The sequence below is a fragment of the Aotus nancymaae genome, unplaced genomic scaffold (assembly GCF_030222135.1).
Source record: "Aotus nancymaae isolate 86718 unplaced genomic scaffold, 86718_ANA_hifiasm-v0.15.2.pri h1tg000014l, whole genome shotgun sequence".
NCBI lineage: Eukaryota > Metazoa > Chordata > Mammalia > Primates > Aotidae > Aotus > Aotus nancymaae.
The window spans coordinates 89,690,512-90,843,944 of NW_026988425.1; the positions used below are offsets into that span (position 1 = coordinate 89,690,512).

The 1,153,433-nt window shown below is 36.7% G+C and overlaps 3 protein-coding genes, 2 long non-coding RNA genes and 3 pseudogenes across 10 annotated transcripts; 4 read left to right on the forward strand and 4 right to left on the reverse strand.

Moving 5' to 3' along the window:
* Positions 1-9,774: 9,774 nt before the first annotated feature.
* LOC105711053 (leucyl-cystinyl aminopeptidase-like) lies at positions 9,775-83,705 on the forward strand. 5 transcript variants are annotated; one of them, XR_010342618.1, is made up of 10 exons: positions 9,775-10,101; positions 53,323-54,163; positions 59,400-59,538; positions 60,685-60,816; positions 66,766-66,886; positions 67,564-67,718; positions 69,730-69,843; positions 71,323-71,457; positions 78,975-79,491; positions 80,371-83,702. XR_010342618.1 is itself a non-coding variant. In XM_064376188.1 (10 exons), exons 1-9 carry the CDS (start codon positions 10,080-10,082, stop codon positions 74,506-74,508), a joined length of 1,683 nt encoding a protein of 560 aa, XP_064232258.1. In that variant the 5' UTR covers positions 9,778-10,079; the 3' UTR covers positions 74,509-74,540; positions 78,975-79,046. The 5 variants fall into 5 exon arrangements, 4 of the variants coding, with proteins under 4 accessions (XP_064232255.1, XP_064232258.1, XP_064232257.1 ...); XM_064376188.1 differs by lacking the exon at positions 80,371-83,702 and adding an exon at positions 74,485-74,540 and having other exon boundaries at positions 9,778-10,101; positions 78,975-79,046; XM_064376185.1 differs by having other exon boundaries at positions 78,975-83,705.
* A 24,015-nt stretch (positions 83,706-107,720) lies between these two features.
* Positions 107,721-161,374, reverse strand: LIX1 (limb and CNS expressed 1). Its single transcript, XM_021670170.2, has 6 exons — positions 161,099-161,374; positions 142,764-142,927; positions 126,030-126,170; positions 123,556-123,651; positions 112,915-112,992; positions 107,721-111,137 (listed from the first exon to the last, which is right to left on the reverse strand). The coding sequence occupies exons 1-6, from the start codon at positions 161,178-161,180 to the stop codon at positions 110,850-110,852; spliced, it is 849 nt and encodes a 282-aa protein (XP_021525845.1). The 5' UTR covers positions 161,181-161,374; the 3' UTR covers positions 107,721-110,849.
* A 12,764-nt stretch (positions 161,375-174,138) lies between these two features.
* On the reverse strand, positions 174,139-194,502 carry RIOK2 (RIO kinase 2). Of its 2 annotated transcripts, none has more exons than XM_012444161.3 (10): positions 194,370-194,502; positions 191,211-191,349; positions 190,325-190,441; positions 189,721-189,896; positions 186,081-186,169; positions 184,327-184,518; positions 182,199-182,291; positions 180,900-181,424; positions 178,279-178,375; positions 174,139-176,597 (listed from the first exon to the last, which is right to left on the reverse strand). In XM_012444161.3, exons 1-10 carry the CDS (start codon positions 194,433-194,435, stop codon positions 176,433-176,435), a joined length of 1,659 nt encoding a protein of 552 aa, XP_012299584.1. In that variant the 5' UTR covers positions 194,436-194,502; the 3' UTR covers positions 174,139-176,432. The 2 variants fall into 2 exon arrangements, with proteins under 2 accessions (XP_012299584.1, XP_012299585.1); XM_012444162.3 differs by lacking the exon at positions 194,370-194,502 and adding an exon at positions 193,874-194,290.
* Positions 194,503-195,090: 588 nt separating this feature from the next.
* Positions 195,091-857,810, forward strand: LOC105729993 (uncharacterized). The gene is made up of 12 exons (XR_010342619.1): positions 195,091-195,270; positions 234,226-234,421; positions 474,444-474,528; positions 475,741-475,876; positions 530,143-530,204; positions 687,733-687,844; positions 689,165-689,212; positions 689,813-689,903; positions 689,998-690,117; positions 817,716-817,763; positions 818,953-819,030; positions 857,751-857,810. It is a non-coding gene; the product is annotated as an uncharacterized LOC105729993 (long non-coding RNA).
* Positions 329,326-332,300, forward strand: LOC105711404 (YTH domain-containing family protein 1-like; annotated as a pseudogene).
* Positions 404,992-405,425, reverse strand: LOC135274757 (NHP2-like protein 1; annotated as a pseudogene).
* On the forward strand, positions 722,451-723,440 carry LOC105729992 (palmitoyltransferase ZDHHC3-like; annotated as a pseudogene).
* A 200,945-nt stretch (positions 857,811-1,058,755) lies between the features above and the next one.
* LOC135274810 (uncharacterized) lies at positions 1,058,756-1,064,265 on the reverse strand. The gene is made up of 3 exons (XR_010342545.1): positions 1,064,183-1,064,265; positions 1,059,812-1,059,887; positions 1,058,756-1,059,574 (listed from the first exon to the last, which is right to left on the reverse strand). It is a non-coding gene; the product is annotated as an uncharacterized LOC135274810 (long non-coding RNA).
* Between the last annotated feature and the right edge of the window lie 89,168 nt (positions 1,064,266-1,153,433).

The following is a 1,153,433-nucleotide window of genomic DNA, read 5'->3' on the forward strand; positions in this document are numbered from 1 at the left end:
CATTCACTATGGTGAGATAACACGGGTGATTTGCACTTGTTATCTCATTTGATCCTCAGCCTACCTTGTGAAATGTGCATTCGTATCCTCATATTGCAGAGGTTACGAGAAGTTAAATGCATGCCCAGTAGGCGTTTTTCAGATTTGGGATTGAAATTCAGATCATACTGACTGTGATTTTAACATTGTTCCTTTCATCAAAATAGCCTTGCCCCACCTTGTAGCTTGAGAGGCACCCATTCCTTGTAATGGAACAAAAATTATGAACACACAAGTATTCTCAGTGTTCCCTCTTCCTCCTGCTGCTAAAGCGGGTGGAGTGTTCTCTCTTCTTCCACCTTTGCCTGGCGGCTTGTTTAACTTCTATTATACATGACGGGAACAGGGAAAGGAGAACATATGTGGATGGGGAGGAGAGGAGGCAAGAGAGAGAGGGAGGAACAGCGGAAAAGGCAGAAGGTGGTGTGTTTTGGAGAATCTGGCAGCTGGAAGCCAGGAAGCAGGCTGCAGAATGTGGGACCAGAAAGGAGGTCTTCAGAAGACTGGAAAAAAAGGATTTTCCTGCACTGGAGAAGCAAAGGAAAGAATTTGGCTTATACTGAAAATACCTTTTGGTGGCTGGACTGTGTCTCTTGGAGCGAGAGCCTGCTCTGAGGCTGGGCACTGGGGTCATAGCGTCATAAACATTTCATCAGCAAAACAGAACCCTGGGGTCCAGTAATCATGTTTCTTCACAGTTGAACACAATGTGACCTTTTGCTAAAAATCTTAACATATATGCTTTGCTTTATTTCTTACCTAAACCTGTCAGATAAATAATGTTATTCTCATTTTGTTGGTTAATCCTGTATTGTTAAAGAAATTCCATAGAAAACTAGGCAACCCCAGAGAGTAAGAAAATGTTCTCCCAAAGATAGAAGAAAACAAAACCAGTGGTGGCTTTTTCTGTCAGAGGGGGAGTTTTTCCTGCAGAATAAGATTACTAGTAACCTCTTTTATTTATTGAGCTATTTTGGATGTGGTGCATGTATTACCTCATTCAACAGACCTTAAAGCTTCCCGAAGAGATACTGTTCCTCTTTCCACTATGCAGGTGAGAAAATCGAGACTCCACTGTAGTAAATGCATTCATTTCCTGGAACTGCCGTAACAAAGTACCACAGCCTGGGTGGCTTTGACAACAAAAATTACTGGTTTATAGTTCAGGAGGTTAGAAATTCAAAATCAAGCTTCTAACAGGGTTGGTTCCTTCTCAGAACTGTGAGCAAGGGTGTGTTTCAGGTCGCTCTCCTAACTTCTGGTAGCTGCAGGCATTCCTTGGCTTGTAGATGACCATCTTCTCCCTATATCTTCACATCATCTTTTAGCTGCATGTGTCTTTGTCCAAACCAACCTCCTTCCTTCCTTCTTCCTTCCTTCCTCCCTCCCTTCCTCTCTTCCTTTTTTTCTTCCCTTCCTCCCTCTCTCCCTTCTTTCATTTTTTCATTTGTTCTTTCTTCCATTCTTTCTTTCTTTTTCTTTTTCTTTGAGACAAGTCCTTGCTGTCACCTAGGCTGACATGCAGTGTTGTGATGTCAGCTCACTGCAGTCTTGACATCCCAGGGCCCAAGCAATCCTTCCACTTCAGCCTCCTGAGTAGCTGAAACCACAGGCACGTGCCACCATGCCTGGCTAATTTTTTTGTTTTTAGTACACACAGGGTCTCTCTATGTTCCCCAGGCTAGTCTCAAACTCCTAGGCTCAAGCAATCCTCCTGCCTTAACCTCCCAGAGTGCTGGGATTATAGGCCTGAGCCACCATACTTGGCTCAAATTTCTTTTTATAAGGACACCAGTTACCTTGGACTAAGGCCCACTGTCATGACCTCATCCTGATCATCTGTGATACTCTATTTCCAGAGTACTCATATTCACACTTACTCAGTTAGGACTTTAGTATCTTTTGTGGGGACACGATTCAACCCATAACAGTATGCAACTAGCTCAAGACAGCAAGACGATGTCATAGCAGAAATAGGCAGCATTGGGTTCCAGTTGTGATCACATAACATATTAGTAGTGTACCTTTTTGTAGGTGATTCCATCTGTTTGTTTCTTAGTTTTCTTGTCTGTCAAATGACAATAATAATACCTACTCTTAGAATAGTTGCCAGAATTAAGTAAGATGAAAAGAGTATAAAGTGCCTGGCACAAAGTCAGTTGCCATACGTCCCTCTCGGAGCTCTAGTCTTCCTCTTAGAAATCTCTGGGCCGTGGCCTACCTCAGCCTCCCAAGGAAAATCAGCTAGCTGATTCCGGAAGAAACCTCTCACTTCCTATTGGCTCAGCCTCAGCTACTGGTTTTCCTACAATGCTGATTCGTTGCAAAACTGCTTAATTTTCCAAGGAGCTGAAATTGCAAAACAAGTTTCCATACTGACTTATGAAATAAAATGAGAACTTGGGAGAAAAGGTGAAGGAGGTAACTTAATCATAACCGTCAGGTGCATGAGAGTAATTTTATGCAGACAGGAGGCCAAATTTTTTCCATTTATATTTGGATAAAAGAAAACAGGCATTCGCTTATGCAGGAGAAATTTAAATAAGACAGGCTCTGCTTATAGGGCTGATAGCAGGGCTGGCCTTGGGCAACCCTAGGAATGAAATGAATTGGTTACTCATGTCATTTCACCTCTCCCTTCTGCTATTGCCAGGAATGCACCAACTTCAGACATTTCTGCTAGCACTGCCAACTTTGAGTAGAATGAAATGGACAATCTCTTTCCATCAGCGTTCATTCAAACATATACACAGGGCACCCACAGAATGAGGGTAGGCTAGTTGCTGTAACAAACAGTTCCTAAAGTTCAGTGGTCTAACCAAGTAGGTTGACTTCTTTTTCAACAAGCACTCAACACAAGTGTTCCTGATAACAATGTTCTCCTTCAAGTAACAAGCTTGGGGACCTGCTGTCCTTCTATCTCCTGGCTGAGTCCTTCTCTAGGCTTCAGAGATTGCTCCATTCAGCCAGAAGATGAGAAGTCATGAGGATTGTGCTCGGGAGGGTTTAGTGGGCTAGGCCTGGAAGTAGGGACATCCCTTCTGACCACATCGCATTGACCAGGACTCAGTCCCGTGGCCCCATCTACCTGCAGAGGAGGCCGGGTGGTGTGGTCTGAATGGGAAGAGCAGAGAAAGGGAAAGCACTAGCCAGCGTCTGTGGTGAAAGTGTTGGGGAAATGGATGTTCTCTCCTTTGTGTTTCCTGTAGCACTTTGTCCATTTATTTAACAAATGTTTGTTTATACATAGGCTGAGCCAAGTCACATGTTAGGTCCCAAGGCTAACTCAATATGGCCCATAACAGCTGAGCTCTGCCAACAACTTGCCACATTACATTGTATTTGCTTTTTCACCCATTTGTAGGTCTGAGACTGGATTCCCCCAGGTACAGTCCCATAGATCAGGGTTTGGGTGCAAGACCATAGGTGTCTACGTCCCACTCTCCAATTATCCTCTCAGTGCACATCTTCTGCTGCCTGAGGACTTTCTCTTGCTACTGGAGCTCAGGAAACTGATGCCTTCCAGGAAGACGTCTCAACCAAACCTGGTGGGGTTGGTGTGTAAATGCCTCCACTCTCTCACCCTTGGGTTGCGTAATTCTGAGCTGTGACTCAGAAGGGAAGGGAAGGGAGGGGAGGGGAGAGGGGAGAGGGGAGAGGGGAGAGGGGAGGGGGAGAGGGGAGAGGGGAGAGGGGAGAGAGGGGAGGAGGGGGAGGAGGGGGAGGAGGGAGGGGGGACGGGGGAGGGAAGGGAAGGCTTTATTAACCCAGAGAAGCTCCTGGAATTTCTCTGGCTTAATAAAGCTCCAGTTGGCCACAACACTAGCTGGCTTGATAACGCCCCTTTTAATTGGCTATCTTTTCTATCTCACCCCCTCACACCCCTACCAGTATTTCTCTTCACTTCCTAAATTACCGACTTGATCTGAACCCTTGTCTCAGAGACTGTGTCTGGGGAATCCAGTCTAAGATGTTGTCTTTGCCCTGAAGGGAGGAGCTCTTTCTTATTAATCCTTGTTTTCCCAGAGCCCAGAGCAGATGCTCATTTGTTCATCCAACAGGCACACAGTGAGTACCTGGCCTGGGCCCAGCCTGGGCACACAAAGAATCATTGAATCAAAGAAACTGTGCTGTTTCTGCAGGTGACAAGTTTAGGTTTTGGCATGTTGAACTTGAGGCTGTAAAAACTTGAACTTGAGAACTAGTATCTCCAGATTAATTCTCAGCTAAGCTTTCTATCAGGCATCCCACTGCCCAATTAAAAAAAAATCCCCTCCTTCATTTCTTGCAAGGATCTCAAACCCCAATTCTAAATCTTGTTCTCTTACCTTCTTCAGTCTTAAGTCAGATCCCACCATCATTTCGCCTTCTTTGCGAGACCTTCACCGACGATCATTTTTATGGTTGCCACTCTTGCCTCAGCCCTCCCTATCCTCCTTCCCTCCTAAGCACGTTTTACCATCTATCAAATTACGCATTTAATTTAACCTATTATTTTGTCTGCCTCTTGCTGTTAGAATTCAATTCCATGAAGGCAGGGGTTTTCATCTGCTTCCTTCACCACTGCATCCCCAACATCTAAAACAATGGCAGTCACATAAAGACTGCCCAAAATATCATTTGTTGAATAACTGAATGAATTTGTTAAATAAGGTGATATGAACATTTTCAGTGAGTAACAGAAAATATGAGGCCAGAACTTGGAAGAGAAGTTCCAAGTAAGCAGGATGGTGACATGTTCCGGCTGAATTGTGTTCTCCCAAAATCCTTATGCTGAAGCCCCAACCCTCAGTATCTCAGAATATAAGGAGATAAGGTCGCCTTTGACACAGGCTTCATTAAGGGATAATTGACAAATAAAAGTAGTATATATTTACTGCATGCACTGTGATATTTTGATATATGTATACAGTGTGAAATGATTAGATCAATCTAACATATTAATCAATTCACATGGTTATTATTTTTGTGCAATGAGAAGATTTAATATCTACTGTCTTAGCCATTTTCTAGTGTATAATGTATCATTATTAACCATTATTATTGTTATGACCACTATAGAAAAAAAATGTTTATTCATGACACATTTAAATTTGATCATAAGTGAAAGAAAAAAGGGAACCTTTTTGGAGTTAGTCATGGTAGTCATTAGTGATATTTCTGAACAGTTCTTAATTTAAAATACTTCAGAGGAAGTAAAGGTGATGGCTTAGCTGGAGGAAATGCTCCAGAAGTTTCAACTGTATAAACCATCAGTACAATAATACTCTGCGTATGTATGTGTATGTAAAATGAGAATTACGGCATAATTGGAGCATTTGCATTAATCAACAAACTCACATTGAGACAAAACTTAGTCTTACAGCGGTCTTGATGAAAGCCAAGTGTTCCATGTTGCTGTGAAGAACAGTCTCTTTCAAATACTTTGGAAAGTAGCTACTTGGAAACTTGTAAAGGTATTACACTTTTATATTTAAACCCCTATAGAGATCTTCAATTCCTTGAGTCTGAGCTTGTGGGTGGAATTCTAAATTTGTATTATAATCTGTCTTTTGGGAAAGATTTTGAAAATATGTATCTATAATATTGTATATGCAAATTGTGTTGTTTCACTTGTAAAGGGAAAAGGCTTATTTTTCTTTATATTTCTGATAACTTGTTTTGCATATGACCAGCACTGACTAAAAGGCATGTTTAACTGCAAACACTGTTGCTTTTTTGTGAAATGAAAATAAAAGTATTTAAATACAAATATTGTGTGGCCTTTTTGGATTTATATATGTATATATATAAAGTGCTATTTCTTCTTGGGTTATGGCCTCTACCTGGGCAGTTCCTGTATTCATTGTCTTTTGTGGTTAGTTTTGTGTTTCACCAGTATCCAGTATCTTTGACTCCACTTGTAGGTGCCCTTACTGGGCTCCTGTGCACTGCCCCACACCCTGCTCTGTCACCAGCCCCATTGTGATGGCATAAGAGCCCAGCTGCCCAGTGCCCCACCCGGACACAGACTAGTGGGTGACTCAGGACTACCCTCTCCATTTCTGACCATTGTATTGGTCTGTGCACAACTTCCCAAACATGGGAAATTTTTTGAGTAAATTTCTTTATTGGTTCCAACGCAGGCCCCAGCAGCAGTGGCAACTGCAAGGGTCACATCCGGTCTATGCAGACACTCTGGCTGTCCAGGTTCAGCCCGCAGTTCCTGCACGTGCGCCAGCCTCACAAGGGTCACCTCCTCTGTATGCAGACTCTTCATGTGGCCAGGTTCAGCCCGCAGTTCCTGCACGTGCGCCGGCCTCACAAGGGTCACCTCCTCTGTATGCAGACTCTTCAGCCGGCCAGGACCACCCTGCAGTTCCTGCGCGTGCACCACCCCGGGGAGCGCTATACTTTCATCGATTTTTTTTGACCCCTGAGCCTGGCCTTCAGCTCTGTATTGCAGTCAGTTGCAACATCCTGAGTGACGAACGACGGGACCCTCCTCCTCTTGTCTTGAGGCACCCCACGAGGAAGACACCACACAACTTTGCAGACAGCAGAAGCACCGTGGGGATCCCTCCTGTAAAAGACGGAGTCCCAAATACAGAGCTGAGGGCAGAGGAGGAGCCGATGGACATCGACGATCAGGTAGAGACCCAGGGGCAGGAGGAGGAGAAAGGGGGCCCCTGTAGCAGTGGGGGAGCAGCATCTATCTCGAGGCCCCTGGAGACTCAGGGAAACCTTGCTTCCGTCGACTGCAGTCCCAGGGCCTTAAAGGGAAATGCCCATAGCAGGAGCCTGACAGAAATGAACAGGACTGACAAGGCCCAGGTGCCTGTGAGTTCCCACTCCAAGGGCCATGGAGTGCCCAGCGCACACAGCCCTGCAGGAGGCGTCCTTCCCTTTGGGAAGCCTGACCCAGTGTGGGGATCACTCCAGCATAGAGACCCCTAAGTGTCTCCGCCATAATGGAGCTTGAGCCCAGACACATTTCTCCCTCCCTGGAAGCAGTCGAGCTGAGGGAAAGAAGGAACTGAAAGGAGTTTGATTTTGCAAAAGTCTATTTCTAGTTCACTGACCTAATATTATGGCTGGGTGAAGCCTGTGTGGTTTTATTAGACATTGTGTTTCTTGAAGTTTTTGTACTGGGCTAGTTTTATCACTTTGTTTACCAGGTATTCACTGAAGCTTGCGATTATTCGCATGCCATTTGAAATTGTTGTCCTCAAGATTTATCGCTTGCTTTGACAGTTGTAAAATGTTATCTTATTCCTGTAAGTAGAAAAGGTCATCTGTTTGTTTTATGATTTTTTGGATCAATCTTTACGTACTAGTTTTATCTTGATCTCCAGGCTTGCAATGTTCTATTCCCCTTTGTTGTAATGATTTGACGTCAGCCATTGTGGGCTGAAAAGTATATAATGAGACCCTGTGCATGAAATAAACTGCTGACTGGGGCATTGCCTCATCAGTCCTCCAGACCCCATCTTTCTGACATTCTTTTCTTCTGCACACTCTCTCTTCCAGGAATTGGGGCCCAGTTCCATCCTAAGAGGCCCCAACAACCCAGCTCCAGCAGTGCTCCCTGGCCCAGTTCCTGGCTGTTCCCACTGGCAGAAAGACCACCTCAGCAACACCTCTGATACCACAATGGAGTGGGAGGACACCCAGCCCAAGGATGCTGCAGCTCCTGCAGTAGGCAGCTGTTCCCCATCCACAGCTGGCAGCCACAGTCTTCGACTGGTCCCTCCCCAGGAATGGAGGTGGGAGAGAGACGTGGGGCCCCTACCCGCTAAACGTCCCCGCAAATCCCTGGAACGATTCAGAGGCACCACAGGTGGATGTAGAAGACCAAGATCCAGAAGACTTAAAAAGCGAGATGGAAGAAACTACAATATGTGATAAACTGCAGTGCCAGCCAGCCTGCCCCGATGTCTCCCCACCCTGCCCCGATGTCTCCCCACCCTGCCCCAACCCATCTACATGTCACAAATCCCAGCTCCAAACAATATAAACATGTGTCTAAATCCTAGACAATTTTTAGTGCTCGATTCTTTCTGAAAACTATTTGGCTTACTGTTTTTAGTTTAAAATAGAATCTGAGGGTCATTACTGTAATTAATTAAGATTATTTTTTGGATAATCAAAATATGCTTGAAAAGTAATAGAGTGTTTTTTTTCATTTTAGAAAATAAATGCAAGGCTAACCTTTAATTTTCTTAGCTGTCATGGTAAATCAAAATTAACTACAGCTTAAATTTGTATTGGTAGTCAATAGTAGGTGATCACTCAACAATCTGTATTTGAAGTAGACCAAATTTCAGTTTAATCATGTAATAGTAATTTTTTTTTATGTTTTTGATGTCTTCTCAAAAATCTATCCACTGTTTACTATTGATGCCCCAAAGACCACTGTGATGTTGAATTTTATGTGTTAACTTGACTGGGCCAGGGTATGCCCAGATATCTGGTTATACATTATTTCTGGGTATGTTTGTGAGGGTGTCTCCAGGAGAGATTAGCTTTGAATTGGTAAACTGGTTAAAGCAAATTTTCCTCTCTGATGTGGCTGGGCATCTTCCAACCCACTGAGGACCTGAATAAAACAAAGCTGAATTTTCTCTCTCTGTGTGTAAGCGTTCCGTTTTCTCCACAACCTCAGCAGCAGAGAGATCTATATACTTAAGCTGAGCTCAGGGGGCTGAGACTGAGAGCAATTTACAGAGTTGTTCCAGGGGCTGGAGACAAAGACACGAACTAACAGACAAAACTAAGTAAAACATATAGCGTATAAGGTAATGACAAATGCCTTGGAGCAAAATAAAGCAAGGAAGACAGATAGAAGTGAGGGGCTTTTCATTTTAAATAGGGAAGTAGAAGAAGTCTGTGATACATTCATGTTCAGAAAAAAGTATCTTCATGAGACCTGCTTTAGAACTGCATTAGAAAGCTGTGTAGTCAAGGATAAACTCTTCATGTACTAACCATCAGCCATCCTTAAATGACAAACCATTTAAGGAACCACCACTCTGTGAACTGGCTTGCAGTGGAGAGTAAGGGAGGAGAAGCAGGTCAACAGCAGAGAGAGGTTAGTTCAGCCTTGCACCTGCTGAGTGGATGGCTCCCCAGCAATGAGATGAGACCAGGGGAGCTTTTAGGGGCCTTTGTTGGATGAAGGGAGACTGAGGGATGGGAAGAGGCAGAGGAGGCGGTGGTGGCGCGCTCGGAGGGCGACGGCCTCTGCGGCGAGGGTGGTGGCCATGCGCACACCGAAAAGGGGGAAAAGGAAGCGGGCCCCGACCAGCCTCCTCGGGGTTCACGGGGCCCTGGCGGTTCGGCCCCGGGGGTTACCGGGGCTGCCCGATTTGGCACTGTTAACAATGGTGGCTTGGGGCTGGAGGCAATGGCGAGAGTGCCGGGGAGCAGAGGTGACTAGGGGAGTTTCGGTTTCTCGGGCCTAGCGCCGCGGAGCCTCGCTGCGGGCCCCAGCGGTGTCACCCCAGGAACCGCAGGTGTTGATTTAAGGCTCGGAACAGGCGGGCCTTCTGCCCATATCCTGCTGCGCCCGCGGCCCGGGCTGGACGATCCGGCGCCGGGTTTTGTCATCCGCCCGCACCTAGAGGCCGCGCCCGCAGCCGCGGGTCCGGGGACCGGACGCCCGGGCGCCCTCGGCCCTGCAGGGTCCCCGCCTTCTCTTCCGTCTCCTCCCCTCCACCCGCATGGGGGGGCGGGCGTCACTGTAGAAAAGATCTACAGCGCCCGCTCCCTCTGTCCTTGGAGAAGTGATCCCTCCGCAGCTAACCTCCCCAGGGAAACCGGCGATTTGAGGTCCAGATAGCGACCTTCGCCCGCAGGTTCCTGCTCTGCCTTCAGACCTCGGCTTCGGTGGCACCTGCTTAGCGAGGCGTCTCCTCACCACGCCTTCCGAATTAGCTACCCACTCACTGGGCATCACATCACTCGATTTAATGCGCAGCAGGGCACTGACTTTACACTCGTGTGTCTTCTGTGTTTATTTATGATCTGTTTCTGGATTGTCCGTTCCTGGGACTGGGACCATGTTTTTCCGGCGCAGTGCAGGTATCTCGGCTTCCAGGATCGGGCGGGTTGCAGTAGGGCCCCTCATTTGTTGAGTGATTGAACTCCATTCCCCGCCCAGGAGAGCGCCGCAGCCGGGGCAGCTTCAGGTAGGGGCGGTGCTTTCCGGGTCCCGCCCAGGCCCCGCCCCTATCGCGAACCAGCTCCCTCCTGGCCTTTCCGCGGAGCCGCCGGGGGTCGGACAGTGCTTTTCCCTCTAGCTTCCCTCGCTCTTTCTGCAGCCGCCGCGAAAACCCGGAACGGCGGAACCATAGAGCAGTGGAGCGGCGCCGCCCCTCGCGGCACCTCCCCGGCAGCCCTCCGAGGCCGCGCTGGGCATGCTCAGTCGGCAGGGCCGCCTCAGCGCTCGGAGTAGGGAGCTCGGGCTCTCGGGCTGTGAGGAGCCGCGGCGGGGGTAAAATGGAGCCCTTCACCAGTGGTGAGTGGGCGGCCGAGGCGCCGGGACACGGGCTCTCCAGAGTCCCGAGGGCCGTGGGCAGTTGTGACACGCGGAGTCGGGCTGCAGCCATCTTCCCCCTGCGGGCTTCCCACAAGGGCTGGGGGAGGCAGAGAGAAGGGATCTAGGGGAGGCAGGGAGGCTCGGGGGCGGTTGGCGGCCAGTGCGGGGCCCCGGGCTCGCGTGAAGGTCAGCGCCGCTGCCGCAAGCCCGGGGTGCGGCCCGTGGGCGAACCTCAAAGTTTGGGCTGCTGCGCGCAGAGGAGTGGGCATCGGGAAAGTTGGCAGCTCAGGTTTGCCCCCGGAGGAAGCGGTGAGGGCCCGACTCTGCTGCAGGAGCGTTAAGCTGTGGCCGCCGCCCAACCCAACTTTTGAGGGGCGCCCGGAGCTGTCCCCTTGCCCTTCAGTGAGCTGCCGGCGTGACTTTTCCTAATAGGGCGGGGTGGGGGCGGGAGGCTTGGCAGGTTAATGTTGTGGAAGGAAGGGAAACTTCAGGAAAGGCTCGCTCACCCTACTCGGGGCCGCGGAGGTGCCTGACCGCAGTGCCATCCTCCTGGCCCCGCCGAGGCACTCCGCAGGGCCACCACGCTTCCCCTCACCAGCTGCAGGTCCCATCAGTTTTTCAGTCGAAGACTTGTTAATGTCAAGGGTCCGTCACGGTGATAACCACAGTGTGACAGGAAGCGAGAGTCAACGCAGGGAGCCTGCCTGCACCCTGCCGGTAGCCACTGCCCTTCACTGAACGGGGAGCATAAATCCCACCCTAGTTAAAACGATAGCTTTTGTTCTGACCAGAAGTGCCAGAGTCACAATATAGGGGTGAGATGTTTTAACATTTTGCGGCGCTGAGTGTGTGGATTTCCTTGTAAGATAGAAAGTAGGAAAACTGCCGGTAAGGGAGACGACTCACTAAAATTAGAGGATTCACTCTCTGGTTTGACATGTTTTCCTGAGGGTGGTTGGTTACTTCAGAAGGTGGAGTATCGCTTTAAAAGGCGCCACAGTCTATCCCTGTATAGGTACGTTAGTTGCCACCCAAGAGCAGAGAGATACTGTCCATTATATCCCAAATCCCAGCCAGACTTTGTTGTATGCTGCGCTTCATTTATGGGGCTGCGAACTACTGATTATATTCTCCATTCTCCCTTCTCCTAATGTAGAATGCTTTATTCTACTGCCATCTTTCTGTCTGTACTGTTTAATTAGGCTTACTGATAACAACTTTAATTCTGAATTTTCTTTCTCATTCAGGTCCTATTTGTAATTACTAAGACTCAAAGAATAGTCTGAAGTTACTCGAAGAATTAAGGAAAGTTTGACCTAAAGGGAACTGTAGAGACCATCTAGTACTTCAGTGTAAAATATGTTAAATACAAGTTGTTAGTCCTTACAAGTGACTATTCCAAGAGTTTATTCTTTGTTCTTGGTAGAATGCTTGGAGTTACCATGTTTGTAGGATTTTAAATGTGAAATTTCATCTCTGTGACAAGGCTGACTCACTCATTTGGTCAAGATTAGTGCTAGCTGATTTGCTGAACCTTTGCTTACAGAATTAAAGCACTTTTTCAAGTTTTGAAACTGGGGTCTTTTCTCTCATAGAATGTGCTTCTAGATGTGGGTATTTGCAAATTGTCACATTTGGGAGGACAATGGAAAAATCCCACGGAAGAGAACAAAGAAAGAAGCAATGCTTCAACTTTCATGTAGGAAACTGGATTTTTGATTCTGTCCTATCTGTCTTTCATAGTTGATGCTGGAGACAGCTTGGCAGTGCATAATTTTGGTTAATGTAGCAATCATTCTTTGGAACCTTATTTAGCATCCTTTTACGAGGAAAATAGAAGCGACAACATCTACAGTCAACAAGAAATTAGATGTTAGCAATTTGAAGTGCATTTCAGGTTTAAGATGGACAGAGTATTTATTTGAAAACTTTGAAGAATTGTTGTAGAATTTTCTAGTGTTTTCAAACGACGCGGTACAGTAGACAGTTACATACTTCATCCTTTCGAGTACAAAACATATGCATATATAATGCTCCCATTGGTCTGGGTGTGATGATGCAGAATATTTCATTATCCATAGAATTTATGATTGCAAGATTTATCAAGCCTGGTATTGGATTTTGTTACACGTTCATCCTCTTTTGATGGAATTTTTCTCACTTAACGTTTTCTCATGTATCCGTGTATATGTAGAGAGGTGTGGGAGCTTAACAAAAAACAGTTTCAGTAATTTAGGACCACATATCTTTTAGTTAAAATCTTGTTGGTGGTTCCACCTACTGACTGATACATTTGTAAAGAAAGTGAATTTAGTTTATATCTTGTCCCTCTGACCTTCAACACTCATCTGTTTTCTGTAGTTTCCCTGTTTTCTGTCCAAAGTTGCTACTGGTATGACCTATTTTTGTTGGGTCCTGCTCGCTCTCTACCTGTTGATAATTGGTTCATTTGATAAATAGCCTATGTTAACCTGTTCAGGGAACATACTTCTCTGATCCATTTAAAATGCATATCCCTAGAAAGGGCTTATAAGGATGGATCTTAGTGTTAGGAATTCCCATTTAGCTCAGGATCTATTTTTGGCTTTGTCCTTGGGAAAAATTGCTATTATGTTGAAGTCTGGACATCTGGTCTGAGTTTGGATCTTTGGTGGCTTTTTTATAATGAGAGATACGCCGGACCAGTACTTAAGATTGTTTTGGCAATGATGACTATGTCTTGTTAGGCAGGTGGAGGTAAACTGTTAGGTAATAGTGATTTGTATATTACCAAAAAAAAAAAAAAAAAAAAAAACCCAAAAATTGAAGGCAACTATGTTTTTTGCTAGCGGTATTAGATTAAGGTAAATTATTTGATGTTTATCCAGCTTTTTTGTTGTCGTTTGCATGCAGGGTTGGTATATTTTGGAAAATCTTAAATTCGTGTTAAGAAATGCAAATGCCACGGTTCACCCTCAGAATCTGATTGAAGAGGTCTGAGTATACATGGAATATATACTAGAAATTATGTATACTTTCTTTCTTTTTTTTTTTTTTTTTTTGAGACACAGCCTCACTGTGTTGCCCAGACTGGAGTGCAGTGGCATGATCTCGGCTCACTGCAATCTCTACCTCCCGGTTCAAGCAATCCTCCTGCCTCAATCTCCCAGGTAGCTGGGATTACAGGCACGCACTACCATGCCCAGCTAATTTTTGTATTTCTAGTAGAGACGGAGTTTTCACCATGTTGGCCAGGCTGGTCTCAAACTCCTGGCCTCAAGTGATCTGACCACCCTAGCCTCCCAAAGTGCTGGGATTATGGGCATGAGCCACTGTGCCCAGCCAAAAGTATATATACTTTCTAGTTTGTGATATATTCTAAAGTACATCTCTAGTGGTTGGTATTTTTGATATTTTGAAGTCACAGAACTGAAAACATAATTTAAAGTTGTGTTTTTTTTTTTTTTTTTTTTTAACATGAACATAGGTTCCATGAATCACTTTATTACCACAGCGTGGTGCATAATCAAACAAGGAGGACTTAACTGTCTTAAAAAATTATTTTTGTTTTCATTTTCAGATTGGTATCCAATTGAAAGTATTTTTCAACTTCCAAAAAGGGAAGTCTGGACAACAAATGAGATATCTGTGGCTTGTAACACAGTATGAAATTGTGATTCCATCTTTTAATCTTACACATGACAATTGCTCTATAGGTATGCCTGTCTTTCTTAAAAAACTTTTTAGCATTACTTCTCAAAAATGTGAGCATACCACATATTGTTTTTATTTTTCTCTTGCTCTATGATAAATTTCCACATTGAAAGAAAACCCTTAAGAAATTGGAACTTGTAATTTCTCTGTGTGATGGAATATAAGTTAAAACCTGTTTTTATCTTTCTGTCTTAAGTGTTTTTATTTGAGGAAAGTAAGACTATTTGGAATCAAGTGTTAGCATCACTAATAATCTAGGGTTAAAGCTGTAGCTAGAAACAGCCCAGTTTTTAACTGGAAACTTGTAGTAGAAAAGTTCTTTGCTATTACGAGTTTCCAAAAAGTGTCTTGATACATGCATGAAAACAGCATATTTTAGAATCTCTTATAACCAGTGATTATCATTTACCTGTAGGTTTTCCATGAGAACTCAGCCTGAAAGATATATAACCAAAAAGACTGGTTGTAAGGAAATTATATAGAAAATAAGTAAGGGGTAATTTTCTGCTCAGTAGTAATTCAGTCATACACCCATCTTTTGAATGTCCACTTACAAGTAGATTTTCTGCTAGGCACAGTTACATTAAAAAAAAAAACAACGCAAACTTGTCATCAGATAATGCGTACCTAAATAAGAGAAATGAAGAACCTAGTTTTGTTTTCATGCTAATATGAAAATATGGACACACAGAAGAAAAGCGCAATAAAGCTTTGTCTAAGACAGTATTCTAGTTATGAAATAAATGTACAGAAACTTGTTCATACCTGTATAACTTCTGTTACCATAGGCTCACATGTTTACTAATTTAGTGTAATAGTCCCACTAGGAAACAGCAGTGTTAACCCTCTCCATGAAAACATTAGAAACTTGAGATGTGGAAGAATTTAGCCAAGATTACTCCAGACGTTGGGATGGACCTAGATGAGGCCTGTGGTTCTTGGCAGTTCAGGTGAGGTCAGTGCAGCTATGTTTTGCCAATTAGTTACTTCATGTCTTGAAAACTGTAGGGCAGCGGTCCCCACCCTTTTTGGGACCAGGGACCAGTTTCATGGAAGACCATTTTGCCACAGACCAGGGTCGGGGGTATGTATACTTTCTAGTTTGTGATATATTCTAAAGGGAAGAAGGTTTTGGGATGATTCACATGTGTTACATTTATTGTGCACTTTATTTTGATTATTGTTACATTGTAATATATAATGAAATAATCATACAACTCACCTTAATGTAGAATCAGTGCGAGTCCTGAGCTTGTTTTCCTGCAACTACACAGTCTCATCTAGGGGTGATGGGAGACAGTGACAGATCACTAGGCATTAGATTCTCATAAGGAGCGCTCAACCTAGAACCCTTACCATGTGCAGTTCACAATAGGGTTCACTCTACTATGAGAATCTAACGCCACCACTGATCTGACAGGAGATGGAGCTCAGGTGGTAATGCTATGGGAAGTGACTGTAAATAGAGATGAAGCTTCACTTGTTTGCCTGCTACTCACCTCCTGCCTGCTGTGCAGCCCGGTTCCTAATAGGCCACAGATTGGTACTGTCTGTGGCCTGGGGGTTGGGGATCCCTACTGTAGGGGGCTAGAGTTGAGCTGATACTACTAGGCGTTTCCATAATATAATTTGAGCAATCAGAAAGACACAGTCTTTTTTTCTTTTCTTTCTTTCTTTTTTTCTTTTTTTTTAAATTTGAATCCCTAGATATGAAACTTTTCTGAAAGTTTGCAAGAAACCAGAATTGAGAATGGAGGGAAATTTTGGAGCCCTTGTGGTGATACAGTTCTTTTAATATCTAGATCTTGACCTAGATGTACATCTGGCTGTTGTAGAGAGGGTTGCTCATTGCCTTGGTGTTTCTGGTTAGTAAATGGAACATCAGGAGTTCCCTGAATCCATGGAAGGGTGGACAGGATTCCCTTGTAACCTCATCCATTGTTGTAATCCATTTGTGATTAACCTAACGGCACCTGAAGGACTTTGCATTTTACAAAGACATTTAGAGAAAATTGGAAGAGGAGAGTCAATGATGAAGATGAAAGAAATGTGGAGATTTGGGGGTAAGGGAAGAAGCTGATAGAGATTTTCAAAATGCCTTGATCCTTTCAAGTCTTTGGCTCAGAAATGAGCTTCAGTTGGAGGGCAGGACACAGTTGTATGAAGTTGAAGATAAGAGTCCAGGTTGGAAGGGTGTAGGTAGGTGGATCTAGTTGGATTAATGGAATTGAAGGGTCAGGGGACGAATGAGTTAAGATTGGCATTTGGGAGCCTTGGTAAGAGATAGAACAGGAATTTAAGCATGTTGTCTTTTTTCTTTCATAGTCAGAAAATTCATAGTCACATAGTCACTTGTAAGTTGGGACTGTTCACTTTCCTGAATGTTTTAGTTTAAAGAAAAAATGTAACTCTTTGATAAACATGTGCTTGTAGGTGATGCGGAGTGGTGGTGAGCCTGCTCTTGTTCCTGACTCACTGCCGTTGGCTCTCGCCGAGAAACAGGTTGGTCAGGAGATAAAGAAAAATGCCCTTGGAGCCAGAGGTGGCAGTTTGCCAAATTAGAATCACTCTAACGAGCTGCAACTTAAAATCCTTGGAGAAGGTGTGTGCTGACTTGATCAGTAGAGCAAAGGAAAAGAATCTCAAAGTGATAGGACCAGTTTGCATGCCTACGGAAACTTTGAGAAGCATTACAAGAAAAACTTCTTATGAAGGTTCTGAGACATGGCATTGTTTCCAGATAAGAATCCACATGTGACTCACTGACTTGCACAGTCTTTCTGAGATTGTTAAGCAGCTTACTTCTATTGTTACTGAGCCAGGAGTTGAGGTTGAAGTCACCATTGCAGATGCTTAAGTCAATTATTTTTAATAAATGACTACCAGTTGTTAAAAAAACAAGCTATGGAGAGCTGTCTACCTTTTGGGACTACCATGGTAGCAGTCATTTACTAATCTTTTTTTTGGGGGGGTGGGAACAGGGTCTTGCCTGCCTGGAGTTCAATGGAATGGTCACGGCACTGCAGCCTTGACTTCTCAGGCTCAAGCGATTCTCCTGCCTCAGCCTCCTGAGTAACTGGGACCACAGGTGCACACCACCATGCCTGGCTAATTTTTGTATTTTTTGTCAAGATGGGGTTTCTCCATGTTGGCCAAGATGGTCTTGAACTCCTGGGCTCCAGAGATCCAACTGTCTTGGCGTCCCTCAGTGCTGAGACTACTATAGGTGTGAGCCAGTACAGCCCTGTGGCCAGCTTACTATTCTTTATAGTCTGGCTTTGCTTCACTTTTCTACTGGTATTTATGATAGAACAATGAACCAATTAATTTTTTAAAAATTCCATCTTTAGCATCTAAATGAGGAGGAAACCAGGTCATTTGCCAAATAAGGAAAATTCAAGCTTCCAAGGGAGTTTCAAAAAACAATGGAGACTCAAGTTCAGTTGTAGGAGACTTTTTGAAATTCTTTTTCTTCTAGTACGTATTGTTTAATGAAGGTACTTCTGGGTATTCCATGTATTTAAAAAATGTAGTCACTGAAACAGAATCAGTTGTCTGAATTTCTCTAGATTGTGGGGCTCAGAGTCTTCTCCAGCCTCAGATACTCTTAGGGAGGCCAAGCCAATGATCTGCAGTGAAGGAAATTAAAGAAGGCTTCCTGGTGTTTCTGCTGGAGAAAGCTTCTTCACCTGAGGGAACGGAAGAATGAAGAGTGCAGTGAGGAAAGGATGCCTCTATGGGTTGGGTGTGCTCCTTTCCCCTTGCAGCAAATGATGACCAGCGCTATGTGGGAGCATTTCCCAGACAACTGCCTCAGATGTCATTCAGTGTCATAGACGTAATTTCTGGTAGGGAAGGAGGCTTAAGCCATAGTATTTCTCACAGCTGAAACTTATTTTGTCAAATTTAAAACAGTTGTTAGTATATTCATCAATGAAACATCATTACATTGTCAATGAAAAGAGTCAAATTCTGTAAAATTTTTAAAGAGGTTTATTCTGAGGTAAATAATGTGTGACCAAGGCCCAAAGCACAGTCTTAAGAAGTCCTGAGAACACGTGCCTGATATGGTTGGGTTACAGCTTGATTTTATACATTTCAGGAAGATAGAAATTATAGGCAGATAACAGTCAATACATGTGAAATGTACACTGGCTGAGTCTGGAAAGGTAGGACAACTTAAAGCAGGGACTTCTATTCCAGATCATACATGTATTCAAAGATTTCAAAGATTTTCTTTTTTCTTTTCCTTATTTTTGCTTTTTTTTTTGGAGACAGAGTCTTACTCTGTCGCCCAGGCTTTAGTGCAGTGGTGCAATCTTGGCTCACTGCAAACTCCACCTCCTAGGTTCAAGCAATTCTTATGCCTCAGCCTCCTGAGTAGCTGGGATTACAGGCATGTTGCCACCGCACCCAGCTAATTTGTGTGTGTGTGTGTGTGTGTGTGTGTGTGTGTTTTTTTTTAGTAGAGATGAGGTTTTGCCATGTTGCCCAGGCTGGTCTCAAACTCGTGACCTCAAGTGATCACCCACCTCGTCCTCCCAAAGTGCTGGGATTACATACAGGCATGAGCCACCACATCTGGTCACATTCAAGGATTTTCTGATTGGCAGTTAGTCGAAAGAATTAAGTTGTTATCTAAAGACCTGGAATCCATAGAAAGAAGTGTCTGGGTTAAGATAAGGTAAGGGGTTGTGGAGACCAAGGTTCTTATTATGTAGATTAAGACTCCACATAGCAGGCTTTAAGAGAATAGATGGTTATCTCTTATCAGAACCTGAAAGGTGATAGACTCTTAGTTAAATCTTTCCTGGATCAAAAAACAACCTGAGGTGATATAGTGGCTCACACCTGTAATCCTAGCACTTTGGAAGGTCAAGGCAGGAAGATTGATTGAGTTTAGGAGTTCAAGACCAGCCTGGGCAACATAGGGAGAGCCTGTCTCTACAAAGAATTTAAATTTTTTTAAAAAAATTAGCCAGGTGTGATGCTATGCACCTGTGGTCCCAGCTGCTTGGGAGACTGAGGTGGGAGGACTGCTTTAGCCCAGGTAAGGTGGAAGTGAGCTGTGATCACACCACTGCCCTGCAGCCTGGGCAACAGAGACCCTATCTCAAAAAAAAAAAAAGACCAGAAAGGTCTTTTTCTATAGAATGTTCCACACAAAAGACAGCTTTGCAGGGCCATTTCAAAATAAGTCTAAGAAATATTTTGGGGTAAAACACCTCTATTTCTTTCAGAGCCTGCTATCTGTTGTGTGATGTTGTACTAGACTCAGTTTGGAATTTGGCATTTTATTGCTACAAAGAGTCTGTTTTGTCAGTCTTAAGATCTCTGTTTTAATGTTAATGCTGGCCAGTTGTGCCAGAATTCCAAAAGGAGGAGAGTATAATGAGGTGTGTCTGATCCCCCTTCCCATCATAGACTGAGCTAATTTTTCATGTTTACTTTGGAATACCCTTGGCCAAGAGGAGGGGTCCATTCAGTAAGTTGAGGGGCCTAGAATTTTATTTTTGGTTTACAAAAATATCCTCTTCAGAGGAAAAATGCATAGAGATTAGTGGGAATGATTGAGGAGAGCTCAATCAAAAGAAGATGTTTAAAATATCTTTTTAAGTTGGTATTGATAATGTGATTTGAAGACATAAATATTTGTCAGGTTTCTGCTTGTCCCGTAATGGTTGGAAGGGCCTTGATGAAATAAGGGAGGCTGCCATGACACTTGAGTGTTGGTGAGAGGAACTAGTGTGTCCAGATTTATCAAAATCACGTGCAGAAGTTTGAGCTAGCCCCCTCTTATTAGTAGTTTCTCTGTTTTTTAAACTTGAGGCTAAGTGCCTTAGTATTTAGATTGGTTAGCTACATTATGAAGACTACTCAAACTGAACAATAGAGTATTGGGTATTAGTGGGAATAAGAAATGCATTGCTCTTTTTTTTTTTTTTTTTTGAGACAGAGTCTTGTTCTGTTGCCAGGCACCAGGCTGGAGTGCAGTGGCTCAATCTCGGCTTACTGCAACCTCTGTCTCCCAGATTCAAGCAATTCTCCTGCCTCAGCCTCCCGAGTAGCTGGGACCACAGGTGTGCGCCACCACGCCCAGCTAATTTTTGTATTTTTTAGTAGAGACGGGGTTTCACCATGGTCTCGATCTCTTGACCTCATGATCCGCCCGCCTCGACCTCCCAAAGTGCTGGGATTACAGGCGTGAGCCACCATGCCCGGCCATGCATTGCTCTTTAAAGCAGCAGCCTTACTTCCATCTACATCAGTACAAGATACTGAGAGGCTTCGTGACTTTCCATTTGTAGGAAGCACACAGAAAAATAATTGAATATAGAAAAGAAAGTCTATTCTGACTTGGGGATCAGATAATAGAATGTGTTGAGTTAGATTTCCATCTACATGTTCACTAAAGTGTGGCTAGCTTTGTTCAAGTCCAGTTGTTCATTGCAGTTGGGTACATAGTTCTGTTTTAATTAATTACCAATTCAGAAAATACTATTGAGATAAAGCCTTGAAGAATTTATGCATGGAATCTTTTCTTGACACATCATTGAATGACAGTGACCATTACTATAAAAAATGTAGTTATAATTCCAGCCTTTTGACTAATCCATCACTAATTTTTTTTTAAGTTGGTTAATGATAAGCAAACTGGCCCTCAGTCAGTTGTAAATTGATGACAAAGTTGTTACTATAAAGGCTTAAGACTGTCTATACCTGATGTTTTATCAGTCTGATGAGTTACGTGGAAAAGTATTTCAAAAAAATTATCAGCAAAATAATTTTTTGTTCAGATCCCTCTGAGATCTGGCAAATGAATGTATTTACCAACTAAGATTTTTTTTTAACTCACAAGTTTTCCGTATACATTGAAGAGTTCTTATAAATTTCCTTTGCAGATCCCATTCAGTGATATGCATTCTCTGCATATCACTCACAGATACTCACAGATACTCATTATGCCTAATGTAACTCACAGATACTCATTATGCCTAATGTAATTTTTCATTATAAATAAGGAATTATACGTTAAGATGTTCTTTTAAGACTATAGTATATCCATTTGATGGAGTTTAAAAATAAACTTTTCATCTTTAGATCTCATAAAGGTATTTGCAGCTATACAGATTTGCCCGAGAGATTGATAAGCATAAATATTTTGGCATCATTAACAGTTTAAATTACTTTTTATTGCTAAATCTTTCTAAGAGGGGCTCTAAGCATTGTTGAAGACTGGCACCTATATTGTGAGAAAATATTTAAGAAATACTTTGCCACAAGAACAGAAAATCATACACCACACGTTGTTGAACAATGAGAACACATGGACACAGGAAGGGGAGCATCACACACTGGAGTCTGTTGGGGAGGGTAGGGGAGGGACAGCAGAGGGTGGGGAGGTTGGAGAGAAATGCCAGATATGGGTGACGGGGGTGGGGGATGGAGGCAGCAAACCACATTGCCATGTATGTACCTATGCAACAATCCTGCATGATTTGCACATGTACCCCAGAACCTAAAGTATAATTTAAAAAAAAAAAAAAAAACAAGCAAGTTAAAAAAAAATGATTCCATTTATAAAATGGCAGGAGTCCTGGAACTTCGGGAGGCTGAGGCAGGAGGATCACTTGAGCCTAGGAGTTCAAGACCAGCCTAGGCTACACAGCAAGGCTCTGCCATACAGAAAAAAAATAAAATAAATAGATAGATAAAATTAAAAAAAAAAAAAATAGAAATACTCTGCAAGGTAAAGATTATTTGTTAATTTGATTGGGGGGGACAAGTTTGATATAAATATAAATGTAAATAATTTAACCTAGGAGAAGAAAAAGAAAATTGAAAATTGGAGCTAAAATAATTTGATTTTACCTTCAACAAGGTTATTGGCTGTCTTTCAAGTAACTGAAAGAGCGTATCTTTACGTGAATTTTAAGCATGGTCATATGATTAAGGATAAAGCAATCCAATACTCTCAGTATTTATTTCCTTGCTATTTGTCTGTTTTTTAGTTCATGAAATATCATGTTGTACTTGATAATTTGATGCTTTTTAGATGTCCTTTAGATAGATTTTTAACCACAGTACTTCCTCTGTAGTATTGACAATGTGTTTGTCCATCTGTGGTATTGACAATGCCTAATTGTTCAGTAGAACTCCATGGTTGTAATTAGAACTTTGCACATTATTATAAATTTTTTTATCTAAGTTGTATATTCCACTACAGATAACAACCAGAAAACTAAATACAGAAATATGAATCTATCTAGAGAATGTAATGTACAAAAAAAGTCTTGGGAGATGAGTACTTTGGACTTAATTCCATTTTATTGAAACCAGAGGATAATAGGATTCAAATCCACGTGATTTTTTTCTTTTTCTTGTTTTCCCATTTTTCTTTTTTTGAATTTTTTCCTTTTTACGTTATGTTAATAATTTGTTCTTTATCTCTTTTTATCACTGAGATGAAAAATACAGCAAAGCATAAATCTTTTTTCAGGTCACCATGCTTCATTCTTCTTCTTTTATTGGGGAAGGGGCAATGGGGATCCAGAAATAAGCATAGTGTAAAAATTTTAATACAGATTCTTCTTTTTTTTTTTTTGATATGGAGTCTCACTGTGTCACCCGGGCTGGAGTGCAGTGATGTAATCTTGGCTCACTGCAAACTCCCCCTCCTTGAAGTTCCAAAGAACTTCAAGCAGTTCTTTGCCTCAGCCTCCTGAGTACCTGGAATTACAGGCATGCACCACCATGTCCAGCTAGTTTTTGTGTTTTTAGTAGAGGCAGGATTTCACTTTTCTGGCCCAGCTGGTCTTGAACTCTTCACCTCAGGTGATCTGCCCTTCTCGGCCTCCCAAAGTGCAGGGATTAGAGGTATGAGCCACCACATCCAGCCCAGATTCTTCTTGCATACTGTTTTAAACCGCTTCAGTTAATAAGTATTTTTGTTTGTTTTGCTTTTGACTTGTGCCCATGTATATTTTTAAAAATATAATCGTTTTTTAAAAGATACCTCCCAAATAAATACATTAAATGCATTCAAATAATACCTTTACTATATGATAACTTGTTCTAAGCTTTGTTCTTAAATATGGAGTACAGATATTAATGTAGTGTGGTTCCTGATTTTGAGGAGCTTACATTCTTGTGGAATTATTTTATTTTTGTAAGACTTTTTTTTTTTTTTTTTTTTTTTGAGACGGAGTTTTGCTCTTGTTACCCAGGCTGGAGTGCAATGGCGCGATCTCGGCTCACTGCAACCTCCGCCTCCTGGTTTCAGGCAATTCTCCTGCCTCAGCCTCCTGAGTAGCTGGGATTACAGGCACGCGCCACCATGCCCAGCTAATTTTTTGTATTTTTAGTAGAGATGGGGTTTCACCATGTTGACCAGGATGGTCTTGATCTCTTGACCTCGTGATCCACCCGTCTCGGCCTCCCAAAGTGCTGGGATTACAGGCGTGAGCCACCACGCCCGGCCCGGAATTATTTTTTTTTAAAGATTATCGATATGAACATAGAAACTAGCATACTCTCCAAAAACCATGAGACTTTGAGAATTATAGGTCTAGTCCCACACCTTTTACTTCAATACATTTGATTTTCTACCTTTTTTTTTCCCCATTTTGGAGATGCCTCTATAAATCTACCTTATTTTGTTAAGACTACTGTATAGTATAGTATAATAGTGAAGTGAACAGTTCAGACAGCCACATTCGAATCCTGGCTCTTTATTCACTAGCTCTCTGATTCTTAAGGATATTACCAGTTTGTTTTAATATCTTTAGTTAAAAATCTAAAAGGTACATTCAAAACTCAAAACTTTTTTGAAATTAGCAGTAGTCTAAGATACATGGTGGTGTGAGCATATTGCAGCCATAGTGAGATTTTGAAAAGCTGGGAACTAACGGTATTTCTTGGATCCTAATTCTTTACTAAGGGCTTGAGTCCCTTATAGGAGGACTCTTTCCATTTCATATTTATTAACAATTATGAATTTGCAACACTTTCATGGAACTGTTGCCTAAAGCAGGGGTCCCAGACTTCTATGCCAAGGATCCATCCTAGGAACTGGGCTGTGCTGCAGGAGGTGAGCAATGGGCAAGCAAGCATTACCGCCTGAGCGCCTCCTCCTGTCAGATCAGGGTAGCATTAGATTCCCATAGGAGCATGAGCCCTTTTGTGAACTGCACATTTGAGGGATCTAGGCTGCACACTCCTTATGAGAATTTAATGCCTGATGATCTGAGATAGAACAATTTCATCCCAAAATCATCATCCCTTCATGCCCCTGCCTCCGTCACTCTCCCCTACACCCCTGTCTGTGAAAAATTGTCTTCCACAAAACCAGTCCCTGGTACCAAAAAGATTGGGAGCCACTGGCCTAAAGAGTAGAGGAACTGTATATTCCTATCTCCAGTTTAATTCTGGCCCTGTTATGCTTTCATGGTTCCTTCAGGAAAATACAATATGCAGTACCTCATTATTCATACAAATAGAACTTGTTTCAGCCTTAGAGCAAGTATTAAGTATAGTTTAATACTTGTTAGGTAGAGCTGAAATAGCAGTTTAAGATCAAAAGGTACAGTGTTAACATGAAGATACTGAATGAGGGTATTTCATTAATAACAAGGCCTGTGTGTCATAAGCATCAAACAGGAATACAAACAGACATAGCTATAATGTGTGTTTAAGTTCAGACTTATTTTGCTGTGCTTCCTTATAGGAAGCTTGATAAGCTAGTTTTACTAACGGATTTTTATTTCTGCTGGTGACTGTGACATCCTTACCTTATTATTATTTTTGCTGAATCAATGTAACTTGGCAGCAGCTTTTGGCTCTGAGAGCCTATTATGAATTATGCAATTCTCTACCTACACTCTACCATGAGTCTCTGGATCTGTTTTTTTTTCCTTCACAAAGACAATATTTTGAACTGAAAAGTATAAGCTAGTGATTTTGACCAAATAGTAAGGTATGTAAAGAATAATCCTTTAACTATTTTGTGGCTATATGGGTAGATTACATGGGAACAGAGTAACAGCATTCCTCACCTTGGACAATTGTTCCTGGGAAACTTTGGGGTAAAGAGAATACCTTCTCACAGAAATAAGTTATTGGAGTCTACATTTCTGCCCAAGGATGCTCAAAGAAGCATAAATAGTATGTATGAAAGCAGAGGTACTACTTGTTTAGGACTCCATTTTCTAAATGGTTAAAACTATATTTTGAGCTCTATATAAAGAATGTACATGCTTGTTCAGCCAAAAACCATTAATTACATATAGCAGGCAAAAAACAGATCTTTTATATTTGCTACTGTGGTTGGCCTCTGACATAGTGTTTTGTTGCACACATATTAGATGCTTAATAAATGTTACCTGAAAGCAATACTACTTCAAACAACTCCAAAACAAACACTTAACAGTTTTGTTTGTACTCTTCTAGGTCAGTCTGTCTGTCCTGCTGTCTTCCCTCCCTCTCTTTCTTTCCTCTCTCCCGCCTTTCCTTCATCCTCCCCCTCACCTTTCCTTTTCCTATAAACTTTTCCATAGCAAATAGAGTAATTCCAAATCATTTTTTGGAACATTCTTATTAGTGTTCATTCAGCTTCTCTTTCCACCGAAATGAATTCATTGAGTACTTGCAGTATTTCAAACCCTGTGCTTTGTACAGAGAAGACAGTGCTAAATAAGAAAGCCTCTCAGTGTTAGAGGGAAAGGAAGATGATGTGGAGGGAGGGAGTCTCTTACTCTGAAGCATTTTCAAAATCAACATTAAAGAGTGACCCAACATTTTCCTCCTTTCTTCATCTTATTTCGTAGCTAGAGAGCTGCTATGCGTTTGAGACCTAAGTGGTGCAATTAAATTAATTTCTCTTCCTACAGTGCTGCAAGGACTTCTGGCTGACCTGTATTGGGGCACTTTGCCCTTCATTAGAGAGCCACGAAAACAATTCTCAAGCCAATTAAATTCAACTTTGAAAAAGGAATTTCCTAATATACCGTAGAGTTGGTGAGAAGGCAATGAATGGGTCACACACAAGCTTTCATATAGCCTTATTGGAAGAGTAAAGGTTAAGCTATGTCATGGCTGTCAGCTTGGCAAAGCCACTGAAAGGCAGGACTCTATTAGTTGACATAACAATATTAATAACTAGTGTTATGAGTTAGTTGTAGTATGAGCTGAAGTATGAAAGCATGAATTTTAGACCTAACACTATCCATGAGGAAAGAAAGTGGATGTTTCTGTACTGATGTTAATCAAAGGTTAAAAATCAAATGACATTTTGAGGAAAACAAACCTAAATAACTCATTAATGGCCATACAAATTGTGGTGTGTGATACTATGAAGATATTGATTCACTACTTCCTTTCCGCTTAAGAAAATCTCCATTTCTCTCTCCCTACCCCTTAGTATATTTATAGAGTAATTGTATGGGAACAGAGTATAAGCAGTGTATTAGTCTGTTCTGGCTGTTAGAATGAATACAGACGGGTGGCTTCAACAACAGAAATTAATTTTCTTATAGTTCTGGAGGCTAGTAGCCCAAGACCAAGGCCACCATGGTTAGTTTCTGGTGAAGGCTCTTTCTCACTTGCAGAATGCTACCTTCTTGCTGTGTCCTTACATGGTCTTTGTTCTGTGCAGATGTGGAGAGAGTGAGCTTTGCTGTTTTTTTCTCTTTTTCCAAGGACACCAATCCTATTGGATTAGGGCCCTACCCTTATGACCTCATTGAACCTTAATTAACTTCTTAAAAGCCCTGTCTCCAAATGCAATCAGATTGGGGGTTTAGTGCTTTAATATATGAATTTGCAGGGAGTGGATACAGCTCTGTGTCATAGGAGCCTTCTTCAGTTTAGACAATTTCTGTAAACCTCAGGGTAAAGAAAATTATTTTTTCACAGGAGTAAGTTATTGGCATTTACATTCCTGCCTGAGGATGTTAAAAGAAGCATATATGATTAAGTTCAATTTTTTTTTTTTTCTGGACACAGTAATCCAGGATGATACAAAACCCCTTGTCCCATTTTTGTCCTGCACTGAAGTAAGCCAGACCATCTGTGTTTGTTTACTTTGTGTATTTGTTCTATATGCTTTTTCAGACAGTTTACCAACTTGCCTGTTTGGATCAAGACATCTAGAGAGTTTGGGAGTAGTTTATCTTTGAAGGCAGAGTTATGCTTCTCAGACATTTTGGTTTTAGAATCTCTTTTACAGTCTTAAAAATTCTTTTATCGAGGACCCCTAAGAGCTTTTGTTTATGTGAGTTATATCTCTAGAGATTTAAAAATTAACACTGATAACATTTTAAAATATTAATTTATTTAACAATAAAAACCTTTTACATATTAACATAAATAACATTTTTAATAAAAGAAAACTATTATTTTCCAAAACAAAAGGATTAGTGAGAGGCATTATTTTTCATTTTTGCAAATATTTTTGATGTTTGGCTTAATGCAACTGGATTTTCAGGTTTGCTTCTGCATTCAGTCAGTTGTAATAGCACAAGTCATGTAGCCTGTGGAAAACTCTAGTATACACTCATGAGAGAAGTGGAGTGAAAATGGCAGATAACATACTATTATGAAAACAGTTTTGACTTTGAAGGCCTCCTGTGATGGTATCAGGGATTTCTAGGTGTACCCATATCACATCTTGAGAACATTAATCTAGCCTTTTTCAGGAACTGGAGAGGAATATTTCAGGAGTCCACAGAAGGTAGAAAGTGGAGCTCTTGGAATAGGGCAGCAAGTTTCTTAAGATAGATCTAGGTCACAGGAGGGGAATGTTCTGGCCAGGCATATTTGACTGGCCACAGTATCAGATGCCTTGGTAATGTGAGGATTCTACAATCACTTATTTCAGTCCTAGATTGTTCTAAAGTAGAGAGAGGCAGATTTTTTTTAAAGTATTGCCTTTGAAAATGATTTATTTTTACCTCCATATTTTTGTTTATATCCAAAGGGTTTTCAACAAGCTGTCCCTTTCTTCATACCGCAGCCCCTCAACAAAGACATAATGGAGATACATCATTTAATTTCTCAGTCCTTTCATGATTTCTTAGACTAATCTTAGTTTTAATGAATTAAAGACCTACTTGGCTAAGTTCATTTACTTTTTTTTCCTCTCCTACTTTTCCTGATCTATGGACCCAGGAGTCCAGGATGATACAAAATCCTTTGTTCCATACCTGCCCTGCCATAGAATGATCTAGACTTTAAGAGGACTAGAACGGGCTCCTTTTTTTTATCTGGGCTTTCTGGGGCCATGAATGACTAGGATTGATCTGTTTCCTCAAGCTTTGCCCCTGGGCTTAACCAGGTCAGCCTGGGACCAGCCTGTGGGGTTTGACTATACCTGGAACAGATGGTTAATCTGTAATTAGCTTGCTAAAATATAATTTCCATTTGGCTGGCAGTGGGGAAAGGAAGGTACTTCCAGTAAGCTACACACTGATTTTCATCTCGGTGTTCACACATACTGGGTTTTATGAAAGACAGCTTGACTCTCGCATTCCCGATTAGCATTTTGTTGGTGTGAAAGTAAGGTATAGACACAGATACAGGTCTAATCACAAAATCACAAAATGGTTGGAGATCTTTTATCTTCTCCTCTTCTTAGAGCAAATTTAATAGAGGAATTTGATTAGCACCTAAGACTTGCTTAAATCTGAGCAACTAATTCTTTTTGCACTAATAATTGCTACCTCCACCCTCCTTCTTTCCATGTTTCTCATAAAGCCAGACATATGAGGCCATTTAAATTCCTGTTTATCCCATAGAATACAATGACATAGAAAAGGACATTCATTCCTTGTATGTTGGCTTCCCTTATATGAAACATAATATGTGGCCAAATAATATGTTGGCACATATAAAAATGTGTGGTTCTCTTATTTCTAGAATTTTCATGTGTTATCTTGACTTTTCATCTGAAACTTTTCTCTTGTCCATTTGTATCTTGGTATTTTCTTTTTCAATTAAAATACTAATTTCTAAGAAGCAGACCAATCTCTGTCTTAGATTATGTAAACTAATTCATGTTAGTTCAGCCCTTTCATGATTTCTTAGGCTAATCTTAGTTTTAATGAATTAAAGGCGTACTTTTTTTTTCCTGCAGTGAAGTAAACAAGACCTTCTGTGTTTGTTTACTTTGTGTGTTTATTCTATATATTTGCTAGTATGAATTATGCAGTTCTCTGCCTCCACTCTACCATGAGTCTCTGAATCTGTTTTCTTTTTTCCTCAAAAAGATAATATTTTGAACTTCTGAAATGTATCTTAGACCACCATATATCTTAGACCACAGCTAATGTAATTTCCAGATGTGTTGATAGAGGTTAATATAAGAAATGTTTGTGTGGCCTAGTGCAAAGGTTATTTCTGATTCTGAACTTGTAGCAATTTCTAACCAGTGTTTTGTCAGTTTATGCTTGCTTTTATCCTTTAGGGTTAAGGAATGCTCATCAAGCCTTTTATTAATAGGTACATTGCAGGATAAATAAAATTGTTGCTGGTGTATATTCTGTATTAATCTGTCCACAGCAGTGTTGACAGTAGTCTCAAGGTTCTCTGGGGGCATTAGTATTGGGTTATGGCATGCTAAAATAGAGATAATTGAGACTGTAAAGTTCCAAGTTTAAGTTATTAATAACAACCTAAAACTATCTTTTCTTTCATTCTAAAATAAGATATATGGTAATCTGTGATCAGATGTAAACATATACATCCTGAAATGTGCATATAAATTCAGCTGGCCTGACATCGAATTCTATTAATATGAAAGTAGATGATATCCCTACCCATTCTAACCCATTCATTCAAAATACCTTGGAATGCTTATTGACATTATTGAGATTTAGCCTTCCACTCTGCTGGTGTTTATAGTTAAGAGTCAGAAATAGTTTTACACAGAAGACCTTGTATGGTTTCTTTGTGTGAGTGGACAGAATTTGTGGAGCAAAGACCTAGAATCTGGCATATGAGAATGTGCAATAATTGTCCAATGAATAAGCTTCTCAAATTGGCCTTCGTGTAATTAAAATCAGAGTGCTGAAGTGTTGCATATTCCTCATTCTTGCAATTATATTTTTAAAACTTAAAGTCAAAGCAAAACGAAAAATAATCCTTCTGTCCCTCTTTTCATACCCATATTTTGGCAACCACTGATACGCTTCCTGACATTAGAGATAAGTTTACATTTTCTAGAATTGTATATTAATTGAATTATATAGATTTTATATAATTTTATGTAAATAGAATCACACAGTGCTCTTTTTTGACCTCACTTCTTTGACTCAGCATACTAGTTTCTTTTTTAAAGATTGGTGAATAGGGCTGGACACGGTGGCTCACGCCTGTAATCCCAGCACTATGGGAGGCCAAAGTGGGTGGATCACTTGAGGCTAGTAGTTCAAGACCAGCCTGGCCAACATGGTGATACCCCATCTCTACTAAAAATACAAAAATTAGCTGGGTGTGGTGAGGCACGCCTATAGTCCCAGCTACTTGGGAGGCTGAGGCAGGAGAATCATTTGAACCCGGGAGGCGGAGGTTGCAGTGAGCTGAGATTGTGCCACTGTACTCCAGCCTGTCTGTGCAACAGAGTGAGACTTCATTTAAAGAAAAAAATTGGTGAATAATATTCTACTTTACAGATACACCATAATTTGTTTATTCATGAATTCACCAACTGATGGACATTTGTTTTCAGTTTGGCAGTTTGGAGCTATTACAAATAAAGCTGCTGTGAACACTCTAGCATAAGTCTTGGTATGGACATTTGGTTTTGTTTCTCGGGGGTAATTACCTGTCAGTCGATTGGTTGGGTCTTCTGATACTGTAAGTTTTAACTTTTTAAGAAACTCCTAAACTGTCTTTCAAACTGATTGTGCCATTTCACATTTCCATCGGTGGTATATGAGAGTGCTGATTGATTTAATATGATAATCTTTTTAATTTTAGCCAATTCAGTAGATGTGTAGTGGTTACCTTGGGTTTTTATTTGCATTTCCCTGATGACTGCTGCTGATATTGAATATCTTTATGTAGGGAAAGGAGAAGTGGATTTTTTGGCCATTAGTTCACCTTTTATGAAATGGCTGTTTAAATACTTTGCCCATTTCTTTAAATTGGATTATTTGTCATCTTAGTGAGTGGTAAGAATACTTAATATATTCTGGATACATGGTTACACAAAGATATATACATATATATTACACAAATATATCTAATAGTTCTCTCTATATGAAAACACTAAAGATGTTGCTTATCATTTTCTACTTTTCATAGTTGTTTTTTTTTTAAAGACGGGGTTTCACCATGTTTGTCAGGCTGGTCTTGAACTCCCAACCTCAGGTGATCTGCCTGCCTTGGCCTCCAAAGTGCTCGGATTACAGGCGTGAGCCAGCATGCCCGGCCCATAGTTGTTTGTTAAGAAATCCATGGTAAAAGCCTGACCAACATGGCGAAACCCTGTCTCTACCAAAAATATAAAAAATTAGCCAGGTGTGGTGGCATGCATCTGTAGTTGCAGCAACTCTGGAGGCTGAGGCAAGAGAATCACTTGAGCCCTGGAGGCGGAGGTTGCAGTGAGCAGAGGTTATGCCACTTCACTCCAGCAGCATGAGACTCCATCCTAAAGAAATCCAGAGTAATGTGAATTGTTACCCTGTATGTAATATGTTGAGTTTTTTTCTAGCCGATTTTGTGTATTTCTTTACCTTTGGTTATGCAGCAGTTTGTGCCTTGGTTTGGTTTTCTTTGAGTTTATCTCTTTTTAGGTTGAGCTTCTTAAATCTGTACATTGATGTCTTTTACTATATTTGCGAAGTTTGGGGTGATTGTTTCTTCAGATAATTTTTCTGCCCCAATATTTTTCTCCAGTCATTCTGGGACTTCAACTACATATGGTTTAGTCCTTTTGATATTGCCCTACGCATCCCTGAGGCACTGTCTACTTTTTCCTCAATATTCCTTTTCTCTGTGTTCTTCAAATCGAATTATTTCTGTTAATCTTTAAGTTCATTGACTTTTTTTCTTTGTCATCACCATTTCTGCTCTTCAGGCTATTCAGTTAATTTTTCTTTTCAGGATTTTTGTTTTCTGTTTAAAAATTTTATTTTGATACTTTTATAGTTTCTATTTCTCTGCTGAGAATTTTTACCTTGTTTATTTTGATATGTTCTTCTTTACTTCATGGAGCATAATTATAACAGCTCTAAAGTATTCGATAATTCCATCATCTGGTGATTGCCTTTTCCATTGAGACTTGTTCATATTTTCTTGGTCCTTTGTATTTCTAGTAGTTTTGGGTTGCATCCTGGACATTGTGGATGTTATATTGTATAGACTTTTTTATCTTCTGAAGAATGTTGGTATTTTTGTTTTAGCAGGCGATCACCCTGCTCAGGTTCAGACCTTAGTTCTGTTTTAACATCTGTGGCCAGCGGCTCCAATATCTGTTCAGTTCTCCTAGCCTTTGTATGGTAGGCAGAATAATGATTTCCAGAGAAGTCCATTTCCTAATCCCTGGAGCCTGGTAATATTTTAGGTTACATAATGAAGAGGAGTTAGGTTGCAGTTAGAGTTGAGGGTGCTAATCAGCTGACCTTTAAAGAAAGAGGTTATCCTGGATTATCTAGTTGGGCCCAATGTAGTCATAAGGTGTTTTCTTTTTTTTTTTTTTTTTTTTTTTTTTGAGACGGAGTTTCGCTCTTGTTACCCAGGCTGGAGTGCAATGGCGCGATCTCGGCTCACCGCAACCTCCGCCTCCTGGGTTCAGGCAATTCTCCTGCCTCAGCCTCCTGAGTAGCTGGGACTACAGGCACGCGCCACCATGCCCAGCTAATTTTTTGTATTTTTAGTAGAGACGGGGTTTCACCATGTTGACCAGGATGGTCTCGATCTCTTGACCTCGTGATCCACCCGCCTCGGCCTCCCAAAGTGCTGGGATTACAGGCTTGAGCCACCGAGTCATAAGGTTTTTAAAAGTGTGTCATAAGGTTTTTAAAAGTGAAGAAGTGAGGCAGAAGAGTCAATATCAGAGTGACAAAGTATGAGAAAGACTCAACGTGCAATTGTGGCTTTGATGATGGGAGGGGAACCCAAGCTAAGGAATGTAAGCAGTTTCTAGAAGCTGAAAAACACCAAGAAATGAATTCTCTCCAGAGCCTCCAGTAGGAATACAGCACTGTTGCTATCTTGATTCTAGCCCAGTGAGTCCCATTTTAGACTTCTGACTTCCAGAATCATAACATAATTTGTGCTGTTTTAAGCCACCAAGTTTGAGGTTTATTTGTTATAACAGCAATAGAAACTGGTAGACTTTGCTATATTGGTTTTGGTCTTTTCTGCACTTGTGTAGTTCAGTGGTCATTCTGTAGCTTTTTCAGGTTCATGAACAGATTTAAGGGATACTCTTTTCTGATTCTGTCCCCTCTGGCATTTCCCCCATGCTGTGTAACCAACAGGGCCTACTTGGGGTTACTCTGGATAGAAATATGGGACTCACTGGAATTTTATCTGTTGGCACTGCCACATCACTCTGTGATCAAAGCCTGCCCTCAGGACAAAGTAGAGAAAGGAAATGGAACAATATTAAAACAGAAACTCACCCCCATGTGTTTTGCTTCAGCAAGTTTTTGACTCTATAACCTATTATAAAGTGAAATGAAAATGTGGACACCTGTGAAGCAGTCTGAGTGCAAAATTTTTCTAGACTTTCAGTTTTTTTCCCAATCTTTTAGAGTTGTCTCCTACCTAATTCAACAACAATTTTAGTGGCTTGCCTTTTTGAGCTTTTCCAATGACTTCAGCTGATCTTCTTAGAATTACTTTCTTCATCTATTTTGCAAGTTGATTGAATTACCTAATAGCTATACCAAGCGTAACTGAAAATGCCACAGCTGACCTTGGGCAAGCTCCTAACTCCAATTAGTACAGAAGTAGAGCCATCCAGCCTTGAATCTTGGGCATTCTGTGGTTACTAGTTGTATTAGTTTTGTATTCCATCAGGACAAATTACCATGAACTTAAGCAATACAGTACAAATTTATCTTATAGTTATATAGGTCAGAAGCCTGACGTGGTTCTCATTGGGCTAAAATGAAGGAGTTGGCAGGGCTATGTGTTCTTTTTTGTAGGCTCTGGGCAGGATCCATTTCCTTCACTTTTTCAGCTTCTGGAGGTTGTCCACATTCCTTGGCTCTTGGCCTTGTTCCTTCACCTTCAAAGCTACCAAAGGCAAGGCATGTCCGTTTTCATTATTTCACTCTGATAGCCTCTTCTGGGACCCCTATGATTATATTGGGCCATCCTGGATAAACTTCCATCTCAAGATCTGTAACCATGTCCCTCGGGATTAGGACATGGACATTTTGGGGGTTGGGGATGATTAGTCTATTAACCATATCAATTAATCTTATTTACAGAGGGTATGGAGAGTAATGATTAATATATTGAATTGATTAAGTAGACAAGTGGCTACTGTATATAGATGTAATGTTGGAACAAATAATACGTTCCATGATAGTTTCTGTAAGGCTGATTCTATTCTGAAATTTTAATTAATTTGTTGTTAATATAATTACCTCTGTATTTTATTGTGGTATTTTGTGGGTAGAATTGAGGAAGAGATGGGAATGGGATTATTTTGCCATGGCTCATAATACCCAAAATGTGATCCTTGGTCAGTTTACCTAAATATCCATGTAATCATATTTATCTAATTTAACAATTTGCTGAAATCTTCCTTATTTTTACTTTTTTTTTTTTTTTGAGACGGAGTTTCACTCTTGTTACCCAGGCTGGAGTGCAGTGGCGCGATCTCCGCTCACCACCCTTATTTTTACTTTTTATGAGGTTTTTAGCCATTTATATTAGATGGTGATTTTTAAAACAACTTTTGAAGACTTAGTTGACATTTTAGTAGATACAGTTGATTTAATATGATTTTCGTTTTAGATTTTTAAAATCTAATTTAGCTAAATCCATACTCTGTACCTAATTCTCCATATCTAACCAAAGTTGAGTATCTGAGGATTTTCTAAACTTGGGAAGATCTAAAATGTTTGATTATGAAAATTTCTTGTGCATTTCAAATTATAAGTCTTATGCATGGCTCTAATGTGAGTAATCGTAATAAATAATATTAACATGCATATTTCAACACATTTTAAATTCAGTCAACTTTTTTTTTTTTTTTTTTTTTTTTTGAGATGGAGTCTCACTCTGTCGCCCCGGCTGGAGTGCAGTGGCGTGATCTTGGCTCACCACAACCTCTGCCTCCTGGGTTCAAGTGATTCTTTTGCCTCAGCCTCCCAAGTAGCTGGGATTACAGGCAAGCACCACCACACCTGGCTAATTTTTGTATTTTTAGTAGAGACAAGTTTTCACCATGTTGGCCAGGTTGGTCTTGAACTCCTGATCTCGGGTGATCTACCCACCTTGGCCTCCCAAAGTGCCAGGCTTACAGGAGTAAGCCACCGCGCCCAGCCAAAATTTATCTTAATTCACAGATTTTCTAATTGACTTTATCAAATAAATATTTTTATGTAAAAGAAATGTTTACTGACTAATTATGAATCATAATCAAAATTGAACTTCACTTATGCTAACAAGTCCACTGAAATGTAGCTAAGTAACTAACTGCAGCGAAACTTGGTTCAGTCTATAAATCTAAAACTTAAAAACAACACATGCAATATGATTTGCTATAAATCTTTAGTTGTTAATTGAAATACATTTTAGGCAAATTGGTCACATTCTAGGGTGTGGGTTGGGGATGTCATTCTCTACCTTTTCAGCCAGGATACAGTTCTGTGTCCCAACAAGTATAGTGTAGTCAGTGACTTGTCCTTTTATGATGACCATAAAATACTTCAGACTAGTGTTTGTAAGAAGACAGGAAAATAGTAAAATATGTTAGAATTATTTGCACCAAAAACAAAATTTTAAAAATTAGTAAAGTTTTATCACTTAGGCAGAAAACTTTTCTATTAGAAATTATACAGTCTCTCATCTCAAATACCATGTTTTACTGTTCTAAGAATCAGCTAGTGCTACAGTGAAAAAGAGTCAGCAGATAGTTTTTTTCTGAAAAAATTAACTATAGTCTAACGTGAGAAATTTCTCTAAAAATATGTTTCTTTTTCCACTATCTTGTCTGGTCTCTGTTTTCTTTCATTCCAAGATGAAAACATGTTGCTGTCTTGAACCATCAGCATGTCTGTTTTCTGCAATGATTTTTGTTCTTCTGCTTTGGTCTTAAACTTTTGAGAATTCATTTTATTATAAACATGAAAGTTCATTTAAATATTGCTGTTTTTGTTCCCTTAAAGGAAAAAGAATATCTAGAATAAAGTAATAATTTGTACCATGTTGTAGACTTGCTTTAATTGATGAATGCTTGTCTTATTTTTTGAAAAGGATTCACCTTTCAAAAAAAACCCCACTATCTACCATGAAAAAACAAGTGACTTCTTTGAGGTTGCTTAACCATTTCCTGTAAGTCTGGGAAAGTGGTTGTTTTCAAAATCACCAAACGGAATCTGGGTAGAACTAAACTTAGCTAAGCTGTTCTGTGGGTTAAACACACTTATTGTTTCACTTCTGTCTTCCTCTAGAGAAGTTAAAATTTAACAATTAAAAAAAGAAATTTCCTTGGTTCATGTCGTTTTTCCTAACTAGCTGAGTGTCTTTGGGCCTAAGTTAATTGTTTTATTCATAAATGTAATAGGATTAGACATTCTCTTTAAAAAGCTTATAGTTTTCTAAAATAGCCATAGCTGTTTTTTAAAAAAAGCTTCTAGTTTTTAAAAATAGCAAAACAAAGTTTTAGTAGCATAGGCACTGTGCTGTACATTCATCCGTCAGTATCCTCGGAGGATTGGTTCCAGGATCCCCTTCCCACTATCAGAATCCACCAATGTTCAATCCCTGTATATTTGCATATAACCAGTTTACATGCATTGTCCCATTTACTTTAAATTATCTTTAGATTACTTATAAAGCCTAATACAATGTAAATGCTATGTAAATTATACTGTATTGTATTATTATTTTTGATTTTTTTCAATTTTTTTTAATCTGCAGTTAGTTCAGTCTGTAAATGTGGAACCTGTAGACACAGACTGACTGTATTTGGATAATTTCAGAATCTTAATGAGAGAAAGGGGAAGGGGGAAAAGTCCAGTTTACTGCCCACGATGAGGTAGTAATACAGTGAATTTAGTTCAGACATCAGCCAACCTTTTTTGAATACCTGCTAAGTACTTGACTGAGAGAGTTGTAGAAACCACAATGTCAGTGTGTTTCTACACATTTCTACAATTGCTGGAGTTGTGTTTATCTCTAGTATGGGTGGTATTATCCTAAACCTCTATGCAGTTCTCTCTGATGTAGAGGTGGCTCTGTGACCACCCCTCCAGCCTTTTCCAGAGACTACATAGACATGAAGTGTTTAGTTGGCACTAGGGACTTGATTTGACATTCCTGGGCTCTTTTACCCAAAGTCTAAAAGAGTATTAAAGGGTATAGGTACTGCAGTCAAAAAAAAAATGGTGGGTGTGCAACCTGGCTGTGCCAGTTTATAGCAAGTTCTGAAACCTCTTTGTCTCTCACTTGAGCTGTAAAATGTGAGGATTAAATGTTAATTAATGTTTGTAAAATGCTAATTAATGATACAGCTGATAATTTTTTGAGTACATACTCTGTGCTAGACTGTGTTCTAAATGCTTTTATATATCATTTAATTCTTATAACTCAATGAGATAGATACTAATATTATCCCCATCTTATAAATGAGCAAACTGAGCTTGGAAAGATGAAATAACTTGTTTAAGGGTACACAGAAAGTGGCAGAGCAGTCTGATTCCAGAGATATCCTTTTTTCTTTTTCTTTACATTTTTTTTTCCCCAGGCTAGTCAAGTGAAGCAGTGAGAGTGGAGAAACACCACTGCACTGGGATCAACCACCAGGATATATATATTTTAAGACAGAGTCTCACTCTGTTACCTAGACTGGAGTGCTCCATCTTGGCGTGAACTTGGCTTACTGCAATCTCTGCCACCCGGGATCAAGTGATTCTCCGGCCTCATCCTCCCAAGTAGTTGGGACTATAGGTGTTCATCACCACGGCTGGCTAATTTTTGTATTTTTAGCAGAGACTGGGTTTCACCATATTGGTTAGGCTGGTTTTGAACTCCTGACCTCGTGATCTGCCTGCCTTGGCCTCCCAAAGTGCTGGGATTATAGGTGTGAGCCACCGTGCCTGGCTCAGAGACATTCTTAATTACTCTGCTGTGCTGTCTCTCTATTGCTTAGCTGGGTATTAGCATATGATTTGCCCTCAGTGAATGTTGGCTTTTATCAACATTATTGGTGGTGATAGTGACAATGATGAACTTGGTTTTACTTTTTCAGTGTCTAACCTGGTCCAGTGCTAGGACTCCAGACAGCTTCCTGTGAAGCCATGTACAACAAGGCCTTTGGGCTTAAGAGAAGAAGCCCACAGCCACACAGAGGAGTTTTTAGATAAAGAATGCAAAATGTTCCAAATACCGAGTGTTTCTCTCCTTATGTTTCTGAGCTGAAATTTGAAGTAATCATGAGACACTGCATGTGTTCCCATTTCAAAGATGCCACAAAATTATAGAACTAGTATGTAGCAAATAATTTCAGCTTTTGTCCTAAGGGATAAATTAGTCTAAGAATAGTATACCAAAATATTAATAGTGATAATGTGATAATAGTGTACTGATCAGTTTATTTATAAATTGATCCTCTATTACTGCATAGCACATCATAAAACTTAATGGCTTAAGGCAACAACCATTTTTTTTGCTCATGATTCTGTAGGTCAACAGTTTGGATTAGACTCTGCTGGGTGTTTCCTCTGCTGATGTTGCCTGAGGTGTATTGATCAAATCTGGGCAGTTGGAATATCCATCACCTCAACATTTATCTTTTCTTTATGTTGTGAACATTCCAATTCTTCTATTTTGTACTATATAGTAAATTATTGTTAATGGGTATGAAAATACAGTTAAAAGGAGTAAGATCTAGTGTTCAGTAGTACAGCAGTAGGTTGGCTATAGCTAACATTGTCTTAGTGCCCAAAGATTTTATTTTGCATTTGAGCCCACAAATTAGAGTTCTTCATCTTTCTTTTTACATGTGAATATGTGTTGCTTGTCATTCATCTGTAATTTCCAGGTCCTTAAAACAAAAAAAGTAGATTGAGAATGCAGGCATTTTGAAGACTGGGTGCAAAAATCCTAGAATTCTGTCTGCTCCCCCACTCCCCAACCCCAAGGTGTTATGTTTTTCTTGCCCATACCTAATGTGGCAGCAGGGTTATTTTGAGGACTCAACTTTTGTAGGATCTTTCTGATGCATAACTAGGTTTTCATAAACACAACTGTCTTTTTATATTTTTCATTTAATGACACAATATTTAATTATTATATAGCCATAATTATAATATTAACTAGCATAAATCAGCTTGAGAACAAACACTAATTTTTTATAAGAGTACGGTGCCTCTGGTGAGGGCATATGTGCTTGGACCTTCTGGAGAGTAGCCCTTTAGTTATGGGCATTCGGTCAGCACTTAGCATCTGAAAATGTCTTACAGAGGGAATGGAAGACATGGATTAATTTGGAGGTTTGTTAAGTTGACATGGGTTAAAAGAATTTCTACCTTGTTTGTTGTGATAGCCATTTTTTTCCTTATGATTTCTTCCTTATTTTTAAATTTTTTTTATGATTAAGATTTTATGTTTAAGATCTGTATTGTATTTATTTGGTCCTGTCCTTGATCTTTTTCACAGCAGTATTCTTTATGTGCTATAATTTTTGTTTCTGTTTGCAGTTGTCCTTGGTCATTGGCATTCTCTAGTGGAATTTCTCCTTTTCAACTAAAATGTTCTCCTTGATAGATATTTAAAACAATGTGCTTCATAGGTACAAAATTAAACCAGAATTGGCTCATCTTTTCTAATTCTTTTCTTTAGCACTATAATGTTGATTTTTGCTTATAGGACTATAGAACTGCACAGAAAATAGCAGCTGTGATTAGACTTAGTAAATATAATGCAGTAGAGAATTTGAAAATGATGGAGGCCAAGTGTCGTGGCTCACACTCGGGAGGCAGAATGGGATTTGAGACCAGGAGTTTAATACCAGCCTGGGCAACATAGTGAGACTCTATTGCTTGAGACCAGGCAGAATTGCTTGAGACCAGGAGTTTAATACCAGCCTGGGCAACATAATGAGACTCTATCTCTACAAAAAATTTAAAAAAAATTATCTGGGTATGGTGGCACATGCCTGTAATCCCACCTAGTCAGGAGGATGAGGTGGGAGGATTGCTTGAGCCTGGAGTTTGAAATTATAGTGAGCTATAATTGTGCCATTGCATTCCAGGCTGGGTGACAGAGTGAGTAGACTCTGTCTTTTGTGTGTCTGTGTGTTTCTGTCTGTCTGTGTGTGTGTGTGTGTGTGTGTGTGTGTGCAGTGAAGAGAAACCTGGCTCTACCAGTGATGGATTCCTGGCTTTACCACTTAGTATATGTTGGAACCTCAGTTTTCTCAAAGGTAAAATGGGGATAGTAACTCCTTTGTCTACTTAGATTATTGTAGGAGTCAAATAAGATAAATGGGTCACAACACTTTGCAAACTATGAAGTGCCTTATTAATAAAGAGCTCATTGCTATTATGTTAAATAATTAGGGTAGAAGCTTCAAAATCATAAGACAATAAACACCTTTAACTTTTCAGCCAAGCACACTAGTCTTTCTCTTTAAGATTCATTAGCATAATCTTCCCCCTCATGCCTTTTACTATTAAAAATGATGTTTCATTGTCATTCACAGCACACGTTAGTAGGTAAATTCTTAAAATATAAAGAGTCCAGAAACCTTGTTTTGCCTTTAACACCAAAAACATAAAATTGTTTAGGTAAGCAACAACTCTGGCCTCTTGACGTCTTTTAGGGTCAGCTGGAGCAATGTTCCTGGAGAACACTCAGGCATAGTAGAACTTTAGATATTACCTGTTTCACAGAGATTTTGACACACAGGTTTTACATTTTAAGTCATCTGACTTCTAATGTAAATGTAGAAGTCATCTGACTTCTAATGTAATTTGTCAGGTGGCTGCCTTGATATAAAACACTACAACTGCTCCCAAAACATCTCTAAGGATTTAGTGTCTTTAAAGGCCATGTTAATGTACTATACCGCATTTATACAATAAAACACAGTGTTCTGGATGACATCTACAACTTGTAGCCTGGCTGATTTTTTTTTGGGTAGAAACTGGGTCTCACTGTGTTATCCAGTGTGATCTTAAACTCTTGGCCTCAAGTGATCCTCCTTCCTCAGCCTCCCGAAGTGCTAAGATTACAGGTGTGAGCCACTGTGCCCATCCTCTTCACTATATTTTATGTCTCCTAAACAATAATCAACTTGAATTATCAACCAGATTTGAGGAAAGAAGGGGAAATGTATTAATTGTTCTCAATCATCAGTGTCCAGTAGAACTGAAAGGCAGTGACACAGATCCCATAATCACTGAAGTACTACCCAGTCCTTCAGATTTAAGATCCAGTCCCACAGCAGGTATTAGAAGGACCTATAGCCAGTGTATGAATTTTATCTTATTCCAAGCCTCCAGTAAGCCTGAGTTCAGCCCTTGAAGAGTTTATGCATGGACATGGAGGTAATTTTCATTAATACTTCATTTTATTGTGTTAGTTATTGCTCCTTCATTTCAACATCTGGGGCAGGTTTCTTCCCTGCTAGGCACCAGGAATACAAAGATGAATGAGGTTACGAACCTCTCCTTGGAGGGATTATTCATATTTGAAGCAAAATTTATAATGGCAGTTTATGTATGCAGAAAGTCTTTTTTCTACAGGAAAAACCAGGCCTTGAGAGTTTTCTAAACCTTCTTTCCTTCAAATTCTAATTCTTTAACAGCAAAAAGTTACCGGGATTGAAATGTATTTGTAATTATAGAAAAGTAAATATAGAGCAGTTAACTCAGTATTTCATCCTAAATGTGAAAGGCTGTATAGGCAAATAGTGTGTATAATTTCCTTTTTCCAGGGTTGAGAGGCTGCCAGTGGTGTGTGTAGTGTGGAGAGAGTGAAGTGACTCATAATTCTGGAATGATTGTTTTGATCTCCTCCTGTAGCCTCTGTAGAATATTGGCAGGGCAACCAGCATGATTAACACTACACAGTCTAATTATAAACAAAACTCTATGTACAGTGGCTACTAAGAGGAGAACCTGTGCTGGATAATCCCCTAAGTTGGCAGGATTACTTTTAGAAGGATGACTAGAGAGTGTCATTTACTATAAATCAAGTTGCTTTTCTTTGATTGTCCAAGGATTTATCATGGGGTGGGAGGAAGTGAATATAATAGTATTTGTGGAAGTCTTCTGAGTCCATTTAAGCATTTCTTTATTGTAGTTCTTATAACCTTTCTGTCCTAAGAGAACATTTGTACATCTTACTATGTATGGCATACTATTTTAGGGACAGTAGGGGAATTGGTCAGAGTAAGACATTTGTTTCAGTAATATAGTTGGATTTTTTTTTTAAAGGTGAAAGAAACTAGGGATTTGCAAAGATTACATTAGACTCGTATAATTAAGAAAGAGGAAGAAAAAAGAAGCCTATGGGCTGCAGAGAAGAAGGTGGGATAAGGGGACAAAGTGAAGTGGCTATAGCTGCCATGCATGCTTGAGAGAAGCCAAGATGTTTGTAACGTTCATGGTCTCACATACTGGTCAGAGGCAGAGCAGGCACTGTGCATGGTTGTGTGTGCTTTAGGGATTTATGGAAGCATGACTGAGAGCTGAGGACCAATTTAGTTTGTTTATATATAGGGCCACTGGGTCTCTGAGATTGAGAGCAAAGATGCTAGCTATGGAGATTTGTTTCACATAGCTGTGACTTGAAATACTACAGAATGATTATATTTCTGCAAAATGAGCCTCAGAATTGTGATTACCTCAAATGAAGTAAGAATTTTAAATCAGATGTTTCAAAATGAGGGCTTTTTTTTTTTTCCTCTCCAGAAAAACTCAGTTAAAATTTTAAGTGGACACTTAAAAGAAATTTCCCTTTTTAAGAAAAAAGTACAGAAATCCAAATACAGAAAGGGCTGTTAAGTTGTTTTTTGCTTAAGAATGCTTTTTTTTTAAACTTTTGATGGGCTTATGAGAGTTTCCTTTAATTTATTTTAAATATTTGGATTTACAAAGAAAATTTCCCTAGCTTTTTACTTGAAAGGAGGTGGCGATGGGGGCAGGGAAACATACTGTATTTTCTAAATTTGGGCATAAGTAGCATTATTACTGGCTAAATGATTTTTGTGTTTGCCAGATATTCTTGAAAGAGGGACAGATGTAACACAGCTGGGCTTGTTAAGGTATCTCTGTCTCTAGCCTATGACCCAGTTCTGATTTGTCTTTTTAAATTACCTAACTAGACTTTTGCAAAGTGAAAAATTGGTTTTGGAGTTACCAGGACATGATATGTGTGGATTTTTTGGGCCAGTTTCTAGGAGAATATGAGTTAGAGCCATGCATACTACTTTCCTGCTCTGTAGCAGCATTTTTTTGCATTATTTTTCAGTTGTTTATCTGATTTCTATTTTGTTGATTTTTGCTCTGTTTTTTTAATTATTTTTTCTATTTAGGTTTAATTTGGTATTCTTTTCTAGGTTCTTAGGATGGAAATATCATTGATTTTAAACCCTTTCCCAATATAGGCATTTAAAGCAATGCATTTTCTTGAATTTTGATACGTTTTTATTGTTTATTTCAAATATTTTAGAAATTCCTTGTGGTTTCTTCTTTGACTCATGGATTAAAGTCTTTTTTCTCCCCCAAATATCTAGGGATTATCTACCTAATTAGCTAATTGATTTTTTTATTGTTTCCATTATGTTTAGAGAACAAAGTGTCTAAAAAGCATATTTCATTCTTTTGAAGTTGATTGTGATTTATTTTATTTTATTTTGCTTTATTCCATCTTGGTGAATGTTTCATATATATTTCTGCAGTTGTTTGATTTAATGCTCTGTGAATGTCAGTTAGGTCAAATTAGTTAATAATATTGTTCAGCTCTTCCATGACCTTACTTATTTGTTGTCTATTTGTTCTGTCAATTTTGAAGAGAAAGGATATGGTTGTGGATGTTTTTGTTTGTTCTGTTCTTCATAAAAAACTTCTATTTTATGAATTTTGAAACACTGTTATTAGGTATACATATTTAAGATTGATATTCTGCTGAATATCTCCTTTTATCATTGTAAAATATCATTCTACTTTGTGAATCTATTTGTGTCTAAATTTAAAATGCATCTCTTACAGTGTATATAGTTGTTTCTTCTTGCTATTTTTCCCCCAATGTGACAGTCTCTGTTATAATATTTAATCCATTTACAGTTAATGCATAAGTCACGCTTAAGTCTACCATGTTGCCACTGTTTTCATTTGTTCCTTTTGTTTTTGTTTCTCTGTTTCTCCTTTATTCCTTTTTTTGGATTAAGTGAGTAATTTTAGTATTTCATTTTATTTTCTCTATTTAATTCTTAACAATGCATCTTTTAAAAATCACTTTTTCAGCATTTCTTCTAGGGTTAATAATATGCATCATTAACTTAAGTCTGTGTATAGTCAGTATTGTACCACTTCACATTCTATACCTGACCCTTGTTTATTTCTGCTTTATATCTCTTCTCACTTGACACATCCCATTTCCCCTTCTCAATTAATAAATATAATTTAATATAATTTATTTTACTCCTATATTCTTTGCGCTTTTGTTTTTATCTTTTATTGTTTGGTTTTAAGCATACAGTTTTTAAAGATAGTCTTTTAAGGAAATTATAAGAAGAATAAAAGAACATACACTTTTATTTTAAAATGTATTATTTCTGGTATTCTCTCCTTCCTAAAGATCCGAGTCTCCATCTGGTAGTAGTTCTCTTCATCCTGAAGAACCTCCTTTAAAATTTCTTGTAGTTTACATCTGCTTGAAGAAAATGTGTTCTAAATGAATTCTGTAAGCTGTCATTTATCTGAAAATGTCTTTTACTCTAGATTTTGAAGCATGTTTTCACTGGATGTGCAATGCTGAGTTGACAGTTTTGTCTTCCAACTCTTGGAAAATGTTCTATCATCTTCAGGCCTCCACCATTGACATAAGTTAGTGTTTGTGTTGTTGTTCATCTGTATGTAGCATTGTTTCCAGGCTCTCTTAAAGGTTTTCTTTTTATCTTTAGTTTTAAGCAGTTTTGACCATGATGTGCTTAAGAGATTATTATTTGTGTGTGTGTGTATTTATCTTTTTGGGGGGTTTGCTGAACATTTTTTATCTGGTAAATGGTGTTTTTCATCAGACTTAATAAAATTTTGACTGTCGTTTCTTCAGATACTTTCTACCTCATTCTCACACTATTCTTCTGTGGCTTCTGTCAGATACATGTTAGACTCTCTGATCTTGTCCCCCAGATCCCTGATGCTGTGTTCTTTTTTCTTCAATCCTTTGTTTCGTTGTTCTTCAAATTGGTAATTTCTAATGATCTGTCAAGTTTATGAACTCTTCTGCTGTCTCCAATCTGCTGTTAAGTTCATTTAGTGACTTTTTCATTTTATTTATTGAAACTTTTTCTCTTAGAATTTTCTTTTTTTCCCTCCCATTTAGTTCCTTTTTAGTGTTGATTTTTCTACTAAGAGTCTCATCTATTCATATACTCTCCTTTTTTATTTTTTAAAACACATCTTCCTGGTTAACCGACGGGGATACAATTGAGAAATTATAAAACACGTCTTTCTCAGGGATTCTTTTTTATTTATAATAGCTACTCTAAAAACTCATTAAATGCAATGCAATATCTGGACTACCTTAAGGTTGCTTTCTAATTACTTTGTTTTCTTAGGATTCACATTTTCTTGTTTTATTAGATGTCTAGTAATTTTTTATTACATATGCGATAGTGTTGATGACACATTGTAGAGTTGCTGAATTTAAAACTGTAAAATGTTGATTTTTCTCTCTATCTCTCTTTGTAGACAACTTAGTTACTGGCTGATCACCTTGTGTAGGCTTGTTTTTAAAGTTTTTAGGGCAGATCTGTGGAAAGCTCAAGGTGTTTCTTAGGCTCCTCTAACTTAGCAAGACTCATCCTTAAATATTTCTTCCCCTGTGGATTTTATTAGGGCTTGGTTTTAGGCTTTGCTAGTGTGGATCTAGAGTAGGCCTTTTTCTAGGGTGTCAGTTTTACTTCTACACTGAGGCTTTTCTAGTGTTTCAAGCTGATGTCTAGGGTGTTAAGAGTTCTCTTTGCTCTGGCTGGGTTGACCTGCCACTACTTCTCTACATTGCTTGACCTTAGTGTTTCTGTTCTGTCTTAACCTTATTGCAGCCATTTTCTTCTATGCCTCATGTCCTGAATTGGTTAAGGACTCTCAGAAAACCTTGTACAAACCTCTGTGACTCCCCTCTGCACATGGTCCCTTTCATAGCGCCGCTCAGACTCTAGCTTGCTGTACTACAGTTGGGAAATTGTCCCCAGAGAACCAGAGTGATGTGGACTCACCTGTTCCTTCACTCAGTGGTCACACTCTGTTAGCTAGTATGTGCATACAGGTGTATCATTTTGTCCAGTTTAATAGTTGTATATGAGAGGAATGATAATCTAGTGCCAATTACCCTGTCATATTGAAAGTGGAAGTATCTCCCAGCATGCTCATGGGCTGAATCATTCCTCTCTGATCTTCTTGCCTCCCACCCTCATTCATCCATTTCCTTTTCTCATCACAAGGGAGACAAAGTCAGGGTGAGAGAATGCGGAAGAGAGAAGACCTTACTTGGATCTTGCTCCAGTGTCATGACCTTGGGCCTCTGAACTGGAAAATTAAAAGTGGTGTGAAAAAGCACAGTATACTAGGGGTAAATTAGTAATGCATGCAAGACTTTCTGTGTTTGTATTTTATACCACTGCTTATACATTGAGGTGTTACACAAACAGATGTCAGGGAAAGGGATGGCTTAGATATATCTTCAAAACCTGGTTGCTGTTAATGACTGTCCTTCAGAGTCTGGTGAGATAAGATAGACCTAAACTTGTAACTTCTCATGAGCACTGTAATTAAGAAGAGATTTTCTTTGAGCATGGGTTAGCAGGGTTTTGTCCATCTAGACCTACCCAGGAAAAAAAAGTCACTTCTTTTGTTCTAAATTCTTGTGTTTTTCTTTCTTTTTAAGCCTAAACTTAAAAAAAAATAGTATCTTTTTTTGATAGAAGTGGATTCTATTTAGGAAAATAGTTACTTTATGTGACAATTAGTCATCACTTTGGAAATTTATCTAGATAATATTATAAGTGCTGTCCCATACTTGGAGCTTATAGTTCTATATAAATATGTCACAGAGGCCTCGAAGAATGTCAGACTTTTTTTCCTTGTTATTATTGCCTAAAAAATACAGTATAACAACTGTTTAGATAGCATTTACAATGGATTAGATATTATAAGTAGTCTAGAGATGATTTTAAGTACATGGGAGGATGTGCAAAGATTAGATGCAAATATTACAGCATTCTATAGAAGGGACTTGAGCATTTCTGGATTTTGGTTTCACAGGGAGCCCTGGAATGAATCCCCCACAGATACCTAGGGACAATTGTACATCTTACTTCATTTTGTCAGAAAATGTGATGGCAGCTTAAAGCTTGAATTCTTTTGAAGTCTGTGAGAAGTTTGCTTCTTTTAGTTCAAGTTGCTGTTAGTTATTTGTCATGGCTTCACTTTTTGTCCTGTGTTCTAAATTGTACCCCTCAGTTGATGACTTGCTCTCTTGCCAGTCGCCTCTATGCACTGTACCCTTGGCTTCTCACGACATCCTCCCTGTATGTTTAACCCTGCCTAACAATCTGCTTTCTTTACCTTTTATAAACGTTTTATTTAACTTTTATTTTGGTAAAATACACATAACACTTCTCTTCTTTTAGACCTGTGCTGGTAAGAACTGCTAAAGATGTTTTTAGAGATTTGTGGTATGACAAATTCCACTGGGCTTTCTGACCTTCTCAGTCATGCTTGTCTTGGGGTCACCACTCCCTGGCCCTCTCCCATGGTACTTGTCCTTTATTTTCTTCTCAAGCCCCTGTGCCTTCCCAACAACTTGCCTTTAGCTCTGGGCAGATGGCCTTGCTTGCACTTGTTGCAGAAAATATGAAAGCTCTCTGCTGTTCTGTGCTCACGTACATACCTCTTCTCTGTCTTCTACTGCCGTTCTCCAGGCTTGGAGGAAGAGCACACCTAGCTCCCATCATATTGGGTTTCTTGCACACTCTCCCTATCCCTCTGGATGCAGTGCCAGCATTTTCCCTCCCCTATTCCTCCACCTCCACATTTTGTCTTTCTTTACTTTTCCTTTCCTGCAGAAATACATGCCTAAGTTGTTCCCATGTTAAACACAGACAAAAAATACAAGGATTTAAGTTTTCTCTATACCATATTTCCTTTAATTTGTTCTTATGTTTTTTTCCTTGATAACTACATACCTTGAATGTAAGTCTGCAGCCCTTGTTTTCTTTGTTAACATTCCATTTCTTCTTTGGGATCCTGGAATCAGGCTTCCACTCTCACTATTAAAATCACTGGTTCCCTGGTGGCCAAATGTAAGAGCCTCTCTAGGCTTCATTTTACTTGACTATTCTAAAATATTATATGCTGGCCACTTTCATCTTTATGAAATCCAGCTTTCAATGTCTGGGATGCCACTCTCCTGATTTTCCTACCTTTAGTCCATTTCATCTTCTACTTTGCTCCTCTTCTTCCTCTGCCCACCCAGCTCTTAAATGCTGATCCTCCCTGACTTGTCTCCCTTTCGATAGTCTCACTTATCTGCATCATTTTAACGACCACTTCTACACAGGTGATTCGGAAACCTAAATCTTCCACCCAGATCTCTCTTTTGAGCTCTAAACCTACATAACATAATCCTTTTAACAATGCTACAAAATAGTACTGTTTCCCACATTTATAGGTGAGGAAATTGAGGCTAAGAAAGGTGTTTGAGATCAGTCAGTGGAAATGCCAGGATTTTAACCTCTACCTAAAATCAGCCCTTTAACTCTATTAATCAAACCTCTCCACCTGGTTGTGTGACAGATACATCAAATATATCATATCCTACACTAAATGCCATGTCATAAACCTGCTCTCCTCCCTTGCCTAAAAAAAATAAGATTAGAGAATATGAAAGCCTCTATTCTCAATCTTAGTGAATGACATTCCTTCTTTTTAGTTATGCAAGCTGAAATGTAAGGGGGATTAACATAGACTTTTCGCTGTCTCCTACCCTGCAAGTCCATCTAGCCCAAAGGAGCATCAGTTCTTATGCATCTACCTTTTTGACATGACTTGTAATCATACCCTCCCCTTTATTCCCACTGCTACTGAGATAGATAGTTAAGAACTTTATCTTGACTGTTTCTGCCATTATAGTGACAGTCTAACTCACTACTTCTCAAATTATCTGAGCTGAAGAACCAAGGTTTATTGTTTTCTTTTTAATTTTTAATCTGTTGTAGAAATTTTGTAGCACATAAAAAAAGAAAAATGAAATAAACATAACAAAATAGCTCAATTTTAAACATTAAATTCGACAGTCATAAAAATTACTCTGTCAAATTGTTATGAAAGTTTTTGGGTACTAATAGGCTATGTATATCCTGTCCCAGATGGGTCACAAACAGTTTTACACATTGGCAGTGGTCCACAAACAACATTGAGGAGTGCTAGCTCACAGTATCTAATGAAAAGAAATGTCTTCAGTTCTCTTAGATTATACCCACATGGGCCTATGTTATTTAAAACTGAAACATTTCAGCTAGGAGTTTCTTTGCTTTGGCTTATAGATAGCTTATATATGTGGATTTAAGAGGTTTTAGAAAATTTCCTGTTTCTTTAGGATCCCTTCTTTCAGTAGGAATAAATCCTATTGAGCAAGGGGTAGTCATGTGTTACGTTACAATTTAATGCTAAAATCAAAGTGTACTGACTTAAGTATCAAATCAACATTTTCTTAAATAGGCTTAAAGTACCTTCAAGTATCTTCATGGAATATCTGTAATAAAAGTGATTTTCCCTGATTTGATATATTTAACTTGATATGATTGTGCATACCAAAAAAAGTACACAATATAGCAAATGGTTGATATGATCTCCATTTCTGAAAGATTAAAATTCTACATAGGTATTATTCTGACTGGGCGTGAAATAATAAAAGTAAGTTATTTGGATTTAGGCAGGCATCTGACTAAACCCTTGTCAGAAGATTTGAAATTAAGGACATGCAGACAGGAGATGCCATTTGGTCAAATTGTAGAGTATCTCTTGGCTTTAAATGGCATGGCTGAAGAATAAAAAAACACAGCAACAAAGTTCTAAGGGGGCAGAATTGAGAGATGGGAGTGCTCTAAATATTAAGCTGAGATTGTACCCAGAGTTAGTTTAGAAATATAGTAAATAAAACCATACTGTGCAGAGCCCATTGTTGTCTGCATTGGGCCTGACACAGAACAAAACACATGGGGCAAATGCCTGAGAGCATAATCTTCCCATGTATGACAAAAAGGTCAGAAAAAGCCTTTTTTAGACATTTTAAAATTAAATAAAAAGCTAGTCTACAGCACTGTGCCAGGCACTAAAAACTACCACAGAAACTTTCTAATCATTAAGTTTTAAAAGCAATTTGAAAAAATGGAATACAGCAATATTTGCCCTGTTGATGAAGTATGTGACCCCAAATACTATTAACTATCAAAACAAAACACACTTTTTTTTTTTAACAAGAAATTGGGGCACTATAGGAAGTTTAGGAGATTATATTCCCAAAAGTAGGATGTTAGAACCCTTTTTCTTTCATAATAGATGGGTAGATGGCAGATTGATAAACTCACACCTAGAAAATGATTAAAAGTTTTATTCAAAGAAAAATTTTAAAGTAACATAACTTGTACACAATTTCAGGTTGGAGAGGGGTCAGGAAAAGGCAACCTTATTGTGATCCAAATGCTCCCCGAAGCAGAAATGGGTGAGGTCAAATGAAAAGAAAGTTTATTTTTTAAAGGTAATAAAGACAAAGGAAAAACAAAAAGAAGATAACTTTTCTTAATTTATGTTGTAGCAAGTTCAGCTGAGGTATGGAATACCAGGTATTCACCAGGTGGATGGGCATGGGAAAGGGAGATGGTGACACTGCAGGCAGAGGAAACAGAAAAGAAAAAAAGACATATGGAGGATAGCGTGGAATAGCTGCCTGGCCTGTGCTTAAAATAGCAAGCAGTTTGGGATGGCCAGAGCATACTCAGGAATGGTATGGTTAGTGCTGGCTGGAATCTGGCATGGAGGCTGCTTATACTAGTGCCTCTCAAACTTAAGTGCACATGAAGCACCTGAGGATTTGTTTAAATTTATGTTCTAAGAGGAGACTTCAGAGGCTGCATTTCTAACAAGCTGCAGTGTGATGCAAATGCTGCAGGGTCACAGGCCACACTGAGTGGCAAAACTGAAATTTTTATCCTAATATTTATCAATAATTCATTTTATGGATGAAGAGTTGCCATCCTTGAATAGCACAAAATACATAGCATTTATCTTAAGCTAGATATTCAGTAGTTTTATATAAGCTTTGCTCTGCTGATGGTGAAGTAATACTCTTAGCAACAACTTCATTGCCAGGTTCAAAATAAATAATTCAGGACTCTCATCTTTTATTGAATTAGTTTGGGTAGAGGGATGCCATATAATGATGGAAAGAGCATAAACTTTTGAATCAAATTTTAAACCTGGGCTTTAGTATCAGTTTTATGACTAAATAGCTGTGTGACTTTATGAAGATGAATTAATCCATTTCTCTTTTTCTATTTTCTCATGTATGAAATATAATACTTGCCATTTTATAGGATTGTTGTAATGGTTAGAAATGATATATATAAAGGGCCTTGTAGGGAAGATTAGTGTAGGTTTCAATTTGTTAACTTTTGACATCCCTTAAAAACTAAAATTGTATGAATTTAAAGAACATTGAATGGTCTAATACTAGGAAGTACTGATATATGGCGGATTATCTACCCTTCTAGAGTCTTTTTTCTCAGTGATTTTGGCAAATCGGAAGGTGTAGTTTGTTGTAGTTTGTAAAAGCTTCCACTGAGATCCACAAACCCTCATGGTGTGCAGTATGGCTGTTTCCCAGGGAAATATATTGTACTTCTGAGAGCCATGGAAGCCTGAAAAACAGATTGAATTATAATTCTATCTAACTTGTATTGTCTTTTGGTCATTTTTAAAATTATTTCTTGCTTATGGAAGTTTCCTATGTAATTTGCTGCTTCCCATTTGCTGTGGGACAGAAACATTCCTCTTTCAGGAGAAAACAATAACCCATCCTGTTGCTTAGCTACACTCAATCTTAGAAATGGGCATATCAGTTTGTGGTGCTCCCTAGGGAGAATGAGACTCAGGGACAAGACTCACAAATACCTTGGAAGCAGATTTGAGGGCTGCTGGACAGAAATTCTGGGATCCCAGTGCCTAGACCCTGGACTGTAGGTGGGCACATCCCTTTGATCCTATGACTCCTTGCCTTGTGGGCACAGATGTAATCAGAGGAATGCCAAAGCAGGGCCCTCCCGAGCCCAGGGCAGTGTCCCAGGCTGTAGGGCAGGAGTATATTAAGAAAATTAGTATATTGTCTCAGCTATCCTTTTAAAAATATACTAGCCTGTTTATTTAACTTTCTTGTATTATAACTGTGGTATACTTTTATTTATGTTTTAGTTTTTAATGGATGACTCAATGATGGCATAAACATCTTATTTAATCAATAGCTCTGAGATGGAAATAAGTCTTAATGACTTAAAAAAATCCTTAGCTTAAATGTGGTCTAGCTAGAAGACATGTTATTAATATTATAAGGGTTTTTTTTTCCCTAACTCTGTGCCTTGTTCTTATGTTTTGGTTTTTTAGATCGGCTTCAGCTCCCCAGGAATATGATTGAAAACAGCATGTTTGAGGAAGAACCAGATGTGGTAGATTTAGCCAAAGAGCCTTGTTTACATCCTCTAGAGCCTGATGAGGTGGAATATGAGCCCCGGGGTTCCCGACTGCTGGTGCGGGGTCTTGGTGAGCATGAGATGGACGAGGATGAAGAGGACTATGAGTCATCAGCAAAGCTGCTGGGCATGTCCTTCATGAATAGAAGCTCAGGCCTTCGGAACAGTGCAACTGGTTACAGGCAGAGCCCAGATGGGGCTTGTTCAGTACCCTCTGCAAGGACCATGGTGGTCTGTGCTTTTGTCGTTGTGGTTGCTGTTTCTGTAATCATGGTGATTTACTTACTGCCCAGATGTACCTTTACCAAAGAAGGCTGCCATAAAAAAAACCAATCAATTGAACTAATTCAGCCACTTGCAGCAAATGGAAAATTGTTTCCATGGGCACAGATGAGGCTTCCCACTGACATTGTGCCACTACGCTATGAACTCAACCTACACCCGAACCTAACCTCGATGACATTCAGGGCTTCTGTGACAATTTCATTTCAGGCTCTTGGGGTCACATGGAATATCATTCTTCACAGCAAAGGTCATAGTATTTCAAGAGTGACCTTTATGTCGCCAGTTTCAGGCCAAGAAAAACAAGTTGAGATCCTGGAATACCCACTTCATGAACAGATCGCCATTGTTGCCCCTGAAGCCCTTCTAGCAAAGCACAATTATACGTTGAAGATAGAGTATTCGGCAAATATATCCAGTTCTTACTATGGGTTTTATGGCTTCTCCTACACAGATGAACGTAATGAGAAAAAGTATGTAGCCCTCTTCAATGATTCTGGTTTTATGCTCTGATAACTTCTGCAATATGAATCTCTTTGCCCACGCCACAGTCACAAATTGTGATTTTTTTTTTTAATTTGGGAAGTTATATACAAAATAGCAGAAGGTGATTTAGAAGAATATACTATCTCTCTTAGTCAAAGCCTTGAGCATGTATCATGGTGGGGTGGAGATAGGGGTGTGCTGGTGGAAAGGGATGGATAAAGATTATATCCAAAAAACTTTCTTGAGCTTTTCATATTTTTAAGATGAATCTAGTGTTCTGTCACCTCATGAAGTTTGTTGGGAAGCAGAGTAAAGAGGAGTATGAGTTATTCTATAAGACATATTTTCCTAATGTGCAGAACTTTTAGGAGGTATATAGTGAAATAGAGAAAAAGGTCATGAAGAAGTGTGAAGTGTGGTGTGCTTACATATATTATTTTTAATACCCTTAATTTTTACTGTTTTATTTTTTAATACCTGTCTATTTTGGATTTCTGGTGGAAATTTTTTTAAGGTCTAGGAGAGACTTAATTAGGTTCAGGAAAAAAAAAGGTGAGACCAAATATAAAATTATTCAGCTCTCTATTTGGACTGTATATTTAGTACTTTAATTTTAGCATTCATAGCATGTAGTTTGAATTTCCGGGAAGATGGAGTTCACACAGTGTGCAAGTTATTCTTAAGTAGCAATAATATCAATTGCCTTGTGCACAAAGTCCTCACTATGTCTGCTTTATGCAATTGGAGTGTTCTCTCATATTACTCTGTAAAACAGTATGTGAATTACTGATGCTGACCATTTGGCTAATATATGTTAACATATTAAGAGAAATAGAAATGAATATTCTACATCTATCTTAAGGAAACTTTTTGATCCTTCTTAAATGGAGAAAGAGACAAAGCAAGATCCATAATTCTATTCAGATACATTTTATTTTATTTTTCCTTCATGTAATAATTTTAAGATAAATGGCATACTAGCTCTGCATATCAATTCTTGCACGAGAGCTGGCATTGAACACAAATTTATAATTGCAATAGAAACTTGAAAGTTCTTGGCTTTAGTTCTCCTTCTGTAATGCCTGTTATCCCCAGGAAATGTGAGCTATACATAAAAAGCTGGGAGCGGTGGCTCACGCCTGTAATCCCAGCACTTTGGGAGGCTGAGGTGGGTGGATCACGAGGTCAAGAGATCGAGACCATCCTGGTCAACACGGTGAAACCGCGTCTCTACTAAAAATACAAAAAAAATTAGCTGGACATGGTGGCGCGTGCCTGTAATCCCAGCTACTTAGGAGGCTGAGGCAGGAGAATTGCCTGAACCCAGCAGGCCGAGGTTGCGGTGAGCCGAGATCGCGCCATTGCACTCCAGCCTGGGTAATGAGCGAAACTCCGTCTCCAAAAAAAAAAAAAAAAAAAGGATATACATAAAAAGAGTGTTCTGCGTATGCAAACAGACCTTTAGGGCAAGCACCCTAGCCATCTCTTCCCATTAGATTACTAACCCTGGAATCCTTGTACCTGTTATCTATTTAATGGGAGGAATAAATGTAGCAGAGTAAGGTGATTTTTGGTGTGGCCACTTGTTGCTCTTGCTATGGGCTGGATTGAGTTGTGGAAAATGTCAGAAAAAATGGAATTTGTTTCTTTAAAATTAAGAAATAGAGTATTATAAAAAGTATTTTACAACTTATTAGAATAAATTAGTTTGTGAAACTCTGGTATTCAAAACAAAATGTGAGTTTTAGTAAAATGAGTGCTCCACCTGATAGTATATTTTGATTCCAGGTAAACATTTAGATTATTTATACCTTTCAAGATATCTGAAAACTAATTCAAAGCAATTTTTTTTGTCTTTCTCTCTTTTAATTTTGCTTAGTTCTGTTAAAGAAGCTTTTATACACTTTTCTTCTCTGATGTATGATTAGAAGATATATTTATACTGTTAGATAAAGTAATTAAGGGATATATTTCTTGTTGATTGGAAAACCATTGTATGTAAATGTCGAACACCTTGCATAGACACTGTTGTAAGGGAACTTTACCTTTATCTATGTGATCTAAGAGATAGAGACAGTCAGTAACCTTGGAGTTAAATCTAGAAGTTGTTGATGATAGGCTTAAAGTCCTAGATAACAAACTGATACTAATAACTAGTAAATTCAGCATAGGGATGTGGTTCAGCAGTTCCTCATTTCTAACAGGCTTTAATTCAAAACCTTTTTTGATCTGGCCCTTATTTTTTCTTTCTCACAGTTTTCACCTCTATGTTGAACTTTCTAATCATAATAGTAGCCAATATTCACCGGGAACTGAAGGACTGGAAACTGTTCCAAGCCTCTTATATGTTTAGCCTTTTATTCTATCTAACTCACTGAGAGATAGATGTTAACATTATATTCATTTTACAGCTAAGGAAGCAGAGGCACATAAAGTAACTCATTCAGCATCTCATGGCAAGCGGATAGCAGAGGGAGAACTCAAACCCAAGGTCATTGTAACTACAGAAGCCACATTCTTCACCACTGTGGTGCACTCCCTCTCTAGTTCATACCTCTTTTGCTTTGTACATTGTTATCTCCAGTGCTTGAAATTCTCTTGCCCCCAGTTAATTCATAATTGTCTTGAACACTACTTGAGAAAGTGCTGAAACTGTAACTAGTATTTCTGAAAGGAAATATACTCTCCAGTGAAAGAATAAGCTTCAAGTTATTCAGCATAGATAGAACAGACTATAAGTATTATCAAGCAGCAGGCTTCTCAAAAGGATTTTTATGTGAGATAGTTACGATTGGATCTCTTTTAACAACAGTTTAAGGTTTTATTTGCCTTAGCATGTTATGATCTAGTTTTTATCTGAAAGTGGTGACTCTTTCTTGTGTGAATAGTAGGGATATCATCAAACTTTATTTTCTGGTCCCTTCTCCTCCAAAATCTTCCGTTAACTAGATAAGAATGTTGGGGGGGTGGTGAAGAAATGAAATGTTAGAAACATAATATGTGTAAATTGCTTCATGTGTGTTGATTGCTACCTTTCTTGCAGTTTACCCAATAGCAACATTTATTTGGGCACACATCCTTACCAGAAAAAAAGTACACTAATTTTAAGTGTGGAATAAGTTAGGGTTATCTTGCATTTGTAATAAACATCTATTTAGGACCATATGGTATACAAGTAGTTTTTATTATAAATAGTTTTATTTGATTCTAACAAAAACCCTGGTTGTTCGGCAGTGGATTCTATCTCAGTCCTAATTTAACTAATATGGACATTGAGATGTGTGAGATGAAGGTTACTGATTTGCTCAAAGTCATGTGGTTAATAAATTACAGAGTCTGGGTCTTCTGACTCCAAATCTCATACCCTTTATTTTCTTCTTATCTTCTAGTAGCGGAAATTAAGCCCTAAATAAGAGAGGCTACCACCTCCAAAGTGGTGGTTGTATATATGCTATATTGATTTGTACCTGAACTGTGCACACCAAGGCCATATTTGCCCTGATTATAGCCACGTTGTGATGATCTCCCAAGTTCAGATCTGGTTTATTCTTTTAGTTAACTAAAAATCTGCATTTCTCCTTGTTTCTTTTTATGCTTTTCCACTAACCTGTAATTGAGGAATTTTCTTTTTTTTTCTTGAGACAGAATCTTGCTCTGTCACCCAGATTGGAGTGCGGTGGTGCGATCTCAGTTCGCTGCAGCCTCTGCCTCTCAGGTTCAAGCAATTCTCCTGCCTCTGCCTCCTGAGTAGCTGGGATTACAGGCATGTGCCACCATGCCTGGATAATTTTTATTTTTAGTAGAGATGGGGTTTCACCATGTTGGCCAGGCTAGTCTTAAACTCCTGACCTCAAGTGATGTGCCCGCCTTGGCCTCCCAAAGTCCTGGGATTACAGGCATGAGCCACCTGGCCAGCCTGTAATTGAGGACTTTTCTATGTGTCCTATTCTCAACAGTTGCTGTTGTGCTTAAGAAAGAGGAGGAAATTTTTTTTAATCTCTGAGGAAAGTAAAGGAAACCAGAATACTATAGTACATGTAATTTTTCAGTCTTCATGAAAATGCAAGCTGTGAATTTGAGGTTTAGTATCATGAAGCCAGAGTCTGTACAGATAATTTGCGGCAATTAATGACCACCCTTCTTAATGATCTTCCATCAGAAACCTTTTTAAGACCTCAGTGGCCAGCTACAGCCTACCTTTGTGGCTTCATCTCCATCCACACTGGACAGCCACCCCCAGTTTCTGAACGTGCACTACTTTCTTGCCTTGTGTTCCTGGACCAAACTGAGGGTCAGGCTGCTGTTTTTTGCAGCCCAATGATAAGATGCAGATGAACTGGGGAGGAAGAGAGTTTTTATTTCTGTAACCAGTTACAGGGAGAAGGCCTGGAAATTATTGCCAGACTAACTCAAAATTACAAAGTTTTCCAGAGCTTATATACCTTCTAAGCTATATGTCTATGTGTAAGTGTGCATTTATCTAAAGACATAAGTGATTACCTTCTTTTAATCTATAAGATCTTAGTCTTGAAGACCTTCCTCTGGAACCTCAGTGAATTTACTTAATCTAAATGGGTTCTGGTGCTACGGTGATTACACTTAATCTTGTCTCTTGCTAAATCACGGAGGTTTGGGGAGTTTCTTCAGACCCCCAATAAAACTAGTTTAATCCTAAATGGTTTCTGTTAAGAATTCCTTTATTATTTTGTCATGCTTTAAGGCCCAGGAAAGGCCCAGGCAAAACTTTTGGTGAGATTTTGTTACATTCCAGCCTTTCTATAAGGGCAGTGGATTTTAATATTTAGCTTAACTACTCAGCCAGTACTGAAACAGTTGTTTTGGAGGCCTGCGTTAGTGAGACCTAGCTTGCCACACTTGTTTACCCACTCTTTCCAGAGTATACTTTCTTCCCTTCTTCACCTTTTTAAATACTCATCTTGTTAGGTCCTATTCAGATTTTGTACAAGTTTCCCTACAGTTGTCTTCAACATCTAGTCAGAATTCATTTCCTTCCCTTTGTTCCCACTGCTTTATTTTCATTGTTAGAACATGATTTACGGCATGACGTAAGTTTCTTTTCATTGTGTAAACTTCTGCCTTTCCCAGTTTATTGCAGATCTTTTAATGACTGGGATTGTAACATATTTATCTTAGTATACTTGGCAGGGTGCCTTGTAGAGTAGGTGCTCTGTAACTATTGGATTGAATTTGTGTTTGTTTTAGGTACTTTGCAGCAACTCAGTTTGAACCCCTGGGAGCAAGATATGCTTTTCCTTGTTTTGATGAACCAGGATTTAAAGCCACTTTTATCATCAGGATCATAAGGGATGAGCAATACACTGCTTTATCAAATATGCCTAAGGTACTGTTCTGTTCCTTGAATGTAAAATCTTTGAATGGGTCTCTTTCTTTAAGAACACTTGAATTCCTCTTTGCCAGACTACAGCTGAGAATGATTAAAATCATATGCATTAGTATTCTTCCTTAAAATACTTAAATAAAAATTCAAATATCTTGGTATCAGTTGGGAAGTCACCTTGAGGAGGACTTGAGGAAAGAGAAAGACCTGCTGGACTTGGAATGTGTGGATAGGAAATGTGAGTGTGCACTGTGTATTAAGTTGTGCAAATATTAATATTTTGAATTAGTACAAGATTAGAGTAATGTTTTCTGAGACAGGATGAATTTGCTATTCTAAACAGTGTTATTTGAGAGTGTTGAATCGTAAGTGTTCTTGGGGTTTTTTTTTGTTTTTGTTTTTGTTTTTGTTTTTTCGTCTTAGACACCTGAGGGGCTGTGGCTAGGGGAGAGGAGCAGCAGTCATACCCAGCAGGCTATGGAGCCAATCCCATAGGCAGTAGAGAGCATGATCTGTAACAAGACAGCACTGTACCAGCTCCACTCTCCACACTGAGCCATACTCTTCATCTTTCTCTAAAGAGATGGATGCCTACTTTAATTCATGGTTGGAAAATTCTGTAAGGTTGCTTGCATTCCCTCGTTTTTTTTTCTGCTGCCCACTTCTCTAATGACTTACTACTGACTTTGTTCCCACTAAGCTTTCTTAGGGATCCTCAGCATGACACTCCATGAAGCCATTTCAGATCATTTGAAGGGATATCACAGCTAGAGCTCCTTTTTCTGTGGATGTATTTGTAACAGTAGAGTAGAGCAATCCCAGGTCATAAGGAAGGATTTTGGCTTTGAAGGTGTTTCAGCAGGAGAAACAGAAGCACTGTGACTATCTTTAACTTAACATTTATTTAGTCATCTTTGGGACTAAAAACTCCTTGAGGATTTTCACTGTGCTCCATATGTCCTCGTGATGAAGGATGGCACAACAGACTGAGACTAAGAGCCATGCTCTATGCAGAAACTCATACTGAGAGGTTGTAATATGCTAGCATCTTTATTACTTATTTCCTATTTGAATTTTCAGTTTCTCTGTTTGTCATTATCATTTATTCCTGTAGTTACAGAACTGTCATCTTTTCCCCTTTGCTTGTAGAAGTCATCAGTCCTTCTGGAAGATGGACTTGTTCAGGATGAGTTTTTCGAGAGTGTGAAGATGAGCACTTACCTGGTTGCTTTCATTGTGGGAGAGGTGAAGAATCTGAGTCAGGACATAAATGGAACCCTGGTATGTTGATGTGGCAATTTTCTGAAAGCCTGTGTCACGAGAGGTTCAGAGGAACTCTTGCTTTAATGATTCCCACTGGCTGCTGTATGGAAACAAGCTTTTAGATCACACTCTGACATGTTATATCAGAAATGCTACTTTTTTGCTTAGCTGTTATTTCTGTTTCTAATTTAATACCAGAAAATCAATAATTTTTAAAGTTTTAAAAATTTTACTTTTAAAGAGTATTTTGGTAAGGCACTATATGTATACTAAAGCTTTTAGAACTGAGTGATAGCCACTAGCCTTAGGGGAATATTTAGATTTAAATTAATTAAATACAATTTAAAATTCACTTCCTCAGTCTCACTAACCATATTTCAAGTGTTCAGTAGTGTTCATGTGACTAGTGGCTACATATTTGATAGTTCTAGGTTGTAAAAATTAGATGAACCTCCCCTTTTATCAAAGCAAATCTTGATTGAGATTCCTCATCCAAGAGTAATGAGTAAGATTATTTTATTTAAGGGTCTGGTTTATCTGTATTTTGCCATAATTGATTATTTGTTTTAATTAGGCTCTCCTGTTTTTCTTTGTCATTAGTACCTGTTTGTAAATTATTATTTGATTGGATTTTATACTTTGATTTCACAGTAGAAACCTAATAAAGCTAATGTTTTCAAATACAACGTAGAAGGAGAAAGGGCATTCTATTATATTTATTAAACTAAAAACAATTTTTCTTTATGATAGAAATATGACGGAATATCTTAATTTCTGTTTTCATATTTTTTAGCTCTATCAGGGAATATCCTGCTAGTTTTAGGTTCTCTTTCTAGACTAAAGAGCTTTAGATTAATCACAGGATACTTGGATCTTACCATTTTGCTACTTCAAAAGGGTATATGTTTCCTATTAGAAAAGACTATCATGTCTACCCCATACCTCTCAGAAATAAGGACAGAGATAAGGATTCTCTTGCTATTTATCAGCAATAACCCTGTATGCCTTTAATGATGCTACTCAAAAAGTAAACTAAGTGTTTAATGGTAAGTGTAGACTACAGTTATAAGTGCTAAATAACAGTTCACACACCTTTGCATTGAAAGACTTTATGTCAAGTCTGAACCAAACATTTTTCAGAATCCTTTCAGAAGGATATTATGACTGGCTTAAATCTGAAATAATTCAATTAATTCCACTTTAGGTGTTGCATCACATATTTAGCCTTTGATTTAGCCTTTGTAGCCTCAATAAAGCCTAAGAAGCACAGTCTAAAACAGCCAGGTTTGCTGCTGCTTCAAGACTCAACTGAATACTACCTTCTCCATGAAGTATTTCTTTCTTTCCTCAGCTGGAATTAATCATTCCCCCTCTGATCTTTCATAGCACTTTAATTACTTCTTTTTTGTAGTTCTTATCATACTCATCGATATAAAACCCCCAGCACTTTTTATGTATCCCAAAATGTATGCGGTCTTGGTTTTGTTCCCCAATTCTTGTGTTTCTTCCTCTTCACTCTCTCTCTTCCTCCTTCCCTCTTTCTCTCATCTGCTATGTTTTCTTCACAATACCTGTAGGATTACATTCAGATTCTTCATTTGATACTCAAGGCCATTCTTATAAATTCAGCTGTATTTCTTTCTTGTTTAAAATTTATTATTCTTTTTAAATTTTTTTCCCAACCATCTGCACACTGATCTTTTTTTTTCTTTGTTGGAGACAGAGTCTTGCACTGTTGCCAGGCTGGAGTGCAATGGTGTGATCTCAACTCACTGCAGCCTCCACCTCCCATGTTCAAGTGATTCTCCTGCCTCACCCTTCTGAGTAACTGGGATTATAGGAGCCCACCACCACACCTGGCTAATACTTTGTATTTTTAGTAGAGACAGGGTTTCACTATGTTGGCCAGATTGGCCTCTAAATCCTGACATAATGATCCACCCGCCTCGGGCTCCCAAAATGCTGGAATCTTTTTAAAAAATTTTTTAGTGACAAGGTCTCATTCTGTCACCCAGGCTGGAGTGTGACGTGCAATCATAGCTCACCGGTAACCTCAAAGTCCTGGGCTCAAGTGATCCTCTCCCAAGTGGCTGGGACTACAGGCACCTGCCACCATACCTGGCTAGGTTTTTTTGTTTGTTTGTTTTTTGGGTTTTTTAAAAATTTTTTTGTAGAGACATCTTGCTATGTTGCCCAGGCCAGCTTGAACTCCTGGGCTCAAGCAATCCTCCTGCCTCAGCCTCCCAAAGTGCTGATAATACAGGTTTAAACCACACACCTGCAAATTCAGCTATATTTCTTATTGCCTCATTGTGAATTCTTTCATCTAGGCAAGCTGAATTATTCATTGCCTACATACATACTTCATTCTCACGTATGTGTGTGCATGTGCATGCTTGTGTGTATGTGTGTGGAAAGAGGAAGAGATTGAGAGAGAAGTTTTAGGTGACTTTTTTTTTTTTTTTTTGCTTTTTATTTACCTGTATTAGGAAACAACATGGTTAAACATAGACTCTGGAGTTTAATTGAGTTGAAATGCCTCCTAGGTAGTTTACTAGCTATGGGCCCTTAGGTAGACCACTCTCATCCTTTCTCTATGTATGTACACATACACACACACATATACACATATGCATGTTTATATAAAGAGTACATACTTCCCTTTTTCCATATGTAAATATATTATAAAATCCTTGCACGTCAGTAAATATAATCTACCTTATTTTTAATATTCAGAAGTAAATGTTTTGAAAATATTAGCATTATATAAATAAATAGTTTTATTAACTTATTCCCTTTTTAGGAAATGGTGGGGAGGAATATAACATGCATGGAGTTATACTTTGTGCTGACAGCTGTTCTAGCACTCATTTATAAATATTTTTTCATTTATAAATCAAATAAGGGAAGATGTTAGCCCCATGTTGCTGATGAGGAAGCAGTGTGTCAAAGGACTTAAGTAATTGAGCTAAGATTACATAATCAGTAAGTGATAGTCAAAATTGTTTTGTCCACCACAATATGCTGCTGCTTATACCAAATGACATATAAGTTAACATCTGTTATTTACATTAGGTATGGTGACCAGAAACTTAAAACTTGGAGTCTGACAAAGGACTTTTGTTACGCTAACATCTCTAGGATGGCTTCTATTTTGTAATATTTGTTGGGTAGGTTGATTTAACAAGATTCAGAAATAAGGCAATAGAGCTTTACTAAAGTCAATATTACTAACCAACTAAAAATTTCAAGGTTGACTGTGGATTATTATACATGTCCTGTTCAATGTTAAATACTGCATTGTTGTTAAAAGCCTAAAAAAAGAGGAACACGTATTTCATCATTTCTGTTCATTCTTCATTCCATAAATTTCCCCCTGCCTTCAGAAATGCCAGAATTACCTAGACAACTCTAGGCCAGTTGTGAAAGACATTGCCTGCTTTTGTTTGCCACTGCCTTCTTTTGTTTTTACTCTAGATAGGCATAACATGTAGAATCAGAATCTAGTCATGGTTACTCAGATGTGGACACCACATCTGACATTGAGCATTGAAGTAGAACCTTCACCAGTATCATCCATGTGAAGTTATAATTTTAATTTATTCATGTTTAGTCTGAAACATGACTACATGACTTTGTTCCAGATTTCCACTAAAAACATTTCTACCTCAACTATCTTCCACAAGCCTGGAACATTGTACTCAATTTATATCATTCTCCTAAAGCCATCTAATCAGTTATTCTGGGTAGACTTAACTGTTTTTATAGGGGAGAGGGGTAGAATTTCTGCTTTTCTGTGTGTCCAGTTATCTGTTGAGGAAGACTGGTGTTTTTTCAGAAAATTTAGTATTGAAGCTTCTAATATTTTCTGCCTTTATAAATCTTGCAGGTCATATTATTGTCCTTTTTGAGAGTGTGAAGTTTTGTTCTATTTTTGCTTTTGTTAAATAGGTTTTATTTTTATTAAATCATGAAACAAATAAGTTAAACTTAACAAATCTGTTACCATTCAATGTTACTTCACTTGAGTTACTTCACTTGGAATAATGGACTCCAGTTCCATCCAGGTTGATGCTATTGCCATTATTTCGTTCATTTCTATGGCTGAGTCCTATTCCATGGTGTGTGTGTGTGTGTGTGTGTGTGTGTGTGTGTGTGTGTATCACAATTTCCTTATCCACTCATTGATTGATCGGCATTTGGGCTGGTACCATTTTGCAGTTGCAAATTGTGTTGCTATAAATGTGTGTGATGTATCTTTTCTGTATAATGACTTCTTTTCCTTTGAGTAAATACCCAGTAGTGGGATTGATTAATCAAATGATGGTTCTACTTTTAGTTCTTGAAGGAATCTGCACACCGTTTTTCATAGTGATTGTAATAGTTTACAATCCCACCAGCATCGTAAAGGTGTTCCTTTTTCACCACATCTATGTTACCATCTGTTATTTTTTTATTATGGCCATTCTTGCAGGAGTAAGGTGGTATGCATTGTGGTTTTGATTTGCATTTCCCTGATCATTAGTGATGTTCAGCATTTTTAAATATATTTGTTGTCTATTTGTATATCTTCTTTGGAGAATTGTCTATTCATGTCCTTAACCCACTTTCTGATGGGGTGTTTTTTTTCTTGCTGATTTGTTTGAGTTCCTTTTAGATTCTAGATATTAGCCTTTGCCGAATGTATAGATTGTGAAGATTTTCTCCCACTTTGTGGGTTGTCTGTTTACTCTGCTGATTATTGAATAGGGTGTCCTTTCCCCACTTTATGTTTTTGTTTGCCTTGAGAAATTGTTGACAGTTTTTACATCACTTAATGGGAAACTAAAATTGGAGTTAGACTTTACCAATGTGCTTTTTCCAAATCATGAATTGTTCAACAAGTTTTCATTTCCCACCTGTTGAGATATTCATTTTGATGTTTTTGTTTTCTGCTGTGTCTAATTTACATCCTACTTTCCCAGGTGAGTATCGAGGGCTTTTCAAAATCAATTAGAAAATAAAAGTATTGTTTTGTAAAACCCATTGCTTTGAACATGGCTGTTTAACACTTACCTTTTTATACCTACTGAACAAGATGTTTATAGTTTGTCGCATCATATATATTTAATGTATTCATTAGCCAAAAAAAAAAAGAGTGAGCAAGAATTGCAATTTAAATAGTAAGTATGATTCCATCTGCTTTCTCTCTTAGCATGTACCCTGGAGTGAATGGGCAGTGGGAGACATGAATCTGTTGTTCCCCAGTTGGTTTTAGTTACTGTGTTCAACTCGTATCACAAGTGTTTCTCTGTATAATATGTATATTTTTATAACCTGATCCCTAAAAACACACCAACAACTGAAAAAAAACGTAAGCTATCCCAAGCACTGGAAGAAAAACTGGCTGTGCCATACTTACTGGAAGAGAATACGTTGGTCTCTAATTGTTTTTTTCCAGGATAATTTCAACAAATGTACAATTTATGCCTTACATCTTAACTTTAGAACTAACTTCATCATAAGATGTGACTCCTCAGTGTTAAGTGCCTGCTAGATGCCAGGTGCAGTGATAGGTCCTGAAATGATGAACATTTAGTTTTGTCCTTCAAATAACTCTCAATTTTTATACCTCATAAGTAAGGAAGGGCAACTACAGGTAATGGAAGAAGAGAAGAGTGTCATATAGTTACAGGCAAATACTTACAAATTGCTATAAGATGACCTAAAGTAGTTATTTTGAATGTTGCTAGCTTAAAAAAAGTCGGGGGGGAGGGAATCAGTAAGTTTTTTCAACATTTTATATGTATGGAAGGGAGTTGCTAAACTCTGTGGAGCCTAAAGTAACTATAAGCAAGTGTTTCTATCCAGAAAGATCTCATAAAATTCTATAGCATTTTCAGATATGCTAGTCTAGACAGTGCTACTTGAATATCATGCCATTTTAATTGTTCCTGTCCTTACATCGTGCATAATGTTTCCCTTTAGGTTTCTATATATGCTGTACCAGAAAAGGTTGGTCAAGTTCACCATGCCTTCGAAACAACTGTGAAGCTTCTCGAGTTTTTTCAAAACTACTTTGAAATTCAGTACCCACTTAAGAAATTGGGTAAGAATCAAATAGTGTCTCTGATTTTTGTTATAATTAGAACCTAGATTTATTTTGCGAATGTTTTTTAAAAGGAAGTTCTGCCCAAGTTGTTTGCAGATAAAACCAAAAAAACATTACTAATGCTTTAAAATTGTATTTGTTAAGATTATTTAGATTTCATGAATATATCCAAACTTGGAACTTCAAACACTTAAGTTTCTTGGGCTGTAAAAAAGTTTATAGAGCTGCATAAGTAGGAACTTGCTGAGGACTTAGTCTGCAATTTGACTAATTGTAACTTCCAAGAAATACCTGATTCAAATACTAAAAACTGAGTAATGGGAGCTCAGGAAAGCAAGAGCATTTCAGTACTGTAGCTAGTCCTAGACAGTAGAGTATTGGCCATGAACTTTGTCCTTCTTGTTCTGGGAAGCTGATTGATTTGTGAAGGAATTAGGCATCTCTTTCCTCACTAAGACACAGTGGTCCAGTGACTCTAAAAGGGTTTGAACAGGTCTTCCTCAGCTGACATGTGGGTAGGGAGCATGCAGATTTAGAATAAGGAAGATTCCATTTATTAGAAGCATAAGAAGAATTCATTGCTTTCACAATGATAAACCACTGAATAAAATATTTTGAGTAGAAAATGCCAAAAGATGAGGGAAAGTTGATCACTTATTTCCTGTTATGTCTAGATTTGGTGGCTATTCCTGACTTCAGAGCAGCAGCAATGGAAAACTGGGGTTTGGTCACCCTTCAAGAGGAGATGCTTCTGTATGACAACAACACTTCTTCAGTGGCGGATAGAAAACTGATGACTAAAATCATTGCTCATGAGGTGGCCCACCAGGTATTAGCAACCAGGGCTGTTACATGTCACACCTGGAGTTATTGTTAGCATTTAGATGCTAATAATTCTTCAACTCTTTTTTTTTTAAGTATTGCCTTTTTTAGTAATAGAAAAATGCTTTTTAAACACAAACAATTTTCCAATGAAAATGCTATCAGTTGTTGATGTGTGACTTTGCAGGTTAAAGGATTTTCACATCTGTCTTTCTTCATAACTTCTCTAGGGTAGGTATTAATCACATTTCACAGATGTAAAAACTGAGACTCAGTTTAAATAAATGGCCTGCCATAAGTCATATAGCTAATAAGTGGCAGCACTTGGTCCATGTAGAGCCACTATCTCTTCAAGATTTCTTTTTCCCCCTCAGTAATACACAGCTGCCTCACCTCTGACAAATGGCCACTGCCCAGTATAACTTTGTGGGGAAGAATCCCTTTCTTTAAGTTGCACTCTTCTGACAACTCGAATGGTAGCTGTCAGGGCTGGATTTTTTATTCATCTCTTGCTGGAATGGGGTTCTCTGTTAATTTTTTTAATTTTGGAGAGGGGGTTTCTGAGAAAATGGCAAAGGTACTGTTTGTGTGATATGGAGAGAAAGATGATTATATGGGTACATAGCACGCCCATTCTTCCCTGATACCTTGTCTGTTGTGCCCTGGATGAGGTGATTAACTAGAATTGGATATGGTTTGGGTGATGTCATGACAGCAACAGGTTAGGAATAGGATGTATTCTAGTCAGCTTATTTCCTACTTCAAACACCATGTATGAATCTAGCCCTTGTGAAGACTTCATGACAAACTGGCATATGAAGCACATTCTTATTTGCTTTAAAAATAGGTCATATAGGTAAGTTGTCTTTTGGGGGATCTCCTCTATGTCTGTTATTTCTGAAGCCACCTGCCACCATTTGGGACTATTACTCTGTTATTTCCTCTTTAGGACTTATAAATCATCTTCCTCTGAAACAGGTTTGAAGATAATATCATAGAGAAATATGTTACTGTAATTCTCAGAGGTATTTTGTTTTATGCAGTAACCTCATCTTTTTGCTGCTGATTTGAGATAAGCCTTAGGCCACACTGACCAAATTACATATCTTATAACTACTTTTTATTTCAAGGACTTTTTAGATACATTTTTTTTAAAGGGACTCTCCTGTTACTTTTTTCCTTCCTCTTTTCTTCTATCTCATAGAAGGAAATATTTAATATCTTTCTGACTTCATTTGTTTATAGATATGCCATCTTTTTTTAAGAAACAAGATCTTACGCTGTCACCCAGGCTGGAGTGCAGTGGCATGATCATAGCTCACTGCAACTTTGAACTCTTGGGCTCAAGTGATCCTCCCACCTCAGCCTCTCAAGTAGCTAGGACCACAGGCATGCATCACCATGCCTGGCTTAATTTTTTTGTAGAGACAGAGTCTTGCTATGTTGTCCATGCTGGCTTGAACTCCTGGCCTTAAGAAATCCTTAAGGAATGTTATTTGAATTCTGGTTTGAATCATGCAAATACTGTCTTCAATTTGGGCAACTGAGGAGAAACAAAGTTATAGGCTTTCTGACTACAGAAACATCTCTCATATAGAGACTTTTTAGTTATTATGGATGGTAGTAGATATAATGGAAAATAATCTTACTAACTTGATATTAGAAAGTAGAAAAAGTCATTATCTAGGAAATCTCACTTTATGAGTTGGCCAAAAAAAGTTTTAATTTCCCTATATTCATGCTATATTCCATGTTTATTAAATTGATAAATATGCTAATAACCTTTCTTGCTTGTTTTCCCATTCAGTTAAGGTAAAATGTTAAAATTTCTATTTTATTTTTAAAGTAAATTTATACAACTTTTATAAGTTTTAAATTAATTTGAATACAGTTTAACTATAAGTGTATTTTAAGATATTATAATCAAGTTATGGGTGACTAATATGACACTTCAGCCAATTATTTAAAAGAAATTCCTGAGGATATAAATATACTGTGGGTTGTTTTCTCTCCCTCAGTGGTTTGGCAATCTGGTGACAATGCGGTGGTGGAATGATCTATGGCTAAATGAAGGTTTTGCCACTTTCATGGAGTATTTCTCTTTGGAAAAAATATTCAAAGAGCTTTCTAGTGTAAGTACAGAGTATCTTTGGCCTACTATGAATGCTAGGAGGAAAAATAGTCAAATCACATTTTCATGTATTTTCTGTGCATCTGGAGTAATGAAAATGTTTCTAGGAAGGTATGCCAAGCTTGACCTTGGTTACTGATAGCTATACCTTTTGAGATTTGATAGTGAAAATTATGCTACTATTTATCGATGTGTTTCATTGAAAGCTGAACTTGTATAAGATTATTTCATATTTTTGTCACTAAGATGAACATTTCAAACTGTTTTGCAACATTTTCTTCTAAAGAGTTGTAGTTCTGCTTGCAGGAATTTAGATAAAGTTGCAAATTCCTTTTTGCAAAATTTAAAGTGTGTAAAAAGAGAAAAAAATTAAAACATTTTGTAGCATTACTGTTTCTTTACTATCACAATGTACATTCTTGTAATAATGGTATATAAGTTGTTACAAATAAATAATTTGCCCTTTTTAAGGTACAAACCACATTTTATGCCTTTTTCCAAAGATTAGAAATAGCATTTCAATACAGAGAGGTATAATAGTGTTGTCACTGTGGTATTAGACTCTCAGGAAATATTTCTAGTACTTAGGGATATTCAGACACACTAGCCCAGATATTATCAAGATAACTCAAACAGCAGGTGGGAAAGTGTAAAGATACTTTCCAACCTTGAATTTTTTTGACTTTCTATTAAACTTCCTGATATTAAACTTATGAACCAAGATGGCTTTTAAAACAGAAGTACTCTTAGAGCTTTTGATTTTAAATTTTTGATAGGGCTTGTTCAAAAATTTCAAATGGTAGGAGAAATCAACCGATGTTAATTGATGAATATCAAGTGGTAGCTAGAGTACTAAGAAAGATATTCTAAATCTGTGTATGCTACTTAATTAAGCAATGAGATACACAGTTTGACCACTTGGTGGTGCCCAGCATGTGCAAAAACGTCTAATACATGTTCTAGGGGAGCTCATCTGCTGACCTCTTAAAGAATTCTTTCTGTTGAAGAGTTATATTTTATTTAAAATGGACCTCAGTTAAGGGAAATATATATTTTCTCAATAGAAACGCTAGGCTATATATAAGAAATAAGCATAAGGACCAGTTTTTGTTCTTTCTCTTTTTAAATTTCAGGTTTCATTTAGAAAATATATATGCTAACCTTTTTAGAATATTCATCATGTGTACCCAGAGTTGGCATTTGTTTACTTTGGTAATAGATTCTTAATTTTTCATATGCTATTGTTTAGGAAATGCTAATTTTCATGTGGCCATGTTATAATTGTAATTTTAAATTTAAGGAATATTAATGAAGATCGCAATCTTCCTACATTTTTGAAAGCTTATATTCTGAAGTTTAGTGACACATCATTTTTTTGCTAATGATCTTACATAATAATTAGTCTAATTCATGTAAATAATTACTATACTTTTGCGTTTGACACTATTCATGATACTCTAACCTTTTCATTTTTTTAAAGTACGAAGATTTCTTAGATGCTCGATTTAAAACCATGAAGAGAGATTCCTTAAATTCAACTCGTCTGTTATCACCACCATCTGTTCAGACTGCAGAACAAATTATTGGAATGTTTGATTCTTTTTACTATTTAAAGGTATTACTGTGAACAAAAAGGTAGTTGGAGTGGGTTTCAAATTTCATATGTGAGTAAGCTGCATGATTTAGATTATTTTAAAGATTAATTTTTTTTCAGGTATTAATGTTAAACTTTAAAATGTTTCCTTATATATATATATATCTTAGTCTTAACTTTTTTGTGAGTTTTTACCTTTCTCTAATTCTCATTAAAGTTGTATGACTAGTATTCCAGACAATTAACCAGATCTTATAGCAATCCATCTTTTAAAGTCAGTTTACACTCCAGATTTACAGGTAGAGTATGTTTGAGGAAGGTCCTAAGCAAGCTTTTGGCTGTGTTACTCAGAAATGAGATATGCTCTCAAGTCAGGATTGCCAAAACAAGTAAGCAAAAAAGATTTTAAGAATTGAAGATTAGATTGCAGGATCTGAAACATACACTCTGGGTTTCAAAGTAAAGAAAAAGCAGAAAGTTAAACCCCATTCGAATCACCGTGGGTCAGAGAATGAAAGAATAGGAATAATAGTGTCATTCACATTTATATTGTGGGGAGGGATGAATGTTATGGCTGTCAGACTAGATAGAGAAGAAAATACATAAAATGTGTGAGATACAGTCTGTGCCATCAAGTAGTTGAAAGTTTAGGTGGTTGGTACTTGTGGAGGAATAAGAGGTAATATGTGCTGAGTGGGGCAGAGAATTTTTGCCTAGGATAACGAAGAGAAATTTGGGGGAGAAAAATGGGAATTGAGATGCTTTAAATAATTAAAATATACGTAAGGGGAATGGGGCGTATAGGGTAGTGCGGGAATGGGACGTATAGGGTAGTGCAGGAATGGGACGTATAGGGTAGTGCGGGAATGGGACGTATAGGGTAGTGCGGGAATGGGACGTATAGGGTAGTGCAGGAATGGAACAATGAGATCTGCAAAGAAAATGAAGTACTAATGGGCAAGTATGTTTTTTTCTGAGAGTCAGTGTTTGACTGCAGTGGAAGCCTCGTGAAGAGGGGAAGGAAAGTTGAGTGGGGCCCAGTTGTAGAAGGCTCTGGATACCATAAGGAATCCTCTTTTCCTGTGTAATGGGAAGCTTGAAAAGACTTTTGGACAGTGAAATAACTTGATTAAAGTTACTATTTAGGAAAAGTAAATTGGTTTCAGTTTATAAAGTAGATTTAAGTGGAGAGAAATATAAAGTCAGGAAATTGCTGCCAAAGTCTAGGCATGAAATGATAAAAGTTCGAAATGAGGAGTGCTAGTAAGGGTGGAAAGAAAACAATGGGTATAAAAAATACTGGGCAGGGAAAGAAATTATTAGTGACAGGGTAAGGCAGGTAAAGAAAGAGGCAGAAATGTTTTTCAGGTTCAAACCTGACTGACAGGAAGAATTACTGCACAGGTACTTTTAACAAACAAGAAAATCAGGAGTTCAGTTAGCTATATGAAATCTATTCCAATTAGAGCTACTGCTATGATTTTTGAAGCCCATAATGGACCTGTCAATACAGAAAATTTAAAACTTGAGGTTCTGTTATTATACCAAACTTAAACAGTGCAGTTATTTCAGCATTTGAAATCCTGCTTAAAATGCTCTAAGTTCAGTATATAATAACAAAACAGAGTCATAACAGAGTTCTGTCTCTGACCCCAGCCCTCTTATCCCAGAATTCAGTGTCTTCTGAACATGTAGTTTCCACATCATAGTCAATCCCTGTCAACATGGTAACTACGTGTATCAGAATTGGGAATTTGGAAAATATTCTATAAGAAAAGTAGGATACTAGATAACTTATCCAGTTATCCCTACTGGCGCTTACTTGGAGTATTGTGTGTAAGAAGGTAAGCGCCGGTAGGGAAATATGTTAGCAGACATATTCTGTTTGGTCTTTATAATCATCAAGCCTAATTCTGATGCAGGTTGCCTTGTAAGAATTCATTCATTTAGCAAATCTTACAAGTACTAACCGTGTACCAGGCATTGTTCTAGGTGCTGGGTTATATCAGGGAAGAAGATGGACCATCTCTTTTTTGAAGCTGTCATTTCAGGAGTCAAAGGTAGAGACAGCCAGTATACAAATGAATGAATAAATAGGTATTGTGTTAAGTAATAAGTGCTAACATGAAAATAAAATATGATAAGGGAAATGAGAATGACAAAGGAATATAATATAAAATATATTTATAATATAATATGGTTGAGAAGTTTTCCTGTATGGTGACATTTGAACACCGCCTAAGGCGGTGTTGTTTTGACTAGTCTTGGGTGCTGGGGTTGTATATTATTCTTTCAAGTGTGTATAAATATTGTGCCACGTTTTTCCACTTCATTTTATACTTGTTTCCTTCTATAGATGTATATATACTTAATGAAAATTGAGGTTCAGAGTATGACACATTTCCTCTTCTCCCTTTTCCTTATTGCCTTTTTAGGCAATAGCTAATAGAGTAGTTTGTTTTGTTTTAGGGTGTGGGAGAGAGTGGAGTAGGTACTTAATGTATATAAATATACTTGCTACTACATCGTATTACTAATTTAATTCACACTGTGTCCTTCTTGTGGACGTGAAAGTACTAGTGAAATGTGGTGATCTTGATGTATAACAGTTTCCCATTTTCCTCATCCCTGTTGACCACTGGGCAGTAGCTAACAGAGTAGTTGTCAAATGGAGTATTTGAGGTGAGGGGGAGGGACGGGGAAGGTAGGAAAATGCACTTACGTTTTTACTACTCATTGTATTAATTCGTAGGGTGCCCAGACTGAAAGGTACGTAATGAACCACGGGATTCCAAATGTATAACAATCTCCTCTTTCCCTTTCCCTTACTGCCCATGTGGGCAATACTTAGAGTAGTTTGGGTTTATTGAAGATATTTTTCTAGGAGAGAGAAAGTGGTTTCAGAGTAAGAGTATACGCTTTTAAAATGTATATGAATGTTTTTGCTACTTTTTTGTCACTACCTTTCTTACCTTGTCCTTTCCATGGATGGATGAGGAAAATTGAGGTTCAGCCTGTAACAACTCTCCTCTTTTCCCCTTCCCTTAGATTGCCTGTGTGGGCAGTGTCTGAGAGAATAGTTGATTAGCTTCAGGGATTCTTCTGTGAGTATTGGGGTATATACTTTTGTATATGTATGTACACATTTTTACTTCTTCATTATAGTGTTTCATTGGGTACCTGGTCCTTCACTTGGACATGTAGGTTCCTAAAGAGCCATGGAGTTATGGATGTATAACAATCTCTTCTCTCTTAACTCTTTTTATGTATATGGGTAATAATTTCAAAGTAGCTTGATTTTTTTTGAAGTTTTGACGGGTGGGAGGGGTCTAAGGGCAGAATATATACTCTTAAAAATGTATATATACTTTTCATTACTATATTGTATTAGTTCATGCTGTATCCAGTCCACTGCTTGGACTTACAGGTACCTAATTAAACGTGGAGGTCCGGATGTATGAAAATCTCCTCTTTTCCCCTTTCCTTATTGCCTGTGTGGGCAATAATTATAGAGTAGTATAGATGGTTTTTCTTTTTCACTCCATCTCCCTGTCTCCAGGAGGGTGGGTGTGTACTTTTCGAAATGTATATAAATGTTCTCGCTCCTTTTTCCAGTTGCTTCATTGTGTACCTAGGCCTTGCCATGATTGCTTAGGTACGTAATGAAAATTGAGGTTCATTCTATGAAAAATCTCCCCTTCTCCCCTTCCCTTATTGCCTGTCTGGGCAATGGCTAGTAGAGTAGTTGTTTAAGGGTTTGTGTTTTTTGTTTGTTTTTTTGTTTTTGATGGGGGGAGGTGGGGGATTTCTGGGTTTGTCTTTGTCTTTTGTTTAAATGTGTATACAAGTTTGCTAGTATTTGTTGTTGTTCTTTCACTCTCAAGCCAGTTGTAGGAATCAAATGTAATGAGGGACCCAGACCCAGGATTGTGGTAAATATTCTTTTCCTTCCTCAGAGCCTGTGTACACAAACAATAGTATATGAGCACTGCAGGGCTTTGGTTTTGGCTTTTTGCTTTTGAGGGTGTTAATGAGGAGTGGGATTGTGAGAGGAAAAGGCAAGATACATAATTTTTTTTTTTTTTTTTTTTTTTGAGGCGGAGTTTCGCTCGTTACCCAGGCTGGAGTGCAATGGCGCGATCTCGGCTCACCGCAACCTCCGCCTCCTGGGTTCAGGCAATTCTCCTGCCTCAGCCTCCTGAGTAGCTGGGATTACAGGCACGCGCCACCATGCCCAGCTAATTTTTTGTATTAGTAGAGACGGGGTTTCACCATGTTGACCAGGACGGTCTCGATCTCTTGACCTCGTGATCCACCCGTCTCGGCCTCCCAAAGTGATAATTTTTTTAAATGTGTATAAATGTTTTGCCACTTTTTTGTGTTAACTTTATTTTGAATCTTGTCCTTTGCATGACTGCTTAGGTAGAAATAAAGTTGAGATTGACTCTATGAAAAATCTCCCATACTCCCCATCCCTCATTGCCTAGTGGGCAATGGTAGAGTAGATGTTTGGTTTCTTTTGGGAGGTGTCGGTGTGGTGTGTGTTTTTGTGTGTGTATACACACACACACACACAAGAACACACATTTATGTGTATATACATTTTATATACTATATATATATATATACACACACACAAGTATTTTAATATATATAAATATTTGCTAAATGCTGTGTGTTATATAACGTGATACCAGTCCTCTGCTGGGACATGTATGTACATAATGAAACGTGGAGGTCCAGACGTATGATAACTCTCCTCTGTTTCCTTTCCCTTGTTGCCTGCAGGGGCAATCATTTCATATCTTGGTTTTTTTATTGTTTAATTTTTATTTTTTTGCAGGGAGGGGTTCTTTGGGTGGGTAGTGGTTAGGGGAAAAGGACAGTGTCTATACTTTTTAAAGATGTATATAAATGTTTTCATGTTACTGGTTTTGTACCTAGTCCTTTGCGTGGATATATAGGTACCTAGTGAAAATCGAGGATCAGTGTATGACAAATCTCCCATCCTCCCCTTTCCTTATTGCCTGTTTCGGCAATAGCAAATAGAATAGTTGTGTGTCGTTTACTTACTTGTCTGTTTTGTAGAGATTTTCTGTTTTTCTTAGGGAAATATTCTTAATAAGTATAAATATGTTTTCATATCTTTATTTTGTTTTGTTGTCTTTTGCATGGCTATGTAGGGACATAATGAAAGTTGAGTTTCATAATATGACAGCTCACTTCTTCCTCTCCTACATATTCCTCACTTAGCAGTAGTTAGTATGGTTGTTTTGTGGTTATTTTATTTTATTCTCTAGGATCTATTCCATTAAGGATGCAAACATAGAGATGAACATACATAATTTGCTGCTTTTTTCCTTCATTATTTTCCTTTAACACTTAGTCCTTTGCAGGGGTCTGACTGTACCTAACAAAAATAAAGACCTACTAAATCCCTGCCATCTGGCTGGAAGGTGTAGCAGTGTAGTGATGTAGCTAATGGCAGCAGGTGTGCAGCAGATAAGATGGGAAAGACACTTGGATATGGTTGAGCTGTGCAAACTAATTAGATCCAGCATTTCTTATATTGATTCAGATTGAATGAGATAGCGAAAAGGGACCTGTGCTTTTGTAAATTCTAGAAAGGCAAGAGGACAGTACTGAATAAAGGTGTGTTTAAACTTCATTGCTGATGTATCTCTTAGTAACTAGTAAACCGGTGAAGCTGATAAGCCAATGAAAGTCCTGTCTAAAACTCATTTGCAAACCCTTAAGAGTAGCTTCTTTTTGAGGCCTGGAATTCTGATTCATCTATAGAAGTTTATTATGATTCCATCAATAACATAGCTTGCGTACCTAGTAGAAATTGTTTCTTGGAATGAACCTTTTGAGTTATTGACGTGGCTCCGATGAATAACAACATGAGCCCTAAAACTAACCCAAAAGGAATTTTCTCTTTCAACCCCCACATCTGGCAAGACAAGCTGGCCCTTTCCTACCAGAGTTCTTTGTGTGGCTGCATCTTTCTCCTCTGTTCTCCATTGTATGCTTTCCATTTTGAGTTTCGTGCCTACACAGTTAGATGTCTTCTTCACTGGAATTCACAAATTGTATTTTGGTGCATATCGTGTATCCAGACCTGTATGTTCGCTTTAAGCATTCTTATATCACCGTGTCTCTTTATCTACCATATGGTAAATGTTAAAACTCCGCATTTGTCTGCATCAAAGAAAATGCATGTGCACACATTCTCCCTCCCTCCCTCTCTGCTTTCCTCCCTCCCTTCAAGCCTCTTAACATTGTTTGTTTTCTCCTTTATGATTCTTCTACTCCATGCTGAAGATTTGCCATATTACTATTTTGGTAACATTGAGTGATAGAACTCCTAGAAAATTTGCAAAGCACTGTTATAGACTGTATATCAAACTCTCAGGTTCTAGTGTTGAAAAATTAGCCTATACTTTGTTATTACTTATACCTGCTGCTGTAGGAAAAAAAAATGTTTATTCATGACACATTTAAATTTGATCATAAGTGAAAGAAAAAAGGGAACCTTTTTGGAGTTAGTCATGGTAGTCATTAGTGATATTTCTGAACAGTTCTTAATTTAAAATACTTCAGAGGAAGTAAAGGTGATGGCTTAGCTGGAGGAAATGCTCCAGAAGTTTCAACTGTATAAACCATCAGTACAATAATACTCTGCGTATGTATGTGTATGTAAAATGAGAATTACGGCATAATTGGAGCATTTGCATTAATCAACAAACTCACATTGAGACAAAACTTAGTCTTACAGCGGTCTTGATGAAAGCCAAGTGTTCCATGTTGCTGTGAAGAACAGTCTCTTTCAAATACTTTGGAAAGTAGCTACTTGGAAACTTGTAAAGGTATTACACTTTTATAGTTAAACCCCTATAGAGATCTTCAATTCCTTGAGTCTGAGCTTGTGGGTGGAATTCTAAATTTGTATTATAATCTGTCTTTTGGGAAAGATTTTGAAAATATGTATCTATAATATTGTATATGCAAATTGTGTTGTTTCACTTGTAAAGGGAAAAGGCTTATTTTTCTTTATATTTCTGATAACCTGTTTTGCATATGACCAGCACTGACTAAAAGGCATGTTTAACTGCAAACACTGTTGCTTTTTTGTGAAATGAAAATAAAAGTATTTAAATACAAATATTGTGTGGCCTTTTTGGATTTATATATGTATATATATAAAGTGCTATTTCTTCTTGGGTTATGGCCTCTACCTGGGCAGTTCCTGTATTCATTGTCTTTTGTGGTTAGTTTTGTGTTTCACCAGTATCCAGTATCTTTGACTCCACTTGTAGGTGCCCTTACTGGGCTCCTGTGCACTGCCCCACACCCTGCTCTGTCACCAGCCCCATTGTGATGACATAAGAGCCCAGCTGCCCAGTGCCCCACCCGGACACAGACTAGTGGGTGACTCAGGACTACCCTCTCCATTTCTGACCATTGTATTGGTCTGTGCACAACTTCCCAAACATGGGGAATTTTTTGAGTAAATTTCTTTATTGGTTCCAACGCAGGCCCCAGCAGCAGTGGCAACTGCAAGGGTCACCTCCGGTCTATCCAGACACTCTGACTGTCCAGGTTCAGCCCGCAGTTCCTGCACATGCGCCAGCTTCACAAGGGTCACCTCCTCTGTATGCAGACTCTTCATGTGGCCAGGTTCAGCCCGCAGTTCCTGCACGTGCGCCGGCCTCACAAGGGTCACCTCCTCTGTATGCAGACTCTTCAGCCGGCCAGGACCACCCTGCAGTTCCTGCGCGTGCACCACCCCGGGGAGCGCTATACTTTCATCGATTTTTTTTGACCCCTGAGCCTGGCCTTCAGCTCTGTATTGCAGTCAGTTGCAACATCCTGAGTGACGAACGACGGGACCCTCCTCCTCTTGTCTTGAGGCACCCCACGAGGAAGACACCCATGCTGTCTCCACACCACTTTGCAGACAGCAGAAGCACCGTGGGGATCCCTCCTGTAAAAGACGGAGTCCCAAATACAGAGCTGAGGGCAGAGGAGGAGCCGATGGACATCGACGATCAGGTAGAGACCCAGGGGCAGGAGGAGGAGAAAGGGGGCCCCTGTAGCAGTGGGGGAGCAGCATCTATCTCGAGGCCCCTGGAGACTCAGGGAAACCTTGCTTCCGTCGACTGCAGTCCCAGGGCCTTAAAGGGAAATGCCCATAGCAGGAGCCTGACAGAAATGAACAGGACTGACAAGGCCCAGGTGCCTGTGAGTTTCCACTCCAAGGGCCATGGAGTGCCCAGCGCACACAGCCCTGCAGGAGGCGTCCTTCCCTTTGGGAAGCCTGACCCAGTGTGGGGATCACTCCAGCGTAGAGACCCCTAAGTGTCTCCGCCATAATGGAGCTTGAGCCCAGACACATTTCTCCCTCCCTGGAAGCAGTCGAGCTGAGGGAAAGAAGGAACTGAAAGGAGTTTGATATTGCAAAAGTCTATTTCTGGTTCACTGACCTAATATTATGGCTGGGTGAAGCCTGTGTGGTTTTATTAGACATTGTGTTTCTTGAAGTTTTTGTACTGGGCTAGTTTTATCACTTTGTTTACCAGGTATTCACTGAAGCTTGCGATTATTCGCATGCCATTTGAAATTGTTGTCCTCAAGATTTATCGCTTGCTTTGACAGTTGTAAAATGTTATCTTATTCTTGTAAGTAGAAAAGGTCATCTGTTTGTTTTATGATTTTTTGGATCAATCTTTACGTACTAGTTTTATCTTGATCCCCAGGCTTGCAATGTTCTATTCCCCTTTGTTGTAATGATTTGACGTCAGCCATTGTGGGCTGAAAAGTATATAATGAGACCCTGTGCATGAAATAAACTGCTGACTGGGGCATTGCCTCATCAGTCCTCCAGACCCCATCTTTCTGACATTCTTTTCTTCTGCACACTCTCTCTTCCAGGAATTGGGGCCCAGTTCCATCCTAAGAGGCCCCAACAACCCAGCTCCAGCAGTGCTCCCTGGCCCAGTTCCTGGCTGTTCCCACTGGCAGAAAGACCACCTCAGCAACACCTCTGATACCACAATGGAGTGGGAGGACACCCAGCCCAAGGATGCTGCAGCTCCTGCAGTAGGCAGCTGTTCCCCATCCACAGCTGGCAGCCACAGTCTTCGACTGGTCCCTCCCCAGGAATGGAGGTGGGAGAGAGACGTGGGGCCCCTACCCGCTAAACGTCCCCGCAAATCCCTGGAACGATTCAGAGGCACCACAGGTGGATGTAGAAGAACAACATCCAGAAGACTTAAAAAGTGAAATGGAAGAAACTACAAGATGTGATAAACTGCAGTGCCAGCCAGCCTGCCCCAATGTCTCCCCACCCTGCCCCGATGTCTCCCCACCCTGCCCCAACCCATCTACATGTCACAAATCCCAGCTCCAAACAATATAAACATGTGTCTAAATCCTAGACAATTTTTAGTGCTCGATTCTTTCTGAAAACTATTTGGCTTACTGTTTTTAGTTTAAAATAGAATCTGAGGGTCATTACTGTAATTAATTAAGATTATTTTTTGGATAATCAAAATATGCTTGAAAAGTAATAGAGTGTTTTTTTTCATTTTAGAAAATAAATGCAAGGCTAGCCTTTAATTTTCTTAGCTGTCATGGTAAATCAAAATTAACTACAGCTTAAATTTGTATTGGTAGTCAATAGTAGGTGATCACTCAACAATCTGTATTTGAAGTAGACCAAATTTCAGTTTAATCATGTAATAGTAAATTTTTTTTATGTTTTTGATGTCTTCTCAAAAATCTATCCACTGTTTACTATTGACGCCCCAAAGACCACTGTGATGTTGAATTTTATGTGTTAACTTGACTGGGCCAGGGTATGCCCAGATATCTGGTTATACATTATTTCTGGGTATGTTTGTGAGGGTGTCTCCAGGAGAGATTAGCTTTGAATTGGTAAACTGGTTAAAGCAAATTTTCCTCTCTGATGTGGCTGGGCATCTTCCAGCCCACTGAGGACCTGAATAAAACAAAGCTGAATTTTCTCTCTCTGCCTAACTGCTTGAGTTATAGCACTGGTCTTCTTTTCTTGAACTGGGACTTCCAGTATTGGTACTCCTGGTTCTTAGGCCTTTAGGCTTAGACTCCAATTTACACTATTATCTTTCAGAGTCTCCAGATAATAGATGACAGACTACAGAACTTCCCAGCCTCCATAATCATGCAATCAATTATTAAAACTTTTTATAATTATTTTATTCATTTTGTTGTAGAGGTGGGGTCTTGCTATAGTGCCCTGGCTGGTCTCAAATTCCCAGACTCAAGTGATCTTCCCATGTTGGCCTCCCAAAGTGCTGGGATTATAGGTGTCAGTCACCATAGCCAACGGTCAATTACTTGTAGTAAATATCTATCAATCAATCAATCAATCAATCTATCATCTATCTATCATCTATCTATTATCTATCTATCTATCATCTATCTTTCGAATCTCCTAGTAGTGCTGAGAACCTGACTAATACAACCATTATAAAAATCTGTTTGTCAGGCAAATCTTAATGGATATATGGCCCTGAGTGAGAATGTCTCTCCATAGAGTCTTAGCATGGTTTCAGAATGAGAAATAAGGAAAAGTTATTTATAGAGTTTGAAAGTCTGGGCTGGGTGATCTTAAGGCAGGCCTTGGAAGGTTGAGACCTTACAGGAGTTTGTCAAAGTTTAGGACATAATAGTTTTGGATATGCAGATAACAAAGATGAGGGTCTCCAAGAGAATCTGGATGAACAAGCTGTTAATCTTGATAAATAAACTCGTTAGTTAATACAGTCTTGTGTTGTAGTAGCAGATGTTTAATGGAACAAGAAGCTAAGTTGTTTTGCTTGATCCCAGCATTGTGTAACACAGGGACAAGAAAGTATGCCTGGCACAAGCATTAGCATGGGGTAGGGAATTATGTTAGTTTAAATTTCTTGATTTTATATTGGATCTCTCAAATCATTAATTATACAATAGAGGACTAAAATTCTGAATTGCCATTTCTTAAAACCAGTTGAAAGTGCAATTGTAAGATCTCTCATTTTTCTCCTGTGATAAAGGGGCAGATTAGTTCTTATTTTCATATATAACTAACTTAATATTAGCGATTCTATTGATGTTTCCAGCTAATATGATATTTTAAATCATAGTATAAGATTTTAATAAATGAATTCCTTATTTAATTGTGCTGAAACCAAATGTCAAACCTCTCTGAAGTCTGCACATACTGAATTAATTTTGAAGAGTATTCATTAAGACCTTGATTTAAAATTGTGTAAGTGCTGATGGAAAAAGAAATAAAGTTTGTGGAAAAATTATTTCTTAATAAAATAATATAATTTTCATATGTTACCATAAAGAAGATTTAAAATAAAATCGAGAAGTCTAAAATACTGACCTATTAATAGAAATAATATTTTGTATAAAATATCACTGATGACAAATATCTTGAATTAATATTAAAAATTTTAATAGTAAAAGAAAAAATAGCCTTCAATGTTTGTTCAATAGAAAAAAATAAATGGAAGATTTTACAGAGATGTAGCCATTACAATTACATTCATGCAAACGTTTGAATTATGTAAAATTGTATATGGGATAACTCAAGTGTAATGAAACCAGAAAATCATATTTGCTGAATATATAATTTTATGGCAGACATTATCAATTGCCTGCCAAATATCTAGTTTATTCCATTTTACTTGCACTGATGTTTGAAAGGGAGAAATACCCACCTAAGCACAATCATGTCCCAAATTTCTTTAAGATACAGGTGGCCAAATGTTTTTCTGCTATGGATTTCTGGGAAACTTTTGTTTTATTGACTTAAGAACTGTTGCATCCCCTTTGATGTCTCCTTCTTCTTTCTGGGCGGACTATAGGGAACAGCTACCTTGCCAATATGAGGTTGCCATGAAGATACAGCTGTGATGTAAGAATGGAGGAGTAGGGAAAACGAAAGGTCAAGGTCCCTGGAGATACTATAGCAGCCGTGGTCTGCCTGTCTCTGTACTGCTTATTGTGCTAAAACAGAATAAAAAATAGTAAAAAAATTTAAAAAACGAAACATTAGGAAAACAACGCCTTCTCTTTAATTAAGCCCCTGTAATCAGGTTTTACTGAAGAGTCTTTGAGACACAGTTGTCTGACAAACACTTCCTTTAACAATGTCCTCGGGTCTCTTGCCGATGTGGGTTTGCTGACATTACACACAATATCTCTTTGCTCCAAATGTTGAACTAATCAGGCCTGTTTTTTGGTGAATTCCAAAGAAAAAAAGAAAAGAAAGAAAAAGAAAAAAGTCTTAATATGTCATTTATTTTTCTATTTCATTTTTACATCTCTATTTCTTTTTCAGTTTAGTGAATTAAAGATGCAGAAAAATGTAAATAACTATGTTGTGAAACAAATAACACATTTTTCTTGAGAAAAACAAGCGAGCTCTATGCCACTTGGATTCTAAAATAAGATACATATTTCAAAACAATGTCCAAGAACTGTTTATTAATTTAAATAATAGATTCATTACCAAGCCGTGGCTTCAACTGCGTATAGAGAACTAGTGTGAATGTGTCTTTTAATGAAAAACACTTCCTTCAGGAATACCAGACACCTACTAAATTATAGTACTTTGCAGAAGACGACAGATGAGTGGCATGACGGTGGCCATAATGAAGCATGTTGGGGTTGGTAAGGCAGAAAGGGAAATGGAGTTTCACCTACGATCACACTTTGGACAAGGAAAGATCACCTTTAAGAAAAAAGTTTTTTTAAAAAACGGAAGAAATGGGAGAATGTGGTGTTTTTCATTTTCATTCATTGCTTCTTCCAAGTTCTCCCATTAATTTATAAACCGTAAGGTACATTATGACATTATTATTATTATCTATCAAAACAAAACAGTTAATGTACTCTAAAGGCACATTAAAACTAAGAGTTAAAGGTGTACCCTTTCCATGGTGACCTTATTTGGAACCAAAATCTTTGTTCTTTCTTGTTATGTTTTTTTCCTACACTGCCAGCCCACAGAATTTCAAAGAACCTTAGAGATGCAGTCTTGCTGACTCTCTTTTGCCGCCTATGTATCTCAGGAACTGGTCTCCAAAATATCACTTCAAGTTTTTTTTTTGTTAGATTTTCAGAATGAATTTTGAAGTGGAACCCACACACAAAAAAAGCCTCGAAAAACTTGGTTCATTTGCTCTAATTGTTATTGACTGAAAACAAACAAACAAATTTTCTAACCTATGTTCTTTCTATTCTTTCAACTCATTAAATAATCTAATTTGAAAAGCCTTTAAAATTGAATGCAATTCCCAGGAAACCACCATCCTTTCCTTTGGGCCTATTAAATTCGGTTTCTTTTCCCTTCCTTGGAGTGATTTTTCAAGAGGCTAATGGTTTTAATTTGGCCCAGAATATATTTTATCTCATATTTTATTTTGTGGAACAATTCCTGTGGCAAAAAAAAAAAAAAAAAGAAAGAAAGAAAAGAAGCATCATTAGAGAGGAACGGGACCTCAAGAGAGACTGAGGAAGGAGGAAGGATTGTGAAGTCCAGAAAAGAGGTGGATTGTCCAAGGGGGTTTCCCTGGACTGATATCTGTATGTAGCAGTTGCTTTTTCTGACTTTCTTTTCTGCTACACAGAGCTACCAAGACCATACCAAGATTCATTTGAAAGGAAAATCGAATTAAAAATGGAAAAGAAGCAGACATACAAGTCTGACAGCTGGTTTTGACTCCCACCCACTGAGAGAGTAAAGAAGTTTATTGTTTCAGTTGATATCTGGTTTTTGGTGATATATTGTTTGTTGCTGTTATTTTTAAAGCTATTCAGTTACTTTATTTTGAAAGATGGGTGCGAGAAAAGCCTTTTCTTTTCCTTTGGAACTCGTCCACATCTTAGCTGACAAGTAACGGCAACTGTTCTTTGTCAGTCATTTTCAGGGCCCTGTTTGTGAATGAAACCTCAGGAGACTTGCCCAGTATCCCCTAGGTTCTGAAAATCATTTACACGCCAGGGGTACTGTGTTCCTCTTTTATATACCAGTGTGTTTATTATTGAAAACCACAATGGGGCGATGTATTCTGAGCTTTTAAGGAGACAGTGCTGTAAAATATCTGTCATGTCTGTAACGGTTATGGTTATTATTGGACTTCTGTTCATTATCTCTTGTTTCTTACCACTTTGATTTAGAGTTATGAAACAAGAATATTTCTGCTTATTTATCTTCTCAGTTCAGGTCATCTTCAGACTCTGACAAATAGTCCTATTGAAGCCATATTAGAGGATATGGAGTTGTTAATAGGGTTGAGAAAGAATGAGAGGTGGCAGATGATACCATGTGTAGACTCATGACCAAACTGTGCTAGGATCTATGTCGTATTTCCACATAAACCAGTAGCAAAAATCTCTTGGGATACTCATTGGACAATGAGGTTCATGCAGGTTAACCAAGGCTAGTACTGACATTCTCATTAACCTTGACTCATTCTAGGCCCTAAGTGGATTCCCCCAACTGACTCCATACCTCATTCAGGCCTTCTGGTTATTCAAGAGACAGGGCTTCACCTACCTTGGGCAATGCATATCTCCTTAACATACAATTACCATGTTAGGCATAGCACTCTAAATGGTGGCAGAAATGGTGGGCTGCTGGCTTTTTTTTTTAACTCCTTCTCACTCTCCCTCATTTCTCCTATCCCCAGCTGAGAGAGAAGGATATGCTCATGAGAACAGTAAGGTGATGGAATTTAATAATGATTTGAGGTATTCTTTTTGTGATACGTACAGGAAGCCAATTAAAACTTTATAGTCTTGACATTTAAAATATATATGTAGGATTATAAATTTTCAGAAATATCTGTTCAATTTAAACGTAAGATCAGACATTGATGTAGTTCAGATATTTGTCCCCGCCCAAATCTCATGTTGAATTGTAATCTGTAATGCTGGAGACGGGACCTGGTGGGAGATGTTTGGATCATGGCAGCAGCTCCCTCACGGCTTGGTGATATCTTAGTGACAGCGTGTTCTCACCAGGTCTGGTCATTTAAAAGTGTGTGGCACCTTCTCGCCACTCTCTCTGTTGCTCCTGCTTTTGCATGTAACATGCCTACTGCGCCTTTGCCTTCTGCCGTGACTGGAAGCCTCCTGCGGCCTCCTTAGAAGCAGATGCCACTATGCTCTTCCTGTACAGCCTGCAGAACTGAGAGCCAGTTAAACCTCTTTTTTTTTTTTTTTTTTTGAGATGGAGTCTCGCTGTCACCCAGGCTGGAGTGCAGTGGTATAATCTCAGCTCACTGCAACCTCCGTCTCCCAGGTTCAAGCAATTCTCCTGCCTCAGCCTCCTGAGTAGCTGGAACTACAGGCATGTATTGGCTAATTTTTTCTTTTTTTTTTTTTGTAATTTTAGTAGAGACGAAGTTTCATCATATTAGTCAGGATGGTCTCGATCTACTGACCTCGTGATCCACCACCCATCTTGGCCTCCCAAAGTGCTGGGATTATAGGTGTGAGCCACCATGCCTGGCCCATAAACCTCTTTTCTGCTTCAGGTATTTTTTTTCACTGTCTACGGACTCTCTCCTAATCCTTACCTCCTCAGCATCTGAGACTAAACACTAATCCATGTTGCCTTAGTCTGGCAAGACTTCCAAAAAGTCCACTCAACTTTTCAAGACATTCTACCTCTTTTATTTTTTTTATTTTTTATTTTTTGAGACAAGGTCTCTATCTCCCAGGCTGGAGTGCAGTGGGATGATCATAGCTTACTGCAGCCTTGACTTCTTGGCCTCAAGCGATCCTTCCTTCCACCTCAGCTTCCTGAGTAGCTGGGGCTACAGGTGCACTCCACCACATCCAGCTGACTTATTTTTATATTTTGTAGAGACAGGGACTCCCTATGTTGCTCAGGCTGGTCTCGAACTCCGAGGCTCAAGTGATCCCCCTGCTTTGGCCTCCCAAAGTGCTTGGATGACAGGCATGAGCCACTGCTTTTGGCCTTCATTTCTTACCCATAACTATCTCAAGCATATTTCAGGTACAATTCTCTAACCTTCCTTACCCTTCCGTTTTCTCCAGGATCAAGTCTGAGTCTCTAACATTGCCTCTTCAGCCTGGTTAACTTGACAAAGTTCTATTGGTTTCCTTAATCCTAGACGCTTCCCACTCTCCAAGCAAAGCCCTTGTTTCTGGCCTCTTACCTATTCTGCAAATTAGCATATATCCCCAGGGAGAAAGCAGCCCAATAGCAATTCACCATCCCATGATCTACTGTCTCTCCCGCACCAACGCACTCCCCGGTCTTGGCTTCTCCAGCTCCACCAACTCTCCCATGCCTCTAAAACACACATACACATAATTTTTTAAACTCAGTTTTCTAGTTGCTCTCAGTGCTGATCTGCTGGAATCAACTCTGCTATATCCAGAAGTAGAGGTCTGACAATAGCTTTGTTAAATCAAGCTTAGCCTAAAGCTGCTTCCTTACATATTTTAAGTTTGGCCTAAATGTTTCTCTGAACATCATGAACTATAACCTGATGGAAAAAACATTTCAGTTGAATTAAATTTAAAAGAGTTTAATTGAACAATGAACAATTTCAGAATTGGGCAGCCTCTCTCGCACCAGAGTAGGCTCAGAGACTCCAGCGCAGCCACGTGCTAAAAGATTTATGGGCAAGTGGGGTAGAGAAAATGGAAGTGAGGTACAGAAGCAGCTGGATTGGTAACAGCTCAGCACTTGCCTTATTTGAACTTGGTTCAAACAGTTGGTTACGTTTGATTAGTCAAAACCTGGTAATTGGCACAAGTGTAGGCTATGGTCTGTTTACCCCTCCACTTGTCATAGCTCATGATGTACAGAGAAACATTAAGGCTGGACTTAAAATATGTAAGGAGGCGGCTTTAGGCTAGACTGGATTTAACAAACCTAAATGAAATTGTAAAAGGACTGTAACCTACTCATGTGCCAGTCACCAAGTTTTGGCCAATCAAGTGTGGCCAGCTGTTTGAACAGTGTTCAAATAAGGCAAATGCCAAGTTATGACTAATCCAGCTGTTTCTGTACCTCGCTTCCATTTCTGTATGTCACTTTCCTTTTTCTGTCCATAAATCTTCTTTCACCACGTGGCTGCACTGGAGTCTCTGAGTCTACACTGGCTCAGGAGGCTGCCTGATTCAGGAATCATTCTTTGCTCAATTAAACTCTTTCAAATTTAATTGACTAAATTTTTTTTCGCAGCTTTTAAAATATTTTACTGGATCATATTTATGATTAACAGTATCTTGCAGTACAACTTATATTTAGATAATCATTCATTTTAAAATTATTTCTTGAGTACCTGTGTCAAGTATTAGGTACAGAGCAATGGATACAGCAAGCACAGTTCCTCACCTCGTGGACCTGCCACTGTAGTGTGAGAGATAATAAGCAAATGATATAATGCCACGTGGTAGTTAAATGCTTTGAAGAAACATAAAATCCGGTAAAGGGACAGAGAGTAGGGAGGGCGCTCTTGTTATAAAGGGTGGCCAGGAAAGGCCAAGTTGTGTAGCAGAGGCCTGAAGGAAGCCAGGGACCAAGCCATATGAATTTTCTCAGATAGGCGTATTCTACGTATAGGGAATAGCAACTGGAAAGGTCCTGAGAAGGGAACATTCTTGGAACATTCAAGAAATATCCAAGAGATCAGCCAGTCTATAGTAAAAGGAAACGTAGTAGTTAATAATCTTGTGTTTTCTTCTCTTCCTATTATCTCTCACACCATGCCATGTTACATTTTTAAAGGATCTCAGTGGGGAAGAGAACATGATTGTCTTAAGATTCAATGTTTTGTGTATTGAAAGTCTTCACGGTCATTCTTTTGAGATCATGACCTACTACAGTGTCCTCGGGCCTGCATCCTCTGCAAGTGAGGTTTCTTTGCTTGGCTTCAGCAGCCTTTCAGATGGCTGCTCATGCATTATGTATTTATAGCGGACTGACCACATGCAGACAGATGTGCTGAGCTAGGTTTACAGAATCAGGCTGCTTGTATCAGAACTGAAATGCTTAGCATTTTGGGGAGTCACTTTTTTTTCCCCTGTAGTGCATTAATATATGTATATCTTTATATTACTAGTTTTCCATTTAAAAAGTATTATTGTTATTAAGTATTAACCATTTGTCTAGTATAATGGAATGGAAAAAAAGGCACGAAAGAAGTTTGTATTGTGCCTGTGGGAGTTTCATCTCAAAGCAGGAATCCCTTCTTGAGCCTAAGTTAAGTTTGCACCAAGATTCAGTCACCATCTGGGGGATTTGGGAGGGAAAATGAGTCTTCTTTAGTGGAAGAAGTCCAAAGTCAACAGATCAGTGTTAAAGAGGGAGAAGTTTAATACTCAGCCCTTGTGGACTCATGTCTTTAGGAGAAAGACTTCAAAAAACATTCAGTAAAAACCTGAGGAGCTGTTTCCTGGATATCTACTAAGGCAGCTAGAGCTTAAGTCAGCACAGCTTTGCAGCCTGGGTGTCAGAGAGCAGCTCTGGGGCTACTGCCTGAACAGGAAAGTGGGCAACCCTCATCCTGAATTGAGAAGACGTGGGAGTAGACCTCATCCCTTGATGGTCTTAGTTCCCTGGCAATGGCAGGAGCAGCTGTGACTGTGGCAGGCTTGGCCACCACTGGTGGCATTTTTATGGACAGGAGGTAGGGAAATATCAGGTAGAAGAGAGAGGTTTCCCGGCAAAGGCCCTGCCCTCAAGCCTGGAAACCCACGACTTTAAATGGAAATAGGCATTACTGTTTTTGCACCCAAATGTTGCCTTTGGCCTACCACACCCCCTTATCCTGTACTGATAGAAACCCCAAATCACAAGCTCCATAAGCAGAAAAGCAGAGGAACAGAAGAATGGCAGAGTGGCAGAGTGGCGTGGTAGAGAAACAGAGAAGAGAAGGAGCGTCTGAATGTTGAGAGGAGTTTGGCTGGGGACAGTCAGAGAGGAGACTGGAGCAGGCCCACTGACCTCCAGGGGAAGATCATCTTCCCACTCCATCTGCTTTCCCACTCTCCAGCCATCCCGCTGAGAGCCACCTCCATCTGGCAATAAAATCCCTTGCATTCACCGTCCTTCGATTTGTCCATGTGACCTGATTCGCTCGGATGCTGGACAAGAACCCGGGCACTAAGAGGGCACTGAGCTGGTTAACACTTAAGCCGTCTGTGGACAGCTAAAAGACCACTGTAACATGCCCACTGGGGCTTTGGAGTTGCAGGCGCCCACCCCTGGACCCTACCATGGGGCTGAAGCCCAAAAGTGTTTGCCCCAGCTCCTGCACCTGACCATCTAAATGCTCCCACTCCAGTAAGGGGTTTGAGTGCACAGAGACTGAACAGACGAACCACACCCCTGTCACATATCCTGCATGGGGTGTTAGGAAACTCCCATTTCAGCATTACCGTCTTTGAGGGTATTGATGTTTTTGGTATCAGCAGTCACAGAATTCATCAGATACAGCACAGAAGAGCAGGAGAAGAGATAATGGCAGATGCTGATAGTAAGAAGGAATTAACTTCTGAGCAAGTGTGAGATATACCTGGGGTATCTTAAGTAAGGGAGAAATTTGAAGGATTGGAACTTCTCAAAGTGGGAAGTGAAGGACAGAGCCAGAGAATGATATTGTTGTGGTCATTGTGATATTATTTTTATCCTCAAGAGGTGGTATCTGGAGTGAGATGCAAAATATAAAGCCTAATCCTACTCATAAGAAGAAGGAGATAGAGTAACTTGATTTTAGATAAGGAGATTAAGTCTCTGTCATGGACTAAATGTTTGTGTCCCTTCAAAATCCATATGTTGAAGCCCTACACTCAATGTTATGCTATAAGGTAGAGATTTTGAGAGTAATTAGGTTGAGATGAGGGCATGAGCATGGAGCCCCCATGGTGGGATTACTTCCCTTATAAGAAGAGCAAGAGATACCAAAGCTTCCTCTCTCCACCTAGAAGGTGACCATTTGCAAGCCAGGAAGAAAGCCCTCACCAAAACCCAAATCTACTGGCAGCTTCATGTTAGACTTCCCCACCTCCAGAACTTTGAGAAAATAAATTTCTGTTGTTTAAGCCACTCAGCCTATGGTATTTTGTTGTAGTAGCCAGAGCAGGGGCCCAGATGATTAAGCGATTGATACAAATGTAAACATATTCTCCAGAGAATGTGGGGGTTGAGTCTGGGTTTCTACCTGAGTTATGCATTTATTTATACTCTATGTGGCAAAATGGTAGAACTGAAAACGCATAGCATCTTATGAACCAGTACATGACCAACGATCTTCCGCTAGTTGAGCAGCAAATATTATTTTTGTTCATCTATTTATTTCATTCAACAACTATTTCTGAAACACCTATCATGTACTATGAAGTACTTACAGTGGATTAGGTACTGAGCTAGGAGAAGGAGATTTTTGTTTTCATGGACTCACATTTGGCAGAGGAGAGATTCATGAGCCAGCACCCCTGAAATGTTTATTTCCTGAAGCTCCATGCTCTCTTCCAAATCCACGTCTTTGCACGGTTGTTCCCATTGGTACACTTTTCTTAACCTGCCCTACCCAACAGCCTATCTTGAAAGTTCCAGTTCATCTTTCAAGATTCGGCTCAGATACTATTTCCTTCCCTAAGTCTTCCTAGACATGCCTTTTTTGTGTTCATATTGAAAAACTAAGCCTTAGAAAATTTAAACAACTTGCGCAAGGTTATATAACCAGTAAGTTTAAGAGCAGGAATGCAATCCCAGGTAAGTACGGCTTTACCTTGACTCCTGTGTAGACTAACATAACATCGGAGTTACGCAGTGGAGAGAACACACTGGACTGGGAGCCAAATCCCAGATCTATTTCATGTTATCTACATGACATTGGGTAAGTTATATAAAATTCTCAGGACTGTTTTTTAATCTGTAAAACAGGGATGAAAAAGTTACCTCACAGGATAGTTGTGAGAATTAAAATATGACATTTAACTTGAAATCATGAAGCAAAGTGCTTAGCTCAATGAATATTTATTAGGAAAAGATATTTTAGTCTTCTTAGGCCTCATCATATAGGCCCTGATCATATAGCTCTGTGTTTGTGTAAAATGCTTTCTTTCTTTTGTGTGCATGCTTCAAATGCTCACTTGTTAGCCAACAGCAGCTCCTGAGTAATTGTCTTGAGGATCTGAGGTTAGCTCAGTAGCTTTCAAGCTAAAAATGTCTCCCAGAGGAGCAGAAGCATATTTTCATATCAACTTCTAAGACTCCTAAGTTTTTGAGTACAGCTGTGTGAAATGAATTCAAAAAGACTGAAATGATTAAGTAACTCTGCTGCTCTCCATTGGTGATGGGGAGTGAATTTGACAGGAGAAGAGCTGACGAAGTCCTAGGATTCCAAAGAATTTTAATGGGCAACTAAATGTTAATAATTGTCGGAGCAAGACTCAGATGATCACATCAAATCGTCACAGGCAGGCATTTTATGTTATTTCCTCTACATCTTACACATGTGTGAGACAACTAATCCCATAGCCTGTGTGCCATGATGCAGCCCAGAGCTATGAATTTGACGAGGACATGGTTGACAATATTTCTTCTCTGGATAGGATCCTCAGACCAGAAGCATCAGTATCACTTAGGAAGTTGTTAGAAATACATTTTCGGAGCCCCACTCCAGACCTACTGCATCACAGACTGTTTTTAAAAGATTCCCAGGTGATTCTCAGGCTCATTAAAGTCTAAGAAGTATTGAATTAACCATTGATGACAAAACATTTGTGCTCAGATCTACACAGTGGCAATAGATGGTTTTAACTTCCTTGCCATGTGTCTTTGGGCAAGCTACTTAACCTCTCTGACTCTATTTTCTCATTTATAAACCAGAGATAATAATAGTTCCTACTTCACAGGGTTTTTCAAAGTAAGTGTGCCATAAATGTAAAGCCCTTAGGATAGTACTTGTTGCATAGGAAGACAGCAAAGCATTCTTGTTTTACAAGTGATAATAGTAATAACAGATCTTAATAGACTCATCCAAGTCACACAGTTAAAGTAGAAACAGAAAATTATAAGCCAAAATAATTAAAGACAGAGTCCACTACTGAGAACCAGCTCAGCTGTAGAGAACCCCACCCAGGCAGTGCTGAAGGAATTGAGAGGCAGACACCCAGATAGAGCAGCAAAGTGAGTCTATCCGGGGGGCCAGCAGTCTTCCAAACTGAGAGATTCAGGGGCTGACAGCATTCCAGGCTGAAGGCCCCAAGTAGACTGTGACCCATGCAGTTATTCTCTCTGGACAGGTGATCATTATTAACAGGTGTTCTATGTTTTCTCTTAACACAAAGCACACCTAAGTAGTCAGCTGGTGCCTACTGATCACAAACAACCTGAAAAGTATTCTCCACAAGTGAGCCGTGGGGGCAGGGTCAGATAGCGTAAAGAATTGTTTTAACAGGTGTATGATATTTATATATTGTCCTGCCACTTTAGAATGCCCCAAGTAGTTTTCTACTTGGGGGGAGCCAGCTAGGTTTTCCTTGCCATCATTCTTCCTAGCAAACAATATATTCTATCATATACTCAGCATTCAGCAATATTAACAAACTTAACATTTCTCACAACTTAACATTTCTCAACATCAATATTCATAAACTTAACATTTCTCAACATCTTCCCCCTTCTTGTTTTAAAAAAGCTAGGTAAGCAAGCCAGATTTATCTTGGCGAACTATTTTTTGGAGGATTTGGGATCCGCACCTGCAGACTACACAAAGAGAAACAAAACAGATTAATAACATAATCACGACGGCAATTATAGATCCTCCAAGTGTTTTCACCCAAATTTTAAGGCTGCCAATCCATCAGCAGCTCCCTCAAAAACCTTGGATTCTGAAATCAAAGTTAAATGTGCTTGAGAAGCTTGAAAAACTTGTTCTTTTAATTTTCTCATATCTGGTAATGTTTCCAAAATGTCCTTTCAGGTGATGCTTTATTCTTTGGCAATTATGTTCAGTCTCATTACACTTTTAGAGTTAATAAAGTCAATCTGTAACTTTCTCAACACCAAAAGATGTGGGGGTTTTAACACAGCTCTGAATCTAAAGAGCTTTTATTCCTTATAAATTCTAATGGATAAGAATTAGGGCCTCATTCTCTGTTACATCTTCCTTCCCAGACTTTTATTGTCAGAGGTTGTAAGCGGAAATCACACCACTGCACTCCAGCCTGGGCCACAGTGTAAGACCCTGACTCACAAAAAAAAAAAAAAAAAAAAAAAAGGAAAGAAAAAGGAAAAGAAAAAATTTAAGTAGACTATGATGAAAGATAGCAGGCATTTATATAGCATTCAATTAGAGCACAGCCTGAGTTAATGTTTTATGAGACTACAGTTTTTAACTGTAGAAGATTATTTGATCATATGTGCTATTTAATCTAACATTCCTCCCTCATTAATCTGTGGTTAATTGAAGTAGGTTATTTGTTTTCAATTTGATCTAAATATGTCTTTTGTAATCATCTCTATCTTTATAAATGTAATTAATTCCTTTAAGTGTCCAGGTGGTAAATTCTCTCCTACATCCACTTCTGTATATATAGAGAGAGGAATAGAGCCAGTGAGGAAAGAAAAGAGAAAGTAATGTATTGCTTAGTGAAGGGGATAATTATGAGATTTTGTCATTTTGCAAACATCGTAGAGTGGACTTACGCAAGCCAGGATGGCATAGCCTATTGTTCCTAGGCTATACTGAATACTATAGGCAATTGTAACACAATAGTTGGTATTTGTGAATGTAAACATAGAAACAGTACAGTAAAAATATGGTGTGAAAGATAAAAACTGGTGCACCTGTATGGGGCACTTAACATGCATGGAGCTTGTAGGACTAGAAGTTGCTCTGGGTGAGTGAGTGAGTGAGTGAGTGGTGAATGAATGTGAAGGCCTAGGACATTACCCTACTGAATACTTTATAAACACTGTACACTTAGGCTACACTGTAAACAAAAATTTTTCTGTCTTCAATAATAAATTAACTTTAGTTTACTGTAACTGTTTTTACTTTATAAAGTTTATAAGGTAGATTTGTTTATACCATCATCACCACAAACATGTGAGTAATGCATTTGTGCTGTCATGTCGCTATGGCTATGACTTCCATAGGTGATAGAAGTTTTCAACTCCATTACACTCTTATGGCACCACTGGCATACATGTGGTTTGACATTGACTGAAAGGTCCTTGTGCAGTACATGCCTGTACATGCACTTAACAATTTGGATATTAAACAGAGAGATGATATAGACTATTGGGCAGAGAACATAGTGGCATTGGCTTCTTTGCTGATGATATTGCATAAAGTAATTAAATCTGCTCCTGAAAAATCAACTTCCTTTGCTGATAGAAAGAAAATCTTTCTCATGAGACAGATTTTCTTGTACCAGGGTGTACTGAATTTGAATGCTCAGGTATTAGAATGCTGAAGCTTTCTCTTTTAATTACTTGAGCAAACTAGAATAACTTTCCTGCATACAGAAAGCTATTTTGTTTCAAATGCTCAAAGTCTAATTAATCAGAATGTCAGTGCTCATTTGTATCAGGGGAAACCAGGAGAGGAGAGGGGGAAGGAAATTCTCAGAGTTGTCTTTGTTCCTTGGCGCTAACAGATTTAAAATTTCACCTTTGCCTCAAACTGTACCTCTGTAATGACAGAGAGGAGGCACAGCTGTGTGCCTTGGCTGTTTTGTGGGACCAAGTGAATTTTATCAAGGCGTCTGTAGCATCTATTGTGAGGGTGAAGGAGCTGATTCATTTAATGACACATTGGCTCAAGACATCATTTGCCAACCCCACTGAAAAAAATAAGAATGTAACCAGCACATGGGCACCATGTGAACCTTTCTCTTTTTATGTCCCTTTTCTTTATTGTTCAGGGCCCATCCCTTTCTTGGTAGGCAGAGGGGATATATATATAGAGAGAAGGGGTATGGGACACAAGGGCTGGTATAGAATATGGAACATCTGTAGTGTATGATTTCAAAGCACAGCATAATAGTTTGGTAGGAATCAAAGAATAGAAACAAAAATGTTCAGTGGCATCACCAAATAGATTGGTATAAGGGAAGAAGGCACATAAAAGGAAAAATAAACTCCCAGCACATTTGAATGGACGTTTAATGTTTATGCTTAAGTTCTTCTGCTGTAGCCTGTTCTATCAGAGGCAGGGTGACCTTCCAGAGGATGACCAGCATGTGCCTATTGTTAAAGTGAACTAAATGTGGCCTGAGAAGGACTCCGTCCTTCTCTATTTGAGTCCTTGTGGACCAATGACAGCCTAACTTAATAGCTAGACAAGATTGAAAATCTCACTTAGGAATATGCGCTTGTAACAATGACTGAGTCTTATCCAATCCCAGCAGCCATACTTTAACCACTCATACACTTCTGGAGTGTTCAAACTGTGTTTAAATGAGGCAAACATCAACCTTAACCAATCCAGCTGTTGCTGTACCTCACTTCCGATTTCTGAACGTCACTTGCCTTTTTTTCTATAGTTTTTGTCTGACTACAAGGCATCCCTGGAGTCTCCCTGAATCTGCTGTGATTCTGGAGGCTTTCTGATTTGCAAATCGTTCATCGCTCAGTTACACACCTTTAAATTTAATTCGGCTAAAGTTTTTCTTTTAACACTATTCAAGTGTCTTTTCTCCCCTTTGCTTACAACAAAATCTAGCAATAGTGAAGGATATGAGGGAGACACAGGGACTAGTTTGAATATTTTGAGATAAACAGAGAATTTGAATATATTTGTATAAATTCTTCATTTGGCAGAAATAGAGATGGGGATTATACCACATTTATAAAGAGCCATTCTCTATAAGGACTATGTCTTCTTTGTCTTTGTATAAAGTTGCTAATAATCTTTGTTAATCTGAATGACACACTGTTTACTCTTTGTATATTTTTTTGCTTCACACTGATGTTAACATTAGTCACTTTGTAAAAACATACATTACTTCTATATAATTGTCTCCTATCTCTAAGCATCTCTAAATATTCTCTATATCTTTCCTCACTTGAGTGAAAATTTACTAGTGAAAATAAAAAAGAAAAGAAGGACAAAGAAATAAAGCTTCTTGCCTGCATAGATCTTTGGTTAGATGATAGGTGGTTTTGAAACACTTCTTAAAATTTTTTTGTGGTAGAGAACATTTATAGATCTTCAAGAAGAAACTTTCTTATTAAAATAGCAGTAATAATAATTCTAAGACTTAAGAAAGGTGGCATTGTATGGAAATTGGACCACATATGTTACAGTCCTTTAACTGGTTTTCTATTTTTGGAGAATAATCTGATAATACATACTAAGTATGTATTGTGTGTTAAGGATTTTTAAATATTCAAACAATTTTTCAAGTTAATTCCACTCCAGAAAATGTTTGCTCTTTTGGTATCAAAAAAGAAATTGAGGTCATTTATATTAAAAGTATGTCATAGAGCAGGGTGCAGTGATGGCCGCCTGTAGTCTCAGCTACTTGGGAGGCTGAGGTGGGAGGATTGCTTGAGGTCAGGAGTTCAAGGATGTCACATCTGTGCCACTCCACTCTAGCCTGGGCAACATTTTATTTCATGAAATATAAATATCATAAACATAAGAACTCAAAGATTTAAAAAGAGAGTTTAGAAATACCCAGAGGCGCTATCATTGGAGAAAACAAATTAAAAAAAAAAAAATTAAAAAATTAATAAAAATAATTTAAAAAATAATTTTAAAAAAAGATTAAATAATTTTCTAAAAAAGTAGGTTCAGCCTTGGGGTCATGGATGCCCCATTTACCCTGATGTGATTATTATACATCATATGCCTGTATCAAAATATCCCATATATCCCATATATATATAAAAATATATATACACACACACCCCTACTAGGTACCCATGAAAATTTAAAATAATTATTTTGAAAAAAGTAGGTTCAGAAAAGTGCATTAAAGATAATGGTTAGGCCGGGCGCGGTGGCTCAAGCCTGTAATCCCAGCACTTTGGGAGGCCGAGGCGGGTGGATCACGAGGTCAAGAGATCGAGACCATCCTGGTCAACATGGTGAAACCCCGTCTCTACTAATACAAAAAATTAGCTGGGCACGGTGGCGTGTGCCTGTAATCCCAGCTACTCAGGAGGCTGAGGCAGGAGAATTGCCTGAACCCAGGAGGCGGAGATTGCGGTGAGCCGAGATCGCGCCATTGCGCTCCAGCCTGGGTATCAAGAGCGAAACTCCGTCTCAAAAAAAAAAAAAAAAAAAAGATAATGGTCAAAACTGCAATTACTTTTGCACCAACCTAATATTAAAGATAATGAAAACTGAGAAAAACAAAAATTTCCCTGAAGAGCAAGTAAACTCACTGATGAAATACTATTTAAGACCAGTTTTGGAAACATGGTAACATGTAGAAAGATGTGTGCAAGCAATAATGTTAAACAATTAAAATAGTAATATGGACACAAGTCAGAGCTATGTCGATATATATGTAAACATGCTATTAAATGTGAGGCAAAATTGTTTAATGTTTGATAAACCTACTATAAAAAAAGCTCGGGTACAACTTTTTCTTTGAATCTTCATTGCCTTGTAAAGACTCTTGTGTCAAATTACTCTTTATTCACATTTCAGAATTAGAGCTTTGGGGAAGTAATTAAAGGAAATTGACTTTGTGATAATTGAGGTGAATAAAGAATTTATTTTTTATATTAAATAAATTTATGTGTTTTTCTCCTGTTCGTCTATCTTCGTTAGTTTGATTTTTTTTTTTTCCAAACCAGCTAAGGACTCTAAGAGGGTTGAGAAAAACCTTTTCTACCCTTGCAATATCATCAAAAGTGATTTCTGTGGCCAGTGACTGCCAAGTCAGTAAAATGCATATTTGGAAATCAACGAACAGGAAATCCTGAAACCGTATGTTGGTTTTCACTTTTTTTTCTCTCTTGAGTTTGTTTTTAATCTTCAGCTTTAATTTTTTTCCTGGTGTACATAAACTGCAAAAATGTATGGTATGAATCCAATTTTTATGTGAAAACTACAAACCCATTCACGGTACCCTCATCGCAAAAGAGAAGCACAAGACTGCCTTTGCTGGTACCACCTTTCTGTGGATCCTCTGGTGGGAAATCTTCCTCTTTTTCACACTTTCCTATTGCCTGGGTTGGCCAGCTAGTTACTACCTCTCCTCTTCACCTGGTTATACCTGATTATTATGGACTGGATGGGCAGAGAGAGTCGTGGACTCCCGACAGAATGACTCTGTCACCCCTTGTAAGTTACTGGGGCTTGTTCTTTGGGGACTAGTCTTATTTCCCTCTGGGATACAGAATGGGAGGTTATTTGTATTAAGCAAACATATCTGAGAAACAACCCTCTCTGCAACACAGAAACCTCAAGGAAAAGCACAACCTCGAAAGAATATCGACTATGAATTGTTTTGAGTAGAGAGAAATTTCTGCAAATGTATCTCTACCTTTCCCTCTTAAAAAAAATTCTACTTGGTATAGAAAATGCTTCCTTCTTAACTCCCAATCCCCACTTCTCAATAATGTTTGGAGCATATTCCTACAAATTTATTTTTTATATGCCTAATTTAAAAAAAACCAAAAACCTGGATTTATACTTCATGTATTGCCTTTAAATTGTTTTTCAATTAATCTATAGTGGATCTTTTTATATCTATAGATAGAGATGTAGTTTCTTGTAGCAACTCCGTAGTACAGATCAGTGCTGTCTAAGAGAAATATAATGCAAGGTTCAAATGCAAGTCACATATACAATTTTACATATTCTAATAGCTACATTAAAAAGGTGAAATTAATTTTAGTAATGTATTTAGGCCAGTATACCCAGAATGTTATTTTTGCTACATTCAATCAATATAAAAATTAATGAGATATTTTCACATTTTGTTTCATATCTTCAAAATCCAGTGTGTACTCAATTCAGACTAGCCACATTTCAAGTGGTTCACAACTGTACTGGATAGCACAGGAAAAGCTGTATCCTGAATAGTTTCCTAATGAGGAAGATTCTAATGCTTATTAATATGAACAATTAAATTAAAAAAACATTCTTTTGACATATCTTGAGCACTTACAGAAGTAGTTTTCCAGGATAAATTCGTAGAGGTGAAAAATGCTGGGCCAAAGAGACAGAACATACCTAATTTTAATAGAGATGGCCTCAAAAAAGACACTCTCAGCAACAGAGATGGAGGATCCATTTCCTCACAGACTCACCAATGATGGATATTCTAATTATATTTTTCCAATCTGATTGGTAAAAATCTTACCATGGTTCGGTAAGTACTGGGATTGAAAACTGGAATTTCTTCTGTAGAATGCCTGTTGAGCTTGAATTTTTCCCTGGGCTAATTGAGCCAGGGAAAATGCATAGTTTGGGCTGTGTAACTAACCCTTCATTCTGTGTCTAAGTTCTGGAGACTCCCCTCTTGTTACACGAGGGAGTCCTCACAGTTACATCTGGGGACTGGCATCACAGCCCGTGTTCTTCAGCCCGGTGCAGGGAATGAGGGGAGTCCTCAAACTTTCGGTTTGATATGCAGAAATCGACACTGGCACAGACACTATTATTTCAAATCCCTCACTTTTGTAAAGGTTAGCCAGAAACACAAGTTAACCATTTATATTTTTTGTATTCTTTGGATGTAAGAAGCATCTCTGCTATCAAGAAAGAGACGGCAACAAAGCACAGCTTTATTGGGAGTACATGTAAATGAGACCTTAATTACCACAAAGTCAATTTCCTTTGATTACTTTCCCAAAGCTCTAATTCTCAAATGTGAATAAAGACTAATTTGAATAGAATAAACAGAACGTGTAAATAGACAACATGAGAAGGAAATTGAAGGCTGAATTTGGGAAGAAATGGCTCACATTGAAAGGAAAAATGAGGAGAGTTAGAGGGGCAGAATCAGGAGTGTCCGTTTCATGATATGTAGGATGAGCCGTCCATGGACTTGCACTCTTCTTCCCAGAGACTCCTTACCTTAACTAAGTTCCTTCTTTGAACCCTGGCATGCACTTCTTCTAACCGTGTAACTATATACATACATACATACATACACATACATATATATTACATTAGTTCATTCTGCTATAAAGAACTGTCCAAGATTGGGTAATTTATAAAGGAAAGAGGGTTAATTTTCTCACAGTTCCGCAGGGCATGGGAGGCCTCAGGAAACTTACAATCATGACGGAAAGGTAAGCAAACACATCCTTCTTCACATGGTGGCAAGAAGGAGAAATGAGAGCTGAACAAAGCGGGAAGCCCCTTATAAAACCATCAGATCTCATGAGAACTCACTCAGTATCACAAGAATGGTATGGGGAAAGCACCCCTGTAATTCAATTATCTCCACTTGGTCCCACCTTTGATATGTGGGGATTATTACAATTCAAGATGAGATTTTGGCTGGGGACACAGCCCAAATTATTTCATATATATATTTATACACAGAGAGAGAGAGAGCGAGAGAGAGAGAAACAGATTTTAGAAATTGAAAGTTTTGATTTTTAATTTTCTTGCTTCTTAGGCCATTTTAGACCCTGTGAATCCTACTGTCAATGTGTGTGATACTTGGAATGCCTGGGACAAAGTTGCCCATGTGGTAAAATGCAGCCTGTTGAAGACTCTTTTCAGTGGAGTGAGAGTCAAGCCTCTCTGGCACAGACAATTAGTGAACAGGGCAAGGAGACAATGTCCTTGGATTTCTGTGAATAAAAAGAAAAAGGTTGCAAAACATGTTGCTAATAAGAATGCTCTAGATGAAAGGCAGGATGAAGGAAAGTTGTCTTAATTTAAATTATCTATTTTACTAAACCCACTCTTTAACAAATATATTTATGTGAGTCATCAGAAGCAAATGTGTTTTGGATTTTAACAGAATTAAAATTCCTTCCCCTATTTTTTTGATTTATTTGCTTTGGTGGCCTTGTGACCAAAAAAAATATTGTTTTAATCCAAATAGCCACAATAAATAAATAAGCAAATGAATAAAATTCCCAGGTCATTTCAGAGAAAAAATTAACTGAAAAGGTAAAATATCTCCCACTTTTTAGTTTCAGTTAATTATAGCTTTAGGTTGACTTTTTAACTTACCTGGCAATCTGGAACTTCATAGAGTCACTTGTGTTTTCAAAATTTCCATGTGAAAACATGATTGCACCAAGTGCTCCCTATTAACGTTTAGACATCATCTACAAAATCACTACAGGAAAATGTGGAAATATCTGAGAGAGATACAGTGGATTGTCTCAGAATAAATCATTCCCCAAATCATTTTATGACTGCCTGAGTCAGTACTCATGGGTCAGAGTACAGCCATAGTTAAGCTTTGCAAGTTGCATAGTAACAAGAGGGGATAAACAAACTCTCCAGGCTATTGAACTGTTCAGTTTCACTACAACTGTTTAGTTTCACTACAACTGTTTTTACTTGTTGGGATCAACTGTTTTCTTTTCCATTAAGGTATTAGCAGCCACTGATAATGAAAGCCAGGGTCCACTAGAAATAGACCAGAGGAAATTTCCTAACTCACTTGCATAACAACAGTTCATCAGCACTGAAGATATATGAAGTGTGACTGCAGAGTAATGCGAGTGATTAGGTTTCTGTGCACAACAGAACTCTTACATACAAATGAGCGCTATCCCCTTCAGGAGAGTCCTCAGGGAACCCGTATGCTTATTTCAGTGTGTGATTAGTCTGGAAGCATTTTTGGATGATCTCTGGACAGAAAGTGCTTTTGAACACCTTAGTGGTGACAAAGTGTGTCTTTTGAGGATGGATTAGAGTCTTGGAAATGGTACAATGTATTCACAGTATACATCTGTTGTTTTTGTCTACCCAGAAGCCTCTGTCCCAACTTCTCATTGGAGAAGCTGTATTTCTTCTGTTGTTCATTCTCTCTTTGAAGGCTCTTGAGCAGAAAATACCTTTTAATATCTTTTGGAAATGGCCACATCTTTCCCTGGCAATTGAACCCCTATCTTTCTTGGGTGACTACTCCTTAACCAGGTCTAAGTTGTTCAGGTAGGCTGACTTGACCACTATTTCCAGGGCACAGACATGTCACTTGAGCCTGGCCACAGTCATTGATTCAGGATGGACACATGACTGAAATGCCATGATGGCATTCAGTTCTGGTACTTGGATTTCAAGTACTGCTGGTAGGAGAATTTCTCATTCTGCTATGATATAAGCATGAAGCTACTGGCTTCCACCTGCTGCTACAAAGACAGAGCCTGCTTATAAATGGAGCCAACATAAAAGGAAGCAGCTTTAAGACCTGAGCAATGAGACCCATGGATATGTACCTGTGTGTATATCCACATAATGAGACTAAACCCTGATTTCTGTGCCTTGATCCAAGTATACTTGGAGCAGAAACTCTCCTGGGACTATTTTGTATGATGAACCGGTAACGTCTCTATTTGCCTAGCAGGTTGATTTGGGCTTCTATCTTGCAACCAAGTGAGTCCTGAAATAAACCAGCAGACTAGAGCCAGATACGGTTCTTCCCCAAGAAGAGAAGAAGGAAGGCGTCAAGACATTTATGACAGATTTCCACTCAACACTGAGCACCTGCTAAGTGTTGGGCCTGATAGTCGAGATGAACTGGTCCGTTCAGGACGCTGAGGTCTTTCAGCCTACAAGAGACTGCTTTTTTTTTTGGCTCACTCAGACTCAGGGGGCCATTCTCAAGGGAGTTTTTTGGCTCACTCAGACTCAGGGGGCCATTCTCAAGGGAGTTAGTGACAGGAATGTCTTTGGCAAAGACGGCACTTTTGAGTATGGTCATAACATGTTATTAATTTCCCTAGGTGATTAATTTTTGAAGAAGACAACAAATAGTCGAGGTTATGAATTCTATCTCTGTAAAAATAGAATTCTGTTTTCCCCCTGTAGTCAGACCTCCTGTGGAACGTGAGAACACAGGAATTTCTATGTATGGAGCAAGAACAGTATGGTTAGCACATAATACATAAGTTTATTTCAGAGTTGGGGAGAACTCCTGACAGCATGAGACCTAACACTGAAACGAGGGGGCAGTGGGTGAGGAGAAAGTTAACCCTGCACCAGTCTTAAATCTTGTTTTCTCAGCAGCATTTCTGTCGCTTGAACGTCTTCCTTGTGTCAGCTTTCTGGTGTTTTCTTAGGTTGAAAAGACCAGAATAATAAAGTGTGGCTTCGCTCTGAAATGAGTAAGGTGGGTGACATGGTTTGGCTCTGTCTCCCCACCCAATTCTCATCTTGCAGCTCCCATAATTCCCATGCGTTGTGGGAGGGGCCCTGTGGGAGATAATTGAATCATGGGGGTGGGTCTTTCCCCTGCTGTTCTCGTGATAGTGAGTAAGTCTCACGAGATCTGATGGTTTTAAAAATGGCAGTTTCTCTGCACAAGCTCTCTCTTTTCTTGCTGCCATTTATGTAAGATGTGACTTGTTCCTCCTTGCTTTCTGCCATGACTGTGAGGCCTCCCCAGACACATGGAACTGTAAGTCCATTAAACCTCTTTCTTTTGTAATTATCCGGTTTCAGGAGTATCTTTATCAGCAGTGTGAAAATGGACTAATACAGTGGGATTTCTTAGGTTGCGAGGTATGTGATCCTTGCAACCAAGGAAAGGTTATTGCAGGGCACATGGGCCAGCAGTTCCTCATCATCATCATGCCCTCCTGGGCCTCATCATCTCCTGTGTCTGCCTCTCTCTGCAACTGCACTCTACACCAAGCAACTTCTCCCCTTTCTACTCATCAGCTTCCTTTGCTGACTCATGGTTCCTGCTTCTTCATCCCTTCTACCTGCAGAGACCACAGCTCTTGTGGGCAGACTCTTTCCACTTTAGCCTCCAACTCCAATTGGCCAATTTCTTCCCTGTTTTTTAGTTCACATCCCTGAGAGGACAGACTGATTGGTCCAGTTTGTGGTTTTAAGCCAGATTACCCAGAATCACTGGCTGGCCTATGGGGTAGCTAGCTGCGATCAGAACGGGGCAACATCATGTGAAGCCAATACCAGAGAAGCAGGAACCTCAGAGGTCTGGGTACTGGGTCATACTCCATGGCTATCCTGTCTCGCTCAGTTTTGCCTTATGTGCTCATGTCTTTCCTCACAGGCCCTGGTAAAAATAGACTCTGAGAAGATGCTTAGTGGCTGCCATTTTCAGGTTACCCAAATGTTCCTGTTTCTAGTGGTACTAACTCAGACACTTTCAAAAGTTTTGTAGGAAAGGCAGGAAAAAATATCATCTCTTCCTTAGCAAGTCAAAACGTAGAAAAAGCCATGATCAGAAGAGGCAATAGGTCATGGGAGTGGGTGGGGGTCGGTAAGCTAATCTATGAGGGGACAAAGGAAAAATAAAGGGGGTGTCTGGAGAACCAGTCTGAAACTGAGAAATACACTCCAGGGAGGCGTTTCCGTATGATGCCCTAGACCCCCAGCTGCTCCTTGTACTACCTTCCTATGCCCACTCACAACCCAGAGCTGCATTGTGTCCCATAGGTCAATGTTTTAGGCACCCTATGGCCGTATTGGCTTGTCTGGGAAACTTACCACCATTTATGATCTTGATCCTATAGAAAATGTATTATCCTCACAGTTGAACTAATGGACTTACAAATTGTGGAGCACAGTTGGGGTTAAAATCGGGAACTGCCTATAAGTAGGTGGCAATTTGGGAATTTTGCTTGGGAACTAACAACACTAGAGAATCAATAGCTCTCAAAAGAAACTTCTGCTCGCCTTTCTCACCACTTACTTTGCTCCAAGGAGGAAAGTGTTTACTGGGACTTAGTTAGATTTTAAAAAGTGATTTTAACCATGAGCTGATAGATATTTTTACGGTTTCTAGGAAAGGGATTAAAAGCAATACCAAATGTTGGGGCCAAAGTGATCAAAGAGTGGGTGCTGCTCATTTGGGAGGTAAATGCAACACATCCCTTTGCCCCTTCTTCTCTCTAGCTTCCAGGAGGGGTGAGAGGCAACCTTTCACACATTCCTTTATTCCTTTCTGCGCTCTCTCTACAGAAGCCAGGGCTCTGCTGCCCAGTAAAGGATGTGTTAGGTAGCTTTAACCCAGAAGAGCTCAAGCTGAAGTGTGATCAGAAACACCTGGTAAAGTGGTATACAATCCAGACCCTCTCCTGGAATTTGGTCGCCATGTCTAAGATGCAGCGTGGGTAGTTGTATTTTTAAACAAGTACCATATATTTAATATGGCGCAGATAGTTATCTATTATATTTGAGAAAGAAAGCCTGGACCCTGGGGCAGAATCTGGCTCTCCTGCTCAAATGAGGGGTGTTTGTGCGTGTATGCACATGTGTGTGTACTTGCCCTGCTTTAGTCCTGGGTTCCAGGAGAGACCTCTTAACCAAGCAAAAAAATTTGCTCCTACCTAGCTCAGAAGAGCTCTACATTTGAGTTTGAGGCCAAGGTCAAGTGGAGTAAAAGTTCCCACTGGTTAGGCATAGACCTCTGAGTCAGTACTTCAGGAGAGAGCAGTGGTTATCAATCAACCTTCTGCAAGTTAGAACTGCCTGGGGAGCTTTAGAACATACTGATGACTGCGCTCCACTCCCAGAGTCTGAGATAATTGGTTTGGGTACAATCTGGACATTTAGGATTTTCAGAGTTCCTTGGGTATTTCTAATGTGCAGCCAAAATTGAGAACCAGTGTTAGAAGGAGAAGGGCATTTTCCTAGAGCTTTGGCTAAAAGCAGTCTTAATGTTAGCCTTTTAGGATGGACACTATAGAAGAAATCTTGATATTCACATTTTTGTAAGGCAAAACAAACAAACAAAAAATCAACAATATATAAGAGTATCTGAACTAATATTTACCTTCGAATATGGTACAAAACTATTCTTAGTTCGGCTTCTTTTGTCCTTTGGATAAAAAGAAAGCTATGGCATGATAAAACTCAGAATTCTCTAAAGCATCTCAGCTAGAGAGAAAGTTAACTACAATACTTCTGGCTTTAAAGACTCTCTAAAGAAACAGAAAAATGTTAAACCTTTATGCTTTTGATTCTCTTTTTTCTGAGACTTAGCTGATCAGATTCATAGTTGATAAAGGGACAGCATTTCAGGAATATCTATGGTTTAATTATTTTACATTTCTAGAAATAGGTAAATTTAATAGCAAAAATAGGAGTAAACTATAGCTTTTGAACAAATAGACAACCAAATTCTGAACATTAGAGGTACAACTTTATTAAATCTGTAGTTTCTGACCCATTCACCCAAGTTCAGTGACTAGTTTGCTTTAAACTGCCTTTTTAAAAACAATAATATGGTAAATTTGGATTTGGTGGACATTAAACTATCTCTTGTCAAATACAGTGCAATTTTGGATTTAGGATTATGACAGTTGTGTTAGAAACAGGCTACCTGGGCTATGTCTGAGTTATGTTGGATCCCTGATGTAAAGTTTGACCCTGTATGTTGTGTTCAAAATCACCAGTTCTAAACAAGAATCTAAGGACCCCTAGGGCAATCCATGGACTTTGTTGGGTGGAGGGGGGCGCATATACTCTGGAATTGTGTAATTTAAATGTATATGTTTTGTTCTATTTTCCTAGGAGATGATCCATAGCTTTTATCAGAGTCTCAAATGGTTTATAACCAAAAAGGCTAGGACCCAGAGCTTCATGTGTTTAAACAGGGAAGCTTCCACTCTAGTCCCCTTTATCACAGTGTGTTGTTCCGTGCAAGACATAGAAAAGGAAAAAAAATAAATCTGCTTTGCTCTTCAACCCTCTTTTCTCTAGGCTATAAAGATGTTTATATGATATACTGACAGTCCTTGTGTCTCAGCTGAAATTCATTTACCATCAATTGAGCATTAAAGGGACCAGCAAAGATTCTTTTCTTTTGCTGAAGCTTTCATACCATTCCAGGAAGAATGGGCAGTTTTGACCAGTCAGGAAAAACTGACAATGGCCAAGGGAGAACCACTATGTTCAATTTACAGAATGGGTGTAGTTTGTAACTTGTAGGACAGAAAGTAAATTTGATATTGTCCCATCTGGTCCCTGTCCCTGCATCTGATTAAGATGTGTCAGTTTGAGGAGATAATTGTCAAAGGCTGCAAATGCAGTAAAGGTGTGCCTAACTTTAATCACATCCAACATGGGAAATTGTGGCTTTTTGGAAATGACAATGTAAAGAGTAATGGCTTTTTGAAAAAAATTAACTTTAAATAGAAAATTTCCCAAATTTTAAAATTTATTCAACATAAAAATGTTCATTCTGATTCTTTTTCAGGAATATAAGGGAATAAAATTCTTTTCTAGGTGACATTTAGCCTCATTGTGGAGAGAAACATAACTTTTGTTAAAATAATATTTTAAGGCCGGGCGTGGTGGCTCACGCCTGTAATCCCAGCACTTAGGGAGGCCGAGGCGGGTGGATCACGAGGTCAAGAGATCGAGACCATCCTGGTCAACATGGTGAAACCCCGTCTCTACTAAAAATATAAAAAATTAGCTGGACACGGTGGCACGTGCCTGTAATCCCAGCTACTCAGGAGGCTGAGGCAGGACAATTGCCTGAACCCAGGAGGCGGAGGTTGCGGTGAGCCGAGATCGCGCCATTGCACTCCAGACTGGGTAACAAGAGCGAAACTCCGTCTCAAAATAATAATAGTAATAATAATAATAATAATATTTTAAAATAAAATGTGTTGAAAATTACTATTACCTTTAAAATATATTAAAGTAGGACAATGACATAGCTAAATTTTCTCCTGGTGTGAGATATGTGATACACGATGATCTTTTATTATCAATTCTAATTCCAAAATACATGAACACTTACAGTAGTTTTTATGTGGATTTAAGGAGTGATAGTTACCTTTGTCCATAGTTACTAGATATGAGGTTAAAATATTATATTTTGTAAACTTTAATTATAATGGTTTTGCTTTCAGTGAAGGTAGTGTGCACTTCCATAAACAAAAGAAAAAGAAATTATTTTAAATGAGAAAAACATTTTCTTTAATTTGAACTACTGGATAAAATCCAGAATAATCCTTTTCATGTTATAGATATGGAAATACCTATGAGCATTTAAAATTGACATTGCAGACATTCTTAAATTTGAGTGACCAAGAACTATCTAAAAATTATTTTAGGCCAGGAAATGTTTGCTCATGCCTGTAATCTCAGCACTTTGGGAGGCAGAGGCAGGCAGATGGCTTAAGCTCAGGAGTTTGAGACCAGCCTGGGCGACATGATGAAATCTCATCTCTACTACAAAAAAAAAAAAAAGTTTTTATTGGCTTTTGATTTTCTAATCAGTTGATTGACCCATATAGATGAGTCAAATAGAGACAGCAATGTCATTTCTCCTTTAGAGAAGATTCCAGTTACTTAACCTTAATAATCATACTACATTTGAAAGCTAAAGATTCCTTCTTTCAAATGCTAGTGAAACTAATCAAATGCAAGCATTCTTTGTTACAAGCTATTAATTTTTCAAAATGTTTTAATCTTTAAAATGCCATTAAGTTTGCTCCCTGTAGCTATGTTTGCAGTGGCAGAAATAAGAACAAATTAGTTTAGGTTATCTATTTGCAAATTGAAAATGAACATAATTGATTGCAAGACTCATAAAAATTGGATATTAATTCTTGAGGAAGAAGAGTGAAGCTACTTTTCTAGGTGATATTTATCCCCAAATATGGAAGAGTATGGGTTTTAAAAAATTATTATTACAAAACATTTTAAACATTAATTTTATTTAATATTTTCATACTATTACTATTTCAAGATCTTTGGGTGGGATGTCTAGATAGAATTTCCGCTGGAGCTTTGGAGTGTATCTAGTAGGACATAAACTATTGATTAGCTTACAAAGCTTAGAAAAAGACTCTGATCCTTGCATATTTTTAAAAACAATCTGTATTATTTATTTAATCCTAAGTATTTTTTTTAAAACTGCTGTCATGCTACTTCACCTAGTTCTGGGTGCTGTTCTTTTGGGCAATGCTATCTTGGACCTATTCTTTGAAACAACTTATATAGTCTAGCAAGGCACAGGTCAATCAGGCTTTAGGTTGGAGCTAGTCAAACAATTCTGTGTCTATCCTTTCATCCTGAGCTGGAACTATTGAGAGTGTGATGGAAACAAATGCATCGGGTGGCTTGTTGGGTCTTGTAAGGGTCCTACAACTCTCATACTCTGTAAATGCATTGTGTGGAGAGGGTTAGGACAGCCTTCAGGTAGTAGCTAAAGATGCTAGACCCTCTGAGGACCTCTTCACTGAGACTCCTAATGCTAGAGTCATCACTGGGGGCACCTGGGGCCTGGCCTTGCTAGTGATAGCTGCATAGGGCCGTGAGACTCAGCTGATCATCACTGGGTGAGGAAGTGTCAGGGTCACTGCAGATCTGAGTCAGGGCTAAGCTCAGGATTTCTTTCTTTTCTTTGTAAAACCGTAGTTCTTGTCCTGCTTTCCTGGCTTCCTCCAACTGCCTGAGGGCCGTTCGTAGCTCTTGAGAGACAATTCCTGGTGCCTCCCGCTCCTTCATGATCCAGTCCAGGGCCATGTGGCTGCGCATCTTTTCATCTAGAGAATACTGAGAATAGTAGGAGATGACTTCCTGGGGGCCAAGAAACAAGGTCCAGGGTGTCAGTAAACAGCAACACAGGTACCGGTCCACATGCCTTCCCCTGCTCCCCACATCCATTAGGGTTTTATGAACAGTCCAGCCTCTCTCATGTTCAAAAACTGAAACCAAAACCCACTGGTTTACTTCTGTAAAAGGGAATGAAGGGCTAAGTTAGCCTAGCAAACAAAGCACATCACTCCAGGTTGAGTCCAAATACACCACCAGGAATGACTCAATAATGTTCACAAAACACGGCTCTGCCGTCTCTAGAAAAACAAGCCATTCACTGAAAATACATTCCTACAACAATTGGTATGAATATGGCCTCATTTATTCATCGAAACCCGCTGCTCAGCATTATTTCCTTTGGCAAGATAGAGAGAGGGAAGTAGCCCTACAGAGGGACTTGGGCAGAATGGGGTTTGGTCAAATCCACTGAAGAAAGCAGGAAGCTCTTAGTTTAGAGCAAAACTTAGAAACCAGGAGAATCAACTATGCTGTTAGCACAAGAAAGACGGTCCAACTCCTCGCAGTAACTACAGAAGGGAGTTTAGGAATGTATGATGCAAGGTAGACATCTCCATTATTGATATCATAATGATACCAGCATGGTACATTGTCTTTTACTTTTGCAAACAATTTAAAAATTAGTTACTGCCTGTCAATTCTTGTGTGAAAAATTCGTCAATACATAATAACGTCATATGCAGAGTTGATCATGTGGAGTGAAGGCATTGCTTATTTTTATTTTCAAGAGCATATGGTATGCATTTATGACTTTAACAAATTAAAAACAATCATGGAAAAGTGTTTATAACCCAACCAGCATATTTCAAAGGCCTTTTATAAAATCAAAGAAAAAGGAAAAAACAAAGAAAAAAACCCAAAGCCATTGTCAGCTACTCATTTCTTTTCTATCTTTGACAAGTGAAACCTAGACTTTCTAAGCAAAGAATAACTAAAAACTCCGGGGGGCTGCAATGCATGGAAAGCTCCTTACATCCACCTTCACCTTGCTGACTCCTAGAGGCTTTCTTCCTCATACAAATTCCTATTAGGAAATTTTCAGAAATAAACAACATTTTAACACACATTCTAATGGTGGGTAGAGGAAGGATAAATCTTGGAGAACAACGGGTGAAAACCATTAAATACCCAGGAGGGGGTTTACATTAGCTATTAAAAAAGGGGAAGGGGTACTCCTCATAAACAACAAAGAAATCGGGAGACCCTGTCTCTGAAAAATAAAGGAGAAACTTCTAAACCAAAAAAATGGGAGGGATTAAATGCCCGCTTGCCAACCTTTATAATCATTTCTGTTGTTTACGGGGGACTTTGGCAGGAGTGGGAAATACTCTTCTCCTACCACCAACCTCCAGTGAGGAGGTTTCAGAAGCAATGCATTTTCAAGTTTCTGCATCAGAAGGTGCATGAGGGCACACGTTCCAAGGAGGCAGGGGAGGTGCATGGAGTGGGTCCAGCATTTGCTTTAGAAGCCGTCTGCCTTTATGATCCTTTTGATTTGCATTGAGTACAGGTACCTAAATCAGTCCTGTGCCCAGCCAAAGTTCTTTTAATGTATATATTTGGTCAGTCCCTGACTAAATGAGACTGTTATATATACTTCTTCATGTGTTCTCTGCTTTTAATAAATAAGGCACCAAATTTATATTTGGAAAAATCGGAATAAAGAAAATCTCTTAGGAAAATGACGAGCCGCCTACTGAGTTCATATAACACTAACCTAGACTTGATTGGAAAATCTTACCTGTCGGGAACACTTTGTTTCACGAAGGGCTTTTAGGCTTCCATTCCAGTGCAATAGCTGAAAAATGGTCATCAGTTCCTACAAAACCCAAACACCTATCATTGGTTCCAAAGCAGAAATGTGCGTTGGTGAGAGCTGAGCAGGGCATAACTCTAATTCCCAAATAGATCAGGAAACAGAATACATAATATCGTCACAACACTTTGGAAATTTCCCAATCCCAGGGTCCCTAGGCTTCTGGAACATTTTTCCCTCCCTCCTTTGCTATATCCATAGCATTGTATTACATTACTTGTGTAATGAAATGACTAAATACTTGACAAATGTCTTTCAGCATTAAAAATATTACACTGAACAGTTCTATACTCAAGAAGTTATTTAAATATACCAGGACATCTGAGAAATAGTGTATAGGCAAGGTTTTACATGGTATCATTTTTTAAAATTGCTCAAGACTGAGAATATCTTAAAAGATCACCTTTAGAGGAATGGCTAAAGTGTGATATGTCCATACTACTGAACACTTTGCCATCATAAAGATGAGAACATTCCATAAGTTTAAATAGAATTCTACGATGTGTTAAAAGCAAGGTACACAACTCTGTGTGCTGTGTGCTGCTATTTGATTAAGAAGATCCCTACACACATGCTTGCTTGTAAATGCCTAGAAGGGTTCCAGTAAGATACAAAAAGATCTGGTAACATTAGCTGTCTCTGGAATGCCAGAGGAGTTCCTGGGGAACAGGAGTAGGAGGGAGACCTTCTTGTGACATTATTTTGTAAAACTTACTGTTTTGAATCATGTGACTATACTGTATCTTAAAGAAAACAATTTAACTTTAAAAAATTTAAGCCAAAAAATAAACATACAAATATAGTTAAATAACATTGATAGGAGGCCATTAGTTTGGCCAGAGGTACCCCATTAGGCCTAATAGGCCAAATCAAAATGGAGTCGCTCATGCTGAAGTTCTAGATCACTATGCTGAAATGAAGCTGTTTATCTGAGCTTCCTAGAAATCAGGACAAAAAGACAGATAATTGCCAAATCCCCAAGCAAGCTATTTTTAGCCAGCATAATAAAGAAGTCCCCCTTGCTTTAATCTTCACAAGAGAAGTAACTATGAAATGACCAATCCACTTTTTGTCCTCTGTTTCTACCTTTTTCCAGCCCTTTTCTGCCTAAAGCCAACTTCCTCTTCTCAGCTCATCGGAACACTCATTCTATTTTACAGAAGGAGGTGTCACCCAATTCTAAAATTGCAAGTAAAAATCAGCTGGATCATTAAACTAAATTTATTATAATTTTGTCTTTGGACAATAGAAAACATATAATGAATAAACTACAGAAACTGTTTAATACTCCTAAATTTATAAATTCTGTCAAGAAAAATGCCTTGAAATATAGACAATAAAGTTATATTGACATTAAAACTCACCCATGGGTTCCAAATCCAAGGGCCAGGCCTGACCACAGCATTCAGACTATCAACACCATCATTTCCTTGCCTTGTGTGATATCAAGGGCAAGCTAAGGTATATAAATATACTGAAGATTTTCATTTTCCTAACGTGCTTACAATTATAAGTTTTCCACTGAAGTTATTTGCATTTCATTTACAGGTTTTTTTTTTTGTCAGAGAGATATCTATTGTGGATTAATAGCATAACCACAACCACATAATTATTGAAAAATAACTATACAATCAAGGAACTTTCATGTCTTAAAAATAGTTATGAAAACTTAACACAGGCAGGTGTTCCTACTGCCCATTCAAAAAAGCTCTTAGCTAGGCATGGTGGTGTGTGCCTACAGTCCTAGCAACTTGGGAGGCTGAGGCAGGAGAATTGATTGAGCCCAAAAGTTTGAGACCAGCCTGGGAAACATAATATTTTATCTCTTAAAACAAAACAAAAAAGATGACTTTAATTAACTGTCTTTACAACTGCCTGCTCAGGAAATATTTCTCTTATGAAAATCGGGAGACTCATAGTCAGGTTTTAGGCATCTTAAAATTATTTGGTAAAGTTTAAAGCTATCAGAGTATTAGAAGAGCAAATAGCACCTCTCTCATGTCTAAAATTGGTGTTAGAATGAAAAGTTTTTCTTCTTTTCTGTCAGACATCAGCTTGGCATTTTGTCTAAGTTCACTGCACAGTAAGCACTCTGAGAGCCCACAGACACCTCAGTAAAAGCAAAACCATTTGTGTCTGCTAATTAAAACACACATGAATACCAGCTGGGCTGCTCCTTCTGCCCCAGATGGAGACCTCCCTGTCTGCCCAGGGTCCTGGGTCCAGTGCCCAGGGATGCCATCCCCTCATGGCCCCTCTCCTCCACATCTTCCTGCCCTTGTTCAGCTTTTCACTTCATTACATCACTACGCTAATTTGAAAAAGTGGGAGTGCTTTGTTCTAGACACCAAATCTCATCCAATCTGGCTGTCACTGCTGTTCTTCTTAGGCTTTCCATCAAAATACCCCCAGTGGCTGAGGACGGCAAATTTGTGCTGCCCTTCCTACCATACTAACAAACCCTTACTCACTGAATACTTTGAAGCCATCAAAATGAATAGGAAGGAAGGTTTGTTTCTTTTTTTTTTTTTTTAGTATTTGAGAACCAGTCTCTACGATGTAACAGGGGGGCCAATATTTGTAAATAAGAAAAATTTTTTGGTTTTATGTTTTATAAGAATCCACTCAAATTGTGTATTCTATTAATAAATATTGGCCTGGTGCGGTGGCTCATGCCTATAATCCCAGCACTTGGGAGGCTGAGGCAGGTGGATCACTTGAGGTCAGGAGTTGGAGACCAGTCTGGGTGACATGGTAAAAACCCGTTTCTACTAAAAATCAAAAATTAGCAGGGTGTGGTGGTGGGTGCCTGTCATCCCAGCTACTTGGGAGGCTGAGGCAGGAGAACTGCTTGAACCTGGGAGGTGGAGGTTGCAGTGAGCTGCAATCATGCCACTGCACTCCCACCTGGGCAACAGGGACTCTATCTCAAAAAAGAAAATAAATATCACTCCAGTCCTCCATCTGACCCCCACAACCCTAAATCTTTATGTAAAGTTTTATGTAAAGAACTCAGACACATATACTGCATTTATTTTGTGACTTCCAATAGCTATCTATCTTGGCATTGTTCTTGCATCCTGTGGCCCAGTTTGAGAAACAGCCTATTGCTAACAGGGCTCTTAGTTCCATCCTCTGAGAATTGTTGACTCAGAAACATACTTTCCTCTGGAGTCTTCTGGGCTCTCTTTCTTACCTATACACTAACTGCTGTCTCCACTCCATAAGCAACTATCATTCCACCCTGAAAATCTCCTAAGACTTTAGAATTAACAACTCTACTGTGAACAGAATCAAAACTTTCTCATGCCCCTTGGCAACCTTCCTCTTTCAAAAATGTCCCCAAAGAGACTTGAACTGTTTTTGTGTCCAGGATGAAGGTCATCCTTCTCACCACCTCTGGTTTGTCTAAATTTCTATCCCATCACAAAGCAGCGTTTTTTTCTCTCTGGTAACACAACTGCCACTTCCTCAGTGTTGCTCTTAAAATTCCCTAGGGAAGATGACCTCCTTTCCAACTTCTTACATTATATCCCCTTCTAGTTTTTGTCCTCTGTAGAGATATTCATCTTGCCATCATTATATTAAGTATATTTAAATATTATCACATATTTTTTGTCTCACTTCTTTATTTCCCCTCATAAGACCAAATTCACTATCTTCAAATTTTTCCAAATTATTTGAGATCTCAGCTCAACGCCAGGAAATCTTTGCATGCCTCTAACCATTTCCATCGGAAATCCTTGCATGATTGCAGAGTGGCAAGGAGAGGGCTGCTGTGGAGTTCTGCCTGCTAGTTTCCCAGTGATTCCTGATGTCTCATGTTTGCCGGCTCACTTTCTACCTGGAGAAGCTGTTTCTCTAAAGGAATTAATGTAGCCAGGGGCCGCGGAATGTGCCTGTAGTCCCAGCTATTAGGGAGGCTGAGGCAGGAAGATTGTGGTTTTGAGCCCAGCCTGAGCAAAATAGCAAGACTCTGTCTCAGAGAGAAAAAAAAAATAATAATAATACATATAAAATTTTAAAAAAAAGGAAATTAGTGTTGTCTTGTGAGGGTCTGTTGTACTCCTCACTGAAATCTTTTGGGCTATGGCATTTGGTTTGTGGGGTAATCTGGAAGCCTGAGGGGCCTGGCTGGACCAACTAGAAAAACAAGAAGTTGGCCTCATAAGGTGAGGCAGGTGAGGTAAGATTTAAAGAGAGTGGGGCCAGTTATACATGTTCACAGTCTTTTATTTATAATTCTCATATTTTGTTTATCATAATTTTTTTGCATGAATTTTGAGTTTAAAAAATATTGCATTATAATATTATTTATCCTGATTATGAAGTTTTTAAACATCCCTTTTAATTTTGTACCCAAGACAAATGCCTCACTTGCCTAACCCTTGTCTGGTCCCTTCTTGTGGCTCTGTCTCAGGGACAAGCCCGGCTTCACGGGCATGAGGTCTGTGCAGTTGTACAGGGCCCCTGCTTGGTTTAGTGCTCTGCTGTCTTGAAATTCTTGGTAATTTTTGAAGAAAAGCCCTTGGATTTTCATTTTGCACTGGGCTGGGCCAATTATCTAGCTGGTCCTGGCTGGCAGATTACATTTAATATAGAATGAAGAATCAAGCTGTGTGTTTTCTTTCCTCTTTGGGAAAATTTCAGTTGCAGCTCTCACTCTACAGCTCTCCTGGTTTATTTTGTCATTCATTTCATTTAAACAGACAACAACGGGGCTCTGTCCTCACAGCCTTTCCTGGTGTTGCCTCCTGTTAGAAACAATGTTTGGCTTTTCAGCTACTTCTAGGGAGAAAATGCTCACTGCTTTTTGGAACTCTGTCTAGGAGACTGGCTTGGCTCTGTGATTCATCAGAAATAAGAAAAACAAACACTGTAAATGGAGAACTTGGAAAACAGGTGGGCACCATCTCCCCAACCAACAGAATGGATTTAAGAGGAAATTTGTTTATGGGATGAGGTTTTAAAAGGCAACCTGGAGAATTTAGCAAAGATGTAAATAAACAACTCTTCCTTGGATTGCATTAGGCTTCAGAATAAATATATTAACCAGCTTCAGTCAAAGTCTGCCTAGAATCTGACCTTGACAAGACCCAGTGACTAGTGCTGCTCCCAACCCTCCCGCAAACAGCAGGCAATTTTCTCTGTGGCAAGGCTACCTCGGAACAGGCATTCCGGCTTCCCTCCCACGGAGTGAAGGTAAGCAGAGGCCTATCATGTTTCCTCTGAGTGCTGGCTGCAGGATGGCCCCCCTTGAACGCCCGAGGGCAGTCTGGAGACACCAGCCTTGTTTTTATATGGTAGAGTCATCCATAGCTAGATACAAACACACATCTATTACCCACCAGGGGTACTGAATTGCTGTGTTGGCTGCAGAAACAGCCCAGGTCTGTGGTCAATTCCCGTTATGTGTAGACACAAGCAGATGTATTTAACCCAGGCCACTAAGGAATGTGCCAGGTCCCAGCAGGCAAACTTGGGCCGGTGGAAGGAAAAGGGATGCACTCCACAGGCCCTCCTCCTGCAGAAGGGAGTTGGATTTTCCCTGCCCTCACATCTTCCTCTTCCTTTGTTCCCATCCTGTATCCAGACTCCTTTAGGAGAATTTATGAAGCATGTCCACAGTCAGATTCAAATTATTATTTCACAAATTTAAACACCTTACTACAGACCACACAGAAAACACATAGCCTATAGCAAAGCAATTAAAGTATTACTAAAAGAGGGCTAAGTAGAGCCTTTCATAGTACTTGGAAGGAATTTTAAGAATTTTTCTTTTTTAAAATCTCACCTTCCCCCATCTTTGGCAGACTAAACCAATCGCATTGAAAATCATTCTTAATTTTTCCAAAAATAGCACTAAATCACATACAAGCTACTAGGTACTGGGGTAGGCAGTGTTCATTCCATAATAAAAGAAGTAAAATGTTATTTGGAGGAGGAAGAGGAATCAAATGAAATTCCTGCTTGGGGGAAGCATTATGCCAGATGCTTTATAAATGTCACACTACTGAGAGAGATCCAAGATGGCTGATCACTAGCAGCTCAGGCTCCTAGCTCCCAGTGAAAGCGCAGAGAACAAGAGGACGCCACACTTTCAGACGAATTTTTGTTGCTCACGGACCAAGAGATTCCCAGCAGAGGAGCCCCACGGGTCACCAGGGTGACTCTTGTGGCCGGCGCGGCGGTTTTGCTGGTGCCTTAGCGCGCCAGTTTTTGGTGCAGAGTCCGGAGATTCCCGGGCAGAAAAGCATCATCAATCTTGGCACCGCTATTTTGGCCGGTGCAGTGGATTGCTCAGATTTCGGCGCTGGGAATCAACAAGTTCGACGTCTGCTCAGAGACCTAGTTAGAAAGTCGGTAATTACAAAGACAACAGACGGATAAATATATAATGAAGGGAAGAAATCAGCGTAAAAAGGCAGAGAATACTCAAAATCAGAATGCCTCTCCCTCTACAGGGGATCGCAATTCCTCATCAGTAACGGAACAAGGCTTAATAGATTACGAGTGTGTTCCAATAACAGAAGCAGGTTTCAAAACGTGGGTGATAAGAAACTTCTGTGAATTAAAAGAACTTGTTCTAACCCAATGCAAAGAAACTAAGAACCTTGAAAAAAGGTTTGACGAAATGTTAACGAGAATGGACAATTTAGAGAGGAATATATGTGAATTGATGGAGCTGAAAAACACAACACGAGAACTTCGCGAAGTATGCACAAGTTTAAACAGTCGAATTGATCAAGTAAAAGAAAGGACATCAGAAGTCGAGAACCAGCTCAGTGAAATGAAACGAGAAGACAAGATTGGAGAAAAAAGGATGAAAAGGAATGAGCAAAGTCTCCAGGAAATATGGGACTATGTGAAAAGACCTAATTTACGTTTGATAGGTGTACCTGAATGTGATGAAGAGAATGAATCCAAGTTGGAAAATACTCTTCAGGATATCATTCAGGAAAATTTTCCCAACCTGGCAAGGCAGGGTAATATTCAACTCCAGGTAATACAGAGAACACCACAAAGATATTCTTCAAGAAGACCAACCCCAAGGCACATAATCGCCAGATTTATTAGGGTTGAAATGAAGGAGAAAATACTAAGGGCAGCCAGAGAGAAAGGTCAGGTTACCCATAAAGGGAAACCTATCAGACTTACAGCAGATCTCTCAGCAGAAACCCTACAAGCCAGAAAAGAGTGGGGACCAATATTTAACATCCTTAAAGAAAAGAACTTTCAACCCAGAATTTCCTATCCAGCTAAACTAAGCTTTATAATCGAAGGAAAAATTAAATCCTTTGCGAACAAACAAGTACTTAGAGAGTTCACCACCACCAGGCCTGCTTTACAAGAGCTTCTGAAAGAAGCACTATACATATAAAGGAACAACCAGTATCAGCCTTTCCAAAAATATATCAATAAGCAAAGAGCATTAACACAATGAAAAATTTACACTAACTAATGGGCAAAACAGCCAGCTAGCATCAAATGCCAGTATTAAAGTTATATATATTCTAATTGGATAAAAAGCCAAAACCCATCGGTATGCTGCATCCAGACCCATCTCACATGCAACAATACACAGACTCAAAACAAAGAGAAGGAGGAAGATTTATCAACCAATCAGAGAGTAAAAATAAACAAATAAAAAGCAGGAGACGCAATTCTCGCCTCTGATAATGTAGACTTTAAAGTAACAAAGAGCAAAAGAGGCAAAGAAGGACATTACATAATGGCAAAAGGATCAATTTAACAAGAAGAGCTAACGATTTTATAAATCAACGAGACAGAAAATTAACAAGGACATCCAGGACTTGAACTCAGACCCGGAACAAGTAAACTTAATAAACATTTATAGAACTCTCCACTTCAAATACATAAAACATACATTACCACCTCACACCTATTCCATAAGTGACTACATAATTGGAAGTAAATCACTCCTCAGTAATCGCATAGCATTTCATAGGTTTAAATGAAATATTGGTTGGCCGCTCGTTTGTTATTTTCTTCCCTTATTCCTTCCTGTTTACATCAAGTATAATTATTGGTATAAAAGAGGTTTTCAATACCCATTACTAAACTGCATTCTAGCCTGGGCAAGAAAGCAATACTCCCATTCTCTCTCTCTCTTTCTCTTCCTTTTTCCTCCTCTTCTTTATTCTTTTTCTTTCTTTCTAAAAAAAAAAAAAAAAACAAAAAAAACTAGCCGAGCATGGTGGCACATATCTGTAATTCCAGCTACTTAGGAGGCTGAGGCACGAGGAAAAAAAAACACAAAAAACGGGAGTTTCCCTGCACAAGCACTCCTCTCTTTGCCTGCCACCCTCCACATAAAATGTGACTTGCCTATTTTTCTCACTCTTTTACCTCTTCTGTCATTGATATCTATGCCCCAACACATATACCCAGTTCATAAAGTATGTTTTCTACCAATCTCCTCTTAAGTCCTCCATTTCCTCTACACAGTGGCTTTTTCTTTTGTACATTTTTTATTTTTTGGTAGAGACAGGGTCTCACTATGTTACCCAAGCTGGTCTTGAACTCCTGGGTTCAAGTAATCCTCCTGCCTCAGCCTCTCAAAAAAGAAAAATAAAATAAAATAAAAAATAAATGTCACACTACTTAAGTCCCACAAAAAAAGTCCTACAAAATGGGCATGATTATTTCTATTTTATAGATGAGAAAACTAAGTCTCAGAATGGACAAGCTCATAGATGGCAGGTGGTAGAGCAGACTTCACACATAGGTCTGTATGTTTTTTTAAAGTTTGTATGCTTTATCTTGAAAGGACACCTCTTTTTTAAAAAAAGTTTTTCCTCTGTTTAATTTTAGATTGTTGTGAAAAAAAGGACCTTTTACAGATTGACTCTTTTATCCTAGAATAGGGTCCCCGAACCATTTTGTGCAGGTTCAAATAGAGCTAGGTTAGACAAAGTTGTCAGTGAAATCTATCCAGTAGCCGCTGGCATTTCAAGCAGAGTCCTTCAGAAATACATATAATAACGGTTGTTCACTTCCCTGAGCATTCACCATACCTCAGGCACTCTTATGGACGCTACCCATATCATCCCATTTAATCCTCACAATAGCACTGCGAGGAAGGTAGTGTTATTCTCTCTGATTTACACATAAATCAGGAAGCAGATTTTGAGGTAAGGGACAGAGCTAGGCTTAAACTGGCCAGCCCACTGCAGAGCCTGGGTCAGAGCCACTGAGCTGACATGCGCCCCATTCACTTCAGAGGATAGGCTTAAAGGATACCTTGTTGCTTCCTTACCAAGACAGGCGATGTCACAGGTCAGTAAGACCATGGCCGCTTAAGGATAAAACTGGATGACCAAGATTTAGGATGGGTGAAGAAAAAGCATTTTTGCTGCACTCACACAGAAGGCTAATAGATAATATTTATTTTTTAAAAATGTGCGGGGGGGCCATATCCATCTGAGAAGTGGTTATACCATTGTGGTCAGGAAAGGAGTTTGAAAGGCACCAAAGAAGGTATTTAGAAGTTGTGGCTTCAGAAGGGCTCAGCTCACCATTGTAAATTATACTGTGAGGAACGTTTTTGCCCATGAAACCTTATACCTCTGATTGCTTCTTGGAATATAACCTAAGAAAACAGAATTTCTAGGGGTGAAATCTCTTTGTTATATTGCGTTCTGATTCCTACCAGCATTGCATGTGTATAGATGTTCAGTTGAACTGCACTGGAGTTAAGTTTTTAAGAGGGAAGCACATTTCATGCTCAATCACTACTAAATTTCTATCTGTCCAGCTCAATATAGGATAATAGTCAGATGTGTGAGTTCAGAGATCAGACTGCCTGATCCTGAACCTTAGCTCTGCCATCCTTCAATGATAACATGAGGGTAACGATAGTATCTACCTCATGCAGTTATTATGAGTGTTAAACTATGATACTATTTGTTAAATACTAAGCATGGGCCAAAGTAAGCATCCATAAGTGTCAGCTGTTATTACTATTGTTATTAACAATATATTTTAGAAATAATAGGTAATATTGTTCCGAAGCTCTTGTTATTTGTCAGCAGTGGATGAAAAAGGGTTAAATATTGTTAATTTTTTTTTTTTTGGTTGATGATAGGAGGTGGCAGAACTTGTTTAATAGAAAGCCAGACCCAAGGAGGGTATTGTTTAATATGCACTGCAGGAACTTTCAGAAGTCATAGAACTTCTGAAAATTAAGAAGCAGATGGTAACAACCAAACATTTCAAACTGTTTGAATTGGTTTAAGGGGGAGCTTTGTACTGAAGGCTGGTGAAACATTATAGAATCATGAGAATGTGGTGTACCTCACCTATTTCTTAGATTTGTCTTTTACTTTCCTTTATAAATGCAAAGATTGTTTCCTGATTGCTTGTTTGTTTAGGCCTATGAAATGTGGCTACCATGCTGGATTCCAGGAGGGTTAATTTAAAATGACCAAAAACACTTAATACCAAAAGATTATTGGGTCAGGAGGTGTTAGTGATAAGAGCTGCATTTCTCTTGGGCTTCTGGATTGGATAATCAAATAAACATGTGGCATACAGGCGAGGTACCTGAAACTCCAGCATGGTCTTCCCCATGTTTGACTCCAGCATGTAGTGATAGGCTCCAACACTGGTGCTGGGGTCATCTGCATCATCTAAAGTGCCCTTGGGAAAGAAAGCAGAGAAAAGAAATTACTGATTTTTCCTCTTCTTCTTTGAGAATGGTCACAAATTAATTCTGTGACCACACAGCAAGCCTTCTATTGTTGTTATAACCCAAACGAATGTTCACTCTACGACCAAGTCTCCAGTTGATTTGAGGGTTTTGTAATCAATTTGAATTGAGATTTTGATTAGAATGCTGTTATATACTCACTGATAGAATAATTTTCCAAAAGAAGACATTTCTGTATGATTGCACAGGGTTTTGTTGCTGGTGGTGGTAATATCTGCATGGCTGAGCTCCGAGGCTGCCTTCATTGGTTATTGTAATCTTGAAACACGACTTTGCTCTGATTCCAATGATAACCAGGCAAGATTATATAATTGACATGGAAAGAATTTGTCAGTTGTATGGACCATTCATATTTTACTGCTGTGATTCTTAATAGGATCTTTTCATAATATGCTGGTGTTTAGCCTGGAGACATGGATCATGGTTTATATTTTTTCACTCCTGTACCACTTAATCTTTAGGAAATGAGGTGGGTGGGTGATGGGTAGAAATGAAATTCCCTTTCAGTTTGGGTGTGGGGAGTGGTGCTGAGAAGCTAAGACAACTCTGGTATGGCCTTTGGGCCAGCCCTTCCATATGCTGTAGATGTGGATTCCTGGGAAGGTGGGCAATGGTGACTTTGAGACTGAACAAACAAGTGCCAGCATCAGATAGCAGCAAATTTATAGCTTTTGAATGTAGTAACATTAACACACTGCTGCTGAAATATTTATGTGGGCTTTTTAAATATCCCAGAGGAAATCCATCTAGAAGCATGCAAACCATATATATTCTGTTTCCTTAGAAATTTCCATTAAAAAAATGATAAATTACTTTTACACTGAGGGCCCTTCCCTGCTCCTGAATAAATTTCACACTTATATAAATCAGGCATCATTTTCCTAACCTCTCTTCTTCACAAGCACTTGAAATTTACAGGACCGGAAAATAAAGGCTTCCTTTCATCCTCAGACCAGATACAGAACAGAACTCCCTGCCATCTCCCAGCCAAGTCAATCACTTTTCTTCCCCTGTTCTTTCCTTATCTCTCCTTTAGCAATAAGAAGATTTATGAGGGGAAAAGGCCACATCTAGTCTGATAGTGTTTCCTTCATCAGCAGCAGCTGCACCAGAATGACAACGCCTTTCTAGTTAGGGGAAATAGAGAAGGAAATCTCAGGTGGGGTTTATCTGTGCTAAAGGCAAGCCAGAGGTGGTTAATCTCTTTGGTAATGCCAGGTTCCTGCCCTTGAGCACACACAGGGAGATACTTGCCACAGGTGGGGACCCAAGGCTTCTTCCTTGGCTTATAGTTTGGAAGAAACGGGAGTTGGGAGCTCCAAATCATTCATGGAACAAATATCCTGTTCTGCATTGTTAAAAAAAAAAAAAGTACTATCTAATTTTTAAGACAGGTTGTTTTGCTCTTAAAGCCTTTTGCATTTAATTGTGTTCATTACAGAAATTTTCAAAGCTCTCCGAAGAGGTAATTGATAATTAACCATAGTAATTCTAATAGCTAACACATGGTTTTTTCCATATCTAAACAGTCCATATTTCCTTAAAAATGCAGATTGTAGGGCCCCACAATGTCTGGGGAACTGGCACTTTCAGTAAATACTTCAGATGATTTTCATGATCTTTCAAATCCGGGGAAAACAGAGCTAGTTGTTCACTAGATTAAAGCAGTTTTCCACTGTATGTGTTCTCAGGCCCTAAAAGAATCAACACTCCTCAAAAAGCAAACATTCACTTAAACATATCGAGGTGGATCCAATGATCTACCTTGATTTGAAGTTTGATTAATTGTGATCCAGAGAGATTAAAAAATATTATTGAGATGTGTGAATTTTATGATTTCCAATGTAAGTATTCTTTTTTCCTGAAAATTAACAATTTAATGGGTAAAAATGGAATCTACAGAATTCTTTAAATAAGAATTTGCTGGCCAGGTTCAGTGGCTCATACCTGTAATCCCATCACTTTGGGAGGCCGAGGTGGGCAGATCATGAGGTCAAGAGATCGAGATCATCATGGTCAACATGGTGAAACCTCGTCTCTACTAAAAATACAAAAATTAGCTGGGCGTGGTGGCGCATGCCTGTAGTCCCAGCTACTCGGGAGGCTGAGGCAGGAGAATTGCTTAAACCCGGGAGGCGGAGGTTGCAGTGAGCCTAGATCGCACCACTGCACTCCAGCCTGGTAACAGAGTGAGACTCTGTCTCAAAAAAAAAAAAAGAATTTGCTGATGTTAGCATCTCTCCTGATTCAAATGCTTTAGAATTCTCAATGCAGCCATCTCCTCCTCCCCTTCCTGGTGGGTACTCACGCTGGTGGAGGCTACTGCTTCCTGAACACTTTCCATAATGAATTCCTTGGTGATCCTGCGAGAGGGCAGCTCATTGAAGAGGGAGTTGATCAGGGCCACTTTAGCTGCATCCCGCCTGGCCTCAGCTCTACTTAAGCAGCACTTGAGAAGGGAAGGAAAAAAAAGAGTCATTCAAGGATTTAGCATTTCACCATTCCACTCCTGCATCAATGGGTCTCTGGACATTTCTATTTATGCATTTACTGTCCACATCTATTCTTTTCATATCCATTGCTAATCTCCCTGAAGATCATGCAGATTTTCCTTCAGCTCTAGAGTCCATGCAAATATCTTGGTTGATCTTCAATTCTTATTGTCTTATTTTACAGTCATTGAATGTCTACTATATGTCAGAAGCTTTGCATACTCTGTTAATGAGTAATGATAAATAAATAATGGCTGTTATTGTGTGCTAGATAATTTATATTCATTATCAGGGCCTTCCTCAAATCCCTATTTCAGAGAAAAAAATGTAAAGATAGGAGAAAAGCAAGGAAATTGGAAATACTTGTAACACAATAATTAAGAACACAAATTCTAGAGTCAGCCTGCTTGGGTTCAAGTTTCAGCTCTGGCATTTACTAACTACAAGACCTTGAGTAGGTCAGTTGGTCTCTCTGCACTTCAATTTCCTCCTCTGTAAAATGGGAATAATTGTAAGGTTGAGGTTAGGATCAATTGTTTAATATAGATAAAGCACTGACAATAATTGGCACATAGTAGCACTTATGAGAACAGGCCAGCCAGACCTTTTTATCTCCAGGTTAGTACAAGGGTGCTGCTGTCAATATCTTTTGCTTTTGTATTTCCAACATTTATCCTCCACCTTCCTTCTAGTAACAGATCCCTGATTTTCTTGAGGACTACGCTTTCCCCCTTGCTCTCAGTCCATGTGGTTTTGGTGGGACATACTCCATTCAAACCTTCTTGAAGTTGGGGGCATAGGCAGCCTATGATTAGTGACTCGTAAAAAAAATTCAGTCCCCTCAAATATAATAGTGCTCTCCATCCTCCTAGACTGGCTTCTGCAACTCATATGGATCTGGTCAATGCATCCTGATTCTTTTCTGTCCTCCCTGTCTCTGAACAACTAACAACTCCCATTATTCAAGTTCTGGTTTGGCATGGATCCTGGGAGTGCAGATACAGGGACAAGTCCCATGAGTGCTGGACTGTCCCTGGAGCCCACACCTTTTGGAGAGCTCAGGAGTTGATGGCCTCTCTCCTACAGGTTCCTGTGGACTCAGGGATAAGGGTCTAGGATCCCAGACTCCTAGGGGGAAACAAGTCCCAGGAAGAGAAGTCCAGGCCCAGATCCTGGTCAGTGGGGTGACCAGGCACCCCGGCTCTGCTCCTCAGAAACCTGGACCACTTGAACTTTGGGAGCTAATCTTCTCGTTGGACAAATAGGGAAGCGAGACTCTCTGATCTCCAAGGCTTCTACTACCCAAAATGCATGACTGTCAGAATCAGTAGTTGTTGATGACTAATGGGAAAGAAAAGGAAATATACCAAAGATCATGTTTCATTTTAGTTTCACAGAGCAAGGGCTCTGTACCACCAATAGAAGAAAGCCAAATCCCTCTCATTGGCTTTCACAACATCCCTGCCTCCATCCTGTCTGCCCTATGTTGACCATCTCTGCACCATCCCGGGAACACTCCAGACTTATGCTCTCATATCCTCTAGAGAACTGTCTGTCCTCCCCATCTCCACAAACCTAGTTGGAGTGCCCTGAAGCCAGGTTCCAGGTTCTCTGTGATTGTTTCTCAACCTTCTAGAACAGTAGTGCCTATATAATGATCCTGTCCTTGACTATGGGTAACTTCTTGCCCACCCCCTCTCCCATCCTCCAGGCCTGGGAGGAGCCCTCATATACTTATGTTTTTAAAGACTGATTCTCCTTCTGTTGCCCAGGCTGTGTGCAATGGTGCAATCTTAGTTCACTGCAACCTCTGCCTCCTGGGCTCAAGCGATCCTCTCCCATCAGCCTCCTGAGTAGTTGGGTCTGCAGGTACTTGGGACCATGACTGGCTAATTTTTGCATTTTTTATAGAGATAGGGTCTCACTATATTGCCCAGGCTGGTCTCAAATTCCTAGGCTCAAGCGATCCAGCCACCTTGACCTCCCAAAGTGCTGGGATTACAGGGGTGAGCCACTGCCCCCCCTCATATAGTTCCTTTTTTATTTTTTATTTCAATAGTTTTGGATACAGGTGCTTTTTGGTTATGTGAATAAGTTCTTTGGTGGTGATTTCTGGGAATTTGGTGCACCTGTCACCTGAGCAGTATATTCTGTATCCATTATGTAGTCTTTTATCCTTCACCCAGTCCCAACCTTCTCCCCAAAGTCCCCAAAGTCTATTATGTCATTTTTATGCCTTTGCATCCTCGTAGCTTAGCTCCCACTTATAAGAGAAAATATACAATATTTGTTTTTCTATTCCTGAATTACTCCACTTAGAATAATGGCCTCCAGCTCCACCCAAGTTGCTGCAAAAGACATTATTTTGTTCATTTACATGGCTAAGTAGTATTCCATGATGTACCACATTTTCTTTATCCACTCATTGATTGATAGACACAGGTTGGTTCCATAGCTTTGCAATTGCAAATTGTGCTGCTATAAACATGAGTGTACATGTGTCTTTTTCATATAATGACATTTTTTTCCTTTGGATAAATACCCAGTAGTGGAATTGCTGGATCAAATGGTGGTTCTACTATTAGTTCTTTAAGGAATCTCCATACTGTTTTTGGATATTTCTTGAGCATCCTTCACGGGCTGAGTCAGGCTCAGCGCTTGGAGTGCTGTATATGGTGAGTGTGTTGATGAAGTAATTACAAGATTTTTGAAATGGCAAGAACATGACACTGAGGAGAATTAAACACAAAGAAAAAAATAACAAAAGCCAACCAAATAACAAAAGCCAACCAACCAAACAACATTTTCCAAGAGCATAACAAAGCAGAACAATTAAGGGCAGGCAGAAGAAAATATTATAACTTAGAACAAAAAAAAAAATCACTCATATAACAAAAGAGTGATTTTCTGTATAGCCTTTGAATGAAGAATGGAGCTAAAGTTCCAAAATGAGTGTGGAAAGTAGTTGGGCTTTTTTTTTTTTTTCTTGGTGTTGAATAACAAGCAAGAAAGATTTGGGGGAAGCTTTAGAGAGCAAGGCCATTCAAGGTTTAGACCTCTTCCAAGTTTTAGGTGATGTGTATGAAACCAGAATGGTTTTGACAAGACAGATTGGCTTTGTGTTATGGGCTTGGCTGAGAATTTATGACATTGGGTCACCAATCTTTCACTGAAGCTTGAGTGCCATCTCTTTTAGGAAGTTTTCCCCGACTCTTAGGAAAGAGAGGCATTGAACCCACTGCACTGTAACTGTTTGCCAGTGCTCTGCCCCTGCCATCCCCTGGCTGTGAGCTCCCTAAAGGCAGAGCCTATGAATTAGTTGTCTCCTGCATCCTGTGGCCTAGTTTGCTGAATTAGCAACAATACAGCCTAGGAAACTAAAAAACAAGTCACTGAAGCACTGGACATAATGTTCAAGAAATCTTCATAAAGAAAGGAATGAAAGATGTATACTTTTTATTTTTTAAAATGGGTGCAATTTCAATAAACCCTCTATGTTATGCGTAACTTAGCAACATAGAAATATATTAATGAATTTCAGAGGAATAATTGGTCATTGCATTCAGATACTTTGAGGTGACCATTTTTGCCTGAGCGTAGGGTATGTTTGTTATTCTTTGGAAAAATCCATTCCCCTTTAAAAATGTTTTTGCAAGTATTACCTGACATCTGTAGGAACAGCTCATTTTAATAGGAGTTTAGCTTTACAAAATCTATCCTAGAGCTCTTGGGGTTTCAGAATTTAGAGAATTAGATTCAGATCTGGGCACTCTTCAGAAATAACTTCTATCTAAATAATAGTAATTTAAACCATCTTTTATGGAGAGAGAGACCTAGTAAACACTAGTTAGATAAAAGAAGCTATCTATTTTAAATAAGACCAGCTAAGTACTAGATCAAAAGCGCCACATACGTTTACAACCAAATAGCACTGCTCTGAGATCAAAGTGTAGCCTGGCTGAGAGAACAGAAAGAGCCTTAACTTAGAAAGCATGAAAAAGGACTACAGAGACCTAACCAATATCATGATTTTAAAGCAGACACATGTCTATGCTTATTTTATTGTTTCAATGTACAGAATCTTTGCTTAAAATGGGGAGAAAGTGTTCCAATTAATAAGTACATAAAATAAAATAAATTCTGAGCTATCAAAGGGCTTTTCTTGCTATTGTTCTTGGCATTTCTGAAAGACAAGTACTTCAAAATGTCTATAATGTTAACCAGCCGCTTTCTTCTAAATTCTGGAACTACAAATCCCAACCAGTAAGGGCTGCATATTTTTCTCTAGGGATCTTTTAATGGGACCTCTTCAACCCATAACGATCTTTACGTGGGGAAGAAATTTAGCCAAACGACAATCTACTTGGTTGCAATCTGAATCAGAATGTGAATGTTGCTGTAAGAACAGGCACTGTTAAAGTTACTATCAAACAGTGGGAAACTGTAAGAAAATAAAATATGGTAAGTGACAGGACATTTTATGGATGTGCCCAAACCAGTCGTCAAAGACATCAGTTGGGGAGTAAGTGAAGTATGATGTTATTTCAAAGTAACTTCCTGCTAGACTTAGACTTCCCAAGTTATACAGTTTATTCTTGCTATTTTCAGCCAGGCCCTAATCATAAATATAGATTTGTAAACCGTGTCTTTTCTGTTAACCATTCTTACTTGTTAATATAGAAAGACAACTTCTGTCCTTTGCACTTTGTGAAAATGCAGAGCTGGGATATTTAATAGGCCAGATTTTACTAAAGTCAGCCGTGGATTTCTTAGGCGTGTGGAACCACATGCTTTCCGAGTGGCCAGCAGACCTCACTCAGACATTTATCTTGATGTTCAGATGCCTTTCATTTGCTGGTAGATTATAAACCACTACATTTCAAAGCCTCCTGGCTCTGATCTAAAATTAAAGTAAAAAAGAAAAAGAGTGACCGTGGCATTGCTCAGGAAAACTATGCAAAGGCAGTGGTAGCCAGTTTGTAAGATTCCTCAGTGACCCCTGCCCCCGGCATTCACACCCTTGTGTAGTCCTCCCCTACACTGCACCAGGGTTCGTTTGTGTAACCAATAGAATATGGTAGAAGTGATGGCATATATCTTCCCGTACTAGGTTATAAAAGACACTATGGCTTCCATCTTGGTCCCACTTGCCTTTTTTTCTAAGAGAAGAGAAGTAGAACCAAGGAGAAAAGTTACTGGCTTGGGGAAAGTCAACTGCCATGTTATGAGCAGTCCCATAGTAAGGCACACATGGCAGATAACTAAAGCCTTCTGCTAGCAGCCATCTGAGTAAGACTGGAAGCTGATCCTCCAGGCCTGAGCAAGCCTTCAAATGACTGCAGCTCCAGCTGACAGCTTACCAAAAGCAACCTCCTTCCAGAAGACCTTGAGTCAAAGCCACTCAGCTAAGCTGCTTCCAGATCCCTGATCCTCGGAAACTGTGCAAAACGATACATGTTTGTAAGTTTTCAGGCAATTTGTTAGGCAGCAATAGATAACTAATACAAACGCTTTGCTCACCACAAGTAATTAAGAAGTCTCAATGAAAGGAATCTGCATTGCTGGCACTATGTGCTTGGCACTATGCTGAGCACTTTCTGTTTATTATAACATATTGTTACCACAGCAATCCTATTAAGTTGGTTTTTATTATCCTTATTTTGCAGATGAGGAAATAGAGGCTTAAAGAGGTTATACATCCCAAGGTCACGTGAACAAAACAAGATTTACCCTCAGGTCTGTCTGACTTGAGAGTCCAGATTTTTAACCGCTTTGCTATTTTGCTCTTCATAGAAATGGCCACCCACTTTGGAATAAAGAGGATATATGATTTGCCTAAGGTCACATAGCAGTCCTTAAATCAGTACAGTATTTTAGACAAAGCTTCGACTTTGCTGTTTTATGGGTCATTTGATATAAGACTATAGGGATATCTCCTCCCGTGACAAGCTTGACTTCGTTTAGAAGAAAAGGCCAAGGAAGATGCAGTACACTGTGGGGATAAGTGGTACTCATTGAGGATGGGAAGATGCTGAAATTATCTCAATATCCTCCTCCCTCCTATTGTTCTTCTTTGGATGCTTTCCTGGACTATAGGGAAAAGGTAAATGGAGGTAGAAAGGCCAGCTGTGACTAGACCAGAGATCAAATGTTACCTGTAGGAAGAACCTTCCTTCTGACCAGAAGTACTGTCTTGATTAAGTACGGGGCCAAGAGACTTTGGAATTCTACCACATAAGGTTGCTCAACATTTCAAGACGTATTGCTAACTCTTCAAGAGTAAAAGTCATTTAAATTAAACTTCCCTGGCTGGGCATGGTAGCTCATATCTGTAATCCCAGCACTTTGGGAGGCTGAGGCTGGAGGATCACTTGAGCTAAGGAGTTTGAGACCAGCCTGGGCAATGTAGTGAGAACTTGTCTATACTAAAATTCCAAAAATAAATAAAACAAAAAATAAACTTCCCCAGCTCTGATGAATAAAAAACTCCCCCCAAGACCAGCTCATTTTGGCCCTGTATTTTATCATAAATTTAGATGATCAACAAGCCACCAGGACTCTATTGGGTATACTATGAAGATTACTGCCAAGCCTAGGCCAGGAGTTTGGATCAATAGTTCAAAGACTTTAGTGTTCATAGTACAATTACCTGGGAACTTCTTAAACATGTGCATTCCCGAGCCCTAAGCTGACCTACTGAATCAGAATCTCTTCAGCTGTATCATGATGGGGGATCTGCACATCTTAAGATTTCCAGGTGATTCTGACACACATGGACCATGACTACTCTTAGAGGAATGTTGCCCAAACCTCTGCCCCTGCCACGTCGCATTTCTAACAGGCAGGAGCAGAACCAAGTTTTGTGGGGCCTGAGGCTTACACAATTTGGGGGCCCTTGTTTAAGAAAAACAATATGAAATTAAAAATAAAAAAAGTTGGCATTGTGACTTATAAGGAGCCTCTGCAGAAGCTTCATTGTCTTCATTTTAAGGCTACTTCTGCTAAAGTCAGAAATGCTAATTTCTCATTAGAGAAACTGCTTCTACCCAAGAGTCAAGAAAAGTAGCATTCAGGTTTTTAAAAAGTCCTTTATGATAGTTCTTCTAAAATTAGGTCCTTAGGAAGTATATAAGCGCTGCTGACTTAACTGAGGTCTTAATTTAACTTTTATGCTTGGCAGTTTTTATTTCTTCTAGGATTATTTTCCAGGGTGTCACACTATGTAATGTCAAGATTCAGCCAAGATTAATTTGTTGACCAGCAGCTGTCCTGAAATAAAATAACAGCTAGTTAGCTATTTAGGATGAATAGAAGTACTTATACTAATTGAGATAAAATTTTGGTAGTCATGCATGTGTTATAAATAGAAATGCCTAATATGAATTTAGTTTTATTGTTAATTATTCATAAAATACTTTAAAACTATTTGTAGGTATATTACTGATTGTAGAGCCATCTTTTAGCCAAGCTGAAGCAACTTAGATGTGAAACAGTAACTTTACTGGTAGCCCTCATCTGACTAATGATTTTTTTCTACGCTTTGTATTAGAAAATAAGTTGTTTCTACATCCTAAGGTTTTACTGTACTTATATCCCAACTACAGTGGTTTCTTTAGGAATGCATATTGAAGGACATCGATACAAGTAACTTTCTCTCCATCTTAAACAACAGACTTTCTAGAATTATTTATACATGTGTTTTAAAGACATCAGGAGAAAAATGGTCTCCAGATCTAAAACGTATAAAACACATTTTAGGCACATTTTTATTGGTGCCTCCCAGTGGTAGTCAAGGAGTTGAAACATGGTCTCTAAGAAGCAGAGTTAAAAAAAGAAGAAGAAGAGTAACATGATAGCTAATGTGACAGATTGTATCTATTTGCAGATTCAGAGCTGAAGATGCTGTCCTCACTGGGGTCAAGGGCAGGTCAGTGTTATTTAGGTGGCATTCATTCAATAGCACATGGTACCCAAGGGGTTTTCCAAAGCTGGGTCTTTGCAGGTGGCAAAACCAAATAAACTGACTCTGTGAGAGGTGAGAATTCTTGCCCAAATCCTTTAGGCTGTTAGGTCTGTCATTCAGGTGGTTGGGAACATTTTGCTTTTGTGACTTGGAGTCTGACTTTTAGCAAGTGACTTGGAGAGTTTGTGCATACTGCCTGCCAGCTCTGGTCAGTGTCACCAACACCTCAGTTTCATCCTGACAGCAAGCCTTCAGCATGAAGAATGCCACAAACCAGGCCCTGCTGCAAACGGACCCCTTTCAGTGCTTTAAAACCTTGACTACCCTGACCGAAGCATGAACATTTGCATGTGTTCCAATTTATCTAATTGTGGATATATTAGCATTTTTTCTCCTTCCAGATGGTGATGTGAAAAAGGGCAACCGTTGGAACTCAGTCACCCAAGTTAATATCGTGTCTATCCATAGGTCAGGCTGGCTGCAAATATGTTGGGAACAATTTAGAGCCCTGTGTGTGCTGGGGATGGGGGTCTTAGCTAGGTGTGGGGGAGGGGACTGCTCTGGGAGTCCAATTTTCAGAGAAAACTCACCAGTTCCTGTCAACTGAAAGAAATGTTTCATGCACATGGTGGGTCAGAATGTTATTTTTATAATATAAACCACCTGGCCTTCTCCTCGTTTACCTCTGCTGCAATGCTATTCTACACACATACCTAGACCAAGATCCCTGGTAACTATTACAAGCCTATGTTGTGCTTTGCTCCTTGAGGTTTTATTCCTCTCCTTTTCTTTTTTTCTTTTATTCTTTTTCTTTTTTCAAGTTAAGGTGAAGACAAGATGAATTGATCAGGGCTCAAGATTTGGGTTTATTTTTATAGTTGCTTTGATGTGAAAGGACTTGGCTCTGATTGCATAAGAGGGATGGGAGGGGAGGTAGGGAGAGATGGAGTCAGACTTTCTTCCCCACTCAGCCACTCACTGAGCCAGTGAGCATCTTTCTAAAGTTAATGAACTAGGGGCTAGGAGACTCCTGTGGAGATAGTCCAAAGTCTTTATTTACCATGGGGCCTTTCCTAAGCATTTCTTTCACTACATTCTATATTTGGAGGTCAAGCATTTCTATTCACTTTGCTTAATATAAAAAAGAAACAGATTAAAGTTAGGGAAGGAGGCTGGGGAATAAATAAAGGGTCTCATTAAAACAATATGCACTCCCAATTTCATGGCAAGTCATTAAGGTCTGATAATTAGCTGACATATGACTTTCAAATGGTTATAGCTAACCTTCCCATCTTTGTGTCTCATTAGTTATAAAACAGGATGCTTTCCTGTGGAGATTCCCACCAGGAAATACCTCCTTTAGAAGTTAAGTTACATTGCATAGCATGTCGTCCATCTGAGTCAAGGTATACCACCCTAGAGGCAGAGAAGAGGTCATGGATAATTTCAAATAGAAATACTAGGTATTAAAACAGCATTAGTGCTGGGCAATAGTCTCAAGTTTATAGCAGGAACTAAATCTCTATTTGGGATATGGAATGTCAAGGCCAGACCTTATTTAATACTCAGCAAAAAGAGCATTACGATTCCATTTAGTCGAGTGTATGAATTAATCAAATTTTCTCTTAGTCATTCTCTCCTGGGAATACTTAATTTTATAAACTTAGTTTATTGTGATTTAAATGTACTTTTAATTCCCTGGACTTTGAGAAGACTCATTTAATGCCTGAAAGTATAAAATGCATTTTTATGTCCAATAATGCAGGTGAAATGTGCTTACTGCCTTAAGTAACTAAAATGAAACAAAATCCTAACCTTGTTTAAGGCTGTATGCTCCTTGGAAAAATAGGTTTTCTAGATATCGTCATAGGCAACAGCTTTGGTTTGAAAACCAGATTGGCATAAAAATCAAAACCCACCCAATGAATTCATTGCCTTTGAGAGACAGGTTTGCAAGGAGCTCGTCTGTGCTGTGTTCCACCCCGCATCTCACTATTCTGCAGCCCTGTTTCACAGCCCCAAATATTGGTTACAAATGGGGGAAAGAAAGTCAATCAACAGTTTATCTATGGAAAAACTCAGTGTCTTAACTTCTTCGAGTCTGGCATTATTCAACTAGCCTAAGTACCAGAACCTATTGCCTAATACCTGTACTTATTTTCTGTGAAGCCATTTTAACAACAACAAAATACTTACATGAAAAAGATATAATGCCCCAATGAATAGGTGCCTCACACTCCACATAGATTGAGCTATCACATCAGTGTTTTTGCCAGAAGGCATTTTTTTATTCAATCATAATTCATGCCCATAAATAATCACATGCTCTAGTACTATGATCAAGAAAATTTTTGCTTTTTATTCAAAATAAGAATGAAATTTATTAATTGAAGTCATTCCAGCAGACTCTATGTGGAAGACCATGTCACTGAGTTGAAAGCAAAACTTGAATCACAAACACTTTAAATCAAAATATAAAATAAGATAAAATACTCAAGTTCCCCTTTTGGATTTGGAAGCAAAAACAGCTGCTGCAACAATCAGTGGCTTTCCTTCTGAGTTCATCAAGAGGGGAGCCAGACGTGGATCTGATGGCCCTTGCCTCTATTGTAAAAAAATGGAAATTACTGCAAGTTTTCATGATAGTAATATGTGGCTAGGGAAGGATTAACTGCCTAGACAAGTGGCATGAAGAAAATATGACTGAAATACATGACATACTTAATGCTTGTAATATTAGAAGATGATTTCTATTTATAAAAGATCCATAAGTACTAATGTGTTTCAATACAACTTCTGAAAAAATAATTTTAATCAGTATATTATTTTACTTGTTGTTTATAAATTCAGAAATAAAATTTTATTTTCACTTCTCTTTTTCTATCCTGTAGTGGTTTATGAAGGCATGGGCTAAAGGCAGGGCTGTGGCTGCTCTCTCTTTCTTTCTCTCTTTTGTTCTTTCTTTCTCTGTTTCTGTTTTTTATAGGTTGTGGTGTCAAGGCTAAATGAAAATTCTTTAATTAGCTTTCATGGACACAAGCTTCCCATTTACTTCAGTGAGAGGCTTCTTTGCATAAAAACCAGTGGTTTGTGTCCATCAGGGCCTTTGACTGGACTGCTTTCCTTTGATTAATCAGAAAACTAAAGTTCAGTCTGAATACCACTTTCCTAAAGAATGAATGAGCATAATCTCTTACAGCTTTCATGAAACTGCCTGAAACCAGAGGGATTAGTCTTACAATCCAGTCCCATACTCCACTTCAAGTATTTTCAATTACTTGGCACCATTGGTGGTGACGTCCATGGCTCAGTAAGAAGGCTACTGCTGGCATAATGGTTTCTCCATGTTTCAGCACATGGTCTTGGCATTAATAATCCATGGTGAAATGATTTGCAGTGCACAGGGGTGACATTTGATTATGTGAAAGGCATTGCAGGAATGAGCATGTAGGCTCTTACAGTCCAACTGCTGGCAAAAACATGATGAAATGTTATATGGTGAAAATAGCATTTAAGATGGTTTCTGAACTGACAAAGAAAAGTGTAAGTACATTGCTTTAGGAAAAATGTTTTTTTTTTCTCTTTTCCCCCTTGGTTTTCCTTCTCAAGTCATATATTAGAGGGCCAAAGGGGTGAAGGGGCCAGATTTGGCAGCCAACCACCCAAACACATTTTCAAAACATGTTTTATTCAGGAAATTCTGGATCTTTTTAAGCAAAGATGTTAACAATCCTCTTGAGGACCTTAAAATATGATGATTTAAACATAAGGAAAAGGGGACCCTAAAATGATCAGAGAAATCACCCAGAGGCCTCCCTGCTGAAGTGTTCAGTTTTTCATTTTGTTTCCTATTTCTTTTTTTTTTTTAAGACCACAGGAGGATGTTAAATTTATCACCTAAGGGAGGTGCTATCATTTTGGGTCAAAATTTATGAGATGATATGAAAATGTATACTTCTCCAGGTAGCAAAAACAAAAACAAGAACACTAGAATTTCTTACACTCATATTTCCTAGATCTATTCAACAATCTGTCAAATGCATTATATTCTAGATAGAGTATAATGCATGTATGAACAAATATAATGCATGCCTGGGTGTGAGTACTGCCAAATCTTGGTTATTCGTGGTCCTAAGAGTTGGGTAGGGAAAAAGTTGCTATGCATACATTAAATCCAGAGAGAATTAGAAGATCTTTTTCATCAATACTTTTAGATTCATCCATTTTCACAACTTTAACCACAGATATGAACAAAATAGTATCAGCTGATTTTACTGTTACTGACTTTTCCTTCCTAGCCCGCTATCTTGCAGAGTTAGGGGAAAATCTTAGCTGACTATTGGTTACATATAAGAATGGACAACCATTAGCTTCATTTATTCTTTGGATTTGTTATTCATTCATTTGGCTACTCTCTTAACACAATTTATTAGGCACTTTATGCACGATATGCAAAACACAGTGCTTGAGGTCATGGGGAACATAAGGATATACACCGCATTCCTGGAACTTACATTTCATGATAGGGAAAGAACATACACATAGGTAACTTGAGCATACGGTAGAAAACATTAAGCCTAGTAGAGAAACAGAGAACACTGCTTTGGGAAATCAGAGGAAGTAGACAGTTCCATCAGGGAGATTCAGAGAAAACTTGTGGAGAACATGACGTTTTTGTGGAGTCCTGGGAGAATGGCAGTGTTTTGACATGAAGAGAAGGTGGCAATAGCATTTCCTAAGTAGATCTCAATGTGAGTATGGGAATGGTTAGAAGAGGTCAAGACATGCATGAGAAACAGTTAGGTAGAAGCATCAATGTCAGAAGAGAAAATCTGGGAGACAAAACTGGAAGCCAAAGTTGAACCAGCTGTAGAGTCTTTATTCCCAGAGTAAGGAATTTAGGCTTTAATAAGAAAGTAATAGGGAGTGATTGAAGCCTCCCTTTTTTACTTTTTATTTTGAAATAAATGTTATGCTAAAGGAAGAGCTGCAAAGATTGTAAAGAGTTCCCAGAAAGTAGTCCATATCATCTAAGTTTTCATGTTTTGATAAATAATGATTTATATAGTATTCTTATATTACACTCCTGTGATTATATCCTCTCTTTCATGCTTAGTGTGGCATGTCTTTTTTCCTTAATCAGAAATGCCAAAGTGATCTTTCTTATTTGTCTTTTCAAAGCAACAGTTTTTGATTTTGTTAACCAAGTTTGCCAGTTTTTGTCCCATTTCATTAGTTCCCCTAACATTTCCCTAAAGCTATGTATATGTTCAATCTAATTTTAAAAATAGATACTGTACATATACAGTATCAAAAAAAGTCCCTTGATCTACCTTTTAAGCGGAATGCTATCTCTAAGTCCCACATAACCACAGAGCTGTGCTTTTCTTGCTTATGATTCTTCTTGGAATATGGTAGACCATTTCCATTTGACAATGCTTTTCTTTAACTCAAAGAAAATTGCCTCTGTTATTTATTTCCTCCCCTCTATTTCCTTTGTCTCTTTCTAGAGCTGTTATTAAATTGATGTTTACCTCCAGAAGTTATCTGCATGTCTCCTGTACTGTCTTCTTCCATCTCTGTCTTTTTGCTCTAAGTTCTAGAAGACTTTACTTAGTTATTCCTTACTAATTTGGCTGTCTATGTCCTCTCCTCTATTTGCTCCTCTTTAATTCCTTATCCTTATTATTCTAATTTGGCAATCACATTTAATTTTCTTGCTCCCTGCTTGCTCCCTTTTAATAGCTGTTTTAGAGAGAAATATCCTCTCAAAATTTTCTGAGGATATTAACTGTAATACTCTTTTATATTCTGTGCTGCTTGAATCATTTTGTTCTTTTGTTTGCTTGCCTTTGGTCTTTTCTCTTATGCATTTGTTTTTCCTCAAATGTTTGGTGATCTTAAGTTCATTGACATACATGGACAAACAAGTACATTAATTTAGGTGGTTGACAAAACCTTTCTCTATGCTTGAGAATGTCTGTTTCCCTAGTGGGTCTCCCCTGAATGAGAGGATTGCTGGGGTGCTTCATGTTGAGTGGGGTGTGTTGACTGGCAGACTTCACCTTAGGATGCTCGATAATGGACCTGCAGGCACACGTGGGTTGGAGAGCATCTTCCTCAATGACTGCCTTTCTTTCCTCTTTGCTGCCTCTCATCCTTGTCTTTGGTGTCTAGGGTTACATCAGGCTCTGTTCTGAGGCTTCTATACCCACATTCAAATCATCCTCATCAGTCAATTCACCTTCATCCACCAAAGATAAAAACCCACTGCTGACTACTGTTCAGAGTTGGGAAGTCAACACCTCACTGGCTGGATGGGTTGGAAGTTTTGAAAGCAGTTCTTTGATTTGCCTTACAATTACCCCAGGAATGCCTCCTGCTCTTTGCATTTGTTAATGTGATCCTGGAGTTTCTCTAGTTCTTCTTTACTTTCACAGTACATTTCTCCTATATATGTTTAGACTGTGGCATCTTTGCCCCTAATACTCTGATCTCCCAGAAGTGGCTCAAAGTTCATCTCTTCCAGTGGCACCCTTTCTTCTTGCCAAGCACGATTGTGAATTTACTTATTTTAAAACATGTCTTTGATCTTTTAGGGAATTTCAGACTAGAAAAGAGTTTGAAGAATGTGCTAAGTCCAATCCATCTTGATTCAATCTTGGAACTTTTTTTTTTTTTGTATTTTATATTCTAAGAGCAGTTCATCTTGTTGATTCTGGCCTATCTTTGCAGGCTATTTGAGAACTGAATATTCAGTGGCTCAGCCTTAGTTGTCCTTCCCAGCTTTAATTATGGCTTGGATGTCTGGAAGCCACTGATGTCAGTTTGACCAGAACTCCCCACTGGACAATAGGCAAGGTTGTCCTATTTTCACAAGAAGTGCTGACCACAAGAGTAGGAAGGAGCCCTCTAAATCCTTATTGAAGGACATTGTCTCTATTTCTAAGCCCCTATTTTACTCTAACAACTGTAATCTACTGTAATCTAATTTGTATTTCATTTTCTCCATTGGCATTACTTTTTGGAAGGTTAATAAAGATCTCACATTCATCACAGCCAATGGAAACATCTCATTGGACATCTTTACTGTGACTGACCCGTTCACTGCATCCTCAGTCTCAAGATGTCATGTCTCTTAGTTTCCATAAATTCCTTCTTCTGGTTCTGTGTTTCTTTCTGGGCAATCTTTGGGCTTTGAGAGAAATTTTTCTCCTTTTATTTCCCCTTCCCCCAAACAAAACCTGTTCCTAAGAGCATTCCTTGATCATCTTCTCATACTACATGTTCTCACTTGGCAGCGGCGCTTGTAGCTGTGGCTTCAGCTTAGAAATGTAGAAGTTCAACCCACATCTCTTACTTGAGCTTCAGGTCCTACTTTTTGGGGGGGAGGTGGAAGGGGAGAGGGCAATTGCTCTTCTCTGTTTGGCTTCTAGGCACGTCATACTGACTTCATCCTCACCTTTCACATACCCACTCCACCTTCTCCTGTGTTCCCCACCCTGTCGCCAAAGCCAGGGCTGACTACTGGCAAAGCTGAAGGTGAAGAGATTTCATTAGGCATGAAAGTATCATCTAACGAAGTCCCTTCACCTTTACCACCTGAACCTACTGTGTGTGCAGCTTGTCTCCATGGGCACTCATCACTATCAGCCTCTCAGCCATTTAAATCATTTAAATCCAAAGCATCTTCATGCTGTGACCCGAGACATCTTTCTTAAGTACATTTGAATACATCACTCTTCTGCTCAGAAACCTTCAAGAGTTCTGATTTTATGTAGAATAAAACCTGTACTGCTTTGCAAAGTATGAAGATCTCTTAGGATTCGATGTGAGTGCCGACTTGTCTTCTCCCACCGTTCCTTGCCACACACATTGACATTTATGCCTCCCTAATTCTGAAAAATGCTGTGGTTCCTTATGCTAAGAATGCCATTCTCTTTTCCCATTGGCCAAGACATTATCAACTGAATGCCTCAGTTCACATTTATATTCCCTGTGAATCCTTCTTTGGCTTCCCCTAGGCAGCATAGGTTTGTAGGTCTGTTTATTAAATTATACCCTTCCCTCACCCAATGAAGGATTTGAAACCATGTAAGACAGATACACTCGGTAACAGGATACAATAAATGAGTGAGTCAATATGTTTAAAGGGAGCATAAATGTAAAAATACAAATAGTATCAGATATGAAGTTAGTCTTAAAAGTTATGTGACATTAAGTTCTGAAGACTTACACTACAAAAAAATAACCTGAAAATGTGCCTTTGGGCTTTTTAGTTGACAAACTAAGAGAGGAACTTGATTGCTTATGAGTTTGATGGTATCCATAAGCAAGAAACAAAACTTCTTTGCTAGTTAATGAAAATTGAGGAATAATTTACTCAATTAAAAGGGTATTTATAAAGGAGATTGGCAAATTTAGAAGTTCCTTTCGCTTTGTCTTCATTCATAGATTATGGTACAACTTTGTTTACTATATCCAAGAAAACTTACAATGCTACCATTTTACAAAAAGATTTACTCTATTTTAACCCAATGAACTTGGCAAAGTTCAGTTCATTGACAAATTAATGGCTAATTCTTACCTGAAAGTTGCCAAAACAGCTTCCCCCTGGGAGGGTCACGTAACTCACAAAGGGAGGGCCGGGAGCTGGCAGTGACTCATAGACCACTATGCCTTCACTTGGGAATGCGGCCCTCTGCTGCTGCTTGCTTTCCCAAAATTCCTGTAACATTGATACAACATTCACTAGAAAAGACAAGAAACACAATCAGTTATTAAGGATGGACATACTCTGGTGCAAAACCAAAATTTTATTTATTTGCAAGCTGGATTCTGTAGCATGACAGTTCCAGTTTAAGCAGAGCAGGGTATGTGGATAGCAGGAGTGCTTTCGGCTATGAAAGAATGTGCTTTATTTAAATATATTTAAAGTATGTTAAAATATACAAATTAAACCTATGATTTACAAATGCAAATGTGTTTATTTCTTAATGAGTAAGAAGAAGTGGTTTTGGTACCCTAATTAAAACAATATAACAGTATTTCAAATTTACTCTATAAATCAATTTTTAATATAAAAATTTTAAAATCTCATTCTGCTTTGAACATTTGTCTTAATAGATTTTATCCAGAGCTGTGATTATCTGTGGTCCTCTCTCATTTCGCATAGATTCTTAAGCCTGCAAAGATTTAAGAAAGAAAGTCAGAAACTCTTTTATGCTCCTTTCACCACAATCTAAACGAGAATGAAAGGCAACTGTGGAATAAGCAGGAGGCTGGAAAAATCCATGATTGAAACTAATAACATGAAGACCTTGTTAAGAACAAAGTCTGTTCAAGTATTTCAGAAAACATAGTAATGGCTAGAGCCATATGTTTTAGATTAAATGACCTGTGATAGCCTGCAGAAGTTCCAGATCAAATTAGGTTGGTTTGTTTATCCTGTACTGCAAATTAAATTGTAGAAATTAACAAGGATAATAGAATTGTAGAGTCAAAAGTGACCTTATAGGTCATGTAGGCAAAGCTCTGCCTAATGCAGGAATTCCTTGCCAGCATTGCTGACAGCTGCCCATCTGGCCTGTACCTGAACATGTGGAAGGACCTAGTACTTGCCACATCCTGAGGCAGCCTGTCTCAACCGCAGACGGTTCTGCGAAAAGGTCCTTTTTGAAGTGAACTGAAATCTGCTTTCCTGTAAGGTTCATGCAGAGGGTCTACTTCTCATTTCTGAGGCCTCAAAGTTTATTTCCTTATTCACAGGAGAGCCCACCACATGTTTGAAAGCAGTGTAGGACATCTGTAGTTTTGCTTGCTTGGCATTCACTTCCCTTCTTGTGGAAATAGCACCCAAGTTTTCCTCGAAGAATTGTAGTCTCTAGCGGTGAAGGTGGAAATCTGGCTGTGGCCAAACCATTTAGAGACAATGAGTATGTTGAAAATGTTGGAAGTTTCCTTTTTTCAGTAGGATTTCTGGAGCAGTAGGAGGTAAGCATGGCAAAGCCCGAGCAAGAAGAAAATCTGGCTGAGAAGAAAGTCAGCCCAGAGAATGGTTGAGTAAAGAGATGGAGAAAGGCTAAGTTCTGATGACATAGTTTGAGCTCCTGGTTCCAGCTATGCCCATAATTCAGGATCCTTGATTGGGCTTGAAGTTATCTAAACCAACCCATCTACTTTTTCCTTAAGCCATTTTAAATGGCATCTCTCACTTGCATATGAAAAGTGCACTAAACAGACAGCACTCTTTGTTTTTTCAAGTTCTAGATTAAATAATTTTTGTTCTTTCAAGCATGCTTTGTGTACCATGGCATCTATGCCTTTTGCCATTATCCTTAATATATTCTTGGATCTGCTTTAAATTTCTGGACATTGACATTTTTCAGAGAGTTTGGAGTGTCACAGAGTTTGATCTGGAGGCAAAATCATTTTATAGCCACTTTCTAAGCTGTTTACCAGGGCACTGGGTTTCTGCACCTCCTCCGTAGGTCACTGATCAGCTTCATGGTGTATCTATCGTTCAGGCAAATTCTGGCAACTCCTAAGGAACTGCTTGCCTGGGTGTATTTAGAAACTGCATTGTGTAGTATTTTAAGAAGTGATTTGGGAAAGAAATTGAGAAAATGTTAGAGTAGTAGGGGATACTTGAATTAATCAGTAAAATACATATTGAATGGACAAGTTGAGAACTGGTCATTACAGAGCTTTTTAATTTATTTGTAAATATTTGAAATAACATTTTCTACCAGTTGATGTAACTCAAAATAGAATTAGAACTCTTATTTTCTAAACTAGTTTTCTGTCTCTCACTCTCCTGCTTTTCCTCCCATCCCTGAGGAAACAAATATCTATGAGCTAGCTGACCTGAGGCTCTATTTGCATTTGACCTCCAGAATTCAGCAGGGATGTCCTGAAGATTGAAGACTGAAACTAATGACAGCACCCTGTTGCTCTTCTTGTCAACAAGGACTATGAGCTTCCTACTTTGTCAGTTAGTTGTTGAAGGGTGTTTAGCTGAGAACTGGAGTAGGAAGTTGAGGACCCTTGATGATCTAGGTAAAATGCATGATAATCTAGGGAAAGTGAACACAAGAATTTTGGCATATAAAGCTCTTGGGATTAAAGAGTTTGAAGGTATGCACTAAGTCAGATTTCTGGGTGAATAAAAGTTAAAGTTTTCAAATTTTTCATTCTGTAATTTTGGAAGATTTCTCTGATGATCCCACAGATGTCGTCACCCCTAAAGAGTGTGACACATATACACACAGACACACCATCCATTTTTCTATCTCTATCCATTCTTGTCGACTTGAAAACCAGACAAATGAAGTGCAGAGGGAGGATGGCCAGCTTGCCGTTTGGAATTCCAAAGATATGCCAAAGATTGATATATCAGAAAATGCTCTATTTATGAAACACATGCTCCTTTATTTTGGGGGAATAGCATCAACAAAGTTTGTGGACAATTTCAAAGAAAAAATGAGCAGAGGGTCAAGAGCTGCTGAAGAAAGTCACCCCAGTTTGAGAATAGGTGTCAATCAATACATAGTTAACCATTAGATGCAGCTGTACCTTCAGTGCCCAGCCAATGATCTTGCCTTCCATGTTACGGAATAAACTTGAGCTACCAAGTGTGCAATATCCATCCTTATGTCTAGGGACTTATCCGCACAAATGCTCAGCTCCACCTTATTTCCTACAGTCTCAAATGAATTTGTCCTGCTTTTCCTGGAAATTGTTCTCTTAGTCACTCTCATGGCCTATTTTTAAAAGTTTCCTCCTTAATCACTCTTTCCCAGCAGCCAAAAGTGTGCTCAAAACAACAAATAGATGAATAAATGAATGAATCAATCAATTAAATGAAACACTCAAACTTGGAATTATTTCTGGCTTCTAGTTATTAAAATGCTTCCAATATAGCCAAACTGCTAGAAAGAATATTCCACATTGACCATCTCTGCTTCCTTATGTTTCATTTACTTTTAACCCACCACAATTAACATAGGCTTTCCTCTACATTATTCCACTGAAACTCCTACAAATAGTACCAATTCCTGGTTTTTAGTCCTTATTTACTTGACTTCTTAGCTGTATTTGACAAAGCTGATCACTTTCTTCTAGAAACCTCATCTTCCTGAGCTTTTCCTCCTCAGTCTGCGTCTCTTCCTGATCATTTCTCCTTGGTCTCTTTTGAGGATTTCTCTTCCTCTGCTCACTCCTCATGTTGGCTGCATGGAAATCTTGTCTCCTTTTGTTTCTCTTCCAGCTGTTCTCCTTGAATGACAGAACCTATCTCCATGACTCCATCTACCGTAATACACACAGACAGCTCCCAAACTATTATCCTGCATCTGCAATTTTATTATAGGACACTGCCATTTGGAGATTCCAAAATCTCAACATATTTTCAAACTCAGTTCATTTCTTTTTCATAAACTCTTTTCTTCCTCCTGAATTACCTTTCTTTCTCCTGAGTTACAAAAAAAAGTGATGTTATCTACCTAGTTACCTAAATCAAAAACTTGGCCGCAAACTTAAAACTTCATTTCCTCTTTCAATGTCTAATAAAAGCCCAAGTTTTGTTAGTCTCCCATCAGCATCACTTTCTTTCAGTCTATGCTGCCATTACTGAATTGGTTTGTGCTCTCTGTATCTCATTCTCATTAAGCATACCGCAATACCCTCCTGACTCCAACCAGCCTCCCATCCAACCTATACTTCCACTGTTTTCAGGGTAATATCACTGAATCTCATATCTGATCAAGTCACTCACATCTTCAAATCCTTCTGTGGGTCCCTTATTAACTATGGAATGAGCAATTCCTTGGCAAGGCATAGAAGACCCTATGTCTCACTATTCTCTCTTGTCCTAACCTCCTCTCCCCAGTTCACACTTTAGTTTCCTCACACCCTATGCTCCTCATGTTACTCAAAAGCCAGTACTTCCATTCATCCTCCTGGAATGCCCTTCTTTCTATTGTCTGTTGTCCTCTTGAATAGCACCTACTCATTTTTCAAGACTAAGCCCTTGCTAATGAAAGTGCACCCTCTACCCCCAAGAAACATCATGAATATCACTTGGGAACTTGTTAAAAATGCAGGATCTCAGGCTCCACCCTAAGCCTTCTGAACTCTAATCTACTTCTTAATAAGATTTTCAAAAAGCCTGATGCATGTTAAAACTTGAGAAGCCTTGCTGTAGGAAGAAGTGACCATTCCTATCCTCTTCCTTAAGCACCTATTATATGCATTTTCCCGTTTCATCCTTACAGCACTCCCTTGAAATAGGTATTATCATGTACAACCTACAAAGGAAAAGAAAAGGAAGTTGAAGGTGTAATCACACAGCTACTAAGTCTTAGACCTAGGATTTTGAACCTAGTTTTGCCTCTATAGTCCATGTTCTTGGTTTATCCTGAGATACTGCATAATGTAATAAAACTTATTTTCATGATGTCTATCTCTAATATAGACAATGCTCTTTGGAGAACGAATTATATCATTTTTCCCAAAACTCCTGGAACATAGTAGGGACTTAATAAATGTTAGTCAAGTATTTGAATGTTATCAAAAGTATAGAAGATGGGCTGCAGTTGTGAGGCTGTGGGTAATGTAGGCATGGGCACCTTCCCCAAGAATTACTTCATTTACTTTTTTCCATGGGCCATTTTTCTGACAGTTTTTCTTGACAAAGTCAAATGAATGAAAAGGCTTTATTTGTACTTTTTCAAACAAGTCATATGACATGTTTCCAGCTTGAAACTGTCATATGGAATGAGCAGTCCATGTGCACGTAAAAAGACATCCTTATCATCAGTCTTCAACCAACTGCTCTGGTTTAAGCAATGGTGTAAATACCCACAGACTGGCTCAGAAGGGGCTGTGACTGAGCCTCCCATTCCATCCTTTCTGTCAAAGAACAAAGGAAGGCCCTCAAGAGAAATAAGAGGTAATGACAGAGATTGCTGAGGGGCTTGGAGTTTCCCCAGTAGAGGGACATGAGCCTTTTCTCAGGGCCAGGTCACTGCCAGATGGTGCCTTCCACCTCAGGGTCAGGAAGCTATATCGAAAATACATTGCCTTTGGCTTTGTTTTATTTCTCTGAAAGTTTACTAAAGTTCTTTTTGAAAAGTTTCTACTCTTTTCCAGTGGACACTAAAGGGAAGGGGCTTTATCCACAAGCCAGGACAAGATAAATCAGTCATACCGTGAATCTGGACACTGGACACTGGACACAGAAGCTGTGACTCCTAAGCTGGAGCCCTGGAGAAAGCAGAGAGGCTGATGCTGAATTAAAGATGAGCTGAGCAGCACTTCTGGTTCTGCCTTTAACTTTCACAAATCATCTTTTGGGTTTGCTTTTGTCAAGGTAACTGATGTTTAGCTGATAAAGTTATAACAAAGAAGCAGAATATTGGCTGGACGCTGTGACTCCTTCCTGTAATCCTAGCACTTTGGGAGGCTGAGGCGGGCGGATCACGAGGTCAGGAGTTCGAGTCCAGCCTGACCAACATGGTGAAACCCCATTTTTACTAAAAATACAAAAATTAGCTGGGCGTGGTTGTATGTGCCTGTAGTCCCAGCTACTCAGGAGGCTGAGGCAGGAGAATTGCTTGAACCTGGGAGGTGGAAGTTGCCATGAGCCAAGATCGCGCCACTGCACTCCAGCCTGGGCAGCAGAGCAAGACTCCGTCTCAAAGTAAAAAAAAAGATGCAGAATATCAAAAGGCTGAGGCAAAGGGTGTAAGAGGTAGAAGTAGAGAGAAGTGTTAGGGGGAATATTAATAATGGCATGAAATGTAGTCCCTTTTTTGTGACTTCTATCAGCTTAGAACTGCTGAGAGTAAAGAAAGCAATATACCTCTGAAGTGACTTTGCAGATCGAGTTTCTTCATTCATTCTACTGCGCCTAATTGCTTTCTCTAATACCGTGATAGGCCCCTACAGGAGTTTTAATATTTTGTGTATCAATAACAAGAAAATGTGCTATGTAGTTTATAGACATTAGTGTGGCTACTTTCTTCTTCAATGCATTTTGAAATTTGAACACGATGGAGTTTTCAGAATAGTATTAGATCCCCAAGCAAGTCTCTCATAAGTGAGGTTTTCATTTTTCCCTTCCTGAGGCTTCCTTTTATTTTTGTATTACAAAGGTCAGCATTGAGGCTTTCGCAGTTAACTGATAAAAAGACATCCAGCAACACAGAACACCTTGGTTATCTACCCTCGACCGTCTCCAGCAGAAATTCCTGATTGGCTTCAGCCTGGACAGTCTCATTATACCTCCCTTAACACATGCTATCTATTTGTTATCTGAACTTTGGTTCAAGTTCTCCTTCCTATTTTGAATGTTGTGTCCCTCCCCTCCCTTCCTTCTATCCAGTTTACTCTCACACTTCAGGAGAAACAACACCTCCTCCGTGGTGCCTTGCTCACTGGCTCCCGCCCACATGCATCTCCTTTTCTGAACTCTTATTCCATGAGTGGCCCTGTGTCTTAGCACTTAATCTCCTATAAACCATGCTGATAAAATGGATGTGGTGCTCCTGGCTAAATGTATCAAGTCAGACTTGGCTGTACTTCCTTCTGGCCAGAGGAATGAAACGCCTTGTGGAAACAATTCGTCTTATAGAGTACAGTTTTCTGTTATTTAACTCACAGCAGACTGGGATTCTAGAGGGCAGCAACTCTGGCTCATTGTTCTCTGTAGCCTCCTTGATATACAGCATAGGCTGGATACTCATATAGAAGCAGTCATTGAATTAATTTGGAATCTAAGAAACCTCGACATAGTCTAAACAGTGTTAGTGCAATTGAATGAACATGTAGAAAACAAGTGGAGTCACTGTGATCCACAGCACGGTCAGGACTTATTCTGGAATAGGAGGTTTCATGGATGAATCACCGTGGTGTTCACACAGCATGGGTGTGTTGGTGGCAACTATGCCTCAGCTGGAGATGGCAAAGTGGGTACAGAGAGATGAAGCCTGGTCTGGTGTAGAAACGTGGTTGCTTGCTGCCTACTCACTTGGGCTGTACCTTCACAAGAACTAGTGTTTAGGAAAGTCCTGAACAGGGATAATAAGTCTGTCTTGGATGCCAACACTAAATGATTTATGTTGACTGCCTGAAGCGCTCTGTTGAAAAGAATTGAAAACTACCACATGGGATCAGTGGAACAGAACACCAGGCTTAACCTGCAATGTGGCATTGGCGTGTCTATGTGCTGACCCTGATCTTGACGCTATGAAGTAATAGAAAGATCCAAGACAGGTTTCTGCCCACAGAGATTTACAGTCTGACTGGAGAAATAATATATTCATAATATAATTAGTGAACAAAATATGAGAGTGCTAGATTGTGGAACAGAGATAATATTATAATGACATGTAAAATGTAAAATTTATGACAGAATAATTAAATAAAAGCAAAGGGAAGAGTAGATGAACATGGACTGAAAAGGTCAGGAAAAATTTATGTAGGGAAAGGCCTAAGCTGAGCCCTTCTCAGAGGATTGAGGTTTAGGGAGAGGTGGGGGAAGGGGGAGAAACTGTGCTCTTGAAGGAGTGAGGATGCCATTTGACAAAAGGGGTAAGAGAAATAATGATACTCCCACTGAGGAACCATATAAGGGAGCAATAGGAAAGCATGCCAGTAGGAAGGGATATGATTTGACAAGAGATGGGGGAGAGGACTTAGCTTCTTTTAATAATGGGATATGAACCCCATTGCCCTGGTGCTCCAACTTTACCCAAGCAGGAGAGAAGGATAGGAACAGAGTCCCTTGTCCTTTGCCCTTGCTGAAGGTACTGTGCTGGCTGTGCTGGCTCCATCAACGAAGAGGTAGAGCCATGAGGAAGGGCCTGGACCCCCAAAGAGAATGTGTAGTTGCTCTTGTGCAGCTGGGTAAGCCCAAGGTAGAGCATTTCTCTGAGAGGGGCCTGGGCAGAAAAATCCACTAGAAGTGGGTAGGAGATGAGTAAACAAAAGAATGTTCCTTCTGTAGCCTGGAAGGATTTGAAGCCTCTTCAGAGAAGGACATCAGTAACTGGACACCCGGAGGGCTTCATACTCAACATTCAGGGCTTATCATGTATATATATAAATAATTGTATTTTTATTTTCACAGATGGGACACAATGTGGATGCCAATTAGAATAGATGATCTATGTTTTCATAGGGAAAGTCTGAGATGTAGAGAGTTTAAATGCTCTGTGGATTACAGGATTACGTTTTAGAAAAGTCCTTAAATACAGGCATTAGTTCATTACACAATAAAACATGCACTGAATCTTGTTTCTCCACTTTTTATCAACAGGCAGGGGTTTCCTTAGTAGTTAAAAGCCTGTTCTTTGAAGCCAGACCACCTGGGTTTGAATCCTGTTTCTATCACTTCAAGATGTCTAACCGCTCCATGCCTCAGTTCCTCATCTGTGGAATGTAGTGTCTACATCACAGGGTTGCTGTAAGGCTTAAAATGGAAAATGCTCAGAAAAGAACTTCACACAGAGTAAGTACTAGAGTGTTAGCTATTATTTGTCACTGGAAAAGGTAAAGGAAGAAAAGAAAAGGCATGAATATGTTTTCATATTGCATCTTTGAAACTAACTCTTCCTGGATTGGAAATTAAGTCATTAAACAGTCTAAAAATTGTCTGCAACCTGAAGATCCTCTAATTGAACACATTGTACTATTTATTTCCAAGATACATGCAGAGTTCAGGGATAGAAAGGAGAAAGATTTTTGATAACATTCACTGGTAAAGTCGGGACTCCCTCATAGCCAGAAAATAAATGGATAAAATGCTATATGTCTCAAAATTTGAAAATGTGGGTTTTTGGGTTCCAATTTTTCACTTTCCAATGGATGATAAAGGCAATAGACCTGTTCCTAGCGAAAACTACCATGAGGAGCTAATTTTATTTTAAATTAATTTTCATAACAGTGTATGCTTCAGCAAAGTAGAAACAATATAGTTCATTGCTCACTCCAATTGCCCAATATGATAAAAGTCCTGTGTAGAAGACAGTCATTTGTCTACAAAAAGGGATCTTAAAAATCCATTATAAATTTGATAGAAAAAAAAGAACAAATTTTTTTAAGACTTACATGAGAAAAAATTCTAGCTGGGTAGAATTTCCCTTTTCAAAAACAATTAAAGACAAATTGGAAAGGCTGCCATTTAAGGATAAATCATTAAGAGGCTTTCAAGATGATTACCATATTTCTTTTCTTTTCTTTCTTTTTTTTTTTGTTTTTTTGTTTTTTTGAGATGGAGTTTCGCTTTTGTTGCCTAGGCTGGTATACAATGGTGCTTTCTCGGTTCACTGTAGCCTCCGCCTCCTGGGTTGAAGCGATTCTTCTACCTCAGCTTCCTGAGTAGCTAGGATTACAGGCGCCTGCCACCACATCCAGCTAATTTTTGTATTTTTTGTAGAGATGGGATTTCACCATGTTGGCCAGGCTGGTCTTGAACCCCTGTCCTCAGGTGATCCACCCGCCTCGGCCTCCCAAAGTGCTGGGATTATAGGTGTGAGCCACATGCCCAGCTGCCATATTTCTAAATTGATTCTCTGCCTCTGAATAGATGGATTTATGTTATGTAATATTTTAATACAAACTTTGTTTAAATTATCCCCAGCAGGCGATATTTTAAAATAAAGTGAATTAGTATTTTGTATTTTAACAATTCAATCATGTACAACTTGTTTTTTTACCAATGTGATTTCCTAGTTTTGTTGAGAAGCAACAGGAAAAGGAATCCCAAATAATTTAAGGGGCAAACTCAAGGTATGATGCTGATTTACCATTCATCAAAATGAGTTGAAAAATGGGATGCCTTTGGGTCTTGTGCTAGACTTAACTGAACTCCAGGACACTCACAAACAGAATTGCTGTCTAGTTGTTTATAACCATGCTCAGCCTTTGCCAAGTTTTGGCCAGGCTAAGGGAATCTTGTGGACACACAGGGTACAACATGTAGGAATCTCGGGCCCCTTTTTCTTTTGTGTAGACACCCTTTCAAAGGTAGCTGCAGCACGCAGCAGGACTGAGACAGCTTGGAGTCTTGCTTTGTTCCCAGCAGAGGGACTTTCCTTTGGTAATGCTCCCAAGCCAAGAGCTTAACTCCTTCAGCAGCTGGAAAGCTGGTAGCGTTTCTTCTTTTGTTTGCTTTTTTTTTCTTCTTTCATTCCCACCCTCTACCCCAAACATTTTCCTGAGGAAATTATGATCCTTCAGGTTGTTTTACAAAGTTAACCTCTCCGGAGGCTCTGCAAAACATGCAAAAGGGATATCATTCTTTTTGTTTTAATTTTCGCCTTTAGAATTTAAAACTGCTGAACTGTAAAACCTTTTAGGGGAAAATTTAAATAACACTTATTTTATGTATATTTGCAAGCACAGGATAATTTTTTAAGCAGGGAGGGGAAAAACTAATGAAAGTGCAAGAGGGAATCACAAAGACAGACTAAAGTGAAAAGTTATTAAGTATACCACACTTAAGCAGCATGCCTGATTTCACATAAATGTGGTTTATATGTACACATTGGGTCAGATGATGTCATCCAATCTCAAAAGCTGCATAAAATAGAAACCTGATGTACCATATTTATCCAATCAGAAACTACATATCTTTCTCACATTCTGCTGGTCAATGACATTGCATTGTATTTAAAAGAGACTTCAGGCCAGAAGGAGGTGGTTCACTCCTGTAATCCCAGCACTTTGTGAGGTTGAGGTGGATGGATCACCTGAGGTCAGGAGTTTGAGACTATCCTGGCCAACATGTTGAAACCCTGCCTCTGCTAAAAATACAAAAATTAGCTGAGTGTGGTGGCAGGTGCCTGTGATCCCAGCTACTTGGGAGGCTGACGCACGAGAATCACTTGAACCAAGGAGGCAGAGGTTGCAGTGAGCCAAGATCGTGCCACTGCACTCCAGCCTGGGCAACAGAGTGAGTGAGACTTTGTCTCAAAAGAAAAAGAGAGAGAGAGAGAGAGAGAGAAAGAAACTTTAGAGGACCAATGATTTTAGACAACTGATAAAGGATCAGTCACTCTGGCTGCTTTGCTGATCAAGTCTTCTTAGTCAAAGTGGTCAAATATGTGCAAATATGGCTTTGTTTAATGCATCTTCCTTCCCTAGAAACAGTCATTATAATAATGCTCAAGATCCTGCCACAGCTATCTAACCAGGGTCTATGTACAAAGCACAGAGTTTGGCTCTAAAAAGCATGGTGCATGCATGGCTTTGGTGACTCATATTGGAGAGTGAATCTAGTGGATGAATGTAAGGATGGGCGATTTAAGCCATTGTGCCAACATGGCGTATGGAATGATTCTGAGAGAGTGTGAGAGGGCCAATCCAAGGCAGAGCTCCAGCCGAGTGGCTGTGTTTGTTTTTAGAGCCCTGTCTGCCTTCATGCTCTCTTCTGTATCATCTGGCTATCAACTTAACCCTGCATATAATTAGCCTGTGATAATGAAGTCAGAGGATAAATGGCTTAAAAGGGTCTCGGCATAGTCTATTTCATCATAAAGAAGAACACTTGATGATGGGGAGAATCTTCCCCTCTTTGCGTGAGGAAGAAAAATCAACCAATTGGCAATCCAAAAATGTCTGATTGTGCACCTGCTAGATGTGTGTCCCTGTGGGAGGTACCTCAGAATTATAGAAAAGTACAAGGTACAGCTCTGACCTCCTGGAACTTACAACTTAGATGTGGACAAAAATACACCAGTGAAGCCATAATACTTAGTACAAAGCCACATGAGAGAAATGTAAACTAACTAGTACAACCCGTAAGTGCCAAAGGAGTGGTGACTAAATGATGGTTTCTCACAGCTGCTTAATGGGATGAGATCAAAATAGGGATCAACTGATTATCATTGCAGGAGGAAAAAAAAAGCAAAACCATAATTCAAACATTTCATGGACACCAGAGGAAAAGAACTATAAAGAACTATAGGGAGAGTAATAATTGTCTATTTTGTCAATATTCATCTTTCAATAGGATTCTTTTTTTTTTCTTTTTCTTTTAAAATAGGAATGTTTTAACTAACTTGACAGACTAAGCTTATACGGGCATTTGAACATGGAGGAAAAGAAGTGAGAGCCTTTGGAGTTAAAACATCAATGTGAAATGTATTACAAAAAGAAGATTCTTTTATGAAAGGCTTCTAAAGTTGCCTTACATTTCTTAAATCAATCTGTAGCACATAATCAGTAAAACCGTGTCATTTAAACAGAAGACCGTAAGTTAGAAACTCACCCTTATGCATCTGTATCCTATTATGGGCTGTAACTTAACACATGACTTTCAGAAGTTGTTAAAATTGAGTTCAGACTAACAAATCTTAACTGTTAAAAACAACAAGCACCACCACCAGAAACCTCTGGTGAGATGGGAGAGCAGTCAGTGAAGAGGTCCCAGGTTTGATCTCACAGAAGAGGTATCTATCATACTTTATTTTGATCTGTTAAATCTTACTTATCTATGAGAAATAAATGTACTGGACAGATATGGCCACTAAGTGATCATGAAGCTACCTATTTTTTCCATTTTGAAAACCTATCTTCTGGGGTTGAGACTTTTATACATTTGACTTTAAACTCTGTCAAATGTATATTTACTGACAAAAGAAAAAGAACCAATTCTTATGCCATTGATAGCTGAACTAAAATGTACATTTTTCCCTTAGTATAAATTCAAATAAAAATAGTTGGGTCCTATAATAAATAAAGTAAAATTAGCATTTAAATAGGCTTCAAACAGATACCCATAGTTTAGATGCTAAAATTAGCAGAGTTCAAATTACTGTAATTAAGAGGTACTCATTATTTTAAAATAAGCTAGCAAGCATGATAGGATTTATTTTTGTTTGGCTGGTTTTTCGTGTTTTTAAACTATTTTTTTCAGGGCTGGTGGAATGCAATGCAATATGTATAGGGATTTTATTGCAAAAGAATCTTCAGCCTTTACATCCTGCTCCATTCCTTTCAGGGAAATGTGAGAACTAAATTTATCATCAAATTTATTGATTTCACATAACTATACTAAAAAGCATGGGGTAGATAAAGTACTTGACTCCTGAGGATTCTTGCTTTCTCATGCTGCATATAGTTAGATTCATGATTACTAAGATGCTCTTAATAGCCCCGTAGTCTGGTCCAGTTTTTCCAAAGGGTAAAAAATGTACTCTTTGAAGTAAAGTATTCACTTATCTGATATAAATAAAACCTTTCATGCAGAAAAATGTTCTCCCAAATGGAAGAGTTAATGCACCTCAAATATGTGAGAAATTTGCTTCCAATTTTTTAATGCTTAGTAAAGGATCCATCTTACTTTTTCATTATAAAATTTGAGAAAAATATCAGTGAAATCTTACATGTCACTTCATAAGTCAGTGCTAGAAACCAACTTATTCTCATGGCTACAGTGACAATTAAGATAGCTTTTAAACAATCTTTTTGAGAAAGTTTGCCTCGATTTTGGCCTTCAGTCAGTGAAAGTGGTTTCTCTGACATTTGCAAATCTTGCATCTTGCCTGAGTTGGCAAATGGTTTCTTGCTAAGAAAAAGCTGCAGTTATTCCTAACTTAGGTATCAGGAAGTGTACCTCCAACTGATGTCAACATCAACTTTTCCCCAATGCAATATAAGGCCATAAACTTCCAGAACTAATTTAGGATCACCGTTAACTCCAATGGCTCCATATTGCCTGCATGTCAGCATGACCCAACCTGCCTCCTCAGTCTGTCTCTGCCTCCCCCACCACATGGTTCTTGTATTGCCCAATTTGTCTTTGAAAAAGCTGTTCTAACTCATCAAAAATTATCTTTCTCTCTCTACTTCCTTCTCACACTTCTGTTCAAATGTGATTATTTAATGGGCTCCCTCTAGTCTCCCAGAAGAGTTCCTTTTTCTCCCCTCTGTTTACCTAACAGATACAAGTCGAGCATCCCAAATCCAAAAACCTGAAATCCAAAATGTTCCAAAATCTAGAACATTTAATTACTGACATGACTCCAAGGAAATGTTCATTGGAGTATTTTAGATTTCAGATTTTCAGATTTGGGATACCAAAGGTATATATAAGGCAAACATTCCAAAATTCAAAAATAATCTGAAATCTACAACATTCTGGTCCCAAGCATTTCTGATAAGGCGTACTCAACCTATACTGCTATTACAACACTAATGACATGGTAACTAGCACTTCTGAGAGGCAACATCTTGTAATGTTTCAAGGTGAGGAGTTAGAAGACAGAATTTGATTCCTGGCTCTATCACATACTACCTATGTGACCTTAGACAAGTCATTTTTTGTTTTTGTGTTGCTTTGCTTTGCTTGGCTTTGTTCTTTTGTTGTCTGAGACAGTCTTGCTCTGTTGCCCAGGCTGGAGTGCAATGGCACAACCTTGGCTCACCACAACTGCTGCCTCCCAGGTTCAAGCAATTCTACTGCCTCAGCCTCCCGAGTAGCTGGGATTACAGGCATGTACCACCATGCCCAGCTAATTTTGTATTTTTAGTAGAGACAGGGTTTCTCCATGTTGGTCAGGCTGGTCTTGAACTCCCAACCTCAGGTGATTGGGCAAGTCATTTTAACCTCTGTGTGACTCAGTTCCCTCACCTCCTACAACATAGTGCCTACATTACTAGCTGACTGTGAAGAATAAATGTTTCTAGTACAGCACCTATCACATGATGAGGACTTGGCCTCTTAGCCTTACTATTAAATGGTTGAAGGAAAAGCCCAAAGATGGCAGATAAATGTATTGTGCTCTTGTAATATGAAGAATTAACATTCAGATTAGGATCTGAAAGCATAATGTCCTGAAGTCACGTGGCAATTTCTTTTGAGAAGGCACACAAGGAATTGTCAAATGGTGGCAAACAAATAGTAGGCTCACATACTTCTTCAAAAGAGTGGACAGCGGCTGCTTATAGGATAGGTCAGCTTTGGTTGTGATGCATGACACATGAAAAGAAATTAGATATTACACAAAGCCAAGAATGGAAGTCAGTATGAAGACAAGCATACTCTGTATGCAGAGAGTCTGCCTGGTAGTATGGAGACTTCTAGTGCTGCTTATTTTAAAATAGAGACATTTATGCAGGGGAGAACAGTCCAGTGTCAGCTTAGGTGAACAAACTTCAAACTGGGAGTCCACCCTATTTAAAAACTCTTTCCATTATTTTTCATATAAAATGTGAAATAGGGAAAAGAAAAAAAAAGTGTTATGGAATTTATTTTATTCCAGGAGAGAAAAAAAAATCACAACTATTGCCAGATGAATGCTTTGTATAAAATAAAATGACAGGTTTAATGTATAGCAAAATGCCATTTGAAGAGCTTCCTTGTCTGAGAAAGCATTTGAATTTTATTTCTTTAAATGAACGTAACTATTCCCATGTGCATCTGTTTCAGACCAGAAAACTCTCTGGGTGCTTTTTCTAACCAACTTGAGAGAAAATTCAGTTACTATTGCTTGTTTTTAAGCAAATCAAAAGCCAACTGCGGGCAATAAATGAATTGCATGATCATTTACACTCCCTGCATTATGTATGACCAAAGAGTGAAGAGAGAAAAAAACTGTGTTTGCATTCATGGAAGGGAAATGTAGAAAAAATTTAAGTGGGGTGTGTGTGTGTGTGTGTGTGTGTGTGCTCTTTTGTTCAGCTGGGCTGGGTTTTAAAAATTATTGGATCAGCTTTCATCTTGTAGGAAAGTAAGGTAGCGATTTTTCTTAAGGAATTGGCAGTGATGTGCTCAAGTGCTCAAGTGCTCAGCTCTTTCCTTCTGGCAGAAAGAGCTTGGAGTGGGTTAGAGTGGAGGAGGAGCCAGGAGTGACTAGGAGGGGAGGGGACTGCTCAGAACCTGCCATTCAAGGCTGGTGGCAGCTTTTTATAGGCTGCCAATAGGAGTGTGGTGGCAGCAACTTATGGCTATGCCAAAGAAAATGGGTCCATATGCCAAACTCCGGCGTGTGCATCACCTACAGCTTGCCAGGGCAGTGGCATAGGCTCCAGACAGACTTTTGGGGTCCTGTCCCAGAAAGTAAGCCCATTCCCACTTATTCATTCCAGGAGATTGGTAAGTGGTTGGATGTTTTAATGTTAGGAAAACTCCTGGTACAGAAGTGTGCCATTTGGCTTACTGTCAGTTAGTCATTTTTCAGATTAGAAAAGAAGGGAGAGAATCAGCAGTTTAATATTCACATCTACTAAGCCATGGAAGCAGTTGCAGAGTAGCAGTCCATTCTAGGGTAAACAGGCAATGCTCTCTGGTCAAATTTAGGTTCTATGTTAATGAATGAAATATATAAAACAGGACACTTATTTGTTCTCCCATGTAAAATAAGTCCTGCAAAGTCCTGGATGACAGAACTTAATGCATTATTGTAATCCTTTTTCTAGTCTGTCTTCTCTTCTAAACTGTAAACAAGCGCTGTAATTTAGTTCAGCTGGAAAGGAAGCCATACAATTTCAGATTTGAACTTACTAAGTTTTCAATGAGCCAGTGACAAATTTCCCCCCTACTTTTTTTTAACTGCTTCCACTGTTTAAACCCTCAGCGTAAGACCCCTGGTCCTATACAATTTATCCAAAGCGTGGGCAGCCCAAGAGCCCTTTTATCCCTCACTAGTGAATTCAGTTCTATTGTACAAGAGAGACATTCTTTCCTTCCCTTTTAGCTTAAAAAACATAACAAACCTGAATAGACTCCAGGCTAGAGTAGTGGAGAGAGTGATTTTTATTAGATCTAACATAGCTATTGGCAAATGCTTAAAAACAATATTTAAAAAGAGAGAGAGAAAGAAAAGGCTTTCACTTTATGCCTTAAAGGACAGATTGGTTACAATTTAACATCTAAGAGGAAAAATTTATAGAATTAAATGGCCTAACATTCCTCTTTCTTCAGCATACATATGAGAAATCTAAGCTAAGAGACATCTGGAAAGGAACATTATTCAGCAATCAGAAAGCAAAAATTCAAACCATTGATGTTTTGATGGAGGCAAACATAACTAGATTCACAAAGAGGAAAGCTGCAACCTATTGAAGTTTAAAAAAAAAAATTCCATATGCATTTTACCTTTTGGGCAGTTCCATAGCAAAGTTCTATTTCAGAAGCCCTTTGTAATGTGAAACCCACTGTAGATAAGATACAACATGAAGACAGTCTGTTTTGCAGCAGCGGGAAATCAAATTGGTTCCAGAAACGAAGTTATATGACAAATGGCTTAATAGTATTGCTAGAATTGGAAATCTTGATTGAATTATTTTTAAATCATTAAAAAGATTTTGAAATAACTTTGCCATGCTGTATAAATTGGTGGTGGTGGGGTGGGTCCCCACAGGGAGTGTTGCTGAGGTTGGGAGGCAACTCATTTTATTGGCCTTTTAACTAAAGCATTATAATCGGTCATCAAAATTTAAAAGCTCAGTGCTGATTTATTGTTAATTCTGGTTTGCAACAAAAATTTTCAGACAAACACTATCCTTGAATTAATAGAACTAATATGTGTTGTGGAGTATTAAGCAAGTTAACAAATATTGATATATTTTAGTATTATTTCCAAGTTATTTTTAGGTTTAATCTCAGTACCACTCAGCTTTGCTTTACTTAAAAAGCATCAGAAAAAGTTCATTAAGTCTTAGGCGGGTCTTGGATTGTAGAAGAGACTTTTAAACAGTTAGCAAGATGTATCACTGACAAAATAACCCAGCGCCTAATGCCTGTAGGTGAAATGAAATTCTTCTGACTGAAGTCAGGAACAAGTTAAAATATCACTTAGAACACAGCATACAACTACAGAGATTTAGGAGAAATCGTACTTAAATAGGATGTGACTAGACGTTTAGGACTATTTTCTAAAAAGTCAAAAAAACTTTTTCCCCTTCAGTACTTACAGTCTTTGAAGACTAGAGCCGGATCTCTGTGAGGCAAGACTTGGGCAATGATGTGTCTCAGAGATTCCAAGGTTCTGTCCATCTTGGGTCTGCCTGTGTGAGCCTCCTGTACAGAGTGTCCTCATGCCTGAATTCTTGCAGTCCTGGGCTGAATTTCTGCAGCTCATTGATGCACTGGATTACCAAAGAATCCCTTTTAACATCTGCCAATCAGACATTTCCCAGAATCTAAAGACCCCTCAGGGGGCCCGCTTCCCAGGCTCACTTATCTTTGTTGTATGCTGAGCTAATTAGCTCGAAAGGCTGGCTGACAGGCGGGTTCCCATTGCTTCCTTCTGTTAAACACACCCACCTACAGGCTAGCTGGGGAAGCTCGCTAAATTGTGAAAACGGCTTTCTTCTCCAACTAGATTTTGTCTGAATGCTGTGCAGCTTTCTGACTAGGGTATTTCTTCTGGCCCTCCATCTTCAATTGTGCTGCCCCCAGGAACTGGAATCAGGAAGGTGATTTCTCCAGAAAATTTCCTGAATGACAAAGGAGCTTCCAGCTCGGAACTGCCAGCTATATGTTCACAGTATTATCTGTATAAATCTAAATTTTTAGTATAATTCTTCTTTGGTAAAGGAGTGCTATAAAGATCATGGGACTGGGTGCAGTTTTTCATGCCTGTAATTCCAGCACTTTGGGAGGTTGAGGCAGGCAGATTGCTTGACTTCAGGAGTTCGAGACCAGCCTGGGCAATGTGACGAAACATCATCTCTACAAAAAATACAAAAATTAGCAGGGTGTGGTGGTGCAAGCTTGTGATGCCAGTTACTTGGGAGGCTAAGGTAGGAGGATGGCTTGAGCCTGAAAGTTCGAGGCTACAGTGAACCCAGATTGTGCCACTGCACTCCAGCCTGGGTGACAAAAGGAGACCCTGTCTCAATTTTTAAAAAATCTCTTAATAACTGTCTTTAAAAAGATATATGTATTTGCTTGTCCTGCTTCTTTCTTTTAATTTTCTTTTTAATGGAGTCTCATACTGGCATCCAGGCTGGAGTGCAGTGGTGTGATAACTAACTGCAGCCTTGACTCAAGCGAGGGACTTGAGTCCTGGGCTCAGGCAATCTTCCCATCTCAGCCCCCTAAGTAGTTGGGAGGCACATGCCAACATGGCTGGCTAATTTTTAAACTTTCTGTAGAGATGGGGGTCCCACTATGTTGCCCAGGCTGGTCTCAAACTCTTGGGCTCAAGCAATCATCCCACCTTGGGCTCCCAAAGTGCTGGATTACAGACATGAGCCACTGTACCCTGCCCTGAAATTTTTAATAATTATTAAATGAAAGGAAGTGAATTACATCAGAATTAATTAAAGTCAACCTTGGGAGTGATTCACTTTGAAGGGTAAACAGGGAAACAAATGTTCCCAGGCAAGCCCTAAGACAGTCCGTCAGGTTTTACTTGCCCATGCCCAACAGAAGTGACTATAATTTGGGAGGGTTGGGGGATGGGGGAGGGGAGCAACAAACCTTGGCTTCCAGAAGAAAGGCTCCTGAATTCAAATACAAGGCATAATTTAGTCCCTGGTTATATCCTTTTTTTTTTTTTTTTTTTTGAGACTAAGTCTCACTTGGTCATGCAGGCTGGAGTGCAATGGCATGATCTGGGCTCACTACAGCCTTGACCTCTCACTCTCAAACAATCCTCCCACCTCAGCCTTTCTAGTAGCTGAGACCACAGGCCCATGCCACCACACCTGGCTAATATGTGTATTTTTAGTAGAGAGGGGATTTCACCATATTGCCCAGGGTAGTCTCAAACTCCTGGCCTCAAGTGATCCGCCGTCTTGGCCTCCCGAAGTGCTGGGATTATAGGCGTGAGCCACCATGCCTGGCCTTTAAAGATCTTAAGAAAACAGAAGTTCTTTTTCTACCTATTCAGGATCTATACTACCCATAACACTTCGTTAAATAATCTTTCCATAGGAGACATAAATATAAGTCACGGGATTCCTTTTCCATAATAAGGATTTATACCAGATATAAAATAACTAATTTTAGTGGCTGTAACCTATGTTACTTGTTGAAAGGTTGTTGAGGATTTGTAAACTTTTATTTAAAATATTTTTCCAGGGTAGCCACAGAGATTGCTCTCCAATATTTCTTCCAATTTTCAGATTCCACAGTTAGGTTATTTTATGATGAACTGAAAGTAGACCTTTAAAGACTGTATAAAAATGAAATACTTTCCATGTGATCAGCTTCTTCAGCTAGTTTGTAGAAGAGCAGACTTTGTAAAAGGAAATAGATGGAACGGAACTAGAATAGTAATAATTCCTATTATACTGACTGTATTGGTTCGTTTTATTGCTGCTAATAAAGACATACCCAAGACTGGGTAATTTACGAAGGAAAGAGGTTTAATTAACTCACAATTCAGCATGGCTGTGGAGGCCTCAGGAAACTTACAATCATGGTGAAAGGGGAAGCAAACACATCTTTCTTACATGGCAGCAGGAAGGAGAAGTGCCAAGGGAGAAAAGCCCCTTTTAAAACCATCAGCTCTCATGAGAACTTACTCATCATCATGAGAACAGCATGGGGGTAATGACCCCCATGATTTAGTTATCTCCCATCAGGTCCCTTACACCACATGTGGGGATCATGGGAACTCAATTCAAGATGAGATTTGGTTCCATGTGTGGTGGCTCACACCTGCAATTTACTTTGGGAGGCCGAAGCAGGTGGATCACCTGAGATCAGGAGTTCGAGACCAGCCTGGCCAACATGGTGAAATCCCATTTCTACTAAAAATAAAAAAAATTAGCTGGATGTGGTGGTGCATTCTGTAATCCCAGCTACTCGGGAGGCTGAGGCAGGAGGATCACTTGAACCTGGGAGTTAGAGGTTGCAGTGAGCCAAGATCATGCCACTGCACTCCAGCTGGGGCAACAGAGTGAGATTCTGTGTCAAAAAAAAAAAAGGACGGGATTTGGGTGGGGACACACCCAAACCTTATCACTGACTATCACTTAGCAAATACTCAGAGGGAGTATATGCCACACAGAACATAGACACAGGGTTGCCCCAGAGTGCAAAGACATTGTATAAGATAAGAACTTGAAAGAAGAAGCACTTCATGTTAAGACACTTTTTTTAAATAGGGTTCCAAAGTGCACTTTACATGAGCTGTACCAAATAGGAAATTATCAATGTTCTTGCTGTCCAGGAGTTTATAATCTAAAACAAAAATTAGATGATTTGTGGACAAAAAAGCTATTATCCATTGATTGGACACAAAGTATAAAGTACTTTCAGTGTGATACTGAATTGGAAACCAAGTTATTTAATATCACCATTAGAGAACCAAGAAAAATAATATGGACTTCTCAAAGAAGTAAGCCTGATAATATTAAAAAGAAAAAAATTAGAAGTGTTTGGATTTCAGTCAATAAGTGGGCATTTCTATATGTTTAAATATAATTCCAGCAGTATTTAAAAATATTTTGACTGCCTTGTGGTGAAAGGAACACTGAATATGGGATCATTAAGACCTAGAGTTTCATGTTCATTGTCTGTGTAACCTTATAGAAGCCACTCATCTTTGGGCTCAGAGTTCTCATCTATAAAATTAAGGGATTAAGCAGGATGCTCTCTTTCAGTTCTAACATATCTTTTTCTATGTCTATATTACAAATGAGCACAAGTATTTTCATAGCTTTTTAGCCTTCTATAAGTTCATATATTTGTTTCCTGAGGCTGAAATTGTCTTCAAATGAATCACTTCTCTGCCTACAATCTGATTGTTATCCATTCATCAGTATGAGAGACACAAATCAATATAAGGGATTCAAAGATGCTCACTGCTAATACTAATTACAATGAAAGGGAAGAATTTGTTAAGAAAACTAATCTTCTGGCTGGGTGTATTGGCTCATGCCTGTAATCCCAGCACTTTGGGAACTCAAGGAGGGTGGATCACCTGAGATCAGGAGTTTGAGATCAGCCTGGCCAACATAGTGAAACCCCATCTCTACTAAAATACAAAAATTAGCTGGGCATGGTGGTGCGTGCCTAATTCCAGCTACTCAGAAGGCTGAGGCAAGAAAATTGCTTGAACTTGGGAGGCGGAGGTTGCAGTGAGCTGAGATGGTGCCACTGTACTCCAGCCTGGGTGACAAGAGTGAGACTCTGTCTAAATAATAATATCATCATCATCATCATCTTCAATTTCCATAAGGTTTTTCTTAAAAAAGCAAACTATGAGCATCTTACTGGAGAGCTCCAAAACAGCTTCATAAAGAGAAGTTCGTATAAATATCATGATTTTTAATGAGTTATGTTTTGAAAAATGAAAAAGGAATTCTTAGAAAGGTGGATTATGCAACATTCCAGTTAGATAGCATAGTTTCTTCATTCCTATTAAGCCCAATCCTTCAGCAGTAGTTTTCTTAAACCTTTGCTTATGCATTCCCTTCTTAAATGTTCATAAAGACTTTTTACCTTAAAGTGCTATCATAAGACAGTCTAGAAAAACAACTATTTCTTACCATTCCTTATTTGATGTAAGAAGCATCTGATGGAGATGAAAGATCCTGAGAAACCCCTGAACAGTGTGTCTATTTTAGTATAAATTCTAAAGTTCACATTAGATTTCACTGTAAACCTCAACCATCTGTCGGCATATACCAAAAACAAAGTATTCAAGCAAGGATAGATAACTACGGTAAAAACCAAAATGATGTTTTTACAAATCCTGTCAGAGTGTACTAATCGGAGGATGAGAAATGACATACAGCTGACATATTCAGTGATCAAAACTTACCACCCAATGTTAAGAAGAAGGTTCAGGGAAATAGCACATTTACCAAGCTTCCAGGGAGGACAGAGCTCTTCAACATGAGAAATCAAAGTGGTATATTTTGCATAATTTTATACATAATGCAACAAAAAAGTTGATGGAAACAATAATTTTGCTGGTAAGAAAAAATCATTCCTGGCCAGGCATGGTGGCTGACGGCCTGTAATCCCAGCACTTTGGGAGGCCGAGGCTGGTGGATCACTAGAGGTCAGGAGTTTAAGACCAGCCTGGTCAACATAGTGAAACTCCATCTCTACTAAAAATACAAAAATTAGTTGGATATGATACCACACACCTGTAATCCCAGCTGCTCAGGAGGCTGAGGGAGGAGAATCGCTTGAACCCCAGAGGCAAAAGTTGCATTGAGCTGAGATCATGCCACTACACTCCAGTCTGGACAACAGAGTTAAGACTCCATCTCAAAAAAAAAAAAAATTAATTCCTGTAATTCCAGTAACAGATCTTTTGTTCGATTGCTCATTACAGTTATCAAAATGATAAGAAGGTGGGGCCACTTATTAAAATAACATCCAGAATGTTAGAAAATATAATGGATACATTGAAGAATGATCTTTAGTTAGAAACAAGAAGGAACTTCCTCCTTTTGCCATAAGGTACTCTGCTCTGGAGAAAGAAGCTAGGATAGGTGAAACAGGAGAGTGGGCCTGTTGGTGAGGCTGCAGGTGAGGTTAGTGAAACTCCAGGTCCTCAGCGATATCAGTTCAAGGCATGAAGGCTTTAAAGAATAGGCCTGCAGTAACTGAGCCTGAGCTGACTTATACTCGTCTCTAGTGAATCAGGTGACTGAGGGAGGGAGTGGACCCTGACTGAGATTTAGGAAGATTATCTTACCTGAAATAATTTCTTCACTTACTTCCTAATTCTTAAAAATTTACAATTTAAGATAAAATAGATCAAATGAAAAAGAACTGGAACTAGACTGTTAAATGCCTTAATATAGAGAACAAATTGTTTATTAAAATAACAGGAAATGAATGACAACAGCTTCTTTTAGATTCTAATGGGAAATTAGTGGAAGGAACTGAAAGGGTCTAAATGCAGAATCAGCAAAAGAGTGTTAAAGCTGTGTTCAGGAGTGTTTCTGAGGGTGTGTGGGAGAATGAAGAAGAAAGGCGGGGAAGAAGTTCCTGTAATTCCAGTAACAGTTTTGTTGTTAGATGGCTCATTGCAGTTATAAAAATGATAAGAAGGTCGGGGCCACTTATTAAAATAAAGGGTCTAAATGCAGAATTATTTTGCAGAGGTAATAGCTAATGACTGTTTAGTGTCAGCTTTGTTTAGCCTCAACTAGGAAGAGAGCAACAGGAGGAGTGAATGACTGTATAGCATCAACTTTGTTTACTCTCCACTGGGAAAGAACAAGTTAAAAAGAATGAATGGCTGCAGTGCTAATTTATTTACTGTCAGCTGGGAAGGGACCAGTGAGATGTTTGAATCCAGGTATTTATTGAGAGGGTGACTTGGAAAGGCAACTTAAGATGGTTTCTAGGCAAAAGTTTACAAACCCAAGTAAAATAAAATAACTTTATCCTAGATATGTGTTTATTGATATTTCACTGACTTTAAGAAATCGTTAATAGGGACTAATCTGTTGAACTACATGAACAATAACTAGAAAAATGATTAATATCCCATCTACAGATTATAGGAATGTACATTTCTTCATTTTTATAGAACATAATGAAAAAACCACTGTAAACTAATCTTTTTCCTTGCCGTGAAGGAAAGGTCAACTCTCATAAAGTGCAGTCAAAGTCAACTCTCATAACCATAAAGCACAATGAAAGTCAACCGCTCATTTATGTCAGCTTTCTGATTGGTATATATTTGGAGACCCTGAGTGGGTCTGTTTTATCTTGATGGTCTTATTTAACGGATTACCCAGAGCTGTCTTGGTATATATTTTGATTGGTATATATCTGGGGACCCTGAACAGGTCCATGTTATCTTGATGGTCTTATGTAACCATTTACCCAGAGCTGTCTTGGTATTTGGTCTCTGAGAGAAGTAAAATTGATTATTCAAGAAATACTTCAGAGGTCAAAGATATGGGGGGAGGCTTTGCTAGTTCACAGATTAACATTTTAAGGATAAATTCAGAGTTATTTAAGTGGGAGAATTTGGACGTTCAAATTTATAAGATTGGAGATAATGATGCCAGCACTTTGGATCGTTGGATATGTGTTCTGTGATAACTGAGCTGATTAACGGTAGTTGGCTAACTTCCAGCCTAATAGGTATTTTAAAAAAGATAGTTTAATTTTTTTTGGTTTGTTTTTGGAGTGGATTTTGCTAGTGGCCTTTATAATGATATTTTCTCTTTTATAAAAGTTTATCTAGTTATTGGTTCTTCTCCTTTCATTTTTTTTTCAGATAGCACACACTCTTTCCAGGACAGAAACTTATATCATTGTGTGTATAGGAAAAAACTTTATACAAAATGTTACTGTAAAGTGATCAGATTGATTCTAAAAGAGGCATTTGAATCTCAGCTGAGTTTCTGAGATTCTCAAATAAAGAGAGAAGAGGTCTTTTATAATGGGCAAGCCAAGGGATGAGACACACATCCCTTCTATGGGTTAACTAGAGCTGCTTTTTTAACTTCTTTAGATAAGGTCACATTTCTGGAGGATAAGTGATAGAATGTTTAAATCTTTGCAAAACTAATGAGAAAATTAAAAGGAAAATCTAGACTATGCAAAAATTATTAGGTCAAAATACCTAGGGACAATATTTATTGGTTTAAACAAATGACTTAAACCTAAAATTAGTTGATGGAGATGCTGGGTTCAAGCAACGTAGTAATTTCATAGCTCCATATATTTTAGTTGAAGCTTCCTGTAAAGACTGCATCATCAGTATACTCTTAATTCAATCCAGGCTACTCTTATGGATATGCTTACATTAAGATAAAAGCCTTGTGCCATCCATTTCACACTGTAAACTATAATTTTTACTTCACTTCCTATGCAGTCACCACTAGAGTTCTGCACTTAACATGCATTCTGCTGACAAAGAAGAAACATTATAAAGGAGTTTTGTGCAGTAAAAAATTTTAAAAAAGAGAAATATTGTTTCTTTTCAAAATCTGTTTAAAGGAGAAATAAACTGCATAGAATTTTCCTGCAAATTGAAAATTGGAGAAAGACCAAATTAGAGTTTATGTTCTTCTGAGCTTCTCAATGTACCTCAGTAGCCTTGAGCTGAAAAAGAAAGCACTCCCCCTGCATTGCCCTCAAAACAAAACAAAAGCCCAGCAATGTTCCACTAGGGCTTCTGTCTATTGAATTGGGTTTTCTTGTGTGCGCTGAGAAGACAGAAAGACTTATAATAGAAAAAAGCTTTGTTTTTTCAGGAAGTGAGAAAACTTGGTGGAGGATAGAATCAAAGCTGGTTGTGAAAACTGTCTCATCTCATACTACCATGTCACCAGGATGACAAGTCAAATTTTGAGGGCCTTTGAGACTCTGCAGAAAAGACTCCCGGGCTGAATACAAGCCTTAAGCCTCTAGAATATGCTGGTTTTCCAAGCATTCGCCAATTTGGTACTTATCAGTTACATTTTTTCTCCTACTCCTTCCACACCTTATTCGCTCTATGTGATTTTTGGCAAGTGATTTTTACATCTAAAGATATTTTCTCATCTGTAAAGTAAGAACAAGGTAATAGAGAATCACTGTAACCATAAGTCCTAAAGAATAGGATTCTATTCCAGATTCTATCAACCTTAATATTTAGACTACTAATGGGGCAACCTTTTAGATTCTATTCCAAATTCCCACAAACACTTTCTAACATTGACGGACAAATTCCCGTAGCCCCAATCCTTCCTCTTTAAAATAAAATCACTGGGCTGGGCACTATGGCTCCTGTCCGTAGTCTCAGCACTTTAGGAGGCCAAGGCAAGAGGATCACTTGGGTAAGGAGTTGCGGAATGAGTTTGGAAGTATTTCCTCCTACATTTAAAAAAATAATTTGAGTAGGATTTTGTTGAGAAACATTAAGTTTACCCTGCCCCCATGGCTCCTCTGTGGACGATACCTTTTAGTTTGTAATTAGTGGTAGGCAGGTAATAGCTGCCTACTTGGTATATTCTTGAGTTATGTGTATATGTAGAACACCTGTGTATTAATAGGAATCACCTGTCAAAGAGCAAATAAATGCGTGGATGAATCTCTGCTGGGGGCCTTCAGTCTAGAGCGCTGTCAGCCCTGCAGGCTCTCAGGCTGTTTTCCCCCAGGATAGATCCACTCTGTTTTGCTGTCTGGGTGTCTGCCTCTCAATACTTTCAGCCCACCTGGGTGGGGGTCTTCCGACCAAGCTGGTTTCTCAGTAGGATTTGTGTTAGTTCTTTAAATGTTTGGTAAAATTCAGCAGTGAAGCCATGGGTTCTTGAGCTTATCTTTGCTGGGAGACTTTTTATTATGGCTTCAAACATGTTACTTATTATTGGTTAATTCAGAATTTAGATTTCTTCATAGTTCAAGCCTGGGCATTGTATCTGTCTAGAAATAGGTCCATTTCTTTTAGACTTTCCAATTTAATGGCATGTTGTTGTTCACAGTGGTCTCTAATGATCCTTTGACTTTCTGCAGTGTCAACTGTAATGCCTCCTTTTTCATTTCTGATTTTTTGTCTTCTCTCTCATTTTTTAAAATTCTGACTAAAGGTTTGTCACTTTTATCTTTTCAAAAAATCAACTGTTTCATTGATCTTTTGTATTATTTTCTTCAATTTCAATTTCATTTATTTCTGCTCTGATGTTTAGTATTTCTTTTCTTCTACTAATTTTGAGTTTGCATTGTTTTTGCTTTTCTAGTTCTTTAAGATGCCTTGTTAGGTTGTTTAATGTTTTTTTCTACTTTCTGATATAGGCGTTTATGCTGTAAAATTTTCTCTTAGTACTTCTTTTGCTGTATCACATAGGTTTTGGTATGTTGTTTCTATTATCATTTGTTTAAGACATTTTAATATTTTCTTCTTAATTTCTTCATTGACCACTAGTTATTCAGGAACATATTGTTTAATTTCTATGTGTTTGTATCATTTCCAAAATTCCTCTTGTTATTGATTTCTAATTTTATTCCATTGTGATCAGAGAAGATACATAATTTCATTTTTTTGATTTTTTTAAAGATGTGTTTTGTGGACTAACATGTGATTTATCCTTGAATGATTCATGTGCTGAGGAAACTAATGTGTATTCTGCAGCTGTTGGATGAAATGTTCTGTATCTATTAGATCCATTTGGTCTATAGTGCAGATTAAGTCTGATATTTCTTTGTTAATTTTCTATCTGGAAGATCTGTCCAATGCTGAAAGCATTTCTGCATGATTATTTTTAATTATTTCAATCTCTGTGTTAAATTCATCTGATGATAGAATTCTGAATTACTTCTCTTTGTTTTCTTGAGTTTTGCTGATTTTCCTCAAAACAGCTGTTTTGAATTCTCTGTCTGAAAGATATATCTCTATCCCTCCAGGATTGGTCCTTGGTGCCTTATTCTGTTTGTTTGGTGGTCTTGTTTTCCTGAATGGTTTTGATGCTTGTGGATGTTTGTTGATGTCTAGCTGTGAGATTTAGGTATTTACTATAATCTTCATTGTCTGGGCTTGTTTGTACCTGTGCTTCTTGGGAAGGCTTTCCAGGTATTCGAATGGATTTAGTTGTCATAATTTAAGTTTTTGGTCACTGTAGCCGTATCTGCATTAGGGGGTAATGCTGTGTCTTGCAGATTCATAAAGGTGCCACCTTGGTGGTCTTGGATAAGATCCAGAAGAATTCTCTATATTACCAGGCCAGACTTATTCTCTTCCCTTATTTTCTCCCAAATAAACGGAGTCTCTTTCTTTGTGCTGAGCTGCCTGGAACTGGGGGAACGGTGACACAAGCACTTCTGTGGCCACTGCCACTGGGAAAGTGCTATGTCAGATCTGAAGCTAACTCAGCACTGGGTCTTGATCAAGGCCTTTGGTAACCACTGCCTGACCATTGCCTATGTTCACTTAAGACCCTAAGACTCTAAAATCAGTCGCCTTCCATTTAGGGTGGCAGAATTCCTTATGGCCCCAGGCAGGCCCACAGATACCATCTGGGAACCAGGACCTGGAGTCGGAAACCTTAGTAATCTACCTGGTGCTCTATTCTACCGTGGTTGAGCTGGCACCCAAGCCACAGACCAAGATCTTCCCACTCTTCCCTCCCTTTTCCACAAGCAGAGGAGTCTCTCCCTATGGCCACCACCACCCCAGGCCCATCGTGAGAACCACCTGGCTACTACTAATATTCACTCAAGGCCTAAGGGTTCTTCAGTCAGCTTGTGTTGAATGCTGGCAGACCTGGGACTCTTCCTTCAGGGCAGTGGGCTCCCCTCTGGCCCGGGGAAGGTCCTTAAATGCTGTCCAAGAGCCAATGCCTGGGATCAGGGACCTCAAGAGCCCGGCTGGTCCTCTACTCCACTGTGGCTGAGCTGGTACCTATAGTGCAAGACAAAGTCCCATTTACTCTTCCCTCTCCTTTTTTTTAAGCAGGAGCCTCTCTCTGTAGGCACTGCAGCTGGGAATGCACAGGGTCATACCTGAACCCAGCACATCTCTGAGTTGCACCCAAGGCCCGTGGTGAGTACTGCCTGGCTATCACTGCTGACTACTTAGAGCCCAAAAGCTCTTTAGTCTGCAGGTGATGAATCCTGTCCAGACTGGGTTCTTCCTTTCAAGGAGGTGGGTTCCCTTCTGGCCCAGGGTGTGTCTAGAAATGTTGTCCAGGAGGTAGGGCCTGGAGTGGGGGCCTCAGGACTCTGCCTGTTGCCCTATGCACTATGGCTGAGCTGGTATCCAAGTTGCAAGAAAAAGTCCTCTTTACTTTTCCTCCCCTTTCCTTAAAAGGAAGCAATCTCTCCTGAAACTGCAAGGTGTGCTATGTGGGACTGAGTGAGAGGTGGCACAGATACTCCTTTGGCCAGCCTGGTTGGTGTCTCACTAAGTCATGCGTCTTCCAAGTCCACTGGTTCCAAACCCAGCCCAGCACCAAGACTTGCCTAGAAATTGCAGTTCTTGTGGCCTAGACTGCCTTTCAAGCTTATTTAGGACCCCAGATCACTTCAGCCTGTGGTGGCATGGGTGGCGAAATTCAGGTTCTGACCACTGGGATAAATGATTTATCTGGCTGGGGCTGGTCTAAATGCTCCCTCCATGGGCACTGGGTTCTACCTGGTGTTGCTTTCTGCTGTGACAGGGCAGCACTGAGTTTTAATGCAAAGTTCCACAATCACTGTACTCTTCATCCCCCAAGTGTACATTCTCTCGCCACACCATGTGGCTGCTGCCAAGGGGTGGGGGAGTGGTGGTATCAGCAATTCAAGATGGTTTTTCCTACCCTATTCAGTGCCTCTTTCAGTGATAGTAAGTTAAAACTAGGTACTGTGATCTCATCTGATTTTTGGTTCTTATGAAAGTGCTTTTTTAAATATGGACTATTCAATTTGGTGTTCCTGTGGGGAGGATGATTGGTGAAGGTTTCTATTTGGTCACCTTGTTCGGCCTCTACTGCAAAATATTATTTTTAATGTGATTATTTACAATATTAAGGTAAAAGAAAAACTTAGTTTTTAAAATGTAACAACACAGACTTTGTGAATGATAAAGTTTTCTATAAAAGTACTGTAGCTTTGGAGTTATCCCCATACTCGTTGTACTCCTTACACAGTTGTGTAAGATGGCTCCAGTGCTTCATAAAGTAAACTAAGGGCAAATTAATTAAGATATGATCTGATGCTCTCTAGGGAGATGTTCTGAGGAGGGAGGGATAAAGAAGACTAAACATGGCAAACTGTTGCCCACCCAGAGCGTTGAATTTGTGACAGTGAAATAAACCTACACTTCAGAAAGTGCTCTGAGAACCTAACATAACTCATTCCTCTATCCTTTGTAAGTAGCAACCTGGAGGGCAGCATCAGGCAGAGCTTTTTAATTAGGCAGCTATGTATTTTGTCAGAAAATTTACTAAGCAGTTGGCTAAACGTGATTATCTTGAGCTGCAGTAACTCTGATTAGTATCAATTAAACATCTATGGTTCTGCAGAAAGCTCGAAGATGGCCAGCTATGTGCCAAAGCACAGACCAGTGGCTACCAATACACAAAGTTAGCACAAATATAAACCACATAGTTTGTAGAAAAAGTTTATTTAATGGGGACAGTAAGACTATGCAAGATGGTTACTAGAAAAACCTCTTTCAGTCTGGATAAATACACAACAAAGGATCATAGTTGAAATATCAGTGACCTTTACAATAAGAAAGGTGGTCAGCCTGTGGAATTTTCCTTTTGGTAACCTTAAGAAGTCATTTTAGCAGTACCAACCATATAGTATATGTGAGGCAGTGTAATAAACGCTTTACAAGTGGTACTTCGTTTAGTCTTCATGAGTCTGAGGTAGGCACTATTAAATGTCCCCATTTTACAAATAAAAACATTGAGGTTAGCGAGACTACAGAAGGTACCTGAGGTTTGGGAAGTGTAGAACCAGGATCTAAATCTGGAACTCCTAAGCAAAAAAAGTGTTTTAATAATCAAAATATACAGCTTTACTACATTAGTAAAATTTAAAATTTGTTTTTGTTCATTGTTCACTATGCATGTTTTAAAATGTAAGGATTATAGCTTGTCTGTTAGGACAAATTCTCTAACTCCTAATTGATGGCTAGCCAAACATATCTTCAAAAAATAACTCTTATAATTATACCTTAGTTTTTGACAACCAAAACAACATATCCAGAAAAAACTAAATTCCTTAACAGATCATTTATTAGTAAATCTTTAATAGCTAGCACTAATCTTTGCCCAAATGAGGTAAGGCCTCCATTTCTGATTGGAATAATTTATTCTTTGGCCCACATAAAATCTTAGGCTACTGAAGATAAATATCATGTTTGTCTTCTGAATTTCTTAATAGTAACGAGTTTTTTATGTCGTAGGTACTCAAGTCAACTGAGTCAACTAGGTAAAGCTGAGGAGGATAAGGTTTTAGTCCCAATTTGCTTTCAACACTCTGAATATAAATGATTCACATTAGGTGGTTCTATTAAGCTGTTTTCAACTTTATATTATAAAAATTCTTTAAAGTCGAGAGATTATAAAAAATGGATACCTCAATTCAAAGATACATCTAAAATGCAAAGCAGGCCTATTTAAATATTTCCAAAATTAGTATAACTTTCAAGGGAACTGGAATTGGCATTTTCTAGCCACTATATCTTTCCAATTTATTAGATAATGACAGGTCTTGCAAGTAGCTAGTAGAGTTAATTTGGCAAAGGTGAAAGGGAATCTGCTGTCTTTATCAATCTTGGAAAAGTCTGTGCTATATTTCCTCTGGTAGAACATAAACAGGGATGGAAGTAATCCTGTTTGGTGATTATGGGGTGATATTGCCATCTAGTGACCATTTATCGCTGCAAGTGATCTCCTTTTTCTGAGTTACACGGTAATCAAGAGACAATAATCAGATGCATACACTTAAACGCTCAAATTTACGTCTCACTAAATTACAAAGTCCTTGAGGAAAGGATCATGGCTACTTATCTGCTTTCCTGCAAGTACATGAGAACATGTTCTGGACCCACTTACATAAGCATATGAGAAAGAACGTTTTCATTCCTCATTCCCTCCACCTTCCCCAGCCCCTAACTCTTCTGCTGTACTCAGGCCTGCTTAGAAGCTGCCAACTGTAAAAATTGTGGTAGGACTATCTCAAGTAAGTTTCTGTTTTCATGACCACATTACCAATGTAAGTGGCACAACACAGATGATTAATTAATCAAGTAATTAAGTAAATTATGCATTACTGGCTTATCTTTACTTCTTAAGAAAAATAAGTCAGTGAATTCCTCCAGCTGCCAAATAAAATGCAACCAAGTTGTCAGCAGAATTTCAGAAACATCAATATAATTATTCTAATAGCTATATTTTATTGAATGCTTATAATGTGCTAAACATTGTTCTAATTGCTATATGTGCACTGTATCATATAATCCTCAAAACAACTTAAGTAGTTATAAATCTAATTTTAACAGTAAGAAAATAGGCAGAGTAGAAAAAAGAGAAATATGATTTGCTTAGGGTTACTTCAACTAGTAGGTATAAAGGCTAGAATTTAAAACCAAGTAATCTACCCATTTTTGGTAGAAAACAGAAAATAATAAAAATGTTGATATTTAGATTTTTAAAAATATGCAAATATCTCAGTTATTTAACTTTAGTTACCTGAATTACTTTGAAAAATGGATTGCTTTGGCAGATAATTATTCTTTGCAAGACACATATTGAATGACCCAAATTTATAGATGAAAGAGTTTATTTATCTATTTGTTAATACATAATGGCCTTGGCCCAAAAAAGACTAACTGGGGCTAAAAAAGGAATTACAGTAACTTCAAAAAATATATTAAACATATCCAAGATCCTAAATATATTATTCTCCCCAAAAGCTAGCTGCTTCCAAACTTGATTTGATATTTTGCATGTTTTCCCTACGTTGCTTGGTAAATATACTGGCTTCTCCTTTCTGCAGTCGATGTCTGACAGCTGATTTTTGCTGTTTTGTCAACTGACGTTTCACCTTCTGTTTCACCAGTTCCTGGAAAGATTTCATAAATTAGTTATTACTGATAATGAACCATTTCAAAAAGTACACTGCTAATACCTTTTATATTTGTATGCTGACAGCATGAATTTTTAAGATTCCAAATACTGACAGTACTACATAGAAACTGTTATATAGGAGAAATTAAACTCCAAACAGATATAGAGATTATACAGCAAAAATTACAGTGTATAGGCAGAATTTTCAAAAAACTACCATAGTGCCACCTAGTGTGCATCATAAAAACTGATGGAAAAAACGAGATGAAAACTGCTTGTTCCTCTGCTTTTTAGGTTAAAAGTAGGCTTTTTGAATAGATTTTGTAATAGAAAATTATTTTTGAAAGCATTCAGTATTGCTCAATATATCCAAGAATGACTTCACAATTTCAGTTGTAGAAATGACCTGATGGTGGCAATCACCCATGAAAAAGGCTTCATGTATCATAAATTCAAGTTACTTATTAGTTAAGACATACTGTGCATGTCAAATGACTTACAAGATGAATAAGAAATGTGAAATATTCAGTTCACAATGATCTTTTCTTTCCCTGAAGAACTACAGTCTGTTATTTAAAAACTGTATATAACCTTGTATCATCCAATGTGTTTCCTAAAAAATATAGCTACAAAATGCTGCCAGGAACAAGGGTCTTTTTTTTTTTTTTTTTTTTTTTTGAGACAGGGTCTCGCTCTGTTGCCCAGGTTGGAGTGCAGTAGCGGGAACATAGTTCATGGTGGCTGCAGTCTCCTGAGCTCAAGTCATCTTTCTGCCTCAGCTTCCTTAGTAGCTGGGACCACAGGTGTACACCACTATACTTGGCTAATTTTTAAGTTTTTTATAGACAGGGGTCTTGCTATGTTGCCCAGGCTGGTCTGGAACATCACTGGCTGGGCTCTGTGGCTCACACCTGTAATCCCAGCACTTTGGGAGGCTGAGATGTGCTAATCACCCAAGGTCAGGAGTTCAAGACCAGCCTGGCCAACATGGTGAAACCCCGTCTACTAAAAATACAAAAATAAGCCAGGCGTGGTGGTGGATGCCTGTAATCCGAGCTACTCAGGATGCTGGGGCAGGAGAATCACCTGAACCCAGGAGGCGGAGGTTGCAGTAAGCTGGGATCATACCACTGCACTAGAGCTTGGGTGATGAGCAAAACTCCATCTCAAAAACAAAAACCAATAACAAAACATTTTATACCATTAACATGTAAGGTCCAAGTGTCTGAGACTGTCTTAAGCACCTTATAATCCTCACAGGGACCGAGCTCATTAATCTTCAGTTCATATGAAGAATGGCTCACCCATCTCAAACCTGATTATTTTATCAAGAGACCTACATTAAGTTTTTGAAAGTCATCAGTTTGGATTCTAAGGTAAAATTATTTGAAATTTAGTCAACAGGCTGCCTAAAATCAGGACAATTGAAAAGGAAGGTATTTTGAGTTTTAACAACAAAAAGTCATTTGGCCTTCATTTTATACATAACGGTGAAAGGATTCAACTCTGCCACATCCTTTGAGAAACAATCACTTCTTAGAATCAAATAAAGTACTGGTGTCAAGACTAAAGTCAAAAAGCAATCAACAGAAGTCTGTACCTGAAAAGCATGCATTATTTGTTTAATCACAGTAGTGATCTAATAAACATTCAGTACATGTTAAATGACTACTTACCGGAGGAATTGTTGAACAGCTTACAACACTGCCTGAAGAAGTGATACTCAGAGTTCTTGTTCTATACTGATTAATAGCTCCCATATTTTCTTCATCTCTAAAATTAAAAAACCCACAATTTATCTAGTTAATTTGTATAATGTAATGAATTCCGTTTAATTTAGATTATTTTTTGCATACAGAACAACTGAAGACATAAAATACTTCAGGAAGATTATATTTCAAAATTTCTGAGAAGATAAAACTACCTACTAGTAAGTTCTGTATATTAACAATTTGTATTTTCCAGCATTCTGATAGTCACTATCAAAATTTCAAAATAGTAGAATGCTTTCGCCATGGAAATCTATCACCTCCCCACAATTCATCTTCCCTTTTCTAATAATCCTTTCCTCTTCTTTCACTGAACTGTAGAAATAATGTTTCTCCCAATCTAAATTTTTGAGACTCTCTCCAATTTCACAAACAACAGAAGATACAATGGAAACAGATAGTACTCATTTTAGTCAGCTCTGCTAAGGTAGGAAAAACTGCAACCTAGAGATTAATGCTTTCACATGGCTCAAAGTTTCAATGAATGCAATGTATAAAAACTCTAAGACAGTATTAACTCCTAACAATTAATATTTTTCAGCAACATCTGCTGTTCTGCTTTTACTCTGAATAAAAGTTTTGCTCAGCATGCATCCAGAGTGAGAACAAAATTATTGTTCCCATTCTGAGTTTAAAAGACCATTTAATCCTATGCAGGTTTTCTTCTATCTCTGTGGTTAATTTGATATGTTAACTTGACAGGACCACAGGGTGCCAGATATTTGGTTAAACATTAACCTGGGTGTGTCTTTGAGGGTGTTTCTGAATCAGTAAACTGAGTATAGCAGATTGCCCTCCTAAGTGTGGGTGGACCTCATCCAACCCATTGAAAGCCTGATCAGAACCAAAAGGCCGAGTAAGAGAGAATTCACTCCCTGGGACATGGGTCCTCTCCTTTCTTTGGATTGGACTGGAACTTACATTATTGACTCTTCTGGTTCTTAGCCCTTTGGATTTGGAACATATTCTGTCTAGGACTTCTCAGCCTCCATAACCCCATGGGCTAATTCCTTATAATAAATCTCCTATTTATTCTGTTTCTCTGAAGAACTCAGACTAATATACTTACTCAAAATCCTGACTCTGTCTCTCTTAAGCTTCTGATTAAGTTTTCCAAGTTTATTATTCAAATGGCAGTAGCCCTGTGACACAGATACACAGCTACATCAAAAAGGAACAAAACTCTCAGGTTTTGCTTCATGAATAAAACTGTAAAGATAAAGGTAGGCTTAAGATATAAGCCCAAACATGTACTGAAAAATGTTCAATAAATTGCTGATCTAATTTTAATTGTCATATTACTATTTTGAATAAATAAAACCAATATTTCATTAAACTAGTTTGATTCTGAACACGCTATCCCAAATTCAAAAGTTAAGTTTTAGTTTGCTAATCTAAGCTGAGCTTAATATTTGCCAAAAAAAAAAATTCTTAAAACATCATTACATAACTTTAACTATACATGAACAAAGAACTGAAGGCTCAAGGTTCTGGAGAAAACTCACTGCAGATGTTTCATGTAGAAAGCAATAAAAACATTTATTGCATGTTTTAATTTTTACATGCCTTTATATAACTCAAACACATCAGATGTGTAATTAGGAAAATATATGAGGAATAACTCATCCATCTAAAACCTGATCAATGTATCCAGAGACCTACATTAATTTGAAAGTCATCAGTTTGTATTTTTTTTTTTTTTGAGACAGAGTTCTTTGCTCTTGTTACCCAGGCTGTAGTGCAGTGGTGCCATCTTGGCTCACTGCAAACTCTGCCTCCCAAGTTCAAATGATTTTCCTGCCTCAGCCTCCCATGTAGCTGGGATTACAGGCACACACCACCACACCTTGCTAATTTATGTATTTTTAGTAGAGACAAGGGTTTTGCCATGTTGGCCAGGCTGGTCTCGAACTCCTCAGGCCTGCCTCCCAAAGTGCTGAGATTACAGGCATGAGCCAACACGCCTGGCCATAAGTTTGTATTTTAAAGCAGAATTACTTGAAATTTAGTTAATAGGCTACTTAGAATCAGGTCAATTGAAAAGGAAGGTATTTTGAGTTTTTAACAAAAATTTGGCTTTCATTTTACACATAAAGATGGAAGAATACAATTCTGCCACATCATTTGAAGAAAACATTCATGTACTAGAATCTAAGAAGGTATCAGTCTCAAGGCTACAGTTAAAAAGCAATCAACAAATTCAGTGCGGTGGCTCACGCCTATAATCCCAGCACGCCTATAATCCCTCCTTTGGGAGGCTGCGGCAGGCGGGTCACGAGGTCAAGAAATAGAGACCATCCTGGCCAACATGGTGAAACCCTATCTCTACTAAAAATTAGCTGGGCGTGGTGGCAGATGCCTGTAGTCCCACAGCTACTTGGGAGGCTGAGGCAGAAAAATCACTTGAACCTGGGAGGCACAGGTTTCAGTGAGCTGAGATGGTGCCAATGCACTCCAGCCTGGTGACAGAGTGAGACTCCCCCGCCAAAAAAAAAAAAAAAACAAAAGCAATCAACAGAAGTCTATACCTGAAAGGCCTGAATTCTCTGTTTAATGATGACAAGGCAATTAGATGAGGGCATTCATCTTCATGCTCTTCGGAGCCAGCAGAGATTCCTCCTTGAACTGTCTGACCATCTTGCCCAGTGTAATTTTCAGTTCTGCTTTTCTCCTCAGAAAATTCAGTTACAGAGTTGTTTTCAACAATCTGCCCTTTTATTTCTTCTAAAGCTTGATGGAATTCATTCATTTCAAAACTCCGTGCATCAGCACTCTCTTCTGATAAACCATCTTCTTTTATTTGTCCAGGGTCTCCAGATGATTTGCAATCACAGCCCTCTGATTCATCTAGAGAGTTCTGTTCACTTTCATTTTCTGACCTATAAACCTCTGTTTTTTCTGTCACTTCTTCATCAGAAAATGAGAATTCAGATCCGTCTTCTGTTGCAATATTTTTATAATCTGGACCTAATGGATGAAGCAGTTCATCATCTGCCTTCATTTCCTTTGTGTAGCCACTGGCAGAAACCTCCACATCAAGAGTGTCCTCCCTCCTAGGAAAAAAAGGTGGCAAGCATTGAAAGAGAAAAAATGTTTATCTGAGAGGAGCAAATATCTACTATTCTGATAAATTATGATTCAAGTGAGTTTAATGGCTTTTATGTTAAAAATAATTTTCTCTTTCCCTAATGTAATATTTAAATGACACAGGCATATGTGTCATTTAAATATTACATTTAAATATTACAAATATGAAAGGCATATATGCTGTCATTTTAAGAATAACTGAAAAATGACAATATAAATAAAAAGGTTATAAAAATCTCAGCTTATGTTTATTAACTTTGTAAATTAACTTTCAAATGGGGCTAAAGATTTCTTTCAGATAATGTGACTCCTCCCATATCAGAAAATATCTTTTAAGTATATAAAATAAATATGAGAAAACTGAACTTTGAGAATACACATTATGTCTTGAGAATCAATTAAAGATACCTCCTGCTTTCAATAAAGGAAAAACACAAATTTCAATGAACATTTGGTGTGATTCCTTATGAATGAGTTACTCACATAGCACCCAAAATAGAATTAAAAGTTCTTGAATTTATAAGAATTAGATATGTTCCTTCCTAAAATTCAGTAGCAGTGCCTTAATGGACCAATTGCAAGAATTTTCAAGTTTTTAAATTTCAGTTATGTACTACAGAGCAATGACATGTAACAGTGATTATGTGTTAAAATTTGAAAATTTTTTTAGATGAAAAATTTTTAGAAATACACAGACAAGATAAACTGTTCTTTCATGTAAAGCAATGGGGAGTACAAACCTGATATCCCTAAAGGTTGGAAAGAGCTCACTTTCATAGCTGAAACGTTTCAAGAAGAAATCTCTAATGCATTTAACATCTCTGTCAAAATACCTGCAAAAGTAAGGATCATTTATGATATAGCCTTTATTGCTCATCTTTTTTCTTATTAGTCAATGACAATATCTTTATTAGTTAATGGTACTGCTGCTCCTTAAACAAGGAGATAAAAGATGTTACACAAAAGAAAAAAACATACAAATGAGTTACCAGTGTGTTCAAAAAACTAAAATCCAAGGAAATCTCAAGGATACTAAGCTGTCAATGCCATGCAGTTCCTATGGTTAGGAAAGTCAAGGTTTTCTCATAGGTACTGGTATATAGTTAGATACACTAGGGAAAGACAAGTGTGAACCCCAGGAAGTAAGATTATGGGCCTACGGTTTGGGGATAGGTTTCTACTTATCCTCTTTGTCCCGAGTCTGGCTATGCTTCCCATCAGCAATACTCAATGGAACCCCTAGCAACTGAAAGAGCCGAAGATAAAAAGATATTAATTTTAAATAAGTTTAGAGACTACTGAATTATGTTTATGTTTCTTTGTTATATCCAGTAGCCAATTTGCAATAACACCCAAAGGATAAATGCTATAGCTTATAAAAATAATCTGAAGACAGGTTTATCTGGACCAAAAGTAGAATAATTTCTGAATATCAGATTGCCTTTTTGGGCCACCATAAAGCAGCAAAAATGGATTCAATTCTCTAGATTTCCAGACAAGGAGAATAAGGACAGGATAACATGGAACTGACTATCTCTTTGTGAAAGATGAAGTTTGGAAATAGGAAGACAATGCCTCTCCTCTTTGCTCACAGGGCACTCTGGGAAAGATACTAATACATTTTAAAAAGACTATTTTTATATGTTTACATCTCCCTATGAGACAGTAACTTCTTCTAAAGCGTATACAGGGCTTACTTATCTCTCAATCTCTAGCACTTACCGCAGCTCCTTAGCCCCAGTACTGTTCATAAAAACCGAAATTAAATTACCATGTCTCCCCATAGAACGATGCCGCCTAAACCTAGAATGTCATAATCTGCCACACTCTGGTGGCTCCTAGATGTTCCTTTATTGTGTTACTATGTTATTCCTTATTAATAAAAATGCTGATTAGTCATCATCCAAAGAGTACTGACCACCCGAGTGCCAGGCATTATTAGTCTTTTAGTATTTTGTTGAAAACATTTTTAAAATTTATTTTCAAATGACATTTCTTTCTATAGCATATGTATACACATTTTCTACTGGAAACCAGGATGAAGACAAACTTCACTTAACTACTTCAAGCTCAATCTCTGCAAGAATTAATATACTCTATTATATAACTAATACTAGCTGTTAGTTGAGGAAAAAGAAGTTTCTCATAAAGCTTGTAACAGAAATTTTAAAAATCCTTAGTTACACTCAGTTGAATCATGAACTACAAGCAAATAAAGGAAAAGGTCTTATTTCATGACTTGGCTTGTTTAAATAAATAATGTGAAGAATATGATTATTATAGTATATAGTGTTTCTGCTCTGTGTCAGATAAAGTTTTATGTGAATTTTTTTCTAATAGTAAAAGCTAAAAGTGACAAGAGATAATTATCATTGGTTTGACAATTGAGTCTAGTCCAAAACCACAACTTTTATTCAGATCTTTTGAGATTACTGAGTTATGCTTGGTGAATCTCTCTTGGAGGCAATCATGGAACAACAAGAAAAAGGGAAAGGCAAAAGTGGTTCTAGGGTTCCCTGCTTCATTCCCTACTTTTAACTATTTTAACAATTGGGCTTCCATCTAAAAGTCTGATTGAACAAAGGGTTCCATGGCTAAGACAATTTGACTTTTGAACATCTGTCAAATTACAACAGAGAAATTCAAATTCTTATGGGGAAAACTCTAGTACTTAGATATACTTTAATAGAAAGAAAAGTTTTTATAACATTAACACTAGCCACTTCAAACCAGTTACTGACATAAATAATAGTATCACAAAATTGAAAAATTATGACTAAAAAAGAATCTTTTTTAGTCATTATTTTTGTTTGGATAGATCCCAAACAAACACATTCACATCCAGAATCAATAATAGCATGTACGTACCACTCAGCATTGGGATGAGACGTCGAAACCATCTGCGGAAAATCAATCATGGTGATGTGGTCATTTTCATCCAAAATGAGATTAAATTCATTAAAATCTCCATGAATCAGCCCATGATTTGCAAGTTTGACAATTAGTTCCATAGCTTCATCATATACTAATGCAGGATCTTCAACATGGTGTATCTGACATCTGAAAGTATTTTAAGCACGAAAACAGAGTATTTTAAGCACAAATACAAATAATCTGTTTTAATCAAAGTATGTATGCATGTGAACATATATTGTTCACATTTTAATGAAAATAAAATTTTATTTTAACAAAAATAAGTTTATTGTTTTAATCAATGTATGCATGTGAACATATATATTATTTCCATGCCCTGTCTCTCCAGTATTTTTTTCTCATTCCCATCAGCACACAGATATAGTATCTCCCATCTATTTTAAAAAAAAGCCACACTCTGCTTCAATTCTGTATCTTTTTTCCACTACCTTTTTTTGATCTTTACAGCCAAACTTGTCTACATGTGCTTTTTCCAATTTGTTTCCTCCCATTCTCTAATAAACCCATTTCAAACAGGCTTTCATCCACCTTATTTCAGTGAAATAGCCCTTGTTGAGACTACCAATGACTTCAATGTTGCTAAATTCAGAGGTCAATTATTAGTCCTCATCATATGTGGTTTGTCAGTTGACCTCTTTGAAACATTCTCTTCACTTAACTCTTGGGACACCATTCTCTCCAGGTTTTCTTCCTTCCTCATAGATCATACCTTCTTGGTCTTTTCTTTTAGTATTTCATTTTTTTCCTTTACCTCTAAATTCTGGAATTCCTCAAAGGTCAAGCCTATGACCTTCTATTTTCTCTTATTTAGACTCACTTTTGGTGATCTCATCTAGGCTAATGGTTTAAATACCATATATACACTGATTTTAACCTAGACTTCTCGAACTGCCAGGCATCTCAAACTTACCATGTCCAAAATGGAATCTCTGATTCTGTCCCACCCTCCAACTCCTCCAAAATGCTCTTCCTGTAGCTCTCCTGTTTCTGTACATGGTAGCTTTCTCCCTCAATTTGCTACTCAGGCCAAAAAACTTGGTGTCACCATTGACTCATCCCTTCCTTCACATCCATATCCAATCCCAAATCATGTTGGTTCAACCTGCAGAACACATTCAGAATCTGGCCACTTTTCATCATCTTCACAACTATCACTGTAATCAGAACTACCTATTTCTTGCCTAGATTATGATAATAGCCTCCTAACTTGTCTTCCTAATTCTGTCTTTGTCTCCCCAGAGTCTATTAATTCAGCAGGCAGAGTGACCCTCTTAAAACATTGAGATCACTGACTGATGAGATCACCTCTTCTCTGCTCAAAATATTCCCACTACAATGACTTCTAATCTGAATCAAAATTTGATAAGGTTTTAACTTATCAGTGAGACTTTTCCTGACCACCCTACGTAAAACAGTAGTCTCCTGTCCCCAGTAAGTACTTCCTTTCTCCCTTACTCTGCTTTATTTTTATCCATAGTGCTTACTAACAACTGATATACATTTTCTTTAGTTAGTCCATATTGTCAGAATAAAACTGAGTTTTTAATTTGTCTTTGAGTCTATTCCTTTAAATCAATTTTTAACTTCCCAGAGACAATATTTCATTAACTAAAAAAATTTTTATTCTAAACCCTGAAATTTAAATTTATTTCTCAGAATTCATGGCTTTAAGAATAATAAATACTTACAGTGGATAACCATTTATAAGTTCCATGACCACTGCATGACGATTGTAATCAACTGGCTTTGGAACTGGAAATTTTCTCTCATACAATGCCTAAAACAGCAAAACAGGTGTAAGCTAATGAAGCGGTCATTACTCTTTAAAGAACAATAAAAGTAAACACACCTTTCTACAGCAAGAAGAAAAACACACAATCATTTATAAAATTATAGTTAACACAGGGTTACTTATGCATAACTTATTTATTCGCTGTGCAGAATAAGCCATACATAAAAAACAAATTTTAAACAAAAGTTTGAATTCACTTTTCTGCCAAAAATGAACATTTACAAAATTGAGTGTTAAAAAGTTTCTAAACACTCTATAATTAGTGTTAAAAAGCCCCCAAGAAGCTTACAGTCTCTTAGGGGTATATCCTTTCCTATTTTCTAATTCTCTGGCATTTGTTGAAACGTCCTGAAAATATTCAAATTAGAAACAAATTGTAATTTAGGAAATACTCATCTTCTGACATATTAGGAAATGAAGCATTCTAAGAGATCAGACATATTGGTTTATAGGACACCGACCCTTTTCTCCAGACCACAATATGCAATATAAATCTATTATGTGAAAAACATAATACACTGTTGTAGGCTGAGTCACTGAGTTATTTAAGACTATCCATACATCTTTTCCCCTAAGCTTACTGTCTTCAACCTTATTGTTTACAAAGCCCTGCTATTACTTCCTTGAAGTATAGTAGGTATTCACCTTAGATTTATGCTCTTTGACATTTAAAATGCTAGTATTAGGAATGGTAAAAACTGCAATTACTTTTGCACCAACATAGTGTAAGGAGGCATTTGTTATTTATACCTCATTACTCCACCAGTGTTCTAGTTCTTGCCATCATACCTATCCTATTCTATGTACCAGTACCACACTAACCTGCTGATGCCAATACTCCATTTAAAAAATATACACTGGCTGTGTTATTTTCAGTTTGAACAACTATTCCTGGTTTTCAAAACTCTTTAATCCACTTGTACAGTCCTACTTCTCCCAATATTCTCTCCAATACGCACCAAGAAATGCAGTCAGGACAGTCACTGCAGTGTCACCTAAACACACAGGGCTCACATATATTCATGTATTTGCTCATACTGGCTTCTCTGCCAAAATACACTGTCTTAGAGTCAAGTAATAGCCAAGCTTCATGGCTCTACTCAGCTGAAACTTCTCTACTCACTACCTGAAACTTCCTTCATCAACTATTCTATCATTTACTAAAGTTTCTCTAAACTCAGTATATAATTTTTTTTTTTTTTAAATTGTTGTTAGACTTGCAGTGGTGGCTCACGCTTATAACCCAAGTACTTTGGGAGACTGAGGTGGGTGGATCTCTTGAGCCCAGGAGTTTGAGAGCAGCCTGGGCAGCACAGCAAGATCATGTCTCTGCAAAGCAGGCATAGTAGCACATGCCTGTGGTCCAGATATTTGGGCGGCTGAGGTGGGAGGATAGCTTGAGCCCAGGAGGTCAGGGCTACAGTGAGCTGTGATCATGCCACTGCATTCCAGCCTGGGTGAGAGTGGGACCTTGTCTCAAAAATAAATAAATAGATAGATTCTTTGTTTCATGTGTGTTTGTGTTATCTTCTCAACTTTAAGACACAGATTGTACTGGTTATTTCTTTGGCATCCACTCCTTTACTCTACACTACCCCAGCAACTAATTTCAAAAGGCTGTCTTGCTTACCTTCTGTGAACAAGAACCAAACTATTTCCCACTTCCCAGAGATTTTTATTTGCTTTGTTTTTAAGTAATTTTTTTTCAACATAGACCATTTTGAACATAACTTGGCAGATCAATAGCAAGTGATAACCTTAAACATTGTGAATATTTGTCTACAACTTGTGCTATAGCCTAGACCTCATGTTATAGCCTAATCTTTATCTCATTGTTTCTCTCTTATGAAAAATCAATATATTTAAGGAATGTATTTATGTGCAACCAGATTCAATTCCTATACCTTCAATATAAATATCCTGAAAAACACCTACTACAGTTTTGGGAAAATGTGTAATGATCCCTACCAAGCTGCTAATTTACTATTATAAGACATAAACTATTAGTATAAGACCATAAATACACAACATGTATGGTATCAGTATTACTAGTTTATACTGCCTTAAGAAATCTCCCATGATTAGTAAACATTTAAGCATATAATATAACCTACTCAAAGAACAACAAATTGAATCCTCAAGAAACAGGTGTTTACACACTGTGCGAATCTTCCATTCAAATTTTTTTTCAAAAATGAAGATAAATTATGACAAATCCTATTGGCAGAATAATGAAAACACAGTATTATCTTTTGTTTAACCTAGTTATTATTGAATATATTTTATTTGGCTATTATATTTAACAAATCTATGCTGAACTTAACTTTGAGGGCAAAAAGTTAAAAATAGAAGATTTTCTTTAATGTCAGAATAGAATACAAATGTAATTCATCACTACCATAAAATATGTAGTCAAGTTCCAATACTTGGGAAAACTGCAGAGGTAAGCACACCAGAAGTAAAATGAAAAGGCCTAACCCTAAGAAAACCATCTTTGCAATTATGGCATTTCATCTGCAGGGTTAAGTTTTTTTTTTTTTTCTATTTGTACAAATGTATGAGGTACATGTAACATTTTATTAAGTATATATGAGTAGTGATCAAGTCAGGGTATTTAGTGTGTTCATTTCCTGAGTAAAATACATTTTGTTTACTATAGTCACCCTACTCTGCTATCAAACATTGAATGTATTCCTTCTAACTGTATGTTTGTACCCTTTAACCCACTTCTCTTCATCCTTTCCGCTTTGAAACTAAAGATTTTTACCTTTTTTTTTTTTTTTTTGAGACAGAGTTTTGCTCTGTCGCCCAGGCTCAAGTGCAGTGGCATGATCTTTACTCACTATAACCTCTGTCTCCTGGGTAAAGTGATTTTCCTGCCTCAGTCTTCCAAGTAGCTGGAATTACAGGTGCCCACCACCACACCTGGCTAATTTTTGTATTTTTAGTAGAGATGGGGTTTCACCTTGTTGGCCAGGCTGGTCTCCATTACGTCAAGTAATCTGCCCGCCTCAGCCTCCCAAAGTGCTGGTATTACAGGCATGAGCCACTGCACCCAGCCAATTTTTACCATTTTTAATATTCAGATAAGTTTATAAATGACGTTTGTTCCATTATGTGAAACAAAAAACTAGCCAACTTATCTGAGACACTAAGGTTTCCACAGATGGTAATTACTTGGTGTTTTCAATTAGAAACAGACATATGTATAGTTATATGTATTGAACAGATATATATACACCCACATACAAATATTTGCGAGGTAACAGCATCATTAACTATTTTTGGTTCTTCCATCTTGTCAATATTATAGAATGTGTTGCTCTTATGCATTAATAACAATTTAAAATACCTTAACATAGAAGGGAATCACTTAAAAGAGCCCAAATAATCAACAGATTTAGGGATTGAGTCCGTCTGTAGGTATTGAGTCTAAGGTTAGAGAGATGTGGGGGCAACAGAATCACACTTGACATTAAGGCCTTTGAGACACAGGTATTATTTGGCTAAAACATGCATGACTATAAAATAAATACCTTCATGTAGGCAAATTCCTTCATGGCAGAGAGACGAGATAAATAAAGCCAAGAAACATTATGCCTATGTTTATGATAATCACGTTTGTTTTTCAGATTTCGAAACGAGGTTCTTCCTAGTTTGTGAAGCTTTAATGCAAATTGCTGTCCTTCTTCATTTGCAACAATGTAAATATCTAGAGACAAGATTTCAAAAAAAAATCATTATTACACATTTATTCCAATCACATAAAACAATTCTAACTTTGTCTAATTTTATTTGTATCAAAAATGTCATTTTTCCTAATAAAGGCTGAATATCCCTTATCTAAAACTTTCGGACCAGGAGTGTTCTGAAATTGGGAATATTTGGACACAAATAGTGAGATATCTTGGAAGTTATTAGAAGAAAATTCCTGGTATAAATGAATTTTCAGTGACAGACTTTCAGATAAAATAATAACCTACTAATTAAGGGTACTTTCTGATTTGTATTGCTTCCAACCAACTTTCTAATTTACTGTTTAGTTGGAAAAAAGGGAACATTAAAAGAAAATATGCTTTCTGAAGGGAAAACATAAATTAAAGCAAAGCAAATACTTTCCACAGTACTATCAGCTCTTACCTGATTCTTTGCCAACACCCATCTGGTTTCCAACAGACTCAACTACTTGCCTAGAAGAAAGTGTTTTCAAAGCTAGGTAATCATATCCTGCATTTGTCAACCGGTAGCCCTGGACAGCTACACAAAATCAAAGAAGAAAAACCATATTTCAGTTACACTGTATAACCAAGTCACATAAGTTCAACTCAAAAGCAAGATTTAACAATGGAAAATCTTCATTGAAAGACTCGGGCTCACAAACTTCCAATTTCTTCCTATAATTTGCATTTCTTCTCCAGTGTACTGTTAATTTTAAAGTGTGACCTACAGACTGAGGTCTATACGTGTTTGTGATGAGATAAAAGGAGGCATTTAAGTTCAATTTTTATATTAATTTGACCTAGAATTTATGTCTGATTTTGTATATCTGTTATCCATTTCATTTTTCTAGTATTTTTTTTTTTATTTTATAAAAGTAGGGATCTGTGATAGGTTGGAAAAAAACGAATCCCTCACCACAGATGTTTTAAGAAGTAATTCTCTAGAGTATGACTGCTGATTGTATTTTCCAAAGATGGTAGCCACAATATCTCTATCCTACATGTTCTTCTGCAGTACCTACACACTCTTCTGCAGTTCTGCGGTAGCCTACACACGCTTCTGCGGTACCATACACACTCTTCTGCGGTACCCTACATGTTCTTATTACTACTCTTTCTCCACTTCTTTTTGAGCTGGGAGTGTCCTGTGATTGTTTTGATTAACAGGATATGGCAGAAGTATGTTTTGTCAATTCTTTGTCTAATGCTTTACTAGTCTGGCAACTTCTACATCTTGCCTTTTGGAACACTTGCTCTGCGGGAACCAATTACCTGAAAAATCACAAATGATGCCTCAAAATACTTACTTTTGGTACGCTCCCAAGCTATGAGTTTATGTTTCACCAATTCTCTTAAAACTTTATTACAGCCACCATGTTTAAGGCTGGCTATAGACGCAATCAAACTGCCAGGAACAATTTCATGGTTCTTCATGCCCATTTCAACCTGAAATTAAGGGAATCATTATGTAATCATAATCAACACAAAACTTTATCTATCAAAACCCTGCTAAGAAATGAACTTCTCCTTGAAACTTTCCTTATTATGCCATTCTCCAACTTATTCTGAGACATAATCACTTCCATCTCTGAAACTATTTTAAAATTGCAATTTGAGATCTAATCACTGGTATTTATATTGTCTTTCCATTTCAAGAGTAGGAATTTTGAGTGCTAGACATACTGATGACCTTTGGGAAATGCTAAAATATTTGATAACATCTAAACATTTGTCTTTAAAAACTACAGATATGCAAGTATTTATTAAGCAGGTATTTAATGAGAAAGTACTACATGTAGGCATTGTAGAGGATTAAAAAATATATATGTAAACACTTTTAACCCCTGAGGAATTTTTATCTCATGATGGAAATTTTTGAAAATGATATACATCTAAGTTTATTAGAAGGTAAGAAGTGATAAGTGCTTAAAAAGGTAGCTCAGGGCAAATGAATACTTCTAGCTGAGGGATCAGTTCCAAGGAAGATGCAAAACTAGAGACTGACTTTTAAAAGATGTGGGCATACAGAGAAAACAGACAAGGGGATATTAGTGAAAGAAAAAGATTTAAAAATAGCACATATGCAAGAAAGTACTGACCACAGAGAAGAGCTGAGTACAGTGGCAGCTCAGATGGGACAGCACATAGAGTTCATGCAAAGGCAGCTGGAAGATACTTCTAGGATACAGAAGGCATTGAAATGTAGACCAAAGAATTTTATATTTTACCCTGAGGAAAGCAGGAAACTCTTGAAGATGTTTAGGCATGGAATATGGATGAACAGGATTATTTCAAGGACATTAATCTACCAGAAATATGCAAATTGGCTTAGAGACGGCAAAATCTGAGGGGGTACTCTGGAGAACTAAGACAGAAGTCCAGCTCAGAGGAAAGAGCAACCAGAACAGGGCAAGTGGTAGTGGTACTGGAAGGAAGGAATTAAAGATCTTTAGGAAGTATTACAGGAGAGCTTGGCAATTAGATGCCAAGGGTATGAAAGGTAAAGGTAAAGGAAGGGTAAAGGGAATGAAAAGCAACAGCTGGAAGTGAAGAGGAAAAGGAAGTTTTAAGATTATATATATATAGAGAGAGAGAGTTTGGGAAAAGAGAAAGGGGGTAGAAAAAAATTGAATTTAGTTTGAGCGCAGAGTTAAGTAAAAATGTTCGAAGGAAAATTGGAAAGGGGTCTGCACTTAGGAATGAAGTTGTAATTAGAAGGAAAAATAATCAATTATTTTATAGAGGTGAGAGTTGAAGACATAAAGTGGATGCGATGACTGAGCAAGAGATAATAGAAGAAAAAGGAATGCTAGGGAGAAGAATTCTGGGGCAAGTTCATATTGAAAGCCAAGGGCAGCTAGTCTAACAATGATTACTGATATAGGAGGAGCCAAAAAGGGAAGAGAGGCCCAAGGAAGGGTACCAACACTGGTGAGATGCAAATGAAACTGGAATGTTATATTTAATGACTAAGTCATTTCTTGGTGAGCTTTAAAAATAATTTAAATATTGCAGAGCCAATGTTTTGTAAGATAAATCTGGCATCATTTTGATGTCTCACCAAAACCTTAACTTTTAAATTTAACTTATTCTCTGTGCTTTATCTCTGCCTCCTCCATCCTGTAACACTCTTACTTTTGACTCCTACTTCTTCAGAGGCATTAAGGAATGCATGTGCTGAGGAAGCAGAAAAAAAGGTATCTTTCAGAGGTGACAGGTTTCATAAGGGAAGTCTTAACTGATTAGAAGAATCTACATGAGGAGAAAGTAAAGTGTGTTCCAAATTTCACACTGACTTTGCATTTGATAGTTTAATCCTTAAGTGCTGACTATTTAATTAAAAAATACATAATACAAGAGTCGGTGTGACTCGTATCACATATCCTATACATAATTACATAACATAGGTCGTCCTTATCATGGGGTTCACTCCTTACCAAAAGATAGTGGCTCCTAAATAAATGTACTGCTTTATTGTACAAATGTCTAGATCTATGTATTAATTTCTGTGCCATAAGACTAAGGCCATAAAATCACATTTTGTTACTCCCCTGATTAAAAACATTCAGTGGTTATCCCCACACTCTTTACCAAGCCTGCAAGGCTCTGTAGTACATAACCTGACTCTCACCTTTTCCAGCTACATCTCCAACCATTAGTGTCTCACTTTGCTTCAGCCACATTGGCCTTTCATCTCTTCCAGGACTTTTCTGTCTTAGGGATTTTGCACTTATAACTCCTTTTTCCTCTGCCTCCAACTCTTTCCAAGGACTTCACCGGGCTGTCTCCTTCTCACACAGCTCCTATTATTCCCCCATTCGTTCTTTCAATTACCGAATATTTATTCATTGTCTACCAAAGGCCAGTAACTTGTGCCCCTCCTCTCCCGTAATACTTCCTAAAGATACATATCCTTTCTATTCCATTATCCTTTATCAACTTCATAGCGCTTATCCATTACCCTACTTACTCGTTTACTTGATGATCTGTGTCTGTCTCTCCACTTGTCCGTTTTGTACCTCGTTTAACCTCCTAATGTTGCTACTAAAAACCTGACAAATACGTGTTGATTGAATGAATCAGAAAGACTGCTAGGCGACTGAATCTATTAGGGAAGTCAATATTACCAAATCTCAAGAGGAACCTTAAACTTTTCACAGCTGGTAGGAAGCTCAGGATCACAGAAGTTTCCAGGCCACAAAGATGCGAGCATTTCTCTTAAGCACAAGGCGAACAGCAGCAGAAAAGAAGAAAATCATTAGAAGACGGGGCCTTTGCTCTATCTGGGGTTAGGTAAGCTTCCAAACAGCTTTTTAAAAATCCAACTCTGACGCTCTGTTCTCCATTCCCAACTTCTGCCATGTCCTGGGTCCCAGAGAGGGCCTGTTCAGATCCCGGAAAACTTCGAGGAACAGGAAGAACACAGTGGAAAGGGACAGGGAGAATAGGAACGGTGGGTTCCTTACCGCGGTCAAGACCCTGAAGTCATCTCGGCTCATGTAACGCAACTTGGCCACATTCACCTTCCCCATGGCTGCCTCAGTCGGGACCTAGACGCCTTCCACACGACAGCCGGAAAGCGCAGAGCACGTCGCTATTCCGGCCTCTCACGCACTTTACAGCCGCCAAATGGCTTGCGCATGCGCTGAATCTTATTATAGGTCCTTGTTAATAGGTAGAAGAGCTAATCTCATTGGTATAGGAAAATAAAACTACTTGTACATTTTATGAAGCATATAGTATAGAACAAGGGAGTCTTTTATTTTTGCGAAATTTTTGCCTTGTGGCTGAGTTGGCAGAGTGTAGATGTTCTCCACAATATGCCTTTTTTTCCCCATATCTGTCAGGACTTGCTGCCTGAATGACGCGTGCCGCCTCACAGAGCAAAGTGGTAACTTAATGGGAGGAGCAAATTTTTCCCGCAGCTAGTTTAGGCAAAGTGGCTGCTAACCTGAGCCACAGTCCAGACAACCAAATCTGTTAAAGGTAAAGAGGACTGTAATCACACAAGCACGCCCTCTACTCCTAATTGCGCCAGCTCCGGACAGCGCCAGAGCGGGTGGTTAATGGAACGCTTGTGCTTGCTAAGTACTTCTCTTAAATGGTCCGCGTTGCTTCGGAGTGCGCCTGCGCGGTTTAGGGTTGACGGTTTAAGGTGAGACGTGGAGCGCGCCGCGGTCGTTGCTCTCAGGGAAGTGGGCATTTTGATAGTTCAGCTTGGCCTGCGCGGGTGGGACTTTGAGGTCTCGAGAGCAATTTAAGGATTTTAGAATAGTTACCCATGCTGGCTCTGCAACTCCGGAGCGGGACTGTAAGCTAGTTGTACCACGTCAAAGAGGATGACTATGATCTGCCCTGTGTTTCCAGGTAGGATAGTTAGTGCTCTGAAATCACAGAATTGAAAAGGAAAAACAGCCTTTTATTCCCTCTGTATTCAAGCCTTTGGCTGTTTTTTACTTGAATGCAGGATATCTTTGATTAACCATATTCAACCAATGAACATCTCCATTTAAATGAAATTTTTCTTTCTGTACTTGTTAAAGAAACTCGAGCCAAGACGAACAGAGAGACTGAGAGACACAAGAGAATCTCTTTATTGGAGCTCCAGCTGACGGTGGCCTTACTACCCGTAATTGCTGCCAGCCCCGCACAAAGGAAAATAACTTGCTTATATAAATTTTGGCGCAGGACGATAAGGCAGGGAAGAAAGGGGTTTAAACAAAGACAGTTAGTCATTGACTTGTGATAAGTTTTACAGCCTTGAGAATACATAAACTCCAAGCGGTATCTCATTCCCCCGACTAGCAGCTGGGGAAGAAAACAGGTTTTAACAGAAATATGCTTGTGGGCTGTGGGTACAAAAATATGTTTGGGTGCCTTATCTTGGGAGGAGGTTATGCTGGGTCTGCTTTAACTGCAGGCATTTTAGGCTGGGAGGGTTGCTCCTCTGTTCTTTATAATTATTTTTGTAGCCTCGTCTTAAAGCTTGTTCTCTATTAAAAGTTAATTTCTATTTTTATTTTTCCTATTCATACTTACATAAGAAGACATAAAAATGATTTATTATTTATTTTTATTTTTTGAGACAGAGTCCTGCTCTTTCGCCCAGGCTGAAGTACAGTGGCTCCATCTCAGCTCACTGCAACCTCCACCCGCCTGATTCGAGCAATTCTCCTCCCTTATCCTCCTGAGTAGCTGGGATTATAGGCGTGCACCACCACGCCCTGCTAATTTTTCTATTTTTAGCAGAGACAAGGTTTCGCTCTGTGGCCAGGCTGGTCTCAAACTCCTGGCCTCAAGTGATCCGCCTGCCTCAGGCTCCCAAAGTGATGGGATTACAGGCATGAGCCACCACGCCTGGCTGAAAAGTTTTTAAAGAAACCAAGTGACTAACTTTATTAGTACAGATTTATGGGGCACATGAGAAATTTGTTTTACATGTATTTAGGGTGTCTGTCATCCAAATACAATATATTTTTGTTTAACTATAGTTACCCTATACTACTATCAAACATTAATATATTCCTTCTATCTGACTGCATATTAAAAATTTTTTAAATATGACCCTGGAAGCACAGACAACAAAAGCAAAATAGACAAATGGGATGTAATCAAACTGAAAAACTTCTGCACAGCAAAGGAAATGATTAACAAAGTAGAGAGAAAACCCATAGAAGGGGGGAAAATATTTGCAAACCATACCTCTGATAAAGGGGTTCATATCCAAAATGCATAAGGAACTCAAAATATTTAAAAAATTGGCAAAGGACCTGAATAGACGTTTATCAAAGATGACACACAAATGGCTAACTGGTACATGAAAAAATGCCCAGCATCACTAATCATTAGGGAAATAGAAATTATAACTACAATGAAATATCACCTCAAACCTGTTAGGATGTTTTTTATAAAAAAGATGAAAATAAGTGTTGTGGTGGATACAGAGAAAAGGGTACTTTTATACATTGTGGGTGGGAATGTAAATTAGTATAACCATTATAGAAAATTGTGTAGTGGGTCCTCAAAAATGTAAAATAGAATTGCCTTGTGATTCAGCAATCCCATTTCTGAGTGTATGTCCAAAGGAAATGAAATCAATATGTCAAAGAAATATCTGCACTCCCCTATTCATTGCAACATTATTCACAATAGTGGAGATCAATCAACCTAAGAATCCATGGACAGATGAATAAAGAAAATTTGCTATATATACATAATGGAATATTATTCAGTCTTAAAATGAAAGATATTCTGTCATTTGCAACAATGTGGATAAACCTGGAGGACATTATGCTAAGGAAAATAAGCCAGGCACAGAAAGACCAAATAGCATGATCTCACTTATATGTGGAATCTTAAAAAGGTTGGACTCATAATAGTAGAGAGTAGAATGATGGTTACCAGAGGCTGGGAGTAGGCGGAGAGGGAGACAATGGGGAATTGCTGGTTGAAGGGTATAACGTTTCAGATAGACAGGAGGAATAACTTTTGTGAACCATTGCACAGCAGGGTAACTATAATTAATAATAAGGTACATTTCAATATAACTAAGAGTAAATTTCAAATGTTTCACAAAAAATGATAAGTAAGTGAGGTGGATATGTTGAATGGCTTGATTTGATCATTTTGTTTTATTTTTATTTTGATAGGTTTTTGGCGAACAGGTGGTATTTGGTTACATGGATAAATCATTTAGTAGCGATTTCTGAGATTTTATTGCACCGGTCACCCAAGCACAGTGTACTCTGTATCCAATGTGTAGTTTTTTAGTCCTTTACTATCCCTTCCTGCCCTTTCTGCCTGAATCCGCAAAGCTCATTGTATCATTCTTAACGGCTTTGCATCCTCATAGCTTAGATCCCACTTAATGAGTGAGAAAATAGGATGTTAAGTTTTCTATTCCTGAGTTACTTCACATAGATGGAGTCTCCAATTCCATCCAGGTTGCTACAAATGCCATTATTTAGTTCCTTTTTATGGCTGAGTAGTATTCCATGGTGTCTCTCTCTCTCTCTCTCTCTCCCCCTCCCCCCCTCCTCTCTCTCTCCCCCTCCCTCTCTTTCTCTCTCCCTCTCCCTCCTTCTCTCTCTCTCTCCCTTTCCCTCCTCTCTCTCTCTCTCTGTGTGTGTTTGTGTGTGTGTGTATGTATCACATTTTCTTTATCCACTTGTTGACTTACGGACATTTGAGTTGGTTCCATATTTTTGCAACTGCAAATTGTGCTGCTATAAACATGCATGTGCAAGTATCCTTTTCGTATAATGACTTCTTTTCCTCTGAGTAGATGTCCAGGAGTGGGATTGCTGGATCAAATGGTAGATCTACTTTCAGTTCTTTAAAAAATCTCCAGATTGTTTTCCATAGGGGTTGTACTAGTTTGCATTCCCACCAGCAGTGTAAAAGTGTTCTCTTTTAACCACAACCATGCCAACATCTGTTATTTTTTGATTTTTGTATTATTGCCATTCTTGCAGGAATAAGGTGGTATCGCATCATGATTTTGATTTGCATTCTCCTGATCAATGGTGATGTTGAGCATTTTTTCATATGTTTGTTAGCCATTTATAGATCTTCTATTGAGAATTGTCTATTCATGTCCTTAGCCCACTTTTTGATGGGATTGTTTATTTATTTTTGCTTGCTAATTTGTTTAAGTTCCTTGTAGGTTCTGGATAGTAATCCTTTGTCAGATACATAGTTTGCGAAGATTTTCTCCCACTCTGTGGGTTGTCTGTTTACTCTGCTGATTATTTCTTTTGCTGTGCAGAAGCTTTTTAGTTTAATTAAATTCCATCTAATTATCTTTGTTTTGTTGCATTTGCTTTTAGGTTCTTTGTCATAAAGTCTTCACCTGAGCCAATGTCTAGAACATTTTTCTGATGTTATCTTCTAGGATTTTTATGGTTTCAGGTCTTAGATTTAAGTCTTTTATCTATTTTGTGTTGATTTGTATAAAGGGGAGAGGAGGATCCAGTTTCATTCTTCTTCATGTGGCTTGCTAATTATCACAGCACCATTTGTTGAATAGAGTGTCCTTTCCCCACTTTATAATTTTGTTTGCTTTGTTGAAGCTGTAAGTATTTGGCTTTATGTCTGGATTCTCTTTTCTGTTCCATTGGTCTACATGCCTATTTTTATACCAGTACCATGCTGATTTGGTGACTATAGCCTCATAGTATAGTTTGAAGTTGGGTAATGTGATGCCTCTGGACTTTCCAGGAATTTGTCCATTGGTGATCATTGGTAAAAAACCTAAAAGGTTTTTTAGTTTCTGCATGTAAAGATGTTCATAGTAGCCTTGAATGATCTTTTGTATTTGTGTGGTGTCAGTTGTAATATCTCTTGTTTTGTTTCTTATGAGCTTATTTGTATTTTCTCTCTTTTTTTCTTGGTTAATATTGCTAATGGTCTATAAATTTTATTTATTTTTTCAGAGAAACATATTTTGGTTTCATTTATCTTTTGTATTGTTTTATTTTTGTTTCAATTTCATTCATTTCAGCTCTGATCTCGGCTATTTGCTTTCTTCTGCTGGATTTGTGTTTGGTTTGTTCTTTTTTCTTTAGTTCCTTAGATTGTCTGTTTGTGCTCTTTCAGACTTTTTGATTTTGATATTCAGTGCTATGAAGTTTCCTCTGAGCATGGCTTTTGCTGTATCCCAGGAGTTTTGATAGGTTATGTCACTATTATCAGTCAGTTCAAAGAATTTTTAAATTTCCATCTTGATTTCATTGTTGACCCAGTGATCATTCAGGAGCAGGTTATTTAATTTCCATGTATTTGCATGGTTGTGATGGTTCCTTTTGGAGTTGATTTCCAATTTTATTCCACTGTAGTCCAAGAGAATACTTGATCTAATTTTGATTTTCTTAAGTTTATTGAGACTTGTTTTGTTGCCTATCATATGGTTTATCATGGAGAATGTTCCATGTACTGATGAATAGAATGTATATTCTGCAGTTTTTGGGTAGAATGTTCTATAAACATCCGTTAAGTCCATTTGTTCTAGGGTATAGTTTAAGTCCATTGTTTCTTTGTTGACTTTCTGTCTTGATGGCCTGTCTAGTACTGTTAGTGGAGTATTGAAGTCTTCCACTATGATTGTGTTGCCATTTATCTCATTTCTTAGGTCTAGTAGTACTTGTTTCATAAATTTGGGAGTTCCAGTGTTAGGTGCATATATATTTAGGATTGTGATATTTTCCTGTTGGACTAGTCCTTTTATCATTATATAATGTCCCTCTTTGTCTTTTTTACTGTTGTTACTTTGAAGTCTGTTTTGTCTGATATAAGAATAGCTACTTCTGCTTGCTTTTGGTGTCGATTTGTGTGGAATGTCTTTTTCCACAGCCTTTACCTTTAGTTTATGTGAGTCCTTATGTGTTAGGTGAATCTCTTGAAGGCAGCAGATAGTTGATTGCTGAATTCTTATCCATTCTGCCATTCTGTATCATTAAGTGGAGCATTTAGGTCATTTACATTCAATGTTAATATTGAAAATGAGGTTGCCTGAATACCTGCTGTTAATCTGATAGATTTTTCTTTGTAGATCACCTAACGATACTTTTGCCTCACGACTCTTAAGGCTCTTTCCTTTGCCTTGACTTTAGATAACCTGATGACTTTGTGGCTAAGCAATGATCTTTCTGCAATGAATTTCCTAGGTATTTTGTGAGCTTCTTGTATTTGGATATCTAGATCTCTAGCAAGGCCAGGGAAACTTTCCTCTTAATTATTCCCTTAAAAATGTTTTCCAACTTTTAGATTTCTCTTCTTCCTCAGGAATGCCAATTATTCTTAGGTTTGGTTGTTAATCCCAAACTTCTTGGAGGTTTTATTTATTTTTTTAAGTTCTTTTTTCTTTGTCTTTGTTGGATTGGGTTAATTTGAAAGCATTGTTGTTGAGCTCTGAAATTCTTTCCTCTACTTATTTGATTCTATTGCTGAAACTTTCCACTGTATTTTGCATTTCTCTAGGTACGTCCTTCATTTCCAGAAGTTAAAATTGCTTTTTATTTATGTGATTTATTTCTGTGGCGATTTTTTTTTCCATCTATATCCTGTATCATTTTTATTTCTTTAAGGTGGTATTCACTTTACTTTGGTGCCTCCATGAATAGCTTAATAATTGACCTTTTGAATTCTTTTTCTGGCAATTCAGAGATTTCTTCTTGGCTTGGATCCACTGCTTGTGAGGTAGTGTGATATTTTGGGGTATTAAAAAACCTTGTTTTGTCATATTACCAGAATTGTTTTTCTGATTCCTTCTTATTTGGGTAGACTATGTGAGAAGAAAGATCTGGGGCTCAGGGGCTATTGTTCAGATTCTTTTGTCCTACAGGGTGCTCCCTTGATGTAATGCTCTCTCCTTTCCCCTAGGGATGGGGATTCCTGAGAGCTGAACTGCAGTGATTGTTATTTCTCTTCTGGGTGTAGCCACCCAGTGGAGCTACCAGGCTCCGGACTGGTACTGCAGCATGTCTGCAAAGCATCCTGAGATGCTATTCATCTTCAGGTCTCTCAGCCATGGATACCAGCACCTACTCTGGTGGAGGTAGTAGGGGAGTTAATTGGACTCTGTGAGGATCCTTGGTTGCAGTTTTGTTTAGTGCACTGGTTTTGTGTTGTTTGGCCTCCAGCCAGGAGGTGGTGCTTTCAAGAAAGCATCAGCTGCACAGTATAGGCAGGATACAAGCTTGCCTTAGGATTGCCTGGATAAGTATTGAGGCTTTCTAGGTGGTGGTTGGGCCCATAAATCTCCCAAGAGATTGTGTCATTTGTCTTTGGCTATCAGGGTGGGTAGAGAAAGACCATCAGGTGGGGGCAGGGTTATGTGTGTCTGAACGCAGATTTTCCTTGTGTGTGGCTTGCTACATCTGCTGTGGGGGTTGGGGTGTGGTTCTGAGGCTTGCTAATGGGGCCATAATCCCAGGGGGTTATGGCTGCCTCTGCTGCGTTATACAGGTGACTACAGAAGTGGGGGAAAGCTAGCAGTGACAGGCCTCACCACACAGCCTGAAAGGCCAGTCTCATTCCCACCATGCCCCACCAACAGCACTGAGTATATTTCCAGGCAGCTGGTCAGCAGGGCTGAGAGCTTGCCCCAGGCTACAAGCCTACCTGCTGAGAAAGCAAGCAGGGCTTTCAGGTTTCCTGCCTCCCAACAAGCCGCAGTTTCTGTGCTTTTATCTGTACTCCCAGCTCGCCCCCTCCCTGGGATCTGTCCAGGAAACTTGATGTTCAGTCAAAAATGTTACGAAGTTTGTCTGGAAATTTCCTTCTCCCTGTGGTCTTTCTGTAATTCTACTAGCAGCCCTCCTCAAGGACCCCTGTGAGACAAAGTCAGGAATGGCTTCCTTGGGGACCAACAGTACCCACAGGGCTCTTCCAGCTGCTTCCTCTACTTCTGTATTTCACTTGGCTGTAAATTTGTCTCGACTTCAGGTAAGGTCAAATTTTCCCATGATCTAAATCTTCACATTCCACAGTGAGGATGTGTGTTCAGAGGTGGACATTCTCCCTCTCACACTTTGGGCACTCACAGTTTTCTGGCTGTCTCATGGAGCCTGCCATGGCAAGCTGCTTCATTCAAAGTATCTGTGGATCCTGTTGGTTTTCCTGGTATTTTCCTGTTGTAGTTCTTGGAGCAAAAGTTCATTATGTGAGTCTCTGCATGCTGCTCTGTCCATCTGAGTGGGAGGTGCAACTTAGTTCTGCCTCCTATCTGCCATTTTTCCCAATAGATCTTTTTTCGATCATTTTACATTGTGTACATGTATCAAAACATCACATTTTACCTCATAAATGTATCTGATTATGATTTATCAGTTAAAAATAAAATGTTTGTTTAAGATTTGTTTTATGAAAATAATATATCTTCGTTTTGCAAATAGAAAATTATATCACACTAGTAGATACTCATTTTCAAACTGTACCTCCCAATCTCTTAGTGATTTTAATAGCTCTACTCACCTTGAGGTGATCAGTCAGGAACCAGTCAGTGGACAGAAGCCATCTTAGTTATTTAAACAGAGCCTTTAATATTAAGAATGTTAAATTAGGCATAAAGTTTACTAGAAAACTAAAAAGGGGACAGGAGAATATTAAGGCACCACAGCTACCACCACTAGGGCTGGAGGAACAAAAAGAAGAGATTGAAATTACTGACACTTAGATGCTTAGAAGAGAGGACCCACAGACCTGACAACCTGACATCTGAGTAGGGGGCACTGTTATGTTGGTTCTAATATTTCTGGAGCAGGAGGACATGATAAACTTGTTTGCCAAGTGTTGGAAAAATTGCAGCTAAATTCAGCTGATGCCAGCTGGGGTAAAGAAGGGTTGTCAGGGTAATGCTAACAAAAATGGCACATACACAGGAAGCTTGTAGAAAGCAAACAGGAAGAAGACAGAGGAGGCAAGTTGACTCTTTCCACTTCTAGGATTCCTTTTTGGCAGAGTGTAACATGGAGCCCACTGGCAAAGCCAAAATGGAATTTACAAGGTCTCAGTCCTATCATCAGAGGCTAGAGTGTAGAAGTCCAGGTGTAGATCTAAGAGACAATTGCTTGATAACTGGCACAGCCTGTATGGTCTTTTTGAGATCTATTTGCCTGTTAGACCTGTGTAGGGCAGTAATCAAGTAAACATCTTAATGGCTTGCCTTTTTTGAGATATTTTCTATTTATGTTCCTTGATTTGGAGAGCATATAACTTGTTTCAGATCTTTGGTCATCTACTTCATTGACTTTAATTAATGAATATACCTGTTTTAGTTCTGTGCTTGTTTTACTTTTTTGTTGCTGTTATATCTTTGTTTTCAAAAATTAAAAATAAGCCCATTACTCTGTTAGAAATGTTTATGAAATAGGGCTTTTGAGTTACCTAAAATAATACGTATAATTGTGTAGGTTACATGTTAGAATACTAAACATGTTATTCCAAGGTACTCTTCCAATGCTACAATTTTAAATGTTTCCATACACTAAATATGACATTGATTTATGATTTTTTTCTTTGGATAGTGAATCTTGGTTTTAAAAATATTCTTTTATCCATGGAGTATTTAACTGCCTTCTATTGGAACAGCTTTTTTAGTCTAAACTACTGCCTGAGTTCCAAACTTGGTTAAATATTCTTACTACAACCCCCACTTTTTAAAAATAGGGCTTAATATGCTCCTCTTTAATGTGAAAACAATGTTTCTTCAAATATTTCAAACAGGTCTCCAAAGGATAAAGTGGTTTGATTCTCTTAGAATGTGCAACTTTGTTAAACTGCCATCTATATAGTCTGCTGACATCTGAAATTAGCTTTTAGAACAGTGACCGTGGTTACCATAGTGACTATTACTCTCATAGTCCAAACTCATTTATTAACCTAGGGAGTTCTTGTCAAGGAAGTCAAAGGTTGGCACTAATTGATTTGAGGTTACTGTCTGAATATTAGTTTATGTTGAACTGATTTGTTTTTATAAAACATATCTAACATATGTTAAGCTTGTATGGGATAAAGCTTGCATAGTATAGTTTATCCCAGAATAGCCTGTTGGCTGGCTATTTTTAGAAATTTCACTATTTCTGTAAATATTAGTTATAGTATCTTCTATTACTTAATATGTTGCTTCTTTAAAGTCACTGGAGGAATCAGTCATTCAATTTGTAAATAAACTGAAATGCTATCTTGGGTTTTTTCCTCATGAGTTCAGAATGCTTTGGGCATTTTCCTATCTGTGTAACTCAAGGTGGGTGGATAAAAGAAGGTGAGGTAAAATGAAAATTATGGTATTTTTATTGTTGTTTTTACTTTATTGGCTCTGATAAAGTGTTTCTTCAGAGTTTGAAGGCATTTCATTAAGGATCTTGGCTCATTTAAAAAACAGATTTTTTTTCATGTTGTTGCTATTAGATCACTAAAAGTAGATCTCAATTATGTCAACATTAGTTTCTTAAATGTCAAGATAGAATATTACTTACGCATGTCTAAAATGTTTTTGGAACTAAATTTGTAAAGAAACCAATTTCTAGTTTTAAAAGTATATTCTTATTTAGAATTTTTAAGAAATGTAATTTTTATTGACAAATAATTTTATGCATATATTTATGGAGTACAGTGTGATGCTTGTATACACGTATACATTGTAGAATGAGCAACTCAGGCTAATTAATATATCTATCACCTCACATACTTGTAAAATCCTACCTTTTGGCAGTTTTGAAATATATATTATCACTAATTATAGTCACCTTGCTTTGCAATAGATCACCACAACTTAAAAGTATATTTGTTTTTTTTTTCCCTTTTAATAATTTCAGCTTTAATTTAAGATTCAGGAGGTATATGTAAGTTTGTTACATGGCTATATTGCACAATGCTGAGGTTTAGGGTACGACTGATCCTGTTACCCTGTAGAGAGTGTAGTACCTGATATTTTTTTAACCCCTTCCCTCCTCTCTATCTCCCCTCCTCTAGTAGTCTCCATTGTCTACTGTTGCCATCTTTATGTCCATGTGTATACAATGTTTAGCTCCAATTTATAAGTGAAAACGTACAGTATTTGGTTTTCTGTTTCTGGATTAATTTGCTTAGGATAATGGTCTCCAGGTGCATCTATATTGCTGCAAGGACATGATTTCATTCTTTTGGATGGCTTCATAGTATTCCATGGTGTATATGTACCACATTTTCTTTATGCAGACCATCATTATTCTGATACTAAAATTAACAAATACAGCACAAGAAAAGAAAACTACCAACCAATACTCCTATGAATATAGAGGTAAAAACTTCAACAAAATATTAGCAAATAGAATTCAGCAACATATAAGAAGGATTATATACTATGACAGACCAGAGTTTATCCTAGGAATGCAAGATTACTTCAACATACCAATCAAATATAACATAAAATACAAATGCAAAAAACAATCAGTATAACAGATCATATTAATAAAATAAAGGATAAAAATCACATGATCATCTCAAAAGATGCAGAGAAAGCATTAGAAACAATTCAACTTCTTATGATAAAAACACTTGAACACAAGGGAACTTCCTCAACCTGATAAAGAGCAACTATGAAAAACCAAAGACTAACATTTTACTTACTGGTTAAAGACTGATAGCTTTACCCTTAACACTAGGAATAAAAGACAAAGATGTCCACTCTAATCACTGCTATTTAACATTGTACTGAAGGATCAAGCCAGGGAAATAATCAAGAAAGAGAAATATAAGGCATCCAGATCAGAAAGGAAGAAGTGAAACTATCTTTATTTATAGATGATGTGATCTTGTGTACAGAAAATTTTAAGGAATACATACACACACAAATTATCATAACTAATAAAGTTTTAGTAATGTTGTATGATACATGATCAGTATGCAAGATTCAATTATATACTTGTATTTCCTAGCAATATATAATCCAAAAATGGAATTAAGAAGATAATTTCATTTATAATAGTCTTAAAAATAGTAATTTAGGAATGAATTTCACAAAAAAGTGAGAATTGTGCAGTAAAAACTTAAAAAATTATATAAAAAATACAAAAATAAGAAAGACATGGATTGGAAGACTTAGAATTGTTTAGAGGACAATACTCTTCAAATTGATCTATAGATTCAGTGCAATTCTATCAAAATCCTAGATGCCCTTTTTTGCTGGAATTGACAAACTAATCTTAAAATTCATATGAAAATGCAAGGAACCAAGAATAGCTGAAATAATCTTGAAAAAGAAAAAGTTCAGCACAGATACTTCTCAGTTTTAAAACTTACTAAAAAACAACAATAGTCAAAGCAGTGTGGTACTGAGTTAAGGATAGATACATTGGTCAATGAAACAGAATCAAGAATCCAGAAATAAACCTTACATTTATAGTTTATTGATTTTTCAACAAGGATTTCAAGAATATTCAACTGAAAAAGAATAGTCTTTTTAAAAAGTAGTGTTGGGACAATTGGATATCCGTATACAAGAAAATAAGGTTGAGTTGGACCCCTACCTATAAGCAAAACTTAACTCAAAATGGATCAAAGATGTAAATGTAAGAGCTCAAGCCATAAAATTCTTAGAAAAAACAGTCATAAATCTTCATGACCTTGGATTAGGCAATTATTTATTAGATATGACACTAAAAGCATAAGCATGAAAAAAGAAATACATACATTGGATTTCATAAAAACTTTTACACTAATGTTTACAGTAGCATTTTTTATTATTACAGTCAAAAGGTAGAAACATTCCAAATGTTCATCAACTGATGATTGGATAAATAAAATGTATCATATCCATATAATAGAATACTATTCTGCCATAAAAATGAATAAAGTAATGATATACATTACAATATGGATGAACCTTGAAAACATTATACTAAATGAAAGCAGCAGTTATAAAAGGCCACATATTGTATGACTCCATTATTAGAAATGTCCAAAATATACAAATCCATGAGACAAACGTAGATTATAAATTGCAAGTGGGTAAGGGGAGTGGGAATGTGGAATGACTTCCAATTGGTGTGGAGTTTTGTGGGATAATAAAAACTAACTATTTGGTCTTTCTTTCTGGCACAGAGCTCCTAAAATATTTGGAATTTACTGTCTTTTATATGCTTATAAGATCAGGGCAAGACCACTTCAGGATGGGAGCTGGTTTTCAGAAAAATTAGAGAGTTAGATTCTTTTTTTCATAATTAGAGAGTTAGATTCTTTCCACTTCAGGAGGCAGTGCTTAATTTTTCCTTCTTTAGTGTTGTCTGGATTTAGTAACTTCTAATGAAAATAATACGGAAAGGGAAAAATAGTAACTTTATAGTCAGAAACCTGGCTGACATTATCTTAATGAAGTGATCAAGGTTACTGTTTAGTCCGTTCTCACATTGCTATAAAGAAATACATGAGACTGGATAATTTTTTTTTTTTTTTTGAGATGGAGTCTCACTCTTTTGGCCCAGGCTGAAGTGCAGTGGTGCAATCTTGGCTCACTGCAACCTCTGCCTCCTGGGTTCAAGCAATTCTACTGTCTCAGCCTGGATACTAGGTAATTTTTAAGAAAAGAGGTTTAATTGGCTGATGTTTCCACAGCCTATACAGGAAGCATGGCAGCATCTGCTTCTGGTCTGAGGGAGTTTTTACTCATGGCGGAAGGCAAAACTGGAGCAGGCATCTTCACATGGGGGGAGCAGGAGGAAGAGAGAGAAGGGGGTGGTGCTACATGCTTTTAAACAACCAGATCTCATGATAACTCACTCACTCACGGATCACAAGAACAGCACGGAGGGGATGGTGCTAAACCTTTCATGAGAAACCAACACCATGATTCAGTCACCTACTACCAGGCCCCATCTACAACACTGGGGATTACAGTTACACATGAGATTTGGGTGGGGACACAGATCCAAACCCTATCATTTACCATCACCAGTAATAAATCATATTGATACGTACTTCCAAGTATGATGTGATGAGAGGGGCACTTCACCTGTATAGTATTCTTGTCAAGGATTCCTAACCCTGGTATAATCATGAGAAAACATCAGACAAGCCCAAATTGTGTAACAGCCTACAAAATATATACCACAGCAGTGCTCTTCAGAAGTTGTGAAGTCATGAAAAGGAATAACAGAGGGACTCTCAGAGACTGGAGGAAACTAAAGAGGTATCAAGTCTAAGTGCAACATAGTAAACTGCTTTGGATCCTGGAACAGAAAAAGGGCATTTATTGGAAAAACTGTGAAATCTGAACTTTGGTTAATAGTGTTGTACCCATTTTAATAACTTAGTTTTGATAAATGTACCATGATTATATAAAATACTAAGATTGGAAGATTAAAGGAAGTGGTCCCTTCTCTGTAACACTTCTGTAAGTCTAAAATTATTTCAAAATACAAAGCTTAAAAATTACTGTAATTTACATGCTCTGTCATTCCCTCTTCTGCTTCTTTTGGAGAATTATGATTTTCCTCCCTCATAAAGAATCCCCTTAAAAGTAATACTGATTGGCTCTGAATTCTGTGGGCTATTTATTTTTCTTACTTAAAAAAAAATTTTTACAGTCCTCATCAATCTAATCTTTATATTTTAAAACCTGTAACAATATACTTTTGGCTCCATGATTCCAGTATATCATATTATTTGGTTGAAAAATCTGAATGTTATATGGTTCTTAATCCATTAAATAATTCGAATATGTATTTAAATTCAAGTCTCATATTTTAAATTATTCTAATTTACAATAGAAAGTAAGTTGTTTTGCCTTTTAATAATGATAAAACTCAGATTAATATTATGCTAGGAGGTTTAATATTTCTTCATATTTTATATTCCACCAATGTTAAAAAATTCTTGAGTTAGGTTACAATAAAAATACATACATAGCTATTTAAAAGCCTTGTTCTAGAAAAATAAGAACATGGAAAGGTGTTACATTTTAAAAAATTATACAAAAGTTTTTACAATCTTTTCATAGTTTTATAAAAGAGAATATATAGAGAGAATATATGTATAAAAGAATATATATAATATTAAAAGAATATATATAATCTATATTCTCTTCCTCTATCTATGTATCTATATCTATAGATATAGATATACTTGTTCTATATACCTAGAAGAACATATATCAGAGTTTTTAGCAGGAATAGTCATCTTTGTATTGTGGTATTTAAAGCTTTTCTCTGCCCTATTCTGCATTTTCAAAAGTATGTACAAGGAATTTTCAGTACTTTTGCAATTAGAAAAACAATAAATATTAAAAACATACATGCATACATATAATGTGATTGTTAAAATTGGCAATAGCACAGAGAAAAGAAATCAATATATATTGTTTTCCTCAATAAATGAATCTAAAGTTTAAAAGAATTTTTTACTTCCTGACATTTATAAAATGGTTCTAAATTCTTCATGCCTTGTGTTTTAACTTATAAACACATGTTCCAACATAGATGCAGACGTCATATATGTCTCCATTAACAGAAAAACTCATGTTCTTTACTTAGGACAGTGAATTCTCAAAGAAATTTGGCTTTTATGGTTTTGTAGATGGCTAGCCATTATATTGCACAATAACACTCCATTTAACCAGTGTCATAGAGATAATGCAGAATTTAAAAAATAAGCTTAAATCTGTAAATATCAGAACTTCTATTTTAATTATTTAGAATTCAGATATTTGCACAACACTTTCTCAACTTAAATCCTATTTGATTCAGGGTTAGCTTTATGAATCTCAAATATTGAATTAAGCTGTGATGCATTGACACATTGTTGAGTATATTATATTACCACTTACTAAAATCAAATGCTTTCAGATTGTATAGAAGAATTATAAAGAAGACAAGGTCTGGCCTACTCTCTAAATTGTCTACCAGCTCTTACTTCTCATTGGCTATTGTGTCCACCTGTAATTTATCATGATATGGTTCACCTAATTGTTGGAGCCTATATGTAACTTCTTGTCCTATCATATAAAGTTCATGGATTTTGCCATAGGCCTTTTAGCCTATTTATTTCTATGTTTTAAGCCAACTTCTAGTTCAAAACTACAGATGATCAGAGGTCTTAACTGGATCAAGTGGGGGCATTATGGTATTTTTATAGCTAACTTAAGAAAAAAATTATGACCCAATTATTTGAGACTAGTGCTTGCTTGTGATCTAAAATCAAATTTCTTATACTTTTGACAAATTTTTATTGCAGAAGGCTGTAGTTGAAGCATGTGTAGTGAAGCTTTTATTAGACACTGTACTTGGCTCTTCATGGCAGGGTATTTGCCTTTCTTGTTGAGACAATAATTACACCTATGCTATAAGATTTTGAGGGGATTAAGTGGAATGTATGTAAAATGCTTAACACAGTGCCTGGAGCATAACAAGAGCATAATTATATTTGTGAAAGGAAGAGAAGGCCAATGTAGATGAAGAGTAAGGCAGAGTGCTGTGCCATTAGAGGAAGGAAAGTGGATAAGGGCCAGGTCAGGCTGTGCTAAGATTTGGAACTTCATTTGGGAGCAAAGTGGGTATCACTGAAGGGTTTTAAGCAAGGTATGGCGTGATCATATTTGAATTCTGAAAAGAATATTCAGGCTGCTCTTTGGAGAGCAGAAGAGCAAGTGTACATGTCTTATCTCTGGTCTGTATGTTTATGAGTTGAACATCTTTGATTTAAACCAGTGGCTTAAATCCTTCCCAAAAGTACACATGTGACACATGCACAGTCTTAGCTTTCTACTTTTATTTTGACATACTAATAGCACACTTGCAAGGTATGTAGCTCTTAGGTTCTAGGTAATTTTTGACTAAACTTGTGAATGTAGGGACACCTACATAGGGAATAGGCAGAATGCCAAGGAGCAGACCAGACTTCAATGTGGCTTCCTGAATTCTCTGGTAATGCTTGCCTTTTACATGTAAACTTTGCTTCCTCTCCAGGTTTTATTACTTTAGTCTCAGATAATATAAGACAACTCTATGGCATAGTTGCTACCATTTGCCTATTCCCCACTCATCCTGGATTTTCCCCTCTTCTTGGAGTGCCAGAATCCTTACTGTAGCCCTACATGTACCTATCAAATTGCTAGAGTTGGCAGAAGCATTGGGACTTACTAACTTTCCTGATCCAACACTTGGCTTATCATTGGCATCTATGTTATATCATCTCACTCTGCCTTAGTTTCTATATGGTTCTTAGCTATTGGATCTTTATCTGACTGCAGCTACCATAAATGCTTTGGCCTTTACCATATTTTGGTGTGTATCCCTTGGCTCACTTCTTATAGACATGAAGGGCTTACCTTTCTTCCTGTCTGGATCTGGGCTCTTCCTTTGGTCTTTCCTCTCACCTCCTTGCTTTATCTGATTAATTTCTTTGTATTGTTGCTCACTTCCCAGGTCTTTCCTCTCACCTCCTTGCTTTATCTGATTAATTTCTTTGTATTGTTGCCCACTTCCCAGGTTGACGATACCCAGTTTATCCTGAGCACCTTTCTTCATCAGTAAATATATAGGGGAGAAACTGAAATATTACTGAGTGAAATAATATGTTGTCTGAGATTAGCTTTTAGAGACCCTAGGAAAACTAATAAAAAAGTGGTAGAAGCCTAGATGAATTAAAAATGACCTAATGTTGATATTCTTTAAAGCTGGGTGATGTCCACATTATTCTATTATATTCTGTGTATGTATGAACATATCCATAATAAAAATTTAAAAAGAGAAACACATAGAGATTAGAACATAATAACTTGTAGCCAAGTAGAGGTCCTAAGGATGGAGGTATGAGAAGCAATATGTGATAGCTAAAAAAAGGGTGCTCTAGGGCCGGGCGCAGTGGCTCACGCCTGTAATCCCAGCACTTTGGGAGGCCGAGGCGGGTGGATCACGAGATCAAGAGATCAAGACCGTCCTGGTCAACATGGTGAAACCCCATCTCTACTAAAAATACAAAAAAATTAGCTGGGCATGGTGGCGCGTGCCTGTAATCCCAGCTACTCAGGAGGCTGAGGCAAGAGAATTGCCTGAACCCAGGAGGCGGAGGTTGCGGTGAGCCGAGAGATCGCGCCATTGCACTCCAGCCTGGGTAACAAGAGCGAAACTCTGTCTCAAAATAAAAAATAAAAAAGGGTGCTCTGTATTGTCTTGACATATTAGACAGGCCAATTATGTACTCTTGTAATACATTGTCCTCTTCCAAGTGATTCCTTACAGATATCACTGGTTCGTTTTCCTTAATCTTGCTATTCTGTTTATAGTCGCTTGACCCAGGGAGGGGTTTTTTAAAAAAGGCTTCTATATGTGTGGCAATGTCTAAGCATTGGTGCTATTGACATTTTGGACTGGATAATTCTTGGTGCTGTTGACATTGCCTTGTAGGATGTTTAGCAGCATTCCTGACTGCTCACTAGTTGCTAGTAGCCCTACCTCTGCCCCCCAGTTGTGATATCCAAAAACGTCTCCTTTGTAGGGACATGGATGAATCTGGAAACCATCATTCTCAGCAAACTGACACAAGAACAGAAAATCAAACACCGCATGTTCTCACTCATAGATGGGTGTTGAACAATGAGAACACATGGACACAGGGAGGGGAGCATCACACACTGGGGTCGGTCGGGGGAAACGGGAGGGACAGTAGGAGGTGGGGAGTTGGGGAGAGATAGCATGGGGAGAAATGCCAGATATAGGTGATGGGGAGGAAGGCAGCAAATCACATTGCCACGTGCATACCTATGCAACAATCTTGCATGTTCTTCACATGTACCCCCAAACCTAAAATGCAATTAAAAAAAAAAGAAAATAAATTTCTGTTGTTTAAAAAAAAAAGTCTCCAAACATTGCCACATGTCTCCTGGGGGGCAAAGTCACCCCAGTTATGAACTACTAAAGTATAGAGATGAAACTTTAGATAGGCTCTATCCTTGTGGATGCAAACATGCATTTAAATAACATAACTTTTTTATTGTTTGTTTTTAATTTTTTTATTTCCATAGGTTATTGGGGAACAGGTGGTGTTTGGTTACATGAGTTCTTTAGTGGTGATTAGTGAGATTTTGGTGCACTCATCACCCAAGCAGTATACATTGCACTCTATTTGTAGTCTTTTATCCCTCATCCGCTTCCCACCCTTTCCCCCTGAGTCCCCAAAGTGCATGTGTCATTCTTATTCCTTTGGATCTTCAGAGCTTAGCTCCCACGTATGAGTGAGAACATACAATGTTTGATTTTCCATTCCTGAGTTAATTTCATTTAGAATAATAATCTTGGATCTCATCCAGGTCTCTGTGAATGCCATTAATTCATTCCTTTTTTATGGCTGAGTAGTATTCCATTTTATATATATCTACATATATATGACAGTTTCTTTTTCCACTCTTTGATTGATGGGCATTTGGGTTGGTTCCACACTTTGGCAGTTAAGAATTGTGCACTATAAACATGTGTGTGCAAATATCTTTTTCTTTTAATGACTTCTTTTTCTCTGGGTAGATACCCAGTAGTGATATTGCTAGATCTGATGGTAGTTCTACTTTTAGTTCTTTAAGAAATTCCACACTGTTTTCCATAGTGGTTGTACTAGTTTATATTCCCACCAGCAGTGTAGAGTGTTCCCTGTTCACCACATCCATGCCAACATCTGCTATTTTTTGATTATGGCTATTCTTACAGGAGTAAGGTGGTATTGCATTGTGGTTTTGATTTGCATTTCCCTGATCATTGGTGATGTTGAGCATTTTTTCATATGTTTGTTGGCCATTTGGATATCTTCTTTTGAGAATTGTCTATCCATGTCCTTAGCCCACTTTTTGATGGGATTGTTTGGTTTTTTGTTGCTGATTTGTTTGAGTTCATTGTAGATTCTGGATATTAGTCCTTTGTCAGATGCATAGATTGAAGATTTTCTCCCACTCTGTGGGTTTTCTGTTTTCTCTGCTGACTGTTCCTTTTGCCATGAAAAGGCTCTTAATTTAACTAAGTCTCACCTAATTGTCTTTGTTTTTATTCCATTTGCTTTTGGGTTCTTGGTCATGAACTCTTTGCCTAAGCCAATGTCTAGAAGGGTTTTTCCAATGTTATCTTCTAGAGTTTTTATGGTTTCAGGTCTTAGGTTTAAGTCCTTAATCCATCTTTAGCTGAAGTCCTTAATCCATCTTTAGTTGAAATCCTTAATTCATCTTTAGTTGATTTTTTTCTATGAGGTGAGAGATGAGGATCCAATTTCATTCTCCTTCATGTGGCTAGCCAATTATTCCAGCACCATTTGTTGAAAAGGGAATCCTTTCCCCACTTTATGTTTTTGTTTGCTTTTTCGAAGAGTCAATTGGCTGTAAGTATTTGGGTTAATTTCTAGGTTCTCTATTCTGTTCCATTGGTCTATGTGCCTATTTTTATACCAGTACCACACTGTTTTGGTGAATATGGCCTTATAGTATAGTTTGAAATTTGGTAATTTGGTAGTGTGATGCCTCCAGATTTGTTACTTTTACTTACTCTTGCTTTGGCTATGAGGGCTCTTTTTTGGTTCCATATGAATTTTAGAATTTTTTTTTTTCTAATTCTGTAAAGAATGATCATGGTATTTTTATGGGAATTGGGTTGAATTTGTAGATTGCCTTTGGCAGTATGGTCATTTTCAAAATGTTGATTCTACCCATCCATAAGCATGGGATGTATTTCCATTTGTTTGTGTTATCTATGATTTCTTTCAGCAGTGTTGTGTGGATTTCCTTGTAGAAGTCTTTAACCTCCGATTAGCTATATTCCTAAGTATTTTATTTTATTTTGCAGCTATTGTAAAAGGTGTTGAGTTCTTGATTTGATTCTTAACTGAGCTTTGTTTATATTTTATTTTTTCCTTTGTCTTTGTTGGATTGGGTTGATTCAAATACCTCATCTTTGAGCTCTGAATTTCTTCTACTTGTTTGATTCTATTGCTGTGACATTCCAGAGCACTTTGCATTTCTGAAAGTATGTCTTTTGTTTCTTGAAGTTTTGGTTGTTTTTTATTTATGCTGTCTATTTCATTGAATATTTCTCCCTTCACTTCTTGTATCATTTAATTTCCTTACATTGGGCTTCGACTTTCTCTGGTGCCTCCCTGATTAGCTTAATAACTAATCTCTTGAATTATGTTTCAGGTAAATCGAGGATTCCTTCTTGTTTTGGCTCTGTTGCTGGTGAGCTAGTTTGGGGGTGTTAACCAACATTGTTTTGTCATATTACCATAGTTAGTTTTCTGGTTCCTTCTCATTTGGGTAGGCTCTGTTAAAAGGAAGGTCTCTGGCTGAATGCTGTTGTTTAGATTCTTTGGTCTCATGGGGTGTTCCTTTGATGTTGTACCCTTCTTCTTTTCCTGTGGGTGTGGCTTCCTGAGAGCTGAGGTGTAGTGATTGTTATCTCTCTCTGGATCTAGCCACCCAGCAAATCTGTCAGCCTTCGATCTAGTACTGGGAGTTGTCTGCACAGAGACCTGTGATGTGAACCATCTGTGAGTCTCTCAGCTGTGGATACCAGCACCTGTTCTGGTGGAGGTGGCAAGGGGGTGAAATGGACTGTATGAGTTCGTAGCTGCGGTGGTTTATTCCAATATTTTTGTGCTGGTTGGCCCCATGCTGTGAGGTTGAGCTTTCCAGAGAGCCTCAGCTGTGGTAGTATGGGGAGGAACAGGCAGTGAGTGGGACCCTAGAACTCCCAAGAGTATATGCCCTTTGACTTCAGTTACCAGGGTGGGTAGGGAAGGACTATTGGGTGGGGGCAGGGCTAGGCATGTCTGAGCTCAGACTCTCCTTGGGCAGGTCTTGCTGCAGCTGCTGTGGGAGGTGGGAGTGAGGTTCCTAGCTCAATGGAGTTATGTTCCTAGGAGGATTATGGCTGCCCCTACTGTGTCACACAGGTTGTCAGGGAAGTAGAGGAAAGCCAGCAGTCACGGGCCTCACCAGTTCTCTCACAATCTGAAGGGCCAGTCTCACTCCCACTGTTCCCCTCTGCACTAAGTCTGTTTCCAGGCAGTGGATGAGCAGGGGTGAGAACTTGCCCCAGGCTATCCACCTCCCAGCTTCAAAAGCAAGTATGGCTTTCCTTCTTCCCCTGGCTGTGGAGTCTGCACATCAGATTCATGCCCTCTCCTGAGTTCTGGCCAGCAGACTTCTCAATCAGTTCAAATTATTAATAAATTCAGCTGGAGATTACCTTCTCCCTGTGGTCTTTTCCCAGTGCCTCTAGCTGCCCTGCCAAAGGACCTCTTTGAGACCAGGCAGAAATAGTTTGCTAGGAGGCCCAGTGAGCTCACAGGGCTTTTCCCACTGATTATTCTACCCCTATATTTCCCTCAGCTCTAAATAGACTGAGCTCCAGGTAAGGTCGGAATCTTCTTCCGTAATCTAGACCTTCAGTTTACCCAGTGGGGATGTGTATTCGGGGCGGATGGTCTCCCTTTCCCGTTTCCAAAAGCCTGGGCACTCACAGTATTTGGGGTGTCTCCCAGTTCCTGCAGGAGCAACCTGTTTCCTTTAGAGGGTCTGTGGGTCCTCTCAGGTTTCCTGATTTATTCCTGCAGTTGTTCTGGAGAAAATATCATGACGCAAGCCCCCACACACTGCTCTGTCTGTTGAGTCAAAGTTGCAATCTAGTCCTGCCTCCCATCCTCCATGATCTGATGACATATTTTTTTTCATATTAAATAAACAGGCTGATTCTAAGTATTATAAATAAATAGTAATTTCAAAATAAAAAAAATTTCAGGTCTTCTTACATGTTCGTTACAATAATATAAGCTTGTTTTATGCTTGGGCCCTCTGGCTTTTTAGCTTTATCATATACAGTCTTGATTTTTTTTGCGTAAAATTTTCTTTGGATTATTATTTCCTCAATTTCTGTGTAAGATACTTTATTTTACAAAATCTTCTATACATTATTATTATTTTCACCATTTACAAAATATAATTTCTTCTTTTGTTTTTAGGTACAATTATGTACTGCTAATTTTTTTTTATTTAAAAAATTAACCTAACTTTTACAGTGTCTTTGGACATGTAGCCTTTACTTGGATGGGAGAGTCTGGAGATTTATTTGATAAATTCTGTGGTTCTGGGCACAGTGTAAATGAAACATTTTCAGGTGCTACAGTATATAAATAAATGAATGTTTTTCCTGGCTCAGTTTTGTACCATAACTAGCCAACAATTCTTGTATTAACTTCTTCAACTAAATGGAAGCGCACTAGTACATACTTCTGATTTAATAAAATTCTCAAAATAGGTTTTTGTGCTAATATATTTATAACATGCAGGTGTTTGACACAGAAATATAAATTACATGTACATAAAATTGGTTCAGGGAAATACTGAAATGTGTTGGGGAGGATATTAAAATATTTGAACATTTATTTTACAATTCAACTTGAACATTTTTCAGAACTGGTAAAGAGTTCATAGCTCTATTTTGTCATTCATTTTTCTCTGTTGAACATTTCTAACCTTGAATGATTTTTATTTTTTCTTTATTTTTTTTGTTTTCTTATTATTTAGATAGTTTGATTGTATAATTTCTTATTTCTGGAGCACAAAACAGAGATTTGAGTACTGCTGAAAAATCCATGTGATTATTCCTAAGAATCTTCTTTATCAAATCTTTTTATCAAACTTTTATATGGAAACACACATAGTATATGGTTATCTTGTTCCACAAGAACTACAAGTCTTCTGGTCTACTTAGGATGACAATCATATTTGCATGTTATGCTAAAAAAAATTGGTCACATTTGTAAGTGATTTTAGAGAGACAACATTATTAAATAAATTATTTAAAAAAGATACTTAAGTTGGTGAAGGTTCATCTCTAAAATTCAAACATGCTACTTTAATTGGCCTCTTAAAAGATATTTATTTAAAATATACTTATTGAGTGCTCACTAAATGATAGTGTTCTTTTTGACTTTTCCATCATCGTTTCTCATCAATTACATAAAAAGAAATACTCAATTAAGAAAGAGTAAGGAAAATAACATGATTAAAATGAGGATTAATTTTAATTTTATTTTAAGTTCTGGGATACATGTACAGGACGTGCAAGTTTATTACATAAGTAAATGTGTGCCATGGTGGTTTGCTGAACCTATCAACCCATTGCCTAGGTATTAAGCCTCACATGCATTAGGTATTTGAATTAGGGTTCCCTAGAGGGACAGAACTAATAGGATATATATGTGTGTGTGTGTGTATATATATATGTGTATGTATATATATATATGTGTGTGTATATATATACACACACACACACATACACACACACACACACACACACACACATATGGGAGTTTATTAAGTATTAACTTACATGATTACAAGGTCCCACAATAGGCTGTCTGTGAGCTTGAGGAACAAGGAGAGAGTCATTCCAAGTCTCAAAATTAAAGAACTTGGAGTCCGATGTTTAAAGGCAAAAAGCATCTAGCATGGGATAAAGATGTAGGCTGGAGGCTAGGCCAGTCTTGCCTTTTCGTGTTTTTCTGCCTGTTTTATATTAGCTGGCACCTGATTAGATTTTGCCCACCAGATTAAGGGTGGGTCTGCCTTCCCCATCCCACTGACTCAAATGTTAATCTCCTTTGGCAGCACCCTCACAGACACACCCAGGATCAATACTTTGTATCCTTCAATCCAATCAAGTTGATACTCAGCATTAATCATCACACTATTTATCCTGATGTTCTCCCTCCCTAACTGCCCTCACCCAGACAGTCCCCAGAGTGTGTTGTTCCCCTCCCTATGTCCATATGTTCTTTTTCTTCAGCTCCCACTTATAAGTGAGAACATGTGGCATTTGGTTTTCTGTTCCTGTGTTAGAGTTTGCTGAAGATAATGGCTTCCAGCTCCATCCATGCCCCTGCAAAGGACATGATCTTGTTCCTTTTTGTGGCTGCACAGTATTCCATGGTGTATATGTACTCACATTTTCCTTATCCAGTCTATCATTGATGAGTATTTGGGTTGATCTGTGACTTTGCTATTGTGAATAGTGGTGCAGTGAACATACATGTGCATGTATCTTTATGATATAATAATTTATATTTCTTTGGGTATATACCAAGTAATGGGATGGCTGGGTCAGATGATATTTCTGGTTTTAGTCATTGAAGAATCACTACACTGTCTTCCACAGTGGTTGAACTAATTTATATTCCCACCAACAGTGTCAAAGTGTTCCTATTTCTCCACAGCCTCACCAGTATCTGTTGTTTCTTGATTTAATAATCACCATTCTGACTGATGTGAGATGGTATCTCACTGTAGTTTTTATTTGGATTGCTCTAATGAGCAGTGATGTTGAGCTTTTTTGAAAAAATATATTTATTTTTTATTGTACTTCTTTAGGTTCTGGGGTACACGTGCAGATCATGCAGGATTGTTGCATAGATATATACATGGCAATGTGGTTTGCTGCCTCCATCCCCCCCGTCACCTATATCTGGCATTTCTCCCCATGTTATCCTTCCTGAACCTCCCTACCCCCCACTGTCCCTCCCCTAGTTCCCCCCCAACAGACCCTGGTGTGTGATGCTCCCCTCCCTGTGTCCATGTGTTCTCACTGTTCAACACCCGCCTATAAGTGAGAACATGTGGTATTTGGTTTTCTGTTTTTGCGTCTGTTTGCTGAGAATGATGGTTTCCAGATTCATCCATGTCCCCACAAAGGACAGGAACTCATTGTTTTTTTATGGCTGTATAGTATTCCATGGTGTATATGTGCAACATTTTCCTTGTCCAGTCTATCATCGATGGGCATTTGGGTTGGTTCCAGGTCTTTACTATTGTAAACAGGGCTGCAATGAACATACATGTGCATGTGTCTTTATAATAGAATGATTTATAATCCTTTGGATATATACCCAGTAATGGGATTGCTGGGTCAAATGGAATTTCTATTTCTAGGTCCTTGAGGAATTGCCACACTGTCTTCCACAATGGTTGAACTAATTTACACCCCCACCAATAGTGTAAAAGTGTTCCTGTTTCTCCACATCCTCTCCAGCATCTGTTGTCTCCAGATTTTTTGATGATCGCCATTCTAACTGGTGTGAGATGGTATCTCAATGTGGTTTTGATATGCATTTCTCTAATGACCAATGATGATGAGCATTTTTTCATATGTTTGTTGGCCTCATATATGTCTTCCTTTGAAAAGTGTCTGTTCATGTTCTTCACCCACTTTTGAATGTTTTTTTTTTTTTTTCTTGTATATCTGTTTCATTTGTTTGTAGATTCTGGATATTAGCCCTTTGTCAGATGGGTAGATTGCAAAATTTTTTTTCCCATTCTGTTGGTTGCCAGTTCACTCTAATGATCGTTTTTTTTGCTGTACAGAAGCTCTGGAGTTTAATTAGATCAATTTGTCTATTTTGGCATTTGTTGCCAATGCTTTTGGTGTTTTAGTCATGAAGCCCTTGCCTATGCCTATGTCCTGAATGGTTTTGCCTAGGTTTTCTTCTAGAGTTTTTAATGGTATTAGGTCTTATGTTTAAGTCTCTAATCCATCTGGAGTTAATTTTAGTGTAAGATGTCAGGAAGGGGTCCAGTTTCTGTTTTCTGCACATGGCTAGCCAGTTTTCCAACACCATTTATTAATCAGGGAATCCTTTCCCCATTGCTTGTTTTTGTCAGGTTTGTCAAAGATCAGATGGTTGTAGATGTGTGGCATTTCCTCCGAGGCCTCTGTTCTGTTCCATTTGTCTATATCACTGTTTTCGTGTCAATACCATGCTGTTTTAATTACTGTAGCCTTGTAGTATAGTTTGAAGTCAGGTAGCGTGATGCCTCCAGCTTTGTTCTTTTTGCTTAGGATTGTCTTGGCTATGGGGGCTCTCTATTGGTTCCATATGAAGTTTAAAGTGTTTTTTTCCAGTTCTGTGAAGAGGGTCAAAGGTAGCTTGATGTGGATAGCATTGAATCTATAAATTACTTCGGGCAGTATGGCCATTTTCACAATATGGATTATTCCTAACCATGAGTATGGAATGTTTTCCCATCTGTTTGTGTCCTCTCTTATTTCCTTGAGCAGTGGTTTGTATTTCTCCTTGAAGAGGTTCTTTACATCTTTTGTTAGTTGTATTTCTAGGTATTTTATTTTTTGTAGCAATTATGAATGGGCGTTCACTCTTGATTTGGCTCTCTTTTAGTCTCTTATTGGTATATAGGAAATCTTGTGATTTCTGCACATTGATTTTGTATCTAGAGACTTTGCTGAAGTTGCTTATCAGTTTCAGGAGATTTTGGGCTGAGATGATGGAGTCTTCTAAATATACAATCATGTAGTCTGCAAATAGAGACAATTTGACTTCCTTCTTTCCTAACTGAATACCGTTTATTTCTTTTTCTTGCCTGATTGCTCTCACTAGACCTTCCAATACTGTATTGAATATGAGACGTGAGAGAGGGCATCCTTGTCTAGTGCCAGATTTCAGAGGGAATGCTTCCAGTTTTTGCCCATTCAGGATGATATTGGCTGTGGATTTGTCATAAATAGCTTTTATTATTTTGAGGTACGTTCCATCAATACCTAGTTTATTGAGAGTTTTTAGCGTAAAGAGCTGTTGAATTTTGTCAAAGGCCTTCTCTGCATCTATTGAGATAAACATGTGGTTTTTGTCTTTGGCTCTGTTTATGTGGTGGATTACATTTATAGACTTGTGTATGTTGAACCAGTCTTGCATCCCTGGGATGAAGCCTACTGGATCGTGATGGATAAGCTTTTTGATGTGGTATTGCAATCAGTTTGCCAGCATTTTATTGAAGAGTTTTGCATCTATGTTCATCATAGATATTGGCCTGAAGTTTTTGTTGTCGTTGTTGAGTCTTTGCCAGGTTTTGGTGTCAGGACGATGTTGGTCTCATAAAATGATTTGGGGAGGATTCCGTCTTTTTGTATTGTTTGGAATAGTTTCAGAAGGAATGGTACCAACTCTTCTTTGTACGTCTGGTAGAATTTGGCTGTGAACCCATCTGGATCTGGGCTTTTTTTGGTTGGTAGGCTATTAATTGCTGTCTCAACTTCAGCCCTTGTTATTGGTCTAGTCAGGGTTTTAAATTCTTCCTGGTTTAGACTTGAGATGGTGGAAGTGTCCAGGAACTTATCCATTTCTTCCAGGTTTACTGGTTTATATGCATAGAGTTGTTTGTAGTCATTTCTGATGGTAGTGTATTTCTGTGGAATTGGTGGTGATATCCTCTTTATCATTTTTTATTCCATCTATTTTATTTTTCTCTCTTTTCTTTTTTATTAATCTGGCTAGTATCTATTTTGTTGATCTTTTCAAAAAACCAGCTCCTGGATTTATTGATTTTTTGAAAGGTTTTTTGTGTCTCCATCTCCTTCAGTTCTGCTCTGATCTTAGTTATTTCTTGTCTTCTGCTAGCTTTTGAGTTTTTTGATCTTGTTCCTCTAGCTCTTTCAATTTTGCTGATAGGGTGTCAATTTTAGATCTTTCATTGCTTCTCACGTGGGCACTTATTGCTATAAATTTCCCTCTAGACACTGCTTTAAATGTGTCCCAGAGATTCTGGTATATTGTATCTTCATTCTAGTTGGTTTCGAAGAACATCTTTATTTCTGCCTTCATTTCATTGTTTATCCATTCAACATTCAGAAGCCTGTTATTCAGTTTTCATGAAGTTGCATGGTTCTGAGTTAGTTTCTTAATCCTAAATTCTAATTTGATTGCACTGTGGTCTGAGAGACTGTTATGATACAGCACACTAATGGGTCTTGACTCTTTATACTGCTTGCCATGAAAAAAAAGCCCAGGACTAGACAGATTTACAGCTGATTTCTACCAGAGATATAAAGAAGAGCTGGTATCATTTCCTCTGAAACTATTCCAAACAACTTAAAAGAAGGAACTGCTTCCTAACTCATTTTATGAGGCCAGCATCATCCTGATACCAAACAGGAGAGAGAGACAACAGATACAACAACAACAACAAAAATACTTGAGGCGAATATCCCTGATGAACATGAATAGAAAAATCCTCAATAAAATTCTGGCAACCAAATCCTGCAGCACAGCAAAAAGTTTATACAGCACAATCAACTCAAATTCCTCCCTGGGATGCAAAGCTGGTTCAACATATGCAAATCAATAAATGTACTTCATCACATAAACAGAACTAAAGAGAAAAATCATAATTATCTCAGTAGATGCAGAAAAGGCCTTCAGTAAAATTCTATGTCCCTTCATGTTAAAATGTCTCCATCAACTAGGTATTGATGGAATATGCCTCAAATTAATAAGAGCCATTTATAACAAACCCACAGCCAATATCATACTGAATGGGCAAAGCCTGTAAGTATTCCCTTTGAAAACTGGCACAAGACAAGGATGCCCTCTCTTACCACTCCTATTCAACATAGTATTAGGTGTTCTGGTCATGGCAGTCACGCAAGAGAAGAAATAAAGGGTATTCAAATCAGAAGAGAGGAAGTCAAATTGTCTTTGTTCTAGATGACTTAATCCTATATCTAGAAAACCCCATTATCTCAGACTAAAAGCTTCTTAAGCCAATAAGCAACTTCAGCAAAGTCTCAGTATACAAAACCAATGTGCAACAATCACAAGCATTTCTATACACCAACAATAAACAAGGAGAAAGCGAAATTGTGAATGAACTCCCATTCACAAATGCTACAAAGAGAACAGAATACCTAGGAATACAGCCAACAAGGCAAGTGAAGGACCTCCTCAAGGAGAACTAAAAACCACTGCTCAAGGAAATAAGAGAGGATACAAACAAATGGAAAAGCATTCCATGCTCATGGATAAGAAGAATAAATATTGTTAAAATGGCCATAGGCCCAAAGTAATTTATAGATTCAATACTATTCCCATTAAACTACCACTGCCATTCTTCACAGAATTAGAAAAAAACTACTTTAAAATTTACATGGAACCAAGACAATCCTAAGCAAAAAGAACAAAGCTGGAGGTATCATGCTACCTGACATAGAACTCTACTACAAGGCTACAATAACCAAAACAGCATGGTACTGGTACAAAAACAGACACATAGACCAATGAAATCAAATAGAGATCTCAGAAATAAGACCACACATCTAGAACCATTTGATCTTTGACAGACCTGACAAAAACAAGCAATGGGGAAATGATTCCCTATTTAACAAATGGTACTGGGAAAACAGGCTAGCCCTATGCAGAAAAGTGAAATAGGACCCCTTCTTTAAACTTTATAAAAAAATTAACTGAAGATGGAGTAAAGACTTAAATGTAAGACCCAAAACTACAGAAACCCTAGAAGAAAATCTGGGCAATATCATTCAGGACATAGGCACGTCAAAGCAATTGCAACAAAAGAAAATATTGACAAGTGGGATCTAATTAAACTGAGGAGCTTCTGCACAACAAAAGAAACTATTATCAGAATGAACAGAAAACCTACAGAATAGGAGAAAAATTTTGCAATGTATCCATCTGACAAAGGTCTAATATCCAGAATCTATAAGGAACTTCAATGAATTCACAAGAAAAAAAGAAACCATTAAAAAGTGGGCAAGGCCGGGCGTGGTGGCTCAAGCCTGTAATCCCAGCACTTTGGGAGGCCGAGGCGGGTGGATCACGAGGTCAAGAGATCGAGACCATCTTGGTCAACATGGTGAAACCCCGTCTCTACTAATACAAAAAATTAGCTGGGCACGGTGGCGCGTGCCTGTAATCCCAGCTACTCAGGAGGCTGAGGCAGGAGAATTGCCTGAACCCAGGAGGCGGAGATTGCGGTGAGCCGAGATCGCGCCATTGCGCTCCAGCCTGAGTATCAAGAGCGAAATTCCGTCTCAAAAAAAAAAAAAAAAAAAAAAAAGTGGGCAAAAGACATGAAAGACACTTCTACAAAGAAGACATTTATGTGCCAACAAACATTTTAAAAAGCTCAACATGAAGGGGATCCAAGAGGGCCAAATAGAAATAGCTCTGGAGTACAGTTCTCAGCAAGAACAATGCAGAAGGTGAGAGATCACCACATTTCCAAATGAGTTTTTACTGCCCACAGACCAGGAGATTCCTGGGCTGAAAAGCGCTAAGAGTTTCCAGCATGGCTGTTTCAGCCGGAGCCACGGGTATCTGTACAAAACTCACACAAATCTGGGTGGCCGTTTCAACTGGTGCCTGGAATGCCTAGGAGTCAGAGTCGCCAATTCAACTGATAAAAAGGGGGCTGAAACAGGGAGCCAGGTGATCTGACTCAGCAGGTCCCACCCCCAACAAGGACCAGCAGTCTGAAATGCTCTGGATTGAGAGTTTAGCAGCAAATGCAGCTGGACCCAGGATGGTCCAGCTCTGTGGGGGGAAGGGCATCAGCCATTACCCAGGCAGTCCACCACTACCGAGGCAGTCCACCATTACGGAGACAGTCCACCACTAACGAGGCAGTCCGCCATTACCGAGGCAATCTGCCTTTACCAAGGCAATCCACCTTTACTGAGGTAGTCCACCATTACTGAGCCAGACCGCCATTACCAAGGCAGTTCTAACTGTACCTCTGTTAACAAAACCACAAATAAATTCACACAGCAGCTGGGCAGAGCCCATGGCAGCTTAGCAAAGCCTCTGCTGGCAGACTGTGACTAGAGTACCTCCTTGCTAGGCAGGACATCTCTGAAACAAGGCAGCAGCACCTCAGGAACTTATAAATAAAGCCCCACCTTCCTAGAACAGAGCACCTGGGAAAAAAGGCAGTTAGGAGTTCCGCTGCAGCAGACTTAAACGTACCTGCCCAGCAGCTCTGAATGAAACAATGGAGCTCCCAGCTCAGCACTTGAGCTCCTATAAGGGACAGACTGTCTCCTTAAGCAGCTCCCCAACCCCCATATATCCAAAGAGACACCTCATAAAGGAGAGCTCAGGCTGACATCTGGCAGTACCCTTCTGGGACGAAGATAACAGAAGAAGGAATTGGCAGCAATCCTTACAGTTCTGCAGCCACCACAGGTGATCCCCAGGCAAGCAGGGTTTGGAGTGGACCTCCAGCAGTCCCACAGTGGAGAGGCCTGACTGTTAGAAGGAAAACTAAAAAACGGAAAGAAAGAACTTCAACATCAACAAAAAGGACATCCACTCAGAGACCCTTTCCAAAAGTCACCAACTACAAAGACTACAGGTAGGTAGATAAATCCACAAAGATGGGAAGAAACTAGTGCAAAGAGGATGAACACACCAAAACCCAGAATGCCTCTCCTCGTCCAAGGGATCACAACTCCTCACCAGCAAGGGAACAAAGCTGGATGGAGAATGAGTCTGATTAATTGACAGAAACAGACTTCAGAAAGTGGGTAATAAACTTTTCTGCGCTAAAAGAACATGTTCTAACCCAATGCAAAGAAACTAAGAACCTTGAAAAAGGTTAGACGAAGTGCTAACGAGACTAAAGAGCTTAGAGAAGAATATAAATGACCTGATGTAGCTGAAAACCACAACAAGAGAACTCCGTGAAGCATACACAAGTTTCAATAGCTGAATCAACCAGGCAGAAGAAAGGATATCAGGGATTGAAAATCAACTCAATGAAATAAAATGAGAAGGCAAGATTAGATAAAAAAAAAAAAGAGTGAAAAGAAATGAACAAAGCCTCCAAGAAATATGGAATGTGAATAGACCTAATCTACATTTGATAGGTGTACCTGAATGTGATGGAGAGAATGAATCCAAGCTGGAAAACACTCTCCAAGATATTATCCAGGATAACTTCCCCAACCTAGCAACGCAGGCCAACATTCAAGTGCAGGAAATACAGAGAACACCACAAAGATATTCCTCAAGAAGAGCAACCCCAAGATACATAATTGTCAGATTCACCAGGGTTGAAATGAAGGAAAAAATGCTAAGGGCCACCAGAGAGAAAGGTTGGGTTACCCACAAAGGGAAGCCCATCAGACTCACAGCAGATCTTCAGCAGAAACTCTACAAGCTAGAAGAGAGTGAGGGCCATTATTCAACATCCTTAAAGTAAAGAACTTTCAACCTAGAATTTCATATCCAGCTAAACTAAGCTTCACTAGCAAAGGAGAAATAAAATCCTTTACAGACAAGCAATTGCTGAGTGATGTTGTCACCACCAGGCCTGCCTTACAAGAGCTCCTGAAAGAAGCACTAAACATAGAAAGGAACAACCAGTACAAGCTACTCCAAAAACGTACCAAATGGTAAAGAACATCGACACAATGAAGAAACTGCATCAACTAACAGGCAAAACAACTAGCTAGCATCAAAATGGCAGGATCCAATTCACATATAACAATATTAACCTTAAATGTAAATGGGCTAAATACCCCAATCAAAAGACATAGATTGGTAAATTGGATAAAAAGCCAAAACCCATCGGTGTGCTGTATCCAGGAAACCCATCTCACATACAAGGATACACATAGGCTCAAAATAAAGGGATGGAGGAAGATTTACCAAGCAAATGGAGAGTAAAAAAAGCAGGAGTTGCAATCCTAGTCTCTGATAAAATAGACTTTAAACCAACAAAGATTAAAAGAGACAAAGAAGGGCATTATATCCTATAAATATTCTTGAGCTTGATTCTGGGACTCAGAGTTTCTTATAAACAGTTTGATCCTTTCCAGGTAATATGGACATTTAAGCTGGTGAATAGAAAGACAGAATATACCAGGGAATACAATGTGGAAAGAGAATTGTCCTGGAAGCCAAGGGGCTAGTATTTAGAAATAGAGAAGTATATGCAGATCACATGCTGCTGAGGGGTGAAGTGGAACAGAATGAAAACAAGCTACTGAATAATGTCATTTATTTTATGCAGGGAATATTCTTTTATTCTTGTGAGCAGAAATCAGATTATAAAAGATTGAGGGTGGAGGGAGACAGAGAGCAGATTTTCTTCTTTTTTTATTTATACAGATTCTCTTTCTCCTATTTTTTCTCAGTTTCCTTAACAAATAGACTAACAGCATTTGACGGGTATACTTTATTTTAAAAATGTATTTTTTCCTATGTAGACTTATTTTCCTATTTAGACTTTAGAATATGAAATACCTTTACTTGTGGAGGTTGGCTGGTAACTACCAACATATATCTGACTAAGTATAATTTTAGGGTTTGGAAAAATAGATTTTATTATCTTCATGTTTCAAACTATAGAGGAAAATCCTAAATAAATTTCTCATTGTTACTGATTTGGTATTACTGTGTACAGAGTTTCCTAGTTCATGTTCAAAATTATAGCCTAGTTTATTTCTGTAATAACACACTGCTTGTTCTACCTTCATAGGTAGCATCAGTATGTTTAGTAGTAAAATAGGAGATTGGCAACATCCAGAGAAGACCAAATCATTCCTTTACAGCTTTTCTCAACCTATAAAATGAAAATATATATATTAGAAATACTATAAGTGAAATCTCACAAATTTTAGGGGCATTCATCAGATGGTGTTTTCTCTTTTTTTCTTTCTTTTATTATAATTTTTTGAGGCAGAGTCTCTTTCTCTTAGTCACCCAGGCTGGAGTGCAGTGGCCTGATCATAGTTTACTGCAGCCTCCAACACCTAGGCTCAAGGAATCTGCCTGCATTAGCCTCTCAAGTAGCTGAGACTATAGGCATGCACCACCAGGTCCAGTTAATTTTTCACTTTTTGTAGAGATGGGATCTCATTATATTGTCCAGGGTGGTCTTAAACTCCTGGCCTTGAGTGATCTTCCTGCCCCAGCCTCCAAAAGCATTGGATTACGGGCGTGAGCCACCACCTCTGGTTGTTTTGATAAGGAAACAGTAAAGGATTTAAGCATTGTCTTGAGCATAGTGAAACCACATAATAGGTACTTTTTTGAAAAGTTGTTTGCTACTAAGTATCTTGTGAAATTAAATCTAAAGAAGTGGATTCACCAGTGGTAGAAATGGTTCTGAAAGCATCATCAACAGGCATGGCTTCAACCTCTCTTCTGTTGATAACTGTATGACCTTAAGCAAATTGCTTAAATTCTCTGATCTTCAGTTTCCTTATTTGTAACCTGTGGTAGACTTTGACCTCCCAGTCTCATAGGCTGGTCATGCAGAGCAAATGATAAACAAAATGTGACCAACCATGAAGTATTAGATGTAGTCATGGTATTTCAATAATTAAGTATTTCTAGCCTTCACTGACACTCATTGGGTTCTAATTATTTTATTAACTTATTTTATCCTGAATAGATTAGGTTACTGATTTTCTTCCCTAAAATTACAGGCTATGTTAATTCTAAGGTAACAGTTCTCTTGTAGGAACTATGGGCAATTCAGAGCTTTCTGGCTTGGGATATCACTGAGGAACATATGGAGACAAATTTGAGACTTTGGCTACATTTCTTAGATCTTGTTATCAGCCACTTACAAGGTAGAATGGTCTCTCTACCACATATACTATTGAAAGTACAGATATATTAGTGAATTAGAGATGTTGATTGTCTTGTCTTAGTTGCCTGTGTACATCCTGTGGAGACAGGAGAAATAAGTAATAACAAAGTGGTAAAATTAGAGTGCTTTCTTGGCAAATGCTTTGTTCTTGGGCTGCATTTTTAACAGGGGGTGTGTTTGTATTATGCTAATTTTCTATTTTATTATGTGTGCTTTTTGTTTTTCTTTCCTGAGAGGGAGTCTTGCTCTGTCGCCCCGGCTGGAGTGCAGGAGTGCCATCTCAGCTCATTGCAACCTCTGCCTCCCGGGTTCAAGTGATTCTCCTGCCTCAGCCTTTCAAGTAGCTGGATTACAGGCATATGCCACCACGCCTGGCTAATTTTTGTATACTTAGTAGAGACAAGGTTTCACCATGTTGGCCAGGCTCATCTCAAACTCTTGACCTCGTGATCTGGCTGCCTCAGCCTCTTAAAGTGCTGGGATTACAGGCATGAACCACCATGCCCAGTTCAATGTATGCTTTCTAAAGCCCATTTAGTCCTAGTACTTTGCAAAGTTGCAAATGAGGAATATTTACTAGAAATGTAAATATAATTTATCCCAAAAATGTAATGCAAAAATATAAATTCACATATTACAAAAAATTGAGAGCTTAATGTTAGAGCAAAACTGTAGGATCTCAGAATTTTGTGAGGATATGTTTGACTTAGAAAACATTGCGATCATATTTATAGAGCAAGCCTATATATGTTGATTTATAGTAAATATAAAAAGCAGATGCTGTTATGAACACCATGAATGGTCTTTTTTGTATTTAGGGCTTTTCTGGGAAAAATGTCTACAGTCTTTACCATGAAACCTAAATTGTGCGGTTCATCTGACAGTAAAGTGCTACTCATTTGATTTTTACATGATAAGGACAAATGTGTCAGGAAAGTTTTTATAAGCCTATCATGGTAACTTGGAAATCAGGAATAGTAAAATTTCACAAGTCAAGTGAGATAGAGCCATAATGTCAATATTTGTAGACTGATAAAATGTGACTTGTGAAATTTGGCTCCAGTTGCTAGCTGCTTTAGTCTTGCAATTTAAAAATTACATTAGTAATGAAAACTAATGAATACAAAATTTCCATTTTTATAAAAGTTCCACACAACTGACATAGTTTTTGAGAAAAATAACTTTAAATAGTTTTGGCAACTACTGGTTAAATATTTGAATCTGGTTTTGTGCACATAGAGCACATTTTATTCATTATATTAACCACACAGTAAATAAATGAATACCACAGTCATTTACTTTGTTTAGTATAACTAAAAAGTTAAGTATTAAATGTGCAATGAATATGTAGAAATGCAAAAGTAATGAGGAACATTATTGGAATGCTGTGCTAAAACCCCACAACATTCTTATATCTTATTATTATGTTTTTCTTGAAATTTAACTGAATAATCCTAATTTTATTTTTTATATAGTTATATAAAATATTTTGGTTTCAAATATAATTTTGATTTACTCTTGCATTTCCTCAATTTGTTCATGTAATTCTTTAATTACGAAGCCATAACTTGTGTTTAGTTGTCCTTGTTGATCAGAACATTTAAAAATTCATCTTGAGAGAAGCTTTAATTGGCTGTCAGTGACTTCAGATCTTTTTTCTTCAAATATTATTCTAGGTATTATTGGAAGTTTCAAAGTAGATAGATAAATAATAACTTTAACCATTATATAAAAATAATGTACTATCTTAGCTTTAATCAGGTGGTTCTTAATTGTTTTCCTTTGCATGTTTTTCTAGTGGGTGCAGATAAAATGGAATAAGCGTTCCTTTGACAGATATCTGGGGATGGATTGGTTCTTTTAGTCTGCCATTAAAACTGAAAAATTAGGATTTCAGATGACTTTTTCAATGATAATTAAATTTCATAGTTTCTGCCTTTGACATGTTCCTGTATTTTTTTATATATAATTAAAAATGGGAGAGGGTGAGTTATTTGGAGAGAAGATTGGTAGCTATATTTACTGAGTGTAAATAAAATAGATGTAAAATTAAATAATGTAAACACAAATAACATAAATCTAAAATTAAACTGATGATGACAACATTTCCAAGAGCTCTAAACAAATCTGCATGTAATACTTTATCTCTGGGTAGGAATCATACACAGATGATGAAATTCCCTTTAGGTTTATCATGTAACTAAAAGACCTGTGAGGACCTTGATGCTTAGAGAAAATATGAAAATTAGATATGTTTCCGTACGTATTTTCACTGGTAACCATTAATGGAAAACAACACAGTATATGGTACGAACCTTTTCTGCAGAAATTGCAAAGACCTGTGGTATTGCAGGCTTTTGTTTCAAACATCTATAATATTTTCAAGAAACGGTGGCCAGCCCAGTGGCTCAAGCCTGTAATGCCAGCACTTTGGGAGACCAAGGTGGGTGGATCATGAGGTCAGGAGATCGAGACCATTCTGGCTAACACAGTGAAACCCCATCTCTACTTAAAATACAAAAAATTACCTGGGCGTGGTGGCATGCACCTATAGTGCCAGCTATAGGGTGGTATACAATGCTAGGGCTATGTTGCTAGGAGGAGGAAATCTCTGTAGTATTCTAAGAGTCTAGAATAGACTCTTAGCACACCACCCCTTCTCAGTAGACTTTTTGGAGGCATCTCAGTATATTCATTAATAGTTGGGCCTGGAACCAGACAGCCTAGGTTTAAATCCTGGCAGTGCCACTCATTTGCTAGTGCATATAGGCAGATCACTTAACCTGTTTGTGTTTCTCTTTCTCCTCTGTAAGATGCCAGTAATAATCATACTTTTCAAGTTGCTTAATATGTAATCATATGCTTTTTCAGTATGTGGCATATGGTAAATACACAATAAATATGAGTCATTGTTATAATGGTAGAAGAAGAATAAATAATTTGAGGACCTTTGGTTCTCAACAAGGAACAGTAGCTGGCTTCTGTCTTAGTCAATGCAAGCTGCTATAACAAATTACCTTTGACTGGGTAATTTATAAATAACAGAGATTTACTGCTTACTGTTCTGGAGACTTTTAAGTCTAAGACCAAGGTGCTGGTAGATTTGGTGTCTCACTCTCTGCCTTATAAATGGTGCCTTCTTGCTGTGTCCTTACATGGCAAAAGGGGCTGAAAAAGCTCCCTCGGGCAGGCCTCTTTTACAAAAGGGCACTAATCTCATTCATGAGGGCACAGTCTTTATGACCTATTCACCTCCCAAAGGCTTCACCTCTTAATATCACCACATGGAGATTTGGTTTCAACATATGAATTTGGGGAGGACACAACAAATATTCAGACCATGCCAGACTCATTTCCCTCCAGGAAGCTTTGGGTGTTCTCAGAACCTCAATATTCATTCTATAGATTGTTTCGCCAGCCATGCAGCCAGACACAAAGGACTTGATCATATTTAGGGAAATATTTGAAAACCAAGATTACATTATAAAAATGATTTATTAAAGATGTTAATATTATTATTTCTTCCAAGCTTGTGCAAAAGAAAAATATGGATAGGATTTGGATTGAAAGCTAGGTGTGACACAAATTGTCAACAATTTTAAAACATCTCTGTTCTTTTTTTGGAAGAAGTTCTGGAATAAAATCTTATTTTCTAATTTTATGTATATTCCAAATGTATTTCTGCTTAGTCATATCAGACATTTTTTAATTGGGAGAGTTGTTTTAAAACCCTCTTATATAAAGGCAGATTATTTTGCAGTAGATGAAGATGCATTGGCTGAGCTGGGGGGAAAAGGGGATTTAGGGCCTATCAGGTGGCCCTGGAGGAGAGGATGGGAGAGGATGGAAGCTGAAGAGGTGGAGCACTGGTGGAATTTGGCTTAACTCTGGAGGGTAAGGAAATAGAAGGGCTTCTGAATTGCTTCCTCAAATGTCAGGAGAAAGTGAAGGAGATATTATGAAACTTATTCGAGAAGGGTTTGTTTTGTTTCTTCTGTGGAGGTGCTGCCACACGTGGTAGTGTTAGCGGTAAAAGAGATACGAGTTACCCCGAGTTACTGGTGGCGTACACATACAGGTCTGCAGCAACTTCAGTTCCTGCCTCTCAGAAAAAGGAATTCAACTGGGGGACATAAGGCAGAAGGATAGACTGAGGCACGCTTCAGAGCAGGAGTGAAAGTTTATTAAAAAGCTTTAGAACAGTAAGGAAAGGAAGAAAAGGAAAGAAAAAAAATGAAAGTAACTCTCAGAAGAGGACCAAGGGGGTGACTTGAGAAACCAAGTTCACAGCTTGACCTCTTGACTTGGGGCTTTATAGGTTTACATATCTCCGGGATCTTGTCTTACTACTCCCCACTCCTGAGGTCTTCTTGGGAAGCTGCTGATCAGTTTCAGGTGTTTTCTATCTTCAGGAGATGGCTTTTCCCTGGTGCCAGCTGTGACCAATTACTTCAAACAGTTAACAACCACCTGATCATCACCTGATGGATGCCCAACACTCCTGGTGTGTCTGGGAGCCCTCTCCTGCCCTGCTCAGACCTGACTAGCTACCTACTGTAGCAGTAACTGCCTCATGGAGCAAGAACGAAAACAAGCCAGTTTTGTGAGGTAAGCCTGGCCAGTTTGGATTTCACGTCTAAATGAGTACAAATAGTTTATATCCTAAAATTCTTCATGCCCTGGTCAAATAATCTTTGCATTTAAAACAATTGATTGAAAATGTGATGGTACAGCATGGTTGATTCTCAAGATGCAGAAAAGACTGTGCTTTTCAGATCCTGTCCTAAAGAGTAGTTTAATCCTTTGCTTGTGGAAAATCGACAGAGTCAAAACAGAAACTTCTGTTGGCAATTTTCCTTACTAGTTCAATAAAACGTTTCACCCTGCTATCTTGTGACATATTTGTAGTTCTGTAAATATGCCACGGCACTTGGGGTGAGACAGGAAGGGAGAGGGACATGTCCAATTATAAAAATCGGTGTGAGCTGGCTGGCAGGTATGTGCTGAGAAAGAAAAATACCATGTCACATGATGACATCTCCCTTATACAGTGTGCTTTGCCCCCCATTATAAAGTGCTCTTCTACTTAGTATTTTATTTTTTCTTAGTGACAACCTTCAAAGGAGCTGTGTGTTTTTGTAAGAGTCTTTTCTACAATGTAGAATCCACACCAAGAACATATGTAGAATGCCCTACTGGGATTTTATCCTTTTGTGTCTGGCTCAAGTTTGTACTTGGCATGAGCTCTTATTTTAGGAACTAGCCTGAGGCATCTAGACCCTTGCTGCTGCCACCTCTAGAGAGACAAAAATGAACGGAATAGAGTAGTTATATAAGAGAGGAATTTAAAGAGACCACTCCAAGAGTTTTCAAGCTGCTTTTTCTTCTCCCTTCCCTTCTTCCTTCTTTTTTCCTTCCTTTCTCACTCCTTTCTTTCCTTCCTTCCTTTTTAAAGCCCTAAGAACCATTTCTTCTGTGGAAAGTTTATATGGAATCCCAAAGGAAGACAAGATAAAGACTGCTCTGGTAGAAGCATAGATGAGTACCCAGAACTCTTCCTGGTTGTAGTTCTGGGGAGAATAATTTGAAAACACACAATTAATTGCATTAAAAACAGAGACCTAGACATTTGAATGATTTGTTATAGTTTCTGATTTTGACTCCAGAGACAATGTGAGTGTGCTGAACTCTTCTGGTAATGGGAAATTTTTGACATGGTTTGCCAGATCTAGCCATTAAAGTTTTAGATTTCCTCTGTTTCTTGTTTTAATAGTGAGTTTGACTATAGTAGCAAAATCATGTGGGTCAATTTTGTTTCCCACTTTTCTTTATAATTTTAGATAAGATCATATACATTTTACACATAGTTCTATTGTAATAACTGTGTGAAAAGTCTGGTAGATGTAAAGCTGTGCATTTTAAGAGAGACTAGACCGGGTGCAGTGGCTCACATTTGTAATCCTAGCACTTTGGGAGGCTGAGGTGGGAGAATCACTTGAGGCCAGGAGTTTGAGACTAGCCTGGGCAAAATAAAGAGACCCCTTGTCTATGAAAAAATTATAAGAAGAAAGACTAAAAAATTCCTATTCTTTAAGACAAATGTTTATTCCATAATTATAATGCAAAAATATTATTTGAAAGCTTATAAATGAATTGCTCCCCACAAATTACAGTTCTACAAATCTATAATCTCTTGAAAAAAATCATAAATGTCTTTTAAAAGTTTTTTAGCATTTCTTACACTGCAACAATTTTCTGTTTTTCTTCTATGCCCTAAAGAAGAACATCTACCTGAAATTAGGACATTACGTGATTGTGAAATAGCTGCCTGCTCCTAAGGTCCTTGTTCCTCTAGGGGGCAGTGCTTTACTTTTACATCACCAACCCAGTGCGAAAATGTTAAGAGCAGCTTTGTTTCTTAAAAGACTAGAAGTAGTTCATTCTGCTCATTCTCTCTCTTCGTTTTAAAGACGTACTGTATAGCTGAGACATTGAACAAGAATGCTTTTAACCAGAAAATATCCAAGATATTAGAACTTCCATAAACTAATATTTGATTTGGAGTTTTTAGGGAAGATTTCTTTGGCTTAATTCTTTATTTTCTAAGAAAGCATGAAAGAGTTTGACTTATGCTTCAAATTTAGTTATTACATAATATTATTCTCCTTTCTCAAAGATAAACTTTCTTCCCCCTTAAAAACAATTTTAAGGTTCCAGATTTGTCACCTGACTTGGTAAACAAAGCAAAACAAAACAAAACCCAAAAAGCCAACCAAAACAAGAACCATAACATCCGTTTTGTTCTCTTTGGTTCTACATTTCTATTTATATTTTTCATACAATTAAAAATTTTAGACTATTTTCCTTATGCCACAGACTTCTTCTTTTTGTGGTAGTTCCACAAAACAAATAGATTTATTAAGAAAACAAAAGCCTTCTCCATTTCTTTCAGCCCATTCTCATCCCTTACTTCTTAAAAGCAATATATAGCATGTGTGTGTGTGTATATATATATAGTGTATATATTACTATGTATACACTAATATGGGCAGCAGAATTCAAAGATTTCTGGACCCAGGTGCACATATACATCTTCCCCCAGTTATTCTATCAAACACTAATGTAGGTACTGCTGTGAAGAGATTTTTTTGCAGATAAATTAAGATCCCAAATGCAGATAAATTAAGATCCTTAAATTAGGGAGATTATCTGCGTTAAGTCTCATCTAATTATGTGAGTCCCTTAAATGTGTTTGTAGAGATTAGAGACAGAGTCAGAGTTGAGATGTGGGAGGGATTCAATTTGAGAGAGGTTCTCTAGTGGTGGTTTTGAGATGGAGGGGAGTCATGGGGCAAGGACCTGAGATTGGCCTCTAGTGGCTGAGAGTGGTCCTCAGTTTACAATCAGCAGGAAAACCAGGACAACCACTATAAGAAACTGAATTATGACAAAACAAAATGAGCTTGGAAGTGAACCCCAAGCTCTCGGTGGTATACATAGCCCAGATAACACATTCATTTCAGCTTTGTGACACCCAGAGTAGAGTTAAGCCATACTGGGCTTTTGACCCATACATCTGTAAGACAATAAATGGGTGGTATTTTAAGTTTCTAAGGTTTTTGTTATGCAGCTATAGAAAATCAATACAATCAAGGTAAGCAAATTTCTTTAACATTATTTTTAAAAGTTGGCTTAAGAAGTGGAAGCTGATACTGAAAAAATAAGTTCAGCATTTGGGGATTTGCCGTACCCTGTTATCGAGGTGGTTTGCTGGTCAATAACCATGCTCCCCTTTTCCTGGCAACATTCCCTAATGGGCTGACCTCACAGCTCCAGAGGTGAGACTTAGTTAGCTCAAGCCATTTGGAGTGTATCATTTAGGGCATGTGACCTAAGCTGGTCCAATTAGAATAAACCCCAGGAGGATTTTGGTGAGAATGTTGGGGTACATACTGTCTTTTCTTCTTTGAGCTTAGTGATGTGAATATTGAGAGTGATAGGTATTGAAGATTCAAGGGAGAGCCTAGCATTTCTTAGAGGCTGCCATGTGAAGCCTAAAAATTAAGCAACCCAGAGGAAGAAAAGTTAAGAAGGATTCTGGTTATATTTCAGTCCTGGATTAGGCTGTGTGTGAATATAAATCTGCTGCTTGATATGAGCCCATAAATCTTTCTCTTCCCTTAAAAAATTGTTTAAGCCTATTTACTTTGAGTTTCTTGATTCTTGCAAATGAAAAATGAAATCCAGACTGATAGACCAATTATTTCTCTGATTTTCATAATACCTTTCCTCATCTTTCAACAATAAAATATGTTCCAGAGTAGTAAACTGTAATCATCTGCATTTATTTCCTTTTGTCTTTGTCTAGTCTTTTAAGTCTAAAGATAAAAATTGGTTAAAAATTATAATAACATGTTCTATTATTTATTATTCTCATATTATCTGACTGAACAATCCAGAAAAATAGGTATTATGGCTTTCATAATCTTATGACACATATTTGAAGAAAATTTATTATTGGCTTTGTATAAACTTTGTTTTCTTTTGGAAATTCTGTCAATAAAGTAGAACCCATTTTGTTTAAAAGTTTTATTTCAATCTAGTTTTTAGGCCCTTGGCTTGGATGTCATACTAGGTAATTTTAACCACTGGATGTTTGTGTTTGCCAATGAGTTAACGGTTAGCCTTTTTACTGAGATTTGTCTCTGATCTTCAGTGAAGTTCACAGATGTTGCCTTATCAAAAAGTTGGTATTTGGGAAAAGTTTTCAGAAAATATATCCCCTCCATAAAGTCTTCTATTGTCTTTAAAGCAACTGAGCCAAATAATGCGACCTATCAAATTGTTTCATCTTAATTCAGGGACACAAGAGGAATGCTGCTCTGGAGGACGCTAGCATATATCAAGTGTTTTCTCGTTCTTTGCCAAGTGTACAGTTCATTGTTCGGTCACCTGTGTCTGTCAGTTTAGCACATGTAAGGCAGTTCTCAGCATCCTTCCTTCTTCTCTGAAACTTACATGGAGGCTTCAAACATTGTCTGGCTCATTATTTCCCAAGAAAGGTTAAGCCCTTTACTGTCAGACCGGAACCCTTCGCTAATTAGAGCCCTTGCTTTGTCACTGAACGTGTCACGTCTGCAAGCCTTCCTGCTGTGATCAGGGGCACGTTGATCACTCGCATAAATGTCCAGTGACCCCAGATCTCCAGGGAAGACTGCCTACGATTTTCTGTCTGACAAATGTTTAGCTTGCTAAAATCCCAACTCCCCTTTAACAAGTTCTTATGTAGGGTTGGATGAGATAGTCACCAGTTCACCAAGAAGCTTTTGCTTAATACTGCCCTGTTTATTGCTTCAGTTTTAGTGAGGTTGAGTCCACAGTAAAATAATAAAAGCAATACTTTCAAATGTGGAAAAAATAGTAAAATTTCCCACTCTTTTAAGAAGTAATGTGTCAGTATATCTGTTACATGGTATGTTTTCATTTTATAAAACAATCTTTTTGATTCAGTAAAAATCTGTTCTTTTTGATATAATTTATAAGGATAACTCAAGATTGTTTTAAGTGATAAAAATGATAATCATATAATTACATTACTTCCATTGACTTTCTTCTTTGATTCAGGAAATATGCAATTTACAGTTTCTTTTTCAGTTGATAGGGTGCAACCAGTTGCAAGGATAGAAAGATTAAATGCACTGGCAGGTTTCCTGTCCTTGAATTGTCAAAGACTGCTATTGAGAGTAAGTCAGGCTTCACCCTTCCTATTCATAGGAGTGTTTCTGTACCTTCTGTTGGATCATTGCCTCCTTCCATTTCATCAGAGAGTTGGCCCAAATGATGCGAGTGTCTTGGTGTTCGATTTCATTGTGGGTTAGTTAACTTCTTGAAGAAAATTGTCTACTATACATATAGATTACAACTGTATATTTGGCTGGTTGATTCACAGGTTAATTTTAGATATAATGTTAATTCACAAGCTTAGTGCACTTTTCTTTTTGAAGGAAAATACATTATAAACTTAAAAAAGAGTTGTATTAAATGTCAGAATTATTTAAGGCCAGAGGACAGAAATTTTCTTTTTTTTTTTTCTTTGAGTCGGAGTCTTGCTCTATCACCAAGCTGGAGTGCAGTGGTGGGATCTCAGCTCACTGCAACCTCCAACTCCCTGGTTCAAGCAATTCTCCTGTCTCAGCCTCCCGAGTAGTTGGGATTACAGGCAGCAGCCACCACACGCAGCTAATTTTCTGTATTTTTCGTAGAGACAGGGTTTCACCATGTTGGCCAGAATGATCTCAATCTCCTGATCTTGTGATCCACCCGCCTCTGCCTCCCAAAGTACTGGGATTACAAGCGTGAGTCACTGTGCCTGGCCAGAAATGTTCTTTTTTGCTGAGAAAGAATTTTAGCATACTTCTTTGTGAAGAAAAAGGAAAGAAAAGGAAAAGAAAAAGCCAGCAAACTATAGGAAATTGTTTATAGAAAGTATTAAAATTATAAAAAGTCATATATTTATTGTTTAACTCAAGAACTTACATTTCTTTGTCTTGATACTTTTCAAAAGAATGCTGTATTAAAAATGTAGCTGACTTTTTAAAAATATAGAAGCAATGATAAAATATCAGATCATTAAAGCTGTTTCTATACATTTGTCCCTTTGGAAAAAGGATAAATCATTAGGTTTCCTTACTGGGCTTTGAGTTTCTGTACTTCTTTTTGTCTTTTTATTTTACTAATATTCAGACTCAGTTTTACCAACTGTGTGTATTTGACATATACACGCACGCACACAACACACACACACACACACACAAACACACACACGTATACTTATATACACTTCTTTGGGAAGAAGGAAGATAGAGATGAGAGGGGCTTTTTTCAAGTTTTTTTCTCCTAATTTTAGATAGATGTTCGTTATAGAAATTTTAGAAAAAAGAAAATCATGCCACCAGGAATCTAACACCCTAAGGCAATCAATAGATATTAATTAGTTTTCAAGTTTATTTCTCTTCCTTTATGAGTAGTTAATTTATGTTTGTAGCTCATTAAATCATTAAAGTTTTAATGTTTAAAAATCTATTTGTATAAGATATGCATATATATTTACTTATATAGCCAATCTCCATTCTATGATTTATATTCACTACTATTGTACAGTAGACTGCAATTCATTTTGAAATTTTTAATTGCTTTTGATTTTTAAAAAATTTATTTTAAATTACATAAGTAATACAGGAACATAGTCTTGGAAAAGATTGAGACAGTACATGTGTTATGTTCCCTTTTTTCCAGTTCCCCATGCCAATCCCCAACTGGATTTAACATGGTCCCTAGTTTTGTATTCATCTTTCCCAACATTTTCATTTGCATTAATATAAGTATTAGGTTATTAAGTTGGACTTCACCTGTTGCCCTAGAATAAGGGACAAAACCAAGGACATATGGGACACCCAGCAGCACCTCATGTTCTAAAGAGAGCTGTAGTGTGACCATATAGGTCACACTATTTGACCAGGGCTCAAATAGGGTCTGCAGTTCCGAATCACATACTAACCCCTCCTTCTAACTCTAGGCCCCTTCCACTTATATAAGAGAACTCCAGGAGGAGTTGGACAGAGAGAAGGAAAAAGGGGAAGAAGGCAAGAGAGGGAGACACACACACACACACACACACACACACACACACACACAGAGAGAGAGAGAGAGAGAGAGAGAGAGAGAGAGAGAGAGAAAATGAATATTGGTTTCCAAGTGAATTACTTGGAGAGAATGAGAATTCTTGCAAAAACGTTGAAGTTTGCGTATGTAGCTTACTGGCTGATCTAAACCCATATCTGTTTGAGTAGAACAATGGGCAGAAATAGGCCGCAGGAGTCAGCCTGTATTCCTGTGGATTGCTGTGGAGGGATGTGTGAGCTTCCTGTGGGGCAGTAAACACCATGGCAGCAAGTAAGCTTATACCATTCTGCCAGTGCCTCAGGTCAGAATCTGCCACTGTCAGTGAATTATCCTCTCTCCCCACTGATTCTTTTGAGGCTTTATATCAAAAATTTAAATATACTAAGAGTGGTATATAGCATTTAAAATGTTATCTCATTAAAATATGTTTTAACTCTACTGGTTAATATGTTTTAAAAGTATTCAGAAGAACTGGCTGTTAGTATATTTTAAATTATTTTGAATTTTAGAATAGTTTCAAATCCAGATGAATATAGAATCCAGATATCAAATCCTTAGGGTTCAATTGAATTTTTGCCTCTTTCCAAGAGTATTTGTCAGTAATAAATCCAGCTCTCAAGAAAAAAAACAAACAACACTATTAAAAAGTGGGCAAAGGACATGAACAGACACTTTGCAAAGAAGACATACATGCGGCTAACAAGCTTGTGAAAAAAAGCTCAACATCACTGATTATTAAAGAAATGCAAATCAAAACCACAATGAGACACCATTTTACACCAGTCAAAATGGCTATTACTAAAACGTCACAAAATAACAGATGCTGGCAAGGTTGTGGAGAAAAAGGAATGCTTGTCCATTATTGGTGGGAGTGTAAATTAGTTCAATCATTGTGAAAGACAGTGTGGCAATTCCTCAAAGATCTAAAGTCAGAAACATCATTTGACCCAGCAGTCTCATTACTGAGTATAAACCCGAAGGAATATAAATGTTTATATCATAAGGACGCATGCATGCCTGTGTTCACTGCAGCACTATTCACAATAGCAAAGACATGGAATCAACCCAAATGCCCATCAATGATAGACCAGATAAAGTAAATGTGGTCCATATACACTATGGAATATTATGTAGTCATAAAAAGGAATAAGATCATGTCCTTTGCAGGGACGTGGATGCAGCTGGGGGCCATTATCATTAGCAAACTAATGCATGAACAGAAAACCAAATGCCACATGTTTTCACTTATAAGTGGGAGCTAAGTGATGAGAACACATGAACACATAGAGGGGAACAACAGAGACTGGGCCTGTCCGAGGGTAGAGGGTGCAAGGAGGGGGAGGATCGGAAAAATAACTAATGGATAAAGCTTAATATCTAGATGATGAAATAATTGGTACAGTAGTCTCCCATGACACATGTTTACCTATGTAACAAAACTGCACATCCTTTACATGTACCCCTGAATTTAAAATGAAAGTTAAAAAAAAAAGCCAACTCAATACAGAAAGTCTTTGTTCAGGTTTACTTGCTTGTTCAATCCTGTGAATGTAACCAATGTCATGGCTTCCAAGTGGATGCCTTGCCCACCATCCCTATGTTCCAGAACCCCAGGCCAGCTCTTAAAGATTGACAATGACACTCTGGGACTGGCCAGCATCTCCTTGGCCTTCATGGCAAAGCCCTTCTCACCCTGGTTGGCCAGTACCTTACAGTAGGCCATCTCCCTTTTTGGCAGTTCCTCCTCCCCCACTCTGTCTCTGACTGCCACTCCTGTTGCCTTTCATGTTAGCACAGGCACTGATCCCACACCAGGCCACCACTCTTGCACAGATGCTCTCATTACTGCACTGGAGCTCAGACCCTCTGTGGGAATGTCTTCCTCCCTCAAATGGGCTCTGACATGATACCCTGTGCCAGAGTGCCCCTCCACGAGGATAATCTTGTTACCTTGCTTGGACTTCAGCATTCTGCTCTAGGTCTTTTCCCACACAAATACTCTCTACACCCAGCATGGGCTTTGGTACCCTAGGCTGGGTCACCTCCATTCTTCACTCTCTTTGGGTCCTGACTCTCCACACAGTGCTGCCACAATCCATGAACTTCTTCCTCACCCTGCTCTGACTCAGATAGCCTGCCCTGGATCATACTCCCTGGATCACACCCACTTGGCTTCCCGCACTAGGTTGCCTCCTCATATGAATGCTCTCCTCACCGCGCTCAGATATTAACTTTCCATGCTAGGCAGCCCTCTTGCCTGGATACCCTTCTTACCCTGCTAGAGTTTTGTACCTAGACATCTGCCTTGTTCTACCCCACATAACAATGGTCTGAATTGTTCAGAAAAGAAGGGATGGGAAAAAAAGGAGAAGTGAAAGAGCTATGATTGACTTTTGTACCTTACTTTTTCCCAAATGAGTTTATTATATGTGATTAAAAGGTAAATAAGATAAGGCTTTTGCCTTCCAGAGGTTTACATTCTGGAAAGGGGACAAACATACAAAGATAGGAGAGTACAGTGTGTGTATTAGTCTGCTCTCATGCTGCTGTGAAGAAATATCTGAGACTGGGTAATGTATAAAGAAAAGAGGTTTAATTGGCTCATGGTTCCACAGGCTAGTACAGGACGCATGGCTGGGGAGGCCTTGGGAAACTTGTAATCATGGCGGAAGATGAAGGGGAAGCAGGTTCATCTTACATGGCAGGAGTAGGAGGAAGAGAAGAGGGGGCTGTGTATGGGGTGTGGTGGTGGGAGGTGCTATGCAATTTTAAACAACCAAATATTGTGAAAACGCTATCATGACAATAGCACCAAAGGGGGAAATTCCCTCCCCATGATCCAGTCACCTCCCACAAGGTCCCACCTCTGCCACTGGGGATTGCAATTCAAAATGGGATTTGAGTGGGGTCACAGATCCAAACCATATCAGTGTGCTAACACAGTGCTGTATTGTAGGTGCTGCAGCAACATATTGGAACTATACCTATCTCAGTCTGGAAGTTTTGGTGGAGGCCTTTGGGAGGTGGTGATGAGGAGCTCAGTCTTAAATAGGAGGATCTAACTAGGTAAAAAGAGGCTACGGTATGTTGAACCCACATAACCGTTGCATCAGATTATTCACAAATATAAGTAGCATAATATTAAAAGTTATAGTATTACTAGGAAAACACAAATAGATTTAGTTTATTTAAAAGCCTTTTTAATGAGAAAAATCTTATTACATAAGCAGGTGGATCTTCTTTGTCTTTCTGCAAAACAAGGAAATTGGTTTAAGAATGAGTTCATGTTGCTTTGAAGTCCTGACACATGCCTGAATATGACCTACTACAACCACAAAAAACAATTTAAAATGAAGCCCTAACGATTTTATAATGGAATGCCTAATTTGTGCTGGAAATAAGCATGACAAACCTGACTATAAAGGAAAGGGAAGTTATTCTTTATATTTGGAATGTCTTTCAATTTCTTTTTAATTAAAAAATCAGCCAAGAATATTGATAAAGAAAGTTATCCTTGCTGTGGTGCCCTGAAGCTTGCCATGCTTAATGGCCAAGAGGGTCTACTTTGGAAAACATCATTCAATAGACATAAGAATCATGTGAGTGAGACCTGTGTCTGATGGGAAGCTTAGAAATGGAATTAGAGAGTCTGTCCCTGGGACTATTTGTTAGGAGCACAATTAGTTCTTTTAACTTGCCTTTCCTATGTATATGAAATAGGGTGTGCATATTTGTCCTGGAAAAAGGAGTATATATAATATTATTTATTAAAATAGAAATTAAATGAGTTATGGAATATTTTTCTAGCCTGAGAAAACATAAATATTTCTGATAGTGATTTTATAAGGCCGAGCAGAGTTGGTTTATAGAATGTATTCTGTGTTTTCATTTATTTACAGAGTACATTAAAATTGGAAGTTCAGTGTGAGGAGAAACAGGCAATTTTGGTGTTCTCAATCTGTTGGAAAGGCCCAGGTGGTGATTTTAGCTATCGATGGTGGTTAAGGCCCAGTTTTGCCATTCATAAAGTCCATGACCTTAGGCTAGTTATTTCATGTCTCTCAATATCAGTTTCCTCATGTGAATAATACTGTTGAGAAAAATGATAACCTTTTCTCACAGCATCTTGTTTGCAGATTACTAGACTGAATGAACTGTGGCTATGATACTGTTTCTCCACATAAAATCTATGTTCAAGTAACTTTATTTTAAAGAATGTTACCCCAATGCATCCAGTTATTTGAGCTGAGTAATTCTGGAATTAAGATAATTTTACTTACAGAAAACATGAAAAATGAAACTTCTTCTAAGGCAACATATTAAAAAAGCAAAACACGAAACTTGCTAGCTTTAGCTACATAGTACTTAAGATTCACAGGAGTAGGAATAATATTTTTTATCTCTAATACAATGGTGATTACATAGTGAGAAATAGCTGCGTTGGTTGTTAATAGATTTGCCTGAGAATGATGCTTAAATTATGTGTTATCTTTAACTGCTCCTGTAAACAATGATGGCAGTGCTCTGTCTTTGGGTATTGAAATTACTTATGTAATCTAAGACATGACATTAAAGAGACCACTGGTTGTGAGAAACATGATTCTATTAAATCAAGTTACACTGTTTTCAAATAAGTATAGAGTCTAATCACTGCATTAGGGTCAAGACCATAACACTTTTGGAAAAGAAATTTTCAATTATAATAAACTAGAGTTCAGTTCTATTATTACTTTGAGAAACAGTTTTTTTTTTTTCTTATAAATATAGTTACTCATCTAGCTACTGAAAAATTTTATTCAGGCAATTTTTGGGTAAAAATATTACAGGTTGTTTAGTATCTTTTAAGTTTTCATGGCTGCTTTTATGGTGTTTCTGCTAAAGTATTTTATGAAGTGGAAATGCTATTAAATCCTAAAACTAAATGAAAATAAGCATAATTTAGACAAAACAAAAAATATCTTCTCATTTATTTGGATTTTTTTTTCAAAACAAATGCCTAACTTTAAAAATTAGAGCTACAGAGAAGACAGAGCAAGATGAAGCAATAGAAGGCTCCACTGATCTTCCCACCGTGAATGAACATCACATTTTAACAACTATCTGTATGCAAGACACCTAGATAAGAACCAAAAATCAGGTGAACACTCAAAGTCCCTTGTTTTAACTTCATATCACTGAAATATGCACTGAAGGGGGTAGGAAAGACAGTTGAATTGTATACATCAACCCAGCAGCAGCTGCATAGTAAAGACAGAGTATCTGCACTTTGTAGAGAGAGTACAGTTACTGGGGGACTTTGCATTGAACTCAGTGCTGCCCTGTCACAGTGGAAAGCAAAACTGTGCTGAACTCAGCCAGTACCTACTAATGGAGGGGGCATCTGGACCATCCCTAGCCAGAGGGGAAGGAAGTGCCCATCACAGTGGCCAAAACTTGAGTTTAAGCAAGCCTTGCTACTGTGAGCTAAAGTGCTCTGGGTTACTAAGTGAATTTGAAAGGCAGTCTAGAATACAAGGACTGGAATTCTTAGGCGAGTCCTGATGCTGTGTTGGGCTTAGATCCGGTGAAATGGTACAGTGCATGACCTAGTGAAACATCAGACAGGGTGGCTGGGGGAGGCTTGTGCCACCTCTCCTCACAACCCCAGGCAGTGTAGCTTGCAGCAACGAAAGTGATTCCTTCCTTCTGCTGGAGAAGAGGAGAGAAAAGAATAAAGAGGACTTTGTCTTACATGTTGAATACCAGCTCACCTACAGTAGGAGCCCCCATCCCAGGCTCTACCTCCTGGAAGACATTTCTAGACATACTTTGGGAAAGAAGAGAATCTGCTGCCTTGAAGGGAAGGAACCAGTCCTGGAAGGATTCATCACCTCCTAATTAAGGCGCCCTTGTGCCCTGAATAACCAACAGTGATACTCAGATAGTACACCATGGGCCTTGGATGAGACTCTGATACATGCTGGCAACAGGTATTAGCTCTGCCACATTTATATATTAAATGCCTTTCTATTTCTTTTTAATTTTTAAAAATTCAGCTAAGAATATTATTAAAGAAGGTTTTTCTTGCTGTGGTGTCCTGAAGCTTACCACTTTGACCCATGTTGAATGGTCAAGAGGGTTTACTTTGGGAAAATATCATTCAGTATGCATAAGAATCATGTGCAAGTGAGACCTATGTCTGATGAAAGGTACCACACAGGCTCTTTGGGTCCCCAAGTACAGTCATAGGCTCTTGGATAGCATTTCTGGACCTGCCTTTGGCCAGAGGGCAAGCCACTGCTCCTGCCCTAAAGGGTGAATCCCAGGCTTGGTAGTATTCACCACAAGCTGACTGATGAGCCCTTGGGCCTTAAGTGAACATCAGTAGTGGCCTGGAAGAACTCCCCATGGGCCAGTCATGGTGGTGGCCTTAGGGAGAGGATACTTTGCCTGTGGAAAAGGGAGGGATGAGTGGGGAAGTGGTTTGAGTGCCAGCTTAGGTGCAGCAGAATACCAGGTAGATTTCTAAGTTTTTTAAATTTTGAGACAGGGTCTTACTCTGTTGCCCAGGTTGGAGTGCAATGGAACAATCAGGGATCACTGCATTCTCTACATTCTGGGCTCAAGCCATCTTCCCACCTCAGCCCTCCAAGTAGCTGGGACTACAGGTACATGCCACCATGCCCTGGTGAATTTTTTTCATTTTCGGTAGAGATGATGTCTTGCTATGTTGCCTGGGCTGGTTTTGAACTCTTGAGCTCAAGTAAGCCTCTGACCTTGGCCTTCCAAAGTGTTGGGATTATAAGTGTGAGCCACCATGCTCAGCCAATTTCTAAGGGTTTTAATTCTAATTCCTGGCTCCCAAACAGCATCTCTGGACCCACTTGGGGCCTCGGAGTCCTCACTGCCCTGAAGGGAAGGACACAAAGCTTTGGCTGACTTCAGCACCTGTTGATTGAAGAGCCCTAGGACCTTGAGTGAGTATAGGTGGTAGCCAGGTAGTGATTACGGTGGGCTTTGGGTGAGACCCAGTGGTGTGTTGGCTTCAGGTCTAACTCTAGGAAGATCCAATAGTGGTGGCCACATAGGTGCTTATATCACTGCACCTCTAGGTGCAGGTAGCTCAGTATAGAGATACCATTTGTTTGGGAAAAAGTAAGGGAAGATAGCAAGAGTCTATGCCTAGTAACCCAGAGAATTCTTCCAGATCTTTTCTGAGACCACTAAGATGGTACCTCCAGGAGTCTTCAAGAATCACATTATTACTGGGCTTGGGGCCAAAGTCCCTTCAAGTACGTGGACAGCCTTCCCAAGAAGGATAGGCACAGATTATGATGCCCAGGTTTCAAAGACCACAATAAATATCTAACTATTTAATGCACAGGCAACAATGAATATCTACAATAATCAAAACCAACCAGGAAAACATGACCTCACCAAATTAACGAAATAAGTCACCAGGGATCAATCCTGGAGAAACAGTGATATGTGACCTTTCAGACAGATAATTCAAGATAACTGCTTTAAGGAAACTGAAAAAAATTCAAAATAACACAGAGATGGAATTCAGATTCTATCATATAAACTTAATAAAGAAATGGAATTAATAAAAAAGGATTAAACAGAAGTTCTGGAGTTGAAAAATGCAAGTGACAGACTGAAGAATGCATCAGAGTCTCTTGATAGCAGCATTTATCAAGCAGAAGAAAGAATTGGTAAGCTTGAAGACAGGAATGGTGACATCACTGATGCTTTACAAAAAGGCCTTGGTAACAATACCTCAAAGAAATCAGGAGTTTACAAACAAATAACTCATTTTAAGGGATGAGATGATGTTGAAGATGAGACCCACAGCAGTAGACCATCCATATTAATTTGTGAAGAAAAAATTTATTTTGTTTGTGCCCGAATGAAAGAGGACTGACGATTAACAGCAAAAACAATAGTCAACACCACAGCCATTTTGACCGGTATGGCTTACATAGTTCTGACTGAAAAAGCTGAGTAAACTTCTCACTTGGTGGCTACCAAAAATGTGTACAGATTAGCTGCAGGCAAGAGTAGAGCTTTCAGTGGACATTTTAAACAAGTGGGATGAAGATCCTGAAGCATTTCTTCAAAGAATTGTAAAGGGAGATGAAACATGATTTTATCAATATGATCCTGAAGACAAAGCATAATCAAAGCAATGGCTACCAAGAAGTGGAAGTGGTCCAGTCAAAGCAAAAGCAGACCAATCAAGAGCAAAGGTCATAACAGCAGTTTTCTGGGGGATGGTCAAGGCATTTTGCTTGTTGACTTTCTGGAGGGCTAAAGAAAAGTAATATCTGTCTATAAGGGTGTTTTGAGAAAGTTAGCCAAAGCTTTAACTGGGAAAGCTTCACCACAGGATCCTTCTCCACCATGACAGTACTCCTGTTCATTCCTCTCATCAGGAGAGTTTCAGTGGGAAATCATTAGGCATCTAGCTTACAGTCCTTATTTTGCTCCTTCTGTCTTTTTTCCCCCAATCTTAAAAAATTGTACTAATTTTTCTTTAGTTAATAATATAAAAAAACACTGCATTGACATGTTTAAGTCCCCAGTACCCTCAGTTCTTCAGGGATAGACTAAATTGCTGGTATTATCACTTACAAAAGTGTCTTAAACTTGATGGAGCTTATATTGAGAAGTAAAGTCTGTACTTTTTATTTTTTTCTCTAATTCAACTTTCCACAAACTTTTTAAAGTCCTTGTGTATCTACTGAATGAATGTATGAATTTTAAGAGAAAATGTATTAGTTGTTGTGATTATATTTAAAGTTTATTTCATAAAAATATAAGTAATGTAAGCTGAATATGCCTTTTTTTGTTTTCAAAATTAATTGCACCATTTTGATTATGAGAAGATAGATAAACTTATCTAAGACAATAACCGGACACACGGCTGTCATGTGCTGTAAAGTTTCTCTCCAAAACATGGTATACGATGTTATACAAATTAGGTTTTATGTGTTCATGTGTGCAGTTTTGGCTATTTATAGGCTTTTCCAGGTTAAAATGAACTGTGTTTATAATTACGCCTTTCTTCTCAGGGTGACTAATTTTTAATTAAAAAATATTTTGCAATAGAGAAGTTAAGTAGATAATTTTCTGTTGTAGGAAAAAAGTTAGTGGTTGTTTCTTGTTTATTTTTTTGACAAGTTCTCAAAAGGATTTTTCTCCCCCAGTTTTTAAGGACCAATAAGGGGATTATAAGTAAGGAAATTATTCTGGGACTAAGGCCTATGGAATTCCCAGCTGATAAATGATCATCTCTTTGTCAGATAATATGGCTATTTTGTGTGATTGATTTTAAAAATTATGACAGTTATGTTTTCAGGGTATAATTTATTTTGCTGGAAATATTTTTTCCCTACATTTTGACTTTTAGGACTTGGGGTTATGTTGAGGTACTAATTTGAGATTTTTGTAGCTTCTGAGCTTTTTGTTTGAAATGGCAGGTAGGGAAGACTTTGGGTGACCTGACTTTCTGTGAACTGTGTTAATTTTATGCCATATGTTGATCTCCTTGACTATGATCTTGTCTCGGCCTTATAACCTCAATTTCTGATGTAATTGTGCACCTGACAATTGGGCAATCTTCGTCTATCCTAAATTCAATTATCTTGGCCACAGCTGTTCATCAGGAAGAGCCCAAACCTTCTCCCTGATATCTGGAAACAAGTTTCTTTAATTTACCTAGTTATTTGACCAAAATGAGTTCTCAAATTGCCTACATAGAATTTTTGAATGCTGGCTCTTTTTATTTTCTTTTCACATGACAATTTTCAAAGGTGTTGACTGATAATTAGTAAATTGTTTTCAAAATTTTGTACCATAGATGCTTCAGAGAAGAAAGTTTCTAGGTTATATATGTGTGAAAAACATTGTGTAGTTTTCCTTTTCTCTTGATTTATGGTGCTTGTTAGTCATGTAGTGAAATAATCTGTTAAAATTTCCAATGCAGCATTATTATGGGAGACCAAGCTTTTACTCTGCTATTGTGGGTAAGATTTGAAGCCATTTTCCTATGCCCCAGGAGCTTTGAGCATATTGTAATCATATACTTTAGGGTAGGCCTGAAACTTCTTTAATGGCCATGTTTCAGTTTTATGATCCACTAAAATTATATTCTTTGCAAGTTTTGTTTTCCGTATTACTAGAGAACATTAGATAAGGGTTGGAGGAGCAGATTGAGTGAATTATAAGGGACTGGATTAAGTAAGTGAGATAAATAGTATGCTTTTTTCACTTTGGTGGATATTCCTTTTGTTATTTCTCCAAATAAAAGCATAGGAAATATCTCATGGTTGGGATCAGTGGCAGGTGGCAGAGACACTAAGGACCAGCTATGCCATCTGAGAGTCTGTTTGCTGAGTCAGCCTTATGGTTTATGAGCAGGGTCTACAGAGATGGCCACACGGGCATGGGCTGAGGAGTGTGAAATTGTGATGAGGGCTGATAAGCAAGACATTCTAAAGTTGGAATGACACTTTCATACTTTGTTGTATGTATATATACTATGTACATATACATACTATATATAAAGACATTTAGAAATGTTTTTAGTACCTTTATTCTACACTATGCCTTTATCTTCTGCCTTCCCCTTATAGTGGAATTAACTTCATATGGTGATCCTTTGGATATCTCAGAAAGTTTCTTTCTAAATCTAGACTCCTGAGCTAATTCAAAAATTATTTCAATTATCCCACAATTAAACAGTACAGTTCAGTGTTATTTCATCTTAGAATTTTTCATGCCTGATACCTGTTTACACCAACAGAACCAGGATACTAAAAAGCACACTTTGAAAATTGTTATATTACAAGTATCTAAATATTCCTGGGGCTCATTTTGTGGTTTATTTAAAATACAGGAGATATGTTTTCAAATGAGGATTATTTCTAAAAATTTTATACTTTGTTTTACTTTTGATGCCTAGATATTCATGAGTCAATAAGTAACATATTTAGTTCATAGTTACTGTATTAGTTTCAATACCATGAAAAAAATTACCACAAATGTGGAGGCTACAGAAAAAACACATTTTTTTTCTACTTGCGTACCACACAACACTTCTGACACTAGATGTGTGAGAAATTTTCTTCATATACCTCAATTCTCCATGGGTGTCTTATAATTCAATTCAATTCCAACACTATCTACCTGGAGGTAGGGTTAATTACCACATATTAAGGGCTCAGTTTCACGAGATTGTCCCCAACTTTAGATGCCAGTCTCAAGTACTAGGTTGTCATGCTTCTGGACAACTGACTATAAATCAACTTCCCCACAGTCCCCTTCTCAGGTTCAATTAATTTGCTAGAGTGGCTTTTGGAACTCAGGGAAACACTTTACTTACGTCTACCCATTTATTATAAAAGATATTACAAAGGATACAGATAAATAGCCAGATGAAATAGACAAGGTATGTGAAAGGGCAATGTACAGGGCAAAGTTTGTGGAAAGGGATTAGGAACTTCTGTGCCTCTCTTGGTGTTCCACCCTCCCCGCACCTCTATGTGTTCAGCAACTGGGAAGCTCTCCACATCCTATCTTTTGGGCTTTTTATGGAGGCTTCATTATATAGGCACAATTAATTACACATTGGCCATTGGTGATCAACTCAACCCTTTCCTTTCCCCAGAGCTCAGGAGGTGGTGCTCAAGGTTCTAACCCTCTAATCACACAGTAAATTTCTCTACAATCAGCCCCCATCCTGAGTTATCCAGGTGCCCACGAAGAGTCTCCTCATTACAACGAAAGATTATTCTATCACACAGGAAATTCCAAGGGATTTAGGAGTTCCATTTCAGAACTAGGGGGCAGAGAATAAATCTTTCTTATTATATCACATTGGAGTAAAACCAACAAAATTATTATCTTAACAGTATTGAAGGTCAGAAGTCCTACAATCAAGGTGTCAGTAGGGCTGCATTGCTTCTAGAAGCTCCCAGGAAGAATCTATTTCTTGCCATTTCAGCTTCTAGAGATCACCTGCATTCTGTGGCTCATGGTTAGTTCCTTGTGTCACTCCAACCTCTGCTTCTGTCATTATCTCTCCTCTCTCTGACACAGAGCTGTCTGCCTCACTGTTATAAAGACCCTTGTGATTATACTGAACCCACTCAACCCAAAATATTTTCACCACCTCAAGGTCCTTACCTGAAGCACATCTGCAAAGTCCCTTTTGTTGTGTTCAGTAATATATTCACAGTTTTTGGGGATTAGGATGTGAACATTCTTGGAGGGGGCATTATTCTGTCCTCCAGAGTCATATAGTGCAAAAAATTATAAAACTTCTCATCTCTGAGCTAAGGTATCTCATGGTAAATCAACATCATCACTAGAAACCAAATAATTTTTCTTACACTTTTTTTTGAGGAGCACCAACTGCTAAAAATTATGCAGGTGAATATTATAGAATATGCTTACTAGCTGTTCTCTCTCTGTCATAACTAACTATATTTGTTTATTTTTGCTTGTATCATGACATCTTTATTCAAAATATATCAGTAGGAATCACTGAAATATAAGTACATTCCCCCATGGCCCAAATAATAGTGCTCTATTTTACAAATAAACATAAGGAAATTGTTACAGGCTATAACAGGAGGAATTTATATTAGATGAAAATTTTCTTAAGCAAATGATTATTGAGTGAGAGCAACCAAATGAAATTCTAAACATCTTCTAAAATAGAGTTCACAGAATATGAAAACAAATGGTAGAAAAGACATTTTTATGATGGTAGCTAGAAATTTTTTTTCAATTTATTTTTGATGAAAAAAATACGGTAGTCCTCACACAAAATTTCGCTCTTTAAAATTTTTCTCTGTGGTGCCAAAGAGTCTAAAACTACTCTGAGGAAGGAAGCATATTACTTCCTTTGCCCTCCTCCCAGTTTTCTGTTTAAATCCTGCTGCTGCCAAGCCTGAGTGGAAAATCACTCCATTGCCAGTTGGCAACTTGCATGACTCTTGGCCAAGAAAGTTATTTAAGCAACTTTGAAATCTACTTAGATTTTCAGAGCTGTGTCTGTGTGGGGTAACACCAGTTCTCTTGAAAACACTGGGAGGCACACCATTCTCCCTGACATGCTCTCAAATATGACATAAGTTTCATGTCATGGATACAAGTATAACCCAAGAGCCCAGAGGGGAGTCTTAGGCTCCCTCTGGTGAGCTTCCTGCCATAAATTTTAGGAGGACTGTTATTATTATTAGCACACGTTAATTGAGCACTAACACTATGCTAAGAATTGTGCTAATCCTTCAGTGTATTTTTTATTTAGTCCTCAGAACAGCTCTTTGAGAGGATTACTGCTATTATCCCTACTCTATAAATGAAGAAACTATGATGTAAGAGGTTATCACTAGCCCAAGATCACATGGTTTGTCAGAGTTGTGATTAAAATATTTGTGTGTTTGACTTTAAAGCCTATAATGTTAACCTTTATGCTGTGATTTATGCACATTTGTGTGTATGCAGGGAGCCAGATGTTGTTCCTAAGAGCTCACATTTTAAAAATACATACATTGTTCTGATATAAGGTAATATGTAGGATTTCTGTTCCCTATCAACTAGATTGTCTTTATGTTCTGGAAAGAAATATAACTCTAATATTACCTTGAAATTTATGTGGCATCATTAGGCATAGCATTAGGGGAAAAAGAATAACTTTAAATTATTTTGATGAAAAGTAGCATAACAGGCAGATATAATGATGCCAGGAGTGAGGAAATGGGTCTTATGCTCTGGTTCAACTTTGACTGATATTGGGACTTTGAGAGCTACTCAGCATTTAAATAGTTTTGATTTTTTTTCTTGACATTAAGATATGAATAAACATAACATTATGATTAAATGTAGAAGATTTGAATTATCTGTCTAAAGGAGGGTGACCAGCAACTAGATCCTAGGCTCACAATATCTAAGTAACCTATGCCTGCCATTTAAGCTGAACTTGTCAACGGCCAGGGGAAAGATTGTTATTTCTTACAAAGGGAGGAAGGAAGCCCAGGCCGGCCCATATTCCTACAAGTCCTTAGCCCATACCTCCTTCATGCCTGACTGAGCCCTCATCCTGCCTTTGAGCACAGATTTGGGTTTTGTTTCCACGTTAGCTTTTGACCAGTTCACCATGTCAGTTTGGCTGTGTTTGTTGTTTGTTACACTCCTCATTCATCCTTGCTTGCCACTGTCATTTTGGATATTGCCTTAAACTCCCTTTCATTTAGCTTAATTGCAGAATCCATTACAAGTACATATCTGGTATTCCAGCTCTGCTTACAGTGAAAAACTCTTAACCCAAATCTAAGTGCTTGTCTGAGAGAACCAAGTGCTGTGTGGTCAAAAAGTCACTCTGAATTAGAGGAAAATGTTTAAAACTATTTATTATTTACAACTCTATATTTAATCATATATTGATACTTATATATATATAATTGTTTATAAGAATTTGAACCTGCTATATTTGTTTATTTATTGCCTCCTTTTGTCTTATTTTCCTTTCTTTTTTCTCCCTTCCCTCCCTCGCTCTCTCGCTTTTTTTTTTTTAAGTTTTATTTTAAGTTCAGGGGTACACGTGCAGATTTGTTATATAGGTAAGCTTGTGTCATGAGTGTTTGTTGTACAGATTATTTGATCACCCAGGTATTATGCCTATTACCCATTAGTTATTTTTCCTGATCCTCTCCCTCCTCCCACTGTCCACACTTTGATAGGCCTCAGCGTATGTTGTTCCTCTCTATGTGTCCATGTATTCTCATCATTTAGCTCCCACTTATAAGTGAGAACATGTGGCATTTGGTTTCCTGTTTCTGTGTAAGTTTGCTAAGGATAATGGCCTTCAGCTGCATCCATGTCCCTGGAAAGGACATAATCTTGTTCTTTTTTATGGCTGCCTAGTATTCTATGATGTGTATGGACCACATTTTCTTTATTCAGTCTATCATTGATGGGCATTTAGGTTAATTCCATGTCTTTGCTTTTGCGAATAGTGCTGCAATGAACATGTGTATGCATGTGTTGTTGTGATATAATGATTTATATCCTTTTGGGTATATACTCAGTAATGGGATTGCTGGGTCAAATGGTAGTTCTGTTTTTAGGTCTTTGAGGAATTCCACACTGTCTTCCACAATGGCTAAACTAATTTACAGTCCCATAAACAGTGTATAAGCATTCCTTTTTCTTCACAACCTTGCCAACATCTGTTATCTTTTGACCTTTTAATAATAGCTACTCTGACTGGTGTGGAATGATATTCCACTGTGGTTTTCATTTGCATTTTTCTAATGCTCAGTGATGCTGAGCTTTTTTTCATATGCTTGTAGGCCACATGTATGTCTTCTTTTACAAAGTGTCTGTTCATATCCTTTGCCCACTTTTTAATCGGGTTGTTTCTTTCTTGAAAATTCATTTAAGTTCCTTATAGATGCTAGATATTAGACCTTTGTCAGATGCATAGTGCAAAAATTTTCTCCAATTTTAGAGGTCATATTTTTTCTTTTGCTATGCAGAAGCCCTTTAGTTTAACTAGATCCCGTTTGTCAAGTTTTGTTTTTGTTTCAATGCTGTTGGGTCTTCATCATAAAATCTTTGTCCATGCCTATGTTCAGAATGGTATTGTCTAGGTTGTCTTTCAGGGTTTTTATAATTTTAGGTTTAAAATGTTTAAATCTTTAATTCATCTTCAATTGATTTTTGTATATGGTGTATGAAAGGGTTAATTTCAGTCTTCTGCATATGGTTAGCCAGTTATCCCAGCACCATTTATTGAATAGGGAGTCTTTTCCCCATTGCTTGTTTTTGTCAGTTATGTCGAAGGCCAGATAGTTGTAGGTGTACAGCCTTATTTCTGGATCCTCTATTCTTTTCCATTAGTCTATGTGTCTGATTTTGTACCATTACCATGGTATTGTGGTTACTGTAGCTCTGTAGTATAGTTTGAAGTTGGGTAATTTGATGCCTCCAGCTTTGTTCTTTTTTGCTTAGAATTGCTTTGGCTATTCAGGCTCTTTCTTGGTTCCATATGAATTTTAAAAAAATTTTTATTTTATTACTATTATCCTTTAAGTTCTGGGGTACATTTGCAGATTGTGCAGGATTGTTACATAGGTATACACATGAGATGGTGGTTTGCTGACATGAAATCATCCTTTTTATGGCTGCATAGTATTCCATGGTTTATATGTGCCACATTTCGTTTATCCAGTCTATCATTGATGGGCATTTGGGTTGTTTCCAAGTCTTTGCTATTGTAAACGGTGCCTCAAGGAACATATGTGTGCATGTGTCTTTATAATAGAACAATTTATAATCCTTTGGGTATATAATCAGTAATGGGATTGCTGGGTCAAATGGAATTTCTATTTCTAGGTCCTTGAGGAATTGCCACACTGTGTCCACAATGGTTGAACTAGTTTACACTCCCAAAAGTGTGAAAGTGTTCCTATTTCTCCACATCCTCTCCAGTATCTGTTGTCTCTAGATTTTTAATGATTGCCATTCTAACTGGCATGAGATGGTATCTCAATGTGTTTTGTTTTAAAGTATTTTTTTCTAGTTCTGTGAAGAATCTCAATGGTAGTTTAATAGGAATAACACTGAATCTATAAATTGCTTTGGGTAGAATGACCATTTTAACAATATTGATTATTTCTATCCGTGAGAATGGAATGTTTTTCCATTTGTTTGTGTCATCACTAATTTCTTTGAACAATGTTTAGTCATTCTCATTGTAGAGATCTTTCACTTCCCTGGTTAGCTGCATTCCTAGGTTTTATTTTTTTATTTTTTATTTTTGTAGCAGCTGTGAATAGGATTGCGTTCCTGATTTGGCTCTCGGTTTGGTTGTTGCTGGTTATAGGAGTGCTAGTTATTTTTGTACATTGATTTTATATCCTATGACTTTGCTAAAGTTGTTTATCAACTTTTTAAGGAGCTTTTGGGTTGAGACTAATTTGTTTTCTTTATAGAGAATCATGTTGACTGCTAATAGGGGTAGTTTGTGCCCTATCTCTTGCTGATTTCTCTGGCGAGGGCTTTCACTACCATGTTGAATAGAAGTGGTGAGAGAGAGCATTCTTGTCTTGTGCTGGTTTTCAGGGGGAATGCTTTCAGTTTTTGCTCATTCAGTAAAATGTCTGTGGGTTTGTCATAGATGGCTCTTATTATTTTGAGGTATGTTCCTTCAATGCCTAGTTTATTGAGAGTTTTTAACAGTAAGCAATGTTGAATTTTTTAAAGCCTTTTCTGCATGTATTGCAATAATCATGTGGTTTTTGTCTTTAGTTCTGTTTATGTGATGAATCACATTTATTGGTTTGCATATGTTGAACCAACCTTGTATCCCAGGGATACAACCTACATGACCGGGGTGGATAAGCCTTTTCTTGCACTGCAGGATTTGAATTGCCAGTTTTATCTTGAGGATTTTTACATCAGTGTTCATGAAGAATATTGGCCTGAAGTTTTCTTCTTTTGCTATGTCTCTGCCAGGTTTTGGTATTAGGATGATGCTGGCCTCATAGAGTGAGTTAGGGAGGAGTCTTTTCTTTAATTTTTTGGAATGGTTATAGCAGGAATGGTACCAGCTCTTCTTTGCACATCTGGAAGAATTCAGCTGTGAATCTGTGTGGTTGTGGGCTGTTTTGGTTGGTAGGTTATTTATTACTGACTCAATTTTAGAACTGGTTATTGGTTTGTTCGGGGATTCAACTTCTTACTGATTCAGTCTTGGGAAGGTGTATGTGCCCAGTAATTTATCAATGTCTTCTCAATTTTCTGGTTTATGTGCATAGAGGTGTTCATAATATTTTCTGATGGTTATTTGTATTTCTGTGGGGTCAGTGGCAATAGTCCCGCTTGTCTAATTGTGTTTATATGAATCTTCTCCTTTTTCTTCTCTATTAGTCTAGCTGGTGGTCTATTTTGTTAATTTTTTTTTTTTTGAGACAGAGTCTTCCTCTGTTGCCCAGGCTGGAGTGCAGTGGCCCAATCTTGGCTCACTGCAACCTCCACCTCTTGGGTTCAAGTGATTCTCTGCCTCAGCTTCCCAAGCAGCTGGGATTACAGGCGACCACCACCATGCCTGGCTAATTTTTGTATTTTTAGTAGAGATGGGGTTTCACCATCTTGGCCAGGCTGGTCTTGAACTCCTGATCTCATGATCTACCCACCTCGGTCTCCCAAAGTGCTGGGATTACAGGTGTGAGCCACCACACGAGCCTATTAATTTTTTTTTTTAAACACAGCTCTGGATTCATTGATGTTTTGAATGAATTTTTGCGTCTCAATTTCCTTCAATTCAGGTCTGATTTTGATTAATTGTTGTCTTCTGCTATCTTTTGAGTTTGTTTTCTCTTGGCTCTCTAGTTCTTTTAGTTGTGATACTAGGTTGTTAAATTGATATCTTTCTAAATTTTGATGTGGGCATTTAGTGTTACAAATTTCCCTCTCAACACTGCCTTAGCTGTGTCTAGAGATTCTGGTATGTTGTATCTTTGTTCACATTCATTTCAAATAACTTCTTGATTTCTGTTTTAATTTCATTATTTGTGCAAAAGTAATCCAGGAGCAGGTTATTAATTTTAATGTAACTGTATGGTTTTTTTTTCCTGGAAATAATTTATTTTTTATTATTTATTTTTATTATACTTTAGGTTCTGGGGTACATGTGCAGATCATGCAGGATTGTTGCATAGGTACATATATGGCAATGTGGTTTGCTGCTTCCATCCCCCCGTCACTTGTATCTGCCATTTCTCCTCATGTTATCCCTCCCCAACTTCCCTACCTCCCACTGCCCTTCCCCTAGTACCCGCCAACAGACCCCAGTGTGTGATGCTCCCCTTCCTGTGTCCATGTGTTCTCATTGTTCAGCACCTGCCTATGAGTGAGAACATGCCATGTTTGATTTTCTGTTCTTGTGTCAGTTTGCTGAGAATGATGGTTTGCAGATTCATCCATGTCCCTACAAAGGACACAAACTCATCGTTTTTTATGGCTGCGTAGTATTCCATCGTGTATATGTGCCACATATTCCTTGTCTAGTCTATCATTGATGGGCATTTGGGTTGGTTCCAGGTCTTTGTTATTGTAAACAGTGCTGCAATGAACATACATGTGCATGTGTCTTTATAATAGAATGATTTATAATTCTTTTGATATATACCCAGTAATGGGATTGCTGGTTTGAGTGAATTTCTTGTCTTGATTTCTACTTTGATTGTGTTGTGTTCTGAGAGAGTGGTTGTTGTGATTTCAGTTCTTTTGCATTTACAGAGGAATGTTTTGCATTTTATTAGGTGATTGATTTTAGAGTATGTGCCATGTGGCAGTGAGAAGAATGTATATTCTGTTGTTTTTGCGTGGAGAGTTCTATGGGTGTCTATCACGTCCATTTGATTCAGTGCTGAGTTCAGGTCCTGAATATCTTTGTTAATTATCTATCTCAATGATTTATGTAATACTGATTTATGTAATACTATAATTGTGTGGGAGTCTAAGTCTCTTTGAAACTAAGAACTTGATTTATGAATCTGGGTGCTCCTGTGTTGGGTGCATATATATTTAGGATAATTAGGTCTTCTTGTTGAATTAAACCCTTTATCATTATGTAATGCCCTTTTTCGTCTTTTTTGATCTTTATTGGTTTAACATCTTTTTTGTCTGAAACTAGGATTGCAACCCTTGCTTTTTTCTGTTTTCCATTTTCTTGGTATATTTTCCTCCATCCCTTTATTTTGAGTCTATGTGTGTCATTGTGTGTGAGATGGGTCTCTTGAAGACAGCATACCAACAAGTCTTGGTTCTTTATCCAGCTTGCCACTCTATGTCTTTTAATTGGGGCATTTAGCCTATTAATATTCAATGTTAGAACTGATATGTATGGATTTGATCCTGTTATCATGATGTTAGATGGTTATTTTGAAGACTTATTTATGTGGCCACTTTAAATGTCCGTGGTCTGTGTACTTCAGTGTGTTTTGTAGTGGATAGTCTTTCCTTTTCACATTCAGTGCCTCCTTCAGAAGCTCTTATAAGGAAGGTCTGTTGGTAATGAATTCCCTCAGCACTTACTAGTCTAAAAAGAATCTTATTTCTCCTTTGCTTATGAAGCTTTGTTTGGCTGGATATGAAATTCTGGGTTGAAATTTCCTTTCTTTAGGAATGTTGAATTTGACCCTAATCTCTTCTGGCTTGTAGGATTTCTGCTGACAGGTCTGCTGTTAGTCTGATGGGCTTCCTTTTGTAGGAAGGAGAAAAATGTTAAATGCAGCTAGAGAGAAAGGTGAGAGACTTGACTTGCTATATGAATCTGGCTGCCTTTAACATTTCTTTTTAGGTGCCTTTAACGTTTTTTTCTTTCATTTTGACCCTGGAGAATCTGGTGATTATGTGTCTTAGGAGTGATCTTCTTGTGAAGTATCTTACTAAGATTTTCTGCATTTCCTGAATTTGAATGCTGGCCTCTCTAGCTAGGTTGGGGAAGTTCTCATGGATGATATCATGAAATATGTTTTCCAAGCTGGTTCCATTCTCCCCATCTCTTTCAGGGACACCAGTGAATCATAGATTTGGTCTCTTTACATAATCCTTATTTCTCAGATGTTCATTCCTTTTCATTCTTTTTTTTTTCTCTATTTTTGTCTGACTGTCTTATTTCAAAAAGCCAATCTTCAAACTCTGAGATTCTTTCCTCCAATTGGTCTATTCTTCTATTAATACTTGTGATTACATTATGAAATATAATGTAATGTAATCATAAGTATTCTAGTAGTGTGTTTTTCAGCTATATCAAGTCAGTTACATTCTTTTCTATCCTATTTTTTGTATGTCAGCTCCTGCATTGTTTTGTCATGATTCTTAGCTTCCTTAGGTTGGGTTTCAACCTATACCTGTAGCTCAATGATCTTGGTTCCTATCTATATTCTGGATTCTATTTTTTTCATTTCAGCCATCTCAGCCTGGTTCAGAACCCTTGCTGGAGAAGTGATGTGGTCGTTTGTAGGAAAGAGAACACTCTGGCTTTTTGATTTGTCAGTGTTGTGTTGGTTCTTCCTTATCTTTGTGGGCTTATATTCCTTCAGTCTTTGAGGGTTTGAGTGTGGCATAAGGTGGTTTCAGCCAACTAACTTCATTTCTGGAAGATTTTAGGGGGCTGACACTCAGTTCCTAAGACTAACTCTGGGAGACTTGTGTTGGCTCTTACTTCATTCTCTGGCTCCTTGACGTTAGGAATTGACTGTGTTGGGGAGTGGGGGAGGTGAGGTGCTCCTGGGCTGCTGGTCACTATACTCTGATGGGTGGTGTTAGCCAAAGCGTTTGTAGTGTGGTGACAGTGACTTGTTTGCATGTGCCAGCGGCAGCAGTAGTGGCAGTGCAATGGGGTGCACATTTATTGACTGCAGCAGTGTGCTAGTGGGTGCTGGGATACCTTCCTCCCTGCATGTGTTCACTACAGTGGTGGAGGCAACACAGCTTGGGGTAACATGGGGTGTGTCCCTGCTGGCGACTGTGTATGTGGTTGCACTGGTGGTGGTGTTGGCTCAGGTGCTGGGAGCTGGTGGGTACAGGTCTGTTTGCCTTCTCTGTGTACTGCAAGCAGGAGTGCTTGCTTGGGGTTGGGGAGGATCTGCTGTTCTTTGAACCTAGTCTCACTCCTACCCCAGTGTTAGTACAACTGTGGGAAATTGGTGGGGTGAGCCTGGTTGGCTCTCTGTCTTCCAAGGCTCAGTTTGTGGTGGTGGTTGGCAGGGGCAGAGGGTGGACTGCACTCCCACCACAGGAGTGGCAGGGTGCAGTGCATGCACACTCGTGTGCTGGTGAAGCAAGGAAAGCAAAACCCACCCATGCAGACATGTGCAAGCAAAACAATGTGGGGTATTGCTATGGACCTGAGGGAAGCTGCAGTGTGGGAAAGGAGCATGTGAGCTAGGGTATGGCCAGAGGTGTGGCCCCTGCTGGAGCTCTCCACCAGTCAAGCACAGTCCACCAGTGTAGAAGCTATGATGCAGGTTCCCAGGGTACCTGAGGCTGCCCTGCAAATAGGCATGGCCATGCTGGGGACCTGGGAGAGGGCTGACTAAGGAGTGCTCAAGTCAGACCATCCCTACCTGATGGGCAAGACTGCCCTGCAGAGTTCACAACTGACAGTTCTCCTAGGGCAAAGTCTCCTGTGGGAGTAAGTTGAGCCTGAGGTGGTAGCCATCCCTGGCTGTGGTTTGCTACAGACGCTCCTGGACCAAACCTTCTTGGCTCTACATAAACTGGCTTGCTGTCCCTACTACTTCTCTAAGCAACTCTCCTTGCCAACTCATGTCCATGACGGTTGTCTGGTCTCCCCCTGCCTTGGTTTTGGAGGCCTGTGGCAAGAGTGTGTTGCTCCTTGCCAGTTCAACTCACCCATTTCCCTGGAGGCTTGGGGTCCAGGAATGAGTCCAGGTGTGTAGGCTTCCTGGCCTTCTCCTCCTTCAGCTCCACTTCTGTGTCTTCCCTCCATCCACTCTTGATGATTTCCCTCTGGAGATCTGTGAGGAATATGTCAGTGTGTTAGTTGTCTTGGTCTCTTGGTGGCAGCTGTTCCACCTGGCTACATCTAGTCAGCCATCTTGCCCCCAAATTTCCCTCCTTTTCTTCTTCATTTCTGGAAATTTCAGGAAGGTTTGAACTAAAGGGTGTGAATTTGAAGTTCTAGGGTAGTGTAACACTTCAATATATTATTGTGTTTAGGAGAGTTTCAGATTACTTTTTTAAAAAGGCTAACTGGGCAAAGTTTGGGAAGATTGCTCATAATGGCCACTCTAAAACTGCTACCATTATTGAGCTCCAACCAAAACTATAAAGATTTAGAAAAAAAATCCTAGTTTATTTTTTATTTCATTTGTATATGTATTGGTCAAGGTTCCCCAGAGAAACAGAAATGATAGAATATTTATAGCTATGTAGAAAAAGGTTTATTATCAGGAATTGGTTTATTATAATATGAATGCTGAGAAGTCCTATGATCTGTTCTCTGCAAGCTGGAGAACCAGAAAAGCTTGTTGTACAGTTTAAATTCAAACCTGAAGGCCCAAGGAGAGCTACTGTTATAAGTTTTTGTCCGAATCTGAAGACCAGAGAAACAGAAGTGCTGTCTATAAACAAGAGAAAATGGATGTCTCAGTTCAAGAACAGAGAGATAATTCACCTTTCCTCTGCCTTTTGGTTCTTTTGGGAGCCCTCTATGAATTGGATAATGGCCATCCATACTAGTGAGGGTGATATTCTTTCTCACTCTATCAATTCAAATATTCATCTCTTCCAGAAACACCTTCATTGACATACCTGGAAATAATGTTTTACAAGCTATTTAGGCATCCCTTAGCCCAATCAAGATGTGAAATTAATCATTTTAAGTCCATTGCTTGTCAGCTTGGCACCCATCCATATCTTTTTAAGCCATATTTAATCTTCAAATAAGGATTTAAAAAAGCTTGATATAATAATAGGTTAGATGATATTTGGGCACAACCAGAAACGAACTAATTCCTTCCCTAAAAGAAGAGGTGGAGTAGGCTGGTCACAGTGGCTCATGTCTGTAATCCCAGCACTTTGGGAGGCTGAGGCAGGTAGATCACTTAAGGTCAGGAGTTTAAGACCAGCCCGGCCAACATGGTGAAACCCCGTCTCTACCAAAAATACAAAAATTAGCTGGGTATGGTAGTACCTAACTATAGTCCCAGCTACTCAGGAGGCTGAGGCATGAGAATCACTTGAACCCTGGAGGCAGAGGTTGCAGTGAGCTGAGATCATGACATTGTACTCCAGCCTGGGTGAGGGAGTGAGACTCTGTTGCAATAAATAAATAAGTAAATTTTAAAAAGTGGTTAAGTCTTTGAGTGATGTTTACTCTTTCTGATATCCTACAACTAAAATACTGTGATGTGAAATGCACAACACTTAAAATATTGTTATAAAGTCAATACATGTCATGTTAAATGAAAAGGAAAAAGGAAGAAAGAAAGCAAAGATATTTGTTGAATATATGTATATATACCTGCAAACGTATTTATAACCAAATAAGGAGAAAATACTAATGACATTTACAGTCTTCATTTCTGTGACTGGTCACATGGTCATAGCTGGCATTTATAACCATCTTTTCCTATTACTCATTGTGTTTTCCCATTGCCTTCAGTCGACCATGGTTCTTTAGCTGGTAGGGTGACCCAAACCTTTGTTCCTGAAGGGTGTGAGCCATTTGTAGTCCTGCCTGGATTGGGTTGTTATACTTTCCCATTGACCTTAATCACAGTGTATGGTAATACTAAGAGATGCCCTAAGGGATCTCTTGTATTCCAGATATACTCTTACCTCTATTGCGAGTAGCAGTCCACCCCAGCTGACCTCACAACTTCCTTCTCTGCCTGTTAACTAAGTCATGAGGAGCCCAAAATGGCTGGGTGGCAGTCTTAATTTTTAGTTCAGTGAAATCATTGTTGTGTCTTTAGTGGAAACATTCCTTCCTCTGAATCTAAGAGCTGTTGGCCAGCAGATTCAAGAACAGGAAGCAAAAATTTTGCTGATGGGTCACTGGGGATAATGGTGAGTGGTGACACTCCCATTTTTACTCCTTGATTCATTGACTCATGAATCTTGGCTATTGGAGAAACAGTACCATATATTGGACATTGATTCAGAGTACATACAGCATTCCTCGGGAGGACTTTGACCCAGCCCTGCAAGGTATTGCTACCTAGCTGGTACTGTAACTGTATCTTCCGAGGGCCATTTCATTATTCTGTGAAGCCAGCTCCTTCAGGAACATGGTAAGACCAATAAATTCCATGCCCATTTCTGTACTTCTTTTGCTGTGAGTTGAGTTCTTTGATCAGACACAATGCTATGTGGAATACCATGTTGGTGGATAAGGCTTTCTGTAAATCTGCTCATGATGGATTTGGCAGCAGCGTTATTTTCAGGGAAGGGAAATTTATATCCAGAGAAAGTATCTATTCCATTAAGGCTACAGCATTGTCCCTTCTATGATGGAAGCAGTCCAATATAATCATCCTGCCACCAGGTAGTTGATCACTCAGGGGAATGGTGCCATAGTGGGGACTCAAAGTTGATCTCTGCTGCTGGCAGGTTGGGCACTCAATGGTAACTTTAGCCAAGTCAGCCTTGCTGAGTGGAAGTCCATGTTGCTGAGCCATGCACACTCCATTCCTGCCACCATGGCCACTTTGTTCACAAATCCATTGTGCAATGACAGTGGTGGCTTTAGAAAGAGGCTGACTGGTATCCACAGAATGAGTCATTCTATCCACTTGATTATTAAAACTCTTCTCAGTTGAGGTCAGCTTTTGGTGAACATTCACATGGGGCACAAATAACTTCACATTGTTCACCCATTCAGAGAGATCTTTTCACACACCTCTCTACTCCAAATTTCTTTGTCACTAATTTTTAAATGGGTGACATCCAACCATTTCTTCTTCTAAGCAAAATGTACAACCAAGTACATTGCCCAAAGTTCTGCCCAGTGGAAGGATTTCCTTTCACTACTGTCCTTCAGGGATGTCCTAGAGAAGGACTAAAGTGCCTCAGCTGTCCACTTTTGGGTAGTCCTGCGTATCGTGCAGACAGAATAACTGGTAAACCAGTTCTAAGTCTTCCCTTCCTCTGTCAACTGATTATATGCGATAATAGGTGCAGGCCGGGAAGAGAAGGTATTATAGTAGGAGTGGGGAGCATGGGCGTTGGGGCCACTTCTTTATGTAACTTACTTGTATATTCAGAGCCTGCTCAGGGCCTGTTCATCTATATACTACTTCCATAGTATGATAGAGTGATGCTGTGCATGCCCAATTTTATGGCTTGGTGGGTGAGATAACACATAGTTCATAATGGGTGGCTCAGGTAACATAGTAACTTGGTGGCCCATGGTCAAGTGTTCAGTCTCTACTAAGGCTGAGAGCTATGTTTCTTTGTTTTTTTTTTTCTTTTTTTTGAGACAGAGTTTCACTCTTGTTACCCAGGCTGGAGTGCAACGGCGCGATCTCGGCTCACTGCAACCTCCGCCTCCTGAGTTCAAGCAATTCTCCTGCCTCAGCCTCCTGAGTCGCTAGGACTACAGGCTGTGCCACCATGCCCAGCTAATTTTTGTATTTTTAGTAGAGATGGAGTTTCACCATGTTGACCAGGATGGTCTTGATCTCTTGACCTCGTGATCCACCCGCCTCAGCCTCCCAAAGTCCTGGGATTATAGGCGTGAGCCACCGCGCCTGGCCTGAGAGCTATGTTTCAAAAGGAGAGTAGTTACCTGGAGATGATGCAGGGTCTTGCTCTCAAATTCTTCTTATCATCTCTCTGGAACTTTAATTTCCTACTAACCTATGTCAGCTCTTTAGTATCATCTTTTACAGTTTTCCTTCCTTGCCCCAGCATTCACCTATGGGGGCCTGCCAAAAGCTCCTAACAGCATAGCATCCCTATCTGCCACTGATCAAATTGTTTCCAAGAAAGTTAAATCCATCCCAAGACATAGCTTAAGAAGATTTATAGACATACAAAAATATCTAGCACTCAGCAAGGTAAAATTCAGTCTGATATCCAACTAAAGCTTATAAGCATCTTGTAGAGGTAGAGAGTAGAGTAGATACCAGAAGGGTGTATGTATGAGAGAGGGAATGAAGAGAGGTTATTTAATGGGTGCAAACATACACTTAGATGGAGGGTATAAGTTATAATGTTCAATAACAGAATAGGGTGACTATAGTTAACAACAATGTATTGTATATTTCAAAATAGCTAGATGAGAGGACTTGAAATGTTTCCAACACATAGAAGTGATAAGTACTTGAGATGATGGCTATTCTAAATACCCTGACTTGATTTTTACATATTCTGTGGATGTAACAAAATATCACATGTACCAAATAAATATGTGCAAATATTATATATCAATTTTAAAAAAGATCACAAGACATGCAAAGCGGCAGGAAAAAAAGACCTTAAAGGAAGTCAATTAAAACCAATCCATAACTGATATGGATGTTATAAATACCAGACAAGGACATTAAAATTAAAACCATGATTATAACTGTATTTTATATGTTCAAAAAGTTAAGTAGATGAAAGGTATAGAAAATACCTGAATGGAACTTCTCAGAGATGAAAGAAACAATGTCTGAGATGAAAAATACAATGAATAGTGTACTAGTCAGGGTTCTTCATCAATAGCATCTACACACACATATACACAAATGTATGTATGTGATATGTGTGTATATATAGGATGCATAGATGTGATGTACATTTATGTATATATGTATATGTGTGTGTGTGCATGGGTGTATACCAATTCCATAAAATAAATCTCTCCCCCCATGTGTGTATATACACACACATGGATGAAAGGTATACACAAACACATAGAGCAAGGGAAGGAGATATTTATTTTAAGGAATTGCTTCATGCAATTGTGTGGACTGGGAAGTCTGAAATTTGCAGGGCAGACCCATGGAGGGCTGGGAATTCTAGCAGGAGTTAGTGTACTCAGTGTGCTTATCTTTGTACTCTGTCTTGAGTACAAAATCAGCCTGTAGACGGAATTCCTTTCTCCATGGAGGACTTCAGTCTTTTCTCTTAGTGCTTTCAGCTTATTGGATGAGGCCCACCCATGTTATGGAATATAATCTGTTTTACTCAATGTCTGCCAATTTAAATGTTAGAACACCTAAAAATTACCTTCACAGGAGCATTCAAGGTGCTGTCTGACCAAGTAATAGCCTAAAGTTGACACATAAAATGACCTATCACAGATAAGATTAACAATGGGTTAGGGATTTCAGAAGAAAAGGTTAGTGAACTTGAAGCCATTGCAATTGAAATAATTAAAACAGAAACACAGAGAAAAGAGAATTAAAAAAAAAAAAGCAGCACATCAGTGAACTGTAGTAAAAACTAATATATCTAATATATCTGTAATTAAAATTCAATGGACATTTGCAATCTCTATTTACTTACCTTTAGCAGCATTTGACACTGCTGACTACTTCCCTGTTTTCAAAATACTTCATTTTCTTGGTAACACATTGTGTTGGTTTTCCTTGGTTGCTTATTCTTTGTTTCTTTTTCTCTTTCTTCTGCCCATCCTTAAATGTACTTTCTTAGGCTTCTTTCTCTTCCAACTCTGCACACTTTTCTGGGTGTCCCCACTCACTCCAATGACCTCAGTTACCATCTCCATGCTTACTCAAAATAGTTTCTAGTTTTCTTCAATCCAGAACCCTCATGAATATTTGACTCCAATGCTGGGTTGCCTGATGGATCTTTCCTTTTGATGTTTCTTAGGCATTAAAAACCCAACATAATCATAATGGAGTTCAACCCTCTTTCCTTAACTCCCAAACTGCTCCGCTCCTCCACTTCCTGTTTGGCTGAAGGCATTCACTCCTCTTGCCAAATCAGACATCTGGGGATCATCTTTGACTTCTTTGACTTTACTTTCCATCAATCACAAAGCCTTGCTAATTCAACCTCCTAAACATTTCTAGAATGTACATATTCCTTTATCCTCACTGTCATGAACTTAGGCTAGACAGCTGTCATCTCTCTCTTGGTTTATGGAAAAATATTCTAATTGATTTTCTGTCTCTAGGTTTCCCAGTTCCAATCAATTTGCTATATTGTAAAATGAAAATCTGACCATGCTATTCTTCTCCTTAAAATGCTTTAGTGCCTCTCACTTTACTCAGGCCAAAGTCCAAACTTCTTAGCATTAATTGCAAGCATCTGTCCAATCTCCCATTCATTTTTCATTAACCCTTTGCCACCCTATGCTATAAGTTACAGTCATACAGAACTTAACATATAGTTATTGGATTGCATTGAAGTGCGTGGGCAGGCTTCTGGGTCTACCTAAAACTATTTCAAAATGACTTATGCCTATGCATTCTTGTTTCATCAGATTCTTCAAAGAAGTTTAAGAATCTGGCTCATAGAGGCTAATTTGGTATGGCATGGGGTCACTCCATGCTCCAGTTTCTTTATATATTCAAAATCTTTTTTTTGTTTTTTGCATCCTTTTGACTCATGGAGAATAAGGGAGCGGCCACAATTGAGCCACTAGAGCCACTGCAGGCTGATGAAGCTCTGATGGGGAAACTCCTTCAAAGGAAAATAAAGTTCTTCGATATCTTTCTTGAGGATGATTGCAATAGTTTAGTATTTCTGCTTCCTGTCTCCTTCAGTCTATCCTGCAGTCTGTTGGCAAAGTCACTAAAAAAGTGCAGATCTGATCATGTAATTCTTTGGCTAAAACTCTTTAATGGCTCCCGTTGAGGATGAAGTTCAAACTAGTTTTCACTGTGGCTGAGTCACTCTGGTCTGATTCCTGCCTGCTTCTCCATCCAGAGCTCTCACTATGTTCTTATCCCTTGCTTCAGCCACTCCAGCTGCCTGTGCTTTCCCTAAAAGGCTAGGGGGCTGTTTTTGGTCTTTATTCATTCCATTTGTTTGAAGCATTGCTGAAGTGACCATTTATTTCTCTATGGTTGTTACTACTTCTCTTATAGAGTTTGAAGGACTTGGGTGCCTGACACATAGAAAATATTTTCCTTACACCATATACAAAAATTAACTCAAGATAAAGACTTAAATGTAAAACCCAAAACTGTAAAAACCGTGGAAGAAAGTCTAGGCAATACCACATAGGGCATAGGCACGGGCAAATATTTCATGATGAAAACACCAAAAGCAAAAGCAACGAAAGCAAAAATTGACAAATGTGATCTAATTAAATGAAAAATGACAAAAGGAAGATTGTAAAGGGTAAGGAATAAAAAGTAAAAAATCAAAGCAATAGAATATAGATTATTCTTTTAAAAGACTTTCAGGTAATGAGAAATGAGAAACATAGGGTATATACCCAGTAACAGGATTGCTGGGTCAAATGGTATTTCTTCCTCTAGGTCCTTCAGGAGCCACCACACTTTCTTCCACAATGGTTAAGCTAATTTACATTCTCACCTCCCACCAACGATTTAAAAATTTTCCTTTTTCTCCTCAACCTTGCCAGCATTTGTTGTTTTTTAACTTTTTAATAACAGTCATTCTGACTGGTGTCAAATGACATCTCATAGTTTTGATTTGCATTTCTCTAATGATCAGTGATGTTAAGCTTTTTTCACATGCTTGATGGCTGCATGTATGTCTTCTTTTGAGAAGTGCCTGTTCATGTCCTTTGCCCACTTTTTAATGGGAGTTGTTTTGTTTTGTTGTAAATTTGTTTAAATTCCTTGTAGACTCTGGATATTAGACCTATGTCAGATGGATAGATTATAAAAATTTTCTCTCATGCTGTAGGTTGTCTGTTAACTACGATGATAGTTTATTTTGCTGTGCCAAAGCTTTTTAGTTTGTAACCAAACAGCCTATGAGTTAAGTATAAATTACAACTTATATGGGTGCAATTCTTTGAGTAAAATTACTTTAGGGAAAGCATCCAATTTATGAAATATGTGGAGAAAAAAGAAATTTGTTTTAGTGTGAGATAAATTATCAGATATCATTTTTTATCTCAATGTAACACTCTCATAAATATTTGAAAATTGGATATTATTTATCACCTATGCCATTTGTGTCATACAAATTTGTAAAATGTTCTTACTTTTAAATGAATTGTAGTCTTCAAATTGATGACACAGAAAATTTCTGTATTCTTTACGACAAATGGGAATTTATTACTAAACTTTTCATCCTCCCACTATTAATCATAAATGCATCCACTGAAAAAGGATATGCAGCTCCATGCATGGCAAGTTTTCTAAACAAATCTTAGTCCTGGTCACCTAATTTATCTAACGTGTTTGTGGAATATAATTGCTGAGATTTAATTCTTACTAAACTAAACCATTTGAGGTTTTAGTTTTTAGGTCTTGAGCCATTTGATCTTCCTTATCTCTCGTATCAGATCATTCCCCAACTAACCACTAGAAGTGGAGTTCTAATTAATACTGGACAGATTGGAATAATAACCTTATTTTACACAGAGTACTGCCTTTAATTGTTAATAGCTTCATGTTGGTTTTTCATATCTTATTTATTACCACAACAACCAAATTCTTGCCTTAATATTGACCACAATTCATTTATCTTTTCCAAACTTTAGTTTTTATTAATTTTCCAGATAAAGTTTAATTTTTCAGATAAAGTTGTATGTTTTTTTTCTTTAAGTTCTGGGGTACCTGTGCAGATCTTGCAAGTTTGTTACATAGGTATATATATGTCATGGTGGTTTGCTGCATCCATCCCACCGTCACCTACATTAGGTATTTCTCCTAATGTTATCCCTCCTCAATCTTCCCACCCTCTGCTATCCCTCCCCTCCAAGAGGCCCCGGTGTGTGATGTTCCCCTCCCTGTGTCCATGTGTTCTCATTGTTCAACACCCACTTATGAGTGGGAACATTTGAAAATTCTTTGTTTTAAAATATTTGTAGTTTCTGTACCTCATATCATCTTTGGCTTTAGCTAAGACTGCATTAAAATGGTAAATTTAGAGGAGGGTTAAGATCTTTTATTCTCCACATTGCTTTAATTTTATCCAATTTTTGTGTTTTTTAAGATGCTTGCTGTTTCTACACTAGTGGAAGTAAAATACATATGTCAAATCAATGGAGAATCTGGCATTAACTATGTGTGCAGAGTGGATTAACTTCGATATTAGCTTAAATATTAATTAAAATCCCACACAAAAGTCCTTAATAAAATGGATGACTATTTTGTGAATTGTTTGAGACTGCTTTATTTAAAAAAGATAGAAAATTTGGAAAAAGTAATCTCATTTTGTAAATTAAGAGAATGCCTCTGCCTGGTTGTTTCACGGTGTTTCTGAAATTCTTTAAATGCTTTAAAGAAATGCAGCAATGAAATGAAATGGGTTTACTATTAGTATTGTAGAAATAAACCTGCATGTAAGTCTTATGACTGTTTATGAGGAAACTTTTTTGACAAAATGATGTTAGTAAATAGATGAGGAGAGGAGAGACATGAGAATTTTGGCAGCCTTTTCTCCTAACCTTAAGATTACATTATCATCAATGATATCTTAGTTTTTAAAGTATTTCAGTTATCACACTTTTTAGTGCAGAATTGTGATAATGATTGTGCCTGAAGTGGAGGTAAAACCTCACCTAATTTGCCCAGCTCCAGCTGGACCCCATTTTTCTGATAAATGTATAGTTTTGAAAAGATTCTTTTTTTAAATAGTCTTTTAATGGAGCTTTGTATACATGCTTGGTAAAAATATAAGTTTTGTACGTCTAACTTAATGAAGAAAATTATTTGGCAAGGCCCCTTAAGCTTCTGTTTCTAAAACATATTATGTTGTTGTTACTTAATTTTTAAAATTTGCATAAATTTATGGGGTGCCAGTGCAATTTTGTTGCATGCATAGATTATGCAGTGGTCAAGTCAGGGCTTTCAGATATATATCCACCAAATTTTATTCATTATACTCATTAAGTAATTTCTCATCATTCACCCCTCCCACCCCGCCACCTGGCTGAGTCTCCATTGTCTGTCATTCCACCCTCTAAGTCTATGTGCTCATGGTTTTTTAGCACCCACTTAGGAGTGACAACATGTGATTTAACTTTCCGTGTCTGATTTGTTTGACTTAAGATGATGAGCTTCAGTTTTATCCATGTTGCTGCTAAAAACATGATTTCATTCTTTTCTATGACTGAATAATATTCCATTGTGTATGTATACTACATTTTCTTTACCCAGTCTTTCATTGATGGACATTTAGGTTGATTCAGTAACTTTGCTATTGTGAATAATTCTGTGATAACATGTAAGTGCAGGTATCTTTTTGATAAATTGATACCAAGTAGTGGTAAACACAAACTTCAGTTTGTGACTTTCATTTCCCCAATATATATTCTTGGTACATTAATCAAAAATGAGTTTATGTGTCTGTTTTTATGCCAGCACTATGATGTTTTGAATATTATAGCTCTGTAGTATAGTATGTCAGGTAATGTAATGCTTCCAGCTTTCTTCTTTTTGCTCAAGATAGCTTTGGCTATTCCTGGTAATTTGTGGTTTCAGATAAATTTTAGAATTGTTTTTCTATTTCTTTGAATAATGTATTCATTTTGATAGGTATTAAATGGAATTTGTAGATTACTTTGAGTAGTATAGATATTTTTGTAATACTGATTCTTTCAATTCATGAGCATAAGATATCTTTTCATTTTTTTTGTTGTGTCCTCTTCAATTTCTTTAATCAATCCCTTATGATTTTCATTGTAGAGATCTTTATTGGTCAAGTTAATTCCTAGGCATTTTATTTTAATTGTAGCTATTGTAAATGGGACTAGTTTCTTCATTGCTTTTTCAGATTGTTCATTGTTGGCATTTAGTAATATACTGATTTGTGTATGTTGGTTTTGTATCCTGCAACTTTACTGAATTTATTTATCAGTTCTAATAGCTTTCTTTTTTTGATGGAGTGTTTAGGTTGTCCCAAATATAAGATCTTATTATCTGTAGACAAAGATAAGTTGACTTCTTCCTTTCCAATTCATATGTCCTTCCCTCCCTCCCTCCCTCCCTCCTTTCCTTCCTTCCTTCTGTTTAATTGCTCTAGCTAGGACTTTAGTATTACGTTTAATAAAAATGGTGAAAGTAAGCATCTTTATCTTGTTTTAGATCTTAGAGAAGGCTTTCAGTTTTTCCATTTTTTTGATACTAGCTGTGAGTTTGTAATATATGGGTTTTATCATGTTGAAGTATGTTCCATCTACCCAATTTTTGAAACTGTCTACCATAAAGTGATGTGGAATTTTTTTTTTATGCAAATGGATGCCTTGTTAAAAATATTTCTCTTGTCTCTTTCTTTGATAGAGATAGGGTTTTGCTATGTTGCCCAGGCTGGTCTCAAACTCCTGGTCTCAAAGGATCCTCCTGTTCAGTGTCCCAGTGTTGGGATTACAGGCATGAGCCACTGTGCCAGGCCTGATGCTGAAGTTTATCAGTTGTTTTTTTATGCCTATTAAAATGATCATGTGATATTTGTTTTTCATTCTGTTGATGTATCACATTTTAAAATTTGCATATGTTGAACCAATTTCACATTTCTGGGATGAATCCTACTTATCATGATAAATGATCTTTTTAATGTGTTGTTGAATTTGGTTTACTAGCATTTTACTGGGAATTTTTGCATTTATGTTCATCAGGAATACTGACTTGTAGGATTTTTTGTCGTTGTTATTGTAGATTTGTCTGGTTTTGGTATTAGTGTAATGTTGGCCTTGTAGAATGAGTTTGAAAGTATTCCCTCCTCCTCAGTTTTTCGAAGTAGTTTGAGTACAATTGGTATTATCTCTTCTTTAAATGTTTGGTAGAATTTAGTAGTGAAGTCGTTGGGTCCTGGGTTTGTCTTTAATAAGAGACTTTTTATTACTGTTCTGTCTCTTTACTTTTTACTGGTCTTTTCAGGTTTTGGATTTCTTCGTGGTTAAAACTTTGAAGGTTGTAATGTGCCTAGGGATTTATCTGTTTCTACCAGTTTTTCTAATTTATTGGCATATAGTTGTTCATAATAGTTTTTAGTGATCCTTTGGATTTCTGTGATATCAGTTGTAATGTCTCCTTTTTTTATCTCTGGTTTCATTTATTGAGTCTTTTCTCCTTTTTTTCTTAGTTAACATGGCTACAGGTCAATTTTGTCTATCTTTTTACAAAAGATTTTGTTTTTTTTTGTTTCGTTGATATTTATATTTTTTCAGTCTAAATTTTATTAATTTTGTTCTGATCTTTATTTTCTTCTACTAATTTTGGATTTTCATTGCTTTTATTTTTCTAGTTCTTTAAGATGCATTGTTACATTGTTTATTTGAAGTTTATCTAATTTTTTGGTATATGTTTATTGCTTTAAAGTTCCCTCTTATTACTGCTTTTGCTGCATCCCATGAATTTTGGTACATGCGTTTCCATTTTTATTTGTTTCAAAAAACTAGAAATTTCTTTCTCAGTTCCTTCACTGACAGAAAGATTACAGAAAGAAAGAAAGAAAAGCACTTAGTGTGTAAAAGTAATTTTTTCTGATAGTATGTTTTAATTTCTTGTTTTAAAAAATCTGTGTATTTATATATTACAGGTTTTTTTGTGATTACTGTGAGGTTTGCAAATAACATTTTATAACCAAATATTTTAAACTGATGACAAGTTAACTCTGATTACAAAGAAGTAAAACAAGTAAGCAAAGAGAATACTAAAAAACTCTACACTTTAACTCCATCCTCCTGCTTTTTGACTTTTTTGTCATCTCAATTTATATCTTTTTATATTGTCAATCTCTTAAAAATATGTAGTTATTAATTTTTGGTAGGTTTGTCTTTTAGTCTTCCTATTAAAGATCTGAGTATTTTACACACTGCAATTAGTTTTAAAATATTTTATATTTGCCTGTGTACTTATTAGTGATTTAGTTTTATACCTTCAGAGGATTTCTTGTTCATTCACATCTTTTTCTTTCGCTTGAGTATTTCTTGTAAGACAGATCTGGTATTTGACAAGATCTCTCAGCTCTTGTTTTCTGTGAAAGTATTTCTCCTTTATGTTTGAAGGATAATTTTGCTGGACATAATATTCTAGGTTGAGTTTGTTTTCCTTCAGCACTTTGAATATGTCATATCACTTTGTCCTAGCTGGTAAGGCTTCTGTTGAGAAGTCTGCTGTCAGACACATCAGAGCTCCTTCATATGTTGTTTGCTTCTTTTCTCTTCCTGCTTTTAGGATTCTTTCTTTATCCTTGCCCTTTGAGAGTCTGTTATATACCTTGAGAGCATCTTATTTGGATTGAATCTTATTTGGGTTAAATTTTATCAAGAAGGTCAAGAACTATGGCCTTCTTGTACCTGGATATTCATATCTTTCTCTGTGTTTGAAAAGTTCCCTGTTGTTATTTCTTTGAATAAACTTTCTACCCTGATTCATATTCATTGATATTCTCCCTCTCTCTGTCTCTGTCTCTCTCTCTGTCTCTCTCTGTCTCTGTCTCTCTCTCTGTCTCTCTCTCTCTCTGTCTCTCCCTCTCTCTCTCTCCTTCCGCTTTAAGGCCAACAATTCTTAGATTTGACCCTCTGAGGCAGTTTTCTAGATCTTGTAGGTATGCTTTATTCTTTTTTTATTCTCTTTTCTGTCTTCTCCTCTGACTGTATTTTCATATAGCCTATGTTCAGGTTTACTAATTCTTCTGCTTGATCAATTCTGCTTGCTGAAGACTTTGCATTTATTTTACAGTTTGTCAATTTAATTTTTAAGCTTCAAAATTTCTTCTTGATATTTTAAAATATAAATTACTCTCTTTGTTAAGGATCTCTGGTAGAATTCTGAATTCCTTGTCTGTATTATCTTGGAGTTTGTTTAGCTTCTTCAAGACAGCTATTTTGAATTCTCTGTCTGAAAGTTCACATACCTCTGTCATTCTAAGATTGGCCATTAATTTCTTATTTAGTCTGTTTGGTGAGGTCATGTTTTCTTGGATGCTCTTGATGTTTGTGGACATTAATTGATGTCTAGGCATTGAAGAGCTAGGTATTTGTTCCAATCTTTGTAGTTTGGACTTGTTTGTATCCATCCATATTAGGAAGGCTTTCCAAGTATTCAAAGGGAATTGAGTGTTGTGATCTAAGATTTTGGTCAGTGCAGCCATATCTACATTAGGGGGCACCCCAAACCCAGTAATGCTGTGACTCTACAAGAGTCACAGAGGTACCTTTGTGACAAGAGTCACAGAGGTACCTTTGTGACAAGAGTCACAGAGGTACCTTTGTGACAAGAGTCACAGAGGTACCTTTGTGACAAGAGTCACAGAGACTCCTAGTGGTACTGCTTTGGTGGTTTGGGTAACATCTGGGAGAATTCCTTATTCTCTTCTCTTACTTTCCCCGAAACAAATGGAGTCTCTGTGCTGAACTGCCTGGAGTTTGGGAAGGGGTGTCACAAGCACACCTATGGGCATCATGACTAGAACTCTATTGGGTCTGACCTATAACCAGCATAGTACTCGGTCTTGCTCAAAGTCTATGGTGATTATTGTCTGGCTAACACTGATGTTTATCAAGGGCCTAGGGCAATTTAGTGAGCAGATGTGAGTCTAGCCAGGCTTGTGTCTTTCCCTTCAGGTCAGCAAGTTCTCTTCTGGCCCAGGGTGGGTCTAGAAATGCTGTTGAGGAGCTAGGGCCTGGAGTCAGGGCGGGCTCTTCTTGGTGTTTATTTTACTGTGGCTAAACTGGTACCCAACTTGCAAGACAAAGTCCTCTGTACTCTTCCCTCTCTTTTCCCCAAGCAGGAATCTCTCCCCAAGCTGCACTGCCAAGAGTTCTAGGAGGGGTAACGTGAGTAATCTCTTAGCTGCCACAGCTGGTGTCACACTGGGCCACATGCACCCCAAGTCCCATTGCTTCTGAGACTAGTGCAGCACCAGGCCTTGCCAAGGACTGTAGTCCTTTTAGCCTGATGGTCACTCAATTTTATTCCAGGCCCTAGGTCACATTAGTCAGCCAGTGGTGGAATCAGCTGTGATTTGGGTTCCTCCTGATGGGGCTGAGAGTTTCCCTCTGGTCCAGGGCTGGTCTAAATGTTCCCTCTGTGGGTATCAGCAAAGTTCTTTGCTCTGTATTGTGTTTTGCTATGACAGGTAGGACTGAGTTCCAGTGCAAATTCCAACACTCCATTCTGCCTCCCCGAAGCATACTAATTCTCTGCACTGTGCAGCCACGAAATGGCGGAAGGGTGGTATAGGCAATGCAAAACTCCCTTTCCTACCCTTCTTAATGCCTCTTTCCTTGATACTTTGTTAAAACCAGGTACAGTAATCACTCACCAGATTTTTTTTGTTTTTTATGAGGGTGCTTTCTTGTGGGAGTAGTTGTTTAGTTTGGTGTTCCTGCAGGGGGTGATCACTAGAGAGTTCTATTTGGCCATGTTGCTGTGCCTCCTTTTGTCTCTCTAACACATAACATTTTATTAAATGGTATTTAATACTGAAGCAGCTATGCTGTCTAGGGTATATACCTGGGGTTCATTGTTTCGTGCTGAGAAAGAATTCAGGACAAAGACACATGTAGGTGGGTTAAGGAGTGGAATGTTTAGTAGACACAAGAAAGGAGAGAGGAGAGCAGATCCTTGTGAAAGAGAGAGAGACATGTCTGAAAAAACTGGGGAGGTGGTGGATTGCAGTAAATTTTATAGGCAGACTGGAGAAGTCAGTGTCCAATGTAGGTAGGGCTCACAGGTTGGTTCTATCAGATATATGACTTTTACATAGTGTGAAGGGAAGACTGGTGTTTTGCCCCACCCTAATCTTTTTATGCCGACAGGCTTTCCAGTTGATTGGCACCATCTTATCTACTCTTTATTGTACTGGCTGACAAAGAAAAGGGAAGATGAAGCTGCCATATTGAACATGTCTAGTCCCTAGTTCCTGCTGGCATTCATACCTGCAAGTTCCCAGCTTGCTTGTCTATGTCTGCAGCCAGACTTTACAGGGTACTCTTTGTTAGAAAATGATTTGGGGCTGCTTTTCATTAAACAAACAAACAAACAAACAAAAAACCTTACTGAGGGCTCCTATGCCCTTGCTATTTGCCTAAGTAATTCCTTCTTAACTCCTGTATCAATACTATTAGATTTAAAGTGGTATTTTCATTTCAAATTTTGAATTTTAAAAAATACTATAATTAAGAAAATACTAATTTTCATGAAAGTTTAAACAAGTATGTTTATATCAAAAAGCTGGGCTAGATATTCAATACTTTGTTTATTTCCTAAATATACAGTTATTGACAAAATGTAACATTTTTAGGCTTTTGAAATGGAGAGTTTCACATAAATGAATAGGAGAGTTTTCTCAAACTATTTTGAAATTTCTCCAATCCCAGATTTTTGGTTAGGTAGGCTTATGCTTAGATGCTAGTATGTTATTGTTATGTCACTGAAGAACCATAGATATCTTTTGAAAAAGTTAGAATAGCTAGAATAGCATTCAATAAGGAACCTGTTGATATATATTAAGCACATTTCTTTCAAGTGTTTTCTTCTTAATGTAATTTCTTAAGAAGAGGGTATTTATTTTGGAGAACTTTTGTCTTAGAGTGGATTAGCTGAAATTAGATGTTGAGATAGAGTTGCATGTAGATGTATTGGTGAGTGCCCTTGGGAAAGAGATGTGTAAAGAAGTGAGGGATATCAAATTGGGCAGGAGAAGATGTTAGCAACTGAGACCTGATTGGATCCAATGAGGCTGAGGCTGGGGTATTCTTGAACTGTGTTGGCTCTTTAGAGTTGTTACAAGCTGGGACAAGAGACTTGGCCTTTATATCTTAAGATTATTGGGTGAGGCCTTTGTGGCCAAGGGCTGTATCAGCAGAGGGCATTCATAGCTGGACTGGGAATGGCTGGGCTTTACCCTGAAGAAAGATCAGGGTGGACTACCACAGTATCTACTGTAGTTTGTCTCCAACTGTTGCTTATTTCTTAGTTGACACAATACTTTTATGTCATGTCTTAAAACCTTGCTCCTAAGTTAACAGGCATGGAGACAAAGAGCTCACAAAGACAAAAATGTGAATTTGAGGGGTGGGAAAATGTTTGTGGGAATGGATATGGGAACAACAATGGCATTACCCTACTCACAAGAGATGTGTATTTTACACAAATGTATTTAAAATGGAGAGCTGGTCTTGAACTCCTGGGCTTAAGTGAACCTCCTGTCTCAGCCTCCCAAAGTGCTGGGATTACAGGCATGAGCCAACGCACCCAGACCGTATAAACAATTTGAATGAACAATGTTAAAATAATTATTCTTATATGTGGTTCCTCGTGAACCTCGGTAATAGATTTCCTAGTTTTTGTATCTAGAACTAGCATTTATGGTTTGTGGATGATGAATATTTATGACTTTTCTAGATAATACCAACTTTCTCTCCAAAGTGGTTTTAGCAACTGACACTTCTTCAAGCAGACTGGAAGTTCCTCTTGCTTTTACATCCTCACCAGCACTTGATATTGAGAGATACTTAAACAATTATTTTGTTGTTGTTGCCAATCTGATGGGTTATTTTATTTCCTGTTCCTCTGACTACTAGTGAGTATGAGCATCTTTTCTTTTATTGGTTATTTATGTTTCTTCTGATAATTGCCTGTTTATATCTTTTCCCCATTTTTCCGTTGAATTGTTTATTATGTTGATTTGAGTACTTTAAATATGCTGCATGCCAATGACTTGAATGTTGTGAATGTTTTCTCTTGGCAGGTGGGCTTGTCTTTTTCTCTTTTCATAATGTCTGTTATGCACAAGTTTGTAATTTTAATGAAGTCAAATGTATCAAGCATCTCCCTTTGTTGTCTGTGTGTTTAATATCTTGTGTAAGAAATTCTTTCCTACCTCAAAGTAATAAACATTTGACCCTTACAGGCATTTTTTTCCCCAATGTAGATCAGTCTATTTCACCCAGATCCATTTATAGAATAGCGAATCTTTCCACCGTTGATTTTTATATAACTTCAGTCATTTATTGAGTATATGTGTCTACTTCTGTACTTTCTATTTTTTTCAATTGGCTCATTTTTTTTTCTTTTCTTTTTTTATTGCATTTTAGGTTTTGGGGTACATGTGAAGAACATGCAAGATTGTTGCATAGGTGCATATGTGGCAGAGTGATTTGCTGCCTTCCTCCCCTTGACCTATATCTGGCATTTCTCCCCATGCTATCTCTCCCCAACTCCCCACCCTCTGCTGTTCCTCCCCTATTTCCCCCCAACAGACCCCAGTAGGTAATGCTCCCCTCCCTGTGTCCATGTGTTCTCATTGTTCAACACCCGCCTATGAGTGAGAACATGTGGTGTTTGATTTTGTGTTCTTGTGTCAGTTTGCTGAGAATGATGGTTTCCAGGTTCATCCATGTCCCTACAAAGGACGCAACTCATCGTTTTTGATGGCTGCATAATAATCCATGGTGTATATGTGCCACATTTTCCCTGTCCAGTCTATCATCGATGGGCATTTGGGTTGGTTCCAGGTCTTTGCTATTGTAAACTGTGCTGCAATGAACATTCGTGTGCATGTGTCCTTATGGTAGAATGATTTATAATCCTTTGGATATATGCCCAGTAATGGGATTGCTGGGCCAAATGGAATTTCTATTTCTAGGTCCTTGAGGAATCGCCATACTGTCTTCCACAATGGTTGAACTAACTTACACTCGCATCAACAGTGTAAAAGTGTTCCTATTTCTCCACATCCTCTCCAGCATCTGTTGTCTCCAGATTTTTTAATGATCGCCATTCTGACTGGCATGAGATGGTATCTCAATGTAGTTTTGATTTGCATTTCTCTAATGACCAGTGATGATGAACATTTTTTCATATGTTTGTTGGCCTCATGTATGTCTTCTTTTGTAAAGTATCTGTTCATATCCTTCGCCCACTTTTGAATGGGCTTGTTTGTTTTTTTCTTGTATATCTGTTTTAGTTCTTTGTAGATTCTGGGTATCAGCCCTTTGTCAGATGGGTAAGCTGCAAAAATTTTTTCCCATTCTGTTGGTTGCCGATTCACTCTAATGACTGTTTCTTTTGCTGTGCAGAAGCTGTGGAGTTTGATTAGGTCCCATTTGTCTATTTTGGCTTTTGTTGCCAATGCTTTTAGTGTTTTGGTCATGAAGTCCTTGCCTACGCCTATATCCTGAATCGTTTTGCCTAGATTTTCTTCTACAGTTTTTATGGTGTTAGGTCTTATGTTTAAGTCTTTAATCCATCTGGTGTTAATTTTAGTGTAAGGTGTCAGGAAGGGGTCCAGTTTCTGCTTTCTGCATATGGCTAGCCAGTTTTCCCAACACCACTTATTGAACAGGGAATCCTTTCCCCATTGCTTGTTTTTTGTCAGGTTTGTCAAAGATCAGATGGTTGTAGGTATGTTGTGTTGCCTCCGAGGCCTCTGTTCTGTTCCATTGGTCTATATCTCTGTTTTGGTACCAGTATCATGCTGTTTTGATTACTGTACGCTTGTAGTATAGTTTGATGTCCAGTGGTGTGATGCCTCCCGCTTTGTTCTTTTTGCTTAGAATTGACTTGGCTATGCAGGCTCTGTTTTGGTTCCATATGAATTTTAAGATGGTTTTTTCCAGTTCTGTGAAGAAGGTCATTGGTAGCTTGATGGGGATAGCACTGAATCTGTAAATTACTTTGGGCAGTGTGGCCATTTTCACGATATTGATTCTTCCTAACCATGAACATGGAATGTTTCTCCATCTGTTTGTGTCCTCTCTTATTTCGTTGAGCAGTGGTTTGTAGTTCTCCTTGAAGGTTCCTTTATGTTCCTTGTTAGTTGTATTCCTAGGTATTTTATGCTCTTTGTAGCAATTGTGAATGGCAGTTCGTTCTTGATTTGGCACTCTTTAAGTCTGTTATCGGTGTATAGGAACGCTTGTGATTTTTGCACATTGATTTTGTATCCTGAGACTTTGCTGAAGTTGCTTATCAGTTTCAGGAGATTTTGGGATGAGACGATGGGGTCTTCTAGATATACAATCATGTCGTCTGCAAATAGAGACAATTTGACTTCCTCTTTTCCTATTTGAATACCCTTTGTTTCTTTTTCTTACCTGATTGCTCTGGCTAGAACTTCCAGTACTATATTGAATAGGAGTGGTGAGAGAGGGCATCCTTGTCTAGTGCCAGATTTCAAAGGGAATGCTTCCAGTTTTTGCCCATTCAGTATGATATTGGCTGTTGGTTTGTCGTAAATAGCTTTTATTATTTTGAGTTACGTTCCGTCAATACCTAGTTTATTGAGGGTTTTTAGCATAAAGGCCTGTTGAATTTTGTCGAAGGCCTTCTCTGCATCAATTGAGATAATCATGTGGTTTTTGTCTTTGGTCCTGTTTATGTGGTGAATTACGTTTATAGACTTGTGTATGTTGAACCAGCCTTGCATCCCTGGGATGAATCCTACTTGATCATGGTGGATAAGCTTTTTGATGTGCTGTTGTAATCGGCTTGCCAGTATTTTACTGAAGATTTTTGCATCTATGTTCATCATGGATATTGGCCTGTAGTTTTCTTTTCTTGTTGAGTCTCTGCCGGGTTTTGGTATCAGGATGATGTTGGTCTCATAAAATGATTTGGGAAGGATTCCCTCTTTTTGGATTATTTGGAATAGTTTCAGAAGAAATGGTACCAGCTCCTTTTTGTATGTCTGGTAGAATTCGGCTGTGAACCCATCTGGGCCTGGACTTTTTTTGGGTGGTAGGCTCTTAATTGCTGCCTCGACTTCAGACCTTGTTATTGGTCTATTTAGGGTTTCGACTTCTTCCTAGTTTACACTTGGGAGGAGGCAACTGTCCAGGAATTTATCCATTTCTTCCAGGTTTTCTAATTTATGTGCATAGAGTTGTTTGTAATAATCTCTGATGATGGTTTGAATTTCTGTGGCATCTGTGGTGATATCCCCTTTATCATTTTTTACTGCATCTATTTGGTTATTCTCTCTTTTCTTTTTTATTAACCTGGCTAGTGGTCTATTTTGTTGATCTTTTCCGAAAACCAGCTCCTGGATTTATTGATTTTTTTGAAGGGTTTTTTGTGTCTCTATCTCCTTCACTTCTGCTCTGATCTTAGTTATTTCTTGTCTTCTGCTAGGTTTTGAGTTTTTTTGATCTTGCTCCTCTAGCTCTTTCAATTTTCATGATAGGGTGTCAATTTTAGATCTTTCCTTGCTTCTCATGTGGGCACTTATTGCTATATATTTTCCTCTAGAGACTGCTTTAAATGTGTCCCAGAGATTCTGGTATGTGGTGTCTTCGTTCTCATTGGTTTCGAAGAACATCTTTATTTCAGCCTTCATTTCATTGTTTATCCAGTCAACATTCAAGAGCCAGTTGTTCAGTTTCCATCAAGCTGTGCAGTTCTGGGTTGGTTTCTGAATTCTGAGTTTTAACTTGATTGCACTGTGGTCTGAGAGACTTGTTTGTTATGGTTTCCGTTCTTTTGCATTTGCTGAGGAGTGATTTACTTCCAATTATGTGGTCAATTTTAGAGTAGGTGTGATGTGGTGCTGAGAAGAATGTATATTCTATGAATTTGGAGTGGAGAGTTCTGTAAATGTCTATTAGGTTTGCTTGTTCCAGGTCTGAGTTCAAGTCCTGGATATCCTTGTTAATTTTCTGTCTAGTTGATCTGTCTAATACTGACAATGGGGTGTTAAAGTCTCCCACTATTATTGTGTGGGAGTCTAAGTGTCTTTGTAAGTCATTAAAAACTTGCCTTATGTATCTGGGTGTTCCTGTATTAGGTGCATATATATTTAGGATCGTTAGCTCTTCTTGTTGCATTGATCCTTTTACCATTATGTAATATCCTTCTTTGTCTCTTTTGATCTTTGTTGCTTTAAAGTCTATTTTATCAGAGATGAGAATTGCAACTCCTGCTTTTCTTTGCTCTCAATTTGCTTGGTAGATCTTCCTCCATCCCTTTATTTTGAGCCTTTGTGTATCCTTGCATGTGAGATGGGTTTCCTGGATACAGCACACCGATGGGTTTTGGCTTTTTATCCAATTTGCCAGTCTTTATCTTTTGATTGGGGCATTTAGTCCATTTACATTTAGGGTTAATATTGTTATGTGTGAATTTGATACTGCCATTTTGATGCTAGCTGGCTGTTTTGCCCATTAGTTGATGCAGATTCTTCATTGTGTTGATGCTTTTTACCATTTGATATGTTTTTGGAGTGGCTGGTATTGGTTGTTCTTTTCTATGTGTAGTACCACTTAAGGAGCTCTTGTAAAGCAGGCCTGGTGGTGATGAAATCTCTGAGTACTTGCTTGTTCACAAAGGATTTTATTTTTCCTTCACTTATGAAGCTTAGTTTGGCTGGATATGAAATTCTGGGTCGAAAGTTCTTTTCTTTAAGGATGTTGAATATTGGCCCCCAGTCTCTTCTGGCATGTAGGGTTTCTGCTGAGAGATCTGCTGTGAGTCTGATGGGCTTCCCTTTGTGGGTAACCCAACCTTTCTCTCTGGCTGCTCTTAGCATTTTCTCCTTCATTTCAACCCTGGTGAATCTGACGATTATGTGCCTTGGGGTTGTTCTTCTTGAGGAATATCTTTGTGGTGTTCTCTGTATTTCCTGGACTTGAATATTGGCCTGCCTTGCTAGGTTAGGGAAGTTTTCCTGGATAATATCCTGAAGAGTATTTTCCAGCTTGGATTCATTCTCTTCGTCACATTCAGGTACACCTATCAAACGTAGATTAGATCTTTTCACGGAGTCCCATATTTCTTTTTTTTTTTTTTTTTTTTTTTTTTTTTGAGACGGAGTTTCGCTCTTGATATCCAGGCTGGAGCGCAATGGCGCAATCTCGGCTCACCGCAATCTCCGCCTCCTGGGTTCAGGCAATTCTCCTGCCTCAGCCTCCTGAGTAGCTGGGATTACAGGCACGCGCCACCGTGCCCAGCTAATTTTTTTTTTTTTTGTATTAGTAGAGACGGGGTTTCACCATGTTGACCAGGATGGTCTCGATCTCTTGACCTCGTGATCCACCCGCCTCGGCCTCCCAAAGTGCTGGGATTACAGGCTTGAGCCACCGCGCCCGGCCACGGAGTCCCATATTTCTTGTTGACTTTGTTCATTCCTTTTTACCCTGTTTTCTCTAATCTTGCCTTCTCATTTTATTTCATTGAGTTGATCTTCGACCTCTGATATCCTTTCTTCTGCTTGGTCAATTTGGCTGTTGAAGCTTGTGCATGCTTTGCAAAGTTCTTGTGTTGTGTTTTTCAGCTCCATCAATTCACTTATATTCCTCTCTAAGTTGTCCATTCTCGTTAGCATTTCGTGAAATCTTTTCTCAAGGTTCTTAGTTTCTTTGCATTGGGTTAGAACATGTTCTTTTAGCTCACCGAAGTTTCTTTTTACCCACTTTCTGAAGGCTGATTCTGTCATTTCATCATACTCATTCTCTATCCAGTCTTGTTCCCTTGCTGGTGAGGAGCTGTGATCCCTTGTAGGAGGAGAGGTGTTCTGGTTTCGGGTGTTTTCATCCTTTTTGCGCTGGTTTCTTCCGATCTTTGTGGATTTATCCACCTGTCGTCTTTGTAGTTGCTGACTTTCTGATTGGGTCTCTGAGTGAACGTCCTGTTTGTTGATGATGAAGTTATTTCTGTTTCTTATTTTTCCTTCTAACAGTCTGGCCCCTCTGCTGTAGGACTGCTGAGGTCCACTCCAGGCCCTGCTTGCCTGGGGATCACCTGCAGCAGCTGCAGAACAGTAAAGGTTGCTACCAGTTTCTTCTGCTGCTTTGTCCCAGAAGGATACCTGCCTAATGTCAGTCTGAACTCTCCTTTATGAGGCGACTCTTTGGATATACGGGGGTCAGGGAGCTGCTTGAGGAGACAGTCTGTTCTTTATAGTAGCTCAGGTGCTGAGCTGTGAGCTCTGTTGTTCATTCAGAGCTGCTGGGCAGGTACGTTTAAGTCTGCTGCAGCAGACCTCGTAAACCCCTTCTTTTTCCCCCAGGTGCTCTGTCCTGGGGTGTTAGGGCTTTATTTAGGAATTTCCTTTATGCTGCTGCCTTTTTTTCAGGGTTGCCCTTCCCAGCAAGGAGGCAGGCCAGTCACTGTCTGCCTGCAGAGGCTTTGCTGAGTTGCTGTGGGCTCCGCCCAGCTGCCGTGTGAACTTCCCTGCAGTCCTGTTTATATGGGTGTAGTTAGAACTGCCTCTGCAATGGTGGCCTGCCTCTGTAATGATGGACTCTCTGTGTAATGGCAGGTTGCCTCGGCAACAGCAAGGTGCCTCAGCAATGGTGGACTGCCTCTGTAGTGGTGGAGTGCCTCGGTAATGGCGGACGCCCCTCCCCCACAGAGCTGGACTGTCCCAGGTTCAGCTGTGCTTGCTGTGAAGCTCTCAACCCAGAGCATTTCCAATTGCTGGTTTTTTTTTTTTTTTTTTTTTTTTTTGTGGGGTTGGGACCAGCCGAGCCTGATCACCTGGCTCCCTGCCTCAGAGCCTACTTTTTTTTTCTTTTAGTTGAACGGTTGACTCTCTCACCTGCTGAAAAGGCACCGGGATCTGTGTGCTTTCCCGTGCGGTGACCCACTGAGCTGGCTGAAACAGCCACGCTGAGATTCGTGGTGCTTTTTATTTTTTTTGCCCGGGAATCTCCTGGCCTGGCTCCCTGTTTCAGTTCCCTTTTTTAATCAGATGAATGGGTGACTGTGGCTTCCCGGACCTCCACTCGCCAGACCCAGACCAGTGTGTTTTTTACGGAGAACCACCATGCCGGGGCGCCGGCAAAACAGCTGTGCCGGCCAAAACTGCCGCGTGGGCCAAAACGGCCATGCTGGCAACCCGTGGGGCTTCTCTTCCTGGGATTCTCCTGGTCTGTGGGCAATAAAAACCCGTCTGGAAATGTGGTGTCCACTCACCCTCTGCGCTTTCACTGGGAGCTGCAATCCTGAGCTGCTCCTAAGCTGCCATCTTCCGATGTCTTCTTTCCCAATTGGCTCATTTTTATATCCCTGACCAAAGCAATATTGTTTTTGCAACTATAATTTTTTCAGTAAAGTCTTAGTATTTGTCTGTTCTTACATTGCTTTAAAGAAATACCAGAGACTAGGTAATTTATAAGGAAAAGAGGTTTAATTGGGTCATATTTCTGCAGGCTGTACAGGAGGCATGATGCTGGCATCTGCTCGGCTTCTGGGGAGGCCTCAGGAACCTCAATCATGGCAGAAGTGAAGGTGTAAGATGGGGGAGTTGCCACACACTTTTAAACAACCAAATGAGAACTCACTGTTGTGATGACAGCACCAAGGAGGATTGTGTTAAATCATGAAAAACTGCTCTCATGATCCAGTCACCGCCTACTGGGCCCCCCTCCAACATGGAGGATTAAAATAGAACATGACATTTGGGTGGGGACACAGATATAAACCGTATCAGTCTTGATTTCTTGAAGTGATACCTCACTTGTTCAAACATTGTTTTGTTTATTCTCAGCACTTTTAAATCTTTCACATGCATTTTAAAGTCACCCCTCCCCTTCCAACTTGTTGTATTTTGATTGAAATTGTATTTAATGTATAGACCAATTGACATCTTTACAATACTATTTCAGTCTCTGAACATGTCATATTTCTCCATTATTATGATGTTATATTTGTTTGGTGCATTGCTAGGTACCTCACAGTTTTTGTTGCTATAGTGAATTAGACATTTCCTTTTTTCTAATATTACTGTAATTTCTACTTTTTAGCTAGAATGTAAGCTTTGAGAAGGCAGGCATTTTTGTCCCTTTTGTTCACTGCTGTATCCCTAATACTTAGAATAGGATCTGACACATAGTAGGCTCTTAAAATGTGTTGAATAAACTAATATTACATTTTCTAATGCATTATTTCTGCTTTCCAGTAAAAACATTATTTCTGCTTTTCTAATAATTGTCGTACCAAACTGAACTTGCATTAGAGCTATATCAATTTATCTGCTAATTCTCTTGAATTTTATGTGCACGTAGAAAATGAAAACATTTGAAGAAAAACAGAACAGCCTTAGCTCTGTTTTTATAATTCTTGAAATTAATTTCTATTTTTTATATTATTGCATTGGCTAGGAACTTTATGCATGGGTGCTAATATGTATTCCCACTCTAAAGGGAATTTTTCCAAAAGCCTTTTAGGTATACTAATAACAGTAAGTTTTTTATTAATTCTGCTTTTTATGTTGAACAAATAGCTTTCTATTATTATTTTTTAAAATTTTCTATCAAACAACTATTTACTTACCTAAAATTATTTTTAAAAATCAATTAAAATGGTCATGTCATTTTTATTTCAGTTAGTATTTCAAATTATGTAATTGAATTTCTTATTTTGAACACTGCATTCTGGGTAACTTGGTAGATAAATTACCAGTGATATAAATATGAAATTAAATAATCTATAGCTATTTGTGTCTTATATAAATGGTATAAATGAATGTGAACCCCTAATGTTATTTCACTTTTTGTTGTCTACAGTTCTTTTCTTTTCGTATCTCGTGTTGTCTGCTACCTTCTGCTTCTTGGGATTAGTTGTTCAAATAAATCAGCTGCATCTATGTCCTTGACTAAGACTTTGCTTTTGGAGTAACCTATACTAACAAATGCTCTGTGTGTGGGTGGTTTTATTATTTAGAAAAGTTATTAATTTTATTATTTATTCATATTTATTAAAATTTAGTTATTTAAAGTTACTCATAACTATAATATATAGCTGTATATACTTATATTGAAACTTAAAATGTTCATGTGTAACATTATAAATTCACTTTCAGAAAGAGACAATAATGTATTCTAAACAGTCGTCTAATGCTATGAAAGTTTTTGTTTAAACAAAAAATTTAATTTCTTACTTTAAAGCTCTAACCTCAGTGTATTGAAATGACTAAATGAAATGAGAATAGTGAGGGATAATCTATTATAGCACATTAACTCTGTCCTCTTATGTATCATAAACATTTCAATTGATTTTATAGCAAATCTAGTATAAAATTCCTTTTCTTGGTTATTTTTACCCTACTTTCTGGCCATTCTTAGAAACAAAATTTTAAAATTAGTGGTTTCCATCTTTTCTGTTTTTTCTAATCTTATTTTTTCTTTTGCTTTTTAGTACCTCTAGTATCTGCTTTTATGTACTTTACTTTGATCCTACCACTTTCAGCTGCACTTTGCCATCGGGAATGCAGTTCCTACTTGGTGCCCTGCCAGACCTTCATTGGGCACGGCACATTTCTCCAGGCCACAGATTCTGTCAGAAGTCTTCTCTGACAGATGAACTTTGCACAAGGTCCCAGGAACTGTATATTTTTATCTTTCAGGTCTAGGATTAGGAAAGGATTTCTATTCTTATTACTCTTAGGGTGCTTTCCCATATTTTATTAATTTAAACCCTGTCCATACCATGAAATTGTCTCTTCATTAAACTTTTCTTCAGTGGGCCCTTCTTACTGTGCTGTTTCTTGAATGATGTTGACTAATAAAAGAATAGTAAATATTAAATTCATAGTGTGTTTATCATGGGGCAAATGTGAAATATGTGATTGGTTCTGGATCCACAGGGATTTTATTATATCTGTAATGTTGTGGTTCTCAAAAAAAAAAAAAAAAGATTCATGGCAAACATAGCATGTATTAAGATTATTCTTATTTGTATTTTACTGTATTTTAAAAATATTTTATTTTTAAAAAAGAAAAACAGAATTCTCCAGAGTAGAAGACAAAAATGACAGATATGGTCTTAAGAGCAGAAGCAGTTGCACACTGCATGTGAGCAGTGTTCCATCAGCCTAGAAATGACATCCCAATTATAGCAGGATTCTGTTTGGAAATGACAGGGGAAGCTCTCTGAACTGATCTCAACTTAATGGACTAATCTGATTAATCAGGATTCTACATTCCTTCTGAGAACTTGATGTCCATGGCATGATAAATGCCCATAACTATTAGACTTTTCTACATTGTGCCTGCTTAACTTCTTCCATTGGCTGAGTTGTTTGTTTACCAAGAGAGTCTATAGTATCTTTTCCTAAACCTCTTTATGCTTGCCTCTATAATTATATGTTGTGTGAAACAACTAAATAAGCGTAAAAATCTGTGTTTTTATGAAGATCAGGTTGAAAACCATAACAGTACACCATTTCACACCCACCAGATTGACACAAACTAAAATGTTTGGCAACATTAAATCTTGAGAATAATACAAAGCAAAGAGAACCACTCCTACATTGCAGGTGGGCTATGAACTGGTAAAAGCACTTTGAAAAACAGTTGTACACTGTCTGGTAAAGTTGATGATGTTCATACATACCTTCATAGCCAACAATTCTAGTCCTAGGCTTCAAACTTCCTGGTAATGTTCTTTTTGTGTGTGCTTGATGGGTTATATTAGACATTTAAAAATTATTCATCTTTAGATTGAGTATATCTCTCACATAATCTGTACAATATTTCTGATAAAAGAAAATAAAAATTATACATTAAAGCATTGGAAAATGATTAAGGCAAGTCAGTAAAAACTATCATTATGGTAGGTATGTATGAAAAACATTAATGATTAATAAGAACACTGTAAAAGTCTAAGAGTAATTTCTCAGACTGTCTTGTAAGTCATTATGTTTTAGTTCCCGGTTAAAGAAAGACTGAGCAGAATTCTAATCTCAAGACTTGTACTCAAAGGAAAGGTCCAAACCCTGTGTCAAATGACCACTTAAGTAAAAATGTAAGCTTTCAGTGAAAAGTTAAAATTTAAAGTATGTCTGTATCAGTTACAATGCATTCATAGTCAAGGAATATAATTTCTTAATAAAAAGTACTCAAACAGTAAAAGTATTTAATTATTTCACATAAGAATTTCATGCTTAGACTATTTCCAGTTTGATGAATTAACATGTCAAGGATGATCAGGTCTTCTGGACTTTTCTCTTTTCTGAGATTCTCTGGGTAGCAGTGTAGCTCTCATGGAACCAAATTTCCATTCTTAGGTGGCATCATCCCGGGCAAATGGAAGGTGTGGCACACCTTCTCTTTATATCTTATTCTCCAATCGTCAAAGAGAAGGGCCTTATATAACTCCTTAGCAGATTTTCTCTTGCCTCAGGGAACAGTATTGCATCACATGCCCACCCTTAAATGATGGCAGTATTCAACCAGTTTGCTAAAATGGTGGGAGACTGATCCAGGTTTATATCCTGAGGCTGAGGGAGGAGCCTGCCTGTAAGGAAAACATTGCCACCCAAACAAAATTGTCATGGGTCAGCTAAGAAAGAAGTGATACATGGCTTTTAAGTCACATCAACATTGTCTACCACAGGATTTACCTTAAAAAAAAAATGATTCTTGTTTTTTATTTTAACCAACTTTTCTAATTAAACTGTTATCCTAATTGTGTCAGATATGAGAGCTATATCTGCACTTGATGGTACCATATAACAATTAGGATTTTTACTGCAAATTTTGCTAACACTTCTCAATACAACTTGTTAGAATTTTAAAATATATTTACCTCTGTCAAACTTGAGCTATTTTTTTTTGTTGTTGGAATTGTCTCTTAAAATAATGGCTGTTAAATGTTACTGCTTTACTTTTGAGACTTACTTGATATTATCCTATTTTAATATGAATTTAAGATTAAGTTTAGATAATAAGTTATACTGTACTATTATTATCTCATGAAAAGTTAAGTTGAAGATTTTATAGAAGTATAATGGAGATTTACCAACTTAGTTGGGGTAAAAAATGATTTTTTTTTTTTTTGAGATGGATTCTCCCTCTGTCACTCAGGCTAGAGTGAAATAGTATAGTCTTAGCTCACTGCAACCTCCGCCTCCTGGTTGCAAGCAATTCTCCTGCCTCAGTTTCCCAAGTAGCTGGGATTACAGGCACACAACGTCACACCCAGCTACTTTTTGTATTTTTGGTAGAGACGAGATTTTACCATGTTGGCTACGATGGTCTCGAACTCTTGACCTCAAGTGATCCGTCCGCCTTGGCCTCCCAAAGTGTTGGGATTACAGGCGTGAGCCACTGCTCCTGGCAGAAAATGATATTTAAGATCAAAGATGTATTACTTTGAATGCTGCCACCATTATTCTCCTACATTGAGATGTTTTTCTTACATACATAATTTATGAGGTCAAATAATACTACAAGGGTGTAATGAAAAACAGTGTTTGCCTACCTCATTGTCCCCACTCTGGTCTTCTGATCCTAAGTCCCCTGTTTCACAATGCTGGGGCACCACTCTCAGAGAACTAATCTGAATGATGCCCCTGAAGTTGTGGAACAGAGGTCCTTCTTGGTCCTTAGGGATCTTTTGCAGTTTCTTCCGGCCTTCACCTCCTGCATCTAAAAGGCATATGAGTGTACTTCTGTTTCTTGATTTTTCAGTCTTACATATCATCCAATCCTCTTAAGGAAGATGAAGAGTTAATTGTCATATAAATTCCTCCCAATTTAATTATATCACACATTTAAGTTTATTTAATATTCAGGGATCATATAGCTATGATTAACATGTTTTTGTTTATTTAATATTCAGGGATTATGTTACTCTCATTAGTAACTATTGTTCAGAGCTGAGTCTCATAGAAACTGATTACATTCCTTTTCTTACACAAATTTTAATTTATCCTGGATGCAACAGGAGCCTCATTATTTTTGGGGAGGAAATTTTCTAGGTGTTTATCTCTAATTTTCTTCCAAATTATCTGGAAAAAAACCTGAAATTTCCTCTCAATAGATCGAGATACCTCGAAATTTGATAGCATGCTTTTTCTTTTGACTCCAGCCAATGTCCATTTCCTGCTTTTTAGGTTGTTGGTTTTCCCCCTGGTTTACTGCATAGTTGTCTTCCAGGAAATTCCTTTCAGCATCTTTCTGGGAATTCCCTTTTCCTCCTCTGGATTTGAAATTTCCTATTTTCAGAATCTTGTCTTCCTTTTTCATGGTGAACTTCCTTGTTTCAATGAAAGCTCTATAAAGGAAACAGTGTCTTACTGTGGAGGAACTGGGGAAGATTTCATAGAGGAAATAAAAATTGAGTTGGGATTGGGGAATGTGCAGGAATTTTCTAGAAAAGAGCAAACCATGCAGAAAAAAATAGCGCGTATAACCACCCATAAGCCTTAAACTCATAAGTGAGAAATTCCATAGGTTATTAGGTATAGAGGTTTGGGAAGTAGAAGTTGATGCTGTAAAGTGTAGTCAAATTTTGAAGAGTAATATATGACATGTTAAACATTTTGAAACTTGAGTGTGTGAAGTGGCTCATGTGCCCAAATGAGGTGGGAGGCTGAGGTGGGAGGATCATTTGAGTGCGGGAATTGGAGACCAGCCTAGGCAACACAGTGAGACCTCTTCACTCCAAAAAATAAACAAAATTAACTTGACATGATGGCGTGTGCCAGTAGCCCCAGTTGAGCCTGGGAGGTTGAGGCTTCAGTGAGATGAGATCGTGCCACTGCACTCCAGCCTGGGCAACGGAGTGAGACCTTGTCTCAAAGGAAAAAAAAAGATTTTGAAACTTTGTTTTAAAGACCGTAGTGAGCTGAAAGAAGTTTTCAATAAGAGAAGAGATATAATTATATAATAAATGCTTCTTAATAAATGTAATTCTGGGAGCACCTTAGACAGTGGACCAAATTGAAAGCAAGTGGGGACAGGGACAGCAGTTAGGAGATTGTTGCATTAGCCTTGTTGAAAGATTATGAAGCAATTTTAATAACACGGAGGCAAGAAGCTCAGCCAGATTTGAGAGAAATTTTAGAGAGAGCATTGAAAGATCATGCCGATTCATAGAGCGTTAAGAAGAAAGGAGTTTCTTGAGAAAGACTCAAATTTATAGTTTAGGAGAATGCTATTCCCATGCTGTTAACTCTGATCGAGATTATCTGAAAGACAATAGATTAAAGATGGGGAAGGAAGGTAAGTTTAGCTGTGGATATGGTAAGATCTGAAGACTATGGCTGGACACTGAGAAGGAAATACCTGGTACCCAAATGAAACAGGAAAATATAATTATCAATACTATATTGTGGCTATATAGCATTTTCAGATTATTCTAGTCAGGGAAGATTATCAGCATTACCGGGAAACTGTTTTCAAAATATCCCTTTTTATTTTCTTTTGAAGAATTTGATGTATTTTCTATAGGTTAAATTTAAGTATAAAGAATTCCAATTTTTATTTTTTAATTTTAACTCTCTTCTTAGTACCAGATACTAATTTTGTATGTGCGTTGTTTTATAATGACCTTCAAATTATTATATGATCTTTATACATTTATCTTTCTCTTGCAAAGGTAAAATGTGGATATAGCAGCAGTGATTCCAAAAACGAGATACACTTTTCAAATTCGAAGTTGCTATTTTTCAGACCAAAATTATCACCCTTTCATTTTTATGATAGATTATCTATATGGGATGGATTTGATGTGACTAAAGCCATTAAAGATACTTTTTTTTTTTTTTTTTTTGAGACGGAGTTTCGCTCTTGTTACCCAGGCTGGAGTGCAATGGCGCGATCTCGGCTCACCGCAACCTCCGCCTCCTGGGTTCAGGCAATTCTCCTGCCTCAGCCTCCTGAGTAGCTGGGATTACAGGGACGCGCCACCGTGCCCAGCTAATTTTTTATATTAGTAGAGACGGGGTTTCACCATGTTGACTAGGATGGTCTCGATCTCTTGACCTCGTGATCCACCCGCCTCGGCCTCCCAAGGTGCTGGGATTACAGGCTTGAGCCACCGCGCCCGGCCCTAAAGATACTTTTGAAAAAAGAAATAAACTTGGTTCTTTTCATTTAAATGCACCTAAATAAAATCACCATTTACATTTTAAATTGCATTGAGTAATGTATTCTTGCAGTTACATATACTTACATTGCCTTATTCTGAGATTGCTATACTTTGATGCCACCATGATAGCAGCAAATGTTAACCTTATCATATTTGTAGAAAATGGTAACCTATACTTCAAGTTAATTTTCCAAATTGATAAATGACAGAGTTTGAAGTAAAACATCTGTCATTTATCTACCTTTTTTGCCTGAAAAATGCCTTTCTAAGCAAATAGCCTTCTCCCAGACACCTAAAAGCTGTCTGTATTTTCCTTGGATAACACACAAGTAGTGAGTAAAAGCAGTCTTTTTCATTAGGCTTTTTTTTTTTTTTTTTTTTTTAGGGTGATGTCTTGTTTGAGAAGCAGTTTTCAAGACTAATAATTAAACCGTGTCACCTTTCCTGTAAGAATTTATGTATATGTGTATATCATCAGATAAGGATGATAAGTTTCCATAATACAAAAAAAGTGATCTTTAATGACTTGATTTGGTGAGTGAGGGAAATGAGCCAAGGTGTTCTCATATAGAATTTTGTAAAGCTGTTTTGATACTTCTGCTTATATCACAAAACGTATCAGAGTTAAATACTCTCTGACCCTCTAAGATTAAACAGTATTTTGAAGAGACTACGTTAAGATCCTTTCTTGACTGATTTTGTGCCTCTTATGTTTAAGCAGAGTTATTCCATTCAAAAAATAATACATTTATTGATCATTGGCAAAATGCCATTACATTGTTCCTCTGGTTCATTCATTAATTTAACAAATATTTACTGAGCACTTACTCTGTACCAGGCAGTGCTGTAGGTAAGTAATTGTTTTATTAGGATAACATGAAAGTACCTGTTGTGTTGATAACTTAGAATAATCAAGTTATTGTTTTGGGGATCTCTGTAAAACTTTACTTTTCTGAGGTTAAGGCCATGACAATTTCTGAATGCATAATAATTATTTTGATTTTTAGTTTCTGGGTTGAATAATATGGGAGCCCATCTGGAGCATATCAAACCAAATATATTTATATAAAGTGCATATATATGCACTTAATTAATATCTGGTTTCTGGCTTTGGTGAAAGGCTATAGTTATTAATTAGTAAAAATTGATTAGTTTTAGCTTAGTCTTTATCTGATGATATATACATATGGTATTCTATTCTTCCTACCTGTTCCTATCTTCTTCCCTCTTAACAAGAGAACACAATAAAAATAATGTTTCAATAAGGAGCAAACTATTATTTATTCTTTCAGCATACTTGCTTATAGTGTCTTTATCAAGAGTGTTTGCTTTGCAAATATTCTTTTGCTAGAAATTCATTATAATAATATCAATCATAATAACTGCTCAGTTATTAAATACTTTTAATTAATATATGCTGACATTATGTAGAAACTTTGCATATATTATTTAAAGGAAATAAGCAAATCAACAAAAGCCTAAGGTGGCTTTATTTTTCTCAGGTGCACTCCTCTGTGGATCCTTAATTTCTCTTAGCAATCCAATTATTGATTATTGTTTCAGATTATATTTCAGGGCCTCCTTAGAGTTCTCCCTTTTGCTCTATGTTAGGTGGGAAATTAAAAAGCAAACAAATAGATGCATAAGCAAAATCCCTTCATATTGTCCTTTATTTTCTCTTAGATGACAATTGCATGTAAATCTAGAGAGGATCTTCATGTATGCAAGTTAATTTAGTGTTTTCCACTTTGACAACGTGACAGTGGGCCATTTCGTGATGATCCCCATCCTCACCTGGCAGCACAGTGACTGCACTGCTGTGCCTCTCCCCTGTCTCACCTTGCCTTTTGATAGAGCTGGCTGGTTTTAGGTGCACTGTTACTAAATTCAGCATTGCATCTAGATTCAAGAGTTCTGTGTATATATCTGGGTTGAGAAAGAATGTTTGAATAGCTTCTATCTATCCTGTTTGCATGGAATGAGAAACAGGACTAATTGTTTTATGGAAACCTCAATCTGTGGTTTGAATGAATTTTATGATAAATGAGTGTGACCAAGACTAGTATTGATACCGCCTTCTAGTTTTGGGGCTTAATAAAAATTTTAATCCTCAGAAAATAAGGAATTGTCATGTCAATAAATCTTATGTGATACCTAAACAAGAAGTCAATATTTATTAAATAGACACGAGAATAGGACTTGGTCTGGTCTTCCATAAATTTACTATGAAAACTAATACGCTGATAGTGCTCAGCCAGTGTAAATGTTATTAAATATTCTTAAATAGACATAATAGATTATCCAAGAAAAGTAATAATGATTAAATATGACTTGAATCCACTTTAGTTTATCATGAAATTCTATATCCTTTAAGAAGCTTTATCTTCTTTCTTCAATTTATTTCTTTAACTTATTTATTTATTTGCATCAGGGAACTTTCAGTACCAAGGTTGTATAAAAAGTCAACATTTTCTAATAATTTCTCTTAATTCAAATGAATTGTAGTCATCTCTGGATGATATAAACAAAGGATAACTTCATTCATAGTTACTTTTGTGTGTGTGTGTGTGTGTGTGTGTGTGTGTGTGTGAGTGAGAGAGAGAGAGACAGAGAGAGAGAGAGAGAGAAAGAGAAGATATTCAAATTGAAGGGAATTAAAATGGGTTTCAGTTAAGTATCCAGAAACAATAGATGTGAAATTAGAGAGTGAGATGAAACCATATACAATATTAAAGTATCTCATGATTCTTTAACTACTTCACTGAAAATCACCTGTGAGTGCGTGGAGGAGAAAGCATTGGTGAAGAGATTTTTTTTACATAGCTGGTGTCTTGCTTTGAGTCTCCATCCTGTTTGAAATATATATGTATTAAGATCATGTAGGGCTTCTTGTTTTTTTTTTTTCTTTTTCAATAATTTTTTTGGGATCAGGTGGTTTTTGGTTACATGGATAATTTGTTTAGTGGTAATTGCTGAGATTTTGGTGGATTCATCACCTGAGCAGTATATGACTTAATTTTCTACTAATTTTATGGCCATGATGATGTGGTTCTCATTTCCTCCCATTTTCAGGGCATTTCAATTTGAAAGTCATTCAGAAAGAAGATCAATGAATGTGAAATCAATGTGAACCAAGTTTTGATAAGTTCATGATTAGTATTAGTAGATCGTTTTAGGAAAACAATGTGAAATATGATTTTGAAAGGATAAGAGGACAAAGTTAAGGAGACAAATAGGTGGATTTATAAGGTCCAGGCAAGAGACTGAGGACCTCATTTTGCTTCTAGGGTGGACCATATTTAGTTATAGTCCTTGATGTGGAAATGTGCTTCCTAAAATTGCCTGTCTTTTGAAAGTGCATCTTATCTTTGCCAGAAAAAAATGTTGTATAATGTGTCTGATAACAAACAGAAAAGCAAAATTACAAAAATCAGCACAAGACAAACTGCTGCATTGTTTATACAATTTTAGATTAACTCCCTTCTAAGTTCTCTAAATTAAAATAGGATCCCCTTATTGTATGAAGAAATTCTAAGTGCATGAATTTAAAATATACAAAAGAATAACTAGGTTGCTTTCATTTAGTATAAAATAGACTTAATTTTTAAATAATATGAGCACCTATATTTGTGTAAATTATAGCAGAAAATATTTTTCTAGTATGTATGATTTATATAATGACTATTATTTTTTCATAAAAGACTAATTTTAATCACATGACAACATTCTGAACTCATCTTAAATTGTCTTTATCCAGATTGAGCTTCCTCTGTGACATGCTTCTTTTGTTGCAGGCTCTCATCAGCCATTCCTTTCAGATGCTTTGCCTGGTCTGCTCAGGTAAATTAGGCATGTGTGTATCTGACAGCTAAATAATATAGTTGCATAGAAAATGTTTCATTATTCTCCTGATGCTTGCAGCTTGAAAGTTACTTGCATATCTAAAGATCATGCGGGGGTTTTATTTTCAAGCTGTCTGCGTCCCTGGGGTTGTTTCCACCTTTGTTTCCCCTTGCTGTTGGTTTTGAGTAAAGGTCAGTGAATAAGTGAATGAGGAAAAATACACAGTAGCATGTGAAACCCTTCTCCTCCCTCCTTCACTCCAGAAAGCTTTTGATACTGAAACCATAAAATAATTTCTTCTGTACATAGTATTTCCTACTTCCATTTTATAATTAGCAACTATGAAAAAATGATATTGATCACTTTGTGTTGGAATAATTAAAAGTGTTGAAATAACTTGTTCGAAGCTGAAATCTGAGTAAAAAAGTAAAGAAGGAACTAAAAAAAGAATTAATTGCCCTTTTAGCATTTTGTTTTTGTATTTAAAGACTAGTTTCTCCATATCAGAATTTATGTTTTTTGGTGTTTATGACTGACTTCTAAAATAGCCCTAAGGTTCGTGACATACGAAAATGCAATATACCTTCAATATGAATATAAGAAAATATTTTGTCATCAGTATTTCAAAGAGTAACATGTCCCCCAGTTTTAGTTGTATTGGTCTAGAGTTTATCTGCTTTATGGAGAGAAATATACAGAAGGGTATATATTCACATGTTCATTAACAATGAGCAATGGACAAATATAAGCATTAAAGTTATACTATTATCATTATTGTTAAAGATGGTTCAAAATTTGGCATAATATGAAATACCAATAAAAGCAACTTGTCACATTTGTTGTGCTATGTCTGTTGTCAATATATTCTCCAAATGGATTTTTGGTTCTATGTACATAATTCTGATACTTATTTAATAGTGGCTTCTGGGCTTCCTCTTTCTGCTTCAGTTTCAGGCTTCTTAGAAATTTTATCTCTATAAAGAAATGAGAGTAGTCTATTTAAAATTTGGATCAGCTAATGTCATGCCATTACTTTCTTCAGTGATTCCCCATGACATACGGAATAAAAACTCAACCTCCTTGCACTTTTAGTTTGCAGATGGGGATAATGTAGTTAAAAAAATCCTGATCTTGTAGGAGAGCGAGGGGATAATTTATTAATTAATGCATTCATTCGCCAAATAATTATAGAGTGCCTCTTATGTGTCATGAACTGTTCTAGGTGCTTTGGTGAACAAATGACACAAAAATACCTACCTGCATGGAGCTTAGTTTCCAGTAATGTGAGGCAGATGATCAACAAAATCATATATAGTATGTTAAAAGGTTATCACCTTTTAACTAAGGAAATGCTAAGGAAAAAAATGATATAAAAAAGGGTAGGGTAAGAGGGATTGGGAATGCAAAGGGTAGGCATACTTGGCAATTTAAAAAACATTACTCAGGGGAGGTGGTGGCAGCAGAAAAAAAAAAAAAAGGAAGTGTCCTTCGAGTAAATACTGGAAATACTAGGAGGAGTTCCCTCTCCTCTCAGTCATGCTGTTATGTAAGGGAAGAGCATTCTAGGCAGAGAGAATAGACAATAAACAACACAGTGTGGAGGCAGCACTGCCACATTTGAGAAATATTTGAGAAGGCTGATGCAGGGGGTGGGGAGGTATTGGAAGGCTGGAACAGCCTGGAAAGGTATGGTCTGAATCCGGTTTTAAGTGATCTCTGTGTCTGCGCCAAGACAAAGAGTAAAGAGAAGCAATGGTAGAAGCAAAGAGACTAGAGAGAGAGGGTAACTTGAAATTAAAAAGGTACCAGTGGAGGTGGTGAAAACAGGAGTTTTCACTACCAGTGGAGGTAGAGAAAACAGGAGTCCCTGACAAATTAAATATTTTGAGAGAGAGAGAGAAAGAGAGAAAGTCAAGGATGATTAGGTTTGATGGGCAGATGGATGGAATTTCAGGTTTGAAAGAAAAGATCAGTCTAAGGTTTTGGACTTGACATGTACAAATTTCTACTAGACATCCAAGTGCAGATGTTAATTAGGTAGCTGGATATATAGGTCTAGAGTTCAGCAAGTATTCTTGGCCTGAGATGTAAATTTTAGAGTCCCAAGACTGGATGAGTAAACCAAGAAAGTGAATGTGTATGCTGAAGAAAATATGGCCAAGGAGTGTATGTCAAGTTTTCTCAATCTCAAGAGGAGTAAAAGTCTTGAGTTACTGAGGGTTGCGATAGGATCCAGTTCATAACTGCCTGCTTATATATTGCTTCGTTAACACTCCCAGTTAAATGGGAGAAAGGCTCCTTGTCTGCCTACAATATTCTTGGCAAAGAGTAGATATTTAATAAATATTTGTTAAATAAAAGCCAAATACATTAGAATGTTACAGATTTATAAAAACAGTTTTGATAATATTCATATAATTGAAAGCTGAGTCCACAGGGTATCTATTAATATTTGAGGTTTATTAATTAGGAATTAATAAGGAATGCTTGTACTTCCTTATTAATTCCTACCAAGGCCAGAACTTAGTCTCTAAGACAGGCTTCATAGGGACTACGTTCTGGCCTTGGTAGTTGACCGCTTCTCTCCTTGCCAGATAATACAGGTAGACTTTTCTCCTCATAACTATGCTGAAAGCGTAGTTGCATGTTTTCTTTTTGAAAACAAACTTCTGTCACCTAAACAAGGTGATTCATATGTATACTTTTCACATTGATCTAAGGTAGAAGGTCTATCTATAACCTAGTGAACTGTCCTATTTAGTCATTCTCTCTTATGTCTCTGCTCACTGTCCTCATGAGTTAAGTATTTGACTCAATAAAGAGAAATTAGAAACTGGTCAGGTTTGGAATTTTTAAATTAGTCAATCAGTTCTTAATAGTGTTAAAAAATAATTTCCATAGAACTGAAAGACCCAGAGTGACCCTCACAAGCATTATCAGGAGAGTTACAAGAGGTGAAACATGATAAGTTTAAGTTCTTGACTCTAATTCAATGGGTTTTGTGCTACTATCACAAATGGACTTAGGAGAGAACAGACATTAGATTACATATGTCTCAGTCCTTTTCTTCTGCTAATGTCACTTTCCAATTAGTTCTTTTAAGTTGGGAAGCAGTTTACCTGTTTAAAAAGGCTTATCTATTAGAATTATATTCCAACCTGTGCATTCAGACTGGTAGTGCCAAATTGGGATGTGTGTGTATTTTGTGTGTGTGTTTATGTGCGACAGGTAGGGTCTATGGGTATAGTCTTGTATCATTGCAAATATTTCTTTGGTGTTTTTGTTCTATGATTGCTGTTTGGTTTTCTAAATTTCATTTTACTAGGATTACACACAATTTCTTTTTAAAACTTTTAAAATTTTTAATTTTTGCGGGTACATAGTAGATGTATACATTTGTGGGGTACATGAAATGTTTTGATACAGGCATGCAATATGTAATAATCACAACATTGAGAATGCAATATCTTTTGTGTTATGAACAATCCAATTACACTCTTTTAGTTGTTTTAAATGTACAATTATTATTTGACTATAGTCACCTTGTGCTATCAAATAGTACGCCCTATTCATTCATTCTGGGTTTTTATTGGTACCCATTAACTGTCCCCACTGTTCCCCTACCCCCATTATCCTTCTCAGCCTCTGGTAACCATCCTTCTATTCTCTACATCCATGAGTTTAATTTTTTTGATTTTTTAGATCCCAAAAATAAGTGAGAACATGTAATGTTTGTCTTTCTATGCCTGCTTATTTCACTTAACATAATGACCTCCAGTATTATCCCTGTTGTTTCAAATGACAGGATCTCATTCTTTTCTATGGCCAAATAGTACTCCATTGTGTATATGTACCACACTTTCTTTATCCACTCATCTGTTAATGGACACTTAGGTTGCTTCCAGATTTTATTAATAGCTATTGTGAACAGTGCTGCAACAAACATGGGAATGCAGATATCTTTTCAATATACTAATTTGCTTTTTTAGGGGTATGTTATCAGCAGTGAAATTTCTGGATCATATGGTAGCTCTATTTTTAGATTTTGAGAAACTTCCAAACTGTTCTTCATGGTTGTTGTACTAACATACATTTCCACCAACAGTGTATGAGGGTTTCCTTTTCTGCATATCCTCTCTAGCATTTGTTATTGTCTGTCTTTTGGATATAAGCCATTTTAATTGGGGTAAGATAATAGCTCATTGTAATTTGGATTAGCATTTCTCTGATGATTAGTGATGTTAAGCAGTTTATCATATGTCTGCCATTTATATGTTTTCTTTTAAGAAATGTCTATTCAAGGCCTGGTATGGTGGCTCATGCCTATAACCCCATCCTTTAAGGAAGCTAAGATGAGAGGATCCCTTGAGGCCAGGAGTTCAAGAAATGTCTATTCAAATGTTTTATCATTTTTTTGATTAGATTATTAGATTTTTTTTCCTATATAGTCTGAGGTCCTTATATCTTCTGGTTATCAGTCCTTTGTGAGATTGGTAGTTAACAGATGTTTTCTCCCATTCTGTGGATTGTCTCTTCATTTTATTGATTGTATTCAATGCTGAGTAGAAACTTTTTAACTTGATGTGACCCTATTTGTCCATTTTTGGTTTGGGTGCCTGTGCTTGTGGAGTATTGCTCAAGAAATATTTGCCCAAAACAATGACCTGGTGATTTTCTCCAATGTTTTCTTGTAATAGTTTTATAGTCTGAGTTCTTAGATTTAAGTTTTTAATCCATTTTGGTTTGATTTTTGTATATGGAAAAAGGTAGGAGTCTAGTTTCCTTTTTCTGCATATGGATACCCAGTTTTCCCAGCACCATTTATTGAAGAGACTATCTTTTCCTCAGCTTATATTCTTGGCAGCTTTGTCAAAAATGAGTTTATTGTAATTGTGTGGATTTGTGTCTGGGTTCTCTCTTGTGTGCTGTTGGTCTGTGTCTGTTTTTATGCCAGTGCCATGCTGTCTTGGTTATTATAGCTCTGTAGTATAATTTGAAGTCGGGTAATGTGATTCCTCCAGTTTTGCTGTTTTTTCTTACACTATCTTTTGCTATTCTCAGTCCTTTTTAGTTTCATGTAAATTTTAAGATTTTTTTTTCTATTTTTGTGAAGAATGTTATTGGTGTTTTGATATGGATTGTATTGAATCTGTAGCTTGCTTTGGGTAGCATGAGCATTTTAACAATATTGGCTCTTCAACTTTATGAGCATGAAATATTTTTCCATTTTTTGGTGTCTTCTTCAATGTTTTTTATCAGTGTTTTCCAGTTTTCATTAGTGAGATCTTTCACTTTCATTAATTTCTAGATATTTAATTTTATGTATGGCTATTGTAAATGGGATTACTTTTTAATTTCTTTTTCAGATTGCTTGCTGTTGGCATATAGAAATGCTGTTGATTTTTGTAAGTTTATTTTGTATCCTGCAAATTTACTGAGTTTATCAGTTCTGATAGGTTTTTTATTTGACAAAGTCTTTAGTTTTTTTCAAACAAATCTAAGATTTTATTATCTGCAAACAAGGATAATTTGACTTTTTCCTTTCCAATTTGGATGCCCTGTATTTATTTCTCTTGTCTGTTTGCTCTAATCAGGACTTATAGTACTATGTTAAATAACAGTGGTGAAAATGGGCATCCTTGTTTTGTTCTAGATCTTAGAGGAAAGGCTGTCAGGTTTTCCCCATTCAGTATGATACTAGTTGCAGGTCTGTTGTATATGGCTTTTATTATGTTGAGACATGTTTTATCTGTACCCAGTTTTTAGAGAGTTTATATCATGAATGGATGTTGAATTTTATCAAATGCCTTTTTTGTATTGATTGAAATGATTATATGGTATGGTTTTTATCTTTCATTCTGTTGTTAGGATGCATCACATTCATTTGTTTGCATATATTGAACCATCTTTGCATCCCAGGGATAAATCCCATTTGGTCATAATGAATGACCTTTTTCTTTTTTATTGTACTTTAAGTTCTGTTATACATATGCAGATCTTGCATGGCATGTACACACATGCCATGGTGTTTGCTGTCTCCATCCCCCCATCACCTACCTCAGGCATTTCTCCCAATGTTATCCCTCCCCAACCTCCCCACCCCCTGCTGTCCCTCCCCAATTCCCCACCCCTCAACAGACCCCAGTGTGTGACGTTCCTCTCCCTGTGCCCATGTGTTCTCATTGTTCAACACCCGCCTATGAGTGAGAACATGTGGTGTTTGGTTTTCTGTTCCTTTGTCAGTTTGCTGAGAATTATGGTTTCCAGATTCATCCATGTCCCTACAAAGGACATGAACTCATCCTTTTTTATGGCTGAATAGTATTCCATGGTATATATGTGCCACATTTTCTTTGTCCAGTCTATCATTGATGGGCATTTGGGTTGGTTCCAGGTCTTTGCTATTGTAGATGGTGCTGCAATAAACATATGTGTGCATATGTCTTTATAATAGAATGTTTTAAAATCCTTTGTGTTTATGCCCAGTAATGGGATTGTCAGATCAAATGGAATTTCTATTTCTAAATCCTTCAGAAATCGCCACACTGTCTTCCACAATGGTTGAACTAATTTACACTCCCACCAACAGTGTAAAAGTGTTCCTATTTCTCCACATCCTCTCCAGCATCTGTTGTCTCCAGATTTTTTAATGATTGCCATTCTAACTGAGAATTTTCCATGTACTGAGAAGAAAAACGTATTTTCTGTAGGTGTTGGATGAACTGTTCTGTGAATATTTATGAGATCAATTTGGTCTATAGTATAGATTAAGTTCAATTTTTTTTGTATATATTCTGTCTGGAAGATCTGTTCAGTTGTTAAAGTAGGATATTGAAGTGTCCAGCTATTATTGTATTGGGGCCTATCTTGTCTTTAGCTCTAATAATATTTTCTTTATATATCAGGGTGGTTGAGTATTTAGTGCATACGTATTTAAAATTTTTATATTCTCTTACTGAATTGAGCACTTTATAATTATATAGTACCTTCTTGATCTCTTTTTATAGTTTTTGTTTTGAATTCTATTTTGTCTGATATAAGTATAGCTACTCTGCCCTTTTTTTCATTTTCATTTTCATGGAATATCTTTTTCCATTTCTTTATTTTTAGTCTATGTCTGTCTTTATAGTTGGAGTGAGTTTCTTTTAGGCTACAGATCTATGGGACTTTTTTTTTCCCCCCATTCAGCCACTCTATGTCTTTAAAATTACTTTTATTTGAATTGAGGGGTACACATGCAGGTTTGTTATGTAGATAAATGTGTGCCATGGGGGTTTGTTGTACACATTATTTTATTCCACAGGTATTAAGACTAGTACCCAATAGTTATTTTTTCTGATCCTCTCCCTCCCATCATGCTCCACTCTCTGATAAGCCCTAGTGTGTGTTGTTTTCCTCTATATGTTCATATGTTCTTATCATTTAGTTCCCACTTGTAAATGAGAACACGTGGTATTGGGTTTTCTGTTTCTGTGTTAGTTTGCTAAGGATAATGGCCTCCAGTTCCATTCCTGTTCCTACAGAGAACATGATCTCATTGTTTTTTTATGGCTGCATAGTATTCCATTGTGTATATGTATTCCAAATATATGTATATGTGTGTATATGTATTTCAGCTGTGCATATGTACCACATTTTCTTTTTATCCAGTGATGGACATTTAAGTTGATTCCATGGCTTTGCTGTTGTGAATTGTGCTGCAATGAACATATGCATGCATGTGTCTTTATAAGAGAATGATTTATATTCTTTTGAGTATATACTAAGTAATGAAATTGCTGGATGAAATGATATTTCTGTCTTTAGGTCTTTGAGGAATCGCCATGCTGTCCTCCACAATGATTGAACTAATTTACACGCCTACCAACAGTGTATAAGTGTTCCTTTTTATCCACATCCTCACCAGCATCTGTTATGTTTTGAATTTTTAAAAAACAGCCATTCTTACTGGTGTAGATGGTGTCTTATTGTGGTTTTGATTTGCATTTCTCTAATGATCAGTAATGTTGATCTTTTTTTTTCAAATGCTTGTTGGCTGCATGTATATCTTCCTTTGAGAAGTGTCTGTGCATGTCATTTGTCTGTTTTTAATGGTTTATTTCTCTTGTCAATTTGTTTAAGTTTCTTATAGATGCTAGATATTAGACATTTGTCAGATGCATAGTTTGCAAAAATTTTCTCCTGTAAGTTGTCTGTTTACTCTGTTAATAGTTTCTTTTGCTGTTTAAAGCTCTTAAGCTTAATTAGATCCCATTTATCATTTTTTGCTTTTGTTGCAAATGCTTTTGATGTTTTCATTATAAAATCTTTGCTTGTTCCTATGTCCAGGATGGTATTGCCTAGATTGTCTTCCAGGGTTTTATAGTTTTGGGCTTTACATTTAAGTATTTAATTAATCTTGAGTTGATTTTTATATTTGTTGTAAGGAAGGGGTCTAGTTTCAATCTTCTGTGTATGGCTAGCCAGTTATTCCAGCAGCATCTATTGAATAGGGAGCCATTTGCCCATTGTTTGTTTTTGTCAGGTTTGTTGAAAATCAGATAATTATAGAATGTGCAGTCTTATTTCTGGGTTTTCTATTTTCTTCCATTGGTCTATGTGTCTCTTCTTGTACTAGTACTATGTGGTTTTTGTTACTGTAGACCTGTAGTATAGTTTCAAGTTGGGTAGTGTGATGCCTCTGGCTTTGTTCTTTTTGCCTTGGATTGCCTTGGCTATTCAGGCTTTTTTTTTTTTTTTTTTTTTGGTTCCATGTGAATTTTAAAATAATGTTTTTCTAATTCTGTGAAGAATGTCAATGGTAGTCTAATGGGAATAGCATTGAATCTGTAAGTTGCTTTGGACAGTATGGCCATTTTTACAATATTGATTCTTCCTATCTATGAGCATGAAATGATTTTTCATTTGTTTGTATCATCTCTGATTTTTTTAAGCAGTGGTTTCTACTTCTTGTAGAGAGCTTTCATCTCTCTAGTTAGCTGTACTCCTAGGTGTTTATTATTTTTGTGGCAACTATAAATGGGAGTTTATTCATGATTTGACTCTTGGCTTCACTGTTGATTCATAGGAATGCTAGCAATTTTTGCACATTGATTCTGTATTCTGAGACTTTGCTGAAATTGCTTACCAGCTTAAGAAGTTTTTGGGCTGAGGTAATGCGGTTTTTTAAATATAGGATTATGTCATCTGAAACAGGGATAATTTGACTTCCTCTCTTCCTATTTGATGCCCTTTATTCCTTTCTCTTGCCTGATTACTTTGGCTAGAACTTCCTATTATGTTGAAAAGGAGTAGTAAGAGAGGGCATTCTTGTCTTGTGTTGGTTTTCAAGAGAATGCTTCTAGCTTTTGCCCAGTAAGTATAATGGAGGCTGTGGGTTTGTCATAGATGGCTCTTATCACTTTTGAGTTATGTTTTTTCCTTCAATATCCAGTTTATTGAGAGTTTTTAACCCAAAGGGTGTTGAGTTTTATTGAAGGCCTATTCTGCATCTATTGAGATAATCCTGTGGCTTTTTTGTTTTAGTTCTGTTTATGTGATGAATTACATTTATTGATTTGCAAATGAACCAACCTTGCATCCTGAGGATGAAGCCTACTTGATTGTGTGGATACGCTTTTGATGTGTTATTGGATTCTGTTTGCTAGTACTTTGTTGAGGATTTTTGCATCAATGTTCATCAAGAATATTTGACTAAAGTTTTCTTTTTTTTCTTTTTTTTATTGCATTTTAGGTTTTGGGGTACATGTGAAAAACATGCAAGGTTGTTGCATAGGTGCATACGTGGCAGTGTGATTTGCTGCCTTCCTCCCCTTCACCCATATCTGGCATTTCTCCCCATGCTATCCCTCCCCAACTCCCCACCCCCCTGCTGTCCCCCCCACTCCCCCACAACAGACCCCCGTGTATAGTGCTCCCCTCCCTGTGTCCATGTGTTCTCCTTGTTCAACACCCGCCTATGAGTGAGAACATGTGGTGTTTGATTTTGTGTTCTTGTGTCAGTTTGCTGAGAATGATGGTTTCCAGGTTCATCCATGTCCCTACAAAGGACGCAAACTCCTCGTTTTTAATGGCTGCATGATATTCCATGGTGTATATGTGCCACATTTTTCCTGTCCAGTCTATCATCGATGGGCATTTGGGTTGGTTCCAGGTCTTTGCTATTGTAAACTGTGCTGCTATGAACATTCGTGTGCATGTGTCCTTATAGTAGAACGATTTATAATCCTTTGGATATATGCCCAGTAATGGGATTGCTGGGTCAAATGGAATATCTATTTCTAGGTTCTTGAGGAATCGCCACACTGTTTTCCACAATGGTTGAACTAATTTACACTCCCACCAACAGTGTAAAAGTGTTCCTATTTCTCCACATCCTCTCCAGCATCTGTTGTCTCCAGATTTTTTAATGATCGCCATTCTAACTGGCGTGAGATGGTATCTCAATGTAGTTTTGATTTGCATTTCTCTAATGGCCAGTGATGATGAGCATTTTTTCATATGCTTGTTGGCCTCATGTATGTCTTCTTTTGTAAAGTATCTGTTCATATCCTTCGCCCACTTTTGAATGGGCTTGTTTGTTTTTTTCTTGTAAATCTTTTTTAGCTCTTTCTTGTAGCTCTGCCGGGTTTTTGTATCAGGTTGATGCTGGCCTCGTAGAGTGAGCTAGAGAGGAGTCCCTACTTTTCAGTTTTTTGGAACAGTTTCAGCAGCAATGGTACCCACTCTTTTTTGTACCTCTGATAGAATTCAGCTGTAAATCCATCTTGTTCTGGGTTTTTTTAGTTGTTGTTGTTGTTTTTGGTAAGATATTTACCACTGCTTCAATTTCACAACTCATTATTGGTCCATTCAGGGATTTAATTTCTTCCTGGTTCAGACTTCGGAGGGTGTAAGTGTTCAGGAATTTATTCATCTTTTCTAGATTTTCTAGTTTATTTTCATAGTGGTGTTTATAATATTCTCTCATGGTTAATTGCATTTTTGTGTGGTCAGTGGTAATATCTATCTTATCATTTCTGATTTTGCGTATTTGAGTATTCTCTTCTTTCTTCTTTATTAGTCTAGCTAGCAGTCTATTTTATTAGATTTCCCCCCACCCCCCCAAAAAAAAAACAGCCCCTGGATTTTCTCATCGTTGGAATGGTATTTTATGTCTCTATCTACTTCAGTTCAGCCTGATTTTGGTCATTTCTTGTCTTCTGTTAGTTTTCGATTTTGTTTTTCTCTTGGTTCTCTAGTTTTAGTTGTGAAGTTATTAACTTAAGATCTTCTAACTTTTTGATGTGGGCATTTAGTGCTATAAATTTTCCTCTTAACACTTCCTTAGCTGTTCCCAGAAAATTTTATATGTTGCATTTTTGTTCTCATTGGTTCCAAAGAACTTCTTAATTTCTGTCTTAATTTTATTATTTACCCCAAAATAATTCAGGAGCAGGTTATTCGATTTCCATGTAATTGTGTGGTTTTCAGTGAATTCCTTAGTCTTGAGTTCTAATTTGATTTTACTGTGGTCTGAGAGACTGTTAAGATTTCAGTTCTTTTGCATTTGCTGAGGAGTGTTTTACTTCTGATTATGTGATTGGTTTTAGAGCACTACCATATGCTGGTGAGAAGAATGTATATTCTTCTGTTTTAGGGTAGAAAGTTCATATATATCTGTCATGTCCATTTGACCCTGAACTGAATTCAGGTTCTGAATATCTTTGTTAATTTTCTGTCTTGATAATCTGTCTAATATTGTCATTGGAGTGTTAAAGTCTCCCACTATTATTCTTTGGGAGTCTAAGTCTCTTCAAAGGTGTCTAAGAAATTGCTTTATGAATCTGGGTGCTCATGGTTAGGTCTTCTTGTTGAATTGAACCCTTTGCCATTATGTAATGAATGCCCTTCTTTGTCTTCTTTAATCTTTGTGGCTTAACATGTATTTTGTCAGAAACTAGGATTGCAACCCATGCATTTTTCTGTTTTCAATTTCCTTGGTAGATTTTCCACCATCCCTTTATTTTGAGCCTCTGTTTGTCACTGCATGTGAGATGGGTCTCTTGAAGACAGCACACCAATGGGTCTTGGTTCTTTAATTAGCTTGCCATTCCATGTCTTTTAATTGGGACATTTGGCCTATTTACATTTAAGGTTAATATTGATATGTGTACATTTGATCCTGTAATGATGTTAGCTGGTTGTTTTGCAGATTGTTCATGTGGTTTCTTTTTGTAGCGTCACTGGTCTGTGTACTTTAGCATGTTTTTGGAGTGACTGGTAATGATCTTTCCTTTCTTTTCCTTTCCTTTAGTGCTTCCTTTAGGAACTCTTGTAAGGCAGGTCTGGTGGTAACGACTTCCCTCAGTATTTACATGTCTGAAAAGGCTCTCATCTGTTTTTTGCTTATGAAGCTTGGTTTGGCCAGATATGAAATTCTGGATTGGAATTTCTTTTGTTTAAGAATTTTGAATATTGGACCCCAGTCTCTTCTGGCTTGTAGGGTTTCCACTGAAAGGACTGCTGGTAGTCCAGTGGGCTTCCCTTTGTATGTGTCCTGGCTCTCACTCTAGCTGGCCTTAACATTTTTTTTTTCATTTTGACACTGGAGATTCTGATGATGATGTGTCTTGGAACTGTTCTTCTTGTGGAGTAACTTAACTGTGATTCTGTGCATTTCCTGAGTTTGAATGTTGGCCTGTCTAGCTGAGTTGGGGAATTTCTCATCGATGACATCCTGAAATACATTTTCCAACTCTCCATTCTCCCTATCTCTTTCAGATACACCAATCAGTCATAGATTCAGTCTCTTTACATACCTCCATATTTCTCAGAGGTTTTGACCATTTCTTTTCATTCATTTTTCTCTATTCTTGTCTGACTGTTAGAAAGACAGTCTTCAAGCTCTAAGATTCTTTCCTCCACTTGGTCTATTCTGCTGTTAATACTTGTGATTGAATTATGAAATTCTTGTATTTTGTGTTATTTTTTAGCTCTATCAGCTGTTACATTCTTCTTTATACTGTCTATTTTGTTGGTTAGCTCATATAATGTCTTACCATGATTTTTAGCTTCATTGCATTGGGTTACAAGGTAGTTCTTAAGGTCAGTGAAGTTTGTTTTTATCCATTTTCTGAGTTCTACCTCTGTCATTTTAGCTGTCTTAGCCTCAGCCCAGTTTTGAATCCTTGCTGGAAAGGTGACGCAATCATTTGGAGGAAAGAGGACACTCTCGCTTTTTGAGTTTTCTGTGTTTTTGCACTGATACTTTCTCATCTTCTTGGGCTTATCTACCTTCTATCTTTTAGGCTGTCGACCTTTGGATTTCTGTCTCTTTTTCTGTTAATAGTCTGGCCAATTTTCTGTAAGGCTGCTGAGGTTTCCTGGGGGTCTGCCTCAGTCCCTAGTTGCCTTGGATTTTTTCAACACCTGGAGGTATCACTGGTGAAGACTGCAAAACAGCAAAGATGGAAATAGCAGCCTGTTCCTTTCTCTGGGACCTCCAGCCCAGAGAGGCATGGAGGTGTTGCTGGCTAAAAGCACCTGTAGGAAGTGGTTGGAGACCCCTGTTGGGAAGTTTTGTCCAGTCAGGAGGAACGGGAATGGGGACCCATTCAAAGAAGCAGTCTGGCCACATTTTGGTAGGGCAGCTGTGCTGTCATGGGGGATCTCTTCTGCCCCTGTTGGTTTGGACTCTTCAAAGCCCACAGACCAAAATGGCTCAGTCACACAAACAGCAAAGGTGTCAGTCCACCTCCCTTTCTGAGAATTTCATCCCTGAGAGAATTCAAGTATCTGTCAGACAGAGAACACTGGCAGGGTTGGCTAGAGGCCCTGGTTGGGAGGTTCTGCCCAGTGAGGAGAAACAAGATTGGAAAGCCACTTAAAGAAGCAGTCTGGCCATGCCTTTTGTAGAGCAGCTGTGCTGTGCTGGGGGACTGCTTATGCCCCAGTCATCTTAGGATTTCCAAAGCCCACATGCTCGAACGTCTAAGTTGCCCAACCCGCAAAAATTGTGGCTTGCCCCTCCCTTTGGGAACTTCCTCTAAGGGAGTATTCAAATTTCTGTGGGCCTGAGAACACTGGTAGGGGTTGCTTGAGGCCCTGGTTGGAAAGTCCCATCTAATGAGGAGGTACAGATTGGGTCCCATGTAAAGAAGCAGTCTTGCCATGTTTTGGTAGAGTAGCTGTGCTGTGCTGGGGGATTCTTTCTGCCCTTGGTCTGTTTGGACTCTCCAAAGCCCTAAGCTGAGTCTCCCAAACAGAAAAGATGACAGCCCACTCCTCCCCACAGGAACTTTGTCCCAGGTAGGTGCAATGCTGTTTCTGGTGGCTGGCTGGAATTCCAAGCCAGTGGGTCTTATCTTATGGGGACGCTGTGGAAGTGGGGCCCAGAGACAGCCACTGTTCAGCTCCCTGGATTCAGCCCCCTTCACAGGGGTATGTACAGGATATATACAGTGGTCCAACCTCCTGCCTTTCTGGAGTTGCTGTCACTTTCACTGGGAAGCCTGGAGTCAGTGTATGTGAAATGAAAACTCTACACCTTTACTTCATCCTCCATCTCCACTAACTTTTAAACTTTGTGTTGATTTTATCTGTATCTTATTATACTTTCTACATCTTGAAAGCTGTTGTAGTTGTTATGTTTGATTGGTTCATCTTTTAGTCTTTCTATCTAAGATAAGAGTAGTTCCTACATCACAGTTGCAGTGTTACACTATGCTATGTTTTTTTGTGTACTTACTATTACCAGTGAGTTTTGTACCTTCAGATATTACTAATTAACATTCTTACCTTATTTTTCTCTGATTGAATTACTCCTTTTACCATTTCTTTTCTTCTTTTTTTTTTTTTTTGAGACAGAGTCTTGCTCTGTGGCCTGGCACCAGGCTGGAGTGCAGTGGCATGATGTCAGCTCACTGTAACCTCCGCCTCCCGGGTTCAAACAATTCTCCTGCCTCAGCCTCCTGAGTAGCTGGGACTATAGGCACATGCCACCACGCCCAGCTATTTTTTGTATTTTTAGTACAGACGAGGTTTCACCATGTTGCCCAGGATGGTCTTGATCTCTTGACCTCGTGATCCGCCCGCCTTGGCCTCCCAAAGTGCTGGGATTACAGGCGTGAGCCACCACGCCTGGCCCTTTTACCATTTCTTGCAGGACAGATCTGGTGTTGATGAAATCCCTTAGCTTTTGTCTATTTCATGTTTGAAGGATATTTTCATCAGATATTTATTCTAGGGTAAAGGTTTTTTTTTTCCCTCCCCTTCAGCCCTTTAAATATGTCATGCCACTCTCTCCTGGCCTTCCATTGAAAAGTCTGGTGCCAGACATATTGGAGCTCCATTGTATGTTGTTTCTTTTCTCTTGCTGCTTTTAGAATCCTTTCTTTGATCTTTGGGGGTTTAATTATTAAATGCCTTGAGGTCATCTTCTTTGGATTAAGTCTGCTTGATGTTCTGTAACCTTCTTGTATTTGGATATTGCTATCTTTCTACAGATTTGGGAAGTTTTCTGTTGTTATTCCTTTGAATAAACTTTCTACTTCTTTTTCTCTACTTCTTAAGGTCAATAACTCAAATTTGCCCCTTTGAGGCTATTTTTTATAGAGGCTATTTTCTATATCTTTTAGGCATGCTTCATTTTTGAAAATTCTTTTTCTTTTGTTTCCTCTGTATATTTTTAAATAGCTTGCCTTCAAGCTCACTAATTCTTCTGCCTGATCAATTCTACTGTGAAAAGACTGATGCATTCTTCATGACAATTATATTTTTCTGCTTCAGAATTGCTGTTTGATTCTTTTTAGTTATTTTCATTTCTGTTAAATTTATCTGATAGAATTCTGAGCTCCTTCTCTGTTTTATCTTCAATTCCTTTGAGTTCCTTCTAGACAGCCATTTTGAATTCTGTATCTGAAAGGTCACACATCTAGTTCATTTGGTCAGGTCATGTTTTCCTGGATGGTGTTAATGCCAGTAGATTTTCTTCAGTGTTAATGAAGAAAATCAATGCCAGTAGATTTTCAGTTAATGCTAGTAGGTTTTCCTGGATGGTGTTAATGCCAGTAGATTTTCTTTTAGCATCATAGAGTTTGGTATTTATTGTAGTCTTCAGTATTTGGGCTTGTCTATACCTGTCCTTCTTGAGAATGCTTTCTAGATATTTGCAATGACTTGGGTTTTGTGATCTTAGCTGTATTTGCTTCAGGGAGCAGCCCAAGCCCAATAACACTGTGGTTATTGTAGACTCACTGATGGACCACCTTGACGGTCCTGGGAAAGATCTGGGAGAATTCTCTTATTATCCTGGGGAGACTCTTGTTCTCTTCCTTTATTTTCTAGTAAACAAATGGAGTCTCTCTCTGTTCTGAGCCATCTACAGCTAGGGATGCAGTGACACAAATACCCCTGTGGCCACCACCACTATGACTGCACCAGATCAGACCTGAAGCAATTACAGCACTGGGTTTCACCTAAGGCCTGCTGTAACCACTCCCTGGCTACTGCCTATGTTTGCTTAAGGCCCTGGGGCTCTACAATCAGCAGGTGGCAAAGCCAGCGAAGCCTGTGTCCTTCCCTTCATGGTGGCAAGTTCTTTCAGGCCTGGAGTGAATCTACAGTTTCTGTCTGGGAGTCAGGGACTACAGTCACAAACCTTAGAAGTCTACATGATGTACTCTTGTACTGTGGCTGAGCTGACACTCAAACCACAAGATACAGTCCTTTCCACTCTTTCCTCCCCTTTCCAAAGGCAGAGGAGCTTCACCTCATAGTCACTGCCACCACAGACCATGAGGAATTCTGCCTGACTACTGCCAGTGTTCCCTTAAGGCCCAGTGATTCTTAAACAAGCATGTGATGAATGCTGCCTGACCTGGGACTCACTTTGTAGGGGAGTAGGCTCCCTTCTGGGAGATACCATACAAGAGTCAAGACCTGGAATCAGGGACCCCCAAGAGCCTGCTTGGTATTCTTTATCCTGTGGACATTCTGGTATGTGCAGGGCAAATTCCCCTGTACTTTTTCTTCTGCTTTTCTCAAGCAGAAGGAGTTTCACCCTGTAGCCACCACAGTCAGTAACATGCTGAATCTCACCTGAAGCCAGTGAATCTCAAAAGCTCCCCCAAGGCCCTCGATATAGTTCCCATGTATTGCTTCGGGTTGTTCAGGGCCCAAGGGCTCTTCATTTAGCAGGTGATAAACGGTGCTAGGAATAGGTTCTTCATATCACGGTAGTAGGTTCCATTCTGGGCCAGGTTGTGTCTAAAAATGTTGTCTGGGAGCTAGGGCCTCAGACTGACCAGTGCCCTATTCTGCTGTGACTGAGCCTCATGATTGACCAGTGCCCTATTCTGCTATGGCTGAGCTGGTATTCAAGATGCAAGACAAGGTCCTGCCCTCTCTTTCCTCTCCTTTCTTCATGAGTAAGGAAGGGGTCACTTTTGGAGCCAGGACCTATGCAGCCTGTGGTTAGGGGAAGGGTGATGGCAGTATTTTCTTAGCTGACCTGGCTGTCTCAGTAGGTTGTGTGCTCCACTGTCTCTTAACCTGGTTTAGCACTGGGACTTGCCTAAGAGTTGCAGTCCTTATGTCCTAGACTGCCTTTCATGTTTACTTAGAGACTCAGAGCACTTTGGCCCTTAGTGGTGAGGTTTGTGGGAACTGAAGTTTGGCCCTTTGGGCTGGTGATTCCCCTCTGGCTAGGGCTTGTTTAAATGCTCCTTCTGAGGTTGGGTGTCAGCTGAATTTGGTCTGTTTTTTTTTTTTTTCCTGCTTTACCAGGACAGCACTGAGTTCAGTGGCTCACAATTGCTGTGTTCTCCCTCCCACAGAACCCAGAGATGCTCTCTTCATGTTGCCAGTGCTGGGGTGATAGGGAGGGGTGGCACTGGCAATTCAAGACTTTTTTTTTCTCTCTCTTCAGTACCTCTTTTAGTGATGTGTAATTCAAACCAGGTACTGTGAAGGCTCATTTGGTTTTTAGTTCTTATGCAGGTGTTTTTTTTTTGTTTTTTTTTTTTTTTTTTTTTTTTGTTCTATGTAGATAGTGTTAAATTGATGTACTTGTCGGGGGTATGATCAGTGGAGTCTTCTATCCTGCCAGCGTGTTCTGCCTCCCAGATAATCACATCACAAAGCAATTATTAATAATTAGGTGGTTAGCAAGATATTGGGCAGATATACCCAATGAAAAATTCTTATTATTACAAAAGTGATATATGCTTATTTAAATGGTTCAAATAGTGTACCAAGTGTACACATTTGAATCTGTTGTCTACCACTGTTAATTGCTTGGATGGTATCCTTCTAGATTTCATTTATACAGACTTTGAAGATAGTTCAAGTTTGGTTTCAGACCACCACAATTAAATGAATATTGCAATAAAGCAAGTCCCAAAAATTGTTTTGTTTCCCAGTGCATATAAAAGTTATGTTTATGTTATACTGTAGTATATTAACTGTGCAATAACATTATATCTAAGAAAATGATATACACACCTTAATTCAAACATATTGTATTGCTAAGAAAAACACAATCATCTAAACAGTCAGCAAGTCATGGACGTTTTGCTGGTGGACGGTCTTACCTCAGTGTTGATAGCTGCTGGCTGATCAGGGTTGTTGAAAGTTGGGATTCCTGTGACAATTTCTTAAAATAAGACAACAATAAAGTTTGCTGCATCATTTGACTCTTATTTTATGAGAAATTTCTCTGTAGCTTACAATGGTGTTTGATAGCATTTTACCCACAATGGAACTTCTTTCAAGATTAGAGTCTGTCCTCTCAAACTCTGCAACTGTTTTATCAACTAAGTTTACGTAGTATTCTAAATTCTTTGTTTTCATTTCTACAATGCTTAGAGCATCTTCATCAGAAGAAGTTTTCATCTCAACAAACTACTTCCCTTGCTCATCCATAAGAAACAACTCTTCATAGGTTAGTGTCATTGTAAGCTTGAAGCAATTTAGTCACATCTTGGTTCTCATTCTATCTCCACCACATCTGCAATTACTCTTTCCACTGAAACGTTGAACTCCACAAAGTCATCCATGAACATTAGTATCAGCTTCTTCCAAACTTCTTTTAATGTTGATATTTTGACCTCTTCTTAGGAATCACAAATATCATTAATGTTATCTAGAATGATCAATCCTTTCCAGAAGCTTTTCAAGTTACTTTGCCAAGATCCATCAGAGGACTCACTATCTGTGGCACCCATAGCTTTACAAGATGTATTTCTTAAATAATAAGATGTGAAAGTCGAAACCACTTCTCCATCCATGGGCTACAAAATGGAGGTTGTTAGCAGACATAAAAACATTAAGCTCCTTCTACATCTCTACCAGAGCTCTTCTGTGACCATGCATGCTTTGTTAATAAACAGTAATATTTTGAAGAGAATCTTTTTTTTTTTTTTGGTCTGAGCAATATGTCTCAAAAGTTGGCTTAAAATAGTCAGTAAACAATTCTGTAAATAGATGTGCTGTCTCCCAGGCTTTGTTGTTTCTATAGAGCAGGCAAAGTAAACTTAGCATAATTCTTAAGGGCCATAGGATTTTTGAAATGGTAAATGATCATTGGATTCAACTTCAGGTAACCAGCTGCATTAGTCCCTAACAAGAGAGTCTGTAACAAGAGAGTCAGCCTGTTCTTTGAATCTTTAGAGCCAGGCTGACTTCTCCAGCTACCAAAGTCCTAGATGGCATCTTCTTCCAATATAAGGCTATTTAATCTACATTAAACATCTGTTGTTCAGTGTAGTCACCTTTATCAATGATCTTAGCTAGGTCTCCTGGATAACTTGCTGCAGCTGATATAAGTAGAATTTTTGATGCTGCAAAAGAAGTAGTACTCAAATACAAATTTCCTCAGCAAAGCAATTTACTTGTTTAGAAGGATGCGGCTCACAGATGGAACAATGGCGAGTGCATACCTGGACAAAGAGGGGAAGGGATATTTGTGCCTGGTGGGAGGCACCCCTACTGCTGTGTCATTTCTCTGTTGGCTATGGTTAGACCACAAAAGCTAAACTAATCCCAATTGGCTATTTTAAAGAGAGCAGGCGTCTGAGCTGGAGTGGCAGGGTGGGTGGTTTGGCAGGAAGGATGGTTACGGGCAGGTCAGAGCAGATAGCCAGGGTTGTCCTAGGTTAAAGAAGGTGACCAGAGCAGGTGACTGGAGCAGGTGACTGAAGCAGGTGACCAGGATGAATCGGGATGGAGCCAGGGGCTGGGGGAACAGATGTGAACTACTGATTAGAACAAGTGGAAAAGGTTGTTTACTGGAACTACAAGGAAGTTAAAGTTTAAAATAGAGAATTAAAGAATAAGACAACTGAACATACTGACATACTGATTCTTTGAAGAAAAACTTGGGGTTCACTATATCTAACACAGCTTCTACATAAGCACTTGTTGCTTTACCTTTCAGTTTTGTATTATGGAAACAATTTCTTGCCTTAAACCTCATGAACAAACCTCTCTGCAAACTTCAAACTCTTCTGCAGCTTTCTCATCTCTCTCAGCCTTTGTAGAACTGAACAGAGTTAGGGCCTTGTTCCATATTAGGGCTTTGGCTTAAGGGAATGTTATAGCTGCTTTGATCTTCTATCTTCTATACAGGCTATTCAAACTTTTTAAATATTAGTAATAAGGCTGTTTTATTTTCTTATTCATGTGTTCACTGGAGTAGCACTTTTAATTTTCTTCAAGAGCTTTTCTTTTTCAGTCAAAACTTGGCTATTTTGCAAAAGAGGCCTAGCTTTTGGCTTGTCTCAGTAGGCATAATCATTTCTAGCTTTTAATTTAAAGTGACAGATGTCCTTCCTTTTAAAAACTTTCAATAAACTAGGTGTTAAAGAAACATACCTCAAAATGATAAGAATCATCAATGACAAACTCACAGTCAACATTATACTGAATGGACAAAAGCTGGAAATATTCCTCTTGAAAAGTGGCATAAGATAAGGATGCCGTCTCTGACCACTTCTGTTCAACATAGTACTGAAAGTCTTAGCCAGAGCAATCAGGCAAGAGAAAGAAATAAAGGGCATCTAGATAGGAAGAGAGAGCCAAACTATCCCTGTTTGCTGATGACAAGATTCCATATCTAAAAACTCCATAGTCTTAGCCCAAAAGCCCCTTCAGCTAATAAACAACTTCAGCACAGTTTCAGGATACAAAATCAATGTACAAAGAGTACTAGCATTCCTATACACCAAAAAGAGTCAAGCCAAAGGCAAATCAGGAAGGCAATCTCATTCACAATTACTAAAAAAAAAGATACCTAGCAATACAGCTAACCAGGGAGATGAAAAATCTCTACCATGAGAATTACAATATACTGCTCAAGAAATCAGAAAAGATACAGACAAATGGCAAAACATACCATGCTCATGTACAGGAAGAATTAATGTTATTGAAATGGCCATTCTGCCCAAAGCAATTTACAGATTCAGTGCTATTCCTATCAAACTACCTTTGACGTTGTTCACAGAACTAGAAAAAACTATTCTAAAATTCATATGGAACCAAAAATAAGCCAAGGCAATCCTAAGCAAAAAGAACAAAGCCAGAGGCATCACCTTATTCAACTTCAAACTATAATAAAGGGCTACAGTAAACAAAACAGCATGGTATTGGTACAAAAATAGGCAGAGAGATCAATGGAACAGAGTAGAGAGGCCAGAAACAGGGCCACACACCTGTGACCTTCTGATCTTTGACAAAGATGACAAAAACAAGCAATAGGGAACAGACTTCCTATTCAATAAATTGGATAACCAGTTATCCCAGAGCCATTTATTGAATAGAAAATATTATTGAATATGCAGAAGATTGAAATGGGACCCCTTCCTTACACCATATAAAAAAATCAACTCAAGGTAGATTAAAGACTTAAATGTAAAACCCAAAACTGTAAAAACTCTGGAAGACAGCCTAGACAGTACTATCCTGGACATAGAAATGAGAAAAGATTTCATGACAAAAACATCAAAAGCAATTGCAACAAAAGCACTCTGCACAGCAAAAGAAACTGTCAACAGAGTCAACTGATAACCTATAGAATGAGAGAAGATTTTTGCAGTCGACGCATCTGACAAGGGTGTAATATCCAGCATCTATAAGAAACTTAATCAAGTTTACAAGAGAAAAACAAACAACCACAATAAAATGTGGTCAAAGGAGAGTTATTAAAAGAAGACGTACATGTAGCAAACAGGCATATAAGAAAAAGCTCAATATCACTGATCATTAGAGAAACACAAATCAAAACTACAGTGAGATATTATCTCACAGCAGTCAATGGCTATTATTAAAAAGTCAAAAAATATTTTCTTGGCTTTCCTAAAAAAAAAAAAAGTAAAATATAACAGATGCTGTTGAGGTTGCAGAGAAAAGGGAACACTTATACATTGTTGGTGGGAGTGTAGATAAGTTCAACCATTGTGGAAATCACTGTGGCAATTTCTCACAAAGAACTAAAAGCAGAACTACTATTCAATCCAGAAATGCCATTACTGGGTATATACCCAGAGGAATATAAATCATTCTACCATGAAGACACATGCACATGAATGAATGTTCATTGCAGTGCTATTCACAATAGCAAATGTATGGAATCAACCTAAATACCCAACAATGACAGATTGGATAAAGCAAATGTAGTGCATATACACCATGGACTACTATGCAGCCATAAAAAGGAATGAGATTATGTCTTTTGCAAGAACACAGATGGAGCTGGAGGCTATTAACCTTCATGAACTAAGGCAGAAACAGAACCAAACACCACAGACTAACTTATAAATGGGAGCTAAATGATGAGAACTCATGAACACAAAGAAAGGAACAATAGACACTGGGGTCTATTTGAGGGTGGATGGTGAAAGGAGGGAGAGGAGCAGAAAAAATATCTACTGGGTAGTAGGCTTAATAACTGGGTGATTAAATAATCTGTACAACCAACCCTCATGAGGTGAGTTTACCTATATAGCAAACCTTCAATGTAACCCTGAACCTAAAATAAAAGTTTTTCAAAAAAGGAAAGAAAAATACCAAGAAAAAAACACACACAAACACACACAAAGTGAGAGATGCATAACTCTTCCTTTCATTTGAACACTTAGAGATCATTATAGAGTTATTAATTGGCAGAATTCAGTATTTCTGTTTCTTAGGAATAGAGAGGCCTGAGGAAAAGGAGAGAGATGGTGAGCAGCTGGTTGGTAGAGTAGTCAGAGCACACAAGCAATTTTCAGATTCAATGCTATTCTTATCAAACTAGTAATGACATTCTTCACAGAACTAGAAAAAACTATTTTAAAATTCATATGGAACCAAAAAAGAGCCCAAATAACCAAGGCAATCCCTAAGCAAAAAGGCATGATAAATCACAGCATTTATCAATTAAGTTTTCTGTCTTATATGGGCATAATTTGTGGCACCCCAAAACAATCACAATAGTAACGTCATGATGACTCGTCAGAGATCACCAAAAATGATACAATAATAATGAAAAAGTTTGAAATATTATAAGAATTACCAAAATGTGACACAGAGACAGAATGTGAGCACATGGATTTAGAAAATTGATATTGATAGACTTGCTTGATAAAGGGTTGTGTAAAACCTTTAATTTATAAAAAATGCAGGATCAGCCAAGTGCGATAAAGCAAAGTGTGATGAAATAAAATAAATCAATATAGAAATATATATGTATATGCTTTTAAAAGATAAAAGTGCAGTGTTATTACAGAGAGCATTTGCTAATTAATTTTTTTCACTTTGAAGTTTAAGACATTGTTCTAAGCCTGTATATATGAATTTGAAATATTCTTTTTAATAGCTAATATCTTATATAGATAATTACTTCCTCATTCCCTTATTTTTAGGCATTTAGGTTATGTCATTTTAAAAATTATAAAAAATATTTTTGTAGACATCTTTGTATTTACCTATTTGCACAAGTGTATTAAGTGTATTTGAACAATGAATTCCCAAGTTAAATTGTTTGATATGCTGGTGGGTGAGTACAAAACATAGAAAATGAAATTTACATTGAGATTCATTATAAAAATAATTTATCCTGAACCACTGAATGTAATACAGGATTGGAATACTACCTTTGCCTACCTTTTTATTATCTTTTGTTATCTTTTATGGCAAAACCTTGGTTTAATTTCCAGAACTCTGCTTTTGTAGTCATATTTGGCTTTAAATATATATGTTTTTGTTTTCTAGAAAATAATGAATGTATACATTGACCCATCTGGTCCCAAATTAGAGGACACATGTTGATTTCCTTAATGTATCTCAGGCATCACTTGCCTTGTTTATTGTTGCACTCTCAACATGTGTCTAGTGAGTGATAGGCAATCACTAGATATTTGTTATTTAATTGAAAGATATAGAGAAGCTGTAAAATTTTCATATGTCATTTCTACACATTTAGTGTGCACTGAAACAAGGATTCTAGAGGCAAGTGAGGTCTAAGTTTTCCTTAGGAAGGCATATTGTGCATTAAAAAATTAATAAATACTTGAGAATTTAATCATCAATAATACCATGCTCTTAATATACAATATTGCTTAGTAATACTTCCTCTTTAGCAGGTTTGGTTCCAATATGAACTTTCAAACTGGCTAGGATTCACACTGACGCTGGTAATCTCACCATATCTTCTGTTCACCTGTACTTTGGGGCTGCTTATCTTGCCCACAGAGAACAATGCTCATTGAGTTACATATGAATGGGCAAGGTAGGACTTGTGTGCTTTGATTGCTACAATGATTATATATCTTACATCTCCATTCAATGCTGATGGCTATGGTTATCCCTGCCATGACAGCAGGATCCATAGGTTCTTTTTGCACCACTTGTTCCCATGCTTCTGCCAAAAATTGATAGATGAAAATGTAGTTCATGCACTATCACTTTATTTTTAAAAGAGAGCAACAAACAAACAAATAACAAACAACTCTCTTATCCTCTAGAGGTATGGAGAAGTTAGAATTCCCTGTATTTGTTCTCTTTTTCCTTCTTCCCATCCAGACATGCATAACAGTGTTAAAAATTCTTTTTCATTTCTTTAATGTATTCTAAAGCTGTCAGTCATGTTTACTGCCATACCAATGAATTTAAACTTTTAAAGCATGTTAGGTGTTTAGAGCATTGCAACACATTTTAAAAACAAATGTAGGTTATTTGTTGCTTTACATCTCTAAATGGCTGTGAAGATTGTGTCTGAAGGCCATTTTAGAAATTTGCTCCAAAATATATATGATCATTTTCATATAATATTTAGACATTTTATAAAATTTTGGAATTGGAGTGTTCAAATGCAATAATACAGGTTCTCTATTATTGAACAATATAAAGTACATAATTCTACTGGTTCTTTGGTGTTATAAGAATCTTATACTTCTAGATTTTGAGTTGTTATTTGTATGTTGATAGTATCTAGTAAAGAAAATGAAAAGTAGTTTCATGTACAGATACAAAATAATGTAGCAGTCAAGCATAAAATTTTACAGGGTGCTAGAATCATTTGTTTCTTTGCTCCTGTAAATCATAGGTTAACTTTAGTATTCAAACCATTTAGGTCTCCTAAAATATGTTTAAAACCTTTACACAAACTAGAGTCTCTTCACCAGCTAAGAAGCAGATGGTGTATTTATAGCCTTTAGGGTCTCAGGAAATGATTCAAACTGTTCTTAGAAGTGATGCAGTGAGCAACAAAATTCCAATAACAGTTTTGGCATTAGATTTCTGACAGATTTTAGTTTACAGAATAGAATCACAGATGTGATTAAACAGTTCTGAACGTTTTCACAACGCATTTGGATGGCTTTCAGATCCAGTTATCACGTTCCCAAACATCTTAAGATCAAAGGAGAAAACAAAGCTATCTGACATTCTTTAGAGTTTGGGATAGCCACTCATTTTTTCATTAACAAACATTTCTTGAGCAACTACAATGTGCCAAGCATTATTCCAGAGGCATGGGGTACATCTGCGAATAAAATTGATGAAAGACTCTGCCTTCATAAAGTATTAACTTTACTTGCCTTTATTTACATAAAATAAGTAAATTATATAGTATGTTAGAAGTTAATAAGTGCTATGGGAGGAAAAGGAAAGTGGAGCAGGATAAAGGGAAGATGGACCAGATAAAGGGCAATTGCTGAAGAGTGCATTGCAATTTGAGAGTGTGATCAGGGTAGGGCTTATTAAGAAGGTGACATTTGAGTCAAAACTTGAAGGGATTGAAAGAGCTGGTCATGCACATATTAGCAAATAACAGTCTAATACTAGGACAATTCATGCACAGGCATGGACGTGGGAATTCTTGGCACATATTCAAGGAAGAGCAAAAAGGCCAATGTGGCTGGAGTGGAGAGAGTGAGAGGAAAGTAGCTAAAACTGTGTTCAGAGTGGGAATAGGGGTCAGATCAACAGTTCGCTGTAGGGGCTTTGAATTTTTTACTGTGAATGGGGAGCCAGCAAGGTTTCAAGTATCCCTGGGGCTGCTATTCTGAGACTAGGTGGTAGGGGGTAGAAGGGCAGCAGTTAAGAGCAGATGAAGACTGGGAAAGAGCTGTTGTGGCTTGGTCCAGGGTGGTAGCAGTGAGAAGTATGGGAAATAGTTGAATTCTGGATATATTTTGAAAGTAACAGCAGCCAAATTTTTTGATAAGTGATAAAAAAGCCATGAGGTAAAAAGAAGCACGATTACAAAGTATTTTGCCTAAGTATCCAGAGACTGGAGATGCCACTAAATAAGATGGTGGAGTGGGTGAGAGCGGCAGTCAGGAGCAACACAACGATAAACCATAAAATAGGTTTCTAGTGTAGGACCTGTTTCATATTATTGCCATTTTCCAGTGTGCTATTACTTACATTATTTCAGTGTTTAAATGAGAGCCATCTGGCAATTTCCACTGTGGCCTAATTCAAGCCACTAACATGATGTCCCTGAAAGTAGAATTGGGAAGATATGAGTACAGTCGGCTCTTGAAAGACAGGGCAAACTGCCCTGAGCACAACTATGGCTTAGAACTCATCTTTCCAACATCAACTGGACATTGTTGGGACCTCCCAAGCCTTACGGCAGGCTACTATGTTATACACACACTAGACTTTATATGTCTATATAAGTGCTAAACCTTAGACTATAATTCAGCTGTTACATTGGGCTGATAATTTATTTAAAATAAGCATTCTTTTGGTAGAAAAATTGGCCATAGGCTATTCTAGGAATCAGAGCCTTTTTTTAAATTTTATTTTCTTGTTTGTATGTTTGGAATAAATTCACAATTTACACATATTCCTTTAAGCTGAATACTTAGAGATTGCTGACAGCTATTGATAAATTTGTTTTTTGGTTCTAAGACATTTTGGTCTAAACCAATGGCACTTGAAAATCTGTATATTCTCTTTAACTCTAATTCACTGAAATACTAATTTAGCAAACTCATTTTAGAGTCCAGTGGACAGTATCTTGTAAAATGAAGTCTATTTGATTGCATGACTTCATGAAAGATGCTGATATGTTTAACTTGGCTGATATAGAAAGTGTTCTATTGTTTGTAGCAGTGGTGGTGTTTTTCACCAAGTGTGCTGTGTTAAAGCCTATCTTGAATATTAAGCATTTGGTCTAAGTACTGCTGGAAAATACCCTGGTTCTATAATCCTTTAAAGATAAATTGGGTGAAACAAATTTGACTAGTCCTGGGGGTATTAATTATATTTCAAAATGAACTCAAGCCCAGATACACATTTCCAAATTGCTGTTTTCATGGAAAGTGATTATTCAGAACTGGTAATCATATGAAATGTTACAGTTTAGTAAATGTGTTATATTATGAAAACTGACAAAAGTAAGAGTTTTGTTTTGTTTTTGTGTTTCATACCTTACCATCGTCAAACTTTAAAACCTTATTCATACCTAATATAAACTTATTTATGCTAACTTCTTATTTTTAAAAATTGAGATTAAAATGGACATATATGTATTACCTAATATAGCAGCCCTTGCCATGTATGGTTTTTGAGCATTTGAAGTGTGGCTGGTCTGACTGGGGAACTAAATTTTAAATTTTATTTTATTTTAAATAATTTAAATTTAAATTCATATGGCTACATGTGGGTAGTGGCTACAATACGGAACAGTGCAGCCCCAGATAGCACCTATTAACTGGGGATCTAGAAGGGAGTTAAATCCTCAGGCCCAATGGCATACATTGTTTCTAATTAATCAGTTTACCTCTTGTGCATCAAGAATAATACTATGTATTATTATTAGGATAATTAAGAAAATAGTCTCGCAAATTATTTTCTGTGAGACATAATTCTCTCACAGCATCGAACTGAGAATGGCTATTCTAGAAAGTTCCCCCATTTTCTTTTCCATTCATACCGCCCCCAAAGATCCCCCAGACAAAAATCACTATTCTTTTTTTTTTTTGGTATCCATTGATTATTTTTGCCTGTTTGTTGACTTCATATTGCTAGAAATATACAGTGTATTTTATGTTGGGACTGACTTCTGTCACTTTACAAGATGTTTTTTTTTTTTTTTTTTTTTTTTTTTTTTTTTTTTTTGAGACGGAGTCTCGCTCTTGTTACCCAGGCTGGAGTGCAATGGCGCGATCTCGGCTCACCGCAACCTCCGCCTCCTGGGTTCAGGCAATTCTCCTGCCTCAGCCTCCTGAGTAGCTGGGATTACAGGCACGCGCCACCGTGCCCAGCTAATTTTTTTGTATTAATAGAGACGGGGTTTCACAATGTTGACCAGGATGGTCTCGATCTCTCGACCTCATGATCCACCCGCCTCGGCCTCCCAAAGTGCTGGGATTACAGGCTTGAGCCACCGCGCCCGGCCTACTTTACAAGATGTTTTTGAGATTCATCTTGTATGTAGTAATAATTCATTTGTTTATATTGTTATATAGTATATCATTGTATCAACATATCAAAATTTGTTTACCTATTTCTAAATTTGACCATTTCATTTAAGTTGACAAATTTGTTAACATAAAATTTTCATAACATCTTTTATTATCTCATTAATTTCTATAGTATCCATAATAATGTCCCCTATCTCATATTTGATGTCAGTAATTTACTTATTCTATCTTGCTAGGGCTTTATCAGTTTTATAAAAAATTAAAAAAAAAACTTTGACCTTGTTGATTTTCTCTATGGTTTTATATTTTATTCTTTCATCACCATTAGCCCTTTCTTCTACTTATTTTATAAGCTAACATTAGTTAAAACCAATTAAATCTAATTTTTCTCATAGGTTTTTATTATATAAATCTCCAGTTAGGTATGAAATACCTATTCTTTCCATTTATTTACTGATTCTGCAGACTTCATTGAGTAACTGTCTACCCCGTGGAAGGTGCTGGGATAAGCATTAGTAAACAAGATAGCCACAGTCCTTGTTCTTTTGTCTTCACAATTTTGTTGAGTAGGTGGATACTGGGAAAGAAATGGCAAGGATAGGCAGGCCTGGTGGCACATGCTTATAATCCCTGCTACTTGGGAGGCTGAGCTGGGAGGATTGTTTGAGCCCAGGAGTTTGAGATCAGCCTGGGCAACGTAGTAAGTCCTCAGCCTCAAAAACAAACAAACAAAAAAAGTAGCAAGGATGATAACTACCATGGTGGAAAATTACAGGGGAATCTTGGAGTTTATAATGGGAGACTTATAGAGACTGGGGCTTGGGAAAAGCATTACTGAGGTGGTGCCTCACCAGTGGCCTGAGCACCCAGCAGCTACCGCCACTGACACTGCCCAGCTGGTAAATGGGGAGTTGGTGGTGAGGCCAGAGATTGTATGAGCAGAGATGACAGGTTCAGCCTCACAGGTATACTTGAGCCCTGCACTTCTCCAGGCTGTTCATGAAGCATGTGACCATCAGGATGGACACTTAGAGAACAAAAGGACAAGATAATAAAGTACACAGTGATTCTTTGCATCAGAAGGATAGGGTTCATGACAAAATGACTTTCAGCACTACCTTTCTGGGGAGTCAAATCAGAGTAACAATTATCTTTCAGTGAGTGACCGCTATCTGTCCTGCTATTGCCCAGAATACACTGGAGTTCCTTAACCCCTCAATGAGGCTCTGTGGTCCACTGCAAGAGACCCTTTGATTCCACACCTCACCACCTATGAACAGCTCAGTAACAGAGATCATAATTTTATGCACAATTCTGTTTTGGGGTAGCCTTGGGGTCTGAAGAACAAAATCTATCAGCACAGGTTTAATTTTCATGGAGGACAAGTGGGTCTCAAGGGTAGCAGATTCAGAGCTCTACATATGAGAGCAGCTATACCTACCCTCAAGCTCCCTAGGCTGCACAGTGGTTGATGGGCAGATGGGTGTTCACAGTGACCCCTTAGCAAGGACCCTGGGGTGAACAGCCTGTAGTGGGCATGGTCAGCCTGATGATTTGGGATGTCAGCTCCTCTGCAGTCAAGACAGTGGCCTTTATTATTAGCAGTGTGGTACTGATTGGCATCCTTTCTGGCAATGATGGGACAAATGTGAACATGACAGTTTCAAAGCTGACCTCATGGGCTGCCATTACCAGCAAGCCTGCAAAACCATGGCCTAAAATGGAAAGAAAGAGTGGGCCTGTGATAAGGGGTTCACTGCTCACTCCATCTATAAAGCATAACATGGACATTGACACCTGGGTTAACAAGGGGCCTGTGCTGAAGACCCTGGCCCCCCAGCAGACACCATCCTCACAGGCTGTTCCACAACCCCTGAAGGTGCCTTGGCTTCACCTAATGATGCAACCTGCTTTGGCTCAACCACAGTATCAGAGCCCTCAACAGCCACTCCAGACCTGCTGGATCATTCCTTACATGGAAATATGGCATTTGGGCAGGGCAGAGGGGCCAATAGTGATAATAACTCTTCTGGAAATACCCAGACTAATTCTGCCCCAAGTGTGAAAAAAAACCTGAAATCTTCCCACAGTTACCATCCTAAAGAATTTGACTGGAATCTTAAATGTGGCCATTTGTGCATTTTAAAGAGCTATTGTGAGGATGACATTCACCACTTCATTAAGTACTCCATTTTGTGTAGTACAGAACATGGCACTAAGTACTTGGACAGTGCATTCAGCTCTATAAGCAGCAAGAAGCCTATCTACCAGTTCTTTAGTGTCAGTGGGGAGTGGGTATTTCTGTGGGGTGGCTGAGATGAAAGTGCCCTGTGGACAGCAGCACCAGTGCTGGAGTCTGGTCTCAAGACAAATGGAAGGGGAAGTTTGATGTCAAGTGTATTTTTGTCAGGGATATGCCCAGTAACCAGCTCAGGCATATCAGACTGGAGAATAATGACAACAAGCCAGTCATAAACTGTGAAACACAGGAGGTGCCCTTAGAAAAAAGAAAAACAAGTGCTGAAAATTTTTACTTCCAACAAGCACACAACCTCCAATTTTGATGACTTTTCTCACTGCACAAAGTGCCAGGACGAGGAGGAGGTGATATGCAAGAAATGACAGAATCAAAATAATAAGAACAAACAAGTTTTTATATGTTCTAACGTTTGATTTTGAAAAAGTGTTCATAAAACATGTGCTTGGTCAGCTCCAGTGTGTTGTCCTGTGCAGGGGTTGAGTGTTGCATCTTTGTCTTCTTTGTAGTTTATTTTTGCCCAGATGGATCCACATTCACTTGTACTTTTAAAAATGATACTGTAGAGCTCACTCTTACGCCTGTAATCCCAGCACATTGGAAGGCCGGGGCAGGTGGATCACAAGGTCAAGAGTTCAAGACCAGACTGGCCAAGATGGTGAAATCCTGTCTCTACTAAAAATACAAAAATTAGCTGGGTGCAATGGTGGGTGCCTGTAATCCCAGCTACTCGGGAGACTGAAGCAGGAGAATCGCTTGAACCCAGGAGATTGCAGTGAGCTGAGATCATGCTGTTGCACTCTAGCCTGGCAACAGAGCAAGAGCAAGACAGTTTAAAAAAAAGGGTTGTTTTTTTTTGTCACCTTATCAATGAGATTAATGTGAAATATAAGTATCCTTAAAAACAAACAAAGCAAAACAAACAAAAAAACCTACTACCTCCAATTAATTTTTTCTATTTTGGCAGAAATTATGTTCTTTTTCTTAAATTTAGAGTCATTTAATAGCTCTATTTGAGATTTCATGTTTCTCACCCTTTATTGCTTTATAGAAAACATAAGAAACCATGAGTTGTTTTCTCATTTAAGAATATTCTGTTAAAATCTCTTGAAAATATCTACCAAGTGTCTTCTCTGTTCCTCACTGTTCTGTTTTCTGATGTGGCTGGATGGTAATGGGATGCAATGTGCGGAGCAACTAGAAGATGTTTTAGGTCTGGTTCAGTGTTTAGTCATTATTAGTTGTTTGCAGATATTTATTTTTCCCCTTTTTCTTCACTTGAAATTCCTTATGCTGTCTTAAAGTTTTATACCAAAATGCTGAGATTTAAGTGTAGAATCTCATAGTACAGACAGAATGAAGGATGATGCTACTGATTGTAAATTTCACCAGAGTCTCACTCTGTCACCCAGGATGGGATGCACTGGCACTATCTCAGCTCACTGCAACCTTTGCCTCCTGGGTTCAAACAATTCTCCTGCCTCAGCCTTCTGAGTAGCTGGGACTACAGGTGTGTGCCGCCATGCCCGGCTAAGTTTTGTATTTTTAGTAGAGATGGGGTTTCACCATGTTGCCCAGGCTCATCTCCAACTTCTGGCCTTAAGTGATCTGCACACTTCAGCCTCCCAAAGTGCTGGGATTACAGGTGTGAGCCACCAAGTCTAGTTGAGGACCTATTCTCAGCATTCTTAAAAAAAAAAAAAAATTCAAACAAGAATTTTATATTCTGCAAAACTAAGCTTCATAAGTGAAGTCGAAATGTAATCTTTCTTAGACAAGCAAGTGCTAAAGGAATTTGCTACCACTAGACCAACCTTACAAGAGACCTTTAAACATGGATACAAAAGAGTGATACCCACTACTACACAAACATACTTAAGTACATGGCCTGTAGACCCTCAAAAGCAAAAACACAATAGAAACTACAAAGCGAACAGCTAACAACTTTACAACAGGTTCAGAACCTCACATGTCAATATTAACTTTGACCATAAATGGTCTAAATGCCTCACTTAAAGCACAGAGTGGCAAATTGGATTTAAAAAAAAAGACTCATTCATCCGCTATCTTTGAGACCAATCTCACACATAATGACACCCATAGGCTCAAAGTAAAGGGTTGGAGAAAGATGTACCGTGCAAATGGAAAAGAAAAAAGAGAAGGAATTGATAATTCTTATATCAGAACAAGACAGACTTTAAACCAACAACAGTAAAAAAGAACAAAGAAGGGCAATACATAACGATAAAGTGTTCAATTCAAGAAGACTTAACTATCCTAAATATGTAAACTCCCAACATTGGAGTATCCAGATTCATAAGACAAGTACTTCTAAACTTGTTATAAGATTTAAACAGTCACACAATAATAGGGATCTTCAACACCACAATGACTGCATCAGACAGGTCATCAAGTCAGAAAACTAACAAAGAAGTTCTGGATTTAAACTGACACTTGATAAATTGGACCTAATAGACATCTACAGAATACTCCACCTATCAACCAAGAATATACACTTTTATCTGCACATAAAACATACTCCAAGACTGACCACATACTCCTCCATAAAGCAACTCTCAATACATTAAAAAAAACAAAATCCTACCAACCATACACTCAAACTACAGTAAAACAAAAATAAAAATAAGTATCAATAAAATCTCTCCAAACCAGAAAATTTCATGGAAATTAAGCAACATGTTCCTGAATGACTTTGGGGTATATGATGAAATCAAGGCAGAAAAAAAAATTTAAACTAAATAAAAACAGAGATAAAATACCCAATTCTATGAGATTTAGCAAAAGCATTGTTAAGAGGAAGATTATAGTGCCAAACTCCTACTTCAAAAAATTAGGAAGATTTCAAATTAATGATTTAACACTACACCTCAAGGAACTAGGAAAACAAGGATGCATTGACTCCAAAGCTAGCAAAAGACAAAATACCCAATTCTATGAGATTTAGCAAAAACAGTATTAAGAGGAAGGTTATAGTGCTAAACGCCTACTTCAAAAAATTAGGAAGATTTCAAATTAATGATCTAACACTGCACCTCAAGGAACTAGGAAAACAAGGATGCACTAACTCCAAAGCTAGCAAAATAAAAGAAATAACTAAAATTAGAATGGAGCTGAATGAAACTGACACCCCAAAATTCATATAATGAACCAATGAAACCAAAAGTTGGTGTTTGAAAGAATATGCAGGATTGATAGACCACTAGCTAGATTTACAAAGAGAAAAGATCCAAATAAGTACTATCAGAAATGACAAAAGTTACATTATAACTGATCCCACAGAAATAAAAAAAAAGTACTCAGGAACTATTATGAACACCTCTATGCACACAAACTAGGAAATCTGGAGGAAATGGATAAATTCCTGGAAACACACAATCTCCCAATATTGAGTCACAAAGAAATTGAAACCCCAAACAAATCAATGTTGAGTTCTGAAATTGAATCACTAATAAAAAATCTAACAACCAAAAAAGCCCTGGACCAGAAAGATTCATAGCTGAATCCTGCTAGATGTACAAAAAAGACCTGCTAATTCTACTGAAACCATTTCAAAAATTTGAGGAGGAAGGTCTCCTCTCTAACTCATTATATGAAGCAAGCAATGCCCTGACAAAAACACAACCACTAAATAAAACTACTGGCCAATATCCCTGATGAACATAGATGCAAAAAACCTCAACAAAATACTAACAAACTGAATTCAGCAGCACATCAGTAAGTTAATTGACCATAATCAAGTATGCTTCATTCCCAGGATGCAAGGTTGGTTCAACATATGCAAATCAATAAGTGTGGTTCATCATATAAAGAGAATTATATTACAAAAACTATACGATCATCTCAATAGATGCAGAAAAAGCTTTAGGTAAAATCCAACATTCTTCCATGGTAAAAACCCTTGAGAAACTAGGCATTGAACCTCAAAATAATAAAAGCTATTGACGACAAACCAACAGCATACTGAACAAGCAAAAACTGGAAGCATTCTCCTTGATGACTAGAAGAAGACAAAGATGCCTACTCTTCCCCCTCCTATTCAACATAGTATTGGAAATACTAGTCAGAGCAATCAGGCGAGAGAAAGGCATCCAAATAGGAAAAGAAGTCAAACTATCTCTCCTTGCCGATGATACAATTCTATTCCTTGAATAACCCAAAGACTCCATCAGAAGGCTCCAGGAACCAATAAACAACTTCAGCAGTTTTAGGATACAAAATCAATGTACAAAAACTAGTTGTATTTCTATATACCAATACTGCTTAAGCTGAGAGCCAAATCAAAAACACACTATCATTTATAATAGCCACACGCAAATATAGAATACCCAGTAATATATCTAACCAATGTGGTAAAAAATCTCTGCAAGAAAAAACAAAACACTGCTAAAAGAAATTATATTTGATACAAATAGAAAAACATTCTATGCTCATGGATTGGAAGAACCAATATCATTAAAATGACCATACCACCTAAAGCAATCTATAGATTCAATGCTATTCCTATCAAATGACCAACATCATTTTTCATAGAATTGAAAAAACTATTATAAAATTCATATGGAATCAAAAGAGAACCCGAATAGCCAAGGCAATCCTAAGCAAAAAAAAAAAAAAAAAAAAACAAATCTAGAGGCATAATATTACCTAAATTCAAACTCTACTATGAGGCCACAGTAACCAAAACAGCATGGTACTGGTATAAAAGCAGACACATAGACCAATGAAACAGAATAGAGTACCCAGAAATAAAGCCACAAACCTACAGCTATCAAACTGTTGATAAAGTTGACAAAAATAAGCAATGGGGAAATAACTCTTTATTCAATAAATGTTGCTGGGATAACTGGCTAGCCATACACAAAAGAATAAATCTGAACCTCTAACTTTTACCGTATACAAAAACTAACTCAAGATGTATTAAAGATTAAAGTATAAGACTTCTAATCATAAGAATCCTAGAAGAAAACCCAGGAAACTCCATTCTGGACATGGGGCTTGGGAAATAATTTGACTAAGTTCTCAAAAGCCATTGCAACAAATATAAAAATTAACAAGTGGGAACTAATTAAACTAAATAGCTTGTGTAGAGCCAAAGAAACAATCAACAGAGTAAACAGGCAACCTATGGAATGGAGAAAATTTTGCAAACTAATGCATCTGACAAAGACCTAATATCTAGAATTGATAAGGAACTTAAACAATGGAAGAAGAAAAAAAACCATTAAAAATAGGCAAAAAAACATGAATAGACACTTCTCAAAAGAAGACATATAAGCTACCAACAAACATGGATGAGCTGGAAGCCATTATCCTCAGCAAACTAATGCAGGAACAGAAAACCAAATACAGCATGTTCTCAGTTACAAGTGGGAGCTGAACAAAGAGCACATAGACATAGAGAGGGGAACAACACACACTGGGGCCTCTCAGGGGTTGGGGTGGAGGGAGAGAGAGCATTAGGAAAAATAGCTAATGCATGCTGGGCTTAATACCTAAGTGATGGGTTGATAGGTGCAACAAACCACCATGGCACTTGTTTACCTATGTTACAAACGTGTACATCCTGCACATGTATCCCAGAACTTAAAAATAAAAATTAGAAAAATTGCTCCATATCACTAATTAGAGAAATGCAAATCAAAAACACGATGTCATTCCAGCACTTTGGGAGGCCTATGCGGGCAGAACACTAGAGGTCAGGACTTCAAGACCAGCCTGTACAACATGGTGAAACCCCATCTCTACTAAAAATACAAAAATTTGTAGGGCCATAGAGCAAGACTCTGTCTCAATAACAACAACAACAACAACAACAACAACAAAACACCACAATGAGATAGCATCTCACACCAGCCAGAATAGCTATTACTAAAAAGTCGAAAAACAGCAGATATTGGTGGGGCTGCAGAGAAAAGGGAACACTTCTATACTGTTGGTAGAAATATAAATTATTTCGGCCACTGTAGAAATCAGATTGGAGGTTTCTCAATGAACTTAAAAAACAGACTACCATTTGGCAGACATCTGGGTATATACCATTACTGGGTATATACCTAAAAGAAAACAAATCATTCTACTGAAAAGACACATGCACTCACATGTTTATTGCAGCACTATTCACAATAATAAAGATGTGGAATCAACCTAGGTGCTTATCAACAGTGGACTGAATAAAGAAAATGTGGTACATATACACCATGGAATATTACAAAGTGATACAAAAGAATGAAATGTCTTTGCAGCAATATGGATTCAGCTGGAGGCCATTATCCTAAGCAAATTAATGCAAGAACAGAAAACCAAATATTGCATGTTCTCACTTATAAGTGAAAGCTATCCACTGGGTACTTATCGACATAAAGATGACAACAGTAGACACTAGGGACTACTAGAGTGGAGAGGAAGGGAGGGAGCAGGTATGGAAAAATTGTTGGTACTATGCCTAGTACTTGGGTGATGGGATCATTTATACCCTAAACTTTAGCATCACACAATGTACCCAGGTAACAAGCCTTCACATATACCCCTTGAATTTAAAAGTTGAAAAATTAAAAAAAATTTAAATTGCAAATTGATAACATTACATCAAAATTAAACATTCTGTTCAATATAGAACTCATTGAATAAAATTAACTGGTAATAAGTGGAAATACAGTTTCAAAATCTAACAGCAATTAGCGCTTAATATATAAACTATACAAGTAACTCCTACAAATCAGTTAGAAAAAGGCACCCCAGGGAACAGACCAAAATAGATGAACATGAAATTACAGAAGAGCAAACTTAGAAAACGCAGAGGCATGTGATAAGATGGTCAGAATGGTGAGTAATTTAAGAAATTGAAATTCAAGCATCATTGAGCTATGATTGTAAATGATTAGACTGGCAGACATTTGAAATTCAGGTAATAGCAACGGAGATATGAAGGCCTAAGAACTCTGTTGCACTCTAGTGGTAGTGGCAACTCTACTGCACTGTAGTGGAGCTGACATGACTTATTCAGATTAAGTAGAAGTATATTCTACAACCCTACCTTTCTACTTCTGAGTACGTATTTCAGGGAACTTGAGGAGACACGTGAGGATTTAGGATTTTCTCTGCAGAAATGTTTGTCAAGGCAAGAGTTGAAGACAGCCAGGATGTCTGCCACCTGGACAGGAATAGATGAGCTGGGCCAATAGGTAGATAATCCTGGGTTCCCATCACTGGGACACTGGGAAAGTAAGCCTGAAAATCCATCACTGGGACAGTGGGAAGATCAAACTGGAAATCCATCACCAGCACACTGGGTAGTTAAAATGTGGAACATGTAGATGTTTGAATACCAGCCATCCTAAAAGAGTACTGTGAAATTTAAAATAGTTTGTACTTTTCTGATTTTATATGTGAAGTCGCTTGAAGTGCTGACTTAAAATGCTCATAGGCCACTTAACAAAATGAGAGTGCCCTTTATTAAATTTTTTAAGTATGAAGGATAGATAAGGGCATAGTTAAGGACTACTGGAGTCCACTTCTCATCTTCAAATACTTTCTAAATTAAAAATATACATGCAGAACATTTAATAAAGTCTAATAGTGTTAAAAGAATTACAATTAAAAATTCATTCTCCTGCTTCATGTCTTTTTATCTTCAAACCACAGCTTCCTTTGGCAGCCACTTTCAGTTTTTTAGGTATTTTATAATAGTTCATATTTTTAAGTTACACTGCTCTCTCTCAATTCATTAGTTTAAGGCATTTATTTAAGCTTGAATGTCACAAATCGGGATTTATGCTACCTTGCAACTCCCTTGTGATGATTAATGTTATGTGTCAAATTGACTGGACCAAGGGGTATCCAGGTTAAACATTTTGAGTGTATTTCTGGGGGTTTCTGGATGAGATTTGTATTTGAACCAGTGGCCTGAGTAAAGCACATACTCTTCCACATTGTGGGTGGGCATGATTTAATCTCTTCAGGGTTGAGGGCCTGAACAGAACAAAAGGTAGGGGAAGAAGAAATTTGCCCTCTTTCTTTTCCTGTTTCACAATATGAGCTGGAATTTCTCATTACATCTTCTCTTGCCCTCAGCCTGGAATTTACTTACTTACATGCAGATGTAGATCATGGGACTTCTTATCCTCCAAAATTATATGAGCCAGTTTCTCACAATCTCTCTCTCCACATCAATCAATCAGTCAATCAATCAATCAATCATCTATCTACCTACCTACCTATCATCTATCTATCTATTATACTGATTTCCTATTGGTTTTGTTTCTCTGGAGAACTCTAATACACCCCCCTATTTCCAATATATACTATTTTTGGTTAAATTGTAGTTTTTTTAAAGTTAATATTTAGAGTTTTTATCATGTTTTAAATATCTGCTAAGTCAAATAATATACTATAATAATGATGTAGTACTGTATTGGCTAATTATAGAAGACTTGGCTACACTGTGCCTTATAAAGAAAGGAGTTCAGTGTTACCCACATAGTTCTCTTGAAGCCTAGAGATAGGCAGGTCAATGCTGATGAATAGGCTTCACTATACCATTTGGGACACAACTTCCATTCTGACTTTCCAGTTCTTCTCATCTGGGTATTTATGTCATGCAGGTCACTTCTAGGTCGCAAGATTAATTCTTTATTTTCAGCATTCATCTATATTTTAGACAGGAAGAAAGAATAAAAACAGGCAGAAAGCATGTGCCCCCTGAGTCTTTTTTCTTTTAAAATATTTTCCTAGAAGTTCTACCTAATAATGACTTTAATTTACATCTTATTAGCTAGACTAATGTCACGTGGTCTCTCTTTTAGCTGAATATTGGCCTTCCTCAACTGTTTTTAAAATTTTCTTTCCTATTCTCTAACTCTTTTCATTCAATTTTTGGGGAAATTTTCTAATTTCTAAATTTATTTTTTGAATATGCTATTAATTTTTTCTATTTCTGTTACATTTTTAATTTGAAAGAAATTGTTTGGATTTTTTTTGGTATTTTTAAGCAATCTATATCTTGTTTCATGATATAATTTATTATCTTATCTCTCTTAGGATGTTGAAGATGATTACTTTGAAGCTTGCTGTTATATTCTATGCTGGTTGTGTTTCTTTTAATTGTTCCTTTGAGTTTTCTCAAATAGCTTAAGATCTTTAGGCATGAGGTATTAGATACAACCCACAGTCTTCCTAGGCCTCCAAAACAAAGCACAATAGACAGGGTGATGTGAACAACAGAATTAATTTTTTCATAGTTCTTGGGTCAAGTTCAAGATCAAGGTGTTGGCAGGGTTAGTTTCTTCTGAAGGCCTCACCTCTTGGCTTGTAAATCACTATCTTCTTTCTGGGTCTTTATATAATCTTCCATTTGTATGTTTCTGTGTCTTAATTTCCTCTTCTAAGCACACCAGTCATAATGTATTCCATCTCCCAATACAGTTACATTCTATGGTACTGGGTTGGGGGATGGGCATTTGAGACTTTAACATGTGGATTTGGGGGGCAAAGTTCAGTCCCTAAACAATCTTCATGGATATGTGGGGCAAACTGTTTTCTAGTTATTCTTGTCTGAGTGCTTTGAAGTCTAATCAGCCAATATTTTGCTAAATGCACAGGTCTCTATTTTCCTTCTTTCCATGTTATATTTTGGGTTTGAATATATCTCCTGGTTTTATTGAACATGGAATTTCTATTGTTTTGTCTACTTGTGAGTTTCGGGAACTATCTTGGAGGACAAAATAAATAGAGTAGAATGCTTTCTGTTCTTCATCTTAAAAGTCAGAAATCTCTACCAATGCTTCTTGTCACAGGTTGACTTCCCAAATAAGGATTCTGTGATGGATATTAGTGTGCAGGGAGTTTATTAGGAAGCACTGTTGGGATCAACTTCTGTGGAGGGAAGAGAAGTAAATGAAACAGAGTTTGGCAGAAATAGAAGATGGGATGTGATGTAGTCTCAATGAAGGCTTCGGCTGACCTGGGAGTTCTGAAAGCTGGGATGACCTTCAGAGTTGTCCTGTACTGCAGTGAGTGCCTTTGTACTTATGCATCAGTCAATCATTAACTGTGGGCTGGCCCATGATGGGTCAGTGACCTTGATTCAGGTGGCTCTTTTTAGGCATAGGATATTTCTGGAGAGGGGTGACATCTAAGTTGGCAGAATTTCCAGAAGCTAGAATATAGATCCTTCATTCCTGAGGGCAATCCGGGTAGCTCATTACAGCATCATCCACCCTTCTGCACATATACCTTATTATATATTCAAACTGGTTGAATGTAAATCTTCATCTCTCCTTTCCTCATCTTGTTTTTTTCTCAGATCATGGATCTCTACTTATAATTTTGACTTGTCAGAATTCTATTGTTTTTCAAGAATCAATTTAATGTCACATCTCTTACAAAGTCTTGGTCAATCATCTTAGTGAAAAATAAAAGGTATCTTTATTCTTTGACACTTTAGACCCTGGATTTTATCTCTATCATGGCACATAGCATATTCCGCCTTAATTGTGGTTCATTATATAAATAGAACTCCTACAGGATTGTTAATTTCTTATGTGCAAGAAACGATGATGTTGTTGAAATGTCTACATACTAGAAACTCAATAATATTTTCTTTAAATTTAGTATTCATTGAAATACATTCACTGCAGATGTAGACAACAGATGGTCAAATGCCTTGTCTTGTAAAATGTCAAAGTAATACACAAACAACTGACAGTAACAGCTAAGTCCCTTATCTCTTCTTAACCTACAGCAATATTTTCAGTGTTTTAAAATAGCTTGCTTTTTCTTGATGCAGTATTTGAACGGAAAGGATAATAAACCTAAGTAAATCAAGGTACAGTTTTCAGAAGAATAGCATAACTTTTGCCTTGTCAAAGGCTTTTGCTATGAATGGAACTGGATCGTAATCCTTTTAAGGACACTTTCTGCATGTCTATACAGCTAGTGATTTATTTTTTGTTTTTTAAGGGTTTTATTTTCATAAATTATAGATTTTCTCAATAGTGTATACTACAGGTCTTAAACATTTGAATTGTTAACTGAAACTAAGAAAAAAGTCTATCAGAGACATCAGAGCAATTCAAAATATTTGGTCATCTTTACACATGATTGAGTTGTATTAGTTTAAGTTAATAGTCTATGAATAAAAAATAATAAATATGATATTTCTTAGTAGTCTAGTGTCTGCTCTTTTCTGATTGACCCTATTTCATGTAAGTCCAAGAATTTTCTCTAAGTAATCATTGTGTTTAGGTCTTTTGTAATTGATATGTGATATCTCATCCTTAAAATTTTCTTTTTTTTTATTTCACTGCTTTATTTCATTATTTGCATAGAATCTTAGTTTTTTATTTGCATAGAATCTTAAATATGTACTATAGATGTGTGCACATATAACCCAGTGCACACATCTATAGTACATATTTCTGAAATAAACGTTTCATGAAACAATACTTACTGTGTAGGTACACTCTGATGTTTTCTTTGCTTTTAATTCGAATGCAGTAAGATACTGGTTGTGATCCATTAAACCCATTTCACAAACCTGTACTAAAATCTGCAGTTTAAAGATCCTGCTTTAGAGGGCTAACCCATTCTTAGTGTCAATTATCACTCTCTTAGTCATGAGACACCCAGAACTGATTTCTCATCTAATCTTTTTCATTGTTTTCTACCTTAATCCTGTCTCCAGGCCCTCATCATTGTATACCTTGATTCACTTGGTAGCTTGCTAGCTGGTCTCCCTGCCTATATTCTTCTCCCTCCAACTTACTGCCTTCTAATTTGCTTTCAGCTTACCAATTCTTTACTCTTCTTACACTGTATATAGCATATTGCTTTGAAGATCAGTTTTCAGTGAATGCTTTTTGAATGATTGAACACTTAAATTCCCCAGAGATTTTATCAATAATATTGCTATATAAGATGGTACTCAGAGTTTCCCAAATTTGTTTGTAGTCTACTTCACCAGGCTTCTCACCTGCCAAATTAGATAATGCCTGATGAATATTATGTATTTGGAATGCAATAGCTGTCATATCTGGCATCACCATCAGTGTTATTATCTTTACAAACTCTCCATTTGAACTGTGTTTACTCTGTCCTTGTAAGTCTGCCTTTCTTTCTGTTTGTCTAAGTTTATATCTCTGCATCAAGTTTATTTCTTTTTTAAGCTCTCTTAGGTGATGCCATTTCTCATGCATCTCTTCCACATTTTATATTGCTGATTGTTTGAATCTCTCATGCCTGCTAGGAATGCCAGTTAACTGTATTATAAAATGCTTCCTAGAGAATATTCTGTAGAATAATTTTCTTTGGATATAGGGGCTTAAATGCTGCATAAAACTGAACAAAGAAAGAAAAGAAGAAAAAAGAACAAAAGGTAGTAAAAGTAAAGAAAAGGAAAAGAATAAAATAATATTCTATGTAAAAATAAATTTGAAAAATTATGGGTTAAGTGAAGTTAAAGCTACATTTTAAAATATTTGACTGCAGGATTTCTCAAGGTCTTAATGAACACTATAAATCTCCAAAGGGTAAAATTATACATAGTCATTCCCAAGAGTCAATCTGTAAGACTATAGATCCATTCATTTGTGGTCACAACAGTCTTCCAGGACTAGAATTCCTCAGAATGCACTTCGAGTAAATGCTAGCATAGGGTGTAATTATTTCACACATACTGTGTAGTTTTCCTTCACAACATCTGTGTTTATCAAATACTGTTATATTCCCATTTTAACAGATGAAGCAACTGAGACTTAAAGAGACTTAACCATTTGCCTAAGATCACAAAGTCTTTAGAGGCAGCACTAGCATTTGTACTTCTAGCTCCTGAGTCCAGGCTTAGCCTCACCTGTTAGGAAGATGACATCTTGATAATCTGTCTGATCTGTAAAAATGGGGCTGCTGGGCAGATTCAATGAGATAGGGAATGTAAACTACGTGGCTTTAAAAAAACGTTAGCTACCTTTATATTTGACTTTATTCTTGCCACTTAGCATGGCATTTTATTTTATTACTTTTTAAAAAACATATATCTTGATTCTTTATGTAGATATCCTTCACTGAAGAGAAGCTTATATGCCTCTTTTCAAGTCATTATAAAGCCAAGTCTAGTGCTACTGAGTTGAATACAAAATTTAGAGGTTCGTAATTCCTTGTAATAAGAAAAGAATATCTAAAGATTATCTTTTGATTTTGAAGATATTGCTTTTAATGTGGATTATTATCTGGGTATTAAAAATATGTTTTAAAACAGCAGTTATGTGTACTTCTTTAATGTGGTATATTTTCATTGATTATCATTTGAGAGGGTAATGGACAGTTTAGAGTAACTGCCAATTCTGAGATAAACTAGATTTTGTGAAACTTTCTCTGTAATTTAAAAATATTAACAAAAATATTTACTGTAATTCAAAGTAAAAGAATAATAAAGCACACTTGACCGGCCTTTGACTTTGGGGTAGGGAGTCATCATTGTCCCATATAAATATCCTGTTATAAGTTATTACTATAAACAGGCTTCCAGCTCTATGTTACATGCTGAGTTTCTAACTTCATTTTATTCAATTTCAAACTTTCAGCACAGCTTCTTGGCCTGTTAGCATATGGTTCAGCCTGACTTTTTCTTTCTTTTTTTTTTTTTTTTGAGACAATGTCTTGCTCTGTAGCCCAGGCTGGAGGGCAATGGCGCAATGTCTGCTTACTACAACCTCCGCCTTCTGGGTTCAAGCGATTCTCCTGCCTTAGCCTCCCAAGTAGCTGGGATTACAGGTGCACATCACTATGCCTGGCTAACTTTTTTTTGTATTTTTAGTGGAGACAGGGTTTCACCATGTTTGCCAGGCTGGTCTTGAACTTCTGACCTCGTGATGTGCCCGCCTCAGCCTCCCAAAGTGCTGGGATTACAGGCTTGAGTCACCAGGCCCGGCCCAACCTAACTTTTAAATTATATTTCACATTTTTCCTCACTCACTCCTATAATTTCTGACTCATATATATTAGTCTCCAGACGTGTCCTCTGCTTTCTTTCCAGCTTGCTCATGTTGACCCTTCTGTCGTTGAAATCATAGGCATCATTTCCTGCCTTTCTCAAAATTTCGTCTTCTCCATGAAGACCTTCTTAATCCTTTCACCTGAACTTGAATTCTGATAACAGTTGAATTGATATAACAGGTTTTATATCAATATACCAATATTATTCTCTTATATTATTCTGTTAGATATATTCTGTTTTTTCCTCCTAATTCCCCCTTCACCTCCCCTCCCACCCTATGCTCCCAGACTCTTGAAGTAGGATTTGAGAATATTAAATGAATCATACTGATCTATGTATTACAATGACAACAATAAACAGTAATTCCTAAATCTCGGTGAGTGTTCACTAGTTGAAGATAGTGTAGTACTGTTGCATTATAATATATAATTAGTTTATACAACTTCACAATGACATAGCTAATATTTTTACTTCATTTTATAGATGGGAAAACTCAGGCTTAGAGAAGTCACCAAGGTCAGTTAGGGAGTGCAGGGCTGTGATTTGACCCTTGGCACTATGATTCCTGAGCTCATATTTTGAACCACTACATAGGATTGTAATCTCCAAAGGTGCATCACTTATAGTAGAATAGAAGTTCAATGATAGATAAAAATTGAATTTGCATTTTCAAAGAAACATATCTTTATATATTAAATTTTGGCACATTATATTTAGTCTATGTTACATTTGTGCTTCCTTCAAAAAACATGCTCATAGCAGTACCTTACTTTTTATAAAATATAATTTTTATGAGAATTAACCTAAACATTTTATGGGGTATAAAAGATTAGATTGACTATGATTTGAAAAACAAGGGATTTAAATCATTGACTACCTATCATACCAGCTGAGGAAACATGATTTTTCAAACTCAATGACTTTTCCATTATGAAGCATCGTTCTGGGGAAATTTTAATGATACACTTATTTCTATTGCTTATTACCAGCTATTTTTAGCTTATCTCTTGTCAGATAATTCAAGGTTATCCTTCTGCCTATGTACTTCAGGCTAGGGAGAGCAAATAGACATAGTCTCAAGGATCATCTATGTTTGTTCAATTAGTAGTAGCTGCCTGGATCCCTGAGTTGAAATTCTAAATCTTTGCCCATGTCCTCAGGAAAGAGTTCTATCATTGGTTAGGAGTATCTGATGTAACTATGGAGTTGGTGCAAATAACAGTGTCTGCCACATATCTGTCATTTCTGCTGTATGCTGTTGTCTTCCAGTGTTCCATAGACATATGTTAAAGTGTAACTGAAGTTTGGTATTAAGACATAACTGACTAACCAGATGCCTAGACTACAAAAGCAAGTCATTCCAACCTGGGGATTTTGGAATAGGTCCCTCTTTATATTACTTTATAATGTGTGAATGTGCAGATATTTTAGCATTATCTATTAGTACTCCTGTTATGATATTATTATTTACACATTCTTATGTATCTTAACACTATTTTCTTATGGTTTTTGTTATTGAAGAGCTTTTAACAACCCTGGGTAATGCCAAGAATACATTGGCCAAAACATTAATTATACTTCTGGACTATTGCCTGGTTATATGGAAAACATATAAAATATGTGATAAGTTTATTAGATTGTTATCCAGACTTTTCCTTTGTATTTCCTTTTGTACCTACTGAATAAGGATAGTCAATAAAAGTATTGCATTAGAATGATGACATTCTGTTTGTCAATGTCTTATGTGCTGTTTTCTAGCTAGCTTCAAGTAATACTTATGCATCTTCATTAATCTTTACTACAATTAAATCTAGTAGTAATTACCCTTAAAGTCACTTCACACTTGTAGAGACTTTGCCTTTTGCTAAGGGTATTGTCTATATTTTGAGTCTTTTGTCTTTTTTCTTAGGTTATATGACCATTATCAAACTGAGTAAAAAGATAGGTGATTACCATTATTTTTTGTTGGTATCATGTGCATTTTTTATGCTCATTAAAGGCGAAATCATATTTACTTTTCAAATTCTAAAGCTAATTTGGGTTTTGCTGGACATATTACAAACCTAAGTTTTTCCATATTTTTTTCATCTCTGCATGGAGATTTTCATCTATATCAATATATATTCCTGCCTGCTGTAATCCCACTGATAGAAGTCTGCATATGGATCTATAATAAATGATAAACACTTTTAGAAAGAGTTTTCTTAGTGTCTACATGACATGAAGAAACAAAGCTGCAATATTATTTCTCATAATATGGATTTATTTTAAAATAAAATTTCAATTAAAAAATTTTCTTTATTGTACTTTAGGTTCTGGGGTACATGTGCAGATCATGCAGGATTGTTGCAAAGGTACATACATGGCAATGTGGTTTAAATTTTTTACACATAACTTTTATCCTCATCTTATATTCCATTATATAAGTATTTCTTTAGCTGTAGACATTTGTACCCACTCTGATTAGTTTAAACAGAAAAGGATTTATCCAGGATTGTTAGAAATTTGCACAATTATTGAGAGAGCTGAAGGAATAGACTTGAAGGAACTAAATTGCTACAGGAACCTGCTGGAATATTCTATAGTTCAAATGCACTGAGTTATTTAACAGACATAAGAAGAAAGGAGTGGAGGAGGAACCTATAAATTAAAAGAGACTTAAAAGTCTCTTTTAAAGAGGGTACAAGATTAAATTATAGTGTCTAAGGATGCATACTTAGGTGATAACATGATAATTAAACAGAACGAAGTGGATGTTACAAATGTCAGAACAGTGATTAAATTTAGGAGAACAGGGGACTTATTACTGTGATGGGTTACGTGGAGGAGTTTCTGGGTAGCTTGCAAAATTCTACTTTATGATGGTGGTAGTTATAAGTGAATTCATCTTAAAATAACTCATTGAGTTATTCATTTTTTTCTGTTGGTTTTTTGTGTAGTTTTATTTTCAAAGAAAATAGTTGAAAACAATTCAAAACAACATAACAACATGTCAGTAGTATCACCTTCTTACCGGAGCTAGATTACCTTTATAAATGTGTTGTGCTTGCATATACCATCTTTTTTATTGGAAGAGTTATATTAGAGAACTTTTAAAGTTGAGTCATATCTAAAAACTATTTTAACATTTATCTACAAGGGTAGTATACTTAGATTAAGATAAGGTAAATTACTCAGATAAAAAACAAAAACATGGCCGGGCGCGGTGGCTCAAGCCTGTAATCCCAGCACTTTGGGAGGCCGAGGCGGGTGGATCACGAGGTCAAGAGATCGAGACCGTCCTGGTCAACATGGTGAAACCCCGTCTCTACTAATACAAAAAATTAGCTGGGCATGGTGGCGCGTGCCTGTAATCCCAGCTACTCAGGAGGCTGAGGCAGGAGAATTGCCTGAACCCAGGAGGCGGAGGTTGCGGTGAGCTGTGATCGCGCCATTGCACTCCAGCCTGGGTAACGAGCGAAACTCTGCCTCAAAAAAAAAAAAAAAAAAAAACATAATTATTCTTCTAGCAGTGGTGTGTAGTATCAAATACCAACAAATTGAAAGTCTAAATACATAATGGTATGAATGACTATGAAGATTATTAGTTTTTGAAAACAGAGAAATCTTGGCTGAGGTAAACTTGCTTGAACTGAAATGTTGGTATCTTTGTACATTTTAGATGTAGCTATATAACTCACATAATAATCTATTTAGATTTACTGTTAAGACAGCATAATGAAATTGTTTTAGCTTGTCCAGCTATCTTTTTCTTTCCTTCTCTGGTAAGATCCCCTTCCCACCTGCTCTCCCCTATTCCTTACCTTTACTTAGGCCCTCTTCTACTCTAGTTCTGGTGTGTTTGTGGTGACAGTACCCTGGTTCTTGATTAAAAAAAAAATCAACCCAATGAACATGTGATCCTGGCTGGACCAATCAGAGGCCTTCTCTGAAATTTTATATTTTGACTCAAAAAAGGAGATCTTTCTATCTGTTCTGTGGTACATTTAATGGGTTGATATGTGCCTAAAGAGGAGAATTTTCTAACACCCTTGGAAAGTGGTTCTGAGAGCTGGAAAGAAAGGGAAGCAGAAAGGTCTGACAGTATCATTCGAGGTCTCAGTTGCACCTGAATCCAGGTCTGCCTTACATTTCTCAGTTACATGACAAGTAAATTCCTTATTCCATTTTTGCTGTTAGTTTAAAGTGTGCTTCTGTCATTTGTGAATGAAAAAGTTTCAATTAGGGAGCATAATAAATTTTCTTTTTTTTACTCCTTTGATATTAGTTGAAAAATGTCACAAATGTCATTTTTACACACAAAAATAGGACAGGGAAGAATTAGGATTAATCAAGTATCTGAGCCTTGACCTGCCAGCTGACTCCAGAAATTGTCGTCAGTCTTCTAGATTCTCGTTGACATTTAATAAAGACATTTGTCAAGATTAATCAATGGACCTGGCAATTGTTGATTAAGGTCTCCTAAAATATCTCCTCTTTAGCACTTAAATATTTACTTTGGAATATATATGATGGATCGTGTACAACTTGCTAATGACAAGAAGTATGTATGTACTTGAAGTTAATACTATTTTTAAGTTTTAGATTTGGAAATTAAGTACCTTTAATTTTTAAGAAGTAAAATAAATAGTTACTACACCCAAGGAGCCCCATCCGTATACATATCTGATTTGGAAGATGCCATATTCTAGCCTTTGAGCTGATGGTATGATGGAATGAGAATCTCGGGGCCTTTGGGAGGGGATGAGTGTGTTTTGTATGCGGAAGGATGTGAGCCGAAACTGTGGTAGGCAGATTCTAAATGGCTCTCAATGATCCCTGCCTCCTGGTATTCATGCTCCATGTAATCCCTTCCTCTTGAGTGTAAGCTAGGACCAATGACTCTCTTATAAGGAATAGAATATGGCAAAAGTGATGGGATGTCACTTTCTAAATTAGGTTATAAAAGACTGTTTTCTGTCTTGCTCACTCTCTCCTTTCAAAACTATTTTCAACTTTCCCTTATTGTACTGGTTTATTAAATATCAGTATCTTGCTGATATTTAGCCAAAGATGAAGTTTACCACTTGCTTTGGGCTGCATTCTCAAACAGCTTGACTCTAGGAAGACTGGTCTTGCCTGTCCACTGTGCTAATAGCCACTACAGCCCTCATTCTACACGAGCCTTGTATGATCTTTCTTACCCAACCTAACCAAAAACACACAGGAAAGGGAGTTCTCAAGTACACAGTTCAGCCCAACCAAATTGCCATATTACAAAGCTATCAAAATTACTCAGGGTACAGTTTATTTAAGAATGACAGGATCAGTGCATGATTCTTTTCCTTAATTTACTAGTTTTCAAGAAGATGAATTGTTTCTTTATCATCCCCTGAAGTTGGCAAATTGTTTTTTTAAAATTAGCTTTTAATGTTAAAATGGGTTTAGATTCAGAAAAGATTTGAAAGATATTACATAGATTTCCCATATACCCCACCCTTTCCCTCATTATTATTATTTTACATTAGTATGGTACCATTGTTATAATTAATGAATCAATATTGATACATTATTAGGAAATAAAATTTATACTTCATTCGTATTTTTTTATGTCCTTTTTTTCTATTCATGGCATCATTACATTTAGTGTATGCCACACTACATTTAGTGTTGTATCTGTTTAGGTTGCTCTTGGCTGTGACAGTTTCTAACACTTTCCTTGCTTTTGATGACCTTGGCAGTTCTGAAAAGCACTACTCACTGCATTTTCTGGAATGTCCCTAAATTGGAACTTGTAGGATGTTTTTCATATGATTAGAATTGTGTTAAATGTTTTTGGGAGGAGAGCCATAGAGGCAATGTTCTATTTTCATCCTATCGTATTCAGGGTACATGCTTTCAATGTGACTTATCACTGTTGACGTCGACTTTCATCAGCTGGCCCAGGTATTGCTTGTCAACTTTCTCCACTGTATAGTTACTCTTACCATGCTTCCCTTCCATACTATACTCTTTGGAAGATCACTATGTACAGACCACACTTGAGAGAGTGGGGGATTATGTTACCTCCTTGGGGAGAGAATATCCACATAAATTATTTGGAATTCTTCTGCATGGACAGTTTGTCCATTTTTCACCACTTTTAATTCAGTCATTTATTTATATTCGTATGGAATCATGTACATTTATGCTTTGGGTTATAATCCAATATTAACTTATTTTGTTTGTTGCTCAGATTGTTCCAGCTTTGGCTACTGGGAGCTCTGTAGGTTTGCTCCTGGTGTTCCTTTGACATAGCTACATCATGTGTGGTTTTTCTCTTTTTTTTTTTTTATTTACCTTTCCCTTTGCCCTTCCCCTTCCCCTGCCCCTCCTTCTCTTCCTTTTTCTTTTCTTTCTTTTTTTTTTTTTCTTTGCACTTTCTTACTTTCTGGCACAAGATGCTCCAGTCTCATCTTTTACATTTCTGCCCCAGTCCTAGAATAAGCCATTGCTTCCAGGAGTCCTAGTTTCTTTACTGTGGAATGGTATTAGAAACTAAGAACTACAGTTGGGGCTGCTAGGGTATCATTGCTTCTAAGTCCTATTGATGGACAGGGCAATTAAATATAGTATGCATGTGCATACTAACCCATGAATATTTATATATCTATAAATGTTGTTTGGTATAACTGTCTTTCTCTTATTAAACTGAACACCAGTTCATACCTATGTCTCTGACTCTAATCCATTACCATATAGATATTCTAGAATCCTCCCCTTGTTTATCTGTAATCTAACACTGCAATAGTGAGAAACTTGGCTCCAATCCACTTACTTAATTGTTCCATTTTAGTGTGCATGCATAGCAGTGTTAGAGTTGTTAACCCATACCCCCTAGGGATACTACTTTATCAATTAGAGTACAGTGCTTATATGGAATTATTTTTGCCTTTAATTTTACATACTCTACTCATTTTCACATTACTTAGAACAGTACACTTTTCCCCACCCCTTTCCATGAATTTATTTCCTACATTTATAATACAATTGCCTATTTTTTTTACAACCTGCATTATATTCTGATATCACCTGACTTCCTAAATGATTTTTCAAAAATTGTGTACATTAAAGGCACATTCTTTGTGCTGAATAATTATATAAATTTTCACAACTGCTTAATGTCTTGTATTCAACATTACAATGTCATATAGCATAATTTCACCTATTCAACTCTCCTCACCCACCAGAACTGCTAGCAACCACTGATATGTTTATCATCCCTATCATTTTGTCTTTTTTCAGGATGTCATATAAATGGAGCCACATATTACATGGTGTTTTCAAATTAGCTTCTTTCAGATAGTAATATACACTTAAGATTTATTAATGCCATTTTGTGGCTTATTAGCTCATTTCTTTTTGTCACTCAATAATATTGCACTGTGTGTATTAATATATACTAGAGTATATTTATGAATTAAGATATAGAAAAACATCTTGTTGTTTCTAGTTTTTCACAACTATGATTTAAACTGTTATAAACATTTATGTGCATGTTTTCATAGGACCTGTTTTCCAATTAGTTTGGTAAATATCCCAGGAGTGCAATTGCTGGATTGTGTAGTAATGTTGTGTAATGTTTAGCTTTGTAAGAAACTGCCAAACTGAGTTAGGAGGTGGGATTCAACTCTGGACCAGACTGAAGACTGGCTGAAACAGAAAGAGGGACTGAAAGCACTCTTCCATAAGACACACCCACCAACACCATGACAGTTCACCATTGCTATGGCGGTACTGGAAACTTACTGCCCCTTTCCATGGCAACACATGGAAGTTACCACCCCTTTTCTAGAAATTTCTGAATACCTCCCTCCTTAATTTGCATGTAATTAAAAGTGGGTATAAATATGACTGTAGAACTGCCCATGAGCTGCTACTCTGACACACTGCCTATGGGGTAGTGCTGCTTTGCAGGAGAAGTCAGAGAGTCGTAACTCTGCTGCCTCAATATATCTGTTTTCTTCTACTACTGGCTTGCTCTTGAATGCTTCCCTTAGAAAAGCCAAGAAACTTCCAAGGCCAAGCCCCAATTTTGGGGTTTGCTCACCCTACATCAAGTAGTGCCCAAGGTGGGGCTGAAGAGAGAATATGGCAGTGAGAGAAGCAGTAATTAGCAGTTGGCAAGGTGATAGCAGGAGACTGTGACCAGTGAGATGATGAGCAAAGAGAAGGAGAGAGATGGTAAAGTGCTCAGTGACTGAGGCTGCAAGAGTTGTAACACTGAGGCTGTAACACAGAAGAGCTGTTTACACTGCAAGAGCTATATAAGCAAAGGCTCTTTTCAGAGCCATCATTTTTCCAGGCAGGCAGTGGAACTGAGTGGACAGGCAAGTGATCGTAGTACTGCTGCCTTGTGCAATACCTGCCACTCTGACCAGCAGGCTAGTGGGTTACTGGTCCCTGTGCTGGCCACTCCCTCTGCAACAGCTAAGCCTACCCAACCTGGGGAACCTGAAGAAAGCTCACCTGGATCCTATGTGGAAGATTCGTCAGCACCATTTTGGCTCCTGTGGATTGATGAGTATCCGCTCTTCCTTAGTTCCCATAGTATTGAGTGAGCTAGGAAATAAAGACCTCTGGTTACATGGTCAGTTTAAAGTCCCCTGTTCTTTGAATGCCCTGAAACACACCCTTGTTACCCCTTCCCTCAGTCCTTTTTCTTCTGACTCCGTTTTATTGCTCCACCAGTCATTTTATTTTCAGTCCTAAAATGAATGTTTTGTGTTCAGGACTCTGAAATGCCAGAGCCACATTGTGCTGTGGCCCCAGTCAGGCCTTTGGCTGTTCTGCTGGCTGCCCTCTGGATGCTCTGGGGTTTTCAGCATTGATTGGCCCCCAGGTACTTTGGGTTTTCTGGCATTAGTTGAAGAGACCCCCATTGGCTGATATTCAGGTTCTGCGGGATTTAGGCATTTGGTATTTGGGTTGCTCCCTGGATTCCCCAGGGTTTTTGACATTGGCACTTCTTCTAGGATGGTGGGTTGGAGACCCACCCTGGGGGAATCTTGATCTTGCCTTCTCTTGTTTTCGGCTCTAAAGTTCTTAGTTTTTGCAAGAGCATTTTTTTGTCACTTTATTTATACTTTTCCTTCTACACTTAGTTTTAAAAAAATACTTCTTTTGTCATATTTTGTTCACTGGAAAACACTTATAATCCACTCTCGTAACTTGCTAACTATACTTATACCTTCTTTGCAGGAAGTAAGAAACTAAAAGGGAAAAATAGCAAGGGCCTACTTGCTTTCTCTCTTACTAGATTTAGAAAGTCTTCTGTATCCTGTAGAAATCCTTGTTAGACATGGTGACAATGATGAGCATCCCAGAGGACTCTCCACTAGGGTGTCTTTTAGGCTATTAGAGCAAATTCAAATTTGGCTTAAAGAAAAAGAAACTAATTTTCTATTGCAACACTTTTTGGCTCCATTACACGGTAGAAAACTAACACATCTGGCCTAGTCATGGTTCTTTATGTTATGTTATTTTACCATTAGATTCATTCTGTAAATAAGGACAGTGGGAAAAGGTATTTATGTACAGGCTCTTATGGCCCTTTACTGGATTGTTACTTCCATGCACTTAGGAAGCTACCCCTAAGCTATCCCTAAGGGTTATCTTCCTAGATTATCTTCCTAGAAGGCCAAGGCCCTCCCTGTATCTTCCTCAGTCCCTCAATTCTGGGCAGGGGGAATCCCACTAGTTCTCTAATGAAAGATTCCACCCAAGGGTCATCAGGTACCCCTCCGCCTTATCCACTAGCCCTAGCTTATTGCTTCTATTGCCTGAGAAAGTAAGTTCAAATAATACCACCAAAAGTGGGGTCCCACATCAGTCTCTAAAATTGAAACTGTGTCAATTGCAGGAGGTAGCTGATGGAAATAAAGTAACACTTGGAATATATGTGCACTTTTCTAAGTGTGATTGGACTTTTTCCAGTCAAAATAAGGGTAATTTTCAGAGGATCCAAAAATATTCATAGAGATGTTTGTTAAGGTGACCATGTTCTTTAATTCGTCATGACTTGCAAATTTTGTCATGTGCTTGCTGTGCGGTGGGAAAAAAAAGTGAAGAAAAAAGTATATAGTTAAGCCTGCCATCAATCCCTTGTATGAAATCTCATTAACCACGGAAGATGAATCTCAAAGATGAAACTAAGGGTTATTGTCATGTCCACCTAGGCAGATGTTTTATCTATTCTGAAGGCTGTTACCTGAGAGACTTTATCTGCATAATTTGGCAATCTTTGTTTGTAGTGCAGTTCTACCCCTCACCTTCTCATAACTGTCACCACCTCCTGCACAGTCTGGAGGAACTTTGTCACAGGCTGTTGTCTGTGCTGCAGGTCCTTTCATCTCCCCTAAAAATCATTTACTCTTCCTTTAAAATTGCCTGCCTTCCACACTTTCTTTCCCAATAAGAAGAGGATTTTTAAGCTTCAACTATCTAGCTCTTCCTTGAGTTTCATATTTTGTGTGACTCCCATGTACTTTTGTGTGACTCATGTACATTAGTAAATTTATTTGCCATTTCCTCTGTTAATTTGCCTTTTGTCAGCTTATCCTAGCAGATTCAATTATCAAAACTTCAGAAGGAAAATTTAAGCTGCCTGTATTAGCAAATTTGTAGACATAAAATTGTTTGTATTATTTCTTATTATTTTAATGTCCATGACATGTGTAGGGATGACCTGTGTTTTCTTATTCATAGTTGTAATTTGTGCCTTTTTTCCTCCAAGTTACTCTGGCTAAAGGTTTATATCAACCTTATTAATCTTTTCAAAAATCAGCTTTTGTTTTTGTTAGTTTTTTTCTTGTTTTCCTCTTTTTCATTTAATAGATTTCTGTTCTTATTTTTATTATGTATTTTCTTCTGCTTGCCTCAGACTTATATTGCTCTTCTTTCTTTAGGTTTTTTGAGGTGGAGGCTTAATGTTACTGGTTATAGATATTCTTTTCTAATATATGTTGCATTCAATAATATAAATTTCCCTATAAGCACTACTTTTACTTCATCCCACACATTTTTATAGGTTGTATTTTAATTTTCATTTAGTTCCAAATATTTTAAAATTTCTCTAAGATTTCATCTTTGACCCATGTGTTGTCTAGAAGTGTTTCATTTAATTTGTAAATATTCAGGAACTTTCTGGCTACCTTTTTGTTATATTTCTAGTTTAATTCCACTGTGGTCTAAGAATGTACTTTGTCTAATTTGTATTCTTTGAAATTTGTTAAGGTATATTTTATGACATATAATATAGACTATCCTGGTAAATGTTCCCCTCTTAATTTCTTTGTCAAGGCACTCATTACACATTGTTCTAGTTATTTTATTAAAAGTCTATGTTTTCAGCTAAATGCTAAGCTTTATGTAAGGAAAGGGTTATACTCGTTTTCTGTGCTATTCATCATTCTATCACCATTGCTTATCACAGTTTCTGGTATATAGTGTTTCTCCAGTGAAGGTTGACAATACTTCATGTCTATACTCTGTTGCTTAGTCTTTCTTGTTCTTGGGTACATTTATTTATAAGACTAATTGAGATTTTGGCACTACATGGATCTCCTTTAATGAGTTCAAAAGTATGGCCTTAGTGCATTCTTAGCACTCTAATCTAAAACTCAGATTGTGCCCTTAGAATAGCTTTTCAGACTATGACACTTAAGTTTCAGATATATTGACAAAAATTACTACCAGAGTCAGTTGAGAATGGTGGCTTATGGTTAGTCAGTGTTGTGTCTTGCATATGGTATGTCTGTTCCCACCAAAGCTCATGTTGAGTATTGGAAGTTAAGCCCTAGTGAAAGGTATTTGGGTTATGTGAGCAAATCTCTTGTGAATGGCTTGGTGCTATTCTCATAGTAATGAATGAGTTTTTGCTTTCTTGACTGTATTTGTTTTCATGGGAATAGATAAGTTCCTCAAAGCTCATTGTCATTAAGCCAGGATACCCCTCAAATTTGCCCCTCTTCACATGTGACTGCTTCCTCTTTGATCTCTGCCATGTCGTGATGCATGTGTGTTTCAAATTTGTTTATGGTATCTCTGATAGTGTCCTAGAAGTGGAAGAGGGAGACTGCGGGTCATTATTAGAAAAGCATCCTCTCCTTCTGAGGCTGCAGGAAATGTGAATGATGAAGCAAAGTAATTCAATGGAGGACCTGCAGCTGAAGGAAAGGAGAAAATGCTTTCTGGAGGAGATCGATAACTCCTATCATTTGAAATTGCTGATAATGGCAAACTAATTTGGAACTGAGAATGGTACTGAGTTCAATTCCTGCTGCTTCTACTTGTGTCAGCATCAGTAACCCAACACAACTTCCCAATCCCTAGAAGAACAGAGCTTCTAAAAGCATTTCCAAGTCATCAGGATTTCATGTACCCTTGTTTTCATAAAGTCAATTAAGATTATAATGAACATTATGATATGAACCTGTTTTACCATATTACTGATATCCCGTTTTTTTTCTTCTAATAAAAACAAAGGTCAGTTCTTTCTCTTGTTTGATATCTTGGAATGGGTTCCTTACCATTTTTGGTCTCTGACCTATGCTCATATGCTTAGCAGAAAACCATTAGGGCTTAGATTATTTTTTATGTTGTTATTAAGTAATAGCTGAGATAAAAAGTATTGATACAAAAGTGTTTTTGGAGAAAAATTCTCTTATATGAGGAATATAGTCTACTATTATTAAATAAGGAATATCATCTATTCAAATTTTATGTTTTAGGAGTAAACAATTCAGTATATATGTATTCAGAATGTCTTAGATTTTCATTTATTTTGCTTCTTAAAACTAAAATTTGGAAAGAATATATCCTTATTGCATTTGGCATATAGCAGGGACTCTATTACATATAATCCAAATGTGCTTTGTATTAAATAAAAACCCCATAGGAATAGTAATTCTGATGTCCTGGCCAATTGTAGCACTTGATAAAAGTGTTGTATTCATGGTTCTTGACCTTACCATGTAGTTTTGTGACTCTTGAGTGTGTTGTCTCAGAATTTTTTATGTTGTAAATTTCCTCATCTTAAAAAATGACATTATTATCTGCTCTGCCTTATACAGTAATCTTGGATTTGAAAAAGTATAATATATATAAGAACTTCTATGGGAGGTTATTATCTTTCAGAGAAAAAAAAAAGTAAATATTCTTACTGATGGTCTGTACAGGCCATGATTTGAATCACAGTACTTTCTGGTCCATGATAGTGTAAGATGGCATTTTAATATAAATTCTGGGCATTTTACAGCAAAGGATCCTGAGTTAATTTCCATATTTTTATATTACTCTGTTGAAATTGATTTTTGAAGGAAGCTCTATAAATTTTTATTAGATCTCATAAAATTCTTTACTCTTTAGGCTTCAAAAATATTTTAGATAGAAAATATGGAGCATAGCATGTTGACTTGGAAAAAATGGGCATTTTTCATTTTCATTGTGTCAAATGGGTGACCTTTTGAATCTGAACTAAAACAAATTGTCAATGACAGCGTCAAATTTTCACTGATTTCTCTTGAAAAACATTATTGCACATAGTATCTTAGCAGAAGTACCTTTTTTAAAAAAATAAATGAATTATTCATAAAAAATCACTTCATCTCATAGTGCACCTGCTGAGAAGGTTTTGTATTGCCTATTAAAGTGTATGCAAAAGCTGTACAGTTAAACCTTCAATATCAAATTTATTTTGCTTTGCTAATACCTTATAATGCATCATAGGAAGGGCAATGACAAACATGTATTTGTATTCATAGAACATTAAAAAAATAGTTAGTACTTGAAAAGGTCATAGAAAGGATCAAAGAAGACTTGCTGTGGCAATTAGCCAGAGATAGAAAGGGTGTGAGACACACATCCTTTTCCTTTGATTGATTCTTTTCTCTATGCCATTTCTGTTCTCTTAGTATTACTTAGAATTAGTTCACAACTTCTACACCAAAATTTTATGGCACTTGCACTGATGATAGCTTACAGCAAGAATCCCAGAAGGTAGTATCCACCATTTTCTATTCATGACATATTTGGCTGTAATGGGTATCTCATTAGTTGATCCAAAGGGTAGAAGTGGAATATCATGGTCAGGAGTTTAAAAAATGAACATTTAATTTTGAGAACCTCAGCGCTCTTAAGAGGCCTTTTAGTTTAAAGATCAAAACACTTTAAATTCAGGTGAAGTTTACTGTAAAACATATTCCAACAAAAATAAATTTTGTTCATATTTCTGTTTTGCAGTGGTTATAACATAGACTCAAAACTTTACATATTTCTTTTACCTATGGGGCCTGTGTAACAAATTGACTTCTCTGGTGCCTGTCTACATAACAATTGTACTTGTATATATTGGTTTCTGTTTTATTTGCCTTATAGACTCTTTTATTCATTCTTCATTTAGTCATCTTAAATTATTTCTGCATTTATTCAGCAAATATATTTTAATTGTTGTGCTAGTTCCCAGTGATGCGGAGATGAAAGTAGGTCCCTACTTTTTAGAAGCTCAAGATAGAAGAGATAGACATGTAAATTTATATTACAGCTGAGTAAGTGCCATGATTGATTAGTGCCCACGGTGCTTTGGGAACTTAGAAGTGAAGCATCTGACACCTTCAAATGTTGGAGGAATGCCAGTAAAGACTCTCCAGAGAAGGTTTCACTTGAGGGTATCTGGAAATTTGAGAATGAGTTAGCTATGTGATAAGAAGGAAGTTATTGTAAGGAGAGCTAACAAAGGAGGCAAGAGACAGCATGCCATGTTCAGAAAATTGTACTCAAGGGACAAGGGGGGTGATGATGGGGGATATGATCAAGGGCCAGATTGTGGCATATCTGGTACTCTTAAACTCTTATCCTTAAGGCAATGGTCAGCCATTGGATGACTTTCAAATGGCAGACAATCAGAATTATAGTCTTAAAAGTTCATTCTAGAACAAGTGTGGGATTAGGTTAAAGGAGGAGGAACTGGATATAAGGATATTGAAAAGTCACAGGACCCTTTGGGTGTTGCTTAGCCACCCAGAAACCTTTGTGGCCAGCAGCACCTCTGCTTGAGTTTTGCTCACACCCACTGGGTTCATTTCACCCACTTGGCCTGGCATGCTGTGCTTGGCTTCCAATACTGGCCCAGATAACACACCTGCCAAAGAGGAGCCAGGTGTGGAGCAGTGAGGGGTGTGTGAACAAGAAAGCCCAGGGTCCAGCCACCATGCACAGTCAGGCACACCATGTGCTGCCATGGGACAGGCAGTTCCAGGTGGCGTCACAGGCACCAGCTCCGTGTGAGGCTGCGGCTGGACCAGATGTACCACAAATTGGCTTCTGCTATGGGTAACAACATCTGGACAAAGGGAATGTGGTAGTGCCTGAAAGCTCAGAGATGCCAGGAACTGCAGAGCCCCAAAAAGGGTGTTACGGCATGTCACAGCCCTGGCTCAAGGAACCCTAGATCTGGGCTCCCAGAAGGGGCACAGCTCTTCTCTCCTTCTTGTTGCCTGCCGTCTGGGAAGTTGGGGGATGTGTTTCAGGGGTACGTATTTTAGCCCACTTGTTTTGCAGCTCTTTCAGCCCTGCTGCCTTGCTTCAGTCCATGGCTCCTGGGTTGGCCCAGCCCCACAGCTGCTTCCTGTTGTGTGGGGCTGCTGCTGGGCTCCAGCAGAGGGTAGGAAGGCTGTAGTGTTACAGCAGCTCTGGCTTGGGGAATCCTAAGGTCTGGGTCCCTAGAGGGGTCACTACTCTTCACTCCTACAGTCCGTGAGCATGTCACTGCCCTCAGCTTAGTAAGCCAGCCAGAAACATGTTACAGCCCCTTTAGCTCTCTGTTTGGCAGGTCCTGAGTTCTTGTTTTCCTGCATCCAGGAAAAATAAAGTTATGTGGACAACTGGAGGGTGAGCAAGGCAGAGAGGAGCTTTATTGAGCCACAAAAAAGCTATCAGTGGAGAGGAGACCTGAAATGGCTAGCTGCTATTCAAAGGCAGGTCATCCTGAGAGTGTCTGACTCTGGCTGAGTCCTGCGTTTTTATGGGCTCAGAGTGGAGGAAGTGCGTGCTGACTGGTCCATGGGCAAGAGGAATTGTGTGCTGCTTGGTCCATGGGTGCCCATGGGTGGGCCTGGTAAAAACACCACTTGATTGGCCAAAAGGCATCAAGGAAGTTCTCATTCCTGGTTGTGAACTACACCATAAAAGGTAGCCTGGCACACAGGCTTCAGGTGATACCTGACTTAAAAATGGGGTTTCACCAAGGACCACCCCCCTTCCCACCTCAGAACCTGTCTGCAGCCCCCTGCCATCAACATACCATCCACAGCACCTACACTGTCCCTGCTGAGGGGCTCCTGCAGGCCCACACCACGCCACCCTCAGCTACCCTGGCCTCCCTCCTACACTTCTCAGTGTTCAAAGTCCCAAGGGGGCTGAGTGGCAGGGTGTTGATATGTCAACATCACCCCAAGTGCACACACATCTGGCTGGGTCACAACAGCACCCAGGCTTAGCCACAACTTTGTTCCACACTGAAGTGGGCGCTGGAACAGGTAGAGGCCAGGGAGTGGGAGCAGGCACTTCTAAGCCTGTGGGGGTAGGGGGCTTCTTGGACCTCCAAGAGCACATGGATGCCCAGGTCCAGAGCCATGGGTGGGTGGCTGCAGATGCACCTGGGAACTTCAATTCCCACCCCACCAACTTGGTAAGGCATGGGGATCCTGCTGGGGTTACCTGTTCCCATCCCCACTGGCTCCATGGAGCGTGCAGCCTCAGCTGTGCCTCCCCTATTGCAGCTGGTGTCCTCACAGCAGTCTTTCCAGACAGGCTGTTGCCATCATCATTAACAGTAATCAAAGTGGGATATGGTAACTGCCTAAATTATATCAGCATCATTTAGGGTAATGAGGAAGTATAGCAGCTTCAAAACTTATTTGAAAACAGAATTAACAGAGCACGGTAGCCAGTTAGTTTTGTGAAATAAAAAGTGCTGGCTGGCAATGTAGATGATAGTTTTATTCAAGATGGGATCTACAGAAGGAGGAACAGATGATTGCTGAGCCATGCCAAATTTTGGCCAAGCAGTTGTGTGATACTATGAAGTAGAACCCACCAGCAAATTACAAAAGTGAAAAAAACACTATATTTTGAGACCTAGCATTGATTCCTAGTTCATGAAAAAGCTGAATGCATAATCTTGTAGGCCATTTAGACACTCTGAGCCTCAATTTACCTTCAGCTGCAAAAAGTGGGATGTTACGCTACATGATTTCTAGAAATATTTCAACATTGGAATTTTGATAACAAAAAATTTCCATATTAGCAGTCTCATTTAAATACATCTTTACATTTGTTAAAGGATACAAAATTACAGCTAGATAGGAGGAATAAGTTCTATTGTTCTATACTACTGTAAGATGACTATAGGAGACAATACTATTAATATATAGCTTCATATAGCTAGAAGGAAGATAGTCAATACTCCCAATACAAATGATAAATGATGATGGATATGCCCATTAGCCTAATCGGATTCCTATATATGTATCAAAACATCACTATGTATCCCAAGAATATGTATAATTATTACTTGTCAATTAAAATACAATATAAAGGAAGAAAAATCACTTAGATACAATAGTAAAGAAGAAAAACTCTTCAGCAATATTCTCCAGAGAACTAAACCTTTTCCACTGAATATGATGAGGCACTTAAACATACACATTTGGACCTTATTTAATGTAGCTTTAAATACCAACCAACATGTTTGAAACAATTTACTACTAAGAAAATAAAGTCTGGAGAGAGTTCTAAAAACAAAATTGAATATCTTTTCTCCTAAGTAACCATGCAGAAAACAATGACCCATGATAAAATTTTGGGATCAAGGGTAAAGAGCAAAGGAGTAGATGGCACTCTGTATGGTGCCTTTTATTTTATTGAGCAAAAGCAAGTAACCAAACTACCAATACACTATAGAAAAGGATGATTCTTTCATCTTTATTCCTTAAGTATGCAATATTTCAATAATAATTACTTTTGTCAAATTTTAATTAAACAATACATTTAGATATGTCATAATAGCCAGATAAATTTCTTACTATAACATTAAAAAATTAATATATCTTAACTACATACCTATATTAAATTCTTAGAGAAATCAGCTCACAGTATTAGCATAAGTAGTATAAAGTCCTACTATTTAAATAGGATATTTTATTGTTCTTTAATAAAACTTGAAGGTTTTTGGAATGTGGGGATTTCCTTTGTAGATTTTGGTATGATACATATATTACTGAAGTTGAACTGAATATGGGGAGTGTAAAGTTTGATTATTATTTTTTTAAATCCGAAGCTGCTAAGATTTTTATCACCCCGGTTTAATAAATATAGTCCTTTATTAACTCTTCATTTAATAAGGTTCTAATCTTGAACTATGCCATATGTAAGTCCTCACATTTACTACCCCTTCCTATCTCAATAGCTTTATTTTCCTTTCCACCGTCTCTGTATTAGTCACATTTAATTCTTTCTATTCCTCTGTTCTGAATGACTAGGTATTTTAATTGTCAATAACTTTATCAGTTGAGAGAGAGAATCGAGTCAATTTTATTAAAGTAAAATGTTTAAAAACACATAAGATTACTGATCTGTTACATAATTGTATCCACAATGGCAGGTTTTTATTTTATTTCTGAGGTTCACAATAAATGGATCATAAACATATATTATCAAATTACTTTTTTGATTGATCTTGTCTTCCAGTTCTTTGTAACTGAAAGTTGTAATTTAATATCAAGATTTGAATACACAGTAGACATTCAAATGAGGCATATCAATAAATCAATTGAGTTGCTATAGAAATGTAATAATGACTCGTGTCTTGACTTCTTTGTATTCTTATTGATACTCTGCTTGTCTGTGTCCTCATTGACTCTTACCTCAGTCACCAGAATCGCATCCCCACTGACTTCACCACCTCTTCCATATAAAAATCTGTCCTTACCAACTGCCAGAGTGATCTGGGAGCCCAGATAAGACCCAGCATGTAGTACCCCTGTGCAAAAGCAATCCTTCTTCCAGGTGTTTATAAAATCAAGTCTATACGCTTTAGGTTGGTATACTGAGAAAACCAGGTCTAGACTAGGATTCAAACAAACTCACCTTGATAGCCTCTTCTCTGTTATATATTGTTAAATCAGTCAAATGAGAATCCCTGAATTACTTAAGAATTTGCTGCACTTTACTGATGGCATTCTTTATATTTTAGCTTGGTATTTTCTTTCCTTCCACTCTGTCACAATTCAAATCCCAGCTCAATGCTACAGTGCTTGAAAAATATTTTTTGGATGACTAACTGGTTCCTTTATTAAGCTTCTTTTACTCCTTTAGTAAAATGTAACCTCCTCCTTGTCAGTGTTTGCAAGGTCCTTGAATATCATGTTAGCCCAATCGTTCTGTCTTATAACAGTTAATTATACACATTCAACTCCTCTTGTAGGCTTTGAGCTACCTGGAGCTGACCTCTGTCTTGATGGCTTTAGGCTGCATATCACTTAATACCATGAGTATTAAGAGATGATATGTACACACAGCTCATGGGGTGGAGGTGGGGCTTTTAGAGCTACCTTTCATAACATAAGATTTTAAGTTTGGGAAAATGTAGTTAGTTTCCCCATGGTCATTGTTGGATCATTCAATGCATACTACTTGAACCTATCAGAGAAGGTTTTATAAATTGCAGGGCTAACTTATCTGTTAAGGGGATATCCTTATGTCCTATATATGGGGCATCACCTTCAAGATGTGGAGGAAATTGGAAAACAAAATTTAACCCGAAGGATGCTCTATGAAATAGGGGCAGACAGTTTGCAATGGTTTGGGGAGATATTTCACTCAGCCTAGGGATAAGCTTAAAAAAGTGATTTATCATCATATCAAATATCTTGCATTTGAACAGTTTTTCTGCTAGAAGCAAGGTCTGTATCTTTTTGAAATACAGAACATGAAACTTCCCTTTTGCTCGTGTCTCTCTCTAGATTTGGAGCTCATCTGTTTTAACAAGACAATAATTATCTCAGACACATTATAGTAAAATTGTTAGCTATTTAATATTCCCTTTTAATTTTTCAATTGACTTAAATTGGAGTTGAAAGGCATATTTATATTTGTTAACATGACTGAATCCTGAAGTCAGTGTGGGCTTTTCACTGGAAATCTGGGGTTATTGTGGCCTTATCTGTAAACATGTTTACATGGAATCTTTAAATGTTGCTACTTCTGGAGATGACTATGTTCATCTATTTCATACTGGGTCTTTTTTTTTTTTTTAAATTTCTGAGGGTAACCCCTAATTCTTGGCTATACCCTATGGGAGGCTTTTAGACCACTCTTATCTTTTCATACCTCCATGGCCCATGGCCCATGAGTTTTGCATTATATACCATAGATAGCTGAGAGTCTGATAAATAAAATCTAGTTAATATTTTGAAACAATGAAACAATTACGTATATAAGTAATAAATATAAAAACAAAATATGCACTGGTATTTAAGCCAATTTAATGTGATTTTTCTTAAAGGCAAAAGAATTCTAGGGCAGACCCAGGAATAGCTTTTAACACATTCCTTTCTGTCAATACGTGCTGCTGAGTCCTTCAGTAATTTATTACAAAACATACGACTGTTGGAAAAGTTTCCTTAATCTTTCCATACTGAATCCATACTGATTTGTTTACCCTTATTTGTAACACTCTCATTGTATGTGTACTTATTTCATAGTATTTTGAGTTTTCTAAGACTCAACAGATTTGTGAAGTTGTGGTGGAAGACAGACATCTTCTCTTTGAACTTTGAAAGAACATGAGTATTGATTGCCTAAACTTGTTAAAACATAATACATTTTTTAAAATGTTTTTACTAATACTTGGTTTTTACTTATGACTTGATCAGGAATATCAGCAGTAATTCATAAATTGAGAAAACTGTTTAAGTGTTAAACAACACATCCACATTGTAAGGCACAGCCTAATGAAATAAAAAAAATTAAACAAGCAAACAAAACTCACCTTCCCATATGCTAGAGCATCAAGTAATATTCACATAAAATGAAACAAAAATATCCTGTCTTGCTTGACACATGTCACAGATACATTCTGATGCATATGTGATGGACAGCATATCTGAGGTTTAGGTTCATGATAGAGAGTACTCTTATTCTCCCCTTAATGAGAAACCACAGAATGCAGTTCTGAAGCCCCCAGAATTGTCATGACAGGGCATAGAACAACAGATGGTCCCTCAGGCAAACTAATCCTATGTTATTTAATACCAAAAGCAAAACTGTCAACTGTTTCAGGGAAAACTTAGAGCCCGGAACCAAAGGATTGATGAGTAAACATGAAAGAAATTGATTTTGAAATACTTGGTTTGAAATGTATTTTAATTTTTCAGTCTAAACACATATTGTTGCTGATTTGGAATCCTAAACCACTGTTTGGATTTTAAAAATAAGTGCTTTGGAAATTGCTGGGAAGAAAACTCTTTCATGGAGACTTTCACTGACAATTTTTAAATGACCCTAGATAAAATGAATTATTTATAAATTAGTTTGAAGTTATTGTTTGAGTATTGGTGTATGTGAGCAGCAAGTCAAAAGAAGCAAATTCTTCAGAAACTTAATAAATACATTTGAAACCTATGGCATTTTCTTAGAATTTTACATATAGTAGGTTCATCTTGGACCTTCTTTAAGAAAGTTTAATTGCGTATTTAGGAGGAGAATCTCATTAGACTTATAATGTTATGGTGAAATTCCACTCTGAAATACTTTTGTTCTTTACAAGTAGAAATTCTGCTTTTTATTAACATTGCTTTTAAAAAACTATAAGAAGTACTCACAAGATTTAAAATAGAAGCAATTCATGTTCCTTGTAGAAAATACAAATAGTGCAAATATTTGTAATGTAAGAAAAACTTTTTCTAATACTACCCCCTAGAATCACCACTATTATCAATTAGGTGAACAGCTATTCTTCCTTTTTTGTCTTTATATGTGATATATGTGTTCACATACTCATAATTTTTTTTACTAAAATATAATATTTTTGGAAATATTCTTTTGAAATTTGGCATATCAAAAGATTTAAATTAGTTAAACTAAAAGCTAGATTTTAATTTATGATCAAAAACAAAAACTGTTTTTTCTAAGGGATTGTTTCAAGGAGGACAAAGAAAAAGAGCTATTTTGGTGCTATTTCATATTACAATAAAAAACTTTCATAGAAGTAGGTAAAAAAATGAGAATAAATATTATAGTAAATATTTTAAAATAAATTTACTCAACTAAAATTAAATGCCTATTATCTGTGAAGTGCTGTGCTAGGTTTTGTATGTTCACACACACACAAAGATACAATCTGGGCCTTAAGTAACTAATTAGCAAGATAGATAAAATAATTAAAGCAATTACAAAATAGTATTAATTAGGGAGACATGGAAACATAGAAAGCATGCAACCCTCTTGGATAAGTAAGAAAGGACTCCTAGGATTTAAGTTTCTTCAGCTTTGGGTATTTTTAAAAAAGTGATTAAAGTGGTAAGTGGTGAGGAGTTTGCATTACACAAATCAGATGCATTATAAATATCTAAAATAATCTCAGGGAAATGACAGAGGTATCTGACCCAGGGACATTTAAAAGTTTGTTATTCCTGGTTGATGGCCCACATGACTCTAGAGACCCTGTCTTAGTAATGAAACAAATCAACAGGGTTGTGTAGTTTGTCCTGCAGAATCCAGGAGACCTACTGACTGTCTATAGGAACAGGAGCACAAATCTCTGAGTTTATTCAGGTCTAAGGTGGAATGAAAGCTAGAAGTGAGAAATGATGGATTATGAACTATAGGCTGTTCAGTGAAGGAAATGAAAAAAGATGATTGATAGTGTGAAAAGAAAGAGATTAAGGGACTGGAGGATTTTAATGATGTGAAATGACACTTATAATGAAAGTAAGGTAGTGAGAGAGTGAATTAATGGAATATTTGGGGCAGAAAAATATAATTAAATGTGTGACTTCAGAGGTAGAACTGTTCTGGGTTGTGGTAATGTAGGTGTGGATGGCTGAAATGGAATAAGGTCAAAGTTCTGTAAATTGGGATGGGATTTAGTTTCTAATAAAACAAATTCTATATGGTTAAAAGAGGATTTATTTATAATACTTTGTGCCATACATTAAGTCTTTTCAGATTAGATCAGGTACCTCCTTTAAAGGAAAGGGGGATAAATTCACCAGCTGGCAATTCCTTAAATGCAGGCACGATTGTATCTTTTATTATCAGTGCCCAGCCTAAAGACGGCCAACAGAAGAAACCCAGTAAACATTTATTGACTAAATGAACAAGTTAATAAATTAATAAACAATAAATTAACAAAATAAAAGCTGAGACTAAAACCAATTAATGTTAATTCACGACTTTTAAGAATTCCCCCTCTTAAAAGATTGAATTATATTGCTAACATTTATTTTGGCTTTGTTATCATGGTTGGGAATATAGTGAATTCAGAAGTCATTTGGAATTGCAAAGTATATTTTTCATTTAAGCTGAGATTTTGTAAAATATTAGACTCACTGAAGCTGATAATCATTTTGTGTCGATCTGATATAAAAGTGAAATTACCTATAATCCTATGTGTATGTGATTGAGTTATATAAAGCAGTCTTCTAAAATACACAGATGTGCCATATAAGTGTCACATCCCACTCCAAAGCAATAAACACTCTCATAAATGTTTGACATCACTGTCTTGAATCCAAACAGAAGGATTCAGGAGTGTAGAGTAATTAAAACAGTATTTATAAAAGTTTGCAAATGTTGCACCCAATTGCTTATTTTACTTGAGACAGAATTTACAAATGTAGAATACAAATGAGATAGAAGGAATTTTATGGATGTTTTAGAATGTGCCACAGCTTATAGGGCTATAAAAATGAGAATGTCTTTAAAATGTAACCTAGTGACAAATTTATCATTAACTTTTTTCTTTTTCTTCTTCTCTCTCCCCCTCCCTCTTTCCCTTCTCCCCATCCCTATCTCCCTTCTTTCTTCTCTTCCCTCTCTTCCTTCCCTCTCTTCCCTCTCTTCCCTCCCTCCTGTCCTCCCTTCCTTCTTTCTTCCCCTTCCCGTTCCCGTTCCCCTTCCCCTTCTCCCTCCCTCCCTCTCTCCCTCCCTCCTTCTTTCCTTCCTTCCTCCCTCCCTCCTCCCTCCTTCCTTCCTTTCTCTCTCTCTTTCTTTCTTCTTATTCTTATCAAGATAAATCATTAAACATGTCAGAACTCTGATAAATCCCATGCTTGGAATACATCATAAATAATTATTTTTTTTTGTTTTATTGAAAGATACACAAATTGACTTTTTCTAGATATTTCTAAACACCTAGAACTTTTGCTTTAATATTCTGTGTTGGTGATCTTTCCTTGGTTAGTAAGTCTGGTTTGGTTTCGTTTGCTTCTTCTTTTTAAGAGGAAAAACAAACTAAGATTTTTAATTAAACTTATGGAAGAAAGAATGACTCAATATGAATTTTATACACACACACACAGGCACATACCCTTATGAGTAAATGTCTAAGATAATTGCTGATTCCGTCTTAAGTTTTTATTTAAAAAATTAAGAAAAAACTTATTTAAGTTAACCTTTTGCCAGAAATCATCAAGAACCACAATATTCAGTTTTTTACTTATTTTAAATCAAAATGGAATCAACACTATTTTTCTACTGAGCTTTTTAGCAAAATAGTTAATTTTTAAAATATCATTGGATGATTTCCCACTTAGTCTCAACATATATTAGCTTCTTGATATTTACAGAACAATTTGTTTGTTGGGACAAATCATATCCAAATGCTTTGAAGAATTTGTTCCGCATTTTTGGGGATTGAACAGCTGGACTGGCCTAATGATTATTTGTGAGAGTATGATACGGAGGTATGATCTGTGCTTGTACTGTAGATCTTAAAATCTTTGTTTTAATGTTTTATCCTCTGCATGCTTCCAAAAAGGTTGAAAGTAAGTTATAAAATTTGGAGAAATAAAAAATATCACTTAAATATATAGTGACTAGGATTTTCATGTCAAGTATAAAGCAATCTATTTCAAATTTCTGAAAAGTTTTCACAGATAGACTCCACATATATTAATAGCTATTTATTTATGTTTAATGTTTTCTTTAACAATATTAAGCACAAATTGAGGTACTACTTTTAGAGTTAAAGATCCATTAATATTTCTAATATTAATAATAGCATCTATTAGGCATTTATGATATGTTTCTAGTATTTTATAATACAATTTTGTATATTTCCTTACTAGTTTGGGACTATGATATTTTAATATTTGATTTTTGAAAACAATAAGCAAAGCATTTTTTAAATAAATTCTTATTATAGCTTATAATTTCAAGTAACTAAAGATTTTTAAAATATGGATTAAATATGAAGTTTTAAAAAAATTAGGCACAGAAATGACAAAACATGTCCAGTTTGATTAACATTTTGATTCAAAAATAAATAGCCAGATTAGTTCTTCTAAGATCTTTTTATTAAGCATTTGAATTTTTTAGAGTACCTGGTTCAAATGCTTTTTCTGAATCTTCTTAACCCTATGGTCTAAATTCTTTGGCTTAAATTCTATGAATTAAATTCTCTGAACATCACTTTCTTCTGTAAAATGATGGTAATAATAGCTACCTCTAAGTGCTATGAGGATTAAATAAAGTAGAACTTTCACGGTGGTTGATGAATCCTTGCTCTTTCAGCAGAGTTAATGCAGCTAGAGATTAAGGAACAAATTGGTAGTTAATGGAGGAATCATAAATTGTTGGTTCCTGCTTTTTGCATAGCATGCCATAGAAACAATAGAATTCTAGATTTGGGCTTCTGAGCACCTGTTAAGGGTCTCAATACAGTGCTCACCATAACTTCAACTATTTGTATTTCTGTGTTTAAGAGTTTTTCTTCAAAAAGGAAGGCCACTCTCTCTATAAAGCTAGGGAGAAGTACAGGGGAACGAGTACTCTCTGGGAGCAGCCTGTAGCCATTGATGATGGAGTTAGCATACTTCAGCCACCTTGTCCTTTGGGAGGGTGTATGTCCTAAGCTCTAGGCTCTCAGTATTATTTGGCTTGATGATGTAAACCTTATTGGCTGACTTCCTTTCCTTGCCTCACTTCCCTACTGTATAGCAGTAATTCCTACACTTCTTAAATGAATTATTTGCACACAAATCCTTGTCTCAGGGTATGTTTCTGGGGAAATCAAACTAAGAGAAAATTAATATAAATTCAAAAATCACTTCTGTCATTCAGCTAAGATTAATATGAATTATGATATTGATACATGCTGTAAGAAAATTAGGCATAATGAATTTGATACATGCTGTAAGAAAGGCATAAAATTCAATCAGGACACAGATGAGGGAAGAATTAATTACTAAGTTTGTCTAGGGCTCAAAGAAGTCTGTGGGAAGGTGGAGATATTTGAGCTGGCTTTGGAGGATGAGAAAGAATTCATATGCATCTGAACTGGAGAAAGGCATTCAAGTCAGTTCAAATTTCATGAGCAAAAATTAGGAAGTGAAAAAGGCATAAAATATTCTGAGAATGATGAGTAGCCTAGTGTGGCCAAAGAAAAGGCAGGATGGGTTCAGGGAGAAATGGCTGCTCATTGGCTGGGATCACACTGAAAAAGGCTGTCTATGCTGAACTCATGCTAGTTTTATTCTTTGGCAGTGGGCAACCATGAAAGCTTTTTAAAAATAATAATGACTTGGAGATCCAAGATGGCTGATGATTAGCAGCTCAGGCACGTACCTCCCAGTGAAAGCGCAAAGAACGAGAGGACGCCACACTTTCAGACGAATATTAGTTGCTCATGGACCAGGAGATTCCCAGTGGAGGAGCACCACGGGTCGCCAGGGCGACTCTTGTGGCCAGCGTGGCGGTTTTGCTGGTGCCTTAGCACGCCAGTTCTTGGTGCAGAGTCCGGAGATTCCCGGGCAGAAAAGCACCATCAATCTTAACACCGCTGTTTTGGCCGGCTCAGTGGATTGCTCAGATTTCGGCGCAGGGAATCATCAAGTTGGACGTCAGAGACCCAGTTAGAAAGTCGGTAATTATAAAGACGACAGACGGACAAATATATAATGAAGGGAAGAAACCAGCGTAAAAAGGTAGAGAATACTCAAAATCAGAATGCCTCTCCCTCTACAGGGGATTGCAATTCCTCATCAGTAACGGAACAAGGCTTAATAGATTACACGGGTGTTCCAATAACAGAAGCAGGTTTCCAAACGTGGGTGATAAGAAACTTCTGTGAATTAAAAGAACTTATTCTAACCCAATGCAAAGAAACTAAGAACCTTGAAAAAAGGTTTGACGAAATGTTAATGAGAATGGACAATTTAGAGAAGAATATAAGTGAATTGATGGAGCTGAAAAACACAACACGAGAACTTCACGAAGCATGCACAAGTTTAAACAGTCGAATTGATCAAGCAGAAGGAAGGATATCAGAAGTCGAGGACCAGCTCAGTGAAATGAAACGAGAAGACAAGAATGCAGAAAAAAGGATGAAAAGGAATGAGCAAAGTCTCCAGGAAATATGGGACTATGTGAAAAGACCTAATTTACGTTTGATAGGTGTACCTGAATGTGATGAAGAGAATGAATCCAAGTTGGAAAATACTCTTCAGGATATCATTCAGGAAAATTTTCCCTACCTGGCAAGGCAGGGTAATATTCAATTCCAGGTAATACAGAGAACACCACAAAGATATTCTTCAAGAAGACCAACCCCAAGGCACATAATCGCCAGATTTATTAGGGTTGAAATGAAGGAGAAAATACTAAGGGCAGCCAGAGAGAAAGGTCAGGTTACCCATAAAGGGAAACCTATCAGACTTACAGCAGATCTCTCAGCAGAAACCCTACAAGCCAGAAAAGAGTGGGGACCAATATTTAACATCCTCAAAGAAAAGAACTTTCAACCCAGAATTTCCTATCCAGCCAAACTAAGCTTTATGAGCGAAGGAAAAATTAAATCTTTTGCGAACAAACAAGTACTTAGAGAGTTCACCACCACCAGGCCTGCTTTACAAGAGCTTCTGAAAGAAGCACTATACATATAAAGGAACAACCAATATCAGCCTTTCCAAAAATATATCAAAAAGCAAAGAACTTTAACACAATAAAAAATTTACATCAACTAATGGGCAAAACAGCCAGCTAGCATCAAACGCCGGTATTAAACTTATATATATTTTAATTGGATAAAAAGCCAAAACCCATCGGTATGCTGCATCCGGGCCCATCTTACATGCAACAATACACAAAGACTCAGAGAGAAGGAGGAAGATTTACCAATCAAACAGAGAGTAAAAATAAACTAATAAACAAAAAGCAGGAGATGCAATTCTCACCTCTGATAAAGTAGACTTTAAAGCAACAAAGATCAAAAGAGGCGAGGAATGACATTACATATGGCAAAAGGATCAATGCAACAAGAAGAGCTAACGATTCTATAGATCAACGAGATAGAAAATTAACAAGGATATTCAGAACTTGAACTCGGACCCGGAACAAGTAAACTTAATAAACATTTATAGAACTCTCCACTTCAAATACACAAAACATACATTACCACCTCACACCTATTCCAAAGGTGACTATATAATTGGAAGTAAATCACTCCTCAGTAATCACATAGCATTTCATAGGTTTAAATTAAATATTGGTTGGCTGTTTGTTTGTTATCTTCTTCCCTTATTCCTTCCTGACTACATCATTAAGTATAATTATCAGTATAAAAGAGGTTTTCAATACCCATTACTAAATTGCATTCTAGCCTGGGCAAGAAAGCAATACTTCCATTCTCTCTCCCTCTTTCTTTTCCTTCTCCCTCCTCCCCATTCTCTCTCTCTCTTTCTCTTCCTTTTTCCTCCTTCCTATTCTCTCTCTCTTTCTCTAAAAAAAAAAAAAAAAAAAAAAAAACACAAAAACCAAAACTGAATACCCACTCCCCAACCTCCCACTAGCCTAAGCATCACTTCCTCTTGATCCTGTCTGGCTTCCATGATAGGCTACACACCCCTGTTGAATGTTCCCATGGCACCAGGATTCCTCACAGCGCTGACAGCAGTTATGATCACATAACCAGCTGTGTCCTTCTAACTATTACTATTCTGCAAATTCCGTGAGAACCGAGTCTCCGTCTATCTTGCTCATTACTACATTCCTATGTCTAACAAAAAAAAAAAAATAATAATAATAATAATAATAATAATGACTTGACTACAAATGTGCTTTTAAAAGAGCAGGGGATGAATTTAGCTAGGGTATGACATGTGCTGGAAAACCATTTAAGAGCCTATTGATACAGTGTAGAAAAATAATGAAGGCTTTAGCTAGTATAATGGCAGTTTAAATGGAAAACAGTTTACTGATGTTTCAGCTAAAAAAATTAAGATTGAAGACAAATAGTTGGGGAAGGGTCTAGGACTCTAAAGTTCTAAGACCCTAACATTTCTAGGTTAAACAAATATTTGAATTATGATGCTTTTAAAATTACCATATTAGGAAATTCAGGAGAAGGTGAATACGTAATTACGAACTGTTAAGTTATGTAATTTTGGACATAACATTTACATGTATAGTGAATTTAAGGTGGTTGAGCAGGCAGGGCAATTCAGTATCACCAATGGATTGGAATAAAGGAGGCACCTGTCCTGGGACCTGTGCTTATGAGAGCCCCTTTGGGTTGTCCTCCAGCTGTGTATCCTCCAAGGGACAAGAGATATGTCCATCTAGGGCCTATACCCCAGCACCTGGGTATTTAGGACCCCAGAATTCTCTGCTGAGATGGCTCCAAGCACATTTTCAGGCTCTGTATAGGCCTTTATTCAAGGTCTTTCCTCCCAAAAGTGGACCATGTTAGCCTGTTAGACATATCTGTGCCCTAAGAGCAGCCAATGGATAGCCATCTGCTGTGGGAATCAAAAGACTGAATTTGGACATACAGGCTGAATGCCCATGCAGAACACCTTGGTATATGTTGGAGTTGATGGTGGGAGGAGAAAGAGGGTAGGCCATAAGATGAAGGTTAGGAACAAGTGCTTTCTGTAGTATCTATAGAACTTTGAGGAATCCAAAAACCCTAAATTCGAACTTGGCCTGTCTGATTATTATGAATCATCTATTTCAAGGTAGAAAGACAGCATATATTTTATTTAGTAGTTTGTTAGCTTGATTTAATGACTTTTAAATATTTAGACAAATGGTATATGAATTTCTTTGTACTCTTAGTTCAGATCCCCCAAATATTAGGAGCAGATCTAGTGAAATAAATAGATTTGTGTGATGATACATAAACCTAGGTGAGATAGCAGTTGAGATGGCAAGGAAGAGAAACTAAAAGATACTTCTCAAATTGTACTTAGAGTTAAAGATAAAATTGGGCTTCAAAAATACCTTTTGTTCATGGCCAGCAACAAAAACAATTATAGAGTTTAAAGACAATATATCAAATTTGGTTGATATTTCTGTCTTTAAGTCACATATTGAATGTTTTCTATTTCAATTTTTTATGAATTAATCAATATGAAACTATATTGAGCATTATGGTTAATATGATAAAGACACTTTATTACTCACTTTGTGCTTATTTCTCTGGATACCAAAGCAACCTTTAAAAGTTCCTATTATAGAATTGATGGAAAAATGTTTTATTGAGCTAGATTTATAAATTTTACCTAACAATATAGTTTAAAAATATTACCTTTTTATCATTAAAGGATAATATAGAAAAACTGGAAAGTGAGATATTTTCATGTCTGGCTAAGTGAAGATACTACTTTCCTACTCAGAGGAAGTTATGTATGTCACCTCTGGTGCACATTTAACTTATGGAAGAAAAAGCCCAGCAACATTATAAAAGTGTCTTTACAAAGAATGAAATTTCTTTCTTCAAAGACTGAAAGTCTTTTATCAGCATTAGGATCTAAATTGCTTGGAATTTTTTGTGTATGTTTTATGGAATTCATTTTCATCATATTGTATATCTAGTTTTTGTAGATTTACACATTTATCCATGTGAGTTAATTTTCTTGGATTTGACTTCATAAAAAGTAACACTGGAACTTCAAAATAATCTCTCATTCTGAGTAAATTAAAGCAGGCTGCCCTGCTGACTATGTGTCCAGCTGGCTAAAGGCTCAAACAGGAAAAGGACACAAGGAGATTCAGTGGTAGGTATAAGATAAACATGCTCTTGTTTATGTTTTGCTGATACTCTGGTTGTTTAGAAGTTGGGAAATTTTTTTCCTTGCTTTGGGCTGTTCTTTTGAAAAACCAGACAATCACCCAGTATGCCTTGTGGCTTTGATCTTTGTTTTCATATTTTCTTATACTAGGCTCAAAGTCTTACAGCTTGTTGTGTTTCTTTCTTTGTCAGATCATCCTCTTTCTACATGTATTACTCACAGATGGCTGAAAGTAAAAAAATAAAGGAAAGGTAGAGTGTCTTAAAAATTGACATCTTCCATAAATCCCAGGATATTGTTGTATAAATATTGGCATACTTTTGCAGGTGCTAAAACAGAACTCTGTGGCCTTTCACCTGGCATAATTAACTTCCTTTGCTTTTCCACTGTTTACCATATCTTTTCTTAACCTTTGTTTCTCACAAGAATGCCTTTGGGACCAAATTGAGTGAGTTGTACAGACACCTGCATGCCACAAGGCAAACACCAAACTTCATTCAAGCCCCAGGACAAAGATCCTACAAACCTGTGCTGCAGATTCCCCAAAAGCCCTTCATGTGAGGGTGATAAATCATATGAGGATATGTAATCAGTCTCCTGAGGAATGCTGCAGTGATTTGTTAATTTTGACACTCACAGAAATGTTAGTACCTTGGGTGACTTAAAAGTGTAGATTATATTTTTTAATTTGGTTATGAAACATGATGTATATATGTTTCCTTTTAAATTTAAATTTAATTTTATTTCATTTTTAGAGACAGCATGTTGCTCTGTTGCTCAGACTGGAGTGCAGTGGTGTGATCATAGCTCAGTGCAGCCTTAAACTCCTGGTCTCAAGAGGTCCTCCTGCCTCAGTCTCTCAAGTAGCTGGGATTACAGGTGTGCACCACCATAGCTGGATAGTTTTTCTTTTTTCCTTTTTTGTAGACATAACGTTTCACTATGTTGCCCAGGCTGGTCTCAAACTCTTGGCCTCAAGTGATCCTCCTGCCTCAGCCTCCCAAAGCATTGAGATTATAGGTGTGAGCCACTGCACCCAGCCTTTGTATGTGTTCCTGTGTGTCTCCCTGGCACATATTTTAGTAGTCTATAGGAGGCAGTAACTCCTCAGTGGAAAGTGGGCTGAACTGAATTGTTAATATTGCAAATTTTTTGAAGTTTTATATTGGGAAGATAATATTTACATTTAAAGTATGCAGATTCAACAATATTGATTATTTCTGGAGCACATGTATGCTCAGTTCAAAAGCACAATATTTGACACAATATTTAATTTTAAGTTTAATTTTGGTTTAATATCTTCTCACTATAAAATATTATAAGTTATCTTCCAATGTATATTCTTGATGCCAATGACAAGAGTAAAGTTTGTGATCCCACACTACGAATTAAAGGTATATTCAAAAATACTTTTCTTTCCTGAATGAGATCATGTAAATGTGTGAATTTTTGACTAACAGTTTCTTTCTATATTATCTATTGAGATAACCTAATGGGAAGTCTGCTGGCCAAGGAATCTGGGAAATGTTGATTGCAATGTTATACCCTAAGTATCATAAATCAGAGTAAGAGAGGGCAAGACTCTTTTATCGTCTCTTCAAAAAGCGGAGCTACAGATTCCTAATGGTCACACTTTCCACCTCTGGATAACAGTTACACAGTCTATCCCAAAAGAGGAGGAATCATTAAGAAGTCATGTCTTTGCTCTAAATATTTTGGTGTTTGAACTATAATTATTTTTTTCAAGCTTGCCAGAATCTCTATACAGCATCTTTATTTACCACAAGTACCATTAAATTTGTGGGGTCATATAGCCCAAGTGGCAGAGCAGCTTGTAGAGGCAGCCCAGATTTGCTTCAGAGCCTTTCTTTTCCTTAAGCCCCACTGAAATAGAGCGGACCTATGTGTTACTTGGTATGTGGATTGGAGCAGCACATTCCAATGTATTATATGTTATTTCTAAAATCAAATGAAAACTTTAGATCTCAGTGACTCTTTTGTAGCAACAATTAGTGCAAGGTACAATTGGTCTTTACTTTTGAAATATTTTTCAGACATGCCCTAGACCATTGGATTCTGAGAAATTTATAGTAACAAGATTGAATTTTCGTGAGTTTATTTACTGTTTTATGGCATTCCTGTGTCTTAGAACGATACAAGTCACTTTTTGTTTGTCTGGTCCAACCAGCATGATGTCATCAGTGAAATGGACCGGATATTCTGTGGGATGCCAAGATAATTAAGATTTCTGCAGACTAAATTGGGTTAGAGGGCAGAAGAGTTAACATAACTCACTGAGGTGACAGTGCAGGTGTAGTTTTGCCCATTCTGGGTGAGAATGAACTGTGTCTAATTATACTTTCAAATTGTTATAGAGAAAAAAAAATTAGTCAAATCAATAGCTGTGTGTAAGGTACCAGGGGTTGCATTGATTTGCTCCAATAAGATACTCTAAGAGAAGAAAGAGCAGCAACTGTAGTTATTACCTGGTTAAGTTTTACTCTCCAAGATCATCTACCATCTGCATAGGCCAAATAGGTAAGTTAAATGAGGACATAATAAAAAGCACTAAATTGCATTTTCAAGACATTGATAGTGGTATTCATGTGTTTGGCTTCCTTGGATGTAGAGCATTGTGTTTGGTTTTCTACCCAAATGGAGAGAGGATGTTCCAGGAGCTTCTACTTGGCTCTTTCTACCATAACATATCTCACTCTAGTATCTCCAAATATAATGATTTAAGTCCATTGATGAGCATGTTTATTTCAATTATATATCCAGAAACTGAGGAAATAACTAAGGAATCTATCTGAGGAGACATAAAGCAAAGCTCTCTCTATTACAATTACCATCAGCTCCTGTGTTGGTGAATTACAGTGGCATTTGGGGTGTTTCAGGTTATCCCTCAGAAACAGAACAAACCTCCCACTCAAAATGTGTTTTTTTATATTGAGACAGATGGCACACACACACAGACATCAAGAGAGTATGGAAAGGTTTATTATTCACATGATGAAGTTTTCTGGGGAAAACAAACCCTCCCAACCTGGGCTGAAAATGGCTTGAGGGAGCAAGAAAAAGAGACTGGCTCCTCCCCCAACATAGTTATCATTTATTTATGGTGCAAAAACTTAAAATCTACTCCTTAAGCAATTTTCCAATATATAATATATCTTTATTAACTATAGCCACGATGTTGTACAATGGATCTCATGAACTTATTCCTCCTATCTACCTGAAATTTGTATCTTTTGACCAGCATCCTCCTATCCCCCAACACCAGTAACCCCTGGTAACCACCATTCTACTTTCTGCTTCTGTAAGTTAAGCATTTTTAGGTTCAACATATAAGTGAGATTGTGTAGTATTTGTCTTTCTGTACCTAGCTTATTTCACTTAGCATAATGTCCTCCATGTTATCACAAATGGCAGACTTTCCTTATTATTTAAAGATGAATAGTATTCCATTGTCTGTGATACACACACACACACACACACACACACTCTCTCTCTCTCTCTCTCTATATATATATATATAATCTCACATTTTCTCTACCCGTTCTCTTGATGGACACTTAGATTGCTTCCATATCTTGGCTATTGTGGATATTGCTGCTATGTACATGGGAGTGCAGATCTACCTTCAACATACTAATTTCATTTCCTACAGCTATATTTTTAGCAGTGGGATTGCCAAATCATATGGTAGTTCTATTTTCAGTTTTTTGAGGAACCTCCATACTCTTTTCCATAATGGCTGTACTAGCTTGGAGTTTTTATGGTGGTCAGAGGGTGGGGTCAGAGTGAGGGCTCCTGCAAGTGGTTTGAACCTTCTGCTGGTGCTAAAAAGGGGATGCCTTGTATCAGTTTGCATAGATGCAAGGAAGAAGAGGAAAATAGAGAGATGAGGCTTAAAAGCTGTCAGCAAACATTAACAAATGAAGTAAAATTATTACATTGGGTCTTTGGGAATTAGAATCAGTCAATTTTGAAAGGTCTGAGTATTACTTATCCCCCAGTATACATATCTTTTGGAAGAAGGTTTGAAAAAGAATTCAGCATATATGTTTTTGGCTATGTTGCAAGGTCCATTCTCAAGAGGACAATGTCTCCCCTTTGGCCAAGGAGGTCTGGGTCTGGCTTAGGTCTGAGGACTGGGTGGATGTCAGTTTTTTCCCCTTTATTCAGCTTTCTACCCATCCATTCTTAAGCTACTTTATGTTATGTACACTGAAATATTATATAAATAATATTTAGTAGGGAACCTATTTTACTTCTAAAATAGGTTCTAAAATATGGTTGGTTAACCATAGCAAAGATCCTTGCAGTCTAGGCCATTCTAATTATTACCTTTTCCTGCTGTTCATTAAAGTGATTGCACTCACTTTTTTTCCAGTGTGTCAGTGCTGCTAAGTAGCCCTATCACCCTGGGGTCCCATTACAATTTTTGTCAGGAGCCAGTCTCAACAGTGATGTCTCCCACTATCATTCCCAGCCTGCAGAGGGCAACCTCCACCACAGAACTTTTTAAGGATGCTGCTGCTCACTGCTCTGACGTATTTCTTGACATCGCAGTGAGTGAAGGCCTTCAAAGCTTTAAGGAATGGGGATGGGTGTGTAATCTGAATGTGACAAATCCATTTCTTAAGCTTTTGGATTCTTCCAACGATGCTAGAGAGTTCTGGCTTCCTGGCTTAATTAACTGTAGGCCATGATAATTTTTTAGTTAACTAACCAAAAAAAAAAAATGATTAGAGCTACTTCTCAGCTGCTTGAGCTAAAAAATTAAGGCCAGAATTGCCAGAAAGTGTACTCATATCAATAAATTCAATGTAATCTGTTAAAAAATCAACTTATTGAATTATAATTAAAAAAATAAATTTCATACACTTTAAGTATATGGATCAAAGACTTTTGAAATTTATACAGTAATTTTTCTTGTGTCCACTTAATCTCCCTAACTTCCTATTCCCAGGCAACTACTGATCTAACTTTCATCATGATAGGTTGGTTTTGCCTGTTCTAGAATTTCATTCAAATGAAATCATACAGTATGATTATTATTATTTGCTAAGTAAAATTTCTTTTACTGAGCATAATGTTGTGTTTTTCAGTAGTTTGTTTCTTTTTATTATTGAGTAGTGTTCCATTGCACGGATATACCACTGCTTGTATATCCATTCACTAGTTGATGGACATTTGGGTTTTTCCCAGCTTTTGTATATTCTGAATAATGCTGCTGTGAATATTCATTTATAAGTTCTCGTGGACATATGTTTTCATTTCTCTGGACCAAATACTAGAATGGAATTGCTGGCTTATATGGTCGGTACATATCTAAATGTTTAAGAAACTCAAACTTGAGCTAATGTTATCTTCTGTTCTCCTTGATCTAAGACATTTAGAATTCATTTTCAAACATAACTCTGGTTTCTGCAAAAATATATTAGCAAAATCTTGCAGTTTTGGGGGAATATATGTGATCTCTTGGGTCACACCTTCCCTGAAGTTTGCTGGGGTCTGTCTCTAAAAATAGGTGTAAAAGTACTAAGAGGTGTTGCGGTAGAGAATTGACAACTTCCTAAGGTGAGTTGAATGAATATTACCTTAGGCCAAGGAGAACAGCAAAAATGGAGTGGAAAGCTAAGGGCAGAAGGCATGGCTGTATCAACACAAGACCCCTGTCTAGTATGCACCCCACCACCTCTAATCTCAAAGATGACCGGTCTCCTACTTCTGTGAGGAATGATTTCATATAAAATCTCCTCCTCTGTTTTCATCTTAATCTCTTTGTGGAATCTAAGCACCCTTGACACATTTTCTCCTAAACTTTTCTTCATTTTTGCCTTTCATGGATTAATCTTTCCTGCCCCTTTGAGTAACTTTTCTTGTCTTTTTAACCTTAGACATTGGATTTATCCTAGAGTTTCACACTGGAACTTCTTTACTGTATGCATCTACACCCAGACTTAATAAGCCCTTAAACATGAAATGGTTTGTAAAAATAGAATTCTTCTTGTTTCAGCTTTTTACTGAGGCTCCAGATATCAAGAGCAAAACAAAAGCTGCCAAACTGAAGTGCTAGACAACCTATTCTGGGTGTGCTAAAAAATTATAGTTTTTTTTTTTTTCCCTCACGTTTAGTGATTACCTTTCCCCAGCCTCCAAGAAAATGGAGTTTGAGGTGTTGGAGCAGAATTTCCTTGAAGACAGTAGAGGGAATGCTCACAAATTTCCCTCCCCATTGTGATGCTAGAAGATCAGACTTTCTCCTCTTTTTGCATCAAACCAAATGGGATCATTAATGGAATGCTAAGAATAAAAAATTTCCTGAAAGTAATGTAGTATTCAAAGTAAGAAGGGATTATAAATGCAGAAGGTTGCTATGTCTGGTAGTGAGCGAAATGTTTTTGTTGTGTCATAGATGCCCTTTTTGTTTATAGGTCACTACAAAGGCTAAAATAAGCTTGCCCTTTAAAAAAAAAACAAAACTTAAGAGCACAACCTTTTCCTTGGTAGTATGTGAAATGATTGGTAATTGGTAAAGTTCATTAGATTGGCATACAAGTTCATAGACACACTGTGCCATTTTCAGTAGGTCATTTACAAATGTTTTGCTGTGTGATTTTTATTTAGTATGCAGAATAATATGAAAGTGAAATGAGTGGTTTTTCTGTTTTCCTTTTTACCACTTCTTTTGGAGAAGATCTGTAGCTTCATTTTATCACTGTAAGTGGGGCTATTAACATTTACTACCTTGAAATTCTTTCTAAAACAGTTAAGGTTTTTTTTAAAAAATATAGCTGTTTAGACACAGAGAATAAGACATCTGTGGCAAGCCTTGAATTCTCATTCTCTCTATGAATCTACAAAAATCTTTTGAGCTGCCAAATATAAAGGGGACACATAGGTTTGATTTTTTCCTTTTTGTGATAAATCTTGGAATTGATTTAAATTTTTTGTTGCACACAGTGATTTAGATTAATATGGAATCACATTGACTTAAAATCATACAGTGATTCATGGAAGGTAACATTTGTTGTTTAAGGATTACATTCTGTCATCAGAGAAACTTTTGAGTAAAAGATTTGTCCTGAATATTATTCAGTTAAAAAAAATTGGTTGTCAATATTAATAATCACACGATTTCATAAACTATCCTAAGATTTCCTCTTTTCTTAAAGATGACCTACCAACATTGAGTTGACTTTACTATGTGTTGAGTTGGTAGAAGCTGCCCCTTTTAGTCAAAGCTTGTTTTCCCTGGGTTGCCATAGTCTTCACATGGATTAACCCATCCGCCTTTATACTGTCAGCCTGGAACCTACAGGCATTTAAGATTTTGGCTCCTAGAGTGTCTAGTTCAAGACATGCAATCATCTTGAACACAAGACATGGTATTAGTAGGCATTTTCAAGTTCTGTTTTTTAGAGCCATTATTTTGGCTTATATGTGTTTGCTTCTAGTGAAAAGTTCTTTCAAACTTTAGTTTAGTGTAATTTTTCTTATATTGTAATTGGTGGCTTTGAATTGTTCAGTTCTGAAAATAATATATGAAACTCGTGATGATTAATTTTACTGTATTTTAAGTATAAAGCATGAGAAAGACGTTTCTAATGTATTTTTTAGTTAATGCAAAATGAATGCAAATAAAAATGGCAAGAATTGTAGAGTGTATATATTCATGATACATACTATTTGCAATGAAGCCTGTACCAGGGTTGCTACTTAGAATTCTAGACACTTGAGAGATAAATAATTGAAATGAACCTGATTCTTATCCAAAATATTTGTATATTTAATTTAAATATTATGAAAACATATTGAATTTTTAATGTTATAACTGAATTGTGTTATATGTGTAGTATTTATTTCAAGTATTTAATCTAAGATCAATAGATTGATTTTTGTAATCTTCATGAAAATGCAGATGGTCTCTATTTGTATTCTGGCATCGATAAATCTCCTCGTGATTTTTTAAAAAAGTCATTTTGTTCTTTTAGTATTTATGATCTTTAAACTCTTCCTTTCTGAAAGCAAATTTTTAAAGCATGTATCTATGCCAGTTTTTAAACAACTATGCTGTATCATAAAATTATTTTAAGCATATGTAATTTCTTTCAGAGGAAATTACATCTTTATAAAGCATACAAATTACTTCATTGAATATTGTTGTCAAACATAGAGCATTAAATCATGTTTGATTTCTTTCTCTCGGAGTTTAATACAAGGACATGCCTTTTAGTCAGGGTGAATGGAGAAGAGATGATAAAATAACATGAAGGCCCTGCAATCCCTTACTTGCAAACTCAAGGGGGAAAACCCTTTGAATAGACTATTATTTGGTCAGATCTTCTCTTATGGAAAATTCCTACACTTCTTTTACCCCTTTCTAGAGTAAAGACAACATGACAGCAAAGTTCAGCCAATATACAACAAAGTGCACAAATACCCATTGCTCCTTTGAAAAGACTGCAAAGTGAGCAGCTAACTGTATGATGTGCTAAATGTTGCCAAATGAAAAGCTAGGGGAATGTAATTTTGCCTTTGGCATTCTCTTTTTCTTTGTGTCTTTCTTTATTCTAGTCCCATTTCTGTCTGACTCTTAGACATTTTTCTCCTTGCATTTACAGGCATATATCTTGGGCTCTGGAGCTGTTTCACACAGACTGTGTACTGACCATGAAATGACTCTTGGTGCCATGATTGACTATCATAGAAAGTCATTGGGAGGTTTAGATTCAAAGAAACCCCAGTGAATTCCTCGCTTACTTACATCAGAATGTTAGTGTTATAAGGAAAATCATAATAACCCAGTACAAACACTAGAAGCATTGAAAGTATTTGATCCCTCATGCCACAATTCTTCATTTGAACTCCAAGCATTTATTACCCCACTGACTTAATTTTATTTAAATTGATATATGTACTTCCATATTTTGGAATGTTTTGTCCCAGGTTTTCTTGGGACAGGAACTATGTCTTCAGAAGCAACACAGCATAGCAATTAAGAGCTAGTAATTAAGAGCAGATTCTAGATACAGACTGCTTAGATCTGAATCCTTGTCTACTATTAACTAGCTTTGGGCAAGTTATTTAACCATTCTGTTGACTTTGGGCAAGTTATTTAACCATTCTGTGTTTTAATCTCAAAGCGTGGTTGTAAAAACTAAATGTGTGCAAGATGTTCATATAGGTTCCCGGCTAATAGTAAATATTGTGTGCCTCTTTGCAATTCTACCATTGATCGTTGTGGCCTCTGCTTCTAGTGTCATACCTGGCATGGAGTAGGTTACAAAAAAAAAAAAACCTTATTGAAATAAACTGAGGAATTGAACATAGATCCCTGTGTGAAAACCAAGAATTTGACCACCAAGAGACTCTAAAAGTTAGACCATTTCATTTTCCTCATTTTCTTTCCTGGCTTCTCTGTCTTGCTCTTGCTTTCTAGCCCAAGTTCTGGTGCTTCAAAAACTTTCATTGTATAGCCTCTCCCCAGAAAACGTTATCTTTTTATGGTATTAACTGTCATCTTCTAAGCATGTAATGCTGAAATTGGAGCCAATTGTATTGGGTTGAATTATCTGCCCTGCACATCAGTTTCAAAAGCTAAAATAGAAGTGTGGGAAAAGTAGTAGCTGATTTCTAATTCCAAAAGTTCCGTGATTTTAAAATATCTTTTCATATCCAGACCCATATTCCCAACAGAGTTAAGACTTTTGTACTTTATATTTAAACCATAACCCAAAGAGTTAAGACTTCTGTACTTTATATTTAAACTGAATTTGTCATTTACCCATTTAAATTACCATCTTTGCGTTTCCTTCTGTTGTTGTCTTAACACAGCCCATATCATCCTCACTCGGACACTTGTGATGGCCTACTAACTGATTTACTTGCCACATGTTTCTCTCTTCTGAAGTTTGTCTTCCACATCAGACATCATCAGAGATCCACTGCCAGAATTAGTGTAAAACATATATCTGATTATGTTGAGGTTTTTTGTTTTGTTTTGTTTTGTTTTGATAGAGTGTTACTTTGTTGCCAGGAGGGAGTGTGGTGGTGTGATTATAGCTCACTGCAGCCTAACCTCCTGGGCTCAAGACATCTTCCCATCTCAGTCTCCAGAGTAGCTAGGACCACAGGTGCATGCCACCATGCCAGGCTAATTTCATTTATTGTTTTATAGAGACAGCGTCTTGCTATGTTGCCTAGGCTTGTCTTGAACTCCTGGCCCCAAGTGATTTCCCTGACGTCAGCCTCCCAAAGTGATGGGATTACAGGCGTGAGCCATCACTGTGTTGAGTTTTTAAATCACTTTCCAATGCTGAGAAATAAAGACTTTTCAACTTGAAATCTCAACCCCCTTCATCTCATTCTGTCCTAATATATTGTACTATTATTCATTCATTTACTTATTAAATCAGGAAATATACATTAAGTACCTAGAAGAATGTATCATGAAATATGGTAAGCATAAAAATGAATGAGAGACCTAATTTATTAGACTTAAGTTATAATCCTTGAAGATCATATAGTCCAGTGACACAGTCTATAATCCAATAGGTAGAATATTGTGATGGGTGCTGTGCAGGAAGGAAGCTGAATGTGAAGCAAAGACACCTGCAGGGACACACAGAACCAGGCATTTGCTTCAGGACCCCTGGATTGCACAACCAGCGGCTAACTTGCATGAAAAAACATACCTGGTAAGTTCCATAAAGGATTCAGAAAGGGGTGCCAAGAAATGTTAAGTACCTAGATAGGGGCATAGATCTACTCATGGACTGAGTTTTGCCATCCCAGGTATAAAAAAAGGGGACATCTAGGTGGACTAAAATCAGAGCTTTGAAGGGCAGGTGGAATAGAAAACTGAGTATGAGGCTCTTTGAAGAGAGAGATTCAAGTGATATCATGAAGTCTGGGCTGGCATGGAAGGAAGAGAAACCGTAGAAACTGGCATCATGAGCTGGAGAGAAGGATGTGGTCAAGGGATCTGGAATGTACTTACCTTACTCTGTACTTGTCCTTGGCTCTCTCCATTTCTTATGCTGTCGCCAGGTATTTCCCAAATATAATATCTATCTTCTCCATGGTTTTGGTCAAGATGCTTTTTTTCTCTGGAATGTTCTTTCCTCCTAGAATCTCTGTTAAAGTCAAGTCATATCCCTGCTAAAAAATGTCTACCTCGTCTAAGAAGCTTCTGGCTTTAGAGTTACGTACTTTGTACCTTTCTTCATAAGGTGTATGCCTGGTATTTTATTTTTATTCAATTCTGTCTTTGGTGGGCCTATTTGAGTAGTCACTTTCCCCTTTAGATCATATGTTTCTGGTGGATAGAAACTTGGCTCCTTTGTCTTTATTGGTGCCTTAGTTTTTAGCAATGCTTGGTTCAAGTGATATTCAATAAGCAGCTACTGTATGCCAGACCCTATACCACACAGTGTGTGAAGAAAATAATTAATTGCCTCTGCCTCATGGGACTTACGTTCCAGTATAAAGGAGAGACAATGACTGAGGAGACAAATAAATTAAGAGATAATTTTAAATTGTGATAAACGTATGCTAGAGTGGTCAGACAAGGTGTTTCTCGGGAGAAACATGTGAACTGAGAAGCAGCAAAAGGAAAAGCAGGAGCAAAGGCCCCAAGTAGAAAAGAATGTGGCAGTTGTGGTCTGCCATGGGGCATGTGCAGAGCTTTGTCCCAGAAATAAAGTTGTTGGATGAAGATTGGGAGAATTTGAACACATCACTTTATACCTTTGAGCTTACATTTTTTTTAATCTAAAAATGAAGTGGTTGGTCTTGATATCTAGCATTAAGACCTTCTGGGGTTGGGCATGATGGCTCAAACCTGCTATTTTAGCACTTTGGGAGGCCAAGGTGGAAGGATTGCTTGAACCCAGGAGTTCAGGACCAACCTGGGCAATATAGTGAGGTCATATCTCTACCAAAAAAAAAAAAAAAAGACCCTTTTGGTTTCTGATTCCTCTGTTTTGGTAGATGGAGTAAACCTGGGATTTCTAAGAAAAGTATGGACTGGACAGTAGATTTCCTCCTTTCTTGTTCATAGTAACTGTCATTGTTTTATGTTCATATATGCTGGCACTTGCGTGCCCCATGAGTGTAGATTGGGACAGAGGGGAGGGGGAGCTGTAGATACTTTCTTTTTCTAAATGAAGCTCTCTCCCCTGAGAGAAGAGGAGCCTGGCTGCCCCTTTTTTTCAAAACAAGCAGTACCACTTCAGAGAACTTGAGAAGAGAAAGGAAGACATGATCTTAACTTTCATGTTACCATAAACACCTTGCTACCTGCAGAGATGAACAGATAGAAGAATATATGGGGTTGGCCGGGCGCGGTGGCTCAAGCCTGTAATCCCAGCACTTTGGGAGGCCGAGGCGGGTGGATCACGAGGTCAAGAGATCGAGACCATCCTGGTCAACACTGTGAAACCCCGTCTCTACTAATACAAAAAAATTAGCTGGGCATGGTGGCGTGTGCCTGTAATCCCAGCTACTCAGGAAGCTGAGGCAGGAGAATTGCCTGAACCCAGGAGGCGGAGGTTGCGGTGAGCCGAGATCGCGCCATTGCACTCCAGCCTGGGTAACAAGAGCGAAACTCCGTCTCAAAAAAAAAAAAAAAAAAAAAAAAAAAAAAAAGAAGAGTATATGGGGTTGTCTATTTATATTTTTAAGCCTCCCATATCATTTTTTCCCTGACAGATCAGACTGTGGATATCTCTTAAGTAATCTTGCCACTGCACTGACGAAATTCTACCACTGCCTTACCTCTAATGAAAAAAGCCTCCTATATAGATAAATAGGCCCAGGACAAGTAATAGCCTATTCAGTTCCTTCTCACAGATTAAAAATTAATTTAAATTCAACCATAGATTGAATTTGGACTTTCCCCTACAAAATAGTTACCTCGCCCAACTAGTGCTTTAGCTGTTATTTATACAAAAGCAGAAGAAATGACAATGTATATTGTGTGAAAATTATTTATGAGCTATGAATACAAATTGACTTTATTTTTAGACATAAAGAAAAACACTCTGGAGTAAAAATGATGAAATAGAATTTTTATACTGTTATAATTTATAAGACTGTTATAATTTATAAGATTTGATGACCAAAAAGATCAGATATAAAATAATTTTCTTTAAAATAACTTTAATTTTTACACTGAACACTCCAGACTATAAATTATCATATTAATTGTAGAATCTCCTACTTTCATTTGCACATTATTTTCATGCAAACCAGTTAACTATGGGATAACAAGAGAGTACCTTGAATAAAGTTCAATTTTAAGGAAGGTATTTTGCAGGAGAAAAATTTTTTCTTTCATCTGCACACACTTTTGTAAGTGAAGATATTGAAACATTTTAATCTATTTTTCAATAAATAAGACTTCTCCATTACCCATTTTATCTCAGGATAAAATATTTCAAATTATGGTAAATTCGTTTTATGGTTAATATTAAATTTTATGGACTAGCGGTTTACAAGGAGGTTTAAAATTTTTACTATTGCTACTTTAATACTTTAGTTATTCAGCATGTGGGGTGTTTTATTAATTGATCTTTTTGGTTTCATGACTTTTAAAATTCAGCAATGAAACTCCCCAAATATTAGAATATCTTTTTTTGACCTTTGTCTCAACTAGTTATTTTCAGAAAAAGATACTATCAATTGTAAATCTAGCATTAGCACTAACTAACCAATAGTGGGGTCAGTCTACTCTGAGAAAGACTTCACAGACAGACTCGTTGAAAGCTATCATTAATGTTAGCCAAACAGAACAAAAACCCAGGAATTTTATTCCTCAAATACATAAATCTTAAAACATTAGTATCTTATGAAAAATAGTGTTTAAAAATGGAAAAACTAAAATATACTTATTTAACAAAAATTCCTAATACAATTTGCTGCTCTTGTCATAAAAAGGTATAAAACTGTATGAGATGATAGGTACATTAATGTGCTTCATATTTTACTATCTCTTTTACTACCTGTATGTATCCTGTAACACCATGTTGTAGACCTCAAATATACACAATAAAATTTATTTAAAAATTTAAAATCAAACATAATTCTTAAAATCAACAAAATAGAAATTACTTAATATTGAAGAAGTCTCTATTGCTTAATACACTGAAATAGAAACCTGACAAGCCACTAATTAAATAAAATGTGGTTATCTTAATCAGAACAATGCTATAAAATAATTTTAGTAGACTTGTCTTTCATTAAGTTACCACCTTTGCCTTATCCTGTTATGACTGTTTAACACAAGGAACCTCTGTCAAAAGTGGCACAAAAAAGGCTTCAGAAAAGCAACTCTAGAGGGTACAACTATTCTCTCTCTTTTTTTTCTATGACTCGGTTCCAATGCAATATTTTTTTCTTTCTTTTTCTTTTTTTTCCTATGATTTGGGAACTATTCTCTCAGTATCTAGATTGAAGTCCATGGTTGAATAGCAATGATTGCCTTGGGACAGCATTTCATTCACATGTCCTAAAACTTGTAACCTAATACAAAAGTCAAACATGGCACTATTGTGTCATGAACCCATTGTAAATTGAGGTTGATATTGGTGAAGGATGTTCCTGTATATCAAAGAAAAGTTTGTTTAATGATATGATTTTTCAGATTGTCATAGTAAGAATCTAATGAATTTAGAAATGTGGCTCTTTTAAAGTCCAAGATCCCATCCACTATATCTTTTCTATTATGTTTCTGATCAATTGCTTCAACTCTGTAAGATTAGAGGCTCTTCCCCTTCCTGTTCTCTTATAAATAAATACATTTTGAAAGGGACATAATTCATTTCTACCTAGTCTTGCTAAAAATGAAATATGAGGACTTTATATATGTACGAAGATTTATATATTTTACATGTAGAATTGGTTTTTATTTTTTAAAGAAATATTTTGAAAGGACACTGAGGTACATAAATGAAACATACAAGCTTCAGGAATGGAAGGTCAAGGCAGCTCCTGGATCTTTGGCAAGGAAGTCTATGGACTTTCCTTTAACCCTTCCATTTGCACAACTGTTCCTCTCAACTGTGCTCCTCAATTTCTGTGTCCTGCAGTTCAAGTTCTCTAGGGAAAATATGATTGCCTTGCTTGGATCAGTAATCTACCTACTACTGGTCCAGTTATCTCTGATAGAGAGAATAGGCTAGAAAAATGGCTGAAAGAAGAGGAGGGGCTGTTCTCAAAGAAGGATGTGAGCTGGAGGCAATAAAAGGTGCCTACCTTAAATTTGCTCAGTCACTTGAGCAATTTTAAGACTTTTTTCCTTATTCCTCGTGTTTGGTTGATGTATGAGCTTGAAATAGAACTTTTAACTACATTACTAGTAGTCATTAGCTATCACTACTACTTATTTCAAAAAATACTATTTGCATTTATTGCATAAAAGGAAAATATACAAATTATTCAAAAAATGCATATGTCAATACTTACATTGACTCTGAGAAAATATAAACCCTTTAGCTTTTATTTTTTATGAAGGCAATTAAAATAACATTCTTAAATCTCAGATTAAATATATTACTAGTACTGATTTTATTTATATTTCATACATAACTATTTTTTAGCATCTAAGGTAAGAGATTTGAGGCTGAATTGATGTTAACTTGTAAGCCTGAAAAACTATTCTGGTATTTAAGCTATAATTTACCTACTTCTGAAACTTATCTTTTATTCTTCTGCCTCAGACTGAGTTAGACACTGCCTTACATGAGTTCTAGTATACCAGAGTAAGGCAGTGTCCAATTCAGTTTGAGTCAGAGGAGTAAAAGTGAGTACCAGAACTCAAGTAAGGCCTTGGACAAGGCACTTAATATCTATGGGTCTCAGTCTTTTCATCAGAATCATAAGAGTTAATATCTGCCCTTCTTCTCTCATAAGACTATTATGATGATAATAAGAGATACTGTATGTTAAGACAGTTTGTGAACTATGAAATGCTATGTGATTTGTATGTCTGTGTCCCTAAATTATAAACTTTTTGAGAGTTAGCACTGTATTTTGTGCTTCCTTGTAATCCAATAATTATTATAGCCTGATCTATGGCAGATGTTTAATAATTTTTGGTATTGATGATTAAGGATGAAAATAAAAATATGGAGGTTCTCCTAGTGATTTTCTCCTGCTCACAGTCATTTATTCATTCAATCACTTTTTCATTCTATGGTGCCTCCAAGGCACTGGACCTTATGCTAGGCATTTGCAGATATACTAACATTTAAGCCTTGTTTAGTGCTCTCAAGGAGTTTAAAGTCAAGGAAGGGAGATAGTCTTATGAGCAGAAAACTATACAGCATTATGGAAGAATAAGGACGGAGATAGTTATGTTGCTTTTAAAAGGGACACCTGACTCAGCTTTGGTTATGCTGTTCATGTGAATTATAAATTTCTCAAAAATAATAAAATAATTTTACAATTAAAAAGTTGAATGTAAATTAAGTATCTAATTAAGGTCAACATTAAATATTAAATATGTAATTTTTGGCTCCTTGAATATTTTAAAAACATGAATTTAGTATATAGCAGATTTATGACTTGACAATGAAAATTTCTTCTGGCATTTTAAATTTGAATTCACAACATTTATTCCCAGTTGGCAATTACATATTTATTTGCATGCCATTTTGCTTACTGTTGGTCTCTCCCACTGTGCTGCAAGCTCCATCACATCAAGGACCAAGTTAATTGTGTCTTCCGTGGTATGTCCCAGTCCTGCCATTGAAGGCATTTAAATATTTGCTGAATATTATTTGAATAAATAACTTGTGGAGAGTTGGAAGAGATTTGTGGAATAAACATTTTTATGTGGTGTGTTGTTGAACCTGCGTATGCTTTTCTATTTTAACACTATTGTCATTGGGACTGTAGAATTTGACTCATAAACATCACTTTGCTTTTCTTGGAATGCTAATGCATAGTTACAGTTTCAAATGTCACCTCTCTTTTAAGTTCTACAACATAGTTGCCTAATCCTTGAATGTCCGGCCACCTGAACTTGAAGTATCTAAAATCTAATTTTAGTCAGTTTTTTCTTAAGCTGACTCTAATAGTGATGTCACATATTTCTTAAGTTCTAGATCGGAAAACTGTACACAACTTAAATTTTTCTTTCTACTTCCTATGTCTGTTTACAACTGTAGCCATAAAGTTGTGTTTTTCTGTTCCTTTTTATATCTTTTGCATATTCGTTTCTTTTTTATTCCTGTCCTGGAAGCACTGACTACCTGACAACCACTACACCCTGGGTCCCTCAGCTTTAGTTTCTCTCTTCTCCAGAATTCCAGACTTTTTTTTTTTTTTTTTGCCAAATTAAACTTACTGAAGTACCACAGTCAATCTGATTTCTTGTTTCTCCTCTTACCTTTTAGTGAACAACTATAGACCTTACTCAATAAACTTTTTAATTCAACTCATTCCCAAAGCAAATAAAAAATACAGTTAGGACTGAAACATCTTTCTAGCATCATCTTTCAAATGCATCTTGAAATTTTTTTAAACCTTTTTTTTCCTTGAATTATTTTTCTGTGCTCAAATATTTCATTGCACTTTGCTGCCTACCGAGTGAAATTAGGATTTAGCCTGATATTCAAATCTGCCTGCTGGTTCCATCATTAAAAACAGACCGTGGCACATGGTAGACATTCAGTGGATATTTTAAAATTTTGTTTGGCATGTGGAAGCTAATGTATGTCAACTTAGGATATTGTTATAGCACACATTTCCATTTTCAGTTGGTTAGGAGATTTCTAATTTGTGTGTTCAAGAATTCTTTATGGATGACTGAGAGTTATTTGTCCTCTTAGCCCTGGGGCAGCCTAGGGTGGTTGAAGTTGTGGAGTCAATTATCTTATCTGTTTATCTCTCTGTGCTATTCAAATAGCATCATTTTCTGTGTGTGCCATGCTGTGACAAAGATTGAGAAGCACTGGGTAACAAATGCTCTGATGTGCTAAATTATAAATGATTTAACTGTTAATTGATACTTCCTGATTTGAATACTGAGATGAAGCAGAATAGAATTGGGTTAATAATGGTTGTCACCTTGCTAGCAAATATACCAATTGTGGTCCTTTTCCACTGCCCTCCACTGCATAATTTTGGCTGCTTGTCCTCTTGGGGACTGTTGCTGTCATTAGATTAGCATTTTTTCATTTTCCCTGCAAAACATTTTACATGACTTCATGATCAGTGAGAGGATCTTGTGAATAATATATTTGTGGTTTTTTGTAAGTGAAGTAGTATCAGAAGCTATTTTATATATTTTTATAAAGCTATATCTTATATTATTTGTGAATTTTAGCAGTTCCTTCTGTACATCCCTGATAAATTATTTTGAGACAAGCGAAGACGAAAGTATACCCAGTGCATGTCAAAATGATCTGTTGATCTATTTATGCAGTATCATTTTTCAACATCTTCTGATTTAAATCTATTACTCTATAAATTACTATTTCAACTCTAACACTATCTCTAACAGAGATTGACAAAAAGAGCTGTCAGAATTCATACTTCTGGTAAAGCCCTGGAAACTACTGTTGTTCACTAATTTAAACAGACTGTGATATAAAAGGAAAAAATTTATTTGATTTTTATAGATTCAGTGTTCTTTGACCTGATTGCTACAGTTTTAAAATGCATAGGTTGAAATGTATTCATCTTAGAAATCTGCACACATTTTTGTTACAAAGAAAGCAAACAAAAACTGAGAAGTATTTTAATCTTGCTCCTAGTTATATATATATATATATATCTTCATATGTATCAGGCAAGAATATAGTTTCTATATAGTTTGAAGAAGACTCCACAAATATTCCTTAGTAATGTTTCCAATTTCAGCCAAATTTCAGTATAAAACCAAAAATTACCTTAAAATAAAGTGGAGTTTGACAAAACCATGTTTTTTTAAGGTCAAAGTTGTGAAGTTCTGACGTATACAAACCCTTTGGAAAACTTCCTGTCCTCTCTTGTTCACATATATATTTCTTATTCTTTGTCTATTTTGAAAATTGTGGTGAGTGGTCTTTGTAAAGACCATAATCCAAATGGATGCATATTAGTTATATGAGCACAACACTTTGCATAAATTCTTCATGAAAATGAGCTGTAGGTGTTATGCAAACCATTTGTGGAATAGAATTCTGCTCTTCATTAAAATGTGGTTAATAAGCCAGATGGGTCCCTGTTAGGTGGGATGAGGATTTGCATCTGAAGCTCTGAAATCCCAGGATTTAGTCCTGAGTGAGTCTATACTTTACAGAGGTATGTATTTACTGAAAAGACCTCGGTTGTATAAAATAGACTTGTTCTTCCTTAGAAAATGCTTAATGTCATAAATTTTCTGTATCATTCACAGAATTGTATTTGGCTTATACATTTTTATTTAAATTTGTTTATCAAGTAAAGGACAATATTTAAAATTCATCCAATCATTGCATGAACGTTGATCCATTTATCCATTTCTAAGGTGTAGGGCTCACACTCTTCTGACGTTGTTTTCAACTAATAATTTCTGAAGCACCTCAGGTAATTGCTGCCCTCAGATTGCCCATAATCAAGTCATGGAGGTGAAATTACATTTGATGAAATGATGGCAACCAAATTCAGCTACAGAAATCCTTTTGGGAAAGAGTATTTTGTGACACTGCCTTTTTCAGTTTGACAAGAGGTAACAAAATATTTAACTTCTAGCCACTTTGGTAAATAGAATACTGAATGTATTACAATCTCTTCAGTGATTTAAAATCTTCATTATGTGAATTTGCTCTTTTGATAATACTGTTGAATATTCTCTTCTGTTTTATTATGCTTTAAATAACTCCAAACCATTTTGATTTTGGGTTCAAAATGCAAGTGCTGTATGTGTGTGAGAGAGATGGGGTGGCAGTGGAGAGAGAGAGAGATCACAGCTCCTAGTAAGGAGTTGGGGTTGGGAGCTGAAACAACAGCATTTTATTTTCTCATAGTTCTAGAGGGTAGAAAGCCCAAGATCAACATTTTGCCAGTGCTGAGGTTCTGGTGAGGTCCCTTTACCTGGCTTGCAGATGGCTAGCTTCTCACTGTGTCTTATGGTGGAGAATGAGTGAGCGAGCTTTGGAGTCTCAATATAAAGACACTGATCTACTGGATCAGGACCCCACCCTCATAACCTCATTTAACCTTAATTATTTCCTTACTCCAAATAGTCATATTGGGGCTTAGGACTTTAACAGATCAATTTTCTGGGGACACAATTCAGTCTATAGCACCACCCTTGCATTTTGTTTCCAATTAAGCTTCTTTGGGCTTAGAAATCTCGTTTTTTCATATTAATTCATTTGTTATTTTATCCATTTGCTTATTAAACAAATATTTAAATCTCTCATGTACTAGATAGGATGCTTACTAGAATTATATACGAAGCAGAAAGAATGAGCTTCAGACAAGATTCCAGAGGTATTTCTTATGAAAAATATGCACTAGTTTTAGTGTAGGGGATTTGTGGTTTCTCTTGGCCATTTGAGGTGTATTTTATTTGGGTGAGGTGTTACAGCTATATGATGAACTATTAAGAGTTAAATATCAAAGGAGTTAGGAGAAAGGAGTCAGTGTGGATTACAATAATTGGAGAAAATTTTATGGAAGAAGCAAGAGTTGACTGGCTCAACATGAGCTAATAAAATTACAATTATATAAAAACATTTACAATGAAAAATTGCCATGTGGGGAATTTTCTCACTTGTGGCACTGGTAAGATTTCAGACAAGAGGGTAAATACTTGTGATCAAATAAATGGCTGTAAAAATTATTTGTCCTAATTAAATAAAATTTAATGACCATATGTGATGATATAAATGATGAAACCATTTTGTATCACAAGCTACTTACAGTGATTCATTATGAAGGCTTCATAACATTAGTTACATGAGATCGGATTTACCTTTTGTGGACTGCAGTAGTCCTCGTTAGAGAGCACATATAGTTGTTAGTTCTACAGATTGCTGGGAAGGACTAGAATAAAATTTTTTCGAACTTTATGGACCACGACTACATTTACACATACACACACACACACACACACACACACACACGCACATGCTCATATTCCACAGACATATATAAAATAAACAGAAGTTTCACAAACATCCTATGTACAATGTGCTCTGAAATTTTCTGCTCCATTCAATTTTTTTGAATAGGTAGTTATGATCTATTAAATTGATCTTATGACTCACTAATATGTTGTTAATCTTTAGCATGAAAAAGACTAAGAGTTAGGGTAGGGGTCAAGGGAAGAAGGCATAATAGTACTAAATTCAGTCATTTGCAATGAACATTTATCATGCTTGACAGCCATTCCCACTTAGAGTTGTACCCTGATTTTAGGTTGCAAATTGACCCTCTTCCACGGTGAGTATTCATGGTATGCAATTATTTCCAGTTGCCAACCTCTCACCCTGGTAGCCAAGCAGTTATGTGATCTAAGCTTGGCCCATAAAATGCTGTCTCTTTAGGGACTTTAAGTCTTGAGAGAGTGATTGAGAAAATGATCAGAGACTATTGATATCACTAGCAATGTCAGTGTCATACTGGCCAGGCTTTCCCAGCATTCTCTGTTTTCCTGGTTCTTGTGGCTCACCGTGTTCTGGTCAGCCATGTCTGGGCTTCTATTCTCGTTCTGTTGATCTTTGAGTAGCCCATTTACAACAATGCATGTAATAACATCTTTTTTTGTTTTATTTTAATAACATTTAATTTAGCTAGAGTTAAGTTCTGTTGCTGGCAAATAAAGAAACTTAATTGATTCAACAGTTGAAAAAGAACTATTGTTTAAGTTGGTATAATCTAACTTTTAGCCTGTCCTCCTATTGCACATGTTATGGCCAAGGAAGAGTGAGTAAAGGAAAGATTGAAAACAAAATAATTTGACATAAAAGTACTACTTGACAGATGGCACCAATAGCACCATTTCAGAATGCATCATGTTTTAGCAGTAATCTAAATATCTTACCAAATGGCTAGATAACCAGCTGAAATTAAAGGATTAAGGACCAAGACATATTTATTTCACTTATATAAACATTTCTTCCTTTCATAAATGTTTTTTAATTAACTCAGCTGTTTTTATTTTGTCTTGTTGAGTACAGTTGGGCCAGGTTTTTATATGTAGATAAATTTTGTACTTAGCAGAAATGCACAGAAACTGTCAGGTTGATTATAACTAACAATAAAATGAGTTGATGCTTTTGAGTGAATGGTATTCAAGAATTTTAGAGGATTGTCTGGGCATGGTGGCTCACACTTGTAATCACAGCATTTTGAGAGGCCACAGCAGGAGGATTACTTGAACCCAGGAGTTCAACACCAGCCTGGGCAACATAGCAATATGCTCTCTCTAAAAAGAATAAAGAAAAAGCCAGAGTACTTTCTCCTACCACCATTATTATTGCTGCTATAATTCTTGTGGATATATTTTAATCTCTGGTTTCATATGGTGGGGATATTTTAAATGGACTATTTTTAAAAACTGCTGGATATGAAATTCTTTGTTGAACATTTTTTTCTCTATGAATATTGAATATAGGCCCCCAATCTCTTCTGACTTGTAGGGTTTCTACTGAGAGGTCTGCTGTTAGCCTGATTCCCTTTGTATGTGGCCTGTCCTTTCTTTCTAGCTATCTTTAACATTCTTTCTTTCAACCTTGGAAAATCTGATGTTTATGTGTCTTGAAGATGATCTTGTGGAGAAATCTTGGCACAGTATTCTCTGTATTTCCTGAATTTGACTCTTGGCCTCTCTAGCAAGGTTGGGGAAATTTCCATAGATGATATAGTGAAATACATTTTCTAAGTTTACTTTCTCCCTCTCCCTTTCAGGGATGCCAGTGATTCGTAGATTTGTCCTTTTTATATAATTCCGTGCTTCTCAGAGGTTTTGTTCATTCCTTTTTATTGTTTTTCTTATTTTTTTTCCTTCATTTCAGAGTGCCAGTCTTCAAGTTCTGAGATTCTTTTTCCAACTTGGTTTATTCTGCTATTAATACTTGTGACTAGATTGTGAAATTCGTATATTGTGTTTTTCAGCTCTGTTAGACCCATTAGGTTATTTTGTGTACTGGTTATCTCAGCTGTCAGCTCCTGTATCATTTTATTGTGGATGGTGGCACTTAGGCTTACTGGCCAGTTGGTAGACTTGCTTGGTTGTTTGGCTCCCCTCTGTTTCCTCACAGTTGCAGTCCTGTTCCCTGTCAGTGCTCTGAAAGTGTGAGTTCCTCTCCCACTTAAGTGCTGGCTGTAGATCATGACTTGGCACTCCTGGGTTGCTCCCTGCAGCTCTAGGATGATCTCAGAGTTTATGTTCCTTCCCTGTCTTGGAGGTAGCAGTGGAAGGAACCTTAGTAGTGGTTTTGGCCAAGGGTATTTTGCTTGTATCCTGAGAGCTCCACCCCAGAGAGATGCAGGTCAGCAGTCGCTTAGTGCAGTCAGCCCAGTATGGAGGGTCTATGCTGTGGGCCCAAGCCAGGGTTTCCCTGTCTGGTGAGGAGGAGAGGGAAGGTCTGGGACCTGTGGGAGATGGACTGGCTTCCTCTCCTTGGATTGACTGCAGCTTGTTGGAAGTGTGAATAAAGCATTTAGAGTCTTTGTTCCTTCATTAGTCTGAGAGTAGCAGGGGCAGTCCCACTGCAAAGGCAGTACCAGAGAGACTTTCATTTGCCCCTGAAGGCTCTGTTCAGGGAGTTTCTGAGTTGGTACTGGCTCAATAGCCCCAGAAGGGGCTGGCCAGAGACCCAGGCCTGGAGGACCTTCCTGGTAAAGAGATTTGGGAATGGGCACTCATATAGCAGTCTAGCCGTTTCTTCCATAGGTCTGCTGTGGAAGCCCTCTGGAAAAGGGTTGGGATTCATTCATTCAGTTCCTAGTCACCTTGGATTTTCTAGTACCTAGAGGTATCAACAGTGAAGGCTGTGAAACAGCAAAGATGGTGACCTGCCCCCTTCTCCTGGGAGTTCTATCCCAGAAAGGTACAGATCTGTTGAAATTCTGAATGCCTGTAGGAGGCAGCTGAAGACCCTCATTGGGAGGTTTCACCCAGCGAGGAGTAAAGGGATCGTGGACTTGCTTACAAAAGCAGTCTGGCCATATTTTTTTAGAGCAGCTGTGCTGTGCTGGGGGTCTGTTCTAATCCCTGTCTGTCTCTGACTCTCCAAAGCTGGACCAGCTAAGTTGCCCAAACAGCAAAGATGGTGGCTGACCCTTCCCTCTTGGAGCTCTGTCCCAGGTTTGAAACCTCTGCAGGCCAGAAAATGCTGGCTAAAGGTAGCTAAAGGTCCTGGTTGGGAGGCCCTGCCCAGTGAGGAAGAATGAATGGGATTTGGGACCTGCTAAAAACAGCAGTCACGTTACCCAACTTCAAACTATACTACAGGGCTACAGTAAGTAAAATAGCTGATACTGGCACAGAAACACTGATATAGAGCAATGGAAAAGAATAGAGAACACAGAAATAAGGCTGCTTACCTATGACTATCTGATCTTTGACAAAGCTGACAAAAACAAGCAATGGGGAAAAGACTCCCTATTTAATAAATGGTGCTGGGATAACTGGCTAGCCATATGCAGAAGATTGAAGCTGGACCCGTTTCTTACACCATATACAAAATTTAACTCAAGATGGATTAAAGATTTAAATGAAAAACCTAAAACTATAAAAACCCTGGAAGACAACCTGGGCAATACCATCCTGGATACAGGAAAGGGCAAAGGCTTTATGACAAAGACACTAGGCAAAGATTTCATAACAGACACAAAAGCAATTGCAACAAAAGCAAAAATTGATAAATGGCATCCAATTAAACTTAAGAGCTTCTGCATAGCAAAATAAACTATCAACAGAGTAAACAGCCTACAGAATGAGAGAAAATATTTGCAAACTATGAATCTGATAAAGGTCTAATATCCAACATCTATAAGGAACTTAAACAAATTTCCAAGAAAAAAATAACCCCATTAAAAAGTGGGCAAAGGACATGAACAGACACTTCTAAACTGAAAACATACATGTGGCCAATAAGAATGTGAAAAAAAGGTCAATATCACTGATCATTAGAGAAATGCCAATAAAAACAATGAGATTCCATCTCACAGCAGCCAGAATGGGTATTACTAAAAAGTCAAAAAATAACAGATGCTGATGAGATTTCAGAGAAAAAGAAACATTTATACACTGTAGGTCAGAGTATAAATTAGTTAAATCATTGTGGAAAGCAGTATGGCAATTCCCCAAAGAGCTAAAAACAGAATAGCACTCAACCTAGCAATAACATTACTGAGTATATACCCAGAGAAATATAAATCATTCTGCCATGAAGTCAATGCACACGAATGTTCATTGCATTGCTATTCATAATAGCAAAAACATGGAATTAACCTAAATGTCCATCAGTGGCAAACTGGATAAAGAAAATGTGGTACATATATACCATGGAATACTATGCAGCCATAAAAAGAATGAGATCATATCCCTTACAGGGACATGGATGGAGCTGGAGGCTATTATCCTTAGTAAACTAACACAAGAACAGAAAACCAAATACTGCACATTCTCACTTAAAAGTGGGAGCTAAATGAAGATAACTCATGAACACAAAAAGGGAAACAACAGACAGTAGGTTCTACTTGAGGGTGGAGGTTGGGAGGCAGGAGAGGAGCAGAAAAAATAACTATTGAGTACTTTAATACCTGGGTGATGAAATAATCTGTACAACAAATTCCCATGATGCAAGTTTACCTATGTAACAAGCCTTCATATGTACCCAAAACTAAAATAAAATTTTTTAAAACTGCAACACATTCTTTATAAATAATTTAGAAAGACAATAAGTATAAATAGAAAGGTTAAAAAAAATCACATGAAATCTCTACCACCTAGAAATAATCATCATCAAAATGTGAACACTTTTCTAATCATCATTCTATGCAAACACTGAGAAGATAGCTAAAGGTGACCTTTGTAAATAGTATGTCACAAGGCTTTCTAAATAAAAATATTTTTTACCCATTAGAGCAATTTGATATAATTATGAAGTGTCCAAGATCTTTTAAAAATTGACAATGCCCAATATTTTTGTGTTTGCAGTCCTCTAGGGTAATTTGGCATAATATACTTAAAGTCTTAAAAATCTTTAAAACCTTTTAGATGAAATCAAAGTAGCAAAATTATTTGCTCACATAAAATAACTATAGATGTACCGAGATAATTATTAGGATACTTACTGTGTTATTTATAATGTTAAAAAAAATTGGGAAAATTACATTACATATACTCAAATTTGAATATAGTAAAATAAATAATCTTGTTAGTTATACTGTGTAGTACTATGCCGCCTTGCCAATATTGAGTATGAATAACTGATGGCACAAAAAGTTTATCATACACTCTGAAGTGAAAAACACAGGTTACAAACACACATATGCATATATTCCTGTATAAATATTTAAGTACATATATATTTACACACATATATGTACTGAAAGGGTATAAACTAAAATGTTTATTGTAATTTTTTCTTCCTAAATTATAAATTCTATTTTGTAACTGTTTACAGTATGTTACTTTCAAATTCAGAAAAAAATATTTTTTTAATTTTTTTCTATGTCCAGCTATGTGCAGGATGAGGTTTGTAAACATGATATTAATTCTATTTCAAATATGCCAGCTTATAGATCCATTGTCAAGCAGGCATTTTTTTGTTTAAATTAGAACAGGAATATATTTATTTGATAGGATGTTCACAAGATTGGACATGCTAGTACCCTCTTCATGTGATAAAGAATATCACATGACCCATACTGTGGCAGGAAGCAAGGATTAGGGCCTAAAGCTGGTGCCAAGTGTCCACTGAAAAAATCCCCATTCACCAGAGAGAGATTGTTTTCTTGGATTTCATCATCTCTGTTTTAGCTCCCAGCCAGGTCGTTATAACCTTAGAATCCTTTGTTGCAGCAGCAGTTAACGCTCTTTACCCTTGTCACTACTGACTCTTTCAAGACCCATGCCAACTACCTCATCCCTCACTCACCCAGGCTACTTCTGGGATCCTAAGTGCATCTCTCTGGGGAGCTGCCACCCTGCCACCCTCAGGGGCATGGTTAAGGGTTGGCAGGGAGAACTTAAGATCATATTACCAAATGCAAACAGTAGGGGTACATTAGTAAATGACAACACTTAGACCTAAGCCTAACAACCTCACAGAACACATGATTTCTCCCTCAAATGATACACAATCACCCAGAGATCAAAGGAAACCCCTCGAGCATTTTAAAAGGTATGGATGATTCTGCATGCCAGGCACAGGGATACAAGTGGGTGGTGTTTACTTCTATCATACCCTGCATATAGTAGGAATTTAGTGAATGAAAGTCAGAACCAGATCTCTATCCTGACTCCATCAGATCTTTCCTGGCTCTTCCTGCCTTTGAATGGCACATCATTCTGCTTCTCTCTGTTCTGGGTATTTGTTTTTTTCCCCAAAATAGAGGATTAAAAAAAATGGATGGCAGAGAGACAGAGAGTGTGTGTGTAAAGAGCGAAGGGGAAACAACCCAGTGAAACAAAACAAAAACAATACAAAACTCCAGAAATCAGCTTTACAGATTACAGTATTGTATAACAATGGAAAGTAGTTGAAAATTCTACCTGCTAGCACAGACAATATTATACACAACTTCACAGTATAGACTCAGCAGGAGATTGCGTCAGAGGCCACAGCTTTAGACCAAGAGTCTTTCAGCGGACTGCAGAATGGACTGGATCTGTTGCTTGAGCTGTGAGGTTCCTTGATGGTGACACGACAGGGCAATAATAGGCCTGGAAACCCCACAGGCCCACCCCAGGGCCTATTTGGAGGATAGAAACAATAGGACACATTCTTGTCTTCACACAGCAGCTGCAGGAGCAGAATGATCTCCAGTGGCTCAGCATCTGCAACCCCCACAATGAACTCAGAAATGCCCTTATTGAGGGTTTTGGTGGCTTCTTTGGCTTCTTTCTAAAACTGCCTGTAGTTACACGACTGTTGCACGAGGTCCAGTAGTTTCTTGGTGAGGTGAACATGTGTGAGAGGGTAGGCTTTTGGATTTACATCAGCCTCAGCCGTGGCTGAGGCTTGGTGAGTTTGCCACTCCTCAACGAGCACAGCCAACATCCACAGGTAGGAAATTTTTAATCAAAGCACATCTAGACTTTTGAATGTCTTATTTCTTTCTCAGATGATGTAAGACAAATCAAAATATATCTATTAGTTTTTAATTTTTTGAAGCATAGAAACAGGGCTAGAGTACCTACTGTTTAAAAATAATACTATATGGTAGAAAATAAAGGTCATGTTCAGTATTTTTACCCTGAAGTAAGCAACCATTATCATTTTAGTGTTCATAGTCTTTCAAGCATCTTTTTATGCATATGTATATACATATATCCTTCTGTCATTGTTCACAGATAAAATCATATCATACATTCAGTTTTTATCAATAGACTCTTTCCTCCCCCACAAACTTTTGTAACATCAGCACTCCATGTCTCATATTTGTCATGTTAACACCTGTAGATGTGTCCTTCCATTTTCCTCATGCTCATGTATTGATATTCTACTGAACAATTTATACATGCAGCAATAGTGTCATAGAGAATTGACTATTGTGACTCTTTTGAGTATCTTGCAAACAATTCCTCCTTCCCTCCTCTTCGTTTTCACAGTTGTCTTAACAATTATTGGGCATTTTCCCACATGAATTATAAGATTTATCTGAATTGAAGAAAATTATTCATAAGATCTTATAATCACATAGAATTTATATATTAAAATGCACTACCTTGAGCCCAGAAGTTTGAGACCAGCCTGGGCAACATGGTGAAACCCCCTTTCTACAAGAAGACAAAAATTAGCCCGGCATCGTGGTGCGTGCCTGTGTCCCAGCTACTGAGGAGGGTAAATGGGGAGGATTGCTTGAGCCTGGGAGGTGGAGGTTGCAATGAGTGGCGATCACACCACTGCACTTAAGCTTGGGCAACATAATGAGACCCTGTCTCAAAAAAAAAAAAAATAAAGTGCATTGTCTTCTAATTTCTTCACCACCTTGGAGCCATCAGAAATTTTTTCAGTACTATTTTTTATTAGGTTGGTGTGAAAGTAATTGCAATTTTGTCATTACTTTCAATGGCAAAAATCACAATTTCTTTCACATCAACCTAATAGAATATCCTCAGAAAGTTCTGTGAGAACTAATCTGAGAAGAGAGTTCTCGTCATACTCAATTCACAGTCCTATTCTCTTAATTGGTAATCTGTTTACTTGTCACATAAGTATGGGACAAAATACTTTCTAGGGCCCCTTTTAGTTTTAAGGTTCTAGATTTTATATAGGATAAAGGTTAATTAACATTTGATGCAGATACATATGTAACTATTTCTTTAAAAACTCTATTTGCTGTGAGTCCTTAGAAAATTTAAACTATAGCTACTTCGTGCCCTGTGATAAAAATGACATAGTAGTGTATTTATAGGATGACCAACAATCTTGGTTTGCCCTGGAATAAGGGGCTTCCTGGGACAGGAGACTTTCAGTGCTAAAATGAGGTGGTCCCAGGTAAAAAGGTGAATCACTCCATTTGGTCTGATGGTTTCTTTCAAAGTACTTTGAAAATGTCCATATTCTTATGTATAAATTCATTAAAATTTCTGCTTTGGACTTTAAATTTTACTTTAAAGATTATTCCTTACCTTACAAATCTTGCAAAGATTTTGGCCCAGGTAAGTAAATTTTGGTGCTAAAGATAAATGAACAGTGTTCTATATTTGATTTATATAATTTAAAATTTTTTTTATGTAGTCTAGAATTAATAGACTTGTGGAAAAATACTCATATACTACATCTACAAGAATTTTAAAAATGTATGAACAATGAGAATATCAATCTTAAAAATAATGTATTAAAAACAACGATGAAAATAAACATGAGGAGATACAACTATGTTATTATTTTTAAGGATATTCCTATATATTCTGCAGAAGTTACATTCCCATAAGGGTTTTTTATTAGTCTGCTTGGGCTGCCATAACAAAATACCATACACTGGGTGGCTTAACAAAATAAATTAATTTTCTCACAGTTATGGAGGTCAGCAGTGTGACATTTGGGTGCCAGCATGGCTGGTTTCTGGTTAGAGTCCTTTCCCTGGCTTGTAGATGGCTACCATGTCTTCACATGGTAGATAGAGAGACAGAGAGTGCTTTGGTTTCTCTTCTTATAAGTGTATGCACTAATCTCATCTTGAGGGCACCACCTAACCTTAATTACCTTCCAATGACCCCATCTCTAAGACTGTATTAGGGGCTAGGACTTCAATATATGCATTTGGGGGGCATACAATTCAGCTCATAGACGCACAATATATGAGTTTGGGGGGCATACAATTCAGCTTGCATCATAAGAAATCAGTGATTTCTTAAAGTCAATTCAGCTTAGTTAATAAAATGCTTAAGGATTCCAAGTCTGATTAATTATTTAAAAAATTATTTACTTTCGTGGAGTATATTTCAATATGATATTCTATAAGCATATTGGTAAATCACAGTTTTGACAAAATAATACACATAAAAGTAACTGTATATGAAAACTACACAACTATCAGGCAATAAAAATCTTTTACTCATCAGAATGCAAGTTGTATTGCATTTTTGTTTGCTTATGGAAATCTTCAATGGACCACAGTATTGCATATTAAGCAAATGAATCTATTTGCCCTTTATAAAGTCATTTTTTAATGTAAATTTTTATTTTGTCTTGCTGTCTTCAAACCACCCGGGACATTGCTGTGTTCCTTGTAATGTGGGGAGGTTGCTAGGCAGTGTCACAGATTATGGCACCCAGCCACTGAGCTGTGACAATGCCTAACTCCATATTGCATATCTGTTCTTCTCAGAGACAAATTTAAGGCAGATAATATACTTAAAGCATGCAGGAGGTTGTATGCCTTTGGGTAAAGATATACACTAAAACATGATTATTTGGTGCATATATGCATATCAATATTGGCGAACAAAAACAACAGAGTATCTTGCTGCTCTCAGAAAAACTACTGTTGTTATGTAGATCCTTGCTTCCAGACTTGAATTTTTTTCTTTAGTATGTTAATATCAATATTTTGAATTTGCCCTTCATACGTTTGGCAGCATATACTGTGTTTTGGTCTATTTAATAGTTTACTTTGTGTAGATTCATTCAGGAAGCCTTTAAAATTGTTCCTATGGTGATATGTCTGTTGTTTATATATTTTTGTTTTTGTTTGTGGGAATAGAGTGATTGGATGAGTAAAGGATGACCTGGTGTTTTCAGGGCTTAGAATGTGTTTGTGATGTGAATTATTTCTTCATGGTTGTTTTCAACTATTTTAGCCATAAGTAGAGAGATATTTGCATGGTAGAGATCTAAATGAAGATGGAGCTAATTGGGGGCAGAAGGAAATGGTGATTGTGGAGAGAGAGAAAGCCACTTAAACCATGTGTGTAATTCTATGAAATACCAGACTACATTACTATGCAGATTGCATCTGATACTCTCATAAATAACATGTTTATAGAAAAACAACATTTGCTCTAAGTAAATGGTGTTGCATGCAACACTTGTAGATGATTTGTGGGACCTGCAGGGGTGATGCTGCTTCTCCCACTGAGCATATATTGCTTTAACGATGTATTCAGGAAAATGTATAAATCACAAATGCAAAGTAAGCAACTAACATTTATTTTAATTATGTGGTATTGAAATGTATCCTCTTAATATGCAAGGCAAATTGATTGGTAAAATGTCAAATCTGGCAAAAAACAAAGATTTAACAAAGTTGTTGGAAAAACAAATTTGAGCGGAAAAACAAATTTTCCTTCTTTCTTTATAAAACTCTGTTCTGCAAGTTTTATAAGCTCATAGATTCTTGTTCTCTGTAACTGATAGCTATGAGTTTCTGTTTCTCATCTAAGCAACACAGCAAAATTCATGAGAAATGCCTAAACAGGCCTAGACTCCAGCCATCGAGGCTGCATAAGGGAAAGCACGAGATAAGCTTGTGCAAGCCTCCTTAAGATAATAGTCATCTAGGCCACATAGCAAAAAGCATATGTAAACCTGGGTTATGTGCCTGTTATTGCTTGATAAACTGCCTCTGTTCTGCACCTGCAAGTCTGTTTTCATGCCACTGTGCTTTATATATAAAAGTCAAGCCCTGCCTTTGTTCAAGGTTTGATTTTTTAGATGCTAATCTGCTGAGCCGGTGCGCCTAAATAAAATCCTCCTGTTCCACCCATTAGTCTCTCCAGTCTCTTGATTCCCACAACACACACCGTTCTCATGGTAGTGATTAAGTCTCACAAAATCTGATGGTTTTATAAGTGGGACTTCCTTTGCACAATCTCTCTTGCCTGTAGACATGTAAAATGTGATTTTTCTCCTCATTCACCTTCTGCCATGATTGTGAGACCTCCCTATCCATGCAGAAGTGTAGGTCAATTAAACCCCATTCCCTTTTAAATTACCCAGTCTCTGTTATGTCTTTATTAGCAGCATGAGAACAGACAAATACACAGCTGTTACAAATACCAATATAAATAGATAACTCCTTTTATAATAATTTGTAGCTCTAGAAAATATTAAGACTCCTAAATGCAGTCTTACATATCTAGAGTGCCAGAAGTTGTTGAATGGAATTGGAAAGGTTGACATTTAAAAAATTTAAGACAAGTTTAGATTTAGATACTGCTGAAGCACAGAATCTCTTAAATTATTTCTCTTTCTCCAGTAAAAGTAACTAATGCAAGCAAAAGAAGTTATTAGCATCATTAAGGAGTACAGTAAAACAAAATATAGTATGATTGCCCATGAGAAATCTAAAGCAAAACTAACAAACTTATATGATTTGGATCTATGTTCCCAACCGAAATTTCATGTAGATTATAATCTCCAATGCTGGAGATGGGGCCTGGCGGGAGGTGACTGCTTATGGGGATGGATTTCCCTCTTGGTGCTGTTCTCCTGACAATGAGTGAGTTCTCATGAGACCAGGTCCTTTAAAAATGTGTGGCACCTCCTGCTCCTTTTTCCTCCTGCTCTAGCCATTTGAAATGCTGGCTCTCTCTTCACCTTCCACCATGATTGTAGGTTTCCTAAGGCTTCCTCAAAAGCCAAGCAGATCCCAGCATCATGCTTCATGTATAGCCTGTAGAACCATTAGCCATTTAAACCCTTTTTCTTTATAAATTACCCAGGCTCAGATATTTGTTTACAGCCATGCAAGAGTGGGCTAATACACAGACAAACGTTTGTCATCCAGTAAGCCACTTTCAGTGAAAGTTTTAGAACACCTGATCACTATGAAAGAATTCCAAATTCTTTCCTTATAAATATTCCACATCTTCTAGTGTGTAGTATTAATTTTTCTGAGTCCTGTAACAAAATCTATTTTGGCAATACCTTCTCAGGATAACGCAATGCAACATCATACGGATCATTCAACTTGAATAATAATTTCTCAACTGATATCCGCCGCAGCCAGCCTTTCCCATAACAATGCATCTTTGTCTAGCCTAATGCTCCACTGGCTTTCAAGTGTCTTGCACTACTGGCTCTCTGAATTTAGCTGTTGTATCTCTAGAGTTCAGGAAATTCACAGAGGACATGACTTTTTGCATAAGATTACTTCTTCCTTAAACTGACTCAAACAAAACTGTGCTCCCGAGGTTCTCATCAAGCAAGTATGTTTTGCTGCCATTAGCACAGTGATGTTTAAACTTCACAAGAGTAAAAACGAGAGCAATAGCTATGTTTGTTTAGATCTTACTTTGTGTCAGGCACTGCCTTAAACATTGACCTTACTCATCTCACTATTCTGAATACACTTTGCGTAAGTGAACAGAAGTTAAAGAAGGTAAATTTGGAACAGGTCATGGGTTACTAAGCTGTAATCCTGGATCAGAGAAATCCAGTTCTGACTTCACATTTGTACTCTCAGCCCCAGACTTGCCACCCCTCATGTTTTGCCCATTTGTCCAACATCTAATGAAAATATTTTCTCAATATAGTAAATCAGAAAAAAAAATAATTTAAAAAATTAGTGATTTATAATCTTATGGGGGCAGATTATGAAATTGAAAAAAAAAAAAAAACTAGATTAAGAATTTAGAAGTCTGAGAGCTAGCTGGAATTTAGCCATTGACCTGCAAGCATGAATCACCTGTTCAGATATCTTTTCAAAACTGTAAAGTAAAAAATTATATTAAATGATAAAAACTTAGGAATATCCAAATGTCCAGCATCCTTACCAATACATAAGTGATGCTGAAGGTCTATGTTTGGTATTATACAGCACATGGTAATGTATTAGTTGTAAGCATTACTCACCTTGCTGTCACTCTAGATCACTTGCTTTCCCTTGAAGCAACTCATTTAAACTTCACAGCAGCAATGGGGGAAACGATACAATACTCATTTTGTGACTGGGAACATTATATAATCTGCCCAATGTCAGACAGCTAGCTCAGAGTATAGATATGAATTTAACATTAATGTCCTAAAAGATAAGATGTTTTCAATATGATACAGATACAGAAATATTGCACTTTATAATGCATAAGTATGATGACCTTGTGCTGTGTCAATTTAGAATTGGCTGTTGTACAAATTTAAATGAGATTTGGAAGCTGAAGTGAAAGCAATCTCCATGTTTACATTTAAGAGTTAGTGTAAGAACTGTTTCTCAACTTCTTTTTTTAATCATTGCCTTTTACAGAAGTCTTTTAATTTTTTTCCCCCTAGTTTCCTCTCCCACCTTTTGAAATTCAATGCTAAGTAACAAGATTTTGTCAAGTAGAGTTAAGCCATGGAAGGCCAAGAATAATGTTAACAGGAATTGTTTTTGCCCACTTCGCACAAAACCAATTTTTCTCCCCTTGGAGGTGACATCACCCCCACTGATATGTTAACTGATATCACCATTGATATAGAGTCAAATTAGCACTGCCACTGATACTGGCTCAACCTGTTGCCCCAGGAGCAGTTGTGCCTGCAGCTCTAGCTTCTGCAACATTTCCTCTGTCACCTTCTACGATTCCCGGACCAGGTATGTATACAGCTCCACTGATGAAGGCACTGGCATGATCTGCCTATCACCCATATCATCAAAGTTGCAGGAGGGGAGACAGAGGCATACAGTTCCAGTTCAATCTCTTGAATTTCTGTCCATTCTCCGAAATCCCAGCTTGTCATTGTGATACAGACAGGAGGCAAGGAAATACTGACTACAAGAGAGTGGTTCCCCGTGAAGACCCCATCCTCAAACCTAGAAACCCACAAAGGCTCACCCTCAAACCTAAAAACTTGCAAAGGCTCACCCTCAAACCTGGAAACCCTCAGCCCTAAATGGAAACAAGCATTCCTGTTTTCACTCCCAAATTTTGCCTTTTCCAACCCCACTCTGCTCCATCATCCCCCAAACTTGTAGCCATAAAAACCCCAAATCCTAGGTTCCAAGAACAGAAGAGCAGCAGAGAGGCAGAGCAGCTACAGCAGAGAAGAAGAAGCATTTGAACCTCCAGAGGAGTTTGGCTAGGGACATTTGGAGAGGAAATTAGCCATGGGACAACTCAACTCTGGAGAAAGATTATCTTCCCACTCCATCTGCTTTCCAGCTTCTCATCCATCCCACTGATAACTGTAAGGCCGGCTGCCTCGCTGAAGAGCCAAATGGACACACTTATCTTTCTGTGCTGGCTCCCCACACCTGCTCCTATCTGGTTTCTCCATGCAGGCTCCACACGCCCACTCCTGCATTCCTCACTCAACCCTTTCAAAATTTAAAAAGGCCGCGGAAAATTTGTCCAATGGCAGTTTAACATTAACCTCCCCAGCCAGTCAGCCTACCAATGAAACTGTCTGCTCTTTGTTTCCCTAACAATCAATCAAATCTCCTTACCAATGAAATTGTCTACTCTTTGTTTCCCAATAACCAATCAACTACCTCCACTTCTTATAAAACCCCACGCCCTGAGAAGCCCATTGCGACTTCTCTGGCCCCTTCCCGGACCACAGAACCTCGCCCGGGAGCTGAATAAATTAGATTCTCATTTTTTTTACACTGGCCTCAGTTTCCTCATTTTAACTCAGCAATATACCTTACAATAACTACCTGCAATGCTCAGTAAAATCCCCACATTCACTATCCTTCAAGTCCCTGTGACCTGATGCTTTCTGGACGCTGGACAAGGACCTTGGTACCAAGAGGGAAGGGTGTAAAAGGCTGTCATCCTGACTCTCCACTGAAATGGTTTAACACTTAACTGTCCATGGATGGCAACTGCTAAAAGAGTATTAATTGTAACACACCCCTAGACACTACCATGGAACTGGAGCTCAGAAGCGCTCACCCTGGCTCCAGTCTTGTCTGCATGCTCCCCTCCCCTAACGGGCTTGAGTGCATGGCAGCCCAAGCAAGTTCCACAGGGCATCAGAGAACGCTCCCATTTCAATTGCTCTCCTTCACATCATCTTTCCTTCCCTATTGCTGGCCATGTTGACTTCAAGTCCATGTTGACTTCAAGTCCAGCACAAGAAGCAGGAATAACAGCCTAAATTGGACTGCATAACCAGTTTTCACAATTGAATAAGGTCAATTACCACCAAATATTTCTTACCGCATTTTACTCAGTTTTTGTTTTTTTCTTCTCTGATAGAATGCTACTTGATAAATACATAGTAATTATTTTATAGTTTTTCAAATTGATCAACTTAAATATGTTGACATAAATGTAAATATATATTCTCAGTTCTCCTTTTTTGTAATCTCCTGTCCTCTCTTTTAAATGAAATCATCAAAACAAACAAATAAATAAATGGTAAAAAAAAAAAAAAGAAAGAAAGAAAGAAAAGAAAATTATTGTATACACATAGCCTCACTTTTTCCTTCATGCTATTATATCCTATTTCTTTCAATATATAATGCATGGTTTCAATGCCATTTACACATTCAAAATGATCTAGAGAAGGAACATTCTTTGATACACATGTTCTTTCTAATTACAACACTATTTGTCATCAGTGCTTATAAAATTACTCTTTCATCTCTCACTTTATCGTTTACATAAAAGTATTTTAAATTAAATGGATCTAAATTTGTATTACTTCTCATTGAATAGTAATGTAACTTATTTTCTCATTTGTTTTTCTTTCTTAGACTCTTGGGATACAACAGTTGGATGATACATTCATTTATTCGAATATTTAACTGTTCTCTTAAATCATTCATAATCTTCAAGATGGCTCAATTTTTACAACAAAACAACAATAAACGTAAAAATTAAGAACAAAAATAATAATTAAAAAATGTAAAAAGACTAGTATTTCTTAGGAAGCTTTTTAAAAAGAAAGGCACAAAATTAAAATAGTTGGGCAAAATATAAAGTACTTTCATATTTCTATGAAAAAATCACTCTTACATGGAGAAAACAATAAGCATCTGTCCAATAATAACTCAGTCTCAGGGTGAGAATCTCTGTTCAGACACTGTGTTTGCCGAATAAAAAACACTATTGTATAAGATAAGCTTTTCACATAGTTTGTGCTTTCATACAGTCTGAATGTGTAATCATAAATTTAAATACATTAACTGCAGACTTTTATTTAAATATCTAATATCAAAATAAGTACATCTGTGTTTATTGCAAACCACAGAAATAGTCAAGCTCCTAGGAAACTACTATGAATTCTATCATTTGGAACATTGTCTAAAATTGGCAAAAAACACTGAAGACATCCTTCAAAATATTGTGTGTGTGTGTGTATGTGTGTGTGTAATAGATATTCTTTAAAATTTTGATATGGTTTAATTTTATCTTAGGTCAAAGTTTTGAATATCAACTAAAATGTTCTACTGTTTCTCTGAATAAAAAACTTAAAACATATCATTTTTCAAAAGAATTATGTTTTTAGAAAATTGGCCATTATAAATAACTTCTGCCTGTTTTTAATTATGGCATCACTCTGTCAATAAGTTATATTTAGAACATTTACATGCAGACCCAGATTCCAATAATATGTAAATGTGTGTTTAAGCTTTATGCCTATTTGAATTATTGTCCCTTTGATGATAGATATTTCAGCATCTATGATATAAAAATATTAAGACATTTAGGGGAAAATGTTAGCACACAGGCTGTTAATACTTTTTGAAAAGAACATTTGATATTGTTGCTACTTGATTCATCATTAAAATCAAAATCTCCCATTGACATAATTCTAAAGGGAAATCCATTTTTGGCAAAAGAAAAAAAAAGCCTTGAGAAAACCCATTTGGGATTTGTTATATGAAATTAAATTAAGTCACATTTTAAATTATCTAAAATTTGCTCCAAATACATGTCAACAATTGCAGTATTTCTCTCTACAACTCTATTCTAAAAACTACACCCCACTAAATGTGTGATTTCTCTACATTTCTTCTGTATATATCCTGAGTCGTTATTCTATCCTTTCTCTATGTGAGTAAATCAAGTATTTCAAATACTTTTTTTCATAACCCATATAGACATATTATATCAGATGTCCTATTTAGAATTAAAAGTGTAGTCAGCCCTATATAATTTTTTTTCCCACTAACACAGAGGAGATTAGTACAAAATTACATTGAGAGACTTTCAGGGAGTCTCAAGCCAGATACTCACTAGGAAAAGCTTCTCAGAGAGTACCACATGTTGTGAGCAAAGGCAGGAAGCAGCTGAATGCTTTTCCATATGACCAAGAGTGGCTTATTATGACAATGACAGCCAGAATATATGGAATCTTGTCGTCTGGACAAAAAGCCCCAAGATTTGATACGATGTGGGCCAATGAACCAGGGAATTGATGGAAACAACCACACATGCACACACACACACATGCACACACACGCACACACACACACACAGGCACGCACACACATGCACAGGCACACACACACATGCACACACACACATGCACACACACACGCACAGGCACACACACAGAAATGTAAATTCAAATGGTACAATTTTCATTGACTTTAGTTTTGTTTAAAATAGAATTAGAAATAAATGTATATATCAAATAAAAATATCTGACACCTAGTTCTAAATATATATTTAGTCACACTAAATGTAAGGTTAGCCAATAACTTGGCTGTCTCCATTTCTTCTCATGCCTTACTTAAATTCCAGTTACTGTGGCTATATAACAAATTACTCCCAAAATTAATGGCATAGAATAACAGATTATGGTACTCAGGGAGTCTTGGGGCCCGGAATTTCGACAGGATACAACAGGGATGTTTTGTCTTTATTCCACATTGCCTGGGGTCTCAGCTGGTATACACAAAAACTAAGGCCTGAAATAATCACAGTTTGTTCACTCATATGTTTGGTGGATGATGGTGGCTGCTGGCTGGGGCCTCAGTTTCTCTCTGTGGTCTATCCTCCTGGGCTACCTTAGCCTTCCTGAGAGCATGGTGGTTTGGTTCCCAGTGCAAGTGTCACAGGAAAGAATGCTGTGGATCTTTTATTCTTTTTATTACCTAGTTTTATAAGTCACATAGTATCACTCTTGTTGTACTCTATTGATGAGAGCAATTATAAGTCTCCATCCAGATGCATTGAAAGAAAATATAGATATTGATTCTCAGTGGCAGAAGTAAGGAGTCACACTGTTAGAAGAACATGTGGGGTGGGAGTTGGTGTGGCAGTTATTTAGATGAATAAAATCTGCCATGATGGGAAAGAGGCACAACATTAAGACTAAAATTAGAACTGGTCCTTCTTTTAGTGAGTCTCTCCAAACTCAATCTTCTATCTTTTTCTTTCTGTTCACTACACTTGTACAAACAGCAAAATGATTCATTTACATATCTTAATTACTTTACTTGGTTGACTCCCTGCTATTTGAAGAAGTGTATTTTTAATCGACTAAAAGAAGGTTAAGTTCTAGTTTTAGACTTTCTATCATGCAATATTTATGAATAAGTGAGTCAGAAGTTTGGTGAGACAGTGATGAAGCTATGGCTAAATCATATCTTTTAAAGGAATTCAATTTTTGAGGTTTTAGATATTTTATTTAGAGTGAAAGACTTTAGAGGACTGATTTGTCAGGATAAGCACCATTTGTGAGAGAGAACATAGAATGCATGTTGCTTTGGACTGAGGACAGCTTCGATTTTTTTGTAAAATTATAAAGATATGTTCTTCTAATCTGCGCAGAGATAATCTGTAAATTCTTATTCCCCTTTCTCTTCAAGGAAGATCTCAACTTCTTCTGCGGTGCATAAGCATCACTGAGAGGTTTTGCATTTTTTTTTTTCACTTTCAGTATTTAATAGATTACATGAGATATTCAACACTTTAGCATAAAATAGGATTTACGTTAGATGATTTTGCCCAACTGTAGGATAATGTAAGTTAAACATGTTAAAGGCAGGCTAGGCTGCATTTTTGACTTAACAATTGTTTTTTTTTCAATTTTACAATGGGTTTATTGGGTAATAATCCCATCGTAAGTCAGGGAGTATCTATATTTTATCATCATCCCGATAGATAATATCATCTTTCCCTCATTTCTTTTTTCTTTTTTGATATTTTGTGTTTTACAATTTTACATACATGTGTCACAGCAGTGGTAGAAAGATAAATAATGGGATCTTTTGTGGAAGGACAACGACAAATCTGTGGTGTGTTCTATTTAGACAAATTCTGTTTGAGACCAGAAGCCCACTCACATGTGTCAGTCTTCTGCTCAACTGTTTCAGAGACACTGAAGCAGGCAGTCCTGCTTGTCTCAGAGGCAATTTGCAGGCAGAATCAGAAGGTCCCATGAATTACAAGAGCTCACAGTATCATGGATATTTGGGAGTAGATTTCATTGCAAAGAGAGTACACAGAGCAGAGTAAAGGGTTTATGGGCAGATACCTAAACAATTCATATATTGAGGGAGGTATAGAAAGATAAACTACATTCATGAATTGTCTATTCAAATATACTATTTCACGGCTTAAGGTAACCTTCAACTCACAATGAAATTGTTTGACTCTAAAGAAGCTATGTCCTATGTTGACAAAATACAACTATATATTTTATGTGATTACCTCTCAGTTACATATGTATGCCAGGGAAAGAGAACAATAGTAATTAAGTAAAATACCTCATCCTTACTCCTGATTTGCTTATGACTAGGATAATTTGCCAATCTTGTGTATGAGATAGGTTTACTAATCAATCCACTGATGGAATGTATTCATGCCTAAATTCTTATGTGAGCTAATATTATCCAAATGAACTGTACATAATTTCTTTGTAAAAGAAAATTTAACATAGAGGCCTTTTTTATCATTTTAAATTTTACTCTTTCCCAATTCAATATACTTTATTGAGAGAAAGCAAACAAATAGAATAAATCAAGGTTTTACCCTTAACTCGTTTTTCTTCTGCTGTTTATAGAGCCTCACCTAAACAACAACAATAAAGGGGACTCTAAACATTACTTGTCAATAAAATAAAAACAAAATAAAATGAAAGAGCATGAAAAATTCATTACTTCAACAATGTCAGGTTTCTCTTATGATGGCAGGTAACTTAAATCATGAAAAGACACTTAGCAGTACGGGAAGAATCCCTGGTGTTCTGATTTCTTTTTTAAAAGAAGAATATGGCCTTCTCAACTCTAACAGCTGTCAAGCATTTCATCACCAATCTCTGCACCATTCCTTCAGGATGTGTACCCTGTATAGGTTAAAAAAAAAAAAAAAGCACTGCCACTAATGGAAAAGAAAAACTTCAAAACTAAACAATACAGATTAACATTCCTCATCATGTTTTTGAATGTGTAGCCAAAAATAAAACAAAACAAAAATCTGACGTATGCCAATATTCAAATCAGATTTTGATGAAAGTAGGAATATGCATTTTATGAATATATAAAAGACAGAAGATATCGATTAGATAGATGATAGATAGTAGGTAAGTAATAAAAACTTGGTCTTTAAAATTATTTTGTGGAACTAAGGTACACTTTCATATAAGTATACTACATTATGAACTTATATTATTTATTCATCCTCAAGGGGTGGATCAGAAGGATATTTTTGGACTTAACAAGGCCAAATTTATGCACTTTGAAAACATAAAAAATTAAAATTTGAGAAGGTATTTGTGTTTTTGTGAAGAAGGGTGTGCTGTTGCTGTTAGCTATATTAAAAAGTACTCTATAGGTTTATTACATAATTAATTCCTTTGGCCAAAACTACTAATGTAAAATAAAAGTCAAAGAGATTTTTCTAAATGAGAATTTTCATTATTAATTTGAAGGGTTTTTTAAATTTCTGCTGTATATAACTAGAACAGTGATTATTCTAGTGAGGTGGATAGAGGTTATTTTAAAAGTCATTAGTGTTATATGGCGCAAGTTTCTGGATACATGTAAATGTTTCTTTTTTTTAAGTGAGCAAAGCTTGGACATCATCTACACACAAATATGCCTGGTTAAATGAACCAGCAGAAATTAAGGCAGTTGTGCATGAATACATCCTCAAATGTACATATACTATTCAGAAGCCATTTACTTTGAGAGAATCTGGGGATGATGACAAAGCAGCCCTAATAGTGTGATAATCTCTCTTTTCACTTGTTTCCCCATCTACATTGTTCTTGTTATCATCCTACCCAGCCTTTTATAGTTGTCATCACATCTTTCTTCCTTATGATTTCCCAATCCATTTTTGTATGCCTTTGTTATGTCACAATTTCTCCTACACTCTAATTTAATGAGCCACAAGCAACAAGAAATAGAAAATAAATCATTCAGCTTTTGAACATTACTTAGCATACTCTAAATCAGCGGGTCTTAGGCAATTAACAATAAAACTTGTTTGAAAACAAATTTTCAGAGATTTAACCATTGAGTTTGTTATATTGTTTAAAGTATTGCTAGGATAGGAAAGGGTGATGTGTTAGAGGGCATGCAATACTGAAGGAGCAATATTTTGGGAATTACATGACTTTAGTCAATGTGAAAATGGCCAAGCACCAGTAAGCTTTGTGCCTGTTTGTTCTGCCATTTTAGAGAATGATTTAGACTCTGCTTTAACCTGAGTTTCTCCATTGTAGTTGTTCATGATTTTAAAAGACATCCACATTTACTTTCTTAGCGTGTGCACAGAACAAACAAACATTTAGGTGTTTACACTGCATAGCTCAAATCCATGGCTCTACAATTGTCAATATCCCAAATCCATTAGGCAAATGCCTAGAAAAGTACAGAAAGTAAGCAACTAGAAGCATCAACAAACAAGTGCAGAACTCCATAAAAAGATGCTCCTTTTGACCTTCCAGTTTACTATACAATATTGAGGTGACACACAGAGCAATGAATAAACCAGTGTTCTCTGAAGAGGAACAAGTATTCCTTTAATTAATCTTTTGAAGCCCGATTAGTTACTATTACTAGGTTCTGTAAACAATGTCATTTCTGCTGATGCCCTTCACACATACAACACATTAACCAAGAATGGGATTTAAAAATTTTAAATTTCGATTTATTCTCTGCTTATCTATCCTTAGGTTTCTGAATACTTTCTTTTGCCAACCTCCTAAGTATTCTCATGTTCCTGGCCACCCAAATTTTCTATTGCTTCAGACTTTTCCACCTTTTCAAAACTTACATGGCATAGGAAGTATTTTCTCAGGACACATAAACATAATGTGAGCAGAGGACATAAAGGTTGATTGAACATATATTAAGGCCTACTATTTGTTTGGCAATTTATATGCATCGTCTCATATACACCACACATGAATCTTTTAAGATAAATATTATCCTCAGTTCACAGATAAAGAATTAAGAGATTAAGTAACAGGTACAACACTGAAGCAAGTTAGGGATAGTTGCAGAACTCAAAGTCCCAGAAGACGTCTAAAGACTCTGCAATAACATACTAAAAAACTAATGAATACCTTTGTAATGTAATGTGCCCTTCTTCGACTAAATTGGTGCATTTTCTGGCAGCCAAACCAAAGCAGCATCAGTGGCATCTAACTCCAGAAAAATCTCACCACTTATTGCTGGTGAGAATTTCTGCTCTGCATATGTCACCACACCTTTGCTTGTATTTAGCCTGGGCAGATCCTACTATCTTGTTTCTGTCTGCTGGGTCACTGCAATGGCCAGCTTTCTTCCTTGTTTCTCGTCAGTGGACTCTACTAGTGTGTTTTCTAGAGCAAAAGTGGTTGTTATGGGATAAATTTTTGTCTCCCCCAAATTTTTATGTTTAAGTCCTAACCCCCATTATCTCAGAAGGTTACTCTAGTTGGATAAAGGGACTTTACAGAGGTATTTAAGTTAACAAAGCCCTCAGGGTTTGCATTAATGCAACCTGACTATTGTCCTTATGAGAAGTGGATATTAGGATATACAGAAAGGCACCTGAAATCTATATGCACAGAAGAAACGCCACCTGAGGACACAACAGAAGCCAAGGAGAGAAGCCTCAGAAGAAGCTAAAACTGCTGACACCTTGATTTTGAACTTCTAGCCTTCAGAGCTGTGAGAAACGAAATTTATGTTGGTTAAGCCTTCTAGTCTGTGGTATCTTTAGCAGCCCTAGCAAAATAATACTGTGGCTTTTAAACATGATGAACATGATGCTGACACAGGTTTAAAGGAGAAGGTAGAAAAAATGGAAGGCTTCCTTGTGAACTTGTCATTGAACAGGTTTTCCTCACAATAGCTTTGTGTCAGGTTGAAGATATTTGTGTGTGACTAAGATAATAACAATTGATAATATATTAGTAAATTATCTCTGGCATTTTAAACACAGGTTCCTGGAAATATTAATATATCTTAACAATGAGGAAAATCACTAAAAATTTATTTACAGACACTCATCTACAGACAAACTACTAAGCTGATTTCCAACACACAGATAACTTTTGCCCATTTATTTTTAAAGAATATTATAAGTGCAATCATAAATATATACTTTTTATTTTCTTGCTCTTCTCAATCAACATCATTTTTATGAGATTCATCTATATTATTGTATGTAGGTATAGTTCATTTATCTCCATTGCAGCTTAGAATTTAATTGTGTGAATCCAATAATTTATTCATCATTATTTCTGGGCAAAGCATTGTTATCACATTGAACTGAAAAATTTCTTGGGAAACTTAAATTTATACTTTTGAAGAAAATTAACATGTTTTCCTGGATACTTGCAAACGAAATAGCCACAATTTTTTCTAAATTAAAAATATTTTGTTTTCTTTTTCTCACCTATATTTTAATAATCCCTAAACAAAAATACATGTTTCACTTTTATATGTAGGTATTTGTATGTTTTACAAACACTGTTTACTAAATTACACATTTGATTGTTAAATTTCATCATGTCATTCATTCAACATATAAACATTTTTGATCACTATTTTGCTGTATACTGGAGCCATGATGAACAAAAGAAGACTTAGTTCTTGCTCACCCTCAATTAGTTTACAATTAGAGAGTCACAAAGAAATGTAAAATAATAGTTATGACTCAGCATGGTAACTGACACAAGAAATGATGTACAAGTTTCCCTGGGAGAATGAAGAAGGACTAATCCAGATTTGTTGGGTGAAGGGAAACCCTGGAAGAAGATGTTTAAGTTTAGAGTTATTCAAGCAAGTCAGGATGTGTCCTAGCAAATGAAAATGTGTTCAGGCTCTGAGGTAAAAAAAATATATATATTGAAACGTTGGGGAAAATTAGAGCACTTCATTTGTTTGGAGTTGTTTAGTTTCCTCATCTGTATAATAAAGGGAATGGAATGAGTGAATAGTGAGCAGTCTTCTGGCTCTGACATTTATATAAAATATTGGTCTCCCATTGGGCTGGTCTCTAGAACTACAGTGAACACTTGTAGAAAGTGATCTCTATTTGATTGTTCAACCTCCTGCAATGCTAGTGAAGTGACAGGATATCCACAGAGGTCCAGCCACTCTTGGTGAATGATTTATGGAACAAAAAATAAATAAATTTTCATAAAAAGTTTCTTATATGACTTTCACTTACCTCAGTTTTGAATATCTTACACTTTAGAACCATGTAATGTCCTCAAACGCTTTTGACATTCAAAACCACTTCATTAAAGCCATAAAATCAATTTATTTATCTTGCTACCAAATTATCACAGGGGGTTGGAAGGAAAGGTAGAAATGAAAATAAAGAAATCCTCACCAGAATGGTTGGGATAACTTACAGAATCTCTCATTTAAATTGTCACTTCATAACAGAAACCAAAACACATTTTGTTTCATAAATATTAACACTATGAGAGATGACTCATGAACTAAACAAAGAACATTTTTAAAAGAACGACCTCTAATGCTTTTAACTATTTCGTGAATAATTTCTGATCACAATGGGCTGATCAGTGTAACAACTGCCCTTTCTCTTCACCTTGCTGATATGGCTTGGTGGTGTGTCCCCACTCAAACCCCAGGTTGAACTGTAATTCCCAATGTTGGAGGTGAAACCTGATAGGAGGTAATCATATCATGGGGGTGGTTTCTAATAATTTAGCACCACCCCCCTAGCGTTGTTTCATGATTGAGTTCTCATGAGATCTGGTTGTTTAAAACCGTGCAGCACCTCCCCGTTAGCTCTCTTTCCTGTAGCACGTGAAGATGTGCTTGCTTCCCCTCTTTGTCTTTTGCCATGTTGGAAGTTCCCTGAGGCCTCCACAGCCATGCCTCCTGTACATCCTGCAAAACTGTAGGTCAATTAAAATTATTTTGTTTATAAACTAACCAGTCTCAGGTGTGAGAATGGACCAATACACTTGCCAACACACTCACGTACACTTAGGAGCACTTATTAATTTTCCATGGTTGTTGCTAAATACAATGTGCTGTAAGTCTCTATATTGAATTGAAGTTTTTAAATAACCTGTGAAAGAAACAGAAACATCATAGCTTTTCTGCTTGAATTTGTTGAAATTTCTTTATTCATACAGTTGTTAGACTGCTTGTGCAGACTCCTACTATGTCCAAAAGATGTATTAGTGTCCTAATAAACTTTTCTTCTGCATGTGAAACATCAGCATTCTTTATTTCTTTTATGTCTTTTATGTGCATGTCTGGTACATGTGTCATGAAAATATATAGGCATATTAACCTTGTGACTCTATAAATCTCTTTTAAAAGGTATATTTACTTTCAATACACATAAATACAAATTTTCCTCTTTCCGATTATAAAATAAACATACAATCACTGCACAGTTTATAAATTTTTAATTTGTAGTGCAGACAGAATAGCAGTTTTAAAATGATCAACAACTATGACATGCATAAATTACTATAATTATATTTGGTTTGCTTTCTTTCACTTATTTATTCATTTTTAGCAGAATTGAGATCTGTAACAGTTGAGAATTGTGTTCTGCAGCGTGTAGTAAAACCTGATTACAGGGGCTTAATTAAAGAGAAGGCGTTGTTTTCCTAATGTTTCATTTTTTTAATTTTTTTACTATTTTTTATTCTGTTTTAGCACAATAAGCAGTACAGAGACAGGCAGACCACGGCTGCTATAGTATGTCCAGGGACCTTGACCTTTCTTTTTCCTACTCCTCCATTCTTACATCATAGCTGTATCTTCATGGCAACCTCATATTGGCAAGGTAGCTGTTCCCTATAGTCCGCCCAGAAAGAAGAAGGAGACATCAAAGGGGATGCAACAGTTCTTAAGTCAATAAAACAAAAGTTTCCCAGAAATCCATAGCAGAAAAACATTTGGCCACCTGTATCTTAAAGAAATTTGGGACATGATTGTGCTTAGGTGGGTATTTCTCCCTTTCAAACATCAGTGCAAGTAAAATGGAATAAACTAGATATTTGGCAGGCAATTGATAATGTCTGCCATAAAATTATATATTCAGCAAATATGATTTTCTGGTTTCATTACACTTGAGTTATCCCATATACAATTTTACATAATTCAAACGTTTGCATGAATGTAATTGTAATGGCTACATCTCTGTAAAATCTTCCATTTATTTTTTTCTATTGAACAAACATTGAAGGCTATTTTTTCTTTTACTATTAAAATTTTTAATATTAATTCAAGATATTTGTCATCAGTGATATTTTATACAAAATATTATTTCTATTAATAGGTCAGTATTTTAGACTTCTCGATTTTATTTTAAATCTTCTTTATGGTAACATATGAAAATTATATTATTTTATTAAGAAATAATTTTTCCACAAACTTTATTTCTTTTTCCATCAGCACTTACACAATTTTAAATCAAGGTCTTAATGAATACTCTTCAAAATTAATTCAGTATGTGCAGACTTCAGAGAGGTTTGACATCTGGTTTCAGCACAATTAAATAAGGAATTCATTTATTAAAATCTTATACTATGATTTAAAATATCATATTAGCTGGAAACATCAATAGAATCACTAATATTAAGTTAGTTATATATGAAAATAAGAACTAATCTGCCCCTTTATCACAGGAGAAAAATGAGAGATCTTACAATTGCACTTTCAACTGGTTTTAAGAAATGGCAATTCAGAATTTTAGTCCTCTATTGTATAATTAATGATTTGAGAGATCCAATATAAAATCAAGAAATTTAAACTAACATAATTCCCTACCCCATGCTAATGCTTGTGCCAGGCATACTTTCTTGTCCCTGTGTTACACAATGCTGGGATCAAGCAAAACAACTTAGCTTCTTGTTCCATTAAACATCTGCTACTACAACACAAGACTGTATTAACTAACGAGTTTATTTATCAAGATTAACAGCTTGTTCATCCAGATTCTCTTGGAGACCCTCATCTTTGTTATCTGCATATCCAAAACTATTATGTCCTAAACTTTGACAAACTCCTATAAGGTCTCAACCTTCCAAGGCCTGCCTTAAGATCACCCAGCCCAGACTTTCAAACTCTATAAATAACTTTTCCTTATTTCTCATTCTGAAACCATGCTAAGACTCTATGGAGAGACATTCTCACTCAGGGCTATATATCCATTAAGATTTGCCTGACAAACAGATTTTTATAATGGTTGTATTAGTCAGGTTCTCAGCACTAATAGGAGATTCGAAAGATAGATGATAGATAGATAGATAATAGATAGATAGATGATAGATAGATAGATGATAGATAGATTGATTGATTGATTGATAGATATTTACTACAAGTAATTGACCGTTGGCTATGGTGACTGACACCTATAATCCCAGCACTTTGGGAGGCCAACGTGGGAAGATCACTTGAGTCTGGGAATTTGAGACCAGCCAGGGCACTATAGCAAGACCCCACCTCTACAACAAAATGAATAAAATAATTATAAAAAGTTTTAATAATTGATTGCATGATTATGGAGGCTGGGAAGTTCTGTAGTCTGTCATCTATAATCTGGAGACTCTGAAAGATAATAGTGTAAATTGGAGTCTAAGCCTAAAGGCCTAAGAACCAGGAGTACCAATACTGGAAGTCCCAGTTCAGGAAAAGAAGACCAGTGCTATAACTCAAGCAGTTAGGCAGAGAGAGAAAATTCAGCTTTGTTTTATTCAGGTCCTCAGTGGGTTGGAAGATGCCCAGCCACATCAGAGAGGAAAATTTGCTTTAACCAGTTTACCAATTCAAAGCTAATCTCTCCTGGAGACACCCTCACAAACATACCCAGAAATAATGTATAACCAGATATCTGGGCATACCCTGGCCCAGTCAAGTTAACACATAAAATTCAACATCACAGTGGTCTTTGGGGCATCAATAGTAAACAGTGGATAGATTTTTGAGAAGACATCAAAAACATAAAAAAAATTTACTATTACATGATTAAACTGAAATTTGGTCTACTTCAAATACAGATTGTTGAGTGATCACCTACTATTGACTACCAATACAAATTTAAGCTGTAGTTAATTTTGATTTACCATGACAGCTAAGAAAATTAAAGGCTAGCCTTGCATTTATTTTCTAAAATGAAAAAAAACACTCTATTACTTTTCAAGCATATTTTGATTATCCAAAAAATAATCTTAATTAATTACAGTAATGACCCTCAGATTCTATTTTAAACTAAAAACAGTAAGCCAAATAGTTTTCAGAAAGAATCGAGCACTAAAAATTGTCTAGGATTTAGACACATGTTTATATTGTTTGGAGCTGGGATTTGTGACATGTAGATGGGTTGGGGCAGGGTGGGGAGACATCGGGGCAGGGTGGGGAGACATTGGGGCAGGCTGGCTGGCACTGCAGTTTATCACATCTTGTAGTTTCTTCCATTTCACTTTTTAAGTCTTCTGGATGTTGTTCTTCTACATCCACCTGTGGTGCCTCTGAATCGTTCCAGGGATTTGCGGGGACGTTTAGCGGGTAGGGGCCCCACGTCTCTCTCCCACCTCCATTCCTGGGGAGGGACCAGTCGAAGACTGTGGCTGCCAGCTGGGGGTAGGGAACAGCTGCCTACTGCAGGAGCTGCAGCATCCTTGGGCTGGGTGTCCTCCCACTCCATTGTCGTATCACAGGTGTTGCTGAGGTGGTCTTTCTGCCAGTGGGAACAGCCAGGAACTGGGCCAGGGAGCACTGCTGGAGCTGGGTTGTTGGGGCCTCTTAGGATGGAACTGGGCCCCAATTCCTGGAAGAGAGAGTGTGCAGAAGAAAAGAATGACAGAAAGATGGGGTCTGGAGGACTGATGAGGCAATGCCCCAGTCAGCAGTTTATTTCATGCACAGGGTCTCATTATATACTTTTCAGCCCACAATGGCTGACGTCAAATCATTACAACAAAGGGGAATAGAACATTGCAAGCCTGGGGATCAAGATAAAACTAGTACGTAAAGATTGATCCAAAAAATCATAAAACAAACAGATGACCTTTTCTACTTACAGGAATAAGATAACATTTTACAACTGTCAAAGCAAGCGATAAATCTTGAGGACAACAATTTCAAATGGCATGCGAATAATCGCAAGCTTCAGTGAATACCTGGTAAACAAAGTGATAAAACTAGCCCAGTACAAAAACTTCAAGAAACACAATGTCTAATAAAACCACACAGGCTTCACCCAGCCATAATATTAGGTCAGTGAACCAGAAATAGACTTTTGCAATATCAAACTCCTTTCAGTTCCTTCTTTCCCTCAGCTCGACTGCTTCCAGGGAGGGAGAAATGTGTCTGGGCTCAAGCTCCATTGTGGCGGAGACACTTAGGGGTCTCTACGCTGGAGTGATCCCCACACTGGGTCAGGCTTCCCAAAGGGAAGGACGCCTCCTGCAGGGCTGTGTGCGCTGGGCACTCCATGGCCCTTGGAGTGGAAACTCACAGGCACCTGGGCCTTGTCAGTCCTGTTCATTTCTGTCAGGCTCCTGCTATGGGCATTTCCCTTTAAGGCCCTGGGACTGCAGTCGACGGAAGCAAGGTTTCCCTGAGTCTCCAGGGGCCTCGAGATAGATGCTGCTCCCCCACTGCTACAGGGGCCCCCTTTCTCCTCCTCCTGCCCCTGGGTCTCTACCTGATCGTCGATGTCCATCGGCTCTTCCTCTTCCCTCGACTCTGTCTTTGGGACTCCGTCTTTTACAGGAGGGATCCCCACGGTGCTTCTGCTGTCTGCAAGATTGTGTGGAGACAGCATGGGTGTCTTTCTCGTGGGGTGCCTCAAGACAAGAGGAGGAGGGTCCCGTCGTTCGTCGCTTGATCTCAGGATGTTGCAACTGACTGCAATACAGAGCTGAAGGCCAGGCTCAGGGGTCAAAAAAAATCGATGAAAGTTTAGCGCTCCCCGGGGTGGTGCATGCGCAGGTACTGCAGGGTGGTCCTGGCCGGCTGAAGAGTCTGCATACAGAGGAGGTGACACTTGTGAGGCCGGCGCACATGCAGGAACTGCGGAGTGAACCTGGCCACATGAAGAGTCTGCATACAGAGGAGGTGACCCTTGTGAGGCTGGCGCACGTGCAGGAACCGCGGGCTGAACCTGGACAGCCAGAGTGTCTGCATAGTCCGGAGGTGACCCTTGCAGTTGCCACTGCTGCTGGGGCCTGCGTTGGAACCAATAAAGAAATTTACTCAAAAAATTTCCCATGTTTGGGAAGTTGTGCACAGACCAATGCAATGGTCAGAAATGGAGAGGGTAGTCCTGAGTCACCCACTAGTCTGTGTCCGGGTGGGGCACTGGGCAGCTGGGCTCTTATGCCATCACAATGGGGCTGGTGACAGAGCAGGGTGTGGGGCAGTGCACAGGAGCCCAGTAAGGGCACCTACAAGTGGAGTCAAAGGGCACAGGGTGAGGCTCCCCACCCATCCAGCAAAGAGGGGTGCTGGGGGTGGGTCTTGTCTTAGCCTTCATTCCTGTCTTATTATGCTTTGCTGATGAAACAAAATACCACAGACTGAGTGGCTTAAAAAGCAGAAGCTACTTCCTCGCAGTTTGGAAGGCTAGTTTCTGGCTGTTCCCATTTCTGATGAGGAACCCCTCCTTTAAGAAATCAAAGTTCCCAGACAAGCTACCTATGCAAAATGCTCTAATTTCAAAGGGAAATGTGTTGATGTAATTCTTAAATATATAATTAAGTTCTAATTCTCTTTATAAAGCTTCAGCTGTAAGAACACATTCTAAATTTATTGATTCAAAATGGTCTGGTTGGTTTTTGTTGTTGCTTTAAACAACTTTCTGTTCTATGTACTAACAAAAAAAATCAGATATGAAATTTTCTTCATGTTGGTTACATGGACATAAATAAAAAGCATATTTTAAATTATCATGTTCTACTTACTGTAGGAAGAAAAAATTTAGAGCTTGCTTAGTCTAAGGCTATAACACACTCTGTTTAGCTCATGAGAAGGCCCTCGTTTCACTCCAAAATAAGCATTTTCCTGACAAAAAAATAAATAAAATAAAAATAAAAGGTTGGAGTCATAATTATACCTAATAGGAAAACAATGAAATCAACTGAATATTAACTATATCTCTCTATTCAGGCAGGTGCATTTTTAGGGAAATATAATCTTAAAAATTAAATTTTTAGGCTGGGTGCAATGGCTCACGCTTGTAATCCCAGTACTTTGTGAGGTCGAGGCCAGCAGATCACTTGAGGTCAGGGGTTCGAGACCAGCCTGGCTAACATGGGGAAAACCCTGCCTCTGTTAAAAATACAAAAGTTAGCAGGGGGTGCTGGCACATGTCTGTAATCCCAGCTACTTGGAAGCCTGAGGAGGGATGATCACTTGAACCTGGGAGACGGAGGTTGCAATGAGCCAATATTGCACTACTGCACTCCAGTCTGGGCAACAGAGCAAGACTTTGTCTCAAAAAAAAAAATTAATTTCTGTAAAGTAAACACACGCACACACAAACACACTTGACTAGGTTCTCCTGGTTCATATATGACCTCTCTCCGAGGTAATGTTTTTGTAACTTAACTAATAATGAGTATAGATTTCCAAGTTCCTGTAGAGTAAATTCTGAATCAGTAGTTCTCAGGTAAGGCAAAGCAATCTGTATTTTTTTTTTTAACAAGCACCCTAGGGAACGAAAAAGTTCAAAAAACACTGCTCTAAAAGACCACTTGCTACTGCTGTAGGTAAAAAACTCAATTCACCTAGATCTTGTCTTAGGACAGACCATCCGTGACAGCACTAATAAATTGTGCATGAAATTGATTTCATCTATATTGGAAACATAATTTGTCTGCAGTATGTCTTGTGTGCAGTTGACTCACATTTTCATTTCAGTTGTTGTTTCTGCGTGGTCTAATCTTGTATATGTAACCTCACTTACAGAGAAGATTTTAATTTTTCTCAATTATGAAGTTTACCTTTCTCCCTCCCTTCAGTTTACCGATTTTTCAGTAAGGAGTTCTCAGGCCTTAGAATCCAATTTCTTCTAACTGATTTCAGTCCAAGGTAAAAGCTTAAACCCAAGCAAAACTCACTGCAAAGAATGTGGCTAGAACAGATGAATAAAAGTTGCACATTTATTAAATTATATCTTTTGTTTTGTGCTTTGTAAATACCTTTTCATTTAATGTAAATTAGAATCGAAGTCTTAGTGAATTTCGGACACAAATAAAGTGGCTCACACTCATATTTATCTTAGCCACCATGTTTATTGGCACTGTATTATAACGGACTAGACTAAAACAAGAAATAACCATTTGAGTTTGTTTCCTTGTTTTACAACCTTTTCACATTCCAGCTTCTCCACATAAAAACAATTAACAGAACAGAGTACACTGCACCTGAATACTAAATGTCTTAACATTCTGTGTCCTTGAGCAAATTTGAACTAAGGGAAAATAACAATAACAAAAAACTCTTTGCTAACATAAATACAATGAAGTAACAGACATACACACTATGCTAAATTCTATCACTATCTAAGCTATGTGTCACTAATAAATAACATACTTTAAGAAACTACACAAACTCCTTTTGATCACTAGGTTTCTATTCTGTAAATTGCTGCTGCAGATTTATATGCTCCCTAACTCACTACCAGTGAATATATGAGGTAATGGGAGAATGGAGTCATATTTTAATTGCCATATTATATATGCTTATCCAAGTTGCACATTATGTTTGAAACTATTTTTCTCACTGGGATAAGGATAGGGTGATGTGTACCTTTCTATTATTATCAAGAGAAAAAAATATTAAATCAATTTGTATTTATCCCAATCACAAAATTTTAAAATTTGTGAAAGAGTTCATTTATTTTCAATTAGCAATAAATAGACCACCTTATAATGAAAAACATAGTAATTTCTACTTGAATATCTATTAAATAAAAAGCCATGAAGAAACCAAATGGTACATTGCAACTAACTGTAAAAGTGAAGCTGAAATAGCGTCACTCTAAATCATCCCAATATGCAAACCATGATGATAGGGAAAAAACACAAGCTTTAAATTATAATCATTTTCTTTAATGCCTTAAGAAAACATAAATTTTTAAATACCGAAGTAAATGCGATTTAAAAATATATTTTTAATTAAATATATGTCAACATTAAGTGATTCTGATATAGTAGCTTTAGAGGCCAGACCAACAGTTCTGTTTCCTTTTCTCTGTCATTCTGGTGAGTCCACACCGTAAATGAATTGTTTTTTAAATCACTTGATGTGGATAAGGTTTTTTTTAAATAAGTCCTGACAATCTGGTTTTAAAATTTATATGGAAGATAAAAGGACCAAGAATAATCAAGATAATTTTTGCAGAAAAATATTAAAGAGTGAGAATTTACCCTACCAGGTAGCAGGAATTATTATGAGGTTATAATAAATATGATAGAAGTAGTTTTGTATTAGAATTTTATAAACTAAGAGATTAAATATAATAAAGAGTTTAGACACCCACATATATACAAAAACTTGATATATGACAAGAGTGGTATGCAAGATCAGTTCAAAATAAAAAAAAAATCAATTAATAAAACCGAAGAAAAATTACAATCTATATGTAAAAAATTGTAGGAAATTAGATCCTTACCTAATGCCTTTCACTCAAGAAAACTCAGACAGATTACAAACATAAATATCAAAAACAGAGGTTTAAACATTTAGTCAAAAACATAGATTAATACTTTTCTGACCTTAGGCTAAAGAACATTTTCTAAAACAAGACAAAAAAAATTCTATCTACATGATATGATTGAAAAACTGGCTCTATTAAAATGAAGAATTTCACTTTTTCAAACGGTACATAAGGTAAGGGAAAACAAAGTAAAAACTAACAAGGAAAGGATAAACAACTTTATGGGTAAAAAAAGACAGAAACAGAAATATGGGCAAAACACACAAACAGACATTTCAGAGAAGAGGAAACACATAATTACCAGTAAGAATATGAAGATAGGCTCAACCTCTTCATGGTTAAGGAAATGCAAATCAAGACCACAACAAGATACTATTTTGCATCCATCTCATTGACAAAATGTAAGAGCCCTGATCACATCATGTGCTAGAGAAGATAATTTTTGTATCATTGCTCAGAATATAAATAGCTAAAATGACTCTGAAAAATAATTTGGCAATATCATTTAAAGCTGTCATTCTCACATCCAACTATTCAACATTTACTCTGCTAGGCATTATCCAAGAATATGCCTCACATTTGTGCACTCGGATGCATATACATGAATATTACTAGCAAGGTTATTTATAATAGAGAAATACGATAAATTAACCCAAGTGAAACGGAGATGAATATTTAAGTTGTGATATATCCATTCAGTATAATTCCATAATAGTGCAGTCCAGGTGTGGCAGCACATGCCTGTAATCCCAGCACTTTGTGAGGCCAAGGCAGGAGGTTGGCTGGAGCCCAGAAGTTCGAGACCAGCCTGGGGAACATAGCAAGACCACATCTCAAAAAATAAAAATTCTGTAATAGTGCCAATGAACATATATATATCTGTAACAGTAAAAATGGACAAATTATAAGCTACTTGGAATAATTTACATGAAATTTAATGTACAGTGTTGTCAGTGGAGAGGAGGAGCTGAACAAAATGTTAGAAGAATATGAACAACATGTTACCCTTTTTTAAAAGTTTAAAACAGCTAAAGTATAAATAGATGATAGATAGATAGATAGGGAGATAGAGACATATGTGTCTTTATGTATATATGTATATACATAAATACATTATGTAGATTTTTATATATATGTACTTTTTGAGATAGAGAAAAAGATGCACAAATTCAGACAGTGGTCATTATACACAAGGGTAGGGGGATGGAATTGGGAGAACATATTAGTAAATATAAGTTACGATCAAACATATTAGTAAATATCAGTTATGATCAGTATATTAGTTGTTTGGTTGATGAGTTCAATGACATTCAGTACATTTTAGATGATAGATGTGGATAGATGGTATAGATAGACAAATAGATAGATAGATAGACAGATAGATAGATGATAGACAAAGCCCACAGATAAATGATAATAAAATCTAGCCACTAAGTGTTATTATTCCAATTCTGTTCATCTGAAAGATGTAAAAGACAAAAAATACTACCTGACTCCAGAGCAGTTGTCACACTTCAGTATATACCAGTATCACCTAGAATGCTTCATAAATATTTAGATGATTGAGTCCCCACCTCCAGAGGTTCTGCTTCAGTGGATCTGAGGTAAAGCCAATAAATGGCACCCCCAGTGATTCTAATCTAGGTTATATATGGTTTTCAGTATTATAAATACTGCTTTATAGGAAATGCTTTTCTTGGTTTTATCACAAAAAAGTTTATGTTCTTCAACATGTCTATGTTATAGTGGCCAAAAGCCCTCGGGTCTCAAGGAACACAAGTTTATGTCCTCATTACCTTCCATTGTTCCAGCTGTATAGCTCATATTAAGGCATGCTTTATATCAAATAATAAAACCTGTAGTAATAATAACAAACATATATTTACATAGAGCAGTATATTTAATCTACTGCTATTGCTTTATGGTATGGGATGAATTGTATCCACCCATAATTCATATGTTGAGTTACTAACTCTCAGAATGTGACTGTACTTGGAGATAGGGTCTTTAAAGAGGCAATTAAGGCTAGGCATGGTGGGTCACACGTAATCCCATCTCTTTGGGAGGCTGAGGTGAGAGTATTGCTTGAGCCCAAGAGCTGAAGACCAGTGTGGGTAACATAGTGAGACCCCATCTCTACAAATTAAAAAATTATTAAAAAAAAAACAAGAAAGAGAGAGGTCATTAGGATGGGCCCTAATCCAATATGACTAGTGTCCTTATAAAAAGAGGACATTAGGCTGGGTGCGGTGGTTCACGCCTGTAATCCCAGAACTTTGGGAGACCGAGGCGGGTGGATCACGAGGTCAAGAGATCGAGACCATCCTGGTCAACATGGTGAAACCCCGTCTCTACTAATAATACAAAAAAAAAAAAAAATTAGCTGGGCATGGTGGCACGTGCCTGTAATCCCAGCTACTCAGGAGGCTGAGGCAGGAGAATTGCCTGAACCCAGGAGGCGGAGGTTGCAGTGAGCCGAGATCGCACCATTGCACTCCAGCCTGGGTAACAAGAGCGAAACTCTGTCTCAAAAAAAAAAAAAAGAAAGAAAGAGGACATATGGACATTTTGGACATAGACATGCCCAGAAGGAAGACCATATGAAGATACAGTGAGAAGAAAGCAACCCTGCTACACCTTGATCTTTGAGTGCTTGTTGCTCCCAGGTGTGGCGACATTTTTCTGTAAGCTTATTTTCCACATTATGTATTCATTTCTTACTTGAGAAGTACAAACTGCATATGTTTTTCATGTACAATATGTTGTTTTGAAATATGCATACATTATGGAATGGCTACATCAAGATAATTAATATATACATTAACTCACATACTTCTATTTTGCGGTAAGAATACTTAGAGTCTACTCTGTTAGCAATTTCAGGAATATCTTATTAACTATAGTCACTGTGTTGTGCATTGGATCCCTTGAACTTACTCTTTCTACCTAACTGCAAATTTGTATCTTTTAACAAACATCTCCCCATCTGCCTCCCCAGCCCCAGCCCCAGCCCCAGCCCCAGCAGCTCTTGGTAACCACCATTGTACTCTCTACTTCTATGAGTTCAACTTTTTAAATTCCAAGTATAAGTGAGATCACGTGGTATTTGTCTTTTTGTGTCTGGCTTATTTCGCCCAACATAAAAGTCCTCCAGGTTCATCCATATTGTTACCAATACACAGTTTCTTTTTTTAAGGCTGAATGGTATTCCATTGCCTATCTATACCACATTTTCTTAATCTAGTCATCTGTTAATAGACAGATTGTTTTCATATCTTGGCTACTTCAATAGACATGCAGCTATGTATTCAAGTATTAATTTCATTTTCTGTGATTAAATACTGAGTAGGGCGATTACTAAATCATTTTATAGTTCTGTTTAACTTTTTAGGAATTTTCATTCTGTCTTCAATAATGCCTGTACTAATTTTCACCAACAATGATCAAGGGCTTTCTTTTCTCTGCATCCTTTCCAATATTTGTTATGTTTTTTCTTTTTGAAAATAGCCATTCTAAAGAGGTGTGCAGTGCTATCTCATTGTGGTTTCAATATGCATTTCCACAATGATTAGTTATGTTGAACACTTTTTCATACACCTGTTGGCCATTTGTATGTCATCATTTGAGAAATATCTGTTCAGATCTTTGCCCATTTATAATCAAGTTTTTTTTAACCATTAGGTTGTTTGACTTTCTTATATATTTTGAATATAAAGAAATAACAAATATTAACAAATAACAGAAAGCCTAAAAATGTTAGTCACTTGATTACTGGATTAAAGTGTGACATATAGCTATTTCAAATTTCTAATTTATCTACATCCTCCTAATCAGAAATTCATATGTGGGAACATCTAATTTTGCTGCATAATCACAGCAATCTAAAATTTTCAACATCTTGCCAGTCCTCGGGCCCAAAATGACCTATGTTATCGACTTATTTCAAAACAGGTTGCAAAATTGGATGTTCCTACATATGAATTTCTGATTAGGAAGATGTAGATAAATTAGAAATTTGAATTCTGATAGGATATCAAATCATTCAAGTAAACACAGCTGAAAGCAACTGGAAATAAAGGATCAGAAACAGAAACTGACTGAAGGTTAGAGATAGAAATGTTCTTTGGTGATTTGTCAGTATAGAAATATTAGTTAAAATTGTGGAAGCAGAAGAGCTGTGAAGGAGGGAATCCACATGGAGGAGAATATAGGCAGAGAATCAAAGGAAGGTGCTGGTGAGAGAAAGGACAAAAAAAAAGAAATTGATGAAAAAATCAGAATGATAGGATAATCAGGAAAATTGACTGTTTTGAGAAATTTTAAAAAGAATTTTTAATGGAAAATAGAGCAGTAAAGAAAAAAAAGAAAGAGGTTGGAGAAATATTTTACTGATAATCCAAGATGGATTATTTTTTCTTTTTGATAACTTAAGGTAGTACATTGGTAGGTTGCTCATTTGTTAAAATAGTATGCTGATCATGGATATTATTGATGCTAATAATATTCCTTAAGAACTGATTAAAGGTTTTGGACCATTTTTTTTTTTTTTTTTTTTTTTTTGAGACGGAGTTTCGCTCTTGTTACCCAGGCTGGAGTGCAATGGCGCGATCTCGGCTCACCGCAACCTCCGCCTCCTGGGTTCAGGCAATTCTCCTGCCTCAGCCTCCTGAGTAGCTGGGATTACAGGCAGGCGCCACCATGCCCAGCTAATTTTTTGTATTTTTAGTAGAGATGGGGTTTCACCATGTTGACCAGGATGGTCTCGATCTCTTGACCTCGTGATCCACCCGCCTCGGCCTCCCAAAGTGCTGGGATTACAGGCTTGAGCCACCGCGCCCGGCCTGGACCATTTTAAAACTACTTTTAGTAAAGGGTTCAATTGATATTTGAAGGGGAAACAATTATTTTTGTTTCGTCATTTACAAAATCATCCTGGCCAGGTGCAGTGGTTCATGCCCATAATTCCAGCACTTTGCAAGGCTGAGGTGGGTGGATCACATGAGGTCAGGCATTCCAGGCCAGCCTGGCCAACATAGCAAAACATCGTCTCTACTAAAAATACAAAAATCAGCTGGATGCAAAACACCGTCTCTGCTAAAAATACAAAACTTAGCTGGATGCAGTGGAGTGCACCTGTAATCTCAGCTACATGGGCAGCTGAGGCAGGACAATCACGTAAGCCTGAGAGGCAGAGGTTTCAGTGAGCCAAGATTGCACCACTGCCCTCCAGCCTGGGTGACAGGGCAGCCTCTGTCTCAAAAAGGAAAAAAGAAATCTGTAGACAACTCTGATGGACAACCACCTCTTAGAGACACTAATTTTAACTCAGTCACTCATTCATTTAATCTCTTAATTATTTATTGGAACATCTGAAATTTATAAGTCTCTAAGCTAAGTAGCAAGTATATTGAAATTATAATAAGAATTATTATTTAATTGATGAATTTTAAATGTCTATTATATACCAGTTACCATTCTAAGGAAAACATACTTGTTTTTTAGAGATGTATTTTATTTAATAACACGACCAATAGAAAGGGGTTATATATGTATATTCATACATATATATACACATATGTATAGACATGTGTGTATATACACACATGCCTGTATCCATGCATACATACATGTGTGCATGTATATGTGTATGCACATACATGTAAGTATGTATATATGTGCATGCACATATATATTAGATTCAGGGAGTACATGTGCATGTCTATTGTTATATGGATGTATCATGTACTGATGGGGATAGGGCTTGCAGTATAACTATCGCCCAATTACTGAATATTGTTCCCATTAGGTAATTTTTCAACCCTCAATCATCTCCTATTCTTGCCCATTTTGGAGTCCCCAAGGTCTGTTATTTTTATCTTTATGTCCATGTGCACCCATTATTTAGCTCCCATTTACAAATGAGAACATGCGATATTTGACTTTCTGTTTCTGAGTTAGTTCACTTAAGAGTTATTCTTTCTAATTATTATTTTATACATTTCAAGGATTCCTAGAGCATTTTTTACTCCCAATAAATCATCTCTGTTCACTGCTCACTCATAAGCAAAGAGTCATAAACTCATCTATGACTATGCAATATTTAAATCTCAACAGCTGTTTCTTAATTGCAGACAACTTTATTAAAAAATGAATGGAAAAAGGAAAAACACAGATTAAAAGACTATAAATGTGTCACCTCAGTAACTAGTGGTTGCCTATTTCCTTGCTTTCAGCTTCATAGGGCAAATCAGTCCCGCCTGCAGAGTTATGCAGGTGGAGGAGCAGGTATTCTTTACACAATTATCTACAGAAACCAAATTTAGACAGTAATGGGAGGACACAGCAGAAAGATGGATTTCTGTGAGCCCCAATTCACGCAATTCCAGTGTGTTCGTTCTCTCTCTCTCTCTCACTCACACAAACACTCTCTCTCTTTCTCTCTCTTACATATTGTCCCACGAAATTTACCATTAAGGTTTTATGCTACTCACTTCCCGACCCTGTTTCAAAGCAGAGGTCTTTAATAGGTTTCCAGTGTGCTGAACTACAGAACCCTTGCTGGGAACCCAGGGCATTCCTGGCAAATGTCGTTTCTCCTCAACCCTGTCCTCACAGTTCTGACCTGAAACTAAATCTTCCTCCATGTACGACAGCATAACTTACCAAAGTTTCTATTTTCCACTATGTCATGTGTTAACTTGAGAAACTTTGGGAAACATTAGAGAGCATTAGCTTAATTGTGAGACCTATTTGCTTCAGTGTTGAGTTCTTTGTTTTACCTTAAATCTGTGCATGTGACATCAGTAAAAAGAAATTTAATACAGGTCAGGAGCAATTATATGCATATTTCTTTAGTGTTGATTATCACATAATTCACAAAATCAAATTCTAGAATTAGTCATTCATCAAATGCTTTCCTAAAGGTTAACCTAAATGGTAGTTTTCAGACATACAAAAATTAAATATTCTATTATTTTTGAGTCCTTTTTAAGATTTTAATAAACAATGTACAACATCATAAAAGTTGTGTTATTGTTTAATTTTTATTTTTCAACTTTCATTTTAGATTTAGGAGGTACATGTGCAGGTTTGTCACCAGGGTATAATGCACAATGCTGAAGTTTGGGGTGTAATGATCCCATCACTCAGATACTGAGCATTGTACCCAACAAATACATAGTACCCAGCAGGTTTTCCAACCCTTGGCCCCTCTCTTCCTCCTCTAGTACTCTCCAGCATCTATTGCTGCCATCTTCATGTCCATAAGTACCTGATGTTTAGTTTCCATTTATAAGTGAGAACATGTGGTATTGGGTTTTCTGTTCTTGCATTAATTCATTTAAGATAAAAGTAGTAAAGATGGAAGAATTTCAATAAAATTAGAATTAATTCATTACTTTAGCAAAATTATATTTACTTGCCTATTTTTTGTCTTTTTCTTTGGTTATATATAGTTTTCATATAATTTCGTTTTCTTTTTTTTTTTTTTCTATTGAGATAGGATCTTGTTCTTTCATCAAGGCTGGAGTGCAATGGTGTGATTATGGCTCACTGCAGCCCCAACCCTCCGGGCTCAAGCAATCCTTTCACTTCAGCCTCCTGAGCAGCTGGGACCACAGGTGCATGCCACCACAACTGGCTGGTTTGTTTTGTTTCACTTGTCTGTTTTTTTTTTTTTTTTTTTTTTTTTTTTTTTTTAAGACAGGGTCTTCCTATGTTGCCTGGGATGGTCCTGCCTTGGCCTCCCAAAGTGCTGGATTACAGATGTACACCACTGCACCAGCCCAAATTTTAACTAATGTATACCTACACAACTGTATATTTTGCCAAAGCAACATTCCTAAGTATTTTCTCTGTTTCTTTGTATTCTCCCTAACTGAATCTTCTGATGGTTGGATAATTATCCATCAAGTTGATATGCCATTTTGTTAACCATTGAATAAATATTCCTAAATCAATATATGTTTAGTTAGCTTCAATTTTCCAGTGTATAACACCAACATGAGTGTCTAGATATGTGTAAGCAACATTGTATACATATCAAAATGCAAAGGCATAAATATGATTCTCAACAGCTTTTGTCAAAACATTTTCCAAAAGAGTTCTACTGAATGTCACAGCCACCAGTGATGTCTAAGCATAACATTTTAACAGCACTTTTGTCATCAGTGAGTCTTTGCTATTAACTCTTGAGTTATGTTTAGTTTTATGAAGACTGGTGGTAAAAAGAAACCCAGTTCTTCTTTCTTCAAGCCCCATGTTGAGTTTTATCACCAGCCTTTCTCTCTGACCCTTTATCATAACAAGAGCAGCAAAAGAGACTGGTATTTTGTGCCAAGCCTTTTATTTCCTTATGATAAATTTCTTTTCCTTTTAACTTGTCTGAAAAGCCAGACTAATGTCACCTGGACCTTGGGGCTGCTCCACCGCAGCAGGAAGACACCAGGGAAGCCCAGGCAGCATGAACAGCAATGCCTGACTTTGCAATAGTAAGTTTCTTCCCCTCCAGGATTTGTCAATTTCGATTTTGCAGCTCAGTCAGCAATGCCATGTGCTGTTTGCCTCCTGTCTGAGTTACAAAATAAAGAATCATTTTCTCTTCCAAGGTGACAAATTTTAAAAAAATAAAAATATAAAACTTTATCTTTCCATATCTATTATATTTTCTACCTGGATGCATACACTTTTGAACATATGAACCATAGAAACTCTGAGGAAAAGGAGATACTGTAGAAGCTGGCATGTTACATCATCTGCTCCTACATGAACAGAACTCCCCTCAAATATTAACCTTCATTATTAGTATGTGATAGCAGTGGTTAACAAGGAGATAAACTGTAAAGAATAAGGATAAATTTCCTTAGGATTCATTATTAATATTGAAATCTGAAACTCTAGAAAAGAATGCAAATAGTCTAAATAGTAAAATATGTTGTGTCTTTGATCACTAATAAAATTATAAAAGTTTTAATGCAGATTTATCAATCTTTTCTTCTGGGATTGCTTGCTCATATATTGCTTATGTCCTAAATTCTAGAACTCTATTCCCCTTTGTTTTTGTTTTTATTATTGTTATTTTACCATGGTTTTTAACTGTTAGCACACAAACCATACATATGCATTGTTGAAATAGTCACAAATGCAGAAAAGATAACAAAACAAGAAAAACATCAACTATAATTCCACTGTTTAGAAATATACATCATTAGACATATGGGTATTGTTTTAGTCTGTTTTCACACTGCCAGTAAAGACATACCTGAGACTGGGTAATTTATACAGGAAAGAGCTTTAATAGACTCACAGTTCCACATGGCTGGGGAGGCCTCACCATCATGGCAGAAGGCAAGGAGGAGCAGGTCACATTTTACATGGATGGCAGCAGGCAAAAAGAGAGCTTGTTCAGGGAAATTCTTCCCTCACTGATAAGTTGTGATCCTCTGTATCAACTTGTGTGTCTCTCTAGTTTTGTGGGCATTTATTTGCTCTGTGAAACCAGAAGAGACCAGGGGCATTTCAAAGATTGTAAATACTGAAGAAAATAATCTAGGAGAAGTATGTAGTCTATGTCTGGCAACATGTCACTCTCAGGAAGTGTGAGAAATTATTAAATAATTGTGGTTATTTATTATCTATATATTGAATATCTCTAATTAGCTGAGGATGGCATCCCAAATACAAAATTGGTAGGTACATATAGAGTTACAGCCCAATAGGTTTTTCTTGTCCACTGCTCAGAAAATCCAAACACTGGGAACAACAGGTTTCAGTAGAGAAAGAGTTCAAGAACTGTGGGGCCAACCAAGATGGATGGTGGGAGACTTTTCACAAATTCACCTCCCCAAGCACTCAGAGGCTAGGTTTTTGAGGAAAATTTGGAGGGCAGGGGGATGGGATATGAGTGCTGATTAATTGAGGATGAAATCATAGGAGTGTCCAAACTCCTCATAGGAGGACTTAGCATACTAAGTCAGTTTCTGGGTGTGGAGGTCACAGAACTAGTGAATCAGTTCCTTGGTATGAATCACAGGTCCTGTCCAGGTGAAGTCAGTCAGTTGCCAGTATGCAAAATTCTGGAAAATATCTCAAACATCAATCTTAGGTTTTACAATAGCAATGTTCTCCATAGGAGCAATTAGAAAAGTTTCAAATCTTGTCACCTCCAGCTACACGTAGACTCCAGAGAAGTAAGAGATTATAGAAAAGCAAGCTAAGAAACAAGGGGTGGTTATTGCTTAAATATACCTACCTCTTAGCAGAACTCACACCCCTCTCGTAAAACTAACCTTGTGGCTTTTCATTAGTCTTAACAAAGGTGATTTTAGTCCCTGGAGAGAGTCAGTTATGGGAGGGGTTGTTATCATCCTTGCTTCAAAGTTAAACTATGAACTAAATTCCTCGCATATTTCACTTGGTCTGTGCCCAGGGATGAGTAAAGGCAGTTAGCTTTTGAGGTCAGAAGCAAGATGGAGTCAGGTTAGATTTCTCTTATTGTTATAATTTTTACAATGGTGGTTTCAACAGTCTTTTAATCTGGTTATTATGGTAAAATATTATTGCACATTTCAAATTTATTTCTTCCAAAGAAACATGAATTACATGTATCTGATTGCTGCCTGGAATATGCAAGTACTATTGTTACCATGCTGTGTATGTTTGTAAAGTAGATGTGTTCCACTTTTCTTTCTGCCTTCAGAACTTCTTGTTTGAATTTTAATATCTATTTCAAAAATGTCTTCGTTTTTTATAATGTAGCGATTGTGTAATGACTTATCAAAATGGACCAGGTATCATTTTCTGGTTTAGCCAGAATGTACAAGAGCATATAGCTTATCTAAAATCATGTTTTAAAGCAGAGAACTGGTTTTGATATTAAATATTGATAAGAACCTTTCTTATTTTACTACTTAGCTTACTCTGGTCACAAAAGAAAGACTTTCCAGTTTTTAAATATTTCTCTTAAATAAATTGTTACCAATATTTGCTTTCTTTTTTCTTTTCACTTAGTATGGATTTCCAGTTACTAATGTAAATTTAAAATACATGCTACACATGAGTTATAAGAAATGCTCACTTCTGATGTACAGAGGAGCCCTCAGTAAATCACCTTCAAGACTGAGGAAAGCCCTTGCTTCTTATTCAATAGGCTTAATATAGAAAAGGAAACAAGGAAAAAAGGAAGGAAGGGAGGGCGGAAGACAGAGAGAGAAAAGGAGGAAGGAGAACCAATTGCCAAGCTTCGCATAGCATACACACATTCAAAATCTGGACATGGCTTTCAAGATATAATAAGAGGACTGAGAAATGGTAGAGTCTTCACAAACATAGTACTAGTTTCCAATATTTAACTAGTAAATTTTAGAAAAAAGGAATTACTGCATACACTTATTTTCTTCTATGTTTGAGATCTAATGATTTCTACTCCTTTTATTCTCTCTTTCTGCGTCACTCTGTAGTATAGTTAGCTTCCGGCAAAGTGGGCTAATTTAACTTTGGTTCCCTTTGAGACTCCTTGTGAAATCGTCTCTTATGGATTCCAGGAACCTTGCCAAAACCTTTCAGCTGATCCTTTGGTATACAGAACCCCTCATTCACTGCGCTACATAAAAAAATCTGCCCTCCAAAGAGACTGCTGCAAAAGTCAGACAGATCTTGATATATCTTTCCTCTTTAGAATCACAGAGTAGTAGAGCTAGGAGGGCTCTTTGAATTTATCAGAAAGATTAAGTGACTTACTCAAGCTTCTGTGACTATTTAGTGCTCAAAACGGGAATTCTGATTTCATTTCCCTTGTTCTTTGTGGGTTTTTTTCCCCATCTACCATACTAACTTAAGTCTCTTGCACAGAAGACTATTGCCCCTGTATTTTCATACCGAAAATCATCAGAAAAAAAGTGCAAATGGCTGATAACATAAAATATGTTACTTTCCAGTGATATTTTCTACTTTAACCCTGGGTAATTTAAGACATAGTGGGCTGTTAGTCAAGTCAAAGGAGTTATTCTACTTAAATATAAGACTTATTATGCTTTTTAATATTGCTATTTCTAATTAGCCTTACCAGAAGGAGATTTCAATCAAAGAGAGAGACCCACATCACTCATTGATTTTGTTTTATAGTGATGTTAATGAGGAAAAAATGGTGAATTTAAGGGTAAAATTAAGTGGAAGATTCTGTGAACTTCAACTATTCATCTTGTCCTGCCCACATTAATGTGATTAGTTGAAAATGCCTTGTATTTTATTTCATATAATCATAAAATACTCATTTTTATGTGAATTATAGCTGTAACCTAAATGTCACCTGTTCTTACCAGGCTGTGAATAAAACTAAGTTCACCCTTAAATTTATTCGCATCCCTGGTGGATCTGAGTTCACCAATATCCTCATTCAAGCTGTCATGCTGTCATTTTGGAAAATCCACAGAAACCACTCTCAGCTGCAGTATCCTCGGGTATCTTTCTCTACTCACACTTTTGTTTATCCGTGTCCTCTGCCTGTGAAGCAGCTGAAAGGAACATCAGGAGTTTTCAACTTCTGCCACTGAAAGAACACCAACATCCACACCAAAGGCAATTACCTTCTTATGTCAGTAATGCCACCAGCTGTTGGATTCCACGCAACAGTAGAAAAAAAAATTCTTACTCCGCTCCACTCAGCACTTTTCATCTGCACCCAAAGGCAGCTTAGTTAGTAACTCTAGTCCCACAATCTATCAAATTAATCAGCCTCACTCTGTAGTAGGTTACATAGTGATTCTCAAAATGATATGTTCAAACCTTAATTCCTAGATCCTGTGAATTTGATCCTACTTGGAAAGGAGTCTTTGCAGATATAATTAAGAATCTAAAAATGAGGTCATTCTAGATTTACAGTGGGCCCTAAGTCCAACAACAGGTAACTATACAAGAGAAAAGAAGAAAGAGAGTTGAGACACAGAGATACAGGGGAAAAAGGCATGAAGATAGAGATTAAAGTTATGTTGCCATAAAACAAGGAATGCAAGGAGCCACCAGAAGCCAGAAGAGCCAAAGAAGCATTCTCCTCTAGAGCCATCAGAGGGAGTGTTGCCCTGCCAAAGCCTGATTTTAGTCTTCTGGCCTCCAGAACTATAATAGAATAAATCTGTGTTGTTTTCAGCCACCAAATTTTTGGTAGTTTTTTTGCAGTAGTCCTAGGAAGTTTCATACCCCTTATAACAGAGTACAAGTTCAGATGAAAGAATAGGCAAGGGAGCAGATGACATGCTGCCATTCAGTTGTTTATTTGTTAAATAAATATTTGTGGGGTATCTAAAAGGTACTAGAGCCAAAGCATAAAGAAATGTTGTCTTGCAAGGAAGATAAACAATATGTTATTGAAATTACTTTTAAGGCAGAAGAGGAGGGCACTATGGGAAGCTAGAAAAACATGAAAGTCCTTCTGAAAGATGAAGTAATATTGAAGTTCTGGTCTAAAAGGTGGTTAGGAGTAGTCAGTTGAAGATTCGAGATGGGGTGTGTCAGGAAAAGGATAGTGCTAACTTTTCAGAGAGGAGAATGGAGAAGGCTCTAGGTGAGACAAAACTGGACATTTTGAGAAACTTAAAGGTGTCTTCTATTGTTGCATGATAGGGTGGAAAGGAACACATTAGTAATGCAGAAGCTGAAAAGATGTGCAGGGCTGAGATCCTGAAAGACCTGAAATCTATCTTAAAGAATACAAGATTTATTTTAGAAGCAATGAGAAACGGTATTATTAATTAGTTTCTTAGGGCTCCCTTAACAAAGTTCCACAAACACGGTGACTTAAAACAAAAATATTGTGTGGTCTTAGAGGTCTAGAGGACAGACTTCCAAGATCAAGGTGTATCAGGACTATGCTCCCCTTGAAGGTGCTAGGAAAAGAACCATTCCGTGACACTTCCCTGGCTTCTGGTAGACACAGGTGTTTTTTGGCTTGTAATGCACCACTCCTATCCTCTGTCTTCACATTGGAGTTTCCTCTGTGTGTCTTCACATTGTCTTTCACACACGCATTGTCTGTGTCTATTTCTGGGTCTAGCATTCCCCTTTTTGTAAGAACACCAGTCATAGGGGATTAGGAACCAACCTAATGACCTCAATTTTACTTCATTATCTCTGTAAAGACTATTTCCAGGTATGGTTACATTGTGAGACACTGAGTTTTAGCACCTCGACATATATTTTTGGAAGGACACGATTCAAAGCATAACAGAAACACAGGTATTTCAGTAAGAAGGTGAGAAATTATTAAAAGAAATCATTGTGACTATAAGGCATTCTTATACTAATAAAGAGGAAGAGTGCATGAAAGAGGATGAATGTTGAGGGTGCTAACCTTAGTCCATGTACAATAGGATTTTCCTTCCAGGTAATATCTATGTTTTTTTTTTCTTTTATTCAAAGCCCTAGCCTTGAGGGAAATGCAACCTAATTACAAAACAAAAGCTTCATAAAGCAATGATTGCTAAGAAATAGGCCTATGGGAAAGGGCTTAAGAGAAAAGAGGATGTTATCTATGCTCTGCCAGGATCTGAGTCTAGATGAGCCAATCTAGATGAACTATGGTCCTGAGCTTTATTTAAAAAAATAAAATCAAATCATGAGATTTTATGAGTATAAGAAGTCTATTCCTAGGTAGTTTATTGACAAGTTATTTGGTTCAGTATTCTAAATATACTCTAAAATAATAGCTATTTTAAGTAATATATTAACATATTAAACCAAGTCTAAAATGTGATTATAGTTAAGGAAAACTAATCTCCTACATAATTTTCTTACTTAAAGGATTGAATATTATCAAGATTATCTTCTTGGAGGTAAACTGCATTATGGATTCATGTCAGGTCACTTGCATTGAATTCAACACAGTAAAATGGCCATTTTCTGTTTGTATTAGTGTGTGTATGTGAACTAGAGGATATTACAATATTTGGGGGTAGACACAAATGCACAACCATGTTAGGGAAGCGTCCAATTTATAGGGAGATAATGAAATGTATGTTTTATGAAGGGCAAGTGAATTTTCTCAAGGCTTATTCTTAAGGGAATCATGTCTGCTTGAAAGAGTACACTCAGAAAGCAAAATCTATACTGTTCTACAGAAGACACTATAAAAATGTAAATTAAGGTTGAAACATGCTTTATTCATGAATTTCTTAAAGTATTGAATTTGAATCTCTTAAAAATACAAAGCTAAAGACAGTTTTCATTTAAAAAGCCAAAAAATAAAATATGTATTTAAAGGGATAAATTATACAAAAGCATGATTTATAATTTATTGCCCATAAAACTTTTATCAAAGAAACAAGGAGAGTGGTATGTATGCAAATACAGGAATTTAAAAATAAACACATTTCTATAAGCTGTGCACCAGAAAAGAAAGGACTTTTGATTTTCATTAGTTTTCTCTTTTAAATGTGGCTACAATCCAAATAATTCTTTTTAAATAGTAAAGCTTAAGGTATTGCTACCACTTGAGATGTGCCTTTTTGTGCTTTGGCATTAAATCAAAATATTTTGGTGGAGCAGGGGTACCTTCTGTTCTTTTTCATATAATCTAGTTAGTGGCAGCGACATACACATTTACTAAGACTTTAAAGACCATTTATTTTCTGTTGCTTGTACTGCTGTTGAGTCCTAGTTCTTTCCCGACTTATTTCCATAAGTGCCTCATGCTTGAGAATCCTGTATATTTAATAGTCAAGGAGGATACAGAACCATAAAGCAGGCTTAGATTTTTAATCCATGACTTTTTGCCTTCAACAAGAGACTTTGTGTGAACTATGTAAACCTCTATCTCTCTCTACTTTCAGTTTCCTCTCCAGGTTTATGATAATGATAAAATATAGCCTGTATCTGGGTCTGTTAAAGAAAATTATAACCATAGTTCCAAAGTTAATGGACTATAGCATTGGCTCAGATTCACTCAGGATTAGTTATTAGCTTCAAGAAATTGGTTACATTTATTACATCACCACACATCCATTTTGACAATAGACAGTAAATAGAGAGGAGAAAATAAATAAAACCATTAACGATTTTTAAACTTACATTTCTTCTATCATAACATGAATAAATTTTCAGTATTTCAAACACATTATAAAGAGAATACAGTGTATATTTAAAAAAATCTTTTTTAAAAAATGTGCTTATCAAATTCTCTTCAAATGTATATTGCCCATGAAAAGTACATATTTCACACCAAATATGCCTCAATTGCTGCTAACTTTGTACACGAAGGTAGATGGTACTTAACTGTCAGAAAGAACTGCGTAAATTACAGAACAATAACAATAACAGCAAAAATTTATGTCTTATGTAGTAAGTGCTGAAAAGAAGAAGAAATCAATTTAAACATCCTTTTCTAATTATAGTGCTTGATCCTTAATCTATCTCTTTTTAAGGATTGACCCCAATAGTTCATACCTTTTTCTGATTTTATTGTAGTTAAACATTCAGATAATACCCTAAATCAGGCTAATTTTATAATTTGATTACATTGACATTAAAAATTCTTACCTGGCCTCTGATAATGTGTCTACACTATTAAGTAATTCATTTAACTTTTTTAATTTTTCTGAAATTTTACGATAAATTTATTCACAAACAGTCTATTTCACAATGCCATAACTTGTGGTCATCAGTTACATACTAGCAGGTCACTTAAATAGCTCCCTGAAATAAATAATACTAGGGCAAGGAGGAATTTGATGCAAAAGAAGGCAATTCAGTAGTTTAGGAGTGTATGGAGATGAGAGTAAGGATGAGGGCTGGAAAAAGCTGAACACATCATGTGAACATGTAGCAGGATAGAAGAATGAGTGTACCTGGTACTTGAAGATTTTGTGCAATTGTCTGAATGTCTGTGTCCACTCAAAACATATGTTAAAATCCTAATCCCCAGGGTGATGATATTGAGAGGTGGAGCCTTTAGGGGGTGATTAGGTCATTAGGACAAGTCCCCAGGAATGGAATTAATGCCCTTATAAAATAGGCCCAAGCAAGCTCCTTCACCCATTCCACTACCTGAGGACATAGCGAGATGTAGCTCCACTATTGTTAGTAATTCATTTAATTTTTTCATACTGGTTCTATGAACCAGAAAGTAGACCCCCATCAGACACTAAATCAATTGATCTTGGCCTTCCCAATCTCCCGACTCTGAGAAATAAATTTCTGTTGTTTACAAGCCACCCAGTTTATAGTACTTCTTTATAACACTCTGAACAGAATAAAAGTTACGAGATAACAGTCCTAGAAAGTTGGAAATTAGCACAAAATAGAATTGGACAGTGTCAAATACTACATTTCATCCAGCATCAACTTTCCATGTGGTGTGTCTCTGAATTACTTTTAGAATCCTTTGATTAGTAGCAACTTGCATTTGAATAACTCCTATTTAATAAGCCAAGCTCATGGCCCGGCACGGTGGCTCATGGCCTGTAATCTCAGCCCTTTCAGAATCCAATTCAGGAGCATTGCTTGAAGCCAGGAGTTTTAGACAAGCTTGGGCAACAAAGGGAGACCCTATCTCTACAAAAAATTAAAAAGAAAAAATAAATTGAAAGAATAAACATAAGCCAGGCTCAGAGAGCTTAAAATGATCTGTCCGAGGGAATAATATGCATGTAAAGCAGAAGCAAGCTTAGGCCAATTATTTATTATTCTATGCCAAGGACTTAATAACCTTAATGATGTGAACGGATCTCTTATTTAAGGTAGAGAAAGACACAGTAGGGAAGTCCTGGTGTTTCCTTTTGCTAGTAAGTAACAAGAAGAAAAGGACACTTAGGAGACAAAGGAAAGTTAAATTTTACCATCTTTTCCATTTTACTTAAAGTCTTTTGGCCTCTTACAAAACCATTTGAATGAATGTTAGCCATTGCATTATAGTATAGAGTTTTATTGAATCATTCCGCCCCAATGCTTTACTGTGATTCTTCTCCCCAATATCCTAGGAAATCCGTCACTCCATTTCTACTTGGCTTTAGTAATGGGAAGTATCCCACCTCAAAAGAAGTCCATGCTACTTTTGAATATTCCTAATTATTAGATATGTTTTTAAATTAAATTGATAATAAGTCTGTTGTCCTTTTTTTAGACCTAACTTCTGGAGACAATAAATAATTTTAAATCCTCTTACACCTACGTAGTCAGTTATCCTGTCTCCTCTAGGTCTTCTGTTTACAAGGCTATAATGTTGCAAGCATCTTATTTAAGCTTAACCAACAAAATTGTATCAAGGAACCTTGATGTAGCCTATCCCAGGGCCTCCCCTCAGGGACTAGTCACAACTACTTTCCCTGGATTCTGTGCTGTGTCAGCAGTCATATTTTTCCAGGTAAGTTTTCAATAACAAACATCCCTAAATTTCAATGGCCTACAAGCACAAAGGTTTATTTATTCTTCTCATCATATTTCAGCTGGGCATCTGTAGCAAGTCTTCAGCTGTGTTCCATATGTCTTGACACTTGGAATCTGGGCAGATATGCCATTTCCATCTTGTTCTCTTGGCAAAGGTAAAGATATAGTTCTGGAAACTCCCAATAGCCCTTCAAGTTTCTTTCCAATATCTCATAGGTGACATCCCCTCATCTTCCATTGGCTGAAGCGAAGCACATGGCCAAGTCTAAAGAAAAGAGAATTTTTCTCACAAGGAAGTACTGCAGATCATTTGGCTCTTCCTGAAAGAAGATTATATATCTCTCTGTCAACTGCCATGGGACTGCAGTGCCTTCCTGTGAAAGATGTACCTTAAATGTCAGAGATGATTTTGCTGATAATTTGGAATAATGTGTAATCTACCACATTTAGACATTGTCAGAAAAATCATTTCTGACATTGAAGGTATGTTATTGATAATTCCTGGCTTCCCTGCAGCAACTTACCTATTTGCTTTAATTATGTGTTCCCTCTGTGTAGTCTATTCTCAAATGATAACAGCTGTGACCAAAACACACTTCCTGAGCAAAGTTGTCATTTCATGTGGGTATTAATCTGTTCTCATGCTGCTATTAAAAAATAACTGAGACTGGTTAATTTATAAAGAGGTTGAATTGACTCACAATCTGCATGGTGGGGGAGGCCTCAGGAAACTTACAATCATGGTGGAAGGCACCTCTTTATGGGGCAGCAAGAGAGAGAATGAGTCCAAGCAGGGGAATTGCCAGATGCTTCTAAAACTATCAGATCTCATGAGACTCACTCACTATCCCAAGAACAGAATAGAGGAAATTGCCCCTATGATCCAATTGCTTCCACCTGGTCCTGCCTTTGACACATGGGCATTATTACAATTCAAGGGGAGATTTGGGTGGGGACACAGAGCCAAACCATGTCTATGGGCATGGATTTTAAATACCCATTGTTTTCTCATGGCAACACCTTCTACTTGTGCCCATGTGAGTCATTAACTATGTCCTACTCAGGCCTTACCTTTGACACTTGCTATCTTCTCCCATAAATAACCATTAAAAACGTGCTTTAATACCTATTTCATTGAGGTGTTTCACATAGCATCTTTCTTTCATCATCCTAGTAAACACAGTTAGTGTTTCAGTCAGATTCTCCAGAGCAACAGGACCAATAGGATATATGTAGAGAGATATATGAGATGGGATTTATTAAAGGAATTGACTCACTCATTTGAGGAAGTTGAAAAGTCCCATGAAAGGTTATCTGCAAGCTGGAGAACCAGGGAGGTCAGTAGCATGAATCTCTTAGTCTAAGCCTAAATAACCTTAGAACCAAGGAAGCCAATGGTGAAACTGTCTGAAACTAAAGACCTCAGGGGCTGCAGGACTGCTGGGGCAAGATCTGAAGTCTAAAGACTAAATAACTTGTTCTGACATCCAAGGTAGGAGAAGAAGGGTGCTTTGGCTCTGGAAGAGAGAGCCCTAATTTGCCCTTTCTCTACCTTTCTTTTCCGTCTGGGCACTGCCCCCCATCATTACCATCTCCCACTCAATTGATTGGTGCCTGCCCACATAAGGGTGGCTCTTGCCCATTCAATCTGCAACTCACATGCCAATCTCCTACAGAAACACCTCACAGACACACCTGGGACAGCCCAATTACTTTAATCAAAAGTCAAACCACCTGGATTTTTCTTTTACCAGAAAAGGGATGGGCTCAGTGTCTACTGAAGCATGGAGAATAAAAGATGCTTTACAATTTATCTGTGTGACCCTTAAATCAGTCAAGTTGACACCCAAAATTAACCATCACAGCCTGCCATTTCCTTAAAATGTGATTCACAAAGCTGAATCCACAGTAAAAAAAGACTGAATTTAATTTTGTTCTGTACACTATGTTTCCAGGAATGCACTTCAAATTCATTAGTAGAGTTAACAGTATAATCTAGCCTTGTTCTCTATACTATATCTCCATCAAAACATCCTAAATTCATTTGTGTTAGTTACAGATCATATTAATTTCTGTCAATCTTAGAGATATGCAGGTCCTCCAAAACATTTTTTACGTCAAATGACATTAATTCATTGATTTTTATTTCATTTTATCTGGCAGTTTTGTTTGTTTTGTCATTTGAATTGTTTAAAAGTTTAGAAGTAGAACTTTGTATTATCTGTTAATTTCTTTTTTGTTTGATTCAGGCCATTCTTCAAACTTGACAAGAGCTCTAGAATCAAAATTTTGTATCCAGTGTATCACCTACCAATCTAGATTTGTGTCACCCACAAAGAAAATGATCATGACTTCTCTGTGTGCAGAAAAGCCGTTGATAAAACTACTGAATGAGGCATTTTTAAAGAAAGAGAGCTCTGAAACCTTATCATCATAGACAATGATCCATTAATCAGCAATCACCTGTCCCTCAATTCACTGTACTAGGATCCAGTATATTTCTGCATCGTATCCACAAAGATATCATGACAGGGCCGTGAGGGCTGTCAAGGTGTAACCATCCTATCTGTTGCTGGAATCAGTTCTGTTGCTCTAACAGACACTACAGATATTCCCTCTCCCCAGCCTGCTTGTGTGTTCCTTCCAAAGCTGTGCATACACTCAGTGGAGGAGGACAATCTTTCAAAAGCTCATGAATTACTATGGTAAATGCATTGCTCACATTTATATTTATTACGTATAACTTCTCTTAAACTACCAATCAGAAATGAAAATGAGATTAGTCTATAATAAATTCATGAACTATTTCTTTAATAATGATTGAATAGCCCTTTGATTTTTACCCTCCTACTGATTACAAATTTGAATGTTACTATTAACATTTCCTAATCCTTGTTGAGTTTGAGGTATTTTTGTTTTAATTTCACAGTTTTACTTATTAGCTGAACAATTTTTAACAGCCTGATTGGAAGCCAAACCACCATGTTACATTACATTTCCTTCACCAAACTGGTAATTTTTTAAAAAAATTTACTGGAATTATTTGTGATGAAAGGCAAATAGTTTCATCCACGTTTTCTCCAAACTATTAGTTACTTCTGTCCTAGTTTTAAAATTGTTACGTTTATCTGTTAAAATACATGCTATACATCCCGAATCCCAGAAAATATATACAGAATCCCAGAGACGGTATTGGCATCTGGACCCGGGTTTACTGCGATTCAAGCTAAGGATGATCAGTTGAGTAACTCAGAAGAGAGTAACTGAAGGGAAGGCACGTTGTGTGGTCATACTGGTGAGAGACTGTACAGTCAGGCAAGAGGAAAACAAGCAAATAAACAAACATGTGGAAAAGATAGAAACAAAAGAGATTACTAGGACAAGTGAAAGCAAGTTTTTAATCTCCATAGTCACAGAGTATATGATTAAACTATCCACTCAGAAACCTGTAAAGATTTGCAGGTTTTTTTATGGCTCTGCTTCCTATTGAAGACAGGTTATTCTCATTCATTTAAGAAAGTTTGACATGTTTACAGGAAAATAAAGCCTGCTGCCCTGGACTAAATGCAAGTGTATCTAATTTCCCCTGGTTTTGAAGGATTTGAGCTAGATAGGATTGGAATAATTCTCATTCTCTCTCTCTCTTTTTCTCTCTCACATAATTTCTGTTCTTAGGACTTCTGCAATGACTATGGCCTGACTATTGAATCATGCTCTGATAGATGCAGTATTGCAACATTGCATGATACAAAACTTACTTCTTTTACTTAACTGCAAAAGAAAATCTGTTCTTGTACAGATGTAAGGGTTACATTTTGACTTGTTTTAGTACAGTATATTGGCCAAGAACACACACACACACACACACACACACACACACACACAAATACATAGACATAGATACTCTTTATACATAGCACAGAATTTCTATTTAATGGATATGCACATTAATGTAATTCAACTTTTTTATAGTGAAAATGGAGAAATGGATGCCCAGAGCATTTACAATGTATGTAGCATCTCAGATATCACCTTTGTAATGTCTATTGGATCTTAGTGAAGGGCTTTTTCAGAAGACCAAAAGCTTCTAAAACCATAATACTTAAAATATTGTCCATGTTTACATTTCCCTGATGGAAATATGCAACATTTCTTAAGAGCCATTTAACAACGTTTCAAAATATTTAAATATGGGTGTATCATGACTAACATAACTGTTTGGCAAATGTTTGACAAGACCTCACTGAAAGAAGTACGAAAAATAAGTGCTAACCTAGGTAACAAATACAGTCTCTGTTCTCAAGTATCTTATAAAAAATGCAAAGGAGTTTAAAGGTTAACTAATCCTGTAACACTACTAGTGCAAGAAGAATTCTGAAAGGGAGCTAGGAATAACCTCAGAAATTTTGGAAGAAATTTACGGGAGAAGCCAGAACTTAAGGCTAGAAAAGATAGTGACTAATTGAATCATTTAGTAGCATATCTAGGATTGTGCAGAATTTCTTGTATGTTCCATACTTTCAATTATGCTAATAGCAAACGTACATAATATACACAGAGTGTGCTATTAAGATGTAAAGAGTGAATGGTATCTGCAGCTAACATTCACTGAGCTCTTACTCTGAGTCAGGCACAGTGCTAAGTACATTAAAAGCATTAACCCATTAATTCTTGTACACACAAACACACATACACACTCAAAAAACAACAAAAACAAAACCTAAAGGGAATATGTTTCAAAAAACTTAAAAAATTGAAGACAGATTATTCTCATCCATTCAAAACTGTTTGATATCTTTACAGGAAAATAAAGCCTACTGCCCTGGACTAAATGCAAACATATCTAATTACTCCTGGTTTCTACAGACTTGAGCTAAGTAGGGTTGGAATAATTCTCATTCTCTCTCCTCATTTTATTAATGAGAAAATGATTTCACCAAATTCAAAGCAGAGTAAATTGAAGAACTGAGATTTTGATCCAAGTGCATCTCACTCCAGAGCTCAAGTTTTTTACCACTATGAAATAAGTAATTTCCTATTAATCATGATTAGTCTCCTATTAATCATAAATGAGTAGTTATACGTTTTAGCTCTATGATACTTTAATCTTAAAAATCATTACACAAAATACTTTAAAAAGAAAAAAAAGGGCCAGGCACGGTGGCTCACGCCTGTAATCTCAGTACATTGGGTGGCCGAGGTGGGCAGATCAAGAAGTCAAGTGATGGAGACTGCCCTGGTCAACATGGTGAAACCCAGCCTCTACTAAAAATACAAAAATTATCTGGGCATGGTGGTGGATGCCTGTAGTCCCAGCTACTCAGGAGGCTGAGGCAGGAGAATTGCTTGAACCTAGTAGGCAGAGGTTGTAGCAAGCCAGGGCACTCCAGCCTGGTGATAGAGCAAGACTCCATCTCAAAAAAAAAAAAAAAAAAAAGAAAAAGAAAAGAGAGAGTACTTACCTAGACTCCTAGAATAATTTTTCTCACTAAAGCTAATGCTTTATGTATGATTGTACTTGCAATCTAAAATTTCATTGAAAGATGTTGCTTTATTTTTTTTTATTATTTATTTATTGAGAAGGAGTTTTGCTCTTGTTACCCAGGGTGGAGTGCAATGGCACAGTCTTAGCTCACTGCAACCTCTGCCTCTCTGGGTCCAAGTGACTCTCCTGCCTCAGCATCCTGAGTAGCTGGGATTATAAACACCTGCCACCATGCCCAGCTAATTTTTGTGTTTTTAGTAGAGATGGGGTTTCACCATGTTGGCCAGTCTGGTTTGGAACTCCTGATCTCACATGCTCTGCCCACCTCAGCCTCCCAAATTGCTGGGATTGCAGCTGTGAGCCACCACACCTGGCCTGATGTTGATTTATTTTAAATCATGTAATTGATAACTCTATTGCTTATAAAATACTGAAAGGATTTATTCATAATTGTAACCAAATCCATAGATTCTATCACTAAGAAGTAACATAGGCATTTTAAAGCCACGTTTTTTTTTTTTCCTTCTTCCTGTAATTTAAGCCTGAATGTTTGCCACTTTACTGGCTTGTGTCCAGAGTTGATTGACAGGTATGGTAATGAAGTACAAATGATATGCAAATTAATGCATTGAATTAATAGCTATGTAAATATAATGTTTTCACTCAACTCAGTTGCAAGTCAGCATAGTCTTTTTTATGTATGAGAAATAAGCTGCACACATTCCCCCAAATAGAGAAATGTATCTTTTAGCATTATTACTCACACCAATGTTCAGATAAAAGACACTGTCTGCCTTCCTTTCTATTTCCTTAAGTCCCTTATTTTACTTATGGGTCACATTTAGTCTCACCTAATTCAAAAAGCTTTTTAAGAACCCCTCTAGTCCATTTAATTGGCATTTTACCATGAATTATCTCATCTCTTAAGTGTTCATGATGATGATGATGATAGTGATGATGAGTTTAAGTATAAATTAACTTTTGTGAAGTAATTATTGATTACTTATGAGAGCAATGTCTCAAATTTCTTTAAGAGACTTGAGAGCATCTGTCATTATTACCTGCTATCCTTCCTTTTCCAACACTGCTATCCATACCAATTTTCCCTAATCCCCATCTTTTCACTAATACTACCAGTGGGTAAAATCAGTGGAGATAATTAAAATAAATTTAGAAATAACTGGCTATTCTTCTCAACCCTCCTAATTTCATCATTGTAATAGCTGATATTTTCTAACTGAACTTAAGGAGGATAATTCTAATAATTTTGATCATTTTAATTACACTTAGTTTTCATGTTAAGAAAGGTAATTTTAGTAGTAATATTCATTTATTTTTTATATATTTTTATATATCATTGATTTTTTTAATTGCATTTTAAGTTTTGGGGTACATGTGAAAAACATGCAAGATTGTTGCATAGGTGCATACGTGGCAGTGTGATTTGCTGCCTTCCTCCCCTTCACCTATATCTGGCATTTCTCCCCATGCTATCTCTCCCCAACTCCCCACCACCTGTTGTACCCCCCACTCCCCCCCAACAGACCCCCCACTCCCCCCCAACAGACCCCAGTGTATAGTGCTCCCCTCCCTGTGTCCATGTGTTCCCACTGTTCAACGCCTGTCTATGAGTGAGAACATGCGATGTTTGATTTTGTGTTCTTGTGTCAGTTTGCTGAGAATGATGGTTTCCAGGTTCATCCATGTCCCTACAAAGGATGCGAACTCATCGTTTTTGATGGCTGCATAATATTCCATGGTGTATACGTGCCACATTTTTCCTGTCCAGTCTATCATCGATGGACATTTGGGTTGGTTCCAGGTCTTTGCTATTGTAAACAGTGCTGCAATGAACATTCGTGTGCATGTGTCCTTATAGTAGAACGATTTATAATCCTTTGGCTATATACCCAGTAATGGGATTGCTGGGTCAAATGGAATTTCTATTTCTAGGTCCTTGAGGAATCGCCACACTGTCTTCCACAATGATTGAACTAATTATTTATATTTTTTGATGAATTGAAAATTCTCCCTTACCCAAAATTTTTAGTCACTCATTTTGTGGTTTGTTTTTAAATTTTTGGTAGTGTAAAAGGTAATCTAATATTTTTATTAGGCTGAAAAACATATAGTGTATGTTAGAAGGAATTCTGAAATATAGGTTATATTTTAAAATGGTGTTTAAACTGATAACATTCAGAAATTGAAAAAATACTAATGTATAATTACTTAGTTCCTGATGACACTAGGTCAGTGAGATATTACCATACATATTAGGATATGTGTTTATTATTCTACACAAAGGTATGACTTCAAGGCAACATAATTTCCCATACCTTTAAAATCCTTTCTAATTTCATTCCTTAAAAAGTACATTTTTTATAATTACAGAATGATATTTAGCACAAAGTAAATTAGATTTATTTTATCCATATGCCACAAAAGGTCAAATTCCATCTGTTCATGCTCTCTGCTTTCTAAAATGAATAGTGTTTTATTTCTGAAAGATCTACAGATGTTGACAGCCTCTGGGAAATCTAACCTTTTGTTTCTCAATAATTCTTAGATGGCTATTTAGTGGATATCAGCATAGATGTGGGAGAGCATGAGTTCAATTTATGGTCCATATTGGCACCTTAGTAGTGGCTGTAATAAATGGAATACAAATGTTTTATTCATTATGATGTGCTCCTTGTTTTAATGAACAGAAATAAGTATGCAAGTAAAAACCATGTTCCATAACAAAATGCTACTTCCAATAATGTAGTTCATGGTGAACTCACTAGCCGTACTAGGTTACAAATTTGCATGAGGAATTCACAATTCATGTATATCTATTTTTTATTGGGAGCAGTATCATTTTAACAAAGGCCATAAGTACAATGGATGAAAAATTAAGTGACCTATGAAGCTTTTACCTAGGTAAATAGACAACAATTATTTACTTTTTGAGAGTTATGTCCCTGAATTCCATTTCACCTTGCTAGTAAAACCTGGCACATATTGGTACTTAGAGAAAATTATCAGAAGTTAATGTTACGTTCTGTGTCACTTAATCATAAATTTCCATCAGTCTGTAAAATGTGTACATAAAAGTAGATGTGGAATACCATTAGAAATTCAATACAGTAATAACCATAAACCTATGATTAATTCTCTTTTCATTTATATATTGCCATACTTATCACCTCATTACCTGCCCCAATCAAGTTTATACAGTAATATCTAGTGATCTTATATGCTTTGCTGATATGTACAGGAGGCAGGGAAATAATGGGTAGAAAAGGGGAGTCCAATGAGGGCCACACTCTTAAGCCTAGACCCACAGCCCAAAGTAAGAACATGTATTGCTGTTTTACCACCTGAATGTTGCCTTTTTCAACAACACCCTGGCCCACCCCATCCTCCATCCATAAAGCCCCAGGCCCTACTGGCAAAGTGGCAAGAGAAGGAGAGAAGAGAAGCAGCCAGACGTCAGAGAGAAGAAGCTCAACTTTAGAAGAAGGGCTTGACCTCAGAGAAGAGTTCATCTGGGGATGGCCTAACTCCATGGGAAGACCATCTTCCCACTCCATCACCTTTCCAACTCCCCATCCTGCTGACAGCCACTTCCACTGCTCAATAAAATCCTCCACATTTACCATCCTTCAATTCATTCAGGTGACCTGATTCTTCCTAGATGCCAGATGCCAGTGCAAGAGGCTATTATTTTGATTCTCCATCAAGCTGTTTAACACTTAAGCCAGCTACAGATGACAAAGCTAAAAGGGTACACTTAACACATGCCCTCTGGCGTTCCAGGGGTCATGGCAATCCCTAGACACTGCTGCAGGACCACAAAATGTTCTGCTCCTGCCAGTTTCCCTGAAGCACTCATTCTGGCCTCTGCACCTGCTCACCTATGTGCCCCTCTTCCCACAAGGGGTTGAGAGCTGTGAGCTGAGTAAATGAGCCGATCCCTTTACAAGTCCATGAAGGGGTCAAGGGAACTATATCCCATTTCAATATGAGGCAAGTTATCCAATAATTGCACACTACTTGCAAAGAGATCTCTCATACAGATTTCTTCTGATTATCAATCTTTCAAAATATATTGAGATTTACAGGATAGTCAAAAAGAATGACAACAGAAGTCATAGTCTCCCCTCAGAAAATTTCTTTACTAGAGGAGAAACAGAAAAATGCAATTAAATGCATGTTAACATCTTTATGTAAAAATCACACACAATCAAATTACATTTATTCACATCACAGCTAAAGCTGGGGTGATTCAGATAATGGGATCCAAATGAAGTTAGTGATCAAGTTTTATTAGTGGTGATTCTTCAATAAGTTTGGTTGTAGAAGTTAAACACATGATGTTTACTGACTCAGAATTCCCAGGCAACAAATATGATTGCATTTATTAAGCATTATCTACGAAACATAACTTTTTATGCACTAAGTTAGAAAAAGTAAGAAAAATTTTTTGCGTTTTTAAAGGAAAATAAATATTTTTTCTGTGATCTGTAAGGGAAAGAAACTTATTTACATGTTAAGGAAGTAAATTTAAAGTGATGGTATCTGGACAGTTCAAGTCAATTCAGATTAATAGTAATATTTGTATTCGTATAATTATTTACATATAACAATTATCTTTCTTAGAGTTATCTTTAAATCAGTTTTTGGGGTTAAATTATTATTATCTCCATTTTATTGGTAATAAAAGTGAGACTCGGAATATTCAAAGGTTACTGGAAAGTGGAAGAGTCTGAATTCAAATTTTCTCAATCCTGATTTTGCTCTATTTCTGCATATATGCCCTGGCTGTGAGAAGAGCCTGGAAATACATCTAATTTGATCCAGCAATTAAATGAACTCTTAAAAACCAGAGGGCCCAATGGAAATCTATTAGTGCATATAATTAGTCAAGCAGCCAAATAGCTTTCTTCTCCCTTGGGGGTCCCTCATGCTGTCTGATTGTTTCAAATTCTGCTGATATGTCATTGTATGCCATTTTATATGGTCCTTTTGTTTCTTAATTTTCTATTAGATGATTGAAACTCACTGACAAAGTCAGGCATAACCAAGTGGGTCATACTGTGAGTTTTTACCTTAAAAAGTGTCCCTTTCCTGTTAATGGAAAAAAACAAAGCACTGGTTTTCAAAATATTTTCTTCCTGAAATGGAATTGTAAAGTTGATTTAGCATGCCCATGAGTTTCTATGTGACATCCTGATAATTTGATAAGAAAAAAACATATATATACATATATCTAAAACAATTCATCACTACTGCAGTAGTGTGGAGTTCTTTTCCTTCCACCATCCATTGTCAAATGAGTTAACTGACCTAAGCTCACCATGTCTAAGCGCATTTTATTTTAGCATCAGTCAAAACACTGGCATATTCTCCTTGGAAAAATCTTTGCATTGCATCTGGGAGAAATCAGGAAATAGTAATGAGTTATTGCTGGTTATCTTTTTAATTTAGTCTCATATTAAAAGAGAACTTTAACTGCTATTTATGATCATCATGCACTAGATTACAAAACTTTGGCAGAAGGCGAAATTATAACATGAGAGTCTACCAAACCTATTCTGGTTTATTTTCATGGGTTTATTTGTAATTCATGCCTCATTACAAAATAAACAATTCAGGACAAGTGCTGCAGAAGTGAACACAACAGGTATTCACTGGATTGTACCAGGCAAACCAGAATGTATGTTTCCTTCTGACCATCTACCATGCTATCACAGTACCCTTGGTAAGTGGCAATACCTCAGAAAAAAATAGTTGCATAGTATGCCTAAGGAGACTGGGTACTAGGGTTCCTATCTTTCATATAATCTTGGGAACCATACTGGCTCTATTATTTATTTAATAATAGGTTAGGGAGTCTAACTCATATAATAATGAGTTAGGGAGCCTATTTACTTTTTTAGTTTATTTATTTGTAGCAGCTTAAAGAAAAGCGTGTTTTATTAATTAGTAGAAAATTATATAATTTAGGCCGGGCGCAGTGGCTCAAGCCTGTAATCCCAGCACTTTGGGAGGCCGAGGCGGGTGGATCACGAGGTCGAGAGATCGAGACCATCCTGGTCAACATTGTGAAACCCCGTCTCTATTAATACAAAAAAATTAGCTGGGCACGGTGGCGCGTGCCTGTAATCCCAGCTACTCAGGAGGCTGAGGCAGGAGAATTGCCTGAACCCAGGAGGCGGAGGTTGCGGTGAGCCGAGATCGCGCCATTGCACTCCGGCCTGGGTAACAAGAGCGAGACTCCGTCTCAAAAAAAAAAAAAAAAAAAAAAAAAAAGAAAATTATATAATTTAAATGATGACAGCAGGCAGTGGCTCACACTTACAATCCAAGTACTTTGGGAGACCAGGGAAGGGAGGATCTCTTGAAACTAGGAGTTTAAGAATAGCCTGGATAACATGATGAGACTCCATCTCTATAGAAAATTTGTAAAACTTAGCCAGTGCAGTGGCACAGTGGCACACACATGTACTCCCAGCAACTCAGGAGGCTGAGGTGGAAGGATCCCTTGAGCCCAGTATTCCAGGCTACAATGAGTTATGATTATCTGTCTGCACTCCAGGCTGGGTGACAAAGCCATATCTTAAAAAAATAAAATAAACACAAACCATTTTTTTCCAACATAACATAAAATGTCCTGAATGAGTTAAGAAAAATAAATGGGATTCTTTTCTCTGAAACTCTCTATAAACTTTGGCTGGTGTGAGTTTCAGAAAAAAAAAAATCAGAATCTGTAGCCAATTTGAAGAGTCACATCTTGGTCTAGTTTTCTCTAATAGAAATCTATCATACCTCATGCATTGCTTAAATTAAAAAAGATGACTTTTCAACATGTACATGCATCTTATTTATTTACTCACTCATATTCTGCCCTGTTCCATAAAATATGTCAGACTACCACATGCACATATGTAATTTTCATAAAATTTGCAACATCAGCAGGTTTGTGAAACAGATCGGATAACACTAAAAACCTGCCTATTACTTTAATTTCTTCTTTTTCTTTTTTCTTTTTTTTGGTTAATAGGGGATCTCTCTATGTTGACGAGGTTGGTCTTGAACTCCTGGGATCAAGCAATCTTCCTGTCTCAGCCTCCCAAATTTCTAGGATTACAGCCATGAGCTACCAAGCCAAGCTCTATTACTTTGATTTCTTATGAAAGCACACTAAGAGAGATGGCAGTTGCTTGTTCAGAATTGGGACTTGAGAACAGAAAATAAAGTCTAGAATCTAGCCCATATTATCAATATCTTTATTCCATTATTGACTAAATAGTATATCTTAATCTTAACACAAACTATAAAATATGTTAAACTTTATCAGTTCCTTGACATCATATTCAAATAATTTTAATGAAATAATGAAAACAACTGAATTAGTGAGCTAATATGAACACATAGTAATTTAGACTAATTCTTGTTCTACTAAAAAATGAGATAGAAATGTCCACACCAGTTTTAAGTGGATCGTTTCCTTTAGCCTTGTAAGAGAACCAGTATTTTTATATAATGGGATATTTATGGGGTTGATTTGTCTCTCTCTAAAAAAGAGACGTTGGTAAATTCCAGTATCTTAGAATGTGATCTTAATTGGAAATAGGGTCATTGCAGATGTAATTTAGTTAAGATGAGGTCACACTGTAGTAGGGTTAACTCTTAATCCAATATGGTAAGTATCCCTATAAAAGGAAACGAGAGAGTGATCATGTGAAGACAGAAGAGACTGGAGTTAAGCTGCCACAAGCTAAGGAAAATCTAGGTTACCAGAAGACAGAAGAGGCAAGGTAGAATTCTTCCATAAAAGCTTCAAAGTGAGCATGGCTCTGCCTATACCTTGATTTCTGACTTTTAGACCCCACGATTGTGGAAGAATGCATTTCTGTTGTTTTAAGCAACTCAGTTTGTAGTAATTTGTTACATCAGCCCTCAAAAACTAATAGGATGAAGAATTTTTAAAATAAAAAATAAGCTATTTATATGTAACAAGAATATATATTACACTTTAATTTTAAATGACTATTTTTATATCTCTTTATGTTTATTTTTATTGGAAGTTTATAATTTGAAAAGCTTTTTGTTCCAGATATTTCAAGATGGTAATAGCAGAATTACATCTTCAAAGAGTAAAGTTGATTAGTACATTCAACTGAATTTATCTCATGCTTTTATAGATTGTTTTCCCTTCATGAATTCACTCAATTTTCAACATTTCTCCCATCCATATCAAGGATTATTCCCTTATGGTCACTTCTGTTGATTAACTTCTATTTTTAAAATATTCTTTGCTGTCTTACTAATGATTATATAAGACAATTTAAGAAGTTTTGCCCTTGAGAAACTTTTTTCTAAAATTGCATATGATATGCTTTAATTTGTGGAGATTTATGTTTATTTATGGATGAATACTAAACAGGAATATGTATTTATATGTAAATGGTCAATCATACCTATTTGACTTTAAATTTGACCAAAGTTTATTATTAAAAATTAAAATAAAATTGTGTCACATATATATCTCTGTTCACATCTGTCTTTGAAGTAAACTTTGGATTAAAATTTATACAATATTTGGCCAAGATAGAAGGGAACTCCATTCTGAGATTATTTCTTTCATTTAATTAAGTGGGCATGAAGCCTTTAGAAAAAAGAAATACATGTGCATCCAGAATCCTGGCTCTAATTAGAGAAACTAACAGCAGAGCTGTTGAAATGCACCTAAGCCACATGTGTGGCCTTGGACAGTAAACTCTTTTTTTTTTTTAAACAATTACAGAATTAATTCCTAACCAAACAATAGATATCTGGCCACCATGAACAAAAGTTTCAAGGAATTGTAGTAATGAAGAAATTATCTAGTACTGGATCTTGTGTGTGGCCAGTGTCTCATCTTGATATTATATGGGAAAGTGGTAGCTGATACATGCAGGAAAAAAAAAATAAAAAACACTGACCACTGACATTCATATTTTGATTTATTGTTCTAAAAGTTATTCCAAATTTAGTTAATTTTTTGTCTATCTTTTCAGAACTGTGCTAGAAAATTGAGCTCCACAGCCTTTCTCGGGGACATTATATACTTACTCTTTGCTGAGAACATATTACTTGCATGGTAGACAGAATGATAACTCCCTCAAAGACATTCATAGCCTAATCACAGGAACCTGTGGCTATGTTATCTTATAGGAAAAAAAAAGGATTTCACAGATGTGATTAATAAGAACCATGGCATGAGATTGTCCTAGGTTACTGAGGTGTGTCCTTAAAATGGGTCTTTAAAATTTAGATTATCTTTTTAATGTGGTCAGACCATTTTTTAATGTGGTCAGAAAGAGGGAGGTGTAACTATGAAGGGATGGTCAGAGAGATGCACCCTTGCTAGCTTTGAGGCTGGAGGAAGGGGAACATGAGCCAAGAAAGGCAAGAAGTTTCCAGAAGCAGGAAAAGGCAAGATAATTATTTTTCTCCTAGAGTCTCTGGGAAGTAACACAGCCCTGTTGACACCTTGATTTTAGCCCACGTCAAATCTTCCAACCTATACAACTGTAAAAGGATATATCTATATTTTAAGCCACTAAATTTGTGGTAATTTGTTACAACAGTTACAGAAAACCAATGTACCCTTGTTGATACTTTATTTTTAAATATCTGATTATTCTTTAGAAATTCTGCATAAACTTTAATTACTATCTATTTTGCTCAAGTTAGGGTCATAGTGACTAGTGTGTACTTGATGAAAATATTATTTTGAGCTCATCCCCCAAAACCTAGCACGATATAAAAGTATTTGGCTATATAATATGACAATTGTAAATGATGCACATAACACTTAATTATGGTTGCAAACACTGCTGGCTCTCAGTCACTTAAAAGCTGAGTTTTAGCTCTTTGAAAAACTCCATTTTGGTGAAGCTGCAAAATATATATTTTTTTAAGCCGGGATAATTTCTAAGAAATAAGATACAGTGGCATTGATTGCATTCCACTTCACTTCCTACCCGAATTGCTCGTTGGTAACCTGGGACTCTATTACACTAAGTGTCCAGCAGGGGCAGCAGTGTGGAATACTTTTCCCACCATCCAAACCAGATGAAGTTGGCTGAACCTAAACCTGCTCGTGTGTCAGTATATTTCATTTTATCATTGGCAAGCACTTAACATACTATAGTTAAAAGAGAAATGAAAATTATGTTGTGTGTGAGAGGGGTCAGAAAAATAGAATTGGGTATGCAAGGTCATCTTTTATTTCCCCATGTGTTAAGAGAAATTCCTGATCACAGCATACATTTTACATACTAGTAGACAAAATCATGGCAGAAGCTGGAAGTAGACAGTGGAGTTCCACCAAACCCATCCTGACTCATTTTAATGCAACCAATAATTGTATTATTTTTATTCCATTCATTATTACAAAAGTGTCTATTTCAGGTTCCAATGCTAAACAGAACAGGACTCTAGCACGAGACTGTCCTAGCCAAACCTGGATATGTGGTTTGCTCTGATCATAAGCCACTCTATTGCAGAGCCATTTTCAAGGGGAGATCCTCAGAAAGAAAGAGCTGCATGCTGTGCCCAGAAAGGCTGTGTGCTTCCTACAGTAGAATACTGGTAAATGTTTAACAACCAGCTCTAAGGGTAGAGGAGTGAGGTTGGGAAATATGGTTTGTAGCACTTGTTAATTACTGTGTGTAAATATTTCTACCATGAACAATTTCAAGTTATCAAATTAAAGTCACTGAATGTGGAATTGAAAAGAGATGCACACGATCAGTCCTAACTAGCTGGTAGGCGCTGACTCCAGTGTACCACTAGCTGTCTTAACTGTGTCTTGGGATTCACACACACAAGGCTTGTAGGCAGAGCCATGCGTAGCTGGATTCTAAGGAAACCAGAAGTGACTATCATAGACTCAAAGTGAGAAGTTCTTCCATTTTCTCTTGACATCATCTATAAGTCACAGATTCTAACACGAAAGAGGGGGGAACCATTGGGGAACTTTTTGAAGTTTATTCAGTTAAAGATTAAAATACTGCATTGTTTTAATGTTATTATAAATTCCTTTAAAAAGTACAAAATTAAAGATTCACTTATTGGTTTTGTAGTTACGTGAATTCAAATTTAGGGTGAGCATAATTTATTGGGGGCAAAAAATCTTCTGGCTGAACACACGAACTTATGATGTGGAAATGAACTTAGAAGGGGTTGAAGCTTCTATCTCTCTGCTGTCTAGTATCAATCAAATTTTAGAATGTTTGAACATTTGAACAACTATTTTGTAATTCATTCTAGTTTTCTTGCAGTGTCATTAAATTGTTTTATAAAGTGAATGTTTTAGTTCATTCCCACACTGCTATAAAGAAATACCTGAAAGTCGTTAACTTGTAAAGATTAGAGGTTTAATTAGCTCACAATTCCACAGAATGTACAGTTAGCAAGGCTGGAGGGACCTCAAGAAAGACAATTACGGCAGAAGGCAAAGGGGAAGCAGGCATATCCTACATGGCATGAGCAGGAGGAAAAGAGGTGGGGGGAGGTACCACACACTTTTAAACAACCAGATTTCATGAGAACTCACTCACTACCATGAGAACAGTAAGGGGGAAATCTGCCCCCATGAGCCAGTCACCTCCCAGCAGGCCCCTCCTCCAACATTGGGGATTACAATTAGAACTAATATTTGGACAGGGACGTAAATGTAAATCGTATCAGTGAGACTTCTAAATTTTCACTGTATTTTCTTCAGGGCCAGTTGTCGAAACTTACTCTAATTATTCAAAAAGTGGCTCCCCAATAATCTCTAATTTTGAAGTTTTAACAAACTATAATGATTGAACAAAGCTGACAAGGAGAAAGCCATTAAAATGTATTTCATAAAAGCAAAGGAGGAACTCAATACTTTAAGAGAACACAAATAGTGAATACAATTTAATGTTTAAAATTTTGTTTTGCGATTTGCGATATGTCACTTCATGAAAATGATTTTTTGATGGAGTTGCTATTTTTTAGTTTGAAAATTTACATGCTGAACAAAGTGGAATAAAACTGAGACTGCCTAAGATATTATAGATGTGAATTTGACAAAACATTTAGATGAATTATAAATAGTGAAAACTTAATTTGACACATCCTATCTTTAAAAATATATTTTGAAAAAAAGGCTTTTGAATGGAGGCAGAAAGACAGTCTGTGAAAATATTTGTTCTGAAAAAATTATAAATTTCAAAATGGAAAGAATTAGAATTGGCAATAGCCTCCATTTAGCAGAATGCTCTCTAAACTTATTGCATGTACTTCTGTACCTTTAGAAAGAGTACTTCCTCAATTGAATGTATTACAGCATATAGAAAGGTCACTTGAATTTGTGGCTACAGGAGATTTTATAAGTAATTAATAATAAGTCAATTAAAATGTATTTTTGGAAAAATGCCAATTACTCAGGATTAGAGACAGAAATTGATTAAAGTGTATGTGTATGTAACAGGAACAACATTCTACATACTTTAATTTTTATTTTAAAGTATGCAGAATGTTGTTCTTGTTATATACTTAAAATATTTTAAGTTGGTTTTAATATACATGATATATATTATTTTTAAATTTTGGAAAGATTTTTAGATAGGAAAAATGTACTGAATAATACTATTTGAGGGGCCAAACAGTATTATATAACCAGTTTGTTAGTCTATTAATAAATGTTTTAAAACGTGAATTAATATTAATTAAGTTTTTGCATCAAGTTGAACTCATAAATTGTCCCAGTTCGAAAGAGCTGTCATGGTTTTTTGCTCCCCTGAGACACACAGACCTCTATTACCCAGAACAGGATGAGCTCCCTTCCCTCCTTCTCAAAGGCATTCCCTCCTCAATTTGCCAGAAGCTCCCTCTTTTTACAGAGATACAGATCTAACAGCTATCACCCCTTCAAGTCACTAGCATGAGCTCACCAGTGAGGTCAGAATTTAGAAAATGGTAGAAAAAACTGTTGGCTTCAGGCGGCTTCTGCTTTTTAACTATCAGTGAGCACAACATTGTGCATTGGTTTAAAAAGAGGAAGGAGAAAATGCAGGGTGTTTTGTAAACTGACAACTTACATGACACGTTACTTATCTCTAACCATAAAATAATCCTTCATTTTCTTTATAGTCTTTCTTATTCCATAGTTCTCTCTCCCTTTACTTCAGCAACCTTTCCCTTCCACCACTTTGAGCCGCTAGCGAGGTATCCAGGCTGGAATCATAATTCTAGTCTAAGAAATTCTATTTTCAATTAGTGGTCTTTCCCCTGCTTTTCAAAGAATTGTTTGTATGAGATTTCAGTTAAAATAGAAGCTGGGGAAGGTCTGCTATAAAAAGAAGGGGCTTAAGATGTCCCTGCAGAACTGCATGGATAACTACAGAACTGATATGCAGAGAACTGCAGAGCTGATATGAATAACTACAATTGTTGGTTTCAAGGGGGTGCCTGGCTGACTTAGGATAGAGTGATCAGATCACCTTTATTAAAATGCAGGCATACTCAAACTGATTGACAGTAAATCCTTATAGAATAAAAATATCTTGTCCACATAAGATCATTACAAAATCCATCGGCAACATTCTCCTTATCCTCTATTATAGCAGATCTTATGCATTGTAATATTTGTGTATATGCCTGTTTTTCCCACTAGACTGAGCTGTTCAAGATTTGGGATCTTATCTTATTAATCTCTATATCCCCAGGGCCTAGTATAGTCTGGGCACAAAATAGGGACTCAATGAATAATTGCTGAATGAAGGAATCATGAATTCAATCATATCTACAAATTCTTAAATCACAAATACTGCAGATGCTTGAAGAATATAATGAATTATTTGCATCAATGTTACATGGTCTGTTGTAAGTCATCTGCCATGGGGACGCTTCTTTTTGTCTCATTAGCGTCATCTCAGCATTACCAAACAGTGTTCATGAGACTTGCACCTATTTTTAGAACCACTAGGACCTTATCCTATAAGATGTAAACATTCTTCATTAGTTTTCCTTCACTTTCAGTAATTTTATAACCCAAATTGCAATGTGATTTAAAATATAAAACTTGATGAAAAACAAAATATTGAACTTTCACAGTTGCAAGATATTTTTCAAGATCAATCACCTGGTATAATCCCCTCAATTAACAAATGAATCAACTCTTATCCAGAAAAAACTTAATTCATCCAAGTTCAGTGGATTGGTTAGTGGTAAGGCCAAGAAAAACCCGTGTGTCCTAAATTTTATTTTTTCCATGATATTAACTGACGTTGGTAAAAGGAAAATAAAGTGAAACAGAAATTAAAAGTAATGAAGGAGCAATTAAAGTAAAAAAATGCATAAGGAGAAAAATTATGTTTATGCAACAGACTTACTTTTTTAACATTTTGATGAAAAACTTCTTTTAAATTATTCACATTGAATGAATTCTGGTGATTTTAAGGAATCCCGTCTAGGTCAGCTTCGCCAGATATTAGACGTGGAGCATCTAAGGTTCGAATGCAGGAAGCATATTGGGGAGTGCTCCCAGAATAGCATTGGTCAGTGTTTGAGGGGAGTCAGATTGGCAAAGGAAGCAGGGCAGTTGCAGCAAAGACTCAGCCGATCTAACGGGGTGCTATGGGCTTTGATGTCCCTTCAGCGTTGTCCCCAATTAAAGCAAGGATACTAGACTTTTTACTGCCACATCAACCAATCAGTGGACTCAAATTGAGGGCAAGTTTTGGGGAAAGATTTATCTGTGGATTGTCAGCTGCCAAGCTTCCTGGTAGCTGGGATTATAAAAGTTTCAGTCCTAAAGAAGATTTGAGCAATGCAACATAGGATTCACTACTGTCCAAATCTTTGTGACACTTGATCCACTTACTTTAGGTAATAAATTCACTTCATCTGAAAACAGCTCCTCTGGGATTCAAGCTTCTTTTTTCTAACAAAACTTAGTAAGGTTAGTGAAAGGAACTACAGCTCCTGCTGCTAGAGCTAGTCAGGAGGCCACAGCTGATATAATTTTTCTTCTTTACTACCCATTCCAGATTCATTTCTGCTCACAAGAGCGACTTACTTCACACCTGTAATCCCAGAACTTTGGGAGGCCAACGCAGGCAGATCACTGGAGGTCAGGAGTTCAAGACCAGCCTGGCCAACATGGTGAAACCTCGTCTTTACTAAAAATACAAAAAAAAAAAAAAAAAAAAAAAAAAATTAGCCAGGCATAGTGGTGCGAGCCTGTAATCCCAGCTACCTGGGAGACTGAGGCAAGAGAATCGCTTGAATCCAGGAGTCAGAGGATGCAGTGAGCCGAGATCATGCCACTGCACTCCAGCCTGGGTGAAAGAAAAAAAAAAAAGAGTGGCTTACTTAGTGACCTAGCACCTCATCCCTGAGGTGAAAGAGTCTCTGGTCCTGTGCTTGCTCAGATAGCGGCTGATGCAGTTGCCCATTTGTTCTCACAATTGTATAAGAGATTACCAAGAGATTATCTACTGTATCTCCTGGATCTGAAATACATCCACCCCTACTGCACCCATTGTATAGCTACCAACTTTATGTCTCCTTGGTCATGTACATCAATTGCTTGCTGGTCTCTTCATAAAAGAACTCCAAAACCACCAGGCAGCAGCCACAGCTTTAAGTATAATGGGACGCTTGCTGCATATAGCCTGGTGGAAGGATTCCCCCATTGAGAATCTGGACCTCTAGACTCACAAAGGTAAAAGTTCTGAGGATGAGAAATACAAATTCCTCAAGTGGGTTATTGGGATAAGATTACGTGATACCATTCCTTGATTCTGAGATGCATGAATCCTTTTTGAATAAGCAGTCAGGCTGCAAAAGTTTGGGTGGTGCAGTTTACGATAAGACCAATGACCACTGGATACATGTCAACACTCTGTGTGCTATGAAGTGTGTCCCTTGATTCAAAACAATGTTAAAGAGAATTCTATGTTGGTGAAACAAATAATCTATAAGCCCTTGGATAGTGGGGCTGGATATGGTCCTGTAGACAAGGCAAATCCACAAATATGGAGTATGTGTCAATATAAGTCGAGATAAATTGCTCCTCTTTCTAGTAAACTAAGGGTTTGATCGAATCACTTTCCCACAAAATAGCTTGCTGGCCTCCTTGAGGGAACGTCTCTGTCTTGTGCACTGTTGCTGTCAGGTTGTACATTTGGCAGCAGCAGTAACTAGATCAGTTACTAAATAGGACCCCATGCTATTGAGCCCATTCATGAACAACGTATCAGCCACCCATGGTTATTTCATTTATGGTCCAATTTTACCAAAACTGGGTGATGATGACAGAACCTGGATGATGCCAACCAGCCTGTATAGTTGATTGCTTACTGCTTCTTATGTGATGGCTGATCTGTGGGGAGAATTTTGCATTGTACATTTTGTTTTGTTTTCTGTTGTTTTGCACGTCATGCCTACTCCTATATATCCATTTATGTACCTTGTCCTCAAAAATGTTTTTTTTTTCCAATCCTAAAATCATTCTCCTTCCAAACTCCTGACTGTCTGATTCATTCATTACTATTTGTGAGCCCATGTATATTCTAACCTCAGGCCACTTTTCCCCCATATATGCAGACCTCAAAGTTATACCCATTGGGAAGATTTCTCCTCACCTCTGTCTTCAGGCCCACCCCTGTGTTGGTCTGTAGCATAGTACATTCATATCTGTCTAGTATACTAAGCCAATCCATCTATAACTTAAGCTTAGCCTTTTTCTTCCTCCATCAGCTATTCATAACAAATTCCCCATACACAGCATGTACATGGTAAGTACTAAGAGAGATGTGCCAAGGTGACAGTGGTAGATGACATGGAGTCTGAGCCACCTGCTTGTGTTGCTTACTTGTGCCCTCTGGCCCTGTTCATGCCTGATGCTGGCATGATTAATTGCTACTGGGCCTCAGCAACCTATGACTAGATTAGTTTGGCAGAATCCAGCTCTGCATGGTTACTGGATGTCTGTTTAGGTGGCCTGTCTATATCAAGACCCCTAGCATGCCATGGCTGTTTGTCTAATAGAACATAATTTGTCATTGCAGATGGCATAGCCTTGCTCCAGAGCACTAAAGAGTCCACATTACAATTCTCTGTTTGAGTCATGCCATAACTCCCCATGGTGACTTTTGCCTACTACAGACATCTCTAATATTATATTGTCTGCTTTGTTGTCTTCAAACAAGAGGTCTATGTGGCATGGCTACTTGTGTCAAAACCAGAACCTTCTGAGGAGTCCCTTCCTATTCTGTGTCTGACTCAAAGATGTTGGTTTTCCATGTTATTTATTTACCAGGAATCATGTTTCCTCCTTAGTGGTGGGAGATGAAAGACACACAAACCGTCCTTTACTGTGGAGATGATCTGTCTTATACTAGACCACACAGTTTATTGATGTAGCACGTCCCTGAAGCTTCATAGAGTTTATAGACAAAGCCATAGTTTCCCATCCTCTGGACTACATGTATCTCAACAAGGTCACCAACGTATCTACTTCTACCTCATCTAGTCCACTCATGCAATGCCATTAAAGTAGTAGACCAATGTAATAGTATATGTTCAAATAGTTTAGTTTTCTTTAGGCTACATGTATGACATAGGGTAGAAGAATTAACATATCCTTAGGATAGCACTATAAATGTATATTGTGTCTATCACATGTGAATATTCACTTTTTCTGGCTATCCATATCTTTAGGGATGAGAAATGATGCATTCAACAGAACAGTGATTGTTTGCCAAGTTCCTGAGACCATGATATACAGAGCCAAGACTAATATGAGGTGAGTAAGACACTTGCATAAGATACAAAAATTTGAAGGAACATAAAAAACTCAGTAATTAAGAGAAATATTACAAGGCAAATTTTTTTAAAAAGTTAAATTAATACAAAAAATCCATGATGAACAAAATATCAAAATTGTTAAGAAGGACAATATTGGGATTACGTGTTTCTTTTGCCCCATGCTTCAGTTTGGCTTGATGTGGTGCTATTTCTGATTCTTTCTTTAAAATTTTGTTACATCTGGCATAGCTCCTACAATTGGGCTTCTACTTGGTTGAGTTTATAGTAGGCCACTGGCATCCTCCAGAATTCATCTGAATGTTTTGTTGTTGAAGCAATTCTACCAAATTAAATGGGGGTACAATAGGAACCATCATTCCTGCATCTTTTATGACTTTAAGGAAATTTTATGAAACATTTTCTTGGTTTACTGTCTTGGCCAGGTTCAGAAACAGTTCAGAGGCTTCTACTTAACATTTTCCATTCCAATAGCTCTTATTCCATAGACAAGTGGAATTAAATGCAGCCTTTGAATTATAAGCATGCATTTGGCGATGAAAGAAGTGTATAGTGGGTTCATGTACTCAAAGTACCCAGGACTCCATTTATTACCTGCCTCTATGCTCCTGCTTTACTGGGGTACCATGGTGAAATTGCAGGTACCTGTGTAACAATATCATCTTAACCTCCAATCCCCTACTGTTTTGTAAATACATGACGATTCCCCTTTCCTCAGTTTATGGTTATTCACAATAAATGATGTAAGGCCCTTTGAGTAAGAACTGGGAGTTGTTACATCACAATGCTTGCTATGGCTTTGCAAAGTCCTTCCTCCTAGGGAACTAGTCTTTTTCGTCAACACATTCTGGAATTGAAACCTGCCTCAGATCATGAAACTGGTGGCGGGGGAGGTAAGATGGTAATATTTCATGGAAGACAGCAAACTTCGAACTTCTAATAATCCCTCCTTGACTTCCTTTGATTTTGTGCAAATGTGCAATATTCTTGTCAGCTGTCTAGCTATGTTTTCCCTAGACCTGGCATGTTCTATTAAATATCAACATATCTCTGACAGTCAGCTCCCCCTGGCTGCTCCTGTGACCTTGTTGCACTGTCATCTATTTCAGGTTTCTATATTTCCCATTTTACAAGAGATGCTTCAGGTCCTGGATGTCGATGTCTAATCTGCCCTCTTTTCTGTATTATATAGCAACATCTTCTACCATCGGCCCTGGTCCTCAGAGTAGAGTCACAGCTGACCTTCACAACAATATGCATCCCTCTCACCTTATTGCTGTGGACAACAAAATGTTTTCCATCCAGACCCTTAAAGAATGTGCTCACAGGTAAGTTTTCAAGCCCTATGCAGTCTATCAACTCTTGTAGGACAACTTCTTTGAATATTTTGATCCTTTCTTCCACCCTCTACCATATCTTAGTTTTGGCGTTTGTATCTCACTTAGTGAAAGCCATCACTTACTTTCAGCTTTCAAGAGCCCACCTAGCAGTATGGTAGTCCTACCCTCTGTCATCCTTGCAGGGCATATTACTTGTATCATGAGAGAATGCTTGCCATGAACTGTACGTACATGGTTCCTGCCAGCACTTGTTATCTAAGTCCTGTAGTTCCTTCGGCATATTGTCCTTTTTCTCCCTTTGTAGGCCCAGCACATATCTAGCTAGATTAGTTGGTGACTTATCTCTTTTAGTCTTTGACCAGGACTGGAGGCAGAGTGAATCCTAAGTGACTGGGTTGTGTATTGTCTTACAAGACAGAGGCTTTCATTGTCTTCAAGGAAAGAGGAAGGATGGACCTTCAATATGAAGGTGTGGACCACTTCTGAAGACATAAATAGTACAGAGGAATATATAGATTAAAAATTTTCAAGTGCATTGACCCAGTTTTCCTCATCTCAAGCCTTTGGGCTGTACCCCTTCTCACTCAGGACCCTGACTCTGGCACAGCAGATTTGCTAAGGTCGATAATTCAATCTTCTCTGGAGTCTTTCTCTGTCTTTTAAATTAAGTCCTGGGTCTGACCCTCAGCTTTTTATATTTGACTATAAGAAATGAGAGTCTCTTCTAATTCAGCCAAGGAGAATATTGTGGCTTTCACATTTTGCTTTAACCTGGTGATTAATCACATCAGCTTTTCTTTGTCTTTCTCTAGTAAATTGATAGCATTCAGCAGCAGCCATCCAATTTCATTGTCCTGTATTTACTGTTTTTTTTTTTTTTTTTCTGAGCCTCTCAAATATCTGAGTTATTGCATTTTTCAGGGCATTCCCTTTTACTGATATGGTATCCTGGTTACCACTAGTTAACATTTTAACAGCTTCCCTGCTACAACACACCAGGGAATGTCAGCACTTCATCTACCACCCATAATGGGACAGACATGACCAAGTTCCCAAATCTCTTTTAGAATCTGTTTCTTTGGGCCAAACAATTCCTTGTACCAACTATCTTAGATCAGATTTCATTTCCTGTGAGCAGAATCTTAAACACAGATTTGAAAGACAGAATTCTCATTTGCTTGAGATTAACACCTGTATAGGAGTAAGGTCAACAGGAATGAAGAGAGAAAGAAACAGAACTGCAAAGCTGTTGTAACAAAAGGCTTAGCCAATTCTATGGAGACTAGAAAGACTGCAGTGGTTCATAGCTGTCTCCAGAAAATACAAGGGAACCAAGCATTTGATTACCAACATGAGTCAGTAAATATACATGAGCTACCCCAGGGAAGAGAGCATAAATATGGGGGAGGCAAATCCCGTTGGCTGAGAGCATTCCTTGGGGATGGAGTTAGTTATAAGCAGTCCCTGACAACTCTTTTGACAGTTGGGGAAATTATATCTGAAGAAGGTTCTGGGTGATATACCACAGCAGCCACTATAAATAACTTGGTGAAAATTTTTTATTAAACTGATAATCTTCTAATTTAATATATTTGTGCAACTGTCTCCAGATGCTGAGTTTGTAAAGGATGATAACAGCATGTAAAATCTACTAAAAAGAGATCCATTTTAATTTACAATATAACCCCTCTAGCTATAGAAAAAAAAAGCCTTCTGCCCTACAATAATGTTCTTTAAAATGTCTTTCTGTCTTCTGGGAGTAAAGAAGCAAGAAACAGAGCTCTACTGAAGAAGTCAGTAAGAATTCTGCAAGAAAAGGATGTGAATCTTAGATTCATTTATCTTAATCATTATGTTTTCACCCGTATTCCCAAACATATAAGCACTTCTAATTGGAAAATTTTACTCTTTTTAGATTTTAAAATATATTTGTACTGAGTATAATTAAGTTTTAAAGAGCATAATTGATTTTTTATGTAAACACCGTTTTCTATTTAAAAAAAAAAAAAAAACATTTTGTAGGATTAACCACTGTAGTCACTAAGCCTTTTAAGCAGACCCTGAGGGCTGAGAAAAGCTGAGTAAGAAGGTGAGAAAAAGGAAAGTACAGGTTTCTCATTCAGAAACTTAAGTTTTCTGAATTGTAAGTTAATAATATGAGTATATATGGGTTCAGGATTCATGTCTCCTGATATATGTTACATCCTCTACACCACGCTGAAGCCATTTTCACATGACCTCCTTAATATCATGCAGTCAGATAAATTATCTCTAATAGGTCCTTATGATTTGCTGCCTTCTCAACAATCCAGAATCTCTCTAAGGCTGTAAGAAAGAGTTTGTCTTTGTCAGCAATTGTCTTTGTAAGATTTAGTCTAAGGCTCTCATGAAATAAAGATCCATCCATTTCCCATTCTCATATGTTAACTAGAGAAGTTCATACCTATTACAGTGGGTCAGACAACGTTAGACAAAATATCATTTTTTCCATTTTTTAATCCATTCTGTCTACTTTCTCCATGCCATCCAAATTTCTTCCTCCTGTTCTAGTTTTAAAACGAAAGCTCCCATATATACCAATAAATGCAAAATGATAATGAAGGAGGAGAATGTCCAAGAAACAGTGAGCGAAACTGGGGAAGGCAGAGCTCACTCTCTGTTATGTTCTCTCCAGTAACTTTCCTTGTTATCCTCAGACTTCATAGATGTGTACAGGTTTATAAAATCTGAGAACATGATATATCTATCCTTCTGGTGGAAAAGCAGATAGATGAAGATTCTCTCTCTTTAATAGGGGTAACAAGACTAATTTAAACTCAGTACTACCCGGAGAGATAATCAATGCCCTTCAAATATGTGACCACCCTGTCTCAGACCCCCATGCTGGGAAAGAAGGAAGACACAGGTTATCCAATTCCCTGAAAGCAGGAGTATCATGTAAACATCAATTAAACCAGGAGTCCCCAACCTCCAGGCCATGGAGGTGAGCAGTGGGCTAGCAAGTGAAGCTTCATCTGTATTTACAGCTGCTCCCCATCACTGGCATTACTGCCTAAGCTCCACCTCCTGTCAGAAGCAGCAGCATTAGATTCTCACAGAAGCATGAACCCTGCTGTGAACTGCACATGTGAGGGATCTAGGTGGTGTGCTCCTTATGAGAAACCAATATTGGCCTGATGCTCTGTCACTGTCTTCTGTCACTTCTGGATAGGACCATCTAGTTGCAAGAAAATGAGCTCAAGGCTCCCACCCATTGTGTAATTATTTCGTTATATGTTACAATGAATTAATAACAGAAATAAAGTGCACAATAAACATAATGCAATTGAATCATCCCCAAACCATCCCCCAACCCAGTCCATGGAAAAATTATCTTCCAGGAAGCCAGTCCCTGGTGCCAGAAAGGTTGGGGACTGCTGAATTAAATAGACCATTTCACCCAAGCCCAGTCAGCAGAGTGACCCAGGCTCTCTACCACAGTATGGCTAGAGTTGAGGGGAGGTCAGAGTGCTTTTAAAGGTTAGGTCTCTCACCCCTTCCCATAACTAAGAACAAGGGTTCTCTCTGACAATTCTTTCTGAACCCAAAGGCTGAGGTGGTGGGAGGACCCTGGCCCATGGTGAAGACCAGGGGACCTAACTATTCCAGACTCCCAGTTCCAATTACCCTATGTTCTTTATCTCACTATCAGTAAGTTTTAGTGAAATGGTGGCTAAACACTGATGGGTGAGACATTGGGAAAGCTAGGACTTGAAGTCTGTGTTGCAGGTTTAGAGAGATAATTCTCAAGTAAGTAACATTCAGCAAACTGCATTGGGAAAGAGCTAAATATTAGAAAGAACATTCAATGACATTATGAACTGTTCCGCAATTACAAATATAAGAGAAGAACATTTCATCTCTCGTTTAAAGCTGTAAGAAGAGAAAAAGGTTTGGATGAGGATGAAGGCAAGATAGGTCAAATCAAGAACATAAATCATTAATTTATAACAAGAGTCCTGATAAGGACAACTGTCAGATAAATTGCTCTTTTGCCAAAGCCTTAGAAAACTTAGTCTGAATCAGCTTCAGTTAGATAATGCTGTTCAAACTAACATTTCCTTGGTTAACGAAGCTGCAGTAACAAAGCATATCAGACCTGACAGACTGTTTAATACCAGTTGGGTGGCAACTTACAACTTCCTGAGGTCACACATAAGCAAGTGGGGGCTTCTTGGACACTCAGTATTTTGGGGCAACCTTGTACCCAAGAGGATAATTACACTGAAAAAGGGCAAGATCTTCAAGGTAAGCTAGTGCTTAGACTAGTCTGTAACAAGAATAGCATGAAATAAAAATAAGAGGACCCATAACTATTATGATCAGTGGAATATTGATAAAGCAGTTTCCTGGGTGAAGCACTAGACAGGATAACTAATTTATAGTACTTGCCAACATTCATTGTGTGAATACTTACACTAGGGCCAACTTCAAGCTACCAATGTTTTAACAACTGATATGTAAAATTCCTGAACATTGAACATTTGTCCCTTGGGAGCTATACAAGCCAGTTCTCACATGCCACAACTTCAATGACAATAAAATAACAGAAAACAGAAAACATACACACTTACCTTGGCCACAGCAGGTTTAGAATATTCACCTCTTCTTTAATACAGAGTATCAGAAATAAAATAGAAAAACTATACCATAGAGATTGTGCAGGTTGCATTTTATATATTAGTGCTTATCAGGTAAAATCTGTGTAGCATATCTTCTGTAGTCTCAGTACATGGTGTACATTCATTTCAATTTACCTCCTTGCTATCTTTATAAAGTTATGAATTAAAGAACTTCCGTACTTACAGAAATAGGCCCACAGGTATATACGGACTCAGTAGACCTTTACTGGTCACTGCCATCCAACTTCTTATACTAAAATGAAGAGGTGAAAAAAACAGACACCTTTCAAGATTGATTGAAAACTCCCGGTCTGGGTATAACATACCAGACATTTTCAAACAGTATTTTTATTTTTGTAATATCATTCTAAAAACATATCTTGTTAGTGAATGTATAGAGGTGTATTAATGTGTCTGAACTTGTTTATAAACAATGCAAATGGCTTACAATTTAAGTACATTTGGTTTCCTTAGAATGTATACTTGTCAGTCCCTATGATTCTAAAAGAGAGAAACCAAAAATAACGCACATGCTTCAAAACAAAAAGACCAGAAATAGAAACAAAGTTTCCCTTCAAAACTAACAGGCCTATAGTATCTAAAATAGACCCCAAATTCCTAACTTCATGGGAACTACAAAGAAGCAGGGCTGCAAGTATCAGTCGGATTTGAAGCTTCAAAGTTGTTATTGGTGCTGTTATTGAGGTTTTGGGTGTGTTAATTAGCTCAATTTAATAATTTCACATTGTATTAATAAATCTTAACATCAACTTGTAACCTATAAATATAAACAATCATAAATTTTTAGTTTATAATAAAATTTTAAAAATTAAGAAGACACTGCTATTAGTTGTATTTTAGAATTGATTTAACCAATACTTTGCATAAAGCATTTTTCCAGGTGCTTTGGAGGACACAAAGGTGGTCCTCGTTCTTTAGAAATTTCACATTTTAGAGAGACAGAGATAGGCACAAAACAACATGGCATAAATTCATTTTGTTTTACCTTCCTACCATCTTTATAAAGTCCTGAATTAAAGAACTTCTATAGTTATAGGAACAGGTCCACAAATTGTGATAACTGTTATCACAGATGCAGAATGTCCTCTAATCACCTCAAAGATGGACGATGGAGGGACTCATTCTAACTGTAACATCTAGTAACACATGTGGGGATTATGAACATGTAGCACATCTAAGATTTCAACTGTCGAAGACAGATGGAATAAGCTCCTAAATTTTGAAGCAGCAGCAAAAATTTTAAAAAATTTTTTTACAGGGTGTGTTGTAGATAAAATGAGAAATTAGGATGGGATAGAACATTGTATGAAGTGAGGTAGAGGATTATAAAGGATGCACTTACAATTTACAACAAGCTCCAATAATGGACAGTCTTAAATCCCATGATCAAAAATTTGGGATTTTTAAAATAGGTGTTGAGAAGTTTATTAACATTATCTGAGCTCACGGCTGTGAAAATAGAGTTGTATGGGGGACCACAGCCCAGGAAAATATTTCTTTTTTTTTTAAAGTCGTTGGAACAAACTGTTCTGTTATAAAGACACATGTACACGTATATTCATTGTGGCACTGTTTACAGTAGTAAAGACTTGGAACCAACCCAAATGCCCATCAATGATAGACTGTATAAAGAAAATGTGGCACATATACACCATGGAATACTATGCAGCCATAAAATGGGATGAGTTCATGTCCTTTACAGAGACATGGATGAAGCTGGAAACCATCATTTTCAGAAAAGTGACACAAGAATGGAAATCCAAACACTGCATGTTTTCACTCATAAGTGGATGTTGAACAATGAGAACACATAGACACAGGGAGTGGAACATCACACATGGGGGCCTGTTGGGGGGTGTGGGGGCTAGGAGAGGGTAGCAGGGAGTAGGAGGATTGGGGAGGGATAACATTAGGAGAAATACCTAATGTAGATGATGGGGGAATGGAGGCAGCAAACCACCATGGTATGTGTATACCTATGTAACAATCCTGCATGATCTGCACATGTACCCCAGAACTTAAAGCATAATTTTTAAAAAAAGTCTGAACTATAATTATTGTGTGAAATTTAAGACTGTTATTTGTAAGAGATCAAAACAAATTAAAACAAATTAGATTGGTTTATTTAAAAAAATAAAATTTATTGTATCATATAACTGAAAATCAAAAAGCTGCTAGGCTCAAAAGATGTCACTTCAATCCAATTTATCTTCCTGTTTCTATGCTACTCAATGTCCACTTTATTCTTAACCTCTATATAATTACAAGGTGTCAGCAATAGATCCAGGCATACATTATACCAGATTTATGACCCCTATAAAATGTGGAATAAAATGTCTCAATCTTTTTTCAAGAAATTGACAAGCCTATTCTAGAATTCATACAGAAAGAAAAAGAACTTGGCAAAATAAAAAGTAAAAGTAAAGCTGAATAACTTATACTGCTATAATCAAGCTACTTTAATAGATCTAGAGATCAATGGAACAGAATAAAATTAATAAATAGACTGTTACTTATGTGGTCAAGTTGCCAAAATAATTCAATGGAAGAAAGATTAGTCTTTCAACAAACGGAGATGGAACACCCAGATGTCTATGTGGGAAATAAACTTCATTTGTTATTTCATACTATATGCATAAATCACTACAAAATATATTCTGTATCCTAATGTAAAAGCTAAAACAATAAAATGTTTGGAAAAACAAGAAAAAAAATACCTGTGCCATTGAATTAGGCAATAATTTTTTAAATAGAACCCAAAGAGCATAAGCCATATAAGGGAAAAAATTATAAATTATACTTTATCAAAATTAAAAACCTTTGGTCTTTGAAAAATACAGTTAAGAAAACAAACTACAGATTAGGGGAAACTGTTTGCAAGGCATACCTAGAAAGGGACACGTCTCTGGGCTATCTAAAGAACTCCTGTGGTCAGGGCCAAGATGGCCAACCAGAAACAGGGGAGATCAGAAGCTCCCATTGAAAAGAACCGTAATTAGCATGTGAATCCTTCACCAGCAACCAAGGTATACAGGTCTCTCATCAGAACTGACTAGGTGGCTGATGTGATCCACGGAGAGGAAGAAAGAGCAAATGGTGCACCACTCACCTGAGAGCCACATGGAGCAGGGGAGACTCCGCCCCCTCCACCTTCAGCCAAGGAGGCAGCGAGTGAGCATGCTATCCAGCTGGGGAAGCCATGCTTTTTCCACGGAACCATGCAACCCACAGATCGGAAAATCCCACTGGCCACTGGGGCCTAGGGTCCCAATCCCGGAGCTGTGCAGATTTTCAACAGCCTCTCAGCTGAAATCTGCCTAAGCCTGCAAGCTCCCCATGGGGAGCAGTAACCAGGACCATAGCTGGAACTGCCTGCTGCCTAAACCCTTTGAGCACCTTGTGGGAGAGGCATCAGCCAGCACTAGCACTCATAACTGCCTAACACACTAAGCTCCCTGGGCAGGGGAAGAGCAGCATCCATCTCTAGCTCCATGCCACGCTTTTCCCCTGCTGGAGTCAAGGACGCTGAATGGCTTGGTCTCCAAGAGATTGCCCACATAGCCTGACAAACCAGCTGTGGCACTGTGGTCTGAACGCCTCTTCAGGCCTGACCATGACACATCCTTCCTCACTGAGAGGGTCTTCGCTGCAGAACGCCAACAACTCCAGCCAGAGGCTCAGGGACCGAACTCTCTCTGGGCCTGAGCCCTTGGGGTGGAGATGACCACAGTCTCTGTAAACCAGCAGACTTAGCCTTTCCTCCTGGTAGCTTTGAGGAATCCAGGCAGCCCAGATGAGTGAGTTTCCCCCAGTGAAGTACACTACACCCACTCCACCAAGAGACAATAAAACTGCTTCATTAAATGGGTCCTGTTGCCTGTGCCATCCAACTGGGTGATGTAAGGCGGCTGCCTCGCCGGGGGCTCGGACACACCCCCTCCCCTCGCGGGGACCTCGGACACGCCCCCCTCCCTCGCAGGGACCTCGGACACGCCCCCCTCCCTCGCAGGGACCTCGGACACGCCCCCTCCCTCGCAGGGACCTCGGACATGCCTCCTACCCTTGCCAGGAGCTCGGACACACCCCCTTCCCTTGCCTGGGGCTCGGACACACCCCCTTTCCTCTCCAGGGGCTCGGACACACCTCCCCCCTCCTCCCCCCTCCCCGGGAGCCTGGGAAAAAAGCCCCATTAGGACCTACCTGAGGCCATTTTGTCCCATCCAGGCCCCACTCCCTACCTACTATTTTGTCCTATCCAGGCCCCACTCCATGCCTGCCATTTTGTCTTCTGCAGGCCCCACTCCATGCCTGCCATTTTGTTTTCTGCAGGCCCCACCCTGTGCCTGCCATTTTGTCTTCCTGCCTACTATTTTGGTCTATCTGGGCCCCACTCCCTGCCTACTATTTTGTCCTATCTGGGCCCCACTCCCCTCCATTTTGTTCCATCCGGGCCCTACTCCCCTCCATTTTGTCCCACTCACCTTGGGCATGACCAATCAGATGCCTCCACTCCCTATAAAACCCCGTGCCTGAGAGGAGTCCCCGCGACTTCTCCGGCCCCTCATGTCCCGACAGCAGAACCTCACCCGGGAGCCTGAATAAATTCCTTCGCATTGGATTATCTTCGTGCTGGCCTCAGTTTCTTCATTTTAAACGCGGCAAGAACCCAAGAACAAACCTTACAGGTGAGAGCCTCCAAAAGGGGTTGTCAGACACCTTATACAGGAGTGATCCTACTGGCATCAGGTTCATGCCCCTCCCTAACTCATTTTATGAAGCCAACATCATCCTGATACCAAAACTGGGCAGAGGCACAACAAAAAAAGAAAAATTCAGGCCAATATCCCTGATGAACATCAATGCAAAAATCCTCAAGTAAATACTGGCAAACCAAATCCAGTGGCACATAAAAAATCTTATCCACCACAATCGAGTTGGCTTCATCTCTGAGATGCCAGGCTGCTTCAACATATACAAATCAATAAATGGAATCCAAAGGCAAAAGTCACATGATTATCTCAATAGATGCGGAAAAGATTTTTGCAATCTACCCATGTGACAAAGGTCTAATATCCAGAATCTACAAGGAACTTAAACAAATTTTCAAGAGAAAAAGAAACATCAAAAAGTGGACAAAGAATATGAACAGACATTTCTCAAAAGATGACATTTATGCAGCCAACAGACATATGAAAGAAAGCTCAACATCACTGATCATTAGAGACACGCAAATCAAAACCACAACACGATACCATCTCATGACAGTCAGAATGGCAATTATTTAAAAAATCAAGAAACAATAGATGCTGGTGGGGCTGTGGAGAAATAGGAATGCTTTTACACTGTGGTGAGAATGCAAATTATTTCAACCATTGTGGGGGACAATATGGCAATTCTTCAAGGATCTAGAACCAGAAATACCATTTGACCCAGGCTTCTCATCATTAGGTATATATCCAAAATAATATAAATCATTCTTCTAAAGACACATGCACATGTATGTTTATTGCAACACTACTTACCATTGAAAAGTCATGGAACCAACTCAAATGCCTTTCAGTGATAGACCAGATAAATAAAATGTGGTACATATATGCTATGGAATAGTACACAGCCATCAAAAGGAATGAGATCATATCCTTTGTGGGACATGGATGAAGCTGGAAGTCATCATCCTCAGCAAATTAATACAGGAACAGAAAACCAAACATTGCATGTTCTCACTCAGGTGGGAGTTGAACAATCAGAGCACATGGACACAGGGAGGGGAACAACACACACCGGGGCCTGTTGGGAGTTGGGATGTGTGTGGAAAGAATTTGAAGGATGGGTCAATAGGTGCAGCAGACCACCATGGCACACGTGTTTCTATGTAACAAACCTACACATTCTGCACATGTATTCTGGAACTTAAAGTAAAAATTTTTTTAAAAAAGCAAATTAGTAGTTAGTTTAAGGGATTTTCACTGTCTGAAACAGATAAAGTGAGTATAAAATAAATGATAGTAAGAGGATATAATCCACTGAATAAAATAGGAAGTAAATCTTTATCGTGTATCCATATTCAGACAAAGAAATTAGTAAATCAAAAATTTGATGAGGAATGGGATATTCACATAGTCTCAACATTATCTCCATATAGGATGCTCACTAATACCAAAAGGAAAAGGAGTAGGTGTAAGGTAGGGAAGCTTGTAGACACTACTTTAATTAAGTGAATAAAGTTAATATCATTAGAAATGTGACAAATTAAAATTTGTTGACCTCCTGATAGGATGTAAAGTGAAGTACATTGCATTTTGATGATATATTAGACAAAGCCTGAATAAAATGCATTATTTAAAACTTATTATTTTTCTATAAATATTGTATTTGGTGGGACTATTGGCAAAACTTTAATGGGTACTGAAGATTAGGTGGTGTGGTAGGCAGAAAGTGGTCCTTAAAGTATTTACATATTCTAATCCCCAGAACCTGTGAATGTTACTTTACATGGCAAAATAAACTTTGCAGATGTGATTACATTAAAGATGTTGAGATAGAGAGATTAGTCTGGAGAAACTGGTGTACCAAATGTAATCATAATAACCTTTATTAAAAAAAGAGAGAGAATTACATTCAGAGATTTGAAGATGCTAAGCTACTAGCTTTTAAGATGGAAGGAGGAGACTATGAACCAAGAAATGAAAGCAGACTCTAGAAGCTGAAAAAAAAAGAAAACATTTTTTTTTGTCCTAGATTATCTAGAAAGAATGCAGCCCTGCCTTCCAATACCTTGATTTTAGCCTAGTGAGAGCTATTTGGATTTCTGATTTACAGAGCTGTAACAAAATAAATGTGTGTAATTTGTGCAGAAACAATAGGAAATTAATACAAACGGTGTTAGTACATTGATGTCAACCTCCTAATTTTGATAGTTGTATTGTTGCTATATAGGAGAATGTTGTTTTTGGGAATTGCTATAAATTTAGAGAATGAAGAAGCATTTAGCCAACAATTTACTTTCAAGTGGTTCACAGGGAATAAAATATATTCAAAGTTTACTTTCAACTACTAAGTTTGGGATTAATTCTCTTTGGTCTAAATTTGCACACATCCTTACGAAATTAGTTATTGTGGCCCAAAGTAGGGAATTCCAGACTTACAATTAATATCCATGAATAGAGAAAAAGTACTGTCATAATTCTACACAAAACGCTTAGTTTCTCAAATCACATTTGGAATATACTTTCATAAGAAAGAAAAGTGGAAGGTAGGCAAAGAAATCACAAACAACAGAACTTCACTGCAGAAAGTGAAAACCAAGAGAAATTATTAGAATGGCATTTCAGAGGAAGTTTCATTTGGACTTGCAGAAAAAGAGAAAGAAGAAATCAAGCATAATTTCACATTTCAAGCCTGGGTAATTATTTTTGTTTCATTAATTAAATATGGACTTCAAGAGAAAGAGCAAATAAATAGAAGTATATGATGTATTCATATTAGGGGATATTGAGTGTGTGATGCTAAAGAGACAGCTGGAAATGCCCATCTGATAATTAGAAATACTAGTCCAGATATAAGGAGAAAAAGGAAAAGCGGAAGTGCAGATTTAGGTATTAGTCGATATAGAATGAATGAGAGCTAGGAACAGATGAATGTCACAAAAAAATGAAATAAAAAAGGAAAATTGCAGAAAATGCCTATTAAATAGAATAATATATGAGGAACTCATGAGTAGGATACAGGTAGACACCAGCATGGAACAAACTAAGCGTCAGCAGTGACGGTGTAGCAGGGAGGTTAAACAGGAAACAAAATTAAAAAAAAGTAGTTCTTATATTTCAGGAAACACTGACTGCTTTAATAAGAAAGATTTCCATCGTGTGCTTGAGTTTGAAAGAGTAGGGTTATGTGGTTAGTATACACTGAGGAAATAAAGCCATCAATTTAGGAACAATCTCAGGCTAGCTTGCTGGAGGATGAAAACCCCTGTCCAGAGAAATTCCGGTCATCTCAGACATTCCAGCTGAGGCAACCATCAGCCAAGCAGCTCCAGTCAGCACATGAGCTGGCAGGTCTGTGAGTTCAGTCATGATCAACCAAATGTAGCTCATACCAGTGTGATTCCCCAAATTCTAAGCCTATAGAATTGTGAGTTAAATACATTGATATCATTTTAAGCCATTAAGTTTTGGTTAGTTTTCTGTACAGTAAGATATAACTAATATGCCTTCAAATAAACTGTTTTAATATATATTTTGTCCAATTTTCTAATTATTCTTGAAGTGGATTTGGTCGTAGTTACCTAATCCTCTATCACAAAAAGAGGAAATACCTGAAAATCATTCATATATTAAAACTTCAAGCTTGCAACTTTAAAACATCTTTGAATGGAACTTTTAATTTTATTTATTTTTTATTTCTTTTTGAGACAGTCTCACTCTGTCACTCAGGCTGGAGTGCAGTGGCACAATCTCTGCTCACTGCACCCTCTGCCTCCCAGGTTCAAGCAATTCTCCTGCCTCAAAAGGCAGCTAGCCTTTTGAGTAGCTGTTATTACAGGCGTGAACCACCACTCCAGGATAATTTTTGTATATTTAGTAGAGACAAGGGTTTCATCGTGTTGACCAGGCTGATCTCAAACTCCTGACCTCAAGTGATCTGCCTGTTTTGACCCCCGGAAAGTGCTGGGATTATAGGCATGAGCCACCATACCCAGCCAAAGTAGTTTTTTAAAATTATTATTTGTACAGATTTATGGGGTACATGAGAAATTTTGCTATGTACATATAAATTGCATGGTGATCAGGTCTGGGTATTTAGGGAGTCTATTACCTGAGTATAATTTATTTTTACAGCCATCCTATTCTGCTATCAAAAATTGAATGTATTTCTTCTATCTAACTATATATATGTACTGTGAGGGATTTTTTTTGAAGGTTAAAAATAAGGTATTACTAAGTGCAGAACATTAAAATTCACAACAAATTGCACTAATATCCATAAATTCTTAAACATTAGTTACCTCTACTATAACATCCTCCAAATCAGTAAATTAAAAACTTTAAAAATACATATTAAACATAAATATGCATACAAAGTACAAATTGCATAATTTCCTTTTGAATTTTAGTCATTGCCAAACTATTAGAACATATTTTTTTTTCAACTTTAAAAAAGTTTAAACAGGAAAAAATATATAACCTAATAAGATAGGCGCTATCAAAACGCACAAAGGTTATATCACACCACAAATAACCTAATGACACATAGGTCAATAAGCATTAAAAAAATGATATGCAAGCACAAAAAGAGAACTTGCAATAAAAAGTATCAAGCAAAATACTTTGATTGTAGGTTGTTGGAGATAGATTAGATGGGAAATTGATGGTTGTTTTTGACCTTGAGGACAGTCATAAAAGTAGCACAGCAGCACAAAATCAGTCATAATAAACTGGAAAAAAAAGTTTGTAAATAGAGCTAGTGAGAAATTGTGTGTGTGTGTGTGTTTTTTTTTTTTCACTTTTTCCACAAGGGAATACGATGATAAATGTCCAGAAAAGCAATAAAAAATAGCTTTGTATTTTAAACTAAGGAACATCTTTATGAAAAAGGATGTAGAAGAGAATCTACCAGAAGAGAAAATTTAAAAAAGCAAAGTAATAGAAACATGGAAAAATAATTATGCCAAATGACTGATGCCTGATAATTTATGATGCCTTTTATAAAATACTTTGGTACTGCATATTCAGTTTGACACACTAACAATCCTAGGCTTTAATAAAACAACGAGTGACAAAACCCAATCAAATCTAGTAATATAACTAGTTTGCCCACAGGAAGTAAAATATGAATTTATAATTCTGATTGACTTATTTCAATTTTAATTAAAAATAGCTAGTATAATTACAAGTTAATGTGTAAGTTATAAATCTGGATCTCATCACCACTCACCACTGGATAACAGAACTGTTATTGTTGTGAATCAGATTGTCTAAAACAAGTTTTTGAACCCACCTTATTAGAAGCAGAGTGATTTATTGACTCCCCATATCATCTACAAGCTCTAATTTAAGCATAAGAACAACTGCTTCTGTTGTAATTAATTCTGGCCATGGAGTTAATCAGGTATTCATCTTTATTGGTTTACTACATAATTAATATGCTCTTGCTTGTTAGTATGGAAAAGAAATAGCATGCCTGATTTGGACAGGTCAGATATTATAGGTCTGTCAGGCTTTACAATAATCTAAAAGGTTTTATTGTTTTGTTTTGTTTTGTTTTACTTCAAAATCATGGAGAAGATATTTTTGAAAACTTTATAAAAGGAGAAGACACAATTCACAAACAGACACTTCAGATTTCAAGTTTAGTACAGAGAAGAAAGAACCTCCTCTCAAATTAAAGAACAATGATATTGATGTGTAGATGATGATGACTCTATTACAGTTGAAATATCTGAAAACATACTCTTGCTCAAAGAGACAATTAGGGCTAAAATATGAAGGTGGGGTGGGGAAGGGGTAAAAACACTATAACGAATTCTAATAGTTTTCATGTTTGAAGGATGCCAACAAAGTAATGTTGAAAGGTGTATTAATCCATTTATCTTTCTAGCAAACTCACAAGTGGGCTTCACCAAGGAATACTGCTGAATATGTCTAGAAATTAGCAAATGAAATCAAAGCAAATTAATTCTCACAGGGTGGTAATTTTTCTTTGCATTTATTTTCCCCAGCATAACATTCTTCTCATCAAACACTTTGGAATAATGCCTATTGAGGGATGTGATGTATTCTCACATCACAAGACATTTAGTACATGGAGACAGGTATGAGTTCATAAAGATCTCATATTTATTTCACTAATGATCTGTCAACCACTCTATTGTAATAAATGGCTAAGTGGTTACCTAAGCAACAGACTAAAGATTTTTCAGGAAGGGTGTGACCACTTTGTCCATTTTAAAGAAATCTGAAAGCAAATATATTATCCTAGGTCTAATATGATCCTAATAACAGATTGATTAACAAGTGATTACCTGCTTTACATAGCTTTTATTGCCTCATTAAGTTTTTGAAAAATGCTTGGAGAATGCAATATGAAAATATATGAGAGAGCAAATAGAAATAGCAATTAAAAAATATGTAAGACCGTTAGCCTAACAGACAAAACTGGCAGAGAAAACACCATTTGCTGCCACAAAAAATAAAAATAATTGAATGCTTCAGATTTTAGTTGTCAGTACTCATTTGAAGCTATTTAATTGGAAGCATGATTCTACAAAACAGAGATCCAAGAAACAGCAAACAATTGCCTATGGAGGATCTAGCCAGTAACTCCAGGCCATGAACAGGAAAAGGTATAATCTGATTAATGTTTTTTTTTTAATATTTAAGGCTTTAAAATTTTTCAACAATTTACATTTTTTGAGGCTAAAGTTTCTGGATATATTTGTACTTAGAGAGAAATAATATTTCTGAAATTATTTGGAATTTCTTTATAAAACTTAAGAATCAGATAAACAAATTGATGTTTTAAAGTTATTAAGCTGGTAAAAATATTCTTATAATCATAGTAAAAATATTTATTGCAAATTTTATGATGTAATTTTATTTTTTATGGTACAAAGGAAGATAAAGTTGTTATCAGGTACTCTGCTTCAGATCAGGGAGTTTGAGTGAGTTAACACACAGAAAGGACATTTAAGAAGAACAGAAATCTTGTCGGTCATGTCCTGGAGGGCACATAATATATACTTTTGTGTAAATTTATATGCAGTCTTTGAATTAATAATTAGAACATGTGAATCCTTACAATGAACGACAATGAATTACTTCAAATGCTCTCCTTTTAAAAATAGTCCAGGGTGTTATGTTGTAATCTGCCTAACATTGTAATCTTTTTATTTATATTTTTCCTTTGGAAAATGGGCAACTATTTAGATTAGAACTTAGATTTCTTAAAAAATTCTGATTCTGCTTATTCCTATAACACACTGTGGGTTGATAGATTAGGCCCCTATTTTTTTCCTGTCTCTCCCAGGCCTTTATTATAAAGCTATAAATTCAATTGCTCACACTCCAACTTGCCAAAATTCCTTGCTGTAGGGTATGTTCTCATGTAAGTCTGCTGATTCTGTCTTTTCCCTTTAACATTTTCTACTTCCTCCTGCCTGGAAAATGATGTGAGGCCTAGAAATATGGCAGCCTTCTTGTGACAAGAGGCAAAAGAATATGTATGTGGAAACCTGAGAAACAGTCTGGGTCCTTGTGGGCATAATTAAGAGACAGTGACAGCCCTGGGTTGAAGACTTTTAAATATGTTGTTATAGTAGACAAAGCATTGTGTATTTAAGCCTTGTATGGTTTCTATTACTTACAGATGAATCCACATCTAACTGGGAGAGGTCAGGCATCATCTTGTTATCTATCTTTTATTAGATATGTTTCTTGGTCTGGGATTCCAAAGAGGCAGACTCTGGGCCAAGGACTCAAGTGAAATATTTTATTTCTGACATGATGCTAGGAAATATCCATGGAGAGTTAAAAAACATAGAAAAAATATGCAATGGAGTGATCCAGGTGTCCATCAGTTGCGGTGATAAAATTTTTGCTGTTACGTTACTTCTAGGTGGTTTGAAAATATTTGAGAGCAAATAGAAATAGCCATTAAAAATTATGTAACACTGTTAGCCTAACAGACAAAACTGGGAGAAAAAAAAGTATCACTGTTGCCACAAAATATAAAAATATTGATTACTTCAGATTTAAGTTGTTAGCACTCATCTGAGGCTGTTTAATTGAGAGCATGAGTCTACAAAGCAGGGATGCAAGTCAATTAAGAGGCATTATCCAGAAAGTTGCAATGTATAGCTGGAGCTCAACCTCACTGAAGAACTCTGAAAGGCAGGGTAGAATATGTCTCAGAGTTATCCACACAGACAGGCAAAGAAGCTGGGGTATTTGTTTACCATCTTATCATCTATCAATGCTAGGTTGAGCACTATTTTAGGGACATTTACTCTCTAGCTTTAATTACCTTCCTTTGCACACTGGATTGGCATGCTACCATGGGGGAAAAGACAAGATGTTAGGCAGAGGGTCACAGCTGATCATGGTAAGCAGTCTCCAGGGGAGGATGTTAGTATTAAGCACATATGGGGACTGCACCAACAGCATGTGCTCGAGTCCACTGTTTATACTAGTCAAGTGACTCATGCCCCAGGTTAAATATTCTCTAAATACCCTGTATTCCTGACTCTGATTTTTAAATATGGTAGCATGTTCCAATTTCTAATAATGAAGTGTACAGTAGAAGACTCAGAAGAAAGGCTGGGGTTACTAATTACTGTGCTCTGCTGTTACTAATGGTGTAGTTTATATTCACAGCTTCCTTTTACCTTTCACTCTTAATTCCACTCACCTTTGCTGCTTTTTGTTCATGAGGCAACTCATACCTTCATTTTTGAGACTATGGTTCCTTTTTTTTATTATTTTTTTGAGACAGAGTCTTGCTCTGTTGCCAAGCGCTAGGCTGGAGTGCAGTGACGCGATCTCGGCTCACTGCAATCTCCACCTCCTGGGTTCAAGCAATTCTCCTGCCCAGCCTCCTGAGTAGCTGGGACTACCAGCGCACGCCACCACGCCCAGCTAATTTTTGTATTTTTTAGTAGAGATGGGGTTTCACCATGTTGGCCAGGATGGTCTTGATCTCTTGACCTCATGATCCGCCCACCTCAGCCTCCCAAAGTGCTGGGATTACAGGCGTGAGCCACCGCACTGGGCCTGAGACTATAGTTCCTAAAATTGACCATATACACTTACCACCTGGTATGGTCACTGATATAGTTTGGATGTGTGTTTTTGTCCAAATTTCATATTGAAGTATAATCCCCAGTGTTGGAGGTGGAGCTGGTGGGAGGGAGGGGATTGGATCATAGGGGCAGATTTCTCAAGAATGGTTCAGCACTATACCCCTTAGTACTGTACTCATGATAGCGAGTGAGTCCTTCTGAGATCTGGTAATTTAAAAATGTGCAACACCTGCCCCATCATTCTTTTGTTCCTGCTCCAGCCATGCGATATGCCTGCTTTTCTTCACCTTCCACCATGATTGTAAGTTTCCTGAGTCCTTGCCAGAAGCCAAAAGATGACAGCATCATTCTTCCTGTATAGCCCGTGAAACTGTGAATCAGTAAACCTGTTTTCTTCATAAATTATCCAGTCTTAGGTATTTCTTTATAGCAATGTGAGAATGGAATACTACTGACACCCAAGGAAGTATGCTCATAAATTTTCTGAGTTCCTAATGCTAATAAGGGACAATTTCTCAGTCTAGTAATGTTCTTCTTTGCCTGTTAATCTACTAGTATCAGGAGACTAAAATTACCAGGTGGCAGTAACAGATCTAGGATTAGTGGAAATTTTTCTATGCTCCTTGATATAAGCCCACCCCCTGCATTCCTAGAACCAGGACATCTAGTTCAGCAGAGCCTAGAGTTGCACTGATGGGAAGCACAAATTTTCAAAAGAGTAACTGGAAGTGATCAAGAGAAACACATCACTCCTACTTCCACCCCCTTGGTGTTCTGAAGCACTGTGGTCTAGATCCTCAGAGTGCTCATGCCCAACTCAGAACCCTAACCCTGCCTCTATGAAGCAGTTCCAAAATTCTATGTAGCTGGCAGCTTTTGAGGTGTATAGCTCATGACGGGATTAGTAAATACATGGTCAACTTCCATTCTCATAAATTTTTCACCAGAAAGTGAAGGCAACTCCATTTATTCATGACAACAAATCCAATATTCTGTGAATCCTTGAACTTTGGTTGTGGTTGAAGTATTTTAGGCAGAAAAACTACCCTTATTGTAAATACTTACAATACCAAGGAAATGAATTGTCTTTTCACTGAGTATATACGAGGTTGAATGCAATCAACTTGCCACCAAGCGACTAACGGGAGGTATTCTATTGAAGGCATTATATCACTTTCATTTATATTCTTAGGAATTCATGTTTTCTACCCCTAAAACATTAGGCTCTGATTTCCTGAAGATCAGGGTTTCCTTGCTGTCAATCTGGCCTTAATGCCTATTCCGATCATTGTATCCTTATCTCTGAAAACTGACACAAAGTTCAGCTAGATGACAGAAAAATGCTCTAGTGGTCTGTAGCACTGTAGGGTGAATATGGTTAACAATAATTTAGCATACCTATACATTTTCAAAAAGCTAGAAGAAAAGATTTTGAATGTTTACATAGCTTTTAAAATTATAGGTTGCCACCATTCTCATTGATAGTAGGGAGCCCAGTTCTATAACGACATTACTTATAATTAAATAATTCCTGTTTTCCAACAATATTGATGTGTCCTTCACTCTCATATCCCCTCCCTCTTTACAGGAAGGAGTGCCCACTGAGCTCCACCAAAGAGCAACAAAGTCAAATGGTTGATTCTTTAGTGTTACATAGTAAAGGCTTTCTAATATATCTTACCAAGACTCTTAATACTTCTCTAATACTTTTCAAGAAAGTTCTGGAAAATCTATCTCATTTACCATGGGTGATTTTTTTCCAAGTGCAAAGACGCTATTCCAACAGAATAATAGGAGCATCTTGAAGGGTCTTGGCCAGAACCTTAATCTTGACTCTCAGGAGAGTACCCCATTTCATTAATCCTCCCTTATCCTGCCTTATAATCTGCTCCATCCCACTAGCACTATTACCATTAAGTTTCAAGTGTCTTCTCCCAGTTTCTACTGTACAGAGATTACTCCCTTTCCTCCTAAAATACTGAAATTTCCCCCAGGATGTCTGCATTCCAAGTTTCAGTGGTCATTTCTTCTCTAAGGCCCTGACATTAGTGTAGTATCCTCACCAGGGCCGTGAATTCAACTCACTTTGTGCTTCTCTCAGCAGTTTTCCCCTCTACTATTGGAAACGAGGGTCTTTGTAAGTGTGGCCATGTGTTTTTCCGGCTATCTCACCAAGCTCTAAGTTGAGAGGCTCCTTTAGGTCCATCACTTTTATACTAAAGGGCTTTTATTGCAGTTATCCTCTGCCAATCAATGTCAAATCTTTATAATTACCATTACCCCATACTTCCCAAGGGCTAGAGGTATTGCCTGGACTAAGACATCCTATTCCCCCATTAAACATTCTTAATGCACCACAGGTGAGAGTATTGGTCTCTTTATAAGAGAAGTTATAAACACATGACTTACTACTTCTAATAGGGCCCTTCTTGCCCTCTGGCTGGTGACTAATCCAGCTCCAGAATCACGTTTGAAGATTTGCTTCTACAACCGTTTTTTGCACCAATTGTCTTTGGACATCCCTAGAAAGAGTCTTGCACTGAGGCAAGAATGTAAGTGTGGGTACTTTATTTGAGAGAAAATCCAGGAGGCACCATCAGAGGAGTGGGACAACCCGATAGGAAAGGGAATGAGGCCATAAAAGGGGGCGTGACTAAAGCCAGTTACCAATTTGAGCCAAGTGGGCCCAATTCCGTTAGGGCACTCAGGAGAGATGATATTATCTCATTCAAGGGATCAGAAAGCTGAGCTATTTGCCCACTGTCTCCCCTGTCACTGATTGAAGCATTAACTTTCTGGCCCTTTCAGCCTGCCTTGTGCATGGGTTAAGCATGTTCCCACAGCTAGACTGAAGCCCACAAGCAGGGAGTCACAGTTGTTCACAGTAAGCAGCCTTCAGGGTGTAGATGTGTGTACAGAAAGGACATAAAGAGACACTGCTTACATCTGCTCCAACAAGGAACATTTTTCTCATAAGGCTGGGAAGGGTATGGTTATGCCAGATGGAGAAATCTACCTTTGGATATATGCCTAGTTAAAATAGAGAACTGTATAAACAATGTGACGGAAAGTGCCCTAGAATTACTTTCTCTAAATATGTCATAACAAGTCTCCCCTTGGTATAGGGTCAGAAATTCTTCTATTTAAAAAATTCTTTCAGCCTAGACTTTTGATAGCCTTTGTTAAAAACTAAATTATACTTGTAAAAAATCATGCATTAGACCATTGTAACAATAAAATGTAATATACAGAATAGAAAAATGATGGTGTCAGTTTAACTACTGAAAGTAGGTTCTAGCATTACAGAACAAAACTCATACTATCTCTTTAAAAGCCAAATATTTGGAAATATTCCTAAGTCAATCAATTTAAAAAGTTACATTGATTTCAGACATAGATTCCAATCAGTCTGTTAAGCTCACTAGCTAGTTATATAACTCATTTCACAATAATAGCCCACAGCACATATTTAACAGTTTACACTGCACAATTTTATTTAATACACAACACAAGGTGGCCATACTCTGTCCTCTAATGGACTTTTCTCTCCTGCAACCATTCAATGACCAGATGCATACCCAAGTATAAGGTGCTATGGTATAAGTAAGAACATACTTTATTCTTTCATAGATTCAATTTGTATCTTTCTTGAGAAGTTAAAGAGTGAAAATTTTTTTTACATGACATATTGGGTAGGCTTGGTTTTACTTTATTTTCAATTTTCTCTATTTTACATCATTTTGCTTGGAGAACCTGTTTATGTTGTTTCTTGCATCTATTGCAGTTAAATAATCATGAAATTACCTTTTTCTTGAAGGGTGACTACTTTCAAAAGGCTGAAAAGGACCACAGTAGAGAAAGGGAAAGGAGGTATGTAGTGTTCAGCGTAGCACATCTCTGCTCTAGGCCATGGGGAGGAAAGTCTCTGCAGAGGACATTTGCCATATTTGAGGCTGTCTGCATCATTCAGGGTCCCAGATAGAAACAGATGGCACATTCAAATTAGGATAATTAGAAGAGGATTTAATTAAGGGGCAATTTGCAAAAATGAGAGTAGAGTATAAAGAAACCACAAGGGATTGTGCTGTATCTCATGCCATTACCACCCATAGACTTGAGGGAGTAAAGAGTTAAACAGTTGTGTTAGTCTTAATGCACCACAGGTGAGAGTATTGGTCTCTTTATAAGAGAAGTTATAAACACATGACTTACTACTTCTAATAGGGCCCTTCTTGCCCTCTGGCTGGTGACTAATCCAGCTCCAGAATCACGTTTGAAGATTTGCTTCTACAACCGTTTTTTGCACCAATTGTCTTTGGACATCCCTAGAAAGAGTCTTGCACTGAGGCAAGAATGTAAGTGTGGGTACTTTATTTGAGAGAAAATCCAGGAGGCACCATCAGACAAACACATTCATCATGGCACATTTGCTGAAATGCTAATCTACTCTGCAGGTATTGATCCCATATATTCAATCCATGCCATGGCTCAGTTCTGATTTTCATTTAAACTCCCACATTGTTGAAATCAGCCAGAAAAGGCACACTCTATCTCAAGGATCCCCAGTACCACCTACATATTTGGTGACTCAGGCACATAATTCCACTAAAAACTAATATTTCTTATAAAGACCTACTAAAGATTAAGAGCTGAGTTAGAGAAAATGACATCACATAAAGACAAGAAAGTATCCACAGAAAGTTTCCTATCCCCTTTCCCCCACCTGACAACTCACATAGAGCACATTGTCCCTCAATAAACTGCATTGTTTGTATGCATGTCTAGGTCCAGTGAAATTACCTGACCAGTTAAGGGACTGTTTCAGGAGCCAAGTTCCAGATATCAGCCAATGACCAATTTTGCAAAGAAGGCCTTCTAAAGAGAGCAGGCTCAGACGGGCTAGGTTAATTGTTCTGCACATAACACCCCTCCCCCCACCAAATTCTTTTGACACTCTAATCTACTGATTGTTTAATGTTACCAACAAATAATTAATGAGAATCCTGTGCAATTGGTTTGTGACTATAAAAACTAATTTATGATTAAAATACATGTTTATGTAAGCCTGTTTTGATTTAGCTAACAAAATCAAATTGTATGAATCATTTATCTACTCCAATAATTACTATATTTATTTCTGCAATAAAATACTCAGAAATTCAACTAACTATTTTCAAGTTCTATATTCTATTTGACTACGATTTTGAGTAAACATTTAACTCTTTTTAATCAAGTTGCTACATTAGGAGAGCCAGTACGTTTTAAATTAAGTTATATTATTGTAAGTTACCTGAAGGAAAAAAAAAATGGAATGGATATATTTGAAAAGGAAAACCAAAACTCTGACTCATGGCAGAATCCATTTTGTAATAGTTCTAAACCCTGATATTCACAAATGTGAGTGTAGGTTAATAACTGCTCTTTGTTCATCGAATGTTTTGTCTATGCATGTTTTGTTAAAGGAGCAATTATCTATTCAGAGTTTTAACAGAGCTCTGGAAACTGCTTGCCTAGAAGAGCAAAATTGGTCTTATGTGACTTCAGATAGCTATATCATGATATAATAGACATACTGGAATAATGACACACAGACTGATGATATTTTAAGATTCTCCATAGAAACTGAGTGCAAATAAAGACAGATAATCACAATATGAACTAATTTACTTACAATTAAATTTCTTGTAAAATTAGTAACAGAAAATCTCCTACTGAATGTAAAGAGAATCAAGGTTATCTGAGGTGACACATTTCTGCAGACAAGGAGAAGTGAGTCTATTTTCTCCTTCCTCTCACACACATTGTGCTTTGGCTGTGGGGTAATTCATGAAAGGAGAAAACAAGTACAGAATTTTATAGTCAAATAAGACTTTCTCTTTCAAACGTGAAATTATAATTGGCCAATTGCTAGCAGCTGCCTTTAGAATTTGTGTTTTCCAAATGTTAATAGGCCTCAAGTTAGCAGTAAATGTGAACATTAAATGGAAATCTTTGTTTTGTTTTGTTTTATTAGGGCACACATAGAATTCTTGCTTTTATGGTTTATTCTTGTCATTTGCCAAACTAAAAGACTATGCCATACATTATACCATAAACATTCTTCTACTAACAGTCTACTCAGTTCATGATTATTTCAAATATCAAAAGCCAGTTCTTATAAAATGTGGAGTTTCATTGAAAAGATAATATTATTTAAAACATGTATTTCCAGTCTGTGTTTATTTTATTTGAGATTCATTTTTTTCTAGAAATCTGTATATCTATATAAATATAGATAGATAGATACATAGATATATAGACAGATATCTGGATTACAGCCATTCCAAAGCATGGACAGCAAAAAAAAAAAATCTACTATATTCACATATTTTTTAATATAGTGATTATTTTTATAATTGGAAATAGGATGTACTTATTTTTTTTCCTAAGCCTTTCTGCAGTATTGGCTAAACTAACATCATAAAATATTACTTTGACCATGACAAGCCTCTCCAGAAAAGTCCTATTTCTTACAATAAAAACATTCATTTATAAAAGAAAAATAAAATCAATTTTCTTCCAAGTACATGTTTACTTAAAAACTTAAAAGAAAACTTCATAAGGGACATAATTTTTTTCCCCCCATTTGTTGGAAATGATACTTGAGGCTTGTTAAATGATAATCTTTCAGAATCAGACCATTTAATAATGAAGAAGGAAGAAATTGGCAAGGGTGATTGTAGAATAGTATATATACTCTAAGTGACTTCCCCCGCCCTGCTACTAATGGCTAAACATATGCAGTTAACCAACATTTTTTGTAGTGTGCTTGGCTCCTCTGACTCATATTCTAGTATTTTGAGTTCTTTTGGGATTTTATTTTTGATTTGTGCCCTATCCAATCATCACATCTTCCTAGGAACGGGAGTCTGTCAAGCCTAGTCCTTTGGATTCCTGTTACCATTTTGCCTCCATAGTGTCCCCACTAGTATATTTATTTTATCAGTTACAGAAGAGCATTCCTGTTGCTAAATTGGACATCCTTGCAGCAAACATTGCCTGAATCAGGCATGTTCTTGCCACACCCCTTAGACACTGCTGCAGACTCCACTGGCTTTCCTTGTCTGGCCAGCTTCTGTCCTGGGAAAATTGCACACATGTCTTCCTCAGCAAGCCCTGGGCGGCTGAGCTATGCTCAGTTCCAGCTTTTTCTCCTCTTCCTATTACCAAGGTCCTAACTATTCCTATTACCAAGGTCCTAAGATATCTTACTAGAAATCAAGACTAAGTGATTATCAATGTGATCTTTTAGAAATGTTTTTATTTTTATTTTTCCAGGCCCGATACTTTTTGCTTTGATGTACTTGGAATGTTTTCCAGAGATGCAAGCATTTCTTTTTGTGGCAAAAACTGAGAATTGTGTCCTATCTGTTCTATCCTCCCTGTACACTGTCCCCATCATGAGATAGAGCTACTCCACCCTCAATATCACTTGGACATGTGGCCACCCAGAATACATACGTCTGGTCTCCTTTCAGCTTGGTTCAATTATGTGACTGAATTCTAGCCAATAGGAAATAAAGATCTGTTTCAACTTGGAGAAAATGTCCTTAACAGGATAGAGCATTCTCCTATGTCTCTTTTTTCTTTTTCTCATTGTTTAAAGTATAGACATGACAACTGGAACTGGGTCAGCCGTCCTGTATCACAAAATAGAAGCAATCAGACAGAAGGAGCTTGGAGTTCCTAATGATTTTAGAACTACTAAAATAGCCCTGGACTTCTTAAGTTTTTACAGAACAGAAATAAATTTCTGTTTTGTTTACACTATGGATATTCTGGGTTTTCTGTTACTCATAGCCAAATCTAATCCTAAGTAATATACTCCGTATTAGTAATTCACTTAAGACTTTAGCAAATAAAATGAATAACAAATATTATATATTAAAATTTATATTTTAAGAGAAAAAACAAACCCACAATTTTGTCATTCTAATAGCTCTATTTTCCAATAATGCCATTGTTGTTTTAGTCAGGTATGTATGTTTCTTGGATTCAAGGTTTTTTTGAAAAATTTTATTGTAGCTGTGTAACTAGAATGGCTACTGTGCATTATTCTATAACTCATTCAGAGCTCCCAAATCCTACGTTCATTTTAATTTACCTACAGTTATCTCTCTCCCTCCCAGCCTCCCTCTCTTCCTTCTTTTCTTTCTTTCCTTATTGCTGCTGGTTTCCTCCTCCTTCTCTCACTCATTTTACTCCTCTATCTTCTCCTTCTTATTCATATATTTAGAGAAATGTTTTGGGTCACTTTTAAGATAATCTATCTTAAAAAAAGAAAATAAACCAGTTTGTGGGTTAGTATTCGTGGGACTCAATTTCAGCATTCTTGTACAGTGCTTTAAAGACCCCTGCCTTGGCAGGGACCCTGGTCACAAGCATCCAATGCACAGCTATTTACAAGTGAAAGGTTGTGTTATCCTTTCACTCTTTTGAAGGATTAAGTCCTAAGAACCGTAATGGATACTCCCTTTGGGTACAATTATGTTGTTTACTAAACACTTTTCTTTGTTTCAGCTATTATCAGCTGGACTTTAAAGAAAGATCTCTGCCATGTGCATTTCTGAACACCTCAAAGAATAGTTTGTTATTCAAGAAGGCAGATAGGCAAGATAAGTAGCTTCTGAGCATGGGCCAAACTCTTGAGCATGGGCCTAGGCGAGGGATAGCACCACATGGTAGACAGTGTGCTTGGGTCGCTTTCAGCAACTTGTCTGAGTCTTTAGGGACTGCCAAGAGTAGCATGACTAATACTCTTTGGAACAGTGTATTACGTAATGTGTCTATGTGTATGACTTTGTACTAAAAACACCAGTCAATACAAGGGAAAATGTTTTCAACCATGACTGTAAAAATTACGAAATGTTCTTCACTTAGATGGTTACTTCTGATATCATTTGGTAAAAAATGGAAGTATAACATTAAACCATAATTCAAAGAAAGAATTTCCATAGAGAAACTTAACTTTGTGAGGCATGGGCTTGTAACTTTCTGGTTATTTTCCTTAATCCTGGAAAAGAATTTAGAATACCTTGTGCAGCCGTGTTTCATAAGTGTCATATCGTACTCACTCTCACTTGTTTTTACTAGATCTTTTAGGACAAGTTAAAAGCTCAGTTGAGATAGTGAAACAAGTGCATTTTGTGTAGCTGTATGGCTTGACTATCAGATAGATGGATGAAAACTTACAATAGAATGAGAAAGTTGTTCAATGGGAATAAAACATTACTGTCACAAAGAACAGAAATTCAGATTCAGCTGTGTGCTACTCTGCCCCATCTTCAGCCCTGGTTTCTAGTAGAGGGAATAGAAGAAGTAAGGTAAGACCAGTGATTCTGGGTGATCTTTTATCCCTTAAATTCTACTGCTGCATGACTCATCAGGTACAATTGCTTACTCAACCCTATTTTCTTTTGAAAGTAGCAAGCTATGGTGGGAAGAGATCATTGTAGTTTTTTTTTTCTCTCACGTTTCTTCAAACTTAGTGCTGTCACCTGAACCTATTAACCATGTTCTCTGGGAGAGAAGTGATATTAATTGCATTTTGGGAACAGATTTAACAATCCCCCTCATCTTTCCCAAAGAGGAAAATTATTGTGTCCCTCTACTTTCTCCAGGAAACTTAAGCTGAGTAAGGGTCTTCAGAACTAAGGAATCTCAATCCTACTTGAGCGGCTTCATCAAGAAATGTCCATGTACATGTGGGAATAAGCAAGCATCAGAAATACCCAAAGTTAGAAGGTTTCAATGTTTCATCTCTTCCACTTTGAGGGGTATTCAGTCGTTCTGTGGCTCTAGAGGGACTCAGTTGTGATTTCAGTGGTCACGATGGTGGCAGGCATAAACTAGTATCACGCCATCTGGGAAAATTGTCCTGATAATGTGTTTATATAATTGTTGATGCCCACCTGCCCCCAAAACTGTGAGTTCCCTGCAGTCAAGGATAGTGTCTGTCTTATTCACATTGGTAGCTTCAACACCTAGCACTGTTCTGACACATAGTAGAATCTGAATGGATACTTTTGAGTGAATGATTTTAATAGCAAACTGCAGAAGTTTCCTTGAACTCCACAGAATAGCGATGTCTAATACAGCTTTAGATAGGAATGTTGAAATAAATGACAACCATAGGATATAGGCAGTTGCACTTTATCATAAAAATGTTTTTTTCACTTGTTTAGGCATAAATTAAATTTTTTTCCTATAAGAAATGATAAGCCAAGGAAATCACATTAGCAATATTTATAAGAATAAGACATACTAGAAATGGATGGATTCTTTTTAACTTTAATTATTAAGAATTGCCATTTAACTCAAATATCTGGTAAGATATATCACTATAAAACATTCTTTGAATAACCAAAATCTTGTTTACTTATGTTGCCGTTTACTTTAAGGCAGCTATTCCTCTCTATGGGCCCCATAAAGAGCATCAAAATTTTATGGAATTTATAGTCATTGTAAAGGCTATCATGAGGTTGTAGCTACTACACATCTTAGCTATATTAGTTTTTTTGAAACTAGTAAATGAAATAAAAGAGGGGAAAACAAAGCAAAATCTGCCTTTCCTGGGAGGTTCATCTGAAAGAAACCTCAAACTATTATGAATACTTAACAACAGCATCTGTGTCTGAAACAGCACAGCTATTGCTCTCTGATTTTTGTACTTGCTTTGCTAAACAATCTGTAATTTTCTTCCCATCTCTCACAGCTTGCCTAAGAAGTATTTTTGCCTATAATATCATGATCATGCATTAAAATATTCTATGATTGTTAGCAATTAATTTTGCATGGTTTAGTTTTCAAGGGTGAGACACTTTCCTTCTTTTTAGTCATGTTTTCCCTTATTCACACATTTTATAAATAAATATTCAAAGACTTCTAAATTAAACTTAAAAAACTATAGTTCTACTGTAAAGTAGTTTTATCTTTAGTGTTTTTAATGAAAATCAATATTGGAATATTGGGATCAGAGCAACACAAATGCTTCTTCCATTAGTGACCAGCAATCACTAAAGATTTGATCATCAGAAGGCGGGAAACCCAGAATATCTCTAGAGATGTTTCCTTGTACAATGAGTACTGCTTCATCTCTTCAGTTGTAATTCTATCCATTTAGACTAAACTTAATAAGGCCTTGATGGCACATGTGAAAGATGAAATTATGTAAATACCTTTGTTAGGCCAAGCTGCTGAAGAAAAGCCTTCCAGCTGAGAAATAAGAGATATATACTCTTCCTTTTACCTTAGTGCTCATAGCAAGTCCAAACCAAAGCTGAAACAGTGGCAACTGTAGTTTGCATGATCTTTTATTTGTTTTCTAAGTAAGTGGAAGAAATAAAGTATTTTATAATTCAAAAATTTTTAATTTAGTAGGTTTTGAGAAGAAAAGCAGTATAATAAAAAAAAAAAGATAGGGGAAAACAAAATATCATAACATTTGTCCTTAGATGCTTAATAGGAGCCACAATCTTTTGTGTGGTATTTCTGAAGGAGCCACTAGCAAGCTTATCAGAACATCAGGTTCTGGCCAAATGACAGGATCTTGTTAACATGTTCCTGACTGGTAAGTGTGTGATCTTGGTCCTTATTCCCAAGCTGCTGTAGAACTCAACTATTGAAATGTGCAAAAGAAAAATTTCCTGGAATCTTAAAAAATTTTTGAAGTCAGTTACTCCACAAGTAAGTCTTACCTAATTTATCAAACAAACAAACAAAAAAAATCTAAATTCTGTTGGATAGCTTGTGAGTGATTTTTAGGGCTTATTTGTTCAGTACATTCATTTCATTGCTTTCACATGTTAATAGCTATTCATTCACTCTTCCCCTTGAATTGCATCTTAACAAGATTATGCTCCTTTTTCTAATTTATTGAACTAGCATGGAATATATTTATGTAAAAATTAGCTGCTTAAATACTTCCCTGATGAAAAACATAGCTGTTTTAATTTTATTATGAATTTTAATCAGGAAAAAAATGACCTTTGAAATTTTCTTTTACTTCATTTTATATGTGTGTGTGCTTGTGTTTCTCTCTCTTTATATAATTAGAAATCTTTATAATTTAATTAAATTTTATATTGAAAACATGTGACTGGACAGTAAAAGTTTGTTTTGAAAGAAAAATCTTAAGGAAATAGTTAATAAATTGATATGACTAACGGAAGACCTGTTTTCTATGAAAATACTAATTCTTCCAGCACAATGCATCTATTTCACAAGAAAACACATTCTGCTTTGCTTTTGATGAAGCTAATTCAAAAATGCCCTGTTCTCAGTTTCTTTTGATGCAAGGTTCTAAGCCATTTGGGTATCTACTGTAATTGTTACCAGTCTAACAAGTACCTCTTCATACCATACCCAAAATACCAACTCACGAAAATGGTTGTCTGATAAGAGGAACCAAATTTTTGTCTCCTGTTTCAAGATTATAAAAACATGTATGACTAGAATGAAGCTTTAAATAGACTGGTGGTCCTTAAAGACTTTAATGTATAAAAGAATGTATCAGAGAGTGTTGTTAAATGTTTATTTTCAAACCCCAGCTTCAAAGAGGCTGATCCAGTAGGTGTGGATTAGGGTTTAGGAATAATTTGTAATGAGTAACCTCAAGTGATTATCATGCTGGCTGTCCCAGGATCACACTGAGAATGCAGAGAATACTTATCAAATTACTAATGTAATTATTCATTTCAACGTCAAGATGAAAACCAATTTAGGTCATGTCAGCTTTATGAAAGAAATTTAGTTAGTGTGTTTGGTTGTGATTTTTCACACTTATTGCTGGCAGTGAGTTAAAATTTGAAGTTAAAAGATAAACTTTGTTTTCTTTTTCCTTTTTTTCTTTTTAGACAGATTATCGCTTTGTCAGTAGGCTGGAGTGCGGTGGCCTGATCTCTGCTCATTGCAACCTCTGCAGTTCTCCCACCTCAGCCTCCCAAGTAGCTGGGATTACAGACATGCACCATCATACCTAGCTAATCTTTATATTTTTCGTAGAGACAGGGTTTCTCCATGTTGGCCAGCTGGTTTCGAACTCCTGGCCTCAAGTGATCCACCCACCTCAGCCTCCCAAAGTGTTGAGTTTATAAGTGTGAGCCACTGCACCCAGCCAAAAGATAAATTTTGGTCCATTTTTAAATTGAATCTTTCTTTCTTTCTTTTTTTTTTTTTTTTTTTTTGCTATGGAGTTGTTTGAGCTCCTTATACATTCTGGTAACTAAGCACTTGTCAGATGGACAATTTGCAAATATTTTCTCCCATTCTGTGGGTTATCTCTTCACTTTGTTGATTGATTACTTTTCTGTGCAGAAGTGTTTTAACTTTATGTCATTCCATTTGTCTATTTTTGCTTTTGTTGCCCATACTGTTGATGTCTTATTAAAAAAAAAATGTCCTGTAGGATTTTCCCAATGTTTTCTTTTAGTAGTTTATAGATTTAAGTCTTTAATCCATTTTAATTTGATTGTTGTGTATGGTGAGAGATGGGGTCTAGTTTCATTCTTGTGCATATAGTTATCTGGTTTTCCTAGCACATTTTATGAAGAAACTATCCTTTCCCCATTGTATGTTCTTTGCCTTTGCTAAAGATGAGTTGGCTGCCAATGCATGGATTTATATCTGGATTCTCTATTCTGTTCCATTGTTTTGTGGGTCTGTTTTTGTGCTAGTACCATGCTGATTTGGTTATGATAGCTTTATAGTGAATTTTGAAATTAGATAGTTTGATGCCTGCAGTTCTGTTCTTTTTGTTCAGGATTATTTTGGCTATTTTTTTTTTTTGTGGTTTAATACAAACTTTAAGATTTGTTTTCTATTTTTGTGAAGAATGTTATTGATATGTTGCTAGGATTGTATTTAATCTGTAAATTGCTTTTGGTAGTATTTTAACAATATTCTTCCAATCCATGAGCATGGAATATCTTTTCAGTTTTTGGTGTCCTCTTCTATTACTTTCATCAGTGTTTTATAGTTTTCCTTGAATAGATCTTTCACTTTGGTTAAATTGATTCTTAGATATTTTGCATCCTTGGTGGCTATTGCAAATGGAATTTATTTATTTATTTCTTCTTTAGATTGTCTATTGTTGGCATATATAAATGCTACTGGTTTTGGTATGTTGATATTGTATCCTACAACTTTACTGAATGTATCAGTTCTAACAGCTTTTTGGTGAAGTCTTTAGGTTTTTCTAAGTAGAAAATCATGTTATCTGTGAACCTAAGTAGACATTTCTCAAAAGAAAACATACGAAGGCCCAACAGGTAAATGGAAAAATGCTCAACATCAGTAACCAAATGCAAATCAAAACTATAATGAGATATCATCTCACTTCAGTTAAAATGGCTTTTATGAAAAAGAAAAGAAACAAAAATCTCAGGCAATAACAGATACTAGTGAGGATGTAAAGAAAGAAGAATCCTTGTACACTGTCGGTAGGAATGTAAATGAGTACAGCCACAATAGAGAACAGCATAGAAGTTCCTCAAAAATTGAAAGATAGAACTACCATAAGGTCCAGCAATTCCACCACTGGGTATATTTCTTACAAAAGAGGAATCCAATGTATTGAAAAGATACCTGCACTCCATGTTTATTTCGGCACTAACCATAATAGCCAAAAGGTGGAATAAACTGAAGTGCCCATCAGTGAATGAATGGATAATAAAATATGGTCTACATATACAATAGAATATTATTTAGCCGTAAAAACGAATGAAATCCTATCACTTGTTAGTGACATGAATGGAACTGGAGGTGATCATATTAAGTGACATAAGTGAAATGCACAAAGTCAAATATTCCATATTCTCATTCATATGTGTGTGCTAAAAAAGCGTATCTTGTGAACATAGATAGTCGGTTTGTGGTTACCAGAGGCCAAGAAGGTAAGAGGGAGGAGGATTTGAAGAAAAGTTGATTAGTAGGTACAAATACATGGTTTGATGGAAGAAATAAGACTTAGTATTAGATAGATCAGTGGGGTGACTGTAGTTCACAATAATCTATTTACATTTTGAAAGAGCTAAAAGAGAATAATTTGAATGGTTCTAGTATAAAAAAAATTTAAGTGGGTAAATATACCAGGTATACTATTTCGATGTTTACATTTTATATGAATATATTAAATTTTCATGTGTACTCCAAAACAATGTACATCTATTATGCACCAGTAAAAAGTTTTTGAAAAAAGAAAGAGAACATAAATGTGGTCATCTTAAAATGGACATGCTTGGGGATGTGTGTGTATGTATGCGTGTGTGAATCTAGTAATGGAAACTTCCCTTGGCTTAACTGGTACTCATAAAACAAAGTCATTCATTTTGTTGCTGTTGTTGATTTATCAGAAAATCTAACATCACAGGGATTATGTTTGAATATTTTAAGTAATTTAAGAAACTAATTGGTAACAAACATTTTCCAATTTGCACCATTTTATATGCAACTATTCTCCTTAACCCCGGAAGGTAACTTCGCTTTTCATTGTTTTTACTTTCAGTGGGTTTTCAATGACTGTTCATCACATTGTGACCACAGGGTAGAATTACAAGTGATTTTCCAAGAGAAGGAACCATTGGACCTTAGAAAGAATAAAGGAAACAAATCATTTAGTTTAATGACCGTGTTTAACATAAGAATCTGATTTGTTAGAGTCCTTAACTGTCTGTCTAACTTCCCCAGAAAGCTTAAAGCCTGAAGCAAATGTTTATGTGATATTAATTTATTAGGGAGTGCAATCTCAGGGAAGCAGGATGTGGGAGAAGGAAGGGGAGAGAAGGAGGGAATGTGTTACACAGCTGCCTACCACTTGGTACAGATTCAGATGATTACTTGATTTTGCAGGACCATATTCTGAGAGGGCATCTGAACAAATCTTTATCAAATCATCCTGTCCAGGGGTAGGAGAAGAAATGAATTTCTCCACTGGTTTCTACCTCCCACTGGTCATAGTTTTGCCCCATGGATGTCAATTCTCTTGTATTTCCAAACCTCATCAGTAACAGAATTCCTGGGGCAAGAAGTCAGAGTTCTGTAGTGCAGTCAGGAGACTAACAACTTTGTGTTCTGTGATGTTGGTAGCTGAGTGGAGCTGAATGGAGCTCTTGCAGAGTTTTTGGCCGTGGCAATGCTTCAGGTAAAACAAGTGGTCAAAGGCCTTAGAGATAAGCTAGGCTCTTAGGAGGCAGAAAAGAGGGAGGTTTGATCCAATGAAGTTTCCTCTCCATATGGCAGAATCAAGTGTAAAACATGCCTCTATGAAATGCACTTTTAAAAATTCTGATCATAATTTTTTAACCATGGCAAATAAGAAAAAGAAAAGCAGGTGACTTTTGCATGATTTTTTTTTCCTTCAGAAAAATATATTTTATATTCTTAAGAAAAATAAGCAACTGGCATATGTTTCTGACAATATGGCAGATTAGACAGATCAGATTATTGAAAAATCTTCTTTACACAACATACTAGATAAAAAGATAGCCAACATACCTTTAAATATGTAGCAAAACATGAGAAAGTAAGGACACTGAACTATGTTAAGAATGGGAACTTCGATTGATCAAAAGACATTATTAAGAGATTGAAAGGTCAAGACAGAGAAGGGAAGAAAATCATAAATAACAAAAACTGTGTTTATAGTCAGAGTATATAAAAGACTCCTGTAAAACAATATACATTTCCAAAAAGTATAGATGCACCACTAGTAAGATGACTTGTTTTTTTACCCAAAAATTATGTTCAAATGTTCAATGAGGATATGAAAATGCTCTCTGCATTAACAGGGACATGTAAGTTAAAACTGCAAGGAGATACCAGCTCACAGTCACCAGTATACCTAAACTTAAAAAGACTGGCAATGGTAAGGATATTGGTGGGTTTAAGGACACACTACTCTAAATATGGACCCATGGCATATTGAATATGTTAATCTGAGGAAATTTGAGAAATGGCAGGTGCAGGAAGGACTTTCTAACCTTCTCCTGAAGCAAGTCATAAGGCCCTCATGTGAGAGAGTTCCCCACTTTTCCTGCAAAAGCAGCATCTTTATCTCTGAAAACAGATGGAAGCCAAGAGGAATCTGAGTGACCAGGTCTTGCCAAGTTTCCCCCAGTCGACTACCCTCAGCTCATATCCCTTTTTGTTCTATCACATTTGCCTATAACTCTCTGGTCTTCATTAAACCCAGTATAAAAACACTCTGTTTTAATTGTTTCTTCAGGTCTTTCTTTTATTATGAAAGCTCCCATGTTGTAAAACATGTATTAAACAAATTTTTATGCTTTTCTCTTGTTAATTTGTTTTTTGGTTTTAGGGACCTCAGAAGAGAAATTAAAAGAGTAGAAGAAAAAGATATATTTTCTTCCTTATCTTGTAAAATGACTGGAATTCTCCTGCAATTTGCTGTTGGTATATATCAGCACAACTATTTTTGAAAACTGCTTGCTAGTATTATTGATGAAGGGGTTCAGAATATGCCACCTCAAAATTTGTCATTTTGGAAAATTTGAGCTAAAGGCTATTGAGAACTAACGGGCCCAGAAAAAGGTTTTAATTTCCTCCTTAACCACTTTAAAATAGTGTATAAGTTTCTACTTTTGTAAAAGAAATTTTCATCAGTAACAATATCTGTATTAGGAAGAGAATTACTCTCAGAGACAATTTTTATCACCTGAGAGACTCTTAAAAGCATAACAAGGCAACTTTTATTTACTATACATTTCCTCCTCCAACCTCCCATAATTTACCTCCTTCTCCATATCCAGAAGCTCCAAATCCTTGTTTCTTTGCATAGCCCAGGACAATATATGTCTCAAGCATTTGGTTACTTCAAGTCTTATATATTTTTGTGAAACTTCCATGCATACATATATATGTAATACTTTTTTTTCCTTCTGTTATCCTGTCATGTGCCAATTTAACTCTTAAGGCAGCCACCGAATCTAGAAGGGTAGAAGAAAGATTTTTTTGTTCCTTACATTGACCTTAAGAATATGTATATCCTGTGATCCAGAAATTCCATTTCTAGGTATACGTGTGAAAGAAAAATATCTTGGGTCCCTTCAGCTAGAAACTGCTCAGTGCAAATCTGCCTCCAATTCTATTCAAAGTCATTCCTCTACTCACAGAGATAAATGCATATTCTGATTGCCTCCTTTGAAATGACTTACCAGAAACTCAAAAGAATGCAACCATTTGTCTCTCACCTACCTATGGCCTGGAAGCCTCCAGGGGGAGCCTTGCTTTGAGTTGTTCCCCACCTTTGTGGATGGAACTAATGTACTTCTTAGATATATTGATTGATGTCTCATGTCACCCTAAAATGTACAAAGCCAAGAAGCTATGCCCCAGTCACGTTAGGCATACCTTGCGTCAGGACTTCCTGAGGCTGTATCATGAGCCAGTCCTCAACCTTGGCAAAATAAACTTTCTAAATTAACGGAGACCTGCCTCAGATTTTCTCAGTTTACATTTTGGTAACCAATGAGGGATTCCAAGTGGAGATGCCCCTGACCTTTGACAAATCTCATCAGTGCTTAGTACTAGCATTAGCTAACTTCATGGCTCAAACCAGTAGGATGGTTTGCTGAGGTCTAACACCCCTTCCAGAATCCCTGATCTCCCAAAGTTTGGTCAAGAACTAGTTTATTTTTCTATACAACGCTTCTTTTTATTGGAGTTTTACTTGCTTCTGACACAAGGAAGGCAAGTTTTTACTGCTTCCATGATGATGGAAGGCAGGTAACTCCTTATGGAGTTTAAGCTTGCTTCCAACAGAAAAGGTGAGGTTTTTTTTTTGACTTCTAGGATGCTAGAGACCAGTTTTCAGCCATATTGTTAGGGTTTTTTGGTTGTTGTTGTTGTTTGTTTCTGTCTGAAGTTGTTTAAAGATCCTAATTCTAATTCTAATTTGCAGATGCATTCTAAAAGGGTCTTATCTATTGCTTTTTCTCCCAAATTTAATCTTTTTTTGATACATAAAGTTTTGGGGTATGTTGGGTACCAGCCCCAACCCTGTACATGGGTACCCTTAGTCCTGGCAGTGACGAGGGATTGAGAAAAGGAAATAAAGACAAAGACACAGAGTAGAATTTACAGCATGGGTCCAGGGAATGAACGCAAGCATGGGAAACGCATTGGCGCCGAGCTCTGGGCTCCAAACACTTTTATTATGTGCATAGTCTCATTGATCTTATGGGCATGGAAGGAGAGGGTGAAGGAGTAGGTAAGATTGGCGGGGTAGAGCACTTGTGATCCTTCTAAGACATGCTAAACTAGTGCTCTGAGCATTTCACAGCACTTGAGATCCTTCTAAGACATGCTAAACTAGTACTCTGAGTTTATCACCGATTATTATCAGGGTGTGCTGCATCAGAAGTATAGGGGATGAGGAGCCACCCAGTCTGACCACACCCAATGCATCCAGGGGCTTTTATCTCCCCAGCATTGAGGAGCAATTAAAATGGCTTTCCATGATCTCTGCCCTGCAAGGCTTTTCTCCTCCTTGCCAGCTCCCATCTGCAAAGACCCTCCCAGATCTTATGACCAGAGGTTGCTCCCCTTCTCAGAGATCTTTACGTAAGGACTCTTTATGAGACCCACATGCAGTCTCCATGTGGGAGAAGGCATTCATGGGACCAGAGCAGTATTCCCTGTTCTGCAACCACCCCGAGGTGTTTCCCAGTGTTACTGCGCTCTCAGATGGTCTTTACCTTAGGCCTCCTGTTGCCGCTTGATTTCTAATTAACTGCACCAGTAATATAGTTTAGTTTGGTGTATAAACTTCAGTGTACTCTGAACCAAGCAAGCTTATAATTATTTAGCTAGAGTTAATATAGGTCTCCCCCTGGCCATCTTGACCCATGGGGTACATGTACAGAATGTGCAGGTTTGTTGCATGGTTATACACATGCCATGGTGGTTTGCTGTATTAATCACCCCATCATCTACATTAGGTATTTCTCCTAATGCAATCCCTCCCCTATCCCCCTATGCCCCAACAGGTCCTGGTGTATAACGTTCCCCTTACTGTGTCCATGTGTTCTCTTTGTTCAACTCCCACTTATGGTTATTCTAATTATCATTTTGTCTAATCTTTTTTCAAGGTTCTTAGCTTTCTTGCATCGGGTTAGAACATACTCCTTTAGCTCAGAGAAGTTTGTTATCACCCACCTTCTGATGCCTGCTTCTGTCAATTTGTCAAACACATTCTCTGTCCAGTTTGTTCCCTTGCTGGCAAGGAGTTGTGATCCCTTGGAGGAGAAGAAGTGTTCTTGTTTTTGGAATTTTTGGCTTTTTTGCCCTGTTTATTTCCCATCTTCGTGGATTTATCTACCTTTGATCTTTGAAGTTGGTGGCCTTTGGATGGGGTCTCTGAGCAGATGTCTTTTTGATGATGTTGAAACTATTGCTTTCTGTTAGTTTCCCTTCTAAGAGTCAGGCCTCTCTGCTGCAGGTCTGCTGGAGTTTGCTGGAGGTCCACTCTAGACCCTGCTTGCCTGGGAATCACCAGCATGGGCTGCAGAACAGTAAAGATTGCTGCCTCTTCCTTCCTCTGGTAGCTTTGTCCCAGAAGGGTACCTGCCAGGTGCCAGCCAAAGCTCTCCGGTAAGAGGTGTCTGTCAGTCTTTCCTGGGAGGTGTCTCCCAGAAGGATACACAGGGATCAGGGAGCCACTTGAGGAGGCATTCTGTTTCTTATCAGAGCTCAAACGCTATGCTGGGAGATTTACTGCTCTCTTCAGAGCTGCCAGTCAGGGACATTTCTGTCTGCTCAAGCTGTACTCACACCACCCGTTTTCCTTCATACTCTGTCCCAGAAAGGTGGGGGCTTTATTTTTTAAGTCCGTGACAGGCTGCTGCCTTTATTTAGAGATGCCCTGCCCAGCAAGGAGAGAATTTAGTGACACAGTCTACCTGCAGAGACCTTGCTGAGCTGCCACACTCCACCCAGATTGAACTTTCCAGTGGCTTTGTTTACACTGTGATGCTAAAACTGCCTATTCCAGCCTCAGCAATGGTGGACATCCCTCCCACCACCAAACTCAAACATTCCAGGGCAAGCTCAGACTTCTGTGGTGTCTGTGAGAATTTCAGGCCAGTGGATCTTTGCTTGCTGGTCTTTGTGGAGGTGAGACATGGTGAGCCAGATCACTTGGCTCTCTGGCTTCAGCTCCCTTTCCAGGGGAATGAATGGTTCTGTCTCATTGGCACCATTCATATTCCAGGCACCACTGAAGTATGATTAAAAAACTGGTGCAACTAGCTCGGTGTTATCCCAAATGGTTGCCCAGTTTTGTGCTGAAAACCCAGGGCCGTGGTGTTGTAGGCACTGGAGGGAAACTCCTGCTTCATGGGTTGTGAAGACTGGGAAAGGTGTAGTATCTGGGCCATAGTGCAGGGTACAGTCCCTAATGGCTTCCCTTGGCAAGAGAGGAAGTTCCCTGGCCCTTTGCACTTCCCAGATGGTGATTCACTTCCCTACTTCAGCTCACCCTCAGGCTACATCCACTTTCCAACCAGTCACAGTGAGTTGAACCAGGTACCTCAGTTGGAAATGCAGAGATCACCCACCTTCTGCATCCATCTGGCTTGGAGCTGTGCCCCAGAGCCATTCCTGTTTGGCCATTTAGCCAGCAGTCCCCAAATTTAATTAATTTGGTTTGCCTGTATGCATTTGTATGAGGAACTGAACTGTTGTTTTCATATGCTAATGAGAGACTGAGTTTCATCAGCTCTGAAGAGAAATGGCATTTTGCTCCTCCCAGCTGAAAGGTGCCTCTGGGGCCTCATGGGAGTGTCTAGGAACACATTTTCTGCACAGAAATCTCCAATAAAAATTAGTTTTAAAAATAGCTCATCCAGGAAATCCATATAAGGGCTGATCACCCAGTGTTTTGAGCCCTCTCTGAGGTCATAGACTGCTGGAGAAAGAAACTGAGACATGCAAAAGGAGGGTGGAAATGACTCAGTGGTGACATACTGCAGAGTCCTGCCCACAAGCAGCACATATGGATCCACTACACAAAAACCCTAGACCACAGCTCAGTTCCTCCTTTAAAAAAAACCCCAGAATCCAATAATCTATGAATGAGGAGAAAACAAGGGTAATGTCCCCCTTTTGAGCATTCTGTAGGTTTTATAGCACCTCTCTTGCCAAAGTTTATGTAAAATGAAAATAATATGGTTTTTGTGCACATTTACATTATGGAAAAAAGCCCAAAGATCGACCTGCAAAATATAGAGTTTCTAAGTCCTCTTTTTCTCTATTTTTTTCTTCTCTGCCTGTTCTAAATCTGCTGTTATTTTTCTATTAAGATAAAAACCACTGTTTAGATCCAACAAGTTCTTTTTGCAAGCCAGTAAACTTGTATTTATCTCATGGCAAAAAATTCTGAAGTAAAAGCTATAAGCTCTGTGTGTGTGTGTGTGTGTGTGTGCGCGTGTGTGTGTGTGGTGTGTGTGGTGTTTGTGTGTGTGTGTGTATTTAGAAGGCCTTTATAGTTTCTATAATCCAAACTTTTTCTCTCCGTACCTTATGATGTAAATTTTGCTATTTGACTTTCACCTGAGTTGCTTCCTTTAATATGCAAAATTAAGGCTATTTAGCTGACAACTTCCCAGGGTTATAAAACAGGTTATCAAGAATCTGAAAGTCTGAGATAGGAAAAAAAAACTTTTTATAGATCTATAAAATGTACTTCTGTTGGCATGCCTAATAGGTCTATGTATTTATGTGTTGTGTACACAGTGTTTCACTACTAGAAATATATATAAAAGAACTCTAATTAATTGGCTTAAAAAATAAAAGTGCTGAGAGATCCAAGATGGCTGAATAGGAACAGCTCTGGAGTGCAGTTCCCAGCAAGAACAACACAGAAAGTGAGTAATCACCACGTTTCCAAATGAGTTTTTACTGCCCACAGACCAGGAGATTCCCAGGCTGAAAAGCACCAAGGGTTTCCAGCATGGCTGTTTCAGCTGGCGCTACAGGTCTCCACACAAAAATCCACACAAATCCGGGTGGCCGTTTCAACAGGCTCCTGGAATGTCTAGGATACAGAGCTGCCCATTCAACTGATAAAAAAGGGAGCTGAAAAAGGCAGCCAGGTGATCTCGCTCAGTGGGTCCCATCCCCACAAAGACCAGCAATCTGAAATGCTATGGATTGAGAGTTTCACAGCAAGCACAGCTGGACCCAGCGTGGTCCAGCTTGGTTGGGGGAAGGATGTCAGCCATTACTGAAGCAGTCCACCACTACCGAGGCAGTCCACCATTACTGAGGCAGTCCGCCATTACCGAGGCAGTCACCATTACTGAGGCAATCTGCCTTTAGTGAGACAATCCACTATTACCATGTCAGTCCACCGTTACTGAGGCAGGCCACCATTACTGAGGCAGTTCTAACTGTACCTCTGTAAACAAAACCGTAAGGAAGTTCACACAACAGCTGGGCAGAGCCCACAGCAACTCAGTAACACCTCTGCTGGCAGACTGTGACTAGACGACCTCCTTACTGGGCAGGGCATCTCTGAAAAAAGGCAACAGCACATGACGAACTTATAAATACAGCTCCACTTTCCCAGGATAGAGCACCTGGGAAAAAAGGTGTTTATGAGTTCCACTGCAGCATACTTAAATATACCTGTCCAGAAGCTCTGAACAGAACAATGGAGCTCCCAGCTCTGCACTCGAGCTCCTATAAGGGACAGACTGTCTCCCCTGGGACAGACTGTCTCCTTGACCCCTGGATATCCAAAAAGACACCTCTTTAAGGAAAGCTCAGGCTGACATCTGGCCGGTAACCTTCTGGGATGAAGATAACAGAAGAAGAAACTAGCAGCAACCCTTACTGCACTGCAGCCACCTCAGGTGATCCCCAGGTAAGCAGAGTCTGGAGTGGACTTCCAGCAGTCCTGCAGCAGAGGGCCTGACTTAGAAGGAAAACTAAAGAACAGAAATAAGTTCAATATCAACAAAAAGGACATCCACTCAGAGACCCTTTCCAAAAGTCACCAACTACAAAGACCTCAGGTAGATAAATCCACAAAGATGGGAAGAAACCAGTGCAAAAAGGATGAACACACCAAAACCCAGAATGCCTCTCCTCCTCCAAGGGATCACAACTCGTCACCAGCAAGGGAACAAAGCTGGATGGAGAATGAGTCTGATGAATTGACAGAAATAGGCTTCAGAGGGTAGGTAATAACAAACTTCTCTAAGCTAAAAGAACATGTTCTAACCCAACACAAAGAAACTAAGAACCTTGAAAAAAGGTTAGACAAAATGCTAATGAGAATAAATAGCTTAGAGAAGAATATAAATGACTTGATGGAGCTGAAAAACACAACAAGAGAACTTCCCAAAGCATACACAAGTTTCTATAGCCAAATTGACCAAGCAGAAGAAAGAATATCAGAGATTGAAGATCAACTCAATGAAATAAAATGAGAAGGCAAGATTAGAGAAAAAAGAGTGAAAAGAAATGAACAAAGCCTCCAAGAAATATAGGATTATGTGAAAAGATCTAATCTACATTTGATAGATGTACCTGAATGTGACAGAGAGAATGAATCCAAGCTGGAAAACAATCTTCAGGATATTATCCAGGAGAATGTCCCCAGCCTAGCAAGGCAGGCCACCATTCAAGTCCAGGAAATACAGAGAACACCACAAAGATATTCCTTGAGAAGAGCAACCCCAAGGCACATAATCGTCAGATTCACCAGGGTTGAAATGAAGGAAAAAATGCTAAGGACAGCCAGAGAGAAAGGTTAGATTACCCACAAAGGGAAGCCCATCAGACTCACAGCAGATCTCTTGGCAGAAACGGTACAAGCCAGAAGAGAGTGGGGGCCAATATTCAACATCCTTAAAGAAAGGAACTTTCAACCTAGAATTTCATATCCAGCCAACTAAGTTTCATAAGCAAAGGAGAAATAAAATCCTTTACAAACAAGCAATTGCTGAGAGTTTTTGTCACCACCAGGCCTGTCTTACAAGAGCTCCTAAAAGAAGCACTAAACATAGAAAGGAACAAGCAGTACCAGACACTACAAAACTATACCAAATGGTTAAGAGCATCAACACAATGAAGAAACTACATCAACTAACAGGCAAAATAGCCAGCTAGCATCAAAATGGCATGATCAGATTAACAAATAACAATATTAACCTTAAATGTAAATGGGCTACATGCCTCAATCAAAAGATACAGACTGGCAAATTGGATAAAAAGTCAAAATCCATCAGTGGGCTGTATTCAGGAAACCCATCTCGCATGCAAGGTCACACATAGGCTCAAAATAAAGGGATGGAGGAAGATTTACCAAGCAAATGGAGAGCAAAAAAAACAGGAGCTGCAATCCTAGACTCTGATGAAATAGACTTTAAACCAACAAAGAACAAAAGAGACAAAGAAGGGCATTACATAATGGTAAAAGGATCAATGCAACAAGAAGACCTAACTGTCCTAAATGTATACGCACCTACTACAGGGCACCCAGATACATAAAGCAAGTTCTTCGTGACCTACAAAGAGACTCAGACTCCCACACAATAATAGAGACTTTAACACTCCACTGTCAATATTAGACAGATCAACGAGACAGAAAATTAACAAGGATATCCAGGACTTGAACTCAGATCTGTACCAAGCAAACCTAATAGACATCTACAGAACTCTCCATCCCAAATCCACAGAATATACATTCTTCTCAGCACCACATAGCACCTACTCTAAAATTGACCACATAATTGGAAGTAAATCACTTCTCAGAAAATGCAAAAGAATGGAAATCATAACAAACAATCTCTCAGACCATAGTGCAAACAGATTGTGTTTGAAGAGACAATCTGTCCCTTATAGGAGCTCAGAATATCATTTCCTGACAGGCCCCGAAGCCCCAGGTTTATCTTGGAATCTCAAGAGGAGAGGAAATTCACCCAACTCATAGGTATTTGATGACATGTATCCATGGCTGGGCTCAGCTTTAAAAATTCTTATCTGAGATTTCTCCTATGGAACAAGTTCCATCAAAACCAATTTAAAAGCTTACATTAAAAAACTCATTATTCTTGCTGCATTGTCTACAAATAATTGGGCCACATATAATAAAACAAATCAGTCCTACCATGATTTCTCTTTAGTAAAAATAGGAAAGTGGAGCGAGAAAAATTGTGTTTCCAAACTATAGTACACCTGTTGTTAGATTCTATTCTTGCCTAATGATTTTTCAATTTTTATTATTTTCTACAATTTGAACTTAATTCTAATTTTTCTTGGCTATGTCTTCAAAATAATGTTTTCAATTTTTTTCTTCCTTTTTTCCCCATTTTTCCTAATTTGGAATCACTGAAAACTAAACTGTGTTTTCTTAAAGCCCTGCAAACTGAAACCAGACAACTTAAACATTAGAAGAAAATAACAGCAACCTATTTACATACATAAGCCAGTTTCATACCTGCCTACTAATGCATGGACTTCAGAGTCATGTGGTCTATATCAATTTTTCATTTTGTTTGTTATTGTTTTTCTCCCTTTCTTCCCCCCATTTTCTCTTCATCTAACATGAGACTTTACAACCCGCAAAAAATTGAGCTTTCAGGACATACCTATCTAAGAATAAACAGTTCTAGCCATGAAAAATGAGATGGAACCTAAAACCAGAGACCTATTTTTTTCTAAAATGCTTTCTTCAAAAGATTTTAAAAATGAAAAGGGATAAATGTAAAAAGAAAATATCTTGGGCTGGGAACTGCTGAGGGCTAATCTGCCTTCCATTCTTTTCAGAGTTATCCCTCTGCTCACAGAGGTAGATGTATATTCTGATTGCCTCCTTTAGAAAGACTTGTGAGAAACTCAAAAGACTGTAAGCATTTACTCTTACCTACCTGTGACCTGGAAGCCCCCAGTAGGGGACTTTGCTTTGAGTTCTCCCTGCCTTTCTGGATGGAACTAATGTACTTCTTACATATATTGATTGATATCTCATGTCTCCCTAAAATATATAAAACCAAACTGTGCCCTGACTACCTTGGGCACATATCACAACTTTCTGAGGCTGTGTCATGGGTATGTCCTTAACCTTGGCAAAATAAACTTTCTAAACTAACTGAGACCTGTCTCAGATTTTCTGTGTTCACACACTCAATAGAAATGCATGCATATAGACATGAGAAGACACAAAAAAGAATGTTCAAAGCAGCTTTATTTATGATAATAGAATGGATAAATAAATTGTGCTATAGAATTGTCAGCAAGGAAAAACTTTTTCTCTACTCTCTTAGATCCTGCAGGTGAGTTTCTGTGAATTAAACTGATGAAAATTAGACTGGCGAGAGAAAAGACAGATTTTTATTCATGTATGTACTTGATGTATACATGGATGGAATATACTTGTTTACAGAAACATGTGACTCAGATGTTAGAATTTATGTCTTGTATACCATTCTAATAAAGGGAAGAGGGACAAAGGGCACTTACAAGAAAACAAATGACTTTTAGAAAATATAAATTGGCCCTTAGGAGAATAGATAGGAGATAGAATAGTTTTGTGGCAATGTCTATTTAGAGTATTTCTTGTCCCTAGTCTCTCTGGTGATAGGAATTAATCCTTCCTGGTTGGGAAACTTCCAGGGAGGGAATTTGTAACAGTGGATTTCTTTGGTTGGCATATCATGTTCAAGTCAGTTGAATCCAAGAAATTGTATTGTGGAGGATTTAGCAAATTCTTCTCAATTCTGCTTTCCCCAGGTAAATGGTCAAAGCATCTTTTAAATATAGTTATTTTCATAGAACTATTCAAAAAAAGTTAATACCCTTTTATGCTTAAGAACACATTAGACAACACAAAAGCCTCATAGTATACTAGAAGTAGAAGGGAAACTTCTTAACCTGATTTAATAAGATTATCTGTCAACATACAGCAAAATACAAAACTGACTGTAAAATGATAAATGATAGAACCAATTTCTATAAAGCAGAAATAAAGCTAGGGCACTTGCTACCACTGCTTTTATTTATTTTTGGAGGTCTTAGCCAGCACCAAGAAAAATATGAAAATTATAGGATTAGAAAGGTAGAAACAAAACTGCCATTATCTATGAAAGATGTTGTTTGCATAGAAAGCTCAAGAGTATCTACCAAATATTAAAATTAAGAAGAATTTATCAGAGTTGCTGACTTTAAAATTAATATGCCTAAACAATGGATTCCTGAAACCAGCAATAAATATTTGGAAAACATATTAAATATACCATTTAAGTTAGTTACTAAAATTGTAGGATACCGATATTTAATTTAATCAACATTGTATAAAGATTTTATATAGGAGGTAATAAAACTTTTCTGAAATAAGTTAAAGAGATATCATTTATTGTATTATCTTCTAGTTGATTGAAATTTCAATCAAAACACTAAAAGTTGTTTTGGTGTAAAACAAGGTGATTCTAAAACATATTTGGATGAGAATAGGGCAGAAATAGTAAAACAATTTTGAAGATGAACAAAAGTGACAGCTATGAAGATAATTATGATTATAGAGCTATTGTAATTATGTTATGGTGATATTGGTGCCAAGTAATATGCAGTTCATTAACAGATTTTCATACACATGAAAATTTATGAAATGACAGAAATAGAATTGTAATTAATGGATAAGAATAAATTATTCAATAAATAAACAGTGATATTAGAAAAATTATTATCTTATATGATCTTTATTACTTTCAAGTACATTAAATTTGAAATGTAAAGAATAATATTTTATGGAATTTGTACATGGAGAGAACATAGATTATGGAATGTACTTAGAAATTTTATTTTTCCTTGAAACCATCCCTACCAATATACTTCATAAGCTCTTTGCCTCCTTGTCCCCTTAAATTAAAAACATGGCTAAATGTTCTGATATTTCTGGTTACTCCCTGGAAAAAGAATAGACTCTGTTCATTCGCATATATGTATATATACTTAGTCCTGTGATGATGATTGATACAGTTTGAATATTTGTCTCCTCTAAATCTCATGTTGGAATATAATCACCAGAGCTGGAGGTAGGTCTGGTGAGACGTGTTTAGGTCATGGGGGTAGGTACTTCTGAATTGCTTGGTGCTGTCTTCACAATAGTCAATGAGTTCTCGCTTTGAGCTCATGCCTAGATCTGGTGATTTAAAAGTGTGGCGTCTCCCCTACCATTGTTCTTACTCTTGTTGTTGCCATGTGATGTGCCTGCTGCCCCTTTGTCTTCCATTATAATTGTAAGCTTCCTAAGGTCTTCACCAGGAGCACATGCCAATGCCGTGCTTCCTGTGAAGCCTGCAGAACCACGCATGACCCAATTAGACCTCTTATCTTTATAAATTGCCCAGCTTCAGGTATTTCTTTATTGTGACACAAAAATGGACTAATACTATGATGATGACAAAAATCCTCAAATACCATTCAAACATAAAGCTTCTCCTTCCTTGCTTGTGCAAACTGAAGGAAAGAAACTTTTTTCTTTTTTTTTTTTTTGGAGACGGAGTTTTGCTCTTGTTACCCAGGCTGGAGTGCAATGGCATGATCTCGGCTCACCGCAACCTCCGCCTCCTGGGTTCAGGCAATTCTCCTGCCTCAGCCTCCTGAAAGAAACTTTTAATGAGAAACAGGAACATGATTGGTTTCTTTTTTGTGACTCAAGGACCCCCAAGGTGATCGGCCATCCTTATTTATCTGGAATAGGTTCTGAGGGAGTTTCTGGAACATGGAAGTTTTAGTTTTAAAAATGATCACCCATCTTCCACCTGTCTCTGCATTTACTTGCTGTAGCTTCTGACTCTTCAGAGTACAACTCTGAAATGAGTAGGGCTCATTTGGCTGTCTCAACTTAACATAGAGTTTTCATTTACCATGACATACATTTAAAGACAACTCTTCTCAAAGTTGCTTAGTGGATTCTTTGGTGAAATAAAATTCCCATTCCATGTTAAACATTTTTCCTCTACTTGAGGTGACCATTTATGTCCTCTAGCTCAGGTTTCAATTCTTTATGATCTACATTCACTCAGATTGGGAGACTTCCATTGTCTCACCAAGTTCACATTTTTGGCAAAGTCCCTTTAAGATAGTCTCAGATCAACTTTACTTCTTGTCCACAGTGATGGCTGCCAATTACAACTAGTCTCTCTCTTTTTGGCAGCAGTATTTAAAAACCCTGAAACAATTTTTTGAACAGAGATTTCCTTCAAGAATATGAAAGGCATTAATCTTTTTGTTTGTTACAACAATTAAAAATTTGTCCTTTCCAGATAGGTTTACTTAAGAATAACAGATAATAGTCATAATACATCAAGAAATACATTTCTTCCAAGACAATGGAAAATGCATTTTTAAAATTGTGGTGAATGTTAAGGGGGTTTTAGTTTTATAAAGGAGAATTTAAATGGTCAAAGGTCTTCTGGAACACATATCTGCCTCATAGGGTTGTAGAAATTAGAAATAAGAACAGTGAAGTACCTGGCGCATAGCAGGTGCTAAGTCATTTATTATTAATTTCAGAGTCCTTCCTCCAGGGAACTTTTCCACAAGCTTCGGCTTCTAAAATTATACTTTGGAAGGCAGTTAATTTTAGTTTCTTATTTGATTCAGCCTTTAATTCACATTTATTCAATTTTCTTAGTTGTGAAAGCAGTTAAGTAGAAACACCAAGTAATTGACTAAAGGAAGACTATGTCTTACATTAGATATATTACTGTACTACATTTGCTCCTGAATTTCTCCATGATTCTGACATTTCACTGAGTTTAGACTGGGAATATCAGTTTAGTCATGTGGTAAAACTCTCTTCAAAGAGTTCTGACTGGCAATATTGAAATTTCTGTATGCCCTTCATCTCATGATAAGATCTGTATATAAATTATGGCTTTGTTTAAAACAAAAGTACAACTTTGCTCAAAGTAAGCAGCCCTGGACTCAATTTGAAAAAGATTGAATTGAAAAGCAAAAATGTATTGCTTTTCTTGCCCCTCTTTCCTCCAATAAAGAAAATCAGAGTTGAAAAATGCTCTAAACTCATTCTTCCTAATGCTGAGCATGAAATTTACCTTTGTGAAACGTGAGAAATCAATAGAGATGACAAGGGAAGTTATAACTTTAATAACACTCTGGAGAATGAGAGGTGAGTTTGTGACCATTGGCATCATAGATTTGCGTGACAACCTGATATTCTGTTTCTTGCCCACAGATCCACCACACAGCCACATTCCCTACACAAATGTCCTCAGGAAAAAATTGTAGAAATATACATCTAAGAGCATGCCTGTGGTATAGAGCTTAGACCACACTTTAGGATCAGTCTGACTTGGGTTTGAATCCTGACTTTGCCACTTTTTACTGAACGTGATAAACAGAGATTACTATTTTCAAAAGCTTGTGTGGTAGAAGTCAAGCAAAACTTCAAGTTGAGGAAGAGTTGTGGGAGGAAGGTTAATAAAAGAGAGCTTGAGCATGTTTATAACCTGAAGGCCAGGAGAATTTGAAGAGGGTGCAGAGAGAGTATTTACTTAATGTTTCTTGTGTGAAAAGCAGGCACAACACAGATCTCTTCAAGGTTGATATTCAGATTAAACTGAGTATTTTATACGTATCGTATATAGGTATAGATATTCTTTTAATATATTTTGTGCTACTATTACAGAATGGTACACACAAAATAGCAGCAGAAGTTTATTTCTGACATTTCTGGAGGTTTGGAAGTTCAAGATCAAAGTGGTGGCATCTGGTGTCTGTTAAGAGCTGGGTATCTACTCCCAAGATGGTGTCTTGAATGCTATATCCTCCAGAGCGGGGGAATACTGTTCCTACATGGCAGAAGAGCAGAAGAGAAGAAACTCACTTCTGCAAAGCCCTTCTTACAGTGGCATTCATCCATTCATGAGGGCTCTCCTCATGACATAAACACTTCCCGTTAGACTCCACCTCCCAACACTGTTGCTTTGGAATTTAACTTTCAACATGAGTTTTGTAAGGGACAAAAACCTTTGAAACCATAACATATATATATATGTATAGAGACACATACATATCTTTCAAACCACAACATGCACATGTATATATATATGTATGTGTATGTGTATATATAAGTGATGTGGTTTGAATGGTTTTGTGTGTGTGTGTTTATATGTATGTGTGAGTATACATATATGCATACATATATAACATACATGTATTTGTATATATTAATATGTACATATAAAAATATGTAATATACATATTATATATATTATATATAATGTTTATATATAAAAAATGCATTACAGAGTAGGTATTAATTACCACGATATCTCATATCTGTATTCAGCAAATTATATCTGGAAGCAAAACTGGAAGTATTTCTGGTCCTTCGTCTGCCACAATTGCAATATTTATTATATCCTTGTAAATATTAAAAGAGACTATACATAAAGTGTTTAAGACAATGGCTGGGATAAATTAAGTGTTAAATAAATTACAAACATTAATTTTATTAATTGAGCATATGACCCATTTTAAGCATGCATGATGATTTCCTCAAAATTATTACTCAATGAATATTATTGCTATTTACAAAAAAAAACAAAGAGAATCTTATTTTAGGTTTTGTATCAGTTATAATAACTAGGTTATATTGCAATGAAAACATACCCAAAATTTCTTCAAAATAATATAAAACAGCAAAGTTTATTATTTACTCATAGCATATGTCTTTTGCATGTCATCATGGGGGTGTGGTGGGAAGTTCTGCTTTCTGTCATCCTCTGGGACTCAAACTGATAAAGAGATGCTTCACAGTTGAGAAAGCTATGAGTCACAGTAAAGGAATAGTGATATGAAGATTTAAGCATTGTCAAATGCTTTCACTTGTAAAAGATAGTTGTCTTTACTCACAGTCCCTGAGCAAAAGAAATTCACATGACCATGTTCAACCACAAGATCTCTGGGAAATGTAATCCTCTCACATCCTTAGAGTAGAGGAAAACCGAACGTTGGTGCAGAGTGATATCTACTACAGTAGGATAAGGCACTTACTGAGCTAAACAAATAAACAAATGACAAATTAAGAATTTCATTTATATGGAATAGCTTTCTTGTCATTTTACATAAAGGAATCAGTTTTACCTTTATTAATGCTTAAAATGAAATGCTTAACTACTCAAACTGGAGTAGTTAAATTTTGCAATAGTCTCTCAATTCTGTTTTAATTCATTTTCCCTTAAATTCCATGAGGCTATTTGTCATATATTTTATACATTAGATCCTTATTATTCATAGATTCCACATTTTCAAATTCTCCTATTTACTCAAATTTAGTTATCCTCCCCAGATCAGTTCTCATAGAGGTGATTTGAAGACACGTGCAGAGCAGTGAAAAGTTTGAGTTGCTCAATGCGCACATTCCCAGATGAGGTGGAACATCGAAACACTGCCTTCATGTTTCAGCTGTCATACCATAGAAACGTGCTCTTTTTGTGGTTTATTCAGGGCCCATTTTTTTTTCCATTTTGTACATTTTCTTGATGATTTTGCCTGTGGCTTAATTTACAGATATACAATTTAAAAAATAATAATAATATGTAAATTCCTACTAATTGAATATTTTTTTCCTGGTGACTTGTACTCTAAAATTAGATGTAAGTTTTAAACAAAAGCATTAAACACAAAGTATTAAATATGGTGAAGTTTGTTAATAATAGGACGCAGTTTAACATTCTGACAAAACATAAAATAGCATCACAAATGAGATATACAAATGGAATAATATTATATATGTATTTGTCTGAATCCTACAAGTCAAAAATAGGTATCTTTACATAATGCATCCTGATATGGATTTATATAAATTTTACAAACTGAGTGGTATGAAAGAATCATCATGTACAATGCTAAAACCAAAATTTCTGTGTTCAAAACTTTTATTTTCTTGAAGTTAGATACCATTAAGAAAAAGATATGTGGGCTTTCTGGTTTTTAAATTTAGGTTTCAGTGTGTGATTCTTCTCTATTTCAAATAAACAAATGAAAAGTGAGCTGCTGGCATCAGGAAGAAAGAATTTTTCTTCTCTTTTCCCTCAAGGTGTTGTAAATAAGGGAAGGAACTGGTTTTTAAGGAATAGGCCTTGCTACACTGTCAGTGTATTACTTTGGGGTCCATATGTGTTTTTTTTTTTTTTTCTTATATGAGAGATCTTAATTTCTTCCATTTATCCTTTTCCATTAACTAAAACTGGAGATGTTATGGAAACAACAATTTATACAATAAGGGCTGGCATGTTAGGAATGACCATCTCCAAATTCTTTCAAAACGTGGCAGACAAGTTAATCCAGGAGATTACAAACTGAGCTGGATGCAAATCTTGTGAATGCCCACCCTCATAATTACATCAGGAAAGGTGTTAGGCAGTGCAGCCAGTTCTTGTTAATCAACAGTATTCTATAAGCCTCACTTTAGCTTCACTTCATACTAGTAAAAGAGTTTCCATACCTCTCATAGTTAACGGGGCAGTCTCATACTTTCTTTCTAGTTTGTGCCTCTAATCAGGAGAATATTGGTGATATGACATGCCACAGTTATTTGTGACAAGAAGCCATGGATCCTCTCATTCTCTGCCCCCTCCACCTGTATCTATTGATCTATCTATTGATCTGTTTATTTATCCATTCATCTATATTCTTGTTATTATCTTATAGACAGAAGCCTTAAAGAAACGACTTGATCATTATTTCAGGTTAAAAAATGAGCAACAATCCCCCCTGGTCATGAAGTTATAATGCAAGTGTCTTCTCTATTAAATTACTCTCAGGTAATAATTTAGAGAGAAATTGGCACAAACCTTACAGATGGTTTTCTATTTTTAACTATATCTCCCTTATGGTACCTGGGTGGACGCTGTGCTCATTAGTCTTTGGCTCCTACCAACATGTGATAAACCTCTGCACAAGATGCTGGGGGAAAATCTAGCCTTTATGTCTGCAGCCTTATGAGAGTTAGATCCAAGAGATGAGTACATTCGAGAAGTCAAAATGTTTCTGTGTCAGAATTTTATGGCAAGAGAAAAAAGGTGGGACACTGGTTATTTTTTGGGACATCAGCTACCGATTTGTGAACTTGATGAAGTTTATTTTAAATGTTGATTGTTAGGTTATAATGTCCCCCCACCCCCATTTTCTTTAGAAATGTCATTTACAGATTGTTACTTGACACACAGTAAAAAGTGTGGAGTTTTTGAATAGTTAAAAAAGAGGATTGTACCGCAGGGGCCACTGTAAGATCTGTAACAGAGCTCTGCTGAAGGTATTTTACTCCTTGATTCCTGCAGTGATAAACCTAGGTGGGTTTTAAAAAATTATTCTAAGAAGAATAAATCATGAAAAAAAGGAAAAAGAGTAGTACTGGTGTGACCTTAAGTCATCTGAAAAGTGAGTTACTGTTATCAGGAAGAAAGAGAAAAGTTGTAGAAAAGCCTAATGAACTGCTGACTTGAGACTTGGAGAGACAAGAAACGTATCTGAGGCTAATGATGTGGTGAGGATGGAGAGATTAGGAACCGTGAGCAGGTCTCAGGGCACATGATGTATCCAAGGAAACTGTTATTTGCCAACCTGTGGGAAAGATATGGAAGCCATTTAAAGGTTGATATTTTCTGAAATAAATTTCTACTAACAGTCTGCAGATGAAAAGACCTATTATGCTGTCGTCAACCCATTAAATTTTATTCTAGGCCCTATTTGGAAGAATCCTTGAAAAGAGAAGCATCAGTTTTCCAATAAGAAGTAAATGGAGGTAAGATGAACTTACCTACCCTCTTCCTTATTATTCAAACAGTCGTCAAGGTCATGCAGTAAGTATCTGGATGGAGGATACAACTCTGACAGCATCTCAAAGAGAAAGCATTGTGCAGTGGCAGGTTATGGGTTTGGACTTGGTGTAAACAGAAGCCAGGTTTGAATTCTGGGTCTGTAACTTGCAAAATGTTCTTTGAGCTTCAGATTCCTTATGGCTGAAATGGGGTTAACAACATTGACTTCACATTATTATGAAGAATAAATATTAGATGAGCCCTTGCATTTAAAATATGAAGTAAAATGCTTCATCTAGAGAAGGTACTCAGTTAAAGGTTGCATTCACTATTATTTACTTCGTCTGTGTCACATCATGTGTTCAAAAATTAGAAGTGTAACTCAGAATCTCCCAGAAAGTGAAACTGACATTTGTATTTTGATTCTAGAGATTCTGATGCACCCAAGGGTTAAGAACATTGGTCTTGGGGTCTGTGATTTGATGCAATTTCCTTGGACTTGGGCTACACCCAACTGTGGAAATATCAGCTGATAGGAAGCCCTTGGGTTGTTGGAGTGGGTGATGGGGAGCCCCTTAATGCCTCTCTGGATGGCTGGTGTGAAGTCATGAAGATAACAGAGAAATCTACATTCTCCCTCTAAAAAATGTACCCCTCAAATGCAGAATAATAATATTCTTTGAGTGTCTATTTCTAAAGATTTCCCCTAATATTTGACTTGAAGTTATATTTTTTCTAAGACTATTTTTGCATGTTAAAAGCATGGAATGAAGTATGACTTTTTTTCTAAGGGCCCTGGATCCCTATGTCATCTCTGTCTTTGTCTGTCCTAATATACAATTTGGTTTTTGTTGTTGTTGTTGTTTGTTTGTTTGTTTTTAGATGGAGTTTCGCTCCTGTCACCCAGGCTGGAGGGCAATGATGCCATCTCAGCTCACTGCAACCTCTGCCTCCTGGGTTCAGGCGATTTTCGTGCTTCAGCCTTCTGAGTAGCTGGGATTACAGGCTCCCACCACCACCACACCCAACTAATTATTGTATTTTAAGTAGAGACGAGGTTTCTCCATATTGGCCAGGCTGGTCTTGAACTCCTGATCTCAGGTGGTCCACCCACCTCGGCCTCCCAAAGTGCTGGGATTACAGGTGTAAGCCATTGCTTGGAACTCTGAGGGTTAACCTATTAAGCTAGTTCAGCACAGTAACAGAATCTAAAATTTCTAAAAAAAGAGCTGTTAGAATTTAATGCCTCTCCTCTAGAAAAGGCATTGTTTATTATATAATTTAAACCTATGAGTGATGGTTTGTGTTCTCATTTACAAACTGCCAACATAACCACCAATCTCTAAAGCTTTTTGTCTCTTTTACCCAGACAGAAATAAATTAAGATAGCTGCAGTGGCAGTGGGAATGGGAAGGAGAGGATGGATTCATGACCTATTTAGAGGATACAATTGACAGGAATTGACTGGAAAGGAGAGTGAGTATTGAGCTTAACATTCAAATTTCAAAATTGTGCAACTAGATGGATAATGGTCATAATTCACTAAAATAGGACACAGGACCAGGAGCAGATTTTTGGTTGCATTATTTAAATTCAGATAAGTTATGTTAAATATGAAGTGCCAAAGGGGTGATTGGTAGGTAATCGTCCACATGATTTGGGGCTAAGAAGTCAAGCCTAGATTAATAATCTAGAGAACTTGAATTATTCATATTGAGAGGATTTTGCAACGTGCAATTAATTGTATATATTTAACTGCTAGAACATGTTGTTATAATATTAGACACATTGTGTGTATTGTTTCTTAATTTGTTTAAAAAAATTTAATTTTGGCCGGGCGCGGTGGCTCAAGCCTGTAATCCCAGCACTTTGGGAGGCCGAGGCGGGTGGATCACGAGGTCGAGAGATCGAGACCATCCTGGTCAACATTGTGAAACCCCGTCTCTATTAATACAAAAAAATTAGCTGGGCACGGTGGCGCGTGCCTGTAATCCCAGCTACTCAGGAGGCTGAGGCAGGAGAATTGCCTGAACCCAGGAGGCGGAGGTTGCGGTGAGCCGAGATCGCGCCATTGCACTCCAGCCTGGGTAACAAGAGCGAGACTCCGTCTCAAAAAAAAAAAAAAAAAAAAAAAAAAAAAAAAAAAAAAAAAAAAAAAAAATTTAATTTTTAATTGTTATGGTACATAGTAGGTACATATATACTTATGCAGTATATAAGATTTTTTGATACAGGCATGTATTGTATCATAATCACATCAGGGTAAATGGGGTGTACATCTCCTCAAGCATTTATCATTTTGTCATGTTATAAATATTTAAAATTTTACTCTTTTAAAATGTACAATAAATTATTGTTGACTATAGTTACCCGGTTGTGCTATAGAGTACTAGATCTTATTTGTTTTATCTAAATATATTTTCATACTCATCAACCATTCCCACTTTTCCCTTGCCCCCACACACCACTCTTCCCAGCCCCTGGTAACCATCATTCTACTCTCTATTTCCTTGTGTACCTTTTTTTTTTCAAACCTCTTTTATGCCAATAATTGTGCTTAACAATGGAGACAGGAAGGAATAAGGGAAGAAAATAACAAACAAGCAGCCAACCAATATTTCATTTAAACCTATGAAATGCTATGCAATTATTGAGGAGTGATTTACTTCCAATTATGTAGTCACTTTTGGAATAAATGTGATATGGTACTGATAAGAATGTATGTTTTGTGTATTTGAAGTGGAGAGTTCTATAAATGTTTATTAAATTTACTTGTTCCGGGTCTGAGTTCAAGTCCTGGATATCCTTGTTAATTTTCTATCTCGTTGATCTGTCTAATATTGACAATGTGATGTTACAGTCTCTCACTATTATTGTGTGGGAGGCTAAGTCTCTTTATAAGTCATTAAGAACTTGACTTATGTATCTGGGTGCTCCTGTATTGGGTGCGTGTATATATAGTATCATTAGCTCTTCTTGTTACATTGATCCTTTTAGCATTATGTAATGTCCTTCTTTGCCTCTTTTGATCTTTGTTGCTTTAAAGTCTATTTTATCAGAGGTTAGAATTGCAACTCCTGCTTTTTATTTATTTATTTATGTTTGCTATCTGTTTGGTTGGTAAATCTTCCTCTGTCCCTTTGTTTTGAGTCTTTGTGTATCGTTGCACGTGAGATGGGTCTGGATACAGCATACCGATGGGTTTTGGCTTTTTATCCAGTTAATAATATATATGAGTTTAATACTGCCATTTGATGCTAGCTGGATATATTTTTGGAAAGGCTGATACTGGTTGCTCCTTTATATGTGTAGTGCTTCTTTCAGAAGCTCCTGCAAAGCAGGCCTGGTGATGGTGAAATCTCTAAGTACTTACTTGTTTGCAAAAGATTTTATTTTTCCTTTGCTTGTGAAGCTCAGTTTGGCTGGATATGATATTCTGGGTTGAAAGTTCTTTTCTTTAAGGATGTTGAATATTGGCCCCCACTCTTTTCTGGCTTGTAGGGTTTCTGCTGAGAGATCTGCTGTAAGTCTGATAGGCTTCCCTTTGTGGGTAACCTGACCTTTCTCTCTGGCTGCTCTTAGTATTTTCTCCTTCATTTCAACCCTAATGAATCTGATGATTATGTGCCTTGGGGTTGGTCTTCTTGAGGATCTTTGTGGTGTTCTCTGTATTACCTGGAGTTGAATATTGTCCTGCCTTACTAGGTTGGGAAAGTTTTCCTGAATAATATCCTGAAGAGTATTTTCCAATATAACCAATATTCCAATATATATTCCAATATAACCCAATATTCTAACCTGATGACAACTTATCACTGGTTGTGAAAGCAAACAAACAAACAAGTAAAGAGAAAACTAATAAAAACTACACTTTAACTTCATTCCCCCTACCTTTTTAACTTTTTATTGTTTCTATTTATGTCTTATTATACCATCTACATCTTGGCAAGTTGTTGTAATTATTATTTTTGATTGATTCATCTTTTAGTCTTTGTACTCAAGATATGAATTGCTTACACATGACAATTAAAATGTTATAATGTTCTGTGGCTGTCTGTGTACTTACTATTTTTTTTTTTTTTTTTTTGAGACAGAGTTTCACTCTTGTTGCCCAGGCTGGAGTGCCATGGTACCATCTTGGCTCACTGCAACGTCCGCCTTCTGGGTCCAAGCGATTCTTCTGCCTCAGCCTCCCAAGTAGCTGGGATTATAGGTGTGTGCCACCACAGCCAGCTAATTTTTGTATTTTTAGTAGAGACAGGGTTTCTCCATGTCAGCAAGGCTGGTCTTGCACTCCTGACCTCAGGTGACCCACCCACCTTGGCCTTCCAAAGTCCTAGGATTACAGGTGTAAGCCACCATGCCCAGCTGTGCACTTACTATTAGCAATAAATTTTGTACTCTCAGATGATGTCTTTATAGTCATTATCACCCTTTTATTTCAGTTTTGAAGAGCTGTCTTTAGCATTTCTTGTAGGACATGTCTGGTGTTGGTGAAATCTCTCAATATTTGTTTGTCTGAAAAGTATTTCTTTCTCCTGTATGTTTGAAGGATATTTTCACTGGATATACTATTCTATGATAAAAGTTTCTTTCCTTCAGTACTTTAAGTATATCATGCCACTCTTTCCTGGCCTGAAAGATTTCCACTGAGATGTCTGCTGCCAGATATGTTAGAACTCCTTTTTTGTTATTTGTTTCCCTTCTCTTTTTAGGATCTTTTATTTAACCTTGACCTTTGGGAGTTTGTATCTTGAGGTAGTCTTCTTTGGGTTGAATCTGCTTGGTGTTCTATAACCTTTTTTTACTTGAATGTTGATATCTTTATGTTTGAAAAGTTCTCCGTTATTACCCCTTTTAATAAACTTTATACCCTGATCTGTCTCTACCTTCTCTTTAAGGGCAATTCTTACATTTGTACTTTTGAGGTTATTTCCTAGATCTTGTAGGTGTGCTTCATTCTTTTTTATTTTCTTTTGCCTCCTCTATTTTTAAATAGCTTGTCTTCAGGCTTACTGATTATTTCTTCTGCTTGATCAATTCTGCTGTTGAAAGACTGATGCATTCATCAGTGTTAATTGACTTTTTTAGCTCCAAAATTTCTGCTCGATTTTTAAAATTTATTTCAATCTCTTTGTTAAATTTATCTGATAGAATTCTAAATTCCAATCTTGAATTTTTTTGAGCTTTCTCAAAACAGCTATTTTAACTTCTCTGTCTAAAAGTTCACTTATCTTTGTCACTCTGGGATTGGTCTCTCATACCTTAATTAGTTTCTTTGATGAGGTTGTTTTCCTGAATGGTCTTGATGCTTGTGGATGTTTGTCAATGTCTGGGCCTTAAGGAGTTAAATATTTATCGTCACCTTCACAATTTGGGCTTCTTCATACCCATCCTTCTTGGGAAGGCTTTGCAAATATTCAATGGGAATTGAATGTTGTCATCAAAGTCTTTGGTCTTTGCACCTGTATCTACATTAGGGGCCATCTTAAAAACCCGGTAACATTGTGACTCTTGCAGATTCATAGAGGCACCACCTTGGTGGTCTTAGATAAGATCTGAGTGAATGCTCTGGATTACCAGGCAGAGAGTCTTGTTCTCTTCCCTTATGCTTCCCCAAGTAAGCTACCCAGGGCTGGGGATGGGGTGATGCAAGAACCACTGTGGCCTCCACCACTGAGTCTGTGCTAGGTCAGACCTGTAGCCAGGACAGTACTGGGTCTCATCCAAGGCCTGTGATGTTTATTTCCTGGCTACCACTCATGTCTTTTTATGGCCCAAGAGCTCTTTAATCAGCATGTGGTGAATCCAGCCAGGCTTGTATCTTTCCTTTCAGGGCAGCAAGTTTCCTTCTAGCTCAGGATGGGTCTAAAATCTTATCTATGAGCCAGGGTCTGTAGTTGGTAGCTTTAGAAATCTGCTTCGTACTTTATTTTACTGTTCCTGAGCTGGTACCCACACCCAAGTTGCAAGACAAAGTCCTTTTTACTCTTCTTTCTCTTTTTCTCAAGCAGAAGGAGTTTCTCCCCAGGGCCACCAAATCTGGGAATGTGCTAGGTCACATTTGAGGCCAGAATGGCCCTGGCTCTTCAGTCAGCAGGTAATGAATTCTGTCAGGACTAAGTTCTTCCCTTTAAGGCAGCAGGTTCCCTTCTGGTCCAGCATTTGTCTAGAAATATCTGAGAGATAGGGCCCGGATGCAGGCTTTAGGAGTCTGCTTGGTGGTTTATTTTAACATGCCTGGGCTGCTATCCAGGTTGCAAGTTAAAGTTGTCTTTATTCTCCCCTCTATTCTCCTAAAGTAGAAGGAAATAGTCTCTCCCAGAGCTGCAAGCAATGCTTCTATAGGTTGGGGGAGGGAATACACAAGCAATCCCTTGGTTAGTCCAGGTGGGCTGCTGAATTATGTGCCCCCTGCCCAAGTTTACTAGCTCTGAGCCCAACCCAGCACCAGCACTTCCCTTGCAATTGTACTCCTTTTGGCTTAGACTCCCTTTCAAGTTTATTTAGGACTCCTAGCACATTGTTGGTGCTAGCTGGGACACAGGTTCCAACCACTGGGATGGACAATTTCCCTCTGGCTAGGACTGGTCTAAATACTCCCTCCATGGGCACTGGTTGAGTTCTGCCCCCTGTTGCTTTCCGCTGTGACAGGGCAGGACTTAGTTCTAATATGAAGTCCCACAATCACTTTGCTCTACCTGAAGCACATAGAATCTCTCCCCACACCATGTGGCCACTGCCAAGGGATGGGAGACGGGCGGTGTTAGCAATTCAAGACATTTTTCCTATCCTCTTTAGTACCTTTTTCTTTGATACAATGTTAACACCAAATACTCTGATTGCTCACTTGATTTTTGGTTCTTACCAAGGTGTTTTCTTGTGTGGATAGTTACTCAATTAAGTCTCCCTACAGGGAAGATGGTCACTGGATGGTTCTATTCAGCCGTGTTGCTCTGCCTCCCTGGCTCTTAATTTTTTGATGATGAATCCTATCAAGTTATAGCTATGTAGAATGTACTTAAACCTGAATAGTTATTAGCACACATCTGATCCCTAATCTGGAATTAAAAAAAAATTTTCTCTGAAAACTTCAACCTGCAACTCTAATCAGTAGAAATATAAGGGGCAGAGTAATAATTGAATTGGATACAGCTTTATTTGGAGGTTGGATTTAGTGGCTATGGAAAATAATGTAATTTTAAAGTATATCCTTGTATCCCCACCTGCCCTACCCAATTCTCTTCTGTCCTCACTATGTATGCAGTGTAAACAGAAAGGATAGCCTGTTTCACAGACCAGGAAAGAGGTCTTGCCTACTGAGCTACTCTGTCTAGTTGGGTATGGTAATCTTAAAGGTGAAGGATGGTCATATACTTCAAGGAGTAAGGTGGATGTAATATTTTAGTTCCATCCAGTTAGCCCCACTAATAAGAGTAATCTTAAGAGTTTAAAGACACAGTCGGCTAGGCATTGTGACTCACACCTGTAATCCTCGCAGTTTGGGAGGCTGAGGGGGGTGGATCACCTGAGGTTAGGAGTCAGCTAACCTGGAGAAACCCTGTCTCTACTAAAAATACAAAACTTTGCTGGGCGTCATGACGTGTGCCTGTAATCCCAGCTACCTGGGAGGTTGAGGCAGGAGAATCGCTGGAACCTAGGAGGCAGAGGCTGCAGTGAGCAGAGATTGGGCCATAGCACTACAGTCTGGGCAACAGAGTGAGACTCTGTCATAGAAAAAAAAAGAAGAGATACAACCAAGCTGTCTGTTTGCAATTGGTTGATTACTCAATTCTACCATGAGGAAGAAATTATTACGAGGTATTGGAAAACCTCACTATATTATTGTAAATGTACATTCTCAAAAAGGCAGTTTTCTGTTAAGAAAAGCTGGTTTATAAATTCTGTATTTCTGTATTGACCTAACTTCAACTAAACAACAAAATAGCATTTGAGTTTTTATTCCCACTCTGTTACAGTGGCAAAACAAAGCATGTAATTTTTAGAAAACCGCACAAGCATGAAATCTAGAAATACAGGATATATTTATCATACCTGGGTAGAAAGTACATTTTGGAAAGTGTGTTTAAATAATAACATACTCTCCCAAATCTCTAATCTTTATACTTTTCCTTTAACTCCTTTATCCTCCAGAACACAACTCAGAGAAGGTCAGAATGTGTAAGAATCTGTTTATTGGATACCTTCAAAGTCACTAAGGTACCTCCTTTTGTCCCTAACAAATGCTAATGGTATTGACATTCAGTTGGCTTGTCTTTTTCTTAGTGTTATCTTCTTCCTTAGGCAATTTGCTGTGTCATCTCATTATATTCATGGCTTGAAAGAGGAACCTAGTTCTAAAGCTTGAAGTGGTTTATTGATCCTAAAAGATGAGGTAATTCACTGTCCAAATAATTCAAGCCTTCAAAGAACAAAACAATCAACTACGCTTCTCATGAAATAATCAGGAAGAGAAGTCTCAAAATTCAAAATAGCGTTGCTTAAGCATCCTCACAATAATTTATTCAGATCAAAATTCAATCCTTAAAATCTACTCTGAATCACTCTCATGATGTATCTCCTTAAGTAACAGTAAGATTCCTCCATTTGTATAACACTAGTAATTATTGCTAATTATCCTAATAATGCTATCTACATCTGGTTAATTCCTATAATTGTACCTCCTACCATGTGATTAATGTCAGGAGTGGGGAATTTTATGCATTAAATTTCTTCTTAAAGGTTACACCCTGGAAACATGAGGGAAAGTATTTGTGGCAATGGGATGTCACCTAATATAAGATTAACAAAGAATGACCAAACAATAAAAGGAATCATATATTTTTTTAATGACCCAAGAGTAAACCAAATTATAATTTTGTTTTAGAAACATAAGAATACATATTTATGGTTGAGATAGGCAGCCCTTACATGGAATAGCGAATCTTTTTTTAAAGCTCTTTGGAGGAGATCATCAGAAAAGATGTGATTACTTTTATTTATGTGATCTCAGCCCCCAGATATTTTTTCCACAAATATTTCTTTGGGTAGAGATAGTTTTGTGCTTCAGAAGCTAATAAAAATAGCTTCTTGAACACTTAACTACCTGACAGTCACCATTTTTGGAAATTTACTAGTATCATCTCATTTTGTTCTTATAGCAGATACTATGTACTATCTGAATTTTATTGATAAGGAAACTGACAAAGAGAGCTTAAATAGGTTTCTCATCATCTTGCAGGTGAGAAGTGGTAGAGCTGGGATTTGGTTTCAGTGTCCTACTCTCTTTTAAACCACACAGTTTAATACAGATAATTTTTTGTAGATCTACATTTTTAAAAAGGCTACTCTTAGCTTGGACAGCCCATTCACTGAACATTTTTTAAACAATAGCTGTACGCCATTAAAGCTGGGCAATTCTAATTTATTAATTTTACTGATGAGAAAGTTGATACTCATAAGGGTAAGGTACATATCCAAATGTCCAACATCAGGCCACCCGCGGGTGTGAGAGGTGGCTTAAAATCTAGTGTTCCTACTGACCACACTGTCACCAATATACCCTCACCAAGTAAATCTTTATTAAGATAAAGATTGCAAGTTTGCAGTACTTATTAATAATATATGTCTTTTGTGTAAAAATTGTCTCTAAGCATAATGTCACCTCGTGTCTTATAGCATGTTTTATAATGCAATACACAAACACACACACACACACATACACACACACATACGGGGTTTTTTCTTTTCCTGATTTTTAACTTCTCTGAGGAGAACATAAGATAAATTCTTCTTATTTCCTTCAGAAGTAAAGGCCATGATTAACTCTTGTTCAAAAGGTCATATTTGTATTATGTTAGATATTACTGTATGTTTTAAATAATGTTGGCATGTTTCAGTTTTTGAAGCCTTCAAGTCAGCGAGAGAGAGTGTGTGTGTGTGTGCTTATATGTTATATTATTGGGGATTGGGCATATGGTACAATGAAAAATATAGCCACAGCAATAACTGGCTTGGAGTTCCTTACCCAGGGAGTTTTAACCTTTAGGTTAAAACTTTAGGACCACATACATCAAAAAGCATTCTTCAAAGAAAATGTTAATATGTAAAATCCTGATATGAGGTGAATTTTCATTAAATTGTTTAAATTTTTAATCCAATTGAATTCACAATGATGGTACTTTATGGTGCATATACAATACTATGTCCCATCTTTTATTTATGCAGTACCAACTATTGTGTTTAGGGAGTTATTTGAAACAAGAGAGAAAATAGAAGTAAGATTCAGCCTTTTTCCTATGGGTATAATCTAGCTGAGAACTAGACAAGACAAAAATAGTGGAACTAGAGAATAGTTCAATGCTTTAAGGCAAAAAAATGCAAAAACAAATTCCTGTAGCAGTTGACAGGAAGGAATGGCATTTGCTGAAATATATTAAGTGCTGACTGTGTGCTTGGGTTTTCATGAGAGGCCACTGAATCATGCCCTGATCCTACCCTTAGCTCAGACTGGATTCAGAAATAGAAAGGAGTAGCAGATGCCTGCCAAACTATCACTGCTTTAAATGACAAAGAATAAATTGTGGAAGTTATAACATGAGAGGGGTCTTCTCCTACTCTCCTCCAGCTAAAACCCAACTCAAGAAGAAAAGCAGAGGAAGTGAGTTGTCCTGTTTGTTCTTCCTAAATTCACCAATGAGATTAAACCACTCTCTTCTGGTAAAAAAGGAAAAGAGAGAGAGAGAGAGAGAGGGAGGGAGGGAGAGAGGGAGGGAGGGAGGGAGAGAGAGAACATGAATTATGCAAAGATAAACACTAATACAGGTTCTGTAATAAAATGGGCATGGAAAGCCAAAGCAATTAAAGGGCATCGTCATCATCATCATTATCATTAACATCAGCATCAGCATCAGCCTCGTGGAACTATTAGACATTAAAGCCTATTCTAGGTTGGCATGCATGACATGGGCTTTTGTTTAGTTAAAAAAGATGTCACACAATCTTCAGTATATATCGCTGTTCAAGTTCCTGTATTGGTCATCCTGGCTCCCCAACATTTGATCTCTTGTTTATAGTTCTGACTGAACACCCTAAGCACCCCCTCTGAAACATAATATTTTTTTCTATCTGGAAGAGGATGCTTGAAAGAATGAGTCAGTGCCTTACTCTGCTCATACTAACAGATGTTAGAAAGTAGCTCAGGCTGGGAGAAAGAGCCCATAACCAGCTGTTTCATAGCCTGTAATTACAGCCTTAATAAATGAATCATTTCCTTCAGCTGGCATTATTGGGATCTAAGCATAGCATTTTGTGTGTTAGCAGTTCTGGAAGCATTTCACTGCTTGCTGATATTTTAGCATGGAGGTCTGAGAAATCAGGTAGCTAACAAAAATCACCCTAATTGTCTATAAAGTATATGCAAGTTTAGTGACGCGGTGAGCTCCTATGAGAAAGAGAACTCATCAAGTCCTTGGTAATGTAATTGGCTTATTAGGCTATAGCTTGGAATATAAAAATCAAACTATAAAACATAATCTTCTGTACAGTGTGCTAATTAACCAGCTGGGCCATCTTTTATAGTCTTAATTTTACAGATTTCCTTGAGGACATAATCTAGTTTGGTGACTCAGAGCTGTATCTCCCTCCTGCTAAGACTTAATAGTCATGGCTCCTGTTTTTTTTGCCCCCCTCAGGATGTCAGAGACTTCATATTTGTTTCTTTTGTTAGATGATATCCTTTTCACATAGGAATTGCATTGTGAACATTGATATTAGACATTGTATTATACAATTCCAGATTTTTGTATGTCTCCCTGCACAATTTTTTCTCTGTGGTGATTGATGGTTATATTTCAGAATAATGAATCATATTTCAGAACAATCATCCCAGAGTGAAATAGAGGAGAAAGAAGTAAGTAGTAACAAGGGGTAGATTGAAGATAAGAATGTGGGCTTGGTGCAAAGACAGAGATGAAGTGGGAAATCAATTAGCTGCCAGCTTCTTCAAAATAAAGCAATGTGAGATGTGAAGAAGGGGAATGAGCAATAAAAATCAGTTCTCTTTCAAGCCTTACGCTTGCAAAGCAATCCAGTCAGGGAGACAAATAAACCAATACAAATAAAAAGAAGCCTTACAGTAACTTTTTTGATGATAAATATAATATATGCTTGATATACGGTATTCATAAAATATAAAGAAAAAAATTACCTAGAGATCACCATTGTGCATATTTCTTTCTTTTTTTTAAGTTGTACACTTAAACTCATTGTGAATATTTCTATGTATTTTCTAACAGCCTTTATTCTACTCAAAATTTTCTTTTCTTCTCGTAACCATTTTTTGTGTGTAATTTTGTGTTCTCCTTTTTCACCATTATACCATAAACATTTTCTTGAGCCAACATAAATCTTCTGAAAACATCTGTATGACTTTTATTGCTGTTTTTTCTATCAATAAAATTTACACACATAGAAAAATTTAGAAAATAAATAAAACTACTGATGCTATTGATAATTTAAATGTGCATATATTTATGGGACTTCTGTAATCTACATATAACATGTATATGATCATATTATCTTTATTATTTTGTGGTATACTTTTTGTTACTTAGCAATATATTGTGGATAGCTTTCATTTCTCTACCCCTGTCTTTCTTTCTCTATGTATATACATGCCTTATTGTAATAAATACATAGTATTCCATTATTTGGGTATTCTATAATTGATTTAATCTATCAGATACTATTGGACTTTCATATTGCTTCCAAATTTTACATGTAATTATGCAATATGTTTAACACATATTTTGCCATTCTTTAGTTTCTTTTAAAAAAATACATTTTTAGAATCCATAAATTTGTACCAATTAACAGACTTCCCACTAATCCTTGTTGCATACCATAGTAATGGGTAATTCCTTAATTATATTCAATTTAATAGGCAGATGATATCTTACTTTAATGTTTATTTTTTATTATGAATACTGATATTTAAAATTTTTGATTTTTAATATAGTTTAATATCTTTGATTTTAGTATAGTTAGTACATATTTATATATTAAAATTTCTTTTGTAAGTGGCCTAATTTTTAATTTCTCATTTTATACAAGGAGCTGTCACATTTTTATTATTTATAATTGTTATTTTATTGACTACATGATATCATGTATACTTAGCATGATGTATAAAAGAGACTTTTTCTGTTGCATCTATATTTTGGCTAAAGCTTCAAAGCTGAGAATGATGAGGATAAGTATCCTCATGATTTTAACAGAGGTACTAGACAGCATATACACCTTTCAGGATCTGAGTGTTTCAGAGACCCATTCATCACCACTAACAGCACCCAGAGATTCATTTTTGATTTACTAAGATAGAATACTTAGAGAGGAATTTGCAAAGAGAAAACTGTTGTTTCTTCTTCCCTTCCAATCCTCAAGCAAAATGAAGGCAATACCAAGAGTGCTTGACTGCACCCTTGAAGTTGTGGAGTACAGATAATAGAAAAGGCTGGAGGCAGGAGCAGGCTGGAGCAACCACAGAGGCAGAGCCAAGAGACAGGGAGGTAGGAGAGTGTGGCTAATGTGTCTGGAGTGGGGTGAGGTGATTTGGAAGGTTTCCCTAGGGGCAAATGGTAGACAACCATGTCATCTCGTGTGATCTCCCCATGGTGGCAAGTCAGTTTTCCAGTTCCTCAGGCCCCAAATCTAGGAGTCACTCTTGACTCCATATCTCTTCTGTAGACTACATCTAATTTAGCTCCCTATCACCTCTTTCGATGTTACTACTGTAATCCAAGTCACGATCATTTCCAGTTCAAACTAAAATCTTTGTTGTATGTTTGCCTCACTTCTTCCCCTGATTAGTTTCAACACTGCTCAGAGTGGTTCTTTTAATGTTTAACTTGAATTATATCACAGCTCTTGTTCAAAACTCTATTTCCAGTGGCTTCATGTCTTAAAAGCAAAGTCTTAAAATTGGCTTATAAGGTTCCATGTCCCCTTACATATATTTGTTCCTTTCTGAGCTAATTTCCTAGCACTTTTCCTCTTCTCACTGGGCTACACACAGGGCACTGTTCATTTAGCCTTCAGCTTGCCAAATGTGCACACAACCCAGGGCCTTTGCACTTACTGTCTCCTCGGCCTGGAACATGTGTCCCTGCTATACCTATACTTACTCCCCTACTATATTCAGGTAGTATCTCTTAGGCCACCTTTTCAGAAAGTCTTTCCCTGGCCATGCTTGATATTAGCATTTCCTTCAGTCACCTGATATCCCTAAATTCCATTTTATTTTTCCACCTGACACTTGTCATGTAACTTCTTTTTATGTACCTATTTCTTAGTTGTTTTAGTCTACCATTAGAATCTGAGCTGTTGGAGAACAAGGAGTTTGTCCATCTTGTTTTCTTTGTCCTGTCACTACAGCCTACTATAGAGCAGAACACAGAGCAAGTATTCAATAAATATATGTTGAATAAATGATGGATGCTTCTGATTCAGAAGCAACAATTTTTCCTCAAGTATGCTTTTTTCTCTTTTTTAAAATGTTATTCTTTAATTATCATTTAATACTCATGGCCAGGCGTGCTGGCTCACGCCTGTAATCCTAACACTTTGTGAGGCTGAGGCAGGCAAATTGCCTGAGGTCAGGAATTTGAGACCAGACTGGCCAACATGGAGAAATCCCATCTCTACTAAAAATACAAAAATTAGCCAGCCATGGTGACAGGCATCCCAGCTACCCAAGAGGCTGAGGCAGGAGAATTGCTCGAACCCGGAAGGCGGAGGTTGCAGTGAGCACTGCACTCCAGCCTGGGTAAAAAGAGCACGACTTTGTCTCAGAAAAAAACTCATAAATTCCCATTTTCAAGCAACATACTAATAGTAGTTGTTTAGTCTTCTCATGGCTAGAATAACTGGTATATATGTAGCACTTTGACATATGGGAGGTGTATTTAGTAATCTCCATTTAATGCATTAGTTAATACTGTAATATTTAAGATAATTTTGTACTCTTCTACAGTGTACTTCTGTTATTTAATAAGCTTTCTTGTAAGCAATTGTCTCTGTTTACTGTTGTGTTTGTAACAAATTACCATAAATGTAACACAACACAAATTCATTATTTTACAGTATTGGTCAGATGTCTGACACTGGTTTCCATGGGCTGAGGTTATGGCAGTGGCAGAGTTGGTTCCCTCTAGTGGCTGTAGGGTAGAATCTGTTTTCTTGCTTTTCCAACATCAAGTGACCACCTACCTTACGTGGTTCATGGCCCCCTCCTTCATCTTCAGATCTGGCAGAGTGGCACCTGTGACCTAGCCAGAAACCGTTCTCCACGTTTAAGGATTTTGTGTGATTAGACCAGGTTCATCTGGATTATCTCTCCATCTCAAGTTCCTCAATGCTAATCACAGCTGCAAAGTCTCTTTTGCTATACAAGGTAAGGTATTCACATATCCTGAGGCCCAGGGTGTGAGTATCTTGGGGAGTGGGGACCTTAATTGGCCTGCTACAGAAGAAAAGAAAACATTGCTATCTCTCATGCTTGTCCCTGCTGACCTCTAAGATTAATATCTTATTTCTCTCTTTTCCAAAACAGCTTTCTTTAAAAAAGATCACTATCTGTTCCCTCCATTATTGATTTCACTCTCACTTTTTGATCTCTTGTAATTAATATAACTTCAAGTTCCACCAATATACTGAAAATATTCTCTCCAAGCCTGACACTGACCTCCTAATCACCAAATGTGTTGATCTTTTGCCTCTGTGTATTAAAAATTGGTCTCAGAAACTGGTAGGCAGCTACACAGTTCCCATAACAACCAGGAAGAATGGAGCCTGGTGGCTCAGGCCAGCCTACAGAACCCAAATGCCACTCCCTGTTGGGTACAATTTGCCCCTGGCCCAGTAATAACCCCCTCTTGTCCTCGTGAAGAAATGTAGCTCGCTTTTCAAGTCATTTATTTCTCTTCCATGTGTTTGAATTTTCTAGCTTTATGCTTTTCCTCCACAAGTTTGGCTTTTCTTGTGTCATGTTCTTTTTGTAGCATCCACCCATCCTTCTCACTGTGTTAACATAAAAATCTCAGCATCTTGGTCTTTCTGTTTTCCTGTCTTCTAAACAAGGTTTTTGATGCCCAAAGGAGGTAGCCCTTTTCTGTGAGGAATAATTCTGAGAAAAATGGCTTTTTCTAAGTTACATAGGTGCCTCCCTTGTTACCTGGTCACTCTGTTTGTTCAATCTTGCCCTCCTTGAGGGCAGCACTGAACAAAACCATAGCTTCAGGGCACTGCTCTGAAGAGACTTGCTACTGGGCCCTGAGTGAGGGTGACCTCTGGTGGACACAACTGATTCTTTTCTCTTGTCATGTGTTATTGCTGCTGTTGCTGTTTGTTTATTTAAATTGTGGTTAACCATTTTTAAGTGTATGGATACAGTCACATTGTTGTGCAACCAATCTCTATAACCTGTTTCATTTTGGTAAGGTAAAACTATAATCCAGTAACAACTGTCCATCTCGCCCAGGCCCTGGCAACCATCATTCTACTTTCCATCTTTATGAAATTGACTATGCTAGGAACTGCATGTAAGTGGATCACACAGTGTTTTTCCTTTTGTGATGGGCTTATTTCACTTAGCTTAATGTCCTCAACATTCATCTATACTGTAACATGTGTCATAATTTACTTTATTTTAAAGGCTGAGTGGTATTCCATTGTATGCACAATACCACATTTTGTTAATCTGTTCATCTGTGGATGGACTCGTGTTACTTTCACATTTTGATTATTATGAAAAATGTTGCTGTAAACATGGATGTACGAATATCCCTGGAGACTCTGGTTTCAATTCTTTTTAATATAGACCCAGAAGTGGAATTGCTGGGTCATCTGATAATTCTGTTTTTAAAAAAATTTTTTTTGATACACAATGAATATATATATTTTCATGGCACATGTCATAATTTGATACATTCTTATAATGTATAAAGATCAAATCAGGGTAATTGAGATAACAATCATCTTAAATATTTATCTTTATGCTGGGAACATTTAAGATTTTCTCTTCTAGTTGTTTTGAAAGATACAATAGATTAATGTTAATTAATGTTAACGAGTTACCCTACTCATCTCTTGAACACTAAGTCTTATTTCTTCTATCTAACTGTATATTTTATCTAAGTGTGTATTGATACCCATTAATCAACTCTCTTTATCTGCCCCTCCACCTTTCCCACCTTTCTGGTTCTCCAGTAACCACCAATCTACTCTCTGTCTTTGCAAGAAGTCCTAATCATAGATAGTTCTATTTTTATTTTTTTGGAGGACTGCCATACTGTTTTTCATAGCAGCTACACGATCTTACATTGGCATGAACAATGCACAGGAGTTTTGATTTCTTTTAACACTTCTTTTCTTTTTTTTTTTTAATAGTAGTCATCCTAATAAGCATAAGGTGGTATCTCATAGTTTTGTTAGGGTTGCTGTGTTTTTCCCATTGTTTATTAATCATACACCATGTGCCAAGAGCTTTTAACACTCATGACAATCCTATGATGAAGGCATTATTTTTCCAACTCACTGTTGAGGAAATGAAAGGTTAAAGAAATTAAGTGAGGTATTAAGTAGTAGAACTGGGTCAAACTCAGGTCTGTTTATCTGAGGTGCATACTTTGAAAGATGATGCTCCCTTATATTCAGTGTGCCTGGTTTGTTTTAGGTTTCTATCATATTCAATTGTAAAATTATTGAAATAATCTTTATTTTTTTTCTTCCTGTCACTAGAAACTCTATCTATTGCTCCCAGAGCTAGAACAATGATAAGGAGATTAACTGCCCAGCATTTTGCGGACCAATATCTCAGGGCTTTATTGTTCTTCTTCACCCATAGAGCTCATATTTATTGAGTGTCTATGTAATATACTATATTTGGCCCTGAGAATACAGCAGAATTGACAAACTAGATCTCTCTCAAAGCTCATATAGGCTTTTAATCTTGACAATGACTTGTTGATCTACCTTGTGATGCTGTGCAAAGAAGTTGTTTGGTCAGAAACCACTGAGGATTCTTTAATGGGGATCTTTGAATGCCATAGAGAGATGGACAAAAAGCAGGTATTGTACAGATTGAAGGTAGTTGGCAACATCCGGGACTCATTAGAGGCCAGATCCCCACTTCCTACTTCCCACTTGGCCATCTTTTAAATTCTACATTCTTTTTCCTTAAGGGTCTCCTTATTTTCAAGATACCAGTAATCATCTTTGTGCATGATTCTTTATCTCCACCTCTCCTTGATATCTCCTCCACTACTGGGGGCCTGTAAACATGTTACCTGCTTCACATTTTCTCTTGAATGTCATGTTGTTCCTTCAAATTTCACAAGTTGAAAATTGGCTCATACTTCTGATATCTCTTTTCTATCAGTGTTAATTTATACTCACTTGGGCTTCAAACTCTAAAGTCCTTTCTAATCTGTCTTAAGTCAACCAGCTACTCAGTATTAGTAATTTGTCCTTGTTGATATTCTTTTTGTATTGAACCCAACTAACCAAAGATTAGAAGAAACATACTTGTTGTCAAGTAAAACTAGGATTATTTAACTTGCTGTGACAACGAACATTTTAGGAAAATCTCACAGGTGTTTCAGTGAGGCGATTTGGGATGGGCTTCTTACTGGGTTTGAGTTTGTAGTGGATGATTTTGAGGAAGGCTTAGGGAAGTGAAGTCCAGGTCTTGAATCAGGGGCATTTAGTGACTGGGAGTCAATAATTTTTACCTAAAAGGTGAGAGACGTAAAAAATGCTAGAGTTATAATTGATAAAATAAAAAACAAACAAAACTCTAGAAAACATTCAGAGAAAGATGAATCAGAGAAAGGTAAGTTTAGCATTTTGTGGTCAGTGGCCTTGCCTAGGTCTTCCTCTGAACATGGTAATGCAGTAGACTGAGATTTGAGAATTTTCTATTTCCTGTTGTGAACATCACAGTCTAGGTTCATTTTCTCAACAGAGATTTATTTTTCTTTCTTCCCTCACCTCCCATCCACATCTGAACTTATTCTCTCCTGTCTGAATGATTGAAGTAGCCATTTTACTTTCCTGTGCCTCTCTCGCTTTGCCCACTCCACACTGTTCTTCACATCATTGCTGAGTCAATAAACACAACTTTGACCGTGTTACTCAGCTGCACAAAAGACTTTGTTGGGTTTCTGTTGTTTACAGAAAAAGTCCACAGTCATTATTTTGATACTCAAGGAAGTACACACTCTATTTCCAATCTACCTTTTCAGGCTTCTTTCTCAGACCTCACTTATTTTTTAGTTTAATTTGAATATAATATTTGCTTTCCATTTTTTATGCCAGTGAATACTTGATGTGCTCTCTTTCTCTCTCTCTATATGTGTGTGTATGTGTATATATATTATATTTGAAAAAGTATATGTGTATATATAATATATAATATATACATTATTTTATAATATATAAATGTATATATTATATAAATATATTTTAATAATTATATTATATAAACATATTTATATAATATATTATATATATATGTTTATATAATATATATTATATAAATATGTTTATGTAATATATATTATATATATTTTTTGGCAGCAGCAGTTCACATTTATTAAGGGCCTGCCCCCAAGGAGCTCACAGCTTGGGGGCTGAGCCCCTGAATGTGCAGGGGGCAGGGAATAATATGTATTTTAAAATATATAAAATATATTTTATTATATATAAAAATATAAAATATATTTTTATAATATATAATATATAATTTTTATATATTATGTAAAATATATTTTATATAATTTTTATATATTATGTAAAATATATTTTATATAATATATGATATAATATATGATTTTATAATAAAGTATATTTTATATAATATCATATATAAAAATAATGTAAATATATAATATATATTATTATATAAAAACAGATCTATTTTTTGGGGGGTCTTAGAACAGACTTGTTGAATATGAACCTTCAAGTCAGAGTGTGGGTAGCAACAATTTAATTTTAATTTTCATTTTCTTTCTCTGTTTTTTTTTTTTTGAGATAGGCTCTCACTCTGTTTCCCAGGGTGGAGTGCACTGGGGTGATCAGGGCTTACAGCAACTTTGACCTCTCAGGTTCAAGTGATCCTCCCACCTCAGCCTCCTGAGTAGCTGTGACTATAGGCATGTGTCACCACGTGTGGCTAATTTTTTATTTTTATTTTTTGTTAAGACAGGGTTTTCCTATGTTGTTCAGGCTGCTCTTGAGCTCCTGTTCTCAAGCAATACCCCTGCCTCAGCCTCCCAAAGTGCTGGGAATAATGGGCATGAGCCATTGCACCTAGCTGTGATTTTATTTTCTTAAGGTGATTGTGATGCAGATTGCTTATGCACCACATTTTGGACTGCATTATTCTATGGTTTTGTTCACACTGTTCCCTGTCTCTGGAAGGTGCTTCAATTGCTTGTGTTGTCTACCCTTTAAATCCAGCTGACAAATCTGTCCCTAACTGCCCAAGCTTAGAGTCCCTCTGAATCTGACCTGTTACAGTATTTGTCACATGTATAATATTATTCCTTTGCTGTCTTACCCGTTAGAGCTTGTAAGTGCTTTGAAGGCAAGAGCCTTGCCTGTTTTTCTTTCTATCTCTTATAAGTCCAAGAGAAGTCTTTTATAAATAGTAGGTGTTCACTAAACCTCAAAAAAGAGCAACATGGTTTACTGATACTCATTATTAAATTTGAATATAAAAATAATTTCAGTCAGTGGAATGGATGTTCCCTAATACTGATCTCCACTGCAAATTAATAATTTCTGTATAACATTTAGTTAATTATTAAGGTCCTAATTTTAATTTTTAAAATTGAGCCACATTGAGAATTAAAAAAAATCATTTTAGAGTAATTTTTATGTTTTTGAGACTTCTTATATTTTCATTTTATTATGTATGTTTTCAGACAGAGAGAGAGGGGGAAAGAGTTTACCTTTTTTTAATCTGTGTGCGTTTTTATTATAAAAATTGAAACTCAGGAGATAAGGAATCTCATTTTATTGGAAAGGTATGTAAAGTTTACAAACTTTTCATACAACTTCTCTAAGAAATCTTATTATGTTTTGGGATTTCAGCCTGGTTGATTTAAAGAGTGGTGTTACTAAAGATTCTTATCACACTTCTTGATAAGAATTGAACTGAGAGTATTCTCAGTTCAATCCTAGCACCTTGGATTTAGAAAAATGGTTTTCCTTTCTCCTGGAAGGGGCTGGGGCTCTAAACACAACTGCCTTTGAGGCAATTATTTTCTTTCCTTCAAGTGTAGATATAGTCTCTGCTACTAAAGAGAGTAAAGTGTAAAAATTTAATCATCCACAAGCCTTCTTTCTTATTTCCATGCCTATGAATCTATATAACAAAAATACCTTATAGAAAACACATAAAACTTTCATGGTGGTCATGAATTACTCCAAACTGCTTCTCAGTCTGTGGATCTCAATGAAGCTGTAGAATTGGGGTGTCCTGAAGGAGTAGAAACAGTTCAGTTGATTACTCTTCAGTCTTGAGTGCCATCTGCACTATTGGAGACTTTGTGTTCACGACCTTTATACACAGGCATCACTTAGACTCTATTGTCTAAGGTGTGGAGGGCTGACAGGGTTTGATTCAACTGTTCCCTGATTTGCACACTTAGACTGAGTGTTCAAAGCCACAGAGCATTGTCTTTGTTGATATACTCAGCCCTGCATTCTGTTAGTTGTTTTTGCTGGTTTTCAGAAGAAATTTCTTCAATATGCTCTTTTTTGTCAGGGAGTAAATAGACTACCTGTTACCTATGGCCACAAAGTGCAGAGATTGGGAATAGTGTTCAGTGGTAGAGCATTCGACTACTTATGGTGCAGAGAGACATATAATCCCCAGCACACCTGAAGTGCTGGTGCATCCCCACTCTGCTCTCTCATGACTGTGCTCACACAAGCCAGCACATCTAGTGGCATCTGGTTATTGCCCTAAGACCTCCTTACCTCTCTTCATTGATTATCTGTAAAACATGTAATAGATGAATGAAAGAATAAACATTTGGATATAAAAGATATGTTTGTTTCCATGACCAAATAGTTTGTGTATAATTGAATCAGTGACTTTTTGACCCCCCAATTAAACAACATGTAGTACAAGAAAATCAAGGAACCCTTTCATGTTGAAGGTGAAAAGAGAAGAAAAAGAGAAGGTATTGATGTAGCAAAAAGAGCATGAAGGGCATTAGTGTTACTTACTCAACCTTAACAGGGACTAAGGTCTGAGAAAAGTCAAACACAGATGTTCTGTCTTGTAAGGGATGTTATAGATATCTAGTCTGATTCTCAACCCTCATTGCATATTAAAATTTTGTAAGAAATGTTGATATTAACTGGTTATTGAAATATAACAGGTACACACCATGAGTGTACAGCTCAATTATTGTATTAGTCTGTTCTGTTCTCACACTGCTATAAAGATATACCTGAGACTGGGTATTTATAAAGGAAAGAGGTTTAATGGACTCACGGTTCCACATGGATGGGGAGGCCTCAAAATCATGGTGGAAGGTAAAGAAGGAGCAAAGTCACATCTAGAGAGCATGTGCAGGGGAGCTCCCCTTTATAAAACCATCAGATCCCATGAGACTTATTCACTATCATGGGAGTGACACAGGAAAGACCTGCCCTCATGATTCAGTTACCTTACCGAGTCCCTCCCACAACACATAGGAATTATGGGAGCTACAATTCAGGCTGAGATTTTCAGCCAAAGCATATCAATTATTAAAAACCACAATTTCTTTTGTACCAACGTAATAATTTTCACAGGTAAATATGCCCCTGTAACTATCAACAGATTGAGAAATTGAACATTTCTAGCCACTGGAGGCCCCCATATACTTTCTTGTCGTTACTTTCTCCACATAAGTAACCCTTGTCTTAACTGAATACTGTAAATTATTTTTGCTTATTTTTGAAATTTATATATGTGAAATAATAGAGTATTATGTTTTTCTGTGTCAGGCCTTTTATCCTTTTCTGCCCAACACAATGTTTGTGAAATTCTGCAAGTATCAATAGTTCATTCCTGGAAAACATTCTGGTTGTTGTCCAATACCCCATTTATGAATATGCCACCATTTATTTACCTATTCTACTGTTAATGGACATGTGTTGACTGCAGTTTTGGGCTACTGCAAACAGGGCTGCCATAAATATTATTTTCTAAATATTTTGATAAAAATATGTAAATATTTTATAGGGCATATACTCAGGAATGGAATCACTGGACCTGGTCCGTGAGTATGTTCAGTTTGGTGTGCACAGCTACTTGTTTTCCAAAGGGGTCATACTAATTTACACTCAAATTCTAATTGCCGCATGCTCCTACCCACCTAGAAACTTTAAAAAATGCCAAAACTCAAGCTGCATTCAGGTTCCACCCTAGAACAATTGGATAATAATTTCTCAGGGGAAGGACCTAGAACTGGCATTTAAAAACTCCCTAGATGGCACTAATGTGCATCAGGGAAGAAAACCAAAAATTGTAATTATTTAGGTTCAGTAACTAGGGTATGAAGAGGTGAAATGATTTGCCCAAGCCACCCCAACAATGAGAGGATCAGGACTAGATGCCAAGTCTGACTCCTGCCCCATGCCTTTTCTTCCCAGCTGGTCTCATTTGGACGTACTTCCTTGCTATGCCATACTCATATTGTGAAAATGAACTGTGGCTTGGCCTATACTTGAGCACTTTTTTTTTTTACAAAGAAGCTTTTTGTAGGCTTTGTTGGGTAGGTAGAGCAGTTATGCAGGACTAACTGCATCATTTGTGAGATCTAATGCAAAATGAAAATGTGAGGTTTCTTGTTCAAATATCATTAAGAATTTCAAGACCATAAGAGCAGACATTAAACCAAGCATGGAGCTCTTCTAAGAGCGGGTCCATGACTGATTGCACAGATTACACATTTGTAAAACTGGCTCCATAGGTGTTATTACAGTATTTGAAAGTTATAGATGAAAAAGTAAGGTTTGGTGACTTGGTAAGAGGCTCAGTTATGAGTTGAGATTGGTCTGATGATGCCTGCTTTGGCTTTCTGACATAAATAATAGGTATGTTCTTCTTCTCTAGGATTTTAAAAAATAAAATGAAAAAAATGATGTAGATTAATTGTAAAATGCATACAGAGGAAGAAAATTTGAAATACAAAGGAAGGAGGGATCATTTGGCAAAATGAGTAAAGAACCCCTTTTGGGAAAATGATATACAACTAACTGCAATTAAAACTGACACTTGGGATCCTTGCCTATGCACTCTTTCTGGACATTTCTGCTCTTTTTTCCTGAGACATTTGGCTGATAAACTCCGTCCAGATGTTTGGACCCTCCCAATAGACACCTTCATAAGCCTAGTGTTGGGAATGGTTGAAAAAAAAAAAAAAACCAGATGGAAAAATGTACTTGCTGGACTCAAAATCTTTTAATAAAACAAGGAAACTCCCAAATAAGCATGGAGTTGGAAACAGAATTGTAAGAAGTAACTCTCAATTGTACATGTGTGTGACAAAGTAAGAATAATGAAAATCTACCCTCATTGTCTCCAATTAATCTGTTTCTCTTCATGCTATCCCCTCAATATTCTTACAAGCCTATGACAAACTTCAAAAACTAGAGATAGGTTGTAATCAAGGAGCTACATTATCGGATATCTATTTCCATGAGGAGAGGTAATTTATGATCAATTCTGGTACTTCTGAAGTTTCCTTTTGCCTCTTTTTAGTTGTTTAGGCATATTTGTGAATGGCAAATAGTAATCTGTAACTAATACTCCTTTCCTTGAAATGGCCTGTTTTCTTATGAGTGGCTCCAGTTGAATTAGCTTGTCTTCTGAAGACATGCAAAGGCATTTCTGACTTTGGCTCCTTTGGTACACCACACTCTTGCAGCTCTTCCATCCCACAAGAGTGAGGACTCAGGAGTTAGAACTTAGGACTTGAGCCCAAGCCACTAGATACTTGAGTTACGGGGTCTGGTGAACCTTTAAAAAAAATCATGTATCCTTCTTTGCCTTCATTTTCTTTGTCTATAAAATGGGGATGTTATGGACTAATTATGTCCTTCCCACCACCCCAAATCCCTGTGTTGAAGACCTAACCCCTAATACCTCACAATGTTGCTGTTTTTGGAGATAGGGACTTTAAAAAGATAATTAAGATTAAATGGGGTTGTTAGGGTGGGACCTACTCCAATATGACTGATTTCCTTATATGAAGAGGAGATTAGGACACACGTGGTGACAGAGGGAAGACCATGTGAAGACAGAGGAAAAGGGCATAAATCTATACACCAAGGAGGAAAACCTCAGAAAAAATGAACGCTATTGACACCTTGATCTTGGACTTTCAGGCTTTACAACTGGAGGAAATACATTTCTGTTGCTTAAGCCACCCAATCTTTGGTACTTTGTTATTGGAGCCAGAGCTAAGACAGAGGGTGACCTCATAACACTCACTTCAAAGATCGTTTTGTGGAATAAATGAAATCAGCATGTTGGTTAACTGTCAAGTGTAGAGTAGATGTTACTGCTATAGCCATTAACTGTTGCTTTTCTATGTAGTGCACATGGTTTACCTTACTTTCTTCATCTTCCCACTCTCCATTTCTGCCTTTAACCTACAGCATGGCTCCTTAAGAAAAGATGATTTAATTCAAAAGTGAAAGAGCCACACCATCAAATGTTTCTCGCTCTGTGTTTATTTGTTTATATTTTAAATCTAAACAAGCAGCCTCATGTGTCCTTTTCCTTGTTGAGAAGTCAAATCCCAAATACACACCCAGATGTAAATGTGCTCCTGGGGTCTAATATCTCATCTCTCAGCCACATCTGTTTTTCCACACTCCCAACTCTCGCCATTCATACTAAACAGAAATAGGAGAATAGGGCAGATGAATACTTTCAGGGGTAATCCCCCAATAGCCATTTTCTCTTTTGCTGAAGGACTATTTTTCTTGTTATCTAACTAAAATGCCCTCATTTTATCCAATTGACTGTGCTAATATTACCCTGAGAATACTTAGTATTTATAGAGCAGAGTCTCCCTAGAAGCTCAAAGTTCTATATAAATATTGTCTCATTAAAAACTCATATCTCCCCGTAAATTAGGTTGTTGGCTGCTGTGATTCCTCCGATGTGCAGATGGAGAAACGGAGGGTGGGTGACTTCTGCAAATTCAGAAATGCTGGGAGGGAAATATGGAAAAGCAGCACCTTCTCAGTTTTAGTGAAAAAGCCTCAGGCTAGCTCCTCAGATTTTCACAGGCTGAAAAGCATTCAGCACAAAGCCATCTGACTGTGTTTTGATGAGGACTTAGAACATAATAAACATCATTATCCTTGCTTTTCCCTTGAGAGTAGGGCACAGAGCTTTAACAGATGAGGGCTGAAAAGTACCTGTAAAGTCTTGAAAGTAGGATTTAGATGTTCTGGTTTTTTCCTGGTTACTGAGATAGCTGTTGATCACTGCTGGTTTCTTCAGCTCACTTTTGATAGTCTCATTTCTGAATAAATGTCATCAGTAATTCCTATAGCAGCCCTACGACAGCAAGGTCCCATCCTATGAGTAAGTCCCCCTACAATCTTTCAATCTGCTGATTTTTTGTTTTGGTCTAGTCAGCAAACTCCTAATTCAGGAGTGTACTCCCACATCTATCTTTCATTCTTTTAGTGTATTGGTCTTTGTCTTTATTTCCTCCTCTGAATATCCTGCTTGGGTTAGTTACATGGCTGCAAAAACTAATAAATAGGCTTATCAAATGACAAAATTGCTAATAAAAATTGCCTAATAAAATATACATTATTAATAACACAGAATGCCCATATGGCTGTGCCATAATGCAATGGAAGACAGAGACCACATATAAAGGGGCTGTCAAGGTTAAGATTGCTTCTGCCTCAGCACCTGATTGGTTAATGGAAGCAGCAGTGGAGACAGTATGCAGAAGCAGTCCAAGGCTGAGGATAAGCCAGAGGGGAACTGAGACACTGCAGATGGATCTCCTGCTTATGGGTTAGGGCTGAATTGAAATTGTGACTGCAGGACTGACAGGTTTTTTATTATAATATTCATCTCCCTCTAAAATCTGGTGAGCAGCTTCCCTGCCGACTCAATAATGCCTATTGCTGAACATCTGCAGTTATACAAAGGACTATTACTTTTAGCTGAAAGCTTTCTTATAGAGGATACTTCTTTAGAAAAGGAAGTAGCAGCTTTACATGCAGTGGAGTGGGGATACATTACAGATATTTAATTCAGCATTTTCATAGCATAGCATATTTGGGTGTAACTTGCTTAATTATTTCTTGCATGGCTTTGAGATTTGTATTTCTAAGGTCTTTGTTCTCTACAACATGCAAATACTTCTCTCTCTGTCTTTCTTATACTTTAAGTCATTCTTTTGTTCTATTATCAGACTCAAGATTGTAAAAATGTCATTTCCTTTCAGAAAGTCTTAAATTTTTTACAATTAAGATTATTCATATATTGATGCTTTTTAAAAAGGATAAAAGTTCTATTTTCTAACAAGTAATACTACACTTTTTCAAGAGACATTTGCTATAAAGATTGCAAAGAATACACACATTTAAATTGAGCAAGTGCTAGCCTTTCACATAATGAGAGAGAGATCCCACCTGCAATTAGCTTTTAAAAGACACAATGCAGAAACTACACCATTATGATTCTAAGAAAATTTTCATAGAAAAATAAATATTCATAAATCTTAAAATTTATTTCATAGATTTCATCTTAAAAGCACAATTACAGGTATCTCTAGAGGCTAAAATATTTTAAAGGCTACAAATCCATAGTTATTCTATTCTCTGGTGCTTAATTTTTTCAAAGACATTATTTCCTGTTAGATAATGAGATCTCTCCCTCTAGTTAATTTTTTTTCTTTTTCCATAAAATAAATTGGTATTTTTGCATGGTTGGCGGAAATGGGGCAGTGAGAGGTTTGAGAAAAATCCAGATAAGAGAGATGGTGCAGCCAGTGTTGCCTGCCTCTTGATATGCCAACCAAAATAGCCAAGCACATGAAGACCCTTTAATTGGCCTACCCGGTTGGCATGCCCAGCACAAGTTGCAGAGGAGCTAGTCCATCCAGTTGGATTCTGCTGGCAAATGTGTCAGGAGAGAGGGATCAGAAAGTTGGGCCTTGGAGGCCTGAAGGATGTTCAGTGATCATTTGTGACTCTCATGGGTGTTGTGGCCTTTTTCAAAAGTCAGTGGTCCTATGACCTAACAGCTCATCCTTGTATGGCCTTTACTATATGTTAAGCATTGTTCTAAGTACTTCATGTTTGTCTGTTAACTCTTTAAATCTAATGATGAGAATGGGTTCTCACTTTTCACTCTCACAATACGTATATGCACACATATTAATACATCTGCATATGTATTATGTATATATGTTATGTGTGTGTTAGCTTATTTTTTTTAAATCAAGGTCATTTATATCCCATCTCCTTTGACAGCTCTTTTCTCAGAAACCACACAGTTCTTGCTCTTGCAATGTCATGACATGTTAGAGACTCACCAGGCCATGTCTGTTTACAGTCATGTTACATTTGTGCTTGTGACATTACTGCATCTTAAACTATTTGAAGGTGGAGATAATTTCTTACACATTTTGGTATGCCATGTGGTTCACAGAGCCTATCACGGAATACATGCTCATCTCTTTGCTGAGGAATTAGAACCTAACTGCAGCTTTGAAGAGAGCGGGACTGTGGTTGGTATAGTTCAATAGGTTTATTTATCTCCAAGATCATATTTTATATTTTGCTCTGTCAAATCACGTTATCTTCTCAAGGTGAAAATTCCAAACAACTGAATATATAAATATGGCTAGAAACTGGAAAATGAGATGATGTAGATAATTAGAATTTTATTCAGGGAGAAAATGGTTGCACTGATTTTTCCCCTGGAAATTGGCTTTACTTATCTTTATAATTAAAAACTAACATACTGCTTTTGTAAAAATATTACCTATTTCCTTTACTTGTAACTTTAAAAAGTGAATTCTACCAATTTTAGTGTAATCATTACTGACTCATAAATCACTTGAGAAAAACGGACTTTGAACATTTCCTGTTTTGTAAATGAGGAAACTGAAATCCAGGCATGTTAAATGGTTGGGCCAAAGTCACACATTAGATTACTAGCAGAGACACTCTGACTTAGAATATATATTTTATCCAATAAATACTCAGGGTCTAGGAGATACCTTGCTCCTGGTAGGAACCCAATAAAAATATTGGTTGGGAGAATAGATTATTCCAACTGGGTACTGACCAATCAGCACAGAAGTTGCCCTAAACAACTAGTGAGGGCATTGTGGTGCATTTTGACTGTCAGCCCTGAAAGCCATGAGGCTAACCACTGTGCCGACACCAAGTAGGCAGATGGTCAGAGCTGAGGGTTCTTTTACTTCATCCTCTTGTTTTTCTAGTTGTTTCCCAAGCCACATATTCAAATCGAGAAGTGGAAGTCAGCTTGTGGGTTCCTGGTGGATAGTATTTTCCACCACATCATTTCTAAACGTGTGGATAGAAATAATATGAGGTTATAGTAGAAAGACAGAATAATTTGGTTCTTGGTAACCAAATGGTTCTATAATGAGGCAGAGGCAAGTTAACCCTTAGGGAGAATAATTAGAAGTGTTTAGCTTCATTTTGGAGACAAGAGTGAAGCCGAAACTCAAATGAGAAAGTAAGAAGTCAAGAAAGTAAAGAGATCATGAAAGTGTATAAGTAAAATGCATCATTGAAAGTGATAAATAAGAGAATTGTTAAATGATTTCCTAGAAAAGGTTGCTTGGGTTTCAGGGTAGGAGAAACAGAAGGGAGCAGAAGATTACAGTTGTAATTGACTCACTAGCCTGTATCTTCAATCATATTCTTGGTTTCAACATTCTAATACCTCTATAGAATTCCAATTCAGTGATGCCTACAGTAGCAGTGTCCCTGGCAATGATTTAAAAGACATTCCGTGAAGAAAAGCATACTACTAGCTGAACCATTTTCTCTTAGTTTTGAAAAATAGAATGATGATTTACCACTCCTACTTAATTATGAACCAGAGTAGTGCTTCTAGAGAATCAATTTTATCCTCATTTATCATGGCAAAAAGTCAATAAATGATACATGACAGTTAATAAATCTGGAAATAATGCATAAGATTTTCTTTTAAATTTAAAGATTGTCAACATTACAACTGAAACAGGAACAATTTGCAGAATTAAAGGGTTTCCCTTTTGCCAGAACAAATAGGGGACAAAAAAATTACAAATAGTTATTACTTGCTTTTCATAATAAGACTTTCTGTACTAAGTTGTTTTTTTTTCTTTGTTTTGAGCTTGTGTACACATTACTTTCATACACTTTTTTTTTAATATGAAAAGGAAAATAATTTTTCCAAATTGTTTTCTTTTGGTGGGAAGGAAGGGCAGGGAGGATTCTCTGTTAGGATCCAGAAACATGGATGAAACAGGATTTCTTCAAAGGACAAGTCAATGGCCAATCTTTTAAAAATGAATGGCAGGGGTTCAATCTATCAAATGAAGATACATTTGGCTACTTTCCCAATGCCTTCCCTTTCCCTCTAGAGCTGCTTAGTGACTCATCTCTACAACAGGGATTTAGTAAACATGGTGGGTGAAGAATTCCATAATGTACCCCAAAGCCAAATTCAAATCTTATTCAGTTACTAATTTTGGTTATTTTGCTGCTTTTAATTGGTATAAATAATGACTCAGCTAAATTTTAAGTCTTCTTAATAGTATATTGAATAAGGACAGTGATATATTGCAAATCTAAAAATCCACTGAATTTTCCTAAGAAAAAACTGCTACTGGTATTTCTTCTCTTTTTAAAATCTATACTATTAGGCACTCTGAATGTATCTGCCAGTCAGTTTGCCTGAGTTGTAAATCATATGAATGTGTGTACCTGTTACCTGTTGACCACCCAGGATACAGTAATGGTATTGATTATCCATACTTTCACATCTGGGCAATTATCACTGAAATGATTAGACCTGAAATCTGAGTTATATGCCACTAAGTTATAAACCAAAGCTACAGCTGAGTGAAAGACCAAAACTACAGCTGAATGAAAGGTTTAGCGGCTCTGCACAGAAATATGGGATGCTGGGTTTCTTTTGCCTCATTACTCCTCAGAACCTCGAGGAGAAACACCTTTATTGTGAATATCTTAATTGCCTGTATCCCAAGAAGCCCAGCTGTGATTTGACATTCACTCTCTGTTAGTGGAAGGCAGTGTGACTCAGACAAAGGAGAAAGCTGACAGCCTCACTCTGAAGTGTATGAATAATTAAAACACTGTTAGCATTGCACGTGACTGGTAAATAGTTTTTGTCATGCTTATACTGAATGAATTTTGCATTTATTTTGCTTTTGTCTTTTGAATGTCCAAATAAACAAAAAAGACTTCTTTAAACTCACAAGCATGCCATTTCCACTGAAAAACTATCTGTACCTTGTTTTAGTCAATTGCCACGGATTAATAATTTATACTCAAAAAGGACTGTTTGTGAATCCTTAATTTCTAATGACTTATTATAGTTCCCAGGTGCTTGAGCTGGATTTAGAATTACTAAGTCTTCTATTTCCTAATTGTAGGGTCTTTTACAGGTAACTTACCCTTATTGAACCTTTATTTCCTCAGTTCTAACATGAGGGTTTGAGTCAAATCAGAGGGCATGTTTTATTTGACTAGCACTTCATGACCAAGGCAGGACTGAACACCTTATAATAATCAGTTTTTCAGTGTTAGACAGCAGGTGATTTTTCTCCATAATAATTCATGTTTTTTATTTATCTCAAAATGAATGATAAAAGATCTAGTGATACTGAGAACAGTGATCGTCTGAAGGCAGGAAGTGACTGTAGTGTTTAGATGAGACTTATGATCTCTACCTTGCCACAGTCTTGCAGCTTCTATCACATTCCTGGCACTGAGAATGAATGACAATCGCTGTTTATGCAGCACTTGCTCTACTATCTATGCTTATCTATACCTGGCCTGCTTTGTTTGTTTATACTCCTTTTCTGGTCTTTGGGAGCATGTGTTTGCAACCTCTGGACCCTAAACTCTAAAGAGTCTGTGATTTATTATTTTATTTTTAAAGAAATGTCAAGAATAATTTTGCTATACAGCAAGATATTTTGTTAAGTCTTAAGTTGTTGTTTTACATTCCTAAAAGACATGTTTAGTGGCTTTGGATACCCACATGTGAAGCATGCTGGCATTTTGCTGGCTGTCAGCTGGAGTCCGCCCAGGTCCTAGAGGCTGCCCTTTTTGTACGGATTTCTCCAATACAGCTGTTTACCTCATCAAATCAGCAAGGAGAGTCTTTCCTTTCAGACTGCTAAGACGGAGTCTTATAAGATATAAACTACTTTTGGGAGTGACATCCCATCCCCTTTGTCATATTCCATTGATTAGGAGCATGCTGGAAGTGGTGGCTGATGCCTATAATACCAGCACTTTGGGAGGCTGAGGCAGGCAGATCTCTTGAGGGCAAGAGTTTGAGACCAGCCTGGCCAACACAGTAAAACCCTGTCTCTACTAAAAATACAAAGATTAGCTGGGCATGGTTGCATATGCCAGTAATCTCAGCTACTCCAGAGGCTGAAGCAGGAGAATCACTTGAGCCTGGGAGGTTGCAGTGAGCTGAGATCATGCCACTGCACTCCAGCCTGGGCCACAGAGTGAGACTTTGTCTCCAACCCTGCCCTCCACCAAAAAAAAAAAAAAAAAAAGCGAGTCACGGTCACAGGTCCTATTTGCACTCACCTAAGGGGAGAGGATTGGACACAAAGGCATGAACAAAACATGGGAATCACTGGAGGTCACTCTAGGGTCTGTTTACCACATACAGTAAAATATTCTTTACTTCAATAAATATTTATTTAGCACTTACCATATACAGCATTTATTCACTCAATGAAAAGGAAAGAAAACAATAGTGATAAATACTTTTTTTTTTTTTTTTTTTTTTAGAGAAAGAGAGAGAGAGAATAGGAAGGAGAAAAAAAGGAAGAGAAAGAGAGAGAGAGAATGGGGAGGAGGGAGAAGGAAAAGAAAGAGGGAGAGAGAATGGGAGTATTGCTTTCTTGCCCAGGCTAGAATGCAATTTAGTAATGGGTATTGAAAACCTCTTTTATACTGATAATTATACTTAATGATGTAGTCAGGAAGGAATAAGGGAAGAAGATAACAAACAAACAGTCAACCAATATTTAATTTAAACCTATGAAATGCTATGCGATTACTGAGGAGTGATTTACTTCCAATTATATAGTCACCTTTGGAATAGGTGTGAGGTGGTAATGTATGTTTTGTGTATTTGAAGTGGAGAGTACTATAAATATTTATTAAGTTTACTTGTTCCGGGTCTGAGTTCAAGTTCTGAATATCCTTGTTAATTTTCTATCTCGTTGATCTATAGAATCGTTAGCTCTTCTTGTTGCATTGATCCTTTTGCCATTATGTAATGTCATTCCTCGCCTCTTTTGATCTTTGTTGCTTTAAAGTCTACTTTATCAGAGGTGAGAATTGCATCTCCTGCTTTTTGTTTATTAGTTTATTTTTACTCTCTGTTCAATTGGTAAATCTTCTTCCTTCTCTCTGAGTCTTTGTGTATTGTTTCATGTAAGATGGGCCCGGATGCAGCATACCGATGGGTTTTGGCTTTTTATCCAATTAAAATATATATAAGTTTAATACCAGCATTTGATGCTAGCTGGCTGTTTTGCCCATTAGTTGATGTGAATTTTTTATTGTGTTAAAGTTCTTTGCTTTTTGATATATTTTTGGAAAGGCTGATATTGGTTGTTCCTTTATATGTATAGTGCTTCTTTCAGAAGCTCTTGTAAAGCAGGCCTGGTGGTGGTGAACTCTCTAAGTACTTGTTTGTTCGCAAAAGATTTAATTTTTCCTTCGCACATAAAGCTTAGTTTGGCTGGATAGGAAATTCTGGGTTGAAAATTCTTTTCTTTAAGGATGTTAAATATTGGTCCCCACTCTTTTCTGGCTTGTAGGGTTTCTGCTGAGAGATCTGCTGTAAGTCTGATAGGTTTCCCTTTATGGGTAACCTGAACTTTCTCTCTAGCTGCCCTTAGTATTTTCTCCTTCATTTCAACCCTAATAAATCTGGCAATTATGTGCCTTGGGGTTGGTCTTCTTGAAGAATATCTTTGTGGTGTTCTCTGTATTACCTGGAGTTGAATATTACCCTGCCTTGCCAGGTTGGGAAAATTTTCCTGAATGATATCCTGAAGAGTATTTTCCAACTTGGATTCATTCTCTTCATCACATTCAGGTACACCTATCAAACGTAAATTAGGTCTTTTCACATAGTCCCATATTTCCTGGAGACTTTGCTCATTCCTTTTCATCCTTTTTTCTGCATTCTTGTCTTCTCGTTTCATTTCACTGAGCTGGTCCTCGACTTCTGATATCCTTCCTTCTGCTTGATCAATTCGACTGTTTAAACTTGTGCATGCTTCGCGAAGTTCTCGTGTTGTGTTTTTCAGCTCCATCAATTCACTTATATTCTTCTCTAAATTGTCCATTCTCATTAACATTTCGTCAAACCTTTTTTCAAGGTTCTTAGTTTCTTTGCATTGGGTTAGAATAAGTTCTTTTAATTCACAGAAGTTTCTTATCACCCACGTTTGGAAACCTGCTTCTGTTATTGGAACACCCGTGTAATCTATTAAGCCTTGTTCCGTTACTGATGAGGAATTGCAATCCCCTGTAGAGGGAGAGGCATTCTGATTTTGAGTATTCTCTACCTTTTTACGCTGGTTTCTTCCCTTCATTATATATTTGTCCGTCTGTCGTCTTTATAATTACCGACTTTCTAACTGGGTCTCTGACGTCCAACTTGTTGATTCCCTGCGCCGAAGTCTGAGCAATCCACTGAGCCGGCCAAAACAGCGGTGTTAAGATTGATGGTGCTTTTCTGCCCGGGAATATCCGGACTCTGCACCAAGAACTGGCGTGCTAAGGCACCAGCAAAACCGCCACGCCGGTCACAAGAGTCGCCCTGGCAACCCGTGGAGCTCCTCCACTGGGAATCTCCTGGTCCGTGAGCAACTAATATTCGTCTGAAAGTGTGGCGTCCTCTCGTTCTTTGCGCTTTCACTGGGAGGTACGTGCCCGAGCTGCTAATCATCAGCCATCTTGGATCTCTCTCCGATAAATACTTTTAAAAATGCAAAATTGAATAAGATGCAACTCCTACCTTCTAAGGGCTTACAGTTTAATGTAAAAGTCAGATACATGAATTTATTATTCCATTTACTCTCAAAAGGCATTTAAAATATGTTTAGAATGTGCTTCTGAGAATCTTCAGTATGAAATGTGTAAATTGGAGTGTATTTACTTAAGACAGTGGACAAGCCAGGTGTGGATGAGTTCCCCTAGAGTGCCAGATCTCACTGGTGCCCAATGAGAGTTTGAGATGGGAGCTGCAGCAGAGAATCACTCAAGTGCAGGGGTTCCAGGCTGTAGTGCACTAGGATCTCACCTGTGAATAACCACTGCACTCCAGCCTGGGCAACATTAGGGGAACTCTAAGAAGAAAAAAGACAGCGGATTAAAATTTTGGCAGATTATTTAAAATATGACTGCTGTGGACAGTGGCTTCCACTCTCTTAACTTTGCTCACATAAGTATGACATAAAATTAACAAATTAACTGCCAGCTACAGAACAGGTGATCAATACACATATTTTAAATCTTTGGTTATCTTCTCTTTTATGGGATGGGAAGTTTATTAATGGAGAAAGGCTAGTACAGATACAGCATCAGTTATTTGTAAATGTGTTAACATCACACTGAGTTTCTTATGGTGAATCGTCTATGGAAAAGGTATTAGATCACATATCAAAAATAAGACATGTCTTAATACCTTACTGGAGCTCATCATTGCCTAATACACAGTTTGTCCTGTCCCCAGCCCACATCTCTCAGGAAAAAAGAAAATGATTTCACATTCCAAATGCTAACATAAATTTCTACAAATCAGATTTCAATCAGTGACTTTATTTGCAAAAACTAAAAGATGCAAACACATGAAACATATATGATGTTATTAAGTCTCTACTTAATGTGATGGAAACCCAAACTCCCATTGTGCACTAATGGGATCTGTGATTACTACAGAGGCAGCATGTGGCCTTTAATTAGGGAGAAAAAGTGCTTTTCACTGTTTCATTATGACATTTTTAGCAGGAAGAAAAATGGAGCACTGTTCACATTGTGCTTAAAATTATCCACTGAAATTTGTCCTGTAAGCTCCTCTCTGAAACAAATTCCTATATATTCTATGTTGCCCTTAATATGTGTATATGTGTAAATAGTGATATTTGCATACACATATGAGACACTATTCCCTTATTTGTTGAAAACAAAGTTTTAGTATATGCTGTTTACTGTTTCTCAGAAAGAAAAATGTAACCATATTTTTTTTAATTCATATTTTGTGAATCAGACATTCCAATTTAAATTATCTGGTCAAATCAACTTTCCACATGCATTCCTACTAGCCTGTTTTTGACATCAAAGGTGCTGGTCATTTTTTATCTGAATTTTGAAGTTAAAAAGGAAAAATACTCAATTTGGCATATTTTTCTCTTTTTTACTGCTGATCAGCAGGATATTTAGACTTGATAACTAAATGGGTTGTATCTTCATTTTATAGGGAAAATAAGACTTAGGATATTAAAAGTCTTGCCTAGTGCCTCTTGGTGACTTAGCACTTGGGATGAATAAAAAGAAGAAGCATGAATATAAATGCGTTGATTATGACAGTGAAGGAATCAGAAGTTTCCATTTCACTACATCAGATATTCTACATGTGGATACAGTAGATGGGTACATATTATAGATTCACATCTTGTATTTGCAGCTGGGAGAATGCTGTATGTAAATAAGGCCATGCATATGCAGTACATTCCCAATCGTCTCAGGGCTAACTGCCTGGTTTGTGAATTTCTTCAAGTTCAGACTTCTCCTCTAGTCATTTCATCAGGTATAGTACTCCATCAAGCAATGACTTTGTTTGCAAATATCTCTCTATTTAAAATTTCCCATTCATCTTTATTGGACCTCTTTGTGAAATAATGTATTGTGAGTTGTTTGTTCCCCAACTACCTTCTGAATATTTTTGCCTTTCTTGAGCCTCAGTGTCAAATCTATTAATGTGATGAATGTGAGTGCATTGTAGATAGTGGAGTTTTAAGCTAAATTTTAAGGATACACTGAACTTCTGTGGAGAGTTTTGCATACTGACTCATTTTCCTCAAGCCCAAAAGGATTTTAATTGTCAGTTTCTTGCTGATTTATTTCCTAACATGCTACAGAATCAGATTTTAAAATCTGTTACAAAGTTGTATATGAATGAGGCAGCAACAACTGGAAGGGAGCATTTGTAAACGGTGTGTAAGTGAACAGATGCGCCAACAGCTTGGAATAGGGAAAGTGTCATTTGGGTCAGGGTGGGTTAATTTTTAAAGTGAAAGTGCACTCAGATCCTCTCTTCCATAGGAGATTTGCTTCTGATTGTAATGTCATAATCTGTTTATTGCACAACTCTACACTTTAATTAAGTGAATTAAATTGAATTGCTGAGTTATTATATGAGACCCTGTGCTATATCTGGTGGTGTAAAAAGTTAATAACATACAGCACTTACTCTTGTGAAGTTCATAGTCTGGTGAGGATTCTTGTCAGACAGGTAAATGAATAAATACACAACCAACAGAAATCTGTAAAAGGTGCTAACTGAGCACTGAGTGTGGAAGCTTCAGATAGCCAAGACCTATTTTTTTTGAAGTCAGCTGAGCCAAGCTTTTAGTCTGCCAAGAAAGAATGTAAAGCTTCACAGAAAGAGTAGATTAACACATGAATTATGATAATAACTGTCTCAGTTCAGGTTCCCAAGAAGCGAAAAAAAAAAAAGGATTCTTGTACAGGTGATTTATTGAGAGTGCTCTGGGAGGAAACTGTGAGGGAAGCAGCCTAGGACAGGGGAAGAAGCTAAGTAAAAATGGGTCTCAGCCTCGTCCTCCAGGTAGTTCTTGAGTGTGATTAGCACCACAGAATTTTTACCCTTCGGAGTGAGGCAGGCTTCTGTATTCTTTATCAGTTCAAACTGGCTCAGGAGGCAGCATTTCTTGGGTGAGATTGCTCCCATCCCATAAGACATTATTTCTGGAGAAGCACAGCTGTGAGCTTTTTGCAGCTTACTCTCCTAGCCGTGGGGGATGGATGAGTGTATTGGCCTAGTACAACGATGACTAATGTTTATTGCATGCTTACTATGTGCCCAGCACTCTTACAAGTATTTTACATAAATAAGATGATTTAATTCTGTGAGGTAAATCATAACATTGCTCCATGTGAAACTGATGAAAACAGAACCCCAGACAAATTAGGTGAACTAATCAAGGTCACATAGGAGGGAAGTGGCAGAGAAGATTTGGACCCACTTGACCTGCTTTTGAAGACTGTGCTGTGCTGGCTTTCTACTACATAGCTGTAGCAAGCAATGTTGCTTAAAATGGACAAATAGCACCAGAACTTGGTCATAATTTGCTTCTCTTTTTTATTTTCATAGGAAAAAAAATGTCTTAAGTTGTGATTAATTTGCCAGCTAGTATTCAGGAACTGAAATGTAACTGTGGCTTCCTGGAAAATATCTTCCCATATCCCAACAGAGGTAGCAGCTCCCAGATTTCGACTCCTTCTCCACTTTCTGGGAAAGGCCACATTCTTTACATCTCCTGACGCCTACTTGTCTCTCTAGGCCAACTGTGCTTCCTCATGCTTCTGGTAGTCCAGCCACATAATCAGTGTGTGAATACATCATGCTCTCCTGTGCCACAGGAACTTTGCACATGCTATCCTCTGGCTGGAGTGTAATTCCTGCTGGCATCCTCTTTTCCACTACTGTGTGCTTAGTTATCTCTTTATGAACCTCCAGGTATGATTGATAAGGCTTTACTTGTTCTACTTTCTGCTCCCTTGTCTAGGCCAAGGTGTTTTTTTTGTCACTTAATTAGATCCTTTTCCTTCAGAGCTCCTCTCTCATTTCACATTTATGCACACCTGGATGGGATTACTTAATTAATGTGTGTTCTTTTTCCTGGACTGCAAATTCCTTGAGGACTGGGACTGTGTCTGCTTTACTCACTACTATACTTAACATAGTGCCTACCATATCATGGATTTGCAATAGATATTCGCTGATAAATGAATGAGTGATGGAAAGAATGTGTTTAGTCCACTCCTAGGTTTCTCACTTCACCTCCCTGACAAGATTGCCTCTCCTCTGCTGCTTCTTGTACCCTGCAGTTGGGTTCCTCAAGGGCCTGTGCCTATCCAGTAGGCATGTCTTGCTCCAGGTCTGGAATCTCGGTCTGACCCAACTGTGTCAACTGAGGGCTGAGATGCTCTTGAGATTCCTACCCCTCACCTTTTACCAATGGTACCATTCAATTTTTAATTAAACATATTTGGGGGACAAAGACCCATTGCAGGTCATCACCATAATCTATTATGTAAGAGTCTTATGTGAATGCACTTGGGTTTTCACAGGGCTCCTTTATTTTTCAGAAGGTCCCTCTTTGCCAACAGTCAGACCCACTACAACACATCTATTTAGGAGTGAGCATATTTACACTGATGTTTTAGTAAAGCACCTTAAGATAAAGAAAACAGGTATGTTAAGGCCTTTAAATAATACATTGCAATTAGCTCTGAAGAATTTATTCTGTTAGTATGTGTTTGTATTAGCAAAAAGTTTAAAAGAATTCCACACAGAATTTGTAATATGCAACTTTCACTAGGAGTCAAAAAAAGAACCAGTAATATGCACCTGGGTTTATCTATTATATTCTCAAGTTGATTTTTCTGTTGTGGACACAAGCTTCAAAGTAAGTTGAAATGGATAATAGCGTCAACCTACATTTTCTATGTTACTTTGCTAGCATGAGGAAGGTGTGCCTTATTGATTTGAAATACTATTTAGGGAGGTTTTTAATCGTAAAATGGATTTGGCTATATATATTAACTTATTCATTAATTTTAAATAATTATTTGCAACAAATCAAATTTGTTATTATCTTATTGTCTGTTATTTAAGCAATTGAATACTATTCTTGGATTGTATCCAGATTTTATGAAAGAAAACATATTTTTAAAGTTTTTTGCAGTGTTCATTATTCTGAGATCAATCTTGTAAGGTTTGGACTTAATGGCATGGTAGGTCATTTATATCTCTGCCCTGAGGAACTTAACTAAATTTTGAATTGGAGCCAGCTCTAGTAGGGAACACTCCAACTGCTAAAGTGCAGTGAATCACTGAATATAATAGTGGGATAAAAATATGAAGCTCAGACTGTCAAATTGCAATTGGGGACCTATGCATAATGTAATGTCCTGTTTTGGAATTTAAATATTTCAAGATGGACTGCATCACATTTGATATTTATCCTACCTGATAATTTTTCCCTAAGCTCAACAAGATGCTTCAAAATGTCAGTGCTTTTATATTTCAATAGATTAGTACTGTATCTATAGTTTTCATATATATGTGGAGAGAAAATAAATATCTAAATTCGGGACCCTAGAATAGACTCTCTCATTGGGGAGCACACATTTCACAAAGTGACTGCTATGGTCCAAGTGTTTGTGTTCCTCCTCAGATTCATATGTTGAAATCCTAGCCACTAGGGTGATAGTGTTAAGAGGGGAAGCCTTTTGAGAGGTGATTAGTTCATAAGAAAAAATTCCCTTCAGGAATGGCATTGGTGTCCTTACGAGAGAGGCCCAAGGGAGCTCATTTGCCCTTTCTGCCATGTGAGGACACAGCTAGCAGGTGCCATCTGTGAACCAGAGAGCAGATCTTCAGACACCAAAGCTGCCAGCCTCTTGGTCTTGGACTTCTTAGTCTCAGGAGCTGGGAGGACTAAATTTCTTTTGTTTATAAGCCACCTAGTTTATGGTATGTTTGTTATATCATCCTGAGTGAACTAAGACAGTGACCCAGGGCCAGAACCCAAGAATTCACTTCATGACAACAAGGTAATTATGTAATCTGTTGATCAAATTAAAATAATTTTGAGAGGAAAGAGTGTTCCTAGAAATCATATTGAGACAAAAACCTGGGAGTATTTCAGGAAATTTGGATGGTCACACTAGGAGTGAATAAATTCAGATCCTCAGCCACTTCTGATTCTATGACTGTGATACAACATCTATTGAAGACTATAATGTTTTATTTCAGTTTGTGTTTGGGTAATTTTTAAAAAGCATTTTCTTAATACTAAGTATTTGGAAATATTATTTATAAACACAGACCACATAAACCCCTACATATAGACATATTTATTTCTTCATTCAACTTTTCATTCATTCAAGAAATATTAATTGAGCACCTTTTATATTCTAGACAATGTACTAGATTTTGGGGTGGTGATAAGAAAACAAGAGGTAGTACTATTGCCTTTATGCTTTGTGTTGTCTAGTGTATGCAGTGGACATTAAGCACAGTTACACAAAACACAGTCAGAACTTGTGTTACCAAAGAGGTGCACATGGGCCTAAGGGGAATATAAAACAAAGCTTTGACTCTGGTGAATAATTCAGAGGAGCATTTCTTAGCAAGTGATAATTGTGCTGAGATGTAAAGGATGAGAGGAGCTAAGTAGTCATGATGAGGATGTAGAACAGAGAGGGCAGTTTGCTTAGTACCAGATTGATGCTAGCTTTCATCCAATCCAGATACACCCAAGGAATATTGGCGGGCAGATCTTGGTAACAGATTGGGTTTACATTTTCTTTTTGTGAATAACTTTTGATTTCCTAGTGTGGTAGGTGGGCTTATAGCATTTGACTGTATGTTGGAGACAGAAGAGAAGGCTGGAAGAGATGGAGAAAGAGAAGTAGAGCAACTCTCATAGGAAGGAGAACTGCAGAGATGAAGCAGACAAACTTAAGAGGTGATGTGTGGAAAATGTATGTGTGTAGAGATGACTATTTCTCCATAAATCTGGCAGTAAATGACATGGCTTTTGAAGATGGATTTGCATTTGAGGGAGGCTGAGACTGGCCAGGTGCAGGACAGTGGTGGCCTGAGAAGGCCCTATTTCCTTTTAACTTTCCACATATGCTCAAAGGATTTTATTAGTTTTTGTCATGTTTTGTATTCATGTAGCTCTCTTAATTCTAACAGTAATTTCTCTGCAGTTTCCAGAAAATAAGCTACAGTAATGAAATGTGAGCTAGTTATTTATCTACCTTACTAGTATTGTCTAAATAAACTTCCTACCTTAACCACTTGAACTTTGTATAATGGATTACATTTTCCCTCACCAGTAAGAGTTCCAATTTTAGGGAAGGTTGAGGTGTAGAGAGCTACCATTTGACCTGCTCATCTATAAATAAATATTTTTGATGTCATGGTTACATTATTAGGCAGATAATGTGTACTTGTGTGTATGTGTGTGTATGAATGCAGTACATGTTTGCATGTGCAAGAAAGTCAGAGCCTAGTTTCACACCAAGTTTTTAAATATATATATATATATATATAAAATTGTACTTTAGATTCTGGGGTACATGTGCAGATCAGGTAGAGTTGTTCATAGGTACATACATGGCAATGTGGTTTGCTGCCTCAATGCCCCTGTCACCTATATTTGGCATTTCTCCCCATGTTATCCCTCTCCAACCTCCCTACCCCTCACTGTCCCCCCCAACAGACCTCAGTGTGTGATGCTCCTCTCTCTGTGTCCATGTGTTCTCATTGTTCAACACCTGCCTATGAGTGAGAACATATGGTGTTTGATTTTCTGTTCTTGTGTCAGTTTGCTGAGAATGATGGTTTCTAGATTTATCCATGTCCCTACAAAGGACACGAACTCATTGTTTTTTATGGCTGCATAGTATTCCATGGTGTATATGTGCCACATTTTCCTTGTCCATTTGGGTTGGTTCCAGGTCTTTGCTATTGCAAACAGTGCCTAAATGAACATACGTGTGCATGTGTTTTTATAATAGAATGATTTATAATCCTTTGGGTATATATCCAGTAATGGGATTGCTAGGTCAAATGGAATTTCTATTTCTAGGTCCTTGAGGAATCGCCACACTGTCTTCCACAATGGTTGAACTAATTTACACTCTCACCAACAGTGTAAAAGTGTTCCTATTTCTCCACATCCTTTCCAGCATCTGTTGTCTCCAGATTTTTTAATGATCACCATTCTAACTGGTGTGAGCTAGTATCTCAATGTGGTTTTGATTTGCATTTCTCTAATGACCAGTGATGATGAGCATTTTTTCATATGTTTGTTGGCCTCATATACGTCTTCTTTTGAAAAGCATCTGTTCATGCCCTTTGCCCACTTCTGGATGGGATTGTTTATTTTTTTCTTGTAAATCTGTTTTAGTTCTTTGTAGATTCTGGATATTAGTCCTTTGTCAGATGAGTAGATTGCAAAATTTTTTTCCCATTGTGTTGATTGCTGGTTCACTCTAACGATTGTTTCTTTTGCTGTACAGAGGCTGTGGAGTTTAATTAGATCCCATTTGTCTATTTTGGCTTTTGTTGCCAATGCTTTTGGTGTTTTAGTCCTGAAGTCCTTGCCCATGCCTATGTCCTGAATGGTTTTGCCTAGGTTTTCTTCTAGGATTTTTATGGTGTTAGGGCTTATGTTTAAGTCTTTAATCCATCTGGAGTTAATTTTAGTATAAGGTGTCAGGAAGGGGTCCAGTTTCTGTTTTCTGCACATGGCTAGCCAGTTTTACCAACACCATTTATTAAACAGAGAATCCTTTCCCCATTTCTTGTTTTTGTCAGGTTTGTCAAAGATCAGATGGTTGTAGATGTATGGCATTGCCTCTGAGGCCTCTGTTCTGTTCCATTTGTCTATATCTCTGTTTTGGTACCAGTACCAAGCTGTTTTGATTACTGTAGCCTTGTAGTGTAGTTTGAAGTCTGATAGTGTGATGCCTCCAGCTTTGTTCTTTTTGCTTAGGATTGTCTTGGCTATGCAGGCTGTCTTTAGGTTCCATATGAAGTTTAAAGTGGTTTTTTCCAGTTCTGTGAAGAGGGTCATTGGTAGCTTGATGGGGATAGCATTGAATCTATAAATTACTTTGGGCAGTATGGCCATTTTCACAATATTGATTCTTCCTAACCATGAGTATGGAATGTTTTTCCATCTGTTTGTGTCCTCTCTTATTTCCTTGAGCAGTGGTTCATATTTCTCTTTGAAGAGGTCCTTTACATCCTTTGTTAGTTGTATTCCTAGGTATTTTATTCACTTTGTAGCAATTATGAATGGGTGTTCACTCTTGATTTAGTTCTCTTTTAGTCTGTTATTGGTGTATAGAAATGCTTGTGATTTCAGCATGTTGATTTTGTATCCTGAAACTTTGCTGAAGTTGCTTATCAGTTTCAGGAGATTTTGGGCTGAGACGATGGAGTCTTCTAAATATACAATCATGTCATCTACAAATAGAGACAATTTGACTTCCTCCTTTCCTAATTGAATACCGTTTATTTCTTTTTCTTGCCTGATTGCTCTGGCTAGAATTTCCAATACTATATTGAATAGGAGTAGTGAGAGAGGGCATCCTTGTCTAGTGCCAGATTTCAAAGGGAATGCTTCTAGTTTTTGCCCATTCAGTATGATATTGGCTGTGGGTTTGTCATAAATGGCTTTTATTATTTTGAGATATGTTCCATCGATACCTAGTTTATTGACAGTTTTCAGCATAAAGGTCTGTTAAATTTTGTCAAAGGCCTTCTCTGCATCTATTGAGATAATCATGTGGTTTTTGTCTTTGGTTCTGTTTATGTGGTGGATTACATTTATAGACTTGTGCATGTTGAACCAGCCTTGCATCCCCGGGATGAAGCCTACTTGATCTTGATGGATAAGCTTTTTGATGTGCTGTTGCAATCGATTTGCCAGTATTTTATTGAAGATTATTGCATCTATGTTCATCATGGATATCAGCCTGAAGTTTTCTTTTTTGGTTCAGTCTCTGCCAGCTTTTGGTATCAGGATGATGTTGGTCTCATAAAATGATTTGGGAAGGATTCCCTCTTTTTGGATTGTTTGGAATAGTTTCAGAGGGAGTGATACCAGCTCCTCTTTGTATGTCTAATAGAATTCAGCTGTGAACCCATCTGGACCTGGGCTTTTCTTGGTTGGTAGGCATTAATTGCTGCTTCAATTTCAGCCCTTGCTATTGCTCTATTCAGGGTTTCGACTTCTTCTTGATTTAGGCTTGGGAGGGTGCAAGTGTCTAGAAATTTATCCATTTCTTCCAGGTTTAGTGGTTTATGTGCATAGAGTTGTTTGTAGTAATCTCTGATTGTAGTTTGTATTTCTGTGGAATTGGTGGTGATATCCCCTTTATCGTTTTTTATTGCATGTATTTGATTCTTCTCTCCTTTCTTTTTTATCAATCTGGCTAGCGTTCTGTCTATTTCATTGATCTTTTCAAAAAACCAGCTCCTGGATTTACTGATTTTTTGAAGGGTTCTTCGTGTCTCTATCTCCTTCAGTTCTGCTCTACTCTTAGTTATTTCTTGTCTTCTGTTAGGTTTTGAGTTTTTTTGATCTTGCTCCTCAAGGTCTTTCAATTTTGACCATATAGTGTCGATTTTAGATCTTTCCTTTCTTCTCATGTGGGCGTTTATTGCTATAAATTTTCCTCTAGACACTGCTTTAAATGTGTCCCAGAGATTCTGGTACATTTTGTCTTCATTCTCATTGGTTTTAAAGAACATCTTCATTTCTGTCTTCATTTCATTGTTTATCCAGTCAACATTCAAGAGCCAGTTGTTCAGTTTCCATGAACATGTGTGGTTCTGAGTTAGCTTATTAATCCTGAGTTCTAATTTGATCGCACTGGCTGAGAGACTGTTTGTTATGATTTCCGTTCTTTTACATTTGCTGACAAGTGATTTACTTCCAATTATGTGGTCAATTTTAGATTAAGTGCTAGTGCTATGTGGTGCTGAGAAGAATGTATATTCTGTGATTTGGGGTGGAGAGTTCTGTATATGTCTATTAGGTTTGCTTGGTCCAGATCTGAGTTCAAGTCCTGGATATCCTTATTAATTTTCTGTCTTGTTGATCTGTCTAATATTGACAGTGGGGTGTTAAAGTCTCCCATTATTATTGTGTGGGCGTCTGAGTCTCTTTGTAGGTCATTAAGAATTTGCTTTATGTATCTTGGTGCTCCTGTATTGGATGCTTATATATTTAGGATTGTTATCTCTTCTTGTTGCATTGATCTTTTTACCATTATGTAATGTCCTTCTTTGTCTCTTTTGATCTTTGTTGCTTTAAAGTCTATTTTATCAGAGACTAGGATTGCAACTCCTGCTTTTTTTTGCTCTCCATTGCTTGGTAAATCTTTCTCCATCCCTTTATTTTGAGCCTATGTGGGTCCTTGCCCGTGAGATGGGTTTCCTGAATACAGCACACTGATGGGTTTTGGCTTTTTATCCAATTTGCCAGTCTGTGTCTTTTGATTGGGGCATTTAGCCAATTTACATTTAATGTTAATATTGTTATGTGTTGAATTTGATTCTGCCATTTTGTTGTTAGCTGGTTCTTTTGCCTGTTAGTTGACACAGTTTCTTCATTGTGTCAATGCTCTTTACCATTTGGTATGTTTTTGCAGTGGCTGGTTCTGGTTGTTGCTTTCTATGTTTAGTGCTTCTTTTAGGAGCTCTTGTAAGACAGGCCTGGTGGTGACAAAATCTCTCAGCATTTGCTTCTTCATAAAGCATTTTATTTTTCCTTCACTTATGAAGCTTAGTTTGGCTGGATATGAAATTCAAGGTCGAAAGTTCTTTTCTTTAAGGATGTTGAATTTTCGCCCCCACTCTCTTCTGGCTTGTAGGGTTTCTGCTGAGAGATCTGCTGTGAGTCTGATGGGCTTCCCTTTGTGGATAACCTGACCTTTCTCTCTGGCTGCCCTTAGCATTTTTTCCTTTATTTCAACCCTGGTGAATGACAATTATGTGTGTTGGGGTTGCTCTTCTTGAGGAATATCTTTGTGGTGTTCTCTGCATTTCCTGGACTTGAACGTTGGCCTGCCTTGCTGGGTTGGGGAAGTTGTCCTGACACCAAGTTTTTAAAAATTTACATTGGTATGGTAAGACTAACACATATAAATAAATTTTTAAATAATATGAATGTTACCTAAGTGTTGATCTCTGGAAGTTGAAAGGATATATACTGGGGAAAATTAAATGTAAAATAATGACTCACTGTGGGGCTGGGGATTTTTATTAGGGATATATACTTATAACTGTATATAAAATCAAGAAAGATACCAATTTAGATTTAGAACCCTGCATTTTTTAAGCCATAGCTATATTTTTGCTCAGTTGACCTATATCCAAAGTTTTGTGTATTTTCTCTGTCTCAGTGGTTCCCATGACTTCAAAATGCCCTATATACAGTTCCGCCCACTGTGGAATGATATACAGAAAAGAAAATTAGTGAATTCTATCAGAATAGTCTCAAACAATAGCTCAAAAGCAGAAAGTGTGAGCCCACATCTAAAAAAGTAAAACAAATGGTTATGAATAATGCAGCTATGTAGGCGCAGAGTGGGAAGGCCAAAAAGGTTTCCAGGCTTATTTCTGGTTCAATTCAATGACTATCTTTTTATATATGTGCAGTGAATACAGGATTTTCTCATTGGCTAGACTAAAGTGCCATGAAGTCCTAAATTTCATGTCTTTTCTTTACATGGAGTTTTCACTGCATTCCTCTTTTCCCTAGGATAATAAACCTCTTTATTTCTAATTGCTCAATGGAGGATCCACATGGCTAGGATAATAATGAGCTGGCACAAAGCCTTGATTTCTGGAAGGCTCTGTGGATTCAGGGAAGTCACAAGGTTTACTAAAGTGAATTCCTTTTTGCTTGCAATTGATCCCCCAGGTAATATAGACTAAAAAAGAAAGATATAACTTCAAGCATTAATGGAAAGGCCCCATGATCTGGAAAGAAACTTTGTTCAAGTGAGGGCATGTCAGCCACAGAGCTTTTAAAAAATGAATCACAAGATCTGTATGTTTTAGTGAAGTGCCCTGAAATGTCTTGACATGAGTTGATTGTATCACATAAAATCACCTTCCGTTGACTCTAAGCCAAATCATTTACATTAGAGATTCAGCTGGAAGCTTGCTTAAATGTTTGAGAGATTACTTCTATAAATTCAGAGTAGATAGTGTGAATACTAATTGCCTTATTAATGAGAGGGTAAGCTACTCAACAATGACGGTCCCTGTTGATATCCAAAGATTAGCGCTCAACATGCCATGGGGCTGGTGACTCTAGCCTTCATGAGGCTGAACAGGCATTTTGAGAACTACTATTCACTAAGGTGTAGATGGTGGTCTCCCTTCTGTTTCCTTTCCCAGATATGGATTATGCAATATTTTTAAGGGCATAGCTGCAATGTTTGTCCTCAGTCTTTTGTTAGTATTATTATTTTTAAAGCTCTGAGAGCCATCTGAGTAGAAGGGCACTAGGCCCACTGAAGTCATTTTGTGTAGAGGATAATTAAAAGATCAGTACCAATACTGAGTTGGTTCTCTGTTGTGCGTTTTAAGGATGATGATGATATAACACTGAAATACTAAGTAGTAGCTTAGAAAGATATAATACTGCATTTGCTAGTGTTATTTTAATATCCAGAAGATAATTGGTGATCTCTTAGAGTTTTAACATTAATGAATTTTTAAAGTTTAGAAAAGTAAAATATTACTTGTAAGCAAAAATAGGCTCACATGGCATTATACATAATACTTCATCTAATGTACCTTTCAGTAACATGGCAGTATTTTAAAACCATAATTCCATTTACTAGATTATTAGATATTAGAGTTTTTTAAAATTTATTACTCTATTCCCAGAACATCTTTCTTATCCATTTTGAATGAGTGTTCTGAATGTTGTAATAGTAGAAGCTTGGACTTAGAACAAGAGAGGGAATAGTTCTTCCCCCACACTCCCTGACTGTGGCCTCTCAATATCCCTTGACTTTGTTAGAACACATAATACAATAAGAATAATAAAGAAGATAATGAGAACATTTAATTAGGTGAAGAGAAGACTTAGAAGGAATGTGAATACTGTCTTCAAATATTTTCATGTTCCACGGATTTCTTGACTAGATAGATGAAGGGATAAGTAAATAAATGAATGAATAAATAAATTCAGCTCTAAATAGAAGACATAGGGAAGCAGCAGGCAGTGGTTGAAAGGCGCTCTACCTTTAGGGGATGCACACAAATGAAAAGACAATTGTATGTAGTGAGGCAAGTAAAAGAGTCAAGAAACTGGTTCTGGGTAGCTTCATATGGCAGAACTAAACTGAGTGTCAATTTTTACTTAATATTTAAAGTAAAAATTTTGTCAAATGATTTCGTAGGTCTAATACAGAAATATTATTGAATTTAACATGTTTGCTGAAGACCTACTATATGCAGTCACCCCAGAAAGATATGAAATATGTACCTGGGTGGTAGGACGGGTAGCATTAGGATGATGAGAACACTGTTAGGAATTTGCGCTTTGTTAGGCAGTGAGCTTCCACATCTACAGATGCATTTAAAAGTGCCCCCAGTATGACGTAGTACAGGTGTTAGGTGAGTGTGTTCAATTCATTCAACTAGAATAAGATAAACATTTTCCTAAATAGTTTTTGATAACTCTCTGTTTTATGTGCATATTCTCACTATATATTTATCTTTTAGTGAGGGTAAATGGTTTTATGAAATATACACTGGTGTTTACTTCCAACCAAAGAAAATGGAAACAAGCACCTCTTCTTTATTCATGTATAGGTTTACTAGTAAACTTTTCACAGATTTAAATGTCTTCTGTAGAGAAGTTGAAGATGGCATTGAGGGAAAACCAGCTCCCAGCAGGATCTGAGGTGTTTGCTGAGGAATGGCCATCCTTAGAGTAACAACCTAGCACTAAGCAGTCTGCCATTGGCAAGGTGTTTCTAGAGTTATTTTTAGGAATTAGACTTAGCATTGACTACTTTTGTATTTTGTGATACGGGGTTAATTTATATAGAGGTTAAATTACTTCATGATGATTAATGATTTCATATGTTATAGAAAGTGTGAAGCTTGAGTTTCTTGAAACAGACTAGACATCTCATGGAGACATTTTAGAAGAGTTATGAGTTCTGAAGGGATCAAAGAGAACAGAATTATTGCATTTGAAAAACTAATTGTATCACTGTTTTATCCTCCAAACATTACTACTTTTCCTCATTTATTAAACAGACATCTATTATTTGCTTTATATTAGGGAATTATGCTAGGTTCCTGGAAGATAACATTTTTATGTTTCCTTTAAACAATAGTTTTATTATTACTATTTTCTACATTTTGTGTAGAAAACCGAGAAATATAGAAAAGCATAAAGAAAATGAAAAGCACCAATACTGCCACCCTATTCTCATCTGTTATTATTGCATTATTATGTAATTTCCTAGCCCAGATTATCTTACTGGGACTTCTCTCTTGGAAGAAAAAGAGAGAGAAGGACAGAGGGAGAAGAAGAAAAAGAGGAAGGAAAAGGGATATGAAGAGGGAAGGAAGAAGGGGGAAAGAGAGAAAGAGAATGAGAGTGGGAGAGAAAGGAGCCCATTCATGCTTTACTCTCCTGCTCCATCAGCAGGGAGATATAGTGCAGGTGATTGATGCCCTAGGCTCTACACTAGCCTGCTATTCAACCCAGTACATCTGCAGCTGGGCTGCCCCAGGGGGCTGGTTTTGTCCTTCTCCACAGAGAGAGAATACCAGATTGTTCTTTTGGCAAGAAATTCTACTTAAATCTTTTCTAGGATGGGATTGTTTATTATTATATAACCCATAAAAATGAACACAATATAAAGGCACAAAGCACTTGCTTTATTGCTAGTAACTGGAATCCCTCACAGAGTTGCCATTCAATTGCTGACATCCCTTCAAGGGTTTTCCCTCATGTGCTCACAGAAGGTTCATTTGGAGTTTGCTTGCTGGTTTTCATATGTGTGATCATGATCCCACCCCAGCTGGGACTGACAATTGAGTGTCAGCCCCAGGCACAGCCTAGATAGACAGAGCCTGGACAGACACAACTATTCTTTTGGGGATGTCTTCAGAAATACAACTGGTCTTCAGGGTAGAATCTCTGGCTAGTCTGTCCTAAGCATGATATAGGCCTTTTCTCTTACTTTCTAACAATAAGTTGGCATCAATGTGGCTGGCTCTTTTAGATGAGCTGCTGGAATTTAGGAAATCTACTCCTATAAACAAAATAAAACAATGTTTAAAAAGTCCAACCAACCAGCCAAACAACTAACAAACAAAATAATTGCCTCATTTCTACTCTTGGCCAAGCTAGAGTAATAGATTCTGGATTAATGCTCTTTCCTTAAACAGCTAGAATGCTGACCAAAGTATGTAAAAGAAAGATGTTCAGGGCTGGGAACGGTGGCTCATGCCTGTAATCCCAGCACTTTGGGAGGCCGAGGCAGGTGGATCACCTGAGGTCAGGAGTTCAAGACCAGCCTGGCCCACATGGCGAAACCCTGTCTCTACTAAAAAATACAAAAATTACCTGGGAGTGGTGGCACATATCTGTAATCTCAGCTACTCAGGAGGCTGAGGCAAAATAATTGCTTGAACTTGGGAGGCAGCGGTTGCAGTGAGCTGAGATTGTACCCCTGCACTCCGACAGAGTGAGATTCTGTCTAAAAATAAATTAATTAAAAAGAAAGGTCTTCAAATATTGAAAAACAAAGTGCACAGGACTAAGTTCCCTAAGAGAAAGAAAACATATGAGCTAAAATCTACAATTTATACTGCTTACTATCCTGGGTGTGGTTTTAAAGCTGCAGTATAAATAGAGTGGACCCAAAGACAGCCAACAGTCTTGCTAAATTGAAGAGACAGAGGCCAGAGTTCAGAGAGGCTATTGTGGCTACAGTTTGGTGGGCAGTGTACTGGAGTAGGGGGAGGATGGAGAGTGAATGAGAGAAAGAGAGAGAGAGAGGCGGAGGGGAGGGAGGGGAGGGAGAGATACATTCACATTTTTTGGTTAAATCTGATCTGAGCATGCATGAGAAACACTACCAGGGGCTAGGAAAAGTGTCACCAGAAGAAATGCATGAAACACTTTCCAAACTCTTTTCAGAGATTTTACAAGACTGGAATAGTTTATATTTCCACAAATCGTGATAGAAAGTTCACAAAATATTCACAGCATTGTAGAATCTTCAGAGTGATTACTAATGGAAGAAAATTAATTCAACTTAAGAATGCTCTTAGCCTATCTTGCAAATTTTAAAAGCAAGATTTTAAAGAATACAATTGTTACATAAATTAACTATACTCAGATTCAAACGAATGCACCAAAATCTAGCAAACAACAAAACATTGTCATCTAATAAAAATTATTGGACAAGCAAAGAGGCAAGAAAATATGACCAACAATCAGAAACAAACTCAAATTTAATAGAAACAGACCCAGAAATGACAAAGATGATGAAACTAGTAGATAAGAACATTAAAACAGCTATTATAAACAATTTTAATATGTTTCAGAAGGTAGGAGAAAAGTTGAAAATGATGAGAGAGTTAGAAAATAAATAGACTTTACAATGAACTTCAAAGATAAATAAAAGATATGAAATAAAAAATTATTGGAACAGATGAACAGATTGGACACTGCAGAAGATAAGATCAGCAAACTTGAAGACAAAGACGTATAATCTATCCAAACTGAATGATACAAAAATAAAATAAAAGCAAAAACAGTACCAGTGACTTCAGTTTTTTTTTTTTTTTTTTTAATTTGAATTGTTTTCTTCTGTGGGTCAGATTTTCCTACTTCTTTGCATGCCTAATAATTTTTCATTATATGACAGAATTTCAGAATTTTATGTTGTTGGTTGTTGAATACCGTTGCAATATCAAGTGTCAGTAAATTTGTAATTAGAGCCTCAGAGGAGAGGATGTTCTTGTGAAGTCAGAAAAATATTTGAAAAATAATGGCTGAAAATTTTACAAATTTCATGAAAATCATAATTTATAGATCCAAGAGTCTTAAGGACTCCTAAGCAAAATAAAACTAAATAAGATTATAAGGCACATTATAGTCAAATTGCTAAAAACCTGAGACAAAGAAAAAATCTTAAAAGCATCCAGGAAAAATAGACACATTACATACAAAAGAATAAAGACAAAAATTATAACAAACTTATTATCAGTATATACAAGCCAGAAGATAGTAGAGAGTCATTTTTAAAGCCCAGGCATATATTAATTTGTTCTTGCATTGCTATAAAGAAATACCTGAGATGGGTAACTTGAAAAGAAGTTTAATTTGATTGTGGTTCTGCAGGCTATACAAGAAGCATGATGCTTGCATCTTCTCGGCTTCTGGGGAGGTTTCAGGAAACTTAAAATCATGGTGGAAGGTAAAGAGTGAGCAGGCACATCATATGATGAAAGCAAGAGCAAGAAAGAAGCAGGGGAAAGTGCCACACACACTGTTAAATGATCCTATCTCATGAGAACTCGTTCACTGTCATGAGGACAGTACCACAGTATGGTACTAAATCATTCATGAGAAAGCTGCCCAATCCAGTCACCTCCCACCAGGCCCCACATCCATCATTGAGAATTAAATTTCAACATGAAATTTGAGTGGGGACATCATTCAAACTATTTCAAGGCATACCTCTTTTTATTGTGCTTTACTTTATTGCATTTTGCAGATATTGTATTTTATGTTTTCACAAACTGATGGTTTGTGTGGCAACCCTGGGTCAAGCAAATCTATTGGTGCCATTATTTCAATAACATATGCTCATGTTATGTCTGTGTCATATTTTGGAAATTTTTGTAATATTTTCAAACTTTTTAATTATTGTCATATTTGTTGTGGTAATCTGTGATCAGTGATTGTTGATGTTACTATTATAATTGTTTTGGGGAGCCACAAACTATATTCATATAACTTTAATCCATAAGTGATTTGTGTGTTCTTACTGCTCTACCAATAGGCCATTCCTCCATCTCTTTCTCTGGCCTCAGGCCTTTTTATTCTTTGAGACACAAAAATATTGAAATTAGGCCAACTAATTACTTCATAGTGACCTCCAGATGTTCAAGTAAGAGTTAACACATCTCCTACTTTATCAAAAACTAGAAATGATTAATCTTAGGGAAGCATGTTAAAAGTTAAGACAGGTTGAAAGCAAGGCCTCCTGCACCAGCATTAGCCAAACTGTGAATGCAAAGGAAAAGTTCCTGAAGAAAATTAGAAGTGTTACCCCAGGGAACACACAAATAATAAGAAAGTCAAACAGCCTTATTGCTGATATGGAGAAAGTTTGAATGGGATAAATAATCAAGCCAGCCACAGCATTCCCTTAAAGCAAAGCCTAAGTCAGAGCAGAACCCAAATCTGTTCAATTTATAAAGACTGGGAGTTGTTAGGAAGATGCAGTAGAAATGTTTGAAGCAAGCGGAGGTTGGTTAATGAAGTCTGAGGAAAAAAGCTGTCGAAGCAGCAAGTGCTGATATAGGAGTTGCAGCAAGTTATCCAGATCTGGCTAGATAATTTATGAAACCGGTGACACTACACAAGAGAGTTTTAATGTAGACAAAACAGACTTCTACTGGAAGGAGATGCCCTGTAGAATGTTATAGATATAGAGGAGATGTCAATGCCCGGCTTCAAAATTTTGAAGGACAGGCTGACTCTTAGCAGTGAATGGAGCTGGTGACTTAAGTTGAAGGCAGTGCTCATTTATTTTTCCAAAAATCCTAGGGCTAAATCTTCTCTGTGAGTGCTCTAGAAATGGAACAACAAAGCCTGATGACAGCATATCTATTTACTGCATGGTTTACTGAATATTTTAAGCCCACTATTGAAACCTACTGCTCAGAAGAAAAAGAGATTTCTTTCAAAATATTACTGCTGGTGTTGCACCAAGTCACCCAGGGGCTCTGATGGAAATGTGCAAGGAGATGCATATTATTTTCATGCCTGATAATGCAACATCCATTCTGTAGCCCATGAATTACAGAGTAATTTTGATGTTCAGGTCTTATTACTTAAGAAATACACTTTTCTATAGCTATCATTGGCATAGATAGTGATTGCTCTAATCGAACTGGGCAAGGTAAATTGAAAACCTTCTGAAAAGGATTCACTATTCTAGATCCCATTAAGAATATTCATTATTCATGGGAAGAGATTATTATCAACATTAACAGGGGTTTGGAAAAAAGTTATTTCCAAACATCCTAAATGACTTTGAAGAGTTCAAGGCTTCAGTAGAGGAAGTAATTGCAGATGTGGCGGAAATAGCTAGTGAACTAGAATTAGCAGTCAATCCTGAAGATGTAACTTAACTGCTGCAATCTCATGACAAAAGTTTAATGAATGAGAAGTTGCTACTTATGGATGAACAAGAAAGTGGTTTCTTGAGATGAAATCTACCCCTAGTGATGATGCTCTGATCATTGTTTAAATGACAACAAAAGATTAAAATAGTACATAAACTTAGTTAATAAAACAGTGGCAGGGTTTGAATGGATTTACTCCTGTTTTGAAAGAAGCTCCTCTGTGGGTGAAATGGTATCATACGGCATCATGTACTACAGAGAAATCTTTTGTAAAAAGAAAAGTCTGTCAATGTGGCTAACTTCATTGTTGTCTTATTGTAAGAAATTGCCACAGTTACCCCAGCCTTCAGCAACCACTACTCTGATCAGTTAGCAGCCATCAACATTGAGGCAATACCCTACACTGGCAAAATGATTATGATTTATGGAAGGCTCAGATGATCATTAGCATTTTGCATTTTTGAGTAATAAAGTATTTTTAACTGAAGAATGTATTTTTTAGACAGAATGCTATTACACACTTAGTAGACTATAGTATAGTATAGACATAATTATTCTATGCACTAGGAAACAAAAAATTTGTCTGACTCATTTTATTATAATATTTGCTTTATTGTGGTGGTCTAAAACCAAACTCACATATCTCAGATATATGACTGTATTGAAAAGAAAGAAAAATATTCAGCAGAGATTCCGTTATTCAGAAAAAAAATATTTAATAAGTGAAGATGAAATTAAGACTTAGACAAACAAAAGCTAAAATATTTATCACTAGTTGACTTGGATTCCAAAAGAAAAAGATTTAAATGGAGTTTTTTAGCCAAAAGCAAAATAAAACCAGATAGTAATTTGATTCTAAATAAATGAAAGAATAATGCTAGAATGGTATAGAGAAACATAAATCACATTTTCCCACTTAAAAATTAAAAAAAAGATGTTTAAAGCCATTTATTAAACAGGGAATCCTTTCCCCGTTGCTTGTTTTTGTGAGGTTTGTCAAAGATCAGATGGTTGTAGATGTGTGGCATTGCCTCTGAGGCCTCTATTCTGTTCCATTGGTCTGTATCTCTGTTTTGGTACCAGTACCATGCCGTTTTGATTACTGTAGCCTTGTAATATAGTTTGAAGTCAGGTAGTGTGATGCCTCCCACTTTGTTCTTTTTGCTTAGAATTGACTTGTCTATGCAGGCTCTCTTTTGGTTCCATATGTTTAAGGTGATTTTTTCCAGTTCTGTGAAGAAGGTCATTGGTAGCTTAATGGGGATAGTGTTGAATCTGTAAATTACTTTGGGCAGTATGGCCATTTTCACGATATTGATTCTTCCTAATCATGAGCATGGAATGTTTCTCCATCTGTTTGTGTCCTCTCTTATTTCGTTGAGCAGTGGTTTGTAGTTCTCCTTGAAGAGGTCCTTTACATTCTTTGTTAGTTGTATTCCTAGGTATTTTATTCACTTTGTAGCAGTTGTGAATGGCAGTTCGTTCTTGATTTGGCTCTCTTTAAGTCTGGTATTGCTGTATAGGAATGCTTATGATTTTTGCACATTGATTTTGTATCCTGAGACTTTGCTGAAGTTGCTTATCAGTTTCAGGAGATTTTGGGATGAAACGATGGGGTCTTCTAAATATACAATCATGTCATCTACAAATAGAGACAATTTGACTTCCTCCTTTCCTAATTGAATACTGTTTATTTCTTTTTCTTGCCTGATTGTTCTGGCTAGAACTTGCAATACCATATTGAATAGGAGTGGTGAGAGGGTATCCTTGTCTAGTGCCAGGTTTCAGAGGGAATGCTTCTAGTTTTTGCCCATTCAGTATGATATTGGCTGTGGGTTTGTTGTAAATACCTTTTATTATTTTGAGATACGTTCCATCGATACCTAGTTTATTGAGGGTTTTTATCATAAAGGTCTGTTGAATTTTGTCAAAGGCCTTCTCTGCATCAATTGAGATAATCATGTGGTTTTTGTCTTTGTTTCTGTTTATGTGGTGAATTACATTTATAGACCTGTGTATGTTGAACCAGCTTTGCATCCCCGGGATGAATCCTACTTGATTAGGGTGGATAAGCTTTTTGATGTGCTGTTGTAATCGGCTTGCCAGTATGTTATCAAAGATTTTTGCATCTATGTTCATCATGGATATTGGCCTGAAGTTTTACTGGCTAGCCATGTGAAGAAAGCAGAAACTGGACACCTTCCTGACATCTTATACTAAAATTAACTCCAGATGGATTAAAGACGTAAGACCTAACACCATAAAAACCCTAGAAGAAGACCTAGATAAAACCATTCAGGACATAGGCATAGGCAAGGACTTCATGACTAAAACACCAAAAGCATTGGCAACAAAAGCAAAAATAGACAAATGGGACCTAATCAAACTCCACAGCTTCTGTACAGCAGAAGAAACAGCAATTAGAGTCAACCAGCAACCAACAGAATGGGAAAAAATTTTTGCAATCTACCCATCTGACAAAGGGCTAATATCCAGAATCTACAAAGGGCTAATATCCAGAATCTACAAAGAACTAAACCAGATTTACAAGAAAAAAACAAACAAGCCCATTCAAAAGTGGGTGAAGGATATGAACAGACACTTTACAAAAGAAGACATACATGTGGCCAACAAACATATGAAAAAATGCTCATCATCACTAGTCATTAGAGAAATGCAAATCAAAACTACATTGAGATACCATCTCATGCCAGTTAGAATGGCGATCATTAAAAAATCTGGAGACAACAGATGCTGGAGAGGATGTGGAGAAATAGGAACACTTTTACACTGCTGGTGGGAGTGTAAATTAATTCAACCATTGTGGAAGACAGTGTGGCGATTCCTCAAGGACCTAGAAATAGAAATTCCATTTGACCCAGCAATCCCATTACTGGATATATATCCAAAGGATTATAAATCATTCTATTATAAGGACACTTGCACATGAATGTTCATTGCGGCACTGTTTACTATAGCAAAGACTTGGAACCAACCCAAATGCCCATCGATGATAGACTGGACAGGGAAAATGTGGCACATAAACATCATGAAATACTATGCAACCATAAAAAATGATGAGTTTGTGTCCTTTGTAGGGACATGGATGAACCCAGAAACCACCATTCTCAGCAGACCGACACAAGAACAGAGAATCAAACACCTCAAGTTCTCACTCATAGGCGGGTGTTGAACAATGCGAATACATGGGCACAGGGAGAGGAGCATCACACACTGGGGTCTGTAGGGGGGAATTAGGGGAGGGACAGTGGGTGGTGGGGAGTTGGGAGAGATAACATGGGGAGAAATCCCAGATATAGGTGATGGGGAGGAAGACCGCAAACCACACTGCCATGTTTGTACATATGCACCAAGCTTACATGTTCTTCACATGTACCCCCAAACCTAAAATGCAATAAAAAAATGTCTAAAGCAAAAATATAAAAATGGCATTATAGCATATGTAGGAATAAAACATATGACAATAATAGCAGAAATTTTGGGAGGTAAATGAAATATGTTGCTGTTTTACTCTTTAAGTGAAGTAGTATAGCATTATTTGAAGACTACAATAAGTTAAAACTGTATCTTATAAAGCCTAGAACAATCATCAAAATAACATAAAACTAAAAGGTATAGTTATTAAGCCAAGATGGTGTATTAGTGCATTCTCACACTGCTGTTAAGTTACTACCTGACACTGGGTAACTATAAAGAAAAGAGTTAAATTGACTCAGAGTTCCACACGACTTGGGAGGCCTCAGGAAACTTACAATCATGGTAGAGGCAAAGGAGAATCAAGCACCTTCTTCATAAGGCAGTAGGAGAGAGAAGAGGATAGGAGGAACTTTCAAACACATAAAATTATCAGATCTTATGGGAACTCTCTTACTATTATGGGAAAAGCATAGGAGAAACTCCCCCTATGATCCAACCACCTCCCTCTCTCAACACATGAGGATTACAGGTTCCTTCTCAACACCTGGGGATTACAATTTGAGATGAGATTTGGGTGGAAAACACAGACCCAAACCATATCATTCTACCTCTGGCCCCTCCCAGATCTCATGTCTTTTTACATTTAAAAACTAATCATGCCTTCCCAACAGTTCCCCAAAGTCTTAACTCATTTTAGAATTACCTCAAAGTTCACAGCCCAAAGTCTCACATGAGACAAAGCAAGTCCCTTCTGCCTATGAGCCTGTAAAATCAAAAGCAAGTTAGTTACTTCCTTGATGCAATGTGTGTACAGGCATTGGGTAAATGCTTTTGTTCCAAATGGGAGAACTTGGCCAAAACAAATGGTGGCTACTGGCCCCATGCATGCCCAAACTCCAGCAGGGATGTCATTAAATCTTAAAGCTCCAAAATGATTTCCTTTGACTTCATGTCTCACATCTGGGGTACACTGATGCAAGGAGTGGGCTCCCATAAAATTGCACAGCTCCTTCATGGGTTGGCATTGAGTGCCTGCAACTTTTCCAGCTGCACAGTGCAAGCTATCAGTGGATCTACCATCATGGGGTCTGGAGGATGGTGGCCCTCTTCTCAATAGCTCTACTAGGTAGTACCTCAGTAGGGACTCCACGTGGGGACCCCAACCCCACATTTCCCTTCTGCGCTGCTGTAACAGAGGTTCTGCATGAAGGCTTACTCCTTGCAGCAGACTTTTACCTGGATATCTAGGCATTTCCATACATCCTCTGAAATCCAAGCAGAGGTTTCCAAACCTCAATTCTTGACTTCTTTGTACCTGTAGTGTGAATACCACATGAAAGCCACCAAGGCTTGGGGCCTGCATTCTCTGAAGCAATAGCATAAGCTGTACCTTGGTGCCTTTTAGCCGTGGCTAGAGCTGGAGCAGCTGGGATACAGGGCACCAAGTCTCAAGGCTGCACACAGCAGCAGAGCCCTGGGTCCAGCCCATGACCATTTATTCCTCCTAGGCTTCAGGGCCTGTGATGGGAGGGGTTGCTGCCAAGATCTCTGACATGCCATTTTCTCATTGTCTTGGTGATTAACATGAAACTCCTCGTTACTTAGGCAAATTTCTGCAGCCAGCTTGAATTTCTCCCCAGGAAAGCAAATGGGTTTTTCTTTTCTATCACATTATCAGGTTGCAAATTTTCTAAATTTTTATGCCTTGCTTCCCTTTTAAACATAAGTTCCAATTTCAGATTATCTTTCTGAAGTCAAAAGTTCCACAGATCTTTAGAGCAGGAGCACAATGCTACCAGTCTCTTTGCTAAAGCATAGCAAGAGTGACCTTTACTCTAGTTCCCAAGAAGTTTCTCATCTCCATCTGAGTCCACCTCAGCCTGGACTTCACTATGAGCATTTTGGTCAAAACCATTCAGCAAGTCTCCAGGAAGTTCCAAGCTTTCTAACATCTACCTGTCTCCTTCTGAGCCCTGCAAACGGATCCAACCTCTTCTCATTACCCAGTTCCCAAGTCACTTCTACATTTTCAGATTATCTTTGTAGCAGAACACAACTCTACTGGTGCCAATTTACTGTAGTAGTCTGTTCTCACACTGCTATAGACATACCACTGAGACTGGGTAGCTATAAAGACAAGAGGTTTAATTGACTCACAGTTCCACATGGCTAGGGAGGCCTCAGGAAACTTAAAATCATGGTGGAAGGCAGAGTGGAAGCCAGAACCTTTTTCACAAGGCAGCAAGAGAGAGAAGAGTGAAGGAGGAACTTCCAAACACTTACAAAATCATCAGATCTTATAAGAACTGACTCACTATTACAAGAACAGCATGGGAGACACCACGGCCCTGCCATGACCCACTCACCTCTCTCCCTCCACACATGGAGATTACAGGTCCCTCCCTCATCACATGGGGATTTAATTGGGGCTGAGATTTGGATGGAGACACAGAGCCAAACCATATCAGATGGCAATCAATCTAAATGAAGACAAGGAAATGGGAAAAAGTAACAAAGAGCATATTGGACAAATAGAAAAAATATCAAGAACTTAGATTTACACCCAACTATAGTGATAATTATATTAAATATAAATGGTTAATTCTATTTCCTATCTATAAATTCAAGGGAGTTGTACTTCCTTTAACCTTGTTGTTAAATAATTTTTTTCTTTTCTCTTTTCATTCCAGTCTCAACCATCCTAATCTTTGCCAACAAAATGAGAATGCCTCTTACTGATTAAATAAAGGATTACATGAAATAATAATGAAAAAGAAGAAAAATGAAGAAATAGTATGCTGGGTACATAATGGAAGTAAATCAATAAAAGGGAGACAGAATACTCTAAAATGGTATAAGTTCTCAGTCCCATCATGATCATCATCATTTGACTGAGTTGCTTCTTTGTTATGCTTCTAGTTAGCTTTTCATGGACCAATTTATCACTCTACTTTTTTCTGAGTACCTCTAGTAGCTCTCTGGGTATTTCTATCTTCTAGTGCAAACAACCACAGAACTCTGAAGAAGGATAATTATTTATTTTTCTTTAGTCCTTTCCCAGTTTAAGGACTGTTATCATATCTTCCTAACCGTGCCAGAATTGACCTCTGCAGGATTATTGACAGAATATACATTACATTTAGAAGAAACCCATCTCAAGCTGTTTCAATTATCTTTTCCTGTCTAATAAACCAACACAAAACCTAGTAACTTAAAACAAGGGAAATGTGTTATTTTTCACAATTCCTTGTCAGGGTGGCCTTTCTGCTTGCTGTGTCTGGGATCGTTCAAGTGGCTTATTATAATTTGGCTGGAGGCTGGGCTCAGCTAAGACAACTACAGTGGCTGGCATCTCTTTATGTGTGATATTTTTCTTCAACAAAGCTAGACTGGACTTCTTCAGTAGAGACCAGAGTGTTTTAAGAGACACTGCATCTCAAAGTCATGTCTTCCCTGGTGGTCTAGTGGTTAGGATTTGGTGCTCTCAAAGTACGATATTTGTTGGTGTCCTGTTGGCCAAAGAAAGTAATATGGCCAAATCCAGTGTTGTCATATCAACATAGGACAACAAAACGTTGTGCATACTGGGAAGTATCACTCACTGGTGCTACTAATTTAGCCATCTACCACAGAGTCTCTCCCGGAGCCTAAGATGAAGGACAAAATCTGTCTGAGGACTTCTTCATCACAGGTCTCAATGTTCTGCAAATAACTTCTCAAGGAAGAAAACCCACCATTGTTTAACAGCATTCCAAATGTATATTTAAGAAAAAAACCATTTTTCTTAATAGACATAATCTCCAGATTTTCTCCTGTGCCCAATAATACACTTTTGAAATTTTATGGACAGTATTTTAATCTCTTAGAGCCACAGTCTTTAGAAAATTTCAATTACAGAAGAAACTATTTACTCTAAATTTATAAAACTAATAACACAGGGGGTATTCATCACATCAAAAGGAAAAAAATCTTCCTCTAGGTAAATTTAAGTAGGTCCCCATTTTGATGGCAGAAAAACTGCTTGTACATTTTAAATGGTGGATATTCCTATTTCCTAAAAATCCAATCTCTCCCTGATAATTTTATTATACTTCTGATAGAACTATAGCATCTAGCTTCTTATAAGAATGTTTTTCCTCTGACTTTTCTACTTTTCTTTCTCTAAAGTAAAAATGTTGACAGCAAGCACAGATCCGTGGTGATCTCTAAAACAGTTAAATATTGTTCTTCTCCTCCTTGCCTTCAAACAGGCAAAAGTTTAAAACCACAGATTAAATTTGCAGTGCCCTGTGAAATTATCTAGTTCAGTTCCCATTTTACAGATGAAAAAAAACAGACTTGTAGCATGTAGGTTGACTGGCTTAATGAAAAAAAGTAAATTAGTTGAAGAATCACATCTAAATCTGCTGTTTTTCTATTCCCACCAAACTGCCTATACATAATATTGAACCAGAAGTCAAGAAGAAAACCTGGGTAGTTCTAATTCCTATTCTAAATCAGTGTGCAAACTAGAGCCATGCTTTTTTTCAGTTTTAAAATTGGGGGGTCTAACTAGATCACATCTAAGCTTTTTTACACTTCAAACTTCTGTGATTTAGAATAAATTTAGAAAATAATATGCTTAATATATAATTAAAATCACATTAATGCCATTATTAAATGTTAATCCTCATTCATATTGCCTTCAAGTTCTCACCTAGAATTTATTTAATAATGTAAGAATTGTTAACCTGAAATAGGAGTTAGAAATTCCTGAAAACATCATAAGGAACTAGGGAATGTGAACTGTTCTTGGCTCTATATTTATTTATTTTTAACCAAAGTTCTAAGTTAAATTGTTTGTCCTGTTTAAAATTAAAAGCACTATGCTGAAAATACACTTAAGTGTTGTAGGTGACCTATTTTTGCTTACCTAATTAATTTGACACCCAACCCAGAGATTATCATGGATCTTGAAAAATCCTCAATTGGTTTCTTGTCAAAAAACCCCAAAATAACAAAAGAATAAGGCAGCAAATGCATCTTGAATGAACATATTAATATTATATTAGTAATGTCTGTGTCTCCATAAATAGTTTTGAATACACCAAACTAAGAGTATAAGTCATGAGGGAACAACATGCTTGTCTTCCAAAGGTGGTGACCAATTATTTTAGCCATTTTGATGGAAAGAAATAGCAACTGTTTTATACCTTTCTTTGAGAATGTATTTTTGTATTCTTTAAAGAACCAGAATAGTTTTTAGTATTTTTTTACTGAATGGAATATTTTTATTTTCTTATTTTTTTAACCAAATAAATTTATAGTTTAGGAATTAGGTAGGAGATAGCATTTGTAATAATTTTTTAACTTGCCTGACAAGTCGACACTTTTATATTCTGGTTTCCCTATGACCTTTGTAAACTTTATGCAGGTATTTTAGTATGAATTTTTTCTTCTAACATTGATCTGAGCAACCCTTGAGGATGTCTTTTCCCTGGAGATTCTAAAAAATACTGTAAAGTAGTAATGCCTATCTAATAGTCTACAGTGTGAGCCTTGAACTTCATTTGTTTGTAAAAAATTGAGGATGAAGTAGCTATCCAAAGGAAATCTCCAGAATTAGAATGACTATTAAAATTACTGGGTAAAAGCCATCAGTACTCAGGGGTGAACATTACTACCTTTGGCAGGAAAATACATTGTTCATTTTATGTATAGTTAGAAACTGGTCCTCTGACAATAGCTGCCTTTCTGTGGAGAACACTTGAAGTTCCTCTCAAGGATGCTACTTTGTTATTCTGGCTCCACATGCAGTTCATTAGCATGTAAATTGTTCTCTCTCTCTTTTTTTTTTTGCTTTTCGACTAGAGATCAACACATACCATATCTATCTTGCTTTTGTAATTAGACTTTTCTATTAAATAGGAAAGGCTCAAGGAATTTGTCTGATAGCAGAATAACATGTGGTGAAGGTAAATGTCTGTTTTTCATTTTCAGTATTTCACTTATTAAAAACAAATTTAAAATGCTGGTGGGTAAGCATTTTAATTCTGTTACACATGGATAATGCCTAAGTCCTTCAAAGTGTAGAAACATTCAGCTGGACTTGACATAGAAAAATTGGGTAGCTGAAAGAAGTGATTAAGAGCATAGGCTGTGGAATCAGGTGGCATCCATTTGGATTTTGATTCTGTCATTTATGGGTCGATTTAACTCGGGAAAATCTCTTAATGTATCTGTGCGCTGTTTCTCATTGCATATTAGAGATAACTAATAGCACCTGTCTCATTAGACTGTTTTGAGAATTAATATGAGGTACTTAGAATAATACCTGGTGTGTCATAGACAGTAGTCTGCTGGTAAATTATTAACAACTAGCTTTCCAAACAGAAGCTCTGATTTTTAGTGCTTGCCTATTTCTGTAGTGTAAATACTTTCTCAATGGAGTAAACACCCACAAGATGACATCACTGTGTTCTCAGTTCAAGAGAGAGATGAATAATTGTTGTCAGCAGCTTGTGTGAGCCAATTGTAGTACACTATTGATAGTAAACATTAAATAAATTATTATTGTTGTTGCATTCATATTAAAATAAGGGAAGATACTTAAGGACTTTTAAATCATTAGTCAGATATGCTGTATATTATAATATTTTGATGGGATATTAAACTTAAAATTTAAGACATCAAAGTCCATTATATCTCATACATTTGCTCTAATTTCCTTTTCCAACTGTTAATACTCACTCACCAAGAATTGACAGGGTCACTTTCTTAAGTTTACTAGAAGTGATTAAGGGAAGATTTCCAGACAACAATCATGACTCATTATCACTTCTAAAATGGTCCTTTAATGGCTATTGTCTGAACTATGTAGAGGTTGAGTATATCCATTAAGCCATAAGTGACAAGCCTGGCATTACCAGACTGTGACATCTGCAGCCTGAGTGGCACTATGGACTGAATTGGATTCCCCTCAGATTCATATGCTGATGCCCTAAATTCCAATGTGATAGTAGTTAAAGCTGGGGTCTTTGAGAGGTATTTAGGTTTAGATGAGGTCATGAGGGTTGGGTCCTCATCAAGGGATTACTACCTTCAAAAGAAGAGACTAGAGAACTTTCTCTCTCTCCACCATGTGAAGACACAGCAAGAAGGTGGCAGCTGGCAAGTCAGGAAGAGCATCCTCACTAGAAACTGAGCTAGTCAGCACCCAGATTATAGGACCTCCTAGCCTCTGGAATTGTGAAACATAAATTTATTTGTTCAAGCCACCCAGTCTGTGACATTTTTTAAAGCAGACTATACTAAGATAGATCTTCACTGTAAATTCTACATTTTTTATTTATTAGTTTGCAAGACACTCCTTAATTTGCATTACTGTGCGATTCTAACATTAGCATTTCACAACATTTAGTTGACATTTTTGAATGTAAAGCTGACTTTTCCCGGAGTTTTGCTTTTTTGTTTGTAGTCCCATTATTAGGCACAATCAGTTTAGAAAAGAGAAAAAAAGATAAATTAAAGGAGCAGCTTTTAAGGTAATGCCTTCTAGATGAGGCAACGACCTTCCACTAATTAGGCTGTGAGCTCTCATTAGGCTTCCTGTTGTGACCCTCCTTGTCCTTGCAAGCATCTTTCTACCAATCTATCTCAAGCAATATATAGCTCAGGCGGTCTTCCTTCTAGGAGTGTCTTTTAAGCGTGAAGTATCAGCATCTGTCATAAGTAAGAGGAGACTGAAACCTTTCATTTGTCAAGTAGTAGTAAGTTCTTTAAGTCTAGAAAATGCTTCATTGGTACATTTGGTCAGAATAGGAATTTACATAAAGAGGGTTCAAAAGGTGCATAGGAAAATTTAACTTCGGTGTTAAGAAAGATTATCTTTGTGCTGAGAGTTGACAACATATTCTGTAAATTAATAACAAAGCCCCCATGCTAGAACTGTACCAATTTTTCTTCAGAATAGTAAGAACAAATAATTTATCTGCAAACTCAAATTATAAATATGAAAGTATATCACTGACGCCTCTTTGGAGTCACACAGCTGGCTATGACGTTACTGTCTTGGCTTGCCTCCTAGCTGGAATTAGGAGCTGTATATCATTCAGGTTGAACTTTTATGATTTTAAAAAGAAATTTATAGTTCAGTTAAGTAAAAAGAGTCATCTAATTAGTAGATTTTGGAGGAAGATTTTTAAGGATTTTTGGAGAAGCAGCTAGTTTGCTTTCACGAATCAGTCCCACTGTATTTTCAGAAACCTACATGAGATTTCTTTGTTTTTTGTTTTTTAAAGATATTTTTACCCAGCTGTGGCTACAGGGAATAGAGCACAGCTATTCCAAATTTTATTTTTTGGATGTTGCAAATGCATTAGTAGCAATTCTGGAGGTGATCTTATGTGCCAAGCACCAGTCAAAACTATTCATCCCTACAACAACCTACTCATTAGATGATGATTATTCTAAATTTACCATGTGAAAATTTAGTTTAAAAATGTCTATTAACTTGCCAACGATTACAGTTACTAATCAGGAATCTTACTTTTCAAAAGTCAATCTCTGCTTCTGCAGCCCACTTTCCTTCCTCTAATATCACACTGCCTCCAATAAAACACTAAAAACAAGGCTTCTTTTAGAACCTGTTTTCAAATATTTTTAAGTTGTAAATTTTTATTCTCAGTCTCTAACTTGTTCAAGAAGCAATGTCTATTCTTCAGATTGTCTCAGCATTCTCTGTTATTGCACTTAGGAAAACATTTTCCCTCGAAGAGTGAGGATGGCAGATTTGGAGTCATAAGAAGAGAAAACATAAATTTAGAAACTAAAAAATTGGGAAAACGCCCCTGTTTTCACAGAAGTACTCAAATCTCTTCTAATGTGATCCTCCAAGGAAGAGTAACTACTTTTCATGGACACTTGGGCCCATGAAACACAATTTGTAAAGCCAATATGTTTCATTTCCTTTAAGTTAGCTACAAGATCAAGCATATATGAAAGAAATACTATGTTTGGTATTTTGGCTCTTTTCATGATTGTTTCAATATTATTTGGAAAGATGGAAGATTCTGAAAATATAGTCACCAATAAGAAATCAGCTTTTCTATCTTGAAAAAAACCTTAAAAAGGACACATTCATGCAACTCACAGTGGTTCCTATTGTGTATTTCTGAGGTCAGTCAGCTCAAATACCTAACCCAAAGGAGCTACCATAGTTCATAGAATTTGATTCCTTTGATTTAAAGCAAAAGATTCTTACTTTATCTACCACTAAGAATGAGAGGACAAAAAATATCAATTAAATCATGTTGTAACATCTTCATATTACTGTAGATTTATATTTCATACTTATTGAAATAGTTCTTTCAACATACTAAACATAGGTTTTTACCATGTTATTCTTCTGAATAAATGTAGAAGAGATATACATAAAATATATTATGCAAGAATTCCTACATTACTTCACATGTGCAGTCTGCCTCTTCCATGCCACTTTTTGACCTAGTCACAGATGTTTGTCTTTTCTACAAAATATTGTCCTTTCTTCCCACCATGAATATGTGTGTTCCAACATGTCCTAAAAAGCCCTTTACTACTTTCTCTGGGATTCCTTTCCCAGCTGTTGAAACCCATTCCCAAAGTGTTGACATGGTCATTTTCTTGAGCTTTCTAGAAATGGTTAAGGGAATGTTTCCAACAACAATCATGACTCATCGCTTCTCAAATGGTCCTTTAATGGCTATTATCTGAACTATGGAAAGGTTGGGCATCCCTGCTAAGCCATCGTGAGTGATAAACCTGGCATTACTAGGCCTGGACGTCTGCAGCATGAGTAGTGCTATCTGTCAGGGGTTGCAAGGTGTTCTGATTGTGAAAAAAACCCCGTCCCAGAAATATTAAAATGTAAAAAGCGTGTCTTAGAATCAGTGAGATTTATTACTAAGTGATGCAAAAATTGAATTGAAAAAGGTAGCTTTTCATAGATAAGTGTGGCAAATGCTAGCTGAAAATGTTTGTTGTCTATAAAAATATTGTCCTAAAGTCAGTGAGAATATACCTTTTTTTGGCTGCCACTCACCACAAAACTAAATTACTTGCCACATGGATATGGTAATATTTTTGAAGGTTTTAGAAGGCCTTATATCCTAGAAGAGTTCATCTTTAGTCCTAATGGACTCTGCTTTTAGCATACTAAATGATCTCTGAACACGGGGAAATTACAACATATGCTACAGATGACTTATTGTCACTGTACTTTCTACATTCCAATGAACAAACTTTAAAAAGTGATTTTTGCTCAGGGAAACAAAAGGTACACTTATGAGGAGAGATTTCTCCCTTCTCATGAGTAGACAGAGATCAGTAACAAAGAAGTCTGAGAAACCTTTGAAACAATGCCATCAGAATCACCATCTGATGTATTATTTTGCATTACTCTTTTTTCCTTATGTTCTAGACAGAAAGTATGCTCCCCAAACTATCATGTTTTCCGTTGTTAAGTGGTTTGCTAATTAGCGCCAAAAAGGAGTAAAGCTAATATAAGATGTGGGAGCAAAAGACCAATATGTGCAAAGTGGACAGAATACAAGAGGCACTAGAAAAATTTAGTGCTCACATTGATGAAAATATAACCAGTATTTGTTGGTTACCATGAAAAGGAGTAGCGTGATTAACAATTATGATAATCAATTTATTTTACTTTGTATTATTATGAACAGAATTTGAGCTATTTAAATGTACTTTATCACTTTAGATGTATTTGTCACATGTTTGAGTGGAGGATGCAAGTTAAAAAATGAGAATCTATTATTGCAGAAAATATTTTTTGTTCACTTCTAAAACCCTCTAATTTGCTTTTACTAGTAGAAAAAATCAGGGAAAATCAGGACTAATCAATGTTAAATTATCTAATAAAAGAGTCTCCAAATAATTTTAAGATAGTAAATCATTATTAGTTTCAGGGCAAGTTTATATATTTGTAAATCACTGGGGAGCTATGATGTTGAGGGAGTAAAACACAGCAACAGAATGCTTAGCACACCTTGATGAGAAAGTGATTGATTTAACCTCCTTTTTCATTGCCAAGAACTGACGGCTTTGTAGGACAAAAAAAAAATCTCTCTTCCATTAAAGGTTTATGGCTGAGCTCTCTATAATAAAGGAGAGATTAGTAACAGAAAAGCATATAAATACTTAATACAAGTTTTTATGTGACAAAGAGTCTTCACAAGAAAACAAAGACCCAAAGAAATGGGTAAACTTCTGTATTTTTATTCTTGGGTTTGATAAAGAGTAGAAGGTTGTGGAGAAATATGAAGGAAGGACAAAAGGAGATGATCTAATGGTAATAAACGGGGAGAAATCTAGCAAAGTCTGTTTGTTCAGATTCTTATCTGTGTCCCTGGGACTTCAGAGGTAGGATGTTCCTTCCTGTCAGTAAATGGAGGGCACTTCTGGAATGAAGATCTTCTGACCTGCTTCACGGGAGAAGTGGGGGAGAAGGCCAGAGAGTGACCTTCCAAAGTTTTATGACCTGCTTTAGTGGAAAAGAGTGAGAGGAAGATGTGAGTGACCTTCTTGCTTCTACTATTTTTTCAAATTCCAAGGTGCCATATTTTTGGGTAACATGTCTTGAAACCCAGTCCAGCAGCTTTATATCTTTTCCTGAGCAGTTTTAAAAGCAAACAGAAAAGTTAAATCTGTTGTGGAATTTGTTGAATAATGAGACCAGGGACAAGTAAGTGAGTCTTTACTCTGGGAGTTCCCTGAATAAGGAGGATGAATAGAAAATCTTGAAAAGAACATCCTGAAAAAATAAGCAAACAAATATTTTGGCAAGACTATTCCAAAGGTGTTGTGAACCAAATGGGCAGGTGAGCAGAGGCATGTGTTAGTAGTGGACAAACATCAAAAGGCTGTTGATCTTGGGTCCACTTTCCTTGGTTATCCTCAGATGATGATTGAGCTAACTCAGTTGCTCTGCTGAAAAGGACCACTTTTTTTTTAAGGCTACAATATAGCTCTCTATTTAATTCTAACTCTTTCTTTAGGAGAGCAAATTCAAAAAGCATTTTTTCAAGAGAAAGGACAGGCAATACATAGTAAGTTCTATATAACAATTCATAAATTTCAAAGCTAAAAATGTGGAACAGGACACTGTAGGATTTTTCATGTTTTGATAAATTATCTCAACCTTGTGCTTTAGAGCAAGAATTTTTCAGGTCTGGTCAAAAATTCCTGGAAGCAATACTTCTGAGATGTAGCATTAAATGTGCTTTATAAATACAGTGATTTTTATAAATGACAGTCATTAAAAAACCCATCTTATTTTACATGCTTTTTCAGAGCAGTTTAAAAACTCAAACTATCTAATTGTAATTGTTTTCCTTCCTAACAATGGATCCAATGGCAGACTGAATGACTATATCCTCTGATTTATTTTTCTTTTAAAAAGAATCTCATTATTCATACTTTATATATATGTGTGTGTATATATATGTCACCTTATATATAATATATTACATATATAATTATATATATACACCTATATATATACACACACACACACACACACATATATATACACATATACACACACATATATATATTCCTCCTAGGTATTGACTTCTGAAATTTAGCTAATTTGCAAGGATGAATTACATTTTTCTTAGAAGTTAAGAGGAATTCCTGAGTGTAAATGCTAAATTTTTCTTTTCCCAACAGCTATAAAATGTATAAAATATAATTTTAAATTCAATTTTGTATGGCTTTATGTTGTGTCCTTAGAATAAACATAGATTTTTGAAAATTTCTATTATTATAAAACATAAAGTGGGTATATGAAATAATAGGTAATTCTGCATATCAGATTAATCAATAAATAAGGTGCCAACTTTGGGATAATGGTGTTATCCACTCTTTGTTAAAATGTATTAAATAAATCTGTATCCCTAGTAGAGTCCTGAAAGACCTGAGCTTAATTTGAGCCTATCCATCTAATACTTCATTACCTGATGTCCAGTTTTGCTGTCAATTTATTCCATTACAGTGTTGGCTTCTTTGGAAAATCTTGAGCTTCCTGAGGATAAAGACTTGGTCATACATTACTATTGTAGTTTCATAGCACTTAACATTGAAACTTGGATATAGAATATGGTTAGTCGTTTTTTTGTGGGTTGGTGTAATTTCACCTTGAATTCTTCACAGAGTATTCTGTACAGTGAGTTGCATTTTCTGTATTTTGAATATGATCCATATTTTACACCCAGGGTCCACAAACTACAGCTTAAGCCTGGCTACCCCCTGGTTTTGTGAATAAATTGATTGGAACACAGCCATATCTATTTATGTATATGTTGTCTACAACTGCTTCTGTACTACTATAACAGAGCTGAGCAGTTGGGACAGAGAACCTGTGGTCCACCAAGCTGAAGTATTTACTATCTAGCACTTGCAGAATTACAGAATTGCTGATCCTTGTGCTAGATACTTACCTTTGATGAAAAATATAAATACTTAGGGTCTGAATCATTTAGTTTTTTTATCTTCCCTAAAAATAAGTTAGATGATGATATTTCCTGATGTTGACATTTTAATGACAGTTTTCCAGTAAGCATAAGTATCAAAAAGAGAAAAAATAGTGGAGAATGTGTGCTGTTTCTTGCTGTAGCTACTGTATTTCTGATTGAAGGTAGAACTCACCCTAAACATGCAGTTTGCTTTTTTTGCCAGGATAAACCTCCATTAAAGCCAAAATTCAGTTTAAATTAAAAGATTGAAACAGTCACATTATATTAGAGAAAATCTACAGCTACCTTAAAATAGCATTGAATTGGCTGGTTGTTATAAGCCGTCTACTAAAGTATATTCATAAAATACACTAAGCTGGCCCAAATAGTGATTTCTTAGTGATTTTAAGATCATAATTATTTCATTGTTATGTTGATTTTATAAAAGAATGTTCATGTTGAAAAGACAAAGAGCAGCCCCTTCTCTAATACTTTAAGATAATGATTATTTTATAAAAAATTAACAAACCTCTTTATTATCGTTTCAGATAGAAATAATGATGTGTAACTCATCTTTGCAACTTAGTTAGGGTTCTATTTAATGTCATTTTTGAACCCAAGAAAAATACCATTGAGCAGTTAAAATAAGAAGTTATTTTAGTTGAATATTTTTAAAAGCAATATATTGATTTGATGTTCAGTGGGTATTGACATATCAATATTTAGTGTCTCATATTTCTTTGATTCTTAGACTACTTTTTTGCATGTTTTATGCCGTAATGGTTGTCAGCAGATGTTTAGATGGGGAAATATGTTTTTCTTGGACGATTGAGAAGACAAAAATGAATTTGTATTTATTGATTTAGAGACATGGGCCTTGCTCTGTTGCTCAGGTTGGAGTGCGGTGGCTATTTACAGGTGCACTCATTGCCCACTACAACCTCAAACTCCTGGGCACAAGCAGTCCTCCTGCCTCTGCCTCCTGAGTAACAGACTACAGGTACATGCCTGTAGTCTAAATTCCTAGCTTAGGGTTTCTCTTTATTATAATAGCTAATTATTAGATAATAGTGCTAAGGTCAGATAATTAAAGGAGGTATCAACATTTCATAAGACCCACTAATAAGGAATAACTGTCACACATGGGGCATTTATAATCGCAGCCAGCAACTGGCAGGGGCAGCTCCTCTGTCATTTCTCTGTCATAAGCAGGTGAAGCTGTGGGAGAGCAGCAAAATGCTCTGTTGTTTTTGTCAATATTCATATGCATATTATGCACCAAATGATCATGTTTTAGTGTATATCTTCACCGAAGGCATACAGCCTCCTGCATGCTTTAAGTGTATTATCTGCTTTAAACTTGCCTCAGAGAAGAACAGACATGCAATATGGAGTTAGGCATTGTCACAGCTCAGTGGCTGGGTGTCATAATCTGTGACACTGCTTAGCAACCTCCCCACATCACAAGGAACATAACAATGTACTAGGTGGTTGAGGAGAGCCAGACACCATAAAAATTTACATAAAATAAATGACTTTATAAGGGGCAAATAGATTCATTTGCTTAACATACAATACCATGGTCCATTGAAGATATTCATAAGCAAACAAAAATGCAATACAACTTCCATTCTGTTAAGTAGAAAGCTTTTTATTGCCTGATAGTTGTTTAGTTTTTATACATAGTTACTTTTATGTGTGTTATTCCATGAAAACTGTGATTATATGCTTATAGAATGTCATTTTGAAATACACTCCATGAAAGCAAATAATTTTTTAGTAATTAATCAGACTTGGGATCCTTAAGCATTTTATTAACTAAACTAAATTAACATCAAGAAATCACTGATTTCTCATGATCTGTGTGCTTCTGTGAACTAAATTCTATGCCCCCCAAACTCATATTGAAGCTCTAGTTCCCAGTGTAATGGTCTCAGAGATGGGGCCCTTGGGAGGTAATTAAGTTTAGGTGGGGCCCTCAAGATGGGATTAGTTCATGCATTTATAAGAAGAGTCTCTCTCTCTCTCTCTCTTTCTGTCTCTCTCTCTCTCACTCTCTCTTGCTTCTCTCGCTCTCTCTTGCTCTCTCTCACTCTTGCTCTCACTCTCGCTCTCTCTCTCTCTCCCATGTGAAGATAGTAAGACAGCAGCCATCTACAAACCAAAAAAAGGACTCTCATCAGACAGGACTGTTGGGTATAGTACTCTTGGTTGGCAGGGTTTTTTTGTTGCCTTTTAAGATTTTGAATATATCATTGTACACCCTTCTGACCTGCAGTGTTTCTGCTGAGAAATCCATTGATAGTTTTATGGAGTTCAACACTCTCTTTGTCTTTACCTTTTCATAATTGGATGATGTGTCTTGATGTGGGTATTTTTGAATTTATCTTATTTGAGGTACTTTGAACATTTGGCTTTCTATTTTCTTCCCCAGACTTGAAAAGTCTGTTATTATTTCTTTGAATGTGATTTCTTTTCCTTTTTGCTCTCTCTTCAGGCATGTTAGTATTGCATAAGTTGTTCTTGTTGATAGCATTTTATGTTTCTTAAGCTATCTTCACTCTTCATTCTTTTTTTCATTTTGCTCTTCAGTTGGGTGATATCTTGTGAACTGCCTTTCAGTTCACTCATTATTTCTTCTGCTTGATCTAGCCTGCTCTTGGATGCCTGTGTTGAATTTTTCAGTTCAACTATAGTATTCTTCAGATCTATGATTTATGGTTGATACTTTTTAATACTTTCTATCCCCTGTTGAAGTTCTTACTTTGTACTTACATTACTCTCTTGACCTTGGTGAGCATCTATATGATTATTATGTTGAAGTCCCTGTTTGCATAAATCACATATCTCCACTTCACATAGGTCTGTTTCAGGAGATTTACCTTGTTCTTTTGTTTTGAATATATTTTCTTGTTTCTTCATTGTTCTTGTCTCTCTGTATTGTTTTCTCTGTATTGTCTCTCTGTATCGTGCAGTAGATATGACAACTACCTTGCCCAGACTTGTCAGACTGGCCTCACATAGGAGAAGGATCTCACCACTCTTATTCAACCAAAAATTTTAAGCTGCCTTTTAAATTTGGTTTGTCCAGACTTGTTTGTTTGTTGTGGTGACCCCTAAATCTTAGGATGTGTCACATCCTATCAATACCCTTAGACTGAAAATGTAGGAACCAGACACTCTAGATAGAGCTGAAAAAGTAGAAGTGTTGGCTGTATGTTTTTGTTTCTTCTCTCCTCATCATGAAGCTGAGCATGGGTGTATCTTCCACTCTCTACTGTATGTTCATTCAGTAGATGTACGATACACATATTCAGGCTGCAATTTCTGGTCCTGGGGAGATAGTTTCTGGAAAGGGGTTCATTGTGCATGTACCTCTTTTTTTTCTGTGGTCTAGGTCACTCAGAAATGCAAAACCCTATTGATTCCCAGAGCTACTTTGTTAAGGAGACAGTCCCTTCAGTGGAAGCTATAGAAGTTGTGGCACTCAGCACATGACTGAACTCCTTCCAGAAAAAAATAGGCAGGCTTGGATTTATCACTAGAGTAAGCTGGAGAGAAGGCTCAGGAAATGCCCTACTCTGACTGCTGAAGTCTTATTTTTGTCTGCATAACTAACTTCTGGATATAAGTTTATTAGAAGCCAAGCTGTAAGTGTGTGCAGTAAGCTTCTTTTGGAGAGAAAATGGGAGTGCCATGACGCCCCTTCATGTTTTCTGACCTGCTCCAATGGGGTGTAGTCACTGAAAATATTTTTTCTCCTTGAAGACCACCTCTTTGTTTTGTGATCTATGGAGGCTTACATGTGTCTAGTCCTTTCTGCTCCCAGAACTAAGTGGTTTAGGACTGAGTCCTTGAAGAGGTAACTGTAAATGTTGAGACACTCAATATGTGGCATAAATTTCTCCCAGGGAAAAATAGAGAGCTGCATTTTTTTGAAGCCCCCTCATTGCACGGGTCCTAGATGTTGAAGCCCCTGGAAGTGCTTCCATGCCCATATAAAACTTCTACTTTATTCTGTGGTCTAGAAAGACTTGTATATACTTTGTCCCCACTGCTTCCAGAGCTGTAAGGTTTACAATGCAGTCCTTTGAGTGGAAGATGGAAAAGCTGGAGTGTTTGATATGTGGACAGATGCCTTCTGGGAGTTTAATGGACTTGGGGTTATCATTCGGGTGAGTCATGAAAGCATGCTCCAGAAGTGCTGATTTGCTTCTCAGCCTGCTGGCTGGGCTAACATTTGTCTTCTCCTTTAATTCCCTGACACAAATTAGTAGAAAACCAGGCTACCAAGTAGCCATGGAAGAGCATATCATAAACTCCTCCTGGAAAGTCCCCTCCTTTGCACTGCAACCAGGAGATGAAGCTCCTTAAAGCACTTAGGCAGTTATATCAAATTACCACTTTTTTCCCCCTGTAATCTAAGGAGACTTGCATATGTCTCATCCCTTCTGTTTACATATTTAGTGAAGTAAGAGCCAAACTATGAGGAACCTTACAGTTAGGAACCTTAGAGTTAGGGCACTATCTGTCAGGTCCAAGCCCTCTTCACAGAGAGAAGCTGGGTGTTGGGAATTCCTTTCTCGATTGTATGATGCAATGCCAAGGGTGCCTGTGTGTGCCTCAGATATTCCTAATTCTTTTATGTGGATGTTTTCTCAGTTACCTTTAGGTTGGAGTCTCTCAACTAGTCTCTGACTTTCTCTTAGAGGGAATTTATCTGTGAATAAATGCTTATTTGGTAAATCTGTGGGTATAGATAAAGTCAGGAGCTTTCTACTCTATTGTGTTGCTGATGTCATCTCCATTTCTTAAATGTGAAACTTAACATTTTAAGATATCTTCTTTTTTTCTTCAAGCAAGGAATTAAGGTTCGATTGGTTAATAGACAATCAGACATGCTTTTTATCTTTGGAGAAATTGCTTTTGAAATAAAATTTTAATTCTTCTCAGATAGAGACTTTAAAAGAATATTTAAAGAAGTTTGGCATAGGTGATCTGATCCCTGATTATTGTCTTGTGGCAGCTACTAAGCTTCTAATTTTTAGCCACTAAAACAGAGGGAGGCCCCGTTTGACCTATTACTTTTGCAAAGCTAAGCATCGTGTTAAGAATAACTTTCAGGACTTGGGAGGAATAGCAGGGGGTGGGGGGATTGGAGAGGGATAGCCTTGGGAGAAATACCTAATGTAGATGATGGGACGATGGATGCAGCAAACCACCACCATGGCACGTGTATACCTATGCAACAAGCCTGCACAATCTGCACATGTACCCTAGAACTTAAAGTATAGTAAATACATTTTTTAAAAAGAGTAAAAAAAAGAATAACTTTCAGTTATCAAAGTAAAAGAAACAGCATGAGGCAAGAAAGGTAAGAGTGACAGCATGAAGAAAACACAGAGGAAAATAGAACCTAGAAAAAATATTGACCTTATAGGAGTGTGAATCGTTCTAGCTTAGTTTAAAAGAACTACATTTTTTACAAGTGTTCAGAGACCATGAAATGTGGCTTAGTAAGAAAGGCAGAAAAGAAGAATCCTGCGTAGAGAGAATGGTGGCAACAAATACAAATGCAGGGAAGAGCAGGAAGTGTAGAAGGAAGAGTCTGCCTTGAGTAGGGTGTTGAGTGCTTGAGGAGGAGTAGCAGGCGCTAAGGCTGGAAAGAAGCTGGGATCTTAGTGAGGATATTCTTGAATTACAGATAAATGAGTCTAAACCTGCACTCTCCAATATTGTAGCTACTAGTAAATATGCTGAGAGTGTAAATACAGACTATATTTTGAAGACTTAGTGTGAGAAAATGTAAAGTATCTCATTAATTTTTTTGTATGAAAGACTTGTTAAAGATAATGTTTGGGTAGTTAGATAAAAATGCATTAACTATATATTATTTCATAGGTATTATTAAGACAAATTTCCCTTGCTACTCTTTAGTTTCTTTAATGTGGCTACTAGAAAATTTAAAATTACATGTGTGGCTCTCATTCTATTTATATTAAATGGTGCCAGTCTAGACTTTACCAGAAACAATAGCTGTGTAGGAGGTAGAGGAGTTGGTGTTGTAGATTTGGAAATACTAAGTTTGGGATAATGTTGACTCAGCGACACTGAAAGGTAGAGTAGGGAGTAGAATGTATAGAATTGAAGCTTGGAGAACAGAAACTAGAGACATATAGCTCCCAGAAGTACTCACCTAGAAATCCTTGTGAGGCTGACCTGTAAAGGAATAAATGTGAATGGCATCTTTCAGGGAGGACCTGTGTACAGAGGAGAGCTAAGAGAGCTAGAAGAAGATGACCAACTTTAGTTATGTCAAGATGAGGATAACTTTTACCTTTAAATTTTAAAGGACTTTGAGGTAGAATTTCTAGAAAAGGAATTGGCAGAAAGAAGACAAAACAAGTCACTACCAATGACCCTTTGCCTTATCGAATAAATGCTTCCTTGCTGTGGAGCAATTGCAAGGGTGGATGCAGAATGCTAAGTGGCCAATACCTTCCTTCCTTCATATGTGCTGCTATGATCTGAATGCCCACCCCAAGTTAATATGTTAAAATCTTCATACCCAAGGTAATGGGGAGATGGGACCTTTAGCAGGTGATTAGGCCATAAAGATAGAGCCCTCATGAATGAAATTAGTGCCCTTATAAAAGGGACCAAAGGGAGCTTCCCACCTATTCTGCCACATGAGGACACAGTGAGAAGGAACTGCCTATGGGGAAGCAGGTCCTCTCCAGACACCAAATTCTGCTGGTGCTTTGCTCTTGGAACTCCTACTCTCCAGAATTGTGAGAAATAGCTTTCTATGGTTTATAAACCATATAATGTATGGCATTTTGTTATAGTAGTCCCAGTGAACTGACATGTGCACACTGTAAAGAATTTAACGCATAGGTAATAAATGAAAGACACCTCAGTAGCTGCAAGATTAGAGACAACAAGTGTAAAATAGCTTAATTAGAAGATACAAACTTGCAAGGATTCTCTATGGCCTGCCATGCCTAAATGTTCTTCATGTGACAGTAATATGAGATATTTTAAAACTAGTGAATTATTTGCTATCATAATTGTCCCTTTTCTCAAAATTGAGGCAATTCTGGGATAGAAATTAAATGCTGACAAGCTGTGAAATCTCTACTTCAAGGGTGAATTTGCTAGGACTGGCATTTTTTAAATTTATCCATTAATGGACTGACTCAGGTTGATTCCTTAACTTTGCTATTGTGAATAGTGCTGCAATAAATATGAGAATGCAGACATTTATTTAATAAACTGATTTCAAATCCTTTGGGTAAACAACTAGGATTGCTGGATCATATGTTGATTCTATTTTTTCTCTTTTAATTCTGATTTTATTAGATATTTATTTTCCTAAGCGTAGCTAAAAGTTTGTCAACTTTGTTTATCTTTTTTAAAAAAAAAAGAAAACTACAAGTCAGTGACCCTGATAAACATAGATGAAAACCTCCTGAGCAGTGTACTAGCAAACTGAATCCAGAAGCACATCAAAAAGTTAATTCACCATGAATAAGTTGGCTTCATTCCTGGGATGCAGGTTGGTTCAGCATACACAAATCAATAAATGTGATTCATCACATAAACAGAATTAAAAACAGAAACCATGTGATCATCTCAATAGATGGCACAAAAACTTTAGATAAAATCCAACATTCTTTCATGATAAAAAGGCTTCAACAAACTAGGCATTGAAAGAACATATCTCACATAATAAAAGCCATCTATTACAAACTCACAGCCAACATCATACTGAATGAAAAAAAGCTAGAAGCATTCCCCTTGAGAATTGGAAGAAGACAAGGATGCCCACTCTCAGCACTGCTATTCAACATTGTACTGGAAATCCTAGCCAAAGCTATCAGGCAAGAGGAAGAAATAAAAGGCATCCAAATAACAAAAGAAGAAATCAAACTATTTCTCTTTGTGATTAATTTGATCTTATAGCCAGAAACACTAAAGACACCACCAAAAACTCCTGGAACTGATACATACCTTTAGTAAAGTTTCAGGTTAGAAAATCAATGTACAAAAATCAGTATCATTTCTATACACCAATATTTTTCGAGGTGAGAGCCCAATCAAGAACTCATGTGAACTAAATTTATCAACTAGAATGTAATCTTTATGAGCAATCTCTTTTGCCTTTACTCTTATTTCCAGTTCTAATCATTTTTAGAGTTACTTAGGTCAGCAAATTTAGAACCACCCACAACCATCGTGAATTTGTTTTATACATTAGTTAACTGTATACATTTGTAGATTGTTTTGTCATATTCTGTATTCTATCCCAGGACACCCTGCCAACCTTTAAAAAAATTTTTTTTAATTATACAGATTTAAGTTTAGTCTATGTGTTGTAAAATTCTATGCATTTTGATAAATGCATAGTGTCATATATCTACAAGTACAGTATCATATTTAATAGTTTCAGCATCCTGAAAAAGTCCCTTCCAGAATGTCTTATAATTGGAACCGTGTATTATGTAAACTTTTCAGAGTGACTTCTTACCCAAAGCAATGTGAGTTTAAGATTCATCTATGTGTTTTTGTGACTTAATAACCCACTTTTAAAAATAGCTGAATAATATTCTGTTGTATAAAAATACCGGTGGATTATGCACTCACTTAAGGAAGCACTACTTAGTTGCTTCTATTTTGGGTGATTATTAATGAATAAAGTTGTTATAAACATTCAAAAAAAAAAAAAAGAATACAATTCCATTTATAATAGCCACACATAAAAAATACCTAGGAATACATCTAACCAAGGAGGTAAAATATCTCTACAAAGAGACCTACCGAACACTGCTGAAAGAAATTACAGAAAATACAAACACATTGAAAAACATTCCATGTTTTTGGATAGGAATGATCAATATTATTATGATGGCCATACTATTCAAAGCACTCTACAGGTTCAATAATATTCCTATCAAGTTACTAATGCCATTTCTCACAGAATTAGAAAAAACTATTCTAAACCTCATATGGAATGAAAAGTCAAGTCCAAAATAGCCAAAACAATCCTAAGCAAAAAAAAAGAAAGCCTGAGGCATTACATTACCTGACTTCTAATTATATTACAAGTTTACAGTAACCAAAACACTATGGCATTCATATAAAAACAGACTAATAGATCAATAAACAGAATAGAGAATGCAGAACTAAAGCTACACCTACAATTATCTGATCTTTGACAAAAATTAACAAAAAATAAGCAAGAGAAAAGGACTCTCTATTCAGTAAATGGTGTTGGGATAACTGGTTATCCACATGCAGAAGAATCATTTTGGACACTTACCTATCACTTCACTAAAAGTTAAGTAAATATAGACTAAAGACTTAAATGTAAGACCCCAAATTATAAAAATCCTAGAAGAAAACCTAGAAATGCCTTTCTTGATATCAGCCTTGACAAAGAATTGATGGCTGTGTCCTCAAAAGCAATTGCAACAAAAACAAAAAAAATGGCAAGTGAGACCTACTTAAACTAAAGAGATTATGCACAGCAAAAGAAATGATTAACATAGTAAACAGACAACCTACAGATTGGGAGAAAATACTCACAAACTATGCATTTGACAAATTTCTAGTATCCAGAATCTATAACGAACTCAAAGAAATCAACAAGCAAAAACTAAATAACCCTGTTAAAAAGTGGACAAAGGACATGAATTGACACTTCTCAAAAGAATACCTACAAGCAGCCAACAAACACACAAGAAAATGCTCATCATCTTTAATCATCAGAAAAATGCAAATGGAAACCACAGTGAGGTACCATCTCACACTAGTCAGAATGGCTATTGAAAAGTCAAAAAATAACAGATGTTGGTGAGGCTGCAGAGAAAAGGGAATGCCCTTACACGGCTGGTGAGGATGTAAATTAGTTCAGCCACTGTGGAAAGTAGTTTGGGGATTTTTCAAAGGATTAAAAAGGGAGCTACCATTCGACCCAGTAATCCTATTACTGTATATATACCCAAGAAAAAAGAAATCATTCCACCAAAAAGACATATGCATCTGTAGGTTCATTGCAACAATATTCCCAATAGCAAATACATGGAATCAGTGTATTTGCTATTGATTCCATGAGCACCAGTGATTAGGTGCTCATCAATACTGGATTGAGTAAAGAAAAATGTGATATAGATATAGATATAGATATAGATATAGATATGTGTGTGTGTTACATATACATATATATACATATATATGTGTGTATATATTTGTATATATGTGTATATATGTGTGTGTATATACAAAATGTGATATATATGTTTATATATACATATATATACACACACATATCTGTATGTCATAGAATACTATGCAGCCATAAAAAGAATAAAATCATATCCTTTGAAGCAACATAGATGCAGCTGAAGGCCATTATCCTAAGTGAAATAACACAGAGACAGAAAATTAAGTACCACATGTTCTCATTTATAAGTGAGTGCTAAGCATTGGGTACATATGGACATAAATATTGCAAAAATAGACACTGGGGACTACAAGAGGGGAGAGGGAAGGAAGAGGGACCACTGTTGAAACTACCTGTTGGGTACTATGTTCACTACCTCAGTGATGAGTTCAACTGTAAACCAAGGCTCAGCATCACGCAATATACCAAAGTAACAAACTTGTACAAGTACCCCCTGAATCTAAAATAAAAGCTGAACAAAAAAATCTTGTGATGACATTGGCCTACCTAGTAGTCTGAGATAATTTTCCTGTCTTAAAGTCTTTAATGTAATCACATTTGAAAAATTCCTTCTACGTAAGGCAACATATTCAGAGGTTACAGAGACTAAGATGTGACATCTTTGGAGAACTATTAGTCAGGCTACTTCATCTACCATAAATAAATTTGAGCTGGTAAAGAGAAGAAAGTTAATAGAAATGTAAGAGTATGGTGTTGGAGTAAGTCTCCAGGAAAACACTCCCCATTTCAAGTTATAAAAATATCTAGGCAATTTGGGGCATCTGAGAATAGAGAACATATGTTCTCATATCTTCAGTAGAGCCCACGAAAGCAAACAGGATTGCCTGCACTGGCTTGATGCAACTCCAGTGAAGTTAAAAGTTGACATTTTAGGCATAGCTGTATAAGCAGTACTACCACCCTGGATTCTCCAGTATCTTTAGGATGACAGAAGAGAGCACCTGAGAATTATTTGTGACACAGACTGGTACCTAGAGGTGGCTGTGAAAAGGTGAAGTAACCCAAATTGTTCTCATGAGTAGAGTATAGAGAACAGAATACTGAGACCACTGTATGCCAGTGGGAGGTATGATCACTGTGAGGGACAGACAGATGATATTCATCCATGGCTGTCAGTGTGGGCAAATGATAATGATCATTTCAATGTTACCCATCAAGGCTATGATATTACATAAATTATCTAGTGATTTGATGCCCCTCTAGAGGAAAGGAAAAGAAAAAACTTGAATGTACTCAGTACACACTTAAAATGGTTAAGTTTATTTGGAATTAAATTTCCTGCTGTTAGGCAGAATAGAGGCTCAAAATAAAAATTAAACTGTATTACTTTGTAAAGTTAATTTGTGGTGTTCATACAATTGAGTTTTATGGTCTAAACAGTTTACACCTATACACTTTTGAGAACTATTTATAGTTTTAGATATAACCTTACAGAGGTCTTAGGGAAAATTGCCATATTAATAAAGCTTTATTTGTTCTGATTTATCATTCCCATATTCTGTCTACTTCCTGCCTCTTTGTTAAACCTCTGTCTAGATATCCCACTGGTTAGTGCTTATAAAAAATTTAGGGTTCTAACACCTGGCTCAAGCAATAAGCTATTTATCAACATATTACTAAAACATCCTGTGGGAATGTGGGCTTTAGGGTTGGTTTGATTCAAACATTAATGACTTAAATGGTGTCACTGAGGTGACAGACCCATGTCCCTGTGGCTCAGTGCTGCCTTCCTCCATGTATTCATCTCATCCTCAGGGTGGCTCATCTCATGATTGAAAGAAGTCTTCCTGTTATAGCATCCACAGCCTCTAGTTATTTTCACTTAGACCTAGAGAAAGATAGGGGTTTTCTTTTCATAACTGTGAAATGAAAAATCTTGAGTCTTGTTATGACTAGAATAATTTGGTTACATGTCCACTCCTGAACCATTCACTAAATCAATGGAATAGCATGTTCTAATTGGCTTAGGCCTTAGATATGTGATCTCACCTGAATCTAAAAATGACCCAAATGGCTTCAATCCCTCAGAGTCCAACTTTAGAGCTGGAGTGGGTTCGATCTCTTTCGTACCTCCTAATTGTTATACAAAGAGGAAAGGATGGAAGAGATACTTTCCTTAGAGTTGTCCTTACCAGTAAGTACACTCTGTCTTTCCATCATTAAATTATCATGTTATTTTATATAATCTCCTAAAGATTTCCAAGGAATCAATTTTGTTAATTTGATAAACTAAGGTGTGTCATAGAGGTTACTCATAAGATAATATGTGCCTTTCTGCAGCAATGAACTACTTTTATTGTACTATAAAATTAAAGTAATTTCAGACATAATAGATAACACAAACTCCATGGCAGATGAGCAGAGAGCATCTTTGAGATGCCATAAATTAAGCAGTTTTGACAAATGACTGCATTTTTTAAAAAGGTTTGCCTTTTAAAGTCTGGAGAAAAAGTGGGTGTATCAGTCAATTAAGGACTGTTCCTGGCTCTGATTAAGGCACTTTTGAACACTATAAGTCATTGATAAACTAGAATAAAATGACTCATATCTTTGTGTATTGAGAGACTCTTAACATGCACAGATTGATCCTGGGGAGTGATTTCACTCTGTATTTGAAAGTCAAATTGAGGGCCTCTATTTTGCAAGCCTGTTTGACACAATAGGCTGTAATGGTCTTTTAGGATTCTTGGGGCCCAAACTTCCCATAAAATTATTCATTGTAATGGCTCCTTTGGAGCAGTGACAGGATTTGATATAAATGTTTGTTAAGAACAGTTGGATTCAGTGATTATATTTCCAATGATGGCAAATAGAAGCTTAAGTGAGGGCAAGGGTTTTGGAGACAAGGAATTGTTTTATCAGAAGATGACAAGACTACAAGTCAGGAAAGAGCCAATGGAAGTTGTTGATTCAGAGTACATGCTATTCTTATAGACTTGAAGGATTTTATGCATATGAATTATATTTGGCACAATGTGTATAATGTTTTACACAGATTGTAAATAGCACTTTCAATGTAAATATGTATTGAAAATAAAAGGCACAAAATTATATGAATATTTTTGCTTTCTGCATAAGGTATACAAATATCAAATAAGTATTTGTTAGATGAATACGTAAAGTAGACATACTATTTTACTTGCTAATTTTCATGAACTTTTTGAGCTAATTGGTGATTCTAAAATATGTTTAATTTCTTCCTAGAGGACATGAAGGTGCAGTTTACTCAATTCTATTTACATGCTAATTTAGACAGCTTGTATTTAACTTATTTTCTGAATAGTAATAAGGAATAAGCTTTCTCAAGAAAATATAGTTTGCATTTAAGAACGTAATAAAAATTTACTGAATTGTTTGGCAACCATATGCTTGGAATGAGCATAATTAAGTGTATCTGACCACAAGAAGGCCCAGTATTGCATTTGGGATTGAGTTACACTAATGATGCTACAGTATGTTTTTGGGAGCTAATCTACCATCTGCCTATCCTCATGAAAAACTGTCAGACAGAATCAGATAGAGATGGATCTTTGAAAAAACTGATGGCCTTTTTTCATTAACTGTTACCTTGTGAAAGAACAGACAGGTGCACAGCTAAAAGTACTAAAAACTATTTAATAGCAGACCCAGACTGCTTTTGCTCTTCATAGGATTTTAGAACTATTAGTGTTAATCAAGTCAATTTTCTTATTACACATAAGAAAGCTCAGGCAGGTGAGGGGATTATTCTTGGGCTCACACTTGTTAAATGGTAAAATTGGTCTCTTTGGCAGTTGGATTCATTTCGGCATTTTCTCTGTAGTATTGAAGCTAGAGGTAGAGTCAGTATTTGGGGTTTATAGCCCTCTAGCCTCATCCTACTATTTTTAGATAAATTTGCATTTTGTTGTAAGAGCAATGGAAAATCTTTGAAGAATTTTTAAATAAAAGAGTTATGTGGTTTTAATTACATTTTAAGAACACACAATTCTTGTTACTGTGTGAGCAGAGGATGGAATGGACAGAATAAGAATTAAAGTGGGAAGACAAGTTAGGAGGCTTCTGCAACAGTTAAATGGAAAGTATTGAGATCTAGGGTATAAATGATGGCTGAGGAACAGAGATATTGACATATTGAGAATATTTAAAGGTAGAATAAAATGTCTTTTAGGAGAAAGGGAAAACTGGCAATGATTCCAAGATTTCTGGTTTTAGTTATCAAATAGATAGTGGGATGGTAGTGTAATTTACAGGTGTGAGGAAGAATGGGTCGGGTAGTAGATTCTGAGAGGTATTTTTGGAGAGGAATGAAGATCCATGTTAACACTATGTAATCAAGTTTGATTTGGATGCTCTTTCTTTATAAATCTGTGGTAACTGTTTCTAATAGCCCATGAAATTTTGATATAGGAAGATATATGTATATGTATGAATATGTATATATATCCACACACACACACACATATATATGTTCCTTTACAAGAATATATATATTCATACATACATGAAGATATATTCATACATATACACATATCTTCCTATATCAACATATATATCAACATATAAATATGTGTGTGTACATATATATTCATACATATACATATATCTTCCTATATCAACATATATATATCAACATATATATGTGACATATTCATACATATACATATATCTTCCTATATCAACATATATATATTGATACATATACATATATCTTCCTATATCAACATATATATATATCAACATATATCCTTGTAAAGGAATATATATATGAGAAATATATATACACACATATATATATTCCTTTATAAGAATATATATATGTGTCAACATATATATATATATACTTGTAAAGGATGTGTGTGTGTATATATATATGTGTGTGTGTGTGTGTGTGTGTATATATATTCCTTTACAAGAATATATAGATATCAACATATCTATATATTCTTGTAAAGGAATATATATACATATATATGTTGATATATATATATCAAAGGTATATATGTATTATTGTAAAGGAATATGTATATACAAATATGCATATGTATGTGTATATATATTCTTTTACAAGGAAATTCTAGTTTTCTTGGTGACAGCAACATGATTTCTCTGCCTCCCAAGCATGAGAAGTGATAATCATGGCAAAGGTAATAAATCTGTCCAGTGAGTTAAGAGTACTGTTGGGTGAGGCTTCTAAGAAAACGTCTTAAAAGGGAGATATATTCAGATTGCACATGCTCTATTTTCTTTTGCATTTTCCTCTACTTTCTGCCTAAAATGTGGATGCAATAGCTGGAACTGTGTCCACAATATTCCTGCCAACCATGAAAGACTAAAACAATCATGTAAACCTTGGTCTTGGTATAGTGTAGTTACTGCAGTAGCCCTAGATTAACTTCCTCTATAATGTTAAAATAAAATTGTTTATTTTGTTAAATCACTGTTTTCTGGATTTTCCGTTGCACGTGATCAGATCTGAACTCTGAAACTATTCATCACAGTCTTGTTGGAGTTTGTGTTGGTTTCCTGTCTTCCTTACTAGATAATTAAGGTCCTTGAGTTCAGAGTCATTGTCTTATCTTTCTTTGTATTCATGACACTCAACACAGGATTAACACATGATAGGAACCATAAAGTTTAGTCAAAGTAACTCCATAAATAATTAGATCATCAACAGAGGTAAGATGAATAAGACATGGAGTAGAGATAAGACTAGAATGCTTGGACTTATTTATGAATGCTTTGTGTAGCCCCGTCTTGTGATGAGAAACTTCTTAGGGTAACATTCTCCCCTTATCCAGAGTTAGTGTCAGTAGAAATCTCAGTGCACCAGAGTGTTTTTTCTGTAAATAGCATTCTACAAGGCAAGTCATTCCGAAATGTCTAAAACTTATGTACACTTATAATATTCAAAGCGCTTTCCTGTTATATATCACATTTGGCCCTTGTCATAAATATTTTCATTTTACTAATAAGGAAAATAAGGTCTAAAACACATAAGTGACACAGTCAAAGTCGTGATAAATGTTGATAGCAGAGGTGCAACAAAAATCCAAAAAAAGCTCTTGAAATCTACACCAATGTTACTTTAATACATCTCACTGAATACTTTCTAAATCATTAAAGAAAGATAAAATTCAGATATAATACCATATAATATATAATGAAACATGGTATAAAATGTAAAAATTATGCATGATACAACTAAGCTTGATATAATGCAAATGTTTAAGAGTTGTGATATAATTATAACTGAATAATGCTCAATTGAATAGATATTCAAATATAATCATACACTTGGATAAATAGGGGGCTTAATTATAATTCTGTGGGTTCTTTTGAGATATGCCCTGTCTAGTTTAAATTCTTATGAAATCAGCATGTGTTATTTCCTGAAAATGCTGGGAGTTAAAAGTATTTTATTTATGGTAGATAATAAGTAAAACTTCTCTAAAAATAGTTCATTATTATAATGGGTAGATGTTTGGTGCTCTGTAAATGCAGTCTTTTTAGCTATAGACATGTTTCATTGTTTCTCGAGATATTCTATAAGCAGGGCAAGGATCATTTGCACCAGTTGTTGTGAACCCTATCACTCTTTTCCAATTGTATAATTGTGAAAATTTCAAATTTGAATTTTCCAAAACAAATATTTGTTTAAAAAACAGTGTATACATTTTAAAAATTCTAGTCACTTTAATATCTTTAATTAGCTTAGATAATGTTAAATTTGTTACTTAATTTCATCTGGAGTCATTAAAGAATATTATCTAATGTCATACATGTGCTTTTTCAATTTCAAAAGTAATAGCCATGTGTATCAAAATAAACTAAGATTACCAGTATAATGACCTTGCTAATTAGGTACAAATATAATAATATAAAAAAGGAGAGTACAGTAATGAAATCTATTTCAAATATACTTCATTTATTAGAGGTAATTGTTAGTTTAGGCCTCGAATTCTTCTTAAAGTACTAAAATTATTTTGGATATTGTAATTATGTTTTTAAATTCAGATGTTTATTTATTAAGAATAAATCACTTCCCTAGATTTCTTTGAGAATTTAGAATAACATACCCTCATTTCTCATAAAGTATGTGTGCGATATACACGTTAATATGTATCCAAATGCAAATTATTGTTTACTAATTTTGTAAATACTTAAAAATGCCCAGTGATGTTTATCCAAAATAGTTTTGGTTTAAAGTTAATGTTTTAGGTTAGATAGAATAATAACATGCAGCCAAATACATTAGTAAAGTTGGAATGGGTAAAAAAAAAAAAACCCATAAACCCTTAAGTGTGCTGATTTTCATATAATTTTTAATTGCTTACAGATTTACTTATTTATATGGCAATTATATTCAACAAGATAAGACATTTATTAAATAATTACTATATATCAGGCATCAGAAATAGACATAAAACTGACAATTATATATTGAATGCTTACTGCATGCCACACATTGTCCTAAAATTTTACATGGTTTCTCTGAATCTCATGCAAAATTTATTTTTATCCCAATGTTAAGAAAACTATGGGTAAAATTGTTGAATAACAAATACAAGGCTAAAGCAGCTTGAAGTAAGATCAAGAACCAGAATTAAGGAAGTGCTCAAAAGTGGATAGAATTTATGTCAAAAAGGACAGAAAGTTTAATGAAGGCCCCATTGGTCAAACATGGTACAATTTAAGCATAAAGATACAATTATTGAATTAATGTCATTAAATTAAAAATATAATTTATGAGTCTATATTGCTAATAAAAATGAATAAATTAATAAACCATCAAGGAAAGAAACACCCTTCTTTATAAGAGAATGATAATTAGTAAATATAAAAGGAAAGTTGAAGTAGAAAATCACCATTTGTCAACAATTGTAGTTATAATTGATTGAGGCAGAAATTCTCAATGGATAATAAAATCATCTGGTAAAATTGATTGGGATACAGGATAATTCATAATGTCAACATTTCCCCCGTATTATTGCTTATTAATTACAAAAAAAATAAGGCATCTTTACAGTGGAGAAATATGACAGAAAAGTGACCAAAGTTAACATTACCACTAATGGGATGTAGTAGACACTGTGATGTGCCACTGAAATCCTCTTTCAGGACTGAAAGATGTATTCTCACAGGGAGGGTCCTTCAGTCAGACAGCCTGCAACTGTGAGCTCTTTTTGGAATTGTTTTGATGGAAGAAGTCATTTCACTCAAGAGCTTGCCTTGTTTCCAGTATGGCCCTCATCCAACAATTGGATGAAATAGGTGCCTAAAGGCCTAGAACACTCAACTCAATGCTAGATAATTCTAAAGGGACACTGTAGGCTTATTCCTTCCTCTGGGATCAGCTGAGGCTATTTTTTGAGACTGCATCACAGCCCACCTTCTCTGTACGAAATCCATTTTCCTTTCTGCCTTCTCCCAGCTAGGAATCTCAAGAGCAGGTCTTAAAAAATCCTTCATACTAGCCTTTCTATTGGAGCCTGATTCTTGGCAAATTAACATATGGTGACAAACAAACTGATGTCACATGCCTCTGGGTATGCTGCTCTCAGAAAGACACCATCAATTTTGTAATATTCCTGGCAAAAATGCAAAAACTGAATCTATTAAAAAGCATTTGGACAATCCCAAAGTTAGGTATCCTACAAACAACTCGTCTGCATTCTTTGAAATATTTATTTTATTTTGCTTATCTATATTTTCTTTTTCCTATGCTGATCATTAATTATGAGGCCCATAAAATAGGGGAAATGCCATTTCTATTAATAACATAAATAGTAGGTGAAGTGAAGATAGGTAAGTTATACGCTGATGGCAAATAGCATATGTATCTTGCATAATGCAAGATTCTCTGCTCTAAGGGACAGGTTTTATGGAAAATAATTATTTAGGCAGTTTGCATAAGTGGTAGATTTTAAAGTATCAATAGAGCAACTAAATAAGCAAACTAAAATTTTTCTCCCAGAAATTTCAGAATTTAAATAAAGTGATAATTTTTCCTTCTTTAAGATTAGAGCAGGAAGAATGGTAAGAAAGCAGAATGGCAGGAGCAAAATGAATGATGGAATGGAAAAGTAAGCTAAGTAAAAAGTCATATTGGAATGAAGACTTGAAAAAATGAAGAATAAATGAGGATATGAGAAAACAGAAATATTTTCCTTTCTGTGATAATATTATAGCTCAAGTTTAATGAATTTGAAACTATCCAGAAATTGCCTTCATTATGGAACAAAGACAAGTTTGACATTGGTCTCCAAGAAATGTAATTGTATTCATGTTCCTAGTCAGAATGTGAAAACATATTCTTCCCTTTATTGTAACTAGAATATACTGCATGGAAAGGGGACCAGGTGTTCAAATCAGAGATTTGCGCTCTCTCTGTGTGTGTGTGTGTGTGAGAGAGAGAAATCCTTAGTTAACCAGCTGACTAAAACTCTAGAACTACTGGAAAAGCAAATCTCCTTAACAATTTTGTAACATAGATATTCTTACTAAAGCATAATCTGAGCAAATAAATCAGTAGCAGGTGGAGACTGAGAGCCTTACACAAGAAAGTGACATAGTGACAGAGGTTCCTGTTGGATATAAACAGTGTGGGACAATAGAAAACAATCAGCAGAATTTGATCAAAAAATGAAAATGAAAAATCAAGAACAGACAAGAACAGAGGCCATTCTTTTTTCCAGGTCTATGTTTTCATCAGGTGTATGGACTGAGGCAACTGTTAGTTTCTATCAGAATTCCACCTAATATGATTTATAATATATTGTATAAAAAAACTTTTCTTGAATCATTTTAGATGAACAAATGCTCTACATTCCATTTCTGATACCTAATGGCGATGCCCACAGACTGTTCATCAATTACAGCAAATACAATATTCTCTGGTAAGTTGGTCTCTTCTACTCCCATCAGTTGAGCCACAACTTATCAAGATTCATTGTGTTTATCAAATCTGTTTATACAAGTCATGCTTTAAAAAGAGTTACTTTAGGATTGAGTGCAGTGGCTCATGCCTGTAATCCCAGCACTTTGGGAGGCTGAGGTGGGCAGATCACGAGGTCAGGAGTTCGAGACCAGCCTGGCCAACATGCTGAAACCCATCTGTACTAAAAACACAAAAATTGGCCGATGTGGTAGCAGACACTTGTAATCCCAGCTACTCGGGAGGCTGGAGCAGGAGACTTGCCTGAAACCGGAAGGCGGAGGTTGCAGTGAGCCGAGACTGTACCACTGTACTCTAGCCTGGGCTAAAGAGCGAAACTCCATCTCAAAAAAAAAATTACTTTATTTGATGAAATATAAGTATGAATAAAGAATTGTAGTTGCTATGAATATCAGAGGAATGTGTTGAGAAGTCTAAAATTAAGCTGCTAAAAATAAATTTGGACAAGATAACTATAGAAATGGTAAGAAATCATTAATAAAATGACTCTGCATTCAGATTGCATTGCAAGTACCTTTAAGTTTTCATTTCACATTAACATGAACAGAAATTGGAAATTGTAAGACATTCATTATTGGTGTGGTTTTATACCAGATGAATAATATGAGGCTTTCAACAGTGGACTAATTCCCAGAAAAGGCCTTGACCTAACATAAATGATTAGCAAATAGAGTTATGTTACTATATTTTAACTTGTAATAAATTAATATATCTTATTTAAAAATAATTACTTCCTCCTTAATAGAATGTTTCTATTACATAATCAACTGTCAGATTACATGGATAATGGGGCTGCATCTCTAAGGTAACCATAGTTATAATTCATGTTCACGATGTGGGCTCAATTTTTTAAATAATTTTTTTATTGTTACTATGAATTAAAAAATTAAGAATTATTTCGAATTAGTTCAAATTGCTAAAATATATTTGGATTTTATGAAACCTATTGACAAGAAGAGTTAAACATCTGTACCTGGACAGGAAAACCTGTAGAAAAGCACCTGTTAGCATGGTTGGTCTTAGCTTGTTTCTAGGTCTTATTGAACTATAAATAAATACTTGACCCAATGGAAACAATATACTCTTAACAAAGGGGAGAGAAGCAGCTTATGAGCTGTCCTGAGAGTTCCGTTCAACAGCAGTGCTCCATAATGTGTGGTTTACTATTCCCCAAATGCTAGCCACTAGGTATTACGTTTAATTTCATATCTTTAGAAAATTCTTAGGTCTGCGTCAAATATATAATGAAAATCCAGATACCCTCTCAATATTTCTAAGTGTTTTTGTTATGTTACTCTTGTGCCCACTAACAACAATTTAATGATCCCTGCTCAATTCTTGAACTTGTCTCCCTGTCTTGCTTCCTATAGTTGTTGTCAGGGTGTTTGCTTGTTCATCAGTGTCTTTTTGCAAATGAGAGTGAAGCTGAGCTGGGAGCATGACTAGTTGCCCAGAATTCAGGCTGGATTTCAGCTCTCATTCACTATCTCAGCTGGGCACGTGTGTTCAGGGAAGCAACCTGCACAGCTATAGGGGGCAATCATTTTTCCACAATACCCCCTTTATTTATTCCTACGAGCAATATTGAAATAATTTTTTTTCTTTTCAACTTTTATTTTAGGTTCTGGGGTACACATGCAGGTTTCTTACATGGGTAAATTCTGTCACTGTGATTTGATGTACAATGTCACATAAGTAGTGAGCATAGTACCGGGCCGTGAGCATAGTACCTGGTAGTAGTTTTTAGACCCTTACCTTCTTCCCATCCCCCACATCAAGTAGGCCCTAGTGTCTGTTGTTCTTATCTTCATGGCCATGTGTACTCAATGTTTAGCTCCCACTTATAAGTTAGAACATATAGCATTTAGTTTTCTGTTTCTGCACTAATTAGCTTAGGGTAATGTCCTCCAGCTGCATCCATGTTGCTGCAAAAAATGTGATTTTGTTCTTTTTATAGCTGCATAGTGTTCCATAGTGTATATGTACAACATTTTTAAAAATTATACTTTAAGTTCTGGGGTACATGTGCAGATTATGCAGAATTGTTACATAGGTATACACATGACATGGATGTTTGCTGCATCCATCCCTTAGTCATCTACATTAGGTATTTCTCCTAATGTTATCCCTCCCCAATCTCCCCACCACCTGCTATTCTTCCCCTAGCTCCCCTACCCCCAACAGGCCCTGTTGTGTGATATTCTCCTCCCTGTGTCCGTGTGTTCTCATTGTTCAACACCCACTTATGAGTGAGACCATGTGGTGTTTGGTTTCCTGTTCTTGTGTCGTTTGCTGAGAATGATGGTTTCCAGATTCATCCATGTCCCTACAAAGGACATGAACTCCTCATTTTTTATGGCTGCATAGTATTTCATGGTGAATATGTGCCACATTTTCTTTATCCAGTCTATCATTGGTGGGGATTTGGGTTGGTTCCAAGACTTTGCTATTGTAAGCAGTGCCATAATGAACATATATGTGCACGTGCCTTTATAATAGAACGATTTATAATCCTTTGGATATATACCCAGTAATGGGATTGAGGGAATGTATTCTCTTTCCAGGTCCAAAAGGGGGCATAGTTTCAAGGGCAGGAACTTCCCTGTGCCATGCCCCCTCCCATCTCTCTCCATCTGGGAGTTTTATATATGATCAAATGAAGGGGTCCAGTTTCAATCTTTTGCATGTGGTTAGCCAGTTATCCCAGAACCATTTATTGAATAGAGAGTCCTTTCCCCATTGATTGTTATTGCCAACTTTGTCAAAGATCAAATGGTTGTAGGTGTGCAGCTTTATTTCTGGGTTCTCTAACATGTTCCATTGTGTATGTATCTTTTTTTTTTTTGTCCCTGTACCATGCTGTTTTGGTTACTGTGGCCTTGTAGTATTGTTTGAAGTTGGATAGTGTAATGCCTCTTGCTTTGTTTTTTTTCTTTTGCTGTTTGTTTTGCTTAGGATTCCTGTGGCTATTCAGGCTCTTTTCTGATTTCATATGTATTTTAGAAGAGTTTCTTCTAACTCTATGAAACATGACATTAGTAGTTTGACAGGAATATCATTAAATCTGTAAATTGTTTTAGGCAGTATAGCCATTTTAACAATATTGATTGTTTCTGTCTATGAGCATGGGATGTTTTCCCATTTGTGTTGTCCGTGATTTCTTTCAGCAGTGTTTATAAATTCTCATTGTAGAGATCTTTCACTTCTTGGGTTAACTGTATGCCTAGGTATTTTATTCTTTTTTGGCTATTGTGAATGGTGTTGGGTTCTTGATTTGGCTAGCAGCTGGGATATTATTGGTGTATAGAAATGCTCATAATTTTTGTATTTAGTACATTGATTTTGTATCTTGAAACTTTATTAAAGTTGTTTATGAGTTCTTGGAGCCTTTGGAAAGAGACTAGGGGTTCTCTAGGTATAAAATCATATCATACATGAAGAAAGATAGTTTGACTTCTTATTTTGATGCCTTTTAATTCTTTTTCTTGCTTGACTGTTTTTGGCTAGGAATTCCAGTACTATGTTGAATAGTAGTAGTGAGAGTGGGAATCCTTGTCTTGTTCCAGTTCTCAAGAGGAATGCTTCTAGCTTTTGTCAGTTCAGTATGATGTTGGCTGCAGGTTTGTCATAGATAACTCTTATTATTTTGAGGTATGTTCTTCAATGCCTAGTTTGTCAAGGGTTTTTAACATGAGTGAAGGTTGAATTTGATCAAAAGCCTTTACTGTGTCTATAGAGATGTTTAGTTCTATTTATATGACAAATCACATTTATTGATTTGTGTATGTTCAACCAACCTTATATCCTAGGAAATAAGCCTACTTAATCATTGTAGATAAGCTTTTTGATGTGCTGCTGAATTCAGTATTTTGTTGAAGATCTTTATGTCTACGTTTATTAGGAACATAGGTACAGGTTCCCTGTTTTTCATTGAAGTTTTCTTTTTTTACTGTTTCTCTGCCAGGTTTTGGTACCAGAATGATACTGGACTCATAATATGAGTTAGGGAGGAGTTCCTCCCCCTCAATTGATTGTGATAATTTCACTAGGATTGTTTCTAGCTCTTCTTTGTGTATCTGGTATAATTCAACTGTAAATCCATCTGGTCCAAGGCTTTTCCTAGTTGGTAGGTTTGTTTTTTTATTTTTCACTGAAGCGGTTTCATAACTCATTATTAGTTCAGGATTTAAATTTCTTCCTAGTTCAACCTTAAGAGCTGTATATGTACAGAAAGTTACATATTTTCTCTAGGTTTTCTAGTTTGTGTGCTTACAGGTGTTCGTAATAGTCTCTAGGGCTTCATAATAGTCTCTAGGACTTTTTTGTACTTCTATTGGGTCAGTGGTAATGTCACCGTTGTCATTTTTGATTATGTTTATTTGGATTTTCTGTCTTTTGTTCTTTATTAATCATGCTAGTGGTTTATCAACCTTATTATTTAGAAAAACCAAGATTTGGGTTTCTTGATGGATTTTCATGTCTCAATTTTGTTCAATTCAGCTCTGATTTTGATTATTTTTCTTCTGCTGGCTTTGCAGTTTGTTTGTTCTTGTTTTGCTAATTCTTCTAGGTATGATGTTATATTGTTAATTTGAGATATTTCTAATTTCTTTGTGTAGGCACTTAGCATTATTAAGTTTTCTCTGAACATTACTTTAGGTGTGTCCCAGAAATTTTGGTATGTTGTATCTTTTTTTTTTTTTTTTACTAGTTTCAAGAAACTTTTTGATTTCTGCCTTGATTTTATCCTTTACTCAAAAGTCATTCAGGAATAGATTGCTTATTTTCATGTAATTGTATGGTTTTGGGAGTCTTACTTGGTATTGATTACTGTATTTTATTATGCTGTGCTTTGAGAATGAGGTTGGTATGATTCTGGTTTTTAGATTTTTTGAGAATTGCTTTATAACCCAGCACGTGGTCAATTTTAGAGTATGTGCTATGTGCAGAAGGAGATGTACATTCTGTTTTTGTTGGATGTAGTATTCTTCAGATGTTTGTTAGGTCCATTTGTCAAATGTCAGGTTTAGCTCCTGAATATCATGTGTTATTCTGGCTTGATGAACTCTCAAATAATGTCAGTGGGGTGTCAAAGTCTCCAACTATTATTGTGTAGTTATCTAAGTCTCTTCATAGGTCTCTAGGAAATTCTTTTATATATCTTGGTGTTCCAATCAATGTTGGATGTGTATATATGTGATAGTTAAGTCTTCTTGTTGAGTTGAATGATTTATCATTATGTAATGCCTTTCTTTCTGTATTTTTATTGTTGCTGATTTAAAGCTTATTTTCTCTGAAATGGAAATAGCTGTCCCTGCTTTTTTTTTCTGTTTACTTGATAGATCTTTCTTCATTCCTTCACTTTTAGCCTATGGGTGTCATGCATATGAGATGGGTCTCTTGAAGGCAGCATACAGTTAGATCTTGCTTCTTTATCCAACTTTCTACTTTGTGCCTGTTAATTAGGGCATTTATTCCATTAGCATTCAAGGTCCATATTGATATGTGAGAATTTGATTTTGTCATCATGTTATTAGCTGATTGTTATGTAGATTTGATTGTACAGTTGCTTAATAGTGTCAGTGGGCTTATGTACTTAAATGTGCTTTTACGTGGTGGCAGGTATCCGTATTTTATTTCCATGTGTAGTACTCCCTTAAGGACTTCTTATAAGGCAAGTCTCATGATAATAAATTCCCTTAGCATTTGATTGTCTGAAAAGGATTTTATTTTTCTTTTGCTTATGAAGTTTAGTTTGGTTGGATATAAAATCCTTGGTTGGAATTTCCTTTCTTGGATACTGAACATAGGCCCCAAATCTCTTCTGGATTATAAATTTTCTACTTTAGCAGTTGAAAGATCCACTGTTAGCCTAATGGGGTTCCCTTTGAACATGACCTGCCTCTTCTGTCTAGCTACCTTTAATATTTTCTTTTGCATTTACCTTGGAGTATCTGATGACTATGTATCTTGGATTTGGTTATTTTGTATAGTGTTTCACAGGAATTCTCTGAATTTCCTGAATTTGTATGTTAAACTCTTTATAGTGAGATTGGGAAAATTTACACGGACAATATCCTCAAATATGTTTTCCATATTTGCTTCTCCATATTTACTGAATATTGAGAAGCATTTGTGAAGTATTTCTCAATACTTCTCCAATTATTTCCGTATTTCCTTGCTCTTTTGGATCTTTGTCAGTAATGCCAGTGAGTTATAGGTTTGATCTCTTTACATAATCTCACATTTCTCAGAGGTTTTGTTCCATTTTAAGTTCTTTTTTCTTTATTTTTATCTGCCTGCATTGATTACAATAAGTGGTCTTTGAGTTCTGAGATTCTTTCCCAAGCTTGATGTATTCTGTTATTAATGCTTCCAATTGTATTATGAAATTCCTGTAGTAAATTTTTCATTTTAAGAAGTTTCTTTTGTTTCTCTCTTAAAATGGCTATCTTTCAACTCTTGGATCATTTTACTGATTTTCTTGGATTGGGTTTCAACCTTATCTGAAATCTCATTGAGCTTCCTTGCCAGCCAGATTCTGAATTCTATATCTGTCATTTCAGCCATTTCAATCTAGTTAAGAGCAGTTTCTAGTGAGCTAGTGTAGTCTTTTGGAGGTAAGAAGACACTCTGGCTTTTAATGTTGTGAAAATTCTTATGATGGTTTTTTTTTTCATCTGTGTGGGCTGATGTATCTTTAATCATTGAAGTTGCTGTACTTTGGATGGAATGTTTTGCTTTTATATTTTTTGGTCCCCTCGAGGGTTTGACTGTGGTTTAAGTTGGGTTTAGTCATTTGGATTCATTTCTGATGCTTTCAGGGCACCAGTGCTTAGCTCAGTACTCCTGGACTGCATGCTCTAACCCTCTGGGACTGGGAGGAGGCCTGCAATTTTGATCTCTGGCCCCTTGTGGTCAAATACCTGTTGTGCTGAAGGGGCTGATATTCCCAGGCTGCTGGCAATGCTGCTCCATCAGGGACTGCAGGCAAAAGTGCTCAGGTTGTGTGTGGGTGGGGTGGGGGTGGGACTGGGAATGGGGGTCGGAGGCTGCAAATGAGCATGTAGCGGTAAGGCCTGAAACAGATTTTTTAGAAGTATAACTGTTACTTAAAAGTTCAATGATAATGAAAGAGAATTGTAATAATAAAGAACGGAAATGAAGATTTTCTTGTAGTTCCTTAGGTCCCTGTCTTTACCTTGATGTTTTCTATCATTTGGTGGCCCCACTTATATCACAAAATGTAATGCAAGTATTATAAATTTTACCTTCCTAATTACAAATGAATAGTGACCATTTGAGTCAATCAGAACTTTAAAAAAATAGTTTTTGAGAATGTGAATCCCATAGAGAGATATAGACAGATAAATAAGAATCAAAAGTCAAGAGACACTCAAGCCATGAAGGACTAATAACAGACATACAGAGAAGCTCAGCCATGACAACAGAGGTATATCAGTAGTTTTACTGGTGCTCTAGAGTTTCTGTAGCATCCAGAATGCTGCTCCCTGAGGTCTGATGTACTACTGTTGAGGCTATTTGCTAAGACTTGTTACCTCCTCAGGTGCACTTAATAATTAAACCCCACCTCATCAGTTGAGAAAAACAGCATGATTTTTATTCAAGCAAGTAAAAAGAGCCTCACAAAACTAAAGATTTCACTCATCTTTCAAATTCCTCAGTGTTTGACAGATAGCCTAAAATTGATGTGGACTCATAATCTTTACTCCTTTGCAAAAATAAAGCTAAGCATTTTCACTCTTCACTAAGTCCTACTTTGTTCTCCCAAAGTAAACACATGTATAAACCAAGAGTCTATGTGTAGAAAAGGATGATGATTGAGGCACTGAATTCACCTTTCTGTTGTATATGGTAATAGAGCAATTCCTTATTGATGTATAAATCAACTTTCTGCAAGTAGACTGTAGCTTAATTATGTATAAATGCCAGTGTGTTCTTACTAGATTATAAGAATTTCTAGACCTTTCCTCTTTCAACTCTCCGGCAGCCAACCTACAAGTTTAACAGGATAATTGACTCTCCTGAGGGCTCAAAGAGATGCAGGACAAACGTATGTGATGGAATGATTCAGTTATTCTTAACAGAGCCTCTCTTGAAACAAATTATTTATTTTCTGATGTACAAGAGAAAAATGATAAAGGAAAAAATAGTAAACCAAACAAAAATAGCCTCCAAAAAAACCCATAAAAATTAGACTACACATTTATTATTCTTGGAAACACTTCTGCTCTGTATGTCTCATAAAGATGTTTCTCTTGATTTCTTGCAGCCCTCACACTGTTCTACTGGCATTTAGTTTATCTGAGATTTTCTCATTGTGGCCCTTTTGAGGTTACACTGTGAGAGAACAATCTCAGAATGAACAGTAGAGCACTTAGAGGGCAATTGGGGCCATTTTCAACCACAGTGTTGAATTTTTGAAAGGCCTTTCATTCTGCCAAAGTGAAAATAAAGAGAATAAAGCAAGCAGAACTGCAAGATTCTTTGTTTTTCTTGTTTTCATTCAATACTTTTAAAGAAGGACAAAATGCCTAGAATCATTAACAGCCTCATCTAATTCTCATATTTGCTTGTGCTGAGTAGTTCCTTAGGTCTAATATTGCCAGCAAATTGGATTGTATTGCTTTTTTATAAACTGACTGCCAAGGTAGTTTTTCTTAGCCAAAAATTGGTATATTGGGACACTTAACACTTAAGATCTTATGAGCTTAAAATTAAATGAAATAATTTGGGCACAGTTAATAAAGGTCAATAAATCATTTAGTTGCCAGACTTACTTCAAGTTAGTTATGAGGAATAGCTGTGGGGAATTTGGAAGAATTGATTAATATGGTTTCGTGTTTTTCATACTTGCTGTACCATCCCCTTCCTGCAATGTTTCATTTTTGCCTTTTATTTCTGAATCAGAAAATATCATTTTAAAGATGAAGTAATCTTATGACTGGCTTAAAGCTTAAAACATACTACATTGGAGAAAATGGGACTAAGACTCTTTAGAGAGCTTTATTTCATACCATTAGAAAGAGTGTCTTTAGAACACCCAGGAAAATTCACCAGATGGGAAGATAGTACCTTCTTACAGTCTTATGAACAATGCTCACATAGGTAAAACTAACGGGAAGGCACATTCAAACAAAAGCAAACTTTATGGTGTATATATTTTTAAAAAATAAAAGACTGTATTACTAGAGCTAAATAGGCCTTTTCCTCTGTGCCCTTAAGAGTGGAATTCCAAGGCCCAATAGAACAACCCTAAGAACATAAGAGTAAAGACCTTAGGACATCCACATTGAAAAGAACATGTTACATGAATCTTCCAAAAGCAATCTAAATGTTCTAAAGGAAGATACATAAATTATGACATAATCTTTATCTCTATATAGAATCCTTTAAAAGTCTTAGACCCTGAGACACTGATGTTATGTTTAAGACCAGCACCCAGAGTCTAATATATCCTTCCATAACAAGTAGGCATGGTGCTCCTTGACAACTGACTTGTTGATCCAGTGGAATTTATGGTGTTTGCCTGCTGACTGCAAGACACAGGAGAGGAGGGATGTGCTTTGAGTGAATGTTCTGAGCTGCCTAAAGCTTATTCTGTCTGTGTTGCTCTCTTCTCCACAGCAAAAATTCTCATTACTTTCATGAGGTAAGGGCTAAGAGTTACTGGCCAACATTGGAAGTGAGGGAAGACTTAAACAATCTTTAGCTAATTACTGTTCATTCTTGTGAGACTCTAAAATGTTAACAAAAAAAAATTCAAAACAAGGGTTAATATATTTTGTTTTGAGGATAATTCAAGGAAATATATAAACATTTATAATCTCAATTTAAAAGCTTCACAATGGAAACAGCCTTTTGAGTTTCAGGGAAAAAAGGAGAGGACTGAGAAGAGGGTGATTTTTAAACTTAGATTCCTACTTTATTAACAGAAGAATGCCAATACAAATCAGCATGCTTTTAAACCAATTAAAATGTTGAGATCTAGAATATACTAGAGAAATAACAGAGGAACATTTATATTCTTCCATTTGTCAAATTCTCATAACACTTTAGAGTAAACATGGCATATTTACACATTTTATTCTTGAAATCTCATAATTTAGGAAGTTTTATTATACTGAATTTACAGCTGGGGAAATTGAGGCTCAGGGGTTTCAAGTGACTTGTCCAGTATTATACAACAGTTAAGCTAAGGCTTTGCTTTTGTAATGGGTTCCATGCAATGGATTGCAGACGTGATTGAAAAGCAGGATTTTCCCTACATGAAGCTTTCTCCCGACTTGGGTCTCCTTCTCTCGTGGTATAATGGCTGGGATACAAAAATGCCTGTGTATATATAAAATGAAATAATAACAAAATTTTGTTAATACAAGAAAGATGGAAGCACTAACTACCTGGAACAAACAGGGAAGGCTCTTAAAAAAGTAGGAATTTCTCAGCTGGAGCAGTGGGAGGCTGCAGTTGTAAGCAGAGAAATCAACATATGCAAAAGATAGTGACAAATGAAAGTGAACTAGGTACTCTTGGATGGAGGAGCCTGCCAGAGGTGGAACAATGGGCCTGAGGGGGTGGGGAAAAGGAGGTGGGAGCATCAGTAGTTACCAAGGGATACATTTGGAAAGGTGGATAGAAACTGACTGGAAAGTGGGAATAAAGATAAATGTAAACTTAATTCTTGGAGATGGTGCCCAAGCTTAGCATCTGTGATTTAATTTGACCTGTGGGTTATGTAAAAACTAATTATATTTAATAGAAGCCCCTTCACTTTTGATGTTCCCTTTAAGTTCCAGCTTCAGAGAGAAATCATTAGGTTTAATCTAAGCCTTTGAACTAAAAGATGAGTTTGTGAGTCTCAAAGAATTACATGCTCATTTTATTTTATACAACATCAGAAAATATCTGTGGAAATACTAGCTTCTAGTCAAGCAGAAATGAGAGAAACAAAATAAAATTCAGTTGAAAGAACTACTTATGAAAATGTGCATTTTGGAGTGCTCTTTGTAATCCTGTTAAGCGAATAACCGAATGTCACGTCAGGCAAGATTCTGCAGCGTTCATTCATCTGGCAGATATCTGAATGGCAGCCAGCAGGCTGCAGCCACGTTACCAGTGTCTCACTGTCGTTCCTTCCAGATGTTGTCTCTTACCCCTTGTTTTACAGAAACAAGGAATGTCAGGAAAAAATTGAAAAAGGAAAAAATTGAAAAAGAAAAAAATTCAAACAACTTGCTTGTCTTCACAAATTAACTCTGCTGCCTTGCTGCTGTCTTTGATCATTTTATACCTCTACAGTCCTCAGCTCTTACCTTCCTCTTCCACCAAATCATCATATACCTGGGTCTTAGCTACATGAGGATTATTTAAACTTTCATTTATTGGGCCCTCAGAATTCACAGTATTATAGAAACTGGAAACAGTACTACACAAATGTGTAAGGTGTAATTCTTTTCTATAATAATAAACATCTGGCTGGTGAGAAGTGAGAAGTGCTTTGTTATAAATGAAATTGAGACTGGACTACTCATGAGAAGAGCATAAAAGGGATTAATAAATCCTGAAATCCCAATGAAACAGCACAGACCTCATTTGACTTAGGTAGAGAGGTCCCAAATCCCATGCTGGAGGTGTATATAACAATAGGTTATTAAATTGCTGGACTAGCTCCATCCTACCTTTCTATGGGGACTGAGGCCATCAATTACTATGCAGAAAATGTGTGTCTATTGTGACATGAGATGATCAGCAGGGAGGCAGTGCAGCAGACACTTTCTCTTTAGTGAAATACATTCAGGGAAAACATGTTCCTGGAGCTTTGTTCAGTGAGTGGATTAAGAATTTAATACAATTTTCTAAGTGAGAAGTACTTAAATGCCGTCTCAGTGCCTTTCTGCCTTTCCAGTTTATATTAAACAGGATGTGTATCTTGTTAGTGAAGGAAAACTGAAAATAGCCTGCAAGATGAATTGGGGAATACAAAAATCCAGCAAAAGCAGTAGCAATACAACTGTTCAAGCACATGCCTGCAGATAGTTCACGGCTTAGGTGACACTCAATTTGTCTTTAGAAAGTTGATAGACTTCAGATCACATGTCAAGAAGATAATTTGCAGTATTAAAAAAATAGCCCTTCCTGACTCTTAGAAGTGTGGTGTAGTGCTTTCCAAATGTTTTTGCCTTGTGAATTATACCTATTTTCTTGCCGCCTCCACTTTCTGGCATGGCAAGCAGATTTCAGCTCTCTCCTCACTGGAAATGCCAGATCATAGTGCTATGGAAACGAGTGCTGTCGCGAGATCCTTCCAAGGATGCCACCCCCACAAATTCTTCTAACCCATGACTATTTCTCATAATTTCCTGCTCCTCCAAAGGGCAGGGCAGATGGCCAGGCACCAGGGCACACAATGTTGACAGTTGTTCCAGGTCTAAGGCTGTCAGAAGGGCCCACTCTAGAGGTCCACAGACATTTTGGATTCAGATCCTATCACTCTTAAAAAAATGGAAGGTTGCAGACTTGTGTTGTTTTTTTTTTTTTTGGTCAGTCCTCTCTATTTTTCCATATTTATATTAATAAATTTCCAGAATAATGTATTGCAAGCATTGATATTTAAATATGAATTATACTTCCTCACTTTAATTCCTTAGGATACAAAATTCTTCAAGTTAATTGATTTCAATCTCTGTCTTCTATTACACACGCAAACACCACACCCCCCCCACACACACATACACACATGCACACGCATACAAATATAAAATAAAATGCTCTCTGGAAAGCAAAAGAAGAAATTTACCATCAAACACATCTAAGTCTTCAAGGACACCTTGAAGTTGGAATTTTAATGTTATCTCTGCATTGTTTCCATTTAGGAACTTCAGTGATTTTATTTTATTTTATTATTTATTTTTTGAGACTATGTCTCATACTGTCACCCAGGCTGGAGTGCAGTGGCACAATCTTGGCTCACTGCAACCCCTGCCTCCCGGATTCAAGTGATTCTCCTGCCTGAGCCTCCAGAATAGCTGGGATTACAGGCATCCACCACCATGCCTGGCTAATGTTTTGTATTTTTAGTAGAGATGGGGTTTCACCATGTTGGCCAGGCTGGTCCTGGACTCCTGATCTTGTGATCCACCTGCCTTGGCCTCCCAAAGTGCTGGGATTACAGGTGTGAGCTACCACATCTGGCCCAGTGATTTTATTTTTTGTGGATAAAAATGTGATTGATTTGTTGAATTGTTTTAATTTGAAATCTTTCTTAGGTGATTTACTAGATACAATGTTCGCATTCATTTATTTCTTCATGTATTGGATAAATATTTACTGAATTTATGTGTCACACACTTTGTAGGCACTGAAAATACATCCATAAACAGTATTTACATAATTTCTTCTCTCATATACTCACATTCTGGAAGAAAGCTGTAGAGAAGTCTAAAAGCTTGATTATGTTTAGTGGCCAGGAGAACTGGGTTCTAGTGTTGCTATCTATATGGATCATTATGTGGTTTCGACCTAGTTATAGACTTCCGTAGATCACTTTTCTTATTTGTAAAATAAAAAGAAAGGATGGTTGTAAGTTTGTGTGTGTGTGTGTGTGTGTGTGTGTGTATGTGTATGTGTGTGTTTTAATACCGGCATGGCAATAATGAAAATAGAAGCACTAGGCATATTTAGCCTCAAAAAGAACATGGAATTTGTGAACCTAGTAATTTTGTCTGTAGTAATTTATTCGTTCCTGCATGTAGTAAATGTGCAGCACATATCTTCTATATGACAGAGACTGTGCTGAGTCAGGAATACACAGATAAAGGAGATAAGTTTCACTTCTCGTGGTCTAGCTGGGGAGGCTTTCATTAAAGTAACTAGCAGAACTCCCATGGAATAAATGCTGTCATTACTAGCAGTCTGAAGAAGGTGCAGTGGGGGACAGACCAGAATATAATTGATTCTGCCATTGGGATTTGGGTAAGGCTTGCTATGGGGGAGACGTTTGACCTGGGTCTCTAGGGAATGGAAGGTGGAACAGGTGAGGATGAGAAGAGAAAACGACAAGCGCATGTATGGAGATGTGACGTGGCACTGTGCTGCAAAAGGCAAAGAAAATAAAGAGTACTTTTCAGATAAGACTTATGGGTCAGTCTTCAAGGTGAGTGAGAGGAGATAAGAAAGGAGAGCAAATGAGACTAGATAGTGAAGAACTTTAAATGCCTCACTAGGAAATTTTAACTTTATTGAGACAATATGCTTGAACTGAATGTTTTTCTGGGTCCAGGTCAATGGCATGAATTTGTCTTGTTTTCAATGCTAGCTACAATGTAGAATGCCTAAGAGTATTCTAAATAGGTTGTACCTTTTGTTGATCCAGGAATTGGGAACCTTCCAGAGAGTAGACAGTATAGAGTTATCCTTTACTCTTTGTTTTTATGTGTTCCAGATTCTCTAGGGTTTTAACACTGGGAAGAGGGGTTAGATAAAATGTGTGCAGAAGTTTTTTCCTAAGCTGATACTCTATAATTTCCCCCCACTCTGTGACCTTTGGTGAGGCTGACATTAGATCTTTGGTTCTGTTGTAGACCCGCGTGTGTTCTTCAGATCCCTTACATCAGGCGACTGATGTTCTGCATGCACTGACGGCACAGTCTTCTAGCTTGGGTGACATGCTGTCTTGGTGGTACATTTCATGAAGGTCCTACAGTCTCCCACTGCTGGCAAGCCAGTTAGAAGACTTCCTTCTTGAGTGGAGTACCTTCAAAATGGCTCAAATTTAGGTCTGGCATGGCAGCTCATGCCTGTAATCCCAGTGCTTTTGGGAGGCTGGGGTGGAAGAATCACTTGAGGCCAGGAACCTGAGATCATCATGGGCAAAATAGTGAGACCCTGTCTATAAAAAAGTTCTTTTTTTCTTTTTCTTTTTTAAATTAGCTGGGCATGGTGGCATGCACCTGAAGTCCCAGTTACTCAGGAGGCCGAGGCAGGGGGATTGCTTGAGCCCAGGAGTTCCAGGCTACAGTGAGCTATACTTACACCACTGCACTCCAGCCTGGGTGACAGAGAGAAATGAAACCTCATCTCAAAACAGGCTCAGATTTGTTGGTTTCTGTGGTATCCACTTTGTCTTCAGGAAATGTGTACATCTTTGCCACACCAGGAGGACTTGTCCTACTACTGTCTTTCTTCCTGTCCTGAAAATGTGGAGTGATCCAGACATTCTCCTGCAGCCAGAATTATTCATGAAATAAATGTGAAATAAATGTATTCCTGTGTTTTTTTGTTTTTTGTTTTTTTTTTGAGACAGTGTCACTTAGTCGCCCAGGCTGAAGTGTGGTGGCATGTTCTCAGCTCACTGCAACCTCCACCTCCTGAGTTCAAACAATTCTCCTGCCTCAGCCTCCCAAGTAGCTGGGACTACAGGTGTGTGCCACCACACCTGGCTAATTTTTGTAATTTTAGTAGAAATGGGGTTTCACCATGTTAGCCTAGCTGGTCTTGAACTTTTGACCTCAGATGATGCACCTGCCTCAGCCTCTCAAAATAAATATATTGTCTCCTGGTTCTAATATGTCCCTAAACTCTGGAAGAAACATGACTATTTCTCCTATGCCAGTTGGAAGAAGGCACTGGATTGAGCCTAGTGATTGTCACAGTTGAGAAAGTGTCCACCAGGGGACTGAGCACCTCTAAAATTCATAGCATTTTTTCTTGGTGTCACTGCTTTCATTTGCGGGGAAAGAGTTAGGAAGCAACCAGTGCACAGCAACTTGAAAGAACAAGACATGGCACTTCTTTTTTTCAAAAAAAATCTTAATTTTTGTTTTGGAGATGGAGGCTTGCTTCGTCACCCAAGCTAGAGTTCAGTGGTGTGATCACTGCAGCCTTGAGCAATCTTCCTGCCTCAGCCTCTCAAGAGCTAGGACGTTAGGTGTGTATCACCATACCTGGCTAATGTGACACTTTTTAAAAATAATCCCCCGGATGAAAGTGAAAGTGGAGAACAAGTTTGGCCACCTCATAACAAAGATAAGGAAAGGAGAGATGTTCTTCTGTTGAAGAGATGGGGTTAGTATCTGGTAGTTTCTTGTGGTCTTCCTTTAGAATGTAGAAACATCTTTTATTGCTTTAAGTTTTGAAGCTTTGGCTGAAATGTGAGAAACAAGGAAAATGTCCCCTTCTGAATTCTGTGACAAATGATTTTTGTTTTTACTGTATTTTTTCTTCCTTAATATTTCATAATGTTCATTTTGACAATTCTGACCCCTCTTGCTGGGATAACGGAAACTAATGAAAAGCTAGATTTATAAAACGTAGAGCAACATCCCATTGGGAGCCAACAGTGATAGAAGAAATAGTAATCAAAGTAAAAGTTGTAAAAGGATAAGGCCACTCAGGGGTATTGGAGATATTCCTGCATCCACTCTTCCCTATTTAGTGCTGTACCAAGAGCTTTTCTGTTGAAGGGCTGGATTCTGTTTTATCAAAAGGAGTCCTCACTTGAAAAACATTCCTTTATAATGCCAATAAAGTCATTTACATGCTGTATATCTTCCTTTTTGCTATGATAAATATTCTAATCCTCAGAGTTGTATAGAATCAAAATACTGAAATCTTATTTATTATATTATTTCGTAAGTTAATGACTTCTAATAATGACTTTTTACATTCTGGTTTAGTTAAGGAATAAGACAACAGTTCAACTACTTGCTGGTTCTTTGTTGGTGGTAAGATGACCAGCAGCCATGTTGTCTTCACCAACTGATAGTTTCACTTTGTACAGTTCTGTTTCATTGTGATGCTGTTGTATTTATTGAGCCACTGATGAGAATCTTTCTCACTATCTGGTTTCTGAATGTTTGTGTAGTAGAACAAAATATATATGGTCTTATGATAGAGGCAGCAGCAGGAGACAAGAAAACAAGAAGAGCTGAGAGAGTAAATCTCATTAAGGTTAATAATTCATGTAGAATTGTAACTGTTTAAATGACCTTTGGAAATGATTTGACATCTTATTTGTTAACTTCACAAGTAAAAGACTTGGGGTTGAGGTTGTGGAGCACCCACTGAAGCCACCATTCTCTATCACGCCAGTCTTTCTGGTCCTTCGTGACATTTTTTATGATCCTGGAGGTCTTCTTTTGAAGGCTTCAGTATTGCAATGGATTCTAAGTAATCACATTTAATATGTGAAAGTAGAGATGAGGCATGGTACACATTGTAGTACCAGATGTGTACAGTAATCAGTTTGTTTATATGAATAGTTAAGCATGGAAACACTAGATGAGTTACATGTATTTGTTTGTCCTTGGCTTTATTGAGGTTCTGGCTCCAACTTTAATCTTTTTTCCTGTAGATGATACTCATCTTACTTGTAGCATTTACCCAAATGTAAGGTATTTTTCAGAATAAGTCCCTTAAATCATAAGTGATGTGTACCAGATGTGCTTTAATTCTAAAGAAGTAAATTAGGTGTGGCTTCTTGGTTAGAAAAGAAATCTTTTTTATCTCCTGTTCTTCCTCTTGTTTCTTTTTTATCCACTGTGGCAACCTGGTGTACTTGAAGGACTAGGAAATTTGAAGAGAAATAGATTTGGATTCCATTTCTGACCATGCAATTTAATTTTTGGTCATCTTAATATGTTACTTGAAATCTTTGACTTCCTGTGTTTTTATCTGTAAAAGGGAAAACACAGTAATAGCTACCACTTAGTTATTGTGGGCTATGAACACATGCATTATTTAAATCTCACTGAAATCTTACATGGTCAGTGCTATTATCTTCATGTTATGGAGGAGGAAACAGGAGCTAAGGGCAAATAAGGAAATTGTCAAGGTCACACTGCTTATAAATGGAAGAGCTATGGTTTGTGTCTCGTCATGTCTGTTGTCTGTGTCTTGTTATGTCTGTGTCTTGTCAAAGCCTTTGACTCCACTGTATTTCATAACCTGAATGCCTCTTATAAGAAGAAAAATAACTTCTATTAATGTATCCTTAATGGAGTACTTTAAAGGAAGATTGTATTAGGCCATTCTTACGTTTCTATAAAGAAATTCCTGAGACTGGGTAATATATAAAGAAGGGAGATTTAATTGGCTCATTTTTCTGCAGGCTTTATAGTAAGCATGGTGCTGGCATCTGCTCAGCTTCTAGGGAGGCCTCAGGGAGTTTTTACTCATGGCAGAAGGCAAAGCAGGAGGAAGCACTTCACATGGTGAAAGAAGTATCAGAGTTGGGGCCGGGGAGATGCCACACATTTTTAAATAACTGGATCTCATGCAAACTCACTATCATGAAGACAGCACCAAACCAGGAGGAAGCCACCCTTATGATTCAAACACCTCATACCAGGCGCCCCCTTCAGCATTGGGGATTACAGTTCAATATGAGATTTGAGTAGAGACACAAATATCCAAACTATATCAAAGGTATTTTAGTTAGGGTCCCTTTTGTGTAAAGTGGAGCCCAATCCAAAGCAGCTAAAACAAATTGGGAGAATGGTGGATGAGAAATGGGGTATTGCACAGCTGGATATGTGCATTACTATGGTCAGGGTAAGGAATTTATATGACATTAGCTACTCACCATTAGTCCCTTATCTTCGCTGGTCTGTAGGCAAAGGCATGTTCAGGATTCTCCATGTGGTGAGAAACATGGATGCTGGTATCAGTAGGAATATATTTTTGCAACCCCTCATCAAGAAGAATGTCTTTAATAAAGCTTTGAACCCTAGGGAAGGACTCTAATTGGCCTGCTTCAGGTCACATGTTCAGGTTTTGTCCCAGTCACCAGGCCCCAGTGCCATGGCTCAAGGTTTAGAAAGGTTTTGCCAAGGCTGAGCTATTTGTGTATAGTCAGAGAAATGGATTCTACTTTCAGGACGAGGAAGAGGAAGCAGCATTGTATAACTCAATAGTAGCAACCAGGATATTTAAATAAACCACAGTGATATTCTGCATAGATACAGATGATTTAGTTAAACTTTTCAATTTTTCTAAAAATCTAAGGAATTTGCCGGCTTTTTCTTTTTAAATTCTTGACTGTGTTTTTAATATGAATAAGTAACAGGAGAAATTTTATTTTATAACCATAATCTTAGGGCATTTTATTCACTTTATATTAAACAATTCATCTGTTAATTTGTGTAACTGGAAATGTCCCTGAGAAATGTCCGTTCTATTTTGGCCACAGTGGAAAGAGCACTTACACACATGTTACAGTCATTCTAAATGTTCAAAACAGAAGGGTGTTATGGGGGCTAGTGGTATTTGCTTCCTGTTGTAATGTCATATATTTGATGGGCAAAGAGTGGAAGATGCTGGTAAGCTACTCAAACAGTCTCATTATGTGGTACCTGGGAGAGTTAATCAAAACTATATAATTTATTGAAGTAGATATATTTACAATAGTACAAAATACATCAAACAGCAAATGAGTTTGGTATGCCTGACTAGTAAGGTGAACAAAAATCAATATTTAAAACGAGAAAATGAAAACATTCTGTCTTCATATTAACAGTCTTAAGGAAGAAACAGCTGTTACATTAGTTATCACCTTGTAGAACCAATACAGGATTGCAATTTAATTTCTTGGACCCATAGTTGCTTGGCTGTAGCATTACCACATGATTTAAACCCTGCAAAGTTTGGCTTTACCAGGAACTCCAGGTGCAAATTTTTACACTAAGCCTCTATCCTTTTTTGAATTGCAATTCTTCCCAACTAAAGGTTATTTTCAAGCAGTTGATTTTAAGACACAGACCTACTTAGCAAACTCTGCTTTTTGTTTTCTGGACTTCCAAGTGTAGAGGTTTGAAATGTACTGAACGTCTTAGACTATGATATTAGCACATGTCAAGAGTCTCCGTTTTTATTATCTTTCTGTATTATTCCTTAATATGTGTGTTTGCTCTTCCAAGCAATAACAGTCTAGTACCATGGCACTAAGATGACTTTTAGTTTTACACAGACAACAACAAGGTCTCAGAAAATACTGCAAAGTGGACAAAGTATGTGGTACACATGCACACACACATACACACACTCACATGCATGCACATTAATTTATAGTACAAGGTCTCAGAAAATATTGCAAAGTGGACAAAGTATGTGGTACCCACACACACATGCACACATACACACACATGCACACCAATTACTTTATAGTGCAAGGTCTCAGAAAATATTGCAAAGTGGACAATGTGTGTGGTACACACACACTCACATACACACATGCACACCAATTACTTTACAGTGCTTTTTGGTCAGTAAAATGCTGTCCAGAAAAGCTTTCCAGTTTATTCATGACACTCACCTTTATTTTAGATCAAGTTTCTAGATGACTGTCTGCACACAAGAATCATGCAATCTAATGGAAAAAGCACCAGCATCCTTGCCTACCAGGATCCTCACCACTACACAGTATCAACTGTGGATACCCTCCTGTAACATGTTCTATTCTCTAAAATTAACTCTTACCCTCTCTCTCTAACTCTTTAGTAACACTGAGACTCTCCTATGTGAAGCTTAGAGGCACTCCATATAAGGATTCATTCAGTCACTAAAAAATATGTACTGAATATTTGTATTATGGGTACAGTTGTAAAAAAAAAAGATGAGGTTGCTGAAACCTTAGAACCTGGTTTTTAGTGGAAATAGGCAGGAACAAGATGACAAGTAGGCAAACAACAAATATTTCTAAGAGCTGTAGGTGCTATGAAAAGTAATGGATATGTTTAATATCTCTGGAGAGCATTTGCATTTTAAAACAGTTGCTTGCTAAATTAACTGATTCTGGAGTATTTGGAGTTTATGTGGGGATTGCTACCTAACATCCCCTTTCACGAAATCCTCTGCTTGCCACTACATTTTGTTTCCAGTACTCAGAAATGACTGTAATCTAGCTTGTAAAAGGAAATATGTGGGTTATTTTACTAAAAGGCAAGATAGAAACAGAACCACAAGTAAAAAGGGAGCCAGCAGCTGTGGGTGTCTAATGTGTTTTATAGCAACTTTTTCTCCCATGTACCTTTTAAATGTAGACAGAAGAAACAGAGAAGGTAGGGAGGAGAGGGACTCGTGTAGGAGAGAGGGGTTCTTGTCTGCACCAGCAGAGGTCTCATGTGGGAGTGCAAATGTCTTTAGCCAGCTGGGGCCTCCTTGGATAGTGGGGTAACAGGTTGATTCTTTGCAGAGCAATTTGAAGTCATTTGTGCAGAACTTCCTTGGCAGCTTGTTCTAATTTTGCCTACAAAACTAGGTAGAACTAAAATAAAAGGACTTATTTGTTAGGAATCTGGGATATCAGTTCATATCTGGGCAGCAGCCCCACCCTACAAGGGTCATCTATGCTTTCCTGTACTATAAGGCACTATATTGAAACATGAATTTCATGTAGTACCACAAATAATTTTTATTTTGTGTACAATCGCATTTCTGAACATACATTTTAACTTCAGATTATACGTAGCTGATGCTCTCACTGCCATCATTTTGTTCGTTTATAGAGAGTAACTTGGGCATATTTTTTCTATTTATACACATATTGCTCTCTACTTTATAATTAAGGCTCATAAACAGTATTTCCAACTCACTTTTTTACCAGAGGGAATATTATTTTGAAGCATCTTTGGTAGATGAGAAAGATTACTTGTGAGTGGACATTTCCCCTAGGAAACTTCCCAACTTACAGAATTAGTTCCAGGATAGAGATGGTGTGGGAGGTTCAACTGAGTTGTATGTGACTCAAATAAGGGAGTTCAAGGAAAGATTCATGAAGGGAGTGTGCCTCAGCTTGAAATTAGCCTTACAAAGCAGGCCTTCCAGATGCAGGAATATCCAGGGTAGAGGTACAGAAGGAACAAAGGACATGGTGAGCAATGGCAAGAAGTTTGGTATTACTTTAGTATCAAGTGGATCGAAGAAAATGATGGAAGAAGGTATAGAAGAGTTAAGCAGGAGTTTAATCATGCAGTATCTTTTTTTTTTAAGTTTCAACTTTTATTTTAGATACAGGGGGTACATATGCAGATTCATTACACAGGAATACTGTATGATGCTGCGGTTTGGAGGGCAGATCCTGTCACCCCGATGGTGAGCATAGTACCTGATATATAGCTTTTCAACCCACATCCATCTCCCTCCACCCTCTAGTTGTCCATAGTGTCTATTCATTTGTATGTCTATATGTCCAAGTGTGCTCAGTGTTTAGCTCCCACTTAATAAGTGAAATCACATGGTCTTTGGTTTTCTGTTCTTGTGTTAATTTGCTTAGGATGAAGGCCTCCAGCTTCATCAACATTGCTGCAAAGGACATGATTTCTTTTTGTTGTGGCTGGGTAGTATTCCGTGATGCCTACATTTTCTTTATCCAATCTACCATTGATGGGCATCTGGGTTGATTCTGTGTTTTTGCTATTGTGAATAATCCAGTGATGAACATATGAGTGCAGATGTCTTTTTGGTAGGATGATTTATTTTCTTTGGGGTATATATCTAGTAATATGATAGCTGGGTCAAACTGTAGCACTGTTTTAAGTTATTTAAAATATCTCTGGATTGTTTTCCACAGTGGATGGACTAATTTACATTTCCACCAACAGTGCATAAGTGTTCCATTTTCTTCACAGCCTAGCGCTCAGTATCTCGTTTTTCGACTTTTTATTGATAGCCATTCTGACTGATGTCAGAAGGTATCTCATTATGGTTCTGATTTGCATTTCTCCAACAAGTACTGATGCTGAGCATTTTTTCATATGCTTATTTGCCACTTATATGTCTTTTTTTTTTTTTTTAAAAAAATGTCTGTTCGTGTACTTTGCCCAGTTTTTAATAGAATTAAGCCACAGTATCCAAAACAGCTTGGTACTGGTATAAAAATAGACACATAGACCAATGAAACAGAATAGGAAAGTCAGAAATAAACCACACACCTACAACCATCTGATCTTCAACAGCCAACAAAAACAAGCTATGGGAAAAGGGCTCCCTGTTCAATAAATGGTGTTGGAATAACTGGCTACAAATGTGTAAAAGATTCAAGCTGACCTCTACCTTTCACCATATACAAAATTAACTCAAAGTGGATTAAAGATTTAAATATAAACCTCAAACTTCAAAAATCCTGGAATAAAACCTAAGAAGTACTCTTCTTAACATTGACCTTGGCAAAGAATTTTCGGATACATCCCCAAAATCAATGCAACTAAAACAAAATTAGACAAATGGTACCTAATTAAACTAATAAGCCCTGTACAGCAAAATAAGCTACCAACACAGAAAACAGCCAACCAACAGAATGGGAGATATTCATAAACTATGCATCTGACAAAGGCTTAATATCCAGAATCTATAGGGAACTTAAATCAACATGGAGTATCTTCTGTGTCCTTATATGTTATGCTAGGAGACTTTTACTGTTGGTATATAAACAACTGAAGAGCTTTAATCAGGGAAGTTACATGGTAAGTTCTGCTTTTCAGAAAGATTGCTCACCTCTATAGGTATTAGGAGATTTAAGGCAAATCTGATTGAAATCAGAAAACTAGTTAGGTAGTCATTGCAATTATCTGTGCAGAGATGATATGTGCTTGAAATAGGGCAGTGGTAGTTGAAATGGAGATGAGGGATGAAGATAAATAACGTGGAAAGTAATTTCAGAAGGACTTGCTATTGGATGCAATGAATATACATTAGGAGAGAATGTGGAGAGGGTAGAAAATATGAAGGATAACCTACAGATCGAGCCAAAGAGAATCCAGGTGGAGGTAAACAATTAATTGGGAAAGAGGTAGATTTAGTTTTAGGCATGATGAATTAGAGAATATCTACCTAGAAATGTTTAACCAAAAGTTGCATATGTGATTCTGATGCTTGGAAGAGATCTGCGTTGTAAAGATGGGCTTAGAAGGCAACAGTATACAGTGGTACTAAAACCCTGAGAGTACATAAGTTGCTTTTGTCTAGAAAGAGAATGGAGGAAAACCCCAGGGGAGAGATAGAGAATGAAATAGAGATAGAGATAGAGATAAAGATGAGAGAGAGAGAGAAAGAGAGAACACCAGGAAACAGTATCAAAGAGATAACACTGAAGAGAGATCCAAGAAAGATGCTGATCAACCATGTTAAACGCATCTACAAGACCCTAGAAAGTAAGTATTTATTTGATTTCATGAGATCCTTGGTGACTTTCACAAGAGAAAATTGAGTAGAATGTTGGCGACAGATGGCGGATTCCTGTGTATTGAGTGGTCTCTAAGGAAGTGGAGCTAGCAAACAGAATTTACTCCTCTGTGAAGTTTAGGTGCTTAGGAGGGAGAGAGTTTGGCAGTGTCCAGTCTAGCTCCATGTGACCTAGAAGAGGCTTGGGCATGTTTTCAGGCTTTAAGAAGTGACAATGAGGAGAAGAATTTGGAGATAAAGATCTCAAGGAAAAAATTAATGACAAGCAAGAGGAGATCAATTGAAGGTATAGACAGAAGGTTGAATTTGTGCAATAGGAGAATGTTTCTCTTTAAGGCTGCAAAGTTGATAAATTGATGGTTGTGACTATGGACATCATAGGAATTAATAGTGACTTAACAGAGATTTTACCAGATGACCTTAATAGGATGCAAGATTATATTTTGTCAGTGTACAGAGCAAGAGTTGATTATGGAGTTTAATGGGAATGGAAGGGATCTGTGATAATGACTGAAGATATTAGAAGAGAGAACTCAGTTTACTGTGGTTGGAGGATGAGTTTGTAGTGAAACAAATATGCACTGTTGCATGATTTTCTCAAGTGCCCATCCTCTTGGTATCAGAGCAGAGAGGAATGTTTGAAGCATTGGTTCAGGGTTAGGGTTTTACCAGGTAGGAAAATGAAGGAAAAAATAATTATGAATTAAATGAGACTAATAATAGTGTGGTATGGCTCAGAAGATTTATCTCTAGTGTCCATTCAAGGTAAAGAAAGATAAAAAGCAAATGGTTTATGAATGGAAAATTCAATGTCTTGTATTTCTTTTTTTTTTTTTTAATTGCATTTTAGGTTTTGGGGTACATGTGAAGAACATGCAAGATTGTTGCATAGGTACACACGTGGCAGTGTGATTTGCTGCCTTCCTCCCCTTCACCTATATGTGGCATTTCTCCCCATGCAATCTCTCCCCAACTTCCCCCCAACAGACCCCAGTGTGTAGTGCTCCCCTCCCTGTGTCCATGTGTTCTTGTTGTTCAACACCCGCCTATGAGTGAGAACATGCGGTGTTTGATTTTGTGTTCTTGTGTCAGTTTGCTGAGAATGATGGTTTCCAGGTTCATCCATGTCCCTACAAAGGACGCGAACTCATCGTTTTTGATGGCTGCATAATATTCCATGGTGTATATGTGCCACATTTTCCTGTCCACTCTATCATTGATGGGCATTTCGGTTGGTTCCAGGTCTTTGCTATTGGAAACTGTGCTGCAATGAACATTCGTGTGCATGTGTCCTTATAGTAGAACGATTTATAATCCTTTGGATATATACCCAGTAATGGGATTGCTGGGTCAAATGGAATTTCTATTTCTAGCTCCTTGAGGAATCACCACACTGTCTTCCACAATGGTTGAACTAATTTACACTCCCACCAACAGTGTAAGAGTGTTCCTATTTCTCCACGTCCTCTCCAGCATCTGTTGTCTCCAGATTTTTTAATGATTGCCATTCTAAGTGGCGTGAGATGGTATCTCAATGTAGTTTTGATTTGCATTTCTCTAATGACCAGTGATGATGAGCATTTTTTCATATGTTTGTTGGCCTCATGTATGTCTTCTTTTGTAAAGTATCTGTTCATATCCTTCGCCCACTTTTGAATGGGCTTGTTTGATTTTTCTTGTAGATCTGTTTTAGTTCTTTGTAAATTCTGGATATCAGCCCTTTGTCAGATGGGTAAGCTGCAAAAATTTTTTCCCATTCTGTTGGTTGCCGATTCACTCTAATGACTGTTTCTTTTGCCGTGCAGAAGCTGTGGAGTTTGATTAGGTCCCATTTGTCTATTTTGGCTTTTGTTGCCAATGCTTTTGGTGTTTTAGTCATGAAGTCCTTGCCTACGCCTATGTCCTGAATGGTTTTGCCTAGATTTTCTTCTACAGTTTTTATGGTGTTAGGTCTTATGTTTAAGTCTTTAATCCAGCTGGAGTTAATTTTAGTGTAAGGTGTCAGGAATGGGTCCAGTTTCTGCTTTTTGCATATGGCTAGCCAGTTTTCCCAACACCATTTATTAAACAGAGAATCCTTTCCTCATTGCTTGTTTTTTGTCAGGTTTGTCAAAGATCAGATGGTTGCAGATATGTGGCATTGCCTCTGAGGCCTCTGTTCTGTTCCATTGGTCTATATCTCTGTTTTGGTACCACTACCAAGCTGTTTTGATTACTGTAGCCTTGTAGTATAGTTTGATGTCTGGTAGTGTGATGCCTTCTGCTTTGTTCTTTTTGCTTAGAATTGACTTGGCTATGCGGGCTCTCTTTTGGTTCCATATGAAGTTTAAGGTGGTTTTTTCCAGTTCTGTGAAGAAGGTCATTGGTAGCTTGATAGGGATAGCGTTGAATCTGTAAATTACTTTGGGCAGTATGGCCATTTTCACGATATTGATTCTTCCTAACCATGAACATGGAATGTTTCTCCATCTCTTTGTGTCCTCTCTTACTTCGTTGAGCAGTGGTTTGTAGTTCTCCTTGAAGAGGTCCTTTACATTCCTTGTTAGTTGTATTCCTAGGTATTTTATTCTCTTTGTAGCAATTGTGAATGGCAGTTCATTCTTGATTTGGCTCTCTTTAAGTCTGTTATCGGTGTATAGGAATGCTTGTGATTTTTGCACATTGATTTTGTATCCTGAGACTTTGCTGAAGTTGCTTATCAGTTTCAGGAGATTTTGGGCTGAGACGATGGGGTCTTCTAGATATACAATCATGTCGTCTGCAAATAGAGACAATTTGATTTCCTCCTTTCCTAATTGAATACCCTTTATTTCTTTTTCTTGCCTGATTGCCCTGGCTAGAACTTCCAGTACTATATTGAATAGGAGTGGTGAGAGAGGGCATCCTTGTCTAGTGCCAGATTTCAAAGGCAATACTTCCAGTTTTTGCCCATTCAGTATGATATTGGCTGTTGGTTTGTCATAAATAGCTTTTATTATTTTGAGATACGTTCCGTGGATACCTAGTTTATTGAGGGTTTTTAGCATAAACGCTGTTGAATTTTGTTGAAGGCTTTCTCTGCATCAATTGAGATGATCATGTGGTTTTTGTTTTTGATTCTGTTTATGTGGTGAATTACATTTATAAACTTGCGCATGTTGAACCAGCCTTGCATCCCCAGGATGTATCCTACTTGATCATGGTGGATAAGCTTTTTGATGTGCTGTTGCAATCAGCTTGCCAGTATTTTATTGAAGATTTTTGCATCTATGTTCATCATGGATATTGGTCTGTAGTTTTCTTTTCTTGTTGAGACTCTGCCAGGTTTTGGTATCAGGATGATATTGGTTTCATAAAATGATTTGGGAAGGATTCCCTCTTTTTGGATTATTTGGAATAGTTTCAGAAGGAATGGTACCAGTTCTTCTTTGTTTGTCTGGTAGAATTTGGCTGTGAACCCATCTGGACCTGGGCTTTTTTTGGGTGGTAGGCTCTTAATTGCTGCCTCCACTTCAGACCTTGTTATTGGTCTGTTCAGGGTTTCGACTTCTTCCTGGTTTAGGCTTGGGAGGAGGTCAGTGTCCAGGAATTTATCCATTTTTTCCAGGTTTTCTAGTTTATGTGCATAGAGTTGTTTGTAATAATCTCTGACGATGGTTTGAATTTCTGTGGAATCTGTGGTGATATCCCCTTTATCGTTTTTTATTGCATCTATTTGGTTATTCTCTCTTTTCTTTTTTATTAATCTGGCTAGTGGTCTGTCTATTTTGTTGATGTTTTCAAAAAACCAGCTCCTGGATTTATTGATTTTTTTGAAGGGTTTTTTGTGTCTCTATCTCCTTCAGTTCTGCTCTGATCTTAGTTATTTCTTGTCTTCTGCTTGGTTTTGAGTTTTTTTGACCTTGCTCCTCTAGCTCTTTCAATTTTGATGATAGGGTGTCAATTTTAGATGTCTCCTTGCTTATCATGCTATATATTTTCCTCTAGAGACTGCTTTAAATGTGTCCCAGAGATTCTGGTATGTAGTGTCTTCGTTCTCATTGGTTTTGAAGAACATCTTTATTTCTGCCTTCATTTCATTGTTTATCCAGTCAACATTCAAGAGAAAGTTGTTCGGTTTCCATGAAGCTGTGCGGTTCTGGGTTGGTTTCTGAATTCTGAGTTCTAACTTGATTGCACTGTGGTTTGAGAGACTGTTTGTTATGGTTTCCGTTCTTTTGCATTTGTTGAGGAGTGATTTACTTCCAATTATGTGGTCAATTTTAGAGTAGGCATGATGTGATGCTGAGAAGAATGTATATTCTGTGGATTTGGAGTAGAGAGTTCTGTAAATGTCTATTAGGTTTGCTTGGTCCAGGTCTGAGTTCAAGTCCTGAATAGCCTTGTTAATTTTCTGTCTCATTGATCTGTCTAATATTGACAATGGGGTGTTAAAGTCTCCCACTATTATTGTGTGGGAGTCTAAGTCTCTTTGTAACTCATTAAGAACTTGCCTTATGTATCTGGGTGCTCCTGTATTAGGTGCATATATATTTAGGATCGTTAGCTCTTCTTGTTGCGTTGATATTTTTACCATTATGTAATGTCCTTCTTTGTCTCTTTTGATCTTTGTTGCTTTAAAGTCTATTTTATCAGAGACGAGAATTGCCACTCCTGCTTTTTTTTTCTCTCCATTTGCTTGGTAAATCTTCCTCCATCCCTTTATTTTGAGCCTTTGTTTATCCTTGCATGTGAGATGGGTTTCCTGGATACAGCACACTGATAGTTTTTGGCTTTTTATCCAATTTTCCAGTCTGTGTCTTTTGATTGGGGCATTTAGTCCATTTACGTTTAGGATTAATATTGTTATGTGTGAATTTGATACTGCCATTTTGATACTAGCTGGCTGTTTCACCCGTTAGTTGATGCAGATTCTTCATTGTGTTGATGCTCTTTACTATTTGGTATGTTTTGGAGTGGCTGGTACTGGTTGTCCTTTTCTATGTGTAGTGCCTCTTTCAGGAGTTCTTGTAAAGCCAGTCTGGTGGTGGTGAAATCTCTGAGTACTTGCTTGTTTGCAAAGGATTTTATTTTTCCTTCACTTATGAAGCTTAGTTTGGCTGGATATGAAATTCTGGGTTGAAAGTTCTTTTCTTTAAGGATGTTGACTATTGGCCCCCAGTCTCTTCTGGCTTGTAGGGTTTCTGCTGAGAGATCTGCTGTGAGTCTGATGGGCTTCCCTTTGTGGGTAACCTGACCTTTCTCTCTGGCTGCCCTTAGCATTTTCTCCTTCATTTCAACCCTGGTGAATCTGACAATTATGTGCGTTGGGGTTGCTCTTCTTGAGGAATAACTTTGTGGTGTTCTCTGTATTTCCTGGACTTCAATATTGGCCTGCCTTGCTAGGTTAGGGAAGTTTTCCTGGATAATATCCTGAAGAGTATTTTCCAGCTTGGATTCATTCTCTTCGTCACATTCAGGTACACCTATCAAACATAGATTAAGTCTTTTCACATAGTCCCATATTTCTTGTTGACTTTGTTCATTCTTTTTTACCCTGTTTTCTCTAATCTTGCCTTCTCATTTTATTTCATTGAGTTGATCTTCGACCTCTGATATCCTTTCTTCTGCTTGGTCAATTTGGCTGTTGAAACTTGTGCATGCTTCACGAAGTTCTCGTGTTGTTTTTCAGCTCCATCAATTCACTTATATTCCTCTCTAAGTTGTCCATTCTCATTAGCATTTCATCAAATCTTTTTTCAAGATTCTTAGTTTCTTTGCATTGGGTTAGAACATGTTCTTTTAGCTCACCGAAGTTTCTTATTACCTTCTGAAACCTGATTCTGTCATTTCATCACACTCATTCTCCATCTAGTCTTGTTCCCTTGCTGGTGAGGAGTTGCGATCCCTTGTAGGAGGAGAGGTGTTCTGGTTTCTGGTGTTTTCATCCTTTTTGCGCTGGTTTCTTCCCATCTTTGTGGATTAATCCACCTGTCGTCTTTGTAGTTGCTGACTTTCTGATTGGGTCTCTGATTGGACGTCCTGTTTGTTGATGATGAAGTTATTTATGTTTCTTATTTTTCCTTCTAACAGTCTGGCCCCTCTGCTGTAGGACTGCTGAGGTCCACTCCAGGCCCTGTTTGCCTGGGGATCACCTGCAGCAGCTGCAGAACAGTAAAGGTTGCCACCAGTTTCTTCTTCTGCTTTGTCCCAGAAAGATACCTGCCAAATGTCAGTCTGAGCTCTCCTTTATGAGGTGACTCTTTGGATATACAGGGGTCAGGGTGCTGCTTGAGGAGACAGTCTGTCCTTTATAGTAGCTCAAGTGCTGAGCTGTGAGCTCTGTTGTTCACTCAGAGCTGCTGGGCAGGTACATTTTAGTCTGCTGCAGCAGAACTCATAAACCCTTTTTTTTTCCCAGGTGTTCTTTCCCAGGGAGTTAGGGCTTTATTTATGAGTTTCTGCTGTGCTGCTGCCTTTTTTTTTTTTTTTCAGGGCTGCCCTGCCTGGCAAGGAGTCAGCCTAGTCACTGTCTGCCTGCAGAGGCTTCGCTGAGCTGCTGTGGGCTCCGCTCAGCTGCCATGTGAAATTCCCTGCAGTCCTGTTTATATGGGTGTAGTTAGAACTGCCTCGGCAATTGTGGCCTGCCTCTGTAATGACGAACTCTCTCTGTAATGGTGGGTTGCCTCGGCAACGGCAGGCTGCCTCAGCAATGGTGGACTGCCTCTGTAGTGGTGGAGTGCTTCGGTAATGGCGGACGCCCCTCCCCCACAGAGCTGGACCATCCCAGGTTCAGCTGTGCTTGCTGTGAAACTCTCAACCCAGGGCAATTCCAATTGCTGTTTTTTTTGTTTTTGTAGGGGTGGGACTGGCCGTGCCTGATCACCTGGCTCCCTGCCTCAGAGCCTTTTGTTTATTAGTTGAATGGTCAGCTCTCTCCTAGGTGTTCTGGTTGCCTGTTGAAAAAGGCACCGGGATCTGTGTGATTTCCCATGCAGTGATCCACTGCGCCAGCTGAAACAGTGGCTCTGAGATTTGTGGCACTTTTTTGCCCAGGAATCTCCTGGCCTGGCTCCCTGTTTCAGTCCCCCTTCTTTTTTTAATCAGATGAATGAGCGACTCTGCCTTCCCGGAGCTTCTCTTGCTGGCTAAGAGGGGACCCAGTTCCGTTTACTCTGTACTGGGAACCGCTGCACCGGGGTGCTGGCACAACACCTGCGCTGGCCAGAACAGCTGTGCTGGTGACCCATCGGGCTCCTCCGCCTGGGAATCTCGCAATAAAAATCCGTCTGGAAATGCAGCGTCCAGTCACCCTCTGCGCTTTCACTGGGAGCTGCAATCCTGAGCTTCTCCTAACAGGCCATCTTGGATCAAATCAGTCTTGGATTTCTTTCTGAAGTTAAATACCAGAAGAGCTGGAATAAGATACTTGAGAGGGCTAAAGCATAGGGCACTGTGACCAGAGTTTGGAGTATTTGAAGAAATGATGAATTGACCTGGGTTATGAATTAATCCTCTGTGTAGCTCTGGGAATGGGTAACAAAAACAGATTTGCAAAGGACAAGAATTTTGTGGAGGAATGGATATAGGAGTATGGAAGGTACAATATTGAGAAGATAAGACTATAAAAATGGAAAGAAACTCCAGAGATACGGTGACAAGAGTCAAAAGTAGGATCAGTAGTTGTGAAAGCATAAGGATATAATATAGTACAGTAAAGAGGGAAGTAGGGAAGTGGAAGGTAGGCTTATATTGAAGACTGGTAGTAGGAATAAGAGTCATGCTTATTTATTACTAACCTTGAATATCAAAAGTCTGGCAAAAATAATTCAGAACACTTGAAGATCCAAAGAAATATTGTGCTATTTTCCAACAGTTAGTGAGGGCTCTGTGCTTGGCTGTAGGTGATGAAGGTTCATTTCTGTATTACGTGGGTTGGCTCTTTGCATCCAGGTCCAGGCTTCCTTACTCAGGATTCATAGAAAGCTATATATGAATCCTGGCCTTAAAATCTCTAAAACTGAAGTCAATCTTTTTTGAGTGTAGTTTTGGGAAGAAGAAAACTACTGTCTTCCCTATCCTGTTGCTTCTCTCTATTCTGTTTATTCTTAGGCAGAGACTTCTTGGCTCTTTGAATTAGTTTTCTTCTTCAATAGAAATTCTTCTTTCTATTGGTATTCATTTACATGCCAGAAGATAAATTACAGTGGAAATATATAACTTTAAAAAGCTTTTCACAGAGATGCTAATGGATATTAGATATCTTTCTTGTAAAGAATTGCTTTCTTCTGTTCCATTTGGAAACCACACCATGGTTAATATGGAAGTGATTTTATCTGTGATATTGACCTATGCAACTGTTGATGCTTACAGAGAAGTGCTCATGTCAGACCCTTCAAGTTTACATGCCAATCTTATTGTCTTCTGCTCTGACCTAAAGTAAAACACTTAATTACTGTGCATTTCAATTTGCCAGCTGTAAGTGTGAGACTGTATTGCTTAGCAAATAGAAAACCAAAGGAGAATGAAAATGATTGCTTGAATGTTTGCTTACTACTGATATTAATGATTCTGGACAACTCAGTTACACTCACAGAGACTCAGTTTCTTCATTAAAAAACAGCATCCACTCCCACAAGAAAATCGTAAGGTTTTGGGTACATAACAATATATTTAAGACATCTGAACTGTGTCTACATGATGGCCAAGGTATTTCCAAGGAATAAATTGATGGATAAGGTTATCAGCAGAAAGCGTAATGTGAAAACTGAATTTATCATCTCTTTTTGCAATTTTACTATCTAGTTTGTAACCTTATTTTACATATTTGATTACATCAGTGTAACATTATTAAAATCTAGGAGCAGGGCAAAGCCATTGCAAATGAACAGTATTTTTTTTTTCATATTTATTTTACAGAAATTTGATTATGTTATAGAGTTTGTCTCAGGATTTTGTATTTGCTTAATATCTGTTGCGTATGAACCATGCCCCAGGAAACGTGCTAGGCCTTGAAGAATCAACGGTAATAGAATGATATCATCTCTGAGCTCTATAAGTGCATTGTCTAGTGATACCAGTTCAGGACTTCATGCATTTTGATATGAATGTTATAAAATGTTCATGAAATATTATGAAACATTTTGTGAATTCTAACAACATATTGATGTTTTGAACTTTAAAAAATATATAGAATTTGTTTTTTAGAACAGTTTTAGGTTCACAGCAAAATTGAGGGAAAGTACAGTGATTTCCCATCACCTCCTCTACCCACACATGCACAGCCTCCCCTACTGTCAATATCTTACATCAGGTACATTTTTCAAAATCTGTGCGCCAACATTGATACATCATTATTACCCAAAGTCCATAGTTTGCATTAGGGTTCATTCTTTATGTTGCATATATCCATCATTATAGAATCATACAGAATATTTTCACTGCCTTAAGAATCTTCTTTGCCCCTCCCACTTTTCCCTCCCTCCACCCCAAGCCTTGGCAACCAATAATCTTTTTACTATTTCCATAGTTTTGACTTTTCTAGAATGTCATATAATTGGAATCATATAGTGTGTAGTCTTTGTGCATTAGCTTCTATCACTTAGTAATGTGTTTTTAAGGTTCCTCCTTTTTTTGTAGTTAGATATCTTCCTTTCTTTTATTGTTTAATTATATGTTATTTTCTGGATGTACCACAGTTTATTTATTTACTTACTGAAGAACATTTTATTTGGTTTCAAGTTTTGGCAATTATGAATAAAGCTATTGTACACATTCATGTTTAGGAATATTTGTAGTCATAAGTTTTTAACTCATTTTGCTGAATGCCAAGGCACATGATTCCTTGATTATATAATAAGATATGTTTAGTTTTGTAAGAAACATGAAAATTGTTTTCCAAAGACACTGCATGATTTTTCATTTCTCCTACTCATGGATGAGAGTTCCTGTTGCTCACATCCTAACCAGCATTTGATGTCAGTGTTTTGGATTTTAGCTATTCTAATAGGTATGTAGTAGTGTCTCATAGTTTTAATCCTTTTGCACTTTTTACTGATGTCTTCCCACCAAATATTATGGTGTGCAATGTGCTATGGCACAGTTTGAAAGAGTGGATGAACAATAAATAATGGAATAGGGAGCAGAAAAAATGCCAGGCCATTTTAGGCAAAGAAAGCTTTTTTGAAAAGCTTTATGGGTGAAACATAATATGATAAATAGCAAATAGTTGGGAATATGGTATAGAATAGGAGGAATATTAGGAGGTGAAGACATACATTTAATAGAAGCTAGATTTTGAGAATATTCATGACTTAGGTTGGATTTTATTTTTTTAAAAGTTAGAAAAATATAAATAATCTTAAATACAGTAACCAAATAGTTTCAACTAGACAAACTTGATTAATTCACATATATACACACATTTTTCAAAATCACATTTAAAAACCCAAACATACGAAAAAAAAACTTTTTAAAGAAATGCGTTTTGGAGTGTTTAGGATTTTCTCAAAAATACTTTAGTAATAAGAAATTGAAAAATAAAAGAAGGGCAGGTAAACATGACAAAATGTTGATAATTACAGAATTAGAGCAATGGGTACGTGAGTGTTTGTCTTATTCTCTCTAGTTTTGTGTATGTTTGAAAATTTTTCAAATATATTTATTTAAAAATTACAAATAGACTAGAATTGGCAATATTTATAAGCAATGATGTGACATTATTACATTTACATATAATCAAAGTCATTTATGTGGCAGAATTGACAATGTGAAGGAAGGTGGCTAGGACTACTTAGGAATATATTGCAATACTACAGGTAAGAAATGATATGGATACCTTAATTGATAAATCATAAGTATAGTGATGTTATTTAAAACTATGACATTTACAACATCCTCTAGAGTGAGTGGAGCAAAAATAAAAGACAATCAATGGCAGAACTCTAAAAGATGACAATATTTGAGCACTGAAGAGGAAAAGAAAAGCTGTTAAAGATTTGGAAATGGGGGATTTCTGCCAAGATGGCAGAACAGGAACAGTTCCAGAGCGCAGTTCCCAGTGAGAGCGACCCAAAAGGTGAGCAATCTCTGCATTTCCAACCAAGGCACCAGATTCATTCCAATGGGACTGGTTGGACTGTGAGTGTAGCCCAAGGAGGGCAAACCGAGGCAGGGTGGGGCACTGCCTCACCCAGCAAGTGCAACCAGCCTGAGGATCAGAGACTCTTTCCCTCTGGTACTCCAGTTCAGATACTGCACTTCTCCCGTGGCCTATGCACCCACAGACAAGGAGATCCCCACCAGGCTGAAAAGCACTGTGAGTTACCAGCACAGATCTGAGCTGCAGCTCTGGTGGGCACTGAAGGTTGTTGGCACAGATCTGGGTGGATGTTTTGACTAGCGCCAAGAGCAGCTACAGGATGGAACTTCCCGCTCCCCAGAAAGTGGAGGAGCTGAAAGCAGGGAGACAGGTGAAATGGCTTGGCAGGTCCCACCCCTACAAAGACCAGCAAATCAAAGCCCTCTTGCTTGAGAGTTTCACAGCCAGCACAGTTTGAGCTCGACCTGGGACCACCAAGCTCAGTGCGGGGAAGGGTGTCTGCCATAGCTGTTCTTACCTGTGTAAAGAAAAGCCAGAGAAAGTTTCCACAGCAGCTGGACTGAGCATGTGGCAGCCCAGCAGCACCTCTGCAGGCAGACAAGGGACAGACTGCCTACTCAAGTGACTCCCTGACCCCTCTTTAACCAAAAAGACGCCACATACAGGAGAGCTCTGGCTGACACCTGGTGGGTACCCTTCAGGGATGAAGCTACCAGAGGAAAGATCAGGCAACAAGCCTTGCTGTTGCACAGCCCCTGTGGGTAATTCCCAGGCAAGCAAGGTCTGGAGTGGACCTCCAGCAGTCCTACAGCAGAAAGGCCTGACTGTTAGAAGAAAAACTAAAAAAAAAGAATAAATAGTTTCAACATCAACAGAAATGACATCTATTCAGAGACAACATCTGAAATCACCAACTTCAAAGATCAAATGTAGATAAATTCATGAAGATGGGAAGAAACCAGTGAAAAAAGGATGAAATCATCAAAGACCAGAACACCTCTACTCCTCCAAGGGATCACAACTCCTCATCAGCAAGGGAATAAAACAGGATGGAGAATGAGTTTGAGGAATTGACAGAAGCAGGCTTCAGATTGTGGATAATAACAAACTTTTCTGAGCTGAAGGAACATGTTCTAACCCAAAGTAAAGAAGCTAAAAACCTTGAAAAAAGGTTAGATGAAATGCTAACTAGACTAACCAGCTTAGATGGAGCTGAAAAACACAGCACAAGAATGTGGCAAAGCATACACAAGTTTCAATAGCTGAATCGATTAGGTAGAAGAAAGGATATTAGAGTTTGAAGAACAACTCAATGAAATAAAATGAGAATGCAAGATTAGAGAAAAAAGAGTGAAAAGAAATGAACAAAGCCTCCAAGAAATATGAGATTATGTGAAAAGACCTAATGTACGCTTGATCAGTATGCCTGTATGTGATGGGGAAAATGACTCCAAGCTGGAAAACACTCTTCAGAATATTATCCAGGAGCATTTTCCCAACCTAGCAAGGCAAGCCAACATTCAAATATGGGAAATACAGAGAACACCACAAAGATATTCCTCAAGAAGAGCAACCCCAAGGCACATAATCGTCAAATTCACCAGGGTTGAAATGAAGGAAAAAATGCTAAGCACAGCCAGAGAGAAAGATCAGGTCACCCACAAAGGGAAGTCCATCAGACTCGCAGTGGATCTCTCAGCAGAAACCCTAAAAGCCAGAAGAAAGTTGGGGTGGGGGGGTCAATATTCAACATCTTTGAAGAAAAGAATTTTCAACCCAGAATTTCATATCCAGCCAAACTAAGCTTCATAAGTGAAGGAGAAGTAAATTCCTTTATGGACAAGCAATTGCTGAGAGTTTTTGTCACCACCAGACCTGCCTTACAAGAGCTCCTGAAAGAAGCACTAAACATGGAAAGAAACAAGCAGTACCAGCCACTGAAAAGACATACCAAATTGTAAAGACCATCGACACAATGAAGAAACTTGATCAACTAACAGGCAAAACAACTAGCCAGCAACAAAATGGCAGTATCAAATTCACACATAACCATTGTGAATTGAGTCTATGTGTGTCTCTGCACATGAGATGGGTCTCCTGAATACAGCACACTGATGGATCTTGACTTTTTATCCAGTTTTCCAGTCTGTGTCTTTTGATTGGTGTATTTAGGCCATTTACATTTAACGTTAATATGGCCTAAATGCACCAATTAACGTTAAATGTAAATGGCCTAAATGCACCAATTAACGTTAAATGTAAATGATCTAAATGCACCAATCAAAAGACACAGACTGGAAAACTGGATAAAAAGTCAAGATCTATCAGTGTGCTGTATTCAGGAGACCCATCTCATGTACAGAGACACACATAGACTCAAAATAAAGGGATGGAAGAAGATTTACCAAGCAAATGGAAAGCAAATAAAAAAAGTAGGGGTTGCAGTCCTAGTCTCTGATAAAACGGACTTTAAACCAACAAAGATCAAAAGAGACAAAGAAGGTCATTACATAATGGTAAGAGGACCAAAGCAACAAGAAGAGCTAACTGTCCTAAATATATATGCACACAATACAGGAGCACACAGATACATAAAGCAAGTTCTTAATGACCTACAAAGACACTTAGACTCCCAGATAGTAATAGTGGGAGACTTAAACACTCCACTGTCAGTATTAGACAGGTCAACGAAACAGAAAATCAACAAGGATATCTAGGACCTGAATGCAGATCTGAACCAAGTGGACCTAATAGACATCTACAGAACTCTCCATCCCAAATCCACAGATATACATTCTTCTCAGCACCACATCACACTTACTCTAAAATTGACCATATAATTGGAAGTAAATCACTCCTCAGCAAATACAAAAGAATGGAAATCATAACAAACAGTCTCTTAGATCACACTGCAATCAAATTAGAACTCAGAATTAAGAAACTCACTCAAAACTGTGCAACAACATGGAAACTGAACAACTTGCTCCAGAATGATGACTGGATAAACAATAAAAGGAAGGCAGAAATAAAGATGTTCTTTGAAACCAATGAGAATGAAGACACAACATACCAGAATCTCTGGGACACATTTAAAGGAGTGTCTAGAGGGAAATTTATAGCAATAAATGTCCATATGAGAAGTGAGGAAAGATCTAAAACTGACACCGTATCATCAAAATTGAAAGAGCTAGAGGAGCAAAATTTTAAAAACTCAAAAGCTAGCAGAAGACAAGAAATAACTAAGATCAGAGCAGAAGTGAAGGAGATAGAGACACAAAAAAACCCTTCAAAAAATCAATAAATCCAGGAGTTTTTTTTTTTTTTTTTTTTGGAAAATCAACAAAATAGACCACTAGCCAAAGTAATAAAAAAAGAAAAGAGAGAAGAATCGAATAGATACAATACAAAATGATAAATGGGATATCACCACCAACTCCACAGAAATACAAACTACTATCAGAGATTACTACAAACAACTCTATGCACATAAACTAGTAAATCTGGAAGAAATGGATAAACTCCTGGACACTTACACCCTCCCAAGACTAAATCAGGAAGAAGTTGAATTCCGGAATAGACCAATAACAAGGTCTTAAGTTAAGGCAGAAATTAATAGCTTACCAACTGAAAAAAGTCCAGGCCCAGAAAGGTTCACAGCCAAATTCTGCCAGACCTACAAAGAGGAGCTGGTAGCATTTCTTCTGAAACTATTCCAAACAATACAAAAAGAGGGAATCCTCCCTAACTCATTTTATGAAACCAACATCATCCTGATACCAAAACGTGGCAGAGATGCAACTAAAAAAGAAAACTTCAGGCCAATATCCATGAACAATATTATGCAAAAATATTCAAAAAATAATGGCAAACTGAATGCAACAGCACATCAAAAAGCTTATCCATCACCATCAAGTAGGCTTCATCCTGGGGATGCAAGACTGGTTCAACATATGCAAATCTATATATGTAATCCATCACATAAACAGAACCAAAGACAAAAACCACATGATCATATCAATAGATGCAGAGAAGGCCTTTGACAAAATTCGACAGCCCTTTATGCTAAAAACTCTCAATAAACTAGGTATTGATGAAATGTATTTCAAAATAATAAAAGCTATTTATGACAAACCCACAGCCAGCATCATACTGAATGGACAAAAACTGGAAGAATTCCCTTTGAAAACTGACACTAGGCAAGAATGCCCTCTCTCACCATTCCTATTCAATATAGTATTGGAAGTTCTAGCAGGAGCAATCAGGTGAGAAAAAGAAATAAAGGGTATTCAATTAGGAAAAAAGGAAGTCAAGTTGTCTCTATTTGCAGATGACATGATTGCATATTTAGAAGACCCCATCATCCAAGCCCAAAATCTCCTTAAGCTGATAAGCAACTTCAGCAAAGTCTCAGGATGCTAAATCAATGTACAGAAATAACAAGCATTCTTTTACACCAATAACAGACAAACAGAGAGCCAAATCATGAGCAAACTCCCATTCACAATTGCTACAATGTTAATAAAATACCTAGGAATACAACTAATAAAGGATGTGAAGGACCTCTAAAGAAGAACTATAAACCACTGCTCAAGGAAATAAGAGAGGAAAAAACAGATGGAAAAACATTCCATAATCATGGTTAGGAAGAATCAATTTTGTGAAAATGGTCATATTGCTAAAAGTAATTTATAGATTCAACACTCTCCCCATTAAGCTACCATTGACCTTCTTTACAGAACTGTAAAAAACCACTTTAAACTTCATATGGAACCAAAAGAGAGCCCTTATAGCCAAGACAATTCTAAGCAAAAAGAACAAAGCTGGAGGCATCACACTGCCTGACTTCAAACTATACTACAAGGCTACAGTAATCAAAACAGCATGGTAGTGGTACCAAAATAGAGATATAGACCAATGGAACAGAACAGAGTCCTCGGAAGTAATGCCACACATCTACAACCATCTGATCTTTGACAAACATGTGAAAAACAAGCAATGGGGAAAGGATTCCCTGTTTAATAAATAGTGTTGGGAAAACTGGCTAGCTATGTGCAGAAAGCTGAAACTGGACTCCTTCCTGACACATTACACTAAAATTAACTCCAGATGGATTAAAGATTTAAACATAAGACATAACACCATAAAATACATAGAAGAAAACCTAGGCAAAACCATTTAGGACATAGTCATAGGCAAGGACTTCATGGCTAAAACACAAAAAGCAATGGCAACAAAAGCCAAAATAGACACATGGGATCTAATTAAGAGTTTCTGCACAGCAAAAGAAACCATCATTAGAGTGAACCAGCAACCAACAGAATGAAAAAAATTTTTGCAATCTACCCATCTGACAAAGGGCTAATATCCAGAATCTACAAAGAACTATAGCAGATTTACAAGAAAAAAACAAACCCATGCAAAAGTGGGCGAAGGATATGAACAGACACTTTTCAGAAGAAGACATTTAGGAGGCCAGCAAACATGAAAAAATCCTCATTGTCACTGGTCATTAGAGAAATGCAAATCAAAACCACATCGATATATCATCTCATGCCAGTTAGAATGGTGATCATTAAGAAATCTGGAGACAATAGATGCTGGAGGGGATGTGGAGAAATAGGAACACTTTTACACAGTTGTTGGTTGGAGTATAAATTAGTTCAACCATTGTGGAAGACAGTGTGGCAATTCCTCAAGGATCTAGAAATAGAAATTCCATTTGACCTGGCAATCCCATTACTGGGTATATACCCAAAGAATTAGTAATCATTGTATTATAAAGACACATGCATACATATGTTCATTGCAGTACTGTTTGCAATAGCAAAGACCTGAAACCAACCCAAATGCCCATCAATGATAGACTGGATAAAGAAAATGTGGTACATATACCCCATGGAATACTATGTAGCCGTAAAAAAGGATGAGTTCATGTCCTTTGTAGGGACATGGATGAATCTGGAAACCATCATTCTTGCAAACTGACACAAGAACAGAAAACCAAACACCACATGTTCTCATTCATAGGCGGCTGTTGAATAATGAGAACACCTGGACACAGGGAGGGGAGCAACACACACTCGGGTCTGTTGGGGGGTTGGGAGCTAGGAGAGGGACAGCAGGGGGTGAGGAGGTTGGAAAGGGATAACAGTGGGATGTCTGATGCGAGTGACAGGGGGATGGAGGCAGCAAAGCATCATGGCATGTGTGTACCTATGCAACAGTCTTGCAAGATCTGCAAATGTAGCCCAGGACCCAAAGTAGAATAATTAAAAAAATAGAACTGGAAATGAAATGGCTAAAGAGGTGGGCAGAGAATCAGGGAGCAGCGAAGCTGTTATTGGATGAAAATACATATTGCATTTGCAAGTGTGATCAAATTCCACAAGTTGTGGACTGTTGCTCTAGGGTCTAAGTGTTGGCTTTAGGTTGTAGACAGTGTCCTATAGAATCATAAACAGTCATAAATAGTTAAATAGTTTTTGTCAGCATTGATAGTTCTTTCTTCTTCAGAATAATTATCTTGCTGTCATAGGAATATTATTCTTCCAAATAAAAAATTTTTATTTGTTTATTTGTAGGGTAAGAATGGGTTTTTTGAAACTATAATTCAATAAAGAAAATAAATTTCAGATTGAAACCTAGAGGTCTAGACTTTATATCACATTAGGAACCTTTATTATTTAGTTATAAATAGCCCATAGTTGAAACATGTTTTTGAATCAAAGGTAATTCAATAAGATAAATAAGATTATTTGCCTAGTATTCTGATTATCAGATCAATCTAATTTGTTTTTCTCACTGCTGATAACAGAATGTAATTTGTTCAGGCTGAAAACTAGAAAACCAATAACCATGAATGCTGCAGTGAATCTCAAATTGAAGTCTCCTTTAGTAATAATATTAACAGTTATTATTTATTAAATGCATTCTGGATATTTGTCACCTGGCCAAGCACCATTCACAATTCATCTTGTTTAATCCTCATAGCTTTTATTTTTGATTTAAAAAAATTTTTGTGGGTACATATTAGGTGTACATATTTATGGGGTACATGAGATATTTTGACACAGGTATGCAATGTGAAATAAGTACACCATGAAGAATGGGGTATCTGTCCCCTCAAGCATTTATCCTTTGAATTACAAGGGTTTGTAATATTTATACCCAACTGGTAGGTGAAGATGTTGAAATTCAGTGAGATTAATAATTTGCTCAATGTCACACAGCTAGCAAGTGGCTGAGCAGAAGTTTTGTCCCAGGGGGCATGAATATTGAGCTCACGCACATAACATCTTGTACTACACTTTATTACTTGGTCTCTTTGGATCAGACATTCAGACCTCTCCATCACAGGAATTGGTATCTTTATCTTAGAATGTCCGATATTGCAGCATAAAACCAGAGAGCATAAGAATAGACTTCACCAGATGCCTTAAAGGTTATTTTTAGATTTAGAACCTCTGGGGACTGTTGCTATAGTTAGGTTTTCATTTAATATTTGCAAGTTGAAAGTAACTTTTTCACAAATATTTTGGGGTTATAGTGCAAATTTCATAACTTATGGGGAAATAATAACCATTATGGGCATATTGTAAAGCAAATTATTTGAAATTGAAATTAAAATGCCCTGTACTAGACAATATGTTCTACATTTTTAATAGCATAGAAAAATTAATAAGTTAGATGTTCATAGATGTTTGGGACAGGTTGGCATTCTCCCAAGAGTTTTAAAGGAACCAAGGATGAAATTATGGAAACCATAGCTAAAATGTGTAGTTAAGAGTTCATTTTACCTGAATATTGGCAGGCTGTTAATATAATTTTTCTCTATGGCAAAGACTAGTAAAGAGACCAAGGAAATATGGACACACAACTACCAAATCTCATCTCTATGATGCTAAGGATTCAGATCAGCATGTGGTGTTAGAACTTATCAATTTCACTGCCCCCATTCGGGAAGTTTAAAAATGTCTCCAGACTCACATCCACCTCACAGAGCCTCCTAAAACATAGGTCATTTTGCTCTGTGCCACATGACCCTGCTAGGCTAATCATGACTACTGGTTTAGAAATGAGGCCTGAGGAAACAGACACCAGGAGAAAGCTAGAGCCTCGGGAAAAAGAATAAGGAAATCAGTGAGCACTAGCAGAAGAGTTAAAGAATCGAATCTCTTCCCAGTTTTTACCCGATATAGATTTATACTTTTTCTACACAGATTATGCATATTCACTTATAATTCCTTCATTCAGTATAGAAGACACCAGAGAGAGAGATATGAGGGAGAGGGGGGCAGAGAGAGAGAGAGAGAGAGAGAGAGAGAGAGAGAATCTGCAAAAAACCCACTTAAGCTTTAAAGACACATATAGGCTAAAAATGAAAAGATGGAAGAAGTTGTTCCATTCAAATGGTAAGCAGAAGAAAGCAGACATACCTATACTTTAAGTCAAAAACTGTTGTAAGAGACAGGATAATTATTTAATGATAAAGGGGTCAATTCACAATGAGGACATAAACATGGTAAGTATATATACAATGTTGGAGTACATAAGTACATAAAGCAAATAAACTTTCCATTCAATAGCATAAAAATACACGTTTTTCTCCAGTGCACATGGAATATTCTCTAGGATAGAGCATGTGTTAGGCCACAAGACAAGACTTAATACATTAAGAAGACTAAAATCATATTAATGGATATGAAGGGAGAAATAGCAATGCAATAATAGAGGACTTCAATCCCCAACTTTCTTTTTGTATGGGTGTGTGTGTGTGTATTTTCACATTTTATTTATATAGCTGTGTTTCTTTTCTTTTTTTTTTTTTTCGAGACGGAGTTTCGCTCTTGTTACCCAGGCTGGAGTGCAATGGCGCAATCTCGGCTCACTGGAACCTCTGCCTCCTGGGTTCAGGCAATTCTCCTGCCTCAGCCTCCCGAGTAGCTGGGATTACAGGCACGCGCCACTATGCCCAGCTAATTTTTTGTATTTTAAGTAGAGACGGGGTTTCACCATGTTGACCAGGATGGTCTCAATCTCTTGACCTCGTGATCCACCTGCCTCGGCCTCCCAAAGTGCTGGGATTATAGGCGTGAGCCACCGCGCCAGGCCTGTGTTTCTTTTAATAAATTTTATTTTAGGTTAGGGGTACATGTGTAGGTATAAATATTACCTATATAACATTTGTGATATAGGTAAACTCATGCCATGGGGGTTTGTTGTACAAATTATTTCATCACTCAGGTATTAAGCCCAGTACCCTAGTTATTTTTCCTGAACTTCTCCCTCCACCCACCCTCCACCATCAGGTAGGCCCTAATATCTATTGTTTTTCTCTCTCTTGTGTCCATGTATTCTCATCATTTAGCTCCCTCCTATAAGTGAGAACATGTGGTATTTGATTTTCTGTTTCTGAGTTAGTTTGTTAAGGATAAGGGTCTCCAGCTCCATCCATGTTCTTGGAAAGCGCATAATCTTGTTCTTTTTTTTTTTTTTTACAACTGCATAGCATTTCATGATATGTATGTGCCAGAATTTGTTCATCCAGTCTGCTGTTGATGGGCATTGAGGTTGACTCCATATCTTTCCTATTGTGAATAGTGATGCAATGAACATAAACCTACACATGTCCTTGTGATAGAATGACTTATATTATTTTGGATATATAGATCTATCAATGGGATTGCTGGATCAAAAGGTAGTTCTGCTTTTAGCTCTTTAAGGAATCATCACACTGCTTTCCACAATGGTTGAACTAATTTACATTTCCATTAACAGTGTAGAGTGTTCTTTTTTCTCTGGAACCTTGCTAGATCTGTTACTTTTTGTCTTTTTAATAATAACAATTCTGAGTGGTGTGAGATGGTATCTAATTGTGGTTTTGATTTGCATTTCTCTGATGATTGGTAATGTTGAGCATTTTTTTTACGTATGATTGTTGGTCACAGGTATGTCTTCTTTTAGAAGTATCTGTTTATGTTCTTTGCCCACTTTTTAATAGGGTAGTTTTTTTTTTCTTGTAAATTTGTTTAAGTTCCTTATAGTTGCTGTATATTAGAACTTTATCAGATGCATAGTTTGCAAACATTTTCCCTCATTCTCTAGTTTGCCTGTTTACTCCTGATAGTTTCCTTTCCTGTGCAGAAGCTCTTTAGTTTAATTAGATCCCATTTGTCAGTTTTGGCTTTTGTTGCAATTGCTTTTTGTATCTTTGTCATGAAGTCTTTACTTATATATAGAGTGGTATTGCTTATGTTTTCTTCCAAAGTTTTTACAATTTTGGGTTTTACATTTAATTCATTAATCCATCTTGAGTTAATTTTTGTATATGGTATAAGGAAGGGGTCCAGTTTGAATCTTCTGCATATGGCCAGTCAATTATCCTAGAATCATTTATATAATAGTGAGTCTTTTCCCCATTACTTGTTTTTGTCAACTTTGTCGAATACTAGATGGTTTTAGGTATCTGGCCTTATTTCTGGGCTTTCTATTCTGTTCCATTCCTCTGTGTGTCTGTTTTTGTACCAGTACCCTGTGATTTTGGAAATCTCCCACTTCCAACAATTGATTGATTAGCCAGACAGAAAATTAGTAAGTAAACATTGAATTTGAATTACATTTTAAACTAAATGGACCTAACAGCCATGTATGGAACTTTATATCCAACAGCAGCAGAATACACAATTTTCTCCAGTGCACATGGAATATTATCTAGAATATGGCATATGTTCGGTCACAAGACAAGTCTTAATAAATTTTAAAAAATCAAAACCATATCTAATATCATTTCAGAACACAATGGTATGAAATTAGGGATCAGTAACAATTAAAAATTTAAAAATATCTTGAGACAAATGGCAATAGAAATATAATATACCACAACTTATGTAATGCAGCAAAAGCAAACTTCTAAGAGGGAAGTTTATAGCAATAAGTGCCTGCAATAAAAAAAGAAAAAAGACTAATGTATAATAGTCTAACATTATACCTCACTGAACTAGAAAAAGAACAAACTAAACCCCAAATTAGCAGCAGGGGGAATTAATATGAGGGCAGAAATAAATCTAATACAGAACAGGAAAACCATAGATGGCATCAGTAAAACTAAGAATGGTTTTTGTTAAACAAAAAGAATGAAACTGACAATCCTTTATCTAGTCTAAGAAAAAAAAAGAGAGAAAAGACTCAAATAAATAAAGTAAAAACTGAGAGTGAAGAAATTGTAACAGATGCCTCAGAAATAAAAAAGGGTCATAAGGATCTATTATGAACAATTATGTTCCAACAAATTGGATAACCTAGAGGAAATAGATAAATTCCTAGAAAAATACAACCTCCTGAGATTGACTCAGGAAATTGAAAGCTTGAACAGAACAATAACAAATAAAATATTGAATAAGTAATCAAAAGCCTGTCAACAAAGAGAAGCCCAGGACAAGATAGCTTCTTAGCTGAATTCTACCAACATTCAAAGAATTAATATCAGTAGTTCTTAAACTTTTCAAAAAATTAGAGCTCAAAAAAATACTTCCAAACACATTTTATGAGGTAAAATTAACCAGATACTTAACCCAGACAAAGGTATCACAAGGAAAGAAAACAACGGGCCAATTTCTCTGATGAACACTGATGCAAAAATCCTCAATGAAATATTGGCAAATGAAATCCAACAACACATCAGAAAGACTGTATATCATGGCAAGCAGGATTTATTCCTGGCATGCAAGGCTGATTTAACATGTACAAATCAATTAATACAATATATCTCATTAACAAAATAAAAGATAAAAGCTACATGACTATCTCGGTTGAGAAGGAAAAGGCATTTGACAAAGTCTAATATATTTTCTTCATAAAAACTCTAAATAGTTTAGGTATAGTAGGAACATTTCTCAACATATTAAAGGCCTTTTATGAAAACTCCACTGGTAACATAATTTCATAAAAAGAAGCTAAAAGCTTTTCCATCAAGGTCTTATATAAAGATGTTCACTCTTACAACTTCTATTCAACATAGTGCTAGAAGTACTAGCAAGACTAATCAGACAATATAAAAGAAAAAAAGAATTCAAATCAGAAAGGAAGACTAAAATTATCTGTATTTGCAGATGGCATGATCCTATATGTAAAAATCTCCAAAGATCCCACCAAAAAATCTATTAGAACTAATAAATGAATTCAGTAAACTTTCAGGATACAAAATCAACATACATAACTATAGTTTATAATACTCTACTGTATAGTTCAAAATAGCTGAAAGAATAATTCTAATGCTTCTAGCATAAAGAAACACAAATATTTAAGGTAATGGAGATCCCAATCACTCTGATTTGATCTTCACAAATTATATGAATGCATTAAATTTTCACATGTATCCTGGAACTATGTACTTCCATTATGCATCAATTCAAAAATTATAATTAAAAAAATCTAACTTAAAAAATTAGTAGCATCTTTATACACAAATAATGACCTAACTGAAAAAGAAATTAGGAATGAAATCCCATTTGCAATAGCATTTTAAAAAATCAAACCCCCCAGGAACAAATTTAACCAAGGAGGTGAAAGACTTGTATACTGAAAAGTATAAAAAATTGATTAAATAAATTGAAGATGACACAAGTAAATATAAATATATCTCATGCTCATGAATCAGATGAATTAATGTTGTTAAGATGTTCATACTACCCAAAGCAATATACAGATTCAATACAACCTCTGTCAAAATCTTAATGGCATTTTTCACAGAAATAGGAAAAACCATTCTAGAATACTTATGGAACCATAAAAGATCTTGAATAGCCAAAACAGCTCTGAGGAAGACAAACAAAGCAAGAAGCATCATACTTCTTGATTTAAAATTATATTATGAAGCTATAGGAATCAAAAAAGTATGGTATCAGCATAACAACATACACATAGAATAGTGGAACAAAATAAGGAGCCCAGGAATAAATCTAAACATTAATAGTCAGCTAATATTTGACAAGGGCACCAAGAAAATACAATGGGGAAAGTAGAGTTTTTCAATAAACAGTCCTGGAAAAACTCAATTTCCAAATGGAAAAGAATGAAATTAAACCCTTATCTTAAATCATACACAAAAATCAACTAAAAATGGATAAAAGAACCTAAATATAAGATCAAGAACTATGAAACTACTAGAAAAGAACATAAGGGAAAAGCTCCTGGACATCAGTCCTGGCAGTGAATTTTTGAATATCATACAAAAAGCTCAGGCCACAGATGCAAAAATAGATAAATGGGTCTATACCAACCTAAAAGGCTTCTGTACAGCAAAGAAACAGTCAGCAAAATGAAACAGGAGCCTATGGACCGGGAAAAATATTTGCAAACTGTATATCTGATAAGGGGTTAATATTCAAAATTTATAAAGACTTTACACAACTCAATCATAGAAAAACAAGTAACATTAAAAATAGGCAAAGGATCTGAGCAGAAATTTCTCCAAAGAAGACAGAGAACTGGTCAACAAATATATGAAAAGGTGCTCAACACCGTTAATCATAAGGGAAATGTAAATCAAAACCAATATAAGATATCACCTCACACCAAATTAGTATGGCTATTATAAAAATGTCAAAAGATAACAAATGGTGGCCAGGGTTTGGAGTAAAGGAAACTCTTGTACACTGTTGATGGGAACGTAGATAGGTACAGCCATCATGGATAACAGTATGGAGGTTTCTGAAGAAATTAAAAATGTAACTTCCAAATGAACCAATTGGAGTTATATGCCCAGAATAGAAATTGGGAGTTCCACTAATTTCTATTCTGGGTATATACCCAAAGGAAATGAAATCACTACCTCATAAAGACATTGCACTGTTGTGTTAATTGCAGAACTATTTACAATAGCCAAGATATAGAAACAAACTTGGTGTTCACTAATGGACAAATGGATAAGGAAAATAAAATGTGGCATGTATATGTATGTATGTATGTGTGTGTGTTTGTGTATGTGTATATATATAGATATGCACACATCACTTTTTCATATGTACTGAAATGAATATATGCATATTATATATAATATATAAATGGAATCTTATTCATTCTTAGAAAAGGAGAATATTTTGCCATTTATCACAACATGGACGAGCCTGGAGGACATTTTGCTGTATGAATTAACCCAGACACAAAAAGAAAAATATTTAATAATCTAATTTATATGCAGAATATAAAAAAGTAATTCAAATTTATAGAGAAGGAAAACAAAACACTAGTTAAGGAGAAGCAAAATGGAGAGATGTGTGTCAGAGGATACAAATTAACAGAGCTATATAATAAATAATTCTAGATATCTACTGTACAAAATAAGGACGATAGATAATCAACTTGTACTGTATATGAGATTAATGCCAAATGAGTAGATTTTAGCTGCCCTTGCCACACACAAAAATAGGTAGCTGTGATGTGATGGATATTAGTTTTATTCACTAAAGTAACCTTTTCACTATGTATGTTTCCCATAACATGTTGTAAACCTCAAATCTACATAATACTTTTTATTTTTAAAGAGGAAGAGAGAGAGATCTTTGTCTTGCCCATATTCCTTCTACATGTAAATATTGTCTTATTTATCTCTTTTTTTCTCCTAAATCTTTCTCTTTTTTAGGACCAGCACAGCTCCACTTTTTAATGAGGCTTGGAACAACAGCTCCCATTTTGAGATGTATAAAAGTCATCTCAAATTTGGCTTGTCCCAAACCATCTCCTAATCCCCTCTCCCCCAAGAAAGTGTTTTTTCCATGGTCTTTCCACCTAGGTTGATGGCAACTTCATTCTTCTATTTTTCCAGACCCCAAATCTTGAATATCAGCCTCAGTGGTTCTCTTTCTCTTACATCCCATAGCCAATAAGTCATTAGCTCTTTATTCAAAATATATCCAGGATATAGTTATGCTATGTTTGGAATGTCTGTTTCCCCTGCAAATTCTTATGTTGAAATCCTAACCCACAAGGTGATGATATTAGGAGGTGGAGCTTTTGGGAAGTAATTAGGCTCATGGTCTAATTCTTACGGCCATGAGTGGAGTTCTTATGAATGAGATGAGTGCCCTTATAAATGAGACCTGAGAGAGACGCCTTATCCTTTCTGCCATGTGAGGTTGTATCTAAAAGATGGCTGTCTAGGAAATAGGCCCTCACCTGACACTGAATCTATTAGTGCCATAAACTTGGAATTTCCAGTCTCTACAACTGTGAAAATAAATTTCTGTTTATTTACAAGCCATCTAGTTTGAAGTATTTTTATTATAGCAGCCCAAATAGACTGAGACACGTTACTTCTCACTGCCTCCACTGCCATCATCCTCATCAAAGCCTCCATAACCTCTTACCTGGAATATTTCAGTAACTTCCTAACTGGTATCCCTCCTTTTACCCTTGCTTTCTTCAGCACTCATTGTGGCCCAGTGAAAATGTGAGACAGAGTTGTCAGATCCTGTCACTTTTCTGCTCAGTACGATCCAGTCGTTTTCTAGTCAGATAAAAGTTGAAGTCCTAACAACTGTCTATGAGGCTGTATACCATTTACTCCTTATCTCCACCATTTATCTTTCTTATGTTAATACATTCTCTCTTCCTCGATTCTTTTCTCTAGCCACACTGATCTTTTTTTTTTCCATTCTGTGTGTGTGTGTCAGGCATGTTGTCTCTATCAGGGACTCTTGTTTCACTCTAGGATTAAGTCCTTTGGGTCATTTTCCAAGCCCCTCCCTCCAAAGTCCTTTCTCATCGCTCCATCTGACAATGCAATATATACTCATCCTCCTACCCCTATGCTCTGTACCCCCCTTACCTACTGCATTGTTTTTTATCTGTGGCACTTTTACCATTATACTCTGCATTTTACTCAGTGTCTCTAAGTAGTGGAATCATGAGTGACTTAAATTTTTTGTAATTTCTGCATTTTTTCAGTATAAACAATAAGCATATTTAGAGGAAGGATGAATGTTATGGGCTGATAGAGCCAGGAAAGGCCTAGCAGAGAAGGACTGAATTTGTATCCCACAAGGCTGTGCTAGAAGGGCAGAGACAGCATTCTGGGTCTTAATAAAACATGCACAGAAGGAAGAGGGTACCATGTGCATAGCCTGTTTCAGAGGCAGTGAAGAAAGCAGCCAGGCTTGTCTTTTCCTTTATCACCAAAATGTTGAGTATGCAACTGGGAGCAGATAGGACCCAGGCGTGTGATTTTAGTCAGGTGTGTTTTTATAATGTAAGACATCAGTGGCAGAATTATTCTACGAAATTCTTCTAGTCCTTTATTTTAGTCATTTCCAAGTAATTCTCAGTGTTCTAGGATTTGTGCACAACTTTCAGTACTTTAATATTCTTAATGACACTCATTTTATGCTATAGTGGAAAAATTTAAGTTTCAATACGTGCTATAGTTATGTTTCTACCAATGACTGATTTTCTAGCCATTCCCAATGGATCTTTTTATTCCAACATTTTTAAATGGAAAGAGGAAAACTTAATATAAGAATTATCAATCTGGAAATAAAACTTGCACACTTAGAAATACAAAGAATAAGTCCAGGTGCAGTTGTTCACACCTTTAACTCCTGCATTTTGGGAGGCCAAGACAGGAGATTACATGAGGCCAGAAGTTCAAGATCAGCTTGGACAACATAGTGAGACCTAACTTCTACAGCCACCCTCCAAAACACACACACACAGCTGGGCATAATGGCACATCGCTGTAGTCCAAGCTATTCAGGAGGGTGAGGCAGGAGCATAACTTTAACCCAGAAGTTTTAGGCTTCAGTGAGCCATTATTGTGCCACTGCACTCCAGCCTGGGTGACAGAGAACATCTTGTCTCAAAAACAAACAAACAACAACAACAAAAAGAAAATACAAAGAATATTTGCATTTTTGTTTTGTTTTGTTGGGGTGAAGGAGTGTCAAGAGATTTCGATTATAAATGCTTTTTAAATTTCTTTTTCTCAATTTCATCTCTATCATTTATGTAACTGTGTATAGAAGATACCATCTTCAGAAAAACTTCATCATCCTCTCTGAATGTGTCTTTCCAATGTGTGGAACATAGCTATGATTTCAGCATTTGGCTGTCAGTAAAGGGCAAATCAGCACTTAATATTGGAAGGAAGGAAGCTGAGATATAAATACCTAATGTTCTTACTTAGAATCTGCCCTACACACACGGAACTGAGACCTTTCCTGGAAAGGGAAACCAGGCATGATATAAAGCATGTTTAAAAGTGTTCAATTTGGCAAATAATATCAGTGGGCAAATAATATGGTTGGAGAAAATGCCATCTTGCACAATTTACATGGTAGAATGTGCAAAGCATTTTCAAAGTCAGGTTTGCAAGTTATTGGAGAGAGACTTGTAGGCTTTGAAAAATAGGATACTAGCACAAATCCAAACAATACAGAATATGACTAAGTGGGATAGGGCTTGGGGGTGTTTTTTTTCTTATTGAAGGGTCAATCTATTTATAATGTGTCTAATGATTTTCTGTGAGTGCCTTCATACAGAGAGCTAAGCAATTCAGAATGTAAGATGTATATTTTGCCCTTTGGATTTCTGGAATAGAATGTCAACTAAATGTGAATTTAATGGACTAATTTGCATTTCTGGGAGATTCTTTTTTTTTTTTTTTTAAATATAACAGAGAGCACAAACATGGGTATAATTAGTTAAGCACTTTAATGTAAGGTGATGGAGTCTCAAATTAAAAGTAAAACATTCTGTGGAAATGTAAACAAAAAAGAAAAGAAAAAAGAAACTTATAGGAACAATTATTTTATAATATTTCCTTTCTAATAGTCTGGAATTGTGTGTATATATGAGTGGTGGGTGAAAATGAATAGTCAAACAGGGGCAGACCTCATAGTCAGATCCAATAAGTCAGAGAAATGACCAGGTGCAACTTGGTACTTATAGTTTTTCTGACTCATTCTGAAATAACTGGAAAAACTACCACTGGAAGTGGCACTGACATCAGTGAGTTTATTACTCTAGATGTATCAGTTTCTACTTTGGAGAATACACAGTAGAATTTTGTTACCTACACTCTGTGCCTTCCCTCCTTCCTCTCCAGGCCCTCGTCCTTCACTGTAACCTCCTAACTCCCGCTTTCAGCTGAATTTCCATCCATTCAAATTATATTCTCCACTTCCACTTTATCCTAGTTTGTAATTCCTCAACTCTCTTGACCCTGTTTCCTCCCTTTAATTTAGCAATCTTACTTTAGCCTGTACCCTCGACTTGGACTGAGCAGCTGGATTCTGATTTGCAGTGTTTCTGATTTTGCCAAATCTTGCCTCCCAACGTCATTTTTCGTGAAGAGCTGGCAGTCTGCCCTTGAATTGCCCCAAGCGTGGCATGACCCTACATAGTTTATCAGCAGCAGCTGCCTGTGTTCATTGCCTGACAGAGACTTCCTTATTCTCAATAGAGAATACTCACTGGGTAATGACGGTCACCAACAGTCCATACACAATGAAGAAACGTGAAACGGAGGTTTAATTTCTCCAGAAAACAATCGCAAGAGTACACTTTTAAGTGTAGTGGGCAATGTTTTGAAATGCAGATTGCATTACTTTTGCTAGTGTTTCTTATTACTTTATGGTAATTTCTGCATTTGGATTGCTAGACTCTAGCAATTATTGCCTTAGGACACAGGTAATACTGCAGGAATAAAAGAGTCAGTTTTTGATTTTGAGTTTCAAAATATGGGTTTTGTGGCTCACAGAAGAAATAAATATTTGAATTTCAAAAGCCTATGGCACAGACTTTCATCCTAAGTTATCTACTAGAAATGATAGTGAGCTAGGCTCACAATCTTCATTCAATAAAATAATCTTCATTAAATCTTCATAAATAAATCTCTGTGGACTGAGGAAGGGACAAAAAAGTAAAATAAAATGTGTAATCTGAGAGAATGAACAAACCCCTGTCTCCTCCATACATCTCGTCACCATCTTCTTTGGGGAGATAAAAGCCCTGGAGGAGTTTAGATACCTGAGGCAAGAAAGGGTCCATAGCTTCCCTACACAGGTGGAACTCACTAACCAAATACAACCAACAGTCCTCTAGTAGGGTGACTGTATCCTTTAATCATGAAAACCAGGGTACTTTAAGGGTGAAAATGGTCTGATCAAGTGTTAAATCTGATGAACGTCTGGATGCTAGATGTCACCCAGGACTATCCCTGGTAAACCAGGATTTACAGTAACCAACTAACACAATGAGATAGCATAAGAATTGTTTTTGATGTAGACAGAGAGTAGAATGATGGTCACCAGGGGCTTGGGGGAGGAGGTAATGGGGAGTTACTGTTTAATGGATAGAGTTTTAATTCGGAATGATAATGAAGTTCTGGAGTTGGATGGTGGTGATGGTTGCACAACAGTGTGAATGTACTTAATGCCACTAAATTATACACTTAAACATGGTTAAAATAGTTAAGTTTTATGTTAACATAATTTACCACATTAAAAAAGTCATTTTTTAAGAAGTATTGTATATAATGAGTTGGTAGATTGATAGACCTAAGGAAGCCAGGCAGTTTTTTCCCTGCAGTTCAGAGAGTGAAGAATGTTTTTACAGAGCTGAGAATGCTGCAGACTTGCCACTGATTTCTGGGGAAACTTGAGAGGGATTAAGGAGAAGGCCCTATGAGCGACATGGATTAAGGGCAAACGCCCTGATGGGAACAATGTCATCTCAGATGCAGCAGGCAGGTGGATGAGGAGGAGAAGATGCCTCTTCTCAAAGCCCTTCATACTATGTAGTAAGCTCCTCAAAACTTAGATTCAATCTCTTAGGAAAAAAAGAGAGATAGGATGACCTTGAATTTGTAAAGATTCACTTTCCTTTATCTGGGACTTCAAAGCATAGTTTATTTACAGAAAAATAAATTGAAAATATAATATGTATTCAACATTCTGAGATTTGTAATTATTATGAATAGCATTTCCTTTCTGATAGCTGTAGACCAAAGGCATAAAGATATTTTTGTATTATGGATCTCTTATTAGATAATGTATTTTTTGGTTTAATACATTATGGCTTATAATTACATTTGCTGAGAGAGATCCAAGATGGCTGATCACTAGCAGCTCGGGCTCGTAGTTCCCAGTGAAAGCACAGAGAATGAGAGAACGCCACACTTTCAGATGAATTTTAGTTGCTCACGGACCAAGAGATTCCCAGCAGAGGAGCCCCATGGGTTGCCAGGGCGACTCTTGTGGCCGGCGCGGCAGTTTTGCTGGCACCTCAGCGCGGCAATTCTTGGTGCAGAGTCCGGAGATTCCCGGGCAGAAAAGCACCATCAATCTTAACACTGCTGTTTTGGCTGGCGCAGTGGATTGCTCAGATTTCGGCGCAGGGAATCAACAAGTTGGACGTCTGCTCAGAGACCTAGTTAGAGTCGGTAATTACAAAGACGACAGAGGGATAAATATATAATGAAGGGAAGAAACCAGCCTAAAAAGGCAGAGAATACTCAAAATCAGAATGCCTCTCCCTCTACAGGGGATCGCAATTCCTCATCAGTAACGGAACAAGGCTTAATGGAGAACAAGTGTGTTCCAATAACAGAAGCAGGTTTCAAAAGGTGGGTGATAAGAAACTTCTGTGAATTAAAAGAACTTGTTCTAACCCAATGCAAAGAAACTAAGAACCTTGAAAAAAGGTTTGATGAAATGTTAACGAGAATGGACAATTTAGAGAGGAATATAAGTGAATTGATGGAGCTGAAAAACACAACATGAGAACTTCGCGAAGCATGCACAAGTTTAAACAGTCGAATTGATCAAGCAGAAGAAAGGATATCAGATGTCGAGGACCAACTTAGTGAAATGAAACGAGAAGACTAGATTGGAGAAAAAAGGATAAAAAGGAATGAGCAAAGCCTCCAGGAAATATGGGACTATGTGAAAAGACCTAATTTACATTTGATAGGTGTACCTGAATGTGACGAAGAGAATGAATCCAAGTTGGAAAATATTCTTCAGGATATCATTCAGGAAAATTTTCCCAACCTAGCAAGGCAGGGTAATATTCAACTCCAGGTAATACAGAGAACACCACAAAGACATTCTTCAAGAAGACCAACCCCAAGGCACATAATCGCCAGATTTATTAGGGTTGAAATAAAGAAGAAAATACTAAGAGCAGCCAGAGAGAAAAGTCAGGTTACCCATAAAGGGAAACCTATCAGACTTACAGTAGATCTCTCAGCAGAAACCCTACAAGCCAGAAAAGAGTGGGGACCAATATTTAACATCCTTAAAGAAAAGAACTTTCAACCCAGAATTTCCTATCCAGCCAAACTAAGCTTTACAAGCGAAGGAAAAATTAAATCCTTTGCGAACAAACAAGTACTTAGAGAGTTCACCACCACCAGGCCTGCTTTACAAGAGCTTCTGAAAGAAGCACTATACATATAAAGGAACAACCAATATCAGACTTTCCAAAAATATATCAAAAGCAAAGAGCATTAACACAATGAAAAATTTACACCAACTAATGGGCAAAACAGACAGCCAGCATCAAATGGCAGTATTAAACTTATATATATTCTAATTGGATGAAAAGCCAAAACCCATCAGTATGCTGCATGCAGACCCATCTCACATGCAATGATACACAAAGACTCAAAACAAAGAGAAGGAGGAAGATTTACCAACCAAACAGAGAGTAAAAATAAACTAATAAACAAAAAGCAGGAGATGCAATTCTCGCCTCTGATAAAGTAGACTTTAAAGCAACAAAGATCAAAAGAAGCAAAGAAGGGCATGACATAATGGCAAAAGGATCAATGTAAAAAGAAGAGCTAATAGATCAACGAGACAGAAAATTAACAAGGACATCTAGGACTTGAACTCAGACCCGGAACAAGTAAACTTAATAAACATTTATAGAACTCTCCACTTCAAATACACAAAACATACATTACCACCTCACGCCTATTCCAAAAGTGACTACATAATTGGAGTAATCGCATAGCATTTCATAGGTTTAAATGAAATATTGGTTGGCTGCTCGTTTGTTATTTTCTTCCCTTATTCCTTCCTGTTTACATCAAGTATAATTATTGGTATAAAAGAGGTTTTCAATACCCATTACTAAACTGCATTCTAGCCTGGGCAAGAAAGCAATACTCCCATTCTCTCTCTCTTTCTCTTCCTTTTTCTTCCTCTTCATTTTTTTTCTTTCTTTATTTCTTCCCAAAAAAAAAGAGGAAAAAAAAAAAAAGAACTATGAAGAGTCTAAGATTTTACCCTATTTGCACGCTAGCAAGTTGGTCTGCCATCATTTCACAGATGCTGGCAGAAGACATGATACCCCTAGGTCAGAGACAAAGGATGCTACTACTATCAGTAACAGAAATAGCCAGAGTATCATTATTTTTGCTTTGGTTTCCCAAATCCCAGTCCCCATAGGGCAATGCAAAGAGGGACAGGTAACCCTGCACTTGCATAATGTTGCATTATTGGAGAGAAACTCTCAGTTCGGGGATCCTGAATCATTTATTGAAAAAAAAAAAAAAAAGAAAAGAAAGAATTACATTAATTACATTTGCTTTATATTTAAAATACTATTTAAAAGTATTTGTGTTTAAATATGTAAAGTTATAATATTTTCTTTATATTTTTTAGAGACAGGGTTTGCTCTGTTGCCTAGGCTGGAATGCAGTGGCACAATCATAGCTCACTGCAGCCTTGAACTCCTGGGCTCAAGAGATTCTCCTGCCTCACCCTTCTGAGTAGCTAGGACTACAGGAGCACATTATCACACTTGGTTATTTGATGTGTGTGTGTGGAGATGGGAGTTTTGCTGTGCTACCCAAGATGGTCTTGAACTTCTGGTCTCAAGCAATCCTCCCATCTTGGCATCCCAAAATGGTGGGATTACAGGCGTGAGCCACTGCACTTGGCCTATATTTTCTTTAATATGCAATTTTGGAAAGTTCTTTGATTTACTGTTTATAGTTCTTACTATTTAATGAAGCCAAACATTCTGTTTTCCTAAATGAACACATTTCAAAATATACCATGGTCATTATTAAGAAAATATGGTTTAATTAAATGTTACTTTTCTGAATTATTTCTAGAAATTCCTCTACTATACAGTAAGAAAGTTGTGGACAACTGAGAATCTAACAGGTGCAGTGGTGCTGTTTAATGTTTTAGGCCGGCAGGAGGTAGATGGAAAACCTAACCATTCTGTTCATGCTGGATTGCCACCAGCATTTCTCTACTATTTCTTCAATCTGATGAGAACACTATTTTCTTGAATATTTCCTCCTGTCTGCGAATTTATTTGCTGAAAATTATATTTAAAAGGAAGTTTTTAATATACATTTTTAGGTTGGTTTATTTAACAATGTTAATACAATAAAATGAAATAAAGCATGTCAAGCTATGTTGTAAATGCTCCATTTCCAACATGTTATTAAGGCTGGGTTGTAAAAATGGAGGTTGGGCTCTCTAAAAAGTACTTTGTAGATTGAGAGGATATGTCTACCTTTACGGTGCTTTGAAAAGGATGTTAGAAAAGAGATTTCAACATTTTTAGCCTTTCTTTTGCTTTGTTTTATACATTTTGACCTCTCTCTCCAGCAAACAGAATGAAATTTTTTTTTGTGTTAGAATCTTACTTTATTTTCTGCTACTTGCACCATTTACCATTTGAAATTTGGCTCCTTGATCAGGAAAACGTGAGTTATTTGCTATTTTAATAAAAGATTGTACATCTTAAAATCTGCATTGCTAAATTATAGGCTACCTTTAAACCAATGGTCCAGAACTAATGCATGGCCTTCCTAGGATTCTAAGGCAATTTTTCCATCTGGCCTTACTTTTCACACTTAAGATTGCATGTTATTCATGTTTTCTTGTTTTTCAGGAAGACTGGGTAGGATTGTGCCAAACCATGCCATTTAATAGTATACACACCATTCTCTAGAAGCAAAATTAATTTTAGAATAAAAGGCCTAAATGCTTTCTTTACATTGGAATAGAGAATATTCTCCCAGCTATTCAGATCTTTCTTTTGGTTGGGGAAAATAATGAGCTGTAAGGGTATTTTTGATCATCCACCTTATTTTTCTTTCCTCTTTCTTACAGTTCTGTGATTTCCCTTCTTGTGTCTACACATCCCCCAACATAGTATACGCGAATCCATTCTGAACACTAGGAATGGACTTGTTTGACTGAATGATAACCCTATTCTTAGGTACTTTTGAAACAGAAATTACTTTAGGAACCCAGGACTAAGCCAGTTGTTCATGGCATGCCACTAGAAACAGTGTTTAATTTATAAGTGGACATGTGACCCAATTTAGGTCAATGAGAAAAAGTGAGCTGGGGACTTTTTGAGGGAAACTGCAATGGACCAAAAAGAATATTTTTGGACAAGACACCCTTTGTGCCTCTGGAAACAAAGATGACTGCTGATCAGAGCTAGAACTTCCACAGTCATCAGTCACCCTCAGGATGAACCCAAATCAAGAGGATGGTGCAGCCAAGTATCACAGAGAAATTGAACAGAGGCTTTTGGATTATGGTAAACCTGAGCCACCCTACATTTGGACTTTGAGTTAAATGATCCAGTACATTTCCTTAGTGTTTAAGTAACTTTGAATTAGATCTTCAGTTACTTATAGCTTATAAGTATGTAATGGATACTCTGCTAATAGGAGAAGAACTTCTGGATGGAAGAAACTGCTGTTTAATAGCTTACCCCTAATACTACTAAATTAGGGAAGAGTAGCTTAAAACAATATTCAAAATATGATCTCAGCTTAACCCATTACATTCTCATTGGTGGGGTAGTAAATAGGCATTAAACTATGTTATCATTATAAAATGAAGAAACTATACATCTCCAACCTTCTATACTGTCTATGGAAGTCTTTTATAAAACTTGGATTCAGAGTCCCAAGTTAGTAAAATATATATTAACTCTGTCCATACTTCTGTCAGTAGTATATACTTGTTGAAAAAATACATGTACTAATCTTAGGCAGCATTTTGCAAATAATTCTGTGACTGTTTTGTGGAACCAACATGCTAGACTTAACACCTTGCATCTCGCTTTATTTTGAGATAGTAACAACTTCCTAATAAAGTGTTGCTTCTCACAGAGTAGGGTGTTAACCCTTCGACCTAGCTGCATTATTCAATAGGAGAAAATATTTATTTGCATATTTTTGATTAGTTATGAATTTTGCATTTCTCTCCCCTATGAATATATTCTTTCTTTGAGACCATGATATTCTGAGCCTATCGTAACTATATAAAGGGTTATTACTTAAAAGAGATGTTGTTCTAATTTAATTTACATGGCCTAGCAAACAGGATTTGCATTCAAACTAAAATTTGCCCTTGGGGTGGTCTTTAGAGGTACTATGAATATATCAGAGATTTCCATTTAACTTTACATTCTCAAATTAATTGTGTGCAATAAAAATGATTTCCAATTACTTTTTGGCAGCTCCTATTCAATAAAAGGTTTATCAAAAAGCTATGTCTTTCATGAAGCTGGGAAATAGTACATGTATATCAAATTAGATAAACAGAATGGCTACCGTTATCAACACATGATTAAATTTTACACACACGCAACTGACAAAACTTCTGTCATTCTTTTTTTTGGACAATGTATCTTTTTATTTCATAGCCTTTATTTTCTTTCTTATATGTTATTTACATACTTTCATAGCAATTTCTGTCTTGTAGAGACTTAGATTTGGGTTTTTTGAAAGAATTAAGCAAATTATGTCAATACAGCAAGCTTAGCAATTTCTTTTCAACTGTTCTTTATTTCCTTTACAAAAGTGAGTTTGCTTGTTTTTGTTTTCAATTTAATAAAATGAAATATTAACATGTCAGATTTGGAAAGGAATTCGTTAGTGAGTTCTGTTTTCCACCTCATGTGTAAATCCTCCTTAAACCAAACTTCAAACCAATAGAAATGATTTGGAATTTCGACCCTACTTAGTGGCTACAGTAGTTTAGGCACACGTGGCTTATTGAAGTAGTTTTCTCATCTATAAAATGTCAGTAATAACACTGACCTCAGATTTGATGTGATAATTATTTGCTTCACAATCCCTTCTACTGTATGCAATTAGCAAATTTGATGAGTGTATGTTTTATATATTTATATAAGCAATCAAGCTAATAAAAAGGTCTTGGAAAGAAAAAATTGTGGAACACATAACTAAACCCTTTTCTCCAGTTTGTTATTTTCTCATTTGAGATGGTGATTATTTTCTTAATTTATTTCTCTTTCTTCCATTTATAAAGCAAGCATTTTTATAGAAAATGTAAAAAACACAGGAGAGACTAGTGAAGAAAATTTAAATTATTACCAGTTGAAATCCAGGGTAGCTTAAGACAGATAATTCCCTCACTCTTGGATAACAGAAAGCCCCCAGCCATTTATTGTATCCAACAAATAAGATAGCAATTATTATAAATTAATAAATGTGTCTATTATAGCCTAATAATTAGAAATTATGCATTAGTTTGCAGCTGGTTTCAGGCAAATGGCAAGAAAAAGGAGCTGGTTGGATTTTACTCTATTCCTCTCTCTAGTCATATTGTTGTAGTTAGTTAGAAAACAAACTCAAGCTCTGCCTGAGTTCCCATCCTCAAGCTTACCACATGGATGCTTTGATGCCCACCTTCTCCTCTACCATGGCATCAGGGAGGCAGAAGGCCACAGCCATTGAAAACATGCTTTAGATCAATGCTTTTGCCAAGCTTCATTTCTGCTCACAGCCTTCCTATTTTATAGGTAAGGGTTATAAAAGCAATTTTCCCAGATCCCTTTTGTCAGTCCCACTTGGGTGGCCCAGCCCCTTTCTGTGTAAAGAGGGAATGGTTGGCACCTGCTGCCTTCAGGGTTCCATGAAAACTGACACAAGAGTCTTGTTTTTACATCCAGTTATAATCACTCCCTTAGGATACATTATATGAAGTGGATTTCTGCATCTAAGAATATGACCATTTTGAAACTCTTGACACATGCTAGTAAATGTCTACTTCTCCAAATAAAAATATTATACCAATTCACACTTTCATCCTTACTACGTAATACTGAGAAAAGAAAAGTAGGATAGAGGAGGAGAATGGAACAAGAGGAAAAAGCAGGGGCCTGAGCCTGAGCCTGAGAAGAGAGGAATGATACAGAGAAATGGAAGGAAGTGCATGCAGGAGATGGGGCCAAATCTCCTATCACTCAGGTAAATCTATGTTAAGTCAAACTCCAGCATAAATAAATATGATTAATCTCTGCCAAATTATTTCAGTAGGCAGCATATTTAATAGCTAGTTATTTTCTAGTTCTAGCCCAGAAAGAGTTATTGAGAGGTAGATTTACATAATCATTCTAGAACTCTTTCCATAGCAAAATGTAGAAAAATAGCAAAATATAGCAACATTAATTCAGGCCATAACAGTATCTGCAAAGGCAGCATGATGTGGCAGAAAGAAGATACTTTCTGTCTCCAGATTCTGCAACTTACTAGCTGGTTGATCCTGAGATAGTTGCTCAATACTAATGGGTCTCAAGCTTCTCATCCCTCGAATTAGAATAATAGTGTCTTTCTTGCTCAGCTTGTGGAGTAATTATGAGATGAGATTGGGTGGGTTTTGGAATTTGTGAACTGTAAAGATCTTAGAAAAATCAGATATGTTGCCTTGTCAATGACTTTATTAGGACCAAGGCATACTTGGAAGTTTCTAATTGATATATTTTAAGTCTATTTGTTGTCTTGTTGACAGTATCCAGCCATTGTTTTGCCATAAATTAGATTTCCTGTGTCAAGTGTACTTTGCATTTTTCTGGTTTAGAAGCTACTCAGTAAATCTTAGTTCTTGGTTTCCTCTCTCCTACCAGTTCCCCAACTATTTGCTTTTTCGAAATATCTGCTTATTTTACAACCATATTGTCATGACTCATTCTTTTCAAGTAAACAACAGAAAGTACGCTTATGCAGGGAATCTACTGCTCCACATTCTCATATTCATTACCTTCAATATTATTTGCATGGAAAGCATTTTCTCCCCAGCCTAATTTGGTGAAAATGATGTCAATTGTTTCCCTGTTGTTCGTTTGAAATCAGCTCCTACATTTAATGAATTACATATCTTGGCTTTATTTTCTCATGTAATTTAATTTTATGGATATAAAAAAATAGGAATAACAAAACGTTTCCAGTGTCAATGGTAATTTTAAAAACAAACAGAAAGGTAATAAAATGTATTATTACTTTGGATAGATCCTTCCTTCTTTATTTATTCACTTGAGAAAAAACATTCCAATCTTGAGAGAAAATGTAGAATGTGGTTTTGTGCCAGTGATAATTAGCAGGAACAGCTTGATGAGAAACAGTGATGGAAGAATCAATGACATCAATAAAGTAAAACCCAAATAAGGTTTCTGCTTTTCATATTAGGTCTTTACATATCAACTTAACCAAATGACTGAGAAATGACACTCTTAATCCCAAACAGTGTGCCATAAATATATTGTAAACCATTTTGACCTTTTAAAACTATGTCAAGCTTTTCCAGTCTCCTGAGAGAGTATACTACATGGTTTTATAACTAACAATGCCTTCCTATTAAACGCTACAGTTGTTTTATCAAATAGAATTTTTAAATGAGGTTTAAAAATTGCAGAAAACCAGGACTAGGTGAAACATTTAAAAATTTTACTGATGTTCCACACTCAGGTCTTGATTGTAGGCATAATCATGAGAAGAGTAATATTTTTTAATTTGTTTGCTTTAATTTATCAAACTTTCTTTGGATTGATCTCAGTGTCTTCTCATCCCTCTCTCATGACCAAAAGTCAAAAGACCCAGGATTGTTTCCATCAGAATTTGCTGAAGCAAACGCATATTGTTAAGAACAAACCCTTCTTGGTGAAAAAGGGGAATCACATGCCCCATGCTTAGCCCAGGGTTTTTCCACTTTAGCCCTATGGATAGTTCAGACTGGATAATTCGTTGTTGCAGGGAACTCTCTTATGCATTGTATGGAGTTCAGCAGCATTCTTTGGCCTCCACCCACTAGATTTCAGTAGAACTTCCAAGTTGTGATTATTAAAAACATATATAGACATTGCCAAATATCCTCTTGGGGGCAAAAATCACAGCTGGTTGAAAATCACTTTCTTAGATTGAGACTTCTATACATTTCAGGTGACATGCATATAACTAACTTGATAAACTAATGTGGCCAAAAAGAAAGAAGTCTAGCAGAGATAGGAGATCAAACCTCAGTAAACTATAGTGGTTCTCAATCATGGATGTATTAAAAATACCTGTGAGATTTAAAAAATACTGATACACAGACCCATCCCATATTAGTTGACTGAGGGTTCTTGGATATAAAGACCAAGAATCCCTGCCAAATTTACAAAAGTAGGTTACCCTATGAATCTGATATACTACTCCTAGGGGCAAGCATACAAGTTTTCCTATTTGCAGTGTTCCTCATCTTTTAACTTCTCTCCTTTCAGAGTCCAGAGTTGCTTCTGTTGACCATCAATTTCCTGTGGTGCAGAGGGGCTACAAGTGTGACACAGATTAAACTCTCTATAGGAAGTCTCTGATGGGAAAGAGCAAGTTCAGGTAAAGACAACACAATTCCTTTCACTTGCAACCACTTTTCAGTGTGGAGCCTAGAACTTGAGTTCTCACAGTGAAATTTCTGAGAATCAGCAGCACAACCTAGGAACTTGTTAGAAAGGCAAAACTTCTGACTACTTTAGAACTACTGAATTAAAAACCCTGGGGGTGTGGTCTAGCAATGTGTGTCTTAGTAAAGTGATTCTGAAGTTTACTAAAATGTGAGAACCATGAACTAGAGACTTTCTCTGTATTCACTTATGTGTTTTCAGTGTTCTTCCACCTGGCCATGTGGAAACCACACTTCTTAAGACTTAAATCACTGGCATACATTTTCTTTGACTCTTTTAAATACTGCTGCTTGGGATTCTATCCTAAAACTACTCTTTGTGGAATACATGTCATATTTATACAGGTTATATTCTTCAGAAAATGAGAACTAGAGGTAAAGGAGAGGTCGAGGGAAGCAGATAGAGAGCACTAGACACAGACCTGGCCCGAATGAATGAGCACAGAAGATCTCCAAACTGGCTGCACTATGGGCACATTCAGATCCCCTTCAACAGCTTAGGGTGACTTCCACAGGTATTAGTTAGCAGCTAGTGGACCAAGAGAAAATGACATAATGAGAGTTATTGAGAAGAGGAAGCCACATGCAGAAAAAGGAGAACTTGATTTTAGGCAGAGCCTCTGATGATTGAGGAAGAAGAGAAACAAAGGCACCTCATGCCTTTCCATATTAGCTTTATTGTAAGTGAATTACATTCTCCCATTCTACACCATTAAGTTCAGTAGTTTTACTTTTACAGGTCAATAATGGAGGTTGGTTTCTACATTACAAAGTGTTATTTCCTAGTTGATACAATTATCCTTTGGGGGACAAGACTGGGAAACTTACTTTCTAGTGGAAAGTATCAGTATAATTTTTGTGTGGGTACTAGGCTATAGAAGGGCAGGGGTAGAAAATGGCTTTTAATTAGAGGATATTGAAGGAGTCTAGGAGAAAGATTCTGTTGGCAGCAGTCCAGGATGGTAACAGGGGAAAAAGTATGATAAAAATGTAATGTGAGCTTTGAGATCTAGTTTAGAGGTAGAGTTCTTATATTTCCTGATGGATTTCTTTTTTATTTTCTTTTTTTCTTTTTTAGAGACAAGATCTCATTTTGTTGTCCAGGCTGGAGGGCAGTGGTGCAATCATAGTTAATTGTAGCCTCAAACTTCTGGGCTCAAGCAACACCCCCCTGCTTTAGCCTCCAGAGTAGCTGAAACTACAGGCATGTGCCACCATGCCCAGCTAATTTTTTTTTATTTTTTTTTCTACAGACTGGCTCCTCCTGTGTTGTCCAGGCTGGTCTCAAACTCCTGGCCCAAGTAAGTGATCCTTCCATCTCAGCCTCGCGAAGTGTTGGGATTACAGGCGTGAGCCACCTTGCCCAACCATAATTGATTTCGTTACGAGAGAGGAATCAAGAATGACTCTTGGGTTTTTGCTTAATCATCTAGGTGGATGTAAAATGACTGAAATGGAGAAATTTAGTAAGAAAAAGTATTGAAAATGTTGAGGAATCAAGTCGTTTTGACCATATAAGGTCTAAGATTCTTATTATGAATACAAATAAAGATGCTAAGAAAGCAAAATAATTCTAGAGTACAGGAAAAGAAGATTAGCTTTGAAATTTAAATTTGAGAATCTTTTGCATGTAGATTCATACAGCCCTGAGAAACGATAAAATCATCCCAATAAGAAGAGAAAAGAGAACAGAAGAGATCCCTGAAGTGTGAGGGTTTTTCAACTTGGTATTTCTTTAGGCTTAGTAGTCTGTTATTTTTATCATGCTGAATTCTAATTTCCTTGGATTTAATGTAACACTTTATGATGGTCATATTTTCTTTCTCATAATTTTTAACTGAGCAATTAAATTAAAGTAGCCCACTGACAATAGCTTCTCTGTTACCATTATGGTATTGCAGCTTCCCATTGGGGTTGACAGAGCTGGTACTGAGGTAATCAACATCTTGCCGAGCCTACGAGAAAGCATTTGGGACAACTTGACAATGCATAGTGAGTCTGAAAGTTTGCTTTTTTTGTCCAAGCATTTAAAATTCCCTGTTATTTTCTTTGTTTTTGGCTGCCTTTTGCTTAATTGTCTTGTCAGCTGTTGTAAGCCTGACAGCCATATGAGGTCAAGCAGAAAAACTGAACTGGAGAAATAATCACGGTTCTTCAATGGATCATTTCTGAAAACTGGATATGAAGAGAGAATATTCTTTCATAGGTATGGCATAACTTCCATTTTGTAGCTAAAAGAAATCTTACCCCAAATGATGACAATTTGTAGAATTATGAGTTGAATATTTGTATAAGTATATGCCTTCATATTTTTTAACATATAGACATGCATTATTTTCTGCCAATAAATGTTATGACTTTTATATCAAGTAAAGATATGTTGCTAATATGATCCCTGCAGTTGATGATATAACTTTTTGTGGGCTAGACTAACCACATGGCTTCCCAGTTGGGCTGTAAAGGAATCAGCAGCTAGTTTAGAGTTACTGGGGGCAGCATTTTGAAGATTTAACTTGTCCAGTTTGGGCCACTTATTAGTATTATATATTGCTTATCTATCCTTTGCAGTTCTTTGGGGTTCCTTCCTTAGACTTAATACTCAAGGAAGGTTTGATGGAAGGCTTTCTGTAGACAACTCACTTGGCTCTGACATACCAACAAAGCATCTCTGGAGCCAAGATAAACCCAAGGCTTATTTCTGCATTTATTTATTAATACAGCAAGTGTGGTTATTTTTTGGAGATTATCAGAAAATCAGTTCTACATAATAGAAGTGAACTTGCACCCTGATGTTAGTTCTGTGTTCATTTGTCTTTTCTTTTATTTCTCGGTAAGAGTTTAGAAAACAGCCGGATAGAAATGTGGTCTTTTTGCATCTTTGAATTCACTCTTACTGAGATATCAGTTTTCATGTCAAAGGAAAAGAATAAGAAAATGAAACCCTATGATTCTGTAATACTGACTTTCTATTCAACTAACAAGTAAATTGGAAAATGGGAAATGAAAGAGATCATGCTTAGCTTAGAGAGGCATCTATTGAAGGCCCAATGTAAAACATATTTTGCTCTGGGCATATCTAAATGGGTACTACAAGAAATATAAATATTGGAGAGATTGCTGGTATCTAGGTTTCCTTCTATATAGAATTTCTACCCATTTGATGTAGATGCTGGTTTTTGTAGAGCTGCAGGGCTAAGAGAAGGTAATGTAGATTTTCTCAGTTTGTTAACATAAAGTTATATAAACAAATACTCACTTGAACTTCCCATAGCACATAGTAAAGAATTCAACATTTACTCATTTCTTACTATTTTTTAGGAACTGTGAGGTGTTCTGGGTATGAAATTAGAAAGATATGAGCATCCTTTGTAAGGAACACACAGTTTCTAGCTTTGCTCTAAGATTAAATCTGACTGGATCAATAGGACTTTAGCTCTCGTATTTTCTTGAGTTTTAGAGACAAGAGCTACCAAATTTTGATGGTTAATTTTGTGTGTCAAATTGATTGGGAGATGGGATGCCCAGATATTTGGTTAAACATTATTCTGAGAATGTCTGTGAGGCTGTTTCTGGATGAGATTAACACATGAATTGGTAGAATAGGTAAAGCAGATTATCTTCCATAATGTGAGTGGCATCATCCAATCCATTGGAGGCCCAAATAGAACAAAATGTGGGGTAAGGGAGAACTTAATCTCTCTCCCTGCTTTTGAGTTGGGACATTGTTCTCCTGCACTTAACCTGGAGCTACACTGCTGGCTCCCTGGACTTCCAACTTGCAGACAACAGAGCTTGAGATTTCTCAACCTCCACAGTCATGTGTCAATTCCTTATAAATCTTTCTTATACATGTGTGTGTGTTTGTGTGTGTGTCCTGTTGGTTCTGTGTCAATGGAGAACCCTGACTAATACACCAAAGAACTCCAGGAGATGTACAGAAACAAAGTGTGTTGAATTCTCAGAGGGATACCCTATAAAAATCCAAGGGAATACTTCTTGTGAAATATATTAGATACTTCATTACTACTAACTCTGAAAACAACAGTCTGGGTTTACCTTCGAGAAGGTACTTTTGAAAATAAAGTTACCAATATCTAAAACTAAAGTTAAAAAGTATAGATTAGACAAGCTAAGAATAGGTCTATCTACCACCCAGAAAAACACATGCAAGTTTGCCATATAGTCAAAACTGAATTTTGAAATTATGGAAATGAGAACAAAAAGTTGGAAGGGCATTTACCCAATTTGCAGTGAGAAAGAAACCGGAACTCTATGACCTTGCAGCAAAGAATGGAGCTGGGAGACGAATAGCCACTTTTCTTAGCTTCTAACATAAAATCTTTAATTTTTTATATACCTGGTTATAGAGATCCAGGGTCAATCAAAGGTTACTGACAAAGCAGAGGCCCAGATTTCCATTTAATTACAAAAAAAGTAGCTGCTTGATTAAATTTCATGTAATGTGCAGCTATCCTACAATACAAAACCCATAAAAGGATCAAGTGAAAGAAAAACCAGAGGATTATTGTGGTTTTTAAAAACAATAATCAGTGAGAACAACCTACCACAGGTGCACTCAATTGCTGGGCTTTAGTGAGGGATCACTTTATTTTGTAAAGTTTTACGCTCTAAAATTCAAATAAGAGAATGGAAAGAAATGATGTGGAGGCATTTGAGCCCAGGGTCCCAGTGTGTACTCACGGTGTGCTTAGACATCATGGGCAGTGGAAGCTGATCAGTATTTGGCTGGCAATTTTCTCATCAGCTCAAAATCACCACAGAAAGTTCTAGATTTTGTAAGAAACATTTTTATGATCACTTTTAAAAAAATTAACTAATAAGTTTATACTTCATGATATACCTGCAAATAAAGTATATGCCTGAAAATAGATCCACGATTACAGGGAGAAAGCTTTACTCTCTTTCAGGCTCCCTTCTTTTTTTTTTTAAACTTTTATTTCAAGTTCAAGGGTACATGTGCAGGTTGTTATACAGGTAAACTGTCATGGAGGTTAGTTGTACAGATTATTTGATCACCCATATATTAGTTTAGTACGTATTAGTTATTTTTCCTGATCATCTTCATCCTCCCACTACAAAATGGAACATGCATGCATATGTTCATTGTGACACTATTCCTAATATAAAATAAATGGAATCAACCTAAATGTCTATCAGTGGTAGACTGGATAAAGAAAATATGACATATATGCACAATGGAATACTATACAGCCAAAAGAAAATTAAGATTATGTCCTTTGCAGCAACATGGATGGAGCTGGAGGCCATTATTTTATGCAAAGGAATGCAGGAACAGAAAACCAAATACCACATGTTCTCACTTATAACTGGGAGCTGAACAATGAGAACCATGGATACTAGGAGGGGAACAACAGACACTGGGACTTTCTTCAGGGTGGAGCATGGGAGGGGTAAGGGGATCAGAAAAAAATAGCTAGCAGGTGTTATGCTTATTTCCTGGGTCACAAAATTATTTGTACACCAAACCCTTGTGACATGAAGTTTACCTACATAAGAAACCTCCACGTGTACCTCTGAACTTAAAAGTTAAAAAAGTAGAGTATTAATTACCATTTTGCTAACTGCATGATAAATTCATTGGATGTACTTTAGTTTATGCAATCACTGTCTTATGTGTTCTCATTTAGATTGTATTCAGTTTTTCACTATTAAAAATAAAATGTTAGTAAACATTAAGGAAAAGATAAACATGACGGAAAGTTCTAGATTTTGATGTGGGAGATCTTGTTCCTATGACTAAGACAGAAAGATGGAGTAATGGGGGCTTGAGATGGGAAAAGATTTTTGACCTGGTGATGTATTGACCTGGTTTGGACACCTGAGGATGGGGAGGAGAGGCTACTAGTTCAGCAAACAGAAATAGAACAGTCTAAGACAGGAGAATTAGGAAATCATAGATATAACTATTTGGAAGGGTAGGTAAAGGAACCACAAAGACATTCCATTTAACTGAAAATTTGTAGAATAAAGTGAGGCATATTCTATCTGGCAAGTATGTTTAGAGACATACTCTAAACTTGTGAGTGGAAACCTAGAATTTGGATTTGGCCCAGCTGATAGATGCAGGCGTAGCAGTCAGTCAGCTAAAGTTATAGCCACTCACCTCTTCATAGAACCACATAAGTCAGCATAATTCGGGGTTCTCAACATCAGCAATATTAACATTTTGAGTTGACTAGTTCTTTGATACAAGGTCTGTCTTGTTCATTGTAAAACATTTAGCAGTATCTCTGGCTTCTATCCATGAGATAGCATTAGTACTTTTCCTGTGTAACGACTAAATATACCGTCAGACATTGCCAAATATCCTCTAGAAGGCAAAATTGCCCCCAGTTGAGAAATGCTGGCATAGATCATAGTGTGGCAGAGGTAATTTTTTATCAATGATTGAAGTTGTCTCCTCTTTCTCCTTGCCTTTTCTTAAATAATACAGTTTCTAGGCCCTCTTACCTCACAGAGAGGTTTGTGGTAATGTGAGAACTACATGACAATTTCCTTTCTTAATTTTCTTTTCAAAATCAAGTCTATGAGGAGGCTATGCTGTGTTTTGTTCAGACAGAGAAGAGAAGGGCTTCTGAAGAAAACCTAAACAGGAAGAGAAGGATTTGCTCCAGCTAAAAAGAATTTTCCAAAGACAGAAAGAAAAGATAGGTGCCCATGGCATTGTGGAGTGGTGGGGGCTTGTGCCTTGCTCTTCAGAAGATTCTACCTGATGAGATGGGACTCTTCTATGGAGAGTGGTAGCTACATTAGTAGTCTGCTTCTTCAAAATAGATGGTCCACTCAAAAAAAAGTGGTGGAAGAAAGATTTATGAAGGGATCATTTACACGGCTGAGGGCAAGATTAAAACAAAATAACAAGAAGGAATGATGAAGTGCTCCTGGGAGTGAACGAGAAAGCGAGCCTGAAGATGAAAGTGGAGGAAGTGGGTACCAGGGCCTGTCACTGTAGTTGCAAGTCTGTGAGAGGATCATCCAACAAGGGCTGTGTCATTGTTAGAGTAACGCATTCTCTCTCAGCACAAAACCCCACAGGAGGTTGCTGGGGAATAAATACTTCAATGTCTATATTTCTTACTATGCTTATATCTTCTATTAATACTTCTCATTGACTTAACCAACTGGAAACCAGAGGCAACAGAAGTAGAACGATGTAATATGTAGAGGCTGATGCAGCATGTGTTTACGAAGATTTCCCTACAGCTAATGATATTGAGCACGTTTTTGTGTGCCTATTAGCCATTCATATAACTTCTTTGGATAAATGTCTGTGGAAATGCTTTGCTCCTTCAAAAGTTGGTTTTTTTAAATTGTTGAGTTGTAAGAATTTTTTACATTTTCTGGATATAAATACGTATCAGATATATGATTTCCAAGTATTGTCTCCATCTGTATTTGTTGCTTCACTTTCCTGGTGGTGTCCCATGATGCATATACATTGTAAGTTTTGATAAATTTCAACGTTTCAATCTTCCATGTTATCACATATGCTTTTTGTGTTATATTCAGGAGCTCTTGATCGTACCTGGGTCATAACAATCTACTCCTTTGAGAACAGAAATAAAGTCATAACTAAGAAAAGAATTCTGAATAATACCCAGTCCTGGGTCAAGAGTAAGAAAAAGTTTAAGTAACTAGAGAAAGAGCAGTCAGTGAGATAAAGAAAAGCAAACTTGTCTCAAAGTTTTAGAAGCTAAAATGGTAGAGTGTATAAAAAATAAAATGATAGTGATCTGCACTGAGCCTTCAGCAGGCCTTACAAGAAAAAGTCTAGAAAACAATCATTAGAAGATTGTTGGTTTCAGGAAATACATCCACTAGAATGTTGCAAGTAGAATGTAGCTTGTCAAGGGTTGAGAGATGAGAGGCAATGAGGACATGTGGGGAATGTGGAGTCTTTTTTAAAAGGTTTCATATAAAATTATACTTTGGAAGAACTAGGTATTTGTTTTTGGAAAGAACTGAGGTATGAGACCATTTGCTTGCTGAAACCAAAATTCCAAAAACACATTAAATTAATAACACAATGACATTCTATGTGCAGGGCTAACATTGTAAAAGATGGATCTGAGTAGTACAAGGATGCCTGTAAAATGTGGGCGAGCTACCCAAACATAAACTCTTACGCCCATTGAATCCTAAAACTGCTCTTTGACTGGAAGGTGTGAGAAAAACGAAAAACAAAAACAAAACTCTGCTACACTGAAACAAAATTAGTATGTTTTCTTTCTTTTGTTTTGTTTGTTTTAAAAGTAGCTTTCCACTGAGATTGGTGTGATTTAACATTTTGCAGAGGCTCATCACCATGACAGAAATCTGGTCTAAGTTTTTGAATATTGAAACTAATAAATAGACAAGACTGAAATGTGGTCACTCATCATGGACAAAGCCCTCTTCTTAGGGAAGATGATGTCCCCTTTGTTGGTCTTTTTGCCCCGACAAGAGTACCAGGCATCATGAGCGAGACAGGTAGCTGCCACATCATCATTTACAGCATGTATTTTGTACAAATGAAAACTGATGCTGAGATATAGAGGGAAGCACTGCCTTAGAGAGATGTTCATCTCAGGAAAAGCTGCTGTTACCAGACTTCAGTGAAAGGCCAACCAATGAGGAGAGCAGAGGTTTTCATAAAAGAGAGATTTAATTCAAACTTATAAGAAAGGAGAAAAAAAATTCTCTAGTTAAAAGTTTCATCTTAAAAATCAAATAGTATTCTTACTCTGATTTTAGCATGGATAATATTTAAATACTCAACTAGTGCAAATTACTTCTGCTAGTGGGCTATTGCTGTGACCATAAAGTCACACATAAAAACTGGCCGAGGGCCTGGGACTAGGTGATGTGAGCTAAGAGCTAAGTGGCTGCTTTTCTGGGACTCCCGGGCACAGCCATGAGAGAAGATTAGTAGATTTAAAAGCTGGTTGGAACCTTGTTTCATAAGCTACTAAATGTCTACTCGTGTTAATCAGGTTGTGTTTCTGGGCAGTTAAAAATTAAACAGCTTTTTGCTTTCTTGACTAGCTTTTAATGAGACATGACAATCCCACAGATAGGTTTCAATGTCTTAGGCATGTTCCAGATGGGTAACCTGTGGACTCACAGAGGGTAGGAAGACCCTATTTGTAAGTTTAAGTGGGTTCTACAAAATATTCCTCAAATGATAGGTAGAAGCTAAGCATGGTAAAAAGTTATGAACAGCTGTGACAGATATAAAGAGAAAGAAAATTACTTAAAAAAAAAAAAGCCACGAGTTATCACAATTCTTTCCTGATCTGTGCAAGTTGGGTTTTTCAGAACATGATCTTTAGGGGGTTGTGTGGGGATGTGCTTGGTGTGCAATTTATTTTGGAGAGTGAGGTTACATTTTCAGTTAAGGCCTTTAATTTTCTATGTTTTGTTACAGGGACAGTGGGGACGTTGGGAATTAAAGGCATATCTCTGGCAATGTGTATATGTAAATACCTGTCATCAGGCCAATTCCAAGTACCTCCAATCATTTCAGTGCTAGAGGACAGGCCTAAGGGTGAAAACCAGAAAGTAATATATTTTGCAATCACTTGAAGTATATTTTAGGGAAAAGCAGAAGGTCATGTTGATTTTTAAAGCTATAGAGAATCTGCTCTGCTACTTCTTTGGACTGCTTTATCCTGTTAGTCATTATGTAGAAAGAAGATGACAGTTATCAAACAGTGGCTGAATGACTATAGGCTCGTACTAAGTGGTGATTTCAGAAGTCTTTGAGATGCCCTTGTCTTCTCCTTCATTTAGTCAAGAAATATTTATTGAGCATCTACTATGTGCCAGGCCCTGTGCTAGAAAGATACAATGCATTGCAAGAAAAGTCTGCCTCCTGGGTGCTGGTATTCTGTGGGGTGATGGGCATAGAAGAGTAAATAGCCCATGACAATAAAGTGTAATGTGTGCTAGAGCCGGAATACACAGGGGATCCCTGTCCTAGCAGGTGTGAGATCAAAAAATGTTTCTTTGAGACATGTGCATCCATATTGAATTTTAAAGACAACTCTAACTAGATGAATATAAGAAAGGAAGACAGTATGTCAGGTAGAATAAACAGAATATGCAGAGAATTGGAGACAAGAAAGAGTCTGATGTGCCTAAAAAATGAGAAGTAGTTTGAGCCACGGCACAGTGGGTGGCTTTGAGAGACAGCAAGAAACAAAGAGGCCCGAGTCTGTGACCCTGGGCCAGATGGGGCTTTGTGATGCATGTTAAAGAATCTGGACTTTGTCTCCCTCTAAGGAGCAAGCAGGGAGCCATTTTAGAGTATTGAGCGGGAAAACGAATAGTAAAATTATTCTGATAGCAGCAGGAACAGATTTAGAAGAGGAGAATCTGGACACAGGGAGAATAGTTTAGAGGTGATATAGTAATAAAGGTGAACAATGACAGTATTTTTGGTTACAACAAGGTATTGTGACTGGGAGAAATGGATTAATTCCAGAATTAATAAGCAAGCATGTTCCTTACTCTTGGAGGTCTGTTTATCATTTTCAACTCTAGGTTTCTGAAGAACTTGCCCCTACTGTAGGCTCTGCTGCTCATGTGACCCCACTTCTCCCAGAGTTCCCAGCCATATGGGTGTCCTAGTTAGAAAGATTGACAAGACCAGTAAGATTCAAGATTCTTCTCTCATGTTTTAGGATCATGAAAATTGAGAAAACAAATGTTTGGGTCAGTGAACATTGGGAATTTGACCTTAAATTTCATATAACTGTTGATTGGTAAGGAGGAAAAAAATCAGATCATCAGAGGGAGGAAAATGGAACAGATTCACAGATTATGGCAGAGACAAGAGTGAGTGTATCATCTGAGAGGCTGAAAGTGTTGTTTGACTGTGTTTCATATTCTGCTCTTTAATTACCAACACAATGGTATCTCGACAACAACCATACTTTTTTGCACTAGGGGTAGTTAGAATAAGCTTTTGCTTGCGTTATCTTTCCCATACTCCTTTCCTTCCCCTCAGCATTATTTTGGAATTCCACTACAAAATTTAGGATTCATGTGGTGCTAATTCGTTGCATGATGGATAGGTTTGAGGCCTCTGAGCCTTTAGTTACTCTCTTCTCTACTTACACCTGCCTCAACTTATGTATTTGAAAGTAAGGAAATAGCATGTCCTTTCTATGATTATACGTTCAGTACTGCAAGTTTCTAGACTTGAGCCAGTATGTTTGTCAACTCCCTGAAAATCTTTATTTCCACTAACAAAATGAGACTGACTACAACAGACTCACCCAGCCCGTTTGAGCCTTGCAAAAGGAAAAGTTGATGTTTTATTATTAAAAACATATCACATTAATACTGATGATACTGTCTTAGAAAATGCTGCTTTGGTTGTAGAATAGACCATGAGAAGTGATTGTTCCATTTGACAGTAAGCTTAAAAGCATGAGGAGTGCTCAGATTTAATGTTCAAACTCCAGTCTTTTCGGAACAAATAGGCTCCTACAATTTGAAGACTCTGAAGCTAGTAAATGGAATTGAAGCATCTTAGAGCTTCTTGTTGACACCACATGGTCATAAACCCTTCAGACTCTGCAAAGAGGTCGTAAAGCAAATTGCTCCTTCACAAGTAAACCGATTAAAAAAGAGACAGAGCTTAGACATCTTGGAGCCTAATGAGGACATTTCAGGGAAATGATGTTCCTTTTCTAGAACAAATAATAAATTTTCGTTGTGTATAAGAAACAGAATTGCTCAGAGGAATAAGTTGAGGGACACGGTAGGCAGCATTATGTCCTATTTTCAGTAACACTGGGCTGAAAACCAGAAGTCTTGGGATTCCTAATCCGACACTAACTGTGTGACCTTGTGCAAGTAAACTAACCACTCTGCTTGCCTTTTCGTATCTGTAAATGAGAAAGTCTGTTCATTTAATAGACACTTATTGATCAAATATTATTAGCCAGTTACTTTCACATTTATCTTACTTTATTCTCACAAGAATCCTATGAGGAAGCCACTATTATTTACTCATACTAACAAGAAATCTGATGCTTAGAGTATTTAAGTGACATACGTGAGGTAACACAGTTGCTACATGGAACAGCCAAGATTCAACCCAATTCTCCAAGTCTAGTGTTATGCCTGCTACAGTTAGCTGCCTCCCTTATAATTCCACTGTATTTGTTAATGTATGTAATTCTATTTATTAATGTTTGTTATTTCACAAGACTTTTTGTCCACTTTTCTGAGTGTTTATTTTCCCAACTAAATCATAAGCTCTTCAAAGGCAAAGATCCTAATGTTTATGTCTTTGTACCTGCCTCCTTGCGCAACACAATACAGAATACTGATCTTCATTCATTTTTTATTCATCGATTCATCATTTAACAAAATATGCATCAAGTGCCTATTATGTGACAGTCATTGTTCTGAGTGCTTTGAATACACTAGTGAACAAAATAGGTGATGTACATCAGTAGATGAACGGATAGAGGAAACGAGATACATAAACAAAATGGAGAACTTCTCAGCCATAAAAAAGAGTGAGATTCTGTCATTTAGAACAACATGGACGGAACTAGAGGACATTATTTTAAATAAAGTGAAATAAGCCAGGCACAGAAACACAAACTTTGCATGTTATCTTCATTTGTGGGAACTAAAAATTGAAACTGAACTCATGGAAATAGAGAGTACAATCATGGACTAGATACTGGGAAGGATAGTGGGCGGGGACAGGTAGGAGAGAAGTGGGGATGGTTAATGGGTACAAAAATCTAGTCAAATAAATAAATAAGATCTAGCATTTGATAGGATAACAGGATAACTATAACCAGCAATAATTTATTATATATTTTAAAATAATTTAAAAAGTATAATTGGATTATTTATAATACAAAGAAAGGATAAATGCTTGAAGTGATGAATACCTCATACACCCTAATGTGATAATTACGCATCGTATACCTGTATCAAAATTTATGATGTTCCCCATAAATACGTACACCTACCCTGAACCCACAAAAATTAAAAATACAAAAACAGATATTCTTTCTTTATTTATTTTTTTATTGCATTTTAGGTTTTGGGGTACATGTGAAAAACATGCAAGATTGTTGCATAGGTGCATATGTGGCAGTGTGATTTGCTGCCTTCCTTGACCTCATCCAGTTATATTCTAGTGGAATAAGTGAATAAACAATAAATAGCATAAATCATGAAATATGTCAGAAGGTGCTAAGTGCAATAAAAAAATATAGAGCAGGTTAAGGGGGATTGGGAATGTGGCAAAAGTGTCATTTTGTAATTTTAAACAAGGCCATCAGTGCAGGCTTCATTGACAGCTGCGTCTTTGTTGTCCAGATTCACTTAGAAATGTCCTCTGACACCTTTAAGACTTGGCTTTGCTTCTGTACAAAGGAGAGATGGCAGCAGGCTTTGGCCTTAACCCAAAATTTACTGACGCACATTTATTTCCCAGAAGAGAACTTTAGATCAATGTCTTCCATATTCATCTACACAAACACCAGTGGTATGAAGTGGAAGTGGCCAAGCCATAAACTGAATTTATGTCATGCCCTCTAATACAGACAAATCAGCATCAGGACACAAGGCTTAAGGTAATGCTGACCTTAGCTGGAAAAACATGAGTCTATGAGCCTCACAGATACATAATCAATATTGAGGTAACTGGCTACCAGGGTTTTTACACATCTGTCAGCTAAATCACAACCCTAAAGGGCAAATTTAGGCTGCTCTAAAGACCATTAGCCAGATTTGTCGTGCTGACTTAAGGAGTTTGGGTTCATAAACCAATGCACGCATTACAACGAGATATCATTATGAGGATTTTTCATTGGTGACAGTCACAATCCTGTTTCAGTCTGGTTTTCTAGTTGATATTCATAGAAAAACACTGGATTGGCTGGACTGCCATCAGAGATCATTTTCTTTTCATTTTATGCTTTCTTTTTATTTTTGTTGCCACCAGTTTATAATACTTTTTTGTCTCCGTCTTTCCTCTGTTTTCTGCTTGTTCTTTCTTATCCTTCCTTTCCTTTTAAAAGTTACCACTTGCTTGCTTTTACTGGCTTTCCTTTTTCTTAGCTTTCCTCTCTATTATTCATTTCTTTCTCTCCCTTTCTCCCTTCCATTTTCCTTTCTTAAATATTCATCGTGCGTCTACCATATATGGGGCCAGGCCTTATGCTGAGTGTTGCATAACAGTGGTAAAAACGGATGGTCACCAGAGGCTGTAAAAGATAGGCAGAGGGGTTGGGGCTGGGGTGGTGGGCATGATTAATGAATACAAAAAACAGTTAGAAAAAATGAGTAAGACCTAGTATTTGATAGCACAACAAGGTGGCTATTGTCAATAACAATTAAATTATACATTTTTTAAAAAGTTGTGCATTTTAAAATAACTAAAAGAGAATAATTGGAGTGTTTTTAAAACAAAGAATAAATGCTCAAGGGGATAGATACCTCATTTTCCAAGATTTGATTATTACACATTCCAGGTCTGTAGGAAAACTTCTCATGTACCCATAAATATATACCCCTACTATATATCTAAAAAAGTAAAAAAAAATTTAAAAAGGAATAATTTATTGGAAAACAGGCGGGAGCAGGTCAAATTTAATTGAAAGACAGAGAGTTATGTGGTGAATTTTGTGAGTTTGACCTGTCTACTGGACATATAGAGGGAAAACTTCAGCCAGGACCTTAATGTATAGGACTGGTGTTTGCAGAAATGATCTGGACTCAAGTAATGGATGTTGAAATTACATCACAAAAGTAGATGTTACCTACAGAATCACAGAGTGCCTTTTGGTGTAAGATAAGAGCAATGGGCAAAAAATTCTAGTGTAGACTTGATTTCATCCTTTGGTAGCTATGTCATTTAAACATGTCAATCTAGTTCCTTTGAAAGGACTCTCAAGAGTACCTCTATTCTTTCTTAAAGAGTTTTGAGAATAAGTTAGTATGAGAGAAATATCTTTAAAAATCATACATATAAGCTTCCTGCCTTCCTCTCTCCCTCCCTTCCTCTCTCCCTCCATCCCTTCCTTCCTCTCTCCCTCTCTTTTTCTCTCCCTCCCTCCCTTCTTCTTTTCTTCCTTCTTCCCTGCTCCCTTCTAATAATCACTTATCTATCTCTTCAGTGTTTATGGCACATCAGTGGATCTTTAGGACTAATATCGGAGGAGAGTGAGAGACGCTGAAAATTTTGTTTTCTTCCTAAAGCTCTCTGACAAGATTTGCAGTGAAAACCAATAAGAACCTTGGTAGCCTGGGAGAGTTTTACTTGTAACAATTTCCTTTTTTCCATACTGGGTCCTGAATCACTCTTGCCTGTGGTCTTAAGTATTTTGCTCAATATAAAGTGATGTGTTGAAGTGACTTGAACAACTAAAACTATATTTGGGTTTGGGGTATCTATTCCTCTTTGTTCTTTTGTCTCTAAAGGATTTTCATTTGTTCTTAGCACTTCATAAATACACAGGCATGGTCTGTCAGGAGACTAGTTGCTGCTGACAAGGGTAGGATTTTCAATTTGGATTGATAATATTCTGTACTAGAATGGTGATATAAGCCAGCAGCATAAGTTATGACCTGCTGAATCAACTGACTCACTTGGGTAGGCACTTATACCTGTATTTGCCTGCTTTGTACAATATCATCATTTTCTTGGAATTTTAAGAGTCAGTCCACAATATTTATTGACTGGCTTCTGAGTACAGAATATGAGGCACTGTATCAGGAGTTGTGAAATGCATTCAGAGAATGAGGGACTGTACACGCATCATCTGTCATGGATTATATGTTGAAGATATGTCATCAACTCCTTGATTAGAATAGTCAAGCCAGGTGTTTGCCAGTTAAAATTGTGTCCTGGGAAACCTAATAATGCCTGTTTTATACTCAGATGCTTTATGATACATTCCTAATGAAAGAGTTGATATAATCAGCACCCTCATATCTTCATCACCTTGAATGGAGGCTAGAGTGACTTGAATTCAATTATCTACTGACTGGTTAATGACCTAGTGTTGCTCAGAATGACCTAAGAATGAACAGCAGTGTCCAGTACTGTGTATCTTATGTCAGCTAGTTGAATAAGACTCAAACCCAGGGACTCTAAACAGGCAGTTAGACAGGAAGAGAAGGAATAATAGAGATCAGAAATAGCTCATTAAGGTAGAGCATGAGCAGGGAGCAGTCAATGTCTACTCTGAGAAGGCAGCCAACTATTTTGAGTTTCTCTTCAAACATCAAAACTACTATTAGACCCCAGGAAATATTACTTTGTGCAGAATTCAGAGGCACGTCCCCTCAGACTCTCAGAGGACTCCCAAGATCCAACTAGGGTAGGATCAAATCCATTTTAGAACATTTACGGCTTCCTCTTTCCTCGACTTTCCTGCTGTCTCACAGGGCTTGCTGATTTCACCTCCCAGATGTACTCCTTATTTTAGTTCCTGCTTTGTTCAAATCAGTAGACTCTTCTTTTGGATTTGTGCTGAATGTTTTTAGGAAAATAAGAACTCACTTGAACCAGGGAAGCAGAGGTTGCAGTGAGCCAAGATCGCGCCACTGCACTCCAGCCTGGGCGACAGAGCAAGACTCCATCTCAAAAAAAAAAAAAAAAGTTAAACCTACTTCTACCATATGATTTGGTCAATCCACTCCTTGGTATTTACTCAAGAGAAATGGAAGTGTAGTATAAGGCACACCATGCAAGTTGATGTTAGTCCTTCTGCCATCTTATAGCACCAGCATTCTTAGCAGAAATTTCCTGGGCAGGAAACCAAAGACTTGAAAGCACTTCTAAATGTGGCTTTCATGACAGATAGTCACAAATTAGGCCTCTTGAATGGACCAAGATAATTATCATATGTTAAAGTATTGTGATTAGCTCTTTTCAATTACTGACCTACTACTAGGTTTAATTATCAAGGTTATAATTTTTATGGAAATAGACAATAATTTTATGGATAAAATCTTATATGAGAAAGATTGGTTATCTTTTCTGAATTTTACTCTTGACTGGCTATACAACTGCAATTTATTTTCTTTAGAAAAATTCTCGTTTCCAGGATGTAAAAAAAGTTTCAAATGAGTTACATTGAGTAGTTTTTTTCACAAAATAATATTATCAGTTATAAAATATGAAAGCCAATTAGCAGACATTGTGATTTTATTGATGATTTAACTCAAAATGACAATTTTGTTTATAGTTCTAGCATTTACAGGAGGAGTAGCTCTTTCAGCTTGTACTAGAAAGAAGAAATCAAAATGTGTTAGTAAGTAGATGTAGTAGTCCATTTTCACTCTGCTGATAAAGACATACCTGAGACTGGGTAATTTATAAAGAAAAAGAGGTTTAATGAACTCACAGTTCCATGTGGCTGGGGAGGCCTCACAATCATGGCATAAGGTGAAAGGCACATCTTACATGGCCACAGGCAAAAGAGAATGAGAGACAAGTGAAAGGGGTTTCCCCTTACAAAACCATCAGCTCTCATGAGACTTACTTACTACCATGAGAACAGTATGAGGGAAATTGCCCCCATGAGTCAGTTATCTCCCACCACATGTGGGAATTTGGGGAGCTACAATGTAAAATGAGATTTGTGTAGGGACACAGAGCCAATCCCTATAAATGAACACGAGACTCCAGGGAATGACTGTTTATGACAGACTTGAGAAGTTCTGCAAAGAAAGTTAACTGGGAATGTCAAACCTGTTTTTAAATAATAAATTGTACCATATTTTAGGCATTTTATTTCCACATAGTAAATCAATCTCCCTTTCATTTAGGGTCATACAGTCATGTCTCAATTTGTATAATTTTAAAATGTATGAAATAAATATTCTTAATAACCAAGATGTAGATATAGTGACATATCAAATCACATTCACAGGTTTTCTAATAAAAGTTGATTTTTTTGGTTTTGCTTTAATTGTGGATAAAGCCTGGGAATCTTTTGCATTTTCTCATCAGTGACAGCTAATGAATCTTTGATCAACTTCAAAATTCAGTATATTAAGAAACAGACCTGATAAAAATAATATATACTTTTTCTGTAAAATTAAAAGGTATTTTACTACAGATTTCAGAGCTGCTTATATGCCAGAATATGTTTTGATTGTCTCTCTGGATTCTTTATTATTCTGCCTTCTGTCTGTCCTTACTCAGGCTGCTTTCATTGGCCTCAGCTCAGTGAGGTGTCAGCGCTTTTGCTTTCAAAGAGAATATATGGCACATTCCCCTAAGTCCTGTCTCTACATAGCCAACTACAAGCGGCAAGTGCTTTTAACAGGGGATATGTGTTTTTGTTCATATGTGGAATCACAGGAAGTGTATAATAAACTCTAGCATTATGGTGAAGGTACGTCTCATTGTTCTCACATAAGTCTACTGTTAGCAGTTTAATAATTGATCCTGCTTTTGTCAGAAGGCAATTTGTGTCATTCCAGCACAAAGGGAGACAACCAATAAAAGGCTATACACTTTAGGGCCAAGTTGTACACTTTTACAGAACTGCTGTCAGGCAGATTTATATCCATTAGCATTATGCAGGGAATGGGAAAAAAAGATAAGGGTTAAAAGAAGCGTTTTCTCAGTGGGCCAATTAGATGAGGGGTTTGAATGTGAAGAGTGAACAAGTAGGACCTCTCTGGTACAGGTTACCTAAAATGCAATTTAATAGCTATAGCATGCAAAATATCATTAACTCATGAATGATGATCAGTGAAAATTCCCTTTAATGCTTTGAAAGGGTAATGTGGTATTATAGAGTTTGTGTAAAAAAGTTTTGAGTATGCACATTGAGGCTAATACCCTCTTTGATGAGGAGAAAAACATGTGACTAATTTTTGCCTTAGGCACAATTTAGGGTTGGGTTTTTCTTTTAAAAAATAAGGCTTAGGACACTTAAAATTTTTTGGTTTTCATACTGGTTAATATATAGTACTCATAATGTTTCATTTCTTAGATAATTATCATTTTGGCTCTTAAAGCAAATTAAAAAAAACTTACTGAACAACCTGGTGGGCCAGAATTAGGTAGGAGAGTTCCTAGAGTCACTTGCTGTGTACATGCTCACAAACATGCACACACACATCCATTGAGAATCACTGAGAGCTGTCAGGTTATGAAACAATAAATGTATACATACAAAGCTATATATGAGAGGGTAAAAAGAATCACTGGTTTGTATTTTTAAAATAATATTAGCTTCACAAAAAAGATATCAATCTTGTTTGAGACAGCGTTCTGGAATATAAGTTTTGTTTGTTTGTTTGTTTGTTTGTTTTGTCTTTGGGATTTGTCTGAGTATTTTCCAGGAGGTTTTCATCTCTATACACCTCTCTTTATTTTGATTTTGACTTACCTTGACACTTCCAGATGAGAGGTTCCTCAATTTACTGCTCTTCTTTGCTGAATAGAGTTAGAGATAGATGATTCTTATAAATTTGATGAAGTTTGAGATTTACCATGTTAGAACTAGAATAGTGTAGGATGTTATACCCATCTAAAGAGTGTTCTTAATGTTTTTGTAAATTTCTGATTAATTTCAAACAACACATGGATTCTCTACCTTTTTCATCATGTCTCTCACATAGGTTGAGTGCTCATTGTCGTTACCCTTTATGGGTATACATAAAATATAATTTAGAGCAACTGACCATAAATAACTTAAAATCACTTGTTTTAGTGTATTTCTTCCTGGAAGGAATGTGTGTGTCATTCAAAATTGGAAATAAAATCGGAGATAGGGAAGGAATATTGTCTGGCTTCTTAGTAAAAAGGTGGATTTTTAAAACTAAGATTTAAATTTTATGTACTTATTAATGAAAATATACATGCAAATGTTTCCTTATACTGATTCTTTACCCATCCTAAGAATTTTTGAGTACACATAGAATATGCATGAGTTGTTCTCTCATATTTATCAAGATAATATTGGCTGATAAATAAAATAGACATAAGCTGATGTCTTCATTCCAATTTATATTTTTATAGTGGTGTGTGTTCAGTCAGTTCAGCCTTATCTGGCATGAGTATACCTGTGTTGTCTAACTAAGCTGGCCTGAATGAAAAGATAATCTGTATTTGTGTGAAAACTTTCTACTCTAATAATATTTCCTCTCAATTTTATAACATTTCCAAGAATATCAGTTATGTTTCTAGTAAGAACCACAAGTACAGAAGGATGGATGATTGTTTACTGTGATATACGCACATATAGCAGAATGATATTTTTAATATTAAATTATGCATTCCTCTGTCTCCTCCAGTGCTTCCAAGTTGCCCTGTGATCTGCCCTTATTTCCAGCAGTTAGATCATGAGGCATCCAATGGATCAAGGCAGTTTTTTTAGCAGAAAACAATCAAATTTTTAAAAAATGTTTAAGTTACAAACATCATGGTCCAAATACACTATAAAATATTTAGAAAAATACAAGATAAATAAAAGCCAGATTTTTCTCTTGACCATAGATAATACAAAGAATATTCCAGATTGAGGAGTAGCGGGGAGACGAGAGGAGGGGAGAAAGAGTTATTAGTCTCTTCTTCTATTCTCCGCTATTAACTACCAAGTCCAGGGGAGGTAAAACATCCTCCACCCCTAAATGGCCTTGGTGAACTATGAGAGTGGAATGATCTTGTGCCTTCTTTTTCCAGGAGATCTTAGGAAATAACAGGCTTCTCAATTTCTCTGCACTCCAGCATATAACACATACAAAAATGACTGTGTGGGGATCTAGGAAAATGGGTCTGCAGCATTCCTCCAGAATCTTCATGTTTTGTGCAGTGCTCAGGGAGCAGCAGAAATACTTTTCTGAGTGGCAGAGAGCAGTGTGGCATGGCACAAAGAGCCAGTGAAGCTGCCAATGCCTTGTTTTCAAGGCAAGGTGGATGTGCATGAAGCCCAGACAGAAGACTATCTGGGAACACAAACATCCTAGATGATTTCAACATAATATTACAGAGATTATTTTTAAAATCCTCCATAATCTGTCACTATATAAGTCCCAAAGATTGTAGCTGCCAACTCAGGGAAAATATGAAAAGAGATACCAAAATGACTGTGATTAAGTTACTGCCAGTTAGTGATTAGAATACAAATTAAATTTAGTTACAAAAAAGCTAAATTTCATGAATATCTTATATAGTAGAATGAGATTGGCATTGACGATGTATATTTTCATGTATGTCTTATTTCGTATACATCATTGGTGTTTTTAGCTCTTGTAATACATTGTTCTAAATATTTAAAATATCTATGCTGTAAAGAGAAATATCTCACCTTAAAAACTAAAATAAAACTATCTGGGAGAAAAAGAAAAAAGCTGTAATTTTCACACACACACACACACACACACACACATACACACACGTTTCATGTTATCCCTTTTCACTGTGGATAGTGATGGACGTCACCATAATTCTTGGCAGCCATAGTAGTTTCAACATCATTTCCTCCTATTTAATGTTCATCAGAATTCCAGATATCAAAATTCAAATGTTATAGAATTGTAACTGAAACTCTGAGTGAGATTTTCAGCCATTTTAATCTTCTCACAATTGCCTTAGACTTTTAACAAAATTACTTAAATATTTAAGACTTTGTTTTCATTCCTGTAAAAGGAGAAATAAACACAGTTTTCTAGGAAGCAAAAAAAGGACAATGGAATAACTTATTTATCTTTCCTTTTGTGGTTTCAAGATTCTCAAAGATGAGCAGAGCATAGAAAATAAAAACACAACCTTGTATGTCTCATTTCTATGAATCAGATTGCACTAGAAAAGCAATCTTGATATTGTCTTTTAAACACATCACTTTTCTTGGGGAACGCTCTATGGTAGAATTGATGCTATCTGAAATTCTAAGAATAACTACAAATGATGTTGAAGGAAAGGGTCAGGCTCTCTGTTGATTATCTCCCTCAATCAGTCTGGTAATGCCTTTATTCCCTTGATCATTTCATCACAATGAAACCTTATTTACTCTTAAATTTTCATTTATTTCAGAAGGAAGCAACTACTATGCTGAAGGCAAATTAACTTGACTCTTAAAAGTTTGATGAAGCAGCTTTCTACCTGCATTATATATTTCAAGTTGAATCAAATTTAGGTTAAATTAACACTCATTCACTGGGTATTCTTAGGCATAATAAGATGAATATAACTCACTTTTGGGTGATATTCTATTCAGGTACATGAGTAATGAGTAACTTTCTACTGCCCTAACTTATACAGTGCATCAGTTATTTACTGAGTTACTATTGAGAGATTATTTTGACAATCTCTGGGACATGCTATTGGAAATAATCATGATTGATCTGATTAAAAATAAAATATATAAAGCCTTATGTATTTATTAAACTTATTTGAGAAGGCTTTTACTTGTTTGACCTACTGTTTCTTTGTTGTTTGGTCAGATTATTTTGGCTGCTTTTATTGAAGTAAATAAAGATGTCAAAACAAATTTTAAGACTAATGTAGAATACTTCATTAACCAATGGAATTCAAACTTGTTCAGATGAAGATTCCTGGACTCTCCTTCCCACAATTTCTATTTCTGCAGGACTTGGGAGGGGAGGTTCTAGAAATCTGATTTATTGTGCTCCTCCAGAAGATTCTCATGAAGGTATTCCTAGGACAACACTTTGAGAAACAGTGATGTAGAGTCCCTTCAATTATTATTTTCCTTCTCTGTTTACCACCTTAGAACTTGTACAAAATGTAATGTATTTATAATTAAATTTTTAAAAATAAACTTATTTTTCAGACAGTTTTATATTTAAAAGATAAAATCAAGCATATAGTGTAGAGAGTTCCCATAAACCTTGCACCCCATATCCCCTATTATTTACACATTAATATGGTACATTTGTCATAACTAATGAACCAACATGGGTATTTAATTATTAATGAAAGCTATATTTTATTCAGATTTCCTTTTTTTTTTTTGGCCTAATGTTCTATTTTTGTTCCAGCATCTTATCCACCAAGCCACATTACAGTTGTCATGCTTTCTTAGGCTTCTCTTGGGAGTGACAGTTTCTCAGACTTTGTTTTTGATGACCTTGAGAGTTTGAAGAGTACTAGTTAGATGTCTTGTAGAATGCCCCTTTGCTGAAATTTGTCTGATGTTTTTCTTATGATTAATCTGAGGTTACGGGTTTTTAGGAGGAAGATGACAAAGATAAAATGTCATTTTCCTCACATCATATAAAGGGTACAGACTATGAACATGACTTGTCATTGTTGATGTTCACACTGGTCAGTTGGCTGAGGCAGTCTTAGGCAGGTTTCTCTGATGTAAAGCCATCCTTTTCCCCCAACTGCCTTTCCAAACTCACAGGAGGAACGTTCACACTTAAGGTGTGGGGAGTTATGTTTTAGCTCCTTGAAAGATGCATGTCTAGATAAATTATTTGAATTCTGCACAGGAAATTTGTCTTTTCTTCTCCATTTATTTAGTCACATATTTATTTATACCAATGTAGAATCATGGATATTTGTTTTATACCTTGGGTCATAATCCAATACTATTTTTTTTTACTTTGTTGCTCAAATTGTTTCAGATATGACCATTGGAGGCTCTTTCAGTTGACTCTAGTGTCTTTTTGACAACCACGTGTATTGGATTGGTTTTGGATTTTTTTTCTTTTGCTGCTTGTTTGTTTTAGCACTTCCTTACTTTCTAGCACTACAATATGTTCCTAGTTTATCTTGTATATTTCCTGCACAAGTCCTAGAACCAGCCATTTCTCCAACAAATCCTGGTTGTTTTAATTGAATAGTGGTATAAGAAACCAAGATATGGGTGCTAGGTGCACAATTATCTTTGTAAGAAAAAATATAGAAATGATGCAAAATGTAATAAGATTAACTGATGATAAGAATAGTCTAAAACAGAAAATATTAAACCTTTTTTTCTCAAGATGCCTTAAAAATTATTTTGAAGGCCTCAAAAAGCTCTTGTTTATATGGATTATATATCAATTTATATATCAATTTATATTTGCTGAATTAAAAACTAAAATTGAGACCTTTTAAACATATAATTAATAATCAGTTTGAGTAAAATAATAAGCCCAATATTTATTGATATAATTAACATTTTAATAAAAAATATTAACATTTAAAAATAAAAATATTTCAAGGATAGTATCATTGCTTTAGAGTTTTGCAATTTTTTTAAATGTCTAGTCTAATATAAAATAACTACAGTATTAATTATGCTTTTGCCTTCATCTGCTGCAATTTATTGTTTAGGTTAAAGTATACCAAGAAAATCTAGCCTCACATAAATATGCAATTAAAAGTGGGAGAACTATTTGAGTAGCCTTTTCAGATAATTTTGGATACATGGTATAGCCTCTGGAAAAATCTACAATATATTTATGAAAAACTGAGAGTGAGATAGAAAAATAATATCTGAGTATTATTATGAATATCATTTTGACCTTGTGCACTCCCTGAAAAGTCTCAGGAGCTTACAATGGTCTCAGACCACACTTTGAGAGCTGTTGGTCTTAAATAGACTGTTTCAAAAGCAAAAATAAAATAATCTACAGATTCAGACTTTTACAATTGCTTATTCACTGCCAATTTATTTAATCCGTGAGACTTTTCACAGGATGACTTTTTTTTTTCACTTACTTCATTCAGAGAGAAGGGGTTAACATAAACCCTGCATGTTTAGTGGTACAATGCTGGATGTACCATCAAGGTAAAGTCAGGCGAATCAAGTACAGTTAAATAATTTTCTCTCTTAAGCCTTCTCCATTTCCTTTTTTTCCTATTTACCTCATATAATTTGTTTTACTCTCACATTCTCGGTTTGGTTTAGGGCAACATTGGGGCATGTTTGATGAGGGGTCACTTGGAGGCATTTTTTAATGCTTTGCATTCATCATCAATCAGTTGTGATAAGTGTTCATGTGAGCAATTTATGCCATGAAAACACCTTGTATGGCACTTGAGAGTAACAGAGGAAAGGCGAGTCTGGCAGGAATAAGGAGACAAGAGAGTGAGCCCAACACCAATTTTCTAAATCTGTTGCTCTGCTGGAATGAATGATTGTGAGAGATGATGGATGACTGATATCACTGTTAAGTGTCTTTTATTCCTTAGGATAATTTTGCCAATTTTCCAGTGAACTTAAATGTCCACAGATGTTCCAGATGAAACCTGCTGATTTGCAACTCCAAGGCTTTAAGGGCCAAGTTGTTGGAGAATGTCAGTGGAAACTGGCAGTTTGACTATAGTTTCTGCAAAAGACCATTGAGTGTCCTAAAGATTCTCTTGTAATTTGTCACTGGCACAAATGTCTAGCCCAATAATTTTACTTTTAGTAGATGAGGGATAAGAATGGAATGTTAAGTATCGCTTGTTTCAGATCACAGTGGGTAAATATGTACTACAGGTCCTATCTATTTCTGCTGGTACTCTTCAAGGAAAATAATTTAACTAAGTTAGTTCAAAATTCTGCTGTATTTTACACAGGCTAAAATTGTGAATATTAAGAAGAATTTTATAGAACATAAAAAATACAATTTTTTAAAAAGTAATTACCATTTACACGAAGTAAATATGAGCTGGAAAGAAAAGAACATGTATTTTGTAGTAAAATATGGCTCTGACATGGGCCTCTCTGTCTCTCTGGCTTGCAGGCCTCACCCTGCTTTATTCTCGCCTCTTCTTAATGCTCCACCAGACCCTTTAGCAGATTGCTAAATGTTTGCTGGAAAGACAGACTTGCCTTTGGTTCCACTTCATATCCTCCATTAAGCACATTAACTATTATAACCGCCATTCTATTCTTTAGCGATGTTTCATATTCAAATTTTAAAATATTTAGAGTTCAAATTTCATGGTTAATTATTTTTTAATAGTCCTCTTTTCGGAAAGGTCTGTTTCAATTCATTCTTTGTCTCTCTTTGCTGTCCTTTTAACATATTGATAACTGCATCTATCTACAACCTTAGTCAGTGTTTCTTAATTTGATTGCATAGTAGAACACCAGCAAACTTTAAAACATGTATAGATTCCTGGATTTCACTCAGACCAAATGAATCAGAATTGCTGGCAAGGCCAGGGCATTGATATTTCTTAGAAATTTTCCAAGTGACTCTAATGCACAATTACAGTTGAGAATTACTGGTCAAGGCTATGGATGACAAATACATTTTCATTTTATGCAACAACACTGTGTTAAGAACGACACTGTAGTCATGTATGGAATCAAGGTAAGAGCATTATGATGCATTCATGATGTCTGCAGTAGTGGCTCAGCTGTCAGGTTCTTGCCATCACTCACTGTGTCCTGACTTTAAATTTTTTCCCTCATAAGCATTGAGCTCATTCTCTATTTCTGTGGTCTTCATTAATATTGTAGGGCCCACGATGCATACATCATAATACTGAAAAATTTTATTTCATTTAAATTTTGTTAGTAGTTTTAGTAAAGAGTGGATTCTAAAATTAAATACTAAACACACACAAACACACACACACACACACACACACACACACGGCAGATGAGATACATACACATGCTTCACATATTGCCAAAGTCACTGAGCATTTATTATGGCCAAGGTAAAAAAAAAGTAGAGGGATTCTGTAGTGTAGTGGTCATCAGAGTCATCTCACATAGTAAGAAAATATAGTGAATCATTTTTTTGCTGTGACAATTGCCAATATATATTAATAGTCAAATTTTATGAACTGAGAAGTGAGGAGAAAAGAGAATCTTCCTTGTATTTCTAGCTCTACTAGTTCAGCTTACTCTGTGTTGTCCTATAGTCACTTAATCTGCCAGATTATCAGTTTTATTCTGTAATGGAGGTCACAGTGTTATGTACTTCGTAAGGGTTGTGAGAATATCATGAAAATCACGTGATCTATATTGTATACTTATGAGATTCTTTGTACAGAATAATTCCTCAGAAAATACAAACTAATTTTAGTTATTATTATTGGCATATGGATAATCTGATTATCCATAGACACTTGCCAATTCAGTTCAACTATGTGCCATTGTCCATCATACTCCTTAGTGACCATTAAGCAATCATCTAATGTACAGAAGAGAAAACACTCTGGGAAGTGAGAGATAGGATTGTAATATGCTATAGAAACAACCCCACTCCCACCACCACCAGAATTACTGCATAAATTATTCATGGTCATACAACATGCAAGTGGAAGAATCAAGATTCAGCCTCAAGTTGACCTACCTCCACTTTAAACCAGCCAATAGATGATATATCATAATTTTAAAAACCTGTTGATTTTGGGAGGCCAAGGCTGGTGGATCATGAGGTCAAGAGATCGAGACCATCCTGGTCAACATGGTGAAACCCCGTCTCTACTAAAAATACAAAAAATTAGCTGGGCGTGGTGGCGTGTGCCTGTAATCCCAGCTACTCAGGAGGCTGAGGCAGGAGAATTGCCTGAACCCAGGAGGCGGAGGTTGCGGTGAGCCGAAATGGTGCCATTGCACTCCAGCCTGGGTAACAAGAGCGAAACTCCATCTCAAAAAAAAAAAAAAAAAAAAAAAAAAAACCTGTTGATTTACATTATCTCATTTGATACATATAACAGCCTCTAAGGTTGGCGTTGTTACTAAGCTCATTTCACAGATGTATAAACAGAGGCTCAGAGGAAAAAAAATTATTTAACCCACCTGGATCAGCTAATTTTAATTAAAATAAGTTACTAAATTCATAGCTGTAGTGTCACGGATTTTTTTAATCTCCACAGCTAGATGTTTTCCTTAGATGGTGCTGTTTCAGATTAAGTGAATACCAAAGCATTACATTTCTAAAATCAGAATAATGTGTATATTTTGATTATTCATTACCTTAGCACAGAAAACTAAGAATTGACAGAATTTATTTAATCTTTGTTGCACAAGACTTTATCTTGAATATTTTATCTGTTTATAGTTATCTTTGAGAGTTGTAGGATGATGGACATTTTATTTCTGATGGTGATTTAAGTCAACTATCAAACAACAATAACAACATTGGGATGAACAAATATTCCCATTCAAAGTGGCCTAGTAGAGATAAACTCTGTGTACAGAGGATGAGGATTCTTTCTCTTTTTAGAGGATGATCATTTCCAGTCATAGTTACAATGAAGATTTGTAGTTTTGGGAGATGTTATCAAATCCTGTATACTACAGGTGGTAAACATTTAAAGGTAAACATTTCAAAGAAATGTCTAAATTTCCATGCCCAATAGCATTTGCGTATGTTTTCTCATGCCCTCGAATTAGCCATGCATGCAGAAAATGCATGTGCAAACCATATGGCAAGAGTTCCATGTCACTTCCAAGAAGCTTTTTCTGCAAGAGTCTGGGTTGAACATAAGCAAAATCACAGTTGAAGCCCTCAAAGACTTGGAATCACAAATGCAATGCCTGATGAAGCCCAAGCCTTCAATTTATTTTTAGAACAAAAGTGTAGAGTCTAATTTTAAAAGTGACTCAGTTAAAACACTAAACACAGAAGCAGGACCACTAACTCTTTTGGAAATGATGTATTAAAGGATGTCTAAGTGCTCTCCCTCTTCAAAACTATCTTACCAAATAATAAAACTGCATCATAAGCAAAGAAACAGTAGGTCAGTTGTCCTACTATTTTCTGATGGAAGTAAGTCAGGAATCATATTCCATGAGGAAGTGTAGCTCGGGGGTCATGTCTTTGATTTTCCTTACTGGTTACATACTTTCTTCTTTGCCACAGGCTAGCACACACATTTAGGTTGTCAGCCCGGTTCCTACTGGCATTTGAGTTTATACCTCCTGTGGGTGACCAGGCTTGTTGTCCTCACTCCCTTCTGTCCCCCATGAATTCTGCATCTAAGTCAATTTTGTTCAAGTGTCTGTACCCAGAGTAAGTTCATAAAGCCTTCTACCATCCTTGATCTTCTACAGACCATATAATGTAGTGTTATATGTGTCCTAAATAACTCACATCATTAATTGAAATAAAGTAACTTTTTCAATTTAATGCTTTGTCATGTTGCCATTGTCTATCAATCCATTTCATCAAAAAGTTTTATATATAATATAATTGCTGACATTAAATATTTAATTATTAGCCATTGTGATTGAGATTAGCAATAGAGTGAATTTTAAATAACATAATCAAATAGCCCTCACTGGAAATTTGATACTGGAGCAGTTAACTTGATGAGGAAATTAGCCATGGCTATTTGGAGTAGGATGTTCTAGAAAGACGTAACAGCTTAAGATGAAGTCATAAAAGTAAAGCATGCCTGATACAATCAGAGAATAGCAAGAATCTCACTGTGTCTAGAGCAGAGTGAGTGATGGGGAAGGGAAGAGACAAAGAGATGAAGACAGAGAGGTGCTAAGATGTGTGTCGGTGGCAGATTATGTAGATACTTGAAGGATTTGGGTTTTTACACTAATGTAAATGAAATTATCAAGTTTTAAGTACAGACTAGCTATAAATTGTATTATACTACAAATATACCACTTTAGATTCTGTGTTGAGAATAGACTATAGTGCAGTAAGGGCAGTGCAGGAAGACCAGATAAGAGACTGCTCACAATAATCCTGGTGAAAGACGATGGTGATTCAGACCGGGAGGGTAGTAGTGGAGATGGTAAGTGGTCAGATCTTGAGTATATTTTGAAACTAGAGTCGACAAATTGATGATACATTGATTTTAACATAGGAAAATAAGGAGACAACAAATTTACACCAGGGTAACTGGCCTAGGTAACTGGAAGGATAGAACTGGCATTAACTGAGAAGGGAAAGATAGTGAATAAAACAGTTTTTGGTGGGAGAATTAAGAGTTCAGTTTTAGACATGCTTGATTTGAAATGTCTTAGATATCCAAGTATAAATGGATGAGCTGAAAGTTGAATATACAAGTTTGGAGTTTCAGAGAGAAATCCAGGATGGTGATATATATTCTTCATGATTTTTTTCATATTTTCTTCCATTTTATTTCCCTATGGCTCGGTGATTTCCTGAACTATTTCATTAATTCTCTCTTTAGTAGTATCTCATCCATAGTTGATCAATGTTGAACAATTTTTATTTCAATGACTATATTTTAGATTAAGCATTTTTGTATACTTTTCATATATGGCTCATTTCAAAATTTGTCTATTATTGTTTTATGGTGTGAATATCTTCATATAGTTGTTTTAGAGATGAAATGTATTTATTTTGATATCCTTTCAGATTGATCTATTTGCTATAATCATTTGGATGCAAATGTTTATTTTACAAGATCTAAGCCTGTATTGTTGGTGTTATGCTTTCTCATATGTTTTATAATTTTTATCTATGAATTAATCTTCCTTGGTCATTTTCTTCTTTTAAGAGTTTTTGAATGCTGTGGATAATAGAAGCCTCCCCATTACTTAATATTGGGCATACTTTTAATTGAGCCACAACTTTTTATTCATCTTCAGTCCAGTTTTTATGCCAAGTTCATGTCAGTTTATTAATCAAGGCTTTTATTCATGCATAAAACATGAGTTTAGGTTTGTCCCCATAAGCTGGTGGAGTTGAAGTCCTGATCTCTTGAAAGGAATTATGTCTTTACATATCACTTGACTTGCTTCCTAATATGTCTCAGGGTCAGTAAGTAGAGTTTTCCAGGTTTCTTTTCAGGTTTGGTGTAACATTTTCCTTGCTCATGATTTTTATAAGAGACTCAGGGCAAGTTCATGTGCTCATTTCCATGGGACTCATACATAGCCTGTGTCTCAGATTACCCACAGAAGTGAAAGTTCCCTGGTGAGTAATATGCCCATGTGTGCCAAAGTTCTTTTTGTTGCTAAGACTGTGAATATAGAGTATATAATTCATACTCTTTTTCTGAGGAAAATACTTAAGGAATACTAATTACATAAGCAAAATAAACTAACAAAATGAATCAGAACAGAATCTTAAAGATAGAATAAGATGAAGGAAGAAATTGGTGGTGAATAATAATGTACACTATAATATAAACAGATCTATATACATTCATATTGATAGATTACCTGGAAAATAGTAAGAAGATAATAAATAAGAACTCTTCAAACAGAAGCAATGAGGAACAGGACTTTCACAATGGCTCAGTGGGGAGCTTAGCAAATTCTCTTCATGTAAAGCAATGATAGAACTGGACAAAACTGTCAAAAACATCAATTTCTGAACACTGGAAATTGACTAAAGGAATATAACAAATTGGAAGGATTATTTGAGAAAAACTAATGAAACATGGTAATAATAGTAGGAACCTGTTACATTTTAACATGAGCTTCTCTCATCCTCCTCTTCTTGCCCTCCCAGCTCTATCAAAGCATTATTCAGTTCAGATCCAAACTTTTAGATTAAGTCCCAAGTATTAAATGAGAATGTGTATGGGTCACTGATTTGAGACTTGATTTGAGCTGTAAAATTCTCAACAAATCTCTTCTACTTGTACCTCATAACATGCTTAAAAATGGACGGTAAAAAACTAATATTGAAAATTAAATGTCTATTTGGTCATACCAAAGAGCTAAGAATAAGTATCAAGGCTCCTGTTCTCTAAAGATCATTTTGGTGTGGTATTTGTTTATGAATGTATAAATTATTGAAAACTAAAGCATTAGTTAGGCATGATAAAGGCTTTAGAAAGCTTTGATAGTGGTCCCTAACTTGTAACTGGCTAATTCTTTTGGTATATTTACCTGGGCTTACTTGAACAGCTTCACCCAGATGGAAAATTGGCTGGGAGCTAACTTCAGCTGAGAAAACTGAGATGGCTTTGTGTTTTTCCATATGTGGTCTTTCGTTCTCCAGGCGGTTAGACCAGGCTTCCTCACATAGGGCAACAATGTTTCAAGAGTGCAAACTCCAATATGCAAATTCTTGATGTTCCACTGGCAAAAGCAAATCCCATGAGGGAGGAGATATTGCAAGAATGTGGTTACAGGAAGGTGTAATTCACTGGATTCCATTTTGGTAGCAATCTCCACAGTCCAGCTTTTGGCTTTAGTGATTCATGTCTTTTCCATACACAGAACACACTCATCACCTCCGAAACACTGATGGCTTTATCCACTCATAGTGTCAATTAGGGAGTTTATAATCTAATAAACAGAATCAGGTTTGGATATGGATGAGGTATTTTGGGTGGAGATCTTTCTATATAAATCCTCATGACTTACAAAAACAAGCTATTTGGCCCTCACATACTTAACATACAACAATGAATCAGGGAGCAGTGACAGCAATAGACACTCCCATTCAAAAAAAGAAAGGAAGAGAAGAACATGGCAATCACTGGATCATAGCAACTCTAAATGCCAGACAGGCACAAGCCACACTGAAGGCAGGGAATGTTTCTTGATCAAGGCCTAGTTCTGTTCCTAGGAGTCATTCTCTAAAACATGTTTTTTTGTGATTCTTGACTCTTAACTCTGAGAATTCAGTTCTGGCCTAGGAGATGTCTTTTTTTTAAAAAAAAGTAAGTAATGACCTACATTTGCAGCTGAGTAGCTTTATCAGTCTACTACCCTCAGTAAATTAGGGGAGACAATGGCTTCTTTTCCTTTCAAACTGTCTCTATATTTTTCAATACAAACTGATAAATTCTCTTAAAAATCACAGAGTTCACTTGATGCCCCCTAAAGCCACATTTACAATTATTTTTAAGGCAGACCTCTGTGGCTGCTGTGGGACAAAGCTTATGAGATTCTTAAAAGCCTTTTTCTTCTAGATGAAAGAGTCTACTAGGCACCTCCTTCAATTGTCTTGATGTCTTAACAAAGGGTCTTACAGCCACAACACTGATTTGATAATTATTTTAAAGGCATTCTTTTTATGAGAATTCTCTGCTGTCTGGAGATAATGTGAAATGTTTTGATTTTTTCAACCAAGCAACTCCTAGCTTCTTTACATATTATCTACATCTCCCTTACAAAATAAAATTCCCCCTTTAGCTCCTCTTTCTCTTTACTCTATCATATACAACCAAAGAAGATAATTGACGTTTTAAACTCTGCCCTGAATTCTCCTAAATTCATTACTGCATAGCCATTCATTCATTACTCACATCCATTCATTACTCACATCCATTCATTAGTCATTCATTCATTCATGACTGCACATTTATTAGGCACATTCTATATCTCCAAAGACTGTAGAGAACAGTTTGTCATTGCTTCGGTACTACAAAACATCTTTTTAGCCTCTAATAGCAGGTTCCTCTCAACTCCTCCAGTGACTGTTCCTTGCCCAGTCTCAAAACCAATACCACAATTTTTAGGAGAGTGTTTTGGTAACTGTCCAATTCTGGTACCGTTTTACAAATCAATTTTCTATTCTTGACTTAAAGCAACAAAATAACCACATTGATTATTGCAATTCCATGGGTTAGGTAGGTGGCTCCACAATGTTATCCTGGGCTCTCTCATTCATTCATTCATTCAGATTCATTCAGCTAGATGGTCTGTTGGGAGCTCAGCTTGACTGGGACATTTGCGATGGCTGCTTTCCTTTCCATGTGGTCTTTGATCCTCTAGAAGTCTAGAATGGTGTTAGCAATACTCCTTGAGGACAAACCCCGTTGTGTACATGTGTTTCTCATTCTCCTAAGCAAGCCATATAACCAAGAACATGTGGGAGGGAAACCCCCACATGTGAATACTGAGAAATGTGATTCATTGGAGTCTATTAGCATAACAATGTGCCACCTAATATGATACTTTTAAAAAATTAGTATCAAAATTCTGGGACATAGGAATCTTATAGTAGGTGATAAAAAATTGAATTTAAATTTTCTCAAAATGTAGGTACTGTTTCTTGGTATTACTCCTACAAAGAAATATTTTTTGCTATCAAATTTATATTTCCTGTCAGAAAGTTTAACAAATTTTGGTTTAAGATACTAGTCCTTGTTTAATATAGACTATTTCCAAAAGAGTACCTTAAAATGGCAAACAGATTTCAATTTACTTTTTAGGATGTTTCTTTCTGTTTCCAAATTTCCTCCTCTAATATTGGCACTGTTAAGAGTATCTAACATACCACTCAGGTGATTGCTGCACTTCAACTTTGTGCCCTGGATTCTGTAAGGAGGAGGACAGTTCTTGTAAAAAATTTCTTAATATATTTAAGCTTCATTTGCCTCTTCTGTAGAATGAGGATAGATTATCTCCTGGGATTACTGTTAAAATTAAAATCAGTGCTTGTAAATGTTTAGCATAGTGTATAATTCAGAGCGGACGCTCATTAAATGGAAATGATATTAAGAGTTAGCAGAAAGAGGCCTCGTGTCTGGCCTAGTCCAGAGAGCTGCAGGCCTCCAGCCGAGGAGCCGTGGCTGCAGTCCGAGGCCAGGCCCCGGGCTGGGGACTCACGGAAATGTGGTGGTGGAGCTGACAGCGGCAAAGGCTGGAGCCCCATGGGGTCCTGAGACTGGGGAACTGCCTCTTGCCTCACGAGGCCAGTAAGGACAAATAGCTTATGATGCTGATCCCCGCCCACCACTTCCGAGATTCTGAGCGAAAACCAGAGTACCCACAGCTGGAGACGCCTGTCTTACCTCCCTACCGTGGTCCTGTGGGAACCATGTGGCTTATCCACGAGGGCTGTGGCATCGCCTGTGCCATCGTCACCTGGTTTCTGGTCCCCTGTGCGGAGTTTGTGGTCCTCTTTTTCATGCTGATTCCATACCGAGACTATAGAAACAGCATCATCAATGGAATTGTGTTCAACCTGCTGTTCCTTGGCCCTGGCTTCCCACTGCCGGGCCGTGCTGACAGATCCTAGGGCAGCGCCCAGATAAAATGCCACTCAATAGTTCATCCAGAGTTCACAGACGAAGCCGGGCACGTGGTGTCCTAGTGTCCCAGTGCTGCAGCATCGAGCCTGACCGAGCTCACGGCTGCAGTGTTTGTGAGGGGTGTACTCGCGGGGTGGACCCCCACCGTCCCCGGTCAACATCTGTTTCGATGAGAACTAGCAGAAGCGCATCGTCCTGTTTGCCATGTGCGTAGCTCTCATTTCCTCGAACGCCCGCAACGTGGCGGATTCCATTTCCTGCATTGCCGTGAAGAAGATTACTCATATCTCCCAAAGCCTATGAACTGAGCAGGGGAGGAGGGGCAGACGCCCGTATCTCTCCTCGGGTAAAAATGCAGCCCTTTTAAGTCAGTTTGACAGAGTGTAGCTTCTTCTTTCCACCCACCACGGTGGTCTTCCTCATCCCGCTGTGCTTTGAGGGGGCTGCTCTTCTTCATTTTCACATCAGTGATGTTTGGGACGCAGGTGCACTCCAGCTGCACGGATGAAATGGCTATAGGACAATTGAAAAAGGAAGAGAGAAGATGGGCTAAGAAACCAAAATGGATGAACATGACAGCTGTTTTTGGCCACCCCTTCTCTCTAGGCAGACGGAGACTTTTTGCCACGCCAGTCCAAGGGAAGGCAGGCCCGTACCATCATGTGGTCTAAAGGACCCAGACCAGAGTGGCCACTCATACACAAGCCACATCACAGCACTACTGTCCCATCTGTTTCTAGGAATGGTTAAATCGGAAAAGCAAAAACAACTACTCTTAAACCTTTTTTTTAGAAATGTCACATCACTGCAGAGAAAAAAAAATAAGTACCCATATTTTATTTTTTAAACATCATCCTTTCAAAGTTTTGGGTGACCAAAGCTGCTCTTTCTTTTCCTTTTAAAATCACTCTTCTGGCCTCTGGTTTCCTCTCTGCTGCCTGTCTGGCATGACTAATGTAGAAGGTGCTGTCTCCAGTCTGTGCCCACTTCTACCAACTGAATGAAGCTTAATACTGTGTGTAGATGGAACAGTCTAGACTCCTGGCAGGGCATGCACAGGAAAGCCAGGAGGGCCCTGACTTCCCGCTGCCCGGGAGGCCATGGCTGGCAGGCACCCCAGTGAGACTTAAAACTTCACCAAAGATGGATGCTTACCTTTTGAGGCCTGAAAAGGGCAGGATCAGGGCTTGAGCTTTCAGAAGGGACCCTTGGGGCAACCACCTCATCCTCCAGGTGGACATGATTTGCCTCCTAATTAGAAAATCAATTGCCTGCCTTGTACTTTATGGGCTTGGGGTATGAAGAATAATAATTTTGGAGGTGGGGGGAGATGAAACAGGTTTTATTTGTATTCTGAATCAGCTTTTATATTCCTTCTGATTATTTGGAAGAGTGTGAAGGAAAGACGTTTTTCCAATTTAAAATGCCTTATATAGGCAAAAGACAAAAAACATTACATAATTTCAGGCAAGCTGTTTTCCTTTGTTACATTTACTTCCTCTCTTACCACTCTATCTTCTGCTTTTCCCCAGCAAGACATTAGTTAAGCAGTGTTAATTCTGAGTGCAACAGGCACCAGTATGGAACACATACAGCACTACCATCCACCCATTTTCCTCATTTGATAAATCTCTAAAGTGGATTCACTTTCTGGTATTAAACAGCCATAAATGTGTATGTGCCATGTCTTACCTGTATTTTAACCTGCAAGGCTATTGTCCAGGCATGGAGCTGACCGTGATGCTGGGGTGACATTATACCTCTGAACCTTTCTAAGTTGACAGATGGGCCATCCCTTTGGCTGAAATTGGCAGATACATCTAAGCCTATGGCAGTCAACAGAATAGGGTTTCCATTTGGAAGGCACTTTCTGTGTGTCTCCTTTGAAGGAGGTGGTAATGGTGGGGAGAGATGAGGAGGTAGGGAGTGCCCTCCAAGTGCAAAAAGAACAAATCTGACCACTGATCATTTGGGAATTCTTACACATTGATTTGTTGTTTTTTTTAAGCAATTGCCACAACTCCCCCTTTTTAGCTTTTGCTGGCGGGGGTGGGTGGTGGATGCGGTTTATTCAATTCTGTCCTGGGTAGGGAGAAAGTTAATCTAGCCATGTGGTTTTTCAGAAAAATAAGTGGAATGTGCTGCCTCCTTTCTATTGTCAGTGCTTCACATGGAAACAAAATGGAATAAAATTTTCCAAAAAAAAAAAAAAAAAAAAAAAACCCACAAAAAGCATAAAGAGAATGTAATATCGACTGGTGAACACCAACTTCTAGTCTAGAAGAGAGTTGCGAGGGCTTTAGTTGGGTTCTTAGAAGAGGTAGAATTTGATTGAGGTCTTAAATGAACTCCACAATATGGAGAACATGAAGAAGTCAGTCAAGATGTTGATTTTTGACTGAGTCAAGATATATGTTCCTAAATTGAACAGTTTCCTGACATTTGAAATTTTTTTACTATATATGAACTTCTGCTGTTGTGGCACTAATATGGAAAATTCATGGATATAGTAGACATTTGTCAATTTTTCCTGACCAGCATGAGTTCACATTTCTGCTAGTATGGACATCATGTATTGCTTTAAGTAATATTTCTCTCTCGATCTAGTCTTTATTAGCATTGTCAGTCAAGGCTGAGGATGTTTTCCAAGCTTACTCAATCTGAAGACCTGAATCAATCTCTTTTTCTTCCCTCCTCTTTAAATTCTGTCTCTCCCCCAATCTCTATTCATCTCTTCCCTTATTTATTTTCTAAAATTTGAATTAATTTGATTATTGTGAGAAAGAATAGACAATAGTTTGCTTGTTTTTGAACTTTACAAAAGTTTAGGAGCAGCAAGAAAATTATTTTCACAAAGTGAGTGGATTCTAATTAGGAAAGGACACATTAAAGGTTTACATAGTACTGATAATGTTCTGTTTATCTGAGCAGCTGTCATATGGTATTTGCTTCATAATTATGTGTTAAATTATATATTTGTGACATGCCTATTTTGCATATATATTTTATGTCATCCTTTTAACATAGGTTGGAACTCCATTTTTTTTCCTGGTTACAGCGTTTTGAAGAAACTATTCATCAGTTTCTGTGATGTAGATCCTGGAGGAGTTCTCCAGATCCTTTTTGGTTTCCATTCTAAGACCTGTCATTCTGATTTCCTTAGGTGTGATCATTACATCTATTCTAGTTAATTTATTTTATGTTGTCTAATTTACTCTAAGTGAATTTCTGTTACTTGCAATCTAAAAACTCTAAGTGATTCAATGAACAAGAAAAATTGAATAAAATAATTTGTCTTAACAGACAGCAAATATTTTCAGTTGCCAGAAGGGGTTCAAGCTGTGGAAGCCCACATGAAATTCAGAAGGCGTTCAGCTGAAAATTTTAATTTCTAAAACATTTTTTCTAACTTCCTTCACTACAGTGTACAACTAATTACTTCCTTATCTATGTCTTCAGAAAGCTTCAATTCTTTCAGGATTGTGGGCTGTATGAAGATATAGAGGAAAGATTATATTTTTTAGGATCACAGACAGGAATGTGCTTATATTATATTAGGATTATTTAATTATCTGTATTTTCTTCTTTCTAGATTGTTACCTTTTTGAGAGGAAAAAGGCCCCAACTCATACTTATTTTTGTATATGTAATAGATATTTCAGTGTTTGGCACCATTTAGCAGATCAATAAATATTTTTAAAATTGATTTGTTGAATTGTTTCCCAGAGTTCCTTGTAAGAGATCAGAATCTCTGAAGAATGTTTGCTTTGTAAATATTTATAGAAACTATTCAGTAATAGGTTTTCTAGCCACCCAAGACATAGTTAATAGCTAATTTATATATTTTTTAAATAGGGCAATTAAAATTAGGAGGGCTTGCATGACTGAGATTTCATAATTTATGCCCATATTCTCCTTTAGCACATTTGTTTTTACTCCTGACATAGAATAATAACTCAACAAGGATAGCTGTGATAAACCAATATTACAAACTACTTTACATATGTTTGGAGCCAGTAGGTTAATACGGAGCTCTGACAGGTTGCATGGCAAAGTACTGGGGTCCGAAACTCTCATTCTGTCCTTGGCCAAATAGAATTTTTGTTACCCCATCAATGTTCTTATGAATATCATAATTGCGATAACCTATAACCCTGGGATTTCTAAAGAAATCTTTGTCTATGAAATGACTTCAGGCTTTGTGCGGGTTGTTGAGTAGATGACAAAGTAAGCTTTTCATTCCTCTTATTACTTATATCTACTTTGGTTGCCCAGTGCTCTTTAATGAGTTTGAAAGCAAAAATAGAATATTTTTTGAGGATCCCTTATGTTTTTTCAGGTAGAATTCAATGTCTAATCATGCTTGTCCTAATTTAATTAACACAGTTAGAACATTAAGTTAATGAGGTTAAACCCATGAGTTAAATTGCCAAATACAATAGACTAGGCAGCAGATTCAGAAAAAAAAAATCAATGCTTTAAAACTAATAGCAAAACACCAGACCTAAAGAAAAGTAACACTTAATTTGGAATTTTATTTCTTCCACAAACTTTCATGTAATCTTGAGTATATTATTAACCTTTTGAGATTAGAGAGTAAAAATCAATTAGTATTGTCCCAGCACGGTGGCTCATGCCTGTAATTCTAGCACTTTTGGAGGCCCAGGTGGGAGAATCACTGGACCCCAGGAGCTCAAGTCCAGTCTGGGCAACACAGCAAGACCCTGTCTCTTAAAATCTTCTTTAAGTTAGGTGGGCATGGTGGCTTGTGCCTGTAGTCCCAGCTACTTGGAAGCCTGAGGTGGAAGGATTGCCTGAGCACAGGGGGATTGAGGCTGCAGTGAACTGTGATCACGCCCCTGCACTCCAGCCTGGATGACAGAGCAAGAACCTGACTCAAATAAATTAAATTAAATTAAAAATAGGGTTAATGCATCTGAATGAATTCTTAGTATGTTGAGAAAATCAACTAATAATGTGTATAAAATAATTTTTAAACAATAAAACATAATGAACTCATTTAGCATATGTTTTATTATTATTGGGACATGGAATATTTGGATAGCTTATCATAAAATGTTCCACTATTATAAAATCTCTGCATAATATAATCTATCTGCCTATTTTATTCATGAATGATAAAACATTCCTAATTTAGTATAAAATTTACTGAGAACTTCAAGAATTTTGAATAAGCAATACTTCTAAATATATTATCCTATTTGTATTATTTATGATCAAGTATAACATGGCAATCAAACAAGCTCAGAGCCTATTCTTGAAGCTAGGCTTAGAGAAATGAATAACAAGTGGGTTTTGTAGCTTATAACTTTGGGCTTTGAGGAAAATATGTCTACCAGCTTTTTAATATCTTGGTGTCGACCCACCAACATATTTTATTATATTTTTGGAGGAATTTTAATGCAACAGTAAAGTACAAATAATACGACAAGTACATATATTGTAATTATCCATACACAGCTGCTATTATCAATTTCTGAAATTATTACAAGTCAAACACCACCTAGATCAATAAATAGAACTGCTTGCAACCCCAGAATCCCCTTTATAATTTCCATTCCATTCTAGATAGTTACAGAGTAACTGTGTTTCATAAGAACTAGATAGTTTTTATGAGGAGATATAGAAAGGTTCAGAAAGGTGCCATCATTGCTGCTGCCATCTTTCCAGATAGCTATTGTCATCTTGCCATCTTCTCCACTAGTCTTTTTCTTTTTCTTTCCATTCACAATGAAGCATTGTAGATGTAGCCAATGTCACTTTTTAATTTACATTTTTTGTTTCATTACTCTTTCCCTTCTTCCCAGGAAAAGCCATCATTTTCAATATTTTTAATCGTAAAAGCGCAATTAGATAATGTAAAGTATTGCTATACATGAGCATTTTAAATTTTGTATAATTGGCATATGATACATATGGTTCTGTATTTTGCTTTATTAACTTAAAAATTAGGATTTGAGATCTAAATTCTCTTTTACAATATTCAGTATTCCTTCAAATGAACACATAAGATTTTCTTTGTCTATTCCCCTACTGCACCGTGACAAACAATGCTGTGATTAGTATTCTCATACTTGTCCTCTTGTGCAAACGCATAAGAATTTAATGTAAGTACTTAAAAAAACTATTGGGTTTGCTTTACGAAATGGTCAATTAATACTTGCTCCAGCATAACTGTACCAATTTATACTCCTATCAGCAGTTCAAAAGTGTCAGTTGCTTTATTGCCTCACCAAGTGATACTATTCAACTTTCAAATTTTTGCCAATCTAGTGGATAAAACTTGTAGTATTAATTTAAAAATTTTAATTTCTCTGATTGTTCATGAGACCAAAATTCTTTCTAAAAAGTCTTCTAGAATATCTATGTTTAGAACAAGAGACAAAAGGATTTTGTTCATGGGACCAAAATTCTCTTTAAAATGTTTTCTAGGCCAGGTGTGGTGGCTTACACCTGTAATCCCAGCACTTTGGGAGGCCGAGGTGGGCAGATCACAAGGGCAGGAAATCAAGACCATCCTGGCCAACATGGTGAAACCCTGCCTCTACTAAAAATACAAAAATTAGCTGGGTGTTGTGGTCTGTGCCTGTAATCCCAGCTACTCTGGAGGATGAGGCAGGAGAATCGCTTGAACCTAGCAGGCAGAGAGGTCGCTGTGAGCCAAGATCTTGCCACTGAATTCCAGCCTGATGACAGACAGAGACTCTGTCTCAACAGAGAGTCTTCTAGAATATCTATGCTTAGAACAAGAGACAAAGGATTGTGTTTTCTCAGTCTTTCATTTGACATCAATGACTCTATTATATATTTATTTCTTTAAATGTGGATAGATTTCCATTACCTAATGATAACTTCATATAGCTCAGGGTTGATTTAGTCAGCTTATTGAATAATAGTTTTGAACTTGAGATTAAGATATATTAGAGCATTAGTGAAAATTATTTGTTAATAAAAGTTTGTTAAAAATTAATTATTCTTTTTTATGCAGGTAATACAGAAAATTTGGTGAATATAAGTAAGCATAATGAAAAGATAAAAATAGTGCACAGTTCCATTAAATAGAGAAAAACACTGTTGACACATTTTCAAGTTGGGAATTTTGCTTTTCTTTCCTGCTCTCCTTTTTCCTTTTGCATTTCTTTCCTCTTACATTCCTTTCTCTTCTTTTTCACTTCATTCTTTCCCTTCTCTTCCCTATCCTGTTCCTAGTTAACTTTTGAATTTAAGATGCTGAGGATTTAATTATTCAGATTCCTCAGTTCATACCATCTCACATTACTGGACAAGGGAATATCCATACATTATCGTTCTCCCGTTTTTTTTTTTTTTTTTTTTTTGCTTGAATTCCTCTTTACAGGTAACGATTGCAGTATATTCCAGCTGTATGTTATTTATTTGTTTATGTCTCAAAAAAAAACCACAATGCTTTGTGTACATATGCATGGTGTTTCTTAACTTTGTCACTCAGCATTCTGTTATCTATTCAAATTGCAATGGTATATGATTCTGTGACTTCTAAATTTTGTATATAATATTCCAGGGAATGATTTTACCACATTTGCTTATAAATTAGCAGAGATGGAAACCAGGTATTTTCCCCCAGTTCCCAGGTAGGTCAGTTCTGTACTAATAAAATTTGTCAGCTAATTCCAGTACTTCAATATTTGGACCATCCAGTTCTGCTTCTATTGTTGAATTTTTCTCTTGATCAGGGGTCCCATTGTCTTGTCACTTTGCATTTCTAGTAAATTTTTATTGCATACTTAACATTGTATGTAAAAGAACATCGGAGATTTTGGATGATGTTTTTTTCCTTCCAGGGGAAGGAGGGCTTATCTAGCTACTCTGTTTTTGTGAGAAGATATCAAAACCCTTAAAAACTTGCCATCATTGCTGCTGCCATGTTTCCAGATAGCTATTATCATCTTGTCATCTTCTCCACTTGTCTTTTTTTCTTTGTGTTTATCTTTCTTTCTTTTCTGTTCACTCTATCTGTTAGTCAGACAGGATGAGAGGCTAGCTACCTTAATTCAAAAGTGCTTTAGATGAGTAAGAGCTAGGTTGTAGTTTAGAGAAACAGCACATCTCTGGTTTGTAGAAAATACCAAGAGATGATAAAACTCTGCCTCTACAGTCCTGAAAGACTGCAAGATTCAATTATTTTATTTACAGGTTTTGAAATCAGTCTGTTAGCCTCCTACTCTATATAACACCAATATTTGCAAATATCTAGAGGATATTGACTCAGTGTTGAAAATACCGCCTCCCTCTTGGATAGGTTTTTGTCTCCTAATTACCATGAAACTGTGAAAGATTTAATGATCTCTTTTAGAAGTTCCTGGACCAGCTTCCTAGTCTCCTTTAACTATCCCAAAACACTGCAAATACCCTATGAGGAAAACAGACATATATATGGGGTTCTTCTAGATTTTAATACATTATCCTAAGCCAAGCAATATCAAAAGCTTCAGTGATTTGTTTTTTCTCTAATAAAGCCACTCTGTCCTCAGTCTACATCCAGATTCACAAATGTCTTAGGGAAGAAAATGGGCTAATCTGAGAGCAGCATTTTCCTTGTTGCTTCTGCAGCAATCTGATTTTTTCCAATTTTTTTTAAAATTTATTTTTATTATTTCTAATTATTGCGGCAGTGGCATTCACTTCTCACAGCCTTTCTTATAAGAAAACAGAAATCCCTTGCCATTTCTCCCAATGTAAATACACTCTCCCATGTGTTATCAGCCTATTTCTTGGGTAGAAAATCCAGAGTTCACCATTGTAAATTATGAGTTCAGTTTTAGTGTTCTTGATATAATATTCCAATTTGCCCAACATAATTACATAAAATAGTCTATACATGGGGTTTATATTTGGTTCCCTTGATTTATGGATCTATTCTTTTACTTGGACTATATTGTTTTAATACTACTGTTTCAGTTTGTTTTATACCTGGTCCCCTTTTTCCTACTTTTTTTCAGAATTTATCCTTAGATATTCATGAATGATTATACTTTCATAGAAATTTTAGAGTAAACCTATTAAGTTATTTTACAAGACAATTAGAATTATGACTGGAGTAATTGTGTTAATTAATTTGGGGAAAATTCAATTTTTATAATAGCTATTGTTATCCAACACCACAAATTCTCTCCATTGACCCTCCTTTATACCCTTGAGAAAGATTTTAGTATTTTTGATGTCGAGATGATCGCTAGATACTTCTAGTGATTGTTACTATTACAATTTTTAGTTTCTGTTACTACTAATAAAATGCTATTTGTATTTTTTATTCTATTTTGTATCTGGCTATTTTTGATGTAGAGGAATTCAATTTATATTTAACGTTTAGTTTGATTTCAGCAAACATGCTAAAATTTCTTATTTTTACTAATGGTGTTTGTATTTATTCTGCTGATTTTTCTATGTATATGAAGTCCTTATACATCTTATTTATTTTAATATACATTTAAAACTCTGATAAATAACACTGCTGATAATGGATGCCCTTGCTAATTTTTAATTGTAGAGGGCTTTCATATACATCTTCTCCATTAAGTATAAATTTTATTATACTTCTTGGAATTATAGTATTTTTCAAATTGAGGAGGTTCTCCTTTATTCCTAGTTTTCTGAGTTTTTGTCCTAAATAAGTGTTGAACTTAGACAATTGTTTTTTGTATGTGTCTATTGAGATAATGATATAATTTTTATCTTTTAGTTTATTAATGTGCTGAATATCAATAATAAATTTTCTGATATTGGTTCACAAACTGAGCATGATTTATTGTTTCTAAATACATTTATTTTAGAATTCTTTCATCTGTATTTAGTGAAATAATCCTACAATTGCTTTTGTATGTTGTCTTTATCTGGTTTTGGATAATTGCACTAGCTTCATTAAATCAGCTTGGCATTGTTCATCTTTCACTATATTCTGAAACAACTTTTATTAGATAGGGATTGGGTAACCGTTGAATGATTCATAACATCAATAACAACCTCAGTAAATATTTATTTACATCTTCCTTCTACTGTGTTTATATATATATACGAATTTGTTTTTATATATACATAAGTTTATTTCTTTCAACAGTATACTAAAAATATGTTATTAATTAATTCATCTTTTGGTCTTTAATTTTTTTTACTTTATTACATCTAAATTTTTGGTGATAAAAAATAAACATTTTAGTTGGGCGCAGTGGCTCCCGCCTGTAATCCCAGCACTTTGGGAGGCCGAGGTGGGCGGATCATGAGGTCAAGAGATCGAGACCATCCTGGCCAACATGGTGAAACCGCATCTCTACTAAAAATACAAAAGTTAGCTGCGTGTGGTGGCACGTGCCTGTAGTCCCAGCTACTCGGGAGACTGAGGCAGGAGAATTGCTTGAACCCGGGAGGCGGAGGTTGCAGTGAGCTGAGATTGCACCACTGCACTCCAGCCTCGTGCCTGGAGACGGAGTAAGACTCTGTCTCAAAAAAAGAAAAAAAAAAATATACGTTTTAGTTGTATAACTTAATGTTTGACATACACTGTGAAATGATTACCACATTCCAAGTAACTAACGTATTTATCACCTCTACACAGTCACCATTTTTATACCCTTCTACTCTCTGCTTCTACGAGTTTATCCATTCTCCTGTCTAATATTACTTATTTCATCATTTCTCTTTTTACTTGTCTTGTCAGAGATCTAACTTATTAATCTTTTTAAAGATCTTCTGGCTTTGTTAATTTTCTATTATTCTTATTTATTTATTTATTTATTTATTTATTGCATTTTAGGTTTTGGGGTACATGTGAATAACATGCAAGGTTGTTGCACAGGTGCACACGTGGCAGTATGATTTGCTACCTCCCTCCCCTTCACCTATATCTGGCATTTCTCCCCATGCTATCTCTCCCCAACTCCCCACCCACCCACTATCCCCCCTCCCCCCCAACAGACCCCCGTGTATAGTGCTCCCCTCCCTGTGTCCATGTGTTCTCCTTGTTCAACACCCGCCTATGAGTGAGAACATGTGGTGTTTGATTTTGTGTTCTTGTGTCAGTTTGCTGAGAATGATGTTTTCCAGGTTCATCCATGTCCCTACGAAGGATGTGAACTCCTCCTTTTTAATGGCTGCATAATATTCCATGGTGTATATGTGCCACATTTTTCCTGTCCAGTCTATCATCGATGGGCATTTGGGCTGGTTCCAGGTCTTTGCTATTGTAAACTGTGCTGCAATGAACATTTGTGTGCATGTGTCCTTATAGTAGAACGATTTATAATCCTTTGGATATATGCCCAGTGATGGGATTGCTGGGTCAAATGGAATTTCTATTTCTAGGTCCTTGAGGAATCGCCACACTGTTTTCCACAGTGGTAATTTTCTATTATTCTTTTCTACGTTATGTCTTTGTGTTTATTTCTTTCAAACTCCTTGAGTCTAATGATTATCATCATTTTTATTTTCAACCATTTGTTGTCAGATAAGTTACTGTAGTTTTAAACCCCTGTAATATTAGATTAAGTAATGTGCTATGCACATTGCAATTCTAACTACACAATTAATTTCTCTGCAAATGCTTCCAAGGACAGGTCTCACTGCTGGGATTTGATTTTGATAGTCTTTTATAATAATAATGTTTTAATCTGGTTGGATATGAACACTTTTTGAGTAAGCATTTTAAAATATGTTTTTAACTCAGGAATCGGAAGCCATGCAAATGAAGAACAAGAAAACAATAATAAAAGTTAACAGATTTTTACCAAAATTTGTTGAGACAAGGTCTCTGGCCAAAGGTCTCCTTTTGACTGAACCATCTGGCCTTAATGTCTGAGTTCAGCAAGTTACGTCATGACAGGAATATAACAGGAAATAATACAATATCTGTTTTCTTCCTTAGACAAATTTGTCTATTTGAATCCCATCTTTTACAGCTGTTTTCCCTTTTGTTTTCTAAACTTTAAACTTCCCTGGTTCTCCTCATTTCTCTAACCTCAGCAACATTGTATGGTGACATAAAGAACTACCTGGACTTCTTGATCTGTTTATTTGACCATGAGTACCTAATCCCAGATATCATGATGGATGCACATACAATATTAGATTCACCTTAAGGTAAGCACATGATCAGAATGTATGAAGTATACATTATATGACTATACTACATGGTCAGAAACTTTGTTCTGTTTTTCACTGTGCTAAAAAAAAACAAAATAAAACAAAAAAAAAACCTCTTACTAGTGTTGAAGAAACATTATTTTAGTGTAATTTTTATTTACTATTTTAGTGCACTTCTTGTAGACGCAAAGATATTGTCATATGCTTTGTATATGTCCACTTTTTTTATGTATATTATCGGGTATAGAGTTGCGGGTAAAGCTTTCGGTTTGAGAGATGGAGTTGACATCAGAGCTGCATGTCTGTGGCTATCCTGTATGCCCCTTCTACAGATGTTTAAAGATGCCATTTGAGAATGCTATTTCCCTTATACCTGCCTGGCTTTCTCCTTGTTTCTTTAAAGAGTATATAGCATTTTTTCTCTTTTTATAGTGCTTAGTGGTGTTTTTAAATATTTTTCCCAAATCATTTTATGCATTACTCTTATTTGCCACCTAGATCATAAACTATGTGAAATCTTTACAATGCCCAGGAAAATGCTAGCCAAGAGTGGGTGCTTATATATCCTTGGAGAGTAGTGAAGATAAATACAAATAAAATAGTCTTAGCTGGTATGATAGAAATATGTCAGAATTTCTGTTAGTAAGATTTAATTGTCAAACTTTGGACTGCCTGGGGACTTTTCAGTCATTGCATCATTAGGAGCTGAGAATGCTCTAAGAAAGCAAGCGGTCAGAGCTGAACAGCTGGCTGGCTTATCCTTCAAGGTGCAACTGCAGTACTCTGTAGCTCCTACATACAGATCTAGAGGAACCTCTGTATAAACCCACCCAGCATATATGTATTTTAATTAATTTTTATAAAAATCCCTTTTGAGTTTCACTTAGGTAGGGTAGTATTTTGGGGCACTAGTGCCAAGTGTTTTTTTGTTTTTTTTCCAGTAAAATTTTAAATGCTACATTTTAGATATTCCATATTTCATGAAGTAGAAAACCACCCATTTCTCTGGGTGGAAAACAAAAGTTTGGCAGGTAAAATGTGCCAAAATTAAAGAGTCAAGGCTTTTCCTTCAGTAAGCTTGCACATTCACCATAAACTGCTTCTTTTAGAAATATTAATTTATATTTTAATAGACAGATACAAAGTGTATATATGTATTGTGTATATATTGTTTTGAAATATATATATATTGTGGAATGGCTAAATAGGGCTAATTAACATATTTATTACCCTCACATACTTATCGTTTTTTGTGTCAGAAACATTTAAAATCTACTCTTAGCAGTTTACAATAATACAATACATTGTTATTAACTGTAGTCACTATGTTGCACAAAAGATCTAAACTGTGTTTTGCAGTTTATTCATTCAGTAATCATGCATTTAGGGAGTTATTTGTCAGACACTAAGTTAGACATTCACATCTTGGGCTTTGCTGGTTAAGAATAGCAGAGTTTATAAGGTAGGTACAACAGCCTAGACATAAGAAAAGAGAAGCCAAAATGAAGGCATTGGAAAGAATTGGCTATTTTTTTCTCATCTCCAAATTTCACAAAATAAAGATGAAGAAAATTGAGAAATTTAATTGAGTCCTTCCTAGAATGATCAATCTTGAGCACTTCCAAGAAGAGAAGCCATTATAGGTAATATATTTTCTTTTTTATTTTATATTACTTGCATTTAAAGAAGACTAGAGAAGAGGTCCAATGTCCAAATGTGCGGTAGGGGGCTCACTGATGTCAGAGAAAGGAAAATGTGCCTTGATATTAATAGTGCTAGCCCCCAAGTTAGTACTTCCCTTGGGGATGACACTGTGCTTAATCTAAAGAGTTCAATATCCAAAGAACTCAGTGAGATTTTATCTCACATTAGTGCTAATAGCAAAAGCAACTTCCAGGCCAGAGGAGCCAATCTCACATTAAACCACAGAACCCAGAGTTCTTAAGCCCGACTACCCTCTATTCTTGTAATAGACTACTGTCATTGTCTGGCCTTCAGAGTCTCAGGTTGCTGCTTCAGACACAAAGCCATAGACTCGAGCATACATGTGGGTTTGGAGTAGAATGAAAACAGAGTGAAATTCTACTGTGTCTAGCGGTAAGGTTTCCTAACAAAGGAAGGGGATGATATGAGTATAGAAACTCCTAGAAGAAGGCTCATGGATAAGGAATCCTCAGAGCTCAGGTTAAAGAGGAGAGATTAAAATCCAGAAAATTTCTATAAAAAAACTAACCAGCTCCTTAAAAGCTTTCACTTTGTGACTCTAAGAAAAGTAAAAATTAGTAGGAACTTTACATTTCCCTTTTTACTTATAACAGCAATGGGTATTATTCCATTTATTTAACGTACGTATATACTTGCAACAGTACACTTAATTGTTTTAGGAAAACTGAAGAGACTCATTGACACCTCTAAGTGAAGTCTGCTTTATCGCACCACCATGAGAAGAAAATCATCATCCCATTTAGAGGACTTGGCATTTCTTTTGGTAAATGAGCAGTCAGCATTGACTGTGAGAGGAAAAGTACTGATGAAGCTGAGGAGGGATCTTCCTCAAACATTTACTTAGTTTTTTTCCTGGCAATGTGGCTGGCCTTTGAAATGAGAAGAGGGGGGATATCTAGGCTATAAATGAGGAACATTAATACATTATTACATCACATACTACATAATTCAGAATCATTCATTAAGAAGGATTAATTATATAAATTGAGACAGTGGGAGATCTTCAAATAGTATTAGAAAGGGCATAATTTTAATAAAGGAAATAGTCTTAAGAACACAGATGGTTAAGTATTGGCATAGGCAGTTCTTTTCCTCTGGATATCTTTTAAAAATACAAATTTCTACTTGTATGGGATGGTTTATGATTGAACACAAAAACTGGAAATAGGATGGATAAGAAAACTTTTAAGGTTTCATTCTGCTATGTGATCAGATTTTTGTTTTAGGAAGTTCATTCTGGTGATAATAGAGTCCGGTACAATTATAGCCCAGTAGCAAGATTATATATGGTGCTATATAAGTTATATATGACATACTATAAATTAAAATTATATATCTAAGGACCTAGTAGTGGAAATGAAGAGAATGAACATTTAGCAGAAAAAAGTGACAAAACATAGGAATAAATGGTATATGGGATGGTTCTCAAATTTCTGGCTTGGAAAGCTATATGGGTGATAGTTCCATAAAAGGAACAAAAGAAGGACAGGTAGATTTTAAGAAGACAAATTCTATTTTGGACATATGAAGACTAAGGTGACTAATGAAGCATTCAAGAGGAAATGTCTAGTAGGTAATGAGTCCAATCACCCCATATAACACAGAACTCCCTAGAGCCACCCCTGCTTACTTTTGTGATGTCAGGCAGCTCATCTGGTTGGGGATTGTCATGAAGAAGCAAACTCCATGAGTTTTGATCTACTGGCTCTCTACTGGGAGGGGCGTTAGAGTGAAGGACAGAGATAGGGTAGGCTCACCTGAACCTGCTTTCATTAGTTCCTCACCCCACAGGCTTTCCAGCTGCCTGATATTTCTCTGCTGACTCCACTATTACTGTTGATATCTATGAGTGACGGGATGTGCTTGTCTCAAGAGACCTTGAAGTATAAGCAAGAACAGAATTTAAATACTCTGTCACATCCTCTCCTTTCACAAGTAGGTAAGGCCACTTTGCCAATAGGCTTTTCCCATTATTCTCACCAACCCCAACACCCTGCATGAACATGTACAAACACACACATGCAGGTACACTAGTTCAGGAGTCTTTTGTTTTATTCTTTTTTTATTGGTTTCCCAGGGGCTGTTCATTCTTTTAATGTTAATTCCTCAGATCCACATTTCTGCCTTATTTGTGCAGTTTCTCCAGGGTTGATTTTAGAGGAATTAGGTAACAACCCCTGCTAGTTGGCCATCTTGTCAGGCTCCAAGGGCATTATGAATCAGTAATGTCTGTCTCATTTGTAATTCTTCTGAAATAACAGTCACTATGATATTTTCTGAAGTTCACCCTTCTCATTATCCTTAACCTTATGCAGTATTTACCCCTCAACATTAACTTCTCAGCTCTAATTATGTACTGTCTTTGCATTCTAGAAATATTATCTATATTACAATTTTATCTGTATTAAAAAATAATACAGATAAAATTGTATATATAAATAATATTTCTGGAAATATTCAGTGCCAGAATTCTTGTTATCATTTGTTGAAAATCAACGACATTTAAATCAAAAGTCCCATATGGACCCAAATATTTCTATTTAAATGAAGAGAAAGGTCAGTTTCTTTCCCTAGTGATCTTTATAGTAAGTTGACATTTAAATTGATACCATCGATACATATTTATTTTAAAATATCCTTTAAGATATATGTTTTTATTAGGTTCATTTTAATTTTAGAAGCATTTCACAGAGTACATTGGGACATGCAGTGAAAATAAGATTCCTAGAAGTCTAGTTTCTATTTTTATCTGTAACATTAATAGGGAAAACAATATGGAGGCTATATATTACAAATTTATTCCTCAATTTTTTTCTGTAATATGGCACAAAGACAGTCTTTACAACCCTCTCTTCCTTTTATTCAGAGAGCTACATTTTTGTCAATCTCAGCACTATAAAACTGAGCAGAATTGGGTTGCATTTCTGATACATTTCTGACACTCCTGGGGTGTTAGTATATCTATTTTTATTTGTTAAAAAAAATCCTAGTCTTTGTTTTTTCCCCCTAATTAGCCAGGCCAACTGTATTTATTTTTTATTGCTACATAACAAGCCATCCCAAACTTTTGTGACTTAATAATCATTTATTGTATCTCACAAGTCAAAGTGTCAGCTTGGTGTCTTTGCTAATCTGGCCATGATTTATCTTGGCTGAGCTTCTTTGTGTATCCATGGTAACCTGGATGTTCAACTGGAGCCACAGCAGTGACTGGACCATGTGGCATCATCATCCAACAAGCAGCTCAGTCTTGTTTGCACGATGGCAGGAAGTTCGGAAGAAAAATCCCAGAAGCACGAATCCTTCTTCGGGCTATGACTCAGAATTGGTACATTTTCGCTGTTGGTCAAAGAGAATCACAAGACCAACCCAAATTCAAAAGGAAACGAAATGCCATTCTCTTGATTGGAGAAGACTCAAAGTTACATTAGAAAGGAGCATGATTATTAGGAGGGGGACACTGACACCTCTTTTGAAAACTGCTCTTACTGCCCCTAACAGTGGGCAAGAAGAGAACTGAATGGTTGTGAAGCCTCACTTTCTAGGTTTTTCCTCTCTCTTCTTCCCTGAACCTTATCCCTATGGACCATTGAATTAAATGATAAGTGAATATTATAATCAGAGAGATTGCCTTCTAATATAAATATCAGTTATAGGAAACAACTGATGTTCTTGAAGGCAGAGACTGATCTTACTTATTTTCTGCATTCTAAGGCATCCCTCTGGATTTTGTGTACTGTGGCATACTGGTATAGAAATACAACTTCTTTTAAAACAACAAATATCTATTTTGTTTGAGTTGGTGTCCATTCTGGTTGGTCAGCATTTATGACATAGGCAACGTTAACTGTTTTTTATATCATCCCTGACTGATAGATATTTATACTCAGTCATTGATTTAAAAATTAAACAACTCACTAGGAAATGTGGAATTCAGCTTAGAACTGAAGTCTCAGACCTAAGGTAAAGATAGTAACCTCACTTCTGTTTGTTAGAGCATATACACTGTAGTTATATTCCAGCAGAAATAAGAATTAAATTTTATATGCTGAAAATATAACTACGGAAATTATATCCAAGAAACTCTGGATCTAGAATTATTTTACAGGAGCAAAGCTGTTTTACTCATAATACTGCACATGCCAGACAATTTATATGGATGCATCTAGGCTTGGCAACAAATATAATCTCCTCCACCTAGCCACTGAATTCAATTTAGCAGCAGCAAAATGTTCAGCTACCTATATTCATCATTTTTAATGATGTTCCTTGCGAAGTGCTTCATGGTAATTCTCTAACTGTCTCCTTTCTACAACTGAGTGGGAAGCCATTATTTTATTTTAATTGGGAAGTTGGGAGTTGCACACCTTCAGAGGAAATAATTATTGCTTAGTAGAGATACAGAAGGCTTTTTCAATAAAAAAAGTCTCAATTGTAGTGTTGAAGAAACATAAACATGCTTAATTAACAAAGAGAAGCTTAAAATGAAGCTACAGTTAACTTTAGATCTAATAAATATTACCTCTAGTTAACTTTTTCTTTTTTCTTTGGAGGCTCTTCCTTGTGGGGTTTAAGGAAAGAAAAAAATTGTTTTTTAATATTACCTTAAAATGGTTCATGTGAGTATGGTTAAAGAATTATATTTGAATTTCAAAGACATACCCTCAGTTTTCTAGGCCACAGGGCAAACTCTATTCAAAATAGTCAGGTAGGAAGAGGTTTTATGTGATATTCAGAGTCTCTTTTTTTACAAAAATACCCCAACCTTTCCCCTCACTTTTCCAACTTCCTCTGATAGTCTTGTAACCATATGTTTGAGTTTTTTTTTTTTCTGCATTTCCCCCTGTCCACACCTGCTCTTAAACAATCACTGGCATGAGGAAAATATGATTAATATGCATTGTAACTGTTTCTTTCAGTGGTAGATATGTTTTAGTCTGGATTGTGGATTATCATTTAATATCAGAGGTCCCTATCTGATGGCCTACTGCCATCATCTGGCCCCAGATTCGTTTTTAAAACATTTTAAACTAGTTGCTAGAACTTAGAAATAAGGAGATTTCACAAGAAACTTCAGATTTCTGGCAGCTGTTGAAAGAGCTGAAGATCTACCAATCCTGGCCTCACCCTCCCAGATGGTAGCAGTCGGATGAGGCTAGGGTTAGCAGGTAAAATACAGAATACTCAGTTAAATTAGAATTTCAGTAAACAAAAAATAATATTTTAGGACAAATGTGTTCTGTGCAATATTTGGGACACACTTATTCTGAAAAATATCCCTTGTTTATCTGAATTTCTAATTTCACTGGGGATCCTGTACCTTTGTTTGTAAACTCTGATATGCCTATCTGAGGCTGAGCAGTGGTTTCTTTCCTGAAATGAGGCACAAGCTCTCTAGTTTGCTGCAGACCCAGTCAGCCCATTTAACTACTTTATGTGGCCTGAGTGATCTATAAACTTTTTAGATTTTTACCACTGTCTTAAACTAAGGAACCAAGTCTTTAATGGTACTTCTGACTTCAATTTTATAAAACAAATATGATTATTTCAGCCAAAATCATCTTATGAAATTACCTGCCAGAGGTGAGCATCCTTGTGCCCTGGGCTCCTCCACATTTTTTCAAAGGTCTCAGAAGTGGCCACTAAACCGGTGGCATGGCCTCTGATCTATCCTGACCCTTTTTCAGCCTTTTCAAAATTTATACTGCTAGGATAAAACAAGAGTGAGAGGGTCTGGGTTTAGACAGTGAGAGGCCTTTAAATATTGAGATTTCTCTTGAAGCCAACAATTATGCCTCTGTGACTAGATCCTAAGCCCAGGGGAAAATGTGAGTGGGGAAAAGTGCTTATGGTGTCGATTACTAAAATTTCAAGCCAATCTTAATGTTAACAACAATAGGAGAAAAGTGAAATAAATTGTGATATATCTGGTTATCCCTATTAATCCTGTTTTTGAAATATTTAAAATAAGATTGTGGAAGATGGCAGGAGTTACTTAGAATTTGTAAATAGAGTGAGTATTTACCATAACATACAAATTACCATATACATGGAATAAAGACTAACTGGGTAGAAATAAATCAAAATGATAAATTATTGGTTGCCTGTGGTTACTGGAGTTATGGAACGTATTTTCCTCTGTTTCTATATTTATTTTCTTTTTTCCCTATTTTTTTCTAAAGTGAGTAGGTATTACATTTATTTCTGTAACCATATTTTGAATTTCCAAGAATTGTTTGATTTTTAAAATATCTGTACTAAGCTGTTAAAACGGAATCTTCTTATCTCAAATTTTTCTGAGGTCTGATGACAATTGAGATCAGAAGCCACAGTGAATTATAGGATAGATAACCATGGAGGGTTTTGCAAAAAGTAGATGGTACATATCTATTGGATAATTCTTAAATTCTTTATATACATCGTGGGTGTATAGAGTTGAGTAAAGAGTTTTGAAGACAGTTTGTTGAGAGGACATTCTGGAGAAATCTCTTCTCTCACCCTGGAAAAGAGGTCCACGATTTCTGCCCATTGCCTCAAGCCTGGTATATTAGTCAGGGTTCTCTAAGAGAGAGGACAAATAGGATAGGTGTATATATGAAAAGGAATTTATTAAGGAATACTGTATGATCACAAGGTGAAGTCTCACAACTGACCGTCTGCAAGCTGAGGAGCAAGGAAACGAGTCTGAGTTCAAATTCTTGAAAGTAGAGAAACCAACAGTGCAGCCTTCAGTGTGTGGCCAAAGGCCTGAGAGCCCCTGGCAAACCACAGGTGTAAGTCCAAGAGTCCAAAAGCTGAAGAACTTGGAGTCCGATGTTTGAGGGCAGAAAGCATCCGGCATGGCAGAAAGATGAAGGCAAGAAAACTCAACCAGTCTAGTCCTTCCACGTTCTTCTCTCTGCTTTTTTCTAGCCATGCCGGCATCTGAATTAGATGGTGCCCACCCATACTGAGGGTGGGTCTGCTTTTCCCAGTCCACTGACTCAAATGTTAATCTTTTATGGCAGCACTCTCACAGACACATCCAGGAACAATACTTTACATCCTTCAATCCAATTGAGTTAACACTCAATATTAACCATTACACCTGGTAAGAGAAACTTCAGTAAGATCATTCCAAGAGTTGCACATATGTATCTTGCAGTTGGGGGATGTGGGGCCTGATGCCCAGCTCCCATAAAGGAACGTCTAAAAGGCAAGAAGTGGACTGGTTTCCTGCCTCAGTGGTGGGAGAAAAGACAGATGGCTGCATGAGTGACCTGCATTTTCAGAGTTTGGCAGGGTAATAGATCAGGAAAGATTTCTGTGGACAGATGAACTCTACACCTGCCAGGGAAAAAAAGGGTGGAGTGACCTTAAATCTTACATAATAGGGCCTCGTGAGACATAAATAAGCCTCAGGACAGAGATACTATGGCCAAGGATTTCTTGGGCCTCCAGAGGAGAAAAGAGTCAGAAGACTCAGAAAAGACTGAATTAAAGGAATTGAGGGGGAAGGGGTCCCAAAGAACCCACAAGAGTGCCTATGAGATACATTGGCCAGGTCTAGAGGACATTTGACACCAGCATGTGACAGTTCCAGACAAGTCAGAACTTTCCAGTCCCTCCTATATTCTCCTTTCTTCCATTCCCTAACTCTTGGAAGGGTCAGAAACTGGAGTCAGCAAAATAGCATGAGGAAAAGAGATGGGATAGAAAGAAAGTAAATGATGATCACTTTCTAAAGGGAAGGTGGAATAGTGATAACTTTGATTCACATTGCAAGTGTTGAGTATTACACAGGACTGACCATTTTAATTACAGAAGTGAGGTTATTTCATAGCCTTAGAATGGCCAAAGGTAGCAAATGCTGAAGATGGGCTGCTCATATTTCCTTAGTTCTCACTACTCCCTTGCATAATGACCAGGTGTCTTTCAAGTGGATGTTCCTGCAACTTCTTACATAAGGGCTTTTTTCTGATGCCCATAGCCTTCTTCATCTATGAGTCAGGCAGGCTTGTACTGTCAGGTAGTTGACCTGTATTCACTTCTCTCCAATGAGCAGCTCTGAATCAACGACCAACTGATGGGAAATGGGGGAAAAGTATCACAGTTCACTGGTCTGTTAGATGAGATAACCTCAAGGGATGTGCTACACTGTTACTCAGTTTCTGCTAGGTTTAGCCCCACATGCTTTTTGCACTAGAATAGAGCCCCACCTGCTCCATACAGCAGTGTCCTTTCTTGGCTTTCTTCCCTTTCCAATTGCATTTTCCCCCCTTCTACGAGTGCTTTCTGGTACACCTCACCCCAGAAATACGTTTATTAAATCTTTGTTTCAGAATCTGCTTGCTGAGAAATCCAAATTGTGACAGGTGGTGCCAGAAGTAGTCTTAGCATACATGTCCTTAGGATAAGATTTTGGAAATCACTGATGGCCAGATTGTATCAAGTACCCTATTCCTGTAAGTCTTTGAAGGGGTGATAATTTCTGGCTTGCTGTCACATCAAAATTACTAAATCTTTTATTTTAAGGAACTAAGATAGTGTAAATGTAGGAGATGCAGTGATTCATGAAATGTCTCCAGTACTTGAATTATATGGAATCAATGGTAATCATAAGGGTTGGAATATTGTTGACTATTAATTGCCATTAAAATATTGAAGAAAGGAGATGAAAGTTTCAGTTCATTTGTTAACTCAAAGTATAATTTCTATGACAGTATGTAAAGAGACTCTTATTTCCTATAGCCAGATAACAGATTGTGGTAAAAATTAGATTCAGGTATTAATATTAGTAAGAGAAGCATATTAATAAAGGAGGTTGAAGTCATAGTGCTGGCAAATTTCATATGCTAATAATATCAGAATCTTCACAGGAAAGTAGTGGAGCCCTGAGTCCTGGAAAAAGAATATTTGGGTGAATGTCCTCAAGAATATTTGAACCCCACGATTCTCCTCAATCCTGTGGGCCAAATGACTCCTTCCCCCTTCCTCCTTAGAGAAGAAGGGTTTCCCAACATCTGGATACCACACAATAACTTCATCTGAGGTCAAGTTTTTACAAAATGATGCTTCTTTTCATCTAAATCAGCCCGTGAATTCCCTTGTTGCCTCCAAACCAATAACTAGGGTTATCAGGAAAGTATTGGCTTAGCAGAAAAGTAATGGCCTAAGTAGGGAAGTATTATTCCTGTTACAGAATGAAAGGGATGATTTATCAAAAAAGCTGCAGATCTAAATAACAAAAACCAGAAAATCATGTCTGAGAATACATATTGAAAGTGCTGGACTCCAGATAAGGTAGAATATAAAAGAGGGTAAAGTATGTTGAGATGGGGGCATCTTCCTATAACTCAGGATTCAAAGCATCGAGAATTGGAGACTATCTTGTTCCATTTCTCTCAAGCCTCTTTGAAGTTTTGAAAGAGTGGCTCATGGTAAATGAGGTAGAACTATGAGACCTCTTTAGAAAAGTACTGAGAAGAGGTCTAAAGTCTCTAAGAATTGGCGTGCTATAATTGTTTAATTGATGTTAGAGAAGATTACACAACAGTTGACTGTGTTTTGGCAGATCCCAGCTAATACATTCTTCACTAAAGAAATAGGAATACATCAGTGAAGGGAATGCATGCATTTTTGAGAGGCTAGTATGGGATTGCTATAAATCTGAGCTCCTGGTGTAAATGCAGATGACGGGAATTCCAAATAGCAGAAGTCAGGTTAGAGCCAACGAACTATAATAGAGAGGAGCATGGACAGAATGGCAATTAGGGAACCTTGACTGACAGAGTGCATGGTTTTGAATAATAGACTATAGTGACTCTAAGCTAGAGATGGTTAAACTGCAACCATCCCAAGACAAGGTTGCTTCTTGCCTTATATGACAAGAAAATATCAAGAACAAGGAAAAGAGAGTTAAACTCATTCACTATAGTGAGTAATTATAATACTTTACTTAAGTTCCAGACTTGACCCAGTTTTCAAACTCAAAGTGTATTGAATGAAAGCAAGAGTAGTCCCTTTGGGAAAAGATCCTACAATCTCATAGCATATCTTAGCAATTAACCCAATCTTTCCGCAAAGGGACCTATGTCCATTTATCAGAATTAGTTGACTGAGGAGTGGCAGTACTCATTTTTTTTGAGGATTGTTGGACACATGAGTTAGGCTGACGTTGATTCATAGGACCCCCAAACATTATCATGACCCCATACCATATTTTAGAATTAAGGCATATAGAGGCCCAGTAAAAATGAATTCTTGGTTGCAAGCACATTTCACAAATGCCCAATGGGTCCATAGACCAAACCTCAGGCAATTTCCTTGAACTCTGAGTGCATAATTGGAATGGTTATACTTATCAGTCAGCACAACATTCATGTTGGTTCCATAAACTGTGGAGAGAGTTATCACAGTACACATATGAAAGTGGAAGCACCTAAAGGTACCAATACCCTGATTCTGACCAAGATTGTAAATTAAAAACAATACCGAATTTCAGTTAAAAAGGATTTGGTATATAATTAGTGTTCTCTTTAAAGACTTAAACGATAAAGGGTTGTGGTACCTACCATAGCTTCATTAAATTCACAAGCCAAGCCCCTTTAAAAACAAATGTATGATAGTAGATATTGGCAGAATAAAGTTAACCAAAAGGCTACGTGAGTTGCAGTTGCTGCGGTGGATATGACATCTCTAATAAAATAGATCTATAGACCCCCTGGAACTTGGAATGTGGCGATAGATCTGCTAAGATATTTTTTTCCCCAATCCCTAAAGATTGAAAGCAGTTTGCATTATCCCATGATAGACAGCTGCACACATTTATGATCTTACCCCAGGGCTATTTTAACTACCTGCTGTGCCACAGTATAGACCAAAGGGATATTAATAGGGAGGGCTTTCCCTAGACATGTTTGTCTACTATACTGATGACACATGCTTATTAGACCTCAGAGCTCTTCTTGAATTTGTTTTCTCTAATTGACCCATATTACCATCCTCCTACTTCAAGCCTTTGTTGTAGATATTGCAGTGTTCTCTTCAAGGAGCCCTCTAACCGTGGCCTTTCTCTTCTCCAGTAGTTCTCAAAAATGTTCCCTTGGGGGGATATTTGGCAATGTTTGGAGATATTTTTGTTGTTACATTGGCAGGGTGCTACTGGCATTTAGTTAGTAGAGAACAAGGATGCTGTCAAATATCGTATAGTACAGCAAAAATTGTCCAACCCAAAGTGTTAATAGTTCCAAGACTGAGAAACAATGCCTGGCTCAAATCTACTCTTACTGTTGGAATCAAATGTCAGGGACTGTGAAGAGCATGAGATTTTACTCCTGCCTGCAAACCTGTAAGTTACCTTGTCATAATTTTTGGATATTAGCAGAAGACTCTAAAGTCAGAGATAAAGGACATTAATGCCTATGATTTAGCAAGCAGGATCAGCCTCAGCATATCTCCATCAATTCTTCTTGTTCCAAGCCTGCCAGAATGACACAATGGGCCCTGGTAAATGCTACCCATGTACAGTGGGCTTGCCTCTCAATTGAGGAACCCAGGAACCCAGTGCTTTGGGAGCAATAGCACACAATACATCAGGAAGCAAACAAGCAAGCCCTTCTTGCCCACTATGGTGTGAACAGTAGTTACACTGTAGTTGCCTTGACTTACTTATTTGCCTATGTCACTAACTACAGAAATTGCTCAATGTCTTTCGGAGATGAATCAGCCTTGCAATCAGGTACACTTAGCAAGCACGTGAAAGGATGCTCAGGAGCCATGGCAAACTGCCTTTACTCCTATATACAATATAAAGTTCAATTTACTTTATGCAGCAATATGAGCCTCTAATGACCTGCCTGCTAACTCAGCCTCCACTCCTTAACGCAAACTTCAAACCTTGGTAATAATGACTTGCAGCTATATTGTTTTATACACCTTATGTTTTTTTATTCCCCTTTTTGCTTATTCATTCAGATAAATTCAGAACCCAATTCAGGAATCCTCTTCTCCAGGAAGCCTTCCCTGAACTTCTTTATTGGGTTTAATAATTCTCTTTAGACTCCAAGAGTACTCAGAGTTTACCCATTTAAATCATTTGTCATCTAAACTCTTGGCGGCAGGACCAGGTTATTTGTCTTCCCTTGTATTCCTAACATTAAACAGTATCTGTTGCATGGCAAATATGTAAATGTAGTTTCCCTTTATTTTTAAATTTATTGTTATTGTTAATAGTAGTAGTAGTATATGCAACTACATTCATAATATCTTCTTAACCCTACAGAAACTCACTCCCATTCAATTTGATCTGCTTTCTATACACTGTTTACCACTAATGCACATAAACACTATAGGATACATTTTAATAATATTTAGGTAGGACTCACTCTGAGCTATCTCCCTTAGGCCACCATATATTTGCAAGAGAGCTATGTAAAGAATAAAGCAAGCACGTGCACACTCGTGGACACCAGCTGGGCCAAATCCTGAGCTGGATTAGACCATGTGAATTGGTGCCTGGGCTTGTTTTCCAAGCATATACCTGTTTCCTGAGGTATGGATTGCCCATGGTGGATGCTCAGACAGCACTGAGAGTTTCTAGGTCCCTGTGTGACTCCTGCTCTCTTCTTGTCACTATTTCTGCCAATTTCTCTCTTGTTACAGTAGAGATATGACTATTATATTTAATTTATAGCTGCTATTACTAAAGAGGGATGGTGGAACAAATGATGAGAGAGTCATTTTATCAAGATCTTATTTTCTTCTTGCTTTCAAGTTGTTGTGTTCATTGTCTACAATTCTTTAAAACTTGCAAAATGGCACATTAATTCACTCTCCTAACTGCCCCATTAATTCACTGTGCCATGCAAACACTGAGGAATTCTAAAATTGCTTTCAGTTTCTAAATTTGAGTTTGACTTAGCAAAAACTAAGAATATGGAACCTGAGAAGCTCCTACTAAACAAATATCTGCCCTGTGGATGTGTAGTAAATCCAAATACATAAAAAGGACCATAGAATCAATGCAGACTTATATTCTTTCATATTTTGGATGGCACATAACTGATATAATGGGAGTGTCACATTACTCTTTTCTTGTAATTTTGCTTTTTAAAAAGTTCTCCTGAACAACTATTGGTGAATAAAACCATGTGGGGTGGGTTTATGCACATTTTGATTTCACTAAGAAACAGCTTCAACTAGATGTGCACTGTGTACCTTTCACATTTACATCCCTTCCCCACCATCGTGTCTTTCAACCAGTGAGGATAGCATTATTCAGTGAAATGTAAGTTAATATGCATTCAGGTCCAGATTTTATCTCTATTATAAACTGCACTATGGATCATGGCTTTGAGGAATTGGACCTAGTTTTTTTTTTTTTTTTTAATTGTACTTTAGGTTCTGGGGTACATGGGCAGGTCACGCAGGATTGTTGCGTAGGTACATACATGGCAATGTGTTTTGCTGCCTCCATCCCCCCGTCACCTGCATCTGGCATTTCTCCCCTTGTTATCCCTCCCCGACCTCCCCACCCCAGCTCTGTCCCTCCCTTGGCACCCCGCAACAGACCCCAGTGTGTGATGCTCCGTTCCCTGTGTCCCTGTGTTCTCATTGTTCAACACCCACTAATGAGTGAGAACATGTGGTGTTTGGTTTTCTGTTCTTGTGTCAGTTTGCTGAGACTGATGGTTTCCAGATTCATCCATGTCCCTACAAAGGACACAAAATCATCATTCTTTATGGCTGCATAGTATTCCATGGTATATATGTGCCACATTTTCCTTGTCCAGTCTTTCATCGATGGGCATTTGGATTGGTTCCAAGTCTTTGCTATTGTAAACAGTGCCACTATGAACATACATGTGCATGTGTCTTTATAATAGAACGATTTATAATCCTTTGGGTATATACCCAGTAATGGGATTGCTGGGTCAAATGGAATTTCTATTTCTCGGTCCTTGAAGAAGCACCACACTGTCTTCCACAATGGTCAAACTAGTTTACACTCCCGCCAACAGTGTAAAAGTGTTCCTATTTCTCCACATCCTCTCCAGCATCTGTTGTCTCCATATTTTTTAATGATCACCATTCTAACTGGCATGAGGTGGTATCACAATATGGGTTTGATTTGCATTTCTCTAATGACCAGTGATGAGCATTTTTTCATATGTTTGTTGGCCTCATGTATGTCTTCTTATGAAAAGTGAATGTTCATATCCTTTGCCCACCTTTGGATGGGTTTGTTTGTTTGTTTCTTGTAAATCTGTTTTAGTTCTTTGTAGATTCTGGATATTAGCCCTTTGTCAGATGGGTAGATTGCAAAAATTTTTTCCCATTCTGTTGGTTGCCGGTTTGCTCTAATGATTGTTTCTTTTTTTTTTTTTTTTTTTTGAGACGGAGTTTCGCTCTTGATACCCAGGCTGGAGCGCAATGGCGCGATCTCGGCTCACCGCAATCTCCGCCTCCTGGGTTCAGGCAATTCTCCTGCCTCAGCCTCCTGAGTAGCTGGGATTACAGGCACGTGCCACCATGCCCAGCTAATTTTTTGTATTAGTAGAGACGGGGTTTCACCATGTTGACCAGGATGGTCTCGATCTCTTGACCTCGTGATCCACCCGCCTCGGCCTCCCAAAGTGCTGGGATTACAGGCTTGAGCCACCGCGCCCGGCCATGATTGTTTCTTATGCTGTAAAGAAGCTCTTGGTTTTAATTAGGTCCCATTTGTCTATTTTGGCTTTTGTTGCCAATGCTTTTGGTGTTTAGTCATGAAGTCCTTGCCTATGCCTATGTCCTGCCTATGCCTATGTCCTGAATGGTTTTGCCTAGGTTTTCTTCTAGGGTTTTTATGGTGTTAGGTCTTATGTTTAAGTCTTTAATCCATCTGGAGTTAATTTTAGTGTAAGGTGTCAGGAAAGGGTCCAGTTTCTGCTTTCTTCACATGGCTAGCCAGTTTTCCCAACACCATTTATTAAACAGGGAATCCTTTCCCCATTGCTTGTTTTTGTCAGGTTTTTAAAGATCAGGTGGTTGTAGATATGTTGTGTTGCCTCCAAGGCCTCTGCTCTGTTCCATTGGTCTACATCTCTGTTTTGGTACCAGTACCATGCTGTTTTGACTACTGTAGCCTTGTAGTAGAGTTTGATGTCTGGTAGTGTGATGCCTCCCGCTTTGTTCTTTTTGCTTAGAATTGACTTGGCTATGCGGGCTCTCTTTTGGTTCCATATGAAGTTTAAGGTATTTTTTTCCAGTTCTGTGAAGAAGGTCATTGGTAGCTTGATGGGGATAGCATTGAATCTCTAAGGAACTTTGGGCAGTATGGCCATTTTCACCATATTGATTCTTCCTAACCTTAAGCATGGAATGTTTCTCCATCTGTTTGTGTCCTCTCTTATTTCGTTGAGCAGTCATTTGTAGTTCTCCTTGAAGAGGTCCTTTACATACTTTGTTAGTTGTATTCCTAGGTATTTGATTCTCTTTGTAGCAACTGTGAATGGGAGTTTGCTCATGCTTTGGCTCTCTGTTAGTCTGTTATTGGTGTACAGAAATGCCTGTGATCTGCACATTGATTTTGTATCCTGAGACTTTGCTGAAGTTGCTTATCAGTTTAAGGAGATTTTGGGCTGAGATGATAGGGTCTTCTAAATATACCATCATTTCATCTGCAAATAGAAACAATTTGACTTCCTCCTTTCCTAATTGAATACCCTTTCTTTTTCTTGCCTAATTGCTCTGGCTAGAACTTTGATACTATATTGAATAGGAGTGGTGAGAAAGGGCATCCTTGTCTAGTGCCGAATTTCAAAGGGAATACTTCCAGTTTTTCCCCTTTCACTATAATTTTGGCTGTACATTTGTCATAAATAGCTTTTATTATTTTGAGAAAGTTTCCTTCAATACCTAGTTTATTGAGAGTTTTTAGCATAAAGGGCTGTTGAATTTTGTTGAAGGCCTTCTCTGCATCTGTTGAGATAATCATGTGGTTTTTGTCTTTGGTTCTGTTTATGTGGTGGATTACATTTATAGACTTGCGTATGTTGAACCAGCCTTGCATCCCCGGGATGAAGCCTACTTGATCATGATGGATAAGCTTTATGATGTGCTGTTGCAAGTGGTTTGCCAGTATTTTATTGAAAATATTTGCATCTCTGTTCATAATGGATATTGGCCTGAAGTTTTCTTTTTGTGTTGAGTCTCTGCCGGGTTTTGGTATCAGGATGATGTTGGACTCATAAAATGATTTGGGAAGGATTCCCTCTTTTTGGATTGTTTGGAATAGTTTGAGAAGGAATGATACCAGCTCCTCTTTATACATCTGGTAGAATTCAGCTGTGAACTCATCTGGACCTGGACTGTTTTTGGTTGGTAGGCTATTATTTGCTGTCTCAACTTCAGCCCTTGTTATTGGTCTGTTTAAGGTTTCAACTTCTTCCTTGTTTAGGCTTGCGAGGGTGCAAGTGTCCAGGAATGTATCCATTTCTTCCAGGTTTATTGGTTTATGTGCATAGAGTTTTTTGTAGTAATCTCTGATAGTAGTTTGTACTTCTGTGGAATTGGTGGTGATATCCCCTTTTTCATTTTTTATTGCATCTATTTGATTCTTCTCCCTTTTCTTTTTCATTAATCTGGCTAGTGGTCTATCTATTTTGTTGATCTTTTCAAAAAACCAGCTCCTGTATTTATTAATTTTTCGAAGGATTTTTTGTGTCTCCATCTCCTTCAGTTCTGCTCTGATCTTAGTTGTTTCTTGTCTTCTGCTAGCTTTTGAGTTTTTTTGATCTTGCTCCTCTAGCTCTTTCAATTTTCATGATAGAGTGTCAATTTTAGATCTTTCCTTGCTTCTTTGGCGGGCATTTATTGCTATAAATTTTCCTCTAGACATTGCTTTAAACGTGTCCCAGACAGTCTGGTACATTGTGTCTTCATTCTCTTTGGTTTCAAAGAACATCTTCATTTCTGCTTTCATTTCATTGTTTATCCAGTTGACATTCAGGAGCAAGTTGTTCAGTTTCCATGAAGTTTTGCAGTTCTGAGTTAGTTTCTTAATTCTGAGTTCTAATTTGATTGCCCTGTGGTCTGAGACACTGTTTGTTATAATTTCTGTTCTTTTGCATTTGCTGAGGAGTGATGTACTTCCAATTATGTGGTCAGTTTTAGAGTAGGTGCAATGCAGTGCTGAGAAGAATGTATATTCTGTGGATTTGGGGTGGAGATTTCTGTAGATATCTATTAGGTCCTCTTGGTCCAGATCTGAGTTCAAGTCCTGGATATCCTTGTTAATTTTCTGTCTTGTTGATCCATCTAATATTGACAGTGGAGTGTTAAAGTCTCTATTATTGTGTAGGAGTCTAAGTCTCTTTGTAGGTCATTAAGAACTTGCTTTATGTATCTAGGTGCTCCTGTATATTTAGAATCATTAGCACTTCTTGTTGCATTGATCCTTTACCATTATGTAATGCCCTTCTTTGTCTCTTTTGATCTTTGTTGGTTTAAAGTCCATTTTATTAGAAACTAGGATTGCAACTCCTGCTTTTTTTTGCTCTCCATTTGCTTGATAAGTCTTCCTCCATCCCTTTATTTTTAGCCTGTGTGTATCCTTGCGTGTGAGATGGGTTTCCTGTATACAGCACACCGATGGGTTTTGACTTTTTATCCAATTTGCCAACGTGTGTCTTTTAATTGGGACATTTAGCCCATTTACATTGAAATGTTATGTGTAAATTTGATCCCGCCATTTTGATTTTAGCTAGATGTTTTGCCCATTAGTTGACATATTTTCTTCATTAGGTCAATGGTCTTTACCATTTGGTACATTTCTGGAGTGGCTGGTATTGGTCGTTCCTTTCCTTGTTTAGTGCTTCTCTCAGGAGCTCTTATAAGGCAGGCCTGGTGGTAATGAAATCTCTCAGCAATTGCTTGTCTGTAAAGGATTTTATTTCTCCTTCACTTATGAAGCTTAGTTTGGCTGGATATGAAATTCTAGGTTGAAAGTTCTTTTCTTCAAGGATGTTGAATATTGGGGACCTAGTTTTAAAAAAGAAAAAAATTATAACAAAAATATGTGATGGTGCATTTTTCAAAGCATGGAACATTTGCTCTTTCCTCATTAAGATAAAACAAAAGCTAAAACTGGTAGAATAAAATTTGACTACATTGCCACTTGAGACAACTATTCAATTTTTAATGACAAGAATTATCTTTATAAAATATGGAAGATAAATCAGATTAAGGGAAATGACATAGTTGCTCAAAGTTGAAAGATGTGTTTTATTTTTATTTTCAAGGTAAATGTTTCTGGAAGTTTGGATCCAATATTTGAGCCCTCTTAGTCTAAAGCTGAGTAGAAATAACACTTCTGTACTCTTGGAAATAGTCAGACTAAACCCTCTATTTCATTCTCATCATGACCACCTATTCATGCAATTACTCTCCTATGGTATCTCCTTGTCAGCACTCATTAAGGCAATTGCAGAAACAACACACCTATTTAAGTGTCTCTGAGGCATTTCTCAATATATATAAATTCTATACCCATAGAATGTACTACTTGTCATATTCTGGTTATCATACTTAACTCCTGTGAGGTCAGGAATAAAACCTCCTTTTTACAAATAAGAAAATAGGTTAAAAGGCTTAAGGCTATGTTCAAAGTCATGCAACTATTAAGTAGCAAGCTCAAATCAGTTCAATTGAGTTATTTTTTTTTTGAAAAATTTCTCCATGGTAAAATATGCATAACTTAAAAATTATTATTTTAACTTTTTTTCTTTTAGAGAAAAAGTCTTACTATGTTGCCCAGGTGAGAGTGCAGTGGCTATTCACAAGCACAATTACAGCACACTGCAGCCTCAAACTCTTGATCTCAAGCAATTCTCCCACCTCTGCTTTCCAAGTAGCTAAAACTACAGGCACTCATCACTGTGCCCAACTTATTTTAACCATTTTTAAGTGTACAGTCGGTGGTATTGAGTATATTCACATCATTCTGCAATATCAACACCATCTATCTCCAGAACCTTTTCAAACTGAAATTCTTTAATTGTGCTCTTAGTAAGAGCCATTGAGACCATTCATTTTGCCCTTTTAACCATCATTGCTAATGATTAAAAATGCTTCTCATGACTGCTGAAGAAAGACATTTATTCTCTCTTCTCATTACCTGACTAAATCCAGTGTATTCTTTAAGATCCAGTTCAGATGCCACCTCTTCTAGGAAAAGTCATTTTACCCACTTACCAAACTGAGGCTTCCTCAGGCTAGACTATACACCTATTTTTTGTTTGTTTCATCTTTCCTTCCAATTTTTTCACCATTATTTTGTATAGTATTCCAATGATCTCTGCATCTTTGTCTTCCACCAGCCAACACTTTGCCTTTTTTATCTTATTTGTTAATTCATTCTTAATGCTACAATGTTGAGTCAAAATGGACCTTGTCCCTCATGGAACTTCATTTGCCTGGAATTAATTCAGAGTAATCAATTATTACACAAATATTGGTTAGCTCTTAATTTGTAAGATCCTTTGTAAGAACTTAAGACACTCAAGTTTGGAAAATAAATAATCACAGGAATTACATAAATAACTATGAACTTGATACTATAATAATTGTCTGATTAGCCAGATTTATTATATGGTTTCTCCTACTTGAAGATAAGTCTGAGAAGCCGTGTTTTTTTAGCATAACATCTGTTAGAGTTAAAGATAACCCAAGGGAACAGAGATTGGAGTGGGTGCTGAGACAATCAAACTATAGTATCTACCATAAGTTCCTAAGGAATATTTGCTTTTTTCTGATTCTTTGTCCTCTTAACTTTTCCTACCTACTGTGCTTCTCAAAACAATGCCAAATCTTAGAAAATTAATCTTTATAAGTTGGTTCTACAAAAGGATAAACAAGATTGATAGACTGCTAGTTAGATCAATAAAGAAAAACAAAGAGACAAGGTCCAAATAAGCACAGTCAGAAATGGTAAACATGACATTACAACTGATCCTACAGAAACACAAAAGAATGTCTCTATGCACACAGCTATAAAATCTACAGGAAATAGATTAATTCCTGGAAACACACAGTCTCCCAAGATTGTACCAGGAAGAAACTGAAATCCTGAACAGTCCAGTATTAACCTCTAAAATTGAATCAGTAATAAAAATTCTATCAATCAAAAGAAGCCCCAGACCAGATGAATTCATAGCCAAATTCTACCAGAAATAGAAAGAAGAGCTGATATCAATCCTACTAAAACTATTACAAAAAATAGAGTCAAAGGAACTCCATCATAACTTATTCTATGAAGCCAATCTCACCCTAAACCAAAATCTAGCAAAGGAATAATGAAAAAAGAACTTCAGGTCAATAACCCTGATGAACATAACACAAAAATTCTCAACAAAATATTAGCAATCCTAATCCAGCAACACAATTAAAAAGTTAATTCACCATGATCAAGTACACTTAATTCCTGGGATGCAAGGTTAATTCAACAAATACAAATCAATAAATGTAATTCACCTCATAAATAGAATTAAAAACAAAAACCATGTGATCATCTCAATAGATTCAGGAAAGGCTTTCAATAAAATCCAACATGAATTCATGATAATAATAAAAATTCTTAAGAAGTTAGGCATTGAAGGAACATACCTCAGAGTATTATAATAAGAGACATCTATAACAAACACATGGCTCACAGCCAACATCATACTTAATGGACAAAAACCAGAAGCATTCCCCCTGAGAATGGGAAGAAGACAAGGATTCAGTACTCCTAGTCAACATAGTATTGGATGTCTTATCCAGAGCAATCAAGCAAGAGAAAGAAATAAAAGGCATCCAAACAGGAAAAAAAGTCAAACCTCTTCACTGATGATATGATTGATTCTATATTTAGATACCTTAAAGATATGGCCTAAAGTAACTTAGAACTGATAAACAACTTCAGTAAAGTTTCAGGACACAAAATCAATGTACAAAAATCTAGCATTTCTATTCACCAATAATGTTCAAGTTGAGAGCCAAATAAAGGACACAATCTTGCTTATAATAGTTACACCAAAAAAAAAAAAAAAAAAAAAAGCCAAGGAATACCTCTAATCAAGGATATGAAAGGTCTCTACAATGAGAACCACGAACACTGCTGAAAGAAATCATACATGACAATGGAAAAACAATTCATGTTCATGGATTGGAAGAATCAATATTGTTAAAATGTGCATATTGCCCAAAGCCATCTACAGATTCACTGCTAGTCCTATCAAGCTACCAACATCGTTTTTCACAAAAATTGAAAAAAAAAAATTCTAAATTTTATATGCAACAAAAAGAGAGCTCAAATAGCCAAAGCAATCCTAAGCAAAAGGAACAGGCTGGAGGTACCACATTACCTGACTTCAAACTATACTACAAAGTTACAGTAACTGAAATAGCATGGTAATTGTACACAAATAGACACAAACGCTAATGGAATAGAATAGCAAACTCAGAAATAAAGCCACACAACTTCAACCATGTGGTTTTCAAGGAAGTCAACAAACGTAAGCAATGGGAAAAGAACTCCATATTCAATAAATGGTGCTGGCATATTGGTTAGCCATATGCAGAACAATGAAACTGGACTCTTATCTTTCACCATATACAAAAATTAATGCAAGATGGATTACATATTTAAATGTAAGACCTTAAACTATAAGAGTCCCAGAAGAAAACCTAGGAAACACCATTCTGAACATGGGCCTTGGGAATGAATTTATGACAAATTTTCAAAAGCAATCACAACAAAAACAAAAATTGACAACTAGGACCTAAAAGAGCTTCTGCACAGCAAAAGAAACTATCAACAGAGTAAATGGACAGCCTACAGAATGAGAGAAAATACTTGCAAACTATGTGTCTGGCAAAGGTCTAATATGCAGAACCTATATGCTACTTAAACAATTGGACAGAAAATAATCCCATTAAAAAGTGGGCAAAAATTTCCTCCCATTATGTAGGTTGTCTATTCACTCTGATGTTAGTTTCTTTTGCTGTTCAGAAGCTCTTTAGTTTAATTAGATTCCATTTGTCAATTTTTGCTTCTGTTGCAATTGCTTTTGATGATTTAATCATAAAACTTTTGCCCATGCCTATGTCCTGAACGGTATTGCCTAGATTTTCTTCTAGGGTTTTTATAGTTTTGGTTTTACACTAAGTCTTCAGTTCATCTTGAGTTAATTTTTGTATAAGGTGTAAGGAAGGGGTTTGGTTTCAATTTTGTGCATATGGCTGACTGATTCTCCCAGCACTATTTATGAAATTGGGAATCCTTTCCCCATTGCTTGTTTTGGTCAGGTTTGTTGAAGATTAGATGGTTGTAGATGTGCAGTTTTATTTACGAGTTATTTATTCTATTCCATTGGTCTATGTGCCTGTTTCTGTACCAGTACCATGCTGTTTTGGTTACTGTAGTATTGTAGTAATGTGTGAAGTCAGGTAGTGTAATCCCCCCAGCTTTGTTCTTTTTGCTTAGGATTGTCTTGTCTATATAAGCTGTTTTTTTGGTTCCATATGAATTTTAAAATAGTTATTTTTTCTAATTCTGTGAAGAATGCCAATGGTAGTTTAATGGCAATAGCATTGAATCTATAAATTGCTTTGGGCATTATGACTATTTTCATGATATTGATTCTTTCTATCCATGAGCATGGAATGTTTTTCCATCTGTTTGTGTCCTCTCTGATTTCCTTGAGTAGTGGTTTGTAGTTCTCCTTGAAGAGGTCCTTCACTTCTCTTGTTAACTGTATTCCTAGGTATTTTATTTTCTTTGTGGCAATTATGAAGCAAGTTCATTCATGATTTCATTATTTGCTTGTCTGTTGTTGGTGTGTAGGAATGCTTGTGATTTCTGCACATTGATATGGTATACTGACATTTGCTGATATTGCTTATTAGCTTAAGAAGCTTTTGGGTGGAGTAAATGGGTTTTCTAGGTATAGGATTATGTCATCTGCAAACAAAGACAATTTAACTCTCACTATTCCTATTTTGAATACCTGTATTTATTTCTCTTGCCTGATTGCCCTGGCCAGAACTTCCAATACTATGTTGAATAAGAATGGTGAGAGAAGATCTACAGAATGGGAGAAAATTTTTGCAATCTGTCCATCTGACAAAGGTCTAATATCCAGAATCGACAAGGAACTTAAGCAAATTTACAAGAAAAAAAAATTAAAAATTGGAGAAAGAACATGAACAGACACTTCACAAGAGAAGACATACATGTGGCCAACAAGCATATGAAAAAAAAAACCCAACACTACTGATCATTAGAGAAATGCATATCAAAACCACAGTGAAGTGCCATCTCATGCCAGTCAGAATGGCAATTATTAAAAAGTCAAGAAACAACAGATGAAAGTGAGGTTGCTGAGAAATAGGGATGCTTTTACACTGTTGATGGGAATGTAAATTAGTTCAACCATTGTGGAAGACAGTGTGGTGATTCCACAAAGATTTAGAACCAGAAATACCATTTGACCCAGCAAACCTATTACTGGGTACATACTCAAAGTTATATAAATCATTCTATTAAAAGATACATACATGTGTATCTTTATTGCAGCACCATTCACATTAGCAAAGACACGAAATCAACTCAAATGCCCATCGATGATAGACTGGATAAAGAAAATGTGGCACATATACACCATGGAATACTATGCAGCCATACTTAAAAAGAAATGAGTTCATGTCATTTTCAGGGACATGGATAAAGGCTTGCAGTTTTTTTTTCAGAAAAGTAATGCAGTAACAGAAAACTAAACACCACATGTTCTCACTTATAAGTCGGAGCTGAACAATGAGAACACATGTACACAGGGAGAGAACAACACACACTGGGGCCTGTTAGGTGAAGGTGGGGCAGGGGAGAGCATGAAGAAAAATACCTAATGCATACTGGCTTAATACCTAGGTGATGGGTTGATAGGTGCAGCAAACCATCATTACTCACTTACCTGTGTAAGAAACCTACACATCCTGCACATATATCCTGGAACTTAAAATCACACCAGTCATAATGATTATTATTAAAAAGTCTAAAAACAATGATGCTGGCAAGGCTGTGGAGAAAAGGAAATGCTAACACACTGTTGGTGCAAATGTAAATTAGTTCAGCCACTGGAAAAAGCAATTTGGATATATCTCAAAGAACTTAAAAGAGAACTACCATTTGACCCAGGAATCTGATTACTGGGTATATGTCCAAGAGAAAATAAACCACTCTACCAAAAAGACACATACACTTGTAGCAGTATTCACAATAGCAAAGATATGAAATCAATCTAGCTACCAATTAGCAGTGAATAGAATAAAGAAAATATGGGTGTATACACCATGGGATACTACACGGCTGTGTTGTGCCCTTTCCAGCAACATGGATGTAGCTGGAGACCATTATCCTAAGTGAATTAATGCAGAAACAGAAAAGCAAATACTGTATGTGTTCACTTATTAGCAGGAGCTAAACAATGGGTACTCATGGTCATAAAAATGGCACAAATAGATGGTAAGAACTACAAGAAGGGGAATGGAGGGAGGGAAACAAGGGTATTTTACTCAGTACCTTGGTGATGGCATTAATCATGTCCCTAAACCTCAGCATCACACAGTATACCCAGGTGACAAACTTGCACATATACCCTCTGAATCTGAAATAAAAGTTGAAATTACTTTTTAAAATAAATAAATAAATACAATTAATCTTTTAAATGTCACTTTTTCCACTGACCATAGTAAAAAATAGTGCTTCTTAACCTGATATTCAAGAATCTTTACAGCTTGGTCCCAAACTACTTATTTCATTTTATCTCCAAATATTCTTGTATATAAATTATCTATTCTAAATAGTATAGGCATGCTGCTGTCTTATGTCCTGTGTTTTCCTGATTTTATTGTTTTACATAATCTTAACCATATGCAGAATTTTCTCTTTGCTCTTTTTACAGATTTATCTCATATACAAGTTCCATTTTAGATTCTGTCAAACACTCACTTCCTGCTCCAGTAGTAATTATTCCTTCTTCTAAACTTTTATGTGTATTTACTCACTTGCCTTATGCTTATGCCTTGGTTTTATAAATCATGTTATGTGTCTACATGTAATTACCCCAAGTATACTACAGTTCTGGAAGGACACAATCTAGGTCTTTGCCCTTTCTTGTACTTTTATATGCATTTATGTTATGATGCACAGCCAAAGTAAAATATACATTTGTGGGTTGATAGACTATGTTGAAATAATTTCAGATAGGAAAAAATATTTTCCTATTAAAATATTTCCAGTAGTACATCAGAGTTTCACAATTTCTAATATCAAGAAATTACTCTTCAGGTTTGACTAATTTTCTCTTCATAGATTCCAAAATCAAGATAAACAGCTCTATTCCACCAGATTATATTAATATTAATTTACAGCTATGAATGTTTACATTTTCAAGATCTGATTGATTGCATACAAGATCAGCATTTCCTATCTATTTTGAGTTTTCTTCCTCATGTAGTCTTATTTCCTTAATCATTTGCACATTTGATAGCAAAGTTAACTGTTATTACATACAAAAGCTTCACAAAACAAAATTCACCTCATGACCTCTTCTTATTGTGATTTAATGGCTTCTATTGCATGAACTGATGTAATTATGTTGGAAAACAGCAGAGAAAAATGAATTATGTGATATCATAATACATACAGTGGTCTGGGGGCTGAGAATACATTTTCTACTTTCTTTATATTTTGGGGGGTACCACTCAGTGACTCTATTCTTATGAATTTAATAACATTGCAATGAAAATGTTTTTAGTGTTTTAGAATAACAAGAAAATTTACCATTAGGTATTTTCAGACTATGCAAATTTAATTAGGATGTCCAAGGACAAGCAGATTAAAATATGAGCTCCTTACTCATTCATTATCCATTTGCTAGGTTCATTTCAAACATAGCAACTAGTCACTGGATCAATTACAGGTGTCTGTTAATAAATAAAAAGAGACTATTTCTCTAATATTCGTATGTGATGAATTGCATCATGAATTAGCACAGTGAGAGTGGTATTAAACAAATATCTTATTTATAAAGGGAGTTATCTTAAAACAAGAATTTTCTGAAATAATTTGCTTGACACTGATATGTTATTAGACTCTACTCAACAAACAAAACATATTCAGCCATATCAAAAAGGTGGCATTTTCAACTCAAATATTTGTAATCAATTTAATTCAAATAAAATATTTTTTTTCTTTGCTTTTAGTATTTGCTTAGGATTGGCTAAGAGTTTGTCTCATTGACATTCAGTTTTTGTTGCTTATGTAAATGTTGCAGGATATAGTAGAAAATTCATCAGCTTCAGAATAAGATACCTGGGTTTGAGTTTTGTATCTATTACTTGTTACTTTAGGCTAATTACTTAATTTTGCTGAATTTTGGTTTACTCACTTAAAGCACAGTTTGGCTATGAACATTAAAAACAAACATTACTACTTAGAATAGTGCATGTAATAATTGATACTAATTAATGTTAGAATCGTTTTCCCCTAGTAACACACATTTCCAACATATGAAGTATTCTAATTGTCACTTCAGTGACCTATATGGCCCAGTTTTAACTTCATGCCACAATTTTTTAAAAACACATTTTAAAAGTACTTTTAAAAGATAATTACAATGTAATACCAATTAACTAGTATTTCTCAAATAATTTACATTTTAATCAAATATATGACTCACAAACATTCATCCCAAATTCTTCTTATTCCCTCTCCTAATTTGCTCACAGCCTGCAGGTTCTGAGAAGCCATTTATTTTCTAAATATTACCCTAGTTCTCCAACAAAATTGCCTGAATTTCAACTTATGAAGGTTCTTGTGTCTTGATTTTACTCGTGGTTCTTTAGTCTAACATCTCTCTACTCATTCTTTAGTCTTGTTTCTGTTCACCCATCCTTGCAAATCCCTACATAAAAATTGTGAGAATGAATTGGTAAAAGTACATTTTTCTCAAGAGATGAAGGAGCATGAAAGGAGAAAAGAACAAAGATAGAAATGAACCGTGAACCACATATTTTAGAATCATTTTAGAAAACGAAGTTTGGTCTTAGTAATCAACTTAGTCTTGAACCTCAAAATGGATTTTCCTTATGATTTAGATTAGAATTCAAAGCTACTTATAAATGCTATTTCTTAGGAAAAAAATTAAGATTTTTTATCTTTCTTTTATTAAGGAATTGTATTAGTTCATTTTAACGATGCTGATAAAGACATACTAGAGACTGGGCAATTTACAAACAAAAAGATTTATTAAACTTACAGTTCCATATGGCTGGAGAGGCCTCACAATCATGGTGTAAGGTGAAAGACATGTCTCACATGGCAGCAGACAAGAGAAGAGAGCTTGTGCAGGGAAACTCCTGTTTTTAAAACCATCAGATCTCACAAGACTCATTCACTATCACAAGAATGGCACAGGAAAAAAACCCACCCCCCATAATTCAATCATCCCACAACCTGTGGGAATTATGGAAGTTACAATTCAAGATGAGATTTGGGTGGGAACACAGCCAAATCCTATAATTCTGTCCCTGGCCCCTTCCAAATGTCATTTCTTCACATTTCAAAACCAGTCATGCCTTCCCAACAGTCCCCCAAAGTCTTAACTCATTGCAGCATTAACTCAAAAGTCCACAGCCCAAATTCTCATTTGAAAGAAGGCAAGTCCCTTTCACCTATGAGCTCAAAAGTGGGTTAGTTACTTCCTAGATACAATGGGAGTAAAGGCACTGGGTAAATACAGCCATTCAAAATGGGAGAAACTGGTCAAAACAAAGGGGTTACAGGCCCCATGCAAGTCCAAAATCCAGCAGGGCAGTCAAGTCTTAAAGCTCCAAAATGATCTCCTTTGACTCCAGGTCTCACATGCCAGTCATGCTGATGCAAGAAGTGGGTTCCCATGGTCTTGGGCAACTCTTCCCCTGTGCTGGCTTTGCCGGGTACAGCTTCCCTCACAGCTGCTTTCATGGGCTGCCATTGAATGTCTGTGGATTTTCTCGGTGGACAGTGCAAGCTGTCAATGGATCTACAATTCTAGGGTCTGGAGGATGGTGACCCTCTTCTCACAGCTCCACTAGGCAATGCCCCAGCAGGGACTCTGGTGGGGCTCCATCCCTACATTTTCCTTCTGTATTGCCCTTGCGGAGCATGAGAGCCCTGTCCCTGCAGCAAATTTCTGCCTGGACATCCAGGCATTTCCATACATCCTCTGAAATCTAGATAGAGGTTTCCAAACCCCAATTATTGACTTCTGTGCACTTGCAGACTCAACACCATGTGGAAGCTGCCAAGTCTTGGGGCTTGCACCCTCTGAAGCCATGCCTGAGCTCTATGTTGGCCCCTTTCAGCCATGGCTGGAGCAGCTGGGACACAGGGCACCAAGTCCCTAGGCTGCACAGAGCACAGGGACCAACCCTGGCCTAGTCCAGAAAACCACTTCTTCCACCTAGGCCTCGGGGCCTGTGATGGGAGGGGCTTCTATGAAAACCTCTGAATTGCCCTGGAGACATTTTCTCACTGTTTTGGGAATTAACACTTGGCTCCTCATTGCTTATGCAAATTTCTGCAGCTGGCTTAGATTTTTCCTTAGAAAATGGGATTTTTGTTTTCTATTGCATTGGTCAGGCTGCAAATTTTCTGAACCTTATAAAACTGAATGTGTTTAATGCACCCAAGTCACTTCTTGAATGCTTTGCTGCTTAGAAATTTCTTCCACCCACCCTAAATCATCTCTCTCAAGTTCAAAGTTCCACAGATCTCTAGGGCAGGGGCAAAATGCCACCAGTCTCTTCCCTAAAATATAACAAGAGTCACCTTACTCCAGTTCCCAACAAGTTCCTCATCTCCATCTGAGACCAGCTCAGCTTGGACCTTATTGTTCATGTCACTATCAGCATTTTTGTCAAAGTCATTCAACAAGTCTCTAGAGAGTTTCAAATGTTCACATATTTTCCTATCTTCTTAGCCTTCCAAACTGTTCCAACCTCTGCCTGTTACCCAGTTCCAAAGTTGCTTCCACATTTTTAGGTTTCTTTTCAGCAGTGCCCCACTCTACCAGTACCAATTTTCTGTATTAGTCCATTTTCACACTGATGATGAAGACATACCTGAGATGGGGGAATTTGCAATAGAAAGGTTTATTGGACTTACAGTTCCATGTGGCTGGAGAGGCCTCACAATCATGGCCGAAGGTGAAAGGCATGTCTGACATGTCAGCAGATAAAAGAAGAGAGCGAGCTTGTGCAGGGAGACTCCTTTTTTAAAGCCATCAGATCTCATAAGACTCATTCACTATCACAAGAACAGCGCAGGAAAGACACACCCTCATAATTCAATCACCTTCCACCAGGTTCCTCCCATGACACATGTAAATTGTGGAAGTTACAATTCAAGATGAGATTGGGTGGGTACACAGCCAAATCATATCAGCGATCAAGAATATTCTTCTACACACATTTAATTATTAATTCTAACATTGGTATTCAAAGCTATGTAAATTTATTGTATTTACAAAAATTATAGAAAATTCCCCTCTTATTTGATGTTTTTGGGACACATTGAATCAACATCTTAACCATTAATAATCAATTACTTAATACCATATATGTGTTACATACTTGTCAGTTCATGGAGATAAAAAGTCAAACAAGATAGAAGCCCTATCCTTAGGGCAAGTGATAGTGAAATCCATGTTGTGTTAGATACTAGTTAAGAGGGTGCACTTTATGAGAAATTACAATTCCCAAATGATACATAAATATTCATATTTCTTGAACACATCCAATGATACTGACTTGTGTTACATTCTAGTAGTAATGAGTGCCTCTTAAGGGAAATGTAGAAAATTAGGATAAAGAAATGTTCTCCTTTATATCTTCAAAAAAGCTAAATGCATGTTGTTGTATCTTTGGAGAAAGTTAGGATATTCAAAAAGGATATGATTGTCCTGAGGAGCTGAGAAACTGAGAAAGATGTTCCAGAGAGTAAGAATAATGTAAACTGGGTACCTAGAAGAAAACAAAACAAATAAAAAATGTTGAATGGTTTTTATTTATTTTTATTTGTCGTCATCTCAAGCTTCTTTTGAGTTATAAACAATTCAATTCCACCCTTTAAAGTTATTTTAAAATATACAATTTATTTCATTGACAGTGGTCACCCTATTGTGCTATCAAATAGTAGATCTTACTTATTCTAACTATTTTTTGTACCCATTATCTAGCCACTTCTCCACTCTATACCCCCATCACCTTTCCCAGCATCTGGTAACCATCTTTCTACTCTCTATGTCCATGAATTCAATTGTTTTGATTTTTAGATCCTACAAGTGAGTAAGAACATGCGATGTTTATCTTTCTCTGCCTGATTTATTTCACATAATATAATGATCTCCAGTTCCATCCATGTTGTTGCAAATGACTGAATCTCCTTCCTTTTTCTGGCTGAATAGTACTCCATTGTGTATATGTACCACATTTTTTTTTTAATCCATTCATCTATTGATGGTCACTTAGGTTGCTTCCAAGTCTTAGCTATTGTAAACAGTGCTGCCACAAACACAGGAGTGCAGATATCTCTTCCATATGGTGATTTTCTTTCCTTTGGGTTTATATCCAGCAGTGAGATTGCTGAATTGCATGATAGCTCTATTTTCAGTTTTTTGGAAAATCCTCCAAAGTGTTCTCCATAGTGGTTATACTAATATTCATTCCCACCAACAGTATATGAGGGTGTCTTTTTCTCCACACCATTTCCAGCATTTGCTATGTCTTGCTTTTTGGATTTAAACCATTTTTAACTGGGGTGAGATGATATCTCATTATAGTTTTCATTTGTATTTATCTGATAATCAATGATGTTGAGAACCTTTTCATATGCCTGTTTGCTATTTGTATGTTTTCTTTTAAGAAATTTCTTTTAAAATATTTTGCCCATTATTTGATCAGGTTATTAGAGGTTTTCTTATAGAGTTTTTTTTTTTTTGAACTCCTTATATATTCTGATTATTAATCCTTTCTCATATGGGTAGCTTGCAAATATTTTCTCTAGTTCTTTGGGTTGTCTCTTCACTTTGTTGATTTTATCCTTTGTTGTGCAGAAGTTTTTTAACTTAATGTAATCCCGCTTGTCCATTTTTCCTTTGGTTGCCTGTGCTTGTGGGGTATTGCTCAAGAAATCTTTGTGCAAAAAAATGTCCTGGATATTTTCCCCAATGTTGTTTTGTAGTAGTTTCTTAGTTTGAAGTTCTAGATTTAAGTCTTTCATGCAGTTTCTTTTGTATTTGTGTACAAGAGATAAGGGTCAAATTTCATTCTTCTGTTTATGGATATCCAGTTTTCCCAGCCCTTTTTATTGAAGAAACTGTCCTTACCTCAATGTGTGTTCTTGACACCTTTGTAAAAAATGAGTGGTGGTAGCTGTGTGGATTTTTTTCTAAGTATCATGTTCCACTGGTTTATGTATCTGTTTTTATAACAGTATCGTGCTGTTTTTGTTTTTTTTTTTCCCTATAGCTCCACGGTATAATTTCAAGTCAGGTAATGTGATTCACCCAGGTTTTTTTTTTTTTTTTTTTTTTTTGCTTAGGATACCTTTGGCTATTCTGGGTCTTTTGTGGCTCCATAAAATTTTAAGATTGTTATTTCTATTTCTGTGAAGAATGCCTTTGGTATTTTAGTAGGGATTGCATTGTATCTGTAGATTGCTGTGGGTAATGTGGATATTTTAACAATATGGGTTCTTCCAATCTATAAACATGGAATATTTTTTCAGTTATTTTGGTGTCTACAATTTCTTTCATCAGTGTTTTATAGTTTTCATTAAAAATATTTTTCACTTCTTTGGTTAAGGTAATTCCTAGATATTTAATTTTATGTGTGGCTATCGTAACTGTAATTATTTGGAATTATTTTTTTATTTTATTCTTTTCAGATTGTTTAGTGTTGGCACATAAAAATGTTACTGATTTTTCTATGTTGATTTTTTTTTGTCCTGCAGCATTATTGAATTTGTTTATCAGTAGTAATCATTTTCTTGTGGAGTCTTTAGATTTTTTTCAATATAAGATTATATAATCTGCAAATAAGGATAATGTAGCTTCTTTATTTCCAATTTGGATTCTCTTTATATTTTTCTCTTGTCTGATTTCTCTAGCTAGGACTACCTGTACTATGTTGAAAATAATGGTATAAGTGGGCATCCCTGTCATGCACCAAATCTTAGAGGAAAGGCTTTTGGTTGTCCCCCAGTCAATATGATACTAACCATGGGTCTATTACATATGATTTTTAATATGTTGAAATATGTTCTTTATAACCCCAATTTTTTGAGGATTTTTATTACAAAGCAATATTAAACTTTATCAAATGTTTTTCCAGCATCAATTGAAATTATTATATGGTTTTTATCCTTCATTCTGTTGATATGATGTTTTGCATTAATTGCTTTGTGTATGTCAAACCATCCTTGCATCCCAGAAATAAATCACATTTATCATGATGAATGATCTTTCTAATGTATTGTTGAATTTGGTTTGAATTTTGTTGACTATTTTTGCATCAATATTCATCAGCGATATTGGCCTATAGTTGTTCACAGTAGCCACCATCTATCATATTAATTTCTGTAATATCAGTTGTAATGCTTCCTTTTTTATTTTTGGTTTTATTTATTTGGATCTTTTCTTTTGTTCTTATTTAGTCTGGCTAAAGTTTTTAATTTTGTTTAACTTTTCAAAAAACAAACTTTGATTTTTGTATTGTTTTTTATTTCAATTTTATTTTTTTCTGCTCTAATTTTTTAAATTTTTCTACTAATTTTGATTCAGTTTGTTTTTGTGATTCTTTAAGATGCATCATTAGGTTTTTTATTTAAAGTCTTTTCTCTTTGTTGATGTTGGCACTTATAGCTATAAACTTCCCTCTGAGTACTGCCTTTTCTGTATTCAATTGGTTTTTGTGAGTTGTTTCTATCATCATTTATTTAAAAAAATTTTTCAATTTTCCTCTTAATTTCTTCATTGACCTATGGTCATTTAGGAGCATATTGTTTAATTTTTATGTATCTGTGTATTTTCCAAAATTCCTCATGTTAGTAATTTCCAGTTTTATTCAACTGTGGTCAGAGAGCATACTTGATATTATTTCATTTTTTTGAATGTCTTAAGACTTGTTTTGGTACCTAACATATCATCTATCCTTGAGAATGATCTATATGCTTAGGGAAAAAAATGTGTTCTGCAGTTCTTGGATGTAATATTCTGTAAATAGCTATTAGATCTATGTGGTCTATAGTGCAGAGTAAGTCTTATGTTTCTTTGTTTTTCTGTCTCAAAATCTGTACAATGTTGAAAGTGAGGTGTTGAAGTCTCTATCTGTTATTATATTGGGACCTGTATCTTTCTTCAGCTCTAAGAATATTCCCTTTATACATCTGGTGGCTCCCATTTGGGGTGCATATATATTTAAAATTGTTTTATTCTCTTGCTGAATTTACCCTAAAATTAATATATATTTACCTTCTTTGTATCTTCTTATAGTATTTTTTGTCTTGAAATCTACTTTGTCTGATATAAATATGGCATCTCTTGTTTTTCTATGTTTTTTATATTTTCACCAGATATACCATTCTCAGGTAAAAGCTATTTTCCTTCCCCACTTTAAATACATCATGCCACTTTCTTCTGGCCTGTAAGGTTTCCCCTAAAAAGTCTTCTGCCAGACATATTAGAGTGCCATTTTATGTCATTTGTGTGTTTTCTCTTGCTTCTTTTAGGATCCTTTCTTTATCCTTGACCTTTGGGAGTTTAATTATTGAATGCCTTGAGGTAGTCTTCTTTGGGTTAATTCTGCTTGGTGTTCTATCACCTTCTTATACTTGGATGTTGATATCTTTCTCTAGGTTTGTGAACTTGCCTGTTATTATGCCTTTGAATAAACTTTCTACGTCTATATCTTTCCCTACCACCTGTTAAATACCAATAGCTCTTACACTTGCCCTTTTGAGGCTACCTTCTAGATCTTCTGGAATGCTTTATTTTTATTTTTTTATTCTTTCTTCTTTCATCTCCTCAGACTATTTTTTGAAATAGCCTGTCTTCAGGCTCACTCAGTCTTTCTTCTGCTTCATTCATTCTGCTGTTAAAGGACTCTGATGCATTCTTCAGTATTCCAGTTGCATTTTTCAGCTACAAAATTTCTATTTGAGTTTTAAAAATTATTCAAATCACCCTGTTAAATTTATGAGGTAGAATTCTGTATTCTTTCTGTGTGTTATCTTGAATATCTCTGAACTTCTTTAACGCGGTGATTTTGAATTATTCATCGGAAAGGTCACATATCTCTGTTTCTCCTGGTGCCTTATTTAGTTCATTTGGTGAGGTCATTTTCTTTGATGGTGTTGATGCTAGTTCATGTTCTTTGGTGTCTGAGCATTGAAGAGTTAGATATTTACTGTTGTCTTCATTGTCTGGGCTTATTTGTAGCTATCCTTGGGAAGGATTTCCAGATATTTGTAAGGACTTGGGTGTTGTCATCTAAGCTATATCTGCTTTAGGGGACACCCCAAGCTTAGTAATGCCGTAGTTCTTGGAAACTTGAAAAGGTATCACCTTAATGATCTTTGACAAGATGCAGGAGAATTCTCCGGATTACCAGGTAGAAACTCCTGTTCTCTTTTTTTACTTTCTCCCAAATATACACAGTGTCTCTCTCTCTATGTTCTGAGCCACGTAAAGCTAGGGGTGTAGTGACACAAGCATCTGTATGGCCACTACCAGTATTAATACACTGGGTCACATCTGATGCCAGCACAGTGCTAGGGCTCACCCAGGGCCTGCTGTAAACACTGCCTGGCTGCTTTTAATGGTTTTTAGAAGGTAGGAGCCAAACTACTCTTCTTGATGGAGTAATGTTTTCTTTGCTGAAGCAGAGCACTATAAGTATTAGGAGTTATTTTTTTAAAAAAAGGAAGTTAATAATAAAGACTATAGTTATTAGAAGACTTAATTATGAAAGTATTAGTAGTTAATTTCAAAGGCTTATTCATTTACCTAAAAGTTATCTATTGAGTATCTACTATGTGTCCGACATTGAGTCAAATGCTGAGAATATGGTAACAACAAAATAGACCCCCTTCCTGATCTTTGGGACCTCTCAGTCTTGGAATAAAGAAGATTATGTAGTTTTATTATTCGTTTAAGTATTTAATGTCCACAAAATTTTCTAAGATAGGCAGGCTCTTGTGAAATATTCAATAATGAATAAAACCTGGAAGTCACTCAATAATTATTTGCTGAACAAAATATGCTGTTCTTCATTTTAAGAACAAATAAATACTTGGCTGAGTGCAGTGGTTAATGCCTGTAATCTCAGCATTTTGGGAGGCCATGGCAGGAAGATCACTTGAAACCAGGAATTTGAGACGAGACTGGGAAACATAGGGAGACGTTATCTCTATAAAAAACAACAACAACAAAAAGCAAAACTTAATAGGAGCTCACATTACTGAGCACATTCTGTGTGCCAAACACTGCTAAGTACTTTATGTTGATTTTAAAAATTCTTGCATTATTCTATAAAATAAGCACTTATTGTAGATGAAGAAATACATTTAGAAAAGCTAAATAAGTTGGCCTTAAAATTCTACAGCTACTAATTGGCAGACCTATAATTTGAAAAGAGCAGTCTCACTTCATATTCCTCTTTTAACCACATATTCTTATGCAGTTGGCAGGCTCCTTGGATATGAAGTCTTCTATGTGTTTGCTCTCTACCTTTGGTATTGATACTAATAGATAGCAATTTGAGAAGGCTTAATTGTAGAAACTGACTTAATCATTGCATCAATTCTGTGAAAGTTTTTTTATAATGATTTATGCCAAACTAGAAAAACATTCATTTAATGGGATAAAGACCTACTTAGTGAATTTGCATTTTGTCTCAATCAAAAATTATAAACCTAGGATTCCATGCCTGTCACACTTCTGAAATAAGACAAAGTCTCAATGAAAATATGTTTGCCTGCTTGAGTTGTTTAAATCATTTGTCATCAGCTATTTTCTAGTAACTTAATGAATAAATTCTACTCAGTATACTGTCCATTATATTGACCGACTTTTTGGAGTATATTAGTTTTGCTTTAGGCACTGAAAATAACACAGCAAAAAGACCATCCATGCTCTTATTTCCTAGGTGAGGGGCATAAAATTATCTACCTTTCTGTCATCTGTCTGTCTATCTATCTATCTATCTATCTATCTATCTATCTATCTATCATCAATCATCTATCTGTCTATCTATCAACCTACCTACTTATCAGGTAATAAATGGCAAGAAGAAAACAAGCTGAGTGATACAAGGTGAAGGAGAGTGGAGTTTCTGATAGGTGGATTATGAAAGTCCTCTCAGTTGAGATGACATTTGAGCATATACTTGAAATAGGTGAGAAAGAGTTAGGTATAAAGATAGCTGAGAAAAGCTGTTACATTGAGCGGACTTTGGGGCAACTCTGTGGTAGATATGAGGATGCTAAAAGGGATAGAGGAGGAAGCAAGGGGGAGTAAGGAGTCTAGAAGGCAAATTATGACTATTGCAAGTTTGCATACATGTGTACACACACACACACCAGCCATTTGCTTAATTACAGTTTCTACAAATGCAGTAAAAAAATTGTTCCATAGAGTGACTTTATTACTCCATCTTTCTTAGAAGTTGATTAGTCCCCTCACTTTTGAAAGCTGATGATATGGTTAGGCTTTGTGCCCCTACCCAAACCTCATCTTGAGTTGTAATCGCCATAATCCCCATGTGTCAAGGGAGAGACCAGATGGAGGTAATTGAATCACAGGGGGTGGTGTTCCCCATGCTGTTCTCATGATAGTGGGTGAGTTCTCACAAGATATGATGGTTTCATAAGGGGCTCTTCTCCTTTTCGATTGGCACTTCTTCCTGCTGCCTTGTGAAGAAGGTGCCTTGCTTGTCCTTCACTTTCTGCCATGATCATAAGTTTCTTGAGGCCTCCTCAGCCATGCTGAACTGTGAGTCAATTAAAACTCTTTCCTTTATAAATAACCCTGTCTTGGGCAGTTCTTTTTTTTTTTTTTTTTTTTTTTTTGAGACGGAGTCTTGCTTTATCGCCAGGCTGGAGTGCAGTGGTGCAATCTCGGCTCACTGCAACCTCCGCCTCCTGGATTCAAGCTATTCTTCCGCCTCAGCCTCCCGAGTAGCTGGGACCACAGGCACGTGCCACCATGCCCGGCTATTTTTTGTATTTTTAGTAGAGACGGGGTTTCACCATGTTGGCCAGGATGGTCTCGATCTCTTGACCTTGTGATCCGCCCACCTCGGCCTCCCAAAGTGCTGGGATTACAGGCGTGAGCCACCGCGCCCGGCCGGGCAGTTCTTTCCAGCAGTATGAAAATGGACTAATACAGCAGATGTTTAAGAAGTTCTACAATCAATGGATTTTTCTTATGGGAATCTTAGTTCCTCAAAGTTAGGTGTACAAGCTGTGAACAGTTTATTTCTATAAGCATGTCTTTTTTTAAATGTCTTTTTGTTGCTTACTGATTTCAATGGTTGCAGTTTTGGTACTGTTCCAATTTTTAGATGAATAGCAGAAGTAGATTTGTAAAGTTCTAGTGTGCTGAATGGTATTAGAACTTACAGTTTTTTAGGTCAGGCATGGTGGCTCACGCCTGTAATTCCAGCACTTTTGGAGGCCAAGGCGGGCGGATCATGAGGTCAGGAGATCGAGAACTTACAGTTTTTTAACCTGGGAGAATTTTTTAATGATCTGGTATGTCATTGCATCTTAATACTGTTGTGAATAAATGAAACATTTTTTAAAAGTTTGTTTTGGCAGCCATAGCAAGATTCATTACTAGTAAACTGATCTTCATTCAGAAAATAAATGATTTTTCAACTAGCAGTTATGGCTCATTTGTAAATACCAAAGTCAATAAATCGTCCTTCCTCCTTAGTTTTAAAAATGATGAGGATATGAAAATAACTGAGATGAGATAGGCACTTTTTTCCCCAAATGTTGAGTACCAAAGCTCATTAGAGTATCATTCAATAAATAAAAAGTGGGAAAAGTACCTTGGCAAAGAAATGTACTTATATAGTAATGAGGCATTTGGCATTTTAAATTATTACTGAATGGTTTAGAAATCTTGTAAAATAATAGCAAGTATTTATTGCCAATTCTGCCATGTTGCCTGTACTTGTGTTTGGTTGGGTGAGTACCATTCTGGGGCTGGTTTTTAGTTCACAGTATAGATGATGCTGAGATATACAATCAGATTAGCTGAGTTAGAATAGTAAATCATAAGGATAAATAGGGTGTAATTTTGCTGGATATTTTAAGCAAGCTATAAAGGTAATATTCTCCCTGCTTAAATCTGATTAATTTCTTTGTTTCTACACATGCACCACCCATGCACACAATTTACCCTGATGTCATGAGAAAGATGGCTCCATTTGAAACATAGGTATTTCTGGTCCAAAAATGAATTTCTTTAATATCAGAATCTATTATTCTTTTCAACTTTAAGAAACAAGTGATTAAAAAAAACCTATTTATAAATGCTTAAGGTCCAAATAATTATCTTTATCCAACTCAATTTGATTGTAATCACGTTGATATAGCACATCAAACTACACATGTTGAAATTTTAAATTAATTTAAATTTAAGTTAAAATAATTAAATTTAAATTCTATCTATCTATCTACCTACCTACCTACCTACCTATCTATCCATCCATCTATTTTATCTATCTGCCTACCTATCAGGTAATTATAGATGGCAAGAAGAAAACTTAAGCTGAGTGAGACAAGGTGAAGGAGAGTGCAGTTTCAGATAGGTGGATTATGAAAGGTTTCTCAGTTAAGGTGACATTTGAGCACATACTTGACGTAGGTGAGAATGAGTTATCTACAAAGATATCTGAGAAGAACCTTTGCATCTAAAGGACTTTTAATTAAAGTAATTAAATTTAAATTCAACATAATTTAAATTAAATTTAAATTTTTTTCTTTTAATTCCTTTTAAAAATTATTTTGAAGGCATCGTTTAAAAAAATTATTATTGGCTACTTTTGAACAAAAAGAACTGCTTGCTATGTGCTTTCTTTGTAGGTTGCTCTAAAAACATTTCATTTTAATCAAGCTTGTTTTAATCTATATGAATATATATATTTTATAATATAATATCAACTGCACTTGCCAATCATACAATCAATGACAACTCAATATTTTCTGTGTACCAAAAAAAAAAAAAAAAAAAAAAGAAAATGAAAAAGTAGAACTTGCAATTTCATAGAGAGCAACAAAGGAGCCAGAGTTCTACATAGCACCTAAATCACCGCAGTTAATAAGACACAGATTAGAAAGTGAAAATCAAAACAATAAAATAATGAGGTGAAAGGAAATACATATTGGATTATTTATAGGTAAAACTTAACTAAAAGATAAATACATATCTTAGGATATAAAAGATAAAATGGGCCGGGTGCAGTGGCTCATGCCTGTAATCCCAGCATTTTGGGAGGCCAAGGTAGGTGGATCACGAGGTCAGGAGATCAAGACCATCATGGCCAGCATGGTGAAACCTCATCTCTATTAAAAAAGAAAAATACAAAAATTAGCTGGGCGTGGTGTTATAAGAGACTCAGACTTTTCTGAAGTGGATATACCATTTATCTTCCAACCAAAAATGTATTAGGTTTTAGTTTCTCCATATCCTTACCAATGCTGTCTATCATCAATCTTCATTTTAGCCATTCTAGTGTATGTGTTTTGGAAGCTCACTGTGGTTTTATATGTATTTGTGAAAGACTAATGATGCTGAGCATCTTTTAATGTAAATCTGTCTGTCAGTCTTATAATGTAAATCTGTCTATCAATATGTGTTTCAGTTGAGAAACCCATTCAGAGTTTAGCCAGTTTTGATGCCTCCGACATTAAGTCTTCTGATTTGGGCCCTGAGCTGGTGAAACTACTGTTCTCATCAACAGCTGGGGGCAGTGATATGAATCCAAGAAAGAATGCCAGAGATTCCTGCTGTTCTTATATGAAGCTCTAGCAGTTTTTCTAGAATAAACACTTGGCAAGTTGTTGTCTGTATTACATTAATTTTCAGAGCCTTAAATGGCCACTTTAATAGTCTTACTCAATTTTATACCTTTTGTTTTTTGTGGAAGGAATCTGCTACCTTCTTTATACAAACATAGCTAGAAGTATCACTTTTGGTTATTAATTTTTAGTGTAGATTTTAGTAAGACTATCAGTTTGTGATGGATTGGAAATTGTAAAAAGGAAGAAAGAAAACGCTCTTCACCATAGATAGCTTGAGAAGCACTGCTTCTTATTAATCATTTAAATCTCTTTCCTTTATGTGGTATTTATTTATTCCCTACTGTGATTAATAGCATAATTGGTTATATTAATTTTTCTTCCTTCTCTCCCTTCTACACTTGATTTAAGTAAATTATATCATTTTCCCACTATTTAATTTTAAAGATTTAAATTAATATACAGATACTTTTATTACCCCTTTACTAGCTATAAATATTCATCTAAAACCCAGACATAAGAGATGACAAAATCAGCCTATTTAAACTTCCACTTGTCTCTTTCTCAGTTCGTTTTGTAAATTTTGTTAATTATAAAATGTCTATATTATCAACATTCATAGCATTTACAAAATATTCTGTAATCCTTATCTTATCTGCTTTAATATAAGACTTAAAATAAAATAGATTCAATGATCACTACCGGGTTGGTTTTTTTGTGGTTTCTTTAACATTTTGTTAGTTGAAATAAATATGAAGCTCTTCTTCAAGAGGAATTCATGAAAAATAGATTATCTGAGACTTTGCACATTCTTATATTTGTCTGTTACCCACATAAGAAAATGACCAAATTTTGAAGCCACACCTTCCTTTAGGACTTTGTAGGTATTATTCTGCTAACATTGAATATTACTCAAATAAAAGGGCATGCTGACTTTTTTTTTTTCTTCTCTTGGTAGCTTGATTTATATATCTGGATATCAAAAAACTTTACTAGCCTATGTTTTAATGTGTACCACTCTGTGTCATTTGTGTGTGTGCGTGTGTATGTGGCATGGAGTGCCTTTTTAACCTATTGACTAAAGAATTATCTTAAAAGTGTTTTCACTAAATTTCATTTTTGTTTTGTACACTATTATGGTTCTTCTATTTGGGAAATAAAATATGCATACAATGGTCTCTTTTGGCTTATCTTCCTTAATATTTATTTTGTAGTCATTATCTATTTTTTCATTTTCATTTTACTTCATTTACCTTTTTTAGTACTGTCTTTTATGTTCTTCACTCTAGTTTTTAGTGGTATCTACTGTCACCTGAGCCCCTTCAATTATATATTACATTTCTTTCTATTTTTCCACTCTTTCTCTTTTTCTATTTTTACTGAGCTATGCCAACTTAAATTTTATCTCCTTCTGCTTCCCTCCATTGCAACCCTGAGCAATTACATCTCTGGTTTTGCTCTTTGTTACAGAAATAAAAATTTCTTAATTTTGTAAATTTATGGAGATGATTTAGTCAAATTTTTCTTCTGTTCTGTGATGAAAATTTTCTGGTGAGTGGTCTTCTTCAGCTCTTTGTTTCTCTGCATTGGGTTCATCTGAGAGGCACGTGGATCCCTACACAAAATTTAGTTCTGATGTCTAGGCTGATGATGCCACCCATGCAAAAGTGCGTGGAAAGTTTATTATTTACACAACTCAGTTATCTGGGGAAAGCAGAGCAAGCCTCTTGGCAGGTCCAAAATACCTTGAGATAGCAGAGAAAGGAGACTGTCTGAGCTTTATTGTGACTGGGGAGTGGGTCCAGTGTGAGAGCTCCCATACACAGGCAGGGGTTTGCATGATTTGGATTTCCTGCCAGTGTCAAAGGAGGGAACATTAGGCTTTCTTATCAACTTGCCTGATGTGGGGAACAATGGAAAAGGGGAGGGGAAAGACTTTTAAAATTTGAGGACAGTCAAAGAAAAATTGAGTCATACTCTTTATTATACCCTGTTGCACTGACAGTGTGATCCTGCAAATATGGATTAACTGTGTACTTTCCTGTGGAACTCTTTTTCAGATATACAGCATGTTTGCTAAATGGGTTATTTTACCTTCAAATTCACTCTACTTTTATTTTTGCAAAGGAAATTTCATTATGTACTAGTATTCACTCAAGTAAATCTGCTAGGGTTTTCATAGATCTGTAGTGGCAGACATTCTCTCTCCACATCTTCCCACATTCCTTTTAATCTTCCCTGTTTAGCAGCCCTTGTTGTTTATTGCTCAGTGTCTTGTCTCTTAAAGTTATCAGAGTTGGAGGTAATGTCTGTATCTTCTATTCCATTCATACATTTTGGTGATTTCAATGAAGAAAAATGGAGGAAGATGGCCTTATTCTACCATTTTAAATTTGGAAGTCCCATTTATTTCTCTTATTCTTTTGATAGCATCATTTTGTTAAAGTATAGCATATAGTATATTTTATTTGTTTATTATTCTGTTGCTTATTATTCTTTCTAGCCTTTCTACTAACAAGTGAAGCAAACAATGATCTTTAGCTCTGTAGCACAGATCGCTTTATACATATAATATTTGCATGTACATACTTCCTAAATATTAATATAGAAATACATTCGGAAATAGAATTGTTCAAACAAAGACATTTTAGAAGTTATTGCGAATTGCTTTCCAGAGAAATTGATCCAATTTATACTTTGATAAAAATCCAGCCTCAGAAGAGATTTATTTGTTTTGAAGAAACCCTTAAAGTTCTTAAAAATGAGAGCTGCAAGCAGCTTAAGAGGGAGATTTGGGGCCTCTTCCTTAGGCTCACATGTATTTGGTAAAGTCATTAATGAGAAAAATAAGACACATGACTACTTTTGTATCCCCTTTTAACAAAGTTGATTGTATTGGATACATAAAGGAAATGGCAAATAATTTTCATTTTTAAAGGACATCATGGTTTGCTGTGTGGAAAACAATGTATAGGATATAAGTTGTGCAAGAAATAAAGATTATTTGGAGTAAGGTGGTAGCAATGGAGACATTGAAAAGTTACAAATGTGATGTATTTTATTGAATATTTATAATTTACTGATTACTGGCTGAATATTTTATCTAATTTAACTCATATAACTCTGTGGAATTGTTGTTACTACCCTCAATTTTCAGATGAGAAACCTGTGTCACAAGGAAATGGCAAAACTTTCCCAAGATCGTTTAATGAAAGTGCAAGCTGAATTTTTACCCCTAACCAGTAAATCAGGCATTGTAGTGAAGGGAGATTTAAACACAAACCATCCATGACAACCCAGTATAAACACTGCATCATTTCTATATATATACTTTTACACAATCTCTTTGTGTTTTGTTTTTTTCTACATAAATGTCTTTTCTCTCATATAAGATTTATAACTTCAAGTTTTACCTATAATTTTAAAACAAGGCAGTTTCTTATTGAAAATTTTTTGAGACCCTCAACAAATAAAAAAATTATGTATATATATATTCAAGGCAATAATAAAAAATCTTAAAATGAAGAAAACACTAAATTTATATCTCAAAAAGCAAAGTCAAATTCCAGGAAATGTTGACTTAGAATAATAAATAACAATATTGATACCTTCTCTGTAAATTGCTGCAATTTGAATGAAAAACAAGGATTTTTCAAATAGAAAATATCTAGAGGCCTGTAAAGGGGAAAAATGTCCAGTTGAACTTAGATTTTTAAACATAAGTATTCAATGACATGTAAGACAATTGGGATATATCTGAATGAATGTATACCCACAACTGTATATGATGATTTCACAACAATATATTCTTGAAGTTCAGAAACTGTTGATACACATTCTCAATCATGAAAAAACTAATATGGTAATGGACTAATGGCTCCGTTTTAAAGGACATTCAGATGAGAGATGAATTTAAATAAAAAAACTCAGTAATGAATCCTTAAATAAGCATTCATGATGAGCATTGAATTTACTTTGGTCTAAACAACTGTGATAGAATAGTTACAATATAGTATGTAAATTAAATAAGCCTCAATAATCATGAAACATGAAAATCAGGATGGGAAAAATGTTGATGATAGTATAAAAGTGTCAATTATCTGATCTTTTATTTTAAAAAGTCAATATATAGTATCTATGTTTTAAATATGTAATATAAAAACATTTATCCTCTTAATTTTTATAATATTGCTTCTAAATCAAGAATGTTTTATTTTTAGATGGCAGTATATCTTATGGGGTTTAGTATTTCCTTCGGTTTCACTTCAAAATTTTCCTTTCTAGTTAATTCAAGTAAAATTATATTTTAATTTAAAATAACGTGTATAATGTAATCTTGTTATTTATGCCATTATTTTTATCTTGGCATCTATTTATCTGTCTACATACCTACTTTTCTGGAATGTTAATAATGTGTGTGAGTGGCTTATTTTGTGGTATTTAAATTGAATATTTTTTGGAATTTTCTATATAGATTGGCCTTTTATAAAGAACTATATTATTTTCCTAATATTATTTTATAAAATAGGTATTAGAAGTAAAAAAATTGAAAGCAGTATTTTAATTTACTGTATAGTCACCTTCAAAAGAATGAATTATATTTTATTTAACCAATAGGTGATAGTATATAATTTATGTTATTTCCAGTTTTCATGTCTTTATTCATTCATTCAGGAATTATTTCAGTATAATTAGGGAAATAGTCATTGTAGTACTTAGCTATTGCCACAATGATGCTGTTAACAACCCACCCCTGAACTGAGTGGTTTAAAGCCAAACCATTATTATTTTTTTCCCTTCATAAGTTTCTAGGCTGTCTCTGACTCTGCTAAGTGTGAGTGCAAGATGCACATTAGGTGCAGTTCTGCTTCAAGCATTTCTTATCTATGGCTGTCCAATGCCCACTCTTCTCATAGTAAATGACAGAAGAGCATGAACAAAACATCACAAGAAAACAGGTGGACTCTTCCTGGACTTGACTCAGAAATGACCCATATTCTATTCTAAACAATTCACATGATGAAGCCCAACACCAATACAGGAGGGAAGCATCCTCTGCATCAATGAGGAGCTTAATAAATATTTACTGGAAAAAGAATCCAATCTATTAGAGTCATTAGTCAAATATTCAAACTAGTGAATGTATAACTACAGCTCAGTATTATTATTCTGGGGTTAAGACAATGTTTTCTGAAGCTGGCAACTAGCTGACAATAAATAGTATTTCAAAAGCAGTTAGGGACGGGGGAATGAAAGAGTGTTTAACCAAAGGAAATATCTGAAAAGACATGCCAAGGAGCATGATGTGCTGAGGTGACATGCTCTCATATGGCTAGAGCTTAGAGAAAGAGGGAGAAAGTGACAATATGATTAATTCAACTTCTCAGGGAAGAAAAATATCAATCCTCAGAAAGCCAGTTTGTCAAATGACAAATCCGTTGGAAGGTAATTTGCTGAAAATCAATATTTGCTTAATTATGAAATCACAACTTAAAAAATTTCAAGCAGAGTTTGAAGCAGTTTATATTACATGATGGCTCCTATAAACTTTGAAGATATTTTAAACATTTGAATTTTACTTATATTATTAATGTGTTACTACTATTGATGCAATATTTTTCTCTCAGTCACATTGCAAGCTGGGGACCTCCAGCTGGCAGCAGCCCACCTGGGCCTCACTTGGCCATGCCCTCTGCTGCAGGAGACAGCCTGACCACTGGCGTACCTGGGCTGAGTCTGGCTTGCACACTGGTTCCTGAGTTCTTATCTAGCGTTCAAGAAGAATGAGGATATACTGACAATTGAAGAGTGAGCAAGGCTGGGAGCTGTATTAAGTGATGAAGCAGCTTTCCATGGAGAGGGGATGCAGGGGGTTGTCCCTTACCTGAAGTTGGGAAAGTCCCCCCAATGTGGCTGAGTCTGCGGATGTTATGGGCTCAGAATAGGAGAAGGACTGGCTGTAAATAGCAGTGGAAAAGGCAAAATTCAATTGCTTAAAAGGCATTATTCAGAAATAATCAATTGGGAAAGGGCAGGCAACAGGAACAGAAGTTTTCACTCTGGGCCACTGGTTTCATGCAAACCAGCAGTCCACTCTTTCAAGTATTTACTTTTATGTGTGGCTGTTATAAGTGGAATTAGTTTTTTATTTCTTTTTTGGATTGTTCAGTGTTGGCATGTAGAAATGCTACTAATTTTGTATGTTGATTTTTTTATCCTGAAATATTAATGCATTTGTTTATTAGTTCTAATAGTTATTTTGTGGAGTCCTTAGGTTTTTCCACATAAAAGAGCATATTATCTGTAAACAAGGACTTCTTCCTTTCCAATTTGAATGCCTTGTATTTCTTTCTGTCTGATTGCTCGAGCTAAGACTTCCCAGTAATATATTGAATAACAGTAGTGAAAGTCGGCATCCTTGTCATGCTCCAGATCATAGAGGAAATAATTTCTATTTTTCCCCATTCATTTCAATACTAGCAGTGGTTCTGTTGAACATGGCTTTTATTGTGTTGAAGTATCTGCCTTCTATCTCTAGTTTTTTCAGGGTTTGTATCATGAAGCAATGTTGAATTTTATCAATTGCTTTTTCAGCACCAATTGAAATGATTATACAGTTTTTGTCCTTTATTCTGTTGATGTGATATATCACATTTAACTGCATATGTTGAACCAACCTTGCATCTTTAGGACAAATCCCACTTAGTAATGATGAATGATCTTTTTAATGTACTTATTGTAGTCTTCACAGTATGGACTTGTTTGTGCCTGTCCTTCTTGGGAGGGCTTTCAATGTATCCCAAGGGATTGGGTCCCAAGCCCAATAATTCTGTGGAATTTTCAGACTCATAGAGATACTTCTTTGGTTATCTTGGAAAATATCTGGAAGAAATCTGTGGATTACCAAGCAGAGACTCTCTGTTTTCCTCTTCGCTTTCTCCAGGACAAATGGAATTTCTCTTTCTCTGTGCTGGCCACCTATAACTGGGAATGTGGTGATGCAAGCACCACTTTGGCCATTATCGCTGAGACTGTGTTGAGTCAGACCTGAAGTCAGCCTAGCACTGAACCTTGCCCAGGGCCCTTCCCTTCAGGGTGGCAAGTACCCTTAGGTCCTGGGCATGTCCAGAGATGCTACCTGGGAGCCAGGGATTGGAATAAACAAACCTTAGCAATTTACCTGTTACCTTCTACTGTGGTTAAGTTGGCACTCAAACCGTAGTACAAAGACCTTCCCACTCTTCCCTTCCCTTTCCACAGGTAGAAGAACCTCTCCCTGTGGCCACCACCACACCTGGTCCATGGGGTGTTCTTCTAGGCCTCCAGTGATGTTCGCTTAAAGCACAAGGGCTATTCTATCAGCTTGTGGTAAGTGCTACCAGTCCTGGCACTCACCTTGCAGGGCAGTGGGCACCCCTCTGGCCCAGGGCTAGGTCCAGAAATGCTGTCCAAGAGTCTAGGCCTGGATTCAGAAACCCTGGGAGCCTGCTTGTCACTCTACCCCATTATTGTTGAGCTGGTACCCAGGCTGCAAGACAAAGTCTCCTTTACTTTTCTCTGCTTTTCTCAAAAAGGTGTCTTTCACCACAGCCACCAGAGCTGAGACTGTGATGGGTCTCTCCTGAAGCCCAAGACCCATGGCGTACTACCTGGGTATCACTGGAGGGGCCAAAGGCTCTTTAGTCAGCAGGTGATCCTACCAGGACTGAGTCCTTCCTTTCGAGGCAGTGGGTTACCTTTTGGCCTGGTGTGTGTCTAGAAATATCATTCAAGAGCTAGGTCCTAGAATGGGGGCTTCACGAGTCTGCCCACTGCCTACTCCTATTGTGGCTGAGGTCGTAGCCAAGATGTAAGACAAAGTCCTCTTTACTATTCACTCTCCTTTCCTTAAGAAGAAGGAAGGAGTCACTTTTGTTGCTATGAGCTGCGCTGCCTGGGGCTGGAGGAGAGATGGTGCAAGTACTCCTTTAGCCACCATAGCTGGTGTCTCTCTGGGCCAAGTGCCTCCCTCGTCCTCTGGCTTTGAGCCCAGTCCAGCAATAGGAGTTGTCTAGCAATTGCACTCCTGTGTCCTAGACTGCCTTTCAAGTTTACCTAGAACCCCAGAGCACTTTGGCCTGCAGTGGCGAGACTTGCCAAGAAACTAAAATTCCAGCCACTAGGATGGGTGATTCCCTTATGGCTAGGTCTGGTCCAAAGACTCCCTCCATGCATGGGTGCTGGCTGAGTCCAGCATAGTTTTGCTTTCTTCTCTGTTGTGACAGTGCAGAATTGAGTTCAATGTGAACTTTCCCCAGGCACTGTGCTCTTGTTCCCCTAAGTACACAGACACTCTGGTATGCACAGATGCTGCTAGGGGGATGGGGAAGAGGTGACATTGGTTATTCAAGACTGCTTCTTCTGCCCTCTTCAATATCTCTTTCCACAATATGAAGTTAAAACCAGGTACTGTAATTGCTCATGTGATTTTCGTTTTTTGGTGATGTGCTTTTCTGTATGCAGATAGTTGTTAAAATTTGGTGTTCCAGTGAAGAAGACAAAAGGTGTAGCCTTTTATTCCACCATCTTGCTATGTCCCCTGAAAGAACATTTTAAAATTGGGAAGAGGTGTTTGTGTGTGTGTGTGTGCACATTAAGTTAATCTTAGGTAATTCTTCAGTTTCTCAATTTAAAATATGCATTTTCCATTTTACACAAAATTTCTTTCCCTCCCTCACTCCCTCCCTTCTTCCTTCCCTCCTTTCTTCCTTCCTCCCTTCCTTCCTTCCTCCCTCCCTCCTCCCTCCCTCCTTTCCCTTCCCCTCCTCTCCCCTCCCTCCCTTTCTCTTCCCTTCCCTTCCCCTCCCTCCCTTTCCCTTTCTCTCCTTTCCTTTCCTTTCCCTTCTCTTCCCTCCCCTCTCCTCCTCTCCTCTTTCTCTCACTTTGTTGCCCAGGCTGGTTTTGCACTCCTAGACTCAAGATAGCCTCCTGTCTCCACCTCCCAATGTGCTGGGATTACAGGTATGCACCACCACGCCTTACATAAAACTTAAACCTACCATCTTTCATTAGCATATTGTGAGCTGCGTGATTCTCAGTATGGGCCAGGTATAAGTTTCCCTTCGTTGATACAATAATTCCAAAATTATCTTTGCTTTCAAGTTTTATTTAGGCTCATTAAGGCTCCTTAATCATTTCTTGTTAAAAAGGTCTTATCTAGTTACATTTTTTTTAATCCTGTTGTCTTCTCCCAGTCAGCAGCCTGTGGCTTATTATTATTTTTTTAATGAAATTTATAGCTTTTCAGGGCTGATGCCTCTAGGTGACCTCTTGCTATATACTAGGCCAAAGTATGCCTTTCCTTGGCTGTCCCTGAAGTCTTGCTTATAAGGGTATTATAGAATATTCTCCGTGCTTCCCAAGTTGTATCCTGCTTTCCCTTATTACCTCCTATCATTAGATAGATAAACTTCTTTGACTACTTTCTTCACCATGACACTCCTCCTCCTACTCACCATCTCCACTTTTGAAAACATAAATTCATAAACTTTTATGATTACAATGAGGAAGTCATAGAAGAATATTGTGAACTGATATTTAGTTATGTATTTTGAGTATTTTCATGTATATACAAACAAGAATTTTTATTATTTTTAGCCTGAGCTCACACATATATATTAAATATTTAAAACAATAGGTATTTTACAAATATCATATTCTGTCCCAAGCCCCTCCTGGGTGCAAATTTTTAATAAAATTACCTATTGACAACCGTTATTCTATGAGAAGAATTCTTTATTTTTGAACTTTTTTCTATAAGATCTTCCTGTCTAGTTAAGTATAGATATGCATGTACATAGATATATTTTAAAGACTTTGATATTTATATTAAATCAACCAATGTATCTGGCAAAATGATGCATTTATTAAGAAATCCTCAAGCCTGTAATCCCAGCACTTTGGGAGGCCGAGGTGGGTGGATCACGAGGTCAAGAGATCGAAACCATCCTGGTCAACATGGTGAAACCCCGTCTCTACTAATACAAAAAATTAGCTGGGCATGGTGGCGCATGCCTGTAATCCCAGCTACTCGGGAGGCTGAGGCAGGAGAATTGCCTGAACCCAGGAGGCGGAGGTTGCGGTGAGCCGAGATCGCGCCATTGTACTCCAGCCTGGGTAACAAGAGCGAAACTTCGTCTCAAAAAAAAGAAAAAAAAAAAGAAATCCTAGCCTCCCTTTTAAAATACAGACTCTCCTCCCTTGTCCCATCATATAAATATTTGATAAAGTAAAGATCTTCCATTGTTTGGTCTGCCATTTATTTCATTCCCAAATATTTCCATTCAACATCTGTTTAAAATGGGATGTATTTTCTTTCTGTTTATATTTTGCTGACTTTGTTAAAATGTTTTATGAAGAGCATGAATGGTAACACAGCTCAGCCATTCTTTCCAACTGTTATAATTATTGTTTTTTTAAATTTGTACAACTCTGGATTATTGAGTTACTTGCAGTTACTGGATTTTTGGTTCTTGACTACCCACAGTTCATATTTCCAAATCACAGAGCAGTCTGCATTTTTCTGCATTTCCCTTCCTTTACTGTAAAGAAATCTATAATCCTAACATATTTGAATTTTCTTTTAATATAGAAAAGTATAGATCTATAATTTATTTATATATATTTTTTCATTTCTTTCCTATAATGATGATTTTTCTCAAGGGATCTGTTGGATTCAAAATCCTAAATAAAATCCTTTTACCTACATTTCAAATTTCCTACAGATTTTTAATATATAATAACCTATCTTAGAGTCTCTCACCTTTATATAACACTTTGCTCATTTCTCACATCCCACTTTCTGTGCTAAGTTTGTGCTCCCTTTGGTCATGGTGTATATATTCCCAGTTTTCCATTGGAATTTACAATACAATAAACTGCAGATTCTTTTTTTTTTTTTTTTTGCTTAGGTAGAGGTACATTTAACATAAAGCTTTATCAATTTATTAGTTCCTTTTCAAGTTTGGTTTTAAATTTCTCCACATATTTTTAAAAAATCTTTACTGTGCTTCAAGATTATTATAATAATCTGTTTCATTTTCCATATTGACACTAAATCATATTCAAGTACGTATTTTATTATCTTTCAACTATATTTAGACTAAATCTTGACATGTACAGTTTTTGGCTTAAAGTTTTCTAAGCTCACTTAAATATCCTCTAAGACTTTTTTCCTTCAAACTGACATTAGCTTTTCTAAGTTGCCTAATTTTATTATGCTTCATTATTAAAAGGAACATTATTTCTGCTATTAGCATTTTTTGGTATTTTGCTAACTAGCTACAAGTTTCAGTTGAGCTACTTATTTATTTATGTCAGTGATATTTTAAAACATATGTTACATAGAATTTTTGTGAATAAAAATCTTGTTCGGTTTTCTAATAGGCAAATATACACTGATATTTTTTCTAATATTGAGAATTATATTAATTCAGTTTTTAAGCCATTGCATGATGGCCTCCTGGTCTGCAGTGCTGATAATTATGAGTCTGCTCTCATCTCATTATCATCTCTTTTCTTTAAAAAGGGCAGTTATGAAGTTTCATTTATTAACTTTGGTGTTCCACAGTATGCAACTTTGTATTTAGTTGTGGATTTTCTTTTTAAATGTACCTTGTTTCAAGGTTTTTGTACTACCAGAATTTAAGAGTCATATATTTAATCAATTCTAGGAATTTCTTAGATAATATATTTGCATGTATTGCAACTAATGCAATATCACTATTCTCTTTGCTTACACTTAAATAGGGTGCATGTGGTATATATAATCATTCTGTTAGTTCTTAAATCATCTATTTTAATATTTTTATGGTGTTATATCTTTCTGCTGAATTCTATGTAATTTAAAAGATCTATTTTGTAGTTCACTAATTTTCTTTTCACCTATAATCTGATATTTAATTGCCCATTGAGATTATTTCAAATTAATTAATTACTTAATTAATTTTTAATTGAAAGACAATCTTTAGCACAGTTTTAAGTTTATAGAATAATTGAGCAGAAAGTATAGAGAATTTCCATAGATTTCCTCTCCTGTCTACAATTTCCACTATTATTAACATCTAGCATTTGTATGTTACATTTGCTGCAATTGATGAACCAACAATGCCTAATGGTAGTCCATAGTTTACATTGGGGTTTACCCTTGTGTTGTACAGTTATATGGATTTTGACAAATTCCTAATGTTATAAGTCTACTGTTATAAAATCATACAGAATAATTTTACTGCTCCAAAAAATCTTTCTTCTGTACCTATTGATCCCTCTCCAGTCCTTACCATACTCTCCCAAAACCCTTGGCAGCCACCAATCTAATGTTTCTATAGTTTTGCTTTTTACAAAATGTCGTATAATCACACAGGGCATTTTGTTTTACTGACTTGCCAATTTGTATTTAAGATTCTTCCTTGTTGTTTCATGACTTGATATCTCTTTTTATCATTAAGTAATTAAAATTCCATTGTGTGGATGTAAATTGTGTGGATTGTTTATTCACTCACCTATTGAAGGACATTTTGCTTGCTTCCACATTTTGGCAATTATGAATAAAGCTTTTAAAAACATTCATGCACAGCTTTTTGTGTGAATATGTTTTGGGTAAATATCAAGTAGCACAATTGTTGGATTATATAGCAAGATAATATTTAGCTTTGTAAGAAACCGCAAAATGGTCTTCCACAATGGGTGTGCCATTTTGTATCTCTACAACCAACAAATGAGGGTTGTAGAGTTTCTGTTGCTCCACATCCTCACTAACATTTGGTATCAGTGATTTGAATTTTGGCCATTCTAATAGATGTAGTGGTATCTCATTGTTATTTTAATTTAAAATTCCCTGATAATATGAGTTTAGCTATCTTTTTAATTGAGCCACTTATTTCCTTATCATTGAATTTTAAGCATTCTTTGTATATTCTGGATGCAAGTTCTTTATGAGATAAATGCTTTGTAAATTTTTCTCAGTCCGTGTCTTGTCTTTTCACCTTCTTTATGTGACTTTTACGGAACAGAGTTTTTAAATTTTAATAAAATCCAACTTATCCAGTGTTGTTTCCTACATCATGGTTTTGGTGTTTTATCTAAAAACTCACTGCCAAACCCAACATCATCTAGTTAATCTCCTATGTTATTTTTCAGAAGGTTTTTTAATTTTTCACTTTACACTTTGGTCAATGATTCATTTCAAGTCAATTCTGTGAAGTCAGTGTCAAGATTCTTTTTTTTTTTTTTTTTTTTTGCATGTGGATATCCAGTTTTTTCAGCACCATTTGCTGAAAAGACTTTCTCCATTAGATTACTTTTGCTCTTTTGTCAAAGATTTGTTGACTATATTTGTGTGAGACTATTTTGAGGCCTTGTAAACAGTTTCACTGATTCATTTGTATATTATTTTGCCATTACCACACTGTCTTGATTACTATTGCTTTATAGTAAGCAAGTCTGGAAGTTGGGTGAGTCAGATAGTGTCAATCCTCTGACTTAGTTCTTCTTCAGTATATATTGGGTATTCTGGTTCTTCTATTTTATACATAAGCATCAGGATCAGTTAGTCGATATCTACATTAATTTTGATTTTAATTCCAGTGCTTTTGAATATAGACAAAAATGTAGATTTTCCAAAGTCCTGGTTTTGAGAGGAAAGGTATATTTTAAAATCTTCATTATTTATTCATAGTCTTATATTCTTTGCTTATTTGTTCTGCCTCTTTAGTTTATTTAAATATTTTAAACATCTATGTTTAATTATTTTGCAACAGATACTTCAAATATATAACATCCTAGAATGTCTAGTTATTTCACTTGCTTCTCACATGTGAGAGTTTGTTTATTCATATGTTTTGGTATTGTAGATTATGAATTCATAGTCATTAGGTTTTTAATGTGGAAAAACTGTTAGACCTTGATTGAACATACATTGCTGCAGAGAGAATTTGTTTTTGTATTTAGAAGGACTGGGGCACATGGAACTATTAGCAACCTGGATTACATAAAATGAATTTTTTGAAATTTATTTTGGGATTCTTCCATATATAGGCAATGTGTATATACATTTTGAGACCATATGAAGGAAGGCTGATGGCCCCAAATTCTTGGAGTTTTTTTTTTACCCCTCAAATTTTAGTTCAAGAGAACTACTTTTTCATCTTTATTTGACAGATGGTTTTATCTACCCTAGCATAGGTCAGAATGTGAGGTAAAGATTTTTATTGACATAATTTATTGTGTAAATTCTCTCTACTCCTTAAGAAAAAGGAGTAAAGAGGGGCATAGGGCTGGTAAACTCATTCTATCAACTTGTTTGTTTGGTGAATCTTCTTGGGATAGTTTCTCATGGAAAAACACACTTTGTACCCACAATGATAGTTTTATCCATGTCTCTCCCGAGTCTTTCAGTGTTATTCCTTCCAGGTTCCCGGTCAACTGTCTAAGGCATTTACTCTTGCCCACAAATCTGAGTGTACCTTGGCCACTTCCTTCTCCAAATAAAATGGATGACCTGGTTCACTGTCTAAACTCAACCCTTTGGAAGGTCTTTTCTTCACTGAGGTCCTTCAGGTCACTCCTAAATGGGATTTTGCCCAAGAGCAGTTCATTTTTGGCTTGTACTGACATACCAAGGAGATCTATCCAAGAACTAAAATTGGGCTCTTTCCTCCTCTGTAAGCTCATCACAGGGAAACTTCCTTAGGGCCATGAGCTGAGACAAGCATCAGCGAAAAAGTGGTAAAAACATGGTGGGTCCTGACCTCCTGTGTTACAACTTACTTATGCTCTCTAGAATTAATCGTAATTCTAGATATATCATTTCCATATCATGGTAGATTGTTGCACAGCTTCTCTCCCTCCCTGATCTTATGACTTGGAGGGTTTGATAATACCTACTTCATAATGAGTGGTCCCGGCTGCATGGTTGCTTGATGTCCTTTGGTCAGTCAGCTTCTATCAGAGATCATTAGCAAAACAAAAATCTATTTTTAAAATAATGTATAGTTATCGACTGTGGATGGCATGGTTTTGCTACAGGAGCCAAGTGATTGTATTGCAGATCTTGTATGAGGATTTGCCAGAGCCTCCACTTGGTATTTTTTTACCTCAGATACATGTCCTACCATGGGACCTTCAATTCATATGCCCTAAATGGCAGAGCCCTGTTCTGGGCCCACACAAAGTCAGGACCTTCTGTCTCATTCAATAAACAGGTTAGGGCTGTTTTTCCAGGTGTGTTATATGCTGCCTCCGAATTGCAAAGAGTGTTCTGCTTGCTTCCTTAGTTACATGAAGTCCAAAACACAAAACCTCTTTTGCTTCGGCTTCGCTGATGTACCAGGCTTGTAAATCCTTGCAGTGTTTACCTCTCATTCTTTAGAATGCATGTGTCTTATTAAGGTATTTAGAGGACTTGCCATGTCATGTTCATCGGGACCAACTACAAGATGTCATCAATATAGTAGATTAATATATTATCTACTGAATAGATTATTTTCATTTGGATGCCCAGATATTGTTTCTTCATACAGTATAATAGAGAGCAAGAGAAGTAATAAAGTCTTCAGGAAAACCAGAAGTATATGTAGTCATCTCTCCCAGGTGAATGCAGAAGATTCTAATTTTTTTTCTTTTAACAGTTATGGGAAAGAAAGTACTCATTTGATCAATAGCCACATACTATGTAAATAAAATTGTGTTAATTTGCTCTAGAAGAGATACCATATCTAACACAGCAGAGACAGCAGGGGTGAACAGTTGGCTAAGTTTGCAACTATTGCTATTATCAATCATGATTCATTAAGTTTTTGCACTGGCCACGCTGGTGAGTTGAATGGGGCTACTACTGCTATATTATTTAAGTCTTTGAGAAGCACATTAATACCTGCACTCCTCCATGATACATTATTGTATTACTACCTTAGCAGAGGAAAGGCATTTCAGGGGCATTTAATGGCTCTTACCCTGCAGGTAAAGGTTTTGCCTTGTGAGGATTTTGCCAGCTGCTAAATATGGCCATTTCAAATATACATTGGGTACCATGGAAACGATCAATAGCTGGCTCTGAAGACATCATGAGAAATAAACATGCCCTATGACTCCATTTATTACTTGGCAAATCAAACTAGTCCGTCCACAGAGAACAACTATAAAAACTAATAAAACAAATTTAAAATAGCTGCTTGAAGCATAAGAAATCCAGCAAGGCAGCAGACTTAAGGTCTGGAGAAGGACAAAGCATGGATAGATGAGCACAGTATGTGAAACAGTATTTCCCTTTGAGATGTCTGTTGTTTAGAGGAAAAGTGGAACTATACCAGCCCATGTGAACATTAAATCTCACCCTTCAACAATCTCAATTTTTGAAATTGATTGTGTGATTCCATATTACTAGGACCCTTGAACATCTGTCAGATGCAAATAACAATCTTCTCATGAAGGAAGAAAACACTGACCTGGGATTCAAAAATTACTTACATAATTTATTATATACAATATCAAACATTTAATGAAAAAAATATGAGGCATGTAAGGAAACAAGCTATCATGTTAGAAAATCAAGACAAACAAAATCATAACGAATCACACAGAGGATTCGGATAATGTAATTATCAGTAGCAGACTTTAAAATAACTAGCTTAATATGAAAAAGGTGTTAAAAAACAAATTTGAGAATTTCAGTAGAGAACTAAAAAATATAATGTGAAACAAATACATATTCTAGAAGTAAAAAACTGAAATAACCAAAAGAAATAATTTAATTGATAAAGTTAATAGCAGGTTAGAAATTGCTGAAGGACGAAACTGAGGGAAATTACTAGAATGAAGTACAGAGAGACAAAATAATGGTTAATAGAGCAAAGAAAGAGAATAAGTGCTGCAGAGAAGTCTAGTATGCATGTAACTGGAGTTCTAGGAAGAAAGGAGAGAAAAATGACAGAATGAGAAGATAATTGCTAAAAATGAAGCAAGATTTCAAGATACTGATTCAAGAAGACTGAAAGGATCAGAAGAAATATAAATAAAAAGAAATCTATACCTGGACACTTTATAGAAAAACCCCCTGGGGAGGAAAGAGAAAGGGTAGACATTAAAAGAAGTGGAAGAAAAAGATTATTTTTAAAGGAGTAACAATTGTCTCAGCAACTGACTACTCCAATGAAACAATGAAAGCAGAAAATGCTGGAATATTATATGCAAAGTATTGAAAGAAAATAACATGAACTATCATATCCAGTGGAAAAAAATCTTTCAAAAAGGAAGACGAGAAGTCAAAATGAACTAACATGTGATAGCAAATTATGAAAGCTGGATAAGAAAATAACACTAAAAACAATTGTTCAACCTCAAAGGATAATAAAACAGAAAAGCAAGGCTGTAATCCATGAAAGAGTTCTAAGTGCATAAGGTGAGATTCATATTTATTATGGATTCTCTTTTGAAAGTATTTTATAGTTTCTCAGGGCAGGGCATGGATGTTTAAGCTTGACAGTGCATTCTTGCTAGGCTGAGGAGACAAAGATTAGGGTTTAGGGTCACCAGTATGGATGGGAATCAAGGAACAAAATTTAGGAGAGAAGCTATATATTGCCATAGAAAATACTTTACGAGATGTGGGCTTCCCTCCCTCCCTCCCTTCCTTCTTTCCTTTTTTGAGACAAGGTCTCTCTGTGTCACCCAGGTTGTTGGACAGGTTGGAGTGCAGTGGCGTGATCTCGTCTCACTGCAATCTCCACCTTCTGGGGCTCAAGTAATCCTCCCATCTCAGTCTCCCAAGTAGCTGGGACTACAGGTGCATGCCACCACACCTGGCTAATTATTGCATTTTTTGTAGAGCAAGGGAGCTTTCGCCATGTTGGCCAGGCTGGTCTTGAACTCCTGGGCTCAAGTGATTCTCCCACATCAGCCTCCCAAAGTGCTGGGATTACAGGTGTAGGCCACCAAAACTGGCCAGATATGGACATTTTGATGTGCCCCTATTCCTCATCTCAATTTTTGGGTTTTATGCCAAAGTATATTGTCTTGCGTACAAAGCAAAGAAGACCTCCTTTTCTTTCCTATCTCTATGTCTTAAGTATATTTTCTCATTTTCTGTATTCCTGGTGCTCTGGCATTTGAAACCTGGCAAACACAGAGAATTGCCTCTCCCAGGGTTAACTACGTTCTAGAGATAACAAACAATTAGCCAGCCAGGATATTTTTGATATGCAAGCCAGTCCATCCTGAATTCATACCCCCACCCATCTCCTTTTCTCAGATTTCTACAGTCCAGGACACTATTTCCTGCTTTCATCACTACAGGGCCAGGTACCAGACAACTGGGGACCATCCCTAATAGCTCAGAGCCTGCTGAAATTATTCAAGTTATCCAGCCTTAAATTTTAACATTTGCTTAGCTTGCTCTGTTCATTCCTTCCCTTGGAAACCAGAAAACACAACAAAGTCTTCTCCCACCAAGTTCCCTTCTCTCTTCACTTGCTCATCTCCCTTCATTGCTTCCCTGTGTGGCTCTGCAGGTGTGCCATTCCTCCTGTTTCTAGGAGATGGTGACTGTAATAACAATTTCTTCCTTCATAGCAATAGTTTCCATGTCTATGTGTCTTATTATACCTGCTCAAAACAAATCTTCACATGTATTTAGAACACTCTGAGTTATAAGTAGTCAGCTTTTTTTTTTCTAATTAAATAACAATTTTGCTCTTTACTTGATGCAAGCACCAGCTTAAAGACCTCTTTATTTACTACAGCTTGAAATATGTTGACTGAAAATGCACAGAATTGGCCTACAACCTTCACAATTTTATCCCTTCTGGCCAATTTGAATTTTAGTCTGATGAAACCATTTCTGATTAGGGCCATTCAATTCCCCATATGGACACAAAAAATCTCATATTTCTCAGCCCTTACGGGTAACTTAGGCTGCCTATTGATGGAATGTTTATAAAAATTGGTTCACTCTTTGTTTCTATAAATAGCACATAAAAATCTTGATTAAATCTGATCTGAGATTCTGAGCAACAAAATAAAATTAAAACAATAAAGTAGGTTGCAATGTAAACATCAAGGAATTGTCTGAAGATATACTGGACAGGAATCTTACACCTAATTTTGTTTACTACTCTTTGAAAAAGCTGTCTAACTGACTTACCTCTGGGTAAATTAAGCAATTAATTCATTCAAGTGGAGATTTGCTGCCCAAATTCTCACTCCTTTCTGTCCTCTCTATGTAGGAATAAATGCTGCTTTTCTCTTTTACTTTTTCATTCTTTTAATTATGTGTACAAAATATGTCATTCATAGGCCTAGATTGCAGATTTATTTTTTATCATAACAAATGAAAATAGGTGGGGAAATAGATATTTTAATTTAGAGAGTATTCAGAGACGTAGTTCTAACATCAGCATTGTAGGGTAGGCCTTTATCTGACTGGGTTGGAATTTAGAGCAATTCCAAAGCACACATTTAAGAACCACAAGGACGGTCTGCCTTTATTGCAACTTTAGCTCGTTCCCAATTCTGGAATGGTGACTGGGGAAGCCTACTATTATTAAAGTGCCTTTGTATTGCTGTTTTAGTCAGTTTGGGTTTAAACAACAGAAGTTTATTTCTCACAGTTCTGGAGGCCGGGAGGCTGAAAGTCCAAGATCAGAGTGCCAGCATAATTGAATTCTGGCAAAGGTCTTTTTCTGGTTGGCAGACTGCAGACTTCTTGCTGTATCTTTGCCAGAAAGAGAGTGCAAGCTGTCTCTGTAGTCCCTTTTATAAGAGTACTAATCTACCAGGAGGGCTCCATCCTCATGTCCTAATTACCTCCCGAAGTCCTTACCTCTTAATCTATTACATTAGGAGGCAGAATTTATATGTATTTACATTTTGGAGGGGTCACAAATATTCAGTTCATTGCAATTGCTGTCTTAGAAAGAAGCAAATTATTTAAAACAAAAATGATTATTTCACGTAATGGCTTGCTGGATGTTTAGAAGTATTTCATGTTGCTTAAATTTATTTTATTTTTCATTCTATAAATAGAAAAACACAGAGAGGAAGTGAGAGAGAACCTGCCCTATGCATGCCTGGTTGGCACACCAGAGTGAAAGCGTTCCTGTGTAGGCACCAATTGCTTAGAGTAAATAGACATAGTGACATGTGTATTTAAATAATTGTTTTTTTAATATCTTCTATGTGCATACCCCTGTGCCATGTGTCTGCTGCTGGGGAATGATATGAAAACGAATGACCTAAAATTATCTTCAATGAACCACTATTCCAAAAGGACAGATAGATTTATAGCCCTGTCTTCTCAGCAATTTCATCACACTGTTCTCCTGATTTTCCTCCTTCTTCTGTGACCATACCTTCACTGTTTCTTAGAAAATGTGTCCTTCTTTATTTCAAAATTAAATGTCTAGTTATTCAAGACACAATAAAAATATCTCTCAATATATAGCTTCTCCACTAGTCTTCATTCTTCTGGATTCATTTACTGCATAAATGAGAACATTCACAAATTTGTCTCTCTGGAACAGATCTATTTTGCAAACAACAAATCTGTGTAGACAACTAGGTTGTGCAAATTGAACACATATAACAATAAACACATGATGTTCTCATGCAAACCTAGTCTTTTTCCAGTATTCTCTATCTTTGTGAGTGGCATCGCCACAAACATCCAGCAGTCATATTCAAAACTTTGTATTTATTCCCTCTCATACCAAAGTCACTGCCAACTCAGCAACTATTCCCCCAAATATTTACTGAATCAAACTACTTCACTCTATGTTCACATCATTCAAACTATTGTTCCAGGTACTCCCTATTTTATTCAGATGGTGTAATCATCTACTATCTTATCTATCCCTAGCCTATCCTCTATGTCCACCCTTGTAAGTACACCTTATGATATTACCTTTTTTCCTTTGTACCACTTCTCTCTACCTGAAATTCTATTATTACATCACATTATAACCTGTATTCATTTATTGTTACTAAAATGTTCACTCGGTGAGGGCAGGGTTAGTATCTACTCAATGCATACTTGTCAAAGTATCTGTCTCCTTCATTGGCATTTCAGCTTTATAAGGCTGGACTCTTGACTGCCTAGTTCCTCCTTATATTACCAATAACTGCAAAAGTGCTTATTACTTACAAAAATCTCAATTATGTTTGTTGATGACTAAATGAATGTATAAATGAATGTACTCTATTTACTTCCAAAGAGTGTTCTGCTTTACTTTCAGAATGATATTTTGAAAACATAAAGCAGACCTTATCAAACACATCAAACTGCTACCATCTGCCCACTCGCATTACATCTACACTTAACATTCCCTTTGCTCTAAGAAAAGTCATTAATATAAACATTGATAGTCTGGCCTCTTCACACTTTCCAGGCTTATCTCTGCCTCACTGTCTGTTTCATCCACTGCAGTCTGTTTTTCATGACCTGATACTCACCATGTTCCTGCCTGCTATAGGGATCTGGTACATATTTTCTTTTTGCCTGATGTGGCCCTTCCTCCTCCCCCTCCTCCTCTTTATCCTAAGCTTTTCAATTACATGTTACTTCCTCAGGTAAGTGTTACCTGGTTTTGCTGGCTAGGAAAATTCTAAGTTCTTATAGCACTTCTTTTTCATTGCACTTTTACGATATTACATTTATTCTATGATTCATTCATTCATATCTGCCTTCCTCTATAAAATTGTAAGCTATATTAGGGCAATTCCTTGCCTACTTTTGCTCAAAAGTGTATGTCCACTAATTAGCATGAAGGCTGGCACATAGTTGAGAATCAAAAATGTATGTTAAATGAAAGGATTGAACAGATGAATATGGAATCCCATGAAAAGTGTGATATAATATACACATAAATAAAGTATATAGAGGAATGCTTGGCAGGACTAACTCTGGGTGAGTTTCTATTCAAGACTTAGTTGCATATTGCAGGATCTCAGAGTCTCAACAGGAAACATATCACACTGAAATTCAGGTAATTAGACAGTTTGCTTACTTCTATAAGTTTGGGCAGGGATTAATAAAACTAACAAGGGATTAGTCAGAAACACAAGTGCAGGTGGCCCTGAGGCCTAAAAATGGAAGGGTGGAGTGATTACAGATCCCAGAGAAGCTAGCTGCATGGAGAGGGCCACTTAACCAGAGCTGGCCTGCAGCAGAGGAACTTGTTCAGCTCACGGCGAATCTGCAGACAAGGGGCTGAGGGAAGGACTACCCTGTGTTTACTCTCTGTATTAGTTTCCTAGTAATGCTGTAACAAATATTCACAAAGTTAGTGGCTGACAGCAACATACATTTATTACTTTACAGTTCTTGACTGTCAAAACTCCCCTATGGGTCTCACTGGGCTAAAAGTCAAGGTGTCGCAGGACTGTGCTCTTTCTGGAGACTCCAGGAACCAATCTGTTTCCTTGCCTTTTCCAGCTTCTAGAGGACAGCTGCATTCTTTGGCTTATGCTCCCTTCCTCCATTTCTGAAGCCAGAAGTGTAGCATCATCATGTCTCTCCCTGACTGGGACTTCTGCTTCCGTCCTCACAACACCCACTCTTTCTGACTCTGACCCTCCTGCCTCCCTATTGTAAGGAAACTTGTGATTAGATTGTGCACACTGTGTAATGCAGAATAATTTCTCCATATCAAAAAACCTTAACTTAATCATAGCTGCAAAGTCCTTTTTGCCATGTAAGGTAACATATTCATATATTCTGAGGATTTGAATGTGGACATTTTTGAGGGAGGATCATTCAGATTATCATACTTTCCCTCCACTATTCTCCTGCCAGTGACTACTATTGGCCCAACTCAAGGGGGAAGGCATAGGGTAAAGAAAACCATTTGTGTCATCTATATCAATCAGCCTTCCAGGGTACATGTTTGATAGAATTGGAAGGATTTTGATTTGGAAGGAGAAATGGACTATATGTAGAGAAGCCTATATGTAGGAATTAATATTATTATTAGGCTGTGTATTGGTTCTGTCCTACCCATTTTATAATCTGAACAGATCCTTTCATTTATAACTTTGATTATTTTAATAGTATATATATATATATATTTGTGTGTGTGTGTGTGTGTATTTTTAGAATTAAAATTTTGATTTTAAAAATGAAAACTGTGATATTGTATAGGAATGCCCATATTTGATTTGATTTATTGCAGTGTTATTTTTCAAATAAAAATTTCTTAGATCCAGAAAAAATGGGGAAAAAAGTTAATTCATTACACTTTTCTTTGATTTTAAATGTTTTAAAATACATAATAATTTACATAGTTTGAAGAAAACATGGTGACTATAGATTTGATGTATTAGAGGTTTTGATTGATTCCTCCCATGTGAAGTAATTTCAATTATGTCATTGAATTCTAAAGAATTATTTTAAATTTAAATAAATATGTTTCTTCTTAGGTGAAAAATTCTTAGACCAAATATAATGTCTTCAAATATTTAAGACTGCAAACCCAAGAAATATATAAAATATCAGAATTTAAACCACTAGGAAAACCATTTTAAAAGAATATTTCAGAAAAGAATAAAAGAGAATAAAAGGATTTCCTATTTGAGATTGAAAAGTGAAAGACTCATCTTGAAACTAAAGCAATGATTAACTAAACAGCCAAAGTGACACTTGTAAACATTTAAGTATTGACCAGTAGAATGTTGTTTAATTCAGCTTCTTTTTACAATCTGGCTTCTCTGTTATGAGGGACTCTTGGTTTATACGTTAATAGCTGTTATCTTATGAATTGTGGCTCAAGCTCTTGAGAATGTTTGTGAAATGTGTTATTGTGGTTATGAGTCATTCCAGTTACTGCCAATATCTCTTCATTTTTGGGAGTTAGAGGAAGATGACTCAGTTAAGCCAACATAATTGATGTAACACATTGGCGATGATTTCTTATTATGTGCAGCTGTTCTCGAATATTGTCTTTCTTGGAGTACTGGCTCCCTTTTTTGGACATATTATCTTAGAATATAGAGGTCTTCCATAGAAATACTTGTTAATTTGAAATTGTTTCTAGGAAGTTGACATAAATCAGCCATAGATATTATAACATTTAAAGGTATCTGATTCTAAAAGTAGCCTTGCTGGTGCAATCAGAAATCAGTTTATTCTATTAACATTTCTATAAGTCATGCGTGACACTCATTATAAATGATATCTGGGAATTGCTGGGATATATTTTGCTTCCAGAGATTTAGTTAGTCTTTTAATTCTTCTTCCATATGCTAAACTTTCTTTTGATGTCTAGAGGCTTGGTAAATAACAATTAACTCTGTCTTCCACACTTTGGATTTGGAAAGTTACTTACCACTCACTCAAGAAAATTGAAATGTTCCTTTTTCTATATTTTTTCTACATAAGTTCTAATTCATTAATTTTATACTATTATATATCAGAGTGGTAAGGAGAGGGCAACATAATAATACTGACCTATTAATTGAAAGCTGCTATATAGAAAGACAAATCCATCTGGTATTATTTCATATCAAACAATTATTCAATATTATTATAACCATTGCAAGATGAAGGCAGAAATGATTTATTCTTCTCTGATGGGGTATCACTTGTTCAAAGAACTGAAGAAATCTAGCATGGTAATGGGCAGGGTTTTAAGAGAAGGGAAGCCTGGCTCTTGAGCAGACCAGACATCACATATATATACCAGAAAAATTATATATATACCAGAGACCACATCAGAATGAGCCTGTGTGTTATGAAAGACATTTCAGGTAAAGCCACTGGGAGTCTGTGTGACTAGTGACAAGTTGTTTACCCCACAGCATTTTTATATAAAAGATGGGGATAATAATGCTGGCTGCCTCATCGGATACTTATGAGAATGGAATGATTTTATACATACATTAAAAATCATAAGTACTAGACAGATGCCAAGTTTACTGTTGAAAAATTTAAAGCAGAAAAATGATATCATATATAAAATATCATCTAGAGTCCGTGTCTTCTTTTAATGGTATGTTTGGAATTTCCTGTATCATTATGGCATTTTACTGGTTTTCTTACAGTAATAAGGTAAACAAAGAAAAGAATTGCCTAATCACCAGGAAGTTCATTAAGGATGGTTTAATTGAAATTAAATTTCAGGCCACTTAATTAATATCACTCAGCCTTTCCACTTTAAGGATAATTTATCATGGTTTTCCATAGTCTATATTTGGACAGCTATCATAAACATAGCTTGATCAGCTCAATATTTTGTATAAATCTAACAGAAACCAGAGACTCTCTTGCTGTATCTGTTTCCTGAAGAGAACATTTCATGCCAAGTTTCTGTGGCAAAGGTCAGGACTTAATAGATACTGTGGTACAACTTAATAACCTTATAAAATTCTGGATGTTAAACCTCAACTTGGAATCACAGCCTTGTTTTTTACATGTGCTCTCATGCACATAGATTTTGGTGCATAAACAGATTTCTTAAGCATTTTCACTTCTTTGATTTCAAATATACGTAATATTTATAAAATGTATATTTTTGTATTATTTTTACCAATGCCATCCTTGTTTCTTTTAGTTACAGATTTTTTCAAGGTAAAAGTAGAAGACGAGTAATTGTAAAGTAACTATACTACTGAATAACGAAGCACAACCGTTAGTGCTTTTCAAAATTATGTGGGAATAAGAATCATGACACACTTGCTTCAGGCACTGCAAAGATTTCCCTTTCATTTCATTGCCTCCTCTCACATCCTTTCTCCTCCTCTCTCCTCCTCTCCCCTTCCCTATCCTTCCTCTTTCTGTCTTTCTCACTCAATATAAAATCATCCCTGTAGGCAAAATTCTGGTATTTATTTCCATTAAGATGCTGAATGTTTTCCAAATCATTTTCCATCCAAAATTATACATGAATAATTAAAAAACAATAAAATGTATCAATATGTAAAACATTTCACCTGAAAACATATTTGGAATTTTCACACAGCATTTTTACTCATAAATTAGGTGTCATACATTGAGATGAATTCATGTTTATGTATATATGCTAATTAGGGCAGTAAGAGGATTTTTAAGATTATAAGCATGTTCTTTTCCACTCTGCCAGTTTGCTTTTATATTTAAGTGCAAAAAAAGAAGAGCACTTTTTGTCTGAGTATAGCATTGGAATTTGAATTGAGGTTGTGGACACAGTATGGCTACTGCAGTGTGGTTGCTGTAGGCACTCTGCTGACTTCATATGTATGGGTTGAATAGACTGCGCTTTTGAATGACACCTAAGTGAATTTAACTACGCCTTTGAAATAAATAAAAGGAAATGATCCAGCCCAACCACAGTTTACATAATGTTCTTAAACCTTGGACTGCAAGGATCCTGGGCAATTTTCTAGTCCCAACTCTATATGACAGATGGATACAAAGAGCCAGAAAGGTAAGATTGACAGCCATTGTTCCTAGAGACTGGAACCCCAAAGGAAGGCACATCCCTAGGCTTCTGCCAAGTCCAGATAGTCTTTACTTGTTTCTCTTTGATGCTCTTTACTTTCAGCTTTAAAAATAATATTCATAAAAGTAATATGTGTATTTCTATAAAGACAATGGGTTATTTCTTTCTCACTCTGCCTCTTCTAACAGCCTGTCTTGGTACCTTTCCAACTATTAAGGGGAAAATAACAAAACTCAAATACTTTCTAGCTCTCCAGCTTATCATCCTTCAACTTCCTCATGTTATGCCCATCATTTTATAATACATACTTAGAGAAGACTTTCATTTGATAGGACTTAAAGCCGTACTAATAATATTAGGCACTGTCCTATTTTTGACTTAGAATAATTTCTCCATTTCTATTTCTCTAGTTAGCTTCCTTTTATAGTCAAAGAAATAAAAAAGCTTACATTGTTTCCTTCCAAGATTAGGAACATAAACCAACTAATCCATGTATTACTAAGAACCAGAAAAAAAAATACTAACTATTCTGGAAATGGTAGATGGAACTTGATTCAGCAGGGCAACTTTTATGCCATGGGGATAAGAAGTGTAAGAAAATGTTAAAAACAAAAGATAATATATCCCAAATGTTGAATATCTGTGAAGCCACATCGATCTGCTTTTTTATGCATAATATAAAACTAATATACTGATGAAGAGACCGAATCTTCACAGTTTGAGTTCATGAGAATATATTCATTATGACGTTTAATTTTTAAAATCTCAGACAAAATGTTATATAATATAAATGTATACTGTGGTCTCTCGGATTCTGGCTTGTATAGAAATTTCTTCAACATCCAGAAGAGGTGAAAAGATGAAGAAGAAACAGAGTTCAGTAAGTGCAGTGTTTATCTAATTCCAACTTCAAGACCTATGTATCTGAGCACATGTGCAGTAAGAGAGGAGCTGGGACATTGAGACTCAGAACTCTCCCTGACCTTGGAGAAAACCATGAGCTCTTAATGCGGGTCACACACCAGGATGTGTGGAGAGCAGCCCTGAGGTTGAGGACTAGAAAACGAATCCAAGCTCTTCCTGCAGAAGGCCTTCTAGGCCACCTTAAGGGATCTAGATCTTTCTCCTCCAAAATAGTTATCCCTGCTTTTCTTCATTTATTTTTCAGTTTATAGAAGTATATCCTTAATTTTTTTTTCAAAAACAATACCCAGGAAAGAAAAATTCTGATGAAAGTTCTCATCTCCCGTTCCTCTGGAAAACAGTATTTTATCCTGTTTATTATAGGCCTTGCCTTTTCTGATGATGATCTACTTCAAGTGTCTGGTGGGTTTTGGCTGTTTATTCATGTTTATGAATGAAGAATTAGGTAGATTCATGGGTCTTTTCTGCTGTGAGTGGCTTCTCCTCTGATAGTCAACTCTCTATATTGGAAGGGTATGTTGACTGTGAGGTTTCAGGTAAAGCCTTTGGTTCTTTTAGTGTGCAAACCACAACAGGGTCTCATCCCACATTCTCTGTTGTAGTGTGACTTTTTCAGGCTGGGTCAGTCTGGGTCCCCTGTGAAACAGATACCAAGATTAGAGGTGCAAGACATTAATTGGGAAAACACCCATTAGAGGAACAGGGGAGAAAGGAAAATAAGGTGCAGAGAGCTTTCTGACCATGAGGCAAGCCTGACCTCTGTGAAGACAGGGAAGCAAGGAAGGCAGAATACGGCATCTCAGATGGCAGTATGGTTCCTAGGCTCCTGGGGAGCTCTCAGGACAAAGTAGCATGTTACAGGATTTCTGCATCTCGTAAGATGAGCCTGACTCAGTTTTCCTGCCACTCGCAGTCACTGGCTGAGAGAGCAGAAAGTGTGGTCTTTGAGTGTATTATGGTGGTAGAGTCAGAGTGCAAGAGCTGGAGATGCCAACCAATCACTCTTCCTGTTACCGAATAGCTGAGTAATTCACTTCATGGTTTCCACACATGCCCCCATCAAATGTGGAGTTGATTTCCCCTCTGCAGTAATCTGTGCTGGGCATGTTACCTGCTTTGGTCAAAAGAATGCAACAGAAATGACTATGCGCAACGTCTGAAACTGAAGGTCAGATCATACAGTTTCTTTCTGTGTCATTTGCTCATAAGGCTTATTTTGTGGGGTTGAAAAAGAGGTGCTATGAATGATGTCTAAATACCCTGAGATGGCCATGAAGAAACTCACTTCAGCCACATAAAGAAGGAAAGTCCACATGAAGAAGGATGGTGATGACAAACATGCAGACAAAGCCTTTTTGGATTTTTTTGCCCAGCCCAGTAACCAGCCCAGTTACCAGCCCAGTTACTAGTTGAGAGATTGATCCCAGCCAAAACTACATGGAGCAGAAGCACTGCTCAGCCCCAAATCCCAATCCAAAGAATCATAAACAAAATACAATCGTTGTAGTTTTAATCCTTTAATTTTAGATCTACTTGTTATTGTATAGACGGACTTGCCTTAATATCCCTACCACACTCATATAGTGGTTGTGAGCAGCCCACAAGAAGCCTAGTCTTTGCATGAATATGGCTAATGAAGTTTCCAGGGAGAATACTGGAAATTTTAGTTGACCTCTTTTAATTGTCTATTATAAAGTGAGAGAAATCAACCAAAAAAGGAGCTGTTTCATATTCGAGCAGAATTTATAGGAACTATTTTTAACTTAGGACGTGCCAGGTTAGAAAATAAAACTATTTCTTATTCCCAGCTTCTCCAGCTGGCACAGTGTCCAAATTAGGAAACGGACGCAGAGCCAAAATTAAATCCAAGGTGCTGCCTGTAAAATATGGCTTTGGGGTCAATATTAAGTCAAAGATCTTCCTGGAAGACCCTTTGTGAAGAAATAGAAAAAAAAAAATAGTTAATGGTATGTTGCTTTGATCTCTCTGCTTGAATAAAGGGCATCTAAGGATAGTAAATGATTTGCCTCACGGCACCCTGATTCTCAAGCTAAAGCAGAGGGGCACATGTCTTTTGTCTAAGGAGTGGGTTCTAATTCAATATATAGAAAAGACACATTTCTTTTATAGAAACTGTACCAGTTTGGACTGAAATGGATAAGAGATTTAAAAATGAACTGAGGCCTATAGGTCCCCAAACTTTCACACACAGGAAACAAGCTTAGAAAATCACTCAGCTGAAAACATGGGCAATATCGTTTGCAATCTGGTACAGCAACATGGTACAGGTACACTGCCAGGAGACCCACGTCTGGACAGCAGAGCTGGACTTTAATCAGTGTACAAAGCAGCAGGGATTGATGACATATGCTAGGTGGATTTCAAAATGCTGTGGATGAGTGACTACTGTGTAGTTTCCTGTTTTCCTTCTTTTTTGAGTGAAAGGGGCTATTACAGTTATTCTGTCTCTGTTTTCCAAATATAGATTGGGTGTGGGTCAGGAAAAATATCTTTTAGTTTTTTATCCATTAATATCTGAAGCTAAGATGCTATGTCCAAAGAGTAACACCTGAAGAAACTTATTCTCACCTGGAGCCAATTTAGATAGAGAAATTCTTGTCCTCAAGCCAAGGTCTGATGTAATAGAATGAAATTTTGGAGGAAGCAGGGAGTGTGGAGTGTGTTTTTCATGAGAGGAAATTTTTGTGGACTGAGGGCAGAAGGTATGTTTTCAAAATTGGTCCCCAAAATACTTGTTATCCCAAATGCTATTTTGTAGTGTGACTTTACTTGACCTCATTAATTATGAAGTCTATTTCCTCTCTGCTGGAATCTGGGCTTTTTTTGGTATCTGATTTTCCAATAGAATATAGCAGAAGTGACTGTATGAAACTTCCCAGTCTGGGCAAAGTCTATGGCCTCTGCCTTTAGCACTTGGAAGCCAATGGTCTTGTGAAAAGAGCCACTGTTTCAAGTCCATCATGCTATAGAGAAACCCAAGCTAGCTATGTATAGAGAGGGCTGCCACGTGGGGGTGCACTGAGGAAGCAATGTGAGTGAAGCTTTCTCAGACCTTCTAGTCCAGTTTAGCTGCAAGCCAGCTGCAGCTGACTGAATAACCCTTGTGCAGCAGAATACTCTCACTGCCCCCAGTCCTGGTGCATATATTTATAAGCTAAACTGCTAACTTTTGGAGCATTTTATCATGCAGCAATAGATAACTGAAATAGGTACAACTCTCCAGTTTTAGAACCTTCTAGCTTCACCTGTATCAATTACTCAATTTCCTTAGTTAAAATGTCTCTGGTGTTAGCACAGGGGTAAACCTGGCTACTGCACTTGTTCGGGACACTGTTCTGTGTAGCCTATGCCCTTGCAGTTTTTGATCAGTCATCTCATTTTGTGCTATGTCTTCGATTCTGACTTGTTATATTTATTAACACCACAGAATTTCTTCATGGGAAACAAATGAACAAAAACCAAATAAAATTAAACAAAAACAAAAACAAAACTTCCTTCCTCTGCTGCATTTTTCTCCCATTGGGAGAAAATTAAAATTCTTTTAATTTTCCCGAAATATGCCTTAATCTTACTTCAATTTTCTACTTCCTTCCATTTGCAGAGTTTTAATGAATTTATTTTTAATTTAATAACTTTACAATCATTTAGTATTTGGTGGGATGGAGAAGGAGTAAATTTGAGTGTCTAATCTATATTTGGAATAAGAAGTCCATTCACCTACATTCTAATCAATATTCAATAATTTATTATTTCATCAAAAGAATCTTCATACATAAATGATCATAGTAGGTCTTAAGCATATTCTGTTAAGAGCTTACAACACAATGAAGAAAACAAGCATTTGAACAGGTAACTCTAACACAAGTCAAGGTGAAATGAGAGCTGGAAGGGAGCAGAGAATGTCACTCTTATTTCTGATGGAGAAGTGGGGAGATGACTTGACAGAGGAGTGCCCATGTGAGCACCCAGCACATGGCATGCAGTGTAATGCGCTAAAGTAGATACGTGAAATGGGTTTGTTAATTGAAATGTTTAATGAAAAGTCTTGAGTCTTTTCTTTTTTGAGACAATCTCGCTCTGTCACCAGGCACCAGGCTGGAGTGCAGTAGCGCGATCTCGGCTCACTGCAACCTCCGCCTCCTGGGTTCAAGCAATTCTCCTACCTCGGCCTTCCAAGTAGCTGGGACTACAGGCACATGCCACCAGGCTCAGCTAATTTTTGTATTTTTGTTTTTTTTAGTAGAGACGGGGTTTCACCATGTTGGCCAGGATGGTCTCAATCTCTTGACCTCGTGATTTGCCCACCTCAGCTTGAGTCTTGAAGCATAAATATGATTTCCTTAACCAGACAAGATCAGATGAATTTTCATGCCCAGGGAAAAGCAGGAATTAAGATTTGAAATAACCAACAATGGTACCAGACAGTCTCCTAGCATGTCTGGGATGCTGGATATGTGAAGGGATGAAGTGACTTTTCTGGCTCCAAAAGTAGTAGAAATGATAGTAAAAGATATTTAATTTATAAGGATATATACATAAAAATATTTCTTTTTTGTCGATACTGGGAAGTTTCTGAAACACAGTAGTGATAAAATACGAGAAGAAAGTAATGATGAAATTATATTGACTTGGCAATTGTTAGGAATTGAAAGATGAGAAATAGAGGAAAATCAAAGACAATTTTCAGATTTTTAGCTTGAGGACTCATATTTGGCTGCTTCCCGTGAAAGCAGGTGGAAACAAACAAGTATTTCAAAAAAAAACAAAAAACAAAACCTACATCAGAGCTTTTTAGTTGAGACAGTTTATGTATAATGTAATTACAGGGAAACTGTGGCAAAGGACATTTCTGTGGGTCAGTTGCCCACTTCTCTGTTCCACAGCTGTGATCACATGACTTAGATTGTGAAACTGAGCTGCCACTTAGTCTGATTCATTAAACAGTGTCCTAAACATAGACACTAAAGTAGTAACATGAAATCTTGGCAAATGGCTGTTAATGGAGATCTGAAAACCCATTATCTGGTAACTTATCCATATATATTTTTTTCTGATAAAAATAGATTATTCAGACCATAGGTAGCCCTTAATAGCATTTAAAAGAGCACACTGAAATAGCTCATTTCTACTGAAAATGCCATGAAATTCTTTCAGCCTCAATCCCAAGAAAGTAAGAAAAAATGGTTGTGATATTTCAAATCAAAACTAATTTATTAACCTTTATGGACAATTTTGAAAACTTTATTCCAAACAGTACCTGAATTATCTGAAAAGTAATCCCATTGGAGTCACAATCTTAACAAGAATTCTATCCTGGTTGTTGCTTCTGGATCTTTATGGCCGAATACTATTTGGCAAATGGCTGTTAATGGAGATGTAAAAACCCTATTTCATTGCCCTTTCTGAATGGTTAACATATTCTTCTGTTTTCTTACACTAGGCCTCTCATATGAGGATCTTCTTCCCTTAAGCCTATAGCTTTTTCTGTTGTTTGTGTATAAATGCCTTTTTCAGTAAAAAATAAAAATCTTAACATTCAGTATGAGATAAATAGACCTCTAGTTAACCTGAACCTTTATATTCTATATGAAAACCACCCTTTTTTGAACTGCAAAATAATCTTTTATTTTTCTCCCACTCATTCCACTCTACCTCCTAACGTAAAACTCATTTACATTAAGGCATCAATGACTGATATTTCTCCTTAAAGTTATTTAATTTTAAAAGCTTTTTCAACAAATATCTGAAATGTTGAAGTTAGAGTTTTTGAAGGATCTTAAAGCACAGAAATGCAGGAAAGTATTCAAGAGTTGAAAGATTATTAGCTGAAGTTCCATGAAGTTGGGTGACCAGTGAAAGAAATTTCATAAATAAGGAGCCAGTTTGGAAAAGAAGAGTCTTTCCAGGATTTGAAAATCACATGATACCAGAAACGATCTACTTTCCAGTTTACAAAGCCACTATTTAGCCGGGTAGCCACATTTCCTTGTATTTCTGTTACCTTAGCCCAGACCATCTGAAATGCAACTGTGAAACATAGATAATGGAGTTACTAATTATGAAGAGAAACCAAACAGGGAAAAGTCTTGATTGAGAGTCAGTGGGAGTGTTAGCAGTTCTGTCTTCTGATAGAGGTCTTGCTATTGGGAGATAAAGACAGTTAACAGAAAACCTATAAATAAGGTTGCTATTAGATGTGGACACAAGAGAAAAGCACAGTATAGATTTTGTGTATTGACTTACACAGAGAGAAAAGAAGCGGTAAGCACCAAAATAAATCTCCCGAGTGTCCAACAGAAACAATTCTAATAGTAAGAAATCTCATTAGCAATTTGTCATATGTACTTGGACACAAATGAGATTTAAAATAATATTTCCAGGGGATACTTTAGCTCTGTATCTGCATGGACTTAGAAACCTTGATCAAGTTAACATGACCTATTATAATTAAAACTCAGCCAAGAGAGGGTACTAAAGAAAATTTATGGGATTGGAATTCTGCAAGAGCTACATAACCTGATGAATCATTACCCCCAGTCTCTGCTACTACAGTCTGTGGCTCTCATTATAATTCTAGTTAGAAAAGCACTTAATGAAACAGTTCTGAGGAGGAAGCATGTTTATCAAACTTTGCTAATTATGTTGTCTTTTGACCATCTAACAGCTCTACTGATGAGACCTTAAGGGAAGGTCTATTATCAAAGGCATACTCCAGTTGCTCTCTACTTAAAAGGAGTAATTTTTCCCCACTAAAACAGTTGGCAATGATAAAAAGATGATTTTTTTCTCTCAATCCAGGGAAAACTTGAACCTCAAACTGTAAAATAGTAAAAAGGTATCCTTACCACTCTTTCTCTGATTTATGCTTTATTAGCCATACTCTACTGGTTGTGCCAACAGTCCTAATTTGAGATTAAAATAAAAGCTACATTAACTACTCAACTTGGTAAAGGAATGCCATAGCACATATATAGTACTGTTTCCATAAGCCTTCCCGAATTTGTGCCGACTTTTCTGTTTCTTCTCTCCTCCCTTTTACTTGTAGAGTCATAAAGAAGTGACTGGGACTGAAAATTTAACTTTTAAAAATATGCTTTATTTTTAAAGTCAGCTATATTTAAGTATACTAAACATACAGTAAAATTTGCCTTTTAGATATATAATTCTATGAGTTTTGACAAACACGCAGAGTTGGATAGCCACCACCATGATCAAGGTACGGAACATTAAAATGGATATTTCTTTCTAAAAATTCTTAGAAAAATGATGAGTTGGGAATGATTGAGGTGGTGAAGAAGAGTAAGTTGATTACAGTGAGAAACACCATGAGAAAATAAGGCTGAAGAATCAAATCAAGGAGGTAGGCTCAAAGAATGCAGTGTGAATGACAAAGGTTGGAAATTTGAACTCTGAAAAAGACCATGTATACATATAGTAGACCTGAAGGCAGGTGGCAGAGGGGGAAGTACTTTGACCCTTCACATTATGTCCATCTTCACACCCAGATTCCCTCCCACCTTGTTTTTCCCAGTCACCTCTATCTTCACCACTTCGTGAGTCCTTTATGGAAGGAAAGACTGCATTATACCCCATGAGCTTTACATTAATTGTTTAATCTCGTGAAGTTATAGGGCAATAATTTTTTAACTTAATGAGATTCATAATTATCTGTGGGGGATTTAAAAATACCTGGGTCTAGATAAACTCTCAAAGATCATGCCTCAGTTATTTTTAGGTGGAACTTCTTGTAATTAGATGTTGGAAAACAGAGTGAAATATTTTAGTATTGGGAATATTTACAGACACAAAATATGCCATGAAGTGATTACACAGTGAGACCTCTTTCTGTTAAGATGCTAAGATGCACCTTACACAAAAGCACACCTTGTTGTGGACCAGTTCTTACTCCTTGCCCCACACAGAGGAGGATAACTGGCTGCAGAATTGTGAAAGCTACCAATTAGCTATTGTAGTCCTCACCATCTCTCCGTAATCCTTTCTTCTATATAATAATATCTTTCTCTTCATTCTCTTTTCATTCTTTAACTATACCTCCTCAAGCAGAAAAGGATTGGCAGTCATTTATATTCAGACTGAAACTCATTCATTCTCCCCTTAGCATTTTCTAGCTACTTAATTCTAACTAAAAGAACTTTTTAAAAGCTCTATTGGCTGGACATGGTGGCTCACGCCTGTAATCCCAGCACTTTGGGAGGCCAAGGCAGGTAGATCACCTGAGGTCAGGAGTTCGAGACCAGCCTGACCGACATGGAGAAACTCCACCTCTACTAAAAATACAAAATTAGCTGGGCATAGTGGCACATGCCTGTAATCCCGGCTACTCAGGAGGCTGAGGCAGGAGAATCACTTGAGCCCGGTAGGTGGATGTTGTGGTGAGCTGAGATAGCACTACTGCACTTTAGCCTGGGCAACAAGAGCAAAACTCTGTCTCTGTCTCAAAAAAACCCTCAAAAAACCAAAAACTTTTATTAAAGCAGGGACAATAAAACAGCAACTTGCCATACGAATATGTGTCTCATTTGGTAAACAATATCTTTTCCGCTGAAATTACTTGATCTTTTTTATTTTTATGTATTTTTATTGTGTAACATTTTTTAATTGACAAAAATGGATATATTTATTGTGTACAACATGATGTTTTGAAATATATATACATTGTGGAATGGCTAAATTAAGTAAATTAATGCATGCATTACCTTATGTAGTATTTTTGTAGTGAGAACACTTAAAATATACTCTCATTATTTTTCAAGAATATTAACTACCATCACTATTTTGTGCAATAGATCTCTTGAATTTACTCCTCTTATCTAACTGAAGTTTTGCATCTTTTGATATTGGTGCATAATAATTTAAATGTAATTCGAATTAGGTCCCAATATTTAAAAATGAAGATATTTTATACAAACTATATAATTGTTTTTGGGGACAGAGTTTGACTCTGTTACCCAGACTGGTGTGCAATGGCATAATCTCAGCTCACTGCAACCTCCGCCTCCCAGGTTCAAGTGATTCTCCTGCCTCAGACTCTGGAGTCGTTGTGATTACAGGCACGTGCCACCATGCCCGGCTAATTTTTGTATTTTTAGTAGAGACAGCGTTTCTCTGTGTTGGCCAGGCTTTTCTCGAATTCCTGACCTCAAGTGATCTGCACACCTTGGCCTCCCAAAGTACTGGGATTACAGGCTTAGGCCACCGCGCCTGGTTGACAAACTACATAAATTTCTTCCTTGGTAAAATGTCTGTAATTTAAAATACTTTAATGTAATTAGTGTGTAATTTTTTTTTAATTTGAAAAGTGATCAGCCAAAGCTAGTAATTTGCAGGAAGGGCCATACGCTTAAGACAGCTGTTTTAAGCCCTCTTTCTCCTTTCTGCCAAGAATTTATCTTTTATTGGTGAAATGCTGATCTTGTTCTTTCCTTTCTCCAACCCTGCTGGTTTTATTTGCATTTCCCGCCTGGCCCTGTGGGCATTGGCATCTATGAAAACTGCACTGAAGGAATTTCAGATCCTGTCAAACAGGTGTGGCAGCAACTCTCAGGTATGAAGAATTCTTTTAGTGTTCAAAGTCATGGTAATGAAAAGCCTGAAGATAAATTTGCATTATTTGGCTCTGAGAGGGAGAAGATTAGACAGCCATTTAGAAACATTGAACTGTCTGAATTCTCTTCCTTTCTATTTACTATCTTTTAATCTTAATCTTTCCTATCTTTCCTATCCTTCTGCCCTTACTATCACAAAGCTGGAGATCCAGAGGTCTTTTACCCTCACTCCCCTAGTGCCAATGCCAGCTAATGAAAGCCAGCCATATGAGGCAAAAAGCTGGTTCTTTTTAAAAAGTCAAAAACAGTAAATGTTGGCATGAATTTAGAGAAAAGAGAACACTTTACACTGCTGATGGGAATGTAAATTATTAGTACAACGATTGTGGAAAACAGCATGGAGATTCCTTAAGGAATTAAAAGAACTATCATTTAATCTAGCAATCCCACTATTGGGTATCTCCTCGAAGGAAAAGAAGTCATTATATGAAAAGGATACATGAACACGCATGTTTATAGCAGCACAATTTGCAATTCCAGAGACATGGAACCAACTTAAGCACCCATCAGCTAACAAGTGGATAAAGAAAATGTGCTATCTATTCACCATGGAATACTACTCATCCATAAAAATGAACACAATAATGTCTTTTGCAACAACTTGGATAGAGCTGGAGGCCATTATTCTAAGTAAAGTAACCTAGGAATGGAAACCAAATATATATATTCTCTATCTTTTGGACTAGTTTGAGCAGAATTGGTATAAATTCTTCTTGGAATGTCAGATAGAATTCAGCTGTGAATCCATCTGGTCCTGGTCTTTTTCATTTTTTGGCAATTTTTTAAAGTACTGATTCAGTATTACTGCTTGTTATCATTCTGTTCAGGGTTTCTATTTCTTCCTGATTTAATCTAAAGAGCAGGAAGTAAGCTATGAGGAAACAAAGGCATAAGAATAATATACTGGACATGGGGGCTTGGAGGGAAATGTTGAGGGGGGATTAGGGTAAAAGACTACCATTGGGTACAGTGTACACTTCTTGGGTGGCAGGTGAACTAAACTCTCAGAAATCACCATTAAAATATTTATTGGGAGCAGCCAAGACGGTCAACTAGAAGCAGCTATGGTGCATGTCTCTCACAGAGAAGAATGAAAGGAGTGAGTTAATACAGCGCCTTCAACTGAAACATCCCCCCTGGGGAGGGACACAGAGCCAAGGGAACCTCCCCCACTCAGGGAAGCCGTGAGTGGATGTGCAACACTGGGAAAGCAGACTTCTTCCATGGATCTTTGAAATCCCTCAGGTCAAGAGATCCCCTCATGAACCCACTCCACCAGGGCATTCAGTCTAACATAAAGAGCTATGTGGAGTCCTGGCAGAGCAGCCACTCAGGCACCTGAGGAAACCTAGGAGCTTTGCATACTCTGGCTCCAAGCTTCCCAGCAAAAGTAGCTGCAACTCTGGCAAGGTGGGACGTTGGACCTCTTTATATACCCCCGAGAAAGAGACTGGCTCTTAAGGGCCAAGCAGCAATGGTCTGCGGGCCCCACTTCCATGGTACCTCATAAGATAAGACTCACTGGCTTGGAATTCTAGTCACATGGGCAACAGTGTTGCATATCCCTGAGACAGAGTTCACAGGGAGAGGGATGCACTGCCATCTTTGCTATTTGGATGACTCGGTCATTCCAGTCTGTGGGCTTTGGAGGGTCCAAACCAACTGGGGGCAGAAGGGACCCCCTAGCACAGCACAGCTGCTCTACCAAAATGTGGCCAGACTTCTTTTTTAAGCAAGTCCCTGATCCATTCCTCCTTACTAGGCAAAACCTCCCGACTGTGGCCTCCAGACACCACCACCACTGTTGTCCGGCTGACCAGAAATTTGAATTCTCTCCTGGACAGAGTTCCCAGAGGGAGGAGTCTGCTTAGATGTTCCAGCCTGTGGGCTTCAGAGAACCCAAGCCAACCAGGACAGAAGCAGTACTCTAGCATAGCACAGCTGCTTGACGAAAGCATGGCTAGACTGCTTCTTTAAGTGTGTCCCCTATTTCATTCCTCCTTACTGAGTGAAAGTTTCCAACAAAGGCTTCCTGCCAGCCCCGCCAGTGTTCTCTGCTCAACAGAGAATTGAAAACTTCCTGGGAGAGAGTACCCAGATGGAGGGGTGGGCCACCATCTTTGCTGCTTGGATGACTCAGCCATTTCAGCCTCCAGGCTTTGGAGAGCCCAAGCTGACCAGGGGCAGAAGCAGTACTCCAGCACAACACAGTTGCTATATAAAAGCATGGCCAGACTAATTCTTTAAGTGGGTCCCTGATCCCGTGCTTCCTGATTGGGTGAGACCTCCCAGCTACCTACTAGAGGTGCATTTGGGGGTTTCCAGCCACCTCTTACAGGTACATTCAGGCCAGTAACAGGTCTGTACCCTGAGATGGAGTTCCCAGAGGAAAGGGCAGGTTGCCATTTTGCTGTTTAATAGCCTTCGCTGGAGATACCTTCAAGTGGAGGAGACGTTCTCACCATTGGGCACCTGAAACAAGCCTGAAATGGTTCTTTGCCTCTATCAGTGCTTAGTCAGTGATAACTGATGCTGTGGAATCTGTTTCAGAGCCTGAGACTCTAGCAAAGACAGTGGATTGAGTGGACAGGAGTGGACCAGAGTGGAGGCGGCAGCTCATTTATTTATTATTTTCTTACCAACCTCTGGCTTCTATCACCTGCACCTTTTTTCTCTTCCTTTCCATTAAGCTATGAAATGCTCCTCTTTTTAGAGAATAGAAGACCTGGACTTCTTCGATTCTTCCCAAGTTATGTTTATAGCATTTACTTTATGCTACTATATGCTACTATCTATTTTCTTTCTTATATTAAGTGTTGTTGTATGTGGAAAATAGAGGATGAGGATACCTCTGCACTAAATAGGATAGAAAATAGCCTACTTTAAATAAATTTTACAATCTCAGCTAGAAACATTGAAATATCATTTGAATACAAAATAATATACACTTTTTTTGGTAAAACCTATCTTTTAAAATAGGTTATTTAAACAAAAAATAAGATGTTATAATTGTGTAGTCTAATATTGTACAGACTTTTAGTTTATAATAAAATTTACATTAAAGAATATGTTATTAACTAAAACCAGTAAATTTTTACTTATTAGCTATTATTTATCTTATATAAAAGAATAGTTATTTTAGATTACTATGATTAATTGCATTAAACAAATATATATGTTCAATTTACCTTAAAAAATGAACTGTGTGAAATAGCCAACATCGTTCTTGAAAATTAAGAATGGAAACTACACAACTATTTAGTAAATACAAAGACCAAACACATCTTTGAATTAAGGAATGACTAGATAAAAGAGAATGTCAGAGGAATAAAAAGGGAGGAAGGAAAATAGAAAATGCATGGATAGAAAAGCATGTAAAGTGAGATAAGTTGGAAGCAGAGAAACAGAAACACACATACTTAATCATTACATAGAAGAAAAGACAGAAGACAGTGAATGATGCACACGAATGCACACACACACACACACACACACATACACACACATACACACACAGTGGGTTTAGCTCAGGGCCTGATGCACATTAGAAACTCAGCACATGCTTATTGAATGAGAGAATGAAAGAAATACAGTCAGAGAAAAAATAACATCATGAAATGAAAGGATCAATACTGTGACCTTTTATAATATGGTAACTGAAGACTTAAATCCTGATTTAAGTGATTTTGCAAATGCTCTCTAGGCATAGATGCCTTTCAGTATTTGAAATACAATCTGGGTTATATAAAAGATTGTGCTTGTTTAATTCTAGTCAAATGTTGACAATTTCTGCCATTAGAATAAGACATGTAATTTAAGACAAAATAATTTAGAACTTTTTAAAGAGTGTATAGCATGAAATAGTGTCTATAGTTAGACATGCTCAGGAATCCCTTTATGTCAATGTTTTGTTCTCTACTAATTATGGTTTTATTATTTTTACAGAAATACATTAAAATTACTATTGTGTCTCCCTGGAATATAAAATTATTGGTAAGGCAATTATTGGTAAGATCAACCTTGTCCAAAAAGTTATCATAAGAGTAAATGTCCAAACATTGAGATGTGGTAATATAAATAATGTTATAGCAACTTAGTTGAATTGTAAAGACTATGTAACCAATTACAAACATTCTTACAAAGAATTATGTTGTAACTATGTATGAGAATGAATATAAATCCACAAGGATTGGGAGAAAAAATAGAAAAATTAAATATGTAATTTATTAAAATGGTAATATTTGAGTTTTCTTGTTTTTATTTTAAACTATTTGTTCTATAAAAAGTAAAAATTTTTCCAAGATTATTCACACAATTTATTTTCTATGCATCAATTTTCCAAAGTTGACATTTGCTATATGGTGCATTCCTTTGAAAAACCCTGAAGTAAAATTATATATAAAATTAAATCTTTCAACTATGAAACTCACACTTTTTTGTTAGGTAAGTATTAATTCTATTATTTAGTATTTATGACATCTAACATTTACCTGCAAGTGCATTTTCCAAGGTCTATTTTCTCTAATGAATTTACGAAGAAGCCAAGGTGAGGCATTTTCAAACCCCATTCTCCTCAGATCATATTTTGGTTGTTTAAGGTTGTTGTGTGATGGAGGAGATGGATGATAGGTGCTTCAGAGGTGAAAAAAAAAAATTAACTTAAAACATCTCATCAATATTCCTTATGCAAATTGTAAAGCTGTGTATTTTGTCCTTCAGGTATTGGTAAGTAGTTAATCTAACCTCTCTGATCAGTTAAGGGCAGTGAGCTGGAGGCATTTTTTAAAAATGAATTTTTTTTCTCATGAAATACAATTGAATAAAATAGTGCTTACAATTATCCACATATGAAATTAGCATTACTTAAATATAAAACAGAAGATCTTTATGCTATTAAAAAAAAAGTGATAGTGACGATGTCAGTGATTTTAACAGACAGAATAGATGCCAGGTCCAAATGGAGCCTTGGAAATATATTTTAAAATCATTAACTTCTCCAGAACTGTCTTTAACTTGAGCAATTGTTAAGTAACTTCACCTTCATTTATCAGGGCCATCACCTTTCCTCTAGTTTTCTGCCTTTTAGATACATACTAGAATCTAAATTTTTTATTTTATGTAATTTATTAATTTATTTTTTATCTTTTAGATATTTACCTTTTATCTAATTATCTTTTAATAGCTCCAGAGATCACTGGATTCAATAAGAAATTGATTGCATCAGAGTCCCTCACAAACATATCTTTAAGATGAAGGAGAGGTAAGGAAGGTGCATTTCATTTTGTCTTATTGTTTAATTTTATTTATCTCTCTGACTAATTTTCATTCAATTTGAAAAATATACTTAGAGTTTTAACAAAAATGATATTTGATTTTAAATGTAAAATAAGTTAGGATGAGCCTGGTAAAATGGAAAGCTGCAGAAGACATAGAAAACCAAAAGGAAAATAAAAGTTAATATAAATTGAAGACAATTACTAAAAAATAAACATGTTTATCAATAGATTTTCTATCTTATATAGTCATGATGCAAAGGTTACTTGAGTATAGTTAAGTAGTATCCAGATCAGTGTACTCAATTTAATCTTGCAGATTATCAATCTAGTATACTTTATAGACTGAGAATTTAGGCTACTCTTCATTTTTGAGAATATTATCTTGGGTGTTACCTGAGCAAATATGGATGTATCAGAGGGAAAAAAAATAAGTAAAGTCGTATTAAATTCCTTAAGAATGTTAGTAATTCTACTTCAATGCCCACATATTTGAATTGAAGTTTCATTTCCTTAATTAAAATTTGAAAACATCATGAATTTTGAGAGAATTATCTTAGAATTCATATCCAAATTCTCCCTATCTAGTATGCAACTATTTGGCTATGTGCTCTAGGTTCACAGACTTCCGTTGTCTGTCCGCAATTATTCTTTGCTTTATTCTGTGGGGGTTTGTTTTTCTGTATTCTTATAATTAGTGGTCCTATTCAACAAAAAATAAATGATTTTTGTATTTTTATACTCTTGGGAGATTTTTTTAAATGATCGGGAAAAGTGATTTTTAACCATACGGGGGTTAGAATTTTACATATCTCTTTTCTGTCTTTAAAACTGAGTTTTTTTTTCTCTTTACTTGTCTGCCTTCTATTTGGCTATGGATATTTGAAAAGATAAGAAAGTTTACTTGGAGGATGACACTTCTAATTGGAACAGAAATAGAAATAGTCACTCTGGATGATATTGAATCTAGCAAGTGTTAAACAAAATATAACATTTTTCTTTGGAGAGTGCAACCTGACCTGTAATTGCAAGTCAGTTATTTAATAAGTGTTAGAAGTTTTTGTAACCTTGCTTCAGAAACATACCAGTGAAAGCATTTTTTAAAAATATAAACCAAGCCTTTAAAAGAATGCCCATTCTCTGAATGTTTTCTTTGAAAACTTAATGTTATAAGCTGCTTTCATTAATCTTTTGTTTCTGGAAAATAATATGCATTTTATAAGATATATATATGTATGTTGGTCAGCATTTCTTAGAATGTTGTCATAGTAGGTTTGGCATGGTTTTTATTTCTTACTTGTGGAGATTTTAAAATATCTATGCCTAAACTCGATCCTTAGAAAATTTTATTTAATACCTCTGGGCTGGAGCCCAAAGAACTTGTATTGTTAAAAAGCTCCACAAGAAACTGCACAGTTGGGTTTGTGAAACACTGATATGCAAAATGCCAATAGCCCAAACATTTGGGGACCATTTTGTATTACTTTTTTTTTTTTTTTTTTTTTTTTTTTTTTCCCGAGACAGAGTTTCGCTCTTGTTACCCAGGCTGGAGTGCAATGGCGCGATCTCGGCTCACCGCAACCTCCGCCTCCTGGGTTCAGGCAATTCTCCTGCCTCAGCCTCCTGAGTAGCTGGGATTACAGGCACGCACCACCATGCCCAGCTAATGTTTTGTATTTTTAGTAGAGACGGGGTTTCACCATGTTGACCAGGATGGTCTTGATCTCTTGACCTCGTGATCCACCCGCCTCGGCCTCCCAAAGTGCTGGGATTACAAGCGTGAGCCACCGCGCCCGGCCCTGTATTACTTTTATTTATTAAGTCAGTCATCATTTATTGCATGTGCATAGCTTTATGTAATTTTTATACGTATACATGTATATGTAACTAAAATTATACATTACTTTATATAACTTCAGGTATATTTATCTTGCTGATTATTTTCTGACCACAGTAGGGCATAATTCTAATGGCCACAACAAATTATCACAAAATTGGTGACTTAAGACATTTATTCTCTCACACTTCTGTGAGAGAGGTGTCTTCGGTATTACATAAGCAAATGTTTTGGAGGCCAGAAGTTTAAATTCAAGGTATTATCAGGGCCACACTTGCTTCAAAGGCTCTAACAGGAAATCTTCCTTCGATTCTGGTGGTGGTGCTTGATTTGTGGTTGTATAACTCCAATTTCTGCCTCAGTCTTTATTCGATATTTCCCCCTTGTGTGACTCGGTGTCTCAAATTTCCTATTCCTTTCTATTATAAAGACACCAGTCATTGGACTCAGAGCCTACCTTCAATTCAAAATAATTTTATCTTGAGATCCTTTATTTTTCATCAATCACTTGAGCAATCCAAGGCTTTTCAATGATTAACCAAAATCAGCAACCCATTTGCCTAAAAATATCTGACTTATAAATGATTTATTTATATTTCATCCAGTTTCTATTGCATAACCTAAATAATCAGCAGTATTTTTAAAATCCCTGTTTCTGTATAGGACCATGCAGAATGTGACATAAATTTTGCCAGTAAATAGTTGCAGGATTGATATCAAGTCATTAGATGATCTTTTTTCAAATTGCAGATACGGGGGAAATCAGATATTTATGAAAGAAGTAAACAATGGTCCTATAAAAATATAGGTTAAAAATAGACAAATCAATTTCATTTAGGAAGTAGTTATCGTATACGTCATCAGTAGATATGCTCATCATTTCCTTCCAGCAACACCATTTTAGAGATGATACCTCATTATCGATGTGGAAAATCACACCAGCAGAGAGAAGCTGAGCATTTCTGGGTCAATCAGATTATATATCTGCCTCAGTTTGAGCTGCTATAATGACATACCATAGACTGAGTGGATTAAACAACAAACATTCATTTCTCATGATTTTGGAGGCTAAAAGCCCAAGATAGTTGTCAGCATAGTTGGTTCCCTGGTGAAAGTGCTCTTTCCGGTTCTTGCTGTATGCTTACATGGAGAGAAATAGCTCTAGTCTAGTCCCTTAATCTCCTTATAAGGGCACCTATCTCAGCATGGGGTGCCACCCTTATGACCTCACCTAAGTCTAATTAACTCCCAAAGTCCCCACCTCCTAATACCATCACATTGGGCTTTAGGACTTCAGTATATGGATTTTGCGGGGCGGCAGGGGGGGACACAAAAGTCCACAGCAGTATCCAAGAAATTTGAAAGTAATCTCCAGGTACTGAATCAGTTCAATGGGGTTACGTACTGGGACAGGGAGATCATAGTGAGGTCAGGCCATATAAGATGACCTGTCAACACACGGTCACTTGAAAAGTAATGGGGAAGCAAAAAAAAAAAAAAAAAAAAAAAAAAGGGCTTTATCCAATACACTCTTGATGGGCACCTAGGTTGATTCTGTGTCTTTTCTATTGTGAATAAACATTGTAGAATATTCTGCAGCCAATAAAAGAACAAAACCATGTCCTTTGCAGCAACATGGATGCAGCTGGAGGCCATTATCCTAGTGCATTAATACAGGAACAGAAAACCAAATACCACCTTTTCTCACTTATAAGGGGAGCTAACCATCTTTACTCATAGACATAAAGATGGTAAAAATAGAAACCAAGGACCAGTAGAAGGGGTATGAAGAGAGGGAAGCAAAGGTTGGTAGGGTACTATGCTCAGTATTTGGGTGATGGGATCATTTGTGCCCCAAAGTTCAGCATGATGCAATATGCCCAGGTAACAAACCTGCACATGTATCCACTGAATCTAAAATAAAATTTGGAAAAAAAGAAACTTTTATTAATGAAGCTGGATTCACAGAGGCAAACACAAACCACAAACACAAACATATGCACAGCCATGCACACATGAGCAGGCATGAGATTTCATGTGATGCGAGAGAGAGTAGCTGCCTGAAGTGCATTAGTTCCAGTGAGATCTCACATAACCTACTGCAATTGAGACTTTTGAGATTTTTCATCTGTTTGTGTCCTCTCTAATTTCCTTGAGCAGTGGTTTGTAGTTCTCCTTGAAGAGGTCCTTTACATCCTTTGTTGGTTGTATTCCTAGGTATTTTATTCTCTTTGTAGCAATTGTGAATGGGAGTTTGCTCATGATTTGGCTCTCTGTTTGTCTGTTATTGGTGTATAGGAATGCTTGTGATTTCTGCATGTTGATTTTGTATCCTAAGACTTTGCTGAAGTTGCTTATCAGCTAAAAGAGATTTTGGGCTGAGACAATGAGGTCTTCTAAATATACAATCATGTCATCTTCAAATAGAGACAATTTGACTTCCTCCTTTCCTATTTGAATACCCTCTATTTCTTTTTCTTGCTTGATTGCTCTGGCTAGAACTTCCAATACTATATCAAATAGGAGTGATAAGAGAGAGCATCATTGTCTAGTGCCAGATTTCAAAGGGAATGCTTCCAGTTTTTTCCCATTCAGTATGATATTGGCTGTAAGTTTGTCATAAATAGCTTTTATTATTTTGGGATATGTTCCATCGATGCCTAGTTTATTCAGAGTTTTTAGCATAAAGGGCTGTTGAATTTTGTCGAAGACCTTCTCTGCATCTATTGAGATAATCATGTGGTTTTTGTCTTTGGTTCTATGTGATGGATTACATTTATAGATTTGTGTATGTTGAACCAGCCTTGCATCCCCAGGATAAAGCCTACTTGATCATGATGGATAAGCTTTTTGATGTGCTGTTGCAATCAGTTTGTCAGTATTTTATTGAAGATTTTTGCATCTATGTTCATCGTGGATGTTGGCCTGAAGTTTTCTTTTTTAGTTGTGTCTCTGTCAGGTTTTGGTATCAGGATGATGTTGGTCTCATAAAATGAGTTAGGGAGGATTCCCTCTTTTTGTATTGTTTGGAATAGTTTCAGAAGGAATGGTAGCAGCTCGCCTTTGTAAGTCTCGTAGAATTTGGCTGTGAACCCATCTGGACCCTGACTTTTTTTAGTTGGTAGGCTATTAATTTCTCCCTCAACTTCAGCCCTTGTTATTGGTCTAGTCAGCATTTCAGTGTCATTCTGGTTTAATCTTGGGAGGGTGCAAGTGTCCAGGAATTTGTCCATTTCTTCCAGATTTACTGATTTATGTGCATAGAGTTGTTTGCAGTAATCTCTGATGGTAGTATGTATTTCTGTGGAATCGGTGGTTACGTGCCCTTTATCATTTTTTTTTATTGTATCTATTCGATTCTTCTCTCTTTTCTTTTTTATTAGTCTGGCTAGCGTTCTATTTCATTGATCTTTTCAAAAAGCCAGCTCCTGGATTTATTGATTTTTTGAAGGGTTTTTTTGTGTCTCTATCTCCTTCAGTTCTGCTCTGATCTTAGTTATTTTGTGTCTTCTGCTAGCTTTTGAGTTTTTTTGATCTTGCCCCTCTAAGTCTTTCAATATTGATGATAGGGTGTTGATTTTTGATCTTTCCTTGTTTTTCATATGGGCATTTATTGCTATAAATTTCTCTCTAGGCACTGCTTTAAATGTGTCCCAGATATTCTGGTACATTGTATCTTTGTTCTCATCAAGATTTTCTTAGATCCTTACCCCAACTCTGCTTTAAGCTTGTTTCTGTTCAGCAACCAAACTATTCTCAAGGCCAACTTTGATAACCAAAGTACAAACTCTCAGGAGTTTGAAATAGATGAAAATAACCATTTAAAATTGAAAAACATAATTAATATCAAGAAAAAATGGGTTTAATACCTTGACATTACCAAGGTTACTTGAAGTTAATGGTGAATATCGTTACCAGTAGTAAGTCCTGCTGGCTGCATTAAAAGATACAAGTCCTATACAAAGCATACAATTGGAAGCAAATAGATGCTCATTTATAAAGTAATTGAAAGAGGCTTGCTCACGAGGAAGCTGAACACTTCTGCACACATTTTCTCAGTGTGGTTGCTTTTCCAAACATTATTCACAAATAGTAAAATGTTAATTTCTGTTCTGTTTATATGAAATAATCACAGCTCCTTTCTTATAATAAAGAAATAAAATACAATACAAGCATAATAGTAAGTGCCATTTATTACTGGAAGCTGACTGAGTGCCAGGTCCTGAAAGTGTACTATGTCATCAACACTCCAAAGTACTCTCTGATCAGTATTACTTCTGCTCACACTTACCAGATGAAGAAATAAATTAAGGGATTTAAATATTAACCTATGGACAAAGGTAAGGTGTCATAGAGCTAGGATATCAACCTGGGACTGAGTAATTGCAAATCCTGCACTTCACTGCCTCACCAATATCATTGTACTTTAATAGCAATTCACATCAATATCCTTCTGGGATTTTACTGAAATTACATTCAGGAATAAAAATGAAAACACTCTTCAACTAGCCCTATGTTTCAAATACTCAGAGTAAATCTGGGAAACACAGAGTTAGAAGAGGCTATAGAAAATATCAGCTCCCACTTCACATCTCTTTCATGGGAATAATCAAAAGAAGGATATGACTTAATCTTATGTTTAATTGTTAATAACAATTCATAGTGGTTTTTGTAGATAAAATTGCTGCTATTAGTTTAAGTGTTATGCCATCTCATAGACTAAAAGCTCTCTAATAAACATGTGGAAACAGCTCTGTAAGTTCTTGGTTTAAACTTGCTATGAAACCTTGAGTACACCTAATAATTTTTGTGGGTCCCCGTTGTTTGGGTGTAAAACAAGGATAATTAATTTTACTAACCTTACTTATGTTTTGTGAAGATTAATGAGTTAATCACATCTACAACACATTCTGTAATTCTTCGATGACAAGGACAAGAAAAATGTTCAGTATGATATTGAGACCAGGAAAGAAGGCTGTATTCATCATGCACAGTGACCAATGAATGGGTTTCCATGGGGGTTAGGATTAAGTTCTTTCTTTTTAAGTATTACAGATGGGAGTCAACTCCACATAATGACCAGAGCCTGCAGAATGGGTAAGTGTCTGGAAGGGGATATATTTATCATTATGAGTAACAAACCACACTGCAGAGGGCTCAGATTCTAACCTGGCCTCTGTCACTTACTAGCAACCTAACACCAGACAAGTTGCTTTACCTTTCTGAGCCTTGGATTCTATAGCAGTAAAATAAGAAATAATAAGAACATCTATTTCACATGATACTTATTTTGTATCCATTCATTATATACCATATATCAGTTACTGTTGGGTGCTTGAGACACAAAGAGGGACAGAAAAAGTCCTTTTCCTAAAGAAACTTACATTCCAAAGAAGAAAACAGACAATACATATTGAAAAATAAGCAAATGATATATTTTCAGGAAATAATAAAGACTACAAGAGAATTAAGGCAAGATAAGGGGATGGAAGAATGATGTGGAGAACAGAGAACTTACATATGATCATAGTGGCCTGAATGATACAAAGAGGATCCATATGTGGACCTGATGGTGGAGCATTTCAGACAGAGGAGACATTATGGGAAAGGCTCTGAGGCAGGCAGGAACTTGGCATGTTTGTGGAAAAGCAAATGACTAGTGTGGTCAAAGCTGTGTGTGAGGGGGGAATTCTGGAAGCTGAAGGTATAGTGGTATCTAAGAGCCTTATTGCTTAGAGCCTTCTGCTTCTCAAAAATACTTCCTCTTTTCTTACAAGTGTTGTGAGAAGCCCTTCATAGGTTTTAGCAAAGGAATGAAGGTTTATCAAGATCTGTCTGGTTGCTGAGTTGAGAATAGATACAAGAGAACAAGAATGGAAACAGAGAGACCTGTACTGAATTGCTGTAGTGATTCAGATGATATATGAGAGTGAGTTAGACTGGGGAGCAGTTAGAAGAGGTAAAAGGTAATTTTAAGACATGGAGTGTATTTTGAAGGTTGAGTAGACAGTTTGTTCCAAGGGATTATAAAGAGTGGAGCGAAAGAAAGAGAGAAATCAAATATGGTGCTTAGGGTTTTTGTCTTGAGCCTAGGAGGTAACAACAGCTTAAAATAAATACATGTAGAAGTTTATCAATGTTAAAAGAAATAAGAAGCTGTGCTAAATTCTCAAAATAAGGCAAGCATGTGAAAAGAAGACCCATGTTGGTAAAAATGCAAGTACTGGAGTGCTTGGGGGATCATACAAAGCAACTTGAATTCTTCCAAACACATACATACACCGTAGCAATCATTTGTTAGAATGGATTAAGGGATGGAGATGCTAATCATGTAACATGCAAAACACTTCAGCCATATAAACTTCCTCATACCTTCTACTCTGAATTGTTAAATTGAAGTTGAGACTTCAAAACAAATAAAAGAACATATTTGTAAAGATTAGATAGGGAAAAAATTGAATAACAAAGTAAGTTCCAGATCTCAACTAATAACCTGGTTTATAAAATATCATTTATTCTATAGCTAGTAGATGTCATATTGACATCTGCTAACAGGGAGAATGCATTCAGATATCTGTAGTCTTTAAGTCTAGTCCATAAGACCTTATGTGAATTTATATATGTACATATATACATATATCATCTACATATTATATATGCATATATTTATGTATATAATATATGAATGAGTACATATATAATTTATATGAATGAAAAGGACAGCACATGTCTTGGAGATATAAAATATATTTATATATATATGTGCATAAAATCATGTATCTGTAGTTTTTGAGGCCTAGTTCAAAAGACCATACATGATGTTTTATATATGTATCATATATATGAATGAATGAGTGTATATATATAACATATAACATATGTGTATGTATATATATAACATATGACATATTTATATGTGTGTGTGCATATATATTTACATATATATATATGAATGGAAGGGCCAGCAAATCACAAACAGTAGAGTTGGATTTAGTCACAGACTTACAAAGGAATTAATATAGTGAACAAATGCATATTTACAATGTAATCAGAAAACAAATTCCCACACTGAAAATAAACAAAGAAACAGAGGGACAAGAAAGACACACACACACACACACACACACACACACACAAATGACAGAAGGGAAGAAGGGAGAGTGAGAGGGAGGAAGGAAGGAAGGGAGAGAGGGAGGAAAACACAATATTGGTTTATAAACACGAAAATGATTTTTAATAGATAAGAGTGCTAGTCTCTCTCTTTACATAAAATCATCTGAAACATACTCTTCTGCTTTTGAGATAGCATGATAATCAGGGAAGATAGTTTAGCAGGAAAAATATTAAGAGAAACTAAGAGTAGTACATAAAATGAAGAAGGACCATATCCACTGAGAGCTGGCTTCTGACTCAAAAAATTTCCCACATTGTACAGGTGAGTCAGAACTATAAATGTAATAGTTCAGTAAATTCCAGGACAATTAGAATATGAAAATTATACACAGACATGGAAGTAGATGGTGAACAGCAATCCTGCAACACATGCAAGCAGCTGAACAGATAAAGATCTTGCTAGAGTGTGAGAATGTTTGCTTAAAGTATGAACATCCAAGAGTTCTTCCTCAATATGACCATTGTCATATGTACCTTGACAAATGATTTACTAATCTCTTAGGATTTGATATGCCATTGTAGATAAAGATATTTACAGATAATTAACATCTTTTATGGAAATAATTTCCCTTCTAGTACTTGTGAGTGATAACAATATTTGTAAATAACAATAATTAAATATTGAAAGTGATTTTTTTTCCCTGAAAACTTAGGACTAAAATTCTATGAATTTTCTTTTATGATAGAAAAGTGTTCTGCATATTATAAATTAAATATTGAGGTTACATGGTAGATAACAATCACAAATTCTGCCTCCCATCTTGGTTTTTGATTTCTGCTTTAAGAATACAGAATTAGTGAACATTCTGGAGTGAGTGACATGGGATTGATACTTTAGAATATCATTAAAAATGCTTTATATATTGTATACACTATTAGAAACTTTGCTATTTATTTTTATTAAAAAATTCTTTCATCAGTTATTTCTGAGAGCCAATATGTCTATTACATTTTTTCATTTGGGTGAAGGACCCCTATAGTCTACTGATGGTCCATTCTTCCAATATAGTGATTCTTATAAATGGAAATGGAAGTTTAGTATTTGCAAAAGATGTAAAACATATTATTGCTTTTTTTTGTTGTTGTTGTTGAGACAGAGTTTCGCTCTTGTTACCCAGGCTGGAGTGCAATGGCGCGATCTCGGCTCACTGCAACCTCCGCCTCCTGGGTTCAGGCAATTCTCCTGCCTCAGCCTCCTGAGTAGCTGGGATTACAGGCATGCGCCACCGTGCCCAGCTAATTTTTTTTTGTATTTTTAGTAGAGACGAGGTTTCACCATGTTGACCAGGATGGTCTCGATCTCTTGACCTCGTGATCCACCCGCCTAGGCCTCCCAAAGTGCTGGGATTACAGGCGTGAGCCACCGCGCCCGGCCAACATATTATTGCTTTTATCTGCTATACCTACATTTTAACCTTTACTCAACTGAGGATATATTTCTGATTCTTCCCATTGAGGACGTTTTATAACAATCAAAGAATAGGATCAAGAATATAATTTTATATATTCTTTCTTAGAGATAGTCCTGGTTCAGTGTAAGTTGGAAGCTGGTGTTCATTTATGTAGATAATTTATATAAAGGGCATGGGATAGACATGTGCCAAGAATGTTTTCTGAAGATGTTGCTTGAGGCAAAATAAAAGTTGGGAGTGGAAGATAGACAGAAAGAGAAGGAACAGCATGTTGTCCACACCTGGATTCAGGGACTTGTTCTGACTATACTAGGAAGAGAGGCGTTTTCTCCATTTTCATAAGAGGCAGTCTAACTCAGGTTCAGTGAAGAATGGAGGGAATGTAGCAAAGTCTTGTGACTTCTAACCCTCTTGCTTTGCACTGGGTAAAATGGACAAAGTGTGCCCTGGGAAAGGTAGTATTATTTTTGGGTAATCCATGGTAAGTAAGGAGACAATAACAAGGTACGAGGGAACATAGACCTTGGCAGGAAAGAAGGAGCAGCCATGGGAGGAAACAGAATCCAGACATTACTGTCACATAAATTAGTTTTTCAGCACCTCCCACGTGCCCAATGATAAACTAGGGACAAGAGATAAAGAAATGGATACAACATATTAAATGTATGCTCTCAAAGTGTTTATCTCTATAAAGGGAGAAGAATACACATAAATAAAATGTGTACATACAATGTAACATAATAGTATAAATAGAGAAGGACTATATGATCTTTGATAATATAAAAGGAGCAAGTAGTGTTGGCAAGGATGTGGAGAAAAGGGAACCCTTATACAGTGTTGGTGAGAATATTAATTGGTGCAGCCATTATGGAAAGCAGTATTAAAGTTCTTCAAAAAATTTTTTAAAAATCTACCATATGATCCAGCAATCCCACTTCTGGGTATGTATCCAAAGCAAATAACATCACTATCTCAAGTTATGTTCACTTCCACGTTCACTGCAGCATTATTCACAGTAGCCAAGATATGGAACCCATCTGTCTGTCAATAGATGAATGAATAAAAATGGAATACTATTAAATCTTTAAAAAAAAGAAGATCTTATCATTTGCATTAACATGGATGGGCCTGGAGGGCATTATGCTATGTGAAATAAGCAGGCACAGAAAGGCAAATACTGTATGATCTCATGCATATGTGGAATTAAAATAGTCAAAGATGAGAACAGAGAAGTAGTCAGGTGCTGGATCAGAAAGCTGGACAAACCTTAATGAGGTTGTCTTTATCCACAGGGGAATTAGAAGCCATTGACTGGTTTTAACGCAGGGGGATGAATTTGTTAGATTTGTATTGTAGAAAGACAACTCCAAATGCAGTTTTGAGAATGTTTTGGGAGGAGGTTAAGAGCAAGAAACTGGGATGCAAGTTGCTTTAGTAAGAGTATAGGAGCAAAATGACGATCCGTCAATACTCATGTCACAGAAAGAGTCTCACTGAGACTGGATAACCTAGCACCACAGCCACAAGATGCTGGGAGCCACTGCTGCCACTGTCAGAGCTGAAATGACTTCTGTTTCATCTCCAGCTTCTTCGGGTCACTCATTCCAGATTCAGAGGCCTTTGGTTTCTGCCCATTTTTGAAGCTTGTTTCTTCACCCTTCCTACTGACAATGATATTGGAGATTGAGATGAAGAGGAATGAATAGGTTGGAGATAATACCAAATAGAGTAATCATGGCTTGGTAATTAGATGTAGGGAGGAAGAAGAGAAAAAAGAAAAAGAGTCAGGTTTTGTGTGGCAACTCTGATTTGGGACCATTTCAGAGAGTTAAGCATGGACAGTTTGAAGAAATACATATTTGGTTTGTGACACTATAGTCAACCTTCATCATTTCATTTAGCTATCATCTGAATACAAATTAGAGGGGAATCTCTAGATGGAAAGAAGACACAGGAGCAAAGGGGAGCAGATATTCTTTCTCCCAGTTGCTTATCAGCTAGAGTCGCGGTGCATGACTTGAACTCAGCCAATTGGATGCTGCCTCTGAATCTGGAATTAGAGATTATTTGACAGTGTCTAATCCTGGAAGATGTAAAGATATATTAGGATTGAAATGTGGCACTTGCTTTTAAAACAGTTTCTCAACCTCAGATCATTTTGGACTTGGTAATTCTTTATTTTGAGGAACTGTTTTGTCCATTGTGGGATGGTTAGCAGATTCCTTGGCTTCTACACACTAGATGCCAGTAGTATCCCTCGGTTGTGACAAAATGTCTTCAGCCATTGCCAAATGTCACACAGGGGAAAAATCTCTGATTATTTGTTTGGCAAGAGTAGTTCCAGTGGCACAATTGAGATAGAAGCCAGACAAGAGTAAGCTGAGGAGTGAGGTAGAGAAGAGGGCAGGCCTATAGTTACGCCGATCACTCTTTAAAACTGTTAGATGGAAAGTATAGCTGAGCTATAGAATGGTAGTTTGAAGAAACATGAGCACACTTAAATATAAATAAGGAAGCCAATAGAGGAGGAGAAGGATGCGGGAGAGGGGATAATCCATACTTCAACATCCCTAAAAAGATACGAGGTGCTGCACACTAATAAATGCTGCTCAAGTCAGGCCCAAGAACTGCTCTTGGTTCATCAACTGTTTGTTATTGATTTGTGAGGTGAGGCACAGAAATTGAAAATAAGCATTCAGAAGCTTGTATACTAATTTTGCACAGTTATTTTATATTAATTGAATCTAATAAAAATGTCAGCTTATATTGATTGAAAATTTTAAAAATTTGGTTCTTTAAAGGTAATTTGAGGAATACGGCTCTAAAGCACAGGTAGAAAGATTACACTTACATAAGAGAGACAAATACTTCATTCTAAGCTAAGAGAAGGAGAAAAGGACACTACAACAAAAATTATTAGTTTCCTTTTTCTTTTTTTAAATTAAGATATAATAATTGTAAATACTTTGGAGTAAAGTGAGATGTTTCGATACATATATACGTTGTGTAATGATCAAATCCAGTATTTAGCATTTCTGTAATTGCAAACAATTATTTGTGGTAAGAACAAAATCCTCTCTTGTAGCTATTTTAAAGTATAGCATGCAATATTGTTAACTTTACTCACCCTTCTTCTGTCTCTATTTTCTTTGCAAAGTCAGACAAAATGTTATCCACTAACAGGGTTAGATGGGAAATGGTTGAGTCAATGGTTTATGAAAACGGAGCACGGAAAAATATGCTGCAAGGTAGAGGAGAGTGTCCTGGCCAGCGGAACATAGAAAAATGTCTGGTTATTGAAAGCTCATGAGAGCTCAGATCTATGCATTTCCATTGCTGCCAAACAAGATGCCCAGGAAGAATTCCAGAAATAGTTTGGAGAAATGCTGTAGGGTAGGATGCTGTGTGTGAGCAATTGGGAGACAATGTGCCAAAAAAAAAAGAATTGGTGAATACATGCTAAGGTAACATTGGGTCATAACAGGCTGGTAAGGAGGGGGAAAGTTTTAAAGATTATCATAAATATTTATACTTAAACATATTTTTACACAGCAGATCAGTGGATTGTGTTGAAATGTTTTATCAAGCCTTGTGAGAAAGCCATTTTAGACTCATTTATAATGTAAAAACTGAAGTCTGAGAGATTAAGTCTCTTTGTAATCATGTAGTAAACTAGAATAAACTTTGAGCCAGATTTCTGATTTCTGATTCCCTATGTTTGACTCTTTGTTTTAAGTCTGTAAAAACATTGAAAAAGTCATGTAAAAACTCCCACTATACTGTGACAAAAAAGACACATGTTCTTTTCAAGAAGAGAGAATTTCTGGGATGTCTGTGAGTTTTACGAGATTTTTTTTTTTTCAGATTGCTTCTTTTGTCTGGTGTTCCGAATACAAAAGTACACCTGTGCATCAGCTTTAGAATATTAAGTTCATTGTCTTCGAAGAATGCAATTTTACAATAGATTTGGCTGCCATTCTTCTGCTGTACAGTCAGAAGCACATAATAATGATAATAACACCTTACATTTATGTACTGCGTCACAGTTTCCTAAGTGCTTTCATGTACATTATCTTACATGAGCTTCATAATAGCTCAGTGAATATATTTACTGATGCTTTGTTTTATTCATGACTGTCATATTGATATTAGTCATACACATTTTGTTTATTCATATGGTTGTTTAGCTATATAAAGCTTTAATCAGACACAGAGAAAGATACAGAGCAAAGAGCACTAAAATGTTAGTTATAATTCTGAATTGATTTTCCTTTTTTTTATTTGGTTAAATCATCAAAAATGTGCCTTTACACCTATTTAGGAATAGCATTTTTTAAATACATATTCTTTATATCTAGTCAATGTGTTCCAGATCATTAACAGGGTAATGAATGAATATTTTAAAATTGCAAGCTATTTTAAGGTATTATTTATGAATTTGTAACAGTATTTTAATAAGATTGAAAAATCTAAGAAAAGGATATTTTGAAATGTTGTTTCTCATTATATAGGAAATCCATATTTATTTAGAAATTTAAAGGAATATAGAATTTAATTAAATGATTGCCTTTTAATATTAGTTACACTATACAAACATGCTCCATTTGCATTAAAAAGATGTATAATAATGTGTTGTAACTCTAAAGTTATTCACAATTTATTCTTTCTTTAAAAATCCAGAAAAAAAAGGTATCTTGAAAAATAACAGAATATACCAATTTAAAGTTACTCTGTTTGAATTTTAGGGTATTTAAATATTTATTTTACACAGAAATTAATTTAATATTTTTTCTCCCTTTTAAAAAATTATAGGTTTATACTAACAATATAAAGAGGAAGTTTTGGATTTACTTATTTATTTTTATCTCTATTTCAGAGGAAAATATTTTGAGCAGCGTGAACTAAAAATAAAAATCAAATCAATCTTCACATCCCCTTTATTTATGTATTATATGTGGTCTCATGGTATTTGTATGACATTTGTAGTATTGAAAAATGGCTAACAAATACAATGAGAGATGTTGATTTGTCATCAAAATGTCTTTCATATTTGTCACACTGAATATTGTTGCCTATCCTCTTAGGTTATTTTAGAAAGTTATCGTTCTTCCTGTAGAACATTATGAAAAATAGAAACACCAGTTTTTAAAAAATTGCCTATGCATTCTAAATTTTTTAAATTATGAAATTATTTAGACCTCTATCAAAATTATATTCCAAAATATTACATTATAAAATTACCTCTAGTAAATTGGAGATATGTCAGAAAAATATTGAACAGAATTTGACACTCTCAGAAATCAGTTGTTTGTGATTGTATTTCATCGAGTTAATAGGACAATGTATACATTATTTGCCATTTTGAATTTATTAGCAGTGTGGAAAAGAGCTAAATTTTAGACAGTAAAATAGAAAAGCTTTTGATACTCTCTTAGCATCATGCTAATTAGTGTGAATTCTCCTAGAAAATATATTAATTGAAGACTGTAGCCAGGCAGCTTAATATTTGCCCCTCAAAATTTGATAGAATAGATGAGATAAGTGTCATGAGGCATAACTAATCACCTAATGTTAAAAAAAATGAACTATGTTGTAAATATTCTGAATATACTCTAATTGCTTCTTCCTAACCAGATTCACATTATTATAGAAAATTGTAATACATTTAGATAAAATTCGATATTTTATTTCAATTGTACTCATCAACGTATGTAGTAAAATATTCTTTTAGTATACTTTAAAATTCACATAAATTCGTGGGAGTTTTTAAAAAGCTTTTGAAAAATGACAGCACTGTGAAAACATTCAATTATACTAAATTTTTATCTTTGACAACAAATCTCTTGAATTCATTTAGAATTTTAAAACAATCTATCACCTATCTTTGACCATATGGATTGAACTTGATATCCACAAATAGTCACTGATGCCTGCAAGTCAACAGCAAAAAGAATGGTAAAGTCAGTTCTGCAAAAGATGGAATGTTTTTAATGTGGTAAGGAGACAAAACTGTTATTGTTTTGTGGGTAATATGTATAAAATATAGCACTGGATATTTGAGAAATATACAGATGAGAAAAATTGGCTACCACCTTTTTTTCTTATTATTTTAATTTATTTAAGCTTTTGCAAAAGAAATCATCCTATGTATTTATATATGTTAATCATCAGACTGCTTTTAAACATCTGGCCAATGTCAAAATTTAAACAATGCAACCATTATTTGGGGGACAAAATTGATTCCATTGCTGTTCTGTTACTTATTGTACTAGCTATAAAAGAACAGATGTTTGACATATATAAATTTATTTTAATAGTTTCATTAGGTCTTTATCTGTAGTTTGTCAGTGTGGCTCTACAGATATATTCAACCATCTGTTCCTTGGACCTGTGCTTCATATGACTTACAGGAGTGTATTAATCTTATTGGATCAGTCATTAATCAATCAGAAGTTTGTTTGCCCACAGTGTTCCCAAAAGCTGGCCTAATCAGTTAAAAAAAAAAAAAAAAAAAGACACTGGCTCGCTTGTTAAATAATCTTTTTATTTTTAATACATTTCTCTCATGTAGTTAACAGTCACAGATTTTGCAAAAGCATATTACAGAAGAGTTTTTGGTTTCTAAATCAAAATTCACTTACCTCAGGGCTTCCATGAGCATTACTCAGAAATATCCATAGACAGTATTTTTAAGAAATTTTTCTGACAAAAGGAGTGATACAAATTTACATCTATGTTATCACTTTTGGATCTGTTTTTGAAATAATACATTGAGAAACATTTTTAGAATACTATGAATTTGTGAATGAAAAAATTTAAATGTTTGAGATGGTAACGTTTGCCATAAAGGCTCATAATCTCAGTTCTGCAGACTGGCAAATGAGGCACCATCAGAAACAGCATCGGCCCCCTAGGTAACCGGGCTGTTGCCCAGAACTAGGTAAAGTCAATCCTATCTTTCAAAAATTCACTTGCAACATTTTGAGAATTACCTTAGGGTGGCAGTCCTTTTCTTGTGTAACTCAAATGTCTCTGTATCCTTCAGCCTTCTGACGTCGCTCTTTGCTTTAGTGTTCTAAGATGTTACCTTGTATCTCCCGGCCTCATGCTATAGAAAGTTTCATCTAATATTTTAGTGTTTCCTAGGGTGTCATCTCTTCTGGGTCAGTCTAGTCTGACTTGCTTCCTACCTGTTATAACTTCTGCCCCTTAAGATGCTAAGTGTTTCGAGTGTTTTTTCAAATCAGTCGGAACGCTCTTGAGATTCTTTTGTGTTCACAACGTTTTACTAATTCAAAGTTTGTTTTTAATCTTAAAGGTTGGTTTGAGAGTAAGAGGATTACAAGTAATAATATACAATGGAATATTAAATATTACCAACCTGAAATGCAATCCAAAACTTCTGGAAATTTCTACTCTTAAGCCCTAAATTTTACTTACGTTTTCTTGAGTTGCTAAGTATCTTTCTCTCCAGAAATCACTCCTCCAAGTGCTAAAATCCTATTTTTAAATATAGTTTTATTTATTTATTTAGAGACAGAGTTTTATTCTTGTCACCCAGGCTGGAGTGCAATGGCACTATCTGGGCTCACTGCAACCTCCACCTCCTGGGTCAAAGTGATTCTCCTCCCTCAGCCTCCTGAGTAGCTGGGATTATAAGCATGTGCCACCATGCCGGGCTAATGTTTGTATTTTTAGTAGAGACGGGGTTTCACCATATTGGCCAGGCTGGTCTTGAACTCCTGACCTCAGGTGTTCCACCCACCTTGGCCTCCCAAAGTACTGGAATTACAGGCGTAAGCCATTGTGCCCAGCCCCTCATTCTTTCTTATATAGGGTTGTGCACCTCTTCACGTCACCCACTCTAAGCTCAGGACCTGATTTTACACTGCCCAAAACTAACGAGGTTGCCCTGTTAACAATTATTTATTTTAGGTCCTCACCCTTTAGCATTAATAAATGTCAGAAGCTTTGTTATTTATTTTATTTCTCAAATTCTTAAGCAGTTCTGCCGCATTCCAATCTCTATAAATGATAAAAATTTCTTTTCACTCTGCTAGAGCAAGACTTTGTGGTTTTACTATACATTCACAGGATTGCATAGAGACTAGCGTTAGGCAGATCAGCTATGTTCCTTTGAGAAATTGACTTAGCTTTTCTGAGCTTCTGTTTCCTTCTTATTAAAACAAGCTAAGTATATAACTTTTAAGATTATTGAGAAACTAAAAATACTAAATGAAATGCAAAATCTCAGTAATGTGACCACTCTTCCTGTCTCTTCTCATGGTCTCTTTCTCCATTTTCCCAGTAGAGGTGTCATTTTACTAATTGGAACTGTTTTATTCATCCTAATTTCTGAAATGCATGGGGTATCCTTATTCACATTATAACAAGTTATTAAATCAGCACAATCCATAGCCTAAGAAAACACATTCATTGTCCAGGCATGGTGGCTCATGCCTATAATCCTAGCATTTTGGGACACCGGGGTGAGTGGATCACCTGAGGTCAGGAGTTCGAGACCAGCCTGGCCTACATGGCAAAACCCCATCGCTACTAAAAATATAATATTAGCTGGGCATGGTGGTGCATGACTGTATCCCAGCTACTTGAGAGGCTGAAGCAGGAGAATCTCTTGAACCCAGGAGATGGAGGTTGCAGTGAGCCAAGATTGCACCATTGCACTCCAGCCTGGGCAACAAGAGCAGAACTGAGGAAAGGGTAGGGGAGAGGAGGAAAGGGGAGGGGAGGGGAAGGAAGGGAAGAAAGGTAGAGAAAGAAAGAAGTTATCTTCCTCACATTTAGTTCCTGCCTTCCTTCATTGCTTGGAGCCAGATTTTGGTCTCTGTGTTATAAAACCTACTCAAGCTCTGAATTTTTAAATTCTTCAGGAAGAACAAGACTTTTGAAATTTATCTTCCTTCCAGTTAGCTGCCATTTTTCCTCTTTCTTTTGTTTCTTTTTATAATAGTTGAATTTCTACTTATATCTCCTTAGCTTGTGATTTTTAATTACTGTCAGATGAACGCTCTGGATTAATTAATCCCACCAGATGGTCCTTTAAAACTCATGAATATTATATTTAAGGTATTATCCTTGCTCATAAGACAACTCTAGTAATAATATTTAGTGCTCTATCCCTGGTTCTGAGTCTCTGTTCCCTCCAGCTTAAAGTTGAATTCAGGTCTAATTATTAAGTGGCATATAATTATTTCCATTTGCCTGTGAGCAAGAGTTGGTTAGCACACTGTGTCTTACTTTACACTCACATGGTATAGTTTTGCCAATAATTCTATGCTAATTGTTCTCAATTTCCTATATTTAAAAATTGAGTGTAATTTAAGGGCTCATATAGACTAATTTTAAAAAATAGAAGCCTGTGATAAATATATTCTAAAAGGTCTCCTTGGATTATTATCTTATCAAATGCTTCATGAGCATAATCACTTTTTAAGAGGTAACCATTAGAGAGTGACATCAGCAAGATGGTGGGATTGAAGGTCCTACCTCTATTTCTCCTCATAGAAATATTAACCAGCAACTAGTCACTGACAAGAATGCCTTTGTGAAAATCCCAGAACCTGGGGGGTGAGGCTAAAGTACCTTCCTAGATCATTAAAACTGCAAAGAGGCTCCATAAAGCCACCTTAGAAAAGTAAGAGGAACACTTTCACTTTCACTGTGTTTTCTCTGCCCCAGGCTGGCATGGCAACACACTGAGAGGTTTCTCTAGGCCTAGAGTTTGTCCAGTGGGGAAAAGAGAGCCCGAGAACAATATACAGCTTCACAAGCATATTGGTGTGCCTCCTTGGAGGGGCCACTTCTATCCTTTTTCACAGAGAACACTGCAGGGACTAGGCTACTTGGGGTCACGTAGGAACAGAGAAAGGGGGTGGGTTCACAGCAATCAGCACGTGGATCTTGGCAGAGGCATTGTATCCCTGCAGGCAGTGTGATCTAGCCAGAATGCAACCAGTGGCTCTGCCTCCCCTCGGAGTTGATCCTCCTCAGCTGGAGTTCCAAGTCAATGTTCCAGCCCAACCTTGGAGCATTGCTATTGGCACTTCTTGAGCAGGTAGCCCATTCAGCAACTTTATACAACTGCAGAATACAGCCTGTAGTCCTGCCTGACCAAGGAACCGAGGAAGAAATTCTGCCCATTTTCAGAGCCCAGAGTGTGGTCCTGGATAGGCAGGAAGCCAAGCCAGAAGCCCTATTCAATTGAGGAGCACAGCTTGCAATTGCCCCTACTGAGAAAGCCTGGTGATATCGTTTGGCTGTGTCCCCCAGCCAAATCTCATCTAGAATTATTATCCCCACGTGTCAAGGGAGAGACCAGGTGGAGGTAATCATGGAGGTGGTTTCTCCATGCTGTTCTCATGATAGTGATTGCATTCTCACAGGATCCAATGGTTTTATAAGGGGCTCTTCCCCCTTCACTTGGCACTTCTCCTCTCTGCTGCCCTGTGAAGAAGGTGGCTTGCTTTCCCTTTGTCTTCTACTATGATTGCAAGTTTCCTGAGGCCTCCCCAGCCATGCTGAACTGTGAGTAAATGAAATCTCTTTCTTTTATAAATTACCCAGTCTCAGGCAGTTCTTTATAGCAGTATGAAAATGGACTAATATACTTGGTAAGCAGCCTTACCTGGCGACGGAGTATAGCTTATGGCCCTGCCTTGCCCTGAAGGCCAGTCTACTCCCTGTGTATAAGGCCCTGCCTAATTACACAGCACAGCCCAGGGAAAAAGCCCAGCCAGTTATTCCACTCAAATACAGAGCACAGCCTGTTGTTCTGCCTGATTCAGGAGCTCAGACGATAGCCCCCTTCAACTGCAGGGTACAATCTATAGCCCCTCTTGAACTGGAAACCCAGTAGTGACTGCAGTTGCCCAAAGAGCACAGCCTATACCTGAAGCTCAGCTAGCAGACCACCAAACTATGGAGTTCAGACTTTAGCTACACCTCACTTCATAGCACAGTGACTGCCCAACAAAAGACTCTGACAGCAAGCTTTGCCTACCTGTAGATACTACTAGCTAATTTATCTCAAAACTCAGGCTGGACTAACTGGCAAAAGTCTATCCCTGCCAAAGCAAACCTGTAAAGGCTTTTTTAAAGAAATAATGGCGAGAAGTCTTCCGAATTTGAAGAGGGAGATAGATATGCAAATATATGAGGCCAAAATGTCCCAACATAGCTTGAATCTGAAAAGGTGTACACCAAGAAATACTATAATTAAATTAACAAAGTCAGGGACAAAGAGCATCTTGAAAGTATCAAGAAAAGATAAACTATGACACACAAAAGACCACCAGAGTACCAATGTATTTCACTTAGACTACCAATGTATTTCTCAACAGAAACCTTGGAAGCTAGGAGAGAGTGGGATGATATATTCAAAATAATGAAAGAAAAAAATAGCAACCAGAATATTATATCTGGCAAAACTGTCCTTCAGTAATGAAACAAGTATAAAAACCCAAAAGCTGATGGGAGTGTAAATTACCACTAGATATGTCTTACAAGAAATGCCAAAGGAAGTTCTTCAGATCAAGTGAAATGACTTTAATTAACATAAAATCACATGAAGGTATAAAACTCACTGTACAGGTAAATATATAGTCAAATTCAAAATTTTCTTAATATTTTAATGGTGGTGCCACTTTATTGTATAAAAGTTAAAAACATATATTAAGAATAACTATATTAATTTTAATGAATAATCAAAAGATGTAAATTACAACATTAATAATATAAAATGAGGCGGGAAGTAAAAGTGTAAATGTTTTGCATTCAATTGAAGTTGTCATCAGCTTAAAATAGAATATTAAAATTGTAAGATGATTATGTAATCCTTATGGTGACCACAGTGAAAATCTGTAGTAGAGCCAGAAAAGATTAAGAAAAAGGAATTAAAGCATACCACCAAAAGTAAAATAAAAATATAAAAGAATTATCAAATCACAAAGAAAGATAGTAAAAAAGAAATAAAGAAACAATTAAAACATAAAATATTCAGAAAACAATTTTAAACATGGCAATAATAAGTCCTTACCTATTGATATTTACTTTAAATGTTAATGGATTAAATTATCCAATCAAAAGACATAGTGTGTTTGAATGGATTAAAAAAGCAAGATCAACTGATATGCTGCTATAAGAGACATTTTAGACTTAAGGACACATGTAGCCGAAGTATCGGATGGAAAAGATATTCCATGCAAATGATAACCAAAAGAGAGCATAGAGGCCTATATTTATATCAGATGGTATACACTTTAGGTGAGAAACAGTCACAAGAGACAAAGAGGATTTCATCATGTAATTTTCACATTACATGATGAAAAGTGGTAAATTCACCAAGCAAATGTAACAATTGTAAGTAGTTATACATCCAACATCAGACACTTAAATATATAAAGCAAATACTATCAGCACTGGAAGAATAAATAAATAAACAGCAATACAATAATGGTAAGGAACTTTAATACCCTCTCTCAACAATGCATATTAATAAAGAGTGAAAACACGAAAAGATAAAGCATGGATTTGGACAACACTATAAACCAAATGAATCTAACCAATATATATAAACATTATACTTGGCAACAACAAAATACACCTTCTACTCAAGCACATACAAAACATTCTACATAATAGATCATGTATTAAGCTACAAAACAAATTTTAACAAATTAAAAACTTTGAAATCAAATCAAGTATTGTTTTCTACAATAGTCGTATGAAATTAGAAATCAATATAAGAAGAAAATTGGAAAATTCAAAAAAATGTGGAAATAATACAATCTTGAACAACCAATGTGTTAAAGGAGAAATAAAAAAAAATTAAAAAACTATCTTAAAAGAAAAAATAAAAGCACAACACATAAAGGATATAGCAAAAGCAGCCCTGAGAGGGAAATTGATAGCTGAATACCTGTGTGAGAAAAGAATCTGTACATCACAAACACCCAAGGCAAGAGTTTATATAACAAACCTGCACATGTTCCCCTGAATTTAAAATACAAAAAGAGAGAGAGGAGGAGGGAGGGAGGGAGAAAGAGAAAGAGAGAGAGAAAGAAAGGAAGGAAAGGAGGGAGGGAGGGATGGAGGGAGAGAGAGAGAAAAAGAAGAAGAAAGAAAGAAAAAGAAGAACAAAAGAAAAGAAAAAGGTGCAACATTAAGTTGCAGCTTCAGGAACTAGAAAAAGAATAAGCCAAGCCCCTGATTAGTAGAAGGAAAGACATAATAAAGACTGGAGCAGAAATAAATGAAATCAAGAACAGAAAAATAAAAATATAAACAAAACTGAGTTGTTTTTATTCAAAAGATAAGCAAAATTGACAACCCTTTACCTAGCCTAATCAAGTAAAATCAAGAGAACTCAAATAAATAAAATTATAAATAAAAGAGGAGACTTTACAATTGATACTGCAGAAATACAAAGGATCACATGAAAGTAATATCAACACTTATGTATCATGAATTAGATAAGCTAGAATAAATGGTTACATTCCTAGATACTATAATGTACCAAGACCGAATTATAATGAATTAGAAAAATCTAAACTGATTAATAAAGAATAAAGAGATTGAATAAGTAATCAATAGTTTTTAAATTGATTACATTTTGAAATAGTCTTTTGCATATGTTGGATTAAATATTTTATTCTTAAAATTAATGTCACCTGTTTCTTTGTAATTTTTAACGTATCTACTAGAAAATTTAAAATTATGTATGTGGCTTGCATGATATTTCTATTGGACAGTCCTGAGTTAGTTCATCACTTGCTGGTGCCGCAAATGTATTTTATTCACTGGTGCATTTGTAAGTAGTGTCATTATTCACTAACCAGTGGACTTTCAAAGACCTTTCCACTTTCATGTTGACTGGGAGGGAGAAGCCCAGGGAATGAATTATTCACTCTGTAGTACTGACGAAGCATTTAGTGGATCCCAAGAGGAGTGTTGGACCAAGGGCAGTTTTAGGCAGACAGGCATCTGATATCGCCTCTATTTTGAAGGGTATAAAACGTTGCTTCAACTGAAGCATGTATCATTGTATTTCCTCCTGTTGCCTGGTTGTGTATTTACTCTCAGAAACAGCCAGTGCTTTCCAAGGCTCATATAAAAAGCGGATTATATTTTACTAATATTTTTAATTGCTTTTATTTTTATTCATTTTGGCTCAATAGTCTCAATATTAATGTATTTCTAGTACTAATAATTTTTTGTCAATGCTTTTATCTTTCCTGCCAACATAATAAGCTTCCCAAGGGAACTTCAATATTTTCCATCAAAGCAACAATAATCAAATGGCAAATGAGACTAACATTCATTAGAAATGGAGCTGACAGCAAAATCAAAGATAATTAACCAAGCCAGTTTGGCATGGGGAAATTATTACAATCTTAACAAGATTAACAATAGACTTGTTGAAAGTCCAGGAGCCAATACCTTTTGTTTTGTTTGTTATCTAGTTTGATAATGTACTCCCTGTCAGACACAGATACCAAAGCACAGTTGTGCTTTGGCTGTGACTGCCAGGCAGGGCTAACTGACTTAGCTATTTAGCCCTTCGTCAGGGTGCTGGGAAGATGAATTATGAAACTGATATAAGCTATTATACTCTTAATGCAACTATTCAAATGTTATACTTCATCTAACTCAGTATTTATTCATCTAGAGTAATCTCAACACCAAAATAAGAACTCAAATCAAAGAAAATATCAGCCAGAAAATGTATTTTTATGAAAATCAAAAAACTACTGGTTTTACTTTCTGTATCAGTTTGTATAATAGCAATTCATTTAAGAGCTATTTGTGTATAATTGCTTGAATGGCAAAATTGTCATTCATAATTTGCTTCATTATCTCACTATCCAGGCTTTTAAGATCTGCCTATGTGCCAATCACTAGGCTGGACGTGATGGAAAATACAAAGAATCATTCTTGGCTGGGCGTGGTGGCTTACTCCTGTAATCCCAACAGTTTGGGAGGCCAAAGCGGGTGGATCACCTAGGTCAGGAGTTTTGAGACCAGCCTGGCCAACATAGCAAAACTCCGTCTCTACTAAAAATACAAAAATTAGCCAGGTGTGGTGACGGGCGGGATGCCTATAGTCCTAGCTACTCAGCTACTCAGGAGGCTGAAGCAGGAGAATCGCTTGAACCCGGGAGGCGGAGGTTGAAGTGTGCTGAGATCATGCCACTGCCCTCCTGCTTGGGCAACAAGAACGTAACTCCATCACCAAAAAACAAACAACAAAAAATCATTCTTGACCTTACATGTTTCATACCATACGCTAGCTGTGAGTTTTTTTCATCACAGTGGGAACAGCTCTTCAGTGATCCGGATAACAGATAAAATCTTAATTGTGTAAATGTTCAGCCATCTTATTTGTGACTTAGAAGAGCAGAGAACATTTAATTAGGGAAATCCACCCAGAATTTTTAGAGCCTGAACTAGTTATATTCTGTACACTTTGTTTTAATCTTTTGTTGTTTGTTTTAGTTTGCTTAAAGATCTCTTCCAAATGTTAGTAAAAATGAACTGATTTACATTTTATTCATTAGATTGGGAAGCTGCAGAATAAGTCAAATTTACCACTTTTTTGTGCCTGGCACCCAGCGCAGATCTAGTCCATTAGACCTCTGGTGCTGATTAGAGTGAAGGAGGATGTGGGTGGGGTGAGCACAGATGAAAAAGGAAAATAAAGGCTTTTCATAATGTTTCAATCAGCTTGCAGAGGTAACTTTTCTATTTTTTTTTTTTTTTTTTTGAGACGGAGTTTCGCTCGTTACCCAAGCTGGAGTGCAATGGCGCGATCTCGGCTCACGGCAACCTCCGCCTCCCGGGTTCAGGCAATTCTCCTGCCTCAGCCTCCTGAGTAGCTGGGATTACAGGCACGCGCCACCCTGCTCAGCTAATTTTTTGTATTTTTAGTAGAAACGGGGTTTCACCATGTTGACCAGGATGGTCTTGATCTCTTGACCTCGTGATCCGCCCGCCTTGGCCTCCGAAAGTGCTGGGATTACAGGCGTGAGCCACTGCGCCCGGCCCAACTTTTCTATTCTTTAATTTACCTTTTGGCATTTCTTACAGCATCCTGTAGGATACTGTGCATACAGCAAATGCTAAATGACATAGAACTATGGTAATAGCTGATAAAATAATCAAGAGTAGCCTGTATAATGTTGGTGTTTAGGGCTTTGTTGGTGAAGAAAGACATATTTCTTGTTCTATTTTTATTTTTTCTTGTTCCTGTGAGACTCTGATAGGGGCTGCACTCAAGGACATATGTGACATGTATATGACATACATGTATTTATGATGTGTATCTAGGCATATATGGGATATACGTGAGATATATGGAAAATCTATTCTTTTTTTCTGAATAAATCTGTTACAAAATTGCCTAGAATATGCAAGCTAATATCCTTTGTTCTCCAAAATACTATCTCCAAATTGTACTAAAATTTGCCTTGAGAATAACCAAAAACTTAATCTGCCTTGGAAGGTCTTGTCATATATGGTCAATATTTTCTTTTTCAGTTTCATCTTATCTATCTCTTTTTCTCTTGTTCTTTGTTTCTTTTCTTTTTTCTCTCTCTCTTTTTTATTTTTTTATTTTTTTATTTTTTTATTTTTATTTATTTATTTTTTTTAGAGAGAGTTTAGCTCTTGTTGCCCAAACTGGAGTGCAATGGCATGATCTCAGCTCACTGCAACCTCTGCCTCCCAGGATCAAACGATTCTCCTGACTCAACCTCCTGAGTAGCTGGGTTTACAGGCGTTCACCACCATGCTTGGCTAATTTTGTATTTTTAGTAAGATGGGGTTTCTCCATGTTGGTCATGCTGGCCTATTCTTTTTTTCAAAACACTTTGCAAGTACCATGTTCCTCTGTTTCTGAAACTTTGCAGCCATCGTTTCCACTTATCTTGGCTAACTCCTATTCATCCAGTGTCCAAGTTTTGTAATCACTTTATTTGGGAGCTTTACCTGATTTTTAATAGGCGCCCATGGCATGTGCTCCTGTTACATCCTGTACTTGGTCTTACCCTAGCACCTAGCACATTGTCTATTCCCTTTGTTACCTACAATAGTACTTGCTCTGTGATGGTAGGGACTATATCTTCTGTCATATACCTGACTAGGCAAATGAAATTATTCCAATTTAGTATTGGTTGAAAAATATGTTAATGACTAAAAGACCCCCAAACAAACAAACAAAAAAACATTGAAACTCCATTTCAGGCTGGGTGCATCGTGGCTTACATCTGTAATCCCAACACTTTGGGAAGCAAGGCAGATGGATCAACTGAGGACAGGAGTTCGAGACCAGCCTGGCCAACATGGTGAAACGCTGTCTCTACTGAAAATACAAAAATTAGCCAGGTGTGGTGGTGGGTGCCTGTAAACCCAGCTACTAAGGCGAGCTGAGGCAGGAGAATCACTTGAACGTGGGAGATGAAGATTGCAGTGAGCTGAGATTGTGCTACTGCACTCCAGCCTGGGTAACAGAGCAAGACTCTGTCACAAGAACAAAACAAAACAGCAACAACAACAAAAACAAAAAACAAACAAAAATACCCCCACGAAACCTAGAAACACAAGATTTAACTGGAGAAAAGGAAATGAAGTCAAAATGGTTAAAATGCCTTGTGAACACTATAGATATTGACCAGATTATTGACAGTTTCTCCTTTTATTCTGTAGGTCTCTTGTGTAGCATCATTTTTTATTTTTACATATTTCTTGGCACCAACAGCCATAACATTGTAATACATAAAGTCATTTGGAGTTGTATGCATTTTCACTTCTTTGTGAAAAATTTATATATTTTTTCTTTTAGAATAATTTCTTTAGCTACAAAAAATAGGGTATTATTTCCTATGGAACATTAGTTTCATCATTCTAGTTTTTAAAAGTTTTCCCTTATGGTTATAGTACCAGATGTTAAAATTGCTATGTTGTCTAACCATCTGAAGCAAAAACAGGTTTTGTTTACCTCACTTTCTAGAGCTTTGTCTCTTTGGGGGAAAATATCTATATCACCGTTGTGCTCACAGGTCAATCCATGGAATATCTGAATACTGAGTTATAGTTATTTATGTCCTCGTGACTTTAAAACATAAAATGATACAACTGAATGATATATGTTTATCTGTTTGTAAAGATTTAGTTACTATTCTTATATGTTTCAGGTATCTAGAATAGTGCAAATCTAAAATGATGCAATATGATAAAGAGGCAGTTCTTTAGAGAAATATACCAGAGATATGTGCCTAATGCTAGCCACTTATGAAGGACTCATACAATACAGTTGTTTGGCAGAACAAAAGTAGTATCTTGAATGGAGGTCACAAGCTAATGACTGCAGGTTATAAGTTTGATAGTATTCCTGCAAAATTCATGTCTACCCAGAACCTCAGAATGGGACCCTATTTGAATATAGGGTCTTTGGTTATGTAATCAGATTCAAATGAGGTCATACTAGATTACAGTGAGCCCTAATCCAATGACTGGAGTCTTTGTAAATAGAGGGAAATTTGAACACAGAGACACACAGATGGGCAGGGGGAAAGGGATATGAATACAGAACAGAGTTTGCAGTGGCACAGCTACAAGCCAAAGAACTCCAAAGGTTGCCAGGCAGAAGCAAAGAAAAGTCAAGGAAGGATCCTCCCCTGCAGCCTTCAGAGAGTGGGTGACCTTGCAAATACATTGCTTTTGGATTTTGTCCTATAGAACTACAAAGGAATAAACTTAATTTAAGCCACTCAGTGTGTAGTCTTCTGGTATAGCAGCCCTAGGAAACTAATATGAGTAGCTTCAGTTTCTTACTTTCCAACTTGGAAGCTGAACTGGAGTAGAATGTGGAGTTTCAGAGCAGTGATAAATTATAGAGGTTGTGTCAGCCTTAAGTTGTATGAAAGATGCCCTTAAGCTTTGCCCATTAGAGACTCAAAGAGCTGCGTATAAGTGGGTAGCTCACATTCTCCTGCATTCATTCCAGATAACATTTAAATGAGAAATTCAGATCAGGTTTTGGTGCATTAAAAGTAGTATGAGTGCAATTAAGAATCTATAGTTTGCAATGTCACTTATGTGTTTGTGAGGTCTTCATTTCTTTGTGTGTCTTGCTCAATTTTTACATTTTAATTTTTACCTTGCCTCAGATGAAATGGGAGAAATTATTTTACTCACCTTGGAAAGGATCCTCTAGCTTCCATTTCACCCAGTATCCAGGTAAGGAGGGAAGGCAGCTCTTTCAATTCAAGAGATCAAAAAGGGCAGAGGAGTTGCCATAAACACGAAGTATCTTAGTCTATTCAGGCTGCTATAACAAAATGCCATCAACTGGGTGCCTTATAAACGACAAAAAAATTGTTCTCTCACAGTTCTGGAATCTGTGAAGTCAAGATCAAAGTGTAAGCAGATCCAATTTCTGGCAAAGGTGCACTTTCTCACTCTTATCTGTTTTCTCACACAGTGGAAGAGGTAAACTAGCTCTCTGTGATCTCTATTTTTCTATAAAAGCACTAATCCCAATTATGATGGTTCCACCCTCATGACTCGATTACCACCCAAAGGCCCTGCTTTCTAATACCATCACCTTGAGGTGTGGATTCCAACATATGGGTTTTTTTGAGGGGACACAAACATTTAATCTATAGCATGAAGGGAATAAAAAGAGGGTCACACTTGAGGAAGCTCACATGTTAATCAATTTAGGCCTGATATTTTCCCTCACACTAGAAAACTTGAGCTGGCAAATAATCTTGCTATCCAGTGATTTTCCTCTGATGCTTGATAACAAAAGAATAAGTACACCAGATGTTGGAAAGGGTGTCACTACTTCCTGCTGTACCCCAAGTGAGGATGACAGCATGTGCACTCTTTGTTACAGATAGCACATGCCTCATGCTGATGACTCACTCTGATTCTTTATAATCAACCGAATTTTGCCATTTTTCAGTCAAGCTCTGCAATGCTGATTATTTTAGCCTTAATGGAATACCACCTACCTCCCTCAAATCCTAAGAATTACTTCAAGAAACACTTAGAGTAGATTTCCAAGGGAAGAACATTTGGATATCTTAATCATACATTATCAACCCCAGGACACACCCAGAAGGACCCCTAAAATATGAGCTTTATATTTCTTCCTGTCTTTTGTTTGTCATCTCTCTTAATTAACAAGACTTTAAAACTTAACAAAAATCAGCTTGTGTACTGGAGAGAATAGAGTGGTTTAAAAGCGCAGACTCTGGAGCCAGACTGCCTGGATTCACATCTCAGCTCTAATGCTTACAGGCCCTGTGACACTGTGCAAGCTTTCATGAGTTAATCTTATGTTACACTGAAAGTAGGTACACACACTCATGAAAATTGTTTTTAGAAATCTGTATATGTTTATTTTAAGCACTTTCTTTCACAAAGATAATTTAAAGAAAAATCTTGCAATAAAAATTAAAGTGCTTTTATAAATTAATGTATTATTTTACAGCAGTAACATTTTTGTAATAATTACTGTAATGGATATTTATAATTAGTTATTGTTTAATTCTGAAATTTCAAGTTTACTCTAAGTCTTGAAAAAAAAGGTTTGTGTATTTAATTATTTGGTTAAACAGATACTTAGATGAAGAAAATAATATAGATCTTTTCAAAGTGATCCATTCTCAGAAATGCTTGTTTAAATAAATTTCATTTTATCACAATCATCGATGCTTGCACTGGATACATTTCTGGCTGTCTTCTCTTCTGTAGGGCATTTAAGCAAGTTAAAGGAAGGCAGCCCTACTTGAGGCACAAAGAAATAAAACTATCATCAATGTCATCAAGAAGCAAAATTGTATTTTATGTCCAGAAACACATAAAAAGGTGGATGAAATAATTACTCCCATTGCAACTTATATCAAAGATTTTTAACACTATAATTCAAGAAAACCTGGTCAATATTATCTGAGTACTAAAACTGACAAAAAAATCAATATTCTTCTGCTAAAGCTAATTTCTACAGATATAATACCATAGAATAAGTTACAAGTTAACAATGAAGTCAGTTAATACATTTCTACATTTAAGTATGTTTTATATAATAGAATTATTAATTTCAGGAAATATTTTCTTTACTTTGTCAGATACATTACATAATTTAAGCATATTCTTAAACTATATTTTGTACAAACAGGGTTTTTCAAGTAAGGTTTTTTATTTTGGAATAGTTGTAGACATACAGAAAAGTTGCAAAGATAGTATAGAGAGTTCCCACATACCTGACATAGAGTGTTCCCTATTATTAATATCTTACATTAATATGGTATGTTTCTCACAAGTAAAGAACCATCATTGATACCCTATTCAGATTTTTCTTTGTTGTTACATGTGGTTATTTTTTATGTTTAAGGATTTCATTCAGAATATCAGAATAGGATCTTCTTGACAATGACAGTATCTTAGACTTTCCTAGTTTTTGATGACCTTAACAAAGTGAGAAGTACTGGTCAGGTATTTTGTAGAATGTCCCTCAATTGCAATTTGTTTAATATTATTTTCATGATTAGACTAGGGTTATGGGTATTGTAGAAAAAGATCACATAGGTAGAGTGCCATTCTTACCACATCATATTCAAAGTTACATACTATCCACAGGAGTCACCACTGATGCTGTTAATGTTGATCACCTGGCTGTGGTAGTGTTTGTCAGATTTCTCCAGTGAAAAGTTACTTTCCCCCTCATGTCTATAATTATTTGGAAAGAAGGCATTATGCACAGCCCACACTTAAGGAGCTGAGGACAATATGTTTCCATAAATTATCTAAAATTCTAAATAGGAGTTTTGTCTCATCTCCATTTATTTATTCATTGTATTATTTACTTATATCTGTATGAATCATATATATCTATTTTGTATATTAGGTTATAGTCCAATATTACTTCATTTATTTTGTTACTCAAATTGATCCAGCTTTGGCTATTGGAAGTTCTTTCATTTGCCTCTTTTATCATTTTAAATTAAGCACATCTTTGTGTGTGTGTGTAGGTGCACACATGCCAAGTACCTCTGTGCTTTCTAGCAATATGAGGTGCTCCAGGCTCATCTTCTATACTATCCTTCCCAGTCCTGGAATCAGCCTTTCATCCAAGGAGGGCTGGTCCTTTTATTAAATAATTCAACTAAGACACAAGATCTGGGCACTAGGTGTGCTTGTTGCTACTAGCGTGGTGTTACTTCTAAGCCCAATCAACTGACCAAGCAAGGCAACATACATGTGTACACTAGCATATTCATATGTACATGTATTTAAATTTCTTCCCTAATTACTTGGTAGAATTAACCAATGAAGCCATTTGGTCCTAGTGTTTTCTTTTCTAGAAAACTTTTAATTATTTATTTGATTATTATATATTTAATAGATACAGAGATATCCAGTTTCTTTATTTCTCCTTGTGTAAATTTGGTGATTTATATTCTTCAAGCTGTTTACCCATTGCATCTAAGGAATCAAATTTATGATAACAGAGTTGTTTATGGTATTCCTTCATTATAGTTTTAATATCCATGATATCAGTAGTGATGACCTCTCTTTCATTTCTGACAATGGTAATTTGTGTCTTTTCTTTCTTTTCCTGCTTAGTTTGACTAGAGATTTATCAATCATTAACTGTTGCAAAGAACACAGTTTTGTTTGCATGGATTTTCTCTATTGTTTTCCTATTTTCAGTTTACTTGATTTCAGCTCTAATTATCATTTTCAATTAGTTCAAAATATGCTTAAATTTCTTTTCAGAATTCTTCTTGACTCATGAGTTATTTAGAATTATACTGTTTAATTACTAAGTACTTAGGGATTTTCCAGCTTTTTTTCTGTTATTGATTTTTAGTTTAATATCATTATGGTCAGAAAATAACACTTTGTATAATTTCTATACTTTTGAAGTTGCTAAAGTGTGTTTTATGGCACAGAGTGAGATCTGTTTTTGTGAACATTTCATGTGAACTTGAAAAGAGAGTGTATTATTACTGTCATTAGATGGGATATACTAAAAATGTCAATTAGATTGAGATTGTTAGTGCTGATTGGATCACCTATATGTTCCTGATTTTCTGCCTGCTTTATCTGCCAATTGCAGACTGGATGTTTCAAATTCTCCAATTATAATAGTGGATTTTTAAATTTCTTCATCTATCACTTTTGCCTCATGTGTTTGATGTTCTATTCTAAGCCATGTGCACATTTAGGGTTGTTATGTCTTCCTGAATATTTGACCTCTTCACTAAGTAATGTCCTTCTTAATCCCTGACTTTTTTTTTGGTTCTGAAGTCTTCTGTATCTGAAATTAATGTAGCTACTCCAGTATTATTTTGATTAGTGTTAGTCTTTTTAAAATATCTTTATTTTATCCTTCTTTAATCTCTATATTTAAAGTATGTTTCTTGTAGACAACATATAGTTGAAACTCATTTCTTCCATGTTGAAAATACATATCTTTTAATTGATGTGTTTAGACCATTTACATTTAGTGATTGTTAATATAATTGGATTAATATCCACTGTTGAATGAGTAGCATCTGTGGCCTATTATTAGAAATAGGAGTCTGCACACTTCTACCTACTACATCTTGGTATCAGAGTTGCTAAGAAAAACACAATGCAGTCAAGCACGGAATAGAATAATGCTTTGCTCTCATAGAGAAGAGACAGAGCAAAATCAGCTTTAGGTGTGGGCATTGATTTTCCACAACCAGCAGGCTCTTTCTGGCAGCTGACACCTTCAGAAAACTATAAGTAAATCAAACTCACCAGTGCATTAAGCAAATTGTTCACCGTGATCGAATGAGATTCATCCCAGTGATGCAAGGATAGTTCAATGTCCACAAATCAATAAATGTGACACATCACGTTAACTTAAGCAAAAAAATCATATGATCATTTCAGTAGATGCAGCAAAAGCATTTGATAACATTCACCATGACTTTGTGATAAAAAGTTTCAAAACACTAGGTATAGAAGAACCATATCTCAATAGAATAAAGGCCATTATTACAAACCCACAACTAACCTTATATTGAATAGAAAAAAGCTGAAAGTTTTTCTCTAAGATATTGAAGAAGACAAGGATGCCCACTTTAACACTTTTATTCAACACAGTACTGAAACCTAGCCAGAGCAATTAAGCAAGATAAATAAATAAAGGGCATCCACATTGGAAATGGGAAAATAAACTTGTCCCTGTTTGTAGATAACATTATCTTACATATAGAAAACCCAAAAGCCTCCAACAGATATGTTAGAACAAATAAAATAAGTAGAATTGCAGGATATAAAATCAACATACAAAAATCAGTCACATTTCTGTATGCCAGTAATAAACTATCTGAAAAAGAAATCAAGAAAGCAATCTCATTTGCAATAGATACACAAAACATACCTGAAAATAAATTTAACCAAGAAAATGAATAATTTTTACAATAAAAACTATAAGATATTGATAAAGAAATTGAAGATGATACTAATCAAAAATATGAAAAGATATCTCATGTGCATACATTGGGAGAATTAGCCTTGTTAAAATATCCATACTACCCAAATCAATCTATAGATTCAATACAATGTCTTTAAAAATACCAATGACATTGTTCCCAGAAATGGAAAAGAAAATCCTAAAATTTGAATGGAGTCACAAAGGACCCCTAATAATTTATCATTTTCTTTTGATTCTTAGATTATCCATCTTTCTGCTTATGTTAGCTATTTATTCTTACATGATGTCCACTTTTTTTCTTTAGGGCACTTACTATGTTAATCACAGTTACTGAAAATTCCTTGTCTGGTAATTGTAATATCTGTGTTATATATTAGTCTGGTTCTAATGATTGCATTGTGTCTTTAAACTGTTTTTTCTTACTTTTGGCATGTCTTATAATTTTTTATTGAGTGCATAGAATACTATATCAAGTAATAGAAACTAAGTTAAACAGCAGTTGTTAGTGTGGCTATCAGTTGAACTGTTAAATATGTGTCATAGCTATAGGTGTCAGGTACTTCAAATTCCTTAGTGTTCTTGTTCTTCTTCTCTATCTTGACTTAAGTCTTCCCTAAGCACTATTCTCAAAGTAGAGCCTATGCTAGAAGTTCTTTCAGTGATAATCAGCTATTATAATAGTGGAACTTTGTTAGTGCTATGATAAGGCAAAAAATACGGGAATGCTTTGTAATATTCTGATTAAACTTCAGTCTTTATGTGAACCTTGTGCCTTGGAGTTATGAACTTCCTAAGTATTTCTGCAGTAGTATTGCTTTATTTTCTCCTGTTCCTTACTCTCTTGGCTAGTTGCAACCTTCTTAATCTTTTTCCTTGAAGCCCTAATCTCTGTTGACTACAGTGTTCTTTTTCCTTAAGTGGGGCAGGAAAGATCAGGGAGACTTAACCTGATGACTTCCCTTTACCAGCTGAGATAAGGCTCTGACCAAGTATTTTTCTCTAAAGCATAGGCCTTTGTTATGGAGAAGCTATTGGTGCATTTTTTAATTACTTTATTATTCCCTCACCTAACCAGAGCCAGGAGAGGATTTTTAAATCTATAGGAATCCAGTGAAGTTACTGGAAGTAAAGCCCACAGAAGTATGGGCAGTCAGTCGTTCAGACTATAAACCCAAGAGTTTCTCACTCTCATTCTTGTCCACAGTTAGCCTGAAGAAATTTATCAAAATTACCATTTCTGTTTTCCTACCAGTTTATGGCTTTAGAAGTGGCTTCTGCTATAACTCTCTGAATCCTTCTCTCTCTAGATGTTTAAAGAAGCTGCACTGAAACCTCATTCTTTGATAGGTTCAAGAAAAGTCACTGATTTTCAGTTTAACTAATTATTTCCTGCTATAAGAATAGGAGAGACAACTTCCAAGTCATACGTTAGAACTGAAACTGAAAGTCATATAATGTTTCCTAAATATGCTGTATTTTTGTTACAATTAATGTTCTTATGTCAAAAATCTAAAAAGATTAAATATTTTATGTTTTAGTTTTAATATATGGATTATTTCCTATGTTAGATCTTGAATTATAGCTTCTAAGAAAATATTGCTAGTATTTTGCAAGGTAAATTTAAAAGTGAAGAGTTTTCAGTTTATCACTGTTATTTTCATTTTCCATAATAAATAGGTAAAAATTGCTCCATCATATGAACTCTGCAAAACAAAATGTCAAGAAAAAAGAATAATGTATTATATTAGTACAGTATGGTACCATTAAAACATAGTAATTTGCATATGTATAAAAGTTGGATAGTCTGAGATTGGAAGTCTCTAATTAAAACCTCTGGTTGGATTACCATTTATTTGGCCTGCAAACTGGGGCTTCATGAACCTGTGAGCATAAAAGATTATGTGAAACATGAAATATTCAAACTTTCATCTCAATAATCAAATATAAACAAGGAGCTCTGACATTATCATAATAGACTTTGCAAACATAAATTTAAAATAATCTAGTAAGAAGTTAAAAATGGAGTTAGAGATATGGCTTATTTAAATATTTCAGTTATTAAGGTTTTTGTTAGGTTACAAAACAACTTTTAAAGTGGCACAAGAAACTTTTATAATGCAAATCAATAATAGTAATCAGAACAACAGCAGCAATAATAACAAAAGAAACCTCTTATTAGAGTAGGTAACTGGGCAGATATGAGCAGGGCAGGAGATGTCCCCCATTCCCCCAGAATATCAGGTGACCATCACGTAATGGTCAGGCTGTTGTTTTACTGTCTCTTAAAAGTAATAATAGGTCACACCAGCACCAAGGAAAGGCAGTCTCCCAATAGATAGAAAACACCTGAAGCTGGTGATCAGCAGCTTCCTGATAAGATCTCAGGAGTTGGGCAAGAGGGTTCAAGCATGTGTGCTAAGAGGCAAAAATGGAGGAGTTTAACCAGTATATGGCCTTCCTCTAGGAATGCTCACTGATAAGGGACAAATGCCTCAGATAAGCATGCACACAACTTCAGTAAACCACTGAAACACAACTTCATATAACCCCTCTGAAATGCTGGCATGCCACTGCATATGCAGACAGCCTGCATCAAGGCAAAAATCAAGAGAAGAAAAACAGAAACCCCGGAACCATGTCAAGGGCTGAACAGTGCATTTGAATCTCTCAAGTTGCCCACTTGGCCCTCTTCCAAGTATATTTTACTTCCTTTCATTCCTGCTCTAAAACTTTGCAATAAACTTTCACTCCTGCTCTCAAGCTTGCCTCAGTCTCTCACTCTGCCTTATGCCCCTCGGCCAAATTCTTTCCTCCGAGGAGGCAAGAATCAAGTTGCTGGATATCCATATGGATTCCTCACTGCTAACACTTAGATAACTCTCATTTTAAATTTTAGAAATCAAAAGAAAAAATGCACAATGAAACTGATTTATTGAAGAAAACTAACTTTGGCAAGTTTTGCTTGTCAGTGTTCTTTTACAATCTTAGGGTTTGCAGCATTCTTTCTATTCAATGCTTGCTTAAAGTTAAGGCAGAATGAAAAACAGAAAAATTATGTGTATCTTCAAATTCCTCTGAGATAAATGTAGAACTATTGTCCATGTGTCTAGCTGTGATACATTATGATACATTATATACTATTAGCAGAAAGCCATGCTAGTTGTGGAATGATGTGAGATGAAAAAAATGGCATTTGGGCCTTAGTTAAGAAGACTCTACCACAATCAAAAACTTCTCCTTTAATATGCATTTGATATCAAATAAATGCCTTTGAGTAACTCTTCTTTCTTCTTTTTTTTGAGATGAAGTCTCGCTCTGTCCCCCAGGTTGGAGTGCAGTAGCATGATCTTGGCTCACTGCAACTTCTGCCTCCTGGGTTCAAATGATTCTCCTGCCTCAGCCTTCTAAATAGCTGGGACAATAGGTGCATACAACCATGTCTGACTAATTTTTATTGTATTTTTAGTGGAGACAGGGTTTCAACATGTTGGCCAGGCTGATCTCAAACTCCTGACCTCAAGTGATTCACCTGCCTCAGCCTCCCAAAGTGCTGGGATCACAGGGATGAGCCACCTAGCTTGGCCAAACAACTCTTTTTAATGATTTCTTTTAAGAAAATTATTTGCCAAATTTTATAAATAATATAATTTATTTGTAGTCTTTTAAAATATCTGGAGAACATTATATCAATTTTTGCAATGTATTAAACAGCTAAATATATGTCAGACACTCCAGCAGGCACCTTACATATGTTAAGAATAATTATTACTCTATTTCTAATACTAGTCTTCTGTTACTGGAGAGGGATCCTGATCCAGACCCCAAGAGTGGCTTCTTTGATCTACACCATAAAGAATTTGGCTCAAGTCCACAGAGTAAAGTGAAAGCAAGTTTATTAAGGTAAACAAATAAAATAATGGTTACTCCATAGACATGGTAGCCCCGAGGGCTGCTGGTTGGCTATTTGTTGTTGTTGTTGTTATTTTTTGATTAAATGCTTAACAAGGGGTAGATTATTCATATGTTTTTCTTGAAAGGGGCGAGGAATGGAACTGAGTGTTCCTCCCCATTTTGAACCATATAGGGTAACTTCTGGATGAGTGTTATAAAGTTTATAAATGAGTATCATTTATAAACTTTAATGGTGCTGGTGGGAGTATCTTTCAGCAGACTAATGAATTATAATTTGCATGTAATGAGCAGTGAGAATGACCAGAGGTCACTTTCATTGCCATCTTGGCTTGGCATGTTTTGGGCTGGCATCTTTATGGCACGCTGTTTTATCAGCAGGGTTTTTGGGAGTTGCATCTTGTGTAGACCTTGAATCTAATCCTATGACTAGGAATGCCTAATTTGCTGGGAATGCAGCCCAGCAAGTCTCAGCCTTTGCCCAGCCCCTATTAAAATGGATTTCCAGTGACTCTGACACTTCTACATAATTATTCAATTTATTAATGGCACTACATATTTTCTCAGAATACCCTTTATTTTTTTTTCTATTTAAAAATCATCCTTTAAGAGAACGAGGCTAGAGACTTCATGGCATAGGGAAGCCACTCATCTGTACTGCCTACTTCTATATTCCTCATTCTTATTGAAATAATTTGTATTTATTGAAATAAATAATTTTTTAAAAGTCCTTATTTGATAGAATCATTACTTAAAAAACAACAAAAATAAAAATTGGATTCAATAACCATTAACTGATACAATCAGGAATGTATCTTTTCTGTATGTTAACTTTGAGGATTTTTCTTTCTTTTCATCCTTGATGGTTGCAGCTTTCCACTACATGTCATTTTATTTATATCATTTGATTCTCAGTCATGTTTCAGTGTGAGTTCTCACCCTAACTTTTCTATAATGGTTTTTAAGTATGTATTCTCAAACACTGCTTTTGTGCTATTTTGCCCATTTTATTCTGTTGGAACTTTTTTTTTGGTCTAATTTTAAAATCCTCCCATTTTATTCTTGTCTCTTAACTGCTCTTAAAATTTTAATTTCTCTGGAATTCCTACAAAATTAATTCTTTCATACTCCCTTGTAATTTATTTTACTTCTTTGTGTTAAATAGTCTAGAGCCTAGCATTTATCCTGTTTGTTGATTTTGTGATTTAATTATATTTCTCAAAAATTTAAAAAAGGATTTTTCATGTCCACCAGTTCTGATTCTATTTCTTCCTGCTTTTATGAAGTTTTCTGAGGGCTATCTAATGGTGGTATTGGTGAGATATTTATTAGTATTCAATATCTCTCTGTATTATTGATTTAGTATTTGGGCTCATTTTCAGTAAGATTTTAAAAATGCTTTATTATAAATAATTTAAAATATACAAATATATATAAAATGGTATAATTAATCCTTATATACAACTGACCTATGTTCAACAATCAGTTTTTCCACGTTTTTAAAGTTTGTTTTCTTCTCTATTGTTATGACTTTTTTAGTTTCTCCATTTGGGCTAAACTATTTTAAAGCACATACAACATATCATGACATACCCATATGTAATTCAGTATGTATCTGCAAAAGATAAAAGCATTTTCTACCATAATCCCTATGACATTATTAACATCTTGTAATATTAAAAAAATAATTTGTTGATATTATCTAATATTAGATAGTATCAAACATTTTCTCATTTGTTCGGTTTGTCTTTTTAAATTGGTTTGTTTCAGTCTGGATCCTAAGCAATTTTGAGTAAAATTTATGCCACTGCTTCCTCTGTGCTCTCTCTCTCACTCCCTCTCTGGTTGTCTTTCATAATAACTCTTGTTGGTACGTAAACCAAGGTAAAGACAAGGCTGCAGGGCAGCAGTGTCTGATCTTTTGGCTTCCCTGGGCCACACTGGAAGAAGAATTGTCTTGGGCCACACATAAAATACACTAACACCAATGATAGCTGATGAGCTAAAAAAAAAACCTCACAAAAAAACTCATAATATTTTAAGGAAGTTTACAAATTTGTGATGGTCTGCATTTCGAGCCATCCTGGACCACATGCAGGCCAAGGGATGTGGGGTGGGCAAGTTTGTTGTAGAGTGAAGATCCACAAATTTTTGCTAGAGAGATTTCTAAGAATTCCCTGATTAGCCCTTTAAACTTGATTTTATGTTATTCTTGGTATTATGAGATAGCTTATTACATAACAATCAATGAAAGTGTTTTTCTCTCCTTTATATAGCTGAAGCTGGTTTATAGTAGGCTATTCTCATCTGCTGATTTATATTTTAAGCACCTGCCTTTAAACAATTTCTATTGGGATTTAGGTTAAAATCCCTCACACAGCATCCCTCCTTTTTTTTCCCCTGATTTAAGAAAGACTAACATCTATGACTTTCATGCAAGACTGAGTATTTTCTTATTTTCTGTCTTTATTGGTCAAGTTCTACTTCTTTATTCAACGTTGTATGTGGGTTTGCACATACAATGTTATAATGTAATTTGTATTATAACACACAATTAAAATGAAATAGTACTGAAGGCTCATATTTAAATGCAAAACTTCATTGTTCTACCTTAATTTAGACCCAGTTACACCCCACAGATTGAACCAATTTCAACTGTCTAGATTTTTATGGTGTTTAATCTCCATATTCTGAAGTAATATGCTTATATTGCGATTTTGGACTTGGCAATTTTAGAACGCATATTTGCCTGCTCTAAAATACACTCATAGGGGAAACAGAATTCCACTATCTAACATAATGACTTGTTTCTTAAATAATTCCCAGATGAAACAGAATTATGACAATTACATGCAGTGTTTTTTTCTTCTATACCATTTTCAAATAAAATAGAAGAACAAACAAAAAATTCAACACAAGGAGAACTTTTTACATACCTGGAAGTAGAGATGTGACTTAAAGTGCTTTTGTTGAAAATGGTAAGAGAGTAACATTAACCCATCTTCACTTTCTTGAATGGTCATTTTTATAACACTATGGGTATGCATGTGTAAGTCAGTTGGCTGATAACAAAAGGTTTATAATTGTCAACCAAACGAAACTGGCTAACTTAAAGATGGGGAACATACCTGTGACCTTGTCTATATTAGCCCTGATATGTAATAAATTGATGGGAAAAACAGCAAAGGAGAAAGGACTCACAGAGTGCCTATATAAATTAGTTATGAGTAACACATAAACAAGCAACAACAAACTGCGGAAGACCGCAGGAGGCCTCTGAGGAGGAAGGCCTCTCCATGCCTCAGGTTCTGGTGCAGGGTGACCTCGGCTCTGTTACCATAAACATGGTGCTCAAGGAAGTAAAACCCCTTCATAGCACTATGACGTAGCCAGACTTGTAGGCTCATTGTAAGGCCCACATTCCATCAGCTGTACATAGATAATAAGCTGAAGATAACCACATATTCTTGTTTTGTGAAACTCCCAAACCACCACTGTCATCAATCCTTAGAATGACACACCAGTTCTGGCCCACTGATTCACTTCCGACTCACTGATTCACTTCATCATTACTCCACCCATACCCTGTAGATCAAAGTGATTGTAACCAATAAATAGTGTGGATGATCAGAGCTCAGGGCCGTCACTGTTTCCTCCAAAGTAATAAGTGATGGCCCCCTGGTCCCACTGTCTCCCTTACTCTGTCTTTTTCTCATTCCTTCATCACCACTGAACTCGGGGTACTCACGGGTGATGTAGGGCTGGCTCCCTACAATCTGGTGCCCAATGTGAGGCTCATGGATCCCTATGTTCTGGCACCCAGTGTGTGGGGCTCATGGATTCCCTAAAATAAATTAAGCTATATAGCCATATGGAGGAAGCATTCCCTTTAAAGAAGATACAATTAGGCTTCTGAACTATTCTGATGAAAAATTGGCACACACAGGTACATGTCTAATGTGTATTTGATTTGGACTAATTTTATATGAAACTGGAAATAGAAAACCAACAGATATTAGAGTTGAGGTTAGAGTCCAGCATTGATGTAATGTAACCTTATTTTATAGTTAAGGAAAATTGAAAAGACAGATATATTCATCTGTACTCTAATTTTAGACGTAATCGTCCATTGGGCATACTTCTGACAAGACACTTCACTGAATACATTATTTATATATCAGGCTTTCTGCTGGGCTGTAATCTCATGAAAGCAAGGGGCAACATCTAGAATCCTAAACATTTGGACAGTGCCTATCTACTACTTGTGTCTTAGGAATACCAAGCACATAGTCTTATGTTCTGAGTACATTGTTCTTAATACTCTATAATATGATAACCATAGTTTAAAAAGACATTTCTAGGAAACAGCCAACAGTGAACTCTTAGATACTACAAGTGTCTCTGAGAAAAATTAGGCTATCTAATGGTTTTTTTAAAAGAACAATTTTGTTTTCTACTGTATAAGAGGGAGCTGTTAGTGTAAAAATTACATGAAAGGATTCTAGAGAAATGTAGTTAAATATTTGTTATTGCTTTAAAGCTTCTCTTGTATTAATTAAATTTTGATAGCTATATTAATGGCCTAGTTTAACAATGTAAAATGTATTTTGTGAAAAATTTATTTATTTTCCAAAGTTTAAATATCCAAAGATGTATTTATACTATGTGAAAGCAATGAGGCTTACATCCAGATTTTCTTCAATCAGGATATTGGTATTCTATATCCCGACGATCTTTTATTCCTTCTAGTTTTTCTTTTCTATTTGATACTTACGTTGAGAACTTCTTACTGTTGTAATTTGGCTAGGTGGTGCTTTATTGACTTTTTGTTTTTTTCGGTTTTTGCTTACAGCCCAAGTCTGACTCATCCATGATGTCATGTGGTGATATAAATGGAGCAACCTGAAGGGTTAGCGACATTCAGGAGGTAAGAAACAGTAACTCACTTGATGTTTTTTTCCAACAGCCTCAAAAGATGGAAAGATTTTGTTTGGTTCTTTTTAACTCTCAATGCTGTGAAAACAAATCCAGAAATATTGACTAAAAATTTCTCCTTTTGTAAAACTTCCTTAAAAGTTTTCTGCCTAAAACATGTGTTTGATGACCTTAGGTGAAAGCTAGCCAGCAGTGTGGCTCTGTCCAAATTTATGGAGGGATTCTTCTAAGCCTGGAGGTGGAGGCTGGCTTAGACATCCACATGTAGTAAGGTGGGTACAAACCGAGCTTCTCTCATAAAAAACGTCACCTTATGTTCCCAAACTTCAAGAGGGAAAGAGTTAATGGCAGGCTTTAATTTACTCAGCATCCATAGCCACAGGGGGCTTTCTATTGAAATCACATAAACCTGTTTTCTAAACTATAGTCAGGCTTTTTTTTTTTGAGATGGAGTCTTGCTCTGTCACCCAGGCTGGAGTGCATTGGTGTGATCTCTGCTCACTACAATCTCCACCTCCTAGGTTCAAGCAATCCTTCCACTTCAGCCTCCTGAGTAGCTGGGACTTCAGATGTGCACCACCAAGCCTGGCTAATTTTTGTATTTTTGGTAAAGATGGGGTTTCACCATGTTGTCCAGGCTGGTCTTGAACTCCTGACCTCAAGTGATCTGCCCTCCTCAGCCTCCCAAAATGCTGGGATTACAGGCATGAGACACTGTGCCTGGCCTATAGTCAGACTTTTTAAAGAGTTGAAAGGACTGTCTCAAAGAATTAAATACAATAATGTGATTGGGGAGAGAAAATATAAAAGCAAGAGAGAGCTGATCCTGGTATTTGTCCTGGCCATACCACTGAGAGTTGTAAAACACTTAGTTTGGAGCTCAGTTTCTTCCTTCTGAAACTGAGTCCTTTAATGGATGATCTTCAAACATTTAAATTCTACGATTTAATAATAAAATAATTTATGTGTTAACATATTTAAAGGAAAAAAGGTCTTGAAATTTTCGGGTATGCACTTTATTTTGAACTAATTGCTTTTCTGCTAACATCATTTCATTTAATGCTTTAGATAATCTTGTGAGAAAGGCTTAATTTCCCTCCATTCACACATGAGGCTGAGAGGCTAAGAGAGGTTAACAGTCTGGTCATGGTCACACCCCTTCCAGAAAAGGAAGGAACCAGGATACAAACCTGGATATGGCTCCAAAGTTCATGTTTACATTAATTATGTGCAGCTCTCTTCAAAGAGCTTATGGGCTAGTGCAAGAAGTGTGCATACATCTATCGAGACTGTAATACTGACCAAACACCCATCTGAAGAGTGCAAATTGAATATTTTTAAAGTCTGTTTTATAAAGCACCACAATTCCACAAAAGTTAAATCAAAATTTGGTTTAAACCACCAATGTTTGGTATACATTTCATAAATGCTGAGGCTGATATGAGATCTTATCTGTCATCAAATGATGTCTGATTTCAATTTTTGTGGTCATCAAAATAGCCTCATTCTTATTAATTGATTTTCTAATTAGGAATCGGCTTAAATTTAGGCATACAAATAAAATTATATGAACATATACCCACAATTTTTCATATTTGTGTTGTAATCATTATTTAAAAAACACTACTCCAATATAATAAATTCTTATTTTGCATACATCTTCTCGTATATTTATATATTTCTTAAGGTGATTTTTTAAGCAAGTGTTCATTTCTTAACATTAATATTTCATTTAGTTGTAATAAGTCTACATGTAACTTTATGTGTCGCTTTTTTGCATATAACATTACATAATATATTCTTAGCTTATAAAGATTTAAACTGAAAAGACTGGATTATGATTCTAAAAGAGAATAGTAAATGTGGTACTGTCACTAGAACACATTTTTAGAAGTGTTAAGTTTTTTAGGTAGATTTCTTTTTGCCTCAAAATATACTTTCATATTGAAAATTAAAAGCAATAAAACAGAAGCAGACTATAATCTCACCTACCAGATAATCTCTGGTGATTTTAAATTGAAGCATAAACTTTTACTGATTAGAGAATTCAAAAACTTAGGAAAAGTATACAATTATGAAAAGAAAATCTTTGTTACCTCTTTAGTACTTGCCCACAAAGCTAACCAACATTAATTTGCTGTTTATTCTTCCAAATGAAAATAGACACATACCACTATGTGTAATATGTGTCCTTCTATTTACACAAAAGAGATCATGCACATATCCTATCTTACACATTGATTCTTTTACTTGATGACACTTTGAGGACTCTTTTTATATATTATAAATGGTTCTATCACATTTTTTGAAAGTTTCAGTCTGTGTAATTTACCATTATATTAAAGTCTCAGCTTATTTAAACAGATAGTTTCATTAATTAAACATTTCTTCTCATTTACTTGCTATAATACTAGATTTTTATTGTGCAACGTGAAAGCTTCAATCTGTATCTTTTCTTATCTATTTTTGTTTTTCTATCAAATTTGTGTGGTGCGTTTTCAGAATTTTAGTTCTTAGGTAAAGGAGTATTGTCATTTAAAATGTTGATGAATATTGCTAATTTTTTGTACATATGTTGTATAAAATTTGTCCCCCAAAGCGGATAGCAATAGCTAACTTTCCAGAGTGGTCACTGCTAAGCACTTACAACTTATTATATTTGACATTTGACATGTATTAACTCATTTAATCCTCACACTGCATTAGATACTATGTCACTACCCACATTTATTTTCTTTTTCATTTTTATTTTTTAAATATTTATTTATTTATTTTGAGACCAGAGTCTCATTCTGTTGCCCGGGCTGGAGTGCAATGGCTCAATCTTGGCTCACTGCAACCTTCACCCCCCAGGTTCAAGGGATTCTCCTGCCTCAGCTTCCTGAGTAGCTAGGATTACAGGCATGCGTCACCATACCAGGCTAATTTCTTTTGTATTTTGAGTAGAGACAGGATTTCACCATATAGGCCAGCTGGTCTTTAGCTCCTGACCTCAGGTGATCCTCCTGCCTTGACCTCCCAAAGTGCTGGGATTACAGATGTGAGCCACTGTGCCTAGCCCAATATTTTAAAGAGAAATATCTGAAACACAGAAGGGTGGCTGAATCACTTAGCCAAAGTCATGTGGCTGATAAATAATGTAGCTAGACTATGAACATAAGCAGTTCAGCTGTAAGGTGTTAACCACCCCAGCATATTACTTAGTGGTGCAGAAAAAGTAGATACTATCAACTTTTGGATTTTGACTAATATGACAAATGAAAACATTAGGTTAATTTGAGTTAGGTGTTTTTTAATAGGTAAAGTAATATTTATATTTTGTTCCTTTTTTTGTAAACTACTTTTTCACGCTTTTGCATAGTTTAATATTTAATTATTCACGTTTGTCAGTAATTTTTACAAAATCAATAGAAAAAATGAATTGAAACACTGTGATATGTGATACATTTTCCAGAGAGAATTTTTATATCTTTACACATTTTAATTTATTGATTTTTAGTTTCTGGATTTGATATTCTTGTGGACATTTTTATTTTATTTTAATTGTTTTGGTATATCATTTGCAACATTTAAGAATTTTTTAATTTAAAAATGATTGTTATTGAATGTGTATTATAAGAATCCAGGTAAGGAAAAACAAAGTATTTTATAACTAATTTAAAAGGTTGTTTTTAAAATAGTCCTTCAAAACTGACAAGATGTTTATAAAGTGACAATAGGTGAGAAGAGGAAGATAGATAGTTGGGAAAGGTAATATCTGCATGGGAAAATGGCACAAGATTCTGCCCCCGGGCTAACTGGATTAATACGAGGAAACTGATCGCTAGATGAATGAGTATAGCTACTCTGTGTGCAGTATCACTGAACATGCAGACCTGAGGCTGCTTTACTTGATCTCATCTGTCTGAAAATGCAGCAACCTTGAGAATGGAAAATGTACGGTAATCTATGCAGAAATTAGTCCATGAGGGGTAAGAATATCCTACATTCTTTGCTTGTGACCTGAAAGACATGTAGATCTGTTGAAGAAATACTGGCAGTTTTAACTCAAGTCAACTTCTTCCTAAATAAATATCAAAAAATAGAGGACATAATTCAACACAAAATGAAAATTCTTCTGTGAAAATGGCAATAGCCTGATAAAGAGAATTTACTTCTGTATCTGTATTGGTTCATAGGTAAAGAGGCAACATTAGTAAATCATTTGGAATTTCTTCTCACCCTGACATGTTGCTTTCAATATCTGTGATTGGTTCCTAGCAAGCTGCCTTCCATCTCATATCTGAAAAAAATAAATAAAAATTAGGAGCCATTATTTGTTTGATTAATTTGTATGAGCCCAGCTGTTACAACATTGAGTATGAATTTAGATAAGGGAATAAAATCAGCCTCATCTGTCCAGCCCTATTGTGTTGTTTTACCAATTATATTTTATGGAAAAAATCAGTTGGAGAAAACGTTTGGCAGTGATAAAGCAGCTGACAATAGAAAAATAAGCATAGTTAGAGTTTAAGAACATCTTGGTTTTCTAGCCCTTATTCATTAATTCTATCTTGTTTCTTTTTTGTTGTTCTCTTTCTCTGTCTCTTGATTGTTATTAATTTTCCTTTCTCTCCACCACTTATACAAAGTATCAATCAAAAACTTTGTTTTTATATTTAAGGGAGAAGGTAGTGGCTAATTATTATCAGAATTATGCTTTTTCTATTTTCAACTTTGTCTGGGAACAGACCCAGGTTTCAGTTAGTCTTAAGTTTTACTGGACAGCTCCTGATACAAAACATTCATACCCAGCTCTCTAAAAGGAAAAAAGGAATTTAATAAAAATTTAAGCACATAACATCAGCAAGAACATAGAAATTCTGTTATATCCATGAAAAATATATTTATTGGGAAAAAAGGCAAATGTGCATAAATCTAAGCTACTCTCCAATCCTGTGCGAATTGAGTGGCCTTACTGAGGTGTTGACTCTGGCCCTGGGGAGTTCTTACTCTAAGTGCAGAGCCAGTTGCAAATGTGTTTTCAGTCAAATATAATTACTGAAGAACACAAACATAACATTTGCCATCCAAGACCTTTGCAACTTGAAACCTCAGATTAACTTGCATTGAAGGCCTTTTGAGTGAAGATCAGTCTGAAAAGATTTTTCGGGAAAGATGGTGTGGCTAACCAGATAGAGGAATCTGACTCCAGATCTAGCGGGCGGCCCCTCTTATTCTCAGGCACTAGCCACAGCAATTACATGTTTGCCTCATTAATATGACAGAGGTGAGCCAAGATATACAGGAGGGTATTATCTCTATCTTCACTGTAATATCAGTGCTGTGTTTAGTATTTGGGGACAAAGGGTTAGCTTCATTTTCAGGGAGAGATTTATACAATAATGAGCTAAATCTGTGTTTAATAAGGTTTTTGTTCTTTTGTGTTCACTGTAATGTGGAAGTAATTTCAGTCTGTCTGCACAGAGGTCCCGACTGACACCGATCACAGTATCAGCAGGGCTCCAGCTACACAGTGGAACACATCATCTCTAGTTGCACATGGCTGGCGGCCTCTGCAGATGGGGTTTAAACTGATGGAGCGGGTCTTCCCTATTCAGTAATGCCTGTTACAAGTGGCCTTTTTTATGTTAATAGCTTACCAATCTCCATTACATTGAGCTCTTTGCAGAAATTCTCTAAGGTTTGTACCCTACTTCATGATACTAATACATTATGCAAAGGAAAAATGTCCATATTAGTAGAACAATTTGTATGTTTATGTACACACAAAAAGTTAAACTAGGAACAAGTATATATTGAAATATATGTTGTGTGTGTATATTATACACACGTGTATGTGTGCATGTATGTATGTATGTACATACACAGTGGCAATAAGGTGCTGAACTAAGATGAAGAGCTTGAGATCTTGGTGAATCCTAATGTTGAATTTGAGACTTTTTAAAATATGGGAATTACTAAAAGGATCATCTTTAATAATTTAGAAATGCAATTAAAATTGTATTGCAGACTCTGTGCTCTGCCTTGCATGTCAGGTGATCTGAGATCTTGCCCAAGTCAAATATTGATCCTATGACATTGGGCAAGTCATTTAAACTCTCTGAGCCTTCATTTCTGCTGGGTAAAATAAAAAATTTGAGCCTGCTCATCTCCAAGCTGCCCACCAGGTCCAAAGGGCTGTGGTCATAACCAAAGGTATCCATTAATGAACTTCCCTTACAGAGAGGTTCCCAAGTTAGTGACAGAACTGTAATGCTGACAAAAGAACGGTGCTACTGAAAGTTCTGTTTAAAACTGTAGAACCCACGAGTGAAATGGAGTCAAATAAAAATTCACACTTACATGAGAGCTCCTAATTCTCCTAATCTGTCAACACTTATCTGGTTTCACAGATGCTTTCTTTTTCTCTGATACAAAACTTTAAATTCAAGATACATGGCATAAAAACTGTTTCTAAATACATCTTTGTAAAGCCTCAATAGCTTATTTAAGTTGTTTCAATTACATTTTTCTGCAGAGCAAAGTACTCCAAATCTCTGCTCCCAAGGCTGAGGATCAGAAACATGGAGAGTAGGTCACCTCTGCCTCATATAGTTAGGCAGGGTCAGTTGGGGTGGCTCAAACAGCTGTGGACTGGCTAAAATGGTTTACTTGGGGTCTGCTATGGACTGAATGTTTGTGTTGAAATTCTGTTCCCATTGTGATGGTATTTGGAGGCAGGGCCCTTGAGAAGTGATTAGTATGAACTGAGAAGTGGGCCCTCACCAGATGAATCTGTCAGCTGTTTGATCTTAGACTTCTCAGTCTCCAGAATTGTGAGAAATTCATGTTCGTTGTATAATCCATCCCCAATGTAAGGTCTTCCATTAATAGTAGCCTGAACTAACAAAGGTAGGGCCATATGTGTGCGACCTCAGTTTGTGCTGTTGGCTACAATCTGTCATGCCCCTGTCCTTGGATAATGGCTGTGATGGCTGGAAGAGCCACAAAGACGTTCTCTTACATATGTGGGGACTCAAGCCTATCCATGTGCTCTTCTGTCACCCTGTGCAGCTAGGGTGGGCTTCCCACCACATGACAGTCTAAGGGGAGTTGGATTTCTTACATGGTGACTGACATTCAAGGAGAAAGTGGAAGTCTCCAACCTCCAGACTGGCCTGGAACTGGCATAGTGTCACTTCCATCATATTTTATTGGCTCAGCCAGATTTGACAAGTACACAAACGATTTTCATCTCTGGGTGGTAGCGATGGTCAAATATTTGCAACCATCTTTAACCTGCTATAGTAACCACTCCTGGTTTGGTTACTTCTCCAGAGGCAGAAGAATTGTTTAGATTTTGTCATTGTGTGGATACCTGCTCCGTTTTAGTTACTGGCAAGTTTAAATGACCAGAATTTTTTCAAAGGGATATTAAACGAGGATGAGGGCATAACTAATTTCAGAAGTTCAACAAAGGCCTCATTTGTAAAATGTCTTCAACAGTTCAATATAGGCACCAGAAGGTAAAGTAGTTTTTGCATTAAAGGCACATACTTTGACCCTCAGCTGGAGACCATCTCACTTGAAAAAAGTGTAGAGCCTTACTGACAATGGATAAAGAATTAATTCTGTAAAAAAACAGTATATGAGTTTGCAAGGACTGCCATAAAAAGGCATCAAAGACTCAGTGACTTAACTAACAGAAACTTACTTTCTCACAGTTTTGGAGGCTAACAATCTAAGATGAACATGTCAGCAGGATCCGTTCCTGAGGGCCTTGAGGAGGAATTTGTTCCAGGACTCTCCCTTCGGCTTGCCAATGGCCATATTCTCCATGTGTCTTCTCATATCTTCCCTCCGTATTTGTTTCCAAATTTCCTCTTTTATTTAATTTTTATTTTGAGGTGGAGTTTCACTCTTGTTGCCCAGGCTGGAGTGCAATGGCACCATCTCGGCTCACCGCAACATCCGCCTGCTGGGTTCAACTGATTCTCCTGCCTCAGCCTCATGAGTAGCTGGGATTACAGGCATGTGTCACCATGCCCAGCTAATTTTATATTTTTAGTACAGACGGGGTTTCTCCACATTGGTCAAGCTGGTCTTGAGCTCCCCACCTCAGGTGATCTGCCTGCCTAGGCCTCCCAAAGTGCTGGGATTACAGGCGTGAGCCACTGTACCCGGCCCAAATTTCCTCTTATAGGAAATTTGGACAGTATTGAAAAAGGGACCACCCTAATAACCTCATTTTAACTGGATTACCTCTTTAAAGACACTATCTCCAAATATCATCACATTCTGAAATATTAAAGATTAATGTCTCAATATATGAATTTTGTGAGGGGCAGGGAGACAGAGTACAGCCAGCTCACGACATGCAGATACAGAGCACCATCTGTTCCTTCTAAGCCCCTGTGCCTGTGCCCACTACTTCATCCTCCAATTAGCTATATTTGAAAAAGTAAGAGGGAAAGAAAGGATGGAGGGGGAAGAAAGAGAGAAATAAAGAAGAGAGAGAACTTACATTATGTGCCCTAGATGTTGGCCTTACAAAACAGGAGCAAATTTTAACCAATCATTTTAGTAAAAAACCTTTTGTTTGTGAATGATGTTCCTTTTGTTTTTTTTTTTTTTTCAGTCCACTCTACCTGCTAATTAAAATCAATAATATGACATGCCATGCTGTCTTTTCTACCTGAGCCACTTACACTGTATTGTCAAGTTTGGTTTATTTCATTTTCTGGGCTTATTTGCCAGTTAATCATTTGTTTTTATATTACAAAGTGGCTCGTCTCTGCCTCATTGCACACTGAAAGTAATGCCTGACAAGCGATTGTCCAACGCTCACTAAACCATGCTTGTGCAGGTTGGCAAAGGATGCTCTCGACATAGACAAACTAACTTACACCCAGCCAGCCTGCCTTTCCCAGCTCATTGTCAGATCTGCTCATCGGTCCTGACACAGGGAAGAAAGTCAGAATGATATATAGAATTAAGGGATAATGGAACTGGAACAATGTTCAGCATGTTAATTAGAGACTTTGGGCAGGATATAATCATACACATGAGTTGAATATGTAATTAGGAGAATATTACAATTTTTGAAAAAGAAGGAAGCTTTAATTCTTTAGCTAGCAAAATGCATTGTTTTATAGAATGTAAAAGAACTAGCACCAAAGAAAATAAAGTTTTATAAAATGATTTCCCCAAGGTTTACTCATTTCTTTTTTTTTTTTTTGAGATGGAGTCTCGCTCTGTCGCCAGGCTGGAGTGCAGTGGCGCGATCTCAGCTCACTGAAACCTCTGCCTCCCGGGTTCAAGCAGTTCTCCTGACTCAGCCTCCTCATGCCCAGATAATTTTTTGTATTTTTTAGTAGAGACGGGGTTTCACCATGTTGGCCAGGATGGTCCCGCCCGCCTCGGCCTCCCAAAGTGCTGGGATTACAGGTGTGAGCCACTGTGTCTGGCTCATTTCTTAATATAAAAGAGAATATACTTCCAATTTACTACAAAGATATATAGCATTATTTATTTATGTTAAAGAAAACGTTTTTCATTAATTATTTTGCCCATCTTTTGAGTCCTCCTGTATTTCATATTGTACCAAGGTTTATCAATAAATTGACAAGCTCAGTGCAAACAGAGTAAGTGTGCTTTTACAGCATTGTATGTGCTGCACTTCATTTATCTGAATGAAGCTATTGCTCTAACATCAATGGGATATTCAATTTGATTTTTTTTCTTTAGTGAAAACGGATGTTCACTACTGACATTCACACTTTATACCTTAAGTCATTGAAGGTAAACAATATATAGCAGCTAAAGAAATGCCAGAGATGAAGGGTAGAGTGTAAAACTAGCTGGTTAAAGTGACATTTGAGCACATGACTCATAACCTCAGCTTTGTAGGACTGCCTTAAAATCGGACTTTGGACTAACATGCTTGTTGAATATAGCTGTGGTTTTAATTTTCTGAGTGGCATTACTTTCTAATCCAAGAAACAATTTACAATCAATACAAGTTTTAGAATCCAAAAAATCTTAAGTATAAAGCAATTACAGGTGAATTAGAAAATAAAACTTACTGGGAGAAAATACTCTAAAATTTAATTGTATTATTTGATAAACAGCATGACTAATAAGCCCAAGTGTTAAAAAGCCGGTGAATGATAAATATATTTTTGACAACCAGCTTTTCAACAGAAGACTAAGAACTGAAAGCTCATTATGAGAGTGGGTGGGGTTAACAAACCTTGTAAATTTCAGAGCAGACTAGGGCACGATAGACACCCTGGAAACCTTGCAAAATTAATCTTTCATGACAATATTTGAAGACTGCCGTCACTGTCATCCCTTCAGCAAATATTCACTGAGCTGTGACAAGCACAGTGCTTGGGGCTGTGAATAGCACAGTGGTATATAACATAGACTATGAGATCAGGAAGTCCATGGTTGGTGTCACTTATTTAACAAGCATTTATTGAGCACTACCTATGTGATAGGCACCTTGTTAAGTATACCCTGGAGATTAGATAGAACACTGTGACATGGTCCTTGGCTCAGGATTTACCTAAGTGCTCCACGTACCAATATATGGAAATTCCGAAACCAGGTTTGTTATATACCTAAAGAAGACACTAGCTAATTAATTGATAGAGAATTTATCTGCAGTATTATCTCCCAGCCCTCAGGAAACTGCATCTTCTTTGCTACCTTACTTCTATATTCTTAACTGATCTGCTGTGGTTTTTGTAAGTGGTGTTCCTTGTGTGACCTGTATTCTGGAACTTTAAGGTCTTTTAGGCTGACTGTTGGCACCACAGATGCCATGGTGACCCCTGTGATCCACATGTACACTTCTGGATAGCCTCCCAGAATTAGAAAATCTGAAGTAACTGGAACACCATGACAAAAGGAAGAATGATCAACCCCTGTGGTGCCTAATTAACTTGAGACATTCTTCTATTGTCTCTTATTCCCCCCTCAGTTGGTAAGGCAACTGAACTTTGTAACCGACCTTGGTCAACTTCATGACTCCAGACCCTATGACCCCCTCGCAGCTTGCAAAAAATCGCCCTAAACTGTAACTTCTGTAACTTTCCACTGCCTATCTCAAACCTATAAAACCAACTCCTATCTCATCGCCCTGCGCTGACTGTCTTTTTGGACTCAGTCCACTGCACCCAGGTGAATTAACAGCCTTGTTGCTCACACAAAGCCTGTTTGGGGGAGAAGGGTCTCTGCATTCAGAGCATGCATTTTAACATGAACCTCTGCTCTTGTAATGGTGTTTGGCACACAGTTGAACTTTTGAACTAATTCTTCCATATTCTGACCGTACAGTTTTCTTAGATATTTTTTGTACCTGTGTCTCAATTTCCACTTGCTTTGACCCTTCATGTGTATATCCTGTAGCTGCTGTCTATTGTCTGAAAATGTCCTTTCTCAGAAAGCCTTATTCTGGTATTTTACTTTGCTGCGTTTCTAGAACAAGAAATTATTGTGGAATGATTACCAGAGATAATCCATAGAAAGCAACATGTGCAGCGGTGATCACAGTAAAGAAGCACTCTTCAAAATACTTGATTATATAAAACTTGTACTGGAAAGGGAAGTGAAATAACCCCCTTCCCACCCTGCCCAGCCAAAAAAAAAAAAAAAAAAAAATCCAACAATAATAAGGGCTCAAAAATATTTGTTGATTAAATAAATGTTAGGTGTTATTAGATATTCTTTAGTAGGAAAACATAATTCTCTATTTTAAATTTTGATTAACAGTAATAGGCACCAAATGTGCATTGCTTATTGTGTTTCAAGAACTCCCTTGATATGTATGTATCACCTTAGTTAACATTCGATGAGTGCTCCAGATTGTTTTCCCTCTCTGCACAACAACATCTTAGAAGAGCCAGCATGTCAGAATAAACATCTTTAACAATACCTGAGGTGGTTCAATAATGTATACATATATACACACACTAATAGATGTTTATACAATGTATAGGCAAATATATGTAATATATGTACATATATGTGTACATATGTGTGTACATATTATATATGTGTATATATTAGATATGTATACAACATATACGTTTATATAATATATATGTACATATTTACATTTATACATATATTATTGAATATATACATACATACAAATTTATGTGTGTATACAAACACACACACACACACATACAAAATATCTAGGTCTATTAGCCTGTTAACTATAAATAGTAAGCCATACTAACAATGAGAATATATATATGCATTTCTCTTTGGTTAGCTAAAGTATGCTCCCAGGTGATGCATTATAAAGGAAGTAGTGAAATGTTTCACTAGGCATGGCCAAGAGAATTGTCTCTCTTCTACTCAGACAAGTGTCATGTGTTTATTTATTTATTTTTAGTCAAGAAGCCCCTGAACCAGAATAGATTCAGAGCGGCTCTTTCTTTCTTACATTATCTCACGTTAGCTACTCCTCTGCTATGTCTCCCCACCACTAATTCTCTTTTTAACTTGTTCACGATTCTGCTTTCTTTGATCAAGTTTTTTTTGATAATTCCTAAACAAATTTTCACACCTTTCTTTTGCTTATTAAATGTATTAACTTTCAGCAAAAGCTCTAGTGATCTGCACTTAAATGTGCTTTAGCTGAGATCAGCTTCCTCTCTGTGTTTAGGATTCTGAAGTTATCGCTCTAATTTAAGAGCTCAGTATTATGTAATGATGTTCTCTATCACTGTGTTGAACCAAAAGGTTCATAGCAGCTTTCAGTAAGCTGAGAAAATTTCTGGTTGGGATATGACTTGAAATTGATCTAACAGCAAGTAGAAGTATGGATGCCAGAACACTTTCCAAGTAATACCAAAACTAATCCTCCCTGTTAAGTCTTTAAGGGTGTTCTGCATTAGGTCTTTATTATATTGCCATAAAGAAGTACTTAAGAATATATAAAGAAAAGATGTTTACTTGACTCATGTTCTGTGGGATGTACAGGAAGCCTCATACCAGCCTCTGCTCAGCTTCTGGGAGGCTTCAAAGGGCTGTTACTCATGGTACAAGGCAAAGAAGGAGCAGGCACTTCACATGGTGAAAGCAGGAGTAAGACAGGTGGGAGGTGCCATACACTTTTGAATGAATAGCTCTCCTGAGAACTCACTCACTTTCATGAGGATAGCACCAAGCTATGAGATATGACCTAAGCACCATGACCTAAACACCTCCCACCATGCCCCACCTTCAACATAAGGGATTACAATTCAACATGAGATTTGGCAATGATATCTGTTCAAACTACATCATTCTACCCTGGCCCCCAAATCTCATATCCTTCTCACATTGCAAGAGCTTTAAGCCAATTCTGTGAGTTCTTGTAGTGAATTATCAGACCCAAGATGGTTGGGCAGACTTCTGAATCTTCAATTAATGCTAGTGGTGAGGGCAGTCTTGAGGATGCCCAGAATTCTAGTTGGTATCAAAAGTAACTGGTTTGGGAAGTCTTCAAACTTGTAGTTGGTATCAGAAGTGATGGAGGTCTTGAGGACTCCTGAACTCTGTAGGACCCCAGCAAAGTAAATACAAATATTATAACAAATTTCCATATGTAAAAACTTCTTAGGTTGGCAGTATAGTATAAATGAAAAACGATGGACTGTGAACCCAAAGTGGGGCTCAAATTCTGGGTCACATAGTAGCTTTAAATAGAATATTGTCATTACATGGCAGTGGCTTTTGAATTTTTAAGGCCAAAGTTCAAATTTATATTCCATCACTACTCTTTATACACAAGTAATGTTATCCTTTCCATTATCTCATTTGCAAAATGTGTACTGATTGCCTTAAAATAATATTTTGAGAATTATTACAAGCCAACAATTGCAGAATTCCTTATATATAAGGAGCACGATGAAATGATATATTTAGTGACTATACTATTCAAGCAGTTGTGTATCATTTTGTTATTTCTAAGTAGAACAGTGCACAAGAAGTCATCTTGAATCACCCAAGAGGCCCCAAGGCTCAGATGTGCTTTCAGAGTTAGCGGGGGACTATCTGTTCATGCAACTAATATTTAGTGAGTCCATTATGCCAGCTGTTGTTTTAGGTACTACAGTAAAAAGATAAATATACATACCTTCTAATGGGAAAAGAGAGAAAAAATCAGATAGTAAGATAAATAGATACATATAAAGAATATATGGGCCGGGCGCGGTGGCTCACGCCTGTAATCCCAGCACTTTTCGAGGCGGGTGGATCACGAGGTCAAGAGATCGAGACCATCCTGGTCAACATGGTGAAACCTCGTCTCTACTAAAAATACAAAAATTAGCCGGGCATGGTGGCGCGTGCCTGTAATCCCAGCTACTCGGGAGGCTGAGGCAGGAGAATTGCCTGAACCCAGGAGGAGGAGGTTGCGGTGAGCCGAGATCGCGCCATTGCACTCCAGCCTGGGTAACAAGAGCGAAACTCCGTCTCAAAAAAAAAAAAAAAAAAAAAAGAATATATGGCATATCAATGATAAGTGCTAATAACACAAAGCAAGTAGGGGTGATAGGGAGTATGGAGGTAAGGTAAAAACTGTTAAATAGAGTGATCAAGGAAGGCTACACTGGAAAAGTAACATTTCATTAAAGACTGAAAGGGGGAGAAGGAAAATTTTTCTACAACTTTTTTTTTTTAGAAAAAAAGAAAATTCAGAGTCTGGGGCAAGACTGAGCCTGGTATATATAAAGAATAGCTGTTAATTTAATGGGTTTGTATACCTCACAGTTCCAACTCACCATTTGGAAAGATCATTTCAAGAAAATATCACTAAAACTTCTTTGAAGTATATGAAAAAAATGCTTTTGGAGAACTCAGAGCCTTGCCTGTTAACCATTTACTTATTCAATCAATTTCATGTATAGATTAATTGTCTAAAGCATAAGGATGTTTATATGTAATTATGTATGCCCAAGGTATTTGAAAAGAGTTTTCTAATGAAAAATAAGATTCTGAACGATTCTATTGGGAAAAAAAGTAATCATGCTATCTTTTACTAGAACATACCGAATTGAAAACATTTTCAGGTTTTTATCCTGTGTTGGAAATTCACACAATTGATATGTTTATGGCCTTTGTATTACAAACACCTTTTCCCTCTCTTTGCTTGAATGCATTATTTTTCTTTTATTTTTATCTGCTGCTTCATTCCAAATTTATTTTATGGAGGAAATAATGTTCTACTTAACTTTTCATCATGAAAGAAAAATGCATTCCCATTTTTTAAAGTTAAAAATTGTGTATGGAACAGTCTCCTTCTAGTAGGCAATAATTATCTACATGCCCAGAAGCCAATTATACATTTTTTTAAAAAAATCACATATTGGTTTTGAATTGCAACAAGAACACATTTATGAAAAATGGCTTTTTCAAAATAGAATTGTCAATGCATAGTGTACAGGTGCATGGGAATAAATTGGACCCTATGTATATTATTTAAAGTCTTCAATCAGCTGTCCCAGACTTGGTGAGGAATTGCTATTCGCTTGAGTATATTATGCTCTCAGGGCATCCTTTTGCATTAACACACCAATGAGTCAGTTGCATCAAATTCATCCAAGGTGCATGAGAAATTCTAATCCCCATGACATTTAGGTAATTTAGTGTGTTAAAAGAACTACTCAAGCCTTTATAAGAAAGATGATTACTTTGTATTGTGTTGGTAAGAGAGCATAGATTGTGCTTCTATGCTAAATTAATTTTTTCATATTGTTGCTTTCTTGAAGAATAATTCCAAGAATTTTTTTTTTTTTTTGGTAAATGAGGAGCAAGCCAATTAAGCCTCCCATGCTTGCAACTCAAACAGCAATCTGGATTGCTATAATGGAGAGGGACTCTATAAATTAAAAGCAGAGAGAGTATTATGGAGAAAGGGTCAAGCCTTTTGAGTAGCAGAGAATAACAAGTACGCTTATGGGAAAATTGTTCTTTGCAAATCCTTCCTTAAAATCATTTTAAAATAAGAATTATACATTTTAATTTCCACTTTTAAACTGGCTAGCTTTACTTCCTTTATATGTTCAATTTTAGTGCATGAAGAGATTTAAACTTAATTAACTCCCATCTCTTTCTAGCTTTTAACCAGAACTAATAATATATATTTTGTTTTTACAAGAGAGAGAAAATATGTTGCTCAAACTAAAGCTAAATCACTTAATTGATTCTCCATATATTTCTTTCTTTTCTTACTTCGCTAGCAGCTGCATGAAAAATGTTATTATTTTGTTCTGATTGCAAAAAGCATGTTTTGTTATAACCTAATAGTTTTACTCAGTGTTATTGCAGTAAGACTTATACAATATTTTTTCATTTTATCCTTTTCATTAAAGTAGGTACATGCACTGTGTAGCTTATTTCTTTAAAGATTTAGGGGATGCAGAATACTTACTTTCTAATAAAACAAAATTATATAGTTTTATAGTGACATAAAACAGAATTTGAAGAATTCTAAAATGATAGAGCATTTTTAAATTTTATGTTTATGTTACTCAAAGTGTGTAAATACCATATTTTTAACTCAAGGGTTGCTTGATTTGTTTTGACCTTAATACCTCAGGTCTACTTATTTTTATTTAAATACTGAAGATAGATTTAGTTAAATAACTTGGTATTAAACAAAATAAACAGGTGAATTTTTCTAGTTGTGATTAGATTTGGGAATCGAATCTCTTGAAATTTGATATTATCAAATTTATTATATTGTTGCTCAGTTTAGTACTATAAATAGATCGTCATCAGGCTGTTTTGAAGAAAGAACACTGCTTGCAAAACAATATGAGACTGTCTTTGAAAAATGAGTGGATACCAAAGATCCTGATCATTATTGTGGTACATGATAAAAGTGTTTCTCTGTGAACTTTGGAGATCATCTGTAAAAATAATTCCATTTTCCAGATAGCAAAAAAATAAAATTAAGAATTCTCAAAATATTGAGGAAAAAATTTGGTTATGGCCATGGGTTTACTTTTCACATATATGGCTCAATGTGGCTTCATCCTCACTTTTAAGCATTATCTGATGCAATGCTTTTTTGTTAATACTCTCCTCTCTATTCTGCACCCACATGCTCCTCCTTTGTTTCAATGCATACCAAGACTTTATATATACCGATTATTTTGCTTGGAGTAGTCTTCGCCACGTTTCTTTCCCAAACAGAATTCCCTTTTGGTCACCACCTCTGAGCTCACTTAACACTTGGTAGATGCCTATAAATATTTCATAATTCTTATCAAAGGCAGTGTTGAAAGTACATGCCTTTTCTTCTTTTTCATTCCTCGCTCTATCTTGTTCCTCTTCATTTATGATCATTCAGCAGAGTGTTTGATAGCTAATATGTTCAATAGTGCTAATATAAGTAAACTGAAAATGACTAGTCTCTTTAATAATAAATCAGTGTACTTAACTATATCACTTTGGAATTCTGAAGCTTCTTTCAAGTCTTTTACTCCTGTAGAATCTGCTCTGATTATTATTTATATATGATATGCAAATCATGACTTTGATCAAATGCAAAATTATTTGAACTCACACAGAAATTCCAGATCAAATCAAGAAAATGGCTCTGCATGTGATCTGAGGGTTCCCTTTTTTTTTTTTTTTTTTTAACATGGAAAGATATATAGATGCACAGAGAAGCTATGGGCTAACCAACCCTCAAGTGCCTTAATAACTAGGTCCATGGATGATACACTGAGTTGAATGTTGCCCCGCAAAATTTCATGTGGATGTGAAACCTGTGAATGTGACTTATTTGAAAATAGTTCTTTGCATACATAATCAAATAAGAATAAGGTCATACTGGCTTTGTATGATCCTTAAATTCATTATGACCAGTGTCCTTATAATAAAAAGAGGGACACTTGGAAACAGGGATATAGACCCACAGCAGATCTGTCCATGTGAAGGTAGATGCATGGATTGGAGTAATAATACATCTATAAGCCAGGTAATGTCAAGTGTTGCTAGCAGTCACCAGAAGCTAGAAGATTCAAGAAAGGATTCTACCTTTGACCCTTTAGAGGAAGCATGGCTTTGCTGACACCTTGATTTCAGACTTCCAGCCTTCAGAACTGTGAAACAATAGATTTCTGGTTTTTGTTTGTTTTGTTTTGTTTTTTTTTTTTTGAGATAGGGTTTCCCTCTGTAGCCAAGGTGGTCTCAAATTCCTGGGCTCAAGTAATCCTCACCCTTTGCCTCCCAAAGTGCTGGGGTTAAAGGCATGAGTCACCACTCCTGGCCAAATTTTGGTTGTTTTAAGCCATCCAGTTTGTGGTATTTTGTTATGATAACACTAGGAAACCAATAGATATCACCTGCACTTCCAGTAAGGTATGTTATTTTAGATCTGTTTGATTAACATTTATTGAACACATAGGATAGCAAAGTTAGAGGCATTAGGAGTATATCTTTTATTACTATTATTATACTTTAAGTTCTGGGGTACATGTGCAGAATGTGCAGGTTTGTTACACAGGTATACATGTGCTGTAATGGTTTGCTGCATCCATCACCCTCTCATCTATATTAGGTATTTCTCCTAATACTATCCCTTCCCTAGACTCCCATCCCCTGACAGGCCACAGTGTGTGATGTTCTCCTCCCTGTGTCCATGTGTTCTCATTGTTCAACTCCCACTTATGAGTGAGAACATGTAGTGTTTGATTTTCTGTTCTTGTATTAGTTTGCTGAGAATGATGGTTTCCAACTTTATCTATGTACCTGCAAAGGATAAATGGTGTTGGGAAAACTGGCTAGCCATATGCAGAAAGCTGAAACTGGATCCCTTCTTTACAACTTATACAAAAATTAACTCAAGATGGCGTAAAGACTTAAACATAAGACCTAAAACAATAAAAACCCTGGAAGAAAACCTAGGCAATACCATTCAGGACTTAGGTATGGGCAAAGACTTCATGACTAAAACACCAAAAGCAATGGCAACAAAAGCCAAAATTGATAAATGGAATCTAATTAAATTAAAGAGCTTATGCACAATGAAAGAAACTACCATCAGAATGAACAGGCAACCTACAGAATGGGAGAAAATTTTTGCAATGTATCTATCTGACAAAGGACTAATATCCAGAATCTACAAAGAACTTAAACAAATATACAAGAAAAATACAAACAACTCCATCAAAAAGTGGGCGAAGGATACAAACAGACACTTCTCAAAAGAAGATTTTTATCCAAACAACAAACATCTGAAAAAAAGCTCATTATCAATGGTCATTAGAGAAATGCAAATGAAAACCACATGAATGTCAACCATTAAAAAGTCAGGAAACAACAGATGCTGGAGAGGATGTGGAGAAATAGGAACACTTTTACACTGTTGGTGGGAGTGTAAACTAGTTCAACCATTGACGAATATGCCTTTAAGAGTTTCAGAAAGAATGAGAAAGATTGACACATCAACAGAAATTTCAGTGTTATGTGTGGCAGGCACTACTGGTTACCCATCCATCAGCTCTTCCATTTTGCCTTTGAGTATGGTTGTATGAGCATATTAGGTTTGGTACTATGGCAGCCACCTCATACTAAGAATAAGAGAATTACAGAAAAGCAGATCCAGATTCCTAACATTTCTAAACTCTCAATCAAACTGAAACATCCTCCTGCCAATCATCTTATTATGGGAGATAATGAACCCTATTGTAGGAGCCATATTTAGTCTAATTATAGCTCAAATAGTCTAACGACTTCATTGACTATGTTGAAGGTTTATGGTAACATAAAAAAGGAAGCAGAAACTGATCAGTGGAAAGATGGTGAGGAGGAAGTAAGTTAGCTAAGTTTGAAGAATCGAGAGATGGCTAACGCTGTGTGATAGAGCAATAACGGGTGGTGAGGACTGAAGGCAGAGAGTTAGTCATGACACATTTCATACAGATCTTGTAGGCCGCCGTAAACAGATAAATATTATTCCAACTGCAATTAAAAAGTATCAAACTACTGTAAGCATAGAAATAACATAATTACTTTTATACTTTAAAAATGCAAGCTGACGGCCTTGTGGAGAATGGAAGGTAGGGGAATAACAGTGGAAAGAAGGAGACCACTTAGGAAGAGATTGCATTACTCTAGGCATAAGAAATTTCATTATTCTAGCCATGAGAAAGAAAATATGTATTAAGGATAAATTTTGCAGGTAAAACTGACAGAAACTGGCGATAAAAGCATGCTTTTTCTTTCAATTTTTCTACTACATTTCTGTGGATTATTACATTCAGATTATCAGATGGTTGGAACTATCTAAAATGGATGCTGAATGATAGTTTGAGAGATTTCTTTTAAGTAGAGTGTGAACTCCAGTGTATTATTTTTATGATGCTTTTCTGGGGTTCTCAGAAGTGTTCCAGTAAGTTTTGGTTGCTGGAGAGTAACTTCTATAAAAATATTATACTGGTATATTATAGATTAATTTCAAGGCTTTTGCTTTAGGGACATAACATCATTTTGAAAGAGTTTGCCTGTGGCTCTCAGAACACTGGGGCACAGAAATAAACATTTACCAAGGAATTATGTCATCTGGCAGGTAGACTGAAACTTGGAACCTCTGGAATATTCTCATTTTCAGTCTCTGACCTTGCTCACTACATTTAATGGCTTGGTGTTAGAGTTTCTCAATTTTTGAACAGTAATAATGATCTTTTCCATCTAAGTTGAGACATATTTGTAAAGTACATGGAACTTGCCAACAGGAAATCACTACATACATGACAATTTATTGTTAGTTTTATGGCCAATTCAAATCTCAAAGGAATTGAAGTCATTGCCATTTGAAGGTTGTCTAGTTCATTTCTTAGACAGATGACCTACCCAATACAATAGTTACACAGTCTCTGAACAATTACCCTCAAACTCTGCCTTTGCTATCACTGAAGAAAAACATGATTGTTCAATAAATGTGGCTATAAAAATGACCTGCCTTCCTCCCTAAGCAGTTGGGAACTGTGAGAACATGATAAAGAAAAGTTAGCACTGTTCTTCTAAATATTTCTTTTTTCTATTTTGAGGTAAGAGGATTAAAAATTGTTTAGGTTTCTTCTTAAGTGTTCACGAGAAATATTGTCATTTAATTCAAAATTTACTGAGTATCTCATGATAATAAAGTCAGAATCTGCTGGGTGTAATGAGAGGTACTAAGTGTTTGTAGTAGTGTGGATCTGAAAAAAATTGTTTATGTTTAGTGAAATGAGAAAAGCTACATAGAGAAGATGACATTTCAACTAGGTCTTGAAAACAGAATTTCAACAGTAGAGATAAATAGAAAAGAAAGTTTTCCTCATAAGAAAACAAGGTGAATCAATGCATTCAATGGAAATATAGTGGGTACATTTGAGAAAAACTGAGTAATTAGATTTCACTGGAGCACATAAGGGGAGAAAGAAACCAGATATATAAGAGAGAGAGTGACTACAGTGAGATGTCTTTATTATAATTTGAATGTTATGTCATAGATGGGGTGCCTGGACTTGAGAAAATCTGATTTTTCTGAGGTAAAAAAAAAAAATCTTTTAATGATGTGCATAGAGGCATTATTACCTGATATCTCCCCAAAAATTAGCCATAAAAATACACAAAAATAGGGTCAGTTTAAATAAAGGACTAGAAAAAATTGTTTTTAATTGAGACATACAGCTGACCCTTGAACAACATGGGTTTGAACTGTGCAGGTCAACTTACGTGTGAATTTTCTTTCACCTCTGCCACCCCTGAACAGCAAGACTATCTCATCCTCTTTCTCTTCCTCTTCAGTCTACTTAATGTGAGGATGAGGAGGATGGTCTTTATGAAAATCTACTTCCATCTAATGAATAGTGAATATATTTTTCTTCCTTATAATTATCTTAATAACATTTTCTTTTTTCTAGCGTACTTTATTATAAGAATAAAGTATATAGTGCATATACAAAATAAGTTGACTATTTACATTGTTGATAAGGCTTCTGGCCAACAGTAGACTATTAGTAGTTAAGTTTTGGGGAATCGAAAGTTATACAAAGATTTTCAAAATGTGCAGTGGTTCAGTGCCCCTAGCCTCTATGTTATTCAAGTGTCACCTGTAATTCACATATGTTGAAATCATCATTTTAAAGTATACAGTTAAGTGATGTTTGCTATTCACAGAATTGAACTACCATCATTGCTACCTCATTTTAGAAAAGTGTTATCATCCCCTAAAGATTTCCCGTACTAATTAGCACTCAATTCCCATTTTTCCTTTCCTATAGTACTGTTAATATGTAGTACCATTTCCACTAATACTAATTAGTGCTAGAAATCACGAATCTGTTTTCCATCTCTATGTATTTTTATATTATGGACATTTCATATTCTTTGAATCATAAATTACGTGGTGTTTTTGATACTTTTTTTCAGTTAGTATAATGTTTATAGTTTCACATATTCATACTTCATTTTCTTTTTTCTTAGATAATGTTCCATTGTATGGGTCAACCACACATTGTTTATCTGCTTATCAGATAATGGAATTTGGGGTTCTTTCCCTTTTTGGCTATTACAAATAATGTTATGAATATTCATTTAAAAGTTTTTGTGTGGACATATGTTTTCAATTGTGATATGGTTTGGCTCTGTGTCTCCACCCAAATCTCATATTGAATTGTAATCCTCAATGGTGGAGGAAGAGCCTGGTGGGAGGCAATTGGATCACAGGTGTAAACTTTTCTCTTGCTGTTCTCATAATAGTGAGTGAATTCTCATGAGATGTGGTTGTTCAAAAGTTTGTAGCACTTCCCTCTTTGCTCTCTATTTCCTGTTCCCACCATTTAGGACACAACGGCTTCCCCTTCATCTTCTGTTGTGATTGTAAGTTTTCTGAGACCTCCCGAGCCATGTTGCCTGTACAGCCTACTGAACTGTAAGTAAATTAAACCTCTTTTCTTCAAAAATTACCCAGTCTTGGATATATCTTTATAGTAGTGTGACAATGAACTAGTACAGAAAGTTGGTACCAGAGAAGTGGGGCATTGCCATAAAGATACCTGAAAATGTGAAAGCAACTTAGGAACAGGGTAATGAGGTTGGAACAGTTTGGAAGTCTCAGCAAAAGACAAGAACATGAGGAAAAGTATAAAACTTGCTAAAGACTTGTTGAATGGTTGGAACTGGAGTAAAGGTCACTCTGTCTATGCTTTAGCAAAGTGACTGGCAGCACTTTGCCCCTACCCAAGAGATCTGAGGAACTTTGAACTTCAGAATGATGTTTTAAGGTATCTGGCAGAAGAACTTTCCAAGCAGCAAAGCATTTAATATTTGGCCTGGCTGCTTCTAAAAACCTACACTCATCTGCATTAACAAAGAAATGACCTGAAATTCGAATTTATATTTAAGAGGAAAGTAGAGCATTAAAGTTTAGAAAATTTGCAGCCTGACCATGTGGTAGAAAAGAAAAACCCATTTTTCTGGGGAGGAATTCAAGCCAGCTATAGAAATGTACATAAGTAAAGAGAAGCTGAATGTTAATAACCAAGACAATGGGAAAGTGCCTCCAAGGCATTGCACAGACCTTTGCAGCAGGCCCTCCCAACTTAGGCCTGGAGGCCCAGGAGGAAAAATGGTTTCATAGGCCAGGCCCAGGGCCCTACTGCTCTGTGCAGCCTCAGGACATGGTGTCTTGCATCCTAGTCACTCCAGCTTTAACTGTCACTAAAAGGGCCTCAAATATGTCTGAGATTATTACTACAGAGGGTGCAAGCCACAAGCCACAAGCCCTCACAGAGAACCTCCACTAGGGAAGTGCAAAAGGAAAATGTTGGGTTGGAGCCCCAACACAGAGTTCCCCACTGAGGCACTACCTATTGGAGCTATGAGAAGACAGCCACCATCTTCCGGACCTCAGATTAGTAGATCCACTAACAGCTTACATCATGCACCTGGAAAAGCCACAGGCACTCAACGCCAGCCCAGGAAAGCAGCCAAGGGGGCTGTGCCCTGCAGAGACACAAGGATAGAGGCTTGAGAAACCACTTCTTGCATTAGCATGTCCTGGATGTGAAACATGGAGTCAAAAGAGATTATTTTGCATGGGGTCAAATAGGACCCCATGCAAGTCCAAAACTCTGCCCTGCTGGGTTTTGGACTTGCATAGGGTATGTAGCCCCTTTGTTTTGGCCAATTTTTCCCTTTTGGAATGGGAGCATTTACCCAATGCTTGTACCACCATTGTATTTTGGAAGTAACTAACTAGAATTCAGTATTATAGGTTCATAGGCAGAAGGGACTTGCCTTCTACCTTGAGAGATGAGATTTTGGACTTGGACTTTTGAGTTAATGCCAGCATGAGTTGAAACTTTGAACACTGTTGGAAAGACATGACTGTGTTTTGAAATGTGAGAAGATCATGAGATTTGGGAGGAGCTAGGGTGAAATGAAATGGTTTGGCTCTGTGTCCCCACCCAAATCCCATGTTGAATTGTAATCTTCAATGTCGGAGGAGGAGTCTGGTGGGAGGTGATTGGCTGATGGGGATGGACTTATCCCTTGCTGTTCTCATAATAGTGAGTGAGTTCTAATAAGATCTGGTTTTTGAAAAGTGTGTAACACTTCCCCATTTTCTCTATTCCTGCTGATCCCACCATGTAAGATGTGCTGGCTTCCCCTTCACCTTCTTCTATGATTGTAAGCTTCTTGAGACTTCCCTAGCTATGACTCATGTACAGCCTACAGAACTGTGAGTCAACTAAACCTCTTTTCTTTATAAATTATCCAGTCTGAGGTAGTTCTTTATAGCATTGTGAGAGTGGACTAATAAAAATTGTCTTCAGTAAATACCTGTGAGTGGTTTTACAGGGTAATATGATAACTCTATTATTAACATTTTGAGGAGCTGTGGAACTATGTTCTAAAGTGGCTACACTATTTGACAATTTTTTCAGTGATATGTAAAGTTTCCAATTTCTCCACATCTTCTTCAACACTTGTCTTTTTTATTTTAGCCATTTGAGTGAGTGTGGGGTTATCCCTCACTGGGGTTTTCATTTGTAGTGTTTCCATAATGATGAGTGATGTTGGTTGAACATTTTTAATATGTTTGTTAGCCATCCATCTATCTTCTCTGAAGACACTTCTATCCAGATTTTCTGCCTATTCTTAAATTGTGTTATTGTGTCTTTTATTATTGAGTTATATATTTTGGATACCAATTCCTTATCATATATGCAATATTACATGAAATCATGTATTTTCCCCCCATTCTAGGGTGTCTTTTTTCTTTATGGTTTATTTGAAGCACAACTTAAAATTTTTAATCAAATCCAATCTATGTGTTTTTTCTTTCATTGATGTGCTTTTTAGTGTGATATCTAAGAACTTAGTGAGAAATCCAAGGTTATGAAAATTTACCCCAAAGCTTTTGTGGAAGGGTTTTTGTTTTGTTTTGTTTTGTTTTTGTTTTTCTTTTTCTTTTTATTTAATGGAGTTTTACTCTTGTCGCCCAGGCTGGAGTACAATGGTGTGATCTCGGCTCACTGCAACCTCCGCCTCCCAGTTTCAAGCGATTCACCTACCTCATCCTCCCAAGTAGGTGGGATTACAGGTGCCCACCATGAGGCACAGCTAGCTTTTGTATTTTTTTAGTAGAGACATGGTTTCACTATGTTGGCCAGGCTGGTTTCAAACTCCCAACCTCAGTTGATTCGCTGCCTCAGCCTCCCAAAGTGCTAGGATTACAGGCATGAGCCACAGTGCCCAGCCAAGAGTTTCATATTATAGTTTTAGCTCTTCCTTACAGATCTTTGATCAATTTTGCTCTTATATACAGTATGAATAGCAGTCCAAGTTACTTTTTTGCATGTGGATATCCATTTGGCCCAGTACCATATATTGAAAGACCACTCTTTTTCCATCGAATTGTCTATTTACCCTTGTAAAAAGTCAATTGATCAGAAACATAAGAATATACTTCTTGACTGTCAACTCTGTTTCTTTGATCTGTATGTCTGTCCTTAGGCTGGTAGCACAATATCTTGATCACTGTCATTTTTAAGTAGGTTTTGAAATCAGAAATTGTGGATCCTCTTACTTTGTTCTCTTTGAACATTGCTTTGGCTTTTTTTCTGGGTTCTCTGCAGTTACATATGAATTTAGGAGTAACTTGGAAATTTCTGCAAAACAGCCAGCTAGGATTTTGTAAAGGATCTTATTTTATTGATATATCAATTTTAGGAGTGTTGTTATCTTAATATTTAGTGTTCCAATCTATAAATATGAGATGTCTTTCCATTTATTTACATCTTTCTTTAATTCTTCTTTAACAGCGCTTTCTAGTTTTCTGGATACACACCTTGTGTGCTTCTTTTGCTAAATGCATGTCTAAATAGTTTGTTCTTTTTGTTGGGATTATTAATTGATTTTTTTCTTCTTAATTTCATTTTTGGGTTGTCCATCACTACAATATTGGTATAGAATTGCTTTTGTATGTTACTTTTTATTTTTTGCAGTCTCACTCTGTTGCACAGGCTGAAGTGCAGTAACACAAGCACAGCTCACTGTAGCCTTGACCTTCTGGGGTCAAGTAATCCCCCTACCTCAGCCTCCTGAGTAGCTGGGACCATGGGTATGTACTACCCTGCCCAGCTAATTCTTTGTTTATCATAGAGATGGGGGTTTCTCTGTGTTGCCCAGACTGGTTTCAAATTCCTGGACTCAAGTGATCCTCCCACCTGTCTTCCAAAGTGCTGGCAATTATAGGTGTAAGACAATGCATCCAACTATATGTTAATCTTATATTTCACAACCTTGATGAACTTATTCATTCATTTCAGCAGTTTTTCTTTTGTATATTCCTTATGATTGTCTATATACAAGATCATGTTATCTGAAAATGGACGTAGTTTTACTTATTTCTTTCCAACTAGGCTGTGTTTTATTTCTTTTTCTGGTCTAATTGCCCTGGCTGTAACCTTCAATATTATAGAATAGAAATGATGAGAGTAGACATTATTGTCTTATTCCTAATATTAGGGTAAAGTTTTCAGTATCTCACCATTAATTTTAATGTTAATTGTGGTTATTTGTGGATGTCCTTTATCAGGTAGAGAAAGCTTCATGGTATTCTTATTGTATATTTAAACACGAAGGGATGTTGGGTTTTGCCAAATATTTTTTCTGCATCTACTAAGATAATTATGAGTTTTTATCTTTTATTCTATGAATATGTTGTATTACATTGAATTTTTAGTTATTAAATTGACCTTGCATTGCTATAATAAGTCTCTTATCCATTGTGTAATGATTATTTATATGTTGCTAGGTTCAATTTGCTAGCCTTTGTTGAGGATTTTTGTATCCATATTCATGAGATATTTTCATCTGTTTTTTTTTTTCTTGTAATACCTTTATGTGGCTTTGATGTCCAATTAACACTGACTTCATCATAATGAGTTGAGGAAAGTATTTGCTCTTCTCTTTTTTGGAAGACTTTGTGAAGGATAATTTATTCTACTTTAAAAATATGATAAAATACACACACTCTGAGGGAAATATAATTTACAGTAACTTTTCAATTTAAACAAACTTTAACACTAAATACGTCAAATCTGAGGTTTGTGCCATCCCTTCTTAGAGAAAGATTTTATGTAAAAGATCCACGCATCACTCTTAGTGGCATAAGTTTTCCTTAAATTCTTTAAATTTAATTTTTAAAATATCAAATTCTTAATATAGATTTTAATAATTCTAGGCACTTGTTATTTAGAACAACATTCTTGAAAAATGAAACAAATATTGTCACTTAAAAAAAGTCACAGGGGGATGGATGCAGCAAACCACCATGGCACAAGTATACCTATGTAATGAACCTACATGTTCTGCACATGTATCCCAGAACTTAAAGTATAATAAAAAAAAAAAAAAGTCATTTTCCTAGATCTTGACTGAAGATCCAGCTTACAAGAAGATGTTAACTCTCACTCTTTCTGGGCACACTGAGCAACTCCAGCATTCACCTAGAAAGTAACATTTTATAATTAATATCAGTATATGTTTGTTTTTACTTTTGCATAGATGAAAGTGAAAGAAGTAGAACGGAAAAGGGAGAGAGACAGACAGACACAAAAGCAGAGACTGATACAGAGATATTGACAGATATAGACATTCAATATTATTTTATTTAATTGTGAGAGGCCACCATGGAAAATAATTGCAAACTGCATTCAAAGGAATTGCAGAGTATACTGCAGAGTTCCTTTTGCTGTCTTTTAATTTGAGGCTTTTTGTCTTATTTGGGTGATTTGAAAGAAAATAGGCAGAGTGTGTGTGTTAGATTAGTTTATAGTAAACCAGCATTATATTGTAGCTGTTGGGAGTATAATTATTTCAAAAGAAATGGGCTGAAATTTCCCCTTCCAATTTCTGCACATTGCAGGCAGCTGTTAATAAACCCCCAAGTTGATCATATTAGTGAAAAAAAACAAGAAAATTTATTTATGTTTGCAGCTTATAATGTTTTGCTAATAGACTTACTATTCATAAAAAGTCAGTAATTGGTCACTGTCCTTGCTAGCATTTGTATTTCTTTATCCTAATCTGTAGTCTACGTTTATATATGTCCTAATTACCCTGTTCTGCAGTGAGTGATTTCAAATAGCTTTTACTAACTACTTACCAGAAAGAAATAATAAGATGATTAATAAGAACATGTATAAAACATTTTGAATGCAGAAAAGGAGCAATTTTTAAAAGTAAAATAATGGACTATTATAGGGAGCATTCTTATTTCTGTGTCTATAGAAATACACTTATTTTGGCATAATACATAAATCCACACTTTCAAGACACTTTATTTTACAAATATGTATCCTCTATATGAATGGAAAAACCACTATTCTTGGATTAATTTCTTTTGAAATATAATTTTATTTTTTTATAAAATATTTATAGAAATAACAGAATAAATAAAAATTAAAAGTGAAGATAAAATTTTCTATATTCACGTTATCATTGTTAATCAGTAAATGTCTTTCTAATTGACTGATAAATAAATTATACAGAGTAGTCTATCATTCAATAATTAGTAAATAAATTGATAACAACATATATAGAAATTTATTTTTTTACAATGTAGTGTTATTATACCCCACATATTTCTTTCCTACTTTTTTCTCTTTTAAATATGTACTAAAGCTTTCTATAGTTTCCAGATTTCTACTCCATTATTTAGTGGCTAGGTAGTAGTGTTCCATAGTTAATGTAACCAATTTCTACTGTTAAATACATACGTAGATTGCCTTCCTTTATTCTATTTACAACCCATGATGAATATTCTGACAATTGTATTCATTGTATAACTTCAGGAAGCATTGTCAGAACCAAAACTACTAAGTCCTCTGATTCTGATAATACATTTTTTAAGAAAATAATACCTACTGGCAATAGCATTTTCAAAAAGATGTTACCATCTTACATCCCCACTATAAGTGTATTGATGTTCTCATTTCCTGTGACCTAGGCAGGATTTCTGTATGCTTTTGTATTATTGCTAATTTATGTAAGAGACAAGACATCTCATTATTTCCTTTTATTCAAATTAAATTCTGGATTAAGTCATAATGCTTATTTTCCATTTTATGTCTCTCTAAAATGTTTAAGGTCGGGTTCAATGTCAATAACTTGAAAAATGAATAATTTCAGCTATTTTTTAAAAAAAGTTGAGGGAGAAAAGAAAATATTTCCACAACAAAATTAAGTGATCTCTTTTACCTATTTAAGAACCTTGTGAGTTTTTTTTCGCCCTGAGATTCATTTGTTTGCAACTGGGGGAAAGGGGAATGTTACTCTTATTCTTTTTAAATTAATTCAGTTTTTAAGCTTTATGATATTTAGTTAATACACAGACCACATTATTTATTATTTCCTAATTTATGACTATTTCAGCAATAGTTAATCTAAAAGGTAGATGAGTTGCAGAATTGGTTATGAGCAATGATTTTTTTCAAAATATTTTTCCAGAATGGATATAATTTAAACTTCCAAAAATATTGGTATAGATCGTGTATATCCAAAAATAGCATAAAGTAGGTACATTATTGGTGCCCAGATATTTTGAATTGATATGTAATTCATTTCATAAAATGTATGGGTGTGTAGATTTTACTTTATGAGCTGAATGGGAAAGCTATTTCCTTCCAAAATATGACCTAAGATAATGTCTGTGTTATATTATTTAATCAATTTCAAGTTATGAGAGAATCTAACTGCTGGTAAGAAATTTTGCTCTATCACTGAATTTTGTAGACTCTCTTGTTTAGTTTTTTAGACCTTGACTAAATCAGACAGGAAATTGCTCACAACATATTATACAATTAGAAAGATATTGGTCATGTCACCTAATTTATGCCTGTTTACAATATTTGTTTGCCTTTAATCAAAGTGCCAAAGTACCAGATGTCTTTTTATAGAATGTGGATTTTTACAATGAATCCCCATTTCATAGTGTTCACTATTATGTCTGGCTTCTTTCATTCAACACTATTTCAATGACACTCATCCTTATAATATATGGTATTAGTTTAATTATTTTCATCACTTTATAGCATTTAATTGTATAAATATACCACAATGTATTGTTTTTTCTATTATTATTCACCTTTAGATTGTTCTGGTATCACATTGCTATTAACAATACTGCTATGAACATTTTTGTACGTGTCTATTGGTGCACATTTATATATCTTTATTTGGTTTAGTATTTCCTACTATGAAAGTTGCTACTTTGTTGCTTATAATATGTTAAGATAAACTATGTATTATCAAAAAAATCTTCAGAAAAGACTGTCAAATTATATTCCTGGATAATTCTAGTCACTTGTTTTTGGTAGTTTTAAAGTTTTTATTTTAAAAATCCATCCTAGTGTATTGTTTACTTAAGAATTTAACCTTTTGTGGGTACTTGGTTGTACATTATTCAGTAACTCATTTATATCAATTGATTTCAAAGGTCAGCCATTTAAAAATGTGTTCTTAAACATTCACATTTACAATGTATTTGATAATTTGAAAGGTTTTGGTGTGCATTAGAATTTGCTTATTTTAAGTAACTTTAAAGTATAGGATAATGCTTCCCTTAGCCTGGCATTTAGGCATCTCTACAATCTGGTCATTTTATTTTTCATGTATGTTTACAGCTCACAGTGTCTCAATAGTTTGTGGTTCCAAAATAAGGTCATACTGACAGAGCCAAAGTTTTTCAGATCAAGTGTTTCCTCCTATACCTACCAAAAAAAGTCCTCAATCTTCTCAGATTCCTTTCCTCATCTAGGAGAGCTCAGGGTTTTCTCTGAGTAGGCGATGGTATCACCTAAAATGGACAGCTTTAGTGGTTAAAAGCCTGAGTTTGGAATGATATATTTGAGTAGAATTATTCAGCTGTATTAAATTCCTCACTTTACCAACTTACTTGCTATGTGACTTATGCAGGCATATTCTTATATTCTTTCTCCTATGGGGTCATTGCTATAATTAAATAATATAACGTGGATGACACCTAATTACATTTTTGATATATAGAAAGTACACACTATGTACTAGTTATATCTTCCAATACTTCAAGGTTGAGCTTAAGCTATTTATTTTCTATTAATTCTTTTCTGTGAACTCTAATTATTTATTTGACAGATTACCTCCTTAAGATTTATTTACTTATTTTTAATTTTATCATATAAATAGTTTTCAAGAGCACCTTTTATTCCTTGCATGCTACATTTTACAGCATTTTAGCATCATGTTCTTGATGCAGTATGTCTAATAGACTCTCTGAGGCTATTAGTTGTAGATTTTAAATAAAAATGTAATGAAAATTTTGCAGAAAAGTAATTGCCAATTCTTTTTTGAATGCACAATACTGGCTTCCATGTTATTTTAGAGACGAGAGAAAGAAGGGAAGCAGTGTAAGATATATATTTTTTTCTTTGCAATAAAATTTGTAGTTAAGAAAATGCATAGATTTTAAACGTATAGTCAAATTAGTTTTTTAAAAAACCCAAACATTTATATAACCACTATTGCAAAATACAGAATATATTCATCACCCTAGAAAGTTCTCTCATTCCTTGCTTGTCACTCATCTCTGCGCAGGGGTAACTACTATGCTGATTATCGTCTTCATACCTGAACCCTGTTAGCTTAGCTTTCTTCTTCCTCCAGTTCATCAAGTCAGTTGCCACTTGTGCCTTGCACTTTATAGGTTTCAAACTTTTACTGCTATCACATCCTAGCTTGTTCATTTTTCTTTCAATTTGCCTCTTTAAATAATCATTCTAGTGTCATTGTGTGAGATTTTAGAAGGAAGCAGAAGTAACTATGTGGTTAATCTTACATTTTTAATGCACTTTTCAGAATAATGTCATATTTTTAGATGATTACATTTATTTAATTCTTGGGCCATTAATCTTATACTTAATTAAATGAATGAATTTAACCTCTTCCTGTTCCAACATCATATTTCTTTTGAGTAACTGAATGGATATTTTAGGCTTGTTTACAGACATTACTTTTATATTCTAATCCTTTTGTGTCAGCCACAAATAATTAGCCTTGACATTGTTCTTTTACCTATAACCTTTTTTAAAAATGTTGAGTATTATTCAGCATCCATACTTATTGATACTTGATAATATTTTTCCTTATGGAGGGTTGTTCATTGATATAAATGAAAAAAAAAAGCTCTGCATATAGCTGTTTGTTGACCTTGAATATATCACTGGAAGATAAAATGGGTTGTAACATATTAACACATTTATTTTCCTAAGCATGGCTGTATTTCCTCAATCCTCATAAACCAAACCAGTAAACATATTAATATTTTATAGCCATGGATAAATATGTACACAAAAATGACCTGATTGTAATTTCTTAAAACAGAAGCACTGTGTGACTCTTTTATCACTTTTAATATACAGATATTTTACAAATGCTTAAATTATGTCTTTGGATTCAATTTTTACAAATACTTAGTCTTGCTTTGTAGATAAATCTTGGCTTACGGGGATAACAAATGCTCCAAGTTTAGATAGCTATTTACTGGCAGTCTAAATTGTATTCCAGATCCCTTAGAACTGATCCAGTGATTTTTTTTTTGTTTTTTATTTCCTACTTTACCACATTGTTCACCTACAAGAGTAGAGATCAGAGTTAGCAAAAAAATGAGAGATGGTCACCTGGCAGAACGTTACCAGTATTTCTTGAGCAAACCACAGGGAAGACTTATAGTTTTATATCTTTCAGTGACTGAGACTAAAGTTAAAAATACACACCACTAGCATTTCTAAATATAGAGGAATATTGCTATTTGGTCATAATTAGGAAGCTTTACTGAAATTCCCTGAACAATAGAGGTTTCCTGCTTCAGAGATAAGGCTCTGTGGTTTACAGATCTTAATTTTTATTTCTCATGCATTTCCCATTATCTGTCTCCCTCCCCCATCTGATTAACATATCTGATGAAATGTAGTACACTGAGTCAAGCCTTTCAAAGATAGAGACTATTTTAATGAATTATAAGAAAATCTCGAAGGGTCAAATTTTCACAGACCAACACATGCTGTGACGAATTCAGAGTCAATTTAGGAGCACCTGGAGGGAAACCACAGAAAGACTCCAAACAAAACATGTTTGGAGTCTCCCCTCCCCTCCTCTCCCTTTCCCTCCCCACTTTTCTCCCCTCCCCTGTCCTCCCCTGTCGTCCCCTCCCCTGTCCTCACCTCCCCTGTCCTCCCCTCCCCTCCCCTGTCCTGTCCTGTCTTTTCTTTTCTTTTCTATTATCTTCTTTTCTTTTGACACAAGATCTCACTCTGTCACCCAAACTGGAGTGCAGTGGGCATGACCATATTTCAATTTAGCCTTGAATTTCTAGGCTCAAGCGATGCTCTTAGCTTCCTGAGTAGCTGGGACTAGTGGTGCACACTACAATGTTTGGTTAATTTTTTAATTCTTCTATAGAGTCGGGTTCTCATTATGCTGCCCAGGTTGGTGGACTTTCTTGGCCTAGATGCAGTTGTTCAAAATAAGTTAACTGTGAGGAATATCAGAGCAGCCAATATAGTACCGTCTGCCAATGCTTGACACCAATACACTAAAAATCAGATTAAGCCTCTGAAGTTTCTTGATTTAAATTTGCCTTCTTGCTACTTGCATCTTCCTTGTGCCTTCATCCCTAAACAAAGCCTTATTTTAGCCAATGAGAGCTTGCTCCCATAGACTCTAAGTGGGGTTCACCGGGCCTGTCATTTGTTAACAGAAACTCTAGGTATCTCTCTCAATGTTGGAAACTGACTTTCCACTAGGGATTTTGTCTTCGAATGCTTCCTGTGCATTATTCTTGCTTAATTTGCTGAAATAATGTTACATAATAAAGATACGACTATAAGATGTTATTGATAAATATATATACCTACTATGTACCCATAAAAAGTAAAAATAATTTTTTTAAAAAAAGACATGATTGAATAAATTCCTAAGAAATACCTCAGTCTTGCCAGCTTATTCAGCAAGGTAGTGGAATTTAAAAAAAAAAACATAAAACAAAAAACAAAAACACAGATGTACAGAGGACAATGACTTGGTTCCAAACCTTTATGTAGAACCCAAGGAGAGAGGTCCAATCTCAGGTAAAAAATCTTTTAAATTGCTACAAGCAGCCACAATCCTAATACAAATGTAGGCCAAAGGGCTTATTCTGTCCTTTTTAATGTGGAAAGCTCACAGAAAAGACTAAGACTTATCTACCACCCAACTAGGAAAACAGGAAGAAAGAGGAAACTTGTTCAAATACCTAGGTCAGAACTAATGTAGTCTTTCCACTCCAGATTTGTCAGGAATGTGTAAAAGTGCTTGAAGCTCTTAGCAAAGAATCTCCATGTGCATCATACCTCATTACATAGTAGAACGTATTCAAAGTGTGAAAAAAAATCATTTGAAGTTTAGAAGTTTGAGTCTTGAAAGATTAAGATAAATAACTAAGTTTGACAGGTCCCAGAACACCTGATCTCATCACTACCCTGAGAAAAGAAAATCTTCACTGTAGAAGGGGTGCTTGAGGAAGAAGGGTAGGGCCTCAACAAGCTGAGAGTGGACCCTCCACTGTTGTAGCTCTCCAGAATGGTGAATGGAAACATAATTTAAGAGAGAAGATGACAATTCTATTGCAGGCAATGATCATTAACCTTCTAATAAACATAGTGAAAGTCTTTACTTTCTAGTAGAGTAGTAAACAAAAGCTCCTCTCCATATACACACCCATTTCAAAAAGAAAAAAGAGAAAAGAGAGAAGAATTGAACCATGGCAAGGTTTTACCACATTGGAAATAGAACCAGGGGGCATGAAATAGAGCTTTCATTTCATTTCTTTTTTTTTTTTAAGTGATATATATATTTTTTTAAAGTATCACTTTTTAAAAAATCACTAAAGTTGATTACATTTTTCTAAATGATACTGCTTTCCATTATTTCTCATGGGTTTCATTTCCAATCATCACATTAGTTTTGTTTTCCTTCTCCATTTTTTCATAACTCTTTGGTGATGTAAAGTTCAAAGAATGATCACATTTACAATTTATGGGTACATGTGCAGGTGTGTTATATAGGTAGACTTGTGTCATGGGGGTTTGCTGTATAAATTATATCATCACCCAGGTACTAAGCCTGTTAACCAACAGTTATTTTTTCCTATCCTCTCCCTCTTCTCATCCTCTACCTTCTGATAAGTCCCAGTGTTTGTTGTTTCTCTCTTTGTGTGTATGTTTTTTCATCATTTAGCTCTCACTTATAAGTGAGAACATGTAGTATTTAGTTTTCTGTTCCTGTGCTAGTTTGCTAAAGAAGATGACCTTCAGCTCCATCCATGTCCTTGAAAAGGACATGGTCTTTTTCTTTCTTATGACTCCATAGTATTCCATGGTGTATAAGTGCTACATTTTGTTTATCCAGTCCACTGATGATGGGCATTTAGGTTGATGTCACATTTTTCCTAATGTGAATAGTTCTGCAGTAAACATATGTGTGCATGTTTCTTTTTAGTAGAACAATTTATATTTTGGGGGGTATATACTCACTAATGAGATTGTTGGGTCGAATGGTAGTTCTGTTTTTAGCTTTTGGGGGTATTGCCATTGTATTCCACAATGGTTGAACAAATTTACACTCCCATGAATGGGGAGTGTGTGTAAGTGTTCCCTTTTTCCCACAACCTCAGCAGTATGTCATTTTTTGACTGTTTAATAGTAGCCACTCTAACTGGTGTGAGATGGTACTTATTATGGTTTTGATTTGCATTTCTCTAGAGATCAGTGATATTGAGCTTTTTTAAATATGCTTGTCAAACACATACATGTTTTCTTTTGAAAAGTGTCTATGTCTAAAGCTTTCTTTAACTAATATTTACAGTGATTTCCTCACTTTTTGACTATTTAATCCTATTACTATTAAAATATTGGAATAGTTTTTTTCTACAGACTTTTTTCTTCTGGAAATAATACATCCAGTCTCTGACTGATATTGTTTTCTGTTATTTCTCATGGGTTTCATTTGTAGTCATCACATTATTTTTGTTTTCTTTCTTCATTTTTTCATAATTCTTTGGTGATATAAAGTTCAAAGAATGATCACATTTAAAATTTATGCTCATCTTTATTAGTGTAGTCAAAGACAGCATGGATTATGCTAATTCACATTTAAATTTGGTAAAAAAGTCCCCCACTCAAAGGTGGATGTAAAAGCATACACAGAACAACCTGCACCTTGCATAATTTTGACGATCCATTACCTTGAGGACAAAAGTCAGGATTCCTGGAGAGGTCGGCAATGGGAATGAAACCATCTAATTGTCTTCTCTCTGATACCAGCTAAGAGCATCATTACAATGTAAGAATATAAAATCAGTCATATTAGTGTTGATAACTAGGGATTACTGCTAAAATTATAATTTCTAGCATTGTTAAAGATACAGGCTTTATTAAATACAAGAAGTAGTTTACATGGCTAGCATTCTTCTTGATGCCAAGTAAAACTAATCCTCAGTCCAGTGCAATAAAGTCCAATTCCAGTCCAGCTCAGAATCAATATATGAGGAAGAAAGATATTTTGAGAAAGACTTATGTAAATCCTTTCAAAAATATTTAGAATTGGCACTATTCAAATTCTAAAGAGAATAAACAACCTGCTCCTGAATGACTACTGGGTAAATAACAAAATTAAGGCAGAAATAAGTATTTCTTTGAAACCAGTGAGAAGAAAGTCACAATGTACCAGAATCTCAAGGACACAGCTAAAACAGTGTTAGGTGGGAAATTTATAGCACTAAAATGCCCACAGAAAAAAAGCAGGAAAGATCTAAAATCAACACCCTAACATCACAATTAAAATAACTAGAGAACCAAGAGCAAATAATTCAAAAGCTAGCAGAAAACAAGAAATAACTAAGATCAGAGCAGAACTGAAGGAGATAGAGACACAAAAAACCTTTCAAAAAAATCAATGAATTGAGGAGCTGGTTTTTGAAATTATTAACAAAATACATAGACCACTAGCCGACTAACAAAGAAGAAAAGAGAGAAAAATCAAATAGACACAATAAAAAACGATAAAGAGGATATCACTACTGATCCCATAGAAATACAAACTACCATCAGATAATACTATAAACACTTCTATGGAAATAAACTGGAAAATCTAGAAGAAATGGATAAATTCCTGGACACATATACCCTCCCAAGACTAAACCAGGAAGAAGTCGAATCCCCAAATAAACCAATAACAAGTTCTGAAATTGAGGCAGTAGTTAATAGCCTACCAAGAACAACAAAAAAAGCACAGGACCAGACAGATTCACAGCCAAATTCTATCAGAGGTGTGAAGAGGAACTGGTACCATTCCTTCTGAAACTATTCCAAACAATAGAAAAAGAGGGCCTCCTCCTTAACTCATTTTGTGAGGCCAGCATCATCCTGATACCAAAACCTGGCAGAGACACAACAAAAAATGAAAATTTCAGGCCAATCTCCCTGATGAACATTGATGCAAAAATTGTCAATAAAATACTGGCAAACTGAACCCAGAAGCACATCAAAAAGTGTATCCATCACGATCAAGTCAGCTTCATCCCTAGGATGCGAGGCTGGTTCAACATATACAAATCAATAAACGTAATCCATCACATAAACAGAACCAATGACAAACACCACATGATTATTTCAGTAGATGCAGAAAAGGCCTTTGATAGAATTCAACACCCCTTCATGCTAAGAACTCTCAATAACCTAGGTATTGATGGAATGAATCTCAAAATAATGAGGGGTATTTATGACAAACCTACAGCCAATGTGATAGTGAATGGGCAAATGCTAGAAGCATTCCCTTTGATAAGACAAGGATGCCCTCTCTCACCACTCCTATTCAACATAGTATTGGAATTCTGGCCAGGGCAGTCAGGCAAGAGAAAGAAATAAAGGTTATTCAAATAGAAAAAGATGAAGTCAAATTGTCTCTGTTTGCAGATCACATGATTGTATATTTAGAAAACCCCATCATCTCTGCCCAAAATCTCCTTAAGCTGATAAGCAACTTCAGCAAAATCTCAGGATACAATATCAATGTACAAAAATCACAAGCCTTCCTATACACTAATACCAGACAAACAGAGAGCCAAATCATGAATGAACTCTCATTTACAATTGCTACAAAGAGAATAAAATACCTAGGAATACAACTTACATGGGATGTGAAAGGCCTCTTCAAGGAGAACTACAAACCACTGCTCAAAGAAATAAGAGAGGACACAAACAAATGGAAAAACATTCCATGCTCATGGATAGGAATAATCAATATTGTGAAAATGACCATACTGCCCAAAGTAATTTATAGATTCAATGCTATGCCCATCAAGCTACCATTGACTTTCTTCACAGAATTGAAATAAACCACCTCAAATTTCATATGGAACCAAAAAAGAGACTGTATCGCCAAGACAATTCAAAGCAAAAAGATCAAAACTGGAGGCAACACTTTACCTGACTTCGAACTATGCTACAAGGCTACAGTAACCAAAGCAGCATGGTACTGGTACCGAAACAGAGATATAGACCAATGGAATAGAGCAGGGGCCTCAGAAATAATGCCACACATCTACAACCATCAGATCTTTGACAAACCTGACAAAAACAAGCAATGGGGAAAGGATTCTCTATTTAACAAATGGTATTGGGAAAACTGACTAGCTCTATGCAGAAAGCTGAAAGTGGACCCCTTCCTTATACCTTATACAAAAATTAACTCAAAATGGATTTAAGACTTAAACCTGAGACCTAAAACCATAAAAACCCTAGAAGAAAACCTAGGCAATACTATTCAGGTCATAGGCATGGGCAAATACTCCATGACTAAAACACCAAAAGCAATGACAACAAAAGCCAAAATTGATAAATGGGATTTAATTAAACTAAAGAGCTTCTGCACAACAAAAGAAACTATTGTCAGAGTGAATAAGCAAACTACAGAATGGGAGAAAATTATTGCAATCTATCCATCTGACAAAGGGCTAATATCCAGAATCCACAAGGAACTTAAACAAATTTACAAAAAAAAAAAAAAAAAAAACCATCAAAAAGTGGATGAAGGATATGAACAGAAACTTCTCAAAATAAGACATTTATGTGGCTAACAAAAATATGTAAAAAAGCTCATCATCACTGGTCATTAGAGATACTCAAATCAAAACCACAATAAGATACCATCTCATGCCAATTAGAATGGCAATTATTAAAATGTCAGGAAACAACAGATGTTGAAGAGGATGTGGAGAAGTAGGAATGCTTTTCCATTGTTAGTGGAAGTGTAAATTAGTTCAATCATTGTGGAAAACAATGTGGTGATTCCTCATGGATCTAGAACCAGAAATACCATTTGACCCAGCAATTCAACTACTGGATATCTAGCCAAAGGATTATAAATTATTCTACTATAAATACACATGCACATGTATGTTTATTGCAGCACTATTCATAATAGCAAAGACTTGGAACCAACCCAAATTCTCATCAATGATAGACTGGATAAAGAAAATGTGGCACATATACACCATGGAATACTATGCAGCCATAAAAAAGGATGAGTTCATGTTCTCTGCAGGGATATAGATGAAGCTGGAAACCATCATTCTCAGCAAACTAACACAAGAACATAAAACCAAACACCTCATGTTCTCACTCGTAAGTGGGATTTGAACAATGAGAAAACACATGGACATGGCGGGAGGGGAAACATCACACATTGGGGACTGTTGGGGTTAAGGGACTAAGGGAGGGATAGCGTTAGGAGAAATACCTAATGTAGATCACAGGTTGATGGGTACAGCATATCACCATGGCATGTGTATACCTATGTAACAAACCTGCATACGTACCCCAAAACTTAAAGTAAAATAATAATAATAGTAATAAAGAATAAACCCTGACTAAACCCAAGCAAGATTGTTTAAATCAAATATCCTACATAGCCAATAATGGTAAACCTCCCAAATTTGGATTTTATTTGCTGCTGCAGGTGTACACGAAGATACCCAGTTATACTTTGCTTTGGCTTGCTGGAACTTTTATTATGAGCTGAGGCCTCTAAAATCCAAAACTACAACAAGTACATCTAATTGTAATTCAAAAAGTCTAAATCAAAAGTAGTTAGATCATCAATTTTTTAATTGTTCTGCCAAGAACCTCTGAATTTCTCAGCTCTACTGTACACTGAATCCTCTCTGACACCCACTGAGGAAGACAAAATGAAAATTATAAAGTTACTAAGATAATTACCACCAAGATTAGGGTTTTCCTTTTTTCACTAGATTTGTTTTCTCACATAGTTTTATTTTATTTTCCTTTTAGTTAGTCTTATAATATTAATTACAACTTACAATGTGGTGGCATACTGTCCCTAAGGAAAAGTTTTTTTCTGGAAGAATTTCTTATTTCCAATTCAATTTCTTTGCATTGCAGGAAATAAGGTTACAATGAAAATCAGTTTTTGACAAATATATGAAGGTTCTAATCTATGCCAGGCTTTCTATCTGGCCCTGAGAAGGTAATAGTGAACACAAGAGACATGGTGCCTGCTCTAATGACACTGCATCCAGATGAAATTTACTTGCTCTTAGACATTAACAGTCCATTACTTTGAAGAGAGCACATCTCAAGGTACGAAGACTGGATACCCTCTCTCTGCCACTTACTAATGAATGAACATGGAAACTTACTTACCTATAGTTTGCTTTGCTTTCCTCATCTATGAAATATGGATAATAATAGTGTTTGCTTCAAAGGGTTGTTCAGGGAATGAAATGACATAATAAATAGTGCTTAGAACAGTTGAACACATGCCAAAACTTCAACTAATGTTAGCGTGAATTTTTATTGAAATTTCATTAGTGTTATTTAGAAAATCAGAAATGGTTTACAATTGTTTCTTCTGTGAATAAGGTAGAAGAGCTATCTGTTGAAAGCCTCACGGGACAGTCTTGCGATTCTTTATACCACAAAGTCAGTTGTAACATTCCTTTAAGTACTTTATTAAAAGATTTTTTTGCTCAACTTTTGACTATTTGGACATGTCCTGCTGTCTTTAAATGTAGGAGACAATTTCTGTGACTCTAAAATTGTTGAATGTGACTTTGCAGCAGCTGCTGTTGATGCCCACCCATATCCTTCAGCAATTACATTTCTGGCACATCAACCACGCTTGGCACTGTCAGCATCTGCATCTTTTTGCATGAGGTCCTTCTCTGGCTGTGAAAGCCCACCCTGCTCACTATGCCTGTGTATGTAGCAAGTGGAAAGTGCCTTGAAATTAACACTGCACAGAAGCAGCCCTCCACCAATGAGTGCTGAGAGTTGGTTTTATCTACCTCAGTCTCCTTTTCTTTTTGGCAGATGATATGGTTTGGCTGTTTGTCCCCACCCAAAGATCATGTTGAATTGTGATCTTGAGTATTGGAAGTGGAGCCTGTTGGAAGGTGATTGGATCATGGGGTGGTTTCTAATGGCTTAGGCACCATCTGTATAGTGCTGTCTCATGATACAGTTCTCACAAGATCTGGTTGTTTGAAAGTTTGCAGCACTTCCCCATTCATGCTCTCTCTTTCTCTCTCTGTCTGTTTCTCTCTCTCTCTCTCTCTCTCTCTCTGTGTGTGTGTGTGTGTGTGTGTGTGTGTGTGTGTGTCTGTCTGTCTCTCTCTCTCTTTCTCTCTCTCTCTCTCTCCCCCTCTCTCATTCCTGCTGGCCAGGTGAAGATGTGCCCTGCTTCCCCTTCAACTTCTGTCATGATTGTAAATTTCCTGAGGCCACCCCAGCCATGCTTCCTGTACAGCCTATAGAATTGTGAGTCAATTAAACCTCTTCTCTTCTTAAATTACCCAGTCCCAGGTAAGCAGTGTGACAGTGAACTAATAGAGAAAATTGGTACCAGAGAAGTGAAGCATTGCTATAAAGATAACTGGAAAATGTGGAAGGGATCTTGCAACTGGGTAAAGGGCAGAGGTCGTAACCGAGGGCTCAGAAGACAGGAGGATGAGGGAAAGTTCAAAACTTCCCAAAGACCTATTAAATGGTTGTAACCAAAATGCTGATAGTGATATGAACAATGAAGTCCAGTGTAAGGTGGTCTCAGATGGAGATGAGAAACTTATTGGAAACTGGAGTAAAGGTCACTCTGTCTATGTTTTAGCAAAGAGACTATCTGCATCATGTCCCTGCCCAAGAGATCTGTGGAACTTTGAACTTCAGAATGATGATTTAAGGTATCTGGCAGAAAAAATTTCTAAGCAGCAAAGCATTCAAAATGTGGCCTGGCTGCATATGCTCATCTGCATAAACAAAGAAATAACATGAAACTGGAAGTTATATTTAACAGGGAAGCATAGCATAAAATTTGCAGCCTGGAGATGTGGTAGAAAACAAAAACCCATTTTCTGTGAAGGAATTCAAGTTGTCTATGGAAGCGTGCATAAGTAGAGGAGTTAACTGTTAATAGCCAACTTAATGGGGAAAATGCCCCCAAGGCATTGCAGAGACTTTTGCAGTGGCCCCTCCCATCATAGGCCAGGAGGGCTAGGAGGGAAAATTGGTTTATTAGGCCTGGCCCAGGGCTCTACTGCTCTGTGCAGCCTGAGGACATGGTACCCTGTGTCCCAGCCACACCAGCTCTAGCCATGGCTAAAAAGGCTGAGAATATATCTTAGGCCACTGTTCCAGAAGGTGCAAGCTCCAAGATTTGGTAGATTCCATGTGGTTTTGGGCCTATGGGTGTGTAGAAGGCAAGAGTTGAGGTTTGGAAGCCTCCACCTAGATTTCAGAAAATGTACAGAAATGCCTGGATATCCAGGCAGAAGTCTGCTGCAGGGGCAGAGCCCTCATGGAGAGCCTCTAGTAGGGAAGTACAGAGGGGAAATGTGAGGTTTGAGCCCTCACATGAGTCCCCACTAGAACGCTGCCTAGTGGAGCTGTAAGAAGACGGCCACTATCTTCCAGAACCCAAAATGATAGATCCATTGACAGCTTACACGATGTGCCCAGAAAAGCCACAGGCACTCAATACCAGCCCGTGAAATAACCATGTAGGGACAAGGGGTAGAGCTGCCCAAGGCCTTGAGAGCCCACCCCATGTATCAGTGTGGTCTGGATGTAAAACAGAGTCAAAGAGATTATTTTGGAGCTTTACAATTTAAGGACTTTGCTGGGTTTTGGACTTGCATGGGGCCTGTAACCTCTTTACTAGCACTTTCTCCTGCTCCCCCCACCACTGGCCGTGTGAATGTGTGCCTTGCTTCCTCTTCTCCTTCCACCATCATTGTAAGTTTCCAGAGGCCTCCCCAGCCATTCCTCCTGTCAACTTGCAGAACTGTGACTCAATTAAGCCACTTTTCTTCATAAGTTACCCAGTCTCAAGTAGTTATTTATAGCAGTGTGAGAATAGACTAATAAAGTGGTGTACCTGTAAAGTGCATGTTTTACACCGTTTCAGAATACCCTGGAAGGATTGGACTATAATAACTTGTGGAAAAAATTTGCTTGATAAGGCACATAACACCTTTCCATCTCACTTCTCTACTATGTATTGTTGTTTTCTGGGATTATCTCCCAAATAAACTACTTGCTCTCAAATCTTTTACTCGGTGTTGGTATTTTGAAGTAGTCAATCTAATTTCATCCTTTTACTTTAAAAACACTCTAAATTTTGTACTGTTTTTATATAAAATTTAGAGTTTCAGAGAAGTCTGTGGAAAAACTTCAATATTATTTTGTTAGAAATTACCTTTTTCTTTATTCTTATATTTAAAAAATTGTCAAGATGTATATTGATATGAATGCTTTTCCTTTGATATTGTCTGAAATTTTATGAATTATTTTAATCTGTATATTTAGATCACTAATTATCACTAAGAGATTTCTCTATTAAACATCTTGTTTCTATTCCATTTGTTCCAGTCTCATTTTCAGAAATACCTGTAATTTTGGCATAAATTATTTAGCCTGTATTTCTATTATTTTCAGTCTAGTTATTTGATATTCAATAATTTTCTCCTTGCCTTGAAGGAGAGCTTGATTATCTTTCATGCAATTGATTCAATCTCCTAAAATCTGTTTTCTTTTCATGACTTCCAATCCATCATTTTCCTTTTAATTTCCCTGCAATTTTTTCCAGTATCACTCTTTTCATCTTAAAAGAACATCTTTTATCTCTACCTATGCATTAGGCATATCTGCTCCTGTTACCTAGAGATCACAACATGTAGCATCTTATTAAAAGTTGTTTATCCAACATTTAAAAAATCTTTGAAGAGATGATTTTTCTGAGTTCAATTAGAGACTTCCTTGATCTGTACTCTTTTCCAGTATCTCAAAAAAACATTCAAATGAAATCTGTCCTGAGTTTACAGATTACCACATGCTGGTTTGCACATTGCCTTTTTCCCTCTCTGCCCACCTAGGTGCTGGTAAAATCTCTCCTCAGTTCTATAGACAAATGGTGTGTAAATGGGTATGTCTTCCATACCCATTTCAAGTGGGCATGACTCTTAGTTTTGTTTCAGAGGCCAGCCTTTATCCTCTATGGCTCATCTTACCTGAGATGTAAACGTAATAGAACTCCACTGTTTGGGTCTCTGATATTCAAAACATCTGAAATACATGGCCATAATCCTTATATGTATGCATACATATGCATTTATGTATTTCTTGTTTTACTTGAAAAAATGATTTAAAACAATCCAATCCCAATTATGCATTATAACAGGTCTCTTTCTTTGCCCAATTCTACTTAAAGTGCTTTAATTTGATACTACACTTTTAGTTTAAAATCTCCTCCTCGGGCTTACTTCTTTCTGTGTAGTTTTTATTTTACTTTTCGTTTTTCCCTGAAAGTGCAATTTCTGAATTGATGCAGATACAGGTGAATACATGAGTTCATTGGTATATGCAATGGCAGCCATACAGTAAAAGGATTCCTGTTTAATGTTCTGATTGGTGGAAATTTCAAATTCCTGAAACAGAGTCAAATAAATGTGCATATTAACTATTCTCTTTTGGCTTAATAAAATGATGAGCAGTCAATTATAATTTCATTTCAGTATGTCACCCTTTATAATAGAGATTGTATGCATAGTTTTGAGATATTGATTGTGATATTATCACGTTATGCTTTCTTTTGTCTTCCTCCTTGTTGTTATAGTACTTTAATTAGGAGAAATATTAGGATACCACATTAGACAATGCCAACTACTTTAAGCTGGAAGTTGGAACATTCAGCTTTCTAAAGGGAAAACTTATAGTAAGAATAATGATGGCCTGGGGCCAGAAAGAAATGAACTGAAATCCTGACTCAAATATTTAACATATCTGTGAATGTGAGCAAGTTGTTTCACTCCCTGAGTCTCAGTTTCCTCATGAGAACTGGCAGTAATCATATTTATTGCAGAAAGCTGGTGCGAAGGCTAAATGAGATAGGTTTATGTAAAGTGCTTCATATAGTGTCTGACACAGAAGCACTCAATAAACATGTCTACCATTTAGCCATGAGTTGGTCTGCTTCTGAGATGCCTTCTCCTGGATGGCATGAAAGCAACTCAAATAACCTATCCCTAACCAAATGTATTATCAACATCCCCATCCCTGCTGTATTTCTCTTCCAGATTTTCCTTCAATACGTATATTAGATAAAATTTAGAAAACTGGAGAAGTGGTCTGTCACACCTTGTCTGTACTTTCCTGTCAATGCTATGTCAAACGACACAGGGGATATGACATTTCATTCTAATCATGTAATCTTACTGAACTTTCATTTTCCTGTCTGCAAAGAAGGTGGTGGGGGCGGGACAAGAACAGATGATTTTGAGGTCCTTCTCCTCTCTAAAATTATGTGGTTTTAAATTAAAATGAGGTGCTCTTAAAGATTATTCCTTGATGTTTTTGTGTGGAGAGGTAAAGGAAGGGGAATAAATCTAGCAGATCTTTGACACTCTTAGGGATATCCTAGATAGTCACCTTTTATTCCTTGTCATTTTATTTTTGGGGCTCATTTATTTGATACTTGATAACATGCTGCTTTATATTAATATTTTTGTATATGTAAACCTCTTCTTACTAATTAGATTGTGAGCTCCACGATCTGTAAGACCATATTTATGTTTCTTTATTTTTTCCCAGCAAAGTAATATGAACATAGGAGGTTCTCAGTAAATATTTGTGGAATAAATAAAATAATAAATATATGGGATTAGCAGTCCCTGCAGGCAGTGATGCATCTTAAATTATGTTGTCATATAAATATTTTTGTGGACAGATGCTTTCTTTTGTCTTAGTAAGTTACCTGGGAACAGAATTGCTAGGTCACCAGATGGATTCACTATAATAAATTGCCAAAGCTTTTTCCAAAGTCGTTGTATCATTTATACTTTCACCAAACATATCAGAGTTACTGTTGCTCTACACCCTCATCTACATTTGATTTTGTCAGACTTTTACATTTATGACATCAGTGTGTGTGTGTGTGTGTGTGTGATCTTGTTGTCATTTGTTGAAGTGTTTTGCCTATTTTATGGAATTGTTTATCTTTTTAATTTATAGTAACAAAACATTTTATTACTACATGTTATGCTATACATAAAGTATATCTAGCATGATTACTATATAGATACAATATAGAGATGTCTTTATATATTTTGAGTAAAAATCCTTTGTGAGATTTATTTCTTAATGCTTTATCCCAACTTGTAGCATACATATTAATTTTATTAAGTCTTTTGATAAGCAGTGAAGTTTTAAATTTTGACTAAGCATAATTTATCATTATATCCTTTTATGATTCTTGGTTTTTGTGTTCTATGTCTGCATACTCTTGTGTAATGAACATTTTCTTCTAGAAGCTTTGTAGATGTAACTCTTATGCTCAAGGCTATGATTGAACTCAAATTAATGTTTGTATTTAGTGTGAAGTATGGCTTAAGGTTTTTTCTCCCCTGTGTAGATATCATTGTGAATGACAACAATGAATGACATTGTTCCAGTATCATTCATTAACATAATATTACTTTACCTATTGAATTGCTTTGTGAAAAATAAATTTTAAGTATGAATTAACTTGTTTAAGCATTTTCTTTCTTGATAGATTATGTTAATAGAAGAGTATTAATTGCTGAGTCAGATTCACAATATAGAAGGACTATTTTTATAATAAATTTTAAAGTTATCATTTGTAGCTAAAATAGTCTTAATAAAAATATTTACACTGAAGGACTTCTTATATTTGAGTGAGACCACATGAAAGATAATAGAATGGACAAATAACAATGGAAAGAAACAGCAAAAGGTATAAATGAGCCGTAAGATGCCATGGCCAAAGTAGGTAGGGAAGTAAAGAAACAGAGAAGGGAAAAGGAAACATAGACCACACACATACAATGCTGAAGAACATGGAAGACAATTTTCAATTTTTGGTTAAGAAAAATAAATTTTAAGAGTTTTGAAATCTGCCTGTTCCTAAAGATTTAGTTTCATACTTTGTAGTTCTTTTTTCTCTTTCTTTCATTCTTTTTCTTTTTCTTTCTTCCTTCCTTTCTTTTTCTTTCTCTCTCTCTTTCTTTCTTTCTCTCTCTCTCTCTCTTTCTTTCTCTCGCTCTCTTTCTTTTCTTTCTTTCTTTTCTTTTTTTTTTTTTTTTTTTTTTTTTTTGAGACGGAGTTTCGCTCGTTACCCAGGCTGGAGTGCAATGGCGCGATCTCGGCTCACCGCAACCTCCGCCTCCTGGGTTCAAGCAATTCTCCTGCCTCAGCTTCCCCAGTAGCTGGGAGTAAAGGTGCATGCCACCACACTGGGCCAAGTTTTGTATTTTTAGTAGAGACAGGGTTTCTCCGTGTTGGCCGGGCTGGTCTGGAACTCCCTGCCTCGGTCTTCCACAATGCCAGGATTACAGGTGTGAGTCATTGTTCCCAGCCCCTGTAGTTCTTTATTTGAACTCAGTTTGACAGAGGGACAAATGAACACAAATTGTTGTCATGAAAGGTCATTTAAGCCCCAATTTACTGTCATACTTTTCCAGTTCGTTGTTTCCGCTGACAAAAATACGGATTTTTTCCTCAGGCATGAACAGATGAAGATCACTATTTCACCTTAAAATAACTTTTCCACTTACCTATACAGTCTTTTATTTGAGAAAAAACTATCTGCCAGGTTGGGTTCACTGGAAAATTGAAGGCTACAGTAGTTGTATAGGAGAGTACTTACTGTAAATCATGATAGAATACTGGTTCATCAGGTATATAAATGACTCACTGTCTTCTTGCCTGGAGGTTTCTTGTCCCATCCCACCTTCTATATGTATTCTAAGGTTCTGCCCAATGCTGTGGATTGCAATTAAGCAAGCATGCTGTGCTGTCAGTCAGCAGGGTCATTTCCCATCTATCTGATCCTCACACTCTCTAGATATGCTCTAAATTAATGAGAAATTGATAATCAGAAAATGCCTAAATAAATCATATATTGCATTGATCTTTTCAGAGGAAAAGTTGCCTCTTTAAAAAACACCCACTGTTGGCAGGTAGAGAGTTTATGTAAAAAATGTATTAGGCATCTCTTGGGGTGGCTTGTCAATTTAGATCCTCATCTCTTTTGCAGTGACAGTCTTTTAATGTTTATTTAATTTTTTGTCAAAATTAGTATTTTTATTTGAAAATAAAATCCTTAATATGACATGCAGAATTCCCACCGAGCTTGCCTTTTCTGAGGCAACAAAATAGACTTCATATTAACAATAGAAGATAAATGTAAATATATGCCAGACAGTTTATAAGCCAAAAAACTTAATTTTGCTTATATTATCATTGTTAAATATATCGTGGGAATAGATGTTTTCCTTCCTTAAGTGGTGCTTGATTACACTAATTTTAACTGACTTTTTTGTACATGCAGCTGTATGAGGTCAATGCTGCATATATAGTAGTAGCATGCTACTATGAAGTAGGAGATGTGTTTTTAGGCCGAATTTTATTGTAGAATGAAATAAAAGTAAAATAATGAATTTCTGTTTTCTCCTGCAGGATAGAATTCAGAATATTTAAGTACTTTATGATACTAATTTTTCATCTCATCTCAGGAGAAGGAATTGACTTTATGATCTAGAAAATACAAAACAAGGAACTGAGGAGATGTGTTTTTTTAAATAGCCATATTATTAACCAATGTATTTTATGGCTTTATTTACAGATTTTTTTATTTATATAGGATGCTGTTGCATAAATGGACTGAGGGGAGAAGTAAGAATTCTTGGCTTTGAAAATTACTAGTGCTCTGGGTAAATATTAAAGTTACAAACAAAGTAAGAGGAATATTTTCTATCTTTTCTAACCATAGCTGCAGGGCTCTTCATTTAAAAATAAGCCTTGGTTTGTTTTTGGTTTTGTGTTTAATTCCAAAACCAACATCTGTATCTCAGATGAGGAAAAATGATCATCTGTGGGTGGGACTTCAACCACAATTTAACAAGGAATTTGACACCAGCATGAGGGGTCTCCTGTCTTGATTATCTTTACTCTGCTTCAGCTTAAACCAGTGGTGGAGCGGGACACACAGATGAGGATGGAATTAACTTCCTCCCCTTTCCTCTCTACTTCCCCTGCTTTGTGTAGTAAATTAGATTTTGTGGTAATTTTGTGCCATTGGAAATTAGTAGATGCTTATGATCCATGCAACAATCTGAAGATAATTGTTTTTAAGGAGCTGATCTTGTTCTTGCTCTCTTAATTTAAATCTTTCTTTCCCTTTCCAGTAAAGTATTGGAAAGTATGTGATAAGCTGGTATTGTGTGTTTACTATTCAGCAAGATGCAAAAACTACAAAAATATTATTTTAGAGATTTTAAAATTTTACTTGGAATTATTACTCTACAATGTAAAGAATTAAACCTCTGATTGTTCATATTACTTTTTCAGGGACACAAAGGATACAGCCAGGATTAGGAATCAAGTAGCTCACTTTCTACTTTGTAGCTTTATGCATGGTACTCACCTTTGCCTTGAAATCAGTTGATATAATTTTCTTTAGAGACAGGAAATATATTCAACAAATAGATACTACAATATGCAGTTTACTGTCAGAAAGTGACATAGACTTCAATTCTATAAATAAGACCTCCCCAGATTTTATAACATGGACTAATAATTTCATAAAGCATTGCCAATAGTTAGTCTAGTTTTGAACATTAGAAAATCTAGGTTAGAGTTAAAACTAGTTCCTTTACTGCTACACTTTACAAAACTCTATACTAATCTACATTCCCAGGAACAATATAAGAGAATTTCACTTACTCCACATTCAGGCCAATACATTGTATTGTCTGTTTATTTTCTTTTTAGCCATTCCAATGGGTACATATTGATGTCTCATTAAAGTTTTTAAATTTTATTTTCCAGATTACTAATAATATTGAGCATTTTCATATTCTTATTTATTCATTTATCTTCTTTGATGAAATGTCTGCTGAAATAATTTAGTTTGAATTGAGATTTTAAAATTACTAAATTATTCTTTGTATATTTTAAAACAAGTCGTTTGTCAGATGTCTATATTTTCTTCTAATCTGTGGTTTACCATTTTATTTTTTAATAATCTCTTTACAAGAGCAAAACGTTTAAATTTTTTTTGACTCTTTTTTTTTTATACTTTAGGTTCTGGGGTACATGTGCAGATCATGCAGGATTGTTGCATAGGTACATACATGGCAATGCGATTTGCTGCCTCCATCCCCCCATCATCTACATCTGGCATTTCTCCCCGTGTTCTCCCTCCCTGACCTCCCCACCCTCCTGATTGTCCCTCCTTTGCCCCCCCAACAGACCCTTGTGTGTGATGCTCCTCTCTCTGTGTCCATGTGTTCTCATTGTTCAACACCCATCTATGAGTGAGAACACGCGGTGTTTGATTTTCCGTTCATGTGTCAGTTTGCTGAGAATGATGGTTTCCAGGTTCATCCATGTCCCTACAAAGGACACAAACTCATCATTTTTTATGACTGCATAGTATTCCATGGTGTATATGTGCCACATTTTCTTTGTCCAGTCTATCATCCATGGGCATTTGGGTTAGTTCCCGGTCTCTGCTATTGTAAACAGTGCCGCTATGAACATACACATGCATGTGTCTTTATAATAGAATGATTTATAATCCTTTGGGTATATGCCCAGTAATGGGATCACTGGGTCAAATGGAGTTTCTATTTTTAGGTCCCTGAGGAAGCGCCACACTGTCTTCCACAATGGTTGAACTAGTTTACACTCCCACCAATGGTGTAAAAGTGTTCCTATTTGTCCACATCCTCTCCAGCATCTGTTGTCTCCAGATTTTTTAATGATTGCCATTCTAACTGGCATGAGGTGGTATCTTAATGTGGTTTTGATTTGCATTTCTCTAATAATCTGTGATAATGAGCATTTTTTCATATGTTTATTGGCCTCAGGCATGTCTTCTTTTGAAAAGTGTCTCTTCATATACTTTGCCCACTTTTGGATGGGTTTGTTTTTTTCTTGTAAATCTGTTTTAGTTCTTTGTAGATTCTGGATATTAGCACTTTGTCAGATGGGTAGATTGCAAAATGTTTTTCCCATTCTGTTGGTTGCTGGTTCACTATAATGATTGTTTCTTTTCCTGTACAGAAGCTCTGGAGTTTAATTAGGTTCCATTTGTCTATTTTTGCTTTTGTTGTCAATGCTTTTGGTGTTTTAGTCATGAAGTCCTTGTCTATGCCTATGTCCTAAATGGTTTTGCCTAGGTTTTCTTCTAGGGTTTTTATGGTGTTAGGTCTTATGTTTAAGTCTTTAAACATCTGGAGTTAATTTTCATTTAAGGTGTCAGGAAGGCATCCAGTTTCTGCTTTCTGCATATGACTAGCCAGTTTTCCCAACACCGTTTATTAAACAGGGAATCCTTTCCCCATTGCTTGTTTTTGTCTGTTTTGTCAAAGATCATATGGTTGTAGATGTGTGGCGTTGTCTCCAGGGCCTCTGTTCTGTTCCATTTGTCTATATCTCTATTTTGGTACCAGTACCATGCTGTTTTGATTACTGTAGCCTTGTAGTATAGTTTGAAATCAGGTAGCGTGATGCCTCCAGCTTTGTTCTTTTTGCTTAGGATTGTCTTGGCAATGTGGGCTCTCTTTTGGTTCCATGTGAAGTTTAAGGTGGTTTTTTCCAGTTCTGTGAAGAAGGTCATTGGTAGCATGATAGGAATAGCATCAAATCCATGAATAACTTTGGGCAGTATGGCCATTTTCACCATATTGAGTCTTCCTAACCATGAGCATGGAATGTTTCCCCATCTGTTTGTATTCTCTCTTATTTCTTTCAGCAGTGGTTTGTAGCTCTCCTCCAAGAGGTCCTTTATATCATTTTTCGTTGTGTTCCTAGGTATTTGATTATCTTTGTAGTAATTGTGAATGGGAGTTTGCTCATGATTTGGCTCTCTGTTAGTCTGTTATTGGTGTATAGAAATGCTTGTGATTTCTGCACGTTGATTTTGTATCCTGAGACTTTGCTGAAGTTGCTTATCAGTTTCAGGAGATTTGGGGCTGAGATGATAGGGTCTTCTAAATATACAGTCATGTTGTCTGCAAATAGAGACAATTTGACTTCCTCTTTTCCTAAGTGAATACCCTTTATTTTTTTTTCTTGCCTAATTCCTCTGGCTAGAATGTCCAACACTATATTGAATAGGAGTGGTGAGAGAGGACATCCTTGGCTAGTGATGGATTTCAAAGGGAATGCTTCCAGTTTTTGCCCATTCAGTATGATATTGGCTGTAGGTTTGTCATAAATAGATTTTATTGTTTTGAGATATGTTCCTTAGATACCTAGTTTATTGAGAGTTTTTAGCATAAAGGGCTGTTGAATTTTGTCAAAGGCCTTCTCTGCTTCTCATGATTGAGATAATCATCTGGTTTTTGTCTTTGGTTCTGTTTATGTGGTGGATTACATTTATATACTTGTGAATGTTGAACCAGCCTTGCATCCCTGGAATGAAGCCTACTTGATCGTGGTGGATAAGCTTTTTGATTTGCTATTGCAATTGGTTTGCCAGTATTTTATAGTATTTTATTGAAGATTTTTGCATCTATGTTCATCATGGATACTGGCCTGAAGTTTTCTTTTTTTGTTGAGTCTCTGCTGGGTTTTGGTATCAGGATGATGTTGGTCTCAAAATGATTTGGGAAGGATCCCTTCTTTTTGTATTGTTTGAAAGAGTTTCAGAAGGAATGGTACCAGCTCCTCTTTATAGGTCTGGTAGAGTTCGGCTATGAACCTGTCTGGACCTGGACTTTTTTTGGTTGGTAGCCTATTAATTGCACCTCAACTTCAGCCCTTGTTATTGGTCTATTCAAGGTTTCAACTTCTTTCTGGTTTAGACTTGGGAGGGTGCAACTGTCCAGGAATTTATCCATTTCTTCTAGGTTTACTGGTTTATGTACATAGAGTTGTTTGCAGTAATCTCTGATTGTAGTTTGTATTTCTGTGGAATCAGTGGTGATATCCCCTTTGCATCTATTTGATTCTTCTCCCTTTTCTTTTTTATTAATCTGGCTAGCGGTCTATTTTGTTGATCTTTTCAAAAAACTGGCTCCTGTATTTATTGATTTTTTTGAAGGGTTTTTTGTGTCTCTATTTCTTTCAGTTCTGCTCTGACCTTAGTTTTTTCTTGTCTTCTGCTAGCTTTTGAGTTTTTTTGATCTTGCTCCTCTAGCTCTTTCAATTTTGATGATAGAGTGTTGATTTTAGATCTTTCCTTGCTTCTCATGTGGGCATTTATTGCTATAAATTTCCCTTTAGACACTGCTTTACATGTGTCCCAGAGAATCTGGTATGTTTTGTCTTCATTCTCGTTGGTTTCAAAGAACATCTTTATTTCTGCCTTCATTTCATTGTTTATCCTGTTGACGTTCAGGAGCTAGTTGTTCAGTTTCCATGAAGCTGTGCGGTTTTGAGTTAGTTTCTTAATTCTGAGTTCTAATTTGATTGCACCGTGGTCTGAGAGACTGTTTGTTATGATTTCTCTTCTTTGCATTTGCTGAGGAGTGATTTACTTCCAATTATGTGTTCAATTTTAGAGTAGGTGCAATGTGGTGCTGAGGAGAATGCATATTCTGTGGATTTGGGGTGGAGATTTCTGGAGATATCTATGAGGTCCACTTGGTCCAGATCTGAGTTCATGTCCTGAATATCCTTGTTAATTTTCTGTCTCATTGCTCTGTCTCATATTGACAGTAGAATGTTGAAGTCTCCCACTATTATTGTGTGAGAGTCTAAGTCTCTTTATAGGTCATTAAGAACTTGCTTTATGTACCTGAGTGCTTCTGTATTGGGTGCGTATATATTTAGGATCGTTAGCTCTTCCTGATGCATTGATCCTTTTACTGTTAAGTAATGCCTTTCTTTGTCTCTTTTGATCTTTGTTGGTTTAAAGTCCATTTTATCAGAGACTAGGATTACAACTCCTGCTTTTTTTTGCTCTCCATTTGTTTGGTAAATCTTCCTCCATCCCTTTATTTTGAGCCTGTGTGTGTCCTTGCATGTGAAATGGGTTTCCTGGATACAGCACACCAATGGCTCTTGACTTTTTATCCAATTTGCCATTCTGTTTCTTCTGATTGGGGCCTTTAGCCCATTTACGTTTAAGGTTAATGTTGTTATATGTGAATTTGATCCTGCCATTTTGATCCTAGCTGGATGTTTGCCCATTAGTTGATACGTTTTTTTCATTGTGTCATTGGTTTTTACCATTTGGTATGTTTTTGAATTGGCTGGTACTGGTTGTTCTTTTCCTGGGTTAGTGCTTCTTTCAGGAGCTCTTGTAAGGCAGGCCTGGTGGTGATGAAATCTCTCAGACATTGCTTGTCTGTAAAGGATTTTATTTCTCCTTGACTTATGAAGCTTAATTTGGCTGGATATGAAATTCTAGGTTAAAAGTTCTTTTTTTAAACGATGTTGAATATTGGCCCCCACTCTCTTATGGTTTGTAGGGTTTCTGCGGAGAGATCTCTGTCAGTCGCATGGGCTTCCCTTTGTGGGTAATCTGACCTTTCTCTCTGGCTGCCCTTAGCATTTTTTCCTTCATTTCAACCCTGGTGAATCTGATGATTATGTGCATCGGGGTTACTCTTCTTGAGGAATATCTTTGTGATACTCTCTGTATTTCCTGGAGTTAAAGGGTGGCCTGGCTTGCTAGGTTGGGGAAGTTCTCCTGGATAATATCCTGAAGAGTATTTTCCAGCTTGGATTCATTCTCTCCATTATATTCAGGTACATCTACAAACGTAGATTAGGTCTTTTCACATAATCCCATATTTCTTGGAGGCTTTGTTCATTTCTTTTCTCTCTTTTTTCTCTATTCTTGCCTTCTCATTTTATTTTATTGAGTTGATCTTCAATCTCTTACATCCCTTCTTCTGCTTAGTCAATTCGGCTATTGAAACTTGTGTATGCTTCGCAAAGTTCTTTTGCTGTGTTTTTCACCTCCATCAAGTAGTTTATATTCTGTCTAGGCCGTTTATTCCAGTTAGCATCTCATCTAACCTTCTTTCTAGGTTCTTAGTTTCTTTGTATTGGGTTAGCACATGTTCTTTTAGCTCAGAGAAGTTTGTTATTACCCACCTTCTGAAGCCTGTTTCTGTTAATTCATTAGATTCATTCTCCATCCATCTTTGATCCCTAGCTGGTGAGGAGTTGTGATCCTTTGGAGGAGGAGAGGCATTCTGGTTTTTGGTGTTTTCATCCTTTTTGCACTGGTTTCTTCCCATCTTAGTGGCTTTATCTACCTGTAGTATTTGTAGTTGGTGACTTTCAGATCGGGTCTGTGAGTGGACGTCCTTTTTGTTGATGATGAAGTTATTTCTATCTGTTTCTTAGTTTTCCTTCTAACAGTCAGGCCCCTTTGCTGCAGGACTGCTGGAGGTCCACTCTAGACCCTGCTTCCCTGGGGATCACCCGCAGGGGCTGCAGAACAGTAAGGATTGCTGCCCATTTCTTCTTCTGTTATCTTCATCCCAGAAGGGTACATGCCAGATGTTGGCCTGAGCTCTCGTTTATGAGGTGTCTCTTTGGTTATACAGGGGTTGGGGAGCTGCTTGAGGAGACAGTTTGTCCCTCATAGGAGCTCAAGTGCTGTGCTAGGAACTCCATTGTTCCATGCAGAGCTGCTGGGCAGGTACTTTTAAGTCTACTGCAGTGGAACTCATAACTGCCTCTTTTCCCAGGTGCTCTGTCCTAGGAAGGTCGACTTTATTTATAAGTTCCTGTTGTGCTGCTGCCTTTTTTCATCAATGCTCTGCCCTGCATGGAGTAGTCTAGTCACAGTCTGCCAGCAGAGGCATTGCTGAGCTGCCGCAGGCTCTGCCCAGCTGCTTGTTAACTGCCTCAGTAGTGGTGGTCACCCTTCCCCCCACTGAGCTGGACCATCCTGGGTCCAGCTGCACTTGCTGAGAAACTCTCAATCCAGAGCATTTCAGATTGCTTGTTTTGTGGGGGTGGTACTCACAAGGCCAGATCGCCTGGCTCCCTGTCTCTGCCCACTCCCTTTCAGTTGAATGGGCAGCTCTGTCTCCCAGGTATTCCAGGCATCAGTTGAAATAGCTGCCCAGATTTGTGTGAGTTTCTGTGTGCCAACCCAGCACCAGCTGAAACCTCGCACTGAAAACTCATGGCATTTTTAGGCCCAGGAATCTCCTGGTCTGTGGGCAGTGAAAATTTGTTTGGAAATGTGGTGGGCACTCACCTTCTGCATTGTTCTTGCTGGGAACTGCACTCTGGAGCTGTGCCTATTCGGCCATCTTGGATCCTCCCCCAAAATGTTTAAATTTTAATTAAATCTAATATTTATTTGTGGTCTTCATTTTTTGGTGTGTTCTATATAAAAACAATACGTCTTTCCCAAGGTCACAAAGTTTTTTTTCTGTTTACTTCTTGAAGTTGTATATTATTTGCTTTGCTGTCTAATAAATGATCTAGTTCAAATTAGATTTTGCTTATGGTGTAAGGTAGTGGTCTATTCTCATTTTGTTTTCCTCATATGGATTTTTGATTACTTCAGGATCATTAAGTAGAAAATCTATAAATCACCATTTAATTACCTTGGGACCTTTGTTAAAAATCAATTTACTATATTAATCTGATTTTATTGCCGTTTCATACATATGTCTATCTGTAAAACAATATTACACTATCTTTGTTATGGTCATTTTCTTATGTTGCTATAGACTAAAGGTTTTTATCTCCCAAAATTCATATGTTGAAACCTAATTCCCAATATGATGGTACTAGAAGGTGAGCCTTTGGGAGGTGATGAGGTCATGAGGGCAGAACTCTCATGGATGGGATTAGTGCACTTACAGAAGAGGCCTGAAAGTCCCTTTGACCATCTGAGGACACAAGGAGAAGACAGTTGTCTTTGTACTAGGGAGCAGGTCCTCAAAACACACAGAATTTGCTGGTCTTGGTCTTCCCAACTTCTAGATCTGAGAGAAGTAAGTATCTGTTGTTTATAAGCCATCCAGTCTATGGTATTTCGTTACAGTATTCTGAATGGATGAAGGTATATGTCTTGAACTTAGGCAGAATGTATATTCTAGCTGTTTCCAAATTATTTTGACTATCTTAGGTCTCTTGACTTTCCACATAAATTCTGGAATCAACTTTTCAATTCCTACAAAGAATGTACTGGTTTTTAGTTTTTATTGCTTAGAATTTACAGATGTATTTGTCAAAAACTGATGGGTTTACATAACTGAGTGTTAAGATTCATGAACATGGTACATCTTTCCACTTAGGTCTTCTTTAATTTCTCTCATTAATAGTTTGTTGTTTTTGGTACAGAAATTTAAAAATATATTTTTTAATTTAATTCATTTCTATTACATGTTTTGAGGTTCTATGGTAAATATATTAATATCTATATTTTATATTTTAATGCCTAGAAAATGTAAATATACTTGATATTGACTTTAAATCCTATGACCTTGCTAAACACAGTTATTAGTTCTAGTGTAATTTCTTCTCTATAATCCCTAGATGATAGAGATGTAATTCTACATATATATTCATGTCATCTGAGAATTTTTTTTGTTTTAAATATATATAATAATTATTTTATTTTCAGCCTTATTGCACTACCCAACATATCCCATAAAATTTTAAATCTAAGTAATGAGCATGGACATTCCTGTCTAGTTTCTGATCTTAAGGAGAAGGCATTCAGTATTCACAAGTAAATGTGTTACCTGTAGGTTTTCATAGATACTTTTTATCATGTTAAGGATATTGACTCTATCAGTATAATACTATTACAGCCCATGTCTAGATTACCATATTTATCTATAGCAATTAGTTAAATAAGCACTGTCTTTGAGGACACTAATTTTGTGAGTCACAGGACAATCTCTTGATAAATGTTATACTATCTATTCAATAAAACTCATATGGTGAATTTTTAATATATATTTTATACAATTTTTAAAATTATTTCTTCCTCATCCTATATATATGTAGGTAATTTCTCTTTGCATTCTTTTGCATGTATTGTTTATTTTCTTTCTTTCTTTCTTTAATTTTTGGCTAAATTTTTTCTCTCATGGTAGACATAAGTAACATAAGAGGTCATAATCTTATCAATTGTATTTTTTACATGAAAACTTATCTATTTATTTACATGGGTATAAAGTCTTTTAAACTTGAATGCTTTTGTGTAATTATAAAACATTATTAAAAAGTTGCTTAAAATGTACAAAATTGAAAGAAAGCCAGTAACTTTTTACTAGCTTTATTGTCTTCACATTCAGATTAAAATTTTTCTTGTTGTGTGGTAAAACATTTACATTGGTTTTTTCATCAATTATTTTCCAAATATTATAATAGTTTAATCTATTGGGCTGACTATAATATATACCAAGGTAATTTTGCCTTGAATGTTCAAGTCCCTTTAGCAGTTTTTCTCTGTTTTCTATATTTATTGCATCATTTATAGTAAAGCGTCTTTATGCCAAAGCTCAGATGTCACTAAATAGTGATCCTCTTTTTTGTTTGAAAGACAGAGTCTCACACTGTTGCTCAGGCTGATCTTAAACTCCTGGCCTCGAGCAGTCCTTTAACTTGTCTCCCAAAGTGCTGAAATTACAGGGTGAGCCACTGTGCCTGATCCCCCTTCCCTACCTTTTTAAAACAGCATAACTAATTTCAGGAAGTCTTTAAAACTTTTGTAATTCATATGAATTTTTTTTCTTAACATAATCAGATAAAGAAATGAAAAAGAGAAATATCAAACTTTTCCACTTCCTCATTGTTTTCTACAATGATTTACTTTTAAAAATGATAAAAACTGTTAGCTTAGTTGTTAATTTAATAAATACATTAAATAAGAACCAAAAATAATGTATTTATATAACCTTATGTTTTCTCAGGAATAAGTCAATACTGAATAACTTATCTGCATAATATTGAAGTTTTACCCCTTGGTCCCAATATTCATCATTTCACATGGTACCTTAAATATGGCTTTTGACCACATGAATTCATTCATAAAAGAATTTTCAGTTGTCAACTTTTATTCTACCTTTTTTTATTTCATTACCTAAGAAATAACTGTTTACTTCATTCTACAGGGGATAGTATAGTACTATGAATACAGGCACCAAGCATGTAGACTATCTGATTCAAATCTCTGCTTCTGCACAAATTAACTACACATTCTTGGGATATGTATTTAATTCATTCATACGTATACTTTATAACAGTATCTCATCCAATTCATAATATAGTTATGAAGATCAAATAAGGGTTTTTTTTTAATGAAGTGAAAACCATAGTGCCTTGTACAAAGAGCACAATAATTACTGCCTTACCCTTATATCTCATATACAAAGAACAGATAAACATAAAACTAGACCAACATTAAAAATACCTTTTAAAACATTTTGTTGTATACCATACGTTTCATATATAAATATATATTAACAGAAACTGTCATATAACATATCTTTATATATTACAAGTGATTGTGAACAACTGACCAGGTAACAACCATTAATTTTAAAGACATCTGCATTCCAATATTTTTAAAAATTTATTTCTGAACATTGAGGTTGTTTTGATATACAACTAAATACTTCTAAATATAATCTAACTTTTAAAAATGTACGATAAGCAGAGTATCATCCATTTGTGGACATAAGATGAGTCTATTTTGAAACAATTAATGGGCTTACAGAAAAACAGAGAAAGTCCTGCTTATTGTTACTAATATTGTTCACCAAAAAGACTTTCATTTTGCCTTCAGTGCTTCCTATTATAAACCCTAGGCTGAATGTTGATGAAGGCAGTCAATTCTTCATCCATTCTAGGACCTGATATTTGAGTAATTATATTAAAGAAAAGCATCAGCAATACTAAATAACCTTTATTATGCGAGACAAATGACTAAAAGCCTGGATGGGGCATTAATTTGCTACCTAATTGTTGCATAATTTCAAATGACTATTCTATTTATTTCCTCCTCTAGGTAAAGTTATTTTGGATGAAATAAAAATCACACTGCAATAGTTAGCAAAGATCATGGATAGAAGTACTGTTACTCAGCAAGGGACCTAACTGAATACCCTTGTCAAAGTAGGTTAGGAAATTTCTGATGACTATAGCCAATGTTGCCACGTTTTTAAAGATAGCAATCCATTATCACTTCTCTCCTGCCATGTGAAAAAAGAAGTCAGCCCTCAGAATCTGATTTTCTCCTTGGGTGACCTGGCACTGCTCAGAAGGCAATGAAACATCTCTTTCCTAAAATATAAACTATCAGATGACAAACTCTAAACCTAAATCTTGTTTTGTTCCTCCACTATTATGTATTAATAAGGATATAGAAAACTTAAATAACTTTTATTCTCCTATATTTGGATTTAATTTTACTTTGATTATGTCAGTAGTAAAAACAAAATCAGCTACAATTACATTCTAAATTATGTAATATACCCTACGGATGCCAAAAAGGGGTATGTGATATATATTACAGTTTTATATTTATACAGTGTTTTATATAATACTATATATATATATATATATATATATATATATATGGTTACTTATAGGTACATAGATATAGAGAGAAGATATGCAACTTTTTTGTTGGTATGCAAAGAGCCTATGAGCATAAGTTAGAACAGTTGTGAAAAAGACTCTTTGGTAACAGGAAATTGGTGAGTCTCGGTTTGGTGATATTTATTTAAATCAGCAAAAATATTAAAATTTATTGTGGTAAAATTACTCAATGGACTAAACTCAGAAAACAATTTGCTTTCTTAGTGTAGAAATTCACTCAAAGATGACTAGTTTTCTTTCAGTTTTTCTAGTCTGTTCTTCTAGAAACAGACTCTTAAAAATGAATTCATAGGATGACACTCAATTCCTAAAGTTACACTTTTGCAGAAAAAAAGCCTTATAAAAAGCCTTTATTTTGAAAAAATCTTAGAATATTTTCTGCTTATCAAATAAATTTAATGATTATGGCAGAGACAGTCACTACTCATTGACAATCCATATGCAATCCAAATTTCTCGCATCCTTGGAACTAATACTGACCAACAGGTTGTGAGTGGAAGTAACAAGTATGACTTGAAGATGAAACAATTAAGAACCAGTGTGTGACTTACCATCTTCTCTTCTGCTTTATCATTGAAACCAATGAGGCAATGGAGCAGCTGCAAGATACTGTAGTTTCAGACAACTTGGGTCACTGAGTAGTTATGTAGAGGGATTTCCCCCAGCAATTCACATGGAATGTGTCCTTTGAGCAAGAAAGAAACTACTTGCTGTAATAAGTCACCGAGATTTCAGGATTATTCTATTACTGCAGCATAAATTAGGCTATCCAAATTAATCCAGTGAATTAAACTTAAAAAATATCGTACACAGATCAAGTTTCCTTGGTAGCAAATATGGTTTTAAAATGGAAAAACAAAACAAATGGCCAAAAACATTGTAATTCTTGGCAAAATGTGAACTCTATTGAAATTGATAGAATTGTTACCCCATTTCAATAACTGAGCTGATAGATTTTTTAGAGCCCCTATGGAATAAGTTTTCTCTATCTGAGGGGCTTTGCTGTCCTCAGACCAATTGACACAGACAACTTATGCGGCACAGCAAACAAAAATAGCTGAGTCCAGGGTAAAGGTGTTCAAATAGCTCTATGTGACTATTTTGCTTTGCTAGTCTCTTTCTCAAGTAGAAAACATTAAAGCTTATCTCATATATGTTCATATGTTGTTAGGATTGCTTAAAAAAAAATGTTTCAGTTATGACTTCTGACCACCCCACCGAGGGGTAAAAAACAGACTAAAAATGCACTATGTGTATGTAAGAAACTGTATTTTTTCATACAGCACTGACACATGGACATACATACATATAGGACACTCAAATGTGAAGGCATATGGTGAATATTTAGGAAAGTAAGGCTTAGCATTTATGGAATTCTCATGTTAATATTTGGGAAAATTGATCTTTTCCTACTGTAATTCAGTAATGTTTACTTTTGAATTTAGAAATTAAAATGTATTCACAATGGCATCTGACTCAAATTCATATTTATAAAATATATATTTCTGATCTTAGATGCCTTGATATAAAAACAAACATTCTGTATGTGAAGAATATTTTTTCTGATAACTTTAGAAGTAATTTCCTACTTGTTTGCAAATACAGTGATGAATTTTTGGCAGATTTTATGCAAGAAGTTACATATATCACCTTGTTCCTATTCCCGTACCCACCTTTAAGAAATGTATTTTAAAGAGAAAAATCGAAAACAAAAATACCAAAGACAAAATCAACTCAACAACAGTGACTTTCAGGTAGAATGAAGAATTAAATAACAATTTCTCATTTCTCTGGTTTAGATACTGTATTCAACTCAGGGCCCTTTTTACATCCCAAGCAGAAACTGAAATGTTCTGTGAATTCATAAGCATTACTTTATCTGCAATATGCATCCCATTCTTTGGATCTCCTACTGATTTCAAGTTCTCTTCTTCTCTTCCCTCTTTTGAATTTTGAGTAATTATAATAAAAATAACAGTAATTCTTCACTTTTTCCTTCTTATTTGATTGGATAGCTCAGGCTTTGCACAGTTAAAAGAAAGATATAAACATGTTTAAAAGTCCTAATAATTATTGAATATAAGAATAGTTTGACAATGGAAGTCTTTCATGGATATATGTGTGCACATGCACACAAACACACACACACACAACCCTATACCACATTATTGTGGTTAAAATCCCTGTTGTGTTTTTACCAACTGAACGGAAGTGGGCAGGTAATATCATTTCCTTGAGAACTAGCCTCCTTGAATGTCACCTACGAATCACCAAGTAGCAATGAAATCTAGGGATTATTCCTATAGTTGATATAGTGGACCCTCTACCCCTCCTCTCACTTCTTCAACTCTTTCTCCCTCTCCCTCTGCCTCTACCTCTTCATCCCAGTACAGAAAAGCAGAAGCTTAGACTTTCATTTCTGTGTGTTGTGGCTTTGAGCAACCAAAGCTTTTCAAAGGAATTTATCCAGGCTCTTCTTCGTCCTTGTGGACCTATTTGCTAAGCTTCTAGTTCAAGTTCCTGTAGCAACTGTACTATGAGGAACTGGGAAAGCTGTATTACATAGGAACACACTATTTAGAAACTTTGGAGAATTCCTAACAATTTTTATTTCCCAGCCCTATTGTTGCATAATTGGAATGGACGTACTCTTACTCACTTTGGTCTCTCTCTCTTACTCTTTAAATTTCTCCAGAGTAGATCCAGATCTTTTTCTGGACAAGGGAGGCAGTAAGAACAGGCTAGGAGAAAGAACTCTAAGTGAGGATTTTGAATTTGGCAGAAGCCACTGTGCTCAGGGAATCAGATGCTTTTATTTGAAACTGTTGGTGATACTCTCATTCTGCAGCTTTCACATGTGTTGAGTGTACACCGAAGTTTAAATTAGGCAATGGAGTATAAAAAAGAGCATCTGGTAAGGACAACATATAGAATTAAGGAGATTAATACTTCTCAGACTATGGTTTTTATGCCTGAACAGCAATCTAAGATGGCAGAATGCAGATGATACTGCCTTTAAAAAGTCTCATTTAAAGAAAGGATTATGTACACTATAGGAACACTGATTCTTTAGAGAACATGATTTTAGCTATTTTTTATTTATCGGGACAGGAAAATTCCAGGAATTAGGGAAACTGTCCTTCAGGGTTCTTTAATTCTGAAGAATGTCATCATGAGAAATGATTTACAATACTCTTTGTGGACATGGTACATCCCTTTACTAACATTTACTCACATTGAGAATAACCATCACATTTCAGAATATCTGTTTGATTCTTTGAGAATGAAAATCTGTTTTTACCTTGTTCGCTCAAATATTATAAATCATATTCCCACAATAAGTAAAATTGCATATAATACACCTCAATTTCCCACAAAAATGATGTTGTCGCTCATTTAGTCTCATTTAGCCTTGAAAATTAGCTGATTAACTTCATAAGTTGTGATTTACTCAAGAACACACAGGTGATAAATGGGTACACAAGCTTCTAGAACCAGATCTTCTGATTTCAAATTTCCTGTCCCTTCACTGCGTTATAGTAATGTTTTCTTCAGTGGTACGCACGTTTCTCAGATAGATTTTTGCCAGAACTTACTATTTGTGTTAGTATTGAATTTTTCATGCTTCGTCTTTAACTCTTTTTTGATCAGTGGGCTATCTTGCATATAGATAATTGCTTAGCACTTGTTGATGAATACTTCCTTCTTTATTGTAGAATCTAGGCTATTCTTAGCTTGTTTCTTGCTAACCTGCAAATTGCAGTTTGTAAGAAAATAGCTCAGAATGATCAGAATTGATCAATAGAAATTTTTTTAGCCTGTAATTTTAATAATGACCTATTTTCCTTTATTTTAAAATATTTTGTTATGAAATATTTCAAATGTACAAAAAGTCAGAGAATACTATATGAGTGTGCATGCATCAACGACCAGATTTTAAAATGCACTGTATTTGATTGTACTTGTTTTCCAATATAGCTGTAAAAATAAAGTATTTTATCATTTAACCCCTCCATTGCTCTTCCTTCCTCCCTCTTCATATCTGCAAGTATCTGGTACCCTGAATTTAACATGTATATATTAAAAACTTTGTTTTTGTACAAATTGGATGTGTATATCCATAAACAGTTAAATAATTTTAAATGTTTTCAACTTAGACAAATAACATTTTACTATATGTATCATATTTTCTTTTTTTGACAAAAGCTTTATTGGGATTATTCATATGTCATAAATTTTTGCTTTATGAAATATATGATTATCCAGGTTTTAGTTTATTTACAGAGTTATGCAAGCACCAAAACTAATTTTAGAACACTTTTGTCACTCCAGAGAAAAGATCTCATATCAATTAGCAATCACTCTTTTTTCTCCCTGCCTTTCTAGCCCTTGCAAACCACTAATTTACTTTTTGTCTCCAGTGATTTGCCTGTTCTAGGCATTTCATAGAATTGAATTATACAATATGTAGCCTTTTGTTTCTGGCTTCTTTCATTTAGCATTTTTTTTCCAAGTTCATTTATCTTACAGAACTCTCAGTACTGTGTTCATTTTTGTTGCTGAATAATATTCCGTTGTTTGGATATAGCACATTTTGTTTGTCCATTCATCAGTTTATGGGCTTTCAGTTGTTTTCTGTTTTTGGCTGTTATGAATAATGCTCCTAAGCAACTGTAAAAAATAATTTATGAACATATGTTTTCAATGCTCTTGGATATATCTAAGAATGAAATTAGAAGGCTGTAGGATAACTACGTATATAATTTTGAGAAACTGCCAAATTATTTTCCAAGGTGGCTGCACCTTTATACTATCTCATCTGCAAAGTACAAAAATTCCAGTTTCTTCATATCTTTACCAACACTTGTTATTGTCTGTTTTCATTTTAATTTTAGCCATTCTAGTAGATGCAGAGTCACATCTCACTGTGATTTTGATTTGCATTTCTCTAATGAATAATGATTTTGAACAACTTTTTATGCACTTGCTGTCCATTTGACTCTTTAATTTGGTGAAATACCTATTGAAATTCTTTGTCCAATTTTTAATTTGATTACCTATATTTTTATTTTGAGGTTGTAAGAATTCTTTTTATACTCTTGATACAAATTCCTTATCAGACACATGACTGCAGATATTTTTCTCCCTTCTGTGATTTTTTTCTTGATGGTGTTTTTTTAAGGAACAAAGTTTTGATTAATTTCAACTTATTTTAATGAATTTTGATGAAGTTCAATTTATTCATTTTTATCTCTTTTGGACCTTGTGCTTTAAGTGCTATATGTGTATACATATGTATAAGAATTGCTTATCCAAAGTTATAAAATTTATTCCCATATTTTCTTCCAGAGTTTAATAGTTTTAGCTCTTAAATTAAGGCTTTTAGATTAATTTTTAGTTAATTTTTGTATATATTGTGTGGCATAGATGCATCTTAATTTTTTTGCATGGGCCTGTCAGTTGCTTCAACACTATTTCTTGAAAAGACAATTCTTTTGTCATTGTATTGTCTTGGCATCCTTGTTAAAATTAACTGATTGTAAATGTTAAGGTTTATTCTCTACTTTCAATTCAATCCATGGATCTATGGGTCTATCTTGTCTTGATTACCATAGTTTTGTTGTAAATTTTGAAGATAAGAAGTTTGTGTCCTTACACTTTGGTTTTCTTCTTCCAGATTGTTTTGGCTATCTTGGGTCTCCTGATATTTCATATGAATTTTAGAATTAGCTTTCCAATTTCTGCACTCAAGTTGGGATTTTGATAGGAATTATGTTCACCCTATATTCTGCAACCTTAACTTATTTCTTAATTGTGTGCGTGTATGTGTGTGTGTGCCTGCGTCTGTGCTCGTCTTTTATAACTGCGTGACTGTGAGAACTGTAAATGTATTCTATTATTAGCTTTGTAGTAGCATGATCAATTGTAAGTTGATATGGCTTATGGCATCAGACTTTTAACCTTCATGCCGAAAGACTTTGCTATAGTTAATATTATTCCAAAATCTTAGCATGTGATACAAACTTAGAGGTTGTCTATTGCAACCTTTTAGTCAAAAACAAAGCACTCTGTTTCTGGTTTACTGACAGAGAACAATCCAGTCAATATCCTCTTATATTCTGATTTGTAGATGCCATAGCAATTTTTAAATATCATGAACAGGGCCCTATGCTAAATGTATTTTATATACAATAGCAATTAATCTTCATAACAACCTCAGTTCATGGTTTTCCTCCAAATTTATAAAGATAATGGACGCCGAATTATACTTATCAAGTATCTAAGATTCTATGACCAGGCAGTAAGACAGACAAGATGCAAATTTGGGTAAGCCTAACTTTAAATATTTACTTGTTAATATTTAGAAAGATCTTTCTTATGTGAACTAAAATTTATCTTTGTGAATATTCTGTCTATTGGTCTTAATTCTAGCATTTTAAAGAACCACAGAATAAGCTTACTTATTTTAGCTTTATGTAAATTTTGCTGCATTTCCCTGTAGACTAATTATCAAGACTCTATAGAACTTTCACTAGGTTGAAACAGTAGACAGTATACATTTTTATTAATCAATGCCCTTAAAAGTTAGTGCTCCCTGCAATAAAATAATGTGTGGTAAACTCAAACATGATAATCTAGATGTGGACTGGTTATTATTATTATTTTTGACTGGTAAAGTAGGCATGTTCAGATAAATTGGATAAAATAGAATGTATACAATGGTAAGTCAAAAATTTTTGACACTTTTGGCACTGATCGTGTAAAGAAAACAGGAGTAATGTCTTTATCTGGAAATTACGTTAAAGTTAAATAAACCCCTTTTCAAATACAATTTTGTAAAGACTTTATTTAGAAATTATTTTATTTAGAAGTCTTTATTACAAATTATTAAGTACCTTGATATAACAAATAATGTTTCCATAACCCACTTAGGAAGCTAACATATAAAAGGTTATGAATGATTAGGAAAGGAGATAAGATAAATTAAAAACTGTACCTTTTATCTATCGTCTACATCCCACCCTTTCCCTGGAGTCCCCAAAGTCCCTTGTATGATTCTTATACCTTTGTGTCCTCATAGCTTAGCTCCCACTCATGATTGAGAACATACAATGTTTGGTTTTTTTGTTCCTGAGTTACCTCATTTAGAATAACGGTCTCTGATTCCATTCAGGTTGCTGCTGCTGCAAATGCCATTATTTTTGTTCCTTTTTATAACTGAGTAGTATTCCAATATGCATATATTAGAATATATATTGGTATATATATATACACACAACCCACATTTTCTTTATCCACTTGTGGATGTGATGGGCATTTGGGCTGATTTTTTTGCAACTGCGAGTTGTGCTGCTATAAACATGCATGTGCAATTATCTTTTTCGTGTAATGACTTCTTTGATCTACTTTTAGTTCTTTAAGGAATCTCCACACTGTTTTCCATATTGGTTGTACTAGTTTACAGTCCCACCAACAGTGTAAAAGTGTTCCCCATGCCAACATCATTAACAAAAAATTTTTTTATTACGGCCATTCTTGCAGGTAACCAAACACCATCTGATCTACAAAAACTTATTGAAATAAAAAGTAATTAATTAATTAATTAATTAAAACAATAAAAATAAAAAGAAAGCATGTTAGAGATAACTGGATAGGCCCAGAGAAAGACAGACAGAACAGACAGATACAGAAGCTGCCTTGTTTCTTTTCAGTTCCCAGATACATTTCCCATGGGGCCCAGCTATTCTTTATCTATCATATTTCAATTGTGGCAGCCCTCTCTGTATTCCTACATCTTTTTCTTGCACCAAATTGTGTGTGTCTCCACTCCCTCCAACCAATAATGCCCCTAACTAAAACATTATTGCTATCCACTATCAATCAGAAGCTCAGTTGAGACAGCAGGTAAAGCCTGAGTACATCTCTTTCTCTAGATACTATAAAAATCTATCTCTGTATTAAGTCAAGCCAGCAGAAAGCTGCAAACTGGTTATATTTTTGTTGTCAATCTCTTTCCAACTGCCATAGAATAGCTTCTTCTATATTGTGTCTAGGGTAGTGCTAACAGCCTCCCCCTTTTTTTAGGGACTCTAAGAAGCAGTGAATTGCATTGCCTCAAATATATAAATGTTGTTGAGGAATATGCTCATGATATTGTGGTGTCCTTTTCATAAAACTCTTCAAAGGAATATCTTCCTTGTCTAAGAAATAAATCTATTTCTTGCTGAGAAAAAATTTTTCAAGGACACAGAAATAATTTCAAATTTTATGTAAATGAATGCTAGAAAGCTTGAAATATAGAAATCTATTTGTTTGTATTAGATTTATTTCTAATTCGAATTTATGTCCTGACTCACTGTTTAACTTTTAAAAAATTTCCCTCTGGATTCCAGTGCAGTGGCTGACACCTATAATCCCAGCACTTTGGGAGGTCAAGGCTGGTGGATCACAAGGTCAGGAGCTCCAGACTAGCCTGGGCAACATGGTGAAACCTTGTCTCTACTAAAGATACCAAAAAAAAAAAAAAAAAAATTAGCCGGGCATGGTGGCACGCACCTGTAATCCCAGCTATTTGGAAGGCTGAGGCAGAAGAATTGCTTGAACCTGGGAGGCAGAGGTTGCAGTAAGCCAAGATCACACCATTGCACCCCAGCCTGGGAGACAGAGTGACTCCTTCTAAAACAAAACAAAACAAAACAATAACAACCACAACAACTGGCCTTTATATTTATGATTTAAATATAAAGATATGTGGGAAACATATTTTTGGATGTGTTGATTATTTGAGGTGTAATTTATTCTACAAAAAATAGCGAGGAAAAAAAATAATTATGACCAGCCTTATTGCTGTTTATACCTCAAAAAAATATATGTAAATTTATTTTGAAGCAGTCATTGAACCATTTACTCTGAGGGAATTTATCCAAAATTCTCCCTAGCTAAAATTAAATTTAGGGCCTTAGAACTTTTCATCAGAGATATTATTTTAATTGTATTTTTAAGTTTTTAAGTTGTCTCCTGGATCAATTCTTTCTGATTTTTCCATTCCTGAAACATCCATATCTGCCTGTTCTTAAGCTAAGCACCAGTCTTTCCATTTCATACTCAAAAATCACCTATGCACCCATAGTGGATGGGTGTTACATCATGGACTCAGAACGATTGATGCTACAGGCTGCCTGGGTCCCTCTGTCAAGAGTGATTCTATGACTAAACTCTGACACAGTGGGAAAGAGCACTAGATTTCTACTTCTGTCTATCACAGAGATACAGGGAAGAATGGAGACATACCTGTGAGGTATTTATCATCCCAATTCTAACAGCTCATTGAATACTAAGGGTAGAAACAAATGACTTTCCTAGTGTCATTTTGAAATTGATCTTAATTTAATTTTCCAAACTTATTTGCTATTTTAACATCTCATAATTCATTCTTCAGTCAAACTGAAATAGAAAGAGATGATAGATGATTGATTGATAAGCAAAAATGTAGATCATATTCTTTAAATAGATAGATAAATAGATAAGCAAATATGTAGATCATATTCCTTAAATTCCTATTCAGCTGCAAGAGATCTTTCTTTGTTCCTGAATTTGTTATTTCTTTTTCCTGCTTTCACATTTTTTTTTTTTAAATGTATAACCAAAATGTCCACGTTAGGGGGAGAGTGTGTGTGTGTGTGTGTGTGTGTGTGTATGTGTGTGTGTGCACCTGATTTGCCCACCATCATGATTAACAGTAACTGCCATTTCAGAATTATTTTTTTTTTTGAGATAGAGTCTTGCTTTGTCTCCTGAGCTGGAATGCAGTGGCAGGATCCTGGATCCTGGGCACGTCCTGGATTGGCATGTCCTGGATTATGGCTATTTGAACTAATCAACAAGGTTTCCCTCATCAGTCACATGCTAATTGTTTTATTTCCTTTATAGCATAAAAATAATTTATAATTTCTATGGTTATCAGAATTTTAAACTATGAATAACATGAGGCAAATTTTATAGAATTTAATAACTGTGTGTCCTCACATTGTTTTCAAAGTGTTTTCACTTTGATTGTTTCATTTTATACACACACACACACACACACACACACACACACACACACACACACAAGCTTTTAGGGACCATTAATCCATTTTACCTATATTAAAAGTTTAAAGTTAGGGGGTAACAAATAGTTTAATTCAACAAATTTATAATACTTCAGGTTCCTCTATGATGTTACTATCAGGCAATAATAAAATTTGCAATAAAAAATCATCAGTGCAGAGAGCACACTGTTAACTCATCTCAATTTTGAAAAGCTCCAATATATTCAGAAATTCTTTCTTAAAACGTGAACACCTTGATACCAGATTTATCTTTTGATGCCACATAGCAGGTGGCTAATTACTTACCTAAATAAGGGTATCTAAGGACAACAAGCCTGCTGTCTCTTCCTTTCAGTGCCCTCGTTTCCAGCTTATATCCTAATGATAACTACAGTTTTTGTCACTTCTCCTCTTTTCTTCATTCCAAATAATAATCGTAATCATGATTAAAGTCTAATCATCATATTAATTGATTCTGCTACCTTTTGTCATCTTTATCATCGTGTGGGCATAATGCACAAACTTCAGGAGACAGCCTGAGAAGAAGTGATTGATTTCAGAATTTCCTTATTTATATTGGATGGTATCTTCCTCTCATTGCTTTATTTTTGTTCCTTTTCATCTAAAATTTATTTTTGACAGAAATAACCACAGCAGAATATGATCCAATGAATTCTGGTCTTTCATTTCCACATGTCATTTTATAATTGACTCTTGCATCTTCTTTGGTCTTATAGGATGTAAAATAATTTTTAATCTTAGCAAATAAACAAGCAAATGAAAATTTGGGCCAAATGAAACTTTGAAACAAAGAAACAAACAGAAACGCCACCAACAATAGCACCGAGACATTTTCTAGTCCTCTTTGCTTTTATTTTTGATCATGAACCAATTCTGCATTCTAAGAAATGTGATGGTAGCCTTCTGAGCCCCTCATGTTGATTCATCCTTATGAGATGAGAAAAGTAGAGGATGTTTCTTTCACTTCATAAAGTCACAAGTCTGATAATTGATAGAGGCAGGTGTCATTCTTTAAGTCCGACTCTAGTGTTCCTTCTTCTCTGATATTTTTTTGGTGGCAAATCAAACTATGGCACCTAAAAATTCAGCATGGGATTCCATAGGAGGCCATTTTGGGTAAAATAGTTGTATTATACAAAAAGTATATTTCTGATGATAAATTTCACCTATTATGAATCACTACTAAATGTAACCAATTTATTCATTATTCTGACTAATTTAGCTTCAAACTTGGAGAAGTAAAGTATGACTGACTGAGTGAATGCTTCAGTCTGATAGGGTTTCTTTAGAAAACTTGAAAATGATCAGAGATGTTAGTTGCTTTGCTGCTGGCTTTAGTCCCTCTTTCAGAGAATCTTGTCCGTAATGTTTTCTGCTAATATCATTCTGTGCACAAGCAAGAGCTGCTTCCTTTCCATTTGGTTTCTAAATATGCCAGTGTTAATTTATTTTCCTATGTTGTTCAGCTTGGGTTTTCTATTTCTTTTCCGTGACAAATAGGAACATTAAAAAATACAGAGATAGGAATAAAATTCAAGTTTCTTATCTTTATTTATATTTTTTTTAAATTAGGAAAACACTACTTTGGTACTTACATTCTATTACATTCCAATAGATTTTTTGATCAATAAATTATGCAGATGAGGTGAGTGTTCTTTTATAATTTTTTAAAGAGTTCCCTGCTTTTTAAAGGGTAAATGCCTTTTCCCTTCATATTTGAAAGTACTTAAATAGAAAGAAACTATTACTGGTCATGTTCCTTCATTTTTATATTAATTCAACAGTGATTTGTTAAGCCCCTTTCCTATGTGCTGTTAGAGACTGGGGAATTGAGGATAAATAATCACAGCCACCATGAGATGCTTACATTCTAATGGGAGATGGGGTGAGGAAGGAGTGAGGGCAGGTGGGTAAAACAAGATGAGTACATGTGAGCTAAGTTCTAAAGGATGAGTAAGAATTAGGCAAGTGAAAATGGCATGGAGATGGGAGCAGACAGGGAAGTCCAGGCAAAGGTGATAGTGTAACTAAAAGCATGAAGAAAAGCAAGAGTCCTACATCAAGGGCAACTCAAGTAAGGAGGAATTACCAGATCAAAAAGTGTAAGGCAGAGAATGGAAGTAGATGAGATTAGAGTGTGATAGAAGTAAGATGACAGAAAGTCAGTACACCTTGTTAAGTAGTTTGGAATTCATATGTAGGTGATATAGGGGAACTGTCAAAATGCTTAAAGCATGGCTTTGTTTTTGTGATTAACACAGATTACTCTAAAATTTATGCAGTGAATGGAGTGAGAAATCTAACAGCATTGATTAGATGGCCTCAATTTCAAATATCCCATTGTCCCCATGAATTCTTTTCATTCATGAGACAACATGAGCTATTTCTTATGATTTAGTAAATATGACATTGCATTGCTCTGTAAAATGAGGACAATAATATTTGTATGACATCACTGAAGGAAGAGAGACTGTACCTTATCACTTTAAAGTTCTAACATAGTATATGAATTTAATGGATAGTAACTTTCTGACATCTTGAATAAATACTTATTTTTGGTACCTATGACATGTTAGATATTGTGTTAAGTGCTTACATCTGGGTACTAATTTAATTTGGATAATAACCTAATATGGAGATGTCATTAATAATAACAGCTCACTATAATGATATGTGCTGATTATGTGTTATGTGTGCTATAATATCTTATTTTAGTCTCATAGCAGCCCTGACAAGGAGTTGTGGTTATTTCCCATTATAAAAATAGTAAAACTGTTTCAGAGAGCTTTATTTAAAGTTTTACCACTAGTAATGATGGAGATAAAATTAAATCTAGCACTGTGTGCCTTTAAAGCACATTGGTTTAGAATGTGCCTTTAAAGCCTATTGGTATAGAATGGGTCCACAACACAGTGTGTGGTACTGTCCTGGGAGGAAAATGAGCATTAGAGTCTAATAGTTTAACTGGGGACTCACAGCAGTGGTGGAGCCAATCCAGCCCAATTCTCGGGATTTCAGGTATAGTGTCCTTTCCGTTGCACTAGAGCTGTCTTCCTACTTTATCCATAGACTGCACTCAGAAAACCAATGCTTCTCATGACCAACCTCAGACTTTGTGACTCTGATTGCTTTTGGGATTGTACAGCAGTGCTTAGGCCTGAATGTGTATGCACGCACACACACACACACACACACGCCACACACGCACACACATCCCATGATCAACAAATAATCACCTGTTTTCTGGGTTGTGTCTCAAAATATCTTGATTGTGTTTTATTGCCATCTATTTTTAAAAAATGATAGTGGAATTTGATTTACCAGATTACATAACTAACCAGAGTGCATCACTCCTCAGTCATTTATTACATGTTTATCTCAAACTACATAAGAGCGGTTTTTAAAATTTTTTTTAAAGAATATTTTAGATCACTAATTTCCAGTTTTATTTTCTATAAAGGATCTAAAATTTTTCAAGTTTGGGAGAAAGATTGAAGTTACAGTTTATATAGCCCAATTAATTTTTTTTAGTATGTCAGCTCTAGATGTGAAAAGTAAATAACAGCCATTTCAATTCCAATAATGAAAAATATAATAAAAATCTCTTCATTTATTTCTTTACTCATTATATATACAAATCACCCAATTGTCTGTTATCAAATCGATTCCACTGGAATCTTGCTTCTCTCTCTTTCTCTTGGCTTTTATTGCTAATCCTTGAATTTCAAATTTGAATTATTGCATACATGATGGGAAGGACAAGGTTTCTTGAGAAATAAAAGGGTTTCTAAGTCTCAAAATCTTTAGAAGCATCCAACCTCCAATTTAAAATAAAATGCTTCCACTTTTTCCTCTTTAAATTTTATATATTCATTTTTTGTTTTATTTTTAATAGTTTATACCTTCACTTGGTTCAAAAACCAAAATAATACAACAAGGCAAACATTGAGAAGTCTCCTTTCTATTCCTTTCTCCTATAGGTAGCTGTTTTCATTTTTTGGTATTTTAGACATATTTGAGCAAACATAAATACACACTTTTCTGCCCTTATCTGTTACTTCATAAAATAAAGCACAGCATATAAAACTTACTTTTTTACTTTTAACAATGGTATTCATCTTCTATTATTGTTGTAACAAGTTTCCATAAATTTAGCAGGAATGTATTACTTTATACTTCTGGAGGTCAGAAGTCAAAAATCAGTTTTTCAAGGCTAAAATCAGGTTTGCCGCTGTGGTTCTTTCTGGGGGCTCCAAGGAAGCATCTATTGCCTCTTGCAAATTCTAGAGTCTGTTTTGGCATTCCTTGGCCAGTAGCCAAACCACTCCAATATTTGTTTCCATCTTCCCATTGTATTCTCTTCTTCTGTCATAGAAGAAGAGATGTAGATATCTTGGTAGGGGGTGTTATTGTTCATCACAACACAGCAACATATTCTAAATATCAATCCATGTCAGTCATTGGGTAGGCAGCTCTTTTACTTTCTTTTCATAGTTGTATAGTACTTCATGTATAGCTTTACCAGGGTTTATTTAATTTATTTCCTAATCATGGATATTTTTTGCTTTTACTGACAATGCTGCAATGAACAACCTTATAAAAATAACATTTTGGACATGTACAGTTATACAATATATTATATATAAATATAAATCCATAAAATAATATATAAAGGATATATTACTAAATATTAACTTCAAGTTATTAAACATTAACAGTAAAATTGTATTAAATGCATATATGTTTATAAATGGACTTTTTATAATTAGTTCATATTTCTGAGGCTAAATCATATTATTTGTTAGAATGATATAGTATTAAATATTCTATTTTTCTTTTTACAGGTGTGAACTTTAAGAAATCTTGTTCACACAAATAGCTAATAATTAAAGGGGTTATAGCAATATCTCTCAATTCTTTAAATTCTTCTGTAATCATGTATACAAAGCAACATAGTGATCTATCACTCAAAACTAAGGACTTATCAACTGGCATGTCAATTATATGCTCCTGTAACTTTTGTTATATGCATATAGTTGGAAAACACTGAATTGCAAAATTTTATCATTTCTTTCCCATTCATCAGAATCATTCACCTTTTCAATATTGAAAGTAGTATTTTGAAAATTGTTGCTACATTTTGGCTGTTCTGGGATTTTTACCTTCTAGAATAATGAAAGATGTTAAAATCTAGAAGGGAAGAAATAAATTGTAAGTTGGGGAAGAAAAATTATGAAGCAAAGTTAGGAAAAGAGGCAGAACTCAACTACATGTTCCTTCTTCAGCAGATCAGTTTTGCTTCTGTGCACTTAACAGAGCTGAGGATCTGAAAATTGATTCCTTTAAAATATCGCTTTTTGCCTACTCTTGGGGAATAATGAAGCCCCCAAGGTTCATACCTTACCAATATAAAGAACAAAGATATACACTATTTCAAATTATATTCTCAGACACCAAAGGTTATACTTTTACACTCTTCCTAATGGCATACATAAATTTTGAAAGTACTGCATTACAGTAAAGGGTTTCTGAAATAATCTTTCTTCAAGAGCAAAGATTGTCTCATCTAGTTTAATTAAATTCTCCAGAATAACTCCTGGTGCTTTCCAAATATATGTAAGTAATAAAAGCTTGTGGATTGGGTGAGAGAAAGTTATGGAGAATAAGTGTGATGCGTAAATACCTAGTTTAAATTTGGTCAGCTTTCTGTTCATCTGCCAGTTTCTTCTAAGGGAGTCAGAACCTTGGCCCTAACAGGCAGTTCAGTTGCTATTTTAGAACTGTAGCAAGGCAGTAAGTGAGACTGTTCCTGCTGGTTCTGATGTCTGGCTAGGGCTCCAAAGCAGAGCACAATAGGTGTTACATGCCCACACATTCTAAAAAGGTGCTAGACCATCCAGGCAGAATTTGTTGGAAGGTGGCTTAAATTGGTTCCATAACATCTAACCTATCACCACCTCCAGCCTATATATAAGAGGAGGCTAGTAATGGGTGAGAACTGATGAATGAAGATTTCCTTAAGAAAAATTTTGGAGTGATGTGTTTTTTCCTCTCCCATTTCTTGGAGAATATGCTCTTCTTCAACTTAAGCCAAATAAATATGACTTCAATAGAACCATCCCAAGGGTAGGGAGGTAGAAACACTCATGCCTTACTCTCACTGTCAAAGAAATAGCTCAAAAATGTCTAGTCTTAGCTGAGAAGCAGAACAAAGAGAGAGGGCTTCACAGGAGATGGTTTTTACTTCCATCGTCTGCTGGAAAAAGGTAGGAGTTTTTCCTTAGATTAAGAGGTTGTTGAGTATTGTAGGCAAGCTGGAGCTGGATGGCATGACTCCAAGATCTGTATGGGATGTTTGCAAGAAGAGAGCAACTGGAGAGGATGAATGTAGGAGATATTTGAAGAACTTTCAAGAGAGAATATTGATATTTAGGCACCAGCCTTCCAGAGAGCTACAATTTCCAGTTTAAAGCAGTATCAGTCAAATAAGAACTTTCTCTTTTTTTTTTAACCTCCTCTTCTGCTCACCAACCTCCTTCTACCCTTGAAAATACAGGGATGATAACCCAGAAGCAGTAGAGCAAATATAGGAGGGTTGGAACATGGAGAGTAAAAAGGCCCCCAATCCCCACTTTCTGTTACAGGTTTTCTAGCAATGGCCAGTCTCAGGTGTGAGAGAAGCCTTGATTGGGTATGAGACTGGAATTATAGTATTAGATTTGACTGAACATTTAATACTTGAAAATGAGACTTTCTTAACAATGAAGGTGACCAAAAAACATTCACATCTGATATGATTTTCTGTTGGTGATGGGAGATCTAATAGCCAGGAATTGTAAGAAACTACAGTCATTTCCTGTTAATGTTTCATGTTAAACTCAGTAAACTGGTTACATAACAATACCCAAATGTTCTTTTCTTAACCCAAGATTTCAAAATGATTTGTTGAGAAATCATTCATATCCTCTAATGTAAACTTCCTTATGACCAATTTTAATGAACTATGCAACAGAATCTGATGTGAGTATCAAAAGGAACAGAGAAGTTATACTTCAGTGTAGGAAGAGAGAATGTCAGCCCACTGCCTTAACTCTCGGCATTTTGAAGAAATTTGACAGAGCCCACCTCCAGATTTTATTGGGGTGGGGGAAAGAAGAGAAAATGAAAGATATGTTTTAAACCACTTTTGGCAGGAAAAGTTATTTCCCTATTTAGAGTCTGGAATGGAAACGTAGTTCCCATTAAGTAATTTTTACTTACTTCGTATAACCCAATTAAACACCCCTCATATTCGCACTCCCCTGCAGTGACTCAGATGCTACTCAGTCCAATGTTGTGTGGACACTGTGTTTCTATGTTTTTGTCTTAACTTTCGAAATACCCAAATTCTTCATCCTCGCTAGCTTCGGGTGAAATTTTTAGTTGGAAAGTACTCTGGATAATATCTAATATTTCTTGTGTGTTCCCTTTGTGACAACTTATTCTAAGCACTTTATATGTATTATTTATTCAATTATTATAACTTCTATTATTGACATCGTTGTTATTCTCATTTGAAGATGTTTCAGTAGAGGCACAGAAAAGCTGAATAACTTTTATTGCTGGTAAGTGTAGGGCCTGAATTTGAACCTAGGTATTCTGCTTCAGAGCCCCAATCTTCCAATCTCATTATAAACTGCCTTTAAGAGAAACTTGCTTTTCCATTCCAGGTTGACAAGCAGGGTGGCAACACATGTAAAAAGCATCTTAGGTACCACTAGTCAATCTCTTCTTGAAGTAGCTTCCATTGGAATTCTGTAGGTGTTGATTCATCTATACATAACCAGTGTTTGTAAACCTGAAGCTCAAATGCTTATAATAGGAAGTAAGACAGTTTTAAAGATCAAATTTCCAAGTTCAGGGACAATGAAATGACAACTGAAAATCAGGAGTAATGAACTGTAAAGATAAATCGATACATGGGATGAGTATTTTAAGCAGCTGAAATAACTTGTACTTACACAAAAAAGAAGAAGATATTTGACCACATCAGATTGTATTTTCCTGAGATTGCTGCAAAAATATCTCTCATTCCACCAGCTCTACTACCAGGACTTTGGAAAATATAATGTGCCATGTTGACCTAAATGTTCAAAAATAAGCAAGAATTACCAAATTCCTCACATTTCCTTTCACAGCAAAAACTCAGAGTTTATAAGTTTCAGAAACTTACTACCCGTATTTTAAAATTTCTCTTTTGCATTGTTGATGTTTTCAGCACCTTCTTAATGCCATTTCTTTTGCTGGGTCAATTATTCTTCAAAGACAGTGGCATAGAAGTAAGTGTCACATGCATGGCCTTTTACTGCATTATGTTCTCCTAAGAATAGTCTCCTAGGGCTTTTGTGAATCCTGCTTCCTGGGAACCATTCTAGACTCTTCTCTGAGTGCCATGTGCTCTCTTCTTCCCCACCATCCTACTTCTCCAGTCCCCCTCCTATTCTAGCTATGTGGGCTGTCCCATCCTGCTAACTGCAAGACTAATTTCTGTTATCAAACAGAATTTATTTCAAGGAAGATAGGGTGCGTTTTTTATTCTACTGCAAATCTCAATTTGTTGTCTATTAAGTGCCAGAAGCATACTCATCTCTCTAAAGGTTATTGTTGGGGAAAGGTTTTTTTTCCCCCTTCAGGTCCACACAGTCACAGCTCTCTGATGAAGTTTTGAAATATGAGCTGTGGAGGGGCCAGAGGCAGTGATGGTGCTTTACCTGCCAGCAGTTGTTAGTTTCTCAGTGGTCTAAAGGGAAATATTGGAAAACCAACCTGACTTATAGAGAACTGTGAGAAAAGTACTCTTAAAACTTTAAGGTGGCAATGCCAACATTCAATGGCCTCTCCCTCCCTTTGAGGAAGCCTCCTGGCGCCAGGGTGACAGAATGAGATGTATGAGGTCTGGTTTAGATGTCTTCCAAGCTGGCCTTTTGTCTGCTATTCCAGCATCACAAAAATAACTTAGGGTGAGAAATTTACAGTCCAGCATGTAAATTCTTTCATTACTTTACTAAATAGTTTGAGATGATTAAGCAATTAAATTCACTCTAATGTTACTGTAACTGGGTTTTCATGAAAGAGTTTCTTAATGTTACTAGAAGGCCGATCCTTTGTGTGGATTTAATTGTGCCCCATTTAAGACATGTCCAAGTGCTAACCCCCAGCACCAGTGAATGTGACCTTATTTGAAAATAGGGCCTTTGCAGAAATACTCAAGTTAGCATGAAGTCATACTGGATTAGAATAGGCCCTAAATCCAATGACTGGTGTCCTTATAACACAAGGAGAGGACACAGAAAGACATACACAAAAGGCATCTGACCATGTAAGGATGAAGGGAGAAATTGGAGTGATGCAGCTATAAGCCAAGGAAGGCCAAGGACTATGAGCAACCCCAGAAACTACACAGAATTAGAGGGAGGATTCTTCAAGAGCTTTCAGAGGAGCATGCCCTTGACAACACCCTGATTTTGGATGTTTAGCCTCTAGAACAGTGAGAGAATAAATTTTTGTTGTCATAAACCATCCCATTTGTGGTCATTGTTGCAGCAGCCCAAAGAAACTAATGCAGCCCTATATATGAAAAATATGGTAATATCCTTACATATTTTTCCCAGGAGCAATAAATATAGTAGCTTAGAACACAGATTCTGAAACTAAACTGTCTGGGTTTAAATCCCATCTCTGCCAGTTACTAGCTATACGAAATTAAGCAACTTAATCTTTGTCTTTCTCAATTCCTTCATCTTTAAATGGGGATAATAGAAGTATATAGATCATAGAGTCTTTATAAATATTTTAAAAATTAATAATTGTATAGAACTCAGAATAGTACCCTGCACATATTAAATGCTATATAAGTGCATAAGGGCTTTTTCATTTGGGAGGGTCTCTCCAATATACTCCCTCATAGCCACTCCTGAAAATTTTTTTCCACCACAAAATCTTACTTTTGTTTGCCTGTTAACCCATCTGTAGTTCAATAATGTTATCACAAGATTCCATATGTATGTCTATTTAAAGTTTTGGTATACTTTCAATAAAAATTAAAACAATATTCATTGTCATAATATGTGGCTTAAATCCATATTATTTCACTGTAATATGTCTTGATAGAGTTTTAGAATATTGAAATAGGATATTCAGATGCTTTATTTAAAGGATTTAACACTCATTGATTACTGATTTGAACATTATAAATGTATATTTGTGTTTCTGTGTGTGTGTATCATATACAAGTGTGATTAATCATGTATGTTGGTGTGTGAACATATGCATATATAAAGCATTTTTATCAGCTGTTTCTGACATTATACCACAGAGAATAATCTGAACTGTCAAAGAAAATATCTTGAGTAAGAATCCCTCAAGCTAGTTCATATGATATGTTGCTTTCATTTTCCCAGCTTTGCAACTACCTGAATAGATTAAAGGATTAAAGAAAACTTGTTCATTAGAGATTTTTTAAAAATGGCAGTGTTTGTAGAATCAGGTATAGTACCCACATGACATGGATCAAATTATTTGTCCAAATAATTTGAATTATTATTATTATATTTGGATGGTGTGTGTGGGAGGGGGGTTGGTTGTTGTTTCATATTTTCCATTAGGGGATGTAAGCATTTACAGTAAACCCATAGTGAGTTCAGATGAAGCAAGAAAGATAAATATTTGTCTTTATAATTTCTGAGGCTATAAGAAGTAAAAGTAGAAGTAATTAAATGCACAATTAAGCATCCATAAGCAAACTAAATAATTACCTTTTTACCTTGTACTTTATTATGACAGGTTTATAATATGTATCTCATATGATGTGAAGATTCTATTAATGAGGCATGCATCCACTTATTGGTAAGTCATTACATATAATTACAGTTTTGACACAGATAACCTACCTTCCTTTTCTCCCATCTTCGTCCTTCCTTCCTCTCTTCCTCCTTTCCTCCATTCCTCCCTTCTCCCCTTCCTCACCTATTCTCTCATTCCCTTCTTTCCTCTTTCTGTTTAAATAAAGGTCTCATGATTTGTGTGTGTGTGATTTTTGTTTTGTTTTGTTTTGTTTAAAATCCCCTATTTTGTAATCCCATCAAAAAGTGGTCAAAGGACATGAATAGACATTTCTCAGAAGAAGATAGACAAATAGACAATGAACATATGAAATAATGCTCAACATCACTAATTATCAAAGAAATGCAAATTAAAACCACAATGAGATACCACCTAACTCCCAAGCATGGCCATAATTAAAAAGTCAAAAAACAATTGATGTTGGCATGAATGTGGTGAAAGGGAAACACTTTTATATTGCTTGTGGGAATGTAAATTAATACGACTACTATGGAAAACAGTGTGGATATTCCGTAAAGAACTAAAAGTAGAACTACCATTTGATCTGACAATCCCACTACTAGGTATCTACTTAAAGGAAAGAAAGTCATTATATGAAAAAGACACATGCACATGCATGTTTATAGCAGCACAATTCACAATTGCAAAGATATGGAATCAACGTAAGTGCCCATCAACCAACAAGTGGATAAATAAAATGTGGTATAGGTTCACCATGGAATGTTACTCAGCCATAAGAAGGAAAGAAACAATGTATTTTGCGACAACTTGGATGGAGACAGAGGCCATTATTCTAAGTGAAGTAACCCAGGAATGGAAAACCAAATATTGTATGTGTTCAGTTACAAGTGGGAGCTAAGCTATGAGTATGCAAAGGCGTAAGAATGCTATAAATGGCATCGGGTAATCAGCAGGGAAGGTTGTGAGGCAGGTGAGGGATAAGAGACTACACACTGGGTACGGTGTAGATTGCTCAGCTGACGGGTGCACTAAAATCTCAGAAATCGCCACTAAATACTTCATTCACATAACCAAAAACCACCTGTACCCCAAAAACTTTTCAGATTTTAAAAAATTCTCTATTTTGAATACATTCTTGAACTTTCCTAGGAAAATACATTTGCTTCATGGTTGAAGAAATGTATCCATTTTAAATGTAATTGAGTATTTGTTAAGCAAAAATATCTTGCAATTTTTGTCCATGGAAAACACTGCTTCCATATTTCAGATGAGATCGGGCTCATTCAGGGTGGTATGTCTGTAGGCTGCTTCCATATTTCAAACTGGAGATTGTTAAAAGTTATAGTTCATGAAGTTATCACTGATAACATCTGGATGATGCCTGGCAGTATAAAAAGCCTGAGCACATATATCAGTTAAGGCTTTTTTTTCATTCCAGTAGGTCTTAGTGGAACTCCATGTGGAAATGAGTCTATACAAGGAAATAACATTGTTCAGGTTTGAAGGAGAACAACAGAAGGCAAGTGAAGTATGTAAGAGTTTTATGGAATGTGAGCTGAGGAACAGCTAATAAAATTATGCCTGCATGACTCCGCCTGAGAGGAGGGTCAAGGAAGGTGAATGTTAAGTTACCAAAGGAAATATTTCAAGAAAAATCCAAGACTTAAATGGGCTCACCTTTTCTTATAACTGAGACCTAAAGGCTTAGTTTGTTAAACTCAGGACTGGTGACTTTATTGATGAAAGTCAGTTTTGAGACAGGATAGGACAGCAATGTGGGTCTTTGAACTTGAATGGCCTTGGAAGAATAATTTTTTTTAAAATCTTGAGAAAATAAGGGGATAAGAATCTAATCTGAGGTTACCTACCAGCTTCAGTATCAACTAACTGCATTTTATCCCATTTCACATAGTCCTTAGAATGAGACTGTTATCTTCATCTCCTGGTGCCATAGGACAGCATCTGACAAGCTCTTAGAAATTGTGTGGTTGGGGGAACTAATCCCAGGTGATTTTCAAGGATCTCTAAGATACTTCATCATCTCCTCCCTCTGAGGTAAACACACACACACACACACACACACACACACACACACACACACAGAGTTTTTTTTCCTGAGATACATTGTCTTTACATACAAAATGATTATCAACAGTAAAATGATAAAATAACCAGTTTTAAGTAAGTGGGTCTAGTCACCTTTATACTAATCATTGATTCATAACTTTTTTAACCACCTAGAACTTCTTCTATTATTTGCTCTCTACTTTATGAACCTTAAGAGTTGAATAAAAGAAGTCTTCACAAAAAATTACTCATAAGTAACAATTCATTTCTATTAGTTCCTTCCACTAAGTAAGAGCCAGTTGAAGATTCGGTAATCATAAATATAGCCAAGGACAAAGAAACCCAAGAGGTTATAAACTGGAAAATAATCGCACCCAGAGAATGTCATTGTGAAGATTAAGTGTGTTCATATGTGTAAAGCACTTAGAGTGGTTCCTGGTGCACGGGCTCACTATAAAAGTGCTTCCTTTTCTCGATATTTTAATTGGTCTGTGAAGACTTACAGCAGGCACATGTATGACTCCCATAATGTTGAATCATGTATAGTCAGTAGATTTTAAAAATTAAAAAGATTTATTGAGTATAGGGACCTTGCATTAGACTACAATAGCATGTACCCCCCGAGGGGAGGTGCTGTAATGGCATTGATTTTCATAGTCCTGTTCTATGTAATATAGGATTTTGTACGTAGGCACTCAATCTGTTGGTGTGTTCATATTTTCATGATGTATGAGACAGCTTTTATAATTTGAACTGACTACATTGTGGCCAGTTGTATCACTTACAGTTAACACTGACTTGCCAAATTTCTTAACAGTGACAGCAGGAATAATTGCCCCAACTAGAAATTAAGCCAAACTTTTCCTTAATAAATAGTAGAGAAATAACTAAGAACAGAAATGAGGAAGAATTAGGAAGATAAAGGACAGTCTAAGCTAAGCTTCTACCATGAGCATACTTGATTAGCCTTCCCTCCTTGATTTATGTTGCATATTTGTAAACCCCTCTGTAAACTGTAAGTGCAACAAAGGCATTTTATTTTACTGATTTTTAGTATATTTCTGATCACTGTCCCCAACCAGGTTACATCTGTAAGAAAAAGAATCATGATGACAGGTCCCAGATTTTAGTTGCATTGGGCAATGTTTTCTTTTCCAGGGCTGAAGATAGCAGCCCTATGAAGCTGAGATCCAATAGCATTCAGTACACTGAGCCTATTCTTGCTCAAAAGCAAGTATTCAGGGTTGTGACAAAGGTTGCCAAAGACCAGTGAGCTGGAATGAATAAATAGTATTGTGTGCAGCTGGCTCATTGTATGGTATCTAACAACACATCAACCAGAACTGATTATGTCAAAGCAGAATTCTCTAAGTTAGAGTCTTGGAGTCAGCACTTCCTAAAGGATAAACAGCTCAGAATATGCCTTTGTAAGAACTCTGAGGCTACTCTTGAAAGCTGGAGGGTGGTTTTGAAATGTTCAGTGACTCCATTAGACTGTGTGTTGAACATGTGAACATCTCCTCCATCTCTTTTGTCAGATATGGACATATTTCTTTTTAACATTGTATTTTTTAACAGTATGTTTCTTGTGAAATGCTACAATAGTTTGTTAACAAGTCTGTAATCTGCTATTACAAAGCCACTGATGACTTGCATAAGGTTAGTTGTTAAGTTTTTTTTAAATATAAGGGAAGCAAACACTCAAGGAATATGAGGGTAGGATGGGACTCACTAAGACAGTAGTAGGATTCTTATTTAATTTTAATCTCCTTTTTATCCCTTATAAGAATTATACACTCTGTCGCTAGCATTTTAGTCTTTAATTATGCACACACAAATCTCATGCCATGTCGTTTGGTCTCATCACTCTCTCATTAGTACAGAACATTTTTCAACTTCATTCTTTTGTGGGTTGGGGCCAAGTAAACTACAGAAAAATCTCCCATCTAAGAAAATATCTTTAATGTCTTTTACAAAATTAAAGAATGCCCAGAATTTTTTGAAATAAGGTATGCTCGTCACATCCTAAAGTGCATTTTTGTTTTGCCACTCTTTTTTATGTCAGTACTTATTAAAAATCTAGAGTGTGGTTGATTTCCAGTGGAACTTTGAGTCTTATGGGTTACAAATGAGAAATGAAAAATATTTAAATAATTATTTTGTATGTGTTATATTGGTAATTACTATATTACTATATGTTTTAAAGGTAAAAATATTCAATTATCATATTAAAAAGATCATTCTCAAGGATATCTAGTAAATAAGAAAAAAGGATAGGTCTTACCAGTAAGATACTTCTGAGTGGTAATTACATTTTCTGTGAAACACAGTATGTACTTCCATCTCACATCTGACAAACTAGTAGGACCTATAAAATGGAGAAGCAAAAGAGGAACCCAAGATAAACTAAGGCAAACATCTTTAAATATTTATTGACTTAGTTGTATTTTTCCTAAATTTATGTAATTATGTTATCATATGCTGGCTTATCTGATAATTCACTCAAAAATTGTTTATATTTTATTCTATAATAGTTTAAAAATACCTTGAAATGGGCTAAAAATATATTTTGTCCCGTTCAAAGTATTATTAAAAATGAAAGGAAAATGCTCTGATTTGACACCATTTAATATGCTTGTAAGATTTAAAAAATATTCTCTTTCCTTTAAAGATGTAAAACTACTCATTTGTCCCATTAAAATTGTGCCTGGTGATCAGACCAAAAAACGAAGATCTCTTACCAAGTGGAGGATTCTTCTGGGTGACTATTGCTCAGTTTTCTCCAGCGTCTCTAGAGCTGTATTGACCCTAGCTGAATTTCAAATATGTTTGTTTGGTCCAGAGAAGTTTTCCATTTCAGGTTTTAGAACTAGAACAGTTTTTCTTAAACTTTGTTGTGCAAATAAATTACCTGGAAATCTTAATAAAATATAGATTGACTCAGAATATTCAAAAGGGGTCACAGGATTGTGCATTTCTGAACAGTTTCCAGGTAATGCTGGTCCCTATGCTACTCTTTGAGTAAAAAGGACATAGGAGTTTTCCTCCTTGAAGTTTAAATTACCATTAGTACTACCTTATAGTTATTTCCAATTTAGTGCATCCCCACAAGTCAGGTAATCAAAAATAAAAATGAATTTGGCTTTCTTGGTACACCGCCAGAACAGTGTATATCAACTAGGCTGTGGCTGCACCTCACCTCCTGATAATGAAAGAAGTGAATTGCAAAGAATGAATTTTGGACAGTATCAGATGGGGACTATTAATTCTTCAGAAATAATTGTGGCATTAGGAAAACAGAAATGAGTTATGCAATCTCCATAAGAACGCACGTTAAAGCATGTTTTATTTTAAATAAATATTTAGCTGATCATGAACTATTTCGTAATATGCTTATCGTTCATGTTTTCTATAAAGAATTCATGCTTCTAATGATACTCCTCATCTCAAAATATTTTTTTCCACTTCCATTAATGGTGGCACCAATTTTCCTACTCTTCCAGATTTGGGACATCAGAGTCACGTGTGCTTTGATGTCTTCTCTACTAGACGCTAACCGATTATTCTTGTTTGCATCACACTAACACAAAGCATTACCATCTCACACCTGAACCACAGCCAGAGCCTCAAAACTGATCTTCCTGCAACTGGTCTTTGCTACTTACTTCACTCGCACAGTGCTTCTCACTTATCTTTTTACTTTGCTTGCTTGGATCATCTCTTTCTTCCCTCAGGCATTTTGATGGTTTTCTATTGCCTTATAAACACATTTTAAATCCCCATTTGTCTTTCAGAAACCTCTACAATTTGACCCTAAAATGCTTTCTCAGGTGTAACTTCTTTTCTTTGTGTATATAAACCTTCTTTTTCAGCCTAATGTTTCTGCTTACGCACCTTCTGTAGCAAGCAGAAAATGACCCCTAACACCCTCCAGTCCCCACTCCCAACAAAGATGGCTACATCCCAATCCCTCGGACCTGTGAATGTGTTAGGTTACATGGAAATGGAGAATTTGGATTGCAGATGAAATTAAGGTTGCTAATCAGCTGACTTCAAGAGGAGGACATTATGCTGCATTTTTCTAGTAGGCCCAATATAATCACAAGGCCCTTGCAAGGAAAGGAAGTAGACAGAGGAGAGAGACAGACAGATGGAAGTATGAGAAGAACTCAGCCTGATATTGCTGGTTTGAATATGGAGGGGGCGAGACCATGGACCAAAATAAGCATGTGGCCTCTAGATACAGGAGAAGAAAAGAAAATGAATTATCCTCCAAAGCCTCCAGAAAGAAACACAACCCTGTAGACATTGATTTTAGCACAATGAGACATATTTTGGATTTCTGACTTTCAGAACTGTAAGACTCTAAGTTTGTGTTGTTTGAAGCCACTAAGTAATATGTTATAGTAACAATAGAAAAATAATGAATCTTTTATTGAATTCAATTTATTAATTACGTAAAACACATTCCACCTTAGTTATTTGCTACTTACATGTTTCTATCTCTTTATTATAAATTAGTGAGAGCAGGGAGTTAGTACACCATTTTGCTTGTGAGTATGGTTATATATGCTATGCAGCCTTGGATATGGAAGTTCCTTGGTTTTTTAAATTGATAATCTAATATAAGTCAAGCTATTTTTTTTTTTTTTTTTTTTTTTGAGACGGAGTTTCGCTCTTGTTACCGAGGCTGGAGTGCAATGGCGTGATCTCGGCTCACCGCAACCTCTGCCTCCTGGGTTCAGGCAGTCAGGCTATTTTTTTAATACTTATGATAAATCTTCATCATAGAGGTCAGTTCTCAGAGAGAAAAGATATAGTGACAGTTCCACTACACAATATTCATTTATCAATTTGCAGTCAAGAGACTGTCATTTTAATTGGCTGATATGAAGAGCATCTCCGAGGGGTTGCTACATCAATTTACTAAATTAGGAGAGTAGACCTAGTGATGCAAAAGGATTTTCGTGTAAGTAAGTAGTTACGCAGAGGAAGAACACAAACTTATATTGATCACGTATGTCTGATTCTAAGTTGCTATCTTGATTTCCAAAGTGCTTGCTTACAAGATGAAATGAGCTACTCAGTACTGGGCTCAGCTATGTGGATCTTAGTCACACATCAGTTTCAAGGATTCTTAACAGACCCTTGGAGAACTATAATATACGACTGATGCCTCACAAAGAATATCTAAACAGTGTGAGAATTGCTATATCAAAATCCTGGGATGGGGGAGGTAGGAAAAAAAAAAGAGAAAGTAACTGCTTTATTTACTAGAAAAAGCTATCTTGTTTGCAGATTGCAAGGACCAATAGGCACAAATAAGTGCTAAAATTGGATGTTTTTTATTAAACTTGAAATTATTTTCATATTTAAAATAAAAAACCCATCTATGACACAATTAATTTAGTCAAACTTATTGATAGTAGGCACATCTGTACTTTCTAAAATTCCCATATTTCAATCTGTTTCCATTTTATGAAGATAACTACAGATGTTGTAATGCCCACAAAGGTACTCCTAAAGTCACCTGAAAACAACATTACAAACACCCATGCCAGAAGTCTCTGCAAGTGTAGCTGTGCTTGAGTGCTTCTTAATAGTTCCCAAATGATTCTAACCTGCAGGTTACAGAGTCACTGAGCTTGGAGATAGAAGACATTCTTTTTATGTAACCAATTGGCTTCCCTTCCCTCAGATGAAGTACAAAAAAATTTAAAAATTTTAAAAAGAGATGATCAGCTGCTGAAATTCAAAGATAAACATTTTACATTTTTTTCTGTGAGGCTGCAAATATAGTAGGTGCTATGGTAAATGATGAATGTATCATGTATGGGTAAAGGGAATTGTTATATGAATCTTAGGGAAAAAAGATGATATTTTGATGAGGTTCAATATAAAATATCAATAACTACAAAACACAATGTGTTTACAATTTTAATTCTATTCAATACTATAGAAATACTGACCTTCATTATAGATCCAAAATAAATAACTATAAAGGTTATCTAACTGTTTTCTTTCTGGATAGTCTTAGTTTTGGCATTTGTGGTGAATTTTAGGTAAATTTTGGCATTTGTGACAAATTCAACAATTCCCTGTACAAAAATTAAGACCAGGCCAAAGAAAAATAATAAAATTATAGTCATCTACCTCATGGATTGACTACTCATTTATTCAAAATAAACCTTTGTTAAATTTCTATACCAGATATTACATTTTCCTCTCTATTTTTAAATAAATACTTTGTTAGAAATAGGACTACGGTAAATATAATGATAGGATTTTTAAATTAACAACATGTACCACATGAATGTGCTTTATCTTTATAGACCCATTAACATTCAAATTTACTAACCTAAGGTGATTCCAACCAAGAGGGCAGTAAGCATAGTCAAGACGAGGGCAGGTCAGTACATTAATCTATAGTTGAAAATATATTTATGAAAAGCTTTGGAAAAAGTAATTCCAGGTTTCAACTAGTAGGAAAGCTTTGGGTGCTATACAAAAAAGAAATTATTCCAAGAACTACTTAACATTGAAGGCCCAAAAGTACTAACTGTCATTCCCAGCGTGAATTAGATGTAATAGCCAGACTGACCATATAAAGCCCATGATAATCAGGAACATGTGAAAAGATTAGAAAGCAAAAAAAAAAAAAAGGTAAAAAAAGGAAACAAAATGCTTCCATAAGCTCTGTATACAAATGTCACTTGGTCATTGAGGATACTATGTGTAGATTATAAACTGGCTTCTATAAAAGTAGAGTTGTCCAAGTGGTTCCTTTTTTTCTCTCTCGAGATGGAGTCTTGCTTTATTGCCAGGCTGGAGTGCAGTGGCGCGATCTTGGCTCACTGCAATCTCTGCCTCCTGGGTTCAAGTGATTCTTCTGCCTCAGCCTCCCAAGTAGCTGGGACTACAGGCATGCACCACCACATCCAGCTAATTTTTTGTATTTTTAGTAGATATGGGGTTTCACCATGTTGGCCAGGATGATCTAGATCTGATGACCTTGTCATCTGCCTGCCTCAGCCTCCCAAAGTGCTGGGATTACAGGCATGAGCCACCATGCCTGACTGTCCAAGTGGTTCTTAAAAGTAAATCAGCTGGGCTAGGTGGGGTGGCTCATGCCTGTAATCCCAGCACTTTGGGAGGCCAAGGTGGGTGGATCCAAGGTCAGGAGTTCAAGACCAGCCTGGCCAAAATGGTGAAACCCCCATTTCTACTAAAAATACAAAAACTAGCTGGGCGTGATGGCAGATGCCTGTAGTCCCAGCTATTTGGGAGGGTGAGGCAGGAGACTTGCTTGAACCTGGGAGGCGGAGGTTACAGTGAGCCGAAATCATGCCACTGCACACTCCAGCCTGGGTGACAGGATGAGACTTCGTCTCAAAAAAAAAAAAAAAGAAAAGAAAAGTAAATCAGTTGGTTTCACCATCATGGAGTAGCCTTATTTTTCCTGGGTACTCACACTTACAATGAAAATCCGCTGGATGTAACACAACAAGCATGGTAAAACACTGAAAAGCATAGGACTTAAGGATGCCAAGATAATAAATTATCTGTGTTTCATTTTTGCCTCTCATAAACCCTGAACAATGTGCTGAAAAAGCCTACAACCTGGATCTGCCAATAGGCATAGACAGAAAAAGCTCCAAAAAAAGCTTGTCCCAAGGAGCAAAGAACTAGAAAAAGAATTAACAACAGAAAATCTTTTTGGCAATACCTGTCCTACTGCAGCTGAACGCAAACCTAAAAGATACATATAAACAAACACAAACCTCATGGTTTCAGTGGGGATGAATGTGGAGTTAATCTCCTACTTTCATTCTACCCCATGGAAGAAGATGGTGGTCTTCTAATCCCCTAGCCAGTGGTTTTAGTAGGACATGGCTGGGAACTGATCTTCTATTCTCCACCCACCAGTAGCAGGTGGTACCCTAGTTCTCCTATTTGAGTAGTTTCAGTGAAATCCAGCTGCAATCTGAGCATCCATGACAACCCAGCAGTAATGAGACTTAATGGCAGAGTGAGACGTGAGACTACTCACTGTTAGAATTCATGCATATCCCCTCCATATGTAAATGGGGCTGAGTGAGGGCCTGAGCCTCCATCTCATCTAACATCACTGAGACTGAATAAGGTGGTACAAGTTGGGGTTAATAAGGCCCTCCACTATTTCTCTACCTGTGGTGCCAGGAAAGCTCACTGGGAAGATGAACTCCTGTATCACCCTGGCAGTAACAAGACAGAATAAGGTGGCCTGAACAAAGTTCATAGGTTCTCTTATTTTTCATCCATTCTGGTGTCAGGAGGCCCCAGTGAAAATCTGAGCCTTCAGTCCCATCTGGTATTAATGAGACAGAATGGAGTGGTGTGAGGAAGGATAGTAAACATTTGGCTTTTTCTCCTGTATCTCCATAGGGCCTAGTGAAGCCTCATCCCCTACCAAATACCAGGAGGTCAAATGAGGTAATAGGCAGCAGGGCTAATGAGCACACGACTCCTAGCCTCTTTTCCCTGGTATCAGAAGGGCAAATGAGCACTGAGTTTCCATCATAATTCTGTTAGAACAAAGTAGCATGAGTATGAGTAGTATGAGTCAGACCTCCACATCTACCAAAATATATCAAACTATATGGGAGGTAACTAAAGTGTGCTGAGAGGGAAATTTATAGCACTATTGCTTAAACCAGAAGAAAGGAAATAATCTAAGTTTCTATTTCAAGCAATTAGAAAAAGAAGAGAAAAATAAATTCAAGTCAATCAGAAGAAAGGAAATAAAAAAGATAAGAGCAGGAAGCAATGAAATTGAAAATAGAAAAAAGTACAGAAATTCAAAAACAAAAGCTGGTTCTTAAAAAGAAATCAATAAAATTGATAAACCTTTCATAAGATTGAGAAATACAGAGAGAAGATATAAGTTACTAACATGAGGAATTAAATAGAGGGCATTACAACAGACCCTGAAGCCATTAAAAATATAAGGACATACTACAAACAACTTTATGCTCATAAATTTGACAATGTAGAAGAAATGGAATTTCTCAAAACCAACAAATGACAAAAACTCAATGAAGATGAAATAGACAGCCTCAATAATACTATAACCATTAACCCTCCTGCCAGCCTCCTAAGACCCCCAGAAGTCTCTGAGACAAGTGGCCGCATGAGTGTGGTCTAAGGCCTGTAGGTCCGGCTTGGGGATTTAGCAGCGTCCCTGGGCTGCCCAGTGAGCCTCTAGGCTCTTAATACACTCACCATGCTGCTCTTACTCGGTAGCTGCCCAGCAAGATCTCATGGGGTCAGTAGCAGATCACGTGACCTGCCTTCCCTCACCTTAGTGCCTGTTCTGGGGAGTCCTCTCAGTGGGGTTCTGGCCTGCATCAGCCCTGGACCAGTCTGGTAGCATCTCTGGAACCATTTTGTTCTACACCCCAGTTGTGCGATTTGTGGGGCCAAGCCATTCCTAATGCCCAACCCATAGATATGTTGGTGAGGCCTTCAGTGAAGGATTCAGCTTCTATCTGTCCTTTCCCAGGCATTCCTGGACAGACAGTGGGGAAGGGCAGCAGAAGTCAGCCCAGCCTTTCCCATTAGTGTTAAAAAAAAAAAAATTAAACAAATATTTTGTTTTTAAAAGTTTTCCAGAAAAGAAGCCTCCAGGCTTAGACTGTTTCATGGAGATTCTACCAAACATTTAAAGAAGATTAATTCCAATTTTGTAGAATCTCATCCAGAAAACTGAAGTGAAGGAAACCCTTCACTGCCTGTTTTATGAGAGTACTATTACCATGATAGGAAAACTAGATAAAGACATTACGAAAAAGGAAAACTAGAGACCAATCTCATAAATTTAGAAGCAAAACCTATCAGCAAAATATTAGCAGATTGAATCCAGTAGTGCATAAATTTAGTACGGGTATATAAGGCTGGTTCCACATTAACAAATTGATCAGTATAATTGACCATATAATTGGGCTAAAGGAAAAATCTCATGATTGTATTAACTGATGCAGAAAAGTTATTTGTCAAAATTTAACACTTAGTCATAATAAAATGTTTCTGCAAACTGTGAATAGAGTGAAACTCAGTCAAACCGATAAAGAGCATCTATAAAAAGCCCACAACTAACATTATGTTTAACAACAAAACACTAAAAACACATCACTTTGTGGGAAAAAGACAAAAAGAATGTAAACTCTCATTACTTTTAGTTACCATAGTACTGGAAGTTCTACTTCTGCAATAAAGCAAGAAAAAGAAATAAAAAGCATACAAATTTGAAAGGCATAAATAAAACTATCCCTATTTGTGGATGAATAATTGTCTACATAGAAAATTCCATGAAAACTGCAAAAACGTTCCTAGAATTGACAAGTTCAGCAAGGTCATGTGATACAAGATCAATACACAAGAATAAATTCATTTCTATACACTAATAATAAACATGTGGAATCCAAAATGAAAATCACAATTATTTATAATTTACAATTGCCCCAAAGAAAATTATATACTTCATATACTCCAAATATAAATTTTAAAAACAATGTATGTGTAACAATGTATTGTAAACAATGTATGTGTAATTTCAGTATGCTGAAAATTACAAAATGCCAATGAACAAATTCAAAGACCTGACTAAATAGAGAGACATTCAATACTCATGAGTTGAAAGACTAAACATAGTAAAGAAGTCAATTCATTCCAAATTTTGACGTATAGGTGTAATGGTATTTCTATCAATTCAGTAAGATGATTTTGTAAACATAGACAAGTTTATCCTAAAATTTATATGGAATGATGTAGGCTCTAAGAAAGCTAAAACAATCTCAAAACAGAAAAGTTACATAGGCTGAATTACTCTCTCTGATATTAAGTCCTGTTGTATAGCTACAATAAACAAGGCAGTGCCATGTTAGTGGATAAATAGACACATAGATCAATAAAACAGAATAGTGTGTCCTGAAATAGCCCCACATAAGTATGGCCAACTGATTTTCGACAAAGGTGCAAAAACAATTCAATGAAGTAATGATAGTTTTTTCAACAACTTGTGCTTGAGCAATTGGATATTTGTAGGCAAAAAAATAAAAAAAAAAGAACCTTGACCTGTTTCACATCTCATATAAAAATTAAATCAAAATAAAACATGGACTTAAATATGAAGCATATAACTATGCAACTTTTAGAAAAAAATATGGGAAAAAATTTTTTGAAACTAGACCTAACCAGTGTTCTTTGACTTGACATAAAAAGCACAATCCATTTAATTAATAAATTAGATCTAATCAAAATTACAAACTTTGCAAGTTACAAACTGTGAAAATCCATGTCAAGAAGAGGAAGAAATTAGCTGTAGACTGGGGGAGAATATTTTAAATCCATATATCCTATAATGAACTAATATCTATACATAATAAAGAACTTTCAAAACTTGGCACAAAAAACCCTATGAAATTAGTAAATAGAAAAAAGCCATAACTAGACATTTCACTGAAGAAGACATATGAATGGCAAATAACCACACAAAAAGATGTTCAAAATAATTAGCCATTGAGGAAATACAAAGCAAAACCACAGTGAGATATACTATTAATACATAGCTATCACAATGGTAACATAAAAAGTAATGACAATATCAAATGCTGGCAAGGATACAGAAAGGGTGGATCATTCATACATTGCTGATTGGAATGTAAAATGGTACAGTCACTCTGGAAAAAACTTGTTTTTTTTTCTTTTTCTAAAACTGAACATGTATCTATCATATAAGCAACATTTGCATTCTTATACATTTATCCCATAGAAATTAAAAACTTATGTTCACATCTAAACCTCTACAAGAATGTTCATAGCAGATTTAATAGTAAACTCAGAAACCTGGACACCACCCAGGAATGCTTCAACACATGAATGGTTAAACAACTATGGTATCTCCATATCATGAAATACTACACAGCGATAAAAAGGAGGAAACTTCTGATACACACAACCTGGATGAATCTCCAGAGGATTATGCTGAAGGAAGAATGCCAATGCCATGAGTCCACTTATAAAACATTTTTAAAATGACAAACTATAGAAACAGTGAAGAGAATAGTGGTTGCCTGCAATGCAGGGGGCATGGTGGTACAGGGGAGGTGGATGTGGAGGTGGAGGAAAATCAAGGATCTTTGTAGTGATGAAACTTTTGTATCTTGAATATGTCATTGTCAATATACCCATAGTTATATTGTACTTTAGTTTTGAAAGATGTTACTTTTGGGAGAAATGGAATAAGAGTATGTGAGGTTTCTTTACCTTCTTAGTGTGTAAATCCACAATTACTTCTAAATAAAAGCTTGGTTTTAAAAAAATTAATTGGATGTCTCTCTCTCTGAAGGATAACAGATAATGTTTGCTTTTTGACATAAATTATTTCATGACCATGAAGGAAAAATTTGCATTTACCTAAAGATAAATGCCAAATGTATCTAGCTCATCAGTTTGTAAAGCAACTTCACAAATGTTGTCTGATTTAATTCTTCCAACAACCCCATGAGTTTTCATCTCTATTTAATAGGTGATAAAAATGAGACAGAGAATATGTGATGTGCCCATGTTATCTACCTGGGATGTAACAGTGAGAACTCACTCTCTATGTGTACAAACCTTTTGCTTCTCTACTGCTGCTACTCCCTTTGGCTTCCTTCCTCCATTCAGATATATGATTTCTATTATAAGAATTGGCTTCTGTGTCTATATTTACAGTTCATAGATTTTTTTACCTTCTCTATGTGGTCAGCTGCTGCTTCTTAGAAACATTCTTAGTGCCTGCACTTGCCATTTAACTTCTCAACTTCAGACCTCCAATAGCTCTTTCCTGAGCCCATGAGCCTCCCTAGTTTCCCAATGGAGCTGAGTCTCAGCCCTGAGTCCTTGTCAGTACCGATACCTTTTGTTTACAGAAGGCCTCTCCTGGGACTGCAAATCTCTTTCACTTATGCTTTGTTCCACTCTTCTTTCCCATCAGGGTGTGTGACAAAAAAAGTACACATTTCTGCAAGTGCATTATTTGCTTCAACAAGTTGAATATAAAGAATAAGGAGTCTAAGGCATAAAGTGATCATTGGCTATAACAATTCAACTTTTGCAGTCCTATCTCATATGGAACTTGAATTTCCATTTGATGTGCCAGGTTTCTGAGGAATACTGAAAGTGATTAAACATTTATGAATAGCAGTAGTAAGAAAGGTAAATTCCCCCCAAAGAGACAACTCCTTTACCAGCATTTAAAAGCTATACATTCAACATTACAAAGAATATGTTTAGCATTCTTTAGAGGCATCTGAACCCTAAAAGAAGATGCCTTTGGATTAGATAACATTTCAATAAAGCATTATCTTTCATATACACATATATTATATATATACATGATACATGTATATATGCCACCAGGTGATTTTATATACTTATGTGTTATTAAGTGTATATATAATTATGTATAATTAATAAGTAACCCAGAATGAAATGAAATGTATCAAATCATTTATTGACCATATATTATTCATAGAGAGTCATGGATGAAAGCTTTGCTTAGTACCTTTCTTTGTATTGGTATTAAATTCAAAACCCAAATGAAGACAATTATTGCCAGGTTTCTATTTTATCAATGTATTAAACTTCCACTGTGTTCATGTGCAGCAGCACCCATGCTAACGGTTATTGGTTATTTTTGAGCTTAAAACAACAAAAAGGTTTCTTAGTTTTCCTACATTCAATATAAGCTACAAACTATAAAAACATCTTAGTGGAGATAAAGGGTTGTGATTGAGCCCAGGAACTTGAAAAGTTGTGTCTCATCTTCATCCCTTTCCATCTTTGTTGCTAATGTTACTTTATAGCATATAGTCTAATGGTCATGTGTGCACCTTGTCTTTTCAGCCTCTTTCCTCTCCTCCTAAGCTTTTTCTCACTACATTACCTTTCTCCTCTCTCTACCGTCTCCCGTCCCCATCGTCTTACCTCTGCATCTCTTCCCACCCTTCCCCTTCTCCATTTACCCTTCTTCCTTACCTAGTTCCTCGCTTTCTCTTCCCTTTCCTTCCCTTCTTATTTATCCTACTCTTCTCTCACCTCTTTCACTTCCAACCGTATTTCTCTCACTTCAGCACTTCCCATCGTATTTCTATACCTTCTGTTCAATTCCCTTCACACTCTCAAATATGTAGCTCACAGAGTATCTTTGTGTATAAACACATTTTTATTCAGTGAGTCAATATCAGCAGTTTCTCAAGAGAGATCTCTAGTTCTAATCATCACTAATGTAGAACAAGAACTGTGTTGATCCTATTTATAGGAAATAAGCATTTCTTCATTTATGAAAGTGGACATTAAAATTAGAGCTCTCTGTGGCACCCAGGCCTTCCTTACCAGGTTACCAGTTATCAGGCCTCGTTCAGGTTTTGTACATTATTGCCAGTAATTCATCATTTTGGAATATATGGTCTTACTGTGCATCGAGTTTTAAATCCCATGATACTACTAGGACTACTAGTACTAATGGATTGTAATAGTATTGATGTCGGTTGTATTGGTTGTCCTTCTTACGTACTGAAACCTAAGTAGTATGAAAAAAGAGCTATTATTTTCCCCCCTAATAGAAAAAAAAAATTAAACAGGGTACAGATTTTCCTGCAAGATAATGTCTTCTTTTCTTGATTAAGAAAACAATGTATTTTTTTTTCACTTCTCTTCCAAAGTTTTAGCTGGAAGTTTTCAAATGTGAGACAAGCAGTTTTATAAAATGTGCTGGAGGTATAGCTTTGTTATTAGCACTTTCTCACCCAAAAAGGGGGAAAATATAAGTTAAAAATAAACTTAATCATCATATTTTAAAATGACTCTCTTCTTTTATTCCAAATAAATATTTTAGTATTGCACAAAAACACAAACATACATTTAGTTGAGGATGGCTGAATAAAACTTTTCTACCAAAGAGAAAGAAGAATGGAATGAAAACTGAAAAACCTTGGTTATAGTGTATTTAAGAGGAAAATATAATTTTTCCTTTTAAAGAATTCTCAAACAATATGGGTAAAGCTACATTGTATGACTTAATAAAGTAGATTTAAAGACACATCAGAAACCTAATGTAAAGAATATATTGTCTCTTAAGAAAGCTTTATGAAGAAGAAACTGTACTAAATGAAAAAAAACTAATTGATATAAAGGAGAACTCTACAAATGCATAAACTAATTAGCTTACTCCTTTACTGAATTTGAAAGAACCATGTGCTAGGTCAAGTCTTGACCATTTTAAAGTAGCAGCCTAATTTGCTCATATATAGTTTTATTAAATTTTGTGGGAACAACAATAGGGCAGCTTCCTGAATTTTTTTGTTGTTATTTTTCCTGGCTATCACAGGTGGTTTTAAAAATGTGATTTTCCAACATAATTAGGAAATTTAAATAGAATAAGAGATGCCAGGTATATTAATTTCATAAAGAGAGAAATGTTTTACAAAGAGAAATAATTTTTATTTAAAAACCCTAAATAATTTTTTAGGGTCAGAGAGTTCATAAACATTAACAATATACAAACTGGTGCAATGACCACAGCAATATGAAATTAGTCAACACAAAGTTCCCATGTATGCATGGTTTTTTACTGTCGTACATGGTAAACTAAATTCCTTAGTCCACACCCCAGCCTGCTTTCCATTAAATAAGATCAGTATTTATACAACTGCTCAGCCTTCAAACTTGCACCCACTTTTGGTCCCTTTCTCACTTGAATTCTCTACATACCAAATGATATTTCAGGAAATATACCTCAAAAGTCCTAACTTCCCTGTAATTCAACTGCTATCTGCTCTCTCTGAACCATCGGTGTCTCTCATTGGGATTGTGGCAATATACTTCCAACTGGATCTTTTTTGGATCCACTGTAACCATGTCTTCTATAATTCAACAGCAAGAGTCATTTGAAAAACAAAAAGGATAATATCACTCCTCTGCCTAAAACCTCTCCATTGCTTTCCATTGCACATACAAGATCCAAATGTGTCTCATGGCCTATGAAGGTCTGCATTATGTGGCCCCTCCATATACCCTTCAACTAATCTTGACCTGTACTCCCCACCTTTCAATAAGCTCAAGCTCCCAATGGTTCTTTTAGATTTTTAAATATGCTACACCCTTTCTAGCCTGAGGAGTCTCACACATACTGTTCCCTCTGCCTGCAGTAGGCTTCACCCATATATCAGATCTCCTTAGAAAGGTTCCTCACTTCTATCTAAATTGCTTGCCATAATTTTTTCTCTGTTATAATAATTAGTGTTCTGTATAACATCAATTATAATTGGAAACTGTATATTTATTTGCTTACTTGTGTATTGTCTACCTCTTCCACCAGACTGTTCTCTGAACACAGGAATTTATGCTTGTTTTGTTCCCATATATTGTAGGCTAGCATAGTGTTTGGCACAGTATGCTGTCAACAAACACTGGCAGAATGAATACATGGCCCTGTGTAAGGAAGAGAGGAGCAGTATCACTCCTTTTCCCTAGGAACAGTAAGGCTCCTTGTAATGAGATAGTCTAAAGCATGCACACATGGGATGCTTCAGGTTATGCTTAAATTTATCATTATCCATGAGAGCATGCCTGGGTCAGGACCACTACATAATTTGTGGGGCGCTTGCAAAATAAAAATGCAGGTTCCTAGGTCAAAAAGCAAGAAAAAAGTGAAGTTAAAGTAACCAAATATGAATGAAACCTTTTTCTTTAGAAATTTCTTACGGATAAAGCCCTTTCCTTTAGATATGTCTTATATCTGACGAAATATACAGGGGTGATGGTAATATGTGCATAGCAACATGAAGTTGAAACTTGCAAAAAACATTTCTGGTGTCAACATTTTATATAATATAATAATACTTTGTTAATGACTGATCTTAAGATCGTTCTGGTTTCCTTTGCTGAAAATTCATTTATTAGTCACCAAAATTTATACTTTTAACAACTTCATTTTTATTAATATAATTGAAAACAACACCAGATTCTTTTGGCAAATGTAAGATCACAAGTAATTTTTATATTTAAAAATCTAGAGGAATCTCTCTGATTATGGAATTTTTACTGGAGCAGCTAGGTGTATTTTATAGACTATGTTATCTTTTAGTCCATCTAGAGTTTATTAGTCTCCGAAGTCATTTTTCTAAAAAGATTTAACTCTTCATGCACATTGGTTTCACGTAAATCTGAATTTAATTTTGAATTTAAATTAATATAACATTTTGATGTTTCCTTTGACATCTGTAACTTACGAAAGTTGTGTAAGAAACTCAAAGTGGCTTCATGGTCTGCATGTAATTCAAAAGGCCTGGTTATGCATTCTATGGTATATCTTCCAATCACATAAAAAAGTTACTTTTAAAATTATATTTTGAATATATGAATGTAACATTTTTTCCCACTGAATGTAACAGTTTTTAAATTTAATTTCTATCTCTTTAGGCTGTGATATTTACTTCACCATGTTAAAGCAGCTTTCAAAAACAGAATCTAAACACTTTGAATAATTCTAATAATTCTTACATGTGCCCTGTTGTAATGTCTGTGTCTACCCATATATTTTGTGGTAATTTACTCACAAAGTCTAGTCTCTAAGGGCCAGCAGTTTTTATCCTAGACATCACGCTAGCTAGTGCCATTTGAGCAAATGCCACAAGTAAGACTTTGAGAAGAATGGTCAAGTTCCCTCCTATGGAACGCACTGGTGCTCTCCTAGGCAGTGCTCCTATGGTGCTCTTCTGGGCAGTGGCCCTCTTTTTATCCAGGCTGTGGCCATCGCTGGTGGCTGGTGCTGCTATTGCAGACTCCATTGGAACAATCCCCTTTCCCAGGACTTCCCCAGACATAGGCAGGCACACAGGCAGCTGGGCCAACTGCTCTGGGTGTCCGCTGCCTACTGCCTGCTGTCCCCCATGCCTGTGGGCTTGAGCCTGTGTGTGTCTGTTGCCTACCGGTATCTCCCCTGCTCATGTTGCATGCTCCATTGTCCCAAAGACTTTATTTAGAGGAAACAAGATCAAAGATAAAATTGTTAAGGATTTCAAGATGGCAACAGAGCATTAAACCATGAGAGGGTTAACTGCACAGGCCCCTGGCCCTTAAAGCTAGCCCTGCTGGGTCTCCTTTGGTAGAATTGTGGATCTTGTCCTGGAACATGTGGTGACACTGGCAAGTGAGAGTGGATCTCCCCTTTATTAACTGAAGTCCACAGTTTATATTAGGATTTACTCTTCGTGATATACATTCCATGAGTTTTGACAACCACATAATGGATCCACTGTTATAGAATAGTTTCACTGACCTAAAAGTCCCTGTTCTCCACATTTTTCATCTTCCCTCCCTACAGCCCTTCATGTTTTTTAATTCTCATTGTTATTCTCGAATACAAAGGTATTCTAATCCTAGAACAAAAGATAAGGCATTAAACCAAGTATTTTTAGCAGTGAGGGTTAGCAGGGAATGGGGAGAGTGGAGAAGGGCACGTTATTATAAAGAAATCAGTTCCTGTGTTGATTTCCAAGTCAGGAAAAATGAGATATGTTATACACACTATTTGTGTGGACACCACACATAAAGAGAAGAGAGAACTGTGTTTTCAGCAGTAATGGCCAAAAAGAATTATAATAGGCCAGACGCGGTGGCTCACGCCTGTAATCCCAGCACTTTGGAAGGCTGAGGCAGGTGGATCACGAGGTCAAGAGATCGAGATCATCCTGGTCAACATGGTGAAACCCCATCTCTACTAGAAATACAAAAAAATTAGCTGGGCATGGTGGCGCACGCCTGTAGTCCCAGCTACTCGGGAGGCTGAGGCAGGAGAATTGCTTGAACCCAGGAGGCGGAGGTTGCAGTGTGCCAAGATCACGCCATTGCACTCCAGCCTGGGTAACAAGAGTGAAACTCCGTCTCAAAAAAAAAATTATAATAATAAAAATAACAGATTTATTTATTTATTTATTTATTTATTTATTTATTTGAGATGTAGTTTTGCTCTTGTTGCCCAGGCTGGAGTGCCGTGGCACAATCTCAGATCACTGCACCTTCTGCCTCCCAGGTACAAGTCATTCTCTTGCCTCACCCTCCCGAGTAGCTGGGATTACAGGTGGCTGCCACCACGACCAGTTAATTTCGTGTCTCTAGTAGAGACAGTGTTTCACCATGTTGGCCAGACTGGTCTGGAACTCCTGACTTCAGGTGATCCATCTACCTCAGCCTTCCAAAGTGCTGGGACCACAGGTGTGAGCCACTGTGGCCAGCCAAAATAACAGTTTTTACATCATAAAGACCACATACAGTATCGTTCAGAGTGTCTGGCTGGTACAGGTGCTTAATCAATGTTTGTTGTGTTAATAAACTTATGCATAAGATTCTAGATAATTTAACCTCACTATGAAATTCTGTTTAATACATATATAGTCAGAAACAAAATTATTCAAAATATAAAAATTCATTAGCTTTATTTTCATGTATAAACATACTTTAATTTCTTCCCAAAAGAACTATCTCCATTCTTTACCTTTTGCACACACATCTATTCATTCAACACAGACCCACACAAACACACACACCTTTGTACTTAATATGTAGGCTTTATTTGACATTCTTTTTCTTTTTACTTCAGTGATTTTACCAAATTGTTAAAGACTTTACTTCACATTGTCTCGTATAATCATTCCTTCAGTTTTTTATGAAGAGGGCAAATAAGAGCAAAGCCAAAATTAAATCTATTTTTGCTTTGATTTTAGTTATTTTTTAAGAGTTTAGTCTGCATTATGCTGATGAGGCTTGGTAAATCCAATTCCAATTTAAACAAACACAATTGTTGAATGAATAATTTGGCATAAAGTTGCTCATTTGTAGGCCAAATATCTAGCATGTAATTGTATCTCACTATTGTGTCACAATAGAAGTATCATAGCTCTAGAAATAAGCTTAAATCTTTGTGTCTATAAGGAGTTCTCTTCAGGGAAAATAAATGATTTCAAAAGTTGGTATTTATTTAATCTCAAAGAGATAAGCAATTGATATATTTAATGAAAAGTCTAAAAGTAAAGTATCTGACCTTAAATTACCAAATAGTTTCCATAGAAACATATTGTATTTTTGCATATATTTGTATTTACAAAACAAAGAATTAAATAACATTTATATAATCTAAAATGAGCAGGTATTATTTAATAATAATTAAAGGCTATTTATATCTTCTATTTTTAAATTTTATTTTTAAACTGGTAATTATAATTTACTTTATTTTTTCAGCTGTAGTATTTTAATTTTTAACTGGAGTTTTACTTTATGATCTCCAGGTAGCCCAGAGGGGGAAACTGTTCTGAAACGATGCTAATCTGTTTTATTTGTTCTTTTGTCCATAGCAAAATCGAAAGCTTTTTTTTCCAAAGTGGTTAATAAGACAGCCTTCCCTACTTTCATTTTGTTATTTCTTATGTTTACTGGCCAAAAACAGATTGCTTTTACCACAGAGAGTTATCTACAATGATTCCAAAGAGAAATATTGAATTGATAGTCTGGGGAAATGTGTGCTTTTCTGCTATTGTTTTTTTTTCTTCTTCTTACTTTTTTTTTTTTTTGTATTTTTGCTTTACATAGCTCGGAATATGCTATCTATATCACAGACTTTTCATGTGTGAATTGAAACGGGCTGAGCTTCAGGAAACGCACTAACAAGAGAGCTCATTTTTATTTTATTATTTTAAAAATGCCTTCCAGAGAGGAGATTGGATAGTGCAGAGATTAGGTGAGTAGTCTTTTAATTCCTGAGATCTGTACCTTTGACCCAGCTCACAGAGATAATAAATTTTTAAAAACTGTTTTTGCTCCTGATAAAATTACTGAGTTAAGTTTGAAAGTAAAGATCCCACAGAGCTCCCTTTGAGTCTAATGGACAATTGCTGTTTCCCCAACCACGGCCTTTGCTTCTTTCCTACCCTAGCACAGAAAGTGTTCTGTTTGGCTCCCCCAGTAGGCTATACTGTGAAGTCTTTTCATTGCAGTTTGAATTCCCTCATCTTCCAAAACACATCTGATTTCTCTTATTTTCTTTTTCAACAAAAAGCGTATTCAGGTCTTCAATGATCTGGCCAATTATTGATTTCCATTTCTACCTTCCTATTCATTTCCCTCAATTTTGCTATCATCATCTGGATTCATTATATGTGTTCCATAGCTCCAGGTTTTACCAAAGATTTTGTTCAATATTTGCATTAAGCAAAATTTGGATGTTTTAGTTTCAGTTACGAGCTGTTCAAGAGCAATATGTATTTCAGCCATCTTTTCATTAACTTGTATTTAGGATAATTTTGAGAACCTAGGAAATGCTGAATAAATGCTTGTTGAAAAAATAAAGATATGAATTAATGCCCCATAAGTAATAACTTGGGGGTAGTTTGGAGGAGGGGAGATGTGATTATCTTTCATTAATTTGATTTAAAAGATAATTATTTAGTCCAGTAAGTAAAGTATGGAGGGTGAGTCAATACCCAAAATATCTATGTAGATTTGATTATTTATTTACTCCCAACAGTGTTAACAAAGGATTCGAGGTGTCTTAGATGACCAGATAGATGAGCTGGTAGCAGAAACTTGCAAATAGATATAGCATTCAGGCTCAGGCAGAGTAAAAAAGAGATATTTGGATAATACCACAGCATTTCAAGTACTAGAAGGTGAGTACTTGCTGGAAGAGATAATTAGACTGTGAAAAGTACCTAATGAAGAGAGAAAACTAGTAATATTTGAAGCCATGAAGCTTAAAATGTGTCAGTAACAAAATGAACAATATTGGTTGAAGGAAATAATAAATTTATGTCTAGCCTTTGTTTTAAATTCTTGACCTATCTGTATCATTTTAGATGTATAAGTAAGATTTACATAGCTTTGAGTGCTCTTTACGTAATTTCTTGTTTGAAAAAAATTAACATTATCTATTTATTTATATTGTTTGAGACAGGGTCTCATTCTGTTACCCAGACTGAAGTACAGTGGTGTAATCATAACCTACTGCAGCCTTAGTTAGAGGCCTGGACTCAAGTGATCCTCCCACCTCATCCTCCTGAGTAGCTGAGACTACAGGTGCATGCCACCATGCCTGGCTAATTTAAAAGAAAAAAAATTTTTTTTTTTTTAGAGACAGAAACTTGCTGTGGTGCCCAGGCTGCCCTGGAACTCCTGGTCTCAAGCAATGCTCCTGCCTCAGCTTCTCAAAGCTTTGGGATTACAGGTGTGAGCCACATCACTTGGCCTGCAAATTTAACATTTTGAGTGCCATGGACCTAGATATTCCTGTAATATATCCTTGAAATAAGTTCATTGCTTTCAAATGGAATTATGACCTTTTAAAGCACCGTTCTGTGTTGAATGCAATTTACCTAGTGTTATCTAATCTCAGCACAGTCTTTACTGCAGTGAACTGACATGGACCACCCAGTCCAGATGGCTATGACAAACTTAAAAGTATTTTTCTTTTTTTAAATAGAGATTTTATTAAGAAAAGTAAGGAGTTAGTTTAGCATGACACAACCTATATTGTGATGAGATGTGTCCACATTTTAATATTCAGTTGTTATGAGGAGATCTCTCAAAACAACCATAACAGGCTGTTATAACATCAATCCTGGAGCCTTTCAGAGGATCCCTGATGTAATCAAGATGCTTTTTCTCTATTTTCATTTGGATTCTCCTTCTGATGTTGTCGTGTGTTCTGTGTATTGTTCTTGTCCTGTGCTGTTTCCAGCCACTTACGATTTATGTGAAACTTTGTACTTTTAATCAGGGTTCTTACTCCCATGCTTGGCTCATGAACTTTATTCAAAGTTCATTTTAACTATATATATTTTATCAATTTTATTGCTTATGAAAGTTGCTTCTTCCAGTGTGCTCTGTAGGATGTCTATTGCCAATTACTTGCTATTTCTGGACTAATTTCTGTGTGCATGTGTGTGTATATGTCTATCCTGAGTACCTTATTGTCCTGAATTGCTATGCGATAGTGTCGAAGGTAGAAAAGGGAGTTACTATTTTTTATTTTTTATCTTAAACAAAAGTCACAAGATTCCAGAATGTTTCTTTAATAAAAATACAGAATCATTATTGAACAGAAATGCAGTTGTCATGACATGTTCCATGTTAAGCCTCTAAATTCTGTTTGACAAAGGACCTTGCTGTATAATTATTTCATGTCCTTTGTTGTTCAGGATGTACCAACCCAACAATCTTAATAGGTATCGGATCACCTGAATGGTAGCTACCCCAAGCTACAGGCACGGTGACTTGGAAATATTAATCCCCTCTATAATTCTAATCAACTTTGACTAATGGAAGTGCCGTAATATGATGTATGAACTGAGGCACAAGACATTCTGAAAAAGATGGATTGTATACCACATGGGTTTAAAAACAATACAAAATTATAGAGGAGAACAGAGGAAAAGGAGCACAAATGTCAACTTAAGTATACAGATGGCAGGGAGGGATAATGGTAGAAAAACATGCAAAAGAAAGCAAACCAGTATTAATTAACCCATTGGATAAAATATCTTTAGTTTTGGGAGAGATAAAATGCTTATGACAGGAAGCTGTCTTCATGAATGCCGAGAATATTGCTGTTTAGGAAGAAGAATCTTGCTCTGTGTACTTTGTTTTCTTAGACAAGCCAACCCTGAATATGTTTTAAGTGAATAAATTAAATTGTTAGGATATGCTTCTGGATTTTCAGTTATCTTAGGAGACACTAGTAATCCAGGAAGAGTATTTCTTTACCACCTGTAGTTAATATTAATAATGAGATCTCATATCTTTCCATGTTGCCTTCAAAAAGGCAGCTTTCTGTTAGACTCAATATTTCAGCCTAACTAGGTTTTGCAGAGAGAAAATCATGCAGGTATCTCTATCTCTATCTCTATCTCTATATCTATCTTCTTCACAAAGAAAAGGGTTGCCTGGGTAGTCCTGAGTGTTTTCATGGTTGTTTTTTGTTTTTGAACAATACAGCTATAATTGCACACCTTTTAATATAAAAGGTCATAACGCCCTCACCACCCCCTTTTAAAATAAAATATTTTGGTGTGGATGAGAAAGTCTGTAATCTATTAGCTTTAAATGATTTAAATTTATTCTGTTTAATATTTTCTATGATTATACCTGAATACAACCACAGGCAGTGATAATGTTCTAAAAGTTACTTGAAATTTGTTGGGATAATATGAGAAACAAAGGATTTGAGCGAGTGGACATATCTGCTTGTCTTGCACTGTGATCTGTGCAGCTCTCTGCTTTCAGTCTGAAGTGATTTGATCTGAACTCGTTCAATTGACAGCACTCCTGGAGGGTTAGGCTTCATTGGCAATCATATGGCTCAGGGCTGTGAAGGTCCTCAGAACTGTTTTCCTAGAGTGTTATGTCCTAATGATACACTTTTAAAACAATGGAGCTGCTAATGTATGGAAGACTGAGATGGGTAACTTTTAACACTTGTAACACAAGTCCAAACTATGATTTCTACACTTTGTGGCATTTCAGTGTATCTAAGCTCTAATCAAAACAGCACCCAGTGCTCCTTGCTCAAAGGCAAATCATCCTCTTGACAGTCCCATTTCCATTTACCTGTTATCATCCTTCTCTCCGCTAACCTTATAATTATGTTTGACACTTTGTCCTCCCTCACCCTGAAAATCAATCAGTTGCCAGCTTTTGTAGTTTCTCTCTCTGTCGTCCGTTCTATCCACGTCATCTATTTTCTGTGCTAGTACCCAAGAGGAGAACTTACTATGTTTTGGCCTGGCCTACACTGGCCTATTAACTTATCCTTCTGACAATAGCCAAATAAAATGTCCTAAAATCCATCTCATGCTTTATTACTTCCTAAGTCCAAGAACTCAAAGGTTTCCCTTAAGTCTCAGAAATATAATCCCAACCTTACTTTATTATAGCATTGCTAGTTTTCTACACATTCGACCTCATCTTTACTATAGTGTTACTAGTTTTCTATGCTCCAAGCCATTTACAAGGCTGATTATCAAAATGTGGTCAGAATCCTATACTTTAAATCTTGTTTTCCTTCTAGGTAAAATGGCATTGCTCCCTCAAAATAGCTCTCCTTCCCATCCATGATCTTAACCACAAACAAATTTCTCAACCTGTATAGCCTAAAATGCCATATACCTAGAACACCTTTTCAGATTTCACCTATGGTCAAGCTTAAGCCCCAGTCTGTGGACCTTTAATCCTCAGTTCATCTAATTATATTTCTCTTTGACACTTTCCTCATTCTTTCCTTACTGTATTATATTTTTATTACCCCCAGGCTCTCTGTGTCTTTGCTGAGCAGAGAGCAAATTCCTCACAGAAATCCTTTAATATCATGCAGTCGTTTAACATGTTGTAGGATTTTAGATAAATTTTTGTTCTATTCAATAACTGATGCTTCTACAAACTTATATTTTATTCTTGACAGAAACAGCCCGTCTATGTTCCATCATTTTCTTTTGCTATAAATGATCAGTTTCTTGTCACTCTTATTCAGAGAAAAAGATAAATCACTTAAATTCAGAAACTATTATTTCCCATTGAGTTAATTTGGCTTATATAGAAATTCTATCAGTGCTACAAAATAGCAAACTCTTATATCTGTACTTGTAAAATTACTTTTAAACAACTTTAAATGAAAAAAATCAATGAAAATGATGTAGTATTTCCACAAAAGAGAAATGGTGATAATCGCTCATTTCTAAGAGGAAAACAACATTTAGGAATCTCATTTTCTCATGATATTTATGGTAGAAATGAGCTGAATGTAAGTCATAAAATTTTGGTCACATACTTTTTAAAAAAAAATTCTAAAATATTACAGTTTTCTTTACATTTTAGGGGCAGCATCCACCTGTTATTTTAATGTAACACTTTGAGGTTTAAATTTTAGAAATTAAAAAACTGGGACCCAGAAATATTAACTGAACAGCCTAAATTACAGAAGTAAAAATATTAAAAGTAGGACTTAAAACCCTGATCTCCTATTTAAACAATGTATGCTTATTGCATGTCACTCTGAGACTTTTCATGAAAACCAAATTATCAAGAAGTAATAGGAATTAGTGACCTGGGGGCTGTCAATTTTCTATTGGAAAGTACTTTTGCTTCAGATAAATCTAGCTGTCCAATAATTATTGTCCAATAATGTATTAGGGTTCTCTAGAGGGACAGAACTAATAGAATATATATATATATATAGCAAAATTTATTATATATGTAATATATAGCAAAAATTATTAACTATTAACTCACATGATCACAAGGTCCCACAACAGGCTGTCTGCAAGCTGAGGACCAAGGAAAGCCAGTCCAAGTCACAAAACTGAAAAACTTGGAGTCCAGTGTTCAAGGGCAGGAAGCATCAAGAACGAGAGAAAGATGTAGGCTGGGAGGCTAGGACAGTCTAGTTTTTACACATTTTCTGCCTGCTTTACATTCTAGCTGGGCTGGCAGCTGATTAGATGGTGCTCACTCAGACTAAGAGTGAGTCTGCCTTTCCCAGCCCACTGATTCAAATGTTAATCTCCTTGGGCAACACCCTCACAGACACACCCAAGACAAATACTTTGCATCCTTCAAGCCAATCAAGTTGACACTCAGTATTAACCATCACAAGTCTACCCCTTGTCAACTTGAACCCATACACATCTCCTGAGATCACACATAATCTTCAAATAAAGGTAATAATAAAGTCATAATTATGCCTAAAATAATACAACTATCCTTCCTACAACCAGAAGCACACCAATTTCCCAAATACGATTACATAAAGTTAGCAATACTTAAATACTGATATGAAGTCAATAAATCTTATGTGTCCTGATAAAGGAAAAAGGAAATAAAATGAACATATTATCTTAGTACAAGTGTATAGATGCACAAACATGTTTTTAACAAAAGAGGGAGGAAATAGTTATGACAATTACAGTCCTTGTTTCTGAAGCTGGTCACGTGGTCATAGATGGTATTGATGACTACCTTCTTCTACTACCCATTCTGTATTACCTTTGCCTTTACCAAACAGCTCAGCAGCTCATGGTACTTTTCCTGGTGGAGAGACCAAACCTTCATTTCTGAAGGTGCTGGGTCATTTGTAGTCCTGCCTACATTAGCCTGTGTTTTAGTTCCTTATTGACCTGAATCACAGGGCATGGTAATACTAAGAGACACCCAGATGGATCTCCTGTATTCCATGCATAATCTTCCTTCCCTCTATTGTGGAGTAGTAGACTGATTTCATCTTGATAGTCTAGGTCTATCACCCCAGCCAACACTGTAACTCCCTTCTTAGCCTGTTGACTTAAAGGTGGGAGGAGCCCACAGTGTCCAGGTGTCAACCTTAACTTCTAGCTTAATGGAGTCATTGTTGGGTCTCCTGGTGGCAGTGTTCCTCCCTCCGGCACTAAGACCTCTAGACCAGCAGAACGTAATGTTGCTGGAATAGGAAGCAAAAATTTTGCTAGACTATCACTAGGGGTGATGGTGAGTGGTACCACTTCTACTTCCACCCCTTGATTCATGGACCTGTGAATCCTGGCTATGGGAGAAACAGTACTATATATTGGATGTGAATTCAGTGCATACATGGTCTTCTGGAGAACTTTGCCCCAGCCCTGCAAAGTATTGTCACCTAGTTGGCATTGTAATTGTGACTTTAAAAGGCCATTCTACCACTCTATCAATCCAACGGCTTCAGGATGATGGGGAACATGGTAAGGCCAGTGAATTCCATGAGCATGAGTTATTGCTGCACTTTTTAGTGGTAAAGTGAGTGCCTTGGTCAGAGGCAATATTGTGTGGAATATTATGACAATGTATAAGGCATTCTGTGAGTCTACGAATGGTAATCTTGACAGAAGCATTGCCTGTAGCATAGGCAAACCCATATCTTCAGTGTCTAGTCCAGTGAGGACAAACCTCTGCCCTTTCCATGATGAAAGAGGTCCAATATAATCTACCTGCCACCAGGCAACTGGCTGATCACCCTGAGTAATGGTGTTATATTGAAGGCTCAGTGTTGGTCTCTGCTACTGGCAAATTGGGCACTCAGCAGTGACCAAAACCAGATCAACCTTGGTGAGTGGAAATCCATGTTGCTGAGCCCACAAGTAACCTCCATCCCTGCCACCATGGCCTCTTTGTTCATGGGCCCGTTGAGTGATGACAGGTGGCTGGGGAAAGAGGCTGAGTGGTATCCACAAAACAAATCATCCTATCCACTTGATTATTGAAATCCTCCTCTGCTGAGGTCACTCATTAGTGAGCACTCACATGAGATACAAATATCTTCACAGTTTTTGACCACTCAGAGAGGTCCATCCACATACCTCTTCCCCAAATTTCTTTGTCACCAATTTTCCAATCATGCTTTTTCCAAATCCTTGACCATCCAGCCAAACTATTGGCTACAGCCCGTGAATCAGTATATAATTGTACATCTGGTTATTTCTCCTCCCATGCAACGTGCACAACCAGGTGCACCGCTTGAAGTTCTGCCCACTGGGAAGATATCCCTTCACCACTGTCCTTTAGGGATGTCTTAGAAAGCGGTTATAGTGCTGCAGCGGTCCACTTTCAGGTGGGGCCTGCAGATTGTGTAAATCCATCTCTGAACCAGGCCCTAGTCTTCTCTTCCTCTGTCAACTGATCATAGGAAATTCCAATGAGGCCATCAGTGCAGGAAAGAGAAAGAAGGGTGGCAGTGGTGGAGTCACTTTCATTTGAGCTATTTCCTCATGTAACTGCCTTGGGCATTTGAGCCACTTCCTCATGTAACTTACTTGTGGCTTCAGCACCTGCTTGAGCCCAATCATGTATATAACTCTTCCACTTGATCATAGAATGCTGCTGTGCACACCCCACTTTATGGCTAGATGGGTCAGAAAACACCCAGTTCATGATAGGCAGTTTAGGTCACAAAGTGACTTGATGACCCATATTCAAACATTCAGTTTCCACCAAAGCCCAATAACAGGCCAAGACCTGTCTCTCAAAAGGAGAGTAGTTATCCACAGAAGATGGCAGGGCCCTGCTCCAAAATCCTAGAGACCTCTGCTGTGATGCACTGATGGGGGCCTGCCAAAAACTCCAATCAGCATCCCTATCTGCCACTAACACCTCAAGCACCTTTGGATCTGCTGGGTCATATGGCCCAAGTGGCAGAGCAGCTTGCTCAGCAGCCTGGACCTGTTTCAGAGACTTCTTCTGTTCTGGACACCACTCAAATATGGAAGCCTTTAGGGTCACTCGATATATTGGCCTGAGTAACACATTTAAATGAGGAATGCGTTGCCTCCAAAATCCAAATAGGCCCTCTAGGCTTTGTGCCTCTTTCTTGGTTGTAGGAGGGGCCAAATTCAGCAACTTATCCTTCACCTTAGAAGGAATTTCTCAATAGACCCCACACCAGTGGATCCTTAGAAATTTTATTGAAGTAGAAGCTCCCTGAAGTTTAGTCAGATTTATTTCTCATCCTCTGGCATGCAAATGTCTAACCAGTAAGTCCAGTGTGTTTGCTACTTTTTGTTCACTGAATCCAATTAGCATAATGTCATCAATGTATGGACCAGTTTGGTATCTTCCAGAAGTGAAAAGCAATCAAGACTTCTCTGAATAAGATTATGATACAAAGTCAGAGAGTTCATACACCCTTGAGGTAGGACTGTAAAGGTATATTGCTGGCCTTGTCAGCTGAAGGCAAATTGCCTCTGGTGGACCTTATGGACAGGAATGGAGAAAAAGGCATTTGCCAAGTCAATGGCTGCATACGGGTACCAAGAGATATGTTAATTTTCTCAAGCAATGAAAGCACATCTGGTACAGCAGCTACAGCTAAAATCACCACTTGGCTAAGCCTATGATAATCCACTGTCATTCTCCAATGGCAAATCTTCTGCACAGGCCAAATGAGAGAGTTGAATGAGGATGTGGTGGGAATCAATACCCCTGTGTCTTTCAAGTCCTTGATGGTGGTAGTAATCTCTGCAATCCCCCCAGAGATGCAATATTTTTCTTGATTTACTAGTTTTCTAGGTAAAGGCAGCCCTAGTGGCTTCCATTTGGCCTTTTCCCACCATAATGGCCTTCACCCTACCAGTCAGGGAGTCAATGTGGGGGTTTCGCCAGCTGCTAGGTATGTCTATGCCAATTATGCATTCTGGCACTGCGGAAATAACCACAGGAAGAGTATGGGGCGCACTGGACCCATTGTAAGTCAGACCTGAGCTCAAACTTTATTAATTACCTGACCTCCATAAGTCCCTACTTTAACTGGAGGACCTCAGTGACTTTTTGGGTCATCTGGAATTAAGTCAGCTCACAGCTAGTGTAGAGTAGTCCCCAGAATGTGTGATTATTTCCCTTTCCCCAATGCACAGTTACCTGGTAAAAAGGCCAGAGGTCTTTTTGAAGAAGAATGGGAGAAAGATTAACAGCATAAATTGTCAGTAGTGCAATGGGGTCCTTCCTCAAGGGGCCCTGGCCTCCCCTTCATTCAAGGGGTTCTGGGTCTGTAAACTGGTTCAAGTCTACAAATTGATTGAGGGGCCATGATTCTCTGTTTTTATAATTCAAATTAGCCTTTTGTCCATTTGACGTAGAAGTATTCTGCTTATACAAATTAAGTCGGAATGCTGTGGGTTTACTATCAATTTCACTTCTAGGAACACCGTGATTAATTAGTCAATGCCAGAGTTCTACATAAGTCAGACTATTCTGATGCTGCTTTGCCTCTGTTTCCCATTATGATAGCCATGCCCACCTTGCCATTGAGGGTTGAGTGCTGCCACTTTGTCCCTGCCACTTTGGGATCCAAATATTCCCACTGTATTTAAAGTTTGTAATTAAGTGACTCTGGTTCCCACTGTTAGATCTGACTTACAGAGAAGAGCAATTATAGGGCTCTTCAAAGATGGAAATGCTGCCCTCACAAATCTCTTTTGCAAGGCATTGGTCAAGGGTATATCTTCTGGACCCTCCCAGCTAGGATGAGTAGGTCTAAAGTGACTAATCTATACCACCATCCCAATCACCCTAAGCCTTTAGATCTCTTCTTCTACATTAAACTAAGGGAGATCAGGCATTTCCAGCTTGCTCACAGTAGGCCATCTTTTAATTCGTATTTCAGATAACCAAGCAGATAAACTATTAGAACATTTTTTAACTCCCGAAACTACAACATTAAATGCAGAGTCCTTACTTAGTAGGCCCAGATCAATAAATTCAGCCTGATCCAACTCAATGTTTCTTCCACCATTATTCCACACCCTTAATATACATTCCTATGCCTGATCTCCAGACTTCTGTTTATATAAATTAGAAAACTCAAGCAGTTCTTTTAGAGTGTAGCACACATCCCATCGGTCACATTCTCAACCTCACCTCTAGGGGCCTGCCTGGACTTTAATCTAGTTATAGGTCTAAAACAAACAGGGATGCTGGGAGTAGCTCCTGAGGAGACTCAACATTATCTTGCCTGGCAACTGCCTCAGGGGAGATCATCACTGTTGCCTCAGGCAGCACAGGGTTTATCCCCTCAAAGGTGGAAAGGCTGATGGCAGCATGGGTCGGGGAGGGGATATTGACACTACTGGGGATGGGGAAGCTGTTTCTTCTGGCAAAAAGGTTCATCAGAGCTTATAAGCTTGGTGTCCCCAGTGTCATCAGGGTCCTTCGCATGTTCCCGTTCCAAGTTGTAGGGTCCCATTCTTTTCCAGTCAATGCCCTCACTTTAACAGTGGACACCTGGCAAGGCTATGCATGCACCTTTCATTGCAAGTCAGCACTCACATGATAAGAGGTTGTGTCTAATTTTTCCACAATTTCAGCGTTTTCTCTACAAGAAAACAAACTCTCACTCAGGGCAATCTTAGCAGATTTCAGGCTCAGTATCTGCTTCTGAAGCCGGGAGGCGGAATCCCCGAGTTCATCATTTTCTTTCATCACTTTGTCCACTGAACTTAGGAGCAACCAAGCAGCTTAATTATGTTCCTTGGTTCTCCACATATAGTCAAAGGTACATGTATAGAGTCACGAACACTTTGCCTCTCATGAGTGGTGAATCAGGAGTGTCAAATACATTTATTTTGCATAACTCTCTAAACAGTTCACTGATAGTCTTTATCAGTGTTCTCCATACTATTAGAAGCAGAGTCTTCAGCTTTTTTGCGTCTAATTATATTAAGCAGCCAACTCCAAAAACCCCAAATCCAACAAAAGAACTCCATCCTTAATATTCTGTTCCTCTAGAAGCATTCTTGGTACCAAAATCTGTATTAGTCACAATAGGCCATTTGCAAGCTGAGAACCAAGGAGAGTGAGTCTGAGTTCCAAAATTGAAGAACTTGGAGTCTGATGTTTGAGGACAGGAAGCATCCCACATGGGAGAAAGATGTAGACTGGGAGGCTAGGCCAGTCTAGTCTTTTCACATTTTTCTGCCTGCTTTATATTCCAGCTGTGCTGGCAGCTGATTAGATGGTGCTCACTCAGACTAAGAGTGGATCTGCCTTTCCCACCCCACTGATTCAAGTGTTAATCTCCTTTGGCAACACCATCACAGACACACCCAGGATTGGTACTTAGCATCCTTCAATTCAATCAAGTTGACACTCAGGATTGACCATCACAAATAATTTCAGATTTTATTTTTTCCCATACTACAGTTCCTCATCTATTGATTTAATATTTTTCACCAAATGATTATTGATTATTTATAATATGCTAGGAACAGTGTTGTGTGCTGGATAGAATAACAAATAATGCAGACATAGACTCTTTCTTGACAGAGATTACAGTTTAGTAAGAAAGACAAAAAATAATTAGTTCCATTATTTCCAATTGGCCCACTGAAAACATTAAAAATGCCGAAGCAACTTTTTCAAAATATTTCAAATACCGTATTGAATAAAGATGACTATAAATTAAGAAGTGTTCAGAAGCCCAAATCAGAGTGAGAGTGGAAAATCCAAAGGCAACAGTTCTCCTAGTGGGGCTCCTCTTGTGGATTATCTTCTGGACCCTGGTGACTTTTGCTGAACTCATGTAATATGCAGGTTGGAGAAGCCTGAGATAGTGAGCCTCAGAGGTGACCCCGCTTGCAACTGTGTCCTCAAAGGCTACACCATTAGACTAAGCATAAGCTAGGAATGGGACAAGCACTCAGAAGGGGACTTTTTAAAAAATGTCTGTTTCTAATTAGGTAGAGAAAAAGCAAAAATCTCTACCATTTAAAAACAAAAGTTAGTCCTTCCATGGGTTTGTAACACAAACAAAAAAACCTCACTATTAGTGTCACACAGAAACCAGAGAAATCCAAATTAAAAGGAGATAATATTTCCCAGACATTAAATTGGCAAAACTTAAATCTGTTGGCAACAGGCACTGCCATCAACATGATGAAATAGAACTGTTATGGAATGGTGGTAATATTGAAAATTGGAACACCCACTTCAGAGAGCATAAAGCTAGTACTTGTTAAAATTGAAGATACCCATATTCTATGATGGAAATTCTATATCCAGAGATATATCCTTGAAAAGAACTTCACACATGTGAATAAGAAAACTTACACTATGATATTTATTGCGGTACTGCTTATAATAGTAGAAAAATAGAATAATTCAACTATTATCAGAAATAAAATAAAGAGTGGCTTAAACACATAATGGAATAATATAGAATAAAACAGTCAAAGTATATATGTGTGTGTGTGTGTGTGTGTGTGTGTGTGTGTTTATATATGTAAATGTGGATAAAACGGAATATCGAGGGGGAAAACATAAGTCAGAACAGGGCAAAGTAATGGTTTATGTAAATGAATATATTGTTTTTGGACACAGATACATGAAGTAAAAGTATAAAATACACTGGTAATTGATATACCACAAATTGAGAACTGGAGAAGTGGGGAGAGAAAAAGGATGCTTAAGCCATATCTATAAGACATAGTTTTTCTATAAAATGAAAAGCATGATGATGAAAAGATGGCAAAATATTGCCTTCTGTTAATATTTTGGTGATTTCTGAATATTTTAAATATTTTATTATTAAATGTAAAATTTTGAGAAGAATATCTGTAACTGAATCTAACCACATTCACTGACTGAGGAGAAAAAATCTAATATGATTATTCCAATCAATGCAATAAAAATGCTTGGTAAAATGTGCCTCCAATTTGTGATTTTAAACATCTTAGAAAATTATATATAAATGAAATTTTCTTTACTGCATGAAGATAATCTACTAAACTGCTACAACAAAATTCACATATCACTGTAAAGTTCAGAAGCAGTCTCTCAAGTCGGTAATGAAGACAGGTGCATGCTGTCATCCTGTCTATTCAAAATTATGCTTTATGTCCTTGTTAACACAAAGGTTAAATTCAAATTATAAGAAATAAAAAGAAAACAATAAAATTTTATTTTGTGCAGATAATCAATTGAACCTAGTGATAATTTTAAGAACTAAAAAGAGTCAGGGGGATTGTTATAAGATTGCTATGCCAATATCAACAGTATTTCCATACAATAGCTACTTACTCTAAAACATGATAAAAAGAGAACCCATTTTCAAAAGCAACAACTCTTTACAGTACCTAACAAAATGTATTTAATCACCTAAAATATATATGAAAGGTGCAAAAATGACCCAAATAAATAGAAGGCTGTCCCATCCTGTTTTGCGAAAGTATAACTATAATAAAATTGTTAATTTCCTAAAAGTCAAGTATTGAACAGGGTTTATTATGAAAAATGAATCTAAAATTTATACTAAATAATATAAAATACCCAAACTTGCAGGATAAATTTGAAGAGATGGGTTATGCAAGATGGATGTGAGAGGAAAGCAGAGATACATCACACACACACACACACATACACACACACACACACACACACACACACAGGCAAAGCATAGCAAGTAGCCCAATGAAATAAAATGACAATCGTGGAAACATGCCCATATTTACATAGGAAACTTGGCAGAGGATTATGATAACACTAAATATAATGAAGGAAATAATTGATAATTTAGTAAATAGAATTGGTAAAATGAACTCTCTCCATAGATGTAAGAAAATATAGAGGTGATTTTTGTCTCAAAAAAATACAAAAATATTTCCTAATGGATTCAGACCAAAATGTGAAAAGTGTGTTTCAATACTTTATTCAATATTCATATGAATAAGAATGTACATAAAATTACCTTTATATTTTTGGAGTGTAAAAATATATTAATAAGGAAATAAAAACTAGAATCCACAAAGAAGAAAATTTATAAATTTGCAACATCAAAACTCTAACTCTTCTGTGACACAAACTAACAAACAAAAATATTTTTAAAGATAAGCCACATATATAAAAAATTATTTTCTATATCTATCATCACTAAGATTTAGTTAATAAAGATATAAAAAACATCTATCAAATCAATGAGATAAAGGTAGACTAATAAATGGAGCAAAGAATTTGAACAGGCAAATTATACAAAAACAAAAACTGAATGGGCACTGCATATTGAAAATGTCTAGTCTTGCAAGTAATCAGGCTATGCAAATTAATTCAACAAGGAAATTGTTGGAATTCTATATTGATGCAGGAATTATATATATAGAGACTCCCCTTTTGTGTATTTACTACAGAAAATGCCTACACGCACATACAAACATCTTCAAAGAAACTCATTGTAGAATTGCATGTACAAATAATTAATAAAGAAGTCCATCAGTAGAAAAATGGATAAATTATGGTACATTTCTACAATTGATTCCTATATAGCAGTTTTAATGGAACAAACCTACGTGTTTTATCTAAATATAGATAAGTATTATTAATATCAACTGAAAAAAACAAGTAGCAAATGACACAAGCAGTAAACATTACATAAATCTAAAAATCAATGCTGTATATCATTTAATATAAACAGTAAAAATATGCAGATGAAGGGAAAGATAAACTAATATCTGAATAGTAGTTACCTTTGTGAAAGGATGAAGGGAAAAGAATAGGTTGAGAGAAAAATGCTTCTGCTGTATCTTGTTTTAAAAGCAAAACAATTTTAGTTGCCATGAATTGTAGGAAAAATAAAATAAATGGAGTTGAAGGAAATATAACAAACCAAAACATTTATTTATTAACTATTAATTAAATCATGGGTTTCTGGTGCATTATTTTTTATTCAATTCATAATCTAAAATAAATGATATATAGTAAAAATTAAAAAGCAATCATTACAAAATTTTAATGACCATTATAATACAGAAAATACAGATTAATAGGAAAACTACCAGTAGTCAAGCCTGAAATAATCTATACAATTATGTTACTGATACCAAAACCAGACACATAGACCAGTGAAACAGAATGGAGAGCCCAGAAATAATTCTATGCACATACAACCATCTGATTTTTGACAAAGTTGACAAAGACAATCAATGAGGAAAAGACTCCCTATTCAATAAATGATGCTGAGATTACTGGCTAGCCATATGCAGAAGATTGAAGCTGGACCTTTCCCTTACACCATGCAAGAACAGAAAACCAAACACCGCACGTTCTCACTCGTAAGTAGGTGTTGAACAGTGGGAATACATGGACACAGGGAGGAGAACATCACATACCGGGGCCTGTTTGGGGTGGAGGGGTTAGGGGAGGGATAGCAGGGGGTGCGAGGATTGGGGAGGGATAACATTAGGAGAAATACCTAATGTAGATGACAGGGGGATGGATGCAGCAAACCACCATGGCACGTGTATACCTATGTAACAATCTTGCACTATCTGCACATGTACCTCAGAACTTAAAGTATAATTAAAAAAAATCACCTCAAGATGGATTAGAGACTTAAATGTAAAATCTAAAACTATAAAAACTCTGGAAGAAGATTTAGGAAATACTATCCTGGACATAGGAACTGGCAAAGATTTCATTCATGACATTCTGGACAAAGGACGTCATGGACAAACAGGAAACACCATCCTGTACAAAGATTTCATGACAAAGTCACCAAAAACAACTGCAACAAAAACAAATATTGACAAATGGAACCTTATTAAAGAGCTTCTGCACAGAAAAATAAACTATCATCAGTGAACAGACAACCTACAGAATCAGAGAAAATATTAGTAAACTATGCATTTGATGGAGTTCTAATACCCAGAATCTATAAGAAACTTAAACAAATTTACAAGCAAAAAACAAATAACTCCATTAAAAAGTGGACAACAAACATGAAAATATATTTTTCAAAAGAAGTCATACTTATACCAGTCAGAATGCCTATTAGAAAAGGTCAAAAAATAACAGATACTAGTGAAGTTGTGGAGAAGGAAAACATTTATTTGCTACTGGTGGGAATGTAATTTAGTTCCGCTATTGTGGAAAGTAGTTTGGTAATTTCTGAAAGAACTTGAAACAGAATCACTGGCGTGGTGCAGTGGCTCATACCTGTAATCCCACCACTTTGGGAGGCTGGGGCGGGTAGATCACTTGAGTTCAGGAGTTTGAGACCAGCTTAGTCAACATGGTGAAACCTCCTCACTACTAAAAATATAAAAATTAGCCATGCGTGGTGGCAGGCGCCTGTAATCCCAGCTAGCTGGGAGGCTGAGACAGGAGAATCTCTTGAACCTCTGAGACAGAGGTTGTGGTGAGCCGAGATCATGCCACTGCACTTCAGTCTGGACGACAGAGTGAGACTCCATCTGAAAATACAGAATCACCATTCAACCCAGCAATTACATTACTGGTTATATATTCAAAGGAACATAAATCATTCTACCATAATGACACATGCACACATATGTTCACTGCAGCACTATTCACAATAGCAAAGACATGGAATCAACCTAAGTGTCCATCAACAGTGGGCCAAATAAAGAAAATGTGGTATATATTCACCATAGAATACTATGTAGCCATAAAAGAGAAAAAGATCATGTAGTTGCCAGCAACATGGATGGAGCTGATGGCTATAGTATCCTAAGCCAACTAACACAGGAACAGAAAACCAAATACCACATGTTCTTACTTGTGAGAATTAAAACATCAAGTACATATGGTCACAAATAAGGGAACAACAGACACCAGGGCCCTTTTGAGGGTCGACAGTAGGAGAAGGATGAGGATCAAAAAACTAAATATTGGGTACTGTGTTAATCACCTTGGTGATGAAATAATCCATACACCAAACACCAATGGCATGCAATTTACCAGTAGAATCTCCTATCTGGAGGATGCATTGAGTCAGCAACATGAAAGGGTCCTTAAGGAGCCACAGGGAGGGACGGTTCAGGCAGAAGAAATGTCAGATACAAAACACGTAATGTAAGAAAAATCGAGAGTTAAATTGAGTCAAGTATTCCTAAAGGAGAATTTCTCAAACTTGTCTGACCATTAGAATCACCTTGGGAGATTGAAAACGTCTACTGGGCTTTCTCAAACTTTATAAATTAACTGAGGATTTTGTGTATGTGTGTGTGTGTGTGTGTGTGTGTGTGTGTGTGTGTGTATGTGTGCTGATTCTTATTTGACAGGTCAGAATTCAGGATTTTGACCTAAACTCAGCGTTTAAAATATTAGGCCAGGCAAAGTGGCTCACACCTGTAATCCCAGCACTTTAGGAGGCTGAGGTGGGAGGATGATGAGGTCAGGAGTTCGAGACCAGCCTGGCCAACATGATGAAACCCTGTCTCTACTAAAAATACAAAAATTAGCCAGGTGTGGTTGCAGATGCCTGTAGTCCCAACTACTGGGGAGGCTGAGGCAGGAGAATTGCTTGAACCCTGAAGGCAGAGATCGTGCCATTGCACCCCAGCCTGGGTGACAGAGAGAGACTGTTTCAAACAACAACAAATCAATAATAATCATATAGAACAGCAACGATTAATTATAAAAAGCAATAAAAGAGGTTCTATTTTCAAAAATGACATATTTCACAATATCTAGGAATAAATCTATAATATATGTTGAAGAATGTCACAATATCTAGGGATAAGTCTAACAATATTTGTTGAAGAATTTTAGTCACAAAATTAGATAAGATAGAAATATAATATGCAAAAGTGGCCTGACCTGAATAAGGAGAGAGCTATTCTATCAACTTGAATTAAAATTTTAAATACCATAGAGGTGTAATTCCCTGAAAGTTTTGTATGTAACAAGATTTTTGGCATTGTGCCCTAGATTCTGCTTCTCTAATAAATTTCGGATGATGCCTCTACTATTGGTCCACATAGCAAGACTACAATGTAAGGACGTATGTGTGTTTGTAAATGGAGAGAGAAGAGGTGTAAGGTTGGCTGTAGAAAGTGTCAGGAGATGGAAGATGGAAAAACAATGAAAGAAATATACACATAAGTATGGGTAAACAGCCATGATGTATGTAACTTACTCAAATTGTTCAGGAAAAACAATCATGGGTGTAGGTAGCAGGAGAGAGAAAGAGGGGAGGGGAGGGGAAAACGGGAAGGAGAAAGAGAGAGTAGCAAATAGGATAAAATGTTACAAATAAATGAATTTGAATAAACAGTAAAAAATGAGAAAAATGAAGCATTGAGAGAATTCATGAAGCATTTCAAATCAATGTAATGCTTTGAGCAAATTTTTGAGAAACAGCACTGGGCTACCTAGAGTGTGAGAGACTGCATAATAGGGGAGGGAGAAATGAAAAAGGTGAAAGCATTCAGGAAGCATTTATCAGAATTTAGGTGAAAGATAATGGCCAGGGTTTAAGCATGGGAGGATAGATTTTTAGCACCATTATGACTCTGTATTCACTTTCCTTGAGGTTCTCCTTGTACAAGTTCTTCAGACACAGTTAACAATTTTTATCAAGCTTTTCTTATAAACAGAATGAGTTTTGAACGAAAATTAAATGGCATGATACCTTTGTTACTCTGAAATAAGTTTTTGGTTTTTGGTTTTTGCTTTTCCTTTTAGAGATGGGGTCTTGCTTTGTCACAGTGGTGACATCATAGTTCACTGCAACCTCGAACACCTGGGCTCAGAGGATTCCCCAGCCTCCGCCTCCCCAGCAGCTGGGATTACAGATGTGAGCCACCACCCTGGCCAAAGATAAGTATTTCCTTCCCACCGTTAGGCTTATGTCCCCTTAGGGTGCTCTTACATCCTGTTTTGCCTGGGACAGTCCACAATGTGCACCTCTTGTTCCAACATAATTACTAATACTGTTTTTATAATTCTTTAAAGTAACGTATTTGGACAGTTTGGCCATTCTTCCTTTAATAAAAATATCCATTGTCACATGCTTTGGTGGATTGACTTTTCTCTAGATCAGTTTGTTTTAATGGCAGGCAGAGTCAGCTTTACACAAAGGAAAGCGTTCTGCAGTCAGCCAAAGTATATGTGTTATGTCAGCAGACTGTGCTTATCCCTCTACTGCAAAAGTAATTAAGAATGTCTATCCAACTCAGCGGTAGAAACTTTACATATGACCTGCAACAGCATTTTGTTAATTTAAGCAATACTCCTAGGTTTTCAAATTTGGTTGATCATGTAGAAACACATTGACTTTACAGCTCTCACTGCGTATCTCTCCCTTGTCCACTAAGCTCCAAATGTAGCTTTTTCCTGTCCCTCAAACTCATAAAGTTCATTTATGGCTCAGGAAAGTTTTTCAGGCTTTTCTTCTGCCTGAAAAACTCTTCTTACATTTTCATCTGCTTTAGCCTTCTCATTATTTGTCTCAGCTCAAGTGTCCACTCCTCAGTAGACTTTCCTTAGTAGCCTATTCCACACCCAGGCACTCGTCCCATTCCCATGTTTTATTTTCTTATAACTCCTTACAATGAACTGAAATTCATATTCATTTTTTCTGATATTTAATCAAGTTGCTTTTTGACATATTTATTGTCACTCTCTCCCATTAAAGTGTAGGTGTCATGACAGTAGGAACCTTGTCTTATTACTTAACCACCTTATAGCCTGTGTGCACCACATTACCTGATTCGGAGTATGCAATTCAATGAACATTAAAACAAATGAATGAATTTATACCTGAATTATCATTTACAAACAATGTGACTTTAGGTAAGTCATTTAATATTCTTGAGGCTCAGTCTTTTTAAGTTTATAAATTGATGATAAGAATATTTGTTTGTAAGAATCTAAAAACAATGTTTCAATTAACACAGTTTTCATTTAAGGTAACGTATTCTATGTGTTCAGTAAGTAGTAGTCATTTTTTTATTATTGCCTATAGGTAAGAGCAACGGCCCACTTCCCAACCATTGTAACAACATAGTTTGAAAATGCAGGATGTAAAAAATAGATTTACAAAAAATCCTGACCTGAAGGCTATTGATTACACATTTCATTTGGATGTAATAGCTTTTCCAATTTTAGAGAACAGCCAATCTCATTTTCAGATAGCTCTATGGATGATATTTTTGTGACATTTTGTTATATTAAAGGTTAAGAGCATTCAGAGGAAAGAATAATCTTTCTGATTACCTTATTGAAATTTTTCAAATTTTCTGCATCTAATTTTTATCCTCTGTTTGAAAAGAGTGAAAAAAAAATTCTTCTTACAGGTAGGCTGATAAAACTTCAATGAGAATCCTCACAGGTCAACCCCCTCGACCGAAACAGAACCACCTGAAAGAGAACCTCAAGTTGGGGAACCACAGCTAAGCAGGAGTAGCAAAGACCTGTGAAATCTGTCAAAAATGGTTTCCTCAGAAATGATGATTTGAACTACGTTGTGGAAAATCCTGCATTTTAAACTGAAGTGTTGAGATAAAATTTGACTTCTGTGTGGACAGGGGTAAAATTGATATCCCTGATTTATTTTGAGTAGGGACCTCATATTACTGACCCATTTCTAACAAATTTGCCAATGAACAGTCACCATGGAGCAGGATTTACAAGAAGTAAGATAATTCATTATTTCAAATTAATCAAAACTGCTTTCATTTTTAAGGAGAAAAAAGAAAACTTTCTACAGGATTTATAGAGTGAGAATCTAACCTAATGTTGCTTTGAAAGTAGGCCACAGCACTTTGATTTCTGAGGATTGTTTTTATTTTTAGAAATATTATAAAGACTAATAATGCTCACTAAATTCAAGCATTCAGACACATTTTAACGAGTTATTTTGTTAAAATTTATTCAGAATAGGGAACATTATTTGGCTTGCTAAGACAGGGACAGATGAAGAAGTAAGGCAATAAATAGGAAAGCATTATGAGGCATTTCACAGAAAACACTTATGTACTATCGTAAGTTGTAATACTTGAAATTTTGAATTATACAATAAAGTTTAATGAAACTGAAGGCAACCATTAATACATTATAAATATGTAAAGAATAATGATAATGAAATTCAAAACACAACCATAATAACCTCAGGAAATCATGCTAATGAAAAAGAAATATCCTTTCCGTAATGGTGTTTAAATATGTATAATTTAGGTAAAAAGGAGAATTTGTTTCAATAAATATAATTAGATGTAGCATATATAAGCAATTTATGGAAATAGAAATACCAAAATGATAATTAATATTCCATGTGATTAATTTCAAAGTATTAAATCCACAAATTACATACTTATGACTTTAACCTAATCATCTTTAGGTAATTAATTTTTGTGAGGAGTATAACAAATTTCGGTGCCTTTCATGATTATTACTAATTTTAGTATCTTTTTACATACTTGTTATGCTCTTTTCCATCCTTCAAAGATATTTCATAATAATTCCTTCTATTCATATGAGTTTAAAAGACAAAAATTCATTTTATCTTAAGAAATTAAGTGTCCACAGCAAAAAGTAGAGCATCATCATTTATAGTATGCAGGGCTGTGCACGGAGAATCACACTGGAAAGGATGGCAATGTCCATATGTCCCAGTCTCAGGCGTGTTGTGCCTTGAGTGTACGAAGCCGAGCATGCAATTTCTTTGGCTTAAATTTCCTCACCTGAGATGAGGGAATACATTAGGAGATCCTAAATTCTTTGATTCTCCCAAGGTTCTATTGTAATAGCACCGTAAAATGTCAGTGTATCCCCCAGTTTTATCCCTGGAGATGGATTTGCAACAATAAGCTGTGGAGGACGTTGTGATTCTTCACTGTGTCTTTCAGAGTATCAAAGGATCATTGTCACTAACTTCAAAAAGAAAAATATGTAGAACCGAAATCTTAGGAGCTCAGCCATTTCATTTTACTGTTGGAAGAATTGATGTGGATGCAAACTTTTCCTGGCCAAAGTCACATAGCCATGGAAGATAGCTTTATAGTTAAGAACAACTCTTAAGTGTGTATTTGTCATCTCTTTTCTTGGAATTACTAAATTTTACTCCAAATTACAACAATTATTTAATTATGTAAATGACCCATATGTTTCATAAATATTTTTACCATATAATCTGTGGTTACATTAAAGCCTAAATTTTTCTTTATTTTTCTGTACTCAATGACAAATATATAACTTATTTTATAATGTTTACATAGTAATACAAAGAATTTCCTCCTTTCTTCTCTTTCTTCCCTAAATATGTATAGACAGTCTCCCCTGTGAGAAGATTTTTGCCAGATACTGAGGATATGGGAATAAGCAAAATAGACATGGTTCCTGCTTTTGTAGATCTTACAAGCTAGTGCAGAGATAGGTTGCAAAAATTAATATGTAGTTATAATTATGGTATTTTATAAATATATATATGCTACCATAAAAATATTGAGGAACCAAAGTAGATTGGTTTGGAACAATTGGGAAGACTAGCAATTCACTTTTTGAAGAAAATGATGTTTAAACTGGACTTGCAAAATGAATGTGTATGAAGTAAAGCATAAACCTTATAATCAGAGTGTACAAAATACCAGAATACCTGGATTGGAGAAGAACACGTCAGTTTGAATAACGCAATGGATGGTAGGAACTGAGGAATATTGAATGAGATAATACGGCTAAGATGAAGCTGAAAAGCTGGTGCTACACTATTTTTACTCTGAAATTTCATGTTGTCATAAAGCTAATTCCCAGACTGCTAGTTTTCCTGCAGAATATTTCTTTTGTGCCTTGTCAGTTGGTTTCATAACCTGTTGTTTCTATGCTCCCAAGAAATATTTCATCAGCCATATTGTTCAAAAATCTTGGTTTTACTTTCATATCTGTTTCCTGGTTTAACCATCATGATGACATATGCTTTACCTAGAATATGAACTTCGTTTTCCTAGCAACTTCTGACATTCAAATCTCTGCCAGGTTTTTAAGACAAAAGAGTTTTGAAAAAGTTTAAAAGAAGGAAAGAAACAAAAGAATAAAGGAAGAGAGAATGAAGGAAGTAAAGAAAGAAGAAAGGAAATTACCCTTGGATATTAGTGGCCATTTTAAGACTTTCTGGTATATTCATTAAACTGGAGAAAAAAAAGTTCATCACTCACTGTTATGAAACATTGCAACTACTGAGTGATTCAAATAATTCATGTGTTCTTTTACTGAACAGATATTGAACCTCTGTTATATACAAAGAGCTCCATTTTATGAATGGGAAATAAGAATGTGTAGAGAGTCACAAATGTAACAACTGGATTTTCTGTTGCCATACTATAAATACACTGGCAGAAGAGCAGTTGTCCCAGAAGACAAACAATTGAGTACAAGCTAAATTATCCATGTGATGATTTAACTTTGATATTTCACTGACAACCTGTCATCTCCTACCTCCCAAAGTACTCTTCCAGATGATTCAATAGCTTCATTGGATGGTATCAGTTTTTTTAAAAAAACTATTTTCTTTTCCTCCAACAACATAAGGGACAGGGAAATCCACAGCATGACACATTGCTTCTACTGATTCTTTTTACATGGATTACTTGACCTTTTTTATTTCACCATATGTCCAAGAACCTGGCATACTTTGGAGGTGCTTAATTCTTAGTTCACCTTAGGGATTGAGCTATTAATTTCTTGTTAGGAGTTAGGTCATTAAACCTGAGAATATGTGCATATAGACCGGAAAGATCTCACAATAAATTGACAAAAGAATAACTCGTCTCTTGACTCCTATTGCATTGTCCTTTTTATTAGAGAATACAACATGCCAAATTGGATAATCTGCAGGGAAGATAGTGATGATTAAAAAGATACTGTTTATGGCCTGACTTTTACCTTATCATCACAACCATTCATCACCTTTATATTCCGATTTGTCTGTGACTTTCATCAATTAAACCCTAACCATGAAGAAATAAAATACAGAAATATACCACACAATAATAGAAAAATAGCAATTTGTAGTTAAAAATAAATAAGAAAAGTTTGCATGTCTTTCTGTTTTCTATTTTATTCTTTATTGAAATTCTTTTGCAAAAAAAGATGAAAGATAGACATAAATGCATCAGTCTTTAGAAAAGGTAATATAGAATAATGAAATAACTATACAAAATATGAATTTAATGGCCTACAAATATAGTCTAAATTTACTGTAATGGTGGAAAGACTTAGAAGGATAAAGAAAACAGCATAGAGTCCATAGAAATTCCTAGAGGAACTTTCTTATGTATAGCTAAATGTGCGTAACTTATATTACGTAAAATTACATTATGAGTTTTACCCATTCAACTGGGTTGTTTCTTCTTCCTTGACTGTCATTCACTGTGCATCCAAAAAGATACAATATAATGGATGATATGATATAGGTTTATTTTTTGAATCTGATGTGTTTCATGTTTTATCTTAACCACCAAAGCCAATTTCATAAAATCTATGAAGGCATTTCCCTAATGTGATCATTGTATACATAATGATAATGAAAAATACATTTATCAGACAGTCGTTCAGGTTCACTGACAGTGCCACACTAATTGTTGCTAAAGTACTGCCTGTAAAGAACAAAAGGAGCTTGTGAATTATCTCCAGCCTTTTTGTTAAGCAATGGAGACTTCTTCTTTTCTATTTTGAATCTAAGAAGATCAGTACATAATTAACTTGCATTAATGGTTTCTTTTTTTCAGAAAAAGAAAAATGAACAATTTTTATTCAATTCATAGAAAATTGGCTTCATAAGCAAATTATTAGAAAAAAGTATAAAGTAATGCAAATAGTCTGAAGAAATACTTTGAAAAGTCAAAATGGGAATATATTTCTTTGGAAAGGCTCTGGAAGAAGATAAAAGGTAAAGAGTACAGCATTTAAACTTCACTGTTATATATTTACTGGACAAGTATTCAGAAAAATGAAAATAGTTAATTGTATATGGTAGTACTTTTTCAGATTTAAAAAATTATTTAAAAATACCTCCACAATAAACCTTTACAAGGAAGATTGCTTTATATAGTCCTGCCTTAGATAACTTGCAGTGTCTGGTACTGTCACAAGCAATGAAGCTGCAATCACATTCCTGGGCATTTGTGATATCTGTGGATGAGAAAAGTTCTCTTATGAAGTGGGGGTTTGTAGAATGCGTACCTTTACTCTAAGCAGACAACCCAAAGTGATCCTGGAGATGTATTTATGAGGCAAACGTAGAAGAGTCATTAAAGATGTATACTGCGGCCAAGGAAATTGTCTGTGGCTTTCTTCTGAGAGCACACTGAAGAACAGAAAACATACTAAAAAAAGAAATTCCACCTGTATGTTTTAGCATTGGTATCTAACACCAGGGTGTTTTGCTACAGGTTTAATCTCCAAGAAGTGGTGAAATATTTCAAAAAAGCTTTCCTAATTTGTGACTTTGGTCTCTGAATTTCCTTTTAGCTCTCTTTAAATGCAGTCTTGGATGTGTTTGCACGTATAATCTACAAATATTTACTTTGGCATATTGCAAAAACATCTCCATGGGAGAGTATCTCCTTCATCCTGCTTACATGTGCTATAATATTGAGGCCTTTGCAAGAATTTGACTGTCTACCTCTCATAGAAGATCCCGTTAGACTATTTAAACTTTTATAGGACACTCACACTGTGAGACAGCATTAGCTTATTTTTAAAAAGTTACCAGTACTTTATAGAGTTTCAAGATATTTTATTTTCAAAGTTAAATATAAAAATCCTACAAATATTGTTGTAGCAATGATGTTTCTTTATTAAAAACTGATTTTGTAGAGTGGTTCTTAAGTTCTTAACAAAAATATTGTACATAAAATTATTCAGTAATTGTGCAAGTCATAAAAGAATTAGAGTTAATTTTATATGTATGTTTATTTAAATAATACCAAAAATATATTTCATAGAAAATATACATCTAGTATAAATTTATAACTAAATAGAATAAGCTATGGTGTTCAAAAACTGTTATTTTATATGTCCTTTCATCACTTTGCTTTGTTAGTAACTATTAATGCAGTGTCACCCAAGGGACGTGAAGCAAAATAGCTGAATAGAACCCTCCAGTGATTGTCCCCGCTACATGGACCCCAAACTGAAGAGCTATCCACACAAAAAAAGCACCTTCAGAAGAACCAGAACTCAGGTGAGCAATCACAGTACCTGGTTTTAACATCCTGTCAGGGAAAGAGGCACTGAAGAGGATAAGAAAGACAGTCTTGAATTACTGACCACAACCCTCCCCCAGCCCCCCAGCAATGACCACGTGGCACAGAGGTAATGTGTGCGTTTGGCGGAGAACAAGTGCAGTCATTTGCCAGACTTTGCATTGGAACTCAGTGTTGCCCTGTCACCGCAGACAGCAACATGGGGCAGAATTCAGATGGCACCCACAGAGGAAGCATTTAAATCAGTCCTAACCTCAGTGGAATTTCCCATCATGGAAGTCAGAACCCAAGTTACAGCTAGCACTATCACGATGGGTTAAAACACTCTATGGTCCTAAATAAACTTGAAAGATGGTCTAGGCCACAAGAACTGCAAATCCTAGGCAAAGTTCTGTGCTGTGATGAACTTAGAACAAGTGGACTTGGGGTGCTTGTGACCTAGTGAGAAACCAGCTAAGTCAGCCAAGAGAGAGTGCTTGCATCACCCCTCCTGCTGCTCCAAGTAGTGCAGCTCACAGTTCCAGGACAGAGACCCCTTCCTTCTCTTTCAGGAGATAAAAAGGAGAGTAAAGAAGACTTTGTCTTACAACTCAGATACTCACTCACCCACAGTAGGGTAGGGCACCAGGCAGAGTTCTGAGGCCCCCATTCCAGACCCTAGCTCCTTGATGACATTTCTAGATACACTTTGGTCCCGAAGGAAACCCACTGCCTTAAAGGGAAGGACCTAGGCCTGACAGATTCACTACCTCCTGATTAAAGAGCCTTGAATAAACATCAGCGGTATCCAGGCAATACTTGCTGTGGGCCTGGGTGAGACCCATGGTTGTGCTGGCTTCAGGTAGGACGCAGTGCATTCCTAGCTGTGGTGGTCATAGGGAGAGTCTACTTCTGCATGAGGAAAGGATAGAAAAGAGTGGGAAGGGCTTTGTCTTGAGGCTTGGGTGCCTTCTCAGCCACAGCAAAATAGAGCAACAAACAGACTCTTAAGGTTCCCAACTCCAGGCCTTGGCTCCTAGATGGCATTTCTGATCCCATCCTTGGCCTGGCCAGGAGTGGAAACTCCCCATCCTGAAGGGAAAGATACATGCCTGGCTGGATTTGTCACCTACTGACTGACGAGACCTTGGGCCATGAGTGAACATCAGCTGTAGACCGTGAATATCACAGGCCTTGGGCAAGACCCAGTGCTGTGTTGGTTTTGGGTCTGACCCAGCATAGTCCCAGTGATGGTGGCCATAGGGGTGCTTTTGTCACTCCACTCTCAGCTCAACATAGAGTGACGTACTCTGTTTGTTTGGGTGAAAGTACAGAAAGAGAACAAGAACCTCTGCCTAGTAATCCAAGGAATTCTTCCGGATCATACTCAAGAACGTCACGGTGATATTTCTACAAGTCTACAAGAGTCACAACATTACTGGGTTTGGGGTGCTGCCTAATGGCAGGTGTTGCTGCAGTGACCAAAGATTTAGATCACAACTCTCAATTTCCTTTGAATCCTTGGAAAGCCTTCCCAAGAAGGATAGGTACAAACAAGTCCGGACTCTGAAGCCTATGATGAATGCTTAACTCTTAAATGCCCAGACGTTGATAAACATCCACAAACCTCAAGACCATCCAGGAAAACATGACCTCTCCAAACAAACTAAATATGACACCAATCCCAGTGATCAATCCTAGATTAACAGAAATATGTGACATTTTGACACAGGATTCAAAATATTTGTTTTGAGAAACCTCAACAAAATGCAAGATAACACAAAGAAGGAATTCAGAATCCAATCAGATAAATTTAACAAAGACATAATTTTAAAAAATCAAGCAGAAATTCTGGAGCCAAAAAATTTAATCAACACACTGAAGAATGCATTAGTCTCTCAACAGCAGAACTGATCAAGCAGAAGAAAGAATTAGTAAGCTTGTAGATAAGCTATTTGAAACTACACAGCTAAAGGAAACAGAAAAAAAAAGAACAAAAAAGAATAAATCATTCCTACAGGAGCTAGAAAATAGACTCATAAGAGAAAATCTAAGGGTTACTGACCTTAAAGAGGAAGTAGAGAAAAAGATCAGAAGAGAACGTTTATTTAAAGAGATAATAGTAGAGAACTTTCCAAACACAGAGAAAAATAACAATATTCAAGTAGAGAGGGTTATAGAATACCAAGCAGATTTAACCCAAATAAGACTACACTGAGACATTCCAGCAGAATGAATAAATGAAATCAAAACAAAAAATATACAAAAAATCAATGAAATGAAAAGTTGATTTTTTGAAAAAAATAAAAATAAACAAAATCAACAAATCTGTAGCCAGACTAAGAGAAGAGAGAAGACACAAATAAGTAAAATCAGATATGAAAGAGGAGATATTATCATGGATACTCCAGAAATTCAAAGGCTCAATTAGAGACTACTATGAGCAACTGTATGCAAATAAATTGGAAAACCTAACAGAAATGGATGAAGTCCTAGATACATACAACCTACCAAGATTGAACCATGAAAAAATAGAAAACCCAGATAGACCAACATCAAGTAATGACATTGAAACCATACTTAAAAGTCTCTCAGCTAAGAAAGACCAGGACTAAATAGCTTCACTGATGAATTCTACCAAACATTTTTTTTTTTAAAGGAGCTAACACCAGTCCTATTCAAACTCTTCCCAAAAATGATGGAGTAAGGAATACTTCCAAGTTTATTCTATGATGCTAGTATTGCTCTGATACCAAAACCAGACAAAGATACATCAAAAAAAAAAAAAAAGAAAGAAAGAAAGAAAACTGCAAGCCAATATTACTGATGAACATTGATACAAAAAATTTTCAACAAAATACTAGCAAACCAAATTCAATAACCATTAAAAAGATCATTCATCATAACCAAGTGGGATTATTCCAGGGATGCAAAGATGTTTCACTATGCTTAAATCAGTCAGTTTGATACATCATCTCAACAAAATAAAGGACAAAATCCATAATGATCATTTTAATTGATGCTGAAAAAGCATTTGATAAAATTCAAGACCTCTCCATGAAGAAAAGCACCCTGAAAACTGAGTACAAAAGAAATGTATTATCAAACTGAATGGAGAAAAACTTAAAAACTTTCTTCTAGGTACAAAAGAAATGTATTATCAAACTTGTGGGGATCCACCACCAGCGTAGAGACCCCTCCATGTCTCCGCCATGACAGGGTATGAGCCCAGACACGTTCTCCCTCCACTGGGTGCAGTCGAGTGAGGTGGCTACAGGAGAACGTGGGGAAATGTTGGGCTTGCAGAGAGTCACTCTCAGTTCACTGCTCCTAAGGCATGACTGAGGTAATGCCAGATTATTGTTTTTCTCTTGAAGTCCCTGTTCTGGGCTAGTTCTATGACTCTGTTTACCCATAGTCACAGAAACTTGAGATCGGTCACTGTATCACTAGAAAATTGCTTCCCTCCTGATTTATTGCTTGGCCCACCTGTCTTGACGTCATTTTCTGTAACAATGGATATGGCCCACCTGTCTTGACATCATTTTCTGTAACAGTGGATAAGAGGATAAGAATCTTTTGTGACCTTTAGGTAAACTCGCATGTTGCCCCCTCCCTTGGTTACTTTGTACCTCCCTTGGTTGCTTTGTAACTTTCTGTTCCCCCCGATAATGATTCTGTAAGAAGATTGACGTCAGTCACTGTATGTAAAACCATATATAAGCTCTTGTGCACAAGAATAAATCACTGATCTGAGCACAGCTCATTTCAGACTTCCAGACCCATTTCTCTGTCTCTCTTTTCTTCTACACACTCTCTCTTCCAGGTATTAGGACCCTCTTGCTGGTCAAGAGATCCCTGGCAGACGGGCCGATCTCACGGCCAACGACACAAACTAAATGGAGAAAAATTTAAAAACTTTCCTCTAACACCTGGAAAAAGACAAGGTTGCCCATTTTCTCCACTGGTATTCAACATAGTACTGGAAGTCCTAGCTAGAGCAATCAGACAAAGAAAGAAATAAAGGACATCGAATTTAGAAAGGAAGAAGCCAAATTATTCTTGTTTGCAGTCAATATGACCTTATATTTAGAAAAACCTCCTCCAGAAAACTACTAGAACTGATAAACAAATTCAGTGAAGTTGCAGGATACAAAATCGGCGTACAAATATCAGTAGCATTTCTATATGACAACAGTGAATGATACAAGAAAGAAATCAACAAAGTAATACAATTTGCAATAGCTACAAATAAGCATAAATACCTAAGAATTAACCAAAGAAGTGAGTCTTGACCATAAAAATTATAACTTTGATGCAAGAAATTGAAAAGGACACAAAATATGAAAATATATTCCATGTTTATGGATTGGAATTATCAATATTATTAAAATGTTCATACTATCCACAGAAATCTACAGATTCAATGCAATTGCTATGAAAGTACCAATGACATTCTTCACTGAAATAGAAAAAATAATCCTAAAAGTATATGGACCACAAAAGACCAAGAATAGTTAAAGCCATCTTAAGCAAAAAGAATGGAACTGGAGAAATCACATTACCTGACCTTAAATTATGCTATAGAGCTATAGTAGCCAAAACATAATGGGTACTGGCATAAAAACAGACACACAGACCAATGGAACAGAATAAAGAAACCAGAAATGAATCCACAAACCGAAGTAAACTCATTTTTGACAAAGGTGCCAAGAACATCTATTGGAGATAGAACAGTCTCTTCAGTAAATGGTGCTGGGAAAACTGGATAACCATATTCAAAAGAATAGAACTGGATCCCTGTGTCTCATCATATGCAAAACATCAAATCAAAATGAGTTAAAGACTTATATGTAAGACCTCAAACTATGAAACTGCAAATGGAAAACAGTGGGGAAACTCTCTAGGACATTGTGCTGGGAAAAAAATTCTTGATTAGTGCCATATAAGCACAGTCAACGAAAGCAAAAATGGACACATGGGATCATATCAAGTTAAAAAGCCTCTACACAGCAAAATAAACTATCAAATAAGTGAAGAGATAATACACAGAATGGAATAAGGTATTTGCAAACTATCCATCTGACAGTAGGTTAATAACCAGAATATACAAAGAGGTCACACAACTCTATAGGAAAACATATAATAATCCCACTGGGCAAAAGATCTTAGTAGATGGGCAAAAGATCTGAGTAGATATGTTTCAAAAGAAGACATACAAATGGCAAATAGAAATATGAAAAGGCTCAAATCAGTGATAACTAGAAAATGCAAATCAAAACTGCAAGGAGGTATTATCTCACCTCAGCTAAAATGGCTTTTATTCAAAAGACAAGCAACAACAAATGCTGGCAAGCAGGTAAACAAAAGGAAACCCTCATATGTTGTTGGTGGGAATGTAAGTAAATACAGCCACCATAAAGAACAGTATAGAGGATACTCAAAAAACTATAAATTTAGCTACCATATGATCCAGCAGTCCCACTGCTAGGTATATATCCACAAGAAAGGAAATCAATATACCAAAGGGATACATGCTATCCCATGTTTACTGCAGCACTGTTCACAATAGCCAAGATTTGGAAGCAACCTAAATGTTCATCCACAGATGAATAGTATTCAGTGGAATACTATTCACCCATAAAAAGAATAAGATTCTGTCAATTGCAACAACATGGGTGGAACTGGAGGACACAATTTTAAGTGAAATAAGCCAGGCACAGTCAGACACATTTTGCATGTTTTCATTTATTTGTAGGAGCTAAAAATTAAAACCATAAAACTCATGAAGATAGAGTAGAATAATGGTTATCAGAGGCTGAGAACGGTAGCTGAGGATGGGAAGAGTTCAGTTGGTTAACATTTATAAATATATAATTAGATAGAATGAATAAGATCTAGTATTTAATAGCAAAAGAGAGTGACTACAACCAAAAATAATTTATTATACATTTTTAAATAGCAATATATGAGGGTTTCCTTTTCTCCACATGCTTGTCAGCATTTGGTGTTGCTTGTTCAATTTTACAAAAGGAGTATAACTGAAATTTTTAACACAAAGAAATAAATGCTTGAAGTGATGGATACTCCATTTACCTCGATGTGATTGTTATGCACTGTATAACTGTATCAAAATATCTTACAGGGGACAAATGAAAACTAAAATAGTAAAAAAAATAAATAAAATTATAATCCCCCAAGAAATTGAGTAAAGAAAAGAAATTATGATGCAAATTACATACCTATGAAGAGGGGTTGCCAAAATTAAAAACTAATGCACAAATCCATTTTAAAATAGGAGAGGATTAGCCTCTGTGAGCTTCTGTCATCAATTGTGTTGGGAATTGGTCCAGTTTCTGTCTTTGTGCATGAACAGTTCATATTCAGATAGATGGGGCTGCTCCTGAGAATTATAGGCCATAATTTATCCCACTACCTACAGGCAATGCTGTTTATAAAAGCAGTCCTGTAGAAGGGCTGTTCCTTATATTTTAGAAAAGTAAACAATGGTATAATTTTAAAATCACAGCCGCAGAGGTTCACAGACTGAAATTGTAAACACAAGTTTGCAGCACACTGACACTGATTCTTAAAGATTTGAAATCTTCTAAGCTTCCATACATGGTAGAAAATTGTGTTGGAATGTGGAGAAAAATAACTGTTAGATTTTTTTAAATCGTTCACTTTTTGAGTGATTACTTTTTTCACATGACTGTTCATTTAACTTGTATTTTGAAATATTGCAAAAGTCTTGATTTTTTAGATTACCTTCAGAGCATTATAGTAATTGAAATTCTTAAAAGTTACATAAACTAGCCTACTATTAATAAAATAATAATATTAGCTATTATTTATATAGTGCTTCTTACGTTCTAGACAAGTCTAAGAGATTTTACTTATATTAATTTGTTTAATACTGGACAGTTGTTCACTAAACAAGCTACGGGAGGCAGATAGAAAATATAAAGCATGTAGAATGAATTGGCTGTGGACCCAAATTTCAGAATGGTTCTAATTGTTTCCTTGAGCTGCTATAAAATATATCAACAAATGATGACCAGATACCCTGCATTGTCTAGGATAGCACTAAATCAGTATGTTCTTTCTCATGTTTTTGACTATGGGATATTCCAGGCTTACAACAGCTATCTTTGTTCAGCTACATTTTAAAGAAGATTCCCAGAACTGAGGACAGAAAAGTAGAGGTGACTACTTTGAGATAAAAATGAAATCTGACTTTTTATTGGATAACTCCAAGTTAACTTAAAATTTCTCAGGATCCACTGAATCAAGAGGTAGAAAAAAAAAAATCATGGAAGATTCCTCTAAAATATCAAAACCCACTAAAACATAAGAACATCTGGAGAATTTCCTGTGAAATGTGGGGATATCTTTGGTAGATGCTATTTACTGAGACTAGTATCACTATGAACTGACTTTAAATACAACATATAAAAAGTATTTTTGTGACAGAAAAAATAAGTATAGTAAAAATAAAATTGAAACATTACAAAAGGATATGAATTGATGTCTCACTTTCAACTCTGATCACTTGTCTCTCAGGGACAAACATATTTTATTTGTTTTTGTAACATTCTAGGTATTCTGGGCATACACAGTTTATGACCATTCATTCATTTTACAAAATAAAAAATGGGGAATATAAAAAGTTTTAAATAGCAGAGTACTGTACATACTATATTTAGAAGATTATTCCAACTAGTATGTATTCATTTTAATGGTTGCATAATATTCCATTGTATGAATGTAACATAATTTATCCAACCAACTTTTCATCTGACATATGTTTGGTTCCAGTCTTCTGATATTATGAACTATACTGCTTGGATCACCATATTCAAATATCTTAGAAGCAGAAATACAAAGTTAAGTGTAAATATAGTCTTAATATTAATACGCATTGCCCAATTTCTCTTTAGAGAAGTTGTAATAGTTTGAATGCTTATAAAAAGTGTTTGAGTGTTTTTTTACTCAGTCAGAGACTGATGCAAAGTGCTATCAAACTGATCTTTGCAAAACTGACAGATGAAAAATAAGCTTTAGAATTTTTAATTTGTATTTATTTCATCTTGAATAACATTAAGTGCCTTGTCTTAAATTTAGATATTAATTTGAAAATTTTTTGACTTCTCTAATCATATCCTTTGCAAATATTGTTTCCTCCACCATAGTTTGTCTTTTGGTAATTAAATTTTGACAGGCAGAAAAGTTTGCACTTTGTACAGTTAAATTCTCCTTTGTTGGCAAAATTTGAGTATTATACTATAGATACACTAACTAATTCCAAGGAGTTTTTAATTAATTAACACTTACAATGGATTTTGATTATTTTTTCTTGCGATAGAGTTATTCTTAAAATTTTGTGATCAAGATCAGTTTGTCATTGAAAATGAACTAACTAAATTCTTTTTTCCTTTTTACCATATTTATCAAGCATTCTTATCCTTACTTTGTTACAGGTGACAAATATTTGGAAAAATTAATGATTTTGCAAAATAACATGTAATGAGTTAATGAAGTATTCTGATTTTAAATATACTGTGTTTCCTACTGTACTGTTCTCCTCTCTACTCTAATCAATTTCAACAACACATTTTTATCTAAAATTAACAAATGTCATGTTAATGGTTCAGGATGTGCAAACAAATCCAAGCAAAAGTGAGCAAAAGATATGAACAGACACTTCTCAAAAGAAGACATATATGAGGCCAAGAAACATGAAAAAATGCTCCTCATCACTGGTCATTAGAGAAATGCAAATCAAAACCACATTGAGGTATCATCTCATACCAGTTAGAATGGCAATCATTAAAAAATCTGGAGACAACAGATGCTAGAGAGGATGTGGAGAAATAGGAACACTTTTACACTGTTGGTGGGAGTGTAAATTAGTTCAATCATTGTGGAAGACAGTGTGGCAATTCCTTAAGGATCTAGAAATAGAAATTCTATTTGACCCAGCAATCCCATTACTGAGTATATACCCAAAGAACTATAAATCCTTCTACTATAAAGACACGTGCACACATATGTTCATTGCAGCCCTGTGTACAATGGCAAAGACCTGGAACCAACCCAAATGCCCATCAATGATAGACTGGACAAAGAAAATGTGGTACATATACACCATGGAATACTATGCAGCCATAAAAAACAATGAGTTCATGTCCTTTGTAGGGACTTGGATGAATCTGGAAACCATCATTCTCAGCAAACTGATACAAGAACAGAAAACCAAACACCACATGTTCTCACGCATAGGTGGGTGTTGAACAGTGAGAACACGTGGACTCTGGGAGAGGAGCATCACAGACTGGGGTCAGCTGAGGGGGGAAGAGGAGGGACAACGGGAGGTGGGGAGTGTGGGGAGGGATAACCTGGGAAGAAATGCTGGATATAGATGAAGGGGGAATGGAGGCAGCAAACCACCTGCTTATGTGTGGACCTGTGCTACAACCCTGCATGATCTACACATGTATCCTAGAACCTAAAGTACAATAATAAAAAAAAAAAACTTGCACCAAAAAAAAGAAACATATAAAAATATGCTGAAGAACATAAAAGATGATGAATACATTGAGTGTTATAATATGGTGCTAGATGAGAGTAGTCAGTATTTAGATGATGTCAATTTCCCCCAAATTATTCTATAAAACCATAGAAGCAGATACAAAAGGTTAACAAAATATGTTATGGAATTTGCATGATTAATTCTAAAGTCAACATTGAAGGAATATTATCTAATAATAGTCAAGAACTTATGAAAAATGAAAAATAAATAGAATGGCTTATTATACCAGAAATAAAATATAATAGCTGTAATGTAAAGCTATAATAATTAAAATAACAATACATTGATGAGGAGATACACAAATATCTGTGTATCAAAATAGAAAATCTAGAAATATGCTCATGTATATGTGGAGATTAGTGTGATGTAGATGTACACAGTACTTTAGATCAACAGGGAGCAAAGAAACCTAGGAAAATTCAATATCCATTTAGAAATGAATTCGTATTTTATTTAATCCTTATCTTTCATTATTTGCAAAGATACCTCCAAATAGTTTAAAAATGTAAATTTAAAGCATGAACTTAGTAGAATAACCTACAGACTAACAGTTAATTACCTTGGGATGGTGAGAGTTTAATCTGATTAAAGTGAAGAACCCAGAAGCCAAAATTTAGTTGGATATGAAAAAATGCTCAACATTACTAATCATCAGAAAAACGAAAATTAAAATCACAATGAGATTTTATCTTCCACCTGTTAGAATTGTTATTATCAGAGAGACAAAAGATGAGTGTTGGTGCAGATGTGGAAGGAAGGGAATACTTGCACACAGTTGATGGGAATGTGAATTAGCATAGCCATTATGAAAAATATGGAGATTTCTCAAAAAATCAAAAATAGAGGTCAGGCACAGTGGCTCACATTTGTAATCCCAACTCTTTGGCAGACTGAGGTGGGCAGATTTCTTGAGCCCAGGAGTTCAAGACCAGCCTGGACAACATGTCGAAAACCCATCTCTACAAAAAAATACAAAAATTAGCTGCACATGGCAGCCTGTGCCTGTAGTCTCAGCTACCTAGAAGGCTGAGGTGGGAGGGTCACTTGAGCCTGGGAGGTTGAAGCTATGGTGAGCTATCATCATGCCACTGCACTCCAGCCTGGGTGACAAACTGAGACCTTATCTCAAAAGTACATAAATAAATATAAAAATAGAACTATCATATAATACAGAAATTCTAGTACTAAGTCTATATTCAAATAAAATGAAACCAGCATGTGGAAGAGATATTTGCCCTACCATGTTCATTGCAATGCACTACAATGCCAATGTCAACATACATAATAAAAACAACCTAAGCATCCATCAGTTGATGAATGGATAAATAAAATGTGTTTATGTCTATACAGTAGAATGCTATTTAGCCAAAAGTGAAGGAAATTCTGTCATTTGTAACAATATAGATGAGCCTAGGGGACATTAAGTTAAGTTAAATAAGACAGGCACAGAAAGAAAAATACCAAATGATCTCACTTCTACATGGAACTTTAAAAAAGTTGATTTAGTAGAACTAGAGAATAGAAAACTGGTTACCATGGTCTGGGAAAATGTTAGTCAGAGGACAGAAAATTTCAGTTGAATAGGAAGAATAAGTTTAATGATCTATTGTACAACATGGTGACTGTAGTTAATAACAATATATTGTATTCTTGAAAAATGCTAAAAGGTTGAATATTGTGCTTGAACCACAAAAAATGATCACAATGTATAGTAATGCATATGTCAATTAGCTAAATTTAGTCATTCACAATGTGTAGATACTTCAAAATGTCATATTATACATAATAAATACAATGCTATCAGTCAATTTAAAAACATTAAAACAAAAAATATAAAATATAATCATTTGAAATAAATATCTATGAATTAGTTGTAAATACTTATAAGGGATACAGATGGCATATATTAAAAAAAGAGAAAAAGAAAAAGAGGGAGAGTTAGAGATAGGGTTGCACTATGTTGATCAGGCTGGTCTTGAACTCCTGATCTCAAGTGATCCTCCTACCTCAGCATCTCAGTGCTAGGATTGCAGGCATGAGCCACTGTACCTATAAAGGGATTTTTTTTTTTTTTTTTTTTTTTTTTTGATACAGAGTCTTGCTCTGTAGCCCAGGCTGGAGTGCAGTGGTGTGCGCATGCCAAGATGCCTGGGGATAATTTTTTAAAAATTTATTTTATAGGCAGAGCGCGGTGGCTCACGCCTATAATCCAAAAACTTTGGGAGGCCGAGGCGGGCGGATCACGAGGTCAAGAGATCGAGACCATCCTCCCATGATGAAACCCCGTCTCTACTAAAAATACAAAAAAAATTAGCCGGGTGTGGTGGCACGCGCCTGTAGTCCCAGCTACTCGGGAGGCTGAGGCGGAAGAACCGCTTGAACCCAGGAGGCGGAGGTTGCAGTGAGCCGAGATTGCACCACTGCACTCCAGCCTGGCGATAGAGCAAGACTCCGTCTCAAAAAAAAAAAAAAAAAAAAAAATTATTTTATAGAGACAGGAATCTTGCTATGTTCCTCAGGCTAGTCTCAATCTCATTGCCTCAAGCATTCCTCCTGCCTTGACCTCCCAAAGTGCTGGGATTATAGGCATGAGCCATCTTGTCCGGCCCTCCAATCACTTTTGATTACAGAAACTCCACTGACATTTAGAGTTATACGTAATCATAGATGAGTGCATGTGTACATATGCACATGGATGTTCTCTGCAGCACTGTTTGTAATATTGGGAAAAAGCAGAAATAATCTATATTGTCATCGTTAATAAAAAGGTTAAGAAATCATGTAATTCTATGGTATAAACTACTATGGAGCTTTTCTTCCTTACGCGAAAATAGTATTCTGTGTCTACAATGAAATTATCTTTAAAACATTTTGAAAAGTATAATAAAGTTAGCTGCAAAACAATGTATAGCATAGAATTTTACTCAGTAAGATGGCATACAACATGCACCTGTGTGTGTGCACATGTGTATTTGAACATACAGAAGCATCCCTAGAAGTAAATGTACTCCATTTGATAATGATTATCTGAAAGGAAAGAGTGAGATTAAAGTAAAGGTGAATGGGTAGACATGAGAGGACTTTTACTTACTATTCTATGGATCCTTTTGAAATTTTTTAAACTTCAAATATTACTACATTTAATTTAATTATTAAAGGACAATTTAAAAAGTGAGAGCTAAATATAGTACTTGTTTACCATTATTGACATTCAAGGACATCTTTTAATAGAAGACTAAACAAATGTTTTGAATGCTGGGTAGAGCAGATAAGATCAATCTCTTTGTCACAATTTCAAGGGTTTATCTTTTTGTTGGGGTCAAATCCAAAGCTAAAATCTCAATCTGGCATTTTAGTTATTTATTTAACTTGAACAGCTTGACTGCAGAGAAGGCTGCCTGGTTGTTTCTAGAAGGGATGTGGAAAGCTCAGCGACACTCCCTCTCGATGTGCCTTAGAGCCCTGAGCCACAGGGAGGATACCCCAGGGCAGCTGGGGGTTTGAGAGCTTTTGTGTGCAGCTGCAAGAACTTACGCCCACAATTTCATTGTGTTCAGTCTGAAAGAGCAGAGAGAGTCATCAAATTGCCTGAATAGAGGGAACATTTTTTATTGAACCATCTACTGGGCTAAATTAATTGAGCAATGGAACATGACAGTTCAATAGGTGAGATTATTAAAAGAAAATCACCCCCCCGAGGGTAGGAGCCCCAGATGGGTGCCTGAGCTTTTCGGAGAAAAGTGAGTGCTTCATGATAAAAATATAATTGCCCCCTATTGTTACACTGCCCTTTAATGAATCCCATCCAGCACCTAAATATGACAAATAGGAAGGGATGGTGTGCAAGAGGGTTGACAGTTACACCTGATGCTAAACCATATGAGGCTACATGGCATTGAAAAGATGCCGACCTTTGTCTTGTTAAATCAAAGAATCTTGTCTTGGGTGCTTCAGTTGGACTTTTAATGTAAAACTTGAAGAATGTTGCTTCTTATTTTAAATGATCCAAATAAATTAATTTAATCTCAGAAAAAATAAACCAAAAAGGCCTTTTTTTGTGAGAAAAACATAAAATATTAAGTGAAAGGGGCTTTGCAATTTATTTAACTATTCCTTTATCAGTTGGCCAAAAAATGTGAGTAAAAAACTAGTTATAGTGATGGGATCTGTCATTTAAGGAAATCACAGTGCTTATCTGGTGCACAAAATATCTTTTTTTTTTTTTCAGAAAGAAAGAAAAAAAGAATGAAGAAGAGGAAGAAAAAGGAAGAGAAAGAGAGAGAGAGAATGGAAGTATTGCTTTCTTGCCCAGGCTAGAATGCAATTTAGTGATGGGTATTGAAAACCTCTTTTATACCAATAATTATACTTAATGATGTAGACAGGAAGGAATAAGGGAAGAAAATAACAAACAAGCAGCCAACCAATATTTCATTTAAACCTATGAAATGCTATGCGGTTACTGAGGAGTGATTTACTTCCAATTATATAGTCACTTTTGGAATAGGTGTGAGGTGGTAATGTATGTTTTGTGTATTTGAAGTGGAGAGTTCTACAATGTTTATAAAGTTTACTTGTTCCGGGTCTGAGTTCAAGTCCTAGATATCCTTGTTAATTTTCTGTCTGGTTGATCTATAGAATCGTTAGCTCTTCTTGTTTCATTGATCCTTTTGCCATTATGTAATGTCCTTCTTTGCCTCTTTTGATCTTTGTTGCTTTAAAGTCTACTTTATCAGAGGCGAGAATTGCATCTCCTGCTTTTTATTTGTTTATTTTTACTCTCTGTTTGGTAGGTAAATCTTCCTCCTTCTCTTTGTTTTGAGTCTTTGTGTATCGTTGCATGTGAGATGGGTCTGCATGCAGCATACCGATGGATTTTGGCTTTTTATCCAATTAGAATATATATAAGTTTAATACTGCCATTTGATGCTAGCTGGCTGTTTTGCCCATTAGTTGGTGTACATTTTTCATTGTGTTAATGCTCTTTGCTTTTTGATATATTTTTGGAAAGGCTGATATTGGTTGTTCCTTTATATGTATAGTGCTCCTTTCAGAAGCTCTTGTAAAGCAGGCCTGGTGGTGGTGAAGTCTCTAAGTACTTGTTTGTTCACAAAAGATTTAATTTTCCTTCTCTCATAAAGCTTAGTTTGGCTGGATATGAAATTCTGGGTTGAAAGTTCTTTTCTTTAAGGATATTAAATATTGGTCCCCACTCTTTTCTGGCTTGTAGGGTTTCTGCTTAGAGATCTGCTGTAAGTCTGATAGGTTTCCCTTTATGGGTAACCTGACCTTTCTCTCTGGCTGCCCTTAGTATTTTCTCCTTCATTTCAACCCTAATAAATGTGGCAATTATGCGCCTTGGGGTTGGTCTTCTTGAAGAATATCTTTGTGGTGTTCTCTGTATTACCTGGAGTTGAATATTACCCTGCCTTGCCAGGTTGGGAAAGTTTTCCTGAATGATATACCGAAGAGTATTTTCCAACTTGGATTCATTCTCTTCGTCACATTCAGGTACACCTATCAAACGTAAATTAGGTCTTTTCACATAGTCCCATATTTCTTGGAGACTTTGCTCATTCATTTTTATCCTTTTTTCTCCAATCTTGTCTTCTCATTTCATTTCACTGAGCTGGTCCTCGACTTCTGATATCCTTTCTTCTGCTTGATCGATTCGACTGTTTAAACTTGTTCATACTTCGCGAAGTTCTCGTGTTGTGTTTTTCAGCTCCATCAATTCATTTATATTCCTCTCTAAATTGTCCATTCTCGTTAGCATTTCGTCAAACCTTTTTTCAAGGTTCTTAGTTTCTTTGCATTGGGTTAGAACAAGTTCTTTTAATTCACAGAAGTTTCTTATCACCCACATTTTGAAATCTGCTTCTGTTGTTGGAACACACTCGTTCTCCATTAAGCCTTGTTCCGTTACTGATGAGGAATTGCGATCCCCTGTAAAGGGAGAGGCATTCTGATTTTGAGTATTCTCTGCCTTTTTAAGCTGGTTTCTTCTCTTCATTATATATTTATCCCTCTGCCGTCTTTGTAATTACTGACTTTCTAACTAGGTCTCTGAGCAGACATCCAACTTTTGATTCCCAGTGCCGAAATCTGAGCAATCCACTGTGCCGGCCGAAACAGCGGTGTTAAGATTGATGGTGCTTTTCTGTCTGGGAATCTCTGGACTCTGCACCAAGAACTGCTGCGCTAAGGTGCCAGCAAAACTGCCGCGCCGGCCACAAGAGTCGCTCTGGCGACCCGTGGGGCTCCTCTGCTGGGAATCTCCTGGTCCGAGAGCAACAAATATTCATCTGAAAGTGTGGTGTCCTCTCATTCTCTGCGCTTTCGCTGGGAGCTATGTGCCCAAGCTGCTAGTGATCAGCCATCTTGGATCTCTCTCTAAAATATCTTAATTTTTAATGTTTAAACAGCTTAACTCTAATTAGCTAGGGTGCTTCGAGCTGGAAAGAATTGAACACTGAGCTCAAATTGGCTTAAACAACAGTGGCATTTATTGGTTCATGCATCTGAAAGTCCAGAGGTAGGGCAAGCTTCAGGACTGATTTAATCCAGTGCTGTTTCATTGTGATTCTCTAGACCAACACCTTCCAACAGACTGTTTTCTAATAATAAAAACGTTCGTTACCAATGCTATCCAATGTTAACCATTAGCCACATATGGCACTGGAAAAGTGCAAGTGACTTTTAGGAACTAATTTTTTATATTATTTAATTATCAGTAAGTTAAGTTTAAATATAATAACCACTTAGGGCTAGTAGCTTCTGTCTTAGTGCAATACCTACACTGTTTCCCCCTTCCATACTATGTGACAATAGCACTCATAGCTTTATAAGGTGTTGACTGCAACCAATCAAACATGAAATCATTCAGATCAAAACAAGACATAGCTATGAGAGTTCACCCAGAAGAGCAAATTCCTTCTTTTCACATTGCATTCGCCAAAACTAGATCATAAGCCTATTTGTGAACTGATTACTTGCAGAAAGATGATATAATCATTAGTCCTCTTGGTCCCATTCCTGTAGTAGGAGTGGAGTTGTTTTCCTATAGAAGGAAGGGCTATGGGCTTCCTCTGGGGCCCACAGGGTGGGCAGGATGAATGACAAATATTAGTGTTTGCATGGGAGGAAGAAAAGGATGCAGTGAGGGCAGCTAACTATATCCCTCCTTGCTCTTTAAACTGCAGTTAGTACCAACTATTCAAAATGAGCCAAATGTCTGTGCTTTGGTTTCTGCCACCGCCTCATGTCTAACATCCTCACTCTGCCAGTCTGCCAAATGTTACTGGGAAAAACTTCTCCTTAAGAGATTTCTGCTTCTATCCTCAGTAGGGTTGCTAAAAGTGACCACAACCTGCCCTTTTCTATTCCTCTATGGATCAGCTATTTCTCTGACATTCAAAAACCACTAAACTTTCATTCAAGTCTCACAAAGCTCCTGCTGTTCTGTCTTGGGGCAGCCATGCTTAGATTTGTGTCATTTTATATCATGCTCCCTCTCAGTTTGAATATTTCAAATTTATTAGATTTCCTTTTATGCAACTCCTTGCCACCATCCTCATGAGACATTTCTTCTTCCAAAAAATTTTCCTAGACCCATCCAAGTCTAAATTTGGTGTCCTGTTTTGTGTTTCTATAGTGTTCCCATCTTTCACTGTCTTAGCCTTTCTCAGACTCTTGCTTCCTTTATTTACTATGTTTGCCTTCTATTGAACTGAAAGAGCTACAATGTCAAGGAGTTGATCTTATTCAGTTGAGTATTCTTCATGTCTATCACAGGTATGTAGCAGGCAATCAATAGCTATTGGAATTTATAAATGACACATGCTGAATAGATGAATTGATTAACAAATGAATAGGCTGGGCAGCCTATATCTAATATATCACATCATATAATACACATATTTGTAACCCCCCAAATTTCTACACATATCTATAACACATATGAAGAGCTTTATATATTTTCATAGCTATGTTAAAATAGTCAAGTTCTTAAAATACATTATTTTCTAAATTAAAGATGTGTTGCTAACTTAGTTCCCAGATTTTATTTTGGTTCACCAACATTGGCAAGACTGCCCTGATTCAGAAACTTCATAGTTGATTTTTTGGGAATCTATAGAATTTCATTTTCAGCACCTGTATGCAATAGAGTATAAGTCTTTATTTCCAAATATCTCATCTAATTTAAAAAGCTGGAAGTCCTTTGACAAGTAGACAAACCATTGGAGCAGACCCTAAATGACAAGATACAAAGTCCTAGAGTAAGCCTCCCATGCAAATACTTGTTTTTATTCAATGCAGAATGCCTTTTCATCATTATTTGTTTTGTGCTGACTGCAAAAACCCACTTCTGTCTTTCTCTCTGTATCGTTAATTAAAAGCTTTAAGGAGTTAAGACACAATACAGCAAAGTAAATCTTGCTTTATTGTCATCATCCATCATGTGGATCTGCTGGACTATATGCAGTCCTGCATTCCCAGGAAAAGAAAACTCAACTCTTCATGCCCTTTCTCTTTAGAGAAGAAAATTTGTTTCTTAAATGCAGAAGTAAAAATAGGTGTTCTCCACCTGCCTATGTATATGTAACCTTAATCTTAGATTTTAGCCCTTAATTTCCATAGAAAATAGGTTAGAGACACATTGAGGACAACAGCTGAGCATCTAGGAACATAACCAGGAAGGTGTATATTTGACTACAGAGTCAGAAATGGTGCTGGAGTAGCAAAGTTGTTCCTACTATGGAAGTTCAATGAGGGGCTACACTGGAAATTTATGGGCATATATTCTTGATCTATAAAACCCACTCATGTCCTGATGCTCAAATGTATGTATAAAAAGAAACTCTAATAATTTTTAAAAATTTAACCAATACTTGTACACAAGCTACAATTTCAATCTTAGAGACAGAATAGTTAAAATATAGATTGCTGAGAACTAACTAAAAGGGCACTTCATAAAAAACTACTAACAGTAAAATAAATAAGACTATGTAAGGTAGCTTAGCCTTTACTAGCAATATGTAAAGGGAAACACTACGTAAAGTAGTCATCACCTACAAAAGTCAGTGCTTTTTACCCTTAAAAGCACTCATTTATTTGTTCATTCAACAAAATATTTATTGCTCAACTGTAATGTGCTAGACATGGTAAGATCTCCATCCACAAGCAGACCGTAGTTCAATAGATGAAATAACTATTGGCAAATATTAATTATAAAATCTAATTGATATTGTTCAATACATGCATGTACCAAATAAAAATGGTGGAAATGAATTGTAATAGGTAATCTTGACTTTCAAGCTGGGGAAACTTTCATAGAAGAGGGATGGTATGGTTTGGCTCTGTCCCTACCCAAATCTCATCTTGAATTGTAATTCCCATAATCCTATGTGTCATGGGAGGGACCCAGTTGAAGGTAATTGAATCATGGGGTGGTTTCCCTAATGCTGTTCTCATGATAGTGAGTTCTCACAAGATCTGATGGCTTTATAAGCATCTGACATTTCCCCTGCTGGAATGTCAGACTCATTCTGTCTCCTGCTGCCCTGTGAAGAGATGTCTTCCACCATGATTGTAAGTTTTCTGAGGCCTCTGAAGCCATGCGGAACTGTGAGTCAATCAAACCCCTTTTCTTTACAAATTACCCAGTCTCAGGTATTTCTTCATAGCAGCATGAGAATGACCTAATACAAGGGGCTATTTTTGTATGGGACTTGAGACTTGTATGAGTTTGGTAGAGGTATGTGAAAGGAAAATAATTCTCTTCAGGCATATGCAAAATTATGAAGGTATACACTGCATAATATACTTAGGAAATAAAAGAGATTTACACAGACAGAGAAAGATGTCCTTGAAGAAAACTCAAAAGACTAATATGAAAAGATAATTGGGGTCAGAAAGGCAAAGAACCTTATAGTAAATCTACCTTGAACTTATTCTATAGATAATAAGGTAGGATTTTGAGCAGCATAGGATACACATAAGTCACACATTTTAAAAGATTTTTATGACAAAATGGAAGACAAAGACATGAAGCAGGGAGAGATTGGAAAGAAGTTACTTTGATACCACTGGGGAAATTATAAGCATTTGGATGAAGACACTCCAGCAGGCATTGAGCAGAGGATGCAGGTACAGAAGACATGAGACAGGTAGGCAGTCTTTGTTGATTGTATGGGATGGCAGCAGTAAGAAATGAGTCAAGGATGGTTAAGGCAACTGGCTTAGTGATAAAACTTTCATGCTAGATAGAAGTACTAAAAGAAAAGTACAGTTAAAAAGAAAGGGAGTTTGATTATAGACATGCTGACTCTCTCATATCTCTAGGGCTGCCAGATGTAGTTACTCAGTAAGCTGATGAAAATGTTGAGCTGGAGTTCAGGAAGAAGGTTAGAGCCAGAGATACAGAAACTGGAACTATAGCTGTAAAGATGATTTCTTCTCTGAAAATAGATTTTATTTTCTACATTCTGAGTATGTAAAATACGTTTACCTACACGTGTAAAACAAAAATGGAAGAGTGTGCAAACTGCACTTATGGAGTTCACTCAACTAACGAAATAAGTAATACACAGAGGTTGAAGGTCATCCTGTCCTCTGACAGGACAACTGGAATGAAGAAGGTTATTTTGTTTTTCAAAAGTAAGAGTGGGGAGAAATCTGCAGGACCAGATGCTACCAAAAAGTATAACTAAATAGAAAAAGAAAGTCCCTGGATATAGGTAAAGGGAGATCTATAGTGACTTGAGTGATATTTTTTCTGTTCAAGCCATGTGGCAGAAGCTGGAATGCAGTGAGTTGGATTGTTGATCACTATTCTTTTTTGTTGTTGTTTAATTGTACTTTAGATTCTGGGGTACATGTGCAGATCATGCAAGATTGTTGCATAGGTACATTCATGGCAAGGTGGTTTGTTGCCACCATCCCCCCATCATCCACCATCCCCCCATCAGCTGTACCTGACATTTTTCCCCACGTTATCCCTACCACACCCTCCCTCCCACTATGCCCCCCGTAGCCCCTCCAATGGACCCTAGTGTGTGATGCTACCCTCTTTATGTCCAAGTGATCTCATTGTTCAACACCCACCTATGAGTGAGAACATGCAGTGTTTGATTTTCTGTTCTTGTGTCAGTGTGCTGAGAATGATGGTTTCCAGGTTCATCCATGTCCCTACAAAGGACACAAACTCATCATTTTTTATGGCTGCATAGTATTCCATGGTGTGTATGTGCCACATTGTCCCTGTCCAGTCTATCATTGATGGGCATTTGAGTTGGTTCCAGGCCTTTGCTATTGTAAACAGCGCCGCGATGAACATGCTTCTGTGTGTATCTTTATAACAGAACGATTTATAGTCCTTTGGGTATATACCCAGTAATGGGATTGCTGGGTCAAATGATATTTCTATTTTTATGTCCTTGAGGAATTGCCACACTGTCTTCCACAATGGTTGAACTAATTTACACTTCCACCAACAGTGTAAAAGTGTTCCTATTTCTCCACATCCTCTCCAGCATCTATTGTCTGCAGATTTCTTAATGATCACCATTCTAACTGGCGTGAGATGGTATCACACTGTGGTTTTGATTTGCATTTCTCTAATGACCAGTGATGATGAGCATTTTTTCATATGTTTGTTGGCTTCATATATGTCTTCTTCTGAAAAGTGTCTGCTCATATCCTTTGCCCACTTTTGGATGGATTTGTTTGTTTTTTTCTTATAAATCTGCTTCAGTTCGTTGTAGATTCTGGATATTAGCCCTTTGTCAGATGGGTAGATTGCAAAAATTTTTTCCCATTCTGTTGGTTGCTGGTTCACTCTAATGATTGTTTCTTTCACTGTACAGAAGCTCTGAAGTTTAATTAGATCCCATTTGTCTATTTTAGCTTTTGTTGCCAATGCTTTTGGTGTTTTAGTCATGAAGTCCTTGTCTATGCCTATGTCCTGAATGGTTTTGCCTAGGTTTTCTTCTAGGGTTTTTATGATGTTAGGTCTTATGTTTAAGTCCTTAATCCATCTGGAGCTAATTTTAGTGTAAGGTGTCAGGAAGGGGTCCAGTTTCTGCTTTCTGCACATTGCTAGCCAATTTTCCCAACACCATTTATTAAACAGGGGATCATTTTCCATTGCTTATTCTTGACAGGTATGTCAAAAATCAGATGTTTCTAGATGTGTGGTGTTGCTCCAGAGGGCTCTGTTCTGTTCCATTGGTCTATGTCTCTGTTTTGACATGAGTACCATGCTGTTTTGATTGCTGTTGCCTTGTAGTATAGTGGAGTCTGGCAGCATGATGTCATCAGCTTTGTTCTTTTTGCTTAGGATTGTCTTGGCTATGTGGGCTCTTTTTTAATTCCATATGAAGTTTAAGGTGGTTTTTTCCAGTTCTGTGAAGGTCATTGGTAGTTTGATGGGGATAGCGTTAAATCTATAAACTACTTTGGGCAGTATGGCCATTTTCATAATATTGATTATTCCTAACCATGAGCATGGAATGTTTTTCCATCTGTTTTTGTCTTCTCTTATTTCCTTGACTAGTGGTTTGTAGTTCTCCTTGAAGAGGTCCTTTACATCCTTTGCTAGTTGTATTCCTAGCTACTTTATTCTTCTTGTAGCAATTGTGAATGGGAGTTCGCTCTTGATTTGGCTCTCTGTTTGTCTGTTATTGGTGTATAGGAATGCTTGTGATTTCTGCATGTTGATTTTGTATCCTGAGACTTTGCTGAAGTTGCTTAACAGCTTAAGGAGAGCTTGCGCTGAGACGATACAGTCTTCTAAATATACAATCATGTTGTCTGCAAATACAGACAATTTGACTTCATCCTTTCCTAATTGAATACCCTTTATTTCTTTTTCTTGCTTGATTGATCTGGGTAAACCTTCCAATACTATATTGAATAAGAGTGGAGAGAGAGGGCATCCTTGTCTAGTGCCAAATTTCAAAGGGAATGCTTCCTGTTTTTGCCCATTCAGTATGATATTGGCAGTGGGTTTGTCGTAAACAGCTTTATTATATTGTGTTAGGTTCCATCAATACCTAGTTTATTGAGAGTTTTTAGCATAAAGGGATGTTGAGTTTTGTTGAAGGCCTTCTCTGCATCTATTGAGATAATCATGTGGTTTTTGACTCTGGTTCTACTTATGTGGTGGATTACATTTATGGACTTGCGTATGTTGAATCAACCTTGTATCCCTCAAATGAAGCCTACTTGATCATGATGGATAAGCTTTTTGATGTGCTGTTGCAATGGGTTTGCCAGTATTTTATTGAAGATTTTTGCATCAATGTTCATTGTGCAGATTGGGCTGAAGTTTTCTTTTTTTGTTGAATCTCTGCTGGGTTTTGGTATCAGGATGATGGTGGTCTCATATAATGATTTGAGAAGGATTCTCTCTTTTTGTATTGTTTGGAATAGTTTCAGAATGATTGGTACCAGCTCCTCTTTGGAGGAGAATTCTGGTAGAATTCAGCTGTGAACCCATCTAGACCTGGACTTTTTTTGGTTGGTAGGTTGTTAAATGCTGCTTCAACTTCAGCCCTTGTTATTGGTCTATTCAGGGTTTTAACTTCTTCTTGGTTTAAGCTTGGGAGGGTGTAAGTGTCCATGAATTTATCCATGTCTTCCAGGTGTACTGGTTTCTGTGCATAGAGTTGTTTGTAGTAATCTCTGATTGTAGTTTGTGTTTCTGTGGGATCCGTGGTGATATCCCCTTTATCGTTTTTTATTGCATCTGTTTGATTCTTCTCTCTTTTCTTTTTTATTAATCTGGCTAGTGGTCTGTCTATTTTGTTGATCTTTTCAAAAAACCAGCTCCTGGATTTATGGATTTTTTGAAGGGTTTTTTGTGTCTCTATCTCCTTAAGTTCTGCTCTGATCTTAGTTATTTCTTGTCTTCTGCCAGCTTTTGAGTTTTTTTGATCTTGCTCCTCTAGCTCTTTCAATTTTGATGATAGGGTTTCAATTTTAGATCTTTTCTCATTTCTCAGGTGGGCATTTATTGCTATAAGTTTCCCTCTAGACACTGCTTTAAGTGTGTCCCAGAGATTCTGGTATGTTGTCCTTGTTCTCATTGGTTTTGAAGAACATCTTTATTTCTGCCTTCATTTCATTGTTTATCCAGTCAACATTCAGGAGCCAGTTGTTCAGTTTTTATGAAGTTGTGTGGTTTTGAGTTAGTTTCTTCATCCTGAGATCTAATTTGATTGCACTGTGGTCTGAGAGACTGTTTGTTATGATTTCCATTTTTTTTTGCATTTGCTGAGGAATGATGTACTTCCAACTATATGGTCCATTTTAGAGTAAGTGACATGTAGTGCTGAGAAGAATGTATATTCTGTGGCTGTGGGGTGGAGAGTCCTGGAGATGTCTATTAGGTCCTCTTGTTCCAGTTCTGCATTCAAGTCCTGTATATCCTTGTTGATTTTCTATCTCGTCGATCTGTCTAATGTTGATAGTGGAGTGTTAAAGTCTCCCACTATTATTGTGCACGAGTCTAAGTCTCTTTGCAGGTCATTAAGAATTTGCTTTATGTATCTGGGTGCTCCTATATTGGGTGCATATATATTTAGGAAAGTTAGCTCTTCTTGTTGTATTGATCCTTTCACCATTATGTAGTGTCCTTCTTTGTCTCTTCTGATCTTTGTTGATTTAAAGTCTATTTTACCAGAGACTAAAATTGCAACCCCTGCTTAATTTTGCTCTCCATTTGCTTGGTAGATATGCTTCCATCCCTTTATTTTGAGTCTATGTGTGTCTTTGCATGTGAGATGGGTCTCCTGAATACAGTACACCGATGGTTTCTGACTTTTTACCCAGTTTGCCAGTCTGTGTCTTTTGATTGAGCATTTGGGCCATTTACATTTAACATTAATATTGTGAATTTGATCCTGCCATTTTGTTGCTGATGTTTGTTTTGCCCGTTTGTCGACGTGGTTTCCCCATTGAGTCATTGGTCTTTACCAGTTGGTTCATTTTTGCAGTGGCTGGTACTGGATGCTTTTTTTCTGTGTTTAGTGCTTCTTTCAGGAACTCTTGTAGGGCAGGTCTGGTGGCAATGAAATCTCTGAGTAATTGCTTGTCCATAAAGGATTTTATTTCTCCTTCACTTATGAAGCTTAGTTTGGCTGGATATGAAATTCTGGGTTGAAAGTTCTTTTCTTTAAGGATGTTGAATATGGCCCCTCCCCGCTACTTCTGGCTTGTAGGGTTTCTGCCAAGAGATCTGCTGTGAGTCTGATGGGCTTCCCTTTGTGGGTGACCCGAACTTTCTCTCTGGCTGCCCTTAGCATTTTTTCCTTCATTTCAACCCTGGTGAATCTGACGATTATGTGTCTTGGGGTTGCTATTCTTGAGGAGTATCTCTGTGGTGTTCTTTGTATTTCCTGTATTTGAATGTTGGCCTGCTTTGTTAGGTTGGGGAAGTTCTCCTGGATAATATTTTGAAGAGTGTTTTCCAGCTTGGATTCATTTTCCCCATCTTCTCTGGTACACTGATCAAGCATAGATTAGGTCTTTTCACATAATCCCATATTTCTTGGAGGCTTTGTTCATTTCTTTTCACTCTTTTTTTGTCTTCTGTTTTTATTTCATTGAGTTGATCTTCAATCTCTGATATCCTTTCTTCTGCTTAATCAATTTGGCTATTGAAACTTGTGTGTGCTTCACGAAGTTCTGGTGCTGTGTTTTTCAGCTCCATCAAGTCCTTCATGTTCTTCTCTAGGCTAGTTATTCTAGTTAGCATTTCATCTAATCTTTTATTCAAGGTTCTTAGTTTCTTCGCATTGTGTTAAAACATGTTCTTTTAGCTCAGAGAAGTTTGTTATTACCCATCTTCTGAAGCCTGCTTCTGTCACCTCGTCAAAATCATTTTCTGACCTGTTTTGTTGCCATGCTGGTGAGTTCTTGTGATCTCTCTGTGGAGAGGAGGCATTTTGGACTTTGATGTTTTCATCCTTTTCATGCTGGTTTCTTCCCATCTTCTCTGAGTGAACATTCCTTCTGTTAGAGTTGGGGTTATTTCTCCTGTATGAGGCTTTTTTTTTTTTTTAAATGCAGGTGTCAGTGTTCCACTTGAGGCAGTCTGTCCATTGTCTGCCTATGGAGGCGCTGCTGGGCTGCCCAGGCCTCAGCCAGGCTGCTGTTTATTCTTCGCCTGGTTTCCATACTGGTGGGGTTAGCCCCGCCTTCCCAATGGCGGGCTCTTTCCCTCTGCGGAGCTTGCTGTTCCCAGGTGGAGGATGTGTTAACTGCAAAACTCTCCTGGGAGAGGGACTCTGGTTGCTGGATCTTGTTGGGGAGGGGCCTGTCTGATCATATCCCCCTCCACACTTTCAACTCTCCCTTCTGTGGGATGGGCAGTTCCTTTTTGCAAGCTTTCTCGGTATTAGTCCAAATCTCCGCCCTGGTCTGCACTTACAAGGCATGGGTCTGGCCATGTCTGCAACTCTGGGTGGTTCTCAACAAGGCGGTGTTTTTCTGGTCTGTGTGCTGCCAAAGTCTAGAAGTGAATTGCTATATCTGATTCAGAGGACCGAGGAGGTGATGCCCCCGACATCCTCCATGCCTGATACACTTTCCAGGTGGGGAAGTGCCCTGCCTTGCCTTGGTTGGATGCCTTTGGGCAGCTTTTACTGCCTTTTTGGGGGGTTAATCCCGCTATTCAACCAGTCCCTTTAAAACAAAACTGGTTCCTTGCTCAGAGACGCAGATATTGCTCTGGTTCTGTCTCACTCGGTGATAGCTGAGCTCCGGAGAAGCTTCCTTTAGGCCATCGTCCCCATTTCCAGCCCTTCTGTTGATCACTATTCTAAGAAGGCTGACAGTATAGACGAAGGGAGAGGATAAGAGTAGGTGAATACAGTCATAGATACTCCCTACATACCATTGTGAATAAAGGAAGTATGTCTATCAATAAGGGATACTACAATGCCAAACTTTGACAAAAATATCTTTTTTAGAAACATTGTTTCTAATTTCACCAGTTGTTAGCCTGTAATTTAGATCCTCTATCAGTTAATTGAAAATGAAAAATATTAAATAAATACCTGTTGGTAAGTTGGTACTTAGTATTTTAGCACTATGCTCTCTTGAATGTACGCTGTCTATGACAACATTTAATTATGTGTTTGGGACAGTGGTATTGGGAAGCAGCTATCAGCAACACTTATCTGTGATCATTAGCATCATTGTCACAGTCATAATGTGAAATAAATGGGGTATAGTTTTATTCTGAAGAGACCTTATTTTGCTTTTCTTTGTTCTCCACTAACTAGCTACAACATTTAATTACTGAGGATACAACAAATATAATATCTGTGAGCTATACCATAACTGCCTCCCACTTCCAATGAGAATCACTTATATTTTCCCTCTGAAATTAAAATTGAAACACAAATGCAAATTAGATGACTTATGCATAAGATCAAAGCCCTGTGGTGTGTCTTTTTATTCTGGTTACATCTGTCACCTTTAAAATGAAACAGTTTCTTTCCACTTGAACATGTACTTAAACCTTTTAAATAGTCTTGAGTCTGAATTAGACTTGGGTTCTAAAAGTCTATTCATGCTATCTATGTGTTTATGAATGTGGACACCTGTTTACATTGAAGGTATTAGTTTAATTTAGCCTATTTTTTCAGCCAGTTTCCAATATGAGTCAGTGTCAGTTTGATGCAAGAAAAAACCTTAACCCAAGCCAAGGCAAAGTCTTTGGCATACCTATACTAGTAGTATAACTGTGGCTCTGAGACTGAGGTGGATCTTTTCTTATTATCTGATCCAAACTTCCAGGAATGAATTTACTTTTACTTTCTGGTATTCCTGAGTCTAGTATATTAAGTGGCACATGCAAGGTTATATTTTATTTTAACTAAAGAAGTGGAGACCTAAGTTAAAACTAAATTTGCTACACATTTATTTGGGTAATTCCCACCACAGCTCACCATCTTGCTGTTGTGTTTTCAAAACTTCTGTTCATCTCCTGCAATCAGCTCAGTCCTCAGGATAAGCCTCCTTGGCCTTGAGGAAGACAAAATTTTTGATGTTGTGCTCAAATCCATACAATACATACACTGTAATATTTCTCAACTCCAAAATATTGGTATTCACTCAACAATAAAACTTACATAGATGTTTAGTCTTTATCAGTTTAAAATTATTATTTGATTTAATCATGTATGTTAAGTTGGATCTCACACATTGTATTATATCACATAAACATACTTGATAATGCACTCATCCAATGCAAAAAAAAATTCACTTTAGTGGCACACAAATGTACTTTTATACCTGCTGGATTGGGTTATTAGGTGGGTGTAGAAACTATGACAGGCAGTTTCTGACATCGCTTTCAATTATTCCCGCCTCTCAGTCTTTATCTCCTGTGTTATCTCCGCTTGAGTGTAAGCTGGATCTAGTGATTTGCTTCTATGAACAGAATAGCACAACAGTGATGCGATATCGCTTCTGTGATTAGCTTATAAAAGACTGTGACTTCTTCCTTGGTAGGAGGCTCTCTCTTACTGGCTTTGATGAAGGAGGTGCTATATTTGAGTGGCATGGAACTGAGACTATCCTATGGCCAGTAATAGCCAATGAGAAATTGACTTATTTCTTCCAGGAGCCATGAGGATCTGAACTCTGTCAACAATCATATGAGTGATTTTGGAAGTGGATTATTCCTTAGTAGAGCCTTTCAGATATCACTCCCAAAGCTTGGTTTCAGCCTTGTAAGCGACTGTGATGATTCAAGCTGATTTAGCTGATGTGAGAGAAAAAAAAAGTGACAGATAGACTGTAATACATAGGGCCTAATTAATCTGTGCCCAAATTCTAGACCCACAGAAACTGTGAGATAATAAATGTGTTTTATTTTAAGCTGTTAAGTTTTGGGAGTCATTTGTTACACAGCTACAGATAACTAAAACATTTAACATTCATCCAAATGGTAATTAAGCAGGACTGTAGGACTATTCAGTAGCTAGTAAAAAAACAAGATTGAGAAGAAAAAAAGAAAAATTTTCAAATAGATGATAATCCTAACTTTATTCTTTAACAGTGGTGTCAGGTTGTCATCAAATTCTTGCTTAGTCTTACTTCAGAGACAAGTCTAAAAATCTAAATTATCACGTTTTTCAACAAACAAACAACAGATGCAAATTTTTTTAAAAATGTGGTGGAAACTAAAATACATCCAATCACCAGCAGTTAGATGTGACTCTGGGGAATCCAACAGTAAAGAAAGAATGTATTTGAGGCTAAGTTTTAATAAGATATTATAACCTATGAAAAAACAAAGTTTAAAAAGTTTTTGACAGAATTAATGCATCCAACATGTTAAAATAATTAAGATTTTAATAACTCTTTAATTAACAAAAGCTTAAAATATAATTTTAAAATAATTCTACATATTTTTAAATAGGTTGTAATTTCAACAAACTTGGGAAAGATTCATTACAAAAGTATTTACATTGGCATTGAAAATAAACTATTTACTTCAACATTTGCTTTACAGAGCAATTTATTGCTAAATGAAGCTGGATAAATGAAGTGTTGCTTTTATAAAGAATTGTGTGTTTGGAATAAATCATTATGTCCATCTCACGCTTTCAAGAAAATTTAAACCATCCCCGAAAGCAGAGAAGGTGAACTGCATGTGAAAACCTCCAATAAAGAGATTACAGTTTCATTGGTTACACATTCCACGCCTTAATAAATATCACTGTCAGAAAATTCTCATATATAACATAAATCACTTTGGTTTCACTTCAAGCCCAAATAGTTGTGTTCTCTGTATTGCACAGATGGAAGACAGTTGGTGGCTGAGCTCTGTGAAGATACCATAAGAGACTTGAAAACAAGTTTCACACGCTGGAATCCTTCACAGTGATTGATTCATAGCCCAGAGCTTTTAAATAACAGTGGTGCCACTGCCATCCCTACTCCAGCCCCACTCCAAAGATATGCTTTAATTGACCCTCCCAGTACAGAGTTTTGAAAAGATAAAAAGTCAATATTTTGAAAATCAAGAAAACAGCTCTTTCCATAAACTGTATGCAGAAAGGCCTATAGCTATGAAAGTTCCAAACAAGTATGTTCCCACTTTCACAGCACATTTGTTCAAATACTCGGAAATCACTCTGTAATCACCATTATTTTCTCCTGCAGAATGAAAATCTTAATCTTCCTTCTACCAAGTCTTCCTGTTTACATGAACTTGGGATCACTTCACCATTCTGATCTTTTCAGCAGGACACATTACAGCATGTTTCTATGTCTTTCCAAATTTAATTTTCTCTTTTATGATCATATAACTCTCATATTCTCTCAATGGACTATGACTCTGACTGAAGCTAACGGTATGTTTTGGCTATCTACTACAAGTTTAAAAGCTTTTTTTCTTTTGCTCTATTTTCAGTAATTTGTATTTAAATGTGCTAAAATACTGTTTTTGATTTTCCAATTCAAAATAATATTATTCTATTGAATATGCCTTTCAAACTAAGTATTTCTGCCTATGATTTTCATACTACCAGACGACCTATATCTCTTACCTTTAATTCACAATAATTGCACATTAGTTTGAATTTTTTCCTCAGATTATGTGACATTGCGTTAGTTGTAATACTCTAAATATTATTTAAAGTAATATAGACTTCAATGACAGTTTAATTTCATTCATATGGCAATATATTTATCACATCAACCAACCAGGGCAGTTTACTGAAGTTTTGACATTCAGAGATTTTATTGAGTCTTTATTATGTAGGCATGATTGATTGATTGATTTCCCATGTGTTTGAACTCAATCCTCCTTTAAATTGAACCACATGACCAAAAGCCCCCACTCTGAAGTGGCCCACCACCATCCTAAATCACATGGTTAGCATGTCTGGCGTGGCCAGTCACCAATCTGTCTAATGTGGCAAGCCCCACCCTAAGGAAAGTCGCTCCTGTCAGATATGATATAGGTTAGATTCCAGAAGCCAAGACAAAGTCCAGACCTCTTTTGGACAAGGTAAATGTTTTACTACACACTGAAAATCTCTGCTTTTTAAGTGAGGTAGTTAGACCATTAACATTTAGGTAATTATTGATATGGCTGAATTTAATGTCACCATTTTAAAATTTGCCTTCTATTTGTCTTATTTGATTTTCTTCTCTATTTATGACTTTTACATTGGTTAATATTGATTCCATTTTATCTTTGCTATTCATTTATTAGTTACATCTCTTTGCTTTTATTTTATTTGGTAATTGCTTTAGGATTTATAATGTACATACATAACTATCACAGTCTAGTTTCAAATATTATTATCATTTTATGTATATGAGAACCTGACATCAGTATACATTCATTATATCTCTCTTGGTCTTACTTAGTTTTAATATGTTGGACACTTAAATATGACATAAAGTGTCCAACATATTCTTATTATTTTTGTTTCAAACATTTGGTTATATTTCAGAGGTATAAAAAATTAGAAAAATTAGATTTATGCATATATATAATTTCTGGAAATATAAATTCCTTTTCATAGTTCCAAGTTGTTAACAGTATCATCTTCCTTTTGTCTTTTTTTTTTTTGAGACGGAATTTCGTTCTTGTTGCCCAGGCTGGAGTGCAATGGCACGATCTCAGCTCACTGCAACCTCTGCCTCCCAGGTTCAAGTGATTCTCCTGCCTCAGCCTCCATAATAACTGGGATTACAGGCGCCTGCCACCACGCCGAGCTAATTTTTTTATATTTTTAGTAGAGACCGAGTTTCACTATGTTGACCAGGCTGGTCTCAAACTCCTGACCTTAGGTGATCTACCTGTCTCAGCCTCCCAAAATGCTGGGATTACAGGTGTGAGCCACCACACCGGACCCTCCTTTTTGTCTTTAACCTTTTCTTATCATGCAGACTTGTGGTTATAAATTCTCTCAACTTTTTTTTTAACTGAGAAATTCTTGTTATGTTTTGCGGGCTGAGGAATTCTAGATTTTTTTTTTTCTTTCACTGTTTTAAAGATGTCACTCCAGTATCCCCTGGCTTGCATTCTTTCTGACAACAATTTCTGCTGTTATTTTTTGTTGCTGTTTCTTTGTGAGTAGAGTATCCTTCTGTTCTCACTGCTTTAAATTTTTTCCTTATCAATAAATTCATTTAAGTTGATTATGATGGGCCTCTGCGTTGTTTTATTTAGCTTTATTCTGCTTGAGTTCATTAGGAAAATGTTCTGATTTTTTCACATATTTTTATGTGCTTTCTTCTTTTTCTTTTGTCTTATTTTGGTATTCCAATTGCACATATACTATTAAGCCATGTAAACTTGATTCCACAGCTCTCTGATACTCCATTCAGTTTTTTTTTATTTCCCTTGTGTTTATTTTTGATGTTTCTCTTGCTATATCTTCAAGTTCATTAATTTCTTATTCTGTAATATCTAATACACCCTCAGTAGCATATGATACGTGTTCACAGTTTTTTTTTACTTAGATATTATAGTTTTCATTTCCAGAAATTTGATTTGGGCCTTTCTTATATATTTTACAACTCTAATGTTCAATCTTTCTTCTTGCTTCTTGAACATATAGAATGTCATTTTGATAACTGGTTTGATTTTCTTTTCTATTAATTTTATCATCTGAATATTTTCTGGGTTCTTTTAATTTGCTGATTTTTTCCTCTTGATGAGTTACATTTTTCTGCTTCTTTTCACTTCTGGCAATTTTAGTTGTGTTGTAGATACTATGCATCTTACCTTATTCTATTTGGATATATTTGTAATTTCAACAAGTATCTTAAGTTTAATTCTTAGATCCAGTCAAGTAACTTGAAAGTTTTATCCTTTTGGGCCTTGCTCTTAACCTACACCAAACAGGCGAAAAGCAACATTTTAACAAGGGCAGATTTTGTGCCATTACTGATGTAAAACCCTTCTAAACAGGCTACCTGATGCTGTTTTTCACTTTTGCTGGTGGTAAAAGGAATGATTTACATATTTGTGTTTTAGAGATAGTTCCATCTAATTTTTTCAAAGGTTAATTTCCAAGCCTTGATGAATTTTCCTGCATGAATGACTATAAGTGTTCAGCTGATAGACTTGAGGGAGAACTATGGATATCTGAAATTCTACCTCTATGTATTTCTTTCCTTTCTGGTATTCTGCTATGCAAATTCTAGCTACATAGGCCCCCTTAACTTCCCAATTCTGTCTCTTCAATTTAGGAAGACCTTCTGGTCTTGCCTGAGTTTCTCATCATGTTCTGAAAACTCTCTCCAGGTAGTAAGCTAGGATAATTACATAGCTCATCTCATGTTTCTACTATCCCTTATAGATCACTGTCCTTTATTTTCTGACATACAGTCTTTTCAAACCATTGTTTAAAATATATTTCAGGGTTTTTTTTTTAATTTTTTCAGGTAAGAGGTTAAATCTACTCCCTTCTGTTTCACCTTGGCCAGAAGCCTATTATTTACATTTTTCATATTAAACAAAATTAGTAAAAGCAAATTGCCCAGTTTTCCACTTATTGATAGGATGAAAACTTTTAGAATTAGGCAAAATTTCCCTAGGATGTTAAATATTTACTCTTGAATTAAATGATGTGCATGAATAAAGTGATTAGTTGGAATATTTGAGGCATTTAATAGAAAATACTGATTTAAGTAAAACCTAATGATAAAAATCTAACCTTTAGCAAATTGAAATTAGATAGTACTTTTATGTTAATGGAAAAGGGGTAAAGAAACTTTTTAAAGTATTAATTCCAGCTGGGAGCAGTGACTCACCTGTAATCCTAACACTTGGGAGGCTGAGGCAGGAGAATTGCCTAAGGCAAGGAGTTTGAGACTAGCCTGGGCAATATAGCAAGACCCTGTGTCTACAGAAAATTTTTGAGAATTAGCCAGGCATAGTGGTGTGTGCCTGTAGTCCCAGCTGAGGGGGTACTGAAGAGGCTGACAAGACAACTCCTTGAGCCCATTAGTTCGAGACTATAGTGAGATGTAATCATGTCACTGCACTCCACATAAAGAAAATGATAAAGAGGAAGCAAAAACAATATAACAAATAGCAAAATAAGATGAAAAACCATTTTACATGTGATGATAAGTGAATCTATATAAATGAAACCAACAAATAAAATGAAATAGTGGAGAAAAAGTAAAAATTTAACACTAAAGAGATAGGTTAGACACTATAGGTTAGGCTTTGTGTCCCCACCCAAATCTCCTCTTGAATTATAATCCCCATAATCCCCATGTGTCAAAGTGGAGGTAACTGGATTATGGGAGAGTTTCCCCCCATGCTGTTCTGGTGATAGTGAGTACTCAGGAGATCTGATGGTTTTATAAGGAGCTCTTCCCCTTAGCTTGGCACTCTTTCTTCCTGCCGCTTTGTGAAGAAGGTGCCTTGCTTCCCCTTTGCCTTCCACCTTTATTGTAAGTTTCCTGAGGCCTCACAGCCACACTGAACTGCTTTAATTAAACTTCTTTTCTTGATCAATATCCCTGCCTCTGGCCATTCTTCATAGCAGTATGAAAATGGACTAATACAGACACAATCAGTAAAAAATTATAATCATAATCTTTTATGCCACAAACAACCTAAGAGTTTATCCTATTCATAGGAAAGAAACCTAGATTTCATAAATTATAATCAGTATGAGAGATTGTAATAAATTTCAAAATTTGACAGAAGAAAAATAGAGATGCATTAAGTATAATAATTAACATATAAATTTATCTATCTTTCCACACTTGTACTTATCAATCTTTTCCTATATATTGAAACAGATCATGGAGGTACAGTTTATAACCCTGACAAGGCAGTCAGAACAGCTTTCTGAAGTTGAGCAGACAAAGCAGAGGAGAAGGAGGATGTCAGGGAAAGTAGTATGTGTTAATTAAGGCATGGAGTCTTGAGAAAGAATGCCCCATTCAAGGCTATAAGTACAGAGCTTATTCAGTATAAAAACATTGGACAGCCATTTGAAAAATGATCTGAAGGCTGGGCACAGTGGCTCAAGCCTATAAATCCTAGCACTTCGTGAGGTCAAGGCAGGAGGATCACCTGAGGTCAGGAGTTCGAGACCATCCTGGACAACATGGCAAAACCCTGTCTCTAATAAAATACACAAATTAGCTGGGAGTTGTGGCACATTCTTGTAATCTCAGCTACTCGGGAGGCAGGAGAATGGTTTGAACCCAGGGGGAGGAGTTGCATTGAGCTGAGATCATGCCACTACACTCCAGCCTGGACGACAGCATGAGATTCCATTTTAAAAACAAAAACAAAACCAAAAGACAAAAAAAAAAATTATCCGAAGAGATAAATAAGGAGTCAGTCCAGAGAGGCTTTTTATGCCTGCCAGATTGCTTAGATTTTTATCTTGTGGGTGATGAGAAAACAGCATGTTTGTTGCATACATCACAAGCTCTGGATGGGAGCAGGCTTAGCTCTAAATCTGACTTTGAGACTTACCAGTTATGTAACCTTGTATGCCTTACTTGGCATTTCTGGCTGTCAGTACTCTCTTCAGTAAAATAGGGGTAAAAATGCTTAACTGTCAGAGCAGGAGTGAAGACTAGAGCTATGTAGTATGGGACATATTAGAGCTACTCAATAAATGTTAGCTATTGTTTCTGAAGCAAAAGAGTAGCATCGTAAGTTTTTCCTTTAAAAATTGCTACATTTTCAGCAGGATGGAGCATGAGCCACAGAAGAGCCATGGAGATGCTTTTGATAATCAAGGTGAAAAATTGTATGGCTCTGAAGCAGAGCAGTGTTTGAAATGAGTGAATGTGGGGTTGAAGTGGAGAGAGGGGAGTAGTTAATTCAAATTTTCTGGTTTGATTTATTCACTTAAAAAGGAATTGCATGAGTCGAAGTAGGTTTAGAGGTAACAATAATAGCTGCATGTGTAGAGCTCTTACTAATTTCAGGAATACTGTAACTAATACAGGAGTATAGCTATCATATGGTCATCAAAATCAGCATATATGGTAACTGCCATCTCCATTTTACAAATAAGGAAAGCGGGGTAAAGAGAGATACATTTACTGGCCCAAGTTCTCACAAATGATAAATGGCAGAGCTGAGACATAAACCTAGGCAGAAATGTTCCATTAATCACGTTGTTAGCCATTCAACTCTACTGCATAATTATGAAAATCCTACGAAATATGTAGCTCAGAGTCTGGGTCTTTCTTCTAAAACATTTAATATATTTGTCTTAGTTTCCTCACCTGGAAATTGTGATTATAAGGGTAGTTGATAATTTTCTTTTATTTCTAAGATTCCATTAACTTTACATTAATAATGGTGAAGAAGAATGCCAGTGATATACAGATAGTTAGCAGCAGAGTCTAATAGGGAATACAAATGTTAAAATCCAATTATTTTCCTATATTAAGGGTTAGATGTAATGGGATTTTAAAATTATTATTTGGTTAGTTTTGTTTTGTTCACAGAAAATATGACAGCACATCTGCAGCAAGCATTGGGTGAGCTCGTTCTTCTCTCCATCTCTGTTCATCGTCCTTATCCTTGGACCTTTATCTCATTGCATCCAGTCACCCTTTGTACAAAACATCCCCACACATAAAAAAGGTAGCATAGTTATTTTAAATATGACAGTACTTTTAAAAGAGCACAGTAAAATAAAATTAAAGAAATACCTCATGAAATATAACTATGGAATAAAGATGTATATGCTCACTTTACCAATCTGTCCATTAATAACTCTCTCTCTTTTTTACTCGTTGTTGTTCATCTGGGAAGGGAAAATCAAGAATAAGAGGGAATAGGAGACTGCATAAAACATGAAGCCAGCTGTAGGACAAAGAGCTAAGAGACAAAAGAGAAAACAGAGACTAACAAAGTAGAAAAGAAGAAGAAAATGAATAAGAAATAATGAAAATACAGATGTAGTGATAAGAGGAATGCTCATGTATGAGAAACTGTATGGCATAATAAGTTAAAATCCTTAAACTAAGAAAATACACACAGTTTTAAAGGTTTCTTTAAAAATAAATAGGTGCTTATGTGGCTATTTTATCAACCAGCTCTTGATGTTGAGAATTTTAATAACATTTCTTGAGCACCTGAGATTCTGTACCATTTGTGCATAAGTAATTAATAAGATGGCTGTTGTTGCCATCTTAGTATTCATCTAAGTATATACAAGATTATTTGTTATGCAGATAAGATGTAAATGAATCCATTCTGACTTAAAGGCAAGAGACTCTGGGTGACTCAGGGTTATCAAATCCACCTAGGGCAGGCAGTTAGAAAACATAAAAGCAGCATTAACTACTGAATGTGTTATGAAGGAGTCCAGCGAGATGGTGATTTGACTGGCCTGGATGCTGTTCAAGGTGGAACTCTTTTCCAGATGTAATGCTGGCCATAATGTTGCATAAGCCTATAGTTAATTTATCTTCCTCCATCAAGATCCAAATCACACATAATATAATTGCCCTTGTAAGTAGACTATCCATCATGACTAATGATGCAAAGATGAACCAGATGACCAAAGGTCTGATACACTTATCTTTTACAGAATAAAAGAAAAGAACATCTGATTTTTTCAAAATATCTAAGTCTCCACTAGGTAGAAATATTTTGAATTCTTAAACTAGTTGGTTTTTAATCAGTATATGCTGGCCATCTCTAATTTTACAAATAAATTGAGTTTCAGCAATATATACTAATTCAAAAACATTTTTTCTGCAGGTGAAAAGTGGTGGTTAGCTTTCCAGGCCAGGCCCAGTTATCCTGAATTCCTTGAGTCCTCATGTATTATGGAACACTCTTTATGTGCCAGGGAGTACTGTATGTTCTTAGAATACAAATGCAACAATGAACAACAGGGATGAGTCCTGCCCACACAGAGCAATAAATGACCAAATGAAAAAGTAAATACACAGCCTTGCCTTAATTCATATGAAAATATATAGATACTAGACAAAGAGGAGGTGAAGTAACAGGAGATAGTTAGTTTAAGGTAGATAGCCCACTCTAGGTTCTGTGAAATCCTAAGCAGATTCTGAGACAGAGTTTGGAGTTCAAGACTTTTATTGGTTTTCTAATGCCTGTGAAGTAAAAGGAAAATAAGAAAGCCTGAATAGTGGAGGGAGTCAAGTTGTGATTCAGGCAAGACACACCCTCTGAAACCCACTGGGGAGCTCTGGAGCAGGTATTGTTCATTAATACCGCTGTAGGCTAAAAATCACCAGTCCTTTTAAGCTCTGCTTCACTCAGTGAATGACTGTAGACTGCTGTAGGAAGAGCATGATGTCGAAGGGACCATTTATGCAAAGAAGGCAGACCTTGAAGTTGCTAACAGACTGAGGTTGTCCACTGATTATACTTCCAACAGCTCAGCGTCATGTTCTTCCCTGAAACGAGATCTGGGTGGCACAGTTTTATGTCTACCACAGTCGGATCACCAGGGAAGGTTATTTTCTGAACAGAAACTTGATTGAAATACAGAAATAAACTTTGCTGACACATAAAAATGTATATCCTAGGCAGAGGGGACAATTGCAAAGACCCTGAGACAAGACTATGTTTGATGTTTGAGGAACAAGAAGAAGCCAGTGTGGCTTGAATAAACCAAGATGGAAGAATAATGCAGAAAATGAGATTGAAGAAGTGGGAAAGACCAAGGATTTCAGCTATTGATTAATGTGATGGGAGGGTTTTAAGCAAGGGAATGATCTAACTGTTATGTTAAAAATATCTCTGGCCGGGTGTGGTGGCTCATGCATGTAATCCTAGCACTTTGGGAGGCCAAGGCAGGTGGATCACCTGAAGTCAGGAGTTCGAGACCAGCCTGACCAATATAGTAAAATCCCATCTCTACCAAAATAATACAAAAATTAGCAGGGTATGCTGGCATGCCCCTGTAGTCCCAGCTATCAGGGACAGTGAGACAAGAGAATTGCTTGAACCCAGGAGGTGGAGGTTGCAGTGAGCCAAGATTGTGCCACTGCACTCCAGCCTGGCGATAGAGTGAGACTTTGTCTCAAAAAAAAACCTTATATATATATACACACACACACACACATATATGTGTGTGTGTGTATATATATATATCTGTGACTCAGTTATGTGTAGAAAAGACAGAGAGGAAACAGAAAATTAAGGCTAAAAACTGTTACAATAATCTAAAGATAGATACTGAAGGCTTAGAGTGGTAGAATGGTAGCTGTGGAGGTGGTGAGAATTGGTCAAATTCAATTATAATTTTGAATTTAAACCAACAGAACTTGCTGATAAAATGGATGTGGAAGCATGTGTGCGTGAAAGAGAGTCACCCAGAACGACCCCTACCTTTTTGGCTGGGTAACCTGGATGAAGAGTGGTACACCATTTGAAGACAGAGAACACAGGTGATGAGCAGTTTCAGGAAGCAATTGGCAATTCACATTCGATTAGGTGTACTAAGCGTGAGTGGAGATGTTGAGCAAGCTGCTGAATAATTAAATAAGATTTTAGAGGAGAAACTACAGCTAAACACATAAGATTGTGCATCATCAAGGTATTGATGGCATTTAATGGGACAAGACTAGGTTTCTAACACTAAAAGAGTGAGTGCTCATAACGGAAAAAGGACATGGTAACTGAATCCCGTGGATCTGTGTCAGTCAGGATCAGCTTGGTTACAACTGACAAGCGCCCCCTTATTTCTCACACACTCTACATGTTCAAAGTGGGCTGGCTGGGATGTATTTCCACTGTCTTGACTCCAGGATCTCAAGCAAAGAGGTGCCACTAATGTGAAACGTTGTTGGTCATCAGGGCAGCAGGAAAGAGAAGCTGGTAGAGCATGCACAGACTCTTGAGGCTTCTGCCTGTGACACATGTTGCTTGCACTCACATTTCAATGGCCCAAAGCAAGTCACCTTGTTGTACCTAATTACAAGTGGAGAGGAATGTGCAGTCATTCTACGTGTCCTAAAGAAAAGAAAGTTAAAATATTTGTGAACAAATCAAATGACCACAGAAACTTCAAATTTCTGAGATCAATAAATGAAGATGCAAAAAATATTGAAAAGAAATGACTGTATAGGAAAAATTAAGAAGTAAGGTAAAAACAAACGTAAAAAATAAAAGTAAAGGTTGGGTTCAGTGGCTCACAACTGTAATAACAGAGCTTTGAGAGGCTGAGATGGGAGGACTGCTTGAGCCCAGAGCTTAAGACCAGATTGGACAACAAAGAGAGACTGCATCTCTACAAAAAAATGTAAAAAGAAAATTAGCCAGTCATGGTGGAACATGCCTGCAGTCCTAGCTACTGCAGAGGCTGAGGCAGAAGGATCACTTAAGCCCAGGAGTTCAAGGCTGCTGTGAGCTATGTTTGCACCACTACGCTCTAGACTCTTAAAAAAAAATTGTTTTTTAAACAATCTATTTTACCATTCTTTCATTTTATTAAGCAAATACTTTTTTTAAAAAATAAGAAAATCTGAAGGAAACAAGAGACAGGCAGTGAATAAAGAGGTCAGGAAAGGGCTTGAGGGAGCCTGGGAAGTGATGACAAGGACAGGAGCACAAGAAAGAGTAGAGACGATAGAAATGTACTAGATACAACAATCAAAATATCCACTGAGCCAACATTTCCTAATAATTGAAAGTACCTAGTGGCAAAGGCAGCCCAGGTGGCCTTGTTTAGTACTAAGCCACCCTAAACCCACCTTAGAGCTGTTTGGAGTCAGCACAGATACTTCACCCAAGGAAAAGTAGCTCACACAGACTGGACAGCACCTATGACTTGAAATGTCATAACTGTTATGACCAGATTACTTAATTAGAACATTTGAACCTGAAAGAAGAAAAGAATGGGGAAACCAGAATGTATTGTTTAGAAACTAGGAAGGGGATTCAAGGTGAGGATGGATCCACAATTACTAATATTAGAAAACTGAAGCTCTTTTTTAAACTAATGTTTGAATTACAGAAAAGACATATAATGTAAAAAAAAAAAAAAAAGAACCTTTGGTTAAAAAAAAGGAATCTTCAAAAGCACAGAAAATAGCAGAATAGGGCTAATGGCAACATAAATGTGAAGATTGTAGAATTCCTTTTTATACAGATCATGCTATGAAGCTTGGCTGCACAGCCACATATCTTTTGTAAGTCAAACCCACCTCAAAAGACAAGTAGGTACCAAATCTGAACCTATTTAAAAGTGTACAGTATGTTCTGAAAAATATTTCTAAATATAAATTCCATAAATATTTTAAATAGTGGAAATAATTCTAGAATAAATCCTCAAAAAAAGATAATTTTGAAGGAAATGATTCCCATTTTGAATAAATTCTTACATATTTGTTTAAGAAGTCAATAATTCTGTTTTATACTTCTGGGTCACACTGGATTAGCCATAACTTTTTTTCACAGCACTGTTTATTATTTCTCAGGCCACCTATGGTTTTCTGAGTTGTTCTGCTCTTGTTTCATTTGCTTGTTTATTTTTTATGTTTTTGTTTATTTGTTTTGAATCAAAAATTTGAGGGTAAAGAAACCTGGTAAATTGAAATTGGGATATGAAATGAAATTGGGATATAGTCTTAGTATTCTTCCATTCTCCCAGCATCCATCACTTACCTGGCCTTAGGTGTAGCTCTTGCCAATGTGAGGAGCAGGCTATCATAATTTCTGACTACTAAAAGAATTGTCTTCATCTTGAAATGAATATATTTTATTTTGGTTATTCTAGTTTTCCAAAAGTTTGATGGGGTGGCAGAATCTATGCCATAAAGTTAATGTTTTTATTGCTTGAATTACTTTTGTTTCCCAAAATGAATAGTATGTGTTCATTAGTACTATTCACTTGTTCATCTGTACTATTGAATGAATGTACAAATGAATATTTCAAACAAGAATCTAAACACGATCCTCACCAACGTGGTCTATCTTTTTTCTGGCTGGGCAAGTTTTCACTTTCTCTTCTTTCTTTCCTTCTTCCTTCTTTCTCCTCCTCCTCCTGTTTCTCTTCCCCCTCTCTCTATTCAGAATTTTGTCACATGGCCGCAGCTAGTTGCAAGGAAGATTGAGAAAAATTAGTATTTAGTTGCTCCAACAAACAAAATCAAGACTGTTGGAAAGAGAGAAGGAAATTAATATGAGTGAAAACTGAGAATGCTGCACATGGTATGTTCACAAGGCTGTAATTATTTTTACTTGTATCTTTCTGAAATCAAAAGCCACCACTTAGTGTCTAAAATAATGCTTATGACACAGTGTCCAGAAAATATTTGTAGAATTTAAAACTGTAAATTCTAACAATTTAATATGCTTTTTTCTGACATATTTACAAAACTAACTTTATTAAATAACAATTTTTTTAAATTTAAAGAAAACAAACCAAAACACTACTTTTTTGCAAAAATCTTTGTTGATGTAGTCTACCTTATTTGATGTGCTTTATTTACTTCACAGCAGGATTAAAAAATGCAGCCAAACTAGTCATAATGTTAGAATATAATTTCATATAGTTCACTATTGTCATATAATTAATTAATCTACTATTAGCAATGAAAAAGGAAGAGTAGCTGAAGTATTTTAAAGAAAAGAAGTGAGACTAGTAACACCAAAAGTGAAAACGAGCAATATTTAGAAATAAAAATATCTGTACAAATTTACTTTCTGAGGAGTTTTTAAATGTGTTTTGTAACATACATAGGTAAGTCTATACATTTAAAATTATATATTCACAGACAAATCATTTTTCTAGGATCCTAGAATGCAAGAAGATGGAAAAGCAAAAGGAAACAGCAGTATATTATAACAAATATCTAGTAACACAAACTTCAGGCCGCTTCACAGCCCACGATTATCCTTAGTTATGCCAACACTTAATAAGAAAAGTATTTTATTTGCAATATTACATGTCTGTGGGAAGTCATAAAGCTGTTGGAGACCTACCAAGAGCAATGATACTGCCCAGAATTCACACATGACAGAATAATAAATGATGCTGAATTTCATTAGGTTCCTGATATTTAGTAAGCAACACAATGATCATTTATTTTCTTTCCATCAGTATTTATCAAAGGGGAAAAAATTGATATTTTACTATTTCCAAAGATCTATTTTCCAAGCAATTAGTCTTTTTAAAGTAACCAAATAAAGCACAAAATGGTGCTGCTGAATTTTTATTTGTGTCTTTGTTTGTATATAGTAATTAATGATAACAAAACATTTTAGTTCTACCCAAAGGTAGTTATGCTTGAAAAGCATAAGACAATTTAAATAGGTAACACCCTTATTTGAGCTGGGTTATATGAGGATTTTAAAAATATAACTTTTTTTCTCAGTACATTAGGGTATAAACCATTCAAAAGATAAAAGAGACACTTTCAAGAGTATGTTGAACTTGGTTTAGCTGCTGAAGGATAGCAGATATAGTCATGAAGTCTAACATTTATTTTGATGTTGTCTGGGAATATCTGCTGAGCATGGCAGCCTACTGTCTTTCCATCTGGCTTCTACTTTTAGCAGTGCAGGAAAGACAGGAAAAGACCAGGCTAGAAGTAGGGTGGTATTGACAGGACTGACCAACTCTACTCTTAGTCTAAGCCCAGTGTCAAAATATATGACAATATATAGAACAATCCAGATAAAAAGTTACCAAGTAAATGAAGTCCCATGATAAAGCAGAAGAGTATCTCTATGGGTGCCTGAGAAAGTGAGGGCTGCAATGGTTGAGGTGATACTTAGGTAACCATGTCAGCAACAAAGCCCTTATCAGTGGACCACAATCCCATTCATTAGCAAGTTTACCTCAGACCTATCTGTGGTCATAGGTATGAGGAAAGTTACTGAAATAAAAGCTTGGGGAAGGAAGCATAGATCAAGCTAGTTATCTGATATGAAGCACCAGATGTGAGCTCCTCTCTGGGGCTAGGAAAAAACACAGATGGTCTGACTATGTGAACTAATTTCCAAACATACTCTGTACTTTCCCATATCAAATCAAACAATGCTTTTTACTTGGTCATAAATTCTCATCTCTCTTTTTTTCTTTCCCTCCAAATATCTCATTTAATGAAATTGAACTTTCACTCTAATTTTTACTCATGAATATCACCAGTACCCAGATAACTCTCATATCCAGTGGTTTCATTTCAGTCCTCACCCTGAAACATATATCCCTGTAGAATACTTCCACGTTTTTGGAATCAGCCCTTAGTTCTTTTTCTTCTTTCTCTCCCTTCAATCCTGGGAAACAGCAGGAAAGAGGAAGGGAAAGGCAAGATGGGTAGATTTTTACAATCCATCCCAAGAGGGGTGGAAGAGAAGAGAAGAGCTCTGAGGCTACATGAAAGCCAGGTTTTGAGAAGTATGTAGATTTGTCATTGTATTTAGTGGACTGGAACTATTCTTGAAAATCAAACTGGCCACAGTAGTTTTCATAATAAGGAACTACATAGAGAAGGATTCGCTGGAGATTTTATCCAAGTGGTTAGAAAATAGCTCTTTGTGAGAGTTTTAAGAGGCAGTGAAAAGAAAGGATAAAGCTATTTTATGCTTATAAACAATGAAGTCTGGAATTTTGACATGAATAGTTATATGAATCTCAACATGTTATGTTCAGCCCCCAACTCATTTAAGACTCACATTTCCAGCTTCCTATTGGGTATCTTCATCTGTTAGTCAGGCATCAGGTTATTTTCAGGCGTCTTAACCTAGCATATTAAAAAACCAAATTCTTATCCACCAATCATGTTTATTTTCCTATACTCTCTCTCAGCAATAAGAACGTTATAATTCATCCAGCCTAACATGTTAGTCATCTCAAATCAATTCTGGCTTCTACTTCTGTCATGAGTCTGATATTTAATTCATCAAGTATGTTTTTCTGTCTCTTGAAGGAATTTTCCTTCTAGCCCTTGTACTTCTACATGACCAATCCATTGACTAAATTCTATCAACATCTTTTGTGTAGACTTTTGAAATACTCCTTTATCCATCCTACTGTCCTCAATGTCATATTTTAGCTGCTTTCTGAAACTACCTCGAGTTTGTCATTTCTAAAACAAATATGAATATTGCATCCTCCTTTGCCTATGCACATTCCACATGATCTTTCCTCAAATTTTCTTCTGCTAGAGAACTCTTACAATCATTCAAAAAGAATGCAACAGTTTCTGTGTCATAGCATAAGTCCCCAACTTTTTTTTTGATCCCGTCATTTTGTATGAACATTAATTACAACATGAATCACTCTGAATTGTGATTATATTTTATTACTTCCCCTCCTCCCTCCAGAGACTGAGCGCCTTAAGTATAGGGCTTTTTTCAGTCATTTTTATCGTCCAAATTCCTGATTGTTGGATGAATTATCCCAATGACGGGCTACCATATGTGGTGCTAGACATTCTTGCTCTACATTTGGCTCAAACTAGGGTTAAATCCTAGGAACTAAAAGTAAAGTTGAGCCTTTGAGCCCAATGTCAAAATATAATCCTTGATAGAAATGGATAGGTGAGGTAGGTGAGGGAGAGGAGGGAGGCAAAGTCTGGAAACCAGAGTAATCTTCATAAGTACTAGGATTCAGCAAAGCTAAAAGCCATTCATTCATTTCAGTCTTGTTTTTCTTCTTTCAATATTTTATCCCTGTGGTTACTTAGAACTAGAGTTATTTGGTTAGCACATTGTTAATATATCATTATAATTCACTATTTTTCATTTGATTGTTCAAACATCCTTACAATTTTTTAATGGAAGTTATTTACATTTTAACTTTGTTGCTCTGCTTCAGTATTTATTCAGTTCTTCAGATTGTTGAAGAATGAAGTATTATATAAATGCTCAATAAGATTAAACAGTATGGTCTGAGGAGCTGAACACATCTATGTTTAGAAATTGAATGAGGACTGCATCAAGAGAAGATTGTTTAAAAAATGGAATGATTTCGCTTATTATTGGAACACAAATGTGATTGCTTTTTGTAGTAACTCCTATAGCTTTTATTCACAGTATCTACATGAGAAAAGTTTATTTGTTAGAGCTGTCAACTAGAATGAAGTATTGTATTTGGAGAAAAAGAGAGAGAGAGAGAAAGATAGCATGTGGTTATCTATGTATCTATATCTATTTATGTATTTTATACCTAAGAAGCTTTAGAGAACATATGACTCCCTGTGTGTTAGTCTGTTTTCACATTGCTATAAAGATACTACTGACCGAGTGCAGTTTCTCACTCCTGTAATTCCAGTATTTTGGGAGGCCAAGGCAGGTGGATCACCTAAGGCCAGGAGTTTGAGACCAGCCTGACTAACATAGTGAAACCCCATCTGTACTAAAATTACAAAAATTAGCTGGGCATGGTGGCATGTACCTGTAGTCCCAGCTACTTGGGAGGCTGAGACAGGAGAATTGCTTGAACCTGGGAGGTGGAGGTTGCAGTGAGTCAAGACGGTGCCACTGCACTCCAGCCTGGGTGACAGAGCAAGGCTCTGTCTTAAAAAAAGATACTACCTGTGACTGGGTAATTTATAAAGGAAAGAGATTTAATTGGCATACAGTTCCACATGACTGGGAGGCCTCAGGAAATTTAAAATCAAGGTGAAGAGGAAGCAAGACATGTTTCAAAAGAGAGAGCGCAGGGGAAACTGCCACTTTTAAACCATCATGGGGGAAATGCCCCCACAATCCAATCGTTACTACCAGGTCTGTCTCTGGACACATGGGGATTACAGTTCAAGATGAGATTTGGGTGGGGACACAGTCAAACCATATCACCCTGATTAAACAATTAGTCCTCAAACTAGGGATCATGTAACAATATAATGCCTTATGTGTGATTAATTTAATGTCTCTATGAATTTTTGTCATAATTTTAAAATTTCCTTTTTTTGGTAAAAATTAAGCATATATTTGTGATTTTAAAGCAACCTCTCAGTAGATTACAAATTAAAAGGAAATATCTTTATTTTTAATTTCTATTTATTTATTTATTTATTTTGAGACAGGGTATCCCTCTGTCACCAGGGCTGGAGTGCCACGGCAGGATTATGGCTCACTGTAGCCATAACTTCCTGGGTTCAAGCAATTCTCCTGCTCAGCCTCTGGAGTATCTGGGACTACAACATGTGCCACCATATCTGGCCAAGTTTTGTGTGTTTTTTTGGAGACATAAGTTTTCACTATGTTGCCCAAGCTAGTCTTGAACTGCTGGGCTCAAGTAGTCTGCCTACCTCAGCCTCTCACAGCTATGAGCCACCATGCCTGGCCCAAAATTCCTTATTTATTTATTTTTTTAAAGGATTTTTAAATTGATAAACGAAACCGTTTAAATTGACAAATGAAACAGCAAGTTGTTTTGAAATCCATATATACTGTGGAATGACTAAGTATAGCCAATTAATATATGCATTACCTCTCATCATTTTTGTGATGTGAAGACTTTATATCCACTCTCAGCATTTTTTCAAGAATTTATTTATTGTTAGCTATGGTCACCATGTTGTATAACAGATCTCTTGAACTGAACCCTTTCTCCTGACCGAAATTTTGTATCCTTTGACCAGCTTCTCTCCCCTGCCCCCAACCCAACCACCCCAACTCCTGGTAAGTACCATTCTTCTCTCCAATCTATGCTAATGTCCTAATAGATAGGATATCTTCAAATGACATATGATGGCAGCAGTGATTGATGCATGGAGCAATATGTAGGACACTATGCCTTGAAAATGATACTGTTTTGAATTACAGTAGTAACTGCAATGGTGTAGATGTAGAGTTAAGTTAACAATTGTAACCTAAAGATATATGTATCTTTAACACCAATACTTTCACTTCTAAACATTAGCCATTTGAGAAAAAAGATTCTGTCTCCATGTCTCCCAAAATGCCTAGAACAGTGATAAAAAAGATAAATATGTAATAACTGGTTATCTGCTAAAATTGTGTAAAATTGGTGAGGAAGCACAGACAAGAACCTACTTCTTTCTTGGGTATTATAATTTTCTCTTCTCTCTATTTTCTATTACTGTAATCACAGTCATCTTTATTACTTACTTAGAATATGTGACTGTTATCATTGCAGAGACCATTTCCTTATTACCAATCTTCTTTTAAAGCATTACATGGAGGAATATGAACAGCATGAGCATTCACATTTCAAGATTTCAAGACAATCAGTTCTGTTGGCCTGATTTACAGGATGAAAGTAACAATAAGAGAAAGTGACCATAATAGTCAATATTTAATATATTTATACACGTATATATATTTAGATTTAACAACTAGTTAAATCTATTAGCCACACATCACCTAACCATTCCTATACCTTGCCATCACTCTTCATTTCCTATTCTCTCTTATTTCCAATCTTCCTACAAAACATATACACATATACACACATGCACACATATACCCACTATCCATAAGACAATCACATCTGCGGATTTTTGACATACAGACCTAATAAAATTCAGCATCAAAGATCATTCAAATTTATAACTTAAAAATTAGCAGGTACAGAAATACATGAGCTGAGATGAAGAAAAGCCAAAACACTGTGAGAAGTGGAATGTCTTTTACAAAGGAAGATTATATGATACTGTTCTGCAAATCTTTCCTGTTACAACATTGAATGTTTTAACGTGCACTTTATTGATTCAGTTCCAAATATTATCACTAATCCTGCCCTTAAGCAAAGCTGTAAAGAAGGTGAAATTAATTTTTGACATTTCCTATTCTACATTCTCTGTTCCTCACCTTCCTTTGAGGGTCTAACAACTTCCTACTACTTTCTGTTTGTGCCCATTACAACCTAGATTTTCACCCTTTGCACTTGGAGTAGACCTGGCCTTCCACAGTGCTCTGTGTGCTATGAAATTCAGTTCCTTTATTGGTGTGTTCCATAATTTCATGTATTTTCTAATAGCCTTAGTGGTTACTTTGAATAGGCCTAGATTCTCTAACACAATTAAATACTATAGCAGGCATATAGTATTATTGAGGAAAGTAAAGCAAGATAAAGAACAAGCTTGAAAGATGAAAACTGTGATAAACTGGAGACAGGGACCATGTCCAAAATGGACAGCCATTATTCAACTGTAGCCTAATGTTATCATGTGGGAAGGAAGGCCTAGTGTTGTAAGATTTTAGATTTTTCAAGATGAGCCAGAAATGTTTGACTTCATATAAAAATTTCAATATTTGTAAAACACTATAAAAGTGAAAAAAATACCTATAATCAGAATTTAGACTATGTTGACATTAACTTGCTACATCTGTGATAACTGATTTTAGAATAAGATTTTATTTTTGCTTAATCTTCTCTTCAGAGATACCCAGTGAAGTAGGAGAATCTAACACTTAAAAACAGGCCAGGCACGGTGTCTCACACCTGTAATCCTAGCACTTTGGGAGGACAAGGTGGGTGGATTGCTTGAGCCCTGGAGTTTGAGACCAGACTGGGCAGCAGAATGAGACCCTGTCTCTACAAAAAAATACAGAAATTAGTCAGGTGTAGTGGCCTGTGCCTGTAGTCCTAGCTATTTGGGATGCCGAGGTCAGAGAACACTTTAGCCCAGGAGGTAGAGGCTGCAGTGAGCCATGATCATGCTACTGCCCTCCAGCCTGGGCAACAGAGCAAGAACCTGTCTCAAATAATAATAATAATAATAACAACAACTTTGTGATGGATAATAAAAATCATAGAGGCAAAATGTTATGGGAGCACAGAAGTAGGAGAGGGGACTTTCACAGGCCTAGAATGTTCTCAAGGAGTGTATCCCAGAGAATATGAATCTCAAATGAAAGTAGGCCTTTACCCAGGATAGAGAAAGTAAAGGTATTCCAGAGAGTTGTGTGTGTGAAGATGCAGATGTAAGAAAAAGCAGCATTTACTTGGGGAAAAAGTAGTTTAGGTTCTGTCCCCAGATAAGTGGAATTACATCAGATATAGTTTTTGAGGAGAGTCCTCAGGCAGGAGGGCCTCTTGAGTTCTTATTAAAGTTTTAAAATGTGGACACACCTCTATTTCTCTCTCCAGGTAGTTTTAACATGACCTTGCTACTCTTTTGGATGAAAGAATTATCAAAAAGTTTTACAACAAATTGTATGGTTATGGAAGTTCTATATTTACATTCGGAAGGTGACAACATTGCTAGTGGCAGATATTTTAATTAAAAGTATGTTCCTAGTTGTTCCAACATTTCTAATGTTTTTAAAAGAACATATCTTACTTACAGGTTCAAATGAGATAACTGAAAACATAGTGATCTCAGATACAGGGTGGAGACATCTGAGAAATGTAGTACTCAGTCACGTTGGAATACCTTCAAAATCTTCAGTAAAACGTGGTTGACGTTGATGAATGGTTCATTCTCCCTGTACAGCTGTCCACAGAGGCTAAAAAGAGCTATAAATAGAAGAATCCAGATAAAATCATGTCGTATCATGTGTTATATCAATAGTAATATATACAAGTAAAATATATTGTGAAAATAGTAGAGGTAGAGGCCAGATATGTTAATAAAGGGATTTAGAGATAAAAGCAAGGATAAATAAATATAGCATAGGTACTTTGAGCCAGACTTTTCAATGATGAGAACATATTCTATATGTATATATTCACATATTTTTGCATATATACACACTTATTCACATTCAAAGAAGCTGTTGCAAGAGTGTACACAAATGTAACTAAGAGAAACAAGATTTACCAGATAATTGCAGTGTTTGTCATTACTTTCAATGTGAACACCGCAATCAGTTTTGCACCAACCTAATATATGGCCTCAGGTAATAGGCCTGCAATTAGCTTGTTGGTTTTATTTGAAAATAACTATTGTGTAGCAATTGGAAAGTATTTGCAGGACTCTTTTATCACATTCATTTATGCACTCTGTCATATACCTATTTGCAAGAAAAGTCAGTATAGTTCGTCTGTTTCTTTTCCCACGTTCCCCCACCATGTCCTTATTTTATGACTTTATTTTGAGTATGTTTACGTAACCTATAGATTTTTATTTTGTGTGTTTTTCTGCCATGGTATTTTCAGCTGATAGGTTGATTAACTTTATTCATATTCTTAACTAAATCCAAGCATGCTGATCAATATTTTCTGAACAGAATTGAGTGTGCAACACCTGATAAGAGGAACAAATGCACTCTCATTGATGTTTCTCTGCAGTGAAAATTATTTTAAGATGTGGAGTGATTTGTGTATGTGGATGTGTGTCTCTTGAGATATGATGGCATAATCAATATGTCCTATTGAGGACAAAGTTCTAAGGCTAAATGGCTTCAGCTGGGCTGTGAAGGAAAGCAAGTGAGAGTATCATTATTTTGAGGAAAATATATGTGAGTTTATCTAGATAATGACAGTTTACACTGTAGCAACATTCCTAGATGAAATCTCTGTACACCAGCGATTTCCTCTAAAGCTTCATCTTTACTTATATATTTAGGTGAGTGTGAGGCAAGGGTTAGGTGAGCAGATCTGTGTGACCCTCTAGAAAGAAACTTCTCTGAGATTCTTCATTAGGCATCTATTATTCTAGGATTGTCTCAGTTGTCCAGTTCCATAGTTTTTATTTTTGCATGAATGTCAGGAATAGGAACAACCAAGCCAGATTCAAAGAGCCTAAAAAGGAAGAAGATAAAACAGCAACAGTTGAAAATGAAATGTAGATGAGGCCCATAAAATTAAGGCATCACTGATTAATTTTTAAAATAACTTTTAAAAAGTCTCTTTTGTGAAAATCCAAAGATAAAGCTCCTGGCTAGAGCAGGGGGTGGAAAATGACATTTGCTTGGTATCCTTCATTTCATCCAAGACAAAAATCCTACTTTAAAAATAACGAGTGGTTGCATTAAAAACTTTTTTTTTTCTGAGAGTCTTTAACATTATCAGAGTAAATTTTCCTTCCGTATCAAATTAAAATGAAATTTATCTGGAGCATTTAATGTAGGTGATGTGGTTTGACTCTGTGACTCTATTGAAATCTCACATTGAATTGTAATGGAGGCACGAGAACTTTATCGATTATTCTAATTTATATTGCAAGTTGCATTGTAAACAGATCTCAAAGTGCTGTGTGATGTAGATTGGAGTCACAAGTAGTACTATTAAAATTGTGAATAGCCTGATGTTGCAGCTACAGTTGAAACTTGAATAAGTAATTGTGAATGTGATATAAAATGAGACTGATAAGCCAGTTACCAGAGTCATTGTTTTAAGTTCAAGGTCAAACTCACTTTAGCCACACAGCATAACCTTTTTGAACAGATTTGACTGTGTTATAAGTGGAATAAATGTTTACCTAATAATTTACCTCTGCAATATAACTTATTCTAAGGTATGAAATGTTCCTTGAGCATTTATGTGTTCTCCAAGGTTGTGATGGAATAAATTATTCATTCTGTTGAATAATTTCAGCTAGAGATGAAGGAAAGAAAGAAGCAATTGCATCATACTTAGAAAGGCAAATGTGAGTTACATTGAGCAATAATGGCTTATACTCTATCAACAGTTCCAGTGAAACCTCTGTGGCCCAGCATATCCAAAAGTAAATAAGTGCCTTGAAGAAAGTAAGACATAACCCTGAATGGCCTGCTAGGCAAGCTCTGATCTAAGGCCTTTCATTTCATATATCTATTATCCCAGGCATTTATTTTACTAACGGGACTGTAAGTATTGATTTATACATAAGGTGTCAGACATAGGAGCTCACATCTTTGGTCTGAATATGATTTTTAATAGTATATCGAACACAGCAGCTTTTTAAAGTTAAGTTCTTTTGGGATATAGAAAAGCTTTGAAGAAGAAAAATTACACATGGAGAAATTGTTTTCTTCTCATTTCCAAGGATTGACTTTTCTTTTCTTTTTCCTTCCTTCCTTCCTTCCTTTCATTCTTCTTTCTCTCTCTCCCCCTCTTCCCCTCCTCCCCTCCTCCCTCAATCCCTCCCTTCTTTCCTTTCTTTTTCTTTCTTTCCTTCTTTCTTCTTTCTTTCTTCTTTCTTTCATCTTTTTCTTTCTTTCTTTTTTTCCTCCTCTTTCTTTTTCTTTCTTTCCTTTCTTCCTTTCTTTTTTCTTTTTTGAGGCAGATTCTCACTCTGTTACCCAGGCTGGAGTGCAGTGGTATGATCATAGCTCTCTACAGCTTTGACCTCCTGGGTTCAAGGGATCATTCCCATCTCATCTTCCAGAGTAGCCAGGACTACAGGCACATGCTACCATGCCCAGATTGCCATTTTTTAATGCAGTGTTTATAAAAAGTGTTTTCCAGGTCTATAATCTATGAAGTTTCCCTGCTGACTTTCTTTCATGGTGAAGATGTTCAGGTAGGTCTTGGCAGATCACCAAGTAGGTTATATCTTACGTATTACTCAGGGTTCTCCAGAGAAACAGAATCAATTGACTATATAGAAAGAAAGACCAATTTATGATAAGGAATTGGCTCCTGTGACTATAGATGTTGGCAAACCTAAAATCTGCAGAGTTAACGTCCCAGTTGGTGTCTGAAATTGGAAAGCTTCTCTAGAATCAGGAAGAGCTGATGTTTCAGTTTGAGGAACATCAGGAAGGAGAATTCATTCTCTCACTCAAGAAATTGTCAGCCTTTTCATCTATGTAGGCCTTCAACTGGTTGGATGAGGCCCACTCACATTATGGAGGGCAATCTGCTTTACTCAGTCTAATGAATTAAATGTTAATCTCATTTAAAAATACTCTCACAGAAACACCCAGAATAATGTTTGTCCAACTATCTGGGCACCTGTGGCCAGATACTGTTACAGCATGGTATCTGTTTCTCGTTTTTGAAAAGAGCCTATCTCTCTCTAGTCTTTGTTTTTCGGTCTAGGAGTAATTCGTACTTTAAAGAACTTGGTCTTTCCACTTCATACTGATCAACTGCTTTTAATACACTTAATTACATAATTTTGTATAATTTAAATTATGAAGAATTTATATTAACTGTTTCTCATATAAATAATTGATCAAACAAGTCTAAAGTTAATAGAAACAGTTTCTCTTAAAATAATACCATATTGCCTTTCCACTAAATTGCTATGCATATTTAAGTGTAAAATAACCTTGCCTTTTATTGTAACTCTAGACAGTCAGATATGGTAGTATAATTTAACAGTTTGCATTTTCAGGGTCTTATCACATTAGCTATGAGCTTGTTCCAGTTGTTCAGCAGAATATGGATTTGGATGTTGTTTATCGACAAAGGAGCTGAATAATTACTTTAGCCATGATATTCCTTATATTTAAATTCTAGATTGCTAACTAGATCTAGAACAGTGGTTCTTAAACAAACCAATAATCAAAATCCCATGGAAACTTAAGAAAAATACAATAGCAGGTCCTCAAATCTATAATTTTAAAATATTACTTTTCTAATTTGAAGCCATTGATGAAGAGAATATTTAGATTTACAAAGTATATTTATTAATTCTCTGTTCTTTTTTTATTTTTTGTAATTATGTGTAGCTACATATTTAGCTAATTTTTTCATAGTAAAAATCAAAATAAAGAATTCATTGATTCCCTTTGCTGAATCCTTTCTATTTCAAAGGTCAGCTTTTCTACTACCATCATTGTATAGTTCTGGTGATTCTCAAGCTGGCATCCTACTGTTGACTTATTTTTTTTAAAGCCTTTTTTATTTTCTTTGGAATCATAGCTCAGTATTCCTTAAAGTCTTTTTTTTTTTAGCTGATCTTATGGGGTTTTTTTGCACCTGATTCGCCTTACTTAATAGATTTCTTGTTTTGTTCCCCGTACCAATGGTACCTTTAAAAAATGCCATCTCCTTTTCCTCACCCACAATGACCTCTTTTGCTTTGCCAGTTGTTAGTCAAAGAGGGTTTTTGTTTGAGCACCTGGGTTTCTTGATCCTTGATACATATTTTGCCCAGGCATCTAATAAGGTGTTTTAAACAGTTTCCAGGTTTCTGGTAGATTATTTGCTTTTTTCTTTTCCAACTCCTTTGGATTTTATTCTAATATTCTCATTTTGATGTAGGTCTCTTTTCTAAAAGTGAGTTAGCATGTGTTCTATGTTTCTTGGCTTATCCACCCTCAGTAGAAAGTGAAAATCATATACTGATCACTAATATATAATGATTTATATAATTCCTGATTCACTTCCTGTCTTTTATGCAGAACTTACTGTATTGCTTTTCCACATGAATTCTGAAATTAATCTAAGAAACATTTATTTTCCAAAAAATGTATTCCTCGTACCTATCCTCAATGAGAAAATCCATGAATCCAGATGTAAATAATTAAATTCTATTTGATTACCATCTGTACTGATTTTGAGTATTTACACCCAGTGTTAATATTCTTAGCATATATATTTTTATATATAGCATATTACATATACTAACATATATTCATACAGCATATTATATATACTAAGAATATTAATATATATAATACATACATAATATGTATTTGGGCATCAGATGAAGAGGATTGAAGTAATCATAAATCTCAATGCAAAGCACATTATCTTTATTAGCTTCTCTCTTGATTGACTGATTAATTGGTCAATTATCTTCCTGCTATAGTTCTCTGTTTTGTCCTTCTAGATATGCAATGATGCTAGGCAGGTTAACACATCTTTTTGCTTATTTGTGTTCTTGCAAAATGCAGATTGTCATTTTATTTCTATTTTGTTGCTTATTGTACTTGATATATTTGTAAAAAGTATTTTGATAGATATTTCCCACTATTCCTTATGTTTAAATCAGTGCTCTGTTTCTGTATAGTGCTATGTGTCTATCTAACCTGTTGTTTCTAACTGCTATATAGTACTCCGTGGTGGGCATCCATGACTTTTCCTCTATTTTCTCTCTTAGTGATGGTGACTCAAAGTGCCTCCAACTCTCCTACTTTATCTAGCCCTGGTTTATAGCACCATCCACCACTGATTTCTTGATTGCAATTGATTTAGGAAAAACTAATTTTCCTCCAAGTGGTTTCATAATAAAATATTTATTTAGATGAGTGCTTCAGAAAGAACTTTGGCACTATTAACATTTTAGACTGGGTGATCTTTGTTGTGGGACTGTCCTGTGTATTTTAGGATATTTAGCATCCCTAGTTCCACCCACTACATGCCAATAACATGTAAATAACAACAAAATTTGTTTTTAATTTGTGAAAATTAAAAAAAAAAAAGCTTTCCAGACACTGTCAGATGTCTCCTGGGGGAGCAAAATTAGTCATCAATGAGAATAATTGATACAGATCTTCTAAATTTTTATTTAGATGCCACTTTTGTTAAATCTGATATATTCTTTGTTGTGTATTACCACCTGTGACTCAGTGGCACTATATCTTGGCTTCTTTTTCTACTCATCTGTTGTTTTTCCGAGATGTCAATTACAGAAATTTACTCATTTCTTGACAAGCATTCTATAGAGGAACAGAATCAATCAGCTTGCTTGACTGGATGTTTACATAATCATCAGGGAAGAAAATAATGGCTTCTTTACCAAGACACTTTTGACACTTTTCAGTGACTAACTCCTTGTATGGTTTTTGTTTTTCATTTTTTTTAGACAGGGTTTGCTCTGTTACCCAGGCAGGAGGGCATGGCATGATCAAAGCTCACTCCAGCCTCCACCTCCTAGGCTTACACTATCCTCCCACTTTAGCCTCCTGAGTGACTGGGACCACAGGTGTGCCACTATGCCTGGCTAATTTTTCTATTTTTTGTAGAGGTGGGGTTTCACCATGTTGCCCAGGCTGGTCTCAAACACCTGGCTCAAGCAATCTGCCCTCCTCAGCCATCTAAAGTGCTAGCATTAAAGGTGTGAGCCACCATTCCTGGCCCCTATGATTTTTAACATATAATGATGTTCTTTTTTACTTAATACACATAAGCTAGACTTGAGGTTAAACAGAAATGTCAGCACTTATCTTTAATTATTTCAAATTTGCAAGGAAACAAGCCCATAATTTTTGTCATATCCTAATTTTAATTATAACCTGAGTTATCCAATTATTTCACAGATTCAATTTTAGGCTCCTTCTGTCTATATTAAAAATGAAGCTTCACCAAAAGGTCCAAGATCTCATTATTCAACTAAGTGGCAGTTTCATTACCAAAAAATCCAGCTATCAGCAGATATCTTCTTTTAATAACTATCAAATATGAACAAGAAAATTACACATTTAGAGCTTGAATTAACATTTCATTTCAACGACTCCTAAAAATATATGAAATGTTATGTTGAACTTTCAATTCAAATGGTCTGAGAGCATGCAAGCGGCATATTTTGAAAGGTTTAAATTAGTGACAAGGTCAAAACTCTCAATAAAGGGTTGAGAGTCAAAATATTTGAGTTTAATAACTGATTTGTCCCTTATACATTTTGCTTTAAAGTCTCTAAATTTTGTTTTTTCAACTGAGAAATGGCAAAATTATTTTAAGATAAAGTTAAAGTTCATTAAACTCAGAGATGTTATCAGATAGATGGGATTATTTAATTCTTTACCGGAATTTTAACAAAATTTTGACTTCTCTCATGTATGAGACATTATTTGCAGTGGCAAGATATTATCTAGAGAAATTCATCTGAACTCCATGAAGCTACCAACATCATCTGGTATTGGTTACATACTTATCTTTGATGCCCCAAACTCTCTATTTCTGCTATGGAACCATAACTCATCACTTCCAGTTTGTCACTTGTTTTTCCTCCCTATCTTATCCATCTACTCTTGGTCAACACGAAAGATCCGCCTGCTTCTGATTTTTGGTCCAACATTCCTCCAACCTGCCCCCCACCCAACTCTGGCTCACAAATATTTCTCATTATATATCCCATTAATGGCCCTAGTCATCATCCCTAAACTGGTGTTCTTATACGTGGAACTCAAGAATACATATTGACCATAATATAATCCAGGTCACAGGCATTTATCAAAATAGCAGAAACAAATCCAGATAGTACTGGATTCTGAGATTATGCCACGTCTCTAATGAATAGTCTCCACCAGCTTCCCATTTTACTCAGAATAGAATTCAGTATTCCTACAAACACATCCAAACATGATTTGACATGTCTACACCATCTGACTTTATCTGCTGCAGCTGTACCCCAGCACATTCTACTATAGCCACACTGATTTTGTTTCTCGTCATTGAATAATACAAAATAGACCTTGTAAAGTTGCTTTTCTTTCTGCTTGGAATACACTCCTTTCATATAAATGCCTAATAAATATTTGTTGAATGCATGAATGTTTCATACCTCTCGCTTACCTCTGTTGCCATTTCTGTGGGCTAAGGATGAAAGCCAGTGCTCTGTTATGTGACTTACAATGCCATCTCACCTAAATGCTATGTCTATTCCCCGTTGCTCATTGATGGGTATCCACTGAACTTCTCTCCAAAAATAAATGCATAACTCTGTATCAAGTGAATATTTTCATAAACCTAAAATGAGGTCAGTATGTAAAAATATATTTTACAATATTTTAGAATAGATTATGTGAACTTAAAATATGCATTTTTTGTATCTATTTTCTAGCTATACAAATCATAAAAAGTAAAGAAACTCACAATTAATAACATTAAGAATCTATAAACAACTTATTTTGCTATTAGTTTTGTGAAAGTTTTTTAACCTCTGTTTATTGATTTATGAAATATAAATGAATTTCTATGGAAAATGGGTAAAATAAGAAATGAAAACATTTATAACATTCAAAATTGAAATCTGTGATACATAATTTTTTAATAATTACAGCAAACTGGCAGACCCATGAAAATCAGGTTAAATTATTGTTTAGATTTATTCTCTCCATGCTGAACTTTGCTAATATTATCTAACACATGAGGAAGCTGTGAGCTTAATCTTTGCCATAATCAGAAGGTATAATAGTGATAATGCACTGCAGGCTCGCACAGTGCTGGGTAATGTTTCCAGCCAGCTGCACTCTCTCTCTGGCAACCAGATAGGCAGAGCCGCGTCTCCTGGGGGAAGAAGCAGAAACAATGCATTTATACATTCCAAGTGAGTATGTATCCAATTTGAACATTCTCATCAATGAGAAAGACCTGTATTTTACGACCATTTTTCCTTGTGTTTCCATTTCTGCATAAAATGCTTCTTGAACAACAGAATAGGAGGAGGTTATTAAGCATAGGTTCAAACATATCAGTTGCAGAAACTACCTAAATGAAGAACACCAGCACCTACATGTTAACAGTCCATTCGTGTTGAGTCACAAAAACATCTAAATCTCAATTTTGCCATTTTTAGCTGAGCTTGGGCAAGTTTCTTCATTGTTCATGTCAGTAAAATGGTGGTAGGTGATGTTTAACTTATAGGGCTAATTGGAAGGATGGCAGTTTAAATGCCTTTCGGATTTGTTGACCGACTGAATACTCAGAAAGTTTAGGCCTTGAAAAACCACACCATCAATTATCCAACTCATGATAGATTCAAAGCCATATGGGCAGCACTCCACTGAGTAATTTTTATGTGTATATGGTTGGGAACCATGTCTTGAGTGACTGTGTGTGATTAGGATCTTGCTCTGTGCCTGTCTCATGTGTGATTAGGATCCTGCTCTTTGCCTCTCTCGTAATACATGCTCATTAAATGTTGATTGCTGTTGAATGACACTCAGGTGTTCAAAGTGAATATGGAGAACCTAGGGAGAAAGGGGAAGGTGAGTCATGTCCCTTTGTTTACCTTTCTATCAAAGAGTTTGTTGATCCTTTTCATGCTAATGATTTGAGTGTTCTCTCATTAACACTTAGTTTTAGTTTCTCAACAGCTTTGAGTTTAGCAATCTGAACCTTCCCCCTTGTCTTCTACTGGCCAAACTCTGGGTTATTTTCCAGTCCCCTGGGTTATGTCCTGAGTGATTACCACAGCATCCCTTTCTTCCAGACCTTGCTCCTCTACAAAGCCATAAGGAGCCCTTCAGATATTGAAACATAGAAGTGGTTTCATAATAATTTATTTGTAACAGAATTCTGCTGTTTGCTTTTCTGAGATCTGCTCACTAAGGAAGCAGGGTTCTTTAGTACAAAATCTCTGTGCAAGGCACAAGGTGAGAGGCTCAGAACATATTGCACTGATTAAAATAAAAAAGCCTCTTTTAGACATGTGTGTCTAGCTCCTCCCCTGACAAAGTCTTTCTCATAGGAGAAAGAAGAGAATCAGGGAAGGAAATCTGCCCTAAACACACTCTACCATCTTAGATATCTTTAAAACAGGCTTTCAGAAGTCTTGTGGGGTATATAGTGCACTGCCCATTTAATTGCCAGTGCTCATGCAGTATCTTACCAGGGCAGCTGTGGTTCCGCTCACTGTAAACAAAATGGGTAGAGTTTCAGAGAAGCAAAATAAACAGGCTCTAGAGATCGGCTGTAACCATTCCCAACCATAATGTATTGTACACTTAAAAATGTGTGAAGAGACTAGATCTCATGTTGTGTTCTTACCACAATAAAATAAAATTTAAAAAATAAAATGCATACGTTTTTAAAAATAAATAATAAAAATTATGCCTTCTTTCCTACTAGTGTGGGAAGAAAGGAAGCTAGAGCTTTAGAAGTAACAAAGGCAGACATAGAGTAAGATGAAATTACATTTTAATGTGGTAAAATCTAACAGCAAATTTTGGGGGCAGGGAGGGGAAGGTGCAAGGGGGAAGGAAACGATTTACCATTCTCTGTCACTCTGGGGTTAAAATTAGTTTCAGTGATTCACTTGTTATTGCTGTGTACTGTGAAGCCTTTATTTAGCCTCCCATTTGGGGATTTAAGTTCTTTTTTCTTTTAAAACCGATAAGGAGAGAATATTAGTTCATGAAAGAATAATAGCCTTCATATCATCTCTCAAGGACATTTTTTCTCCTTCTTCCAGAAACCTGAGGCTATTGCATTGATTTACTTTTCTATCTACAGGCAAGTAGAGAACACTAGGAGAGCTTTGCTTACAGTGTCATAAATGATTTCCCCTCATTTTCCAGCGTTGACAATCAGAATATCCAGTTCTAAACAGGTTGTCATGGTTGTGTGTGTCTCTCTTTTCAGGCTGGTTTTCAAAGCGAGTCTACTTTATAATTTGTTTCTGAAAATGCTCATTGACTTGAGTGCCAGTTGGATTAAGGGGGAAAAAACTTATTTTATGATTTGTACAGCTGTTTCTGAGCCCAAATTCTTGTAAAAGGTACCCTAGTGGCATTTCCTTACCACAAGATTGACAGACTGGGGAAAGCTAAACATTTTCTTTTCTAAAGAACTAGTGGAAAATGGACCTATTTTCAGGATTGGCTTGTTTGGTAAAAAGTTTTAAACCACTGAGTTGCATCATGACCATAAAGCAAAGAAGTTATTCCAATGTCTTAATTTCGAGCCAGTGTTTAAGCAGCTGAAACAGAAAATATCATTGCTCCTGACTTTCCGTGTCATTCCCAGTAAACTGATTTTGCTGAGAAATTTCACAATGGTTATTTCCTCTTCATGTCCCAACAGACGTTTAGTGTTGTTAAGACCCTTTCTGTAAATGTCCTATGGTACTGAAAGTATAATTTGGTGTGTACATGAAATATGCCTTGGCGGTATTCTTTCATTTGAGAAAATATAAAAAATGTCAGAGACTAGGAGGATAGGAACTTTAGGTAGGCTTTCTTGGGGGAAACCACATATGCACATGTTTCTTGGGGAGCTGACATCATTGAGATTTAGCAGTTGGAGTATCATTTAACCTAGCCTTTTTTTTCACCTAATTTTTCTTGCATTCCTTAGTGGGTTTCATTACCATGTGAAGGCAAGCTCTGCAAAGATGAAGAGGCATCATCTGCTCCCCAGAGAGGGAAGGAAACTAATATAACAGAATTTCAGGGTGTGAGCAGGAGTGCAGACACACAAACCTCCTGTGGATTGTGGGAAACCAGACAGCTTTTTAAAAATATTATTTAAACTTCAAACCTAAGGGGAGAAACACCATAAGACTACATGTTACAGTCCAAAAACAATCCCTTTTTCCAACGGAGAAAGGCTATGTCATGGTTCTAATTGATAACATACTTGTAGTTTTTCCCACAAACAAATCTTCTTTCTAAACCTACTGGCTGTATTCTTATGGTCTGAGAACCCCACAGTTTCTTTCCCTGTCTGTCTAACTAAAGAATTTGTTGGTTAAAAATTAAGTAAAAACAATAAAACCCTTTATTTCTTAAAATATTTAAACATAGGTTGGTTTTTTTGTTTGCTTGTTTTCCCTCCAGATGAACTATTTAGTAATCTAAAACAATCATCTTATTATTGTATGATTTAACTTCCCTGTCTATGCGATAGAAACTGTAAAATGCTGAATATAAATCTCACAACAAAAATGTGTTTTTCTCTTGCTCTCACTCCTAATGAGTTGTAAGTTCAGATGGATCAGAGATGAAAAACAGTAAAAGAAACCTGAAGTTGACTTTATTAGCCATTTAGAACATTGTTGACATAAGAGAGATTAGAAATTGAGGTGGGGATATAGAAGACTAAAAGAAAGAGAATTTACTGCTGAAAATAGGGAAAAGGGTGGGTAGTGGCTATAAAATAATGAGTGCTGCTTTCCATAAACCACATAAAAACCCCATCTCATTACCATATAGACATGGATATATACACAGTAAAACCTTTGTAATACTGCATTTAAGAGGAAATGAGTTGCCAGCTAATGTCAAGTTATGGTTAATAAAGACTTAGTTCATGTTATCTCAGGTGGTATCCTTCTTGTACCTCCCTTATTCTCGCCATGAAGTCTTAGACCTAAGACGTAAAAGGGCAGTTGTTTATAGATGTAAATCATTATTATTTATTTAAAGAAAAAATACTTGAGTACAGCAGGGATCTACCTTCCCACTAGTCATCAAAACAGTTACCTGGCAAGATGGGCCTGTTAACCTCCATGTTCCATTTCCTTTCAGCATCCTTATTGATGAATCCTTTGAAAATAGCTAGATTTATCTCATTAATTTTAGGAGAAAGGGATCAGTACAAACACATATAATATATATCTTATATTAAATGTACATATAAATTTCCATAGCCCTTGAAAAAGATATATGACACTCTGAGGAAAAATAAGGAATAAACACTACACCCACTCACTGATTCGTTAAAGTAGAGCTAAATACAGCTGCCCGACTTCCATGTCCTTGATCATTCAAATGTCAGTCCAAGCCTCATGCAGTATGAAAGTAGATAATAGACATCTATATCTAATGTGCTTATCCTAGCTGTTTTTACTTTTTGGTCTTCTCCTCTGAATTGCATAGACCTTACAAGAAGTTTATGGTCCACTGTCCCCAGGAAGAATGCTGCTTTCATTGATCAAGTACTTTTTAGCATCAAATTTTGTGCTAGAAGTTGGGGAGGCAAATGACACACAAATGCTGCCCTTGAGGAATCTAATATGCTAGCTTGGGGGACTGACTCTCAATTCCCATTACCCAAACATTTGGACTTAATACTGGTCCTTTAGAATGACTGCCCTTTCACATGTCCTCAGAGCTTGGTTCATCAGAACAGTCCTCATATTCTTCAAGCATGAGAGAGTAGGATTCATGTTTGGGATTTGTGTTAGGGGAAAGTGATGGTATTGTGAGTCAGAAGTTCTTAAAGTTAAATATATAACAAATTACCTAGATATCTAGAGCTTTATAAAACACACATTCCTAACCCCAGTTTGATCCTTCTGAATTAGATTTTCCATACATGAAGCCTATGGGATTCTGGTGAGGAGTAGAAGATAAACTGTACCTTAAGTGAGGTTTTTATCAGCCTCTTGGGATCAGGCAAAGATTAGGTGACTCCTTCTTGATCTATATTTGAATTTTAATCTGTTTAAAAACTGTATATAAAATACTTTAAAAGCTTAGACTGGGGAATCATGCATTGTCCAAGTGTGAGGTATATTTTCACATCAGCTTTTTGGTTTCTGTTATTACGCAGTCATACGTCCACGTTTTGCATAATAAATAGTGAAAGAATTTCCTCTGTCAATATATTGCCACAGGTATTTCTGACAGATGCATGCAGACAGAAGTGAAGTTTTTTTTTTGTTTTTTTTTTTTTTTACTGTATAAGCATATATAATCACATTACATATTTTTTTACAGAACCAATCTGATTGTATGTTAAACAAATATATGCAGTGCATGTTTAGTCAGAGGGTCTTAGGAATATATCCACAGACAACTGAAAAATTCTAGTTCATAAACAAGTTTTTACCACCAACTCCAGTGAAACATTTCAAAAGGATCCATGTGTGTTAAACACAAACTGTACCTTTCTTTGGAATTATCTTAACTTTACAGTCCATGTAGCCTCAGAAAGTTCATCTTTGGTCCATGGAAGCCTTGGGATATGTTTAAGGCATTACAGGTAGAGTGCCAGAGCCACCTGACCTTGCTGCTTTCCAACCCTCTTCCTTCCCCACCCTTCAGAGCAGTGAGTACCAACCTAGTAGACTGGCACAGGCAGCCTGAGCCACCCTCTAGCCTCTATGTGGTGTGCCTTGGCTGGAGAGGTTCTGGCTCACTCTGTCACATGTGATTCTGTGGTTTTGAACATCAGCTCTTTTTCCTTTTCCACTTTTTCCCTAGAGCTCCAGACTTTTTTGTGCAAAGAGCAGCCTCTCATATCACCCTGCATGAATCATCATAACCCCCTCAAATCAAAAGTGAAAAAGACACAGTGATTCAGTAATCTGTTTGCTAACAGTAATCTTTTTGTGGGTTTGTGTGTCTGTGTCCTTTGTTAAGTTCTGTTTTAAAAAAATACAGACTCCCAGACTGCTGGGGTGGGTGTGCTTGCAGTAACCTCTGTGTGATGCTCCAGAGAGGAAGGCTTCCCAGTGAAAACTCTAGACTCAGCGTTGTCTTCAACTCACATAGCCCATTACCCTGTGGAAAAAAAAAAAAAAAAAGAAAGAACAAAAAAAGGGAAAGAAAGAAAAAGAAAACTCTCTTTGGAGCACATTTTTTCTCATCATTAAAGTGAAGAATCAGAACCAGATTATCTTTAAAGTTCTCATTATTTTATCATTCTATGGCTCCTTCTAGTATGTTTGTCTTCTATACTTTTGATTAGCATCCAATATATTTTATTTATCATAATATTTTCCCTATATCTTTATTTACCTGAGTGAGGATGTCATATTTCCTCAGGGCTGGGTGGTTTCTGTTCACATCTTTGCAGACTGATTGCAAAATTATCCTGAAGTGAACACAAGCATTGACCAGCATTTATAAATCCCTGGCAGCACACCAAAGATGCTTAATGAAATAAAATGCATTATCTCATAGGCTTAGCTAATCTCAAAGTTATGGATCAGCTCTGGATGTGAGGACTTAATATGGAGGCAAGCTGTAGAGTGACAAATTAAAGCTGATAAGCTTGCTGATCTGCCTCATCCTCCAAATATTCATAAACTTTGAGCTGAGTCTCTCATGGGAAGCAGGGGTCCTTAGGCAGATATGCTACGTATTGCACTTGCTTGACAAACATGCATAAACATGAAACATAGGAAATACTAGGCACAGTTACCATCGCCTGTTGCCCAAAGTAAAATTAAGAAAAAAGCTGGGTTCAGAAATGTTTACTTTCATCTAATTATATAGTATGATCAAATTTGTCTCACTTAAGAACTAGCTAAGCAGTGGTCTCCAGCTTTTTTGGCACCAGGGACAAGTTTCATGGAAGACAATTTTTCCATGGATGGGAAGGATATGTTGGGGGTGGGGTGAGGGAGGGTTGCAGAGAATGGTTTTGGAAACTGCTCCACCTCAGATCGTCAGGTATTCTCATAGGCACACAACCAGGATCCCTCCCATGCAAAGGTCTCAATATAGGGTGCAAGCTCCTATGAAAATCTAACGCTGCTGCTGATCTTACAGAAGGTGAAGCTTAAGCAGTAATGCTGGCTGGCCACCACTCACTTCCTGCTGTGTGGCCTGGTTTATAACAGACCATGGAGGGTACCAGTCTGCCCTGGGGATTGGGGATCCCTCAGCTAAGGGACTGATAGGAACATTTTACAAGTAAAATTAATTAAACACAACACACACAAATACTTATTTTTTTAATGGTCCACAAGTGTCATCAGCTTGTTGATCCCAAATGTAAAAGAAAATCCTCAAATGTTTACAGAATTAAAGAAATGATTAGTATCTTTATTGAATTTTCACATGCTTTTATCATTCTTAGCTTAATCTGGTAAGAATGAGGTCATAGCAAATTCTTTGGGTAGTGAATTCTAGGTTTTCAGATTTGTAGTAAAATAAGGTACATAAAGTAGACAAAGAAATGAAAATGCATTTTAGTCTGATTCCTCTTTCCTCATTTACTTGAAATGCAAATATGTATCTATGAATAGTCAAATATAATTTCTCCTTTCCAACATTTCATAAGTATACATTATAATTTCAAAGCTTTGAATATTTAATAATGTTTTTTTTCAAAATGATAAATCAAGCATATAATCCTATTCTTGTTTTGTAGTGAATATCAAAGCCATTTACTGCAGAAATTAAATTGTTATTTATATCAAATGTAGGGTTAAACAATTCTCTCATTGGGGGAAAATATTCTGCTAAAAAAAGTGATAGTTCTATCAAGAACTGGATAAGCATTAGTAGAAAAAATACTCACCAGTGCCTCTCTGTTTCCTTAGCAGGACAGGTTAGGCTATACAGTATTGCAGAGAGACAGACATTGTCACGTAGCAGAGGTGCTAGGGACAGGGAATCCCTATAGGCAAGTACTGAAACTTCTCTAATGTACTTGAAGTTCGCAGATTCTCTGGTTACACTGGCTCCTACTAAATTTGATCAGTATGAGTTCATTCATGATTCTGTAACCACGTGAGCAGGAAGGGAAACAGGGCTCTGTACTGCCATCTTGCTTGGTTTTCATGTCTAGATTCAAGAATTCTTGAATGTGCATTGGACACAGATCACTCATGGATGCTTTACACAGCAAATGGTTATCTTCTTACAAATAATCAAGCATTGAGGATTGTGATATTTCTCTGGTTTTGTTTCTGAAATTTATATATAACTATTTTATCCTTTTTACTTGCTATTTTTGTGTGACTAAGTAGCAAAGACAATGTTGCAATTGCAAATCTAGGCTAGGATCCTTGGATAACTAGCTTCCAAATGGCCCCCACCTTCTGATGTTTATATATTTGTGTAGTACCCTTGTATATTGTTCCAAGAGATTCCAGATTAGTGTGACCAATAGAATGGCAGAGGTGATGGTACGTCACTTCCAAAACTAGGTTATAAAAGATTCCCTGTGACATGCTTCTGTTGCACTCTGAACTTTTCCTTCATAATGCTTAACGCGTGAAAGTAACATTCGGTATCTATTGTTTTTTTTTTTTGAGGTGGAGTCTTGCTCTGTCACCCAGGCTGGAATGCAGTGGTGCCATCTGCTTCCTGGGTTCAAGTAATTCTGCTTCAGCCTCTGGGGTAGCTGGGATTACAGGCGCATGCCATCATGCCCAGCTAAATTCTAAATTATATATTTTTAGTAGAGATGGGGTTTCACCATGTTGGCCAGGCTGGTCTTGAACTCCTGACCTTGTGATCCACCTGCCACAGCCTCCCAAAGTGCTGAGAATACTGGTGTGAGCCACCGCACCTGGCCCATTCTGTCTGTCTTCTAAGCTTGACATTAAGCTAATTAAGGACAGAAATCCTGCGTTTCTTATAAATTATGCATATCACAGCATCTGGCAGAAACTCATTGTTTAATAAATATTAGGAGAGTTAAGGGTGAGAAAAATAATGAATGAATTTAAATAGCCACCATTTTTAAGAAATCCAAAATGTTTTTATGCTTTTTACTAATCCTCTAGTTCAAGGGGTCCCCAATCCCCAGGCCATGGTGTCCGTCTGTGGCCTGTTAGACACCAGATGAGCAGCTGGAGAGCAAAGCTGAGCTCTGCTTCCTGTCAGATCGGCAGCAGCATTAGATTCTCATAAGAATGTGAACCCTATTGTGAACTGCACATGCAAGGGAACTTGGTTGTGCACTCCTTATGAGAATATAACTAATACCTGATGATCGGAGCTGGAACAGTTTCTGAAACCATCCTCCCCACCCTACACTGTCCATGGAAAAATTGTCTTCCACAAAACCAATTCCTGGTGCTAAAATAACTGGGGACTACTGCTCTAGTTCTCTTATAGATTACCCTGAAAGCACTATGTGGCAAAATTAGGACATTTTACAATAATTTACATGCTTATCTTCAAAGACCTATAATAAAAGATTCTCTTTTAATAACAAAATATGTAGTAATAAATAAATTCAAAATTCCCAAAGAAAAAAATCTTCTGTTTCTTAAAAATGATAAAACTGCATCTCTATTTTGTTGTTCTTTTTAAAAAAAAATTCTGTGACATATTTTAAAGCATTTTCATATTAATTTTTTAAAAATGTTGTCATTATACTGATCCTGGGAAGTCACTTGTTCTGTAAATGAGGAAGCGAATTCCTAGAGGGTAAGCAAATTTGCTTTGGGCTGCAAAGCTCTCTTTTGGTAGGACCAAGGCTAGAACCAAGAGAGCAATACTCATTACACATTCAGAACGCTTCCAACTGGTGCAAACTGCCTCAGCAACCTAATAACCAAACACTGAGGATCTAATTCCAAGATGTATGTCTCTCTCCTGTCTTTGAATCTCCTTAGCTTCTTCTCATTCTCTGTTTTGTGATATATTATTATTATTTTCTCTAGTAAAGCAACTTGCAGAAATCCATTTTTCCTCTTCTTCCTGAATTCTAAGCAGTTTGAGGGGGCAGATCAGGGCTTATCTGTGTTTATCTCTGCTCCAACCTATCATATAATTTCTTATGTAGATTAGATAACCAATAAATTATTGTTGAACTAAGTTGGAATAAATTTTATAAAGTTATCTGTAAAATTATTCAATACTTGATTATTTTTGATAGCAAAATAAAAGTACATTTGGAGTTACATTTGGTTTTATGTAATCAACAATATATAGATATTCTTTAATTGAATTCTGTAGTTAGGGCTTTTCCAAAAAGTATATGTACCATTTGAGGTTGCTTATTTTCTTGAGTTCCCCTGGACATTTTTATAGTAAGTAATTTGGCTAACATAACAGTAATGATTAATAATATCTAACATTATTCAGTGCTTATGGTTTAATCTGTGTAACACTAGAAAACAGGCAATATTAATTATGTTTATATTTCAAGTAATTTTCTCAAAATTATACAGCTAATAAATGAAAGAAGCAGGTTTCAATTCCAAATTGCTGAACCACAAGGCCCATATTTTTAATCTCAATAATTAAGAATAAATAACACCCATAGGACAGTTGCTCCTTAAAACTTCCACCTAAGGACTCAATGTATGAAAATACAGTTCTACATTAAATTAAATTAAATTAAATGTCTTTAGAGAAAGGATACAACATAATTATCTGAATCATATTCTGACAGAGACAGTTAATGAATTAAAAAATTCTTACCAAATTTTAAGGAAGATATTCACTTTGAAGAGTCATGTTTTTGTCATTTAGAACACATTTCTGCGAGAAGACAAAGATTTTCAAATGGCCATTGCCTTAAAAAGAAGGAAATTCACTGAAGAACAGCCAAGAGAGCCAAATAGAAACAGCTTTAGTCTGCGGCTCCCATTGAAGAATGAAAATAGCCAGTGAATTCTGCATCTTTAACTGAGGTACTCAGGTTCTCTCACTGGGACTGACTAGGTGATTGGTGTGCACTCACAGAGAGTGAGGAAAAGCAGCGTGGAGGGAGGTCCCATCTGGAAGCTGCAAGGAGCAAAAGGAGCTCCCTCCCCCAAGGTGGTTAGGGATTGTGCTACTCCACCCCAAAAACCATGCTTTTCCCATGGATCTCTGCAACCTATGGATAAGGAGGTCTCCCATGCCACGAGGGCCTTAGGTCCCAAGCACACAGCTGTGCAGACTCATAGTGTCTGCCCAGGTGGGTGGCTACTCAGGCACGCACTGAGACACAGGAGTTTTTGCATACTGTGGCTCTGGGAACTCTGGTGAGGCAGGAGAGCCATCCATTTCCATGGGATGGGGCTGAAGCCAGGGAGCCAAGCAGCCTTGCGCAGTAGTAGGCCCCACTCCCACAGAACCCCACAAACTAAAACCCACTGGCTTGGAATCCCTGCCGGCCAATGCAGCAGGCTGGAGACTGCCTAAGAAGACTGAATTCGGGGTCAGGGATGGGTAGCTGCCATCACTGTGGCTCCAGACAGCCATATTCTCCTGCTGCCAGTGCCAGCAAGACTGGGCAGTTTGGACCAGGAGGAATTCCCCACAGTGCAGCATAGAGGCTACGACAGTTCACGGCAAGACTTCTTTCAGTGGGACCCTGACCCATTTCTCCTCACTGGACAGGGCCTCCCTCCAGGATTCTCAGCATCTGCGGCTAAGGGTTTATGGTCAGAACTCTGATCTCTCTGAGAGGAACTCCTAGGAGGAAAGGCAGCCATGGTATCATGAATCAGCAGTCTTAGTCTTTTATGTCTGCCAGCTCTGGAAAGTCAGGGCAGCCCAGATGAGGGGATTACCCCTAGCACAGCACATCTGCTCTACCAAGAAGCAGCCAGCCTGCTTATTTAAGCAGGTGCCTGATCCTGTTCCTCCTGACTGGGTTAGACCTTCCACCAGGAGTCTCTAGACACCTCACACAGGAGTGTTCTGGCCGGCATCAGGTTGGTGCCCCTTTGGCACAGAGATCCTAGAGAAAGGATCAGGCTGTCATCTTTGCTGTGCTGCAGCCTCCACTGGTGATACTTTCAGGTGTAGGAGGGACCCAGGTGAATAAGGTCTTGAGTGGACCCCCAGCAAACGGCAGCAGCCCTATGGAAGATGGGCCTCACTGCTATGAAAAACAAACAGAAAGCAACAGCGACGTCAACAAAAAAGACCCCAAAGGTCAGCAGCCTCAAAAATCAGAAGTAGATAAACTCATGAAGATGAGAAAGAATCAACACAAAAACTCTAAAAACTCAAAAAGCCAGAGTACCTCTTTTCCTGAAAATTATCACAAAACCTCTCCAGCAAGGGCACAGAACTGGGCTGAGGCTGAGATGGCTGCATTGAGAAAAGTAGGCTTCAGAAGATGGGTGATAAAGAACTTCACTGAGCTACAAGAGTATGTTCTAGCCCATGCAAAGAAGCTTAGAACTATGAGAAAACATTACAGTAGCTGTTAACAAGAATAAAAAGTTTTGAGAGATATGCAAATGACCTGATGGAGCTGAAAAACACAACATGAGAATTTCACATTGCAAACATAAATATCAATAGCCAAATAGACCAAGTGGAAGAAAGTATATAAGAGCTTAAAGACTATCTTGCTGAAATGAGGCAGGCAGGCAAGATTAGAGAGAAAGAAATGAAAAAGAATGAACAAAACCTTTGATAACTATGGGATGATGTAAAAAGACCAAACTTATGACTGATGGGGATACCTAAAAGAGACAGGGAGAATAGAACCAAACTGGAAAACACACTTCAAGATATCATCCAGGAAAACTTCCCCAACCAAAAAAGACAGACTAACATTCAAATTCAGAAAATTCAGAGAACTCCAGTAAGATACTCCACAAGAAGATCAATCTCAAGACACATGATCATCAGATTCTCCAAGGTCAAAATGAAAGAAAAAATGTTAGGGGCAGCCAGAGAGAAAAACCAGGTGACCTATAAAGAGAAGCCCACCAGATTAACAACAGACATCCCAGCAGAAACCCTACAAGCCAGAAGAGATTGGAGGCCAATATTCATCATTCTTAAAGAAAATAATTTCCAACCTAGAATCTCATATCTAGCCAAACTAAGCTACATAAGCAAAGGAGAAATACAATTCTTTTCAGACAAGCAAATGCTAAGGTAATTCATCACCACCAGGCCTGCCTTACTAGAGCTCCTGAAGGAAGCACTAAATATGGAAAAGAAAAATTGGTACCAGCCACTGCAAAAACACACTGAAAGTACAAAAAGCAATGACAGTATGAAGAAAGTGCATCAACTAGTGTGTAAAATAACCAGCTAGCATCATGATGATAGGATCAAATTCACACATAACAATATTAACCTTAAATGCAAATGTGCTAAATGCCCAATTAAAAGATACAGAATGGCAAACTGGATAAAGAATCAAGATCCATTATTGTGCTGTATTCATGAGACCCATTTCATGTGCAATGACACACATAAACTCAAAATAAAAGGATAAAGAAAAATTTACCAAGCAAATGGAAAACAGGAAAAAGCAGAGGTTGCAATATTAGTTTCTGACAAAACAGATTTTAACCAACAACAAAAAAGACAAAGAAGGGCATTACATAATGGTAAGGGGGTCAGGGCAACAAGAAGAGCTACCTATCCTAAATATATATGCACCCAATACAGGAGCACCCAGATACATAAAACAAGTTCTTAGAGACCTACAAAGAGACACAGACTCCCACACAATAATGGCTGGAGACTTTAACACCAAACTGTCAATATTAAACACATCATTGAGACAGAAAATTAACAAAGATATTCAGAACTTGAACACAGCTCTGGATCAACTGACCCTAGTAGATACCTACAGAACTCTCCACCCAAAAACAACAGGATGTACATTTTTCTCAGTGCCACATGGCACTTACGCTAAATCTGATAACTTAATTGGAAATAAGTCACTCCTTAGTAAATGCAAAAGAACTGAAATCATAACAAAAATCTCTTAGACCACAACACAATCAAAATAGAACTCAAGATTTAAAAACTCACTCAAAACCACACAACTCCATGAAAACTGGACAACCTGCTCCTGAATAACTCCTGGGTAAATAATAAAATTAAGGCAGAAATCAAGAATTTTTTTGAAACTACTGAGAACAAAGAGACAATGTACCAGTCTCTGGAATGCAGCTAAAATAGTGTTCAGAGGAATTTATAGCACTAAATGCCCACATTAACAAGCTAGAAAGATCTCAAGTCAACATTGTAACATCATCATAACTAAAGGAACTAGAGAACCAAGAGCAAACAAACCCCAAGGCTAGCAGAAGACAAGAAATAAGGAAGCTCTGAGTGGAACTAAAAGAGATAGAGACACGAAAAAGGAAGCTCTGAGTGGAACTGAAAGAGATAGAGACACGAAAAAAACCGTCAAAAATATAAACAAATTCTGGAGCTGTTTTTTTGAAAAAATTAATAAAATAGACCACCAGCTGGACTAATAAAGAGGAAAAGAGAGAAGAATCAAATACAAAGAACAAAAAAACATAAAGGGGATATCACCACTGACCCCACGGAAATACAAACAACCTTCAGAGAATACTATAAACAACTCTATGCAAATAAACTGGAAAATCTGGAAGTAATGGATAAATTCCTGGACACATAAATCCTCCCAAAACTGAACCAGGAAGAAGTTGAATCCCTGAATAGAACAATAACAAGTTCTGAAATTGAGACAGTAATAAATTGCCTACCAATCAAAAAAAAAAAAAAAATCCACAGGTCTAGGTGGATTTACAGCTGAATTCTACCAGAGGTACAAAGAGAAGCTGATATCCTTTCTTCTGAAACTATTCCAAAAAACCGAAAAGAAGGGAATCCTCCCTAGCTCATTTTATGAGGACAGCATCATCCTGATACTAAAACCTGGCAGAGACACAATAAAAAAAAAGAAAACTTCAGGCCAATATCCCTGATGAACATCAGTGAAAAAATTCTCAATAAAATACTGGCAAACCAAATCCAGCAGCACAGCAAAAAGCTTATCCACCACAATCAAGTTGGCTTTTTCCCTGGAATGCAAGGCTTGTTCAATATATGCAAATCAATAATTGCAATTTGTTACATAAACGGAACTAAAGACAAAAGCCACATGATTATCTCAATAGATGTAGAAAAGGCCTTCAATATAATTCAACATCACTTCATGTTAATAACTCTCAATGAACCAGGTATTGAGGGAACATAATTCAAGATAAGAAGAGTCATTTATGATAAACCCACAGCCAATATCATACTGAATGGGTAAAAGCTGGAAGCATTCCTTTTAAAAACCAGCAGAAGACAAGAACGCCCTCTCTCACCACTCCTATTCAACATAGTATTGGAAGTTCTGGCCAGGGCAATCAAGTAAGAGAAAGAAAGAAAAGGCATTCAAATAGAAAGAGAGGAAGTCAAATTGTCTTTGTTTGCAAATGACATGATCCTATATCTGGAAAACTCAATATTCTTAGCCCAAGAGTTTTTTAAATTGATAAGCAACTTCACAAAGTCTTAGGATACAAGATCGGTAGGAAAAGTCAAAAGCATTCCTATACACCAACAACAGATAACTAAAGAAGCAAATCAAGAATAAACTCCCATTCACCATTCCTACAAAGAGAATAAAATATCTTAGAAAGCCAACAAAAGAAGTAAAGGACCTCTTCAAGGAGAATTACAAACCACTGCTCAAGAAAATCAGAGAGGACACAAACAAATGAAAAAACATTCCATCCTCATCGATAGGAAGAATCAATGTTGGAAAATGGTCATACTGTTCAAAGTAATTTATAGATTCAATGCTATTCCCATTAAACTACCATTGACATTCTTCACAGAATTAGAAGAAACTATTTTAAAATTCATATGGAACCAGAAAAGCTCGTATAGCCAAGACAACCTTAAGCAAAAGGAACAAAGCTGGAGGCATTACACTACCCAACTTCAAATAAGGCTACAGTAACCAAAACAGCATGATACTGATACAAAAACAGACACATAGAACAATAAAACAGAATAGAGAACTCAGAAATAAGATTGCACACCTACAACCATCTGATTTTCAACAAACCTGACAAAAACAAGCAATGGGGAAATGATTCCCTATTTAATAAATGGTGGTGGGAGAAATGGCTAGCCATATGGAGAAAATTGAAACTGAACCCCTTCGTTACACCATATACAAAAAGTAACTCAAGATGGATTAAAGACTTAAATGTAAAACCCAAAACTATAAGCCCTAGAAGAAAATCTTGGCAATACCATTCAGAATATAGACATGGGCAAAGATTTCATGACAAAAACCACCAAATGCAAGAATGGACAAATGAGGTCTAATTAAACTACAGAACTTCTGCACAGCAAAATAAACTATTATCAGAGTGAACAGGTAACCTACAGAATGGGAGACTATTTTTGCAATCTATCCATCTGACAAAGGTCTAATATCCATAATCTGTAAGGAACTTAAACAAATTTGCAGGTAAAAAACAACCCCATTAAGAAGTGGGCAAAGTACATAAACAGACATTTTTCAAAAGAAGATATTCATGCAGCCAACAAACAGAAAAAAAAAAAAAGCTTAACATCACTGATCATTAAAGAAACAAAAATTAAAACCTTCAGATATCATCTCATGCCAGTCTGAATGGCGATTATTAAAAAGTCAAGAAATAACAATGCGGGTGAGGTTGTGGAGAAACAGGAGAACTTTTACACTGTTGGTGGGAATGTAAATTAGGTCAACCATTGTGGAAGACAGTCTTGCGATTCCTCAAAGATCTAGAACCAGGAATACCATTTGATCCAGCAATCCCATTACTGGGTATAAACCCAAAGGAATCCAAACCATTCTATTACAAAGATACATGCATGTGTATGTTCATTGCATCACCGTTCACAATAGGAAAAACATGGAATCAACCCAAATACCCATCAATGATAGAGTGGATAAAGAAAATGTGGTACATATATACCATGAAACACTATGCAGCCATAAAAAGGAACATGATCATGTCCTTTGTAGGGATGTGGATGGAGCTGGAAGCCATTGTCCTCAGAAAACTAATGCAGAAACAGAAAACCAAACACCACATGTTCTCAGGTACAAGAGGGAGCTGAACAATGAGAACACATGGACACAGGGAGTAAAACAACACATACTGGGGCCTGTTGGGGGGTAGGGTGGAGAGAGAGAGCGTTAGAAAAAATAGCTAATGTATGCTGGGCTTAATACCTAGGTGATGGGTTGATCAGTGCAGCAGCCACCATGGCACATGTTTACCTATGGAACAAACCTGCACATCCTGCATATGTGCCCCAGAACCAAAAATAAATTTTTTAAAAAAATCTTCTAATTTAAGAATTAATATTCTGGTTGTACAGATTAAAAAAAAAACTATGTTTTGGTCACACTATTAGTATAGGATTGATCAGGGACTCAAACCAATGTCTGATTAACTCCCAAGCCCATGCCTATAAGTTTGCCCTGCACTGCCTTACCACATTAAATTTTGCCAGCATCAGTCTCAAAAAAAAATAAATTTAAAAAAATAAATAAGAAGGAAATTCACATACAGCTTTTATAATTCTTTATTAAATTAGACTATGGGTTTCTCCAAGATAAGAATTATAGGGTTTTTATCACCGTATCCATTTTTTCCTATTTTTTTTGACAAGTAGGTGCTCAATAAATGCTCAATGAGTTAGTAAGTTAATGTGTAAGTAAATAAACGAATAAGCTTTCACAACTTGTGTTGATATTTTCTTCATTATTTGACGTTCACCAATCACAGGAAAGTCATTAGAAGGTGAGAACAGCACTACCTCTTTTCCTTTCTGATAACAGCATCCTCTCCTCCCTCTGCATACTTGAGATAGGGCAGACATTCCAAACAAGATAGCTAGCTACCAAAAAAAGGTGTCAGTTCATTTTTGCTTTGTTACTTTCAACTTATATATTAGGTCAGTAGTTATTTTGGAAAATCATGTTTCACATCCTCAGAGTTGTCATTCAACACATCTCACATTAGGGAAAAGCAGCATGAAAATGGCATGACTTTTCTTGAGTAAGTAGCTCTTCTACATCATACCTATGTAGCACAACTCTGAGTTTCCATTTCTTCCTCTACAATATAGTGTTTAAAAACTCGCTTTCTATGGTGTGTGACAGTAGAGAATGAAGGCAAGTCCTTTTGTTTGGTGCCAGAACATGGTGATGTTAATAATAGCCATGATCAACAGCTGCCAGCAGCCATTCATTGGACTGAGTGCTTCCCATGTGCTGTGGTTTAAATCTCCCCTCCAAAACTCATTCTGAAATACAGTTGTCTTTGTAACAATATTAAGAGGTGGGGCTTATAAAAGTGATAAGGTCATGAAGGCTCTACTCTCATGAATGGATTAATCACATCATCGAGGAAGTGGGTTTGTTACTGTGTGAGTGGCTTTGTTACAAAAGCAAGCTCTCTTTTGCTGGGTTGATCCTCTCAAGATGCCAGCACATGTTCTTAAATGTCATAGCCTACAGACCATAAGGCAAATAAACCTCTTTTCTTTATAAATTTCCCAGTCTGTGGTATTCTGTTATAGCAGCAGAACAATGAACTAAAATAACATGTATCATCACACTTAATCTTTCCACATACTCCGAAGGAGGTCTTACTCTCATATCACTTCACTTCAGAGAGGTTAAATCACCAGTAGATAATAAAGCTCCTAGATGGCAGAACTGGACTCAGAACCCAGGTCTGCTAAGGCCATAATTCCAGGCTCTTATCCATCACACAGCACCAGCTGCCTAGATGTCCATGGTAGTTCTCAAAATAGATAGCTATTATAGTCAGGGATAACCTAACTGTAAGGGTGTTTTATGAAACACATTGTTAGAATATTTTATCATTGCACAAACATCACAGAATGTACTTACACAAACTGAATGGTATAGCCTATGACACACCTAGGCTATATGACATAGCCTCTTGCTTCTAAGCTACAAACCTGTACAGCATATTGCTGTACTGAATACTGTAGGCAATTATAACACAGTGTTAGTATTTGTGTATTTAATCATATCTAAACATAGAAAATGTAGAGTAAAAACATAATATAAAAGATTTTGAAAATGGTATACCTGTACAGGGTACTTATCATGAATGGAGCTTGCAAAACTGGAAGTTGCTCTGGGTCTTAGTGAGTGAGTGATGAGTGAGTATGAAGGCCTAGAACATTACTGTACACTGCTATAGACATAAACATTGTACACTTAGCTAACACTAATTCTTTTTTTAAAAACATTTAATTCTTCAATAATGAATTAAACTTATATTACTGTAACTTTTCGACTTTGTAAACATTTTAATTTTTGTAAACCTTTTGTCTCTTTTGCAATAACACTTAGCTTCAGGCACAAACACATTGTACAGCTGTATATAAATTCTTTTATATCCTTATTTTTTAGGCTTTTCTATTTTTTTTACTTAAAAAAATAACTTAAAAGAATTAAAACTGAAAAATATAACAAATATGCAGGAATATATATTGGCCTAAGCCTACATATGGTCAGGAAGATCAATATCACTATCTCCCACCTCAACATCTTGTCCCACTAGAAGGTCTTCAAAGATGTTACTGGCACGAAGCTTTCATCTTCCATAGTAACAATGTTTTCTTCTGAAATACCTCATGAAGGATCTGTCCAAGCCTTTTTTATAATTAACTTTCTTTTCTTTTTTTTTTTTTTTTTGAGATGGAGTTTCACTCTTGTTACCCAGGCTGGAGTGCAATGGCTCGATCTCGGCTCACCGCAACCTCCGCCTCCTGGGTTCAGGCAATTCTCCTGCCTCAGCCTCCTGAGTAGCTGAGATTACAGGCATGCACCACCGTGCCCAGCTAATTTTTTGTATTTTTAGTAGACACGGGGTTTCACCATGTTGACCAGGATGGTCTCGATCTCTTGACCTCATGATCCACCCTCCTTGGCCTCCCAAAGTGCTGGGATTATAGGCGTGAGCCACCGCGCCCAGCCAATAACTTTCTTTTTTTTATAAGTAAAAGTAATACATACATTCTTTTAAAAAAAAAAAAAAAAAAAAAAAAAGATAAGCTAGGTACAGTGGCTCCTGCCTGTAATCCCAGCACTTTGGGAGGCTGAGGTAGGAGGATAGCTGGAGGCCAACAATTTGAGACCAGCCTGGACGACATAGGGAGAGCCTGTTGCTGCCAAAACAAATAAATACGTAAATAAATTAGGTGTGCATTGTGGTGCATGCCTGTAGTCCCAACTACTCAGGATACTGAGGCAGAAGAATCGTTCAAACCCAGGAATTCAAGGCTGCAGTGAGCCGGGATCATACCACTGCACTCCAGCCAGGGTAACAGAGAAAGACCCCCATCTTTAAAAATGTAAATAAATAAAAATAAATGATAAATAAAATAATGATTAAAATATAATGTCATAAATTAATAAACTAATAACATTTATTATCATTATCAAGTATTTCATACTATACATAATTGTATATGCTAGACTTTCATAAAACTGGCAGTGCAGTAGATTTTTTTACATCAGCATCACCACAAATATGTTAGTAACGCATTATGCTGTGACATTACAATAGCTATGACATCACTAGGCATTTGCAATTTTTCAGCTTGGAAATAATATTATGGGGTGATCATTATATATATATGGATTTTTGTTGACCAAAACATCATTATGTGATATGCATGACTGTATTTACTGTTCTCAATTTATTTCAAAAATAATAATAGATGGAGTGCGTGTAGAGATTTAAGCAAGTAAAAGGAAAATTATACATTTATCCAAACAACATGGTCCACAGTCATCATTCATTTACCAAATGAGCTCTCGAATGGGAAGATTACTGGTTTTCCAATCTTAATGAAAGTGGACGAAGTGAAAACAGATCTCTTTCCTGTGTATGTTAATGCATTTACTCTCATGTGGTTGGAATTGGAAGGGATTCAAAGCCTGGCTTAAGCACAATGTAAACTGGGCATAAGAAACCATATGGATACAGCAATTTATTGCTGACAGGGTGTTGACCAAATTGTCACATACATTGACTGCCTTATTCAGAGGCTTGGGGCAAACCACTCCAGATGGCCTATATTATAAAATGATGCTGCTTTCCAGGATGAGCACCGTGAGGTTTTACCAAATCCTAAAGGCTATCTGATTTGGAGGAACTGCCTTGGAAAACCAGAGCAAACCTGAAACAAGATGTAATGATCACTAAAAGGCATGGGGTTTATAATTGGCCGATGTAAACAGAGCAGAGCCTCCAGATTTAAGGCTTTGTAGTTCTAGCTTAGAATATTAATCAGGAGATCTGTACTGGGCTCACTTGCTTCCGGCTCACTTAAACCCATTCTGATCTTGCCTACTGTTCTCTGATTATTCCTGCTGTTGCTATCTGTAGACAGCCCACGCCAGTATTTTTTCCCTCTTAAATGGTCAGTAGTTATTGGTAAGATGTGTTAAAGGGATAGTAAGCTTTGAAGATTTTTTTCCTGATGTAGGAAAAATTTAACGAATTTGAAAAGCTGCAAGATAACTGACAGCTTATATATTAAAAATTTAAAAAATACCCTCAAAGAACAGTCAATTAAAAAGGGGTCCAAAATAGATACATATATAAAAAATTTAAATGCTCATCATAGAATGTATTATTCTTTAAGAGCACCTGAATCAAAGTTAATCTGATATCTTGTTTCTGCTACCTTGACATTTGAGTTCAGTCTTTTTGTGTTTCTAGCATAAAATGAGGAGAATGGAATGAAGAAATAGAAAGATATATCTTACCGTGGTAAAGAATAGCATGCATAGAATTCTGCTAAAGAGTGAGGGGATGGTGTGGTTTCACTAAACTTACAGTCCCAGAAACAAGGCAATTAAAGCAGGTGTGGTCAGAGGTGCATTTCCCCTTCCCTTGTCAATGACTTTACGTGGTAGTATCTAATCTGGAAGATATTAACGAGCAATTTTAAAAAGACCAGAAATGGTAACAGAAAGAAAAAGTCATGGCAAGTGTTCCACACATGTGAACTGAACAGTTATATCTGTATTTTATATTTTATTTTAGTTGAAAAATATCTTTTTCCCTTTTTCTTTTTGGTACCCAGGTAGACTACATTATCCAGGCTCTTTTGTAGTTAGATAGAGCCATGCATGTGCATTTTAGCCATTGGGATGCGGGTGGAAGCAATGCATGACACACAGTTATCTCCCACAAAACTTCCTCTGTGAGATCCTCCATGCACTTTAGCCATCTGCCTCGGAGATAACTCAAATGACCTAGGGGAAGGCGAGTCACAAGAGCTTGCATACCTTAGTCACTGCTACAAGGATAGCTGCCAAGACAAAGAACACCTAAAGACAGTTGTGTGAATGATGGCGCATCAAACTAGTGATGTTTTTTGATATAATTTTAATAGCAGTTAACCTACTCTGACTAGCATAATCAATTATAAATAAATCAGACCCCTTTGAAATTCAGTAAATGAAAAATAGCTTATAGCTCTTGAAAGCATGTGTTTGGAATAAAAAGTACATGCCCTCCTAAATTGTATTTAATTGTATCCAATGACCTGAGCCCATACTACAGATGTACAGTCCTTACATAGGAAGCATGGGGGAACACCTGAGAATAGATGTGGTAGAAAGAAAAGGGCCTTTATTTTTTTATTTTTTTTAAATTATATCTTAAGTTCTGGGGTAAATGTGCAGAACGTGCAGGTTTGTCACATATTCCATCACCCTGTCATCTACATTAGGTATTTCTCCTAATGCTATCCCTCCCCCTCCCCAGTTTCCTCACCCCCCAACAGGCCATAGTGTGGCTATTCCCCTCCCTGTGTCCATGTGTTTAAACTAAGAGAGGCATAATTCTCACTTCCACATCTGTCTCCTTCCAGATGTTTGATCTCAAACAACTTTTTCTGAACCTCATCTCAAAATGGTGAAATATTATCTCTCTGAAAATGAAATAAATTGGTCTAGGCAATGTGCCTGGTATAAAGTAAGCACTCTATATCAGGATTCTTATCAACCTAAGGTAACTTTTAGGATATTAGCATATTTCTGAATATACACTCAATTTTCTTCTTGAAACTACTTTTCTATTTTTGTGAAAGCAATCTTTTTTTATTAGTCACTATTATTTATACAGCATTTAGTAGATAGTAGATACTTGATAAATATTTCCTGAATTAATAAGGAAGTAAGTTAGAAAGGCAGGGAGGGTAGGATTTCGATTTAATTGCTTTGGCATTTAGCCTGGGTATTGAGAATTTTGAAAGCCCCCCAGGTGACTTTAATATTCAGACAGTGTTGCGAATCAGTTATCTAAAGCCTTGATAGTCAAAATGTAATCCATAGTATCACCATCATCTGGAAGCTTGAAAGAAATGTAGAATCTCGGGCCCCACCTTGGACTTTACTAAATCAAAACCTGCATTTAATAAAATGCCCAGGAGATTTGTATGAACATTAAAGGTTGAGGGGTGTTGCCCTAAAAGTTGTATCATATCAGATGCAATTCAGTTAGTTTTTAAATACCACGATGTCAAATTCAATGGGGAGACAATTGCAACATTATTTCAGTTGGCAGTCCGATGTAAAAGTCATACAAAGCAGTAGGTGGTGCTGGAAAATTTGTTCTTAAAAGCCATTGCATACTCTGCATCTAAAGCAGCTATAGAATATAAAGATTCTCTGTAGGTGTGGACTAACAGCATTCCAGCAACCCCATGAAGTAAGTATTGTTCTCTCCATATTACAGATGTAAAAATAAACATTTATAGATACTACACAATTTGACCACATTAGGGAATTTGAAAATGGAGTATCCTGGACACTGGGCTGGTTCAGTGTGGCAGCTGGAAATACTGTTACTTGAAAGCTACAAGGCCACCAAACTTCACCTCACATGTCTCAGGTCTCAGGACTGTTTGCTACTGGAAGACATTTAGGAATGAATATGGGAACTTAGTTGCAGAGTCAGATAGCTCAATCAGGTGACCATACATAACCTTAAGTCTAGCTCAATTTAAGAAAAGGAAAACCCAGCTGTCAGTACGGGGCAGCATAAGCAGGCCTAGGAAGAGAGGTCACCTAGGACATGGGCCTGAAAGCAAGTGCTCCAAAGAGAAATGCAAGCTTTCCATAATGGGAGAAATTTGGGAGTTCTCAAACTCTTTTTTTTTTTTTTTTTTTAATTGCATTTTAGGTTTTGGGGTACATGTGAAAATCATACAAAGTTGTTGCATAGGTGCATACGTGGCAGTGTGATTTGCTGCCTTCCTCCCCTTCACCCATATCTGGCATTTCTCCCCATGCTATCCCTCCCCAACTCCCCACCCCCCCTCTGTCCCCCCCACTGCCCCCCAACAGACCCCAGTGTATAGTGCTCCCCTCCCTGTGTCCATGTGTTCTCATTGTTCAACACCCACCTATGAGTGAGAACATGTGGTGTTTGATTTTGTGTTCTTGTGTCAGTTTGCTGAGAATGATGTTTTCCAGGTTCATCCATGTCCCTACAAAGGACGCAAACTCATCGTTTTTGATGGCTGCATAATATTCCATGGTGTATATGTGCCACATTTTTCCTGTCCAGTCTATTATTGATGGGCATTTGGGTTGGTTCCAGGTCTTTGCTATTGTAAACTGTGCTGCAATGAACATTCGTGTGCATGTGTCCTTATAGTAGAACGATTTATAATCCTTTGGATATATACCCAGTAATGGGATTGCTGGGTCAAATGGAATTTCTATTTCTAGGTCCTTGAGGAATCGCCACACTGTCTTCCACAATGGTTGAACTAATTTACATTCCCACCAACAGTGTAAAAGTGTTCCTATTTCTCCACATCCTCTCCAGCATCTGTTGTCTCCAAACTCTTATATTCTCATTGTAGGGAAAAAACTTAATCTATATTTTTCAAGCAAATGTGGAGGGGATGTCTTTTCTAGATTTTGAAAACTTTGCCTTTTCTGGCTTGGATGTGCAGACACTCTGTAAATTGCAAGGGTTTGGCATTAATCTGGAGTTACAGTGTCAGTAGGAGGCACACTATTTAACTAGGCAGCTTGCGAATTGATAGATGATGCTTTGGCACAGTATAGAGACTTGTAATAATTAAGCAGTAGTCAGAAGTTGTATAAATTTACTACTACTAAATAAAAATAATATGAAATGCTGCAAAACCTGAGAAGCTCAAGGGGATTTACACTGTAATTGGTACATTTTTCTCTTGAATTGCCTCGAAATTTTACCAGTGTTCCCAAAAGGAACAAAATATGCAGTGACTTTAGTCGTTTTCATTGGGTCTTCTCTGAGCAGACTTCTCTGTAAAAGAAATGCTATCTCTTTACCATTTGCACATCTCTAGTTGGGACTCGATTTGGGTAATTAATTAGAAAATGCCCTACTTTGGAATATTAATGGATCTGCTGTTGGATTTTCTGTGTTATTTCTGAGCCATGACTTAAATGTATGTATTAGGTACAAGAGCCAGAGGGAATTGTCAGGGCACTAGAGTGTGTCTCGGTCACAGCAGAACTGAGAATACTACGTATTAAAGACAAAGCCATAACCATAGTATCCTGGGTCTTAGTTCTAGAGAAGTGGGACTAGATTAGAAGATTGGAAGAAAATGAGCCTCAGAGAACACATTGGCTTCTTCTCACAAACTTAATTGAGCACTATACATATACATGAAAACTATACTCCTGAGTAAACTCTAACCCACAGCATCTTTCTTCCGTATTTCTCAGAGACATATTCAGATGGTTCAGTGGCCCAAGTGGGTGCGAAATCTGCCAGAGCTGAAAAGCTCCCAGGTTTTCTACTGCTTCTTAGAAGGGTCATATCACTGCCTAGAAACAACCTGCACTAGCATGCTGGCCTCCTTCTGTAAAGGTCAAATAAGAGCCTTGTACATTTGTAGGTCCTTCTGATCTACAAGCTTCCATCTATTGACAGATATTAAAGCAAAGTCTAATGTAAATGAAAACTGGGCCTCCCTTGAAGACAATACTTCCCTTGTAGACTTCTCAGGCAAGGGCTTTCTCTCTTCCTCAAGCCCTTTACTGCTGGGCCTGGAGGTAAGTTAACAGTCCTCTTTGCCTCTCATTCCTGCTTGCAAACCATTCAGACTCCTCTCGATGCACACCCTGAGCCCCAGCTTTGCATCTCATTTCATCTTCATGAGCCCCACTGCCGTCCTTGTTGCTTTCAGTGATCAACCTTTCAAGCACTTCCCTTTGCTTCTTAAAGACTCACTGTCACTCTCTCCAAGATGACGCTGTTTTAATTCTTGGTAATTTTAATGTCCATACAGCTATTTCTTCTACTACCATAGTCTCTCAGTTCCTTGAATTCCCCTCTCTAGTGATCTTTTCTTCCATTCCCTGAGCCACTTACTCCACGGTCATTCCTCAGACTTGTTATGATTTTTCTAGTTTGCTCCCTGTCATGATGGAATTTCATAAATACCTTACCCACACAGGGATCTACAATCCACTGACCCTCCCCTCTTTTCACTCTCTCTCCCTCCTTTCATGTCCTTGCTTCCCTCCTTCTCAGATTGGTTTATCATGATCAGTTATAATCACTCTTTTCCATACACCCTCAACTCCTTTGTCCCTCTCTGGTTTTGTCCCGGAAAACAACCACATTCTTGATTTAATCCAACTTTCAATATACTTCACACTTTCTCCTTCACAGCTGACCCACATTCTATGTGTTGTCAAATCAGATCTTCTCTTATCAGTCATGTAAGCATTATGTGGTACAGTGGAGCATTTCTTTCTTACTCGGCTTCAGGAAATCACACTCTCCTGGTTTTCTACCTTATTGGCCACTCGCTTTCAGTTTCTTTTCAGCTTCCACCTCATCTTCCCATCCTTACATTTTTGGAGATCCTCAGGACTTGGTGCCTGGATATTTTTTCTTTCAAGTCTATACTCATTCACTTGATGATCTCATCTGCTCTCACAGGTTTAAATACTACCTAGATTTGCATAGTTTGCAAATTTCTAACACTAGTCCAGACCTTTCCTTTGAGAGTCCAGTCACATATCCCACTATCAGCTAACTATTCAGCATCTCTATTTAAATATTTAAGACAGTAGGATATTACTACAGGTTTTTCTTTTGATCCCAACTCTCAATATTTGAACTTTTGTCACACAAATCTAGGAACTAAATGGATTCAAGCAGGGAAAGATAATTCTACATCCAAACTCAGCACCTGATGTTCTTTCTGAAACATACTGTTCTTACTGCCTTTCTCATACCTGAAAATGATGATACAAGCTTTCCAGTTTCCTCAGGCCAAAAATCAAAAAGCCCTTGGAGCTGTCTTTGTCTCCACTCTACTCTGTCAGAAAATCATGTTGGTTCCACTTTAAATTCAAATTCAGAATCAACTCTGTCTATCAATTTCATCATCACCTTCCTTGTCAAAGCTATCATAATGTTCTCCCTCCTAACCAGTCCTCTGCCTTTACCCCTGCTGCCTTCAATCTCTTCTCAGCATAGCAACCTGAGCAATCCTGCTAGTCAGATGGGCTCTATTGTGCTTACAAAATGCAGTGGCTTTCCAGTTCAACCGGCTAAAAATCCAAAGCACTAGCATGCCCCACGAGACTTGCTTTGTGGCCTCATGCCTTAGGACTCCTCCCCGTGCTCACTCTGTTCCAGCTGCACTGGCTTTCTTTCTGTTCTGTTCTTCAGACATGTCAAACCTGCTCTTACTTCAGAGCCCCTTTCCTTGATGTTTCTGCCTAGCATGTTTTCCCTTGGAATCTGCATATCTTACTTCCTTGCCTATATCAGGTCTTTCTTAAAACAGCATCTTCTAACTGTAGTCTTCTATGACCACTGACCAAAATGATTCAACTCCAGATGTACACACTAACCTCCCTGTTCCCTTTAACTTTCTCCATGTGATATCCTATACATTTTGCTATACAAGTTATTGTCTATTTCTTTCCCAGAATGGAAACTCCTTGAAGATAGGAATTTTTCTATGTTTTAAAAATTGCTAAGTACCCAGGATCTGTAACAGTGCCTGACACATTTTAGGCACTCAATAAATATATACTGAATGAATAAACAGACCTGTCACTCATAAACAACCTCACTAACATCACCTAGACCTATGTGTGGGTTTTGAGCCATGACATTCTTCCTGCGCCAGACTTGGTTGAAATCCCTACTGTGACAGCACTTATGCTTTTTCTCTGTTTCCCCTACCCTCTTTGCATTCCAATTTTCAACACTTCTTTGTCTGCATCTACTCTGTAGTGACTAGGAACTCATGTATGTCTACCCAGTGTCTTCATGAGCAGGCCTGGTCATAGCTTATCACACAAAGGTCTATGAGAACAGTAATGAAGGAGGGGTCTGGAAGAGTTCCCTAAGGCTGCATAACAAGTACTACAAACTGAATGGCATAAGCAACAGAAATTTATTGTTTCACAGTTCCAGAGGCTAGAAGTCCAAAATTAAGGTGAGAGAAGGGTTGACTCCATCTGAGGGTTGTGAGAAAAAATTCATTCTATGCCTTGTCCCCCAGAAGTTGGCTTCACCCGAAGGTGATTTTCTCCCAGTCTTTGGCATTCCTTGGCTTATAGATGCATCACATTAATCACTGACTTCATCTTCACATAGAAATCTCCCTGTGTGTATCTCTTTCTCCAAGTTCCTTTTTGCAAGGATACCAGTCAAACTGGATTAGGGCTCACACAGTAACCTCATTTTAACTTGTTCACATCTGTCAAGACCTTATCATTAAATAAGGTCACACTCTGAAGTACTGAGGGTTAGCAATTCAATGATGATTTTTGAGGGGACATAATGCAACCCATAAAAGTCTTTTATATCCCTGTTTGGAATAGCATGCTGCTAGAGAGGACGAGTGTTTAATTCTCCTGAAGGTCTCAGATCAGCAAGTAACTAAATGATAAGAATGAATTCCCTGAGTTTAGACTCTCCGACTGTCTCACCTACAGTTCCCACAATGTTACTATATCCTCTTGAAAAAAGCCTTAATAAAGATAATTAGGACACATAATAATTAGTAAGAAACTCAGATCAAAATAGTACAATTTCATGGATTTCACGTTATAATTAATTCATCACAGTGGAGGGAATTTACATACAGAAAAGTAATTGAACTATTTCAATCCAATTTAACACAGTTTCAAGAGAAGTCTTGGGAGACAAAGCAACAGATGTCAGCCTGACCAGGCTGATAGAAGTGAAAGCACACAGGGGGATCTCTGGAATGATGGGTAATGAATGAAATGCTCATTTTGTCCAAAGGCACAGACTTTAATTCCTTCCAACAAATCCAAATATAGAGCTTGCTATTTTCAAGGATGGAAACATATAACAGCTGCCACGACTTCTGAAGTGGTAGAGAATGACTTCTTGGGACTGGGAGCACGTTTCAGCAAAAGCCTAAATATAACAGCGAAAATAAAATGATGCTCACATAAGGTGAACAGATTTCTGTAGTAGAGAATAGTGAATTCTGATTTTTTATGGTGAGACAATAATGCACACATTTTTATTGACTTAGCACTCATGATGTGTTTATTATTATGACTTCTATGTGTTAGACACATTTCAGTTAGTTAGTAAGACCCAATTCCTGACCTCAAACTGCTCACGATCTAATGAGAAAGTTAAGAAAATTAATCCTTTCAAAACAGTGAAATAAGTGACCTAAAGAGAGTATTAGAGGAGTACAGAACAAAGCACCTTCCTTGCCTTAGCCTGCAAAGATTAGGAAATACATCCAAAATCCTGATCTCAGCCGAGTCGTTGAGGAATACTTACCTGACAAAGGGGGCTTGGCAGGTGTTTCAGGTGTCAGGAGAAGCAAAGGAAGAGGCATGAAGGCGCGAGGTAGCACAGTGGACACAAAATGCAGAAAGTAATTCAGTATGGCTGGAACGTATTTTTATGAAGCAAAAAGAACATAAGCTTTTCTTTTAAAGACCAAATGTAAAAGGTGAGGAACTAGCAGGTAATATGGAACAGCCAGCTACCTGAGGGAAGGGTGTTTAATGACACAATATCTCAGAAAAGCAAGCATCAGTGATGAAGAGGAGCTCAGAGTTTGACACAGAAGTCATTGAAAACCTTGGTAAATGCTTTCTCAAAAAATATCTTGGATAATTAAATGCCATTAGTGTTATGTGCTGATATTTAATTGATATCTATGGTAGTAAAATAATAAAAAGTTACTGTCTTCTTCCAGAGCTTAGGTCTAATATGAATAAAGTAAAACCACGGAAAATATTTTTTAAAGTGATGCATACATCTACAAGAAAAAGAAAGCTTGTTGGGAATAAGTTTTCATTTTGATTTTTGATTTCTGTAGCTCTTCCTAGATTATTTTATGTATTATAAAGCAACAGAGAAAGAGGAAAAATGCAGACAGATTATAATGTAAATTTATGAAGCCATGGTAATGGAGTGTTTGTGTCATCAGATAGAAATTTTCAACAGATATTTCAAGCCATTCCTTCTCATCTGTCAACCATTTTCCCTTTTCCTTTATCTTTTCACCTTGTTTTTTTTCTCTCTTCTGACAGCTTCATCAATAAAAGAACATTGCTAGATTAGTGGAAAACACTATACAATATTTTAAATGGGATAAGACTGAGGATTCCACTCTACATGCAAGGCAGATACAGGTGATGTGAGCCAACTAAGACCTTACAAACTGTACATTTTAGTGAGTACATTTTTTTACAAATCAGTGACAATATCTTCCAAAGTGGGTTTTTCTAGGTTTTGAAATTTACATGTAACTATTCATCTCTATGAACATCAGTGAGCTTTACAATTTTGAGGTCATTGTGAAAGGTGGTTTAAAAGTGAAGAACCATGAAACACAGTACCATTCTACAGATGTTTACAGACACGTACAGAAATGTGGCTTTTACATCAATAGTAGTTTCAATTGAAACGACTTCTAGTGTTAAACTTCTGTTAAAATGATAACATGTACCAAGACAATCTAGATTTTTTTCATGGAATTGCTATCTCAAAGGGCTGTGAAGCCCTTTTTGCCATTCATCACCACACTGGGCTACTCTTTGTCCACATTCTCGCTTCACCTACTTGGTGCAGACCCAGACCCATAACCTCCACTGACTTCTGGCTGTTTATGTGTTGCTAGAATTGCCTGGTGTTGGGGTCTGAGGTGGGAAAAGCTTGTCTTAACTAATTCTCTTTTTTTTTCTTAGCACTGCATACTGAGGCTGTCACATTTAATGTCTATGCTAAACTTCCAAGTCTTTCTTGGTGATAAAAGAAAACAGTTGGCAACAGTCTAGCTTTAATCTTACTTCAGGGCTCTAGAAACTCCAAATTCACTGTTGTCATCTAAGTAAACATTGTCTTTTCCTAGACAGAGATGGGAGAAGGAAGCAGTACACAGAGAGAGGACGTGTTAGGTTAGAAAAGGGGAAAAACAATAGGATAACCCAGTTTTACCCCGATTACTCCTAGAGGACTATCATTGTCCCAGTGTAATTATAGAATAGAATTACTTTTCAGTCTCCAAAGTGTCCCTTCTGGACAATAAATTATATGATCACTCCAGTTAAAGTCCTATTCCAGGTTCAAGGAATTGCCAGAGATTAAGTGAGGTTCTCAGAAATACGGGAAGAAAGTAGGATCTACTTTCAATCAAAATAGAATAAATAATATGAATAACTTTTCTTCTGAGTTTTTAAATTGCTGACCTACTTTTAAAAATCTTATTATAAAAATGTTAAATATACATATAAGTAAACAGAATATTATAGTGAACCCATGTATTTATATGCAACTTCAATTATTACTAACTTATGGTTAAGCATATTTATTCTCTAACTCTTCTCATTCTTCAACATTATCTTTTAAATAAACTTTATTTTTAGAGCAGTTGCAAAGATAATACAGAGAGCTGTCATAGACACCACACTCAGTTTCTCCTGTTTTTCATATTTTACATTAGTATGATAGTTTTATTACAATTGATGCCTTCTTATTAACTAAAGTCCACAATTTATTCAACTTTTTTTTTAGTTTTACCTAATGTTTTGTTGTTGTTCCAGAATCCCACCAAGGTATCACATTACATGTAGCTGTCCTGTCTTTTAAGGCTCCTCTTGGCTGTGACATTTGCATGGAGTTTCTTGGTTTCTGATGACCTTGGCAGTTTTGAGGAATACTGGAGAGATATTTAGTAGAACATGTCTCTAAAAATCTCTATGGGATTTGCCTGGTGTGTTTCTCTTGATTAAACTGAGGCTGCAAGCTTAGGTGGAAACCTCACAGGGTAAAGTGTCATCTTTGCCACACTGTATTAAGAGAACATACTATCAAAATGACTTATCACTGATGATATTGACCTTGATCACTGGCTGAGGTAGTGCTTGTCTGATTTTTTCACTATAAAGCTACTCTTTTTTTATCTTTACATACAGTACTGTTTGGAATTAAACCATTATGTACAGCAACTCTTTAAATGGTGGGGAGTTATGTGCTGCCTCCTTGAAGGGAATGTATCTAAATAAATTATTTGGAGTTCTGCTGCACAAAAGATAAGTCTCTTCTTTCTTTAACCTATGCAATTATTTATTTATATCAATATGGATCCATAGATATTTATTTTATATTTTAGTTTATAATCCAATACTACCTCTTTTTATTGCTCAAATTGTTATAGCTTTGATCATTGGGAGGTCTTTCAATGTGTTCCTGTGCTCTTTGACAAATACCTATTAATTTTTTTTTTTTTTTTTTCTGTTTTGAGACAAGGTCTTGCTCTGTCATCCAGGCTGGAGTGTGGTGATGGGATCATAGCTCATTGTAGCCTCAACCTCCCAGGCTCAAGTGATCCTCCCTTCTTAGCCTCCTGAGTATCTGGGACTATAGGCATGTGCCACCATGGCTAGCTAATTTACTTTTATTTTTTGTTGCTATGTTACCCAGGCTGGTCTCAAACTCTTGGGCTCAAGCAATCCTCCTGACTTGGCCTTCCAAAGTGGTGGGATTACAGGTTTAAACCAAGATGCCCAGCCAATATTTTTTAGGCTCTCTCTGATGGAATATCAAGAAATTTTAAGTGTTTATATTACCCAGTATACATATGCATATTTATATAAAAATTTCTAGATGCAACTATCTTTATCCATATTAAGTTAACCATGAGTTCATACTGATGTCTCCAATTCTAATCCATTACTATATGGATTACTCTAGACTTTTCCCCTTACTTGTTTGTTACTCTTACTCTAACAATGAGAAGACTGGCTTCTACCATTTGCCATCGATTTACTTAATTGTTTAATTCAAACATATGTAAAACAATATTATGATTGTTAACTCATACCACCATGGAAAACAACTTTATCAACTGAAATACAATGCTTATGTGTAGTTTATTTTGCCTTTTTATTCTTACAGACTCAACTCATTTCAGTTATTTAGGTCAGCACCTTTTTCCTCAACCCCTTCATGCACTTATAATACAGTTAGATTATTTTGTCCTTCTGCATTGTCCTGAGATCCACTCACCTTCTAATTTTTCTTTAAATTTTCGAACATTAAGGTTCTCTTGTCATAGTGTAAAGTTTTGTGGGTTTTGACATATGCATAAAGCCATGTATCCACCATTAAAGTGTCATACAGAATAACTTCAATACCCTAAAAACAATCCCCTGTGCTTCAACTATTCCACTCTCCTCCTTTACCCAAACTCCTGGCAGTTACTAATCATTCTGCTGTCTGTATGTCCCTTTTAGAATATCACACAATTAAAATCATACAATATATAGTCTTTTCAGAAGAGCTTCAATTAGCAATCTTCATTTAAGGTTCATCCATATCTTTCCATAGCTTGATGGCTCATTTCTTTTTATCACTGATTAATATTCTATTATATGAATGTAACAAAGTTTGTTTACTAATTTGCTTATTAAAAGCTGTGTTCATTAATTCTAGTTTTTTTATGATGACTAAAGCTGCTATAAACTTAACATTCAGTTTTTGGCATGGACATTAAATTTTCAAGTTAGTTGGGATAATGCCTATGGCCCAATGCTGTATGATGGTACGGTAAGACTCTTTTTAGCTTTATAAAACACTGCCAAACTCTTCTAAAGTGACTGCGGCATTTTGCACTCCCAAGAGGAAATAAGTAAGATTTCACTTGTTCTTTGCTCCTCCTCATTCTCATCAGAACTCGATTTGTGAAGATTTTTTTTTTTAAGCAGTTCTAAGAGGTGTGTAGTTGTATTCTCTTGTTTTAATTTACAATTCCCTAATGACATATGTTGTCATCTTTTTATATTCTAACTTGCCATCTCTGTATCTTATTTGGTGAGTTGTCTGGTCGTATGTTTTATCCTTTGTCTATTTTTTTATTGTTATACTTTAAGTTGTGGGGTACATGTGCAGGTTGTGCAGGATTGTTACATAGGTATACACATGCTATGGTGGTTTGCTGCCTCCATCCCTCCATCACCTACATTAGGCATTTCTCCTAATGTTATCGCTCCCAATTCCCCACCCCCTGCTATCCCTCCCCTAGTCCCCCTACCCCGCAACAAGCCCCAGTGTGTGATGTTCCCTTCCCTGTGTCTATGTGTTCTCATTGTTCAACACCCACTTATAAGTGAGAATATGTGGTGTTTGGTTTTCTGTTCTTGTGTCAGTTTGCTGAGAATGATGGTTTCATCCATGTCCCTGCAAAGGACATGAACTCATCTTTTTTATGGCTGGATAGTATTCCATGGTGTATATATGCCACATTTTCTTTATCCAGTCCATCATTGATGGGCATTTGGGTTGGTTCCAAGTCTTTGGTATTGTAAACAGTGCCACAATGAACATATGTGTGCATGCGTCTTTATAATGGAACAATTTAAAATCCTTTGGGTATATACCCAGTAATCCCATTTTTATTACTGGGTCAAATGGTATTTCTAGTTCTAGATCCATGAGGAATCACCATACTGTCTTCCACAATGGTTGAACTAATTTACACTTCCACCAACAGTGTAAGAGTGTTCCTATTTCTCCACATCCTCTCCAGCATCTGTTGTCTCCAGATTTTTTAATGATCACCATTCTAACTGGCAAGAGATGGTATCTCAATGTGGTTTTGATTTGCATTTTTCTAATGACCGGTGATGATGAGCATTTTTTCATATGTTTGTTGGCCTCATATATGTCTTCTTTTGAAAAGTGTTTGTCCATATCCTTTACCCACTTTTCGATGGGGTTGTTTCATTTTTCTTGTAAATTTGTTTCAATTCTTTGCAGATTCTAGATATTAGCCCTTTGTCAGATGGGGAGATTGCAAAAATTTTTTCCCATTCTGTTGGTTGCCAGTTCACTCTAATGATTGTTTCTTTTGCTGTGCAGAAACTCTGGAGTTTAATTAGATCCCATTTGTCTATTTTGGCTTTTGTTGTCATTGCTTTTGGTGTTTCAGTCATGAAGTCCTTGCCTATGCCTATGTCCTGAATGGTATTGCCTAGGACTTCTTCTAGGGTTTTTATGGTACTAGGTCTTATGTTTAAGTCTTTAATCCATCTGGAGCTAATTGTTGTATAAGGTGTAAAGAAGGGGTCCAGTTTCAGCTTTCTGCACATGGCCAGCCAGTTTTCCCAACACTAGTTATTAAACAAGGAATCGTTTCCCCATTGCTTGTTTTTGTCAGGTTTGCCAAAGATCAGATGGTTGTACATGTGTGGCATTACTTTTGAGGTCTCTGTTCTGTTTCATTGGTCCGTATCTCTGTTTTGGTACTCGTACAATGCTGTTTTGATTACTGTAGCCTTGTAGCATAGTTTGAAGTCAGGTAGCGTGATGCCTCCAGCTTTGTTCTTTTTGCTTAAGATTGTCTTGGCAATGTGGGCTCTCTTTTGGTTCCATATGAAGTTTAATGTGTTTTTTTTCCAGTTCTGTGAAGAAGGTAAATGGTAGCTTGATGGGAATAGCATTGAATCTATAGATTACTTTGGGCAGTATGGCCATTTTCACAATATTGATTCTTCCTATGAGCAGGGAATGTTTTTCCAGCTGTTTTTGTCCTCTCTTATTTCCTTGAGCAGTGGTTTGTAGTTCTCTTTGAAGAGGCCCTTCATGTCCCTCGTTAGTTGTATTCCTAGGTATTTTATTCTCTTTGTAGCAATTGTGAATGGCAGTTTACTCATGATTTGGCTCTCTGTTTGTCTATTACTGTTGTACAGGAATGCTTGTGATTTCTGCACATTGATTTTGTATCCTGAGACTTTGCTGAAGTTGCTTATCATCTTAAGGAGATTTTGGGCTGAGACAATGGGGTCTTCTAAATATACAATCATGTCGTCTGCAAATAGAGACAATTTAACTTTCTCTTTTCCTAATTGAATACCCTTTATTTCTTTTTCTTGCCTGATTGCTCTGTCCAGAACTTCCAATACTATGTTGAATAGGAGTGGTGAGAGACGGCATTCTCGTCTAGTGCCAGTTTTCAAAGGGAATGCTTCTGATTTTTGTCCATTCAGTATGATATTGGCTCTGGGTTTGTCTATTTATGACATAATAGACTTTTATTATTTTGAGATATGTTCCATTGATACCTAGTTTATTGAGAGTTTTTAGCATAAAGCGCTGTTAAATTTTGTGGAAGGCTTTCTCTGCATTTATTGAGATAATCATGTGGAGTGAACCAGCCTTGCACTCCAGGGATAAAGTCTTTTACTGGTTTTTCTTCTTATTTCTTCTCCTCCTTCTCCTCCTCCTTCTTCATTGAGTCTGGTCATATGTTTTACCTTTGTCTAATTTTATTTTCCTAACCCTCCATTCATTTAGAGCTCCTCTCCTGCTCCCCTCCATCATTTGACCTTCTTCCTCCTTCCTCTTCCACCACTTCTTCTTCTCTTCCTCCTCCTCCTCCTCCTCTCCCTCCTCTTCCTCCTTCTTCTTCTTTTCCTCCTTCTTCTTCCTCTTCCTTTTTCTTCTTCCTCTTCCTTTTTCTTCTTCTTCTTACCTTCCTCTTTTTCTTCTCCTTCTTTTCTTCTTCTTCTTCTTCGAGTACAGTCTCAATATATTGTCCAGGATGGTTTCAAACTCCTTGCCTCAAGCAATTCTCCCACTTCAGCCTCCCAAAGCACTGGGATTGAAGGTATTCATAACCATGCCTGGTGTCTTCATTTTCTTATAGTTGAGCTCCAAGAGATCTTTCTATATTTTGAATATAAATCCTTTAAGGAATATGTATTTTCTGTCTGTCTTTTTATTCTTTTAGCAGTGCCTTTCAAAAAACTTATTCTAATTATTTTTATTTTTAATTAAATCTAACATTTTAAATTAATATTAAATTAAAATTATTCAAATAATTTTTTGTTTTAATTGAATCTAACATTAAATTCTTTTTCATGTATCATGTTTTTAGTGTGTATCAAAAATTTAATGTCAAATCATACGTCACCTATTTTTTCCCATATTTTCTTCAAGAAGTTTAATATTTTGTATTTTACATTTAAGCCTATGATCCATTTTGAGCTAATTTTTGTGAAAGACATAAGGTTTGTGTCTAGGTTAAGTTCTCCATCTTGGTTTCCATTGTTCTCCCACCTTTGCTTAAAGGACTATTCTTTCTCTGTTTAGTGGTCTTTACTCTTTTGTAAAGGATTGGTTTACTATATTTGTGTGGCTATATTTCTTTTCTCTTCCATTTATCTAAGTGTCTGCTCTTTTACCAGTATCACACTGTGTTGATTACTCTGATATTACAATAAGTTTTGGAATCGAGAGAATTTCTCCAACTTTTTCTTCTTTTCAATATTATTTTGGATATTTTAGGTTCTTTTCTAGTTTACATAAATTTTAGAATGAGTTTGTCAATATTGAAAAAATAGCTTTTTGAGATTTTGTTGAAATCTTTAGATTTGAGATTTATGTTGAATCTATAGATCAAATTGGGAAGAAGAAACAGCTTTAAAACACCAAGTTTTCTGTTCTTGAACATGGAAAATCACACAATTCATTTAGAGCTCCTTTGATTTTCCACAGGGTTTTGTATTAATAGCTTTTAGCACATAAATTCTTTACATATTTTGTTAGATTTACACCCTATTATTCCATTTTTGAGTGTTATTGCAAATGGCATTGTTATGTTTATTCCTGGTATATAAACAATTAACTTTTGTATATTAACCTAGTATCCTTATTAATTTTGATATATTTTGTTGTTGTCTTTGTTGATTAATTGGAATTTTATCATGCTCTTTGTGAACAAAGACTATTATATTTCTTTCTTTCTTTTTCTTGTTTTATTGCATTAGATACCACTTCCATGGTAACTTGAATAGGTGTGGTAAAAAGGGACATCCTCAACTTATTCAGATCTTAGATGGAAAGTGTCTAGTTTCTCACCATTAACTACTATACTATCTGTAGCTTCCATGTTATTTATAACTGATACTTTAAAAATATTTGAGAACACTTAAGGTTGTTGCTATTTTTCAATTCTGATATATTCCCCCTTTTGTTGCTACCAATAAGCTGCTCATTATCCTCCAAAGAGCTATGTGTTTATTTTAAAGCTAGGCCAGGATAAGAAAGAATGCAAGGATTCTCTGTTCTGATAAACAGTAAAGAATAAATGACATCCCGATCAGAAGCAATAAATTGAAGCTTGTAAGCCACTCCTTGGAGCCATATTAAAAAATAAGGGAAGATCTAAGTTTTGTTCTTGGGTTGGGAAGTGTCTTTCTAGAACATCTATTTTTATTGGATCCCCTTGATGTTTAAAGAATTTGATCAGCACATAGAAAATGGAAAAGATGAGGAAAGGGGATTTCAACTCTCATAACCTGAAGGATTTTTTTTCTCATATTTAAAATAGGAATTCTGAATGAATTCTATGATAGTAACATATCTATATCTGGTAGCTATTTTCTCTAGAATTATTAGTAGGATACCATGTTGTACTTTACATACTATGCATTCATTTATTAAACATCCATTGAGTGTGGTCTCTATAGCATTGAAAACCTACCCAGTACATAATTCAGCCCTATGTATGAACATGCTCTGAATTCAAAACAGCTGATTTCCACATGCAGCATTAGATCCCAACTATTTGAACCAGCTGAGTGCCATTAGCAGTGTTTTCCCCTTGCAGGGACAAGGAAAAATCATTACATAAAAGGTAATTTTTAGTCCTAGTAAGAGTAATATCCCTGGGCTCATCTTTTCACTTTTCTTTCCATCCTGTTTATTCTGATCTAATGTCTCCAATTTTCATTCTGGTTTTTATTATCTGGTGTGAAAGGGATACAAAGATATAATAAATTATAATAAGTATGCATCCCCTTTGACTGATTTACATAAAAAAGGCTCCTTCTGGAAGAGAAGAGGTGTTAGAAAAGATACAAGAGAAGGAAAAAGCAAAGGTAAAGAATTTGGACCAGAAAGAGATTAGATAGGTAATGAGGTTAAATATGTGTAGTAAAGGAACAGTCATGGTGGGTGAAACTGAGTAGAGAGAAGAGCAAAGAGAAATTTTGCTATCTATTAGGCAACATAACCTCTTCATTGTGCCACTTTGAGCATATTTAATAAACATTTACATTCATTTTTCTTTTTCAATAGTGCAATAGTGCTTCCTTCTCTATTACCTCATTCAGATTACTGGGTTACACTAATTTCCTTCTTTCTCCCCAACCCTTTACATACTAACACTAATTGGCTGCTTATGAGGCCTGATTCTAGTTTTGTCCCTAGAATCTATGGCTCAGTTGTCTCTTGATTCCAGCCCAAACTGCTTGCTGGAGCAAGCCAATGCTCACAGATACTCCATCCCACACCGAACATTCTGTATTCCCTCTTGCCCAAGACTCTAGGACAGTCCATTGTGTCAGGAAACTCATGCCAAGTGATTACATTAAGAACATCTAATTTTATATGGCAAACTAATTAAAAAGTTTCCAGGAGGATGATAAAACAAAGAAGGAACAAATTAACAAAAGCAGGAAGCTACTAGCATTACTTATGACAAAGACACAGGGAGAAAATGTTATATAAACTGATAAGCCAGGGCCATGCAGTGAGAAATCACAGTTAATCTGGGGGAGGTGGGACTACAGAGGAGGAGACACAGCCACTGCTAAAGACTGTCTGAAACCGAAAAGGTAGAGGAAATACTCTAGCTTCTCTCTTCCTTCCACCTTCCAATTTCCCACCAGTGCTTCCCATTGATGAAACTTAACAGAAATCAATGGACAAAGAAGAAATGTGATTTTGGAACCTGTAGGGTCAATCAGCTCCCTATAATTCTGAGCAAAGCAGTGGAAGAACACAGAAATGAGCTGAAAGCAAACAGAAGAATTATGTACAAAGACAGTAATTCTCTGAGGACCTAGTTCACAGGTCTACCTACCACTGATCTCAATTCTCAGATCTATGACTATTACAGATACTGCCTGCTCATTGTATATTTATTCATAGTTGCTGCATTGTATCTCGTTAATGAGGATGTGTCCAGAGTTTTGGGTTCAAGGCTCTTCAGTGTTATGCTGCAGTCACCTACAGCTTTAGAAAGTATATGTATCGTGCTAAAACTGCAGATGATTCTCTGAACTTGGGTCCATTATAGATAGCACCACCACTGCTGGCCCCTCAACAAGAACAATCTCCAGAAAAAGGTATTTGCCTCCTCCTGGTTTCACGCTTTGCACAGAAGCCATATAATTGGGCCATAACCCTCCCTTCTCCAGGTTGTTTGTTGGCGATACCTTACCTCCAAGCAGTACTAATTAACATCTTTCACAGGCTCGCCCTGGGATGATGCCCACCGATAAGATGGGTGGATGCTGGCAGGACCAGAATGAATGACGTGTTGCCCTGTAGAATGTTGGCCGTAATTCCAGGACATAAAGGAGAAATTACTCAATTGTGTAGGCCCAGATCCAGGAAGGCTTCAGGGAAGTCCTGTATGCACAGCTGTCTGGATAGCATGAACCTTCCAGAATTTCTGAATTGGAAGACCTCCCCATGAGCATCAGAAGCACTTGAGAAATAACTTTCTTTTCTCCTTGATGCTCTGCCATTAAAACTCCCACCACTAATATAGAAACAGAATAAAACCCTGTTATGCTCTGCCCAGACTAACCACTTGCTGATGCCCAGGAAGGGAATAATATACTAGGTCGGGAACCTATGCCAAGGTGGTGACTTTCCTCATGTATGCTGAAGCCACGGTGGTGGCACAGCCCACCTGAGAAAACCGCTGAATCTTACCCTACAGTAAACTTTCGACCATAAAATAAAACCATCCTCCAAACTGAAAACAGTCCAGAACTGCCTTCTGCATCTTCTTTCAAATCCTAACCAGCTCTAGGACACTACTCCCTTTATTATTATCTTCCTCACCCAGATATGACTTTCACTAGAATCATCACGCCAACCAATTTCTTCCTTGGAACTAGTTTTGGAGTTTTCAAGGTCTTCAAAAATTGCAATGTTTGTCTACTATCCCTTGCTCTCCTACACCACCCTATCATTAGCAGGTAAATTAGATCATATCATTCACCTATACTCAGCAACTTCAAGAGATTTGGGTTTACATAATTTTTACTCATAAGATCACTAATCCATTTCACTCTCCACCACAGAATTGACATACAATCTGACTCTCCACTCACAGCACCCCCCATTGATAATAGCTCTGCTTTCTGATCTAGTTCTTATCCAGATTCCAGCTTAGAAACAATTCTCCAACAACTAGCCATCTGAGTAAATGTCAGTTACTGCCTAGAGATATCATCAGGGCAATCTCTGGTGGACCGAAAACTGGCACAATTCTGTGAATTTCTGACAAAGAAATCCTTTTGAGCAGGCTGCCCATGACAGATGCACTTTTGCCTCTGCTGTGAATTGAGAGGCTGCATCTTGTTTCCATTGGGTTATAAAATCCACCAATTCCTTCACCCCACAATCTTCTACCACTTAGTGCCCCAAAACCTGATCATCACCTTCTCCTGCCTCCAGGTTGTCTAAAAATTTCACTTACTTCAATATAACCTCCCATTCAAAAGAGTAGGCAAGAAAAGGTCTTATTGCTGGACCTCAGTGTCTCAGGAATATGACTGACATTCTGTTTTCACCTTCATTCTAAATGCACCTGCTTATTTAGATGACTTTTATTCTACCCTCTTACTATTCTCTTTGTTCTCTTTTCTCTGTTCAGATGTTTACTGTGATACGAGTTAGTGTGGTCTAATTGGATCTCAGTTCTGGCTTTACTCATGGATTTTATCTTTGGCATCACATTCTGGCAATCATGAAGCAGCTTTGACTCAACGCTATGCTCAGCCCAGACTCTCAGAACAGTGGGGTCAGGGACCAGAGCCCTAGGCTCTGCTTGCATAGGAATTAGGTTAAGACTTAAGTAAAGACTATATTTGCTTATATGTGCAAAATGGTTTGTGCTATGAACAATACTGGCTATTTCTTTCACTTAAGTTTTTAAATGGATATAAAGCCATAAATAATTTTCTCCTCCACAGTTTCTAAATACACACACACACACACAAACACACACACACACACACACACACACACACACACACAGTGTTTCTCCAGTACTTTCCTTCTTCTACCTATAACCTCAGGATGTTAATTGAATAGGTATTGGACTTGATCCTCCTTAAGAGGTAGTAAGAAAGACCTCAAATAAAGTATTGTGTATGGGATCATACAGTAGCCTGAAAGAATTAATTATTCTTTTTAAATATGAACAATTTTCTCCTTACCTATAGGGTGACTATTTCTATAAATTCTACTCTTGAATGTCCCCTTAGAATGCAAAAGAAAACATTTTCTTGGGAATTAAACACTTTCTTCATATAATTAGAGTTGAACCACCATAAATACACTTCATTATCCATGATGTAATAAACTAAAACATCAGAAAACTGTAAAACATGCCAAGTTCTATTTGAGCACCGCTTTTTTGGTGTCTTGTTTTTTAAGCATAAGTACTTTCACATTAGTTGTGTCCCTTGCCTTCAAACCAAACACACCATGACATAAAACCGTGAAACCACAAAAGAAGACAAGAAAGGAAGAAAGAAACAAAATATCTTCAAGAAAACAGTGAACAAAATGGTAGTAGTAAGTCCTTACCTATCAATAATAATCTTGATAAAAATAGAGTGAATGAATAGATAAAAAATAAGACCCAACAATATGTCACACACAGGAGACCCACTTCACTTTTAAAGACACACATAAACCGAAAGTGAATGGATGGAAATTGAAACCCAAATTTCCAACACAAATTGAAACCAAAAGAGAGCAGGGGTAGTGATACTTATATTGGACAAAACAGACGTTAATTCAAAATTTGTAAAAAGTGACAAAGAAGGACATTATATAATGATAAAAGGATCAGTTCCTCAAGAGGACATAACAGTTGCAAAGATTTATGCATCCAGTAGTGGAGCACCTAAACATGTGAAGCAAATAGTAAAGAATCTAAAGGAAGAAATAGCTCACAGTTCAATAATAGTAGAGGGCCTTAATACAACACTTTCAGCAACGGAAAGATCATCCAAGCAGAAAATTAATAAGAAAATGTTAGACTTGAACAACCCTTTAGATCAAATGAACCTAACAGACCAACACAGAATATTCCATCCAACAGAGAACACATTCTTCTCAAGAACATACAAAACCTTCTCCAGGATAGATTATATGTTAGGTAACAAGACAAATCTCAGCAAATTTGAAAAGATCAAAATTATATCAAGCATCTTTTCCAGTCACAATCAATAATAACAGAACTTTTGGAAAATTTGCAAATACATAGAAGCTACAGAACATGCCCCAGAACAACCAATTTAAAGGGAAATTTAAAATATCATGAGACAAACAAAATGGGAACACAACATACTAAAACTTATGGGATGAAGCAAAAACAGGTCAAAATAAGTTTATACCAATAAACACCTACATCAAAAAAGAAGATCACATGTGGTAATTCCAGTTACTTGGGAGACTGAGGGGGAGAATCACTTGAGTCCAGGAGTCTAGACTGCATGAGCTATGATCATGCCATGGCACTTTAGCCTGGGTGAAAAAGTGAGATTTCATCTCTTAAAAACAAAAATCACAAATAAATAATATTTTGTCTTTAAAAAATAGACAAAGAAGAAAACACTAAGCCCAATGTTAGCAGGAGAAAATGAATAATAAAGATCAGAGCAGAAATAAGTGAAATAGAGACTAGGAAAACAATACAAAAGATTAGCAAAACTAAGAGTTTTTTTTTTTTAAAGATAAAATTACAAGTCTTTATCTAAAGAAAAACAAAAAAGACTCAAATACATAAAACAATATATTAGAGAGGAGACATTATAACTGACATCAGATAAATACAAAAATCATGAGACTGTTATAAGCAATTATATGCCCAAAATTGGATAACCTACAAGAAATGAATAAATTCCTAGACACATACAACCTACCTTGACTGAATCATACACACACACACAAAAACAGAAAATCTGAACAGACAAAAAAATGTAAAAGAGGCATTAAAAATAAAGATGCTTTGGAATAATGAGTAAAGAGATTCAATCAGTAATAAAAATTCATCAGCCAGGTGCAGTGGCTCACGCCTATAATCCTAGCACTCTGGGAGGCCAAGGCTGGCAGATCAACTTGAGGCTGGGAGTTCCAGACCAGCCAGGCCAACATGGTGAAACCCCATCTCTACCAAAAATACAAAAAAAAATTAGCCAGGCTGGTGACACATGCCTATAATCTCAGCTACTCAGGAGGCTGAGGTACAAGAATTACTTGAGCCTAGGAGGCAGAGGTTGCAGTCAGCTGAGATTGCTGCACTACACTCCAGTCTGGGTGACAGTGGGGGGTGAGGAGTTGGGGGGAGTCTTCCAACAAAGAAAATTCCAGGACCTGATAGTGTCATTGTTGGATTCTACCAAGAATTTAAACAACAGTTACCTGGGATAATGCCTATGTGACATAGTTGAATTTCTACCCCACCCTAACTCTGCTTATCTTTAAGAAACAGGATGCCTATGATAAAAATTCTCCTTGCAATCAAACTGGTTAGAACCAGACCTCTGTTCTGAGGCTGCTTAGAACCAAGATAGCCAATTAAATGACTTCAAAAAGACCTCCGGCTTTATTATAATATTATTTCTACACTTAATGACACTACCATCAGTGCCATGACAGTTAACAGTTGCTGTGACAGTGATCAAAAGAAGCCATAAAAGGAACAACAATGGAGGAAGCACTCCATTTCCAAAAAGTTCACCACCCATTTCCAAAAGAGACATTAATATCCTTTCCCTCGTTTTTAATGTCCACTCCATGCAGTAGAGATACCCCATATTTTAACCTGCTCACCCTTTGCTAGTCAAGAAGTTGATTCATGAGGCATTCTCCCACTTCTCAATTCCACGGCCACCAAATAAAGTCTGCACTGCTTGAAACTTACTTTCAGTTTCCTATATTTGGTTTCATGACACTGAACAGGGAAGTACTCCATCTTATAGGGGTCCAGCCTTGTCAGTAACAAAACTGGTGACCCAGCATGTGACCCTGGACTAGATGGTCCACCTCCCTATTTGGGAATGCCCCTTATCCCCATGGAGACCCAGCAACTGGCTGACAGCATCAGCTGACAAAGAATATATGTTTGTCCTGACTCTTGGTGCCAGGGATCAGCTCTGAGAAATGTAATATATAATTGTGTAAGGGAGTAAGCAGGCAGGCAAAGGGTCATAAAACTGTACTGGAAAGGACCCCCTGAGCGATGTACGACAGGATATTTGCCCAGGATTATGCCCAGGTTGTGTATGGGGACTCCTGGCACCACATCATTGTCCCATCCTCAGTAAATGGCTCCTTACATCCTAAGACTCCCTTAAGTGTCTCTGCAAAGGTGAGAAAAGAACTGAAGAGTGGTTATGTCCCAAGTAGAGGGCCTGCAAAAGGCTCTTGAAAAGATGAGTGAAGAACTGAAGGGCTGAGAGTCTAGACTGCAGGATCAGGAAACAACCTATGGTAAATTTTGTGTGTGCGCGTGTGTGTACGCACACGCATGTGTGTGTATGTGTGTCCTTCTCTGCTTCTCTCTGTTTACTCCTCTCTGTTTACTCCTCTCTGTTTACTCCTCTGTTTACTCCTCTGTTTGTTCTCTTATATCCGTAAAAACCATCAACATGTCAGACTGCCTGGCTAAACTCTGCCTCATCTCCCTGGTGGATGGGCTGTGGCTTGCTAACATGCCTGCCAGCGTTGGTTGGTGTGCTCTTCTGCTGGAGTGCTCCCTCCCTGTCCTCTCTCCATCCAGCTGCTTGTGTCTTCTTCTGCTGACATGTTCCTCTTGACATCTGGCCACCTGTGTGTCTGCCTGCTAGGGTCTTGGGTTTTTATAGGCCCAGGATGGTGACGTGGCAGGCCCGTGTGGTCTTGGAAAATGCCAACATTTAAGCATGAAAGCAGGAGGCCCTGTCTTTTAGGGGACAGAAGGCAGAGCTTGTTGCTCTAACCTGGGCATAAAAGTTGGATGAAGGGAAGGCCTTCAAGTGTACACTGATTCCAGGTACTAATATTCCATCTTACACACATAGCACTAGTTGGAGGGAAAGGGGCATGTTAGCCTCTGACAATAAACACGTCAAAAATGGCACCATTATTTTAAGGTTATTAGAGACTGTAAGAAAACTAGCCCAGGTGGCAGTAGTTCATTGCCATAGTCACCAGAAGGGGGATGTTAAGGTACTTAAAATAATACAGCCAATCTAGTGTCAAAACAGGTGGCTTTAGGGAAGGTCACTTTCCAAATGCCACTTTTGCCTTCTTTCCTGGGTCTTGCTTTTTTTTACCCTGTTATACTCTCAAAAGGAATGGAAGAAAGCGTCCAAATGGGGTTATACCAAAATTATTGATTGGTCAGGATGGCTAATAAGCCCTCATGGACATTTCTTTTCCCAAAAAGTTGCCTTGCTGATTGTTAAAACAAAAACCATTCTAACACTCACTGTTCAGGAGGCCCTTTAAAACTGGCTTTGCAAAAGTATAACTGCCTGAAACCTCTTGGAGCTAATCAAAGAGGTGGTTGAGACTAACCCCATCTGCTATGTTAATAACCTTAATATCCACCTCATGCAGTGGGTGGGGAGAAGGGAAGGGAGACCCACTCATCTGGTTTAGCACCAAGGTAGGTACCAGGGAAAGATCGGCAAATCTGTTTCACAGTTATGCACAGAGGCTCTAAAATCTTTTATACCTCCTGGTTCTTACTGATACCTTTTCAGAACGGGTAGAAGCCATTGACACCCACACTGAAATTGCACATGAGGTGGCAAAGGTTCCCAGATTCAAGCTGCTTTGGTCAATCCAAAGCAATAATGGACCAGCATTTATAGCTTTCATCACCAAGGCTGCTTCTTGGGGCTTAGAAATAAAATGATCCCTATTTACTACCTGGAGACCATAGTCTCAGGTAAAATAGAGCACACCAACCAGACCCTTAAAAGGAGTTTAGCCAAAGTAAGCCAGAAAACCCATCTGTCATGGATTTCATTACTCCCCACAACCTTGTTAAAAATAAGAAACACTCCAAAAGGAAAAGTCAAACTGAGCCCTTATGAGCTAATGTATGGCTCACGGGTCCAGGTCTGGTAAAGTAACAGGAGATCCTCAGAAACATGAACAAAATAAAATATGCCACCAAAATTAGAAAATTAATAGAGACCCTTCAGGACTATAGCATTCAAGGATTACCCTCAGCATCTCACCTAATCCTTTATCTTTTCCAATCCAGGACTGGGTTTCTAAAAGTGGAAAGATCACAGATTATTTAGAACCTAAATAGACAAGACCATATCTGGTAATTCTCACAACTAACTCTGCCTTAGAGTTACAGGGAGTGGCGCCTTGGGTCCACCACACCCAGATAAAGGCAGCTGGAACCTAAGGAAGAAAGTCCCACTTACTGAACTAAAGCACTCTCAGATCTGAGGTTCCTGTTCAGAAGGATGGACAAGAAACCTCAAACAGATAAGTTACCTTGCGCCCGCATGTACTTTCTGCCAGGACTTAATCGACTTGTCTTGCTTGTAGGTACTCTCACCTTTGCTCTTGGAGTCACCTTGTTTCATCCAGAGCCTATGCCTGTTTTGAAAACAGATGATATCAAGGATGGCGCAGCTAGGGCACCTAATCTCCAGACAAGTCAAAATATTTAATTGTTTTCCATCCCCCTTTTGCTTAAGGAATAAATGGTGATTCAGCTTATTCTGGCTGGTATTAGGATAGTGGGCAGTCTCCTCGCCTCATAGGGAAGGTTCACTTAGAATGAAGTTACCCTCCACAGCTTCAAAACAGTTATAGAAACTCTAGCCTATAAGACTGGTGATGGCCTTACCTGCCTCATAGTCTCCCTGGACTCACTAGCCAACATCATGCATGATAACCGTCTGGCTTTTGATGGCCTCTTGGCAGAACAAGTTAGGGTGTGTAGTCACCGACTCTTCCTGCTGTGCTTGGGTAAATAATTTCAGATAAATAGAAAAATACATTAAAATCATCTACAACCAGACCAAGTGGCTGCACCAATTTAATCAAAAGGGTATGGGCCCTCAGGGAATGTGGAAAAATTATAAAACAGGCCATCTCTAATCTCACATGGTTCTTGCCCTTCCTGGGCACTTTAGCTGTCATTCTACTTCTCTTGACCTTAGGGCCCTGTTTCTTAAACCACTTTGTTTCTTTTGTGTCTAAGCAAGTTGAGGCCATATAGCAATATGACCAGCTAGGCTTATACACAGGAGATAATCAGACCTATTTAAGACTAGCTAGGAAAAAATTCACTCCTCTAAATGGGTCCAATATCAACACCCAGATTTAGCTTAAAGAAATTATAGATGATTGACCTTCATCCCTTTGTGCCCCTCAAGAATGAGGAAAAAATATAGAGAAAATGAAAAATTTGTTGCACAGTGTAATGGCAACATGACATAGCTAAATTTCTACCCAGCCTTAACTCTGCTTAACTTTAAGAAACAGGACACCTGTAATAAAAAAATTGTCTTTGAATTTTTTACCAGCTCATACTGGTAAGAACCAAGATAGCCAATCAGATCTCTTCAGAAAGACCTCAAGCTCCATTATGATCACATTTCCAGGCTAAACGGCACTGTGACCGCTGACAACCACCATGACAATGACCAAAAGAAGCCATGAAAGGACAAAAGGAAAGGCAGCACTCAGGTTCTGGGACATTTCCCTTCTGTTACCAGAAAAGACATGGACATTCCTCTTCTCACTTTTAATGCCTAACCCCTTCGTTAGCGAAATCCTGCGTTTTAACACCTTCACCCTTCCCCAGTTGAGAAGTTGAATTTTGAGCCATGCTTTTACTTCTCAATCCCATGGCCACTGAATAAAGCCTGCACTGCTTGACACTTTGTTTGGCTTTGTGATACTGGACAGAGAAAGACCCCATCTTTTGGGGGACCAGCTTTGTCAGTAACATAGTTAATGCCAATTCTCTACAAATTTTGTCAAGAAATGAAAGAGAAGGGAACACTTCCAAACTCTGTTTACAAGGCTGATATTTTTCTGATACCAAAGTCAGACAAGGACATCACAGAAAAGAAAACTACAGGCCAATATCATTAATGAGCATGATGCAAAAATCTACAACTAAATACTGGCAAGCTGAAATCAGCAACACAGTAATAGGATCATTCACCATAATCAGGAGGGATTTATCTCTGAGATACAAAAATGATTCGACATATTCAAATTGATAAATATGACACACCACATCAGCAGAATAAAGGACAAAAATCATATGGACAAAAATCAACTCAAAATGCATTAAAGACTTTAAACATAAGACTTGAAATTATGAAACTCCTAGAGGAAAACATAGGAGAAAAATTATATTACATTGATTTGGGCAATGATTTTTTTAGATATGACCCTAAAAGCATAGGCAACAAAAGCAAAAGTAGACAAATTTAAAATTTACATCAAAATTTAAAGTGTCTGCACAATAAAGGAAACAATGAACAGAGTAAAGAGAACCTCCAGTTTGGGAGAAAATATTGGCCAAGTCATACATCTGATAAGAGATCCATATCCAAAATATATAAGGAACTCAAACAATTCTATAGAAAGAAAACAAATACTTTGTCTATAAAATGAACAAAGCATCTGAATAGACATTTCTCAAAAAAGACATACAAATGGCTATCAGATATATGAGAAAATACTCAACATTACTAATCATAAGAAGATGCAAATTAAAACCACTTCACACCTGTTAGAATATCTATTATCAGAAGACAAATTATAAATGTTGGCAAGGATGTAGAGACAAGAGAATCCTTATACACTGTAGGTAAGAATGCAAATCAGCACAACCATTACGAAAAACAGTTTGGAGTTTCATTAAAAAACTAAAAATAGAATTATCATATAACCTAGCAATCCCACTATTGAATATTTACCCAAAGATTTGAAATCAGAATGTCAAAGATATGTCTCCATGTTCGCTGCAGCACTATTCACAATAGCCAAGATATGGAACCAACCTAAATGTCCATCAAGGGATGAAAAGCTAAAGAAAATATGGTATATGTACCCTATGGAATACTATTCTGCCTTAAAAAGGAAAGAAATTCTGTCAATTGTGACAATGTGGAAGAAACTAGAGAACATTTTGCTAAATGAAATAGCCAAACACAAAAAGCAAAATATGGATTCTCACTTAATGTGAAATCTAAAGCAATTTAACTCATAGAAGCAGAAAGTAGAAAGCTGATTACCTGGGGCTGAGAGAAGGTTGAGAATGGGGAGATGGTAATTGAAGGGTACAAGCCTCTTAGAAAGAACAAATATGATTTGGTTTTTTTGAGATCCATTGTACACCATGGTAAACTTAGCTTATAATTGACTACTGTACATTTCAATATTACTAAGAGAGTACATTTGAAATGCTATCACAAAATAATGTTAATACTTGAGGGGATAGATGTTAATTAGCAAAATTTATGTATTCCACAATGTATTCCAGAATTGTAACATACTTTTTACTCCATAAGTATATTTAAGTATTCTATATGTACTTATAATTTGTCAATATAATAAAAATCAAATACCCAAAACTACAAAATCATATTCAAATCCCCCAGATTAGACCAGTTAAACTTAAATATTAAAATACAAACAAACAACAAATACAAATTCTCCATCATTTTTTTAAAATAACTATCTTTTTAAAATGTCTCATTTTATCAGTTTTATAGCAGCAATAGCAGGATGCACATAAGCTTGAGTATCTCTTATCAGCTTTCCCAGGAGAAGGATGGTAGAATTCAATTCCCATGCGACACACTAAGAAATAAAAGGCACAACTTAGAATCAGGGATAAAAATTCAAATGGACTAGATTCTGGGACTAGATACCACCCAGAAAATGTGACAAACATTAATGTTTCCAGTCAGTGCCACTCTGCCTTGTGAAATTACCTGGGTCTTTTGGTGTGCTGGCTACTTCTTTGTAAGTGGTTGAGTAAATTCATCATCTCAGTGTCATATGAGCTCACTGCTGGCATGGTTTCAAGAAATCTCATTATTTTTTGATGTCTATGATGGATTAAAGATGAGAATATTGCTGGCCTAAGGGTTCGTTAGCCTTGCCTGTCATATTTGTCAGCTACAAAGCAGCTCTGCTGAAGGGTTAGGAGGGTGTTTGGGAGAGTGGGCCATTAAAACACTATTCCATTACTTACACTCAGTTAGACTGAGGAAATGGAGGGTAACAAGTGTGAGAGTTGCCCCATGGGATCCATTTTCTTTGTTACATACTCAAAAAGAAAAAATCAAAATGACAGCAGAAATGGCAAGAAGCTCTCCCAACATGGGATGGCTACATCTTGTAATTTCTCACTGCGGGTGAAAAGTGCTTGTTTGAGTAACCTCACAGGCAACTCTGGGAGTTACGCGTCCAGGCAACATCCTGCGTGATCAACCCCAATTCTTACAGTGAACTGACCTTAGATTGCTCTCTAGCCTCTTAGAGGCGGAACAAGGCTGTCTGAAATCCTAAGTCCTAGGGACAAAGACTATCAGCACATATTGAGAATAACCAACAACATGTTGCAATCGAAAATATTGAAAATATTCTCAAAGATATTTTAAATGCCTAACATGATGATTGTAAAATTACCTTTAGTGTGGTAATTTTTAAGTAGATTTCACGTTCACAAGATTTCCTGAATGTTGTATAGTACAAGGTAAAGCAATGGTCATTTGCAATGTTACCGAAAAATTAACTACCTAATTCATGGTAATGCCTTCCAGGATTATTTCTCTTGTGCTCATGTAGGAGGTGCTACTTATAGATCAGCCTACCCAGGGATGTAGAAACCTGTGGAAATTTCTTCCCTGAAGTCCAATATACCCATTTACTGCACCAAGTACCCTACTAACTGAAAAAGACATAGTTGAGAAAAAAAAACCAAGTCCATTCCTTACTTTCATGAAGCTTACAATTTAATATGGTGACAGACGTTGAACAACTATTATCCTATAAATACATATTTTTTGTTTAATTCACTTAAAAATGTGTGTGTATCTACTTGTAAGATAATGTATTAATAGTTCTGGATGCTACAGATGTGAAAACAACACAATCCTTTTGGCCTGCATGATGCTTACAGTTTTGTGGGAGAGAAAGATATGCAAACAGATCATTACAATACTTTGGAATACATCGAGGATTTTGTCTCATTCAAGAGAGTCCCTTCCCCTTTTGCTTCTGCTTCCTTTCCCTTTTCTCTTCCCCTTTCCTTTTCTCTTCCTTTCCCCACCTTCCTTTGTTCCTGCTGTTTAATTATTACATTGCTAGTATATATCAGGGACTACATGCTAAATGAAGTTCAGATAGAATCAATTGGCTGCTTATTATGTGCCAGGCACAGTGCAAATTATAGTACATGCATTATTAACTCCAACAGTTATCAGAATGGTATTATTATTATTCCCATTTTATAGAAAGATTAAATAACTATCTAAAGAGTCAAATGGAAATGCTGACTTTTGAGCAAAGATCTGTGTGATCTTATCCACTACATAACTAACTACACAGGAGATCTGTGTTAGAGTGAGATAGTATTCAAGGAAAAAATAACCATTAGTCAAAACTGAATAAAGAGAAATTATTTCTATAAAGTGAAAATATGTACACAAGAAAAATTAAACTTGTCACTTAATTTATTAATATTGTCTCCAAATGGATTAAGTAACACTAAAATGCATTTTTCAATAGTGCAGTATAAAACCTTTCATTAACTAATACTATAAAATAGTGTGTATATGTGTAGGTACATATATCCACACACATGCAATTTAAAAAACTTCAGAAAGAATATTTTTATCTTTAAAATATTAGTTCTGGGCTTAGTGGAAGAATTGTTGGGACTCACTCATTACACCAAAAGCAGTGGTTGTAACAGGGCAACCCTGAGAAAGTATGACGTTGGATGAGTGGTGGCGAGGGCTTGTGGGGCATCACCACCTGCTCTGTCAACTCCACATGCACATCCAAGAGGGTGGATGATTGTTGAAGGATTATGTTTTTTGTTATCTTACTTAACATGGAAGCCACATGAAAACACACATTAGCTCTTTCTAAGCCAAATGTTCAGCTTGAGGTAGTCATGCAAGTATAAAATACAATGCCTTGCAGCTCATTCAGGGACATAAGAGGGAAACAAAGTTAAAAATGAACATCAGGAGCCATGGATCCTCCTGTACTGCCGCTGAGGGAGAAAGCAGAAAGATACATCAGGCTCTACCTTGGGAAACACACAGGCTAGTGGAACTGAACCGTCGTTTGACACCTATGGAGACTACTGGGCTTTGCTGAACTCAGTGTTGGTAGGACCATAATGAAGCCAGATCATTCCTACGTATTTAAATTCTCAGAAACACCAAAGCCAAGCATGTTTCCCTGGATGCACCATGTCTCCCACTTAAGAAACAACTCACTCACTCTATTTGCAGGGATGTGCACATCCAATCCACAGCACAGGTCATTCACATCTTCTCACTTCCACAGGCTTTTGAAGGGGAACTGTTCTTTATTCAAGGGAATAATCAGCTGCCTAGAGCCCCCAAGATAAGTAAACTAAAATCTCTGCCTTAAGGCCTATTTGATAGACAGCAATTGTAAACAAGCTCAGATGTGTACTCCTCACCCTTCTAGAGTCATATAATAAGTAATTCAAAACCTCCAAATTTGATTTTATACGTTCAGTGTTGCAAGAATTTGATCTTACCATGTCAGTCTCCAAATCAATCTCCCTAACACTTTGTTTTGTCCATGCACTACTTGATGAAATGTGTTCAATAATGTATCACATATACAACTCCTGGCTGCAGGATAAAGTCCACAGTCTAGAAAATTAAGGAAAAAGTATTGACTCTAAATTCCCAGAATTGTTCCCATAGTATTTCCCATGAGTTCAAAGATTCTAGAGTAAAAAGACCATGCCTTTAATTTCTTTTGAATTCCCAAGTGCAGTATCCAGCATAGTACCAAAACATAACGTGTTTTCATCAGCACTTGAGAATATTTGTCTCTTTAATATTTATTTTTTATTTTTCATACATCATTTTTTGGGGACTTCTTGTTTCTGTTTATTAAGTTTGGGGTACATGAGCAGAATGTGCAGGTTTGTCACACAGGTAAACTTGTGTCATGGTGGGTGATAGGTGGCTGCACCTATCAACTCCTCACCTAGATATTAAGCCCAGCATACAGTTAAGTTACTAATTTGGAAGCAAAATGTGTTAGGAAATGAAAATCATTCGTCCCATAATTTTTAAAGGAGAAAATAGTATATTTTTAACATTTATCTATGCTTACTCTATGCAACACCTTGTTGTATTGAATTTTTTTAATTCACTTTTAGCTACCCATACTTTTCTAAGAATGGAAACATGTCTGTTATATTTTGCACTAGGAGAGTTACTGAAGCTTGAAATTTTCACAACAGAAACATTGTCTTTTGCTTTCCCTTAGACAATTCAGCTGATTCTTTTCAATATAATATGGTCATTAAACTTTTTAAGAGCCACAGAACTATCCCCTCAGGGATGTTTTTCCCTTTCTTTCTCCACTCCGGCACTTTCTAATCTCAGAGGAAAGGACAGTCAATGTTTTCTATGTACATTTTTCATACTGTACAAATTCCCTGCATTTTCTTCCAATGGGCATAACCTGTCTCCTTCCCTTTTATTAATTCCCCCATTAAAAAATGAAAACTCTTTTCAAAAACTTGAGTATTAGGTTTTTAAATTTATTTTTTGTGAAGCAAAATAAACATTTTAATTACTCAGATAATATAGAAATTAAAGAGAATGATGAAGGAATGTAATAAATGACCTCATCCTGAAAAATTCATATGTAGATAAAATAGCAATATTTCTGAAAAAGTTTACATCAGGAAAAAATAGAGAATTTGAAAATACAGTGTTCAAGAATGAAAGATGAAGATAAATTCTTTAATTCTTTAATTTTTAGATTTTCACAAATTAACATAACCAGAATAACTATTGAATTTTATATTATGTTAATTTGAAACATAATCTGAATATTCAGTACACTTGTGAAATTACTATAAAAAGCATTTGATATAATATGATAATGTTTTTCTACGAGTCCATCTTATTTATGAATATTATTGATACTGGATACAGTGGGCGTTTAGCAAGCTTCTTGGAAATCTTGAATGGCAAGACAAAATGGTGAGCACTAATTCAAAGACAAAGATAAATTAGCTACCTTCTAAACTTGGGGGTCATTAAACCCAGTGGGGTCATTAAATCCAGTGAGGTCATTAATTTTAAATAACAGAGTAGATGAATAAATAAATGTATAGATAAATAATTTAAAACTTTTTCTCCTCTTTTGAATTTTTTCCGTAAGTTCTACACGTTACATGGATAATACAGCATGTAAGCCCTAAAAACTTTGATTCACTTTTTGTAACTTATGCCCAAAATCTGTTTACTCATGGCATCTCAAAAGGACTATAAAAACAATACAACTTAAGTCACACAATTATCTGCATCTCTAGTCCAAACTCATTGACTAAAAGCCCAGTGGTAATTTATCCCAATGTATTAGGAAATGATCATTCTGTTTCTTGTTTTGTGGTTGCAATGGTTTAATAGTTATTCATAAGACTCCAGAGAATAAACATTTAATAAATTTTCGTTCTCACATCCTAAAATTTATACTTGAGTAGTAATAAGAGGAAGATTATTTTTCTTTCATTTTTAAAATGTATATGGTAATAGAGTGAGATAATTAAAATACGACATGAAATGTAAAAACCATACAAATGGTAGTAGTAGCCAAATTACTCCTGCAAAAAGGAAAACATTGCAGCAAGCCAGAAAGAAAATTTAAAAAGCTTTAATATTAGGACTTACAGATTCTACTTCAAGTTGTCTTAATGAATAATGAGGGTAATAAAATGACCCTTAATATACTCAGTGACTCTTCATCAATCACTTCTTAAAGTATCTGTAACAACAAATTGCTAGCTTATTTCTGATAGCAAATTGTTGTTTGAAGGATCAGGTACACACTGATAGCATTTTAAAGCAAACATAACTGTGAGTTACTCCATATAGAAGATGTGAATCATGAGTTATGAGTCTTGTGTACAGTCAACATCGATGGAGTTGGGAAAATTAGGTTGAGTAAGGTGATTGATCCAGCAAAGGAAGCTTCTATATCTGGGTGAGTTATATCCTGAGTTGTGTGAAAAATTTACAGATGGAGCTCATTAAAACTAAATCAATCTTTGAAAATGTCAAGGAGATGGGAATAATGTCAGAAGACAGAAGAAAGACCAATAAAATAAGACTTTCTCAGTGATGTAAAAAGTGGATGTTTGACAGTGACCTTCCTCCCAAAAATACTATAATAGATTCTCCAACTGATGTTCTAAAAATTTAGTAAAGAATCCACTCAGTTGTCACTAGGAGCACATACAATTTGCAAGGCATTCCTGATAACTTTATTTTCTCTTTTGTTGAGTTTGTCTCAAAAGCAGACTGATTAGTAGGTTTCATTTGAATCTTTGGGCTCAGTAAATTAGTGGAAAGATGATGAGATTACTCACCATAATATGCTGAGCAGAATGAAGCTATACACTTTTTGCAATAAAGATCATATATTAGTACTTGTTGAGAAATAAGATGCAGGATTTCATGAAGTTGTGTTTGAGATCACAAGTCTCAACTCTGAAACTCACAAGTTTCACAGAACTCTGTAGTTTAGCAGTATGGAGTTGAAGAAGTGAAACATTTTCTGCGGCATGCAGATCACGTAGCAAATTATAGATTATATTTCAGTTCCATTGAAATAAATATTCTAAAAAACTGGCCCATAAATGCCATTCCTGACACAATTTTAAGCTAGTTTTCCTTTTCTAAAATGAATATTTATATATTTATACATTTTAAAAAGTTTAAATCAAATGTTTGTTAACATTTGCAATGAGTTAATTTGAAAATAGATTTAGGAGCCATCCTGCTGTCAAAATAGCATCATCTCTAAATATTTTTAGATGATTTTTGCTCTTTTCTACTAGTTCTAACTTTGCTAGAAGCTAGAAATAATCAAAAATACCTCTGTGAGATTTGTATATCAATTTCTCCTTGGTCTTAACCCTAGAACAAGTTACAGACTTCAGGACCTTTAGGGTATTGTAAAAGGTTAAACACTCTATAAAAATAGGAAGGGTTAATTAACAGAGATCATGAAGAGCAGATAAGAGTTTGATGACTGGTAAAAAAATGTGTGGAAAATTGTGCTTCATAGTAAAGCAAATAAAGCAAAACATTTACACAAACCAGCCCTAATTTGATCTGCATCTGAAATACAATGTCATCCTTTTGATTTTTATTTGCTTGGTTAAATTTCATTAAACAAAATATATAAGCACCAATAATTTCCTGAGGAGCTCTGTCATTTGAGAAAAGTATAACTATAAAAGGACTAAAAAATGCACAATAATTAAGCCCAAGCTAATTACATTGAAATAAATTTGTTAAGTCCTCTCACCTTTAAATTACATAATAAACATATCAAATAAATGCCTGTACACAAATCAAGCTTTTTAATTTTATTTTTGTAAAAAGGGTACTTATTCCATTGACTCAAATTTATCAGCTTACAAAAACAACAAAAATGCTAGACATTAACCAAATTTAATTTGAAGTTTATCTCTCCAAGTCTTTGTCAAAGAATATGAACCCAACTAGTAATTTTTTCCTTTGCCTTTTGTCTACTTGTGGTGAGATAGGATAACTATCCCTCTGGTTTTCCCTCTGGTATAAGCTGAGCATTAGAGAGAATACAGAGCAGTTTGAAGCAGCTGTTAGAAGTAAAGCTAGAGAGTGATAAATAATTTGTAACAACTGGAGTAAAGGATCATCATTCCTTATAAATTTGCTTTAAGCAGCCATCCCAAACTTTTGGGCTCCAGGGATGGGTTTCATGGGAGACAATTTTTCTGTGCATGGCATTGGGGGTGGAGGTGGGGTAGAGGAAAAGTAGAATTCCACAATAGGGTTCAAGCTCCTATGAGAATCTAACAGGAGGCAGAGCTCGGGTGTTAACGCTTCCCCCCAGTCTGCTCATCTCCTGCTGTGCAGCCCTGATCCTAACAGGCCACAGACTGGTACTGACCTGTGGACCAGGATTGGGGATCCCTGCCTTTAAGGGCCAAATAGCTTTGTCCTGGTAAACAACCTATAAGGACGTAACATGTGCTTCCTAAAGTCATGCTTGCTGTCTTAAAAGACATGGATGAGAAGAGTTGAGAAGAGTTAAGAGGGATGGAAAATGACAGAAAGTATAACTGTATCAAAAATAAGAAATGAACAATTTTATGAAGAATTTGATTTATTTTCACCTTAACTGAAGTGACACTATTTGATTACTTTATTTTTCCAATCACTTTTTATTTTCTGTCTTTCCAATCACTCCTATCATTGTCTTACAGTTATGTTTATTCTTTTGTTTTCCAGTTTTGATCCTTGGGTAGCTTCTTGTTTCTTTTCCTATGGAATCTCACTATGCACATATTTTCCTATTTACCATTCCTTCCCAAATCCTGAAATTCTTCTCCTTTGCTTCTGTACATGCAGAGCATCATTTACAGAAACCCCTCAACCTGTTCTTTGAACATTGATTTCACCTTCTTGCTCTGCAGGAGATCTGACTTTGCCATGAGAACACTGCTTCCTCTGGGACCCTCCAACAAGTATCTATTTTCTGTAATACCACTGGGCTGTAGGGATAAGGTATTTCCTCATTTCCACTTTTATAACATTCACTTTCCCCTTTCAGTGGAAACCCTTACGTCATAAGTGTATTCCCACTCCCTCCAATTATTGCTGTACTCTACTGAACCCCAACGATTTCTGAGGAATATCATTGTCATTATTCTTTGAGAATTCAATATATGTACAAGTGGGTTAGTCTCAAGCACTCTGATCTCCCAATTGCTTGAACTCCTCTTCCCTAAAGAGCTTATCTGGCTCATTAATTTATCCACTCACTCGTTTGGTCATACTCCAAATTTTGTTATTAGCACCACCCAAACCTTTTTGAAATGCAATTCCCTGCATCCTGCCCTCTGACATCCCCTCCTGTCTATCCAGGTCCCTCGCTCTAGTACTTTCCCTACTCTTCTGTAGCTGAAAATCTATTGTCAATCTTATTCATTCTCTTGTATATACTATTTCCCTTGACCATCTGTATTTCCATGGCAATCTCTTGGCAAAATTAAAATCCTGGTTAAATTTGTCTTCCATCTATTCCATGCCTGTATCTGTGCAGCTGAATATGATGAAGAAAAAAATTCCCAGCAATACTAACTGTTAACTCCTTAACTTGATGGCTACAAATGCAAAGTTGGCTCTAATTGCTCCTGGTAATCACACTACACTTCAGGAAATCAGGCAGTCTCCTACTTTCTTAGGTGACTATGCCACACATCTTTTCTTCAAATCTCCAATAGCTCCTCTCTTAGCTTCACATTGCCCTGATAATCTGGTTTCTTACTTTGTCAAGAAAATTGAAGAATTCAGAAGAGAGCTTCTATAGTTCTCTCAACATAATCACCCACATTTCAGCATCTGAACTCACATGTGCCTTACCTGATGTTACACAGAAGAATATTCATGACCCTATCTAAAGCCACTACCACCATTTTCATACTAGATACCATCCCCATTGCCTCATCAAGAACACATAAAACCCAAAACTATAAAAATCCTGAAAGACAACCTAGTCAATACCATTCTGGACATAGGAACTGACAAAAATTTCGTGACAAAGATGTCAGAAGAAATTGCAACAAAAGCAAAAACTGACAGACAAGATCTAATTAAACTTAAGAGCTTCTGAACAACAGAAACTATCAACAGAGATCAAAGCAGATGGGAGGCAGGACTAGATTACAGCTCTCATTCAGACAGAGCAGTGTGTGGAGGCTTGTATTGTGAACTTTGGTCCAGAACAACTGCAGGAACAGATTAGGAAAGCCAAGAGAACACACAGACCCTCTGAAGGAAGGAGATTGCTCCTGCAGGACGGGGAAGACACCCCAAATACTGTGAGTGCCCAAACTGTGGAAGTGGGAAAGGGGATTGTCTGTCCCAGAACACACCCCCACACTGGGGAACCTGAAGGTCTAGATTACAGGAGAAGATTCTGACCTCATCTGGAGCTGAGTCAATTTAGAGAGCTGAGAGAAATACAAGGGTAGAGAAAGCAGCTGAAAAAGCCCTGTGCACTAGCTGGGTCCCCAAGCAAGCTATTTCTACCCTGCCTCACAAGTGTCCTTGGGGAAGGCAGCCAGAGTCACTGGGAAAAGGCTCCCAGGAGAAGAAAACCTCCAGCTGAACTTTGTTAACAATTTGAACTGATGGAAAAGTCTTTTGGCCAGAACTTGGGGGAGGGCATGAATTCAGTGTACAGACTCCACAGGCAGGGGAAGAACAAAAGCCCTAATTACTTTTGCAGCTGGGAGGTGGGTAGCCTAGGGCAAGTTCTCATACCTGCTTGCTCACTGCCTGGAAACAGACTCCATGCTCTTGGGGGAGGCATGATGGAAGTGAGACTGGCCCTCTGGGTTGCATGGGAGCTGGGTGAGGCCTGTAACTGCTGGCTTTCCCCCACTTTCCTGACAACCTGCATGACACAGAATAGGCAGCCATAATTCTCCTAGGAACATAATTCTATTGACCTGGGAACCTTGACCCCATCTCCCAAAGCAGCTGCTGCAAGACCTACCCAAGGAAAGTGTGAGTTCAGACATGCCTAGTCCTGCCCCCACCTAATGGTCCTTCCCTACCCGCCCTGGTAACTGATGAAAAAGGGTATATACTCTTGGGAGTTCTACAGCTGATGCTATCTTGATTACGCCACCTCCCGGCAGGAGGCCAACCAGCACAAAAATAATGCATTAAGCAAACAAAGCCAAAGATCCTCACAGAGTCCACCTTACTTCCCTGCCATCTTCACTGGAGCAGGTGCTGGTATCCATGGCTGAGAGACCCACAGACGGTTCACATCATAAGACTCTGTGCAGACAACCCCCAATACTAACTCAGAGTCTGGTAGACTTGCTGGTGGCTAGAAGAGAGATAACAATCACTATAGCTCAGCTACATCCCTAGGAAGCCACATCCCTAGGAAAAGGAAGAGAGTAGTACATCAAGGGAACACCCCATGGGACAAAAGAATCTGAACAACAGCCTTGAGGCTTAGACCTTCTCTCTGACATATCCTACCCAAATGAGAAGGAACCAGAAAACTGACTCTGGTGTTATGACAAAGCAAAGTTCTTCAACGTCCCCCAAAAAATCACACTAGCTCACCAGCAATGGATCCAAACCAAGAAAAAATCCCTGATTTACTTGAAAAAGAATTCAGAAGGTTAGTCATTAAGCTAAATAGGGAGGCACCAGAGAAAGGTGAAGACCAATCTAAGGAAATTAAAAAAAAAATGATCCAAGAAGTAAATGGAGAAATATTCAATGAAATAGATTGCATAAGTGACAAAACATTCAAAAGTTCAGGAAACGATGGATAGAAATACAAATTGCTCTGGAAAAGCTCATCAATAGAATCAAAGAAGCAGAAGAAAGAACTTCAGAGCTCTAAGGCAAAGTTTTTGAATTAATCCAATTCAACAAAGACAAAGAAAAAAAGAATACAAAAATATGAACAAAGCCTCCAAGAAGTCTGGGGTTATTTTAAATAACCAAACCTAAGAGCAATGGCGTTCCTGAGGAAGAAGAGAAATCTAAAAGTTTGGAAAACATATTTCAGGAATTAATCAAAGAAAATTTTTCTGGCCTTGCTAGAGACCTAGACATCCAAATACAAGAAGCTCAAAGAACACCTGGGAAATTCATCACAAAATAGATAATTCCCTAGGCATATTGTATCAGATTATCCAAAGTTAAGATGAAGGAAAGAATCTTAAAAACTGTGAGGCAAAAGCACCAGGTAACCTATAAAGAAAAACCTATCAGATTAACAGCAGATTTCTAAGCAGAAACCCTACAAGATAGAAGGAATTGGGGCCCTATCTTCAGCCTCCTCAAACAAAACAATTATAAGCCAAGAATTTTGTATCCAGTGAAACTAAGTTTCACAAATGAAGGAAACATATAGTCTTTTTCAGACAATCAAATGATAAGAGAATTTGCCGTTACCAAGCCAGCATTACAAGAACTGCTAAAAGGAGCTCTAAATCTTGAAATGAATCCTGAAAACACATCAAAACAGAACCTCTTTCAAGCATAAATTTCATAGGACCTATAAAACAAAATATAATAAATAAAAACCAAGGTATACAGGCAACAAATAGCAGGAAGAATGAAATGGTACCTCACATCTCAGTACTAATATTGAATATAAATTACCTAGATGCTCCACTTAAAAGATACAGAATTACAGAATGGATAAGAACACACCAACCATCTACTGCCTTCAGGTGACTCATTTAACACATAAGGACTCACATAAACTTAAGGTAAAGAGGTGGAAAAACACATTTCATGCAACCAACACCAAAAGCAAATAGGAGTAGCTATTCTTATATCAAACAAAACAAACTTTAAAGCAACAATAGTTAAAAAAGACAAAGAGGGACATTATACAATGATAAAAGGCCTTGCCCAACAAACAGGAAAATATCACAATCCTAAAAATATATGCACCTAACATTGAAGTTCCCAAATTGATAAAACAATTACTGATAGACCAAAGAAATGAGATAGACAGTAGCACAATAATAATGGAGACTTCAGTACTCCACAGTCTCCACTGACAGCACTGGACAGGTCATAAAGACAGAAAGCCAACAAAAAAAAATGGATTTAAACTATGCCCTGGAACAAATAGACTTAACAGACACATACAGAACATTCTAACCAACAGCTGCAAAATATACATTCTATTCAATAGCACATGAAACTTTCTCCAAGATAGACCACATGATAGGCCACAAAAAAGTCTCGATAAATTTAAGAAAATTGAAATTATATCCAGCACTCTCTCAGCCCACGGTGGACAAAAACTGGAAATCAACTCCAAAAGGAACTTTCGAAACCATGCAAATACTTGAAAATTAAGCAACCTGCTCCTGAATAAGCAATGGGACAAAAATGAAATCAAGATGGAAATTTAAAAATTCTTTGAACTGAATGACAATAGTGACACAACCTATCAAAACCTATGAGATACAGCAAAGGCAGTGTTAAAAGGAAAGTTCACAGCATTAAAAAGTCTGAAAGAGCACAGAGAGTCTAAGGTCACACCTCAAGGAAATAGGAAAAGAAGAACAAACCAAACCCAAGCCCAACAGAAGAAAAGAAATAACCAAGATCAAAGCAGAACTAAATGAAATTGAAACAAAAAAATACAAAAAATAAATGATTTAAAAAGCTGGTTCTTTGAAAAGATAAATAAAATTGATAGACCGTGAGCAAGATTAACCAAGAAAAGAAGACAGAAAATCCAAATAAGCTCAATTAGAAACAAAACAGGAGATATTACAACTGAAACCACTGAAATACAAAAGATTCAAGGCTACTATGAACACCTTTATGCACATAAACTAGAAAACCTAGAGGAGATGGATAAATTCCTGGAAAGGTACAACTTTCCTAGCTTAAATCAGAAAGAATTTGATACCTTGAACAGACCAATAACAAGCAGTGAGATTGAAATGGTAATGAAAAATTACCAACAACATAAAAGTCCAGGACCAGACAGATTCACAGCAAAATTCTACCAGACATTAAGGAAGAATTCTTACCGATTTTATTGACACAATTCCACAAGGTAGAGAAAGAGGGAATCCTCCCTAAATCATTCTATGAAGCCAGTATCACCCTAATACTAAAACCAGGAAAGGACAGAACCAAAAAAGAAAACTATAGACCAATATCCTTGATGAACATAGATGCTAAAGTCCTTAATAAAATACTGGCTAACCAAATCTAACAACATATCAAAAAGTTAATCCATCATAATCAAGTGGGTTTTGTACCAGGGATGCTGGGATGATTTAACATACGCAAGTCGATACACTACATAATTAGAATTAAAAACAAAAATTGCATGATCATCTCAATAGATGCAGAAAAACAATTTGACAAAATCCAGTATTCCTTGTGATTAAAACTCTCAGAAAAATCGGCATACAAGGACCACACCTCAATGTAACGAAAGCTATTTATGACAAACCCACAGCCAACATAATACTGAATGGGGAAAATTGAAAGCATTGTCTCTGAGAACTGCAACCAGACAAAGATGCCAACTGTCACCACTCCTCTTCAATATAGTACTCAAAGTCCTAGCCAGAGCAATCAGACAAGAGAAAGAAATAAAGGAGATCCAAATCAGTAAAGAGGAAGTCAAGCTGTCGCTGTTTGCTGCTGATGATTGTTTTCCTAGAAAACTCTAAAGACTCTTTCAGAAAGCTCATAGAACTGATAAAATAATTCAGCAAAGTTTCCAGATACAAAATTAATGTATACAAATCAGTAGCTCTTTTATACACCAACAGCAACCAAGCTGAGAATCAAATCAAGAACTCAACCCCTTTTAGGATAGCTGCAAAAAGTAAAATAAAATAAAATAAAACTTAGGAATATACCTAAGCAAGGAGGTGAAAGATCTCTGCAAAGGAAAACTACAAAACCCTCCTGAAATAAATTATAGCTGACACAAACAAATGGAAACACATCTCATGCTTATGAATAGGTAGAATCAATATTGTGAAAATGACCAGACTGCAAAAGCAACCTATAAATTAACTGCAATTCCCATCAAAATATCACCATCATTCTTCACAGAAATAAAAAAAAATCAAAATACATATAGAATCGAAAAAGAGCCTGCATAGCCAAAGCAAGACTAACCAAAAAAAAAAAAAAAAAAAATCTTGAGGCATCACATTAACTGATTTCAAACTATGCGATAAGGCCGTAGTCACCAAAACGGCTTGGTACTAGTATAAAAACAGGCACATAGACCAATGGAACAGAATAGAGAACTCAGAAATAAACCCAGATACTTATAGCCAACTGATCTTCAACAAAGCAAACAAAAACATAAAGTGGGGAAAGGACACCTTATTCAACAAATGGTGCTGAGATAATTGGCAAGTCATGTAGGATAATGAAACTGAATCCCATCTTTTACTTATACAAAAATCAACTCAATATGGATCAGTGACTTAAATCTAAGACCCGAAACTTCAAAAATTCTAGAAGATAGCATTGGAAAAACCCTTCTAGACATTGGCTTAGGCAAGGATTTCATGACCAAGAACTCAAAAGTAAATGCAATAAAAACAAAGATAAATACCTGGGACTTAATTAAACTAAAGAGGTTTTGCATGGCAAAAGGAAAAATCAGCAGAGTAAACAGACAACCCACAGAGTGGGAGAAAATATTCACAATCTATACATCTGACAAAGAATATTCATAATCTACAATGAACTCAAACAAATTAGCAAAAGAAAAAAAAGCAAACAATCCCATCAAAAAATAGGTTAAGGACATGAATAGACAATTCTGAAAAGAAGATGTACAAATGGCCAACAAACACATGAAAGAATGCTCAACATCACTAATGATCAGGGAAATGCAAATCAAAACCACAATGCGATACCACCTTACTAAAAAATAATAAAATGACCACAATAAAAAAATAATAAATGTTGGTGTGGATGCAGTGAATGGAAACACTTCTACACTACTGGTGGGAATGTTAACTAGTACAAACACTATGAAAAGCAGTGTGGAGATTCCATAACGAACTAAAAGTAGAATTATCATTTGATCCAGCAATCCCACTACTGGGTATCTACCCAGATGAAGTCATTATTTGAAAAAGATACACGGATACACATGTTTATAATAGCACAATTCGCAATTGCAAAAAGTGGACCCAACTCAAATGCCCATCAATCAACAAGTGGTGGTGTGTGTGTGTGTGTGTGTGTGTGTGTGCATGATGGACTACTCAGATATAAAAAGGAATGAATTAATGGCATTCACAGCATCTTGGAGGGGACTGGAGACTATTATTCTAAGTGAAGTAACTCAGGAAGGGAAAATCAAACATCATTACATACTCACTCATAAGTGGGAGCTAAGCTATGAGGATGCAAAGGCACAGAATGACCAGTAGTCTTTGGGGACTCAGGGGGGAAGGGTGAGAAGAGGGTGAGGGGTAAAAGACCACAAACTGGGTGCAGTGTATACTGCTTGGGTGATGGGTGCACCAAATTCACAAAACACCACTAAAGAACTTACTCATGTAACCAAACACCACCTGTGCCTCAATAACCTATGAAAATAAAATAATTAATTAAAAAAAAACTATCAACACAGTAAACAGATACCCTATGGAATGGGAGAAAATACTTGCAAACTATGCATCTGACAAAAGTGTTTTGTTATATTGCTTGTTCCTAGTATATGAGTAATACTAGAAAAAAATTCAGTAAATGGGAATGTTTCAGTTCTATCCTGTATGTTCTTGCTAAGAAATTCACAGAAGGAACTGAGAGTCTATTTTACTGCAGACATCAGCTTGTGTTCTCTTAACAGCATGACATAAATGACAGTAGAAAAACTAGGAATAGCATGTGGACAGGTGAAAATGTAAGTGCACTCAAGTTTTTGGGCAATCATATAGATGATTGGTATATTAATGAAAAGATTTTGAAGACAGTAATTTCCCTCTTTCCAGCACCTTTCTTCTGAAGTAAATTACTAAATAACTTAAAAAAAAAAGAAAGCAATTATAATTCTTGTCTAGGCTCATCATCTATCACCAAAGGGTGAGAAAGGTAAGTGGAAAATAAATGGACCTCAAATACTCTTGCCTTATCTGGTTTTGTTACTTTGAAAGGCCCCCTTCACTCATCGCTCGATTTGCTGTCTGTGGGTCCCAGGTGTTGCTGAGATTTAGATAAATAAAGACACCTCAAGGCACAAGAAGACATACTGAACATGATTAGAAAATGTTCAGTGCTTTCCTTGTAGACAATGGGTAGCCAGAGAATTTAGGGCTGCACTAAATGACTTCTAAAATCCTTTTCAGGCCTGAAATTCTATTATGAGGAATCAATTAACAAGAGCAGGTTTCTGATGTGTACACCTGCTCTCCTTATTTTGAGGAAACAACAAGATGATATATATCCCAATAGAGAGAACAGATTAACAAGTAGACAAGCTGGAGGGAATAATGGCCTAATATTTTGAAACCTTTCCTTCACAACTTGGGCTATAAAGATGCAGCTGACATATAGGGGAGCTTTATAAGAATATTTGTTTTGAAATTCAAGTTTGGTTTACCTGCAGTATATAAAATTACTTCAGAATTGTAATATAGGATTGTATATGGAGAATATACAAAGATGATGTGAGAGGTAACATTTGTTTCATTATTTGAAAGAGATATTTTAATATTACTAGAATTATAAAGCACCTTGAATCCTAGGATAAAATGACGCTTTATATTTTAATATTTGGGGTAAAAACTATATATCTCCTTAAATGTTTATACTGAATCTGGAACCCAAAGAACATTCCCTAAACACTGGTGGACTGTATCCTGTCCCTGTTCTGTGATTACTAAATCTAACACACAAAGTAAATTCACATGACAAATTCCTATTTCTATATGTTGAGCTGCCGCTGCTCATTATTTACATGGATTCAAAGGGGCTTGACTGATGTAAAATCCAAACCAAAGCTATTGCTAAAGCAAAACTATGTCTATTGATGATGCAATTTGTGGGGTTCAATATTTATGAATAGTGAACCAGTCACAGGGGAAATGACTAAAACAGAAAGCATTGAGCGATAAGACAGGTCATGTTCCAAACTTTAACATAGACTTTGGTCAAAGAATTGGCTGACTCCTAGGTTTCTAGAAAAGAGATATCTGTGTTGTATTGTTGTGCCAAAGAGTGGTGTGTTACTGGACTACTCACAGAAATGTTTGCAGGCTGGAAGCTGCAACATCTTGAGAGTGAGCCCACCTGTGACCTTTCACTGCCCATTATGCACATCGAGGAATGTCAGAATGGACTTCAGGCCATTTTCTAAAGAACAGTCCAGAGTTGTTGATAGGAAAGCAAGCTGATATTTTTATATAGCATAATTTTCCCTGTCTGTGCTTCATAAATACAGCTATACCAACCTGCTGCCTTTCCCTCAGATACTCTAGTTTAGAAAATAAATAAAGATAATTATCATTTTAATTTCAGTTCAGAGCTCTCAATTTTTTGTCTATGTTAGTTTTTCTAAAATGTGTATTAAGATCAGTTGAACTTCTCTAATACAACCTTATTTATTTCAAAAGAGAAAAAAGAAGGAAAAAAGAAAAAAGTTATCTGTTTCCACCAGTTATGCATTTGCACACCCCCTACCTAGGAACGTATTCACCACCACAGATGGTCACAGTGCTGTCCTTGGGTGTTAAGTTATTTTTTCTTGATGCTCCAGCTGTTATTTTCAAGTAAGGCATTAAGAATCTCAGACACTAAAGCTATCAAGGCATGTTTTCCCATCTGTAATACATAAAGCTGTATTTATATAATGCTATTAAGTGTGCTGTTTTACTAAGCATTTATCTTATAAATTTTACATTCCTCTGAGGGAAATGTTTTTTCTCATATTTCATTTGCTTTACTTACAATCTCTAATTCACTGAGACAGATAATATTAGAGTGAAAATTACAGTGCAGGCAGATTATTCAGGCAAACGCAGGACAGAACTGAAATAATTTGAATTGTTTGAATTCCAATTCAAGATTAAATCTACTAGGTAAAGTATATATTTTTATACATAAACCCTCTTGTACCTCATTTTGGCATCAGACTTATAAATTTTATTTTATTTAAATCAACTTTCTAATCAATGAATGAGGCACACAAATACTCTTAGAGCACGATGAAGTGCTAGCAGTTCTCAATAAAGGCCAGACAGAAAATTTATTTTCCTTTATTAGAATTGGCAAAGCAGGAAACAAAGTTGGAATGTTACTTTGAGACTTGTTTCAGCAAAGGGGCTAATGAACTCTCAAATTGTTTTCTATTAATGCTTTACATGAAAATCCACGATGTTCAACTCTGTCCTATTTTATCCCTAACCCAACTTCTGTAATGGTAGGTTCCAAAATGATTCTGAAGAGAGAATGCTGCCATCCAGCCTGCAATATAAGTGACGTTTGCCTTAGGAGAAACAGGTAACACCTTATCAATAGGAGTAGTAGTTCTAGTGTAGGGTGAAGTGATGAGGAGACAGTTGCTTATTACATTAATTTGCTAGAATGGCTGTAACAAAGGGCCATAAACTGAGTTATTTAGAACTACACAGATGTATTGTCACACAGTTCTGGAGGCTGGAAGTCTGAAATCAAGGTGTTGGCTGGATAAATTCCTCCTAAGGACAGTGAGAGAAGGATCTGTTACAGGACTCTTTACTTGACTGGTATATGACCATCTTCTTCCTGTATATCTTTAGATAGCATTTTCCATGTTTGCATTCCTTCATCCAAATTTCCCCTTTTACTAAGGACACCACTAATATTGGGGTAGCACCTCACCCTACTCCAGTATGACCTCACCCTAAGATAAATAATTACATCTGCCACAATCTCATTTCCAAATAAGGTCACATTCTGAGGTACTTACTGCTAAAATTTTAACATATGAGTGAGAGGGGAGCACAATTCAACCTGTAACATTCATGTATTTTAGGCATGTTCTTATACTTGGAAAGGATATAAGAAGGGTATTCAACATTATATATCTTCAGGGAAATGAAACATTGAAGCCATAAGAAATACCAATATACCCCATCATAATGGCTAAGGATTCACACATCTTTCAGTAGTAGAATGGATTCATGTGTTGTGGAATATTCATAGTAAAACACTACACAGGAATTAAGAAGGAAAAACTGCTACATGCAACACAACAGTTGAATTACACAAACTTTGATAAAGATGTAGAGCAATCAGACCATTGTGTATTGCTATGAGATTATAAAATGGTTCAACCACTCTGAAAAACTGTTTAGCATAATCTAATGCCACTTGAATTAGTCCATCCTCACGTTGTAATAAAGATATTACCTGAGACTGGTTAATTTATAAAGAAGAGAAGTTTAATTGACTCACAGTTCTGCATGGCTGGGGAAGCCTCAGAAAACCCACAATCATGGTGGATGAAGCAGCAGGCACCTTCTCACAAGGCAGCAGGAGAGAGTGTGAGCAGAGAGCAAAGAAGGAAGAGCCCCTTATAAAACCAACAGATCTCATGAGAACAGCATGGAGGAAACCCCACCCCCATGAGCCAATCACGTCCCCAGGTTCATCCTTCTACAAGTGGGAATTGCAGTTCGAGATGAGATTTGGGTGAGGCCACAGAGCCAAACCATATCACCACTCATCCTATGACCCAGCAGTTTCACTTCCAGATATATGCCAAAGAAAGCTGAGAGCACATGTGCAGAAAAGGACATGTACAAGAATGTTCCAAACAGCTTTGTTAAAATTATCAAAAACCTAGAAACAACCTGTCTTTCAACAGTAGAATTGATAACTTAATTGTGATATAGTCATATTAGAATTCTACCGGTGATTAAAAAAGCTACTATCACACACAACATTATAGCTAAATTTGCAGGCATAATTTGAGCCATAAAAAAAACACAACATAAATGAGCATATATTATAAAATTCCATTTATGTAAAATTTGGAAAAAGGTAAAACTAATAGTAATAAAAATGAGAATAAAGGTTACCTTTAAAGGGATGAGATTGACTGAGATGGACGTATGAAAAGTTCTTGTGATATACTTCATGTTCTACATCTTAATCCAAGCTGTGGTGAAGTCAGTAGATATATATGTAAAATTTCAGCATTTCTTGTATATGTGTTATATACTTAAACAAAAAATTATAAAATACAAGAACAATAAAAAATATTAGGTAGCATGTATAGTACAGTTCTCATAAAATCATAGAGTTGAAAAAGCAAAAGCCCATTAGTAAAGGCAGAATCTAGTCATATCCTCCAGTTTTAAGATTTTATACCCCTGGTTCAGAGGCTCAGCTATAGTAGATAATTGGGAAATTTCCCCCTAACCTAAGACAACATTTTACTTTCTACCTGCTTAAGTTGGGAAGTAGTTGTAGTGACATGGTTTGGTCCTCACTTTCTGACTCACTGAGGCCTCTCTCAGACATCACATCTACACTATACTTTCCTAATTCAACATGCATTAGAAAATTCCCATTTTATGATGGGTATTTATAGAAAATATAGGGCTCAGGGGGATGATTAAAGATGTCCCTATATACTACATTCATTTTCAATCTTTTACATTTGAATCAAAACTCAAGGACCAGGCCTGAGGCATTTTTAGTTTATGCCAAAATACTATAAGAGGAATATTTCCATTGGAATGACTCAGGCTGCTCACCAAATATTTACACATCCTTTCACAACCTTACCTCTAAAGAGCTGTAATGCAATAAAGAATTTATAAATTTGGAGATGTTCCAGAATCATATAAATCCTCATATTTGGAATTCAAAACCAAACATCTTAAAAGAGAAGACTAGGTATTATTGAAAGTATTAGGAACATTGTTTATAAAAGTCGGAAAATAAAGATTCTAAATAATTTATCTAGCACTGTATATGGTTCACCAATGGAAGAAAGGCAAGAGCAATATACCCATCAGGTTACAAGTTGAAATTCACCCATTTTTAACCTTCAGTTGTGCATAGAGAAGAAGGAAATTCTTCAGGAGTCCATCAACTAATGGACAGATGTACGTATGTTCTGAGTAATGTTGCAGGAAGTCTTCCTTTTTCTTTCTTCTCTTAATCAACTGCCTAATTAATTGCTTTTTTAGCAGTAAGCATCAGGTTACCTTAGGGAAGCTGCCTTCTGATGCATAGCAGAAAAGTAATTTGTAGTTTTAAATCCATGAGATCACTAAACTTGAATCAAGACTTAAGACTCTCTGGCACTTTTCATGGACAAAGCAACTGAAGCATCAAAAAATGTAAGGGATAAAAAAGTGTGGGTCAAAAACAATGAAGAGTTAAAAAGGTGATTAAATATACTAATTATCAGGCCATTGATAACTTTTAAGCAAGTACTTTTAGTAGGGTGATATTAAAGTAAAAGTCTTTAATTGTTTTATTAAAATCTGTAGGAAAGACTGACATCATTGGGTGGGTTAAGTATAGACTCTACATAGACATTTCAAGCATTGCTGCTGTATTTTCTGGATATTTCCTCTCTTTGATTCAGCAAAACGACTGTCACCTACCATTGACAAATGACTCTAGTCAAAGCTGATCCCAATCAATGGTGGAATGATGCTGAGGTTTGATCTAACCACTCTTCTTTTTAATTCTTTCTCTAAAACCCAGAGACCCAGTGCTTAGGGATAGCCCTGTATGGGATGAGCAGCCATCTGTGAATTCTTCCTGGTTTAGGATAACACACAGTCTCCCAATCCACTGCTTCATTAAAGTCTCTCTACCTGATTTCCATTCTACAAGACATTGAATGTGGCAGCCATGAGTGGGAGTAAACCAATCAATGGCTTCCTGAAAACATACCAATCTCAGCTCAAATGATCAGCTTTTTAGGAAGGTACTTCAGGAAGAATTTAATATGGGAAAGTTCAAACAACTTAAGAAGGGTCCATTTGAAGGTGAGGGTCCATTTCTCTCTCCCCTTCTAATCACACCTCATAAGTAATTATCGGCTCTGCTTTTTTAATGCTTCCCTTGCCTAGAGTATTAAAGACAAAAATTGGAAAACAAAGGGCAGTGGAAATTATTAATAAATATATAGTCTTCTTTCTATATGTCCATGGTATAGACACAGCTGTGGCATTCTGATGCATTTCTGGTTTCTCTAGCTGTGGAAGTGCAAGTGTATGTTTTCTTGATACTGAGAGGTTCTGTAGATATATTATTAATTGACTCTTTCCTCTCAAGGGGCTTCTGCTCTTGATGCTTCCTGCAACATATGTAGATGTTTTATGGCAGGAAACTATAGAATTGGGCCCACTGGGAATACTTCTATTAGAATCCAACATGGACTAAAATAAAGTTCTACTGCAATTGGGACAATCTGCAAGCTCTCCTACTTACTAGCATATTCCTAATGTCCAAAAGCTCATCGCTTCCATACACACATAGCAGCCTGGGGAAAAGTCAGTTGACGTATGTAAGTAAACCACAATTATGTTTTATTGTGCATGACCAGTCTATTAAGGGTTAGGTTCATTATGTACTAGAGACAAAGGTATTTTCCCTCTTTCTCATTACTCTGACATCTAAAGTGCTAATAAAGATTATAAAATAATGTATAAGCAAGCACTGGATCATTTCTCCTCCCAGGTCTCCCTCTTTAGGTCCTCCCATCGGGTAACTGATATGACAGCATGTGAATCCCCCATTGACTGAATCTCTGGACAGCATACAGAGCAGAATACCGATGAAATCATTTTCATCTGCAGTTGCAATTTAATAATTCCAAAATAGTTTATCAAAGACAAATAAAATATAGGTTTATAAGAGAATGTGAAGGAAATATTATTCCCACCATGTCTAAACTTCTCATCTAAAAGAAATGTTTAGAAAATTCAGGATATATAGATTTTTCTGACTTCAAATACAAACCTGTTCATTACTTTGTTCATGCTAATATTTTACCAGGATCCCTGGTGGTACTGAAACTTAACATTATAAAATTTTGGTTGTTGTTATTTTTTACCTGCACCTGAAAAATTCTGAATATGAGATCAGAAAATATTATTCTTTAATTCACTTACCAATTGTGATATATGTTGGGAAATAGTTTGCACATAATTCTTTGCTAAATACTGAGTTTCTGAGAAGGGGAATGAGAAAGGCAATATTTACAAAGACTGTTTTGCTATGGGAGACATTTTGCTAAATTATTTTATTTCTTTCTGACAATTTATAGATACTTATTGCTATATGGGACAATTTGGCATACAGAAAAAACATAGTTGATATAGGTAGCATTTGAGTACTTTTATATTAAAGGTTTGTGTGAGGCTTTATCTGATAATAAGGTATGGAAACAACCATATTTCTCTTACACTTTTCTGAGCTATCAATTTATAAATAATGTCTTTGTATTAAAATGATTACTGCTTTCTTTTCAATCAGAGGAGAACATAATCAGAAAATGTTCAATGCCAACAGAAGCACAATAATGAATTTGAAAACCTGGCCATTATCTCACAAAATCCACATAAGACATGTGCCACTTGCACATAAAACAAAGCTGTTTAATCAGCATGACTGAAAGATCCTCAATCCTAGAGGCAGCAAAGGTTTAGAACAATGTTGTCCTAGTGATGAGAATAATAATTAGGTGCCATAAAGAATTATGTAAAACCTACAAAACTAGTGGTAGAAATGAATGTTTTCCCCAAAGTATTAGTCACACACTGACTCTTGTAATGCTTTAGCCTATGATTGTAGGAAAATAAAGCTTAAAAAAGCATGAACAATCATCTCAGAGCACATTCTTGGGAATTGTTTCTTTCTGAATTTTGGAATAATAGAAAATACAACTAGGAGAAAAGAGGAAGATAAAAGCAGAGAGAAACCCGTGTAAAAAAGTGATGACCTTATTTTGTACATAGCAAAAGGTAGGCAGAAAAAAATTCCATTATTGGAACATTGAGGGTTTACTTCTCAGAACAATAGTCTCACCCTGTGCCACACAAGGACAAGAAAGTCAGAAACTACTCACATACATGTACAATATTAATTGTAATCAGGTGGTGGAATTTTATATTCAAATTCCTCCATTTAGCAATATTACTTTAAATATTACTTTTAAATATTATCAAAGTAAAGCAGAGTTTAAATTGGGACTGCAAAGACAAAAGCAAATATTGTGTCACTTCATAATTCATTCTGCATAATTTTTGTTGTATCACACTTTAAGGAGTAGCATCTTAATATGTAAAAAAATGCATTTGACAAATACTTCTATCTCTATCAATGCGATTGGTTGCATTAGAAAAGGTTTGTTTCAGGGCAGAAAAATTTCCTGCTTCCAAAACCTCTTTGTAAATCAGTTAGCCATAGTTCTTTTATTATCCTTTATGGGAAGGATATTCAGGTTGTTGAGGCAAGTGTAGATTTATCAATCCTGGAAGGAACATTTTTACCCAGCCTCTCCTTGACTCAACCCTTTTTTCTGAATTATTAGCAAGCCATATTTCCAACAATTATAGTAAGTAGATCCATGAGAAAAATAAAAAATTGCTCTTAACGTTTTAGTGAATGTATACTGGGGTCATTTTCTTAATTTTAGTGATTGACTGTTTCCCAAATTCAGTAATTACAGACTCTTTATGAAGAAAGCAGCTGCAAAGTTGCTGCTACAAGTAAGTAAAAAATTGACCTCACATAAAAGGTCTGTCAAATGAGTGGCTCTCTGCCCATTAGAGAAACTTTGTATTGTGATAAAACTACTGTAAATGTATGTAAAGACCATAGGAATATCAAGCAAATTCATTGTCTATAGTTATTACTTTATTTTCTAAACTTTACTTGCTAGTTAAAGCTAAAACAAAACAAAACAAAACAAAAAACTAGCAATGGGGAAACAATAGTTTTCATTTTGATTCTAAATCTGACTTCAGCATGTTATAGCATTATTGTTCTCTATGTGTGACTTTGATTCAATTACCAACATTCTGTTTCAAAATGAAGTAGAACCCAATTTACAGAATTTGGTGCCTTAATTAACCTTCATTTACAGTACTCCCTTTGTCTTAAGCAGATTTATATTATGAGTTAAATTTGAATAAGCACATAGCAAAATATTTTATTCTTTGATATTTAAATGTGTGTTTACCTTAAATGTATTTGAACAGCCTCATTGTTTTCCTTGAAACAATTAAACATTATACCTTTTTTTAAAAAAAATCTATTATTTGGCTATGTCTTAATGAGGGAAAAGTCAGATTTCAAGTGTAAGTGTTCACACGATATCTTAGTGTGACTTTTAACCATGAAGTTTATATTGATGCAAAGGCTCCATTTAAAAAGAAAGTTGCCATAATACACAACTCATTTTAAATCTCAATATATCATTGACATGGCTAATTCATTTTCTTGGAAGGAAGGCTCAACTTTCAATCATGTTTTTCATGAAAAATCCTAATTGTTATATTTTATTGATTCTTTAGTGGAATAAACCAATCTTTGTCTGCTGTTTGGTTCAGAGCTATAATGACTATCCAGATACATACTATGAAAACTGGGGAAGAGCTTGTGCCATTGTCCAGTGAATTCACGTTTCAGGAATAGCCACATATTCATGGAACAAATGTTTACTGAACATCTACAATGGAAAGGTACATTTTAGGTATTGGAGAGCAACAATAAGCAAAATAGACAACACTCCCTGCCTTCATGGAGTTTGCATTCTAGTTGCAGAAACAATAATTCAGGAAAAAATTAAATATTACATTAGTTATAAATTTTCTGACAAGGAATAAAAGCCTAACAGTGAAAAAGGAACGTGTGCATGGGCGCAGGGTCAGGGTGATGTCTTTTTTTTTTTTTTTCTGAGACAGAATCTCACTCTGTTGCCAGGCTGGAGCGCAGTGACGCAGCGTGATCTCAGCTCACTGCGACCTCCGCCTCCAGGGTTTAAGTGATTCTCCTGCCTCAACCTCCCGAGTAGCTGGGATTACAGACGTGTGCCACCATGCCCAGCTAATTTTTGTATTTTTAGGAGAGATGGGATTTCACCATGCTGGCAGGAGGGTTTCGATCTCCTGACCTCGTGATCCACCCACTTCAGCCTCCCAAAGTGCCGGGATTACAGCCATGAGCTACCAGCCAGTGGTGGCTTTATATATGTTAGCTTAGGCAAAAATTGCTTCCAGATAATATAAGAAATGCATTGAACTAATTCAATTTGTACTCTGTGAGAAAAACATCACTTCATTAAATAATCAAAATGTTTCTTCCAATGAGTTCTGATGAAAATGCTGTAAGAAGCATGGTCTTCAACAAGTAGATTTCAATCTAGAATAACAGGCAGAAAACAAATCTTTATTACATTGTGTATCGATACATTTGGGCTAGTTGGGTTTGTTTTTCGCATGGTCTTTCACAAAACTGAAAGATTCTACGAAACAACAACCAAGTTGTTTCACCTCAGTTGGAGGTCTCGAATTGCAAATGAATTCACAGTAAGGGAAAAAAAATATTTTGGCTCCAAACTTCAGTCCCACATGTGTTAGAGTGGATTATAAAACACACAAGAACAAGTGATCTTTCAGACTACTTGGCAAACTAAACTTAAGCATTTAATATAGGAACCATAAAATAATATTGCAGATTTTTGTAGTTCCAACAAGTACTTTGAATTATTTTTAAATAAATTTTTAATAAGTAGTTTTAACTGAAGGAAAACTATCATGGTAATAATGCAAAATATACTAAAAGAATAAGGAACATTTCTCACAGAAAGACACTGGAAATACATATGCTTGCCTTTGAAGAGATGTCAGCACATCACATTTAAGTCATCTAGTCTGTAGAAGGATGACAGGGTACCTTATATTTTCTGTAAGATATCTAATATCATTTTCCTCTATCATTTTCCCAGCAGAAGATTTTATAATTTTCCAAAAGCAGTCTTCAAGTCACTCTGCCTCTCAGGCTTCTTAGAACAGCTGTAATTTCTAGCATCAAATGTAAAGAAGGATCTTTCATGACCATAAATCAATGCTGTCATCATTTGTGATTACCTAAGGACACAGAAGGAAAAACTTTGATCTGGATACTAAATCCATTTAATGATGAGCTAGACATTGGAATAATCAATCCCTTTTTCTGCAATCTCTTTTCTGAAGCGTCCTTGGCCTGAGATCCTTTGAGATGAAGGTCCTCGGAAGCTCAAAGACTACCCTCTCATAGCCAGTATTTGTACCTGTTCTCAGCAAGAGCCAGTGTTCCTATGATATAACCTCTTTCAGATTCTGGTCTTAGCTAAACCACTTCTGGTGAGGAGTGATGTGTGTGTGGAATCTAATGAAGCACTCAACAACTGGTTTCTAAAACCCGGGGTCCTGCAAGATGGAGATGAATTTTATTAAAATGTCACCAAGCCACTAATTTTGTTATTTGAAGAGCCCTACAAAGAGTTGCTTACAGAATTCTTTGCTATTTTTCAAAGAACTAAGAACCAAAAGTTGGAATTTTTGTTAGCAGGGTTTCATCTGTCAGACATAGTCATTCTTTCTCAGCATATCCACCTTCCTCACTAAAATGAAAGGGAATAATTCCCATAGGAGTAAAACTGCCTCTGCCAATTTCATTTTCACTAGAACCAATCAAGAAAAGACTGTAACATCTTTTATTTCTCAGCAGAGTTCTCCTCTCCTCCTTAACACAGGTGTAATTAGCCATTTAATTAATGATTAGTAATCACTAATCATTACTGCAAACATATTGATCATATATATATGATTTAATATCAATGACAACAATCTATCTCATGTAAGAAAAAAAAGTTCTTTGATTTGTATTTTTTACAAAGGTGGCAAAGGTTTTCTTCTCTAAGGGAAAATCCCCCTCCAGCTGCCTGTAGAGATGTGTTTTCTAATTATGTATAAGCATGCCAGATGGGGCGTTACACCTGCGTAGGGGAGAGATTCTGAGTACTGTGGTAGTGACCAGGGTCAGGTGGCTCAGGTTAGAGATGCCAGGTGTACATGCCCCAGGCCAGTTTCACAGGCAGCCACTGTTTCCCAAATCTAGTTGAGACCAGAATGTCAGCGATAAACAACCTTGAGGGAGCCAGTTCTCACCGTGCTGTGTATCCAACTGTGCTGGAAATTACCCAGCGAAACCTGTTTCAACAGGACTTCCAGCTGCAGTTGTAGGCCCAAAAGGTTCAAGGGAGTCTTTGAACTTGAGGATGCCTATCATTCCCAGGTTTGTAAGCGTCTAAGAACAACTAGCTGCCAGTCACCAGGAAACAGAGAAAAGAAGTTAATAAGCTAACTCATTTTAGCTGTAATTTATTGGAGTTCATGTTTTTCCCTTTTTCACACATTTGGAATGCAGAGTTACTACAGAAGGATCTACTCTTTAGAATATATTTTGAATCTTTTTTCTAATCCTTGTTTCACAGTTTCATAATCTCTGAAAAAAATATGCTTTTAGTGATTCCTGTTAGTAAAATTTCTATAGGATTTAGCCACAACAAGCTCATAGATACACCTAGAGATTAATAGACACATAGTCTAATGGACTCACTTTAATTTCTTCTGACTTCTAGTGGCAGGCACAGACTGCTGTATTGCATGACATAGTGAAAGAACTTGAGAAAAATAATTCAAAATTGAAATGTGAGGCCCCACACTGCAACTACTGTGTTAGAACCTGGAGGTAGTTTTCCTAACCTTTCTATGGCTTCATATCTATAAAATGGCCATAATAAAACATGCCCTATATCTCAAGAGGTTTGCATATGAATCAAAGGAGATAATTGTTTTAAAAGCTGTTTGATAAAGGCAATATCCTTCAGAAGTAAGCACTTTTGATTTTAAAGATACCCTACTTCCGGAGCTTTCCCAAATTTGTGCTGTCTGCTATTGAATATTTCATTCCTTAAGCCTCTTGCATTTAGATAATTTTATAATTCTCCACTCTGGGTGACAATTTTATATAAAGAGAAGCCTTTGATGAAGGGAAATAGAAAAGGATGACTATCTTTCTCCCCTAATGTTGCTCCCCTGAGGGTACACTGCCTGGCCACAGTGGACTGGTCAGAAGAGAAATATGCTCTGCAGACATTCCTCCACGCTTCTGAGGTTTTTTTTAAATGATAAAAGTCAAAGCACCATGAGAAACATACCATCTTGAAGGGGAAAGACCCATTAACTGAAGGAGGAGTGGAGTAACTTCTAAAGGGGAAAACCAATAAAAGGGCGTTAAAGATAGTGTTTTCAAAAACCTCTGTCCTGCCAATTCCCATGAAAAAGACTTAAGTCATAGGACATTTGATTCTGGCCCTCAGGTGATATGCAATTCAATGTGTCCAATCCTTCTGACCTCACTAACCAGAAAATATACAATAAACTTATTATTAATAAAGCAAATGAATGTTGATCATGTTTTATGTAGTTATATATTACTTTTGAGTTAATTAGGAATGAATGAAGAGTGTATGACTGCTGACTTGACAATCTGGTTTTAAAATTACTACTGATTGTCTACTGTCAAACTGGCATCACATCACCTTATAAAGTCTCCTTCTTCATTTGAATAATCATAATTTAATTTCATAATTGCCAGCTATTTCTATCAAAGTATTTCCTTTTTTTGATTCTTAGAGTGTTAATTTTTCTTCCAAGACTTCCTCAGAATAGGTTTTCTAATAAAATTATTTGAAGAAACTAGATGCTTCTTTTTCAATACCAATTGAGTTTCTAAGTTAAAAATCCTGTCTTCTAACTCACAACTATTTTGTGTGTGTGTTCTCAGGTCACTTCTATACTTGTTGGGCTAATTTATCATCTTGGTTTTCAAAGATACTTATTTTAATTACAGCTTACTCTGAACATCAAGTATTATTTCCCCTTTTCTATTTCAAATGCTTGTAAATAAAACAACATTGTGAATTATCAATTAAAATAATATAGCTGTAGAAATAAGAAATATTATTTAAAACTTCTTCTAGAAGTAACATTATAAGTAAAACTTGAAAATAAGTTACTATCTTTTAAAAGTAAATGTAAATCTAAACTTGATGTATTAATAATGAAGAGAAATCAACAAACCAATAACATACAACCCCATTTTAAAAATGGGCAAAGGACACAAACGGACGCTTCTCAAAAGAAGACATACATGTGACCAACAAGCATATAAAAAATGCTTAATATCACTAATCATTAGAGAAATGCAAATCAAAACCAAAATGAGATACCAACTCACCAGCCAGAATAGCTATTGCCAAAAAGTCAAAAAATAACAGATGCTGGTGAGTCTGCAGAGAAAAGGGAATGCTTATACATTGCTGATAGGAATGTAAATTAGTTTAGCCACTGTGAAAAACAATTTGGAAATTTCTCAAAGAACTCAAAAGAGAACTACTATTAGAACCAGTAATACCATTACTGGATATATACCTCCAAAATATAAATCATTATACCATAAAGACACATGCACGTATATGTTCATCACAGCACTATTCACAATAGCAAAAGCATGGAGTCAACCTAGATGCCCATCAACAGTGGACTAGATAAAGAAAATGTGGTATATATACACTATGAAATACTACACAGTCATAAAAAAGAATGAAATCATGTCTTTTGCAGCAACCTGGATGGAGCTGGAGGCCATTATCCTAAGCAAACTGACAGAGGAATAGAAAACCAAATACCACATGTTTTCACTTATAAGGAGCTCAACATTGAGTACACATGGGCATGAAAATGGGAATAATAGATACTGGTGTCTATTTGAGAGGGAAGTGTGGGAGATGGGTAAAGGTCAAAAAACTACCTATTGGGTACTGTACTCATTACCCGGGTGACGAAATAATTCGTACACTAAGTCTCCACAACATACAATTTACCCATGCAACAAACCTGTACATGTATCCTCTGAACCCAAAATAAAAATTGAAAGAAAAAAAATGAAACAACTGGAATCACTTGGGAAAAAACAGACATAGTTGCAGAGAGCAGGATTTCAGAACAAAGCTTCCTTGAAAAATGAGGACACTGACATCCAGGACATGCAGAGGTTTGAAAGGTACAGCAAATGAATATGATTCTTTGGATATATTTTTAAAAAGGGAAATAACTGATTTAATACAAGACTCACAGGCAACGATTGTCAAAAAAGAAGATATAACTGCAAAAACTATTAAAATTAAAGTTTCTGATATGTCTGACTTAACAAAAATTTGAACTTGCATTAAAGGAAGCAAAGACCAAGGAGATGACAATCTTTTTTTGGAAGAAAGCAAAGCCTAGCAGCTAGAGACCTGGAAATGCACAAGAGATAGAAAGCTTGAAATAAGGGAGTTAAATAAAAAGATTCAGATTAATAATGAACATATTCACGTGAACTCAGCAAAATTAAGAGCTTTAATGACAAATTGAAAAGTTCAGCGCATTTCAGAGTTAATAGTAAACATGAGTCAAATTTCTTTGAGGTTGAATTAAATGAAAGGAAATTTCTAAGTTTTTCTGTGAAGCTGACATCTGTAAGTATTTATTATAATATCATAGTAGAGCAACATTAATGTGAATGAAAAAATTATGTGAAAATATAGCATCTACTACTGACATTTTGGAACAAATGTCTTGAATAACCATTTCCATTGGTCCTGAAATCATGAGAATTTTAATATGTGTGGACCTCAAGCTTTCTTAAATCTTTTAATTTTAATTTCTATAGACCTTTATATTTCTTAAATCAAGCCCATCTTAAGTCCTATAAAAGCTTTGAATATAAAAACAGTTTGGTTATGTAGAATAGTGGTTCTCAAACAACTCTACACATTGGAATCGTGTGTGGAATTTTAAAAAACACTAATGCCTGGAGTCCAGGCCTGGAAATTCAGCTTTAATTTGTATGGAAGTGCAGTCTGGGAAATGGGAGCTTTCTAAAGCTCCCCAGGTAACAACAATGCACAGCCATGATTGAGAACCAATGATGTAAAAGGAGTAAGAAAAAAAATCAGTTGATGCTTATTTATAACAATACAGCAAGCTACTTTAGCACAATCACCAGCTTAATGCACTGTCTCTTCAATTTATTTTCCAGCTGGGACTGAAATTATTGACCACAGAGTGTTTATTCAGCTAGTAACACTCATTTCAATTAAATGTTAGCAATAATTTCCTTTCTGTTGTTTCTTTCTACAGGGTTGCACAGTAGTATCTGATATTTTAAACAGGTGTCTCCATTAATGTGAATTTGCAAAACCAAATATCAACAGAGCTGGAGTTAAATATGCCAGTACCATTTGTGATGGCTTCTAGTTCTGTCCTCTGGAACTCAGTGTGAGCCACCAAGAATAATTAATAACAGGCATCTGCTGCTTAATTTACTATATAAGAATTCCAAAATGATTATAGTCATCTTTGTGGTAACAGTACTCTTTATCAAACAGAAAACCTATCCATGCAAATTAATAACTTAACAACTCATGAAGAACAGTGAAGAATTTTCTACAATCTTAGAAAAGATGACCTAAAAAGTACTCTCATTTTTTCACAGATGAGAAACTTAGCCCCAAGAGGTGATGTGATTCACTTATAACCACATATCCAAATGAGAAAAAGTATGTTCCCACCTGGAACATACACCATCTGTTTCTCAGACCACTAATCTTTCTGTAATAGAATAACTTCTCGTGGAGATTTCGGAACACTACAAGCAAATACTTACTAGTTGCTGGAATCAGACTTTCTATAATCTTAAAGGCAACAAGAACACATGGACACAGAGAGGGGAACATCACACACAGGGGCTTGTCGGGGAGTGGGGGCTAAGGGAGGGATAGCATTAGGAGAATTACCTAATGTCGATGATGGGTTGATGGGAGCAGCAAACCACCATGGCACGTGTATACCTACGTAACAAACCTGCATGTTCTGCACATGTATCCTAGAACTTATAGTAAAAAAAGAAAAAAAAATGAAATCCCCCCAAAAAAAGGAAATTGACTAACATTTAAGTTTCTCAAAAGCCTGTATCACATTTCACCAGAAATAGTTCCATTAATTGAATGCATTTCTTTTTTCTCTTTTTTTCCATATAAACTCTTTGGCAGTTTCTATTATTATTATTATTATTATTATACTTTAAGTTCTGGGGTACATGTGCAGAGCATGCATACCTATGTAATTAATTTTCTTTAGAACTATTGATTGGGCCTATTAATGTCCATTTCTTAAGAAAGATATTTCTTAAGTATACTTCTAATTTGGATCAAAAGTTCCAACATTTCATCTAATGGGAGGCGAGACAGCCATTCTAAAGCCCAGTTTCCACTTACGAAATAGAGTTCACGAAACATGACTTTTATTCACAGAACAGCTTACGCAGCCCTATGGTGGGGCTGCTCCTTATTGTATTTTGGAGGACTCTCAAGTTCTCACCAGTATTCAGAACAGTGTGGTTAGCCTCTAAGGTCCTATTTTAGTTACTGATGCCTTCCTTTTGCCCCCATACGACATTATTTGTGGCTTAAGTTAAATTTTCTTGACAAGCATTACCATATTCACAGCTTTATATTGAAGAACAAAATTTGGTTCGTGCAGCTGCCTTTGTAAGGTTTTATTTGCCCCTTTCTGTGACTGTGTTTTAATAGGAGAATTGTAGAATAGCAATGTACTTTATCTTCACCTGAACCTCTACAATTTCAAACTCATAGAGTTGTCTTATATGTCCTCTATACTCTTCAAAGAAGGAAACTCTGATATCCTCTAGTCAGGTTTTGCTATGTGTCATGCTATTTCTAAATATATAACTGTGTTTTTCTAATACCCTTTCATTGTGTTTCATTAACTCTTTCATCTATTATAAACAAAATTGGTAGATCAATTACGAAAATGATTCTATCCCATGTTAAGAACAAAAGTTTCGTTTTTTGCTTTATTTTGTTTTGTTTTCCAGGACAGTCTCTAAATCTCTTTCTTCTTTGCTCTTTAGTTATTGGTGGCTTCCTTTGATGCATTATGTCATTCTTGCCTCAATTTAATTTTCCTGGCACTCAATACCTGGGTTTGAATTCCAGCTCCACCATTTCCTAGTTGTGTGATCCTCAGAAACTTATTTAAACTCTGTAATTTCTGGTTTCCTATGAATATAAATGAAATTAATAATAGTACTAATCTCAAAGTATTATTATTAGGGTAAACATAAGGCATAAACCTACTGGTATCGGGAGAGTAATTCCAAGATTCCTAGTTAGTTGTCTCCCATTGCTACAATAAAAGGGAAAAAGGGATTTAGCAGTCACTGGATCCAAACAGGTCACTGCTTCTCTAGATTGAATGCCCATTAACTCCACAGTGTTATCAGCACAGATTGTACTGCACAAGTTATACATCCCTATGGCAACAAAAGCATGAAAAGATGACAAAGGGTAATTGGGTTTCAGTACCTCTCAGGTTTTTAGCAAATTTGTATATTTCACTTATCATCTTTATTGTCTTTACTGAACAACATTTCTGGCTTTCTAAATAATGTCTTCAGGACATATCCTTCCCTCCTCAAAGTGTTTAATGAATGTACACAGAAGCCTGCTGTGTTCTAACAGCAAAAATGAAAATAATTTTTAAGCTATCTTTTTCTGGCAAAAATAAAACAAAATCAATAGCAAACTAAGGGCTCTGTTTCCTGCATTCATATTATAATCTCAAGTATAATAGGAGATTTCTATATACATTTATATTCTTAAGGTTCTAAAATGCTTTACTAAAACTTTATATTTGGGTAGTAGGACTTCAAGGAAAAACAATACAAAGTAAATCACGATTCCACTGTAATATACTTTGTTTCTCTTATTTGTGAAACCACATAACATTACAACTTCCACTTTTGAATGGATTAAATTGACATATATCTTCATCATAATTTAAATTTGAACACAAACATGTTCTTTAATTAATCTTTCCTTTGCTATAAAATCATTTAGCAGATAAATACAAAAATTTGTGTCTATATTTTTCTTAACTTTTTCGTAAAATGTTAGAAGCCTCAGGTAACATGATAAAATTCAAAGAATTAATATGCCTAAAACATAAATTATCCATCATGTAAATGAGATATGATATAGCCATGTTATGTTTTAACCATAGGAATCAAAAGAACATCTGATAAATAGTGCAGAAAATCAAGTGAGAGAATGGTTAGATTCCAAGGTGAAAAGTCTGGTCCTCTTTTATAACTCAATTGAGGAAGAAATCACATCAGTTCAGAATAGAAGTCAGAAATCCAAGAAAAGAGATAAACTAGGGATTTTGGTATTCTTAAATTTAGAACATGAACTAAGTGTAAAACCATAGTGCTTCCTGATGAACGCTGGGCATTATATTAAAAAAAAATTATTTGCATTACAGGCCAGAAAAGTTAACAGGTGAGATGAAAAAATAACAGTTTGACAGGTTTACCCAGCTGTGGGATCATTTGACCAAAAGTCTGAAATCTCTACATTGATGAGTTTGAAAGTAATGAAAGTGGGAAGAAATTCACTGTGATTGATGGCTTTACTGTCAGAATTGGACTAAAATGGTTGCCAATATTAAGAGAACATCAAATAATGAAAACACAATTTATTTCTATAAAGTTTCCCAGGTTATGAGAACTTTCAGATACATTATCTTGCATAAGCTTGTCAATGATTTTAAAGTAGGTATATCATTGTTTTGATTTTACAGAGAAGACACTGAGCCTCAGAGAAGAAGCTGCCTAAGGTGAGAATCAGAATCAAAGCTCTCACTCAAGTTTTCTGACTCCAACTCTTATGCTCTTTTCAATATGCTGTGCAAGGAAGAAACAAGAAGGAGAGAAGTACATACTTGACATTTACTATTTTCAGGAACAATACATTTGTAATTCCATTCAATCCTCATGAAAGCCCCGTATCAACCAATGATAAAGAACTATCATTTATTCTAACCCTATTATATTTTCAGGACATGCATATCTATTATTTCTAAATGCTCATAATATCACTGCAAGATAGTATTAGTACTTCCGTTATGCAGATCAAGGAAACGACTCACAGAAAGATTAGATGACTAGCCCAGGATCCATCAAGCATCTTTTAAAAATGAGCAGCTCATGTCACCTAGCCCCTTCTGTTTAACGCACTAATGGATCCCCACTGGTCTTAAATAATGATTAGCTACATGAAGTCTTGATCCTTCTTCTCCAATCTCATATTCTGCTCCATTATCTTCCTTGCTATCATCCTTGTGGCATTCTCTTTCCCTGAAACTCTCGCTTCATTCACCCAGTTCACTCTTTTATTTCCTCAGACAAACCTTCCTGACTAAACCAGTCCAATCATCACCTTCACTCATGTTTTACTCTTGTGCATAGCACTTAAACAGCTATAATTTTATATGTATCTGTAGAATTAGTAGAATATTGTTTCTCTCACCCTAAATCATAACTTAAATGGGGGCTAGGACCCTGTCTTTCTTTTTCTTACCTTTTTATCACCAGCTTCTGTATAGCACTTGTACAAGTCTTTTTAAAACAGAGATGATATATTCTTTTATTTAACAAACGTGTAGAATACTTCAATGTGCCACACTAAAATTGTAGAATGTACCAATGGAAAACAAACAGTATCTTGAATGGATCTGCTCTTTCATAAAGTTTAACTATCATTCTTGACTATTTCTTCCTAATTATTTAACCTAGTGTTATATAGGTGAGACATTTTTCAACGTATTGGTGCTAATGAGCTTTTCTGTAGCTCTTTGGATGCCTTTAATTGGCTCCATGTTTCAAAGACAAGTTCAAATAAGCATTCTTCACAGAACCTATTTATTACTGTTGTTGTTACTTTCTCCCAACTTACTGGAACTGTTCACTTTCAAACACCTTGGTTTTGTCCTATAATATGTCTATGTTATGGTATAGCTCTTGAATGTGAATTTCGTTAGCTAGTAAATTCAGATTCTTCATTGCAGAAGAAATGTCTAATTCATCTTTCTGGCCTTTACAGTTCCAGCAGGTGATTTGCACATAGTCAGGACTCAGGAAATTCATGCTAACAGAGAGCCCATGACTGCAGAGACATCCTGACAGAAAGGGTTGGTGTTATCAGTAAGGTGTCAGAAACCTAAAAGCATAGCTCCCTTTGACTTGCTTCTACTTCCAGTTTTCATGTGTTATGGTATATGTGATTCCCACCCAAACTTTCTAATACCAACTGGATTCCCACAATTCACTTCAATTCTGACAGTAGCTACCTAAAGTTAGTGTCAGATACCACAGGTTTAAGCGCTTATTCTCACACCACTACCCTCACTTCAGAAGTTCCACACTTCTGATATATGGGGACCACCCATACTATTAATCAACTGGCTAAAAATTCAGGGTTCTCAAGATCCTCTTTCAGTTTTATGTAATCCACTGCAATGACTGACAAAACTCAAGAGTGCTCTATTTATTATTACACTTTTACTATAAAAGATGTCAAATGGAAGAGATGCATAGGGCAAGGCTGGGGCATACGACCTGTGCAGAACTTCCATATCCTTTGCAGGCTCCCAACACATCTATGGGTTCACCAACCCAGAGGCTCCTTGAGCCTCTTTGTTTCAGGGTTTTTATATGGACTTTTCTTTCGTATATGTGATTGAATATTTTGGTCCCATGATTAAATTTAATCTCCAGTCCCTCTTCTCTCAGCAGGTCAGGGAGTGAGACTGAAAGTTCCACCTCTTTAATCAGATGGCTTGTGATGAATAACAAAAGACAATGTTATCTCTGAGGAATTCCCAAGGGTTTTAAGAACTCTGTGCCAGGATCCCAGGGAGAAGACTGAATATATTTTTTATTATATCACATAATAGAATTGGGAAGGAAAGGTGGTTGGAAGAGGTAGCCCCATTGCTAACCTTGTGGCTAATGAAAGTCAACCAATCTGTGCCTCACATTGTGGAATTTTGACAAAAATAAAACACCTTGTCCTCCAAATTTGCTAAAAATCCAAGAATATGAGTTGAATTAAAAATTATCTTTAAATCTTTTTTTGGTAAACAATGTAAAAATAATTAAGATTTTTATTTCAGATGTAAAGAATATGCCAACAACTTCAAAGCAATTCCTGCTAATGAATCTACTATACGTATTTTGGAACATTTAGCGAAGTGATAATATTCATAAATGGACTTCAATCCTGGAGACATTTTTTCTCTCTCTCTCGCTCTCCTCTCTCTCGTGTTCATAGGCTAGCTTGCTTGCTTTCGTTTTTCCTCCTTCATCAAACAGAACAACCATCACTCTAGGACTACAGACACATGAAGATCAACTGCTCCACATTTTCGTTTAGCAGGAATGTTTTAAAATCTAGTATGGGACTGGCTGATTTTAGGGCTCTCATTCTGCCATTCTCCCCCAAATAAGAATCAGAAAAAAAATCTATTATTGCAGCAATAAAAGGATGAGTGAGAGGAATTGGAATCTTCAAAATGTTTACGCATGTTCATGTTTGTGAGGAGGAGACACGTATTATTAAATGGAGGAGTAGATAAGATCCAACCACATCAAATAGCAGGGAGACAAATGCATAGGACCTCTTTATGATGAAATTTAAGAGAAGGAACCTACAAATTAGCTGCACAGACTTTCACACCATGCAAAGCATATATATCAAAACCATCATGCTGCATTTATAATATTTTATAAACTAAAAATTATATTTGGATTCACTGAGATATTTTACTTGCTTAACAGAAAAGAAATTACAAATCACACTATGAAAGCTTAAAGCTTACATTCACTAAGATGAGCGTTTTAAGTCTTATATAGCCCTTTCTCATCACTTCTTGACAAAATATGGTATTGGGTGATTGCACTGCTTAGTTACCATCCCATTAGATGCAGCAAATCTTAGCTCTTCATTTTCGAAGATTCTAATGAAAGCTATGAACTAGTTCTCCAGAAAAATAGAATACATAATTTTGGGTAATTCATAGATGCTCTAAAACCTAGGAAAATCCTTAGAGAGAAGAGAGGAGTATGCAAATGCAGATTCCCAGAACTGCTGACACTCAGATCAGATCATTTTCTGAAAATGAGATGAATTAACAAAGCCGTTCTCCTTCTTGCCCTGGAGAAACCTGTGCAAAATATATAGGTTGCCCTTAAGGCCATACAGAAATATCCAATTTTTTAATAGAACAGTCTAATTTGCCACATCTAAAATTATAACATGGGGTTCTGTTTCCATTTCAAATCCTTAAAGCTTTTGATTTATTTAGTACTGAGAGAAAAATAAACACAGAGATGCATACATCAAGTCAACACCTTCATCCCTAGAGTTTCATCAGGCTGTTCACATCTCAAAAGAGATCTTCTAGTTTTAAAAATTAAACTTAAAAAAATGTTAAATTATTTACACATATGGGATCCCTTAGTTTTCTTTTGAAAGAATAATTTTTAAATGTATAGTTAATAATTTTTAAATGTATAATAAGACTCATGCCCTACATTTAACCAGGAAGAAATACAGTTTGTATACATTTTTTATGATTTTCTTATATTTATGTGTTTAGCAAATGGTAAATTCACAATTACAGATAGATTCATACATGCCCTGACTTCTGAGTCAATAAGACCTAGTAATACTTATTTTTACTAAGCATCCCAAGTGTTAGATTAGTCATAAACTGCGATATTTCTTAGAACTTTAAAAAGCCTCCGTTCATGTATATTAAACCTACCTCAGGAGCTTTTTGAAAAATGTAAATGGTAAACAGCTTCATCCAAGACCCACGGAATCAGATTCTATAAGGGGTGGTGTCTGGAAATGAACCTTCTCAGGAAGCTCCCAATATTATTCTAATTCACACCAAAGGTTGAAACCTACTTCACTGGAGGTTCCTTCCAACCCTATGATTTTTATGATCCTGGTTTATGACTAATCAGCCTAAATTTTACTTGGTAGACCACAAAACTCCCTGCCAAACTTTCTCGGCCAAATATAGCAAGAGTTGACAGATGCCAAGCGGCAGTGGTCTTTGTCAGTGCCCATCCTGAAAGCAGCTGGGCCCACGTGGCCTCATCCCCAGCTGTCTTGAGCTGGGCAGCAGGTGCTGGGATGGCCAGCTGTTCTCCCAGGCAAGTCTGGCAACTCTGCTTGTCCAGATCTCAAATTTTCCCTTGGGTGGCCTTGGTTTTGTGGGTGGTCTAGCCCAAACTTAATCCTAGTGAGTGAGCATTCCAAAGCTGAAATACCCAAACCAGAGTCAGCAGAGAGTGCATATGTGTTTTATGTTTATAAATACATATTCATGCATAAATTGGATGATCCCTTAAAGTCCTATCTAGCCTTAAATTCTATAAATTATGTGTATTCATGTATAAATATTATGCAAAATGTTGTCATACATATTCTTGGTTGCAGATGAAAATTGGTATAGTCTTGTTACTTCTACTCTCTCTCAACCCTCCTCAAGTTTGCAAATAAGAACATCAAGGAAGCAAAACCTAAATACCACCAGACTGAAATGACTACACCTAACAAATCTTGTAGGAAAGAAAATGATGTGACAACACACCACCTATGTGCAAAAGACACAAACATTTATAAAGGAGAGGGAGGGAGGAATGAATAGTCAGAGCACAGAGGGTTCTTAGGACAGTGAAAGTGTATATATATATATATATATTCACACACACACTATATATACACTATGTGTACTATATATATTTATAATATGTATAAGAATACATAATGTGTGTATATATATATGCCTATAGTATAAACATGTATCTAGTATATGTGTATATATATGTAGCATAATGGTGGTTACTTGTCTTTATACATTTGTCCAAACCCACAGATTGTACAGCACCAAGAGTGAGCCCTAATGGACTTTGAATGATAATGATGTGTCAATGGAGGTTCATTAATAGTAATGTATGTGCCACTTTAAGTGTGGGAGTTGAAAATGTGGGCAGCTATCCATGTGTGGTCTCATAGGATGTGTGGGAATACTTCTGTACCTCCCTCTCAATTTTGTTGTAAACCTAAAACTAAAAAAAAAAAAAAAAAAATCTAAAAAATCAAATATTTAAAAAATTGTACATATATGTAGAGGAATAAAGACAATACATACTTTTGCAAAACTGTAGGGGAATGGTGTGGTTCTATGCTCATTTTGCTTTTGTTTTAAAATACAAGTAGCACAATATTGTATACTATAACAATATAATACCAATATTCAATTTGTAAAATGAATACAAAATGAGATTTAAATTTAAAAGTGATGTTTTTTGTACTGTAAGTTTAGGTATCTTTACATGTGTATTATTTTCACATTCTTTTCTTATAGTAAAAGTAAAGAAGAAAATCTCCGTAATTTGATGTTGTCCGATAAACTTTTGCTTAGCAGATTTTTCACCATTCCAAAGTGAACTGTTAACTGTCTTGCAACTTTATAGAATGAAATCAACTGTGAAGGTTTTTAAGAAAAATACGATCCTTTAATACTCTGAGTCAATACAGTTTTAATCTGCTTCACCCACAATCTGAAATCATAATAGAATAAAGTTGAAAAGCCATAAAGCATTTGGCTATTTTTTCTTTTAAACTTCTTATGCTAGATGTTATTGAAAGATATTATCACAAATCTTGCAAGAAACAAAAACTTTGTAATCAATAATCTCTGGGACTACATGAAAGATGGCAAAATTCCCAATGGTTATTTTGGAGAAGACTACCAGATGTATATAATGGCCTATACCCACAGAAATATCTGGACAAAAGAACTAAAGTTGTAAGAAAATAAGCAATGTTTTATCTGAAAAAGGTAGAATTGTATTTTACATATTTACCAACCATCAAAAGCAACAAGTATTTTTGTTGCTAATAAAATGTCATTATTTTAATCAGCTTAATAGCTTCAAATGTCTATAGAACCATTTGCAAAGTTGAAATAGGCATATGCAAATGACCTATATATATGTTATAATATGAAGAGGAAATTTGATGGTTGACTAATTTGATCAATAAGACAGGAAAAGTGGTATAAACAAATTCATGTGTAATCTCGAATGGCTCAGGGTGTCCACATTGAAATGCTTAAGTGACAAGCCCATAAACCTTACTTCATTTTGTGGGACTTGGGAGAGAAACCTTGCAGGGCAAATATGGTAAAAGTGGCTCTTACCCTAGGGCCTCCTGTTGGACATTCTAGGTCTTAGCTTTTACTCTCCACAGGGTAAATTTAAGACCCTGAGGCTCTCACTGCTTCCATTCTCCCCCTTTCTATTCTGTAAATAGATTCTTGTTCTGATGAAGTCATCTGTAATATAGTCAATAAATGTGTAAACATGAATGAACATTTAGATACTATCATTATTAATATGTATTTAATTAACTTTTTTCCTTCTAAAATTCTAAGAAGCATCAAAATCTCCTGTTGAAGAAGAGAACTGATTTTAAAATTTACCAGGTGAGGAAATGGGAACTCCAGGGGAATTTCCCTGTGGATGGCCCCACATGTACAGTTAACAGTCCATCTCTACATATGGCCAGACTTCACACACCCACACATAGCTTTTGTGATGTATTCTCTAAAATCCCAGGAGCCTAAGAACAGGTAGGAACTTCGATTTATTTTATAAGAGATAATGTAACAGAGAAGCTAAAGCACAGGCTCAGAACCAACAGCCCAAGATCATGTTCTAGTTTTGCTACTTTCTGTGTTTCCTGTGGTTTATTTATCTAGTCCCTCTGCTATTTTCCAAACATGTCCTCCTCTGGACTATTGCCTGTGAGTGTTTCTCCAAAGGGAGAAAAATATTAGTAAAATACACAGCAAATACTTGTATTTATTATGCCTAGGTAGTAGGATAGCAAATGCAGTTAAGAGTAGTTCCTCTCCTTTTATACTTTTATAATTTTCCTAACTGACTGAAATAAACCTGTATTATTTTCACATTTGGTGGTGGGACAAAGCTAATGTTCTTTCAAAAACGTTAACACACCAGAACCCATGATTAAAGACTTTATTGGAGTAGAGGGCATGGGGCTCTGAGATAAGGAAGTCTACAGTGAAAATGAAATTTTTTCTTATGGTTTTGTCCTGCATTACCACTATACATATCCTTGCGCTCACTTATTTAATAAACCAGAAGCACAGAAGATTATAAGCAGCAACACAGCCACCTAAATGATTTATTGAGTTTGAACGTTTCTGACAAAATATTGAAATGAGTCTATCAATCATCAGACGGGAGCTAGGAGTTAGAAAATGCATTATGGTAGAATCTCCACAAACCTAATACAATAAATCTGTTGAAAATCTTTAAAGCTCATACTAAATTTGAACTATAATGTTTCAGCCATGGTATTTGTGTCCTTTTAAATAATTACGGAACTTTTGTTCACTTAACTATGTTAGTCTCTAAAATTAAGTAACTTTTTTCACCTTTCTAATTTCTTTATACATTTTCCTTTTCTATTGCACTTGGCCAAACACTTCTGAAATTATGTCAGAATTGTAGCTTTTGGAGGTGAAGTCTCAAATGACCAAATGGGTCAAATCAAATTTAATTCAATGTGATTTTAAAGAAGCCAAGATACTAAATTTGATGTGTTGTTTATACTAAAAATACTAACTAAATATTTTGAGAGAATTACTAAGGAAGCAACCCATTTTTCCTTGTGCAGCTTTGTTACATTTGGCAGTAATTTTTAAAATTGTATCGCATATTTAGTTTAATGAATACATATATAAGAATTGTACCATAGTGCCATTGATGGTAACAGTACTGCTTATTAGAATTAACAGCACATAAATGGGATACTTTTAATTATTCATATAGCAGGAAATTTAAAATTCAGAGAGAAAGAGAGGCCTTATTTTAAACAATAGTTTGAAGCTTATAAAATGTGTTTTAAGCTTAAAACATGCAGTGTAATTTACTGATTAAAGTTTTATACCATTTTCCTGGCACACAGATAAGAGAAGAAAAAGTCAGAATGAGAAAGAATAATTTATAGTTTTTAAAAAAGAGAGTTGTCAGTGCAACAGTCATAAACTCAATGACTCCCCATATTGTTAACAATAAAGGAAAGTCTGTGAAAATAAAATACAAAGTGGGACTCTTGAGACTGTATTTTCTCTATATGTTCTTGACATAAAAGGTATTAATTATTGTGAGAGTTCAGAGCCAAGAAAGAAAAATGACTCTGTTCTTCCTGTAAGACAGGGTATTCCAGAGCTCAGAGTCTAAAGCAATCATTATCTAACTCTTCTGAATCCAAGGTATCTTGGAAAAGGCAAACTTCTTTTTTTCTAAGAGAGATTGTCCCTCTTCTTTCTCATGTCAACCTTTGGCTTCGTAATAAAATAAAATTAAAAGTAGTGGAGTCACCTCTTCTATTTGAGACCAGAGAGGCAAAATGTCAATGAGAGAGAAAAGATGCCAAACCTAAAATGTGGATGATATTTTTAATCTCTACAAATTTTAAAATAAAGTTACATAAACTAACCTACCCTGCCATAGTGTTTCTCAAATTTTAGTATAAATAAAAATCACCTGGTTATTGTTAAAATAATCTCATTTTGATGTCAGGCGATGCCAATGTTATTGGCCCAAGGATCTCAGTTTGAAAAGCAATGCCTCTCATATACCTGTCAATTGTAAAGAAAGAGAAAGCATACCTCCTGGTCTTCTATTAAGTTGATTCATCTTATTACTATTTTTAAATATCTTCTTACAATGATTCTAATATGATGGTTCTTGCTCTAGTATCAATATTTTCCACGTATCTTGTTAATACTTAATCTAGGAGTCCATCCATGATGATTAAATTTTCTTAAAGTGTTTTGGTATAAAATTGTCAATAGTCTTGAAAAAATGGCAAATAGTTGTTCAGACAGATATATGCTTGGGCACTAATTGCATAAATAAGTAGTTTGAGCCTGGTGTGTTGGCTGTTGGCACATGACTGTAATCCCAGCTTTAAGAGGCCAAGGTGGAAGAATCACTTGAGGTTACGAGTTTGAGACCAGAGAAGAGAACATCGTAAAACCCTATCTCAGCAAAAATTTAAAAATTGAGCCAGGCATTATAGTACACACCTGTAGTTGCATTTAATTGGGAGGCTAAGTCAGAAAGATCACTTGAACCCATGGGTTGGAGGTCACAGTGAGCTATGATCACACCACAGCACTCTAGTCTGGGTGACAAAGAGATAGCCTATCTCGAAAGAAAGAAAAAGAAAGAGAGGGAGGGAGGGAGAGAGGGAGAGAGAGAGAGAGAGAGAGAGAAAGGAAAGAAAGAAAGGAAGGAAGGAAGGAAGGAAGGAAGGAAGGAAGGAAGGAAGGAAGGAAGGAAGGAAGGAAGAAAGAAAGAAAGAAAGAAAGAAAGAAAAAGAAAGGAAGAAAGAAAGAAAGGGAAAAAGAAAGAAAGAAAGAAAAAATTAGTGTTAAGTGCTTGGATGGCTTCTTCAACACTTTTAAGACAACTGTTCTAGGGGAGACTTAGTAGAAGCAGGACCTTTTTTCTGGAAATTCTAAGATCATATGTGCCTATAGTAAATATGCATTTGTTTGCTGGATAGTGTGCAGGTTTCTGGTGAATCCCTATGGTAGCATTTTCAGGGCAACATTGTTGGAGTGAGACAACCTGACCAAAATTCTATCCTTACTCAACCAGTGCTTGACCATATGTAAGTTTCTTCATCTCTAAAATTAGAATAATAAAATAGTCACCTTAAAATCTTTAAATAGATTACTCAATTTAAACCTAAGATATTAATTGATGTTTTGACCAAAACAGTTTTTCAAATCACAGCAACAATTAAAACTTTAGAAACTGCCAGCTTATTTATTTGCTACTATTAGAAAAAGCAAGTATGTGAAAAATTTATAAAATATTAAAATTTCAAAAAATGAAATTCATTAAATATTAATAGAGCAAATATTAAAACATACCATTCTAAATCATCCATGATTATCTAAATGTTAGGAAGTGTTTGCTATATATAACTCAAATTTCTATCTTAATTTTTATAATTTAATGTTTAAATCACTTTAAAATATAATAGGGTAAAAAAAATTTATATTGTGAAGTACAAAACTGTTATTATAATATTTTCATTCTTTTAAAAATTATGCCACTCATGCTTTAAGGTCTTTTACTTTAAAAGTCTTATACTTTTGGCTTAGGTGACTTATTTGATTGGAATGGGGTTATCTTCTGAATTAGAGAGCATGAAGTAATACTGGATTATGGTACGGATGGCAGAAATGGGACTTTCTATTTGAAAAAGTTTGATTGTTTAGTATGATGGCCTTTAAAACTATATTTTAACATTCTAAGTTAGTCAAATAGCAACAACAATGAAAATAAAATAATTATTTAATTTAAAAGTTAACGGTTAAATAATAAACAATTAGAAACATTAATTCTGACCAAATGTAATTTTATATATATATATATATATACATATATATATATATATAATAGATAGATAGATGTGAGAAAATAAAAGGGGATACTAGATATATCAAAACTTAGACTAATGTCACAACCTAGACAAGAAAATAAGTACAAACTTTTAAAATAAATTTATCAATGGGAACTTAAAATATGGACAAATAAAGTCTTCAATAGCATTTTATGTCAAATTGAGTCATAGGCTGGCCAAGACATGAAGTAGGAGGTTCAGCTAACAAGTTTAAAGTAAGAGAGACTATGACTTTCTTAGTCCTTCCTTCTCAAGTATCAATTGCTCCAGATGATCTTTTAACAAAAATTTATTAGTTCAAGCTTAATGTTGATGGAGACAGTTTGAAATAAATATTCTAGTCTGCTAACTAAGGAACAATTCATATTCTTTCGATCTCTAAATTTTGAAAATAAGGTGCTTGATCTATTGTCTCAGAAGGCATTTCTATGGCAGCTAATAAGAGTTTTTTATAACCTGACTTAAATATTACTTGATTTAGAGGATAAAAGTTTGTGTACCAACAATAATGTATATCACAGAGACAGAATTATGGTTACTCAGTGCCCAAAAGATCAAATTTTCTTCAAGAAATACCCTCGCAACTAAATAGCTAAACATCTAAACCAGCCCCCCGTTGAGTCACCTCCTTCTCTATCCTGCCTCCAACAGAAATAATCAGTGATACAGTGACAGGTGCATGGAGATTATTTTATCCTGGAAAATATTAAGACCAGGTTGCTCTTATCATCTTCCTTGATCATAAAGGAAGACGTAAAAAACTAAAGGTCTAGTTTAGCACAGCTCTACCTCAAGGAGGTAACATCAGGAAGAATTAACTGAAGCGTATTCATATAATTGAATAAAATGGCTTTCCAAATTGGCTTATTTAGTATCATCCATTTGGATATCTGAGAACATCTGCCAAAAGCTGGTGTTGGTGTTGAAGTAATTAATACTAAACTGTTCATTCGGGAGATATTTAAACAATAGTATCATTTGCTTGCTGAAGTTATTTTTGGCTGCTAATAATAAAATTATATCTAAAAAAGGATACTTATTTCCTATTGCTTCTGGCAGAAGGGCAGGGTTTGAGTTCAACAAAATGTGGCATTTAGTTAACTTACATACAAGTTAAAAATCAAGTGAAAAACAGAGTATCCCAGACATACAACTTAGACATTAATTGTTTTAAGATTAAATTATTAAAAACAAACAATAAAATATGTAAAATCCATGCAATGAAAATTGTGAAATGCCTTTGAAAGACATAAAAATAGATTTAAATAAATAGAAATGTATCTCATATTCTAATATAGAATGAATCAAAACTACAGGGAAATATTTTCTTCCTACCTTAATTTTTAAATTTGTAAAATGCAATTCTAATTTTTAAAAAATCAGTAAGCTTTTTCTACAGTTAGACAAGTTGATAGTAAAGTTTATATAAAAATATAAGAAGATTTAGGAAAGCACTGATAAAGAAAATTTATGAGATAAGGCTATTTGCTAAATACTAAAACATAACTTAAAGTTTTTCTAATTAAGTTAGTGTCCTATTGGCTTGTGAACAGACACATGGACTAGATGAATAGAATACAAAATGCAGAAATTAATGCAAGTACATTTAAAAATAGCATATGCTAATGTTTCATCTCAAATTACTGAGACAAACATTGACTTTTTAAAAAATGATACTGGGACAGCAACATAGCCATTTGGAAAGAGATAAAATAATACTTATATTTTATACTATGCACAAAAATAAACTTTAGATGGATCAGGATTATAAATATAAAAACAAAAACAAAAACAAAACTATAGATACTAGAAGAAAACATGAGTAAATTCCTCTTTAACCTCACTCTGAGGAAATGATATTTAACTATGATTTAAAATCTAGAAGCAATACAAGACTGATAAATTTGAGTAGATTTAAAAATTATGACCAAAAATATTATAGA

Coding starts and splice junctions, on each gene's coding strand:
- LOC105711053 (XM_064376185.1), top strand. CDS start 10,080: ATGTTTTTCCGGCGCAGTGCAG. Junction 10,102..53,322: donor GTTTTTCCGGCGCAGTGCAG/GTATCTCGGCTT, acceptor TTGGTTTTTTAG/ATCGGCTTCAGCTCCCCAGG. Junction 54,164..59,399: donor GATGAACGTAATGAGAAAAA/GTATGTAGCCCT, acceptor TGTTTGTTTTAG/GTACTTTGCAGCAACTCAGT.
- LIX1 (XM_021670170.2), bottom strand. CDS start 161,180: ATGGACAGAACCTTGGAATCTCTGAGACACATCATTGCCCAAGTCTTG. Junction 123,652..126,029: donor AAGCAGTAGCCTCCACCAGC/GTGAGTACCCAC, acceptor TTCTTTCCCAAG/GGCACTTTAGATGATGCAGA. Junction 111,138..112,914: donor AAACAAAGTGTTCCCGACAG/GTAAGATTTTCC, acceptor CTTGGCCCCCAG/GAAGTCATCTCCTACTATTC.
- RIOK2 (XM_012444161.3), bottom strand. CDS start 194,435: ATGGGGAAGGTGAATGTGGCCAAGTTGCGTTACATGAGCCGAGATGAC. Junction 189,897..190,324: donor GGGTGTTGGCAAAGAATCAG/GTAAGAGCTGAT, acceptor TCTTGTCTCTAG/ATATTTACATTGTTGCAAAT. Junction 176,598..178,278: donor GCTGTTCAACAATTCCTCCG/GTAAGTAGTCAT, acceptor AAATCTTTCCAG/GAACTGGTGAAACAGAAGGT.